The sequence below is a fragment of the Rhinolophus sinicus genome, chromosome 1, assembly GCF_057876585.1.
Source record: "Rhinolophus sinicus isolate RSI-liver-muscle chromosome 1, RSI-T2T, whole genome shotgun sequence".
NCBI classification, from domain to species: Eukaryota; Metazoa; Chordata; class Mammalia; order Chiroptera; family Rhinolophidae; genus Rhinolophus; species Rhinolophus sinicus.
Genome location: NC_142501.1, coordinates 123,911,866 through 125,039,791, shown reverse-complemented (window position 1 = coordinate 125,039,791; position 1,127,926 = coordinate 123,911,866). Strand labels below are relative to the sequence as shown.

Here is a 1,127,926-nt window from a genome sequence, read left to right as displayed (position 1 = left end):
AGGCAAAGGGAATTCCTTTTAGCTTTGTTCTGTAGAGGAACCAGTATCCAAGTTATACATTGATCATTCTAACTGGCATATTTCTTGAACTATCAAAATTAACATTCTAAGCACAATTTTTCATTTTGCCACATTTATATCAGAGGACACATTTGAAAATAATTCAGACACATTTGATTTTAAATATAAAATTATAAAGCATGTATTATTGACATATTTTCTTTAATATGTATTTTAGTAACCATGAGTGTAATTTCTGAGGACTTTATGTTTATTCAAATTAAAAAAGAAATTTATCTATTAGGTTGGTGCAAAAGTAATTGCGGTTTTTGCAATTATTTTTAACCTTTTAAACCGCAATTACTTTTGCACCAACCTAATACTTCACAAGATTTTAGGAAGGACTTGCACTAATGAATGTTAACAAAGAAAAATCCATTAAATACATAAGAAGTTTAATTATTCCTGTAATTTTTTCCTATCAGGTAACATTTTGACAGTGATATTCAGGAATGTCATCTTGGGAAAAATAGTATTTCCTTTTCTCTCGCAAAACTCTAGTCTATTTAATCCCACAGAGTTTATTCAACCTTGATTAAAAAATGTAAAAGTTTATTACCTGATTAATAACCAATTAATTTAATGTTCCAAAGCTGATGAGTAGAGAGAAGAAAAGGGGAGAGTTATGTTTCATTGGAAAAATTTGGATTCAGTTACAACAATTAGTAATATTTTTACTAGAGTAATACGGTAATATAATTAGTAATACTTTGGGATCTTCCATAATTAGAACCCCTCATTATAAAGTGGACCTTTCTTCCTGGACTGGAATGTATCACGTATTGAACCATGTACACCCCAATGTGAACTGCAAATACAGTTGACTCGGGAACAACACGGGTTTGAACTGTACCAGTCCACTCATACACAGATTTTTTTCAATAAATATATTGGGAAATGTTTTGGAGATTTGTAACAATTTGAAAGACTCAGATGAACCTTATGATTTTCTTAATAACATTTTCTTTTCTCTAGCTTACTTTATTGTAAGAACACAGTATGTAGTACATATAACATACAAAATATGTGTTTATCAACTGACTATCTTATCGTAAAGCTTCTGGTCAACAGTAGGCTATTAGTAGTTAAGTTTTGAAGGGAGTCAGTTACATATGGATTTTTGACTGTGCCTCTAATCCCCATGATGTTCAAGGGTCAACTGTACTCAAATCCTGATGTACCTCACTCAAGTTCTGGATGTCTTTGGATAGAACATGTTTGCCATGTTTTAGGTCTTCTGAGACAGAGATAGTATGTTCTAGGGACTTAAAACCTTAACCCACATCCTTTGCCCAGATGTCTGGTTAATTTGAGCAAAAATAGCATTTGGGAGTTTTACTTACTATACTATAATAAAGTTCCTTTGGGATCCCCAGATGACATCCGAGGACTGGGGGCAGGCTCGTTTCATGAAGGGAAAAGGAGAATTGTAGAAGGGAGATTTGCACATTGATGCTGGCAGGTGTGCAGAAAATGGAAAGGGTATAAGGAGGGGGCGGCATTGTTTCCAGGCCCCAGTCATACCCCATGATTGGTTCTTAACCCTGTGGAGAGGAGTAGCCAAAGATGCCAGCTGAAAGAGTTGTTTTCATGGTAGTCATTGTGCCATAGCCTTCGTGCCACACAGTGGGGCAGACAGGCCATTCTCCCCATTTCATGAAAGATCATGGCACAGCTTTGGCACAGGGAGGAAGAAGTAGGAAACCGGCTCTGTTTTAGGATGCCAAGGATTCTGCAGTTTGGGAAGCACTCTGTGCTGGCAAGGGTGTCCACATCCAGGGTGCTTCACAAGATGCCACCCTCCAGAGGTCTCATGAGCAGCTCCTGAGAGGCATGGTGAGAGAAAGCTCTGAATACCCCAGAAACATGGCGACTGCATGCGCTGTACAGCTGTTGCTGGTGGTGCTCTGCGCTGGGACCCCTGACTGAGAGGAGAAAGTCAGGGCTGAAACCCAGCCCACACTCCACTTGCAAAGCCGAAGATTCTGGCTAAGGCCTACATCAACCCTCCAGCAGGCGTGTGTTTCTAAAAAGGGTATTATTTCCTAGTCCACTCAAAAAAGATGGATTTTTTGCATATCTCAGCCTGGAAGGGGTGACTGTTTCAGCCCAAGTGGGCTTTGCTCAGAAATAAGGGGGATTAATGAGGGCAGGGTTAGGTGCTGAAGTCCTGCGTGTTCCAAGTGGAAGAAATAAGTCTGAACTTAGGTTACTGTGACCTCATTTGTTTCCAGAGCCTCGTGGGTGTTGATTAGTGAGTGAATAAGCTGTGAGTAAGGATGGTCAGTATAGATGACTCAGTCAAGAAACCAGCTATGAAGAGAAGAGACGCATAACCATAGCTAGAGGACTTTTAAAAGAAGGGAGAGACTTGCGCATTTTTATTTGCTGTAGAGAACAAAAAGCAAAAAACCCACAGACAGCATATCTGTTGTTGAATGCTGTGTAACAAATCATCTCAAAAGTGAGTAGCTGTGGGGACAGAGCCCCAAAGAGCAGTTTCCAGGCTCTCGGCCTCATATGGAGGGGTGCTGGCTCGGGTGGTAGATGGCGGTCAGCTGTGGCTGGTTGGCCGTCAGCTGTAACCATTGAGCCATTGGCCACTAATATAACTGCTGCGGCTACGGAGCAGAGTGGAGGAGAGTCGTCAGTCGGTTGGCAGAAAAGCGGACAGCAGGTCGCATGTCCGGTGAACCCAGCCTCCAGTGAGACCATAGTGGTATGACTTCCCTACCTGTGGCTCCGTGGGTGTTCCTTTTGGGCCTGGCCACATCCTGCATTCTTATGTGGGGAACAGGAGCAGAGACCCCACATGACTCCCCGCATGACAAATGGCGCTGCGAGCAGGGTGTGGTGTCGGCTGAAACTCTCCGGAATATACTGGAGCAGTTTACACATATAAAAGCTCAGTTTCGTAAGCAGGGTACGGTGCTGGCCAAAACCTACCGAAGCATGGTGGAACAGTTTGTGCGTGTGAGAGCCCAGCTTCGGGAGGCCCATGAGGAGCGACACCGGGAACAGGAGGCACGGTCTGCCTGGGAGACTCAAGCCTCCAGCTGGCACACCACCCTCTTGGTCATAGAAGGCGTTGTCCTCCTTTTGTTGATCTGCTGCGGCCTTAGGATCCGAAGGTTGTGGACCTCTTACACCGAGGCCTCCACCCACTCAGACACCTGGCACAGTGAGCAAGATTCCGACCAGGTAGGAATGGCGTCTGACTCTGGGCAGGAGGACGTGTGGCCCCCACACAGTGTGTGGTGTCCAATGGCCACTGTTCTCAGGAGTTGGACCCCCAAGGGGAGTGGGAGGACATGGACGGCTCTCCAGCCAGTGTGGAGAGGGCCCTGCAGGCTCTGGCTGAGCGGTTGCCGGAGGAGGAGAAGGCTACAGCCGGCCACGTGGGCTGGATGTTCCTCACAGCCTTGAGTCTCAACACGGAAAATGCGCTTCATGAAATGGCCCAGGTGCTGGATCAGGTGTCCCGGTTGGAAGCGCTGGAAGCCCGGGTCCACCTGTTAGAACAGGGGCCCCAAGGTGGAGACTCTGAGGCAGAGACGGGGGAAGCGAGTGGAGACAATGTAGCTTCCAACCCCCAAGCCCAGCCAATCTTGAAGCAAAGGGTAAAACGTGAGCAACGTTTGGGCCCCGGGGTTGTCGCTGCCGGCAACCCAGCTGTGACTGAGTTCACAACGTTCACCCCTTACACTCCCACTGAGTTGCAGGAGCTGGGGAGGCGGTACAGACAGCGCCCTGGAAAGCCAGTCTCGGCTTGGCTACTACATTTATGGGATGAGGGAGCAGACAACATTCTCTGCTCCCCAGGCGAGATGGAAAAGCTAGCCTTCGTGACAGTGCATCCGTCCCTGCGACAAAGTTACAGAACTGCCATAGGTTGGCCCACGACCAGGGCAACCATTCTCTAATGCAGTGGCTCACTGCTGCAGTACGCACAATATGGGGACAGGCTGGCGAGCTGCCAGACACTGTGAGTCAATGGCAGTCATATGCGGAACTTACTCAAATCATCCGTGAAATGGGTATGAGACATGCTATTTTTAACCTTAACATGCAGGGCCCAGATGACGAGCTTTTTACTGCCAGCATGAGAGATCTGGTTTTGGATACTGCACCTACGAGTGCTTTTGGAACCTCGGTTGCTATTCCTATACTTTATGTAGGGCAACGGATCCATGAAGTTATAACTGCCATGGCTTCACTAGCAGAAAATGGGGGCTAGCAAGAAGATGGTGGCTGAGCCTGCAAGCAGAGCAGTGAGGGTTGCGAACAGTGTGGCTCCTGCTTCCTGTGTCTCCAACCCAGCCGCCAGCAAGAATATAGTGGTGTGACTTCCCTACCTATGACTCCGTGGGTGTTCCTTTTTGGCCTCACCATATCCTGTGTTCTTATGTGGGGAGCGGGAGCAGAGACTCCACAGGCCGCCCCACACGACACCTGTGTTCTTGTGCAGGGAGCGGGAGCAGAGACCCCGCATGACTCCCCGCACGACAGTAGCATAAACCAACAATGATTACTTATTACCTCTCATGGCTTACAAGAGTGAGGACTATGGAGAGGGCATAGTAGGCATGGCTTGCTTCTGCTCTGTGGTGTCTGTTGCTTCAGCTGGAAGACTCAAAGGATGTGAAGCTAAACTATCCAATAGGGCAACCATTAACCACATATAGTTTTCAAATTTAAATTAACTGGTTAAATAAAATTATAAATTCACTTCCTCTTTCATACTAGCTACATTACAATTGCTCAATAGACTCATGTGGTGGTAAGTTACCATGTTAGTACAAACAGAATATTTCCATGATCATGGAAAGTTCTACGGGTAACTCTGATCTGAAGGCTTGTCCACTGGTTGATGTTGGCAGTTAGCTGGACATTTAGTTGAGGCTATCAGCTGGAATTCTTATGCGTGGCGTCTCTATGTGGTTTGGGCTTCCTCACAACATGAAGACTGGGTTCCAATAGCAAGTGCAGAGAGGAAAAAACGGGAAGAACCAGGTGGAAGCCATATTGCCTTTCACTTGACAGGCTCACTTCCACCACAACCTGTTTGTCAAGGCAGTTACAAAGATTTGTCCGAATTCAAGGGGAGAGAACATAAACTGCCACCACACAGTAGAAGAATAGCAGCATCATATTGTAAGATCATGTGGAATGGGATATATATTGCTGTGGCCATCTTCAGTTTTCTGAAGTCTGCCACAGAAAGGTTGTGTGCCCTGCACATTTTCTATTAATAAGATAAGGCAAGGAGTTGATTATTCACTGGTCATAATGCATCATTAAAAACATGCCTGCTTACATAGCTTCTTAAGAACTACAGAATATTACCTGGCTACACGGGTAAATATGAAATGATAAATAGAACGATACCAGACAGTAGCATTCCTTCATTATAAAGGTAGAAATACATGTTTGCCCACTGATAGTGTCAAAAGAGCAGTTTTATTTTTATTAAGATGCTTAAGTTTGAAATAGTGAAATAGTTTTGGCTTGCCAAGTGTTCTATATATGTAAATTCATTTTTAGAAGCAGTTCCACTTTTATATGAAGAAATTGTATAATAATTTGGCGAAGAAACTAAACCAGGGTGAGAGCTCTTTAAAACACAATAAATATTACTAGATGAACTGAACTATATACATATAATATTTTCCTGAAAGCAGTGATCAAATCAATAGACATTTTAAAAACAACACATTACTGAATACCAACCACCAACAAGGCTTTATAATGAAAATTGCTCTGTCTGATTTATCTGATCCCCGAATATTGAGTGACAGAGTTGGTTAACTGGAAAAAAAATTGATATGATTTGTCTTATCTGTGTTTTAACAAGGTGTTTGAAGAATATTCATCAGTAGCCGGAGAAAATGACTTACACTACATAGTTTAATGATTGCACAAATCCTTATAGTTGTATTCAAAAGAGGCCTATTGTGTACATAACAAAGCAAATATTTAGAAAAAGGCACTTAAATGTTCATAGCAGCTTTATTGGTCATAGCCAAAACTGGAAACATTACAAGTGTCCATCAATACATGAATAGATAAAGAAATTGTAGTATATCTATACAACAGAATACCACTCAGCAATAAAAAAGAATGAACTACTGATACACATTAAAAAAATAGATGAATCTCAAAATAATTATGTTGAGTGAAAGAAGTCAGACAAAAAAGGAACATGTTGTGTGATTCCATTTACCTAAAATTCTGGGAAATGCAAACCAATGTATAGTAACAGAAAATAGATCAGTGGTTGCTAGGGGACAGGATGGGAGAACAAAGCCAGGGAGAGGTGGGAGGAAATAATTAGAGGGGCAGGAGGAAACTTTATCAATGTTGAGTTATCTTGATTTTGGTGATGGTTTCAAAGGTATACATACATTAAAACTGATCAAATTGTATACTTTAAATATGGGCAGTTTACTGCATATCAATTATACCTCAATAAAACTGTTAGAGAACATAAAAATAGGTAAGCAATCCCAAGTAATCTAATCAGAAACATGTATAACAAGCACCTTGTATTGTTAACCCTTCAACAGTATAGGCTCCAACTATTTTAAATACTATACCTGACATGTGACATCTGACATATGGGCTAAGTGAGGGCTCCCATGGCTTTCCATTTGTTAAATGCTAGTAAGACTTAGTTTCTTATTTTTAGACTTAAATTAGGAAACATTAATAGAAGGTTTAGTATTTTCTTCCCATGCTCATGTGTCATAGGTATCCACCTCAAGATATGAACATCCAACTCTGGAGACATTTGCATAAATGATAGAGCAGGAAATGTCATTTCATCTTTGTCATCAGTGCCAACACAATATTGCTACATAATAGGCATTTGATAAATATTTGTTAATTGCATGACATGGTGTTAATAAACCTATTTTTTCCTGTTGGCTTAAGCATTAATACTCTTTCCAGAGTACCCCCACTAGTTCTGGGAATAACAAGTTTTAGGAAGCAATGCAGAAGATAAAGACAGAGCAGAAAATTACAAAGAAGATATCAAGTCTTCAAAAATAGAATAAAGGAGCTTAGAGAGAAATCTAGGGGTAAGGTGCAGATTTGGGGCTGTTAGAGTTTAATTTAAATGTGTAGGAAGTGAAAGGCTGAACCCCCACTTTTGAAAACCATACCAAGTGTTCCTACCCAGCATTGGAATGAAAGAGAAGGAATGGCCTAACATGGCACCTGGATTTATTCTGCTATACAGAGGACGTTTTCTCAATTCTTTGTTTGATCAGACACTATGATATCATACTAAACTTTGACCAAAAAAAAAATTCTCTGAAATGTATTTTTGAGGTACAGAGGGAAGTGGAGGGTCATAGAAGTGATGGCCCAGATCTCTCAACGTCTTTTCAACTATATGAAGCTATTAAAATTTTCTTATTGGGCAGATGTAAAAGGCGTTTTTCTCTGGTATTTAAAATATACACGCTGATGAATCTCTCCGTTGGTGCACACTCGATAAAGTTATCCTCAGGATTATCAAAGGCCAAATGTTTCCCAAGATATTTTTAGATGGATTGGCTCTAATGTAAGGGTTTTTTCTTGTTATTTTTTGGGAGTTTTTTTTGTTGTTGTTTTTTTAGGTATAATTGTCATATAACATTTATTAGTCTCAAGTGAACACAAATTCAATATTTGTAGACACTGCAAGAGGATTATCACAATAGTTACCATATGTCACCATACAAAGTTACAAATTTTTCTTACGATGAGAACTTTAAAGATTTACTCTCAGCATCTTTCAACATGCAATACAATATTATTGACTATAGTCACCATGCTGTACATTACATCCCCATCACTTATTTATTTTGTAACTGGGTGTTTGTACCTCTTGAAACTCTTTACTCATTTCTCCCCCCTGCGCTCTGGGAACAACCTATCTGTTCTAGATATTTGTTATATTTTGTTTGTTCATTTGTTTTATTTTTTTTTAGATTCCACATATAAGTGACATCATTGGTATTTGTCTCTCTCTGTCTAACTCATTTCACTTAGCATAATACCCTATAGGTCCATCCACGTTATTACCAATGACAATATTTCACTCTTTTTATGGCTGAATAATATTCCATTGTGAATATATATATATATATATATATATATATATATATATATATATATGCACACACACACATATATATACATCTTTATCCAGTCATCTATCGATGGATACATACTGGGGGTGCCAAAAAACTGTATACACATTTTAAGCAATGTTAACACTTTGGTCAACGTTGCTCAAGCTGTGTTTTGCCATAATCAGAAGTGTCTGGACGCTGATGGTAACCACTTTGAGCACCTCTTGTAATTGCAGAAGTCAAAGGTGACTTGTATTCATCTTTTGTTATCCGTATATATTAATACAGTGTTTTCTTAAATTGTGTATACATTTTTTTGGCACCCTCTGTAGATTGCTTCCTTATCTTGCCTATTGTAAGTAATGCTGCAATGAACATAGTGGTACATATATCTTTTCAAAGTAGTGTTTTTATTTTCTTCAGATAAACCCAGAAGTGGAATTGCTAGGTCATACGGTAGTTGTAGTTTTAGTTTTTTGAGGGACCTCCATGTTGTTTTTCCTAATGTAGTTTTAAAATCACACACTGTGTATTTAACCACTGTTCACTTAAATGGCATCTATTTTCAATATCATTCAAATAGCATCGTTTTCTATATCATTATGGCTTAAATAGTATTTTAAATACACAAATTGAAATTTCCCTTCAGTACAGAATCTACATTTTCTCATTATTTAACATTGTTTATTACACATACCAAAACATGCTGCAATTAAGAGAGCTGCTAAATTTTCTTAACTGTGGTTGCACCCTATGACTCATCAGCTTTTTATTTTTTTCTTTTTTAAATTCAGTTCAACAACATCTGGTAGCTTATATAAGGAAAGAGGATGTTCTTTACAATCAGTGATTTTTCTGGCCAACATGTTTCTGCAATTGGCAGACATCATTTTTCTCTGAGTTGTTCTCTTCAGGTAGTCTAACACTGGCATCTTAATTTTTTTTCCTAAAGATTAACCTGTGCAGGAATTTGGTCTAATTCTGAAAAATAAATTTTTATAATGATTAGTTCCTGAGTCTCTTCTATTACTTTGTTCTGAGTTAGTCCAACCTTGAAGAAAGAAAACTAGAAATATTTGTGAATTAATCAGAAGAAAGCAAAAATATCAGTCATATACACTTCACATGCAGAACAATATTTCTTTTAGGGAATTTTATGTTATGAAGTCTTTTTCGTCTCTTTGATAGCCATTAAAAAGAAGATAAGGATCAGATGTTGCAAAATGTATCACTAGATAAACTATTATTTTCTACCCAGATGTTTTTCCCATCCTTTCTGACTCACAGTCTTTCAGAGATAAACTATGCATGACATTCACACGACTAAAGGTTCTTGAAACATGTCCCTGGATTTTTAAATATTCCTGTAGTCTAGTCCTTTATTAATCGTTGAAATGGGAAGGGGGAAATAGACTTCTTGTCTGCAATAAGAATTACATTGACTTAAATAAGATACACTTAAAATTTTCTACTATTGTTTCTTCAGGCACAAAAAGACTAACATTAGCTTCAGTTATTTAGTCTCCATCTGTTTGCATTTCCATTTTGCTGGGAAAAACATACTCCAGTACTTTAAAAATGCACTGTAATCAAACTGGGCCGACAACAAGATAATTGACTCCAGATACTTAAGAGTATCAAAATGAATTTTAGAAAAAAAAAGATGTTGACATCCAATATAGATTAATATTGATTATAGATAATATGCTGTTCAACAAAACTTATTTTATACTTTTCATTCCATGGGACCATTCTAGCTTCCTAATAAATGGATGGTTCACTTGAATCTGTTGTGGTTTGCCGGGTTTTAATAAATATAATATTTTTACTTCCCTTTTCAATTTTTATTCCTAAATATTTCGTTAAAGACTAAATATGGTCCTTAAGCCCATGAAGAAAACAACTTCGTTTAAAATTTTTTGTTTTGAAGAGAAACTACTTCATACACTTGAAGATGCTTACAGCAAAATTGTTTGAGGTCTTGACATAGTTGGTGATGTTTCAAAGGTTCACCAGTATCTCCCCTCTTCCATTTCCTCCCCTCATTGAGACCTTAATTCCATTCATTCTTCTCTGGGCAACATATTACCTACCCCAGGTTAAGAAATTGCTATTTCCTTGCTCACCTGTATTTATAGCAGAACTATCCACAGTAGCGAAGGGGTGGAAGCAGCCCAGTTGTCCATTAATGAGTGAATGGATAAGCAAAGTGGTAGACACATATAATAAAATATTATTCAGCCTTTAAAAAGAAGGAAATTCTGTCACGTGTTACAACATGGATGAGTCTTGAGAACATTGTACTAAGGGAAATAAATCAGTGACAAAAAGACAAATACTGTGTAATTCCATTTATATCAGGTACCTAGAGAAGTAAATTCATAGAAACAGAAAGTAACATGGTAGTTGCAAGGAGCTGAAAGAGGGGAGTATGGATAGTTATTTAATAGGTACAGAGTATCTGTTTTGCAACTGGAAAAAGTTCTGGAGCTGGATGATGGTGACAGTTATACAACAGTATGAATGTACTTAATGTCACTGAACTGTACACTTAAAAGTGGTTTAGATGATAAATCTTATGTCATGCATTTTTACCACAATTATAAATAAATAAATACTATTTCCTCAGAAAGGTTTTTAATTCCCGAAGTTCATTTTACTTTAAAAAATCCCATTGTGGTAAGAGAGGAATGGAAAACTTCTGTTGTCTCCAAGTGTCCTAAAAATAACAGATGTCATTATTTCTTCTTTATTTGCTTCAGTGTTACCTAATGTACCCTGTTAAAATGTGATTGGATTGAATTTCCCAGATTTCAGGCAGGAGGATTTTTAAGTGAAATTTGAAAGGAATTGTGTTTTACTAACAATTGTCACCCAAGAAATTTAATTTAAAAAAAAGAAAAAAGGTGTGCACTATATTTCCTAAAAGGTTTTGAAACTTGCAATTCGCTCCTACCCTCACACACCTAGAAAAGTGTTAATAATCATAAAAGGGGATGTGTGATTCATTTTTTGATAAAGAGAAAAGGACCTGCAAAGAAGGGAATGGAATATGGTACAAATACCAGAGTATCTTCTAATATTCTAGTTCCTCTTCTCTCCTCTCCTGCTTAGCCAGTGCACTGTGGGCCATTTCTGCAGTGTGGGTGTTTAAGGCAGAGTCAAAGTGACTAAAATCTTGATTTCAGATACTCCCACGTGTAAGATTTAATAACCTGTCATTTACCTCATTTCCTACCCTGCTGCGGGTACATACAGACTTTAGACAGCTGAATAAATCTGTGTGTGCACTGGAGTCTGTTAGAAGATAAGAGGCAGAAAGGCAGGAAGTGACCTTCATCAAAGCTTGTCTACCCTCACTCCATCAGCTACTCTTATGCAGGGTCTTTCTGAAGTCGAAATTTCATCTTTGTGGAGAGTGAGATGGTTTCTCTACTTCCCAAATATACTACGTATTTCACCTATGGAGTAGTTTCTAGGTTTTTTTGTGTTGTTGTGTGCTTTTCTTTTGGAGGGTGGGCGGTTTATGTAGGCCTCCCAGCGGAGTTCCAAACAGTATGGGCCTCCTCTTTGTGTCAATGCAGGTTCATTCATTCATTTAACAAATATTTATTATTTAATATATAGTAAGCAATGGCCCTTAACAAATGTCTATTTAACAGGGCCCTTTCATATTCTAGATATTGGTCCTTTATAAATCAATAGAGTATTTTAAGAATGACTCTCTATATTTAGATCAAACAACAACCTTGACCAACTCAATGCTAGATATATAATGAGGCATGTTTTTAAAAAATTACATAGATTCTTGCCCCATTTCTGGGATTAAAGAAACCAGCTCTCTTTCAAGTGTGGTATTCTCCAAAGTACGTTTGGAGAGGCTGCTCCAGGAATCTGCCCTAGCCTTGGACACTGACACCTGTGACGTGGCTCTAGCCCAGGGCTCGCATGCACAGGCCCCAAGACTGGGCCTGCTGGGTTCTGGGGCCTCAGGGGCTGAGGTCAGTCCTGACTGATCGGCTGGTTTCTGGCCACCTCGCCTGAGCCCACAGAGACTCTGTCTGTTCACCTGCCTTCTAGACCTGTGCTCCCCCCACAGCACAGGCCCACGGCCTGTCAGCATTCCCAACCTGCTCCGGGTTTTGTGCCCTGCCTCCACAATCCACTGCTGCTCAAGCCCAAACTTGACAGTTGTGACTAATAGGGGGCAGGTCACCCTTTTAGCTCCAAGACAATCTCCCATCTAACTCATTCCAGCCTGTCTTACTCAAACAAAGGCATTTTCTGTCCAGCCCCGGCAACCCCAGAGCTGCCTTGGACCGTGGGTTTGCTTCCTGAAGTCTAAAGGCTAATAAAGAAGTTTTCTTCATATTCCTTAGAAACAAATGGTAGCAAATTTATTAGAAATCACTCTACAGTTTGAATCACCTCATACTATGTTAGCAACACATCATTTAACCTCTCTAGAACTCATACTTAAAATGGGAAAACTGAGCTAACCCTATTCCTCCAAGTCTTAGAGTATACTAGAATAAGAGGTGAAAGGCAGAGGCTTTGGAGATAGGCAGGCCTGTGTTCATGTCCTGGTTTCCTATTTACTAACTGTGACGTGTGGACAAGTGCCTTACCCTCTTTGAGTTTGAGCTTCAGTTAAATGGAAACAAATCCTAACTCTTAGTATTGTAAGGATTCAATGAGATAATATATGTAAACTTCTTAGCACTTAGTATTAATCAACACGGTTATATGCCATATACAAATATATGGTCACATGTAAATACTTAATGCTGACATGTTTCTTGTAATTCAATTCTGAGCATTCTCTTCAGCTCCATCTTAGTCCTTGCATCTCACAGTGTATTTTAAATAATTACTGAATATTTCTATGGCCAAGTAATATTTGCCTGAATATTACTTTTGTTACAAGGTTCCCAAATCTTAGTTCTTAAACTTACCCTAATCAAAACTATGGTTAAAGTGGTGGCAGGTTAGCTAAGTTGGTTACAGCATGGTACTAGTAGCACCAAGGTTGCCGGTTCGATCCCTGCATGGGCCACTGCGAGCTGTGCCCTCCTTAAAAAAAAAAAAGAAAGAAAGAACAAAAGTATGATTAAAATAATTGTGGTGCTCTTCTAACTTGAACAGATGCCTTTTTTTTTTTTAAGTACAAATTATTTTGGCAACCATCTTTGAACTGACTATAGTTAAAACTGTTAAAAGAAGTTCCAGTTTGTAATCAGGAAGCCAGAATGATTTGGTAAATCATTTGCACGCTGGGGAGAAACCATGGGAGAGGTGCTGGGTCCCTGCTAGCTTCGTGTCACAAGTTCATAAACACTCTTTTGACAGCAGGCTTCCAGAAAGTGTCCCAACAGAGAGCGGAACAAAGAGGAGGTGACTCTAAACTGTATTTTAAACATTTAAATCCTAAAAGGTTCCACTCTTCCAATTAGAGACAAAGACGTGAAATACTGAAACTACAACTCAGAACACAAGTCATTCTGACACTTACAACACAGTAGGAGTGGTAGGCCCCAGTGGGTCCTCTCTAGACCTTGCTTTACTCATTCAGAAACCCAGAAGAGACAAACAGTCCTCCTCATAGTGCAGCTATGATGACTAATTAATTAATAAGAGAAAGGGGATCCTATTGGCAACAGCAAACATCAAGATACTATAATTCACTTGGGAACAAGAGATTGCCTGAGGTGCCTGCTTTCATCAGGAACTTCCTTTGTCTCTGAGGCAAGGTGGCTAAACTGCTAGTATTTGGAAAGGCCTTTTGGGAAGTGAAATATCCTTGAGTTTATAGAAGGTCCAGGGCAGAGTTGTTCAATATGAGAAAGATGGGGCAAAGTCACATGGTGAGCAGAAGTTCTAGAAGGAAGTGCTGATAGGTACTCATTCCTGCGATGACCAAGAGAACAACGGTCCTCGGAACATATCCACGCCCTCATCCCAGAGTATGTGAATGTGTTGCCATATATGGTAAAAGGGGCTGCAGCTGGGATTAAATGAAGGATCTTGAGATGGGAAGATTAGCCTGGATTGTCCGGATGGGCTCACTGTAATCACAGGCTCAGAGAAAAGAGATGTGATGGTGGAAATCGTGGGTCAGAGTCAGAGAAATTTGAAGGTGCTCCACTGCTGGCCTGAAGATGGGGGAAGAGGGCATCAGCCAAGAAATGCAAGTCTCTAGAAAATGGAAAAGGTAAGGAAATGGATTCTCCCCTAGAGCCTCTAAAAGGAACGCAGCCCTGCCAACACCTTGATTTTAGCCTAACAAAAGCTGTTCTGGACTTCTGGCTTCCAGAACTGTAAAGGAGTAAGTGTGTGTTGTGTGAAGGCACTAAATGTGTGGTAATTTGTTACAGCAGCAATAGAAAACTAATACACCTACTATACACCAGTGCTAGGTGCCAATGATTCATAGATGAAAAGACACGCTTTTCCTTGGAATATTTGTTCAACAAATGCTTATTGGTTGCTCAAAGTCACGTGATAGCTTATGTTTATTAAGCACCCACTATGGGTAAGGAAGCATGTTAAATGCTTTGCAAGCATTTCTCTGATCCTCACACCCATCCTATTAGATGCATTGCTAATATTTATTGAACACAATATGCTGGACACTGTCTTAAACACTTAACATGTATTATCATATTTAATTCTTACAACTCTTTGATAGAGATAATAACTATTCTTCCCTCATTTTACACAAGAGGAAAATGAGGCTTAGAAAGGTTGAAGGCAGTTTCTGCTAGAAAGTGACAAAAATTTAAACCTGTCTGCCTCCAGACCCCGCTCTGTATTTTCCCCATTTCCCAGATGAGTACATTGAGGCTCAAAAAAAAATATTTGCCAAAGCCAGACAGGTCCTGATAAATGACAGGACCAAAACTGATTTGTCATCCACTGATTAGCACAGACTTTTCTATGACTCCCCAGTTGTCCACAGCCTCCTGATTCTAGCCTAAGGCCTGTTCAGAAAACCTTGCGTAAACGTTGCAGTGACTAGATCTGCCCTAGCCTGATGCCTAGTTGACCAGTTCTTAGTACAGAGATTTAGGATTACGGTATCTCAGGATGGATGGCCCAAGTCCTCCTTGTTGTCTTCAGCTCCTTTTAAGCTGGGGCTAATTGCGTTGCCCTAACAAACTTTTCTTCCCTTGGAGGAGAAGCCATTACTCTGCTAAGCTCCTTTTCCCCTTCTCCCTGCACTCCTGCCATAACCCCCTTAGGACCCAGGGCTCTCCATACAGAATCCCCCATGCAGGTCTAGAAAGCAATGGTTTTCAGCGGAGAGAATGCAGATTCACACAACCCTCAAACTGTGAATCTGCGATCTGCCACAGGGAGTGAGCTGAAAGGAAGAAAGAGGCAGATGGGAAGGCTCAGCTGCTCCACTGACTTCAACACCATCCTTGCTGCTGGCTCCACGGCAGGCCGCCGAGCAAGTCCCTCAACCTAAACTCCTTGGTTTCCCACAGCAGAGCCAAACTGACGATGGGAAAAAAAAGGGTTAACAAAAAAAACCAAAGGATGACAATAAAGAAAAAAGGACTAAAGGCATATATCAGTTTCTAAATATATCAATTTCTAAACTTCAGGTGTATGACAGTAAGAAACATATTTTGGGAGAAGAAAAACATTAAGGAGCTCCAGACTTAATGCAAATGGTTCAGACACTAAGTACCCAAGAAATGTCTATTTAATTGAATTGGTTTATTTGAAATAAACTGATCTGATGGCCTGGCCCATTTTAATCTAGACATACCCTGTGGGGACAGAGTCCCAGAGAGCAGTTTCCAGGCTCATGTGGAAAGGTGCTGGCCTGGGTAGTAGACGGCCATCTGCTGTGGCTGGGTGGCCATCAGCTGTAACCGGTTAGCCATTAGCCACTAACATAACTGCCATGGCTGAGCTAGCAAGCGCGGATTGCAGCTAGCAATTGGGGTTGGTTGGTTGGCAGAGAAGAGGACGACGGATTGTGCATCGTGTGGCTCCTGCTTCCTGTGTCTCCAACCCAACCGCCAGCGAGACTATAGTGATATGAACCCCCTTCCTATGGCTCCGTGGGTGTTCCCTTTTGGCCTCACCATATCCTGCGTTCTCGTGCAGGGAGCAGGAGCTGAGTCCTGCATGACACACCCTTTGCCCCCACCACCAGCTCTCTCTCAACAGGAAGGAATCCTGTCTATTCTGTCCTTCAACGAAAACAAGATATTTTCCTTCTTAAAATTCAAACCCTTTCCTTGTTCATCCCACCCTTTGCCTGCTACCTATTCCTTCCTGTCAGTTCTAGTTTAGTACTTGAGGGGAATGCCTAGTCCCTGACTGGTCAAAAGGAGAATGAGTAGCTGAGAAAGACGACCTTGGGCTTTCCTCACAGAGGTTCCTCCCTCAGCTTCGGGAGCCCTTCACTGACTTTTCCATGAGAGTTCCAGCAGACGCCCATCCCCTGATGTGGTCTTACAAAGTGGTCGCCAGGAACGTCCACAATAAGAACAGTGCAATAATCAGAAAGTAACCTTGCCTCTCTTCAGGGAGAGCCTGCCTAGAAATGGAGTAGAAAGACAGCCATAATGCCAGTAGAGCAGGAAGAGTAAAACATGGCTGCCTGTTTCTCTGACAGCGCAGAATAAACCCAGTGGCTGTATTTCCTCATTTAAACATCCATGAAACATCTTGAGTATTTACTGCTTCTGAGAATTGGTAGGTCTCCTTACTTTGAATGACACACAGACTGTTAATTTTCTCCCTAGAACTGTTAGAACATAACACACCCAGTGCTGGGCTGAGTCGGTCTCTTTCGCTGTAACCCTGAAGCTCAGCATCGTGCCTAGAACTTAGTAAGAAGCCTCAACATCATTCTTGACTGATTTATGTAGCTCGGTAACAGCATTATGATGACTGAATGGTTGTTAACATGGTGTGCTGGGAAACAATGCATGTAATTTCATTGTTTTGCAACTGGTTTTGTTCCTTAGCTATCAAACCAGGTCAGATTCTTCAGATTCTCAAATGTCAGACAGCCAGATGCCTCAAGGTATGAGAGGAATGTTTTTAAGATTGGTTTCTCTTCATGACATCATTTCTCATTACTCTCCTGCCAGCCAAACAAACCTGTTTGCTGCCTGTATTCATGGCTCTCACTCTTTGCTCCTTTGTCCTTCAGCACAAGTGGTATTTATTTCTACATTGAATGCTTTTTACTTTCTCTCTACCAATTCACACCCCTCTGACCTACCTACCTTCTCATGCAAGCGTAGAACAGGATGCCCATTTTGGGTTACCATCTCCCTAACTGGATTGTCCCTTGAAGTCATGTCTCCTCTGTTCTTCTATGGGTGCTCGATTTATGAGGGAAGTAGGATGATTAGTCCATTGGAGCTTGCATTTATGTATCACCTGTATCCCCAGGGAAATTGTAAGCCTCAGGAGGAAAGAATCATATCTTCTATTTCTTTCCTGTCACACCCCTGCCAAGACATTCATTAGCACAGCCTTCAGTTTTCAGTAAGTTCTTAAGAGATGGTTCTAACTGGGTGTGTTCTTTTATGCAGGTAGAGAGAGCAGACTTCGGTTTTACTCCAGGCTCTGTCTTGAACCACCTGAGTGGTACGAGCTGGGGCACTTTACCTCCCTGCCACTCAGCCTCTCAATGATAAAATGAGAACATGGCCGAATGATCTTTAAAGGCTCTTTCAGTTCCAAAGTTTCATTTCCAAAGTTCTATGTATATACTGGGGGTGACAAAAAAATGCATACACATGACCTGTATTCATCATTTGTTATGAGTATATACTGAGTATTACAATTTTAATACAGGTTTTTCCTTTCTCAAAATGTGTACACATTTTTTTTGGCACCCTCTGTATTTCTGTCTTGGTGATGTTTCTTCCAGCCTGCCCTGTCATTTCCCACTCCCACCATTTTGCCACCATTTGACCCATCTGAGACTCTCCCAACATCTTGAACAGTCTTGAAGCACATTCGATGTTCAGTGACAGCCCAATGAGCCTGAACAGTCAAAGACACTCTGTGCACAGGGTCTGGCTTTCTGAGCAGATCCACGGACAGTCTCCTTGTATCTGATTAATTGTCAGCCATGGAAATAAGCAACCTTGTTGGGGTTGCAGCTCCAAATACTTTCTCTTCTCAGACTCATGCAAAATCCCATGCAACAACCATCAGAGACTTCTTTCCAGTTCTTCTCTTGCATCTCCTCAAACATACTCCCTGCCCTTGAAGCCCTCTCAATGTCTCCTCAAAATATGCCTGTCTTGTGCAAGAGCGATTGGTGCCATTGCATCACAGACATGGGCGAGGCAATTACCTGAGCAGGTAGAGTGCTGCCCAACAAAGTGGGTTCGTGGGAAGCCCTTGGTATGTATTTGGAAAAACTTAGAAGTTACGAGCTTGGGCAAGTTGCTTAAACTCTCTATACCTCAGTTTCCTGATCTGCAAAATGGGACTAATAATGGTACCCACTTAATAGGGCTCTCATGAGGATTCAAGCAATTAGCACTAGGCCTACTAAACAGTTAAGTGCTCAGTAGATGTTAGCTATCGTTATCATTATTATCATTATCATTATTATTAGGGAGCTATCTTAAACCAACTCCCAATATGGCTTTCACCTAAATGAGTATGGAAGCTCAGGCCGGGCAGAGAGGTAAGCTCACATGACAGGCAACTGGCTTGCTGGGAAGCAGAGAAGTAGGGATGCCTCACACCAGTATTTTTAGCAGTGATAGTGAATCATGAGCATTTAATGTCAGAAAGACTTAAAATTAAAATTGCTTTTAACACTTCCAGTATTTTTACCCCACTGTTTTATCTGGGCATAAAAGAAAAACTAGTTTTAATTATATCTTGCTCTGCAGGGAAAACAAAAAACAAAAAAAAAACCTCAAACACTTGCCATCTCTCTTCTTTTTATGTGTTTCTTTCATTCTTAACGAACAGCAGGCTTCAAAAATGATGGCTTCAAGTGGAGTGTCTCTTGGTCATGTGGAACCTGCCTACTGGGTCTTGTTAAGCCCAATGTTATTACAGGAAATGAATGCATTGTATTGAAGCTGTTTGTCACCCCATTGTTTCGCAGGCCCAGGCCTGTGTGGGACTGTTTGTACTCCAGCACACACAGCAGCCATTATATCCCCTGCAACATCCTTCATGCAGCTGTGAACACTTGTGCCCAAGCCAGTTTCTCTGCAGCGGAATTTACTCCGAAAGGGATTGTGAACAACATACCAAGTCAGGGCCCTACTTCGCTATGGGAATGTGCAGGGCTCTCCAACATTCCTCCTCCCACTTGGCCAAGAAAAACAAGCAAATAGAGGCCCACTTTGATGTGTGTACCTCTGGGCTATTCAGAACTGGGATTGTGGGGTAACAATTCCAAATCTCTACATGGAATCTCCATTCACAACTTTCTGACCCAGAACAGGAAACAGTGAAGCCCCTTGCAGGAGATGGCTTTCCCCTAAGGCAACAGAGTCTGGTAACTACAAAGTGCTGTGTCCCCACAGTCAACAAAGGCCAGGGGTGTCCAACCTGATCATTTAACACCATGACGGGTGTAATATAAAGGACAGAAGGAGGCTTGGCTTTGTGTGGTGAATACACAATGTAATATACAGATGATGTATTACAGAACTGAATACTTGAAACCGATATAATTTTATTAACCAGTGTCACACCAATAAATTTAATAAAATTAGAAAAAAATACCATGACAGACTGACTTGTGATGTGACTCCGTGAAACTGTGATTCGTTCAGGTTTCAGGTTTCCTTTGGCCCATCTACCAGAGGACACATATTTAAATCATCAGAACAAGAAATATTAGCTCCCAGGCTACAAATGGGTGTCACGGAAGACTGAGACAGTGAGCTCACGGACAGACATTCATTTCAGGGCTCAGCACTTGCAGTGACCACCTCTGTGTTGTTAGATGTGACAGCATTTTGCCCTCACCTTGAGGTTTGAGTTGGCAAGGGCAGCCCTAGAAACACTGATCATTTCCCCTTAGGCACCGTGCCTACAATTTTGGTTGATAATTGATGATGTTTGAAGACGTGGTTGTGTAAAGTGAACCAACCATCTGGGCTTTTCCTAGGACTGCACTGCAGATCAATAGAATATTTAGCGCAAGGAGCTGCCATAAGTTAAATATGTTCCATAAAATATGCATGGGTAGGGATATGTATGTATACATAGAAAGATAAAACTGTGCATAGTCTTATCAGTAGTAATCTCCAACAAACACAATTTATCAATGTTGGCCAACGAATTTCAGAGTGGATATCATTAAGAACATGACTTAAATAAATAAAAATACCTAGATGTAAGTTATATTCTTTAATGGCTAAATTTCCAGTTTTCTGTGTTAAATGTGACTCTGGTGTTTATTGCCAGGGCAAAGGAGGAAGCGAACTTAACCTGCTCTCGACTTTTCCATCAGAGACTGGAGCCTTCTAGGGTTTACGCTCAGCTCCTGTGCAGCCGCTGTGGTATGAAAAGCCCTTAGACTGTTCTTCCTGCTGCTGCCATAAATTGTCCTTCTGCTGACTCTCACTGCGCTAGCAACAGAATGCCATCTTTGACTTCTGATCCCAAGGACTCCAATACCCTGCAATTCCTTTGCTAAAGGAAATCCTTGTGCCTCTGCCCACAACAAACACAGCAGGCAGAAGGTTCTCTCCATTTCCAGCCCCTGAATGCTGTCTTGTAACCGACAGAGAAGCATATAAAGACGTTCATGGAACAGGCATCCTGTGAGCCAGCTTTTCCTGGGACAGCCATTGTTTTTCCAGTCAGGAACGGGTTCTCCTGATAATGAAGACACTAATTTATTCTCCACTTTTCCCTCCCCACTGATAGTTGAGGCTTGGAGTGGCCATAAAAATAACTTCACAAAGAAGACTAAGGATTACTCACTAGTTACGTTCCCTTCCCACTCATCCTCCTTGCCAAGCAATCTCCACTCTCACCACTTTTTGAGGGATTGGGGGAGGACATTAAAAAGCAGAAGGAGGAGAAGGAGGCAGTAGAGAATGAGAACAGATTAGGTTTTAAAGTAGATGGGTCGACGTGGTTCCCTGCCAGGTGTCTTCCTTCATCTAGTGATCAGTAATCTGAGGTCTACTTGCTTTAAGCAAGCATCTAGATAGCAGCACAGCACACAACACGTTCAGCATGGAGGGTGAGCTAAAGTAACATACCTCTCAACATAGTTATTGTTCTTCAGGGTTTCCAGGAAAAACAAGTTTAAACAAACATAATATAAAACATTTCAATGAAATGTTTTTTCATTGTAATTTTTTATGTCATTGAAATATTTTATTTCAATAATCTGTGAAATAAAATTCATAGAAATCAGTCAGCATATTTGCAAAACACTCTATAAATTGTAGATCCTCAAACATTTTTGCTCACAGCCCACCAAAGCCCCCAAAAAGAATTTTGAAAAGCTATGCACTTTCTCACCTGTTTTAAAGATAACACCCAAAAATTTTCAACATACTTCATATAATTGTCAAGGATGTAATTTCCAGCAGATTGTAAATGTTAATATTTTAAACTAAAAGAGGACATCACTTTTAAATGTGTTCGATGGAACCTAAATATTTGGACAATTTGTTACTCATTTTCAACTATGTAAAAATATATGAAAACTCTTATTTGATATTTGGAAATGATATATCCTTTACGTTTCTTGTTGAACTTATATCTATTCTACTTCTCCACATAATTTTATGCTAATGATGTTTATTTTTCATCCTTGAAAGTCTTTTATTAATCATACTAGCATGCTTCTCTGTAACAAAATAGGTGTACCTATTCCTGGACTATGGAAGGAGGTCTGGAGTTACATTTATGATGTGAGGGACTGAAGCACCCCCAGGAAGCACTCACCAGCTCGGTGCAGCATATGCTCAGAGTGGGAGGAGCACACAGCCCGGTGTCTAGGATAGATGTTTCATCCCCAGTGTCAACACTGAGATGTATTCATTTTATAGACGAAGAAACCAAAGGTCATAAAGCTGTGAGAAATTAAATGGGGGATAACGTGCAACTTGGACCTGAGAGACTCTGGATTCTGGGTTCTTTCTAGCACACCACAATCCTCCTTAGGGAGCAAAGTCACAGTGAGGGCCTCTGTAGGTGTGCTTGGGCTTGCTGACCTTTGGCTGCTATATGCAGGGCCCTCTCCCCACCAACCCCTTACCTTCTCTCAGCATTGGGCAAGAGTTCAAGGCTACGGATAAGCCAGAGCAAGGTATCCCACTTTTTACAGAAGCTTCCCATCCAAATCCAAAACTAATCATGGCCTTCCAAGCATACTGCATCCATTTATAAAAAAAAGCAAAAAACAAAAAAACAAAAACAAAAAAGAATCAGATAAGAAAGGGGATTTCCTGAAGAGAAGGAGAAAGGAAATGGCTGTCACTGGCACCTGAGGGGTCCCCTGGACCCACTCTATTCACATGTTAAATATTTTCTTTATTAGGCAAACTCAAATTTTTGCCTTAGAAATATTGACAACCACTAAAGTAAAAAAAGGAACATGGTGGGACTTCAAAAAGGAGTCTCGTTTATATCATTTTATATTATAAAAGCTCGCTAAGAAATTAGCTCCACATCTTGTATTTGATCAACTCCAGACCATTACGTTTTGTTTTTCTGCTAATGAGTTTCTTTAAAACCAAAGTAACAATCCCAACATCCTGTCAGTTGAAATAACAACAGCAAAAGTCATAGCAGACACTTATACAATACTTAAAATGCATGAGGCATTTTGTTATTTTTAGTCTCACAATTACCTTATGAGCTGATTACCATTGTATCCCAATTTTACAGGTGAGGAAACTGGGGCACGAGAGGTAAGTATCTTGTTCACGGTCACAGGGCTCATAAGTGATGGAGCCAGGATTTAAACCTAGGCAATTTAGCTCCAGTCTGGGCTCTCAGAAACTCTAGAAAAGATGTACTACTCTGAATTAGAAAGCCATCCATTATAGAAAGAATATCAAATGCATCATCAGGAATACAGCACAGCTATGGGGTGACATCACAGTGTCAGCATCTTACTTTCTTCTTGCCTTTGCTGAAGTAGCTTTAAAAAAATGGAATTCAGAGTCCGGCATCCTTAAGATGAAGTAAGTAACATCTGGGTCTCTAGGACTAGTTACTCTAACAATATCCGTATTTAGGTCAGATTTGCAGACTAGCTCTCCCAGTGACTCCTAGTCCCCATTCATTGTCCAGTCCAAGTATGTAAATCATTAGATCCTTATTACTGTTAGCAACCCAGGAGGGGTTGGTGAAGTCAACAACAGATAAGACTCTAGGCAAGAGAAAAAGGGTAGAGTTGATTGATGTCATTTATGTCATTTGCTTCCAGGAGGCAAGGAGTTAAGTTTACCAAAGAAAAGAAAAGAAACAGTATGTCTCTATTCTTTGTTCTGTTCTGAAACATTCCCCCAATCTAACACCTTTGACAGCAAATTGTGGTCATTTATGGCTTCAAATGCTCAGTCTAACAGCTCTGCAGACTTCTGATTAAGGATGCTGGGTTTAACACAAGTCTAATACATCTAATAAAATGTCAGGAATAAAAAAAGTAAAAAGTCCAAAATGAATGATATGTTAACATCTCTTCAGATTAAAAAAGAAAAAATGGATGGATGGATGGATAAGATATTATGCAGAATGGAGAACCCAGCCATCTAAATGCCTGTAAGAGGAAAACAAAGGGAGGAGAGTCAGTTTGCCCCCCACAGCCCTAGAAAGCCTCAGGTCTTGAAATCATCAAGTAATATGGAAGGTTGTGTGAGGCACGGAACTGAAAATGTGGATGAAAGACTGCATGCTGAGTGCAGCTTCTCTCCTTTTCTCCATATAGCCAAACAAACTGCCTTCCTACACACACACACACACACACACACACACACACACACACAAAACAAGAAATTATTTTCAATCTGAATCTTTAGCTTTAAAAGGGCATATTGAACCTACTGTGTTTTGCTGAAAATAAGACCTAGCTGGACAATCAGCTCGAATGCGTCTTTTGGAGCAAAAATTAATATAAGACTAGGTCTTATTTTACTATAATATAAGACCAGGTCTTATAACATAACATAACATAACATAACATAACATAACATAACATAACATAACATAACATAACACCGGGTCTTATATTAATTTTTGCTCGAAAAGACACATTAGAGCTCATTGTCCGACTAGGTCTTATTTTTGGGGAAACACGGTACCACAAAGGACCCAAACCACAAATATCACTGGGAAATTTTAGAACACTAAAAATAAAGAGGAGATCCTAAAAATTTCAAGAGGAAAAATTAAAATAACAAAAGAAAAAAAAAAAACAGTTCACGTAAGAAGTATCAGAAATCAAAATGGTATTGAACTTCTTCAAAACAATAATAGAAGTTGTAGGTCAATGGATTGTTGCCTTAAAATAAAAACCTGAGGGATTTTTTTCTGACATAGAGTTCTATATGCAGCCAAAATATTAATGAAGTATAAATATAGAATGAAAGATCTTTTTAGATATTTAAATTCTAAAATGTTTTACCTTTTGTATGCTTTTTATCAGGAAATTACTAAATGATTTTCTTAAGGAAAATAAGGAAGGAAACCAAGCAACAGAAATTATAGGGTCCAGAGGATCTGACATAGAATGACAGCTGTACAGGAGGCCTAGGTTGGAACATGAAGAGGAAAGACCCTAGGGAGAAGGTCTCCTGGATGAAAAACCAAAACAAATGTACCCGATTGTGCAGAAAATAGAATTGAGGGACATATTACAGAGCTATTGGCATACTTAGAATTAATGATTGTACAAATTAAGAAAAAATTAAAAAGTCAATTAACTCCAGGAATATTTTTAAAATTTGAATAAGAAAGAGAACACTTTACTTAGCTCAGCCAAAAAAATTTACATAGTCATAATAATGTAAAAGAGTTTTTTACATTATGTTGATTAACTCAAAAATTACGATATAAGTTAGGAAGAATGGGAATTGCTATTACATTTCTGAAACTATGTTCATGAGTTACTTTAATATAAATTAAAATTAATTAACCTTAAAAGGCAGTGTGGACATGCCATTCCAGGCGTCTAGGATGGCAGATGCCATGTTTATGTGTTTACTAAGACTTACAGAGACTGCTATCCATGGTGAAGAAAGCAAAGATGTTTGAGAAACAAGTTTCTTGGGGTTAGCCAGTGAAAGAATAACACCTAATTGTAAGACAAAATACATAAAAATGAGACACAAAACTGAAAGAGCTCAAAGAGAAAAGATAACCAGCAGTTTATACTTGGCTTAACTACTAAAATAATCACATAGCAGTTTACAAGGGAATTCAAGAGATAGTTAAGGTAATTTGGAAACTTTATTCTCATTTCATATAAGTATACCTATGTATATAAAGTAGCATATTTTACACATGAATATATGTGCATATATATTTATAATCAATTATATATGTATACATTATAGTAATTTTACATGTATTTCAAAATGTTAGCAGTGATTGGTATTATGGTGTTTGATACCGATATTGTGAATGATCTTGGATTTCATCTCTGTGCTATTATTCTTATTATTTGGAAAAACACAATTTTAAAATGAGTTATTTTTATAATGACTATGTTTTCTGTTTATTTTTTCTTTTGAATTTATAAAATGATAACATTAAGAATTGAAAGGGACAGGAAATTGAATTAAGATGGTTAGCTGAGCATAGCTCCCTAAAAACAACAGAAAGAGATTACATGTTCAAAATAATAAACCCACAATATCACTGGAAACCAAGAAGAGATATTCTTGGTGGACCAAAAATAAGAAGGAATTCCTAAATAAGAGAAGGCAGGCAAGATTGGGATAGTAGGGGAAGATGTTTTTCTAATAGCAAAAGGCTGTTGTAGAAGGAAGAAATCATTCTGGAATGTGCCAAGCCTCCAACAACAAGCTTGGAGGTAACATTTGGGAGAAGGAAAAGGGAACTCCAGATGCAAACTTAGGGGTGACTGGTCACAGAAGTGCAGAAGGAGCAGTCAGATGGGACTAGCTCTGACCACTCCTTGCCAAGTAGTAATGCCTGCCTGCAGACTGGAGCAATGAATATGAGCTTTGGAAGAATGCTTTGGAAACATCCAGAAATAATGGGGAAATCCCTTTACTGAATGACTAACTACTGGCACATCCTGCCTGACAGTAGGTAGGTCCACTCCCATCTGAGAATGCTAGGAAGCAGAGAAAGCATTCCCAGACAGGCTACCAGGAGACTCCAGCTATAGCAACGGACTCACAGCTAAAAATGGTCAATTGTTTGAGAAAAACTAATATCCCGAAGAGTGGTATCAAACTCAGTAAGTGAAAGCTCTTTTTTCTGAGGACACGGTAATATCCTCAGAGAAATAAGAGAGGATATTGCATCTCTAAAACTGAACAGGACATTTTTTTAATGAAACTATTAGAGGCTTAGAAGTTAAAACTGTGATGGTCAATACAAGGGACTACAGGCTCTAGTCTGTATTTCCCTTTCTACTGTATTTCTTATCGTCTTTGCATTGACAGGGAACTCCGTATCTCACTAAGCAGTCTATTCTGTTGTTGGAGAGCTCAAATTTAAAAGTTTAACAGTTTTCTTATATTGAGTCTTGTCTCCTGCTCTTAAATCCATGGTCTGGGATCTTCCTCTAGGGCAAAACTAAGATGGTTTCCTCTTCTACAAGAAACCTTTCACATATTTGCAAACAGTATGTCTCTCATTAGTCTTCTTGTCTTCAAGCTAAATAGTCAATTCATTCAACTGTTTCTCAGAGTCTTTATTCTTTTGCTTACCTTTTCCCTGAGTTCTTTCTATATTATCCCAATACCTAGGATAGAAACTACTTAAGGCAGGCTTGAAATTGCTCATGCTATTTCAAATGTGGTCTAATTTTCCCACAATGTTATTATTACTTCCTCTGGTTATCCAACTCCTGTTATAAAATCTAAGCTGACATGAGTGTGGTGCTTTCCTTAAAGAACTCCAGGAAATGAGTAAATAGATCTGTTTCTTTAACGTTTAATATTAGTTTCATCTATCTAGTAAACATTTATTAACCACAGCTGTGCTCCAGAGACTATACAAGGTGCTATTCAGCCTTCAAAGATGAATGCAGTCCAGTTGCTGCCCTCAGGACGTTTACAGGTTAGTAAAAACTTAAGATACATATATTTAAAAACCTCCGATGTAGAGAGTGGTACGGTATGGTAGAACAGTACGATGGAGAGTTATGGGATATGGGATCTAAAGGAGATACATAATCTACAAGCAGAAATCCTTCCTGATAAACGATGTCTCAGGAGGCTGAGGATAGAGTTCCTACTGCCCAGGTTTCTTGGCTTGGGCCCTGTTTGCCTGCAGTCTCCTCTCGATTCCTCCTCAGTTCCAGTGCTCAGTGTATGTCCCTTTTTGTTTTTATTCATCCCTTCTGGGTTTACAAATGGCCTGAGAGGCCTGACTTTAAGAATCAGCCCATCCAGCAATCCCAATTCTGGGTAAATGTCCAAAAATATAGAATGCAGGAACTTGAATAGGTATTTGTACACCCATGTTCACAGCAGCATTATTTACAATTGGCCAAAAGGTAAAGTAACCCAAGTGTCTATTGATAAATGCATGAATAAACAAAATGTGGTCTATACTTACAATGGAATATTTTTCGGACTTTAAAAGAAAGGAAATTCTGACATATGCTGCAACATGAGTGAAACTTGAAGACATTATGCTAAGTAAAATAAGCCAGTTACAAAAGGACAAATATTGTATAATCCCACTTACATGAGGTACTTAGAGTAGACAAATTCATTGAAACAGAAAGTAGAATAGAATGGTAGTTGCCACGTGATAGAGGAAGAGGAGAATGGGGAGTTAGTGTTTAATGGGTACAGAGTTTCAGTTTTGCAAGATAAAGAGAGTTCTAGAGATGGATGGTAGTGACCGATTGGTGCTACTGACCTATATACTTAACAATGGTTAAAATGGTAACTTTTGTGTTATGTATATTTTACCACAAGAAGAAAAAGAATCAGTCTATCCTTGGTCTATTGCAGAATTCAATTCTTCACCTCTTTCCCTGGCTCTGACTCACAACTTTGCCCTTCCTTCTAAGTACTGTGATACTCCTGACACAGGGCTGCTTCATGGCTGCTGTGGCAGTGCCAAAATGTTAGCCAATGGAAAACTATGTTCCTAGAGCAGCGGATTGTCTTCAGGGACCAACAAACTCATTGTAGAATCTTCCGGGACAAGACTCACATGCCACTCAAAGGCTCATCTGCCTATCACCTGCATGGAGCAGACCCATTAATTAACCAGGAGCTTGTTTGGCTCTAGTCTGGACTGAGCCTGAAATGAAAGTTCCCTATTCCCACCCCTGCCAATCTGGCATTCTTCACAGGAACTCTTTTTGAAGGAGGCTGTTTGCCCGCCTTTCTCCCTCCATTCCCAGGAGGGGATCTCACTGTCATGGCCCACAGACACAGCACCTGCTATTGAGTTTTCAAGTCGGTGAACAAGCCAACAGACTTAAAGAAATTGAAGGGACTGTTTCATGAAGAGCACTCTATTAATTTATTTTGACAAGGGTTGTTTAATTTGAATTATTTATGACCGTTTATCATCCATTAGAGACTGCCCACAACTCATTCAATAGGAGGCAATCGGCAGAGTAACCTGAGATCTTGGCCTGCATCTCAACTATCAAACCCTTCTTACAAGAAACGGCCAGTCTTTTCAAGGAAGAAGAGTCATTCGTCCATTCGATAAATACTTATACTTATCGATACTGATATGACAATTATATGGCATAATAGGGTTATGATAATAAATGAGTCTGTGATTAATTAAATGAAAATCTGCTGGTTAAAGGTCCATAAACATTCTGTTTTTTATATGAAGACTATTTTACCACCATCTTAGCACTATCAAACCTAAAAAAAAAAAAAATCAAAATTCATTACAATCTCACCCACACCCAACCCCTCTATTCACAATCAACCCAAGTCCCCCATAACTTGGTGAGGTTTTTAAAGAAAACCCTACAAAGCCAGTTACAAAAATAGTACTTAAAACAAATACGATATATACCATCATAATTCCTACAAAGCAATTGTATCTTCTGGGTACTCAGGGAGGCTACTGGGGGCATGTTATGGGCTGAATTGTGCCTCCCTCCCAATTCACATATGGAAGTCCCAGCCTCTAGTACCTCAGAATATATTTAAAAATAGAGCCTTTAAAGAGATAATTAAGGTCAAATGATGTCATTAGTGTGGGTCCTGATTCAATATGCCTGGTGTCCTTAAAAGAAGAGATTGGGACCCAGACACACAGAGAGGAAAGACCATGTGAAGACACAGGGAGAAGATGGACATCTACAAGCCAAGGAGAGAGACTGCAGGGAAAACCAGCCCTGCTGACACTTTGATTTTGGACTTCTAGCCTCCAGAATTATGAGTAAGTAAATTTCTATTGCTTAAGCTACGCTGTCTGTGCTACATTGTTATGGCAGCCTTAGCAATAACACGCTCCATCATGGCCCAGCCCATTTCTCTGACTACTGAATAATCTCATTCTCTTCAGTGACATCATATCCAAGATATTAGGACTGAACTGTTTAAAGTCATGAAGGAGCTGAAGCAACACACAGCTAATAAATCTTCCTAGCAACACAGTGTGCATTAGGAACAAAAAAATATGCTAGGCGGGGGTGGGGATGTACCATGCCACAGCTCAGCAAGCTGTTGGTCTATTTAAAAAAGCATATTTGTTATTACTCACATTTCCTCCCCGAGAAGGACTCTTCCAGTTTAGGAAGGCTTCCCGGAGCTGGCATTGCTGCATTAATAGCTCAACATCCAGGCATCTGTTTAGCACAGTCACAAGCAGTTCACTCAAATTGTGCAGTCCCTAAATAAGGACCTTGCTTTGATTATAATTTACACGAACATGAAAACTCCCAAAGTCTAATACCCAAAGAAAGATGCCATTTCCAGCAGGCAGAGAATGTAGGTGGTTAGCTCCTTAGCTTTGCGCTCGCAAATGTCTGCCTTGTGTTTCCACACCCCCTCACCACCACCTCCAGCACACCCCACCGGAGCCATATGGCCACCGCCTACTCAGTCTGGCCATGCCAAAATTCACTTTTGCTTCTTCAAGGAGCATTACAGCCTCCAGGCTGAGAGAACTTTTTGGCTCAAGCATGTTTCTGGAGCGATGGACCCTACCTGTTGCCCAAATTTTCTTGCCAGGATTTTGAACGGTTTTCCCAGTTTTTCCCCAACTTTCCTGAGCCCTGTGCCCAGGGTGCTTCTTAATCTGTTACCCTCCATTCCAGGTTTGTCCTTGGCTGCTCTCCTGACCCTTGGATATTCCCATTCAATTTTCACCTGCTCACCGGGACGAGAGTTTTCCTAATATACTGGTCTACCACAGACACTCCCTTTCCAGACCTAGGAAGAGCTCCCCAGGCCAGACAAACTCTTGGCACTTGTCACATTTTAACTACCCCCACTTTGGCCAACATCTAAATACTTCTCCCTTCTTCTCATTTTGTAGAAGGAACCTTTGTTCCAAATTTAATGGCTAAATGACTTCAATGTTTATTGAAAGCAGGGGAAAAGCGTCCTCCCTAATGCTTTCTTCCAACCATATTACTGATAGCAAACCTGTCTGACGAACCTAAGAATCCAGCCTGCTTTCACAGCAGAACACATGTTAGATGCAACAGAAAATATCGTTCACAAAATGTAAACTAAGAGGAATCCCGCTGCTCCCAACCATTGCGAGGGCTCTCATTGCAATCACCCCTTTCTGTTTTAGGGGGTTATCAACTGAACCAGCTTACCCACCTTTCTTTGAAATCACCACTCATTCAAACCCCTCACAGCTTAGACCTAGAATTCTGGGTGCATTTCTTTGTTCTCCTATTTCTCCCTAATTTCCTGTCACACTGTTTCTGCTTGTTCAAAACCAAAGGATTGTGTGTGCAGAGCTGTTTATGCCCAAAGCTGTGCATTGTATGTTGGGAATAGGGTGGATTCTGCAATGCATATCATTGCCCTAAGGAACATTAATTGCCACCCTGATAAATGAAGAAAGAAAAAGATGCCTACGGGACAATGCCAGACCCTTGTTAAAATAGAGCCCTTAAAAGCACATCTCCAGAAACAATCCTTTTCTCTCCCCAAGTTTTTACTTTGGTTTCATCCTCTTCTCTTAGGTCATTCTAGGATAGTTCTTTTCCAGATCTGAACAAAGCGTCTCAAGCTAAAAAACAACAGAGCCCAGAATCCAGGTCTCTGCTGTTGTCAAGTTCAGGATTAGCTGGAAAAGCCCTGCCTTTCTGGTCCTGTTCCCCTATCATAAAACGCCATTTTCCCAAGACATGCTTGAAATCCATTGTCTTTCACCAATCAGAGAGCCCAGTGGGGTGATATTTAATTCATGTCTGTCAATCACGACACAAAGAAAAGGCCTTCAGCCGGCCACCGAGAGAAATCTTCTGCCAACAGAACAAAGAATCCGCGGGGGTCTGTAGTCCCAGCCGCTCCCTGGGCTCGGGGGAGGGCTCGTCACCGCTGCCGGCCCTTGCGTGGTTTCAGGATAATTGTGGCTTTGGAAACAGTAAGGCCGATTAAAGAGATTAAATCGGCAGTGCATCCCTGCGACATAGGAGAGAATAAGATTGGGACTTTCGTGTGTCAGCTCTGCAACTGCAGCTCAGCCTGTTCATGGCATTAGATCCCCGTGTCAAACCCAAATATTTGAATTTTACAGTAACTGCTGTGGCTTAACCGTCTCGACTGCTGGTTGTATTAGCCTCGTAATTTTTAAACTGACGTAGTAGCAAAACAAAGTGATTGAGATATGAATCTAGTGTATAAAAATGAAAAAAAAGAAGGAAAAAAAGCTTCACTTCCATGCCTTGCATTTATGTTTGGAAGTTGGAGGGGTATGAATAATAAATAAATGAAATGAAACACTTCCGTGGCAATTGTCGGTAACACAAACACAGGATTCGAGGGCAGCAGCTGGACAACAAAGGAACAGTGCCTCACGTTCAAGATTAGCTCACCAAGGATTTTTTTTTTTTTTCTCCAAAAACAGCCACTGGGAAGTACAGCGTGTTTTCCCTGCTGCCTGCCTCTCCCGTGCTAGTAATAGAACCAAAATGGTTTTGGATGTTGACACTGAGTGTGGGGACTTAAGCTGATGCCACTCCGTAATGCAAAACCTCACTTAGAGGTTTTCTTCTTTTCTTTTACTACAAAAAAATACCTTTACATATTTTTTCTTTACATCTTTCTCTTTCAAAATATTTCACATTGGTTCATTCCATTTTTATGAAGGTAAGAAATGTTTTAGTCTCCCCTTTCTAGCCCTCTTTTACAAATAAGAAAGCAATGAGGGGGTGGGGTGGAAATGAAAGAGGGGTGCGAGTGGGGGCAATAAAAACAGAAACAAATGGGCCCCAGGACAGGAAGCCCTGGTTCTGAATCTCAGCCCTTTCCATCTCTAGCGCTCTAACTTTGGCAAGATCTCTAATCTCTGACCTTGGGTTTCCTCCCGTGTTAAGTGGAAATATCTTTCTCACAGAATTCTCACTACAGTTAAATCAGCCAGCACAGGTGAGAGTTCCTGGCACACAGTAGGCTCTTTGAAATTGTAGTTTCTTCCTAAAGCAAGAGCAGTTGGCAGAGGAGCTGGGACTCTGCCTGGAACCAGGATGGCCTGGACCGCTGGGCTAGCTCAGTTTACTCTGGCAGCTAACTGGCATCGTTGGTGTTGTTCAATAGGCTGGATGCTCACCGGTTCCCTCCCCACCCAGGAGCAGCATCACCCCTTCCAGAAGTTTCCCTCTCTCCTTCCCTCCTATTTGCTGCCTCTACCAGAAACTTGGAATGAGAGAAATTTCAGGAAGAGGTTGTTAGCCCTGTGAGACCCAGGGGCTTCTGTGCTTTACAACATGTTCCAGTTGTCTTAGGCTGGAATTCATATTTAAAAAGTAGAAAATCTCCAGGAAATCTGCTTTTAAAGTGTGCCCACCTTAGAAAGAGGGGAAGCAATAAGATAATGCTGTTTTAAAAATGCAAGTCTGTATAACCAGCCTTTCCTCTGGGCTTGGTCTTTGAACTGGAAGACCCACTTAGCTTTCCCCAAACCTCTGTTTCCTCAGTTGTAAAATCAGGTGCTCGGATAAGAGCATTTCTTTTTATGTGCTCATTCTTTATGTAGTCTCCAGTTTTTAATTACTGTAAAATAGGGATAATAATACCTCATATATAAGTTATTGTGAATCTTAAATGGGATAATACAAGATACTTATTTTATATCAGAATTTGTGGATTGAGACCTACTACATGTAATAATTTATGAGGGCATACATATATGTATATACATATATATAATTTTTTTTAAATCATGTGTTCTCCAAGCCCCTGGGTTACTAGAAATTTAACTCAGATCTTCTTGAAGCTTTCTCACTCACATCCCCAGATAGAGTTCTAGGGCCTTACACAGCACCTGAGTGTAGTAAGGGTGAGGGATGCTTGTCTATCTTTGAGATGCTTATTGCCACATGGGCCTTTCAGTCTCTCTCCCACCATGCTTGAAATAAGAGAATCTTTGATTAGGCTGGGAAGTATAGTGCCTATGGTCTCTTCCCCTCTCTAAAGTCTTGGCCCTCCCCAGGTCACTGCAGAAGTAGTTCTTATTCTCCACGGCTCTGGGACCCTTACCTTCTCATCACTGCAGTAGATTTTCTACTGCTATGCATGGCAGTTCTTCATTTTCTGGTTTCCACCTATTTCCAACACGTCTCCTGCCATCTCTTCACATGTATCCTGCGTAACAGCCATGCCAAGGAACTATGTGCAGCTCACCTCGTCTGCCATGTTTTCCTGTGATTTACTGCTGTGCGTGTGCTGTCCCTCCCCCCTGGAATTTCATCCCATGCCCTCCTCCCAACCTAATTTAGCTGTTATTCATTCTGAAGCTTACACTCACCTGTCATCTCATTCAAGACGTTTTCTTTTATGCTGCATCCAGACTCTCCTCTCTGTGCTACCTGCCTAGCACAGACATACCATGGCACCGATTCCATTTTATTGAAATGGTCTAGGCACAGGTCACTCACTTTTCACTACTCATCTATGAGCAATGAGTTTCCTCTCTGTGTCTCCATCCCCTTCCAGAAACACAGCAAGCGCCCATTGTAAATTTAAGTCCATTTTCTTCTTAATAGCAGCTCTATCCCTTAACCTTCCTCTTCACTCTGTCCTCTCCTAAGAACCCTTGCCCTCTTGAATCCATGGCAGTGCTGTCCACGTTTCAGCCATTTGGAGATTAATGTGACCACAGATTTGAATGAATTACACGTTCCCTCTCCCACCCTCCTAATTACAGAACGAGGAAGGGATCTCAGTGGTCCGCTGGTCCAACCTCCCACTTATTATAGGCAGGACTCTCCTTATGGATGGTCACTCAGTCTCTGCTGAAATAACTCCACAGGCTTGAATGTTAAGTGGATGCAATGGAGGCATCATGGAAGACCCTAGCTTGTGAAGTGAACATTACCAAGAAGACATACTGGCATGCAGGAACTGATTCACTCTGTTGATGAGGCTAGGGCAGTCTGGAGTAGACAGATGCTGGGAGAAAAAGGATATTTTGTTTTCGGTGGAACTTACTTTTCTTTCAGATTACAGTCCAGGTAAAAATGATGCTTGACTACCCTAATCTTGTGGGCTGTGTCCTGTAGGCTGGTTTTGGCTGGAGTTCTACAGGTGAAATGACTGCCGCCTTCTGCTCAGTCTGCGAGGAGCCTTTGTTATCTCCACAGCGAGTTTTGGACTCTTACAGTTTTTTAAGAAGAAAAAAAGAGGCAAGGACAGTGGCTCTTTGTGTCTCTCAAAGGCACCACTGTTTCCTTGGGCTGGCACAGCCCAGGGACAACGTGCTGCCCTTCATGTGAGATTGTTTTACTGCCCAGACACACGGACTGCCCGGTGCCAGCCTTCACGCAGGGGAGAAATGCTGGGTGCCCCCTACGATGTGAGGACAACTTACAAAGCAGCAAAGGGAGATGACCGTCTGATGATGACTCTCAATAATTCATCCTCTCCTCTTCTTAGATCCCTGGGAAGCAAGTTTTGGGGGAGCACTTCCTGTTACTTGACTGATTCATGACTCCTATTGCCAACCATTAACAGTGATCTTGAGCTTAGAACTGGAGTTTCTAAGGATCTCGCTCACATTTCCTTAATTTAGATTCATTTTCAAATGTCAAAAATCAATGAACAGCTTAATTTTTATAAATACTTATCTGTTGATGCAACCTGAACTACCAGAGTGATTCTGCACCATTCATTTATTGATCCGTCTAACACACATTTGTTGAGGACCCGCTCAGTGTCACCCACTGCACCCCATGATGAGGTAGTGGGAGGAAAACACTCGTGTCTTTAGGGACATTATAAATAAGTGATGGTTCACTGGGATGAGTAACAAAGGGGCACTGTGAGCCACGAGAGCCCAGAGGAAGGGTCATGGAACACAGCCAGTGGGAGTCATGGAGTCTTCATGATGAAGGTAGTGACTGAGTTGTCATGATGGGAGGACACGTTATGTAGGTAGCATTATGTAGGTACTAGTAAAAAAGCGTGGCACATCAGGAAACTGAAATTAATTTAGAATGGCTGTACACTGGGGGAGTGGCAAGACATATTAATGAAAATACAGAGAGATTTTGAAAATAAGCCTTGGGTGCACTTTGGATTTCATATTTTATTCTAAAAGTAACTGGGGACTTTGGAAAGATTTTTGCTGGATGGTGATATGGTCAGGTGTGGTGTACAGATCAGAATTCTGGACAATGAAACAATACCACGTAGGAGGCAGCACATTGCCAGTGGGCCACACCAGCCCAAAGAAGCAGTGCATCATGAAAGACATAAACGCAGGTTTTAGAAAACGAACTTGACCTTCATCCCCACTAGACTGTATGTTTCCTTGGGGGCAGGCAGAATTGGTTTTACTCTTGTACCTCTAGAACCTGGCTTAATAAATAGTGGTAGGTGCTCAATAGAAGATTGTTGAGTGAATGAGTGAATGAATGAAGGAACCAATAAATGGTTCTGCCCTCTGGGAGAAGAGAGAACAAGTATAATCTTTCTTTCATGGGATTTCATATCAGACTTTCTGATACTTGAAGACCAGTCTTTCTGTAGTCTTATGTTTTCAGGTTCCACCTTCTTAGATCCTTCGACTACCCCCTCATGTGATGTGATTCTCCCCCACTGTCCTATTGAATTTGTCATTGCCCATCTGATTAAAATGTGATCTTGGAAACTAAATGCAAAGCTCTAGGTAAGCTCTGGCCTCAGAGAAGGCTCTCAGGGACTCTTCGTCTGATTGTTTTTCAACTCAGTTTCACATGGTTATTTTGGCAATCACTTAACACTGATGACTCGTGTTGTGCTTATAGAAATATTTTCCACATGTTCAACTTTTAAGGCTTATCTCCTTCCACAAGAATAAAATAAATAAATAATTTCCCCTACTTGGTATATATGGTTTGCGCTGTTTAGAGTCAAGTGTAGGGTTATGTATTTAGCTCTTTTAAATCTCAACTTGTTTTCTTGGACCCATTTTTGCAGCCTATTAAGGCTATATTAGCTACATCTTCCAGTCTGATATCATCTGCAAACATGATCAGTGTTCAATCAATGTCCTAATTCAAACCACCAGGACAAATGCTCAACAGACTAGATCCTTGTGATATACCCAGTACTAGAAACTTCCCTCAGGTTAGTATTTTTCAAGCTGTGGTGATCCTTTAGTGGGTCATGAAACAATTTAGAGGGTTGAAGTCAGAACTTTAAAAAAGTAGCATAGAATAGAACATATCAGAGTTTATTGCATGCAGTAAAGGCAAATTATGTTTTGTGAAACTTTTGTCTCAGTCTTACACACATACACACACGTATTATATTGAAGTCTATGTAGCACCATCACAGACAGATACAAATATCATCACATGAATCATAATTAATGGAGAATACTAAAATACTAAATAGGTTAACATAGAAATGACTGAAAGCCTCTTGTTACACTTCTGATTCTTGACTTTTTAAAAATACATACAAAAGGCTGAAGTCTACTAACAAAAACCATGCTTCCTAATAAAATTGATTAGAAAATGTGACTTGCGAAGTAAGCAGATAGAGAATAGATTGGCAGACCAGTAAAGTGGTGACTGAAATTTATATTCAGACAATTACTCATGACTGCTTGTATACTTTTGTTCAACCTAAGTGATACATTTTTAAAAATTCTAATGTTAATGTATTGATTAGCAGTAGATGTGAAAGTTATTCTTTTGAAGCCAACAAACACCTTCCAGTTGTTGGTATTAATCATTCTCAGGGACTCTCTTTACACATAATGGTCCTTGGTCTATAAGTAGTTTTCTTATATGTCAAATATGTCAAAAATGATGTGACAGTCATTAAAGCTGTTCACAAATATGTATTCTAATTCTTCTTCTTCCAGGCAAGCATATGGTAGAATCTGACTTTACCCTATTGAAGTTAGTCATGGTCGTGTGGCTTGCTTTGGTCAATGAAATGAAACTGGAAGTGATGTGTGTCACTTCTACAGGGAGGTATTTAATTGCCAGTGCTAGATACTATGTACTGCCTTCCCCTTCCCATGTCAATTAGGGAAATGCTAGTGACAAAGATGGGCAAAGCCTCCTTACAGACCCATGCCCAGCATATATCATGTGAAAATAAATGTTGAACACCTGAGATTTGGGATTTATTTGTAACTAAAACATAAACTAAATATGTGGCTTATACTATACTTATTTTCTTGTACTTTAAGCCATATTTATATTTTGTTTTAATTTGTGTGTTTGTTTCTATAGTGATAAATCTTGATTATTCTTCTAACATCTCCATACTATTTATTGAGCTGTAATAATCCTCTCTTCTGATTTCCCAGTGGGTTTTTTTTTCCTGTGAAAGAGTCACATTGAAAGAATCTTTCTTGAATGAATATCAATAATGGGGCAGTTGGAAGTCATACTTTTTTCATTATGTTTGGCAAAGAAAAAATATACTTCTTTTTAGAGGATCTCCACCCTACAGCTGCAACTCATTACTGTCTACCTAAATGCATTAAACTAGCCAGAAAGCAAATGTTTCCCATTACAAATGACATTTATCAGCTAGTCTCAGGAATATGTCTCCTTCAAAATTGATCTAGTTTGGAAGTAACAGTTATGACTCACTACTGGATCTCTCAGTGCTTTCAAAGTGAAAAAATGAAATGGACAATATGATTAACATTGACCTATTGCATCTTTTGTACGTATACATCAACCATAACATTCATTTTTCCAATAAGACAGTTTTTTGGCTACCAGTATTAGGATGTCTTCCTGAATACGTCTGGTAGTCTTTCATTTGCATTAATACTTTACATTTTGAAATTTTTCATATAAACATATTCAGTATTTATTTTTATAATCTTTTATTTTATTTTGCACTGTTGCCTATAAATTGAATTATATTGTTTAAAAAATGTTTGAGTTAATATAAATCAGACTTTAAACCCGATTGAAATATAGAAGTCCCTAACTTCCACATGGGCTTGTTCTAAACATTTATAGCCTGCTTTTGGAGTTTGGTTGACATTTCCCACCAATAATTTTTAAATCCATGATTAGTTTCCACCCTAGCCACTCAAAGCCAATATAACCCCTAAAGTAGTAGATAGATAGATAGATAGATAGATAGATAGATAGATAGATAGATGATAGATAGATAGATAGATAGATAGATATAGATATATAATATAGTATGTGTGTGTGTGTGTGTGTGTGTATGTGTGTATCATCTTAGAAGTCTAATTACCATATAACAATGTTTGGGAAAACCAATTCTTTGGCATAAAAAATGGCACACATTTATTTGGAGAAAATGATTGTTCCCCTAAAGTTTCTTATGAGAAGGGAAGAAACACGTTTTTCTCTTCCTTACAGTCATGGAGGAAATGGTCTGCAGATACATATATATCCCCCCCTCCCCCCAACAAAAGAGTATGGACGTATAGGAATCTTTTCTCCCTCCTCAGGTAGTTGAAGTGAGCCTCTTAGAATATCTGGTATGGCTTGAGATGGATGGTAAGACAAAAAGGTCTTTGTCAATCATGTATTTCTTTCAAAATACTCACTCGTAATTTCATACAGTAGCTTTAAAGATATAGATCCATGTAGAAGCAATATAATGAAAAATTAACTCACAGGAGGTCTTACCTTCTCAATCTGATTTTCCTACCAGGTAGTATTGATCACAGTCTAATAGGAGTATTAATCTATTAAAATTTTTAGTGAGTTGATGCAGCTACAAAATTCGTACTCTAATGAGTCCATCCCTACAGTGCCATGGAGAGAAGAATTGGAATGAATTTGAAACTCCTAAATTTGGAGATGTAGAACAAATAATATCTTGTTTATTTAGGATAAATTGTAGGTGGGCTGTGTCCTGCCACCTTGACCCAAAGGTGAGCTAACTCAGTATTGAATCAGCAAAGATTTTGTTTTCAGGCATTGTTTGTTGTATTTTGAAAGCAATAAAATGGTAGCCCATGAACAAGAGAGGGAAGTAAAGAGGGAAGTCTATGACCCAATAAGGAATTTATGTGATTCTGCTTTTGACCATAATAATACAGTACTATAAGCTCAAGAAAAAGATTGTTTTCCCTGAATTTCAACCAGATGATGTTGGTTTTCTTTTCTATAATAACTTCCTGGTCAATTTGATGATTGAGACTTAGTTTAACCCTCTACAAGCATATCTTATTCGATATTTGCTTTCTCAGTCTTTTTCAACTTCATTATGTCCATATCTCAGTGGTCCATCACTGGTCTACTCAGCCAAATACAGGCATTTCCAGATACTAAAGGTTGGCAGCATTTGGTCATCTGTATCACTCTTTAGTAGAGTAGTAGCAACAGGCATAACTGCCAAGCATTGAAAATTTACTGTGGGCAAGAATCTATGCTGAGTCCTTTACATGTATTAATTCACTTAATCCACAAAACATCATTAGAGATTTTATGTAATTTGCCCAAGTCCTCCCAACTATAAAATGACTAATGTGGAAAGAAGTAGTGGATATTGATCATTTTTATCATCTGCTCATAAATTAACTGCCATAGTCGCTTTGAATGAAAACATAAATCTAATATATCCACTGTAACTGGAAATCAGATGTCTTATGTGTATTGGAAACAGACTTTAGGTAACATTTGGATCCATTCATGGATGTTATGTGCACTAAGTACATTCATAAAATCATACAATGTTCAAAGTTTTAGGGATTTTTAAAGACCATCTAGTGATGTTGTTGTCCAATATAGTAGTCATGAGCCTTATGTGACTGTTTAAATTTAAATTTAATTAATAAGATTAAAAACTTACTCCTCCAACCACAACTCAATAAAAACATGTGGCTACCATATTGCACCGTGCATTCAGAACGTTTCCATAACCACAGAAATTTCTATTGGACACTGTGGCTCTAGTAACTACATTCTAGTTCAACCCCTTCATAGCAATTAGAATACATTTGGTTGCAAACAGGAGACAACCTGGCCAAGACAGACTTAACCAAAGAATAAAAGCCCGGTGAATTTACTGGCTCACATTATTAGACAGTCTGGGCCTTGACCCAGAGGTTTTCTAGGCCATATAGGCTCCTACTCCTGTTATCTACTTATCTCTATGTCTCCCCTCCCCTTACTTACTCCCTCCACCCAATGCCTCGATTTGTCTTCAGGCCTGCTCTATTCCTGGTGACAACAGCTCTACTAGTGTTACACCTTCCCACCCCATCCAGAGGAGGAATTATCTTTTGAAGTAGTTAAAAGAGTAAGAAAACAAACTTCTCAGAAGCCTCATCGTATATCAAGTTATGTTTCACTGACTCAAATTTGATGGTGTTCATCTCTGAGTAATCCTTATGGCCAGAGAGATGGGATGTTCTGAATTGTTTAAACCAATCAAGCCTGAGCCTCGGTCATGTCACTGCTTATGGTAATTTCATGACTAGTATACTATGGATTCACAAAGAGATTCCATCCCCAGAAAAAGACAAAAACAAAAACAAACAAACAAAAAAAGCAAAACAACTCACGGTACTTTAAGCAAAAGAAAAGAAGAATAGATTTTGGTGAGTCACCTCCATAATTTCCACTATACCCTTCATTTTCACTATTTCTCCAAAATGATATGTAGGGATGTGTTTAAATGTTATACTGTAGATCACAAAACTCAGGCAATAGTAGAGCCTGAATTAGGTTTCTATATTCCTAAGCAGCACACTTTTCATTATGCTGTTAGGTAGAAGTTAGAAAATGTCGGAGAAGGGGTGGGAGGGGGTTCATAGTGCCTACAGGGAAAGCTCATAAATAGCTTTGATTAACTGCTTCCAGCCACATACCTGTTTTTACAACAGATGACAAGAGGTGGTCTGGAGCAAGATAAGGATCTAAGTCAACAGACTGCCACCCATCTTAGGAGGTCCCCCTCTTCCGTGGAAGAGCATGTACCACTTTTCCCGCCAAATCAATATGTAACTCCCTCACCCTGCTCAGCAAACTGTTAGTCCTCGGGACAAGGGCTCTTTCTCGCTCTCTGGCCCTCCAGCTTTCTTGTTCTCACTCTCTCCCCCGTTCTTTCCCCCTTTCTCTCTCTCTCACTCCTCCCCTCCCCTTTCCCCCTTCTTCCGTTCTCTCCCTTTCCCCCACTGCAGCTAGACCCATTCTCTTCCCTGAGAATGTATCACTAATAAACCCTGCTTACATATTAATCAGCTTGCTGACCTTTGATTCTTCACTACATGGGCAAGAAGAACCGAGACTCCTGTAACAACACTATGATGGTGCCCCACCATTATACATATATCTTTAGATAAGTATCAGAGAAGGTATAAAATTATTGGATGTACCACAGTAATGGGAATTCAACTCCAAGAGGATTGCCTAGACTCAGTGAATGGGTAACGTCTCAGTTATGCTATTGTATAAACTTGTATCATTCACTTAACCTGTACTAGCTAAGTTTTTATACCACATTTCTCTTGCATTCGCTATAATGCAAGTCAGTACAGTAGCCATCACACACACTCCAGGTCTCTGAGTATAAATTAATGTTTTCTAAAGGCCTTTGACACTTTAGACTAGAGAGTGTTATTTAGGAGCAGTATATTGTTATCCAGTTGCACTAAAAGTGGAAGGAAATGTGCCAATACTCATCAATTACATTTCTTTCTAGTCTTTGCTCTTGGTTTTTAATAAATATGAAATCTGGTCTTTATTATTTTAAATTTCTAGAGGTTATATAAATGTAGAGAAGAGGAATACCCCAACCTCCTCTTTCCCCAAATATAAATATACAAAAGAAGAATCCACACAAGTCTGTTTACAATTTAGAACAAAAAAAATAAATTGAAAAAGTCATGGTGATGAGTCCAGAATGCCCAAGCCAGTTTTAGCGCAGCTGGCCTTTGAGTTGCTAAGAGTGTTTATTTTTTCCATTCTCTTGTGAAACCATAGTTGCTACAAAATCCCAGAAACAGAACTGCACTGAATCTACAGAACTCCTTTATTCCACCAAATCCCAGTCACCAAATTGTGATTAAATGGGTGTGAAGAGTAAAACAGCCCAAGATTCCTAAAATGTCACATATTTGCAATTTGACCAAAATGGAACCAAGCCCATAGGCTTGTCTCATTACTTTTTGGCAAGGAAAAAGTGATATTTATGGGAATGCTCTTAAAATTGTCCTCATTTTCTTCTGAAAAATGGTATTAATTTATAAAGTAAATTTTAATCCTAGTGAAAGGGGTCAACACACCTACCAAACAGACTCTCAAAGAAGAATCACCCTACCCAAAACTTTGGTGTTAGCATTATGCTCTGAAGCAGTAGTTAGACAACTAAGCATACATTTCAGAACATGCTCTCACCTTTATTAGATGCATAATAGAGAACTCTGATTCCCTCAACGTGGCTATCTTTCAGGGCAATAATTACAACTCCTCTCTAAACTAAATGAACCAGCCCCTTTGGTGTAATAGAAAGCATTTTAATGACCATTGATTATGATGGGGTCAGTTCTTCCTATGCATAAATGTCCATCTTAGAAATCAGCAGACCCAATATTCTACTCACAGATTCCAACAATAGATTCTACAGGTAAGACAGTTATTTTCTTGCTTGTTTGTCAATTTTTTTTAGAAGACTTTGGAGATGACAACAGCACATATTATTGTCTCATCTTAGCTCTTTAAGACAGGAACCAAACATATCAGTTTAACTATCGTCAATGTCTTTCTTCTCTCTTAGGTAAAAAAAAAAAAGTAAATTAGTAACTAAGAGTGTGTTGAGCCTTTTCTGTACCCTTCCCGCTTGTGCCTTTCAGAATGAATATTTGACGATGTTGGGACAATAGAATAGGCATGCTGTTTTGGGCCTTATGGTACTATAATGTGCTCATAAAATGTTACTGATATTTAAATACTCTTGTACAACTTTCAGATAATAAAGATAAATCACTAATTAGATAACATCCTAGAATACATCTATGAGTCTTTAATTAAGTTTAAGCCTAAAGAAATATGGAGCATGTTTAATTTACTTACAAACTGAAGAGGAAAACTTATACCTTAGTTGGTGTCCAATGCCCTAATAGAAAGAAAAATCTCCCAATAATATTTATATATCTATGTTATTTCAACAAACAACACCCTATGATGGTAAAGAAAGATTCTGAATCTGTACTCCTTCTAGGTTATTGACAACAGCTACTAATACAGAGGAAGTGGGATTTAAAAGATATGTAGAATGTGAACAAAAGCTACAGCATGAACAAAGCACAGAAGAAGGCATATAACGAAGAATTCTGAATTCAATTTGAATGAAAGGTTGATTATGAGTGGGGAATTTGAGAAAACTAAAGTCTCTATATATATGATATATAAACATAGAACTTTTGTAGGAGAGTCTTCCCAGATCCTCCAGACCACTATTCCATTAACTACTTTTTTTTAAATCTGTTCATGTAATGTCTGTTTTCCTAGACTAAAATGCTAGACTAAAAATTCAATAAGGGCAGAAGTCATGCCTGTTTTACTCACTGTTGTATTTCCAGCACTCAACAACAAATATTCATTGAATGAATTAATAAATGGAATCAGAATGAGAAGTCTGAATTTAATTTCATGTGCAATTGGGGGAGGTCATTAGAAGTGTTTGCTTTAGGAGAATACTATATCCAGAGTTGTGCTTTAGGAAAATTTTTCTGGCAGCATGTAGTGAATGAATTAGAAGCAAACAAGCAGGTGTGAGGAGAGCAGTGAGGAGGCACTATATTAGATTAGGCGGGGGATGAAGTGAGCCTGAGCCATGGCAATAGCTTAGGAATTGGAAAGAAGCAAGTACAAAAGATTCTGTAGAGGGAAAGGCAACAAAATACGGAAATCAGGAATGAGAAGGAATAGAGACATCAACTATATGACTGGTGTTTTAATAGTGGGGGATTAGGAGAATAATTATGCCATTCTTAGAAATAGGAGACTAATAGGAAGAGCTGTTTTAGGGAGGTAGTTGTCAATCTTGAGTGTCAATTATATGTGGGCTTTCAAGGTGGATCTATTGATCAAGCAATTGGAAACATTTTCTGCATCTCAGAAAAGAGCTGTGGATTTGGGACACAGAGTGAGAATTATCCACGTAAAGGGGATACTTCGTCCTAGGGAATGATGAGATTGGGAGGAGAGAGACAGAGACAGAGAGAAGGAGAAGAAGCCCAAAGAGACAATTGTGCAGCATTAACTTTAGGAGGCAGGAGGAAGTCAATGAAGGATATGGATAAGGAAAGTTTTCAAGACTAGGGAGTAGAACTGATAGAATGTTCTGTTATGAAACGAAACGGTTTGGGGTTCGTTAACTGAATATATAGAAAGGTTGAGTAGCACAAAGAGAAAAAAGGCTATTGGCTTTGATCATTAGATACTTAACAAACTTCAAGATAATTCGAGTTACTGGATTTGATTCTTAGAATAATCCATTAAGGCAACAGGGTATTAGGTTGGTGCAAAAGTAATTGCAGTTTTTGCAATTATTTTTAACCTTTTAAACCGCAATTACTTTTGCACCAACCTAACATGAAGAAACCAAGTCTCAGGGAGTTCAAGTTGCTTTCTCAAAGCCACACAGACATGAAACATCAGAACTAGGTTTTTACACCACCGTCATCTCTGACATTGTTCCCTAACACCACGTTGCATTTTATTCTTTATAACATTCCTCAGAAAAATATATTTGTTCTTAGACATATACTCTATTTTTATTCATCACATTATTATCTATTTCCCTTGGAAACCTGTCAAAATACTTGTGTTGGATCATGCCTGTATAAAGATTGATATTAGCCGTTGCTGAAATTATTTTAAAAGACCCAAGTTGAACTTTTGGAGCTAAAAATAATGTATGAGATGAATAAACTCTGGATGGGATTAACAGCACATTAAACATTGCAGAAGGAAAGATTAGTGAATTTGAAGATACAGCAAAAGAAATCATAATGAAATATAAAGAGAAAAAGAATTTTGTTTTGAAATGAAAAGAGCATCAGTGAACTATGGGACAACTTCAAGTGACCTAATATATGTGTAATTAGAGTTGCCAAAGGAGATAAGAGGGCAGAAAAATATTTGAAGAAATAATGTCCCCAAACTTTCAACATATGAAAATTATAAACTCACAGATCCACCAAACTCAATAAACCCTAAGCACAAGAAACAAGTTTATGCACCAAATAACACAGCAAAAACAGGCAAAAACTGATAGACCTGCAAGGAGAAATAGACAAATACACACATGTAATCAGAAAACACTAGGAGAGGTACTCTTCATGTACTTAGATACAAAAATTCTAAACAAAATTTCATCAAATGAAATCCAACAACAAGAAAAAAATAAACCTTGACTGCTACCTCCAGCCAAATACAAAAATTTAATTTGAGCTGGATTGTGAAGTTAAACACAAAGCAAGAACTAAAAGCTTCGGGAAGAAAATATAGGGGAATAATTGGACTTTATAAAAATTAAAAACTACATTTATTAGAAGACAGCATTTAGAAAATATAAAGGAGAGTCACAGACTGCAGAAATTTTATCTCTAAATATAATTGTATATATTTAATTTCTATATATAATTTATTCTGTATATATAATTATATTCTATACAATATTTAACAAATATATATACATGTGGATATTGTATATATAACAAATATATACATATATAGTACATATAATAAATATATATGTAAAACAAATTACTTATGTCTAGAATAATATATATATATATAAAGAACAACTACAAATCAATATTAAAGATAAACAACTTCCTTTTTTAAATGGGCAAAAGTCTAGAACAGACACTTCACAACAGAAGAACTCCAGGAGCAGCAAATAAATATATGTAAAGATGCCCCACATTATTTGCCATCAAGGAAATGCAAACTACTGACAATAAGATACCATTTCACACACATAAGAATGATTAAAATGTAAAAGACCAAAAATATCAAATATTGACAAGGGTATGAAGCTACGAAAACTCTCATAGGACTATAAATAGACACAACCACTAGGAAAGATGTAAGTTTTAAGTAAAGTTCAACATATACCTACTCTGATCCAGCAATTCTTCTCCTAGGAATTTATCCAAGAGAATTAAACATGGCCACGAAAGACTTGTACAAGAATATATTTGGCTTTATTAATAATAGCCAGAATTCCAGTTTCCAGTTCCACCTGCAAGAAGCTTGGAAGTCGCCAATCCATCCTAATAAGTAAAAGCTGAACAGACTGAAAAACCAACAGCTCTTCTGGAATCCATAAGAGAGGGAAGGACACAGGGTAAACTGCTGCTCCAAAGGTTGAAGAGACCGGACAAGCAAATATAGGGAGTGGCAGCTCACTAGAGCAGACTGGGAGCGAAAACTGCTGTGGGAACCAGTGCCGGAATAGCAAAACCTGAATTGTAATTGACCAATTCTAGAGGCTCAGTGTGGACAACTCTAAGAGTTAAAAACTCCAGGAGGACCCGATCATAGGGGAAGGCCCCCACAATATTTTGAGATTTACCTCCAGGATTCCAACCTGGTTCCCACAGTAAATACTAGGGGGAAAAAATCTCCCTGTGCTTCCAACAGTGGAAGGGGAAAAGGAACCATTTTGAAATGTGCCACAGCACTCTGTCTTCTTAACAAGGCCTGCCCTCAGGTGAAACCAGTTAATACCCACTGGAATTTCATCAGAGCCTAACTGACCTCGGTAAGGGAAACACCAGCTCCAACTCCAACCCATTCTAGCCATCCTGTCCCATCTACTGGGGCATAAAAGCACTGATGAAGTTCGCAGTCCAAAGTCCATAGGCTCACTAAAGACCGGGATCTCATCATAGAACTTCCCCTCATAGCAAAGTCTGTAGAATACCTTAAAATCACATTTCCAAAGGCCTATTTACAGCAGTTCCTTTTACTCAGTGCATCATGTCCAATTATCAAGAAAAAAATTACAATGCATACCAAAAAGCAAAAAGCATAACAAAAAACAATTTAAAGAGACAGAGCAAGCATGAGAAGCAGAACGTTGGCAGGAATGTTAGCATTATCAGACCAGGAATTTAAAACAATTATGATTAATATGCTAAGGGATCTAATGGATAAAGTCGACATGCAAGAACAGATGGGCAATGTAAACAAAAAGACGGAAATCCTAAGGAAGAACAAAACAGAAATGCTAGAGATCAAAAACACTGTAAAAGAAATGAAGAATGCCTTTGATGGGCTTGTTTGTAGACTGGACATAGCTTAAGAGAGAACCTCTAAGGTTGAGGATGTATCAACAGAATCCTCCAAAACTGAAAAACAGAGTTAAGAAAAAAGAAAACAAAACAGAGTATCCAAGAACTGTGGGGCAACTACAAAAGGTGTAACAGGTGTGTAGTGGGCATACCAGAAGGAGAAGGGAGAAAGGAACAGAAGAAATATTTGAAAAAATAATGACTGAGAATTTCCCCAAATCAATGTTAGATGTCAAACCACAGATCCAGGGACTGAGTGTATACCAAGTAGTATAAATGCCAAAAATCTTACACCTACACATATCATTTTCAAAGTACAGAAAATCAAAGATAAAGAAAAAAATCCTGCGGGTGGCCGGATGGCTCAGTTGGTTAGAGTGCGAGCTCTCAACAAGGTTTCTGGTTCAATCCCCACATGGGATGGTGGGCTGTGTCCCCCGCATCTAAGATTGAAAATGGCGACTGCTCTTGGAGCTGAGCTGCGCCCTCCACGACTAGACAATGACTTGGAGCTGATTGGCCCTGGAGAAACACACTGTTTCCCAATATTCCCCAATTAAAAAAAAAAAAAGAATCCTAATCTCTCTTAAAAAAAATCCTGAAAGGAGCCAGAGGGAAAAATGCTCCTTACCTGTGGAAGAAAGACTAGAATTACATTGAACATCACTTCAGAAACCAATCAAGCAGGAAGAGAGTGGAGTAAAATAAAATGTTGAGGGAAAACAAAAAAACAAAAAATACTAATTCTGGACCCTGTGAAATTATCTTGCAAAAGTGAAGAAGAAATAAAGATTTTTAGACAAACAAAAATTGAAGACATTTTTTGCCAGCAGACCTTCTTTGCAAGAAACATTAGAAATTCTTTAGAGAGAAGGAAAATACTATAGGTCAGAAACTTGAATCAACATTAAAAAAGAAAAGCATCAAAGAAGGAATAAGTGACGGTAAAATAAAACCTTTCATTTTTCTTATTCTTAATTGATCTAATAGATAAGAGTTTCTTGAAAATAATACCAGCAACAACATATTCAATTATGAATGCTACATATATATATTATACATATATGTATGTGTATGTACACTTACATATAAATGAAATAAATGACAGCAATGATATAAAGGACGGGAGGAGGAATTAGGATTATTTTGCTGTTATAAGGTATTCACACTAACTGTGAAGTAGTGTAGTGTCATTTGAAAGTGAACTTAGATTAGTTGTAAATGTATATTTTTAATAACCAAAAACTCTAAACAATCCAAATATCCATCAGCAGTTGAATAGATAATCAAATTGTGGTATGTAATACAACTCAGCAATAAAAACACACAACAGTATTGATCAATATCAAAAAACAATACATTGATTGAAAAATGTCACAAAAGTGTGAAAAATGGAATCTTTCCATACATAAAGTTAAAAAACAGGCAAAACTAATCTATGATGATAGGAGTCAAGAGAGTGGTTGCCCATGGATGTTAGAATTAACTGGAAGGAGGTATGAGAAAACTTTCTGGGGTGAAGGAAATGTTTGTTGTCTTGATTAAGGTAGTATATACATTTATCAAAATTTATCAAAATGTATGCATCAGATTTCTGCATTATATTCTAAATACATCTTGCTTTAAAAATCAGACAGCTATTAATCTTGTCAGGTGATGATTGCGAGTTTATAAAGCTTGTTTCTGTTTCTGAGTATTTATTTAATTTTTAAAAATTAGTCTTCAAATTTCTATTCTGTAAAACATTAAATACATGTCATCGTAATACAGACTTAAAATGCATGTGTTTTTAAAAATTGTATATAGAGAGAGCCTTTACCTCATCAAAGAGTTAAAAGTTTTAAGAAACCATGTATAAAGACTGAGAAACTGGGAAACAAATGTTACTGAAACATTGAGATGAGAGGGAGTGAACTTCAAGACTGAAGTGAAACTCCACAACCACAAATATAGAGAATCCTGAAGAAAGGGAAGAACGATTAAAAATTACAAGAATAATTGAACACGCTAGGACTAATCCAATAGAAATAATGGATGTGAATAACCAACAAGCAAAGATCCATCTGGAAGAACATAACTCAGGAAATATGCACTACAACTGTGAGCCCTGCAATGACCTTGGGTCCTGTTCGCATACCACGCATACCTCTCATTCCATGGGACACAAATATGCCTTTCATATTCGAAAGAGGACTATTTCCTATATGCTCAGCTTTTCCAGTGATCATCAAGCACAGGGACAAGCATTTGGACAGAAGCTACTGATATTTTCTAAAACCCTATTTCTTCCCAGAAAACTTTATATTACTCTCTGAACGTTTTGTTCATTGGACTCATTAAGTGCTGTGTTTGAGAACAAGATTCTAACATGAGTTTGTAATAAAATATACAATTTGAGAAATAAGACCTGTTAATATAATTAAAAATTATTAGGATCTGCTAGAATGGGGAATGTCATGCTGGCGACAGCCTCTTTATTACGGTTGGTTTTATATGAGGTTTGTTTGCTCACTCTATTTTCTCTGTTCAGCTATAAGGAATGTGAGGGCAGGGATTGTGTTTTCCTTATCTAGGCATCTCCTTCAGAGCCTTGAACATAACTGGAGATTGGCCATAATTTACTCTCTTAAAATTAATTGAATTGCCTTTCACTTTTTCATTTGCATTTCCAGGAGTTCCAGTGTCTCTCTGGCACGAGTTCCCCTCATCTGGCTCCTTCATTACTCTTTTTCAGTATGTTTTGAAGGTGAATTTTTAAAAATTGATTCACACATCTCATATTGATTTCTTCCTTCTTTCCCGAGAAGTTCAACAGCTAAATAGATAAACGGTTTCCATTTGTGATCTGAGCCCTGTTTTCTTGATGATTTCCTCCAATAGAAAAAGCAATAAATAAAACAGGCAAATATGAGCTGTGTCAACACAGCAAAGCACCTGCTGAACAACGGCTGACATTTGAAGCTGACAACAGCTTATGCAACTTTTTAATGATTTGTCCTGGATCCACGATTTTCCTGACAGTAACTCTCTCCCTGCCAGAGAGATGGTGACTCTTGATTCTGGTAGAGAAATGGAGTATAATGCTGTACTGTTGCTTCTGGGAATCACAAGCTAAAATATGTGGTTGGAGTCTTCATCACAAAAAGGTGTTGAATGTAGATTAGCACACAAGGCAGACAATTTAATAATGTTAACAGCCAAGACATCTAAAATTTACACAGGATGTATTGTTTGCAAAGCAGTTGAACATGCATTATAACCCCTGTTTCCCTCCAACACACACATACATAAAACAAACCAAGGGGGTGGCTGTATTTTTCTTCATTGTACAGATGAAGAAATGGGCTCTGAGCAATGGAGGTACCCACTCAATTACAAAATCATGTTCCTCATTGATATTTCTGACTCATGCATAATCATCTACTTCAATTTAGATGTCTTTCCGTAAATGCTTTGAATACGTAAATTATACACACACATATATATAACCTATTTTCCTCACATGAGATAATTCTATATCTACTACTACCTTGCACATCAGTGCACATATATTAATCTAATTCACTTTAACAACCACATAATAGTCTATTTTAGAGATGAACCCATAATTTGTTTAACCAATGCCATAGTTATGGCCATTTAGCCAAATGTTTGTTCCCTATGGGGATAGTTTTGTGTATTTAGTCAAACTCATTTTAGAATCATGTGTTCTATTTATTGTAAAATAAATATAAGAAAATGTATGAAGATACTTTTTTACATGACTTATAGATATATTTTAAGGATTAGGCAATGATTGGGAAGTGCTGTGAAATTATTATTTTGTTGCCAATAATTTGTCCCTTCTCTGTCACTCACCAAATAACTTTTTCCATGTTTACACTTTAAAGATCTATTTTACACTTTTTAAAAAAATACACAACTTTAAAATACTAAAAATACTGTATTATTATGAACTTTAGAAGAAGAGTAAATGCCTGTAAAACCTTGTTTATATCTTGAATTTTGAATGGAATAATCAGATTTCAAAATGCTCTCGCTCTCTGTATAGCCCTTTCTTAACTCCTGAAATGATGAAAGGAATTTAGTACTAGGTTAAAAAAGTGTGTCTTACACATGCTGAGAAATTCAGAGAATCTGGACCAGATTTATCCATGACTCTGTGAGTTGCAGAAGCACTGGCAGCTTCAGACAGAAAGAGCTTATCAAGTATTTATCAAGCATGAAGAGACACTCCCCTCTACATAGACTGATGACAGCTGGGAATTGCAAGGAAAAATAAAAATTTCCCAAGTGGTACTGACACACCTAGAAAAATTTACTTAAAAAAGGAAAAATAGGTTGGCACTAACAAAGTTTTCTTTGATATTAAATACCAGAAAATAGTGAAGCAAATATTAAAAATTTCTGAAACTATGTAATCAAATTTATAAAATGCATGTGAATTCTGTATAATAGCTAAAAATAATTGAACATGCTGTTTGAAATGTATTGCCTTAGCTCATTAAATCCTCAAAACAAAGTAGGTGTTACCCCATTCTACAGATTGGAAAACTAAGGAAAGAGAAGTTGCCCAAGTTTGCAAAGCCAGGATATGATTAAGCGAGGATTTGGGCCTTGGCCATGTGAGTGCAGAACTTGACCTCTTCACTCCTACTCTGTTTTGACCCATCATAAGAGATAATGTGGTACTTTCTTTCCTGCTGCCGCCAGATGCACTAAAACCCTGGACGTTATATATAAAACAAACATAAAAGTATGGGAAAAAGATGTTCTATATCAATAGCCATTAGGGAAATGCAAATTTAAACCACAATAAGCTATTACTACACACTTATCACAACGGCTACAATAAAAAATAATGATAACACCAAATGCTGGCAAGGACTCAGAGAAACTTGAGCACTCATACATTGCTGGAGGTAATGTAAAGTGGTAGAGTCACTCTGGAAAACACTTTGGCAGTTTCTTAAGAAACATGGAACTATCATATATCCCAGCAATCACACTTGTGTGTATTTATTACAGAGAAATAAAAACTTACATTCATGCAAAAACCTGTACGCAAATGTTTTATAACAGCTTTATTTACAACAGCCCCAAACTGGAAACAACTCAGATGTCTTTCACTGGGCACCTGATAAAAGAAACTGTGATCTATCCAGAGCATGAAGCACTACTTAGCAATAAAAAGGAACAAACCATTGATACACGCAACAACCTGGATGAATCTCCAGAGAATTATGCTGGGTGAAAGGACGTGATTCCAAAATGTTACAGGCTGTGTGACTCCATTATGCACTTGTTCAGTAGTTCATAATAAATATCACAATTTCTCGAGGTATTGTCGTTATTGTTGTTGCACTTGTTTACTCGCATATGGAGTGCTTCTCCCTCTGAGAAGAAGTAAGTTCCATCAGGACAGGGAGTGACTCTTTCTATGTTCAAATGACAAAAGTATAGAAATGGAGGGCAGATTAATGGTTACCAAGAGTTAAGGAGGGGTTGGGAGTGGGACAATTGGGGATCGCTAAACAAGGGCAACCTGAGGGATTCTTGAGGTGATGGATGTGTTCTTGAACTTGGCTGAACCAATGTCATATCCTGGTTGTACAAGCTGTTACCATTGGGACAAACTGGGTAGAGGGAACGTGAGGTCTCTCTGCATCATTTCTTGCAGCTGCATGCATGTGAATCTACAATTTTCCCCAAGTGGAAAGTTTAATGAAGAAATAGATAATGTTCCTAAATCTAGAAAACCATACTTAGGTTCCAGGGCAACAAAAAAACATGCTCAGAGGTACCATTCTAGTATACTTTCTGGTTAAGGGGATGGTGTGGGTGGGGGAAGTGGGACGATGGCAGGGCTTAATGAAGTACTTCAAATGGAGAGCTTAAGAAAACAGAACACATGAAAGCAAATGAAAAACTGAATACAAGACTTAACATAATGAAATAAATAAAAACAGCATTAAGACTAAACAGTTGATATTATGTGATTACCTCAAAATACCTCACCGTGTACTAAGTGATGGTAAAAACATATTGTGATAGAGACCATTCCCCCCCCTCACCTCATCTACCTGGATTAATGCTTCATGCCTGGTCCTGTACCAGTCAAGTCCTTCACACATTTTTAAGTTGTTTCAAAGCAGTTTTAATGTCCACTAATTGGATTTATACATTCTTCTCCATGAGAATAAGAAGTTGAGCTTTATGTTTTTATTAAAACCTTTGAAGTATTCGAGTTTATTTTATTTCTTAATATAATAGACAAAATTAAATTAAATCTTAACTTCAGAAATATTTTCTATGGAAATAAGGGAGAAGGAAAAACATCCCTTTGGAAAGGATGACTACCCTTCAGTACCACTCAGAAAATCAAAGCTATTCTGTTAAGTTTTAATTGCTGCCTCACCCCACTTCTTTCACTTTATTCGAAAATCAGAATAACTTCCTGTTGCATTGCCAGATGGTTAAAGTGATTTCATGGGGATGTCGCCCACACGTGCTCTAATGAAGTCTAAACAGAACAGCTCACAATTCTGCACTGAGAACTCCTAAAGGACCTTGTAATCTAGAATACAGGCAAGCAGAGATACAAAGCCTTTCACACTTTTTGAAGTGTCAGGTTTCTGAGGGCTTCTGTGATATCACCGGCCCCCTTTCCTCTCCTTGCATCTACAGCAATGGGTCCCAGTTTTGACTACAGGATGGGATCACCTGAGGAGCTTTCAAAAATACTGATGCCTGGGCCTCACCCTCCAGAGAGCTGAATTGATCAGTCTCCAGTATGCCTTGAGCCCCAAGAGTTCTTAAATCTCCCAGAAGTATCAAATGTGCAGCCCAGGTTGAGAAGCACAAAGCTTTAAACATTTGATCAAATCCAGGTGCTACTTAATTTGCCATTTTGAATCAACTCAAGTCCTAGCTTGATGAACGTGCATTTTTAAAAATGTAATTGGAATTCTAAGTCAAACTTTGCATCAAGGTTTTAAGTTCTCTCTTCAGTAATTAGCTCAATTTTAAATTAGTGAATTAGTTATCTTGACCTTGATAATCATTCCACGATGTATATCAGTTCATCACATTGCACACTTTAAATACATATAATCATATTTGTCAATTATTCCTCAATAAAGGTGAAAAAAGAAAATAAAAAAGTAAAATGCTCCCAAATTTTACTAGTAAAAAAGAAAAAATAAGTAAATTAGATTTTGCAGCTTGGGCGTTCAGGAGCCAACTGGAGGTCTCTGACATGTAGTAAGGTGTAATTTGGCTGAAGCACAAATTGGAATGAGGTATGCTACAAGGCTAGAGAGCAAAGGATCTACATCTCAACTCAGTTTTGCCCTACTCTACTTGTCATGGATCTGTGCATCATATAACACCTTTGTCTTCTGGTTAAAAATGGCCTCCAAATGAGAAAGCATATATTGGTGAAAGTGAAAAGAGCAGTTAACGTTTGGTATGAAAAGATACATCAGAAAGTTTCAATGTAAAACATGTCCATGTCTCTGTAACTCATGTATCTATACCCGCCCCCCCCCCCCTTCAACTCACACACACCCATATTCTCCACCCTTTTTAAGAGTCAGTCATGTTTCTATAGCTTATTTGGAGAAAAAGAAAAGCAAGTTTATCTCATGTTTGTCCTCGAATCATGCAACCATGTGGCTGTCTCCACTATCCTCTGTTCCCTCCCAACGCTTTCAGCTTTTGTGTCAATTTGTGGCTGGTTGCTGCTGAAAATCTTGGTACTACCAGCCTTCCTTAATAAAACGCCCTACTGTCACGCTGGACAGAAGGGTGATTTAGGGAAGGCCAAATATCGTTTACTGCCCCATCATTTGGTTCTTCACACTACCTTAACCTGATTACATGAGAAGCTTCACTGAAGGTGTGCAAATAACTGGAAAGAATTACAATGTAGGCAAAGGAACTTGAAACAGGAGGCAAAACATGGCTGTGTTTTCAGTCTAAGGCAAAAGGAAAAGAAAATGAAACACATCTCACAGAGCCCTTCTCTTGGCACATTCCAGCTCCTTGCCTATCTCCCCTGTTTGGACATCTTCCATACGACTTCTTTCTGCAGAAAGGCTTTTCTACAATTCTTTACCGTACTAAGAAAAACTTCCCTCCCTCTGAAATCACTCCCTCCCCCAACCAGGGAAATCCATAGCGCCAAAAACTCTCCTAGTACATTTCCCAAAACAAATGGCAGCATGCATCCCTTTAACTTACTCAAATACAACTATATACATATACTCCTCCTTAAGAAACGAATGAGCAATGACAATTTGATAGTGCAAGCGATGCTGCCTATGTTCTTTTTAAAAAGCTTTGTACCGAAAGTGAAAATGAGATGGGGGATATGAGTCGGCATGCCTTTGTTGGTAGCGTTTCCCCAAGCTTCTCATTTCACTGGGCTAAGGGTAATTCTGCTATTAGATATATGCATTTTTCATGCAACATGGTCCCTAAACATATGCCAACCACTTCATTAGGCATTCAGTTGAAAAAATAATAATGTCCTCTATTGCTGGAGGAAACACTGGTGGGGCTTATTAGATGACAGCATATCCGTCCTCACTTCCTAAAGGATTTTCAAGGGTAATGTTTATATGCAGTTTTCTCTTTGGAACTGCTGACTTTAGACCAGGAGTCAATAAAAGTTTTATGCAAAAAGCCAAATAGTAAATATTTTAGGCTTTGTGGTCTCTGTCACAATTATTCAAGTCTGCCGCTATGAAAGCAGCCATAAATAATGCGTAAATAAAGGGGTATGTCTGTGTTCCAATAAAACTTTATTTACAAAAGCAGGCAGTGGGCCCAATGGTTGTAACTTGCCACCTCCTCCTTTAGACAATACCTCACAGAAGAGGCCAGTTAGAGACCTCCGCGGAGTCATCCAGATGAGCTCTGACAGGTAGAACTGTCCAGGGTTGGTTTGCCACTCCAAGGCTCTTTGTATCAAAAAGAGGCAAAAGTCCTCTTCTCCCTGAGGCTATGTGAGTAACTGCAGAAACGTACTCAAACACACTCCTACAGAGATTCACCCACTTGCGTCCCCTCACGCACATTCACACATTCTTCTCCCAAGGACAACCAATTCTCAGAGACAGACAATGGGCGACACCACACTAAGGGAAAGAAACAGTTTCCTAGAAGCAACAAAATCTGCACAGTCGTCCTTGCTCAAAGTAAAGGGCATCACACGGAAGAGCAATTTCAATACTTCTCTTCTCACTTTCTTCCTCTGGGCCATGCCAAGAGGCCTACCTGTGCACAGGAAGTGACGTCCCTCAACCCCTTGGCTAAAAGGACAACTACCTGGGTTTTGAAATTACATTGTCTTTACTATATACAAGGCTGTGCTCCCCTCTGATTGTCTCTGGAGAAGAGGAACTGTAGAAAAATGTATTCTCCCCTCCCTCGTTTCTATCCAGGGTGAGCCCCTAGAGGTCGTAGCAGTATGTGCATGTGGTCCCTGCCGTTGTACCTGAGAATGTTGGCATTGGTTAAGCTATTAGTAGATCTCTCTTGGTCGTGCTGTATGGATATTACATGGGAATAGGGAGGATCCTTATCTCTGAGACAAGCACCTAAACTCTTCACAAAAGGCTTTCTTCATCGGGACATATAAGGTCTTCCATAGCACTTCATACAGAACACCCTTATCCTGTTTAGATGGTCCTTCTTCACGTTCCAATGTTTCACTTTGATGGAAATACGCTAAAAAAAAAAAAAAAAAAAAAAAAAAAAAAAAATCTGTTTTTTCTCAGCCACTCACACCCTCATCACCATTCTGTCTTTCCCATTGACTTCTTTATCATCACCTCACCCCCCATCTCACACAGCCTCCCAACTGAAAATGGTCACTGGGCCTGCCACTCCTGCCTGATGGCAGAACCAGGCCACTCCATAATGGCCACAGACCTGGCAGCTCTGTGCCCACAACTATCCCTATCTTCCTTTTCTCCGCACAAAGGAAAAGCCACAAAATCTCCCAGGAAATACCATTGTTCTTCCTGTGTTCAGTTCTGGTGAATCTGAATTTGTTCAATATATGGGTATTTTATTTTCTGACTACATTTGAATTTTCTTAGAGCCTAATATAGTATATAGAACCTCTCACTTAACCAATTGTGGGTTTGATTTAAGCAAGATTAGTTTTGTTAAAATTACAAACTTATTTAGTAAAAACTTTCAAGCATTTTTCTGTAAATGATAACACGTTTTCTATGTTCACTAATGACAAAGGGAAAATGCATGTGTTTCAATTAAAATCGAAGAGATTGAGATCAAATTTCCTCCTTTTTCATGTTTTAAATCAAATGTTATCTTAATCTAAAATTAATACATATTCTTTGCAAAATTCTGTAGCATTACAAAAATATAAAAAGCACAAAATGGTAACCGTGTTGTCCTTTAATCCTACTCACCTGATTAAAAAAAAAAAATCAATACTCATAGTGAATATTCTTCCCAACACTGTGACCTGTCTTGTTTGTTTTTACTTGATAATATATCATGAATTTTATTGTAGGTGGTATTAGGTTCATCTATATTTGGCGCTCCTTTCTAAGGTGTTGTTCTCTGAGGGAAAATAATAAATTCCCTTTTTGTTGATCTCAGGCATGGCCATTGGCTAATTTTGGCGAACAAAATGTGAACAGATATGATATGTGTCGTTTCCAAGCAAAAGTTTTAAAAGCCAACTAGTGTGTTTGTCATGTCTCTCTTTGTCCTCTTCCATGAGACCAGAAAATTTGGACAGAAGCTGTTCCATCAGACTGAGTTCTAGAGTTAAGATGACATAGAGAAAATGGTGTAGAGTTGATTCATAATGGATATGTAAAGTGAGCAAGACAAAGTCTTTGAAGTTTGGGGAGCATTTTTTTCCATAGCATAAACCTTGCCTAACTTGACTGACAGAGGTACATTTATATATAAATGCATATGACTCTATATGTTTTATAAGTAGCTGCATGGTATTACATTGCATGGATCAACCATAATTTATTTGATTTTCTGATAGTTGTTCTAGCAGTTGTTGAGAGAGTGTGTGTTGAGGTCTCCAACAAAATTGTGGTTTGTCTATTTCTCCTTTCATTTCTATCCATTTTTGCTTCACATATTTTGCAGTACTGTTGTTTGATGCATATGTATTTAGGATTGCTAGGTCTTATTGGGTGCATTGACCCTTTTTTCATGATCTAATGTATTTCTCTGTCTGCGGTAAATTTTTTTGCTCCAAAGACTATTTTATCTGATATTAATATAGAAACTCTTGCTTTTTAAAAATTAATGTTTGCATCATATATGCTTTCTGTAGTGTTTTTACTGGAGCATTTATTGTTTAGAAGCTTTCTTTGTTGCTAGGCTGCCCGTTTTCTGGTCCTCTGATTAGAGAGAGAAAGCTTCTGATGAGATGGGAACTTTTTTGTCTGCATCTGGGAAGCCAACAGAAGATTTTAAGCAATGAAGTGACATGATCTGACTTAGATCCTGAAAGGGTGATCCCAGCCCTGGTTGTTGAGAGTAGACACTAATGAAGGGAAGGGCAGAAGCTGGAAGACTGGTTAGATTGTCATCATAATCCAGGTGACAGATGACTTGGCTTAGATTTGAATGAAGCTGTGGAAGGGATCAGATTCTGGGTATAATTTTTCCCCCCGTTTTATCGAGAGGCTATAATTTGATGTTAGAGTAGACAGGGTTTACTGATGTATTGCATGTGGAGTGTGAGAAAAAGAGGAGTCAAGTCTACCTTGAAGTTTTTGTTCTCGAGCTATACAGATGAACAGAACTGCCACTTAATGTGGGAAGAGCAGATTAGGGCATCTTAAATTTAAGACCCCCATTGGATATCGAGGTGGCGATAGTAGTCATTTCAGATTTTGCAGACAATCTATGGCGTGGGACCTGAGCAAATAGATCTGCCATTTACTGGTTTTATGAATTTATATTTCCCACCCGCAGTGTGTAAGAGCTTCTGTTTTCATCACTTCAACACTTGATGTTATCACACTGATGTTTGTTAGTCTGATGGGTTTGAAATGTCTCGTCGGATTAATTTGCATTATCCCGGTATCAGTGATACTGAGCATCTTTTATTATGGCAGGTGGCCACATGTGTTTCCTCTTCTGTGAATTGACTATTTATCCTTTCTATTTTATTTATTGGTTGATAGGGGCTCTTTATAAACTCTCAGTATAACTCATTGGCGGGCTATAGCCATTGTATATCTTCTGCTAGTCTGTGGCTTTTCTTTTCACTTTATTATTCACTCAGCCATCTTGCCTTAAACAACATAATGTTATTTCCATAACTCCCTATAAGGAATGAAGAAATTATAGCAATTAACATTTTATAGCTTTCCTTCCTTTTCCATCTCTTAATTTTTTGGTATCTCTTTTTGGTTCTAATATAGTATTATTACTCTTCATCATAGTACTTTTCTTTTAAGATTTATAACATGTTTTTGTATTATCACAATAATAATCACAGTTGTTTCAGTTTCATTCTCAATCCTTTTATATTTATCTTGAATGATTTAGTCAATTACGCTGTTATATGCAATTATTTTGGGGAAAGGTGATATATTTTCTGAATCTTTATATATTTGAGAGTGTGTTTCTGCTGCTTTCCATGTGGATCCGTACATAATTGTGATCTTTAAGTCACATTTTTTTTCTTCATATCTCTTTTTATATCAGTTAAAGCTGTGAAGAGTTCTGAGGCCAGTAATATTATTCCTTTGGATCAGAGTCCAGCAAACTTTTTCTTTAAAGGGTCAGCTAGAAAATATTTTAGGCTTTGCAGGCCACACAGTCTCTGCTACAATTACTCAATTCTGCTATTACACTGCTAAAGCAGCCATAGACCCGTAAACAAATGAGGGTGACAGGATTCCCATAAAACTTTATTTACAAAAACAGGCAACAGGCTGGATTCAGTCTGTGTGTCATAGTTTGCCAACCCCTGTTTCAGGTGATTCACTGTGATTTGCTTATAGGATTCCTATTTTTAAGCCAAAGTTGAATAACTTCCCCCAAGTAATTATTCTTTTTTAAAATAATTTCCTGAACCATAGTTAGTCCTTTTGATCCTGGAAATTGCAAAAAACTTTTCACATATCAGTTTGGACTGAGGCTGAGCTCCTGTAACAAGATCTTTAAAATACCATGGTCCTTATATATAGATGTGGCGACATAGAAAGTTATGGCTTTTTCAGGCAACAATCTAGAAATAGGCTATTCAGGCCTGCTGCACTGTATCTGACATCTTGCACAGATGACTTCCACCTCTGAGTCAAACGCAGATGCTCTACTTCTCACTATCTCCAGAAGGATTCCCAGACAAAATATAGGACACCCAGTTCAACTGGAATTTCAGATAAACAAGGAATACTTTTTTAGTGTAAGTGTGTCTCATGCAATGACTGAGATATACTGAAAACGTTTTTATCTGAAATCCAAATTGAACTGGGCACGCTATATTTTTATTTGCCAAATCTAGCAATCCTTATCGCCAACCACCACTGGGAAGGGGAAATTGAACTAGGAAGGCACAGGTCCGATCCTTTTAAGGGAAGACCTCCAGAATGACAGACGCTTATTCCCGCCCACATTTCATTACCTAGAATTTAGTCACATGGCCACACCTAGTTAGAAGGCTGGGAAATAAAACCTAGCTTGTAGATCATGTGCCCAATTAAAATGTTGTTCTTTTGGAGAAGGAGAGAACAGATGTTGGTGGGCATTTAGTAGTTTGCCACATTATATCTTTGAATATATTTTTAGTTTCATTAGTTCTTAACTCTTTGTTATAGACATCAATTTCTCTAAACTGGATTTCTGTTATTTGTCCTTCATTTTCATCTGTCTAATCACTTTAGCTTTTTTGTCCTTTTCATTTGTGTTTCATGTGCTTTTAAAAAGCCTGTCGTCTATCCCACTCGGTATTTTCTATTTTCTGCCAGATATTTCTTCTTTCTTTCCAATTCATTCATTAATTCCAATGGTATGATTTCTTTTTCCCTCTCAATATCTTTCCTTCATTCTTCCAACTCCTTTTTATATTTCACTCATTCTCTTGTCATTTCACTTTTGTCTCTTCTTCCTCTGTGAGCAGTCTTCTATAATACATCCTTTCTTTCTCTTTAGAATATGCTCCCTTATTTCGTGCCCTTTTCCCCTACAATTGAAAATGTTTACATCAGTTTCTAAAATTTTCTTCCCATTCATCTTTGATCAGGGTTTGCTACCTAGATTTCCTATTTATATCAAAACAGAATGGATCAGTTATGTTTGAGTGCAGTGGGTTTCCTGTTTAACTCAGTCAATGAAGAGCCACAGCAGGACACTGGAAGAAGGCAAGAAAATGGGTTCATAAATCATGGTATGAGATTGGGTCCTTTCATTGCTTCAACTTTTTTCATTTTTATGTTGCAATTTTTAAAAATTAAAATTTAATTTGAAAGATCTTTTAGCAAAAAGTTATGCAAGCCTGCATCTATCCTATTTACACGCAGATGTGAATTGCCACGTATTATTCTGTGATCCTTTCCTATCTGAAGAAAGAACCCGTGGTTAGTTGACTTTTGGATTAGTAGAGAATGCAGGCAATTATAGGAATATAGGAATGGAATCCACAGTGCTAGAAAGTATTGAAAGATACCCAGTTTTCCTGAATCAAGGAATGAAGAGGTCTTTAGATATCTCTCCTACTTCTTTCCCTTGAAGATGAAAGGGAAAACTAGGATATTTTTTTCATTCTGAGGAAAAAGATTTGGTTGCTCAGGATTAGGCCTGTAATATGAAAAATTAATTGCTAGCCCAATTTCCTAATTAGAATGGTTGGAATTTCGGATTCTATTCCACGATGATAAAAACATATTTCAGTTCTTAAGTTGCAATATGGGTTTCTTCCCAGATACCACAGTATTTTCACAGGATGTTCCAGTTCATATGTAATTGGGTGGGTGGAAACATTTAAAAAAACTGGTCTCATATTTTTTAAGGAAAATTGGAATGCTTATAAATGAAAGTCATGATTCGTAGGGTAAAATAAAACTTGTACATTTTCATTCTTGTTTTTACTTAAAATATAGAAATAAACTTTTAATAATGCTGATGAACATGACTGCCATACCACTCAATTTTAATCATGAAAACGCTGGTACTGAAAAATAATTTGAATCCAGAAGAAAATGTTTAATACATAATTATGTATAAACTATGGGCTGAAATTTTACAAGGACTGCCAAAATGCAAGTGATGTTAATTTTTGGCATGGTGTTGTGGCCACAAAACCTTTCAGCCACCAGAGGTGAACTTAGGTAAAGAGGTAAAATGTGGCACTTCTGGAAGTTGAGACCCACACCAAGTGTTCCTCTTATAATGGATATTGTCCATTTGGGGCATGTATACACAGACATGCATGCATATCTTCTTGCAATCCAGAGAATTGTTGGTCAGCCAGGATTTCTTGAGGTATAAATATTTATCAATAATAGTGACACAAACATCATTCATGTCTTGAATATTTTTATAGTGATTCCTATGTGTCAAAGCTGTGGTAGGTATTATGGGAGCCTGAAAAGAAGTAAAAGCCCTAACAATTTGCCCTAGAGAAGTTTATAATCTAAAGAGAAAAAAAAAATATTCCAGTAAAGAATAAGATTGTTTATGATCAAGTAACTAATGAATAGCAACAAACAAACACACCAAAAAGAAGCACTCAAGGAGAGTACTAGTCTAGAGGAAGAAAAGAGAGCAATAAGCTGAGGACGGATAAATTATTCAAGAATATCTATGTGTGTGGCACTTTTCAGGAAACTGTACATGTTGAATTAAACAGTGTCATTATCTTCTAGATTAGAAATTAATAATTAAAGATAGATAATAATCCTGTGGACAGAAATAATAAGTCAGAAATCTAGCAAATGCAGAGCATTAATTTAGCTAGCCATTTACAAATTAATGTAAGAGGTAACGAAGGAAGAATCTTTGAAATCGTCTAATGTAGAAAATCACTCCCTTTTCTTGATTATAAAAATTCCACACCTTGCTAAAGAGATGGGTTTTTTCTTAGCTGTACAATTCCACATGAAAGCCCTTTTCAAAGAAATATTAGTAGATAGTGGTTTGATTTTTGTTTTGTTTTTTGGTGTTACATGAGTAAGAAATGAAGCCTACAGTATTGTCCTGAAACCAAAAAAATGCTTACTCCTCTAAGGGCCATTGGTCTTAACTGCCTCAGACACATAGTTTTGCAAATGCTCCATCCCAAATTACACGTTTCATTTGTGGAATTCACTGGCAAACACTTGTGCCTCTCGGAATTGCCAACTTCTATATTCAGAGTAGAAATCATCCATAGATTATCACTGAATGACATTAGACAGGGGCTAGGACACATTGGTTCTATTTCTGGCTTTGACATTTTTCCTTGATAATGGCTCACCAAAACAATATTATCGTGTCACTAACAAAGTCAAAGCTCACATTTTGAGCATATAGTTCTCAACTTTAAGTGTCTTGCCTACATTGCGAGAATTATAGTGTACAAAGATTTTCTTGTAGTTGTTATTTAATATAGCTATAGTAATTTTTGAGGCTATTTCAAGAGAAACTCTAAATTGTGAGATTATAGGAAATCTACACATTTACGTATTAACTCTGCTCGAAAGAGGAAAATATCAGCCTTTCAATGTAAACAAAGCTAGATTTACTGTTAGCTCTTGCTTATCTACGATATTTGGGATAAAGAAAACTATCAAGATATCAATTGTGAAACCCACAGTTAATGTCAAATCTCTTTTCAGTTATAATGATCCCCAAACCTGTTTCACCAAATCTCACTGGACTGGTTAACAAGTAGCCACATGATTTAAGTTTGGCTCTTTTTCCTTTCTCTTGCCCTCCCTCTGGTGGAGGTGTTAATGAGTGAAATGCCCAGGATGGGCAGCTGAAGAGAACTCCAAGGGTTGGCATTCTCCACCAAGTATACCATTAGCCTTTGGACTGGAGAACGGCTGATGGCTGCCACTTCCCAGATGCCTCCTCTTTGGCCAACTCTTAAGCATGAATAAAATGTTATAAAGAGTAGGGTTCCTGTTAGGGAACAGGACAAATTCCTGCTTTATAATAATACTTTAATTTGAATGATCTGTTTACCTTTTTTAAAGCTCCTTTACATCTATTATCTCATTTGATGCTCTCAGCAGCCCAGCAAGGTAGTCATATTCTGAGGTCCCAGTAGAGAACTAGAACCTAGGTTTCCCAAATCTTAGTATTGTGCTTTTGTCTTTCTCTATCCAAGTAGCCTAATACACATTAGATACATAGGATAGCAACTTATTGTAAAGGTTCTTAAAAACATTCCCAAATTTTGAAATATCATAATCATACCTATCCTAACTCACATAAGATATATATGATAGTAACTTATCATAATGGTTCTTACAAACATTCCCAAATACCGGGATATCATACTCATACCGATCCCAGGGGTAGGATTAAATTAGTACCCACAAAGCACAATAAATAGCACATAGTAAGCTAAGTAAGCGTTAGCTGTCGTTGTTATTAAAAACCATGTTAGAGGTAGTATAGTGTTGTGCAGCTGACCCTCTGGGCTTGAATCCTGGCTCTGCCACACACCTATCTCATGATGAGCAAGCTCCTCGAAGAATACAGAGCACAGAGGCAGTGCTATAGAGATGGTAGTCACTATTATTACTTGATAGCTCTAGTATATATGCACATAGTAGTAATTTCCCCTAAGTCACATGGTAAATGATGAAGCTAGACTGTAGTCTTGATCCTTCCATCTACCTCTTATAGAAATGTATTTGTAGGTTATGTTAATTTCCCACAATTCTTAAAATGTGTTTTACCTCCTTTTCACGTCTCCTTTCCTGGAGACATGCATTTTATATTTACTCTCCCTTAGCAAACTGAAAACCCTTCTCAAAATCAACATTTATAAAAATTTCTGTTTACAAAAATCTTAACCCTAAATGTCCTCAGCTGTTAGGTACTCAGTTTATGTCATGCATGTACATTTGCATTTGTAAGGAGCTGTTTTATGCTTAAATTTTCCCCCCCCTATTCTAAAGGCCACCAGAGGTCTGCTACTTGAATTCTGCATTTCTGTTCTTTTTTTGTTGTTGTTAATTAACAGCATCAGAATTGTACACTATTATAGCCCAGTGGGCTGTTCAGTAATTTACCAACTGACTGGCAGGCATTCCCTCTAGTTTATTCTATTTTTTTTCCTTTGTTATTGGCTGACTAGTTTTGTCAGGGGCTATCAAGAATATGCAAGTTTCATGGTCATATAAAAATGATCTAATTAACATCTTTCCTCTAGTTGAGGCTGAGGATTTAGTTGTATATTCTAAATATTTGGCACCTTTCACTCTTAGGAAGATCTGAATATTCAGGGGGAGTTTTTTGTTTGTTTGTTTGTTTGTTTTTCTCATTAAAATATAGGACCCGAGGCGGCGGGCAGGGGTGGGGAGGTTGGGGGTGGAGTGGAGAGGTGTCTCTAAATTATCTGGGGTAGTCTGGTAAGAAAGAAGGACAAGGTAAGCAGACCCCATAGCTTCTCGGTTTTGTTCCTCTTTTTTCCCTCAGGATGGTGGTGGCAGCTGATCAGACACAATAGCTGGCAGTCCCCCGCCTGAATAATGATAAAAATGAACCTCAACAGCACCAGCAGGAGTACTGGGAAAGGGAGGAGTGTGTATGGGAGGGGCGAGGATGAGGGTGACAAGGTGACAAACGCCGCCGCCTCCGCGGGCTACTCCACTTCATCCCGGCGAGGACAGGAGCTGGTGAGCCACCTCCGGGGTTCAGGGGAGGGGTGGGAAGGGGCGACAGAGGGGCGGTGGCATTTCCTACAGGGGGCGGGGCAAAGGGTGGAGGGAAGCCTGAATCAGCAGCCCCTGATTGGCTCGTGTTGTCTCGTCGCGTCTCCCGATTGGGTCATTTGCAGCGGGAGATGTTTAGGAGGCGCGGTGGGGCGGGTCGAGCCGCCCGGGGTCTGCGGCCTGGCCAAGGAATTGGGTGCGGAGGGGCCGCGGTGGTGCTCCGACACCCGAGCAGCTGACCTGTAGTGTGGGACAGCGAAGCTACCTTTCCTCCATTCCGCCGGCAACACTGAAGTCGTTCGGCTGCTCTGAAGATTTAAAAAGGGGGAAAAAATTGAATGAATTTTTTCGACCCCCTTCCCCCGACTCGAGAAGCTATTTTGCTGCGGGGCATGAAAGGACACTCCCTTATCTTGAAGTCGCACTTCGCCTCGCAGCCTCTTTTCCCTCCCGCAGCAAAAAAGGGGCAAAAATTCACCAAGACGTGTTCCCCGCAGTCTGGGACTCTTGATCCCTCAATTCCGCACATCTAGCTATATAATTGTCCCTCTCTCCGTCCCTGACGCCGAGCACCGAGTGTCTTCCCAGTGGAAAGCCCGGTTCCTGGCCGCTCCCGCTCACCGTTCGGGAGATCGGAGAAGGCGGGGAAGGTTTTGTGTGTGCTCGGTTTTGGGGGAGGTGGAGGGGGGTGAGGGCTCGTAGGTCCTGAGACACTTTGGGAGGAGGGTGGCGACCCCCCGCACCCCGCTAATCCCTCTTCTTCAGCGCCTGTTCCCGGGACCGTATTATTCAAGACAGAAAATATTCAGCCCCAGAGCCTCCCCTGGGGAGGGGAGGGGAAGGAGGTGGAGTGGGAGGAGGTGGATCCAGGGAGGAAGAAGCGAGAAATCCGCCCCCGGGAAACAACTCGGCGCGGCTGCGGAACGAGGCACTTCTGTCACTTGGCGATCGTGGGCGCCGGAGCGCGGCCCCGGCCCGGCCCGGCGAGGCGAGGGGAGAGTCCGGCGGCCGCCGCCCCGCCCCACGCCCTCCCGCGGCGGCCGAGAGCCCGGGGCCGGCCGGGGCAGGTCGCGGCGGTGCCTGGGAGCGGCTGGCCGGGGGCGGCGGCCTCGGAGCACGGCGGCGGGCAGCGCCGGATCGTCGTCCGGCTCGGACCGGCTCGCTCTGGGCGTGCGGGGCGCGCTGTCCTGGGGCTGGGCAGCCCCGTACGGATCCACTCGCTCCGCTTCCTCCGGTGCGTGTCTGCTAGCTTTTCCGCCTTAGCCGAGAGGGCGCAGCGCCCGCGGGCGGGTGGAGAGCCGGGCTGGTCGCGGGCTCCCTCCCTTCCCGCCACCTCGCCCAGCCAGCGCTGGCGTGGGGCCGGAGGGAGCCCGCGGCGAGCGCCGGGTGGGGGCGAAGGGGCCGCGCCCGCGTGTGCAGACGACGGAGGGCCGGCGGGAGGAGGGAAGGGCACAAAGGCCGGTGGCGGGCGCGGGGGTCCGGCCCGCGGCCGTGGAGGAGGGGCGCCTCCCGGCCGCTCATGAATATTAACCGAGCTTGCGGCCTAGCGCGTCCCGGCCGGGCCCGGCGCCCGGCCCGCGTCCCGGCTCCTGCTCGCCGCTGCGCCCAGCGGGCGGGAAGGGTGAGCCCCTCGCTTTTTGTCTTTCCCCCCGGACTCCCCACACCTTTTTCAAAGTACAGATTTAGGCCGCCTGGGAGATCGAGATCACTGACCCGCCTCTGGAAGGGGCGGAGGAAATCGTGGTAGGTGGGTGGTGGTTTTCTTTTTCCTATTTTTTTCCCTAGGTGGCCACAGGGAAAAGAAAAGGTAGTGTCGAGTGGTAGGGAGCACTTGGGGAGCAGCAACTAAATAAAAGTTGCTTAGGCTACGGCTTCATTTAGGTAGCTCCAGGATCATGCCCCGGAGAGGGAGCTGCACCCAAATCCCGCCCGGCCCCGCGCCGTCCCCACCCAGCTCCGCCGCGGGCCAAGGAAAACAGCCGCCTCCTCGGGGACACCGGCCGGGCGCAGGGCAAGCAGCGGGCTCCCGGAGCCACCCAGCCCGCGCTGGCTGCGTCCGAGGCTGCCTTTTTGTTTTTATTTGGGGATTGGGTGGGAAAGGAGCGAGGAAGGTTTTTGAAAAGTATTATCCCATATTGGTCTTGTGGAAAGAAAACTTCCCTTAAGTGTACGTGTCTGGGTGATGCGACGTAAACACTCCTATTCTGACCAGAAAATACATTAATTAAATGCACTTGAAAAGGGAATGGTTTTTCTTGAAGGCTGTAAAACAGCCAGGCGTGTTTGACGCAACCGCCGTGCAGTCTGATGTTTCTTCTCTTTTCTCCCAATTTATAGATTCTTTTCGTTTTCTTTTCTCTTCTCTTTTCCTTCTCTCATCTCTTTCTTTTGTGTGGGAGGCTCATTTCATCTTTCATTCGTGTGGTGTATTAGCATGGACCAAATCATCTTTCCAGGTGTCGGAAACTCGCACTTGGGCTAGACATGTGGCAAGGCTAAGGTCAGCGTCTGGAGAAAGTTCACGCCCTTTAACTTTTCCCTGTTCCAGGAGGGATCTCCTTGGGAGCTGACGCTCGAGCCTTCACTACCTACTCGGATTCCTCTTGGACTGGCGAGGAGGAAGGGGACTGCTTTCTGCAGTGGGCTGCCAAGAAGATCTGTCTTTGTTTTTGAAGTCTCGAGAAATGGACGAAGACGGTGCAGTCAGTTGAAGTCCGAAGACATCATCAGGACATTTTGCAGGAGCTTCAGAAAAACATTCCTTCCCTGGCACAATATTTGTTTCACCAGCCCTGCCCCTCCTTTGAGCCTGGTGTGGAATTCTTCCCTTTTTGCTGTGTGGCGGCATTTCACCCCCAATGTGGACTCTAAAGGGTTGGTCCCTTCTTTGTAATTTGAAATGAAATGATGGCTACACGTCGGACTGGTCTGCCTGAGGGAGATGGTGACACGCTCACGGCTTGCGGGTCCCCCGCCTGTGAGGTAAGCACAGAGGCAACTTCCCTGGCCCCTTGTGGCCTGTGTGTGTGTGTGTGTGGGGGGGGGGAAAGGTCCTCTCAGTGGGGGTTCGCTTGCCGCTTGGCCTAAGAAGAGGCTTTTGGGGACTTTGAGCTGGTTGGTGGGAGCACCTCAGCCCGACCACTAGCAAGATGAAGCCTCGCCCATATTTGCTTCCAGTAACTGCCACTGATTCTTTTGCAAGAATGTTTTCCTCACTTTGAAATGTCCCCATCTTGGTCACCTCACATCAGGGAATTCTTCCATTTCAGGTGGCTGGGAATATCAAACGTCTGTTTTCCTTCAGTTTCCATCCTCTAGTATTTTTGGTGTTAGGCTGGTGAAGGGGTGGCTTTGTGCATTTTGTACGTGCATATCCAAAGTTTGTTCTGCGAGATGGTGGCAGCTGGTACGCTTGTTGCACCTGGACCTTCGTCTTTCTGACACTGGGTGTCCTAGCAGTTGTTGGTGTGGATTCTGCTTTGGGGAGAAAAACAAGTCTTTTCCTGTGGTGAGGTTAGGCACAGCCTTGGAAAACTACTTTATAGAGTTGTAATTCCAACTCCCTGAAAAATCTCCTGCCTTTACTGGCCTTTTATTTAGGCCCTTTCGCTGCTCAGAAATCCGGTGAACTGCTCTGGGCTGTCAGGTGGCTTGCATTGCATTCAGACCAGCGTCTTTGGAAAGGCGCAGAAGTTTTCATGCCAGGCTTCCTGAAATATTTTGAGCAGGCAGGACAGAAATCATAGAAAATCCATTGATTTGTGACACCCATATGCCCTGTTGCATTTCATATCTTTTTTCTCCTTATATTTAGGGTTTACTTCTATAACGACTATATTGTGTTTAGCTTGCTATTGGTGGTTTCTGTAATTTGCTTGCTAAATGTACTGAGTGTTGTTGTCCTTATAAACTGTGCTTTTGAGATGCCTATAGTTTTATTGAAAAATTGAAGGTTACTTTAGAGAGCAATAACATCCCCCAAATGAGCCTTCAGTCTCGTTCATCTTGTGCCTTGTGTTAAATTTGAACTTCATGGTTATTGAAACAGGTCTAGTTCTCAGTGTGTGAGTTTTGGCATTTTAATAAAAATGAATCAGAAGTTAAATTTTTGTTTGTAAAGCATGCAGAGAAAATTAACATCATGCAGCTTATTTCATATTGGGTTAGAAAGTTTATGCAGAAAATAGGGAGGTAGGTACGGTACAATTTATTAGACAGAACTATAGTTTTGCATTTAGAATCAGTGTTTTACTTCTTGACACCTGTAAACACCTGCTTGCAGGTAAAAAACGTGATTAAGTATAACATCATAGTCCTCTGATCTTGGTAAACCATAATCACTCCTTTTGGAAGGCCTACCTACAACTTGGTGATTGCTTAATGTGTATTGTAGTTACATAATAATATGTAATGTGGTCCTAAAGCCTTATTTGTTATTGTCTTGTGAATACTTTAATTAGCATTCCATTTGCATTATATTTGCAAGGACTAATGTTATTTGGGAGAAAAAAATTTCTTTTTTTATTTGGTCATTTAAGGGATGTCCTGAAACCAAGAATTTGTAATAGACACATCTTGTCCTTGGCTTATGAGGCAGTGTTTCCAGTTGCAAACTTGGCTTTTATTAACAATGACAGTTAGTATTTTTTAAAGGGCTGTGAAATTTGTTTTCATTTGGACCTCATTGCTGGCATAGCCACATTATTTCTAGCTTGGAAACCAAGAAAACACTGTATTGTATGTATTTTGCTCTTTTAAAGACTACATACATATTTGAGTTTGTATTAAATATGATATTGTTTGTTTTTTTGTGAAGAGTAGGTAGTTTTTTTGGATTCTGTTTCTTGGAAATAGAACTAAAGAGGCTATATGCTGTCAGACAGCAAACACTTCAAAGTCTCAGGGTGAGGCTGAGCGCGACCTGTATGATTACTGTCTGTTTAGTTATTGATGCTTCTGATGTCCATTAAATCTTGTGGCTATTTATTAATAATAAGAAGAGAGTTGCCACAGGAATACTTTAGGTATGGTATCGACTTTGGGTTGATAGACATTTAAGTCTTTGAACACTGCACTCAATTTTTGTGCTTAATTTATTAGAAGTATTACATTCTAAAGTAGTACTGTCATTCTTTAAAAAAATTTAAAACCCAATAACTGTGTTTCTAAATGTGTGTTTGAATAACCAATTTGTGTTTTTACCCAACCAAGAGATAAGCATATATGTCTTAATGTTAATGCTGTTAATCAACCAAAAAACTTAACTTTGTAGGACAGAAGAAATCCATGTAGTGAGTTAATAAGAGTCTGTTTCATGCCTTATCTAATTAGCTAACTCCACCTTCCGTGAATAAGGTCTGTTGCTTTGTTGAAAAATAATCAGAAATTTCTTGTTCATCCTAAGAATTAGAATCTAATTGTTTTGATATATGAATAAATATAAGTACCCCCCCCCCAAGAATATTGGAAAGTTAAAAAACAGTAAGAATCCTCTTCAAATAAAGAGTTGTGACAATTCAGTAGAATAGATCCTGGCATTATACTGTAAGGATGGCACATTGTGTTCACACAAAATTAGATACTTTGCACATTGAAAGATGTATTTTTCAACATTGGTTACACTTATTCTGCGCCAGATAACTGTTTTGGTTTTTTTTTTTTTTTTTTTTTTTTTTTTTTTTTTTTTTTTTTTTTTTTTTTGGTGTGTGTGTGCAGTCTGCTCTGAGAAATACTCTGAGACCTAGCCTTGAGTAACTTTGCCCACAAAATCACTGTATAGAATCCTCTGACATTCTCTCCCTTCTTTCTTACCATGTAGTATTCATCCTTTGAGGTTTAACTTGCTTTTGCTTTTTTTTTTTTTTTTTTAGCCAAAGGTGAAAAAATTTTCCTCAGCTTTGTAGACCACATGATTTTTCCCATTTCTAACATTAAGTTCACTTTATCTGTAGCCCATAGTGTCGTCCAAGTGTTTAGCATTTTCACCGTCTACTAGTAAAACAAACTTATGTACTAATGGTAATAAACTTATTTTATCTTTTGCTTTTTCACCTAGGCTAAGATTATTCTATATGAGTAGAATGTGTTATAGCTAATGGAAAATATTAATTGGTTGAGTTTGGAACAGTGTAAATAATAAAATAAGGCTTGCTTCTGTGTATGAATTCACATGAAGATGCATACTTTTGCTCTTCTTTCTTGAATACACACTATACATTTTGCTTTTATCCCAGAATCCCTTGTTCCGTCTCAGGCTCTCTCTTGCCTTTTATATCTTTCCCTCTTCTCTTTTTTTCCCCCTTAGAGTTCTTCTTCCTCTGCTGCCCCTTTCATGTTGGTTTTAACTAAAGCCAGGACCTCCCATCCCTCTATTCTCTTTTCTCACTCCCTGGGTTTTATTTTACACTTCCCCATGGCTTTAATCTATATGCCTGTGGTTCCAAATTTATAACTCTATCTCAGATTTTATGGTTGATCTCTAGACCTATATAGCCAATTGTCTCTTTACCAGTTTTTTTGGATAGCCCACAGGCATTTCAAATTCTACAGATTCTCTCCCTACCACCCACCTTCCTGCCTTCCTGTCTTCCTTTTTTCAGTGAGGAGCACCACTATCTCCTTATTTGTCCTGGTCAAAAACTAGGTTATCGTCCCTGACTCATCTCTCCCCTCCTTCCTCCTGTCCAAAGTCCTACTGAGTCTATGTTCCAAATCCCACTGCCACTACCTGAGTTCAGGTCAGCTACCTCTCAGTGACGAACCCCTGGCCAGGCTTCCTGACTAGTTTTCCGTTGCCTGGCCTTGTCCCCTTCCTGCACTCTTTCCATGGCGGTCAGACTGCTCCTCTCCTCCAGTAGAAAGCTGATCACTGCATTTCTCCCGCGTAAAAAAACTTTCTGGTTCTCCATTGCCTGTGAAATAAAGAAGTCTTAAAGAACAGTGATAGTCTGACCGGCCCAACTCCTGCTCATCTGTTTCCTCTTGCTGTGCGTCCTATCCTGAACTGCTTTCAGTTCCCCTGGGGCATCACAGTGTTTTCACTTCAGGTCCTTATAAATGGTCCTTACAAATGCGGTCTTCCTCCACCCTCCCTTCAGTCTCCCCTCCTCCACCTCTACCCTTCCATGGCTAATTTTTACTCATCATTCTGGTCTTTTCTTCAACATTACTTCCCCAGGAAAGCTTTTCCTGACCCTCCAAGCCTGGATTGGTTCTCTAGTGCATTATTCCAAAACACCACGTACCTTATTGGGAATAGTACTTAGAAGTTTATTTGTCTGTATTTCCCTGGATTGCAGGGAAAGAACAGGGACCATGTTTGTTTCTTCAGTGTATGGCACATAGTAGGTGCTCAATAAATATTTGTTGAATGAATGAATGGATATGCAGGAAAGGCCTTAATTTTTATTAAATGTTCACTTAGTTTCCTATACACTATACTCTTTTGATTACCCTCCTACCTCATTGTCCCCTCCTCTCAGCCTCTGAAGTTTTCTCAACTTCCTGACCTGCTAAATCTTCATATACCTCAGGGCTCAGTTTGACCCTCTTTTTCGCTTGCTGTACTCAGTTCATGGTCTTAAATATCAAGTACAAACTGATAACTCATATGTGTACATACATACACATATATGTGTGTATATATCTCCACCGTGACCTATCCCTTGAATTCTGATTCTAATATCCAACTGCGCTGACCACTCGGACTCCACTTGGATGTTAAGAAGGCAAATCCAAAACCAAATTCCTGATTGTCTACACCCACTCCCCCAGCTCACCTTCCCAGTTGGCTCCTTCCGCAGTTGTCCTCATCTTAAGCAATAAGGCTAGGCGTCTTCCAGGCCAGGCGTCTTCCAGGCCAGGCATCTCGGAGTGATCTTTGATCTCTCTCTCTTTTTTTTCTTAGGCATAACATGCAAATCTGGTTGATGCAAATCTCTTTCAGCTTCAGTCCCTGCCAGCCTAGATTCTGTTCTCCACCCCATAATCAGAGTGGACCTTTCATAAAACAGATCCTGTCACTCCTTTGCTCAAATTCCTCTAATGCCTTCTCATTTCCCTCTGGATGAAAGCCCGCGTTCTGACAGGGCCCTGGGAAGCCCTGTGCAGTCTCCCCTGCCCCCTCCCTGATCTCACCTCCTGTTACTCTCACCCTCCTCTTTCTGAGCTGGCCACTCTGGACTCTTGCTCTTGTGCATACACACCCTGGCATTGCCCAGAGCCTTCCCACTTGCTTGCTGTACTCTCTCCTTGGACACCCCCTGCCCCACCCCCCCCAGGTGTCTTCACAGCCCCATTCCTTGTCTGCTTCAGGTTTTGCTTGGAGTTCACCTGCTGAGTGAAGCCTTTGCTGACCATTCTGTTCATTGAACACCTTTCCCCTGCTCCTAAGACAAGACCTGCCATCTTTCCTTGTTTTTTTTTCCTCTCTGTCACATAATCTCCATCTGACATTTTGTTCTCATTTTGCTTGTTTATTTGGACAGATAATATATCTAGAATATAAGTGTTAAGTGCAGTTTTGTTCACATTGTATTTCTTGTGCCTAGAAGAGTACTTAGCAAGCTGTAGGCCCTCAGATATTTTTTTTCCCCAATGAATGAATGAATGAATGAAGACTAAGAAACATTCTAAAATGTTATTGAGCTTGCATCTAAGTATGGAATATATGAATACTTAATTTAGATTATATAAAAATATATAGAGTATGCAGAATACTTATGTTCTTCCTTAATCCTCTGTTTCCATTAGGACTGCTGCTAACATTTTTGGTGCCTTTTTTCTTTGTATCTTTTTTACCTTTGGGAAGCTGGTAACCAAGTAACAGTTACCAAGGCAGTGTAGTACAAGTGTATGAAATAATTTGTACTAAGAGGTGAGATAATGGTAATTAACAGACTAGTGGGTGGGGAATCGGACTGGTGGAGAAACTGTGGAAAGTATCTGCATTGATAATGTTTCTTTTTTTTTTTTATTAAAACGAATTGCTAGTACATGAATGTCCTATGTTACATTTTTTTATTTTGTAAATATAAACATTGCATTCTAAGCTGAAAAATGATTACAATATTGACTATGACAAACTATTAATGGTTGTTAATTCTGGATGATGAGAATTTTAATGATTATATTATTTTTGTATTTTTCTGTTTTTTATTTAATTCCAAAACTACAATAAAAAGACACCATTTACAGATTTTTAAAAATAGGTAGTTTTTTTTACCATTTTAGTGAAAATCTGGTTTCTAGAAACACTACACTGCTTAAAACAATGCTTAAACACTTTTGAAAAGGATGCACACTACTAATAACAATACTTAAACATTTTCTTAAAAGCATATGTTTTCTTCAGTGGAGGCCTGGGATTTATTCTGGGTTAGTTGGAGTACAATATAATATAACACTGCCATTTAATTTTTCTTTCACTATCATTTCATTGTAAATGCACCTGAATCTTTCAGAATACCATTGCATATCAGAAGCTTTGTGCTGAAAGTTAGTATTAAAGGTAAAGCCTGTTGGAATTAAGAAGAACAGCAGTGCCAGCAGCGGGTATGGTTAAGTGGCATTTCAGCAGAAGTCTGGATTTGAACGTATGGAGTGGGACCTATGATTAGATAAGGGCCTTGAACAAAATGAGTACACAGGTCTAAAGAAAAATTCTCTCTACATTGTCAGTATTCCTTAGCATTCATTTCTTCCAACTTAAACATGTAATAAAATCCTTGTTCCTTGGTTACATAATCTCTGACCCTTTCTTCATTTCTTTAGTTATGACCAGGTCAAATAATCTGGTACAGAAGTGCGATTCAGTTTCTTTTGTTCTTCGCTTTGTGAAGGGACCTGTCGTCTTATTATGTTTAACAATATGCTGCCTTAAGTATGGGTGCTGCTAATGTTGATAAAGACGCACAGATGCTGTTATTGAAAGCAGCTATTTTCTGTTACAGAAAGACCATATGGTAGGCACTTGTTTTCCTTTCTAGTCGTTGTGATTAGATCAGTAAAACGAACGGTTATAGAACTTAAAGATTGTCCCCGTATTTATCTAATTTTAATTGACCACAAGAAATTAAACGTGGTAAAATATTATGAGCTGTGTATATATTCTGAGCTTTGTATAAATAGAAGTAGGAAGACATCTTCGCTCAAAAGCCCAATTTTGGATCGCTTCCAACAAAATAGTTTTTTAGTTTAAGTTGTCATATTCTTTTTAAAAATCTGGTATTATGCAAATAGTTTATTTCACAATAAAATCTGGAAGATGGCCTTTTGTACCTCTAAGATAATCTGAAAGACAAATGGATATACTGTTACTATAGGTTGAAGAAACTGAATGTGATGGAAATTGTGTTTTTTTGTAAGTCCTCTTTTTTTCTAGTTATCTATTAATATGCAAGAAATTCCACTGTGTAGATTTGTGAATAAGAGAATAGCTTTAGAACCCAAATTTAATATTTTTGAGTATTCATCTATCATTAGGAAAGTTTTTAGACAGATCAGAACAAACTATTTATTACTATTAAAAAAAACGGCAAGTTGAAGAGTTTACTTTTCCTTAGTCAGACTAGCTGCTGTTGAGTTTTCTTTTTGATATTGGGCATGTTTTTGATTTAGAATTGATTACTTATTGCCTTTTCCCCTTGTTGACTATCTCTGTTCTGAAGAGACATCTGGCAGAGTTATGAGTAATGACACATACGCGGGGCTGCTCGTGCTCCCACACCTTCTTTTTCCTGATAATCTAATGAAGACAGTCTGTTGACTTCTGCTCTTTTGTTCACTGCACTCATTTTGACAGGACTTATATTCTTAAAAACATTTTAACTTTCTCCTGATAGTGTGGAGAGTATCCTTAAATGTCAGCGGATAGAATGATTACATTTCTTCTGGGTTTGTCTTAGCTACTATCATCTTGGGGGATAATAGGCATCATTTTTTTTTAACCTTGAGGTACCTGGACATCTTTAATCCCTGGTATTTTCCTAATAAATAAATATTCTGTGTTTAAAAGAACTTAGTAGCTTGATCAATGAGACCTGCTTTCTCCTTTGGCTTCTGGAAACATATTTCCTACCCAGTATATGTGGCACCAAGTTTAAATCAGATCTTTATTATAATGCTTCTAGGAAACTGTTTTCATTTACCTTTTTTTTTTTTTTTCATTTTCTATGTTATGAACACCCTTCTGTACCCATAAGCGGGATGGAAATCTATCTATCTATATCTATCTATCTATCTATCTATCATCTATCATCTATCTATCTATCATCTGTCTTTACAAAATTGATAATATATATCAATGACACATAGCTATATTTTTTTTATATATTACCAGTTTTGTATGAAATGAAGGAAAGAAGAAACTCATAAAACACTGTACAAAGATATTTTCAAGGATTGTAGTGTGGAAAAGGTTAATTTTGTGTGGCTATGAAGGGTAGAATGAGGATCAGTGGATGGATAGATGGGCCAGTGTGTTCTTTGCAGAGGTAAGATGACCGTCAGTGAGGGGATCACAGAGTGGATCCCTGCTTTGGTAGGAATGTAAGTTAGGTAAAGCTGGGTGATCTTTAGAATCACTTGGACAACTTTTAAAACTACAGACTCTTGTCCCCATAATTCAACTAATCAGAACATAATCCCTGGGAGTGAGACCCCAAAACCTTAACTTTAAAAAAGGTCTCCTGGTGATCTTCCAAGTTTGGGAACAGGACTAAATGACACTCACAGCTTCTACCAAAGTCTGAATTCTTATAGTACCCCAATTTTGGAATTATTCTGACCAAATTGAAATCAGTGTAAAGAAAACAGGCAAAGATATGCAGAGAAAATGTAAATGACCATGAGCCAGTGAAAATTTCAAAAGTAAAATTATTTTCCTCTATTTGTAATTAAACATATATCTTATCATCAGTTTTCCAAAATCATGTTCTTTTCAAATAAAATAAATTTTATGTCAAAAGAGCACTTTAAAATTCAACAGGGTGTTGTATTTTTGTAGGTATGTTATACTTCAATCAAAAGTTAGTTTTAAAGTGAGAGAACTCTGACTTTGGTTATATTGAAGCTATTGCTTTTTAGCTGTATTATAAAAGTAATTTATTTAATGTCATTTTCTTTACACAAGTAACTTCGAATAATTTACTTTGTGTATCTTGTAATTAGTTGTTCATATTAACGATCAAGAATAGGAAAAGTTACAATGGAAGGAAAAATATATGTTACTCTTTACCTAAGTATACATTGTGGAGGGTTTTAGAAATCATTCTAACAAATAATAAACTAATCATTAACGAAAGAATTCTCTGCACAGCCTTACGCTGTTAACATCAGCAGCTATTCTGTCTGTCAATTGAATCAGTCTTGTCTTTCAGTCTCATTGATTATGAGATGCATTGGTTAATACAATGTAAATACCATAACTAATTACAGAGTCCAGTTGCCAATTCTGCAATAGAAACAGGATTCCTTGACGTCAGTGAGAGTGATGTTGGAGAAGGAGCAAAGCCACTAACAAAGAGGATCTGACAGAGTGAGACCAGTGAACAAATGAAGAAAGTATAATCAAGGTTGATAGGCATCTCGAAAGAGAATGGTTTGAATCCGGAGGATTAAGAGTAGCTTTTGAGAAAACTGATGTCCTTGAATGTGATTCCATATATGGGGATGTATTTCTCTTCTTCTAAGAAGTGATGTTTGGTTTGGACTCTGTTATATAGTGCCACGAAGAGTTAATAGAAAATGCTAGCTTTTCTAGTTGACTTTGAAGTAAAGCCGTTTGTTTAAACAGAGGTCCAGGGGTAGCTTCATGAAAGGTACCTACTCTTGAAATGGTTTTTAGCTGCCCAAATATTTCAGACTTCTGAATATTTTAGATACCTCCATTTCTTTATAAATCCCTTTATTGAGGTGTGATTGACATGTAATGAGCTGTACGTATTTAATGTACACAACTCTGAGTTTGGGCATAAGTGTGTACCCATGATACACACCTCACCATTGAGGCCATAAACACATCCATCACCTTCCGAAGTTTCCTCCCACCCCCTTTGTTGTTGTATCGTTATTATTTTTTGTGGTAAGAACACTTAACATAAGATCTACCCCCTTAGCAAATTTTAAGTATACAATATGGTTAGCTATAGGCACTATTGTGTAGTAGATCTCCAGAACTTACTGATTTTAGATAACTGAAGCTTTGTGCCCTTTGACCATCACCTCTCCAATTCCTTCACTCCTTAGCTCCTGGCAATATACTCTCTGCTTCTATGAGTTTGACTATTTTAGATTACACATACATGTGAGAACATACAGTATTTTGTCTTTCTGTATTTGGCTTATTTCACTGAGTATAATGTCCTCCTGGTCCATCCATGTTGTTGCACATGGCAGGATTTCCTTCTTTTTTACGGCTGAATAATATTCTCATCAACGTCCTGATTTCCATTCCTATGTATAAGTACCTAGAAGTAGGATTGCTGGATCATATGATAGTTTTAGTTTTAATTTTTGAGGAACCTCCATGTAATGGCTGTACCAATTTACATTCCCACCACTAATGTCCCCAAGCTTCTCTTTTTTCCACATCTTCACTAGCACTTGTTATCTTATGATTTTTTTACCATAGCCATTCTAAGAGGTTGAGGTGGTAGCTCATTGTAGTTTTGGTTTGCATTTCCTTGATGTTTAGCGAGGTTGAGCACTTTTTTCTCATGCCATTGGCCATCTGTATGTCTTCTTTGTATAAATCAGGTTATTAATATATAATTTTTAGCTGCCTTAATTTCTGATGCTCACAAGTCTTTGCTGCCTAACAGCACCAATAATGCCTTAGCCAAATGTGCAGCTGATGAAAAATCATACTAGTAGGAACAGTTACAGTTACACTTGAGACGCAGTGGGAGAGACTAGGTCACATTGGTCTTTCTTGGGGTGCTGTGAGCCAACGAGAGTCCTTAGCTGAGGATATTGAGAGAACCTCACAGTTCGTGGCCACTAGAACTGCATGTGCTCCAGACAAGGGGTAATGCAGATTCTGTCAGTTTAGGAGAAGAACTTGGAAAGATAATTTTTCCCTGTTTAATCCTTGGCTACTGCTGCTACTCTTGGCTGTCTTTTTATTTGACCACCATCATCTGTGTATCTAACTTTTACTTTCAAACATGTTACTGGAACATTGTGTTTGGATCAAGTGGAATATTTAGGAAAAAGGTAGGCAGATATTTAAAGCACTTATGTATTCAGGAAACATAAGGATATCCCCAAAACATGTGGAATAGGAAGTAAATACTACCGTGTTTCCCCAAAAGTAAGACCTAGCCAAACCATCAGCTCTAATGCGTCTTTTGGAGCAAAAATTAATATAAGACCCGGTTTTATTTTAATATTATATAAGACCAGGTCTTACATAATATAGTATAATATAATATATAACATAATACCAGGTCTTATATTAATTTTTGCTCCAAAAGATGCATTACAGCTGATGGTCTGGCTAGGTCTTATTTTCAGGGAACCACGGTACTTGATTTCTTCAAACTAGGGTGAAATGTTTGGCATATTTTCGACAGGAAAAAAAAAGTATGTCTTTTTTCGTTGGCTTTGATTGACAGACCAGATAGGGATCTTACATTAGTCTCCAAAAAGGATTTTGAAATCCTTTAGAATTCAGTTTGTGTGATTAACTAAGAGGGAAAAGATAAAATGCCAATATCAAGAATGAAAAAGGAGGACATCATTCAGAGCCCATTAAAGAGGACATTGTGTGCAACTTGATGCCCGTGAATCTGACAACTTGGGTGCAATGGGAAAATGCAGTGTAAGGATTCTCATACCAGTTAGATGTGTGAGTGTGTAGGGTTCCCACACCGAGCAATTCTCCTGCACCAGCTGGCTGTCCTGCAGTGCAAGGCCGTGCGGACGCTACATGCGGGGAGTGTCATAGCATCGCAGCTCTAGATCCCACGGGTTCAGGGCTCCGTCCCCTGTTCTGTAAGACTTACCCAGCCCCACTTCAGCTGCAGCCCACAGGTCCTGACAGTCACCTGTGCTTCTGAGCTGCCGGCTGCAGATCCAGCACCCCCTCCTTGGGTTTGATCACTTTGCTAAAATGGCTCACAGAACTCAAGAGAAACATACTACTTACCAGATCACTGATTTATTATAAAAGGATATAGCTCAGGAACCAGGTGGGAGAGATGCCTGAGGCAAGGTATGCAGAAGAGCACGGAGCTCCCATGCCCTCTCCAGGGGCACCACTCTTCCTGCATCTCTGTGTGTTCATCAACCCAGGAGCTCTCTGAACCTCACCCTTTTGGGTTTTTATGGAGGCCTCATTATGTAGGCACGAATGATGAAATCATGGGCCACTGATTCAACCTCCAGCCTCTCTCCGCTATGTGGAGGTCATGGGGTTGGTACTAAAAATTCCAGTCCTCTAATCACAGGGTTCGTTTGTCTGGCCACCAGCCCCATTCTTTGGTGTGGACCAAAAGTCACCTTATTAACATAACAAAAGACACCTTTGTTGTTCTCATCACTTAAGAAATTCCCGAGGTTTCAGGAGCTCTGTGCCAGAAATGGGGACAAAGACCAAATATGTGTTTATTGTCAATCACAATATCACACCTTCAGAGATACAAATTACCAAAACTGCCACAAGGAGAAAATTTTAAAAAGTCTGACTAGTGCCATATGTGTTAAAGAAATTGAATTTGGAATTAAAAACTTGTCCACAAAGAAAACTCTAGATTCAGATGACAGCATTGATACATTCTGTCACATGTTTAAGGAAGAAATCATACCAATTCTAAATAAACTAAAAAAATAGCGGTGGAGGGAACACCTCCCATCTCCTTTTTATGAGGCCAGCATAATAAGCCTGGTAACAATCAAACGAAAACCTTATATTAGGTTGGTGCTAAAGTTATTGCGGTTTTTGCAATTATTTTTAACCTTTTAAACCGCAATTACTTTGGCACCAACCTAATAAGAAAAGGAATTCAGACCAATAACCCTATGATTGTAGATGTAAAAATCCTTAACAAAATGTTAGCAAATCAAATCTAGCAATATATGAAAAGGATAATATATCATGATTAAGGTGGAATTATCCCAGGAATGAGAGGTTAGCTTATCATTTTAACATATTAACAATTTAACATATTAACAGAGTAAAGGAGAAAATTCATACGATCATCTCAGTAGATACAGAAAAAGTGTTTGACAAAATTTAACATTCATCATAAAATCTCTTAGAAAACTGGGAATATAAGGAAACTTACCAATTTGATAAAGAGTATCTATGAAAATATCTACAGCTGTCATACTTGGAAATATTGAACACTTGCTTCAGAAACAGGGCAAGAATGTCTGCTCTCAACACATCTATTCAGCATCAAACTGGAGGCCCTACTTAGTGAAATAAGTCAAGAAAAAGAAATGGAAGGGAGGGAAAAGGGAAGGAAGAAAAAACTTTTTTTTTTTTTTTTTTTTTTTTTGCAGACAGCATGATTGTGCACATAGAGAATTGTAAGGAATCTACCAAGAAAAGAAGTTACTAGAACTAATAAGTAGATTTTGCAAGGTTGCAGGATACAAGGATACAAAGTTACTGTACACATAGAAGTGTATTTCTATTTACTAACAACAAACAATTGGAAAATGAAATAAAAATTAATAGCATTATTGCTTTAATATTTTAAAGACAACCGAAATCAATTGGGAGAGATACAATGTTAAGGGATTGGAAGACTCAGTATTATTAAGATGTGACTTAGCCGCAAATTGCTATATAAATCCGATTCAATCCCAATGAAAATTCCAACAGCGTTTTTAATTTTTTTTGTTAGAAATAGATAAGCTGATTCTAAAATTTATATGGAAATGCAAAGGGCATAGAGTCGCCAAAACAATTTGGAAAAAGAATGAAGTTTGGAGTTTGGAGAACTCATACTGTTATTTTATAATGTTTACTCAAAAGCTACAAAAATCACGACGGTATAGAATTGATATAATGACAGATATATAGAATAATAGAAGAGAATGGAGACTTGAGAGATACGAGTATATATCTCACAGAAAAGATAGCCATCGATAGATCACTGAAGTAAATACAAAAGCTAAGACATTTAAAACTTCTAGTCAACAACAAAATGTGCATGGCTTTGGGGTGGACCAAGATTTCTGAGACAGGACACAAAAAGCTCTAGCCAGAAAAGAATGCAACAACAACAACACAGTAATTTGGACTTATCAAAATTAAAAATGTCTGCTCTTTGTAAAACACAGTTAAGAAAGTGAAAAGTCACCCTATAGATGGGAAGAAAAATATTTGCAAAACATGTGTCTGACTAAGGACTTGCTTCCAGAATATATAAAGAACCGTACACTTAATAATAAGGAGAGGAACAACCCTTGAGTGGAATCTTAAAGGACATGTAGAAGTCTCTGAATCAGGTGGCAGCGTGTGTCAGGCACAGGGAGTAGTGTGGCCAAGGCCTAGTGTGAGGGAATGATTGAGACCGAAAACTGCCAAAGTAAAGGAAGAAAAGTCATATTAAAAGTAAATGCTTGTTAATCTACAAATCACTTTCCATGTAAGATTTTCTCTGCCTTTACAAAGGGTGATATGGTGATTAAAGAGCAGTATAATTTGTACTTTTTTTGCCTGAAAATATATAAATCAGAAAAAAAGTGATTTAGTTGTCTGTTGATTTCTAGCATGCAATATGTATCTGTTTGTCTCTAGTTTTGAGTGTCACAGCCTTTTCATATTCTTTATTCCTGTTATTCTTCAGCTATTTATGTTATTGATATTTACTAGCCTTAAGTTATTTAATCTTAATATACTACTTGTAAGTGGTAGGCTATAATGTCTGTTTCCTGGAAATGTACAGTGAGATAAAGTAGATTTTAGATCAATTTTTAGGGTTTTAAGAGAGAACATTGAACCATTACTAATCCTCATTTTATCCTCACAGCAACCCCCTGAGGTATGTCCTTTTATTATATCCATTTTAAAGATGTGGAAACTGAGGTACAGAGAGCTAATTAACCAAGGTTACACAGCCAGAAGTGGAAGATAGTATTTTAATAGAGAGAGTGTTAACGTGACCATAATAGCTTTAATAGAAGGAAGAAAAAAAACTCCAGGGAGAAAATCTTTACTTTGATCTAGATTTACTGGTTTCACATAGATGGAAATAGTTTGTGTTCGATTACCTATGTGGTAAACAGTTCAATGGCAAATTAATTGATAGCTTAAAAATTGTATCAACTCTGTATTGTGTCTTTTGGCAAACTAGGAAACTTGATGTCTTTAAAGTGTCAATTTGTGGTGTGTAAATGACTGTGAAATCTGTTGCTTCAGTGTATTCCATTCATGAGCAAAAGCCATAGGCTGAATTTGCTGTCTTGAGAGTTGGTCTTTAAGGCTAAGGTTTGGAAGATAACTTTCTATAGGTGTCTTAAGTTTCTGCTTACTATTTCTCTAGAATGGTAGATCGATCATGTTTTTAAATGTTTTTCTGAAGAAAGCCTGCCGTTCATGTAAAGCTGAATAACTGTAACAGGGTTTCAAGTACACATACTTCTTCCATATAATGACTCACTCTCCAGCAGGAAGCATTTATTCAAAGCAAATGGCAGATCCATTTCCCCCTGAAAATGCTTGAAGTCTGAAATGTTTTCATGTTTGATCATGTCCATTTCGGCTGAAATGCCTTTCCCCTGTCTTGTCATTTACGTAAATCCCATACTTCTTTCAATGTCTGACTCAAATTTTACCTGCTTGTAAAGCTTTCTCTGACCTTAGTGACCCTAGATAGAAAAGAAGTTCCCGGTCCCAGGGGAGACGTCTCGCTTCCTGTGCGCTCCTTCCCCCATTCTTTCTTTCTTTTGGACTCCTGCTGTCTTAGTTACCCTTGTTTCCTGTGTTGTTTGTGTAGATCTATAATCCATTAGCCAAAATCCTTGGGTTTTTTAGATTTCAAACGTTTTCAGATTTTAGAAATGTAAGATGATGCAGGTTCTGCGACAGCACCCAGCTATCAGAGTAATTTCTGCTGTAAAATGCATGAGTATTTATACTTTGGGGAATAAACAGAGGCTTAAAAAGAGCTTCATGTCAGCTCTGGGCAGGTCAGGTTTTACCATCAACAAGTTACCAAAAAATGTTTGGACTTTCAGACCTGTTTGAAATTCAGAAATGTCAATATGGGATTATAGATATGTATTACCCAATGTTTTGGAAATATGAACTGTGCATATTGGGGGATAAATCTAGTAATCATGTGACACTTTATGATTATTACTTTTTTTTTTTTGCTTAATTCTTTACCTTTATTTATGGAAATGAATCAGTTCAAATAGTGACCTGTATACTATGCGTGTGAGTATGTATCTGTCTAGTAGTATTAGCTGATATATGTAAACATCTGTTGTATGTTGCAATTCTTATTGTAGCTCCAGTTGTCCCAGTTTTGACTAATGGTAGCCTTTTAAGTTTTCACCCTGGTTCTTTTTTTTTTTTAAGATTTTATTGGGGGAGGGGAACAGGACTTTATTGGGGAACAGTGTGTACTTCCAGGACTTTTTCTTTTTTTTTCCAAGTCAAGTTTGTTGCCCTTTCAATCTTAGTTGTGGAGGGTGCCATTCAGCTTCAAGTTGTCCTTTCAGTCTTAGTTGCAGGGGGCACAGCCCACCATCCCTTGCGGGAATCGAGGAATTAAACTGGCAACCTTGTGGTTGAGAGCCCACTGGCCCATGTGGGAATCGAACCGGCAACCTTCGGAGTTAGGAGCACGGAGCTCTAACCGCCTTAGCCACCGGGCCGGCCCACCGTGGTTCTGTAGACGTGAGCCTAATGGTCTTTGGTAGCTTCCTTACTGTCTAGTATGATTTTCTTACTCATCTGTTATGTACCTGCCCGAGAACTGGACTCAGCCATTTCTCCAAGAAGCCGTGTTTTCTTTCAGTGGTGAATGATACTTCAGGATCACATCTGGATGTTCATTGCTACTGGGTTGTAATTGCTTATAGTCCTTTTCATACTAACTTTTTATTTTGAAATGACTTTAGACGCACAGAAAAGTTGTAAAATAGTACAGATACCTTATACCCTTCATCCAAATTTCCCTAATGTAAACATCTTAACCATAGTATAATAAGCTAAAGTAGGAAATAATTATTGTTACAATATTATTATTAAATTACACACTGTTTAGCAATGATTTATAAAAACTTGATTGTAGTTTTGCCTTTAGTTTCAAGTTTTATTTGTTTTTTGTTTTTTGTATGAACTTTTGTTTAGTGGGTCTTAACTATAATAGTAAGGAAGGTCTGTCAGAATCATGTAGGAAGTTTTGAAAACCAGATGCCTGAAACCCTTCCCTCTCCTCTCCCAGAATTATTCAGAATCTGGAGGTGGGGATAGACTAGATAGTGTCAGCGTAGGTATTTAGGGATTTTGCTAGAATTCCATCTGCCCTAACAGCTTAGTGGGTTCATTTGAGGAAGGAAGCAGTTTGTGTTTGCTCACAACTGGTGATAATAACCTCTTGGTCCCCAAGATAAAAGTTACTCTATCTTAAATGATTCAAGTTTGATGCTTTTCGTGCCAAAGATTCCTATCTTACTTATTAATAGAATTGACCTTCCATGTTTATGAACTCATTCAACAAACATTTGCGGAGCACCTTCGAAGTGCCAGACACTTAGGATACCACAGACGTGGCCTGGTCCCTGCGTTTATGGATATATATGGATAATGAGAAGTGGATTGGATTGTAATAGAGTGCGAGGGACGTTAGAAGAGCAGAAAACAGTCAGCAGGCAGAGCTCACCTAGTGTAGGGATCAAGGAAAGTCCTCCTGGGAAGACTAGCTAAATCAGGTAGGATTTAACCAGGTAAAAAGAAGAATATTTTGGCAGTTTCTGAATATGCCTAATGGCTATAGCTAGAGAGAACTTCTAATATCTCACTGGGGAAAAAGGTGTAAGACCACAAGACCAAGGAAAGGAAAAATATAGAAGTGAGCAACAGCCTTTATTGAGTCTTTTCAGTGCATTCATGTTTTCACAGAAATAACTTGCATTTTTACTCATAGTTCATCAGTTTCCATATTGCCTAAGTTACATAAGAACAACACAAATAAACCTGACATAATGAGCTTTGTGCAAAAATAAACTGACAGTGTTAAGCCTGAGGCTCATTTGGTGGGAGCAGACGTATGTGGCTAAGGAATATCTTTCCAGACACAAGAGCTGAGCTTGCCATGGGATCAGCCAGCATTCACACAACAGGGATTGAGAATTTTGGTTTGTCTGGCAAGTCATTTAGGCAGTAGTCAATTAAGCTGACATCTACTACAATTGTTGTTTTGGGAATAGATGAGCTCATTGAGGGAGGTGAGGCGAGGAGAGGGTCAAGGTCCGGGAACCTTAGGGAACACCACCAGTTAAGGGACAGATAGAGGAAGACAAACCAGCTAAAGATTTCAAGAAGGACTAGTTAGAACAAGCTTTCCAGGAGGCTCAGTTTTCAGATTTTGAGGCCTTTGAATCTGACCTTCATATTTAGACTCTGAGCAAACTTGCAACTTTAGTTATCTTTGTTTAACCTGGATGTTTGCAGACTTATTTTGCCATTGAAGACTTTTTTCACTTAACTAATTCATATTCTGTATCCTGTAGAGCAGGGGTGTCAAAACTTTTTTCAACGTTTTTTACCAAGGGCCATATGCGGTAAAATACACAAACAGCTGGGCTACTCACTCGAGGTGAAGTGCGCATTGCCTCACCTGGTTTATTTAAGTAAATTAAATATATTTTTGGAATTTGTCGTGGGCCAATTGACAATGGATTGCTGACCGCAGTTGGCCCTCAGGCCGCAGTTTTGACACCCCTGCTGTAGAGTAAGTAGGAACATACTTCGGGAAACTGCTGCAGGCTGAAAGGAACAAGGAAGGGATTTAGGCGAGGTGGTCATACAGTTAGCTTGTGGTTTCAGACTTCTCCGGTAGATTCCAGAAAGGAGTGAGACAGGATGCTGGGGAGACCACATGCAGGCCCTTGTGATGGTCCAGGAAAAAGCTGATGGGAAGACCCCGTCAGGTTAGGCAGTGACAGTGGGGATAGAAAAGAGACAGCTTCAGTATACATTTCAGTTGAAGTGACAGGATTTGGTAACCGGATGTGAGAAGTAAGGCAGAGGGAGTCTCGGAAGCTCTGGTTTCTGTTTGGGTGACCAAGGGGGTGATTGATGTCCTTTTGCGGGTTTACAGAGCTGGTGCGTATTGTGAGAGGGAAGGTAAAGACATGAGTTTTGGACGTGTAGTATAAGATGCATAGGTTTGTGTGTTTGGCAAGAGTCTAGACATGCACCTTTGGAGCTTGGGGGAAAGGGTGAGCCTGAAGACAGGTTTGGAAGTAATTCCTAATTAAAATCATGGGTCTAGAAAATGACATCATCTAGGGATAGCATAAGAAACGAGAGGTAGAATTCTAATTTATGCAGGAAGGGAAGCCCATCTGAAGAATATTAATAATAATCATTTATTAGGTGTCTGCGAGACGCTGCTTTAAGCCTGTTACGTATGTTATTTTATTTTGTACTAAAAACCCCATGAGAGCAAGTGTTATTATCCCCGTTTTACAAATGATCGAGTGGAAGCTCAGAAGTCAAGCCCTCAGCTCCCTGTCAGACATCTGGTAGCTCGCGGTTGAGGAGGTGAAGTCTGTCTTACCAAGGTCTGGGCTTTCTCACTTTGCTACACTGCCTCTTGCAAAGGAGAGATGGTTCGAGAAGTAGGAAGGAAGCCAGGAGCGTGGTGATATGGTCCCCAGGAGGAGAGACGTTGAAGGAGTCATCAGCAGTGTGAGATGCACGAGACTGAGAAAGGACTGAGAGGTCAGTGGCCTTGGATTGAGTGCAGCGTAAGGGTCACAGATGCTGGCACAGCCTCGTGCTGGGAGCTGTTTGTTGTGGGAACGGTTGGCACGACTGCTTTCTTATACCACCTTCCCAAGTTGTGTTTTCACTGAATGCGTACACGCTAGCTTATGATACCCAGAGAGAAGGAAAAAGCAATCGTCTTTAAAAATCAAATAAGAATAAATATGGAATAAAGCTCTTGTGAAAAGTCTTTCTGTCCATGATCTAGTAATATAAACGTGCCCGTGTTTAGGAAGATGATGTAGTCCTGCCTGTTAGCTACTGCTGCTTAGACAGAAAAGGGAGGGAGGATCCTATTTGCGGATCCATCACTGCAGAGCTCTTGTAACAGCGCCCCGGTGCTGACAAAAGCTGAGTCAGAGAAGACGCACAGGCTGCGCTATAGGAGTCATGGCCCAGTTCAGGATGTTAGACTGTATGATCAACCACAACTGGAGTTTACTGTGCAATCTGTATTGTGCATGGAGTGGTCAGGTTTGTGTGATAAATATGTATATGTTTTTGCTTTTTAATTCAAAGCTGCTATAATGTATAGAGAAAAAAAAAATCAGTGATAATGCTGGGTGTGAAATAATTGTCTTCCTGTAAGAGTAAAAAAGTAATCTTTTAGACTATTACTTTTTATTAAAATACTTGTTTAATACTTGCTCTGATGATCTGAATTTCTCTGAAGGAATTAAGTTAACTGTTAAGCTGCACTGATGAGACTTTATTTGTAAAGCTTTACGTGGTGGGGGATGGGGGAAACTAATAAAAATTCAAGCAACAAAATTGTAAGATAAAGGAAATGTTATATATTTTTGGAGACTTTTACTGTGTTTATGTGAAGGTAGGCAAGATTTTGGAATGAGTTGCTTTTTAAAAGCCCTTTTTGCATGTTTAATGAAATGTGGTTCCTTGATTTCTTCACTATAGGATTAAGTGGAAGTTCTCTTTTGAATTTACTCGATTACTAGACAGTCTTTTGAGAAAACAGTTATTTTGCGAGAGAAAATTTGCTGGATGTATTTTTTTATGATACTTATTTGCTTTTAAGTTTCATTCCTTAAGCAAAAACTATTTTTTCCTTCAACCTCGATCAACATGGCTGTTATCAGGTATAGACTGCTTTTGTAAGTCTTAAGTAATATTGTACATATTCAGCATAATGGCTTCTGTTACAGAATAGATAGAAACCTGCATGAGAGCTTTTTATTTCAGTTATCAGTGAATCTTTAAAAACTATGAATTATTTACCTTGTAGGGTTATTAACCACTTTGTGGGTATTCATCTTCCTTATTTAAAAAAGTTCTGTAGTACTGTTTGAAATTTAGAAGAAAAGCTAAATTTAAAATATTGAAAGCAATAAATGATAAATGTATTAACCCCTCCCCGCCATACGCACACACACACACCGCCGTTTATTTCTCAGTTCTCCCATAACCATGGCAAGAACAGATGTTTATGAAACATGAACTTAGTTCCAAATGGGACTTTTGGGTCTCTAGTACTTTTCTTTATGTCCTATTTTCTCTATTTTGGAATGGTGAAAAGATATTTTCATAGTTTATGTTGGGCACAGTAGACTAATGTATCAGAGAAATTAGAGATGGAGAAGGTCATTTAATCTATATTTCTTCCAGCATAAGATTGATCCCTCAATGCACTTTCTAGTTCTCTCCCTAATGGATTTACATTACCGTAAAAATATGGATTTCAAATGGCTACTTAGAGAATAAAAGAAGAGAGATACTGCAATTATCTTACATGTAAAATTCATAATATCAGGAGTCTACTAAAGCTGAAACTCAAAAAAAATGTTAGTGTTTAGTAACTAGTTTGCAGCTATTACTAAATTTGTTAGTTAGTCTCATCATCAGAAAACTTTCAAGTTGAGGTAAGTCCTGGACCTTGCGAAGACTTCTTCATTCTGGTGAATCCCAAAAGAATAATTGGGTTGCAGCAGAATCTGGGGAAGGGTTGATCCGGTCAGTCAGCAGTAGAAAGTTCCTTTGGAGAAGGTTGGTCTGGGGTTTGGCAGGATTGCCGTTACTGCTTTCCCTGTGGTTTAGATCCAATCATAAGTCATTTCATTGCTAACATGTCTCAGAAGAAGAGCTTGCAGAACTTAGCATTAAGTAAAAATGGCATGTGACCCCATCTCCTGTGGTTTTTATGCCATCGCTTAAAGTATTTGGTGGAGGTCACAAACTCAGTGCTTTCGGGGCTAGGCAGGTTCCATAAAAGTGTGACGAGAGTTGAAGAGAGTCAGGTATTAGACAACAGAGGCTGGTGGAGACTGGCTCACTGGAGATGCAGCCTCAGGAGATTGTTGCCACGTTGGACTGACCGTTGTCAAATCATTTCGTTTTCTGGAGAAACTAAAATTTCGCATTTTTATGTGAATTTATCCTAATTTTTAAATGCCGATGACTAATTCAAGTTTTTCAGAGTACTGAGATCGAAGCAGAACACATCTGTGGCCAGATGGGGCTCTAGGCTTCCAGTGTGTGACTTCTGACTTACAGAAAGACTTGGGGTAGCACTGCTTTTGTTTGAGTGTTATTGTTGATGCTGAGCAGCACCCACAGTTGCTGCTGGACACCCCTGGGAAGTTTGTGATACAGGCAGGGAAGAAGCGTGGGAGAGAAGTAAGAGCAGGAAATGAAAAGGCAGGATGAGGAGTGAGGGAAGCAGAGTGAAGAGAGAGACAAGGAAATGATATGCTAGAGCTGGGATCGTGCCACAGTTGGCACTTTTTCGGCATACTGCTAGAGAATTCTGATCAAGGTTTTATTATCAATAAATATTTCTGTCCTAGTGTAGGGAGGCAGGAGGGTGTTGCGGTTAAGAGTGCACACGGCCAGCTCTGTCCCTGGCTCTGTGGTGACCCCAACTTTTCTCACTCACCTCGGCGCACTCATGTCTAGTATACCTACGTCATGGGTTGTTGTGAAGGTTAAATGAGACAACCTGGCTACAGCATTTAACCCAGTGCTTGGCGTAAGTGCTTCATACATGCTTACTGTTAATCTATTCTAGGTTATGCTATAGAGGTGATGTTATATGAGATTTATGTTGGAAATAAAAAGACGGGAATGAAGGGGTTCCATTAACTTAAGTTTTTCAATTGTAGATAAAATGCATGGTTACTTGTAAAAATTGGAAAATATAAATTAAAATTGATTGACCTAGTTCAGTCATTCAAATACAACTCCTGTTAATATTTTGATGTTTCTACTCCGAGGTATTTTCCTGTGCACACTATTTTTTTCCTGTGTGTGTATTATATAAGCTATAATCATATTATGCACATTTTGCCATGTTGTGACATTATGTTTAATGGCTGCTTAATATTCTAGATATAGGATATAGGTATAACGTGTTATCATTATAGTATATTTCATATTTTATATACATTATCAATATGTGTAATCATTTATCTGTTGAACAGTTAAATTGCTTCTAGTTTTTTTGCTGTTAGAAATCAAATATGGTGAAGATCTTTGTGGTTAAAATTGTTTTCCTGATTAGGATTATTTTCATAGGATTCAATCTCAGAAGTGAAATTATTGGGGCAGAGTGATATTTTTAAAGCATAACTTTTACAAAATACATTTTTATGTTAATTAAGAGCATCTTAGAGAGTATTCTTGGACTTTGTGAGAGATGAGTAAAGTTTAAAAGTTATTGATTGTAATAACTATATATTGTAATGCCACAATACCATTAGGAAGAGAAGACTGTTCCCCCCCTCTTTTTTTCCCACCTTGGTGTATGATAAATTTCAAATGTTCTAATCAGTATTTAGAACCAGGGGCTGAATGTTTGGTGATAGTGGTCAGATACAAGAAGTTGGGCCTTAAGTTTTCATATATGTGATATATCCCATAATGCAGTTCTTGGTTTTCCTCAAATGCAGTGACAATTGATATTGCACAGCCACATACATAGAAAGCTCAGAAGGAATACTGGGAGTGCCAGCATGGGAGGTCCTAGTGTTATCTTTTGTATATATTTGTATACAGGCTACAGTTTCTTTCCTAGGTAGCTCTGCAGCCAGTCTGACCCTGTTAAACATTGAAGCATATTACTCAGTGCTCTGCAAAGATTGTCCCTGCCCTGAGCGGAAAAGCCAAGGGCACTTATGTGATTTGTTTCCCTTCCTTCATCATCTCCATGACCTTGTTTCCACATACAGTTTCCCTACTCTTTCTTCTCTAATGGCGCTGGACCCCTTGCTTTTTCAGTCCCAGGGCCTTTGCACTTACCGTTCCCTCTTACTGAAATGCTTCACATGTCCCCTTCTCAATGAATTGTTCTGTTCAAATTTGTATAAAATGTTACGAAGGGAAAAAGAATCATACCATTAAAGAAGGTACATTTTTTTTTCCCTTGAAAGAAGATGTAAAAATGACTGGAAACTTTATAATTTAACAGAAATAGTTATTCTGTGTAAGTCTGTTTTGGGGAGGAAGAGCCAGAGGAATCCTAGATTGCATACCTGGAACTGTAAACCATGAGATAACCATACTCAGGTGACAATTCTCCCTCTCTTCACTGGGGAAGCCAAATGGAAGAAAGAAAGAGGCTGCAAAGAGCTGTTTTTATTGCTTCCCCCTTGTAGCTGCTCTCTTTCCTTTATTGGTAAGAAGCAGTTGGGAGCCTAGGGCTCACTTTGTTCCTTGGATCTGTTAGAACCTGCCCCTGCTTCTAACAGTGGTAGAAGGAGGCTTTGAGTTGATAAGTTGGGAAATTGGGAATATGCCTTTTGACACTTAAGGTATCTTAAATTCCTACTATGCTAAGTATGGTCTACAGACGAGCAGAATCTACAGGCCCAGAAGCTTGTAAAAAATGCACTTTTATGTCCCACCCCAGACTTAGGAAATCAGAATTTTCATTTTAACAAGTTCCTTAGCTGATTCTCATGCGCATTAAAGCTCTGCCTTAAATGATGGAAAGAGCATTAAAGGTGTTTTTTATTTTTAGAGATGTTATGGAACTCTTTTTCTTTAAATATTTACATTGTATCTTCCTTTAAAAATTAAGGCAAATGGCACAGTACTATGGTGTTATCATTTAGGTTATTTAAATAATGACATTTATAAAAAATTATAAATAGTTACATGCTCCTTTCTTTTTCTTTTTTAAATCACTGGATAAAGAGACCCATTAATCCAGAATACCTGCGCATAAAAAGGTTGTCACGCTGAGGGTTTTGCCTTGCTAGGCATAACAGTGTAAATTGACTTGTTTCTTGGCTTGACCCCCAGGACATCGTCTCTGTAGCTTTGAGGGGTCCTCTCATCTCTCCTCAGTAACTCGCTGCTCACTTCCATACTTGGCCTTGTACTGGAGATGCTAGAAGTGGCGTGGGAGAAACTTGCTGGTAGACCGGGTGCATACGGTATAGCAGAAACAATTATTGTGTGCAAGGATACAGCTAACATTGCCAAATGCACAGATGTCTCATTTTCCACAGGTAGAGTCAGCAGGTGAAACGGGAGGCTGGGAATGAAAGGGCAGAGGCTTCTTAATCATTGTTAGGGGAAATCCAAGTAGCCACGTCCGCATCTCACCAGTAATATTTGAGATCCGTTGACCGATGAGGTCTGACAATAAAGTTCGCGAACTCATCCTAGAAAAAGTGCTACACACCTCATTGCTGAATCACTATGGTCACCTTCAAAGTACTCCCCTTGGGAAGCTATGCACTGACTCCAGTGCCTAGTCCACCCTTCAAGCAATTTTGGAACTCTTTCTGGAATGGCCACCAGAGCTATCGTCGTATTACCCTTGATGTCCTGAAAATGTCTTCCTTTTAATATTTCCTTTATCTTCGGGTAAAGAGAGAAGTCATTGGGGGCCAGGTCAGGCGAGTAGGGATGGTATTCCAATATAGTTATTTGTTTCCTGGCTAAAAACTCCCTCACAGACATTGCCGTGTGAGCTGGTGCATTGTCATGATGCAAGAGCCATGAATTGGCGAAAAGTTCAGGTTGTCTAACTTTTTCACGCCGCCTTTTCAGCACTTGCAAATGGTGAACTTGGTTAACTGTCCAGTTAGTACAAATTCATAATGGATAATCCCTCTGATATCAAAAAAAGTTAGCAACATCGTTGTAACAAGTTCGCAAACTTAATTATCAGACCTCCTATAGCTTCAGAATTGTAGCTGTCAGAATTTCAGCTTTAGGAAGAGGAAGAAAAAAACACGCCTATGCTCTGAGATAGCCACATGACAACAAACCATTAAAATGTTACAAAATGTCACAAGGAGCTTTAGCTCAATATTTTGTGAGAGATAAAGATAGGTAACATTAAGTGAGTACCTACTATGTGTTAGAACACTTCACATACTTAACCTCCTTTAATTTTTTTTACAAGATGATATTATTTTCACATTCCTGTTTTAGGGACAAACAGGTGAAACAAGGGGTTATGATCAGGACCATATAGCTAACAAACTGCAGCGTGGGTTGCAAACCCAGGGAGTCAGTGTATGGAGTCTGTGTCTTTACCGCCCACAGTGTACTGAAGGATATAGTACAGGATTCAATTCATCAGCTTTTAAAACTAGTAATTCCAAAGCTGTATTAAGAATGTAGAGTAAATGATTAAAAAAATATGTGTATATTTCCAATTAATGGCCAACTTCAGGTGTAGTAGAAAGAAGTAGGCGGAAAAGGAGTAGGGAAAGGGGAAAAAAAGGGATAGGAATGTCTGGAATGACAGATACACGGTATTGAAGGAGAGATAAAAGGTTGACAGCAGGCTAAGAAAACAGAAAGAGGGAGAAGTAGGTTTTGCAATGACTATCGGTGAGTTTTAGGTGTGTTTTGAAATGTAGATTAGTTGATGAGTCGCTTTCTTAGCTCTTCCTTTGTTCTGATACCGAAACCTTTAGCAACGCTGAGACACATACGTGTATGACTATATTGTGAGTTGGTAACCATGTTGTATAAGCAGTGTAATTCTAAACATTAAGCCTATGTGAGAAGGCTTGAATGTTGAAATGGGTTTTTTAATTGAGACATAATTGACATACAAAATTATGTTAGTTTCAGGTGTACAACATGATTAGATATTTGTATAAGTTACAAAATGATCACCACAATAAGTGTAGTTAACATTTGTCACCATCTTTACAGAATTTTTTCCTTGTCAAGAGAACTTTCAAGATTTACTATCTTCACTTTGAAATGTCCAGTACAGTATTATTAACTGTAGTCACCATGCTGTACATTACATTCCTAGGACTTACTTATTTTATAACTGCAAGTTTGTACCTTTTGACTCCTTTCAACTATTTTGCTTCTCTCCCCTTTCCCCCCACCCCTGGCAACCACCAGTCTGTTCTCTGTATCTTTGAGCTTGGGTTTTTTGTTGTTGTTTTAGATTCCATATATAAGTGAGATCATACACTATTTGTCTTTCTCTGTCTTACTTACTTCATTTAACATAATGCCCTCAAGGTCCATCCGTCTATGTTGTTGCCAAGGGCAAGAGTCCATTCTTTTTAATGGGTGAATAATATTCTGTCGGTGAGAAATCCAGGCGTGGCTTCACCGGATCCTCTGGCTCAGAGTATCACTCACACAACCCGACACTCTGGTCACCCAGGGCTGCAGTCATCTCAGGGTTTGCCTGGGGGAGGACCTGCTTCCGGTGGGATTCTGCTCCTTACAGGCTGTTGGGCTGAAGGCCTCAGGTCTTTGCTGGAGGCCACCCTACGTTATTCTCACCTGGGCCTCTCCAGAGGACAGCTCACAGCTGTTTGTTTCATAAGAAGTAGCAAGGGAGAAAAGCCAGAGAAAGACTGTGGACAAGACAGACGTCACAGTCTTTTGTAATCTAGTCTTGGAAGTGACATCCCATCACATTTGCCAAATTCCATTCATGAGAAGCGAATCACCAGGCCCAGCCCACACAAGGAGATTGCACATGGGCATGAGTACCGGAAGGCGGGGATCACTGTTCTCTTTCTTCTTTTGTTTTCCTACAGTGGTGATTGATTATAATCCATTTCAGAATTGGGAGATGTGTTGGGGATTCCCCCAAACGACCCCCTGGCCCAGTGATTTGCTGAGAGGACGTACTGGATTCAGCATATAGTAGTATTCGCAAGTACTCACAACCGTGGTTCATTCCAGCAAAATGATACGAAGAGTCAGCAAAGGAAAAAGGCACATGGGATAAAGCTCAGAGCGAAACCCATGCCTGGCTATTGTGCTAGGTATTGCCTCTGCAATGTGTCCTCTCCCCATGGACACAGAACATACACTTAATTCCTCCAGCAACAAATTGTGACAACATGTGTAATGCTGTCTACTAGCGAAGCTCATTCGAGACAAGGTTTTTACCGGGGGCTGGTCACATAAGCACCTTCTTTCCAGCATGTACCAAAATTCCAGAGTCCCAGAAGGAAAGCAGGTGTTCAGCATAAACCACATTGTTTGCATACAGTTTAGGCACCGTGAACCACTTTGATCCATTAGGGAATGGTGAGAACCCTTCAGAAATCCAAGGTCCCAGATGCCAACCAAGGACCCACCTTGTAAGCAGGCCTTTCTAAAGATAGTAGTCTTTGGCCTATTATGTTAACTCTTTCTACATAGGAGGGAGTAGGAATTTCTGTTAAGCTTGTCATAAATAATGGAGATCAGTCAAAATATGTTAAATTGATGATTCTGGGACTACCCAGAGTGGTGAGCGGAAATGGTGCTTTTTAGGGCCTGGAGATTAAAGGAGCTTAATTCAGGCAGTAATCCTGATGTTTAGATCCTGACTAGGGAATTACAATGCATATTTGTAGAAAGCTTAGAAAAAATGAAGTTTCAGTGGTGCGTTGATGTACATCGTTTGATTTCACCAGTACTTACTCGGCACCTGGTTTTTGCCTAGCTACTGTGCTATGTATTGGCTATAAAATGGTGAGCATGTATATTATGCTCCTGGAGGTTATCAGGTGGGAGAGACAGATATTACAGAAACACAAATACATAATTGCAACTATAAAATTTCCTTTACAGGAAAAGAAAATACTAATTTTCTAAGCATTCAATACAACTTTTTATGTACCTGCTTTGTGCTATTTGGCATGACCAAACCAAAGTCCCTGCTCTTATGGTCCCCACATTTTAATGGGTAGGGGGCTCAGACAATACATAAATAAGCAAACATATAATGTCATTTCAGATTGTGATAAGTGCTGTGAGGAAAAATGAAGGGTGGAGTGAGGGGAGACTACTTTAGATTAGGTGGTCAGGAAAAGCCCCTTAGAAATCACTTCTGAGTAGATGATGTTTAAGAAGATTACCGAATGAATTAAGGAAGCAAGCTATACAAATATCGGCACGCCGGGTGGAGGGAATTGCAGAGGTGTAAAGCCCCTAACATGGGTAAGAGCTGGGTTGGAGGCAGCCAGGAGGTTTGTGTGTCAGGAACCTGTGATCAGGGGGAGAGGAGAAAGGGAAGTAGGTCAGTGTCCTACCCAGGACCAGGTCCGGGAGGGTCTGTAAGAGAAAGGTTTTAGATTTTCTTCCCAGTGTGATGGGAAGCCTATTGCAGGGTTTTTAGCATGATAATGCCATAATCAGATTCATGTTTAAATAAACGTGACAAATGTAAACATTTAAAGTAGAAATATAGCAATATATAACATACATAAATCATAAATATGTAGCTTGGTGAATTTTACAAAGTGCACACACCTATGGATCATTGTTCTGATCAAGATACAGAATAGTAACAGCTCCTTAGTAGCCTCTGTTATGCCCCCTGACGTCATGTTTCTCTCCTTTAAAGATAATCACCATGCATTGGTTTGCCTGTTTTGAATTGTATCATAAATATTATCACATTGTACGAACTCTTTTGTGTGTGACCTTTTTCACTTAGTGTCATCTTTGAAATTCATCCACATTTTAAGGATTCATTTGTGGGAGTTCATTGTATGGACTATACCACTGTTTATCCATTCTACTCTTGATGGATATTTGACTTGTTTCTAACTTTTGGCCATTACAAATAATGCTGCTGGGAACATTTTGCACATGGCTTTATACATATGGATTTCTGTTGAGTATATACCTAGGAGTGGAGTTACTGGACACAGGGTGTGCACATTTTACGGCCAGATTTTAGCAGATACTACCAAGCAGTTACTCAAAGTGGTTGTACCGGTTTACACCCCATCAGCAGGATTTGAGAATTCTTGTTACTCTGCATCCTTGCCAATAATTGATTTCCAGTTAAAAAATGTTTTTAGCCATTTTGGTGTGTCATAGTGTCACATTATGGTTTTAATTTGCATTTGCTTGATGCCTGTGAAGTTGAGCATCTTTTCTTACACTTGTTGGCCATTTGCGTTTCCTCTTTAGTAAAGCATCTGTTCAGATCTTTTGCCCATCATTCACTAGCTGTAAGAACTTGGATGAATTACCTAATTTCTTGGAGTACAGTGTTAAAAATTTGTAAAATAGGAATAATGTCATCTAATTTTTGGTTTCCTTGAGTAGTCTCTTTGAATAACCAAAGCAAGTTAGTATGAATCCCAGGTCTTCATTTTTCAGAAGTCCTTAAGAACTACTTGTGAAATATTTTCTGCATTGACGGTATCTACTTGAATATAATGATTTTTAAAGATGGAAGATCCAGAGAGTGAGTGGAATGACCATTTTAGCTTAGTTAAAATGGACATAGGAAAATCGATTTTCAAAAAAAAGGGCCTAGTTTATAAGAAGATAGACTTGTTTCTTCCAGTGGAAATTATAATTACTTAATCAGAATTTGAATTACTTCTACAACAGCAAAATCAGTGTCATCAACAAAACCTGTATTTAAAGAAATTTCCTGTCATTCAGTGTAAACATAAGCACCTGCACTACAACCAAAGCACCGGAGGCTGAAGGAGTGTGAAAGCCCTCCTTCAACTACTGGGGGCACCAAAAAAATGTACACAAGTGGACACACTGGTCAATGTTGCTCAAGCAAGTAGTTGGCTGTAATCAGAAGTGTCTAGATGCTGTTGGTAACCACTTTGAGCACTTCTTGTCATTGCAGAAGTGAAACGTGACTTGTATTCATCTTTTATCGGTATATATTGAGTATTACAATTTTAATTGTTTTTTCCTTTCTTAAAATGTGTATAAATTGTTTTGGCACCCTCTGTATATAATTTCCTTTGGCTGTTCAGGCTGATCGGAATGATTAACATTTCTTATTTTTAACTTATAAATTTTTAGTAAAATTTATGGCATGTTGGATTTACATTTTTTATGAGTATTGTTCATACTTTATAATACTTTTAGATTCTCCTTGTATAATATGCAGCTGGTGTATTTATGCTTATGAAAATCGTAACAGTGTGCACTTGTAATGGTTTTAGAGGTTTCTAATTGTTACATATTTTTGATATATTTTTAATCATTTCTAATTTTTAGCCAGTTAAAGTATTTTTTCTATGTAAAATACCTATTAAAATGATCTGTTTTATAGTGTAGTTTCCAGAAATACTTTATGTTGAAAGGCAATTATACTTATAGGGCATAAATTATGGAGTAATGGAAATAATTTATTGTTTTCCAAAAGGTTTTATCCCAGAGTTCCTTTAAATAGTAAGCTCCACAGTGCTTCTAAAATGCATATAAAATACTTTTTGATATTTAATCATAATTTTTCATGAACAAATTATAAAATAAGGACCTGCTGCATTGGGAATTTTTACTTAGCTGGGGTTTTGAAATAAATGAAACATAATTGCGTTCAACCTAGAGACAGTGATTCATTTGCAAGGGCATAAGCAGAGGGTACATTACCACATTAGAAGTTGGACAGCAGCCGAGTTGCTTCGTGTCCAAGCCCTGTCCCCCCTCCAGGGACTGCAGATGTCTCTATCTCACTTGATGTCATTTGTCTTTGCTGGAGCTGGACTGGCTCTCGTGTCTCCACTTCAAGTCAGGCTGCGTCCTGGTGCTCAGACTAATCTGAATGTGACCCTCCTTCCTGGGGTGGGAGGGTGGGCTGGGGGGTGCTTGTTGTCTGTTCTTTGAGATCTGGGGGCTGCTTTCCCAGTTGGTCAGTTCTGAGTTCCTTGTATTTTCAGTTTTCTTTCCAGTTCCCAGAAATTTGCTTTGGTTTCTGCTACTGTGTTTCAAGATATTTCTGTCAACCCTCATTTATAATTTTGTTTGAGAATTGTGTTCTGAATTCCAGTGACAACATGTTCTTAATTCAATCTTAAACTGGAGACTATCTGTATATTCTTTTCTATGTTACTTATATTATACGTCTTTAAGAATTGGATGTTTAACCTGACTACTAATAAAGAAACAAAAACTGAAAACATTAAGAACCATTTTTTCATCTTAGCATATTTGCAAAGATTGAAAAATAGCTTCCCATTGCTGGCTAGAATATGGATATAGCAATCTTATGTGCTGTCAGTGGGTTTGTGACTTGGTCCCCCATTTTATAGGTGGTACTTTGACATTTTGTATATAAAACTTAAAAAAAAATAACTATTTGACCAGCAGCTCCATTTTGGGAAATTTCTCCTAATGAAGTACTCATGATTTTTCACAGAGATTGACCTACAAGGTGGTTGTAGTAGTTGTAGTAGTAGTAATAATAATACCAGTGGCATAAAAAGCTTAATGAGCAGTGTGTGTACCTAAATCTAAATGACAAAAGGAAGAGTGAATAAGTGAAATGTGATTTATTCGTGGGACAAAATGTGATGCAGTCTTTAGTGTGTCACTATATATTATATTAACATGGAAAGACATTCATAACATAGTAAATAAAAATAAGTGGGTTAGAAGAGCACTTTTCGCAAGTGTGTATTTGTATATGTTTACATATGAAAAAGTCTAGAAGGATATATACAAATACATATGTATTGACATCAGTTTTCTTTAGAGGGGGAATAGTAGGTACATTATTATAAGTTACTTTCTTTTTGCTTAGCTTTATTTTCTAACTTATGTTTAATGAACATATATATCTAAGAAATATAAATTATAAAAGGAAAAAGAATGGTTTATTACTCATTAGCTCTTGTTCCCAAATTGCTAAGACAACCTGTTAGTGGAAAAGTTCCAGGATCAGGAGACTGAAAGCATAGGTTCCAATCCATGCTGTGTAACTAATTCGCTATGAGACCATCGGCAAGGCTCTCTGGGCCTCAGTTTCTGTGTTTGTTAAATAAATTGGTTGAACTATATCTCTGATTGTTAAGCTCCTTAACAAGCTCCTTAGAGTTTCAGAGGAGCTAGCAGAATGGAACAGCTTCCTATACAAATTCCCCTGCCTCTCTCCCCAAACAGAGCAGCTCTGTATAGTTGATATTATGTATATTGAATTTTTGTTTTAAGCTATTTTCCAGCCAAAGGTAAGGAAAAAAGGAAGAATCTCCTCTAAGATTCAGTAATTCTAAGTATGTTTCATGCGTCTCCCTTTAAGTTCCTCATCTTCCCCGTTCACGGGTGCAGTTTCTTGGAGGACAGAGCTTCCCTATGTAGCAGGACGCTCTGGCTCGCCTGGAAATGCCACACTATGGTAGTCTGCATCCATTGAGTGCTAGTGAGTAAGTGAGTAATTCATGTCTGGGATGGGGTACCTTCACCCTCGCTGATACATAGAGACATATTTTTGCACGTATGAAAAACAATTTCAGCCTCTGTTATGAATTGTTTTTCCATTTGCTCCTGACCTCTCGTGTGGTCTACCCTAATGAATAGTTTGGGTGACCAATAATTGTGTACCTTTTGGCAAGTTATTTAACCTCTCAGAGACTCAGTATTTTATTTTATAAAATGGTGATTGGCCAAGTTGAATGATACTATCTCCAAGTTTCCTTCTAGTTATAAAAGTCCCTGAAATGATATAGTCTCAATAGTTTAGGCTAATGAAATTGAGTCAACTATTAACAATTGTCAATGTAGTGTCATTGATAATCCAAAATTTACTTAGATCTGGAAAATTTATTTATATATATGTTTAATGAGGTGAGTCTCTGATATTCTAGATCATTACAGTGCTCAAAAAAAAAAAAAATGGAATGACCACATGATATGGGTCTGATGTTCTCTACTTATATCTTCTCTAGCCTGCATACATGCTCAGTATTGCTTGTGTCTGCATAAGCAAATTTTCATTTTTAACTAGAACAAATGGAAACGTAAGCTTGACTCTTAAGTTGGAGATCCCTGTCTGCCCAAAGGGTAGTGAGATAATTGTTTTTAGCCTAAAAATATAATCTGTTCTCTTGATTCAGAGTAAACAAGATTTTATTCATATCAGAAAATAAGTAGCTTCTGAAAATAACTCTATCATATTATCTTGTAATAGAGCTTCTTTACCAGAAAATACGTAAAAAGAAGACAGCAGCGGCAGAAAGACCCATATCAACAGTCAACTTAGATGAAAGATATTATAAATGAATGTCCAAATAAATAATAAACTAAAAATTAATAGTCATATTTTTACATTTAATTTGAAATATTTTGGACTAAAGTCATCTAGATTTCTCACCTTCAAGTCTGAGAGTGTTAGAATTTCTTTGGTCATCATCTTTCGTATCTTAAATATTAAAATACCACTGAAAACCGGAATTTATTCTCAGAAAAATACATCTAGATACATCTAGGTATTCAGTATCAAAGTGGTTCCAATTGTTATCAACTTGGAGGAGCCAAAAACAAACAAACAAACAAACAAACAAACAAAACAACCCAAAAATCTTTACAAAGAGACTCCAGAAAGAGAAGCTGCAAATCAATAGTTTCCAGGAATACTCAGTATATAAAAAAACTTTTTTTCAAGAGTCTTTTAGCTCAGCTGAAATTTAAACAAACAAACAAAAAAACCCTTAATTGAAAACATCAGATTTCCAGTTGTGTTGAAATATTTTGCAGAGAAATGCCCCATTAAAAAACCCTAACATATGAGAAATAATTTGCTATGTGATTAATTATCTGTGGCATTAGGACTATGGAGAAAGTAGTTTAAAGATAAGCAATATCTGAATGTTTTAAAGCCGTATTATTACTCCGTTTCTGCTTCTGGCATAGAGCAGAAAGAGTAGGCTAGCTCTGGCATTTACTAGCTGTGTTTTTGACAAATCCCTCAAGGACTGTGAGCCCATTTCTCATTGAGACTAGTAGTTAGTGTACCTAAGAATCTAGTAAAAAGTTTTATGGATACTCACGATTTGGTTTTTCCTCTCATACAAAACTGTATTTTATATACTGTTCTTCTGATATGAAGTGTTATCATAATACATTTTTGAAATAAGCCTTTATATATTGGTGACCTCTGTGTTTTTAATTTAATTTTTACGTAGTGCTTACTGTGTGCGCTGTACTGTTTTAAAAACTTGATAAACTTGCATAACTTGATAAACTATGATAGTTTAATCTTCCTAGGAAATATACGAAGTAGGTGCTATTATTCTCCTCCTCACAGTGAAGACGAGGAAGTGAGGCAGAGCTATGTTGAGGGACTTGCCTCCATGGGGTTCACAGCTGGTATCAAAGACTGAGCCCCAGGTAGTCTGGCTCCAGAGCCCGTGCTCTTCCCACTCTGCATGCCGCAGTCTCCCTGAGTCATAAAAGAAAAAACATCCAGCCAGCTGATAGTTAAAACTATGATAGTTCAACAATTCAACTATATAAAAGAAGAAAACGGAAAAAAAAAAAATCCCAAGGGCTCACGCATTATAATTCTGTGTTGTATTTTCTCAGGAAATGACATATTAAAAGGTGTTGTATCACCATGAGAAGGTCTGGCCCTAAAATAAGAAACTTTACTTTAAGCAATGGCACTACTAATAGTATATAACAAATATTATGTAACAAAATATTTTCAAAGAATCCATAGGAGTAGGACTAATAATCTTACCTTGGTTCCCTGAAAATAAGACCTAGCCGGACAATCAGCTCTAATGTGTCTTTTGGAGCAAAAATTAATATAAGACCCGGTCTTATATTATAGTAAAGTAAGACGTATTAGAGCTGATTGTCTGGCTAGGTCTTATTTTCGGGGAAATATGGGAGATATATGATGGAATCAAACTTTGAATCTTTCAGGATGAACACAATATAATCCTTATGCTTCATTATGAATGATTTCTGGAATATACTAGAAGCCATCCCCATCCTGCTTAAAGTACAAATACAATAATTACAAAAGATAGCTTAGGGGTTATATATTATGTATACAGGCTTTTTTTTTTTCTTTCTTACTCTTAAGTTTACTTAAGTGACAGCCTGTGTCTTTCACCTCTGGCTAACCTTTAGACTTCGTACTTTTTACCTATGTGAGTTTTTTTTGAAACATCTTCATTGAACTATAATTTACATACCATAAAACTCACTCATTGTGAGTGTGCATTGGAATGGTTTGTAGTAAATTTATACAGTTGTGGAGCTTTCATCACAATCTACTTTGAGAACTTTCCTTTATCCCCAAAGGTTCCCTCATGCCAGTGCGCATTCCCTTCTGTGAGGTTTTTATTGCCTTTATTTGTTATGTGGTTAATGTTTTCCTCTTGTAGATTCTCTTAGTCATCTTTTAGGTTGCTTCGTCTAGTTGTTTTATCTAGTTTTGATGGAGTTATTTTTTATCCTTTATTTTGGTTTCTTTTAACCTTGAGTCATTTTTTCAATCAAGTGACCTTGTTATGAAGTCTTGTAGGGGAATCAAATGACAGTTCTTGGTCCACAGGAATTTAACCGCTATTGTCCCAGTCACTTCTTGGCTTCTTGCACTCTGATGCTGTTGGTACATGAATTGGTACTCATGGTGGGGAGATGAGACGTGTGTAAAGAGATGGGTATTAGGGGTCTTCTCAAGTAGAGAAGTCTGGGACAGCTGCATTTCTCCCTGTGTGCCTTTGTTATCAATCCAGCAGATCTAAAGCTCTATGGGTAACTAGAAGAAGGAGTGAAAAAGGCACAGAAGTATATTCTTTTCATCTTCGCTTTCTATGTAGAAAGAAGAAATACCCTCCCTTCTTTCCTGTAGGGAAAAGAGAGGATTCAGTGTGATGCTCTTAGGAGGATGGAACAATTGAGACAACTGAGCTGAGATATGTTGCATTCAAAAGTCTTAGTTTGCAGGAAGCAAAACAGAAATTGCTTGCTCTTCATCCCCTCTTCTCCATTTTTGTAAAGAACTCACTAGAACAGGACATAGCCGGCTCACTTCAGAAACTTGAAGCGTGAAACCATGATTCAAAGGAGTTTTCTATATGATTCAAAGGTAAAGAAAAGGAAACAATATATTTGGGAGTGCTGAGGCTAAAACATAATAATAGTACATTAGAAATAAATTTAGTACAGGTAAAATTTTTAAAGTGCTAAAATTAGAGTCCCGCAGAAAAATAAAATTTAAAAATATAAATAGATCAAAGAACAATTGGGGGAAAGAATCTGCGCAGACTGCAGAGTAAAGGAGATGATGAAAAATGGAACTAGTCTAGTTTCAGATTCAGGAAACCATGATATTAGTTCCTGCCCTGATACTAGCTAGCAGTAATCTTGGATAAATTACTTAACTAATCTGGGTCTCACTTTCCTCATGTGTAACATGAAAGGGTTCACTTATCTTAATGAAACCTTAAAGATTCTTTGTGCTTTAAAATTATATAGTGAGATGTCCAGTAAGCACATGAGAAGATGTTCATCGTTAGCCATTTAGGGAAATGCAAATTATAATCAAAATGAGGTATCACTATACACCTGTCACAATGGCTAAAATAAAAAATAATGACAGTGCCAAATACTGTCAAGGATACGGAGAAACTGCCTGGATCAGCTGTACGTTGCTGGTAGGAATGTAAAATTGTAAAAATCTTCTGGAAAAAGCTTGGCAGTTACTTACAAAACTAAATATGCAATTACTATACGAGTACAACCCAGCAATTGCGCTCTTGGACATTTATCCCAGAGAAATGGAAATTACTTTCACATAAAAATCTGTATGTGAATGTTTATAACACATTTATTCATAAGACTCCCAAACTGGAAACAACTCAGATGTCCTTTAAAGAAACTGTGGTGTGTTTATACCATGGAATACTACTCAGCAATGAAAAAAGAAATGGTACATGCAGCAACTTGGGTGGGTTGTATCTATGTCAATATCCTAGTTATGATATTGTGTTATAGTTTTCCAGGATGTTATTGTGGAGGCAAACTGCATAAAGATTACATGATGTCCTCTGTATTATTTTTTACAATTGCATGTAAATCTATATCTCTAAGAAGAGAAACTAAACTGTGTGTATTTCATTTACTTTTTATCCCCACTGTGTGGAACTGTGTTGAGTACATGGTAGGTGCTCCATAAATAGTTATTTACTGAATGAATGGGGGTGGGGGGTGAGAGAGAGAGAGAGAGAGAGAGAGAGAGAGAGAGAGCGAGCACACCTGAAGAACTTGCACACATGTATGTGTAAAATGATCCTCTCATTTGGATCTCAAAACGAGGGTCTAGTCACTACGTAGAGCTGTTTGGGTAATTAAGCCTAGATTAATAACCTTTATCCTAGAAATTCTATCACGATCACTTTTGCAATTACTTGACACTTAGCTTGAGTCACCCATGTTGATATTTAGTGTTAACATCTCCACCCCCCCCCCCCCCCAAATCTCCAAATCCTAGAATGGGAGATAAACTGAAATGCATTTATGATAAATTAGTTCCAAATGTAGAGTCTCTATAGATGGTTTCAGGGTCTTGATTACTGTAGTTTTGTAATAAGTCTTAAAGTCTTGTAGTGTAAGTATTCCAATTTTGTTCTTTTTCAAAGTTATTTCGCTATTTAGCTCCTTTTCATTTTAAAGTGAAGTATAAAAAGAGCTTGCCAATTTCTACACAAAAATATAGGATTTTGGTGGGGATTTCATTGAATCTATAGATCAATTTGGGGAAAGTTGAGATTGTAGTAGTACTGAGACTTCTGAACCATGAACATGGTATGTCTCTCCATTTATTTATTACTAGATATTCTTTAAATCTCTCAGCAGTATTTTGGACTTGCCATTTACAGGTCTTGCAAATCTTTTGCCAGATTTATCACTAAATGGTATATATTTTAAACAGTATATATATTTAAAATGGTATATACCATTTTAAATGGTGTATATTTACAACATTTTTAAATGTTTTATCACTAAATGGTATATATTTTAAACAGTATATATATTTAAAATGGTATATACCATTTTAAATGGTGTATATTTACAACATTTTTTTCAATTTCCAGTTACTTATTGATAGTATGTAGAAATGCTGTTGATTTTTGTGTACATATATTACTTTCATTCACATTCCATTGATTAGAACTCATCCACCGCCTCCCCTAGTGCAAGTTTGGCTGGGGAATGAATGATACTATCTAGCTGTCTTCCAAGAAAGAAAAGAAAATGAAATTGATGAATAGCTAACTAGTAATAAATATTGACTATATAATAAAAATATCTAGGGTTTAGAAGTCTCTTGAATTTACTTCCTTTATCTTGCACTGTATTTTTATCAAGAAAAAATTGCTTTCGAGAGCATTTTTAAATTTTAACACCTTCATTTGAAGCAAATCGTTGTGGAGGAATAGATAGATTCACTAGTGGAATATAATTAAAAATATAACGAGGCCAAGCCTTGTTTTTTGCCATTTGATGAAGGTTACATTTCAAAATTACTAGGATGAACTTGGGGTTGTCATTTAATACAAAAATCTTAGCAGTAATGCAGACATGTTAAGTTTGAGATACTTCTTAGATTGGGGAGATGTCTGGGCTAGAGGTGAAAATTGGTGACATATCTGTATATAGATGGTATTTAATGTATGAGTGAAGAAATCACCAAAAGACAGAGTAAAGGCTGAGCGTTAGATACTCCCAAGTTCAGAAGTTTAAGAGACAAAGATGTAGCAAAGGAGACTGAGAAGAAGGAGCCTGTGAGTTAGAAGGAAAATCAGTGTGGGGAGTCAAGTGGAGAAAACTTTTCAAGGAGGAAGTGACTGATCCCTGTGCCAACTTATAAATCACGTAAGATGAAAACTGAGACTTGACTGTTCAGTTTAGCCATTTGGAGACCCTTGGTGATCTTCACAAAAGCAGTTTCAGGGAGTTATGGAGGCAGAAGCCCAATTTAAGGGGATTCAAGAAAAAAATAGGAGGGACAGAATTGGAGATAGCAACTGTAGACAACTTTCAGGAAATTTCGTACTGAAGACAAGCTGACAACAAGGTGGTAGCTGGAGAGGGATGTGTGGTCAAGAGAGGGGTTTTTGTTGTTTTCAGATTAAAGAACTTACGAAATGTGTATATGCTGTTAGGAATTATATCGTTAAGAGAAAATAGATGTCGCAGAACAGGGAGTGGAGAATTGCTGGAATTGTATCTTTGAATAGTGAGAGGGAATGGAATCTCGCACAGAAGTGGTGGGGCCTTAGAAGGGTGGGCAGTGCAGGCATTGTAAAGAGAGGGAAGGCCAGAGAACATGGGCACAGCTGCAGGGAGGGGGGTAAATGTGTTCTCAGATATTGCTTGTGTTTCTTCGATGTAGTAGAAAGCAGGGTCATCAGGTACAAGTGAGGCTGGAGGAGAAGGGATGAATTAGTCACATAGGATGAATGGACTGGAGAGAATTATCATCGACAGACACCACTAAACGCTGTCTTGAGGTTAGTTGTCTAAATTCACTTACAGGAAGTGAACTTAGAGTGAAAGCAGTCAGCCTAGTTTTTGTTTTTCTCCACCTGTGTTGGGCTCCTTAGGTGCAGGCCCTGAGTAGGCCATGTTGGTTTATCCAGGGTTAGGTTTTGTCAGGTGACTTGGAAGAAGTGAGAGAAAGGTAAAGGAGTGAATTGAAGCGGGCTTAATATGGAAGTAAGGACATGGGGTGGTGAGGGACAGGGAAAAGTGGTAGGGTCAGCTCAGATCGAAGAATCGTAAGGGTTGGGGTAATGAAAGGGGTGGAGAATGGAATCCCTGATTTGAGGTTGTAAATGGTTTTCAGTCATGACCAGATAGAAGCCAAGAGTGCAGGAAAAGAGATCAAAGAAGTGTAAGGCCAGGATAGTGGAAGGATTATCAATGTGGATACTGAATTTGTGTTTAGAACTTGAAGGCGTTATCTGTTATTTTCTAATATCCTTTGTTGCTGTTGCACTATCTGATAACAATTTTAGTGTTCTTACTTGATAAGAGTTTCACATCTCTTCTTTCATTGTTTCTGTTTCTTAGTCTTTAGTGCTCTATAAGATTTTCTTGGTGTTATCTTTCATTCCTTCTATTGCATTTAAAATTTTAGCCATTATATTTCTAACTTCCAAGAGTTTTTTCTTCTTCTGATTAACTTTTCATAGCATTTCTTTCTAGAAAAAAATGAGTTTTTGATGATCTGCATGATTTGTTCTAATTCATATAGTTCATGTATCAGAATATGGTTCTTTTTCTCCATTAAAATCATATCTGCACTCAGGTATTATATTTTTTACGTATAATTTTTTCTAAGTGAGGAAATATTAATATATGGTGTTAGTAGTTAACGTTTAAATATCTTTTTATTTTAGGTATCAAAAAGTAAAGATGGAAAAGAACAAAGTGAAACTGTATCACCATCCGAAGATGAAACATTCTCCTGGCCAGGTCCCAAAACAGTTATGTTGAAAAGAACATCTCAAGGCTTTGGTTTTACATTAAGGCATTTTATTGTTTATCCCCCAGAGTCTGCAATTCAATTTTCATATAAGGTAAGAGAAGTAATTAAAGTAACTCAAAAAACCCCACAAGGCTATTCTATCTTCTTGTTTTTCCCTTAACCCTCCTCTCCTGCCTTCTTCCTATCTTAGAAGTGTTATATTTTCATTGTTATTATATTCTTTTAGATGTTTTTCTACCTTCTAGAACAAAAATTTTAATCTTTTCTGAAAGGTCATACTCAAATCTATTTTGCTGGGACTTTTAGTTCCAAATTTCATCCTAATAGGTAGTTGTTTTTCTACTATCTAGAAAGAAAGTGTTTTGGGGGCAGAGAATGCAGAGGAATTAGTTTGCTAAACTATTCTGATGGTTATAAAAAGTTATTGGGATTAAAATGATACTTACCTTTCAGGTATGTCATATGATGGCAAGTCAATCTAAAAACAGCTTCTCACCAGAATGAATTACATTAATTATGCTTCATTATATAGTAACGTGGTCTGATAAAGGGAAGCGTGGAATAATTATAATGGCAGCTCTGTGTTCTTCACTGTTCTTTACGAGCATTAGCTCACTTCATTATTAGCCTGTATAACAGACGTGGGAGCTGATCTGAGTCACATAATAAGTCATGGAACTAAGACTTTCACTTGCCAGCATGAATGTCCAGGGCTTCACTATTTGTACAACAGTGCAATGGAAATCATGATATTTAGAAGAGTTGTGAGACCTGGGCCAAGCCACTTGACTTCCCTTGGCTTCTAGATTTCCATTTTAATTAGAGGGAATCGAACTAGAAGATTAGAAAACCCTTTCTAATTCTAAATTTCTATGACTCTAAGGTGGTCTTTTAAAACAGTGTGAAATTGCTGCTAGAGACCACACACTTTTTTTTGTTATATCTTTCCAGTAAAATGTTTTAAAGGATGAGCTTTTTCAAGTGCTCAGTAGTTTTTAAGAATTATGAGTAATTGTTACCTTTGGAATTAAAATTTACCAGTGTGGGTTTCCTGAAATGTCCATAAAACTGCTGAACCGGATTCCCTAAGAATCTACTTTATCTTAAAATATCTAAAATAGTATTACTTGTGTATGAGGTACATGTGAAAACATTTGATAATTTAAGAGTCCCTTTAATTACATATTAAGACTGAATTTATATTTGTCTTTTTGTTTTGTTTTGAACAAGGGCTTTGGGGCGTGATGAACATATAGATAGTACAATTTTCATAAGGTAATTTTACCACACACACATTAAAAATGCAATATTTTTATTATTGGAAAATATTTCTAGAAATGTTAGTACCACCATATAATTTTGTTAACAGCGTAGTCATTAAGAGTCAAAATAACCTAGGTTTGAGTTCCACCTCTGCCCCTTGTTAGCTCTGTGACCTTGGATAAGTCACCTAACAGACTCCTTTCTCACAGGTTGTTGTGTTGATTAAATGACGTAATACATGTAAAACACTTATTATGGGAATTAGCATACAGTAATTGCTCAGTAAACTTTAGCTGTTAATGCTGTTATTTAACACAGATGTTCTTGCACATAGGTCTCAGTCTTGTGAGTTTTACATGGCAAATGTATATTGAAATCTTTTCCTTTTTAATTATGAAATTCTGTCCATTCACTTTGAAGGATTTAAAAAAATAATAATATTGTATAGCTTTTAGAAAATGTGAAAGTAATACAACAAGGTATTTATTATATCACTTAGCTGGCAACCTTACCAATATCAGAACTGAGCTTATAACCAGAAAAAAAACACCCACAAAAACTATATATATGAGACAGCCAAAATAAAGGTCAAAAGTTAATATAATAAATTATCAGCTCTTCTTCATTAAATGTCTTTTTTTCTTTCTATAGTACATTGTAGCTTTTGTATGATAGGGGCTCAACAAATAATTTGAATAAATATATTTTTAGACAAGTTTTTCAAAGTCGCTTTTCTAATTTCCCAGCCAAACGTGGATAGCATGGGAGCAGGACAGCCTGATAACAGTGAAAAGCAACCAAATAGATAAACCTCAACATGGAATACAGACGTTAAATAGGTAGCAATTTGGAGCTAGTCAATTTATATAAAGACAGTTCTGGGTCCTGTAGAAACCCCTAAAGGCACATTTTGTTAGAGTACAGTACGTGATGACTGGCCTGGCCCTCTCTCCCAAGTTCTAGGTTCAGCTCTCCAGATGCCTACTTTGATAGCCTCCAGTTGGGCGTCTCTCTCAGACATCTCACACTCAGTGTTGAAAACTGAACTCCCGATGTCCTCCCTTGAAATTGGCTTCGCTCACAGACTTCCCATCTCTGTTTATGAAGGTTTCAGCCCCTGGCAAGAGACACTGTTAATGAGATTGTAGTTGGCACGTTCTGGGGAGGGCAATTTGAATTGGACTGAGTCTTGCTGTGATTTCACTATGGTTTATAAATATGTATTCATATATGGATATACATTCTTTTTATTTTGTAGGATGAAGAAAATGGCAACAAAGGAGGTATGCTCTAAAAGTTTTAATTTTTCTCTGAATTATTTTTCTATTGATGTCTTTCTGTTCTTTAATATTAAATGAGGTGGTATAGCTTTTAGAACCCAAATACAAGGCCTGACAATTAAGTTCGTGAACTCATCCTAGAAAAAGTGCTACATACCTCATTGTTGAATATCACTGTGGTCACCTTCGAAGTACTCCCCTTGGGAAGCTATGCACCGATGCCAGCACCTAGTCCACCCTTCAAAGCAATTTTGGAACTCTTTTTATGGAATGGCCATCAGAGCTGTTGTCATATTACCCTTGATGTCTTGAATGTCATCAAAATGTCTTCCTCCTAATATTTCCTTTGTCTTTGGGTAAAGAAAGAAGTCATTGGGGCCAGATCAGGTGAGTAGGGAGGGTGTTCCAATACAGTTATTTGTTTACTGGCTCAAAACTCCCTCACAGACAGTACCATGTGAGCTGGTGCATTGTAGTGATGCAAGAGCCATGAATTGTTGGCGAAAAGGTCAGGTCGTTTTCGTTTAACTTTTTCATGCAGCATTTCAGCACTTGCAAATAGTAAACTTGGTTAACTGTTTGTCCAGTTAGTACAAGTTCATAATGAATAATCCCTCTGATATCAAAACAGGTTAGCAACAGACTGCAACAAGTTCGTGAACTTAATTGTCTGACCTTGTATATAACAGTTCTTAGATGTGAGAGTCATTGAAATTAAATATTTTTACTGTAGATTTCAAAATTTTATGAATTCATTGTATCATAATTTGAAGATGTGATGATTTTATTGTTAATTATATATTAGTGTTTATGGGGGGGATATATGATTTTGAGGAAAGTAATTCTGAGATTTTTATTCAATTAGTAGTCTTTTAAATTTAGTGGTTCTTTTAGGTAAGAAATGCTGTATGTTTTATCTACTCAATTTATTGACTCAAATATTGAAAAGTAGAGAGTTTTGGTTCTTGTAGTTAGTCTTACTGTTGGATTTAAACATTACATTTAATTTGCTTAAAAGGACAGTCATGCTGGAGATAGGGTTAGTTGTTAATAACTCCCATTTTCTTTTGTTTTAATTTTATATGAATTTTAATGAGTTAAAATTTACACACAATAAAATGCACCCATTTTAAAAACTTTTGTTTTTAGATAATTTTAGACTTTTAAAAAAGTTACCAAAACAGTACAGAGAGTTTTTGCATATCCTTCATTCAACTTCCCCTAATGTTGAAAGCTTACATAACCATGGTATAATTAACACTAAGAAATTAGCTTTGGTATGATACTATTACCTAAACTACAGACTTTATTTGGATTTTACCAGTTTTTCTACTAGCGTTCTTTTCCTGTTCCAGGATTTCTCATTGTGTTCAGTTTTCATGTCCCCTTAGTCTCCCCTAGTCTGTGACAATGCTTCTTCTTTCCTGTTTCGTGCCCTTGATACTTTTGAAGAGTACTGGTCAGTTATTGTATAGAATGTCCTTCAATTTGGGTCTGCCTGATGTTTTCTCATCATTAGTTTGAAGTTATACATTTTTAGCAAGAATACATTTGCACCTATTTTAAGTGTATATTATTTTGATAATGCATAAATCGTGAAACCACCATTCCAATCAAGATATGACATCAAAAAGAACCTCTGTCATTCCATAAAGTTCCCTGATGCCTTTTTCCTGTCAGCACTTCCCTGGCCCAAGGGGATCACAAACGATAGATTAGCTAGGCCTCTTCTAGAATTTCTTAGGAATGGAATATGTCCTCTTGTGTGCCTTTCCCTTGGTGTAATGTTTTGAGATTCACCATTTTGTATGTATAGGAACTAACACTAACAGTACTGTCTTTTATGCTTAGTAGTTCTCCCTTGTATGAGATACCACCGATTGTTTATCCGTTCACCTGCTTATGAACCTCTGTAATACCCATATCTCATTTGAGGTCTTGGAATGACGTCTTAAGGGTTAAAATGAGAGGACAGGTTCCCTTTCAGCACTATCAAAAGTAATCTGACAATATAGGACCAGGTAGAACCCTTCATAGTTGTCACTGTGGTGCAAGATGGGGCACTCCTGCGTCACCATCTGTCATGCACCAGAGTTAAGGATGAATTCCAAATGTTACTTGGCATGGATTATAAATAGGCATTACTGGGGAAAAGGAAAGCTTCAAAACTAGCTTCAGCAAGAGAAAAGAGGATGTGGCTCCTGTCTCTCCCTGTCTTCCTACAGAGTGATGTGTTGATGAATTTCACGCCCGTTGTGTTGTGGTCTCCACGGGTAGAGATAGACTTCTAATAAATGTAGAAGGACATAGAAAACTTTACACAGATGATTACATATCTGAGATAGCTCACTGAGTGAATGGATTTAGTTATATGCTTTGACTGGAGAGAATAGACTCAAAACATTTGTAAGGGAAAGCTAGAAGATCCAGGTTTAACCCAGGGGGATTTGGAGAGGCGTGATAAAATGAGACTGAAGCCTGTGATCTACCGGGGAATATTACAGTTTAAAACCTGTTTTATTTATTATTTTGTACCTAATCTCATTAAAAAAAAAGATTGTCTCCACATGCAGAATTACATGTATCACAGTAAGATGAAAAATAAGGTTCAAAAGTTCATGGTAAAAAAAATGAATTAAACTGACATTCGGGAGATTTAGTACACATAAATGGGTGCTGTAGATTCTACACTGTTATCAAAGATAGGCTGTAAATTTGCTTTTGAGCTTTTCCAGTGGCCAAAAAAAATAATGAAAATATGATTAGTTAAGGATTCACACTATTCATAAAAAAACAACATCCTGTTTACACTAAAGTCGGAAACAAATTTCTCCAATTGCCCTCATAATGGAAAACAAAGAGTAAAGAGTAATACAATAGATAATATCCTTAATACCATTCTTTGTATGGCTGTTATTTAACAAATCTCTTAATATAAACTGATCTCAAAACCCCATGGTTCAATTCAGTATAAAGAGCTTCTCAACTGGGGACAGTTTTGCTCCCCAGGAGACACTTGGCAACATCTGTAGACATATTTGGTTGTCACAGTTGGGGGCAGGGTACTGTGCTACTGGCATTAGCAGGTAGAGGCCAGAGATGCTGCTGGACATCCTACAGTGCACAGGACAGCACCCCACAACCAAGAGTTATTCAACCCAAAATGTGAATGGTGCCGCTGTTGAGAAACCCTTGGTTACAGTGATAGACCCTAATACAGTGTGGTCCACCTGAACAGCGCCTGAGAGTCTGGCTTGATACAGTGACAGTATTCAGACTGTTTAGAAGAATGGATATTCAAAATCACGTATCCAGTGATCTCTTACGATTATTTTCTCTTACAACTGAATTTCTATCTGAATGGAGTTACTGCTATAGTTTCAGGTTAAATTAATCTGGCTGTTCTACCGGCATTCATGTTGTTAATGAAGGAATAATCATAAGTAAGGGAAAGGTTACATTTTAAGAAAATATAGAGTCAATATAATAACCACTAGAAGGAAAAATAGCTAAAAGAAAAAATCAACAAAGTATGTAAATAATTGAAATGTAATAAAAAGTTAACATTAGGAACCTAGTAGACTGAGGGAGACAATAATTATAAGCTAGGTTAACAGAAATTTTAAAGAATAATAAAAGAATTAAAATAGATACATCAAAATTAAGCCTTTAAAATAAGAAAAATACAAATTCAAGCTGTGCAGCAAGGTTCATCAAAGTAAGACATTTATAAAGCCCAGAACTACCATACGTTTTCTTCTTGAGAAGAATATGAAAGGCATGAAAGTACCTAAAACATTGTTTTATAATATACTTGGGAGGAGAATTGCTTGGTTTTTTATTTTATTAGAGAGTGGTAGAAATTATCATATGATTGAGGACTTAATCTATACCAGCATCATAATATATGCTATTATTCTTTGTTATCCTCACTGAGATGCTGTGCGATGTGAGGAAATATCCCCCTTTTGTAGAAGAGGTGAAAAAGATGTAAAATATTGCCCAAAATCACACAGCTAAGTGACAGAGGTGTGTGTCTTGAAATCAGGTGTCTAACTCTCAAGTCCATCTTTTTTTAACTCTGCCATCTTAACTTTTGTTGACTTATTTTTAAGTCTCCCTCATTTCTTTAATTTGTTCTAAAAATAGTTATGTCTTTTTTTATACTTTATTTTGACAATATTATTTTATATTAATTTTAGGTGTACAGCATATGGTTAGACATTTATATAATTTAAGAAGTGATCCCCCTGGCTAGTCTAGTACTCTCCCGGCACTATACATAGTTATTACCATATTACTGACTATATTCCCTGTGCTTTACTTTACATTCCCATGATTATTTTGAAACTACTAATTTGTACTTCTTAATTCCTTCACCTTTTTCACCCTGCTCCCCAACCCCTCCCATCTATCACCCCAATAAATCTAGTACCCATCCAACACCATACATACAGTATTATTGACTATATTCCTTATGTTATATACCCTACATCCCCATGACTACTTTGTAACAACCAATTTGTATTTCTTAATTCCTTCCCCTTTCTCACTCACGCCCAGCCCCACTCTCATCTGGCAACTATCAAAATGTTCTCTGTATCTATGAGTATACTTCTGTTTTGTTTATTTTGCTTTTTAGATTCCACAGATAAGTGAAATCACATTGTATCTGTGTTTCTCTGTCTGACATAGTCCACTCAGCACAGTACCTTCCAGGTCCATCCATGCCGCCACAGACGGCAAGAACTCATTCCCTTCCATGGATGAGCAATATTCCACTGTGTATATGAACCACCTCCTGTATCCATTTGTTCATTGACAGACACCCAGGCTGCCTCCACATCTTAGCCATTGTAAACAGTGCTGCAATGAACATATGGATGCACACGTTCCCTTGAAGTAGCATTTTGGGTTTCTTCAGATAAATACCCAGAAGTGGGGTTATTGGATCCTTCTTGTTTGTTATAGCCTTTTTTTTAAAGTCTGTTTTGTCAGGTATAAGTATTGCTACCTCCGTTTTTTGTTTGTTTGTTCCTTTCCATTTTCATGAAATATCTTTTTCCAATTCCTTTAGTTTCAGTCTCTGTGTGCCTTTCTATCTGAAGTGAGTCCCTTGTAGGCAGCATATGTAAGGGTTTTGTTTTCTTATCCATTCAGCCACCCTATCTTTTGATTGGAGCATTCTAATTATATCTTTTTAAAAATAGTTTGACTTATGTAAGGTCAAGAATTAGTAGATAAATATAGGACATATTTAGAATGTTATGGAATTAACTCTAACATTTCTCTGCCTTAAGAAAGTTAAAAACAAGGAAACTTGATCCATATTTGTGAATACCTAAGGACAGAGAAGTCACATGAAAGTCAGGGCTATCCCAAGTTTAGAGACCCTGAACATCTTACAGGCGCAACCATCACTTGTGCCTCAATTCTGAATACCCGGCTAGCAGCGGACTGGGAAAGGCCAAGGAGTTTCAGGACTTACTAGCACTCTGCCTGCCTTTGCTTCCAGGACCAGGTTTTCCTCTTGTCGCCCAGCTGGTAGTGGGGGTCACAGGCTAGTCCACAGAGGACTGGTTAGCTTAAGTACAGTGCTCGTAATACCATTCCAAGTAAACTGATCAGCCACCAGAGCATATTCTGTGTGAAGAAACATCTGACTGCTGAACAATTCTTTATAGGTCAGTTTTTAGAATGCAACCTATTTAGAGGCAGACTACATATATTATTTTAATTCAGCTAAGTGTTATGATTTTTATTTATAGTCTTGCTTCCTTGTAAAATTTATTTTCAAATGTATTGAGATTGCAAAATCCTTTTATGTGAATTTTGTCTTAATGAAATAGAATTCCAGCCTCCAGTGTAATGATCCGAGTCAAAGCCTAGAGCCGCTGGGGAGAAAATAATTGCCAGAATTTTATTCAAACTCCTAAGAGATCCTGTTATAATGCCAACAATTCTGTGAAACAGTTGAAAGGTTTTGTTTTGGTATTCTTTCCTTTTGGCAATAGAGTGGAATCTCTTTGCCATTTAATTTTCTGATTATTCTTCTTACCCAACTTTTCCATCTATTCTGTTTCTTGTATCCTATATGTGTATACTCTTTTACATTTTAAAATTTATTTTTCTTGTGCTCGCTTCGGCAGCACATATACTAAAATTTATTTTTCTTTATTGTTGGTTAGTGTTCTGTACTGTGATGTAAGTAACACTTACAAGAAGTCCATTCAGGTAGAAAAATAGTTTTTGGTGGTAATAGTTGCTTATGGATAATTGGTATATGGTTGACATCCTGTTGTCCCTTAAATATCTGGAGAAAATAATTCATAAATAATCAAAATAAGAATAAAGTTTTTAATTACCATTTTTTCTTCTTCCATGAGTAAACTTCTCTCTCAGTTTAGTTGTAGGGACATTTCCAGGGTTCTAAAATGTTATGTCATTTTATTAGGTGCTTAAATAACTGTTGAATTTATACTTTGGCTTTAAAATTTATATTCAAGCATGTTAATAGTAGACAAAAAAGTAACTGAGAATTGTATAAATTTTCTCAGTAGTAAAAATTTGTATTTTGCGATTGCAAAATTTGACAGTGCTGATTTAACAGTGCTGTAGCCTACTTTAGAGTTTTCTTTCTTTTTTTCTTTTTTTTGTAAAAAAGGATAGTTTATTAAAAGTAAAGAGTAAAGAGTCGTAGCTCTTGGAACGAGAGGGGGTCCCGAACTGGTTGCCCCAGAGTTTTCTAATAACCAAGAATTTTTTAGTGGCAAGAAATAGAAACCTCAGGCCACCTCAGGAAAGACGTGTTATTTCTAAAAACCAACAGGGCATCTCCAAATTCAAAGTCAAGAGCTATAAAGATACCTACAGAGCCACAGACATTAGAATTGAGACCTAGAAAGCTACTAAATGCAAAGAGTAACAACAGCAAAAAATCTTGGCTTTTGATCTTCCAGAGACTCAGACTCTGGTATTCATAGGATGATTTAAGTGACTTTCACAGTTAACTTTGATTATACATGATTTTTCTCAAGAGATGACCTGTACAAGGTATAACCCTTATGGTCTTTTTTTTCCCTTTCTCTCATTATAATGCTTTCAAATTCCTGAGAGAGAAATCTAATTGGCCCATTTCATCATTTTATAGCAGGTGTACAGTAACCACTATGTTTAGAGCTCAAATATTCTTCATTATAAAGAAAAGTTAAATTCTGTAAAGCTGAGAAAATTGGATGTACTTTATGCAGTTAATTTTCATTAATAGATTGAAAACCTATTTCCTCAAGTTAGTATAACACTAAAATAAGGACCCAAAAATTTGTTGTAGGAAGATATTCTTATTATTGGCAGGTCTAAAGTATATGATGTGGTAATAAGGTGTCAGAAGCATGTTTCATTATTTCTAAAGTGTAGCGTTACTAACTGAGTTCCATGGATCTCTTCTGATGTCTTTGAATTAACTGAACCCCTTAGGATCCGTTTTTAACTGTATTGACAGTTTAAGCTATTTGAGTTTCCCTGGTAGTTAGGTAAATATTCTAATTAGTTACATATTCTTATTAGCTTTTAGTACTGTTCAGTAGGATAACCACAGGTGTCTGAAATTGTTTGAAGATATTTTAAGAAGTAGGGATGATGATAACGACAATGACGATGGTAATGACGGTCGTGGGGGTGGCAGTGGCAGCTAGCTTATGGTGTGCCAGGCAGTGTTTGTTCTAAGCTGTTTCATGGAATAACTCATGAACAACAACTTTCCTCACAGCAACAACTTTCCGGGGGTGGCCATTATTATCACTTCCATTTTTTAGATGAGGAAACTGAGGCATGAAGCATTTACATAACTAGCAAGTGGCAGTGTTGGACAACAAACTCAGGCAAGTCGGTTCCAGAGTTTCCTCTCAGTTTCTACCATGGCTTCTCAGAAAGTTCTTTACTCTCACATAATTCATTCTTGAAAATGAGTGAAAAATAGGGTTCTGTTCCCTTGAAAGGAAGGAGTATTAAAAGATTCCCCAGTTCAACTTTCAGATACAATTTTGGCTAACATAGTATTAGCATTTCATACTTGTTCTTTCATTTTCTTCTTTATCTTTGTAATTGAACACGTCCTATTGGCTTAAGTCTGTTGAGCTTAAGGATGAAGCATCATTGTTTTAATATTTGCAGTTGATTTCCATCTTTGATTCAGTTATATATATATATATATTTATATTTATATATTTATATGTAATATATCAAGTTATATATATATTATATATATATATATATATATATATATTTTTTTTTTAATAATTGGAGAATATTGGGAAACAGTGTGTTTCTCCAGGGCCCATCAGCTCCAAGTTGTTATCCTTCAGTCTAGTTGTGGAGGGCGCAGCTCAGCTCCAAGCCCAGTCGCCGTTTTCAATCTTTAGTTGCAGGGGGCACAGCCCACCATCCCATGCGGGAATTGAACAGGCAACCTTGTTGTTGAGAGCTCGCGCTCTAACCAACTGAGCCATCCGGTTGCCCCTCCGGAAGCTCAGCTGCAGCTCATTGTCTTCAATCTAGCAGCTCACTGGCCCATGTGAGAATCAAACCGGCAACCCTGCTGTTCAGAGCTCATGCTCTAAACAACTGAGCCATCCCACAGCCCTTATTCAGTTATACTTTTGATGCCTATGCACCTTATGACTGATATAACTTGTTTTGGTATTATCTTTCACTTATTTTTATGAAATGATAAGGGCACTCCTAGGTATTTACCAAAGATAAACGAAACATTTACTGGAAAAATATTTGTATAGGCATGTTCCTAGCTGCTTTATTCATATAAGTAAACACTAGATTTGACCTAAGTATTCATCAGCATATGAATAGATAAGTAAATTGTGGTGTAGCCCTGCAATGTAATACACATAGCATCATGGGTCCATCTCAGAAACATTTCTTTTAGTGGTGAAATCTTCACATAAAATTCACCGTTTTAAAGTGAAGAGTTCAGTGGTATTTAGTACAGAATTAAAGGACATGTGTGAAATGTTGTGCAGCTGCCATCTGTCTGGTTCCAAAACATTTTCTTCACCCCCAAAGGAAACCAGTATCATTAAGCAGTCATTTGCTGTCCTCCCCTCCCCTTAGTCCTTGGAGACCACCAATCTGTTTTTGGTCTCTCTGGACTTGCCTGTTCTGAATGTTTCATATAAACGGACTCATACAATAGTAACCTTTTTTGTATGGTTTCTTCCAATTAGTGTAATGTTTTTGAGGTTTGTTTCTGGGTGCCATGTATCAGTACTTTTATTTCTTTTTATGGCTGAAAAATATTCCATTGCATGTATATACCACAGTGCTTATCCGTTCATCCATTGATGGACATTTGGGCTTTTCCACTTTTTGGCTATTGTAATTAGTGCTGCTATGAACATGTGTATACAAGTCCCTGTTTTCAAGTCTTTGGGGTATATATCTAAGAGTGGAATTGCTGTGTTATATGCTAATTATATGTTTAGCATTTTAAGGAGTTGCCAAACTGTTTTCTATAGCAACTGCACAATTTTACATTCCCACCAGCAATGTTTGATGGTTCCAGTTTCTCCACATTCTCACCAATGCCTGTTATTTTTCATTTCTGTATTATAGCCAACCTAGGGAATATGAAGTGGTATCTCATCATGATTTTGCTTTCCATTTCCTTACTAACTAATGATGTTGAGTATCTTTTCATGTGCTGTTGGTCATTTGTGTATTTTCTTTGCAGACACGTCTATTTAAGTCCCTTGCCCATTTTTTTAATTGGATTGTTTGTCTTTTTGTTTTTAGTTGTAAGTGTTCTTTAAATATTCTGGATACTAGGCCACTGTCAGATACATGATTTGCATATATTTTCTGTAATCCCATAGCTGGATTTGGAAATTTTTGTCTATTTAAATTTAATATTAATTATATATTTATTGTTTGTGCTCCTAATTTATTTCGAAATTTCTGTTTATTTTGAATTTCCTATAGTTCTTTTTTCTCTTTTTGAGATTAAATAAGATATTGCCATTCCTTTAATGATTTTTCTAGAAATTATAATATACAAGTTTATTAAAGTCTAATGTTAATTAATATTTTATTCACCTCTGAAACAATGTAAGGATCTCAGAACATGTTAACTCTACTTGTCTTCTCCCTCCTGTCTACAGGTTACCTTTACGTTGTGTTGCAGTTCTTTCCATTTTGTTTTTTTCCTGAAAGGTCTTTGATTTGCCTTCATTTTTGAAAGATATTGTTGCTACTACAGGAATTCTAGGTTGATATTTTCTTCCAGCAGATTGAAGATAACATTTCACTCTCTTTTGGTTTCTTGTTAGTAAGAAGTCATATTTTGATTTATTGGTTCTTTGAAGGCAAGCTTGGAAAATATCTGTTAAGATTTTCTTTATATCTTTGGTGTTTGGCCATTTCATATGATGAGTATAGGTGAGCATTTATTTTTATTTTTCTTGTTTGGAATTCATTGAGCTTCTTGTGTCTGTAGATGAATGTCTGTCACCAGTTCTAGAAAATTTTCATCCAGCGTCTCCTCATATACCGTGTTTCCCCGGAAATAAGACCTAGCCGGACCGTCAGCTCTAAGGCGTCTTTTGGAGCAAAAATTATTTTAATATAAGACCGGGTCTTATATAATATAATATAATATAATATAAGCCCCGGTCTTATGTTAATTTTTGCTCCAAAAGACACCTCAGAGCTGATGGTATGGCTAGGTCTTATTTTTGGGGAAACACGGTGTTATGTGACCTTCTGTATCTCAGTGCTCTCTTTAATTCTTCTGGAGTCTCATTTAACATAGTTTAGATTTTTTTTTTTTTAACTATCCCTCATGGCTCCTAAATTCTCTGTATTTTTAGCTGCATTCTGGATAATTTCTTCAATATATTCCAATAGTTTTCTTCTTTACTGTTCTTTAAAATTTTGATTATTAGAAGTTCTTTAGGGTTCTACATGCTCGATCACTTCCTATAACTCCCACTTTACAATTTTGGGCTTATTTTTCAAATTTCTTCAAACATGGTAATCAGACTTGTTTTATAATCTGTCTGGTAATTTCATTATCAGGAGTCTTTGTGGGTTTGTTTCTCTTTTCTGTGCTTTCTGTGTGAGCTCAGAGTAGGTTTTTTGCTGTGTATGTTTGACAATTTTGTGTTTGTTGCCCTTCAAAAATTATTACTGGAAATTCTTTGAGATCTAAGATGAAAAAGCTGTTCTTCAGATGGATTGGTATTTGCTTTTATCCAGAGGCCAGGCTGTCACTTGATTTGGACTACATATCTTATGTAAAGTGTGGCTTCTAGCCATGTCTCAGAGATTGAGTCCCCACCCCACACACACACTTTGCATAGTACCAATATAGTGTCTGGATTGCTGGGAGCAGTATTTCTAGTTACCTTATTCTTAAGTGTGGGAAGAGTCTCCTAACAGATTCCTGACTGGACAGGACTGGGCTTTTTTCTTCTACCTGCTCGGTGAGAAGCCCTTAAAATGGAAGCTCATGTTCACTAGCCTGGACATATGTTATATTATTGATCTTAACAGTATTTTGGGGTGTAATTTTCTAGTAGCTAGGTGTATATGTGTATGCACTATGTTTCAAATATAAATTAAGCATTCCTTTATACTGGCTCAATTTCCCAGTACGTTGATAGTTTATTGGATGATTTGCTGCTCATGTATTTGTCTTATTAAAATACCTTTAAATAATCTGTCAACCCAGTAAACTTTAATTAAAAATAAATAAATAAAATAAAATACCTTTAAATAATCTATCAATGTAATTATAGTAAAATCACCAAGTTAAAAAAAAATCGCCAAGTTATTTGTAGTTTGCTATTATGGGCAGTGTTTCCTAATGTAAGAATGTATAAGCTTATATACATACACACATACATTTATATACACATACTCACACATATATGCACACAGAGATGATAAGTGATTCTGTACGTTGCTAGTAGCACATTAACTTCAATATACTTATGTTGTTCTTTTCCATTAGACAGGTGTGAAAACATGGGAAAGATGAGCTCCAGGGTCTTCTGATTAAGTAGGACATGGTTAAAACACTGAGGAGCCTCAGATATAAAGGACAGTGATGGCAAGAATATTATGTAAATTTTGAAATTATGATATGTATTTTTGGAAAAGATTGAAAGAACTTGAAACTTCTGCTTGAAAAAGAGATGCTTGGGGGGAAAGTGATAGTTGTTTTCACATGTTTGAAAGGATACTTTATATAAGATGGAGTAGATTGTTTGATGTTTCACAATGAATGAAAGATGCAGATAAACCCTTTCCCTAATTCTCTACTGGAAAATCCCTACTCATATTTTAGAGACAGTTAATCTGAGTGATTGTTCGTGCTACGTAAACAAGTAGAGACTTTTTGCTTCCTAAAATACCCATTTCTGGGAGTTGGTGGCAGCAACACGAATCTGATATGGGAAACAGAAATAAGGGAGTGATTATACCTCTTATCCAAAACTGGTCATTAGAATGTGCAAAGTGAAATTTTCCTACATACCCACTGTTTATTATGTTTATGAAAAATATGTATTTATGTGGTACTTTAAGAACAGAGCTCATTAAGGATGGAAACTGTCTTTTATTATTGAATTTCCAGTGCCTAGTAAGTACTTGGTACACAGTAGGAGCTCAAATATTTGTTGAGTAAATGTACTGAATAAAGGGAGGTACCGCCTCCTTAACTTGGCACTATTCCAAAATGACTGTTCCCAAAGCTGCAAAAGTTAGCGTGTTAGTATCTGAACCTCTGCGTCGAGGGCAATCTATTCCCTACTGCCTTCCTCCTTTTCTTTCATTTTTCTCCCATCAGCACCTTCTAACACAAGGTGTCAGTGACACTTTTTAAATAAATTTAGAAGTCTTATTTCATAGAGCTGCTAAGTGTGTGATCTGGAACAGCAACAACAAAAACGGTGATTCTGGACTTCAGTAGGAATTTGAGCATCCGTTTTGTAAAATAAACTGGTAAGGTGGTCAAGTTAGATGAGAGGGGAAACAAAAACATTTCCTTCACGTAAAAAGTCCCAGGAAACCATATTTACAATAATCTAACGTGAAAGGAATTTGGTTGGATTAAAGTTGGCATTGAAAAAATGAAGTTTCTATAGTTAGATTTAAGACTTTAAAAGACACATTGCATGAAATTACTTTGTTAGGAAAATAGGTGTGATTTTAAAAAACCTCTTTAAGCGTTCTAAAACCTTTAAGAAATATGAAATCAAAGATTTCAGAGAGCTAAGTGGAGATACTAAACAGATAGGGCTGTAAAGGTGAAAAAGTCAAGGAAAGTATGTGGTTGGAATATTAATGTTCGACCGTCTTCTGGAAATAACTGCTCTATAAGAAATGTTGTTCCAGAGGTGACCCTGTAATTAGGTGACCCTGTAATTAGGTGATTTTTTTTTTTTTTTTATGTTGTAATACTATTTTGATAAAATGGTCAGGATATAGCAGTTGGGATACAGGGAAGTAAGAGAGACTAGTTACCTTTTCTTAGCTGCTCCATAACTTAAGACCTTGACACAGAAACCTCCTAGCTGGATGACCCCCCCCCCCCCCCCCCCATTGCTGTCTAACTTGTCTACATTCAAAATGTGTGATTCATAGTTCCGGGTAGTGAAAAGTTAATTGCAATAGTTATGGTCCCTTGTTTTGAAGTTTAACTTTTTGTTTTTGGTGTAAAACCAGAATAGAAATGTTTGCATACAAATGCAAAATACACTAAGTCTAGAAGTATATTCCCTGTTGTTTATTCATTCACTTAGCAAATATTTGTTGAGTCACTACCATGAGCCATTCACTAAACTGATTGCTGGGAAGGGAGGAATATGGCCTGTAACCTCATTTCCTTTAGGTAGTTGTTCAGATGTCACCTGTTAGAGAGGACTTCCCTGACCATTTCATCAAAATAGTGTTACAGCCCTGCCTTTCATTCTGCCTCCCTTCTCACTCTGCTTATTATTCTCCGTAGCACTTATCACCATCTTTTATACCCCTTCTTTCTGTTGAACACTTTCCTGCCTCAGTTGGAATGTAGAGCAGGAACTTTATTTTGTTTATTACTTTTAAAATTAAAACCCAGAACAGTTCCTGGCATGTGTGCTTTAATAAATATCTATGATACAGGCTCTGGCTTCAACAATCTCCCACTGTGGTGGAAGATGAAAGTGCAAAATAATTACAGATGTGCAAAGATAGCGGTGTGTCCAGGTATCGCAGGGTCATAGCACAGAGGGAATCGTCTTAACCACCAGGGAAGGGGCCTGCTATTGACATTGGATAGGACTTTATCAGGAAGAAGGAAAAGCAGCATTCCAGAACAGATTTCAGCAATGTTTCAAAGTTATATTTGCCTAGATTTGGAGGTGGGACTTGGGGATGGATCATATGTCACCAGTTAAGGATGGCTTGTGGAGGATTATGCTTAGCTTTTCTGGCATGAATGAGTGGGTAGCTGTACGTGCCATTAATTGAGGGGTACTGGAGAGGAAACATATCCACCCCCTTCCTCTGGGGAAATGAGTTTAGTTTGGGATAAGTTGCATTTCCGATGCCTGTAGAATATTTAGTACTTAGTGGAAAAATTTAAATGTGGAGCTCCTAGGGAGAGGTGGGGATTGAAAATAGGTCTGGAAGTCATCATTATTTATGTATGTTATAATGAAGTTCTAGGCATACATGAAACCATATACAGAAAGCATGAAAATGTATAGGATAAATATAGGACTCTAGGGAACATGACATCTAAAAGATGGTTCGAGGAAGGAGAATCAGAAAGGAAATCTGAGAATAAGTTTTGGAAAGTAGGAGGACACCCAGGAGGAGTTGGGGACTTGCTAATTTCGAGGTGATAATTTTAAGGGGAAGTGGATAACTTGTCATTTGCCATAGGGAATTCATTAGGATGGGGGCGGAAAAGATACTGTTGGACCGGACCTGACAAGTAGCAAATTGGTAAAGTTACTGAGAAAAAAGTTTCGTTAGAGTGGACAGAAGGGATGAGGAAATCAAATATTAGTGGGATGAAACATAAAGCAGTGAACCTCAGTGAGGCTAGAGTGGGGTGAGTGGGCCGTTTTGTTGGTGTCTGAGAAACCCTGAATTAAAATGGAAGAAATGAGGATAAGTGAGTACAGGCTATTCGTGGGAGAAGTATGAAAATGAAGGGACAGAGAAAGAGAGATGATAGCCATGTAGAAGGATAGGGAGAAGTTTTGCTCTTTAAGTTGTGGGAACATGTATGTCTTTGGAATCTGGAGAGAAGAATAGAGATTGACTGAGGCTTTACACATGACAAGAGATCAGTTAGGAGAGCAAGGTCCCGAAGACAGATGGTAACTAAATTCTCACCTGAGATAGGACTACAGAAAGTAAGGACGGGCCAAGTTTTTTTTAAAACCTGAGGCTACAGCAATTGAGATAGAGTGAAGTATGAATACCGAAGAGACAAGTTTATCCAAATAGTGTGAGGAAGTTTGAATGGCATAGCAAGTTCAAAGAGGTTGTTAGATGTTTGAAACAGCAACCTTGAGGGAATGGGAATTGAAATACAAGCAAGAGACTTCAGTGAGGAGTGTCTGGGAAACTATATCAATGGGTTATGCAGTTTTATTCAGCAGAAATAGCAGCCCAACAACAAGAGCAGGCGGCATATGGTTAGAATTCTCCACAGTTGCAGATTGGCGATCTGAATGCTTTGAAAGGTCAAGGGGGAAAGGAAGTTGAGGTTGTTGGTGAATTTTGTTGAAATATTGATCCATGGGTAACCTTAGTAAGAAAGAAAGTGATTTTTCTGGAAGGAGATGGATAGTCTTGGAGAATAGAGAAGGCCAAAGGGAATGGAAGGTCTTGGTAGAGTCTAGGAGCAAGGTGAGTGGGTTAAGGGATGGAGGGGTGGTGAAGTCAGAGATGGTGCTTAGAGCACTGTAACAGATTTTTATGGGTTTGCAGAGAAATGAAAATCTAGCACAACAGGAATAACAGGGCTATGATTCTAGGCATGATACATAGTTTGTGAAATTTCTGGAACTTTAGAGAGAGAAAAACTGCAAGTACGCCTGAAGGAGGACCCCGGGACTGTTTTGTTCATTTTAGGATAATCGGCACCTGGCACGTGGTCAGAACTTAGTAAATATTTGCTAAATGAATAACACCCTTCCAGAGTCTTTCTTGCAGAGGTAGTTGATCTTGCCAGACAATTTGATTCACGTCTGACACCTAGTGGTATTGCCCCCAAATTACGATTAAGTCCCAGCATTTCCTTTTTGCTGTTTAAGGGATATTGTACAGATCAGTTGCAGAACAATGGCTTTGTTCCGGAAACAAATCTCCAAGTTGATTTGGGGCAATTTTACTGTTGGGATTTTCCAGGGCTGTAATTTGAACCAGTCAGCAGTAAGTATTTATTGAGAATTCACTGTATGCCAGGCACTGTTCTACTGGAGATTTTCATGCAGGTTATGTTCTCTCGCATATATGAACTCATTGAATAGGCTTAGCATTCCACTGGGAACTTAATTTAGTGTTCTAATGTGATTTTGCACGTGAAACCTTTCTAAATGTATTTCATAGCTATTGGTGCTATCATCTCTATGTCATGACATACTGTTTTTTCTTAATAACATTAAGCATTAAGTCAGCATTTAGAAAGATTGGGTTTGTTGTCAGTTTATGTTATCTACCTTGTGCTGAATACTACATACTCTGGAGAACCATGGAAGGATTTTGTTATCTTTCCTTTCAGAAAAAGTAATTACTTTTTAATAATGCATACTGAAGTATTTAAAGTACTTATAAATAAATAGACATGCTATCTGGGATTTGCTTTTAAAAAAATTTTTTTTAGGGGGGGCGGCCGGTTAGCTCAGTTGGTTAGAGCACGGGGCTCTTAACAACAAGGTTGCCGATCGATCCCCACATAGTTCACTGTGAGCTGCGCCCTCCACAACTAGGTTGAAACAACTACTTGACCTTGGAGCAGATGGGTCCTGGGAAAACACACTTAAATTAAAGAAAAAGAAAATAACTTTAAAAAATTTTTTTGTAGGCAAAAAAGAATAGTGTAAATTAAACAAGGTGACAAATTTTTCATGATTATTTAAATTGCATTCATGAGGGTTTATTTTGCTATTTTTTTCTGCTTTTGTGCATGCAGGACGTTTTCCACAATAAAAAGTAAAAAAAGAAAAAAATAGATGGGTATGGGGTAAAAGAAAGTTTTTCATGATTAAGTTAGAACATGGTCTGCTTTTTTTATTTACCAGATTTTCCTATTTTATTTTGTTCCATTTGATACTACTTGAAAATCAGACATAATGTGATTGAGACCTGACAGCTGACATTCTAATGACAGTGTCCAGAGATTATTGGAATTTGGGGTCTGAAGCGTGTGATAATTATTGTACCTGAAGACTGGAGACTTGGGAGATATAATTTTAAAGTACTGGCCATCACTCTACAAGTGAAAGCATCTTAAATAGAAATTTGGGGGAAACCTAGATTTAATAAGCTGGCACATATATGTGTATTTTTAACTTAGTGCTTCTGCCCTTGCCAAAGGAAAAAAAGTACCTAATAATCTGTCATATTTGTCTTCTTAAATTGAACTCTGCTTAATTATTTACTATGTGGGATGCATGTATCATACATGGATTTTTGATGTTAGGCAATGTGTCTCCATTAGGCTCCTAAGAAAATTTTGTGTGTCATCAGCAAACTCAACCCGCAAACTAAAAATTAGAAGCCTGTTTTCATCAATAAAAACTAGTTATGAAATATTTCAGGCAAACATAAAATATAGGGGAAAATGTACCTTTCAAATATTTGCCATCTCTCTTTGTCCTCTAAACATTTCAGCATCTTCCCCCCCACACCCCCCATGACGTAAATGATTGTAAGTATAATTAAGGTCCTTTTATACCATTTTTTCCCTATTCTATTCCCCCAGAGGTAAACATAAGCCTGAATTTGGTGTGTATTACTCCTTCTGCTTATTTTGTACCTTAGTGGATCCATAATTGCTAACTTTTGCTCAATAAATTCATTTTCCCGTGGCAATCTATTAATCATTGAAGAGAAGTAAAGATAATTTTTCGTCATTCAGACTTAACTTTGATATCTGTTTCAGTCTGCATTATGGTTTCAATTATTTTTGGTCTGAAAATAGATACTAATTTCAATAAGCGATTTAAATGATTTTTAAAAAACAATTAATGCCTGGAGCTTTAATATTCTATTGTGTGATGTGCTTCTTCAGCTTTCTTCCTCTGTGGAGAATTTACTTTTTCCAAAGCTTTTATAACTTTTACATTGAAGCTTACTTTAATTTCATTGGACTTCTCTTGTGTGGAAAAAAAAAAAAAAAAAAAAAAAAAATATATATATATATATATATATATATATATATATTTACAAAAAATACTTTAAAAAATAACTCATTATAAGAGTAGAACTAATGAAAAAAGAGAAAATAAATAAATAAAAATGAGAGTAGAATTATTTGGTTCCATTAAAAAATAGTTTAATAACATGTTTGAGAACTCTTGAGAGAGAAGGGGAAAAAAGCTTAATCTCAGTGATAGTCATTATTTTCTATTGCTTTGCTTTGGTAAAAATATGGGATAGAGTTTCTTTGTATAAAGTATATATTTTTTCAGTCTGTTAAGAAATACATTTCTTTTGTCCCCAGAACCATAGGATTTCCTGACCTAGGCTTATTTATGTTTCTGTGGATCTTCAGCACAGGGCTCTTTTTGTAATTGGCATAGCTCAAATTCTGTTACTTCTTCAAGTAACCTATTTGCTTTCATCTGTATGCTTTATGTACTTAATATTTTAAATTTTGAAATAATTTAAATGTTGCAAGTGATTTTGACTTTAGCATTCTCCAAAGAGGGTCATCAGAAATTTAAATCATCCTTCTAATTGATAAAACCCTCAGGCTTAGAGATATAACCCTCTGGTTTTAGATCCCTGTTTCTTTGAAGATAGGTGTGTGGTTCCTGTCAGTTACTGGAAATTTTTTAGTACAGTCTCTCTTACTTTTCTACCTTCTTTTCTTTAGAGTTCTTTTTTTCTTTGGTCCAGATTCCTCGACTTCCCCATTAGATGACAGTTAAGTTTATATAGTCTTTCAAACAATATTTATCAGCCATTTGCAGTGTGACAAGCACTCTGACCTTGGTCTTCCCTGATATGTATGTAAAACTTCGGAAGGTTTATCATCAGACTGGCATAGTAATAAGTAGCATTTATTAAATTCCTATTTTTATTATGTATTATGTAAGCATTTTAATGGATTATCTCTTTTAATCGTCCCAATAACCTTGCTAGGTAGGAATAAATAAATCATTTGTCTAAAATCACTTGGAGATAGGGTTGCTAGATAAAATACAGGAGGCCTGATTATATTTGAATTTCTCATAGACAACTAATAATTTTTAGTATAAATATGTACCAAAACATGGCAAAATCTGGAAATCCTACTTGGAAAATAAATGGTAGAGCTGGAATTTTAAATCATGTAATGTGGTCAGAGGACCCAATCTCTTAACTACTTGAATTACACTGGATATGGAGAATAAAAATCATGTCCATTTGGATGTTCATCCACTATTTGGATGGCAGTTACTACCTATGTATTATTATTTTGTTTTACTCGTCATTTTTTCTCCCAACTGATTATGTTTACCATAATGTTAAAGCATGTACATGCTTTCTGACTTCATGTCAGAATGTAATGTAATATTCAGCTTCAAATAAATTCATACATACTCTTTATCTTTCTTCTTTAAGTCTTTACTAATTGTATATTAAGTAGAGTAAAATGGAACCTTTTCTGTACTTGTTCAAGTTAGCCATTCTTGTCCATGTAAGATCATTGTATTTTTATTTCCCTTTCTCAAGTGTAGAAAGATTTAATTACATGTGTGTGCTAAAAAGAAACATTTTCCTTTTCTTTTGGTAAGGTCAGTGAATGAAGGTGTTTAACAGTTCTTTGAAATATGTCCTATGTATTCTCAAAAATATTATTAAAATTATAAAATGCAGATGTATAATTGAAAGAGGCTTTTGCTAAGAAATGCCAGGGAAGCCATCTGGCTCTGCCAAATGATCATACAGGTCAGCATTTTCCCTGGTAAATTGCCAGGATTCAGGATAGGGCTTTAAGTTTTGCATATCTAGAAACTGACTTGCAAAAACTGAAGACACAAGAGACTGAATAACACACATTTTCAATTTGATACCACTGATTTCTAGTTCCAGCAGAATTGCAGGTAGCAGATATTTAAAAGAAGACACTTAAAATGAATGAGCCAAGTGTGTAACTCAAGACTTAGAGTCAAGGAATATGGAAATTGAAGAGAAATACATTTCTTAGTGAACCTGCCTGTGGTTAAGGGATATCTATGGGAAATTTTCCCATTTTTAAAAATTTCTGTTTTTAGATATTGGATAATATCGAGGTAGTAATAGCAAAGTCAGAATTTTGGATAGTCCAGAAAGGAAAGCCCAGAAACAACAAGAATGAAAAGTACAACTCCTGGCAGATGTTACAGGGCTTGCTATAGGACAGGCCTCTATTTTAGCCTATTCCATATTTCCTTTAGTCTGCTCATGCTTTCAGGCGTGGCGTATTGAGAGATTTGTCATTCGGGAAGTGTCATGTTTTTGCAAAGGCAGTCATTGCAAAATTAGTATTTCCCTTATAGAAATTAAAACCCAGTTATTTTGGATGCATCTATTCTGTATAAGTGAAATTTACTATCAGAATTTTCAAAAGTCACTACATTGCTACTCAACCAACTTTTTATTGTTTTGTAGAATTCATTAATGGCCATTTATATTTTGTATTTTAAATATAAGTGTGGTATAATTACCTTTGGGACACAGTAGATTAGAAGACATTAATAAGAAAAATGTTTCTCTTCTTTTATCATATAAATCTTTCCATGAAAGCCATGACTTGATACAACAAAACTTATTAAACCTTCAAGTCTCTAAACTGAGGGAAAATAAATGGTTTTCCGAATGCCAACTGTTTGTAAATGTTGAGTTGGCCATAGAAAGACCTAGACTGATTACTAACTTGATTGGAATTAAGTAGTTGTATGCTTTCAAAGTAAGTGTACTGTCTGCTTGTATTTAGTAAGGCGTGACAAATGAATAAGTAGTTAGTTCCTTCTGAAGCAGCATGGATTTAGACCTGGGTTCAAATCCCTACTCTGCCTCCCACAAATTAGTCTGTGTTTCTTCCTCAGTACAGTGGTAATATTAGGATCATAATGCCCATCTTGAAGGCTTGTTGTGAGAATTAAATTAGGTAATAAATTGTTCATTCATTGAATAATTACTTACTGAGTGTCTGCTCTGTGCCAGACATTGTTCTAGGTGCTATGGATTTCAGGGAACATGACAAAAATCCCTGCTCTTCGTTTTAGTGGGAGAGACGTGCACAAAACATGTAAGCAAATGAATATGCAATTTTAGGTAGTGAGTAATAACTTCTATGAAGAAAAATAAAGCCTGGCATATGTAGAAAAGTTCCCCCACCTTTATTATAATTTTCAAAGTACAGGAAACATCTGTATGCTGTGTCTTATTCAACAATTAACATGTTGTTATGGGGTTTTTTTTATCCATGTGTGTGTATGAGTGTGAGGGCATCTTTTTTTCTTTTCCAAACCATTTGAAAATGAAGTTGCAAATATTATTATAATTAGTCCCTAAGTACTTTAGTAAATGTCTCTTAAGAATTAGGACATTCTTCTATGTAGTAGGGATTTAACAAATTTTTTTCTTTTTTCTCCTAAATCTCATGGGGAAAGCAGTGTGGCTATCTGTCATAGCTGTCATAGCTAATCAAAAGTGACAAAAGGAGTCATAAGATTTACATCTCATTTAAATGTAGAGAGAAGGCTGTATCAAGTTGCTGTGGGAAAATATCTAATATATATTTAATATAGAGTTATAGTATTTAAAATTGAATCAGAGGTATTTTACAAGTTTTTTTATGACCTTTCCAAATTTTAATTCTTGAAAACAAAAATATGACACATCCTCATTTAAACATTTGCGAGGAGGAGGGGAACTACACATTTACTGAGAATTACTCAAGTTTCATGCTATGCTGAGTACTTTCACGTTATCTCATTTAGTCTTTGTAGAAACCCTTCAGTGATGTGAAAATATAGAATAATTATTGTTATTATAGGAGAAAAGTAGTAACTTCTTTATAGTTTACTTAATTGCAACTGGACTAACAAGTGTAAAGCAAGAATTTGAATCCCTGTCTCTGGCTTCTAAAACACAAGCCATTTCCCCTATATCCTGGTGCTTTTTTAGTGGTTGAGTTAGCCATTCACTCATCAGGAAGACTTCTTTTAGAGTAAACAGCCAAACATGTAGGGGAGCTGCTGACAGATATTCCTTTACTAGGAAACTTCTTTTTCGCCACCTTAGTGATACACCATGAAAAAGATGCAGTTTTATATGGCGATAATTATGAATTCTTTATATTTGACACGCGATCATTTTCTGCCCAGCATTGCTATTTACCAAATATTATTATATTACTCCATAAATGTATAGCCCTTCTTTTCTCAGTTACAATCTTCTTTAAGGTTCTGAGCTGCAGTTCTCAAACTGCAATGTGCATATCACAGTCACACCTCAGAGTTTCAGTAGAGCTGGGGTGGGGTCCACAGATTTGCATTTCTAACATGTTCCCTGGTGATACTAATGCTGGTCCGGGAATCACACTTTGGGAACCACTCTCTACCTTTTTGTTACCCCCACAGTAGCTTAATCATTTCATCTGCGAATCTTTCTATTTTACCGAAACAGTTAGTTGCTCTCAAATGTTAGCGTCTATAGGGAAACTTGTTGACAAAGCAGATTTCTGATCGGACTCCGATATACTGGTGTTTATTTAAGCACCTTAGATATTACAGCACATGATCTATGGACAACAATATGTGAAATATTTGATTTACAGAGGTCATCATGTGCTCTTTGTCGCCAGGACTGTGTGTTGTATTTGTGTATGAGTGTTTTTTATACTATGGTGCCATTCTTTGTATGTCTCTCCTGCCAAAATCCCTGAAGGGGAAGGACTGTGTCTTAGTCAACGTTATAACTCAAAGCTTAGCAAAGCAGGTTAAAAAGCACTAGAGTGAGGACCATCTGTGTAATCTAGCTATTTGACCGTGGAGGATTTAATTCATCTCTCTGAGCCCCAGTTTCCTCTTTTTATGCAATGGTGGTCGTGATACTTACTTGCTATGGAAATTGCTCTCAGCAATGTATAGTACTTAGTGTAGTAATTTACATACCGAATGTACCCAGTAAATGGAAACTGTTCTGATGGTTGTGGTTGTTATATTATAGAAGAAGCAAAATAAATGTTTGAATTAATGAAAACCCCTAAATTGTGATTTTAGCATCCAAATTCAAGACATGAATTTAACCTTGCATTAAAAATCTTTGCTTAACTGGTCTCAATTAAATATCATTTTACATCTTGGTATTTTAATAAAATATAGAGAAGTGAAATCATGCCTTGGTTTTTTTTCTCCCACAGGAAAACAAAGAAACCGCTTGGAACCAATGGATACCATATTTGTCAAGCAGGTTAAAGAAGGAGGACCTGCTTTCGAAGCTGGATTATGCACAGGTGCAGATATTCTTCTCTAAATAATACCTTTTAATTCCTTCCTTACTTCATTCTTCTTATTTTTTTCCTCATCTATCCTTGTGTATGTTTATTCTTTTTTCTTCACATCTATTATTACTGTTTTTGAGACTTAATTGGTTACATGTTTCTTTTTTTCTTTTTAAAAGATTTTATTGGGGAAGGGGAACAGGACTTTATTGGGGAACAGTGTGTACTTTCAGGCCTTTTTTCCAAGTCAAGTTGTTGTCTTTTCAATCTTAGTTGTGGAGGGTGCTGTTCGGCTTCAAGTTGTTGTTCTTTCAGTCTTAGTTGTGGAGGGCACAGCTCAGCTCCAGGTCTAGTTGCCGTTGCTAGTTGCAGGGGGCACAGCCCACCATCCCTTGCGGGACTCGAGGAATTGAACTGGCAATCTTGTGGTTGAGAGCCCACTGGCCCATGTGGGAATTGAACCGGTGGCCTTCGGAGTTAGGAGCATGGAGCTCCAACCGCCTGAGCCACTGGGCCGGACCGGTTACATGTTTCTTGATATCCAAATGGATGGGTTTGAACAGAAATCATTTAATATTTACTATAAATTGTGGGCACTTTTGGTTACCACTCAGATAATGGATGGATTCTTGGAGGCTCTTTTAAAGAATATTTTGCATACATTTTATTTTGACAAAAGATAACAAAATAACAAAATGCTGAAGATATTTATTGACATAATTGAAGTAATCTTCTTGGATCTCCAATTTCTGAGAGTGCCTGATCTTCCAGAAGTGAATTAATTTGCATCACAAAGAGTAGCTTAAGTCCCAATGCAGTGCAAGCTCAGCCTCATCAGCAGATGTCAGTGGATATAGTCTGATCAGTGTTCTAAACTATTTTGTGATTTTTAATAAAAATAAGTAGCAATTTTGTTTAGATTAGTGCACACTCTAAAATACTTACTCTTTCCTCTTGTTTTTAAACATGGAATAATTAAAAATGGGAATTAGTGAAAAATTATCTTTTATTTCCTTTTGAATAAAATGTCTTTTTTAGCTACAAATATGTTTTCTTTTCAGCTACAGATGTTATCAAATATCAGTAGTTAGTGTCATTGCTAAGTTTTATTAGGATGTACTATTAATTTATTATGTACCTTAATTATCTTTTTCATCATACTTAAAGTAACCCCAATTTCTATATCATTATTAATGTGTATAATGTGTATGTCAATGTACATATAGAATTGCATTTCCTGTAATGTATCGCCTATCACCTTCTAATCTCCCTCCTAGATTCATTTTTATAAAAGAAACTGAAAAATAACGAGCAAGGGTACATTAAAAATAAGTACCTTACTCAAGACATTATTTCAAAAGTATTCATTCAGAAGTGACTTTCTATAGGAATTCTTCATGTGATTTTCGTGGTTTTTTTTTACTCCTCTTTGAAGGTGACCGAATTATAAAAGTCAATGGAGAAAGTGTTATTGGAAAGACCTATTCTCAAGTAATTGCTTTAATTCAGAACAGGTAAGATTCTTGAAATATGATTAATTTTGGCCAAAGATGGGTTTTGTAAGTCATTGGGGCAAGTAGATGTAATACAAAATTGTATTCCTGTAGGGAATTGATGTGATGTGGGATGTGGAACTTTGTCTTAAAGTGGATAACACATTTGAAAGTTGCCAAGAAGACACTCCTGAGTTGGTGGCTTTGCTTGGTTGGTGGCTTTGCTTTGGCACATTTATCAGATTTGTGATTAAAATCCTTTAGCATCTCAGAGGCACACATTTTAGATTTTTTTGTAAGTTTCCCACTTTTATTTGAAGGGACAATCAAATGTTAATTTGCTTATGATAAATATATAAACAAATGCATACATAATTGATTTTAAAACCTCTTACTAAGTTATCTTTTAAAAGCTTATTGAATAATATTCTTGGGTCAAATTTATTCATTTGTTTTAACCAAGCCAGCAAGAAATTCTCTTTTAATCCATTTGTCTGCCTACGTTGTACAGAATGATGGAATTTTGAGTTGTAACAGTAAATAAGTATTTATAGAGTGACTGTCTATGGGACCTCAAAGATAATTTAGTCCTACTCTCTTCCTCTCTACCACACTCCTAGAAAATTTATAAAAATTACAAATAAATTAAAAGACAAAGAGGTTACCATGTTGAATTTCTGTCAAGAGTAGGCATGAATCTGCGGTCCGATTTCCAGATCATCACTATTGTAGAAGGTTCTTTCCAAATTCAAATATAGTACCTTTTAGATTATCTATATCTATATTAGCCGTAGCCATATATCTGTAATTGAAGTTTTTTATTTCCTGAAGATTTTTATCAAGCTCCTCTATGTCTAAAGCAGCTTATGCTATAATCTGTTATTTACACTAATGCCCTCATACATTGTAATTTTTACTTAGATGATGTGATCATGATTACTGATCTCAGAGGATTCTTACTGTTTTAATATTTAATGACATTCTTAGAGAAAGCAAATCTTAAATCTGTCCTCTCTGTTGGATTCTAGGTGTTCCTTACAGTGATACTAAGCCAGGACTTAGGGACTGGTGAAATATTTTAAGCCTCTGCAGAGGCAATGAGGGGATCCTCCTGGATTTTCTTTTTCTTAAAATAATTTAGATCATCGTAAATCTACCAATATGTTTTTCTACCCTGTAATGTAAGGATGTTTTTAGTATATTTGTTAACATCTCTTTAAAAATATTATTTTGCAAGTAACCATAGCTTTTTTTTCTTCTGGTTTTCCTAAAATCTATATTAATATTTTTGTTACTGGTGCAGTTTGTCTTTCAGAATAATGAACACTTTGACAATCTTAATTTTTCAACCAGTAAAGCAGTTTAAAGAATAGAGAAATACTGTTTTTTTCATGATGTTATTTTCTTTTAAAAAATTGTGTTTCCTTTCGTCTGCAAATGGATAATGCAGCATAAAGCCATTGAGATTCTGCAGTGTATTAATGTATAAAAATGTATCCTTGCAGAATTTTTCTAATCATCAGTATGTATTTTCTACCAACTCTAAATATTGAAATACACGTACTTACATATTTTACTAGTTAAACTTATGTAAACCTGTGGTTCTTATTGGTTTTTTATTCTTTCTGCATTTATAGGCCCCAAAATAAGGGTTCAAATCAATCAAAAAGAGACACCAGTAAATTAGTAGTTTTTTTTTTCTTTTTGTTGTTGTTGTTTGATTGATTCTTAATCTCTTGATTGTATTGGGGGGAAAGTCTATCTGATATTGTTAGGTTAGATATTGAAACACTTGATGGGACAGCCCCACTATCCTTGCCTTATCGAAATGTAATTCCGGATCACAGGAATCAGTAAAACTTACCCCTTTGAATATTTTTAACCTAGAGAAACTTCTCTGTCATTTCAAACAGGAAATTTACAGTACCAAAATAAAATGAGACTTTGAACTGTTTCTGTAAAGGCTCTAAAATTAAATCATAGAGAAGAAAGCAAATAAGAGTAGTTGAAATGTTGTATAGTTTTTTAAAATAAGAAGGAGTCATGTTAATAGTTGCGATGGTGAACTCTGATTTCCTTCACCTATGAGGCCAAGAGGGCATATTTCAAAATTAGGAAGTTTAATATTGCTCAAAATGTTAAATTTAGGAGTTCTTTGGTTATTTTTATGTTAATGTACTTTTAACTTGATAAATAGTGAGAGTATGTGGTAAAAATTTGTAATTTGTTCAAGTAAAATAATAACTAATTTTATACTGAGTTATGTTCCAGAACTATTTAATATAAGTAATATACTTTGTTTCTAAATTAACTTATGTTTCTAAATTATAAAGAAGACTTGACTGATTATGAATAACTCAAACATATGGCAGGGTGCCCTCTTTCCTACTTAGTTAGCATATGTGTGTACACACACACGCACGCCGGGGGTGCCAAAAAAATGCATACAAGTGAACACTTTGGTCAACTTTGCTCAAGGAGTAGTTCACTGTAATCAGAAGTGTCTGGACCCTTTGAGCACCTCTTGTAATTGCAGAAGTCAAACATGACTTGTATTCATCTTTTGTTATTGGTATGTATATATTGAGTACTACAATTTTAATACAGTTCCTTTCTTGAAATATATATATATATTTTATATACATATATACATATACATGTATATATATACACACATTGCGCCATATGCCTTGTTTTCATTTTAATGCTTTGGATTTGAAAAGTAAAGACTTAAAAAAATAAAAATTAAACTCTTAAGCAACTTAAATACTTCTGCATTAACTGTTTTTCCTTTATGTCTTTCTTATACACTTCCACCTCCCCTAAAATAGTGTATCTATGTTTGATTTCAGTGATACAACATTGGAACTTAGTGTTATGCCAAAAGATGAAGACATTCTCCAAGTGGTAAGTTTTATTTATTCAAATATGAGTTGTTTATTAATCATGAGTGTTAATAAAAATCCTTTAAAGATGGAGGTGGATTGAATTTTTAGAAGTCCCCCCCCCCAAAAAAAAAACAAAAAAACCCAGCCCTCTGGTTCACTTAGCAGAGTCTAGAATTCCCCACGTTTAAAAAAACACACACACAAAAACACCAGACCATTGTCAATTTTTTGCAATTAAGTTACATGAGAATGTTTTATTGATTCCATAGTGAACTTTTATTGTCATTTGGAATGAAATCCCTAGAGTTTGCCCCAGTGTTACTTTCTAGGTAGTCATTTGACCAAAAGCCAAACTTCAGGGTGCAAACACGTATCCCCAGGAATTAGAATCTAAATATGAGAAATTTTATGAAAATCATTTCTTAATTTTTCAATAGGTATAACTGTTTGTAAATTAACTTACCAAGCAATTTTGTTAACAGTATCAGTTCATTCTGTTAGTAATATTCACAATGAATGGAGTCAACAACATAAGGGAAAAATATATTAGGGTCTTAGAGAAGAAATGAAACTATATTGTTGAAAACTTTAGCATTTAGTCTAAAATATTTTTCTCATTTTTAGAAAGAAAATAAATTGAATGGAATACTTACCTCCTTTATTAAGCTTAAAGATTGCTAAAAGTAAAAAGATGATAAAATACATAAATTTCATTTAAGAAACTAATAATTTTCCTCAATTAACTATGCAGTTTAGTAGAATAAAACAGCATGAGCTTAACTGTTTAAGTTACACACTAAAAGCTAAAAGTTACATCTAGGAAATGGCAGTGGCCACTGAAGTTTTTTATTTTATTTTTTAAAATTTTATTCCTTTTAGTGGATAGTTGGTTTTTTCTTATTCAAGAAAAATAGGGAACTTATGGAATCTTTGTGGTGGGAATGGAAATGCTAATGTTTTTCATTTGTAAGGCATTAATTTGAACTTAGTTCAACAATGTTCCAAATAATCTTCTGCTACATTGAAAAAAAAAGTCACTAAAGCTGATCTTAATGATCCAACTTATTCACTGACATGTAAAATATGATTAACTGAAATCCATGGAACTCAGCCTTGTGTTTTCAAGGAGTGTTGATTTTATTTGGGAGTTCTGTTGGGGTTGGGGCTGCTCAGCAAGGAAGACACAATTATGCATGTAATTGTCCTGGGCACATAGAGCCAGTGGTAGAGTTCCCACCCTGGTAATGCAGTAGAGTGAGAGAGTAGCACACATATGAGGTCAGACAATTAAGTTTGCGAACTTATCATAGAACACATACCTCATTGCTGAATATCACTATGGTCACCTTCGAAGTACTCCCCTTGGAAAGCTATGCACCAATGCCAGTGCCTAATCTACCCTTGAAAGCAATTTTGGAACTCTTTTTCTGGAATGACCTTCAAAGCTGTGGTTGTATTGCCCTTCATGTCCTGAATGTCATCAAAATGTCTTCCTTTCAATATTTCCTTTCTCTTCGGGTAAAGAAAGAAGTCACTGGGGGCCAGATCAGGTGAGTAGGGAGGGTGTTCTAATACAGTTATTTGTTTACTGGCTAAAAACTCCCTCACAGACAGTGCCGTGTGAGCTGGTGCATTGCCGTGCTGAAAGAGCCATGGTTAGTAAAAAATTCAGGTCCTCCAACTTTTTGTTTTTAAACTTATTTTTTATTAGTTTCAGGTGTACAAAGCAACATAATAGTTAGACATTTAAACCCCTCATAAAGTGATAACCCACCCTCCAAACTACTACCCCTCTGACAACTTACATAGCTGTTACAATACCATTGACTATCTTCCCTATGTTGTACTCCACATCCTGTGACTATATATACCTATATATTTAGTTATAGTTGACATTCAGTATTATTCTACTTTAGCTTCAGGTGTCTAGTGCATTGGACGCTGTCTATGAAGCGATCCTCCTGATAAGTCCAGTGCCCATCTGGCACTTTACATGATCTTTACAACATTGTTGATTATATTTCCCATACTGTATTAGCTACCACTTTGTACTTCTTAATACCTTCACCTTTTCACCCTGACCCCAACCCCATTCCCATCTATCACCCTGATAGATCTAGTAACTACCTGGCACCATACCTAGTTATTACAATATTATTGACTATGTGCCTTATGCTATACCCTACATACCCATGACAACAGTGTAACAACCAATTTGTCCTTCTTAATCACTTCCCCTTTCACCCATCCTTAACCTCCCTCCCATATTAAAGAAGTCCCTCTAAGATTCCTTATAATACTGGTATGGCGGTGATGAGCTCCTTCATCTTTTTCTTGTCTGGGAAGCTCCTTATCTGTCCTTCAGTTCTAAATGATAGCTTTGCTGGGTAGAGTAATCTTGGTTGTATGTCATTGCTTTTCATCACTAGGAATATTTCCTGCCAGTCCCTTCTTACCTGCAAAGTTTCTGTTGAGAAATCAGCTGCCAGTCTTATGGGGGCTCCCTTGTAGGTAACTAACTGCTTTTCTCTTTCTGCTTTTAAGATTTCTCTGTCTTTAACCTTTGGCATGTTAATTATGATGTGTCTTTGTGTGGGCCTCTCTGGCTTTATCTTGTTTGGGATTTGCTGCACTTCCTGGGCGTGTATGTCTATCTCCTTCACCAGGTTAGGGAAGTTTTCTGTCATTATTTCTTCAAAAAGGTTTTCAATTCCTTGCTTTCTCTCTTCTTCTGGTACCCCTATAATGCGAATGTTGGTACACTTGATACTGTCCTGGAGACCCCTTAATCTCCTCAATTTTTTGGATTCTTTTTTCTTTTTGTTGTTCTGGTTGGGTGTTTTCTGCTACCTTATTTTCTACATTGCTGGTTGGACTCTCTGCTTCATCTAGTCTACTGTTGATTCCCTGTAATACTTCATTTCCGTTATTGTGCCCTTTATTTCTGAATGTTTCTTTTTCATGGTTTCCCTCTCCAATTATATGCTTCGAGCTCTCTGTTGAAGTTCTCCCTGAGATCACTGAGCATTCTTATAACCAGTGTTTGGAACTCTTCGTCTAATAGATTGCTTATATCTTTTTCACTTAGTAATTTTTCTAGAGCTTTGTTCTGTTCTTTCATTTGGGACGTGTTTCTTTGTCTCCCTATTTTGCCTGCCTCCCGGTGTTTGTTTCTATGTATTAGGTAGGGCTAGTATGTCTCCCAGTTTTAGTAGAGTGGCCTTATGTAGTAGGTGTGCTGTGGGGCTCAGTGGCACAGTCTTTCTGGTCACCTGAACCACGCTCTCCAGGTGTGTCCTTTGTGTGGGTTGTGTGTGCCTTCCTCTTGTAGTTGAGACCTGGTTGATAATTGCACATCAATGGGAGGGACTGACCCTTGGTCTCACTGGTTGTGAGGACTGGCCTTGACTGCAGTGGAAGAGTTGTGGTTCAGGGGCTGACCCTGTGGAGCAGGATCTGCTTCAGCAGGACTCTGGTGCCTGACCAATCTGCTCCTTGGGTGTGTTGTACTTGGAAGCAGCTAGGTGTGCTCTAGCTCGTTTCGAAGGTGGCTATAGTTGGAGGGGATCTGCTGTAGGTCTAGTTCAGACACAGCCTGTGCCCCACCTGGAGCCACTCGGCAGGAGCCACAAAGAAATCTGCAGATGGCTGCCACCATGCTATGCTTGGATGCACCTTGAGAAGCCAAGCCCCGAACCAAGGCCAGCTGCCACTAGTGCTGGCTTAGGGCTGCTCAGCCAGAGGTACAGAACATGCTCAAGCCAGATACGCTTGTTTGGGTTCCGCAAACTTTTGAGAGACCCTAGGAAAGTCTGCAGCTTGAGCCAAGGCAGGCTGTCTGCACAATAAAGTCACTGGAAGCGGCCTGGGTGTGCCTGAAAATTGGGCAGGACTGGGTCTCAAATTGCCAGGGCATGGTGAATGAATGGCAGAGACTCACCTGTGTTCACGCTTTGGGAAGTGGGAGGGCTCAACAATGAAACAATGGCCTCCACCAGTTCCCCTGTTCAGTAGAAAGCCGCCTCTCCAGCCCTGGTCCCAAGCCAGACAACCCAACTCCCCATCATTTGTCCCTGCCACCTCTCCAGCTGCTGCCCCAGCACTGGAGCTCAGAGTGAGTGATTCCACTGGTGGGTAAGTCCACGTGCAGTCCCTTTAAGAGGAGCACCTGTGAGTCCAGCCGCACTGTCTCACTCTGTCATAGTCTCCGCTGGTTTTCACAACCAGAAATTATAGGGACTTCTCTCCCCAGCACTGGAACCCTGGGCTGGGGTTGGGCTGGGATCTCTAGGGGATGAGGGCGGACCCCACAGCCGAAATAGGCCTCCTGATCTTTAATGGTCACATGCTATTGTGGGTCCAGCCCATTCCGCATCTCTGCCCTTCCTACCAGTCTGGAGGTGGCTTCTTCTGCATGTCCTTAGTTGAAAGCCTTCAGTTCAGCTTGATTTTAGGCGATTCTCAATAATGGTTGTTTTGTAGATTAATTGTAATTTGGTGTGGTTGTGAGAGAAGGTAAACACAGCGTTTACCTACTGCACCATCTTGGTTGTCCTTTTTCAGATCGTCTTTTTCACGCAGCCTTTTCAGCATTTCCAAATATAAACTTGGCTAACTGTCCAGTTGGTGCAAATTCATAATGAATAATCCCTCTGATATCAAAAAAGTTTAGCAACATCGTTGCAACAAGTTCGTGAACTTAATTATCAGACCTCGTAGCCATCAAAGGCTATGGAAGTCACCAGATGAGAAATAGAGGTTTCCTGTAGTCTCCACTTGTACAAAGGACTAGGAGACGATGCACAGGTGGTAGGGAAAGCCTGACCTTGAACCCTCCTTGCAATCTGATGACTCAAAGACATACTGCACTTCCAAAACAGAACTTCTCTCTCATCTTCAGTAGACGCTTTGCTTGTCAAAGTGAAGGCACTGGTTGGATGCTGTTTTGAACAGTACTCATTTCACAGAATGGCTGGCATTGTACTAAATGCCTAGGGAAGGAAGTGAGCACAGAATTCCCATTGTAACCTGCTGTGTAGTTGATGAAGGGCAGCAGCAGTGGAAGAAATAATTTTCTAATGATGTGATCAGTGGAAACTAGGTTAATTAGTCTGTCTTGTTATATTGTATTTCAGACAAATACATTTAAAATAAAGGTAAAATACAAAGTGTTGCAAACATGGGAAAATTGGTTCTGTAAAGGGACTCATGCACACAGATCTTCCAGGGTCATCATCAGTAAAAGGTTCTAGTATATTGTAACTGAAAATTCATTTTAAACATGTTATTTGAATTATTTTAATTATAGGAAATTAAAAGCTCATACCCATAATGATAAAATAAAACGTCCTTTTAAACTGGGCCTTCATTCACATTTCGATGTACTATGATTCATTAGGAAATGAAAGGAATATGTATAATTAATGCACACTTTGCATTGTTCTCTAAAGGATGTTAGGATGTGTTAACTTCTTTTCTGTATAATTGTTTTTAGCTGGAATATCTACAAGTGTCATTTGTTGTTGTTTTTTAAAGCTGTTATAAAACACAAAGAGACCCTGGCATTTAAAGAACTGTATGTAGAAATACTTCTCTCTAATAGAGTCTAGGACTAAAATGTTCTGTAAGGGGCCTTCAGAAATACTGTGTTGGTCTTAAATCTGTTACCCAAAATATATCCTTCTGAAGATGTATATGTCCCTGTGAGGCTGAATGTTCACTGTAAAGAAAAAATAAACGTGAACATTTTTATAGCCGCTGTAACAGTTACTTCCCCAAGGGAAAACCTATCAGAGCTGCATAAGTTTGTCTGGGCTCCAGCAGGATTGGGCGTCCATGGAATTTTGTTCCTGAAGTGATGTATGGACCAAATTATTCTGGAGGTGCCTCTGCTCATCTTTGAGGAGTGGCATAGAAAATCTAATTTGGTTTAAAACTTGACTCATATAAAGACGGGTATATAATAATAAATTTCGTAATTTATAAATAACAGTCATAGAATGTTGAAAACCATGAAGTAAAATTAATAATAATTCATTAGTGCTGGTCAAAGTACTTCTGTACTTGGCAGCCTCATGTTTTAAATCGACATATATTTTCTAACTACCAATATGAGTGGTATTACATTCATTTTAGTCACTTTGACAGTATTTTATGATGATATTTTAGACTGTGATATCTTAGGTTCATATTTGTAAGGTATTACAAAATAAAAAGCATTTCCTGTTTCATTTTCAAAACAACAAAATGGTTTTGTTTTGTTACTCTCAGAAGTCTGTATATAAATGAAGTAGCCACCGCCCATCAAATCACCTAAACAAGCGATGCTTGAAACTGCATCCTTGAATGGATTGATGATAGAACTCAGTCTGGGCGTTGTTTTCAGTGGATGCCTCATGGACTCAAAATTAAATTTTAAGTTGTCAGTTCTGATAGCTGTGGAGATTTTTGGATGTGTCAATTGTTTGCCCACGGCATTCTGAGCCTACTTCGTGCTGGTCTGGGTTAAACATAGCAAGGCAAACACCTTTTCTAGTTGAACAGGGAAGAAAGCGATGGCACTAGGATTTGAGCCCAGGCAGGCCAACGTCTAAAACCTGTCCTCTAAACTAAACCAGTCATCTATTGCCATGGGTAGCTCCACTGAGGAGTTACCGGTAGCATGGCTTAGCACAGCCGCTCTGCTGATTAGTTCAGAGCTGTTATTCTAACACATCTCTGAGTCCAGCGCTCTAGTAATACGTCACTCCATGGCGATGAGATATAAATTGAAAAATGTAGTTTAACAAAAGTTTTTCTTTTAGGTGTATTAGAAATACTTTCAAAATAATCACTTAATGTGTTTCATAATCAGTAGAATATTCTACTGAAAATTATATATCCATTTGTTAAATGTGGATCAGGGTGGTCCCACCTAGAATGTAAGGAAAACAGGAGCAGGAATTCTGAGGATATTTTTTCATATTTGGCCAGTTTGTTCTTTTTAAAAATCTGTTTTTAAATAATGATAAGAATAGTACATGTTTGTTAGAAAAGTTTTGAATAATTTGGAAAGTTATAAAATATCCACACCATCCCTTTTTTCCATGCCCCACTGTGGCATGGTTGGCATATATTTTACTGTATAGACAGACATGTAGTTATATCTTATATCATAGGTAATAGCATTTTCGCTTATATCATAGGTAATAGCATTCAATTAACAAGTCAGCCTGCTAAGATGACATGGTAGGCAGGAATTTTAACCTTACCAGCTTATGTATTCTGCGGGGTTTTTTTTTTGTTTTTTTGTTGTTGTTTGTTTTTACCATTTACTAGACAGTATAAGTATCATAGGCATGTAATAGTGATTTTGACACAACTCAGCTAAAACTGAAATGAAAGATTATTTTAGGATTATTTAGTTACTGTTAGCCATGGTACATACATTCAAGATCCAGATTGTTAATATTAAATAATAAATATTAAATAATAAATTTTTATTTATTAAAACACTGGTATGTCAGACCACGATGCCTTAGTAAGACTGGGTACTTTATGACCAAGCACTCCAGGGCAAGCATGCCACAGTCACTGAGCAATGAGCAAATTACAGAGTTTTCAGTTCTGTTCCCAGAATATAAAAACTCATGAAGGGGTTCCATGTTCACATTCAAAGTGTTGAATATTGTGATTCATTCTAGATCAGGGATGTCCAAACTTTATTCAACGTTTTTCACCAAGGGCCATATGCGGTAAAATACACAAACAGTCGGGCCACTCACTCGAGGTGAAGTACGTATTGCCTCATCTGGTTTATTTAAGTAAACTAAATATATTTTTGGAATTTGCTGCGGGCCAATAAAAAATGGATCATGGGCTACAGTTGGCCCGCGGGCCGCAGTTTGGACACCCCTGTTCTAGATGATCCACCCAGTGTTTGCCCAAGCCCTGATGGATACTCTCCTCCTTGAAGGATTCTAAAGCATTCCTTAGTAGGTTGGTTGTTTTCTAATGGAACACGTACAGGCATCATGGGAAGAGACAATTCCTTAAAATGCATACTGTCTATTGTAATTTACTTCCCTACATTTTTTCTGAAGCCAATTTGTGTCTGTGCCATACCTCTCAGAATACCCATAGAGGTTTCAGAATTATTCCCAGGTATGTCCATGATCTACCTGGAACACACAATAAGCTACAGTGGCCTTAGGGCACTGTTGATTTCCCCCACAGCTAGTAATTGAATGGTATTGGTTCCCAAACTTGATGAGAATGGGGAACTTTTAGAAAGATAGATAGATAGATAGATAGATAGATAGATAGATAGATAGATAGACAGACAGATAGATAGATGGATGAACACGCTTTTTTAGTGTTCATGAAAAGAGAGAATATGTGAGGAAATTCAGTAATGCTCTTGAATGAACTCACATTTTATTCATTGCAACTATATCTGCGTACATTAGACAATAGTTCTGTATATGTAAGAAATCTGTTCAGTCCCCTGTTAATGTATGGTGCACGTGGATGTACTTAAGGACCCCTTGCCATAACTTGACCTAGAAGTGAGGACCCATGAGCATAGACTATTTAGTGTTTAGCGTTGCTATATAGGAATCTTAGAGATGTCTGAAGTATGTGAAGTAGTTTTTCAACTATTTAATAGTTGAATAGTTCTATTATTGAAAGATAATGTTCTTCCCCAAATTTGAATAAAGGAGGTATCTTTAAATTATTAGTTCTAGAACAGCTTTTCCTAACAGAAATTCTAATCATGTTAAAACCCCTGGAAAAAATGGGTCCCATAGCCAAATAAATTTGTAATTTCCCTTTTTAGTTTTACAATGTACATTAGTGTAGTAAAGGTCTTGAGAAGTCAAAAACTTCCCAACGAACCTTTCCCTGCATCATTGACCACAGAGCACACTCCCCTCCACCCCATTTCAGGTGATACCTAAAAAAATTGCACAAACACGGTGTGGAAAATACTGTGTCAGAGAGTTTGCTCATCCAGACACGGTTTTCATGTCATGGAAAAGGATTGGTGTGAATATAATCAGCAGTAAAAAGATAGGTTTTCATGTCAATTCACATACCCAAAATATATATTTTGATTGACTGTATTCATGCATTTAAAATATTGGGGCTTGCATGTTTTCTTTTGTCTACTTGGCTTTAATTTTTCACTGCAATCTATGTTTGATAATATTCATTATAAAAAGAATTACTCTGGAAGAAATATTTTTGTCCAGTAGTTATTTTCATATATTAATAAAACAGGACAAAAGGTAACAATGTTGAAATATCTTAATTTTTTTAGTGAAACCTATTTAAAGTCATTCTTTTTCCCCCAAATCATAGTGTAAAGGCAGCTGCAGTCAGCTGACAGGTTGTGGTTATGCTCTGATTTACAGAGGAAGGAGGAGGTTGTACTATTTTAAATGCATAATAGAGCGTTCGTTTCGTCATCTGGAAGCAGAGAGGGAAGAAGCTCAGGGGAAATGAGAGACATCAATGTTGCTCTTGTGGAAGGGAAGCTTTGTAGCACGATCTCAGACAGCAGTGCATATCGAAGAAAATATCTGTTAGGAATGCATGTCACCAGATGTATTTTGCTTTCAAGAGTGGTAGACAAATCAAATAAGAACTAGATAAAAGCCTGAGAAAAAGATCCTCCGAAGGATACTGAAGTTATTCTTTATGCTTCACTGCCCTTTACCTCTCTTGGTACCTTCCAGAGAAATCAGTATAGATGTATTTTTAGCCTGCTGTTTCCAGCATCAATATGACAACATGATTCTGTCTTTATATCAGTAAGCAGCTTCTACTATGTTTTCCTATTTTCTGCTAGCTACAATTTACAAAGGATGTCACAGCTCTGGTAAGAGATGCACAGAAGCCATTTCCTTGCTTTTTAAGTCATGTTTGTTAAAGATTTGTAATAAGCCAGTCGATTAAAACTGTGAGTTTGCTTAGAGAAATCTCTCCATAGTGTTAATCTTACTAATTTGCAGAATGTGTTTGTGATATATGGTTTTCTTTATTTTTTAATTTTATGTTTTTTTGTATCCTGTACATAACTGATGTTAAAACATATTTTCTGCATCTGTATGTTTTTTAAGCATCTCACCCTCTCTCTTTCCCTAACACTTTGCTGTGATGTTATGTTTGTGGCTGTGCTTGAGCTTGCAAGCTGTCTAATGCAAAGACAGGATATGATGATAGTCTTGAATTAAGCTTGTTTGGATTAGGGGAGGATATGTAATATGATACCACACCTGTCTCAGATGCTAAACATAGCCCTGAGTTGTATCCATTAGCTCTGTTTTGTAGACTCTGTGTTTAATTTCAGTTTTTCTTAAGTTTTTAAAAATACTGCTAGATAATTGCACAAATAGTTGATAAAAAATAATTTGAGCTGCATGCCTGTTAGTAACAGAGAAATGTCTCCTTATTATGAGTAAAAGAGACCAAATAAATTTGTACAATATAATTTTGCATTAGCTTAAAAATATAAATGATATACAGAAAGATAAATTACCTTTTTCAGATTTTTATGCCTTTAATATATGTGCTTACTTTCTTAAACATGCCTATTCCTCTCTGAATTTAAATATCTAAATACTTAGCTTGGCTGTCGAAAGACCTAATTTATCAAGATAGATTATTTTGGGGGATTCAGTAATCATTAATTGACAAGATATCTAACTTTTGATAGCAGTAGTGCTTAAAAACATGTTTCGTTAAGATTTTAAATATTTTCACCTTCATTTTGGCAAAAGATCAGAATCTTCTTTTGCTGAGATTTATCAGCAGCCATTTAACCTGTCGACTGCTGAAAAATTGTAAAACTTGAATGAAGAAAATTTTAGAAGCAACCTGGCTACATCTAATTTGTTGGGGGGAAATTTTGGTGTGTTTCAGATCCTTTGTGAAAAAGGGCAATTGTGATTTCTGTTTTTTGCACTTTCAGTTTATTTGATTTCTGAGAGACTAGCCCCTTTTCTAAATGTGTTGATCACCCTTATGCTGTTTGCATGCATGCGTTAGTGAATGTCAGTCAGGAGTAAGGCAGGGCACAGTAAAATAACACAGTGGATTGGGCATTGTTGTTCTTTTCATGAATTTGTAATGACACTATTCTCTCATTTCCACGTAGGCATACTCTCAGGATGCCTACCTGAAAGGCAATGAAGCCTACAGTGGCAATGCCCGCAACATCCCTGAACCTCCACCAATTTGCTATCCCTGGCTGCCGTCTACCCCTTCAGCCATGGCACAGCCCCTTGAAGTGTCTCCTCCAGACTCATCATCGAGCAAACAGCAAACCAGTGCACCAGTGCTGACCCAACCTGGCAGGGCCTACAGAATGGAAATACAAGTGCCTCCATCACCAACAGATGTTGCAAAGTCAAACACAGCAGTGTGTGTTTGCAATGAGAGTGTGAAGACTGTCATTGTGCCTTCTGAGAAGGTTGTAGATTTGTTAACTAATAGAAACAACCATACCATTCCTTCACACAGAACGGAAGAAGTGAGGTATGGTGTAAATGAGCAGCCCTCTTTAAAAACAGTGTCAAGAACCACGTCACCATCGTCATCTGTTCCCACTGCCCATCTACTTCATCAGCCTACAGGCTCCAGATCGTTGGACCCTTCCAGGATTATACTCAAACCTGGCAATTACAGTGGACATGCGGAAGGAATCTCAAGCAGCAGATCTCAAGCTGTGGATTCTCCTCCCGTGTCTATTAATCATTATTCTCCAAATTCCCATCAGCACATAGACTGGAAAAACTATAAAACTTACAAGGAGTATATTGATAACAGACGATTGCACATGGGTTGTCGGACGATTCAGGAAAGATTAGATAGTTTAAGAGCAGCATCACAGAGCACAACAGATTATAACCAGGTGGTACCAAACCGCACGACTTTGCAGGTACGACGCCGCAGCACCTCGCATGACCGCGTGCCCCAGTCTGTTCAGATCCGACAGCGCAGCGTGTCCCAAGAGAGGCTGGAGGACTCTGTGCTAATGAAGTATTGTCCACGCAGTGCATCGCAAGGAGCACTCACAGCCCCGCCCGTTAGTTTTAGCAATCATAGAACTCGCTCATGGGATTATATCGAGGGACAGGGTGAAACCTTAGAAAACGTCACTTCTGAAAGTCAAATACCGGATTCAAATGGAGAACGAAAACAGACCTACAAGTGGAGTGGATTTACTGAACAGGACGATAGACGAGGTATTTATGAAAGACCTAGGCAGCAAGAAATCCATAAATCTTTTCGAGGTTCAAATTTTACTGTGGCTCCGAGTGTTGTTAATTCTGACACTAGGCGAATGAGTGGCAGAGGACTGGGATCTGTGTCTCACTTTAAAAAAATTCCACCAGACCTAAAAACACTGCCGCCAAACAGAAATTTTCAAACTACTTGTGGAATGTCACCGCCTCAAGGTATTCCACAAGACAGGTCACCTCTTGTGAAAGTCAGAAGTAATTCTCTGAAAGCGCCTTCTACGCATCTCACAAAACCACCATTTAGCCAGAACTCATTTGTTTCTATCAAAGACCAAAGACCAGTAAATCACTTGCATCAAAACAGTCTGTTGAATCAGCAGACATGGTTAAGAACTGAAAGTACCCCCGATCACCAAGTGGAGACTGGGAAAACCCCCTCTTTGCCGGGAGCTTCTGCTAAGCCTGTGCCTCCGATGAGTGAGAACTCTGGCATTTCAGACGTAGAATTACCTGTCACTCAAAGGAATCAAGAATTAAATTTACAAGAGGCTGAAATTCAGTCATCAGATGCTTTAGATAATAAAGAAACTGTCATCCTAAGAGAAAAACCTCCGTCTGGTCGCCAGACACCACAGCCTTTAAGGCACCAGTCTTACATCTTGGCAGTAAATGACCACGAGACGGGGTCAGACACGACTTGCTGGCTGCCTAACGACGCGCGCCGAGAGGTCCATATAAAAAGGATTGAGGAAAGGAAGGCCTCCAGTACCAGTCCACCCGGGGACTCCCTGGCATCCATCCCATTCATAGGTGAGCTCGTGTACAGTCATTGGCTAATATGTCAAATATCTAATACATCTTTTCTGCCAAGTATTATTTCTAGTTCAACAGGCACAGAAATTTTACTCTGTGGTTTTAAACCATTTGTTCTGAATTTCCTAAGTTGTGCTAAAACCAGAGCCATAAGCTTTTAACCTCCTTTTCCTTTTTTTCCATTTAAGACTTTATGTATTCAGTATCTACTTTTTATTTTTATTTCAATGAAACAAATTCCCACCATCTGGGGCCAAAAGATTCAGCAAACCAAATTGTACCTAGTTGATGATTTAACTGAATCAAAAGCCAGGCGGAACATTTTTGATAATTAGCAATCAACCTTTCATTTAAACAGTGCTTTTTACTTTCTAAAGCTTATTTCTTTGTAAATTTAACTTGGGCTGAAAGAAAGGACCTCTTCATTGTCAAATTACTTTGTCTTAGAATAACTCCTGGCATGGATTTGGAAAAATTACCTACGTTCCAAGGGTGTTTGCCGATCTAGAACATCTATCAGGTGTACCGAATCTTCAGTCTGTTCCCACACACCCCAGGTATATTCTCCACAAAGCAGCCAGTGTGATATTTTAAAATGTCCATCAGATCCTGTCACTCCTCTGCCCAGAAGCCTCTGTTTACTTTCTGGTTTACCCAGAATAGAATCCCAAGTCCTATGGTGGCCTGCAAGGCCCTCTGTGGTCTGCCTTCCAACACCACTCCACCTCCGTGACCCCCATCTCCTGCCTTCCCCGCTCCAGCCACACCAGCCTTGCAGTCCTGGGACGTGGCAAGCATGTGCAGCCCGGTGCCCTGGCACTGCCAGTTCCTGGCCCTGGAACACATGCCGCAGATATTCACAAGACTCTCTCACAGCATGGTTCTCTGCCTATCTAAAATAGTTACTCCCCACACTTACACAGAACCTGACATTGTCTATCCCCTTAAGCTACTTTATCTTCATATCGCTTGTTTCCACTTGACATGTTTTGTGGTTTTTGTTTGTTACACGTTTCTCTGCAGAACTGAAACATAAGCTACAAGATGGCCAGGATTTTAGATCTTTTGTTCACTTCTGTGTTCTTAATATAGAAGGCACTCCAGAAATATGTGTTGAAACAATAGGTTAATGATAATTTTGAGATATGATTAAATGTATAGCAAATGAATGGAAAAAGAAGTTCTCATCATAATTACTATGCAGCTCTAAAATGTAATCTGCTAACAGGATTATCACATATGTCCTTAGTGTTATCTTCTTTTAATAAATGAGAAATGTAAGGTTACCGTGTTTCCCCGAAAATAAGACCTAGCCGGACAATCAGCTCTAATGCGTCTTTTGGAGCAAAAATTAATATAAGACCTGGTCTTATTTTACTATAATGTAAGATCGGGTCTAATATAATAAAATAAAATAAATATAATACCTGGTCTTATATTAATTTTTGCTCCAAAAGACGCATTAGAGCTGATTGTCCGGCTAGGTCTTATTTTCGGGGAAACACGGTAAATAACTTCACTAAAGTCACACAGTTAATAAGCAGTAGAGGCACGAACTCTGGGTTTCCCTGATTCAGCTACATCACAGAGCAAAACTCCAGAGGGCACCATTTATATAGCATGCATTGTGAAGAGTACCCTCTGGTGGTGTGTGATGTAGGGACCTTGCTTTGAGGCCAAGGCCCATATGCTTACTCTGTTGACCCACATGTTCATGAAAAGTTCTCCATTATTTTACAATATAATGTGCTTCTCTTTGAGTAATATTTGGTAGGAGTTTTTCTTTTCTAAAGAAACTTTTTAAAGCTGTTGAGTTATTGGACTGTCAGGTGATACCATCAGAATCAGCTTTAAAAAAAGTTCTACATAATTTACATTTTTTATAAATATTATATATTCAAGTTGTACACATTGTGGGGAATCTCAGCCTAAATTATACTTATATTCATATCTATTCCCTTAAAGCCAAGCTCAGAAAATAATAGAACTTTACTGTAGGTAGAACTTTATACATCGTCAAAATATTTCATAGAAAGTAACTGAGGACTAATGATTACTTTGTGATTTTTTTTAAAACATGAAAAGCCCAATAGCCTATGGCTATATTTCATAGGCCTGTGACATCTTACCAGAATAATGGCATCATATTTTCTTCCTACTTAATAAGAATAATAGGGGTGGCCAGTTAGCTCAGCTGGTTAGAACATGGTGCTAATAACACCAAGGTTGCTGGTTCGATTCCCATATGGGACACCGTGAGCTGCAACCTCCTTAAAAAAATAACATCATTAAAAAAAATTTTTTTTTAAAGAATAATATACTCATTATATTGGAGCAATAAAAAATGTGCTAGTTATATCTATTAATATTTCTTCCTACTTACTAATAAATACAGGAATAAGTAAAAAAAGTCAATTATGTTATTAAAGAGTGCTTTGTCTTAAATATAAAATAAAAATCTGTATAGTTCTATATACACACAGAGTTAGAAAAATGATTAAAATAAATCATTTTCTTCATTAAAAATTAAAATGCTCACTGATTAGTTCTGATCAGATTCTACGTTAAGTACTGATTAGTTTCCTTCATAGTCCCTAGTGAATATCTTCTGTTTTATGAGCCATGATTTTTAAAAGTCACCCAGCATAGAAATGTTTATATAGTCCATTGATTTCCCATGTGCCTCCTAGAATCTTAATATATAGCATATGATTACTGTGATATGGCAGTTTTACAGCACCAGTGGAATAGGGTGGAATAAAAAAACTGAAATAGGAACATAGGATTTATTTCGCTGTGTTTCTATATGTGAATGTTGTCCATGGATATAAGCATTCTTAAAAATTTCTAGGCTCTGAGGTTGAACAACAGCAGTGCCTCCTAGGTTTTCACAGCATTTTCATGGCTTTTATAAAATTGAACGCTGTTTAAAATAAAGGCAGGGAAAAAAATTAGTTTTAGTATTAATTTTTAGAGCATAATATGAAAAGTATGCTTTTGCATAATATATACTATTTGCCTTTTTAGTGTGAAAAGCTTTTTTAGCTCTTTGATTAACTAAAAATCCTTTGCTGTAACCTTGGAGTCTAAAAAATATTTATTAGTCTGCTCTAGTGACTGTTGTTAAGTATATAAATAACCAATCAATAAAAGAATTTTCAGCATTTCATTAAATATATGATGAGGTGTGATTAAAAAAATATGGTTAATGTTTAATTTAAAAAAAAATTATCACAGTAAGAGACATATTGCCATTAACCCCCCTCAAAATACTTGCCCTTGCTTATCACACACTTATCCCATCGTTCTTGCCACTTGTGGAGGCAGTTCTGGAAGTCCTCTTTTGTGAGTGTATTTAATTGTGCTGTCATTGCTGCTTCGATGTCCTGAATCGATTCAAAACGTTTACCTTTCATGGTCATTTTGACTTTGAGAAAGCCAGAAGTCGCACGCACTGGTGAATAACGTGGATGAGGATACACCATAATGTTCTTATTTTGACAGAAATTGCCATACTCAAAACGATGTGTGACACGGAGCCTTTCCATTGTGATCACAAAATACAGTGAATGCTGCTGCCGAGTGCCATCCAATGGAAAGGCAGGGATCTTCAACATCAGAAGCGGCGTGTCAAACCTTAGTAACAGTGTGAGACAAGTTTCAACTTGTTCAGTGCAGTCAGTCGGGTGTGAGCTATGGTTGAGAGAAGGTGTGTTTTAAAGTGTACCATAAATCATCCTCCATCATGACAATGCTCCGTGTCACACATCGCTTCTGATATATGACAGTTTCTGTCAAATAAAAGCATTATTTGGTGTGTCCTCATTCACCTTATTCACCAGATCTGGCACCATGCAACTTCTGGCTCTTCCCCAAAATCGAAATGATTCAGGACATCGAGGCAGCCACAACAGCACAACTAACGACACAAAAGAGGACTTCCAGAACTGCTTCAGAAAGTGGCAAGAACAATGGGATAAGAGTGTTCGAAACAAGGGGAGTATTTTGAGGGGGATTAATGGCAATGTATCTTTTACTGTAATAATTTTCTTATGTAAACATTCACCATATTTTGTGATCATACCTCATAGTGAGTCAAAAGAGATTGAATGCATACCTTCAGGAAGTCCAGAGTCGTAAAAATAATTGTTTTTGAAGTTTTGTTTAATGCTTAATCCATGTACCATTTGCATTTCATTCTATGATATTTGATTTTATGTAAATAAATATAAAAATGTTTTACATTACTTTGCAAAGCATAAAATTGATTCTCTGGAAAGATTTTCTCACAGCCTCTTGTGGACATTCTTCAACACATGTGATAACCACATATCCTTAGAAGGATGGTTGCTCTGCTTTGAGAAACATTGTTACACAGGAGCATCATCTCGGTTTTTCAAAATGCCTTTCTGCATTTTTCACCTATATGGATTTATGCGATAGATCTCATCTGACCACTCCAGTGAATGTTTTCACTACAGAAATCTCTTTAAACAATTACAATACTACGTAAGTGAGAGAATCCCTAAAAAACACAATATCTTTCCATGCATATCAATATTCACGAATCCGTATCAGAATTGTGGACTAACAGTTTCCATAGACCAACTTACTTTATACATACGTATCATTTGAAAAAAAACTTTGTTGATTGTGGTAATTTAAGTAGTAATACTACAATCTGTAGTAAAATTCAATTTTTATCCTTAATTATTTTAAAAACATCAGCCACCTCCTTACTTTTGGAAAAAGAGGATTGCATTCTTATTGACATCTGATATTAAATTGTCATGGACTTAGTAAAACTGACTCATACAGAAATTTTCAAAATGTTTTCTATTGTTAAATTGTACAGAGCTGCTTTTAAAGAATATTGTAAAAACATTAAGATAGTCAGAATTTACTGATTTTAGCCATAAAATGGAAATGTTACAGTTTTGTACCATTATTAGTTTTCTTGATTAAAATGCTGATCATTAAGATGATAGAGCATTCTTAGAATTTGGTCAGAATTAAAATATTTGACCTTTTAAAGCAAGGAAGCAAAACCCTGTTTCATCATTATATCATATTCTTTAAAGGGTTTCATTATGACTTTCTAAGGCTCGGGCCATTTAATATTAAGGTTTATGGTTCTGGTGTCCTATTAAATTACATTCTCTTGGCCTAAAATATTAGAATTTAAACCACTGATTTTTTACAAGAGTAAGAATTTTGAACAGAGCTATTGTTCACCAATTTAGAAAACAAATATAATTTATACTTATAGAGTGAGAACTCTGATATCAGACTACGTAACAAAAATACCACAGACTGGGTGACTTAAACAATAGAAACTTATTTCTCACAGTTCTGGGCATTCGGAAGTCTAAGATCAAGGCCCCAGCGGTCTCAGTATCTGGGGAGGACCTGCTTCCTGGTTCATAGACTTTGTGTCTTCACCTGGTGGAGGGAGCAAGGGAGCTTTCTGGGCTCTCTTTAAGGGTGCTAATCCCATTCGTGGGGGTGGAGCCTAATTATGTCCCAAAGATCTCACCTTTTCCATCACAAACACCATCACATTAGGGATTAGGTTTTAACATATGAGATTGCAGGGGGGACACAAACATTCCATCCACAGCAGTGGCCTTGATAATGTGTAACTTCTTCTGGCAGCTATAAACTGTACTTTCTTATTTTTCTACAAAAATTGAAGATACACTTGAGTGTGGGGGTGAGGGAAAGGTGAGGTTTTAAGAATTGATACTTTGAATGTTGAGCCTCAACCAGTCACCTTGCTTAGCTGCCTAAAATGATGATGTGCAATACATTTAAAATTTGGAAAATAATTATTTTAGGATGATCTATGATTGTTCTGCTTTTGTAGGTTTAGATTCTGAATACCGATAAACTTTGCTATGTTGATTATCAGTGAAGGTATTGGTGGAAGAAGCGAAAGAAGCAACTCATCTCGTTTCTTATACCATATTCTTAGACTTACTTGGAATTACTAGTGTAATAACTGTGTAAGTAGATTTTTAACAGGCTGAATATGTCATGTATTAGTACTATAGTGGTTAAGTGTTAAAATCTTTTTCTGGTTCTTTTAATAATGATGACTATTTGTTCTGCTGTTGTTATTATTAATAATAATTAGGTCATTCAACATTTCAATATTTTTATTTTATCTAATAGATGAACCAACCAGCCCTAGCATTGATCATGATATTTCGCATATCCCAGCTTCTGCTGTCATCTCAGCCTCTACCTCTCAAGTACCCTCCATAGCAACCGTCCCTCCCAGCCTCACAACTTCAGCTCCTTTAATTCGGCGTCAGCTCTCCCACGACCAGGGTACGTTTCAGTGAGTGGTTGTGTAAATCATCTCTCATTCTCCATTTTCCATTTAGAATACTGTGATCTTTCACCATTAAAAGAATCTGGAAACTACTCGCAAATGTTTAAATGTGGGATTTTAATTCCAGAATCGGTTGGACCCCCCAGCCTGGATGGCCAGCCCAACTCAAAGACAGAAAGATCAAAATCGTACGATGAGGGCCTGGATGATTACAGAGAAGATGCAAAATTGTATGTCTCAAGTGTATTATTTTAAATATTTATTGGTGGGTGTTCGGTATGACTTTGAATATAATGAGTTTAATGACATCTTTTATATTTTATAACTTTGTGACATTAGAAATGCAAATAAAATCAAAATTGTTACTTGATAATATATTAATTGAATTTTTAAAGTAATGCTTAAAAATGAGTAATGCACAAACATAATACAAATATATGTGTGTGTGTATATATATGTGTATGTGTGTATATATATATATATATATATATATATATATATATATATGTATATATGTATATATACACACACACATACATATACCGGCGGTGACAACAAAATGTATACACATTTTAAGAGATGATATATATGCTCAAGCAGTAGTTCCCTGTAATAACATCTGAACACTGATGGTAATCACTTTGAGCATCTCTTGTAATTGCAGAAGTCAGTCGTGACTTGTTATTGGTATATATTGAGTATTACAATAATAAAATTTTTTCCTTTCTTAAAATGTGTATACATTTTTTTGGCACCATCTGTATCTATATATCTATATCTATATTTATGTATATATGAATGAAATAATCACTTCCATTCTAGGACTCCAGCCACCCAGTTCTATTATACTTTTAGACAACTATGTTACTGTTTTCTGTTGTTTATTTCCAGAGTTATTCTAAGTGTATAACCACATACACAGTTTACATATGCTTATGTGTATGTGTTCTAATTATTTTTATAAACTAATGATAGATGCTGTACACTCTGATCTGGGGGATCATTACATGCATATATTCTTGTCTCATTCTTTTTCATGGTTATTTAATTTTCCATTGAATAGTTGCACCATAATATATTTAACTAGTGTTCTATACTGTATTAATAGACATTTAGATTGGTCAAATCTTATGCTACCACAAACAATATTTCAGTGACAATAGTTGTACATAGTTCATTTGGCATGTAAGTGAGTGAATATGGTTGGAGAAAGGATTGTTACATCAAGGAGTATGTGTATGTTTTATTTTAATATCCATTGTCAGTTGCTCTCCACAAAGATTATACCAAATCATATCCCCCAATAGTATTCAGAAGTCTCTACTGCTCCCTCACCGACACGGCATGTGATTCACCTTTTGATTACTTTGTAAATCTAATGGCATCTTATTGTAGTTTTATTTGAAAATTTTCTTACTAATTGAACATCACTTCATATATATTTAAGAGATATTTATATTTCTTTTTCTGTGAACTGCTTTTTCATATTCTTGCCCATTTTCCTACTTGTTTTTCTTATTGACTTCTGGGGGTTCTTTATATAAAGGAAACTAGCTCTTTTCTGAAATAAATGTTGCAAGTCTTTTGCCAGTCCCATATTTTTCATTTGGTTTTCTTAATTTTTTTTAACCATGCAAAAATTGTAAACATTATTTTGTGCAGTCAAATGTAGGAATTTTTTAAATGGTCTTTGGATTTTGAGTTTGAAAAAGTCTTTCCTCCAGAATTATAACAAAATTCTCCCATGTTTACTTCTCAAGTTTGTATGTTATTCCTTTTCTTTTTTCTTTTTCTTTTTCTTTTGTATATTTACAGTTTTGCTTCATCTAGAATTTATTTTATTCTAAAGAACCAACTTTATGTTTTCTGGTGTCTCTCAGTTGTCACAAAGGCATCTGTTGAATATTATACTTTTCAACTGATATTTTATCTTTATTATATACTAAATTATTATATGTATTTAGTTTTGTTTTTAGATTCTGTTCCATTTATTTATCTGTTTATTCATGTATACCAGATTCTGTTAATTATGGTGGTTTTATAATGTTTTTATTATTATATGTTTGGGATAGTCTACCTCATTACTTTGTTCCAAATTCTGGCTATTTTTGTTTATTTTACTATTTGAACTTTAAAATCAATTTTCTAGTTCTTAAATTCCTATGGATATTTTCATTGACATAATGTTTAATTTAGAGAATGTGGACATCTTTATGATATTGAACCATACGTCAAAGAATAGTGTCTTTTTTATTAGGGTATTCTTGTATAGATTCTCTGAGGCTTCCATATGATGGTTACCTGTTTTCCAATACAATTAGTTCGTCCTAGACTAGCTGTTCGAGGGAAATTTGTGTGAGGTGTGGCCTGGGCAGAGGCCCAGGCTAGTAGGAATTTTTCTAATGAGGCAGGCAGGGATGAATTTGTGAGCTCTTTTAACATTTACTTCTCCCTCAAAGATACAAGTAGTTGCCATATTTCAGAGTGTACTTCACCCTATACAGTGCTTACTGCAAAGATGGCAGGACTGTATGTTTTCTCCTTCGTTCTCACCTCCCCTATACATGGTGATAAATGAGGCTCCTGTCACTAGCAAAAGCACCTTATTTGCCATTGTTCCAAACCAGGAAAGGTCGGTTTGATCTCTCAGAGAACAGTGCACTGCAGTTTTGGTAGAGATACCACCAGTGGTGTCCTCTCTTCCGGTATCCATTTTTTACTTCACTGCATTTAACCACCTTTCTTCATATATTGTAGTTCAGAGTTATAGATGTCTCCTGATATTGTTGGAGATTTAGTTCATATGTTTGTTTCTGGTTTCGTTGTTGTTTGCGGTCGTTTCTGAAAGGAAAGGACAGTGTCATCTTCAGTCACGTATTAAAATCTCAGGTTCCTTAAATGAATTGGGTATTAAAAAAACAACAACAAAAAACAACTTTGTTCTCTAAAGTTAAATGATTTTAAATAACTAATGTGAACCTGACTTGTGAAGCCCTAAGCCTTTTTAGTGCCAACTGTTGTTCTTATTGTAACTACTCAGAAAGTGGTTGGAGGGGCAGAGTGGTCGGCCATGAGTAGCCTCGACTCTTCTGCTGCGTTTACCATTCCAAGTGTCTGCAAGCTGAATGAGTGTAGACATGCTGTTCTGTCTGCATCTGAGTGTTGATGGCACCTACTTATCAATCATTATTAACACTGTGGAAATCCTTCATTGCAACTATGGTTACCTAATAATAGAAAGCCTAATGTTTAGCCTGAGTTGAATAGCTTTTCCTAGATCTTAAAAAAAAAAAAAAAAAATGGATAAGAAAAATCTCACACATTATGCAGAAACCGTTTTAATGTACCAGATCAGCTAAGAAAGCTTCTATCATTGGATCAAAAGTTAAAGAAAATACTTATAAAATTAGCTGTTTTTCTCACTTGCATTGAACAGTTAGCATTTAACATGTAATGATGAAATGTCAGCTCATTAATGAAAGGTTAGTTGTAATATTCAGTCTTTTGAGGTATTTTATGCACCACTGAAAATATTTCTGTACTTCTTTTTCAACAGGTCCTTTCAACACATATCTAGCCTGAAGGGAATCAAGGTTGGTATTCAATATTTTTAAAATATCAGCAAATGATAAATGTTTCTATTTACTTTGGTTTCCTTTAGCTCTTCATAGAGAATTATTTCTTTTATCCATTAGAGACATTTTATAAATGTCATAATCTTTTATTCTGTAAGTTTCAAGTACATTTTCGAAAATGTTATATATAAAGTGTTCTTTCCTAATTTCTAAATATATTTATCAAGTATATAGTACTGTACACATATTATGCTGGTTTTTCTCACTTTGTCAGTTTATGGCCAAAAATGGAACTGCTCGGTCAGTAATCTTTCTATATTTTATTGTATGTTTGGTTTTCTATCCTCAAAATTATTATTTATAATAATTGCCCTCCCTCCTACAGCCTATCCTATCCTTTCCCATCTACCCTTCTCTCATACCTCATTGGAAAAATAAAAAAAACTGTTAGCCAGGAATTTCCTTATTTTACCTTCTCCAAAAATATTAGGTACCTTCATTTATACCCACACTTTTTGCCTTCTTTACTCTTGTCTTAAATATCTTTGTACTTGGAACATTATCTTACTGAAAACCAACACCCACATTTCTTCTTTGGGTTCAGTTATTTCTCACTTTCTCAAGACCCCTCGCTTCTGCAAAATCACTCTTTCTAGTGGCTCACTCATTCACCATCATACATAAGAACATTCTACTGTATAAGCATGTTCTAAAAACCTTCTCTGAATCCATATTTCCCCTATTTTTACTCTTAATTTCCACTTTTCACAGGAAAACTCCCTGAACAAAAAAGGTCCACAGTTTCCACTTGCTCACATCACCTCTTTCTTAACCCACACATATCAGAGTGACCCTGCTCCTGCCAAGGTTACCAGTGATATCCAGGTTCCCAAACTAATGGTTACTTAGATTTTTAACTTATTTGACCTTCCAGTAGTATCCAACACAATTTCCTACTCCTTTCCTGAAACCTTTTCTTCTACTGGTTTCTCTGTCTAACATTTAAAATGATGGAATGTCTAGAGCTGGTCTGACCTCTGTTTTCTCTCTAGCTTGATTTCTTTGATGCTTACACAGAGGCCTCCTGAAGTTTATATTGCTAGCCTTGACCTCTTCTCCAAACCTCAGTTCAGTAGACTACTGCCTATATGGATTTTTAGTAAACAATACAAGGTTTACATGCCAAAAAGACCTCAATCACCTCCACACTTGTTTATCCCTCAGTTTTTTCCCTGTCTCACTAAGTCCATTTCTATTCACCCAGTTGTTCAAGCCATAAATCTAGGAATTAGCCTTGTTTCTTCTTTATCACCCTCCCCCATATTAAATCCTGTCACCTCTACCTCCTGAATCTTTACATTCCTCCCTGAATTCACTTATACTACCTAAGTCCAAGCTGTTATCCATCTTCACCTGGATCCCTTCAGTAACACCTCTTTCCATGGTTGTCCCTTTAAAATCCATTTTCCATGTAGCAAGCAGAGTGACCTTTGACCTGGGGAATTAGATAATGTCACTCCCTGAGTCATCATTGAATGTCTTCCTTTATACTTCCTACATGACCTAAACAATCTGTAATTAGCTGTTTCTCTTACTCAAATTGAATAGTTAACATTTAAAATGCAGATGATGAATATACATTCATTAGCTATATGTGCTCCCGGAACTTTTCTTCCCCTGGCCTTTCATGGTTAGCTCTTTTTAAAAATTATCCTCCAGTTTTAAACTTAAATGTTACTTCCTGAGAGATATCTTGCCTCAACACCACCAATTTATAGCTACCGCTCAGTCATTCATTATTGCATCTCACTGTTTTCATTCTTGAAATGACACTGATCACAATCTTATCATTTCCTTGTTTTTTATTTTTTATATTCTTTGTCTTTTTGCATTAAAATGCGATCTCTTGAGAGCAGGAAAATTATACTATTTTTATTGTTTTTTTAATGATTACAAATTCCTTCAGATGACTTTTAAAAAAAATGGTGTTGGTCAGTTCACATATTTTTTAACAAGACCAGAAATTTTTCTAATGTAATTTATAAAATTAGGATTTTTTTTAAAAAGCCCCTCATTGGAATATTAAATAAAAAACTGTTTTCAGCAAAACAATTTCAACGTGCAAATATTTATAAAGGAAAAGCTGACATTTTACTTTGTTTTCTTGGCCTTTTCTGTAGATCACAGACAGCCAAAAGTCATCAGAAGACTCTGGATCCAGAAAAGATTCTTCCTCAGAGGTTTTCAGTGATGCTGCCAAGGAGGGGTGGCTCCATTTCCGACCACTTGTCACTGATAAGGGCAAGGTAGTATGTTTTCTGCGCTACTGTGAGCGAATGAAATGCAGGCCCTGAAAAATAAAGCATAAAGTCTATATACATAAAATGGCAAAAGATCCAGAATAAAGAGTGGAAATCCTCACTGATAAATACCTTTTTATACGTGAATGAAAAGTTATTTTTAAAAAAATTCTAATCACTGATTAAATTTTATACTTTTTTCATTGTGTGCATCAACTACATATGGAATATATTGGCTTATATTTTGATAATGTAAATGAGAAATGGAAGTATTTAAGAAGAAACTGCTTTTATTATTAAGTAGTTTATTAGCCATAGATTAACACAGAGTAATCTTTTAAGGAGTGGCACTTCTCCATATTAATAATTAAATTTTTATTTAACTTTTTCCAGTTTATTTTTTCAAGTTGCTTTTATAATTTCTTTGTTTCACTTTATAAATATTGATTTATATAAATGAATGTCACAATATCAATATATGCTTCATTAAAGGAGTCCAATACAATGAAAACTTTGCCATAAAATTTCCTACAACAGTTTAGGTGGCTTACTTAGAAGAAAAATTTAATACAGTCAAAGAGTTTAAATTTTTTAAGGAGCTCATCTTGGATGTGGCGATTGTTGCTTGACTATGTAAAGTCAATCAGTTTTGTTAACTTAATTCATTACTTGTACAGATTGTTTTGGGATTTCCTTATGCCGTGTTTGTCATTTGCATGATCTATGATTTGTTTTGAGCCTGACTTTCACTCAAAAGATTTTTCTGGCTGACTTTTTTCTGTTCTTCTATTCCTTTACCAATTGTTAAAATACATTTTGCTATACTTGTTTTATCTTAATTACTTTGTTTATTTTATTTTCCCAACCAAATTAAAGATTTCACTATCCTTGATTTTGGTATGAATACATTGCCTAACCTCGTTTCCGCTCCTAACAAGTATACAGTGATGTAAATCAGACACCTGCTACATTTCGTACACATTTATGCATGTTAGCAGTGTTGCTTAATTAATGTGTTTACTCTGTCACTAAGACTTAGCCAAATATTAAGTATTCCTGAACTGTTTCTTGTTTTCTAGCGAGTTGGTGGAAGCATTCGGCCATGGAAGCAGATGTATGTTGTACTTCGGGGCCATTCTCTTTACTTGTACAAAGATAAAAGAGAACAGCTGACTCCATCTGAAGAAGAACAACCCATCAGTGTTAATGCTTGCTTAATAGACATCTCGTACAGTGAGACAAAGAGGAAAAATGTGTTCCGACTTACCACATCAGACTGTGAATGCCTCTTTCAGGCAGAAGACAGAGACGATATGTTAGCATGGATCAAGACCATCCAGGAGAGTAGCACCCTCAATGAGGAGGTGTGTGTTCAGAATGATGTTGATAATCGGACAGGTTCACAGCAGTTTTCTTATTTCTTTTCTTTCAGAAGACTGAAAGGATTTAACACATTTTGAAAAAATTATAATATGCTATTTTCACTTAAAAATAGTTGATTGAAAGGAAAGCTCAACTGTACCCATTTTATATTATTTTTATTTATTGGAAAAATCACCATTACTGGACTAGAAAAATAGATTCTTGATGTACTCTGCATACCTTTTCGGAAGCAATGAATCACAAGTCAGGAGAACTAGGTTCCTAGTCCAGGTCATTGCCTTTATGACTAAATAATTCCAGGTCTGACTCCTTATCACAAAAAGAGGACTGTTGTGTGGCTTAAGTTATAGTGAAATGCTGATCAAAACAAATTACTATGTAAATGCAAAGAGATACTGATACGATCATTTTTGTTAATGGATTTATGCAGGTAAGAATTTAATACAACCTATTGTAATACAGTAAGTGGTTTCTAAGAAAACTTGCATTATGAGAAATCATAAGCCTGTTTTTAATAGGGAGTAATGTTTAGGGACTTAGAGATTTTCTGATTCACAACCATCAAGACATTTTTACAGGAGGAATTTCAGAAGTAAAGGTGATTTTTTAAAGTATATGTAACTATAAATTTTAGAGCACGAATTCAGCAATAATTAAGTCTAGCTTTTACTCAAGAGTACCTTTTCTCATGTTATTAACAGATTTTTTTACACATTGTTTTCACTTTTTGTGCCCATTGTTAGGACAAAAAAAGCGCAACTTTCTTTTTTCTTAGTTTTCCTGCAGTATGCAGGAACACCTATGTTAGCTGTAAGGTTGTGCTAATTATCTTCTCCAATTTAGTTTACTGTATCCAATTCAAATTATGAAAACTTATGTCATAGGAAAAATGTCTGTTTTTTTCCTTTGGTAGTTTACACCCTACCCTGTTTGTGGTTAAAAATTAACACCAGATCTTACCAATGCCACCTTTGTTCTACAACTACCATTATAAAGAGAGCATCAGACCTGAATTTTCACAAAGAAACAGGGAGAATCAGAACTTGAATGTAGATTGCAGCTTTAAGTAACAGTTCTGGGGAGGTCCTATTTAAGAAGCACCTGCTATGTGCTAGGCATTCTGTTCAGCTGTAGTGTCCTTGTTAAAATTCCTTCAGATGATTTCATCCATGAAACACAGGACTGTTTTAAGGACTGAATGAGATAGTACATATAAAGAATGCAGCATACTGCCTGGTAGATAATAAACATTTACTTAATGTCAGCCATTTTCATCTCATGTAAAGACACAGGTATTTTTTGCCTTGTTTTATAGATAAGAAAGTAATAATTCACTGAGCCTGTAACGTATGGAAGACATGCTTTTAAGCATTTTACATGAATTAATCTTGGCAACCATATGAATGTGTCCTATTATTATCATCATCCCCATTTCACAAACGAGGAAACTATGTGACTAAGAGAGGTTAAGTAATTTCCCTAAGGCCACATAGCTGATAAGCGTCAGGACTAGAATTTAAACCAGGCAATCTTATTCTAGATCTTAACCATATGATTTCTCTGCTGGTGAGTGGGAAGAGTTTATTTGAGTTCAAGATTGTGACTGCAAAGCCTGTATTTTTTGTAAATTGTAATGCTCATTATAATCATAATGAGACAAGTGGAAAAAAAATGTTGAAGACACATGTTAACGTACAATTGGAATCAACAGAAAAAAATCATCAGTCCATGGTGAACACTGAGTTTACCATATCGCATATTATAAAAGTTAACCTGTTGAGGTTAAGAAAAACCAACAATTTCGAGCTTTTTCTCTTCTAATAACCTGTCAATTCTGAAACTAATTGACCCTTAACTCACTATTTCTACAAGTTAATTATTAACAAATTCTGGCAGTATTTTTTTCACCTTTTATCCAACTGTATTATTTGGAAATGATCATTCTTTCTGGTATTAGTGAGAGAAAAAACTGGCTCTCTACTTCCCAGTCATTGATTAAAAATGACAGATCAATAAGTTTGAACACTTGCTGCTCCCTGGTACTATTCTAGATGTAGGGGTACAGAAAATAAATAGAAAACTCTCAGCAGTGAGGGAGGCACTTAGAACATTTGTCACGTAGTGATGGTGGGTGGTCATGTTGAACAGAGGTTTAAAACAACTCCACTGAGAGTATAGTGTCTGTATTGAGTAAGCAAAACAGGACAATAGAGAGCCTCAAAACAAGGAGGGATACCTCTTTTTGCTTAGAATTGACTTTCTGATTTAACCTTCTATTTATTCTCTAGGACACTGGAGTTACTAACAGGGATCTAATTAGTCGAAGAATAAAAGAGTACAACAGTCTGATGAGGTGAGAATCCCATCATGTCTATAAGTTAATTTGGATGTAAAATACAAATTGTTAAGAAACACTCATTTTTTTCAGCAGCAAAGCAGAACAGTTGCCAAAAACACCTCGCCAGAGTCTCAGCATCCGGCAGACTTTGCTTGGTGCTAAATCCGAGCCAAAGACGCAAAGTCCACACTCTCCGAAGGAAGAGTCAGAAAGGAGACTTCTCAGTAAAGGTACTGATGTGGTGTTCTCAGATAAATTGAACAAATAAGATGACTTAAAATTGGGATTTGAAAGGTATTTTCACATTTTTCTGTACCATTTTTGCTGACTTCAGCCCAGTGTGAGCTAGCTCAAAGACCACTGTGGGCCTGGTCTAGGCCAATGGGGCCTTCTCTTTTAAGGTGGGGTCCGAGACACAAAGTGAAGGAAAGTACAGCTCATACACCTACACTAAAGACACTATAAATTGGATTAATGCAGAGGATACAGGTACTGTCATTTGGAGATAAATTGTTTCCTTTTTTTCACAAGTCTCTCTGTGAAGTTGTCGCATTGATTCTATTTTCTTGACTGTTTTAAAGAAAATCATGGTACAGATTTTAAAAGGGTAAAGAAGCATAATTGATACTCACTAAATTATATGGAAGGTTAAAAGGAGCGTTATATTGGGAAGAGAAAGTAATATAATATTTTTGATAAATAATAGGATATATTATTTATAGTATAGCACTGATTTATAAAAATGTTTGATAAAGGATTTTTAAAGTCATGATTTAAACTCTCTTGTTTCCATTTTCTTTCTTATATCATTTCATTTTGAATAACAATCAAAAGATGATACCAGTCCCCCAAAAGACAAAGGCACATGGAGAAAAGGCATTCCAAGTATTATGAGGAAGACATTTGAGAAAAAACCTACTGCTACAGGGACATTCGGGGTCAGACTGGATGATTGCCCGCCAGCTCATACGAATCGGGTAGGAGATACCAGCCGGCCGGATTTCCTAGATGTTAATTCAGTTGTAGTTATAATAGGACCTGCTTACGCAGCTTTTCAGGTAGCAGAGAATATCTGTCGATTTATTGAGCGTTTTCCTCTTGACCTTAGTTTCCCTAAGCATTTCTGACCTGTAAGGATGTGTTGAGTAATTTCATCTATAATACTTTTTTTCTAATCTGCTGACTCTGAAATAGAATAAATATTCAGCCATTACGTATATATCTGAAATGGTCAGTAAGAATTTATGGTCAAATCATGTGTGTTTTTTGCTTTTAGCATTTTAAATGAGAATGAGAACGAGGACCTGATTAAGAAAATATAATAAATGTGCTTGTGTGTGTGTGTGTGTGTGTGTGTGTGTGTGTGTACAACACCCATGTTAGGATTCCTATCATGAGTTGATTGATGTTATTTTTGCCCCCTTCTTTTTTTTTGACTTTATTCCCCTTTATTTAACTGAACTGTTCCCCCATTCTCCTTACTTGCTCTTGTTTCCTCTTCAGACTGACTGTTATCTCCCTGTGGACCCTTCCCTTTCTGTCTCAACCTATTTTTCTCTTCCCACTGTCTCATATATCTCTTGCTGGTTTTATCAGTTCTCAGTTCTGCACTGTCTATATTCTTTATTTTCTCTATATCAAATAACAGCAATTTATATATTTCCTTTTGGAGAAAAGGGCCTTTTAGCTACGGTGTACATCTACTAAGTATAAACATCAGTGCTGTATTAAATAAAATGTTTATTTCTTGTTTTGCAGTATATTCCATTAATAGTTGACATATGTTGCAAATTAGTTGAAGAAAGAGGTCTTGAGTATACAGGTATTTATAGAGTTCCTGGAAATAATGCTGCCATCTCAAGTATGCAAGAGGAGCTCAACAAGGGAATGGCTGACATTGACATACAAGACGATGTAAGTTGTTTCTTTCTATTTGGATAACTGATCTGTGTGTGTTTTTTCTTGGCTGTATTGACTACGAAACTACTGTATTTCTATTTTGCACACCTAGAAATGGCGAGATTTGAATGTGATAAGCAGTTTACTAAAATCCTTCTTCAGAAAACTGCCTGAACCTCTCTTCACAAATGGTGAGTTAACTCCCACAAAAGATACCAGATGGAACAGTTTAAAATTACATTGTTGGAAAAACCATAGAATATGAAATTGAACCAGGAGAAAATATTTTTGTCAAAGGAAACAGGAGATTTTGTTTAGTTCTTATTTATATGTAAGGCATAATTAAGTGCTATTTTTTGTCATTTGGATTTTTTTCCTCCTGGTAAATATTACTGAAATATAGAGTTTATAAAAAATTGTTTAGGCTCAGTAAAATATATATTATCCAGTTAATTCACTTTTGCAGTCAAGTTAAAAATATATTATTATTGTTCTCAGTCAGAAGTCTTCAGACCTAATAAGGTACAATAAGTAGAAAAATAGTTTTTCAGTCAAGCCAAATATTTGACTCATATAACACCGTACTATATGTTGGGGGTGGGGAGGAGAAAAATGGACAGTGTATAAATGTAGTTTGGTGCCCTCAGAGAACTCACATTTTAGGGAATTTTATTTGGTGATAAGGCTTGGAGAATCATTAAAAACTATAGGAATTTTAGAGACTTACATGTCAAAGGCTATTTGTGGTCTTACCTACATTTTATTTTTTTATTGTGGTTTGAAATTGAACCTTAAAAGAAAACTAGATTCCAACTCATCTAAGCAATTTAAGCTGAATTTGTTTTATTGTTCTTACTGTTGTCAGATAAATATGCCGACTTTATTGAAGCCAATCGTAAAGAAGATCCTTTAGATCGTCTGAAAACGTTAAAAAGACTAGTAGGTATTATTTTATATTGTTGGAAATACACCTAAGATTCAGCATCTAAATCCATCATGAAAATAATATGTTTCAGATTCATGATTTGCCTGAACATCATTATGAAACACTGAAGTTTCTTTCGGCTCATCTGAAGACAGTGGCAGAAAATTCCGAAAAAAATAAGGTATGTGAAGTGAATACCAAAGAGATGTACTTCCAGTGGATTTAGTTGAAAGGATATGTTTCATTGCTTCATGCCAAGTAGTCAAAAATAGGGTCAAAATTCAACAAAAGCTCTAGCAGACATCATGTTGGCTGATCAGTCCCTCTAAAGATCAGTTTTACAAAGCAAAGGATCCCAAAATATCAATTGTCACCGTTTTAAAAAGACATTTCCTTTTATATGTATCCAGCAGGAAAAATGAAAAGGCCAGAAATTTAACTTCTTTTATTTTTCAACTGTATATCAACATTTTGAATACACATTTGCACAGTACAACGTGAAAGTGTACCAAACAGTATACAGTGAAAAGTAACAATTTCTTGTTTTCTATTGAGCAGATAGACCTTTTTTTGTTTGTTTGTTTGTTTTAACACCATCACATTACTTTTATCAAACACACCAAAAATTTGTATTCCTTAATATTTTCTAATGCTCAGATCATGTTCAGTTTTTCCTGAATAATGTGTGGACCTTGTCTTAATAGTTTGTTTAAAGCAGTATCCAAAGAAGGTCCACACGTTGTAATCTTAACTTTTCATGATTTTCGTCAGTCATCAGTGATTGTCGCCGAAATCCATTATGTCATTAGAGGTTGCAAGAAATGATTTACTGACTCTCAGACATTACTTCTTAAAAATACTTAGAGTCATTTTGGTTTCTGGAGAAGAAAACAAACAATACCTCAAGCTCAGGAATACCGCTGTCATTTCTTTTTCCAAGGGTGATATTTGCTGGAGGTAGAGAAAAATGCATTCATTCAGGTCAGTTTAGTGGCTGTGCGTGTTCTGGAAAACTGTTGCTCACAGTTGTAGTAAGGCTGGATTATGAGAACAGTGTCAACCCGCTACCTGGCAATTGAGAAGATTACAAAGATTATAAACTGTGTTATAATTTCCTTTAGGTGCTCAGTTTCCTCAATAGTGATGAGAGAGAAAGAGAGAAAAACGTATATCAGTTGAATGTACTGTTTTCAGTTCATGCAGTAGGAGCCAAAAAGTTCTTAATATAATTAAAGCTGAAATATTTTCTAATTATTTCATCATTTCCCAAAATATTCACAAGTTTTGCTGGATGTTAGTAGGAGTTACTGGGAAAATAGTGTTTGATGATCTAATTAGTTTAGAAAGCACTGAATTTAACAAGATTTAACAGATTTCTTGACTGCAGAATTTTTCAGAATCTTTAATATATTACTTAACACTATGAGTCTTGACTAGGTAGGAGCTGAGGCATTTCATTCCCTGACTTATTTGACTACACTTCGTGGAACATCCTTTAAAGAATACAGAATTTGTTTTAAGTAATTAATTAATAAATAAATTGTGGACTCTTATGTTACTGGTTTTATAGAGGCGCCAGTTAAACTGTATACTCACATAATAAATATTACTACATATAAAATAATCATGTTATCATTAGTTTAAAAACTAAAATGAAATCAGAGACAAGAATCTCTTTAAAATTTTACATAAGACCTTTGAGATGCTGGACTTCTATTTTTTCAACTACTTTTAACAGAACAGAGAATGAGATGACTACACCTTCTAGAGGCAAAATGAGAAACATGTCTTTTGTTCCCAGTTTAAGTAAACCCTTCCTGCAGTCATGTTTTTTTCCACTGAGTGAACTTTCTATGAAAATACTGACTTCATTCAGATTTCTCCTTATTTCTCTGCGATCAGCGTAGCCTAATGTATGTGTTATGGTAGCCAACATATAGGTTGCGTAACAATTGCTTCAGAATTGGAGATCTCTGGGTTTTCCACTTTGTGCAATATCCGAAAGGTGTGTGTGCGCGTGCACGCCTCTCACAGAATAGCACAGTAGTGTGGGTCCCTGAATAGTATTTTTCTTTTTTTTAATGTTGGGGAATGTTGAGGAACAGCATGTTTTTCCAGGGCCCATCATCTCCAAGTCATTGTCCTTCAATCTAGTTGTGGAGGGCGCAGCTCAACTCCAAGTCCAGTCACTGTTTTCAATCTTAGTTGCAGGGGGCACACAGCCCACCATCCCATGTGGGAATTGAACCGGCAACCCTGTTGTTCAGAGCTCGCTGTCTAACCAACTGAGCCATCTGGCTACCGCTCCGGCAGCTCAGCTGCTTCAATCTAATTAAAACTTGTTGTCTTCAATCTAGTTGTGGAGGACGCAGCTCACTGGCCCATGTGGGAATAGAACTGGCAACCCTGTTGTTAAGAGCTCACGCTCTAACTAACTGAGCCATGCGGCTGCCCCTAGTATGGCCTTTTGAGTCCTGTGGTCATTTTTAACCTCCTGGTATATTTTCATGGTTGGTTAAAGTTATTTAACATTTTAATCAAATCTTAAGTTCAAAATATTACACTAGACACTATAAGATATATAAAAGGAAAACAAAAGATCCACACCTTTGATAATTGTATTATTGAACAAGGAATACAGATAACATGGGAATGAATATAAGCATATAACACTGAGGCATTCAGCTTGGCACAGGATAAGCGAAGAGCTTCAGATGTTTCAGTTGAAGTAATAATTTGGTCAAAAGGTATATTTCCAGACATTAGGTTTTTCCATATTAGGGATTTTCATATACTACTGGGGCAAATTTGGAAATTTTTATGTATCAATCAAAGACTTCTTGGAAAAAATGAATGCCAATTTAGCATTGTACGTTGTCATTAAAGCAGGAAAAAGAAATTATGTGTAGATTAGTTTATGGAAATCCTAACCGGGAAGCATTATTTTGTTCTCACACATCAGTCAAACATTATTCTTTGAACAAGGTTCATCAAAAGAACCTTTCAGAAATAAAATGTTAAACATGCAATGAACATTTAAGCCTACCTTCTTAAGAAAAATTCTGATATTTTCCCATATCATCCTTTGTTTCAGATGGAACCAAGAAACCTAGCAATAGTGTTTGGCCCAACTCTTGTAAGAACATCTGAAGATAATATGACTCACATGGTCACGCACATGCCAGATCAGTACAAGATCGTAGAGACACTTATCCAGCATGTAAGTCCAGGCTTTGCCTTGTCAAGAAAACTTTTTCTTGAGCGACTGATATTTGGTAGGACAGAATACGGTTATCATTTTTTTTCTAAGAAAATGCTCTGTTCCAAAATATTGATATGTTTAAGAGGTTATTTAATTTCTCCTTTCACCTTTTTTATTTTAAATTTTAGCATGACTGGTTTTTCACAGAAGAAGGTGCTGAAGAACCTCTTGTAAGTATTGTCCGTCAGCAATTGTACTCTGTTATTTTCATTTGGGACGTGAGATCCTGATGCTACAACAATATCACCTTCCTGCTTTGTATGCTCTTATCTGCTTTGCACCCTGGGAGCAGGTCTATAGCGCCTCGGTTTCTGATCTAATGAAAATACAAGTTTGATGGTCGTTTTGTAGTTAATTACATGTAAACAAGGTAAAAAATTAAGCCCATGTGTTCCACTCAGTAATGTGTCTTTTATTAAGTGTTGTTTGAATTTTAAAGAAGATATCTTTGAAGAGATGATGAAGAGATCTTTGTTTGTTAACCATAGACAACAGTGCAGGAGGAACACACAGTGGACTCCCAGCCAGTGCCAAACATAGATCATTTACTCACCAACATTGGAAGGACAGGCGCGTCGCCGGGAGATGTATCAGGTAACTCTTGCCTGGGCAGTACCAATCTATAGGCTAAGAGCTAACTTGGTAATAACAGGAAAAAGCAAATCAATCATAAGTAAAAGTTCACTATGATTTTGTTCCTTTTCTTCTTTTTTTCCTTTCTACTAATAAAAAACGTAATCTTCCTTTTCTGATTGATCTTACTATCTTCCAGTGACTATAATGCCCTGGACAGTGCATGGAGTTGTAATGCTTGTCAGAATGGAAATATGAGGGAAATGAGCATGCGAACCACTGTTTTGTTCTTTTTCTTTTTCTTTTTTTTTTAAATTCACAGTTTCCATGTAATAGTCATCACAAGGTAAAACAGATATATGCTACTGAATATGTGGTTGCTGTGATGGCAGAAAGTATGTTCTAGACTGTATACGTAGTTCTTCTTGAGCTAGATGTTCTGTTTAAAAGCGGCAAGTTAAAACTATGTTGAACTGCTAATGGGCACCGTTTTCATAAATGCAGTATATTATTTGTCACTATAGATGTCACAGTAAAAGTCAATCTCTGACGTTTTCTTCTGTTTCCTCTTGCCACCCTAATGTTCGGTTAAGTTTTAGTTCTTATAGGCTCTTTGAATGAAAATTTTCTCCTGCCAAACTTTTGCACTGATCTAGCATGTTGTTTTACACAATGTTCTCCCTTTGTCTCTAGTTCTTGTTCTAGTCCTAAAGGGTTTTTTCAGCACTAACTGACACAGGCAAATCTATACTGATGTTGAACAGGCGAAGTGGGAGGAGTCTATCACACGGTAATGTCGCTAGTGGATTCTGTGGTGTCCCTGATGGACAGCTGGAACTGTAGGAAGAAGGAGGATTGTTGCCCACACTGTAGCTGCCTGGTCTGCAGGAGCCCCCGATTCTTGTAAATGCAAACGTTGTTGATCTGTGGTGTAAATTTTCTCGTACGATTATTGTAAACAGATCAATACTACTTTCTTAAAAGTTTTTCTGCTGTTTCTTGTTATTTCTGAAGCAGACCGTGAGGAGAAATAGCATGGTACGGTCTACCAGTTCTTAAAGTCATAAAGCATTTAGCCATGTGTTAAAAAGGGGCGTGGCACGGGGCTCAGCTCATTCATTTTGAAAATCAATTTCCCTCAAGTTGAAAGAGAAAATTTCAAAATTGGGATTATCTGGAATAGTGCTAGCCCCTTCCTACCCTCTTTGTAATTGTATAATCTGAGTTTTTGCCAGACAGTAAAATGATGGTCTCCATTTCTCCATTTCCATAATAGCATTTGTTAATAGAGAATTACAAAACTGGCGGCAGTTTAACCAAACTAGTCAAAAGGATCCCTGACTGCACAGATATGAAACTGGGGTCTAAAACACAAAGATCATCATTATTTAATGTAAAACCAAGGTGACCTGAAAACAGGGTTATCCTAACGCATCCATATACATACAGTATATGCTTATGAAATTTAAGTTTGACAGTCTGACAAAAATCAACATCAATACACTGGGTGTCTCAATTTGTAGCTAGGGCAGCCAATAGTCTTAAAAGTCCTACATTGTGTATCAGTTTCAGATACAGGATGTGGTACATAGCACAATTCTTAAAAGGGTCTTCAAGCTTCTTTATTGCTAGATTTAATATTTAGAAAATTGAATAAACACTAGTATTTCTGTTTTGTTTAGTACAGGGCTCCTTTGCCATTCCTATCATTGAGCTGATTCTGCCTACAATTCACAGCATCCTTTCATGGCGGTGGCTTTCTGTGGTGCAGCTTGCATCTTTGTGAGCTCTGACTATCCACTGTGTTCTATTGTTTTGTTTGAGTTTTGCTTTCCCATTTTGTTCTGTGCCTGTCTTTTCCATAAGTTTTGCAATGTTTGTTGAAAGAGGTAAAGATTGACTAATTACTGATCATGTTTTATTTAACTTTTCACAGATTCAGCTACTAGTGACTCAACGAAATCTAAGGTAAATTGTTTCATACAATTCTGAAATATTTTAGGGAGGATATTGCTTTTGGGCTAATTATTATCATTAGTATGCACATGAATTCTTTTACATCAATATACAATGATCTTTCATTGACCTTAACTTATTTGCATGTTCTGATTTTGTTCCCTTGAGATAACCGAAGACATTACCAACCTGATTTACCTAAGGCAAGTCCCTGAAGTCCAACTGGGCTGAACTAAAGGAAGACCAAAGTCTTCTAAAGGGAAAAATTAATTCTTAAAATAGAATATGATAGAAGAATACTGGATTGTGAATTGGAATGTTGGGTTTCTCTCAGCATGATTTAGCATAATGCAAAGTAGGCTTCCTTTCCTCATTCTTTAATGTGAAAAATTTCTAATATATAAAAAAATAGAGAGAAGAGTATAATGAGCCCCCAGGTCTCCACTATCCATTCTCTACAATTAACACATGGCCAAGCTTGTTTCATCTGCTCTCCACCCACTTTCCTTCTGGGACTATTTTGAGGCAAATCCCAAACATCACATCATTATTTCTAGAACTATTTCAGTAGTAACAGACTTGTTATTATTATATATATTTTTATAGAAAATACATATTATTTCAGCAAAATACTAGTTTTGTTTTTATAATCAATTTTTAGCATAATTTGTGTTCTACTGACAACACCATCAAATTACACAATTTGTTGAATAGTTTTTAGGAAGTTCTTACAGTTCTTAGAAAGTTTTTTATTAATTCAATTTGTCCCAACTTTGTTCTGTTGAGACAGTAGCAACTAGAATCGTTAATACATTTCTTAAAACGTGTTCTATTTGGAAATGAGACATGAATTTTACATGTCGTGTTTAAATGTCATAATGGAACGATATATGATTAAGTTATAATTCTTGAAGAAATGTTACAAAATATTTTAATCATATTATGTCCTCATACCATATCATTCACTATCAGTTATACTGTGATTTTTACCTTTTTTTTATTTGCCCTTTTTGTTTTGGATAATTTTAAACCTACAAAAATATTACTGGAATAATAGCACCCAAACCTTTTACCCTAGATTCCTCAGTTGGTAAATCTTGATACAGATTTTTTTTCTGAGTCATTTGACAGTTACATTTAGACATGGTAACACTTTATCTCTAAATGCTTTAGTACATGTCTCCTAAGAACAAGGGCATTCTGTAGAATCACAGAATCACAGTATAATTAGCATATGTAGCGAATGCGAGTATAATACATTATTATTTCTAATGTACAATTTTTATACAAATTTCCCCAATTTTCCCAATAATGTTCTTTGTTTGTTTTTATTTTCTATACAGGATGCAGTCAAGGATCACTCCTTGCATTTAGTTTTCATGTCTCGTTAGATTTCTGTAGAACAGTTTTCCATCTTTTTTTTTTTTCCAGAAGATAAGATTTTAGATTTCGATTTCTGACCTGTTTGAAGTTCCCTCCTTCCCTCTTATTAGATGCATATTTCTTAACCTGTTGTTGGTTATGGCCATCTCTTCATCTTAATTATGGTGGTGTTTATCCCATGCCTGTAATATAATGGATATCCAAATGGTATAACTCTTTGTAACAATTTCTCAATTGTAAAATAATTAGTCAGTCATTTGCCCCAACACTTATATGATCACAGAATCATAGAATTTTAAAAAGAACCCTAAGGTGTCTTAATGATAATATAATTTCATCACATTTAATGAAATTGAGATATTTAAAAGTGAATCACTTGCTCAGTGTCGAACACAGCAACCTAGAGAAAAGAACACTAGAGGAAGCGTCAGGTCTCTCAAATTCAGAGCCCTGTCACAATCATTTACCCATACAGAATGTGTTTAAATGTGACTAACCATTACATCCATAATTATGAAAATCTTTATTACTTATAAAAAACAAAATTCTATTAATCTATGCTTTCATTTTGGTGAATTCTTTTTAATAGGACAGCCTAAATTTTTGCTTTATTTTTCAAGACTTCAGCATAGTAGTTTGCGCTTATCTAAGATTTTTATGACAATGGAAAAGTACACTCTCTGCTTCTATTACTCAGCATACTTCCTGCCTGCCTACTTTTCTTAAATGGTGTGTGGTAAACTCACAAGTGTTTACTGATCCCTGCCACTGGCATTTACTTAGCATATAGGCATTAGGAACAAATTCATTGACTAGTTGTCGTGAAGCTGAAGCTGAACAATAATGAATGTCAACTACAATTTTATATATATATATATATATATATATATATATACACACATATATATATATAGTTATAAGAAGTGGAGTACAGCATTAGGAATAGAGACAGTGGAAATGTAATGGCTGTGTGCCATGTCAGAGGGATAGTGGATGGCGAGGGGTTGTCACTGTGTGAGGGATATAAATGATAAATGTCTAACTATTACATGGTTTTGTGCACCTGAAACTAATAAAAAAAAAAATGTTTTTTTAAAAAAAAGCCTATTGTGCATAGCCAACAAAGCCGGTAGCCTGCACCACAGCTTTCCCAATAGCAATGCACAGTGATCCTATGGTAAGGACGAAAGATCTGTAATTGACCTTATGTTATTCGAGTTTTCTGATTGTGTTGTTCCCTTGAGATAACAGAAGACATTACCAACCTGATTTACCTAAGGCAAGTCCCTGAAGTCCAGCCTGGCTGAAGTAATGGCAGACCTTAATGAGCTGATTGGGCATAGTAGCTGTATCATATGGTGTCTATAATTAGAAAATTGAAGTCAGTCCTAAGATTTTAGTACCAACTATGTATTTAGTATCCAACTAAATAAATCCAACTATGTATTTAGTATCCAACTATCCAAATAAATAGTATTTAGTATCCAACTATGTCGGAATATTAACCTGTGTTCCATATGAAAGAACCTGAAGAATGTCTGAGCATTACAGAAACAGGGAAAGTCAGCAAATACGGGGAAGTTAACAAGAATAGGAGAGCTAGATGGCAAGAAGCACAAAATATTTCTTTCAAGGATAGATGTATATGAGCTGTGACTTGGCTGATACATAACACCTGTATGCCTTGGCAATACATACCACCAGGCAAGAAATGGGACTAAACGAAAAGTAAAATTTATCTTAAATTATCTTTATGTATAGATAGATCAAAATTTATCTTAAAAGGAGATATAAAAAAAGAATTACATTCTGTTGGTGCTTCTAGAGCTTTAGTAAAGGTAATTCAGTAAGAAATATTTGGGGGTGTGAGGGATATAAATGATAAACATCTAAGTTTTGCTTTGTCTTGTGCTCCTGAAACTAATAAAATTAAAAAAAAAAAAAAGAAAGAAACATTTGGGGGAAAACCTTTTCAGAAAACAAACTCAATAATGTTCTTACATTCAAAGTCTCATTTCTGATTGCTTCTCAGGGTTCTTGGGGATCTGGAAAAGATCAGTATAGCAGGGAACTGCTTGTATCCTCCATCTTTGCAGCCGCTAGTCGCAAGAGGAAGAAGCCAAAAGAAAAAGCACAACCTAGCAGCTCAGAAGACGAATTGGACACTGTGTTTTTTAAGAAAGAAAATGCAGAACAATGTCACAGTGATACTAAAGAAGAATCCAAAACAGAGAGTGAGACATTGAGCCGAAAACAAAGGGTCATCATTTCCAAAGAGAACAATGCTAAGAAAGACAGCAGTACAGCAAAAGATGAAAAGACATTGCTACGAAAGGAGAAAATGCCATCTGAAGAGCCTTCACCCCCACACAGTTCAAAACATAACAAGTCACCAACTCTGAGCGGCCGCTTCTCCATCCTGAGAGAGAGCCCCCGGTCCCTGGTGACACAGAAATTCTCCCATTTGGAGGAGACAGGGTCGGACTCCGGCACTTTGCTCAGCACTTCTTCACAGGCTTCTCTGGCAAGGTTTTCCACTAAGAAAAGCACTAGCCCGGAAACGAAACATGGTGAGTTTTTGGCCACTGTCAGCACCATCACCTCAGATTATTCAACCACATCGTCTGCTACATACGTGACCAGCCTCGACTCCAGCCGACTCAGCCCTGAGGTGCAGTCCGTTGCAGAAAGTAAGGGAGACGAAGCTGATGATGAGAGAAGTGAACTGATCAGTGAGGGACGGCCTGTGGAAACAGACAGTGAGAGTGATTTTCCTGTTTTTCCCACTGCTTTGACTTCAGAGAGGCTTTTCCGTGGAAAACTGCAAGAAGTTACTAAGACGAGCCGGAGAAATTCAGAAGGGAGTGAAGTAAGTTGCACTGAGGGAAGTTTAACTCCCAGTTTAGATAGCCGAAGACAGCTCTTCAGTTCACATAAACTGATTGAATGTGATACACTATCCAGGAAAAAATCTGCCAGATTCAAGTCAGACAGTGGAAGTCTAGGAGATGCCAAGAATGAGAAAGAAACACCTTCAATAACTAAAGTGTTTGATGTTATGAAAAAAGGAAAATCAACAGGGAGTTTACTAACACCAACCAGAAGTGAAGCAGAAAAACAGGAACCCACTTGGAAAATGAAAATAGCAGATAGGTTGAAACTGAGACCCAGGGCTCCGGCAGATGACATGTTTGGAGTAGGAAATCAAAAAACGAATGCTGAGACTGCTAAAAGGAAAAACATCAAACGTCGGCATACACTCGGAGGGCATAGAGATGCTACTGAAATCAGTGTTTTGAATTTTTGGAAAGCACACGAGCAGAGTGGGGAGAGAGAATCCGAACTTTCAGCTGTGAACCGGTTAAAGCCAAAATGCTCAGCCCAGGACCTGTCAATCTCAGACTGGCTTGCAAGGGAACGCATCCGCACCAGTACATCTGACCTTCGAGGAGAAACGGGAGATACCCAACCGAAGAGTACTAGCACATTAGAAATTTCCACGATTGACACACCTGGGTCTTTTCTGTCGGATGCCGGCAGTTCTCCCAGTACCTTGGCTTCAGCTAACAGGCCTCTTCTTTCCATACCACCACAGTCACCTGACCAAATAAATGGAGAAAGCTTCCAGAACATGAGCCAAAATGCGAGTTCTGCAACCTCATAAACTGTCTGAGTCCCCAGGCAGTAAAGCACAGCTTCATCCCTGTCTTTAAACTGGAGGTATGTCCACTATAGCAAATAAAAGGCTACTGTTACACGTTCCAGTAACTCTGTAAATATTTTCTTGTACCAGAATTGTTATTGTGCAGCCTTCATTTGGGCTGGTTTCATCATTTTGCACTGTGAAATAGCTTTACAGTGCATTACTACAGCCAGAAGAACATATATATACATACATATATATATATATATATATGTATATATATGTGTGTGTGTGTGTATATATGTATATACATATATATATACATATATATATATTTAAAAATATATTGGATAGTTGTATACAAATGAGTAAGGTATTTGTTGCAACTTACTACATAGAGTATACCCAAGATTACTGAAGAAAATAGCTGGCATTAGTGTGCAGCAAATGTGTTCTTTTGGTTTCATCACTAACAAAAGTGCCTCATCATAAAAATCCATTTGGTTTTTAGGGTGCCATATTGTTAAAATTAGATAACTTGCATTGAATAAATGAATGTGTTTTATTGGTAACAAATTTCATTACATTTACCAGTTTTAACACAGGTGGATATGGAACTTCCATTCTTTAGTCATTCCAGGTGGATCTCTGAGTTTTATATTCAAACTTTTAATACAGTTTTTGAGTTTTGTGTGACTTGAATTTTTAATCTTTCTGTAAAATACGTAACTTAAATAAATGAACCTATTACATGTGTATCTTTTCTTCAGATACCAGATTTGATATAAATGTTGTAACATAGGTGTATAGCTAGTGACCTGGATGGAACTGGCTTCTTTATCAAGAAGAATATAATTCTGCATGAGGACTTAATGAAACCAAACCCATGTCATGCCTGTGTGCATACCCAATTAAACACTGGAAATAAAAATTGTTTTGGTGAAATTTGCATGGCTTCAAACTTATTCTAATATATTTTTAAATGTCATCCATTTATAAGTGCCTTAATTGGTCCTGACTTTCAAAACTTACCAATTCTATATATTCTATCTCCTCTCTTTTGCTTTGGCTGGCAGGGATCTCTTGTACATGTTTGCATTGGCCTACCCACACTCCTGTGCACAGATAATATTTAATTTTTCTAGCTAAAGTGATACAGTAGTCTCCCCTTTTCCGAGGAGGAAACGTTCCAAGACCTGCAGTGGAGAACAAACCCTAATCAACTTCCTCAACTCTGTCGGAAAATTGGCAGCAGCGTCTTCATCGGCAGACGCAGCATCTCCAGTAATTTTTATATCTCAATCCAAACCTATTCCTGCATCTGTAACCATCTCTTACATGCAGTAAACGGCTTGGTGTGTCTGTTTCAGGGGGTCCCTTGCTGACGTCTTCGTATAGGCTCAGTGCCTTCTGGCTGAACACGTTGCCATCAGTTGGAACACCTTTTCTGTGCACGTCTTCCACCCACAAATGTAATGCCTTTTCCATCTCAACTAAGCACGTAATCACAGTGTGGCCGTAACTTTTGCAGTTTGAGGTGCAACAGCAAAACTAGCATGAATTTATTTTTCCTTCTTCACAATTTCACGGATGGAAGATTCGTTCTTAACAGATCTTAGCAATATCAGCATATGAGTTTTTTCGTTCCTTATTAGGTCGAGAATGTTTACTGTTTCCTTAAAGGAAGCACTTTACGGCTTCTCTGTGGCATACCTGAATCGCCAGCATCACTGCTCTTGTGCTTTGGGGCCAGTATTAAGTAAAATAAGGGCGACTTGACCACCAGCACTGTGATACTGATGTAGTCGATCTGATAACCGAAAGGGCTACTGAGTGACCAACGGGCGGGAGCGGCTATGGGGCGGGGACACTGGACAAAAGCATGATTCACACCCTGGGAGGAACAGAGAATGGCACAAGATTTCATCCCGATACTCAAAATGGTGAGCAATGTAAAACTTATGCATTGTTTATTTTTGGAATTTTCTATTTAATATTTTCAGACCTCAGTTGGCTACAATAACTGAAACCAAGAGTTAGGGGCAAGGCTAACGTGCAGTGTATGTTTATACCTTTTCTTGGAGATGGCTGAATGAAAAGAACATGAATTTGGAAGTCAAACCAACTCGATACATTCTAGATATGTAAACTTAGACAAATTATTTAACTTCTCTGAATTTATTCCCTCATAAACACTGACAATAGTAACTATTTGTAGGGGTTATTAGATTTAAATAAGGTACTGTTCCAAACATAGTGCCTACTTACAAAATATGTCAAAAGCTATTGTTTAAAACAATGGGTACTTAAAATCTCAGAATGTTAAAGACTCGGAGGGCCTTAAAAATCATCAAATCCACTGGTTGTCAACCCTGTCAGATCCCATATTCTCTTTCTATAAAAAATACTTTGTAATTTCTTCCTATTTTGAAATGAAATTCATAGATAATATATCTGTATAATATATCTACATATGTAACTTACTGTATATTCAATATATAATATAGAATATAATTCTCTTATAATAGAAAAGAAATAAAAGGAAAATTATGATAGAATAAATATTTCAATATGTGAAGTAGATGTTTGCACCAATATATAGTCACTAACAATGCAATTACCTCATGTACCATAAATTGTTTTGCTGTTGGTGATGTGATTTTTTTAAATGATGTATGATTCATGGTAAAGTTCTGTACAAAATAAAGTACATTCTTTTCTTAGTTTACATGGTAGATGTGTTCCTGGAAAACTCAGTGTATTACTGAAAGTATCAAAAATACTTATATATAAAAATGAAGTTAGACTCAAGGCTCAAGATTTTATTCATTTCTGCTCTTATATTTATTATTTTCTATTTCCTTTGATCATTTCTATTTGCTTAGATCATTGATTTTCAGCCTTTCTTGTTTTCTAATTTCCACTGTGATTTTTTTCTTTAACCTATGAGTTATTTAGGTGTACGTTGCTTAATTTCCAAACATTTGGACGCTTTCTCGTTATCTTGTTAAAAAATTGATTTCTAGCATAATTCCACGTGATCATTAAACATACCTTGATAGATTTCAGTTGTTTAAAATTAATTGAGATGTTCATCATAAACCAGCATAAGAGAACCTGTATTTTGTCATTATTAGGTGCTTTATTATATTGATTAGGTCAGGTTTCCTAATCATGTTTTTCAGATCTATGTTCTTACTGGTTTCTTACTTGGCTCTTACTGGTTCCTGAGCGGGCATCAAGTCTTGTGTTATGATTGTAGATTTATAGATCTGTTATTTCTGTCAATTTTTCTTATATATTTTGAAGTTAGTTTGTTAGGTGGACATAAACTTAGAATTGTTTTACCTTCTTGGTGGATTGGCACTTTTATCATTATGGAATGCTTTTCGTTATCACTAGCTAAGTTTGTTTATATGATATTAGTGTGGCTGTGTTAGTTACTTTTGGTAAGTGTTAGCATAATAAATCCTTTTCACCCTTCTACTTTCAAGCTTTTGTGTTTCTATTTTTCAGGTTTTATCTCTTGTAGCAGCATATAGTTTTTAAAAATGTAGTCTGGTAATTGTTGTCTTCTAATTGGAATATGTAATCCAGTTACCTTTAATGTATTACTGATATATTTGGATTCACCTCTGCCATCTCTTAATGTTTGTTTTTTCATTTGTCCCACAAGATTGATGTACCTTTTCCTCTTGTTTCTTACCTCTTGGATTAATCAATTATTTTCATTATATCACTTCCCCTTCCTATGAGCATGCTATTAATTTATTTTATTCTTTTAGTGATGTCCTTCACTTAATAGACTCTAATTTAAATTTGAACACTTACTACTTTCCACATGTTTATTGTTGTTTATATATACACCTTGTAAGGCATTGTTTTTGTTCTATACAGTTGAATATTCATCTGCATTTACCAACAGTTACTACCATATTTTCCGAAAATAAGACCTAGCCAGACCATCAGCTCTAATGCATCTTTTGGAGCAAAGATTAAACTTTTAAAAAAATAAAATGTTATATTAAAATATGACTGGGACTTATATAATATAAGACCAGGTATAATATAATATAATATAATATAATATAATATAATATAATATAATATAATACAATACAATACCAGGTCTTACGTTAATTTTTGCTCCAAAAGATTCAATAGAGCTGATGGTTTGGCTAGGTCTTATTTTCAAGGAAACACGGTATTTCTACTGCTCTTCATTCTTTTATCTGGGGTCTTTTTCCTGCTTCCTGAAGAACTCTAATTATGTCTTTTAGTGTGGGTTGGCTAATGAATTCACTTGGTTTATGTTTGCTTGGAAATGTTTTGCGTTCTTTTTTTTTTTTTTTAATTATTATTGGGGGATATTGGGGAACAGTGTGTTTTTCCAGGATGTCAAGTCATTGTTTTTCAATCTAGTTGTGGGGAGCACAGCTCAGCTCCAAGTCAAGTAGTTGTTTTCAGTCTAGTTGTGGAGGGCACAGCTCACTGGCCCATGTGGGACTCGAACCAGCAACCTTGGTGTTATGAGCACCGCGCTCTAACCACTGAACAACCAGCCTCCCACCGGCAGCTCAGCTCCAAGCTCAAGCTGTTGTCTCTCACTGGCCCATGTGGGACTTGAACCGGCGACCTTGGTGTTATGAGCACCGCATTCTGACCACTGAGTCAACCGGTTGCCCATCGGTGGCTCAGCTCCAAGCTCAAGCTGTTGTTTTCAATCTAGTTTTGCAGGGTGCAGTTCACTGGCTCGTGTGGCAATCGAACCAGCAACCTTGTTGTTAAGAGCTCACGTTCTAACCAACTGAGCCATCTGGCCACCCCTGCATTCTTTTTTTGAAGAATATGTTTACTTCCTATAGAAAGCTAGGATTTTCCTTCATTAAAAATATGACTTTTCTTCTGGTTTCTATGTTACTATTGAAAAGTTAGCTGCAAGTATTACTGCTACTGTGAAGACGTCTGTCTGGGTCACTCTGTATTTGCAGGCAAAGTCAAAGATGGTTGAGTCAGAACTGCAGTCTTTGTAAGGCGAGGTCTGTCTCTGGTTCTGCCCCTCTCCTAAGGTGTGACTTGCCAGAGATCTGAACTGACAGTCTACAGTATTTTTTAAGGCCTCCTTGGCGTGTCCTGAACTTCATTGCCTGTCTCCTCAGTCCTTGGGGACTACCAGAAGCACCAATCTGTATTTCAACTAGCTTTCAGCTTAGCCTCCTGCCCTGAGTGATGTAAGAATTTGGCAGATACCTCAAAGGGAAAACCACACACTCTATAGTGTTTTCTTACTAGAGTTTTCAGGGATTAGTTTCCTCAAGTCTCAGCCAACTTGGTTGGCATCCTGCACCCCTGCACTTGTTTATTTATTTACTTCCCACTCCCCAGCCCAGAACTGATAAAAGCCTGCTTCTTAGTAGACCCCCTCTCCTGATGCATGACTTTAATTTTGGCTCCTTGTCTTAGCTGCCTTAACAGCTCTCCAGTTTGTTTCTTGATTGGTTGATTGTATGTATTTTATCCAGCTTTTCTAATTATTCTCTGTAGGAGTGATCGTTTGCTATGAGCTATTCCATTTATGTTGGAAATGTCCCCTAAATTCAGATCATTATAAATAGGCTTTTTCACCTATAAGAATGTCAGACAGATTTAAAAATGTCTAAGACGGGGAATTTTGACACTTGGCACTGGAGATTCCAGGAAAATGTTTATTCTAACAAAAGAGGAATATGTACTGATATATGTAAATATTAAAACAACTCGTTTTCTAATAAATTGTAGGAGCAATGGGTTTTCTAAAAGCACCCAGATAGCCACAAAGCACTGCTTAAGTAATCTGTTGTCACGGGCATAATTCAGCAATTTACAGTCATTCAAACTGCCTTGAGTCTGTTTTTCTGGTCTCACTTTAGTAAAAATGTAATAGCCTATCCCACAGCAGTGTGTCTCAGTTTTGTTCCTACTTGTCAATTAAAATATTTTAAGGTTTATTTGGTCACATTTTAAAAGTAGTTTATACTGCTTCTTTACTGAAAGAAGGAACCAGCATTTGTGTTGGGTTGTGACACTTGTGAAGTGCTTGCTGAGATGCAGGTTCTTTGCCTGAGAAAGGTGGCAGATGAAAATATTACATGAGATGTTTAAAGTCGCTACTTCTTGATTTTTTCATAAGGTCATATTATTTAAGCCTCACTTCATATCTGCTTGGAATGCTGCGCTAGGTGTTCAAAGGCCCAGGCTATAGCCATGATCTGGCCACTAACCCGTTGTGGGACTTGGCACAGGCGACTTTACTTCTCTGGGCCTCAGTTTCCCCATCTGTAAAAACAAGTGCGTTAGAACAGATGATCCTAAAGTAGTTTCAGCTCACCCTTCCAGTTCTTCTGTTAGAACCCTCTAACTGGCAACATTTCTTTCTTTTAAAAAAAGTAGTAAAAATTGAAAACAGAAGAATAATATGACACTGTTTACATCACCCAAGGTTAGCAAACATTAGCATTTTGTTATATTTACATCAGATCTTATTTAACAAAATAAATATTTCTGGTTAAGTTTCTACTTCACTTTGTTACCCTTTTTACTCCCATTCCTTTCCCTCTCTCCCCATAGACATCACGAGTATATCCTTCCAGTCCACATTTTACTTTCATTATATGTATAGCCATAATTATTACAGTGTTATATTTTTTATTGACATATATCCTGGTATAGTATCTATCGAACTTGCTGTTTTCACTTCATATGTTTCTCTTTGAGATCTGTATTGCTACATGTAGCAATATTTTCTCACTTTTATTTCTCATGTTTATTTTATTTTATCATTTTTCTCTTTTTCCCATTTTCTTGGGGATGGTCATGGTTATTGGAGTGGTTTCTTTGCATATACTTCCTTACACACACATTTTCTACCTGACTAGGTTTTGTCAAATTAATTCCCGAAGTTGTACCCATTTGGACTCCATCAGCAGTGCATGAATTTTTTCATTTCTTCGTATCCTCTTGAACACTAGATATTTTGGGGGGTTAAAATTTTTTTTTTTTTACAACAAAACTGATGAGTATGAGATGGCACCTCACTGTTTTGCATTTCTTACATTATTAGTCAAGAATTTTGTTTTCTGTTGACTTTCTCTCAGAGATCCCTACTAATCTTTTGCCTGTTGTGTGGATTTCAAATACCTTCCTCCAGTGGGTGGTCTTTAAACTTTGTTTAAGGTATTTCATCGTATAGGTATTAAGGGTGTGTTGTTGTTTTTTTAAATTTAATCAGCTACCAGCTTTTATATGTGCATTTTGAGTCCCACTTAAATACTTCCATATCCACAGGTATACGCTGTATTTGTTTTCTAATAGCTTTAACATGTGGTTTTCACTTTTAGGTGTTTATGAATCTGGGATTTGTTTTGTGAGTGATGTGTGTGGTAGGATGACAGCTTCCCCCTCCTCCCTGGTAGTTACTGCTGAGGTTTTGGCTACAAAACTGCAGATCCAGGAATTCTTGAGTAAGACAACAAGCAAAATGTCCCTACTTGCCACTTTATTGCAAGGTGAAGAAACGATAGGCCCAGCAGGGATGCCTTGGCAGTCTGTGTCCTGCCAGAAAGAACAATGGGAGCTGCTTGCACTACAGGGTGTCTAGCTGTCGCTCAGAACGGAAGCAGGGAGTGGGGCTGCACCCAGGGGGAGAACCACTGCATGGGCCTCCCAGCATCCCTGCTATGAAAGCTAGAATGAGAGCTAAAACAGTAACTTAGAAAAGTAAAAGGACATACGGAAACGGGAAAGCTTAGTTCTGTCCAGCCGAGGAGAGGATGTAGACTTTCTAAGACGAGCTCAAACCTTCCAATCGGAAAATACTGGGAGATGGAGATAGAGATACATTAATTGTCACATTGTGAGGTTTCTAAAGATGCTTTCTTAAAGACAGAAAACAAGATGCCCTGAAACCTTTTTAAGAACAGAATAGAGATGATGGTTATGAAAATCCAGCAGAATTAAACCAAAAACCAGGGTGCATATGTGCTATGCTATGTGCTGCATTTCACATAGATTAGTTAGCATAAGATTTGGGGGCGTGTGGATGAATTTTCCCAGTAGGTAAAATTACAATGCCTCAGTTATTTTATTTTTTATTGGGGAATATTGGGGAATACTGTGTTTCTCCAGGGCCCATCAGCTCCAAGTCGTTGTCCTTCAATCTAGTTGTGGAGAGTGCAGCTCAGCTCCAAGCCCAGTTGCCGTTTTCAATCTTTAGTTGCAGCGGGCGCAGCCCACCATCCCATGCGGGAGTTGAACCAGCAACCTTGTTGAGAGCTCGCGCTGTAACCAACTGAACCATCTGGACGCCCACGATGCCTCAGTTCTTGAGTGCACTATGTAAATACAGAGATTTGGGTAATCTTATAATGATGTTCATAGTTTCATGATGAATTTTTAAATTTATATATTGAAATCAATGGTTAGTGAAACCAACCTACTTTTTCTACAGAACTACCCAACAAATATTTGAAAGTATTTATCATGTATCCCAAATCTTATCTTTTCCACTTTAAGCATTCGAATTGCTTAACATGAAAGAGTGGACAAAAGTTACAAGGGAGGTGGGTTTTATCTCCATATAAGGAAGAGAATTCTAACCAATTTTAGCTGTTCAGAAATGAACTGAGTTGACATTCACAGGTTCTAGGGTTTAGGGATTAGGACTGGATCTTCAGAGGCCATTCAACCTACCACAGCTGTGGGCGACCAGAGGTATTTAAAATACTATATTCTAATGACATGCTTGTTTCTAGTATACATTAACCTTAAATGCACCACGCATAAGGAGGCAGGGACCAAGAACTTGACTAGGTCTTACGTTCTCCATGCTTAAGAAGCTTAATTTCTGACAGCTATTACTGCTACGGCAACAGGTATTATAATAACAATGGGCAGCATGAGAATAGGGTTTCAACTGAGTAGTACTTTTCTTCAGCACTCTGGCCCCTTAAAGGTCATCTTAGCAGCCTTTCTCCACCAGGATTCCCCATCTGAATTGCACAACACAGAACAGTGATTTGAGTAGCTATACTCAATTCTTCCAAGGTTCGATGTGCGCGTCCATTATAGATTCATAGGAAGGAAGTTAATTCATTACACACAATAGATGTCTTAGCATCATTACACTTGTTCATTTAAGGAAAAACATTGCAAAGCACACTCGTCACCAAGACATTAGGGATGAAGGGGTGATAGAGTAGTAGCAGGGGTTCTGAGGGCCGACAGACTGAAATCACCAAATCATAGCTCTGCTACTTACAAGTAATAACTAGCATGTATCAAGGATTAAACGGATTAATGTTACTGCTTAGAAGTACATGATATCTAGTAAGTGCCATACACGAGGTCAGATAATTAAGTTCACAAACTCATCTTAGAAAAAGTGCTACATACCTCATTGCTGAATATCACAATGGTCACCATCGAAGTACTCCCCTTGGGAAGCTATGTACCGATGCCAGCGCCTAGTCCACACTTCAAAGCAATTTTGGAACTCTTTTTCTGGAATGGCCATCAGAGCTGTCGTATTGCGCTTGATGTCCTGAATGTTATCAAAATGTCTTCCTTTCAATATTTCCTTTATCTTCGGGTAAAGAAAGAAGTTACTGGGGGCCAGATCAGCTGAATAGGGAGGGTGTTCCAATGCAGTTATTTGTTTACTGACTAAGAACTCCCTCACAGACAGTGCTGTGTGAGCTGGTGCATTGTCGTGATGCAAGAGCCATGAATTGTTGGTGAAAAGTTTAGGTTGTTTTCGTCTTTTTCACTCAGACTTTTTAGCACCTCCAAATAGTACACTTGGTTAACTATCCAGTTAGTACAAATTCGTAATGAATAATCCCTCTGATAATCAAAAAAGGTTAGCAGCATTGTTGCAACAAGTTTGTGAACTTAATTGTCACACCTCGTATGTTAATTATCTACAAGACTGTAAACCCTACAAGAGCCGAGGTTTTGTTTGGTTTACCACCGATGTATTCCAAATAACAAACAGTGGCAAGAACATGTTGAATAAAGGATCTCACTGAAAGCCTAGATTGAGGAAACATTATATGGTCATACATGGGGTCGTTGTATAATTTTTGGTCCAAAACTGTACATTTTTAAAAGTAAAGGATCGCGATCCATGTGGCCTTAAGTTTTGTGCATGCTGTGAGGTGAAGACCTATATTTTTCAATCCCGTGGCCCCAATCCCACGTATTGACTGGTGCCCTGTGTCCCTACTGATATGCAAGGCCCGCTCGCCCATATCTCACACTCCCATTTGTGTGGGGGTCTGTGGAGCTCACTATTGTAGTCCGTTGGCCCACGTAGTCTGTTGGCCCCGACTGATTGATGCTTTATAAAGCTTGATAGAAAAATTTCCCTTCCTGATTCTTATCCAGGCTGTTCTAGGTCCTATAGGATGCCACATGAATTTTGTAATTCAACACAATATCTTTAGTTTTTTTTCTTTCAATTGGGGGATTATTGTATTTTTTAAAATTTCTCAGGTTGAATGCTTAGGCTACAGAGCTTAACTCATTTTCAGTCTTCATTGAAGGGTGTACATTTCTCCCTAAATGGTACAGCTATATCAAACAAGTTTTATTGCTAAGTATTTTTAAATTTCCATTATAATTTCTTTTTGACACATGGGTTGTTTAGAAGTATGTTTTAAATTTCCCAAAGATACAGGTTTTTTTCTAGGTTTTTGTAAATTTTCCTAAACTTAATTGCATTGTGGTAGAGTATGTATGTGTTTCTGTGATCCTAGTTCTTTGATGAATGTCTATGTGTGTTTGGAAAAGATAAGTAAGTACTCTGCAGCTGCAAGGTACACACCACTCTCTGTCCACTGAGATTTTCAAATCTACACCCTCCTGATTCGGGGGAGTCGATCAGTTACTAAGGATGGTTTTCAGTGGGATGATGGATTTGTCACTTTCTTGTTCTATCGTTTTTGTTTTGCTTTTGGAGAATTTTTGAATCTGTCTTACAAGTTTAGAATTTCTGTAGCTCCTACTTCTCCCTTATAAGGACACTTATGATTACACAATGCTTAAACTTTTATCATATTCTGTGATTCTTTCCATCTTTTATTTAAAGCCTACTTTGTATTTTTGTCTTATGTTAATATAGCTACATGAGTTTTGTTTTGGTTTGTATTTGCTTGCTATGTTTTTCTGTTTTTTTTATCTTTAACCTTCTACATCTCTCTATATTAAGGTTGTTCTTATAAACAGTATATAGCTGCATTTCCTTTCCTTTTTCTTGTTTTTACATTAGTCTGACAACTGTGTCATTTAACTTTCACGATTAGTCTTTTTACATTGACAATGCTTATTGATTGCTGTTCTGTCATCTTTTGAGTTGCCTTTTTCTTGTTTTATTTTTCCTTTTCATCCTTACCTTAATTTGGAGTGATGGATATTTTTCTCTTTTGATTTTTCCTCTAATTTATATCCTTTTAGTATGTACCCCAGAAACTTTGATATGCATATGAAATAAATTTAATCAATAGCTTCAGTACCTTCCTCTGAAGACATAAAAGATGTAAGCATACTTTAATTCGAGTTGTCCTCTCCCAACTTATCTACCATAATTTTCCAGAATTCTTATTTTACTCCATAAAGTGGACATTTTTATTGTTGTTTTATACAATGTCAATGTTAGACTTGCTCACTCACTGACTATTTTCATATCACTATTCCTTCTTGCACTCCGGGCTGACCTTCTTCTGGAATCATGCTACCTGAATTCCTTTAGTGAGTCAGTTGGAGAAAAACATTCCTAGCATTTATTTATCTTTAAATGTAATTATTTTCCCTTCACTCTGGAAAGATTGTTTTACTGGATCCACAGTTAGAGGTTGACAGCAACGTTTTCCCTCAACATCTTGGAGAGGACTGATCCATCCTCTCTGGGCTTCCGGTGCTGCTGTGAGCCGGGAGTCTGCCTAGGTCTGTGAAGGTCACCTGTTATCTTCACTCTGGGACGAACTGAGGGTAGTCTTTCTGTCTTTGGTGTTTTGAAGCTTTGCTACAATGTGTCTAGGCATGGATTTCTTTTTATTATCCTGCTTAGAATTTCTTTGGTTTTCTAAAACTGAGACTTGGTATTTTTTATCAGTTCTGTAACATTTTTCAGTCACTTCTCAATGTTCACTCTCTGCTTTTGCTCTATTATCTCCATCAGGGGCTCCTATTAAATTTGTGTTGAATAAACTCACTCTACCCTCCATGTTCCTCATCTTCTGTTCATATTTTATGTCTCCCTTTCCCTCTGTGCTGCATCTGGGTCAGTTGTTTGGGGGCTACTTTCTAGCCCATAATTTTACTTTCAGCTGTGGCTAGTCTGTGGGCTCATCTGTGCAGTGAGTGTTTTGAGCTCTCTTTTGTTTACGTCACTTTTTGTGCCTTCTTTTATTTCTATAAGGTATTAAACATTTATTTGGGTATGAATTCTAGAACCAAACTGCCTGATGCCAAATTTAGGCTCTGCCATTTACAAACTGTGTCTCAGTTTCCTCATATGTAGAATGAAGGAGATAATAATCCGTATCTCATAGGTATTGTTACGTTTGTTTGCTGTCATTATATTTTGGATCCTATAATTACCATAGCTTCAATTTTATCAGGTCTAATTCTTTCATCGGTATTCTACTGACTCTTGCTTATAATGTTTTTTCATATGTTACAGTTTTTCTTCACACAAATCAGAATAATAGATTTGTAATTTCATCTGTATTATCTTTGTGCCAAAAACGTAAACAGTTGTCATGGTGTACATAGTTCAATATACCAAAATGATCTTTTTCTTTTTCTTTTTGAGACTGCACAGAGGTTGCTTTTCGAAGAGTTAGGGGAGGAGGAATCAGGCATTATGTTGCCCACTTGGTCTCTGGCTTTGAAAGTCAATATTTGATTCTTGGTAGCTCATAAAGTCACACAGGAGCCTCGGGAGAGTTTTCTTAGAGGAGCCCTTATCTTAAGAATTATAGAATAAAAATCTCTCAATAATTAAAACCAGTTAGGGCCCCTGTGAAGCCAGGTGACTTTATAATATTTTACTCTTCTGTGGTTAATCTCAGACACCAAGAAATCAAAACCTGTTAACCTGGGCAACAAGCATTTACATTTTTCAGACTATGTTGTTCACACACACACACAAATCAGTCTCCCTCGTTTCATTTTTTAAGCAGACAGAGAGCTTAAAATGTTTAACTTGTTCATTATCTCTATTCATTTTGGCCAAAGTGACTGACTTGAAGAAACCTATTGAAATTTCCCTTAGCCTGTGTTGATTTTTTTTAACATTCCAATTTTTTACTTCTAAAAGATTTTTTTTTAATTTTTAAAAGTTTTTATTGGGGAATATTGGGGGACAATGTGTTTTTCTAGGACCCATCAGCTCCAAGTCAAATTGCTGATGGTTTGGCTAGGTCTTATTTTCGGGGAAACACAGTATTTCTACTGCTCTTCATTCTTTTATCTGGGGTCTTTTTCCTGCTTCCTGAAGAACTCTAATTATGTCTTTTAGTGTGGGTTGGCTAATGAATTCACTTGGTTTATGTTTGCTTGGAAATGTTTTTGTTTTGCGTTCTTTTTTTTTAATTATTATTGGGGGATATTGGGGAACAGTGTGTTTTTCCAGGATGTCAAGTCATTGTTTTTCAATCTAGTTGTGGGGAGCACAGCTCAGCTCCAAGTCAAGTCGTTGTTTTCAGTCTAGTTGTGGAGGGCGCAGCTCACTGGCCATGTGGGAATCAAACCAGATACCTTGGTGTTATGAGCACTGTGCTTTAACCAACTGAGCCAACCAGCTGCCCAAACTAAACTCTTGAATCGTAAAGTTGTAGCCAAAGCATTCAAACTTCCTTGGGCTCCTTATCCTGCTGACAAGGGGCTGCAGAAGCAGGACCACGCCAGCCACCCTTGGTCAGCTCTGCCCTCTGTGTCCCTCCCTACGTAACCTTGCCTTGTAATATTTCAGGAGCACGTCCTCCAGCGGAGGCTCTTTGTTGCGTTTTGCAGCCTGTCCCTTACCTAATTATGTTCCTCTCAGGGGCTCTTAGACAACTTGCCTGTGGCCATAAGATGAGTGTTCAAGGTGAGCAGAAAGAGATGTCACATAAAAACCCAGATTTTTTTTTTTTTAAACGGAGGTCTGGCATCACTCGTCCCACAAGCCCCACATTCCTGCAGAGCAGTGATAGGATCACGGCCACCCTTCATGGTACGGCGTGTGCTCCTGTCTCACCCGGGCCCCACGGCCTGCGTCCCGCACCTGCCTGGGCCCACTGCACGTGGCTACTGCAGTCTCTGCTTTAAGCCTCAAGGGACCACGCTAAGTCCTACAGTGAATTAGATGTTCTTGAATGAAGAAGGTACAAACCTTTGGCCCCTCTCCCCAGCCCCAATCCCAGTATCTTATCAGGGATAAGGAAAAATAGAAAAGGACAGTTGAAGAGGAAGTGCTTTTGAGAAGTACATTTCCTCAGTGCCAAACTGCCTGTCCCCACCACTCCCTGTATGGTGATAACAGCTCACGTGAAGTGGGCAGAGACGATGTGCCGGGCAGGCCCTGTTCTTAGTGTTTGCCATGAATCCACACACTGAATTCTCCCAGTTGCCCAGTGAGATGGATTGTGGCACAGAGTCCTGCTTATTTCCCAGTATCTCCTCATACAGAGTGCACATCTCCCAGCGAGGGGGGCCATGTGACTAAGTTCTTGCCCACTGTCTAGAAGTGGTTTATGCGATTTCCAGCAAGTGTCCTCAAAGGGAGGGGCATGGATTTCTGTGTGCTTTCCTCTTTTTCCTGATGGAGCCTGGAGCTCCAGAAGCCCTCCTGAGCCATGAGGTGACCCGGGAATGGGAGCCTTGCACAGTGGAGCCTGTGTACGTGACACGGTAGATTGCCACACCAGCTGTGGGCCCTCCCGTCGGGGCCTGGACAGGGGAGAGGGGTAGACTTCTCTCTGGTTTAAGCCATTATTATTTTGGGTTTTCTGCCACATGCAGCTGAACCTAGTTCTAGATGAGACAGAAGTATTATATCCCTTTCTTGCAGATGAGGAAACTGAGGCAGAGAGACTCAGTCATCCATCCACGCTTATGGAGCCAAGAATGACCGATGGTTTCCCACCAGGTCAGACCATCAGACTGACTCCAGTGGTGCCAGTTTTTGTTTTAGTAACAGAATTTTAGGACTTATAAAATTTATAGAGATTTCTACCCTTTTATAAAAAGAGCACAAAACTAAAAGAAAATATCAGGTCAATGTTATGTATTGTAATAAAATCTAGTCATATGAGGATTTTTGATTGTGATATATCAGAGGTTTTTCTCTATATATGAGGATTTTCTAAAGTGAGAATTTACTGGGTGAAGTGTATCAAGAAGAAAATATAGAGGAACCACAGAACACAACTTTTGATTGTTTAGACACTTTTAATTTCTCTTACATATGTAATTTCAACATGATTTTAATTACCAACTCTGGGCCATAAGCAGTCTCAGTTTTTCATAGGAAAGTAAATTTGGCGTAAGGGCTCTGAGAAATAAAACTCCCTTCAGAAAAATTATTGATTTATTTTATTTCCTGTTAACAAAAATCATTTCCTAGGGAGATAAAATACATATTTGCAATTTTCAAACTGAACAATACTGCCAAGCTCAATTCCTATTTGAAATCCAAACGATAGCTTGGTGCACACAATTTCTTTTCTTAAAATCAAAACGGAATATACCAGCTCTGCAAAGATTGGAAGTGAGCCCATTGCTCTTGTTCAGTCGCCACATTCTAGGACAGTCTCTCTGTTTCCTCGAAGCTTTCTCATTGATGACACTCTGGCTCTGCAGATGTCGCCTTGCTTCTTTCTTGACTCAATCTCTCTTGAGTCTGGTGCGTCTCAGCTTCTGGTAGCCATCACTGACGTTGCTGCTGCTCTTCCTGAATTCAGAACAACACTCACCCTCATCACATCACCCTGTGTGTCTGTCCCCGTCAGCCAATGCCCCCCACCCCTTATCCCTGGAATAATGACTATCTCCCCTCAGGCGCCACTTTCCTGACCTGGTTCCCACTGGAAGGATATTAGGAAAGCTTTGGGGAGAAATAAGCTGATTGGGTCACTGACTCAAAGCAATGCCTGGTCTTTCCTAATTTGTGGCAGGAAAATAGCATGACAGAAAGCCACTTCCACTCCCTGATGCTTCAGTGGCTGTGTCCGAGTGAGGGAGGGCAGCCTGAGCCCGAGGTTGGCCTGGGGCTGACTTCCTGTGAATGCAGCTTGTCACCTGGGCTGCATGCCGTCCCCTCTTGATCTATGGAAACTGAGCTCTTCTTGCCACAACAACCTGGTTGTCACCACCGCATGGGGGGCCAGAATGGGGTGGCATTCTCTTTGGAAGCAAATAAGGCCAGACGGTTCTGGGCCTGACTGACAGGGGGCAGTTAGAGCCCAGAGGTGGTAGATGGTGTGGCCAAACTCACAATAGCGGTTCCTTGAGAAAGCTGGGAGCGTCAAGACGTTCTCCGGGAGGTCCCTCCTCCCTCTGGCTTTGGTGTGACTGAACTAGAGACAATAATTGAGCTAATTTTTAAAAATTTGGTCTCCAGTTAAAAGCCAAGTTTTGTTTTTTTAATATCAGTTTTTCACAGTGCCACCATCTTGCCAGAAGCATCTGGTATTGCTATGGCAACAGAATGAGGCCAATGTGCTTGGCTGCATATGTGCCAGCTCATGTCTATGGGACTCAGAGATTTTCTTCTTCTGAAAGTCATCCGTGGGCAAGCAGGGTATTTTAATTTTGCAGAAGGCAGAGTGGGAATGAAGGGGCAGGAGAAGTGAGACTCTGGGCCAGGTGGAAACACAGTCCCACACATGCAGTTAGGCACCAGATGGAGTGAGTTGCCAGCCTCTGCGATCTGTCCTTCAGCTTCTGCAAAGCTGAAGCTCCTGCTCATGAGCCCTCTCAACTCTGAGCCTCTACCTCCCTTTCCCCATTCCCTACCCCCTTCTAAAATGGTATTCAATACGCAAATCGTGTTACTTTTCTGCTTAAAATCCATAAATACTTTCCTTTTGCCTACAAAGAAAATTACTATCTTTGCTGCTTAGTGTGCAAAGCCCTTCTCATTTTGAGCCCTTCTCAAACGTCACTTGTCCTCTTCCCCTGTGGGTGGGTGAGGGCCATGCCATCCTGTGCTGGGCTCCCACCTGCCCCAGCACCCCTACCAATACCACCTTTCTGCTGTCCCTCCTTTCTGCTGGATTTTGAGTTCTTTGAGGAAAGGGATTGAGTTTGCTGGGACCTCATACAATTGCCTCATAATGAGGCACAGAGTAGATGTGGTGGGACTTCAGGCAACTCACACTTTCAAATCCTCAAGGTGACTGTCGTGCGGGAGACCCTGCTCACTGCGCCATGTGTCGTACGGGGCGGCCTGCAGGGTCTCTGCTCCCGCTCCCTACATAAGAACGCAGGATATGGTGAGGCCAAAAAGGAACACCCACGGAGCCATAGATAGGGGAGTCATACCACTACATTCTCGCTGGCGGCTGGGTTGGAGACACAGGAAGCAGGAGCCACACTGTCCACAACCCACCGTGCTAACTGCAATCCGTGCTTGCCAGCCCAGCCACCATCTTGCTAGCCCCCATTTTCTGCTAGCGAAGCCATGGCAATTATATTAGTACCCAGTGACTCACTGGTTACAGCTGACAGCCAGCTAGCCACAGCTGATGGCCATCCAATCACAGTTGATGGCCATTTACTACCTGAGCCAGCACCTTTCCACGTGAGGCCGAGAGCCTGGAAACTGCACTCCTGGCTCTGTCCCCACAGTGTTTTAAGGTGGCTGTGGCCTCCTCGAGGGCCGAGGGCCAGAATAACTAGGGGCTGGTTAAAGTGGTCCAAACCCTTTAGACAAAACCCCTGAGCCCAGGGTTCAGGAGCCCATCTCCCCTTGCAGCCCACAGGCTGCTCTCTGTGCTCCCACACAGTTCTCTCCAGGTTAGCTCCCAAGCTGGGGGCTGCTAGGTACCTTGCAGCCATACACGTGGCATCATCTGCACTTGATGCTTTATCCACCTCTGTGGGGACAGAGCCAGGAGGGCAGTTTCCAGGCTCTCGACCTCACGTGGAAAGGTGCTGGCACGGGTAGTAAATGGCCATCAACTATGATTGGATGGCCATCAGCTGTGGCTAGTTGGCCGTCAGCTGTAACCAGTGAGCCATTGGCCACTAATATAACTGCCGTGGCTACGCTAGCAGAAAATGGGGGGCTAGCAAGGAAAATGGGGGCTAGCAAGAAGATGGTGGCTGGGCTGGCAAGCACGGACTGCAGTTAGCACGGCGGGTTGCGGACAGTGTGGCTCCTGCTTCCTGTGTCTCCAACCCAGTCGCCAGCAAGAATGTAGTGGTGTGACTCCCCTATCTATGGCTCCGTGGGTGTTCCCTTTTAGCCTCACCAGGTCCTGTGTTCCTATGTGGGGAGCGGGAGCTGAGACCCCGCATGGCTCCCTGCATGACAACCTCTTTGCCTCATTACTTCCTGCTTGCACATCAAGGTTCAAATGACAGGCAGGTTCAAATGAGCCATCAAGCCCCAGATGACAGCCTCTCTGTGAGGTTTTCCTAATTGCCCCTGTGCCCAGAGTACAGTTTTTTTTATTTTGGGTTTCTGACCACATTTTGGGGGTACTTTATTTTTCGAGGGCTGAAAGATCTCAAGATTGCAAGTCATCGTGGGAAGGGATGACACCCTCACTTTTCAGGGAACAGGGCCTCTGGAAATCATGCCCAGGAGCTTACACGTGTGATTTTTCATCGTGGACCCATCTGGCAGGACTCCCTATGGGAGGGCCCTTAGAGCATGTCGGGATGCAGCATATTCTACTCACAAGCAAGAACCCTTTGACCACCTCCAGAAAAAAAAAGGCGGTGGTGCCTCAGAACTGGCCCCGGGACTGGAAAGCCGCCTGGAATGGAGGCAGCACCTGGGACTCAGGCCCACGCGTAGCCCCCCCCTTTTCCGGGGACTCCAGGGCTTCTCTAACCAGACTTATCCGCTTCTCCCAGCATGTCTGCTTCGTTCCTCCCTCCCCTCCCTCTGGCTCCCCTCCTAGCTGCGGCTCCAGGCCCACTGGGAGGCCACTCACCCATTGGTCAGTGCCCTGTTGCTAAAGGAATGTTCTCAGGTTAACCCCCAGCCCCCAACCGTAGACTCAGAAGAGCAAGTCACGTAATGCCCTGGGTTGGTGAGGGAGCCACAGAGCTTCCGGTTGACTCCCTCTTTGTCCCCACGTAGCTGCTGAGAGCCAGGGAGAAGGTGCAGTGCCACATGGTGAACCTTTGAGGTAGAGCTGTGCTTGTTACCTCAGCTGTTCCTACCTGGCTGAGACCTCGTGAGCTTTTCCAGCACATAAATGGCCCGCCCCCTCCCCGGCCGGTGAGTTTTTCCAAGCTCCACAGCTGATGCTTACGGGTGGTCACGCTTGAGACCACAGGTCCTCATCACTGTTCCCATTCTGAGTGGCTTTGAGAGGACAGGACTTTTACCCTGCGATAGATACCTGAGGGAATTTACGTGGCCTCCTCTCTCCCTTCAAATCCTTATTTGTAACAGGGAAACTTATGTTAAACATGAAAGGGCAAAAGTTTGTGGTGGCATAAAGAGGGAGCAGAGGAGCGAGAGCACGAGGAGGTTCCCAGTGTGTGGGGTACGGGAGCACCTTTGGCTTCCTTCGCCCTGGAGGCCACTCTGTGTCACAGGGAATGGCTTTTGCATAGGAAATGTGATACAACCTCAGGGCCTCTGGGCACTGCTGACACCTGGGCTGGGTCATTCCTTGTTGTAGGGGCTGCCCTGTGCAATGCAGGGTGTTTAACAGCACCCTACCCACTGCGTCAGTAGCACCCCCACTCCTCCCAGTGAGAGCCAAAAATGTCTCCAGATATTACTAAATATATGTTGGGGGCAGAAGCACTTCTGGTTGCGAACCACTGAGATCAAGCTAATAGTCGCCAGGAGATGGATCAGCTCTGGCGGGAAGTCCATGGAGAAGAACAGAGAACCGTTCAGATTCTGAATTGTGCCATGACTCACGCAGTGCCGACGGCCGAGTCTGGACATGGAAGTACTGACAGCAGCACTTCAAAAAGATGCCAGAGCAGAATCTCTCCACCTTTTTTGGAACACACGGCCCTTTGTTGCAGATGAAAATTCCATATACCTCTCCCACATTCTAATATGACGTTGGGGGACATTTCAGGGTTACCCACAAGCTGAGAATTATTGATGCACACAGGTAATGTCTTTGCGTTCACTCACAGGCAAAAAGTTTCTGCAGAGTATGAGAAGGCCACGAGGGAGGTGTTGGAAGGAGCCACATGGCAGAGCCCTGCAGGCCCTATTAAAGGGTTTGGATTTTAATTCAATGCACCTGGAATGATCTGTTGACTAACAGGTGAAAATGTAACCAGGATACATATAAATTCCTCGTTGAGTGAAGTGCACAGGTGTAGAGCAGGGGTCGTGTGGCTTGGCACTTGAACCGTTGCTTTGGTGAGCTTGGCTGAGTCAGGGCCCCTTGTGGCTTCCTGTCTACCTACATGTTTACAGCTTCTAGCTCCTTCATCTCTGCTGTGGATGGCAATACGCTCTCCAGAAATGCCAAGTAGACATGGAACAATGGGAAATTCATGGTGACCAGAGAGAGGGCTGCCTCAAAGGGACTTGAATTCATACCCATAGGGATTTAGTTCCCAAGGGATTCCACCTCAGTTCTTATCAGCTCGGGCTGCCATAATAAATACCACACACTGGGGGCTTGAACAACAGATATTTATTTCTCACAGTTCTGGGGGCTTCTAGGGATGGAGTCCCAGACAGCAGTTTCCAGGCTCTCGACCTCACATGGAAAGGTGCTGGCTCCGGTAGTAGATGGCCATTAGCTGTGATCAGAGGGCCGGATGGCCATCAGCTGTACCCAGTTAGCCATTAGCCACTAATATAACTGCCGTGGCTACGTTAGCAAGCACAAATTGCGGCTAGCAAATGCGGTGAGCAAGCAGATTGTGGATTGCAGATTGTGTTGATCTTACTTCCTGTGTCTTGCTGGCAGCCTGCGAGACTGGGGTGCAGGGAGATCCCTTGTTGGGGTACTGGCAGATGTTTGCTTTTGTGTCTCGACCAGCTGCCATCGAGAATATAGTGGTATGACTCCCCTATCTATGGCTCCGTTGTTGTTCCTTTTTGGCCTCACCATATCCTGTGTTCTTATGTGGGGAGCGGGAGCTGAGACCCTGCATTACAGGGCTATAAGTCTGAGATCAGGTTCTGCTAAGCGCTCTCTTCCAAGTTTGCAAGCACCACATTCTCAGGTGTCTGTCTCCTCTTAGCATGATGGCCTCAATGTCACAGCCTCAGCTTATCTTCATTACCTCCCAAAGGCCCCACTTCCAAATACCATCGCATTGGGGGAAGGGTGTTAACATGGGAAGTGGACACCAGCATTCAGTCCATACAGTTCTGCCCTGATACTTGGAATTCCATCACTGGATGCTCAACCCGCTGATTAAACGTTGCTCTCTTCTTATGGCTCTAAAGTGCTTGGAGGTAAACATTAATTTTCTAGTGCCTTAGTTTATCATCACTTCCCCCCCAAATAGGAATGATGGGGGATAATTCTGAAAAGGAAGCCCTGACCTGAGGACAAATGCCACTTGCCTCACACATTCATCCAGGGCCACGGCTGCATGCAGCTGGTGGCTTGTACATTTTTACAGCTGTAGCAAAACGGAGATAAGGAAGTTGAAAGATTTAGCAAGGCGCTGGGTCTGCAATAGTCCCCTAGGGGAAGTTTCAGAGATGACCACCAGGTGGCAGCAAGTGAATAGTTGTTCCTAAAATGCTGCAGTCCTAATTAAGGGAGTCAATTTTTTTAGCTCTGGATGACATGAATATTAGGAACAGTATGAGCCCCACATCCCCCCTCCAACAGCCTGTGTCTGCACAGAAGAGCACTGTCCATGGTTTTTAGCAGATCCTGCTATGGGTCCCTCTGGGTGTATGTACAGACATTAATTCCTGTATTTATTTTTATTGGCCACCTCATCCCACCATATACTTCAGACTCCCCTAAGTGCTATGGAGATGGTGCTCAAAGCAAAGGTCCTGGTCCAGGCTTTTTGGAGAGAATATTCCAGGCAGGAGGAGCAACTTGTGGCTTCGGCTTGTCCGATGGGCAGAAGGAGCCACGGGCAGGTGGTCTGAGCTAAGACTACGGGCAGGTAGCAGCCAGAGCCCACAGGACAGGATGCCTGCTTTGCCTCAGGAGCTCCTCCTTTGAGGAATTTTAGACAAGGCAGGAGGGCAGGAGGTCATGACCTCTCTGGGGTCACTCAGTGAAAGGACATTCTTTGTCCAGGTTATGTAAGGTGTGTGACTCTGTTCATTTGGGGAAATGAAGAATGTTGATTGTAATCACCATACAATGATCTATTTATTCCTGAAAGTTCCCTTCCCTGATTCCATTTCCAGGTGAGTGAACTCTTTCTTGCGAGTAAAATACTCCCTCTTGGCTTGGTTTACAGGCGCTGATGTCAGGACAAAAAGGACTTTTCAAGGTACAGGCGGTGGAGAAGGCCCTGTGCTTCAGAAAGAGGAGGGACCATGCCTGCAAGACACTTTCCTGGCTGAGAGGAGACCAGGGATGTGGAAGAAAGAGGCGTTGAGGCCGCAGACTCACACACTGGTGCCCATAGTGCAGAGAACACAAACTCAGAAAGGGGGAAAGACACCCAAAAAGGACACAGGCAGGTCAGAGACGAACCTTTGCCTTGCTTGTAAATCTAAAGAAACTTAGTGTGGGGACAGAGCCAGGAGAGCGGTTTCCACGCTCTTGGCCTCATGTGGAACGGTGCTGACTCGGTTATTAGATGGCCATCAGCTATAACTAGTTGGCCATTAGCAATTACCGGTTACCCATTAGCCACTGATATAACTGCTGTGGCTACACCGGCAGGTAGGTTGGTTGGCAGAGAAGCGGATGGCAGATTGTGTGTCTCCTGTTTCCTTTATCTCCAACCCAGCTGCCAGTGAGAATATAGTGCCCCTCTATCTGTGGCTCTGTGGGTGTTCCTTTTTGGCCCCACCACATCCTGCGTTCTTGTGCGGGGAGCAGGACCAGAGACACTTAGATCTCTAATATGTCTATAATTTTTGGTCTGATCTGTATACTACTGCCTTCGCCAGAAAGAATGGCAGGACTGCCCTCACCAACGTTTTGGATTATCTGTGTTCCTACCCCCTGCAGAGGTGTGTTGACTGGTCAAGGTGCAAGATTGGTCCCTACTGCCCTTTGTCAATAGAAAGGGGACTCAATCTCATTTGTTTAATATGGAATCTTAGTAGGTAAAGCCTTTAAAGAAAGCCAAAGGTGGGGACTGAAAAATATGCAGTGTGTTAGCAATGGAGGCATTCGTGGAGGGGGGAGCCATTGCAGGATGTGGTGGGAGTAGAAGCCGGTAGTGCCCTTGCCTCCAGGTTACCAGGGTGAGCCTTTGCCTCTGAGGTGGCTCTGGAATTGGATGGCCAAGAGCTCTGGCAGGGCCTGGGATTCTCTCCTCAAAAGTGCTCTTGTGATCACTTCTTTATTTTTTGGATCTTATCTCCTCAGGAGTGTAGATCAGACTGTGCACGGTGGCCTGGAGAAGGTCACCTAGTTACTTTTGCAAAATTACCTTTTGAATATTCGGTAGAAGCAGTCTTCATTTCTCTGCTCCCTCCAAAAAACTCCTGGTTGCTGTCAAATGCCTTTGTGTTTACAGAACCACAGAGAGGAGAGGAAACTAGTTTCAATTATAGGACAGAAAGTCAGGAAGTGGCCTGGGTTTGCCATGAATCTGGCTGCGGGATGGGGAGAGTGGGCAAACCTGCTCTTAGTACCCAGTGAATGTAGATACTTTTCCTCATGGGTCTTGCCCCTGGCACTGGCTCAGAGATGGGCACTGGCTACCCCTCTCACCACCAGACGGGTCTGGGTTGGGGTGATTTGGGTACAACTTCTCCCATGCCTGAAAACAGCAACCTCACTAAAGGACCACCCTTCTATAGCCGTGGTTTTAGGGCTCTGGCTTTGTTCCAAGTCTGTGTAAAAGTTTTACTTTGGAAAGAATTCCAGTCCCAAGCAGCATTAAAAGAAAAGCAGCCGCTTCAATGCTGTTAACACTATGAAAAGTTCTGTATTACACCTGCAAGGGCCACCACCATCACCTCCATGAAACGACCGCCCTTGTCTGACTCCCCTGCCCACCTGTGTTTGTGCCACCCCCTTCCCACTAGACCGGAAGCCTCTTAAGGATCATCACCACAGCAGTGAGAATGACGGCAACAATCCTAACCCACCTTTATGGAGTGCTCGATATATGTCTTAGGCTCTGTCTTAGGGATGTTCTATACATCTCATTTAACCCTCCATCAGTCATATGAGGAAGGTTCTATTATTGGTCTTCACTAACTGATGAGAAAACCAAGACATGCTCAAGGCTGCATAACCAGCAGGTAGCACCAATTACGGACTGTTGAATAAATCTGAGAAGCTCCCTGGCTTACTTCTGAGAATATTCTGAGATGCAATGATAAGTTTAATGGTGACCTTAAAAGATAATGTAGTGAGAATCTGTTAAGAGTCCTTAATGAAGTCTGAAAATCCAGCAGCCCATACTATCTAACATCACCCACCTTAGATGTTAAGGGACGTGAGGTGGCTTTTTGTTAAGTGTTGTCATAGGCAGGTGTGCACACCTGGTTCAGTTCCTCCAATTAGGATGGTCTCCCCTCCTATTTCCTAAGGAGGCAAACTGTACTTTGCTGGGTCTTGGGCAGGGGCTATATTGAGTTTTCCCTTACCTGGTGAACATGTTCTTTCCTTGATTACACTGGCTGAAATTGACCATCACCTGTATGTCCTGCCAGAGCGCTGGGAAGTCTGAAGTTAAAGTGAAAACGTGAGCCACAATCTGTTGGTTAGCTGCTTACCCAGAAGTCTCAGCCTGTCCATACACAGGAGCCAACAAACTGGTATGAATTAGCTCATTATATGTATGGAGTTATTGAGTCGATGGTGAGACATGACTGAAACGCTGGAGCCTTTTATACCTAAAGATGTAAGATAACGGCTTTTCTGAGCACTACGTGAAACGTGATTACTATAATGAGTGGAGATATGATAAAATATTTCTGGTGAAAGCATGCCAGCTCAATTAGCCTGAAGAGTGCAAACACTAATAACCAGGTGCTAAAGTAATAAGAATATTTGTATTTTAAAACAAACCACCAAGTTAAATATTGTGGAGGCAAAAAATAAGGATTAATGGATTCCTGAGATTGTTCTTGAAGTAAATTCATAACCTTGGTATTATTTTTCACAAACTTTTATTCCTATTGTTTTAAAGGAAACCGGAGTATAATGTTAGCTAGACCAATAGTATTTTGTTTTTAAATTGAGAACTCGAAAAAAAAAAAAATTCCTAGTGATAAAGACATTTTATTTCTGCTTTACTTCTACTGGAAATTTAAACAGGAAAGAGAAAGTAGGTAGAGCCCTCTCTGGCAAATGAGGGTGGAAACCCTGTACCCAGGTTTGCTTTCTGTTAGCCAAACCTTGATAAGCCACAGAGAGTCAGCAGTTTACAATGGAAGGCACAATGCTTGCATTGAATTAATCAAGAACTCATTGAGTCACCCCAGAGTTTTCAGAGAAATAGAGCTTTCAGAAAACCAGTTTGTGGCTGGTTACATGTTATTTATAATGCCCTCAAAGCCCACACCAGTTATGTTTTGTCCTTTGACTAGGAAGTAGCTATAGTGACAAGGTACAAAAAATAATAAGCATGCAGCCCTTTATTTAGTTTTGCAAAGTCTCTGCTTATAGTTCTGTATATTACATGACTGTGTTATACAAATACATTTATTTACAAAAACACTCTAGCTGTGCAAACTTGTTGCTTTTTAAAAAGATATGGATAGTCCCATTTCTGCCCATCCCAATATATGTTTTTAAAGCATGCATAAAAATTAACTTTGGTGTGGGAAAACTACTCTGTGTGCTGTCACATACAGTATTTTTATGTCTATTTATATATTTACAAAAGTTTATCAGTTTACAGAACCGTACAGAAGTGTACATTTTAAAATCCACAATGTAATAATGTGGGTTACCAGGTCTCAGAAAACAAAGACAGGGGTTAGATACTGCAAAGAAAACTACTAGAGAATCCCAATATGTTAAAAAAAAAAAAAAAAAAAGAAAGAAAGAAAGAAAAGAAAAAAAGAAAAAAAGAAAAAGAACACTAGCTTGCTTGGCCTGGCAAATTATTATACATAATTTTCATGGCAGTGCAATTGGTTTGATAACTTGCCTTCTACATATGCCTGTGTTGGCTTGAAGTTCATTGGCTTGTTGTCTAGCACACTACTTTCAAATGTACAATGCTATAGTATCAAAATGTTCTGGCAAAAAAGATCTCGAAAGAAACCATGAAATTTTGACAAAAATAGAAATCTGTAATAAAGCTAAATAACACTAAAATAAAAGGAAATATTATAGTATCTGTTTTACAATTTGTATAGTCACACTTGTGTATTTCTCTGTTCACTTCTAGTCTCCGTAATGAAAAATATTTTTATACAAAACATACTAAAATTCTGGAATCATACATGTTTTACATGCTGAATACATTTTTTTTTTTCCTCTCACACACACCCTTCTCTCTCCTCATACTCTCTCTTTCGGTAACACATGCTTACTTCATTTAACAGGGATTGGATATAGACAGTTAACACTATGTAATTACAACAGCAACAAAGTAAAAAACAAACAAACAAGCTTTACTGAAATCTATTAATCCAGTATTTAGCACATACTTAGCATTAAGCCTCAAACAATACAGCAATATGTTACATTCTCTCGTGAAAACAGTTGTCGAAGACTGTTACCATTTTTTTTTTTTTTTTGAATTTTTAAATGTAACTCCAACTTGAACCTAATAAGATTTGGTTTTTAAGAGGTTTCCTTGGCTGTGGAAGGGGCGGCTTTGCTTGAACTTCCATTCTGCGCCTTGTAGCTGGTGAGGCTAGGAGTGTGGATGGTCCTGATGCTCTTGGCACCTTGACTCAGTGAAGTGGGGGAGGCAGGGGAGGGTGGGGAGGAGGAGCAGGAAGGAGGGGCTGCTCGGCCGTTTGGAGTCTGCAGTGAGAAGGAAAGATGGTGACCTTTCCCTGGATGAGTGGGGCTCTGAAACTTTAAGGAGCCATTAGAGACAGAGGGAATCAGGGAGGCAGAGGGAGCAGATCGTCCTGTTTGGGGGCTGAGAGGGTTAGAAGGAACCGATGGTTTAGAAGCAGTTGGGTTGGGGAAGTTAGAGCTGTCACCACTAGAAGAGGGCACAGAACCGCTTTTCCCAGAGCTGGGAGAAAGGGCTGGAATCTTAGAAGCAGGTAAGGAGGGGAAAGTAGGCTTACAGTCCCCACCAGCTTTCTTAGCACTTCCATTAGCCTGCAAATAAAGATGGCGGGAGAGTTTGTCAGGAAGCTGGTAACACGATCATTCCATAGGGTCTGGCAACACAGCCCTTCTGAGAAACATTAAATAAAAGACACCAAACCAAACCAAACCAAACGAGTTCAAGGCCTGAGCTAAGTCTTGTTGTGCTGTACTGGACCTGGCAGAAACCCCCAAAGTACAGAGCAGAGGATGTGCAGAACAGGAAAAAAGGAAGACCACTTCTGGGTGCTGGGTCAGCCATGCGTCTGGGTGGGTTATTATTATTGGGGTGGGGGTTGGGCATCGTGTTGGGGAGTTAATGTGCCTCTAATGCAATGCAATCAACATATACGTTAGTAGGGGTGACTTTCAGGACAGTTCGACAACAGGTCTGTCTGGCTTGGTTTCCCAAGGTGCTCTGCTGAACCACTACATTCACCAAAGAAAAGCCAACTGCTCTGGCAGTTTGTGTTAACAGTTAAACTTTGGAGTCACAAAGAAAAAGATGTTTTATTGCAAGCATGCAAAAGCGTGGTGGAAAGTTCAACAAAGGTTTTTAGACTTTCTTCATGCCCCCAGATCCAGGACGTCTACGTAAACCATAGCTTACAAAGAAAACACAATATTTGGTATTAACTAAGTCAGTGACTTGCTTCTTAACCACAAGAGCGTCCATCCAAAATTGGGTTTAAGGTAAAACTACCTGACGATATTGGCGGGGGTCCTGCAGTTTGGTCTGCTTGCCGGGTTTGTCCAGGCTTCCGGGTCTGTTCTTGGAGCTCATGGGGACTGGCATCCTGCTTGTCTGTGGGGTCCCACTGGAGCCCTGTGGGAAGGAACAGAGGGAGGGGAAGAGAAGGAGCAGCCGGTGAGTGGGTTATCACTGAGGCTGCCCCATCTAGTACAGAGAAGCTCAACGTGAGAAGCCACAGACCTACATGCAGGACAGATCTAGAAGAGGGACATCAGAAGACACCGCTGGGGTTAATTCCAAGAATCAAACAGGAAAAACTGCTCCACTACTGATCAAACGGATTTTAATGTGACGATCAGAGCAATCATTTCAATGGCAAATAGATGACCCAGCATCCTTGCGGTTACCCAACACCAATCAGCAACAGAGGTAAAAACAGAATCAATTAGCTGTTAGACACCTAGTTGTTGTTTTGAAGGGGAGGGAGAAAGTGTGAGAGAAAGGTACCATGACGAACAGACAAAAAAAAAACAAGCCACCTGAAAGGAAGCAAGTAAATCACAAGACACCTTTTGCTAATGGTGATTATGGCAGATTTAAGAAAGCAGCTGGGTCTTTTCTTTTCCATCAGACCAAGATACCTTACGTGCAGCTGAAGGTATTGACGAGGGGGATTCTAGGACAGTGGGAGCTTCTTCCAAAACTAGCAAGGATCGGGGAGAGGCCTCCCGGGGTATGTGGGATGAGCTTGCAACACAATCTCTGTTGGAAGAACATGAGGTATCAACTAGGGCTTTTGGACTCATTTCACTGATCGTATTTTCAAGCTGTTTTATGGTCTGCTCCAGACTGTCCAATGTTCTGTAGGTATTTTTTCTAATTTCATCAGTTCTTGAACTGGGAGATGTGTTCTCTGGACTGGACTGCTCTTGTCTCTTGAGCATATTTTGGGGGGTGTCTTCAGGTTGAGAAGACCTAGTAATTTCGAATCGCGTGGCTTCTTTGTGCTGCTTCAAAGTGCCATCCTCTTCCTCCTCTTCGTAGACCACCACCTGCAAAGTCTTCTTCCCTGTTTTGGTTCCTGTACGAATGGCTTGAGTGAGGGCAGCGAGTTGCTTTTTAGGGAATCTGAACTTAAACTTTTTCTTGGGGTTTTCATATTGGTCATCTGTCACATCACACTTGCTTTCTGGACTCGGCGAATGTGGTTGGCTGCACTTGGTCAGCTCGGTTTTATTCATTTCCTGTCCTCCTGGTACTTTGTTCTCTGTGGAGAAAAAGTGTGGCTGTAACTGACGTTCAGCCTGCAGTCCTGATCTGGGGCTGCCTGAGGCAACCTTAAGAAACTTTTGGGAAGTGTTATTCTTGACGACAGCATCTCCATTTTCCTCCTCTTCCTCCTCCTCTATCTTTTCCTCGGTCATCATTCTCTCCAATTCCTCGTCGCATTCCTCAAAAATGGTTGAAAGTCTCTTATATGCAGATCGGATGTCCATGGGTTCGTCAAAAATAATAATGACTGGTTTCTTGTCGAGGCACACGACTGGCTCTTCATTTTCAGTTCCCTCTTGCTGGGAAGTCATCTCTTTTCTGGCATCAATATTCACCGTCTGTACATCTTCTCCCTTTTTGCTCACTATATCGCGGACCTCGCCACTGGAGAGCACCTGGACGGCGGTTCTGGTAATCATGAAGGCAATGTTGTCTGTGGGTGCATTTTCTTCCGTGGGAGAACTTGGGGTTGATTCTCTGTCCTCATGAGCATGCCGAGGCCCCTTGGGTCTTAGCACAACTTGGCCCACGTCTGTCACTGGAAACTCTTGATCCTGAATTTTCACATCACAAATACTCAATTCAGTTGATCTAGTGGGAGAGGGAAGGTGACACTTATCTGTATTTTCTCGTCCTTGTTGACTCGTCTCTTTTGTCTTTCCATAATTCATTTTCTGATTCTCAGTGTCAGATACAGGGTACTGCAATCCTGAGCTTTTAGGCCCTTTACTTATTTCATCTTCCGATGAACTAATGCCAGAGAAACTGGAACTGGCCTTAGACACATTTTTCTGGGAATAGTTTCTATTGTCTCTAAGTAAACTCTTATTGGATACGGAATTTTCCTTCATTAAGATGTCAGTTTTATATTCTGATGCTCTTGATGCATCAGAAATACTATTCTCCATTCCTCTTTCCCACTTAGGGTGGTCACTAGGTGTTAGAGCCCCTGCGGTAACCTGAGAGGGAGAGTGGAGAAGGGAAATCACACATGTTAATCAGAAACAGATCTACAAAGGAAGGTAATTAATCTGCATGCTATCAGTTGGGACACAGATCTGGTGAACTCACCTTTTGGGATTCCATTTGGGGGCCATTTTCATATTCAACATCAGATTTCCGTACGTCTTCATGGAAAAATTCCAAGTTCTGGTAGAATAGTGTAGGACATGTTACTCCACAAAACCACATCCCCCCAAAGTGGACTATACCTAAATTGTTCCTTTAATTACACTTCCACAACATGCAGGCCAAGCACATTTGTTACACACCAGTCCAAAGCCTACAGCTGTTTACCTGGGGCTGCTTTGTTCGCCAACTTCCAAAAATGCCCTGTGTTTGCACAAGATGAAAGTCTTAATTAACAAAATATTCAAGAATTTCAAATTTTGGGGGGTGGGGTAGCCGTTAATAAAGGGACCGATTCTATACGACCATGTCCTCTTTGCAACACCCTACAGTGGGCTTAGCAGAACCTAAAACCAGAAGAATGGTGTGGCATTGTAGAAAGCACAATATTTCAGCAGGCAGAAGATTCTGACTCTAACCCAGACCTGCCACCTAACTGTGCGACTTTAGGCAGGTCATTTCACTTCTCCGGGCCTCGTTTGTTTGCTTATAAACTGAAGAATGAGACCAAGAGATTTTTCATGTCCCTTCCAGTTATTTCAATCCTATCTGTTTTTGTTTTTTTTATGGAAAGTATCCTATGAGGACATCTGCATTGGTTGGGTATGGTACTTTGAGATGACAAAACAAAACAAAACAAAACAAAAAACCCAACATTCTTTTTCCCTGGTCAAATGAACGATTGAAATATACTTGCAGTTTGTACTTGAACTTGCTAAAGAAACTGTCAAAGTAGCCTTCAATCTAATACCGTGTTTCCCTGAAAATAAGACCTAACCAGAAAATAAACCCCAGCATGATTTTTCAGGAGGACATCCCCTGAACATAAGCCCTAATGCGTCTTTTGGAGCAAAAATTAATATAAGACCCGGTCTTATTTTCAGGGTACACAGTAATAACCATGACGATCAAATCCAAACTCAGTGTGATGATGCTGCAAAATATCATCTAAACATTTATGAAACAGATATTTGAGGCTAGAATGGTGACTGTGATATCATGATTCAGATTTTATTCTGTATGGCCTCTGATGCAAAGCAAAGATACATTTCTAAGGCTCTCACAGAGATTCAGAATGTAAGAGCCCAGCGGTGGGGACCAGGAATGGAGAAGGCTCCACCAGGAGGTACGACCTTTCCCACATGGCTGTATTATTCGCCGGGGGCCCTGCCACAACACTGGACACTAGACATGCCTTGTCATTTCCAAGGCTCTGCTGTCATTTCTTCTTGCTGCAGAAGCCCAAGAGGAAGAGGTGATTCTAGCAGGATGGGACACAATCCCAAGAAGGCGGTTTGGTTAAAGTGATGACAACATAATAAAACACAATAACCTAAGCCCCGCTACAGTCCATCCAGAGCAATCCTACCGCCCCAGTTAAAAACGGAAAGAATGTTGATGTACATTCAAGAAATAACACACAAATAACACAGTCATTATTAATCACATGGAAAGATCACATGAGATACGAGGTGCATTAGCCACCAAGCACCACCTGTTTAACTTCCCCTCACCCCCGGGAGGCCCCCAAACAAGTGTAATGATTCAGCTGCTGTAGACGAACAACATAAGAGCTTTTGTGGGATTTTAAATATAGATTATTAAACAACTAACACACCAAGTAAAAGGTTTTAAGAAGAAAAGTAAATGCCATTTGAGCCTGAGGTTTCAACTCCCAGTATGGAGCCAGCATGCTAGGACTTGAGTGAGAATTTACCCCTGAATCAGAGAAGGAACTGGATTTTACACATGTACAGGCAAAAGAAGACGCCTGTACAGCCGTCGTTCTGCTGGCCCCATTTGCCGGGGGTGGGGGTGGGGTAGACCTGGCATCTCTTCTGACTGGTCAGGGCCATGCCATACCCATTGTTAAATATTTTAAATGCCACTGTGTGAGATATTTATTTTAAAACAGGCCTAGTAGCAGGAATACCCCGATGGAAAATTGCTAAGATAAAGATGTCAGGTTTAGGTATCACATGACCTGCCATTTTTATCACTGGGCTAGAAAAAGGAATGAATGTATCAAAGCAAGTGCATGAACTTAATTAAGGGTAACTTGGTTACAACTGTCATGTAATCTCACAATGATTTCTTAGACAGTCAAGACTTCGTGAAAGGTAATTAAACCTCATTAATATCTGTGTATAGGCCCCAAGGTCTGGATTGTTAAGACAACTGGTGACGTAAGCTTAATATGCATATGGACAATAGACCAAAATTAGAGACACTGCCATAGGAAAATTGCATAAAAGTCAAGTACTAGGCTAATGCTTCATGATGATATGGGAAACATTTTAAGAAAACATTTGATTTATAGAAAAGGAAGAGCCAAGAAGAGATTAATAATGACAAAAATGTGGGGAAAAGTCTAATACCCATATTGTATGCGATACTCATATACAAGTCTGATAGTGATATTATGAAGGAGACCAATCTACTGAGTATACTGTATTTTGCCGTGTAGAATGTGCACTTTTTTTGCCCAAATTTGTAAGGGAAAACTAAGGATGTGCATTATACATGGGTAGTACTACTTCTGTATCTATATAAATGTTTTTAATTCTTTTATTTATGAAAAGTATAACTCTAGAAATCAATAATGATATCTGTACGCAAAATAGTATCCTGGAATACAATAATCGGTTTTGTTGAACTTACGACGACCTTGCAAGGAAAGCTTTCAGCCAACGATTCAACGAAATGAAACGAAGAGCGACGTATGTCCACAGAGTAAGTGACTGACTTGATAAGACAGGTGATGCTGACTCGATCACCACAGGGTGAGCAGCGTGACATTGCTCTTCGTAATCTTTAGGCGGGAGCTAGCAACCTAGCTGATACTTTTACAAAAATTATTGGAAAATTAAAACAAAAGACTTTCCCCCTGAAATTTGGGGCCAAAAATGTGGGTGTACATTATACAGGGGAGCTCATTATACACGGCAAAATATGGTAATTATCCAGAAAAGCACCTGTGATTACATACAGGGCTGGGTATTCAGTACAGACCTGCTGTTTATTACCTATCCGATGGACCCTTGATTGAGATGAGATGGGTAGCATATGGATTTCTAATCACACGGCAAGAAATCACATGCAACTTTTGAGTCAATGAGCAAAATTCTACAAAGAGACAATGATTCTCTCCAGAGTGATCCTTGAGAAGTTCCCAGTTCCCAATGTTTTGGACAGAAATAGTCACATTGGCCCAAGTATGTCATTTAACTCAGATATGCCATGAGCAGGTTTTAATCAGGCCACATAAGGAAATCCCAGAGATTGAAAAAGCAATATATTTCCAATGTGATGTCATGGCTTCGTCAAATTAGTAGGAGGTTTTCTTCATGAGAAAAATTTATCAACAATAATCTCGTCATCTCGCCTGGTGCACCGAGAGATCCGGTGTCGCCTGGTTAGCGGTTTCATATGTCAGTCATGTGGCAGACGCATTTCACATAAGGGCTCTGGTGGCTGTGAGCCAGGGAGGAACAGGTCAGCCTCCTTGGCAGGGCCTCCAGGCTGGGAGCTGTAAGCCTCAGAAGAGCATCTCTTGAACGGTGGTGTTAGAACAACCTCAGTGTTGTGATTCTACAGCTCCCCTGCGGAGCTGGACTGATGGACGCGTGTGGAGTAGCAATGGGACTATATTGTGGCAACTACGTTTGACTTTATGTAAGGGAGCTAGAGCCTTTGAATTCTGAAATGTAAGTTCCTGCTGAAAAACGTTAGGACTTGAATTGGTCATGATAAGCTTTTTATCCTGAAATTTAGACAGAGGCTTCATTCAGAGAAGATGGCTCTACATCCAAAAATCATATCAGCATGTTGAAGTTGGAACGTTCAGGCTCATATCCTTTCTCTGAAGTACTTAATAATGACAGGGAACTTTGTTTCAGAGACTGGACACCTGTTCTGAGGCCATTCAAATGCCACAAAGAATATCAGCACTAAAACTATACCAAAGTTACTCTCTTGGAAGGTACATTTTGAGAATGTATAATACTGAAGAAAATCTGTTTGGCGTCCTGAACACCCGTGTGAATACATATGTGTATGTCCCCATGAGGGACCACCTGTGCATGGTGGCAGGTATGCAGCTCTGCCCTGCGTTTTCTTCCTGGAATCTAAGGCTTTCACCTATTTTTTATGTTTTTGGTAAAGCAGGCATGTTAAAAGTTAGAAAAAGTGCTACATACTTGGTTGCATAGTTTTTTTTTTCTTAAAGAGTCATTCTAGAACATGTTGAAAGTTGTATATTCTTTAGTTTGTGAAGATAATGCCTAAATTCTGCACATACTATTTTCCTCGGTGCACAGGAATACAGCGTCTGCTCTGAAAACCTCGACTGGGTATCGCTGATGTACATGTAAAGCTGTCGCCATTAGTTAAAAAAAAAAAAAAAGAAAAGAAAAGTAAAAAAAGGGCAAGAGAAAAAAAGAGAGGGTGCAGAAGGAAAAGCGCAGGAGCGGTGTTAGTGTCAGAGCAAGGAAAGAAGGGCTGTCCGACCGCGTGGCAAATGTGTAACTGCCACGTTACCTTCTTCTCCTTGGGTGGGACTGTGGCCCCCGGCCTAGTATCTTTAACGTGACTGTCAGCCCGGGACGGCTCAGCGTGACTGTTTGAATTTACATCCATAAAGGAACACTTCTGGAATGCCTAAGGAATTAAAATACTGAGGTTAACAGGAATTCAAGGGTAGCGAGGAGGAGGGAGGGGACAGTCAGGGATCACTCCAGAGGCGGAGACCCCAGCCAGGTCCCGTATGCAGGTCACACCAGGGCCAGGGAGGAGCGCCTTGAAAACCTGCTCCCCGTTTGGCTTCACTCAGGCTGGCAAAGCTGGTGAGGGGGCAGTGCCCGGGGCTGAGGCATTCTGATTTTGAGGCCACACCAGGTAAAAGGACACAGCCCTTGAAAACAACGCCCTTTCTTCCTTTCTGGGGTGAACCTGATTTGTGCTTGGTAGGGCTTCTTGTTTTGACCTTTCAAAAATGTTGAATATATAAATGAATTAAAACAAAACAAGAAGGTCGTCCTTTTTTTCATTATTTTTTTTATCATTATTTTCCAATTTTTAAATTGATATAATAGAAGAAAGGGCACAAGATATTACAAACCTTTAAACGTTAAAATAAAAGGAATCCTGACCAATTCATTGTCTGAAATAGTAACAGGTACTCCCATGCTCTGAGGTGTTCTGAGGCTCACTCAGTAAAGGGAGGCTCCTTAAATTGTGAGTGGCCTCGGAGCTGCCTGAGCCCGACTTGCCTCTGAAAACTAACAAGCGTAGGCATAGGAGCCCACACCGACTCTGAGTCGGAAGACCCGTCCTCAGAGGAAACACGGGCTGTATCCATAGGGCAGAAAGGAGTGACAGTATGATGGTGAGAACAGCACAGATAGTAACCCAACCACCCAAGTTTCTTGAAATTGGGTTTTCAACATACTACCTAGTTTAAAAAAAAAAATACCCAGGGCTCACCCAGAAAATATCTGTCAGAATCTCTGGGCTGTAGGACTTTTTAAAAACAACTCCCTGTGTAATTCTAATGTGCAGCCAGGATTTAAAAACCACTTATTTAAGTGAACCATCTCAAATCATTCTCTCCTATTTTCTTGATGTCAAATATTGTCATTTGGAAATAACTCTGCGGGTGGAAAGAATAACCCATGCCCTTTGCAAGTGAACATTTCAGCACTGGTCCTAAAATGGGAACGGAGCCGATGCTGGGACCTGCCCCGGCCTGCTTTTTCCATGTCTGCTGGCTCCCTGCTCCTGCCACACGGGGTCCTCCTCACTGTCCCTCAGCCCCCCCAGGCCTAGCTGGCCCTGGAGATGCCAAGGCCCCACTCACTAAGACCACCGGCCATCTCTATGGGCTGTCAGACCCTATGCTTTGGAGCCTGTGCTTTCTTCTGATGCCCGGTGACACGGAACAGGAACGGTGTTCCACAGTCACACTCAGGGGCGGCAGCGGCTCCTTGTCTTGCCTCTGGGGTTTCTGACTCTAGAGCCTGAGGGGGCAAAGGGACCAGTCTGGCCACTGGCCACTGGCTGACTTTCTGATGCAGCAGTTTAGCTCTTTACTGCAGCAGGAGGGCAAATGGGGTTTGGTTAAGTTAGGGTTAGGGCACTTCATTCACCACTATTATCTAACCACCAATAAGACAACAAAAAGCCAGATAGGACTGCTCTTGTAAAGCTTTCAAAGACAGCATCAAAGATATTTAGACTTCAATGGAGGGAAATATTCTCAAGTGATGGCTCTAAGTGGCTGGAACAAATAAATTACTTCTCTCGGAGGGCTAGTGCAGGATTATTCACTCTAAGTCTCTATTACTTTGCTTATTAGTAATTATTCACCTTGCACAGATCTAAAATTATGTAGCGCTCATGACAATCCACTCAGGCTGGCAAAGGTGGTGAGGGGGCAGAGCCCATGATCAATTCACACCATAATGTGGGGACAGATGCTCCAACGAGTGACCTCAGAATGTGCCTATACATTTTAGGACAAGCACCAACCCCCAAGTAATAAGTAGCTTTGACATGCAGTGTTACTAGCCAGAAGGTCCTCATTGGATAACTGAGTGATGGATGACTCCACGCTCTCAACTGTTTTATGAGTTACTAACTTTATAAATCTATGATTCTTACGAATGCAATTCTCCAACCATTCTAAAAACCTATAGGGGCCAGCCGGGTGGCTCAGGCGGTTAGAGCTCCATGCTCCTAACTCCGAAGGCTGCCGGTTCGATTCCCACATGGGCCAGTGGGCTCTCAACCACAAGGTTGCCAGTTCAATTCCTCAAGTCCCGCAAGGGATGGTGGGCAGCGCCCCCTGCAACTAAGATTGAACACGGCACCTTGAGCTGAGATGCCGCTGAGCTCCCAGATGGCTCAGTTGGTTGGAGCGCGTCCTCTCAATCACAAGGTTGCTGGTTCGACTCCCACAGGGGATGGTGGGCTGCACCCCCTGCAACTAGCAACGGCAACTGGACCTGTAGCTGAGCTGCACCCTCCACAACTAAGACTGAAAGGACAACAACTTGACTTGGAGAAAAAGTCCTAGCAGTACACACTGTTCCCCCAATAAAATCCTGTTCCCCTTCCCCAATAAAATCTTTAAAAAAAAACACACAAAAAACATATAAATAACCTGATTGATGGAGGGGATGTGCCAGGCCAGGCTGTGAGTTTAAGTGAGGCTCAAAAGGCTCATGCACGTGACCATGACCCAGCAGCCCTGTGTTCCCGATAATATCCAAGCAGCTCCACTCTGGCAAGTATTACCACAGAAAGCAGAGTAGGATAGCAGCAGTAGGAATGACATGGTTTGAAAGTTCTCCCTATTCCAAATGAAGAATGCAGATCCTTGGGCCTGCACAAAACCATGGGCACACTGATGAAGAGGCAACATGCTTTTGAGCCCTAAGAAGGTTATGGTCTGACCATCTGAAGGAAAAAAAAAAAAATTCCTCTAATAAGCATGGGTCCAAATGAAGTACTCTATGAACAGACTGTGGTCTAGGAATCACGTATATGTCTTCGATCAGCCAAGTTCTTACAATGTACACCTGGGGCAGATTCACACACATGATTTAAATTGTGGGATCAGTTTTGGGTATAGCCCCTGCACCCCATCCTTAAATCTATGGGTGGACTGTGGCAATTAGTTAAAAAATAAAAATCTAAAAATAATCATTTCTCAAATAAGCCAAGGAAAATGGGAAACACAATTATTTAGCTTTTCCAAATATTGGCCAAGATGATATTGATATTGAATGGGAACAAGGTAGGGAGTACAGGAGGCCACACGACTCAAGGTCAGCCATTCTAAGTATTAAAACCAAATAACGGGACCCCCAACCCCCCATCCCTAAGGGGGCCTTAGTCAGTCTTTATCGAGACAAGATGATGGCTGGTATTTCTAATCTTCTTTTAATTCTTTTTGACATGAAGCAGACACTATTAAGATTGAAAGAAAGAAAAGTAAATCCTACCAGCCAGAGCTAGAAAAGCTTGCAACTGATTTTTGTATAAACTTCCTGAGTTGTTTTGTGAAATGGTTGTTCCTTACACACACCCCCTTAAGGCGCTCTGAGAGCCTAGTTCAGTGCCATCTTGGAAAAGTGGAGGCCATGCTGCTTGCAGGGCCCAGGTCCTTGGGGTTCTTTGCCAGCTCTCTAGCTAATGATCTGTGAGAGACGCAGCCGGAGAGTCCCTAAGGGGAAGGGCAGGGAAACACGGTCAGTCACCTCATCCACCCACCTGGAGTTCTGCCATTATTTTATCTCCTTCTTCTTCTTCTTCCTCGTCCTTTGCAGAGCAGGTAGTGACAGGTGGTGGGGATGGGGTCCAAGCTGAAGCAGGCTCCTCTGATGGACATTTTGTGGCTCTACCGTGTGGACTTGGTCCAGCATCTTCACTGCTTGCCTATGGAAGAGTCAAGTCACAGATGTTGGTTTAACACCCCCAGGTACCGACAAAAAGAGGGAGAGAACAGATGTTCCCTCACTGCCTAGTACACTGGCTTTCTAGCTCTTCAAATCGAGGCTATTTTGTCCACTTGCATTCAGTTTGGGTTTTTGTTTATGCAAGCTATGATTTTAGTGAATGGATGGAAGAATTATAATAAAATTGTAACTCCTCAACATTCCGTGCCTTTAAGAAAAGCTTTCCCATATTACCTCTTTGAAACTTGAATTTTTACCTTGGACATAAAAAGACAAAACTTGCCAATTAAATGGAAGCTAAAGCCCATTTGAACATCTTTCTGTATAGACTCCCATAACGGATGGCTAATCCCAGTAACCTTTGTAAGATGGTCTTTCTTTTGCTTCCCCCTCCTATCCCACTCCCACCCCCATTTTCAATCTCATGATGCCCTGCTGGGGCAGTAGCTTGTGAACTGCATTTCATATAGTTGCAGCTAGAAGTCAAGTAAGGCTAAAACTCATGGTGCTGAGTCTAGTCCAGTAACACTGGCTGACGTTTTCCCAGCTGTGGTGCTTCCTAATGCTCTAGTTTATTTGATTCTTGCCTCACTCCTTTTTATGTTCTAAACGAGAATAAAGATGACCCTGTCTAAGGCTATCATCTGAACCCAGAGATCAGTTTACTGGGGCTTAACCCATCAGACCTTAGTGGTGGTGTTTTCCTTCCTGCTGGTGTAGACCACATCGCCGGACCTGGTTGTGGTGAGCCCCGATCCTGGCAGGTAGCTCCTTCGAGGGGGCGGGGGAGGAGGAGGTGGGGACTTACCCCCCAGCTTGTCCAGGTCCTGTTCTGAATTTGGAGAGTCTTCTGGAAAACAATGCACCATTGCATAATAATCTCTTCAAGATGACGTCCGGAAAGTCCAGTGTATTTCTATAAACTCAAGCAATTTGACTTAAAAATTTCTCTATTCTCTCCATAGTATAATAATTAACGGTATAGATCCTGAAGTCCAATAGGCTTGAAATCCCAGAAAGACCCTGCATGAGTTGATTAACCACTCTCTGCCTTGGTTTTTTCATCTGTTAAATGGGTATTATACCAATATTTTCTCCACTGCTGTTCTTGAGGAATAAATGGCTTAATATATATATATATAAAGCACTTAGAACATGATTACTGGCTCATTGTAAATGTTATGTAAGTATTAGCTGTTATTAAACAAAAAAGCTGAGCATTACTTGGAGAGATAAACGAGCAGAACATAAAGGCAAAGCCAGAGCCCTCTGCCTGGCCTCCAAAGCCTTCATCCCCCAGTCTGAAAAACAGCTTTAGCAGAAGGGATGTTAGAGTAGAATCTGGCCAAGGAAGGGCCGGAGGGACAGTGGGAGGCACATGGAAACAGAGCACAAAGTCAGGGAGAAAGTGGATTTTTTGGTGATGGTTATATGGTTTGAAAAAGGAAAAGTGACAGAAAACGCAGAAATGAGAGAATTTTAAATTAGCATTGACACTACAGGTTAAGAGATGTAGATAGATATCTGCCCAGCTTTCTCTAGAAGAATGCTCAGAAAAAGGCATTCCTTAATCAAAACTCAAACAAACAGGCTTATTCCTGCCCTTATCAACCTTCTTCTCTTCCGCCCTTTGCAAATACTCTACCCACCAGCTCACTAAAGTGGTAGAACCAGAAATTCAGGGTCAGTGCCTCCAGCTGGGCTTTGTCCCAACTCTCTCTAGGGACATGGCCTGACCTCCCAGGAGTATGTTTGTCTTTTCTGAGCAGCGGAGACAGAGTTGTTTAGAGGAGATGCTTGAGGAATTCCATTTAAAGGTGTGATAAAGACTTGGGTAAATCATCAGGGTGCCATGCCAGTGATGATTTGTAGTCACCGGTTTCTGTCTCATGCCTGAGGGCACTGGGTTACAGGGCTCTAGCAGAATTGGGCCATGGGGCTGGTTCCCAAGCCAGCAGTCTGGCCTCAGGGTGGTCACCTCCACTTTGGGTCCCTCTAGGGACTGGCACAGGCTGACGGGGCTTGGTCCCTCCTCTCATGTCTGATGACAGACTCCCACTTTGACCAACTTTAGTCAGGCTCCTCTGAACTGTAGGCCTTGACCTTCATCTGCTGAGCCCAATTTTAGCAAAGAATCCAGTTGAGCAAGAACCCTCCATTCTTGATATCTGATAAATTCTACACTGCCCACCCTTGATAGCTAAGTTTGGCTTGCCGTTGGCAAGAATTTCCCTACCTCATTGCATTCAGAACTGAGTTCAGTTTCTCTCCCCCACTGCAATAGTCTTGCATAGGCTTCCTTGGTGTTTTTAAATATGTCTTTGTGAATATTTTTGTTTTAACATTGACTGAGGCCACAACTCCCAAAATTTTCGAGAAGCTGTTGATTTTTTGGGGGAGCTATCCATCCTTCCCCATTATCTAAGCAGTCAGACAATTCATATAAAAGGAAATATAAATGATTTTTTAAACCCCCAAGCTTAGGCTTTTACCTCATTAATAAACAAAAATAAAAACAATAACATCCATGACAAATAAATAAAAATAATAGAAACTAATGTTTACAGATAATGGATGATAGATACCCTTACACATTTCTAGTGTCCTATACATTACTGAACACTTTCTGACAAGAAACCAAGCCATGTATTTAAAAAGAAAAAAAGAACAACAACAACAATAAGAACATTTTAACTGAGTGAAAACACTTTGGGGAGTAATTTAAAAACTAATTTATGCAAATTTTTTAAATCTGAAAGACTAAAAATCCCAAATGAGGTTAACAAAATGTATTGCTACTTTTTTTCTGTTGGACAGTCATGAGAAGGAACAATAACAAGTTTATTCATATTTCTAAATTTATAATTCTAAAACATCAAAGGACTACAGGACAAAATTAATCATGGGGAGAGCTGAATTAGGCCCGATAGCAACGTAATGAGGTAGATCATTTCATCAACGGGAACTTCAGAGGCAAGAGGTCTTTGTGAGAGCACAGCTGCCCCCCAGGACGTTTCTCACCCCAGGTCTTGGTGCCTGACCTCCAAGGGGCCCCAGACAGGCCCTCTCACAGCTGTGGGGGGGGGGGGGGGAAGGAGGGGAAAAACATCTTTCAGCACAGTCTGAGGGGGAGAGTTTCAGGGAGTGGAATTTTAGAGCAACTTTGTGGAATGAAACGTGTTACAGTGGTTATACCAGTTATAAATTGTATCCACTTTCATGTTCCTTGACATGCAAGTCAAGATGGCCAATTCTTTTCAAATTAACTGTAGTTGCTGGACAAGGCCTCATTGAATGTGACTCTCAGAGACACTGGGCCGCTAGTAAAATGATGTCACTGTACATAATTTTAATATCAGCATAAGGCACAAGGACTGTAATTGGTTCGAGATTGAGTAGGCTGAGTTTGTTCAGTTATTTTATGTTATTTATTGACATGTGGATGCTTAACTTCCATAGTTTCGTTGGTTAAATATGCACTTCAATAATTTTGATTTAGGAATACAATTTCACCTTGTGATCTAATATCCCCTCTGGGAGCTCCTAAGAGCTGGCATTTTCTTTCTGTAGCGTATGAAAAGCTCTCGCTTTCAATGCAGGCTTCATAGTCTCCCAGCTGGTGCTGGGAAGTGTCATAAATTTATAGGAAACGCAGAAGCTGTGAATCTCAATTTTTCCTTATTGGGCATCGTTCAGATATCGTAACACAGAACAGTTCCCCTACTACGGTGATAGTTAAAAAGTAGTAATGAGGCTCTAGGGATACCTGAGGGATTTGTTCTTCCAATTTTTCAATTGTATAAGGTTTTTAATTAGTGAGAGATGGGTTTCTCTGGCCAGCATGTGCTTAAGTGGGTGGCCCCACACGGACCCGACGGCAGCCAGGTACACAGCGCTCTCAGTACCTTACCTGAAAGTTCTAGCTTGTCCACGGGAGCATCACCCTTCGGCTGTGGGCCCGAGGCGGGCGGCATCTCCAGGTTTGGTATTGACTTCATGATATTGGCCTGAGCTTCTTCTAGGAGCTTCTCAAACTCTTTGCCATTATAGTGGTCCAGATTTTGTCTTTTCTCTTCCCATTTTCTTTCTGCTTTCTGAAGGAAAACAACAAGTAAAGGAAGTTTAAGACGCAGAGGAAAAAGCTAATTCATCGTTTAGAGATTTCCTGTTCGGTGGGAAGAGGTGAAACACAGTTAAAGTGTTGGTACAGTCACGTTCCGGGTTCTGCGCTGAGGGACACTTTGCACATCAGACAAACCCGACCCTGGTGCTGTCCCTACATCTTCTATAGCTATGTGGGCTGCATGGAAATCTGCGTGATGGTCATTCACAGAGGAAAAAACGCTCAGAAACCCAAGTCCATTCACTAAACGATGACTGAGCACTTACGACATGCTGCTACATGGTAAATAAAAAGGGACACAGGGACACGTTCTCTAAGGTAAGTACCCAGAACCAAGTTTTTGTTTTCTAAATTGAGTTTTCATTATAGAGATGGTCACACCAACAGAAATGAACACCAGCACTCACTAGGAGGAAAAAGTCCTATGTCTTAGTTCCTCTATTGAAGACTTGCTGTATGGCCACTGGGCCACATTTTCTTACTTAGAAAATGGAGGGGAGTTATTTAGATAACCGCTAAGTTCCATCAAGTTTTACAACAAGGAGAAATACATAAAATGTATTTTTAAATATTTGTACTTTTTTTTTTAAAAAACAACAACATTTGCCTGTGATTCTGAGACAGCACATGGGCCATTCCAGGAAGGCAGAGGGGACATGAACACCAGCATTAGTGGAACCCCGTAATGTAAGAATTGGAAATGATCCAGGAGGTCACTGAATCCACACTTTTACACGTGAGAACACGGGCCCACTGAGGTGAAGGATTTGCCCCAGATTCACTCTATATAAATAATAGCCACCGGAGTCACCATCCTTACCCTCCTTTAGTTTTTCTTCCTAGCATTTATCATCACCTGGCATTACCAGGGGTGCCCAAAAAAATGTATACACATTTTTAAGAGATGTTATCTATGCTCAAGCAGTAGTTCGTCGTAATCAGAAGTGTCTGGAAGCTGATGGTAACCACTTTGAGCACCTCTTGTAACTGCAGAAGTCAAACGTGACTTGTATTCATCTTTTGTTATCGGTAATATATTGAGTATTACAATTTTAATACAGTTTTTTTCCTTTCTTAAAATGTGTATACATTTTTTTGGCACCCTCTGTACTTGTTCTCTGTCTTTCCCTATAAGCAGGTAAGTTTCTAGAGGGCACAGACCTGTTCACTGCCTACCCCAGAGCCTATGAGGGCCTGGTACGTATGGGACTCCGTGATGCTTGTTGGCAGAAAGTCTCAGGCCTCCTTACTGTGGATTAGGGCAGTGTCAGAAATGACTCATAACTTAAAATATACACATAACAATGATAACCCAAAATGCCCAGTAGGTTCTCAGTAGATATTTGTTAAATAAAAGAGTTGTCCCACTGACATCTTTTAAACATGGGGATGTTTAAAGTGGCAGACCCACTCATCCTTGGTGGAAAAGTGTTTTCACTTCTCTGCCCCACCCCATAGGGATGACGTGATGGATCAGTCTGCCATCACAGTTCCACCCCGTCCTATGACAGCATTTTTAATCAGCTGACTGGGAGCAGAGGCCCAGCCCGACTGTGGAGCAGAGAGCAGCTACCCAGTGGTCAGAGGCCCGGTTGCCATGATGGCAGCCTTAGCAGTTTTAAGAGGTCATCTCCTCTTGAAACCTGGGTTATCTACTGCTGACTTGCAAGAGAGGCAGGAAAGGTTAGGAACAGATTGCTGGGGATACAATCATGAGTGGAGGAAACATTGCAGGTAAGAAGAAGGAGAAAGCAAGGGAAGCAAAATGTGCTGCTTGAACGCTGATACCAGCTCTTAATAAAAAGAATATTTAAAAACATAGCATGTCTTCTCTCTATGCTGTGTGACCTTAAGACCTAGCTTTCTCCTTTCATCTGGACTGCCTCTGCTTTTCATTCTGAGACTACTGTAATAACTTTCCATCCAGCACCCTTAATTCTAGACCCACCACCTCAGCCAATTCTGTATATTGTGTCCAGATTAATATTCTGAAGATGCCTTTTTTTTTTTTAATCACTGGTCCAAGCTGCAGCATTCCTCTGATATCTACACAATGAACTTCACACATCTTGGGCTGGTTTTCAAGCTCTCCCAAATCAGGCCCTGGCCTGTTTTGCCAGCCTGATCTCCTCTTTCTTGTTCCAGTTAAACAGACTTCCTCATGGTTCCAGCCTTTGCTCTAGCATTTCTTTATTCTAGAATGCCCTCACCAACCTCCTCTGCTTACCCAGATTCTCTTAGTTTTCAAGGTCAGTGGCAAACCCTCCCCAGGCCTGCATTCACCAGCGGTATGCTTGAGCCAGCTCCCACTGTCTCAGGACAGCTGAATTCTCACATCTCCCCAACTGCATCTTCAGTGACGTCATGCTGTAACTCAACATCAGTGATGCTGGGAGTCTTTACCCTACAGACACTGGCAAATATTACAAATCAGGGCTTTTCCCACCAGAGAGCCAGTTGCTAAACAGTTACCAGCATCCCACCTCCTCAGCTTCCTCTAGGTCAGGTGCTTCCTCCTTCTCTGAAATCTGATGACCTTTCTCTTAATCTGGCCATTGAAACCCATTCATAGTTTTTTTTTTTAAAGTCTACCTTTCATATACGTACATTTTTTTGATAAAAACATAACTGACACATCTATGAATTGTCTCTACAAGCAGACTGTAAACTCTTTGAGGGAAAGGACCATGTGTTACAGTCCTTGATGGGGTTAGGAGAAGTGGAAGGGAGGACTCTACCTCAATCGACGCCGCCCTGTTCTTGGTGCTCACACTGTGGATTTCCTCTATGAAGAAGCTCTGCGTGGCGGAACCATTCAGGGGCGTCTGTGGGGACTGCAGAGCTGAGGTCACCTCCTGGGGGATAGCTGGAGGGCTGGCCGGGTGTGGACCAGTGCCCCCCGGCAGGCGCTGGGCCGGGTTCAGGAGGGTGGAGGAGAGCTGGGAGGGCTGGATGACGACGGGAGAGCTCTGGGCGTGGTGAACTGTCAGGGGCACCACTTCCGACTTCACGTCTCGCGCGACTCCTGTGCACTGGACGGGCTGGCCTGAGGTGTGGGATGCCTCCTCCTTCAGGACTTCTGCGGCTGTGGCCTTTTCCATAGCGACATACTGTGCGGCCTGGGCTGCATCAGCCCCTTTCAAGAGCCCATCGGTGACGTGTCTAGGAGAGAGCATGCATAGTAGCATTAAGTATTCAAACAGGTAACTTTCATTTTATTATCATGGTACACTGGAATGCTGTGTCACCCTAAAGCCAGGCAAGATTCTGCAGCAAAATGAAAACATTCTAAATCTCAGAGTAGCAGCTCAGGATTGAGCATTTCCAGAAGCTTCCTAAAGCTCTTGAATCACCTCCTAGTTATCTCTGGCAGCTGCTTTCTCAGTCCTGTCCTCAGGAGATGCTCGGTTTTTCTCTCCACTAGCACTGTTGTGCCCTCCCTGATGCAATTCGGTCGTATTTGGGTGCTGGTGGTGGTGGTGTGAAATGATCACATACATAGTTCTAACAGTACCTCCTCCCTGTCCCAGCCTGGAGAGCTCACACATGCCCAGTTCTAACCCCATAAGCTTCCTAAACCCTCCATACTCTTCCTTTCATTGCCAAACATTTTGAGGGGTAGTCTATATTCTAATTCCTTCCGCCTGCTCTTCCTGTAGCTCAGCCCAGTGCGGCCTGGCTTCTCCACTGGGACTTGACTGAGCTTTCTGCAAGGTCAACAATGACTCCAAATCGAACAGCTGGGTTAGTCCTCATCCTCCTCTGCATTCTGGGGTCATTTGATGATATTTTTCTATCTCTATTCATGGTGCAGTGGAAAAGACATGGCCTTTGGGGTCAGACAGACCTGTGTCTAAATATCAGTTCTACCGTGTTCTACTGATACAATGTCAGGAACGTCACCTTTTTCAGTCTCAGATACTTTTCTATAGAATGTTATAATGATGATGATGATGACAACGGTGGTAATGCCTTGCGGTACCTTCCTCAGGGGTGGTTGTGAGGATCAATGTAAAGTTATATGTAAGACAATGTGAAACATGGTACCTGACCTATAATTTTCAATTAGTCCCTCCTTCCCTTCTTAACTAAAATGCTTTTTGATTTGGAAAAAAACATTGTATTCTATATCTCTCCTCTGCTACTCAGTTCTCCGTTTCTTTCGCTGTTTACTTTACCTACCCCATCTCTTCAATCCCCAAAGATCTGTTCCCTCCTTTCTCTCTCATTCTACTATAGCCATCGCTTCCATTTTCAGTAATCACCTTCAGGAAGGCGACTTCCAATTCTAAAACTCTCTTCCCTTCCTCCCTCCCTGCCTGTATCCCTCTCTCCCTCCCTACTTCCCTTCCTCCCAGTTATGCAGGAACACCCCTCTGTCTCTTGAACTTCAGTCCACATTTCTAAGTGCCTGGTTGGCAGCTGTGTTTAGTTATCCTAGCACGTCTAATTCAACACGTACAAAAATATTTCAGCATCTTCCCAGGCCGCTAAATTGCTCTGAACTGTGAATGTCACCTGCTTTATCTTCTCTGCCACGGTGTCAGGACAAATGCATGTCCTTGGTGGTGGTGGGGCATGCATATTCCTACTGTCTTCATTGTGTCCCACAGTGCCGAGTACAGCACGTTACACACAAAAGATACCAATAAAAAATGAGTAGTATAAAGGCTGGTGATACGCAGCCTGATGGTAACTAAAGTAGCTTTTATTTTTCAAGTTACTTAACTGGCTTTCTCTCTCATTCTTGCCGCTGAGCATGTATGGGACAAAAAGTCCTATAACATTCAAAACACACAATCCTATCTTTTTTTTGGAACTTGCATTCCCTGGAGATAAGACAAATACTGAGCTTTATCACGCTGTGCCGACTCTCAAATTTTCTTTTAATTGTTTTTCAGGGAAGAGAAGGGATAATGGGACAGTGCTATCTGCCAGCTTGCTATCTATTTCCACTTAACAAGGGTGGTTTGTTTTAGGCTTTGCGGATGGGTTACCACATTAGGTAAGAGCTTAATGAAGAATTCTTTTAACAGATTTTTATCCTCCTGCAAGAAAAAGTTCACTCTAGCAATTTAAAATGAGTGAACCTAAGAGGAAATGTAACCCAGATACAATTTCTTCGAGTACTGAGTGATCTCTGTAGGAGGAGGCTATTGTTTGAATCAAAATTCCTTTGGCATCCTGGAATGTATGCAGGTGATGAAACGGCTGCTCTGTAGTGTTTTCATCTCAAAAGAGCCTCTTTCCTGAGGTCACTGTTACTAGAAAAATCTCACTTGCTCTTATGGTTAATAATTCATCTAAAAGTCAGCTGCACATTTAGTATATTTTTCTCATAAATCTGATCAAATGATTATAGTTAGTGATTAAAATTGTTCCAAGAAACTGTCTTATATGTTACTTCAGTTTGTGACCTGCTCTCAAATCTGGTCTAAGATCTGAAGGGCAATGTCTCTGCAATTTCCTAGTTCTATTAAACTGGAAACTCAGGGACTTCCACTGTTGGGAAATAGTTTATTTTTGGTAATTGTGTCCATTTCCCACGTGAGAGAAGAAGTTTTATAAGGGCAGAGGTCCTATTTGTCTTTATTATTATATTTTTAACACCCAACACCAGGGCTGGAACAAGCAGAATGTCCAAATATTACTGACTGCCGGGCTGTGAGATCAGAACCAACTGTGATCTCTGGAGTTAAACTATCAGTACATATCCCACCCCCTCCTCTGACCTGCAGTGAACCTCCCCCAACCTCAGATTCTCTCTATACAATGGGAAAAACAATGCCTGCCCTATAGGGTTTTGATTAGGACCCAATGAGCTTATACTTATAGAAGCTTAGTTCAGTGCCTGATACATAGAAAGTGCTCAAGGTATAAGCTATTGTTATGATTGTGTTGAGAAGAGATCGAATTGTCACCCAAAGACAGAGTATATGCTATGACATGTCATTTATAAAGGTACTTCTGGCAACACAACCCTGCATGCATATATTTCAGCGCTTTTTACATGAGTATGGAGTTCAAGAATTTTCTTTTCAGTGAAAGTCATGGATGAGTCAGTGATTTCTTTTAGTCTTTCCTCCACTATGACCCCTTTTTTATGGTCAGGTAAGGGTAGCTTGGGGTGTGCCACCCACGGGTGTCCATTTATCTTTTCTAGGTGGGACCAACAATATCTCAGATACTCTTCCAGTAGGTAATTCAAGAAAGGCTTTATTTATTTCCACTCATTTTCCCCTAACTGAAGTCATCTATGCCCTCACATAAAGGATGCTAATAATATATTTTGATCCATTCTTTAAACTTTGAGACGTTATTGAAAAGAACCACCTTCAAATGATTTTCAGAAAACGTTCACTGTGTTTACTAGTAAATTTTAAGCCCTAGCATGTGCCAAACGCAGCAAGTCTGTGCTGAAGAATCAGAACCACAAGCCACATCACCATAGAAGTCAAGGTGGGGGGCTGCCGCGGCCTCCTCAGGACACGGGAAATGAGATGTGATATGCCACAGCGATGGAGAAGGTCCCGGCAGCACGGAGGAAGCCTGCGAGTCCAGAACGTAGACTCCCGACCGTGGCAGCACACCGCCCCCTACTCTGCGTCCCACGGGAAGCCCCGTCACCTCCGCAACATGGTCAGGATATCCGTCATGCCCCGCACTCTCTGCAGGAGGCTGTCCAGCCGGTGCGGCTCCTCCTTCAGAAACCGCACGGCTTCTACTTCTATGCGCAGGATGGCTCGCATCTTGTTTTGTAAGGTTGGAAATTCTCCTGCAGGCCAAGAGCAGTTGGGTGAGTCGTAGGAAAAGAAGCCAGAAGGGCAAGCCCGCATCCCGCACCCGACACAGAATAGGGTTGAGCGCATGGGGTTCACCGGCCACAGCGCGTTCACACATCTTCAGGGGCGGAAATGTGTCAGACAGAGATGGGTTCAAAGTGACCTTGGGTAAAGGCAGAGCACCTCTCGGACACATTTCCTGTCTTTATATTTGGAATAAGGTCAACTGTCCCTTCGGGTTGTCTTTAATGAATTTGGCACAGGTGCCTGGTGCATTTTAAGAGCCCAGTGAGGGGAAACTGTTGTTAGTTTCATTTAGTCCTAAATCTTACAGTACCACTACAACATAAGCTCCAAGAAGTCAAGGACACTTGCCTGTTTTGTTCAGTGATGGATCCCAACTGCTCAGAACAGTGCCCGACACATGTAGGTGTTCGATGAATACATGCTTGTGTGATTAAGTGAATGAATGCATGAAGCCCTCACTGTTTGGCAGATGTTTAATCCCCCTGGGAAACACGCTTCAGACTTTTCCCTTCAGGGAGCTCACCTTTCAGGGAAGCTACGGCTTCTCCCACTTGTCGCAGGAGGAAAGCCCCATCTTCCACATCCTTTAGAGTCACCACGCGGCCAGCAGAGGCAGACTCCTTCTTCAAGTCTTCCACAAAGTCTTCCAGCTCACTGGGGGAGCGAGAAGACCATGGATGGGAGTGAACACAGGTCCTCAGAAAGCACAGGTGCAGCTGCAAAGGGCTCGCCTGGACCTCCCACTGGGTCCTGTGTCCCAGCCCCTCCCACTTCCACTTGGATGGTGGGAGCACCTCTTAGAGGAGTCACTTGGTTTGGCTTAAAATATTCTGCTGAGTGGTCAGGCAGGTGCAAGGACCTTTCCCCAGGGCATGTCCGTGAGGACGCCCAGGTTGGCCAGAGGGAAGACGGTGGCTGGCTGACAAAGGACCCACTCTTCATTTTTAGTGGTGCTGATGCCAACTAGGGGAGGGGTGTGTGTACTTTGTGATATGACAGATGAGAGAGGGAGAGATGGAGGGAGGGAAGGTGGAGTTGGGATGGGAGAGAGAGAGAGACAGAGACAGAGACAGAGAGAGACAGACAGAGAGACAGAGAGAGACAGAGAGAGAATGCTGTAGTGGAGCAAAACGAGCAACCCAGATCTGGCTTCTCAACCTTAGCACTTGATGTTTTGGACCAGCTAATTCTTTTAGTGGGGGCTTGTCCTGTGCATTGTAGGATGTTTAGCAGCACCCCTGGTTTCTATGCATTAGATGACAGTAGCACTTTCCCCTCACATTGTGACAAAAAAAAAAAAAAAATGTCTTCAGGCATTATTAAATGTCCCTGGGGGATGGGTGGGGAGCAAACTCGCCCCTGACTAAATCTCTGGTTTATACTGATTGTCCCATCCATAAGGATTGACTTTCCTTTTCAAGTTACAGAGAGAAGAAAGGATCACAGATCTGATTTACACACACACACACACACACACACACACACTTAGGTACTGCCAGTTCCAATAGAACTAAATAAAGGTTTTCCACTTCAAACACAAACAAACAAACAACATCCTGTCTGCTGGGCATATTGATAACCCCATCCTAAACACGTTGTATCATTTCAGTTTGTCTATAAATCCAATAGAAAAACCCTTTTTAAATGGGGCGGAAGAAAACATTGACAGATGAAGAACCAGTAGGTGGCAGTAAGTGAACAGTTATTCCACTGCTGGAGCTGGGAGTCTGTGGAGCAGGCAGCAGGAGGCGAATAGGAAGGCAGAGTATCTGCAAAAAGATGCTGCCCCGAGGCTCTTTCCACTGGGCAAGCGGATGAAGTTATGGATGGCATGGCAGCTGCAGGAGGGATTCAGGCAGGATGTCACATATGTTCAACAAGGACCACAGGACAAACAACAAATTCATCCAACTCCAAGCAGTGGGATGAAAGTTTTGCTGACGTCTTTCCTTCTGTTATGGAAAATGGACCAAAACTGCCTATGACCCCTTCAGATGAAACGATGCAACTTCGGACCAAAATGGAAAGCCCCATCTGCTCATTGTCCACATTCACAAACTATGGAAAGGCACTTGGTGTTATGTGAACCCACTGGACTCTTCCTACAGCTCCTGCAGCCCTAAGGTGGAGAGAGTGTATGCCATCTCTCATAAGAATTCTACACATGGTACCTTTGTGTGGAAAAATTCTTTCCCATTTCATAACCAAACAGAATTTTTTTTCAAATGTGTAGACTGGACACACTGTCCAGTCCTTCTAAGCTTTGCTGGAAGAACTAAGACCCAAATATTATCATTGTTCCATTAGCAACCCTCAAGCTGGCCAGGCTGTAATTAATACTTGAAAGAGCTGTCACCTGACACAAAGTCAGTCAGCCTAAAATTCTGTTTTAATCTCTTCTGTACAATATGACTCCTGGATTTCGTAATCCTGTGCATAGTTGACCCTTAAATGTCACAGGTATCCCTTTGTTGAGCATGGAACATACACAAATGTGTACTGATATTATTGTACACAACAATGTTACTTCTCTTCATACATTTCTATTACAGGTAAAGCATTTAGATAAATCATTCAAAATGTAAAAGAGACAATGGAGCTAAAATGAATACCAAAAATAACATTTTAATATTATAGTAATCGATGTGACTTTTGAGATGTAAATTCTGCTCAAAAGAATGTCAAATGTTCAAAGATGTTATGGTTTATAGGTCAATCCATTCTCTTCGTTGAAGTCACTTTTCATTCTACCTTGGTTAAAAAGAAGCATTAATTTCTTGAAATATATTTCACTTGACTGTTAGTAGAAGCCCAAATATTATTTCCATGTAGAAGCCCACCAAGAGAAATTATCTTGATCCAATTTCTAACTATAGTTCTGGACCCAAATTTTATTTCTCTGCCATCTGAATGGCTCACCAGCAACTTATCCTAATGTAATCCCCAAGGGAACTTATTTTCCTCTGTGTGTGTGTGTGTGTGTGTGTGTGTGTGTGTGTGTGTGTGTAAGGAAAGAGACAGGAGGAGTGAAGGGGCAGGGAAAGGAGAATGGGAGGGCGAAGGAGACAGAAAGGAGAGATGGGAAGGAGAGAGAATCGTTTTTCTAATGTTCCAGAGTTGAAACTTCCAGCTATCTTTTGTAATCTGCTCTTTCTCACCACTTGATCCATCCAATTGGTCCATTTTGCATTTGATTTCTTTTCCCATTCCTATTTCTACTGCTGTATTCAGGCCTTACTGACTTTTTGTCTGGACTGTTATAGTTGAGCCCAATAAGGTTTCCTAGGCACCAATCTCTTTCCTCCTCAACCAGTAGACCTGGTGGCCAGAAGCACCTAATTGAAATATAGCTCTGACTTTTTTACCTCCTTGACCAGAAACCTTCAGTGACCTCCTCATTGGGCCAGCAGTACCACTCAAATGTGAAGATGATTCAGAATCTCTCCTGAAGGTTTGTAAAAAGCACAGTCCTAAAGTCCATCCAGAGAAATTCTGAATCTGGGGTTGGACCCAGGAACTTTCACTAAAAGCCAGAAATCCAGATTTCTGTTACATGGTCTTCTGTTACATGGTCTTTCTGTTACATCTCGGTAAACACAGACATAAAACAGCCACGCAGAGCTCAAATATGGTCTAAGATATAGGCAGGCACATGCAAAGGGGAATGGTGCAAACCAAATATATATGACATGATTGATATCTTGCACCTAACTCTCCCCCCAAACTGGACTACCCCACTTCTCCAAGGTTATCCTGTGCCTTCCTAGTACCAAGACTTGTTGGGTTGCAGGGTTCTTCTGCCTGGAATGCCCCCCCTGTGTAGCCTCCACAGATGAAATCCCACCTGTCGTCAAGGCCATCTCAGTTAAGTTTAGCAAACCTGTTTTGAGGCCCTACAATGTGCATGGTACTGTCCTTAACCTGGGGACATATGAAATATAACTTATTTCAGGTTAAGTTTCTCTGATCTCTGAAGCCCAAAGCAATCTCTGTGTCATGTAGGTTCACTAGGCACCCGTAAATCACCTGTTTTTGCTATACACATACTCATATATTCTGCTTTGCCAGACTGAAGCTCCTCAGGTGCCCTGTGAACATCTTATTCGTGTTAAAATATTTTTGTGACAGCCCAATTGTCTAAAACTGGGTCTCAAGGGTCTTCTCAAAAACTTCTTTAAAAATATATAGACTTTTAATAATATTTTATAAATTTTTCAATTAAATTATGAAAAAGTAAATTTCCTTCTTTAAGAATTGTGTTTATTGGTTAGCTAATAACCAATAGATAAGTCTTGCTTCTTGACTAGAAAAGTTGTCTTTAATTTCTACACCACTCTGAGATGAGCAGCCCAGTATAGGAATGAGCTCAGAAGGGGAATATTCAGTAGACAAATAACAGCTTTATTGACTCATTGTGGGTGATTAACTGTCTATAAATGCAAGAACTAAATAAAACATTTAAAGATGTCGAACAGTGGTCAAATTTAATTTTTTTAGGAAACTAATAACTCTTTTTTTTTTTCTCTAGACTGCTACTGGGAGGGACATTCTAACTTTAGTCAGACACATTGGATTGGCACCTGAGGTAATATAAGCTACAGCTCAAATTTTGAATAGGAGATAGAGTGTAGGTGCTTTCCATCGTGGAGACTTCTGGTGATTCTGGTCATGAAAAGAATTTGACAGCTGCCCCCTTACAATCCCAGTGTGGAAGGTTTGAGCTTTCCAAGAAACAAGAGAAATACTAACATTCGAAGATCCCACAAAAATTACTATTCATTATACTAAAAGGTGAAATAGTTCCATGATAAATCTCCGTTGCGTAACAAAACATACATTAACATAAAAGATGTGCCTGCCCTAGTGACTGGGGAGTAATAAAATTCTGCTCATTTCAATAGAGGGACTTGATAAATGCTTTCAATAAGAACCTCATAGAAGATTGGTAATGCTCAAGGAAGCATCTTTCATTCTGGATCAGACGTACTTTACATTTAAATTCTTCTTTTGCAATTTTAACTACAGTTGAATAACAGGAAGATAATTTTAGTGCTGTGTTATTTTGGCTATTAGTTTTAATTTATTGAGATTAAATGCAGACTTCCCATTTATCATTGGGTTTTGCCATTTGCTCCTTGTAATTTTATGTGTTACCGAGCCTTACAAAAAGGCATAACGCTCCAACTTTTAAAGGGACCACCTCAGTCACCTGAGGATTGCTCAATTTCTTGAGCCTGGACGGAGGGGTACACAGTGTCCATGGATACCCCAAAGAAGCAGAACTTAACTTGCACACAGAACGTGCTCAGTAAGGAGAGAGGGAGCGAACACCATCTAGGGAGGCCTCCTCTCTGGCAAGGACAGGTTTCCTTTTCTGGTCAAATAGCAAAACATGCAACAAGAGACGGGCACTCACCATAACTTCTTGACGATCTTCTCCTCTTCGCGCAGGTATTTTTGTCTCTCTTGCTCCACCAGGGTGCGCTGTCGTTGTACAGGATCCTCCAGTCTCTTCATCGTATCCATCACTTTGCCGTTGATTTCCAGCTCAGCCTTCTTCATCATTGCCCTCAGAAGCTCCTGGTTCTGCAGCTGTTGAACAAAAGAAATCAGCCTCAACGGGCTCTGCCTGACTGACATTATGGTGACTGAGTGCCTGGCAGTCTTCACAAGTGGGTTTGGATAAACAGCCTGCAGCTGAAACTTCATTACAGTGAAAATGGGAACGGAGCAAAGACTGTATATAATATTGCTTCTTCAGCCAACATCTGAGTTTTAGCAGCCAACTGACAGGCAGACTTTCATGTCTGTGTCTGCAAAAGACATGATTCTTTCTTTACTCTGGTCAATGCAGCATGGACAATGGGTATAGACTCTCACTGACATGTTTTCATAGGGAGCAGCCAAGAGCATCAGCTTTGGAGCCAAGTGGATTTTGGATCAAACCCTCAACCTTCTCCCTGGCTACTGCAACACATGCTACCCAGACTGTCTTGGTCTCCATTTCCTTATCTCTGAAGCTGGGGATTCCCTTCCTTGGCAAGGCTATTCTGAGGATTAAATGAGATACTTGTTGGTACAGAATAGGTACTCAACAAGTGTTGATTAGACTATGGACTATTTCAGCATATCAGTTAAAAGAGAAGCTGTGTCCCTCTTGTTTATATGGGCCCACTCACCAAATACCATGTAATCACAGATCAATAAAACACCGAACTTGGTGTTGATGGTGGTAATGATAATGATTCAGGTAAACCCAAGGCTCTTGGCAGTTTACTCATTTCCCTGGATTATCCATAGGCTGCTTGCATACATAAGACCACAATTTCCGTACACTTTCCAGAGCACTCTTGTTTCCCATCCCAGAGAGCATAGGATGTGTGAGTTTGCATCCAGGTTTCACAAGAATCTAGTCAAACACTTGAGTCCTGCTTCCAAGAAGGTGTTAAGTGTTTCCCAGGGGCAGAACAATTTTCTGACAGCACATACATCAAGTGAATTCATTCAATCAGCCTCAGAAACAGTAATTATATTATGCCTCTTACATTATACCTAAAGTCCCCCTGAAATTTCAACTAGCTGTTATTGTTCCCTTTTGTTTTCTGCTTTTGCAAACTGTCCTATAACCACTGTATACCACCTCGTAAGAGCAGTGATGTCTTTGTCAATGGTCCATTATCTGTGCAGGCTGATAATGACCTGTGGCCATGTTACCACCGGCTTGAAACCTCATCATGGCTTCCATTTTCTCCGAATAAAGGTAAGACATTTCAACAGGAGCTACAAGCAGAGTCACCTTCACGTTCCCATATCAGCACAGCGCCATGATCAGCTGGCCATCCAGGAAGAGCCTGCCTGGGTTCCATTTCTAGTTGCACCACTTAGCAGCAGTGTGAGGTAGCCAAGCTATTAATCACCTGTCTGTGTCTATATCCATTACAAAGTAGTAGTAATAGTTCATGTCTCAGAGGCTGGTAATGGAGAGTCAATGAGGCAATAAAGTGCTTACACTAGTGCCTGGCACAACCCTAGCTCTCAGTACATACCGGCTACTGTTATCAGGGAGCATAACCCTAGGGCAGGGCCGGTAGTTCTGTCTGGGAGGAAACCAAATAAAAATGTGCTATTCTTGGGTTACCTCCTCTATGTGACTCATGATCATGCTCTCATACTGCTTTTGCTAATGTCTGTGTATTGTGGTCTTAAAAACAGACAGTCAGTATATTGCTGAAAGTCACCATGTTTGGAGACAATGCCCAGAGGGTGCCTTCCTTTCATGCTCTCTGCAGCACAGCTCTGCCCACTCTGCGTGGGACGGGATGGGCCTTTCCCACATCGCCAGTGCCCTCCCACTGCATGCAGCTGGCACTCTCTCTGCTCCAGCCACGTGAACGTCCTTTCTGTTCTGACTGGCCAAACTCCTTTTTGCCACAGGGACTTTGCACGTGCTATTCCCTCTACCTGGTTAATTTCTGCTCTCCATACAGTCTCCAGGACACACTAGCAGGCATTTAATAAATATTGGTTGAATGCATGAATTGAGTTAAGCAGCAATGTTGGTAATAACAGACAATGGAGAATCTAAAACTCTTTTCTAAATGATAGACATATGGGGTAACTCGTGGGCTCAGATATGCCTTGGGTTCAGCTCTAATGTCCTGCCTCGCTCTGACTGCAGTGGTTGTTAAATACGCATAGCAACACTACTTGCTAGCAAAATGGTATACTCAAATTCAATGCCATATGTCAAGTCCCACAGAGCTATTTCCTTTGGGGGCAGAGTGATAAATGGTAACAGGTATATAAGGGACAAATAAGTAGAAGATTAATGTGTCTAAAAGTGACTGATGCCTGGGTCTGCCCGAGAGATTTTTATTTAATTGGTCTGGGGTCCAGCCTCGGCACTGAGAATTTTTTAAACTACTCAGATGATTCTGATGTGCACCGTGATCTAAGAAAAGGGCCCTTGAATGGATAGATGCTGTCACCATGCCATGAGCTGTGTGGCACAGCCCTCTCTGCATCTTGTCCTCTTGCAAACACCTCACAGACAAGCTCCAATCAAGTTACAGCCCAGTCAGCAGTGGACAGTAGCAATGGCTATCAAGCTGGAAATTATTGCTGGACTATTTAAAATTCTTAAAATTGAAATTTGAAAGATGGGAAAAGTGAAGCCCTGCGAGGTTAGGTGACTTGTTCACAGCCACTGGCCAACTGCCGGGCAGGATCAGGGTGAGACCCAGGTCTTTTAAATTCAACCCAGTAATTTTCCCACCACCATCTGCTAGCTAGGATGCCAGAGAGCGTGTCAGGGAACATATCTGCTTTATTTCCAGGCACAAGCACAGTTTCTGGCACACAGTAGGTCCCCAACACATAATTGCTATGTGAATGACTCTCAAAATGTTTCTGAGAAGCCTACAGACATGTCAGAAGAACACAACTGTACGTAATATTCAAATTATTCAACTGGTAACATGGTCAGATCCCATTCAAATTATACTACTCAAAGAGGATGGTAGGGGAGAGACACGCCCAGAGTTCCAGGCTGTGTGACCCTCCTTCCCAGAAAGAGGGGCTTACCGGAGGCAGCTAGAGGGACTCCATGGGATTTTCCGTAGCACATTGGTTGGCACGGGACTACAATGAGCTAATCATGAAGGAATAAACATGGACACAGATTCTGTTTCCACTTTCCTCTAGTCCTGTTCTGGCCCCCACCCCCATGCACCTCCTGGCGTTCCTGCCATTGTCTCCAGGACTTCACCCCAGCAGTGTGCCAAAAGGTGCTGAATGCAGGATGCAGGATCAACACCAGCTCTCTAAGTGCTTCACATAAATTAGTCATCAGCACTTCAAATCATTATGTTTATTTTTGCTTAGCAGTGATACCTACATTTTCAATTAACTTGAAAAACTCTATAAAGGTATAGTTTACAAACAGTAAAATACAGATGCTCCTTGACTTACAGATGGGGTTTTATTCCCATACACCCAGCATAAGTTGAAAATACCATAAGCTAAAAATGCATTTAATACACCTAAGTTACTGAACAGCATAGCTTAGCCCAGCCTACCATAAATGTGCTCTGAATACTTACAGTAATTAGCCTGTGGTTGGGCAAAATCATCTAACACAGTTTTCTACTGTAGAGTACCAGTTGTTTACACTCGTGATGGTGTGGCTGGCAGGGAGCTGCCCAGCCTCACAAGAGAGTGTTCTACCGAATACGGCTAGCCCAGAAAAGATCAAAACTCAAAATTAGAAGTACGGTTTCTACTGAATGTGAACTGCTTTCACACCATGGCAAAACTGAAAAATTGTAACTTGAACCACCTGTATACTGATTTTAAGGGTAGAGGTCAATGAGTTTTGACAAATGTATACACCAAAGTAATCACCATTAAAAAGATAGACAACACTGTTAATCACCCTAGAAAATTCCTCCATGACTCCAATCAACTCCCCAACCCCCAGACCAAGGAAACCACCAATCTGCTTTCTGTCCCTATAGATTAAGTTCTTCCTGTTCTAGAATGTCATATAAAAGGAATTATACAATATATAATCTTTTGTGTCTAGCTTATTTCCTTAAGTATATTGTTTTTGAGATCCAGCCATGTTGCTGAGTGTTTTCGTAGTTCATTCATTTTAATGCTGAGCGGTATTCCATTGTATGGATACATCCATTGTATGATTTAGCACATTGTATGTACTAAAATTTTTACATTTTTACTTATTGATTTGATTCTAGTGATTTTGCTAAAATTTGCTGATTTTTGACAGCATTTTGAAAATATTATTTTTGATTTTACATGTATAGAATCATGTAATTTGTGAGTAAAGCTAATTACAGTTTTTACTTTCCAAAATGCATGCCTTTTCCTTTTTTTTCCTAGCCTTATTGCACATGCTAGGATCTTCAGTACAGTGTTCAACAGAAGTGAAAGCAGACTTCCTTGGCCTTGTTCTTGATTATAGGGAATGTGCTTAGTGTTTTACCATTAATTATAGATTCTATAGGTTTTTCAGACATTCCTCATCAGGTTAAGGAAATTTCCTTCTCCTCAAGTGCTGAGTATTTTTATCATCGGTGTTGAATTTTGTCATGTTTTTCTTCACTTATTGAAATGATATGATTTTTCACCTTTATTCTGTTAATAGGGTCAAAAACATTGACTTATTTTGTTTTTCATAATAAAAATCTTTTTTTCATAATAAAACAATCTTGCATTCCTGGGATAAAACCAAAGATAACGTATTATCTTTTTTATATATTGCTGGATTCAATTGCTACCATTTTGTTAAGGATTTTGTTACACATATTTTCTTGAGAGATATTGGTCTATGTTTTTCTTTTTCCTTGTAACATCTGACTGATTTTGCTCCTAGCTTCATGAAATGAGTTGGGAAGTGTCTTCTATTTTCTGAAAGAGCTTTTCCTTTCAATACTTTAAAGACGTCATCCATTCTCTTCTGACTTAACTTTTGTCTTTGCTGAGAAGTCAGTGTTGGTTCTTATTGTTTCCCTGTACATAGTGTGTCTTTTTTCCCCTCTCTGGCTGAATTTAAGATTTTTCTATTTACTCCTGGTTTTGAGCAAGTTGATTACAATGTGCTTCGGTGAGGTTTCATTAGTGCTTATCATTCTTGGGGTTTATTGAGCTTTTTTGGTCTGTGGATTTACAGCTTTCCTTAGATTTGCAAATATTTCAGCCATAATTTCTTCTAATGTTTTTCTCTTTCCCCTTGACTACTTAACATTGTTTCACAAACCACTAAGTTTTGGTTCATTTTCTTCAGTCTTTTTTCTCTATATACTTCAGTTTGGACAGTTTCTATTTCTATTTTCACATTGACTGATATTTTGTTTTGGCAGTGATGGATCTATTAAATCTATTCAGAAATTGTATTTTTCAGTTCTTAAAAGTTCCACTTAAACATTTTTCATATCTTCCATTTCTTGTCTCGTGTCCATGTCTTCCTCTAAATCCTTGGGAATAATTATAATAGCCATTTTAAAGTCCTGCTGATCTCATTATCCCTGTCATTTCTGGTTGATTTCCACGATGGATTTTTATTTTTTTAAGGTTATGGGTCACATTTCTCAGCATTGTCACATGTCTAGTAATTTGTGATTGAATGCTGGACATACAGTTCTGGATTTTGTTGTTTTCCTTTATAGATGTTGGGCTTTCTCTGGCAGTTGGTTCAGTTAGTTGTGGATCATTTTTGTTTTTTAGAGGTTTGATTGCATTCTTTGTTATGGTAAACCTAGGGTATTTTTTATTCAGGGGCTATTTTAGTCCTAAGACTGAAGCATGGCTCTTCTCTGATCACTACTAATGTCTCACGTGGCCAATAAGGGCTCTTTACTCTAGCTTGTCGAAACATGAACATCTCCCAGCCCTGTGTGAGCTCTGGGAATTTTTTTATCTTACAGCCTCCCTTTTATTTTTTATTTTTTGGCCTGGCTTAGTGGTCTTTCATGCTACACACTTGGCTTATTCAGTAACAGACCCATGGATTTATATAGTTCTTTCTTCACAGAGCTTTCTTTTATTTGGTACTCCAGTCCACGAATTCTAGTTGCTTCAGCTCTCTAAACTTTTGATCTTATCTCCTCAACTAAGATGGTTGTTGCTGTGCTCTGGTTATGCCTTTCAGCGTCATAATCTGAAAAGGGTTCCCAGGCAGAAAGCTGAGTCAACTGTAGGTACAGATCCTTTGTTTCCATTCTCCTAAGGATCACAATCCTGTGCTGTCTGTCCAATATTTAGAAATAGTTGTTTCATACATTTATTTATTTTTCAGTTTTCTAGTTGTGAACAGTTTGAAGGCAAGTATAGTTGCAGTAACCCCCTCATTGCTGGAAATATAAGTTTATTGTAGATGTCATACCTTGATATTTTTATAAAAATAATTCAACAGAAATAATGTTTTTGGCTATTAAAAATTTAATTGTACCAAATAAGTTATCCATATTAATTTCATATAGAAACTAGGAAACTGTTTAAACCTAATTCCATCCACCTCAAAATAGACATATGCCTCACATCCTCAATTTTGATTTCGTAGGTAAAGTCTAAGACTATCAGTCTTTCCAACAGTATAGTTGAACTAATCAATAGTATAGCTGAGCTGTTTTTCCTGCCTCGCAGTGACACTGAACAGTGGTTATACCACAAATTAGGAAGTTTCGTGATGATAGCCAGATCCCAGAACGACTCCTGACCACCTAGGTAAGTTCCCCAGGCTGTAGGGAACAAAGGAAAGGGCACGAGGTCACAACTACATGTTATCTGGAAAAAGTCTCCCCATCTTAGCTGGCCTCTGTGTGAAGGTTTGATTAGGGACTAGCATATTGTATGGCAGCCTAATTGTCAACTCCCATACTAGTTCCATTTATTATGCATGCCTGGTGGGAGAAAATAGGTCTGCTCAGCAAGGGTCAACCTCGTGTGCTTTTCTCAGAGATACACAGTCCCACACCATTACTGTGGATGTCAGAAGATAAATGAGACTGGCATGTTTCTGTGAGGCACTATCTTATAAAAAGACACCTTAAGATAACTATACGGAATTATATCATTTCAAATACAAGGGCTCTGTGTACTGCTATGCTTCTTTTTTATGTTGATGTTTTACCTTCCTCCTCTCATAGGAAGACATAGTAAATTCTCAGTAGTCTTAAAAATGGAACACTGAGTTCAAAATAACCCCATTTTTTATTTATCAGGAAGCAGAATAAGGAGATAGGGACTGAGAAAAAAAAACTGTGGAAATTAGAGAAGGGAGGATGCATCCTTCTCTCTTTAACCAAGTTTCACCTGGCCCCCCAGAACTTGTACTGTCTCTTCCAGAAGCTTGTCTCTCCCCTCAGCTTACAGTGAGTGGCAGAACTGATGTCACTTCTGTGAATATAGGATTACCTTAAAATCCAAGCACTGTGGAATTTTGGGAAAAAAGATGTAGCTCACCATTTTTTTTCTAAATCATACCAGAAAAGGTAATAAATAAAGATAATCATCTTTTGAAGGGAACCTTTGTTAGGTACAAGACCTTCACCTGTTCTCCTTACCATTGCTGCCAGCTAATGGCAGACCCAACTGTTACCTGGGAACGGGAACATAACAATATCAAGTTCCATATATCTTTTGTATCAATTTGTAACTAAGTAGAGAACACATATGATTATCACTGGGAATGAAGGGCATTGTTTAAAGCCAGGGCTTTAAAGTCAATGGGTGTGTCTTTCACACTTACAGGGTGGTGGATACTCCATTTGTTTTTGCTTCATCCAGTGACTGAGAACTCAGCATTTCCAAGAGGTATCTCAATGAACTGAGCATTCATAATACCTGAGAGTGGTTATTACTCTGGAATACTCTACAATCACCAGTGCCTGGAACATACTAGAATCTCACCCGGGAACATTCTAGAATCACCAGTGCCTGGCCTCTGGTCCACACCAATGAAGTCAGACTCTGGCAGTGGTATTCGGGTATCGATATTTTTGTTAAAGGCCTCAGGTGATTCTACTGGGTAGCCAGGATTAAGGACCATACTGTTAGATTGATAATGTGAAACGGGAAAGCAGGGCATGACATGAACAGAGTTTTAACGGTTTTCTTGACCTTCTGCTTAGGTTCCATTTGCCTCCATTGACATTCTTTTTGTCCTGTTGAAATCTACGCACCCACTGTGTCTGTATCAAATTTTTTTTCCTGAGAATAATCCATCATTTCTGAAAATAAAACGCTCAAATAGGATATGCTCTCCAGTCTAGGATTTTCCACTGATTTAATTATCTAATTACTGGAGCTGGCTGCCAAGCACAAAGGATTTCATTCAGTTTCACTATTTTATATAACACAGTTCAAAGAACATTTGAATTTCTAATTCAATTTTTGTTCTTTTGAGACTATGCTACAGAGTTTCATATATCTCTAATGATAGGGCCATAATTGGACTTATAATCACTTTGGGGTTGCACTTCACTTTTGGAGTATATACAATACATATGCTGGAGGAGAACTGGTGCTGAGAGGGCTTAATTATTTTAAACTGTTTTTGTCTTAAATAGACTCCCCTGACTGAAAAGACAGAGGCTTGATGGGGAGGAAAGCTGACAGAGACACAGAATACAAAGACTGAAGTAGAAGCAACAGCAGACAGGTTAGCAAACAAAGTACTTATCTTTCCCCATGTGTCTGCTCTTTAGAACTGCACACACTTCTGAGCTCAAGAGCACATCTGCTCTCTGTTCTTTACGCCCCACAGCCAGAAACGCTGAGCAGTTCTGGGCAATAAAGAAACCCGTGTGGTTAAGAGAGCACTCCTAGACCTTGACTGGAGAGCTTCTTTGTTTGAGAAGCTATGTTTCTGCGATGGAGACAGCACAGTTCAAGGGTTGGAAGGAGTGGCAAGCTGTGGGAGACCCCTCCCAGCCAGTCAGAGGACCAAACAATGCCAGGCACCAACAGGGCGATGCCACAGCCATGCCTATCACAACCTTGGCGTCAGGTTTGCCACAGTTCCACCCCTGCCCCCAAAGCAACAAATGCTCACTTTTGACTATAGTAAGTACTACCATAAAATGATACATTCAGGGATTTTTTTTCTTGTGAGAAGCGACACTTTCCCCATGGCCAGCAGCAGTGTGAGAAGGGGCTTGCCCTCCAGAAACCCTGAAGAACCTGGGAGAAGACAGACCCTCTCTGGCCTGCACATGTGTCATTTGCCTTGCAGATTTACTAAATAATTGGTTGTTAATTATTTTCCGACATTTTTAGAATACAGATATTTCATATAAAACCTGTATTTCCCGATTCTCTTGAAATGTTGAAACATCGAGGAACGCTGACTCTGATTCCATTAGGTTAAGAGCTGGCTGGACCGGAGTGGTGACTGTCATGTGGAGGGGCCACCTTGCCACTGTCCCTCCTCCACTTCACTTGTTAAGTTACCGCCCAGACACTGTGGGTGTTGGACTTTGTCCCCCTGGCACAGACCCTCAGCCCAATCCATACACTTCATTTCATTGCAAAATGTCTTTAAAATTGCAAAGCAAGGAGAAGGGAATGCAGAGGACGGGGAATTTCATTCACAGAGGACATGATTCAGAAGAGGATTTAAATGAATTTGCATGGGAGGCCCACGGTGTCTGGGACGTTGCCTGAGAAACAGAGTAGCCTTGGAGACCTGAGCACTGAGCCGTGTGGTCTGGTCCATCAGCCCTCACAGGCCGTGACAGGGCTTCTGGGCAGGTCTCAGGCCAGCTGCTTTTCTGTTTATTCTCTGGTAGGGAGAGGGCGAGGGGAAATCATCTTCTTAGCTTAATTAGGTGGTGAAAAATGTAGGGCTCATGTGTCTGCGAGCTGGAGAGAGAGAGAGAAGCTGTGGTTTGAAGCCCTCTCCTTGTCGGACCCCACGGGCTACTGAGCTTGCCACACCTGGGCGGCTGTTCCAGGCTCCTGGGCTGGTTTGCCTTTTACCGATGTTTAAACTATGAGCTTCTCAAAGTCAGGGAGGCTGCGTGGGTTTAGTCTAAGCCAGCTCTATATCCTCCACGATCAACCTCCCATCTAAGGCAGGAGTGTGAAGTTGACACACGAAACAGACATATGATATTATGAAGAGAGGCATCGCCCCAGCAACCTCAGTACATCAGATATATGGGATTTGCTCAACAGGGTTTGTGAAATGAAGCGTCATTTTCCCTCTTCTTTGAGTCCCATATAGTTCATATATTCCTTAACAATGGAAAAGGGTACGGAAAACATTATGGAACACACCGTCCAGATAAAATTCAGCTGCTTTTTTCTCAACAAATCACCCACGGTGGCTTCTTTTCCTTGTGAATTAATCTAGTTTAAACTCGTATTTCTAAATACATCATAGTTCCTTGCAAAAAAAGCTTAGCTGACTGTCGTACCATTGTGCCTGCCCACTGGGGAAAAGCAAGGAGCTGAAACACTAGGCAGGAAGTCTTAACTGGCTGTTAGAATGTTCCATGGGGCTCCTCTGCTTTTAGCCGTCCTCCGGAAAATAGATGTTTAGTGCTGTTTTTCATGTGTAAAAGTGTGCATAGCTTTAAAAAAGTGGTTATACATGGACCACAGTCGCAGTGGAAAGCTCTAGACCAAGACTATATGTGTGAGAGCGAAAACCATGCCTTTCTGATTCTACTATTCAGGTGTTCAGTTCACGGAAAAGATGGTGGAAAGAACCCTGGCAGGTGCTGTGGGACTAGGGATGTGGGACGAGGAGAAAGCTGACTTTGGGCAAGTAAGACAGAAAACATCGCCCCCAAGGAACACAGTCTGTACCTGGAGCTGTCGCATCTGCTGGAGCTGGAGCCGGAGTTCAGCCACACTGCGCCTCATATCCAGCAGGCTCATGTGGATGGCCGAGGGGCCGGCAGTCAGGGGCTGGCTCGTCGGCCCTGAGGACTCCAGGGTGCTCAGAGTCTTCCCGCCGGACACGTGGGGCGCTCCTATGAGAAAAGAGCAGCAAACAACCTAAGAATGCCAGAAAGGAGAGTCTAAGCTAAGTCCCATCCCAATACAGATGACGGGTAACTCTAAAAATGCCTACTTCCTTCATTGTGAATTAAAAAAGAAAAAAACTATGTCGTCATCTAAATGGCAAAAATAAGGAATTGAGTTTAAATAAATTATGGAAACTTCATGCAGTATTATAACGTGTGGTCTGTAAAAATCTTCTAGAAGTTTAGTGCCAAAGGAAGGCAGATCAGTGCAGTATGTAACACAGCTAGCTTTCTGTCTGTCTGTCTGTCTGTCTGCCTCTCTCTATCTATATTTAAATGTACAGGTTTGCACAGAGAATAGATGTATATACCAAAACAAAGTATTAACAGTATCTCCAGCTGGTGGTATTCCATGAGTTTTACACTTTTTACACTGCTTTTTGTATTTTTAAATCTGCATAGTGAATATCTATAATTTTATAGCAGAAAAATAATTTTAAAATTCTGGGACCTAACACAGAATGCTTCCATGACTATTTCCTGCAGGCAGATGTATCCCAAGAAATGCACTTAATTCTGGGCAGAGATTTGGCCGATCACCAAGGGGAAACCAGTAAGAACTGAATACGTTCCTGAATCCTTTCAGGTTTCCAGACCAAAAGAAGCAGGACCTCTGCCCACATCTTTAGTAAGAAAATCAGATGAGATGTGAAAATTCGTTAGGCGAGGAATCAAAAAGGCAGCAGAAAGAAACTCTTCCTAAATAGTTTTCTAGCTGCCATAAAGTTTGGCGTCTCGAGTTCAACTTATATAAGCCTAAAATATTTTCTAAGTCCATCTGGGAAGGGCCTGATTTGAACAAGTTTGCTTTAAGAATGACTCAGAAAGGATCCCAAGGAGCTCTTACAGGATGAGCATGGTATAGGTATCAAAAGAAAGTACTATTTCCTTTTTGGGACAATGTGATTGTATGGAACACGCCCCCAGAGAAGAAGCCTCTCCTCTCTCTCTCTCTCTCTCTCTCTCTCTCTCTCTCTCTCTCTCTCTCTCTCTCTCTCTCTATATATATATATATATATATATATATATATATATATATATATATATATATATATCCCCACAACCCCCACCCCCTGAAGGGGCTCTCTTTCCTGTACAGGACAAAATGGAAGGTTGCAATATGTCGGGCTGGACTTACATGACAGAACCCTGTCATTACTTTGCATACTGTGGAGTCCTTACAGCACAGTGGCCTGTCTTTCCATCTTGACTCAGCAACCATGGGAACCTTTCCTTTCCCAGCACCCGCAGCCTGGCAAGCCACACAGGCTGCTACCATGGGCTATAGGTGGTGTGCCAGGGAGCGCTGGAGAGCCTCACAACAGTCCTCTTAATGCTTGGCCTCAGCAACACCAACGGATGGCACACCAAGTCCTCACCTGGATAGAACCGGTCTCCCAGGCCTCTCATGGTCCGGTGGGGGAAGTCCAGGGAGCAGACCAGAAAGCATTTTAAGGATTTCTAAAGGAACGCTAGCGAAGCGGACAGTGAGCTTTTTATTACAGTAGTACCTCGATTTTTGAACATCTCTGTTGACGAACATTTTGGTTTATGAATGCCACAAACCGGAAGTAAATGCTTCGGTTTTCGAACACGACTCAGAAGTCGGTATGTCACACAGCTTCCTCTGAGTGCAAGATCCTGTGGCCTAGCTGTTGGCTGTTTTCGAATGTTTAAGAGCTCATGGATTATGGTCGAAAACCAAGGTACCCCTGTATTTCTTATGAGCCTAAATGGTCACTCCCATCATCACTACGGCTCTGAGCGACTTTTGGGAGCTCAACACCCTCAAATCAAAATCACCCTCAAAAAAGCAAGATTTGCCATCTCTGCAATTGTTCCAAAGAATATTCACCAACTGGGAAGGTCTTCAGTAAAAGGACATCCAGTAACATTTCCGAAAACAACATCATGTGAGAATTAACATAGCATCTTCAAGATCAGGTATTCTGAGGGAATCACAATAAATGGGAAGTTTTTCTTTTAGAATTCGTCAAGTTACTTTATCATGACTCATACAGACAGGCATGTGGTACATGTATGCACACACACATGCACACACACACATAGCCACCATACAATATCATTTGTACAAAAACAACTAATAGGCATTTCTCCAACAAAAATGACACTGTGCTAGAGACCTGCCTACCTCCCGTTTGTAATAAGAACCGTTCTGCTAATTCCTCAGCCACATGAAGGCACACATTCCTCCTTAATCGATTAGCTCCCTCTCCTTACACACTCTGAGGGCACCAGGGCACCTCACCAAACTTCTGCATGGAGGACATGCTTCAGTCTACATGCCATCTGTTAGCGTTGAACGCCAATGACTGGTTTTACAAAACATCTTTCACAACCAAATTTCTTTATGGAATCTATACTCATTTATAAAAATTTCTTCATCTGTAACTTCTTTTATTATAACTAAAATTTGTTTCTAACTCCATCATTCACTGAAATAGCTCTTTATATTGTGGCCAACGGTCAGTTGTTGACCCAACTGATGCTGAGCTGACGTGACATCTCCTTGGTGTGACACTGGGCTTTGTCAGTCACTTCTGTCCTTTTTAGTTAATTTGAAACTTTCCTGTCCCTCGTCTTCTTACCTCTCTGCTGCTCCAACTTGGTTAATCTCTTTTCTAATTTCTTCCTTGGCCAAAGTTTTAAATCCTGGCCTGTTCTGTCCTGGGCCTGCTTCCCCTCTCACTGGACATGTTTTCTAAGTAAGTCACTTCCACCACCACCACCTGCCAATGTCTCCCCTATCTTTGTCTCCAGCACACAATTCTCTTCAGATCCACATACAAATACCTTCACCTCACTACAGGACTTTTCTACAACTAGGTCAGATCACTATGTCTACTCATATTCCCCAGACCTCTTTCTGTCTCTATAGGCTTGTTTTTATTTTTATTTCTTTTCAAAGGGAAATGAATCCCTTCAAAAATCAAAATTTATTATAAAGCTATAGTAATTTTAAAATTATAACACTGGTTCAGGGACAGACACAACCAATCCATGTTCAGAATGGAATCTAGAAATAACCCAAGTATCTACAAGTATTTAGTTTTTCATAGGGTGATGTCGGAAAACAAATAGTAAAAAATCTTAGTTGAGCTAAATAGCTAAATCCTATGAAGAAAAACATAACAAAGATGGATTCCTACCTCATTCCTTTCATCAAAGGAAATTGCATATAGTCAACTATTAATCCAATGCTAAAATAATTAACAGTATCATAGCAAATTGAGTATACTAAAAGAATATCTAAGTAGATCAAACATCATTCTATAAATGGTGGCATTTTTGTCTGTTTTGTTCACTAAGGTATGATGCCTGACACACCTTAGTTGTACAATAAATATTTGTTTGATGAACACATGAATCATAGATCAAAATATTAATAAAGATAAAAATTACATAAGAAAATATGAATAATTTTTTTTTACTCGTTGAATTAGGAATGTCTTCCTCATTATTGCAGGAAGTTCAGAAACCACAGGGGGAAAAATAGATTAATAAGCCTGGTGAAGTGAAAATTAATCTTCTCCACTCCACAAAAATTCTCATATATGAAAGACATACAGGAAAGGCAAGACGAACCTTTTTACTATTTAAAAAGTTATTTACTAATCAATCCTAAAACACCAATAACCCAACAGAAAATTAGCAGAAAGTAGTAAATAAAGAATACACAGATAAATGAGTACAGATTATAGGCTTGTTTTTAGTCAGTGGCACTATTATCCATGCAATTATTTAAACCAGAAACCTGGAAATCATTTTCAGTATCCACTTCCTAGTTGTGTGACCTTGGCTAAGTAATTTAACCTCTCTCCCAGTCAGTTTCCTCATTTGTAAAATGGATATAAGGGTTATTGTGTGAGATAATGGAATAAGCATGTGTACACAGCTTAGGCTGGTGTCTGGCACAGAGGAGGCCCCCCACCCCCCACCCCGCTGCAGTCAGCTGTGATAATTATTTCTCTATGCAGAGTGGGCAGGAGGAGCCTCTGTCAGCCTCCCCTTCTCACCTGGAGTGTCAGGAGGTGCCGAAGGCTGGGGGGTGGCAGCAGCAGGCTGAGATCTACAGGCAGAAACCTCAAAATCTACGAATGGAGCTGGATCTGGTGGGTGGGGACCCTGAATGGTAAACGAGTTCCCCTTCAGATTAGATTCACAGGACATAGGATCTGCTCTCCACACCCACATGGGGCGTGTTGCATTCTGTTCTCAACATGCCCGACAGAGTAAGGGGTGTCACCGTGTACTTTGTGCTCAGAACCTTGCTCCTTTTTATGCCCTTCACCCTTTCCAGGCAATGGCCTCCCTTTCTCCTACCAAGTCACTCAGGTCATTTGCTACAGTTGAGTATACCTTAATATGAATCTTATTAAATGCATATTTGATGTGAATTGAATGTGTCCTATTGTGATGTAAAAAAAACATGAGGTTGGCCAAACTGGCTGTGACTCTTACTAGCTGTGTAGTTAATATCTTCCTTACAGGGTTATGTGTGTTAAATGATATAATACACAGTAAAAAACACGTAGTATGCCTTCAAAATGGGAGGTTCCTTCTGCTCTCTTATATCCACAGTAAACCAAATATTCCTAAAGTAATAGGAAGTCTGGGTTTCCCTGTTTCATTTACCGTTGGCCAAATGAACTCTTTGACTTCTGAATTAGTCCATGTACTTGTCTACAGAACAGGCATAATACCTCTTGTCTTATAGCTTACTTCCTAGGATTCTGGAAGAATTAATATATATTGTGCACTGTACAGGGCTGCTATGGCAACGAAAGCCCTATAGACCACATCTAGCCCTGACACATTAAATAAAATGAGAAAGACCAAACTCAGCAGAGACACGGGGGAGCAAACACACATACATACATGCCTGTTGCTGGTGGCATTGCAAATTGGTTCAGCCTTTCAGAAGAGAAAACTGGCAGCGTGTAACCAGAGATACTCAACTGTTTGTCCCTTTGGACATACTGATTCCACTTGGGGAAACACATCGCAAGGAAATTACACCTGCTCCTTCCCCCATGCTCCAAAAGAGGCATTTACAAAAGTTTTCAAAACACATAAATGAAAAAACCTATATATATATATTTAAAGGGACTGGGGCACCTAAATACAAAAGAATGAAAAAAAAAAAAGGACAAGTGAGTGGACCATGTGGATGTGTGTCACATGTGTGGAAGTGCGTCTAGTCTTCGTATCTGGAATATAGGAGTAACGATTATTATCCTGTCCCACGAGGACATGTCAGGAGTTAATGAGTTCATGCATGAAAGCACCTACAACAGTACCTGGCACATAGGAAACACTCACTAAATGTTTCCCATGATGATGATGATGATGTCACCAGAAATGGAAAGGAATAAAAGAATAGAAAACAGCATGTACATATTATTTAGAACAATGATGTCCAATGATAATTATTTCTAGACTTAATAACAGGAATGGAAAGTTTTGGTGCTCAGTAGGTTCCCTCTGTTCCCGGCAACTTTATTGAGATATAACAGACATACCACTGTGTGACTCTAAGGTGTACAACAGGTTCATTTGACACCCTACATATTGCAATATGATTACCACGGTGGTGTTAACTAACACATCCATCATAGCACATAATAACCATTTCCTTTTTTGAGGTGAGAATATTTAAGACCTACTCTCTTAGCAACTTTCAAGTATACAGTTCAGTATTATAACCTATAGTCACCATTGCTGTACATTAGATTCCCCCAACTTACTCATCTTCTAACTGGAAGTTTGTATTTTTTGACCAACATTCCCCCATTCCCCCACCCCCCAGCCCCTGGTAACCTCCATTCCACTCTCTCTTTCTACAAGTTCAATAGGTTTTTTTTTTAAGTTTATAATAGATCAGAAAATAAATGAATGAATAAGTATCTCCAAAACAAACCGGCACTTGCTCTGAAAACAAGTTTAGCAATTTCTGTGAAATAATTCTCTGACTGCCGCCAAGGTCACTGATTGATTTCTAAGTAAACTAACAAACCCCATGAGGACTGGGAGCACTGGAAGACCAGCCCTCCTGGCTTTACAGCTGAATTCCCTGTACGTAGCTAGTGGGACACCAGGACTAACAAGGGTCTCCACTGAAGTCCCAAATTCTGTCCATTCAACCATGCAGCGTAACACTCTGTGGCTTCCCCAAATTAGAGGTTTCATCCAACTTGGAACATGCTTCCTGTGTAATTCAGTAGCTGAACATGTCCCTGGTAATGTTTTTTTATTTCTTACCCAGGGGGAAGACAGACCTTCTATTTTTGAGAGAGGCTTGCCTTGAGCCTGCAGCATAAGACGTACATTAAATATACTTGGACACTAGTCAACGCCCCTGGGAATATAATTGGGGGAATGTTGGCATTTAAAAAGCAGGCCCTGCATTGTATAGAGCTAGGTGAGTACTGATGAATAACTATGATGTACACCCGGAATTAATATAATATTGTATGTTAGCTATATTTTAATAAAAAGTCTTAAAAAAAAAAAAAGCAGGCCCTGGTCCAAGGATACCTTCTTCCCCCACCTTGACCACTGGTGGCTCCCTGTCAGCTCTCATCCCTTGTCACTCACTCCCATACTGCAGGCGGGCTGCAGTCCTTCCCCAGTGTAGAACCTTCCACCGGGCTTCACTTTGCACTGAGAACATTATGTAAATTCCTTACCATGGCATTTGCACATTCTTTTCCCTCATCCGGGGCAGCTCTTCCTCTCCCCCTTCACTAACCTAAGTCCTCTTTATCTTTCAGGACTTTCAGTTTGTGTCTCTTCCCCAGGGAAATGCCCTTGGTCTAGGTTAGACCTGTCAGTTAAACATTCATCCTGCACTTTTTCTTAACACTCGACACACTTGTTCCATATCCATTTCCTTACAGGATTAGGAATTCTCGGCAGGCAGCTGTGTCTGAATCACGCCCACTCTCCTTGTCAAGTACAGGTGCATATATATTTGTTGTATGTTATCCACATCAATGGATAAATGAATGAATAGGAAATAAATGATTAAAGGCTAAAGGGAGCAGGGAAGTTGTGACAGTGCAGGGCATTATCCGGGAAGCCCCACACCAAATAGGTGACCTAGGGGAAGATTAAATATTTTTGAAACAACCAGAGCTCATCAACGGTAGCCTCAGGCCACCTGGAGCTCCAAACAACACTTACCTGCACTGTCTGTGTGGTTCTTATTGGCTGTAGTTTTCATCACTTTCTCACTGAATAAAAGAAAAAGAGAGTCAGCCATATAGTTCCCTAAATGCCTTTCCCCCCCTTCCATTCATTATTCTAAGCAATTAGCAGCAGGTAGTGATGGTATCAAGCAATGAGGATATTTTAGCATCAGCACCACTATTGGCCGGGACGGAAAAGGCTTCCCAGATGTGATCTGACACTGCTGGTGGAATGCAGCTGGTGGGCACTCATGACTTTCAGATGACTGTGGAAGTGGACACGTGTGGATGGTGGCTGCAAGCACTGCACAGTGGTCCATGAAGCTACATGCACTGGGAAGCCCATTACCTTCTTGGGCCAAAGGGTTACCTTCGACCAAGAATTACCAGAAGGAAAAAAAACCGAACAAACAAACTATGATTCAGAGAGATGTGATTATTTTCAGCCTTGAAATGATTACAAGAAAACGGATTTGAATGAATGAAATATCTTAATGATTAAAGAGAAACAGATTGAATTATTTTCAATTGGTTTGCTTTCTTCTTTTTACCTAGATGCATCTTTGCTATAACTTGTAATGGGCCCTTTAAAAAGCGCAGACTGAACAAGGCCAGTTAAACTGGCAATCTGTTTCTCCATGGCTTGCATCCTCTCTCTGTAAAACAAGAGAATTGTTTGTTAAAGCTTTATTGACTTTCAGGTTTGTTCAGGTGAGTGCTCACCTGACGGCTAGAGAAGGTATCACCTAGTAGGCCATCCAAGTGCACCTCCCAGGCTCTGGCAACGTGAAGGACCTGCAAATCCCCACTGAACTGAAGAGTCAATGATCACAGTTTAGTATTAACGCAGCTCAGCAGAGGCCTTCCTGGAAAACTGAAAAGCGTTTCCCTTGGAAATAATTCTGTTTGCACGTAGTATTTTTGAGAATTTCTGCCCTGCTTTTCAATTTTACCTCTGGCACCAGTGCCGTCCATGGCCAGCTGTGGCCTGGAGGCATAGAGTTCTACCGTGTTTCCCCAAAAATAAGACCTAGCTGGACAATCAGCTCTAATGCGTCTTTTGGAGCAAAATTTAATATAAGACGTGGTATTTATATCATATCATATCATATCATATCATATCATATCATATCATATCATATCATATCATATCATTACCCAGTCTTCTATTATAGTAAAATAAGACCGGGTCTTATATTAATTTTTGCTCCAAAAGATGCATTAGGGCTGATGGTCCGGCTAGGTCTTATTTTCGGGGAAACACGGTAAACTGTAATCCTCAGCTGGGGGAGGGGGGCTGCTGGCTGGTTTTGGTGTAAACGATGATGTTTGTTCTGTGTGGAGTAAAACTTGTTTATCATTTGAGAGCAATGCAAATGAATGTCTCTTAAGACCATGGAAAAATATGATTGAAATCAATGTCTGACTTGGGGGTGAATGGTGCTCAATCTAACCTCATAGGCATTTTAATCTGGGGCTTTTATTGGGTCAAACAGGAAACAAACTGGTCACGTCAAGAAATGAATGAGGGGCAGCCCAGTTGGTTCAGTGGTTTGAGCGCAGTGCTCGTAACACCAAGGTCGCCAGTTCGATTCCCACATGGGCCAGTGAGCTGCGACCTCCACAACTAGATTGAAAACAACAACTTGACCTGGAGTTGAGCTGTACCCCCCACAACTAGATTGAAAACAATAACTTGACTTGGAGCTGACGGGTCCTGGAAAAACACACTGTTCCCCAATATTTCCCAATTTTAAAAAAAACAACAAGAAATGAATGAAAAATCCTTCCAATTATTTACTGTGCACAGATACCCTACCTCTCTTTTCAGGGCTTTCTAATTCTTCATCACAATTCACCTGGCTTTTGAAGTAGGCTCACATCTCTATGCCTCAGGCAATGGCAGTTTCACAGAACTATAACCATTATTTTCAACACATTATACAAACAACATCACAACAAAGTGGCCTCCCTCTACTGACTCGGTGCAGAGGGTATCACGTATGTCATGGCCTGTGAATTCAGTAATGCTTATTTGGTAGCTTAAAACAATAAAGGGAGTGAGGGGAGGGCAGTTTGAATAGTGTGGGCACCTTGTCTGCCATAGCACCCCATGAGCAGGTGTCTTAGCGTGAGCTTGAGACAGAGAAGTGACCCCGATGTTCAGTGCAGGTCTCAGTCCCACCGACCTCTCAGAGTGTGAGCAATGGTGATTCCTGTGCTTCAAACAGCATATTCATACATTGTGGCTTTTACATATGTGCCGACTACTTTATCTGGTACCCAATGGGAAAAAATCATGGCAGCCTGTTCTTTCTCTGGAAAAAAGTAACTGGTTAAGTTGGACTTATTGAGAGATGAGATTTCTGTATCTTGAACTTCATGGAAATCAAGAGGACTTTCAAGGATAATTTTGTCCATACACAACTTTTGGGCCCTGTGTTTTGCCTTTGGAATATAACCCTTGGTTCCATATGAAACATTGGGCTTCTGATTTCAGAATTCCATGCATTTTCATAAGTTTAAAATGGATGGTTCTGTCACAATACTGAGTTTATTAGATGTAAGTCACATGTCTGGATAGTTAATGGTTGTAAACCCACTAAGGACAAAAAAAACAGTTTAAGTATTAATAGTATGATCTCTTTGCTCTAATAGTGTGGGAAGGAGAAACCTTAAGAAGTGGGAGTGGAAATACATCTCCATCTCCATGAAGTGACTTTGCAAATATTTCCAGGCATGGCCGTGAATGCTAAACCTCTGAGCTGCAAAGCATTTTCATTTACACCTGTGCTCCTGGCCGCCTCTCTGCCATAAAAGAATGCATGTGCCAAAAGAGAAACTGGTGAGAAATTCCACTCAAGAAAGCGAGTTAGCAAATACCCAGTGAAAATCCCAAGTTTATCAGACCCAAGTTGCAATGGCATCTCAGAAACGATGGATTGATGGCTGGTCATTCACACAAATGGGCGCTTGGGAAATGCATGACTTCCACAGGGACCTGCTCAGTGCTGCATGGAAGTTGTCCAGTGCCCCGTTCTTCCCTCAGTACTGCCGAAGTCAAACTCATGACCTAGAGCCAAGGTGTACTCAGAGCTACCTCGAGATATACCAGTTTACTGCTCTTATTCACGCTTAGGCAAATGCAAAGGACTTCTTAAAAAAAAAAAAGCAGCGTGACTCTTTCAGGGTCAAGACAGCTTTGGTTAGGGAGAAGCTTAGGGTTCACTAAGCGTGAAGCTAGAGTGCAGGATAGGAAGGCATGGTGACAACCTAACCACACACAGATGACAGTACTATGATAAATGTAAGAAACAGGTAAGTCTACAACTGGAGAGAGTAAGTGAGAATCTGATAGGAGGGAAAGGGCAGAAGGAATCCAACACTGGCTTAGGCACAATCCTGATTAGGGCTAAATCAGTGTTCCTTCTGATCCCTCGCTGGTCCACAGCTTTCAACAGCTGGTCTAACAAAAGAGAGCAATGAAAAACCAAAACAAAGCACCTGGATCATTCCAAATTCAGGACATTGATCTGCAACTGAATCATCACTGTGGTTACAGTTGTACAATGTCACAGCACAGGTTGGGTCGTCTGCACACGGGCGTCCATAGGGTGGCATACCCACCCCTGGCATTTCCCTTGGCTGGGCAGGTACTTGGCTTCTTGCCGCGCTCCCCCCAGACAATGTTTTTAGGATACAGAGAAAGACAGCCCCCCAAATAGCACCCCACTCTCCTCACTCCTCAGGGATGATACTGACAGTGCACCATGGCCTGCGGTGAGAGTCTGGATGCTCTGGAGGAAAGGCCCCATATTCAGTCCAGGCATCCACACCCTGGGTTCTCCTTTTTGTATCTGTGAAGGTAGTGAATGCTCCCCCGGGTGGCCTCCTCTAGGCTACGTCACCGGTGGGGCCACCAGGAAGGAGACGTGATCTCTCAGAGACTTGCGAGTTCAGGACACTTGAGCCTGACGTTCGAGGGGGGCAGTTCTCTCCCACTGCCCAGGAAACAGTGGGGCCTGTGCGTGACTGAGCATCAAGCCACTGACCACACATGCCGTGTTCCACCATCGTGGCCAAACCACCTGATGAATATACAACTAACTCTTTGACACATTATGAGAAAATGATTTGCCTCCTATTTAATCGTCCAAGTATTTCCGGTTTCAGGATTCATTTGAGGGAGATTATCTGATTTCTAAATTCATAAATAAGGATTGTCTTTCCATTTCATGGTTGGTAATCTGGAAACAATTTTATGGTTTAACTAAATTACAGCAACTGGAAACTTACACATGATGAAATATTATGAAGTCCATTTTAATGAAAAAGAGAAAGAGAAACATAGTGAAAGAGGAGAAATTGTATACGACCCTGTCATTTTATCACAGGGGCAATTTTGTATGATAATCATTAGACTATTAAAGACACTTTAGCTGATTCTTGCCAATACCACTTGGTTCAAGGTATTACAGGACTGGTATAATTACTGTTGAAAAGATGGTTTTAAAAGTGATTTCATAAACCATTTTCTATCATTCCATGAACCGTATTTATGTGATTAGTATATATGGTTAACTAGTCACTTAGTGCCATAAGTCAGCCTGGCTAAATGAATCTTCTCAGAGCCCACGCATATTATTAATAAAAATTCAAGTTCAATCCCGGGAGGATGCTGATCCCAGTATATGAATCCCTGCTGCTACAACCAGCTTTCCTGCAAGCTCATCTGTGAAGACTGCTCATGGTCTGCTCTCTCTGTCTTCAGAGTTCAGAGAAGGAAAAAAAAAAAGGGCATTTAGGGGAAATATTTTCAGCCAGTAATTCCATTTATACAAATTTTTTGATTCAAGTTTTCACCTTCAACAGTTTTTGCCTCTGGGACTTGTCTTTGTACTGACCGAGGCCTCATTAAACCTGAATTAAATCCTTATCATTGTCTATCTGCATAAATTAATGGCTATTAAAAAACAAGTCAAGGCCATAACAAGTATAAGACTGGTAATTCCCCTATAATGGAGCCCTCAGGCTATGTTTTTAAATATCCAAAGCACATGCTGGGGAGCTGACTGAAACCAGCCATCAGAGCTGATAGGATTGGTTAGGCCCCAGTCAGAGGCATTCACCGTCCCCACCACTTACCCAGTGGTGCGGGATAGTCAGTAATAACCGTAGTAACCAGGGCTGGCATTCTGCGCGTCCTTACTAGGTGGTCCCTCAGCTCAATTCCAGTTCTAATAGTTTGTGATTTTTTTCGGTTCCTGCTCATTCTCCGTCATCTTTCTCCCCCCACCAGAAAAGTGATAAATGGGTCACCAACAAATATTTTTGAGCATTTAATCTGTTAGGCAAGGCTCTAGCGGCTGTGGACACAGCAGTGAATAAAGTATCTTCATTAAGCAGTATCTTCCTTTCACAAAGTCACTCTCCCACTCCCACCCTCCACCCTGCCCCAGGGGGAAAAAATCTATGTGAACTAAAACTCTTTAGTCTTGGAAGTGCCAAAGGCATTTTCCAGAACTGAATAGTGAACAGTCTTACAGTTAGGCTATGCCCTTGTTTGCTTATGCCCTGACTCTCGGGTATGAAGGAAAAAAAACAAAGTAATTAAAGACACTGTTTTCAGATGAGTTCAAGAGAACACTGGAATTCAAATTATCTCAATTTGTGGTAAAGCTTCAAATAGGACTCTGAGCACCAAACTTTCTATTTCTGCCCAACTTTAACCTATTGGTGAAAGAACGGTGTAACTAAAAACATTCTTCCAAAAACTCCCAACAAATGTAACTTCTCATCGAAATACCCAGATTTATTGAGGAAATAATGACGGAGTTGGTGGTGACTGAAATGGGGCTACAGTACTTTGTATGCATTAATATTGCCCCTCTACCACTGCACACCCCTTAGGGGTAACGACCATGTCTTTCACTTTTCCTTACATTTGCAGCCCTTAGATGAGGACTTGGTACACAAAGGATCATTACGAAATATGGTTCATAACCCTGACCCCGAAGGCTGCTGTCCCTCCTCTTCCCCTCTGCTCACGGAGAAGTTTGTGTATGTTCTCTGTTCCCTATCGCCGCTCCACTCCATTGTCTATCCAACCTCTCAACATCTCCCTGCTTCTGAATTCTGAATTACTCATCTGTCAGTTTCCTAGTGCCATTAGAGACCAGGCCTCAGATTATCCACACCCCCATATTCCCAATTACTATGTACAGATGTGAAAGGACAGTGAAGAGGGCTGAAGGAAAAAGATTAATTCGTTTGAAATATGGTGTTGGAGGAGAGCTCTGCGGATGCCGTGGACCACCAGGAAGATGAACAAGTGGGTCCTAGAGCAAATTAAGCCTGAAACATCACTGAAGGAAAAATGAGAAAACCGAAGCTGTTCTACTTCAGGCACATCATGAGGAGGCAGGGTTCTTTGGACAGGACAATAATGCTGGGAACAATAGAACACAGCAGGGCAAGAGGAAGACCAGACGTGAGATGGACTGGCTCCATAACGGAAGCCACAGGCATGGAGTCTACGGGAGCTGAGCAGGGCTGCTGAGGACAGGACACTGGGCATCACTCATTCATAGGGTCACCAGGAGACAGCGCTGACTCAATAGCACGTAACACACACGAGTTTCCTGCCAACATCTAGAAAGTTCCCTCACATCCCTGGATAACTTCAGCCTGGGGCCTCCTGTCTGTCACACCCCAGTCCATCATCATTTACAGCTTCAATATCCATGCTGATACCCTTTTAAAAGTGTGGCATTATAGATCCTCAAACTCTTCTGCAAAGACATACACTGACCTTAAATTCTTACTTGGCATAATTTTATTACATAGATCCGAAACTTCAAAATCTTCTTTAAGGTAGCAATCTTCGGTTGTCTTTCATTCTCTTATTAACACAAACCAGCTCCTTACCTGCCTCTTGCATCCTTACCTCTTTCATTCATCTCATCATCAAGACTCTCTGCGAATTCCTTTTAATTTTCCTGTTCCTCTCCCAGCCCCAGGTGGACCACACACATTCTCTCCCATCCTGACTGGATTTTTTCGGGTCTGGCCTCTCTCTCAGCCTTGCTGAGCCTATGCCGGGCTGACTTCGCTTTCTGACTGATGGAGGAGGGAAATAAATGAGAAGAAATGGCCCCTTTGTGTCCCTCCCTCTATTTCTTCCCCCGTCACTTCCTCTTGGTGGCACTTCAAGGAGACAGAGTGTGGAATCCTCTCGTCAGGCAACCAGGTTTCCCCCAAGTCAGGAAAGAGACGATGACCAAAGCAAAGGTATTCATGTGGAATGCTCTGTATTTCACTTATGATCCATGAAGATACACACACTGAATGACAACTGCAAAGCAATAGGCAAAAATGGAGCCCCATTTACGGGGATCTGGGGAAAAAAGCCATTTCTAAACTTTCTTCATAAATTCACCAAGGCATTGAGAGAACGAATGTTTATAATGTGATATGAAGGGAAATACTATGGAATGATGGTACTCCCTGTAATAAACAGTTCTTCACATATTGTAACTGATGCTGTTTACCCTAAATGTCTTAGTGATGTTCGATTACCCGTAATTTCAATTCACCAGTCCCTGCTGAGTGTGAACACTGTGACAGCCCCGGGGGTGACTGCTGCCAGAGTCTTTCTTCTCGGCCCCAGGCTTCAGGTGACACAGCTCAGTGGGCATAGGTGGCTGGATTCTGTGGTGTGGGTGTGCTTAGTGGTCAAATGCTCATGGATGATGGAGACAGAGCAGGGGAAGAGCTACTCCTCCTGAGAGAAGACATGAGAATGAAGCTGAAGAAAATGATAGGATTTAGTCAAAAGGAGAAGAGGAAGGAGAAGAGAGTAGAACAGAGTGTTCTAAGTAAGGAGAGCTTAAAGCAAAAGCAGAAGCATTAGTCTAATACAATTTAATGGAAACAAAACACTGGACCAGAAATTAACCCTGATTTATGCTCTGATTCCAGAGGTGGGTGGGGAGCCCAGGCAGGAGGCCATTGCAGCAGATTAGGTGAGAGTGGTGGTGGCTTGCACCAGAGTCACGGAGTGAGGTCAGGAGCAATGTCTGGAGTTAGGAAATCTCTGGATATAAAACTAACATCATTCTCTGGTGGCAAACGGGGACTGTGAGAGCCAGCAATCACGATGACATCAAGGTATTTGACCTAAGTAATGGATGAATGAAGTTGTCATCCCTGAGATGAAAAGATACTGTGTTTCCCTGGAAATAAGACCTAGCCAGACAATCAGCTCTAATGCATCTTTTGGAGCAAAAATTAATGTAAGACCTGGTCTTATTTTACTATACTATAATATTTTACTATACTACAAGACTGGGTCTTAATATAATATATAATGTAATATAATATAATACCGGGTCTTATATTAATTTTTGCTCCAAAAGATGCATTAGAGCTGACTGTCCGGGTAGGTCTTATTTTTGGGGAAGCACAGTAGGTGTTCATTTTTGGACATGTTGAGTTCGAGCTGACCAACAGACATCCAAGGAAAGATACTGATGGGGAAACTGACCTTAAAATGGTTCCCTGCCACGTGGAACTGAGCTAAAATGGTGGCCCCAGCGGAGAGAGAGGTCCCCAGCCTAAGCTTCAGGCCACTTCCGCATAACCCCCTGCAAGCCACATCTTGAGCCAATCACCAGATGACACCTACCCCTTCCCGGACTCAAGGAAGTCCCCAACCCATAAAAACCTGCTCAAAGCCTTGCTAGGAGCTCAGTCTTTTGGGAAGGATCCCACTGAACCTGCCAGCGTAATAAAACTGTTCTCCCTGATCTCTGCGTGCTGCTTGAGTTTCTTGGTCCTTGCCGTTTTTCTGCAACAATACAAATCTCCACTCATAAATCACTCCATGTCTCTGAGTCTCAGTTTCCTCAATCATCAAACTAGGGTAACAGCTGCCTTCCCTGTCCCATAGGGCTATCATCCTACAGAAATGTGGGGAATGAGGGCAAGCAAGAACATATATGTGCAGGCACTGTATAATCTGCAAAATGTTATGAATGTGGGAGGCTTCCTTTTATCCCTTCAACTTCATTTATTCAGCAAATATTTTTCTGGCATTGACCGTGTGCCAGGCACAGTTGTAGGTGACAGCTGTCACTGTGAATAAAACAAAGGGCTTACCCTCATGGAACTTACATTTTAGGAGGTGAGAGTAATGGTACAACAAATTAAATAAGTAGAGACATATACATATGTAAATATAAAAATATATACTTACATATAAATATACATATGTTATTTACTTAATTATCTCCCTGTGTGTCTGTATGTGTATAGGTGTTGCAACTTCAAATATGATGGTCAACCGGGAGAAAGCCTCACTGAGCTGACGGCATTTAAGTGAAGCCCTGACATTGGCGAGGAGCCAGTCAGGTAGTCGTCTGCTGGAGGAGTGCACAAGGCAGAGGAAGAACAAATGCAAAGTCTCGGAGGTTGGAAAGTCCCAAGTTCAAACACAGGAAGCCAGTATAAGTGGAGTGGAGCTCGTGACAGGGAGTGTCAAAGGCTAAACGAACTCTCCACACACAGAGGAAATGGCCTCTGAGGCGCCCACCCCTTGTTAAATAGAAGCACCTCTTCTCAGGCCCCACACCCAGAGAATACCACGTCTGAAATCCTGCCAGACTTAGAATTCTACAATCACACAATTTTCTAGTTGGAGGGAACTTCTTTAGGCCCTGTAGTTTTCTTCCCACTCTGGTTCAGTGATCTTTACTGAAGGAAAAGGGGAAAAAAAAAATAGGCTTGTTAGAGCCAGCAGGCTGGGCAAAGCTCACCCACACCCAGGTCTGTCCTCCCAACGTGCAGTCACCGACTTCTGTCATCTGACAGCGTTCTGCCCAGCACAGCAAATGTGCCTGAGAAAGCGTCAGGTAGCCTTTGCTCTATGTCACAACCTACTTTCTGGCAGGGACCAGAATACTGTTCCAAGTCAGGCATGAGGACACGGTGTCTCAGATCCAAATGGCCAGCACACTGTTGCTCCTTTCTGCAAGGGACGATGGCTTCATGGTTTTAAGTCAATAAGGCTCTTATTTACAGAGAACTTCCAGTTCACAAAAGGATTTTATACCCATTCTCATTTAAACTGCACAGAACCCTTAAGGGGTCGTGTTTGCAGTCCCCTCTCAGCAAAGGATGCTGAGGCTTAGGGAGGCAGGGTTCCCCTAAGGAAACAGCCAGTTCACCTGCAGAGACCCCCCATATCCAAGGCTCTCTGAGCTGCCCACGTAGTGACTCACCATCTGGGGTGAGGCGCTCCACTTCCGGGGTGATGAGAGCCTTTCCTCTGCAGGGCAAGCTTACATGTTACTTTCTGAAATCACCTACTTTGCATTCTCTTTCTCTTTCCTGAGGCTAATTTTTAATACTTATGTGCTGGAAGTGACAGCTCATTTTTTGTACAGGTACAAACCAGTATGAATAGCTGTTTGTTCAGGTTCTGGCGACCTGAACATGGGGCTGTAATTTACCTTCCAATGAGAGATGGTGTCAGAAGCTATGGAGAGACAGTCTCTTAAAGTGGTCCTAGGGGAGTTGTGGAGTTGTGCCCCCACTCCCACCTGCTTTTGATCTGCAACATCTCAGCGTGGACTCAAAAGAAATGAGATAATGACTCTTAAGGAAAACACTTCCTATACTTGGCTTTGCTTGTGTGTTTTTTTATTTTGTCTGTTTAGATACCTGTGCTTCCTGTAAGAGTTAGGATACGCTGCCTTTATTACAAAGACAAAGATATATCAAGACAGCATGATAGTAAAAACATCATTGAACTAAAGTGGCTCCAGTCATTGAACCTTTGGGAAGTCTCCTAACTGTCTGTTTCTCCTTCTGTAAAGTTACAGATTAGGAGAGTGGTCTCTAAGATCCCTTTAGCTCTGAAGACGGACAGGGAGGGAGAGGAGATATTTCCTGGCAATACTAGCTGGCCCTACAAGAGTGTTGTGGGCAATACAGACTTTTAAAGACCTGCAATTCTTTAAAGTTCCAATTCATGCTTAGATCTGACTATATTTTCGAATCACTTCATTCATGAAAAATAAAGTGCAAAATTCAAACCAGTGTAATTTCTGTGATCTCCACCAGACAGAAGGACAACTAATCAACAAGAGAGACTGAAATGCTGCCTGGACATCATGAGAGCTCGGGATCATCCAGCTGCTGCGCCGTGAGGCTGGGTCCCAGCCACTCTGAGTCTGCATTAAGTCAATGTCTTTCAAGGAGGCTGAACCTGCACCGAAGCATTTATTCCTCTTCTCTTTGAAGGCCGAGGTTCCAGTTGGCAAGGAAAGGGGATTATCTGAATCTCACAGTAGTTGGGTTCCTTTGCTTTAGCTTCTGGTTTCAGACCTAAGGCATCTGATCGACAGTACCTCATGAATATTCAAGGGAGATACAAGGGCACATGTAAATTTCATCTAATTAGTGACAGATGATGGCTTTTCCTTCTGAGAATTGGTTTAAAGTAACAGTCATTCCACTGGTACTTTTGATAGAATGTTCCTTGTGTCAGAGAAGGGCTATCTTCATAATTTGTCAGTTGGTCATAGATCATTTCTATCAGCTGTTGCCTGAACTCAGAACTTAAGGAAGACTAACAAATATTACTTAACCATGAAGTTTGTATTCCTGTGACTGAAGTAATAATTCGACATATCGGCACTTACTTGATTTCTGAGATTGGCAAAACATCATATCCAGATGTTATATTTACAGGCACCATATGGTAGAAATATAGCAAATTTTGGATAAAGATCAGTGATCTTTATGTGATACTGATACTTTTCGCTGCATTATATATCCCTTAAGTTCTATTGCATCTCGACATGCTCACGAAGGCTCCTAGACCAGCTTAAGTTCGGGAAATCACTCCCTTGTCTGAATTCATAGCAATTATTGTCTGTATCCCTTGTTTGGAATTAATTATGTACAAGCAGTCCCCAAATTATGGCAGGCTTGTAATTAAAAGTTTACTTGTACTTTCATTGCTTAGAAATTGGAATAAATGGTGGCTGGTTTTCCAGCTGGCCCACAGAAGCCTCTTTAACCTACAATGTATTATTAGTTCTATCATTGTTCCTCATTGTTTTCAAGGAAAATGTGTCCCGACTTTCAAGCTGGACTTTAAGATGTCAGAAACAGATCTCTTTCTGAAAGAACCTCCAGACTCAGGGAGAGCCACTTTCCCCCTCAGTGACTTGGCATGGCCTCCCTCCTCCCTTCTCCCTGCTTCACAAGGAGATGCCACTGTCAAGGGGAGAAGAGCATCCCTGAGCATCATCCACGAATGAAATCCTATTCTTGCAGCTGTTCCTGCAAAACAGCTATTTAGTAGGCACTCGTAGCTCAGAAGCTTCCTGTACTTAACTGTGGCCGAACTTATATATTTATATCACACTTCTAACGTTTTATGACTGTCTTCACAGTTTATGTGCCTTGTGTGCGAAGACCACATCGAGGTGTGTGTCCTGCAAAGCATCCAGCTCACAGCTATGCACGTAAGAGGCGCTCAATAAACATTTATTGATCTATAATTAGAGCTACATGGAAAAGCAATTGAGACAAGAGCTGAATCAGTCAGGCACTATTAGGCATCAAAACAGATAACCTAACAATTTCAACGACCACCTGGTTAGGTGTCTTTATCCTCAGTCACATAGCTCAAGTGTACGTTTAAAAGGATGCCCTGATCCTGGATTGTCTTTCTGCTCCTGGACCCAAGATGTGCAACCCTGACTACTCTCCTGAAATGGATTTAAAAGCAGTTTTGATATTCTAAACATTCTAATTTGGGTCTTGAAGCCCAGACAATTCAATTCTCTGTTCACACTTAATTTTATACTCTCCTATGACCCTCTCCCCTGCTTTATGTTCTTCTTGGTATTATATTAAAAAATTTGTCTCCCTGCTTCTTTAGGCACAATCCTTTGTCCTAGCCAGCTCTGTATTAATCTCTCTGTTTAGTAGCATTTAGTAGAGTGCTTTGCTCCAAATAGGAATTCTTGAGCACTTACTATTACGGCAGGTACAGCACAAGGCACTTAACTGTAATGTGTTCTTCCATCTAAGGCTGGTGTTATTATTACCCCTGTATCACACATGACCAAATGGAAGCAGGGCAAGATTCAATAATTTCTCAAAGGTCTCAACTGCTAGCCAAGTGTTGGAAGTGGGATTTGAACCCAGGCAACCTGGCTTTGGAGTCCACTTTCATAAACACTGCACATTACTGCCCCTCAATAAATGGCTGTTAATGGTTTAATTGAACTGCAGGTAAAAATAGCAAGTTATAACAATAACAAAGTTGCTTTACCGGAAGGTAAAGGACAGAATTTAAAAAAATTTCAAGATCCACGTTTTACGAATGTCACAATTTACACTCCTTAAGTACGGGGCATTCTTTCATTTCTCCACTGCACCAAGTAGAAAAAGTCCAAATTTCCTTTAGAGCAGTGCTCGCAACCAGGGGCATGTGACAATATCTGGAGACATTTTTGACTGTCATGACAGGGGTGGGCTGGGGGGAGGGTAGTTTGCTCCTGGCATCCAGTGGGTAGAAACTGGAGAAGCTGCGAATCATCCTACAATGCACAGGAGAGGACCCACCAACAAATTAATGAGCCCCAAATATCAAGAGTGAAGACGTTAAGAAACCTTGCTGTAGAAAGATGCAAAGTCTAACTACTTAGGATATCTCCGATGTGGCTCACTTTTGACTATACATGCAGGGGAAGGGGAAAAAAAATCAATCATTCTATTTCAGTCATTCAGGATCCCCTCTCTAGCAGGATGAAGCATAGCTTAGAAAATCTTCAGAAGTCTGTCTAAATGTTTAAATGACATAAACCTGAATTTAGACTTTCACTCAATCAACTGCTAAACCAAGAATGCATCCCACTGCTCAAAGCTACCAACACAGTAACATTTAATCCTCATAAAATGAGAAAGCGATGTAAAATGATTAAGAACAGACACAAGCTACCAGGTAGCATGCAGGCTTCCTCCTATACACAGAATTTTTCTTTCCCCTTCTTTTTAATGGCTCAAGACAATGGATTTTGTTTCTCTAAAGCTGCGGTGTCTTAGAAATCACACCAGGATCTCATGTGGTTTCCCTTTCTCCAGATATACATGCCCAGACAGGGCAAGAATTTGCTCCCCAGTGGATTCTTAACTAGTTTGTTGAATTTAGCTACTGAAGGTACAGAACAGTAAAATATGATCTTAATTCAAGTGTACCATGTTTTGAAAAAGATTCCGTTAGGAGGAATCTGTTATATATTTGGAAGGAGAGCTATCATCACTTTGCAACGAGCATCCTTGAATTTTGAGTGTTATGTCAATAACAGATATTTCACATTATATGATCCAAACTATAAATAGAAAATAGCAAAACATAAATGCCCTAGAATTTTACAGTTCTTAAGGGCTGTTTTATGTGCCATGAATAGACATAATGATGCTATTTAATGAAGTAATTTTATAGCCCAGGGAAGACAGAGCCTCACGTACTAAGTCATCTGTCACATATTGTCCCCCTCGGCACTCCCTCACAGCCACAGGGACCCACTCTCTTCTTGGAGACCCAGCTGAAGGGAACTCATCTGGGTAAAGCCATCTCATCATTCAAGGCCATTTTCTTTCCTTTCTAGAAGGTCAGACATGAGAATTGCTATCCTGAAGGTCAAAGCAGTTGTAATCTGCCCCCGTACCCCAAAGTCCATGGCCATTTTGGGAGGAGAGCCCTACCATTATATATGTGCTTCTACATACAGTACTTTCCCCCAGATCTTTTGTACATAATTTGTCATCACTAGATGCTTTGTGGAAGCACTTTTATAAGAAAAAAAAATGTCGTATTCATTAAATCAAGGCATATGACTAAATATAAGAATCAAGATGAAATTAACTTATTTTCAAGTCAATGGAGCTGTTATAAAATCACGTTCTCTCAAAAAAACAAACAAACCAAAAAAAAAGCTACCATCAGAAATTTCCTGAGTACAGATAGGAAAGGATTTTTCTCTGATTTCAAACATCCTGCAGTTATGTGGGCTCTTTCACAGAAGTGCTCTTCTGAACAGCATCTGAACCCAGCCATTCCCAGAAGAAAGCATCGCTACAGATTTCTCAGTCTCCCTCCTGTGTTTTTGTAGCTTCATATCTGAGATGTAAAATTTCACTTGAGAATTTTATGTAAAAAGCACTCTCAGATTTATTTGCTTTTTAATATCATGAAACTGCAACAGAGATTGGTTTGGCACTTTATAGGACCCTGTACTCGTGAAGTTAGACTTTTAGGGGTTGAATGACTCTTTAAAAATACTTACACAGATTAAATGTATCTAAAACAACATCATGGTATATGTGAAACAATGGACTATAGTTTTGTGTTTCAGTAATTGTTTTTGTGTTCTTGTTTTTAAATTTTTTCTTTGACATAGTACTCACATTTATTTTTTGAAAATAGCATTTAACAAGAATGTTTTCTTCATGCTTTCCCTATTTCTGCATAATTACACTAATGTATTAGCGAGGGCAGTTATATTTAAATGCTTGTATATATTTAGCAGCATAATTATGCAAATTCTATCATGTTTATGATTGTAAATATCCTTTAGGAACAGTTATTTAGCATTTAGTGTCGAAACAATTTTTGAAAAATCCTGGTTGAAATGCTCAGAATTCACACCTGAATTCATGCCTTTGCTGGGTGAAGTTGGGGATCATAGTTCTCACTCTCCAGGCAGAATATTGTACAGTGGTAAAAAGCATGAATTCTTTAATGGACTTGGACATTCTATGCCACTTACTGGCTTTGTGACCTTGGGTAAGTTACTTAACCTCTCTGAGGTCAGTTTCTACACCTGTAAAATTGGGATGATTATAGAACATACTTCAATGGGTCTTCATGACGATTACATCCTAGGATGTATGGAAACTACTTAACACAGTGTTTGGCCTATAAAAGGCTCTCAATAAATCATAGCTACCATCAGTTTTCTTCTTATAATAGTACTTACAGCAAAAATTTCCAGACTCAAGTTCTTTTTACTAGAGAATCATTCTATACTCATTTTTTGTCATGTGCCTGGGTTGAGTTAATGGGGATGTTTAGGTGTTTCACAAATAGGGACTCTAAATGTTGAACTGTGTGTGTGTGGGGTGGGGTGGGGTGGGAGGGGTTACAGGAGAAGGGATTCTAGCCTGCTCATGTATATACAAGCATTCCATTTCCACCCTTTGGAAAGATAAGCTGATTAACAGGTGAGGAATCACCTGGCTGAGATGTGAGACAAAATTCTTCCTCTGCTCTTTCACATTTTAGGGAATGAAAACATGCAAAAGTGTAAAATTATATTCATAACTACAATCATAAGTCAGAAAATGGTAGTGATAATGACAGCGTATTTTAGGTGAGCACTGATCTTTTTAGTCAATTTTTCTAATACTTAGTATTCTGGAAATAAGATAATTTGGATGTTCTAAAAAGGGTCTGTAACATGTAAAACAGAAATCCACAGACCCTTTCTGAGCGTTGGTGACATAGAAATCTAAAGAGGCAGCTGAGGCCCAGAAGGAACACCAAGACTACTTACGGCTAAAGTTCTTCAAGCTTTTGATCTAATACAGAGAAGTTTCCACATATCAGCAGAGGGTTCCTTCCTTTTTTTCCCTTCCATAATCAAATGCTGTAAAAGCCTGGGTTCAGTGATGTTCATTAAGTTATACACGTGTGGTGACTGCATGTACGACACTGAACTAGATGCTGGGGAAGAAGTCGGACACCATCATTGGCCAGAAAGTGCCTACAGCCCAGCAAGGTGGAAACAGCTTAAGAGGATCCACAGAAGAATCAAGTTCTCAGTCCCCTTCTACCCGCAAGGTGGGGTCAGCACGGGGTGGGTGGGAGTGGTGGGAAGGATGGACTCTGGCTCTCAACATTATATATCCTGGAGTTGGATAGTTTTTATTGTTTCCTGTACTAACTTCTTAGGACTCCAGGTCCCATCCTCTCAGTGACTCACATTTCCTGACCATCCCTTCACGGGCCCACCACCAAGGACGCGTTACCGTGTTTTCAAAGCACAGGGCACAAGCTTCTGAGCCTTAAGGCATATCTTGGAAGATGTCCCTGTTGTTGTGACATTGCTCTTTTCCAATAAGCCTCAGTGTTTATTCCACATTCCTCAGCTGAACGTCTGTGGTCACACGAAGTGTCCCTTTTCTTAGTCCTACATAATCAAGGCAGTCACCGTTGATGGGTTTGCTTGTTTGTTTTTTTAATTTGTGTGAGAGGATTAGAATTTGTTGGTGCATTGATGCTCTCCAAACTTCCGTGTTCATTCTCTTTCCAACCTCCTAGAATCTTTCTGCTGTGACTGAATAGATAAGGAGAGACAGCCCTTTCACGGTAAAATTCTGCTAGTAAGGACAGGACTTTCTGATTTGTGTTTGAGAAAGTAAGATAGACAATTCACATTCCATTCACAATTTTGGCCTCCTTTTTATAAGGTTATGTAATAGTGATATTACTACTTTTAGTGAAGAGCAGGGACCACTGGTTCTTGTAAAGTACGAGTAAATATCTGGATCTTACTTTTCGCACCCTTTTTGAATGAATAGGACAACCGGTAAAAGGCTTAACCACTTTGGGACTCAATTTCTTTGACAGATTTTTATGATTAAAATTATTATGTTGACTTCCTTTAACCAATTCTCAGGCCCTCGATCAAAATTAGCTTTTCTATTACTATGTGAACTTTGGGGGGTTTTTAAGATGTAGTAGAAAGCTTCTGGACTGATAAATTATACAAATATGTATTCTAAAAAAGAAATTAAAATGCGCGAGTGTGTCATTCACTAGAACGTTTTTGTTGATCTCAGTACTACTCCGGAATGAGTATTAAATCTAAACCATCCTATTTTATGCAAATTCTTGCTTTATCACCTTTGATGACAGCCAGTAACATATTCTTTTCATTTCTCCAAACCAGATAAGAAAAAATTTCACCGCACAAGGAAAAACACAAACTGTCATTTCACACAGTTAAAACTTGAACCCCTCACTCCTTTTCAGTGGCAGGTCAATTACGACGAGCTCTTGATTTATTTGTCTGAATGGTTTCTGCTAATCACAATCTTCTTCCGAATTATTCAGATGTACACGAATGATGACACAGTTTGACCGACATTCGGGAGGTCTGCACTGACCACTCGTGGTGTGTCTACCCTCCTTTAGCTTGGCCATGGGTCTGCCACACTTGACACCCACTGATTTAGAAACTATGAACAAGGATGGCCTTTGATCCTACTCTGTGCCCTCTGCAGCATCGCAGGGCACGCGGGCTGAGGCTGGTGCTCAGCCAACATCTGTTCTCTTGGTTTGACCTCTGAAAAGCAGCCCCCAACCACACACCACCCTTGGCCACCCTCACCACCTTACCTGGTCTCTCTGTCTTTGGGTATCGTAGCGGTGCTGTAAGCAAACATTTGCTTCTCCACTAAAGGAGGGCCAAGGTCCACAATGCCGGATAATCCTGGAGTGGTCCGTGGCTTTTCAATATACACCAAGGTGCCCGGCTCCTTTTTGAAGGCCTGGCGGCTAGGCGAGGCCCGGTCTGGCTGCAAGGTGTGAGGGGGCCCATGGGCGTTATGGTGTGGGTGCATGTCCACCATTCTCATGTCACTGACTCGGTGAGGAGAGGCGGGGGGCGTTTTGGAGCCCAGAGTAGGCAAGTGGCTATCTGGATATTTCCTTGACTTCTGTCTATACAGTGACTGCTCCATGTGCATTTCTGCTTGCAAAGAAGGGCTGCAGTAAGCACTCGCTGACCGAATCGCTGTGCGGTGATATGCGATGATGTGATCAGGGACATCCAGTGGGTGCCCCCCGTGAGAAGAAGCTATGCTCATCCGTCCCTCATGATACAGGTAAGGATCAGCATAGAAACCCTCATTGCGGTACATGGCAATGTTCTTGCCACTCATGTCTTCATCTGGCTTTACGTCTCTTCTTTCCAAAATGGCGCTTGGGCTGGGTGAGATGGATCTGGACACTGGCAGGCTAGAGAGTCTGTCCCTGGGGATGGTGGCGTTGCCCGGAACAACCATGGGGCGGGTGCCCCCATAAGGAATTCTGGATGGGGATGGAGGCATGGAATGGGGCACAGGAGTGGACGGTGGAGAATTTGGAATGACATGGGGTGGATGAACTGTAGATCCAGGTCGGGAGGCCCCTGGGCCATCTCCTCTTGCATAAATAATTTCTCTCTGCATCTGAAAATGAAACAAGGAATTAGAAAATCTACTCTGATATTCATGTTTTCAGAGGTCTCAGTGTGACAGTGGGAGGGGGCCTGTCTGAATAACGGCCTCTTCAAGAGCCCACACCCTACTCCCTGTGATATGTGCAAGAGAAAGGCAGGAGGTCAGAGTCAGGGAAGGAGACATGATGACAGAAGTAGGGCCAGAGAGAGACACTGGAAGATGCTATGCCACTGCCTTTGAAGATGGAGGAGAGGGCCATGAACCAAGGAACACAGCAGTGCCCAGGAGCTGGAAAAGGCGAGGGAATGGGTTCTTTCCTACAGGAAGTATGGGGCTGCCAACACCTTGATACTGGCCTGTGAAACCCATCCTGGACTTTGGCTCTCCACAACTGTAAAATGTTGCATTTGTGGTGTTTTAAGCCACTAAACTTGTGATCATTTGTTACAGCAGCCACAGGAAACAAACGTACTTGATATAGAACACAACATTGTGGGGTTTGAGGGGAAACAGTAGTTTAAATTTTGAGGTCACACTTAGAGACACTTAATAAATGAGTGTCTAAGACATTAAAAGTGCTAAAATTAAGTTTTCTAAAACTTGTCCAGGACACATTTTCTAGTATTAACCCTAAAAAACAGTAAGCATCTTTCCCATCTTCCCAAGCTGGTACAATCTAGGGACATGGCCAGTGAGAAAGAAGATACATGTGGAAAGTTTCACTTTCCAACAGAAAGTTCACCATCTCCATACCTGAACTGTTCACCATCTCCATACTTGAACTGTGAGAAAACCAGCTCTGAGAGGTTGGGAGGAAATAATGATCCAGGAGATTAGAGTGCGACTGGAGGCAAAACTCACAGTGTAGAGGGCAAAGGAGAGAAGAGGGGAAAGAACCCAGGCATGGTGGGGAGAAACAATCCTAACACGACATGCCCTGGGGCTGCCACGTGATGACAAGGAACCTGCTGGAGTCAGCCGTCCTAAGTGTGGCACCTTTCGTCCAGGCAGCAGTGACTTCTGGGCTGTGTCATTACCATCAGTTCAGGAGAGTGGGGACTCCCGCAGGGTCTTTCATTAGCCCTCCTTTAGAAGAAACAATGACTGAAGAATCAATGACTGACGAATCACAGACACTGCTTGCCAGAGACAGGAGGTGGGTGGTGGGTGAAGGTGGTCAAAAGATGTGACTTGCAGTTATAATAATAATAAATAAAATTAAGTCATCGGGGTGTAATGTACAGCATGGTGACTACAGTTAATGATGCTGTGCTGTATATTTGAAAGTTGTTAAGAGAGTAGCTTTTTAAAGTTCTCATCACAAGAAAGAAAGATTGTAACGATGTATGGTGATGGATGTTAACTAGACAGTGTGGTGTTCATTTCATGGTATAGAGAATCATTAATTACATCCATCTGAAACTAAAATCATGATATACGTCAATTGTATCTCAACAAAAAAGGAACCATGTTAATGGGGAAAGGGGAAACTACTTTTCATATAAACTGCTCTATTTAGCAAGGGGCAGAATAAAAAACACAAATTATTTTAGCATATGGGCATATGATCCTTTTTGTTTTGGTCAAAGCCCAGGAGGGTGATGCTCACTGAGATTCTCCAAATGGGGAATTAGGAGGGAAGGGACAGACAGGTTTGGCACCTCTCAAATCCTATTTGTGCTGTTACAGGAGCCCACACTCCCATCCAGACTTCTGGGGAGATGTGACAGGCAAGGAGGACTAAATGGTTAGGGGGTAGGTGGGGGATGAGGAGAGAGGAGGTGGGTTCAAATGGACAAGAACCAACCGGAGCAGCTGAGAGACCCGTAGTATGGGTGATGGAGGAAGAGAAGAAAAAGTAGAGGCAACAGAAGAAGGTTGAAAATGAAACAGAGCCCAATGCATGAATACATACCAATTCCTTAGCTTATAAATTCATTCATTTAGTAAACAACATTTACGAAGTAGTTGCTAAGAACCAGGCGTTATTTTAGGACACTGCTCTAATAAGCCGCCAATTCCCACCCTGGAGAGGGTCCATTCTTGCATACAGCTCCTGGATGAGAATTCAGGGAAAGAACCAGCAAAGCCCAGCTTCCTTACCGTGTCTCTGAAAAGCCCTAAAAGTGCAGAATCCCTGACTCAGGAGTTTTACATATTATGGTGGATTGACCAATAAAAAATGCAAGCAAGGTGCAAATTTGTAGCAACCACAAGGAGCCCTTTGAGAGTACCTTATGTGAGCACCACTGAATTGGCTTCTCAGCCCCCTTAGGGGGCCGGCTGCTTCCCGGCTGCTTCTGGGAACCCCAAAGCATGCAGGATCCTCACTCATAATTACAACTTTATCTCCACTACCCTCCCACCCCTCCCACCACAACAAGTCCTCTGTTCTTCCCCTCTAAACCAAACTTGTGATATCCTCAAGCTGTTGCTTCAACCCGTGGACTCTCTCCCCATTTCCCAGCCCTTGTGGACCTAAACTGAGGCTGAGGCTCAAAGCTGGGCCCCAGGTGCATCTGCTCCCCTTGGCCCAGCCCAGCCCTGTCTCTCTCTGCTCACTCTTTTGACACCCTCATGACTCAGGTGTTCAGGCCCTTAGACCAAGGCGTGATATTATCACTGTGTGATAATGTACCCAATTCTCATTCCAGAATGGATGGAGCAGCCACGTGACAGAAGTTTTATAGCAGATCAACACAGATCTCCTATAAATACCTCTCCCACCCTGTTTTCCACAAGGCAGGGCTCAATGAAAAGAATGGCTCATGCTGCAGGGTGTATCTGGCCAAATTCCCCACGTAATCAGACCGCACAATGCAATAATCAACCCAAATGGATGTAAAGATGAATTTATCATATTGATCCAAACATGACACTGTATAAAGTGAAGCACGGTGTTCAAGGTGATTCGGGCACAATAAATGGTAGGTACTATTGTCATTATTAATTCCAAAAATTAAAGATGAGGCCTCAAATGTCTAGAGCACACTTAGGATGAATAAAAATTCTAACTGGGTTAGTCACTATCCCCTGTTCTTTTCCTTCTTTATCTGGCTTCAGAATACATCTTGATTTGGGGGATCCTGACCCCATTTAACACACAGCACACACTACCCTGCCTTTTCTGGCAAGAGAGTAAAGAAATCTCAAGATTCTGAGGAGTACAGAACTTTCTAGAAGGATAAAATTAATGAAAGGAAAATGTAAAACTAATTTTAATTCATGAAAAGTTGAGTAAATTTCTTTTAAAACAACAGGGTGCCTGCATAGGTATTTTTATTTTTTATTTACTTTTTCCTGCATAGGTGTGTTAAAAACATGTTTGGTGATATGAAAAGAAATGGTTAGGTACATTATTTAACTAATTTTTAAAATGAAACACGCAAAAAAATATTTGTTGGAAAATAGTCTCATTTGACTTTCTTGATGTCGTGTACATGAATTCAGAAAGAAATATAACAATTAATTAATCATAATTCTGATATGCTGTGTATTCATATGGGGAATGTGGGTGATTAGTCAAAACAGTTAACATCCAGTAGCCAGAATCACATGGGTACCAACCAACCAACCAACCAGAATGGGACCTCAGCCAAGATAGATAGATCCCAGACAGAAATAATCAGCATCCTGAACTTGAAGGTAATGCTGTGTATCACCCCTGCATTGTCTACTTCAAAATAATCTTGCCATCCTCCAACAGGGTCACTGAAAGAATCACTGTCCACCCGAGTTCTCCACAGTGGAAGTGAATACAAGCATTCAGCTATGACAGAACAGGTAACCTAAGGTTGAATGTCTCCATCAGTACAGGTGACCTAGAGGTTGGAAGCCTTTGGCAGAGTTCTTATGTTGGTCTGCCAAGCTATGACTGACTTTCCAAGACTGAGTTCTAAAAAGAACACTCATTTGGCTCTACATAGAGCCCAAGAAGAGAATGACACGAAGTGCCCGTCATGTAGTGAGAAAATGTTTTAAACCTGCAACTAGAATGAATCCTTAAAATTAGATAACTTGGGTTCATACAGAAAAGGATATGGATCTATTAATACCAAAGACAACTCACTCTTAGGACGAGGTGGAGGGTACGGATGCAGAGATGAGAAGAGAGAATCTTTTTTAAGTCTTCAGTGTGATCTCCCACGGAGACCATTTGCTATTCTAATAAAAAGCCGACTTTATATACTCCAGGAGATACTCATTGTCTGACTAACTGAACCAGGATGATGATTAAGGTTCCATAATTCATAGTTAAAAAAAAAAAATCCCAGCCTTTTATGTTAGTGTTTTTTCTGTGGAGATATCTTTCTAGAATCAGGCACCTACACAATTTTGTTTTTTAACTCTTTTTTGGCTAATGAATGAAGAAATGACATGAAGTACATACTGGATTTTTCTGTACTAGTACTCAAAAATCAGACTATTTAGAACAAAATTATATTAAACTTTAAAGGTAAAATAAATAAGCAACACACACACACACACACACACACACACACACACACACACACAGTTGCTATTCACCTTAATGTACCTGAGTCCCTTATTTTCCCACGAATCTCTCTGGTGCCACCAAACTTTTCTATCATCTCATGTCCCTTAGTAAGTTAAATGTATCTGGATACGTTATATCCTTGACACTTGCCCCAGAAAATTTCAACAGTAATGTCTTTCTGTGCGCTTCAAAGAATTTCATTCTACATCAAGGAAGAGATGACCGAAACACAAAAGTAAAGGTTCTTTTGACACCTTCCCAGAGCACACTCAGGTATATGTTTGCCTGCACCTCGGCCCAGACAAAGCAAATGTCCTTTTCTCCGCCTCCGTACACTGGCAGTGTAGGAACAAAAGTGCTCTCTACCGTTCCTCTGCTCTGCTGGGCATGGTCTCTCCCTCTTTGCACTGCTGCCCAAACCACCTCTGTCTCTGGGCTGAGTCGTTCCAGTTCCTGTAAACAGCACAGTTCTTCCAGAGCCCGGCACCATAGCCCCAGCTGCGGCAGCTGCCACTGCCCACAGCTCACAGCTCAAAGAGCCTGAGCTCTTTGGCACGAACTTCCTCAAGACCAGAAAAAAATCTGGGGCTGTTTTAAATGAATTGTCTAACGTGTGAGTTAGAAATCCTAACATATATCTATATTTTATTTTCCCCAAACACCGTAAGTTAAATCAAATATTAGTCATGGAAAACTTTCCTGAATGGAGGATGAGTTTCTTGAACATAGGGGCAAAAATCTTTAAATTGCTTCTGGAAATATATCCAGCATAAAATTGTATATTTCAAATCATTTTGGGAAACTGTCTCATATAATCATAGCTCGTTGTGGAGTATTTAAAATATATGTATCTTTGCAGAAAGGGAATATTATGTACAGTTTATTGTATTTCAAACCCCACCCTTCCAAGTCTAGAATTTGTAAACATCCCACTCAATCAAACCACACAATGACGTAACAGGACAAAAATGAAAAGAATTCTTATGAGACTCTTTTACCCTCAAAGAATTAAAGCCACTTACTTTTTCTTAAGGAAATCACCTGTATAACTAACGCCGTGAGAAAGAACATTGGCTCAGTTCCCAATTACGCGATTCCTTTGTTTGCTGGCTTCATCTAAATCCTCAGTTTCACATTTGGATATTTTAGACAGTTTTCTCTTCAGAGAAGAAGTCACAAAGGACACAGATCGTGAAACGTTCCCCAGCTTGAGTGTTCACAGCCAGCAAAGACCATTCTGTTCTACCGGGTCTTCTGAGCGAAGCTGCCACAGGCAGGCATGGATAAAACGTCGTCCTCCCTATGATAAGCCACTTTCTCCTCCCCATGGAAATTAGTCACTGAATAACCTCAGCCCATATCCAACCACAGGCTACTGCACGGTGACTCAGTCCTTTAACAATTGCTTACACGGAAAACACAAACCAACGAACGAACTCTGAGAGCACTAGGCAAATGGATTAACAATGAAGGAAATATTACAAAATAGATTTACTAAGGCAAACAGGATCATTAAAACCAGCCACCAGCAGAGAAACCATCAGAAAACCCAACACGCTCATTACCCCCAGGACCAACTCTCAGATCCGTGTTGTGTGAAGGGAGGGTACTGCTAGGAAAACCTACATAGACCAGCACCCCACACCCACTCTGCTGCCAGACTTCTGAAGTCTGTGGATGGGTAACTGAAGGAAACATGAGCCTCTTCTCCTGGTTTATGACACCGGAGGGAAAACATGAGTTGGGAGGTTGTGTGTCTATTTACTAACCAGCCTGGTTTTACCATGCTCCCCTTGGAGTAGCAGCCATTAATCAGACCTACGCAGTGCCAGGTAAGCAACTGCAATCATTCTGGAAAACATACCTGAAAGTAGAGGGAATGGCAGAGAGGACCCGCCAATGCTTAAGCAGAGAGGGGATTCGAGAAAGGAAACCAGAGTCTTTCTGCCCCACTCTCAATGAGACAAGAGGAGAGGTCCAGGGCGCTTCTTCAGAGACCCCTGTGGGCAACCCCTGTCAAGGCCGCTATTCTCTTCCAGGTGAACAGTGTAAGTTCCCAACAAGAAGTGGCTTGTGCAGTGCTCAGTGGAAAACAGGTATTAACACATCGCTAACAAAAGGTGAGCGAGAAAGAAAGCATTTCCTTAGCTTGCAGGTAGGCTCTGTTTAGTCACTGCCATGCTTTCTGAACCCCTCGGGGACTGAGTGGAACGGAAAGCTATGCTAGTGGGAATCCACTGAAAAGTCACTCAACATGCAGGGCTGGAAGCTTCACTGGCCTCAGGCCACACCCCATGACCACACTCTGTGCAGCCTGCGCATTTTTCAAACATTTCAAGGCTTTTAGAGGTTGCTCTTGCTGACCAAAAGAATTCCATGACGTCTCTCAAGTTCAATTTCAGTCAGCATTGCAGGCTTCCTCAAAAAACTGTTTACTGCCACCAGGACGCTTTGTGGTTATTAAAGGAGGGAGAAAACGGAGCACATGACATCGCCACCCTCCTAAGATGTCTCATTAGAAACAATATTTGGATGAAGTGGTTGTAACAGATGCCACCTAAGAGGTCGGAAAAGAGAAGAAGGAATGTGAAAACCCTTGTTTTGATTTTTAATCTAATCAGCAGGAGTTTGTTATTTTTTACCAGAGTATGGGAAGGACACTCTATCAGCCCTGGACGCATCTGGTAGACATTTGGCAGGTTTTGTTTCTTCAATCAAACGTGTGCTTTCCAGGAAGGGGGAGGCTGGGGCTGGTCTCCCTTGTCCGGTTAAGCCACGATTCCACCTATACCACATCCCCGAAGACCCTGCTTTACGGTGTAAGACATCCTGACCATCAGGGCTCTTGTACTCATTTACCCACTGTTTATACATGCAGGACTGCCTATAAGAGGGAGCGAATGTGAAGTGCCTGGATCATGGTCCCCTCCCCAGAAAACAAAAGCGCTCAGCACTCACGGCTGTTGGGCTAAGTGAATCACGCCACGCTCAACACATTAGTCCAGGTCAGCTAAATTTTAGAGACAGGTGGCTTCTGTTAACCCTGTTTGTCACCATGTCAGTTGGTGAGTGCAAGGTGAGAGAAGGTCTAGTTTACCTCTCCCATCTCTTCCTTCCTGTCAGGTGGGTGCAGAGCAATTTCCTTTCACTTTCAAAATGCTCCAGGGCACCGTCGGGAGAGTGCACGTGTGGCTCCGTCATTACCAGAGCAGTTTGAAAGCTGGCCCAATCCTGAGGTGAATCAGGATGAGTTAAACGCTCTCTAGCAAGAAGCACGCAGCTCACCTGAGAGAGAGGAGGCGTTCGGTATCCTACGTGCTGCCTGAGGACCCAGATAAGCAGGTTTCCTAAAGCAATATCCTGGTGCTACACAGGACCAGGCTCCCCCTGAGTGGTGTGTGCGCTCCAGAGAAGGGCTGTTTCAGGCGAACTCACGACAACCCAACCCCTAATACATCACGCTCAGGTTTCCTTACTTCCACGGATCCTTCTCAGCCTGGCCGTGCTTGGGATGCTGTAGCCTCGGTGAACCTGCTCTCCCAGCACTGTACAGTACACTGCTCTTCATTCTCCCTCTTCCTTTCACTGGCTGGCACTTTAGCAAAGTGGAAGCAATTTATTTCTTTTGCATTACCACTGAGAAAGGACATGCTAGTAAATATTCAGCATTGCCTCAACAGGAAATGATTTCTTAGGCTCTCGTAAGGCTAAGAATCTTGAGAAATTTATTCCTATTTCCCCTTTCTTACTCATTTTTTTACTGGCTTAAAGAAATTATATGTGCTAAAAGAAAATCTGAAATGGGCTTATAAACATGAAGGTGTTATTGTGAAGGGAAGTGATTGTGATGAATTTTCAAGTTCATCTTGTTTACATTGTTAAAATTGGAAAGATAACCATTTGTGAGGTCTTAGTAAATCTATTAATATTTCATTTGATCATAAATGGAATGTCTCCAAGACATGAGACAGGCAGGCTGTTGCCAAAATTATTTAATTCTCAGGAAAGAGATGGTCCAGTCAGTGGTTAGCTTATGCCTATATTTAAGGTAATTAAATAGTTTGACACAGGGAACTCCGCTGAGCCCACCAGTACCAGACCCGGCTGACTTAGTACTGTGCCCAGTGGTGATTAAAGATCTCAATCTGGAACAGAGTCAAGAAGTTAAATAAATCATTTAACTTTCAAGCTGCAATCAGCGTGGAGCTGCAGGACAGATAAAAGAAAAATGTTCTTCTCTCACCGATACTCAATCTTCTGTTGGGATATTCCTGTATTATCCAGGCCAAGGACAACCTCCTTTTGTCCCTAAAATAGTTACAGTTTGTAAAACGATATCTTTTTTCTACCACTTGCGACAGATGGTGTGAATAACTCCTTCTCATTACTTATCTCCATCTCTGACATCTACCCATTTCTGAGACGGACACTGTTCTCTTATATAAGATTCCCTTTAGTGTTTCTAGATTTGTCATTACTTTTCAGTTCCTTAAACTTTTTCTTTCTTTTTTTAATTTTATTTTATTACATTTATTGGGGTGACAATTGTTAGTAAAATTACATAGATTTCAGGTGTACAATTCTGTATTACAAAACTTTTTCTTTTTATGACAGTTCTCCAAACTCCTATTGAATCTTGTCAACATACATTGTGCAATATGTAATATATTGCTTTACTGCTTTACAACACTTCTTATTCTACAAAGGCATTTAGATGGACACACACACACACACTCACTCACACACACACACATGCACAAAATCATCCAGCAGTTTGCAGTTTACTCAGTTTTCAGGTGTGATTTCATTTCATGGGCCTCAGAAACACACAAGTCAGGGGTTACTATCCCCATCTGAATAGGTAGAAAATGGAAGTGTTAGGAGTTGAGAACCTTTGCCAACTTCTCATGGCTGCTAAGTAGTGAAGTAGCAAGCGTGCCCATCTTTAGCCTGGCCACTGTGTCACTGCTTCCTTCGCTGTTTAAGTGTGAAGTTCCATGTCCTCCAGGACACCGGGACCTGCTCTAAAAGGAATCATGCTCCCAAGGCCTTGTCTTCCAAGGTTACACCTGCTCTAAAAGGAATCATGCTCCCAAGGCCTTGTCTTCCAAGGTTACTGGCCATTTGTTTGTTTGAGTTTTGACCTTCTGTGTGCAACATGGCAAACTCTGAAAAATACCTTGTTTGCTTCGCTCACAGGTTGAGATTTTCACAGCAAAAGAAAGAATAACGGACATACCAGTGGGCTTAGGACCTAATTACTCTCTAGACTTACTAGTAGGTTGTTATCTTCTTGCGTCAAAATCAGTTATTTTAGTTATATAATTAATTATACATTCTATTTAACTAATGCATGTATTATATATTATGCTTATATATTTATATATATTTTATGGATCACTAATTACCACTGTATAGATATCATTACATCACTATGTGTGTATATACATATACAGTGTTATACCCACACATATATGTATATACACACATAGATGTTTTCATTAGTCACAGACACCAGATGACTTACGGGATAAAATATCTGGGCCTTATCTGATTACCACTCCTTACCACTATGGCCCCAATCCGGCCACTGGGTGACATTCCTGCGACCTCTCAGATGCTAAAACACTGGCAGAGGCATTACATCTCTGTCATTGTGCCCTGTGTCCCTCTTACCTTTCAATGGGGAAACCGATCAAGTTGACTATGTTTTAAGTGAAAAACGTTGGTACAACATTATAGAGCTTTAGGATAATCACAACAATGTAGGAATTTAAAAATATATATTAGTTTGACGACGTAACATACCCTCACGTAGCTAAACTTAAAACAACGAACTGATGATCTATATAGAATCTTATGCTCCACAACCACAGCTTGAAGGATAGACATTTTTCAGAGACAGTTTGAGAAAATGGTGGTAAACAAACTGATGCATGGTAGGTGCCAAGTCGGAAAACAAATGATCTTTTATTCTTGGTCTTTCACTGTCCTCTCACAATGTATCTACTCAAATCTCAAGACTTCCGTTGGTTCCTCTCATCAACCCCTTTCTCACGCTTTAAGTAGCCTCAGCTTCTTAACATCAAGTGTTCTTGGTAGGTTTAACCCTTTCAGGCTGGCTTCCTGTCCTCCCTGCACGTCTCCTCCTTTCCTCACAACTTTTCTGGAACCAACTCTGTGGACCTGGGTTATAATAGTGGCCCTTCTTCTAGAATCATCCCATTGCTTGCATTCTGCTCTGTGTTTATATCGATCAGAGTAGGATATGTGCTGGTTCCATTACCAAGTAATACAACAAACACACAGCACAAGGTGAGCTATGTCAGCAGAGCCAATTTTAAAGGGAATTTTATGGATGGCTTCTGATGAAAGCATTTTTTTTAGTTGTGCCATTATTTTGATCCTTGGCTGAACAATCTTAGCTAACGTGTCAAAAACAGAAAGGGTTTTGTGAGGGAAGAGCCCCAGAGGATAATATTGTAGGACAATAATTCAATAAATCCACCAAGATCAATTTTCCCTCAAAATAAACATGAAAAAAACAACGATGGAGATCCAGATGAAAGCAGCCCTTGGGTCAACTCTTCCTGGGTTCAGAAGAGCCACTTTCTCTCCTCTTCACAGCAACTTTCAAAGCCAAAAGAAGTTCCATGGGTATTCCAGGTATACCGAATCAGTGAATTGGGAAAATGCTCTCATACAAGACTGGGAATAGATGCCATTTGTTATATAATTATATAGGCTCATTAACTTGCTCGGTTATTACTAGTTATGAAAGGATCTAAAAGGTTCCAGGTTTATAAATGGAAAGAATATAACTTTGAAAACTCATCTGTTTTCCTTGGGTTTGGTTGGAATCTGTGCAGAGAGCACAAAAGTACCTGCTAAATTTGGGCCAGACCAGCGGCCCTGAATGCCCTCATTGAGGGTCTCTTCACAGTCAGTGCAACATGGTGAAGTGAACACAAAACAGGGAATCATGGAACCTGTACTCTGGTCCAGGTGTTCACATTCAGTTTTTAACTATAAACAAGAAGTCTGATCTAGATGTTCTCTAAGGCCTGTTCCAACTATAAAATTCTGTGGGTCCACAAAATATTTACGGAGTAGCCACTATGTGTGCAAAGCCCAGGACGAACGCAGATGAGGGGAAAAGGATGTGTAGGACACAATTCCTGCCTTTGAAGAACTCACATCCTAATAGGAACCAATGAATGTTCAAAATAAGACAAAGCAAGAATAACTTTGGCCAGTATCAAATGAGTGCAACAGACTAACACTCTTGGAATCTACAGAAGAATAAGATTCTTCTGGCTGGGATAGTGGAGGAACACTTCTCTGAATAGGTGAGATTTAAGTGAGTCCATAAATTATGAGCAGAATTTCAATAGATAAGAAAGAGTTTCCTTTCTTAGGTATTCCATACAGGAAGTGAGGCACGGCCAGAGACAAGAGGTGGGGAAGTGCCAAGTGCCCTGGGAAAATGGGTTGACCTCTGAGCCAACCAGCAAGTTACTCTAGGGTGTTTGTTCTTCTACTTCAGCATACATCAGAATCACCTAGAGGTCTTGCTTAAACACAGATTCATGAGCCCCACTTCCAGAGTGTCTGACTTAGCAGGTCTGGGGAGGGCCTGAGGATCTGTATTTATAACAAGTCCCCAGGTGAGGCTGATCTGCTGGTCTGGGGACCACTCATTAAGAACCATTTCTCTAGGGACTAGAGGGAAGTTGTCAGCTCGCATTAAAATCTCCATTCTACTATGGCTATCATCAACACATCGAGAAACAGTATGTGTGGGCGAGGACGTGGAAGAAAGGGAACCCTAAAGGACTGTTGGTGGGATTGCACATTGGTGCAGCCACTATGGAAAACAGCATGGAGTTCCCTAAAAAAATTAAAATAGAAATACCTATGACCAAGCAATTCCACTCCTGGGTATTTATCCAAATAAATCCAAAACACTAATTCAAAAAGATATATGCACCCCTATGTTTGTTGCAGCATTATTTACAATAGCCAAGATAAGGGAGCAACCTCAATGTCATCAATAGCTGACTGGATAAAGATGAGGTGGTACATTTATACAATGGAATGTTACTCAGCCAAAAAAGCGTGAAACCTAACCATTTGTGACAATATGGATGTCACAACATAGAGAGTATTATGCTAAGGAAATAAGTCAGACAGAGAAAGAGGAAAACCATATGATTTCACATATTTGTGGAATCTAGAAATCAAAACAAAAATAGACTCAAAGAAACAGAGAACAAACTGATGGTTGTCAGATGGGAGTGGGGGTGAGGTGCTGGGTGAAAAAGGTGAAGGGATGAAGAAGTGTAAGTTGGCAGTTACCAAACACTCACGGGGATGCAAAGTACAGCATATGGAATATAATCAATAATATTGTAATAACTAAGTATGGTGTCAGGTAGGTACCAGACTTATCAGGGGGATCACTTCACAAGTTATATAAATGTCTAATCACTATGCTATATACCTGAAACTAATATAATATTGGATGCGAACTATAATTGAAAACCATTTTTTAAAAATCTCCATTCTACTGTGGGCTTGGTTAATTCCTACTTCAGAAAACTGACATTATTAAAGTTTGGGTGGCACTCATAATTACCTAGAATTTCTTTATCCGTAAACATTTTCAACTAAATCCGCCAGGATAAGATGGAAATGGGGAGAGAACACGAATATTTTTAGAAACTTCCTGTTTACCAAACGCTTTTTAGAATTCCCTCAATTAATTTCCAGCTCATTTTCATCCATGAAACATGATAATCCCCATTTTATAGATGAAGAAATTGGGGCGCAGGGACTTCAAGTGACTTACCCAACGTCAAAGAACAGGGCCAGGATCTACGGTGTGCCACAATCATCTTGCACTCTAGTGTTAAGAGGTCAGTGTAGAGGCCCGGCCTTCTTTGAACACTTTTCAAAGGAAGGCAGTGGTTCAAGGATCACTAAGATCAGTATTATTTCCGTCTAAAGCCAGGTCCAGAAATACCTGAACAAAGTCATCTGTATTGAATGTTCCAAGAGGTACAAGAGAAAAGCAGACCAGACCATATTACTGTTATCTACAAATGTGGGGAGAAACCACCTTCCAAACGATAACTCCAGGATATCCATGAGCCCCACAAGAGCACTCCATTTCAAAGGAATACCTTTGTGTTTTCAGTTCAAATATCAAGTCAGTCAGCCAGCCATTCAGCCAGTGGACATGGCTCAGAAATCTGAGATGGTCAGCATAACCACAGCTTCTCCTTATTTGGATAAATAACAGCCTCAAAGACAACCAGTTTGGGAGTCATGCATGCCCCAGGGCTGGGTTTGGCAGGCTTCTCTGCCCTTGCCCTGCGATGCCACGCCATGCCCTGCACAGACAGCTGAGGTTGTGCAGCCAGTCATCAGCCAGTCACTGCTTCCCCACAGGTTCCAACACTGTCAGAAGCCTCCTCCTCAGAGACAAGACCTGCTTCCCAGCATCCCAACGACAAACGGCCAGGCCTTCGAGCATTCCTGAAACTGAGCTCCTGAGAAACAAAACATAGCTACTGGCCCAGTGACTCCATGAAAAGAAGTCAACACCCCATATGACAAAATGCGCCCATCAGCAAGGGGCAGACACAGTCTAGTTATGCCCCACAAACATCGCCCCTGACACACATGTGAAGAAAATGCTCTGCAAACTGCGGAGAGCCTTTGGAAATTCATGATCAGCAGCAAGTGCTTTCAACTCACTTCAAAGAGAAACAAGCTCCAGGCTGACCCCAAAGTAGCTCATTTTCCCCCACTGCCCAACCCAGCCTCCAGTCTTTTTTCTTCTTCTTTATATTATCTTTTCTCTTATTTTTCTTCACCTCTTTGAAAAGCAACTCTGAGGCAAAATTTCTCCCAGAGAGGACAGGAAGATATGGGTCAATAAAGAGACAAAAGGCGTTTCTTAAAATTAGGGCATCAAGACAATGGCTTGATTCTAACGAATATCAACTCTGGAGTTTTCCTTTAATGCGCTGAAGCCTACAAATTAGTTTCCAATTTGTCAAAAAGGTTTAATCATTCTCTTCCATCAGTACTCCTCCCCACAATGATGTCCAAGGACGGCAGTAGGGTGTGCTGGAACCAGCACTGGAGCATGAATAGAAAGACGTGGGTTCTCCTCCTGACGATCTCCTGGCTATGACTGTGGTCCTGCCACTGAGCTTTTCTGAAGCTCTGGTTCTGCTGCTACGTAGGTTCAGAAACACCTTCTGTACATACCCTCCTAGTGCTGTGGGCATCACACGAGCTCAATTATTCTCATATGAACTTACATGGAGAAAAGTGTGACCAACATGTGTTACTATTAAAATTGCCAACTAACATTGGTGGGCTCTCTCAATGACTTATGAGAGCAAAACGAATAGAATGGACAATACCTACTTTAATATATTCTCATGAAGGTGGAGAGAATGACACATTCTCTTTTTGAGCTCAAAGAGCTCAAGAAAGAATGGAGATGCTGAATGCAGTCAACGTAAGAACACTACAGTGTGTGTTCTTCTTGGACACTACATAGTCCAAAGCATCATCCTTGAGAAATAAGTCCAATTATATGCCTTAGGCTCACATTCAATAAGGTGTTTTTCCTCATTCTCATTCCCAAATGAATTGGCAATTGTGAACCCATATCAAGCTAGATAAGACTTTCCATCCACTTTATACTGGTATGACAAGTAGGTTCAAATATCAATTATTTATAAAAATTATGAGATGAGCGATTACCCACATCTCCTTCCCTTTCCATCTTATCACCTCTCTTCAGGAATAAAAAGAGAACCCCTGTCATCACGTGCTTGTGGCAAGAATACAGGTTTTGGTTGGTGAGGAGCAGGCAAAACCAATTATTTTAGCTAAAGACAAGTTTCTGAATGCTCTCAGAATTTTAACAATATTGTCCATTCTAGTCCTGTCCCGCATTTGTATTAAAAACAATGATGTGTGTGCTTTAGGTTAGTTCTTGATAGAAAAAGATGTATCTTGTTGTATTGCTCAAAAACATTTTTTAGCTTTTTTTTTGGGGGGGGGAATATAGCAGTGTGGTGATTTAATGAAAATGCAGAAATATTTTGTTATTGAACATATATGTCAAGACAGCCTTGCACATATATTCACTGTATCTACTTTAAAACATAAAAAATATACTTTGGTAGTTTTTATATTAAGATGTACTGTGTATATGAGTACAATTCTGTAGATAAAAATTCTCTGCCAAAATTAAAGAGATCAAAATACCACCTGACTCATTTTTATGCTCTAGTCACAAAGTGATACTGAATAGAAACATATTAGCATTTCACTAAATTTCTTCAGATCATTGTTATGAATAATAAAAATACAGACACATTTTAAAACAACATATTTCAGTCTTAAAATGGTCAGATTAACATAATTATAGCCTTAGGTTGCCAACAGTGGCACATTTCTCATTTTCATGAGAATGTGGAGGTTCTCCCAGATCGCAAGCTAATAGGCTCCTTGGTCTAAATATATATAGTAAAATCTGCAGTAAATTTCTGAAGCATTAAGATTTGAACCCTGGAGATATCTAGTGAGTAATTTGCTCTGGAGTGGAGCAGATTTTTTTTCTGTTTGCAGTTACACAGCTGCTAAGAAATATATATTTTTAGATTTGCTTTTAAAAGCAAGCAAACATGGTATCCATTTTGTGAGTGTGTATCTAGAATGTTCTCTCGGTCCCTGCAGCAATGGGTCAACCATCTACAGAATGTTCTATTCCGTTGCCTTCCTCCTTGGAAGTGAGTGCAAGGAACGACACTAGATACTCATCCATCCTAGGAGAAGCTATCAGAACATGACTGTGACACCTGACACTTTAGAGGAGTGTTTCAGGAAAAACATGCATTGGAGTTTAAGCCCTGTAGATCAGGCCGCTGTTATTTCTGAATTACCTCATCACTGACATTGTTATGATTTCTTATTGTTGTTTGGGTTTCTCTTTGGCAGCTCTTCCTACTGTATCAAGGGCAAATGAAAAGGAACAGGTTCAAAGAGTTAAATCAGAACAAGGGAAAGCATGACCTTTGATTTCACAGGAAAAAAGAAAAATAAAAAGAAATCAAGTACATGTGTCGATCAGCCAACTTACTGAAACATATTTTCTGTATTTCAGGAATATGGAGTGAGTTAGTGCTACATGGACAATGAGAAGGGGTCCTCTAGCTTAAATGATGCACTGGATATTCACAACTTTTACCTGAAAAGGCCTTAAATAAATAAATCAACACAGAAATTATTGAGTCAACAGCTCTTCTTTTGTGCCAAATAACAAGGTCTTAAGAACTCTTAAGCAAGAATTCTATTTGATTCTGACATCAAAATGTTTCATTATTTCAACTGTATGATCTTTAATGATGTTTTACCCTGTCCCCTCCCCAAACACCCAATTTGGTCTTTGTCTTAAAGCCTTAGTTTCTACACTTTATTCAATAACAAGATATTGTCACCATTTTGGCCATATCCTCACACCAAATGCACTATCTAATGCACTCATTTAATGTTTTTCTTTAAGTCAATTTTAAATGGAATTTTTTCTCACTTGTGACAAAGCAATAATATTCATTAACTCTGAAGTTCTTTGCCTTACTTAGCTTTCCAATACTCATTAAAACAACATTTTATAATTATTAACATTGAAAAACCTGTTTCTCTATGTGTCACCTAAAATCACCGGCTCCAAGTGAAAAACACCTTTGAAAGTAGTTCAAGTAATGGTACATTAAAGTTTCAAACAGAATTACTGTAGGAGCCATTTGCTTTAGCAAAGAGGCTGACTTCTGAAAATAGCACTATAACACTATATAAAACCCACTTAAGGCAATATTGTTTTATTCAAAGTATCTCATAATTTGAACCAGCTGATGTTTTTCAGTTGACTTGATGGCCCACTCTCCTTCAATAAAATATTGGATAATCTAAATCTGGTTAGTTCAAAATCCATTTAGTTTTGGTCTATGCCCATGCATTTCTAATTAATGAGCTCTGGCCACACAAAGGTATTGTGCTACTATCTGGACAGTAAGTGAAACCAGGCTATGCTCAAATACAACTATGGATGGCTAAAGAAGTCAAATATACAGTGTTTGCCTAAATTAATCAAGGAAACAAATCTTGTGATTTCCAGTCAAGATGGTGGAGTAGGTAAACGCTGTGCTCACCTCCTCTCACAACCACATCAAAATTACAACTAAACTACAGAACCACCATCATGGAGAATCACCTTCAGTCTAGCTGAACAGGAGCTCTCCAACTAAAGACACACAGAAGAAACAACCTCAGGACTGATAGGAGGGGCAGACACATAGAATGGACTGGTCCCACACCGTATGTGACGTTATAAATTGGGAGGAATATCTTGGCTGCAGAGGAGCAAGGGGTCCCTGCCCCATACCAGGCTCCTCAGTCCAGGGCTGGAGAAGCAGCTCTCTCCCAGACAGAGGAGCTGGTGGAAGCACTATTCCATTGTGGAGCCCTCTCCCCCCGTGGCGTGCAGACACAGGCAGCCGCCATATCTGAGTCTCCATCTACCTGCCTAACACCATTCGTTTGCCCTGCCTCAGGTGATTCCTGGAGACCCCATCCCACCCAACTTTCAGACCCATCTAACTTGCATCCAGTGGCTTTTCCATACAAATGGCCTGCCTTGACTCATGCTGCAGGATTTCCTAAAAATCTCTCAAAACTTCACAAAACCCAAATAAGCAGTATCTGGCTTCGGCATGTCCTGGAACTCTGGCTGAGCAGCCTAACCCCGGCACTAGTGACAGCCGGCCGTGGTTCGTGGCTTGCCCCTTCAGGCACCTCCAAAGTCAGAGTGGATGGTGGCCATCTGTGGATTGCTTTGTGGCTCATGCCAGGCGGCACCCAGCAGGGCACAGGCTGCAGTTGAACTTGGCTTGCGGTGGGTCCTGCCTTCACAGGAGGCCCTAGGGCTGACACACCTGGTGGCCATCTTCAGACCAAGTCAGAGCATCACCCGACCATCTCCAAGGACAACACACCCAAATGGCAGACTGGGCAGGCACCAGAGTCCCACTAAAGTGAATCCAGCTCCGTAGGATCAGCCCTTGCATCACAGGCTCCACTGTAGTCACAGCCAGTCCTCACAACCAATAAACCTGAAGGTCAGTTTCTCCCATTGACTTGCAAACAGCAACCAAGGCTCAACTACAACAGGAGGGCACACATAACCCACACGTGACACACCTGGAGCACCAGGCTCTGGAGACCTGGAAGACTGTGTCACTGGGCCCCATAGGACATCTACTACATAAGCCACTCTAATAGGACTGGGAGACATAGTAGCCCTACATAATACACAGAAACAAACACAGTAAGACAGCCAAAATAGGGAGGAAAAAAAAAAAAGAAAACATGTCCCAAATGAAAGAACAGAACAAAGCTCCAGAAAAACAACTAAATAAAAGGGAGACAAGTAATCTACCAGACACAGAGTTCAAAACACTGATTATAAGGATGCGCAGTGATCTCAGGGAGAACTTCAACAAAGAGATAGGAAACATAAAAATGGAGATAAAAAACATGAAAAAGAACCAGTCAGAAATAAAGAATACAATAACGGAAATGAAGACTACATTACAGGAAATCAACAGTGGATTAGATGAAGCAGAGGATACAACCAGCGATGTAGAAGATAAGGTAGCTGAAAACACCCAATCAGAACAGCAAAAAGAAAAAAGAATCCAAAAATATGAGGAGTTTAAGGGGTCTCTGGGACAACACCAAGTGTACCAACATTTGCATCATAGGGGTACCAGAAGGAGAAGAGAGAGAGCAAGGAATTTGAAACCTTTTCGAAGAAGTAATGACTGAAAACTTTAACTTGGCAAAGGAAATAGACATACAAGCCCAGGAAGAACAGAGAGTCCTAATCAAGATGAACCCAAAGAGGCCCACATCAAGACACATCATAATTAAAATGTTACAGGTTAAAAACAAAGAAAGAATCTCAAAAGCAGCAAGAGAAAAGCAGTTAGTGACCTACAAGACAGCTTCCAAAAAACTATCAGCTGATTTCTCAACAGAAACTTTGCAGGCCAGACGGGATTGGCATGAAATAATTAAAGTGATGAAAAGATAGAACTTATAACCAAGATCACTCTACCCAGCAAAGCTATTTAGAATCGAAGGTCAGATAAAGAGGTTCCCAGACAAGAAAAAGCTAAAGGAGTTCATCACCACCAAACCAGTATTACAAGAAATGTTAGAAGGACGTCTTTAAGAAGAAGAAAAAGAAAATGATCAAATATATGAATAATAAAATGGCAAGAACTACATATCTATCAACAATTACTTTAAATGTAAATGGTATAAATGTTCTAATCAAAAGACATAGGGTGTCTGAATGGATAAGAAAACAAGACCCTTACATATGCTTCCTACAAGAGACTCACTTCAGATCAAAAGACACATACAGACTAAAAGTAAAGGGATGGAAAAAGATATTTTATGAAACTGGCAAAAAAGAAAAGAAAAGAAAAGAAAAGCTGGGGCAGCAATACTTATACCAGACCAAACAGACTTTAAAACAAGAGACACTGAAGTACCCAGTAATCCCACTTCTGAATATTTATCTGAAGAAACTCAAAACGTTACTTTAAGGGATGTGTGCCTCCATATGTTCATTGCAGCATTATTTACATGGCCAAGATATGAAGGCAACCTGGGTGTCCCTGAGTGGATAATGGAGAGGATATATATATATATATATATATATATATATATATATATATATATATATAAAACGAAATATTACTCAGCCATAAAAAAATGAAATTTTGCCACCTGCAACAACATGGATGGACATAGAATGTATTGTGCTGAGTGAAGTAAGTCAGACAGAGAAAGACAAATGTCGTATGATTTCACATATAAGTGGAATCTAAAGAACAAAATAAATGAACAGAAATAAACTCATAGATACAGGGACCATTTTGATGGTTGCCAGACGGGAGGAGCGGGGGTGGGGTGGGAGGTGAAAAAGGGGGAAGGGATTAAGAAGTACAAAGTGGTTGTTACATAGTAGTCATGGGGATGTAGGGTATAGCACAGGAATACAGTCAGTAATATTGTAATAACTATGTAGGGTGTAGATGGGTACTACATTTAGTGGGGGATAGATGGGAAGGGTTTGGGAGGCAGGGTGACAAAGGTGAAAGGATTAAGAAATACAAATTGGTAGTTACAAAATAGTCATGGGGATGTAAAGTAAAGCATGAGGAATACAGTCAGTAATATGGTAATAACTATGCATAGGGCCAGGTGAATATTAGACTAGTCAAGGGGATCACTTAAACTATAAAATGTCTAACCACTATGCTGTATACCTGAAATTAATGCAAAATAATATTGAATGCCAACTGTAGTTGAAAAATTAAAAAAGGGGAAAAATGGTGAAGTGGCATAAGGTCCAAATTTCCAGGTATAAAACAAATAAGTTATGGGGATGTAATGTACAGCATAGGAAATAGAGTCAATAACATTGTGACAGCGTGGCGTGGTTCCAGATTGTTGCTGGATTTGTCATGGTGATCACTTCTTTATATATATAAATATTGATATACAACTGAAACTAATACAATATTGTATGTTAGCTACATTTTAATAAAAATCTTTAAACAATTTGTTAAAAACTCATGAATAAATCTAATGAAAGACATGAAAAAAATAGAAAATAAACCTTGTGAGCCCCAGAGGGTGAGAACAGAAGCAGGGGAGCACTGGAGATGGACCAAAGGTTGGTATGAGGGGCCAGTTGGCCTGGGATCCAGCCCTATTTTTTTAACTTCCTTATTTTGTGGTCTTAACCACAACTGACAAGTGGAAGGGTTATAAGAGATGGTGCGTAATACTTTTCTACATGTAAAACCCTGTCATTCCAAATAAGCCAGGCCTGTTTCTTCAGGGTGCCACTGACGCAGGTCAGATGTATTTCCTCAGTCACAAGTCTACAGTAGTCAGCTCTAGTTCCTCAGAAGACAGAGTATCACTCCTGCAAATCACACGCAAGCAAAGGGATCACTGACCCCACGGGATAAAAGCAGGGCAGAAAGGCAATGGTTTACCAGCAGGTGATACATATCTTAGAAACATTTTTTTCCTCTTTATGAATGAATGTGTGCATTCCCCCCAAATTTATATAAAAGTCATACCTGCTTACCTGACAAATTTTAGAAAAGGCATGAAGAAAAGAATGGTCACCTGGCGCTTTGTACAGGGTAGGATCTTGGACCCCAGGGAGCCTGTGCTGATGTAATAAGAAACAAGCTCTGAGATTCCGGGCTGCCCTGATGGGGACCCACAGAGGACACAAAAGCAAAACCCCAGGAAGAAAACAACAGGTAGGTGCAGGGGATCAATCTGAAAATACCAGGACATATGCTCCCAGTCAAAGGCAATTTCTGTTAACATCTATATTTATAAGAGCTATGCAAAGGGATATGGCTGGGATATCAAAGGACAGAGGGTGTGGCATAAACCTCTCCTGACAGCTTCAGCAAGACACAGAGCTCTGGGGAGCACACGCCAGTACCCGCTGAAGGAGGAGGAAGGTCCTGCTCCAGGCGACTTTCAATTGTGTTGGTTGTTTATCCAGCCCCGGATTTTATGCAGAAATAGGGTTGGAAGCAAGTTGCCTTGATTCTGAAGCAGCTGCATGCTCTGTGGATGCTGCTGGCATTACTTCACGTCACAAGTCACCAGGAGGTTTCTGCGGCCAAGTGGATGGCTCAGTCTTCAGCAGGGGAGCAACAGACCCAGCCACTTCTCCTGGATCCAGAACCCTCCACCCTCATTTTTTAAACATTCTTCCTGTCTGCCTCCTTTTAGAAGCCTAAAAGAGCAGCAGGCAGGCACATGTAGGCAATCCCCATTCAAAGACACTTTCTCACTTCCGAATCAAACTCACGTATAAGCTCCCTGCCCTATCCTATGAAAATGGTTTTTATTAGTGACACAGCACATGAAGCAAAGAAGAAAGCAGTGAGGAGGAAAAAGTCATTTATCCACAGTGCTTTTTGCTATCCCCACCCTATCTGAGGTTCACTGTTTTCATTTCATCCCAAGTAAATTATAACCAGGTCCCTGAAGAACAAGCAATCTGTTACTAGGTTTTGTAAGCTACAGAGCTAAAAAACTAAAAAACAAAAAACAAAAAAAATTAAAAAAAGAAATCCAAAATTGTTCAAAATAATGTATCTTGAAGACAAATAAGTTACTTATTTGTTATTATTACTCTCCAGATAAATGATCTGTACCTGACTCCAGACTTGGAGCACTTAGCTCCTGGTAAGTCTGTGCAGTGTAGGATTTTCAAACAAGGACTGTAGAGCCAGCCTGGGTTTGGATCCCAGCTTTACTACTTACTAGTATGTGATCTTGTTACTTAATCTCTCTTGGTCCAGTTTTACAAAAACTTAAGTCAGTTATGACAGTACCTATGCCATAGGGTTACTATGATGACCAAATGAAATGATATACATTATTTAGACCACATTGGATAACAACTTCTCATGCATATTTGCTCATCTATAAATCAGGATAAAGCTATCCACAGAGTTATGGATAAGCAGAGCCATGCACATATGTATTATACCTTTAAAAGGAAACAGATTGATTTAATAGAACATTGCTCTTATTAAATTCTTTTAAAAGAAATAAATGTAAATTTATAAAAAAAAAGAAATAAATGACTGAACTAGTGCAAGAATAAGACAGAATAGTTATCTCAAGTAAACATAATTTCTGCCAAAGACTCTTTTCAGGCAATCATTAAACTAGATGGAATTATATCTGCTGTGTCAAACTGTAGAAGTTTTAAATGTTATTCATAAAGCTTAAATGGATATTTCTTTTTAAAAACTGTCAAAATCAAGATCAAAGAGCTACTTTTATTTTAAAATTTAAAGTGTTTTTCACAAGGAAAAACCAACAAATAATTTTCCCTAGAATGTTGAAGGGCACACACTAACTTCCCCACCCCCATTTGTACCACACCTTCAAATTTTCTACATTTGTCTCAGAAACTAAATGCAAGTCAAAATCTTCATGAAAACACTGAAAATTGTCATGAAACACATACATCAATGAGATCTGTACTAGCAAACGATATTGACACTTTAAATCCTTTTCTAAATTATAAGGTTAAACAGAAACTAGATCACCAGATTTATAGATTGGAGGCAGCCCAATGTAATTTAAATGGATTTTTAGGAACAGGCTAACGCCAATAACAAAGAAGTATCCTTCTAAGCAGTATGCCTGAAGTTAAAATAAAAACCTAGAATTTTAATTCCTCATTGAATCGAACTTGCATGCAGAAGACCTGACTCAATTCAATGTCAGCGTGCCACAGCATGACAAAAAAATTCTGAAAATTATATTCAGTTACAAGGCACAGTTCTTACCTTACATCTTCCGTAAATCTTTCTCTTCTAGAAGAAACTTTCTAGACTTGCAGAGACCTTGAAACCATCCATCTCTCGCATGCTTCCAGTTCTGCCTGTCTTTATGGTGACTGAATTGCAAGGCTTCGGTTTTTTTTGGTTTTTTTTACAGAAGGAAGCTTTTAGTCAAAATATGTGGTTTAAAGGAGCAGTATCCACCCTTGTTAAAACTATTTCACGGACATTCAGAGGTTTTGTTTCTACTCTATGAAAGTTAAATCTGAGTAGGAAGGCATTTTTCCTGTCCCGGAAATCGGCATAACTAAAACCAATGCTGAGCTAACGAGAAATGTTTCTTCCATGTGTTCCGTCTGGCAGAAACTGCAAGCCATATCAAGGAAACACGTGATGTTTATAAATACAATATGGCTCATGTTGTCATAACCTCTCAATGACAAAAAGGAAAATAAAAGTGCAAGGAAACCAAGCAGCCACACAGCAGGAAAGATGAGATTTGTATCACTTGGAAGCTGCATATCAGATGTGCATATATTACCCTTTTTTGCTTCTTAAAAATAAAGTATAACTGGAAGCAGCAAAGGAGGAAGAAAATATCTACCTTGTTCTGGATCGCCACTGTATCAAAATGTGTTTGCCTAGCTAATCATTTCAATAAGAGTACCTCCTTACCAATTCCAATAGAAACATCTTTTGCCTGTCAGAAAGACATGGCATAAAAGGGACATAATGACATACATTGCGCATAAGTGAGTTCCATAGTGTTAAGTCAAGCAAATAACAGAGAATGAAGGCAAGGATTTCACATAGCCTGGAACTAATGTGAAAATTATAGATGTCTGGATCAGTATCGATTATGGACTTTCTGACCTACTAGATTGTAAGATCTGTGAGAGCAGTTACCATACTCGGTCACTATTACAGTTTACCCTTCAACGATGCGAGGGTTAGGGACTCTGCCCAATCCCCACCCCCCAAGCAGTCAAAAATCCCTGTTTAGCTTTTGACTATTCCAAAACTTAACTACTATTAAACTATTGCCAGCCTGGAGGCCTTCTAATAACATAAATTGTCAATTAACACATTCTTTTTTGTATGTTATGTGTATTATATACTGTATTCTTACAACAAAGTGAGCTAAAGAAAATGTCATTAAGAGTCATAAGGAAGAAAAAATGCATTCACAGTACGGCGCTCATTTATTGAAAAAAAAACCTACATATAAGTGGACCCACACAGTTCAAACCCGTGTTGTTCAAGGGTCAACTATGTATCTTCAGAATCTTGCGTACGAGTGTGACCCAGGGAAGTGATTCAAGGCACAACAGCTGGGTGAGTGAATCAATGAAACTTCACAATAAAGGAGTCGGGTTAACTGCTCTAAAATCATCACTCCTACTACGTAAGTTTGGAGGTATTTGAAATACTGATTACTAATTCAATCTAAAAGCAAGATTTGTCCTACTGAGTTATAAATAAAGTAACATGTGTCTTATTTAATTGGTTATCTGGAGATTAGCTTACTTTTTACCATAGGGGAATTTAACTCCTGAAAGTAAGATGCAGATATGTGTGCATTTCTGACAATCACTTATTTTAATCTGACAAATCCGTTATTCTTATATTAATCTTTAGGGCTAGTCACTGCTATAAAATATTGATAGAGAATTTTGTTAGGACAGATAGACATTCTTATTTTGGTCAGGAACTACTTCTGGGATAAACTACGGAACGTGTTGTATACCTCAGATGTTTCCATTTACAAATCATTGTACTGATCTTACCGTTTATTTCTCCGAAAATAAGACCTAACTGGAAAATAAGCCCTAGCATGATTTTTCAGGATGGCATCCCCTGGACATAAGTCCTAAAGTGTCTTTTGGAGCAAAAATTAACATAAGACCCGGTCTTATTTTGGGGGAAAGACGGTAGTAAGAGAAGGTATTATCTGAAAATTTGTGACAGGGAGAGTGCTGAAGTGGGCTCCCTTTTCATCCAGACATTTAGTGAGCATTTTCTCAGAGCAGGACACTGTCCGAGGGAAACAGAGGGACTTTGCCGCTAAGCAGCTTAGAATTTTAAAAGGAACTTACGATGTGTACAGCAATAACTACAAGGCAGGCAGGAAAAGGTGAGTGGACTAAGAGAGGAGGGTGAAGAGGTGAAGTTGTGGGGAAGTCAGAGGAGAAACAGTGGTGAATGAGGCTTGGAGAAGAGAGAAGGAAGAGGAGGCTAGATAAAGATAGTGGCTTTTGAGTTCGGTCTTCAAAACAGGATGGCACACGGACACTGATGCTTCAGTAGTGGGAAAGGGCAGTAGTGACCACTGGAGTGAGTAGGAAGGCCAGTTCTGGAATGGCCTGTCTGGCTCTGAATCCAGCTCCACTTCTGACATGCTGTGTGGCTTTGCGCAAGTTCCCTAACCAACCTGATCCTCAGCTCCCATATCAGAAACAGGGGGATAATAAGAACTCCTCTCACACTGGGTTGTTTTGAAAATCAAATGAGCAAAATTCTCATTTTGCAAAATGCTCAGCATGGTACCTGGCACAGAGTAAGTATATCATGAATGTTAGTTAGTAATGCCACTGTCATTATGTGAGGGCAGGGAATACCGCAGTGGTTGGGTCAAGGATGACCTTGAATGAATGAAAGGAAAATTAGCTAGGAGTGTTTTCGGAAACTTCCATTTCTGTGGGATTCTCTTCTCTCCCATTCTTATAGGATTATTTCACTGCCACCCCTGCCCCCAGTACTCCCAGTTCCCTACCCTTCTCAACCAGAACACTGCCCTGTGGGAAAAAGAGCTCTATGGCATGGCCACTTCACATATACAGAGGGTGCCAAAAAAAGTGCATACACATTTTAAGAAAGGAAAACGCTGCATTAAAATTGTAATATTCGGGCTGGCCCGGTGGCTCAGGTGATTGGAGCTCCATGCTCCTAACTCCAAAGGCTATCGGTTTGATTCCCACATGGGCCAGTGGGCTCTCAACCACAAGGTTGCCGGTTCAACTCCTCGGGTCCTGCAAGGGATGGTGTGTTGCGCCCCCTGCAACTAGCAACGGCAACTGGACCTACATATGAGCTGCGCCCTCCACAACTAAGACTGAAAGGACAACAACTTGACTTGGAAAAAAGTCCTAGAAGTACACATTGTTCCCCAATAAAGTCCTGTTTAAATAAATAAATAAAATTGTAATACTCAATACATACCGATAAGACAAGATGAATACAAGTCATGTATATACATTTTTTGGCACCCCCGATATATACTAAATAGGCACATCCTTCTTTTTTCCTTCCTTCCTTCCTTCCTTCCTTCTTTCCTTCCTTCCTTCCTTCCTTCCTTCCTTCCTCCCTTCCTATTTAGTGACATATCTTTTTAACCTAGTCAGAAGAGAATAGAATGGATGAAGTCAAATATAAAAGATGCCATGAAATAGACACATAATAGAATTCAGTGAAATAAATATTTAAAAATGATATTTCATGTGTTGTAAAATCTTATTAAAAGCATCATTTCAAAACTTGCAAAACTTAAATGGAAATATCAAGAAGGGGAGGCTGTAGGCTTAATCCAAAGGGTCAGAAAAAACTGGGTTCAAATCCGATGTCTAACATTTACTGGCCTCAGTTGTGTCACATGTAAAATAGAGTCAGCATACTTACTGTGCAGAGTTGTTGACTAATTTAAATAATACATAAAGAATTTAACACATTGTGTACTATGTTGGCACAAAAAAGTCTATTATCCTACACCCAGAAAAACAATGGTATAGAATGAATATCTTGATTCCACAAAAAAATTAATAGAGTTCACATAAATTATTCCAGTTTTGCCCTCCCAAAAAGACAAAGTGAAATGTGTGACAAAAAGAAGATGAAAGCAGAAAATTAAAAAAAGAGGCCAGGAACAAAGCCAACACACAAAATACATGTCGTCAAACGCCTGTACACTTGCTGTGCGTGGGCCACAAATTTAATTCTAAGCCTTAGAGTAGCAACACAAAGAGGGAAAATGATCACTTACAAGATTCAGAGAGTCCACACGATAAAAATAAACCAGGAAAAGAACAACTATTTCTGGTGATGAGAACAGAGAGATACTTTTATAGTGGGTTCTCATTAATGACAGAAAATTAATACAGCATTTGTAACACAATCATTAACAGTACTCAAAGTATTGTGTTGAGTAAGTGTTTACTTTCACCATGGGTAAGACACCACAACTGGCTTTCGGATGGATACAAAGACAAATACGGAAATGTTTGTGTCTTTGGAGAACTTACGGTCTTGTGGATGAGATGAACATCCATCTAAATGATTATAACACCAAGAGAATGTGCAAAATGCCCCCTAAAAGGGAAAGATTAATTCTGACAGAGCATTAGAGAAAGCTTCATGGAGTAGGTGGTCTTTTATATGGCCTCTAAAAGCAAGTGTTGTTTTTTTTTACATTTTATTATGGAAATTTTCAATAATTTAAAAAAAGCTGAGAAAATAATAAAACAAACTGCCATCATCGAGCTTTGACATTCTGCAACATTTTACCAATTTTGTTTCATCTATTTTTACCTTTTTGGTTTGCTTTGCTGGAGTATTTTAAGGCAAATCACATTCATCGTGCCATTTAGCCTGTAAATACTTTAGTATGTCTCATTTTTATAAACACAACCACCAATCCATCATTATACCCAACAGAATTACCAGTTATCCTTAATATCATCTGATTCCTAACACATGTTTAAATTTCCCAAATAGTTTCAAAGATGTCTCTTATAATTGGTTTGTTCTAACCGAGATTCAAACATGGTGCACATGTGGCATTTTGTTGCGATAGCATAGAAGAGACAGAGAAACATAATAGTGCCCTCTCCTACCCTTTTTTCATGCCACCAATTTGTAGATAGAACTGGGCAATTGTCCTGTAGTATGTTAGATGGGTGACATTTTGAAAAGCAGATATGTGGGGCAGGAGAGTGCATTTCAGATACTTGGAGTAAGAACTGCAAGGCGGCTCTGCTTGGGTGTTGGGGTGGAGATGATTCTCAACTTTGGCCTGGGCTGGTCTTTGCACAATGGGAAGTTGGGCTTAGGGAGATGACTTGGGAAGTAGAGTTGGGAGACTGCTTAAAAGCTGCTGCATAACTAACCAAGAGAAAGATAATGAACGTTGTACCTGTAGCATTGGAGCAGTATTATCAGGAGCTTGAGACGTGGAGCCCAGTTGCATCAGTTCAAACCTCAGTTCTGCCTCGCTCTAGTGCGTGGCCTTGGGCAAATTTCTTAACATACCTAAGCAACTGTTTCCTGAGCTCTGAACACGAATGCTTATTCCGATACCTGCCTCAAGGTCTTGTCTTGAGGATTAAATGAAATTACTCAGAAAAGTGGTTAGTAAATGCTCAAAAAAGTTAGCTATTACAATAGTGGTGCAGGCCATGGCAGCAGGGTCATCTGTACCAGGCCTTGCACAGTAGAATGGCTCTGGTGATTGGTGGGATGTGCTGGGAAACAGGAGTTAAGCTACTGAATCACTGAAAACTCAACTTTTTAAATCTCTGCTCCCCACCCCTCAAAACACACACACACACACACACACACACACACACACACACACACACATGCATGCACACATACACACTCACCATCACAATCATTCACTCGATCCCTCACAAAGATAGAAAAACATGGAGGAAAAGTGCTTGGAAGGAAAACAAAAAATTAAGACTTTTTTTCTTCAACAGGAGACACTAGAAACACTGGAAGACTATCCATGGGGAGATAACCACTTGGAAGTTGAACACTTGTGTCTTGAACTCTTAGGAAATGGCAGAGCTAGAGATACAGTTTCTAGGATCATCTATTTTGATATAATGGTTCAATCAGAAGTAGGATAGAAAATCACAAGTGACCAGGTGCAGATAACAAAAAAAGCAAATGATAAAACACACATGTACAGACTGGGGAGGCCTGCCTGAACACACTGACGACCATTTAGGGGGCATAAGGAAGAGTTAGTGAATAAAAGAGGCTGAGGTATGTCTGAATGTCGGCAAGGAATTTGGAAATGGCAGAGAATGGAAATCAAGGTTTCGAATCAGACCGCTCATCGGTGTCAAATGCAGAGCTCTAATAGGAGAGGTCTGGGACGGCAGTGACTGATTTAGGTATTAGGAAGTCATTTAAGATGCAGGGACAATTCTGGGGAGTGTGTTCTAAATCGAAATCTGGAAGCTGTCTATATACAAGTGAAAATTAAAGACATACAAGAGGAGAGAACTGAATAATGGGAATAAAGCATGTGAGAGGATAGAAAAACCTGAGAACTGAAAAAGTCACTGGGTTTGGGGACTAGGAAGTCACCGGTGATACCCTTTGAGAGCTGTGGAATAGAATGGCTCATCTTTGAGTTGTACATTTGTGAATTACAAACTCGTGAGTACGTATATAATTTTTGCAAAAGGCATGGTGAGCTCAGTCCCTTGGGAACTGAATTATCAAAACTATCTAATGTAACAAAACAAAAGTTAGGCGACGGAAAAAAATCAGAAGATGGGTATGCTCAGCTCCAGCAGAGAACCACAAGTCTCATTAGATAGACTAGCCTCAAGAATGCTCAGCTAGATGCTAAATGAAAAAAATTAGACACATGCTTTCCCCACCAAGCATATATTCCGTGCGTGCCCACAACCTCAGTGTTAATACTTTTTAGTCTAACATGTTCCCTGAGTGATATACTACCATCGTAACACCGCTCAGGAGAACTGACTGTTTTAGCTTAGAGTCTTCCACTTTCCTTCCTTTCACAGGCAAGATATTAAATGCATTGTTTAAGGAAAGTTACAGAGGCCCCTGCAAAGTTCTGGCCTTGCTGTTGTTGTGTCTCTGCTTGGTGCAACCAATGTTTTTCATGATATGCATGTGTTTGGGTAATGTATGGGCAGCTGGAGGTCTGTCCCAGGTTGCCTCTGGAGGCTGGTGACATCCGGCACAGGGCTGCATAACTGATGCATCTGAACAGTTATCGTCAAATTCCTTCACGGCCACGTGCACATTGCAAACATACGGGAGGATGCAAGCTCCCCTAAATGCCCCGTGCAGCTTGGTTTAGTCTACTACAATTCATCCTTGCCCTGTTCTTTATTTCTGTTCTTCACTGTGAGCAGTGGGGTTATGCAGCTGTGCTCCAGACAGGGCTCAACAAAGCTTTCTTGCCTTTAACGGCAAGGCAGCTACATCCAGGAAGGAGAGAGAATTTCAACCTTTAGAGCCAAAAGGTGAGGCTGAAGGAATTCCATGTCTCTTAACTTCTGGAACCTGTAATGGGGCCAAGTTACAAACTACAGGCACGATCACACCTACTTGGTTTTCAAACTGTGTTCTATTTCATATTCCTAAGTCGTCTTCACGGACACCTAAAAGCTTTTCTGCGGGTTGGATGGTGAACATTTGTTGTCTCCTCATCTGGAGACAATAGTTAATTTTCTCACACACAAAAATGCAGTCTTAAAGTAGGGCGTGGGCAACATAGACAGTGATTGCGAGGGTCTTGCCTAAAGTAAAAACAGAACAACTTTACTGAAACCCACAGCAAAAGTTCTGAATTCTAATAGGCTTTGTCCATATGGTTAATATTTGATTCTCTCCATGCTCACTGCTGGTCTCTTATGTAGGTATCACATCTGCTTAAGAGTTAAAACAGGTGTCCTCCCCAGCCGTAAACAAGATTTTCAGAGGCGATTCTGGGACCCCTGTGTGGACTCCATGTAAGAGAAACAGAATGCTGAGCACCATGGAACTCCAGTTCAAAGGCTAGACATATCAAACATAAAGATTTCCAAGGGAGCAAAGACTCTTAAGAGCGTCAATGAGAAAGAGAGTAACAAAGTAGAAAAGGCAAAGGGTTCTGTAACGTTCAGTCCATGCTTTATGATTAGCACGACTCGATCTGTCTTCACATGGGGCTGGTTTACATTTGGAGTGTAACTGGCTAAAAATAAACCTCAAAATCCTAGACTGTCTGAAGTAGCAACATAGCCTTCACTTCAAATCACACATCATTTCGGACATAAAAAAGCAGCAGTTGAATCTGTAAGAGGCCTTTTCCTCCAGAAGTGTAGGCTCTGATCCCACAATGTCATCACTCATATTCCAGGCCAGAATTACACAGAAATCCTTCCAGCCCTTTCTATTCGGACGCCTGGCCTTTTGGTCCTATACTCTGATACCCTGTGAGGTAAATGATATCCACTTCTGAGATCCTGGAACCCATGACCACGTGGGAAAGGGAGATGAAGGTAGTTAATCAGCTGACCTTAAAATAGGGAGACTATTCTGGAGTATGGGTTAGGCCCAATGTATTTATAAGTGTCCTTAACAGTGGAAGAGGGAGGGTTAGAGATGTGATGATGGAATCAGGGCCAGAGAGATGCTATTTTGCTGGATTGGAAGATGGAGGAAGAGGGCTGCAAGCTGAGGAATGTGGGTGGCCTCTAGAAGCTGGAAAAGAGAGAAAACATTCTCTCCAGAGCTTCCAGAAAGGAAAGTACATGTCAACGTCCTGCAGATGATGCCTTGATTTTAGTCCACCTATATTGGACTTCTGACCTCTAGAATGGTAAAATAGTAAATCTGTGTCATTTTAAACCACTGAGTGTGTAATAATTTGTTACAGCAGCAATGGAAAACGAATACACACTGTCAGGAAGTGGAGATGGCTTCACCTCAGGAATTCCAACTCCAAGACAGAGAGTGCCTGGGTTTCTTTGGCAATAAAACCTATTCGCTTACTTTTTCTAGTTGAACTCCAGCATCCAGCCGAGTGCTAATCCTCAGAAAGGATAATATAAACTAGTATAGCACCTTCTAAATTTGTGTGTGTGTGTGGAGGGGGGAGGTACAGCTGGCGAAGCTAATCTTACTTTGTTTTCTCCCATTTTTTCCTGCAGAGGAATGTAGCACTATTGTTAGAAGCGCTATCCCTTTCTAGTGGACCTGCATTAATGTGATTTTAAAAATGTTCCTTCTCAGTTTAATCTGCTCTTTTTTCTTCAGAACATCCCCGTGTGCTTTGAATGTTTGGATAATCTTCTGAAATGATCTAAATCTAGAGAATTTTAGCCCCCAAATCATGTAGGTTTTTGTCCTACACCTTCAATATAATTCAGGTAAGATTTGATAATATTTAATACAGTGCAACAATAACCAGGCCTAAATTAGAAGGTGAATAATTTAATTAGAGAATTAGGGCTTGGAATAGCTGGTGTAAGAACTTTAATAAATTTTACATGCAATTATACTTGATTTTTGCTTTTGTTTTTTCATTGTTACTTGTATGCTAGCTTTGTTGTAATTGGAGGAAAAAATATCAAGACATCCTCTGAAGAAGTTAATAGTATTATGGACCAAGGACTTTTTTATGCACAGGTTTTTCAGGATTCCCTTGGAGTAAGGACAAAACTAAACTTCAAACTTAGAAATGAATGAAGATGTGTGAGGCCCTATTTCAATCCCTTTGCCCCAAATAACCAGGAAATCGGATTTCTCTACCAAGAAAAAAATAATGAGCCATCAGATGAGATGAGCGGTGGGAACCCCGAAACCTGGTGGTGGGATGTGATTAGATGAGGAGCAGCAGGAAGGATGGTTTGACCCACTGAAATAAGATAAAAAATAGAACAGGAACACTTACCCTCATGTCTCCATTCACAGTTTTCGGCGTGTGATTGAACGCATGTGCAGGATCCTTGTTGTACACTTTGAGGAGGGATCTGTCCTGAATGTTCCTAGAATCAAAAACATCAATAATTATGGCAGAGGAAAGGAGCCTTACTTGGGCCATTTTGTTTGTCTAACCAGAAAAGTCGGGAAAAGACAGCAGGAGACAATCCAGCTATTGTCCACAATCAACCAGACAAAAAGTTCTTTTACATAGAATAGGCAAAAAATAAATAGGGAAAAGAAGAAAAATGACTTCAGTTTTTCTTCCTTTTTTTTTGTTTTGTTTTTCAGTAAAGTATTATTCTTTCTGTGTAGTTCTCCACCCATAGATATCGGATGGCATGAACTTTCTTTCATGATTCTGAGCAAGGAAAGATAACACTTTAAGAAACAATAAAGCTCTAACATCTACAATATGTTCAAAGAGATTTGGTTAATATTTAAATATTTAATTGCTTACTTTACCCGAACACCTGGTTTTCTGCTTATCTCATAATGCACACAAACGAAGAATGCTTTTCCCCCCTTCAAACTGTTTTGGCAAGGGAGAAAACATTTATTTGCAGTCCAGAAAAAAAAAAATACCACAAAGATCAAAACTAGTATCTTTACAGTATCTTTTTTCCCTCCCATAGTGAGTTTTTTTAAAAATACTTCTCTACATACAAGTTGAATTACTGGACGCGCAGGGTATTTAGAAGGAGTAGCAGCAGGTAAACGCTTCCACTTATCTGTCTCTCCTTCTGAACCCAGCATTTAGAGACGGGGAGTCAGTCGTACCAGAGCAAAGAATACATCTTGCTCAATGCCTACCTTAAAATTATTTAAGAGCGTATGAATGTCTACGACGTCCTTCTCCCTGCATATTCAGCTTTCATCAGCAGAAGGCCACCCAAGGCACTTACAGCCCAGCCCCTATGCTTCTGTGATTCCTTCCAATGCCGGTATGGTGTGGTGTGGTGTGGTGAGCTCAGGGAAATGTGTGCAGGAAGACGCATTCCTTTCCTCCAGGTGCAGCCACACGTTTTGTGGGCTGATCGCAATCACTGGGATTATTGGGCTATGTTTTTGTTTTTAAACGAAGTGGAGGATTCTTGGACTAGTCTTGCTTCCCTCTTTTAAATACCCGTCAGTAATTACTTTGAAGCAATGACTAGTCCAAGCTTGCACGATTGCTCCAGATTTCAAGCAGCTCATTAGAAGTCGACTTAGGGGGGAGTGTGCAGTCCTTGTTATTAGAAAGGTCTAGGCTGCTATAAAGGGGGGAGTTCACAGAAGGTAAGAATGTGGGGATTCACTAAAAGAACTCACCCTGTGGCTTGGGGGAAAAGTCACAGTAACGATGTGAAGAAACTGAAAACCATACTTGAACCATGAAAAAAATTTAGTGTGTGATTCTAAAGGTATTTAAAATACATGAGGTGGGTTCATGATTAATTTAGAAACATGTTCGTCCAAGATGAACCAACAGTAAAGGCTCAGATTGCATTTACTATGGCAACATTTACCACAGCATTTCAACCTGAACTCTCTGTAGCATTTCTCTAAGGAAAATATGGGGAACCCAACACAATGATGAAATAGCCAAACATTTAACAAATACACTATCTCTTCAAAAAATACTGAAAGGTGTGAAATGAAATTTGTCTCTGGGTTTAGATGAAAGCCACTGTCTTCAGTTAAAATCCACATGATACTCTTTTTGGGGGAGAAGGGAAGTCCTATTTAATGGTGATGGTGGGAATTTACTCAACCATTCAAATAAAATATAATTTAGGCATTTTATGCATAAAAGAAAGAATAATTCTTTGGAAAGGATGTACATGTGATTATCTAACATATACATTATACTCACCACCAAATAAAAATATTCTCCACTTAAATTTTTTAGACCCATTTTTATATGTAAATCAAAACACTGAAAAAAGTAAAATTCTAGACGAATTTGCAAATCAATGACTTCCCACTTAAACATTTTAAATGAGATTTTTTTTTAAAAATCAGGCTATCAGTACATAGTACTGCAGAGTAAGGGTCAATGAGATCATCAGTTTCACAAATATTAAATGAAAAGTGATCAATGTTAAAAGTGATTGTTTCTCTGAAGCACTGCTTTCATCTATATCACCCAAACTGCATTAAAGAGGCTCATCTTAGTGGGATGTTTGGGGACCTTTTCGTCTTTGTCCTCCCTCCCATCTCTTTATTTGTAACTACCTAAGGACACTACCAAAGAATGCATAACGGAAGTAATAGTAATCCTTTGAGGCTTGGGCTAGGCTCTAGAATATTGTGACTCATTATAATATACAAATTCTTGCACAGGCTGTGAGACAGTGGAGTGCAATTATTCATAATAACCTCATCAGCCTTGAGCTCCATAATCAAAAGTGGCTTTGCCTACTTTCATGCTTATTTATTGTTACCGTATCCCTCAATTCCTCTAACTGCAAAAGGCAGAAATTCAAGAAGACTTGTAAAATGCCATGTCCATGTAAAAACACCACATAGGATTATGTTACTGCAAACATACTCTTTAAATACAATGCGATTACTTCTTGTTTAAGTTTATGCTTTGTAACCTCACATTTCTTTTTTTTTTTTTGGTGACAGTCTGATTAATAATTTATTCCAAAAAACAAACACGAATTTTCTGATACCCATGAATATTTAAACATGGTTTTAAAAAGCAGGAAGGTCATGCAACAGATGTAGCACCCACCTTAGGGCATGTGTCAAACTTTGAAAGCCCTAAATTACTCACACACCTTGGCACATGCAGAAATATGTCATTTGTGATCATTATTAGATATTTATCAGTTTACGTTATGCACTAGCAGCATAATTTTTAAAAAGTGGTTTCCACTAATTCCATAATGAAGAAACAGGCCAGCCTGCTATCTGCACAGGGCAAGGAGCCAGAAATCCAAGTTGTGGCCCAGATGAGTTCAGGAGGGAACATTCTGAGGGAATAAAAAATTGTTGACCAAGAATGTGGAGTCAGGTTTGGGGTTTGGCTGGTTAATGAACTGGCTGTGTGATCCTGAATAAGTCTGTTAACTTTTATGCATCTGAGTATCCGGTTCCATAAAATGGAAAGGCTGGATTAGTCACTAAACAATTTTTTTAAGTTCTGAAATGTTTAGAGGCTACACTAGCAACTGCTTCTTGGTATTGATTTAAGTCCTATTTCTCAGGCTGTTTGGTTGGAACAGATCAGATGGGGTCTCTTCTGCTCTATACACAATACCACTATGGTCGATAACGACTCTTTTATTTCCATGCCATCTGCATAGCAGGAGTCCATTTAGCCTTGCTTTACAGTATATCCTACTGGGGGCCCTGGAGAAAGCCCACTTGGAAAGTGAGATCCTTTGGTAAAGGCCAACTATTTAAGAATCAAATGGAAAGAGAGAATACTTCTCAGCCCCTTTTCTTGTGGACAATAACAGCCCACGGCTCTTATTCTACCTTGTTCATGTAAAGAATGACCTAAAAGGCTCTGGCTATGAGGGAAAGAATACTTCAGGAGGAGTTAGGCAAGTTCCAGTCATACGTAGTGCCCTCAACTCTTATGATATATAGATTGTGTCTCTCCACCTGGGCCTTAGTTTCCACAACTCTTAGATGAACAGTGGACTAAATCATTTCCTATGTTCTTTTCAGATGTAACATGCAAAGATCAATGTGGGAGAACTTTGTCTTCACCTTCGTAAACCACACCTTGTAAGTGAATAGTAGAAAACCAGACAATGAATTCACACCTGGATGAGATAAGCCGGTAGGTCAGGATAATAGCAATGCTTTCCTCACTGGAACCTGGAGAGGTTAGGATCCAGTACAAAGTGTAACAATGCCAAATGCACCATGGTGGACACAGACACATGGCGTTAGCTACTCACCTCACATCATTTAATTCATAATAGATATTTCTGCTTTCATCTTTGATGTAAATGGCGACACTGGGCGACTCCAGCATTTTCATGGTGAGCTGCTGTGGGAAGGCACTTACGAAGAGAGCACGGATAGTGTCCGCGCTTGTGATTTCATTCGGCATCCTGAGCTGCTTGGTTTCATCTCCGTACTGGAGATAGAGAACTCCTGCACACAAAATGAACACAGTAATCAAGCACAGACCAAGATTCATAGGACATGTAGCAGAAGCAAAGCCACGTCTGTCCTGCCACGTGCAAGGATGTTCAGGACAAGCTTGGAAAGCACGTGACGAGAGATGTATGTTTGGAATTTCCAAGGAATGTACTCTCTGCTTATTTTACAAGTACCCGCTTTCATCCTTTGGAGTCCAGACAGGTGTTAAAGAGGCTAATTTTCAACTTTTTTAAAAAAACCAAAAAGACAAGAAGCTAACCTCTGGTAGCCTAAAGCAAAAGCCAATACTTTATTCCCTTGAAAGGTATATTTAGGAATTTGACTCCATAGGGTGATTTTTCCCCCATGTCTTTCATTAACTAAAAACACATTCATTATAACCATGTATAAGATATGTAATTTAAGTTTTTATAATCTACTCAGAAACATTTTATTACTTTCCAGTGTACAAAGCAATGTAATAGTTAGACATTTAAACCCCTCATAAAGTGATAACCCACCCCCAAGCTACTACCCCTCTGACAACTTACACAGCTGTTACAATACCATTGACTATCTTCCCTATGTTGTACTCCACATCCCATGACTATATATACCTATATATTTATAGTTGACACTCAATATTATTCTACTTCAGCTCTTCAGGGGTATAGCACATTGGTCAGGCATCTACACAGTCTATGACGTGATCCAACGTGATCCCATCTGGCACTTTACATGATCTTTATAATATTATTGACTATATTCCCCATATTGTATTAACTACCAATTTGTATCTCTTAATACCTTCACCTTTTTCCCCCGACCCCAACCCCTTTCCCATCTATCTCCCTGATAGATCTAGTACTTATCTGGTACCATACCTAGTTATTACAGTATTGTTGACTATATTCCTTATGCTATAACCTACACCCCCATGACTACTGTGTAACAGCCAATTTGTACTTCTTAATCCTTCCCCCTTTCACTGGTCCTTAAACTCCTACCCCCCATCTTAAAGAAGTCCCTCTAAGAATCCTTGTAATACTGGCTTGGTGGTGATGAGCTCCTTCAGCTTTTTCTTGTCTGGAAAGCTCCTTATCTGTTCTTCAATTCTAAATGACAGCCTTGCTTTGTAGACCAATCTTGGTTGCATGTCGTTGCTTTTCATCATTTGGAATATTTCCTGCCAATCCCTTCTGGCCTGCAAAGTTTCTGTTAAGAAATTAGCTGACAGTCTTATGGGGGCTCCCTTGTAGGTCACTAACTGCTTTTCTCTTGCTGCTTTTAAGATTCTCTCTTTGTCTTTAACCTTTGGCATTTTAATTGTGATGTGTCTTGGTGTTGGCCTCTCTGGCTTTATCTTGTTTGGGACTTGCTGTGCTTCCTGGGCTTATGTGTCCATTTCCTTCACCAGGTTAGGGAAATTTTCTGTCATTATTTCTTCAAAAAGGTTTTAAATTCCTTGCTCTTTTTTCTCCTTCTGGTACCCCTATAATGTAAATGTCAGTATGCTTGATGTTGTCCTGGAGGCCCCATAAATTCTCCTCGATTTTTTTGGGTTCTTATTTCTTTTTGCTGTTTTGGTTGGGTGTTTTCTGCTACCTTATCTTCTACATTGCTGGTTGGATCCTTTGCTTCTAATCCACTGTTGATTCCCTGTAATATATTCTTCATTTTCATTATTGAACCCTTTATTTCTGACAGGCTCTTTTTTATGGTTTCCATCTCCATTTTTATGAGATCACTGAGCATTCTTATAACTATTGTTTGGAACTCTGTGTCTGATAGATTGCTTATCTCTGTTTCGCTTAATTCTTTTTCTGGAGTTTTGTTCTGTTCTTTCATTTGGGACATGTTTCTTTGTGTCTGCATTTTGGCTGCCTTCCTGTGTTTGTTTCTATGTATTAGGTAAGGCTATGTCTTAGTAGAGTGGCCTTATATAGTACGTGTGCTGTGGGGCTCAGTGGCACAGTCTTTCTGGTCACCTGAACCACGCACTCCAGGTGTGTCCCTTGTATGGGTTGTGTGTGCCCTCCCCTTGTAGTTGAGCCTTGGTTGATAACTGCACATCAATGGTAGGGACTGACTCTTGGGCTCACTGGTTGTGAGGACTGGCCTTGACTACAGTGGAAGAGTTGTTGTGCAGGGGCTGATCCTATAGAGCAGGATCTGCTTCAGCAGGGCTCTGCTGCCTGCCCAATCTGCCCCTTGGGTTTGTCGTACTTGGAGACTGCTAGGTGATTCTCCAGCTCGTTTTGAAGCAGGTTTCTGGGGCGCCAGCCCCAGGACCACCTTGGAGGGAGCCGGCTTAGGTCTACTTCAGCCACAGCACATGCCACACCCAGAGCCACCTAGCAGGAGCCAGAAAGAAATCCGCAGGTGTCTGCCACCCGTGCTGTGCATGGAAGCGCCTTGAGAGGCCAAGCTGTGAACCAAGGCTGGCTGCCACTAGTGCCAGATTAGGGCTGCTCAGCCAGAGGAACAGGATACACTCAAGCCAGATGCTGCCTGTCTGGGTTCCATGAACCTTTGAGAGTCTAGGAAGGTCTGCAGCTTGAGCCAAGGTAGGCGGTCTGCATGAAAAAGCCCTGGAAGCAGCCTGGGTGTGCCTAAAAGTTGAGCGGGGCTAGGTCTCAAATCACCAGCGTGGGGCGAACTAACTGTGGAGACTCAGAAATGGCTACCACCCATGTTCACATGCAGGGAAAAGGGAGGGCTCAACAAAGAAACAATGGCCTCTGCCAGGTCCTCTGTCCAGGAGAAAGCCTCCTCTCCAGCCCTCGTCCCAAGTCAGACAATCCAATTCCCCACCATTTGTCCCTGCCACTTTTCCAGATGCTGCCTCAGCGCTGGAGCTCAGAGTGCGTGATTGCACTGGTGGGTAAGTCCACGCACAGTCGCTTTAAGGGGAGCACCTGTGAGTGCAGCCGCACTGTCTCACTCAGTCATAGTCTCCGCTGTTGTTCACAACCAAAAATTATAGGGATTTCCTCTCCCCGTCACTGGAAACCTGGGCTGGGGTGGGGATGGTATCTCTTGCTGGTTTGGGGGATGGGGAGGGACCCCCACAGCTGAAACAGCCCTCCCGATCTTTAATGGTCACACACAAGTGTGGGATCAGCCCGTTCCGGGTCTCTGACCCTCCTATAAGTCTGGAGGTGGCTTTTTCTGCAAGTCCTTAGTTGAAAGGCTTCAGTTCAGCATGATTTTAGGCGATTCTCAATAATGGTTGTTTTGTAGATTAGTTGGAATTTTGATGTGGTTGTGAGAGTAGGTAAACACAGCATTTACCTACTGTGCCATCTTGGTTGTCACCCACTCAGAAACATTTTAAGTGGTGATGCTACATCACTGCTGTGGTCTAATACATATTTATTGAATATTTATATCATATGAACCTACCTATAAGAAAAGAGCCTGGCACCCCAATGTCTCAGAAAGAATTACAAGTCAGCTACACAAATAAAAACACAAGTACAGAATCATAGAATTTCAGAGTTCCAGCAGGTACCTGGCTCCCAGTGAGCCATGCCTCCCAGTATTCATGTTCCTGTGGACTGTCGTTTCTTCCCAGATTGAGTCTGGGCTTTGTCATGTGACTTGCTTGGGTCAATGGGACACTAGCAGGTGTGACGCAAAATGGAAGCTTGGTAAGTGCTTGCACACTAGAGCGTGTCCTGTTGATGAGTGTGGTCTTGGATTCTCCTTCACAGAACCAAGTTTCTGAGGAGTCCAACCAAACAAAATGGGGAGGCCACGTGGAGAATAATGGAAGCTCTGACTGATGCCCCCTACTAAGCACCCATTCCACAACCAGGACTATTTGCTAGTCATGAGTGCAACCCATCTTGGTAGTGCTATCCCCAGCCCCAAATGAACTGCCCCAGCTGATGTCACATGGAACAGAGTTGCCCCCTCCAAGCCCTTCCCAAACTGCAGAATCATAAGCAAATAAATAATTGTCGTTTTAAGTCACTATGTTTAGGGTCATTTGTTATTCAGAAATAAATAACTGAAACAGGGTATTGGAGATTCTGACATTTAATTTGAATCCTGTTTCTTGTGAAAATCTACTGAGGAGGGATTACCACCACTACAGTAATCTTTGGCAGGAGAGACTTAAAAGAAGAGAATACAATACGACTTCCGGTTAAATATGGCAGTGTGTGTAGTAAATTTATCTCTAACTTCTGAAATTCCAATAAAATGACAACGAGGAATAAAAAAAGCATAAAAAAAGCATAAATTAAAGAATTAGAGGAATGAGAGAGGAAACAATAGCAGACAAGAGAAAGCTGACACCTACGTCTTCCAGGAGACAACTCCACATAAAACACACAGAGCCAGGGAAGCGCAGGAAATGAGGCACCAGGCCCTTTGAAGGCAGGAATGCAGAGTGAGTGAAAAACATGAGGCCTGACTGAACTTTCTTTCTTTCTTTTTTTTTAGGGGCACAGCAACCTGCCCACATCTCCCTTTCTATTCCACTCAGCCAAGCGACTCCCCGTATCCACAGAAGAAGACTGAAGAGGTTGAACCAACACACTAGATTCTGCTTACCCAGCCCTGGTGGCAAGGGGCTGATATCTCAGTCAGGAAACTGGAGGAAGCCCTCTAGGAAAGCTGACTGGCCTATGAGAAGAAACCAACCGATTTTTGAGGGTAACTGATTGTTCAGGTTCTGTCTGGTCACCCCGTTGTTAAGCCGCCTGGCCCATCTATAAAAGCTTCCCGATAGTACATCCGTGCCTCGCTTACACATTAGCAGACTACCCAGGGTTAACAGACATTTCATAAAAGCCTTTAACGTGAAAGAAATGACCAAAATAAACTGTCCAACAGAACCTCAGAAGACATGAGACAACCCAAGAAAAGGGGAATCTTTGGAGAGCAAGAGTGAGCTTTGGGAACCATGAAAGCAGAAATTAAAAATTCAGTAAAGAATACAAAGTTGATGAAATCTTAGAAAGTGGAGTAAAAAGACTAAGGTATGGGAAGAGGGTGAAAACCAGTAAGAAAAACAGAATTACTTCAGAGCATCCGGATACCTAACAATGGAGATTTGGGTATAAAAGAGATTAGGAAAAACAGAGAAATTTTACAAAAAGTATTATAAAAAAGTTTTCTTCCCCAAAACTGAAGGATATGATTGGAGATTGAAAATGTTCATGCAATGCCCAACACACTCAGGCATGTCACTGAAACATTCCAGATGGCAAGGGAAACAGAGGTTCCTATGAGCTCCAAGAGGTTGGGGAGAAAAGTCACAAAGGAAGGGTCAGGAGTCAGAAAGGCATTAGCTTTCTCGACAGCAACCCAGAAACCAAAGACAATGGAGAAACAGCCTCCAAAATCTGGGAGAAACTCCTTTCAATCTAGGTTTATATCCATCCAAACCATCAATCAGGTGTTTGTTAAAGTTAGTTTCTGAGCAAGGCCTTTCCTGACTGCCTTATCCATTATTTTAGTTCGCATTCTCCCTCATATTTCATACTCCCATCCTTGCTTCATTTCTGTTCCTCAGCATTTTTCACTATATACTACAATTCATATTTTAATTATTGTTATTGTTTATCGTCAGTCTCTCCCTCTAAAATGTAAGCTTCATGAAGTCAGGTTTTTTTTAAAAACGTTTTTGTTGTTGTTCATCTTAGCACCTGTGATATGACCTGTTACATACTAGTAGGTTCTCAATAAATATTAGTTGAATGAATGATTTTATTCGTCATCCAAAAGGAACATTCTTTTGGGGTTTAGCTGAACTATAAGAGCTTTTGCTACATGGTGTAAACAGCCTATAATCTTGTTCCTGCTTTATATACACATTAGAACTACATTCTGGAGGGCTGTTTCCTTGATTGGAGTAGTCCTTTTGCATTGAGCATAAGCAGCTCACGTTCCCCTCACCGTCCACCAGATCCTCAGCTTCCTCATAGAGCTAGTTTTCCAGAATACCCACGCCATTACACGTTGTTCAGTGTACAGAAAAAAGCTTTCAAGCCTGATTCCAGATCATGCAATGTTTTTGCCCCAAACAGGAGATGTGGCGACTGTCTCATGTGATTCCTAATGCCATATTAAAAGGCCAAAACCACTCTTGAGGTCTGAGTCCCAGCCATGCCTAGGCGAGGCCGCCGCCGATGGACCACTTATGGGCTCACTACAGTCAAATATCAGATCCTCACTTCCCCAAAGAGCCTGGTTTTCATTCCCACATCTGCATTCTGTACGTGCGTGTGCTTGAAATAGAATTTGTAGGCTCTGAGTGGAAAAAAAAAAAAAATCAGGCCTAAACTAAGGTTACCTCAGGGTCTGGCTGGTGCAGCTGCCAGCTGGGTACACAAGTCCAGTTACAGATCATGAAAATCCGGAAAAGATGGGAAACATGCCTTTACAAACAGCGAATAGTCTCTTTACACTTGATTCAGTTTGCTTTCTCAATTCAGGAAAGGTATTTTGAAATGCTTAAACTCAGAAGGAATTCTCTTAATATACGATGGCGTTTTATTGGCACAGTGATGGAATATTCTGGCATACTTCCCTACCTCTGAGATCGTGCTGGCTGCTCCAGATTCACAGAGGAAGTCTGTAGGGCTTTGGATCATAAACTCCCTTTTTATTAAGAAGGGAAGAGGACAGGGAAATGCATTTGTATGATGTCTGCTATGTTTCAGAAACAGCATGCACGTACAGCAGGTCCTCACAATGGCATTTCCTTATAACACTGATGAGATACCCTGGGAACTTAACTCTTGTTTATATCAATTAGCCTAGGTAAAATTGGTTTCATTATATGTCATTTCACTTAAAGTTGCAGAACCTATGAACGACGTTAAGTGAGGATTTACTGTATTTCACTGAATCAGCACAGCATCTCTTGCCAGGTCAGTATTATGGCCCCATTTCACAGATAGGGAAAAGGGAGCTCAGAAGGTCCACCATAACTTACCTACAGTTACAGCTGATAAATGGCTTAACTAAGTTGTAGATCCCTTCCATCCATCCACAGAACCCACTGTAAACAATAATATAAACTTTAAAATGGAGCCAGAGCTACCAGGCCAGAGGAACTGCCTCACATGTTTTATACCTCCAACCTTGGAATGTTAAAAACAAGGCGAAATAACCTTTGGACTGGACCTAGGGCAACATTGTGTCCCAAAGAACTGTTTGCAAAGATAACGAGAAAGCAGTTATTATGACTATGGGACTGAGGACTACTGGACTGAAAATTAAAAACATTGTTTAGGATTAACATCACTATGTTGTTATCTGCACCAATGCAAATGCCTTCCTTCTATTGATGTCATCGTTTCCCTTCCCTTTCTCATAAATACCCGTTGCTTTTGTCTCCTAATTGGAACACTATTTGGGCTTCTGCCTGAATTAATGATTCCAGAATAGCTAGTCCTTTTTATCTCAAATAAATGCTTGTTTGCTTTTCACTTGAGAAGCCTTTTATTTTTAGGTTAGCACCATGGGTCTCTCCCTTGAAGCATACGGCTCTGAATTTCTGTATTTAGCCATATTCATCTCCTCCAACCTTACTCTCAGGATGATCTTAGCTGTCTTCACACTTTAGCCTGACAATCTGCTTGAAGATGTTGAGTCATGATGGGGGCAACTCGGAAAAAAGATCCTGTCTTCAAGTCAACTGAAACAAACGCTGACACATGGTTGGAAACCATACACATGTTGGGAGGCGTGGGGAATGCACAGAGCTCTGAAAACAAAAGTGTTAAAATGAACCTCACAACACTTGGACCCCTCTGAGACCCTCAACACTCAAGGATTCTTCCATCTCAATGGCTCTGCAGAGGCAATGTGCATTTTTCACCAAGAATTCTTGGTCACAATTTTGCAAAAGTTAAAGTGCACTTGGCAGGTCACACTTGTGTTACACAGCCTCATAATTTTTGAATCTCAGAATCAGTTCCAAAATGTGGGACATCTTCTAAAATATTCTTTATCTTAATATGGCATGCAAGGATTTTCACAGTGTGACCTTGCTTGGACTGAATATTTTTTGTTTCTCCAAAATGTTAAAACCTGAATCTCCAATGTGATGGTATTTGGAGATGGGTCCCTAGGAGGTAATTAGGTCATCACAGTGGAGCTCCTGTGATGGAATTAGTGCACTTATGAGAAGAGACACAGAGGGCTCTCTCTGTCTCTGTCTCTCTCTTCCTGGCATGTGGGATACAACCAGAAGGCAGTCATCTGCAAACCCAGGAAGTGGGCTCACCCCAGACACCAGATCTCCCATCACCTTGATGTTAAATTTCCCAGCCTCTGGAACTGTGAGAAATATGCTGTTTAAGACACCCAGTCTATGGTTATTGTCACAGCAGTGAGAACGGACTAATACAGACCTCAAGCTGCTGTATCTGCCTTTATTATCCCACATCATGCCTCATTCCTAGAGCACCGTAGTTGTAGCGGACCTCTTGCTGCTCTGTGAACCTACCACGCACAGCCATGCTCCACACGTGTTACTGGCTCAGTGACCTTCCCACCATTTCTTTGCTTGGCACCCACATTACCTCCTCTGAGAGATCTTCCCCAACCACTCCTCCATCACTTTTCTATTAAGATTTGAGGAATTAATTTTTCTCACATATGTGCTTACATTGTGTTTTACTGAAACTGCAAGCATGGCTTTTAACTCTGCATTATGATCAGTTGTATTCATCAGATGGTAATACAAAGCAGAGTGTTAGGTACATATCTTTCTGTTGAAATGAATTCAATTCTCCCTGTAATGTAGCCAAGTTAATATGATATATGCTTGCGTTCTACAATTTCCCCTAAATGACATTTTCTATAGGCAGACGATGGTGACAAGTTCAAATGACCTAAATTCCTCAGTTTCTCCAAATCCAATGTAATATTATGCAAATCAATATTTGCATTACAACTATGGCAAAAGGTGAATGCCTTGAAAATATAAAGAGCTCTTTTAGTACTTTCTGATGAAAACAGTATTCAAATTAATAAGAAAAACATAAATATTAAAATAATAAGATAGCTTTTTACACCTATGAAACTGGCAAATGTTTTTACAATAAAATATACGGTGCTGACAAGGGTTGGGAAAATGACTTCTCTCACATACCATTGTTGGGAAAGTAAATTGATAACACGTCTCCAAAGGACTATTTGTCAATATGTGTCAAAAATTCCCAAAATATACATATGGTTTGAGCCAGTAATTCTACTTCTATACATTTTGCACAAAGATGTACTTACTAGGATGTTCAATAAAGCATCATATATAAGGATAATATGGGGGGGGGGTGGCGACAAAGGGGGAATTCAACATTAGGGGATTCGTTTAATCCCCTAATGAGTAAACCTATTCATTGGAACACTACACTGTTTTTAAAAGGAATTCTAAAAGACTATGGCAAGGAGAAAAAAAAATCTATATTTTGTTAAATGACAACGTATGTTATAAAACAGAAAGGGACTAGATTTTTTTTAAAAACTAATCATCTTGATGGCAGTGATGGATCTAGGATTTGTGGGGCCTGAAGCTTATACAGTTTTAAGGGACCTCTTTAAAAATCAGAACACAAAGTTAGAAAATTAAAATTCATTATGAAAGTTACTTTGTTTATAGGAGTCTGAACCTTGGTTGTAACAAGTGAAATGATAATACCATTGAAGTGAGCATCCCAAGGCATTTCCGTTAAAAAAAAAAAAAAAAAGAAAAGAAAAAAAAAATGTCTTCAAGAATCTGTTGATGATGTCTGGAATTCAAGCTGTGTTGAAGGCGTGAATGTCAAAAATGCTGATTTCTGATGCTGTGATCCTATTCATTCCAATGTGTCCTGCTGCCCTTTTATATGGATAGGATAATTAGAAACTTGTCTATGAAGAAGCTATACTGCAAAGTCCCTTTAGAACTTGCAGCAACATCAAGTCAATAATTTAGTCTTAAAGGTTCTCTACAATTAAGGCAGGAATATAAGACAATACTGTGAGAAACACTATAACTATTTATGGGTATACTACACCTGTAATTGATTGCTTGTTACACTTAAGGTGAACTTAACCATTGCAATATGAACTCATTTTATAAGGCTGAATACTAGAAAATTAGAAAAAGGAGGCAAACCCTTTAAATAAAGTATGTGTAAAGCAAATCTAGCAATGTATGAAACAATACATCATTGACAAGAGTTTCTCAGGAATGCAAGAATGATTTAACACTTGAAAATCTAGTCCCAATACATTCTATTAATAATAGAAACTATTAGATCGGTGGAAAAGTAATTGTGGTTTTTGCAATTATTTCTAACCTTTTAAACCGCAATTACTTTTGCACTAACCTAATATACAATAATCTTGAGAGTATCAGAAAAATGTCATGAAAAACCCAAAACACATTCATAATTTTAAAAAACCCAACAACTTAACTAAAGAGAACTTTCTCAACTTAATGAAAGGAATCCATCAAAACTCTCCAATAAGCATAATGCTTAATGATAAAACATTAGAAGCATTCTCCTTCAACTCGGAATGTTTGCTGTCATTGCATCTGAAGTCCTGGTTACCACAGTTAATACAAGAAGAAAAAAAGGCGTATGTATTAGGATAATCAAAACAGTGATTATTCTCTGATGACATAACAGAGAACCCAAGGAAACCTACAGTCCCACTATTAGAACTAAAAAGGATTCAATATGACTGAAGAACATAAAATCAATATATAGAATCAACAGTAACCCCAAATAGTAGAAAAATTAGAGAATATCGTTTAATAAAAATGTACCACTTATAACAACAATATGGCAACTTTGAAGAACAACAGAAAGAGGGAGTACTTGCGATCCCAAATACCAGCACTATTAAAACTGTGTGGGTTTGGCAAAGGGATAGAACAAATAGGACCATGGAACAAAATAGAGCCTAGAAAAAAACACGGGTTTTATGAAAGCTTGATATATGACAGAAGTGGTGGGACAAATCCTTAGAGAAATGACTGCTCAATAAAAAGTGTCAGGAAAATTCATTTTCCATATGGAAAAAGTAAACTATTTATATACTCATATATTCTTTCCTTACACCATAAGTAAAATAAATTCCTGATGGGCTAAAGATCTATATGGGAGTTGCTAAACTATGAAACTTGAAAAAAAAGCAAAACAAAACATGGTGTTGTCTCCTAGCATATTCGGACAGGTATATGTTTTTAAAAGAAACAAAAATCATAAAGCATGGAGAAAAATATTGCTTAATTACACTACATTAAAATGAATATTTTGTACTGCAAAAGACATCGTAAACAAAGTAAAGGAAAACCACAGTTTGTGAGGAGATATTTACAACTTGCATGCTCTACCAAGGATTAGTATTCAGAACAAAGAACACTTATAAATCAAAAAGAAAACAGAAAAATGGGCAATAATGAATAAATAAAAATAGACATAAATAGGCAACTCATAGAGGAAGAAACCCCAGCAGTCAATAAACATTAAAATGCCCAACCTCACTAGGAATTATTTAAATTAATACGGCAGCAATGACATACTATTTTATACCCATCAAACAGGTAAAAAGTCAATAAATCTAATAACCTCAGGTATTGGTGAGACCATGGGAAAATGGAAGCTGTTATTCATTGCTGGTAGGAGTATAAAATTTGCACAATCACTTTGGGACACCTGGTAAAGCTGAAGATGTCCATCTCATAACCTGGTTACTTCTTTTAAATTATCCATCATAGATAAAAATCTCATGAGTGGGCAGTTGTTCCAGGATGCTCACTGCAGCACCATTTCTCATTGATTTGCTCTCAGTGGTTTGTTCATATAATGGAATAGTAAACAGCAGTTACAATGAATGAAGTAGAAAAACATCGATCAACATGGATAAAACTCAAACACTGAAGTTCAGTGAACACAGAAAGTTACAAAAGAATGCGTGCAGTATGATCCTATTTATGTAAAGTTTTACAACACTCAAGATAGTAATACATTGTTTATGAACACAACAAATATAGTAGAAACACCAACATTGCATGGCAATCATACCCTCCAAGTTCAGCATATGGCTAGCTCTGGGAAAGAAGCAGGGGAAGGAAAAGAGATGAGGTTTTACAACATTTGATTTCTTTAAAAATCTAAGCTGCCGGAAGCAATTATAGAAACATAATTTTCTTTTTCAAATTTGACACGTACTATGTGCCAGGCACTGATCTAAACCCTTTCCAAATATTAACTCATTTAATCTTCTTTATGAGGTGATTGCTATACTTATCCCCATTTTACAGATGAGGAACATTGAGGCAAAGAGAAGTAATTTGAGTGACTCACTGGCTAATGATCTTAACCATTGTGCTACGCTGCTTCTCAGGTGTTAAACAGATACGAATATCTGTTTAATTTCAGTACTTTTAATTATATTGTTATGCCTTTTGTACTTTTTCCATTCAAAAAAATTAAAGAACAAATCATTTTTAAAGAAAAAATGCTAAAATAATGCTGTCTAAGTAACGTCCCTTCCACACAGCACCCAGATCTAACCCAGGAGCTTAAACCTGGATGTAGTTATGGAAATTTGGAAGTTTTCCTTGGCTTTTGATAAAAGAATGGGTGTAGAAATTCTATAATAGAAAGCAAAGCGCAAAGACAACAAAAGAATAATAAGATTTTCTTAAATAGAAGAACAAAAGTATAAAAGTACAATTATCATGTTTTCAGAAAAAAAAATTAATTGACCTTTTAGGAGCATGAAAAATGCGACTTCTACAGTTTCCAATGTGTGTTTTCAAAGTATCAGAAAGCTTCTGGCTATAAATCAAAAAAGTCTCTAACCACCAGCACTAGGAGATTATATATCCTGCATTTTCTTCAACCACACCAATTAGTAGATTTAGGCACAGAAATTATAGACATCAGTGAGAAACCATCTGAGTTAATCTGAAATTTATTTTCTTCTCTGCTAAATTATTAGTATTTACATAATAATAACCAGTAATTATTATGGATGAACGATTATATCTTTAAAAGTTTTCAGTATGAAATGCTAGTTTTTATGTAACTGACATGGAGACTTTAAAATACACACCAATACATAGTGTTATGAACTTTATTGTTCAGAATTTCTTTGATTTTCTATTACTATATGAAAATTACTCTGCTTGAAAAGATACAATCTCTTTGGTCCTCAAGTTTGTGGAGCAAGACACAGGCAGGTGTCCATAGGATGAACCTCTTTTCTCCTCTGGTAAACAAACCTCAGTATCACCAAGACTTTCCAGAGGAAACTTTCAGGGTACATGGGAACCGTGGTGCTTCTCTAAATCTTTACACCGTAAGTCATGCTAATGACAAAAAAATAAAAGCCATCCTTGATGATAAACATTGTAAACAAGTGTCAGTAGACCCACATCTGTGTGATTCCATGTCATAGGACAGATGCCCTGCTTTTCCAAGCTCATGTTTAAAAAGTAGTAGACATGGGATACTTGAACCCCAAAGAGCCTTGTCCACTGGTACACTTCTTCCCACGTCTTGCCCTCTATCGCCACCATTCCTGGGGTCACAATTGGCCTCCTTCCTCTATACCTTGCCTTCTGCAGGGGCTCCCGTCCCCAGCAATTCTAGGCCCCATCTGCGACTCTCATGGAACGCATCCACTCTAGCCACTCAGGAAAATATTTTGGTGGGAAATGACCATCAGTCTGCAAACAACTGGCACCCACGTAAGTCACGGGGCCCGAGAGGGGAATGCCTCAGTTGAAGGGTTGTACTCTGGCCATAGGCAGCCACTGAGGGATATTTCAGAAACACTCCAATTTTACTCTTTGTTTTTCTGTTCCCCAAAAGAGAAGGTCATAGAGGGAAATGTGGCAAACTGGGAGGGTGAGGCACGCGCTCACCAGCTGTTCCTCTTCTGGGCTGCTTTTTCTCAACTTCTTCTTAGGCTGTCTGAGGGGGAGGCTCAGAACTTTTTCCAGAGAGTGGTGAGAAAGAGGGTGTAGGCAGTTAGAGGAATTCATATCTTACTGGCCTTCATTTCAAAGCTCTGAAGAAATAGACTTGCTGTATCTCCTATGTGACCCAAAAACATAAAGTACCCTAATCCATCCAATGCCAGCTCTCACAAGAATGGTCAGCTTCTCTTAATGTTTGTCGTTTGATTTGATGAAAGTGCATGTGTATAATCCTGACGGAATAAGGGTCAAATTGTGTGATGGAGGATGAGTGTGCTGAACGGGTCCCCTTCCAGGCACCATACTTTAGAGCCCCAGCCCCCAACACCAGTGCCTGCACCCCAAGTATTGAGGGGTGATCAAGTCGCGCTGTGTGTGGGGCATGTGGCGGACGCTTGCCCCTGGGGGTTGGGCAATCACTTGTGTGTCCAACGTGAAGGGAGCTGAGGTAGAAGAAGGAGGGGGAATGGCTGCTATGGGTTGGGGGTGGGGTGGGCCATTCTTCACCTCATGACCCAGCACAGAATTCTGTGAGAAGTTTTAAGAATTCTAGAGTCAAAACTGGCTTTCTAGGTCGTTTTCTAAAGGTGTATTTGTCAAAGGATGAGGATTGAACATACTTTATCTAATCGTTTCTCAGCTTGATTTATAGCTTTAAAAACATTTAGACAGACAGTGGATGAGCCTCTGTGCTCTTGTCCCAGGTAGGCTTGTGTGTGACACAGAAAGATGAGGGCTGTTTCCCGAACATCAGCGTCAAAGCTAGGAATAGAACCCTTTTCACCTCTGTATTCAAGCTGGTGTCATGTCCACTCCATCAACAAACGATTTCATGCCTAGATTTTGAGTCGTCCTAATGGAAGCAGATACCTGAGTGTCTGCTACTTCTCCAGAGATTTGGTTACTTTATTTTTGGTTTTATGTTAGTGGGAAAGGCTGAGTCATGCTGTGCTGCTTTTAGTGTCTCTACATTTCCTATACTGGTGAACTGCCTTTGGTACTACTTAAACTTTAAAATTCTCCTATTACGATTATGTGCTAATTATTCCATTATTTGTTCACTACCTGATTCTTTGGAGCTTTCCATAGACTTTCCTGGGGCCGTTATAAAAGTTCCCTCTGCCATGGCAGGTCGCAGCTGCCAAGTGGACACTCCCAGGCAAATCCGGCCGGACTCCAGCCTGAAGTGGGCAGTGACAGAGCACGAAGCACAGTGAGTCCCTTGGAGACTTGTCCCTGGCTTCCCGCCCACTCCCACTCCCTGTGTCTTCCCTGCTGCTCCAGTATCGCTCTTCCTGTGTCCTCGGGCCCATGCCAGAGGGTGTGGAGCTTCTGGAAGCCTCCTCCGTGTCTCCTGTGTTTGCCCCTCTACACACCCTGCCCCTGTGGAGAAAACAGGAATGTTCTTCTTTCAGCCCTGGCCAGAAGAATAAAGGGGTCCCCAAGACAGTTATTGTCTAGGAGAATCAGAGAGATGGCATTGAGAAGTGCCCCAATTCTCTAAGGATCACAGATGTGTAAGGGTGAGTGAGCAGGACAGAAAAGAGAAGAGTGGGTGAGACCAATCTGTTGGTCCCCTGTTCTGGTCTAGGTCATTTGGTGGCACTCGTCTTGTGGAAAAGGGGGCTTTTACAACGTTCTTGTAAGGCTTATTTAATTTTTGTAAGGCATCTCCTCGCATGCCATTTTTTGCTTTAAGAGCAAGTGGGAAAGAACAGAGTGGCTGCCGGAGGAATTCCAGGAGCAGGCGACTAACACGCGATCGGGCCACAGTCTGTCCCCCAAACTGCCCAGCCCCCAACGCACAGGGACTCTAAGGAAGGGCTGGCTCTGGGGTGCTAGTTCCCGCGACTTGCATGTCCAGGGCTGGGCTCAACAAGCTGAACTTTCCAATCTGCCCTCAAAAGGCCCAGAAAGACTTTCTATTGGACCCTTACCTTCTGTTCCCCTCTGGTACTTCCTGAAGCAGCATTTAAGAAACATCATACCTAGTTTCTGCCTCCTCCCCGTTCCCCTTTCAAATTTCAGGGCTGGCTTTCAAGAATACTTCTATTCTCAGCCACACGGTCACAATAAAGAAGAGATGTCTGAGGGTGGCTAGAGCAGCTTTGGGAGTGATGGGTGGAGAGGGATCCCAAAGACAATTGGCCCTGCTCAGACCCAGGACCCCAGGTCTCCTCTCTCACTACCTGTAGAAGACAACTCCTGCATCCAGATTCACCACAAATAACCTTTCTACCTTTCTCACGATTTTCATAGGTAAGACACTTCCTCGAAATTCCTCAAGATCAAAATGACAATTGTTAGCATTCCTACTAAAAGCACTGGGACAGAAGGCATAACCACTGTAGTATCTCTACCTGCTTTATTAGCTAAGGCACAAATCAAGTCAAGTTGTTGTCTTGGGTGCCCTCAGCATACGTTCAACAAGTTTGGCAGCTACCCTGGACTGGAAGAAACCTGGAGAAAAAAGACCCCACCGAAATTACTGTCACTTACAGGCATCTGTGCCTTCTCTAGGCTTTCCCTTCTATATGAGCAATCCAACTCCTACACATTGTGCTTTATAACGAGCGTGATACAAGGGAGAATAGACTATGTCCCTTTTCCACAGGACAAGTAATTCAACCTACACAGTGTGCTTATACAAATTCAAACAACTAAAAGCAAAGCCAATTGAACTGTTATTTTGATCCTTAAATGAAAGCTTTAGAAAGAGAAATGTTGATGAAACTCTGGGCTGTTTTAGATTTACAGAGCAGCAGCACTGCTTTCCTTTATACAGAACTGGTACCATTATAGACGGTTTTCATTCATTCTAGAAATACTTGAGTACCTGCCTGTTCCACACAGTCTTCAAAAAGCTGGGGATACAATGGTAAGCTCAGAGATCTTAGCTTCTGCTGATGTACAATAGACAATAAACTCATAGACACAGAGTGTGAGAGTGTGCCAAATACTGGGGAGCAAAATAAAGCATGGTGTGGGGGGAAACAGCATGGGGTGGGCGTGGGTGGATTGCAATTTTATTCAGTGTTGGATGTCCTGCTGATAAGACATTGAAAGAAGTGTGGGAGCAAGGCGTGAAGATATCTGAGGGAGGAACAATCCAGGCGCAGGGAGTGGAGAGTTTTCTTGAGGCAGGAGCATTCCTGGTGTGTTCCAGGAACAGTAAGGGCTAGTGTGTTTGGAGGAAAATTAGTGAGATGGTGACTGGGGTGAGATGAGATTAGAAAGTCAGCAAGTGGTCAGACTGTGTAGGTTCTTATACTTGCGATGAGCTGGGAAGCCAACAGAGGGAGATGAGCAGAGGTGTGACTAGATGAGATTTATTTACCCAGAGTGCTTTGTTAAGAAGTGATCCTAGGGGACAAGGTCTAAAATCAGCAGGCCACAGGAACCTAAGGATAATCCAGGAGAGAGATTATGGTGGTTGGTTCTGGGCAGAGTGCTAGAAATGGTTAGATTTCTGGATATATTTTGAAAGTAGAGTGATAGGATTTCCTGACAGATTGGATATGAAACGAGATCAAGAGTCAAGAAGCATGGCATGGTTTTGGCATGAGCAACTGGGGTTGCAATTGGCTGAGATGGGGAAGACATTGGGAAGAGCAGATTTTGTTGGGGAGAATTAGAAGTTCATTTTTGGGACCTATTAAAGATATCAAGTAGGTAATCTGAGATGTCAATCTAAACTTCAGAGAGGAGATCCCAGCCAGAGGGGTCATCATGATTATTATGGACTGAATGTGTGCCCACGCCTGATTAATATGCTGAAACCCTAATTCCCAATGTGATGGTATTTGGAGGTGGTGCGTCTGGAAAGTGGTTAGGTTTAGATGAGGTTATGAGGGTGGGATCCTCAGGATGGGATTAGTGCCTTTATAAGAAGAGATACCAGAGAGCCTGCTCTCTTTCTCTCTTCATGAGCACACACCAAGGAAGGCCATGTGAGGCCACAGTGAGAAGGCAGCCGTCTGCAAGCCAGGAAGAGAGGCCTCACCAGAACCTGACTGTGCCGGCATCCTGATCTTGGACTTCCAGCCTCCAGAATTATGAGGAATTAAATTTCCATTGTTTAAGCTACCAAGTCTATGGTATTTTGTTATGGTAGCCCACGCTAATGAATACAATCATTTAGGTGATCTTTTGCGCCATGGGACTAGATTAGATCACCTGGGGTGCTGGTATAGTTAAGCACAGATGAGGCCTGGGGGCTGAAGCCAATGTTTAGGGGTGAGAAAATGAGAAGGAACCAACAAATGAGAAGGTGACCAAGAAGCCAAGAGAAGTACATGTCTTTAGGACAGGAAGTGGTCTAGTGAGTCGAGGGCTGGCAGGTCAAGTACAATGAGGGCTGATTAACATGTGGAGGTCACTGGTGATCTGGACCAGAGTTGTTTCTATGGAATGGTGGGACTGAAGGTCTGAATGGACAGGTTAAAGAAACCACAGGGGCCGGCCCGGTGGCTCAGGCGGTTAGAGCTCCATGCTCCTAACTCCGAAGGCTGCCGGTTCGATTTCCACATGGGCCAGTGGGCTCTCAACCACAAGGTTGCCAGTTCAACTCCTCGACTCCCACAAGGGATGGTGGGCAGTGCCCCCTGCAACTAGCAACGGCAACTGGACCTGGAGCTGAGCTGCACCCTCCACAAGTAAGACTGAAAGGACAACAATTGACCTGGAAAAAAGTCCTGGAAGTACGCACTGTTCCCCAATAAAGTCCTGCTCCCCTTCCTCAATAAAAATCTTTAAATAAATAAAAAAAAGAAACCACAGGAGAGGAGCTGGAGACAGTGCTTGCAGACAACTCTTTCAAGTCATTTTGTCATAATGCAAGAGTAACTTGAGGGGATTTGGTCAAACCTGGGAGCTTAAGCTAAAGCACTGGGTAATCCAGTCTCAAAATAGTTCCAAATGATTGCTGAAGACTGACAAGCAAGTCAGATGAGATGCCACTCAAATGCCGTCAGTAATACAGAAATACTTTTGGAAGAATCAGATTTCTTTTCTTTTAAACCAAAGATTTTTGTGGTATTATTACAACCTTAATGGAAAATTGAAACAAACATAAAAATCGCACAGGATCTTTCTTTTAGAATTCTGCAGACACAAACAACTTTTGGTCACAGTCATATCTGGCAATCCAGCAAGAGCTCGCTCCTATGCAGATATTACTAACCCACCCTCAGCAATGACTTCTCTTGTTTTATAAGGCATATTCTGTGCACAAGTAGGAGGTGACATCTGTGATCTTTGTGGTATGCTTGGCTAGAAGCTAAAGCACCAATTTTCATTAGCAACTTCCTACTGATACTATCTAGTCTCCAAATTCCAAGGAAAAACTAAAAATTTTTAATCTTCACAGCTAAGCTCAAGGAAACATACTAGTGTCTGTTTAGATGTTGAGGTGTGATGCAAATGAAAAAAAAAAAAATCACAGTGGAATTTTAATTTTCCATTGTTTACTTTCTCTCTGCCTCAGGTCACTTAGGAGTGGAAGTAAAATGGAAAATGGTGTCCCAAGTTAACAAAATTATATTTGTGTATGTATATATGATATATATTTTATATGTGCATGTACGTATAGACACACACACATACATATGCACACATACAATTTCTCATAATACATAAACCAAGAAGTAATTTTTACTATCATAAAAGAATTCATCAAACACATCCTTTTGTAGTTAGTATCGAAATGCACTTAAAATTACAATTAAAAATTATATGACCAAGAATCTTGGGAATGTAATTGCAATAAAGGGGATAAACCAATAAGTTTAAAGTTAAAAGGTAAAGACTCACAACAAAAAAAACAAGTCCACAACAACAACAACAACAAATAATCTTAAGGATCTCAAAAACAGGATGCTTTCCTTGCATTACAAAATACTTGTGCATTTGTTCTATTCTGTCTACTTGAGAGTTAGGCCGACCTTTCTTTGTGTTTCTCTGTGTCAGTGAGCCCTAAGTTGGTACTCAGCCGTACACAGCAGGAAAAAAATTTAAAATGTGTCCGACTGAATGGAAAAATACCAGTCAACTTGAGAGCAATTGCTTTGACAGGAACAGAATTATTGATTAAAGTATGGCCCATCTGACCACAATAGGTAGAATTTCAGCCTTAACTTAATCTGACGTGTACATCTTGCTGATATTTTGCTGACTTCAGTTCTATTTATATTGCTTTCAGTAAGTGGTGCCTCTCTTACAAGGTAAGTTAAAAAGAAAAGAAAACAAAACAGCACAAGAGTGAGTTCTATATGTGCCAGAAGACAATAAGAATGTCTCATTCACAAGAGAGAAAAAGAAAACATGCCCAAAGAACTTGAGAATTGGATATTTTCGGTACCTTGGAAAAAGGGTAGGAAAGAAGAGAAACGTGGTTTTTAGTCTAAAGAACAAAATTCAGGGTTATCCAGTTTCTGATTCCTGTGCCAAAGCTGCTGTTCTAGAGACCTTGGCCAAATCATTCATTTCTCTCAATTTGCTCATCTGAAAGTTCTATAAACCCGCAATTTCTCAAATACTATCCAATTCCTTTAGGCTGTTTGGTCTTCACTTAATTTAGGGATGGGACCTTACATAAGTGCTAGAGAACACTTCTCAACTGTAAAATCAAAGTCCACTTTTTAACACAGAAGAATACGTGGGCATAAATGTTATTGTAAATTGGGGGGTTGTTACTGTTAAATCCCCAAGCCTCATTCATCATCTTGGTCGGTGATGTCAGAATCGGCAAGAACATGCCAGGAGCCCATCGACGTGGGCACTAGTCAAACTTTGCCAGAAAAATGTTATGTGACTTCAGGAAAGGTACCTTTTTTTTCCCTTCAAAACAGCTTTATTGGGATAAAAATAACATACAATAAATTGTACACATTTAAAATGTACACATTTGATAAGTTTTGATATATGCATCTACCCATGAAACTATCACCAAAATGAAGATAAGCTCTGCTTTCCATCACTATAGAAATCTTTTTGGGACCTGACCCATTCTTCATAGGTGTAAGTGCAAGAAAAGACATTTGCCCCCCTGTGAGTCCTACTTTGTGGAATTCAATAAAAGTGCGTGTAAAAGTGCTTTGACAATCAAATACAATCAAAATACAATCAAATACAGGTCATTAATTTCTTCCACACATATTTACTGAGCATCTACTATGTAGCCACCGTACTGGGAACGTGTAAAACAGCGAGGAATGAAATAAAATACCTGCTCTCATGGCCCTTTCATGCTAGTCGGGGAGAGACATGGATGTCAATAAACAAAAGAGCATATACTATGTCAGGTGATACAGTGATTTCCTTACAGGTCCACTGTAAGGAAATAAAGCAGGCTAGGGTAAACCTAACAGGAAAGGAAAATGTATTTCAGAAAGAGTGGCCACAGAAGCCCGCTCAGGTAAGATGACATTTGAATAAAGATGGAATGAAACAGAAGCCATCCTTCTCACAGATGTCCAGGAGAAGAAGGTTTCAGGAAAAGGGAACAGAAAGTATAAAGATGTGGGGCAGCAATAAGCTAAGCTGTTAAAGGAACTATCAAGGTGCCAGTCGCTGGAGTAGAGGAGCGAGATGAGGCCAGACTGCAGATGGGCTTGTACCTCTGCCTTGTACTTTAATTGAGATGATGGGCCATGCAGTGCATGGAACAGAAGACTGGTGTGATGTGACTTAGGGGCTGGAATGACAATTCAGGCTGCTCTATGGAGACTGTTGGTGGCAAAACGGGAAGCAAGGGAACCAGTTAGGAGGCCACTGCAATCGTCCTAGCCAGAGGGGGTGGTGAACCACAAGTGGAGGAGATGAGAAGCGGTCAGGTTCTAGATACATTTTGGTGGTGGGCTGATAACTCAAGATTTATTTTCCCACAGCGGTTTTACAAAATGCTTACTAATAATGCTCCAACTTATGAAGTGCTTACTACGGTTCAGGTATTCACTGAGCAATTAACATAAATCAACTAACTGAATTCTCACAACACTGTGAAGTAGATCCTACTTTTATACCCACTTACAGATGGGGAAATTGAGGCAAAGGGTAGTTCAGAAACTTGACTAGTGTTACATAGTGATAGATGATGGAGCTGAGATGTAATCCCGACCAGGCAGTCAGGTTTCAGAGCCTATGGCTTTAACCATACGCTCTATGACTTCTCAAGGTTATTGTGCAAAATAAATAACAACTTTTTTGATCCAAGTGAACCTGAACCAGTCAAAAAATTGAGAAACAAATGTTATAGTGATCATTACATTGAAAACAAAGGGTTTCAAACAAAAATTTCAGAAACAACTTTTTTTTATCTTTTGTCAGGAACAAGATAACCGAATTTCAGTGGAGCCACTTTTCGCCTGGCCACTATTCGTAATTAATGGTGAGTACTGTTAAGGATAGTAGTGAAGATGACTCTTTAGAAAAGCATTGACTCAAAAATGGGGCTGGGCATGAAGAATTCAGACCATTATGGCCCAATTGCCTAACTATTGGCGAATTTTTTCTTTTTGGTACTTTCCTTTGGGTTTTTCCTTGTTAAAAGAGTAGCTATCTTCTCATTGTTAAGGGTACAAAATGAATCAATGGTCCCGTATTTTATTGTCACTAAGACTTTCTGGAAGACAGCCTGCTTTTCATCACCATTTCTCTAATGCCAGTCTTCCTCTCAGATGTCCTGGGTAATGAGTCAGGATTTTATGGATGAGGAAATTGAGGCCTGGGAATAAGAGGTCTCCAAGTTATTCCACGACAGAGCTGAGATGGTAACAGAGGGATCAGAATGTTCCTGATGTTTTTACAGAAGGCTGTGAGCTCAGCCAGTGAGTGACAGGTGCTTTTGTTGTATCATCAGATGAAACTATTGTGAAAGCTGGGTAAACACATTCGGAACTGTGCACACAAAGGAGTGGGCAATTGTACACTTTTGTAGAGTTTGCGGCTACACTTTTCTTAATGCTCTGTTTGGGTGTACTTCCATACTTCCTGCCAGTGCAGAAATCTGTGCACATTAAGGAAATTTGGATTATTCAACACACCTGATGATAACTCTAACTTTAGGAGGCAACACATTTCAAATCCTTTTCTAGAACATTTGCTATAGTCATCCTAAGTACAACAGATGAGGCATAAAATCTTTTATGAGCCAGTAAATAGAAACTTCGGCGGCATAATGTTTCAAGCAAGATAAAAGTACTCATTTTCAATCTTATAAAAATGCAGAGTTTTAGTCATTTGTCCCAGGTTAAAAGGAGAGAAAGCTGGATGGATCAGAGATGTTATCTTCAGGTGTCTTTTATTCCAACCTGTCAATAGAAATGAGCAACTAAGCCCTAACACCTCTTTCCTAGGGACCCATTAAATGTGTGTGTGTGTGTGTGTGTGTGTGTGTAAGTTCTGCGTGCTCTGTGAATATGTGTGTGAGAGAATGTATCTTAACATACTTGGGCTTCAAGATCATTTTAAAAGCAGGAGAAATAGAAACAAGCTTTACAAACAAGAAGTCAACCAGTAGTTCAATTTTGTAGTTCAGTCTTGTGATTTTTGATCTTCAAAAATATCACCTCCCTTTTCTCATCCACACAGGATAAGATCAAAAATTTTATTTCTATGCTCATTGCTTTACTGGGTAAACACAAAATTTGAATGTTGATTGATGCTCTTCATTCTTCCAGGTAACACAACTAGTTGAATGATGGGCTCCTGCGACACACAGCTTCACAATATCAGTTCAGAGCTAATTAAGGAAAAGGGAAGCTATGAAAGCCTGTTTTGCAGTATGTTTTGCCCTTTGGGCAATGAAATCAAATGCAAAGGGTAGATATGAAAACTTTCTGTTTTGCTCATAGTTTGGAGATGATTCGGATTTCATTCCATAAAAGGTAAAAATATTTCATCTTCAAAACGCCACAGGCATTCCACTGAGAAAATTAACTCGTCTCAACATTCATTATGCTTAGGAGGACACAGTGCTGTTACAAGAACATAAGCTTAAGTATCAGAGTCCTCAGTTCAAATCCTGTCTTCGCCACTTACTGCTGTGACCCTTCGTGTGTTATTCACCCCCATTTGGCCCCTGTTTTCTCATCAATGCAAAGGCGATAAAACCACCTTCTTTCAGCATTGTGATAGGAATTAGTGATGTCAGCAGATTTCCAGACACATAGCAGATGCTCAGTATATGACTTTCATATAAATTAAAATGACAGTGGTTGGTTTAGAAGCAATTCTACCTGTTATCAAAAAGATATTTCAAACACATGGGCAATGGGAGAATTTTAGAATGCCTTTACTCTGGTCACCCTCGCTGGTCTTATTTTTTTTTCCATTTGATATTTTAATTTTATCTTGCTTTTAACTCCCTTAAATGATTCATTATGACTGATGCTTATTTAGATTTTCCGAAAAACATGCTTACCAATTAATTTTCTCACATTACTTCACATACTCCACTTCTCTCTCCTAGGTTATTACACATACTTCTTAGTAAAATATATTTTTTAACTTTTTATTTTGAATTATAGATTCACAGAGAGTTGCAAAGAAATGTACAGGAAGGTCCCATGCACCATTCACCCACTTCTACCAATGTTGACATTTTGTATAATTATACACAATAACACAAGCAGGTCACTGAAATTGCTACAACCCACAGATTTATACATGCATTCGTGTGCGCACGCGCGCAATTCTATGAAATTTAATGCTGTGTAACTACTACCCAATCACGATACGTAATTGTACCATCATAACAAGGCTCCCTCAGGCCACCCCTTTGTAGTCAAACCCACCCCCCATGTAACCCCTGGCAACTACTAATCTGTTCTCTATTTCTTCAACTTTATTTTATTAGTGTTTTATATAAATGGAATAGTATTTTTAGATATTGGTGCTTTTGTTTTCACTCTGCACAATTCCCTTTAGGTACATCTAAGTTGTTGTGTGTATCAGTCGTTTGTCCCTTTTCATTGCAGTGGCATTCCATGGCATGGATGGACTACATTTTGTTTAACAATTCCCCCACTGAAGGACATTTGGGGAGTTTCCAGCTTTTGGCTATTACAAACAAAGCAGCTGTGAACATTCATGTACAAGTTTCTTGGTGAATATAAGTTTTCAATTTCCTGAGACAAATGCCAAAGAGTGCAACTGTTGAGTCATATGGTAAGACCATTGTATTTAGTTTTAAAATAAACTGTAAAACTATTTTCCAAAGTGGCCGCACTGTTTTACATTCTCATCAGCAATGTATGAGTGACCCAGTTTCTCCGCATCTTTGCCAGCATTTGGGATTATCAATATTTTTATCTGACCCACTCTGACATGTGGGTAGCGATATCTCATTGTGGTTAAATCTGCGTTTTCTAAAAGGCTAATGATGAATACATTTTTATGTGCTTATTTGTTATCTGTACATCCACTTCAGTGAAATGTTCTTCTTGTATTTTGTCCGTTTTCTCATTCAATTGTTTGATTTTTTACTACTGAGTTTTGCGAACTCTTTATCTAGTCTAGATAACTCGACTATTGTTGGTTTTGTGACTACAAATACTTTTCTCCCAGACTGTAGCTTGTTTTTTTCATCCTCTCCATAGGTATTTTTTCTTGGATGAGGTCCATTTTATCAACTTTTCCTTTTATGGATATGCTTTTGAACTGTTCACAAAGCTCAAGGTCTTGAATAATATATCCTATTGTTTTTCTGAAAGTTTTAGTTTTTTATCATTCATTTAAGTCCATGATCTATTTTGAGTGAATTTTTTTTTCTAAGGTGTGAGACTTAGGGTCAAGTTCTGTTTTTTGTCGATGGCTGTCCAACAAGCGACAGACACTCCAGCATCACTTGTTGAAAAAGCTGGAACCAAGAGGAAGGAAAGATGTCACAAAGTTGACAAATTCATGTCACTCATTCATTCAACAAACACCCATCATGTGCTAAGTACCGTGAATGTCTGGAGCTGTAGACAAGAATGAAACAGGGCCCAGGCCCTGGTTTAAGAAGTGGATGATTATTGTTGTGTGTGTTAACAACAGTGTGTGTGAAGGGCTGTAACAGAGATGCTATGGCAGCCCCCATGGGTGCCTAACACTACCTGGGGTGTCAGGAAAAGGTGTGGGAAGATTGGTAGGAATTCCCCAGACTAAGAACAAGAAGTGTAGGGAGGGATGGTGTATGCAAATCTACAGAGCTGTGTGTAAAGGTGGCAAAAAAAAGAAATAAAGAAAAATAAAAAAATTACCTCTTTCATTGAATTGCTTTGGCAATTTTGTACAACTCCATTGGGCATAATTGTGTGGGTGTCTTTTCAGAATCTCTATTCTGTTTCATCGATCTCTGTGTCTCTCCCTCTGCCCAGGCCGCACGGTCTTGATTACTACAGCTCTACAGGTCTTGAAATCAGGTAGATTCATTCCTCCCACTTTATTCTTCAGTGTGAAAATTATTTTGGCTACTCTATCTCCTTTGCTTTTTAATATAAATTTTAGAATAAGCTTCCTAATGTTTATATATATATATAAAAAACCTTGCTGTGGTTTCAAAAGGAATTGTTTTAAACCTATAGATCAATTTGGGGTGAAGTGACATCTTTACTTTGCTGAGTCTTCCAATCTATGTATGTATCTTCAATTATTAGGTCCTTGATCTCTTTCATCAGCATATTGTAATTTTCAACACACAGATCCTAACATGATCTGCTAGATTTATACCTAAGCATTTCATGTTCTTTGTAGCAATATGGTATTGTTTTGTTTTTTTATTATGGCTTCCAGTTTCTCACTGTTAGTATATAGAAATGCAATTGATTTTGTGTGTTGGTCTTGTATCCTGCGATCTTGCTGAACTAACTAACTTATTACTTCTATGAAGAGTTTTTTGTTGTTGTTACTTTCCTTGGGATTTTTCTATGCAGATAATGTCATCTGGAAACAGAGAAAATGTCCTTTCTTCCTTTTCAAATGGCATGATTTTTATTTTCTTTTTCCTGTCCATTGCACCGGCTAGAACTTCCAGAATCATGTGAATAAGAGTGGTAAGATTGGACATTCTTGCCTTGTTCCCAATCTTAGAGAGAACCATTAAGGGTAATGTTGGCTGTAAGTTTTCTGTGAATGCTCTTTATGAAGTGAGAAAGTTCCCCTCTATTCCTAGTTTGCTGGGAAGTCTTTTGTTTATTTGTTTTGTTTTTGAAGGGGGGTTTACATCGTTGAATGGGTACTCAATGTTTTTCAAATGCTTTTTACGTGTCAATTGATATGATCATATGGTTTTTCTTCTTGAGCAGGTTGATATGGTAGATCGCATTGATTGGATTTCAAATATTGAACCAGCCTTGCATACTTGGAATAAATCACTTGGTTATGACGTAGTCTTCATTTCATACATTGTTGAATTTGATTTGCTATATTTTGTTGAGGACTTTTGTGTGAAATACATATGCTACTAGTTCTTCCAGCCAGAGTCTGTGAATGCTAAATATTCTTAATCTTATTTATCTGAAAACGTCTTTTTTTTTTTTGCCCTTAGTCTTAAGTAAAAATTGTGTGGGTTAGAGAAATATTAGTTGAAAGTGAGTTTTCTCCCCCAGAATTTTGAACATTTTATTCTATTGTTTTCTTACTTCTTAGCTTATCATCAGTATGCTGTTGTTAAGTTTTCTTTTCTTTCTGGACAAGTTGTCTTTTTCCTTTGGAAGCTTTTAGATTTTCTTTTGATATTTGATGCTTTGAAGTTTCCCCAAGGTGGGCCTCTGTGCGGATATTATTTTTAAATTTTCTTGGGATTTTGTGCTGTGTTTCAATCTTAAGGCTCAGGTCTGTCTTCAATTCTAGAAAAAGTTTCATTCATTCTATCTTTCACTATTGTCCTTCCCCAATTATTTCTAGTGTTGTCTTCTGGAATTCCAATGGACATAGGTGGTCTTGGTCATTTTTATCATGTCTCTGAATTGCCCTTTCATGTTTTACTTACTTTTTAAATCTCTCCTCAGATTGTGAGATTTCCTAAGATTTACATTCTAGTTCATTATTTCTTTCTTCAGTTGAATAACCTGCTCCAGGGGGAGTTGGTGGTCCAGATCATTTCTATGTAAATGTATCGGCCTGGTATGGTTGTCTCTAGAATATTCTAGTCCTTCTCTAGGCCTGCACTTCCTTGTCACCTTTGAAGTTGAGCATGGCCTTGTGACTTCTTTTCACTGAAATATTACTGCTGGCAGAAACTTTAGGAGCCAGAGCAGAACCTGTCGTTCTCCCTTTATCCAAATTTCTTTGCTGCTTTCCTCAGCTGTGAGTAAGGTATTCCCCTGCCTGTATCCAATTTTATTCAATGACCAGCTATGTGAACCTCTAGGCAATTTTGCTGTCCATTTTCCTGTTGCCATGTAAGTAACAGGGTCCTAGCCCAAAGGCCTGGGACCAATACCCACTTCTGAAATATTCATGTTCACTGTCACTTCTATTTTGATACCCTTCTTTACTCTGGAACCTGGAAATTTCCTTTCCTTTCTCTCTAACGTGGCCATGTATTAATATTTTGTGATTACGTTTCATCTGCATTTCTATGTGTTTGTAGTAAGGAAGCAACTGTTGGCATTCTAGCTCCTTTACTCTACCATAGTGCTAGAAATCTCCCTAAGATCATTCTTCCCTAGAAGCATAACTTCTATATTTTCTGAAACATTAACCACATTCACCTTAACACCAGATCTATCCCTGCTGGGCTGCCTGGGTCACACTCATAGAGCTGATGAACAGAGGACTTGAAAGATATTGATCCAGAAAAACAATGGAATGTGGAGGGAGGTTAAAATTTAGAGATAATGTGTAACAGTCAGATTGAGAGGGAATGTCATGGATGAGGCTAGTTACCTTACACGGGAATTCCCAGAAACCATCTAGCCTAAAATGTAATTTAAAGGCATGTGACTAATGAAAGTGAAGAATATCAGAAATCAGCCAGACTAAAATGTGATCACTATAAAATAGCTTATAAACTTAGCGAATAAAATATATTGTAAAAGGGCAAGGACGAGGGCCAGCCCGGTGGCTCAGGTGGTTGGAGCTCCATGCTCCTAATGCCGAAGGCTGCTGGTTCGATTCCCACATAGGCCAGTGGGCTCTCAACCACAAGGTTGCCGGTTCTTGACTCCCACAAGGGATGGTGGGCTCTGCTCCCTGCAACTAAGATTGAACACGGCACCTTGAGCTGAGCTGCCGCTGAGCTCCCAGATGGCTCAGTTGGTTGGAACGTGTCCTCTCAACCACAAGGTTGTCTGTTCAACTCCCACAAGGAATGGTGGGCTGCGCCCCCTGTAACTAGCAACGGCAACTGGACCTGGAGCTGAGCTGAGCAGCGCCCTCCACAACTAAGACTGAAAGGACAACAACTTGACTTGGAAAAAAGGCCTGGAAGTACACACTGTTCCCCAATAAAGTCCTGTTCCCCTTCCCCAATAAAATATTTAAAAAGGGGGGGCAAGAACGGGGGCACTTATTTGGAATTAGTGGAAAGTTGAGGTGATCTGCAGTAACTCTGCAGGCAAATAGAGTAAGTTAGAAGCTATTAAGTCTCAAACAGGAAATGTTTTGATTTTAACTGTTCAGGTGTAAATATTTCTAAAGGACATCCATAATGTTTTATCTTAGAAAGCACAGTGTAATTGACATTTTAATTTATAACTCAGGTGATCAGTGTGAATATCAGTTAATTGATAGAGTATGTACTATATACTAGACACCATATTAAAAACATTACCTATATGATCTCAATTGTTCTTTACAATTATTCTATGAGCGAGGTAACTAAGAAAGGGGCTTAGAGACAGAATAACTTGCCCGAAGTCACACAGCAGGTCAGTAATGGAGTCCAGAAGAGGTGGTCTTAATCACTCCACTGGCTGCTTCTACACTCAATGTACCATTTTTTTTTTTTTTTTTGATGGGGAGAGGGCACTGTAACTACACGTATGATTGGCACAGGACAAGGATGAATAACTACTGTAGAGAGAAGTACACCACTGGGGTTCCAGACCAGCTGGAGGAGTTCAAGAGATCAGTTTATAGTAGCTATTATTCTGGTCTGCCGTCGTAAAAGATCTGCCCCTTTTCAAACTGTCAAACTTCTATTCATCCCTCAAAATCCAATTCAAATGCTACATCTCATTAAAAACCTTCCAATTATCCAAATTGGAATTGCTTTCTTTCTCTGTTCAGTACAGAGCAGTCATTAAGCACATGGGACTGCCAGGGTTCCAGTCTTGGCTTTGCTGCTTCAGCATGTGAGATGCTGCATATCTGGCCTAGACAGAGTGCCTAATAAATAATATTTACTGTGACATTTGCATTCATGCTTTCAAATATACACATATGCCTCCTCCATTAGAACACAAACTCCTGGGAAGGCAGGGGCCCCTCTTACTCTAATTTCAAAACACTTACAGATTGCAAACCACTTCCGCTGCTAATACCTTTGTCTCCCTAGACCATCACAAGACTGCTAACTGGCCTCCTGATTTCTGCCCATGCCCCTTTAGTCTCCCTTTAGTCTACGCCAAACGCAGCGACCAGAATATAATCTTCATAATTGAAGTGATGACACTGCGCCTCACTCTGCCATGCTGCCACTGCCGCTGCGATGTTGTCAGTCAAAGCCCTGCGTTATTCAGTCCCGTGGCACCTCCGGCCTCATTCCTGCTCCTGTTCTGGGCAGCTCCCGTCACAGTGGTCCCCTTGCTGTTCCCTGAAGGCTCCAGGCATGCTCTTGCTCCAAGCCTTTGCACTGGCTGTTCCCTCTGCCTGGGACTCTCCTCTTCCAGCTATCTGTGTGGCGTATGTCTTCACATGCCCCAGGTATGCCTCAAATGTCACAGTGTGCTCTTCACCCTTTTGAAAATGGCAACTCGCCTACCTTCATTTCTGTACCGTTCCCCTTACTTAATTTTTCTCCATTGCACATATATCACCTATTCTATATTTTATGTGTGTATCATCTGCCATGCCAACAGAATAGAAGCTCCAGAAGATCAGACAGTTGTGACTCTTGTTTTGATGGCACCCAAGAGTGCTTTCGTAGGAACTCAGTATTTGTTAAAAGAATGATTTTCTTTCTTCACCTGCTACAGCACCGCGTACATTGTAGGTATTTAATATGCATTTGTTAAATTGAACTCTTTTACCCTTAAAAACGTTCCTACATTACTTGGCTCTTCTTATGAAGGCACATGGAAGCATAGTAAAGTGCATAACTCTAGAATCATGCAAAACCAATTACTGAATCAAAGCACAAAGCATCTTGTCCCAAGGGAACTTTCCTCCCCAGGAAATTCTTCAGCTGCATGGCCTCTGTGTTTTCAACACCAGGAGCAATATCAACATCTGGGTGCTAACTGACCATGGCTGGGGCCTGAGTTCCCTGAGGCAGACAAGAGCAGGATACTGGTGGGGGAAATCCCTGAACTGGGGAAATTGAGATGTGTGTGTGCATAGAGGTGTGAAGTCATGAAAAGGTCAGCCACCTTTTCATTGTTGAGTCTGCCTACATTTCTAAGTGTATCAAGCTGGGGATTGAGGTGGCAGATTAAAGTGGTTCAGAGATCAAACAGGGATCAAAAGTAAGAACAGCACAGAGTAGGAGAGACAGACATAGGTGAGCAGGACGGCTCTACAGCTCACTGAGGGAAATGTGCATATTCCCACATGTGTAGCGAGGGCCCTCCTAGACACGTGTGCTGGGATTAAATACTCTCATGCAAGGACATGATGAAGGGCAGGCATTTAAGGCCTCCCATTTTCCTGTCAAAGTATGACTATCTTCCCTCCCCTACTGGGGGCTGATGAAAACGCCCTCATGTGGTACTACATTGTAATGACATTTCAAATTTTCCCTAAAGCATAATCCTACCCTAAAATCTGTGAACCCCAGACCAGCAGCATCAGCATCACCTGGGAACTTGTGCGAGATGCAAATTCTCAGGTCCCACCCCAGATCTACTGAACCAGAAACTCAAGAGGTAGAGCTGGAAATCTGCACGTTGACAGGTTCTCTGCTAAAGTTTGAGAACAACCACCCTAAGTGACAAGTGTCATGAGAAAGAATGCAGCAGGGTAACTTAATAGAGACTGGCAGGGTGGGTGCTATCTCACTCAGCAGAGGGCTCTCTGATGAGTGCCACTTGAGCAGTTGAGGTCAGCATTAAGGACGGGGCTATGCAGACATGGGGGTGGGGGGGCAGGCAGGAATAGGGGTTTGAATCCAAGCAGAGAGAACAGCGTGGGCCCAGTTCCTGAGGGGGAGACTGTTGGAACAGCCAGAGGCCAGCAGGGCTGGGTGTATGCACAGCTTCTCTGTAGTCTTTGATTTATATATATTTTAAAGTCCTTACATGGTTACCATGTGCCTTTAGTTATACTGAAAATTCCTTAAACACCAGAAACAGATTTCATATATTTTTTAAATAACTCACCAAGGCACTATTAACAGTGCCAGAAACTGAATAGATTCTTAAATACATACATAGATGAATGGAGGGGGGGAAAGAAAGAGAAGTGGGTAAAACTTGTGGGGGGAAAAAATGAAGGATTTATTTTTATCACATTTAGTGTTATATTACTGGGAGACATTTAGCCGGAGATGTCTGAAAGCCAATTAACACTTTGGAAAAATTCTGAAAGTGAAATCTTGGTGGGATACAATATCATTTTTAATGACATTACCAAACTTTTGAGAACTCAAACCTAGCATGAAGAAAATAGGACCTTTTCTTGACGGGATACAGTTAAATCAGTTAGATGCCAAACAACTTTCATCTGCTAAATTTGAGGATGGGGCTTGGGAGATGTCAAACAGAGAGGCAGTAATGGAAGTTGAATCTGAACCAGGGGGTTTTAAATTTCCCCTTGCAATGCGCAGAAACCAAGTCGATACACTTGTGAAGGTTGAAGAGGCTAGAATATAACCAAGTTAAAATAAAAAGAAAACTTGACGAACTTAATTTGCTGTCTTAAAGAAACACTTTTAAGTCTGTGACAAATTCCATAAGCCCGACTGTCCCCTCAAATGAGAAAGGAAGGAGAAAGAAGAGTATCCTGAACTTTAGTTTGATAGGGCTGCCGTAACAAAGTGCCACAGACTGAGTGGCTTCTTAAACAACCGAAATTTATTTCCTCACAGTTCTGAAGTCTAGAAGTCTGAGATCAAGGTATCAGCAGGGTTGGTACTTTCTGAGGCCTTTCTTTGTGGCTCGTAGATGGCCATCTGCTCCTTGTGTCCTCACATGATCTTCCCTCTGTATCTGTGTCCTAAACTCTTCACATAAGGACACCAGGCATATTGGATTCGGGCCCACCTGAATGACCTCATTTAACCTTAAGTACCTCTTTAAAAGCCTTATCTCTAAACACAGTCACTTTCTGAGGTACTGGGTGTGGAGACTTCAACTTGTGAGTCTGGGCGACACAATTCAGCCAATATTGACGGCTAAAAGAGTGGCTCAGACTGACAAGAACTGAGGCACCAACATCCTGGTGGTGCCTCAGGGCCCGCCTGCTGTCATGCTCAAAAGCTTCTGGATGCAGTGAATCCTTGGTGGTCCAGACAGGACCTCGTTTCCTGACCCCAAGGTGGCTTAGGTGCGATCCCAAATCACAGAGCTAACCTGAGAAATCTGGACGGGAAGTGACCTGAACCCTTCACTAACTCCTTTACCTCAGAAGACATACGTCTACGATCTAGCAATGCAGAATGTGTGGTGTGCCTTCCTGTGTTCTTACACTCCTCCTGAAATAGAAGAAGCTGCCAAAAATTTCCGTTTCCAGATGTCAGCAAGCATCCCTCTGGAAGCCACTTCTAGGATGAGTACCAAGGATGGAGTTCTATTTGAGTGTATGACAAAAAGCTGGCTTGCATCTTAATATTTTGACTATTTCATAGACTATCCTTTAAAGCTGGTGCAAAAAAATGTGTGGGAACTCTTACATAATTAGATGGACATAAAGAATTATATTTTAAAGTCAGTTTTTAAAGAATTAATAAATTAACTTGGCAAAAAACTTTTAAGTGTGCAATAAATCTTGCATTTACCAAAAAAATAGCAAGACACAGTCAAGAGATTTTAGGTAGAGTTTTCCTAGCAAAGTGAAATAAGAGAATGATAAACTAAATCTTTTCCCATAAGTAGTTTAGGCACATTTTGATCATGTCTCTTATTCTAACCAAACCATAGCAAAGCACATTAAAGTATGTCATCTGAATCTAGATATTTCCAATCTTATTCCTGCAGAGAGTACAGAATAACAGCTGGTGTTATTAGAACATATTAAAAATTAGAATTTTGTCACCATGGGAGAGATTCCTTCTCTAACTCTTTTTTGCCATTAAGCGTCCTACAGTGACCTGCCCCTCAAAATTTCCTATCCATCTGAAGTTACCCACCCTGCTGAGACACATAATAGCCAAGGACAAACCATCTGAGGTTCAGGTCAATTATCAAGACTATATCAACTCTTTCTACGTATCAGATTAGATCCATCAGAAATTTACAGAGTTCAAAAAACAAGGGCTTCATGCTATGCCCTTGGATTTTGAGGTTTTACTTAAAGATGTAGCTATGTGAAAAACCTTTTCATAAAACAACTGTTAAATACAACTGTTACTACATAATACAATGTCAACATTAAGATATAGGAGTTCTTGGGTTATAATGCTTTAAAACTTTTTTTTCCCCTAATGAGCTGGTATAAACCCCTTCTTAAATAATGAAATCCACTTGACTCATTACATTTCTCCTTTTATCTTCTTCTTTTTTTTTTTTTCTCTTGGCTGCAATTACAGCAATTATCCTTATCTTAATTTTTCTGGCACACATATTGTGCCCAACTGCTACTTCTATTAATTCTTATTTTAACGGCTCTTATATACTTTTATTGTTTTTGAATAAGCCAAATCAAATCTATTTTGGATGTAGAGAGGTATAAATAACAGATAAAACTTGCCTTACTTCCTTTCATGCTGTCTTATGAAACTTGATAAAAAAGTTATTTACTGAATAAGAGTATTGTTTATATCAGTAAAAAAGCATAGACATCATCTAGGTGTCTGGGTTAGGATGGGGTATCATGGCTGTGGCAGAGAGAGAAAGGAATATTTCACAATGGCTTATTGGCGGATTGATTTTCTGAAATGGCTTTGGAAATTAAACCCCACAATCCCATAACCAGTTATTTAACCTCATAGCTCCAGCTGCAGTACTGAAATGTTTTATGTTAACTTTATGGAAAGGTGACCTGAAATCCAGGTTTAGCAATATCCAGCTGTAAAGGAAGAAAGATAAACAGCAGAACCCAAGCCTTCTTCCGAGACTACGCATTGTTACCCAACTACCCAACGACGATGCTACAAAATAATGGTGACTCGGGGAGGGCTCCGACTTTTGAAATCAGACAAGTCTTCTATTTACCTCTGTTGATGCTTTTCCTACCAAAGTAATCCCAGAGATATTGGTAAAGGCCATTGACCGCCTTAGGTGCCTTATTAATTAAACGATTTCTTCAAAGTCCGAGGAATCCATTCTAGAGGTTCATCCCAGGAATTTTAATATTTAATAGTAAGAGATTTCAAAAGACATCAGACTAACTTGATTTGTGTTTTTTTTTTTACTTTGCTTGTTTTAAGTAAGCACAAACACATCAGGAGCCTACACAATCTTTTATAAGAACATTCTTTCTTCCTAGTGAACTGAGAGCCATGTGGATAAACTTGAATACGCCTTCTCTCAGAAAACATCACATACGTATGAAAATCCAAGCTTATAAAGGAAAATCGGGGGTGATTACTTGTATCACAACAACTGTTTCACTATACCAGAGGATTTCTTGAAATATCCCTTTCAGTTGTTAATTCCCAACCCCGAATCCATTTTTCTTTTCTTAAAGATTGACTCAGTTTACAAAAACTACCTTTCATTCATTACAGTAAGTGCTAGAAAGGTAAGAGGTAATCTTTTTGACTCACCTAATACAGCCAAATTAAAGTCCTCAAGAACTCCTGTTGTACAGAAAATTTTTGGTAACTTTCTTCCTCTCTCTTTTTCTCCTCTCCTTCTTTCCTTCTTCCTTTTCTCCTCCTCCTCCTCCTCTTCTTCCTCTCTCTCTCTTTTCTTCTCCCATTCCCCTGGTCTATTTAATGTTTTTACTGTGCATGTGTGTGTTAGCACTTTAGCATAGCTCATTTTTCATATGAAATATTATATGAAATTGCAATATTTATAACAGAGAAAACTCCACAGAACTCCAGAGTTCTGAGGAACACAGTCTGAAAACCACATCTCCAGTTCATGGCCAAGTCTCTAGAAGTCATCCATCTGTACCTAACGGTACTTGTCCTGTTTTCTGAAACATGCAGACCAGGCAATGCTATAATTTCTACAAATACAGTAAATCATATCCCTTGTATCAGTCAGGGCTCAGTAGCAGAGAACTGAGCTAGTTTACGCAAATACAGATTTACTCAATGGCTTGCAGATTCATCGGGCTGATTTCACTGTAGAACTGGGACATCACAGAACTCTTTTGACAAAGAGGAAGCTTCCTGCCACCTTGGACAGCTGTGACTCCAAAGCCATACTGTCTTGAGCAGGAAGCTGCCGGTAGGTACTATTGGAAGGTCAGGCCACATCTGCACCCTCAGTACTAGAAAAATGGATGCCTGGCATCCCAATTCTCAATGTCATTAAGCTAGTGACAATGCCCTTGGATCTTGGCAAATAATGCTGAAGAAAACCCAAAAGTCTCCACAAATGTCTTGGTTCCTATTTCTGGAATGCAGTGCATTTGCTATTCCAGAATGAGTCTGCTTTCCAGCCTTGGCAGTAAAGGAAGACAAAGCAGGAGGAGGCTGGAGTGGACTATGCCATCCAGTCACCATATCCACCTCCCTCCATCCCCTTAGTTTGCATGCTAGAGAAAATACTCTGACCTTTCTTTGATAGCAGGCTGAAAAGGTCAGGAATGCGCCCCAGGCCTACTGACCTGCTAGGAAACCCTCTTCTGTAAATTTTTGCTTTTAATATTACATTTCAATCACTATTAGTGCTTAGAAAAAACAAATTTCATAAATGTTTCAATTACTCTATAAAAGCAACACTGCTTTTCACTTGTCTGAAAGTTATTTCTTTTTTTAACTGTCCAAGGGATAAACATCACACTCAAGTGGTCTATTAAGAGTCTTACAGTCTTTGCTCATAACCCTTCTTGGCTTTCCACGTGGTAGATAGAGGTTTCCTCAATCCTTTGCTCCAACCTCCTACCCACCTTTGTGCACAGGAGGGAAGATTCTAGCAACCACGAACCTTTTGTTCCTCAAAAAACCCCTATCCCCGTACCCCCGGGAATGGACACTATCACTGTTACCACCTTGGAATAAAAGAACAGCCACACAGATGCTCTACAATTCACATGCGTGGGGAAAGTTCTCCCCCAATTACTCTAACATTTTCCCAAACCATTTAAAATCATTCTTGCTTGTTGACTCTGCGATTTTAAGAGACATTTGTTATAGAAATGGCAATACTTCTGGTCCCTGGGCTGGTTATTAAGGGAGGTCTCTTTTTCTAAGTCTCACACCTTATACAAAAATTAACTCCAAATAGATCATGGACGTAAGTGTAAAATACAAAACCATAAAACTTTTAGAAAAACAGTAAGAGCTATTATTCAGAACCTTGAGTTTTATGAAGAGTTCTTACATGACACCAAATGCACAATCCATAAAAGGGAAAATTGATAATAGTGGACCTTATCCAAAAGACCCCATTAAAATGATGAAAAGACAAGCTAACCATTCAGAATATGGTCAACACAGGCATCTGGCTACAGAGAGAAGGAAGTGCCGCTGCCTTTCTTGTTTTTACATGAGTTTTATTTTCAAATTCCTTACTGCACACAGAAGGGTGGGAACGTTTTGTGGCTACTCTTTCCCCACGGCTGACTGTGGAGCAGCCAGACAGCAGCCCCGCTGATGGTCTGGTCACATTCCAGACAAGCATTTGTAAGACAGCGATAATTAAAAGGCAACGACCCCAGCATTGAGACCCAGACCTAATATCAGCAGGGCAGTTTCTCATGGAAATTATTTCTAAAACCAAATTCTACCCCAAAGGGGTTTGTACTTTATTTTGTAGATTTCCTTTCTCCTAATTGTCTCCATTTTCACTAAAGAGAGAGGGAAGGAGACAGGGTATAAATTCTACCAAGAAGAATTTCATTTGGGCTGCGGATGGGTGGAGTGGTCGGGGCACCCAGCATTCGGCAGAAGTAAAGATTTAGAGGTGTAGATCATTGGAACCTGGTCATGTTATAAATCAGAGCCACTGAGCACATTTGTTTCTTGACTTTTGTGCTTGGTAAACCTCAGGAATGACTAGTTTGCCCTCAGTATCAGGACTCGTGTGCTCTGCTGCCGTTTCCTCCGGCCTGCAGTGCCAGAACACCTCTCTCTCTAAATGAGAAGCTTACATCCTGCATGGAGGACAGCATCTGAGGGAGAGTATTATATAGACACCAGTAAATCCTAAGTTCTCTGTTCTAAACCACACCTTGCGGCTCTCCCTTCTCTCTGCTCCATGTCTCCTTACAGACTCTGTGAAAGCACCCAGCCTCCCTGTGCTCCTCCCATCCCCTAGATATGCTAAACTAATAGAACGCAGGAATCAGTCAAGTGGGAAAATAATTAAGCAGGCAGGTTTATCTCTAGGCACAGACTGCCTAAAGTGAGGGGACTTTTCATCCCCTCCAGGGAGTGGGAGTGGATTGAGGATCCACCCTCAGGGTGCCCAGGCCTCCCCCCTGCATTGCCTGAGCTGGGGAAGGTCTCAAGTGACACACTGCACATGTGCAGAGGCAAAGCCTGGGAACTGGGCTTTCCCTACTCAGCCTCTTTCCGGGCTGTGTGGGGACAGGCCACAGAAGTGGTATGTGACCTTCTTGGGGTGACACGCGGGGCAAACACTAGGGTGAGGCGAGTGAGACACTTTCTCCAGGTGCAAAATTTAAGGGGCCCCAAAATAGTCAGTAATCAAGATCAATAATAATTTAATGCAATATTTTTAAAAATCACAATTAATGCAAAAATCTATGATGAACAAACTACGAAAATTTTAAATAAAGACAGGATCAACAGGGCTTTGGAAGAGATCTTAAAATTCTGTGGATTAAGTTAAAATAACAATATACAGATACTAAAAGATACCCTGCTCTTCCTAGGAGCCCATGTCTGAGTATTTGATAAAGCCAGGCACACAGGGGTTTTCCTGAACACAAAGCTGAATGAGGCCCCTGGCAGGGACACCGTGTTTAGACTCTCCCTGACTCATACTTTCCTGTTTATTTCCCATTCTGGCTCAACTGAATTACTCCACAAGGCCAGGTGCAGCAGGGAGGACATTCTGAAACAGGCCACGAAGTGGAGGTCAAGGGCAGCACCAATCCCGCTACCCCAGTGCCAGCGCATGTTCTGGAACCACGGCTCCCCTCCAGTGGACACACTTCTCATCCCTCTCTTTTCACTGTGTTCCTTTGTTTCTAGCGAGGAGTTGTGAAAAATCACAGGCCAAAAGCCCCTCATGGAGTTGGAAGAATATGGATGCACTTTTTAATCTGCTGTGACTCTGTGTGTGCCAGAACTTTCCAGCAAGGTGTACTTAGAGGAAAACTGAGTGTTTTGCAAAAGGGCAGCCACCCTAAGAGCAAACACCAGCCACACGCAGCAATTCCTAGGGCAAGGTGCCGCGAGCTCCTGCGGCCTCTCCTCCCGGAGGCTTGCTTCCTGAGCGCTGCCAGTGTCCACCTGCACTGCCAACTGCACTTGGCTGCCCTGGGAAGTTCCCGCCTGCAAGACAAAGGGCCCACTGTCCCACAGGCTCAACATTCCCCAGGTATGGGGACAGGCACAGAGGCATTTATTCTTATCTTCCATTTATTTTGCAAAGCACAGGCTGTCTTTACAGAGACCTGAACCTCACTCATTTCCTGCAAAGCACAAAGGAGAAATTCCATTTGTTAACTGGCTCCTCTGGCTTCTGCCTCAAGGTGAGCAGGTGAGTTTAAGTGAGCACAGAGCTAGCTCCATAATCCAGATGGAAAGCTCCAGCCTGGTGCTAGTGGGGCAGTCTGTGTCATCCTGACACTGTCCTGGCTGAGTCTGCTCCTTGGAGTGTATCACATCCCGGCGTGCCCCCGCCTTCATTTGTAAATGAGGCAATAGGGACTGGAGGCCTAGACTTCCTGCTTCTACAATTTAATTAATTATGTGACCTCAAAAAAAAAAAAAAAAAAGAAGATTTTCTGTGGCTTTCTTCTCTCATTTGTGAAACAAGGACCCTGGGTCATTAAGCTAAGATGAAGTATACAAAATTTAATGTTAAAAATTAATATTGATAATGCAAATAATAATAGAGTTTGGGTTCTTTTGTTTTATTTTTTTTAGGACAGTGTCTGTTCTCATTGTCATTTGCAACTGAAGACGTAAAATCAGATGCCACCTCACATCTTTCTTCTCTTTTCTTTTTCTCCAAACAAGGCATTTGCTAGGTTTTGTGGGGCAGCATTCAGCTGTCTTCTGCAGGGACCAGACCCTGAAGCCTTTGTTGCACTGACCCTGTTCCTGTCCCCTCATTCTCCTGACCCCATCTGTCTGCAAACACAGGTACCAAGTGTTTGTAATGGCAGGTTAAGCATAGGAAACACGAGCACAACTGGCAAAGAGTTCCAAGTTTTCATAATCTGTACATTTTGTTAAAGGGCCAGGGAAAAAAAAAGCAGAGCAGGACAGAAAGTGAATATCCAATAAGAGAAAGCACATGATAAGTGGTAAGGCAGAAAGAGGGAATCGTCCTGTTTTTCTTAAAAGCTTGTTGAGAAGAAAAGCTGTGCCAACCGTGTGCCAAGCCCCTCCATCCTTTCGTGTGGTGGTGGCATGAACAGCCTTGAGTTTACAGCTTTTACTAACAGTCATGGAAGTTTGGGCCCCACTGTGCCTCTTCTTCCTGGAGCCATTCAGACCCCCCACCCCCACCCCGGACTGCCCAACAGTGGCGTGGGGCTGCTGCAAACCCATATCACAAGGCTCATAATGCAACTGTCCAGACTCCTGAGACGGGGAAGGGGTTCCTGAGAAACGACACCCATTCTGCAGTCTGTCCTCTGCTATTCCCTACACCAGGAGCTTAGTTAGGCGAGTACTGCTAGCCTCTTGGCTTGAGTGGCTAACCCCAGCCAGGTCTGAAAGGGCCCAGCCGAGAAGACGTCTTCGATTTGCTGCTTCCCCAGCAGGCAAGTCTTCATGCTTGATGTTCAATCAACAAAGTGTCTCAGTACTTGTGTTTTTACACATCAAGATCAACTTAACATTCGGATGCAGGGGTATGTGTTCAGAAATACAAGAATACACACATGCTATACTAAAGGAGCATCAGAAACTGCTTTTTGAGGCTCACCCAGAGATCTTTCTTTTGTCTGGTTGGTCGACCTCACCACCGGAAGGCTTGCTCGAGTCCGGCTGCCTCTGGAAAAAGGACTTGGAACTTCTCCCTCAGACATGGCTTCCAAAGAATCACCAGAGGTCTCTGATAGATGCTCGACTGGGTCGCCCAAATTGGGAGGTTGAGGACTGTGAGACAATTTGGGGCTTCTTGTCTGCAAAAGGATTTGAAAATGGGAAAACAGACTATTATTAATTATGCTGAAAACATTTTCAATTTATCAAGGTCTGCCAAGCTACAAACAATATAGCAAGGGGAAGTTTATCAGAAGGACAGGATAGAAAGAACTAAAGACCCTTCAGAACTAAAGACGCTTTAGAACTCTTTAGTTCTTTAGAACTTAAGAACAAAGTGGATCAAAGTGTCAGTTGTGAAAGCTACTGAAAAAAAAACGTATTGCCCCTGAGTATTCCATTAAGACTTTCATCACTGGACGTCTACTGTATAAATGCCATTTTGAACAAGGAGTTGAGGACAAGCCACATTATAGGAAAGAATGATGGCAAATCAATTCCTTTTGCCAGACAAATTCTAACAGTTACCACAACAGATGGGATTGTACACATTTATATACAGCCACGTGCCCTGTAAGGATGTGTTGGTCAGTGACGGACTGCATATATGACAGTGGTCCCACCAGATTATAATAGCATAGGTGTGTAGTAGGCCACGCCCTCTAGGTTTCTGTCAGTGCACTCTGTGATGTTCGCACAATGACAAAAACCACCTAACGACACAGTCCGCGTATCCGCATCATTAAGAGGTGCGTGACTGTTTACCTAAATGTATGATGCACTTACACCAGAGTACACTGAACACAACCAGTCCTTTAAAGTCTCATGTCAAGACTATTTCCAAAATCAGTCAACCAGAACGGTGAGGGAGATATTTACATTACAGCTGAATTTTTCTTTAGAGGCACAAATCCCATAACTAAGATCGTCTCGCTTTGGTTATTACCTCTCCAATCAGCAGAAAGTATCTATAATAACTCACACATACAAAATATGTAATTGAATTTCTCTCTCAGTTGTCTATATTGTAATGGCAGGAAGCTGATTCCTTGACCATATACTACCAGTTGAGCACTTTTGGAGATGCAGAAAAACAGACATGTTGCCTGATATCAAAGAGTTTCAAAACTAATCAGTAAAATTACTGAAGGACAACAAATAACACAAGATATTGTTTAGTTAGATGTAAACTATGAACTGTGTGGTATATCCATTCATCCTTTCAACAGACACCTTTCTGAGCACCCACCATGTTCCAGGCACTGTGCTAGGAACTGGGGACAGAATTATGCACAAAACAGACATGATCTCAACTTCATGGTGCTTACAGTCTAGTCAGGGGACGACACTAAAGACAAATTAAAAGTGCAATAAGAGAGTGTAACCCAGATGGTGGTGGTGGTGGTGGGAGGTAAATATGGATGTAGGGTGGGAAAAGCATGTAAACTGTAATCTCAAGAAACAGGGAGGTTGGGAGGAAGGGGCAAACCACAGGGGATGGATGGAAAGCAGGAAAGCCATTCCAGATAAAGGGAACAGTATATGACAAATCCCTGAGGCAGCAGGAAGTGGCAAGCACTGGAGGCTTGGTGGGGCTGGGGTCCAGCAGAGACCAGAACACACACAGCCTTGGTTGGAGTCAAGGTGAGAATTCTCAACTTGACTCTAAGGTACCTGAACAGCATTGAGGTACTTTAGGCAGGTTTAAAAAGATCACTCTGGCTATTATGCAGAAGCTGTAGATTATACATGTGGAAGTTCAGAGAAAGGGAGTCAGTGAAACTGGGGAGATTAGGCCGAATGAATGCATTATCTCAGCTTTCCCCTCTTGCACCACTCACTTGACTTGAATTACATGATTCCAGGAACCTTCCAGAAGGCAAACACATCTGAAATAATCAGGTGAGTTTTCACTTAAATGGCAGAGGTGCAAACGGGCTGATGGTAGGATATAGGAAATTACACACACACACACACACACACACACACACACACACACACACACACACACACACACACTGGCAGTGTCCCTGGTAGCATTCCTTCATTCCCTTTAAGTCTTCCTAAGGAAGCCAACGCGTTCTGAAGTTAAGCACCAAAGCACTTCACTCTCAAGGCAGGACCAGCTTCGTGGGTATACAGCCTGGGCAGTCACACAGGGCCCCATCCTTGAAAGGGTTTCGTGCCTGGTTTCATGCTCTGCTGTTGTCTTGAAATTCGTAACAAGGGACACTGAAAATTGTATAGCTGGAACCGCCTCAAGGCTTCGGCTCCAGAACTCTTTCAGCAATGGCCAGATATGCCTGGTACTCTAGGGGAACACTTTCAGGTATGATGATCAGCTTCTTTCCCATCCTTCCTGCTAGAAGTCCAAGGACATCCCTCTCAGCAGTAACGCTAATGCATCATCCAGACACTGGCACCTTGCTACACCTCTCACGACCTTTTCATAGGCGGAAACAGGAGTAAGGTCAGAATCTAGTCCCCTGAGCTGGGATGTGGCTTCGGGGACATGGTCAACCTGGGTGTGCCATAGGAAGCTCTCAGCTCAGATTACATGCTGATATCATGGCCAGAAAGGACAGCTAAATTGTGTCTTTACGTTAATTTTTTCTGTGCAAGCCCCTAAAGTGGTTTATTCCCAGATTTATTTCTCGTGAAGCCTTCTTCTGTTACAGAGCTTGGCATCTGGCTCTGGCACTGTTGAAGAGTATTATTTGACTGGAAAAATCAACTCCACATTACTGCCCAGCTCACCAAAATTTACATAAATTCATATAGTCCTCAATGAAGTTATGTTGAGCAATGAACCTAGTTACTATGCTCAGAATATCAAGCTAAGATGTCCTCATCCCCATCCCTGACCTTTTTAAAAAAAGACATTGTTTAGCAAAACAACCAAGAAATAATATTACTTGAAGTAACATGGCTTCATTTACAACCTCTGCTGTTTAGGTATCTTTGCCTACAGCAGACAAAATACATTCGATGAGTGGTCATTTTCCATTGCAAAAGGCAATAATCCTTGAAGAATAGCAAAAGTAAATTTCTACTTCTTGTTCAGGGTCATCATGGTGGTACTAATGTATAAAAATAAAGATGTAAGGGCTCAATCTTTTTTTTAAACTTCCTGTACACAGCTACTCAGTTCCAAATATAAATTGCTTCTCTTGTTTTTATGTCATTCACTTCCTCCCTGCAAACCATCACTGCATATTAGCAATCTCCTCACATGGTACCCTACCCTCAGATGCCAGCTCACTGCTGAGACATCAGTTAGTGCAGAGAAAAGACAGTGGAAATTTCTGACACTAGTGTCAGATATTCTGTGATTTGATATGTGAAAAGTTAAAAAGCATTTGATTTGCAACAGGGACTCAGAACTCAGCACAGTGTTGGGCTGCAGAGGTTAGAAGAGCTGTATATTGTTCTTGAGCTCATAATGCATGTAAGGTATATTTGGGGGCCAAGGATAATATACAATTAACACTTGGACAAGAAGAGCTAAGAGGTCTGTCACTGTGAGTGAAGAAAGGGTTTGTGGGGATAACTGCTGACATTATAGGGTGAGCTGGGAGACAAGAAGAACTCAGGTAAGGAAGTGCTAAGGAATGCCCCGAACTAAGTCACACCCCCATGTTCTCAGGTCTTCATGCATTCAAGGGGCATACAGACAAGGTGGGACGACTGGCCTCTTAACACGTTGCGTACGGATCACGAGAATCTTCGTTTTTTTCTGAGCCATGCGTTAAGGATGGATAACGAGAATTCTCGTTTTTACTGTTGACTCTTTTTACTTTGCACATTGTATTGAATTATTTGTGTTTCGTTAATAACAAAGGAAGCTGCTTTCTGCAGTATCACACCAGGAGAGATTACTAACATCATAGGTGAGTAAATCCTAAAAAATTCCATAGAAAAATAATAAATGACATAGAAGCATTTACGCTTTAAAGAGAAGAGTGCATTTTAAAGTAGTTTCTTTTAAAAACCTGCCGGAACAGAGGGGTATGAGGGATTTAAACCCCGCCGTACGCAACGTGTTAAGAACAAAAAAAATGGAATTAATTAGAAGGAGTTAATTGCAAGGGCTTCACACTGCACTGGAATCAGAAACTGGGATACCCAAGGGCCCAGGTAGCTCCGGTTTTTTTTTTTTTATCCTTCAGGCTTTCCCATTGAGTTCCTGGGGGTCTCCATTGTCCTATGCAGATCTGCTTCATCCTTTCTCTGTGCATTCTTAATCTGTTTCACGTTCCCTGTCCATTTCAGCTGCAGCTTCATATGACTTCACATTTCGAGTTCTCAATAGACACTGAATACCTCCTCTGTCCCAGGTTTGCATTTCCTGAAGAGAGAATAGGATTGGTCCAGCTAAGATCACGTGACTACTGCTTGGTCCAGTCAGCTGAGACGGCTGAGAATGGTGACCATAGAGTGAAAGGGGGTTACTACTAATAATGACTCTAGAGCAACAGGTGCAAAGCAGGACTGTCCTGGGGAAGCTGCAATGTATGTTCATCCTGGATATGGAACATTGGGTTTCAGGGGCTTATTCATGTGGGCAGGGAGGAATTCCTTAGAGAAAGGGGACATTGTTGGGGGGCAGGAACCCTTTCAAAGATGGCTAAATGTCAATTCAACAGATAAAAGTGGAACTTTTTCATGTGTGCAATTACTGGAGAGGGTTGCAAGAGGCATAATCTTGCTACAAAGCTGCCTGTAGAAACAGATAAGCTGGTAGGTATCTGCTACTTAGTTCAGAGAGCAGAGAAAGAGGTCAGACTCTGTGTCTGAGCGTGCACAGTGGAGAAACTCTTAACACGTTGCGTACGGCATGGTTTAAATCCACATACCCCTCTGTTCCGGCAGGTTTTTAAAAGAAACTACTTTAAAATGCACTCTTCTCTTTAAAGCGTAAATGCTTCTATGTCATTTATTATTTTTCTATGGAATTTTTTAGGATTTACTCACCTATGATGTTAGTAATCTCTCCTGGTGTGATACTGCAGAAAGCAGCTTCCTTTGTTATTAACGAAACACAAATAATTCAATACAATGTGCAAAGTAAAAAGATCAAGAGTAAAAACGAGAATTCTCATTACCCGTCCTTAACGCATGGCTCAGAAAAAAACGAAGATTCTCGTGATCCATAGGCAACGTGTTAAACTAGTCTGAGATGACTGTGCTTGCAAGGAAACCATCACTGACAAAGACCAATTTTAACAACTCCTCTGACCAGGCTGCTACGACGTTCACACATTTATAATATTAGTAATAACCATGGAGAAAGCTGAATTCTCCATAGCAATAATTCCCATTATTTTATATTTCATAGATTAAACTTTCTCTAAAAAAAAGTTATGGAGGAGGGTACAATATAGGGTTACCAAGATTTTTTTTTCAGAGTTAGGGGCATCCAAAAATGCCCTGTCTATTAAAAATATCACTCTGTATATGGTATCATTATTACCATGAGAAAAGGAAAAACATTTTAACACCAAAAAAGAGAAGATAGAATGCTCACCTAATTTCAGATTTGGCCTAATAAAAAAAAGTCCTTCTGTTAGGAGTTATTTATTGTTCCCATTCTGGCCCAAGTGGAGCCTTTTCTCAGTCAGGCATCGTCTACAGTGTGGCATTTAGAGCTTCTACCCTAAGCTGCTGAGGGAAGAGCTGTCCCTAAAACTGGGGAAGATACGTGAAGCACGGACTGGTGGAAATGCTTTCTGAGCCACCTGAGTAGGACTTAAGGGTCTGGAAGGCTGGATTTCCTTCTGTGCCTCATGGGAACCCATGAGACCAACCAATCTCCCTCTGTTTCCATCACAAACTTCTAGAGTTTTCCCCCAAACAATCAAGCGACCCCAAACGTACAAATCCAAATAGGAAGTCCTTTAGGGTCATGCAGGAAGGGGTGGTCTGCGTAACCAGGCCACCTGAACCTCACTTGTCATTGCCAGTTTTTTCTTATACAAAGAGGGCTTTCTACCACCAAGAGACGCTAGGGTCACAGGTTTCACACAGGTCCCTCACTGCTTCATCTGCGGCATGTGCAGACTCTCTCTCCATGAATATTCTCTGCTTAATGAAGAGGTGAGGGAAGAGAGGAAGGAACTAACTGAGAGGCTGCTGCACTGAGCTAGCTGACTGACATGTGGTGCTCTCATTTAACCCTCATTGCAACGTCACTGCAAAATACTGGTGACCATTGAGAAAACAATGAAATTCTAGCACGTGTAGGAACTGGGACCAAGTCTGTAGGATTCTGGAGCTGACACTCAGTGGTAAGGTCATTTAACTGGGAGTCTGAAGAGGTTGGCTCTAGATCAGCTTCTATAAAAACTGAGCGATATACAACCTAAGTCACAGTTCTCATCTGTAAAGACCAGAGGTTGAATTCGTTGGTAGTTAGTCCTTTCAGGACTACAATTTCAAAACTTGAAGATATAACAGCACACACAGAAGAAAAAGAATCATGTCACCCAGGAAACTTTAGTTTGCTGAGATTTCCTTCCAATTATTCACCCTATAGTTCTTGCTCTATAGAAATATGCAGCTAGCTAGCACCAGGATCGAGGTTTCTGCATTTATTTTTCAAGTCATGCAACACAGTTGCCCAGCATTAATTTTTAAGACTGCTGTACTTGTGTTTTTATCATCATGAAAAAATATTTGTTGAAATGTTCACTAAGAGCATTATGCTGTACTAGGGGCTCATTCTTTGCAATGTTGTATTTGGAGACCAAAGCCAAAGAGAAAAAAGTTAGAGCTAGAGGCATTGATAATGTTTTTTCACTTCCATTTTCCAGACCCTTTAAACTCGAAAGTGAAATACCGAGATCCAGAGAATGAAAGCTGCAAATGTAGATTTACGTAATATGTTAACTATAGGGAACAGTGGGGTGTCTGGTTAGCCCACTTCGCTTCAGATTACGTTATACTTTGTGAAGAAAACTCAAATTGCCTTACTGAAGTTTTACTTCATCCTAATTAATGCCCAATTTGCCACAGAGTATTCGGAAATATAATTAAGCATCCCACATGGAAATGTATTCGGAATGACTCATTATCCTAACACTCATTAACTGACATGGTTAATTTAATCATGACATTCAGACACTTTCACCCCATTTCTTGCACTTGTGAAGCTTGCAATTCCAACCTAGTCTAAATTCTGAATTCAATTAAGAGAACTTTTTAGTTGTTAGGTACTCTTATGAAAGATTCCAGGAGCAAAATGTTAGAAGTTAACGAACAATGGATCATGCCAGGCTTTAGTTTTCTCGACTCTAGCCTCAAATTGTAACGATGAATGGTCTAAGCTTCTAAATTTGCTGACAGAGTCCTTTCCTGAACCACCATGCTGTCACTTTCCTCCCTTCTTTGTCCTCCTTGTTTCTGAAGTCTGAGGCCTCAGCTGGTTTAGGGTCTGGGGATGGGAAGAAACACAAAGGCTCACATAAGGCATACCTGGCTTCCATCCCATCTCCCGTCCTCACATAAGCCCATCCCAGGTCACTGAACCAGCTGAGAGCCTCTCCTTTTCTGCCCGCCACCTGCATTCTCAGGTGAGTCCTGGGACCCACAGCCAAGTGTGATCTGAAGCAACAGGCCTTGGTCTTCATGTGGCTCCTTGGCCACTTCCCACCATGTCTGTGACTGATGGCCAGAAAAACACAACCCTCAGTGCCAGTCTTAGGCTAATGGCCAATCTGGGAAATAGCCTGAGGACATCCACAGCTCTAGAAAGCAACAGGTGGATGTGAGAGCGCAACACAAATGTAAGAGAGAACTTCACTTAGTTGTAGGACAGCTATGAAACTTCGGGGTAGACCCGCACTAAAAGCTTGGAGAAGAAATCAGCTTTTGATTTTAATAGAAAATTTGGTGCAAGCACTAAAGGGTCCTGCTGCTGTTATAAACACACACATTGAGTGTTTAGTGTATACCGAGGCACTCCATGTGAGCAATCTGTGGACATATGCCAGGTTGCCTAGTAACCAGGAACTTCTGGGCTTGACAATGAGAGGACATATTTGCACAGACACCCCCCCCCCCCACCACCACCACCTTAAGGCCAACTTCCACTTGTGTGTATCTGAGATTCTCATACGTCTCTCCTACCTTAAGTTTAGCTCTGAACATTCATATTCCCCTTCTCCAGCTTGGACAAAGGACAAGCATTTTCTCTAAGATTTATTTTGATGAATTATCCTTGATAAACTCAGCTTAAACCCTGTTTCTTCAAGGGTAATATTTCAACTTTTTCTTCCCTCCTTCCACTCAAAGAATACCCAGACCTTTTTCATGATTTTCACCTGTGAAAACAGAAAGATGTTTGGTCTGGAATAAAATCAGACGATTCAGCAGTTGAGCAAACTACAACTGTGTCTTTTGTTTCCACATTTTCCTTCATCGTGTGTATTACTTCATTATCAGACCAGAAATATGAAAAGGCAGTGATGCCAAGTAGTCACTGCCCATGACCTCCCCGTCTAGAGCCGCTACAGGCATCCATGTGGCGAGGCAGGCACTGGCCTGAGCCAAGCAGGACCCCTCCGCCAACCCACTGTCACCATGCAAAGGCCCCTCCTACACATGCCAAGGAACAAATCACAAGGACATCCGTGTGTGGAAAAGGATGCTTGCTCATTTTTTAAAGTAGCACCACACGACAGAACTACTCTTGTTCGAGTTATTTGTGTGTCAGATTAATCTTTTGAGATATTCTTCATTTATCTTGTCCTTACAGTTGTCAGCAACAAACAAACAAAATTACGGAACATCTACTCCTCTCCCCAAGTTCCCAGGAAAACTGCCAAGTCTCTGTGTTCTAAGGTCTTCCCAGGAAGAAGGGCTGTTAACATTGTCTTTAAGCAGCAGCATCTACCCTGAAGACACTTTCCTCAGATTGGGCTTAGGAGATAAAGGCATTTGGAAAATGAATCTGGAGTTGCCCTTCAGAGGAGGGAAGTTGCTAACTGAGCAGGGAGAGAGTGAATGACTTTCTGGGGCTAGGAAGAGGATGCTAGTTTTGGTGGGGTTGATGGCGGTGGCAGGGTTGGTGGTTGGTGGTGATGGAGCTCTTCAAATTCTGGACACCTGGATTCCATTTACAAGGAGTGACCCCAGCTGGGGCGAAGGATGTGGGGCATGCTTAGAGTGGCTGACACTGGATGTCCAAGCTTAGGAGGCATCGTGGGGAGCCCCACAAGCCCACCTTCAAACAGCCTACACGGGAGGCCACTCACAGTGAGTCCCAGGAGACTCAGAGGCCTTACCCAGTTTTATTGGACTAGACACGCTCCCAAGGATTTCTTTATGACCCCAAGTATGAAAATAATTTTTTAAATATTCCTGAAGACAAGCCAGGTTAACTAGATTTGCAAATATTAAGAAAAGTGATACTTTCTGCATAAGAGTATGAGGGGAAAAAATCTGTACTGATTACATCTTTAATAGAATAAGTAAATCTAGAAACAACTCAGAAGGCTGGTTAACAAATTACAATGTAGTCATATTATGGAATACTATGCAGTCATAATCAAGATGTTTTTAAGGATTTTTTTTTTCTTTTAATAACTCAAGAAACAGAAGCAATGCCAAATATTAGCATTGGTTTTCTTTATATGGTAGTTTTATGACTAGCATAGTTTTTTCTTTATTTCTCCAAAATAAGACGATATTGCTTTGGCACATCAGAGAATTACTAAGTAGCACAATGTCTTTAAAGAGCGGATCAGGGGAAAGGAAGATAGGATCCTTGTCTGTGGTGACCTGAAGATACTCAGCCGCTTCCTGTCATCTCATGTGTATTCCATATGATTAGATGCCAGGTGAAAGGACTTGTCCTTATGGATGAGGATGTGAATTCTTGGGGACAGCACAGGAACAGAGACACATTTTCATTTCCATGCCATGCAACATTTTGCAAGAATCCAGAATTGCATGGATCTCGAATTTCAAAAAAGATACAGTTAAGAAAGAAGAGACAAAAGCCATCAAATAAATTTCAGACATGCAGATAAACTGAACTCTTAAAGAGATAGACTCTCACATCTGTAATTCTGACACCATTACAGTAACTTAATTTTAAGGCTCTTAAAATTTTGACTCCAGGTAAATTTGGAATTTTAACCATTTTCTATAATCTCTCAAATACTTTCCAATTTCTGAACTCCTTCACAGTGTGTAGATAATAACAATTCTTCTTAACTTTTCTTTAAGAGGTTTGGCTATACCTGGAGGAGCAGCTAAAGCCTGTCTGCCCGGCAGACAGGGCATGGGCCCCTCACCACGTCAGCATGCAGGGGGCCTCTTCCACTTCTAGGATTAGACGTCAACTGTTAGCTGCCCACCTGGTGCCGTACCTGTAACATGACATAGACTTGCTTCTGAAATAACACTATGAATTGGCTGCTCTCTGACTTTCCTCCAAAGCCAGAATGAGATAAAGGCTATTTAAAGATAGGAAGGCCTAGCTCACCACCGTCTCTATTTAGCTCCCTTCCAGTCAAGTTAGAAAGTTACACCATCAGCAAGTTCCAAATCCGGATCTGGTTAACTCTGCCCCCAACCGGTTTCAGACACAGATTCCTGCAATTGTTACTTAGTGTTGTGTTTTCCTCTTAAAGGAATTGATACAAAATAAAAGGCCAGATGAAGAATACTGCTGCTTTTTTGTTGACCCTGGCTATTATGTCAGTAAATCATTGTCCCTTTCATGAAGGCATGGGCAAACCATGTTTCTTTTAGAATTTAAAACAGGAAAATAATCTTGCCCATGGAGGAGTAATAAGTATTACTTTGTCCCATAATGAGAAGTGTATAAAATACATATAAAATACCATTCACATTGGAAAGGCCAAAGCAAATTTAATGTTCAAGCCAATCATAGTTAGTTGTATTCATAAATTTATCTCCTTCTCCTGTGAGCTTTCACCTCTTGATTTTCTGTTTATCCACCTTCATTCAGGTAGATGTCTCTTTATTGCCATCTGCCTTGGCTCAATCAATCAGCCTGTTTATTTTTGAAACAAGAAGGTGTGCATTACAAACAAAGGAGCAGTTTCACAGGCTTTGGCTCCCACCCCTGCTCATTGCCTGAGCAAAGCAGCAGTCACCCATGCCATTCAGAGAGCAGGAATGCACTTAAAAGGCTTCAGGATAAAAGGTGTCCATGTGAGGACGGCTGTTATTATAGTGATGAAAGCAAAGGGACCTGCTTGCAGGCTTTGAAATTTCAAGTCAAATACAACCAACATAACACATCGTGCAAAATATGCACCTCAGAAGGCTCCTGACAAAAAGCATTAGGAAGCTCATCCCTGCAGCCCAGGCTTAAGTTCCATTTGGAAAGGATGTGGGGCCGCAGGCCCAGGGGTGGTGCCTCTAGAGCTTAACTGTCTTGTTGTGAAACCAAAGCAGTTTTCCCTGATAGCAAAGACCTCCTCCCTCATCCTGTCATGAGAAGTCTGAAGATGTCCTCACCACCCCTACAGGGAAGGCCACAGGGAGCTGATCGGAAGGGATACTTGGTGCCAGAGGCCACCAAGTATTTGGGTGCTTGTGGCGAGACCCTCTCCAGATATCTTGGGAGTAGAGTTTGCTGCTACTTTTCAACTCACCTTTCCAAACACGCACTCACCACCAACCACCACCCTCCCAATTTCACTGGAATGATTTTCCAATGAAAAATCACCTTGTGAAAGTTCTGACTGGCTTTTCAGGCTAAAGATACTTTTTTCCTTTAGTCTTCCTATTGGCAAGAATACCACGGTTTGGAGAGACGGAAAGAAGACAAAATTTAGAATAAGAACTTTACTCTTTTGGTCATACTATTCTTACAAAATGCAGACTCCAATCCTGCCACGCGCTGGCAGTGCAGCCCCATAGAAAAGCTTGGTTTTGAACTTTAGTTCTCACTTTTATAAAAGAATAAGAAGAGCTACTTGAAATAGTTGTGATGAGAGGTAAGTGAAAAAAACACACAGGAATTTGTCAACTCTAAATGATGAGAAGCATGTAGCTCCTCTTATGTGATACCACTCTCTGCAGGGTGGTTCTAGATGGCTCTGCTCCCTACTCTACTCTGGGGGGGCGGGGGGGGCAAGAGAGGAGGGAGATGTCCCATGGCTTGTGAGGGTCTATGTGTGAGGAGAGGATACCAACCAATTCCCACCCCCCCACCCCCTTTTTAACCTTGCCTTTTTCTTGCTCTTGTGAAGTCGGTTACTTCCAACTTCAAAATAGAGAATTTGACATCCGCAGAAGCTGAGAGCTCCTATTTTACCGGAGAGGAGGAAGAGACCCTTCAATTTCCAAACTTAATTTTCATCCCCCTCCTTCTCCAAGTCTAAATCATGTTCAAGTATTAGGAACAACTTCATCATTTCATTCTATTTATATTATGGAAACACAAGAGCGATTTGATAAATGTTTACGTGAAATTAAGTTAAAAGTGTTCTCTCAATATATATAAAATAAAAATTCTCAGTGTTAACAAAATAATAATACATAGTGCTAATCGTAGCTTGTGTATAACTGCCTAAAAAAAAAAAACCTTGTAAAAATTCTCCAGGGCCGGCCCAGTGGCTCAGGTGGTTAGAGCTCCATGCTCCTAACTCCGAAGGCTGCCGGTTCGATTCCCACATGGGCCAGTGGGCTCTTAACCACAAGGCTTCCAGTTCAATTTCTCGAGTCCTGCAAGGGATGGTGGGCTCTGCCCCCTGCAACTAAGATTGAACATGGCACCTTGAGCTGAGCTGCCTCCCAGATGGCTCAGTTGTTGGTTGGAGTGCGGGCTTTCAACCACAAGGTTGCCAGTTCGATTCCTTGAGTCCCGCAAAGGGGTGGGAAGCGCCCCCTGCAACTAAGATTGAACACGGCACCTTGAGCTGAGCTGCCACGAGGTCCCGAATGGCTGCTGGTTGGAGTGCGTCCTATCAACCACAAGGTTGCCGGTTCGACTCCTGCAAGGGATGGTGGGCTGCGCCCCGGCAACCAGCAACGGCAACTGGACCTGGAGCTGAGCTGCGCCCTCCACAACTAAGACTGAAGGGACAACAACTTGAAGCTGAACAGCAACCTCCACAACTAAGATTGAAACAACAACAACTTGACATGGAAAAAAGTCCTGGAAGTACACACTGTTCCCCAATAAAGTCCTGTAAAAAAAGAAAAAATTCTCCAATACCCCATTATTTGCTGTCAAATTTGTTGTCAAATTTATTTACTGTCAAAAAGTAAGAAGAGTCAGCACTGAGAATTTATTTGCTTGAAGCATAAGAAGATAAATATAGGGAGGGGCACCCCAAACTCTGTGTTTGTTATGATGGAAAATCGCACATCCTAATGTCAGATCTGTGTTCAGACAGTAGAAAAAAGAGTTAATGGCAGCATACAGTTATAGGGAAGAGCTCCCCATGGTATCGTTCTTCTATCTGCATTTCTGTTTAGTGCACAACGTGCGTGCAGGGCCACGATAAAGATGTCTCTATTTTGCATGAATATAGAAATGTGAAAATGATTAAGAAGTCATGGAAAATGAGAGGTAACAGGCCCTTCGGAATAGAGATGGTGAAGGTAGGGTATGACGATGATTCTTTGTAGTATGTCTTGCCCCCCTTTTACTTCTATGTCTATCTATTTGGGCAGGCGTTTTCTAATGTGAGCTCGTTACCCTAAAAAAAGATCAAAGAGACTGATTAATAAGAAAGGGAAGGCAAAAAGCTCAGTGTGGTCACTGAAGACTGACTTTGTGGGAAGGAAGTCACTTTTCTTGACAAGCGAGCCTGCTGACACCTTCGTAAGCACGGTGTGTGTCAGGACTCGTGGTACCGAACCAAAGGTTCTGCCCCGTGCATGCTCAGGACACAATCAGAAACAGTCCATGTATGGGAGACACAAAGGATGTGGGTGGCTGTGTGCCAAAGGGTCAGTTGGCACAGGTATCAAATGCCAAGCCAGGCATCCAAGTATTGGAAACTCTGCCCACTTCCTTCTAGTTTTAATATTCTAAGCTGTTCTATTAGGAAATACAGAACATTGAGGATTGTGAGGAAACAAATACAGAGGGTGCCAAAAAAAATGTATACACATTTTCAGAAAGGAAAAAACTACTGAAGTTGTAATACTCAATATATACCGATAACAAAAGATGAATACAAGTCATGTTTGACTTCTGCAATTACAAGAGGTGGTCAAAGTGGTTACCATCAGCATCCAGACACCTCTGATTATAGCAAACGACTGCTTGAGCAACGTTGACCAAAGTGTCCACTTGTATACATTTTTTGGCACCCCTGGTGTGTTGAAAAAATATGTTGACTCTGGGACTAGAGTGCCTCGAGTCAAATTCAAAACCTGTTACTTACTAGCTTTGTGGCCTTGGGCAAGTTACTTCACTTCTCTGCACCTCAGTTTCCTCATTTGTAAAATGGGGACCATACCACTTATAAAATGGGGACCATGGGGTTGCTGTGAGAAGTTAATGCTTATAAAGCACTTAGAACACTGCCTGGCACATAGTAAATTCTATATAAATGTGTCTATTACTATCATTTTATTATTAGGTTGGTGCAAAAGTAATTGCGGTTTTTGTAATTATTTGTATCCTTTTAAACCGCAACTACTTTTGCACCAACCTAATAAGCTATATGTCAGTAACATGATCTGGACCCGGTATCCAACGTATTGGAGCTGAGCAAAGGAAGCGTCAGACAGCTGCGATTGTGAGAATGCTGCTGGTTTCTGTTTTACTTCCACAACAATTCTGCCTCAAGTAAGCTGGCGAGGATGGAGTCTCCTGTTAGAGAACCCTACTTTTCAGATGGCTGTGCCAGGAACTCTGACTTGTTGCTTTACTGCTGATTCCACAATTCAACTTGAGGAAAGCAAATAAAATATTTTGAAGTAAGCATGCAATTAGTGTTCATTTTAATACTAGTTTTCATAATTTTTTTTTTTTTAAATGCATGTGTTTCAGAATGCTGCAAGCATTTAGCTTTGAGAGGTTTAAATCAGGGCTTAGTGCAGACCAGGAAAAGTACAGGTGCTCTGTTTAGTGGCTGATTAGAATGCCACACATAGCTGAGTAAAAAAGCAGGAGGTGAGGTGCGATTCGATGCAGAAAAAAGAAAAGGTAGAGTACTAACTCGCTGAGATGATTCAATTTTCATCAAGTACCTTTGAATGTCAAGTTCTGCCTGAAGAGAGATCAGCATGCACTGCAAAGCCTGTATGTCAGGAGAAAAAGAGAAAGAAAGAAAAAATAGAAAAGAGAAACGGTGAAAACATGAAGAGAAAAAGAACGAGACTAAACGGACCATCTATTTGTTCGTAATGAAAATACAGCAATCACCCCCTCTCTCCCCAAAGAAAGAAAGAATGGTGGCAGTCCCATCCTTAGGCTTTAGAGAGAAATGCTGAAAGCTCACCCTGGCAATGGTTAAAACTCATTGGCAACGAGTTTTCCCTAAAATATCCTGCCACAGGCCCATCTAAATTCACCTTGTTATTTGAGAACTGTCACATTGATTGGCCTATTGTCCTGAGGTTGTCCCAAGCCTGCAGGGGAGTTACCAGAGCCAGAATAAAATATCTTACTTAGGCAATGCAGTCTGATGGTGAGCCCTGGCCTGCCAGCTTGATTGGCACTGGCCACTGGGACATTGGCCACTGGGCTGCTGTACAAAGACAGGCCTACAGGTACCGTGATTGCCACACAGGATGACAAGACTTTTTCATGACTAGACCCAATGTGAATACTTACAGGAACAGAAGATCAGAATTAGAATTCAGGGAACGTATCCTGACATCTAACCCTGGTTGACGCTGGAATGTGCCATCAGTTTACCATGTTTACTGTGTCAGCATTTAAATATTTAAATTCTCATTGATCCACTGACTAATTTTTAGACAACTTTATAAAAAAAAATGAAAAAATGTTTTTGTGTTCTATAGAAGGAAATTTCCCATAATTCTCATGGAAGAATGACTTACTGTTGCATCGAAAAGTCAGCCAACGAGAATTGAAAACAGGGTCTCAAAGAGATATTCGTACATCCACATTCATAGCAGCATTATTCACAACAGCCAGAAAGTGGAAAACAACTCAACTGTCCATCAACAGATGAGTGGATAAGCAAAATGCGGTCTATACTAGAGTACTGTTCAGCCTTTAAAAAATAATCCTTAAAAAGGAATCCTGTGACAAGTTACAACATGGATAAACCTCGAGAACATTATAAGAATTAAAATAGGCAGTCACAAAAAGATGAATACTGCGTGAGCCCACTTACGTGAGGTACCTAGAGTAGTCAGTTTATGGTGGTAGAAAGTAGAACTGTGGTTGCCAGGGCCTGGGAGTAGAGAGGACTGGAGAGGTGTTGCTTAATGCAGTTAAATTTAGCGAAATGAAAAGAGTTCTGGAGATTGGATATACTTATCACCACTAAACTGTACATGTAAAAATGGTTAAGATGATAAAATTTATGTCACCTAGTTTTTTTTACCACAATTAAAAAGAAAAAAAGGAGGAAAAAGTCAGTCAGTGAGGTGACACGGCGTGGCAGCTCACTTCATGTTACTGCACATGCATACAGATATATCCAAAAGGGTGATTAACATATAGAACACCTCTAAACACTCTCATAATTGAATTATACAATATCATTCATACAACCATTTTATATATGTGTGTGTATATGTAGATATATAATGTGTGTGTTTCTGAATGATTTTACATTATTTAGAATTTGGTCTCAAATATATAAGATACAAATATCCACAAGAAAAAGAACATTTGAATAAAAATGGCTACATCCAAAAGCCAAAAATCCAAAAGGCAGGTCTCCAGACAAAAATTGTTCTAAAATATTCTACCCAGAAGGCAGTTAGGTGTTAGAAAGAAAAGAAAAAGAACTTGAAGGGACTTTTAGGAGAAAAGGGGAGTGACACCATTAGAAGAACTATTAGCTAGACTGACATCATAAAAGCCCTTTTCAAGGTGAATATATTCTAGCTAGAAAGGTGAGGGTTGCTATAAGGCCCGCTGATTCTCCTGCCCCAAAGTTTACAGGCTTCATCAACTATGAAAGAAATATTCCAGAGTAGACCACAAATAATAAAGCCCTGTAGGCACAGGATAAATAAAAGTGCAAGATAAAAACAGGATGATGGATTTGAAGATCTGCTGTGGACAGACAAAGGGGGAAAAAAAGAGTACAGAAAAATCAGAGTTTCCATCCTAAGGAGATGGGGAATGAAATGGGCTGAGAGTAGAGAATGCCCCTGCAAAGAGATGGCAGAATGGAGGGAAAGAAGGGGACCAGACCCCTGACCACAAGGCTGCCTGGAGGAGCAGAACCACAACCTCTCCCTCTGCGGCGACTCTCAGTACAGGAACCTGTAACTAGAATACCATACCTGGACAAAGGGGACAAGGGAGGTCATTAAAGCAGTTGTTTTCGGCAAGAATCACCTGAGATGCATGAAAGTAGGGGCAAGAGAAACACATGAGTGATGGTCAAAGCGTTCAAACTTTGGAGCAAACCCCAACTCGGCTGGTTGCATCTTTCCTTGCCTTTGCTGACTGAGGTCAAGGAAATAGAAGCAGGAAGTTTCCCAGCATTGGAACAGGAAGGACCCAGGCAGAGGAGAGGCAGAAAGTGCTTCTCAGAAGATGCAATGGACCCCACAGAGAAAGCTCCAGAACCTGAGGCCATTAGAGCGTTAGCCTTCATAATGACAGATCCATTTTCTCAGGATTACAAAATTAAGCTCACAGAAAACCTTTCCACTTCTCAGCAGGCACTGTCTGCGTGGAAAATATTTTGAGCCCTGTAGGTGTTGAGCTCTAGAGTAAGAAAGCAGAGAAAAAAAACCCAAACCTGGATTTTATTAGGCTCCTCACATACTCCTGTTAAATCAAGTGTGTAGAACTTAGAAGCCTGATTTATGGATTTGACTATAAAATAGAAAATTGTTCCTAAAAAATAAGTGGGTGGGAAAGGGGCTGAGTGTCTTCGAATCACTCTAGAGAATTATAATGATAATCAAGTACTTTATCAACATAACAAGGTTACATTAAGATTAAAGGAAAAATGCAAGACTCACCGCCTCAAGGAAACAGCTGGAGTGTCAAAAATCATAATTCCATAAAAATTAAACAGAAGGACACTTTGATTATTTCAAAGACGCTTAATAAATCCAATGGCTATCACAAGCAGAAAAAGGCAAAGAGAAACTGCAGATGCTGTTGTTGTAGTGAAAGGTACTTAAGATCTTTTGAAAAGCTAAGTATGAAAGGAAAAGAGAGGGGCTCACAAGTTCCTTTAAGAAGAATAGAGACAATGTTGATGAGCCCGAGCAGAGCTGATCAGACACAGCAAATGTGGGGTAAATGCCTAATGCAGAGATGTGACAGAGAGAACCAAAAATGATCAACAGACATACACTGAATGATGAGTGATACTTATTTTTTTTCATTTGCTATGCCTATTTCTGAGTTTTCTATAAGATAATTATAAAATAATAGAAAAGAGGGTATCAGTAAAGGTGGCAAAAGCGAAATGTAGGTCTCTGGTGATCAACAATGAGAGACAAACTGTAAGGAATGTTGGAGACTGCTAAAATTTAAAAACTCAAAAAGTTCTGGGTTTTTTCCAGAAACTGAAGATTTCCTGACATCACTTTACCTCTAGCCACCCTTTGACTATTTGGGAGCAATTTAACCAGCTTGAAGGTTAGCTGTGGTTAATGAAAATAAATTCGTGAAAAAATTACATGATCTGGTGAAATGGTGTGTCTATACTAGGAGTCCCCTAGAATTTGTAATTACTCGTATACAGTAATCATCGAGTTGTCCACCATATCTTCTTTTAATATAAAAACTAATTGACAGAGCCTTAACTTAGATTTTTATTCATGTTTATAAATGTATGGAAGCTTATCTCTTTTTCCATCTCTCTTACTGTCCACATCCTTGTTCTATATCTCACCAATGGAGAGTTATCAATATTAGTTTCCACTTAGTTCAAGATTCAAGGAATGCAAAGTGCATTTTTTAATCAAATTTCTGAAAGCCTACCTTGTCCCAGGTTTTGAAGTAACATAACAGCTATTTAATTTCTTTAAGCCTAACTTTCCTTATCTGTAAAGTGAGGACAACAATAGTATTTACTTGACAAGGTTGTTGTGGGGATTAAATGAGGCTGAGGCACATGAAAACAGCGCACAGTTCCTGGCACAGATTAAGAATGCAAATGTTAGGAACTTGAATCTTTAAAAAATATACTGCATTCTCAAAAACATGCTTTGCTTTAACAAAAAACTAAACAATAAATATAAAATGCCTTAAAATGTTGCAAACGCTTTTGATTCAGAATTCTACTTCTAGCAATTAATTTTAAGAAAAATAATCTATGGGGCAAAAGGTGAAGGGATTAGAAAGTACAAATTGTTAATCACAATATAGTCATAGAGATATGAAATACAGTATGGGGAATATAATCAATAATGTTGTAAAAGATGATGTAGGGTGCCAGATGGGCACTGGACTTTTCAGGGGGATCACGTCATAGACTGTGTAGATGCCTGACCAATGCACTGTACACCTGAAGCTGAAGTAGAATAATATTGAATGTCAACTATAGTTAAATATATATATATAGCCAAAAAAAGTATACACATTTTAAGAAAGGAAAAAACTGTATTAAAATTGTAATACAATGGACGACGCTAGCATTCATTTGATTAACGCCATCTTTTGTGCGAATGTCACACTACACATTGCTACAGTAATTCAATTCAATTTTGAAAAATAATATGTAGGTAACATCTCTTAAAACGTGTACATTTTTGGCACCCCCAGTATGTATATGTGTGTGTGTATATATACATAGATACGTACATACATATATATATATGTAGTCACAGGATGTAAAGTACAGCATGGGGAATATAGTCAATGGAATTGTAACAGTTATATATGATGTCAGAGGAGTAGTAGATTGGGGTGGGGCTTATCACCTGGTGAGGGGTATAAATGTCTATTACATTGCTTTGTACACCTGAAACTAATTTTAAAAAAATAATAATCTACAATAATCCACAAGGATGCACACAATAGAACCAACCAAAGTAAACAACCACTAACAATAATGAAGGAGCCAACTCTGCAACAAAACAGAATGAAACTCACACATATAATTAAGTGGAAAAAAATCATGTTATGAAAAAAACATGTATTAGGTTTTTTTCAGTCTATATGTCTATTAGAAAATCGAAGGATATACACCAAAATGTTAATCCATGTGGGTTGTGAGATCATAAGTGATTCTTTTACTCCTTATGTGTTTTTTCTAACATTTCTAGAATGTACATGTTCTACTTTGGTTATAAAAAAGTAAGAAATTATTTTTAAAAGTCACTGGGGTTTGGCATCTAATTATTTGTGCTTGTTTTTCCTGAATATGCTATAAATAGCTACAGATAAATTTAAAATAAAAGGAGAAAACAGGATTGTATCCATCTGAGAGCCTTACAAATGGGAAGAACAATAAGATCATATCTATATTCATAGCCTCTTCATACTTGTAATTTTGCCATCATTTTTTCTAGCATTGATTATGCATCAGTTCCACCACCAGGGGGCACCTTGAATTTACCAAATGCAACAATACAGTCTAGCAGGATGGAAAAAAACACCTGAAATCCGAAATTTAAGAAACAAGACACTCCACATTAATTGTTCTGAATCAATCTTCTTCCTCTTCAATATTCCTCACAGGGTGCTTTGCACAAACTTACTTGGGTGTACGTAACTTGGCTGTTTGTGAAAACTGCACTGTTTGTGTAGTTAACACAAGTGATAGAAGGAAGAGAGTTGATTTCTGTATGTCTACCAGATTTAGTAAAGTTACCATTAAAGGAACAAAAATTAGTACTCCTTGTGATGCAAAACTAAAGAACACAACAAAAACAAATATTGGGAAAAGGAGTCTTAGAAGTAATTCTACCCTAGACACACAGTTCTATCTGTAACTGGGGGACCAAAGGAATTTCAGGTTATTAGAGGTTAAAAAAAAAAAAAAAAATTCTCAATTGAGAAACCCAATTGTATTATAACTCCTTTCCTTAAAATTTTTCAAAATATTAAAAATAGAATAAAATTAGGTAGCCTTTTGAGACTTTGTAAGCCATTCTAAGATTTATAATTGATACAGCAATAATTTTAAAATATAGGATAAAGCCTGGGAAACTCTCTAGGGATAAACAAAAAAGGCTGCAACATCTAACAAAAGGAGTTCAGGGCAGAAATCTGAATAACTCCTAATTTCCTACAAATCCTAAGTAATCCTGTAGTGAACTTAGGATGGTGACTGGGGGTATAACTTTTGGAAAGAGACAGAACTCGGCTTGAGCCCCAATTTCAACACATCTGTGAGAGCTTGAGCACATTGCCTTGGAAAAAATCCTGCCTTGGTCGTATTTCATGTGCAGTTTCCTTATCAATAATATTACAAAAATAGTAATCATATTGTTTCTATTACAATTTGTTGTATAAAATGGGATAACTTACAAAATATGCTAAACCCAGTATCTAGCATAAAACAATGCGGTGTGTTGCTTAATAAGAGGCCAGCAAACGTTAGGACTGCCACACCTCCTGTGCCAGTTTGTGGCCAAGGGGAGTATCTGAAACTCTCCGTGCTTGCGTTCTCCTGAATCAAATGGAGGTAAGGAGACATATTTAAAAAAACAAAAAGCAAATATACTTTGTCTACTTATGCATACAACAGAGTGCTGGCTTTCACAGCAATGGGGTTGCTGGGTTACACAGTTATTTCTAACACGTTACTATTGTCTGCAAAAGACAGACTGCAAAACCTGCAATACGGAGAGGGTGGACATTCAGCCAGTTCTCCCCATAGCCACACCGCTGTCTATGGCCACTGGGCCATAACAGTGGACAGTCTCACCACAGCAGCTGTTAAACATTGTAAAATTAACCCTGGTTGTTCATCTTCAGTTCTGTTTTTCAATATCTACCCTTCTTATCTTATAGTAAGTATGAGATTGAAATGATGCAAGATCTATGAGAGATTTGAAAAAGTTAGTTCCATGCAAATAACAAGGCAGCATTAAGATAAACAAATGCACTGTCTAACTAGTTAGTTAGATAGCCATTTATATAAGACGACTGATGTCTCACTAACAGATCTCAAAGGTCTTTCATGAACCTCCACATTCTCACTTAACAAAGCAGGAAACTAATGAGCTGACTTGAAAATGTCTCTGCTCGGTGTTTATGGTGCCTGGGAAGAGTTACCTCAGGTCATCTCCACAAGGGTGGCAGATATTCTCAGAACTGCCCCAGTCAGGCGTAGCCTATAGACATCAGGATGACCAGTTCCTTGAGGACTCTGCTTATTATTCCTCCATAGCACTTAACACCACCCGACACACTAGATATTTTGCTTATTTGCTTGTTTCTTGTCTCCGCCACCCCAAATGTGAGCACCAGGAATGCAGGGATGTCTTCAGTGCTCAGATTTCACTTCTAGAATGAATGAAAGGCTGAAGGTGGGGTTGGTTTGGGGGGAGCCTTGGCTTTGGCAGCCTGCTTGATTTGAGGAATTATCTCTTGATCATCAGCTACATGTTGGGTCTAAGTTCAGACGTGTGCCCCGGGCGGCCCGTAGCTCACATCCATCAGCCTCCTCCCCAGCCAACCTGCCGACTCCCCTCCGGCCACCACTCTGCTCCACGCAGAGCCTTAAAATCTATCACCCTGGCTCCCCTGGGTTTTAGTGCTTCTTGGCTGCTCTCACGCCTTCTTGAAAGGAGAACAATCTCCATCTGATACGGAATTTCTTTTTGGCAGGGTTTCTCTCAATTTTCACCAAAATCTTCCCCTGGAACACGAAACAAAATACTCGAAACCCCTCAAGAAAAAATGAGCTTCCAAAATCCAGGTTTCTATTTCTTCCTCATCATTACAAAGGCTTTGTAATATATTCCGACCTTGCTCCAATAGCTGCCTGTGGGTAAGCTGCGGCAGGGGAATTATGCTTCTGCTGGGACGGGAGGTGCCAATTAACGCTTTCCTCTCCATGATCTGACCAGCCATGGCTTTAAGAAATAGCCTTCTTGCACGTGAGACCTGACTAAAGGTAAAAATTTTAGGAGAGAGGGGATAATTGCATTTTAGTAGGAAGGAAAAGTAGGTAAAGAAATGGGGTCATTTACTGAAACCAGTCAGCCCTAGCTTTGGGTTGTGCCAGACACATACTGCCTCCTAACTGAGGTCACACCATAGAGCTCCCATCACCAAGTCCTTACTGAGAAAGGTTTAGCATATAGGGTCAGAGCTCCACGGGCTCCCTCTCCAAAGCTCCAAGTGCAGGTGGGAAGAATCTGAAGTCAGAGAGACCTGGGTACAAGACCCTGGTTCAGCGTTCATGAGATCTTTTACTGTGAATAAAGCACTTAACCTGACATTAGGCTTTGTATTGGGCCCATTAAACCTCTTTCCACACTCACTTCCTACATCTGCAAAATGGCAACCATCATACTGCCCCTTTCACAAGATCACCAAGAAGCACAAATGAGGCAAATCAGACAAAAGCACTGTAAACAGTAGTGTTATTAGCACGGAGAAGGAGCTTGGGGCATGCACCACACAAAACGGTTCCTACGTAAAATGCGTTGTTGCTAAAGGATGAAATCTGGCCATGTCCACCCCAGCCCACTCAGCTGCAGGGATTGAAGACCTTCAACACACGGCCTCAGTTCATGAGCAAATGAAAACCATGATGGCAGATGTTAGCCTCCCCATTGCCCAGCTGGGAGCCTGGGCCGGGAGACTTGCTGTCCTAAGACCCTGAGGCTACTTGCCCATGGAGCTGCAACCTCCCCTGGTCCTTCAAGCTAATTTCTGGTTCTCTGCTGCCTGGGTGTGCTGAGCCCCTGAAATGGGCTCCGCTACCCCACCTGGCCTAACCATCCCACATCACCTGAGAACTCAAGTTTGGGTGCTGGTCTCATTTCCCAGCTTCTGGCCTATTGATCTATACTTTTGGGGCTAAAAATTATTGTGAGAGCTGACAAACTTTATTGGGAGAAAAATGCCGTCTTGTATAAATACTATCTTTGACATTCCCATTTTATTGCTAATAGCAATCAAATAAGAGAGTGATGTCATTTCTTAAATTCAAAGATGGGTCGATGTTATTTATACAGACAAGGAACTTGGGACATCATCAATGGCTGGTTTGTGTGATCAAACATCATTATAATAAGCATAACTGGGGTGCTAATTACAAATTAGTATCTTTTAACATTGTGATTAAGGAAAATAATCTCTGGAGGAGTAAAAAGTAAAAAAAAAAAAGAGAGAGAGAGCTGTATCTCTCTAGCATGTTTTCGAAGTTACTGGAGTAGAGTTCATACATTCCCCTAACTGGGTGAATACTATTAGTTGTCAGTTTTAATATCCAGTGAAATATTTTTTACATGAAATAAGTAAAGATTTCAATCTTCTGGAATCAGAAGTTTGGATTCTAGTAGTTCTTGAAGAAGCTTAAGATGCATCCCTCTAATTACAACAAATTAAAACCAAATGTATGCATATGAGGTCCGACAATTAAGTTCATGAACTTGTTGCAACGATGTTGCTAACCTTTTTTAATATCAGAGGGATTATTCATTATGAATTTGTACCAAGTGGACAAACGTTAACCAAGTTTACTATTGGGAAGTGCTGAAAAGGCTGCATGAAAAAAGATGAAAATGACCTGAACTTTTTCACCAACAATGCATGGCTCTTGCATCACGACAATGCACCAGCTCACACAGCACTGTCTGTGAGGGAGTTTTTAGCCAGTAAACAAATAACTGTATTGGAACTCCCTCCCTACTCACCTGATCTGGCCCCCAAAGACTTCTTTCTTTACCCGAAGATAAAGGAAATATTGAAAGGAAGACATTTTGATGACATTCAGGACATCAAGGGTAATATGACAACAGCTCTGATGGCCATTCCAGAAAGAGTTCCAGAATTGCTTTGGAGGGTGAACTAGGCCCTGGCATCGGTGCATAGCTTCCCAAGGGGAGTACTTCAAAGGTGACCACAGTGATATTCAGCAATGAGGTATGTAGCACTTTTTCTAGGATGAGTTCGGGAAAGTAATTGCCAGACCTCATATAGCAATTCAATTCTGAACAGACTTTGTTAATTGCTTGGAAATAGCAGGAGCAAAAATTTGAAATCAGTCTCTGAGAACACAAATAGCCTCTGGCCCTTCACTGAGAAGCTGAGAGAGAAAGATCAAGAGAGAGAAAATAGCCCCTTAGCAAATTAAAAGTCCTATCGCTCCATTTATCATCATCGATATGGAACTTTGGGAGCTGGGGTGCAAACACAGTTCACAAATGATCATTAGGGTGCTGGTGCCATTAAAAGGCTTTCAAAAACACATTTAAGAAGAATTAGCAACTGCCCTTCCCAGAGAAGTGCATAAAAATATTGAGAACTTCCTTGCCACATCAAAACTTCACAGAAATAAGTTCAAAACATCTGACGGAACAAATCTAATGAGGAATATGCTTGAGAGAGAAAGAAAAACAAATTGTTACTGACAAACAAAATACAGTGCTATTGTAAAGGGGTTTTTTTGTTGTTGTTTTTTTTCCATAAATAGACTTCAAATGGGTGTCAGAGTGACACTTATTTCTCGGGCATTTCCATCTGGTTGACCTGCCTCCTGTCCCTTAGAACATAGGGCAGAGGCCATACTGGAATGTTAACACCATGGGGTAAAATGGCTTTCTCCCTCCTCTGAAGGAGGTCTGGGTCAGCAGCTTTGGAGTGGAGTGAAGGACAGGAGACTGCAGTCAGGGAGCAAAGAGGAAACCACAACACTGAGACGCGACCTCCTTTTGGTCTGAACACATCCTGCACGGAATCTCTCTCTCCACTTCCACCTGGAAGAGCAAGGGGGCTGCTGTGGGTCTGGGGCTGATGTGTAGGCATATGGGGTCTTTGTGATACCCAGGGAAGCCTCAACACCATTCACCCTCCAGCATTCCCTACAAGAATCCCACAAGAAATTGGCCAGGCGCCACCCCACCCCCCTGACCCCCAAATCCCTGCAAAGCCACATTCCCTCCTTTGGTGTGTACCCTCAGGCATGATGGTTTAGGATGAAGTTGAAAAGGTCACTCCGAATTTTCAAATTATTTGCTCCATGGTATTTCAACTGTTAGCTAGAGATGTCTGATATGGAATCTCCCCCTTTTTGATCCCCTGGCCTGTCTCATAATTTACCAAGTACCATGACGACCTTCTACTTCCTGCACAAAGCTAATAAATCCACTTGCATATCATCAACTAAAACACAGCAAAAGTTCCTTTGCCTCTGGGAACAGTAACTCACTCTTTCCAGGCCAGATTGCCAAGCAAGAATAACCTTGACTCTCCATCTACTCCTAGTTTGACACCGACCTCCTTAATGTAGTGCTGATTTTGAGGTGTAACTGAAGAGCTTTACAATCCAGAGTGGAGGACAGCTGAAACAGATAGAGCACTTGATTGGTTGGCGTTAAAAAATATACGTATTTTTTCAGTGGCATGGCGGTGCTCTGGCAACCATACTCTACAATGGGCAGATCAGCGCAGATCAGCGCCTGTTTGTGAGAAGGATAAAGCACTGCTTTTGTTTTTTAAGTTTACACATAAAGTATACACACATACCTTGTAATTAATTGCACATAAGTGCAAAACTCTTATGTGGCCCATGATTGTTCCATGTGTAACCCTGGAATGAAGGTAGCCTTTCTAAGGGCTCAATTTCTCTTTAAAGGATTATCTCAGTGAGTCACCCCTCCTCCCCATTCATAACACATTTCTTAGGTCAGTGGGAAGGACTAATGGTGAAGGCATAAAGCAATGGCGAGCTCTGCTGTGAATTCGTCTACTGATCTCTTTCCCCCTCTAGGGGAGCAGACCGTGGGGTAGAGGGGGAGGCAGGCTTACACTGGGTGTACAGAGTGGCCATGCCGATGGCCGGCACTCGCCACCCAGGGATGAGGAAAAACAGACCAGCTGGGCAAGCGATCTGTCCCGAGTGTGTCCAAGAGGCCTACTACTGGCCCTGAGGTGTCTTATTCCCCTAGGCTGGAGAACACAGTCCTTCCCCATCGTGTTACCAGCCACCAGCACGTGTAGACTCTTGTCTTATCCATGAACCACAGGGTAGGATGAGGCCATGAGCGAGCAGGGTAGTAGCTTGTGGATGGGTTGGGGGGGGGTGGAGGGTGACTGCCTGGGATCTAAGAAACCGTCTTACTCCAGGAACACCTCACCAACCTGCCAGCGGAACCCTGCAAATCCATAGCTCCTTGGTGAGCCAAGCAGGGTCTCTGGATGCCATTTTTAAAAGTGCAGGCACCACTGGGAGAGGTACAACAGCAGATAGTTATCAGACAGTTCGACTTAGTATCAGTAAGTTTAGCAGAGCTTTTCTTAAGAGGAGATTTGATGAGATGCAGGAAAAGGGGTACAGAAATGAAATAGCTGTAGTAAAGGCAGCTATTCCTTACTTCATTGTTTTTCACAAGTTCTGCCTAGACACGAGCTGGGGGAAAAATCCTATATTCTCACAGGCTCTCCAGCTCCCCTTCTACATTTTTCAATGAACAACAGATTCAGACTGTGGTTGAGACTTTGTTAGTGTCTCTCTCTCCTGCCCACCACGAGGAGGCACAACTACACCCAGCAACACTGTTGAATGACCAAATGAAGACGTGAATGAATGCTGATCTTGGATTGTGCCCGGAAGGGCATGGTCATAGAGACTGGCAGCAGCTCCAGAAAAGAATGAAGCCCAGGGCAGGGAAGAAAATAAAGCCTCCTCTTAGAGGGGAAGGAAGGAAGCCAAATAGAAAAATCTGAAGAGTTAGATTCAAAAAATCTATTTACAAGCCACTTATTCACTCTTCCAGCAAGTAACAGTTGAAATACATAGCCCATTATGTATGATCAACCATAATAATCACGTATGTACTGTCAGCTAGCTCCAATGAAGGCAGGTGGACAGGATTTGGGCACAATCTGTTTTATGAAGTTTTTATGGTTCTGTCACTTACTCTCATGCTAACTAGAATAAAACTGACACTAACACAGTAGAGAGGAAATACATATCCTATTTCAAGGTCAACTACTAATGGGTAAAAAGACTTTACTGTGTTCCTCCAGAGATGTCAAATATTAAATAGTGGAAGCAGAGTTTCTTTGATTCTTCTCTGAAGGAGTTTTTCTTAATCACTGTTGTATTATGGCATGGGTAGTCTGAACTGATAATGAAAACACCCTAAAAAATATGTAGTCAATACAAAAACCTTTTAAAAATACAAACAGGCAAGACAGGTTTATCTACAATCACCTGAGAACTAAAACACAATAAAAAAAACTGTTACATACACTAGAAATCACACTAAATAACTTTTCCTTGGTTAGTTCACAGTCAAAATCAGACTGCTTCCCTTCCCCTGAATTTCAAAGACTATCCCACGGCTGCTACTGGAATTACATGCTATGGACGAATATTATCCTTCAGGATTGATGTCATCATTGTTTAGGAGTCAGGTCACAGTTTTAAAACCAGGAAGCATCTGCAGCATATAAAATTACTTTCAACTTCTGAAGCTTCTGGGCCTAAAGCCAAAAGGTAATGAGTTACCTCAAAAATACTCTCTTTCTTTAAAAAAATTATTTGGGGGGTAGTGGGTTAAACAAAAGCACATTATATCACCTTACCCAGAGTTGAAGAGTAACCACTACTATCATGCCTTCTTTTAATCTCATTTTCTGTTACCTGTCTTTTCCTACAGGACCAGAATTCTTTTCATGCCCCAATCTACCTCTTTGCAGCATCATTTACCCAAAGGTCTGCTCTTCAGCTCTGGGCTAAAGGCATTCCGAGTACACACGCTTTTCATTATTGCTTAAATTTCTTTTCTGCTGACCATGATTGCACATCAACTTGCCAACAATTTCTACTCAGGAGAGAGATTCAATTCTTTTTAAGAAAAAAATCATTGGGTACTTTATTTCTCCATGAAGCTCTCAGAATACAAAGAAGTTCAATGCATCCAGCAGGTGACTCATTTTCCTTAATGGCTTTCAGATAGATATTGGCATGCATATCCCAGCATTTATAATTCCACCATCCAAAGTAGAGAAGATACGATGAGGTTATACATTATCTGAGGTTATATGTAAGATTATATGAGAGGGCGCCATATGAGAATGACTGGTAGAATAAACTGGCCAGGAGCAGGCAGCATAGGCTTGGAATCACTGTCCTAGATATACTGTCTACTAAATAACTTAGCTTGACTGAGCCTCGGTCTTCTTGTCTGTTAAATGGGAATACAATCATGTAACTGATCCAGAGTTTCAGTGAGGAGTAAGTGAAATAACTTCCATGCCTGGCACATGGTCCATACTCAACAGACACTTTCCCTGTGCTCATTCTCCAATCGCTCTTCAAAAAACCCATTAGAATCCACACAGATGTTAGAGGATTGTCAGGTGTGTGGGGGGGTGGAGGGTGGGGGGTGTTGTTTTCTGTAGCATACACTGGCTGTGAACTACAGAAAACAGTGCACAGCCAGTGTGTATTGTTTTTCCTTCATGTGACCAAGGTTACATGCTCTTCACAAAATCACTGAGTTAATATGCATCCACTGACAGTCAATCAACCTCCTCTAAAAAACGTCAGATACCAGTTCATTTTGCATGCTTAGGTCTACACTGTGAGACCAGTAACTGGATCAGAGCAGTATCTACTCTTTACTGGGGTCTCATATTTCTCCCCAAAATCATTGCTTTTCACTGAACTAATTGCTCAGGGAGGGAATGGGTATGAGAATTTAGCCTGCTTATTCTTGAGCTACTCTGAACTTAGATTTTTCTGGTTTCCATGACCTACAAGATCCTACGAGACGTGCAAGAGAGTAGCTTTCCTGATATGTATGTAACATTTCTTCATTTCCTCCAAGACCTCAGGAATTTCTAATTAAAAAAAAAAAAATTTAATAACTTTCATTTATCTTTAGGTAACTTTTACCAAAAACACAAAATAATGTTTAAATGATTTATTATACCATAAATACAGAGTAAAAAGGAAAGAAATATCTGCTGTAAGCATACACTCAGGCCCAAAAATGTGTCCATTTGCTATACTATGCTAGATACACTATTCTAAAGCCACTTATCCACTACACACTTCTATTTATGTATATCAGGTTACAGAGCAGGTATGTTCACCAAAAGATGCACATAAGTCAAATTTTAATAGAAACATATTTTTTTTATTTCTTAATTGGTTAAATATTAGAATTACACGAATGCTTTTATTTTCATTTATAATTTATCGTCAATTAATTTTTTACCATTTAATGTACAGCTGTAAAATAAGTTGTTTCTATTACGTGAATATTGAAACCAACTAGAGTAACTTCTATTTTAGAAGTAAATTTATTGGTAATCCTTTTAGGGTAAGGATAATCATACCCTAAGCTCATTGGGTCAGTAATTACCTTTTTGTTATAATGCAGTTTTCTTAAGGTGAGACATTCTATGCAAATTGCATATGCATAGAGATATTATCTTGTTTATTCACGTCAAAGCTGAAAGCATTAATTCACAAAACTAACATGGAATTTGTTGAATTTTTTTAATGCAAGTGTGTGTGCTTTGTTTTTGTTTTTTAATCAGTATTCTCTCTTTTATCCTACTCCATAGCTTTTTCATTCTCCCTCCACCCATGCCAATAGAGTAATTCCCAGCTATGAAAACAAAATGTTTTAAAAACAAAATTTGTAATATAAAGCCTTATGTCTTGTTTCATGGCATAACCCCAGTCATTAATCTACTACTCACCCAGTGCCAAGAGTGGTCAAATCTGGCATGCATGTAAAAAATAAATGGACCCAGTTTCCATTTCTTTCTTCCTCTGAGAAATGTCAGGAAAGTGTTGAGTAAGGGAAGTACTCCAGGGTAAGAGGAAGTAAAATAATCTAAATGTCTCCCCTTAGGCCCACTTTTCAGACCTCGGAGTGTTTATCTAGTGGAGTCTTTGAGAGTCTGGTGAGAAAGATCACGTACAATGTCTTTGAGGAAATAAACCCACATCTCAAGCTCAGGGGTTTGAACATGTTCATACCTTTCCGGATGCTAGGTAGAGGGAAATCAATTCAAGAAAGCAAATATCTCTCATCAAGTGGCTGCTACCTTTGTCCTTTAGCTTCTGTCATGGATCCTGTTGCTGCTGATCTTGAACTAGGGGAGATTTGAGGTTTCAAGACTAGTGATCAATGGCTGTAACTTATTTTTAAGCAACCATTTGGACTGCTAACGCGTGCCTTAACACTCACTGAGCCAACTCACAGTTTCTGACAACATGAAAAACTAACCAGGAAGTACATTCAGATTCTAAAACTATTTTGTTAAGATCTATTCACATGGTTAATGTAGCATGTGTATATTTTATTGATTAAAAGTGCACAAAACCCAAATGTCCATTGACAGATAAATGGACACAAAAAATGTGGTATGTATATATATATATACACACACACACACACACACACACACACACACACACACTGAAATATTATTTAACCTTCAAAAGAAAAGAAATTCTGACACATACTACAACATGGAGGAACCTAAGGACATTATGCTGAGTGAAATAATAAGCCAGTCACAAAAAGGCAGATATCATATGATTCCACTTATGTGACACACTTGAATAGTCAATTAATAGAGACAGAAAGTAGAATGATGGTTGCCAGTACTGGGGGAAGGGGAATTGGGGAGCTGTTGTTTAATGGGGATAGAATTTCAGTTTGAAAGATGAAAAAGTTCTGGAAATTAGTTGTATAGCAGTGTAAATATACTTAGCCCTATTGAATTGTACACGTAAAAATGGTTAAGATGATAAAATGTTCTGTTATGCGCATTTTACTACAGTTAAAAAAATAAAATAAAATACTGTTGACAGTCAAAATAGATAAATGCAATAAGAGAGGGGAGAAAAGTGAACAAGAAAGAACTCCTAGTCTGGGTTCTCTACAAAGTATCTAAATATATAAGGAAGGCTTAAATGGCAAATTATTCTCCGTATATCATTTGTGATGTGGGGGCAAGTCCTTGCTTGTGTATTTAGTCAAAGCTAAGTCTTATTTTAATTGCTTTCTCCAGAGGGGAATGGGTCTGGATTCAATCAAGTTTCAATGAAGATTTCAGCCATATTTCATTTCGCCTAATGGTCCCTTTGGTATTTTCCCAATCTTTTGATTCCTTGAGAATTTAACCATGCTCTTACCTCAAACGCTGGACTAGATACGGATGCCCTTTGGATAGGCTCCCTGAGGTAGACTGCAGTTAGTTTACGCTACCCTTCTTATTTGGGGAGAGTGCTATGTGTAGACAGATACTGCAGTATTCATACCATGTGGACAGCTCCACACTGAATGCTCAGGGGAACTCGAACCAAGCACTACACCTGTCCCTGAAGTGCCCTGTGCCAGAGCTTTTCACAGCCCCTTCTTATATATTCAAAGAAGACACAGTTCATGAAATCACTATGCTTGCTGTCTCAAGTTAGTTGGACTGCAAAAAGCTTTTTCATTTTTGAAGACAATAGATTATACATATATTTTTGCACACATCCATATTGCTTCTCTGACTGGGGTCTGGGACTAATGAGCACCTATGTTTCTTCAATTAAAAAGAAGCAATCAAACTGCCCATTCAGCTTAAGATGGATCTACCGCCTGGAAAGTTGATATTCAATTCTCTGAGACAGTCTGCAAAGTTGATACTGTTATTAACTATAGGGACTCATTGAAAGCACAGTCTGTTTTAACTCAAAATACGATCCAAGACAATCCTACCATTAAATATATGGAAGACAGATAGAAAGAAATCTCTTTTTTTTTTCTCCACATAAATAGTAAGGTCTCTCTTTTGAACTGTAACATGTACAAATAAGGAGATTTTGAAGCAGAGACTGTTCTCTGACCATGTTTAAGCACAGATCTGTGTAAAATGAAAAGTTACGTTCCTATTATAAAAAAATAATAGCTATGTCTTTTAGAAAACACTTAATTAGAATGGGGGGGGGAGATCCTTTCACTATTCACATTATTAACTAAAGGAAGACTTTAGGTTTTCACATTCCCCACAATAAGATCAAAACTGACTCTTGGAATCTACCCCAAAACCTCAATTTCCTGCTCTGCAAGAAGATTTACCTCAGAGAATGAATAGGTCCCAACTGCTGCCAAAGCAAAGGCCTTTATATGAAATCAATCAAATCAGGGCAACCCATAACTCTATTTGATGTGCCACATAGTAAAAGATGCAACACAAGAAATACTAATACTTTTCTGGCTCATCTACAAATGGGTGTGTGAATACACACAGTACAGGCATACCTCATTTCACTGCACTTTACTTTATTGCACTGTGGTGTGTTTTTTTTAACAAATGGAAGGTTTATGGCAATCCTGCATGGAGCAAGTCTACTGGCGCCATTTTTCCAACAGCATTTGCTCACTTTCTGTGTCACATTTAAGTAATTCTTGCAATATTTCAAACGTTTTCATTATTACTATACTGTGTGTGTTTTGATTGCTCCATCAACCAGGTTCCCTCTCTCTCCCTCTTCTAGTCCTCCCTATTCCCTGAGATACAACAATATTAAAATTAGGCCAATTAATAAGTCTACAATAGCCTCTAACTGTCCAAGTGAAAGCAAGAGTCACATGTCTCTCATTTTTAATCAAAAGTTAGAAATGATTAAGCTTGGTAAGGGAGCATATTGAACGGAGAGAAGCCAAAAAAACTAGGCCTTTTGAGCCAAACAGTTAGCCAGGTTGTGATGCAAAGGAAAAGTTTTTGAAGGAAAGTAAAAGTGCTACTCCAGTGAACACACAAATGATAAGAAAATGAAACAGCCTTATTGCTGATATGGAGAAAGTTTTAGTGGTCTGGATAGAAGATCAAACCACCCACAACATTCCCTTCAAGCCAAAGTCTAATACAGAGCAAGGCCCTAACTCTTCAATTCTATAAAGGTTGAGAGAGGTGAGGAAGCTGCAGAAGAAAAGTTTGAAGCTGGAAGAGGCTGATTTATGAGGTTTAAGGAAAGAAGCCATTTCCATAGTATAAAAGTGCAAGGTGTAGCAGCAAGTGCTGAGGTAGAAACGGCAGTAGTTATCCAGAAGACCTAGCTAAGATAATTAATGAGAGTGGCAACACTAAACAACAGATTCTCAATGTACATGAAATAGCCTTACACTGGAACAAGATGCCATCTAAGACTTTCAATAGCTAGAGAGGAAAAGTCAATGTCTGGCTTTAAAGCTTCAAAGGACAGGCTGACTCTCTTGTTAGGGACTAATGCAGCTGGTAACTTTAAGTTGAAGCCAATGATCATTTAGCATTCTGAAAATCCCAGGGCCCTTAAGAATTATGCTAAATCTACTCTGCCTGTGCTCTATAAATAGAACAATAAAGCTTGAATGAGAGCACATCTATTTACAAAATGGTTTACTGACTATTTTGAGTCCACTGTTGAGACCTACTGCTCAGAAAAAGATTCCTTTCAAAAGGTTACTGTTCACTGACACTGCACTTGGTCACCCAAGAGCTCTAATGGAGATACATAACGAGATTAATGTTGTTTTCATGCCTGCTAACACAACATCCATTTTGCAGCCTACGGATCAAGAAGTAATTTGGACTTTCAAATCTTATTATTTAAGAAATACATTTTGTAAGGCTATAGCTGACATAAATGGTGATTCCTTTGATGAATCTGGGCAAAGTAAATTAAAAAACCTCTGGAAAAGATTCACCATTTTAGATGCCATTAAGAACAATCATGATTCATGGGAAGGGGTCAAAACATCAACATCGCCAGGACTTTGGAAGAAGCTAATTCCAACCCTGTGGATGACTTTGAGGGGTTTCAAGATGTCAGTGGAGAAGTAAATGCAGATGTAGTAGAAATAGCAAGAGAACTAGAATTAGAAGTGAAGACTGAATTGCTGCAACTTCATAATAAAACTTTAATGGATGAGGAGTTGCTTCTTATGGTTGAGCAAAGAAAGTAATTTTTTTGAGATGGATTTTACTGTGAAGATTGTTGAAATAACAACATAGTATTTAGAATATTATACGATAAACTTAGTTGATAAAGTAGATGCAGGTTTTAAGAAGACTGATTCCAATTTTGAAAGATTTTCTGTGGGTAAAATGCTATCAAACAGCATCTCATGATACAGAAAAATTGTTCCTGAAAGGAAGATCAATTGATGTAGCAAACTTGAATGCTGTCCTAGTTTAAGAAATTGACGCAGACACCCCAATCTTCAGCAACCACTACCCTATTCAGTCAGCAGCCATCAATATTGAGGCAAGACCCTCCACCAATGAAAAGATTAAGACTCACTGAAGGCTCAGATGATAGCAATTTTAGTAATAAAGCATTTTTAAATTAAGGTATGTGCATTTTTTAGACATAATGCTATTGCACATTTAACAGACTACAGTATAGTATAAACGTTACTTTTATATGCACTAGAAACAAAAAATTCATAGAACTGGCCTTACTGTGATATTTGCTTCATTGTGGTGGTCTGGAACTGAACCTGCAGTATCTCCAAGGTATGCCTGTAATGTCTTATTTATGGAACATTGTCACAGAAGTGACATTTCCAGATAAATTTTTAAAATCTATGTTTTTAGATGCCATTTTAAAAATCATCTTATTTATTTTTAATTTGGCATACATTCAATCTTCTAAATTGTAGTTTAATGGCAAAAGTTAATTATTTTTAGATGATTTAATGTCACTGTGAACAATTAGTTCTGATGTTAAGAGAGAAAAATTGAAAACAGAGCCCCTTTCATTAAGTAGCCTCAAAATAGTGTGTGTATGAACTGAACAGAACAATGGCTAATGTCCCCTTTGCTTGACTCATATCTAAAAATACAGTAATTCAAAGATATTAGAATTAGAGAAGGAAAAAACAGTTCAATGGAACCAAACATAGAGCTCAGAAACAAACTCAAATATAAGCAGAAATTTGGATCTCACAGACAGTTGGGAAAAGATGAATTATTCAGTCAGTGGTAGTGGCACCACTGACTAGCCACTTGGAAAATGAAACAAAGCTGGATCCCCATCAAACTCCTTACCTCAAAATAAACTTCAGATGGATCAAATATTACAACCTAAGAAAATTAAACTCTAAATGTACTACACTAAAACACAAACAACTTTTTAATATATAATATTCGAATGGAAAAAACTTTCCTAAAAACACGACTCTATAGGCAGAAATATGAAAGGAGAGATTCTAAATTTGATTACATGAAAACTTTAAATTTCTAGTGAAAAAATATCTCCACAAACAAAATCCAAAGACACAGTGGAAAAGGTTTTGTGACAAATACGATAGAAAGTTAATTCCTTAATATATGACACAGTCATGCAAATTAATACAATAAAAGAGTAAGCATCCAATATAAAATGGGCAAAAACACAAACTGTAACCTTATACATGCAAAAAAAAATCGACTAATTAATAGAAAATATACCTTGTCATCATTTATTTTAAAAATATATGATAACAATGAGTGTCTTTTTTCATTTACTTAGATTTGATTTTTAAAAATTTGATATCCAGGGTAGCAACAATAGAGAAAATAGCATTCTTATATGTTGCAGGGATATCTAAATTGGTACAACCTTCCTGGTAAAATTTGTAAACATTTTGAATGATCAATTCCACTTTTAGAAAGTTACCGTATAGAATAACCAGAGGGAAAAAAACCCGTATATATATATATATATATATATACACACACAATGTTCAATGCAGCTTTGCCTTCCTACGAAAGAACAATGACTGAAACACAAGTTTTGCAGGTTGACAAAGATGGAAACGAGAAATTATTATTCAATTAGCATAGGACACTCATTTAATATGGATAAACCATACAGCAGTAAACAATTCAGTCATTAAACAGTGAGTTGTATCTGTATGACCCGATGTGGGGCATCGTGAAGATGTTCCATAAAGGAAGAAGTATAGAACAAGTGTACATTATGCTGACTTATATAAATATACACAGAAGCTATGTATATATCTTCCGGGATGTGCATATACCATTTTGGAAAGGATCTAACAAGAAACTATTAACAATGGTTATTTTTAGAAAGAAGGACTGAGAACTGGGGGGTAGAGGCTTTTAATTTTGTGGGTCTATGAATGGTTAATGTATGATTTGAAGTAATATATTACTTTTAATTTAAAAATTTTAATAAAAAATTAGTCCTCTTTCTGCTGTCAACTGTCATATTTTCTGTTGTCATAGTGTTCTATGAAATTGGTCAAGTACATAGGGTAGGAGGTTATCTCTCTAATTAAAATGCTTAGGTTTAATGACAATCATTTGTTTCTTAACTTTTTTTTTTCCATATCTAATTTATGGCTACTTTTCAGATGTGTGTGGTTGATGCTCTCTGTCATCATGGCCTCGCATGCATTTGTATACAGAGCTCACTGGCTACTCTGATATCTACAGTGAATGGTGAGTCTCAAAAACAAACTGACTGTGAAAAGGCCACGATGCTATGCCTCAAAGCATAATTTCATGCTGGTAAGAATGAACTGCTAGACTTCCTTAAATTTTAATTATTTGTCCAAAATCTGTATGTTGGCATTCCTTTCAAACATCAATTATTCTGAAGGACAATCTTTTAGAAACCAATAAGGATATTTCTACTCTATACAACTACCTTTTTTTCAAAATTGCAGAATGTTAATGCTAAAAGAAACCTTCGAGGCCATCCAGTTCACCGGCCACATTTCAGAGACTGGAACTAGACAAAGTTCACTGCCTTATCTAATATCATCACTTAGCAACTGACAGAGCCAAAAATCCTAGATCTCCTGAATACCAGTTTCATGATTTTTTTCTCTAAAAATCATGTTGGGGAAATCCACACTACAACCTCAGCTCATAAAGAAAATATTAAAGGGCCCATAGGCTATGACATAGAGTATATGAAGGGAAATACACTTTGTTTTCCTGATTCAATTTCACAGTTTTCCCAGGTTTGTTGGGTTCTAGTAGGGGATGCGCTATGCTTATTTAGAAGTAGAAGTAATGAAATCAACATTAAGACTACACTGAAAAGGAAAGCAAAAGGAAAACTCAACTCCAGATAGGAATTAACAAACATCTTTGTTGGGTCTCTGTTTTAGGAATGAAGGAAAAGGAATCATCTTGGCATAACAATCTTCCAACTGACTTCCTAATTGCCATTCCAACCAGGGGTATAGTAAAGATTTTGTGGATATGCAGAAATCATGAAAACGGGAATCCTATTACATGTAACAGCAGCATGCTTCTATAAAGAAATTTTAAAAAGCAGAGTTCATTTGCAAGCTGGGGCACTGGGCCCCACTTTAGTCTAGGAGAGTGCATTTCTTGATTTTCCACAGTGATGGTTGATTATTTTAATAGGAGTAGTAGGACAACAAGCAACTCTAATCCATGTGGACTTGGCAGCCTGTTGAGCGTAACACAAAATCTACATGGAAGTAGAACAAAGCAATTAGAGAAAAGGATTGTGTATTTCTTAGGACTACATGACATAGAACTATCTCCACATAACATGTGTCACACACATTTACAGACACACGCGTGTTCCCTCTCCCTCTCCCTCTCTCTCAATAGTTCCACCACTAGAAAGCCGGATTGGATTCTAAGGTATTTCTGCTTACTTAAAAATAATTTCAAAGTGAATTATATGATTCCTTGTGAGGTAGATATCTCAAAGGAAAGGAACATTCCACTAAATGTGACATAGTCAGCGACAGAAGGTAGCTGTCCAGATAGTTCTTTTGGTGGCAGATTCAGGCCAAAGAATGCTCCCAAGAGTAAATGCACAATGAGTGAGTCTGCTTGGGAAGGCTCGCCTGGCCTCAGCCCTGGGATGGGTTCTACAGGGATGGGACGGGAGAGAAGGGGGCTGGGAGGAATGTGCAGCAGTGCTCATTAGAAGAAGAAAGTAATTATGGCAGTGTTGGATCCATGCTCCACCAGGACAGAGGCCAAACCAGGCCAAACCTCCTTCCTATCTGACCCAAATGGCCTGAACATCAATTCCCATGGGATTCTCCCTTCCTTCTACATAGAACTGCATAGCTTGCAGTAGTTACACTTTCCTGACATGATGACACAATGAGTCCTTGCAATGAGCTATATTTATTAACACACTCTAAATAATGAACCTATTTTTGTGGCAAGTGAGGGAGATCGGAAGAGAAGATGGAGTCAAAGGGAAGGAGAGGATCTGTCATGTGAGACAGAATTTAACATTGGTTTGGTGGGCCCTTGGCTTTGGTGGGATACTAAAGTTCTATATGTTAAAAGATGACTCCCCGGGGCAGCTGGGTGGCTCAGTTGGTTAGAGCACGAGCTCTGAACAACAGGGTTGCTGGTTCGATTCCCACATGGACCAGTGAGCTGTGCCCTCCACAACTAGATTGAAGACAACAAGCTGCCGCTGAGCTTCCGGAGGGGTGGCCGAATGGCTCAGTTGGTTAGAACGCGAGCTCTCAACAACAAGGTTGCCGGTTCAATTCCCACATGGGATGGTGGGCTGCGCCCCCTGCAACTAAAGATTGAAAACAGTGACTGGATTTGGAGCTGAGCTACGCCTTCCACAACTAGACTGAAGGACAACGACTTGGAGCTGATGGGCCCTGGAGAAACATACCGTTCCCCAATATTCCCCAATAAAAAATAAAAAAGAAAGATGACTTCCCATAACCATGACCCCTAAATGCAATTACAATGTGGAAAACACTAAAAGTCACAGACAGATCCTGGTGCAACACTGGTCCAGAACCTTCTTAGGGTGCCATCCTGAGTGAGCTATTCCTGCAGGCCTTAATTGCCTCTCCCGTAAAATAGTGATAATAATACCATTGGAGAGTTGCACAGAGTAAATGTGAAAACATATGTAAAGCACCTGCCCTTGTTCCTGGCCCACAGTAGTTCTAGTTCCTGGCCCATAGCAGTTATTAAACAAATAGTATCAAAATTCCTGATTATCATTTCACCTTTGAAGTTACCAGCTTCTGAATCTATTAATTCAACAGGTCCATGGAAGGTTGAAGCCAAGCCCCAAACATGCTATTTTGATACTAAGAAAGCAAATCCTTTACAAAAGATGGGATGGGATTTCCCTCCATTGTGAAAGCTAATTTTCTTTAGATTGAAATTAGATTAATAACTAATGAATTATAAATGAGGATTTATTTGAATGGCCAAAAATCGTGTGACAATGCCCAAAAGGAGGGAAAAATATATTCAATGACTGAATTGCAATGATTAAAATCCACAGTAAATATATTCTCTCTGCTAATAAAGAGATACACGACAAGAAATAATATATAAGAAAAAGAGGTTAAGGGAAGATAGAGAAGAAGGAATGGGGGAGATGATTATTGAGAAGTGACTACACCAGATACCTATCGGGTTCTTACATATGTAGTATTTTACTCAAGCCACATATTAACATTGAATAAGATGGCAACTTCAGTTTATAGGTAAGGAAAGCCTGCTTACAAAGGCTGATTCAGGTATAAGCCTAGATCTAAATCTGAGTCACTTTGACTCAAAGTTTTCGTTCTCTATGTAAATGGAATTTATTCCAGAAACATTAGGTTATATTTTTCTATATGTTTTTCTATAAGATAATTTCAACACGATTTTGTTAAGATGAACTTTCTCTTTCTTAAGAGTCATCTGTGCTACAGGAACCAATTCTGTCTAAATTTACAGCCACAAGAAAAGAACAAAGGAAATAAACTTAAAACACCTGAAATTGACATGTTTTAAAAGAAACATGCATTACTTCTAGAATCAGAAAAAATATATATAAATTTATATTATGTGCAAAGCAAACTCATTTCAAACAAGGTTTGTGTTAGATACAAAGGAGCATCTTGAGCATCAAGGTCAAAATTGTAATATCTGCTCAATATCTCAAAAACTTGACAGCTGCCTCTCTTTGAAGGATTAAATTCAGCCCAGCTTGAAAGCATGAATAATTTCATGAGGTTCTTTCCAGCATGTCCACAGTCGATAAGACTTGAAGAGTATATGTCAGTCCTCTAGAAGGAAGGGGTTTGTTGATGTAATTTGTTTCAGGGCCACTTAGGTGTGACCCTCCAGGTCTGGGGACTTGGGCTGAGAAGGCTGTGAAGGTCCAGAACTCCCGTAATGGGCTGTTAACCATCCTGAAGGCCTTGTACTTCAGACACTAGAATAACCTGGGCAGGTATCCTGAAGGAAGCCTTGACACAAAAACCTAGAAAATGACCCACACTCCTGAATTCTGGTGGCAAAAGACTCAATGGGGAATTGAGTGAGGCGGGGAGGACATTGAGACTCTTCTGCAGGACTAGATATTTGCTGGGGTCCTTCTAGACTACAAACACACTTAAGTTAAATTAGAAAACATTTTGAGAGATTACAATGTTCCATCTGTTGCTGAAACTGGCAAAAAGTCCAAGAAAAAGGCAAATGCAAAATCACTGTCTGCAAATTGCTATGTGACACACTCCCAGGAAGTGAGGTATGCATGGGCAGTCTAATCCAAGATGCTAAGCCATAGGTCCTGGAAGAAATAATGCGTACATACCATCAATTTTCCAGACCCCTTTCCAAGCATCAAAATTGTATTCCATCATTACTAGGAAGTGTTTGGTTTCTACTAAGAAATATCTCATGAATTGTAGTAGTGTCTTTCAAAAATATATTATTTGTAAATATATTTTTACACTACCAAATCAAATGAATTAGTATGAAACATTATTAGAACACCAATAACAATAACTATTCACTATGAAATCTCATGGAGTTTGGCCCAGATCATGACTAATGACTTCCAGGATTTTCAACAGTGTATTAATCACTATTGACAATATTGTCAATTACTGTTTGGTTCACTCAGTAATCTTGAAGTAAAAGCTAGAAAAGAATCAAAGTGATGGTGTCAGATGGGTACTAGACTTATTGGGGGGATCACATCATAAATTAGATACATGTCTAACCACTGCACTATACACCTGAAACTAATATAAAATAATGTTGAATGTTAACTATAATTATACATACATACAAAGTTATATATATATATATGTGTGTGTGTGTATATGTGTGTATATGTGTGTATATATATATATATTCACAGGATATAAAGTATAGCATAGAGAATACAGTCAATGGTATTGGATGTAGTATTGGAGAATACAGTCAATGGTGTCAGATGTAGACTTGTTGGGGTTGTCACTTTGTGAGGAGTCCTATCACTATGTTGTCTTGTATACCTGAAACTAATAATAAAAATATAGAAATAAATTAAGACTTGAAAATAAGAATCAAGATGAGGCAATGCTTACACTGAGGATACTTAACACTGCAACACGTGACATGGGGCTTTTATGGCAGACTTCTGTCTATGTAAGTGAACACAGTAATTTTAAAATAATTTTTATGGTGGTAAAAATATACAACACAGAATTTACCATTTTAACCATTTTTAAGTATATAGTGCTGGTATTAAGTACATTCACATGTTGTGTAACATCGCTACCATCCTTTCAATCTTTCCCAAATGAAATGCTGTATCCATTAAACAGTAACTCCCCATTCCCACCTCCCCCTCGTCCCTGGCAAGCACCATTCTACTTTCTCTCCCTATGAATTTGACCACTCTAGAAACCTCATATAGGTGGAATCATGCAATATTTGCCCTTTTGTGATGGGCTTATTTCACTCAGCCTAATGTCTTCAAGATTCATCCATGTGGTGGCATGTGTCAGAATTTCCTTCCTTTTTAAGAGGGAATAATATTCCATTGTATGTATATACACAACATTTTGTTCATGCCAGAGATGAACGGTGGATGCACAGAAAACGGTTTGAGTCCCTGCTTTTATTTGTTTGGGGGCATATACCCAGAAGCAAATTTGCTGGAGCATGTGGTAATTCTGTGTTTAATTTTTTGAGCTTATTGCCATACCATTTGCCACAGCACATGCACCATTTTACACCCCCATCAGCAATGCAAAAGGGTTCTAAGTTTTCCACATTCTCACCAACACTGTTATGCTTGCACAAGTCCTCCCTCCCTCCCTTTTTCCCTTCCTAATAGTTACCCGCAAGAGTGTGAAGAAGTGTATCTCACTGCAGTTTTAAATGATGTGAATAATAATTTTTTAAAAAGCATTTTCTAAGCAAGCAGAAGGTGATGTCAAGGACAGAAGGGTAGAGCATAAGAGAATATTACATTTTTATATGAAATGTTAAGGTCATGTTAAGGTCATAACAGAGTCTCCATCATTTCTTTAAACACAATCTCCCCAGACCTTTATATTTTAATATAGATAGCACAACAAATGTCTGTGGTCCTCCCACCACGAGCCAGGTCCTGGGTAAATCAGCACAGGCACAGGGTCGAATGGGATGGGATCACGACACTCACGTCGCTGTTGTGAAGTATGAGACACACACAGAAACCCACACGCAAGGTCTTTTGCACTAAGTGCAAACTTAGGAGGTCTGTATACATTCTGAGGGGCAAACAGCGACACTCTGCAATGCTTCTTTGTAGAAAAGGTGTTTGCCAAATATAATTCTTAAATACTGTTAGCCAAAGGCAAAACTTAACAATAGGAAAGAAATGGCGGGGCAGCTGGTTAGCTCAGTTGGTTAGAGCAAGGTGCTCTTAACAACAAGGTTGTTGGTTCGATCCCCACAGGGGCCACTGTGAGCTGCGCCTTCCACAACTAGATTGAAACAACTACTTGACTTGGAGCTGATGGGTCCTGGAAAAACACTGTACACACACAAAATAAATAAAAGTTTAAAAAAAAAAAGGAATTTTATGCTGTCTGAACTCCATGTTCTTCCTGCTCTTTTTCTTGCTAGAGGCCCATCACCATGGAACCAGGTGCCCCCATGAAGGCATTCATTTAACGTGTACAATGTAATGGCTTTTAGTATATTCACAGGGCTGTACCACCATTGTGACAGTTAATTTTAGAACATTTTTATCATCTACAATGAAACCCCATGCCTATTAGCAGTCACTTCCCATCTCCCCTAACTTCCTCCGCTCTAGGCAACCAACAGACTACTTTCTGGCTCTATGGGTTTGCCTATTTTGGACATTTCATATAAACGGAATCATACAGAGGGTACCAAAAAATGTATACACATGACTTGTAGTCATCTTTTCTTATTGGTACATGAGTATACTGAGTATTACAATTTTAATACAGTTTTTTTCCTTTCTTAAAATGTGTATATATATTTTTTGGCACCCTCTGTGTATATGTGGTCCTCTGTGACTAGCTTTTTTTCACTTACCGTGATTCCCCGAAAATAAGACTGGGTCTTATATTAAGGTTTGCTTCAAAAGATGCATTAGGGCTTATGTTCAGTGGATGTCATACTGAAAAATCATGCTAGGGCTTACTTTCCAGTTAGGTCTTATTTTCGGGGAAACACGGTGGCATCTTTTCAAAATATAACCATGTTGTAGCATGTATCAGTACTTCATTCCTTTTTATGGCCAAATATTATTCCATCATATTGATATACTACCTTTTTTTCAATCCGTTCACTAGTTGATGGACATTTGGGTTATTTCTACTTTTTGGTAATTATGAATAATGTTCTATGAACATTCAGGTACAAGTTTTGGGGTGGATTGCATTTGCATTTTAAAAGGTGATTGGAGAGGAGGTTCTTTGCTTCAAATGACACACAGTTCCAGTAGTGGGACTTCAACAAAATACTCAAGATTGGGGAATACACTTTAATAATATTCCAGCCTCCAACAAATCATTCCAAAAATGCCAACCTTCTAAGCCTGCAACCTTCTATGTCATACTTCTTTCAACATTATCATTCTGTCTACAAATATTACAATCGTGTGCCAGATAATGTGTTAGAACTGGAAGCAATGGTGAACAAGATAGACATGGTCCATTTACAGAGCTGAGAGGCACCAAAGAGAATGTCAATTAAGTAGCCAAATATAATAAAAACTTATAAGCACTACCCTAAAGGAATTACATGGTAATTAGAAGAGAATTAAATGCACAGTTGTGGTAGGAAGAGGGAAAATGCCAATTAAAACATTTTTACAAAACATCAAGTCTTTCACAGATAATTTTTGACAAAGAAGCAAAAAACATACAATGGAGAAAAGACAGCCTCTTCAATAAATGGTGCTGGTAGAATTGGAAAGCCACATGCAAAAGAATGAAACTGGACCACTATCTGTCACCATGTACCAAATTAATTCAAAATGGATCGAAGAGCTAAGCATAAGACCTGAAACAATAAAATGCATAGAAGAAAACATAGGTACTAAACTTACGGACCTTGAGTTCAAAGAGCATTTTATCAATTTGACTCCAAAGGCAAGGGAAGTAAAAGCTAAAATAAATGAGTGGGACTATATCAAACTATAAAGCTTCTGCACAGCAAAAGAAACCATCGACAAAATAAAGAGGCAATCAAATGAATGGGAGAAGATTTCTGCAAACAGTGCTTGCGATAAGGGGTTTATATCCAAAATATACAAGGAACTCATACAACTCAACAACCAAAAAACAAACAACCCAATTGAAAAACGGGCAGAGAACCTGAAGAGACATTTCTCAAAAGAGGACAAATGGCCAATACACAGATGAAAAAATGCTCAACATCACCAATCATCAGAGAAATGCAAATAAAAACCACAATGAGATATCACCTCACCCCAGTCAGAATGGCGATCATCAGCAAGACAAATAATAACAAGTGTTGGAGAGGCTGTGGAGAAAAAGGAACCCTCATATACTGTTGGTGGGAATGCAGACTGGTGCAGCCACTATGGAAGGCAGTGTGGAGGTTCCTCAAAAACTTACGAATAGAATTACCATATGACCCAGCAATCCCTTTCCTGGGTATCTACCCAAAAAATCTGAAAACATTTATTCATAAAGACACGTGTGCTCCAATGTTCACTGCAGCTTTATTTGCCGTGGCCAAGACATGGAAACAAGCAAAATGCTCTTCGATAGATGAATGGATAAAGAAGTTGTGGTATATATACACAATGGTATACTATTTGGCAGTAAGAAAAGATGAAATAGTACCATTTGTGACAACATGGATGGATCTTGAGATTATAATGTTGAGCGAAATAAGTCAGACAGAAAAAGTAGAGAACAATATGATTTCACTGATATGTGGTATATAAAACTGAAAATAACAAAAGAACAAGACAAACAAATGAAGGAACAAAAACTCATAGGCACAGACAATAAATAGCTTAGTGGTTACCAGAGGGTAAGGGGGTAGGGGGATGGTAGAAGAGGGTAAAGGGGATCAAATACATGGTGATGGAAGGAGAACTGACTCTGGGTGGTGAACACACAATGTGAGATACAGATGATGTATTACAGAACCGTGCACCTGAAATCTATGTAACTTTACTAACAATTGTCAACCCAATAAACTTTAATTAAAAAAAAAAGATCAAGTCCTTCAAATTTTGACATACAAATTTTGACATACAGTTGAAAGAGATTGAGGTCACATCTCTTTATTGCCTACTTCAAGTCCAAACTCAAACATTTAATAAGTGTATGAAATGAACTCATCCAAAAACATAATTACTCATAATTATAAAGATCTCTCAGCAAGTAGCACACATCCTTCTTCACTACCTGATCTGAATATTTAATAAGGGCCACACTATCTTCTTTTAAATCTATCCCAAGTCCTTTATTCAGGTAAGTCTTTGCCCTCTTAGGTTATCAGAAGAAATATAGATATGCTTTGGAGAGTCAGTCATACACATAAGATTAATAACCTATCATTTTTCCACAATAAATTCAACTTTTCTTTTGCCTGGAAATCTTATTTTTCCCTACCTATTAACCATCCCTGTAACTTTTTTCAATGTCTCCAACTGCTCCTTTTTGTGTAGAGCTAAGACTAGATCCTTGCTTACCTGATTAAGGCTAGGACCTGATTAATACAAAGTACTTTGTTACTTGACCTTGTAGGTTGTCCTGTTGCTTTTGAGCTTTATGAGTATATCCACGAAGCCTTCTCTTAACTCTATTTAGAGGGCAGCTGGACCAACTTAGAGGGCTCAGAAAGAAATCATCTCAATACTGCTTTGGGGGGAAAAAAACACACCATTATCAGATGTGTGCATTCAAATACTGATCATGATCATTTCATAAAAAAATGTGTTCTCTTATGCTCTACCCTTCTGTCCTTGACATCACTTTCTGCTACTTTGTTCTCAACCGCGCCTCCAAATGGCCCTCTCTTCCCCCCAATCCCCACAGACAACCTGGCCATTTTCTGTTTCCTGCACAGGTTACAGCACATTTTGAATAAGCACTGGATCTAGTACTGATCATTTCAGAATATTTCTTGAAATATTTCTTTCTGCTATGTCCTTTCTAATGGACATTATTTTCAATGTGCTCCAATGAGGTAGCCTCTCAAAGAGTAAAAATTACTTACTTGAGGTTATGTAAGTATGATCGGTGGAGGAACATAATCAGCTTTCCTAAAATCAAACTGGATCACTTCTTCCACTTTCCCTCAACCTACTGGGCTGCCACTGTATCACAGAGACTGTGGTAATCTGACAAAACTGGCTCTGCAAACCACCTGCTACCTTTCAGCCTACAAGGTGTTTCCCAGTAGATTCTGCGGTATCTACTACTCCTCTACCGCTTTTTTCTTCCAGGTCATAAAAACTTTCAGATTTGTCATTTCAAGGTCATTTGTCCTTCATGTTACACAGAAATAACATGTTGGTCCTTGTCTAGCTCCATAGTCTCTCTACAATGGGTGTTCTGTGAGGCTATCTTTGTAAACAACTACAGTTGACCCTTGAACAATGGGAGTGTTAGAGGTGCCCACCCCTGTGCAGTAGAAAATCCTTGTACATGGTATAAATTTCAACTCCCCAAAAACTTAACTACTAATAGCCTACTGTTCACTGGAAGCTTAGTGATAACATAAGCAGTCCATTAACATGTATGTTGTATGTTATGTATTATATATTATATTTTACTGTAAAGTAAGCTAGCAAAAAGAAAAGATATTAAGAAAATCATGAGATTTCCAATCAAGATGGCAGAGTAGGTAAATTCTGTGTTTGCCTACTCTCATGGCCACATCAAAATTACAACTACAATACAGAGGAATTATCATTGAGAATCACCTGAAGTCTAGCTGAACACTCCGAAAACTAAGGATATACAGAAAAAGCCACCTCGAGACTGGTAAGGGGGGCAGAGACATGAAATGGGCTGGCCCCACACCTGTGTGTGATCACTGAAAATCAGAAGGGATATCTCAGCTGTCCCATCTGAGGAGCAAGGGGTCCCAGCCTCACACCAGACTCCCCAGCCCCGGGTTCCAGTGGCAGAAAAAGAAGTCCCCACAACTACTGTTTCAAAACCAGCGGGGACTGTGGATGAATGAGACAAAGGGTGGCTGGAGTCCTAAGCATTCCTCTTAAAGGGTTCACACATGAATTTATTCGCTGAGGGACTCACTGGCTCTGAACTCCAGAGCCAGGGCAGCAGCTTGAAAGGCGTCAGGGACATAAGGGGACAAAGTGAATTGTCTGGCCTCAGAGTGAGGGATGGAGGGGAAGCTTTCTCTCAGACAGAAATGCTGGCAGAAGCCATTTTTCCTTTGTTGAGCTGTCCCCCCACCAAGCCTGCAGATGAAGGCAGACGCCATATCTGAGTCTCCACCATTCACCCTGTCTGGGTGAATTCCTGAGAACATGTGCCACCCAAATTGTAGACCAACTCAAGCCACTTCAAGTGGGTTTTCCATACTAATGGCCTGTCTTGGCTCATGCTGAGGACTTTCGTAAAATTTCTCAAAGCCCAGACAAGCAGCATCTGTCCTTGGCATGTCCCATACCTCTTGCTGAGCAGCCCCAAGCCCAGCATTGGCTGCAGTTGGCCTTGGTTTGAGACTTAGCCTCTCCCAGGCATTGCCAAGCCCAGTGCAGGTGGTAGCTATATACGGATTACTTAGTGGCTCATTTCAGGTGGTCGTGGAAAGAGCACAGGCTGAGGTTGAACTTGGCCTGAGGCAAAGCCGTTCCCAGGAGGCCCTGGGACTGGCACTCCCATTGGTCAGCTTCAGGCCAGGCCAGAGCACCACCCGGTGACCACCATGAATGACACACCCAAAGGGCAGACTGGGCAGGAACCAGAGCCCTAATAAAGCAAATCCTGTTCCATAGGGTCAGCCCCTGCACAGCAGCTCTTCCATTGTAGTCATGGTGAGTGCTCACAATCAATGAGCCTGAAGGTCAATGTCTCTCACTGATGTGCAGACAGCAACCAAGGCTCAACTACAACAGGAGGGCACTAACAACCCACACAAGAGCATCAGATCAGGTGACCAGCAAGACTGTGCCACTGGGTTCCACAGGACACCTACTACATAAGGCCACTCTATTAAGAACAGGACATATAGCAGCTCTATCTAATACACAGAGACAAATGCAGTAAGGCAGCCAAAATGGAAAGACAAAGAAACATGTCCCAAATGAAAGAACAAAACAAAGCTCCAGAAAAAGAATTAAACAAAATGAAGACAAGCAATATATTCAGACAGAGTTTGAAACATTGGTTATAAGGATGCTCAATGACCTCAGAGAGAACTTTAACAGAGAGATGGGAAACATAAAAATGGAGATATAAAAAACATAAAAAATAACCAGTCAGAAATAAAGAATACAATAACTGAAATGAAAAATACATTAGAGGAAATCAACAGTAGAATAGATGTAACAGAGGATCAGCAATTTAGTCAATAAGGTAGCAGAAAACACCCAATCAGAACAGGAAAAGAAAAAAGAATCCAAAAAAATGAGGACAGTTTAAGGGGCTTCTGGGACAATATCAAGTATACTAACATTCATATCATACAGATACCAGAAGAAAAGAGAGAGCGAGGAATTGAAAACATACTTGAAAAAAAAAAAAAATGACAGAAAACTTCCCTAACCTGGAAAAGAAAATGGATATTCAAGCCCAGGAAGTGCAGAGAGTCTCAAACAAGATGAACTTAAAAAGGCCAACACCAAGACACATCAAAATTAAAATGCCTAAGGTAAAGACAAAGAAAGACTCTTAAAAGCAGCAAAGATAAAAGCAGTTAGTTACCTACAAGGGAGCTTCCATAAGACTGTCAACTGATTTCTCAACAGAAACTTTGCAGGCCATAAGGGATGGGCACAAAATATTCAAAGTGATGAAAAGCAAGGACCTACAACCAAGATTATTCTACCTAGCAAAGCTATCATTTAGAATTGAAGGACAGATAAAGAGCTTCCCAGAGAAGAATAAGTTAAAGGAGTTCATCACCACCAAACCAGTATTAGAAGAAATGTTAATGGAATTTCTTTAAGAAAAATAAAAAAAAGATCAAAACTATGAATAATAAAATGGCAATAACTACACATCTGTCAATAATTACTTTATGTGTTGTTAAAATCATACCAAACTCCTTAGGTATTGACTGTCAGGAGCAGTGGGTATTTAATTTTGTTTTTGTCTGACTGTATTCTCTCTGCCATACCTGGGAATGTAAATAAAAGCTCCATGGTTTGCTTGGAAAAAGTAAAAAAATAATTACCTTAAATATAAATGGATTAAATGCTCCAATCAAAAAACATAGGGTGGCTGAATGGATAAGAAAACAAAACCCTTACATATGCTGCCTACGAGAGACTCACTTCAGATCAAAAGATATACCCAGACTAAAAGTGATGGAAAAAGATATTTCATGAAAATGGGAATGAACAACTAAAAAGTTGGGATAGCATTACTTATACAAGACAAAACACACTTTAAAACAAAGGCTATAACATGAGACAAAAAAGGACCCAGGAAAACCACTTCTGGGTATTTATCTGAAGAAACCCAAAACACTAATTCAAAAGACATATACATCCATATGTTCATTGTAGCATTATTTACAATAGCCAAGATATGGAGGCAACCTGGGTGTTGGCAACATGGATGAATGGATAAAGAAGAGACAGTACATACGACTCATATATACAATGGAATATTACTCCGCCATAAACAGCAAATGGCAAGGGTATTATGCTGTGTGCAGTAAGAGAAAGATAAATGCCATATAATTTCACTTATATATGGAATCTAGAGAACAAAATAAATGAACAAACAAACAGAAGCAAACTCGTAGGTACAGAGAATATTTTGAGGGTGGCCAGATGGGAGAGGGGTTGACGGGATGAATAAAACAGGGGAAGGGATTAAGAAGTACAAATCAATAGTTACAAAATAGTCACGGGGATGTACAGTGTAGCATAAGGAATATAGTCAATAATATTGTAATAACTATGTATAGTGTCAGATGGGCACCAGATTTATCAGGGTGATCACCTCATAAGTTATATAAATGTCTATTCACTCGCTGTACACCTGAAACTAATACAGTATTGTATGTCAACTGTAATTGAAAAATAAAAAAAAATATTAAGAAAAACAAAAACCATAAGAGAAAACAGATTTACAGTATTTATTGAAATAAATCCTCATATAAGGGACCCATGCAGTTCAAACCCATGTTGTCCAAGGGTAAACTCTATTTCAGTATCCATTGGTGCCTACATATGTTAATATGAGCAGTCTACTAAAACAGCCTTTCACCAGCTCTTCTAATAATGTTGCTTTGTCCCCTACTACTAATCAATACTACCAGACTCTTTTAAACCAAAGTTATGCTTTAAAAAAAAAAGAAAGAAAGAAAGAAAGAAAGAAAGAAAGAAAGAAAGAAAGAAAGGGTGGGTGGGTGGCTCAGGTGGTTGGATCCCTGTGTTCCTAACACCGAGGTCGCCAGTTCAATTCCCACACGGGCCAGGGAGCTGCGTCCTCCACTGAGACTGAGAACAATGACTTGAATCGGAGTTGGGGGCGGGAGCAAGAAAGAAACAGACAACTTGACCTATTGCTGTCATTTAAAACAAACCCTCTCCTCTACCTAACAGATAAACGACATTTTCCCCGTCCTGTTGCATCTGATGTATTTAAAGAATATTTCCCTTGACAAGCTTTGAACGTTGTTTCTCATTTCCTGCTTGAGCGTTCCCTGATTTTACTGGGCTGCTCTTTCTTTGTACTCCTCCTTGGCCCTCTGCCATCCCCTACTTTGTTGTTGCATTCTTGTTCATGTTTCAGCTATTCAAGCAGTTCTTTGTCATCCCATTGGGTTTCCTCCTAGTTCCCTACCTTACTTAGAACGGCCTCTCAGTGTTTCCTTGAAGCAAATTTCATTAAAGCAGAGTCAGTACCAGTACCGCTGGATTCTCATGCCTTTTTCTATTCAATTGCTGTAGTGATAGTTTGCTCTTAAATACATGAAATCTACTTTCACAAACTCAACTTTACTAATATTGCTGATTTTTAGCCATCGAAGATCCTAAGAAGTACTAGTGTCTTTCACTATTAGATACTGATCTCATTCTTACATTTGGAAGAGTTAATTTCAAATAGGGCAGCCATCTCATTGATTCTTCTGCTTTTTTCTCCAAAATGATTCCGCTGTTTCTCTTTGGATTTATTTGGTTTTATAAGGCAGAAGAGGTCAAGGAGATCCCTGACACCCTCCAAGTCTTTAACTTGGTCAGATGTTCAGAAAGCCTGTCCATGGTTTCTCTCAAATCAGAGATCTCATCAAAATTCCTTTAATTCCTGTGCTTCTTCTAAAATTTTACTTCTGAAATGGCAAACTTTCTGTCTGATGATCTCCTTTTATGTCTTCTTACATCACAAAAAGAATGGTGCAAATGGTAACATAGCCTTACTTTTCAAGTCCCTACCTATTCTTAAATAGTCCACTTTTAAATTCTTAGGTACATTACACAATAGACAAGTCAAGCAAGGTCTAAGTCAGGAAAAGAGATTTCTTTGCCCCCACTTTCCCGTATTTCTCATATTTAAGGCACACCCATAAAATAGTACTGGCTTAACGGCATTTGCACAGCCTATTGCCATTATGATTTCTTTGTTAACAGCAGATTCTCCAAACAAGTTCCTTATGGCAATCTACTAATGATCAAAACATAGCAATTACTAATCTTTTCCTTGTAAATAAAAAATAAATACAGTAGTATCTCAGTTAATAGAGATGTTTCAAAGCTCAGTGGCTCAATCGGGGTCCCGATAAGAAAGTTGCAAGGTCACACAGACAGACGACATTAACGTTTAGCCTTAAGAACAGGGTGCACCATGATAGTATGTAGCATAAGAAAAACATCAGGTCCCAGAAGCTTGGAATTGAAGGAAATAACGGCATGTAGATTTATGATTATGCTCTCTAGAACTAGAGTTTGAATCCTGGCTCTGCCATTTGTTAGCTGTGATCCTGGGCAAGTCATAGAAGTCCTCTGTGCCTCTACTTTCTTATCAGTACAGTGGGAATAAAAACAATCTTACGTACCTCAAATGGTATTTGAGAGGCATTAAAACGTGCAAAGCACATAGGACTCAATGAGCAATTCCCTTGAATTTACACAGAAAGGGGACTTAAGATCAATGGATAAAATAGCAAAAACACACATAAAATCACATAGTTAACCACATTTTGGGAGAGATTATAAACATCTTACGTGATATGCCAAGAGTGGTCTGGATATCACATTGATGCTGGCCTGTTGAACTAACATATCTGAAACATCAGTATTTGGCATCTTACCTTGCCTTGTGAAAGCAGCACCCATGAAATGGTTTTATAAAATAATGACAATACCCAGGCTAGTTCTCACCAAAGGAGAAGAAATCCCAACTTTGAAGACTACAACTAACTTGAATCCATTCCAATAAAAATATGATGAGTTTCCCTTTTCATCTTATCTTCCAGAAAACAGATCAAAAACAAATACTTTATACTGTGTTTTTAAAATACCAAGAAGCAAGTATAACCTAATGAAAGGAAAACAGTATACACAAAACATTTCCAAGTGTACAACAATTTACCACTTTTCTCTGCTTAAATTATTAAGCATCATTTACAAACCATCAGCTGTGTTAGCTCTTCCCTAGTAACCATCAAACCACCAGTCTATTTCAATTGTATCTTTTTCCTATGTATAAGAGTTTTGATGCCCAATATTAATTCATATAATTGTGAAAGGGTCCAAAAGCAATTCAGATTTCCATTCTTCACTGGAAAATAAAAATGCCTCAAACTGTTTTAGTGGACTGCCCAGTTGAGAAAATACGAAAGCACAAGAGTAGGAAAATCCATTTTTGTTTGAGATAATACATGACTAACAAATCAAGAAGCATGACATTTAATAACACAGCACCGTTCACATCTATTTGTTTTGGTACCATGCCCTTCACACTTCTAGATCTGTGACATGTTAGACCACATTGGAAAATGAATTCTATAACTACAATACCTGTGTTACGAAGAGCTTTTGTCCATTTTTCTCAAACTAGGCCACCACGAATATTTGTATTTCATGAGCTAGACCAAAGTATTATGCCACCAAAACTTAAAAATAGCAGTCTTTTTAATTCTTATGAGGTGAGGAGGTGAAGAAGCAAGTAGAATTTTTATGATTTAAAGTTTTGTTCTGTAATATGTTTATGTTAAGATCCTGGTGAAATCAGTGATCCTAGGAGACAGGATGAGTAAAATGATAGCCTGTAGGTACCTTTACAACGTAGAACATCTAAGAGCATCAACACAGGTGCTCTAGTGATAAGAGACTTTGATGGAAAAGATAAGTAAAAACTGGATATAAAGGGAAAATCTTTTACCTTCTAAAAGGTATCTAAAGCCCCCATAATGGTACTTTATTCCAGACTGGAACTTGCTGAAATAAAATCACTGTTCCCAGTAACTCCTTAACAGGGCTGGTCACGGCCCCTTTAATTCGTATACCAACCACTTAAGACAGTCTTTCGCTGAGGCTCATAAATGTGAAAAGGTTTTAATGTCTAATACCAGTAACAATTTTATATATTGAAAAAATGAATACGAATATCTTACAGCCATTAAAAATAAAATGACAAGACAGTAAGTAATAGAAACTATATTAAAATATGCCCAAAAAATGGAAGGACATTTCCGTCTATCTGTAGGATAGAATTTTTAAAAGTGCTTTTTGAACTTTCTGAGTTTTCCATAATGGATGTGATTTACTTTAAAATATATATATATATTTCCAGAAGAAAATTAAATATTAACGCTCACCTTTACTTGTGATTTATTTTAATCAGTAAAAAGAAATATTTTAAAAAGGGACAGATTAAAAAACAACTCTATCAAAAAACAGCTAACCTTTTAAAAAAAATTATATTAACTCCAAATTTAATAAAGGCTGATAAACAAACAAATAAAAAAACTTCCATCATCTTTCAAATGCTAACACAGTCTATTAAAAAAAAACTTGCCCTCAAGATTTTCCCTGACATGAGTTTGGCTATTGGACCTATAGACATCCATCCTCCCCACCCTCACACCCCCCTCTGCCATCACACTTACTTAGCACCCACTTTCCAATGATTCTTTGACCTCACATGGATCTTACTATCCTATGATCTCAATCCACCTTCCCCTTTATGTTCTCACTGTCCCCCACACCCAGCTTAGATCTGTGGTCCAACTTTATGATCAATTCCTTGCAAATATCTTCACCTGCCTGGCCCCGCTCTTCGACCATTGTACCACACTGGCAATCAATACTGCTTCAGCCTAACTAACCGTCTGTAACTGAGCTGCTAGAATTGCTGGGGGGAAAATAATAATAAAATAAAATAAACCTACACAATTCCACTTCATGGTATTACCTTAAATTCATTACCACAGATCTCAAATGAGCAGTCAACTCTGCTAAATGATTTGTCTACACTTTCCTTATTTTATTTTTTACTTTTTTACTCTTTGGGGATGATAATCTACGTCATAGTTTCTCCTCTCTCCTCAAACTTCCAACATCCTCTTCCTTCTTACTCTCAGCTGATCACCTCCCTTCATCTGTCATTGACAGACAAGAACTACCTATCCCTTCATCTTCAAATCCACAAAGTTATGGTACCCACTACATATGCCTTTCCTACTGTTAACATGGAAAAGGTGTCTCTGCTCCAACCCTTCCCCTGTGTGCTAATTCGTAGTCCTTCCTTTGGCTTGTTCAGTGTCTTCTCTCCTACACTTGTCCTTTTCTTTTCTCTATATCATTCTCACAAGCATACGAGCTTGCCTTAATATTGCTCATCTTAAAAACAAAAATGATAGTTTTATGTTCACATTTTCCTTTAACTATATAATACAATTATACATATGTATATATATATATACATATATATACACATATACATATACATATATATATATATATACATGGAGGGTGGCAAAAGAATGTATATACATTTTAAGAAAGGAAAACTGTATTAAAATTTAATACTCAATATACACTGAGAACAGAAGATGAATACAAGTCACGTTTAACTTCTGTAATTACAAGAGGTGCGCAAAGTGGTTACTACCAGCGTCCAGACACTTCTGATTACAGTGAACTACTGCTTGAGCAACGTTGACCAAAGTGTCCACTTGTACACATTTTTGGCATCCCTGGTATGTATAGATAGTTAGGTAGATAGATAGGCAGGCAGGCAGGCAGGCAGGCAGGCAGGCAAACAGACAGACAGACAGACAGATAGATAGATAGATAAACCTCTTGAACAGGCCTGGGATCTGGACCTTCCTGCCTCCCTGTGGACACTCCAAAGAGACAATCCTGAAAGACACTCACATACTTAGTGTGCATAAAAAGAAGACTACAGGCTACAGCCCACAACTTACAAAAGAAAGAAACAAAGACCAACACTCCAGACAAGGGATAAGGGGAAGAAGTTCAGATTCATTCTTATGTCATCTCCTCTGAATTCTAATTTAGGGAATAATGTTCAATGCTGGATAAATTCCTTTTGTTAATAAAAGGATCACTAAAATTTAGAGTCAATTTTTCAGTCACATGTAAATTTTGTATAAGTTATACAAATAACACCTATTACCCACTTATATTTCTAGGTTCAGGTTTTCTCAAGCAATGCAGCAATGAGTAATCCAAAAGAGTGTGTTAGGGAGAGAGGTGGCCAATAACCCACACTTGTTACTGAAAGTCACCATTATAAATCAGCGGTGCAACTGACTAGAGTGGGTAAGTGACTTAACCACTGCATACTTTCCCACTTGTAACCTCAAATAATTCTATGAACCATGCTTTTGAGGAACAAGAACCCCAAATTTAGTCCTATAGATTCTAATCCAATGAATTTAAACTCATCCTAGAAAATGGCACAGGATAGAAAGACTACAGAATGTTCACGCAGAATTTAGGAGAGAAACTGGAAATTGGCAGATTTGTTCATTTTCTTCATCACTCTGCCAATGCGTACATACGTGTCCATACACGTCCCTGCATAACCACATGGAAAGCAAAACGTCCACCCCATTATCTACTGCTCTGTTTTTCTATCTCTGCATCAAGAGTGTAATTTTCTCTAATCTTACAGCCAGACCAGACAAATCGGTGAATTATAGGATCAACTGGCTGCTTGTAATTAGTCTTGTCTGAGAGGTTTAAGAGAATCCATCCCTACTGTGGTATAAAAGGCAGTTGATAAGGGGGCAGGAGGCTAAGTTGCCTTTAACTCTCTGAGACCTTGGTTGGAAGCCCTACGTTCTCTCCGGGATCTCATCTATAGTTTGAAGGGCTGAGACCAAGATGACCTTCTCATTCTCTTTCTTAGATGCCCACCCAGGGACCAAACACACTCTTCTTTCTCATCTCATCTTGCTTCCATATATTCCCCCTATGTTTCCCAATTTATCCATAACTCTAGGAACGGCTGCCAGCAGAGAGAGCTGCACTGCCATAGCCTGCCCGGGCTTTCCTCCTTGAAATCAAAGAGCTCAGCGCCAAACCTAAAAGGGAAAAGAAAATCCCAAATACAAAACACTACCTTTGAAGAACTTGCAAATCATTGCCTCACGAATCTGCAATGAGGAAATGTGCAAAGAATGAAAACAAGTTAGAAAACTGAGCTTCAATTTAAATTCACTGCTTTTTGCTAGATGGAAATGAGGATTTGTAGCATTATTTCACATTGAGAAGGTGGCCATAGACCAGAACCTTAATGGTCACCTGCTTCTACCTCCTTTAATTCAAGTTCCACCCAGCAATCTGCCAGGTCAAGCTCATGATCACTCCAAGAAGGCAAAGCTCTTTCAAGCAGTCTCTGAATAAAAGCAAGTATATGCCTGATTATGAAAACATGATAATCTTCGGCACCTATCCAAGAAATGAGCACAACATCAGTTCAAGTTTGCAAGACTTGACAAGACCAGCATACAAACAAGTATCAACACCACCTTTTGTAAAAGTAGGGTCTAAGACATGGAATAAAGATTACTGAAGAAGAATGACTACAAACTAAACAATCAAGGAGCCATGGCTTGGGGAGGAAAATCAAGAATTCTTACTAATACTCTCACACTGCACTCAACCCTTTATCAACTCTATAGCTTCTTCATATTAAGATCTAATCCTGAACTTTGTAACACTTTATTATTCATAGTAAAACTATTTGCAACATCTTATTGTTAAAATTATGATTCCTCCTTTGTTTTTTAGGAACTTTTTTGTTCATAATTTTAACATTAACCAGGGCATCTGAACTCTCAGTTACCAAGAAAGAAATATGACAAACACCTTAAGTCAGCCAAATACACATGCACAGACACACAACCAAAAGAAGACATTGTCATTTGGCAATCTTAATGCCACACAAATTTTTCTTCCAGAGGAAAAGATTCAGTCACTGAATCGTTTTTGCCTCCTTGAACAGCTGGTTTTTACAGTAACATTATAAAGCAGATGGAACGCTAATAACCGAAAGCCAGAGGGCTGATTAGATTGTTTGCAATCTGCACTTCACAAATAAAGAACTACTATAGAAAAGTAAAGGTCACTCAAAATGAATCATATTCAATAAACAGAATGGGTAGAGACACCAGGGCTAGCTATTATTGATTCCCATAAAATTCTTTGGAAAATGAGACATGCAGCGATGCCAGGGATTTCTCATGGCATGGAAGGATTTACTCAGTTGGGCTACGGCTTATCTTATTTGGTCAGCCACTGAAACATGCATAACACTTGCTGTGCATGTGTATAATCTGAATTGATACATAGGTCACTCCATTCATCTCATGTTCAATAAGATGCTTCTGGGACAGAAGTCCAGGCTCATGAGGAAACAAAAGAGCTGAAGTCCATTTCAGTCTCACAAATAAAAGAAGAATCACTTATAAGCTACATCACCAAGTCACTTTCTTAAGCATCTAAAAACGTTTTCCTGTCACGAATTGCAGGAATGAATAGTGTGATCTATTCATTCTGAGCTTCCCTCCTATCTCTGCTTCACTTTAAGCAGGTAAGTGTACACTATCTTTAAGATTCTCTGAAGGAACCGGCGAGGCGAGACGCAGGACAGAATCTGTGCTTATTTTCCATCTTGTCTCCATGACAGGCATCACCCACTCTGCGTGCTTAGAAAGACAGCAGCTCAGGTGTGACTGAAAGACCCTTCTGGCCCATGTGCACAAATTATGCCCGAAATTCCCCTCATTGGAATAATTCCTTGGCCAAGGCAGTGGTCAAGGTCTTCTCCCCTGCTGTAGGGAATCCACCTGCCATTCTCTTTCCAGGTGCTCGGCTCCCCCCTCCTGCCACTTGGCAGTCTGGGCCTCCCACTGCTGGCTGCACCCCTTGGGTCCAAACTCTGCAGAGATAACCACCGGTGACTAGACTAGACTAGAATCACCACAGCTTGGCCGCTGCTACAGACTAACAGGAACTGAGTTTCTTTGATGGAGCCCACTCCTTTGTCATTTTTGTTTTTGTTTTAATTGAAATAAACAGTCTATACCATCTTCATCTTTTTTAAGTGTATAGGTCAGTGGCAGAAAATATATTCACTCTGCTGTGCAGCTGTCACCACCATCCATCTCCACAGCTATTTCCATATTGCAAAACTAAAACGCTGTACCCATTAAATAATTACCCTCGCTCCCCCCAGCCCCTGGTGACTACTGTTCTACTTTCTATCTTTATGAATTTCACTACTAGGACCTCAGATAAGTGGAATCATGCAATATTTGTGCTTGTGTGACTGGCTTATTTCACTTTGCATAATGTCCTCAAAGCTCATCCATGTTGTAGCCTATGACAGGATTTCCTTCCTTTTTAAGGCTGACTAATATTCCATTGTATGGATGGACCACATTTTGCGCATCTACTCTTCCATTGATAGACATATTGAGCCTCTTGGCTATGGAGAATAATGCTCCCATGAACACAGGTGCACAAATGTGTCTCTGAGTTCCTGCTTTCGATTCTTTTGGGTATATACTGAGAAGCAGATTGCTAGATCACATGGTAATTCTTTTGTGCTTTTTGAGGAACTGGCACAACGTTTTCTAATAGCAGCTGCACCATTTCCTCTAGTTTTTAAGATGATCCTAGGTGACACTGATGAAGCTGAAAGGTGAAAAACCAATGCTGAGCCCATTAGAACCATGTCCATCCCATTAAATCAATTAATGGTGACTGCTACTGCGAGTTGTTTTACTTTTACACAGTAAAAATGGTTGTATTTTCTCAGCCATCAGGCAGTTCTGGTTATTCTGATAAATGCATAGGTGCTGCAGTGTTATGAAAACTGCCCCCAAGGCAGCACTTACAGTTTAATATGAGCCTCCTGAAGATAATACTTTAACGAAAAAGGAACAAAAAGTATAAATCAGGATTAGGAGAATTTAAAAATTAACTTTATGCTTTTGAGTCATACTTCAAAAACAGCACAGCCAGCCTAAGATCTAAATTCTTAATTGTACACAATAGACCGAGGAGAAAGTAATCAGCACGGAGCATGCAATCTATATCTGTGATTAGCCATTCTACGTCTGATTTATGGCTTTTGGGTGGATGGGTACCAAATTGTTTTTCCTTTACAGAGCTCCACGCATGAAGTGTAACTCCAAATTTGTGAGCATTTTCTGGGGTACAGAATTAAAAACATAACCCTTTTTGGAGACTTGGAATAGGATGCTTTCCTGTTCTTTATTTCTTCCTCAAAATAAAAATAGATGCCAAATCATGTTCATGTCATATCATAAGCCCACTGGCTCCAGCCACATGATTCTTGGAATCACAGTTTTTATGGAAAAACCAGATATCAGCAATGGCAAAAAATCTACCATTTTATATACTCAGCATTTTATAATATATACCTTTCTGTTTTATCACCTTGCTGTATCATAAATATAGGCTTTAGTTATCTCCCAGAAACATTTTACTTGAATGAATAGTTAACAAAGCAGATATATGTCTCTTCTTGCAGACAAATTAATTTCAATAAATGCCAACAGACTTAAGGTGCTCTGGCAGAGACCCGTGGTTTTAATGCTGGATGTGAGTACTATGGCTTTGAATTAAGGCAGGGCTGCATACCATCAGCTGAGGCCCCTTTTGAGGACCGCTTGCTGGGGTCTCGTCCAAGTGCTGTGCTAAGGCTCACACAGGATGTTCCTCTCTGGACCCACCTGTGCAATCCTCCAGCCCTCCCTATTATGGCTGCAGCCCAGACTGTATTCCCAGACTCCAGACACACATATTCTAAATGCTTGTCAATATACATGTGTATCCCAAAGGGAAGAATTCCCAGTTACCTCACCTCAAATGTTCCACAACTCAGTTTCCTATTTCCTCCACCAAACCTATTGTCAATCTGACTTCTAGCAATGGGTTTTTAAATCTTCACCACCCCTCTTCCCCATTAACTACCCCTACTCACCCTCCTCATGGCACTTCCATGAAGCACAATACAGGGATGTTTTACCTATGTCACATTTTATTTAAAATAAAATTAAATACAGATTAAAGCCTTTTTAACAAATTACGGGTTTATAATTTTTCAGGGGAAAACGTTTATTTTTAATGTTTTCCATGTCTCCACATTTAGAAAAAGCAGTGAAGACAGGGTAGAAAAAGTGCCCAACTTGGTGATAAAAATGTTTTTATAAGGAAAATTCTCCTTGATTTAGAAAAAAAACACAATACGTTAATACATTGCTTCTAATGAAACATTTTGTAGGCATAAATTTCATTCAAGTAAGTCTTGATATGGCAAGGCCATCCCATCATAGTAAACTTGGGTCAGCCTCTGTCCCAGTGATGAGTCCAGCCTCACCCAAACAGCTGAGTCTGTGGGTGGCTTAAAGTATAACATATGACCATATAAAGCAAAACCCAGAGGTGGAAAATGTTAGGGAAAAAGCCAAAAGCATTCATTTTATCTATTTTTTACTCTAAAGTATCTATTTTTTACTTTAGAGTAAAAAATAGCCAACTATCACTGTGCAAAAAACCTTGATTACAAACTCTCTTTTCCACTTATTTTTCATAATTAAGGCTGGAAACCACTAGAAGTTATTTCTATTGTTTCACTTTTTGTTGGCAATATCTGCTTTATTGAATAAAGATGTTGTTCCATCATGCATGATAATATTTATTAAACTGCACTCCTAAGATACCAAGGCAACATGATTTTTCTCTCTCCCAAGAGGGGAGCTTGTTATTCATGGAGGGCAGTTGGTTTGCCATAAAAAGAAGCCGACCCATTCAAAATGGGCCTCTGGCTCCAGCTGAGTGGATGCTATCATCAGCCCACAACACACCTAAAGATGTCCACAGCCCTGGAGAAAATCAATATTCTACTGCAAATAAACATCAGAAGGCTAAAACTAAATGACAGCTAAGAGAAAGTCCATAAAGTATTTGGTTAATACTAAAAGCTAGGACGTATTACAACTTGAATGTATTTATCTAAATGAAAGACAAGTCCACACTATGAGATTTACAATGAAGGCGGCAAAAAATAAATAAACTCCAAATTGGGGCGTTTTGGACAAGCAAGAAATCTGATATAAAAACACATTTGACAAAAGTACAGCACAGTTAAATGTATTTATATTTCTCTATGAAAGTGCTTTCTCAGTTTATTCTCATCAGCCAATGTATACATTTCTGGGCAACGAACAAGAGGAAAACCTATAGGCTGACTTATAAATTACAGTATTTTTGGTATATGAATTTCCCCACCAGGTCAACGTTTATAATAATTTATAATTCCAGAATTTTCTAGACTACACAATCGCACCAGCACCCCCAGACACTCAGAATAAACATAACCTGATTTTCCCAACACTATTACTAAAAATAAAAGGACCACACAGTGAGTATCTCTCACTATCATAGGAACCATTTGAACAAGCAGTTTTCTTTCAATTTATTCCATTCAAAGCCTTAGGAAAATTAGCAATTCTCCCTAGAAGACCACAGAACGCTGGAGCCAGAAGAGATATGCAGGCATCTAGTCACTGGCTTGGAAATACACAGTTTTTAAAATTTTGAGCTTTCTCCTGAGAGATAAAAGTGGTGACACTATGACTGAAGGAGGGAGTGGGAAGCTGGGGGACAGGGAAGGGTGGGGTAGTCTGGCGCCTAAGCTTGCTCTCTGAACCAGTCTGCAAGAATACAGAGCCACCAGAGCAAATGAGACACAGTCTGAAGCCATTTCGGAGCTCCTTTCTGGAAGGAGAGTATCATAAGCCTGTGGACCAACATGGACACAGGGTATTTTGGGAACGAGTCCACTCCGCACTGTAAAATAGGTTCAGGAACATTCAGAATGACAACCGCTTAATATTTTAAAATGTAACCCTGAAGTTTATGGTCAAATCCATTACCCCACACAGGGTGACAACTCATCCTGGTTTGCCCAGGACTTTCCCAATTTGAAAACTGAAAGTGCCACATGCCGGGAACCCCCTCTGTGCTGGCAAACTGGGACAGGACAGGACAGTTGGTCAGCCTACCACCCACACTATATTACAAAATACGGAGCTCCTGCTGGCAGCTGATCTCACTTTGATGCCACTCAAACCCGCAACCAATGAAGAGCCCAGATTGAGGAATACCTATGGGAGTAGACACCGCACGTGCAGCAGGGGAAAGGAACCTGGTGTCTCCTACATCACCAGGATGCACACTGAATGAACATGTACCCCAGCTGGATGTGCTCTGGGCTGGGCTCCACACTTACCCTTTAGAAAGGAATACCTAAAGTGTTTAAAGAAAGAGTTTTCAGCTCACCAGGTAACTAACTATCCATGGTAAAATCTTCACTATATCAGATCTCTTCTGATAAGCTTTTATCCCACCACGATTAGATAACATCAAGATAAACTTTCTTCCAGTTACTGCTTAAATGATCAAAAGTTAAAATCATCATAAATAACCAAACGTGGAAAGTATATGAACTGATACTGGTTCACTGTTCACATTTTAAAAATATTTACGCATAGCTCCCATTCTGACAACAGACAAAATTACAATCATTTCCATCAGTGGGTATTGCGGCTGAAAACATACTAAGGCTGGCAGGTCTAACAGGTCTGGCTGATCCACTGTGCCAACGAGGCCTCCCGGGCACAGGAGTGAGGCTGCCCCTCTGAAAACAGAAAAGTGCTCTTCTCACTATTAGACAAACTCCCCCTCCTTCCTTACGGCGAGTCCTCCAACACTCAGAATCACTCTCCAGAAACCAGGCAGAGAAACATGTTGTTTGCCCTGCGTTTCTATCTCCTATAACTAGAGGAGTTCTACTTTGGAAGCAGAAGATCTGGCAAAGACAGAGAAGAATTCCTATTTGTCCTGATAACCTTGTGAAACAATTGGGCACGTTTTCACCTTTGAAAAACTCACTCTGGGCTTCAAATTTCATCCTCCCTTTTATTCAAGGTAGCAGCACTGATTTTTCTGTAGTTATCTTTAGCATCAGTAGCCGCAGCAACTACTGGTGCTCCTAGTTGCGTTGCACGACCTTCTCCACTTTGTAAGTTTTCTGTAGATTAGTCCCCACCTTTTCCACAGTCCCCTCCTTTCTTTGGGTCAGCGTTCCAGCAATACCTCTGGGTCCTAAGGAAGACCCTCAGTGCTAGAGACTGTCATTACCAAGACTAGATGGAGTGCCACCCAAAAGACAGGCGTGGCTTCTTGGATGAACAATGGGCTGGTGAAGATTGTCAAATACCACATCTGAACCTCCATCAAGGGATGTAACTGGAGCTGTAGGACGTTTCCTCATGACACACACGCACATGGCTGTACTTACAGCACCTGTTAAAACGCTGCCCTGGACAAATTACACAGCCTTGCTGAGCTGCAGGGTTATTCTTCTGCAAAATGGTCCCTCACCACCCCTACTTGAGTCTTCACCATGCTATCAAGATGCTTAAAATTCTAGGCAGAAATGTTACCACAGACTAATGGGGTTTGTCCTCTGCAAAGCCATGCAATTGGTTCTCTTCATTTTGTAATACGTAAACTATGGTGGGAATTGCAGAAGGGTTATCAAGGCTATAAGGATTTACTTTTTAAATGGAAGTATGAAATAATGGGTGTCTTTGAAGCTCTCTTGCTAAGAATTACTGGTTGGCTCCATCGTTCCCAAGGACTTGCGCCAAAACCAGAACCAAGCGGTTCTACAAATCGACACTCAGCTGTGTCACAGCCTGTAACCTTTAGCTGGTCCACAATTTCAAGCTGAGCATTGTCACTGGATGGGAAAACACACATCCAAAGAATCCTCTCTGCAAGGCTTTCAGCAATCTCTAAACAGTAAAAACAAACGCGTTTCTGCAGGTGGTATCCCACAGAAGCAAAACAATCATTATCTAAAACCAGCCCCCTCTGTGGGAGGGCATCTGACATGAAACAGACAAGAGTTTCATATCGACTTCATACTGAACAGCTCCATTTGGCTCTAAACCGAAACAGCGTTAGCAACACAAGCACTGATAATTCTACAGCAACCCTCCCTTTCCTCTTAATTAGATTGTTGATGGGCCTCTGCTCAACCTAATGGGCTCTTCTGAACACAGCCACACTGCTCACTCGGAAATAAGAACATTTAATCACCAGGCTACTCTTCTCAAACCGACCAATGAGAGCATTGCGTTCCCTGCTTTTATGCCAGTGCTTGTCACCAAATAGAACTACGACTTCATTGTTAGGCCTGCTGACAACCCAGGCTCCCATCACTATCTCCCAAAAAACATTGGTAATGCAACCCTCCCAGGTTCCCTAAAAATCAACAGCAGAACTGAAAAAATAGAATATGTCCCCCTCTCCTGTTGATTTTCATCAAGAGGTTAATTGAAGGAGATTATGGGGAAGAGGGAAGGAGGCATTGGTGATAATAAATTTCTCCTATGTTGTTCTCCTATGGTGATAATAAATTTCTCCTATCTGCCACCAGCTTCCACACCTAGTGTATTCTTAAATACCATTTTCAGAAAATCTCTTTAGGGTTCCACTTGAACCTTTCCACAGCAGGAAGCACATTCAGACTTCCAGGCATTTCTGTTTACATCCATCTCTCCTGAAACGACTTGTGGACTGGCCCTCACTAGCTGGATTTTTCTCCTTCTTGTCCTTGCAAGGAAAGGCTGAGAGCAGCAGGTACTTGGGTGGCAGTAAGTGCTCCCTCCTTTGGAGGAAAAGCACTGCCCTTGAGGAGGAGGCCCAGGTTCCACAAATAAACTGTGGTGTTGATATCATCTGCTTCTCCTCATGTCACCTTATGTATCCCGAGAATTTAACACTAGCCCAGGGAGGAAAATAAAATTCCACTGCAAGGAGAGTCCCTGTGCAGGGCAGAGAGCCTCTTATCAATGGGCCATAGGGTCAGTGAATCTTTAAAAAAAAAAAAACCCAGCTGTGTTCCTACCCAATTCCTCCTGTCTCCCCTGCTGAACAAAGTTCAGGAGTCACCTGTCTAGTCCCTCTCTTTTCTAGTCTGCAACAAGCCCCCTTACGCCTCCCAACTGCACTTCTTTTTCACCCTCAGAGAGTGCAAAGGAGACTTTTTTTATTTTCTGGAAGACCTCTTTTTTTTTCCAGATGACAAAAAAAGTCCCCAAATAATTTATAACACCCTGTCTCTAAGTGTCTTTTATGAAATACAAGGAACTCTAACTGAAACTTAAAGGCCACCACAGCAGGACCACCCAGTATGGGATCAGTTAGCAGGTTTGAAGGTAATTGTCTCAGGTAAGGTAGAAATAGCTACACAGAGCTGAGACAATGGGCTAAGAATAGTAACACAGTCAGTACCTCTGATTCACTCAGAGAACCGCTCCATATAGCTACTTGGGTCTTTTTCCACCCCTTATCACTGCTTCTCTAGCAAACATCAGAGAACACACAGTAGATACCTAATCATCGGCTGAGTCTTGCAACCAATATTTACTTCTTGACTCCTGTGTGCCAGGCAAGGTCTGAAACTCAGAGACGAGTTCAGTTAAGACCCGCTCACTGCCCTCACTGCCAGCAGAGTAGCTGGCAAAAGAAAGCTTTTCCTCATCTCTTCAAATATAAGCCGGTCTCACTCATTCTCCCAATTGTCACTGGGCAAAGGCTATGACCTACTACATATCTGATCCTGGGGCTGCATTATGCATGCAGAGCACAAAGCTCTGAATTTGGAGTCACTATAGAAGCCCCAGTCCTGGGTCCCCAGTTGTGATTGCTGGCATGAGGGGAAATAGCAGTTTTTGATTTCAAGGAGACTCTCTACTCAGACTTTAAATATTTAAATGGTTAACAGTAATTGACATTTGAATATTTCACAATATTCAGTTATACATGCCCTATCTCAAGAAAAGGCTGAGTTTTGGAGGAGCTTTTGTAATGAGGTCCCTGAAGTCAGTAGAACCCCACTTGCCTGAAAATGTAGACAGTAGAGGGGAAGATGTGAACTTGTGATTGAAAACTTTGGGATATGTCATGGTTAATTTTATGTGCCCGTATGACTGGGCCACAAGATATCCACATAGTTCATCAAACATTATCCTGGGTGTGTCTGCGAGGCTGTTTTCTAGGTGAGATTGTCATTTGAATTGATGGACTGAGTAAAACAGATTGTCCTCCCTAATATGGGGGGGCCTCATCCAATCAGTGAAGGCCGAATAGAACAAAAAGGCTGACCCTCCCACACAGGAGCAAGAGGGAATGCATCTGCCTGCCTGCCTGCTTGAGCTGGGTCCTGTGTTTCCTGCCTTAGGACAATGAACTGAAACATGGGCTCTTCCTGGGTTTCAAGCCTGCCAGCCTTTGAACTGTAACTTATACCATTGGTTCCCCTGGGCCAGCAGCTTGCTAACTACAAATCTTCTCAGCCTCCAAAATTGTCTGAGCCAATTCCCTACAATACATTTTCTTATATATATACTGTGGGTTCTATTTCTCTGGAGAACCTTGACTAATATAAAATACATAACCTTTATTTCCTGAAAAAGGAAAAGTTTTCACCTAGACTTCACAAGATAACACAAACCTCAAGCCTCTCCACCATGTGACTTTGCAGTCTTCAACTCATCCATGTCCACACTAATCTGCATCAGCTCTTGTCATTCAGTCCTCGTTAGCGTTCGTTAGCTGGGTGGCCTTAGGCATGTTACTCTTAAAGTTTCATTTTCCACAAAAAAAAAAAAAAGTTTCATTTTCCTCATCTGCGGAATGCAGATAACAATGCACACTCACTGAACCATTGAGAGGATTAAATGAGGTCTACACACAAAGAGTTGAGAGTAGTGCCTGGTGTGTGGTAAAAGTAAAATAAATGTCCGTGGCTATTTCTCTTGTTACATACAGCATTTGGACAGCCATTGATTTGGTAGGTTAATAAAAGACATTTTCAGAGAGACTTTTTCTTTTTAATATCCAATTTAGAAGAACCTGAGGAAGCTAAGAAAAAACAACAGGGAAATAATGTTGCCAGAAATTAGGAGGCAACAGCAGCAACAAATGCAAAAGGAACTAAGAGCCCTTTGTCATACTTCCCTTTAGGAAAGCAGTTTTAAAAAAAAAAAGACTGCAGTAAATCCTCAATGTCATTGACAGGTTCTGTGACTTTAAGTGAAACAACATATAATGAAACCAATTTTACCATAGGCTAATTGATAAACAAGAGTTCAGTTCCTGCCTCAATGTTATAACAAAATGAAAACGACATCTTGCAAGGACCTGCTCTAATTCTTCACATTTTACAAGTACAATTAACAATTGCCTGCCACTGGCCATAGAGATTAAAGACAATAGGCTGTACCCTAAGGAGCCCCTATTTGTGGGTGCCAGTGTGGTGCAAAGAAATGCAGTGCAGTCAGCGTGGAAACAAATAACCAGGGAGGATCCAGCCTGTGCTAGGTGCACAGGACACAGGTTACCTGCATTATCTGTTTTAACTCTTGTATCTTAGGAATTGGACATTATCCTTATCTGACAGATGAGGAAAGACCAGAGCTTACTTAACTTGACACGAGATCACACAGTAAATTGGTAAACCATGATTCAAACACAGGTCCGCCAGACTCGTGTAGGATGATTTTGTAGATTTCCACCAGTGTTGGCAGAAGTGTACTCAGTGGGTTCTAGACATAAACAGATGTAAACCAGAGCGTTCCATGGCCAAGTACGTTGGAAATAAAGGTTAGCCAGCTTATCGTCATTGCAGACCTTTTCAGAGACTTCAATATGCAAATGTACATTGTGGATTCCAGAGTGTGATATAGTGTGCAACATTTGTCAGAGCACAGAAGTGTGTGTGTGTGTGTGCGTGTGCGTGTGTGTGTGTGTAATTTGTCATGGTCTACTGTTCCATGGAATGGTTTGGTAACCCCACACGCGTATCACATTGCTTCCCCCATGGCAGTGAAGGCACACGCCTTAACATTTCCCCTTTTTTTGGACACACTGCTATTCATTCATTCATTCATTCATTCATTCATGCATTCATTCATTCAACAAATATATAATGCTATACATTCTGCCGGGAACAAAGGAAATCAAGGAGTCATGAACATCAGCTGATATTTATCAAATACAACCAAGAACTTATTTCAGGATCCTGTTCCTGAGAGAAGTAAAAGGAAATAAATGTAGTAATTGTGTGGATGGTTACAATGAATAAGCACAGGTTTTTCTGGCTGGATTCGACATCTTTACCCCTTTTGGAGAACAAAAGACAATGTTCAGAACCCGTGTTTGGATTAAACTTAAGAAAGCTGATGACTTGCTCTGCTCTCCATTCAGCAGAACTCACCTCATTCTAAAAGGGTAGGGGGAAATGCTTATGATTTTGAACCTGGCCTTCGTCCAGTTGTCCAGACCACCCTATTACTGCTTAACTGCAGTCAATTATATGAGCTCTGCGATTCCTTTGATTCCTTTCCAACCCAAATTCCCCCTTTCTGGGGTGACTTCTGACGGTCTAGCCCAGTGTATTATCTAATGGCGAATGGAATTTGGAATGGTATTTCCATACGAGGGCCATACACATTCCTTTTCCAGGTTCTGTTCTGAAACACATGTGCTATCAGTTAGCACAGGAGGCTGAGAAGGGACATGCCTGAGGAAATGATGGAGAAGAAGAACTGAGAGTTCGAAAGGAAGGCTCCTCACGCCGCTTGGCAATAAAGAACATAGTCCCCAAACAACAATTCTACATGTAGTAACAAATAAGATAAATTGGTTTATCTTACCCAATTATCTCAGGCTATGTTTTTCTTTGACCATTTTAAATGTAATTGGTCAGTTAAGGATGACTGCTGAAAATCAAGAACTTTCTAGGACTCAGGTCGTGATCCTATGACTCCTGTGCTGACTGAACATTCTTTTGTTTGCCTCAGTAACAAACCACTGAGCAGTTATTTTATCAGGAACACGGGAGGCTTTTCCCTACAGTGAGTGACAAAGCCTGCTGGCTCCTGCGTACTGTGTGGAGATGAACACCACTCTGTTACCACAAGAAGGAGAAAGTGTGGGGTTAAGCAGTGTTTACATGAAGGCGGTCCCCACAGCCCTCAGCTCTTTGCCAGGTCTGACAATGGGAAGCTTGACACAGGAAGTAACACCACCAGCAGTCACATCTTTCAACGATTAATGACACCCACCATCCATCCCTCTTGCTCACAGATGTAGGCTTTCTAACGTAAGAGCTCTTGAGAAGGAGCCTGACCTGGAGCTAATGAAAAAGAAGAAATTATATCCCCTGGTCAATAAAGATTTCAAAAAGGAGACTTGTGAAGAAGTTCAAAATCTAAAAGCTGACCTGGTATTTTGCAGGAAATACATCTATAACATAGGACCTCAAAGAACCTCCCATGATGGGGGAGTAGAATAAAGTAAGACTTCTAACAGAATATCACTGACATGAAAGTTGTTGCCTAGTCGTTACACATCTTAGGCCTAAAAACTGGGGAACAACCGAAATGATAGTATGAATATCTATGCTAGCTAGTGCCTGGCAGGTCGCTGTTAAAACTCTTGCCGTATGGATGAACAACAGACATGAGGAATGTAAAACGTAAGCTTTCACGACGGTGCTCACAACATTAGACGAGAGGCGCAACAGACAGATATCAGATGGTTAAATTAGCGAGACCAGAAACATCCCATCCCAAACTGTGGAAGACAAGATGTTCCTTTGCAGAATATCAACAGAGAACAGGAAGTGAAAGGGGACACCTGGCTTCAGGGCTACTGACTAAAGTAGAGTTATTTTTATCAGTTGGAAGACGCTGCTGCTGAAAGCACTATTTCCACACATCTACACGGTATGCATCCAGTCTTCCTGATGCAATCTGTGTGACTTCAGAGAACTCCTCCTAACGGCAGACAGCTACCTGCAAGTCACAAAGACACACCAAGTTGCCGAAGAGGCAGCTTGAAACACCATGCTAAGGACCTGGAGTTTTTATTATTCTATGATATCTTTCAGGAATCCATATTGCTGGTAAGAGGAGGTTTTTTTATTGTGGGATCTACGTTTGGGGCAAAATGATGCTCTACGTTAACTCTTGAAGATTCCGGAAGTCTCAAATATCACTGAGTGTTATACACTATCAAGAACAGAACAGCTATGCCCAAAGTTAAAATTACTTTTGGGGAAGCCAGAATATGCAGTTATCCTCTATGATGACTGGACTTCAAAGTTGGTTGTGTTGGGTCTTTAGGGCAGAAAGGGCACCTTATTAAGATGTTTTCATTGATACCATTTGGCACTGCCTGAAGGGGGAATCAAATAGTTTGTAGGATTTTTTCGTTGTGTTTTTTTAATAAAACAAAAATAATGTAATATTTTCCTGGGACATTTACCAGTTAATTAGCCAGAAAAATCTTAGTAAGAGATTAAGTCGACAAAAATTTGAAGATAACTTGCTCCTCTTTTTTAACTGCAACAACAGCAGTAGGACCACTGGTATCATAAAGAATCAATCCCATGTGTACGAGTACAGTTCCCCCAGGACTCTATCTTTGACCATTTTCTCCCCTTGCTTTATTCCCTTCCTGGGGTGATCTCTTTCTTTCCTATCTAGAAGTTGAAGACTTCTAAACGTGTTCCAAACGTGTTCTTCCAGGCTCAGGTCGCAGATGAGCCCTAGAGCTATATTTCCAGCTGCCTAATGAACGCTCCATAGGTTCCATAAAGAGGACGTGTCCAGACAGAACTATGGCTCCTACTCAACCTCCACCTACCTCGACCTGTGCCTCATCCTGGAATGACATCACTGCTCATCCAAGTAGATGTAATTCTACATGTACGATGTCTCTCTAATTTGGTGTTCTCCTCCCCATCACAAATGTTTCTGCTTTCATTTATTTAATTTTATTTTGTAAACACTCATATAGCACTGAATGTGCCGATTACAGTTCTAAGAACTTTATAAGACCTTCTTCATTTTTTGCCTTATCATCAAAAACCTGCTTATGAGTCTTCCTCAACTCCCATTTTTTCTTCCTGTGGCAGTCATAGTAGTTTTGCCTAAAAATACCTATGTCACCATAGTAGTTCTGGACTCTAAACTCCTGACACTCCCCATTTTCTGTACTATTCAGCAGAGTGAAGGTCACAGTGGCCCATGCGGGGATCGAACCGGCAACCTTGGTGTTATTAGCACCACTCTCTAACCAACTGAGCTAACCGGTTACCCCCGTCACCTTTTCTTTCTGCCTCAGTTCTCTTCACAGCCCCCATGAAACCCCTGTTGCAGCCACATCAAACTAGCCACTGGCCCCACTTGTTCTTCCCTCTACCTGTGATGTTTTTCTCCACCTGGAACCTTCACCACCCTGCAAGGCTCAACCAGGTATAAGGAAGTTTCCTGAGAGAAGCATTTCCAAACCTCTAAGAAGAGCTGCCCCAAAGGCAAATAAAACTCCAAGTGGATCTAAAACAAAACCCCCAAGTGAAAACAGACAGAGCAACTGGTTCAAAAGAATAAAGGACAGTTGCAAGACTCTTCTTAACCATATGGTCAGGCAAAAAAAAAAAAAAAAAGAGGAACTTAATATAAAATCACAAATGATGAAGCAATGACAAACTGGAATACTTTTCCATGCAAAAAGAAAATGTGAAGGAATTACACAGCTGTAGTCATAGAAGCAGCTGTTGAGTCAGCCAACTCGGGTAAGAGTGGCATGGAAATCAGAGAAATGATGATTTATGCTAATTTACCTATATTTGGTCTCAGTACTCTCTATTTTACACTTCTAAACCTCCTGTCAGCAGCATTTCTGGTTCTACCCATTTTCAGCAAGTTTTATACAGCATTTTTTCCAATTGTCTTTTTTCTGCTTTTACAGATTATAATGAAAAAGAATATGGAGATGCAAGTGAAACTGCAGGCAACTTGCAGAAAACCCATGTACACAAATCTGGATTCCATTAAGTTGAACACAAGTGTTAGGTGTCCTATGAGCAAAAACTTCTACAAATTAATCAGAGACTATACAGATGACCAATACATGACCTTGAATTCAATGACTCGCAGTTTTAGAAGGGGGACTCACAGCCAACAGTCTTGGATGCCCAACAGGCACTACAAATGTCACATGTCCAAAACCCAACTTGAGTTTCTCTCACACTTGATCTTCCCTCAGACCTTCCCACCTCAGTCAATGACCACACGAATCTTCCATCTGCTGCGGCCACCAACTTTGTTTATAATCATTCCTGACTCCCGTTTCTCTCATAGGCCTCCATAGTCAGAACAGCAGCAAATCCTGTCAACCTCCTGAATCACGATCTGACTACTCCCACCCCTTGGGAGGGCTCCCCCCCCCCCCCAGTCAGAGGCCCTGTTGTCAATCACTACGCTATTCAGGAGCCTCCTTACCAGTCTTCCTGCTTCCAGGCATGACCTATCCCACTACAGACTACACAGCAGCCCGAGTCATTCTTTTATGTAAAAGTAGGTGGGTCTTTTTCAAAGTCCTCCAGTGACTTCCCTTCTTACTCAAAGCACACACTCGAGTATTTATCCAAGGTCGACTAGCACTACCTGACCTTAGCCAGCTGCATCCCCAGACTGGTCCCTCAGTCCGCTCAAGCCACACTTCCTCTCTGCACCCAGTCCTCAGACGCCCCAGGGGAAGTTACACCTCCAGGCTTTGGAGGCTCCTCAGCAGGCTTCTCCTCTAGATGGATGGATATCCACGTGGTCACCTCCCTTCCTTACTTCTCCCTGCTCTCTGCTCAGATGGTCCTTCCATCTGAAAGGCCTGCCCTATAAATGGCACCCCACATCTCTCCATTTCCCTTATCCTGTCTTATTTTTCTTTATAGCCCTCACACCACATGCTATTTCTTCCCTTTGGTTATCACCTGCCTCTCTTCACTGAAATGTTAGTGCTAAGAGGGTAGACACTTTGCTGTGTTCACAATTGTTTGCCCACACCTAGACAGCGGTACATAATGCACCCTTATTAAGGGTAGGCGGAATAAATGAAAGGATGACAGAAAAGAGAACTGTATATAGAATAATTTGTAATGCCAGATCAAAGGTCATTTATTTCAGTAGGGACTCCTCATGCTGGAAAAAAAAAAAAAAAGAATCATTTGCTTTGCCTGCAATTTTCTTTTAAACAGTGAGCTTCTCTCTCATAGGATTCCATTTTTTAAAAAAATCAATTCAATGGTGACATCTATCTAATTACTCATTCAGAACACACTGTGTAGTGACTGTGACAGGCAGTCAGAGCATTGTGCACACTGTAAAGTGAAAGCTCAACTAGTCACTGCCTGCCTTCAAGAAATCTGTCTATATTTATTATATTGAGGAAGATACAGCATGAATATAAAGACTGAATGTAGAACTCCTGTCGCTTTTTTTCCAAGCAAAAGTCTTCCTGAAGTTCAGAAAACAGCCAATCACTACCAGCTGGGGTGATAGCGAACTGGCTAGGTTTTTAGCAGGTGGTAAGAGCTGGGCTTTGAGGCAAGGTGGGGAGATAGGACCCAGCACTATTGGGGAAATAGAAGTAGAAAAGATGCCTGCAGCACCGAGGGCTAAGCTGTATATGGGACTGTGGTGATATGGTGCAGACTGCAATTAAATTTCAATTTTCCAGATACTGATACCTTGGAGTGAAGTCACTCGATACACTTTATAATCAATTTATGTTAAAAAGGAGATGTGAAAGGTTAATGCCCTTAATATTAAATGCTTCAGGAAATGTTCTAGTCATTTTTAAGGCTTTTTCTTTTGGTGTTCTTAACACTTCATTATTTAGTGCATTATGAAAATGTCATTGATACAAAAATAACGACCTGGGTCCAACTCTAACACACCAGAACCAGAGAGAAATGTCAGAGCAGAGGGCGCTACCCGCCCAGATGCACTGGATTTTACTGACATGCCAAAGCTTAGAGGCAGCCTTAAGAAGGTAATGCCACCCCAAATACACACAACAGCCTCAGAGAGAAGCCTTTATAAAAGAACAGGGGAGGGATATATTTACATCGCACTTAATGAAAGACAATCCTGCCAAAGACAAGAACAGAAGGAACCTCGGTGGACATGTTGTGACAAAAGAATTAAGAGGTGGAGAAGAGGAGAAAGGGAAGGGATAAAAAGGTCAGAACAGATTCAAGAGCCCACCTGGTCACTTTTCTAATGGCTAACATTTAACTTTCAAAAGAAACTGAAATAATTCGCCCAAGGGTAAACTGATTAAGCAGTGATCTCTTTGCTCTACAAAGCAGGGATTCATTTTTTTATCATTTCAAAGGGGTTTTTGAGGCAAAATACGGAACTCAGATTGTCTCACAATGATTCTCCAGGAGTTCCCCCAGACGTCCCTGGGCCGAAGGTGAATGGGCAACAGAGCATTCTATTTGCAAGCCTTAGCATCAGAACTGGAGTCAAGGTTGGTGACGCTCCCCTGCGGCTAAAGTAAAGGCATTCTTAAAAGGATTTGAAATATTTTGAACTCCATCCTTCTTGTATCTGAAATTAAACAAACTCATAAAGAACCAGTAAGAAAAGTTGTTGCTGGGTTCAAAGCTAGCATCGGTCCTGGGGGCACAAGAAGGAAAACAGAAATAGCTTGGTGGGGGAGGGAAGTTGAAACGGGAGGGAGACACCATTCCAGTAAACCTCACAAGGAGCTGACGGGGAATTCAGAGACAAAGCTCACAGACTGCAGGACAGAGCTCAGGCACCCAGGGGGTTCCGGGATGACTGAGGGAGACGAGACAGCACCAGAGGAAATCCTTTTTCTCATCTCCTCATCCTTCATGAAACTGCAGTGACTATTTAAAAAGCACAACTAACATATGCCTAAGACACTTAAGCTGCCAGGGAAAAGTCATAGGTTTGTTTGAGAGCTCTTAGCAAGTTAAGATGTCTGGTGTAATTTGATGGAAGAGTTCCATAGGGGCAAAACAAGACTCCAGGGGATTTGGAGAGAGTGGTTCATGTCAGGAGTTTTACATGAAGTTGGGTGTTAGTGGATTTTAGATGCTTGACCCAATCCAGTTCTGAGGAAATGTGGCCCATTCTTCTGGAAGCCAGTATATAGCTTCTTTATTTTCCATTTTCAAAGAATTACATGATAGTAGGTAGATTATATATGTTATTGACAATTTGTAACGTTTTTGCACATCCGTGACAAGTTTAAGGTCATTATTGCTAATATTCATTATGACCCTGCAAGGATCCCCAAAACCCAGAGCTCAGGAAGGCAACCAAAGCCACACAGTAGTAAGTGCCATGGGAGAGCCTGGCACTCAAGTGTTTTAAATAACCTCTGGGCCAGGCTCTGACTGTATGTCCAGTGCATGCACCCGCCTCTGCAGGAACCCCAAACTGTGCTTCTCTCTCAGCTTCTGTCATGTGGGATGGGACTCTCCTATTCATACACTCGGAGCCTGAGCCTCTACCGTTACCTTCTGTCTTGAACAAGAACTAGTGAGGCTGTCTATGCTAGGTAGACTCTCACACCTATCAGATCCAACTCCTCTTTTTATTTATGTAATTAATAAAACACTTGCTTAGTCACATACATTAAACACACACACACACACACACACACACACACACACACTACAATGTCCTAACCATTATCTCAAGGAGAAATGAAAGAGAAATCTATAATAAATAAGGTGCACTCCAATATATAAAGGCTCAGGTACAACTACATCAGGAGACATAAGAAGCCTTGGCACCCAGGATAAATATGAATTCAACAGCCACACATGCAGACTGATAGGGACAATGACGTGACTTTTCTGAAATAAGCATATAGTCAAGTTCTAAACAAAACAAAGAACAACACCCTCTCAATTAATACGGTGATTACATTCTGGAAAATTCAGCATGTATTTAAAATGCTGTGTGTGTGTGTGTGTGTGTGTGTGTGTGTGTGTGTGTATTCTGGTAATATAAACACTTTTTCACTCAAAAAATGCCTCGCCAAATATTCTCAAGTCATGGCCTCATATGAAACAATTCTTCACAGTGTGAGACAATCCTACGCATTGTAGGGCATCTAGCATCCTTAGTCTGCGCCCATGAAAATATGACACCCCCCACCCCCAATTATTGTGACAAGTAAAGATGGCCCCACAAGCTTCAACAATACACCACAGTAGGTGGGACTTCCGTCTGCTTTAAGCTGTAGGCGATATTCCTCACTTTACCCATTTCTCCCAACTGTCTTATTCCCAGACAGCTACGAATACTTTAATAACAAATTCTTTAGTGCTTTAAAAATCCCAGCATATTATATTGTCATCACCTTCTGGCTATTAGCAAGCATGTGTGATCTGGATCCCTCAGCTTTTGACACAGTGACAGACAACATCCTCCTAGCCTCTAGCTGCCATTTACTTGGTCCTGAAGAACATAGCTGCTAAGATGACAAAATGATACACGCCACACAAGTGCTTATTTTCAGAAGTTAGCAATAGATTTTGCACATAATCTATATTTAGACCCAATTAGCAATCTTTCTCTCTATATTTATTCACCTAAGGCCAATGCTGCCGTGTGAGGAGATAAAAAAAAAAGAAAATGCAGGGAAAACATCCCTAAACAACTACCAAAGGTGACCTCAAAGTTACAAATCAAAGATTTTAAAAGGTCTCCATTATTTAAGACTGAAAATGGTCAAAGAAAAATAACATATGTTGGGTTACGTATTCTATGTTTGATTATGAGATAATCTTCCCATAAGTCAATGAGAACAATCTCAGCTTTTAACGTCATTCATGTATTAGTCATTCAACAGATATCTATGAGGTACCTGCTTCACAGGAGGTTCTGTGCATATAACACAGCAGAGCTTCTCAAATTTTCATGTGCACTGTAATCACCTGGGGGCCTTGTTAAAATGTGGGTTCCAATTCATCAACTTTGGGGTGGGGACTGACTTGAGATTCTGGATTTCTAACAAGCTCCCAGATGATGTTGCTGTTGGTCAGCAGAACATATTTCGAGCAACAAGGCACTTAGAAAATTAAATAATTAAATTAAACACGGACCCTGCCTTCAAAGGATTTACAGCTTAGCTAAGGAGATATACCTTCCAACTAAATAGAAGAGCTCCATGCTGTAAGAGTGAAACAACAAAGAAAGTGCTATTCAAGGTCAAAGAATGGCTCGAGGATGGTTGGGTGTCTGGGAAGCTATGCTAAAGAAGGTGGCATTTAGTCTTGTTCCTTAGTGAAAGTAGGATGGGGCATGCGGTCACAGAAAGGGAGAGTTGGGAGAATATGGCTGGCAAAGGGACCAGTGTCAACAAAGGGACAGAATTAAAAAGTATGGCGTGCTCAGGTACAGAGGGAGCAGTCCCATTTGGAGGTAATGACTGTAAGAGGTGTGAATAAAATGGTGGTCCATGGGGTTGGGAAGTCCTCCTGAAAGAAGCCAAGCCACATCATCGGGACATCTGGAACTGAGCTATGACAGCTAGCCACAGAGCCACAGATGGGACAGACAGAAGGGGAGGAGGAAGAGAAACAGAGGCTGCAGACCAAAGAGGCTACTGAAGTAGTCCAGGGGAGAGAGAAAGAAGGCCTGCAGAAGAGACAGTCAAAAATCTTTGATAAGAAAGAATAGTGCTGAGCCACTTATATGTGGATTTCCTATATTGGCTTTTACTTCGAATAATGACCTACCTTCTCCTGATTTGACAAGCAAAGTTACACACATTTCTTAAAGGGTTGGGAAAAACTGATACATTAATCGACTCTCTCGGAGCACTCACTACTTGGTTATATTGGAAATAATTGAGAAATACTGTAATTTTTTCAGAAACAAAATTTTTCTATTAACTAATAATGTCCCACCTGACACAAAGTACTAGGCCATTTTTCATTCTCAGAAGAGGTGGTCTTAGTATCACTAACGACATCTCCTCTTACTCCAATGCCTGGCTTTGTGTCAGTTTAGGTCACCCCAAAAAGAGATGTGTCTCCAAAGAAAAGCATCTGGCTTGGAAATAGAGTGAGACAGGCTGCCTCTGAAACATCAGTTGATAGAGTTGGAGAATGCAAGGTGTTGCAAAGTGGAAAATACATGATTTTAAATTCCCAATTCCCACAATATCAGGCCACGTCCATCCAATGTGACATGGTGGTAATGTGGACTAACTATGTCCAAACTGTGTTTAACTTTCGGATGTTCAATTTTCTAACCACTGACATTCCCCATCTCAGCAGGAGACTACAGAAGCCTCTGAAGTGTGCAATGGACCAAACAGAGGTCTTAAAGTTGTCCTGTTTCTTTCTAAATCTTAATTAAGTGAAAATTGTTCTAGGGAATAATTTCACTCTGAAGCAGTTTGCTGAATTGTACAGTGCAGCACAACCGTGTTTTGTAACGGAAACACACGCACGACTACATTTCTGCTTAGGAAACATATATTCAGTAGTCTCTTTTCTCCAGGCTGTGAGCACATGTAAATGCCATTAACTTGCTAATGGAACAGCAAATGGCCAGCCCCTCCCCTGGATGGACAGGCAATGTGCCATGTCAGTTGTTCAGATCGCTATCTCATTGATATAAAAAAAAGTGCAGTCTTTAGATGATTGACTATTAAAAGAAGTACATATCTGAGTAGGCAATTACATTAAGAACTGAACTGAGGGAAAGTAGTGCAGGGAGTGAAATGTACGTGAAATAAAAGGAGAAAACTGCCTAAACCAAGCTGCCAATGGTGGGGCCCCAAGGTGGCCGGTCCCACCCTCACCCCCACCCCCACCCCTCAGTGGAAGGAGACTCTAGCAAGGACACCTGTGGGGAATGCTTCATGTCAGGATGCCAGCAATGCTGACAACACAGGCCCTGCATGGGTTTCTGTGTCCCAGGTGTCAGCTCTGATAGGTGAACTGCCAGTAGAGAGAAGCTGTTCACTGAAGACACCGCTGATGATGCAATCTACCTAAGAAGTGACAACAGGGGCCTTCAGACGTTGAAGCACACACAAGACATCCTGGACCTCTAAGAGCCTACGGCACATGCTCGGAGTGGAGATCAACACAGAAGCTTTTGCACCGAGCCCCCCTAATCCTGATGGCTGCCAAGCCCAACATGCCTGGTTGCAAGTTAGGGGGAAAGTCCCTAAGCATTTCTGTTGTGTCCTGGGTGTAGAATGAAAGAAGCAAAATGCCAGGTGCTTTCCTCTGATGAGTGGGAGGGAAGGGGAGGAGAACAGGTGGAGGGGGCCAGTGAGTTCAGGGGCAGCAAAGGCAAGACTGAGCTCATTTAGTTATTGCCATTGAAGACGACTTCAGGAGCATGCAGTTACGTGCGTTCTGAAGCGTACCTTGCAGCAAGTACAAGTCTGATTTCTGGTTCATAGGATGCTGCAACTGAAGTCCTAAATGTCTATATTTCCAGGGATTACTTAAATAAGAGTCTTTTAGACCACTTATTTTTTTCAAACAAAGGAAGTATTCTGTATCCCCTCTCCACCCACCGTGAAGAACTTCCAAAAGTGGCTGCATTAGTCCGTGTCTCACACTCAGGCTGCGATATCCTAAATGTTTAACTTGACTCAGACTTCAATCTCTTGAAACAGTCCCCTTCAACCACAACCTGATAGTTTTTCCTCATCAAAACAACAACAACAAAAAAACAACAGGACAGTGCAATGGGGTTCTCCATTTTTGGAGTCAGCACATTAGCTACAAATCAAATTCCGGTAGATATGAAGAGCAACACAAATAGTCTGGGGCAAATTCTGCCAGGATTTCAGAAGTTCATAAGCTACTTCTAAACTCCAATGGAATGTAGAACACCCACTGCCTCCCCGCTCTTCTCCCTAACCTGTTCACAGTTACACGGAAAAAACCCTTTCGCTTCTGGAGAGTGAGGCAAGTGGACTTTCTTTGTAGCCAAAACCACAAGAGTCTCTGGGAAACTTTGCAAGAACAACCTGAGCTGCCAGGACACAAGAACGGGTATTTGGATGGACTGAGTTTGTGACCTGAAGACTACAATGGGTGATACTGAGCACCAGAAATTTGGTCGAAGTCGGTTCAGTTCAGTTCCTGGGCCCATCTTCTGGAGTTTTCCGTCAGTTAAACAACTTCCACAGCAAACTGTTGTGACAACTTAATTCTTAACTATATCAACTTAATTCTTTGGGATCCCTTTTTTTCATACTGTCATAATAATCCCCAACAATTTTGTATTGTTTTGACTTTTATTTTCTCATTCATGTCTCCTTTAATTCTCCAGCGAGCCTTTCCTGATTAGAAAAGAGCCAGAAAACTCATCCAGGCATCTCCATTAGAGACCTGGACAAAGTGTTTCAAGTATTATTGAATTTTTAAGCCACTAAACACATATCCTGCAATATTGTTTCATCTGATTTCAGGATACAGACTCTGTATGGATGCCACAGAGGTAGGGACCACATGGTTTGAGCTAAAGCCCTGTGTACATTTACGGGAAATTTTAACATGTAGTAGATATACCTAAAGTCTGCAAAGTCTTAGACTTTTGGGATCTCTTGTATTTAAATAATAGCTCTTGATTTGAAAAATCTGCAAGGAAAACATAATCCTTAGTAGGATTTTTTTTCCCTCCCAAAATCAGGGTAGAAAAGCAATGGTTAATACTGTTTGCCAACTCTGTGGTAGTACATAGAAATAAAAGTTGCTGTTTGACCAAAAACGTATTTCTGATAAAAGCTCATGAATGGACAGGAACATAAGTCTCTGTCCCCACAGACTGCCTTAGAAGTATTCCCACAGGCTAAGGAAGGAGAGGAGAAGAAGTGGAATGGTTGCTCAACGTTTTCTAAGATCAGTGTTGGTGGGAATGCCCCAAGGGGGATCAGGCTCTGGGACTGGCCATTGGTATACGGCAAGAATAGGTAATTTGGGTCTCCCTGACCATGAGACAAGCTTAGGGGGCTGCGCTTTCTATCCCAACAACCATTACAGTAAATATGGTGGTATGCGGGGGAGGGGCATTGTAAGACTTGATATAAAACAGAACTCACATAAGTGATGGATAGAAAACAAGCTTTGAAAAGGTCAGTTTGCTATCCCTACTATATTTTAATCCTCTCAAAATAAAAGGTTTTAAGAGAGAAATGTGTTTATATACTATGCTTTGTTAAAAACCTTCTTCCTGTTGTATTATTGTGGTAAGGTGAAACTTGGCAAGGGAGGGGAAAAAAAAAACGCTTTTTTTTTTTGAAACCATAAAACCTCACAAGAGATGAAGGATGGACTATTTACAGGCACAGTTTTCAGGATACTTTCAGAATTCCAATAGATTCCTACTTTGGGGCACTTTTAACCTTTTCCAAACCCCCAGTTCCATTGTGAAAAACTGTTATTAAAAGTCAGATTTTAAGAGTTACTTTTAATATCTTTATGCAAGTAAGAAGCTTTCTTCTACAGAGGAGCACATTCCAGTTATATTAATCTTTACTCCGATTTGGATAATGACTCCATTGTTCATTGATGATTTTGGAGCCCTACTCCCACTCTCTCTCTCCACTCTAATTTTTGCCTCCACCCTCGGTGGCTCTGGTGGATCTGGTGGCTCCGGTGCCCTTAAGGCAAGCCTTTCGCGACTTTGCTTCCAGGTTCTTCTGCCTCCTTACCTTAGAGGGCCCTTGCCTACACACGAATGGCAGTCCTTTGCTCCATGTCTGAAATCTTCAATTCTGATTCTGTCATCCTCACTTCTGACCACAAGCTTTTGGTTCTCACAATCTCCTACTCTAACCACATCTTATCTTCCTTCAGTCCTCTAATTGTTACATATCTATTTCTAAACAGATTGGATGTCATTCGCTATCACTTCCCCACACTTTTGTGGAAATCTTCAAGTCCTTTGACCACGGACACTCTCACACCCACACAGCCAAACCTCAATCTCCAATCAGTCACAGTAGCATTGACCTTCTCCGTTCACTGCTCAAGAAAACACCCCAGCCTTGCTATGTGGCGTCACTACCTACCCACGGTCTCTAACCTCGCCTGGGCCCTCACAGGGCCTTGCTGATAATCCTTCTCAACGTTCCCCTCTCCTTCCCACACAAACACTGCCTCAAACCTTGTCCATTCTCTTCAGGCCCTTCCCTACCTTCCTCTTCTACCATTACCATAGATCTTCATTGGAAAAGTCAAAGGCAGACCACAAGCTTTCTCCATCTCCCTACACTGCCACAGACAATCTCATCTATATTCAGCCTCAAACTCCAGTCTTTCCATCCCTCTTCCTCCTCCTTCCCCTATAGAAGCAAATCCACCCACAAACCTTCTCCATGCCTTTAAGCTCTCTCCTCTCAGGCTTCCTTAGGGACCACACACTTCGTACAGTCCTTTGTGGTTAAGTCTTCCCTTTCACAATAAGGCTTCCAGAAAGGACATTGATACCTCCCACCTCCAACCTCCTGACCTCCCAATCAATTCCTGACCCAGGGTCCTTGTCCTTCAACTGAAAAGGCTCTTCCCAAGGTTGAATGACCTCTTGGTTGCTGAATCCAACAGTGATGGCAATATCCTTAATGCCTTAGTATTATTATTTTATTTATAATATTGGACTTAGTCATGTTTATGGACTTGCTGTGTGACAAGATAAAAGCCATTAGAAAGAAAAGGGTAAAGAGTATAGGAAAAAAAGTACATGGGCATGCCTAGATACAGAGTAGGTGTTTAACACATAGCAGCGATATGAGTATGAAGGGCATCTAGAAGCAGCTTTTTATAAGATACCACTCAAACCCTTCTCATTGGACTTGCCTAAAATGCAAATGTGATCATGTCACTTCCCTAATTATAATCTTTCAGCTGCTTTCCCTTGTCCACAGGATGAAGTCCAGACTTCTTAACCAGACATAGCAGGTTCTTCATTGATCTGCTCCTGCTCTCTCACTTCCCAGCATGCTCACCGGCCACCCACCCACGTGCACACAAGCTGTGCTACAGGTTCATTAAACTATTTGCAGGCTACTTCTTAGACATATCATGATCTCTTTGCTTCCAACTGATTCTATTTGTGTCTGGCAATCTCTGACTCAATCTTCAAGAATCAGCTTCAGGGTCAGCTCCACTAGGCAACCTACTCTAATCTAGATTGCCTCTCCTCTCCTCACTCCCTCCAGGGTTAGATGCCCGTCCCCTCAGGTCCCTAGTGCCAGCACCTACATCCCATAGAGAAATCCTGTGCCATCGCTCCCACTAGACTCGAGGGCAAGCACCTAGCATTGTCCATAACTGCAATTGCATTGCCTAGCATATGGTTACTGTTGAGGGAATGGCAAACAGAAGTAGGACTCAGAGAAAATGCTCTATGAAGCAGCTGCCTTAATGGACTGCAGTGAATAGAAGATAAAGTTAAAAGGAGACCTAGCCCCAAGAGCTTAAACCCATCAAAATCATGTCTCTCAGTTTACAAATCTGTGAAAGAGGAAAATAGTCAATAATAGACTTCGGCATTTTTAAATTAAAATAATACACAGGAAGAAAAGAAATCATAATATATGCAGTCCAACCTTCATCACAATATCTTTCAAGTATAAAGTTATCGTGGCAAATGAGTAATTAGAGGAACACTAGGGAGTGGGCTCCCAAGAAGCATATCTACTACATTATTTCAAAATCCTGTAGTAATTTTCAGATGCAAATAAACTTCAAAAGCTGGCTGAATTTCAACTAGTAGGATTATATTCTGGCAACTCAGTCTCTTCTCCAGGCTTTTAGTACTGACCTAAGATGTTCTTCCAAGCCCACATGTTTCTCTGGTGGCCACCAAGTGTCAGACTGAACTTTAAAAATAAAAGAAAACAACTCTCATGTCATTAAGTGAGATATACATTTGAACCAATTTGGGGAATCAAATTATGGTTTTATTTAATTAATTCTCAACTCATAAAATTTGAAGCAATTCACTGGTCACAAAAAGAAAAGTATGAAATTTGCTAAATATCAGAGGTCAGATATCTAGTTCAGTTACATCATGAGCAAAGCAAATATTTTCTTTTAAAATATGAAACCACTTCTACTAACAGGCTAAAAAAAATCCTATTAACTATTCTTTGATTTCGACAAAATTCATTTCCATATTCACAGCATGAAGTTATAAAGTTCAGACTATAAGCATGAAAGACAATAGTAGTTTTATAATGAGCTTGGGGGAGAGGGATATGAAAGACAAACAAGCTCCCCCTAAAGAAAAATGCCTTTAATAGCACTTACAGTAGTTTGTGATTATTTCCTGTAATTACAAACTTACTCAAGTCTTCTCAAATATGAACGTGGTCACTTTGACTCACAAAAGTTCTCATAGACACAAGCACCATAATTGAAAACAAGTGAGAAAAGCTTCTGAAAGGTAAAGGGCAGGATGCCATACATCCTAATCCACAGTGATGGACTCAGGAATTCTGCATTATTTGACTGAATCAACTATGATTATAATCCCCCAATTTAGGATTTAAAGTGAAATGACTAGGCTGCCCAGGTGGCCCTTCCAATTGGTGCTAGGTAGAAGAAGCAAGGGAGTGTGGGTGTTTTTGTTCATCAATGCTCTTTTCCTGGAGGAGACAGAATGCTTTGGTGAGAAATTACAGAACAGGATCTTAGTACTTAATCAGTGAGGAGTAAAACAAAATTACCCAGAATTAGGATTTTTAAGATTCTTTCAGAGAATGCAAAAGAGCCTCCAGTAGACTTCTAAAGTCGCTAAAGCTGGAATCAGCAAAGGGTGAAGATGATATTACGGGGATAATGTCCTTGAAATTTTCTGCCTCATTTCCCATCAAATTAAATAGACAATTAATACCTCTCATTGACTCTTCCTTCCTGAATCATAAACTTCTAAAAGTAGGGTCCTTGTCTGGCCCATGTGACATATACAAGATATATACCGACATACATATATCATGAATAAATCTTTTCACCTCTATTAATAGAGGAAAGGTAAACCCAATTTGGAGTCAATAAGAAATTCTGTAAAATAAAGAAGTTGATGATAGGGCTCTTAAAATATATAGAATATTTTGGTTGTGAAAAATAAGATTTTACAGAGAATTCTTAAAACTCAACAATAACAAAACAAGCAGCCCATTATTCTTACTAGACTCTATTAGCACGAATCACATGAAACTGCAGTTATTGAACTGCAGTTATTTGATGTATGTAAATGTCAATTTCACATGGTTCCATCTTAAAAGACTTCAACACTCCTTTCTAGAAAAGCAGCGATGATAATCCCAGCACAGAGGAAGAACACCCAGCTCTACAGAGCTTACCCTCGTGAACCTGAGCACTCCATCACATTTAAAAGGATAAAGGCCCATGTGTTCATTCTATTTCAGGAAGTCACTTCTTCAACAAGATTACTCTTCACTGAGCCCTCCACACTATGAATTTTCAAATTAGTCTTTTAAAAAGTCAAACATTAAACTTGGAGAACTAAATACAGAGAACCTCCTTTGAACATCGGAGCTGCAACTATCAGATGACCTTGAACCCTCTCAATACCTCCCACTATTTCTTCTGTCCATTAGTAATATTATTTTCACTTTTTACCATAATAACATGTGGTTTCTTCTCTCTGGCACTGTAAAATACATTCTAGCATGCATTTTCCCCCCGTCTGGCACTGCAAAAAAAGAAGCAAAAGGCTTTAACTGGAGTTAATTAGTGAATTTTTTTTTCTATTTTAGATTTATTACATTTTAGTTGTATAAGTTTTTGCATAAATTCTGGATTCTTAATGATAGCCTCTAATTTAATTATGCTTTTTACTTGTAATAAAATATTTTAATAACTATTTATATTTAATATGCAGAATTCATAAACCTTTGATTTATAATACCTTTCTCATATGCTCTTTTTCAAAACTCCTTCATTCCTTTTCACTGAGACTTCATTTTCTAGATAAACTTTCCACATACTCATACTCATTAATCAGTAATACCTCCCAGTTAAATGGTAATACCTTCACTTTAGTGGAGTGTAGATTTCAAAGGGATGTATTAAAGACTAGTGTGACTGAGTCAGATACCATCATGCTAAAGGACTTTGAAATCAAGCATGCGACTATGCTCTTGGCTCTAGCACAACACATGATGGGCCTGCAAATTTTTTTTTTCATATCTATGAAACACAGATCTAAGGGACCAGAAGGAAAAAGCTCCTAAATTCCTGTTCCTAGCCTATGTTATCCCTATTCATCCCCACTAATTTGAGCTCACCTCCAGCAGATTCAGTTGCCCTCAGCTGTTCACTAGTGATGCCTTCACAGTAAGCAATCTTCAACCTCTTCTTTATTTAAAAACGAAGAGAGAGATGGCACGCAAATGGAGGTAATTTTTATCTAACATGACATTGTAAAACATGCTGGTGGTAACACCCCATTCATCTGCAAGGGATATCTGGCTGTTGGGATTAGTGGACTCAAAAACTATTGTTCTGTGGTTCAATTTAAATTTTCTTGAACAGACCTCATGGCTTGACTTAGCACCGGTGATTTACATTAGCCAACCACCATCTATGTGAAGGCAATACTGGCTCCTGTTATGTCCAAGCCTTATACCTGAGGGAGTTAAACCAGTTCATTCACCTGCAGTGGTAAATCCTTGAAAGTAGGGCTTGTGCAGTATAGTTTTCCTATTAATCATGGGATACTTTGTAAACTACGTGATTAATTAATGCTTTCTGATGGAGATAGTAACAATTATGACATGCTACGGATCAAGCTGGATTTTCTACAGCTGAATGAAATAAATAATGGACTCTAGTTGTCCATCACACAGTTTATCTGACATCTCTGGTATAAGTGAGACAGAAAAATTATAATTATTCCTAAAGGTGTTATTTATTACTTTAAGACAGTCCCTAAGGTTGGGGTTTGCTGAGTAACAGCAAAGAATTGGAGGGCTGAAGTAGGATGAATTTTCAGTTTTAAGAGCTATAAGTGAAGTTAAAAATTTATATTCCTTCCTTATTTTGATGACTTGAGAACATGCTCATGAAATGCTGACAATTGTAAAAGAGTGGCATGTACCAAAAGATCCTACTTTTGTCTAAAATTATCTATGCATAGATCAAACACTGAAAATTATAATAAAAAAATGTGAACAAGGATTAAATTACTTCAGGGAGTGGGAGTACGAAGGAGTCTTTTTCATTTTTCCAACTTTTTAAATCCAGAATAAAGAAAAATATAAAAATTAGTATTGATGGCATGCCACAAAACCTAATGATGTCTACCCTAACAACACTGAATCTTGGGATTTTGGATAATTCCCTCTGAAATGCACATTATTTGGGCAGGATGGGCGAGAATAGAAAGGATGTAGTGGGAGAAGGAACACTCAAATACGGAGACTGTGGGGAGAGTCAAAAGGCAAAGCATCCAGTCCACGTGACAGGCAGGTGCTGGGCATGACTGACGGCTTTCGGGAAAACCCCCAGCATTTCAGTGTTCTGCACAAACACACTAACTTGGGAATGGCTCCCATCTATGATGTATGGGTATAAAATTTCCCAGAAAAAGCCAAGAAGCAACTGCCTGAAACAACTTACGATTCCATGTGAGGGAGACTGAAGCTGCCTAAGGCTCAAGAAAGAGCTTGCAAAGGAAACGAGACTTTTGGTGGTGAGCACACAACAGAGTACATAGATACCGAATTTTAATGCTGTACGCTTGAAACTTACAGAACGTTATTAACCAATGTTACTTACCTCAATACGTTTAATTAAAAAAAAAAGTGTTTGTATGGCCTCCCAGTCACTAGAACCTCAAACATAAATGAGGAACACAGCACCACCTCACAGCCAACCTGCTTATTAATCTCTGATTATACAACTTAACACATTCATTGTAAATCAGCAAGATGTGAAACCCCTTTATGTCAGGGCGCCATTAACGTGTAACTTGCAGCCCAGTAGGGGGTTCGGGCTCAGGGTACCTGCAGGCCCCTCTAGTATGAGTTACCTTGCTAAGAAATTAAAGTGTGTGTTGGACACGGCATTCACTTTATATTCTTAGCTTTCCATAAGATCTAGATCATTAACTCTGTGCCAATTTCCTTTGCAGAAATTACTTTAAATAAAATGTCTCTAATAGAAATTCAATTTAGAGATAATAAGGTAAGAGTACGTTTTTCAAAGACAGAACACAGTTTTCCCAACGTGCATTTTGAATGGTTTTTTTGTGTACTGTTTTCTGGCCCAGGGTCTGCAGCACAGACATTTTAAGATATTGATAAACGGCACACCAGTGAATGCTAAGTCTCCTTTCTTGTGTACACGGAGAATTTATCCTCACTGCTAATCATACATGAAATCTTCACGAGACTGACAGGTGAACATACATGCCCAGCAGGCTGCCAAGCATTAATTTTGATTCTTGCACCCTTTCTGCCAACTCGGAAAGCACCAGATGTTCAAATTAAAATGTCCTCCATGATAGTGAAGGGAACACTAATACAATAAAAAAAACTGTATTTACTTACAAAATAGAACTCTTTTTGTTCTGTTTTGTTTGCAAAGTGAGAGATGCAAGTGAGACATGGCTAGGAGAGCTCAAATCCTACATCCTCCCCGATAAATTTCATAACCTCATAAAGAACTGGGTTTAGTTGTAAAGTCCTTCAGCTCTTAGATATCAGCTTTGCTATCATTGGGTCTTGATCGACGTAAATAATTGCCTTCAGAAATGCCTTAGTCTTAGACTATTTTGTCTCTATAAAGTCCTCCACATCATTTTTCTAAACTTGTCAAAATTCACTTATTAAAGTTTTGTGTTGGCTGTTATTCGCCAACAAAAAATGTGGAAAATCACCTAACTTTTCTGTTTACCCTCACCAGCTGATTAACATAATCAATCAAAATTTGTAAAAGGCCAAGCTCTCCGAGAAAGGATTCAACTTTTCTCGTCTGCCAGCATTGCATACAGCGTCTGTCCTATGCTGTCTTCTCGCTCTGCCCACCCACTCTCTTGGCTTCAAAGATCTACATGCAGATGAGTCACAAATCAATCTCTTTAGCACACACCTCTCTCCTGGGCTTTAACCTGTATTAACTGGTTAATGGACATCTTCCCTTGAATGTCCTGTGTAATCCCACATACAGTAACCAAACCCAAACTACTAATCTACCTCAACCTCTCAAACTGCTTCCTCATCTTGTGAAAGACACCACCACCCATCCTGACGTCCAGGCTAGAAACCGAAAAGTCACCCTCGACTCCTCTTTCTCCTTCTTCCCTCTCCTCCACTCACCAAGTCCTGGTGATCTCAGCTCCTTAGTACACTGTGAATCCGTCTGCTTCTCTCCTTCCTCTTAGCTGCCACCTCTACCCTGAAGTAGTCTGTCCTGTCTCCCGCATGGCCCACCACAACAACCTGCTACCAAGAGTCCCTGCCTGCTGTCTTACAACAGCCTTCTCTTCCCTGGGCTTCCATTCAATCTCCACCCTGCAGCCAGTGAACTAACTAAAAGCAAATCTGGGCTTATGACCCTTCAATGGCTTTCTACGGCGCTTAACATAAAATCTGAACTCGTTGGTATGGCCTCTTGACTCTGCTTCACCCTCTCTCTAGCCCCTTCCAACCATGCCCTGATGTCTGTTACACCTGAGCTCAGGTGCCTTGAACTCTGTTCAGTTGCACAAAAGATCCATGATCTCTTTTCCCTCCAGGCCTCTGCATATGGTCCCGGGTGTCTGGAAACTCAGCCCTCCCTTTACTTGCTGGGCTAACTTATCTTTCACAGCGCAGTGTAGATGTTTCTCCTTATGGAAGGTTCCTAGCCCTTCCTAACAAGTATGGGTTAGGAGCTTGTTCGGTGTGTTCTCATGTCACCAGCTTCTCTGATCACGGAACTTCTCAGCATCTATTTTAACTACCTGTCTGTTTGCTGTCCCCGCTACACTGTAAGCACCAAGCTGTCCTGTCTCTCTCATTCCTTTTACTTTTCTAGTGCCTAATGTAATGCCCAGACCAGAGTGAGCAAGCATTCACTGAATGCGGCTCTCTAATAAAGCTGCCACTTCCCTAATGCCTGCTGCACGGCTGTTCCCTGCCTAGTGCTTTACAGACTCTCTCTTATCCACACAACTCTGCAAGCTCTGCATTATGTTTGGACATTTTACAGATGAAGGTCAATGGGATTAAACAGCTTTCTCTAAGTCACACAACTCATAAGTGAATTGAAAACCACATCTGTTCAGCTTCAAAATTCCTGCTTATCTCACTGCAAACACTGCCTCTCCCTGTGGCCCGTGCACAACGACCAAATTTCTATGCGTCAGGCCTCACAGAGTAATTCTAATCCATCTTCTACCTGACAGTCTTTCAAAACTGAAGACTTCCCAGAAGCTGGTGGTTAGGCTGCTCCTTTGCACCCCCATTGTGCTTGAATGTTCTTCCCCTCGGTTCCCTAGGCCTTTCCAGTGGTCCTGCTTCTCCTTGCTATTGTCACAAAGCCTAAGAGACAGCGTCATCACGTTTTAAAGCACCTCAGCCATGACAGCTTCCTCAAGCTGCAAAGACCACGCATCAACAGGACACAGGCACAAATGACACAGTTGCCATCCAGAAGCATCACGAGGAAAGGCCAGCACCCACTGCTTTGTTATAGGGGAACACCGAACTCAAGGTCTATCCGGTAGCTCTCGTCTGCCTCAGGTGAGGGTGAGTCAGAGACGACATGGGAAAAACCTAGACAGCAGGTAGGCAGTGTCATCCCATTGAAAGGCCACCCAGTCTGTCCCCACTCTGCCTGTGAGGCTTCCCTCTAGATGGGTGACCTGCCATGGACCTGTTGGCCCCACTGCATGTAGAAGCCATTCCAGCGTTCACCTCAGAAGCATCTGAATTCTTGGAAGTAAATTTAACAATCCAGAAAAAGTCATTCTCTGGAGCTAACAAATCCAGGCTGGCAGTGCACATAGCCTATATTTCAAAAGTCACCTCCTTTTAATCAGGTTAGAGTTAAGATTTGGTTTGAACATAGCAAGAATTTCCCATCTACAAAACTAGGGGTGGGATTTTAAGAGGATAAAACATTCAAATATTGGTTTAAGTTTTAGAAAATTCAAACCCAGATTTCCAGCAGCTTTCACAGCGATCTCAGGAATAGTAAGGAGTGCTCTCAAACCAGGCAGAACTAGATAGAGCTGTGAGCTGTTCTGTCATTTACATTTCTGAAAAGACCTTCCTTTTTCAAAGGACATCAAAGCTGAAATGCCATATAATTCCCTTTGTGGAGCTGGGTTCTGTTCAATGACATCAATAAGTTGGATGATGGGCAAATAGCATCTAACTCCATTTGTACTATTATTAGAATAATAACATGTAAAATGATACGAAATGAAACAGTACTGATTCCAATGACCTTGCAGCCCAATTCAATCACCGTCTCACTAAACAAGAGCCAAATCAACAGCACTCAAGTTGTTGAATGTATGAAACAAATGCAACTTCTTTTCCATCATCTTGAGAAGGCCTGGGCAGAAAGGAATGGTTGGGACTAGAGCAGCATTGCTTCTCCTCCAATATTCATGATAACATCGCCATGTTCACTGGAGGGCTGAGTCAGGAAGGACAGAAGAGAATATCAAAGACGCAGAGAAGGCAGAAGTGATGGCCGGGTCTCCTGCTGCAGTCTGTGCCTGCCACGTCATAATGGTGAGTAGACTCTACTTTGGAAAATTCTATCTAGAACCAAATTACACTGTTGCTAAAAGTTAGCAAAGCCAGTAGCATTAATCTCACCTGCATCTTAAGCAAAGGTTTAATGGGGGTGGGGGGAGAGAGAAGACACTAGAAACTTCTGTTATGATACAATCAATCCTCGTTATTCACAGATTCCATATTTGCAAACTCGCCTACTTTCTAAAACGTATTTGTAACCCCAAGTTCATACTCCCGGCACTTTTGCAGTCCTTCGCCAATACGCACATAGCAGCGAACAATTTGAGTTGCCGGATGGGCACGTTCTCAGCTGAAGTCCAACAAGGCAACGCTCTGCCTTCTTGTTTCAGCTCTCATACTGTGGCACTTTTTAATTTTTATTGTTATTATTACTAAATTTTGGTGATTTCACTATTTAAAATGGCTCCCAAGTGTGCTGAAGTGCCATCCAGTGTTTCTAAACAAAAGAAGGCTGTCATATGGTTTACGGAAATATGTGTCTTAGATAAACTTCCTTCGGGCATGAGCTATAGTGCTGTTGGCCAAGGCTTCAATGTCAATCATTCAACAATATGTATTAGGACAAGGTGTATGCAGACACCAACACAGGAAATACGGCTTTGTGTTGACTGGTTGACAAAAATGCTGTGACCAGAGGCTCGCAGGAACTTAACCCTGTATTTCACCTAGGAAATTCAGCATTCACTAGTAAGATTTCTGATCACCGGCTTGCATTGTAAACATAGCTAGCTAGTACTTCGTGGTCCTCTATAAATTGTGACGCTGTATTAGAAATTAGTTGTAATTATTATGGTTAACTCCTAAACAAAATGTGTATTTTCACTTTAAATAACAAAAGATTACATATCTTAACCACCTGCAAAATTGACTTCCTCGAAATGAAGATTTCACAGGTGTAATATTCATATTCATTGGAGATTTAAAACTTCCAGACCTCAAATCAAGTCTTACCTGTTTTGCACACTAAGATTAGAATATGCTCACTCTGCAAAGTTGATCTTTACCTAAAGCAATATGAAACGTTAGGCCACTGGGTCAAGTTGGGAGCAGTGTAGTTAATTCAGTTTTGGTCACATTGCCACTGCTTTCCAAGACCTACATTTTATAGAAAGCTAAATTTAAACTAGGCTGCTAGAATAAAAACAGACAAATCCTCTTAATATTGACTAAGCGAAAGTTAACACAGTGTTACACCTTTGTAATCAAAAACTATTGCTGATTAGGGCACCACTTTGTGAAATCTATTTCCAAGGTTTTTAAAGTAAGCCATAGTTGGATTTTTCTTATCGCCAAGTCTTAGAAAGCCTTCGTTATTCCCGCAAATTATCCAATAATACTGGGCCAATCTGAAAACCAGCATCAGTCACCTCGGGTCTTCCCCTGACTCACAAGTTTCTGTTATTTGCATAAAATCAATTCATACATATGTGTTTTGTTAGAATGACTCTGGTAATTTGTGAAACACAAACCATTATCTTATTATTTATAAGATTTCAAGGGTTTTTTGGTTTAAAGTATGTATTTCTAAGTCATTGGTACTGTATTGGCAAATTCGCTGCATTAAATGTCTGCTCTGTTTGGGTTCAGATCTAACATTTTTATGTTTGGGAGTATTATTCATGCTCTTGAACTGATGTAGGAAAGAGGATGGCCCATGTCCTCTCAAAGGTAATGTGGGGTTTTAATTAAGGATGTGTTGTGGGACAGTTGTACATAAAGAAAAGCAAAGGACCTTTATGTGGGATCGTGACTGGACTGGGAGAACGAGCTGGATATGGGACATTGTGCCATGTCATTTATCTCGAGTACTCCAAAAGGGAGAACTTAAAATAACCATGAAATAAAAGTTTCAAGGGTATATTTTTCCTCATAGAAAACTGTTCATGCCTAGGATGGACTCTCTAAAAATGTCTCTAGAGAAAGGAGAATGAAGGAAAGATTAATACTTAATTTGATAATTATTTTTCAAGTGTTCTTCCCTGTTCACACCTGCGAAAGTTAATAAGAATTGAATCTCTTGATAGTAACCATAGGGAACGTTATCAGTCTCTAAACATAATTCTTCTCTCTCCCCTGAGTTGGGCAACGTGAAGCGATATCTCATAGAAAAATGCCATCTTCTCTCCCTTTATATAGTGTGGCTAAAAGAACTCATAGAAAATGAACTAGGTTTTAATATTTTCTCTTCCCAATGGCTGCTCTCCATAAATAGTCAACAGATCAACTGTCTAAGTTGCAGAAGGTTACACACTTTTGCACAGCGGGAGTCTCCTGACATTCCTTTGGCGGTAAAAGATTTCATTCTCGGAGACCGGACACCAGAGAAAGAATTGGGGTAAAAGCTATTCCCACGTTTGCTCTTTTCATTAAGACTTTTCAAAGAAGACTTTATTCTAACATGCATTTAGAAGAAAAAGAAAATTAAGAATTTTTCCTCCAGGCAAATAATTCATAAGGGGGAAAAAAAAACCTTCAATATGATTTTTTTCATAGGGATCATTGAAAAGCATGTGAAAACACATATCTGCTGAAATTCCTGGATGGCTGTTTATGGTTACCATGAAAGAAGTAAGCAAAAATTTCGAAGACATTTATTAAATAAATCTGTTACTACTGTAATAGCAATCTCAATTTGGCTGGAATGTGGCTAGAATTTGTGGATGTACATTCACTTAGACTGAAATTTGACAGTCAACCGCAGTATTTTGTACTCAACAATGACGGCGTGCTTTGGTAAAGGTATGGCTCCCTAGAGTGTGCCTTCAAGAATTCTTAACTCTTCTCAACAGGTCCTCACTCGAGGAATTTAAAGTTGAAAGAAACCTCAGACATCATTTCATCACCTATGCAACTTCAACATTTTTTCCAATGGATAAGATGACCAACGCCAAAAAAATTAAGTGGGCGAGGTCACACATCGAATTAGTTATAGGAGTCCTGCCTCCTGGGCTGGAGCTCCCATCACTAACCTGGGTCTGTGGTGAGCATTAATGCCATCCCTATGTGAGTAGTGACTTTTCCCTTCTCTAATTTTACTGCCTAAAACACTGCCACCCATTACAGAAATGGGGCCCTGATCAGGAGGAAAGAAGGAGGAAGGAAGCCTTAGGGAACGTCTAAGGTCATGGCTAGACTGAGGGTAGAGAAATGCCATGTTGCGTCTTCAGCCCAGAGCCCCTCCCACCACATGTCCCTGCCCACCCCACCCCCACCCCTGGGCTTGGTCTCTGTGCTTCTTGTGACCAGCCTAAAATGAAGATGAGTTCTTCATGAACCTGACAGTGAGCGCTATTTTATCTTGTATGAGGCCATTTCATATTTTTGAATGAAACAATTTTTATGTGAAGAGGTGGGGTGCGGGTGGGGGTGTCCAAGGGATGTAGCAGTCAGAATGAGCTATGCATAGGGGAAAGTTTGTTAAAAGGCCTGCGTGTGTACCATTTCATTATCTCTATTCTTTATTCCCTTAGGAAAAAGCAAGTATTAACTAATAAAATGGTTATCGTTAGGGCCAAAATTAGTACTACGATCTGGAACTTCAACCAAGATTCAGCACGTTGGTTATATTGTGAGATTTTCCCAATAGCTGTAGACAGTAAACTTCATTCCTAAAGAAGTGATTACAAAGCTCAATTTAACTCGGTTCCTTATCCAAAAATGTGTTAATATTTTTCCCTTCAGAATGATATGTTTTACGTATGTCAATCAAAATAGAAAATAATCCTGAAATTAAATGATGCTATTTTTTTAACATAATTTTGATGCCAAATTGAAAAAGAAAGATTCAGAAGGGCTTTGAAAGTGGAACCAAAGTACCAATTAAAGAAAAAATTACAGGCAAATTAAAAATATGCTTTTTCCAATGACACTGAACCTCAGTAATTTTCTCTACAATGATTTGAAAACCCTGTAATTCCCAAAGAAATCTGGCAATCTCACCCATTTTCCCTTGGTAGAATAGAGAATAATACATAGTGGCTTGTAGTTCAAAGAAATGCTTTAAAATAGAAATTGCGGGGAGGGGAGGGGCGGAGGTTGCACAAGCCAGGATTATTTTTGAGTATCATTGAAAGCAACAAATCTAAGCTACACTTCACAACGCAGTTGCTCAATTCATCACCTTTATTTTTCATGCTTTCTAATTAGCAAAAAGATGAAATTAACAAAGATGCCAATCTTCATGCAATGGAGTGTTTCAATCGAGTTTGTGCGTGTGAATTGATGCTGGAGGGATGGTTTGTAAGTAGTTTACTAAACAGCCACTTGTAACAAGGAGAAGAACATCATCAGAACCTGGTAAGTGGATGAGCGTAAGCCGCCCAGGACAGTGTTATTGCGAGTGTCACAGAGCTGGAAGAGACAGTGTTCAGTGACCAAACTTACTCTTTACGTCAACAACAGTCTTGGGTATTGGTCCAGGATAATGGTTCAAAATGTGTCAGATTTACTGAGAAAGATGATGAAAATGGATTGTTCTCTTTTGGAAATCAAAGAATGTATTGAGGATTCTCCACTGTAACACTTTCATCAGGGAAACACACCAGATCAGTGACTTGGGCAGACCTAGACCCAGAAGTCTGCAATCTGAATTCTGTTTCCATCACGCACTGCTCTCTTCTATGATGGGAGAGACTCTCCCCTACCTTTCCTGATTTAGGATTTAGGCATGGGCTTGTGGCAGGTGATGAGATGGGGAGAAGAGAGGAGAGGCCACAACTACAGAATTGAGATTTACTTAGTATTTTATATAGCATAGAGCCCAAATCTTTGGGTATGAGGAGGTGGTTTGGCACTCTGCTACTCCTAAAAGTGACCCTTGAGAAATACCTGCACTATTTGAACACATCACAGAACTTCTTGAGGTAACCACGCCTATTCTAAGGTCATGGTTGCATAGAACAAGGCCGGAGGGCCTCTTGTCCCAAAATAATAGTTCTCTGAGAGAAAACCAAGCCCATGACTTTTGCTTTTAGTGTGATAAGCCCTGAGTGAGTGTGTGCTCAGATCCAAATATTAGCCTTTCTGTTCCTGCCGAAGAATAATTTTTTACATGTTTTTTGATGACTGTTTAAAGCAATCCCTTCTAAAATGTACGAATCTTGGCAGGAGGTTAGCAAGTCAATTAACTGGCAGGCAGAAAGCGTAGTGCAGTTTTACACATCATTTTAAGAGTAATTTCAAACATAACACGTTGTTGACATATTACACAAGGGGAACTGTTAGTTTACCCACTTCTGTGAAAATCCAATGTAAGAAATCTGATTTTTCTACCCAAATGAGTTAGGGAGCAATGATTTGCTTCAGAATCCTTCCATGTTCACTGACAGTTTCTTTTATTTGTTGGTTTTTGTTTGTTTGTTTAAAATAGCATCTCCCTTAGTAACTTACCATTAGTCTAAGTGCACTGATGATTAACTAACTGCTGGAGAAGGGAGCTTTAGGGCAGGAAAATAGAGTTAAAGGGTGAGCTGCCAATTACAGGGTAATCAGAAAGCACAACATCTTTTTAATTAAATAATGGGAAATGCAATTTGGTTTATGAAAATTCAACCTACACCCAAATTTCAAGACTCCATTTACTGCATAATGTCAGGCAACCAAGCAGCAGCGCAAGCAGGATATCAAGTTGTTTCTAGATCAACATATGCCAAGTATGATGCCTAGATGAAAAGAAAACAGCTTTGCTTCAATTGGTGCCTTTCCTCTCTTTGAAGCATTACTGCTCATATTACGCAGTAACTACAAAAGCAATTTGACTTTTAAAAAAGCCTATTTAGCTATATTAACAGTTTACCATTCTTTAAAGATCAATTCAAATATCTCTTCTTTTTGAAGTCCTTCCAGATTCCCTCAGGTGGAGAGAACTCTTACCTGTTCTGGGTCCCTATAATGGCTTACGCATATTCCCCATAGAAGACTTATTCCATTGGTTCTCTCTCTCTGAGTCTCTGACACTAGAGACTGGAGATCCCTGAGAACACAAATCATCTTTATTAATCTTTATGTTCCCATCAGCTACATGAATTCCTGGCTCTTAGAAGATGCTTAATGAGAATTTATTTAAATATATTTGTGGAGAAGGGGAAAAGCATAAAGTTATAAATAACTTAATCTCATTGTAATCAAAACTGACAAATTTCTACTCCAAACTTTTCACCTCCAATTACAGCTAGTTACATGATCAAAACAACATACTGGCCGGCTTTTTTTTATTCCTATCATCCATTCATAAGGGGAAGTTGATGAATAGCGTAATGGTGAAGAGGGAAAACACAGATGCAGTATTTGGACAATAAATTAAAAAATGATCAGTCTTCACAGACCCACAGATTTAAAGTAGAATATAAGGTGGCCTCCAAGGTTCTGTATAAAACAAAGCCTTTTTCGCCCTTTTCCTATTGAAATTGTACTGCTGTCGCCTTCCTCACCTTTAAAGATATATCCTAGGGTTCTTTGATTTCCTCTCTGGCTTTCCTTATTCAGACTTCTGTGATGCCTCGTCTCACCCCCACACTATGTCAGTCCCCCCATTAAATACTCCTTATCTTTTTTTGCAGTCAAGACCCTTATAATTATTTAATTTTTTATTCCCCCCTAAGAAGAGGGAAACCTTGTCCCTCTTGCTCTCTGTGGTAGGTCCATTGCTTAGCATAATGCCCAGAAGAAAACAGATCCCCAATCTCTTTATTCAGTGAATGGAAGAGAAGGGAAAAGAAAAACTTCCACCGGAAGATAGGAGAGACAAAGACACCAAGCCAGAAAACAGACACTGATGGCTGGAGGGCCAGTGTCTCCTCACCCTCCACGCTTCCAACTCTCTTCAAGAATGAAGAGCGTTTGTTCAGACATTGTCTTGGGATAAAGCGCTTGAGAAAGAGACCCGAGAGGAAGGCTGAGGATGGGATAGTACATTTCGTTGTGGGATGAAGGACGTGCACTGATATGACCATGAAGGTCACAGTGTTGTCAATTACAAAAGACTTCTTCACATTTTCTAAAGGACCACACAAATACATAGTGGCCTTATCGAGATGATTGTTAATTGATGTGAATAAAATGTTGGTGGATCTGAAACCATGTGTAAGACCAATTTAAGCAGTACTATGGTCTAAGATACAAAGTCTTAAAGTCCAGATAAATTACAAAGGCCATGGCCAATGTCTGCATTATCAAGACCAACACAATAGTAAGTTCAAATTAAATGTTTAAAAAACATTGGTGATAATAAATGCCATGTCAGATAACTCCTTCCCCTGTTCTTTACAAATTTCCCATATTGTTTTTATAGTACAAGTTCTTATCCTAACAGTTGTCTAAAACAAATCTCTGAAGGAAAAGAAGGAGACGTGTTATCATCCACAGTTCAGTGATTTCCTGGAATGTTCTGTGCAGCTCCCTTTGTGAATGTGCTTTCCTTCTTCTTCTTTTTTAAACTCTAAAGCTGGTATTACCGGTTCAACACATTACCACAGACTTTACCTTTCATCTCCTTACACAACTGTGTCAACCTGATAAAATCTGAACCTGTCTGCTTGTTTCATCTTGCCCACCCTCTTCCCAAATTACCATTTGCTCCTTGTTCACTAACGGATCCTTTTTAAAGGCATCTTTTTCCCGTCCCTCTCCATGTCTCAAAAATAATAAAAATAGGGAAAGGCTGAGTTTCAAGCACTCTAACACAATTCTGACCTTTATTATATATGTTCTACTGAGCCCACTTGCCTCAAAGCAGAGAAAGAAAAATCACCCTGTACTTGTATGGATTTGAGGTGTATGATTGATAGAGTATATCTAGCACTAAATCTGTAACTCCCTACAAAACCTTAAATACTCCCAAACCTACTATTCAATAGACATTAAAAAAAAAAAATTCCCAATAAAAATGTTAGAGGTTCCCCACAACTTGAAATGTAACATAACTTCACTCAACCGAGTAAGGCCAATCAGAAGCAATGCAGGTGTCAGAAAGAAACCACTCCTCAAATCTAAAAACCCAAATGTTTAGTGGTTAGTCTCCCAAACACACAAGGGAGACAAACAGCTCATTTATCTTTGCTTGCTATAGAGAGGTTCAAATGCCTTTTGAGAGTCAGGTTGAATCAGTGATGGTAGAAGTGACAGAAGGGAAAGCGAGTTTTGGTCTTCAAGAGCCCAGAGTCCCTTCTGTAAGACATTAAAGACACCACTCATCTCTTGTGCTCTGCAGTGGGCTGAAACCAGCCAGGAGATAACGCAGTAACCTGGTGCGTCGAGCATTTCCCATAAGAGCTAAGTACAGTGCAATGACCCAAGCCTTTATGTTCAAGCCCCTTTGGTCCCCTAGACAAATGGCCTAGTATTTTGCACATCTTCATACAGACACCTCCCTCAATAGGCACCAACAAACAGGAGTTGCCTGTTTGAATCGCTATTAGGAAGTACAACTGAAAAATTGATAAATAGATGCTAATCTTCTGTGTGTATTTATAGAGAGAGAGAGAGAGAAGAGAGGAAAAGAGGGAGGAAGTTTGATTGAGCATGCCAGGCTTGGGCGAAACCCTAGCATGCGCGTGTGTGCATACACACACACACTCGCACACTCATGTATCACTTATGTCTAGGACAGAGAAGCAGGAAGACAGGAATGGATGACCTCAGTACAAGGAGGTGTCAAAACATAGACAGAAGAGCCTTTCCATTGGACATATGTTACAGATAGTGGACCTTGGCCCTCATCCACGATACTAAGGTTACTCAACAATACTTTAAAATAAGGGATTTCATTTTTAAGGAAACCTCACAAGCAACTCCCACTTTACCTCACACCTTAAAGTGGGACTCACACAAATATTTAAGACAGATAATCATCCAGCCTCTAAAAAGCCAACAACCCAACTACCCAATCGGTAACATAAGCCAATGTTTTATCATGTTGACTGTCACAACTTGATCTAGCAATATTTTGCCGTAAAGTCTTTTTCTCCTTGTGTGGCTCACTATGGACAAGTGAACTGATATCCGAATCCTCTTCAGAGCAATCCTTCATAATCCTCCTGTCAACAAATACATCACCATCAGCCTCCTTCTCAATAACACCCCCAATTCCTTTCACCTTTCCATTCTTTTATCATTTATTGCCTTTCCCTCCAGTCTTCTGTAATAAGTAAAATGGGGATGGAGCACTGAAATATGGATCCAATACATTGGATCCTTTCGTGACAGCTTTATTTTTCCATACACACACAGAGTTGAGGAGGTTCTTTCTCCTGTGACATTGGATCCTTGTATGTCAAAAACAGGATTCTCCAAGGGCAAACCATTCTGTCTACTGTGTCTTGGCTCAGTTGCTGGAAAGACCTCAGGTTCCTAAATTTAGATTTTTCCCATGCCTTAGCTCAGGCAAATGTCCTTTCCAAGCAATATGCATGGCAACAGGCCCTGCGACTCTTCCCAGCCATCAACTGCCCCACGTTTTTCAGCAGGGTCCTGGCTAAAGTGGCCAAGCTTACACCACCCCCTCCCCAAACTCCACACAGCAACCCCACCCTGCTCTCTTCAACTCCACTCATTTCTCTTCAAAGATAGTCTCTTCTCCCTCCCCCATCCTCTTGACACGGACCACAACAGAAGGTCCTTCTTCCGGCCCTGTTATACACCCCCAGGAAGTCCCTCACTAATAACCCCTCACCCCCAGGAAGTCACTCACCCCCAGGAAGTCACTCACCCCCAGAAAGTCCCTCACTACCTCTCCACCCGCAGCACAGGGGAATGTGTCCCCTCTCACATACCATCCCCCCAATCACCCATCCATCACTGTCACAGCCTGGGGAAAAAGTGCTCAGTAAGTCACAAATACAGAATTAGAATTCAAGGCCCATTAAAAACAGCAGAAAAATCAGAGCTCAAGTAGGTCAGTTAAACCGCAGATTAAATGTACTTCTGTAGGACTATCTGGAAGGCAGTGGCCAAATTCCACGCAACCAGCTTAGAAGATAAACTTTTATAGCAACAGTCATGTAGGGAATGACGAGTGCAATGGCAGAGAGGTATTGATACATGTTTCTGAGAGATGAAGAATCACCACCCAGAGCTGGCATTAAACACTTACTTCATATAGCTCTGTAACTGGTCTCTCTTATGATGAGGCACTTGACCCTCTGCCTCCAATACTATGACTATTATTACTTCCCCTTTCCTCATGATAGTCCTGCAGACCAGGTAGAGAATGGACATCTCTATTCCCAGAATGGGTGAGGCAAGATAAATAATACAACATTCCAGCACAGAACAATTTCTGCCAAGCCTACGGAAAGGGTTGTGGTGTAGGTAAAGCTGTTAGTGGACTATTTTATATCTCAATTTTATCTTTTTAAACACACTTGTGCCTTTCATAGTATAACAACTGCACAATTCAATTGTTGACTGTGGCACAAATGAATATATACTAGGGGCTAACAAATGCTTCCTTTTATTTTTTATGGTGTCTGTCTTAGTCGGTGGTTCCCTAACCCCTTTTAGAGAGCCTTTTTAAGGAACATGTGTGCAAACAAAGGCCTGAAGCATAACCACTCGTTTTTTGCATGCCCTTCCTAAATTCTTCAAATGTCTGACTCTTGTCTTCATTTATCCAGCTGGCACCACACACACGAAATCCAGGTTTATGATTCTACAATGAGTACTTTGATTTAAATGATGTTTCCTTCCTACTTGGGCCCTCGCAATGAGGCCTAAACCTTTGTGTTTTCTTTACACGGTGAGAAAAACAAACCCAAGGAAGGCCTTTTGGCTTCCCACAGGGCACAGATCTACAGCGCCAAATTTTAAAGCCATGGGAAAATTCCAAATTCAGACACCTGAGCTCTTCTGAGCAACTGAGCCAAAACACAGACAGAATGGTTTGGCCTTTCAGAATCCAGTTTCACAGGAGGAAGAATGTCAACCGTGTGTGTGTGTGTGTGTGTGTGTGTGTGTGTGTGTGTACTCCTATGTATGTGCTGGGGGTTGTGCCTGGAAGGAAGTGGAAGTGTGTTTGCTTTTCCTCTCACATCCTCCCCTTTCTCCTTCTGGGAGAGAAGGGACAAGGGAACTGGGACGTAGAGAAAAACCATTCTGCATCAGTCTGTGAGTGATCCTTCCACAGGGCAGTTGGAGGCGGGACCCCAGCAATGGGGTCATCACTGGGCTACCCTGTGAGTCTGCCACATTCAAGGGCTCCCAGAGGGAGGGAGTGGGGAAAACCCAGAGTTCAGTTCTAGACTCTAGGACTTTCCAGAAGGAACCTCCACAGTAGGGCCCATTTTCAGCACCAAGTATTTTGACAAAGTACCTATTAGGGTAATTCCAAGGAATTCCAAGCTTTCAGTGAGGAAAAACCAGGGAGAAATCGCCAACATTTAATTTCTGAAGAACCTGAGCTCTCGTTTTCCTATTGAAGGAAACGCTCACAGCACAGACACACAGACAGATCACTCTATTTTATAAAATTAACCAGTGTCCTCTACAAACACAGTCCCTTGATTACTGACTTTAGCTGTAATCTCTCATCGCAGTTGAACAGGGCAGAAGCAGCTTAACTCCCCCTCCCATCTGTGCCTCTACTAGAATCAGATAATGGTTCATCTTCGAAGAGCTGCCTCTGAGCCCTGGGCTTTGGGGGAAAATTGTTTGCTGGAAAGAGCTACCACTTTCGTGATGACACAGCGTTAATAGGCTCTACAGGTTCCTTAAAGCGTAAGCCCCTGGATGACAGGAATGGCTTCTGAGTGCCATTTGCACCCCATGGTGGCCCCAGAATTAGTCCCCCTAATGCTTAACTTCAACAAACTGTACTCAGGCCCCCAGTCTCAGCCTGGAGCTTTAACAGATTTGCTTTTCACATTCACCTTTCACTGAGTAGAACTGCTAGCCCCAGATTTTCAAAGCCAGTCAGGATTTCAAATATGCTGTCCCATTGTGTGTATATGTACGTGTGTGTATTTCTACATTTGGGGTTTGGAGAACACACTAAGTAGTCAAGTATAATATTCTCCCTTTTCCCAATAATTACTTTTCTTTCTCCATCCAGAATATATCTGGCATACAACACTTATCATTAATAGTAAAGCAGTCCCCCATTATCTGCAGGGGATGTATTCCAAGACTCCCTGTGGATGCCTGCAAAGAGATAGTACCAAACCCTATATATACTATGTTTTTCCCTATACATACATACCTATGATAAAGTTTAACTGATAAGTTAGGCACCGTAAGTGAGTAACAATAATAAAATAGAATGATACAATGTAATAATTTATGTAAATGGCTTTGGGGCCATTACATAAAATAATGGCAACTTGAACACAAGCACTGCAGCAGTTGATCTGATAACCTAGATAGTTACAAAGTGACTAACGGTATGGGAGTGTCTACAGGTGGATACACTGGACAAAGGGTTGATTCACATCTAGGGTTGGACACCCTGGGACAGGAAGAGATTTCATCACGCTACTCAGAACGGTGCACAATTTCAAATTTATGAATTGCTTATTTCTGGAATTTTTCATTTGATAAATTTTTTAACCATGGTTGATCCTAGGTAGCTAAAAGCCCAGAAAGCAAATCCGTGGATAAGGGGGGACGACTATCCTCATCACCAGAGTTTTTAACAGCGTGCTACATGAGCCCTGGGAAACAAGCGGCCTGGATGAAACCCCACTCAGCTTCTCTGTGCTACCTTGTGTAGTCCTCTGAAGAAACAGCAAGAAGAGGAGTCAGGAGACGGGGCCAGAACCAGATCAGGGTGTATCAGAAATCCGGATACTGGGGCACAGGGAAGACATCAGGGTGTGTGCCCAAGCCACTGGGGACTCCTAAGTTATCTGCCCTTCCTCAAGAAGAGTCATAAACTGGGGGAGGGGAGGGGGGCATTCTCAGGAAGCCGAAGTTGTAACCCTGAATAAGTCACCTAAGTTTTCTGGCCTCAGTGACCGCATCTGTCATTTGGGGATGGCTGGATATATACTTCAGCTCCTATGTTCTCTGATTTCTATCTGAGTTAGTTTTGATTCTCAGATGAAGACTAAGAAGATTTAACTAGGTGGGAACTCTGCAAGACAAGGATTTTGGGACTGTGTGAGGGACTCAGAGGCCCAGTTTATCCAGGTTTGAAGAGAGAGGAAGAAAATGAGAAAGGAGACGTCCTGTATCCTACCTGGGCTACACTCAGATGTCTGGGGAATCTGTGTGGACTCGTTCTCATCGGCTCAGAGGAATTCTGAGTGTGGTTCCAAGGCCCCTCCCCATCCCGGGTAGCTCCATCCTCCCTCAAGAATATGCTTAGTGCTTCTTGCCAGCCTCTTCTCTAATAAATGATAGCTGCTTTCTCTTTTCCTCATAGGCCCAAGTTTTAAAAAGCTATTAGAAAACCAGGTAGAAACTGAACAGCCTCTCCAAAATGGAATGCTCTGAAATCCTCTACTCTGGCAGAACTAAAGTCTCCACCTAGAAGTCATTGTCCTGTCCTGCCTTATCATGCCTCCAATATCATGACTGTGGATTTCCTTACCTCACTCCACTCATAACATCTTTGAAAAACATTTTTTTTCTGACCATCTTGGTTAAACATATTTATGTGTACCCAAACCCCTTAGCTCTTCTCAGTCCAAATTTTGCATTCCTTGGTTCCTGAGCCTTTCTCTTCTCTATATAAGTGACTAGTATCTGTTTCCTCCTAACTATGACCTTGCATGTCTTATTCTGTAGTTATTCTCCACTGACCCAATATGTCATACGTCAACCGCAACCCTTCTGCTGCCAGCTCAGTATTACCTTGGCCCAGAGATGTCTGAATGGGGCTCACCAGGACCACCTCCATGACCAAGAGCAGAAGCAGTGAACTACCGTGTTCCAATGCTCAAATACACAACAAAACACACACACACACACACACCCCAAATCCTCTTATTGCCCATTGTTTCCATTAAAATTTAAAACTTAGGCTTTTTTAAAGCATCATTGGTGCAGTTCCTTCTGGAAAATTCACTTTTTTTCCTCCGTTCTATCCTTATATTAAACTTGGCAACTGTGATACATTCCCTAAGGTGTTTTTTCAGAACATCTTAATGCTAGCAGTGAGAAGTCAGACACATGAAATGATAGATCAGCTACAAAACTCATCAAATGAATTCTCATTTTAGGGCTTTTCAGTTTTGAAGCTTTTCTTTTTTTCTTTAGGTGGCCTTTAGCCTCCACGGTTTGAAAACCTCTTCCTCATGGGAAGAAAGTTGACCAACTTCTCCAGCAGTGGGAAGAGCTGAGGTTTCTGCTGTCCAAACTGTGCAGGCAAAGCAACTCTGAAGGAGGGATGAAGTCAGGACAGAACAAGACGGAACATGCCCAACCTCCATGCTTTGAAAAGGTGATCCAGACCAGTTCATGAGCAGCCGTCTTATTTTAAGAGACTCCTAACCTAAGTGTTAAGGCAGAACCAAAGGGAGAGGTGAAAGGAAGGAAAAGCAGCTTTTTTCTTTTTTTGGTCTCTGTAAAAGTTCTTAACTGGAAGCACTCAGAAGTCTAATCTTTGTGGCATTTGCAAATCAGACTCCTTAATTCAGAGTCCAGCAAGGTAAGACGGATTACACCTTACCTAGAGAGTAAAGGCAGTTCTGTACAGTCAAAGAAAAATGCTTCCTGCCTTTGTACAGAAAATGAAGAAATTTTTCAGAGTAAAGAAACGCAATTTAATTATCATTAAACAAGCTTTAACTGCTCTGGGCAGTCATCCTCTGCATGGAGGCATCATTTAACTTAAAAGAAACCACATGACCCAGGGCCCTCTCCTGCTCTCCCTCAGCAATAAATGGTTATGGCTGGGAACAGCTCAGCCCAGGTGAGCTGCCCAGGTCTCAGGAACGCATTCCCCAGCAGATCAGAGCGCTCAGGGAGGGGTGGCAACCCCATGGTCATCCCACTCTGTACCTTGCTCTTGTCTGCTGCACTGCAGAGCCCCTGACAGCAGAAACTCAGGAAGCCGCCTTCCTTTCTTGGCCATTCTACAGGACACACAGATGGCTCCACGTCCAAATCCATATGTGGACACAGCAGTCACCTGCCCAGCCCACAGGCCGCAGGACCGTCCCCTTTCACACTCAGCTTGCCTTCAGCTTTGCCTATTCTTCCCGCAAGCTGGCCTGACGCACAACACAGACCCAGGGTTTGAAGTGTGATTCATGATAGAAAATACCGGTTTTTCATTGCTACACAATGCATCTGGGGTGGGGTTTGGGTAAATCCGGATGTAGACACCAAAAAGGCAGGCAAGAATGCAACTCTTTTCCATATATCTCACTTGAGCTCAGCCCACATACCACTCATTAAAGAAAATAAGTCGAATGGAGTGTGAAGGAGCCATCTACAGTACATCATCCCACATCTAGGCAGTTATTATTCATGCAGTTTCAGGTTTTAAAGAGACGGTTCATATCAAAATTTATTTATCACATCTGCATCATCATGAGGCAAAACCCAAATTGCCAATGGTCTCAGTATCAGTGTTTAGTAAAAATGTTTCATCCTGAAAGGCAGTGCAGTCATGGTGAGTATGTTTCATTTCTGGCCATGTCTGCCTCAAAATCCACTAGGCCGGAACTTCTAGAACAAGTGAATAAAGAAAGGGCCCATGACATCCAAATGGTTGACAGATACCCAAAAGACATGCCCCATTTCCTGACAGCACGATCTGTGACCTATGCCACCTACCCCCACCTGACTGGTCTCCGAAGAACACTTGCTGGTGTGCAAGAGTTACTCAGGGTCAGAAGCCTTACTTTGGCCCTCATAAGCTATGAGGCTGTCCCAAGTCACATCAGTTCTCTGAGGCTCAGTTTTCTCAGCTGTAAAATGAGGGAGTCGAATGCTATCTATGGGCCTTTCTAGCATCTCCATAAATTTCCATGATTTTTACAAACAAGCCCAAACTAAACAATAACCAGTATTAAAGGTACTATTGAGACTTGCATAGTCTACACTGCAGTGTTCAGCCAACCTTAGCAGGGTATAATCTGAAGGCCTGGCCTGAGTTAGGAGTAGGCAGGAGCTTCTGGTAGGTTCCATGTGGGAGCTGGAGGATTTGTCTATTAGCAATATCTTACTTCAAATCAACTACCACAAAATGAAAAAAAAAAAGGTTTGGATTGAAATATAAATTAGCGGTTTCTTTTCCGAGTCAAGAGCAGATGAAAAGGTGAAGTTTCGTTGTATCATAACCTCACTGGAAAAATCCCAATTCAGCGACGATGACACGTGTATCCCATTTCAAATATTGTTGCATCAATTTATACCTTTTATTGTGGTTGAGAGTAAACAGTTTAGTCATCTAAGAGTGGACACTGAATACATGAGACCCAATGAAAGTGTTGAGAATTAAGAAAAAAACAAACAAATAAGGAAAGAAATACAAGCATTCAGCCTTTGGGTTTGTAACAAGAACACAGCAGTGTTTCTGGAAACCAGACATGGGACCCTGGGTGTGCAAGTCATAGATCCTCAGGATTCTATGAACTGCTTGCATTGGGGGTTTTCACAGTGCCCTATACGGAGCCCCAGAGTGCCAAAGGGCCCTGTGGGGACAGTCACAGAGATCGGAGGGGAGACCAGCTTAGTTAAAAGTACCCCCCTTGCCTAAAAGGGGCCTCTGCATAAAATTAGTGTTTGAACAAAAGCTAAAAATATTCTATCACTCTTCTGCTTAAACTTCTTCATGCTGCATTAAGAAAAAAAATCCAAACTCCTTATTGTGGCTTACTAAGCTGCCAGACACTTCTCCTAGGTCACCAGGGTCCGTAAACAAATAAGTCCCTTCCTGCCTTGGGGTCCCTTACTGTTCTTCTTCCATGCTCCCCTGGCTGTGTATAAGAGAGGGGATTGGCTCCTTCTCATGTAATCTTCTTTATTTCCTTCATGGCACTTATCTCAATCTGAAGTCATCTGTGTATCTGTTTTCTCCTCTGCCACTCCCACTAGATACTAAGTTCTATGATGACCTTATCAGCCTTGTCCAGTTCTGTATTCCCAGCACCAAGCACTGGACCTGTCCAAAGTAGAGGCTCAATCAGTGCTGAAGGAATAGATGGATAAATGGCTGGTAGTTTGTTCTTTCTAAATCCGATGATCACATCTTCATGCTAATCAAAATTACCTTATTGTTCAACTTAATTCAAGAAGCATTTTCACCCACTTAATCCTCAAAACTGCACTCTGAGGCCTTTTCGTGGACTGGTGAAAAGCCACTGGCTCTGGACCTGTTTGCCCTGAAGTTAGTGAGTAACCTTGGACTAGTCAGCTCCCTTGGCTTCAGAGTCCTTCTCCATAAAGCTAGGATGCTTTCTGTAGCAGCTGTAAGGTCCCTCCCACCTTGAACTGCCTATGAATATTTAAGATTGTAATTGAGAGACACTGATCCCTTCTCAGAAAATGTTTTGTGAAATGTTTCTAGTATCCAGTTGACCCTTGAACAACACAACGTGGGTTTGAACTGCATGGGTCCACCTATACATGATATTTTTCTATAAACGCATTTACTCTCCCTTATGGTTTTCTTAGTAGCATTTTCTTTTCTCTAGCTTACTTTATGATAAAAATACCGTATATTAGACATATAAAATATAAAATATGTGTTAATCGACTATGAATCGTAAGGCTTCTGGTCAATAGTAGACTGCTAGTAGTTAAGCTTTTTGGGAGTCAAAAGTTCTATATGGATTTTCGACTGTGTAAGGGGTCAGAGCCCCTAATCCCTGTGTTGTTCAAGGGTCAACTGTAGTTGCTTCCATGTTTCCAACATCTGCTACACGCCAGGTACTGAGTTGGTACTTTTCACACTCTGTGTCCCATCTGCAAATCATCTGGCCGCAGAAAGGGAAGGTTCCTTAGATCAAGTGACTTGCCCAAGAGCACACCAAAAGTGTGCTCATATAGAACCAGTTCCTCAAATTGTGCCTGCCCAACAACAAAAGCAGGACACCTCCCACTTCACCACAGCACTTCATAGGAGCAGGTCTACAAAACACAGGTAGGACTAGATTCAATAGGAGCCAGACAAGTGAGAGAGACAGGTGTGAAATGGAGAGTGGGGGGCTGTGGTGAACCTGAGAACCTGTACCCCTCATCTGAATGGGGCAGCTGTTCTAATACAAGTTTTAACAAAGGAATCTGAGCCCAGTGTTTGCTGCTCACCTGACTTCTCCCTCAAATGTAAGAAATTTGATTTTTATGTAAAAACTCCGATTCCACAAAGTTTTGGTGGCTTATCAAAATCTGTAGAAGCCACAGTGCAGGCGTATCTGGAGAACGTGGCCTGGTAGCTCTGATCTATACTTTTCCAGCCTGCACAGGGAAAGTAGCTATGAAAGTTGCCTCATCTGTCCCTTCAATGCCAGTGAGAACTTTTGCAATCACAGGTGAACCTACTGGGGGGAGAGAGAGAGAGAGAGAGAGAGAGAGAGAGAGAGAGAGCGCGCGCTAGCTACTGAGCAACACCATTTTGTGAACTGAGTCTGAACTACAAGGTGCTCCTTCTCTGGGGTGAACTCTAAAGGTCTGTTCATGGAGTGCAGGTTTCTGAAGGCAGGAATTTGGTCAAGGCATGCAGCTTTCCTCCTCCAAGGCCAGAAAGAAGGTTGCTTAGTAAACGCATTCCTGACAAACCAGCTCCAGGTTTGGTTTCAGAGGTACCGCAAACGAGTAGCAAAACCCATTGCTGTTCCAACTGCCTCAGTTTCTTCAAATCCATCCTTTGGGGTAACATTGAAATGGCAAAAACAGTAGGCACTGTAAAAGAGAGTGTGCAGCAAGAAGGAAATCCTTCCCTGAATGATTAAATTGGTTGGAAATCCACTTTCATCAAAATGAACACGTTTTCGTAGCGAACCCCCCAGGGATCCCATGAAAATGCCACAGGCTTGCGTCAGAACTGCTGGGTTCAAATCCCCTTCTGTTGCACAAAGAATCAAGTCTCTAGACTCTTCTGAGCCTTGGTATCCTTGTTTAACCCTTCTGAGGCTTAGTTGCCTGTGGCTCCATTTGTACAGTTTTTTAGATGATTATATGAGAAAATTTGCGTGCAAGTTTCTAGTATATAGTAAGCAATAATACTTGTGGGCATTCTAGTACTCATTTGAATGCACACAGGGAAATTTTTTATTGTATTGTGTTGGAATATTAAGGCATTTGAGATTTTGATGTAGATGTCTTAGAAGCTAGTGGTATTTAATATTTAGAAGACAAAAGATTGTATTTACACCATGATATTGGAAGCTTTTCTAACACTACAGAAAAAGTTCAGTTAGGCTTAAAAGTGACCTGCCACCACCGTGAGACTATAGTAATTATAGTCTCTTTAATGGAATTGCTTAACTTGTGGCTTTCCTTATTTTGCACATACGGCTGCGATTCTACCCTTTTTCCTCTAAGCACAGTTAATGCTCTTTAATGCTTTAAGGTTAACTAACCTATGTCAGGTATATGTTTATTCACAAAATACCACATTCAGAAGTATTTGTTTTATATTTGTTCCTTTTTGCAAATATTTGCAATTAGCTGAACTGCAATATTTTATGCAGTAGAAAAAGAATGTATCTGGGAAAAATGTGAAGTTTCAAAAGTAGCTTTTGAGAAGGAGAAAGAAAAGTCTAATAACAGTGAAGATATGTCTCCTGATTTGTGCAAAAGGAACGAATATATCAAACCTACTATCCTTGTGGTTTTAACGCATTCTGTGCATCTGAATGAAAAAGGAGTTGGAGTTTAAAATAATGTCTGAGGCTTTCTTCAGTGATTCTGGAGTACACAACGTGTTGTTTATTTTCTTTTGAAAGGCATAATATGATTCTATTCCTGACTTTTCTTGCTATAAACGTTTTCAAATCGAAACATTTGGTATATTATAAGTTTTTTTCATTTAGGAAACTGAATCATAGTTACATAGTTATAGGTTTAATATGAAAGTCTAAGAACCCTTTATCCAAAACTGATCCTGGGGAACTTGGCAAGGGGTGAGGTATAGTTATAAACGTGAAGTGAATGTTTTATATACTGGGTGAGAAGGCGGCCTAACCTGGGAAGGTAAATTTACTGCTTTTGTTGAAAACTTCAGGCAGCTCGAACATATGTAATCCAAACACGCCTGATGTCAAAACCCAAAACAGTATTTATTTAGAAGAGTGAGATCCTAGCTAGAATAAACTCATTTAGGGAAGATTCTGTGGCTGGGAATGAGGCTAACATCATCTGATGTGACTGCTCTTACAAAGGAAAAAAGGAGAATCACTTCCTTTTTCAAGGGACAATTACATCAAAGCACAAATTTGTCCCTGGGTGGGGAGACGGAGAAACATCCTCAGCCTATCTGGAAACTGCTGGCCCCCCTTGGAAGAACACGAGTTCCATTCCAGGGCAACTGTTTTTGTTGTAAACTAGTTTTTAAAATTTAAAGTCTTATGTACACATGATAAAAATATACAGAGGTCCAGAAGCTAAAAATAAAAGCTTCCATCCTTACTAGCCCACTAGTCCCTCTCTCTGATGTATCAGCCATCATTCTAGACATTTTTAATGTATAGATAAGTACACAGAAAATGAGTATTTTTCTTCATACAAATAGGATTCAGCCTTTTTAAAATAAAAGGTACCAGGCTATCTATACTGTAAAATGTATTGCTTACCTACTATAACCTGGTTATGTGTCCATACCTGCACATAGAGTATATTTCATATACTGTCGTGACTGCAGTGAACTGTATTATCTGAACGCGCCATAACACACTTTCAAACATTCACAGTGACCGAAAAAATTGCTCTTTTTGAGAGAAAATTGGGCAATACCTTTCAATAACTTTACTAGTAATCCTACCAAGGTAGTAGTAATAAACTAGTAATCTGACATCTAGGAATCTGTCCTCCAGATTTGCTGACACGTGCACAGATACACAGAAGGTCACTGCAATATTATTTATAACAGGGAGAGAAAAAAGAAGCAACCAAAACAGCAATTAAAAAGATCAAGTTAATATATTATGGTGCCACCACTATAATTGCTCCGAAGGTAAAATAGTTTTAAATTAGTTTGTGATATTTTCACCGTCATAAACACAGACATGCAGTCACACACACACATACACACACACACGTACACATGCACACATACATGCACATACACTCCACAAAGAAGAAACTGAAAATTGTTCTTCATCAGACAATTCGCTGGAGTTGCTTTCTTATGCAGTCTTAAAACTGAGTCCAAAAAAGGATTCAAATAAAGTTATAGTTATAGGTGAAGGGAGGAGCCCCTGCAACCTTTCCTTTAACAAAATTCAAACAGATGATTTTTAAAAGAATTGTCCTCTGGAACAGCAGGCTGAACAGTAGTGGCAGCACATTCACCATAGGGATGACTACAGTGAACACGAGAGTTACCATACACGTGGCATTCTGAGGGGTGTTTATAAACATTCTTATTGTCAAAGACTGCAAATGACCAAGGGACCATCCACATCTTGCTTTTCTCGGCCATTCCAAAACACGTGTGAGGCAGCAGACTGCTTCGCTTCTCAGTGGCAAGTAGTAAGGCCAAAGAAAGTCCTGTCTGAACAAGTTACAGTGCCACCACACGGAGCACCTACACCTCTGGGGTGGGGTCTTTGCTCCCTCCCTCTTGTGCGATCTGAGCAGAGCACAGAGCAGGGCAGACAGGCAGGGAGGGCCCACAACTCTGAGGACGGTCCCCCACCATCGGGTTTGCGGGGCCAATGTGACCACCTGCATTTACTAACCTAAGAAAACCGTTGGTGAAAAACATCGTTATAACTTCTGTTGCTGAATCATGAACAAGTGATCAGAAGTGTAAGTGAAGAGTCCAGTGCAATGGCAGATAGGGTGGGAAGTGAGACCACCAAAGGGGATCCTGGGGCTGTAAGAGGCCACAAAAGCTACCTATCACCACCTTTACAGTGGACTGACTGTGCTCATGCCATCACATAAAATCTGCTGTACACACTGCTTTCTGTGAGATCTCTAGAGAAGGGTTTCTTCAAATGCATATTTTACATTTGCACTTGTCATTCATACAAGCGAACAGTTCAGAATTCTTCCTGCTGCCTGTGAGTCTGTTGTCTGATGCAAAATCAGGAGACTCTGCCATTAGGATAAAGCTCATCCCAGTCTCCATCCTTTGTCCCTCCTGGTCCCTGCCTAAGTAAGGTTGTCCTGAATTCCACTCTTTCCACCACAGCCCACAGGCCCCACAGCCCTCCAGCTGCCCAGATGTCCCAAGTGTCACCACGAACTACGGAGAACTTGTCATTTTGATTTTATAGGGGAGAGCAGATTTAGTAGCCTCAGAATCCTGCCAACCTTGATAATATGCCTCCAGAAAAAACAAAAGTCGTTCTCCCCATATTTCCTCTCATCACCAGTTACAAGTTCAATGCCAAAGCTGGTAAGTTTATGAAAAGGTTATCAATATTGGAACGACTTCCGAGGAAATTTCACCTTGAAGTACGAAATGGCCAAAATTCATAGGTAAAGCCCGCTCGTGGTGCTTCATGATTCATAATAAAAACATGTCCCCAACTCAGATCGCCTGAGGAATTTAGCCTCCACTAAATTATGTTCTTACCTGCTTAAAAAAAAAAAAAAAAAAAAAGGTTGAGGAAAGGAAGGCGATGGCAAGCTTTATTGCTGGAGGAGGAAAGTAGTACCCTTCCAACTCTGCCTGCTCATCCCTTCAGAAACCACACACGTAAAGATAAGAGCAACATTGTCTATGATGACACCATTTTCCAGGATGACTTTTTTGGGAGAAATAAATAGATTTTTGCAAACTACTCCCTATCAGCTTCAAAACAGGAGTGTTTCTTATCAAGTGAAATTGATGAATAGCTCCAACCTGTAAACAGCTTCTAGAAAGAGCTTCCCTCCCACTAACTCTATGTACAACTTGCCCAGGAGGAAGTGATAATTCCAGTTCCTGAACCAGGAGACTTCAGTGCCTTTCTTTCTGAAGAAATCATCTCCGTAGACATTCCAAAAAGTTTTGAAGAGAAAAATGTAATATTTAGAGGCCATTAATTCCGTTACTAAGAGGATTTTTAAATTTGGATGCTACATTTTATTTGCAATGTGAGTATGTTCAATGGAAAAACCTGTGCCACTAGTAAGTAACGGAGGCAGCACTTGAATCCACACAATCTAGCCCTTTGAATCACTGTACGCCCAGCGCTTCTGACTCAACAAACCTTCACTGAACCCTGCTAGGCGTGAAGTAGGCTTCTAGATGCAATCACTACTTCCTAATCAACAGATAATCTCTGAACAATCAACAATTAATAGTAATAAAGAGCTTTAATGGACTTTCTAAAACAGGGTCGGTGGATAAAACGATGTATAAGAATATTTATTAGTGATTCCTAACCTATTTGGAATTTTGGCACCCTATGGCTGTTTGAATTCATGACTCTTTTTTTTTTACTTTACATTTGCGGCTTTGCAGTTCATATTTGGAATTGAAATGTTGAATGAATGAATGACATGAATATTTGCTTTCAGATCAGATCTTGCCTTTGAGATAACCAGAGCTTTACCAGTGCCCCAAACCAGTGCTGGGAACTGGAGTCCCCAACACAGCTTGATGCCATTCGTAGCACCATATTTAATTAATTTATAGGGTGTCTGGGACAGAATGAGTTCAGCCCTAACAGCTCAGAGATCGGAATGCCTTTAGAATCCCACTCAGTGAAACTGACTACCCAATACTCCTGTTAAGAACCTTCTTCCAGGAGAGTGGCATTTGAACAATGCTGAACAGTCTGATGTGGGAATCTTGGAAAAATTGAAAAGTCATTAGGAAAACACTGAAACTAATAGAGTGTTTTTCCCTGGCTAGAAACACTGCTGCTAAAAATAACACAATGAAAAACATATTTGTCTCTTTTATACAATGGACGTAGAATATAATTATGGGCTGGTTTGGTCTGGGACGTAGACAAGGCAGGGAGGTGCCAAGGTCTAAAATACAAAAGGAGAAAAGACAGTGTGTCCAACCCCTTGTTTCCTGTGGCGATTCCAGGACCCTTGGTGACTCAGTTTCCTGCTTGGGATACCTGTAACAACAAAACCTGACTCTGCTTGCAGGACCCAGAAACATAAGGGGCACGTAAGAGTTAAAATTGTAAGTCTCATGAAGTAACTTGAACTCCTATCAATAGGTTACTGGCAATAGGTGCCAGTAAAAAGTAAATTAATCCCACTCCTGCAGCCTATCTAGAAAAAAGTGTCAGACATAATTAATGTAAAACCACGAATATCTTAGCTCCTTTGACACACTTAACATTTTGTATTTTAATTAATTTATAGAAATAATTGTTGCTGCTGGGAGTTATTTCAGTAACACATTGATTTTTTTTTTTTCCCAAGATCACTAAAGTAAGAAAAAAAATTAGCAGAAAATGTAGGATAGTGTACTGTGTTGTACATTTCAGTATCTCTCTGAGCCAGGGTTTCTTCACCTGTCAAAGGGGGGATAAAAAGTTTCTGCTAATCTTACTGGGCTGTTGCAATAAGATAGAGTAAAGGATGTGGACACACTTTATAAACAGTCCAGTGCCATGTAAGTAGTAAATAAAAACAATCGTTAACTCATGGAGCATGAACGCTGGGAACTGTGCTACATATATATTGTGATTTAAATCTCACAATGCCGTATCATCCTCCCTATTTTATGGATGAGAACGCTGAGGCTTAAATACATTAATTTACTTTCCAAAGTTCCACAAGTAGTAGTAAGTGGTGAAATCACGACTCAAAACCCAGGCGTCCTGATGTCAGGGAGACAGTTTTTTGTCACTCAATGGTTTTGTGATCACTGTGGTACCACAACAGTCTAATCTGACTATCAGTTTGGGGCTAATCCACATTATCTGACAGCAAATTTCAGGAAGTTTAAATTCTTACAAGTTAGACAGTTTTAAAAATATTTTAATGCCTGCCCATTTGCTCCTAAATAGTTTTGGTTTCAAAAGCCCAAATTCTCATGTACAAGTATCTTTAAATTATTCTTAACTCTATGCGCAATATATGAAAGAAGCAAATATGCCTTTCATTGCTTTTTAAGCTTGGTGGACCTAATAACTACTCACATCACAACCTGAAGTCCCCAAACTAAGCCCTTTGAGTCCACTTTGCAGGTCTACAGCCACCAGTAGTGATTTTTATCACCTCTGTATCTCTGGCAAGGCTGTTTACTTAGTCTCACTAGTAACTGATGAAAACAGAAAACCCATAACACCACCAAAGCAAGGTTTCCTTTCTAAAGCACGCTTTAAAAACTGCCTTTATTAACCATTGTCCCCACCCCAGCAGCCTAAATTCTGCCTTTTCAGACTTCCCTGAAGTCCAGACACTCTGATATCTCAAAGGAGATATTTTTCTAGTCTCAGAAATGCCTCTCTGAGAAAAGTTTCTAGACATACACACCAAAAAAGTGCAACGGTCATAAACCTGGCTGTTTTTGTAATATTCCATGGGTTTCATTTTTGGCATTTTAGAACTCGAAAATACAGAAATATACATAGTCCCCATTCAGGTCTGTTCTAAGAGTTAAAAAAAAAAATCAACATCTGGGAATAATTTTCAAATACATACAGTATCTCAAGTCTCAGATCGTCCTTTTAACCCTTACCTATAGCACTTTTATAGCATTATTCACAGGGCATAATCAGCATAATGCATAATGCGACACTTGTTTTTCAGCTCTATTCAAAACTCTCAGTTCATTCAATAAAAAAGCCCTGAAAAAAACAGCCCTGAAGCAGGAACATTCAGTGTGGGAAAGCTGTGCTTATTGATTCAGTTCTTCCTGCCAAGAGAACAATGCAGAGAAACAGACCTCAACGTTCCAAATAATTTTTGGTAATAACTCGGAAGAAAAAAATGCATTATTTACCTGTACTCAGAGCTCCACAGGTGAGGCGGCAAAGTAGAAAATCTAATTCGTCTTCTGGAAGTTTTTGTCTCTAATGGACTCCAGGGTCATCCTTCCGGGCTGTCAGGTAAACCCCCCCTCCATGTCTCTCTACTGTTTTCTTTTGCTGTTTTTGCCCCAGTGAAACTCTAGTCATTTGCATAAAACCTACTTCAAGCCTATAGGACTTTTTGAGTAGCTACTTGTTAAATTGGCTGTCTTGACATGCTCTTTGAAGCATGACATCATAAATCTCCATGGAAACCCTAACCCCACCTGTCTATGTGCCAACATTACCTGTCAGGAGAAGACTTAATCATCTGAAATTGTTCATTAATGAAACCTTTTTCGGGGCTTTGGATCTCTGCACAGTATAATTTGTGCTGTTGGCAAAAACTTAGCCAAGAACGATGGCTTCATTTTCAAAGCCTGAGCTGTTTTGCAGAAAACAATGATCAAAATTATAGGCATTTGCTAATCTGCCCCTCCCTGTCTAACAATGCACTTAATTGGTCAAAGAAAAACCTACAGTGGCACATGTGCCTCTCTCTGAAGGATAAAGTTACTTTGAAAATGTAGGTTTTTGAAAAACCTTCAATCGATACTGCTAAGGCTTTCCACTCTACTCTCCAGCAACCCCCTTCCTACTTTTTACCAGCAAAACTTGCAAAACAGGTTCCTTACTGGAATGTGTGTGTGTGTGTGTGTGTGTGTGTGTGCTGTGCATTTTCTCTTGGCCTCAGGCTTGTAGTGGTGGTGGGAGGAGGAGGTGTTGAGAATTTTTCTTAACTCTTTCCTAACACACTCACATCTTTTGCATGTTTGTCCTAGCTTGCACGTGTTACCAGAATAACATCGAAATCAGTAACCTTGGCTTTTCTTGGGAACAGTCAATAGGCTCTAAAATGGTCAATCCTTCTTTTCTTCCTTCATTCATTCACTTTTCATTATCGCCAATGTTATGGACTCCCTGAAGTCTGCACAAAGCTTTGGACAAATTTCTGCAGCATTTGTCTCCAACCCCTCTTGGTGACAGTGGGTTCATCACTCTTTCTTCTCACGTCTAAATCTACTGCAGACATACCCCACAATCTAAGTCTAAGATTGCTGACCCTTAGGTACCAGAAAGGTTTGAATGGGACTTCCTCCAGACCCAAGAAAGTTTATAATGATGTCATCAAATGGCTGTCAAAAGCTGTAGCAGGAAGTTCTTTAGTGGGTTGAGCTGGCAGCGGGGAAGCACTTGAAGGCAGAAAATGCTACAACACAGCAGTCTTGGAAGCAGCAGTAGCTAATAGTGCAGCCTGCTTTAACTTGCCACAGATTCTGCTGCAAAGTACAGTGTCAGTCCTCAAAGGACAAAGATTAACCTCCACACTTTGCTGAGCCCGCCCAGGTGTGTGCAGGGAGAGCAATGGGAGGTAAAAGCTCAAACTGGCTCTTTTCACAAAAGGAATTGTAAATGCTTCGGGTTCTCTTGGACTGTTCTGGGAGTTCTGCACTGCTACAGTTTACAGTTAACAGATGGGACATTACTTTCCAAGAGATCCAAGAACAAGCCTGGTTTAACACAGCAGCCCAAGTTGGAACAACCTCGGAGGCAAGACTATTGTCAGAGATTCAATTACTGCCTCTGTGAGATGAAAATACACCTAGATGAAGCCCAAGCATGTGCTTTACCCTGTGGGGCACAAACACAACACAAAAAACAACAAGATATAACCACATCAAGGCTTCATACACTGACATCTGAAGATGGGTTGCAGCGCTATTCAGTTAGTTATCCCTCCAAGATCCACTAGGGAGAGGAACATGCAAAGGTTAATTCCTCATTCAGAGCTAGTATCAATTGTGCCAGATCTTTGGGTTATTTAGGTAATTACAGTATGTCAGCCTTTACTTCCTAGATTGAAGCTTGGAAAAGACCGTGAGAAGAGTCCAAATCTGAAAGTCAGGCACATGGAGATCAGAAACAACTCAGAAAGCAACCTGATGAACCCATTCATAAGCCGGCAGGCGGAGGCAAAGACTTCTAGTAGAATTCGTAACCAGTGATGACCTTATGGTAATGTGAGGATCCTGAAATATTTAAAGTGGGGAAAGTTTTGGACAACAAAAATCTCAGCAAAAAACACAGCACATGTCAGGGCTGGACAGAAATGCCAAGATTTGCTTCAAACTGACCGGCTGAGTAATGATTTTTTCCTAAGATCCCCAAATGAAAATATCAAGCGGGACTAAGCTTTAATAGCATTGTGGTTTGCCTGAGAGTAACTGAGCACCACACTAACCAAATCCCAGCTCAGCAAATACATGTAGCTAGACTATTTTGTTTCTACACTGAGCAACATCAGAGGTATCCATGTTCGACTTGGATAGCAAGTCAGATTCTTTCTCTTGAATTGGTTCCATCAAACCTATTTATAACAGACAAAACTGCTCACAGAAAAAGCCCATGAAAATATAAGAACATAAATAACTGGTGAAAGAGGTTGGAGTTAACCACTTACGGCCTGAAGTTCTGTTTCTTAAAAACCATGAATTAGAAGTCGTCACGTAGAAAATACAGTAGTACCTCGGTTTTCGAATGTCTCTGTTGACGAACATTTCAGCTTACGATCGCCGTAAATTTTATGGATCTATGGTATCATTAGATAGTAAAACTCATGCTAAATTTGCAGTTTTAGGGGTTGATTTTAAAGGTCTGGAACAGATTAATCCATTTTGCATTACTTTCTATGGGGAAACAAACTGTGCCTTGGTTTTCGAACGTTTCAGAACTCGGTCTTCCGGAACAGATTACATTAGAAAACCGAGGTACCACTGTACTTCTTTGAGTAGGAAGAAAACAAAATTATAATTAAAATTGTTCATCATTGAAGATACTAAAATCTTAACTAAACTAAGCCATGCTGGAAGGATATGCTTAGTAGATTAACTGGAAAGTACATATTGGGCTGCAAAGGGTAAACACAGACCTTCCGCAGATCCTCCCAGATATACCAAGTCAACAGATGGGATGGGGTCTGGAATAGTCCAGAGGTATTTTTTCAGCATTGGCCTGTAAGGACTCCACAGAGTAGGATGAACATTTTACAACTCGTAACACCATGGCATACAGACCACTAGGATGAAGAGAAGGCTAATGAAATAGCAGACACTCAAGAAAGGTCTGCAACCTGAAGTTCTGGTCTAAAGAAAAACTGACAAACACTGAAAAGAAAAAAAAACAAGTATACATTTTGCATGTCAACACACTGCAAGTATCACCAAAAGAATGAGGACACTTGGATTTCTGAGTGAAATAATGGAAACCAACTGTAGTAATTAATTTCCTAATGCTATGTCCTTAAACTTTGGCTCTGTTTTTGCTTGTAGTTGTTTCCTTCAGAAATTATCCATTCACATTTAGTCAACTTTGACTATGGTGTTAAGGTAATGATGAATTTTCTGTGTCAACTTAGCTAGGCTATGGTACCCAGTTCTTTGGTCAAACACCAGTGTGGATGTTGGTGTGAAGGTATTTTTTAGATGTGACTAACATTTAAATCAGCTGAGTTTGAATCAAGCAGATGACCCTCCATACTGTGGGTGAGCCTCATTCAATCAGTTGAAGGTCTTAAGAGCAAAGACTTATAGTTGCTGAAGGGATTCTAGCCCAAGACTGTAACATGGAAACCCTGCCCAAGTATCCAGCCTGCAGATCTTGGATTCAAAGCCACACCATCAACTCTACTTGAACTTCCAACCTGCCGGCCTGCTCTGCAAATGTCAGACTTGCCAGTTCCTACAGATGTGTGAACCAATCCCTTCAACTAAATCTGTCTGTCTCTCACTTACTCTTGTTCTTGCTCTCTCTCTCTCTAACCTCTGGGTTCTGTTCTCTGGAGAAACCTGACTAATAGAGCAGGTAATGCCAATATGTATCCGCCCAGTCTTGTTATCTGGCTTAGGTTCCAGTCCTCATCCACCTCTAGCTGTCCAACTTCCACTTGTCATTTTTCACTTGGAGCCTCTACTGTCATTTCAAATACAGCTTGTCCAGACTGAAACTCTAGTAACCGTTTCCTATTTCCTGAGCATGACTGTATTTAATAAAGAATAGACATATTTGCTGTCAAATTAAAAAGATGGAGGAATATAATCAAGTTCTTCAGTTATTACGTTAGATATCAATGGAATGAATTCTCCCATTAAAAAACAAAGACTAATAGATTGAGCTAAAACAGCAAAACCAAGTTATATGTAGTTTCTAATAAACATACTCATTATTAATAAAGAAAAGTTGAAAATAAATGGATAAGACAGACCAGACAAACGCAATCAGAAATCACAATGATAATACTAAGAAAAGTTAACAAACATTAAACAGGACAAAGAGGTCATTTGGTAACGTATAAAGACACAATTTATGAAGAGGGGATGGTCATCATAAATTAGTCTGCAACAAACAAAGCAACTAAAAAAAACACCATAAAGTAAAAATTCTTAGGAATGCAAGAAAAACAAGATAAAAATACAATTACAGTGAGATATATACAAAGTTATACTTTGTTTAGAACTGAACAGCACTACTAGAAGAATAAAATAAGAACTGAGAAGAAATGAAAGATACAAACAACAAACCTAATATATAAACATGTGTGCATGTGCATATGTATGTGTATATATATGTATGCAATAAATATAAAATACATAACTTTTCATGAATATTTATGGAACACTCACAAACACTGATTGTGTATTTGACTATTCAAAGACATTTTTAAACAAATTTATAAGCAAGAATTATACAGATTGCGTTCTCTGATCACATCCAATAAAATTATAAATAAATAATCTCAACTACTTGTAAATAAAATATTCCTGAGCAATCCTTAAATCAAAAAGAAAAACCAAAATTGAAATTTTCAACTTCCTTGAAAGCAACAACAAGGGAAATATTTCATACAAAACTGAATGACACAGCCCAAATTGGTGTCAGGAATTACACGCCCTGAAATGTCTTCATTATTAAAAAATCAGTACTAATAATAAATGAATTTACTACTCATTTTAAGAAATTATAAGACAACACAGATAACTTTAATAACTAGGAAAAGGCAATTAATTAAGATAAAAGCAAAAAATAATCTGGAAAAAAATGCAAACTGCTTCTTTAAAAAACTTGGTAAGACATAAAACCGAGAGAGTGCAAAAAGGACGTCTGCTCTCTAGACACTTACATGGGCACTAAACTTCTTGGTATTTAACTAGAGGTAAAACAGATGTTATATGGCGTAACTGGAGGAAGAATCATGGAAATGGGACACGTACACACTGGACTTGGAAATGCAGTGGTTCTCACATTTTTAATACTCAGCACAGAATGTTCTGGTTCAGTTGAAATGTTTAAAAACAAAACGTAAAGAAGGAACAAAGGAAGGGAGAAGGAGGGACAGAGGGAGGACGATGGACCCAAAAGATAAAATCAGTCAACAGTAATTACAGTGTACCCAGCCCATCCATTTCTCAGTATCCACAGTACACTCATCCACCTGCTCTCCCTTCATTATATCTGTGCTGAGTAGAACCCTTGACTGCCCCAGCTATGATCTCAGGAAGTACTCATGAAGCAAAGTCCTTGTACATTCCATTAATTCAGAAATACTTCCTGGCAAGTATGACATGACGTGAAGCTTCTTACTGCAATGCATTGCACCCAATCCACACTTTGTCAAAATCAATGCCTCAGTTCTAAGCTCTATCTGGTAGTCCCACAACATTACACGCTGTTCACAGTTCACCTTCACACATGCACAGGGTTTGCAGCATACCCCATGAAAACCTCGGATAGGGAAGGGAAGGAAGAAGAAAGGGCAGGCTTCGTAAGACAAAAATGTCGAGATGAGAATGCAAAGTGAGATGGGTGCTAACACGGGGCCTTGAGAGGACACACCTGAGAGTGTATCAAAAGAGAGAGACTACAGTATTTTGTTAAAACATCCACTGAGCTCCAGACCAGCTCTTTTCTCCCAAATTCCATTCCGATCATCAGATCCCATGAGTTAATTCACACAATGGTGTCTTTTTCCAGCCACTCCTCTCATGACTCATGCTACTTCAATGGTAGTTCTCCAGTTGTTCAATAGTTCCACACAACATGGACACGTGACACAAGAGCTTAATGACTTGCTCAAGGTCCCCGCACATGTAGGAACAGAGGAAGAATCAGAACCCAGTGTGCTCCGCTGGGTGTTCTTGCCTTTTCTGCTACACCTGCTGCAGCCCTTCCCACCTTCATCCTTCTCCAACCAGTCACCAAGTCATTCCCGTTTTCACTTTGAAAACCTGATGTGTCCTCCTTCAATTCTGGCTGAGCTCGATTCCCGTAGCCACTACCTTGGACCTTGTCCCTGTGACCTGGACACTGCAACGGCTCCCAGGCCATCACAGGCTTTTCACATAGCCCCTCCTACCTAGCACTGAAGAGCTAACCTTTAAATTTTGCTTTATTCCACTTCTGTACTCGAGGGTACAAAGGTATCCTGAGACTGCCAGTCTAAGCTTTCTGCTTGACATTCAAGATCCAGCATAACTTGGCTTCCCACTTCTCCAAATGCCACACTGCTTCTCTTAAATGGGCCTACCTGTTAATTCACAAGGGACGATTCTATCTCATCGTTGCTGCTGTCCTCCCTTCCTCATCTGAATGCCTCCATTCTATTCATTCAAATCATAATCTGCCAATATCCTTGCCATAGATATTTGTTCAATGTCTACTATGGATGGAACAGGCACGGAGGAAACAGAGATAATTAGGACAAGCCTCCTATGGTTCCAAGAGATCCATTCAAATTTCTATCTCCTGTGTGAAATGAAATCTTCCTTTTCTGCTCTCCCACTGCTCTGAACGCCAGCATATTTTTGAGGTACATACCACCATTTCCTAACGTGCCCTATAGCACAAGAGTCCCTAAAACAATATTCTGTGTTCAAATAGGTCTGGGAAACACTGCATACTTCATTCCTCACCTGCCTACTCCCAAATCTCCAACTAAGATTCACAATGCCTTTTAACATAGTAAAAGATCTGACCAGTCCTGCAATGCAGAAATTCATTTAACGTGGATTAACCAAGAATGTCCCCAAATTAGAAACTTTCTCCCTATTCCCCAAACAGCTATTAACAGCCTGTGGATCTAGGATTCTGCAGAACATACTTTTATAAAATTCTGGTCTAGATCACTGCAATTTAGAACACAAACCATTTCATGCTGCCCTAAAGTGTACTGAATTTGACTTCCTAGCTAGAAGTCAATGAGAAGAGTTTTAGCATGCATTCAACATCTTACAGTGGAGACGTATTATCGTACCTAATCTTCACCATGACAGTACTATCTCATTTCTACAAAGCCTCAGGAAAATGGACTGACTCACCTGCAATCACACAGCTGAGTGTCCCAGCATAGATAAACGCAGTAATATCGGACCCCAAAGTTACTGCTCTTCCCACTAAAGAGCAGGGTGGGTACTTTGTACTCTGCCCAATGCGGAGCTCATAGTGTAGCTCCCTGATAAATAACTATTTGATTGAATTAATCCAAGAAAACACCTGCAGGAAGAAGGGTGAATAATGGCAGAGAAGTGAGCTTGATGAGTGAGTAAAGGAAGGACAATTTAGACCCTTATGATATGAGTTCTGCATCAATGTGCCAGACTGAATCACACAGGTCTTTTTTGGATTCCTCAGCACTGAAATTTCCATCTAATTTGGTGGCGATTTTCTCTAGATTTTGATGATTACCACTTTCCAGGCGTCTCCCACCACTGCCCAGCTACACTTCAGTTCCTGACTCCCCTTTACTTCCCCCCCTACTCCCAAGCACTCCTTAGCAGATAATCTTTTCTTTTATTTAATTTTTAAAAATTTATTTTTCAATTACTGTTGACATACAATGTTGTATTAGTTTCAGGTGTGCAAAAACAACACAGTGATTAGACATTTATATACTTTATAAAGTGATAACTCCAGTAAGTCTATTAGCCATCTGACACTGTACGTAGTTATTATACAGTAGAATATTATTTCGATTTTTTTTTTTTTTTGAGTAATTTATCAATTTGACTTGAGCAATGAGCTGAAAAAGTACAGAAAATTCACTCTACCCCATCAACAGATAGATTACCATGGCATGGGGTGTCTTCCTTACTTTCATTTTTTGCCGAGCTCCTTTTATAACACCATTCTCAAAATGTGTTCTCTCGCTTTTCCACAACACTAATTAAAAGTTAACACAGAGGTTGATGGCACCCAATTAAACATGGATCAAAAGTCTTGTGCTATGAATGATCGCTATTTAGGATTCTCTTTCTCTATCTTGTATGATTAATGTCAACTTAAAGTCAATTTTGCAAGTACAATTGCAACCTCTTGAATTTAGTCTTTTGATCACTGAGTCCCTAGCACAGTATATCCCATATGTAATACTACAAATCTTCTGAAATGCACTTCCAACACCCTTTAAGTCACAATTCAAAATTATCAGTCTTCTGGGAAACAGTTCCAGGTTAGCTCCTTTATCGGGTCCCTTGAGTAGCATCATCTGTTAAGTATTAGATTGCTCCTTCGGCTAACTTTTTTTACTATTGTTTTTCATCATACCCAATTTAGATGACTATTGTTTCTGACCACATTCTGATTTCCCTTAGGCACAACCAAGATTATCTGGAATTTCTGAGGACAAGAAATATTTTATACCAATTCTTTCAATCCTATCATATTCTTTGTTCACAGTTCGCTAGTTCATTAAACACTCACAAATATACTAATACAAAGTCTCAATACAACTGGTTATTCTATTATGACACCATGGTCCTTGCATTTGGAGGTGTTGCTCTGCCAGAGTAATATTTTCTCAATTTTTACCTTTCTAAGATACTTACTACTATTTATGCCACTGCTTCTTTTGCACTAAATTCCATTTCTTCCCTGAATTATTAAAGACCAGTCTAATTAGGAGGCTGACACATCTGCCATTCTAAGATCACCACTAAATTTCATACTTACTGACACTGGGCAAACTGGTACTCCCTTCTGGTCCTTCTCCATTTCCTCAGCATTTCAGAATGTCTTTCAATTCTTTCACTTCTTAGAGAGATAGTGTAATAAGTGGGTTGAGAGCAAGGTCCCCACAGCCAGATAACAGGATTTAAATGTTGGTACTGCTGCTTCCTTGCTGTGTCACCTTGGACAAGACTGAACTGCTCTGTGCTTGGTTTCCCATTTTGTTAAGGAGAGTTAACAATAGTGCCTACCCTACAGGGCTGTTGGGAAGATGCAATATACTAATATGCGTAAAGAGCAACAGCTACAATTTTGGCTGCTGCCAACAATATGTTCTTATAGTTTTCTCCACTTTTTCACCACGATAAATAGTAGCTGAGAAAATAGTGCTAAAGAAATGTGAAATATTTATCTAACATTCTTCATGTTCATGGCAGTCCGTGTAGGGTATTTCCTCCCTCTTCCCATTGTGACTTATTATTATTTACTCTGCATACATTGTATTAGATTTCTTAATTGCCAAGAAGTTGTTTCCTTTTCCCTTAAGGTTTAGGTAAGAAATTGGTCTATAGATGCATATTCAGTCATAACTTCAAATAGCTAAAAGGTTTCTGCTACTAAACATGGCTATTTTCCCATCATTTCCCCCTTTAGATTAGAATAAATTAATAGCTCTAAGGAGAAAATCCTTAGCTGGGTCTATTTCCTTTACTATAATTTATAAACTTTTCATTTATGTATTTATTTATTTACAAAACATGTATAATTTTTCAAAACCTATCCCTTCTCCAACACTAGCCTTTTACCATCACCATGGCCTAAGCCCTCCACTAAAGAATATGGTCTGTGCTCCTAGTGCATCTTCAGTTCCATTAACCTCGCCTGTTAGGCTTGGCGAATACACACGAGTATATTCATGAATATAGATGCATATTTGTGAATTTCGAATACTTTCACATATTTAGGTTGATCAGGGTTAATACAAATGTGATAGATAAAAACTTGATTAAATTGAAATTTTTCACACATGACAGAGGGACTACATCTATTCCCCAAAGTATAAACTAATACCCTAAGATCTACAGCATGAGGCGTAATCCAGGAGTTCTGCAATGATGTAATTAAATTAATAAAAAATGAGTCATAAAGATTCCATTACATAGGACATAAATATATGTTAATATAGAGAGGGTGCCAAAAAAAATGTATACACATGACTTGTATTCATCTTTTGTTATCGGTATATATTGAGTTTTACAATTTTAATACAGAATTTTTCCTTTCTTAAAATGTGTATGCATTTTTTTGGCACCCTCTGTATATGTCAATATATTTATATTACATATAAATGTGATTGATGCTATTGTACAGATAGGTATAAATTGCTACGCTTAACAAAGTTGACGAAACCATTAATTATATTTGGGAGAGTTGATATAAGTAAATGGGGATTTCCTCCTTAAACTAGATTCCACAGCTAAAATCTGGATAAGCCAAACATCCCAGCAGGTGCTAGAACCAAGTGTTACAATGAGGAAAAGTGACATATTCCACTTCTGGGACAATATATTTAAGAGCCTGTGCACAACCCAGTAGCTCTCTCTCTGTCATGTGACTTGTAATCCATGTGTTAAGATGGCATCAATACAAAATGGAAGGAGCCTGAATCACTAAGCCATTGTCAGGACAGCTTCTCCGGAGAGCTGTCCTAACGACAGACTCCGTGTGTGTGTGAGAAATAAAACATTTTTGTATCATACCACAGACACACAAAAATAAATCCCACAGGGTTTACTTGTTCTGCAGCATAATTAAGACTATCCTGATTAATATATCCATTTTAAGGTATGTATCCTATTGGCTCGTTTCTTATTATAACTCACATTTGAATGGGGCCAGCTAGCTACTGAAAACTAGCATGCAGAAGGGAGGCGTCAGCAGAGGCAGCCTCTGGTTTGTGACATCAAATGCCCTTTCCACAAAAATGTTATTTGCTTTGCCCTAAAAGCACTCTTCAGTTTGTGGAAACCAGTGTTTGTGAGGCGCACAGCAAAGCCCTTTAAATCACAGGCTTTCTGTGACTGGGTGTGTTGTGACCTGGTAACACTGCCTCCTGTCTTCTATTAACCCAGCTTTTCATTCAAAAAGCTTCCTCTATTGAAGGTGAGGTCAAGATCACACAAACTGCCGGTAGCATACGTTCCTCCTTTAACTCTACTTTCCTCTCTACACTCTGTGGACACCGGGTCTCTCCCAAAACACTCCCTTGTCTCCCAAAGCCATTCCATAGGTCTTGATCATTTCCTTGTTTCATTCAAGACGGAGTTTTTTTCCCTTTCTCTTTCCATTGTCAATACCCCTAACTGTTTTCAGTGAGTTTTGAGGGAACAGGAGTAAAAATGCCTTTATTCTACCAACTTGAAGTAGCGTTTGCTTCTTGATGGTTTGCCTCTTAAGACCTGGTCTTCTGATTCAAATGCAGTTAATATTTCTCTTGTTGTTTTTTTTAACTATTTTGGTCATTTTCCATGATTCTTGACAAAATCAAATTTTTAGCTTCTAAAAAGGAGATGTTAGTCAAAGGAATGGATAAAGCTGAGCCTGAACCAAAGCCTTCAGGTCCAAATTCCAACTCTTCACCAATGAATAAAGTTCTTTAGAGGTTGATTTTGAGTAAAATAACTAAAACTTGAAATGTTTATAAATAAACGGACTACTAGGTATTTTTATGATTTCCATTTTTATAATCGGCAGATACACTGGATGGCAGTAGACAATGGTGAGTGGTGTCAAACTAACCAGACACTGAGAAAACAGCTCCAGTGCTATTTCCATACAAACAAAAAAGAGAGGCTGGTTGATGACGGTACATCGGGAGGCCTGACAGCAGCACGGCCTGGGCCTGAGGAAAGAAGCTGGACAAGAGGCCTCCTGGCAATAGTGACCCCATTTCAGACAGTCTGCTTGTTGATGGTCTGATTTCCTTATTTCAGCTCTCCACTATGTTCAAGTTAAAGGAAAATACTCCTTCATATCTCTTACTCTTTGTATTGAAATGGAAGAACACACCAATTTAATGTATTTAAATTAAATACATTAATTTAAAATGTATTACTTTTTCTTCCTAATGTGGGTTGACCACATTAGATAAGAGAATACACATAAACTCATTGTAACCACAAAGCAGGTACTATACACCTAGTTAGTCAAGTAGAAATTCTGTGGGTAACTGGGAATAAAGATTGAAAAATTATTTGCAGAAGGGTTTCTGAATCTAGGCGTGGGAAGCTGGTTTCTGCAGGTGAGAGATCAGCTGGCCATCTGTTTACTAGTGAAGACATCAAAGAAGAGCATTTCCAATGAAGACATCAAAGAGCATTTCCAAACTGTATAGTTAGTTACACAGTGACATGACTATGAGAGAATGCTGAACCTTTCTGAATTCAGAGCCATTTAGCAAAAGTAACCTTCTTTCCATGTAAAATATATACTGGAATCTATTTTCTATGGTTATCGCAGGTACTCTGCAATTGAACAAGATTTTTAAAGACATGACAATGAAATGACTCTGTTGCTCGAGCCCCTGTGATCTACATAATCTTTACCAAAATTTTAGAAAAAAATTAAAAGTGGAGGGAGCAAACACCAAGGCCAATAACGAATGGAAAGACCACAGACTGAATATTCTGGCCTTGGTTCAAATTCTGGCTTCTTGACTTGAGGGAAATTACTTAGCCTTTCTTAGCTTCTTAGCCTCAATCTCTTCTGACTGCCTAAACTGCAATTGATCTCTTAATTCTTGCATTCCCTACCCCTCTCTATCTGTATCCTTCCAGTGGTTCCTATCACATTCTAATTGTATTAGAAATATTGGCTCATTCATTCCACAAAAAAATGATCATGCCTAGTTTAGATTGTGTACTCCCTTAAATATTGAGTTAACAAAGGTGATTAAGCAAGGTTCTTGCCCTCTAAAAAGCATATTCCAGATGGCAGAACAAAATATAAAGAAACATACTATAAAGGCATGATTAGAGGCTACAGTACAGGTACTGCAAGATGTTAAGAACAGGGGCCGGCCCGGTGGCTCAGGCTGTTAGAGCTCCGGGCTCCTAACCTCCAAAGGCTGCCGGTTCGATTCCCACATGGGCCAGTGGGCTCTCAAGCACAAGGTTGCCAGTTCAATTCCTAGAGTCCCGCAAGGGATGGTGGGCAGCGCCCCCTGCAACTAAAATTGAACACAACACCTTGAGCTGAGCTGCAGCTGAGCTCCCGGATGGCTCAGTCGGTTGGAGCGCGTCCTCTCAACCACAAGGTTGCCAGTTCGACTCCCGCAAGGGATGGTGGGCTGTGCCCCCTGCAACTAGCAACGGCAACGGCAACTGGACCTGGAACTGAGCTGCGCCCTCCACAACTAAGACTGAAAGAACAACAACTTGACTTGGAGAAAAGTCCTGGAAGTGCACACTGTTCCCCAATAAAGTCCTGTTCCCCTTCCCCAATAAAATCTTTAAAAAAAAAAAAAAAGATGTTAAGAACAACTCAGAAGGGATGACGTTTGAACAATTAGTCTATGTACATGAATGTCTTATTTATTTTACTAGTTGGAAGGCAGGGACCTTGCCTCAATGTTTATATCCCTCACAATACCTTTACCATGGTAGGTGCCAAATAAATATAGAGAGAGAATGAATAAGTTAAAGAAATCCAAATTTTAGGCTTTCCATGAGGGAAAAATATGATTAAGTTTCAGAAATATAATACAATTATGTTCTGCCAATGGGAAAAATAAACTTCAGGTACTCAAACATGTGTTAATAAAATACTAATTTAAATATTAATTCAAAAACAGAGCTTCTGAGACTCTTCATTTGGACGGTACAAACCAGAATATGGCAATGCTAAGAGCTGCCATTGAAATGGTAATACTGAGGATCCATCATTTTCTCTCAATACACCATGATATAGTTATTACTGTCTTTTGACAAATTAGGAAACTAAAATAGAGAAAGATTAAGTCATTCCCTCCAAATTCGTGCAATTAGCACATGATAGAGGCTGGATTCCAACCCAGTTCTGCCTGACGCCAGGTGACATGCAGTCACAGTCTGACTGCCCCCACGCAAGAATGTCGGGAGAGTCAGTATTGATGACAGCTACCCTTACAGATAAGTATTAGGCTGCAATAACGGTCATCTCATTTTTTGTAGAGAGTGGAAGGGAATTAAAGGAACTCTCTTTGCTTTTCAATAATTTAGACCGCAGAAAATTCTTGACTGACTTAATTTCAAAGACTCAAATATAAATGTTCAACCATAAATCTTCCAGTGTTTAAATTTAGGTTTCGAAACATACAGCATGCTCTAATTCTCTTTATGTCTAACACCAGGAATTAGAACGTAGATTCCCTTAGTGCCATGATATTTCGTGTAACGTGCTGGATACAGCATTTTCAACACCTTATTCTTGTTTTCCCTCAGTGGCACTCTTCTCACTAAGGCCACTTGGCTGGGAGACAGCTGGGAAAACAGGCACCAGAAGAGCACGTGGCATTTAGAATCTGGAGAAGTACGTCAGAATTGGGTTATCGGAATTCCTCCTTATAGCCTGGATAATCCATTGTCACAAGGTCAAGGAGAAACAAAGGGTGTTGCAGAGAAGAGGAAAGGAAAGAGGAAATGGCTGGTAGGAGACAAAGAATGGAAAAGACTTGAAGTACTGTTCATAGGAATATCATAAATCATTGCCTAAACTTATCTCTGATATTTACAATGCTGATTAGCGTTCATTTGCAACAAAGCAGTGAAATGAAAAATGTATACACAGATCAATGAATCAGAATCTTTCTCCTTTTGGATGGTCAGCTTGGAATACACAAAAATTGATCCTGAATTACTAGTGAAGGGACAGCTGACTGGCCATGGCTGACCTACACCTATGGCAGAGATGTCTGTACAAGACATAGGAGCTTGAGGCCACTAACGTACATTCACCATTCCTTGTCATCGGACACCACGCACCTTGTACCACCTGCTAGATATATTTAGGCTCCCCATATATTAGTTTTAACCAAAACCATCATCATCATAGTAGTAGTAATAATTAGGATATCACAAATAATAACAGTAATAATAATAACAAATATTGTTGACATGGAAAAATACCATTTTTGACAGGCTAACTTCTGTAGTCCTCAGCAAAATTAATACATTTTAACTTTAAAAATATGTTTTCCCTCCTCACTCAACACATAATCAGTTTTCTAGCCTCCTTCTCCCTGAGCCCTGTCCCCATGGTCATACACACCCACACCCACTCACCATGACCCTTACACCCATGTACCGGCCACACTGCGAGAGTAGTGGGATAAATAAGGATTTTGAGCTCGGAGTTATCTGGATTCAAATTCCAACTTGTCCTGAGCCAATTGTGTAATCGTAACTACTCTGAGTTTGAGTTTCCTTGATCTAAATCGCTTTGTATTAAAATATGGTGCCTTACAAGAGAATGACACAGGGAGAGGCACCGATTTCATTACTTAAAGGGATAGTGACCCTACTACCAGTAGAAAACGGGTATTTTTGTTATATGTCTATTATATCTCAATAAAACTGGGAAATAAATACAATTTTAAAATTAGAAAATAGGGTTATTTTCTATATACAGGCTTATGTTGTTTTACTGAGCATCACTTTATCGTGCTTCACAGATATTATGTTGTTTACAAGTTGAAGGCAAGACCCTCCACCAGCAAAAAGATTATGACTCGCTTTATTGCAGTGGTCTGGAAACCCAGCCTACAGTACCTTTGAGGGATGCCAGTATGCTTGAAATGAAGAGATAGTCTTCCTTCCCTTAATTACCAAAGAGTTAATCCACTTATCTCTACATCAAACAGGACTCCTGTTACTCTTCTCTCTGAGTCTACTGCCTTTTGGCAATGCGAATGAAAAGCAAACACACAATCCATAAAGCACATGTCAAACTTTCAGGCACTTTCATGCACTCCGATAAAGATTTCACAGAACAGAAAGTTGAATTTAAGGGAGAAAATGAGATTGGGGATAATGTATAGATTTAAAGTATTCAGGCTGATGCCAATCTCCTCTTCCATGGATGATCAAACGCTGAGTTAGTTAGACCTCGCCTTCTGTAACTAACAGGCAAGATAGCAGACTTAAAACGCTGTGCTCACCTCTCTACCTGGAGGGTTGAAATCAATAACAGCCTGCCCTCCCTCCCTGACCATGCAAATCGCTAAGTGCTCTGCTTCCTTTGCTATGTTCCCCATCCTGAAAGGTCAATCTGATAACACGCCTGTGAGGTCCACAGAGGAGGCCTCCCACCTCCTGTCTGCTAAAATGTAACTGCGCTCTGCCAAGAAACAAAAACATCCTGAACCACAGTTCTGTGATATCTGTGAGGCTGTCAAGATAACCTGAGAAAACGGGTAGCTGAAGACAGTAGAAAGCTAAGCATGCAAAAGGAAAACATCTATGACTAAAAAGAAAAAAAGTGAGCAGAAACAAAACCCTAATGTCAGCTTCTTAAGGAAAAGGGGTTTATCACAATTTTATCCCTCTGTGCTCTCTTTTACCCTGAAAATATATTTGTGTATTCATTCATTCATTCATTCATTCACTGTGCTAAGCACTCAGTGCTAACAGAATGCACAGTAGTTGGTCCTATGGTTTACTCAGTCAAGTCATACCCCTTCATTGCCTGCACTTTGTGGTTGTATTTGTGGTTGACCTTGGGGACTCTCTTTTGGGGGAACTGCACATTCTCTGGGTCGCTCCTCTCAAGATCCGGAACATTCCAGTGGTGGGCACAGTCCAATCAACTATTTTTTCCCTTTTAAACTGAAGGTCACTTTGCTTTCCCTGATGTTTATCAAAGAATGAGCTTTGTGGAGCGAAATGGCAACATATTCGTACCTGGTCTCTCAGCCTCTCCTGATGGCCCATGATCGCTGTGGCATGATGGGGGTATTTCTGCTTTAGATGTTCCAGGAAAGCTTCTCTCTTCCTGTCCATCTCAGATGTTTGCATTCCCAGGATTTCTTTGGAACTTCGGGGCCCTCCTAGGGTGTGTCTCCTTGGGATGTTGCGGGAAGCCTTGGAAACTAAAATACGACTGTTCCCATTAGCAAGGCGTTCCTTGGTTCTGCGACATTCTGCATCTTCTAATGACGTTACATGCAGATTGCTTTTTCCTTGTTCTGAAAGACCAAAAAAAAAAGCAACAAAAATACAGTTCACAATTAATGATTTCACACTAGAAATTCCATTGACAGAACACCAAGAGAGTTTGTGGCAGCTGTTAATGTATGAATATAACTTAGCAAATTTTTTTGTGTGTGTGGCAAGAAGGAAAAAAAAATCAACAATCAAGAAATATGAAAAATCACACTTTAGAAATAAAGATACTGCAGCAAAAAAACTCTTGTAATTTCTGACTCTTTCCCTAGATTATTCAAAATGAGAACATTTGGTCAGATGAGTTGGTAGGCAAACGGGTTACCCCTTACCATCACTTGTAATTATAGAAAAGCACTGCAGTGATTCTGGTGATTTCTTTATTTTTAATTCCATCATCCTGGTAGCAGGATTTTCATATTTTTTATAATCAGAAGGCGGTTTCTGAAACATTTGCTTCATCTCCAAGACCAAAAATAGCTATTATAATAATTGACATGTGAACCACTTGAAAATTCCATTTCCCCCTATTAGCATAAACCAAGCAAGCATAAGAATATTATTAGAATAATCGAGGGGATAAAAGGCTTAGACACATTTTCCCTGAAGTGGACTTTATCTAAAACACACAGTGAGAAGAGATACACAGTACGTGTTGAAGGCCTTGACTTAGACACCATGCCTCTGACCTGGCCTGGGACAAGCTGATTTCTACTTAGAACAGAGGAACTGAGGCAGGCCATGACAATGCGTAGAGTACAGGACATAAATAGGGGCTCTCCTTTCATTCTCAATGGTTGGCAAATGGGGTGTCAGGTTGGAATAGTCCCGTTAACTGAGAAAAGGGAGTTACTTCTTAAAAAACCAGAATAGGAAGCAAAAGTAGTAAACATTCAAAAAAGCACTTCAGCAGTTCGCCAGGTTCTCGTCCCGGGGAGCAGCTGTATGCAGTATTACAGGTGCAGACAGCAGGCATCCTTGTCTACTGAATTCCCTGGATAAAGCACTGGGCTGGGTCTCAGAGCCCTGCTTTTAATCCTAGACTTAGAGGGCCGGCCCAGTGGCTCAGGCGGTTGGAGTTCCGTGCTCCTAACTCCGAAGGCTGCGGTTCGATTCCCACATGGGCCAGTGGGCTCTCAACCACAAGGTTGCCGGTTCTCAATTCCTTGAGTCCCAGAAGGGACGGTGGGCTCCACCCCCTGCAACTAAGATTGAACATGGCACCTTGAGCTGAGCTGCCACTGAGCTCCCAGATGGCTCAGTTGGTTGGAGTGCGTCCTCTCAGCCACAAGGTTGTCGGTTTGACTCTTGCAAGGGATGGTGGGCTGCGCCCCCTGCAACTAGCAAGGGCAACTGGACCTGGAACTGAGCTGCGCCCTCCACAACTAAGACTGAAAGGACAACAACTTGAAGCTGAACAGCACCCTCCACAACTAAGATTGAAAGGACAAAAACTTGACTTGGAAAAAAAAAGTTCTGGAAGTACACACTGTTCCCCAATAAAGTCCTGTTCCCCTTCCCCTATTAAAAAAAAAAAAACTTAATCCATTGCTAAAAAAAAAAAAAAAAAAAAAAAAAATCCTAGACTTAGAGCAAACAATTTGACCTCAGCCTCACTGTCTTCATTAATAAAAGGAGGAGGTTGAACTAGCATGAGATATGCAGAACCTTCCAGCTCTAAAGACTTTAAATCTAATTATTTTTTAAAAATAAGTTTCCAATAAGAGCTTATTTGCCAATTATTTATCTTTATTTGAGAGTTCTAGGTTTGCATCTCAGATAAACAGAGCACCAAACCTTCATGTGATGTAAAGTGACAAGTATCCAGAACTTAGGCATAAGCTAGCTCCTCTGAAGGCAATGCCACCAACACAGTTTCTCTCCTTTGCCTCGAAGCATCTACGTGTAAAACTCTCGATATGACCCTCACCCGATTTGGGTAAGCATACAAAATATTTTAATCTCAGGCTGGTTTTCTGTTCTAATCTTCCATGCTTAGTTGCATGTTCTGGGAATAATTCTTCTTGTTTACCCTTCACTTCTCATTACATTGCTAATCACAGCATCTCCATCAAACACTGATGAGAAAAGGGAGGAAAAAACAGCCAGATTCGTTATTCTTCTACTTTTCATTAGTTTCAGCAGTAAATTTAGAAGGGGAAGAAGATGGCACTATTGGTTAAAACGATATTGGGAGATAAACTGTGATTTCATTTATTTCAGCTGCTTCTCATTACGTGGACTCACATGATGGCTACCTTTTTTGTGGTAACTTCTTTGATAATACAGGAGCTACTGAATAAAGCTAGGTACAGAAAATGCCATACATCAGATTGGTAAATATAAGTGCAATCTGAAGAGATTTAGCTTTATCCGTTGAGTGTGCATGTGCGTACGAGTTTGTATTAGCCAAAAGTTGTGTATTTTGACCTAACACTGTTAACTTCCAAATGAATTTTTAAGATTACTTTTAACATCATTAAAATAATATCTTTTTTAAATGATCCAGGACAGCTAGGTGAATTAGCAGGACTGAATCTCTGGAAAGATGCTTTCTTTCTATGGGCATAACACACAAACATACACACATGCCCATGTGGATAAATACTCTTGCAACTCAAATACCAACAGGAGCAGAAAGTCCCCTTCTGTCTTGCTTTGTCACATAGACTCCCAAAAACTATTCTGTTTTATCCAAGAATCCTCAGAAGAGGTCGAGACTGCCAGAACAGCAGCCCCTTGGAGACTGAAAAGAGTTTTCCACTTTCTTCTTTGAAATAAATTGGGAAAGGAACAAGAAGGGGAGCGTGCTCGAGTTCAAAGTCAGTCTTCTGTCAGCATTCACTTCTGAGCAGTCCCAACTTACTGGCTCGCTAAACCCCCATTCTTTTCCAACACTTTGCACTGGGAAGATCATATCAACCTTCCATTGCTTTTCTATGTCTTCTCTTTCTTATGCATTCTTCTAAAATGTTTTCTAGTTGCTTAACAAGGTTTAACATGATTTGGAGGAAAGCAGCAAACAGCACCAACGGTTAATGCGCCAATGGCTAAAGGCACAGTCTCTTGGCAGACACCTAATCGTCCTCGAAGCCCAGTCCTTCCCATGCTTCCACCTTTCTGCCCTGTGCTTCACTCCAGCTCTGACAGCCCCATTTGCCTTCCACCCCACAACCAGGCACCAGCTCCACTGTCACTAGCACCCACGACAACCCAACACCACTTTCCACAGAAAGCCTTTATGTCAGTTTGTTGGGAACTGCCAACACCCATGCCTGAGGGAGATGTGACCACTCTACCATTCCAGTCATTTGGGCAGAATGTGGTCTTTCAACTGAGGAGAAAAAGTAAGCAGGGATAGAAACAAACAAGAGAGGGGGCAGGCAAAAAAACGTTTTATCACAATTCCACAGCCATAGAGTCAGAGATCCAAGTCCCGCCAATTTCTTATTATGTACCACGTGAACAGATGATCCAAGCCATCAAAACAGAAATACATTTCTATTTCTTGTCCAGAATGTGCTCTGGTGCGAACATTTAAATATGGGTGTGTTTAGTTGTTTGCTATTCCGGGAATCCATGTCAAACAAATAAGGAGGCTGTAGTAGTGGGAAGACAAGGCTTACAGTTTCTCCTCCTGCCCCTGCACAGCCCAGAGCAACTCCTCCTTGTAGCTCACTTCCAGCAGGGCAAACAGCAAACAGGAACTTCAGGCAGAGAACAACCACTGCAGCAGCCCCACCAACACTCCCTAGAGCAGAAATGGGGACAAGCAAGGCAGGGGTGCCAGAAAGACTCTTCCGAGTTTCAAAGGGCTTCCTGGCTAGGATGGACACATTCTGAAAAGTAAAAGTGGGGAATGGGGCAGATGCCAAGTAGATAGAGGATTAGGGAGGATGGGTCAGCCATATAGCAAGTTGTCCAGCAGGCAAGTGCCCACAGGAACTGCCAAGGCTGGTTTCTTGGCCACCATTCAGGTTGCTTTGGCTGGGTCAGGAGACCTGCCGCAAGGAATGGGGACCTTGTATCATTCAGGCATTCTATCTATCTGAGAGCCATTAATTGGACTGACGGCTTCCCTGAGATTTTATTCCTGTGTCAAGGTTAGGCAGGCACAGCCTCTTAGGGAAGGAGTCCCTCACTTCTTTATAGTGGTTTCTGGTTAGCCATCTCTACAATGCAGCTGTTTAAATGTGCTGGGAGGCTTTGGCCAGAGGAACATTGCAGAGAGCAGCTATTGTGTCTGGCTGTACTACCTACTGTGGCAGCAACAGTGTTTTGTCTGCCCATGTATTCAAACCATAACATAACATCCTCCCACTGCACACACAGGAAGACTGCATATTGCAGTCTCCCTCATCCAGTTGGGGCCTGTACTAATTCCGGTCAATGCCATGTGGGCAGAAGTGATGTGGACCACCTCTAGTCCTGGCCTCTGGGCCTCTGGAATAATCGTCCATGTTCTTTCTCTTCCTTCTTTGGCCAGGTGAATGCAAGTGCTCCAGGGGGCCCTCCTAGGCCTTGGGCAATGGTAGCGTGACTAGACAGAAGCTACCGGAGTCCCAGAGCCAGTCTGGAAGTGAGTCATCCATGAAAACCACCTGGCTAGGAACATCCATATTCCACTATGCTTGAGAAATTTACCTATTTCTATTTACCTATTATGCTAAATCACAAAGATTATTGTTATAGCAATCAGCCTATCTGACTAACATACAGAGGGTGCCAAAAAAAGTATACACATTTTAAGAAAGGAAAACTGTATTAATATTGTAATACTCAATACATACCGATAACATAAGATGAATACAAGTCACGTTTGACTTCTGCAATTGCAAGAGGTGCTCAAAGTGGTTACCATCAGCATCCCGACACTTCTGATTACAGCGAACTACTGCTTGAACAACATTGACCAAAGTGTCCACTTGTATACATTTGTGGCACCCTCGATCACATATTCTGTTGGGGGCCCACAGGAATTGTCAGTTTTCCAGCTCCCTTGTTAACATCATAAAGAGCACCACTATATACAAGTTGAAAGAGAAGTTACAGCTAAAACCAGGCCATTATGTTCCTCTAAAAAAAACCTTTGAAAATTAAGAGAGGAAGCCGGTTTCTAGCATAGATTTAAGGGATTTAAGGCAAAATAGGTACAGCCCCTCCCTCACCCAGAAAAGCATTTCAGCTCAAGTGTTGGTTGGTTAATTCACTCACAAACATATTTATTGAGTGCCTGCTCTGTACACTGAAGGGAGTCAGGAAATGCAGTGAAGTGGTGATCAAGACAGACTTAATTCCCTTCCTTCGTGGATGCGTCCAGGTTATAATTAGGGAGGCAGACACCAAACAAATAATATGCAATAGAAATGTTATGTAATGAAAAGTACTATGGAAGATAAAACAGGATAAGAAACAAAGACTGAGGGGGAAATTTTAGAAGAGACTTCTGAGTAAAGACCTGACTGTCTGGGACTCCCTAAGCCTGCACTCTGTGGGGCTGCCAATACTCTTTCCTTTTCCAGCTTGAGATATAACTGGCATATAACATTATCTTAAAATGTTGGTGAAGTGAGGGGGGGGGGAGGAAGGGTAGTGGAGGCAAGCAGGTGGCTGGCAATACTTCACTTGCATAGGGTTTCAGGACCTAAGGGCCAGAGTAAAAGCAGATACCACAGGGCTGCTGTGACCAGATATGAGCATCCCAAGGACCCTCCCCAGGACCACTCTGAGGGGCCCATGGACTCCAAAGGAAACATGATATGGTTAGATTAAAATTCAGCCAATAATCACTGAGTGCCTGCTCTGCACAGTGCACTTGGCAGGCCACTCTCACCCTGTTATTTATCTAGTAGCCTGCCTATTCAGTCACGGAAACTTCATTGATTAGAGCTATTCTCGAGGCGACCATATGCCCCAACTTGCCAAAGCAGATCTGGGTTACAACTGTTGTCCCAGTGAAATTATTTATAGTGCTCCCTTTCACTCTCAAAAGGGTCTAAGTTTGGACAATAAGTTACATGATCACCCCAGGAGTCCTGGTCTATAGTAGATTGATAAACTCAATGCCCTTGGGGGGGTATAATTAGCCTTTTGTTCCACAAGTATTTATCGAGTGCCTTTGGCATGCCTGGCGATCTGTTAGGTGCTGGGCATGTACAGATGAAGACACAGCCTTTGCCCTGGAATACCACATTGCAATTGGCTGAAACATAAACATAAACATATACAAGGGAGAGTGCAATGATAGGGATGGATATGTGGGGTGATGGGTGACATGCACATCGGAGCCTGACCTCCCCTGTGTGGCCCTTGTGCTGACTAAAGAACTGGAAATGAAGCCACATTCCTTTTACAGCACCTTTTTCACCCAAAACTCCATGGGATCTTAACAATTATTTCTAACTTGGATTCTTATCCCCCTTTCACCACCTCTGCAGATACCCCATCCCATCTCCCTGACCTCTAAATGCTGGCGTGTCCCATGGTGCATTTTCTGGAACTTTCCTTCCGCACACAGACCCAATCCTAGCATATCTCTCAAAGTCCCCAGTCCTCTCTCCTCAATTCCAGTCATGAATGCCCAAACCGTAATCAACATCTCCACTCGGATGCCTGATAAACTACTCAATCCTAACAGATCCAAAAGATTTTCTGCATCTCACCCACTTCCAACCCATAAATTCGCTCTCATCTACTCCCCTCAAATGCTCTCCAGTTTAAATAAATGGAAATTCCATTCATCCAACTGTGCCGACCAACATTTTTGAAATGATCTTTGACTCCTCTGTTTCTCCTATGTCCCACATCCAACCCCAGAAAATTCTTTTGGCTTTAACTTCACTGTACATCTAGACTGTCCTCCTATCACACCTGCTCTACCGCCCACTGGTCCAAGCAGTTTCTTGCCTATTTTACTGCAGAAGCCTCCTCACTGGCCTCCCTGCCCTTCCCCCACTCCCACTTAGTTTATTCTCAGTAGAACACCCAGTGTTATCCTTTGTAAGACAAGTCAGACCTGCCAACAGCTCCCCATGTCCCTTGAAATAAAAGCCCAAGTACTTACTACAGTGTCACAGGCCCTTCATAAGCTCGCCTGAGATCACCTCTTAACCTCTTTTCCTCCCATCTGTGTCCCATGTTCTTGATGTTCTCTGAACATGTCCTTGTGGTTCCCTCCCTCGCCTTTTTCGAAGGTTTGTTCAGATATCACACCAGTGGTTCTCCCAAATAACCCTCTCTGTAGTTTCCTCGCCCCACCCACCCCTGTACACCCTAGTCCCTGCCTTACTTTTCCCTACAGCCTTTATTTCCACCTAGTAATAGGGTTGCTAGATAAAATAGAGGATAGCCAGTTAAACTGGAATTTCAGATAAATAATAAATAATTCTTAACATAGTATGCCCCATATATTGTATGGGATATACTTAGACTATGAAATTATTCGTTGTTTACCTGAAATTCAAATTTAACTGGGCATCCTGTATTTCTATTTGCAAAATCTGGCAACCCTGCCGTCTAACATGCTATATTTTTTTACATATTTGCTATTATCTGTCTCTACAGCCCCCTCCATCCAAACTTAGTCCTTAGAATATAAATTCAATGAAGGCAAGTATTTTTAGTCTACTTTGTTCACTGCTGGATCCCCAGCGGCTAAAACAGTGATTACTACATAACAGATGCTCAGTATTCATTGAATGAATGAATAAATTGAATAAAGTGATGACACTCTCTCAGTCTGACCACCTCCAGTCTGAAGCATCTTTGAACTGCTGTGCTTGTTTGAAAGTTATTTCTCAAATTGGTCTGTTTAATTGTCCCTCTAGATTCTGAGTCGTTTATTTCAGCAAAAACCCAGAGGCTGAATTCCTGCTGCAGGATCCTGTCATATCAAATACGGAGGGGGAGGGGGAGCCTTATCTCCTGATGGACCCCACTGACCAGGCGCCTTCAAGGAGAATGGTCTGCTTTGGAAGTAGAAGCAGACGCCTAGATTGATGAATATAACACTCGGATTCTCCAGGATTTACAAAGCTTAAAGTTTCCTGCATTTCACTGGGGGGTGAGGGTTGGTTCCATCTCTTGTATCTCTTGTAATTGCATTTTCTTCTGTCTGGCTTACTTTTGCATTTTCAGTGTGGATGAATCATTTTTACTTCCCTTTAGCCTTTAAAAACACACACACACCTTTCCCCCTGTGTATAATCCCTACTCCCACGCACAGCACCGCAGCCCCCAAAGCGCGTTTTTTAATTACTAACTGGCCCCTGGATGAACCTGGGGTGGAGTGGGTGGGGGTGGTTATGGACTGTGCGGGTTTTGAACACGCTGCCTGTATGATGCTATAGGATAGGCTCTGGCATCAAGTCAGACACTGGTTTGGTTAGCAGACAAGTCCTTTCTCCACCCAACCCCACTGTGAAATTTCTTTGGAACATCACAAGCTTCTGGAAATTCCCTACGGAAAAGACAAGTCTATTACAAAAAACAATGAAAGGGAAAATGCCCAGATAAAATTTACCAAAATTGTCTAACAACTCGCAACTTTTGAATTAAAACACACAGAAGATTCAGAGTTCCATCTCATCTAAACGTGCATTGCTCCCTGCTGTTTTTATCTGTAACATGAAACATCCCCAAACTCTGATTTAACTCGAAAATACTACAAAACTTGCATCCACCATGCATTTGTCTCATGGAATCCCCCAGCCAATGAATGGAAACGCTGCCTTCCCAGAGAGAGCTTCACAGACACAACCGCTTTCTCCCGGGGCCCGAGCACTGAGTAGTAAAAGCTGCTTTTACGATATATTTGTCATTGCCTAGAGATATAGCACCTAGTGACTTACTGGGCTACAAATGGGACATTGCCACGCCACTTTTTTGGCTGCTTAAGAAAATCGTGCCAGAGATAAAGTCAACCCCAAGAAATCACAACCATCCACTCAGTTTTGAAAACACACCACCCCAAGAATTACGCTTTTTCTTCGCCCTGCGCCCTGTCTCCAGTTATAAAACGCAGCAAGCGGCGAGGGACACGCGTTAACTGCAACTCCATCTTTGAATGAGTCTGTTAACTTACCCCGCATGTGTCTGCTGTCTGCTGAGTAAGGAAGGCACGGCTCACATTTCTGGCTTTCATTTTCTTCCATTGTCCCTGCCTACGGCAAAAGCGCCTCGCTTCTCCTTAAACTTCCCAGCGCAGTTCTGAAAGCTCCCAGAAAACGCCTGGAAGGGGGCCCAGGGGTGGGGAGGAGGGGACGGTGCGAAACCCCACCCCAAACTAGTCTGCACTCTGGTGCAAAGTCTCTCTTGCCCAAGAAAACTGCATTCCAACGCCGGGCCGCCCCCGGGCCTCCGTGCCGGCGTCCGTCCGTCCGCCCTCCCGCCAGACCGGTCCCCAAGGAGTGGGGGCAGTGCTCCCAGCCGCCAGCGCCCCTGCCGCAGGGCCGACCCCGAGCCGCGCTCCCGAGGCCACAACAGGTGATGGCCCTTCCTCCCCGGGACCCACACTGCCGGTTTCCACCGCTGCAAACTGCTGAAACTTCGCAGCTAGGGCGGGGAGGGAAGAGGGGGGGGTGTGGACATTTCACACAATATCACCGTGCAGGAACCTTCTGGTCTCTCTAACCTCAGACACCGAATCTGCCTTCCAAATAGGCTGATACACATATTCATAAACAGCCAAGTGCTGGACATCCCAAATTTCAGTGAAATCACTTTAAAAGATTAAGAGTAGATGCAGTATATTGTGAAATAAACACTTTCTGGCACTATTGGGAGCCTGACTGACATACATGAAGGTTGTTTACTTTTGACACAGTCCATTTCAATCACTTAAACTAGGCTTTAAAAAGGGTATGTACTCATTTGCCTACACTTTGACTCCCATTTCCCCAACACAGGCACAGATCACAAATCTGACAAGTAAACTAGTAAAATCAAACTTCTGAATCTCTCAAGTTAATTTAATTACTTTAAGATATCTGGAAGGCAATTAAAATGTTTTGCTTTGAATGAGCAGAGGTATATCCAACATACTCATTTTCCTTTTAAACTACCTGCAAATATTTATTTTGCTCTTTACCGAGTCCTTGAAAACCTGGCAAATTTCCTGGAAAGTGAAAATAGGCACAGTGTCCACAAAAAAGGATGGGAAAATAATATAAGCAACATTAGCTTTGCTATTTCAGCTATCTACTAATAAAAGTAGCACAATCACTAGCATGAAGATTATGGTATTTTAATCCGTAGTGGGCCCCATCATTTAAGGGTGGGGGAAGGATAATGGTTAGGCTTCTGACCATACCTTCACCCAGTTCACAGGCCATTCAGGCAAGGTTTTAGATTAATTCAGATCAAGAATTCGTGCAAAACAATGGCTGACCTATCCTCCAGATTATGACTTTGAGTCGCCTGTGTGTTTTGGCAGTGTGGGGGGACAAAACATTTAGGACAAAAAGATGCGGAAGCCCCAAAAGGACAAAGGATATAGACCAAAAGTAAAGTGGACATGACAGGGAGTGAGCTAAACTCACACTGAGAAGGGAAGAAGAAACCCCTCAACTCCTGTGGTGAATCTTCCAGAAAGGTAAAGCCATACCTTGCCCCATGAATACATACAGTTGGGTTGACGGGGCAGATAACTCAAGGTCTCCATGATCTTGCAACAGAATTTGCTGGTAATCTTGCTTTAAGGAGGAACTAATCTTACACAGTTTCTGTACTGGTGGCCTGAGGGCAAATGCTAGATGAATCTAGTTTTAACCTTACTGTTTCTTCAGGTACAAAATGTTCAGGAAGGAAGGATCTGTGTTCAGGCCCCCAGGTCCAGATTATCTTGATCTTTGTAAAGCTGTTTTATATGTCTTCAATTTATTAATGTCAGAAAGGATGGAAGGGGGAGACTGAGGAGGGAGGGGGAAGGAGAGGGGGGGAGAGAGAGAGAGAGAGAGAGAGAGAGAGAGAGAGAGAGAGAGAGAGAGAGATTGCAACCCCAGAGTGTCAGTCTAAACCATATGTCCCTGGCCCTTGGGCTCTGACACCAAGCTTGCTTTGGTTGGTGAAGAGCCTGCCCCTAGCAGCTCCTACCTGTCACTTGACATAGCACAGAAGCAGTAAACCCCAGGATAAAGGAGACAACAGTGTACCTACAACAGATAGCACCCTGCCCCATCAGGAGGGGGAAAGGGTGGGTTTTCCTGAGTAGCTCAATCTAGGTAGAAAAAAATCCATTTTTAGATGCAGATTACACTTTCCTGGGGCTGTTTAGAAAGTGACAGCAGCACTTCAGGGAGCCCTGTTGATCTGGGGATGGGCAAAACAGGGGCAGCTCTCCCACTAGGTCTGAACCCTGGTTAGTTTCCAGGCAGCTCAAGGCACCCCCTTCAGCTGACCACGTGTTCAAGCTGCTGGGACCCTCCCTTCCCTCATAGGCAAAGCAGACTGCCTCCTCTGTAGATATTCCTGGAAGCAAAACTCTATGTGGAATGCGCAAAAGAAAAATGCATATCCAGTGAAGCTAATTAACATAAATCCTTAAGGACCATAAAATCTAGACATATATCACAGCAAAACATATTCTCTTGAATAGTTCAACTTTCTGACCAGTCTATGGGGGGAAAGCCTCTATTGGACCAGTTACTAGCCATTTGTTCCTCCTTGAGAACAGGAACTGAAAACAATTTGAGGAGGTTCTTTATTAATGCCATCATCACACTGACTATACATCTCTCCCCAAAGCACACAGATCTTACTAAGAACTTTTTTCTGGTTATCAGTTTCTCTGAGAGCGGTCTCTGGAAAACAGTAACTGAATTCTGCAATCTACATAAGCTCAGTAATTCAGATCTTCATGAAAAAAATACTATTATTGTCATTGCTGTTACTGTGGACATGTTCTTTCTGGAAGAAATACTGCTAGACCTAGAAGTACACCATGCTTTTTGTTTAATGTAATTGCTGCGTTTAAAATTGCCATTATAAACCAGTCTGCCTACTGCCATCCTTTGAAATTTGCTGTGAAAGGCATAAGGGAAGCGGGAAGAATTTGAAATTTGATTTTCCTGCAGTCATATAGAGAGCTACAATAATGATACCGGGGGCTCAATTTTCAACTCAATTTCTGTTACCCAGGGAAGGTGCGAGACTACTTCTTGGTTAATGGCTCCATATGTTGGCAATTCATGACTCAAAAATGAGTTAATACACAAAAAAGTGTCATTTAAAAGGAAACACAAGTGATGGGATAAAAGACAGCTGTAAGTGCAAATAGTGATTTTACAGAGCTAACATATTACAGGGCTGGGTCATTATTGGTTTTGATAACGCAACTTAAAGGGGCATCCACCATGATGGACATTAATCACAAGAATCATAAACTGTCACGTACAACTTCTCGTCAGGCCTATTTAATTGCAGGGCTGTGGAAATCATGTCAACTTCCTTTATGTAAGTTTTTCAAGAGAGAAATCATTGCTAGAACTAAGCACAAGTGGAATTACCCTGATATAGTTTCCTTTTTTTTTTTTTTACTTTCTATCTGAAGAATAGGATGTCTTAAAAAGCTTGACATCATGACTCCAAGGAAATAATTAATGTTTGCTGAAGTCATAAAATGTAATTTTCAAAGGCATTGGTCACCATGAAAGGAAAACAAGCAAAATGAAGTGAAAAACAAACGAAACAAAAAAGTTTCATGTTTGATGTGTTACACCTATTTGATGTGTTACACCTGATGTGTTGTCACCTGTCTAAGGGACACACTGCTCTATGTCACCTGTAACTCAGACATAAAGGACTTTGGACAACTGGGAAAACATTTGCTTAAATGGATGATCTGGTGAATGAAAGGTAGGATTTTCAGTCCTAGCTTTGCCAGCAGTGTGTCAGCTGGCTAGGGTGACCTTATTCTTAAATGGACACCAGAGTGCCGGTGATAGGGAAAGGGGACACTATTAATAATTACAGTAAGACAAGATGCAGAAAGCATTGCTGCTCCTGGCAAACCAGCACAGATGGTCACCTACGTGTGTAGTCCAAGATAAGCCCTAGTCTCATCAGGTTTCCAAATGTGACACGATCATAATAGTGCTGAGTTTCCTGACGTAGAACTCAGAAGAGAAACTGAAGCATTAATTAAAAGTGTGAACCTCACCAGAGCTGTATGACAAGCTGCACCAACAATTTTACATTGGAAAATGCAAATTTCACAGTATGATATTCTGTCTGATTCATCCATCATAACAGAACTTTCTGTGTGACCAGGAAGGGACCATTTATATATACATGTGATCAGGTCACCATTTATATCTCCAGCATTCTCCTCAGAAGGTAACCTACCTTCCTGCTTTTACTTGCTGTCCTTAAAATCCCAGCGGCTCCAAGGAGACCCTGCGAGCCAAGAAGTGAGGTGGCATGAGCTCCCCACCACTCAAGTCTTGGCACCTTCCTCCTCACCCCATACAAATTCCTCCTGCGGTTACAAATATGGACTACACATAGAGCCAATGTATTAATATTTTAAGCGTATTTGCTTTCTTTCCAAGAGAATTCATTGATGTTCATTTTTATCAGGGTTTCTTTTTATCTCTTTTGAGTTGGAAGATGCTGGAGAGCAAAGACCACGTCTGCAAAACACGGAAGCTGCCATGTGTGCCACACATCGTGGAGAAACCAACACTCAGCCCTGCTTCCTGGTCACCGCAGACCAAGTCTGGATTCCAGGTGTCAACTTTTAAGTGAAAATTGCAACTTGTACATGCTCACCCATTTTTATGCCTGAGTGAGCTAAACCATGACGTGTTCCACAGAGTCCTAAAGGCTCAGGATGGAATCCGCGAGAGAGTGTGAAAACTTCCACAGCTACAGGCATCATGCTTGCTGCCTCGCTTTACGCGGTGGAGCCATTCTGAACCCTTTCAATAGAGAGCATTTGGTGCAGCCTCACTGAAAAGGGCTTTCCCTGCCTTCTTCTAGTCTGTCCTGCCCTTGTCCACATGCCCTCCCTCAAAACTGCAGTGAGCTGTGGATGGGGGGGGGGGGGCAAGAACGCTGGGGAACAAATCACAGAGGCAGCAAATTGGGATCATGTGGTCCCCATCTCCTGACTGCCCTCCCCCATTTTGCAGATGAGCAAACTGAAGTCTGGAGAGTTCCTTAGAGACAGGCCCCCATGTCTCTGGTTCCCTAGTCAGCCTCACTCTGTTACACTTGCTGAATACTTAGCATCTTTTATCCTCCTTTCTCACAACTGCCCTAGGGGATCCCTCAATTATTCTAATTCCTTTTGCTACACTGAAATGGAGAATAAAGTCAGGGTAGGTAAAGGAGAGAGTGTACCTATTCTCTCCTCAACCACAGAACTGGGTCTGGTACTATTTGGCAGGCGTTGCTGTACAAGCCATGCAGCATCAGGCGTTAGAGCCCTCTCTGCTCACGGAGACCTGTGTGTGCTGTGTGTGGTGTGTGCTGGCCCGTGTGCTGGTCCTGTGATACCATGGATCCCAGGGGTGCAGGACTTCCCTGAGGAAGTGATAACCGACAGGAGCCTGCATTTGGTCAGATGGGGGAAAGAGCTTGTGAGGTGCAGGCATGGCTTCGAAGGCTGCTGGTAGTGGTGGTGGGGTGCAGCACAGAGGTGGGATTTCCTAGCTATGAGAGTCAAGCCCTCCAGGGTGACCTTGGTCCAGCAGAGAGGTCTATGCCAAGCCTCCTAGGGTCCTGAAGTGGGGCGGGATTTTTCTTATTGCTCCCTCCCTTGAGGTTTTGCTCTCTTCTGCCCCACCCCTAGAACTCAAAAGTTCCTCACCTTCCCTACCCAGGCTCGAAAAACTCATTTGCTACTGGACTGATGGCCTCTATACGCTTCTCTGCCAAATAAACTCCAAAATGGACTTCCTTTCAATGATACATCTAGGTGTTTTTTTTTGTTTTTTTTTTTTCATTTTTCATCAGTTCTTAGCCTTAGTGATTAATAAACACAAACGTTATTTCTGAGAGACACAGACCACAGAGAATGGAAGGGCCAGTGCAAATGCATCGCGGGCCATTTCACCCCCTGGAGGCTCACGGCTGTGCACAGTGAACCGGAGAAGGCGCCAGGCAGGCGGTGTTCACCCTGCACCCGGAGCGCACCGCTTTGGGCGCAGCGACGACGCGGGAGGTCCTTGGGTGCAGGGACTCTGAGGACGCAGGGGCTTCTTGGGCGCGGGGACTCCGAGGACTCGGGGGAATTCCAAGAGCGCGGGGAGCTCCAAGGGCGCGGGGAGTTGTATCAGCACCGTCCAGCCTGGAACCTCGACTCTCCAACTTCCCCATCACGCCCTCGCACCCTATAGTTTGATAGTCAATTCTTGAAAACTAGTCATGTGCTTCAGAACTTAGGTATTTCTACAGTGAGTTCATTTTTCTCTCTCCACTCCAGTCCACAGAATTTCAAGGGAGGGGATTCTGTTCCTTGCAGAGGGGAAAAACAATTTTATTCATGAATGACCTAATTTCTGGAGCCGTGTGTGTGTGTGTGTGTGTGTGTGTGTGTGTGTGTGTGTGTGTGTGTGTGTGTGGAAATGGGGGAGTGCTGAAATTGGGGAGGTAGAAGATCGCTCTACCCGGAATCGACCAACGATTCTATGGCTCAGCTTCTCTGACTTTCAGGCACTGGGAATTTTATGTTTGTCTCCACGTGTGACTAGAGCTTAAAATCTGTCATTTCCCTGATTATGCTATTTTGCTTTAAAAGGGGGATACCCTTTTGCAAACTTAACAGTTTCTTGACTGGACAAGGTTGTGTGCGATAAGATTTCATTAGAGGTTGGGCCCCTAACATATTAGGAATCTAATCTGTGTAACATGACTGAATTCATAAAAATGAAAAGGATGACAAGTAGTTTCTACCAGCTCCGCCACATGTGCACCCACCCGATGTGTGTAAGAACCCCAAGACCTTGGTAAGTGATAAACTGGTGTACAAAGTGATACAACAGGCCAGAGAGGAACTGATATTTCCAGGCTTGTCCTGCTCACAAGCCCCTTCTGAGCAAGGTGCTGGAAAAGCTTCTCCGTGCCTCCCCCAGGCCTGACCTTGTACTGGTCAGTGGCGATCAGCTTGGAAGTGGGAGAACTCAGGTGTTCTGGGCTGGAGAAGGCTAAGAGACCCAGTCAGAACTTCCTTCTTCTTTCTTCCAGAATTTCAGTATGATATGTATGGAAAAGGCATGCAGGTAAGGGGTGACCAGCATCCCTTGGTTTGCCCAGGACTTTGTGTGTTCCCAGGATGCAGATATTTTGGTGCTAAAACTGGGCAAATCCTGGGAAAACTAGGTTCAGTTGGTCACTCCAAATACAGGCAGTATGGTGAACAAAAGCTGAGACCCACAAACAGGAGACATTAGACATTAGCAATCAAAAGTTGAGGGGGGGAGGGGGAGGGGGGAGGGGAGGGGGAGGGGAGAGGGAGGAGGAACATCTGAATGAGGGACAAAGACAGTTGCTGTCATCCTTACATAATTCGTGTTGTATCCTAAATGTCAAAGAACCATGTCCAACTGCTCAGGCCTGGGAAAGCCATTTTCTATTCTTCCTACTTCCTCATATAAATAACAACCCAACCCATGGGTAGGTCTATTCCTTGTCATCTAAACAGGTCATGACCTGTGAAAATCAGAACATTCAAGTGGAGAGTTTACAGAATCACTTCTGTAACTGAAGTAAATAATAAATGTGGTTTGGTTCATCTTCAGAACACACACAATGTTCTTTGTCTTATCTTTTAAAAGATTTAAATTAGTTAAAAATTGCCCTTGGTAGCAAGTTTTTGCAGTAAAATGATTCATTTAAAGAGGGTCCAAAAATTCGAAAGGTAAATTTATGGAGACTGGATTCAGGAAAAGAATAAAATCTAAGAAACAATGGGAATTACTTTGTTTTGGTCAGTATTTCTCAAACTTCAGCAATTTGTTTTCTGTCATCGAAATGGTACATTATATTAGTATATTAGTATTGACTTTATATTGACTCACTGAAGAAGATTAAGCTTTTCATTATTGTTAAAAGTATGGGTTTGATAAATAATTATATATTTTCTTACATACAGTAAAATGCATACAAAACTAGTTTTTAAAAGTAAAATGTTTTGTTCATGTGTGGGGACAGAGCCCCAGAGAGTAGTTTACAGGCTCTCGGCCTCAGGTGGAAAAGTGCTGGCTCGGCTGTGGCTGATTGGCTGTCGGCTGTGGCTGGTTAGCCGATTGGCCGGTGGTATAACTGCTGCGGCTGCGGAGGAGAGCCGAGGACTGCCGAGGACTGCCTAGGAGCCGAGCAGAGCCGAGGAGAGCGGAAGAGGAGAGCCGAGGAGAGCGGAAGAGAGGGGAGGAATAGAGTCGAGAGAGTGGAGGAGAGTCGTCTGTCGGTTGGTTGGCGGAAAGGTGGCCAGCAAGTCGCAGGTCCGGTGAACCCAGCCTCTAGTGAGACTGTGGTGGTATGGCTCCCCTACCTATGGCTCCGTGGGTGTTCCTTTTTGGCTTCATCATATCCTGCGTTCTTGTGTGGGGAGCGGGAGCAGAGACCCCGCAGGCCGCCCCGCCTGACAAATGGCGCAGAGAGCAGGGTCTCCCGCATGACAAATGGGGCAGCGAGGAGGGTCTCCCGCACGACATCATGTAACTCTTAAAATTGCCTCATAAGACACTGCAGCCTGGAGTACAGGTTAAGGCTAAAGATGGCTAATCCATCTGTCCCATCGTTCAGTCACACCTTCATTTATTCAGAAAATTATTGAGCTCTAATTTGCCATTGGTGGATGCTAAGGATGCTGGAATTGGTCAGACAAGCCATAGATTTGTGAACATTTATCACATTGTGCAGTATTTATTTGCTTATATGTGAGTCTCTCTCATGAAATGGTGAGCTCTCAAAGAAATAAGAATAGAAACCCCCTGCTTTTACCATAGCCCTTGGCATGGCAAGACACGGAGTAAATGCTTTTTGTATGTTGGGATCAATGAAGGAATAATGAAACCAGGTAGACTAAGTAGAAACTGCCAATGTCCACTTAGAGAAAGAAGAGTTCTAATAGAGATATAAACAAAGACCAAGGAAGAAGGATAACCACATTGGTCAAGAACAGGAACGCCTTGGGAGAGAAGGTGACATGTGGTCTCTAAGAATAGAGTGTCACCAGGTGACTCACTGGGGAAAGAGCTTGTCAACCCAGGGAACCCCAAGGGCACTAGCCATGCCTGCAGAGTATGAATGTGGTGTGTGTGGTGGGGAGTGCAGGGGTGATGGTGGGGGTAGCAAATTGTGGCAGAAAGTAAAGATTTTTAAAAAATTAATGGTGGGGTGGGATTGGCAGAAAATTGATAAAATACGTAAGGCCAATTTTGAGGATTCTTGTATTTCAAATAAGGAATTTAAATTGTATCCAGTAGGCAACCAATGGGGAATGAATAGGCCAAATCTACGATTTAGAAAAAAGATTTTATTGGCACAATGGAGGCTGAATTGAATGTGGGGGTGTGAGGGGAGAGGAGCAGCAGGGCAATTAGTTAGGAGCTGTGATAAATGCTACGGAGTCACAGACAACTCCCCCGGCTAGCCCTTCCCACGTTCTCCATAGTCACTCACAAGAGCAAGTGACCTGCAACCTGCCCACCCTGGCTTAAATGTTCTCCCAAGTTAAACTCATCCATTATACACTAGTTTGAGTCGGTATGCTATGGAAACCATGTAGACAATCACACCAGCACCTGCGTTTATCCAATAGGAAGAAAAAATAAAGAACAAATGTGACCCGGGGAAGTAAAATCCAAAGACAAGGGAACAGAGGCAGAAAACGAGTAATTCACAAAGTGCTGTAATTCACAAAGTGCTGTTTTACTCAGGTTCTCAGCTTACTGCAGAAGCAGCCTCTGGCTCACTCTTAAGCTTTGTGATCAAGTGGTTATTTTGTCCCCAGGGTTTCTCTTCTGTAAAACGAAGGCTTTAGGCTAGATAAACTCTGAGACTCTTCTCAGTTATAACGTGATATCCCAGTTATCCTATGACAGCTTTTCCGGACAACCCAGTTTCAGATCAGTAAAGCCAGATAATGCATGCTGGGGTCTCCTCCCTCTCTAAACAGCTGCCCCAACTGTCCTAATGGAAGGGTGTAGAGAGCTAGCTATGCTGCACTCTACTCCCCAAGTTCTTCTTTCAGTGTGCACACTGACTACACACACCAGGCAACAGACTCATTTTTTTGAGGTCTCACCTTTGCACAGAGGCTGAGCACAGTACACACTGAACTCTAACACAAGGGGAACCACAGTTGTAGCCACCTTGCGCTGCTAATATTCCTGTAGGCACATCAACATGGAGAGAGCACACACTTAGTGCCAGCCTGAGTCGCTCCACCACTTACTTACCTGCTGTGCAAACTTAGGTCAGGTACTGTAGTTTTTCTACCTATAAACTGGAAATAATAACAGTACCTACCTAGTAGGGTTGTAGTGAGGTTAAAAGGAGAACAATGCATGGCATATTGGAAGTGCCACGTAAGTGTGGTAAGTGAATTAACAGACTGTAATACACACTTCTATCAGTCTGGGTCATAACATGATAAACCATTGTTATCCCATGTTGGACATGATTCCTGAGAGACCCAGACCTGGGACTAAAACTGTTGGGTAGAAAGTGACGTTTCTACACAGGTCAGCAGGATGCCTTAGCATTCTTCAGCTCACTCCTATGCAGTGATATTGGGAGCTATTCCCTTTCTACGTCACAAGGAATGTATTTGGGCACTTTTTTCCAATGTTTACTGTGCTCCAAATGAAAATAAAATGCAGTTACCTCAGTCATCTAAACATAATAGTAATATCAAGAATCGATTTGGATGAGACATGCTCAGTGGTATTAGGCTTGAAAGACTGGTTGGAAAAATTAGAATACATAAAACCTTAGTCATTGTAGGAAGCATCTGCTGGGGGAAGATCTTGCTCCCCCAATTAGAAAGACTGGGGTTCCCTTACCCCATCAATAACCTTTCCAAAAAAAAAAGGAAGAACAAGCCTTTGTAACTAAAGCATTTCTACTCTTTTGTTAAAGTCAAAATCCAATGAACTCTCAAAGAGAATTAGCCAGAGAATTCTACACAGCTGAGGGGTGGGGATGGACAGGACAGGAAGCCTCTGGAATCTGATAAACACATTCACTGATAATAGGACTCTTAAAACACAGCCAGTACAGATTCATAACATGTTTAAAATGAGATTTTGTCACCTCAGGGCTACCTAGTTTACCAAAGGAGAAAACTCACAAACAATGCAGCATCAAAGTACTTTTAGATGTTTGGATATTCATTTAACAGACCCACAAACCAGTTCAGAGCGCCCACAGGACCGTAGCAGGGACACGTTGGGAAGGAGGATGGGGTGATGGTGAATGTGGCTGGACAGGTGGTGGTCCCACGCATTCCATGCACAAAAAGCTTGACCTTTATCCTGTCAGCACTGTGCAGCCAAGTGCAGGATAAAAACAACCATGACACAATCAGATCTGTGTTTTAGATAAATCTGTGTGGAGAATGGATTTGACAGAAGCAGGAAAAGGGACTACACTGAAGTGTCTATTACAATAGTTCAGGAACAAAGATGTCAGAATCTGAACCTAGGGGGGTAGTAAGTTAAAAAAAAAAAAAGAACAAAAAACTACGCAGAGGTGAGAAATTACTAGGAAGTAAAATTGCCATGCTGTAGAGATTGATTGAACGTAGGGTAGCGGAAGTTGGGAAGATGGACCCGTACAGCTGAACAAACTTGCGTGATCCATCAATATCCCACCTAGGTTGTTACACTGATTTAGTTTAGTCAGTACCACCACAAATAGACCCAGCTATTTCCAAAACAACTTCATTGCTCTAACAGAATTCTGTCGGTACATTCTTTCAATGCCATTAACTCAGCATTGCGTATTCTAGGCAGAGGGACAAAATTCAACATTCTGCCCAAACCTTCTTTTTTCATAAAGTTAGGGATAGCTCTAGACACATCACAGAGCATTAGTTTTGTGTCACATGCTGTGTGTCAAGTTATAAATAATTGTCAAAATGTCTAATGACCATTTATCAAAAAAGAAGCTATACGTATAAGTTATAAAAAAAGGATGTGGTAGAAAAATTAGAATTCAACTAAAAATGTGTTACTCAGGGAGACCCTTTTACAATTTTAAAATTCCTATGCCCAGCGGTGTGTTCAATTTGCCTTGGGTGCAATATCTAGAAGTCTGCAAACTTTTTGGTTTAATTCTAAGTCATAGTGAAAGGGGTCAGATGTTATGCCCAGTGCCCGAGCACAGTGCCTGGCCCATAGCAGACACTCTGGAAATATCTGGTGGATAAATGAATGAAATGAAGGCAATCTTGGGGAGATTCAGTCCCTAGAGTCTTCAAGACTCGCCCAGGAGCATCACGAAGAAGAAGCTGCAGGACAGCAGCACAGTGCTCTACGCCTCTTCTTTGGATCCAAGCCCCTCTCAGGCTGGCTTTGGGGCTTAGGATCTGCCTGCCCCTGCCCCTTCCTCCATCTTTCTTAATTACATCACTTACTGCAGAGTTAGAGCAATGGAGGACTCCAGGGGCTGAGACTGTAACCAGTAGGAACTCAAGTCCTTGTTCAGGCATTTGGCCGCTAGAGGGCAAGAGAGTCAAAAGCCTGCTTCTGGCGTCCTCAGCGCTCCCTTTGCAGGGTGGAAACTTCCATGCTTCCTGTGTAGCATCCTCAGCATTTCTTTTTCCTGATAGTCCCCAGTACTTGGTACAGCAAGACTTGTAGTACAGTTTCACCCCCAAGCAGTTTGAAATATCCACTTTGGTAATGCTTTCCATTTTAGCTAGTAATCATTTTTAAACAAAAACAGAAAATCAGGAAAATTTCCCGAGATTGACCAACCAGAACTCCGTAAGGCCTGTGTGTTGAGCTTCCTCCCGTGCCATTGCCCAGAGGCTGTGAGGCGGGCGGGGACATGCTCCTTCGAGTGGCCAGGTGTGCCAGGTAAAGTACAGGCAGTCCAGTAAAATTCGAATTTCACATAAACAAAGAATCATTTTTTCAATATGTCTGCCCTAGCAATCCGGGGGGAAATTTGTTCTTCTTCTTTGCTAAATCCGGCAGCCTTCCCTGCATGAGCCATGAGGACACCTGCTCTTCCAGGATGGCCAGGTGGCCTTCACTCTTCAGTTCTCTGCTTTTCCTCATGCTCCCTCCAGCCCCCTCTCTACCCCCAGGTCTGGAATGCTCGTCCTCTACCACCTTATCACACTCCTTATTCAAGGTCTGGCTTGAACTTATCTCCTGCTTCCTCTTCAGTGCCTGTGGGGCCACATTTACCTGTGTGATGTGGCATTTATCACCTCTGCCAAGCATTCCAGGTAAGTGTGTATGTGCGATGGAATACGTGATTCTCAGTGGGGACCAGAAAAGAGGGGACAGATTTGGAGCACCTGGGAGTATGGGTCATTCTACAGGTTCCTATATATGGGGACAAAGACAAGGTTTAAAACCACTGTACTAGGTTTCCAGCCCCTTGGGGGGGTAGATTGTGTTTATTGTTCATCTTCATGTCCTCTGTGCCTAGCAAAGACTAGCCCCTCGCAGAAACGCAACACCGGTACATATTTAAAAAATAATCTAGTCAGCAAAGCTCTAGTTCTTTGGAAAAATAAATCTCCCATCGTCCCTTTCTGGCACATTTCATTTCTTAGCCCCTGCCCCTCCCTTTCTTCCTTATTTGCCTACTCCATGAAGGAGAATATCCACTTGATGATTTGCTATCATCGGATTTTCCAACTTTCCTGCTTTCCTGAGAGCATTTTCACACATCACCTTATTGGCTCTGCAACCACCCCTCTGTTTTTAGCCTCTTTTCTAGAAGTGGATGTGCTAGAATAAAAGCCTTGTCCCCCATTCCAACAGTGGGGACCCAGAGGGCCTCAGGACAGAGCTGGGGCATGGCTGCCTCCTGCATAAAGGCCCCATACCTTGGACTGGGCAGCTCACAGGCTCAGAGCCATCATCCAAGGACGACTCAAACGTCATTTTAAACAAGGACAAATGCTCCTGGGCCAGCTGCCTGATGTTGTTCAGGAAGGGTCTGGGGTAAAAAGAGATGGCACCCAGATGGTAACTGAGGGGAGCTTAACAAAGGGACTGTTGCATTTCCATGGAGGTGGGCAGGGTTCCCAACAGGCCACAAGGCAGGCTGCAGTATGAAGGGGACACCTTCCTTCCCTAGGTCTGAAGGAGCAGGAGGAGGGAGCATCACCCAGAGTGGAGGGAGAGAGCCCCAGGGGACGGCTGCCGGGCAGAGTGTGGCCGCCCCCAGAGGAACTTAGCCCACCCAGGAAAGGGTTGGGGGGAGTGGGCCCACCTCATTCTCCTTAACCTCTAGTTTGTGTTGTTTGTTAAATTGAATTACATAGCAAATTCACCCATTTTGGGGGTAGAAGCACTCTTCTCTGAAGAGTGGAGAGGGTATGAGCCAGAAAGACCCATGAGTGGGCCTCCACTTCTGCTCTGATCTCTCCAAGACACACCCATTGTTCCTCTCTGCTGGCTGCATGGAGCAGGACATACTTCAAAATTGGGAAAAATGGTGTGAAACCCACAAGGAACAGGGCACTGAGGAGCATGGAGGGATATGTTATTCGGAGAGAAACAACAGGTATCTAAAATCAGTACAGGTTGCAGGAGCTCAGGGCCAAGTGAGCGCTACAGATGCCTGCTTTGGGAGTTGAGCAGAGAGTGAAAATAAAGGCCAGGATTGTCAGGAAGTTTCACAGAAGGGGTGGCAAGTTATTTGTAATCTCCTTGTAGGTGATTTTTTTTTCTTTCTTTTTCTTTTTTTTAGATTTTTATTGGGGAAGGGAAACAGGACTTTATTGGGGAACAGTGTGTACTTCCAGGACTTTTTCCAAGTCTAGTTGTTGTCCTTTTAATCTTAGTTGTGGAGGGTGCAGTTCAGCTTCAAATTGTTGTCCTTTCAGTCTTAGTTGTGGAGGGCGCAGCTCAGCTCCAGGTCCAGTTGCCATTGCTAGTTGCAGGGGGCACTGCCCACCATCCCTTGCGGGAGTCGAGGAACTGAACTGGCAACCTTGTGGTTGAGAGCCCACTGGCCCATGTGGGAATCAAACCAGCAGCCTTCGGAGTTAGGAGCATGGAGCTCCAACCGCCTGAGCCACAGGGCCGGCCCCTCCTTGTAGGTGATTTTTAATAAAAACAAACAGCAAAACACATAGCAGTTCCTCCTTTGTCCCTTTGGAAACATTTGTCAGGGGCCTTCTGTGCCCCAGGTCAACTACATAATGATGTGGGTTAAGCATGGAATGTCCACAGTTTAATTGCATTTGCTCACAAGGAATGATTACTTGGCAGGGAGGCACTTCTGCCTTTGATTTTCCAGAAGGAAGAGTTTTCCCCAAGCCTCTCCCTCACCCCTTGTCCTTTCCAGGGCCTGCCCAATTCTCTCTCTCTGCCGTATTCCTCCCTCCCCTGTCTCATTCTCTCTCTTTCTCTCTGTCCCCCCTCCCCCATATTGGGATGAGAGGCCTACAGGGGTCCACATGTGTCTGGAAATGGTGAGAAAGTTAGCCTCATTCTGGGGTGCCACCCACTGTTGCCCTAACCTTAAGCTATATTTTAGCATTGGCTTTATCGGGAAGCAGGCTGATATTTTAGTCTCTTTCTCTCTTACTCTTTTGTTTACCTCTTAATTTGCTCAGAACTTGGGTAGGGAAAGTAGTATTATGTATGAGGCTTTCTTAAACCACAAACCATCCCCTAGTATATGTTAGTCATTGTTCTAAATTCTTTACATGTGCTTCCATACTGAATTCTCACTCCAACTAGAAGGTATTGCTATCATCATCATCACTATTATTTTGCAAATGAGGAAACAAGACATTGATTAGCTAGACAAAGTTCACAGTTAGGAAGGGGAGGAGCTGGGATTCAAACTCACAATTGGGGTGTAGAGCCCAGAAAGTACCTTGGCTGCCTTTTGCTTGGATTTCTTTTGTGGTATAATCCTCTCATTTTTTTCTAACCAAGTTATTTTAAATTCTCTTTAAATCAACAAATCCAAGTACATGTAGGTGACTATCCTTTTTGTTAAGAAAATGCTGAAGAGGGAGAAAACATCAAGACGAAACAAATACCCTTGTTGAGAGCTGAGATCTGCTCTAACACCTCAAATGTTAGGAACTGAGCACTTTTTCTCATCTGTTGTTGACATAGATAGAGCTATCTGCATTAGTGAATATAGCAGCTCACTTATTTCCTCAAGGAGAGACAATTCAAGCCATTGTTTTTGTTCATGTTAGATAGTAACAATTTAGAGACTTCTCCCCTCTAGCTGAAGGAAGACAAGCATTGTGTGACCTGACCATGGAGAAGATGAAGTCTCTAATGCTGTGTCTGTAACACAGCAGGGCAGATGGCAAACCCTATACTGTCTCCACAGGACTAAGCATTGAGATCATGGAGGGACAACTGAAATTGGACAGTGGCATAAAATGTTTTATCAGACATCTACTGCTTCACAGCAAAGCTTCTCTCCAGATAAGTCCACAAAATTCCTATACAACCAGAGCTGTAAGATTTGCTCGAGACAAGTGAAAAATTCCCTGAGGGAATTTTAAAGCTAGAACTTTTTAGTCATTATCAGTGTAAGCTTCCCAAGGTCTTGCTGTAAGCACTATGCCAACTGTTGTTAATGCTACTTCTGGTCACAAACACAGCATGAATTCACTGGCCCCTATGTTTTTCTCTAGTCCATTAGGGACGGCACTAGCCTTCATTTGGTGTGACCTTACATCTGGGTGGAGGACCCTGGCATGGCCCCATGTCATCTATCTCAAACATGCTTCTCTTAGAAGCCAGGACCATGAACGAGGGGAACACGAGGCACTTAACCTTGTGGGTGTGGCTTTGGAAAATAAGGTCACAATGATTATTTCACTGCCTCGGTCAGTCTTTTTGATTCTCCTCTGGATTTCTTTTGCAGAAATTTCAACAGCATAAGTACCTCTCCTGAATGGAGAACTTTCCTATTCTGCGCGTTAACTGTTTCTTACTCCTGACCAAACCAATCAGGTAGAAATGTGGGCCTTTAAATCACATTAAACAGAACAAAAAATTGTGCTGTGAAAAAATAGACTCTGTGGTGCAAGTTTGCCTGATAACTTTTTAAGGGGACAGCATGACATACCTATATTCTTGTTATCTTTTTATTTCCATGAAACCAACTCTTCAGAGCACTTAGCTGATATAGATTATACATTGTTTTCTCATAGTCTATCCATATGGCAGCTAATTGGAGAGTTCTGGCTGGCGTTTCCTGGAGTAGATGCCAAAGGATGGGAAGATGTTAAGAAAATAACTACTCAGCAGCTTGCCTATCCTTAAACATGACATCCTCAATGGCTCTTTCTAATTCTGGAAATCCTAGATAGCGCTAGGCTCTCCCAGGACAGATGGGGGAATGAGAGAATATGTGGGTAGGAGAAACTTCTGGGCTCTTTATGCTTGTCAACCAGACAATCCTGCAATGGGAAAGCCCTAAAGCTAACTTCTAAAGCTCAGTGGGATTCCAAGGCTGATTATTTTCCTGCCTTGAATAGGTGGTTCAGCACTCATGCACACCAAGCTGTTCAGGGAAGTTCAGTTCAGAAGTAAGAATGAGAAATTGTAGCCCAAGACACGTAGGCAAAATTTTCCTCCAGGAACTATTTTACTCTTTCTGGGTAAGAGTGTACGTGTGTAAAAGGGAGGGGTGGGAATGGGAATAGATTTTTAACTATTATGTTCATTGTGGGAATTACGGAGTTTTACAGCAAGGCAATGAATTATTGCCTAGAGCTGCTTGATCCCTAGTGCCCATGTCACATTTTAAAGTATTTTGAAACAAAATGATTTGGGCTCACCCTGTGATATCTCTACTCCTTCACTACACCATTTAGTAGCAAGAACAGATGTCATTTAATGAGTATATACTTTGTCTCAGGATTTATGTTGAACATTTTCACAGGCAGCATCATTTATTCCTCTTAACAGCCTGATCGAGGTAGACATTATTATCATCCCCACGTTACAGACGAGGAAAATGAGGCCTTGACAGCTCAAGTAACAAACCCATGGATACACAAATGCCAGGGGGATCCCAGGGTTTGCAATCCGGCAGTTTGACTGCAGAGCCCATGCTACCAAAAGGTCTGCTGTACTCCCTTGTTGGGGTTCATGATAAGTGCCTGGACTCCTTGAGGCTGGGAGGAATGACCAGAAAACACCTATTTCTATAACTGATTCCTGATATCACAGTATAAACACACATCACAGTAGATTCTTTAAGGCCCCATCTTCCCTATAGTGCAGAAAACAATTGTATTTTAGTTAGAATGCACCAAGAAAAAGCTAAAACAGGGAGCAGCCTATATTGAATGTAGCGAAGAAATCTTGCAACTTCAATTCCAGTCAGTTCCAGAAACAATTACTGAATACCAAATATGTACCTGCTAATGTGCCAGAGGCCAGAGATTCAAAGATGAAAACGAGGGGCCCTTTTTAACGTGTGATTTATTCACACCCCTGAGGATCCCCAGTGGTATATTAGAAAGTACTTGAAACCTCATTATTATTATGGCTTATCTCTTTGAGTCTTCAATTTTACTTAAAGATTGGAGGTGGGGTGGGGGAATCAAGTAATTTAATAGCTAAGTAATTTTAAACACTTCAAACATTTAAAACAAACACAGATATTATGGAGCTGAATAAAAATACTGCCTTATTTTTAAGATAAAATGCTGGGCTTCAGAGAAATGGCATGCATGAAGCCAGTCACCTCAGAGTTACACACTCGAATTCCGAAGGGTACTTGTTCTCTTTTCTCTGCTGATAGGAGTTACTTCATAACTAGGTGGAAACAGGTAAAGGGCACAGAATGTACTAATTAATGAAGGGAGACAGACACGTACAGATGGTGATATTTTCTAGAAGCTGGACCTTCCAAACTGAGAAAGGAAATAGACCTGAGAGGCAGGGAAGAGGAAGAAACTGTGAGGAACTTAATTATGGTTAGCCTAGTCAGCTACAGAAGTTATGTTAGAAACTATAAAAAAGAATGAGAGAAAGGGGATTAGTGAGCCCATAATATTGTGACAAGGGAGAAAGCTCAGGTTAGGAAAAACTTAGTGGAAGACGAAATCAGGTTTTCAAAAACTGTGTGTGAACAAATCCCAAAGATACTGGCTGGGCTGGCAGATCAGGGTTATGAGGATATTGTCAGAAGCACATAAATAAAGCTATCATAGAAATGAGGCAATGTTACAAGAAGAAAAGAGGAGAGACGGTGCTGGAAGCTTAATTTCAGAGTGTAGAGTTGAGGAAACTAAGTAAAATGAACTGAGGAAAAAAAGAGTGAAAATGATTAGATTAAAAACTTACAGCTGAGGAAAACAAAGGACATCCGACTTCTACATAATAGATATCTCTGGAGAAGACCGACTAAGATAAAAAGGCATAATTACATCCAAAGATAATTTAAGAAGCTTTTCTGAAATAAAATAATTGAATCTACAGATTGAAATACAGACTAAGAAAAAGTGGATATAGATCAAATCATAAGAAGCAAAAAGTCAACTCTGGAAGGCAGTAGGCAATGATACAAAGACTTCAGAGATATTAAGTGCAACTCAACGATTTTATACACAATGCTGTCATTCAAGTATAAAGGCATAGGGTTTTCAATTTTAAGAACTCAGGAAAATACTTTCTGCGAGCCCTTTGGAAGAAATATTGGAAGACCAAGCCCAAGTCATCCAAGAGAGGATTTGAAAAGCTGGAGCAAAAGGGCTGCCTTGAGGACAGAACCCATTTAGTACTAAAACTAAGACAACTGTAGGAATTAGTTTCAGAACTTAAATTTTATGAACAATGTCCATTTAAAAGTAACAATATTCCTGGCACATACTGGGAAGTGGAAGAGAAGAGAGAGTAGAATTTGGGTAAGTACGGTGATTTCCTAATTTTTCAAATGGAGGCTCAAAAGGCATTCCTTAAAGCTGATAAATCGGGTAACAGAAGTATGAATTAGTACTCTGATTTTTAAAATCATGTGTATAGGTTACTTATTAAAATAAATTATGAATAGTAAAATAACAGGTAGTTACAACAAAAGAAGAGGACTTGTGAGGAGCATACTAAAGAGAGTGTCTTGGAGAAGATTCTTACTAAGCTTTTACCAACCAAACTGTGGAAACGAGTTGTGTTCTGGTACATGCATTTCAACAGGAATTCCTTATACTGCAGCCATAACAGGTGGCATATCTTCTTGGAGCATGAATATTACTCAAATATTGGAATGTTACCTGTGATTTTCCAGGGTACACAGTGACCGTGTGGAGACTTTCACAACAGTGACAATTGGGTAAATGGTGATCCCAAGAATTCACTCTTTAGCAAAGAATTTCCCTTTTTAGGTCATAGATAAGTGGAGAATGGAAACTGGAAGAGGACCTTCTTCTTGAAGGTCTCCTCTTTCATTTTAGGTCAAGTTTTTAGTTCAGTGATTTGACAAATATTATTCCAGCATTACATCTCTGTTTTCATGTACAGAAATACCTATTTTATACATGTTACATATACCTATATTATATACTCTATGTAATGAGAGAAATGATATTTTTCCTGATATATTTTTTGCCTCTGCACCAACCAAGAGCAGGATTCACCAGCACATCTGTGATTTCCTTCTTGGTTTAATGACTGTCTGTGGGGCTAGGGCTCCAAAGATAGTAGTGAGGATAAATGGGAAAAAGAGAAATCTTACACTGCTCCTGATTTTGAGTCTAATACTCCCAGTTATGGGGCCAATTTTCCTGTTTCCATTAGTCCCACTCTGTTGACCACCAACCTCCGGACTAGCTGGAAGCCTGCCCTAGACGTTCTGAAGGTCCTATACAAATTGAAGCTTATTTGCATTGGAAAAAAGATCTAGGCTTTCACAAGCATCTCTTCATGAAAAGGATTTGCTAGGTAAACTAAAACAAACAAAAAAACCACAATACCATCTATAGCGAACATCTGTTACAACAGCTGTTCCTAAAAGCAGATTAAGGTACAACTGCCACATAAAAAAGTGAAAAAGAGAAAGAGCTTCCCATTTTACTCTGATGGAATTTAAAAACCCCTCCCATTTATTACCCAGTAATTCCACTGGGATTCAGCACGTTTCAAGTCCCATAGATGAAAAACCACTCTGTTATAAACCAAACAAAATATTCCACCTGCCTTGGAATGTCTCAGAGCTCTAAACACTACACACAGCCCACACAGCCCTCAGTTTCCACTCTCCTTGTCCTCTGTTTAAAACTAAAGTATTTGTCATTAAACAGAAGCACAAGGACAACTAAGAGGCAGCTGTCCTGCTGTACATGGCCCTGTCAGTGTGAGTGTCACTCAGAAAGGGGTGATGCCATTTGAGAAGGCCCAAAGGAGACACGTTTTTATAAAGAAGGTGAAGAATGGAGCAACTGTGTCCTGTAAGAAATGTATTTGAGGGAATCGGAGATACTTAATTTGCAGAGGAGAAGGCCCGAGGAGGCATGGCAGTTGTCTTAACATATTTGAAAGGCTGTCACATGGAATATAGAATAGATTTATTCTGTGTTGCTATGAGGTGCAGAACCAGTGTCAGCGAGTGGGCTCATTTTAATGCACTATAGGAAAGATATTCTGTCGAGCTGGATTTAGTAACAAAATTGGTTGATTCCTAAAATAGAGCGGGAGCTCCCTGCCACTAAGAATAACCGAGTAGAGGCAAGATGAGCATTGCTCAGGGATCATGTGGAGAGGTTTCTCAAACTGGAATGTAGAATCACCCAATAGCCTATTTTTACCTGCTGTCATTCATGCTTAGTTATAACGCCTTTTGCGTACATTTTAAAACAAAGAAAGTAATGATTTGGGGGTAATTATTTTTAAGACTCAAAGTAATTTAGCCCCATGGCATCTTTAATCATTATTCTCTTTTGTGAAGATGAATGAGAAACAGATGATGAACAGAATAGGGGGAGGGAAAATCAGAGGCAGGGGAGTAGAAGGAGAATCCACAGCTTTCCATTTTCTGCTTTCCTGGAAATTAGGCTATATTTGAACAGTATTATCAAATGTAAACCATTGCATTACTCAGGTGCACTTTTCACCAAAGCCCAACTCACCCTTGCAAATAGTCTCCTCAAGTTTCTCACTGGGCGTGAATTTTCCCCAGCAGCACTACAATGTTGGTACAAAATGACATGGTTCTTGCTTTTATTTGTTCTCTTCATGGAAGTTCTCCCACATCTTTCAGTATATCCAAGCTCATCCATAACTTGTTGATGTGCGACATTAAGAAAAATACAGGTTGTGTTTACAGATTAACTTTAAAGAACACACACACCTCCACTAAGGCCACCCTTTCCCAGCCAAAGGAACAAACAAATACATGCAAAAAGCCCTGTTGACCCAATCCACTTCCTAAAGAAAACAAAATTAAAACAAACAACCAAAGCCATTATAATCTCCTTGAGAAAAATCACTTTTGAAGATGAACTGTGAACTCAGCTGATCACCAAATATCAAGTAAGAAAAAAGACAGAAAGAAGACCATTGATGGATACACATATTTATGATCTTCTAAGTGGATCTTTATTGATGTTTCTCTAAATTTCACAATTCTTTCAAAGCCCACGTAAATTCCAGCTCTTCCATGGGAAATAGGAAAAAATACGTGACAGGTTCCATCTGAATGTTTCACAGGGACTTCAAAATCTGTGCACCAGGAACAGAACGTGTAATTTTGTCCTGAGAGCCTGGTCCTCTCTCTCCATGTTACATCACGGAGATGTAACACTATCGAAACAAAGTGACATTATCGAAACAAAAATGAAAGACACCCTTGGAACTTCCGTTCTCTCACCCCAATATGCCATTAATAACATAACCCTACCTAATCTATCTCCTAAGTACCATTTCAATCCATCCTACCACCACCATTCTGGGCAAAGATCATCATTTTCTCTCTCCTGGACAATTGCAAAAGCTTTGCAAGTGGTCTCTCCAGGAACACTCTCCCTCCACTCTAGAGCTGAAATGATTTGAGAGACAAAGCTGATCATGCGACTCCACTTCGATGATTTCCAGATGCCCTTAGGATAAGTTCCTAACTCTTTAGCTTGGTCTGGGGGACCAGCATAATCTGGCCACTTGCTAACTCTCTCGCTGTCCCTCTTGTTAGCCTCGCCCTTCTGCCTGATGGCTCAAGTCAGGGACCTTGCTCCCTGTCCTTCCAAAGAAGAGGCCCTGCTCTTATCCACCTCAAAGAGTTATACCTGCTATTCCTTCTGCCTCTCCTCCCCTCCCTCTCTCCCTTCACCTGTCCAAGTCCTATTCTTCTTTTAGGTCCCAACTCCACACCCTCAGGGAAGGAACCCCTAACACCTGCCCCTGCCAGATTAGGTCCCCCTCTTAGATGTTTCCATAGATCTTTGCATCTCTTCTTTGTAACCCACATCATACTTTTAAGTCCTTGTTCATTGTCATTTCCCAAACTATGTTAGATTTTCAAGATAGGGACCATTTCTGCCTCACTCACTGCTGTATCGCAGGTACCTAGTACCTAATATGTGCTCAAATAGTTGTTGAATGAGTAAATTAATGAATGACATGTGCTGTCTAAATCAATGATTCATAAACTTCACTATACAGAAGAATCACCGGGGAAGACAGTTGAGCAGATCCAGATCATTTTCAGGAATCTACCTTTTCAAGAAGAACTCTGGGGGACTTTGATGCACATTGTGCTTGTCTCACACTTTGGAAAGCAATGCACCAGGGTACAGAGAACAAAGAAGAGAAGCAAAATTGAGGTCAAAGAGAAAAAAATGGAGCAAAATGTGAGAAGTTGAATAACAATCGAAGATTTATGTGACTGTTCAAATCATCACTGAAAATCTAAAGGACCAAATGGGAGATCGTCTAATTAATCTCTCAACAAGGTTACCCCAAATGGTTAGAAGAAACCACCTGGTGAGGCTGGAGGTCTGAGACGTCATTAAAAGAAGAAAATAAATTTGAAGTTTTGCTGAAGGATGACTAATGTTGGAAAGGAGAGAATATAGTATTGTAGATAGGCAATAGAAGCATGAGTTCAAAGGAAGGGAGGTATAGGGCAAGAAGTGAAACACTTTGTTGAAAAGAAGGGTCAGAAATTGAGTGGTTGGGAATATGACTGGAAATACAGGGGAGGGATGGACTGTAGCGGTCCTTGTAATTCATGAAGGGGATCAGAATATGCCAGCTCATGGAGGCAAGTGAGAAACAGCAAATGGAGGAACTCTCTGCTCTCCCCCTTTCTGCCTAACAGCAGGGCATACATTTCCCTTTGTGAGGGTCTTCCCTCCTCTCCTCCCCCATACCAGGAAGAGATGACTCATTGGAAATGGCACAGACATGAGTCTGCATAACAAACTTGACTAAATCCTTACCTTCCATTAGTTTCTCCCCTATATTAACTTCCCACAATTAATACCCCCTAGAAGGCCAAACCTCTTTTCCTCTGTTTTTTCACCTCTGCACAATTTATCACCTTTTGTTAAAATGGTATAGAAGCTTCCAGGCCTAACTTTTTAAGTTTTCAATTCTTTTATGTGAGGACCCTCGTGTGCCTGTGAAATAGAGCTTTTCTTCTGTTAACCTTTGCCAGTTTATTTCCCAGGTCCTAGTCACTGAACATAAGAGGTTAGAGGAAAAGTTTATTTTCTTCCCATACGTTACACAAAGGAATGACAGGAAAAAAACTCCCAAAGTAACACCAGACTTGCAATTTAAATAAAGGGTAAAATTTGGGTTATTTAAATGGAAATACTGTTTTTTTTTTCATGATATACCTCATTTTCCTGAAGCACTAACAGATTTCTCCATCAATTAGCCTTCTTGTGTGTCATAAAACATAAGACCAAAAATTGAGGCTAAAAAAAAAAAAGTGGCATATACGTCATGTCGTGGAAGCACTTAGTTCTAAGGCCATGAGTGCTGAAAAATTTCAAAGGCAACGGAACAACTGAAATATAAGTCTAACTTTGAACTCAGTTAATATAAGGAAGTGTCTTTTTCCCGCCTTACTTGTTTCATGTCAGCTTTGATGAGTGGTAGAAAGGAGTTGAAGGGGATCAAGAGATGCCACTCCAGAATCTGCCTCTTTGGCATAAGGATCTTTTGAGTTGCAAGCAATTAAGAAACAACAGACACAGGAGAACTCTCTGCCTTCCCCCTTTCTACCTAAAAGCAGGGCATACATTTCCCTTTGTGAAGGTGTCTCCCTCTCCTGTACCAGGAAGAGGAGAGCGACTCTTATCACCAGAGACCGAGAGTCAGCGCATAGATGAGTCTGTATAAACACCCCTTACTAAAATAACCCTTATCTTTCATTAGTTTCCTCCACATATTTTCTGTTTATTTTCCCGCAATTTATCATCTCTCAAAGCCGAAACAAAGGAAAGCCTTTGTCAAATGGTATATAAGCTCCTGACTCTAACCCCTTCTTTGAGTTTGACTTATTTTCTGAGAACTCCCATGCACGTAAAATATTAATAAAATTTGTATTCCTTTTCTCCTATTAATCTATTTTTTTTGTCAGTTAAATTCACAGCCTTCTATATACTGAACCTCAGAGGGTAGACAAAAAGCTTTTCCTCCCCAACAGAATATACGTGCTCAAATTAGAATGGCACAATCCAATATGCTGACTGACTCAAAGGGGGGTTGTGAAAAGACACAAAGGAAAACGCCCTAATTTCACCCTGACTAGATCCTGTCATAGTATTCATACCAGCTCTTGAACTTCTGCATTTTGCAGGTGGTGCAGTGATGGAGCTCAAAAGATCGGGCATGATGTCCTAGTTCCAATCCAAATGGATTTACCTCAACTCGACTGCAGATTCTTCACCTGTGAAATGGGTGTATAATGTCTTCACAGGGTTGTAAGAATCCAATGTGAAAGCATTTGTAAACTGTTAAGTCATTTTATAAATAGCAGGCATTATTAAATTCTATCAACAGCTAAAGCCATAAATAGTCCCCAGGAGATTTAATCTTTTCCCCCTTAAATTACTGTGCAAATGACATGCAAGTGAACATTAGTTGCAGTAGATGATATAAGGTATAATGGTAAAATAATTTTGGTGATACATAATACTCTTCTGTGTATACTTCATCTCTTTCACCTCACTTCATTTGCTTTCCTGAGAATAAACATCTTAAACCCCAGCAGTACATCAGTGTTACTCTCTGAAGGCTAAATACTGCAGGAATTTACATGTGATATTCAGGAAAAGTGCCAAACCTGGCGATATCTGTACACACATTAGATAAAAGACTCAGCAAACAGATGCTCCTTTTTGCAATCAGCCAAGAACTTCTAATATTCTGACAACTTGTTAATCAACCAACATATGGCATCACTTTAGTAAACACAACACTCAGATTTTGCTTTTTACAGATCATTTTCTGAGGGATGTAATGGCCTGACTCATCAACACTATTCACTGGAAATCAAGTGAAGCTAGCCTCCGCCATCACCTTAAACTTGTCTAATTACTTGGGGGAAAAATAAATATAGGCATTGATTTGGAATTTGTGCTTTTTTTTTTTTTTTTCTGAGTTGAGATTTTAAAAAATGTCAGCCTTTTAGACATTTGTCAAAGTCGTAGAATACCTTTAGTATACAGATTTACATATATCACAGGTCAAAAACATCTATAGTTCCTGTATTACGTGTAGTTTTCTAGGGCTGTTGTAACGAAGTGCCACAAACTGGGTGGCTTAAAAGAAGATACGTTTATTTTTTTCACAGTTTTGGGGGCTAGAAATCTGAAATCAAGTTGTCAGCAGCCCAGTCTCCCTCCAAAGCCTCTAAGTGTGTTTTCTTTCTTGCCTCTTCCAGCTTCTGGTGGCCCCAGGCCTGTCTTGCTTGTGGCACGTAACTCCAATCTCCGCCATAGCACGTAACTCCAATCTCCCCTGCCCCTTCACACGACCATCTTCCCTCGGTGTTTGTCTGTGTCCCAATTTTACTGTTATTTATAAGGACACCAGTCATAGTGGATGAGGGTCCACTGTATTCCAGTATGACCATGGGTTAACCTGATGACGTCTACAAACACCACCCTATTCCATAACAAGGTCACGTTCACAGGTGTGGGAGGGGATTAGGACTTCAGCATCTTTTTCGGGGTACACAACAACAGTTCCACAATAGCACAAATCTCATCCTGTGAGATGATCCTAGAAGGCATGTGCGTGAGCCCTCTCTCCCAGCACTACCACAGGAGGCCCCCTGATCTGCAGTTTCACTTTGCACAGTTTGTTACTTGTGGTCAACTGTAATCCAAATATATTAAATAAGAGATTCCAGAAGTAAAAAATTCCTAAGTTTCAAATTGTATGCCATTGTGAGTAGCATGAGGAAAGCTCCTGCTGCCCCACTCGGTTCTTCCAGAGACACGAATCATCCCTCTGTGCAGGGTCTCCATGCCGTTCATGCTGCCGCCCTTCAGTCACTTCGCTGCCATCTTCGTAGCTATCAGATGGACTACCCAGTATCACAGTGGTTGTGTTCAAGTTGCCTTATTTTACTTAATAATGGCTCCAAAGCACAAGAGTAGTGATGCTGGCGATTTGGATATGCCAACGAGAAGCCGTAAAGTGTGTCCTTTAAGTGAAAATGAAATATATAGGAAAAACAGCATGTACAGGCTTCAGTAGCATCTGCAGTTACAGGCATCTACTGGGGGTCTTGAAACATATCCCTCTCACATAAGGGAGATTACTGTATGACAGTTGACTGTCCTTGTTGGGTCCCTTTAAACGGGCTCAGCTGGCTGATGTCTGGAGCTCATAAAAATCCTTTTTGTACATCTTGCTCCCATCTCAGGTATCTCTTTGCACCATCTCCTTTCTTTTCTCACCCACCTTCTCCCCGGCTTCTGGACCCCCTTTTGCATTCACTCTTCAGTTCCTCATCCTTGCCTCTACATTCTACCTCAAATATGTTTTTGCTTCTGCCCTCTAGTACCATGAAATCGGGCAGCTGCTCAGCTGCCAACTCCACCCCCAGTGCACCAAGTTGTCCAGTACCTCTGAGGGGTGTAAAATCCAGCTCCTTCCTGTGAGGGGTGAGCCAGCCAGGCCCTAACCAGGTGAGGGTGGGAGGTGGAGGAGGGGGTGAGGCACAGGTGGAGCATCACCCGTTGAAGGGCTTCTCCCACCATCTATGTGCCAGTGGCTAAGCCTAGAGTGACTTGAGGTAAGAGCATGGTCATCGTCATTCATCTAACTCCTTTACTTCTAAACTTTCAGTAATGATGTTCACTCCTGACATTTCAAAAAAGCATATATTTTGTGTGCTTTAATGACAATAAAAGGTTCTCCTCTACAAGATGTGAAAAAACTACACCTCTAATGAAGATGATTAGGAATATGGAAAGACACGAAGACTGCCTGGATTACAGTTCTGATTCACAGTCAGTGCCTACAGGGGAACCTCCAAGAAGAAGACCCCAGAAATCCCTTTATAATCTCTCCCTCAGGCTTTCATCTCTGCACCCCATCCCCTGAAACCCCTCTCACCAAGGTCAGCATGACCAACCCCACCTTGACAAAGCCAACAGTCAACTCAGTCCTGCTCTTACTTGGCTGTTTGTGGCATTTGAGACAATCTGATCACCGCCTTCCTCCTGAAACACTCTCTGTACTTGGTTTCTGGAGCACCTCCCCTCCTGGCCCTCATTCTCCTCACTGGGAGCCCTTTCTCAGTCTCCTTTGTTCCATCCTCTACCTCTCCTGTGAGTCTCAGACTTGCACATCTGTCTCTTTGACATGGATATATAATAGGCTCCTCAAACTTAAAGTGCCTCAAACAAAATTCTTAATTTACTGATCCCAGCCCCACCCCTTCCAAACCCGATCTTCCTCTAGTGAACCCACACTGGTCCATAGCATCCCCCATTCCCAAGGCTCTTGAGGCCCCAAATCACTTTTTAGAAAACATTCATTTCCAGCTTTATTGAGATATTACATTGTGTAAGTTTAAGGTATACAACATGATGATTTGATACACATGCATTGTGAGATGATTACTATAAGGTTAGTTAACACCTCCATCACCCCACAAGATTAGCCCTGTTTTATGGGGGTGGTGGTGAGAACATTTAAGATCTCTCTTAGCGCAATACAGTACTGTTAACAATAGTCACTGCTGTGCTGTACATTAGATCCCCAGAACTTATTTATCTTACTTGGAAGTCTGTACCCTTTGACCACATCTCCCCATTTCTTCCATCCTCTAGCCCCTGGCAACTACCAATCCCCTCTCTGTTTCTATGAGTTTGGAATTTCTGGATTCCACATGTAAGTGAAATCATACAGTATTTGTCTTTCTGTGTCTGATTTAATTCACCTAACATAAGGCCTTCATGGTCCATCTATGTTGGCGCAAATGGCAGGATTTCCTTCTCTTTATGGCTGACTTCATCACTTCCCCCACCCAACATTTCCTATCCAACTGACATAGCAAGATCTTTCGATTTTACCTTAAAAGTATATCCCTGATCTGATTCTTCCTCTCACCTCCACTGCTCCCACCCTGTCAAAGTCACCATCTCCTCCTACGTAAACTGTTAGAAAGCCTGGTAACCCGTCTTCCTGCAGAGAAGTTTACAGTGACTCTTTCTTTAAAGGGTATCATGTCAAATCATCAATGTTCTCTCCCTAATTTATTAATTCCACATATGTATGCGTGTGTGTGTGTATAAGTACACATTTATTTGTCCTTTCTAAAGAGATCCCCTGGGACTGTACCCTAAGCTTTAAAAATTAATCAATTACAAAAAAAAAAAAAAAAATTAATCAATTAAAGTTCTCAGCAGTTTACATATGGAGCCTTAGAGGGCAGACTTGAATTTAACCTTGGGGCAGACAATGGGCTTTTTAAATGAATGATGTGTAAGCAAGGAAAACCCAAAAATGTACTAAAGTAGCGCCTGAATGCAGATATTTCAGACTGAGAGACTCAGTATGATTATGTAACTTGAATATTTTAGCAGAGCTGGGATCCCAGACATACTATGTCGAAACAGTATGTTCTCATGTAAACTGTTTCTCTGCGGGCCAAGAAACGAGAACACCCTCTTGTTAGGAGGATGTGGTTTGCTTACGAAGGCAATGGACTTCTCTCTCTTTTTAACGCCCTGAAAGGATCTTCTTCTGTGATAGAAAATTGGGTTTCAAGGTATAGCTTCAGTCTTGTGTGTGTGTGAGTGGGCATCTGTGTGTAGGTGTCTGATGGAGGTGGTGGGGCGAGGGTGAGCGATGCCCTCCTTTCTCCTAGGGTCTGGTAGTGCTTTGCTGTGGACTCTGAGATGGGGATGCCTGGAGAGACCCTGTCATGGCAAGGGGTGAGGGGCGAGCTGGCCAGGTCACAAGGCAGCAGGCTAGGAGCTAGGCAGACCTGGAAAGGCCTGGGTTTGTGGGCTCTAAGCAAAAGTAGTAACAATAATTCATGCTCCATGTCACACTGCCCTTCTATTTCCATGAAACCCATCTCTGTCCACAGTGAGTTCCTGTCCCTTCTGGGCTCTGCGTCCCTTCACCAGAGACAGCATAGTGGTAGACTTGACAGTGACTTTGTGGAGAATAACTGGACCCAGAGATGAGCCATTTCCATGGTGGCTTACCAAAGCTGAGGCCATGGTGGCCACAAGGAGAACATGCTGGGTGTCACAAGGGACATGCTCCTGAGGGTGCAAGAAAGATCCAGTGGGATGTTCAGAAATGCCTGAGGGGCACATGGAACGTGGTAAACTCCTGGCAAATAGATGCAGCTCAGGCTTCATAGCTGGAAATTTAAAAGGATGTGATTTTCTTATAGTCACATGCTTGCGAAGCAGAAGACTTGAGTTACGTAAGCTAATACTAACACTTATATTAATGATATGGTTGATATTTATTAGGCGTTTCCTATGGACCAGGCCATATTTTAAGCTTTTTAAGTTCTAGGATTATCTAGGAAAAACTCCATTTTTATACTATGTTTCCACTTTGCGTATCCGTAGACCATTTTGATGTGATAAAGTTGAAGCATCCTTTAGACGGACGCTTGATCGGTCTTAGATTCTGTACCTACTATTATGATACCACCTAAGTAGTCTTGGCAACTTTTGAGTATAATGCTTCTGAGTATTATTTTGTTAATTAACTTCATTGAAACTTATCTTTTGGGTTCAGAACAAAGGAAGAGTCCACAGTTCATTTAAGAATGAGCTAGGAAGGAGAGAGTAGGGCTGAAGCATCATGTCAAAGGAAGAAAACAGAAATGAATAAACAGACCTCAAACACCTTCAGACAAAGGTTCATGGAGAGCTTGAGTTTGAACCTGTGGACAGACAGGGAATCATGAACAGCACTAAGCTCTTTGGTCAACCGTCGGGTCTTAAACAAGGCGTGTTAGTTACCATGTGGAAACTAGTATTAGCTAGCATTTATAAAGTACTCACTATGTGCCAAGTATGCTCTAACCACTGGACAAATGTTGACTTATTTATTTCTCACAATGGCTCAGTGAAATAGGCACTATTCCTGTCTCAAGTCTACAAATGAGAAAATAGAGGCACAGAGAGGCTTATTAACTTTCTCAAGGTCACACAGCTAGTATGTACTGGGGCCTGAACCTCAACCCAGAGAGTTTGGCTCCAGGGTTTGTGCTCTAAAGAACCACACAGCCTTTTAAATGTCTGTCTCCTTTCAGAATCACCCCACCACCTCCCTCATACACCTACACACACATGCCCACTCACACACACAAGATTGGAGCAGGCTCTTCATCCTGTCTCTGAATTTAGACATGAAGAAATACCTTCTTGGCATAGAGGTAGTAGGAAATCGGCTCCTCTAGGAATGACAAATCACTTGACAGCTTTTGCTTTAACACTTTTCTTCCTTTTCACCACTTCAGGGAGAGTTACAGCAAACCTTTAGGTCCCATTCAAATGGCTGCTATCTCAATTGAAATCCAGAATTTCAAATGTATTCCATTTGTTTTCTATACTGCCCTATGTGAATTATACACTCAGTACAGTAGCCAATAGTTTTGGATTTAACTCCTGGTTCCATCACATACCAGCTCTGTGACCTGTGTCAAGTTATTTGCCCTCTCTAAGCCTCATTTTCCTATTTGGTAAAATGAGGATAATAATAGCACCAAACCTCAGATGATATTGTGAGGATGAAACTAAAACAATGCATGTAAACCGCTCCCCACAGGTCCTGGCTTGCAAGAAGCTCTCAGTAACTCAAAGCTATTTGATTGGATTGTGACGTTGGTCATCATTATGATTGAAGGGTAAACAATATTTTGGTTGAAATAGTTTAAGTGCTTTTTATTAATATTTCTAAATAAGATCATTTATTTAAAAAACATTTCATGATATCTTCGTAAATCTCTAGACTAGTGAAGTCCCTTCCCGTCATGCTATATTCTATGTTCAGGAAATCTTTTCAATGAAAATATTTCTTGGGCCTGTATATTTTGGTTTTACAAATTCACTATTAATGACGATGAAGGTGATGACAATGCCAGCAACAAACCTTTCTGCTTTGAGCATTCACATGCGAACAGTTCCTAATGTGGCTGAAGGTAGTGCTGATGAAATGAGATGAAGCCTATGAGTGAATGAAGTGCTTTATTCCTTGTTTGTTCTTGGCAGATTGAGTCTGTCAATGTCAGCTTTTCGCTGTCCTTCACGGGTGGGTAAGGCTCAGCTCTGCGGATGCAGTTCAGAGAAAAAAAGAGTGTTCAGAAAACTACATTGGAATTTTTGCTTTTCCATGAATCTTTATTGGGCAGAATACTACCCTGAAAAAATCAGGTCTATCTGGAAACTTCTTCAAGGGGATGCTACAGCCAGAGCATCCACAGGACACGAAGCCTCTTTCCCCACAGGGTAGTTTCAGGGAAGATACCTTGCAGCTATACACTGTACTATTTTTTTTTCTCTCTAATGTTTAATCCATGCAGACTTTTCTTCAAGCTTATAGGGTATCTTTTAGATTTATACAACTCCAGCCAATTCAGAATATAAATGGATGGTGCCAACTTCAATCTTTTGTTACCTAGGCAGTGGAGGTGGTAGAGATATGAACAAAAAGTCTGAAGTGTTTGAGGGTCTTTTGACCATTAGATCCATTCACTGCTGCCTTTGTTCTCTCTGTGTCATGAACTTGGACTTATTGACTGAGCACTCGTCCCCGGACTGTAGTATGAGGAAGGCTGCCAAAGAAGAGTCTCCCCTGGGTATGTCTCCAGACAGTGCATTCCTGCAAGCCCCACTGACTCTTCATTTCACAGCCAGGATAATAATGGGAGTCCCCATTGGAGGCAAATTTCACACAATGGACTTGGGACAGATAGGAGAGTATCTCTGTTTCCTTTAAACACCAAAGAACAGAGATACCTGAAAAAGGCTCATTCATCTAACACAAAGGCCAGTACCCCTGGGACTCCCATCTTTCTCCCCTGTTTTCAGGAGCAACTCTATTTCGTTGTTCTCAAGTCTCAAGTTGCCACCAGGCAAAGACCAGCAAAGGCTGCAAAATATTGAAGATGAAATAAAGTCTTTTCCACACTGCTGTATTTAGGACAGAAACAAACTATTACTGGAAAATGTTATTCTTAATTTAATTTGGGTTTTGTATAAAGCATGGATATGTGTATATAATCAGGCCCAATAGTCTGTCTCTATACTAGGACGAAATCTGTACATTTTCCACGGCTAGCAGAGAAAAGGACTGGCACAATATATTGAAATATTGCTATGAAGTATAACCTGTTTCTGGAAAAAAAATTCCTCAAAGCTTTTTGAGTATTTGTAAATTATCTTCCAAAATAATAATGTAATGATTTTAGCTTGTTACTGTTTTACGACTGTAGGATACTTCACTTCCCATAAATTACTCAAGGCCAAAAGTACCATGTACGTATGGGCTGCCATCAAAACCAATGGCAACTGATACAAGAAGAGAAACTGATTCCATCTAAGAAAAGCCCCCTTTCTCTTGGAAGAGTCCTGGCAACCTAGGATGACTGACTCGAGCACAGTGAACCCAGGACAGGTTAAATACTCAGTAATATCCGACTTATATGCTGATTGATTGAATAAAACCATCTTTTCCAGATCTACGTTTCATTCATTCATCACAATCTTTTGGATTTATTGAATGACTACAAGGCTTTGGGATACAGTAGGGAACAAAATAAATTCCCTAGCCTCATGGTGGTGTAGACAACAGTAAACAAAGACTCATAAGTGCAGTGAAGAAAACCAAAGCAGGCTAAGGGGCAGAGCATACTGGAAGGGTTATTTGGGGGTTGGGGGGTGGTGATTAGGGACTGTGTTTCTGAGGAGGTAATATTGATGCTCTAGGTTCCTAAGTGAGCCATGCAGTTACCTATGGGGAAAATGTCCCAGAAAGAAGGAACAGCAAACACCCCAGGCAAAGCGTATTTGATAAATATACAGAGCACCAAGGAAATCTCTAGAAGAGACAGGAGCAGAAAGAATAAAGGGGAAAGTGGTGCAACATGGTCAGGAAGGGCCAGTGCTGGCCAAACCATTAGGGTCTTGTAAATTTTATGCCAAGTGTGATAAGAAGTGATGGCATAATTTACTGAGAGCCTTTTTGCACCAAAGTTCTGTTTTAACGCCCTTGGTAATTTAAAGATAAATAATTAAAGATAATAGCGGGCACAGCCCAAAAATCCCAAGTGTGGAAGTCTTTTGGAAATGTTGCTATGTTTCACGCTTCTGAAGAGTTAACTGAGCTCATTAGGACAGCCAGTCTCCTGCCTGGTTCATAGGCCCCACGGACCTGGCATCTCATGACTTATGTCCCTGAATGAGCCCCTCTAGCCCCCGGATGGTGTGCTTGGCAAGCGCATCTGGGCACAGGGAATTAAACACACCTTCAGAACGGCTGCTTGATGACCCAGATGACAAATGGCCTCTTTAGACTATGGGGTTTTCCTCTGCTTAAAAGAAGAAAAACCATTTCTTTAGGAACTGAGAGGTTGGGTGCTCTGGAATGCAGGGCGTCCTTTGAGCCTGACATGTGAACACTGATAATGTCAGATGGCGGCCCGGGAGAGCCGAGAGTGGCTTCAGTGAATACAGTAAGCGTAGGTAGCCGCATCGCTGCTGCAGGAAATCCTCTGACACGTGGGCGAGTCGGCTCTTTCTAGTCTTTCTTCCAGCCTCGCTTTATCATACAGAAAAAAAACTCATTCTTTACTAATCAGCTATTCAGTCTGCCATGTTCCTCTTAAAAAAGAAAATGTGGGGATTCCATATAAGGAGAAAATGTTCCCCATCCCTACCCCTCTGCAAAGGTCTCCATAGCTCAGAGGAAATGGCCTGCAGAACTTTAGCTTCTGCTTAAAAGTTTTCTTTGGAAGGAAGCCATGCTCTAGTCAGGCAAACTCAGGATTGAATCGCAGCTTATGGACTGACGCGTGTGCGTCCTTAGACAACTTACATTTTCTTCAAGCTTCAGTTTCCTCGCCTGAAAAAAGAATTCCTTAAATAGGCTTTAAGGATTGGAAATAAACCTGTGTGCATATCTATATATGTACATATTACCTAGCCTCGCCGTAGTTGCAATCTAATTATTGACGGGCATCATTTTTATTACTATTATTTATAATAATTCAAATCTTATAATTTTCAGGTCCCTGTGTCACATACCCCTGGACACCCCAAGGGTTCACTTTCAGCAGCAGTCCGAGAGTGAAGAATCTACCAATCTCTCAGTTAACAAAGTTTGGGTTTTAGGGGAAGAGATGGTGCCTAAACCCGGGAAGATGACGCTTTGTAAACATGTCACCACTCCCGGGTCCAGGACTTTGCAGATTCATCACATTCCTCCTCACCACTGAGTCCTGACAAGAATCCTGCTCAGAATCCTTCTCAACACAGGACCCCCAGCATCTTCTCACAACAGATGGCAACTGTCAAAGGAGATAAAACCTAATTCCCATACTTGGTCTAAATAATGACTAGGAAATACTGGTTTTGTGTGAGGGAGGGGGGTCGGCTCAGTGGGGAAAAGGTTTTGTCCTGGTCATGAAAGGCCAGCGCGTGCTTTGCAGTTGTCAGTGTTGGACAAAGATGGAAAACGTCTTGGCTCTGGGGAGTGACAGAGCCTGGGCTTGGTCCCTTATAAGATCGCCACCCAGAGACAGCCAGAGAGGGTCCAGAGGCCTTTCTCTCTCAGATTAGGTTCCGTATCAATTGTATAGAACTACAGGAAAGAAAAGACGCCTTGAGTTTTGGCTGTTAACAAACAAATGGCTTCACAAATGCCATGACAAGGTTTTTGAATTCTACAAAATTCTGAAAAGAAGACATACTAGGCATTGGTTTGCTTCACGTTTTTGTTACGTCTAAAGGAACACATGCACACACTGTTTTGATATCTCTGGTAGGTATTATTCTGTTATTTTGTGCTCTTTATCAGGAAGATGAAAGGGGTTCTTGGGAGCACAGCCACCATAAAACAAAGATGAGAGAGGTCAGGAAAGGTGGGCTTTTACCAGTTTACTGTCATTAGATTTCCTATCCCTACCCCCTTTAAAACTAAGCATGTTTTCTGCTTTTTTTTTTTTTTAACCATTCAAGAAATGTATTTTCCTTTTAAAACTGATTATGTAAAACCAAAAACTATACATTAAACTTCTAATGTATTCAACTACCTCTCCTTTCCCCCCAAAAAAAGCTTTCTCTTTTAGCTCTCAGGAGCCAAACTGTTTCTTCTGACCTGGGTGATGCTGAACGTGGATTTCAGTCAGTCTTCCCTGGAACTAGCTTTCAGCAGCAACAGGAAATGGCCTCCCAGGACATCCACCCATTCAGAAATAGTCTCACAGGCTTTCCTGGTGATTTAGTTATCAAGGAAGGAGGGAGTGAGGGTGGTGGTTTTTTTTCTCTCAATCTAGCCACTGGGTTTTAGTAAAAATGTATCTTTAAAATTTAAAACATGATTTGCCCAAAGGTCTGAAAAAATCCTTTGAAGCTGCAGGAAACTGATTTTCACAAAATTAGCTTTTTGTCCTCTCCCAGGAGGAGAGAGCATGGAACAAGAAAGGGCAACCGGATCTATAGCACCAAGAGTGTGTCTTGAATCCATGGATTTTATAAACCGTCTTGACAACTTGGGAGTCAGCAGTAGCTCCCCCAAAGAATAAGCAAATGCCTGAGGAACTCGCTTACTGAAAGTTCACCGAATGAATTGCCTTTGGCTGCTGTAACTAGGTGACAGGAGAGTTTGAACTCAGTGTTGAAAACACAGCATTGTTTAATTCATTTATTTTTTCCTGTTCCTGCTTTCAACCATGCTCTGCCAAATACATTTTTTCCTGCCCCTTAATGACATTTCGGCTACAGCCTGTAAATTTCTGGTCACTTTCCTTAATAAAAAATCCAGGCCAGCTAAAAACTCCAATTTTGTATACAATTTAAATTTTACCTCCTACTGTCCCTGGTGCAGGCTGGGCCATGGCTCTAGGGACACTCCATGGGGATAGGGCATGGTCTGGCTCTGGGTAGTGCTTTTCACACCCAAATCTGGCTCCTTATTGGGTATGGGGCAGTGAGGAGGGATCAAGAAAATCCTCTCTGGGTGGTTTTCTTTGCTTCTTGGGCTAACACTGGGAAACTAGCTCTCAGCATCTACTGACAGCATCCAAATGTGGCTCTTGGATGCCTGATTCAATTTTCTGGCAGGCTTTGCGGGGTTTATATAGTTCCTGGAGGTGGGAGATCAGACCCTTCTTCCACCTCTCCCACTCCACAGCTCCCACGACCAGCAGCACCCCCTCCTCCCCTTCATAAATGCATCCTCTTAGAAACTTGGGAGCCCTTGTCTGCTAATAGAGAACTCTCAAAGTGGCACCTGCCCTCGCTTGGTCTGTGTAAGAATCTTATCCATCCTCACCATCCCACCTACCTCAAGTACCATGCTCATTTTAACAGGCTTCATGGCCAGTTCCTTTCTCTGCTTTGCTCCACCATCTTTCTCCTATTCCTTTTCCTTAGGCAAACAAGGCACGGGAGCTGATTGGCTGGCCTGCCACCTAAACAGATGGCCAGCCAGCGAGAGCGGTGCCAATTTCCCTCTCTTACCAGCACCCTTGCCTTCAAGGCAATCTTCCCTTAGCTTCAAGAAGGGGAGAACACTCCTCCTGTCTCCAGGGGGGAGAACCCCTGTTACAAAGAGCATTTCATTCATGTAGTGGTCCCAATTACTTTAGGAAACCCTCCTCTCCTTTTCTCCACTTCCTGGGAGAAGTGGAGAACAAACTTGTTTGTGCTGGTAGCAAGCAGGGCCTAGTCCTCTAAGCCTGGGGAAGGTCTATACCCATCGTTCGGGGTTATCTTTGGTGAGTGGGACACTTGAAACCTCTGTGTTCTCAGATTCAGTCCCTAGTTGCTGATTACAAGGGAATAGGAAAAAGGCCCAGTTAGTATTTTTTATACGACTGTCTGAATATCCCCTAAACACACCTCCATCACACCACAAGCCTTTCCAGACTGACCAATTCATTCATCCATTTAACAAATATTTCTTGAGTGTCCACTCTGCATCAGGAACTGCTGTTGACACTGAGGAACAGGACAGACAGGTTACCTCTCTCGGACAGCTTGCATTCTGTTGGAGACAACACCTTAAACAGGCATGCTAGCAAGATGATTTCAGATAGTGCCAAGTGCTCTAGGATAGTAAAGTGCAGTGTGGAATGCCTGCACTGGGAAGGGTACCACTTCAGACTGGTGGTGCGAAAGGCCTTATCTGAAGGGGAACTCACTGAACTGGACTAAATGATTCTGAGGCAGGACAAACGCAAAGCCGCTGAAGTGCGAGCTGTTTGACATGCCCAAGGAATTTAAGATAAGCAAGTGAGTGTTTTTCCCATTCTCATCTCAGAGTTAAAGCTCCCAAGGTGCTTTTCGCTGTCCTCCGCTTGCTTCAGGCTAGTATATGAGATAAAGAGCTCCACTGTTCATTCCTCTGCTAGTCCACCTGTATGTTAGGCTGTTACAGCTGTCTCTTTAGATTTAGAGATTTTATAGATGAAGGAGCATTTTCTTTCTTTTATTTGGTCATGTGCCAGAAAGTATCCTTATCAGGAGGGTACTGTAGCTCTGACAAAATGCCACCCAGGCAAACATCAGCCGCCAGGCAAGGGAAGAACAGCTAGAAGACTTCGCATATCCAATACCTTCCTAATGGAGTTTATGGATGCATTCACTTAAATATGAAAATGTGTGTGTTACATCTTAAAGCATTACACAAATAAAACCATGTTATTGTGAGGGTTACTCCCTAGAATTAAGTATGGATAATGAAGGGAAAAGAAACGAGGTCCAAGAAAGCTCTCTAGGGTACCATCTCTCCAGTTAGTTTATTACTTTGAAATAAGAGAAGTCTCATTGGAATTGCCCATTTTGTTAAGCAAAATTGCCTCCACAACATTCATACCAGAAGTGGAATATTTCTTAGTGACATGGAATTTTAGAGCTGAAAGGTATCTTTGAGATCATTGATGACAACCCTCTCTCTCTCATTTTACACTCAAGATAACAGATATCCAAAAAGGTTAAGCCTCATTCCAAATCACATAGCATTTATAATTATGGCGTTGCACTTGAATCCAAACCTCTTTACTCCTAGCCCACGAATCAATCTCGCAACTACATTGCAGGACCTTTAATCTAAGACACGTTACCTGACATACGTTATATCAAAGACCAGAGCCAACTGTGTTCTCAGTGCAGTTAGATTGGAGGTATTGTGGAAGATAGCCTCCAAAATAGCCCCAATGAGCCCCATCTCCTGATATTCACAATCTTGTGCAGTCACCTCCTTCATTATACCAGGGCTGGTCTATAAGACCAGCAGAATGTGGCAGATGTGATGCTATGTCACTTCCAAGATTAGGTTATGAAAGACTGTGGCTGCCGTCTTGATCTTTCTCTCAGATTACTTGCTCTGGAGAAAACCAGCTGCCATGGTGTGAGGATGCAGGTAGCCTATGGAAAAGCCCACATGGTTAGGAAGTGAGATACTCAACAAACAGCTGGCAAAAAGCTGAGTCTTTCCAACAAGCACATGAGTAAGATTGGAAGCAGATCTCCAGCCTCATGTGGCTGACTGGCTCTGGCCCACAGCTTGACCGTGACTTCTCAAGTAACCACAAGCCTGAACCATCCAGCTAAACTGTTTCCAGATTCAATACAGAAAAACTGTGAGCTAATATTTATTATTTGCGTTAATATTTTGGGGGTAATTTTTTGCCCAGCTATAGGTAACTGATATAGGCACACTGGTTTAATTCCTCTAAATCACCCTCAGTATCATGTGATGGGCTGTATCACTTAGTGACTCCACACGGGGGAGAGACAGAGAGACATTTGCTCTGCTCAAGGACCTGCCTCAGCTCAGTCTCTGCCAACAGGGCTGAAGAGGGGGGAGGGTGGCCTTGCCAAATGTCAACAACACTTCCTCAAGGACAACCAATGGCAACTTCTGAAACAAAGGCATGGCAGTAGTTTGATGTTCACAGAGAAGAGTGAGTACAAAACACGATGTTAGGCAGACTTCCTTTGTTACTATTTTCATGCTTTTGGAGAACTGGACATTTCTAGAGGCTGCTCTTTCCCTGCCCTGCATTTGGTGGAAAAGTTTTTTGAAGATGTCAAGGAATTCATATTTTCTTAACCAGTTCCAGGCATGTGGACACTTTACAAATATTTGCAATTTAGGGCATGGGATGTACTTATGCTGATATGTCTTGTCTTAAAGGTGGCACCTGAGCCATCCCACCATTGCTTTTCTGTTAGACTATGTCTCTTCATATCTTCAGAGTTCAGTTTGAGCTACTAGATTTATGAGTATGAGCTTTTCTGAAGTGATGCTATCTAGTTAATATCATTTCTTACTTATCTCCTTCTCACTATTAGTCCTCATGCACGGGTACAGCTGCGCTTACGTCTATGTTTCCCTTGTCTCTGTGGGTATCTTACCTGGCTTCCCCCATTCATTCCAGAATTAAAGCACATGCAAGACTTTGAACAGTGGGTGATTAATAAATGTCACCAAACAATGCCAGGGCTGGGAGGCTGGTATGGTAAGGGAGGAGCTGGATAATGGTAATGGTAATAACACCAAATCAGCCTGGATGGGAACTTTCTTTACTGTGACTGCATATCGGGTGCTATCTTCTCAACTTTTCTCTGAGGGGAGAGAGAGGGAGAGAGGGAGAGAGGGAGAGAGAGGGAGAGAGAGGGAGAGGGAGAGAGAGAGAGAGAGAGAGAGAGAGAGAGAGAGAGAGAGAGAGAGAAAGGAAGGAAGGAAGGAAGGAAGGAAGGAAGGAAGGAAGGAAGGAAGGAAGGAAGGAAGGAAGGAAGGAATCTATGATCTACTGTGACATAGTTGGGGTATAGGGACATACAAGCCTTGTGTACATTAGTCATGTCTTTCAGGAGTTAGAGTTCAGCCTTCACATAGTCAGAGGTGAAGGTTGGGTCAGAACTACCAAAAGGTATGACTAACAATGACATCTGAGGGAATGTTGGCAGATTTTCTTCCCCTCTCAGCCCTTCCTTCCCACAATGCCTGAGATCCACTATTACAATAAATGTCTCTGCATTAGAGTTAGTCTTTTGAAATGCAAATACTCTTAGGAATGTTAACCTGCTCTCTGTTCTTTGTATTTTATGCTGGAGGGGTTTACCAGAACATGTTTTCTCAGGGCTCAGAGAGAATAAGAATTTTAAGGAAGAGAAGGAGAGATAAGATCCAGCCAAATTTAGACCATGAGATCCCTCCTGAAGACAGCTATTTTTTTTGGAGAGACTAAAGCTGCTCACTCAGTTCTTATAAGGACTTGATGTCAGAGGTGACATTGTTTGCTTTTTGAAGAGTTTACTGGTAAGAAACTAAAAGTTAAGCACTCCTAGGAATTACAAATAGAGTATTTGAATTTTTAAATAAGAATTTATAGACTCTTGGGGCCTGGTAATTAATATTGTTAAATTCAAGGATTTTAGGGACTACCAGGTTAGTATTTCAAGTTTAGCCATAGTAAAGTCAGGAAGTGCAAAAGTTGAAGTTGTTATGGCAAAAGCAATTCATTCCCATTACACACTCTTGACAGAATTCTTACAAGCCCTAGAAATTAGTGTCTGTAACATACCCAGTTTGCTGAGCTGCTTTTGTAAAAGAGGACAACACAGTTAGTTCCATCTGAGCAATATGGTTACATTTCAGCCTCATTATGGGCATTTGGTTTGAAAGGGCGAGAGGAAAATTCATTCGTAGAAACTTCTTGGAAGAGATAGGGACCAAAATAGAACAGGGAAACCATTGTTTTACTTTTCTCTATGGAAACAGAACATTTGAATTTGACGTAACAAGATTTTTTTTCAATTGGAAATTAAAATTAAGAAAAGAACTCCAGGGCCGGCCCGGTGGCTCAGGCAGTTAGCTGTCTGTGCTCCTAACTCCAAGGGCTGCCGGTTCGATTCCCACATGGGCCAGTGGGCTCTCAACCACAAGGTTGCCAGTTCAATTCCTTGAGTCCTGCAAGGGATGGTGGGCTCTGCCCCCTGCAACTAAGATTGAACACGGCACCTTGAGCTGAGCTGCCTCCCAAATGGCTCAGTTGGTTGGAGCGCATCCTCTCAACCACAAGGTTGCCAGTTCGATTCCTTGACTCCCGCAAGGGATGGTGGGCTGCATCCCCTGCAACTAGCAACAGCAACTGGACCTGGAGCTGAGCTGCGCCCTCCACAACTAAGACTGAAAGGACAACAACTTGACTTGGAAAAAAGTCCTGGAAGTACACACTGTTCCCCAATAAAGTCCTGTTCCCCTTCCCCAATAAAATCTTTAAAAAAAAAAAAAAAAGAGAGAGAAAGAAAACTCCATTGACATAGCATCAAAAAATGAAATAGGGATAAATTTCATAAAAGATGTGTAATACATGTACACTGAAAGTTACAAAATATTGCTTAGAAAAAGAACTACATAAATGGACACACACACACACACACACACACACACATATACCGCGTTTCTCTGAAAATAAGATCTAGCCGGCCAATCAGCAATAATGCGTCTTTTGGAGCAAAAATTAATATAAGACCCGGTCTTATTTTACAATAATATAAGACCAGGTCTTATATAATATAGTATAATATAATATAATATAATATAATATAATATAATATAATATAATATAATATAACATAATACCAGGTCTTATATTAATGTATGTTATATATATATATATATATATATATATATATATATATATATATAGTATATATACTATATAGTATATAATAGTATATAATATATATACTTTATATATAATAATATATATAATATATATACTATATATATGTTATATATATAAAGTGTTTGTGGGTTGGAAGATTTAATATTGTTAAGATGTCAGTTTTCCCCAAATTGATGTCCAAAGGGCTTTTTTTTGTAGAAATTGACAAAATGATTCCAAATGCATATCAAATGGAGAGGACCTAGGATGGTCAAAACAACTTTGAAAAGGAAAAACAAAGCTGGAGGACTAACGCTGTATGATTTCATGGTCTATTATAAAGCTATAGTAATCAAGACAGTGGAATTAGCAGAAAGATCAACAAATACATCAATTGAACAGAATAAAGAATCCAGAAATATACCTATACATATATAGTTGACTGATTTTTTAATAAGGTGCAAAGGCAGTTCTATGGGAAAGAAGAGTCTTTTCAACAAATAGTGCTGGAAAAATTGGATATCCATATGCAGAAAAAGCAGACAAACTTCAATTGATATTTCGAACCAGATTGAAAAAACCAGTACTATATATACTGTAGATCTGTGAAATCTAAAACTATAAAACTGCTAGAAGAAAATCGAGAACTATATTTATGACCTTGGGTCAGGCAAAGATTTCTTAGATCTGACACCATAAACAAGATCCATAAAAGAACAAACTGACAAAATGGACTTCATCGAAATTTAGAATTTATGGTCTTCAAAAGACATTGTTAAGAAAACAAAAAGACAAGTCAGAGACTGGAAAAAAAATCTTTGCAGTGATATATCTGATAAAGGATTTGTGTCTAGAATATACAAAGAGCTCTCAAAACTCAACAATAAGGAAACATACAACCCAATAAAAAAGTGAACCACGGATTTGAACAGATACATCTCCAAAGAAGATATAAGGATGGCAAATTAGCACACAAAAAATATTCAACATAATTTTTCATTAAGAGTATACCACAAAGAGATACAGACTCTTAGAATGACTGAAATTAAGAAGTATGATCCTACCAAGTGTTGGTGAAGAAATGGAGCTACTAAAACTCTTATACACTGCTGTTGAGAATGTAAAATGGTATAAATACTTTGGACAACAGTTTGGTAGTTTCTTAAAAACTTAAACATATACCTACCACATGATCCAGCCATTCCACAACTAGGATTTACTCCAGAGCAATGAAAGTGTTTTAAAGTGCACCTGGGATTTGTTTTGGACAGGTACAGTAAGATACACAGACATAGAAATGACTGTCATGAAGGAGGAAGGTTTCCTCACAGTTCCTAGAAACAGGAGGAATGGAACATCATGCAGGGGCACCACAGAAGGAGCCACAGGGTCAGCCATGAGGCAGAGGGAGCTAGAGGGAAACGTGGGCAAGAGACTTTATTGTGGTTTTTGCAAGAAGGAACAGACAAATCAGGGTAAGCAGGCTAAGCAGGATTAGGGGTGGCTAGTTTGAATGATTTCAGCAGGCTCTAAGGTGTGGGGTCTCTCCTAGTTGTCTGATACTTGGCCCTGGGTTGATTAGGTCAGGTGAATAGTGGCCCAGAGTGTAAGAGCCCATAAAAGAGGCAGGTGGGGGATGCCTGCTCTGGATTGGTTAGTTTGTATGTGAAAGGTGCTCTTGAAGGGAGAGGCAGCCTCTCCAGAATCACCCAGATGTTAGGATGTCATAACACCAGAATCACGGTTAATACAGTAATCATATGCCCACACAAAGACTTTACAGAAACGTCCATATCACCTTTACTTGTAATAGCCCAAACTGAAAACCCAAATATATGTCAACAGCTAAATGGATAAACATATTGCGCCATACCCAAACAATAAATGCTATTCAGGAATAAAAAAGAATGAACTATTGATACATGCAACAACACATATAAATCTCAAAATAATTATGCTGGGTGGAAGGAAACAAAATGGACTATGTATAATTCCATTTATTCTATAAAATGCCAACTAATTTATAGTGACAGAACACAGATCAGCAGCTGGCTGGTGACAAGGTGGGATAGAGGGCAACATTAAAAATGGGCACCAGGAAACATTTGGGGCTGATGGACATGCTATTATATTGATTATGGTGATGATTTCACGGTATAAACATATGTATGGCTTATCAAATAGTACAACTGATTTTTTTTTTTGGAAGATAAAATAAATCTTTAATAAACTCTGGTAGAGAAATACTTCTGAATTTCAAAGTGGGAGAACAAATCATCAAGAAACGAGTGATAGGTTTGACTATATACAGAGCTGAAGATTTCATGTTTTAAAAACAATATAATTTAAATGTGTATAGTTACTATAGGTCATTTATACCTCTATAAAGCTGCTTAAAACACCTGCCTGTCAAAGGAATATTTTCTATCCTACTTTCTGAAATTATTTAATCAGAGTATAGAAAACCTTTTACCCAATTTGAGGTCACAGAGAACCCCAAATAATGCTCAGAGATGCCTGTAGATCCAAGATTTTTGGGGAAGCAACCTGGACTAGGAGTTTATAACCTTGGGTTTAGGTTCCAGTTCTGCCACTAACCTGCTGTGTCATTTTAGGCCCAAACGCTATTTCGCCAGACCTCAGTTTTCTTGTGTTTAATATGAGGATTTAGACGTTCTCTGAGCTCATGTCATCTCTGACAGTCTGTGATTCTGTGCTTCTGAGCAGTGGACCTAGCCCCACTATTTACATAGATTTACTCAGGTTGTCCTACTCAGATTTCCAGATCGCCCCGATCAGATATCCAGTGTCAGCTGTTTGCCAAGGGCAAAAAGGAAGACGAGGAAAGGAGGCAAAAGTGGCAGGTTAATAAAAGTTGCCTGGCAATGTATTAAATGTTTTTTTTTTTAATTGTGGAAAATACACATAACATGAAATACACCATCTTAACCATGTTTAACTGTGCAGTTCAGTGGCATTAAGTAGATTCACATTGTCCTGCAACCGTCCCCACCACCCATCTCCAGAACTCTTTCCATTTTGCAAAACTTAAACTGTTCCCATTAAGCAATAGCTCTCCATTGACCTTCCTCTCAGCCCCTGGAAACCACCATTCTATCGTCTCTATGAATTTGACTACTCTAGGTGTCTTGTATAAGTGACATCATAAAGCACTCATCTTCTTATATTATCTCATTTAATCCTCCCAATAAGCCAGAGAAGTAGGAATTATCCATTTAACATTATTTTTTTAAATGACGAACAAACTAAGGCTTTGAGTAGGCGGCTCTATGTCATACAACTAAGACATCACTGGGCCAGGATTCAAACATACACCAGCTAGTTCCAAAGTCCTAATCCTTCCATGACTGCAATCAGACAATAAAACATTCGATGAAAAGGCAGTGATCTAGCAAATGGAGGACAGACATTCAAGAAGGATACACAGATCAGTGGAATTCATTCAACTCCCCGTCTTGATTAGATTATAATAGGTCAATTACAACCTTAGTGGCTTAGTCTCCCTAGCTCTATAAGTTACGTGTGTTTATTTATACAACTTCATTCCTAAAACCAAGGTAAAATAAAAAATAAAATTGTGTAAAGCTCTAAGCTCCTTCTGAAAGAAGTACAGTACCATGAAACCACAGTGTACGTTTTTATTACTTCTAATGTTGAAAGTTCAATGTCTCTAGAAAACACAGAATAAGATTCCAAACAGACATAACCGCAAGTGGTATTCTTACCCTCAAAAGCATAAACTAACCCTTTCCTGCTGCTGTTCCAGCTGTTGGGGAATCCTAGGGTAGAGGAATTTGCAATCCTTAATGTTATATGAAGAGACGTTTGCTTCTAAGACCAGCTGTAGTCAATCAACCCCAGAATGAACCAGACAGCCCCATAGCCAGACTTTATGGTGAAGAAGATAAAGGGTCCTATGATGAGCCAACTGACTTAAGGGTACCCATTCATGAGTGCGACAATAGGCCCTAAACCCAAGAACAGGAGATTTACACCCAGCAGGTATGGTTTTATCCGCCTTGCAGACATTCGAGGATTTATTTTTGTCAAACATAACTGTGCTTAGGTTTATTCTTAACTCCAGAATGAGTGAATTTCTTTCCTTTTCTATACTAGTCATTTGAGACTTATTTAGTCATTGTTAAAGAATCTTGCAGGCATTCTACAATTTCTAGGAACAGATCATTTTTAATGAGGAAAAAAAAAATCCAACCTTAGAGTCTTCCCTTCTTACTAAAAGATTTGTCATTGCTTTTAAAATAAATCAATACAATATTTTTTTTACCAAGAGAAGTTTTACCTTTTTCTTTTTCTTTTTTTTTTAAGGGAATAGGAAGTATAAGACAGTAAAGTTTATTTAGGTGTTAGCCAATAGATGAAAAAGGCATAATATGCTCTGCCTTATTTAGTCCAAAAGGAGATTTACTGGATGAGAGGCGAATTTGGAAGTCTCAGAGAAGTAACATAATCTCTCCTTGGTAAAGACCATCATAACACCGAAAGCCACTGTCTATTTCTGTGTGCTTCATGCATAAAGAGATAGAAGATGCTATTTCACAAAATAAGAATTTTTTGTAATTCATTAACTTTCAGTTTGAACACATATAGCAAATATTTTACATACTGATTCACATGGAAAGGTTTTAAAAAGCTAAGTACTCACTCAGTAAATGAGAAGGAAAGGAAATGGAGGTGGGATTGGGTACTCATTCTCTTTCTGTGGATATTTACTACAATAATTACATTTTACTTTTATAGCACTTCACTACCTTTTGCAATCTGGGCATTTACAGCAAATGTACACTCATCAAACCATAGTTTAAAAAACATAAAACCACATCAGAAGAAAATCATACACTCATTGCCTGATATACTAAATGCTGAGAGAGAGAGAGAGAGAGAGAGAGAGAGAGAGAGAGAGAGAGAGAGAGAGAGAGAGAGAGAGAGAACTGTCCATATCCAAGAACCAAAGCATTCTTGAGACAGTGGAAACTAAGAAGAAAGAGGAAGGAGGGAGGGAGACAGAAAGGAAGGAAAGCTATTCTAACCTAAAATATTAGGTCCGACCAAGTCACAAAACCTTGACTAGTTTGGTTAACAGCAAGGGACTTCTGTTTAGATATTAAAACATGAAATGTTTGGGGTTAGTATGGAAAGAACACAGGATTTGGAACTAAAGTCTTAGACTGCCACTAACCCATGTGTGCCCTCGAGTAATCCACCATCCATCCTCTCTGGCCCTCAGTTCCCTAAACTATGAAATGTGGAAATTGGATTAAATCCTTCCCTTGGGTCTATGTAGCATTTCTCTGGTAAATGGACACAAAAAGCTATTAGTGCATCTAGCAAAGAACCCTCAATGTTACACTCAGCAAAATTTAGTGGGGGTGGGCGTGGAATTCAAGCAGGGAGGAAGGCAGATATATTATTTCCTGAGATAAGGGAGCATTCTCTCTCCAGACAAACTTTAAGTCCTCATAAAGTCCTCACACCCAGACGACATCACTCCCTACAGCATGCGTGCCTCCGTTAGACGGATATCACAGCATTGGACTTTTGGGACATGTTTCTTCCAGCTTCTATTGTAGAACCTCGAAGATGCCAGGCCAGCACAAGCTAGATATTCAATGAATGAGCTCCAGGGAACTCCCTCTGCAGGTCTATTCTAGCCCTGCCTGGGGCAAGTGCCCTTGAGCAACTTCCTTAGTCTCTTAAAAAGCCTGTCTCCTTATCCTTAACATAAGGTTTTTACTCAATGAGGTAAACTATGTAAAATTCAATCTGAGTAGCCCAGACTTGCGTGACATTGTAAAGCATATGATATGTCTTTAGTAAGTTCTACGCCCACTCTCTTCAACCAAAAAATAAGCAAACAACAGACCTATAAGAAGTGGGGTTTCCGATGCTTGGGTCCAGCAATGGTCTCAAGCGTGCCTCCCTCCTTCTGTCTTATTCTCTCTCCCAGCTCGGCTCTAGGCACACCTGGCCTCTGACCGTTTGCCTTAGTCTCCAGGAACCGGAGGTCTGATTTCAGCTTCTCCAGGCTTCCACGCCTCATTCTCTGGTTCATCCTACTCCTGGCCCCTTTGGATAACATGCTTTTCTATCTCAAGTGTGAGCTGGAAACCAGTGAGAACTTCATGAGAAAATTATGCCCTTTTTTTGGCTGCCAGCTCCATCAGATTATTCAGTTATTGTGAATGAAGCCATCATAAAGTTATAAGAGCCTAGAGATGGAGGGAGGGGAGAGACTCTGGATGACAGCTTCACTGGATGCAGCCATGCCTGATGCCGCCCTATCCCTCGTTGTTTTATTGCATAACCAATTGATTATCTTTACCATGGCCTATGCCACCTGTAGGTCAATTTATGTTGATTTATGCTCCTGGTAAATGAGCGTCCTGATACTTAAATTCCATCCAGACAATTGAAAGATTGCATGAAAGAGTAGTGGAAAAAAGGAAGGGAAAGTAGACCTGAAAATCAGTGGAACCTCCAGAATAGCTTCTAAACAAGCCCTTTGTCCCCATAGATCTTCACTGGTCTGGCCCACACTCCCCAGTGGAACTAGAGTAAGACCAGTCACTGGAGATATGAAAGCAAGACTTGACCATTCTCTGAAATGCATTCTCAAATTTGGCTTTCTTAAATAGGGACACACTGGTGAACAAGTTCTTACTGCCTTCTAAAAATGCTAATACATGTTTTAGAAAAATACAGAACATCTTTCAGTTCTATTTAAAAGGAAAATCTGTCCCTAACCTTTTTCCTTACCTCCAGAGCCTTCAACCTCACGCACACAATCTAATAACTGTTCATAAACAAGCTGCCTCTATTTTCTCACATGGAAAAAAATACTGTTATTGAGGAGGAAAAATTTGTTGTTGATATTATACCCTTTTATAAATTGTCAATTTTATCAAATCATTCAATACTACATGCCTATAAAATCCAGGAAACTTTAACTCTAATTCCAAGCAAGGTGTACACAAAACCCCAAGATTCTCACTTCAGCACAGAATGAGGTTATCGGTTGTCAACAAAAATGAAAACTTGTTGCAGTTTCCATATTATTTTAAGATACACAAAATAAATTAAGGTCTCAGGGTCAGGTATGAACACTTTATAGAAATGGAAACATATATTCAGATAAGAAAATTGTAAGCATCTTTTCTCAGTACAATTAAATAGAAGTAAATGGGAAAACACTAAGTTTAACTTCAGTTTTTTTTCTTTTTAGCTTTAGAAACCTATTTCTATTTATATGTAAAAGATTAGCATTAAAAGTAGCAATTCTCTACATAATACTACGTAAGTATTCTAGAAAACTCAGTTCAAATATGTGGAAGAAAAAAAATTAAATCTATTCATAGTAATGAATGCTGTAGTTAAGAATGCAAAATAGTGTTAGTAATTTAAAACCAAAAAAAAAAAAAAATCTTCTTTAGGGATAAGTATTCCATATATGGTTTTTATTCAAAGCAACTTATTTTTAGGAAACTGGAGAAAAAACCTTTAGCTCTTTTTTCTCAAATTATATTTAAAACAGCATTTTAACCTTATATTTTAAAAACCAGTGTTTAATAGGTTTTATTTTATATTTTCTAAAATACATCATTGAAAACTAAATCTAGGCACAGAGCAGAAAATTCCTTTTTCAAAGGACTAATGATATTGATTTTGCTCAACATACATCTCTGACATTATGACTGTTTTACTGGTATTTAGACACAGCACATCTTTTGGACAACCTATGCTCTAAAACTTGGATATATTAACTGGACCCTTCCAAGAATTCCCAAAGTGTTAGGAGAGCCTCTCTAAAGAACTGACAACACAGATCACTTTCAAAGAGTCTTTTCTTCCCTTATAAAACAAAATGTGTTTCAAGAAATAAAGACAAACCACTCTTCACCCCCTCATCACCACCGAATTACAAAAATAAAAATGTTAAATTTGCAAACTGTCAAAAGGAAACAAGGACTGTAGTTTGATCTCTTCAATGAAAACATGGGTAAAAAAAGAACAAGACATTTATCAAGCAGCAGAGGCGATTATTCAGACCATTCCAGAATTACAGAGAAAGGGTAATTAAAACTGCAGCTCCTGGGGCCTTACTATATCTTTTGAATTGGAAGCAGAATCTCCAGGGAAATTTTTAAAAACAAACTCCCTAACTGATTCTTCAGTACACTAAATTACTAAATTTGCAAGCCACAGTGTGTGATGTTAGAGACAGAGTAACGCTCAACTTCCTATAGAAGCACAAGTATTTTCCAAGCAACTGTCTCTTTCATACTGTTTTGTGATTTCTTTCTCCGTTCTTTTCTGGGAGATGGGATATTTGGGAGGTGGAAAGATGGATCATCCTGGCCAGTCTCCTCCCACCAGGGTTTAGCAGACAAAGGTTGGGCAATTGTATTCTCCTTGTTTGATATTTCAACCAGACAATGATCAGATTGTGCCCAATTAAGGACTTAGTTTCTCTACAGATCGTTGATGGTTCCTGCAATAGTGCCTGGATCTTCTTCTAGATATCAAACTCTAAAACGAGAGCATTTCTCTACATAGCTCTTATAACTTAGAATGTAGCTCACAAATGAGAAGGGGCAGCTTCTGAACTGTCTTCAAACTACCAAATACTTTGAGAGGTACTAAAAAAATACATGCAGAGGGAGCATTTATGTGATCCCCTCATTGTATCTTTCTTAAAATTAAAATGTAATACATAATGGTTGATTCTTATTACAAATAGATGCTTGCCTCTTTTCATCAGGTAAGTGGTAAATTTCCTACAATGGCAAAAAAATAAAAAAATAGAAAAATAAAAATTCATGTGCTGGTTACTCAGGAAACATTTATTTGTTGGCTTTGTATTTCTTGAAGTCTTGTTTATATGATCCTTTTATAACAATTAATAGCTCTTGTAGGAGTCTCACGAGCATGGGGGTGTACAGTGTTTGATTATAATGCAAGCCCCTGACTAATCTTAGATAATCCACACCTGGACATGTCTGTGAGTCACAGGGGAGTACACAAGGAAGAGCGTAATAGAGTTACCCTGGACCAAATTGTTTAAAATTGTTATCCCGATTTTCTAACAATTCAGTATCTATTTGGGTGACTGCTGGAGATGGGTCAGAGATAAAATAAATATGAACTGCAGAGGTGGGCTCCTGGAATAGGAGCCAGTTCACAAGGGGGAAACTTTTTCTGTGTGCAACTGCAAAACAGAGCCTCTAAAATGTTTAATCTGGTAGGATTTCCAGTCAAGATGGTGGGGTAGGTAACTGCTGTGCTGACCTCCTCTCAAGACCACATCAGTTACAACTAAACTACAGAACAACCATCATTGAGAATCACCTGAAGTCTAGCTGAACCAAATCCCTACAACTCCAGACATACAGAAGAAGCTACCTCGGGACTGGTAAGAGGAGCAGAGATTTGGAATGGGCTGGCGCCACACCTGCGTGTGACCATTAAAAATCAGGAGGGATATCTTGGCTGTGGTGCTCCTCTCAGGAGAAGTGAGAGATCCCAGCCCCACACAAGGCTCCCCAGCCCAGGGTTCCAGTGCTGGGGAGAGAAGCGCCATGATTTCTGGTTATGAAAACCAGTGGAGATTGTGGCTGAGTGAGCTGGAGGGTGGCGGCAGTCCTAGACGCTCCTCTTAAAGGGCTTGCACACGGAATTATTCACTGACAGACTCACTCACTCTGATCTCCAGTGCTGGGATCAAAAGGTGCCAGGGACATAAGGGGAGGAACTGAATTGTCTGGCTTCAGGCCCAGGGCTAGAGGAGCAGCTTTCTCCTGGAAGGAGGAGCTGGTGGAAGCCATTCTTTCATTGTTGAGCCCTCCCCGCTCCCTGCATGCAGACACAGGCAGACACCATATCTGAGTCTCTATTAACAAGGCTATCCGCCCTGCCCTAGTGATTCCCTGAGACCTCGCCTCTTCCAACTTTTGAGCACACCCAAGCTACTTCAGTGGCTTTTCTGTACAAACCACATGCCTTAGCTCATGCTGTGGACTTGCATAAAATCTCTCAAAGGTTCACAAAACCCAAACAAGCAGCATCAGGCTGCAGTATGTTTCATACCTCTGGTTGAACAGCCTTTAGCCCGGCACTAGCAACAGCAGATCTTGAGTTGCAGATTGGCCTCTTGATGCACCTCAAAGTCCAGTGTGGGCATCGGCCATCTGTGGATTGCTTTGTTGCTCATACCAGGTGGCACAAGGCAGAGCAAAAGCTGTGGCTAAACTTGGCCTGCAGCGGGTCCCCTCCCAGGAGGCCCTAGGGCTGGGACACCTAGTGGCCAGCTTCCAACCAAGCTGTAGCATTACATAACCACCTCCAAGTACAACAAACCCAAAGGGCTGACTGGGCAGGAACCAGAGCCCCACTAAAGTGAACCCTGCTTTGTAGGGTCAGCCCTTGCACCACAGCTATTCCACTGTAGTCATGGTCAGTCCTCGCAACCAATTAGCCTGAGGGTCAGTCCCCCTCCCATTGATGTACAAACAACCAAGGCTCAACTACAATGGGAGGGCACACACAACCTATACAAGGGACACACCTGGATCATCTGGCTCTGATGACCAGGGAGACTGAACCATTATGTCTCATAGCACACATACTACATAAGGCCACTCTACTAAAACTGGGAGGCAAAGCAGCCCTACCTAATATATAGAAACAAACACAGGGAGGCAGCTAAAATGTGGAGACAAAGAAACATGTCCCAAATAAAATAACAGAATAAAGCTCCAGAACAAACAAACAAACAAACAAACAAACAAACAAACAAACAAACAAACCTAACTAAATAAAATGGAGACAATCCACCAGATGCAGAATTCCAAACACTGGTTAAAAAGAGGCGCAGTGGGCCGGCCCGGTGGCTCAGGTGGTTAGAGCTCCATGCTCCTAACTCCAAAGGCTGCCAGTTCGATTCTCACATGAGCCAGTGAGCTCTTACCACAAGGTTGCCAGTTCAATTCCTCGAGTCCCGCAAGGGATGGTGGGCAGTGTGCCCTGCAACTAAGATTGAACACAGCACCTTGAGCTGAGCTACCACTGAGCTCCTGAATGGCTCCGTTGGCTGGAGCGCATCCTCTCAACCACAAGGTTGCCAGTTCGATTCCTCAACTCCCGCAAGGGATGGTGGGCTGCGCGCCCTGAAACTAGCAACGGCAACTGGACCTGGAGCTGAGCTGCGCCCTGCACAACTAAGACTGAAAGGACAACAACTTGATGCTGAATGGCACCTTCCACAACTAAGATTGAAAGGACAACACTTGGGAAAAAAAAGCCCTGGAAGTACTCACTGTTCCCCAATAAAGTCCTGTTTCCCTCCCCAAATAAAATCTTAAAAAAAAAAAAAAAAAAAAAAAGAGGCTCAGTGATCTCAGAAAGAACTTCAACAAATAGATAGGAAACATAAAAATGGACATAGAAAACATAAAAATGAACCAGTCAGAAATAAAAACACAATAAGTGAAATGAAGAATACATCATAGGGAATCAACAGTAGAGTAGATGAAGCAGATGAATCAAATCAGTGATTTGGAAGACAAGGTAGCAGAAAACACCCAACCAGAATAGCAAAAAGAAAAAAGAATAAAAAATAATGAGGAAAGTTTAAGAGGCCTCTGGAACAACATCAAGTGTAACAACATTTGCATCACAGGGGTACCAGAAGGAGAAGAGAGAGAGCAAGGAATTGAAAACCTATTTGAAGAAATAATGATGGTAAACTTTCCTAACCTGGCAAAGGAAATAGATATACAAGCTGAAGAAGTGCAGAGAATCCCAAACAAGATGAATCCAAAGAGGCCCACACCAAGACACACCATAATTAAAATGCTAAAGGTTAAAGACAAAGAGAGAATCTTAAAAGCAGCAAGAGTAAAGCATTTAGTTACCTACAAGGAAGCTCCCATAAGACTATCAATTGATTTCTCAAAAGAAACTTTGCAGCCCAGAAGGGAGTGGCAGGAAATTTTCAAGGTGATGAAAAGCAAGGACCTACAACCAAGATTACTCTACCTGGCAAAGCTATCATTTACAATTGAAGGACACATAAAGAGCTTCACAGACAAGAAAAAGTTAAAGATGTTCATCAACACCAAACCAATTATACAAGAAATGTTAAAGGGACTTTTTTAAGAAGAAGAAGGGGTGGAGTGGGGTGGAAAGAACATAAACATGAATAATATAATGGGAACTAACTACTTATCTATCAACAATTACTTTAAATGTAAATGGATTAAATTCTCCAATCAAAAGATAGTGTGGCAAAATGGATAAGAAAACAAGACACTTACACATGCTGCCTATAAGAGAGTCATTTCAATTGGAAGGCACACACAGACTGAAAGTAAAAGGATGGAAAAAGATGTTTCATGAAAATGGAAATAAAAAACAACAATAAAAAAGCCAAAGGAGTAATACTTACATCAGACAACATAGAGTTGACTCTGGATGGTGAACACACAATGCATATTTAAATTTTTTTCTTTAAAAAGTAGACTTTAAAGCAAAGGCTATAAAAAGAGACAAAGAAGGAACCAATAATCCCATTTCTGGGTATTTATCCGAAGAAACCCAAAACACTACTTCAAGAGGACGTGTACATCCATATGTTCATTACAGCATTGTTTACAATGGCCAAGATGTGGAGGCAAGCTGGTGTCTGTTGATGGAAGAATGGATAAAGAGGACATGGTACATATATACAACAGAATATTGCTCGGCCATGGAAGGGAATGGGTTCTTGCCATATGCGGTGGCATAGATGGACCTGGAAGGTATTGTGGTGAGTGGAGCATGTCAGACAGAGAAAGATAGTTGCAATGTAATTTCGATTATGTGTAAAATCTAAAGAACAAAATAAACAAAAAAAACCACAAATATAGTCATAGATACAGAGAACACTTTGATGGTTGCCAGATGGAAGGAGGTTTGAGGGTGAGTGAAAAAGGAGAAGGGATTAAGAAGTACAATTTGATTGTTACACAGTAGTCATGGGGATGTAGGGTATAGCATAAGGAATGTAGTCAATAATATTGTAATAACTATGTATAGTGTCAGATGGGTACTAGATTTACCAAGGTTATAGATGGGATGGGAGTTATGGAGTAGGGTGAAAAAGGCGAATGGCTTAAGAAGTACAAATTGGTAGTTACAAAATAGTCATGGGCATGTAAAGAAAAGCATAAAAAAATATAGTCAATAATGCACAGTGACAGGTGGGTACTAGACTAGTCAGGGGGATTACCTCTCAAATTATATAAATGTCTAACCACTATGCTGTACATCTGAAATTAATATAAAACAAAATTGAATGTCAAAATAAGTGTAAATTTTTTTTAAAACTTTAAAAAAATAAATAAGACAAAATGTTCAATCTTAAATTAAATTCCAAAGCATTCTTTGATCTGTAGTTAAAACCCAAGATGATAATTGTTAACTCAAATAAGTTCTCTGTTTACAGAACCTTGTGACCAGCTGTAAGTAACTATTTGTCTAAAACTTACCTAGAAGCAGGATATATAAATTATAAAGGATGTGAGCAGGGAAGGAGAGAGGTGGGGTTAAAGAGAGAAAAGCAGACTCACTCAGTAACTTAGAGGACAGTGAAAGGCAGGCCCAGAGGACCTAAGGAAGAAGTAAGCGCAAAACATCTAAAAATAGCAGGACTGTAGGAAATGGTCCTAAAGATATTTGACCGGCCATTGTACTCCAAATCCTGCCATTTCAAGTCAGATCTATAAAAAGACATCTTTTAATAATGTATCACCTCCTTCCTACCTATTCAGAAAAACTAGTGATTACACATCCTGCTTCGTGCTGCTGGTCCTTACACTAGGATTTCTTAATTTCTTACTTTAAAAGATCAGTCACATGTTACATTGCTTTCCTTTGTGAATTTACGTGAATCACAAAATTGAGTCAATAACAGTTGCCCCTCTCAGCTTTGTAACCAACCATAGAAGTGTGAGATGCAAGACTTGCAAACACATTTTAAAATGTGCATCCCTTTACTCTTAGCAGGGCTCATTTTACATTAATTTTTGCTCAGTATCTTCTCTTTTATTTCTCTTTGCCTTTCGCTTTACAACAGAGATGTTATATAAATATTCATTTGCTTGGTTTTCTAACATTGATCTATTAAAGTCTTCTGAATTACTGTTGTGTCCTAAATGATTGCTACAATGAGATAAAAACTTTGATAGTTTAGTCCCCCGTTGAATACTAAAAGGTATTTTAAGATTTGAATGTATGTGTAAATAAAAAGAATTTATTTAATAAAACATTTTTTGGTCAATTCTAGTTATCTTATTTCTTGCTGGACCCTTTGTTTTCTCACTTTTCTATCCAGATTATGTCAATTTAGCTCTACTCTAATGATACAGATAGCCAACATGTGTATTAATTTTTACAGAGTTGGTATACAGATTTGAACTTAAGTCAGCTGAGATGCTATGGTCCATTGAATGTCTGCCATGCCCAGAACTCCCTTCTGGTGAAACTAATAGTTCTTTATGTCAAGTCAACTGCTTTGCACCACACGATCCTGAGATCCTAGCCAGAGCTGTTTTTATTAGGAATCAGTTCTTGAGCCAAAGGCTTGCTGCTAGCAAAGGATGGGGCCAAATATGTCAACATGGTTGCCCCATCTCAGTGGTGACTGGCTGAACCAATCAAACCCTGGTTCTCAGGGAAGATGAACATAAGACACATAGGGAGGTTAGTAAGTTACAGCAGCAAATACATAGAAGCAGAAACAGGAGGTAGCTGAGTCCCAGAATGGTGGGGCACAGGCTTAGGAGCAATGGGTAACCAGGTCACTACAGCTGTGATGTCCAGAGGGCAGCTACATTCCAGCTGCAGCCCGCCTGCCTGGCTTTCTTGGTCTATGCGGCTATGGAAACACTTCCCTCTTTATTTCTCTTCATTTTCAACTTTCAACTAAGGTAAACTGCACATTTCTCTGCTCTTCCCAACTCTAAAGAATCTACCTGAGACAACCAGTAAATTGCTCCTTGCTATTTCTCCTTTCTGTCCTTCTGCTTTTTAATGATGTAAGAAAACCGTTTCAGCATGGTATAGAGTATTGTCTTTCCCCTGAAGTGGAATTACTGTAGTTTTGGTCTTTGACATGAGTAATAAATTGTTTTAATCTTTCTGTATATAAACCCATTTTTTTTAGTATCAAGAACAGTAGAGTTTTTTTGTTTGTTGTTGTTTTGTTTTTGTATTAAACCCACAAAGAAAACTGTGATGGTTTTCAGTAACAATTCTTGATCACATGACACCATGGGAGTCCCAACTGATTTATCCTTTTCAAACCCCCAGAGTGTTCAGGTTGACAACTACTTTGTTCTCCTGTCTTCATTAGTATTTTCCTTTTTCATCTTTCTTTCTGCAATAACTCTTAGCATCTTCTTTGCAGAGTCTTCACTCTTTCTTCTCCTCTTCTGTGTGTCCCATTTGTTCCTGTTTTCATCTTTCTAGACACAGGGAAACTACCTTATCTATATCAAGACAAAGCCTCGACACTATCTTACCTATATGATGCCCATGCCTAAGAATGTTGAAACATATCATTTAGCAAAAAATAGAGCCATAGACTATTAGACCAGGAAGAGATGTCCTGGTCTGGGCCTCTCAATTTATAAACTTAAATTTAAAAACTGATAGTCAACTCACTTATTGGAAAACTTTTAGGTATGTTTGGAACAACTTCAGTATGTGACTCTATGGTTTCAATTGTAAATTTTATGAAATCTAAATACAGATCTAGTATTTCTGATGAGAATTTAATGTCTGAATTGAGCTTTCTGCAAGTGTAAAATACACACTTGATTTTAAAAAGAGCAGAAAATATCTCATTAACATTTTAAATAACTTTTTCATTAACATTTTTAAATTATTGATTGCATACTGAACTAATGGCTTGGACATACTCAGTTAAATAAAATATATTATTAAAATTAATTTTCACCAGGTTCTTTTTACTTTTTTAATGTGACTACTAAAAAATTTAAAATTACATGTGTGGCTCACATTATATTCCTATTAGACAGCACTGTCTAGATGGGAGAGCCAGTATACATGCACACATGCTACCTGGTCCTAACTGGAAATTTCCTCTCTTTGTCAGGTAAACAGGTGCTAGTCATGAAAAATGGGGAAATATTTATTATGATTAAATTTTAATTTCAACATAGTAAATAAATTGTCTCTCTCTCTCTCATTTCTTTTCCTAACCAAATCACTGTCATCTTCAATAGGCTAGTTTCTGAAGACTCCCCAAATCAAAACTTGGCTTTTAATATCTGGATCAAACTTTTGCCCCTGGGCAATTTCTAGTTCAAACTCGATAAACCATTTTATTGAGGTGTTATTGATATGTAAAAAGTTGTACACATTAATGTTTACAATTCAGTGAGATTGGGGATAAGTCTACTTCCATGAAAGCATCCCTACCATCAAATCCATAAACATGTCCATCACCTCCCCAAGTTTTCTTCCACCCAATTTCCTATAATATTGTTATTATTTTTGTGATCGTGGGAAGAACAACTAACAGAAGATCTACCCTTTTAGCAAATTTTAAGTATAAGAATACAGTATCATTTGCTACAGGCACTATGCTGTATGGTAGATCTCCAGAACTTATTTATCTTGCATAACTGAAATTTTGCATTCTGTGATAGTTAATTTTATGTGTCAACTTGATTGGGCTAAGGGATGCCCAAATAGCAGTTAAGACATTATTTCTGGAATTGGTGGATTGAATAAAGAAGACTGCCCTCACTAGTGTGAGTGGCTATCATCCAATCCATTGAAGGCGTGAATAAAACAAAAATATGAAGGAAGGGTGAATTTGTTCTGTTTGCTTGAGCTGGGACATCCATCATTGCTTGTCCTTGGACATCAGCATTCCTGGTTTCAGACTTGGACTGAATTACACCACTGGCTTTGCTGGTTCTCCAGCTTAGAGATGGCAGATTGTGGGACTTCTTGGCCTCCATAATCACATGCACCAATTCTTATAATAAATCTCCTCTTGTATATATCTCTATATCTGTCTCTATCTTTGTATCTATCCATCTATCTATCTATCTATCTATCTATCTATCTATCTATCTATCTATCATCTATCTATCTATCTATCTATCTATCTATCTATCTATCTATCTATCTATCTATTTTATATCATCTTTCATTTATCTATCTGCTACTGGTTCTGTTTCTCTGGAGAACCTTGACTGACACATACCCTTTAACCATCACTTCTGCATTTCCGCCTCCTCCCAGTCTCTGGTAACCACCATTACTTTCTATTTCTATGAGTTTGACTATTTTAGATGCCACATGTATGAGACCATACGGTATCTGTCTTTCTGTGTCTGGCTACCTTCACTTAATGTAATGTTCTTCAGGTCCATCCATGTAGTCACAAATGGCAGGATTTCCTTCTTTCATATCATTCCCAAGAGTGTAGAGTGTATCAGTGTTACACTTATCTTTTTTTTTTTTTTTAAATAGTCATCCTAATAGGCCTAAGGGTAATATTTCATTGTGGTTTAGATTTGCGTGTCCCTGATGATTAATGATATTGAATGCATTTTAATATACTTATTGGCCATTTGTAGGTCTTCTTTGGAGAACTGTCTATTCAGATCCTTTGCCCATTTTAAAATTGGGTTATTTATTTTTTTGTTATTGCAAACTCAAAATCTTGAACAAAGATTACTTCTTTATCCACAGACTTAAAGATTGGATGCTTATCATTTGGCTTTCCAACAAGGCCAAATGGAGGCCTTCTAAGAAGGCCACATGATAAGACTGGATGCTGGTGATCTTGAAAAAGGTTGTCCTTTTTCCATTGATGTAAACCACAAATAAACAAACAAACAACAAAACACTTCATACACTGTTACTTTCTAAGATGGCCATGATATCCTGGAGTACATAGACAAAGGCAAGATTTCATTTCTGAAGCATGCCGGCTCATGAAGAGTTACTGATGCCGAACTGGCTTCACTGCTATTGGAATCCCAAGTACCAGGGAACTGAACAACTGCACGGACACTGTCCCCACCTTGCCACTCCGTGTCATAAAACCCCCTCTGCCACAGCCCTCACCACTTGTTGAGGCCCCTTAGGAAACTCGCCCCCAGGTTCAGCTTCCATTACTGGGCCAACACTGTTGGAACTGGTGAAGGAAGAAACAGGAGGACAGTATGGAGGGCCTGAATAAGACCTCAAGAGGCCCTAGTGATCTTTATATATGATTCACCATAGAATAATACTCAACTTAGTTAACAAAGTTCATCAAAGTTCAAATTTTCCCATGAGTGCCTCAAATATATATTTATAACAAATACTTGTGTGTGTGTGTGTGTGTGAGAGTGTGTGTATACAATATTTATATCAATTTTTTTTTTAAAGTTTGCCTTGGTCTTTTTGGTCTACTCTAACAAAACATACCAGAGACTGTGTGGCTTATAAACAACAAAAGTTCATTTCTCATAGTTCTGGAAGCTGGAAGTTCAAGATCAGAAAACCAGCATAGTTGGGTTCTGGTGAGGATCCTCGTAAGGGCTGCAGACTGTCGACTTCTCGCTGCAACCTTATTGGTAGAAGGCATGAGCTAGCTCGCTGGGTCTCTTTCATAAAGACATTAATCTCAATCATGAGGGTTCTGCCCTCAAGACCTAATTACCTCCCAAAGGCCCCACCTCCTAATACTATCACATTGGGAGTTAGGATTTCAACATGTACATTTGAGGGGACACAAATATTCAGATCATAGTAAAGATGTTAATGTTCCTGCTTTGTTTACACCCTTAGGAAATGTGTAGTCTGTCCACTGGATAATGCAGTGAGTAGGTGAAGGGTACTTTCTTTAGCTGCTTGGTTGGAGAAATATGTGCCTTCTATTTTGTGTCTGATACTGAAATTTATTTCACGGGGAAATAAGGTTGTGTGTGGTGATGTTTCCTGTGTCCAGCTGTATTATGGATTAAATATGGATTAAATAGACCTTCAAAGAAATCTAAGAATCTAGCCCCAAAAAACCTAATCATTATTTATATTAACATCATTGTTATGGGTTATTTGGTTCTAAGTTTTAATAAGTCAATTAAAATCACATTAAAAATAAATACAACAGGTCTGTAAGCTTGTACTATGTGTATATATTGATTTTGGTTCCTTCCAAGTGATCAAAAGTAGAGGTCAGGTTCAATTTGCTTTTATCATTTACATGTTTTAGGCATCACAAGTTCAATGAGCCCCAGATATGCTTTTTTAAAGAAAAGTGGCTGAAATAATTAGATCACAGCTGTTCAATCCAGTGACTGGACTCAGAAGTCAGTGGAAATACTCAAGATTCATGATCTGACCTTTTCCAATTGAATCATCTGAAGGTTAAGAGCAATGTTAATGAACTCTTTACCCTAACCAACACAGATATGTAAATGCTATAGCAAGATTAACACTAACTCTTTCCCTCCCATTCTTTACCCACTGCTTCTGGAGAACGAGTCATTTTCCTTTTGGCCAGTATATATCTAAAGTTTATCTTTCACTGAAGTACCTGTGGTTTTAAAATTTTGCCAAAATTGCATACCCAAAGGTTTGAGATCCCCTCAAAGAAATCTCCCCTTTCTCATTTCTCAGAGCGGTTGCCATGAAGTCACAAAGGTCCCTAGGGCCTAAACACAGATCACAGAGGTGTGAGCGCCAAGTCGCCAATGCCAGGGTCACAACTCAAAGGAACCAGATGCCTCCCCCAAACCAAGTCTTCAAGCTAGCACACATTTAGCAGAGATTTGGAACACCGTTTCACACTAAATACCTAGGGGCTCGAGTACTAGCCAGGGCAGAACACCCTCTCATTTAAATTGAAGATTTTGCATTTTACTAAGACACATTTTCTCCCTCCAAAAATCTGCCCTCTGTGCAATTCTGCACCAAGTAGGCAAGATTCTTCAACGCAATGGAAATCTCTGAACTCTGAATGGGATATTTTTGACCCAGAAATAATTCCCTCTGCCTCCCAGGGGCTGTCTTTTACCTCCTCCATGCTCTATCCAGTTTCCAGACCTCTGCCCAATTACAATCCCGGAAAGCAAAACCTCTGTGCATTGGATCGTTTTGTCCCCATTACTGAAGGAATCCTTAGGGGACTCTTGAACAATTTCTTAATCAAATAATTATTTCTGAATTTTACATGCTGGCACTCCTCAGTGACTGCGTGACAAAGATTAGTATGGATGACTAGACAAGTTTTGTGATCTCCTGAATACTACAAAACAAAGATTGCAAAGTGGGGGAAGGGACAATTTTTCCTGCAAAAATGTGGCTATTGCTTTCACATATGCTGTAATTTATATTACAAAGACAATTACAATTCTGGAATGACTTTAAAAATTATTTATGCTGTCATAATTTAATAGTAAAATTAGCCTTTTCTCATAAAAATCCTAGTACATACACCTACTTGTGTTATTATTTATTTTATTTTTAAATTAATATACAAAGGGGTGGCTGGATGGCTCAGTGGGTTACAGCGCAAGCTCTGAACAACAGGGCTGCCGGTTTGATTACCACATGTGCCAGTGAGCTGCTCCCTCCACAACTACATTGAAGACAATGAGCTGCCGCTGAGCTTCCAGAGGGGCGGCCGGATGGCTCAGTTGGTTAGAGCATGAGCTCTCAACAACAAGGTTGCCGGTTCAATTCCCACATGAAATGGTGGGCTGCAACCCCTTCAACTAAGGATTGAAAATGACTAGACACAACCAGACTGAAGGACAACGACTTGGAGTTGATGGGCCCTGGAGAAACACACTGTTCCCCAATATTCCCCAATACAATTTATATAAAAAAATTAATATACAATAAAATTGATGTGTGTGTGTGTGTGTGTGTGTGTGTGTGTGTGTGTGTGTGTGACTTGAACAGTTCTATGAATTTAAACCCATGTATAGTTTCATGTAACTGCAACCACAACCACAACCAGGATACCTAAAAGATCCATCACCCATTAAAATTCACTCTTGCTGTCTAGTTGTAGTCACGCCATCCCTGATCCTTAACCACTGATGTTCTGTCACTATACTTTTGTCTTTTTAAGACTGTCATATAAATGGAATCACGTATTAAGTAAACCTTTTGTCTGGCTTCTTTCAATCAGCAGAACTACTTTATGATTTATCCAAGTTTTTGCATGCATCAAAATTTCATTTCATTTTATTGCTGATGACTATTCCTTGTATGTATTTATCACACTTTGTTTAACCACTCACCCTTTGAAGAACATTTGGGCTGTTACCAGTTTTGGGAGAATATGAATAAAGCTTTTATAAGTATTTGTGTAGTTTTTATGTGAACACAAGTTTTCATTTCTCTAGAGTGAACAACTGGAAGTGGGATTGCTGGGCTATACTGAGTGTATGTTGAACCTTATAAGACACTGCCAAGCTGTTTTCCAGAGTGAGTTGCTATAGCATTTTGCATTCTCTCCAGCAGTATATGTCTCACTTGCTCTGCATTCTCATCCACACTTAGTATTGTCAACATTTTAAATTTTATCCTTTCTAAAAGGTGCACAGTGGTATCATGTAAGGGCTTGCATTTTCCTAATGACTAATGATGTTGAACACTTTTTCATGTGCTTATTTGCCATCCATATATGCTTCATGGGGAGGTATTTGCTCAAGTCATTTGCCTATTTTTAATTTTTTTTTTGTATAGTTGAGTGTTAGGTGTTCTTTACTCATTCTGGATACCAGTCTTCTGCCAACTATGTGATTTGCAAATATTTTTCTCCCAGTCTATAGTTTGCCTTTTCATTCCCTTAATAGTGTTTTTAGCAGAGCGTGTTTTAATTCTTTATTAAGTCCAATTTTTAATAGCGGTTATCCTTAGATTTTTTTCTTAATTTCTTTCTATAGTTCTGCATTTTCAAATACACATTAAGAATACATTACTTTTCTATTTTAAATTGTTATTTAAAACAAAGCAAAGTGTTCTTTGCAATTAAAAAATCCCAACAGAATTCATTTGTGCATTTGAAAGAACTGCCGAATATGAACTGACATGTCTACTTAAACCCTTGTTTTTTAAGACCATGAGTAGAAAAGGAGTGTTTTTAATAAGATGTTATGACATCATAATAAGGGAGTAAACAGATAATTAAGTCTTAATGCTTCATAGTCACTAGGATGAATAGAATATTTTTCTGCTGCAACCTTCCAAATGCAACATACTGTCCTTACTGTTTTCAAGTTCAGGCTTGGCACATCCTGGTAGAGTTATAAATGGCTTATAATACTCTACATAATAATATGATTTTCCTCTGTTTTAAAATGGCATGCTTACAAGATGAACTCAGTTCATAACAATTTAAAACAAAGTCTGGGCAAAAAAAGTGTTGGCTCTTGGCCCACCTGTGTGGCGCTAGACATTTTGAGAAATACAGGTTTGCTCAAATGTTGTGTGGCCTTTCAAAGAAGGTGTAGGTGGAGCAGAAGAGAATGCTATTTGCAAAGTGTTCTTCTCTGTTCTGATTCACCATTGGGAGAGTGCGCTCCTGAGCGCTGAGGGATGCTCTGCTGCAAGCCCAGGCGTCTGCAGTCATCAGGTCTCAGCAGGATTTAGTCAGCAACCCGCCTGGCTCCTGGGGCAGACAGAGAATTCCCCACAGCAGTGACAGTGAAATTGAGTCTCTGCCATCTTCAGGTAGCCTCCAATAGAAGCACGATGACAGCAACATTTTTACTTTTGTAAAGAGATTAATGTCAGTGCTCTCTCAAATGTGATTCTGAGTGATGCATTTTACCAGTAAGTCAGAACTTACATATTAAATGAATGCTTTCCCTGTGAAAGGAGTTATCTTATATTAATGGTGCTGTCATCACTCAAGCCACCATTTGTACTCCACTTGGGACCCTGACACCAGAGTTTATAGCACATTTAAAAAATATCTTCTCAATGGTGGCAACATTTTGACCTTTAGGGTAGGCTGAATGATTTCATAAGCATCAAAGAATGAATAATAAAGATAATTCAGCTTTTCTCACGTCTAATTTCAAGGGCCAGTCAGTGTCTCCTTCTTATGGAAGGAGTTAAGTGTTCGGCTAACATTTTCTAGAAAAACCAGGATCAAAATACATTGCCATTGGTGGTGGTGGTTTTCTTTGTAAATAATAACTTGAGATTCTAAAGTTAGGAGGCTGTTGCCTTGTATTATTATAAACTCATTAAAAAGACTATGGAGATAATAAATACAAATCACAAAAGTATTTTCAGCAATGGTAGAATCATCAGTATATATTTATAACCTTCCAAGCGGAGTATTCATTTGACTGTGTTCTGATATATCTGTTTCTTCTTTTCTTTAAAAGCAGCCTGCATATTTTATAGTCACAGTAGGTGTGTACAAGGATTCTGTGACCTATAAAATATAAATATTGGATAAAGGAATTCATATAATGAAGACTTGCTCCTTGAAAGGCCCAAATCTTTTAAATTTTAAAATTTTGAATAGATCTTTAAAACATGTATTCCAGTGTTCTCCCCTGCCTCTTTTATAGTAGAGGCTTCTGGACGTAATTTATCCATTTCTTGTTGACTCAGAATTATCTTTGCAAGCTTAAGTTACTTATGATGCTTGCAGACTCCAAAAACTATAGCACAAATACAGATAGGCTCCAGAGCATATGGAAATGCAAACATTTTTTTGTCCCTACTTTGAATAGATCCATATTACTCTTTTATTTATTTATTTAAAAATTTTTATTGGGGAAGGGGTACAGTGTGTACTTCCAGGACTTTCTTCCAAGTCAAGTTGTTGTCCTTTCAATCTTAGTTATGGAGGGTGCCGTTCAGCTTCAAGTTGTTGTCCTTTCAGTCTTAGTTGTGGAGGGCGCAGCTCAGCTCCAGGTCCAGTTGCCGTTGCTAGTGGCAGGGGGCGCAGCCCACCATCCCTTGCGGGAGTCTAACTGGCAACCTTGTGGTTGAGAGGATGCGCTCCAACCAACTGAGCCATCCGGGAGGCAGCTCAGCTCAAGGTGCTGTGTTCAATCTTAGTTACAGGGAGCGGAGCCCACCATCCCTTGCCGGACTCGAGGAGTTGAACTGGCAACCTTGTGGTTGAGAGCCCACTGGCCCATGTGGGAATCGAACCGGAAACCTTAGGAGTTAGGAGCACGGAGCTTCATCTGCCTGAGCCACCAGGCCGGCCCCATATTACTCTTTTAAAAATAATTCCTTTGCTTCCTTTTATCTCCTCCTTGTAATGGGCTCTCCACCCTTGCTTGTTCCTACTCACATCTTCTACTCCCAAGCTCCCTCTTTATTTGTGTCTTCTATACTCAGGGAAGAGTAACTAGAATGTCAAACATATTAATATCGTGTCCAAATTAAGTATGTAGTCTTTGAATTATAAACTGGAGAGGAGTACTATCTCATGTTTTCAGCATGAAGGTTGTAATAATGTCTACACTGACTGCCCAAAGACCATTTTTCCCCCAAGATTAATACATGACTTTTGTTTCTTCTTTAAAATATCACAAATAAGTCTGAGGAATCACTCGACATCTTGGCGTTTCTGTAGCTGGACAACTTAGATCTGATTCATCAGCCTGATGAACTGTTCCTTTTTCGGAAACATAGATACCATCCCCAAATTTTCTGATATTCTTGTTTTTAGATGTTGTGGCTTGTTGAATCAAAGCAGCTGAATTTGATACAAGTTCAATATCATTTCCTTCAAGAATATAATTAATTCATCTTTCTGAGCTTGAGATACTGAACAAGCAACACCTGACCTCATCCGAACCCTGCAGATGTATTTTCCACCCAAGAAACTTTGGATTTCAACAAGAGAACCATTCTCCTGAATGACCACATTGATGGGGAAGTGAGCACACAGAGACCTAATCTCATAATGGACGCCCAGGGTAACACCCTTGATCATGTTCTGTACATGACGACAGATTGTGCGAATAATAGCCAGTTCCTTTCTATTTCCCTAGCATTTGTCAACCCGGAGCCTCTTCTTTTTCTTTCCATGGAGACTGAGTTCTGCATTGATGTGACTGAAGTCCCTTCACAACAACTGTGTGTCCCTGCAGAGTGATGTCCATGTTTTCTGGAATGTCCATTGTTGATTAGTCTGATTGCTGAGAATGGTCTTCATCCTTGCAGTGGATGTGGCAAAGAGCTAAAGACCATTTTTATTTCCTTTTCTGTTTTGGCTGAATTTTGGATAGATGACACTTCTGATCATAGCCTATAGATAAGTGAAGTGTCACTGTAAGCCCATTTGATGGATGGATAAACCAAGGCTCAGAAAGCTAAACAGCAGAGCTGTGACTAGAACCCCTGTCTCCTGACTGTTACCATTCCTTTCTACCTCCAGGCCTTGGTCCATGCTGTTTTCAGTCTCTGGGATGCCCCACCTACCCACAGCCACCTCCATGGCTGCATGGATATGTGAAGTCTCAGGTCTCTCCCCTCTTCCATCTCTGCCCTCCTTAAAAGCCTGCGATTGCATTAGAATAACATTCATACTCTCTGGCTTGCACACCTCCTTTCCACTCTCCATTTTCCTCCTGCCTCCCAGACTACCTTAAAACACGGAGGACTTGTGACCTGCAAACTCAGCCCCACCCAGTTCCTGAACCTGTCCCACCCAAGGCCAGCAGACTCAGAAATGCTAAAGGTGGGTGTTTCGCACCCTAAGCTCAGTATTGAGGGGATATAAAGACCCACTGGCCTACAGCTTCCCCCACTGCCCCCCACTTCCACTGATAGCTGGGTCCATGAAACAGAGCACCTTTTGTAGCTTCCGGATTTTTTCTCTAGTTCAATCACTGAGATGGGACCATAACCTGAATTGCATCCTGCTTATCAGGCAATCTCCATCTTCTTTCTCCCCTTGAAGGAAAGGGAAGGGAGTTGGCTTTTCCTGGTCCCCAAGTCTGAGCCAGGCACCAGGCCGAGTAATCTGTGTGTAGACTGTATTATCATATATTAATATTAGCAAGTTGTAGATGAGGAAACAAAGGCCATGAGAAGTCAAATTGTTAGAGCTCACAGAACTGGTGTGTTGGACCTGCCTACCTGAAAAGAAGCTTTTCCTATCTATACAGATTTGACGCCCAAACCTATCCCAAGATGAAATGACTGCCTTCCAGTACAACTTACTGAATGTATCATCCCGCTGCCTACAATTCCTTGTTTTCACACTCTACTTATCACATAGCTCCCCTTGGGCACCAACCTGGTCTAACTGGATAAAGACTAGTGCCCCCTACCTGGTTGGACCCTGTGAGGGAGACATTCATCTACCTCCTTTGAAGTTCAGCCCAACTCCAAGGTTCTCCTTTGGCCCTGGTCACCTGCCTCATCCTTGATTCCTGCCTTTTCTGCAGACTCCCTGCTGAGATTCCCAGCACGCCTTATGCCTTTCACTCAAGCTTGAAGCCAGCACTTTCTACCTTATTTTCCATTATTGCCCCATGCTTGGCTTCAGCCAAATGGAACTAATTGCTACTCTATATGCATCTGCTATATTTTTCTGTCTCCTTGCCTTTTTTTTAAGACAATTTTTTAGAACAGTTTTAGGTATACAATAAAATTGGGAGGGTGGTACAGAGACTTCCTGCAAACCCCTGTCGTCACACGTGCATAGGCTCCCCTATTATCAACATCACGCACTAGAGGGGTACATTTTTTTTTTTATCAAAGATGAACCTGCTTTGACATGTTTTTTGCTTTTTTGTGTGGTTTGCTCTGTGAGAAATGTCTTTAACAAGCTCCATCAGCCACCTCTCCTCCTCAGTCCATCTCAAATCTCTGCACATTTAAATTCCCTTATCTTTAAGGTTTGGTGCATATTCCTTCTTCTCCATGCAATCTTTCCTTAGGTACACTTCCACTCCAGCTAGAATTAAGCTCTTTATATCTGACCTCCCAGAGCACTTTATTTGTACTTCTCCTGGGGCACTTCACCAGAATTTAAACATGAATGAAACACTGAACAGATAAGCTATATCAGCTAAAGTAAAAAAAAACACATGATTTTAGGCTATCATTGTGCCTTTAAGGCTGATCAAAGGGATTAGCTCTCCCCCTGCCCCCTCATGAAAGCTCCAGCAAAACTGTAACTTTTCTGATCATTCCTAATTAAGAAGTTAACATTCACTGTTCATTACAAAACACAGTCCCAGTCCAGAAATTGGTGTGCCCAGCCCAATACTAAGCCACACGTGACCCATCATGCAAAGCTAATACTTCTTTCCTATCTCCCAGCCAAAGCTGCCTGTAGGCAAGTTGCTGTCTTCTACAGAAAGAGTGTTTTTGGCTTCCTCTATCTTTCTCATTCCCATCCTCTTTCACTCACTAACCGCTGTTTCTGACCAACCTCCTTTCCCTCAGTTGAAGGGAGATCAGAGGGCTAAGAAAGATCTTTTTGACTAATAGAATCATAAGAGTGTGGTCAATATTTAAAGTCAACTCTTTCTAAGACCACTGTAGTTTGTTCTTCAGAGGTTTTCCCCTTCTGAGGTGCTCTCCTGACTGGCTGACTCAGGCAGTGCAGCTCTAGCGCAGCCTGTTGCTTCTTCCTCAGCCCCGGGCATGTAGTGGTCCATCTCCAGCTGTTCTCTGCTGACATCCTAACACCCCTTCCTCCAGGTGGCCATATTGGACTGAATCTAAGATGCCTCCAGGCATGCTTTTACTAAACAAATTCAAGAAGCAGGCTAATTTCAACTTTGCAGCAACTTTCCTTTGCTTCTGCCATCAGAATAGCTAGTCAGTCATGGCATATTCTCTGCCAGATTTCTTAGAGGGAAAAATCAGTCTCTGTGTCCCCTCTCCCAACCTCAGGGGATAGGTGTCAAGTTCTTAGAATGGTCCTGTTGAAGTCAGTCTTACTAGAATTTAGGTGAGGAGGCAGACAGAACCCAAGTTCTCATTTTTAGGGATATGGGTGGAAAACAGCATGATTTTTTTTAAGTTAAAAAAAAAATTTAAATAGAAATTCTCCTCATGAAATCCTCTCTCAACTTTCACTCTCAGGGATCTTTTATAACTTCTTTGTAGTTGAGAAAGTTTAGATTATAAAATCCTTTGTTGTTTTTCTTTGAAAATATGCACCTTGATCTGGTACCCCACTTTGAAATTTCATATCTATTAGAACTAGAAGCTTCGGTAGAAACTTATTTAACATCCTGTTAGACAAGCTAGAACATAGCTAGTTATACAAACAGCCTAAAGGAGACTGTATACTGCCTGAGGGCAGAGACAATATCTGATTCATCTTATTATCCTTCACAGCATCTAAAATTGAGCACGCTCTCTAACAGATAACACGTGCTATAGCTTCCTGGAATGGGCATGCTTGGGCCTGTATTTTCTTATAGCTACTAGCATTCAGAACCAACCATACGGCTATTTGCACATGCCAATTCAAAACTATTGAAGATGTGACAGAGAGTGGTCTGTTGTTTATCAAATCCTGTTTATTTTTCCTTCTAGCAACCATCTATGTTTCATTTCTCAGTCTTCCTTGCAATTAGTTCGGTGAAGTCATAGGATTGAGTTCCAGCCAATGGGATGAGGGGAAAAATGACATCCACCGCTTTCAGGTCTGGTCCCAGAAGACCTCCTGGGAAGTCCTCTATGACTTGCTCCCATTGGTGGGTTGAATGTAGCGAAGGCAGGAGCCTTAGAAGTAGCAAAGCCACACATTGTATGTTGCCTGGGTCCCTAAATGACTGCGTAGAGCACAGCCCTTGCATTATCCTCACCCTCACACCATTGGACAATGTTGTAAGTTATAAACACACCTTGCTAGTGATAAGCCACTGATATGTGGAGACTGTTTGCTATAAAACGATGCCCACTGACACAGAGGACTAGATTCTAATAACATACCCATACAAGTAACCGAGGGAAATTCTCCCAGGAACAATTTTCTCAACTCTCCAGAGAAAGTGCCAAAAGTGTATTTCCCTGAGTTCCAAGTAACGTGATATATTTCTTCCTGTGACAGTCACATGCCTCCACCTAAAATATAAGTCTCATTGCTCTTTTTAGGTTAAGTGATTTCATTTTTAGTTAAAAGAAATGAATAGCACAATTATTTCCTTCTTTGATCATCTTCTCAGAAAGAACAGCCTTGTAGGCTTAGAATTCATTTTTAATTAAAAAATTGTTACTGGGTATGAAGGTGTGGAGGGGGCATAATTATGAAATGCTAACTTAGGGACTTGGCCTCTTTTCCAAAGGTCTGCAGATCAGGATGTGGTAGGATGAATTTTTGGAGTAGGAAAAAGACAAGTTCATTCAACCATGCAAATTAAATTACAAGACTTGGAATCATTATTTCTGTGAAAATGTGATCTCCATACTGTGTTAGTTCTGACATTCTTTTCAGATTTTCACCACTTGGCCTTTAAATAACATAGGATCAGTAAAATGTCTCTGGCAAAAGATGATGTATTAAACTCCAAAGTTAAATTTGAACATCTTTGCTTCAGTTTTCCAAAATTAAAAATACCTCAAATGAAATACCATGTAATCAAAGAACAAGGAACTATTATTGACAAGTGTGAAATCCAGGTCTATGGAGCTTAAATTAGTTTCCATATCCACCTTGAATCTCAGTGTGTTATCCTATTTTTAATAAAATATAAGGAAAGTGATTGCATATTTTCTACTATTACCTGTTTCCATATTCAATAACACTGAACTATAATAATTGTTTATGTTTTAACTAAATTTATTCATGTAATAATCTAAAGATATATATTCTCATTTCTCTATGAGAAAGAACTGTTAGGCTGTCACATCAGTCTTGAAAAACGAACTTTTTTATCTTTTAGGTATACCGAGACAAGATGGAAGCTTGCACCCATAGATTAAAGGACTTCAGTTTAAAGAGTTGTGACCACCAGTTGCTGCATTGATTTCATAATGGCCTTTGGTATTATTGAGGTAACCACAAAATAACTGGAGGTCTTATAGAAAAATTGCTGGAAAAGTTGATGATGATGATTAATCTTGTTACTGAAAACATATTCGAATGACAGTAAATTTAATGAGAACTTACCACATGCCAGTCACTAGGTGCAAACAAAAGTAATTCCAATGGAATTTGTTCTGATTTTTCAGGAGCAGCTGAATAATTGTCTGTTTGGGGTAGTTCCTGGATGTTTATTTCTTTGTAATTTACAGTTCTTAAAGTACAATGCAGGAACTCAGTGGTACTCAGCCACATCTACGTTTGAGGTATACATGTGCTAGAAGTTCATTTAGGAAGTTGGATACCACCACCATCATTAACTACTGTGATATTGATCATGCAAATTAAAGGTTCATGAATTCATACAAGCTGCTACAGGACATGAAACCTGGTAACTGCCTTAAAGTAGTCTATAATTTGGTATCCAGCAAAATAATGAAACATTAGCCTTCCCAATGCATGCCAATTACACATTCTTTTATATAGGAAATAAGTGCTGCTTAAGTTATAGAATGTCTTTGAAGTCATAACACTTTAAATAACCCAATAATCCCAATCAAGGGAGTTTTTATTGAAAGGTTGAGTTATAACTTACACACTGAAGGCAGAGGGGGTGTGAACAGAAACATTTTTGTGTGACAGATGGAAGCAGAGAATGATCGACAAGTTTCTAAAATAGTCTGTAGATGCTAAGGACACAGACCTATTGGAAAGGACGAAGGAGGCAGAGGGGTCAGAAGTAATATGGGAAAAGGTGTATGGGCAGAGACCCATGAAACCTGTGATCATGAATGTGGACCTGATTAAGACTAATCATGAGCCAGTGGAATGCCACGAAAGAGGAAAGCAAGCAGAGCTTAATGCAGAACTAAGCACTGGATGACCAATCCGGACAGGATGAAAGGAAGTTCAAGCCAAGTGTCCAGGGATGGGAAAAGGGTAGTTATGAAGTAAGCGAGACAGAGAAGTAGGAGCGATAGGATACAGATACTTAGGACAAGGAATAGTAGTACCAATAGTACCAATCATATAGTAGATAGTTGTTTAAAACCAAGGTCAACAATGGGACTGGGGGAAAATATCAGTTTTAGAATAAAAAATTAATGATTATATAAAGACATTTAAAGTATTTTTATTAAATATGTCTTCATAGTCACTCATGCCCCTTAGCAGTATAAAGTCTATATATACCAATAACCAAATGAGACCTCCAAGTGCCTTTTCAAACATCAATGTTGAGGTATTAGAGAAGGAGCGTGATCCCTCCCGTGGGCCCCGGGAACTTACTAATTTTACTTTACAATTGTTAAATTGTGTTTTGATTAGATAATAATCTACGAATAAAGCCAACAGGAGCAAACGTATAACTGCTACTTGATTTCAGTGCCCATGTTTGCATTTATGATCTTGCTGGCAACACGCAGCACAGATATAATAGGAAAAGGATGCATCCGAGTATACACACACTGTAAAAAGATTCTGCATATATTTTTTCAACTTATTTCAAACTCAAAACAAAAGTTTACCCACTATTTACTGATTTTTAGTGACCTCATGTGTCTGACATTTTGAACAAATACAATAAAGAGGTAATGACTATGAGTTCTTCATTCTGCTTCTCTAAGCCACTTGTAAGAGAAGTGTAAGACACATAACTGAAAGTTTACATTACAAAAACAAAGATGTCAGAAATCCTAAGGCAGAAACACACGTATCAGGGTGCTCCCTGTATTTCTGATCGGCTCGATATGGCCCTCCTCCAACACTTCATCTCACTTGACCTCAGGCACAATGAGACTGCTTCCCTATACATAGAGGGCAAGGTTGACTTTACTTGAAGAATGTCCTCAGACTAAACTTTAAGCAAAGTAGGGTTAATTCAGATTGTCATGAAAAGGATTATCTTGCCTTTCAGGGCCAGGTCAGTGAGTGCCTTAGCTATGACAGCTTAGGTAATAACACCAAACATGCAGTGTAATTTGGCTAAGAATTATTAATGCCTTTTACGAAACTATTAGTGACTGTTTCATCTCAAGACTTTGGCCCTAGCTTTTCCTGGTTTAAGCTTGATAAGCTTGGAGCTTGAAGCTCTGTCTTAATGGGTTGTGGAAGACCGTGTTCCATTTCTCCTAGGACTTCATGCTCATTAGTCACAGAGGCCAATTAAAAGCTTTGTTAGAGTACTGTTAGAGTACTGGAGGAATGCACCACAGCACACGGAGAGACCCGGAAGCCCCTTTCACATATATCATGGATGAATGAGTCTCTGTGGCATGGCAAGCCACACGTCAGTAGATCATGAGCATGAGCAGACAGGACCAACAAAAGCAGCACAAAAATTTCGAAGTCAGCACTTTCTGGAGCCAGCCCTTTTCATTCCAACTGATAAGGATTTAGACATTTTGATTAGCCTTGCAGATCTTAGTCATTTTAAATGACAAACACATTACAATTATTTTTAAAGGCAAGTTATATAATCTAGGGGACAGCCCATGCTTGATAATTTTCTAGAAATGATTAATGGACCCTTGTATATCTCTCCTGTGACCATGAGGGGTCAAGTTGAGGTTAACATCCTGGCAAACCACTTAGGATCTAGAAGAACCACTATTTTGGTAGGGATTATTGCCATTGTAAACCACTGACAAGGGCTTAAAATGATAATTCTTAATTAAGAAAATAAAACAACTCAGCATCTGTGCTCTGATCTTGCAGCTAACAACTGACTGCACCTCAATCCAAACACAGAATGAAATTCAGCCAAGAGATGGATTTATTTTTGTAATATTTTGTCTTAGATATTTAATCTAAAATAATGTGGTGAGGCTTCAGAAATAACTTTGGGTATCAAGTGTTGAAAGAATATTTTCTCTATTTTTTTAAATGAATCTTTTGCTTTTATTTCAACTGTGTCCTATTACTGACTTATTATTAACTTGTTGCTTCCAAAGAGAATTTTGAGGGAAAAATACCTCAAAATTATAGCCTGTTCAAGGGAAGTAATAAAAACTTCCAAAAGTGTATATTTTGAAACATATCATGTTTACACAGCAGTCAATAATTAACTGTCTTTAATCAAATAAATATTTTGTTTGGTAGCGTACTCTTTGACGTGTCATAAAAATTATATGTGGACAAATCAGATCAAGAAATATTAACAGAAAAAAAAAGTTGAATACAGTCCACTTCGTATCTATGAACTTGCTAGGGTGCCATGGTGAGTGGTAGAGAGAACTAAAGAGTATCCTGAAGAGACCGTGTAACATTGATACCTAGAATTTGGTCACAAAGCTACACACAGGCTATACGATTTACTGGGAAATATCTCAAATTAGAAAAATCACAGAATTCTAGAGCTAGAAAGAGCTTAGGGTTTTTATTAAAATCTTTTTAGAAAATGTTGTCATCCTGATCTCTCAATAAGGAAAAGCAAAAGACATTTGTTCTATTTCTGAAAATATTTGTTCCTCTACAGCACACTCGAAAATTTTCTCACCGTAGGATACAACCCCACCCTCCCCCGCAACCTGTTGTTCTCAACACACCAGGCTGTGGCTGAATTTATTGGAGAAGTTCAAAGGAATGTAATTCCACAGCAGTTATATAGCAAAACATTCCAGGTTACATTAGTTTAATAACTTCCAAGCTGATTTTTGAACATCCTACATTTCTACAGAAGCCAGCAAAGAAACTTTGCATGGGGAATATGATTTGTGAAATTCTTAGGCTTCTTTCTTAAAAGTCAAAAGGGCCACAGTAGGACTTCTTGTTCTGAAATTTTTCTCAAGAAAACCTGAAAACTCTACCACTACAATTGCTTAGAAATAACAGATAAAAATACATCATTCTTTCACCTGCATGACTGAACTTGTAATAAAAGAGAGAGAGGGAGTAGAGGGGAGGAAAGAGAGGACCAGGTGTAAAATATGGGGATCTGAACAGCAGTGTGGTAATGGCACAAACAGATACTGACCTGCATTAAGGGGGCTGATGGAATTCAGTAACCTAGAAACTTGGATTTAAATTCCTGTGTAGGAGTAGGGGACATGTGAAACTGTCCCAACAAATGGAAACAATAATGAAGCCTATCTGCCTATAGCTATATACAAAGTGAAGAGAAAAAAATAGTATTCATTCAGAATTTATATCCAGGGTTATGTGTGGCCCAGGAACCACTAAAATCAAGAAGTTAGACTAAGAATTCATCCTAGGACACTAAGCCAAAATAAATGCAAAATATCTCTGATGGTCAGGCCATATCTATTCTGGCTGCATATTTTTATGCAGTATTGCCCACTGATAATAAACCCATAACCCTAAATTACAAATCACACAAAGAAACAATTCACCAGAAGAATGATATCACCAGATACAACAAATAGAATATTCTCTGAAATTTAGGAACTTTAGATAAATGAGGAAAATAACAGATTATTTTTAACATAAATTTTAAATGACTAAGACTAAAGGGAATACAAACTGCATGAAAAGAAAACCACACTATTAAAATAATAGACCCTCTAGAAATGAAAGTGATAGCAATTGAATGAAAAACCCAATGGACAGGTGAACAGCTATTATATGTAGTTGCAATTGAACAATCAATGGTCTGAAAGACAGCTTTAAGAACATAACTCAGAATGCAGTACAGTGAAATAAAGGGATAAATATAAATTTAAGAGACAGAGAGCATAAAATGAACAAAAAAATGCAACGTGTCTAATTTATTAAAGTTTCAGAAAGAAAATACAATTAAGAAGCATTAATATTCAAAGATATATAACTGTATATGTCCCAGAGTTTATTAAATATGTGATTGCTATGATGTAAGAAGAAATCAAGATAAATAAAAGACAACTCCACAATCAGATATACCGGAGTGGAACTGCGGACCAACAAAGACAAAAGAGATCTTAAAAGCAACTATAGAAAAAAGTATTCTATTTATCAAGGGTAACAATTGGACAATAGCAGACTTATAAAAAGCTAGGATAAGAAACAGAAATAAATATTTTAGAATAAGATAAACAACTGCCAAAGTACAACAATATGACCAACTAAATTATTGTTTGACTATTGAGGATATTTGCCGATTATTAACAGAGATATCCTAGAAAACCAAAAATTGTGTTACTTGAAAAAAATCAACTAATAAATACATAAAATTCTTGTAAGACTTATTTAAAAAGAGAGAAAGGGAAAGAGCAAATGTCTATATTACTATGGAAAAGGGGGGCATAACTACAAATAAGGCAGAGATTTTTAAAAGGTGAATACAAAGAATGATTTTATGTCAATGCACTTGAAAATCCAGTCAAAATGGTCAATTCACGTTAAATGTAATTCACAATTACTCACGAAGGAAGAGAAAACCAGATTAATAATGAGAATCACTAAAGTAATCACTAAATCACTAGTTACACACACACACACACACAACAGCCCTAGGATTCTTTCAGACAAGTTCTATTAACTTTCAAAGTGAAAGTAATTCTAATCTTTATAACCTTTTCCATAAAATATAATAACTTGCTAATCTTTTTAATTTATAAAAAGATACACTTGATGTAAAGTCTCATTTATGAATGTAAAACTTCTAAGTAAAATACTAGCAAACAAAATTTAGAATGAAGATTTAAAAAATTATCATAAAGTAGAAGTTACCCTAGATAGGATGGTTTAATTTTAGAAAACATACAATTCAGCAATTAGCACATAAAAAGAGAAAAACCATAAATTCACCTCAATAGATGCAAGAAAATATTTGACAGAATTCAAAATAATTCCCTGATAAAACCTTCAATCAAACAAGGAATAGAAGGAAACTTTCTTAATCCGATAAAAGATATCATCCACTGAAAACCCAAGAAAATATAGTACTTAATGGTGAAAAGTCAGGGGCATTTAACATAAAAGCTGGGACAAGACAGTATGCCTGCTGTCAATGCTTCTATTTAACATTGCACAGGAGGTCCTAACCATAATAGCAAGAGGAGAAAAAGAAATAAATATGTAAATATAACTAAATAAAATATTTAATTTATACTCAATTAAATAAATCAAAATAAAATATAAACATTACAAAAGGATGAAAAGAACTGTCATTATTTGCATATATAATGATTATTTATTTAGCAAATCCAAATAATATACAAACTCTTAAAACTAATAAAGAGTTCAACATGGATGGAAACAAGAATTAAAAATCTATTATGGGGCCGGGCCAGTGGCTCAGGTGGTTAGAGCTCCGTGCTCCTAACTCCGAAGGCTGCCAGTTCGATTCCCACATGGGCCAGTGGGATCTCAACCACAAGGTTGCGAGTTCAATTCCTCGACTCCCGCAAGGGATGGTGGGCAGTGCCCCCTGCAACTAAAATTGAACATGGCACCTTGAGCTGAGCTGCCATTGAGCTCCCGGATGGCTCAGTTGGTTGGAGCGTGTCCTCTTAACCACAAGGTTGCCGGTTTGACTCCCGCAAGGGATGGTGGGCTGTGCCCCCTGCAACTAGCAACGGCAACTGGACCTGGAGCTGAGCTGCGCCCTCCACAACTAAGACTGAAAGAACAACAACTTGAAGCTGAACAGAACCCTCCACAACTAAGATTAAAAGGACAACAACTTGACTTGGACAAAAGTCCTGGAAGTGCACACTGTTCCCCAATAAAGTCCTGTTCCCCTTCCCCAATAAAATCTTAAAAAAAAAAAAAAAAAATTATTATGTTTCTATGAACCATCAGCAAATAGTTAGGATATTTCAGAAAAAAATTGACAATAAAAATAAACCACTTCAATAATAATTATAAAGTACCTAGCAATGAACCTAACAAAAGCATGGAAGATTTTTTTCAGGGAAAATTATAAAATATATGGAGAGACATGAAAATAAGCTTATATAATGGAGAGCTAGATTATGTATGTGAAGGGGGAGACTCAATATTTAGATGTAGAAATCATCCCCCAAATAATCTATACATTCAATGCAATTAGAACCAAAATCCTAACATTGGTTTTCATGTAACCCAAAATGATGATGCATATACATTCATATGGTAAATATTCAAGAATAGGCAAGATATGTTTGTGGAAAAAGAGTGAAAAGGGGTTCATTTATTATAAGGTTATAATAATTAAAACTGTGGTATTATTTTGTAATATAGACATGATGTATTATATACATATGTGTAATATACACATGATGTATTATCATGTGTATATGTACACTTGAAACCTATGTAATTTTACCAACCATTATCACCCTAATACATTTAATTAAAAAAAAAACAAAGTGGGGGCCAGCCTGGTGGCTCAGGTGGTTAGAGCTCCATGTCCCTAACTCCAAAGGCTGCCGGTTCGATTCCCACATGGGCCAGTGGGCTCTCAACCACAAGGCTGCCAGTTCAATTCCTCGATTCCCGCAAGGGATGGTGGGCTGTGCCCCCTGCAGCTAGCAACAGCAACTGGACCTGGAGCTGAGCTGTGCCCTCCACAACTAAGATTGAAAGGACAACAGCTTGACTTGGAAAAAAGTCCTGGAACGACACACTGTTCCCCAATAAAGTCCTGTTCCCCGTCCCCAATAAAAAATCTTAAAAGAAAAAAAAGGGGTATTATTAGAAGATCCAAGATGGAGTAGATAAACCCTGTGCTTGCCTCATCCTGTGAACACATCAAAATTACAACTAAATTATAAAACAATCAACCTGGAGAAGCATTTGAAATCTAGCAGAACAGAAGTTTTATAACCAAGGATATAAAGAAGAAGCCACGTTGAGACTGGTAGGAAGGGCAGAGATGTGAAATGGGCTGGCCCCAAACCTCCACTATGGCAGATGAAAATTGGAAGGGCTATCTGGGCCACAGAGGTTCCCCATGGAGAAGCACGGGACCCCAGCCCCACACCAGCCTCCCCAGCCTGGAGTACAGGTGCTGGGAAGAAGAGCCCCCACAACATCTGGCTGTGAATAACAGTGGGGATTTTGACTGTCCAGGTGGGATGGAAAACTGAGGGAAACCCAGACATCCTCTTAAAGGGTGCACACAGACACTCACCCTGGGTTCTGGCAGAGGGACGGTGACTCTGGAGGCACTGGAGACATATGGGAAGAGACTGAGTTGTGTAATTTTAGGGCAAGGACTGGAGGGACAGTCCCTATTTTCCCTGTGTGTGGCCTTTTTTTTAATGTAGCTGGCCAGCCGGCAGGCCCATCTTTCCTGTGTTGAGACCTACCCCACAGGCCAAATCTGAATCTGATTGGCCTGGTGAGCTATACTGTTCCACTCTGCTGACTCACTGAGACCCTGCCTCACCCAACTTGCATACCACAGGAAGCTTTATCAGCAACTGAACCTTATCAGAGCCAGCAGGTAGCAGGAGGCCTCGGAGTGTCCTGGCTTTTTGTGGAGCTACCCTAGACCCAGTACTGGTGGCAGCCATTCTCAGTTCACAGTGTGGGCTCTCCCACATGCCTCCAGATACAGTACAAGCAGTGGTTCACTTTGTAGCTCCTACCAGGTACTCCTTGGCCAGTCACAGGCATTGGGTGACCTGGGCCTGCATGGGAGCCCCTCCCGAGAGGCCCCAGAACAAACATACTTGGAAGTTAGTTTCAGACCACAGCAGAACACCACCCAATTAGCCCTATAAGTAGCACACACAAAGGGTGGTCTCAACAGGCACCAGAGCCCACTGGGCCGAGTCCTACAACATGGGGTAAGCTCCCCACACAGCAGCCCATAAGCTGTGGATGTGGGCAAACCCCACAGCCAGTCAGCCTGAGGGTCAATACCAACTATTGACATGCTAACAGCAATCAAGGCTCAAATATAACAGGAGGCCACACACAGCACACACAAGGGATACTCCTGGAGCACCCAGCTCAGGTGACCAAGGAGACTGTGCCACTGAGCTTCATAGGATACCTACTAAATAAGGCCACCTGGCCAAAGCTGGGAGACACAGCAGCCCTACCCAATACATAAAAACAAGCAGAGAGGCTGCCAAAATGAGGAAACAAAGAAATACATCCCAAATGAAAAAACAGGATAAAACTCCAGAAAAAGAACCAAACAAAATGGAGGCAAGCAACCTACTAGATACAGAGTTCAAACAATGGTTATGAGGACGCTGAAAGAACTTAGCGAGAACTTCAACAAAGAGATAGCAAGCATAAAAAAGGACATAGAAACCATTTAAAAAAACACCACAGTCAGAAGTGAAGAGTACAGTAACAGAATGCACTAGAAGAAATCACTAGCAGACTAGATGAAGCTGAGGATCGAATTAGTGATTTGAAAGGCAAGGTAGCAGAACACAACCAATCAGAAGAGGAAAAAGAAAAAAGAATCAAAAAAATGAGGAGAGTTTAAGTGACCTCTGGGAGAACATCAAGTGTAACAACATTTGCATCATTGGGATACCAGAAAGAGAAGAGAGAAAGCAAGGGATTGAGAACCTATTTGAAAAAATAACGACTAAAAACTTTCCTATCCTGGAGAAGGAAATAGACATACAAGTCCAGGAAGTGCAGAGAGTCCCAAACAGGATGAACCCAAACAGGCACACATCAAGACACATTATAAAATGTTAAAGACAAAGAGAGAATCCTAAAAGCAGCTACAGAAAAGCAGTTAGTTACCTACAAGGGAGCTGCCATAAGACTGTCAGCTGATTTCTCTGGAGTTCTTTTATTTTTTATTAATTTTGCTTTTTTTTAAAGAGGGCACAGCTCACAGTGGCCCATGCAGGGATCGAATTGGCAACCTTGGTGCTACCAGCACCATGCTCTAACCAACTGAGCTAACTGGCCACCCCTCAGCTGATTTCTCAATAGAGACTTTGCAGGCTAGAAGGGATTGGCACAAAATATTCAAAGTGATGAAAAACAAGGACCTACAACCAAGATTACTCTACCCAGCATAGCTACCGGTATCATTTAAAATTGGAGGACAGATAAAGAGCTCACCAGAGAAGAAAAAGTTAAAGGAGTTCATGACCACTAAACTGGTATTGCAAGGAATGCTGGAGGAATTTCTTTAAGATGGAAAAAAAAAAGATAAAAAATATGAATAAAATGGCAATAACTACCTATCTATCAATAATTGCTTTTATGTAAGTGGATTAAACCCACCAATAAAAAACACAGGGTGACTGAATGGATAAGAAAACAAGACCCTTACATATGCTGCCTACAAGAAACTTCAGATTGAAAAACACACAGACTAAAATAAAGGGATGGAAAAGTTATTTCATGAAAATGGAAACAAACAAACAAACAAAAAGCTGGGGCCACAAAACTAATACCCGACAAGATAGATTTCAAAACAAAGTCTGTAACAAGAGACAAAGAAGGACCCAGTGATCCCACTTCCTGGCATTTATCCGAAGAAACTCAAAAGGCTACTTTTAGGGAACATGTGTATCCATATGTTCATGGCAGCATTGTTTACAATGGCCAAGATGTGGAGGCAGCCTAATATCCATCGATGGAAGAATGGATAAAGAGGAGGTGGTACATGTATATAATGGAATATTGCTCGGCCATCAATGGGAATGGGTTCTTGCCATCTGTGGCAGCATGGATGGACCTGGAGGGTATTGTGCTGAGTGGAGTAAATCAGACAGAGAAAGACAGATACAATGTGATTTTGCTTATATCTGGAATCTACGGAACAAAATAAACAAATGAAAGAGAAGTACACTCATAGATACAGAGAACATTTTGATGGTTGCCAGATGAGAGTTGGGGGTGAGTGAGAAAGGGATAGGGATTAAGAAGTACAGATTGCTGAGGTGGGGAAGGATCGCCAGTGAGACCTGAGGCGAGGCCCCCAGCGCCCACCCGGTCCGCTCAGCTCAGCCATGATCAAGGAGGTCCTCGTCTCCAAGTTGTACCAGCCTTACAGTGAAGATACACAACAGCAAATCATCAGGGAGACATTCCATTTGGTAGCTAAGAGAGATGACAATGTTTGTAATTTCCTAGAAGGAGGATTATTAATTGGAAGATCTGACAACAAACTGATTTATAGACATTATGCAACATTATATTTTGTTTTCTGTGCCGATTCTTCAGAAAGTGAACTTGCCATTTTAGATCTAATTCAAGTATTTGTGGAAACATTAGACAAGTGTTTGGACAATGTCTGTGAACTGGATTTAATTTTCAATGCAGACAAGGTTTGCAATATTCTCGCAGAAAGGGTGATGGGGGAATGGTACTGGAGACCAACATGAATGAGATTGTTACACAAATTGAGGCACAAAATAAACTGGAGAAATCTGAGGCTTAGCGGGAGCTCCAGCCTGAGCTGTATCAGCTGTAAAGAATATGAACCTTTTATAAAACTGAAAACAACAAAGGAACAAGACAAGCAAATGAAGAAACAAAAACTCATAGACACAGACAATAGTTTAGTGGTTATGAGAGGGTAAGGGGGGAGGGGGGTGGGAGATGAGGGTAAAAGGGATCAAATATATGGTGATGGAAGAAGAACTGACTCTGGGTGATGAACACACAATGGGATTTATACATGATGTAATACAGAATTGTACACCTGAAATCTATGTAACTTTACTAACAATTGTCACTCCAATAAACTTTAATTAAAAAAAAAGAATACGAATCTTTCTGAGAGCCGAAGAAATATTAACATTGGTAACATCAGTATGAAAGTGCCAAAACCGCCCTCTTTTAAATAAAAAATTTAAAAGGCCACTCCCAGGTAAAAATCCAGGGGAAAAGTCATGTATGTTTACCATTCAGTTGTTTACCAAAAATAGAGGAGGAGAGTCTTAACTTTTGCTCTTGGATTTAAGTCAAGGTACTGTATAAAAGCTGTGTAAAATCAGTATGGTGGTTCAATATTGCTTTTCTTGCTCAGTGATGTTGAAGAAATTGAGTAGTTCTGGAGTGATTTTGTCTTTCTTTTTTTTTTTTCTAAATTGCTTTCTGATGCCCACCTAAGGCATGCCTCTCTATATATTGGCTACTACTGTATGTCGAAAAGTGTTTGAGACATTTCTTTAAATTATGTACAACCCATAATGTTGATGTTTTGTATGGATCACAGATGCAACATTCCTTAATGCTTTCTGTTATTTGTCACAATTGTTTTTTAAAGAACCAAGTATGTATTGCATGAAAACATTACGACCCTTTTCTCTTAGTTTAAATAAACTCAAAGGTAACTGGATTTCTAAAGAAAAAAAAAAGAAGTACAAATTATTAGTTACAAACTAATCATGGGGCTGTAAACTACAGCAGAGGGAATATAGTCAATAATATGGTAATGACTATGTATAGTGCCAGGAGGGTATTAGACTAGTCAGTGGGATCACTTCTTGATTTATATAAATGTCTAACCACTGTGCTGTACACCTGAAATTAATATAATATTGAATGTCAATTCTAACTGAAAAATCAAAAAGGGGGTTGAAATCTCAAGGGGAATAAGAGGTCCAAATTTCTAAGTAATAAACAAGTAAGTCACAGGGATGTAATATACAGCATAGGGAATATAGTCAATAATATTTTGATAGTGTGGTACAGTGTCAGATGGTTGCTGGACTTACCATGTTGATCACTTCTTTAGGTATATAAATGTTGAATAATTATTGTGTACACCAGAAAATCATACAACATTATATGCTAACTATATTTTTAATAAAAAGTTTTTTAAAAGCTGCGGTATTAGTACAAGGATAGATTGAAGAAAAAAAGACATATGGGGGCTCAATAGCATTAAATATCACTGGGAAAAGAGATTTTACTGGGACAATTATTTATATATAAAAAAGAAAATTTGATTAATACATCACACTATACAGAAATCTAAATTCTAGGTGGATTAAAGATCTCATTGGGAAAAAAAAGTATAATTGTAAAACTTTCAAAGAAAAGATAGAAAAGTAATTTTATTAAAATATTTAAGGTTTCCCAATGTACAATCCGTGAAGACAATTATTGACAGATTTAACTATATTAAAAAATTTAAATTTCTGTATGATGAAAGATACCACAAATAAGTGAAAAGATAACTTACTGACTGGGGTAGATATTTTCAAGTCTTATGCCCCCTCTCACAATTACTCCAGAATATAAAGAAAGTGACTACAAGTACACAAGAAAATACAATTAAAGGAAAAAAAGTGGGTAAAATATATCACACATAATTTTCAATTGGAATGCTCAATAACATTATGCAAATATACTTAGCTTCACCAGTAATGAGACAGTCCTTACACCCAAGAGATTAGCACAACAGAATATTTGATTATACCAAGTATCAGAAAAGATGTGGGGGAACAGAAATGCTAAATCGGTGGTTCTTAACCCTAGTTGTACATTAGAATCACCCGGGGAACTTTAAAACACATGCCAGTCTTGGCTTCCATCCTCACAGATTCTGATTTAATTGGTCTGAGGTGAGACTTAGGCATTGATAATTTTTAAAAGCTCCCCAGATGATTCTTTTCTGCAGCAGGAGTTTGAAACTACTGTTTAACACTGTCGGTGGTTGAACAAACCCATTGAGTTTGGAGAGCCAGTAAAGGGAAGATGTAGGTCCCTATGACACAACAATTCAACTTCTAGGTGACTCGGCTTGACGAATTCTTGCACCAGTGTAAAAGGATACATGCAGGGATCATGGCAGTACTGTCGTATATAGCAAAACTGCAGGGATCACCTCAATTTCCTCAATAGAAAAATGGATAAATCAGCCTTGGATTATTTATGCAATGTGATGCTATCCTGCAGTTATAATAAATGGACGCGGTACCTATGTATCAACATGGCTACATCTCCAAAACAATATTGAATTAAAAACAGCTACAAAAGAATATGGACAATGCTTTATATATTTTAAAAATTGAACACAAATCAATAGTATAACGACAAATAGATATAACCATGTATAGATATTTCATGTCTGGATCTTATTACCCACTTCCCCCACACTCACATAGTAAAAATACTAAAATATCCATTGGAATAACATATAACAATCTTAGGATAATTATCTCTTGTGAGGGAAAGAGGGGGAAAAGAAGGAAGCAGTGCTTTGACTGTATTTGTGATGTGTTTCATTTTACTTTATATCTAAACTGAAGATGGTAAATGACATCTTGGTTGTGGATTTGCAGATAAGTATCATATGATTTTTGTATGTTTTGGGATATTTTATATTAAAATATTTAAGTCAAAAGAGCAATGCAATTGGTATAATTATGGGGGCATATATTATTTTTTAATCATTGAAAAAATATTTTTAGACATAGAACTAAAAAGTAAACCAAAAAAATGCATTGGCTATGGAGGCCAGAAGTTACAATTCTCATTCTATTTTTGCAGCTAATTAGTAATGTGCAAAACATCTCACTACATTGGCTTCAGTTTCCTCATACATAGTGTAAAGGAGTTGGATAAGATAATCCAAAACCCATTCTAACTTCAAATGTCTGTGAGTCTAAAGTTGTAAGAAGATAGTGTTTCTGAACTCAATTTTTCTCTCTCCTTGGACACCAACTTCAAAGTATATACTCACTCACACTAGATCAGTCCATTTGTTCCCAAACTATAATCAAGGACTATCCCAGAAAGTGATGTCCTAAGAGGTATTCAACAATCACTGAATCAAAGATATAATAAAGATAGCAAATTCACTGAAAATGTTTCCATGGAGTGGATTAGGAACAATATGAAAATAAAACAAAACAAAAAAATGACTTCCACTCTCATTTTATAAATGTACTGTTTCTTTGCTCATTTACTCATTGATTATTTCATATGCTGTTTGTCCTGTATAAACATCTACAAACCAGCGTATCCCAATTTGTCATATGTTAATAAAATTTTTATAACAGTAGATGTTATAATAAACTTTTCTTAAAATTTATGGTTTATGACTACAAAAAAATATGAACCCTCCCTCTCCACACCCACCATCTTCTGTTAATATGAAAAACTTTGTTCTATCTTTTAAGTGTCTTATTTGCTCCTAATTAGAACCTGGTCCAACACAAACAACTAAAACACATTTGCTCACTAATGTGCTGTTTTCTCCCCAGGATTTTGATGCTTTCAGCCAACAAGGTTTAATTTTAATTATCCCTGTAACCCTGCAGAAAGTGAAATACAGAGAAGCATAATGTGAGGTGAAGTCACACTTTACAAAGAGGCTAATGCAGAACAGAGAGAAATAAAATCCATTTTCAAAACATGTACCAAAAATTCACTGCTGAGATCCCAATTTCTCCTCCCACTCCAACCTAACCTGCTACTTATTCTAGGCTACCTATTTTCTGCCAGAAATGTTATCCATAAATTAAACTAATACAAAAATAATCCTGGACAATCCACAACCTTGGTAGTTATACATTTGAGTGAAAGAAATAACAATGACAACAACAAAACAAGAACACCAGATGCTAACTGATAGAACATTCTTGGATCGTTTTTGTTCTTCAGTCATTGAAATATGTGATTGAGGTTGCCTGTATTACAGGTAAGGTAAGGTAAGGGTTAATGCCGTAAGTGTCATAGAATATTTAATATCACACCTGGCAAAAGATGGTGGTCAGTACCTGTAAGATGTACCAGCACCACCATCATCATCGCCACCACCACCACCACCATCGTCCTCACCTGCTAGTGCCACAGGACATGGTACTTCAGATTTGTCCAGGACATAGGTTTATAAAAGAGCCACTCAAAGAAACCATTCCCTTTACAAAGGAAGGTGGTCCAAGGTTGCAGAGATGACCTGATGTCGTTTGAAATTGAGCAATATAATTCCCACTGGGGGGAAAAAGGCACAGAGGTTCATGCTCATGTAGTAGGTAGACAACAGGCCACTTAAAGAAAGCAACATTTATTGAACATTCTCTTAACTGGTCAGGGAGGAGCATGACAAGCAGGAAGCCCACCTTCCTCATGGCTCTCCTTTGTCGGGGGGCCAACACCAAAATCGCCATAGCTGATGGGTAGCCAGCATCCAGAGGGGAAAAGCACAAACCCTTACGCACAACTGAATCAGAAAGCAAGTAATTCCCCTGAAAGCAACAACCACCCTGGATGGTAAAGACCAGACTCATTTGGGTCCATTTTTCACAGTTCCCAGACCACCCGCTCCCTTTCAGGCCATCCAAGATGACACTGTCACCGCTAACTCTTTCAAAAGTGGGACACAGATGCCCGTGGTTCACAACAGGAGTTTGCCCTTGGACTACAACTAGCTGCTACACAACATGGAGGGGAAAATTTAAAGGACAGCTAGAGACGGTCTGGCAGATAATGATGTTTAACAGTAACAAGGCCAGTTCTGCGAGCACTGCCTTTGGCAACCAATAGTGAACAGGAATCATGTTTCTTAGAGGACAAGGCAGACAGTATCTAAAGACAAGAGGAAGTTGGAGGGAAGAATGCAACAGTCTCCATTCACGGAAGGGGCTTTCACCATTATCCTCCTGTTGAATGCATCATTTCAGACCACCTGGTCTAGAAAGCTGTGGCCCAGATGACAGCTTTAGTGGGGAAGTGGGGGAAGTGGGGTGCAGAGGAAGCACAGATCATCCCTATGTTCATTCTCACCCACATGTCAACCAGACAATACTTTGAAAGCAGCCAGCTCGTCCCCTAAATGATTGCTGGGAAAGGCAGCACGACATCTCCAGTAGCAGACTCATGATTTACAGCTACCACACAAGGAGGAGAGGAGGGTGGGCTGAGGGATGGGTGCTGGAAATTAGGAGTCCAGAGGGGAACAGAACATTATGACCCCTTCTAGTTACCTCCCTGACTCCTTGCACACCACCCAACCACATCCTGCTAGATCAGCTTGACAACTCTGGGTCCTGGAGTCCTGAGCAGGCGCCAACAAACGGACAGCTGGAGCTCAATTTAATAGTGTAATCAAAGAAAGGCAACAGCAGCTGAAATATTTCAATGTTTCAATGCCCTTTTGACACAGAGTAAGTTGTTTTTTGTTTTTTTGCTTTTTGCTTTTTTTTTTTTTTTTTTTTTTACATTTGCAACACAATTTCAGGGCATTTTCAACGGGTTCACAAGAGTCACAGTTTCAGCGAATTTTACTCTCAATTTACAGGTCCTTCAGCAAATTTTACTTGAGATTTACAGGTTTTTCAGCAACTCTACCTCAATATTCCAGAGACATTGACAAAAGTTGATTTGCTTGCTAGAGCAACAACGCTCTTTTCAGAAGACATTTTCAGTTGCTTATTTTCCAATCCAAAAATACAGTTTATATTACTGGAGGAAATGAGGCAGAAGATATTCATGTCAAACATTAATGAAATTACATGATTCTTGGCATAAAAACATCAACATTACTATAAATATGACCTGCTACTTGCTAACCAGTGTTATGAGCAGAGTACTCTGTACCTCATCTTGTAATTAATTTATGAGTTGGTAAATCATTTTACTTATATTTAGAGTCCAATTGATAACTTCATTGAGATTACAATATGCAAAAAAAGCTTATTAGGGGATTAAGAAGGAAGAAAAGAGAATAACAAAGACAAAGTACTCACTTGCAGTGATATTTTTCAAGTAATCCTGAATTTCAAATTTGGTTTAAGAGCGATGTCCCTAATCTGAGCTATACTCCTTTGGTCCTCAGGGTAAACTCCATTCTTCCATAGGACACATCTTTGAGAAATCTTCCTTTTGTATTTACTGGGAAGTAGTGAAAAACAAGACTGTCCTTAAAACAAAAAACGAAAAACAAAACCCACAAAGTCCAGAATGTAAGCCACAAAAGAAAAAGAAAACTTCTCCAAAACCAATATCTAATTCAGAAGTGTCACTGCTCCCCTAACTCCGTCTGCAGGCGTCCTCTCGAATTCCTCGTGACATTTCTCATCATCCAGCCAGTGCTGTTTTACAGCCATGTGAGGATGTTTGAAGAGAGAGAAATGAACTCGTTCTCTGAAGTTCCTTGTAGTAAAGGAAAACATATGGAGGATTTCCTGCTGAGGATTCCCTACCGAGGCACAAATTCGAGGGGGTGTGGAATTTACTTGTTAAGGCTCTCGTTTCCTAGACTCAGCACTATCTGCTCAGCAATCAGCACGCAGGCGCAGCTGCAGCCTGTTCTGCAGAGAACTCTTCTTCTGAAACAACCAGGCACCGGAGACCACTCTAGGAAGGTCAACAGTATGCTAGTGCCCTGTTTGTCATAGCCCTTGTCTCAATCACATTTTACCTCTAGGACCAGATAAATGTCTGTGAGGACATTCTACTGAAATATAGGTTTCTTTTCGCATGTGTTTCCTACGTATGTCTTCTCCTCCTGATTGCTATCTGAGATACTTTCCAGGTGCGCACACTTCGTGAGCACGGTCCCGAAAATTAATTTAAAACGTTACCAGTGTTTTCTTTCCCTTTGCACCTCTTCCCCATTTGAAAGTATACTTCAGAGGGCAGCACATTTCAAAATACGTTATGAAGACACCGGTTGGCTTAGGAATACAAACTGCACATAGGAGGTAAACCGCATTCTACACAAGCCTCTCAAAGCTATAGCGGACTGCCCACTGACCCCACAGATAAATACTCTTTAGTTTGAAAAATAGAAACAGCTAATATCTCAAAATCTACCTTTAAAAGCACTATTTGGGGTTACTTCCTTCCCCATCCTCAACAGTGACGACACTACCGCCCATAAGGGGAGTTTTCCCCCTATTAATATAGCAATCCCATTCACAAAACATTAACCATGTAAGCTACAGCTTAGCTGTGTGGTGGGCTTAATAAAACTATTTTCAAAATTATATGGAAGAATGTTCTACATCAGAGGTCCACAGCTATCACCTATGGGACAAATCAGGCCCACAGCCAGTATTTGTAAATAAAGTTTTATTGGAACACAGTCACACCCATTTGTTCATATGTTGTCCATGGCTGCTTTCATGTTACAATGGCAACATTGAGTGGTTAAGACAAAGGCTGCGTAGTCCCCAAAGCCTAAAATATTTACTGTCTAGCCCTTTACAGAAAAAGCTTGCAGACCTACCTCCTATAAAATAGAGGGTCACTAGATAACTACAAATCCATAGGCTTGTGTAATGCAGGGTGGCCTGCGGGGTCTCTGCTCCCGATCCCCACACAAGAACGCAGGATATGGTGAGGCCAAAAAGGAACACCCACGGAGCCGTAGGTAGGGGGAGTCATACCACTATATTCTCGCTGGTGGCTGGGTTGGAGAAACAGGAAACAGGAGCCATACAATTCTCAACCCTCATTGCTCCACTTGCAGGCTCAGCCACCATCTTCTTGCTAGCCCCCCATTTTTCTCTCTCTGCTAGCGAAGCCACAGCAGTTATATTAGTGGCCAATGGCTCACTGGTTACAGCTGATGGCCAACTAGCCACAGCTGATGGCCATGCAATCACAGTTGGCCATTTACTACCTGAGCCAGCACCTGTCTATGTGAGGCCGAGAGCCTGGAAACTACTTTCTGGGGCTCTGCCCCCACAGCTTGTTTTTCTGAGTTGTGCAGTCAGAAAAATCATCTTAATCCTATTTAAGGAAATGCTGATCACTTGAATGTCCTCCCAGAGTTGACATGGCAGGAGGGCTTCCTGGGGCATTGGGTTGGGGCGGAACCCCAAGCTCCCAGGGCACAAAATGGATCATATAAGGGGTGTGGTGGGATGACACAGTCAGAGGAACAATCCAGACATCATCAAGGAGGGAAGCCAGAGAAGCAGGACTGAGAGTGAGAATTCAGGAGCATAAGCCCACCATCAATGGAGGAAAACATACTGAAGAGTGGTCACAAGTCAGGATATGGAGTAGGAAATGGCTGGAGCAAGCTGTTAGGACTAAGACCTTGAGGGAAAAAAATAAGGAATTGGATACTTTCTTTCTGGTGTCCTGGTGGAAGCACGACTAGATTGTCCCAATTTGTCCAGGACTTTCCTGGTTTGAAAACCAAAGCGCCTGCATCCAGGAACCTCCTCAGTCCCAAGGAACATGAACGTGGGCTGCCCGACCTGCTGATGCTGTGCAGGGAGCTGTGGAAGTCAGGCTGGAAAGCAAAACCTGAAAACAGTAGCCGTCCTTCCCAGGGCTTAGTCCTTAGACCTTAGAGAGCTTAGGCAAGAGGCAGGGAGCCACTTTGGTGCTACTGGGGGCCACTGAGGGACCCTGGAGAAAGACAGGGCCTCTGTTCTCAGTGGGTATGCGATCTTGCTGTAAGAACTCACACTGTGTGAACAGGAAGAGAATAACCTCAAAACAACCCGTAAACAAGCGTGAGATCATCTGTCCTACTGGACAGTTTTTGGCCTGGCTTTTTTATCCCAAAGCCAGTCTGCATTTTTTCTAGAATAGCTGACCGGCATGATTTGATTACTGTCCGTTACTTTGAACTCTCAGCTTTAATTCCCCCAAACTCTACAGCAATCCCAAATATTGCTCAGGTTTTAAGTTTAACTGCTTCTCCCTTAAAAAAAAAAAAATGCTGACCGAACTTCCTAGGCCCCATGAACGCAGGAATTTTTTCACTCATCAATCCATCAGTAAATCAGCCCATCAACAATATTTCTTGAGCAGCTACTATGTGCCAGGCACTGGCCTGAACCTGGGGTGGAAGACTGAATCAGATAGGCAAGGCCTCTGGCCTCATGGAGGGAAAAGGGAAAGCAAAAAAACCCAGATAATTTTAGACTGTGATAAGAGACTGAGGAGAAATAAGCCAAGTGATATGCTGTAGAATAGCTGTGGGGTGGGGTGGGGATTCTATCCTAGATAGGGTGGTCAGAGAGAGCCTTTTACATTCTAGCTGAATGCTAGAAGCTGAGAAGGAGTGGGCTGTACAGTGAGCTATGAAAGCTATAAGTTCAAAGACAGAGGTAGGAAGGAACTTGGCATGTCCCAAAAAGCAAAAAGTACACTGGTGTGACATAGTGGGCAAGTGGGGAGGGTTAGAGACAAGATGGTGTGTGGTGATGGAGGGAGAACTGACCTTGGGTGGCCAACACACAATGTGATATATAGATGATGTAATACAGAATTGCACACTTGAAACCTGTGTAACTTTATTAACCATTGTCACCCCAATAAACTTAAAAAAAAAAAAAAAAGATGGTGTGTGTTCTTGCAGGAATGATGAGAAGGTCTGGAATTTTTCCAAGGGCAAGGCAAAACTGTGGGAGGGAGTTTAGCAGGGGAATGTCTGTGATTTGACTTATGTTTCAAAAGGATTTCTCTAGCCCTACTGCTGAGAATGGATTGGAGGGAGGTAAGAATGAAAATGAGATCAGTTGAGAGGTGAGTGTTGGCTGGGATAAAATGGTGTCATTGATGTTTAACGGAAGGGAATGGTTTCGAGATGTATTTTGGAGGTACAGCATATCTACCCCAGAAACAGTAATCTAAAATCATCTCATTTAGTTGTTCACATGATAATGTTTCATTTCCACCCACTTGAGGGAAACTCCAGAGTGCAGGGATCTTGCTTTTCTTACTGATCACCCTATCCCCAGCCCCCATCCCATGCCTCACACAGAGAAAGAACTGTTATTCTGTCCACTGTACATCAGGCATTGTGAACAAAAAGCCACCACTGAGCAGGGTGAGTCTCGAAACTACACAGTGAGAAGTGAGCACACTGCTCTGTCAAAAAGCTATCTTTGCTTCTGGAGTTTGAACACGGGGTGTATACAGTAGATCAGCTCACTCAGCATCTCTTCCAACTCATTTCAGAGAGCTTCCTTCACGGTAGAGCTTGGACAGCCGAAAAGGACATTTCTCAGATGCCTTGCAGCCAGGATTCTGCCAGTCATACACACTCTCACAGACTTGAATTTGGTCCTGAGTTAAGTGGGGAAATGCGGTAGTACAGGAGGTACACATTCTCCAGGTACAGATTAACAAGATAGCGTGGCATTGCCAGCTTCATGGGCTGTGACAGAGGGCCCAAAGTCTAGAAGGGCCCCACACTTGTTGATGTTCTGTTGTCACTGTCTTGATTCTTAATCATTTCGAGCAGGGGCATTTTTATTTTGTACTAGCCACACAAAGTATGTAGCTGGCCCTGCCCATCATTCTGGGGTCAGCCCCCTCCACTCTGGAGGGAGCAAGGACCATGTGTTCTCAGAGCCAGCAGGTGTGGCAACAGCTTCCAGTTCTTTGGATATTGCCTCAGGTACCACCATCCAGGAGTCAACACCTGGGGCAGTGGCTCCCTGGTCCTCATCTTCCCGGTCATGACAGAGGGAGGTCAACTGTGCTCACAGGTATTGGGTCAGGAGCTATTTTTAAAGGCTCCACCTAGATCCTGACCCTCCAGCTCTCTAAAGATTTTGTGAGCAAAATTCCCTTTCCGTTTAAAATAGAAAGGATGCTGCTATCTTCAACAATACTCATTCTTAATTAAGGACACACTTGAGGAAAAGGCTGGCTTCTTAAAGAGTTCTTTTTACTGTTTTATCATCAGATTTTGTACAGTTGAGGTGGTAGAATTTAGCGGCACTTCTGAGATTCCATGTTCTGGACACACTCTTTATGAGGAGAAGAGGCTGAGCTGCTGTTTAGCAGGATGGACTTGGGCACATTAGTTACATCCTTTAATTGTGAAGATGCAGTCTTTTCCTTACTGATGTACTGTTGATGTCCCATCGCTGGATCTAGAAGCATAGCCTGTCTACATTCTGTCTTGGATGTCCGTGTGACAGGTGGAATGTGAGCAAGCTGTTTGTCCAGGTGTATTGGTTACCGTGGCTGTCATGACAAATTCTTACAAACTGAGTGGTTTAAAACAATAGGAATTTATCTTCTCACAGTTCTGGAGGCCAGTAGTCCCAGACCAAGGTGTAGCAGGGTTGGTTCCTTCTGGAGGCTCTGAGGGAGAATCTGTTCTCTCTGCCTCTCTCCTAGCTTCCGGTGGTTGCTGGCAATCTTTGGCTTTCCTAGGCATTCTTTAATCTCTGCATGGCCTTCTCCTCTGTGCACATCTATGTTCTTTTCTCTTTTTCTAAGGACATGGTCATTGGATTAGGTCCAACCTTAATCCATTATGACCTCATTTTATTTACACCTGCAAAGACCTTATTTCCAAACAAGGTCACATTCTGAGGTTCTGAGTGGATGTGAATTTGCATGGGCACTATTCATCCCACTACACCAGGGTATAGATTTGAGCATATGGGACAGAATAAGGCCATTTGGTCTACACACAAGTCAAACATCGTGACCTCGTGACTGTCCATTCCCAGCTAGCTGAACCAATCAGCTGAAGATACGTGAGGTTAGAAAAACTTAAAAGTAACCAATCATACTATAGTGGAAGAAAGTGAAAGACGACGCGGTTTGTTTTACCTTCAAACACATTCTACTATTTGTGGTACCTCTGTATATGTGATGACACTTTGCTTTCTTCCAATGCATTTGTTGCCCGAAAATCTTGAAGTTGCAGGAAAATGCCCATAATTTACTCAAAACAAACCATCAAAAATACCAACCCCCTCATCTAAACCATTTGTTTTTCATCTAAAATGTTTTCTCCATGATGCACCCCTCTGATAGTGCTCTGCCCAGGGAAATTTCTATAGTACCACTAGCAAAAGCCAAGTGATTGTGTGGAAGGAAAGGTCAGGCAAAGTCATTGTCACTTCACTCATGTACTGTGACGACATTTTACATTTCACAAGTCAAAAAATAATTGAGTCTATTTTAGATACTTTTTAAAGTTCAATGAGATCCAGTTCCCCCCAAAATGAATACTTAAAATGACACTACAAAATATAGCCTTACGATGGAGATACCTTTTTTATGGGCATTGACTTTGGAAGATTAATATAGAATGTTATTTTTTTGCTTGTATTTGGCTTCTGCATGGTAATGAGGCAGCAGTAAACTTTATGTTCCTGAAATGTGTAAGAATTGTATTTTGTACCAAATGGCTAATATCAAAAATAACTACTGGTATAAACAAGCCACGTAACACAATCATTCATAGCATACATTAATGTGTCATTGAAAATATTAACAGTGCCTCTTGTAGCTACAAAAATCTGAATATTTAAGTTATAAGAATGCATAAAGAAAAATATTACTTAAAAATATGTCCTGTCTGAAAAAAATAACATGAAAATAGATTTTGGAGGTTAGTTATCGAACTTACTCATTTTTTAAAATTAGTTTCAGGTGCACAAAACAGAGTAATAGACATTTATCATTTATATCCCTCACATAGAGACACCCCCCTCCCCATCTACTACCCCTCTGACATCGCTCACAGCCATTACATTTCTACTGACTCTATTCCTAATGCTGTACTCCACAGCTTCAGTGTCCATCGAATACCCTACAAAATCTTTACAAGATTATTGATTGCATTCCCCAAATTGACTTTCGTTTCCCCATGACAGTCTTGTGGTTAGCTACTGTACTTTCTAATACCCTCCCCTTCCCCCTTATCCCCACCCCCCATCCCATCTAGCAATCCTCAGTTTTTCCTCTATGTCTCATACGCACTTTGACGAAAGTAAAACTTGCATTGTTTTAACTTGCATTTGTTCCCATACAATTTCAAGTTCAAACTTACAATGCAGAAACATTACTACCACAATAGGCAACTAAAACCTATGCCATTTCACGTTAATTAATGAATTATTTCTTATCACACTTTCTCAATAAAGGTTTATAATCTACTTATTTTAGGTGGTGAAATTAAGACAAAAAACCTTTTGAGATTTATTTTTTAGGCCTACAGAAGGAGTCAGAGCCAAAGGAAGACAAGAAAAAAGCTATTGGTCAGGACTTTGTATAAATATGCCTCGATCTACATATATTTTTCTTCTCTAGTCACATAATGACAGACTTTCATGTCACCATTAAAGAGATGCCAAATACCTTCAATTTGTAATTTTTTTTATTGTCTAACCATAGCAATCATCAATAGAAAACAAACTCCTTTGGAAAATGAATCATCGTGTTTTTATTCCTTTTTTTTTTTTTTGTTCCCCGAGGGCACAGAATAAAATCACAGATTCTCCTACTTAATAGTTCTCTCATATGGATAAAGGAGAGCTCTGAACATCTGTGCTGATACTTTACTTTCCTGTTATTGATACAAATATACAACTAGTTCATCTTCACATAAAGACAGAATCAATTTACCAATATTGACAAGGCAAATTGAACCACAATTTGCTTATACAAACTCAATTAAATTAGACTGTCCCAAAATCCAGTTCCCATCCATAGTAATACCACAGCCATTCTGTACTTGGTGTGTATGTAAAAAATTGTAAACAAACAAACAAACAATACCCTTGAATTATTAGCAACAATAAAATGAAATTTTTATTTCAATGTTTACCAATTACAAATTATTCTGAAACCAAACCCTGAATTGCTGCCTTTGATCACTGTGACAGATACTCAGTTCTTCCTTCATCTTTTATAACTGCCATACATTTTCTCTTTATTCCTGGTTCCGTTTGTGTTTAGTCCTTCATCAATCATTTTACTCATTATCTTTCCTTTAACTTTTAAGCTTTTTTCCTATCCTTTTCAACATTCTTCGTATCCCCCTGAATGTCCATCTGGATTTTTGTTGATTTTAGATCCCCCTGAACTTACTTTCTCTCCATCCCCCAGGTTCTATCTGTTGGCCTTTCTGCTGGTTTTCTCCACCACAATTAATTCACATAGAGAATTAATGATGGAAGGTGGGAGTCGTACAGAAACCGCAAAGCTGTGGATCAACGTAAATACTGCTCAGCAGTATATCCAGCAAACAAGTATATTTTGGTTTTTACTTAAAAAAAAGACTACAATTGAATTGAAAAGTTAATAAACTTAACTAGCTACATAAATCAAAGTAGTTATCACAATGACAAATGAAAAGGCAACTGGGAAGATAAACAAAAGCGTTGGTAAGTTTCTTTCCATTTGTGACATTAAATAATGTAAACATCCATAGTAGCATTTTACTTGTTTGCATTGTTGTTACTCATGGTGTTGATTTCTCAGATCACTAATGAAAAGAGTGATGAATAAAGTGAAATTCAAGCTAGAGCTAGTTTTGAGAGCACTTTGCTTTCTCTCAAGTGTCCCCCATCATTCATCATTAGATGTTGCTTAGATTTCCATCTACTTTGTAATCTAGGGGACATATTTAGATCTTGGCAAGTTTGAATTGACTTATTGGGTAAAATTCAGTGATGTGGCAGAACTTGCTTCTTGAAAGTTCAGCTATGTTACATCTATTGCATTCTCCTTGTATATTAATTTTATCATTCCATAAAAAGGCAATTGAGTTAGTAAAACATGATTTCTAGTCCTCATTCTTCTAAACTTTAGTTGGTTTAAAGGTTTCTTTTCTCTTAATATTTGTTCAATTATTTCACAATGGATTCAAGCTAGACGTTCTGGGCAGTTAATTCTAAGACGTATTTTGCTAACCTCTTTTAAAACTGAGAGTACCATATTTTTTCTTTCCCTCCAGCTCAGGTTTACTATGCAGCCTATGATGTCTTTTTAAGCTTCAGAACCCTCTAGCCATTGAATGCTAGTTAATAACATGACTACCAGGCATCCTTATCTGTTTTTGCCACCTAACTATTTTTCGCTGTGAAGTAATCCAGCATTTGGATTGTCCCTGCCTCAGTAGAGGTTAGTATTTTTCTGAAGATGTGTGATTTCCTTCTGTTATAAATAATCCCTATGGTTACACAGTTGCTCACACCTAGTAGCTAAAATAAAATAGCCTGCCTTAGGATGAGAGGTCAAATCTGACACCTGCAGGCTTCTAGAACCTTCCTGGCTGCTTATTCCTACAGCTTCTCTTTTCTCCCTCTTCCCGTCCTTGATGTCATACCTGCTGGACGTTCTGACTCTTTTCCTAAATGAGCCCCCAGACCGGCTGTCGCCTGGGCAACACATTCCACCACCTACCATGTCACAGAGTAGTGTGATCAATGCACTTATGATGGGTGAGTTAGTCATTTTCAACACTTTCTTTGATGTCTTCATAAAATTCCCAGGAGAAAACTCTTCCAAAATATTTAAACAGATAGGAATGTGTCTTAGGGGAACCCCTCTGATTATTCGAGGCAAGATTTTGCAGTAGACAAAGCAAGATATATATAGTAGCCTTGATAAAGCATTGCTTTACCAATTTAAAAAAAAATCAAGTTGGGCTGGCCTGGTGGCTCAGGCAGTTGGAGCTCCTTGCTCCTAACTCCGAAGGCTGCAGGTTCGATTCCCACATGGGCCAGTGGGCTCTCAACCACAAGGTTGCCAGTTCAACTCCTGGAGTCCTGTAAGGGATGGTGGGCTCTGCCCGCTGCAACTAGCAACGGCAACTGGACCTGGAGCTGAGCTGCGCCCTCCACAACTAAGACTGAAAGGACAACAACTTGACTTGGAAAAAAGGCCTGGAAGTACACACTGTTCCCCAATAAAAGTCCGGTTTCCCTTCCCCAATAAAAAAAAAAAAAAATCTTTAAAAAAAAAACATCAAGTTTACCATTTTCCATCTGGCTACAGTAAATTTTTGAATAGACTGTATTTCACAGCAAAATTGGGTGGAAAGTGCAGAGAGTTCCCATATATGCCCTTCATCCCGCAAATGCATGGCCTCCCCACTGTCAACACTGGCATCAGAGTGGGACATTTGTTACACTTGAGCAATGTACATTGACACGTCATTATCACCCAAATCCACAGCTTACATTAGTGTTTACTCTTTGTGTTATACATTCTATGCATTTGGACAAAGGTATGATTACTCATATAGTATCATACAGAATAGGGTCACTGCCCTAAAAATCCTCCCCGCTCCTCCTTTTCGTCCCTTCCTCCCCCAACCCCTGGCAACCACTGATCTTTTTAATGTCTCCATAGTTTTGCCTTTTCCAGAAGGTCATATAGTTGGAATAGTATAGTATGTAGCCTTTTTATATGGGTTTATTTCACTTAGTAATATATAAGGTTCTTCCATGTCTTTTCACCACATTTTTTTGGGGGGCGGTGGTTCCAGTGTAGTTCCTTTTTATTATAGATATATGGATATATTTTAAATTATTTTCCATTTTTCAATTACAGTTGACATTTGATATTACATGAGTTTCAGGTGTACAGATTAGTGGGTACACATTTATATAACTCATGAAGTGATCCCCCCGATAAGTCATACATGCCTGACACCAACCTTTGTTATTACAATATTATTGACTATATTCCCTATGCTGTACTTTACATCCCTGTGACTATTTTGTCAACACCAATTTGTGCTTCTTAATCTTTTTACCTTGTTCACCCAGCTTTGCCACCTCCCCTCCCATCTGCCAACCATCAGTTTGTTCACTGTGTCTATGTGTCTGTTTCTGTTTTGTTTGCTTGTTTATTTTGTTTTTTTAGACTCCACATATAACTAATCATATGGTATTTGTCTTTCTCAGTCTGACCTATTTCATTTGGCATAATACCCTCTAGGTCTCTCCATGTTGTCACAAATGGCAAGATTTCATTCATTTTATGGCTGAGTAATATTCCATTGTGTGTGTGTGTGTGTGTGTGTGTGTGTGTGTGTATCATATATATATATATATATATATATATATATATATATATATATATATATATATATATATAATGTATTCTTTATCCAATCATCTATTGATGGATACTTAGGTCACTTCCATATCTTGGTTATTGCAAGTAATGCTGTAATGAACATAGGTGTACATATATCTTTTTGAATTAGTGGTTTGGATTTCTTTGGATAAATACCTAGAAGTGGACTTGCTGGGTCATAAGGTAGTTCTACTTTTAATTTTTTGAGGAACCTCTTTACTGTTTTCCATAGTGGCTGCACCAATTTGCAATCCCACCAACAGTGCATGAGGGTTCTCTTTTTTCCACATCCTCGCCAACACTTGTTATTAGCTGATTTATTGATGATGACCATTCTGATAGGTGTGAGGTGATATCTCATTGTGGTTTTAATTTGCATGTCTCTGATGATTAGTGATGTTGAGCATCTTTTCATATATCTATTGGCCATCTGTATGTCATCTTTCGAGAAATGTCTGTTCAGGTCCTCTGCCAATTTTTAAAATTAGATTGTTTGGGTATCTTTTGGTGTTGAGTTGTATAAGTTCTTTGTAAATTTTGGGTGTTAGCCCCTTATCAAATGTACCATTGGTGAATATCTTCTCCCATTCAGTAGGTTGTCTTTTTGTTTTGTTGATGGTTCCCTTTGTTGTGCAAAAACTTCTTAGCTTGACGTAGTCCCATTTTTAAAATTTGATTGTATTGCTAAACCACTGTTTACCCATTTACTTAGTGAAGGACACCTGGGTTGTTTCCATGTTTTGGTTATTATGAATCAAGCTGTTATAAACATCCATGTTCAGGGTTTGTGTGGACAAACTTTTCAACTCATTTGAGAAAACACCAAGGAGTACAATTGTTGGATTGTATGGTGTGAGTATGTTTAGTTTTGTAAGAAGATGCCATACTGTCTTCTAAAGTGGATGCACCACTTTGCATTCCCACCAGCTATGAATGAAAGTTCCTGTTGTTCTACATCTTAGCCAGCATTTAATGGTATCTCATTGTTTTGGTATCTCATTGTACAGTGGTATCTCATTGTTTTAATTTGCGATTCCCTAATAACATGTGATGTCGAGCATATTTTCATATGCCTATTTACCATTTGGATATCTTTTTTGGTGAGATGTTTGTTCAAAACCTTTTCCCATTTTTTTTCAATTTTTTAAATTAATTTCAGGTGCACAAGACAAAGTAAAACTTAAACGTTTATCTTTTATATCCCTCACACTGTATGAACCCCCCTCCACCATCACCTTTTCCCATTTTTAACTGGGTTGTTTGTTTACTTGTTGAATTTTAAGAGTTCTTTGTCTATTTTGAGTAACAGTCTTTTATGAGATCTGTCTTTTGCAAATCTTTTCTGTGGCTGTCTTTTCATTCTCCTGATAGTGTCTTTCAAAGAGCAGCAGTTTTGAATTTCAATAAAATCAAGCTTAAAAATTATTTATTTCATGGATCATGACATTGGTGTTGTATCAAAAATGCCATCAGCAAACACAAGGACAGATTTCCTCCTATATTATCTTCTAGGAGTTTTACATTTTTGCATTTTATATTTAGGCCTATGATCTATTTTAAGTAAACTTTTGTGAAGGGTGTAAGGTCTGATTCATTTTTTGCATACAGATGTCCAGTTTTTCCAATACCACATTTTCTTCATTGTATTGCCTATGCTCTTTTTTTTTTTTCAAAGATCAGTTGACTGTATTTATATGGGTTTATTTCTGGGCTCTCTCCTCTGTTCCATTTGTCTGTTCTTTTGCCAATATCACACTGATTTGATTACTGTAGTTTTATAGGAAATCTGAAGTAAAGCGGGGTCAGTCCTCCAACTTTGTTCTTTTCTTTCAGTAATGTGTTGCCTATTCTGGATCTTTCTTCTCTCCATGTAAATTTCAGAATCAGTTTGTTGATATCCATAAAATAACTTGCTGGTATTTTGATTGGGATTTCATTAAATCTATAGATCAAGTTGGGAAGAACTAACATCTTGACAATATTGAGTCTTCTTCTCAATAAACATGGGTATTGCTACATTTATTTATCTTCTTTGATGTCTTTCATCAGAGTTTGTAATTTTCTTCATATAGATCGTGTACATATTTTGTTAGATTTATACCTAAGTATTTCATTTTGGGGAGTACTAGTGTAAATGGTATTGTGTTTTTAATGCCATTTGTTCATTGCTGGTTAACAGGAAAGCAACTGACTTTTGTATAATAATGTTTTTTTTGTGTGTGTGTAATAATGTTATATTCTGCATCTTTGCTATAACTGTTACAAGATTTTTATTTTTATTTTCTACATTGACAATCATGTCATCTGCAAACAAAGACAGTTTTACTTCTTCCCAATCTGTATGCCTTTGGATAATTTTTTATGGAGATATAACTCATATACCATAAAGTTGACCCTTTTAAACTATAAAATGCGGTAGTTCTGGCATACAATTTAGGTTATAATCAGCTCACAAACATCATAACAATAATACGTAACCAAAACATGAATAAATGAAAATTGCAAACTTAAAAAATCACATTCAAATCCTGAATGTAAGCATCCTCCAGTGCTGACGTGTCTCCATGAGAACAGATGCCCTGGTCAGTTTCCTTAGGCATGCATATAAAGGGAATCCAAACACCTATAACTAATGGTAACAAAACCTTTTAACCGTGTTAGAGAATTTCATGAATAATTTATAAACATATTGGAAAACCCCACTAATAACCGTTAGAGAAAAAAACATGGGACCTGTGCCAATGTTGTGTGCCCTCTGCTAGCTGTCCAGTCAGCTGGGTTGCTGCAGCAATATCTGCTATTAACACAGGGGTGCTATTTTCTTCAAGCTGTGATTGTATTTGACCTTGAGTGTTATTGTGATTTGATTGGACAAATTGCAGTTTGTTGTTTTAGTTCTTTTGAGGAAAAGTAACATATGGAACAATTTTTTTTTTTTTTTTTTGAGAAAAACCATAAAAGAAAGGTTAAAGAATGCTTGTTAGCAGGGCTAAAATTTTCAAAAAACTGGCCAGGAAGTTCCTGATACTAAACATTCACCACAGATCCCTTAGACGCATTCTCTAGCAATGTGTTTTCTTAGAGCAACTAAGAATGGGGTCACAGAGCCAAAATGTTCTTTTCCTGGCCCATTTTATAAGGAAAATGTCAGAAAAACAATTTTCCCCAAAGTGACACTAAAAGGAAGAAAATGGAGAAGCAAAATATCTGGGATAATTTAGATCTAAATAATATAATTGCACTATACTGGAACTATATCCTCTATTATAAGAATTGATATCCTTTTAAAATAGTTTGGAAAGAAAAGAGTTAATGATATTTCTTGCCTTTAACGCATCTCTCGAAACGGGGTCAGGACACAATTTATAAGACGGTTTTGCTAAACAGCAGTATTCACTTTATGCACTAAGTGCTAGCCTTATGTAAGACACGGACTGAAAATGTATCCTATTCACTGTAAAAGTTGAGGATCAGTAGATAGGCTTGACAAAGAGTACGTTACCCTTTGGCAACATTCAGTTATGTTTATTTTGTTGTCATTCTTTTTTTGATCATTTTCAGATCCAAAGTATTGAATGTATTTAGGGAAGTGAATCCTCTCCACATTATGGCAGCGCTATGCTGCCTCCCCACTGAGCACTGCAAGTTACACAGTTCTCTCTGGGGAGCTTTAGAACATACACCCAAAAGGCTGCCATCTGGAGAGAAACCTTTTATTCTTAGTCCGGGAAACAGATGTGCACCCTGCTGTTCTTAGAAGTTACTGGTCAAGTAGAGCAACAACTTCAGGCTTGTTACCAACATAACTACCATGATAGCAGCCTCCTAAGCCTGTCTCCTGCTGGAGTGATGAAAAAAATAACACCTTAAAAGATTTGAAGACTGCTGAGATAAGACACAAAGATCTTGCAGGTTGATTGCTAGAATAAGGACAGGAGAGGAGAGAAGGAAGGAAAATAAAGAAGAGAGTTGTCCTAACAATGCATGTCTAAGAAATATTAGCAGCTACAATCTCCCGCTTATCAGGTAGGATGTTATTGGCAGGCAAATAAGGCACAAGTAAATCAAATTTCAGATCTATGACCTTTACAGTGTATAACAAAAGGGCCTTCCCTTTTTCCTTCTGCAAGCTGGGGAACGGGTTTCCCTAAATAAAGGTAGGATTCAGGAGTAAGATTAGAAAGCGAGCCTTAAACTTTTTCTTGCTGTTCTTTTTGAACCATGGTTGGACTAAAGTGGGTGCAGTGTGGTCTTCAACCTGTGCCAAGATGGACATGGAGAAATTCTCTACACATGTTCTCTCTCTGTCTGTCTCTCTCTCTCTCAGATGAGAGTTACAAGATGCTCCCTATTAGACAGTCAAATATAGTCTGGAGTCAGAACGAACACTGACACTATTGAGCCCAACTTAAACCCACTCCCCATTTCCCTCCAGAACTCAGAGAAAGTTCCCTGGTTCCAGAAAGTGGCTGGCATGGATCTTGCTCCACTAGACTGCTTTGGCCCTATAACGTGGGCCTCTCTCTAAATAAAGCTGAGCAGACGCTTCCCCACCTCCAGACCTGAAGCAATCTATCCCGAGCCTCAGCTGGCTTTTCTCACCGAATAGTCCTGGTTTCTTCCCTGTTTGGGTTTTGCAAACTTCAGTTCCATATTTCAGGCAATCTTCATCCCTTATCTTTGTAGTCTAAAACCATGCTCTATTCTTCCTCTCAGTTTAAATTAGGCAAACAGTGCCATCCCCTGCACAATGGTGATATCTCAGCCCCTAGGAGGACAGGTTCCTGGAATCTCTCCCCCAGTCGCACACCCCCTGAAGCCCACTCAGCTTCTCTGTTTCTACAGAATTCCATGTGTCTTATTGACAGCTCCTCTCCCCTTGCCTCAGAAAAGCAGAATCTACCAAGGCTCATAACCCACACGCTCACACAGCACTGCATTATCTTCTGGGGCTAACTGCCATTCTTTCTAGGTCACTTTTGCCAAAGACGGATGGCAGCTCAAGGGAATGCAAGCAGAGGGAAGATATGAAGCCCTGGAATTTGGAAATGTGCAGCTTAGAGTCGCAGGCAATTCCCTTCAAAGAATGCAGTTACCTCCCCAATGGTGTCATGGCCATGACTGTGTATGAAATGTGGTCTGGCCTCACACAATTACCCCTGAAGAAAAGGAGACCACCTGCAGAGAAAATTATCTGCATAAACAATGATTTCACTTCAGCTTTGCTGGCAGATGGTCCTGATTTGGAAAAGGTATGCAGACAGTCTTTGAAATATGATTTCTGTTTTTCAGGAGACTTGGAATTCTTCTGCATGAGTCTTAACGGTCCCCATGACAATTTATTGACCTGACATCATTGGCTTCCTCTGAAACCCAGTTCTCATTTCTAAATTTCTTATTCTTTCAAAAACCACCAGACCCTAATTTCTGAATCTACATGTTCCCTTCTCACTTCCAAATACAATTAATTACCAAACCTTATAAAATTTTCTCCCCATTCTTATTGTCACCATTCTAATCCTGACCCTTATTACTCTATGCCTGGTCTGTTACATTATAATCTTAGTGTTTTAGGTTTCTCCAGTCTCTACTGCACATGACTACCAGATTAATACCATTTAACACATTTTCCCCTTGTCTTTGTATGCACTGGTGCTTTCAATGGCTCGCCATCGCCTATATGTGATGTATTGTGCTGTGCATTAATAATCTTCTTCACTTAATTTTTACTTGCTTCCCACAGATATTTGTTGCGTACCCGAAGTGTGTTCTACCTCATTCCTGGCTTTAGGGAGACAGCAATGAATACATCAGATCCATTTTCTGCTTACCTTCCTAAGAAGGCTGTTGATACGAAAGACCAATGCTCAGAAAGAGAAACCAGGAAAGCATGTAATGAGGGAAGCAAAGCTAGTTTCTGGGGTAATGGGTGGTTTCCCCTGAAGTGACATTTAAGCTGAGGCCTAAAGGGTGAATAATGATTAAGCAGTGAGATGCACGTGGAAAGACAGCATATGCAAAGGGCCTGATGTGGGAAAGAGCCCGATGCATGGATGCAAAGAAAGAAGGCTGGGGTGGCTGGATGTAGAGAGATGTGGGGAAGCAGTTGGGGGGGAGGTCAAGGCTGAAGGTCACCAGGGGCCAGATCATGCGGAGCCTGGCAGGACGGCTAAAGAATTTGGGATTTATTATAAAAACAGTGGGAAACCATAGGCAGGTTTGCAATGATTTATTGTGTTTTAAAAAGATGAATATGTCATCTTTAGGGGAGATACATAGGGGAGAAGGTTTGAGGATGCAGTTGGGAGCCCACAGAGGAGGGTAGTATAGATAACAGATGGTGGTGGCTTGGACCTGTGCGGTGCCATGGAAGTTAGTGGAAAAGGAGAAAATAATACAAGAGAGATTCAAGAGAGAACAAGATGTAGTATCAGCAATGAGGGACAGGGAAGAATTCATTTCTCTTGGGAGTCAGATTACTGGGTTATATGGCAAGGCTATATTTAACATTATAACCATTAATATCTTAATAATTCTGTGGTTTTAATGAGGTGGTAAGGTCAAAACGGGATTGGAGAGGGTTAAGAAGTAAGAGAGACGTGAGAAGGTGGATCTAATAAGTGAAAGCAACGGTTTGGAGAATTTGGGCTGACATGGAGATAGTGAATAGGGCTGTGGTTGGAGGTGGCCCTGAGGTTAAGGGAGGGAGGGTTTGGCAAAGATTAAAAAGACCTGAGTGTGCTTAATGATGCTGGGAAGGAGAAAGCAGACAGGGAGAGGCTGAAGATAAGGGAAAGAGGTGGGTGTAGGAGAGGAAGGGGATAGGAAGATGTCTGAGAGAGTGGGACGGCCTGGCTTTTGATTAGAAGGAGGTACCTCCTCTGTTTTACAGGAAGGCAGGAAATCAGTGAGCCTTTCAAAGCCCTCGTCTGACCTTAACATGACCTCATCGGGGATGGTAGAAGACAAGTTCAGACCTTTCACACTACCCACCTGCATAAACCCTGGACCCCAACCTGACTGTCTCATGCTCACACCATGCTCATGCTGTTCTCTAACTGCCAAATGATGTTTTTGGAGGAGGCAGTCAATCACCTTTGCTTGTCCAGCAGTGATGGAACAGGTGCTATGGAAAAGCAGCAAAGCTACAAGTTCAGCATATCGTTAATAGTTATCCCCAGTGGTATGCTTGCCACAATTTCTGCAAAAACAGAATAAAACAAAAATACTCTTACAATATTCAAAATTTGATCTCAATGTCACAGAAAAACACCAGATTACCAAGTTGCCACAGATCATAGTACCTGGGTATGTACAGGACTTGGGGGCAGGTGACATGGTCATGAAAATTACCTAACTTTGTACAGTTTGGCGTATTAGTTAGTTTCCTTGATAATATAAACATGTTTCCTTGTTAGAGACCCTGACATTGACCTCTGATAATTAGAAGCAGTGGTGACTTTTCCTCTGACTCATTAATGAGTAAAACAGGCTATATTTTTTCCTCACCTATTTCTACGCTTAAAAAGAAAACAGTGGGAACAATAATGACACAATAAGAAAAACAGCATTTACACTGGCCAACATGGTGACGATGCGAGTCGTTGGGCATGTTGTTGAGGAAGTTATGGTTTTAAGACCTTCCTGTTGCCAGCCAATCAGTTCGGAGTCCATAATGTCTCATTCTGCTAGGCAGCAGGGCAATTTGTGAGCCAGGAATGACAATAACACTGTCAGTTGTTGGATATCAGATTTAATACCTTAAAACTCATAGGAACCAATAAATGTTTGGTGGAATAGTTCTGTACAGAAGAACTTGCTATGGTAATCTCATCTTAATGTATCCAAAAAGGAGAGGGGTTTAAAGTAAGGAAACAACATTTCTTATTTTTGGAAAAGTCTCGGAGACAATCATAAGTCTAATATAATCAAGGAAGGGTTCTGCAGATGGTATCTCAGGCTGTGAATAATCTACACAGGTGTCTGGTGTCTTAAAGACTTTTGGTTACTGTTTTGATTTTCTCGGCCACAATGTCATATACTGCAGGGCTGCCATCTATAAATACATTTGATTGTACCTTTGAGACATCCCTCTAGAACACTTAGCACCATGAAAGCAGGGCTCGAAATGTTAGGATGTAGCTCTGGGATTATAAAGTTGTTGCTGGATTTTGACTCACTGATAGACTTCTGCGGAGCAACCACTCTGTGCTGGGGGATGGGGACCCAGTGTGGATTAGAGACAGACTCTCCCCTCAAAACGCTCACAGTCCCGTCTCTGTCACAGATGCTCTTTAGGAGAGACCTGAAAGCAGAGATTAGAATCCAGTCTGATTTGTGTCATGGGGAGAACAGGACAGGGAACGTTAGCTCTGTTTGGAAGGTCTAGAGAGGTCATGGTTAAGAAAGCGTCTATACCTCCCAGATCTGACAGTGAATGAGAAGGATCTCCCCGATGGAGGGAGCATAGGAGAGCAAGGTAAAGGCAGGGTGGTCAAGAGGCATTAAAACACAGAGCCTTGGAGAACATGGGTTTGGGAATGACTTCTTGAGTCTGGCTGGAGGAGAGCCACGTGTCTATAGGCATCTCCGACTTCCCAAAGCCATAAGCCTCTTCTCCAGGGAAAATCATTCTCATCTCAATTCTTGGAGTTTATCCTATGCAACAGTTACAGGGCCACTGAGAGATGTGGAATGAGAATGGACCGGTGAACCCAGAGAAAGGATGCTTCGGCAGCCTTGCCAGTTGTGGACAGTCGGTCGACAAACTTGGCTTGGGAAACCATCAGATGCTCTGGTCCATTTACATCCGATCACAGGAAACCATGGAGCCTGACACAACTCTGATCAGATATAAAGAGAAAATTACTCACAACATACTCTTTCTAACTCCCATGCAAGCCAGTATGCACATACACCCTGTAACTCCTAAGAGTATAAATGTGAAAAGAGTGCTGAGATCTGTCATTGTGAGCAAGAAGACTGCCATGATGGAATAAACCCTACGTCACATAGCAGTAATATGCTTTCCTCCATGGCTGTTATGGACTGAATGTTTGTGCCACTCCCCCAATTCATATGTGGAAATCCTAACCCCCAATGTGATGGTATTAGGAATTGGGCCTTTGGGAGGTCCTGAGAATGGAGCCTGTATGAATGGGATTAGCGTCCTTACAAAAGAGACCCCAGAGAGCTCTGAATGAAAAGGCGGCATCCACTACTCAGAAGAGGGTCCTCACCAGAACCCAACCGTGCTGGCACCCTGATCTCAGACTTCCAGCCTCCAGAACTGAGAGAAATGAATTTCTGTTGTTTATAAGCTACCCAGTCTGCGGTACTTTCCTATAGCAGCCAGAATGAGTTAAGATAGTAGCTGAGATTGTACAAATGGCCTTTGCAGGTGACATTAAATAGATGATCAGAATTAGGGATTCTGCCTCTGTACGTGGAATAAAGTGAGGCCAACTAAAGGGTATGAGGTTGAATCTATGTCCTCATGCCATTCATTCATTTACAAACTCATTCATTGAAACATTTATCATGTTTGCCAAGCCCTGTGTGAGTAGGGAGAACCGGAGATAAAAGATAACCACGAAAATAAAACTTCATATATTTGGACTCCTTTAGTTAAGAATCGGAGAACCATTTGTAAAGTATATAAAATTTAATACTGAAGTAAATACTTAGTAAACCGATGAAGAATATAAGTGTGGTTGTAGAAGAATGTTCAAATTACGTACGATAGTAGCTTTCAAGAACCCTCACTTTAGAAGTACCTTTAGAAGTACACAAAGACCATACATTAAAAATGAGGCATTCTTACAGATTTATCTAAGCAGTGCCTTAAAGAACTGCCATTAGGCCAGGGTTTAACCTGATCTCAGTTACTAGAAATCTGTCAAAGTAATAAAACTATGTTTTAAAAAATTCTTCCATGATTTATACTCCCAAATAAATTACACGGACTTTTCCTGCTACCCTAAGTCATAGTTGGTATTACCCTTTTCCTGCAGAGTGGATTTCACTTATGGATTAATAGATTGCTGTGTTTGGATAACAACTAACAGGTATGAATCTCCAAATAAGATGAAGGCCTGTACCCAGAGACTTAGAGAGCAGTGGGGTGATAAGGAGGACATAAGGCCATGTCACAGGACTGTTACAACACCCCTGCATCAGCCGGAAGCCTCAGTGTCACTTAGGCGAAAGCATTTCACAGTCTCTGTGGAGCACATGAAGGAAACAGGCATGAATTGGTTGAACAGCTGGGTCAAGGTCACCCCGTGAGTCCCTCATGGGAAACTGGGAGCAAGGACCAGGCTGTGTTTGTTCTTAAGTCTGTGACTATCTCCCTCCCACTCCTGATAGTAAGCAACTTCTATTTTTAATGCTAATTTCAATGCTTTTGAGCTTGAGAAGGCATTTCTCAGTCATCCTCTCTCTTCTTCCCTTCATTAATGTTTGGCATATCTATTACATAAAAAAAACACACTTCCCATTAAACCACAAAGTTTTGACATTTATGGAACATTAGCCAGAAAATATGAAACTAAAGCTCTATTCCAAGTTCACTTGGATTGTGTCCTTGATAAAATTCAGGATTATTACAAGAACAACAACAACAAAACCAATCTGGACATATTCCGTATTTAAAATCTTGTACACATGGAAACTTCCAAAGGGGATATGAGAAATAATTAAGTTAGCAATCATTAACTTGTCTTTGTTGACATTCAAGTATTCTGGCGAATGTCAATCTGATAATGAATAAGTTTCTGTACTCTCCAAAAATGAGGGAGGCTATGCTAGTTTGAAATACTGTCAGAAGCAAAGGAAATCCTTAATTTGCTCAACCCCCGAAGGCAGAGCTGGTCCTAGAAAAATAGCCTCCTTTGTTGAGGCCCCTATTTAGAGTCACTTCCATCCTGTTTTTAGTAGTCTCTTCCTTTTAAAGCCTTACTTTATTACCAACCAACAACAGACACCGTATCACATAGAATCTCACCTGCCCAGTGCCAGATGTGTGTGTGTGTGTGTGTGTGTGTGTGTGTGTGTGTGTGTGTGTGTGGCGTGAGGGTGACCAGGAGACTTGCCTTAAAGTGACATAACAAACACAATGTTAAACTGAGATTGCATGACTGTATATTTATTCGTGGCATGGAGTGGGGAGGCTGACAGAGATTACTGGGCAAAGATGCTGAAGACTTTTGAGGCTACTCCTTGGCACCGCTGGGAGCCAGTATTTTCTCTAATTCAATCCAGACTTTCACAGATGTGAGTTACAGCAAATGAAGAAGCAGGACACATAATCATACCCACAATGGGGAAAGTTGTTAGTAGCAAAGGACTGGAAGTCGTACCTTTTCCAAAAGAATTTCTAGCTAGCACTGAGGAACAGAAGCTCAGCCAACACAAACTATCTTATTATATGGGTTTCATGTCCCTTAAATGACTAATTTATTCGTTGCCTCTGGTCAGATTGCCCTTATTCATTGAAAGGAATGACTAGATGATTGGCAAGGTAGTCTAGTATTACAGGGACTCATTTTTTATTTTCCCTCTCAAATGTTACCAGCTCATGACATTCCAAAGTCTAGGAACCACTGAGCTATATATATATCTCATCACCTACATTTTGCTTAAAAGTAAACTCTGTCATTTCTATACTTGCAATACGCAGTATGTCAGAAGACGAAGTAGTAGACAAATCTATCCATTTTGGTAAGGGGCTAGTCGGAAATGAATCAGATGCAGCAGACGAAGGTGGCCAGGCTCTACTGGTTCATCTCTCTTAATCACCTTTTGGTTCCTGACTTAAACCGACCTCTCTGTAGCATCCGACACCTTTGAGCATCTCCTCCCTCTTGAAATGTTCCCTTAGTTGGTCTGCAAGCACTACAGTAGCTTGGTTTTCCTCCTGTTCTCTGAGTGGCATTTCTTGGTTTCCTATGTGTGGTCCATTTCCACACTTGCCTGTCTAGAAGAATCATGTTCTTTATTACTCTGTTCTAGGTCTTCTTCCCTTTTTCATTAAACCCTCTCCCTACAGACCTCATTCATTTTCCTGGCTCTCATTACTAACCATAAAATTATGTCATCTAAATTTATTTCTCTCATCCACATTAATTGGGTAAATACAGGTAAAGCATTTAGTGTCATGCCCACAGTAAGGGCTCAGTGTCTCACCCAACAACTATTTATTAGGTGCTTATATGTACCGGCTCCCATTCTAGCTGCTAGGGATACAGAAATAAGCAAAACAGACACAAATCCATGCCCACATGGAGCTTACATTCTAATAGATGGCATATCGTCAGGAAAATGAGTAAGTAAAATATGTAGTAGGTTAGATAATGACACATATTATGGAAAAAAATATGACACAGAGAAAGTGAACAAGGAATGCTTGGGTAGGAGACATTTGCCACTTCAAGTCAGGTGGCCAGGAGAGTCTTATGGCAAGGATGACACTTTGAGAAAGATCTGTAGGAGATGAGGAGAGAACAGTGCAGGTGTCTGGAGAAGGAACGCTCCAGAGAGGAGAGACAGCAAGTGGAAAGACCTCACTAACTGCTAACTACAACATTATATTAGCTCTCAGGCTGGTTTGTCTCCTGATGTCCAGCATCCAGATGTCCACTCTTTTAGATGTTCCACAGACACCTAAAATGCAACAGGTCTTCAGATACACTGATCATCAACCTGTCTGACATGCCTTCCCTTGTAATCCCCACCTGAGTGAACGGTACCGTCACCCACCCCCCACAGGAGGCAGAAACCCAGGGAGGGGGACAGTCTCAACTCCACCCCCTGTATCTAACTAGTTGCAACTTCTTAATTTGATAATTTTAGATTTATATTTGGCTTTAAATTTATTACGTCACCTTACCTATTAAGGAAGCATAATTTAATTAACATTCAATGGACAAAATATTGAGAGATGTGTGTCCAAGCACTTCAAAATGTAAACTGCTATTTCTCTGTTGCAAAGAAGTGCTAGATAAGAAGACGGAGATTAATTTTCTCCCAGGATCTACAAAGACTCATCTTATATCACAGACTTATATCACAGAGCTAATTAGCAATTATTGACCACTTCCTCTTATTTTATTTAATTGTATTTTTTGTAAAACCAAGTCCTAGAGAGAGGAAGCAATTTGCCAGAGTTACACAGAGTGAGAAGTGAGGTCTGGATTAGAAGTCAGGCAGGGTGACGCTCAGGCACTCGCATAGGCCAGGTCCTCTGGGCCACATGCCCACTGTGACCAGGAGGCCACGACTGGAGTGAGGCATGCAGACTGACCACGGCGTCAAAAGCAGCCATTGCGAGTGGCACTGGGACAAAGGCTGGACTCCTGCCATTTCTTTGATCCTAGTTCTGTAGGAAACCTTGATTTGGGTATCTCACACATGTTTTATTTTTATATAAAGTGAATGTTTGTGAAAAGGAAGCAAAGGTGCCAAACAAATAACAGACACTTTTTTGGGCTGAAAATACTGAAGCCCAAAAGATTCAGGACAAAGGCTGGTGCCCTGGCCAAGCACAATAAATCCCTCTGGGTGACATTAGCCACAGCCTGTCAGTCATTCCTCACTAGGGGCTGAACTACATACAAGTGGGGACAAAGCACCACGGCCTTCAACCATAGGAAGCTTCTTTTCCTCTTCCTTTACTAATCCTGGCAACCTGAATGCTGTGTTTAGTCCCATCTTAACTGGTTGGGAGATCTGCCAAGAGGACGCCCCTAGCAAACTTGACCCCGTGAAGTCAGAGACGCACTTCTGGGCCCACTGTGCAAGGCGGCAACTCCTACTTCTATGGCACAACACCAGGATGTACCAGGCAGTTTCCATCGAGGTCTGCAAACCTGCCTTAGTTTTTCAGCCATGCTCCGTCCTCCTAGACTATGCAGATTATTTTAGGGGCTCGGGTTAAAAGCAAGGCAAAAGCTGACAGCATCCAATGTTACAGGATGGGAGAGGGACCAGGTGGGAGGAGGCTCCACCAGGAGGTGAATGCCTGTGTGAGTCAGACTGTCTCAGACCCCTCGGCAGGTGCTGTCCCAGGACCAATCCGGATGCTGTGCCTAGCTCTCTTCCCAGCCTTTATCCATTTCCCCCACAGAAAACAAATGAAAACTATGTGCCTGATAACCCAATGCAGCAACCGTCAGGTGTCCTAAAGAGACATTCCTGCAGGCTTGAAATTAGTGTAGTCATTTAAGCAGTCTCGGCTCACCTCCAGTTTTGGTTTCCCAGCTAATTTTTTTCAGACTTCATAAACAGCAAATAAACATCAGTAGAAATGATATGGGGCACCAAACATCCCATCACAGGCTTATTTGCATGTGCCCTTGTCTCTTTGTAAATTGGAACCGTGGTGTAAAGATTACAGCATTATCAAACACGTAGGAGAAATGATTTTCAGCACATTTTCAACACAATCATTCCACTAGACTCTTAAATAAATTACTTTAACTGTAATGTAAACCCCTATGAAAGATGTACAAAGCTTAAAAATAGGTTTTCATGAAACTCCAACACATACGATTTGTTCCCCTAGCCATTGTCATATTGATCCAAAAATACAATAATCTCTGAAATTCAGACACTCCTTGTTTAAAAATAATTTTGACAAGTGTAAAGATTAAGTGAATCATTGTGTTTTCAATGGTAAAAGGCACTTATTAAACTATTAATACTAGAATGCTTAAATTGCCTGCCTGAAAGAATAAGCTGTTCCTTAAAGGCCATTTACATAGCCCCAAGTGCATATATTAAGTTGATGTGCTATCTAGAAATAATTTTTATTTATGCATTAGGTCAAATGCATTCGGTGAACCTAATTTAAATCACTGTGTAAAGTTGGAAGAAATTAAAATGTTACTTCTTTTAGAATCTTACATTTGAGATGGGCTTTTCCTCTTAATTATGGTTAATTAGTGAGGTATTATTGTAACAATAAATCTCAGGGGAAGCTTCTAGTTTCATGGGTGGTTGGTGCCGGTTCTAATCAGGATTGCTGACCTAATGCTTGAGGAAGGACTGTCTGCTTCCGGAAGGACCCATTAATGACTCAAGAAAACAGATGGGCCACTGAGCAATACTAGTCATGTCAAGGACAGAGTGTCTCTTCTTCTTCCTCCATCCTCTTAAATAAAACCAAGGACAAACATTGACCCGGGAGCACTGTATAAACAACCAGACAGCTTACAGTATCATCAGAGGTTAGAAGAGCCTGCTCAGCTGGTAGCCATTCACAATGGAATAAACCTCTCATCTTCCACTCTGCTAAAATTTCACCAGAACAGACACACATACAAGAAGACTTAAACAAAAATAAGAAAGAAAAAGAAGGCCTTGGAAATCAGGGTATTTAATTAGGGTTCCTTTAGTAATAGTAACAGAAAACCATTGACACTAGTTTAAACAAAAAAGAAGATTTTAAGGATATGGGGCTATTCCATTCAAGGCACAGAAAGGCCACATGAAAGTCTGGATTCAGCAGTGTCATCTGTCTCTGTCACTCTCATCTATCCCTCTCTGCGTGTCTGTTTATTTTTTCCCCTCTCTATAAGTTCTCTTTCTCTGATTCTCTAGGCACTGGGTCCAATTTAGATGTGGCAGGATATTCTGCTGTAAGTACCAACAGAAACTTCCTACCATCTCTCAGATTCAATTCTGAATTTTCAGAAGAGATTATCAGTTATATCAGTGTTTCATTTCAGTTGTGTCATATATAGCCAGGCATTGGGGATGCAAATATTGCTACAGGGGGCCATGTGTGTGAGTGACAGGATGTAGATGTGGGCTGTTCCATTATCCCAAAAGTTATCTACGACCAGCGACAGGGGTGGTCTCCCCTTCGCAAAAGATCAATTTGGATACCAAAAAAATGTTCTATCATGGAATGGGTAATTTCTTATCCAAGACCAACTATAGATCTCTTACAGGAAGCACGTTTCAGGATATCAAAGAAATAAGAATAATCAGATACCTATCTGTATTTAAATAGGCGTATCTTATTTCCTTTAAGTGACAATATAATGCCAGGAAGGGGTGCATGATATTATTCCATTTATTTTCTAAGGAAAATGGAGATTGTTATACTGTTCATACCGAGAGATAATAAGTGGCCATTTGATAACGTGTACCAGGAGAGCTTACTGGTGCCCAGACCCAACTCTGCTGCTCAGAGCTGACTCGTGGTCCTACAAAGCTTCATGTGGCCTTCCATGGGGGTGTGGGTTACTGCTGCTTGGCCGCTGTACCTAAACTGTACCTCCACTCTAAACCTGACAGTTATGTATCACAGAATAGCTTCTCTTCTGTGCATTTCAGTGTTTTTTAACTCATGTGTCTCTCATAGTTCCCTTCTCCCACAATCCCTGCACATTATGGACACTTGACAAATTCTTTCCTAAGTCAATCCATCAGTGGAGGGGTGAAGGGGGGTTAATATAACTCTCCAGGGTGTTCCATGTGCAAGAGGAACCCAAAGTGCCATGGTGTGGATCACTGTCTCAAGGAATAAGAATGCTGTGGAAGGCAACTTAGTAACCAGTGAGCTACTGTGGCCCTTGCATTTTACAAGAGAAAATTTAGGTTCAGGGAGGTGAACGGTCGCTCCGCTAGTCAGAGGAAACACCAAGATTACAGCCCAGTACTTGTCTGCACATCAGCATTGCTGGTGAGTGTGCACTGTGAAATTTCTCACTTGAGAGAAAAACTGTGGTCTAAAGCATATGGTTTGGTCTTTGCTGAGGAGAAATCCTAGAAAGTTCTTGTGTAAGGTAAAGCTGTACCGTAAGAACAACTTCTCGACTGCTCATCCTTTCTCCAGGTGCCCGGACTTCTCAGGGTCTCCTGCGCACTCGTCCATCTCGCTTCCACCCTGTAAGAGTGGCCAGTCCCCAAAGCCCAAGGCCCAATTCATATCCTTAGGCCTAATGCTTGCCTAAAAAATGTTTCTTCTCTTAACTCTCATAGTCCTTTACATCTGAATCTCCTTTAAATGGTGTTTTTACGATGAGTTTTTAAATAGTAGTGTTAGCTTATTAGGTCTAGAGTATAATAGCATCCTTGAAAAAATTTCTGAACTCACAAAAATTCAAGTCTCCTTGTCTTTTTCCCTAGTATTAGCACAGTACAGAGAACAGGGTTTTACTTTATGTTATTGGTTAGGACAGAAGAGAGCATGGATGTTGCAGACAGAGGACCCTGAGTTCAGGTTGCAACGCTCCAATTTTAAGACCCCTAAATAAGGCATTTAACTTTTCTTTTTAAAAAAAATTAATTTATTTTCCAATTACAGTTGACATACTATATTAATTTCAGGTGTACAGCATAGTAATTAGACATTTACATAACTTATGAAGTGACCCCCTGACTAGTCTAGTACTCACCTGACACCATGCATAGTTATTACAGTATTATTGACTATGTTCCCTGTGTAGTATTTTACATCCCCATGACTATTTTTATAATTGACAATTTGTACTTCTTAATCTCTTTCATTTTTTTCACTCATCCCCCTAACCCTCCTCCAAAGCACTTAATTTTTCTAAGTTTCAATTTCCTCATTGTAACATGGGGCTGCTGTGGAGATTGAAAGAGCTAGTTTCTACACATGGAAATGAATGTGATTCCTAGAATCACCAGGAAGCAGGAGCAGAGAATCGGTGTACCCCAAAAAAGTAAAAGAAATGGTCACCCGCCACTGTCCTAAGGTTTTTGGACGCTAAGTTGCAGAAACACAAGGATGAGCTGGTGGGTTCTGGGGAGAGGCCCAGAAAACAAGCCCCCAGAGTAGGTACCTTTCCTGCATGGCCATAATGCAAAGGCGTCTGTTGAGGTCCACAGTTAGCCACACTGCCAGATAATGGGGCAGCCCCGATGTCTCCACTCTGTCTAACATCAGTAAGTTCTCCAAGAAGTAGATGCTGGGTGTTCAGTATTAAACATGACATAATTGCTCAACATCAGTCTTCACATTGGCTCAGCAGGAAAATAACCCTGGCCTGGGGTGACTCACAGTCTGGCCAGGCTACTTTGGCAGTGACTGAAAGACATTGTGACCTGGCTACCAGTCGCTGCCTCAGGTCTTGATGAAGCCAATACATGGATGAGGTCTGTGTCACTATCAGTTACGTCCTTTCAAGTTAAGCCCTACTCAAGTTGTTTCCCATGGAAAATGTCTCCAGTTGACTGGATTAACAGAAGAATTCCCAGGCTTCTTGTAGAGGCTAGACCATCTTCAGTAATGACCTCCCAGAATAAAAAAAAAAACAAAAAACAAAAAAACAAAAAAACAAAAAAAACAAAAAAAACTTAAGGTGAGTTAGTAAGCACAGAATTAAGAACGGATGAAATGCTTTTAGAATGGAGGACAGAACCAACATTTTCAAGTCACTTGGGAAGCCATGAAGAGACAATAATACGAACATGAGATAATCAGATGGAGGACCTACATTGTTCAATAAGTGTACGTAACGTATCTCTGACTGAAATGAATCACCACTGTGACAATTCAGTAGAGAAGGATGAAACTAGAAACGATAAACTCAAAATAAGTTTTAAAAATGTTGATAACATTTTTTTTTATTAGGAGGAGCAGAAGGACTTTCTCAGCTTCCTCAGTTCCATAGGAGGCACAGAGAGCCCTGAGACCGGAGAGAGGAAAGTACAGGGTGTTACAATGACAGGCACTGGAGGAGATAAAATGAGAATTCCACATTATATGAACAGAAAGAAAAATAAAAGACATCACGCCTCAAAGGAATACTGTATGACCTGCCTCTCTTTGCTCTTTTTTTTATTTATTTGGTTTCCTCAACATTATTTGTGTGACAAACACTGAGATTAGTACTGACACTTTCTTGTGGAGAAACATGTGAAAACAGAGAAAATTGGAGAGGAATGGGACAACACTAGGTAAATACAGACAGAAAATGAAAATGTCTGCAATACCAAAAGCATTTTTAAATTTATTTTGCAAAAACAACCTCAAATCCTTCTTTAAAGGGACAGTCCACTTATTTTCTGTTATACTGAAATTTTACTTACTATACTATAGTATGTATACTATAGTATGTCATTCTATCACAGAACACAGTTTATTCCAGGATCTGACAGTGGAAAGAAGCAGGAAAATTTGTGTAATTCTGCTGCCCACTGAACGCAGAAACTTCTCCACCTCATCCCCCATTTGGCCTAGTGACTAAAAACTCACTGCTTCATGAGGCAGCCTGTCTGCTTATTGTGGCACTCTAGTTATTAATTTGATCTCTTTTACATTAAGGTTAAAGCTCCCTCCATTAACTTCCCCTAGTTGGCCTCAGCTCTGCTTCGGAAGTACCGAGAGCCCCACCCTCTCTTGACACACTCGTATTGGAGTAGCATTCATCCCTCCCTTCTCCCAGTCCTGGAACCATTCCTCAGATCATAAGTTTGCTCCAGTTTATTATCACTGCCTCATCTGAAGTGTACCTAGAACAAGACCATCTCGAATCCCCAGGCTCCATTCCTCAGCTCTTGACATGCGTTCTGAGCAATTTTATCCATATCCAAAGCTCTAATAAGCCGACAATTTCCAAATTTGTTTATGAAGCCCAGAATCCTTGCATTTCAGCTCCAGATAACCACCTCGCTCCTGGACATCTACTTGGGTATTCCTCAGATACTTCAAGCTCAATATGTCCCTGATTATTTCTAGCACCTTCCTCCCCATAGCTGCTAGGCACCTCCTAGTCCATGGCTCTCTGAATGGCTCACCACAAACTTGGTTGACTCAGGCAGAAATTTAAATCCCTCACTCTCTCTCATCTCCCTCACCCCACTGTTGTACAAAGAGGGTAAGGGGGATCGAATATATGGTGATAGAAGGAGAACTGACTCTGGGTGATGAACACACAATGGGATTTATAGATGATGTAATACAGAATTGTACACCTGAAATCTATGTAATTTTGCTAACAATTGTCACCCCAATAAATTTAAAAAAAAAAGATATCACCTATGCTTCCTTCGTATATCTCTTCTTCAGCCTCACAGCTTGTCCCTTAATTCCAGCTTCAGTTGAATGCTTCTGAAGTAAGAGTGCTTATTTGCTTGCCTAAGGCTGCTGAGGCATTTGAACTGAGTCTTCATTCTGCCAGGATTCTGTCTTTCTTTGTTAGGTTCACTTCCTCTCTGCCTGTGTTCTTAAGCTCCATCCCCAATCCTTCAAACTGCTTCCAAAGTGAACTTGATACTGGAAATTTGTTCACGTCATTCACCCCTTCTCAACATTCTTCCAAGTCTTGCTGGAATATCAGTGTTCTAAGCATAGCTTAGGCTTCTGTAGTGGTGGCTGCTCAATAATGACCCTTGCCATTTGACCTTTGAATGACCTAATGACCCTTGACGCTCTTTGATCACATTTGTCAGGCAGCACACACTGCCCCTCAATGGATCTTACAAAAGTAATATGTTATTGAGAGCCTGAGTTTGAGCTTCTAAAAAGTAGCATGAAAATGATCATGTTATTATTATTTATGTTTACCTTATACATTTAGGAAAGAACAATATTTATTTCTTCATTCCTGATTAATTGACCAATCTTCCATTTAGGATGTCTGCACTAAATCGGTGCTTCTCAAGATATCCCTCCTCTGGAACTGGGTTTTTATTATCAAAACACAATAAACATTTTCCCTTTTTGTTTTTCAAAAACATTCATAAAAAATACTTCCGAGGAAGTACTTCTTAATGAAGGATTCCATACGCTGATGAAAAGATGGTGAAATAATAAACAAAATAATATTCTACTATTTTTGTCATTTTCCAAATACATTTTTCTCATCTACCTTCTCTTCTCCCTCCGTGCCATACTTCCCCATTGCTTCCTCAACACTCACCGTATTTTATCTCCTACTTTCTGATGACGACAGACAATAATGCCCTTTCAGGGTCACTGCTGCAGTCACAGTTCATGTTTATTGTTATCTAGTAGCTGATGGTATTTAGTTAAGTGTTCAATACAGTGTAAATATATTTTTCAACTTGTGTAAGTCCACACCAAACTGTACTTGATCTTTCACTTGTCAGTTGGCATTACAAGATCGAGGAACCAGGAATGTGACTTCACAAAACATGTGCTTCAAAACCAGAAAGTAGTAAGCATGGTGTCTATTCAATTAAATATTAAGTTATAAGAAAGATTAAAAAATACTAATCCTCTCCTCTGTTTTGCTGATTTCATTGCACAATCAAAGCTCAGATTTGGAGAAATACTGAGATTATCTGAGTACAAGTTGGAAGAGAAAAGCCAGCTTTATGATGGCCAATGTTAAGTGCATTATGTTCAGCTGAATAAAGTTTTAGTATATGTGCTGCCGAAGCGAGCACAGCTGAATAAAGTTTTAAATGTGTAAGTGAACCAGTGAGCACAAAGGTACTTCTTGAACCATTTTTCCCCCAATGAAGGTTTTATAAACAAAAGCTGCAATATTTTGTCTACTTCTGATTCATTCATAGAGAAGAGGGTTCCATAATTATGGGCACAGTTTTTAGAATTCCTAACTGTTTAGATGGATAACCAGAAAAAGAAGCAAGCTTTATATTATCTTCAATAATTGGGGACTGTCTATTAAGGGAAATACTAATTCCCTGATAATGACCAATTACCTTTAATTGGTCTTGTTAGGTATGCTAACAGCTACAGTGATTTATTTAGCAGATACAGTAACTACTTTCTTGAATACTCAGGAAATTATAATTATAGAAACATCCTTAAAAATATTAATGAGACTACAATGTCCAAGCAACCTGAATACTAGTTGAATTCCATAGAGACATGCTCTCAGTGACAGAAACACATGCTCTGAATATAAAATAATGATCTCCTAAAATTCTATTTTCTAATATCCATTTGCATATTGTTCTCTAAATAGTTTTCTCCTTTTGTAACCTTCCTCTCCACTGATAATATGCAAAAGACAGTAAGTTAAAAACACTTTCAGCAAAAAATTGAACAAATTAGCAGTGATGTTCCCTTCCATGGCCAAAGAGAAAACAGGTTTACACATTAAGCTTTATGTTCAGAATTTTAACTACTGAGTTTCTGGTTGCTTCAAGAAGCAAGATGTGACTATAAAACACGTACCTCTCAAGTGTATTTGGCCCAGTTATAAAACTAATAATTGATTTATATATTAGTGTATTATCCATAGACATGTCTACACAGTATGCAATTTATTAAAATCTAGTAACTGCTATTTGATTATAACCCTCCATATAGGTATAAAATTAAACAATTACTTATTATTATTATATGTCTAGATGTGGGGTTTTGGTTTGTTTGTTTGTTTGTTTATTTATTTATTTAATGTATCCCTCTTGGGGATGGTTGGGCTTCCTGACTTCAGATATTGTCTTTTTATCAAGTCTAAAACATTCTTAGCTGTATCTTTTCAAATAATGCCTCTCTCTTAGTCACCATATAGTCTCCTGGACATCCAATTGGACTTATGTTGGAACTTCCCACACTCTTTTTTTATATCTTCTAACTACTTTTTTCATATATTCCATCACTTTGTCTCAGCACTGTATTAGGAATTTTAAGTCTATTTTCCAGTTTACCAATTCCCTCTTCATTCTACCAAGTCTACCATTTAACAAATCCATTTAGTTTTTACATTTAGTTATTATATGTTTAGAAGATCTATTTAATCATCTATTATTCAATATTGTTAGATTTTTTTTCTTTAAATATATATAATACATTTATTTCACATTTTATATCTATAATTCCAATATTGGCAATTGATGTAGATCTCATTCTATAGGATTATTTTCCCTTCCTGTCTCATTCATGGTCAGTTGTTTCCTTGTATATTTAGTGAACTTTTATTGTGAGCTCATGTTTTTGGACTTTTATCTGTGGGAATTTTTAAGAGACCTGGATATAAACTGTATTCTTTCCAAGACAATTTTTGTCTTCTACCACCAGGCAGCTGGGGACACTGTCAAGATTAAGCCTTTAAATAGTTTTTTTGAGGGCTTTTTTTCCCCTTCCTCCACACTAATATGACCGTAAGGCCCTAAGACCACATGAGCGAAAAATATGAAGTTAGTTATTCTTAGGATATTCCTTTCTTTTATTCTTCTCTACACAGACATGAGGTTGAGTCAAGAGCTTTCTCCATGGTGTCCTTCTGCAGCTATCTTTCCTTGTACATCCATTGATGGTGTCACCCTGGCTGTATGTAGAGTTAGAGGTCTCTAATAAAACTACTATCCTTCTTGGTACTCAGGATTTACTTTTCTCCACTGATTGTGTCTATTAAAATTCCCTAGGCTACAAGGGATTAACAGATCATTAAGCAAGTGATCGCTCCAGCTTTCACTTATTCTTTTGTATTGAAGCTCCCTTCCTTCCTTCCTTCTTCCTTCCTTCCTTCCTTCCTTCCTTCCTTCCTTCCTTCCTTCCTTCCTTCCTTCCTTCGTTCTTGCCTTCCTTCTTCCTTCTTTTCTCTCTCTCTCTCTCTCTCTCTCTCTCTCTCTCTCTCTCTCTCTCTCTCTCCCTCTCTCTGTCTCGGAATTCCCTTATTTTCCCATCAGATCATCCAGACATTAAAAAAGATATATATCGTATTTTTTTAAAATCCACTTTTTAAAACTTTGGTCTCCTGGGAGAGCAGTCTCTGAACATCTGTTGGGTACTGAGATGTACATAATAATATATGTACATTATTGTTTGGAAATAATGGGAATAATAATGTATTTCTATTGTTATTTGTTGATGATTCTTCTAGTTATAGCTATTTGAAATCCTTGTGTCATAACTTTAATAAGTAGGACATAAATAGAAGAGATTTGAGATTTTTCTAGTATATGATCTTTAAATATTCAAGATGTATCTTCACAAATCTCTAAAAATATAAATAAAAGCTTCATCATAAAGAAAATTCACATTATGTTGTGCTAGAAATTGAAGTAGCAAATCAGTCTTCAACTTCTGAGAAAAAAGTTCGTAATCAAAAACTGAAAATCTCCACTCTCAGGGATACATGAAGGATAGCCAACAAAACTAACAAACCATCGATAAGAATTATGTGATGCAGATAATATATTAGAAATATGAATGTAAGGATGTTGAAAGTCTCTTAATGGCTCCCACTGCTGAATCTTTCTCCTTAGATTGGAGTATGGATACTGCCAGTGATATGTGACAGGCTTTTGTGGAAATCTGAAGCTATAAATTAAACATGGTAAGAAACATTTTAGTTCTGACGGTAATTCAGTTAAACACGATGTTATAGTAAGCCAACAATATATTATGGGGTAGATTATAAGACTTGCATCATTTCAAATATAAAATATTTCAAAGAAAATTCATACTTGGAGTATTTGTTTGCAATTACAGAAGTGGCATGAATGTATTTGTTTCTGTTGGGAGGGAATGTTTAGAATACTTTGATCTGGAGTTTGAAGAGAAACTTTTCAAGTTGGTATCCATGAACCTTAAGATTTTGGTCCTACCTCTGCTCCTGCTTTGACCCTGGAATGTTGGAGTTCCGTAGCATCGTCAGACACGGGCCACATTCTCTTTTGTGTACCTCCCATCCTTCCATCTCCCTAGGTGATTTCAGCCAATCCCATGGCTTTAAATAGCATTTGTCTATTGATGATCCACTTATTTGTATGGGTACACCCTGCCCTGATCTGGTTTCTAGATCCAGGTTTCTAACTCCTTATCTCGTGTTGCCTCTTGGATACTTAGTAACTGGACCACATTCATATCACAAACAGAACTGTTTAGTTCCCAGAACCTGCTCCCACCTAGCTTCCCATTATTGTCTATCACTTTGTCTCGTTTAACTTTTGTCATAGAGCCCACATTATAAAGTAAGTAGAGCCCACATTATAAAGTAAGCCCTGTGGAACCACAGCCTTCATTTATCATGGCCTTCAACTTGGTTAGAGTCTAGAGCAACACTTGACACACAGTAGGGACCCAATAATTGTTCATTGAAGGAATGAAAAAATGAACATCCTTTTCTCTTTTGCAATCATTCCAAATAGCCCTCTCTCTCCCTCCATCTATTTCTCACCAGTTCTCTTTAACTCACTCAACACTGGTCTACTTTGCCATTTCCTAAATACAACATAGTCTTTTATCATGCTTTCTTTGCCCCCTCCCTGTAAACACCTATTATCTGGGGAAAGAGCCTTCTCTGCTTCTTCACTCACACAATTTGGTACATAAATCATTCAGAAAATTCTATTTAGATATGCAGATAATCTGGATATCCCAATCATTACATGATCTCCCTCATGGACTAAAACCTTATTTTACTTTTTTTTTTTTTTTTCAACTTTCCAGTATTTAGCACAATGCCAGACACATAGTCAATGTGCTCTTTGGGGGAGGTCGGGGTGGGCCGATGAGTAAAGGCATTGTAGGAATCATATTGTCAGAAAACAACCTAATCACCAGCATCAAGTATTAAAACATTGACTCAAATAAAGTCAATTTAGTGTATATCTAATATATGCTCAAATGAAATTTCTTCAGTTTATTAATTTCAAAATCTTCAATATACCAACCTAATAATATTATACATATTCATGATGCATATGATAAATTGTCAAATATAAGCATAATAGCTGTAGTCTGAATAAATAATTGTGTTTAAATAATGAATTTCCTTTAATTTCTAACTTATGTATTATATTTGTAAAGATGAATGACCAAGAAATACAAAATATATCAAAAAAGTCTGTATCCTTGACAGATATATATCACTGATGTTTCTTGTATATAAAAAAGGATTCTTGAACTATTTGTGGTTTTCTTTAGCTTATTTTGGTTATGTAATTGTACATTTTGGAAACATGGAAAATAAAATTAACCTGAACCCATCTGAGTTATTCCCTGTTGCAAAAATGAGAGACTACCACATACTAGGTGTCATAAGTGGAGTTCTTTTACTTAATTTAAGACCCTCGAGATTAACTCAGGAGACCATAATAGTAAACTTGGTATAGCAGCACTACTAAGAGGAAGGCTTTTCTTCTGTCTAGATTTTTCAAATTCCCAGACACTTATCCTACTCATATCTGGCCATGACCTAAGAAGGTTGGTATTATGTGATTACGGAAGAGATAAGTAGCCTTATAGGCAGACAGACAAGTAGTGGCTCATGATAGTTTCTCCTAAATGGCCAAGATTAATGAAATTACTCATTAGAGCCCATACAGTATATAATGATATACTGAGATGATTTATTTGCTTAGGAGAATTTTTATAAACACATCCCCAAATAACAAGGTAACCACACACTCTTTCATATACACTAATTCTGATTATTTTTCAACTGACCAAATACTGATTACTTAAATAAATTCTATAGAGTAGACATATTTTGAAGATATGGTGGCTCATTAGACTATAAAACTTAAAGTTGGAAGTAATATATTGCAATAAGGTAAAAAAATCTAAGTTCAGGGAATGAAAGTGAAAAAGTAGTCCAGGTGGTTAACTATTCTACTGAGGTCGGCAAAATTTCTCATTTGTGATTGTATACAATCTCTTAAGTTCTCTTTAGAGGAAAAGATTCACTGGGACACAGATCTAAATTTTAGAAGGTACCGAATAATACAGACTTTGGGAAAATATTCATAAAAATAGAGTTTGTTACTTTAGCTTTGAACTCTAGTCAAAGGAGAAACAGAAAATTATTATTACTATTTTTTTCAGAAAATTATTTTATAATTTTCTAATTTTATTGAGCTAAGAAATATATTCCTTTATTAGGTACATTAGAGATAAGCAACCAAAAGCAAACCTGTGTATTATAAACATAATAAGAACTATTGTTCACAAATTTTCAGATTAAATGAGCCCTGATTATAATTTAATTACAGTGGTAAAATTTAATAAAGATTTGGTACAACTAGTGAGAACACAACTCACTGCCCAACCATCTTGAACTTGGAGTAAGCAAGTAAACAACAGAGAACTAGGAGTGTAGATATCATAGTACAAGAGACGTTATAGATCAGAGGTCAAAAGGAGTTCATGTTAAGGAAATGAACATATGAAGGGAAACCTAAAGATCTAGCAGTTTCTGCCTTTTCTGCATAATATATATATAGAAGGAAAAGAGAATCGAGATAGAAGACACTAGCTAATGCCAGTGCACCTTTTGTCTTGATCAAAAGAAGTAACTCCAAACATTTTCCGTATGAATCAAAAGAGACAAATACATTAGATGACCTTTAAGTTTTTATCCCACTCTAAAATTCTGAGACTTAATTGTCTTTATCCTCCATGGCCTATAGTTCTCCAATGCAGATGCATTTAATTTTTTATCAGACCTGTGAGTTGTTGACCTCTTTGGGCTAAGTAGGCTATGTCAATGTAACTGAAAACACACAGGTTAGTTGAAAGAAAACCCTAGGTTAATTTTAAGAGGTGGTCTCATACTCCTTTTCTGACATACTGAATTTTAACAGAATCAAGTAAGCAAATGAAATACGGAAATATACGTTACTTATATTTCTTACTTCTCATCTATTACTGGGTAGAAAATGACAAATAAAGACAAGGTTAATAAAGGAAAGCAAGGAAAACTCTAGAAGTAAATGTTAATTTTTAATATACACAAAGTCACAGCATATACTACATCTAGTTGAAGAAAAATTGCCATTAACTGCTGTTATGATACATTAGGTATGTTTAGTTTTTATTTGTAAAACAACCACCCAGATTAAGCTATGTGAGTTTTAGTAATAGGATGGGGAGAGACTTACTGGTTTATACAGATGTGTAACGCATGAGTCTGGACTAACCGGTATCAATAATGAGGAAAACTATGAATTTAGTAATTGTGAGCACAAATTGCCATTGCTCTGTTGAAGAAATACTGTGCCCTTGGCCTTAGCTGAACTCAAAATGAGTGGTATTACTCACAAAGGCAGTCAGATAAAGGAACATACATGATCAATACAAACCCACTGCTGCTTCTGGAATATACTAGACAAAGTGCAGGCCCTGCCACAGGGTGATGACCATTTACTGGTGTGATCAGCTTGTTACAGCAAAAAGCAGTACACTGAGTACAGCTTTTAGAGACACTGCCTGCCTACCCATAGCCACTATTACCTTCCATGCTACTTAACTGTGCAAGAGTTTAATGTGCAAGGCCTGATGTCACTGCAGTCACCAGAATGGATTTGAACCCTACTAGAGAGAAAAGACACTTTTTGCACTCGAGTTATAAATATTTTTGACTTATAGAGGTGGACAGTATTGGGCTGCAGGTATCCATAGACAACCTCAGTCAATATGTCCCATGGCAAGTAAGATGCATGTGAGGTTACCTGTTTGAACATAAAGAGTGGTGTAGGACACGTAATCCGGGGTTTATTATGGAGTTTTCCTGATGTAGGTACATGCATGATGTTTGTAAAAGAATACCTTTTTTACCTTCCATAGCAGTTGAAGGTAAATAGAGATTCCATTGTGCTTGCCTTAGAGTATCCACGCGGCACATATGCTCTTGGAAGCACTGGACACGCATTAACTAAGTCATTAATCCTCATCACTACTTCTTCCCATAAACCACACATTATTATTCTTTAATGGTTGATAAAACTCAGTCAGGAAGGATAATTGCCTTGCTCAAGGCCATAGAAGGAGCCTACGTTAGAAAAGAATTAGACTTGAGTGATTTTTGGCCTACAGGCTTGTACTTGGACCACTAGGTCATGTGTGACGGAGAGTTTTTCTTGAATTGTATGCGGAGCCTCTCTCTCTCTCTCTCTCTCTCTCTCTCTCTCTCTCTCTCTCTCTCCCCCTGCATACCCACTCAAGTCTACAAGCAATGAGTGTACATATTGGGAATTACAGGGTCCTATATTTAACATATCCTTTCATTTCTAAATTTTAGAAAAACATTTACAGTACTGTGATAAATGTTTAATCCTGAAATTTGTTCTCTTCGTTTTTTAGTTCTTTGTTTTTGTCTAAGAAACACCAAACCTGGGCAATAAATACAAAGGCCGAAACCAGAAGAACATATTCTAAACTACAGAATGTCAGACAGTTTTTTCCAGGGACCCAATCACAAGACTACCCAATCACAAGCCTTTAATAAATTTTATTAACTTTTTTGATGAACAAGTTGCTCATCAAACCTCAGATTAATTTTACATAAGAGGTGGTCTCATACTCCTTTTCCGACATACTGAATTTTAACAGAATTAAGTAGGCAAATGAAATACGGAAATACACGTTACTTATATTTCTTACTTCTCATCTATTACTAGGTAGAAGATGACAAATATAGATAAGGTTAACAAAGGAAAGTAAAGAGAACTCAAGAAGTAAATGTTTTCTCTATAGGATACTTTAGCATAGTGATGAAGTATGCGAGTTCAGAAGTAAAAACTGCCAGAATCAGAATTCTGGTGTTACCTTTTTCTGTCTGCATGATCTTAGGAAAATAACTGATATTCTCTGTCTCAATTTCCTAATTTGTAAAATACGGATGGTAATAGTACTATGTCATAAGTTGTTGTAAGGATTATATGCTATAATATATTGCCTCAGAAGAGAGAGCTCAACAGAGCTTAGATATCATCATCATCATCATCATTACAAATATATAGGACATGGAAAGTATATTTTCAAACTAAGCTAGTGGTCAGTGCTCATATCCACTTCTAAAAATGCTTTCCTTTATTTAGAGCAGTTAAGAAACCAAATAAATAAATAAATAAATAAATAAATAAATAAATAAATAAATAAAATCAGGACAAAACAATTTTGGGGAAATATACCTAAACTGAATTCAGAAGAATATAAAAAAGTCAGGAAGAAATGGCACCTTCTCAGATGTTGACTCATATCCTTATCCTGAATAAAATTGTTCGCACATATCAACACATACTTCAACATCCATTTTTCATCTATTGGGTTTTCATCAGGAAGAAAGTTCTTCAGGGGTGAAAGTTAGATATTAATGCTGCTGTCCTAAAGTTTGTTGGCTTCCAGACTCTTTTGTTCTAGGGGCCAATTAGACTGTTGGCTAACACACAATGTGATATATAGATGATGTATTATAGAAATGTAGACTTGAAACCTACATAATTTTACTAACCATTGTCACCTCAATAAATTGTTTTTTAAATATAAATATATCCTAGACACATTAAGAAAAAAAAAAAAGACAGACAGAAAGAAAAACATACCAACATTACAGTGATGTGGTTACTCACATTACTAAACATAAATGAACAGTACCATCAAACTGGGGCAGACAAAGATAACTATACTACCTAGGCAAATAAAGAGGCAGATTATATACAGAAAATAACACTATGCATTTTAGTCTCAAAATAATCAGAGGAATAAAGGCTTCTCGGAAAATAAAAATATGATGATGATAAAAATTACAGTGGAAGAGGTGAAAGATAAGGTCAAGAAAATCTGGATAACAAAATGACAAAGCTAAAAATAAAAGGGAAGATACGTGTCAGAAAATTTATGCAGTAGATTCAACAGCTGACTCATAGGAGGTCCATAAAGAGAAAATTAGAGCAAATACAGAGGAAGAAATTATTAAAGAATTAATAAAAAGAGAATTCACGGAAGTGAAGGTCACCATTCTTCAAATTAAAAGGGCCCATCAAATATCCAGTGAAAAGGAATGGGAAAAAAACCCCACTTTTAAACACTTCAGTGAAATATCAGAACATCAAGGATAAAGAGAATATCCTCAAAGCTCTGAGAGAGAGAAGATAGCACCTACAAAGGAATGTGTGAACATGTGAACAATGTGGGGCTTCTCATCAACACTTCTGGATCCCAAAGGTAATGGAACAAGGCCTGCAATATTAAGAGGGAAAAAATATTTTCAGTCTGAAAATCTATGCCTGCCCCACCTATCACTGAAATGTGAAAAAAGGGTAAAACTTTTGACATGCAAAAACTCAGAATATTTACCTCCTATTTAGTTTTTCTTAGGCCATTTCTTCGAAATGTGCTTCAGCAAAATAAAGAAGTAAACTAAAACACCTGTCCAGGTGCTCTAATAATCAGACAGGAAAAGGTGGGACAGAAGGACTGAGGGATACAAATATCTGAAAGAAAAGGGGGTTCTATGAATACAGTCATATCCATAGTGTCCTTGGGAGAATTAGTCATAGAAATACTGAGGAGAAGGGAAGACTGAAGACTAAAAACTATAAGAGAAAATGATTATAGCACACTTTCTGGCTTAGCAATGAAAATATTTATGAGGCCTTATTTGTTACACACTTTACTGATGTTCAACTTTGAGAATTAGCCTGTAGACAAACCATATAAGAATTCATTACGATAACAAAAAATAACTGTTATCAACCTTTTAATTATGAAAAGAAATTTAAGAGGCAGAGATAGGGGGCAAGGAAAATAGGTGAAGGGAAAGGTCACTGCACTAACTTAAAAAAATAAATAAGACTATTCCCTATGTTGTACTCCTCATCCTGTAAATATATATATATATATGTATATATATATATATATATATATATATATATATATATATAATATATGCATACACATATATATATGTATATACATATATTAAATTGTAGTTGACATTCATTAGTATTCAGTTTCATTAAAAAATAAAATAAACAAGAGACAAACTTTGTTTAAAAAGCTAAAAGTGTACCAGAATACACTTAACACTACTAAACAAATTATACAAGGGGAAAAAGAAGGAAGTCAGACATGTGAGAATCTACATAAAGAGACTGAACTAAACCTTGTGTACCAAATGAAATAACCATTCTGAAGGAGTAACACTAAGATCTTACATGGGGGCAAGGACACAATGCCAGCTCAACACAAACTTAAGATGGCGTGATTATTATTTAGAGTTCTTCATTTTAGAACAACCATTTTAAGTAAATAAAGACAGTCTTAATATCCCGTTCTCCAAATTTAAGAGTCCCTATTGGTACTGTTTGACATGATGTATGGCTATGAGAAAGAGAATTCTTTTATACATTCTGATGACTGTTGTCTTTCAAAATAATCCAGTCCTGCTCCCAGCTTCAAAATTGTCACAGTGGAACTTTTCCTTTCGAACAGCCTGAATCCTCTCAGGTAGATACAAAGGAAACACCACTTTATTATTTTATCACCTGCCGGGTTAATTTTTTTACAAAATTGTCATTATCTATATTGACCTCGCATATTGAAAATCACTCTAGATTTCAAATTAGTTTTAATTAACTCCCAAACCAAATCTGCTATCAAAGCAAAACTATTTTTACTCATTAAGTTTATTCAAAGATGTCCCCATAGGTTGCTAAAAGAAGGTAAATAATTTGAATAATCTATGGAATATGCATTTAGCCTTAGATTGTCTGTTTAAAAGTTCCATCCACAGCATACCTCACACTGATATACATATATATATATATATATATATATATATATATATATATATATCTTGAAAAGTATGTAAACATTTACATGAGATATGTATAACTCATGTAAATGTTTAGATACTGTTCAAGTTGAGGTGATAGACCTTTTTTAGAATTTTTTTTAGACTTTTAAACATATTATAACATCAGAGAACTTACTTTCCTTTTAAGCAGCCAAAATTCAGTCCCTTAAGCAACTTCTATCAATGTTTCCAAAGTCCTTCAGTGTTCATTGTATGTGTCTTTCATAAAGTATTTTGATTAACAAAAGAGTTTTTGTACAAATATTTCATTAGTCATAGTAAATAGAACAATAATAAGCCAAGTTAAGGAAAAATAAAATTTCCAGAGATTTGCATCTTTGAAATAGTACCTAGCACAAAATGTATTATTGGCTATTCATCTGTAATCGTTTTTAATGGAGAAGAGGTCAGGATTAAAATTGTACGATGAACTTACTTATTTTTCTATAAAACAAAAACTTCCAGTTATAAGAATATTAAAACAATTTTTTATTTTAGTATGAAATCACAAGGCCAAATATTACACTTTAGGTAGAGTGCTCAACATGTATAAAAATAATACTTACACATGTTGCTTAGTGATTTAAAATGTAGTTCTTGGTATAACAGAGCAAATTATTATTACATTTTAAGCTATAATGTCATTACTCTCTGTTATTATATACACAAAAATAACATAGCTTTATTTGGTTACTACATTTCTCAATTCCAGGTCAAACAGTTAACAATATTCATGCTAAGTAAAACATTCTGATATTCACCTGAGAAGACTCATTTAAATGCTCCCGGTAATAAAGTTAGTAGAGATTTTTGTCATGTTTGGGAAGGAACCACATAGGCAGATTATAATTTCAGGTACAAATTCATTTTTAAAAGAAACTGCAAAAAATTAAGCATGCAAAAATTCTTTTGCTAGTTAATGTTAGAACATTTTCCTCCCTGTTTTGTTTCTTTTCCCACAGAGAAGCAAAAGAAAAGAAACTTCATGTGAATATGACTGGATTCTGAAAGTCTGTGAAACACAACCAAGGATAAAATCTGTTATTCTCAAAGAGAAGTGGAAAGAATCAGATTTCCTCATCATTCCTTAATGAAAGAAAGTTCTTCTGTTGCCTCCTAATTATTGGTTATTTTAGGAACACACTCTAGGATTTCAGGAAATGCTATATTCACATACACGGATACGTTTTTGAAACCACAAGTCTCATTCATTTGAGTTACCCGGCAGTATTATTAGGAAAGAAGTTTCTAAGCATACGCTGACAAAAGCAGCCGGTTTAAAACATTACCTGTGTGTGGCGAAGGCTTCCGCTGAGCAGGCGGGGCGGCCGTTTGCACCTGCTGCTTTCCTTCACTTCCAGTTTTCAAAATCTTCTCCCCTAAACTGATTTTTTTCTGTTTGCTGTTCAAATCATCCCTCTTAGATGACGGCAGCTTAGAAGCTGCATTAGCTAAGAAAGGTCTAGCCAAGCGAGAAGGTTTGGACATTTTAAATACCAGGAAAAAAAAAAAGAAAGACAGAAAAAAAAAGAACCAACCCCAAAATGTACCTGCTGGGGCAGCAGATTCTAAAAAATCCTTTGAACTTCACTTTTCAACTGCCACAGTGTAAAACGCAGCTGTATGGAAACTGCTGGGTTGCCACTTGGGTTTCTTTTAAACAAAAGGCATCATGCAGCCACAGAGCCCATTTACTAGACCTGTGGAATGTAAATGTGTATTTCGAAGATGCCAGTAACAGTTTTGCAATGGTAAGTGCTCCAACTCCGAGTGAACGGCAGATGTTGGAATAGGCAATGTGAAATAGACACACACTCTCTCACACACACACACACATGCACGCACACACACGGAACTTTCTAGCATGCACAGACTAGATGACACCGGAAAGCCTAGAAGTGGAAAAAAGTGTAAATATTACCCCACCCATTCAGGTATGACATATGATAATAAGACAGATGTGGGGTTTGTTTTACTATGAAGTGCATACCAATTCAGTTTCCAGGCATTAGTTTAAGCAAATATTTCCTTGCCTTAGCACATTCCTGTATTATATTTCAAGATTTGACCATGTAACGAATGCCCACCAACATAATTACTTCTCTGGTTGTTTATAGAACACACATTGCACTGTGGAAAAGAAGGAAAACAAGAATGTACTTTCCATACCTGTTTTGGCTGCCATGGGATACCTACTAACTGGTGAGGAGTTGTGTTGTGTGTCCATGTGATGTGGTGTGGGAATGTGTGTGGTGGGTGAGGTGGGTCTGGGGAAGAGATATAAATTATTTTACTGTTTAAAAAGCTTCGACTTTATTTTAACAAACACACAAATATTTGTCATTACGATGCTTTCTGAAAGACCCAACAGTAGTGGTGTAAAAATAAGTGTGTTCAAGAGGTCATGTTTTTCTAGGCTGAAAACATTCCTTCCACCCATTGAATACCTAGTCCATACCAGGAGCTCACAATCTTTTCCCCACTAAGGGCAACCATTTTCTTCTTAGTTTCCCATGTCAGTGATTTTTATGACTCGGGGTTAAGCTGTTTCCAACCTCAATTATTGTGTGTTCCCTTAGGGAGAGTCTACACAAACTCTATGAACTATAAAAAGGTGTGGGCATATGAGATCACACAACTCCACTCCAGGTATAAATACTATGCTATTCCCCATTTATAGCTGATCAGTGCACAGCTACTTAGCTCTTCATCAGAGGCAGAATTATGTGCTGGAAAGAGTATAAATTTTGGAACCAATTGAATCTGAAATTACCTCTAAATCCTAAATGCAGGCCCAGCCCTGGGAAAGTTTTTTCATCAATAAAATTGGGATAGTGATTCAACTGAAGTGACAAATGTCTGGCACATTGTAGCACTCAGTAAATGTGAATTTCCTTACCCTGTACTTCCAAATTTTCACAGTTTTAATGATTCCCAACAGGTCTAGTATGCTTATAAAATATCAGAGTTACAAAATCAAATCCTGACCCAGACCGGAGAACTCACAATAACATCACGTTCCTGACTTCAGACCTCTTGATTTGGGAGAAAGCATCGTGAAAGCAAATCTTTAATATGCGTATGATGAGATATGTATCCTGCAAATGTAATGAACCACTGCATATACTGTTCTATCATAAAATGCTCCACATTAAATACTGTAAAGCCTAACTACCAAATTTAAGCAACCCCTTTACTCTTAATACTTCTGTCCAAATAGAATAGTCTATTTTTTAATTTATCCAAATTATCTTTTACTGCTGCCTGAGATCCACTGGTTTCTTAGGCCTCTTTGGGTTTTTGCATTTTATTCATCAGCAGTAGCAGTTGGCTTTCTCTTCATTAATTTCTCAAATTAATTTCTTAATTAAAGAAATTAACTTCAGCCACATCGTAGATGGCCAAGTGGAGAACATCAGAGTTATGTTGGGATGGAGAAGCTGGCGGTCATAAAAGTTCACTCACCAGTCCAATGACCACTTCAAAGGCGAGGCTCACATTTTAAATTCATGCCCCAGAACGACAACCAACAATGACATACGCTGGACCCTGGGATCTGAGAATCCCATGGCTGCTGAGGGCCTGTGGTACATGGCAGTAGACTGTAGTCTGGAAAGCCAACTAGAAGGATCAGGGCCAGGAAAGAAGTGTGATTGCATCCTAACACCATTGGAAACAAGTAGCTTTCCTGTGCGATGTGGGTAGAAGCATTTCAGAGGAAGAGAACTATGGCTCGTCCTGGTGCACTTTCATTCTCTGGGGAAGTCCAGTATAATAAGACCCATTTTGGAAAGGAGGGAAAAAGAAAGTGACTATATAACAGGCTGCTTGTAGAGGTGGGGATTGGGGATTGTATCAGTCAGGATTCTCCAGAGAAACAGAACCAACAGGACACACACACACTCACACACACAAAAGACAGAGCGTTTAAGGAGTTGGCTCATGTGACTGCAGGGTTGCAGGGTTTGGCAAGTTGTAATACTATAGAACAGGTTGGCAAGCTAGAAATTCAGGGAGGAGTTGGTGCTGCAGTCTTAGGTCCAAAATCAGCAGGCTAGAAAGTCAGGCAGAATTTTTATGTTGCAATCTGGAGGCAGAACTGATATTTCTTCTGGAAATCTCAGTCTTTCTCTCTTAAGGCCTTCAACTGATTGGATGAGGCCCATCCATCTTAGGGAGGACAATCTGCTTCATTCTACTGATTTGAATGTTAGTCACATCTGAAGGAGCTTCATGGTAATATCTAGACTAGTGTTTGACTGAATAGCTGGGCACTGTAACCTAGCGTAGTTGGCACATAAAATTAACCATCACAGGGATTCAACTCTATCCTTTCTAGGTTTGCAATCCATGGAGGTCTCTGCACTAAGCTATCTGCCACACCAGGAAGAGGAGACATGATCTGGAATGTTCCCCCCAAATAATGTGTATTGGCCATGTAGACAACACAGAATTTGGTTCTAATGTGTGACTAAAATGTGCTGTTCCAAGATCTCATTCAGTGAATCCCAGTATAGGCAAGGACCTACAGGAGAGGTAAAAAACATACCTTCCTCTTTTTTCTACAGTTACCCCTTCATGGGAGCCAAAGGAGCCTCTAAAGGTCCCCTCTATTACAGAGGACAGAGCTGGTGCTGAGCAGCACCTTGGTTGTGTGCACTGGTGCCTCCAGGCTTCATGTATTGACTTTCTGCCCTGTTTCCCGTCTTCATTGCCCTGGCATATAGTGGGCAGCACTTCTCCCTCCCACCTCACATGTCCTTACACAGCCCTTCCTCCAATATCATTCCTTACAGAGGGAGCCGTCCTCAGTTGGGATTCATTGACTCTTGCTTTCCTGTGACCCTATCTCCACCCAGAAGAAGCTTCTCTATGATGTGGATGCCTGGACTACTGGTGGGGGGCTGCATGGGAAGCTGTCTCTAGGCCATGGTAGTTTCCAAACCAGAGAGACTCTAGAACCACCTGGAGAATCTCTAAGAATGAACCTTCCTGAGGCTCTACCTCAGGCCCAGTGGATTCAAATGTTGAGGAAGCGTTCCTAGAAATTTTTTAACGTGATTCTGAAAACCAGAAAACCTGTCTGAGAACACCAAACTGATTTCATTTGTCACCTAATCACAATTTCAGAGAACATACTTGGTTGGAGCTATAATACCTGGGGTAGGTATATAGTGGGGTAAGTATATTATCTGTCACTCAAGAAATAGGCTTCATATGTCTGCACTAAAACTCATGCACCCATTTAAATAACACTGATTCATCCACAAAGTATCCACAAAGTCAGTACTTTGAGGCACATTGAACAGCACAATATGGTTCAATATTTTTCCTCTCTACTCACTGGAAGTTTCCTGGGATGTCATTTAGTGGATATCAAATCCCCAGGCCATGATAAAGTCTGGTCACAGTGTTAGTATATTTTTACTTTAAACCAAGACAAAATTGAAAGTTGACACAGAAGTAGTTGTTTGGACATGCAACCGCAAATCAGCTCAAGAAAACCCTTATAAAAATGAAAGCTGAAAATAAAAAGAGGTTTTATAAGTTTTTTATTCTTGCCTCATTCCTAAAAAAGAGATCTAAGTTGGCTTACTAAATACATATACTACTAGAAATTAACTTAGTGTAAAGTAAAAATAGTAAATGAATAATAGAGACTAAAGGAAAAGTCAGAACATGGAAATGTAGTTACATACCAAAGGCAGACAGCAAATTTGGCCCTGAGCTTCCTAGCACCACAGTGAAAAGAAAAAGAAGAAGAGTTTGTAGAGTGTTATTTTATCATTAGTTTGATTCCAAAAATTAAGAAGCTATGTTGTATCACAAAGATCTTACTGGAATTTTGAGTAACCTTGGGGCAAAGATCAGCCCCTGCAGAACAAATCCTAGCTTACTCTGGAAAGTAATACACTTAGAAGCTTATCCCAAGAAAACTGCTTTAATCCACAGTCGACAATTTCTCTCGTGTGACCAGCAGGCATTTACCCATGTGCTCCTGAGCCTAACTTCCAGGCTAAGGTCACTCCCTGGCTGTGTTTTTACTCAGGTTTGCTTTGAATTCTTGGGCCTTACTCCAGCTTGCATCTCTTTCTTGGCTAGTATTTCCCCATGATGACCTAATCACAGCACGATTCTACACTCTGGACCATGACGTTGGCCTTGTAACAAGCCTCCTACATGTGATGGAGGTGACCTCTGTCCCCAGGGTACTCTCAGTTTTCTCCAAGTCTGAGTCTCACTGTCAGTACCTTTGACATTGGCCTGATTGTTCTTTGGCCTGTTTAGAAAGAGTGGGGCCAAAAGTGTTTTTCTTGCCCTAAAATTCCATGAACTTACCCTGTCTATTCCAAACCCAGCCACCACCACTTTTTCAGTATTGTAACATCTTGCGGAAACGTGTTTAGTGTTATCACTATGGAATTATTCATCGTACTTTTGTCCCTCCCTGACCCCCCTCCCCACATATCGCACTTATTTATTTATATATTTAAAATTTTAAAAAAATTAAATTTACTGGGGAACGTTGGTTAAAAACACTATATAAGTTTCAGGCGTACAATTTTCTAATACATCATCAGTATATTCCATTGTGTCTCTAGCACCGGGTCTGGATACCTCTAGCTTGCTAGTAATTCACATTCTGCTGACATAGTTCCTCACCAAAGAGACAACACTGTGGTGTTTAGATGAAGGGGCGTAGGTAAATCAGCAGCCTCTCCCCAGGAATCCTCCGCCTGGCTTCTGACCCCGAGCTAGAGCTCCTTAGTTCTGCTTTCGTAACAATTTAAGCAGCCTTGGCCCAGGGATATTCTTTGGCCACCCAGTGAAGGAGGGGGCTGCTGGGGCACTGCTCCCAAAAGCTGTCTCATGGCCTGCAGCAACCCCGCATTTGGCTGGCCTTCACCTGGGCTCTCTCATAGTCTATGAACCGTGTTACGCGTTCATCTGCAGCTTCCACTTTCCTGTCAGGATTTGACACTCGTGGGTACCAACCTATGACTGGTCCTTCGATCCAGAGCTAGGGCAGGTTCTTAGAACAGCACCTCCTGTGCCGTCCTGGTTCAGCAAAGCCTAACTCCGAGCTTCCTCACACCTCTCTGAGTCTATTTTGTTTTCTAAATCCTGAAGGCATAAGCTAACCCTGAATCTCTAGGTTTATTACTTTTCTTAGAGCTAACCCAAACCCCTCCTATGGGCTTCACACAAACTTTCCCTTGTTGTTTTGACATAAAAAGTGAGATCATCTATAAGAGGGTGCCCTCCCTCATTTCTTCATGGTCTGTAAGAGGAACCCTGCCTGGTGAGAATTCTGTGTATTGTCTGATTGGTTTTCCCCTCGTGATCTGGAGATATGAATTGGCTGTGGCCACATTCCCAGGCAGCCGCACTCCCCTCAGAGCTGGTATGATTAGTGTACTCCTAGCACACCAACACGTTTGTGCTGCAGGTGGGACCTGGTTATCCCAAAATGCATGATGTCTTCTGGGTGAGTGAGAAAATGTAGATGACAATTCATGAGAATGGAAAGGCTACACGTACCACAAGGCAATAAACACTTCAGGATGCTGCAGGGCCCTAGCGCTCCTTGAGACAGTAATGATCATTAATAGCAATTGTTAACCCTTATTGTGCACTTTTTACATACCCAACCCCAACCCCATTCTAAGTCATTTATCCCTCACAGTAACCCTAAGAGGTGGATACTAGTATTCCCACTTTATTTATTTTTGACATTTAGAGACCAATTTATTAGGTAGGTGCAAAAGCAATTGTGGTTTATGCAATTCTTTTTTCTTGTTTCTTTTTTAAAATTAGTTTGAGGTGTACAAAACAATGCAATAGTTAGACATTTATACCCCTCACAAAGTGATAACCTCCTCCCCCAATCTACTACCTGTCTGACACCATATATAGCTGTTACAGTTCCACTGACTCTATTCCTTATGCTGTACTCCACATCCTGTTACTACATTTATATATATGTATATATATACATGTGTGTGTGTATATATATATACACATATATATGTATGTATATATAGAGAGAGATATAGATATATATGATTATAATTGACATTCATTATTATTCATCTTCTGCTTCAGGTATACACTGCAGTGGTCAGGCACCTATACCTATATCTCCACTTTATAGATGACAAAATGGTCGCCCTCAGAGGCAAGAAACTCACCCAAGATTTTGCAGATTGTAAGTATGGAAGCTGGGATTTGAGCTCAGTCACTGTGGCCCTAGCGTCTGCCTTCTACTGTAGAAATCAAAAAAATCTGACTGCAATGCACACTGCACATTGAGTGTGACCATGAAGTGATTGTTGAATCACAGCAGTGACCTGGGAAAAGTGCCTCTGCCCTCTTAGATGTCACGTGCGAGACCCCAAAAGTCCCTGAACCCCTGTAGTGCAAGAGTCCCTGCACAGGATGTGTGGCTGAGGTCAGTGTCACGGGAGTCCAGCAGCTCCCATATGGACACACAACACCCTGTAGCAGGGAACAGATAGGGGGGTGGCAGTTTGGAGGGTGAGAGCGAGCAGCTTCTGATGTGGAGCCTAAATGCCCATGGAGAAGGTCAGCGAGAGAGCGAGGGTGCGGACTCCAGATGCCTGAGCATCAGCACATCCCAGGTGTCTTGACCTTTCTCATCCCTGCCTCCCGACCTTGCTTTCTGAACAAGTGTCGAGCAAAACAACTAGGTAAGATATTCCAGCTCACTGGTATCCCAGCTCACTCTGTCCATACTCCTAGAACGGAATATCCCAATTTGTTATGTAGCCACAGAGAAGTCACTTCACCTCTCAGGACCAAATCACCTCGAAAAAGGTGTCATAGTACCTGCTCTGTTTATATCACAGGGTTGTTGCAACAATCAAGTGAGACAATGAACATGAAAGCACTTTGACAATTATAAAATAATACATGCATTAAAGGTAATAATTTTTAGGGTTATAAATGACCAATTTTCCTATTTGTCCTGCCTAAAGGCTGCTTTGGCACCCTAGCAGAATCTTCGATAGCAGAGGTCAGCAAATTTTTCTGTCAAGGGCCAGACAGTAAATATTTTCAGCTTTGCAAGCTGTATGATCCCTGTTGCAACTATTCAACTTTGCCATTGGAGTGTGAAAGCGGCCACAGACAAAACATAAATGATGGGACAAGGCTGTGTTCCAATAAAACTTTATTTACAAAAACAGGTGGCTGGACAGAATTAGCCGTAGATTATTGATTCCTGTTCTATAGAAGCCAATTAACCATTATGTGTGAAGGACAATATCATCCTGATTCCTGCCTCCTTGACTAAAACCTGCTATATGCCTCATTCTGTGTCTTGATGTATATACTCTGTGTTCTGGCTCCAAATCTAGATGTGAACAAGTTCTCAAATTAATTCACCATTTGTATTGGGACCTTATATCATGACTGGGGACTTGAGGTAAGTCTCATGACGGTCTCCAGGAACAGCCAATATTGGTTCTAACTTAATTACAAAACACAGAGGGGAGAGGAGTAATGCCCACCTCTAGCTACCTGGATTATATCATGCTTTGCCATTTTGTACCAATAGTTAATTTACATAGGTTGCCACATACAAAGAGGCATGAGCGATAGGACAACTGAATCTGTGGTCTGAACTTACCTTGTTAAAATGTTCCTTCTTCAAAGATTCTAGACAAAGCCTAGTCTGTTCAGATTCCTCAATTTCCTAGTTAAACTTTACAGAGAGATTTCCTGTTACAACAACTCTAATTTCTAAGAATCCTTTAAAATGGATTTTTTATGAGTTCAATAAAATCTGCTTTACAACATGATGTCACCCATCTGCGCTTCTATAGTGTAAAAGAATCTTAAAATTATTTAGGACATGCTTCGGTATGTTATAAAATTGTCAGTGCCAAGAAGAACTTTCTTGGGTTTTATTACAAAACACTTCTATACATAGAAGACAGAACAACTTATCTGAACCAAGAGTAGATTTGGAAGCAATTTTAAAAAGTTGTACAAAAATGTGTTAGACAGCCAGGTTGTGACGGAGGCTGGAATTTTTTAGTCACAGACAGTTTTCCATGTGTCATTTAAAGAATTATATGGGTTCTACATGTGAGTTAAAATTCTAAATCTAAGAGTGGAATTCTGAAGTAAAGATAAGTTATTCTTATTAGGCTGAGCTTCAGAGATATTGAAAGTATGATTTAAAGTATAGCAACCTGAAAACATTGGGTAACCTAAAAGTTATTCTTATGATTTATTAGTAATAATAGTGTATTCAGATTTATCAATGAGGTTTTAAATATTTGTAATGCTAATGGGTAGTACATTTTACTTACTCTAAAATGCAAATGAGGCAAAGGTGATAGAGTATCCCCTCCTCTCCTTTTAAAGATTCCTACATAGAACTACTACACAGTTCTGAGGAGGAAAATACATGAAACCAATAAAGACTTTAAAGGAGTCGAGCAACACCACAATGATTATTTGGAAAGTGGATGAGCTTATTAATTCTTTTGCTGTAACTTAGAAAAGGTGATAGTCCTCCATTTGTATAATTTCAAGTTATCTCGCTCAAGTTCTCAGTTATTATACAATGTCCAACATATTGAAATTTCCAGGCTAGTAAAAGCCAAATCTTAAAAAAAGGAAAAGTAAGAATAGGTTATTTCATGATTTCCAGGAACTTGTGGAAATACGAATGACATTTAGTCAACAGATACGTGCTGCTTTTCTGAGATACATATAGAATGCCTTTCTGGTTTCCCATAGGCTTTAAAATACTCTGATTTAGGGAATATGAGAAATCATGATTGAACGAGCAAAACTGAATAAAACTAACAAACAATGTGCTAAACTGTCTGGGGAAATTCTCCATGTTCAATTAACTTTTGATGAAGAATGGGTGAGCAGAAAGTGCATGCACTAAACATTTTAAAAGACATGTGATCCATCAAAAAGACAATACCAATGTTGCTTTTAAATATGCTTAAAGATTATATTTGCTTTTTCTATTTATTCAAACCACAGTAAATTTTATATAAAAGTAATAAAGAAACCAGACACCGAAAATAAAAGTAGTGAAATTAAGAAACAGCTCTTTTCTTTGAATATTAAGATCGCACAAATTTAAAAATTATTCAAGGCCAATAAGCACATGAAAAGATGCTCAATATTACTAATCATTAGGAAAATTAAAATCAAAACCACAATGAGATACCACTTCATAGTCACTAGGATGGATATTAAAAAAAAAAAAAATCAGAAAATAACAAGTGTTGGTGAGGATGTGGAGAAATTGGAACCCTTGTGCACTCTGATGGAAATATAAAATGGTGCAGTTACTGTGGAAAATGGTATTGGTGGTTCCTCAAAGAATTAATCATAGAATTACCATATGATCCAGCAATTCTATTTGTGCATATATACCCCAAATGAACAAAAGCAGGGACATGAAAAGGTATTTGTACACAAATGTTCATAGTAGCACACACAGAAGCCAAGTGGAAACAACCCAGATGTCCATTGACAGATAAAAGGATAAACTAAATGTGCTGTACACATACAATGGAATATTATTCAGGCTTAAAAGGAAGGAAATTCTGACATATGCTACAACATGAATGAAACTTGAAGACATTATGCTAAGTGCAACAAGCTAGTCATAAAAGCACAATTATTGCATGATTCCACTTACATAAGGTATCAAAAGTAGTCAAATACATAGAGAAAGAAAGTAGAATAGTAGTTACCAGGGGCTGTGGGAGGGAGGAATTGAGAGTTGTTGTTTAATGGGTATAGATTTTCAGTAGAGGAAGATGAAAAAGTTCTGGAGATGGATGGTGGTAATGGTTGCACAATAATATGAATCCACTTAATGCCACAGAACTGTACAACTAAAATGGTCAAAGTGTAAGTTTTCTGCTTTGTATAGTCTATCTCAATAAAAATTATTCAAATTCATATTTGTTCATATTTGGTACTCTAGTTACTGCTTGTGAAAGAAGGGCTAGACAACCTTCTCCCTCTCTCCTACTTTCTGTAGCCAGGGCAATGCCTAGATGAAAATGCTGTTTTCACAAGGTAAATTTAAGGAGATGGCCAGAATCTCTCTGCTACTGGACGGGAGATGTGGCTTTCTTTTTGAGCCCTAACATGGCTGCCCAGCAGAACCAACATATCTGCTTGCATTGTCACACAGCCACATTGCAAACAGATGATGCAAAGCCTTTGTAAGGAAACTTAATTCCATTCTCTCTCTACCAGAGGCAAATGCAAACCATTGCTCTAATTGTAGTGAGCAAGGATAGATAGAGATGGATTTGCTTCAAAGAGACTCTGAAACCACCTTTTCAGAACTTGTGCTGTCTCTGCTATTGCAAGGCCTTTGATGTACCTGGAGAGCATCCCTTTTTCTTGAAAGACGTAGCACACCCTCCTCAAAGGGAGATATCCCCCATGGTTTTGGAATCCTTGCTAGCAAATCCTTTGGCTCTGACTTTCCAGAATTTGCCCTGAATTATGTTATAGAAACTGCTGTACTAGTGTTCCATTTTTTTCTAAATGGAAAAACTAAAGATCCACTGAGCACACTGTATTTGTTTTTATTAAGCAAAAGAAGCTCTCGCCAGTCCCTGAATACTCTTTAGAGTGAATGAAAGAAAGAATTTATTCCATGCTGCATGAGAATAGTCTGTAAGCCTCATATCTCTGCAGACTCATGTTCGTAAACAAGGCAAAGTTGATATTTATGTAGAGAAACAGCAGCATATATCAAAAAGAGAGGTTTGGTGTTTCCCCTCTATTAGACACTTACAAAACCAGATGAGGCTCTAAAGGTTTCTTTTTGAATTGTCTTGCATCTCCAATCCAAGGTAGGGTTATTCAGAGGATTCTTTCCTCACTAAAAAAATTTCCATAGACAAAAATGTACCCACTTATGCACAGTTAAGAAAACTGTGAAATACAAGTTTATTTTCCATTACATTTTAACATAATTTCACAGCCCTCAGCTCCCTTCATGTACTGCTTTTTCCTGACATCTCTTTTTATGTCCTCAGGAGACCCCTAATTCTAGCCCACCGAAAAGCCTGCTTTCTGGAAAGGCTTTGCATGGGATATTTATAACTTAGAATTTTTTTTTTAGGTGGAGGCAATAAGTTTATTTCACAGTATTAAATTTAAAAATATCAAATGTAACACTTATTTATAGAAGTGGAAAACTACTGATATACCACAAATGATATTTAAAGTTTTAGGTACTTCTCAGATAATTAAAAAAAATTTTTTTGAAATGCAGCAAATATGAAAAGACATATACTAAAATGTAAAGATAAAAAATAAACACAAAAGAGACACATGTACCCATTACTAACCTTCAGATATCAAACACTACCTTTGAAGAGGCTGAAGTCCTCTAGATGCTTCTAATTGGTCACATGCCCCTTGGACCCTGATACGACAGCTTCCCTGGATTTGGTTTTAATGGTTCTCCTGTTTTCCTTCATAGTTTTACAAATGTGTATGTATCTCTAAACAATATGTTGTTTAGTTTTGCTTTTTTCTTTACTTCATATAAATGATCTCAAATAGTATTTGTTCTTCTGTGATTTATTTGTAGGCTTGGCATTATGTTTCTTGAAGTTGGTGAACATTCAGTTTGTTTTTCTGAAGTTGGTGAACATTCAGTTTGTTTTTAGTGTGACAAAAGGATCCATTTTCAATTTTTCCACATAGATTATCAATAATTTATACCACATTATAATCCATCCTTTCCTATGGATTTGAAACATCAGGTTTGTCATTTATTCAGTTCGACCTTTGTGTGAATCTTTTCTGGGTTCTTGAATATGTTTGTTGATCTATTTGTCTATACCTGTGCTGTGTTGTCTTAAGAATTAGAGCTAAATAATAATAAAAATAACTAATGCGTGACATTTATGAAATGCCAGATATTGTTTCAAGCACTTTTTACATGGTAACTCATTTGTTCTTCATCGTTACCCTGCAAAGTGGGCACTGTTACTAGTATATGGATGAAGAAACTGAGGCTCAGAGAAATAAATTGTAGACATCTAGACAGGATTAGAAACCCAATCTTTACCAAAGGTAAGGAGTTGGGGGGTGGGAGATGAGGGTAAGGGGGATCAAATATATGGTGATGGAAGGAGAACTGACTCTGAGTGGTGAACACACAATGGGATTTACAGATGATGTAATACAGAATTGCACACCTGAAATCTATGTAATTTTACTAACAATTGTCACCCCAATAAATTAAAAAAAGAAAGAAAAACCCAATCTATCCACAAAGATTTTGCAAATCTGATTTATATTATAAATCATGATATCTGGTCGGGCAATGGGTCCTCTTAAGGAGTCCCTTGGGTATTCTGAGTCCTTTGCACTTACATGCAAATTTTATAAACATCTTGCTAAATTCCATGCAAAACAAAAACTATTACATTTTTCATTGGTTCTTAAAAAAGGAAAAGCCCAGGACCAGATGGCTTCACTGGTGAAGAGTAACATACATTTAAAGAAGATTTAATACCAATCTTTCTCAAGCACTTCCAAAAAATAGAAGAGGAGGGAATACTCCCAAACTCATTTTATGAGGCCAGCATTACTGATACCAAAGCTAGGTAAAGACACTACAAGAAAAGAAAACTACAGCAAACTGAATTCAATAGTACATTAAAAGTATCAGATACCATGATTAAGTGGGATTTATTTTAGGGATGCAAGAGTAGTTCAACACCTGCAAATCAATCATTCTGATACGTAACATTAACTAATTGAAGGATAAAAATCATATGATCATCTCAATAGACGAAGAAAAATGTATTCTACAAAACTAAACATCCTTTCATGATAAAAATTCTCAACAAACTGGGTATAGTGAGAAAGTACCTCAACAAAATAAAGGCCATATATGACAAGCCCACAACTAGCATCATACTCTGTGGTGCAAAGCTGAAAGCTTTTCCTCAAAGATCAGAAACAAGGCAAGGGTGGCCACTTTTATTTGACATAGTACTGTAAGTCCTAGCCAGAGCAATTAGGCAAGAAAAAGAAATAAAAGGCATCTAAATTGGAAACAAGAAAAGTAAAATTGTCTCTATTTAAGATGACATGATATTATGTATAGAAAACTAAGGATTCTACCCCCCAAAAAAACTGTCAAAATTAATAAATGAATTTAGTGAAGTTGCAAGATCCAAAATCAATATGCAGAAATCTGTTGCATTTCTATACACTAACAACACACTATCAGAAAAAGAAATTAAGAAAACAATCTAATTTATAGTAGTATCCAAAAGAATAAAGTGTTAGAAATACATTTAACTGAGGAGGTAAAAGATCCATGCACTGAAAACTATAAGATATTGATGAAAGAAACTGAAGAAGACATAAATAAATAGAAAGATATTTTGTGCTCATGGATTGGAAGACTTAATATTGTTAAGATGCCCACATGACCCCAAATAATCTACAGATTCAAAGCAATCCCTGTCAAAATTTCAATGGCAATTTTTCACAGAAATAGAACAAACATCCTAAAGTTTGCATGAAACTATAGAAAAACCACAGATAGCCAAAGAAATCTTGAAAAAGAAGAAGAAAGCTGGAGGCATCACATGGCTTACTTTTAAACTATATTGCAAAGCTATAGTAATCAAAACAATATGGTATTGGCAAAAAAAAAAAAAAAGACACATAAATCAATGAAAGAGAATCGAGAGCCCAGACATAAACCCATGCATGTATGCTCAATTAATTTATGATGAAGGAGCCAAGAATATAGAGCAAAAAAAGGATAGTTTCTTCAATAAACGGTGCTGAGACAACTGGACTGCCACATGCAAGAGAATGAAACTGAACCCCTTTCTTACACCACACATAAGAATCAACTCAAAATGGATTAATGACTTGAAAGTAGACCTGCAACTGTAAAATTCCTAGAAGAAAACAGTGTAAGCTCCTTGACCTGGGTCTTAGATTTGACACCAAAAGCAGTCAACAACAACAACAACAACAAAATCTCGTCATACAACATCAAAATGAAAGCCTCTAAACAACAAAGGAAATGCTATGGTGGTAATCATTTTTCAATGTATAAGTGTATCAAGTGCACATGTTGTATACCTTAAACTTACACAATGTTGTATGTCAATTATATTTCAATAAAGCTGGAAAAAAACTTTTCATAAATAAACTAACACTAGTGAGTCTTCCTATCCATTAACATGACATGTTTTCCATTTTTAGGCATTAAATAATTTATTTTTATCATGTTTTATAATATTCTACAAATTCCACACCTTTTGGTAACTATATTCCTAGGTATCATATCTTGTTTCTGCTTCTGTAAAAGGTGTCACTTTAAAGTTACATTTTCTGTTCCTTGCTATTTTGAGAAAACACAATTGACTTTAAACAGTTATGGACTTGCTTCTGGCAATAACGGAATAAAAGGGACCAGATTTACCCTTCTTCTTCAAACAACTAGGAAAACAGAAATATACATATATATATATATATATATATATATATATATATATATATATATATATATATGAGCATAGAAACACATAGCACAGAAAAGTGATTGCAGAGAGAATAAAAACAAATAAGGTGAGCCTGAATGTCCCAGGTTACTGTCTGGGAGAGTGTCCAAACTGCAGTAAAGGGAATGGACTCCCAAATAGATGCCAGCTATCTCTCTGAGTTGAAGAGACAGAGATCAGAGCTCAGGAGGCCAAGGCATACTTTTTAGGGCAAAATATCATACTTTTTAGGACAAAATATAGGAGGGCGATGCTATACAGAGATATGGAAATACATGAAGTATTTTCTCTGATCACAACATAATTAAATTAGAAATTCATAGCAGATTCTTAATCTAATCATCTATTGATGGGCACTTCAGTTGTTTATACAATGGAGTATAACTTGGCCATAAAGAATGAAATCTTATCATTTGCAACGATATGGATGGACCTAGGGAACATGCTAAGTGAAATAAGTCAGACAGAGAAAGACAAATACCATGTGATCTCACTTATATGTGGAATGTAAAGAATAGAATAAAGAATAAACTAATCAGAAACCTTCTCAGAGATATAGAGAAAATACTGAGGGTTGCTAGATGGGAGGGGTGTGGGAATGAGAGAGAAGGGGAGGGGATTAGAAAGCACAATCAGTAACCACAAAATTGCCACAGGGATACAAAACACAGTTTGGGGAATACAATCAAAATGTTGTAAAGATTTTGTAGGGTATCCGACAGACACTTGTCTTATTAGGGAGACCACTTCAGGGATGGTGTAGATGCCTGATCACTACGCTGCACACCTGAAGCTGAAGATGAATAATAACGAATGTCAACTACAATTATATATATTAATTGTGAATTAGGCAGTTCCACTGACTCTATTTCTTATGCTGTACTCCACATCCTGTGAGTATGTGAGTACAACATAAGGAATAGAGTCAGTGGAACTGTAACAGCTATCTACAATGTCAGAGGGGTAGTAGATAGGAGGAGGGGGTTTATCACTTTGTGAGGGGTATAAATGTCTAAGTATTACACTGTTTTGTACACCTGAAACTAATAATAAAAAAATTAATAACAGAAAGATATTTTTAAAAATCTCCAAATATTTGGAAATTAAACAACAAATGTCTAAATAACCCATGACTTATGGAAAATGTAATAATAAAAAATATAAAATATTTTGAACTGAAGATGAAAACATGACATATAAAAATATGAGTGGTGCTGCTAAAACATGCTTAAAAGGAAAGTTAAAGCATTATATAATATTATATAGGCTTACATTACAGCTACTTTTTTTTGCCAGAAAATAAGAAAGGTATCAAACAACAATCTAAGCTTCCACCTTGAAAAAGTTAAATCTAAAATAAGCATAAGGAGAAAAGCAATAAAAATGAAAATCAATGAAATAGATAACAGCAAAGCAATGGATAAAAGTTAATGCAATCAAAAGCTAATTCTATGAAAAGATCAGTAAAATTCATAAGACTCTATCCAGCCTAATCAAGAAAAAAGAATTACACAGATTACCAATATCAGGAATGAAAGGGAGAGCATCACTACAGAAAGGAACTGTTATGAATAACTTTATACCAATAAATCAACAACCTAGGTGATATGTACCAATTGCTTTAGAGACATAAACTACCAAAACTCACTTAAGAAGATATAGGTAATGTTCGTATAGCTATAAAAGAAATTGAATTGGTGCTTAAAAACCTTGCTGTGATGAAAACTCCAGCCTGAGATGGCTTCATTGTTGAATTCTAAAACCTATTTAAGGAAAATATAACACAAATTCTACCCACAATCTTTCAGAAAATAGAAGCAGGGGAATATTTCCTAACTCATTCTATGAGGCCAGATTACCATGATACCAAAGCCAGATGACATTATTAGAAAAGAAAACTATAGCCCAAAATTTATCATGAATATATACCATGTTTCCCCGAAAATAAGACCTTGCCAGACAATCAGCTCTAATGCATCTTTTGGAGCAAAAATTAATATAAGATCTGGTCTTATTTTACTATAATATAAGACCCAGTGTTTAATATAATGTAATGTAATATAATATAATATAATATAGTATAATATAATATAGTATAATATAATATAATATAATATAATACAATACAATACTGGGTCTTATATTAATTTTTGCTCCAAAAGATGCATTAGAGCTGATTGGCTACGTCTTATTTTGGGGGAAACATGGTATGTCAAAAGTTTCAGCAATTTGAATTTAACAATATATAAAAATAATAATATATTATGGCTAAGAAGGATATATACCAGAGATGCAAAGTTACTCTAACATTTGAAAGTCAATCAATGTAATTTACCATTTTAACAGTCTAAATAAAGAAAAAAATATGATCATTTCAGTGTAACCAGAAAAAGTATTTGACCAAAGTCAACGCTCATTCATGATAAAAACTTTTAGCAAACTAAGCATAAAGGAGAACTTCTTTAATCTGATAAAAGGCATTGGTAAAAAACTTACAGCTAATTGCCTTATTAATTCTAATAATATATGGATTCATTTGAATTTTCTAGGCAGATAATCAGGAAATAATGACATGTTTGTTTCTTCCTCTCTAATCCTTATGCCTTTTATTCCTTTCTTTCTTTCTTTTTTTTTTTTTTGTCTTATTGTGATGGCTAAGCTCTCTAGCACAATGTTGAAAAGAAATGGTGATAGTGAGCATTTGGATCTTGTTCTTGAATATAAAGGCAATCCTTTTAATGTTTCAATATGGTTCTAACGTTTGTTGTAGGTTTCTTGTAGATTCTTTTTTCAGTTTAAATACATTCCCATTAATTCCTAGTTGTTAAAAGTTTTAACCATGAATGATTGCTGAATTTTATAATACACTTTTATTTTTATTTTTGTATCTTTTGAAATAATCATAGCTTTCCCCCCTTTGTTAATATAGTAATTTACGTGAACAGATCATTTACATGGATTGGAATTACTGATATATTTTTATTTATTTCTATTCTCATCTTTTGTTATTTTCATTTAGTTTGATTTTTCTTTGTTTTTTTCTTCCCCTTTCTTCAGAACAACAACAAGGTACCAGAAAATACTATGTGAATCATTCCCTCACTTATATGCTAGTGGGGCCCAATATTTAATTCTCCCTTGACTTTAAAAAAAACTTAGATGTTAAAATCAATTGTCATTAATATTATCCATTTGCTAACAGTTTTATAGTTGTTTGTTTAGATAGATTCCTATGTTTATTTAAGACAAATAGTCTTTTAATCATGTTTTATAATAACTTATAAACTATGCATCTTTTGTTAGATATATTCTAGATAGCCTATATTGATTGATCTATCAAAAATATTATTTTCACATTTTATATTTTATTTGTTGCTGTTATATGAAAATATAAGCAACTTTAAAAATTACTCAAGTATACTATGTATAGTAAAAAGCAAATTTTAATACTCAAATCTCAAATTGTCATTCTGTTATATGTAAAATAATCCCTTTGTTGAGGTCCTATTGGTAGAATATGCACTCAGTTGTTTTTATTATTTAGAAAACATGTCTTCCTTTTACTCTCATTCTTGAAAGACAATTTGTTGGGTATAAAATTCTAGCATGACAATTATTTTTCCTCAAATCTTTAAAGATATTATTCCACTGTATATGGTTCCCATTGTTACTGACATATCAGACGTAGTCAAATTGTTGTTCTTTTGGGTAATCTGTCTTTGAAATTTGCCATATTTCTTTTCGAAATTTGCCACTGTAATTGTGGAATTGTCTATTTTTCCTATTAATCTTCCAATTTTGCTTCATGCATTTTGAGGTTTTGGTGTTACATTATAAACACTTATAATTATTATATCTTCCTGATCAATTCTTCTATCATTATGAAATAACCCTTTTTTGCTCTAGTACTATTTTTTTGTCTTAAAGTCTTCTTTGTCTTATAATACTATAGTCAATTTAGCTTGTTTATGGTTGCATGGTACATTTTTTTCCATTCATTTGTTTTCAATCTATGTCTTACAATCTAAATTGACTCTTGTATACAGCATATAGTTAGATCCTTACTGTTTTCACTATGTGATGTAAGTGTTTAGTCCATTCATATATAATGTATTTATTAATAGGGTTAGGTTTATGCCTGACATTATTTGTTTTCTAAATGTTTCATACCTTGTTTTTATTTCCAATATTCATTCTTTACTGCCTTTTGCATTTAAGAAATACTAGTGTACTACTATTAATTACTTTATTATTTTTAAACATAATTTCTGGGTTATTCTCTCAGGGGCAGCTCTAAAGATAAAAATATTTATCTTAATTTATCATGATCTACTTCATGTTAATACTGATTAAATTCTAGTAATATAGAGAAATTCTGCTCCAACATGGCTTTATTCCCTCCCATTTGTGCTATTATTATCATATATATTGCATGCATAGGTGGTATGAACCTACTATAACAATGTTAATTTATTGGTTTATATAATTTTATTGTTTTAATAAAAATTAAGAGAAAAAATATTTTAGCCATCTTTATATTTATCTACATATTTACCATTTTAATCTCTTCTTTTCTTCCTTTGAATTTAAATTACTGTCTGGTGCCATTTCGTTTCATGTTTTTTTCATTTCTTGTAAGGTGGATCTGTGAGCAGTGAATTTTCTGTCTTTGATCATCTGGGAATGTCTTTATTTTCCCAAAGTTGTGAAGGACAGTTTTGCCAAATATAGAATTTTTGGGTGATTAAGTTTTTAAGTGCCTAGAATCTAATTCTCCTATATTTGATAAGTTACTTCTCTCTTGCTGTTTTCAAGGTTTTCTCTTGATCTTTGGTTTTTTCAATTGAGTAACTATGATTTGTCTAGTTGTGGATTACCCTTTGTCCTACTTGACCTTCATCGAACTTTTGGAGTTTTCAAAAAATTGGGGAAGTATTGAGCCACTATTTTTTCTACCTGTTTCGCTCTCTCCTTTCTTCCTGGGACTTGAATTATAGGTATGTATGTCAGTAGGTTTGATGTTGTCAAACAGATCTCTGAGTCTTCGTTAGTTTTTCTTAAATATTTTTTTCTCTCTGATATTCAGATTGGATAATTTCTACTGATCTATTTTCAAATTCACTGATTATTTTTTCTACCACATCAAACCTGCTGTTTAGACCATCCAGAATATTTTTGACTATTTTACTTTTCAAACCTAGAATTTTCATTGATACTTTTAAAAACATTTTAACAGACTTTTTTTTTTAGATCAGTTTTAGGTTTACAGTAAAAGTGCACAGAAAGTTCAGAGCCTTCCCTCATAAGTCCATCCTCTTGCACAATTTTCTCTATTATTATTATTATTATTATTCTACACAATTTTCTCTACTATTAACATCTTGCATTAATCTGGTACATTTAAAACTAATGAATCAATATTGATATATTATGATTAATTAAAGTCCATAGTTTACATTAAGGTTCACAATTTGTGTTATACAGCTTGCCAAATGCATAACGTCTTCGGTTCATTTTTATAGTATCATAAAAAATAATTTCCCTAAAAATCCCCTGTGCTCTACTTATTCATCCATATTCTCCTCCCCTTTTTTCTTCTCTCACCTGACAACTACTGATTTTTTAGCGTCTATAGTTTTGCCTTTTACAGAATATCATAAAGTATGTAGTCTTTTCAAATTGTCTTATTTCCTTAGCAATATGCATTTAAGTTTCCTCCGAGTCTTTCCATGGCTTGACAGCTGATTTCTTTTTATCACTGAATAGTATTCTGTTGTATGGATGTATCACAATTTGTTGCTCCATTTACCTATTGAAAGACATCTTGGTTCCTTCCCATTTTTTTCTTTTTAAGTTTTTTTTTTTTTTTAATTAGTTTCAGGTGCACAAGACAAAGTAATACTTAGACGTTTATCTTTTATATCCCTCACATTGTGTGAAACCCCCTCCCCCATCCACTAACCCTCTGACATTGCACAGAGCCATTACATTTCCACTGTCTCTATTCCTAATGCTGTACTCCGCTTCTTATAAATACATACACACACACACACACACACACACACACACACACACACACACACACACATATATACATAAATACATATACATACAAACTTGTAGTTGACATTCATTATTGTTCAGCTTCAGCTTCAGGTGTACAATGCAGTGATCAGGCATCTACATCATCCCTGAGGTGGTCTCCCTAATGAGGCAAGTGTCCATCGGATACCCTACAAAATCTTTACAACATTATTGATTACATTCCCCAAATTAATTTTCAAAACCCCGTGGTCATCTTGTGGTTACTGACTGTTTTCTAATCCCCTCTCCTTCCCTCTTATCCCCAACCCGCCTCCCATCTAGCAACTCTCAGTTTTTCCTCTATGTCTCCAAAACTGTTTCTGATTAGTTCATTCACTTATTCTTTTCTTTAGATTCCACATATAAGTGAGATCATATGGTATTTGTCTTTCTCCGTCTGACTTATTTCACTTAACATAATGTTCTCTAGGTCCATCCATGTTGTTGCAAATGGTAAGATTTCTTTCTTATTTATGGCTGCATAATACTCCATTGTATAAATGTACCACAGTTTCTTAATCCAGTCATCTACCAATGTGCATTTTGGTTGTTTCCATGTCTTGGCTATTGTGTATAGTGCTGCAATAAACATAGGAGTGCATAAAGTTTTTTGAATTAGAGTTTTGGATTTCTCTGGATAGACACCTAGGAGTGGAATTGCTGGATCATAAGGTAATTCCATTTTCAGACTTTTGAGATACCGCCATACTGTTTTCCATACTGGCTGCACCAATCTGCAATCCCACCAACAGTGCAAACGCATTCCCTTTTCTCCACATCCATGCCAGCACTTGTTGTTTGTTGATTTATTGATGATAGCCATTTTGACTGGGGTGAGGTGGTATCTCATTGTGGTTTTTATTTGCATTTCTCTGATGATTAGTGAGGTTGAGCATTTTTTCATATTTCTATTTGCCATTTGTATGTCCTTTTTAGGAAAATGTCTCTTCATGTCCTCTGCCCATTTTTCAATTGGGTTGTTTATTTTTTGGAATTGAGTTGAGTTTTTTTTATAAATTTGTGATATTAACCCCTTATCAGATATATCATTGGCAAATGTCTTTTCCCATTCAGTAGGGTCCCTTTTTGTTTTATGGATGTTTTCCTTTGCTGTGAAAAAACTTTTTAGTTTGATGTAATCCCACATGTTTATTTTTTCACTTACTTCCCTTGCACGAGGGGATATATCAGTACAAATCTTACTCCAGGTAATGTCTGTGAAGTTTCTTCCTATATTTTCTTCTAGGAATTTTATGGTTTCAGATCTTACATTTAAGTCTTTAAGCCATTTTGAATTTATTTTTGTATATGGTGTAAGGAGGTGGTGCAGCTTCATTTTTTTGCATGTGTCTGTCCAGGTCTCCCAGCACCATTTATTGAATACACTGTTTTTACCCCACCGTACAGTCTTGCTTCCATTGTCATAGGTTATATGACCATATAGGCATGGATTTGTTTCTGGACTCTCTATTCTGTTCCATTGATCTATGTGTCTGTTTTTATGCCAGTACCATGCTGTTTTAATTACTGTAACCTTGTAGTATAATTTGATGTCAGGTATTGTTATACCTCCCACTTTGTTCTTATTTCTCAAGAGTGCTGAGGAGATCCAGGGTTTTTATGGTCCCATGTAAATTTTAGGATTATATGTTCTATTTCTGTAAAAAACATCGTTGGTAGTTTGATAGGAATTGCATTGAATATGTATATTGCCTTAGGCAGTATGGACATTTTAACTATATTAATTCTTCCTATCCATGAACATGGTATGTGTTTCCATCTATTTGTATCTTCTTTCATTTGTTTCTTCAGTGTCATAATTTTCTGAGTGCAGATCTTTTACTTCTTTGGTTAAATTTATTCCCAGGTATTTTATAGTCTTTGAAGCAATTGTAAATGGGATTTTTTTTTTTTTAAATTTCTCCTTCTGATGTTCTATTTTTGGTATGTAAAAATGCAACTGATTTCTGAATATTAATTTTGTATCCTGCTACTTTACTAAATTCATCTATCAGCTCTAATAGTTTCTTGGTAGAGTCTTTAGGGTTCTCTATATATAATACCATGTCATCTGTATATAATGACAATTTTACTTCCTCCTTACCGATTTGGATGCCTTTTATTTCTTTTTCTTGTTTGATTGCTGTGGCTAGAACTTCCAGCACTATGTTGAATAGAAGTGGAGAAAGTGGGCAACCTTGCCTTGTTCCTGATCTTAGGGGGAATGATTTTAGCTTTTCCCCATTGAGTATGATGTTAGCTGTGGGTTTCTCATATATGGCCTTTATTATGTTGAGATATGATCCTTCTATTCCCACTTTCTTAAGGGTTTTTATCATAAATCGCTGCTGGATTTTATCAAATGCTTTTTCTGCATCTATTGATATGATCATGTGATTTTTATTTTTCATTTTTTTAATGTGGTGTATCGCATTAATTGATTTGCGGATGTTAAACCACCCTTGCATACCAGGGATGAATCCCACTTGATCATGGTGTATGATCTTTTTAATGTGTTGCTGAATTCTGTTCACTAATATTTTGTTGAGGATTTTTGCATCTATGTTCATTAGAGATATCGGCCTGTAGTTTTCTTTTTTTGTGGTGTCTTTGTCTGATTTTGGGATCAGGGTGATAGTGGCTTCGTATAAAGTGTTTGGGAGCCTTCCCTCCTTCTGGATTTTTTGGAAGACCTTCAGGAGAATAAATGATAATTCTGTTTTGAACGTTTTGTAAAATTCACCTGTAAAGCCATCTGGTCCAGGGCTTTTGTTTGTTGGGAGATTGTTGATTACTGATTCGACTTCCCTGGTGGTAATCAGTCTATTCAGGTTTTCTGTTTCTTCTTGAGTTAGCCTTGGAAGGTTGTACGCCTCTAGAAAATTGTCCATTTCTTCCAGATTGTCAAATTTGTTGGCATATAGTTACTGATAGTGTTTCTTAAAATTTTTTGTATTTCTCTGGTGTCCGTTGTCACTTCTTCTCTTTAATTTCTGATTTTATTAATTTGGGTCCTCTCTCTCTTTTTTTTTAATGAGTCTGGCTAAAGGTTTGTCAATTTTGTTTATCTTCTCTAAGAATCAACTCTTGGATTCATTGATCTTTTGTATTGCTTTTCTGGTTTCTATTTCATTTATTTCGCTCTGATTTTTATTATCTCCTTCCTTGTACTCCCTTTGGTCTTATTTTGCTGTGTTTTTTTTTCAGATCCTTTAAGTGTGAAGATAAACTGTTGATTAGTGATTTTTCTTGTTTCTTTAGGTAGGCCTGCAATGCTATGAATTTCCCTCTTAGGACTGCTTTCACGGCATCCCATAGATTTTGGGTCGTCGTGTTTTCATTTTCGTTTGTCTCAATATATCTTTTGATTTCTTCCTTGATCTCCTGGTTGACCCATTCATTATTTAGTAACATGTTATTCAGCCTCCATGAATTGGTGTGTCTTCCAGTTTTTTTCCTGTAGTTCATTTCTAATTTCATAGCACTGTGGTCAGAGAAGACAATTGGTATGATTTCAATTTTCTTAAATTTATCAAGACTTGTTTTGTGGCCTAACATATGGTCTATCTTGGAAAATGTTCCATGAGCACTTTAGAAGAACGTGTATTCTGTAGCATTGGGGTGAAATGCTCTGAAAATATCGATTAAATTCAAGTGGTCCAATGTGTCATTTAAGGCCGTTGTTTCCATATTGATTTTCTGTTTGGAAGACCTGTCCCTTGTTGTCAGAGGTGTGTTGAAGTCCCCTACTATGATAGTGTTACTGTGGATCTCTGTCTTTATGTCAGTCAATATCTGTTTTATACACTTAGGTGCTCCTATGTTGGATGCATAGATGTTTACTAGGGTTATGTCCTCTTGTTGGATTGATCCCTTTATTATTATATAGTGCTCATCTTTGTCTTTTAATATGTTCTTCATTTTAAAGTCTATTTTATCAGATATAAGTATTGCAACTCCAGATTTTTTCTCATTTCCATTTGCATGAAATATCTTACTCCAACCCTTCACTTTCAGCCTGTGTGTGTCTTTTGATCTGAGGTGAGTCTCTTGTATACAGCATATACAGGGTCTTGCTTTATCAACTCAGCCATCCTATGTCTCTTGATTGGAGCATTTAATCCGTTTACATTTAAAGTGATTATTGATAGGTACATAGTTATTGCCATTTTTAAATTTTTAGTTAGATTGTTTTCATCTTTCTTCTATTTACAGAAGTCCTTTTAGTATTTCTTGCAATGCTGGCTTGGTGGTAATAAATTCCTTTAGCTTATTCTTTTCTGGGAAGCTCTTTATTTCTCCATCAACTTTAAATGATAGCCTTGCTGGATAAAGCAATCTAGGTTGTAGGCCTTTGTTTTTCATCACTTTGAGTATCTCATGCCACTCCCTCCTGGCTTTCAATGTTTCTGTAGAAAAGTCATTTGATAGTCTTATGGGAGTTCCCGTGTATGTAACCCTCTGTTTTTCTCTTGCTGCTTTTAGGATTCTCTCCTTGTCTTTAGCCTTTGCCATTTTGACTATAATAATAATGTGTCTTGGTGTGGACCTGTTTGGGTTTATCCTGGTTGGAACTCTCTGCACTTCCTGGGCTTGTATGTTGGTTTCCTTCATCAGGTTAGGGAAGTTTTCGGACATTATTACTTCAAATATGTTCTCAATCCCTTGCTTCCTCTCTTCACCTTCTGGTATTCCTATGATGCGCATGTTGTTGCGCTTGATGTTATCCCAGAGCTCTCTTAAACCATCTTTATTGTTTTTTATTCTTTTTTTGGGTAATCTCTGCTAACTTTTCTTCTCAGTCGTCGATTCGATCCTCTGCTTCCTCTAACCTGCTGCTAATTCCTTCAAGTGAGTTCTTTACTTCTAACTGGTTTTTCATTATGATTTCTCTGTCCTTCTTTATGTCGTCTCTAAGCTCCTTAAACATTCTTATCATCAGTGTTCTGAACTCTGTTTCTGATAGGTTGGTTACCTCTGTTTCATTTGGTTCCCTTTCTGGAGGTTTCTTCTGTTCTTTTAGTTGGGACATGTTTCTTTGTTTCGTCATTCTGGCTGACTCTGTGTTTGCTTCGATGTGTTAGGTAGGTCCCCTAGAGTTCTTCGTTCTTGCTGGGTTATCTTATGTAGTATGTGTCCTTTATATTTGACTTGCACTACTTCGTTCTTCTCCTCTGCGTGTGCTCCAAACGTGACTCTTGCGTTGTGTCCTGTTAAAGAAGATCTTTAATTGCTTTTCGCTTGTGAGTAGGTGGGGTTAACTCCTAGGCTGACCAGTTGTGAGACTTGGCTCTGCCCACCGCAGGAAGTTCTGTTACGTGATGGTTGACCACTTAAATGTGGTTTGGCCTCTATGGGCTCTTGTGCCGGTAAAGAATTCCCTCTGGGTATATCACTTGTAGGTCAAACTGGTAGTACTCTGGTTTGGTCTGGAGTTGGCCTCTGGGTGTGTTGAATCTTGTGCCTCTTAAGCTGGGCCCTTGTAGGGCAATTTCAGAAGAAAGCAAATCACCAAGCACAACAACAACAACAAAGAAAAAAATCAAATACATTCACATGAAAAACAACCGACAACCCACACTCAACACAGGCAAATATATCAAAGATATAAAGACAAAACAAAACAAAACAAAAAACAAAAAAGAAACAAACAAAAAAAGCAGCACCAGTCTTGGCTTAATCCCACCAAGTAGTCTCCAGATTGTCCTCTGCTGTACCAAAGAGTCCTTTGTGTATTGTGCAGGCAGATCCGGTCACCTGGTGCCCAGAGTGACATTGGGACTGCAGATTTAGATGCGTGGGGCTGAGGGGTCTGGGTGATAGTTTCTACAAAGTCAGGGCAGTTTCTGCCCTTGCCTGCACCTATGCGTACTGAGAGTAGCACCACCAGCCCTGTACCCAGTTCTCCTGAGTCTTAGGGCACTTCTTCTGTGTGTGTGTGTGTGTGTGTGTGTGTGTGTGTGTGTGTGTGTGGCGGGCAGGAGATTTCTGAGCTGCTGAAAGCCCAGAGCTGCATCTGCCGCCTATTGCTGATCCCTGGGAATGCCTCCGCAGTTGTAATTACCCTGCCTTAGGCAGGCCAGAAAGGGTAGGGGCTTTGGATGGAGGGGTCTTCTCTCTCCCAGCCCAGCCATGTCACACTCCTCCTGCAGGCCAGAAAAGGTGGTTGCTGGGGGTGGAGGAGTCTCTTCTCTCCTAGCCCAGCAAAAATCACACTCTTTCCAGCCTCTTCCCTGGGTCAGAGCTGCACACCAGTCTTCCCTGAGCCTGAGCACTAACGCTCCTCTGTAATCTGACACTACTCCTCAGTTTAGGGGCCAGTTTAAATCTCTGGAAGGGTGGAGGTAGGATTGGAAGAGCAGGGGGAGGAGCCCAGGTATGGAGTTTGTGTCCTTTGTCCGACCTACGGCCTAACTTGGCTGCCCCCTCGGTGGGAGAGATCAGCTGTGGGACACAGGGAAAGAGCCCACCTCTTGGCTTTTGTGTTCTCTGTTCCGTCCTGGGGTCCCCTATGTGTCTGCAGCTGCAGATGCCGGCCGTGTTTCCACCGCCGCAGATGTGAGCCGCGTCCCCACAGCCGCAGATGTGGGCTGCGTTTCCACTCTGCTCCCTTCCCTCTTCCCCTGCTCGCCCAATTTGCCCACCTTCAAGTAATCCTTGCATGAGTCTCTTAGTTGTTCTGCATGATGAGCAGAGTCCTTTGATTGGTTATAGATGTCCCATTTGTGATAAGATCCGGAGGAGAACTCAAAAAGTGTGCCCTCTGCCGTCATTCCTATGACGTCACTCTCCTTCCAATTTTTGAGACTCATGGAAAAAAGGAGCTACAAATATTCATGTGTAGGTCTTTATGTACACATAAGTTTTCATTTTTTTTGGATAAATATCTAGGAGTTTGATTGCTGGATTGTATGGTAAGCTCATGTTAAACTTTGTAAGGAATTGCCAAACTATCTTCAAAAGTGGATGTACCATTTTGTGTTCCTTCCAGCAACAAATGAGAGTTTCTATTACTCCACATCCTTGCCAACCTTTGTTGTTGTCTGTGTTTGGGGTTTTAGCCATTCTAATAGATGTGTAATGGTATGTTATTATTGTCTTAGTTTGCAAATACCTAATGACAAATGATGTTGGAAATATTTCATATGCTTATTTGCCATCTATGTGTCATCTTCTGTGAGGTGTGTCTGCTCAGATCATTTGGCCATTTTTAAATTGGGTTGTTCATTTTCTTATTGTTGAGTTTTAGGACTTCTCTGTATAGTTTGAATGCACATCTTTAGATTTATAGATCAAATTGGGAACAATTGGCATCTTAGTAATATTGAATCTTTCTACCCATAAATGTGAGTTCTCTCTTCATTTATTTAGATCTTTGATATCTTTCATCAGAATTCACAGTTTTTCCCTCAAAAATCCTGTACATATTTTGTCAGATTTGTAACTAAAGTATTTCATTTTTTTGTACATATTTTGTCAGATTTGTTAAATTTGTAACTAAAGTATTTCTTTTCTTTTCTTTTCTTTTTTTTTGGTGCTAATGTAAATGGTGTTGTGTTCTTAATTACAAATCCAGTTGTTCATTGCTGGTATACAGGAAAGCTATTTTTTTATGTTAATTAATTTATAAGTAAATATAAATTTAATGAATCAATATAAATCAATATTAAATTAAATGAATTAAAATGATATAAAATTGCTGTGTAATGCATTATAATTATATTACTTGATATTATGATTTACTTAATTGGTTATTAATCAATAATACATTAATTAATAATTTTAGGCTATGTAATTAATACCATGTTTCCCTGAAAATAAGACCTAACTGGACAATCAGCTCTAATGTGTCTTTGGGAGCAAAAATTAATATAAGACCAGGTATTATATTATATTATAGACCTGCTCTTATATTATAGTAAAATAAGACCAAGTCTTATATTAATTTTTGCTCCAACAGATGCATTAGAGCTGATTGTCTGGCTAGGTCTTTTTGGGGAAACATGGTATAATATAATAGTATCTTGTATATAATTAATTTATATAATTATATTAATTAGTAGTAACATAATTTAATATCAATATATTGTATCCTGCAACCTTGCTATAATTGCTTATTAGTTCCAACAACTTTTTTGTCATTTGTTTGGGATTTTCTCACTGTCAAATTTCTTGTTTGTCCACTGCTCACCCAGATGGGACCACAAGCTCAAGGTGAATAGCAGCATACATTCCCCATTCACTTCTTATCAAGTTTGCTACTTAACTGACAAAACTCTTGAGTCTGGATTATCCCTCTCTGACAGTTAAACTGCTGATTTTTACATCCAATGCCCGTCTCATAAAACTATAGCATTAATCAAGTTGCTGCTGGTGGTGGGGTGTTTGTGTTAACTCCAGATATGAAGGTCACAGATTCCTACCATTCTTACCCAAAATTCTAGAAGTTTTTTCATGAATAAATTCTTCATAATTGTTGTTTGTGTTTGGTCAACTTCTAGGGCCTTTGCATGGTTAAGTTTTGACAATTTTGTCAAGTTTCTATATCTCCTTGGGGTAAAGGATTTACCGATTTTTTTGCTGGTTTACTTTTAAAATATTCTCTTTGTCATTCTTGTCCTGCACTGTCACCATAATTTGTATACATGTGGATTATTTTTACTTTATCCTGCTTTGGATTTTTTGGTCTCCTTGAATCTGAGAATTGTTATGTTTTATTATTTCTGGAAATTTCCAGTCGTTATTGTACCTTTCCTCTTTCTTTTGAGATTTAATTGTTTTACTTTTTGTTTTTGGGGGCCATCTCGATTGAGATATAATTTACTATCTTCTCAGATTTTGTTCTGTCCTGATTTCCTATTATTTCCTAGGCTGGGAGTTTACAAACTGTGGCCCATGGGCCAAATCTAGTTTGCTAACTTTTTGTAAATAAAGTCTTATTGAAAATATTCAGGTTCATTTGTTTACATTATTATCTGTGGCTGCTTTTGCACTATAACGGCAGAACTGAGTAGAGACCCCATGTCCCATTAAACCTAAAATATTTACTATCGGATCTTTTACAGAAAAAGTTTGTCCACTTCTGTCCTGACACTTTAATATGACATATATTCTACCTTCCCCGCTATATTTTCCTCATCTTTAAACTCATTTTTCATACTTACCTCCTCTTTGTCTAAGTTGCATTCTTAATTATTACTATTATTCTATTTTCGAGTTCACATATTCTTTCTTCAATAAGTTTAATCTGCTGTTTAAAGCTGTTTCAAATTTCAATTATTATAGTTCTCATTTCCAGGAGTTTAATTTTTTCCAATGTCACACTTTAATGTCATGTAACTTTCTGATACTGGCTATACGATTTTAGTTTCTTGAGCATATTAAATATATAAGACATTTTATAGTCCTGGTATAAAATTTTCAGAATTCTGAAATTCTTCACTTTGTTGTTTCTCTTGGCTGTTGCTAATTGTGTCTTGTTTCCTTGTGTTCAGTAATTTTTGTTTATCAGCACATGTTCCCTGGAAAGTTTTTTTCTAATATGAGGCTTAGGTTTAAAATACATTCTTTTAGAGAAGATTTGCATACCTCCTGTTAAGCCCCTGGGACACTATCAACTTGATGTCACTTTTAAATTCATATGATTTTTCCCCTCCTCCCCCACATTTTTTTAAGCTACAATGGTAACTTGGTAGGGTTGAACTTAGTCATTTGAAGGCAGATATTTTCTTTTTCCTGCTTCTCTCAGAATAAAGGCTGAGACAAGAAATTATGTCAATTAATGCTCTAAGAGATGTGCATGTTTTTAAGCTAATCCCCCTCCTTGCTTTTTTACCTACATCTCCAATCTATCCTCTCACTCTGCTCAGCTCCTAGGCTTTGTTTCTTATCCCATGTGTGACTATTATAACCCAGATTCTGGATCACAAGGAATAGGCAAACACCCAGGGTAAATTCCTATACGGCTATGAAATTGCACTTTCATACAATGTTTAGCCTTTTAAAGAATTCCTTTACTTTCATAATAGCTCAGGTATGTTTTTTAAAAATCAGATGTTTTATTCATCCAGCATTTTGGATATCCTGTACTACAAGGCATTTTACTTAAAGTATAGTGTATCGTATCACTTAAATGGAAAAATATAGTGTTAATTTAAACCAATTCCAAATTTATTTACATTTTAAGGTTGATCTCTAATTATAAAGAAATTATATTTTAATGTCAGCATCAGTGTAGAACTATGAGGAAAAATATTGGGGAAGTATTGTTACATGGAAGTAGAAGACACTCTATTCCATCCATCAAAATTTCATTTGTAGATGTTTATTGCGAACTACTGTAGCCAGGCCTATATGCTAGCTGCAGTAGAGGATTCAAGAATATGAAGTCATAGTTCTTTGTTGCATTAGTAATTACATTTAACATTTCCCAAGGACTCACTATGTATTTTTAAATGCTTACTACTCTCAATGCTTTATATATTTTGTTATATGCAAATCTCATAACAAATATAAAAAGTATGTACTTTAGTTGCTATGCTTATTTTTAAATGAGGAAGCTGAGGTACAAAGAGGAAAGCTAATTAGGTAAGGAGCTAGTACATAATGAAATGAGGATTCAAACACTTGCAGTCTGACTGCAAAGCCTATATCCTTAACTACTATAAAATACTATATGATGTGATATCACTAATGCTGTACTACATTATACCATATTATTATATGTAAGAGGCCAAGAGTCTAATAGAAAGATAATAGATACAATGAAGAGAATAAAGACAATAAGAATTTTTGTTAAATGTCACTGTATCAGCATAGACAAGAGGATCGCTATAGGTTATGGTGAGATAATCAGGGAAGCTTCATGGAGGAGCTGGAACTTAGTTGTGCTTAAGACCAATCTCAACTGTGCGTGCTAAGGTACATGAATTTTGGTGTCAAATGGTGCCTTCTTTTCTCTTATTAAAAATTGTTAACCCCATCTAACAGCATGCTAAAAAACAAACAGCCTACTGGAAAGTCTAAACCTTTGTTATCTCTGCAGAATAAAGAGCATATCCTGTTTCTTTTCCTCCATGAAAATAGGAAGATGACACTTTCAAGAACAACTTGAAGGTATGTTGGTTGCGGCCTTAGGACTAGATTGCGGTCCGAAGAATGTGACTGAAAGTTGTGTTGCTATTTCTGGACCTGGCCATAAATCTCCCAACAATCATGCAGACTCCCTCCCTTGCATTGAGATTGGGTAAGCTCCAAGATGAAAGAAACTATTTAAAGCAGAACCCTCAGAAGGGCTACCTGACTCTGATGTAACTATGGCATGAGCTATAAATAAACCTTTATTGTTTTAAGCTACTGAGAGTTTGAGGTTGCTTGCTTTAGCAGTGAGTTTTAATTATCCTAATGAAACAGATATGAATGCAGACCAGCAAAATCATAGCACAGTCCTTTATAGGGAATGTCTTGCAAGCTTCAGGAAAGTGTGCTTGCAGCCCTCAAAATTTCCTTGTGCCTCACTGTTTTCTATCTTTTACTTTGTTCGCATTAGGGGTTTTCAAGAGTGACAAGGTTGTTTGCATGACAGTCAAAAGAAAATGACCCTTGGTTTAGGACAACTTTGCTAATTATATACTATTTTAGGGTCAACATTCACTATAACAACAATATTATTATAATAGCTAATATTTATTTAGCAATTTGTAATTTTTCTTCTATGTATTTTATGTGTCTTTGTTTAATTTTCAAAAAATATATAACATGGGTATGATTATTATGCATTAGCAGCAGTTCAATGTGGTTTTAACACTGCTTAAAAAATTCTTAGTGCTCAAAATGATTTTCAAACTTCTAGAAAAAAAATAGTGCATTTTTTTTTTAAATAGTGCATTTTTCATATGTGAAGATGTAACTTGGACACATTTCATCAGCACTGATTTTTCCTAAAGTTTTGAGAATCTTTCCTGAAATACTAAAAAATACTTTTCCATCAGACTTGAGATTTCCAAATGAAGCTCATGAGTTAGATGTTGTATTGATCTAATATGCCATTAAGTGGCAAGATGATACAATTTCTCTTTTTCACATGGAATTATGGGAAATTCTCTCTACTGTGGGTCCCTGTACATAATTTCTCATTTCTTCACATAATAAACTAAAGATAAAGAAGCTCTCATTTCAGTCTTTTGTTTCCAACAAGCAAATGCATGTAAACAAGCAATTATTTTTGAAGTAGTGTACTTTCTCTTACACTGTTTAAAGCAATGGTTTTTTAAATTTCAAATTGTAAACCCTATTTTCTGCCTATAAAGCAAATCACCTTTTGCATGAATATGAGAACACATAGTTTCTCCAAGTTAGCTAGTAAAAATCTCTCTCTTGCCGTAGGATATTAAATAGGCTATTAAATTCCATTAACTTAAGTGCATGCAAGTGCCCCTGGGTTAAGAGAAACATTTCTACGGATGCTATTTATCCAAAATCAAAATTGTCTTTTTTGAATAGCCATGTAACAAGGAGTCATGACCTAACATGAGGCAGGAAAAGGAAACAAACAAAGCTCCGTTTATATAAAAATGATGTTATTAAGCTCTGTAGAATGTGTTGGTGTCTCACCTACTTCTTCTCAAGCAAATATAACGGACGACATTTTATGCACATTAATTGCCCTGTTCTATACGTCAGTGGGAGGCGTATGCTGAGTACTCAGACTGTGACACATCCCATTGTTAATAGTGTTATCTTGGACATGACTCTCAGTTTCACTACAAACAGAGACATTTTTTCCTCTACTTTCAGATCTCTTCAGCTTCTTTATCTACCTCCCCTTCCCTCCCCTTATGGCCACTGCTGCCACGGCCTATGACCACATTTCCCCTCTCTCCCTACATCTCAATACCAGCTTCTCTTTCTTCACCTCATGTGTAAAATTCACTGGATTTTCATCTAGTCTGCATAACTCCCAAGTTATCTGAAACCTGGTCCCAAACATAGCAGGACATTCCTGAGTTAGATTTGAGATGACAAGTGAAAACTATCTACACACAACAGAGCCGCCCAAGTAAGCAGATGACACAGAGCTTTCCATCAAATACAGCCAATTCTCATTATTTACGGTATTTATGGTCTATGATATCCATAAGGACACAAAATTAGCAGATGCTGAACCCCTGCTCCTAGCAGAAATACAGGATACAGTTCATGGGAGCCTCTACTCACATTTTCATCAGCCGATTAAAACACATAACATTGTTTTATGTGTAGTCCGGTTTAAGGACATCTTATTTAATATGTATATTGCTGATTCACGAACATGGAACTCACAGCCAACATCTCGATAACTCATACCTGAATGAAGCGTATCCAACAAATAGTTTCTCTGTAAGGCACATCTCAGTCTTCTTAGGAATACGAGAGACAACTTCTGCACTTTGCTCAGGCGTCATTTTAAATAGTGCAATAATCAACACACAGCACAAAAGTGTGAAAAACATGGCACTACACAGACCATGAAAAGGACACTTGTTTGCAGCATGAGCTGAAACAAGGAGGCAGAGCATCATCACCCTGTTGACCTTGGCTGGGAACGTGTGTGCAGTTTGGGCAACACAAACTCTTTGCCACTCTATCCTTATCTGGGAATGACCAGGAAAGCACCCTAAGTATTGATTTTGGGATTCCAAAAAATTTTAGTGAGCTGGAGAGTTTGCAAATACAGAATCTGTGAATAGTGAGAACTGATTTCAATCATAAAAGTGTTGTGGGTCCGGCCCGGTGGCTCAGGCAGTTGGAGCTTCGTGCTTCTAACTCTGAAGGCTGCCCATTCGATTCCCACATGGGCCAGTGGGCTCCCAACCACAAGGTTGCTGGTTCAACTCCTCGAGTCCTGCAACAGATGTTGGGCTGCGCTCCCTGCAACTAAGATTGAACACGGCACCTTGAGCTGAGCTGCCGCTGAGCTCCTGGATGGCTCAGTTGGTTGGAGTGCGTCCTCTCAACCACAAGGTTGCCGGTATGACTCCCGCAAGGGATGATGGGCTGTGCGCCCTGCAACTAACAACGGCAACTGGGCCTGGAGCTGAGCTGCGCCCTCCACAACTAAGATTAAAAGGACAACAACTTGACTTGGAAAAAAGTCCTGGAAGTACACACTATTCCCCAATAAAGTCCTGTTCCCCTTCCCCAATAAAATCTTAAAAAAAATAAAAATAAAATGTTGGAGGTTAGGATGGTATCAGTGACCAAAAATATATATATATAGTTCCAGTTTTAAAGGGTATATTTTCTACTAACTGAGGCAGGTGGAAATCAGTGCCAGCTTAATCCAGTTAAAGATTAAAGTTTTGTTGAAACTGTGTTTAAAAGCCTTAAATTCTCTTATCTCTACAGCAGGGGTGTCAAAACTGCGGCCCGCGGGCCAACTGCGGTCCGCAATCCATTGTTAATCAGCCCGCAGCAAATTCCAAAAATATATTTAGTTTACTTAAATAAACCAGGTGAGGCAATACGTACTTCACCTCAAGTGAGTGGCCCAGCTGTTTCTGTATTTTACCGCATATGGCCCTTGGTGAAAAACGTTGAAAAAAGTTTGGACAACCCTACTCTACCGGGTGCTTCTAAGTTACAGTTCATCATAATGGACATTGCATTTCTGAAAGTTCTGACTTAAAAAAAAAATAAAAAAAATCCCAGGCCTACAGGGTTCCAGCCTCTAAACAGAGTGTTCAGTCTTGTCTTTTTGGAAATTCCTCATTCAAAGGCACAACGGAGTATTTTCCCCAGGAATCCTGGAGGAAGAGACTCCTATCTTTCCCATCAAACACTTCGATTTTCTGTGACTGAAGAATTCTTTTCTTGCCATTCTCTCATTATCCTGCCTAATATTTTTATGCAAAATGGCACTCACTGAGCTTTAGCTTCTTGGCTGAGTTCTTAGCAGGATCAAAGAAGCAACGGGGTCGAGGATGGGCTTAGAGGAGTCTGCTTTAGAGAACTTCTAGAAGTATGAGCTGGGTTTTAAATGGTGAGGTTTGACGTGGAGCCCTGATCCTGTGTTTGCCCCGTTTGGTTTAATCTTTGGGATTTACATTGTGACCTGTTTCAATGGGACTTTAAAACTGTGTTTCAAGTCCTTTGTGATGATGAGTCCTGAAATATTCTGAGAGCAACACGATCCTGTTCTCAAGGACTCACAGCGGAACCGAAACTGGCACCACTGTCTGCAGAAACACCTTAGGTCTGCTTTAGATTGCAAAATGGAAATCAACTTTCAAAGTGTTTGTCAAGTTGCCTTTGGGTTTTGTGAAATGTAGAAAGGGTTCTTTCTTTTTGCTTAACTTTTTTTAGTTATATGAAATGTCACTGTCAATTCTTTCTAAACATAGAATCATGCCATTGGAACTTGGGAAAGAAAATCCACGTGAAACATCTACCCAAATGTTATTGGAGGAAGGCTGGCTCGGAAAAGCCTTTGTTCTGGGGCCAGAGCTGCCACGGTTCTTCCATCACATCAATGTTTACAGTGAAAAACACACTGACCAACAATCCACAAAAACAACCAAATACCAATTACTGAAGAAGAAAACTGCTTCAGTGAGAGGTAAAGAAGGGCAAAGCATCATGACATAAGTTTAAAATTTCTTAATTAGAGCAGTAAATTGAGAGTTGCATTGTCCCTGTAACTGAGTGCTTTTGCTGCAAGAGAAACCCACAACTTATCTGAATCTGGTTTCTAGAATGTTAACACAGAGGAAATCAGCAGTCTGCCTTTTAGGATGCTGGTGGGGACAGAGGGGTGGGGGGTGCGGGGTGTGTGTGTCATGTGTTTGCCTTGTTGAAGATAATTGCCCAGAAGAAAGTACCTTTCCAGTATTTGGAGGTCCCATATGTAATGCTACACATAGAGGCTTTATTCTTCACCTCTGCCTGGCTCACTAGCTGTGTGACCTTGGCCAAGAGACTTAGCCTGCAAAGGCCATGTCTCTTCAACTGTAGACTGGATTTATTACCAAAGTTTATTGTCACACTGAATTGTTATTTTAGCAAGAGAATGGATTGACAGCCTTTGAGTGCCTTGCATTCAAGAAGTGATGGTTCATTATTTCTGCATCATAATCCCATCTTTTGGTCATTCTGCACTTCCCATGCCTCCCTTCCATGGTCAGTTGGAGCCCACATCCCAGGGAGGGAGTGTTTGGGATGACAGATGCTTGATAGGCAGAAGAACCTGTCCAGGGCCAGAAAAACAGTCAGGCACGAGAGGAGAAAAGAAGTTAGCAAAATGCAAAGTGTCTTTATTACAACTCAACTGGTTTTAAAGTTTTCATTTTTTTCTAGAAAATGTGTTTTCTTCCTCTCAGGGAACTAAGAACATATGTGCTGCCTGGCAGATGTTTTCTGCAACTTTCTTAAAGTTGGGATTGGAGAAAGCTGATTCACAATTTCTTACACTGCACGTGTGAAATCTTTCAAGAAAACTTGGAGCGGGGAGAGCCACAGGACTTTGGATGACGCTCTCAATTGCTTTGCAATTAAATCGGTAAAAAAGAATTGATCGATTATTTGCTTCTATTTCTGACCCTTCTATACTATTTTTTAATCAGCATAAAGAGATGGGTTGAACAAAAAAGAATAAGACTGAAAAGTACAGAAAGAGGGTAACATTTGTAGAGCGGTATAGGGTCCCTAACACCCATTTAGAACACACCAGATCAAGGAACTTGCCTCTGCAGTATGTCGTATGAGGTGTCAGGGGTCATGTCTGACTGCCTACGGACAAGACACCCACAAGGCACCCACACAGACAGACTCATTCAGTGTTCTGAGTTTTCTTTCAAAGAAAGTATTTTACACATCATATACAAATTAAAAGGAAGTCTAACAAGCATCATTTGTTGCCCCTGAAAAGGGCCATAGACCCCACAAAGTATTTCCTTTAAGCACTTTCTAGGGACCATTTCTGGCAGAAGGCCTTCATCTGCTCAGTGGCCATTCTAGAAGCCAAAGCTGGACTGTGTGGGTAGGGAGCTGACCTACCGCCACTTGACCAATTGCAATCACAGACTGAGATCTCTGTCCGAGGGCAAAGCTCCCCATCCCAGAAAGCAAAAGAGCGCCAACTCCCGCCACAGAGGACAGAGGAGGAGTTAGAAGCCAGAAACACGAACTATAGGGTAAGGGTAGTGGCTTCTGCTTGATTCCAGAGCTCAGTTCAAATTTTGGGCTGACTACTTCATGACTGCACCACCTTGAGCAAAGCACTTAACCTTTGTGGAATCCGGGTTCCCTGTGTAAATGTGCCTGGTGGGGAGGATTAAAGGATACCACATACACTGCACGGAACATGGCACACAGTAGACTTTGAATAAATAGTGGTTATTATTTTGTATCATTATGATTAGCCACAATCCTAGGATTGTTAACTTCACCCACGCTGTAATTGGAAACACATTTATTCCATACATTCTAGGGCACTTTCAAAGCCTTTTCTTCAAATACATTATCTAGCTTGGGCTTAAAAAGAAATCTCTGTATATGTTCTGCTCTGCTTATCAAAGGCTCTCCATAATGCTTACTCAAGGGTAAATCAATTACACAGGATACTGTTCTGCCTTCTCTTATTCTTCTTGAACCACATTCCATGTGGTAATGGGTCAATTTCTTTACTTCCTCTTCCCTCCTACCACAGTCCATACCCTAAAAAGATGCCAGTTAAGTTTTAATCTTCCTCTGAAAGTGAATTTTCATCTCTACTTTAAAAGTTATTTGAAGTAGTGCGACTTTCTTTGAGTGCCCTCCAACCCCAATCCATGCAACAAAATAGTAATGAGAGGATATTATTAGTGCTTTTGCCAGAGTCCTCCCACTGAGCACGACGACTTTGTAATGAACTATGCATCCATAAACGGTTGACTCTTTGATCTCTGGCTGCTTGTACAGCTCTAAAGAGAAAGACATTCCAGTCCAAGCCACACAAAGAGAGAGGAACACACGTTATTTATGGGAGCCCACTGACTCTAAGTTTAGCCTGGCCCTTTCAAGACTCAAATACACACATCATTTTGACTGCCAAATCTCTCCCTCCCGTTATGGTGTCTAATGGGGCGGTAGTGTAGGAATGTCTGATCTCTGGCTTCTCCTTGGGGTGAGAAAGGTAGCTGGTTTGGCAGAGATACAGACACAACAGTATTTATAGAGACAGTGGAAAATCGACTCCATATGGCTACAAAGGGAAATCAGAGTAAATCACCGGGAGCTAAGAGGACTCCTGAACTCTTTTTCTGAGGCCAGTTCAGCTTCTGGCTGAGAGTAAACAGGACCTACTAACCAGCTCTGGAGCTGCACAAAATCCATCACCCACATGCTTTCTTTTATCTGGCGGTGTTCCACCAACACTGTCACTTCACTGAAAGAGGGGAGATACTCTCCTTGATTCCTTGAATTCAGAAGCCAATTTGCAAGTCTGACCCCTGTATTACTCTGACCTTCATTTGTCATAGCTGGTGCAAACATGGAAGCCATGAATTCCCTGTTCTGAAGTTGAGGAAGCAAAGTTCAATGAGTTTTTGTTAGTGATTTTTGGATCGTAATGTTCTTAGGTGATCTGCAGTGTGGCTGAGTGTTGATTTACACTGCTCACTAAGGCACAATCCAAGTTGAATTAAGACTGTACTAGGACAGGATCTAGCTATTCTCTTTCCTATCTTCCTCTGGATCAAATATCAAAATTTTACACTGTGCTGTCAGAATGGTGAAGGCTGTCTGAGGACCTCTGTAATGGGAGAAAATTCAAAATGGAAATTGCTTTTATTAGTGTAAAATATCAAACTGGTAGATTTATGGTCATTATTTGGGCCAAATGAATACAAATAAAGCTGGGGGACTATTTGGTCATCCCACCATGCCAGACACTCACGTCCACCTACGTAGGATGGTTTGTGCAAAGCAAAAGGACCTCGATGAAATTGGAAACGTTATTTTTCCAATTTCTACTTTTGTGGGATCCTGAGTTTGATCAAAGTCATATTATTGGTGAGGTCTAAAAGGAACTCCTGTTTTTTATTCACGCTATTCATTCTATTCATTCCATAGACACAAATTCATCAGATACCTTCATCACAGGTCCATAGTTGTTTGCCAAATTTCATGTTTTTTGTACATTCCCTTATTCTTCAGTCATTTTGGTGGTTTCAAGCCAGAGGCTGAACACAAAGACAGGTATATAAGTGAATATAAAACACTGCCTGAAAACTGACACATATGTCTATGGCACTGACTGCAAGCCCAAAGAAAGAATGGCGAAAAAATATAAAACAGCTGCATATCAGAACAAATGGGCATTGGGAAAACTCAGGCATTTTGTGCCAGTGGGCCCAGGGAAGGGCTTAACGGAAGCCAGAAGCTACGTTGTATAGCTAGGCCTTTAGCTCATAATCCATTCACTGTCAAGATAATGGATGCTTATTTTATTATTTAATAAAAAGAGAGACATTATTTAAAAAGAAAATGAGAAGGAGGAGTACTCACAGATAAGTAGTACAGACTTTTGGGGCAATACAGAGGGCTCTGTATTGGGGCTCCACGTCTGTCTCCAGAACACAGAGAGCACACAGTGCAGTCAGTACAAATTCAGGACCTGTCTCTCCATCTGAAAGATGCAAATAATAAAATGATTGTTTCCAACAAGTGACCACTAACTGAGTAATTGAAAATTCATGCTGATTAAAAGAACACAGGAACAACAAAGCGTACTATGTATACGAGGTCTGCCAATTAAGTTTGCGAACTTGCGCTTACACTGGCAGCGCTGTACAAACAGCTCGATAAGATTTCGTAACCTTGGTATATCCGTGTCTCACAGCTGGGTTCATGTCAACATGTGGCAGTGTCTTGCTGAGTGGTGCTCATTATTGTTGTTGCGTGTTTTTATGTGCTGTCGTGACAATGTGTGAGCTTGAATTAGAGCAACAAACAAACATTAAATTTCTTGTTAATCTTGGCAAGAGTGGAAGTGAAATCAGGGACCTGTTAGTCCAAGTTTATAGGGATAAAGCCATGAAGAAAACAGCAGTATACAAATGGATTAAATGTTTTTCTGAGGGGAGAGAGCGCGTCACTGGTGAAGAGAGGTCAGGGTGGCCAGTAACAAGCAGAACAGACGAAAACATTGCAAAAATTTGTCGAATAGTGCATCAAAACGATCTGCTGACTGTGAGAAGCATAGCAGACCAAGTAAACATCAATAGAGAAACAGAAAAGTCTTAATTGAAAATCTTGGCATGAGAAAGGTCTGTGCAAAAATGGTGCCAAAGGAGCTCACCTATGAACAAAATCAAAGAACAGTTTAGGTTTGGAGAGGCCAGATGATGTTTTGGGCCGTGTTATCACTGTTGATGAAACATAGGTGTACCAATATGACCCTGAAACAAAGTGTCAAAGAGCACAATGAAAGTCAGCCAATTCACAACCAAAAAAGTTCTGTCAGTCCAAATCAAGGGTCAAAGCAATGTTGTAAACCTTTTTTGATATCAGAATTTGAATTCCATTATGAATTTGTACCAACTGGACAAACAGTTAACCAAATTTACTATTTGGAAGTGCTGAAAAGGCTGAGTGAAAAAGTTAGACAAAAATGACCTGAGCTTTTTGCCAACAACTCATGACTCTTGCATCACGACAAGGCACCAGTTCACACAGCACTGTCTGTGAGGGAGTTTTTAGTCAGTAAACAAATAACTATTGAAACACCCTCCCTACTCACCTGGTCTGGCCCTCAGTGACTTCTTTCTTTACCTGAAGATAAAGGAAATATTGAAAGGAAGACATGTTGATGACATTCAGGACATCAAGGGTAATATGACAACAGCTCTGACGGCCATTCCAGAAAAAGAGTTCCAAAATTGCTTTGAAGGGTGGACTAGGCATTGGCTCAGTGCATAGCTTCCCAAGGGGAGTGTTTCAAAGGTGAATGTAATGATATTTAGCAATAAGGTATGTAGCGCTTTTTCTAGGATGACTTCGTGAACTTAATTGTAGGATCTCGATGATGATAATAATTATATATATAGTTTGTAGCACTTAATGACTTGTAATCACGCATACCCCTTTGTACAATGTACCCAAAGTTAGAGGTTTTAACTTCTAGTTTTCCACAAAATATGAGCTGGACACCACAATAGAAGGTAAACACATGAAACTAGATCATCCATGAGAATAAGAGCAAGCTTATAGGTGGGGACAGCAGGAAACCACAAGAGGACAATTGAGAATCAGAGAGGCTGAGTGAAAGGCTGAACCATCTCCGATTCGCCTCTCTGCCCCTTTGTTGGGGAGTGACCAGGCAGTTGCAATTGCTGTACCACTTAAATAAATTCCATTAGTCATATCAAATGGGAAGTAACCACGAGATTAAGGAAAAGTGGGGAGGCTGGGCCACTGAAGAACGTGAGTTGTCCAACATAAAGATTTTGAAATTATGGATGAGTCTGAGAGGCACCTCTTCTGTGGAGGAAGATTCAAGAAAATTGAACTTGACATTGCACCCTTCCCCTATATTCAGCAGATTTCTATGTTGCTGGAAGCTGTGGTGAGTTTAGGTGATGTCAGTGAACTGAGTGCATGCAGAATAGTACAGCCCTTTAGAACATTTCCTCAAGTGGAAGTTTATTTATATTAACCTTCTTAAGATCCAGAGAAACACATTGCTAACTGGACAAAAAAATCATGGATGAAACTATGAAAAAAAGTCATTGAACACAATTAAAATGTGTCACGAACACATGATTGAGTGTTGACACTAAAATAGCCATGATATTAAAATTTGAACTGTGCCACAAGTAAAATGTATCACATATTACTGAGTTTTGACCCTGAAATAGCTGTTGTTATTAAATTTTTAAAATATTGGCTATGTCCATACAATTTAGATTACTTCTTATGCTGAGTTCAATTAGTTATGAATGCTATTATAATGGAGACTAGTCCCCCAGCTATGCGAATCTATATTCCAGCCACCAATGCCAATTCTGCTACTGCATCATGAGACTTCATGCACATTCTTACTTACTCTGTGTTCTTCCTTTGTTTAAAATTTGTGACAGCATTTCCTCCACTCACCCTACTCAGTTTCACAGGCTATTGGATGACACAAACATTATGAAATGCTGAAAACTGAAAATCACTATATCAACTACCTGGTACTTTAACAAGGCATTCTACTAAGGCCATTAGCATCCCTTTTAATCCTAACGACAACTCTCTGCCAAAGGTAGAATTAATTCCTTTAATTCTACCTGGAAAGAGAGTCTCCAGGCTAAAAATTATATCCCTAGTGAGTAGAGGACTCAGGATTTGAACACGGGTCAGTCTGATTTCAAAGTGGGGGATCCTTCCATATACATAAACCACTGACCCGGCCAAGAAGTGATTATTTTACTAAATAAAATATTCTCAGCACAGCTGTTTGATTGCTTTGCTAATAAGAAAGGCAATAACTGGCTTATACTGAGTGCCAAGCTTTGCTCCGCACCTATTAGTTTACACAATCATCATGACAACACTATGAGCCAAGCGTTATTACCCTCATTTTACAGATGACTGTGCTGAAGCTCACGGAAGTCAAAGTTGTCCCAAATCACCTCGTACGCAGCAGAACAGGATCCCAAACTCATGTCAGCCTCACTCCACAGCCCACTCTCAACAGCTACCCTGCTTCTGTCTTTGTAATAGTGTGCAATTCTGTGTCAATAAGTTTACTGCTTGGGACAAAACTCCCAAGTTGTTCCCACCATCTCCCCCTTTTCCTTGAGTCTCCTCATCTAACCGCCCACTCTGGCCTCCCATGACACCACACCAGCTTTCAGATGACCCCTTCTTCCGAGGTTAAGAGCCCTGCCTTCCCAGGGTTGGCCCAACTGCATCCCTGTTCCAAACACCCATATGAGTCTTCTCTGCTCCTCTTCCCAAAAATCTCAGCTCCGGTGGTTGCCATTTCACTCCTTCTTTCTCCTACCTACTCATACTATGCAGGTAAGAGAAAAGAAGGGCAAAATCTGGTGAATTCAGACTAATTGGGGCAGGTAATTAAAGAGTGTATTATACCATATTTTCAGATACATATAGTTTTATTACTTTTATACAAACAGGGTAACTTTACACTGTTAAAGTGGCCAACAGGAAATACTGAATGGATTTTGTTATAATGAATGAATAAGAACATTTACAACTATTTGCTTGTTAAAAAAATAAATGACTACCTTAAACGTACTTGGTGATACCTGAAAACCCTGTCTTTGAATAAAATAAAAAGGCCCCTGAAATATTTTTTTTTTTTTTTTTTTTTTAAAGATTTTTTTTTTTTTTTTTATTGGGGAAGGGGAACAGAACTTTATTGGGGAACACTGTACTTCCAGGCCTTTTTTTTTTTTTTTTTTCCCAACTCAAGTTGTTGTCCTTTCAATCTCAGTTGTGGAGGGTGCTGTTCAGCTTCAAGTTGTTGTTCTTTCCGTCTTAATTGTGGAGGGCACAGCTCAGCTCCAGGTCCAGTTGCCGTTGCTAGTTGCAGGGGGCACAGCCCACCATCCCTTGCGGGAGTTGAGGAATTGAACTGGCAACCTTGTGGTTGAGAGCCCGCGCTCCAACCAACTGAGCCATCCGGGAGGCAGCTCAGCTCAAGGTGCCGTGTTCAACCTTAGTTGCAGGGGGCAGAGCCCACCATCCCTTGCGGGACTTGAGGAGTTGAACTGGCAACCTTGTGGTTGAGAGCCCACTGGCCCATGTGGGAATCGAACCGGCAGCCTTCGGAGTTAGGAGCATGGAGCTCTAACCACCTGAGCCACCGGGCCGGCCCCTGAAATATTTTTAATATTGTTACCGAGTTTTAAAGATTCTGAGAGAGTTTACTTAGTAAATATTAGCTTCAAACCAGCTGAACCCCAATTATTTCAAAATGTAAAGACTGAGATAAGAGGGAAATGAAAATTACTGAGCCTGAATGAATTAAATTAGATTGTTTGGCTCCTGCAAAGTACTATTAATAGCAGAATTATGGAAAACATCCTATGATTAGAGTGACATGTTAATCATCAGACGGCTATGCTGTGCTGGCACAATTTTTATAAGAAAAGCAATTGTGAAACTTGCCCCTTTCTGCACAGAATTTCTCCCTCTGGTCCACTGGCTACCAGTCAAATTTTCTCACTGGAGAAATACAAACTAGCCGCATCACTAGATAGAATACGAGAACGTAAAATGAGATTTCTCTTAAATGTGAAATAGTTGATGATATTCAGAGTTAAAGAAAATACTATCTGGAGAGTCTAAATGTCAGGAGTTTTGGTTAATTTAGTTCCTATTAAATAAAGCATTTAAACCCTTTGCTAGTTGTTGTAGGTTTAATGGGAACTGAAGGTGGTATCTGGAGCTGAAGATAGGACCTCATTCCTGCCCTCCATGCCTGATGCCAACCCCATACAGGTATGCTTTTACGGAGTTGGATTGAAATATATTAACCATGCTTAGAACAGTGTTATGAACACTAGAGTGATCTTAATAAACTAGCAGAGGGCACATATAATTTTTTTTTAAACAATTTTATTGGGGAAGGGGAACAAGACTTTATTGGGGAACAGTGTGTACTTCCAGGACTTTTTTCCAAGTCAAGTTGTTGTCCTTTCAATCTTAGTTGTGGAGGGTGCCATTTAGCTTCAAGTTGTTGTCCTTTCAGTCTTGGTTGTGGAGGGCGCAGCTCAGCTCCAGGTCCAGTTGCCGTTTTCTAGTTGCAGGGGGCACAGTCCACCATCCCTTGCGGGAATCAAACGAGCAACCTTGTGGTTGAGAGGACGCACTCCAACCAACTGAGCCATCCAGGAGCCCAGCGGCAGCTCAGCTCAAGGTGCCGTGTTCAATCTTAGTTGCAGGGGGTGCTTCCCACCATCCCTTGCGGGACTTGAGGAATCAAACTGGCAACCTTGTGGTTGAGAGTCCACTGGCCCATGTGGGAATCGAACCGGCAGCCTTCGGAGTTAGGAGCATGGAGCTCTAACTGCCTGAGCCACTGGGCTGGCCCCACATATAATTTTTATTAGCCAGAGTTTTCTAATAAATTTTGCCTCTATAATGAATATAGGGGGGTGGCGTGGCAGGGGGAGCTGTCCAAAATTCCAGGCCCCTTTCCCTTGCTGGGAAATTCTCTCCCAGCAAGGGAGAGTACAGGCTTGTTGTAAGAACCTGTCCCCTTGCCCTCCAACCTCAAGGAGCTGAAAGAATCAAAGCTTTCTCTGAACTTTTCCTCTCTTTCCAACTATCAGTTTTCAGCAGTCCGGGCTGCCAGGGTCCAGACAGGTGAACTAAGGTCCTCCCTGAACCCCAAGAGAAAGACTCAAAGACAGTGGGATGGTTAGACACAGTGGGGCAGCAAGGGATGGCTGCAGCCTTTATTGGCCTGTGGGCGGGCGCTAGACATTCAGGCGGGGACACACAGAGATTTGGGTAGGTGCCCACCGGAGGCACAGGCCGGGCAACCCAGGTAAACTCGACTAACTCTGGCGTGCAGTCTCCCCATTCGCCCTAGAATCGGTCGTGGGATGTCCGTGGCCCACGTTTCTAGGGGACGCCCTAGACCAAGTTGTGGGAGATGAACAGTGAAGGGACGCCTGTTTGTTCTTCCTTTCAAATGGGTAATCAGCCCTCATGCACCCTCAACCCCTGAATTACATCTTGAAACACTGGGACAAATTTGACTCTTAGACTCTGAAAAAATGGCACCTGGTCTCTTGTTCTGAAGTTTGGTCTCAATACAAGTTAGAAGATAGGGAAACCTGGCTTCCTGAGGGAAGTAACAACTATAATACTATCTTACACTTAGTTTTATTTTGTAAAAGGGATGGCTAGACGTGCCAGATTTCTAGAAACCCTCACTGGGGACACAAAAAAGGGAACTAAGTTGATAGTAAAGAAAAAAAAAAAGGAGCTCTACCCATCTCCTAGTCCACCTATACACAGGAATACCTGAGGCTGAGGTAACTGAAGGAAAAAAGTGGCACGTTTAAAAACCAAGCAGCTAATTCTCAAGCCAGACCCCCGCCCCTTACTCCTCTGCTCTGGTTCTAAGTCCTGCAGGGACAACCCTCAGTGGGATTCATTGTAAGGGAAATTGCCTTTAGATTGGATCCCAGAGTACTAACATTCTAAATAAGCCTACTTTTAAAGTCATGTTATCTCTGTTACAGAATTGTCAAGAAAATAGCTTAGCTTATTTACTTTGGGATCTCATGGAGTTAGGAACTAATAAAATATTAACAGATAAAACTTTTCAATAAATATAGTTTGGATGTTTGGACAAGATTTCTCACCATCTATTGGTAACTTAAAATTTCAGTTTTACTAAATTGTGTTAAATGATAAAATTATTAAATATCTAGGTATTTCAAAATAACAAAATGCTGAGGTGTTAATTATTAGGTAGGTCTAAGTTCATCTATTTCTGGCTTCTTGTCACAGGAATGTTGAGATAAATTAAGATCTGTTAATAAATATGTCTTACATTTTATTATGAAAGCCTATGCTTTTGAAGATTACCAAATATATCCCTGGATTTGCCAGTGGAAGTGCTAATTGTTTGCTTTTGGATGTCAGTAAAAATTAAGGTCATGGATTCTAACATGGAAAAAAATGGTGTGTGTGTTTCAAGGAAGGCATGAGGTATGGAAATACATTTTTGAAGGTACTGAAAGAAAACAGTTTGTCCTAAAGATGGTTATTTCTGAATCAGTGAAAAGAGACAAACTAAGAAGGACTGGGAAAGTCGTAGAAGGTTTGTGAGAAGTTTTGAGAGTTTTATATATAGTGACGCTAAATATAATTTAGTAAATTTAAATCTCAAAGGTAAGCTAGTACAAAATAAGAGTTAAGTTTTCTCTCTCTACTAAGATAAAGTTTGTTAGACTATAGGTCTGCTACTCATATTATGAAAAAGTTTTCGGCCTAAAAAAAGCGAAGATTACATATGTCACCAAACTAACTTTCTATGTTTTATATTTTCTCAATCAGGTCCTTGGTTACTCAAAAATTAAATCTAAAAACTAAGTTTTGCTAATAGTTAAGTACACTTCTATATTTTAGAACTGCTAGAGCTCATGTGCCCTCTGTGGTATCAGCTATAGGCCAATATAAGGAAGCTTAGCCTAATATTTTCCCCTAACTGGCAGGGAATTCTAATGGCTCTGGCCCACTGTTACATCTCTGATTAAGAGACTCAGATCCTAGAGAAGTCCGAGAATTTGTTTAAATGTCTTTAAGCAAGACAGAAAAATGAGGAATAAGGAAACAGTGAGACAAGAGGATGAGACCAGAGACAGGCCAAACTTTTGGCCACAGTTATAGACAACCCAGGGCTGAAGCCACCTCAAAGCACCTCAAAAGCCCCAGAGAGAAGACACCAGATAAAGGAGTTTGCTTTAGATGTGCAAACCCAGACCACTGGAGTAAGGAGTGTCCTAATCCTCCAAAACAGCCTAAAGGGCACTAGAGGAGGGAGTACCCCTTGTTCTGAAGGGAGCAGGGACCAACTCCCTCCCCCAAAATGGCTGTAATCACTGTTGGGCCTGAAGTTCCCAGCGGCTCCCAAGCTATTCTCATCACAGGGGGTAAAACTGCGGGTGACCCTGATGTGGGAGATAAGCCTATTAATTTCCTAATTGATATAGAAGCCATTTATTCTGTCTCAACTGCTCACTCTGGACCTATTTCCTCTGAAAACTGCTTAGTTGTAAAGAAAAAGACAGCCCCCAGATTTGGGCTCATTTTACTCAGCCTGTTCCTTATCATTGGTCTATACCTTAAAGAAAATGTAAAATAAACAAATTAAACTTAAAAAGGACTCTAGAAAAGTTTTATCAAAAGACCTCGAAGCCCTGGCTCTAGGTAACTTAAAATTTCAGTTTTGTTATTTCTTATGTTAACTTAAGAAGTTCAACAGTCACTTCAAAAATACAAGGAATCCTCTCCAATTGACATGTGACTGTCTGGGAGTCACATACAAGCCGATTATTGCATATGGGGCGAACTAATGTTCTCCCATTCATTCTTAATCATGCCAGGAAGCCCTACTCCTCTATTAGGAAGAGACATTATGATGGCAATGGGAACTATTGTTCTCCTAGCCCCTGGAATATTCCTAGCTGCCTCCCAATAGTAGAAACCATCAACCCTGATGTTTGGGCATCACAAGGGACAATTGGCTGCACCTTAATGGCCGCTCTAGTCCACATTCATCTGAAGGAGCCCACTCTATTTCCTTGCGAGAAACAATACCCTCTAAAACCTGAGGCACGGAAAGGACTAATCCCTATCATTAACTGTCTCAAAGGACAAGGACGCCTTAGAGAATGCAACAGTCCTCGCAACACCCACATCTTAGCTGTTCCCAAACCAAATGGAAAACAGAGGTTAGTTCAAGACCTCCAGGCCATCAATGAGGCAGTTATTCCTCTACACCCTATAGTTCCAAATCCTTACACGCTCTTAGCCCAAACACCTAAAATAGCCAAATGGCTCACAGTGTTAGAGTTAAAGGATGCCTTTTTCTGTATACCCATGCACCCTGACTCTCAATATCTCTTTGCCTTTGAGGACCCCGATAGCCAGATTCCACAGCTCACCTGGACCGTCCTCCCTCAGGTGTTTAGAGATAGCCCGCACCTCTTTGGACAGGCCCTCTCTAAGGACCTGTCAGATTTTTTCTATAGCAGCTGTACTCTTTTGCAATATGTTGATGATCTTTTATTGTGTGCTCCATCTGAAGAACTCATCAGCCAAGGCACTACAGCCCTTTTAAATTTTCTAGCCTCTAAGGGTTACAAGGTTTCCAAGGCCAAGGCCAAATTTGTCAGACTTCTTTCAAATACCTTGGGCTAATTATCTCTGAAGGGACTAGGACCCTAGGGGAGGACAGAATTCGTCCCATCTCCACGTATCCCCTACCTACGACCCTAAAACAATTAAGGGGCTTCCTAAGAATTACTGACTACTGCCATCTATAGATCCTGGGATACAGAGAAATGGCCCGTCCCCTCTACCAATTAATTAAAGATACTCAAACTACAAATACTCATCTGTTACTTTGGAGCTCAGAGGCAGAACAAGCTTTTAGTCTTTTAAAACAAGCACTGTTAAGTGCCTGAGCCTTAAGCCTTCCTACAGGACAATCCTTTCATTTATATGTATAACAGAAAGGGAATGGCTTTGGGAGTCTTAATGCAAGCCGGGGGACCCTCACAACAACCACTAGGCTATTTAAGTAAGGAACTAGACCTGGGTAGCACGGGGCTGGCCAGCTTGCCTCCTGGCATAGCTGCAGCTGCCCTCCTGATTCCTAAAGCCACCAAGCTCACGATGGGACAAGACTTAACCGAGGGGACAAGACTTAACCGTCTTTGCCCCCATCACATTCAAGGGGTTTTAAATGCTTAGAATAGTCACTGACTTACTGATAGCCACATCCTGCAGTATCATGCCCTCTTATTAGAAAGTCCTGTAACCCAAATACCGACCTGCTCCACCCTTAATCCTGCCACATTCCTCCCAGAGATGGAGGAAGAATTAACTGCCAATGAGTTTCAATGCAAACCTATACTGCTGGAGCAGATTTACAAGAAACACCCCTAGACAACCCAGATTGGACACTCTTCACTGATGAGAGCTCTTTTATAGAAAATAACATACAAAAGGCTAAATATGCTGTAGTTCCTCTACATAATATCCTAGAAAATACAAGCCTACCCTCTGGGGCCAGCACACAACTGGCTGAGCTAATAGCTCTCACCCAAATACTAGAACTGAGTAAATGAAAACAAGCCATAACTCCGGCTAATCAATGTGTTAATTTCACTAGCTGCTCCAACGGTAACTAGCAGCTTTCAGGTGGTAACAGTTGAAACTGTAGCTCTACCACCTCTGTGAGTTCTAATGCACATGTCAAATTGCCTGCTAGATGGTTTCTCATTTGTGGGAAGATAACCTCCCAGTTTACAGCACCGGGGGACCCTGCTCTCTTGGGAGATTAACTGTCTTCTTACCCCAAAAACCTCATCAGGTTAAACATCACAATAAACTTACTCTAGACTCCAGCTATAACAGTGATATACATTTATTCAGCCCTGCTGAGTATGTATCCTTATCTCTTTTTGTAGGACCTGCTATAACCATTGCTTTAAATGTAAACATTAGTCAAATACCTTGCCCAATAACAAAGGCCCTCGACACTACCTCGCAGGCTATCCACGCCATGAGACAAGTGTTAGGACAGGTCAGAGAAACAGTTCTCAAAAACAGAGCTGCCATAGATTACTTACTTCTCAAACACAATCAAGGACATAAAAAGTTTAAAGGGTTATGCTGTTTCAATCTCTCTGATAATTCACAGTTAATTAAAGATAAAGTTCAACAAATTCATAATATAGTTTCCAATATTAAACTAAAAACAAGATTCTTCGGCCTAGATTTTTCCTTCCTTCCTGGCTTCCTAGCTTAGCAGAACTTAAGGAAACTTTTCTCATTTTTCTTTTATCCATTATTATAGGTATTACCTCATCCTGTTGCCTACAATGCATCTCAGTTTACAGACTACCCACTGGTTGGCTATGACGGCCTACAAGACAACGACATCCTCACCTGGATTTGTTCATCTACTGGGGACCCTTAGACAGACCTCTGGACAAGTCCTAGCTGCTGGTCTTTTTCTATGCACCTCCTCCGCCTGAAGTTGCCAGAGTAGTCATTGCCTCTATTCCCTGATGGCAATTAGGGTTCCGTCTTCAGAGGGGGGAATTGAGACAAGTTAATTAGCATGCTACTAGATAGACAGGGAGGTCCCTGGTGGAATAAACATCAAAAAAAGCAGCCATATTGTGGGGCCAAACCCCAAAAAGTAGTTTCCAGGCTCTCGGCCTCACATAGACAGGTGCTGGCTCAGGTAGTAAATGGCCAACTGTGATTGCATGGCCATCAGCTGTGGCTAGTTGGCCGTCAGCTGTAACCAGTGAGCCATTGGCCACAATATAACTGCTGTGGCTACGAGGGGAGGGGAAGAGGAGAGAGAGAAAAATGGGGGCTAGCAAGAAGATGGCGGCTGGGCTGGCAAGCGTGGATGGCGGTTTGCGGACAGTGTGGTCCAGCCTCCAGTGAGAGTATAGTGCCGCCAGAGAGAATATAGTGGTATGACTCCCCTGCCTATGGCTCCGTGGGTGTTCCTTTTTGGCCTCACCATATCCTGCGTTCTTGTATGGGGAGTGGGAGCAGAGACCCCGCCGGATGCCCTGCATGACAAATGGCGCAGCGAGCAGGGTCTCCCGCACGACACATATCCTGAAACTCCAGGTTCTGGAATGTCTCCTTCACTCCAGGACAGAGATATGAGAAGGGCCTTGAGGTTAATAAATTATCTCAAATTTCTTTTGGCCGAACAAAGGAGCAGGTCTAGTAGATAGGGATAGGTTATTTCGTTAATCCCTCAGCATGGGCAAACAGAACAAACCTAATAGATGAATTCCATTAGAAGGCTCCAGCTCCCTTTCCCCAAACAGGCAAAGGAAGGTATAAAAGTAAGAACTTTTGCCTCAGTCACTGGGCACCCCCATTCAGGACCCCTTCCCGCTGGGGAGCTCTGACCCTTTGCTTTCAGTAAACTATACCCTTTGTAAAACTCTTTGCCTCTCCTGGGTCCGTGTTTCCATTCTTCGGTCTCATAAGACACGATCCCGGCACAGAGAAAATATTCTATATCACTAAGGCATGGTCTTCTCTGGCTGTTGGCCCCAATGCCTTGTCTAAAAATTGAGGAATGCTACATGGGCAAAGCACGGCTCTCCTTCCACTGCCTCTCATGTAATAAAATTGGCGCTGGGAGGAAGATAGCCATAAGAAAGTGAAAAGGGGTCCTGAAAATACCTCTCTGGGGAAAAAATGCATGGCTACTGATGCCTTAAGTTATGGACTGAGATCAGATCATCTCTTAGTGTTTTTTTCTATTATTGAGGTTTGATTTTATTGAATTAATGTTTTAGAAATAAAGGCATTTCAGGATAGGGCCAGACTGCAAAGTACATGAAAGTCAGGAAGTAGATCACAAAAAAGAGAAAAGCACCAGAGAAGTCTTTTTTCTTTTAAAATACAAATGAACTTCCTCACATTTGAAGGCAAAGGAGAAAGAGGCAAATGGAGGGGTAAAATTGAAAATAGTTGAAAGGAAGTTCCTGGGGCAGGGGTGGGTCCATGGAGGGTGGGGGTGGGTGGTGTTGGTATGGGGAGGGGCCAGAGCACTGGAACAGAGATTGGTGTTAAAAGAAAATGAGAGCCCCACTCCCTCCCCTCCTTCCTCCTGGCTTCAGGGAACCATGATCAAGAATGTTACAGATACCAGGACTGGAAAGAACCCAAGTGGCACTCAGAGAGTTAGGAAGGTCAGCTTTATTACACCGGTGGGCTCAGCGGGACCTTACCCCAAATACTGAGCCCCTAGCAAGGTTTTGAGCAGGTTTTTATGGGTTGGGGACTTCCTTGAGTGGGGGCAGGGGTAGGTGTCATCTGGTGATTGGCTCGGGGTGTGGCTTGGAGTGGGTTGTGCGGCAGTGGGCTGGGGCTTAGGCTGGGGACCTCTCTCTCCACTCGGGCCACCATTTTAGCTCAGTTCCACGTGGCAGGGAACCATTTTAGGTCAGTTTCTCCATCCAAACCAGACAATGTCCACAAAGACAGGTCACTCCAGGTACAGGCATGGCTTTCCCCTCCTTGTCCCTCTGTCCTCCACCAGTCCCTGTGTCTCCCATGCAATCAAATTGGCACTGGGAGGAAGAGAGAGGCAAGAAAGAGAAACAGGGACCCAGAAACAGTGTCTCTGGAAGAAAACACGTGGTCACTGATGCCTCAAGCCTTTAATTCCCTCTATGAACAGAACGCCACAGAAACTGTCAAGGCAGGGCCTGCTCCTCTGAAGCCTGCATATCTGGGATTAGATGTCAAGTATGTGTTTGACTTCCAAGGAATAAAATGAATTGTCATGGTAGAGAAGGTTTCATATAGGAAATATTATCCTGAAGCTTTCCAGCTTGACCCTCTCCCTTATAAAACTACCTACCACAAATTATTTTTGTAATAAAAATGAGCTCCCAGAACAAACTAATTACATGGGAGAGCAACTTACACTTCACTGCAGTTTTCACAATATATTTTTTTCATCAAACATGAGTTAGCCAAAGTAATTAGGAAAAATGATTAGCAAAGCTCTTTATTGAATATGAACCCAAGTCATTAAAAAAAGAAAGCATTCTTTTTGAAAATGTCTTTAAACCTACATTTTCTTTCAAGCAGTCTTCCCTTCCACGATAGCTTTTGGGGACATGGGGTAGTTTGAGAGACTATAACTCTTCCCCCAAAATAATATCAAGTTGCATTTTCCTGTCATGATAGAACTTCCTGTAAGTTGGTAGCAAGTCTTAAAATGTGGCTGCTTCTTCCTACAAGAGCACTGTAAGAATGAACTGCTGAAACCCCAGCACCAGTCTTCTGTAGGTGAGACTGGGAATTGCCTGTAAATTTGAAAAAGCTTAGACCACTAGGGAATGCTGTTTTCAACTCCCAAGTTACTTTGGGCTTCTAAAAAATAACAGTAGGTTTTAAAGGCCTTTGCAGCTATTCTTTCTATTTTTACATTTTAAAATATTTTGGAAGCTAAGGAGTAAACAAGAATAAAAGCCATCTGACTGAAACCACATTTTCCCAGGTGAGCTAGTTAGATTTAGTTGGAAATTGTATACTATACATGTGTGTAAACTAGCATCTCTCTTCATCCTTTTGTATTCTGGGCACTCAGGCTTATAAAAAAATTTGACTGCTAACCCCCATCCCCGCCCCCCGCCAAAAACAACAAAGATGAAAGTTAAAATTCTTTTTTTGACTGTGTTGAATTTTAATTTTATGTGTAAATTGAGATATAATTGATTAGAATGACTTCCTATTATTTCATGATTATTTTATTATTTAGAGCTTCATGTAAAATGTAGCTTCTAAACACATTAGTGTGGCTATTAGCAGTTTCAAATGAACCGGCTGATTTTTACTCCCACCATTCCTTCAACAAGCATTTATTGTGTGGCTACTTTGTGTCAGGCCCTGTGGCAGTCGTTGGGTACACAGTAAAAAAGAGTATCACCTGTCTCCTGCTTTTATTATGCTCACTGTCCTGTGTGGAGAAACCCATCCCAAGAGGGTCCAGCGCTCTCCTTCTCTTGTAAATTGTCTCCTCCCTACATAATAAAGCCACTTTTTCCTTCCGTTCCCCACAACCTACACCTTACCCATCACTGAGGCAAGAAGCCCAACTACATAACTTGACCTTATTACCAGCCCTTGCTTCCAGACGAACACAAAGGTAATGCACTCTCAAATGTCTTTACATGATTGTGCGTCTGCCTCACATAAAGGAAAAGAAGACTGGGGGACATTCTGGGAGCTTCTGGACATATGCAGAGGTTAGACGTGGAACAAAGAGGAAGGCAGAGGGCTCCTCCTTGAAACAGGACACATGCCCCTTTGCTAGGGGTTGGCATCAGCCTCGCAATACCAATCTGAATTTACAAAGTATATTTCCGTCATTCGTGACATTAATTACAACCTCCCAGGGAGATGGACCATTTTGTTACTACCATTTTGCTCCAGAGAAGTAACAGGTTAAATGATTTTCCCAAAGTCAATAATAGACTTGGGACCAGGATTCAAAGTTTATAAATTCCTATCCAGTGCTGAGCACACTCCACCTTACACTTAACCATACCAAAAAATCCGGGTTCAATTTTGCTGCTTAACTAATTAGAAGTAAAACACATTAGGCCAGAAGGTGGAACCTCATTCATAATACAGTCATTATTTTATTGCTGTTTTAATCTAAAAATTCAATGTTCTTCCAAACTTCTCACAGCTTTTATGAGAAAGTCCCTGGATTATCATTTCAAACTGTGTCTCTTTCCATGTATCATATATTTGCAAAATTGCCCAGAGAAAACATTTCTTAGGAACTAACAAAAACTAGGAATAGGGTAAAATGCTATATTAATAATGAAGAAGCCATTTACCCTAATTTTCTTAAATGTAGAGAGATGCACACACACAAATACACACATGCCATACTTGGCTGTAATGGAATTGATACAGTAGAAAATTCACTTGAGGGGTATTACCCTATAATATGAAATTATGAACATGTCAGTTTCCCTAAGCTGCAGTGGTTCCAGAAATGAATCTATTGTGTTTCTTTTTTCCATTTTACAAATGGACCCATTTTCCCCTAAAAGTTAACAGAGTGCCAGGGAACTGGCTGGTCTATTATTTTCTCCGATCCCCTGGGAGACCATAAGCTCACTGAGGACAGCAGCCATGTCATCCTGAGGGCAATGCTTGACACACATAGCCAGAGCTGAACAAAAAAGTTAATCTGAGTTAGATTCTGTCTCTGCTATACCATGCTGCTGCCCTTGTACACTTTTAAATTTTAATAACATGGATTGGAGGCAAAGCTTTGCAAGACACAGGAAAGCAAGTTTTCTGTTTTGTAGCTTAGGGCAGGGCCATTACATAATTTTAAAGAATGCACTCTTACTTCAGATGGTGAAACCAGTCAAAAATGGCCATTTCAGACGAGAAAATGAACAGCGAAACACTCCCAGTAAAATTGAATTTGGTATTGGTTATAAGGGGGAAAACTCTAAACATACACTTAATGACACTGTCGGATTTACTAAACATTCTTACAGCTTTAAAGTTTAAATGCTACCTCAGGGCTTTCATGAAGCTCCTGTACAAGGACAGAAAAGTTTATGAACTTTGGATCTGACTTTAGTGAAGACTGAAAGATGAGTTTATGGACACAGCTCATACTGCCCCCTGGTGGTGTCATGCTCAACTACGCGTATGGTCAGAAACGTTATCAATCTTAGTAAATCCTGGATTTGATCTTTGGCTTCCATAGCAACACCTTCAAGCAAAGGCTCCTGAATTTAGACTTATATACTTAGTCTCAAGCACCCGCTCAGCTTTCACATATTGTTTCTGTCCTGGGAGGAAGGCAAACAGTTACGAGGTGGTTGTTGGGATTCCACTGGAGAGCCCAGCAACCCTGACAGCCCACGTGTGAGACGGTGTTGAGTAGTGGGATTGTTCTAAATCCTAAATCAGCACAGAGGAAGTTTCCTATCATCAGCCGTCCTTGATTCCCCATCCCTCAAATTCCCACATATTTACACCCCCAATCCAGATGTGATATGGCAGCTGAAAGAACATAGAAGTCATGTTCTGCTTCAGCAGTCATGAACTTGTGGCTTAGGAACCAGGAAAGGCTATTTTCCTAGGCCTGGCTGGGTTAGGAATACAGCACAGTCGTTATTGGGTTAGTACAGAGGGAACTGCTTATATCACTGACATTTCTCTCTTTCCCTCTAGCGATCCCCAAATCTACTTGGTGTTTGGTCCTGACCACTGGATGGGAGAAACAAGAGGGCTTTGAACCATTTCTTTGTTTCCCTGAATGCCTAGTAGTCTGGGCTGAGACCCAGGTCCTCAGAAGACCTGCCCTCATCCAGCATCTCTTTAGAAAAGGCTGCATCAGACAGCCAAATTCTTGAGCTCCAGGACATTTGAAATGGCTGCTCAGCAGAGCTTTGCAAAGAGTTCCTGAAGATGTTGTGTGTTTCTAAGCAGGACTAGGGGCCCTAGGTGGCCCTAGGACAAGAAAGGAGAGAAAGCCATAAAGGGATTCTTAGGCTTGCTGTTTAGTCAGCTTACACAGGTGATGAAAACAAAGCTATCAGAGTGCCTGCATCCATGGGGAGAAGGGACTGCAAGTGGCTCTCAAATGACATAAACACAGAAGCATAAAGTTAAACTGATGTTGCTGATCGCATTGCCCTGCAGTGTTGGTTCAGTGGAATCTGGCTGGTTAAGTGGGTTTGCCCTCCCTTCATTAACCCCACCCCTGCCCCCTGCAATCCATATGCATCCCTTCTGGAGGCATAAGCTCTGCAGAATAGGACACCCTCTGTGACCCTGTCACAATCCCCACACAGGCTCTCTGGTCCATTTGTAGGAGTCAATAGGGATGCCCAACTTGACAGTGAATGATAGGGAATGATGGGACCCCATGACAACTCATACGTTGACATCAAAGGCTCCTTTGAGACCATTGGATGGGACATGCTCCTTCTTATCCCATCATGAGAGCCTCCAAGAAATGGTGATGGAACTTGTTCCCTTGACCTTTGTTATCTGCCAAATAAACAGATCTCCTGTAGGCTGTCCCTTATTTCCAGTGGGTCCTCAACCTCAGATCAGGCCATGAGCATATTTAAAACGATTTCCTTTAGTTGCTCTCTCTTCATCAGCCTCCCTCACTTTCCTGTTTCTCTCAGGTCTCATTTGAACCTTTAAGAAGTCGCCAAGCGGCAGTCATCTTCTTCTGGTTCAGTCACACAAAATATTGATATATTTACTGGAAACTCAAGCCTCATTTCTATTTTTCTGTTGCTCTGTCAGCTCAATTCTATTTTCAGTTTCTTTAGTTTTTTGAACATACTTCTGAATACATATTTGCTAAGACAATTTTCTCAATAAAATAGCAATAAAAACTTATGAATCCACATGGGGACCACAACCCAAAGCACTCTAGTTTGTTTCAATGTACTGGTTTGAAGAGTATTCTTTTATATTGTTGCAGAGTCAAAAAAGTAATTCTATCAGAGGAGTAGCTCATAAAAAGTTGGCTTTTTTAGAATCAGGCAAGTTGGCTTCATGTGATTATTTTAATGGCTCACAGGCAATTTGCCTTCTCTACTTTCCACCACAAATAGGTTATTTACTCACAGACTTGCAATGAGTAGCATTCTTGTACTTAATGAGAGAAATATAAAGTACTTCAGCCTGGTGTTCAAGTCCCTGTAAAACGTACCTTTCTAACAATTCTTCACCATGAATCCTTGCTCCCCCAACAGATCATTTTTCTTTCTGATCCTGATATATATGGTGTTTATTACCAACTTAAAATGGGTGTGCATGCTGTTCCTTCCTTAGAATGCAGTTCCTCGTCTCCTTCCTACATCTAGGACCTGTCCACAGTTCCTGGTCCAGCTCAAATCCAGGGCAGTGTGCAGAAGTCTCCCCTTTGCTGAAGCACAGACTTCTCACACACACAGACACACGACCTGCCACTTCACTTCTCCACCCACCTATGTATTTCTCAATGAGATTGTAAGTTCCTAAAGGACCTTACACTTTTATATTCCCCATTAAGCACTGAGCCCAGGGCTACGCATATCTTGGGTGCTTAGTTAGTAAACAATGGACAACATGAAAAATAACGGAAGTCAATATAAACAGGATTGCAGGAAGATAGTTTCCCAGCAGAGCTTGACCTGTATTTTTCTGTAGACATGCAGATGGGGTCGCAAAGCACAACTTTCAGTAGCAATTAGGAGAACAACTGAGTAGTTTGATGACCCAGTCAACATAGATAGCACAACTTGACAATTCTGGCCCTAAACCCAATTTAAGCAAGAGAAGGGTTTCCATTTCTCACTTTGCTTTTCATGTGCAAAGTCACATGTAACTTGATTGTCCAGGGGTAGGTTCTCAGTTTTATGGTCATTTTAGCTCACTTGCTTGCAATTTCGTCATTTATAAAATGAAGAATTTGGAATATTAGATTTTTCTCTAAGATTCCACCTCCAGCATCCTACTCTATCCACTTCCTTTCTCTATCGCCCCTTCTTTCCTCTCTGGCTTTCACCCCATACATCAATTTATTGCCCATTAACAACCATCCCTACCAGGTAAACAAAGCAGTCATTTTATCTGTTAATCAGGACCTCTTGTAAAAATGGTATAGCAGCAATGAAAAAAAATTAAAATACAGTTCCTTAATTTTCATTTGAGCATTGCTCTGTCATTCTGCCTACAATAATTTAGTTTTTGCAAAGCTATTGGTACTTTAAAGAAATGTGCCTCCTTTGGGAAAAAAAAAAAAAACCTCAGAAAAAAAATAAAGCGCATGGTTTTCTTAAATATATTTTAGATAACTTCTTTCCCAGCACCCACAGATATGACTCATCATTAGAGGAGAAGAGAGGTACCCATAGAAACTGAATTAGGAAAAGAATATGAATTCTTTCGATTGAATATAAATTAAAAGTCCACTTCATTTTAAAAAAGGCTATTAATAATTTAACATTGAAGGATATTATATTGATAATTACTATTGAAAGAGATGAAAATTATATTGAAAGAGATAAAAATTATATTGAAAGAGATAAAAATAATCTCATAAGGTTTTAATGAAATGATGTAGAAAAGAGAAACATTTAAGCAGAATTCCCAAATAAAAAGATGAAAATCTGATCCATTGACTTGTATGATGCCTTGTATAGCACCTGCTTGCTTGGCATCTATGTGCCATGATTCACTTTGAGATGAGGAGACAATGTTTGGTCAAATAGTTCTCTCCTCTTTGTATTGCTTACAGCCAACGCATAAAGATACTTTTGCAACATGCCCAACTCCTAGTATTTCTAAACTTCATTATATGAGAAGGGTGACATAGAATCAACTTGCTTTCACAGTTTGTGTCCACTGGAATCCACAGTGGACGTGTGAGAGAACTATTTTTAGGTATCTACTATGTGCCAGTACTGACCAAGGCATTCAATATTTATTTACTGGCTTAGCCCCTGCTATAGTCCTAGCAGTTAGGTATGATCACCCCCTTCTTGCTGATTAGGAAACTGAGGCTCAACAAGGCTGAGTAACTGGCAGCTACTTGTGTGTACAACAGAATTAGATTCCTCTGAACTTTAGCGCTACCTTCTCAGGTCTGTAGGACAAAGCAGATGTGAGTTACTTGTCAAAGGTAGATCTGAGGCCAGGTTTCTTCTTATTACATCACACAGCCTTCCTGAATAGCAATCCCTAATTAAAAGTGTAAAAAATACACTTTCAAGTTTACTCATCCTCACTTTCTTTAAACACAACTTCCTCTAAAAGTCTCAAGCAGGGGAAATTCTCTCTTGAGGGGTGAGATTGGGAAAAGAGGGAGTTGAAATAATCTCTAGGGAAGAATATGGAGTTATTCAAAAGTACTGACAACATTATAGAAATTTTATATTCAGACAGAGGTTTAAAGGCCTATTGTTTTCATAACACAAACCCCAGAAAGTTGAGTTCTGCAGATTCTCCGGAGCTGGTGGGTCTGGGGCTCCACTAACTGGACTAGAGCTCAGGTAGTAGCTGCATGCTGGGTGCAACCTTGGACAAGTCGCTAGCCCTACCAGTTATTGAAATCTGGAAAAGGAACTGATTTGGGTATTTGACTTCTAAGGCTGTTTCTAATAACAAACTTGGGTACCTCCATGCAACATCATTTTTGTCTAGTAGAACCAAGAAGATGGCTTAAGGTTTAAGGAAACCTAGTTCTAACACACACACACACAAACACACACACACACACACACACACACACACACACACACACACACCCTGCATCAATTTTATTTGATAAATATATTTGCAACATTATGTCTTTCTTATAACTTTGGTAAAATATTTAAATTAAATAATTACTGATGGTGGCAACGGGACATCTATAACCCATCAAAGGACTCCCTGTTCATCACGCAGAACAGCTAAGAGACTCGTGCAAGGATTCCTTGAAGGTGGGCACATTGGGCAAGCAGGGGAAGAGGGAAGGGAGCAGAGTGGAGACATAGCCCGCATCCGAGGCTGTGGAAACGCGACCGGCATATGCGGCTGTGGACGCGGCCAGCATCCGCAGCTGCAGAGATGCAGGGGATCCCAGGATGGAACAGAGAACACAAATGCCAGGAGGTGAACTCTTTCCCTGCATCCCACAGCTGATCTCTCCCGCCAAGGGGGCAGCATATCCAGCATTTGAGGCAGTAACCTCAGCTGAGACCTCCAGCTGGGCCCTACTTCGGACAAAGGACACAAACTCCATACCTGGGCCCCTCCCCCCACTCTTCCAGTCCTACCACTGCCCTTCCAGAGACTTAAACTGGCCCCTGAACTGAGGAGTAGTGGCAGATTACAGACGAGCCTTAGTGCTCAGGCTCTGGGAAGACTGGCGTGCAGCTCTGACCCAGGGAAGAGGCTGGGAAGAGTGTGATTTTTGCTGGGCTAGGAGAGAAGAGACTCCTCCACCCCCAGCCCCCACCTTTTCTAGCCTGCGGGAGCAGTGTGACACAGCGGGGCTGGGAGAGAGAAGACACCTCTATCCCCAGCCCCCACCTGGCTTAAAGATTTAAATGTAAGACCCAAAACCATAAAATTCCTAGAAGAAAATATAGGAAGAAACTTCACAGACATTACCTGGAGTAAGATTTTTACTGATATATCCCCTCGTGCAAGGGAAGTAAGAGAAAAAATAAACATGTGGGATTACATCAAACTAAGAAGTTTTTTCACAGCAAAGGAAACCATCAATAAAACAAAAAGGGACCCTACTGAATGGGAAAAGATATTTGCCAATGATATATCTGATAAGGGGTTAATATCACAAATTTATAAAAAACTCACTCAACTCAACTCCAGAAAAAACAAACAACCCATTTAAAAAAATGGGCAGAGGACGTGAAGAGACATTTTTCTAAAAAGGACATACAGATGGCAAACAGACATATGAAAAAATGCTCAACCTCACTAACCATCAGAGAAATGCAAATAAAAACCACAATGAGATACCACCTCACCCCAGTCAAAATGGCTATCATCAATAAACCAACAAACAACAAGTGCTGGTGCGGATGTGTAGAAAAGGGAACGCTTGTGCACTGTTGGTGGGATTGCAGATTGGTGCAGCCACTATGGAAAACAGTATGGAGGTATCTCAAAAATCTGAAAATGGAACTACCTTATGATCCAGCAATTCCACTCCTAGGTATTTATCCGGAGAAATCCAAAACTCTAATTCAAAAAACTTTATGCACTCCTATGTTTATTGCAGCACTATACACAATAGCCAAGACATGGAAACAACTGAAATGCCCATCGGTAGATGCCTGGATTAAGAAACTATGGTACATTTATACAATGGAGTATTACGCAGCCATAAAGAAGAAAGAAATCTTACCATTTGCAACAACATGGATGGACCTAGAGAACATTATATTAAGTGAAATAAGTCAGACAGAGAAAGACAAACATATGATCTCACTTACATGTGGAATCTAAAGAAAAGAATAAGTGAATGAACTAATCAGAAATAGTTTTGGAGACATAGAGGAAAAACTGAGGGTTGCTAGATGGGGGTGGGGTGGGGATAAAGGGGAAGGAGAGGGGATTAGAAAACAGTCAGTAACCACAAGATGGCCATGGGGTTTTGAAAATTAATTTGGGGAATGTAATCAATAATGTTGTAAAGATTTTGTAGGGTATCTGATGGACACTTGTCTCATTAGGGAGACCATCTCAGGGAAGATGTAGATGCCTGATCACTGCACTGTACACCTGAAGCTGATGCTGAACAATAATGAATGTCAACTACAAGCTTATTATATGTGTGTATGTGTGTGTGTGTGTGTGTGTGTGTACGTATGTATATACTTACAAGAAGTGGAGTACAGTATTAGGAATAGAGACAGTGGAAATGTAATGGCTCTGTGCGATGTCAGGGGGATAGTGGATGGAGGAGGGGGGTTCACACAGTGTGAAGGATATAAATGATAAACGTCTAAGTATTACTTTGTCTTGTGCACCTGAAACTAAAAAATAAAAAATAAAATAAAATTAATTACTGATGGTGAGCATTGCTTATATCTGCAACACTGAGGTCCAATATGTTTGATGCAATCTAAGTTTTCTTCTCTAATCACTAGAAGTTGTGTTGCCTATAACTTAGATTGTGCTGATATTTCCAGAAGAGTTAATGAAGTAGGACATTCTTCAGGAATTAAAATGAAAATTAATGGAAATTTTGCTTTGCATTAATTACATTAGCAAATCAATGTTTTGTATCAAGCAATAATCACGTCAGCAAATCAATGTTTTATATCAAGCAGTTATGTAACAAGGTTCTAAATTATGTTCCCAAGAATTTCTGTGAAAAACATTTCCATATGGTGCGAGTCTGTAAAATTTTATAACACGTTCACAAATCACTGTGACAGGGAACACTAGTATTAATTTCTTAAAGTCAATGCCATTTTTCCAATATAATTTTGTGGTTTTATTTCCTTGTGCCTGAAACTTAAAAAAGAAAACTGCATGTCTTCTTTAAAAAAACAAAAACTGGTATATAATTATCACCATAAATGAACAGATTATAGAGTTCTCATATATACATTTTCTTAACCTAAAGGAAAACCTCTATTCTTAATCTCTATTACAACACTCATTTTATTTCTCTTGTGGAACTTATCATTACCTGTATGAATTTTGTAATTTATTTGTTCATTCGGTCTTTGTTTGACTCTCCAAGTACAAAGTAAGCTGGTCCAGGAAAACAAAACCTCTCCAGTATTCTAAGCAAAAGGGATATAAATAAGGAAATTTGATCATTACAAAATGTTGAAAGGGTGAGAGAAAAACAAAGTTTGCCACTAGCTTTAAGAGTCAGAAAACTTCTGGAACCACAGAACACCATTGGTGATAATCATAGCTGCAGAAATCACTGAAACCAGTGATTATAGCAATATCTATAGCTACTGAAAAATCTCACATCTGCTGAAACCCAGACATCTGCTTGTGGAGTAACAATTAGGCTTCTGTCTATGTTACAAATTTTGTGAGAATGCCTCTCATTGGCAGAATCTAATCTGAAACCCTCCTAGCAAGGGATTCTAGGAACTGAGTTCTCAGGTTTCCAGGCCCTGTAACAGTGAGCAGTGCATAGAAGGGGTGAATGTTGCTGGGCGGCCTACAGGTAACTCGGTACAACCTCCACCTATCGATATTTACCACCATGGAAATTGAAATTATGACCCTTTAACAGTGTTAATTTATTAATTCATTTAAAAATAACAATAATAAAATCATTGTATATTAACAAATATATTTCTTATGAAAAATGACTTTTTTTTCCAAAATAAAAAATAAAAAAAACATGAGAAGAGTGGCATTGTTTTAAATTTTTGGGAAATATTTTTAATGTCTAGCATTATATTAAGAACACGATTAAAAAATGCAAATAACTTTTCAGTATTATTATAGAAATAACAATAGTTTAGCCCTTGAAAACCACCTTAAAATTTCTCAGGATCACCCAGAGTCCCTAGACTGTGTTAAACACTGTATAATTGTATCCTCAGCCACTAGCATTGTTATTTGACACATGATAGATGCATAAAAGATATGTATTGAATGAATTAATGAGTAAAGGGACCTTGTATTGTTGTGCTGTGTTTTTTTTTTTTTAATTTGCAGTTCATGTAGACAATAATTTGTACATGTTTTTAAAGGAAGATTTTCCCTTTCATTCATTGTCCGTCCTCATAATTTTGTTGCTGGAAGACAGGGAACATATGAGGCCACATTTTGGAAGTGATATAATTTGATTCAGATTAAACTATGGCAAAACTGTGAATTGGATGAAGTGTCCGGTATCCCCTCATCCTTTGTCATAGAATCAGAAAATATTTATTGGAAGTGACCTGCAAGATGATTGTCACTCCCAATGTTTGAGATACAGTTTGGTTTCCCAATTGATGTATGTACCCCTGAGGGGCACTTGGTAGAATGTCGAGAGTATTCAAAGCCATGGAATAATACTGGAATATCAATTTTACTTGAAGTTTTCCAGATATCAATATTTAAATGATTGTATTAAAACAAAGATACATTATAAAACCCATTATAAATTGGATTAATTGTCTCAATTATTCCCTTCCTTCTGCCATCTGACTTGCAGAGCAGTAGCGTAGGCATTGGTTTAGGATAAGAGAATGGGGACAGAAGTGGCAGTAACCTCCTTCTAACCTGGGGGTCTACGAGGCATTGTGCATTTCTGATCATCCCTCATGGGGTCCTCCATGAAAACATGCTTCAGATAGTCACTGGTCCAAAGAGAAGGAGGAAACAAGTGGAGCAGACTTGAATCCAGCCGAAAGCCTGGAACCATGCCAAGCAAACCTGAAGAATCACAAGCAAGAAAAATACGTACTTGCTATTTTGATTTTGGTTCTTATGTGGCAAACAGTGACTAATACAGAAATTGATACCTATAAGCAGAGTACTAGTAAAAGAAATCTATGCGTATGGACTGACAGACAATAAAGAAATCATTATAGAAGAATAGAAAATTGTGAACAATGTTATTGTGTAAAAACATACCTCGGGGATATTGTGGGTTCTGCTCCAGGCCACCACAATAAAGCAAGTATTGCAATAAAGCAAGTCACACACATTTTTTTTTGTTTTCTAGTGTATATAAAAGTTATGTTTATACTATACTGTAGTCTATTAAGTGTGCAATGGCATTATGTCTAAAAAACAATGTACATACCTTAATTAAAAAGAACTTTATTACTAAAAAATGCTAACCATCCTCTGAGCCTTCAGCAAGTCTTAATCTCTTTGCTGGTCGAGGGTCTTGCCTCGATGTTGATGGCTGCTGACATCAGGGTGGCAGTTACTGAGAGTTGGGGTGTCCATTGCAATTTTTAAAATAAGACAACAAGTCTGACACATCAATTGACTCTTCCTTCCATGAACAATTTCTCTGTAGCATGCAATGCTGTTTGATAGCATTTTACCCACAGTAGAACTTTCACAATTGGAGTCAATCCTCTAAAACCTTACCAATGCTTTATCAACTAAGTTTTATAATATTCTAAATCTTTTGTTGTCATATTAACAATCTTCACAGCATCTTCACTAGGAGTAGTTTCATTCTCAAGAAACCACTTGCTCATCCATAAGAAGCAACTTTTCATCCATTAAAGTTTTACCATGAGATTGCAGAAATTCAGTCACATCTTCAGGTTCCACTTCCAATTGTAATTCTTTTGCTATTTCCACTGCATCTGCAGTTACTTCCTCCACTGACATCTTGAAACCCCTCAAAGTCATCCATGAGGGTTGGAAACAGCTTCTTCCAAAGTCCTGTTAATGTTGATATTTTTAACTTCTTCCCATGAATCATGAATGTTCTTAACGGTATGTAGAATGGTGAGTCCTTCCCAGAAGGTTTTCAATATGATTTGCTCAGATTCATCAGAGGAATTAGGATCTATGGCTGCTATAGCCTAACTAAACGTATTTCTTAAAACATAAGACTTGAAAGTCAAAATTACTTCTTGATCCATGGGATGCAGAATGGATGTTGGGAAATGAAACTTTTTTAAAATATCAAACTAAAGACGGAGTCATTACCGTACTGTCCCAGGAAAACACTCGATCCAGGGCACTGTCATTAAAATACAACCTCAAGGCAAACACTAACTCAAGACCTTGGTAGTCATACCTTTTAAAAGACATTTGAAAGGATGAAAATGGCTCCTATCGAAGGTTTTAACTGGAAAAGTGCTTCTACATAGATTAGGGTATTGACCTTCAGAAGCCTATTAAGCTCAAAAGATTTATAAGGAAGTCTTTGGAGAGTTCAATGTCCAAAAAGAATGGTGGGTGTGGCTTAGGCAATGGAATTGAGTAAAATCAAATACATCCAAAACTTGCATAGATTTTCGGATAATTATATTGGCAGAACTACTGCCAGGCTTAATTAGAAGCCTATGACTGGTTATAAAAGCAACCACCACTCCATAAGCAGGAATCAGGCAGAGAAAGTAGCTCAGCCACCAGGAAAGACATATGCACCATAACCCTCTTCAGATATGGCCATGAAATATGATAAAAAAGGAAGGACCCCCCTCTTGGCAGGTAGAGCCAAGAACAGTGGAGAACAATGTATTGAAGGCTGCTCTGTGGACATAGCACTGGGTCCAATCAAGGAACACTTCCTTGTCTTTAACCTGGCAACATTTTCACGATGGGATTTCAGATTACAGTGGATTAGTGGGTGTTATTTGCCTCCCATTCTTGATCTGCCAAATGTTTTTGACACTTACTCTCTCTCTGTATCACCATTATGTGTTAGGTAGGTAGTGGTGTGTCCATGAGCATGAGGAGTGGACAGATAGCTTGTCTTTTTGAGTTTATAATTCTCCATAACAAGAGGAGTTGAATCTGGAGCTGATGTCAGTCATGAGATTCAGGACTTTGAGCCTGATGTGGGGACTCAATGAAACTTTGGGGAGTCTCAGTACGGAGGTGAATATATTTTATATGTGTGGATGAATAACTGTTGTCAGGAGGGGAAGGTTGTGGTTGACTAGAATACTTGTCTCAGTTCTTGGTTTCCTCTGCCATGTGACTTTGCAGTACAGTAGAGCAAACAGCATGTGTGTTTTGCCCCACTGACTTTGGCTTCAGCTGTGTAAAGATGTTTCAGCCATCAGCGAGAGGTTGGAGGTGATGGCTGCCTTAACAAGGCATGGCCTCTTTCCACTTGCTCTTCGTGCACTCCTGTGATCTGCTGTGAGTAAAACATGCCCTGGGGCGCTGCTGGTCCAAAGTAAACGACAAGTCCTGTGGAGCTGACCTGAACCCACGACACAGCCTGGCCTATCTCAGCCAAGTCCACACCAGTCACAGCCAACCCAGATCCACGAGTAAGAAAAATACTATCTTAAGCCCTGAGATCACTGAGGTTGCTTGTTACAAAGAAAAAGCAGAGTAACAGAGTCAAATACAAACTTCCCACTATTTTTAAAGATAAAACATAAGTCTTCAAGGAAATGTCAGACTGTATTGGCCTTTTGAGACTATGTATTTTGACCTCAAGGCCCACTGGTCACATTCACTGCCGTTTGGTTTTTTTCAGGGAAACTTGAAAATACTGGCTCGCGAAGAGCCTCAGCCTGGACTCAGGAAACTTGGGTCCTGTGCTGGGTCCACAATTTATTACCAACTGTGATTTTGGTAATGGTCACACTGTTTTTCTGGTACCCAGTTTCCTTCTTCATAAGTTGTCACTTGTTCTCCTACTTCATAGGAATTATAGAATTATTGGGAGTAAAGGAAAGGAGATAATGAATAGGAAAACATTTGGAAAATAGTATTATTATGCTACGTAACTAGGGGGACTATTGTTAATTATAGGATCTCTGCCAGATTTCATCTGGCCTCTGTGCAAATTATTCTAGGGGCATGACCCACTACCATTACAGGCAGCCTGATCCATTCCCAGTCTTGAGAGATTCCCACTCCCTGTCCACCTTTCACCTCTGTAGTCCTGGCTAATGCTTCACGTACCATCATTTTTGAATTTTATTTTTTCAGTTTGGTCCCATTAAAGTTTACCCATTCTGGTCTCTTAAAGCACTCTTGAACTTGTTACCCCACGACAGCAGTAGCTGAAAATGTCACTGGTATATTTGTGTTTTAACTGAATTTTCACGAGCAAACTCAAGAAATGACTAGTAATGAGAAGTTAGGGCCCTGTACAGTTCTCTGCTGGGTTAGGAGGCCTGCAAGCACCTTAGGGAACAGATTTCTCGCAGGTAGTGCTTGTCCTGATGTGTGTGAAGAAAGACATAAATTTCCAGGAAGAAAACATAGAGATTCAGGCAGAATAACAAGGCCCTTTGCTTTGACTATAAGTCCTTGAAGAAACTAACAAGAAGGTTTTTTTACCTTATTAAATTATCCATTATGAAAATGACCCTCACCTGCTTATAGATGTGACAAAGTCTGGCAGAATCAAAATTAACCTCTGAATTAAAGGTCACCAATGGCCCTTCTATGTGTAAGGACATGGGGACTTTGCAATTGAGCAAGGAGCATGCGATAAAGTTTTGGCTGACTAAACCTAGTAGATGCTTTTAAAGAGGAAAGCTATGGTTATAATTCTGAGATGAAGTTGTTAAAACTTTAAAGAAACTATTTCAGGAAAAAATCCTCTAAAATTAAGACAACCTAAAATACTATAATTTGAAATAAATATCTGAATTAAACAAAATTCCCTTATAATTTCGAAAAGTACCAAGACATTTCTTTTTTATGGCCAAATAATATTCCTTTGTATATATGTACTACCTTTTCTTTATGCAGTCATCTATTGACAGGCACTTAGGTTGCTTCCATGTCTTGGCAATTGTAAATAACGCTGCAGGGAACATAGGGATGAATATATCTTTTTGAGTTAGTGTTTTGGATTTCTTTGGATAAGTATCCAGAAGTGGAATTGCGGGGTCACGTGGCAGTTCTATTTTTAATTTTTTGAGGAACCTTCAAAGCTTTTTCCAGGGTTGCTGCACCAATTTGCAATACCAAGGGGGTTCCCTTTTCTCCACATCCTTACCAACACTTGTTGTTTGTTGATTTATTGATGATGGCCATGACAGGTGTGAGGTGATGTCTCATTGTGATTTTAATTTACATTTTTCTGATGATTAGTGATGTTGAACATCTTTTCATATGAGTATGTCTATTGGCCATCTGTATGTCCTCTTTGGAGAAATGTCTATTCAGGTTCTCTGCCCATTTTTTAATTGCATTGTTGGTTTTTGGTTTTTATTTTTTTGGTGTTAAATTATATGAGTTTTTTATTAATTTTTGATATTAACCCCTTATCAGATGTATCGTTGGTAAATGTCTTCTCCTATTCAGTAGATTTTCTTTTCATTTTGTTGGTGGTTCCCCTTGCTGTGAAAAAACCTTTTAGTTTGATGTAGTGTAGTCTCATTTGTTCATTTTTTCTTTTGTTTCCCTTGCCTGAGGAGATATGTCAGAAAAAAATATTACTAAGTGCAATGTCAGAGGATTTACTGCCTATGTTTTCTTCCATGAGTTTTATGGTTTGGGATCTTACATTTAAGTTTTTAATCTATTTTGAATTTATTCTTGTATATGGTGTAAAAGGATGGTGTAGTTCCATTTTTTTGTTTTGCTTCTATTTGTCCAGTTTTCCTGACATTACTTATTTAATAAACTGTCTTTATCCCAATGTATATTCTTGCCTCCTTTGTTATAGGTTAATTGAACGTATAGGCATGGGTTTATTTCTGGGTTCTCTATTCTGTTCCTTTGATCTATGGGTCTGTTTTTATGCCAGTACCATGCTGTTTTGATTTCTGTAGCATTAACCATATAGACATGGAAAACTGGAGGAAACAGCAATGAATGAGAAATTTTAAATATTAGGAAATGGAAAGGGAAGGAGGAGTGATAGCAGAGTGAGCAGAATTGTAACTCAAGTGCCCATCAAAGGACATACCAATAAACAGTCAGCTGATTTAACCCTGCAGAACCCATGAAGCTGTTAGAAACACCAGGTACCAGGAAGGTGGCGGTCAGGGTTGCAAAAGGGAGACAAGGCCAAAGCAGGGGGATGGTTGAAAGAGTAATGGGCTTCCTGATACCTTACAAAGTGGCTATCATCTTCCTTCTCTATCCCCCCCCCCCCCCGTATCCCCCCAACACACTCTGTCACAGGAAATCTGAGTACTCTCTTTGGATGAATTCAGGATTCAAAGCACCAGGCAGAGAGAGAAGGACTCAAAATGGAATAAAGTGAAAAGCAACATGTTGAATGGTTGAATTCTCAGTCACCTTTCCTAGACCTGCTTCCAGAATGCTGGCTGCCAGTTAAACTGGATGATTCCACTGTGAGGAATCAGAGGGTCTTCAGAGAGACAGTCTCCAGATAATGCCATCTGTCATTAGTTTGATCAGTTCCCTGATCACCTGACAAGGACACTCACCAGTCAACACAGCCAGCTCTCTTGACATGAACTCTCAGGCAAGCCTTTTCCAGTGCCCCTGTCTCAAATAAGACACACAGCAAGGTCATCAGACACTGAGCAAAGCCTGCTGCCTAAAAAGACAGACCAAGACAAACACCAGGCTCACACTGGAAAATGAGAAACTGCAAAAGATAGAGGGAAAACTTGAAATATATTTGACCCTATTATGAGGCAAAAAGAGAAAATATTGTATGCATAAAATAAACCCAGGATGCTATATAAGAGAAACAATCAGCAAATGTGAAATAATTCTCAGAAAATAAAATTAAAGTAGCCAACATTTTCTTAAAAATTGATAATCAAGCTGGAAGATAAAGTTAAAGAAATCTACCAGAAATCAGAGCAAAGAGATGAGGAATAAGAAACAAAAAGTTTTTCAAAAAAGAGAAAATCAGTTGAAATCAGCAAAAGAATATATCCCAAGTTGAGAGCTTTGCAGCAGATCACCCAGACACATGACAGACGTGCCCAGGAGGGATAGGGGTTGAGAATAATCTTCTGAGCTAGCTTCCTGATAAAGTATCAGTTGGGAGACAACAAGAGAGGAGTGGGGAGAGAGGCAGGGCCAAGAAACACAAGCCCACCTAACCTGCTGGGAGATGGGTAACAATGCTCCCAAGTCCCTCCTGGGAAACCAAACCAGAAAATGTGTTCTGTGTACTTTTTGGCATCTTTATTTTATTTTACAATAAAATGATAAGAAAGTATCTTAAAATCAGAAAAATAAAGGCCACATATGAAATTTTATTACAATGTTTTTCCTGAAGAAAGGCAAGAAGAGGAAAAGAACTTAAGGGGGTATAAAATGTGGGATTGTTTGTGCCCTGGGAATCCAACACTTCTCCACTTCAAAAATAGAAATTCTACTAGACTGAGAATGAACATAGAAGGATTTGAGCATCAGATCTGTCACCCACTGGGATGGGCTATGTAAATGTGGGCATGTCATGTCACCACTCTGGGACTCAGTGACAATCCCTACAAAATTACTTCTAAGGCTCCACTAAAATCTCAAGTCCATAAATCTAAGGAATGTTCGGAAGGGTAATATTTTTTTCTTGTCTTCTATTTTTCGTAGTTCGAAGAGGTTTTATATAAGAACAATTTAATCAAGATTTAGAGTCATTCATTTGTAACATGCCTTGGAGGAAAAGGTACAGTTGGGTCTCCATCCCACTACTCTTTGCCTGACATTCCAGGTATTTGGAAACACAGGGCTCTGCCACCAACCATGTGCCTTGCTCACTTTGCTAGCTGAGTAACAAGCGAGGAGAACAAATTCAAGCAAAGTACATTAAGATTGCTCTCTCTACCATATGTCAATAGGGCTACCAGAAAGAGAATGGCAGCTAGAACAGGACCTCATAAGATGATTTTAAAACCTTGGTTAGAGAACTTAAGATAATTCATTAAATTACAGGAAAAATAAAATAACCTATTTAGTTATCTCATCTTTGAATTTGCATTTTCTACGTATGTATTAAAATGCATATTGTACATTAGTGTATATTTGTACAGTAGCACATATACATCATATATATATATACATATATAATATATATTTCTAGTAATATTTGGAGTCTATTAATTTACAGCTAGTCCATTAATTCTCCATAATGTTGTGCTTCAAAAGCAAACTTAGATATTGACAGGAAAAGGGCCGGCATATCCAAAGGCCCTACATGAATTCAACATGAAATACTCACTGCACTTAAGGAATTTCATTCTAATTTAGGCTAATTTAGAATAACTTCAAACGAATGTCAGAAAAGACACCCACACATTTCCTGTGTTTTCTGTTCAGAGAAATAATTATGTCTCAATTAGAAGAGGGGGATCCATGAATGTGGGAACATTTAGGAGGTTCTCTTTCCTTGGGGGAGTTCAGGCTAAAGGTTAAGGGAGGGTGGTTTGCAGCCTCAGATCTCCTGGAATAAAGACATGCCTTGAAAGTTTGCAGAACCTTGAGTCTGTCTCTGAACACTCAGCTTGGGTCTCAGACTTAGGCTGCTTCCATTCTTCATCAGGAATCATCATGATGATGATCATTGCTGTTTTATGAGCAGAATGTGTCATCCCACTCCCTTATCGGTTGCAGAGCAAGCCGTCATGTTTAAGGAAAATGTTTGAAAAATGAGCAACGGAAGAGAAACTCAGTGGGAGTAGTGTGATAATGGAATTCTATTCTACGATTACTAGGAGCCCACAAGTTTTTCTGAAGGATAAGAAACAGGGGATGTTATTCTTAAGGAGTAGCTTGTGTGCATCTAATGACCACAGACAAGGTCCCAAATGGTAATAACTGTTCCTGACGCTCTCTTTCCAAATTACAGGGCTGCAGAGTGAACAATTTGGGCTGCTCCTCTTGGTCGATTTGGCCTCTTCCAAATTGCCTGGCGTCTGCACTAATTTAAAAGGAAACATCATTGTGAGCAGCTATTAATACAGAAAATAACATTAACTTGAAATTGTGGCCCCAGGGAACTGGGCAATGAAATCTTTTACAGGTGTTCATTAATTTTTCATTTTACATAGCACTACTGAGGGCTTTAAAACATAAAAATGGAGTAGATTTTTGCTTCCAACTATTTTACTTTTTGGGAAGCTGGGTAACGTTAGTAAGTATCCATCAGTGCTAACCTTTCCCTTTATCTTACTTATTCTACCCTTTCTTCCTTCTAACACTAGGCTAATAGAGTGTGACAGAAAGAGCATTGGATGAAACCAGTGAAGACTTCACCTCTCATCCAGCTCTGCCAGTTATTAGCTGTATAACCTTGGGCAAGTCACCTAACCTCTCTGAAGCTTAGTTTCTTCATCTATAACATGAAAGTAATGATACCTCCCTCTCTAAGCAGGGAAATGAAAGTGCTTTATAAAATTCAGTTATATAAATTTATAGCATTCTAAACCTTAGGGCTGGAAGACAGCACTTAATCCATTAAAGAAAAGAAGTTTGACAAACTTTGAAACCATTTCAAAATGTGATTTTCTTCTTACAACTAAACCAAAAGGTTTTTCAAAATTTGGGTGACTAATCATCCTTATAGAACCAAGAAGGACCTAATTCTAGAGGCAATACTTTTTCAAGGGTACCCATCGTTCCATTTAGATATAAAACACGTATGAAAAAGATCTCTGTCAGCAGAAAATCTCACAGACTGAAAGTCATAATTATCTTTATCTTTCAGCTATTATTTGGCTGAGAAGTGGTGTCTCGTGGGATTCGCTCTCTGACTGCAAATGACTTTGCTCCTGAACTCCTTTTGTACAAATTAATCCCACACACAGTGTTTTGATTTAAGCAAAATAAAGCATATTTCATCTTGAAACATCAAGATATTTCATCCCTTGAGCTAGTCAGTGGGGCGCTACACAAAATCTCTGTCCCCAACTTTTTCAGCAATAGCCATTGATACTTCAGGATCCAGCGTATCTTTGGGAACCAAAGACTTTGAACTCCTGCCTTCCAAATTTCCTCCACAGGTATCTTCAGTCTTCTAATCTGCACTGATAATGTTTTTGCCTCTAATCCCTACAGCACCTAGAAGAGTGCTGAGTGTACAGGCAGTACTCATGAAACATGCACTGATTGAGTCTTGAGGAATATTGTCTTGTATACAAAAGATTACGCGAGTCTAAGTCAAGTGGGGGAATTGTGCCATAGATGCTTGTGTCATCTACCTAGAAATAGAAGTTGTGCCTTTGGGCACAAATTATCATATTTTAATATGCCTAAATTGTCATTAATAATTGAACAGTTGCAGTTCATTTGAGAATAGACCATTTGTAATCTTGTAGAAGACTACGTCCAGGTAAGCTGCTACTCAGTAAACTCCCACTGCTTAGTGACAAGGAAGAGAGGCAATCTGGGATGATGAAGAAAGATCTTCCTTCCTAGTCCCAGTGTTGCCACAAGCTTCTTGGGTGATTGTAGATTAATCGCCTTATCTCCCTGAGATTCAATTCAATCCTTCATCTAAAAATGAATGGATGCGATTGGTTGATCCGCTTCATTCTGATACTGAGCAGGGAGTCTCTGAATTCATTCTGGATCTGTGGATGACACGTCAAAAGACAGGCACAGAGTGCAGGTGGGAGCAGCCCCTATATCACAGGTGAGTTTCTAGAAAGTGCGTGGTTAACCTTGATAAGTTGTTTGAAAAATGGGTGCAATGGGTCAAAAAGGGAATTGGGCACCAAACTCTAACAATCACATGGAACCATCTCTGCTTCCAGATAACTCATATGACAGGGATCCATTGTGACACTGGATCAAAAGAGAAGGGAAGCAAGAGGAACAGAAATCCCTTATTCTAGGACCCCAAATACAATATGGAGTTACGCTGTTCAGTGGTCGTGTGGCGCCTTTGCTTAAGTGACGCTCTGAGTACAATCTTTGGGGCCTCAAAGTTAGCTAGGAATAGTTGACTTTCATGCTTCCTCCTACCAATGCCATCTTCCACAGAAGTCACTTCCAGCCTGGTACATGTTTTGAATTCCTCTTTGGGAGTTCTTTTTGACTCATACAGGAAGTAAAGGATGCACTGGCTTGTGTATTTTCATCAGAACTAAGGAAGTGCTTCATTTTTACCTTTTATTTCAGAGGAAGTTTTGGTATTTCTAATTTCATTCCAGGGTAAAAAGCAAAAGCTGGAAGAAGTTGCTGTGGGGATAGCAGGTTGAAATCTTAATTTCAGATACTTGCTTTTTATAAAATGTGTCCTGCCTGCCTGCCAGCCAAGCATTTTCCTGAGACGAGATCTCACTTCCAGTTGGAAATGAATGTGGAGAGCCAGACAAGAGGAGTGAGGGTGTGGTAAAAATCAACTGGCAAAGGAAGTTTTAGGGGCCAAATTCTTCTGATAAAAATAGTCTCTGCCTCTGGGGCCAGTGGCTTTCATGGAGATTCTTTACTGAAAATGCACATTTTCCATGTAAGGGTAAGGGGCACTGGCGAGCCATGGCAAGCCCAGCTCCTTTACTTCGGTGTATAACAGCTGTGAATCACTGACCCAAGAAAGGCATGCTTTCTGCAATGTGCTTGGAATAATGAAACTACAACTCTGAAGTTAACTGCCAAGGAAAAAGAAATAACACAGCTACATCCAGAACTCATGAAAAGAGTCAGAAATTTTCTACATTTAGGTTATGGCCAAAGAGGAAAAGCCTGTCCATAGAATGGAAGGATAATCATTAAAGTTATGAATATTCTTTCAAATTATAAAGTGGGAGGAGAAGGGATATATACAGAGTCCTTGCTTCATGGTAGGCTTCATACTAGGGGTTTCGTGTGGCAGGAACAGTAGTGGTAGTAATAACAATAAACAAAATATGGTGCATGTACTTTTATCGTGTAAATTGAGCCAAGTTCAATTTTATGTGCTTTATACATGTTATCTTACTTACTCTTCACAAGCCCTCTGTAACGACAACCCCATTTGTAGAAGAAAAAAACTCAGGTGCAGAGAGTCTAGCTGTTTACTCAACATTGCACTGTTGATAAGAGAAGGAACTAAGATGACCCTGGTATAAATAAGTACAAAGCCTGGGACAATAATCTCTACATCAGACTGTCTATTTAACGGTTAATAGCATCCTCATTTTAAAGGCAGGGAAACTGAAATTTGGGGTCTTTTAATTTCTCCAAGATTAGCATTTTAGGAATTGCTAGACATAGATTTCAAATCTGGTCCTTCATAACCTATATTTTTACTCCTCTAACCAAAATAAAACCTTCATTGTGCAAGATGCTTAATAATGAGATGCCACACAGCTACGGGCTAAGCCTTGAAATCCGTGTTTTCCAAGCTGGGGTATACACAGAGTCAATGCAAATGCTTCTTTCTTTGGGTCAATACATTAACCCAAATTGCTTTCTATATCAGTCCATCCTTTTTACACTCAACTTTTTAAGAACTGTTTATGTATTTGGAGGCTATTTGATTAACCTCTGATTTTAGGGTTTTTCCACGGAGTTGAACACTCAAGACCAGTGGGAATGTTGCCACATTTCCTTCCAGAGGTGAAATGAGAGGTTGTTTCCAAGGCATACTTTCTTTCTTGATCAGAAGTTGGTCCCATAGGTAAACAAATTGTTGACCGAGATTGTGTGAAATCTAAGACTTGGAACATGGTCCAGTTTTTCGTCACTGCCTCTAACAACCTGTGATAAGGAAGGACTTTTGCACAAGGACGCTGTGCACTGGTCTGAAGTATATTCAGCAAGTTATGAGTTTGCTAATTAGTCTTCCTTGAGCTGGGCAAAATAGTTATCTTTTATTTGGACATACACATGTATTTGTTCCCCTAATACATGATGCCACTTTATAGAATTTTACCATGAATCCTCTGTGAGGCTGGAGACCATTTCAGGGATAGGCAGTGAGCTGCCATTGAACTTTAGATTCAGGTAGATACGCCTTTGAATCCTAGCTCTATTTATAAATAGCATGACTTTGGGGATACTACTTAATTTTTCTAGTCTTAGTTTCCTAATCTGTGAAGTAAGTTGCTTTAAGGATTAAATCAGATAATACCGGGGGTGCCAAAAAAATGTATACACGTTTTAAGAGATGTTATATGTATTACTTTTCTACCAAACAATGTTCACTGTAACCAGAAGTGTCTGGAGGATGCTGATGGCAACCATTTTGAGCACCTCTTGAATTGCAGAAGTCAAATGTGACTTGTATTCATCTTTTGTTATCAGTATATATTATTACAATTTTAATACAATTTTTTCCTTTCTTAAAATGTGTATATATATTTTTGGCACCCTCTGTATACAAAAAGTGCTCAATAAATGATAGCTATGATTGTAATGATCAAGATAAAATTCTTCAATAATTCACCTGTCTCTATAGAGCTATTTCTTTCTCCTATACTTAATTCTTTTGTGTTCCTAAACAAGGAGGTAAAAAACTTTTAAATTATCAGCAGCATCTGACAAAATGATAGAGAAAAATCAAAGACATATGCTTTTCAAATTGAGCCTTTTCAATTCCAGCAGCCTTAACACTGACAAATGTGTGTAAAAACTGAAGTATAACTAAGTTATGTGGCAATTTTCTCATGAAATGTAATATAACTTCTATGTAAATTCTCTCATAAGGAAGGACATTTTTGTTTGACAAAAAAAGTCATAAAAATTCATCAACCATCAATCAAGATTTGATTCTAGAATATTCAGAAAGTGATGCTGGCAAGACAATTCAATTAAGGAAATAATAGGTTTTCAACAAATAGTGTTGGAATAACTGGATATCCACATGCAAAAGAATGAATTTGGACCTCGTTTTTACAACATAAATAAAAATTAACTTAAAATGGATTATAAACTGAAATATAAGAGCTAAAACTATAAAACTCTAAGAAGAAAACACAGGAATAAATCTTTGTGACTATGGATTAAAGCTTCTTTAATAAAACACCAAAAGCATAAATCACAATAAAAAGATAAATTGGAGTTCAACAAAATTAAAAACTTTTGTGCTGCAAGTGTTTCCATTAAGAAAGTGAAAAGACAACCCACAGAATTTTGAGTAAATATTCAAAAAATCATATATTTCATAAGGGACCTGTATCCAGAATATATTAAGAATTCTTACAACTCAATAATAAAAAGATAGATGATCCAATTGAAAAATGAACCAGTCTGACTTATCCAAAGATATAAAAATAGTCAATAAGCACATGAAAAGATGCTCAACATGCATTATAGAAACGCAAATCAAACCACAATGGGATATGACTACAATACAATAAGATGGCTATAATAAAGAATAGATAATAACAAGTATTGGTGAGGATGTGGAGAAATTAAAGCACTCTTGAATTGTGATGAGAATATAAAATGGTGCAGACACTTTGGAAAATAATTTGGAGTTCCTCAAAATTCTCTTTCTATATATATATACACAGAGCTTCTTTGTGACACAGAAATTCCACTCTTGGGTATGTTCCCAAAAGAAATGAAAGATATATCCACAGAAAAATTCACAAATAGATATAATAATATCATTATTCATAGCAGCAAATAAGTGGAAACAATCCAGATTGCATCAATTGATAAATAGATAAATAAAATGTGGCATATCCATATAATGGAATATTATTTGGCAATAAAAAGGAATGAAATATTGATACATCCAACAAGATGGATGAATCTTGAAAGCATTACACTAAGTGAAAGAAGCCAGTCATAAAGAACCACAAATTGTGTAATTCCTTTTATATGAAATGTCCAGCATAAGCAAATCTATAAAAACAGAAAGTAGATTAGTAGTTGTCTAGGGCTCGGAGGTTGGTTGGTAATGAAGACTGACTGTCAATAGAACAGCATTTCTTTTGAGGGGCACAAAAATTGATTGTGGTGACAAATGCAGTACTCTGTGAATATACTAAAAACCAATTAATTGTACACTTTAAATGACTGAATTGTATGATATATGAATTGTATCTCAATAAAGCTGTTAAAAACAACAAAAAAAGAAGATAGCGCTGGATGCTTTCCAGAAGTCAAATTATATAAAGCCAGTCTACATAAGCCAAGAAATGAAAGGAAATGAGCCATACCTTTTGGAGAGCTTTCCTTCTCAAGCACATACCTATCAACTTCATTCATTGTTAAACAGCTCCTTGGTATTCTTGTCTATAGATGTACCATCATATATTTGGCTATTTTCCTCATGATGGATACAGAATGCTTCCAGCCTTGCATTTTATGTTGCCATATAATATGCATGTATATTTATATTTATATTATATGTAGGGTGTCAAAAAATATATACACATTTTAAGAAAGGAAAAAAACTACTAAAATTGTAATAATATATACCGATAGTAAAAGATGAATACAAGTCATGTTTGACTTCTGCTATTACAAAGGATACCAAAAAAATGTACACAAGTGGACACTTTGGTCAATGTTGCTCAAGCAGTAGTTTGCTGTAACCAGAAGTGTCTGGACGCTGATGGCAACCACTTTGAGCACCTCTTGTAATTGCAGAAGTCAAACGTGACTTGTATTCATCTTTTGTTATCGGTATATATGGAGCATTACAATTTTAATCGTTTTTTCCTTTCTTAAAACGTGTATACATTTTTTTGGCACTCTCTGTATATTTCTATTTCTATATATTTATACATACATACATACTTTGGTATACTTTTGGGAGAGTCTTTTTGTGACTATGTCCTTAAGATTATTTCTTTGAAGGGGTGTTATGGCTCCAAATTGTCTCCAAAAGTTGCACCAATATACATTCCTACCAGCAGTAGAGGAGGATGTCTACGTATTTCCCCTCATCTTTGCCAATACTATCTAGAATTCTTATAAGTGAAATCTAATATAGTTCTGTTTTAAATGAAACTTCTTTAGTTATGAAGAAGTCTAAGCATCGTTCCATTTATTTATTGACCATCTGTACTTTTTCTCTTTGAATTCCTTATTATTTATGGAAAATTAAAGAAATTCATAGTTTATTTGATATTTGTGTGGCAAATATGTCTCATTTGTTGTCTATTTTTTACTATAATTTGTCATGATTTTCTAAAACTTTATGCTGTCAATTTTATTAATCTTTTCATTTATGGCTTTGCATTTGTATCATCTTAAAAAGGGGCTTCCCACTTAAAGATTAGAAATAAACAAACCTAAGCTTTCTTTTGATTCTTTGTGGTTGTACTTTCAACATTTAAAAGTTCGATATATATGGAGTTTGCTTTGATATAACAAATGGGATAAAGATTCAGCTTTATTTATTATATTTTTTTAAATGACAAAGACCTATTTCAAGTTTACTCAGTTATTTGAAATTCCACTTTTATCATGAACATTTCATAAACTCCATACATTTAGGTCTGTTTTTAGACTATTCTGTGCCAGTAGTCTTCTATTTTATTTTCAGCACTTTAATTTAATTTAATTATAGTAGTTTCAGAATATGTCAATATTTGATAGTCCTTCCCATTGTTCATCTTCCATGAATAACCTGGCTAAGATCACTTGTTTGTTTCTCCAGATTCATTTTGTTAAGATCCCAGAAAAATGCCTTGTCAGTATTGATATTAAGAAAAATCGATATTTTGAAATAATAACTTGACCTAAGGACAAATTGTGTCTTTTACGTATTCAAATGTTCTTAAATGTCCAAGCCAGAATTTTAAGTCTTCCTTCAAGTAGATCAGCATATTTCTTTTACAGTTTGCTCTTCTGTGTTTTTATTGTTATTTTGAATGAGATCTTTTCCATTTCTCCATTACATTTATCCTCTGATGATTGATTTGTACATGAGAGAACAGTCATGGATATTTGTGTTTTATAGGTTAAATTTATAACCAGCCCTCTTTCTGAATTACTTATTGATGTTAATGTTCTTCATTTGATTCTCTTGCATAATCGAATTTTACATTCATATACTATATATCTGTAAATAATTAAAAATTATTTTCCTTCCTAATATATATTATTTATATATAATATAAAATGTCTATGCATTATATATATATGTGTATATATATATACACATATATATATGTGTATATACATACATATATATGTATATATATATATATATATATGGTTTTTTTTACATATGTAAGTTTTCTGTCTAGTTACCTTGTTGTCCCTGAGTCAGCATTGGCAAAATAATTTGCAGGTCCCAGTGGAAAATGAAAATGTGGGGCCTTGTTCAAAAATGAAGACTCTCCAGATGGAAACAGCAGAGCATTAACCTAGGCATGGGCCCATCTGACTACAGGGCTCTGTGAGACTGTTCAGGCACATGCCCAGGAAGCCAGTTATGCCACTAGTGGCCTCTCCAACAGCTCCACTGACAACCAATGTTGTCAGCAGTGTTGACTAAAACATGTCATGGTGCCATGGCTCAGAAAGGACCATGGCATGTCAAAGAGAAGCCATTACATCAGTGTCAATTGCAGGAACACTATTACTGTTCCTTACTGAAATTGAATGGGCATCTTTTAAAGATATTAGAGTAACACATTGGCAATGTCTGCAGAGGCCCTTTGAGCACAAAGCAGAGTGTTTCCTTACCATGTATCGTTAGCTTCAAGTGCTGGAAACCACACCCTACTCGTATGTAACTTGTATGTAACTGGTTGGTCAGGAAGGTTGCATTCCCACTTACAGTGTGCTGAAGATGTTTACTTGTTGGTTATTTAAAAAAAACATTTTCTGCTATCATCTGTGCTGTCCTCCAATTCCTGCGTCCCCAAAGACCTCATAAGCACCCTTGAGAAGGCAATATTTTCAGTTTCTGGTGTGATCGTGCCTGTATGTAGCAGAATTCCAGCCATTTACACTTCTGTGGGTTCCTGGCCTCTTCCACCTATAGCTATAGACTCTAACCCTGGAACTAGCTGGAAACAGGGAAAGGCACCCAAAATACAAAGTTCTACTCACAACAACTAAACTCACCTCGACTCTGCTGCTACTGACCGACCTACGAGCAGGCGTTGTAGTGCATGTGCCAATGAGACTATGCACAAGTGACTATGAGACATAGATCAGGGCAGCCCTCAGGATCTAAGGTCACACTCTCCCAGAGGACACCTGCGAGGGCCTTTTCCTGGATGGCGCACTGTCATATTGGCATAAGGTCTTTACAGAGGTACTAAAGTTAAAATTAGGTCATTTGTGGGGCACTAATTCCATACAACTAGTGGCCTTTCAAGAAGGGGAAATCTGGACAGAGATAAATACAAATAGAGGGAAGACAATGTGAAGAGACACAGGGAGAAGAGGGCCATCTGTAAGCTAAAGAGAGAGGCCTGAAACAGATCCTTCAGTGAGAGTCCTCAGAAGCATCCAACCCTGATGACACCATGATTTTGCACTTCCAGCCTCCAGAACTGTGAGACAATAAATTTCTGTTGTTTAAACCATCCAGTCAGACATTTTGTTAGAACAGCTGTAGCAAACTCACACCATCTTAGATCAGCTGCTGTCAAAAAAGTACAGTTTTCCTTGGCTTAATTAGATCTATTTAACTTGTCATCACATTAAAAAAAAATAGAAGTATAAGGGTTATTTTTAAGATTGTTGATGTGTGTAAAAACACATGAGAAAGTGAGTTTTTATCAGCTAATCTGCAGTGCACATAGAGAGAATGAAGGACAACTATGAATGCAACACTTGCCAAATAATTTTTTAAATTATACAAGCTGTCATGAAATTTGTTGCTGTATAATCTTCATATTTAGAAATGTTTGAAAGTCTCCATTTCAACCTGCTCTCAACCCCTGACACTATTGGCTAATAGCTTCACAAAAATGTTTCTCAGTGCCATTTCAAATATTATTTTTAGATAACATGTTCTTCAAAAGGCCACATGAAATATAATGAATGTACACATGTTTATATCTGAATATAACTTCAAGGAAGTAACATAAAAAGTAAAAGATGAGATGATTGTTAGGTTACAGATGGAAGAAAGGCAAAAAGATAAATAAACTAAAATATATTAATATCGCATTTTATAGAAATTGTACTTTTATGGGGCTCTACAGATGTCCTTAGTGGCCCATGAAAATTCCTAGCTTTAAAGTGTTTTATGGAATTCCACAGAATGGCTTCCAATGCAAATTCTAATATTCCCTAGAGGCTTTGTGAAAACTTTACAATTTAAAATCCATAAAAATATAATTTGACCATTCTTAATGCATTATAATTTCATATTTTAGTGGTTTTGATTTCCTAAGATTTCTGTTTTAAATATCATGTGCTTTAAATGATCTGCTCTCAGATATAGTTGCTCAAACTACAGCTGTCCAATCCTATTTTGCTATTATAAAATAAATAATGTAAGAGTGATTACAGGAAATATAAGATAAACTATTAAGCAGTTATCTCATATTCATCTGGGTTTTTTTTAATGGATTATTTTGAATTTATGTAGGAATAAATAAAGACCTAATGAACTCATCAGGGTGTGTCAAACGAGGTTGGGTTAGATTCCCAGAACTATAATGGTTATTTGTTTTGCTTTGCTTAAATTTCTTACGTGAAATACTAGTTCCATTAATTCATTTCCCCTTGGCTATGTAGGATATTATCTAACTATGAATCAAGGTAGAATTAGAAGAAGCAGAAATATTGTACTCAGCTGTTTCCTTTTCTATAGAAATATTATTTTATTTCTGAAATGAAAAGAGTGTTCTCCTTCTTTATTAAAAGAAGAACATAATCTTTTAGTTAACCAAACCAAAGATCCATAGAAGTAAAAAAAACGGGGCGGGGGGGGGCGGCGGGGAGGCCTTTTTGTTTTCTTCAAATTGCAAGCACGGCATTCTGGAGAAGATTTTTTTGGATTATTATAAGACAAGTGAATGCATACCAGGAAGAGATATGTGAATAGCTGTAGTGACCTATGGTCCCCAAATATGTGACAATATTCAGTACTTCAGATGCTGTATTTCAAAGTATATATAGTAGACATCTATTGTTTCATCTCACCATGTTTTCCCATAACAGAATCTCTTTATGTAGAGATCCACCCCAGCAGACAATGTCAGCCAAAGTCTCTGCTTCTAGAGAGCAGCTGGCATAGAACACCGCTTCCAGGCCCCAAGAGCAGATGTGCAACCCAAGTAGGTCACTGCGAGTCCTTCTCTAGGAATTTTTGAATAGCATCTTAAATGTGGTGAAAACCATTGCAAGAAAAAGTTCTGAAAGTACCTGAGAGAGTAAAACCAATACCCAAAGTAAAACCGAGATGACAGATGACAAGAAGGGAGCCTCCAGCAGCCAGGTGGCCTTTCCATGGCATGACAGCCAATAAATCCTCCATATTACACTAAACTAGTTGAGTTAAATTAATCTCTCTTGCAACTAAAACAATCACCCAAAGACCCTTTCTCTGTCTCTCTTTTCCCAGAAAAGTTAGAAAGAGTTGTTTCATATGAATGAATCATTCACAGGGGAAAAGTTATAGTTGTTCTCAACAAATCCATATGTTAAACTTGTATTTGATTTCAACGTGGAAAGAAACCTTGATTTTTGCACTATCTCTTGAATCGGTTCCCTACTTTCATCCCCCTCATTGTCAGCCTAGTCCAGGCTTTCATTTGTTTTTTTCCCTCACCTAGATTCATCTCATGCACCCATAAATCATCTTTGCTGAAATCATCAGGGGTTATGCTGCTGTCCCTCACAAGGGCAACGAAGCCTGGCTTTCATTCACAGGCATGCCCCCCCCCTTTTTGGTGTGGCATTCAAGGCCACCTTCAATCCACCTTCTTTTTCAGCCACTTGCCTCTTTGTCTACCGTAGTCCCCCATGTTTGCTCTACTACATTTCTCACCATTCCTCAACAGTGCCATGTGCTTGTCTGCCTTTGGTCAAAGGCATAGCTTGGAATGGGAAGGACTTTCCCTCCATTTTGCATAATTTCATTCCACTTCTCCTTAAAAGTCCATTTTAAATCTATGGAGCTCTCCTCAGTCTCACTATAAGGAATGAGTGGCCTTCTTATCTGTACACCACAATAGTTCCTTCCTTCTGCTTTATATTAGGTTTGTTGCAAATATTCTTTTCCACTCCAAGAATAGTAAGTTATTTCATGTATTCATTCAACACATATTTAGCGACCCTCTGTGTGGGGCACTGGGCTAGACACGAGGAATACAGCCATCACCCTTTTCTTACGGAGCACTTGGGTTTGTTTTTGGGGGACTTGCAGCTTAATTTTACAACTAAGTGTGTAAATAAACTGCAGTGATGGAGACATGAGAAAAGTACAGAGCACGCAAAAGGCGTGCAGGAGTTAGCTAGGTGAAGACAGGGTGGAAAGCTGCACCAGCAGAAGCAGATGTGTAAAGGCTACAGGGCAGGGAGGGGCAGGAAGCGCTCATTTGAGGAATTGGCTGAGAGTGAGACTGGGGATGGGTGGCTAGAAAGGGAATATGGTCATGCTGGCTGGGGACCCCAGGGCAGCAAAGCAGGGCCCTGTAAGGTTTGATGTAAACTTGATCATTATGCTGAGAGCAGCTGGGTACCACTGGAGAGTTATCCCTGGGGAGAGGCATGAGGAGATTTACATGTTAAAGGACAGACTGCTGTTTGCAAGGAGGGAAAAGGCCTGGGGAGGCTGGGGAGAAGCTGGTGTGGTGTAGCAACGGGAAGGCATGGAAATGGGGGTGGGGGGAGACAGTGCTCGCAGTAGAATCCACAGGATTTGGTAACTGATTAGATGAAGGTTAAAAGGTGTGTCAGGGTGACTGCTGTAGACATCTTTTGTTAATGCAGTGAGGTAATTAGCCTATTGCGTCAAATACAGTTATGTCTTCAATGATACATATTGGATTGAACTACTGTAATGTTCCCTTAAGTTACCAAGGACACCAGTTCATATGATATACAATAATGCTAAAACTAGTGTGTGTGTGTGTGTGTGTGTGCACGCATGCGTTTGCGCGCACGCACTATGTATATTTCAGGTCTCAAATTTGGTGTAAGAATCTGTCAAAAGATATAAAACATAAAGGTATCATGAAAGACCACTTTCTCAACTTAACCCTTACTTGTACCTTTTGTAATCGGTGTTAGAGAGAAAGAAGATTAAAACAGGGCCATTAGAGAGTGTTCATAAGTTGTAGTTCCCTTATGGATTCACCTAACAAAATGACTCTGAGAGTTATTTGTCTTCACTGAGTCTGTGCTTTTACCTAGAGGTTTGAAAAACATTTTTATAGTAACTTAGTATGACTGCGCTCCGTAGGAACGGTAGTTAATCATCTTTCTGCCCAGCTTGCAAGTACTTGGCTCTTTCAGTGTTTCCTCCAAATTCATTAGATGTCATATCTAATCTATTTTAGGCTTTTCGAATTTTCTCTTATTGTTCCTATCCATGTAACTGCTCAACTGAAAATAGAATGTCTCTTCATCTCTTAAGATTTCTGTGATAAGATGAACTGAAAGGAAATGAAAAGGAAAAACCACTCTTAACAACTGGGGAAACAACAGAAACAATGAATAATCAGTTTAAGAGGATTATAGTTAAGTTCTCCATAAACAAATACCAAACATATGATAAGATCTCTAAGCAATTGTACCATCCAGCTAACTTGCCATTGGATGGATTGGATAGTCTCAAATACCATGCTTTGACTCCTTAATCGCCTCACATTTTATCACCCACAGCAGATAATTTACTCACTACAGACTAATAGACACTGGACCATCCCATTCCAAATTTGATGTCCTTAAGATCAGAGAAATTGCAAATGCCTATTCTATGGAAGGGTAGAATCTCAGACAATATAAAGGGTGGGAGAGGAGACTTTTGATGGATAAACGGAGTGAAGAGTCATTCACAGTTGGGCCAATGGTCAGTGATCCCCAGGCTAGATTGCCCCTTCCCAGAGAGAAGACACCCCCTTGGAAATATCATGTCAGTATTGTAGAGTGGAAAGGTGACGATGACCATTATACGTATTCACTGAGGCCCCACTATGGGCAGGCACTGCACTTTATGTGTTCTCTCATGAGTGGAGGACAGCTAGGATTCAGGAGACAGAGTGCTTGGGTTTTAACTCACACTCTGCTGCTCACTAGTTGTGTGACTTTGGGCAAATTGTCTAATCACTGAGTGTTTCAGTTTTGTCTTCTGTAAAATCGGGATAATGTTCACCACCTCAGATACTTGTGTGCATTAAGTGTGTTAATACACATAAAGCACATCAAAAGAACTCAGCACAGTGAGCCCTTTGTAAAAATCCCTGCCAATAAGCCCTCTGTGTTAGTTGTTATTGTCATTATCTTCCTTATATAGAAGGATAAACTAAATTAAGTAACTTATGCAAGATATAGTGTTAGTAAGTGGCAAAGCCAGGATTCAAACTCAACACTTTCTCAGTGTGAAGTCTATATTCTTTCTATTATTTTCCTCCCCATCCTCAAGGCATGACTCAAATCCAAACCCTGTCACATACTAGCTTTCAGACCTTGGGCTTGTTACTGAGATTCAGTTTTCTCATCTGTAAACTGAGGATAATACTGATCTCACAAATTTGCTGTGATGATTAAATGAAATAATATATCAAGTGCTCAGCACAGAATATGTTCATTTTTTTCTTCCTTTCAATTGAATCTCTTGAACCAGTGGCCAAGACTCATAGCAATTTTCCTGCCTGCTTGGTACACCTGCTTTAATCTTTCTGGCGACTGGCTTACTAGAGGAAGAAAGCTCCAGATGGTTTTAAATGCAAACAAAACAGCCTCCTGAAAAACATCACACCACAGTCTTGTTCAATGAATGCAGAAAATGACAAACCCTTCAAAGAGCTGACATCACACAAATGCATTTTCATCTAGCCTTTGTTTAAAATGGACCTAAATCAAGAAAATACTGGTTTCATAGGAAGAGGAGTTTCATCTAGAAATTATAAGACTCATAATATTTTAATAGTTGTTTAAAGAAAACTCAAAACCTCCTGGAAATAAACTGGAGTCTTGTGCTGAAGGCTCTGCACCAAGTAACTCAGAGGTCAGCTATGGAGTGCCTTCATTAACTCCTAACACAATTGATTATTAGATCATTCAGTTCATCAATAACAACAATAATAATACCTAATATTTATTATGTACTTATTCTGTGCCAGGTATTATACTGAGTGTTTTATGTACATTACCTTGTTTCATCTGCACAATACCCACATGAGATAAAAACTACTATTACTTCAATTTTATACATAAGGAAACCTAAAACTTGCCCAAACTCACTTGGCTAAGAAGGGAGTGGAGCTGGGTATGGTATAGACCAGGGGTGTCCAAACTTTTTTTAATGTTTTTTACCAAGGGTCATATACGGTAAAAATACACAAACAGCCAGGCCACCCACTCGAGGTGAAGTACGTATTGCCTCACCTGGTTTATTTAAGTAAACTAAATATATTTTTGGAATTTGCTGCAGGCCAATAAAAAATGGATCACGGGCCACAGTTGGCCCGCAGGCCGCAGTTTGGACACCCCTGGTATAGACCCTTAATGTTTCCCCTAACTGATTCTACCCTCCTTTCCAGCAACATAGGAAGACTCTCCAGACATCTGCAGTTAGGCAAAGCCATAAGACATTTCTAGCCAATAAAGCATGGATGCAAATGATGGTGACACATGGATGCCAAGGCATTCAAATGCTGATGTGTCAATTTCATGCTAATTTTTCCCATTGCTTTGGCAAATTGGAAGTCACATGTTTAGATAGCAATGTCTCAAGTTGAAAGGAGCCTGAATTCCTGAGACACTGGATGAAGAAGAGCTGTTATTGACCTGCATCAGCTTTTATACAAAAGATAAATAAACTTGCAGTATGTTAAACCACTGATATTTCAAGATGAATTTGTTCCTTTACAATCCTAACTAATGAAGGAAGATTGGACAGACTCCAGAGCCCAAACTCTTAATCATTATGTGATACTTTCTGGGCCATCGACCTTATAATTGCTAAGAGCTAGTCCTAAAGTTAGTCTTTTAATACTACTTAAGATATCATTGGATAGAATTATAGAATGTCTCATCTGTCTTCTCTCAGAAAGTAGACAAGAAGTGACCTTAATAGACTCCCTCACGTGAAATCCCTGAGATCTGTGTTACTGCCCTTCTTCACTTTTGTGACTGGAAGCAGACCAAGTGGTATGGAGGGGCAACTGATATTCAGCAATATGTTTCTACACCACTGAGCCAAGTCCTCTGCTTGAAATGATAGCTGCTCATAGCAAGAGAGCTGAAATGAAAACACCCAATTGTGCCTCTACCCCTGGATGATTGATGATGATAATAATAATAATAGTAGTAGTAATAACAATAATAACAATAACTTACATTTATAGAATGTCTATGGCTTACAAGTTTTGCCCACACATATTATCTCATTTATGCCTCATGACAACACTGTGAAACAGACAAGTCCAGTATTACCATTCCCATTTCACAGATTAAGAAACTGAGGCTCAAGAAGACTAAGTAAGGCATTATAAATGGCAGAGCTAAAGGTGAGACTCAGATTTTCCAAATCCTAGTACTTTGTTCCTACATGGGAGAAAATGGCCAAGAGGAATGTTAAAGAGTCTTCTTAATACTGCCATGATAGAAGAACTCTTAAGTCATCAGGTGACTTCAGGTATTGAGAATTGCCTTGTTTGTAGCATTCAGTCAGAGGCAATTTCTCTCAGCAAGGGACATCATTTGAGCTCCTCCTCGTGGTTTCAAGAACAGATCGCAACAGCGCTGCCTCTAAGAGACTTGAAGTTCACTATGTTCCTACCTTTGTGAGATAACTGCTGAGCACACAAAGATGGAGGAGAGAGAGAAAGGTCTAGAGTACATGGGTGGTGATGATTATAGCAGAAATATGAAGTAGCAGGACAGAATAGCAGAAATATGAAGTAGCAGGCTTATATGTTCAGCTCTCAATCGTAAGTTTATTAACAGCAAAGGCAGTTTCTTTTATCATGGACACCCAAGTACTAGTGAAGTGATTGGCACAGCAGCAAAATGAATGTTTACATAATAATTCATTCATTCATTCATTCATTCATTCATTCATTCATTCATTCATTCATTTCCAACTGAAAAAATGTGTGGTTCTATGGGCAAGGGCAAATGAAGTCGCCAGAAAAAGGAAAAGCTGGCTAACAGGTAATATAGGATGAATGCGGCATACACAGGTGGCATTATCTGGAGACAAGCCTGATCAGTGAGTCTGCTTATTACAGAATTTGGTCCAACAATTGTTGAGCAATCATTGTCTTGGCACAGAGGATAACCTCTGCGTGCAAGCTATTTCCCAGGAGAAAATCAGCCTTTCTGGATGGTGCATGAATTCTTCGAACGCTTTAAGCTACATTGATTAAATGTACATATTAATCCACAAAAGGATTTGCTAGTGTTCTAAGAAAGTGAACACAACTTCTACATGTGTTGCTTGCCCCCCCCGCCCCCCCCCCCCCCCCCCCAGTCTGAGCCACATGGGAAAAAACAGAAAAGTTAGCTTTAGGGTTCTCTGAGGAATATGTTAACTAGAAATAAGATTAATGTTTTCCACTTGGAAAGCTATAGCCACATAAACAGGAGGGCATATGATACACAAGGAGACCCCGGTCTGTGAGGTCACATGCCTACGGCACAGCAGGAACGCTGGAGCACTGGAATGTAGACAGACCTGAGTTGCGCTATTGATTCATTGTGAACTTGGGCCAATTATTTTACTTTTCTGACCTTCAATTTTCTCAAAATGAAAAGAAGGACATTGACAGCAACCTTAGAATTCCCTGAAACTGTCATGCTTCCTCTTACCTGTCAGCCTTTGTCTATTGTTTCTTTGGCCTGGAACATCCTTCCCCCAAACTTTTCTGGTGAGTTTTATACTGCCTTAGGCCTCAGCTTAAATGCTCTCGCCTCTCCTAGGAAGGCCATTCTGCCTCCCCAGGATGGGGTCACATTCACAGGATCACGTAGGTGCTTTTTGAATTCCTGCCTTCACAGTAGTACCTTTCACATCAATGGTAATATCTTGCTTATATGTTCAGCTCTCAATCGTAAGTTTATTAACAACAAAGGCAGTTTCTTTTATCATGGACACCCAAGTATTAGTGAAGTGATTGGCACAGCAGCAAAATGAATGTTTACATAATAATTAATTAATTAATTAATTAATTCAGTATTTATGCCTGCTATATGTTAGGCCTTGTTTGAGACTCTGGAAACAGTAAAACAAACAAACAAACAAACCAAACAACAAAAAATAATCTGAGCCCTCTTGGAGCTTATGTTCTAAGTAGGAAGAAAAAGACAATAATCCAATAAATACAACATACAGTCAGATGGTCTCATCCAATCCCCTTCCCCAACCCAAAGCCATCTCTGGCTCCATCTTTTTCCATATCTTTGGACCCAACCTCAGCCTTATCCCAGTCTCTAACCCTACCCTATTTTCCAACTTGAAATTCATTTCTATCACTGTCCCAAATGAGTGAATTAATGAATAAATAAATAATAGGATTACTTGTGTATAATTTGAGATAATGCCAGTAAAGACCCTAGCACAGGCCTGGTCCAATTATATACTCAATAAATGATTCTTTTCCCCTATTCTCCTGCCTGTGATTGTCTCATCATATACTTCTTTAAGACCTCAGTGGGTCAGAAATGATGAGATCTAAAGGGAATACTATGAAAACATATAACAAAAAATATTGAAGTACTCCAACATTCAGCATTTGAATTGTATCTTAGCTGCAATCTTCTCATAAAGCATTCACAAAATTCGCACAGCACTTTAATGTAACGATTACCAAAAAAGTCCTGGTAACCTTATGGGGAAAAAAAACAACCCAAACTCTGTAGACAGAGGCTGGATCATTGCCACGGTTACAACATATAACCACTATTTGCCTGGTGGGCCAACGCAGTTGGTACAGGGTCATTCAAGGTTGTAGAGTTAGAGGGAGAAGGGTCTTGGTTTAAATTTCTGTTTTGACACTTATTGGCCCTGGAAGAATGCAATTTCCTTAATGTCTCTCTTTAGATATATTAATCTATATATGACCAAGGTAATTAAATCATCAAACTACCATGGTTTTTATAGGAATCCAATGAGTTAAAAAATGCAAAAGCCTTCGGTGACTGACATATAGGAGGTTTTCAGTGTTAGCTAGCCTTATTCTGATTTGACTGATGGTCTTCCAATGTATTCTCTGAAATGTATTCACAATTCAACTGAAAATGGTTTAAAAAACTAGATAATTTTAAGTATAACAAAGTTACAATTTTCTCTTTTGATATTTCTCCATTACTTTTTGTGTACAAAATTGAACAATTTTCAACTTTTTAAAATAAAAAAAATTCATTCAGAGTACTTGCATGATTAATAGAGTTACTTTAAGAAAAACTAGACAGTCTTTTCTTCAATAGTATAAAGATTAAATCTAAAATAGGTAAAAAAAAAAAAAAGAAATGTTGATCTCGCCTTTTTTGGTAAGTGAAATCTATAGCTGCAATTTCTTTTGGTACCTGGATTTAATCCATTTGTAATGTTATTCTATACAAATATAAGTAATCATTGTCAGAGAAACAAATTTTCACCATTCATATGTCATCCAATCTTGTGTATTTCTACAAATTAAATAACATAAATAACTCTGAGAAGTAACAAAACCACTGGAATAAATACACATGAATCAACTAAAAAATAATCAGACTTACAAAATCTCATTAGACTCTTCTAGAAAACGATTGTCCTCTCCCACTGCTTATTTGCTTTTCTACATGAGGGTATCATCTTGTTTTGCTAGAACTCCCCATGTATTTTATGTCAGGGTCTCACAGGGTTTGTGAACTTGACAAATATCTTCATTTTCAAAAGAATTATTTAAGAAGACTTCATGGGAGGATCACACAAATCAGCCCAACTATCCCTAATAGATGAAAGCCCAGGAAAGAGCCTCCTGATACCTCTCGTTCTCTCTCCCACGTTACTACTGTCACTTTCCTTTTTTTTTTTTTTCTTTTCAGAATACCTCGCTCTTTCTACCTTGTGTTATTTATGTCTCTTTCCTATCTATGCTACCAAACTGTGAACTTGTTGAAGTCTCAGTCAGTAGGTTACATTATACAGATTGGTATTCAAAAAAAGTTCCAAAAGTGAATAAATTTTACAGATAGATATGTAATAAAGCCCTATTAGAATTAGTAACTAGGCCAGAATTAAACCTGGACCCTCAGACTGCTACTTAAGTTCTATTTCATTCATTAATTAAATAATTCATTCATTCTCTCATTCTTTTGTCAATTTACTTATCCAATGTATTGAACACCCACCATGTGCCAAACACTATTCCAGTCACTTGGACTACAAATATATACAACTAAAACAAAAGAAAAATAAAATCCTTGCCCTTATATGGAGCTTACCTCATAGTAGAAAGAGATGAAAATAAAAATAAACAATAAGTGAAGCCTGTCTGCTTTGTAGAGACTGAGTTTTTTTTTTTCAAAACCATAGCATAACTAGGATACAGCATCTATCATCTCTAAGTCTTCCAGAAAACTTCAGTAAATCCATTATCAATCCAAGGTATTTAACAAAGTAGTATTTACCTGCAATGTTGGAAGAGTAGGTATGGCATTGAACATAACCTTCAACCCAGCCTAAATTTGAAACCCCGGTAAACAAATGCCCAAAGTGATCTTCTTTATATTGTGTTATTTAATAAACAATTAGTCAGGCATTGTTCTAAGTGCTTTGTATGTATGTTACCACAACAACCCTGTGAGATAAGTACTATTAGCATCCTCAGTTTGTAGATGAAGAGATTGAAGCACAGAGAAGTTCAGTATCTTTTCTGTGGTCATACAGCTGGTAAGAGGTGGGATTTGAATCAAGGCAGTTTTCTCTAGACTCTATGCCCTCATCTGCTCAAAGACTAACTTTCCATGTTTCTACTGGGTTTCCATTGGTACCAGGGCTGGGAGGTGATGGAAATGCAGTAAATTTCAATTATTCAAAATTGGATTTGGTGCATTTCCTCTTACCTAGATGTTTCTTCTTAATGTACCTTGTTATTAATTAACATCATCTATGGTGTTGTATATACACTTATTTTGCTTATTGTCTGTATCCCTGTACTAGAGTATAATCTCCACAAGGCCAGGATTTTTGTCTATTTAATTTCCTGTTGTATCTCCTTACCAAGAACACTGCCTGCTATAAAGTAAGCCACTCAATAAAACATTCAAATGAATGGAAGGATTTAATGGTAATTAAAATTTTTTAACTTTATTGCTGTCACCACCTATTAATATCACTTGTTGAAACAAGAGAGGAGGAAAGGAAGGATTATGAAATACAAACATGCTACTCTTACTGCTTTGAGTAATTAGGCAAAAAGTTTTGTTATGAGATAAAGTTTATAGGCTTGGGATGTTCATCTACGTGCTGCACATAATGTGATTATTCTAGTTACAAGTCATAGAAATTGAGAATTACTTAATGAGATCAACACTCATTGCTTCAAAATCACAATCCTGATTTTGGCCAGCTAAACAAAGGCTCTTTTGAAATATTTTTATTTAATAAAATTTTCCCCTGTCATAAATGTTTCATTATATGTATATACATATTTGATCCTTATGTTTTAATTCTACTAGGAATAAATAAAATGGTCTTTCTAAAATTCATCCTACACTCACACCTTCAAACTAGAATATTATTCAAACCTTTTACCAGTTGCGAAGAAGGGATTTTATGGACTCTTGAAGAGTCTATATGTAGACTGTTATGTGATGATGATATTTTCCTGCAGGGATTAGAACAATAAAAAAGGAAAAGAAATACGAAAACAACACTTAGCAATGATCATTTCTACACAGAGCTATTCTATGTTACTGTTTTTTAATTTCTCTGGAAGGTGAAGACATCAATTGTATGTGCTTAAAAAATTGTTGTTTGCTATGGGCAGGTGAATTTAAACTCGACAATGGCTGGGTAAAATAGAAATTTAAAATAAATACATACATAATTAAAGAAACACTTACACAATATGAGCCTTTGAAATAAATCAGACTTAATGAAATTTCAGTCGGGTTGTTTTTCTACATGATATTTTCTTCTACGTACCAAATCGCTTCCTGACTTATTTCCCTTTTAATAGAACAGATATTGGAGGCAAACAGCCTGCAGGTATTTTCTTTAGACAGAGCCTGTGGAGGACAACGGGAAGGTGACCAGAAGAAGGGTTTGTCATGTTTCATAAAATAGGTATAGCCAAAATTCTGTGTGGTTTATAACTACTGTCAACAATGGAGGTTTACTAACTACTAGATCAGGTGCTATAGTCAAATAGTCTCAAGGTATATAAACCAGGCTCTCCAGTTACCCAAGAGATGAAAATAGATACAAGGATTTTCAGAGCATTTCTGCAGCTGTGACTACCTTTCATATGTCAGAATAGACATTTGACTTCTTTCTTGCTAACAGTCTTCTCATTTCATATGTGTGGAATCCAACAGCGATGGACCCTTAAAATAATAACTTTTACTACTATTAGAAACTAAACATATGAAAGAATCATTTCTAAGTTCCAGGAAATGCAACTTATTTTAAATTAAGAAGTATTTACTTTAAAAACCTCTCCTGCAGAATAAAAGAATTTCAGGGCCTCTTAGGGTTCCCTAGAGATGAAGTGTTTTTTTTTTTTTTGAGATAAAATTTACATTGCACAGATCCTAAATGTAAAATTTGTTGTGTTTTGATAAATGCATACACTCCTGTAACAACCTCCTCAGTTGAAATATAGAATATTTCTATTACCCCCAAAAGTTCCTGTATGTCCCTTTGCAGTCAAGTCTCACCTCCCTCCATAAGCAGCCATTATTCTAATTTCCACAACACAAATTAGTTTTGTCTCTTTTTAAACCTCATATTAATGGATTGGTGAACTAATGGGTCTTTTGTGTACAGCTTCTTCAGCTTCATGTTTTTGAAATTCATCCAAGTGGTTGCAGGTATTATTATTTCATTTTTTGCTGAGTTATATTTAATTATAGAAACATATCACAATTTGTCTATCTATTCTCCTATTGATGAAAATTACATATTTCTGGTCAACATGGCAGAGTAGGTAAACACTGTATTTGCATCCTCTTATGACCATATCATAATTACAACTAAACTACAGAACAGTCATCACAAAGAATCATCTGAAGGCTAGCTGAACAGAAGTCCTACAATTAAGGACATACAGAAAAAGCCATCTTGAGACTGGTAGGAGCAGAGAGGCAGAATGGGATGGACCCACACTCATGTGTGACCATTAAAAATCAGGAGGGATATCTTGGTTGAAGAGGTGGGAGGGGTTCCAGCACTACATCAGGCTCCCCAGCCTAGGGTTCCAGTGCCAGGAAAAGAAATCCCCACATTTTCTGACTGTGAAAACCAGCAGTTTGTGGCTCAGTGAGACAGAGAGCTGCTGGAGTCCCAGGTGCTCCTCTTAAAGAGCCCGCAGACAGACTTACTCACTGATGGACTCACTCTGAGCTCCAGCACTGGAGTGTCAACTCAAAAGGCACCAGGGACATATGGGGAGGAACTGGGTTGTATGGCTTCAGAGTAAGGGATAGAGAGGCAGCATTCTCCCCAACAGAAGTGCTAGCAGAATCCAATTGTTCCTTTGTTGAGCCTTCCCCCTTCCTCAGCATGCAGACTTAGGCAGGTGTCATATCTGAGTCTCCATCAACCTGGCTAACACTGTTCATCCCACCTTGGTGATTCCCTGAGACCCCGCACCACCCACCCATCTTGCAAGCACAGCCAAACCACTTCCAGTGGCTTTTCCATACACACGGCTTGTCTTGGCCCATGCTAGAGACTTTTCTAAAATCTCTTAAAGGTTCACAAACCCCAAACAAGCAGCATCTGGCTTCAGCATATCCTGTACCTCTTTATGAGTAGCTCCAAGCCTAGCATTGGTGGAAGACAGCCTTGGTTTGTGACTTGTCTTCTCCCAGCCACAGCATGGGCAGCTACCATCTGGAGATTGCTTTGTGGCTCATGCCAGGTGGCCCCAGGCAGCAAACAGGCTGTGGCTGAACTTATCTTGCGTCAGGTCCCCTCTGAAAAAGCCCCAGGGCTGGCAAGCCCAGTGGCCAGCTTTGGACCAATCCAGAGTACCACACAGCTGCCTCTACAGATGACACACCAAAAGGAAAAACTGGGCAGGCAATAGAGCCTTGATAAAGTGAATCCTGCTCTGGAGGGTCAGCCCCTGCACAACAGCTGCTCCACTATAGTCCTCACAACCAATCAGCCCAAAGGTCAATCCCTCCCACTGATGTGCAAACAGCAACCAAGTCTTAACTACAACAAGAGGGCACACACAAGAGACACACCTGCAGCACCCAGCTGCACCACTAGGCCTCAAAGGACACCTTAAAGGCCACTCTACTGAGCCCAGAAAACATAGCAACTCTACTTAGCACATAGAAAAAAACACAGGGAGCAGCCAAAATGGGGAGACAAAGAACATGTCCCAAATAGTAGATCAGAACAAAGCTTCAGAAAAAGAACTAATCAAAATGGAAATAAACAATCTACATGATGCAGAGTTCAAAACACGGATTATAAGGATGTTCAATGAAATCAGGGAGAACTTCAACAAAAAGACAGGAAACATAAAAATGGAGATAGACAACATAAAAAGGAACCAGTCAAAAATGAAGAATATAGTAACTGAAATAAAGAATATATTAGACCAGGCCCAAACATTTTTTGTAGTTTAGGAGGAAAAGATGAGTTAATTCTCCCACCCCCTCTATGTGGTACTTCCTCTCAAAAAAATTAAAAAAAATAAAAAATAAATTAAAAAAATAATACATTAGAGATAATCAACAGTAGATTAGATGAAGTAGAGGATTGAATCAGTGATTTAGAAGATAGGGGAGCAGAAAACATCCAATCAAAACAGCAAAAAAAAAAAAAAAAAAAAAAAAGAATCCAAAAAATTGAGGACAGTTTAAGGGATTTCTGGGACAACACCAAATATACGAACATTCACATTATAAGGATACCAGAAGGAGAAGAGAGAGAGCAAGGGATTGAAAACCTGTTTGAAAAAAATAATGATGGAAAATTTCCCTAAGCTGGTGAAGGAAATACATATACAAGCCCAGAAAATGCATAGTCCCAAACAAGAGGCCAAAGAGGCCAACACCAGACACATTATAATTAAAATGCCAAAGGTTAAAGACAAAGAGAGAATCTTAAAAGTAACAAGAGAAAAGCAGTTAGTTACCTACAAGGGAGTTCCCATAAGATTGTTAGCTGATTTCTCAACAGAAACATTGCAGGGCAGAACTGATTGGCGTGAAATCTTCAAAGTGATGAAAAGCAAGGACCTACAACCAAGATTACTGTACTCAGCAAAGCTGTCATTTAGAATTGAAGGACAGATAAAGAGCTTCCCAGACAAGAAAAAGTTAAAGGAGTTCATCAACATCAAATCAGTATTACAAGAAATGTTAAAGGAACTGCTCTAAGAAGAAGAAGCAGGAGGGAAGAACATAAATATGAATAATGAAATGGCAATAAGTACGTATCTCTCAGCAATTATTTTAAATGTAAATAGAATAAATGTTCCAATCAAAAGACATAGGGTGGGTAAATGGATAAGAAAACAAAACTCTTACTTATGATTCCTACAAGAGACTCACTTCAGTTTGAAAGACTCATACAGACTGACAGTAAAGGAATGAAAAAAGATATTTCATGAAAATGGAAATGAAAGAAAAGCTGAAGTAGCAATATATATACCAGGCAAAATAGACTTTAAAACAAATGCTATAACAAGAGACAAAGAAAAATCCAGTAATCCCACTTTTGGGTATTTATCCAAAGAAACCCAAAACACTACTTCAAAGGGACATGTGCATTCATATGTTCATTACAGCATTATTTACAATAGCCAAGACATGGAGTCAACCTGGGTGTCCATCAATGGATAACTGGATAAAGAATAGGTGGTATATACATACAATGGAATATTACTCAGCCATAAAAAGAACTAAAGTTTGCCATCTGCAACTACATGGGTGGGCCTAGAAGGTATTATGCTGAGGGAGTAAGTCAGACAGAGAAAGACAAATGCCATATGATTCCCCTTATCTGTGGAATCCAAAGAACAAAATTAATGAACAAACAAAACAGAAAGAAACTCATAAATACACAGAACATTTTGAGGGTTGCTAGATGGGAGGGAGACTGGGGGATGTGTGAAAAATGGGAGGGGACTAAGAAGTACAAATTGGTAGTTACAAAATAGTCACGGCGATGTATAGTATAAGGAATATAGTCAGTAATATTGTAATCACTGTGTATGGTGTCAGATGGATACTAAATTTATTGAGGTGATCACCTCATAAGTTAAATAAATGTCTAATCAACATGTTGTACACCTGAAACTAATATAATACTGTATGTCAATTGTAATAGGAAAATAAAAAAATATTACAAAAAATAAAAATAAAAATTACATTATTTGGGATATATGAATAAAGATGTTATGAAGATTCTTGTTGACATGCTTTCTGTGAACATATATTTTATTTGTCTTCATTAAGTACTTAAAGTGAACTTATTGGGTCATAGTATAGAAACTGCCCAACCTTTTTCCAATGTATCAGCAGTGCATGACAATTTAAATCTTACCAACAGTTGATGTCATCCACCTTTTTAAGTTTATTCATTCTAGTTGGTATGAAATGATGTCTTACTGTGAAATTATTTAGCATTCCCTGATGACCAAGGACGTTGACCATTTTTATGTGTTTATTGATCATTTGTATATGTTCTTTGATAAAGTATGTGTTCAAATGTTTCCCAACTTTCGTTTTTCAATATTTTTATTAAATTTATTTTGGTGACATTTGTTAATAAATTTATATAGGTTTCAGGTGTACATTCTATTTTGCCTTTCTTATTGATGTAAAATAGGTAAACAACATTATATAAGTTTCAGGTGGGCAACATTGTAGTGATTTTTGTATTTTTATTATTATGTTGTAGATTTTTACACATTGTGAATTTTATCTTGTTGAGTATTATATATACTTACATACATATGCACATGCATATATATGTATGAGCTTTGTCTGGGACAAAGTTATTTGGAAGCAGTATGGTTCTTTCCAGGCTTACATTTAAGATTAGTTAGTAGGATCAGAACAGACTTTAATCTAGGGCTGATTATTTTGTCCCCCACTACTGAGGCAATAACTGTCTGAACACTTTAAACCTCATGTGTTATGAGATATTCCCACTCCACCTGCTGGGGACACCAACAATTCCAAGTCTTATGTGAGCTCTAAAAACATATTTGTCTGGTCTTTCTGAGAGGTTTATTCTCCAAGGTTAGGAAGTTTCTTCACATATATTCATATGTGCTGAATACACTTAGCAGAAGACTTGGGAGAGACATTTTCCAGATCTCCAGTTCTCTCTCTCTCCCTCTGTCTCTGTCTCTCTTTCTCTCTCCAGCTCTTCCCTCTCCAATACCTCACCCTGTGAACACTACCCACCTTAGCTGCCCTGAACTCCCAAATCTATCTTCTCAACTCAAGCAATTCTCTGGGCTGTGCCTGGGTTTCCTTTCCCTGTACTGGAGTTTGAAAACTTGCTCTAGGAAATAAACTGGGGCAATGACAGGGCTCATCTCATTTGTTTCCTCTCTCTCAGGAATCACTGTCCTACATTACCTGCTACTCAATGTCTGAAAACAATTGTTTCTTATACTTCCCCCAGTCTATTAGTTGTTTCAGGAACAAGGAAAAGCAAACCTGACAACTGTTTCTCCAATTTGGCCTGAAGCAGAAGTTCACATTTATTTATGATGATACTAAATTAAGCAAGATGCTGTAGGGAAGCAAAGAAGGCATTAATTGTCTGCTAGTCTATGGATCTTCCTATCAGAAATTTTTTGTAACCTGGCTTTTTTTTTTTTTTTGGAAAGCACTATATGAAACCTCAATTAGTGGAGCTAGGAGAGATGCAGACTCTAGTGAACAGAACCGAATACTACTGCTTAGTGTGTGTGGTGAAGTGAGTGGATTCTTGACGGAGGACAAGTAGATGCCAGGCCAGCCAAAGGAAGTTGAGAGTATAGGTTCTAAGAATGAGTCCCAAGGAAACCAGGAGAAGGTTTATTAGTCCATGTGCCACTCAGTAGCCACGTAGGGATAGCATTTGTTTGGATGAATGTAGTATTATCTAACCCAGGAGTCTTAGAACAGCATTTTTTTAGTCCTAGTAGGTACTCTCCCTCCCTCACTTCCAATCATTTCCATCCCTATGATTGCATCACATGTAACCTAGCTTTGGGGCTATGATTACTTATCAAAAAGAGTCAGATGAAGGAGAATTCAACTGTAGCTGTATTGTAATGGTACTCTACTACATGACTGCTTCATGTGTGTTTGTTTCCTAGGGCTGCCATAACAAATCATTACTAACCAGGTTGCTTCAAACAACAGAATTTGATTCTCTGGAGTCCAAAAATCTGAAATCCAGGTGTCAGCAGGGCTGTGCTCCCTTTGAAGGCTCTAGGGAAGAATCCTTCCTTGGCTCTTCCTAGGTTCTCATGGCTTCTGACAATCTTTGTTGTTCCTTGGCTTGTAGCTACATCACTCCAATCTTTGTCTCCATTGTTACATAGCCTTCTTCTTCCTGGGGTGTATCCTCTGTGTTCAAATATCCCTCTGCTTTCTTTTATGGAGACACCAGTCATTGAACTTAGAGTCCATATTGATCCAATACGACCTTATCTTAACTTGATCACATTTGCAAAGACCCTATATCCAAAGAAGGTCACATTCACAGGTAACAAGGTTAGGATGTGAACATATCTTTTTGGAAGACATAATTCAACCCACCACAAGTAATGTGCCAGATATCTTCCTTTGACCCTCAATCTATATTCTGCCCTTCTCTACCATTCTCTCAGACCCTAGAAGTTGACCTATATGGACTACATCAATGGATTCCCATAACCTCTGGCTTCCAGTTGGGTTCAGTGAATGGGAAGCCCCAGGAGGAATTGGAGGGACTGAGAAGAGTAAGGCCCGAGAATTTGTTTACCTGGTTGTCTTCTATGAGGTGACTCTAACCTTGTGTGCCTTAACAGAAGGTCACTAGGTCACCTGCTATACTTGACTCTGTCTTAATCCTGGTTCCAATAAACTCTTTCTCTTGTTCTTTGGAACAAGTGGTGGGGATAAGTTGGGTTCCTTTAGATCCCGCAGTCTATCTTATAGTCTCCTTTGTAGTCATTCCCTTTATTAACAAGCCACCAAGAATTATCCTAATTTGTGTATGCCATTTGTTTCCTGTTGAGACACTGACATTTATCCACCATCAGTTGGGCTTCAGTTCTCCTAAATAAGTGATTTAAATATAAATAAATATATATATATATATATATATATATATATATATATATATATATATATATATATATATAATTTTGATGAAAACATTGAGAGATAATGTTATACACTATTTATTAAATGAATAACTGCAAATAACAATACATAATTAATGATACAGGAATTTTATTATAAGTATTAGTTATAGTTGGCATTATACAATTTTCTAGCTGTCTTTTATTCATTTTATCTATTCCTCAGATTCAGGCTCTGAAACCTCATTTCCTTTGACTTTATTATTTGTATTTCTAAGTATCTCCCTTTACCTAACTCCTAGTTTATTTGTACTTTGGTCTGAAGGATCAAATAATCTAGTTTATAGAATTTCAGGTTAAATTGAATGTTAAATAGAGAATTCCACGTTAAATTAGAGCAAATAAATGCTGACTGAGACTAGAGAAAATAAAGTGCATTGTTTTAAAGCAATGTTTGCTGGCAACTATTCTGAACGGCCAGATGTTTTTCCCTTAGTGATGTAGGGTTGATATTTGGATAAATGTGCCCAGTTATATTGACTTGAAGTCAGTTTTATAATTAGCAATAAACCCCTGATCTTCAAATGCCCCTATCCAATTTTTTTTTTTTAACTTTTCAGCTTTCGTACAGGCCAAAAATTCAACACTTAGACGGAACCATCACTGTCTCTGCACAATCACTCATTTCCTTATATAACATGGGCCTTATTTATCTTAATGAAAAACTCCACCAACGTGATGGCAGAAAATATAAACAACCTACTGATTTTTAGAGTCATCAATTCTACACTCTGGCCAATATTCATGGTAGACTTGATTTTGGAGGCTGGAGAAATTAATGTACAATTGTTTTGAATATGTTTTATCTAGAAAACCTAAAAAATATGCTCTAAGACCACTTTATATTTTGGTTAGCAGCAAATTTTGGAAATTTAGAAGTAGAAGGTGCCTTGGTGGCCATGAAAAGACAGTGTAATGATTTCACAACTGAAGAAATGAAGGCTCAGAACAGCGATAGCCTTGCTTCAGGTGCAAGGGTTGGTCACCTAGCAAAAAGGATGGCCCATGTGTCTGGAGCCCTAGTCCAAAGCAGAACGTCCATCTCAGAAACTATTTCAGCCTAGTGTAAAGAGAGTGTTACCCTTTGAGACTTTTCAAATGATATCTTTTAGTCTGAGATTCTATGAACTTCTATCATCAGCTCTCCCTTCAGAATGTCATTAAACAGCTTGCAGGGAAGATATAAACACGGAATATGTGCCAACACACCCTCGTTCCATGGTGTTCAGCAAAGAATATGCTGATTTTATTACACAGGAAGTGAAACAGGCAAAATAATAGCGATCATAAGCAGTTTTGAAATTCTAATACAATGCCTTTACAGCACTTTACATTATAAACTGCCTGTAGTTTTAGCTAATCGACTAGTTGTTCCTAACAGGTTCTTACGATATTAAATTCGTCTGTCAAAGTAACTACCAAGAAACAAGGGGAATACTTAAAATTGGCCCTAATTTTGCCTTAATATTAATAATTCTAAGCAACTTCATTTATTTATTTTTGCTTCACCATGATCACAAGTATTAATTTAGGTCAAGACACTTTAAAGAGACTCTTTTTGATGTGCAACAGGTTCTTTTATAAATTGTGAACGAGACAGTAATGGTTGATATCATCTTTTGCTACTTTGAAGAAAGATAACACCTAATGACTTCAGAACCCGTGTTTTTTTTTAGTGAAAATAAATATATCAATGGTATGAGGTAAAAATGATGTTAAAATATTACTATCTAAAACTCATAAAGAAAATTCTCCATGAGGGCAGGATTCAATGGTGTCTGAGGGAGTTCTTGGAGTTCTCTGTATGTAAATTTTCAGTTATTCCACACTCTCCAGGTATAAATTTCATCAAAGTCACATGTTAGATCCCTGAGTTGATGATGCATTATATTACTCAAGTGTCTTGGAAGAGCTAATGTTTCCAAGTTTCTCTAAAGTTACACTTTAAAGACTAGGAGAATCTGGCTGAATTTATATACTTGCCTAGCACCTAGGAGACCATCAACAACTAGTGATTGAATGAGTGAATATTCTACAGGGTAAGTGAGAGCTACACTGCCATCAATTCAGTTTTTTTTTTTTTTTTTTTTTTTTTAAGATTTTATTGGGGAAGGGGAACAGGACTTTATTGGGGAACAGTGTGTACTTCCAGGACTTTTTCCAAGTCAGGTTGTTGTCCTTTCAGTCTTAGTTGTGGAGGGCGCAGCTCATCTCCAGGTCCAGTTGCCGTTGCTAGTTGCAGGGGGTGCTGCCCACAATCCCTTGTGGGAGTCCAACCGGCAACCTTATGGCTGAGACAACATGCTCCAACCAAGTGAGCCATCCGGGAGCTCAGCGGCAGCTCAGCTCAAGGTGCTGTGTTCAATTTTAGTTGCAGGGAGCACTGCCCACCATCCCTTGTGCGACTCAAGGAATTAAATCGGCAACCTTGTGGTTGAGAGCCCACTGGCCCATGTGGGAATCGAACCGGCAGCCTTCGGAGTTAGGAGCACAGAGCTCTAACCACCTGAGCCACCGGGCTGACCCCATCAATTCAGTTTTGAATTATACATACTACATGCTTGACTTTTCTCACAGGCTGGGAAGAATATTGTCTGCTTGCCTCACCAGATGAGCTCTCACCCTCCTGCCCTTTATCTGTGTCCAGGACACTGACTTTAGGTCTCCAGTAAGGGCTCCCTTGCACCTTGGCTTCCCATTTTCTTCAGCCAATAGGAGAAAGATGCGGCAGGAGAGGGAGGTGGGAGAATGGAAAAGCCAAGGTGTTTATTCTCCTGCTCCCCTCTACTGAGCTGCTGCAGTGGTTTTCTTCTATCAATGGCCACAGCTCTTGGCATATGGTCTTCCCATTCAGCTCTCTCTGGAGTCCAATAAGTGGACTCCCCTTGCCTTTTCAGGCAAACAGGTGATGACAGCCCCTGAAGATGCTACCCCGGAAGACTGCATGATTCTTCTCTGTGTTCCTTGAAAGCCTGCCCAGGTGTTTGCAAACAGCACCTTTAGAAAATTCTTGATTATTCAGCTTAAGTGAATCATCTGTTTCCTGCCTGGACTTCATCTGGTACACAGCAGTTTTAAGAAATTGAGTACCTGCCATATATTCAAATAAAATATTGGAAAATACATCTAATACCACCAACGAAAAAGGAAAACAGCGCTGATTTGTTGTGGGTGAGCTAATACTTTCAGCCAATCTGATAACGTTTCCAACTTGGCTTTATAGATGGGATAATTCATCTACCAATAATTATCATGCAGAGATTTTTGTCAGGCACTGGGCAGGGCAGAGCAAGAAAACTCTAAAACACCATTCCTGTCCCAAGGAGTTTACAGTTTATTTGATGGTCTAAATAAGTGTTAGATGGAGTTAAATTGAGTGGCCTTGGCTCAGTAAATCTTCTTTCTCTTGGTATCTCTAGGTAGAGATAAAAGATAAGGGTGTGGATGAGTGGGGGACAAATGTAGCATTATCTAGATTCAAATCCTAGCTTTGCCATTGACTGGTTATGTGACCAAGGTTAAGTTACTGCTCTCTGGGACTCAGTTTGCTCATCTATAAAATGGAAATACTAATACCATCCAGAGGTGTTGTAGGAAATACTCAAGGCATCCAAGTAAAGAACCTAACAAGGTGTTTGACTCTTAGGACGCACTCTACAAATGCTAGCTGTTGTTATAAGTGTCATCTGAGAGAGGCAGACAAGGTGGGTTGGCTCACAGCCCAGACATAGGGACCATATAAAAGTACAGAAAAGCATTTAATATAGCATTCTGCTGCTACAGTCTATACAACGATGACACGCCCACCAGACTTCAGGTGTGTTACGTATCTTGTAATTTTGAAAAAGACCATAAGGTATTTGAACTAAAAGTTCCATATAATGGCTGGATGCATCAGGAGACAAAAAGGAGGGACTCATCTGAGGAAGGCCAAGGTCCGTACCCAGGGGCTGTCTGTGGTTGTGACACACACAAGGCCAAGTGACTGTTGAAGGCATAGACTCCAGGCATGAACTTCAGGAACACCATCCTTACACTGAATTAACTTTCATGACTCAGACGGAGCTAGAGTGTAATGAAGGAAAAGGCAGAATGTCCTTAAACGTCTAACTCCTCAAGGAGTCACAGATACATTGGAACAATCTATTTCACTGACAATGGCTTCTGCTGAAATTGTGAATAGTTCAATTTTCATATTGCCCTTTCCCAGCAAGATGCAGAAATTGCAACTTCTGAAAGACACTGCCAACTACTTTCGTAGTATGTACATGCACAACTTCATTATAAGATACAAACCAATTTTGGAAACATTCAAATGTGAGAAAATTGCCTGCTGCAGAATTGAGAGCAAAAAGCGTGTGTTATAGAACAAATGTGGACACTGCCTTTGTTGAAGCACTACCTCTATTCACTAAGAATTCCAAATATTTGCCAGTTTGAAAATTTAGATAATAACTATGGAAGATGACATAGTTAACTATGGAAGATGCAGACGTTAAGAAAACCTGATATTTTTCTATATTTATTTTGAAAGATCCAAGTGTTGATTTAAAATCCTTTCTTTCAAGGAGAACTGACTCTGGGTGATGAACACACAATGGGATTTATAGATGATGTAATACAGAATTGTACACCTGAAATCTATGTAATTTTACTAACAATTGTCACCTCAATAAATTTAATAACAAAAATAAAAAAAATAAAATAAAATCCTTTCTTTCAGTGTGTCCATATTTTTTCTTTCTAATTGGTGACTTCATGATGGTTAGCCACAAAAAACAAAAACAAAAACAAAAAACAGCCAACCAACCAAACAAACAAAAAATCCTGTGTTTATAATTAACAGCAAATGAAAGGTTTTTGAGTATTAAAATTTATTTATTTACTTATTCTTGGGGGCATAGCAATATTTTAACCTGATTTGGTCTCTGTACAGCTACCTCGTCTTGTACTTTTCTCCTCTGACTTGCCAGCCACACTGATATTTTTGACGCTGTATGGTTCCAAGCTTATTTGTGCCTTCGAGCCTCTGTACATGTTGTTCTTTGCTTCAGTCTTTGCACAGATGACTTCTTGTAATTCAGACCTCAGCTCACAAGTCATATCCTCGGAGAGAGAGGCCTGCTGAGACCTCTCAATTTAAGGTGGCCACTCAGAAGAGATGGCTTCACTGTCCTTTAATTTTCCTCGTGGAGATGAAGAAAACAGACTCGGAGCCACAGCACCTGTGTTCAAGTTCTTTACTATGTGTGTGAGCCCCGGAGTTACAAAACCTCAATTTCCTCATACAGAAAATGCAGATAATGATAGTGCCTACCTCGTGAGGTTGTTGGAAGCATGACACACAGCAAGCAGTATATAAGCATATATACATATAATTCATGGTTCCTTGACTATTTTCAAGTCCGAAGGCTCTAAGTTCCATGAGCACGAAGACCTTGTTATGTCCCATTCCGTACTCTACCCCCAGGGCCTAGAATAACATCTGGCATATAGTAGGCACTCAATAACTACTTATTAAATGATGACTGCACATACTTACATAAATAAATAATGAACAAACTGACCATTAAATACATGGTAATTTGTGAGGAGAAAGGTCTACCATGACACTAAAACCTAAAATTTCAACACTGCAATTTCTGGGAAGCTGCTTTCTCAGGTAGCTGGTTTTATTTATTTATTTATTTTAAACTTTTTTTTTGTTATTAGTTTCAGGTGCACAAAACAATGTAATAGTTAGATATTTATCATTTATGTCCCTCACACTGTGTTAACCCCCCTCCCCCTACCCACTAACCCTCTGACATTGCACACAGCCATTACATTTCCACTGTCTCTATTCCTAATTCAGGTAGCTGGTTTTAAAGGCAATGTTTGCAACTAGAGAGTGCTATTGGCTTAAAAAATGCAGAGCTGGAAACCATGTAGACCTGAATCACAGCCCTCCCCCGCCTAACCTACCCTCAGGGGACCCTGTGCCACTTGGCTTGTGGGAAATACAAAAGCACAGTGTCTCAGAGCCACTGGATTTCTTGATGACTATGCAAAAGGCAGCCCAGCATACAGAAGTAGATAGCTTATCTGTTTGCTTGATTTTCTTTCTTTTTTTTTTTTTTTTATTAAATTTATTGAGGTGACAGTTGTTAGTAAAATTACATAGATTTCAGGTGTACAATTCTGTATTACATCATCTATAAATCCCGTTGTGTGTTCATCACCCAGAGTCAGTTCTCCTTCCATCACCATATATTCGATCCCCCTTACCCTCATCTCCCACCCCCCACCCCCCACCCCCCTTACCCTCTGGCAACCACCAAACCATTGTCTGTGTCTATGAGTTTCTGTTTCTCATTTGTTTGTCTTGTTCTTTTGTTGTTTTGGTTTATATACCACATATCAGTGAAATCACATGGTTCTCTGCTTTTTCTGTCTGACTTATTTCGCTCAGCATTACACTCTCAAGATCCATCCATGTTGTCACAAATGTTCCTATATCATCTTTTCTTACTGCCGAATAGTATTCCATTGTGTATATATACCACAACTTCTTCATCCATTCATCTATCGAAGGACATTTTGGTTGTTTCCATGTCTTGGCCACTGTAAACAAAGCTGCAATGAACATTGGAGCACAAAGCAATCTTAAGAAAAAAGAACTATAATGGAGGTATCACACTTCCTGACTTTGGCTTGTACTACAGGGCCACAATAATCAAAACAGCATGGTATTGGCAGAAAAACAGACATATAGACCAATGGAATAGAATTGAGAACCCAGAAATAAAACCACATAAATATGGACAGATAATTTTTGACAAAGAAGCTAAAAACATACAATGGAGCAAAGACAGCCTCTTCAATAAATGGTGCTGGGAGAATTGGATAGCCACGTGCAAAAGAATGAAACTGGACTGCTATTTGTCACCATGTACCAAAATTAATTCAAAATGGATCAAAGACTTAAGCATAAGACATGACACAATAAACTGCATAGAAGAAAACATAGGTACTAAACTTATGGACCTTGGGTTCAAAGAGCATTTTATGAATTTGACTCCAAAGGCAATGGAAGTAAAAGCTAAAATAAACGAATGGGACTATATGAAACTTAAAAGCTTCTGCACAGCAAAAGAAACCATTGACAAAATAAAGAGGCCACCAACTGAATGGGAGAAGATTTTTGATTTTCTTTCATGTTATGCTTTTAAACAAAGAGGAAGATACTGTGTAAGGAACTGGTGTTGGCTGGCTTGCTGTGGACTAGTTGCTACATCTGACCTAAAGTGGAGCAGCCCCAGTCCTCAGTGACTGACTATGTAGGTTTATGCTTAACTATATATTTACCATTTAATTAGTGATTATCATGATACTCGTTTTTATATGCGAGTTCCCAGTTTTGTGTTTAATGGGACATCTGGTTTATGACACAGTAGTGTCAGAACTAAGCCTGAAAATGAACCTCACAATCTCTGGGGGGCAGAACAGCACATCTGTTTATACCTGCGTCTGTGCTACAGAACCTACGACACCAGAAACAGGTGACATTCAGGGGATGCTAAGCAAGAAAACTTTTGGAAGCATTTATTCTGGGAAAGGACAGAGGGTTTATAAATTCCATCACAGAAATATTTGCCCCAAAGCCTAATCCATAACCATTTTATCTTCCTTAAGATTTTACTTTCATGAACTCACACACTCACTGTGGATCACATATAAGCATCTCACTGTGTGATACCAGCCTTCTTTTATAGGAAAATAAAGTTTGATATTTTAAAAATTATTTATTTATTTGTTCAGTTATAGTTGACATTAAAATTTGATTTTGATGCCTCAAAATTTTATCTCTAATTTATTGGAAGTTTTATATAACACTAATTCTCATATTATTTCCATGTTACACTTTAAATAATTATCAGTATAGCAAGAAAAGAATGTTAACTTACAGATCACATTTGGCTACACACACACACGCGCGCACACACATGCACACACGCACACACACACCCTTCTTGTGACTTGCTAGGGCAAACCAAGTGAGAGAACGTGGTTCTATTGCTACAGCAGAAATACTTATAGTAAAAAATGTCAGGCATTGAAAACAAACAGGATAGATTCCTTTTTCCAATAACTTCCTCTAAGCAGAGAAGGAGAGAGATAGAGATGGAAGGAAGGCAAGGAGGGAGGAGAGAGGGAGGGAGGAAGGGAGGCAGCTCACAATTCTCCAGGCACTTTGACGTAGGGTCTTCCCTATACGCCTCATCATACTCATCATATTCATACAATATGAGGATGAACCCCAGTTTAAAGATGAGACACTCGGGTATTAGCCTTCTCTCAAGTTCTGATGCTTCCTTCTATGTACAGGGAACTCAAACGGTCACAGTCCTTGTTCAAGGACCACCCATCCTCCAACATTACAACCCCCCTTTACCACCAGCCCCTGGGAGGAGGTGATTCAATCTAATTGAGGAGCAGGGAAGAGATCCCAGGCCTGTCTAGATCTGCCCTTCTTCCTTCTCTTTCCTGAGGAACCATGTGCTTGAGCACAGTTTTCACTCTGCTTCTCCAGGAGGCTCTGCCCCCGTGGGAGGTCTGCCTGGGCCTCGCACCGCAGCGATGGGCTTATGGGTAAGTATGAACGTTCTGAGATGCAATATGAGAAAGTCTACTGGCCTACGGATACAAGTCAGATTTTCCCATGCCATCTTTATCTGGAACATAGGTGTGGTTCTGCGATCCATCTGCTTTACTACTTTGTTTCAAATCTCAACTGATCAAAACTCAGGCAGAAAAAAAGAGTGTTATTTTATCCTGCCTCCTTGAATCCCAAACCCCAAGCTGGAGGATGTTCAATAACTTGTCTAAGGTCAAACAGCTAGACAGAGACAGGGATCAGAAATTAGTACAGCCTGTCTCCACTCGCCCAGGGTTCCTTCACTTTTTCACTGCAAGACTGTAAGGACAGCACCTCATCAGAGGTGACAAATTCTGAAAGATTGTTGAGGATTTGTGAAAAGCCAATGCTTATGCCTATGCCTATGAAACACGAAACATAGCATCACACCTAATTTAATCAAGCTGCAATTCATCTAAGAAATTCTTTTAAAAACTTGGAAAATAATTAAGCAAACTGGAAAAAGTCAGAGATAGGAGATACTTACTGATCCTGGTAAAATTCAGGGTGGAGTTTGGGTGGGAGAGGAGGGGCGAACTTAGCATGTCTCTTCCCTTAATATGTTTATAATTTATTGTATGTTTCCCCACTGCAGAGACGCTCCAGCAATTTTGTTCACGGCGCCTCACTAGTTCCTAGCCCAGGGCCTGGCTCTGGCTTAATAAATATTTGTGGAGTGGGCACATGCTGTTGTAAGTGGTCTCCTTCTTTTCCTTCTGCTTTTGCTGCCAATGAGGCTCCTCCACCTCCTCCCTCCTCCTCTGCCTCTTCCTTCTACATTTCTAAGTAATTTTAACAGTTTGGGAACCCCCTAAAACTGGGACACTTTACTTCAAAAACAGTTTCAAATCAGGATAGAGGGAAAAACATGTCAAGTTTCCAGATCTTTCAAAATAATGTGATTTTGCCTGCCAGATTAAAAAAAATTCTTTTTCTCTAAGTAAACCTATTTTTTTAATGTTTAAATTTAAAGAATATTTCTTGATTCTTCGCTATCGATTTTTTCCATAACAGTGAACTTCATACTTTAATTTAGTAGCGCTTGCAAATTGCAATAATGTTTTCCCAGTCCCTCTTTCAGACCCAATAATAGCCATAATGAAGACTGAGTCTCGTGCCTGTTACTGAAGACTTGATTCATCCACAGCATTTTTCTTTTCATTACAGATTATTTGCAAGCTTTTAAATTTCATGAAGTAGGAGAAAAAGGGAGGCATTTGGAGTCAGGAAGCAAAGGTGTGGTCTCAGCTCGCTGTGGCTTTGTGTGTGACTTTGGATTATTCCCTGAAGCTCTCCATGACCAGATTTTTTCTTCTATGATAAGGGAGGATGGATTATTTCACTTTATATAATACCCTCTAGGTCCTTCCATGTTATTGCAAATGATAAGATTTCATTCTTTCTTATGGCCAAGTAATGTTCCATTGTATATATGTACCAGTTCATCTGTATCCAGTCATCTATTGATGGACATGGAGGTTGCTTCCATATCTTGGATATTGTAAATAACACTGCAATGAACATACGGGTACATATATCTTTTTGAATTAGTGTTTTGAATTTCTTCAGATAAATACCCAGAAGTGGAATTGTTGGGTCATAAGGTAATGCTATTTCTAATTTTTGAGGAATCTACATAGTGGCTACACCAATTTGCAATCCCACCAACAGTGCAAGAGGTTTCCCTTCACCAGCTCTTGTTTGTTGATTTATTGATGATAGCCATTCTGACAGGTGTGAGGTGATATCTCATTGTGATTTTAATTTGCATTGCTCTGATGATTAGTAATGTTGAACATCCTTTCATATATCTATTGGCCATCTATATGTCCTTTTTGGAGCAATGTCTATTCAGGTCTGATGCCCACTTTTTAATTGGATTGTGTGTGTGTGTGTGTGTGTGTGTGTGTGTGTGTGTGTGTGTGTAAGTTGTGAGTTCTTTATAAATTTTGGATACTAAGCTCTTATCAGATGTATCACTGGTGAATATCTTCTCCCAATCAATAGGTTGTCTTTTTATTTTGTTGATGGTTTCCTTTGCTGTAAAAGCCTTTTTAGTTTGACATAGTTCCATTTGTTTATTATTTCTTTTGTTTCCCTTGCCTCAAGAAATACATAAAAATATATGTTACGGCCTATCGGGTGGCTCAGGGGGTTAGAGCTCCATGCTCCTAACGCTGAAGACTGCCGGTTTGATTCCCATATGGGCCAGTGGGCTCTCAACCCCAAGGTTATCAGTTCGATTCCTCGACTCCTGCAAAGGACGGTGGGTGGGCTCTGCCCCCTTAAACTAAGACTGAACATGGCACCTTAAGCTGAACTGCTACTGAGCTCCTGGCTGGCTCAGTTGGTTGGAGCACCTCCTCTCAACCACAAAGTTGCCAGTTCAACTCCCGCAAGGGGTGGTAGGCTGCGCCCCCTGCAACTAACAACGGCAACTGTACCTGGAGCTGAATTGCACCCTCCATAACTACGACTGAAAGGACAACAACTTGACTTGGAAAAAAACCTGGAAGTACACACTGTTCCTCAATAAAGTCCTGTTCCCCTTCCCCAATAAAAAAAATTCTAAAAAAAAAAAAATGTTACTAAGAGCAATGTCAGAGAATTTGCTGCATATGTTTTCTTCTAGTTTTATGATATCGGGTCTTACATTTAAGTTTAATCCATTTTGTGTTTATTCTTGCATATATTGTAAGAAGTTGGTCTAGTTTCCTTTTTCTGCATATAATTCCAGTTTTCCCAACATGATTAATTGAATAGACTCTTTACCCCACTGTATATTTCTGCCTCCTTTGTTATAGGTTAAATGACCATATAGGCATGTGTTTATTTCTGGGCTCTTTATTCTGTTCCATTGATCTATGTGTCTGTTTTTATGCCAGTACCATGCCGTTTTGATTACATAGCCTTGTAGTACAGTTTGATGTCAGGTAGCATGATATCTCCAACTTTGTTCTTCTTTCTAAAGATTACTTGGCTATTTGTGATTCCATTAAATTTTAGGGTTATTTGTTTTAGTTCTATGAAAAATGGCATTGGTATTTTGATAGAGATTGCACTGAATCTCTAAATTGCTTTGGACAGTATAGATAGTTTAACAGTGTTAATTGTTCCTGCCCATGGGTATGGTATATGCTTCCATTTATTTCTATCTGCTTCGATTTCTTTCTCCAATGTCTTATGATTTTCTGAGTCAGGTCTTTTATTTCCTTGGTTAAATTTATCCCTAGGTATTTCTTTTTTGCTGATGCAAACATAAATGGGATTATGTTTTTTTTATATTTCTCTTTCTGATAGTTTGTTATTGGTATACAAAAATGCAAGCGATTTCTGAGTGTTAATTTTATATCCTACTACTTTACTAAATTCATTTATCAGTTCTAATAGTTTTTGGTGGAATGTTTAGGGTTCTCTGTGTACAGTATCATTCCATCTGCAAATAATGACAGTTTTACTTCTTCTTTTCCAATTTGGATGTGTTTTATTTCTTTTTCTTATCTGATTGCTGTGGCTAGGATTTCCAGTACTATGTTGAAAAGAAGTAGTAAAAGCGGGCATCCTTGTCTTCTTCCTGATCTTAAGGAAACACTTTTAGCTTTTCACCAAGGAGTATGATGTTAGCTGTGGCTTTGTATTATATGATTATGTTGTGGTATGTTCCCTCTATTCCCTTTTGCTGTGAGTTTTTATTATAAATCGATGTTGGATTTTGTTACATGCTTTTTCTGCATCTATTAATATGATCATGTGATATTTATCCTTCCTTTTTTTAAAGTGGTACATAACATTAATTTGCATATAATGAAACAACATTGCAACCCAGGAATAAGTCCCACTTGGTCATGCTGTATGATCTTTTTAAAGTATTGCTGAATTCAGTTTGCTGATATTTTGTTGAGGATGTTTGCATCTATGTTCATCAGGGATACTGGCCTATAATTTTCTCTTTTTTCCAACATTACCTTGATTCAAAAACCAGACAAAGACATTACAGAAAAAAGAGAAAATTATGTGTCTTTGTCTGGTCTTGTAAAATGAGTCAGAAGGCTTCCTTCCTCTTGGATTTTTTGGAATACTTTGAGAATAGTTGTTCATTCTTCTTTGACTGTTTGGTAAAATTTACTTGTGAAACCACCTGGACTTTTTTTGTTGGGAGTTTTTTTTTATTACTGATTAGATTTCATTAGTAGTTATTAGTCTGTTCAGATTTTCTGTTTCTTCTTGATTCAGTCTTGAAAAATTGCATGTTTCTAGGAATCTGTCCATTTCTTCCAGATTGTCCAATTAATTAGCATATAATTGTTTGTAATCCTTTGTATTTCTGTAGTGTCAGTTGTCTCCTCTCCCCTTTCATTTCTGATTTATTTGGGTCATTTCTTGATGAATGTGGTTAAAGGTTTATCAATTTTGTTTATCTTTGTTTATCAAAGAACCAGCTCTTGTTTTCATTGATTTTTTTTGTTTTGTTTTTTTTGGATGCTAATTTGTTTATTTATGCTCTGCACTTTATTATTTCCTCCCTTCTACTCACTTTGGGCTTTGTTGTTCTTTTTCTAGTTCCTTTAAGTATAAGGTTAGATTGTTTCTTTGAGATTTTTCTTGTTTCTTTAGGTAGTCCTGTATTGCTATCAGTTTCCCTCTTAAAACTGCTTTGGCTGTGTCCCATCAATTGTGGATCATGGTGTTTTCATTTTCATTTTTTCTCAAGGTATCTTTTGATTCTTGCCTTGAACTCATTGTTAACCCATTCATTCTTTAGTAGCATGTTATTTAGCCTCCATTTGTTTGTGTGTTTGTCAGGTTTCTTGTAATAAATTTTTAGTTTCATACATTCTGGTCAGAGAAAATGTTTGATACAATTCCAAACTTCTTGAATTTATTGAGACTTGTTTTGTAGCCTACCATGTGGTCTATTCTGGAAAATGTTCCATGTGTGCTTAAAAAGAATGTATATTCTGCTATGTAGGGGTGAAGTGCTCTAAAAATATCAATTAAATCCACTGGACTAATGTGTCATTTAAGGTTGTTTTTTCCTTGTTTATTTTCTGTCTGGATGATTTACCCATCGATGTCAATGAGGTGTTAATTAAAGCCCTCTACAATTACTGTATTACTGTCAATCTCTCCCTTTGTGTCTGCCAATATTTGCTTTATAAATTTAGGTGCTCCTACATTGGATGTGCAAATGTTTACAAGGGTTATAGCCTATTGTTGGATTGATCCCTTTATTATTATGTAGTGTCCTTCTTTGTCTCTTGTTAAACTTTGTTTTAAAGTCTATTTTGTCTGATAAAAGTATTCCTACCCAAGGTTTTTTGTTTTGTTTTGTTTTCATTTGCATGGAATATCTTTTTCTATCCCTTTACTTTCAGTCTGTGTGTCTTTTGATCTTAAATGGGTCTCTTATAGACAGCATATGTAAGGGTCTTATTTTCTTATCTATTCAGCTACCCTATATCTTTTGATTGGAGCATTTAATCCATTTATATTTAAGTAATTGTTGATAGATATTTAGTTATTGCCATTTTATTACTTATATTTTTTTAATCTTTCTTCCTTCCTCATCTTCCTTAAAAAAGTCACTTTAATATTACTTGTAACATTGGTTTGGTGGTGATGAACTCCTTTAATTTTTTCTTATTCTGGAAGTTCTTTATCTGTCTGATTCTAAATGACAGCTTTGCTGGGTAGAGCAATCTTGGTCGTAGGTCCTTGTTTTCTATCACTTTCAATATTTCATGCCAATTCCTTCTGGCTTTCAAAGTTTCTGTTGAGAAATCAACTGACAGTCTTATGGGAACTCCCTTGTAGGTAACTTTTTTTTCTCTAAGTGTTTTTAAGATTCTCTTTGTCTTTAACCTTTGGCAATTAAATTTACAATGTGTCTTGGTATGGGTCCATTTGGGTTCATCTTGTTTGGGACTCTCTGAGCTTCCTGGACTTGTATGTCTATTTCCTTCCCCAGGTTAGAGAGTTTTCTGTCATTATTTCTTCAAATTCTTTCAATTCCTTGCTCTCTCTCTCCTCCTTCCAGTATGATGTGAATGTTGGTATGCTTGATATCGTTCCAGAGGTCCCTCAAACTACCTTCATTTTTTTTTTTTTTTTTTTTTTGGATTCTTTTTCCTTTGTGCTGTTTTGATTGGGTTTTTCTGCTATCTTCTCTTCCAAATCACTGATTTAATCCTCTGATTCATCTAATCTACTGTTGATTCATCCAGTGCATTCTTCATTTCAGTTATTGTATTCTTCATTTCTGACTGGTTCTTTTTTATGGTTTCTATGCCCTTTTTTAATGCTTACTATCTCTTTTGTTGAAGTTCTCTCTGAGTATATGTTCTTCCACTAAGTTTGTTGAGCACCCTTATAACCAGTGTTTCGAACTTTGTACCCAGTACATCGCTTGCCTCCATTTCATTTAGTTTTTCTCTGGGGTTTTCTCTTGTTCCTCCATTTGGGACATGTTTCCTTATTTTGGCTGCCTTTCAATGTTTGTTTCTATGTATTAGATAGGGCTGCTATGTCTCTCTGTCTTAGTAGAGTGTCCTTATGTAGCAGGTGTCCTGTGGTGCCCAGTGGCAAAGTCTCCATGGTCACCTGACCTGGGTGCTCCAGGAGTGTCCCTTGTGTGTGTCCTCCTGTTGTTGTTGATCCTTGATTACTATTCGTACATTAATGGATGGGGTTGACCCTCAGGGTGACTGGCTGTGAGGACTGGCCATGACCTCTGGGGGCAGCTGACTGCACAGAGTGGGTTCATCCCAGCAGGGCTCTGGTCCCTACCAAGACCACACTTTGGGTGCCATTTGGGTACCAGCCGCTGCCTATGGAGGTGCAGGACCACGTGGTAGTTACTACAAAGTGATCCACAGTTTGTAGCTGCTTGTGGTGGGTCTGGAGGTGCATTGTGGAGGCCATTCTGTGACTGTAGGCCAGCTGCTACCAGCACCAGGTCTCACGCTACTCAGCAAGAGGCACAGGGCACACTGAGGCTAGCCACCACCTGCCTGGGGCCTGCAGATGTTGGAGAGTTTTAAAGAAAATTTGCAGTGCAGGCTGAGGCCAGCTGCCTATGGGGCATAGTTGCTGAAAGAGCCAAGAATGTGTGCAAGGTGGGTGAAGCAGTGTCTCAGGAAGTCACCAGGATGGGGCCAGCAGTATTCACTAGGTTAATGCATATTCAGATTTTGCAACTGCCTACACCTGCAGGCTGTGTGGGGGCAGGATTCAACATAGGGACAATGGCAGCCATAGCCCTGAAGTCATACGATTCACTTTCTCCCTATATGTCTCTGGTACCTTTTAAGCTGCTGTCTGTTTGCTGGCACTTAAGGTGAGTGTTTTGTGAGTGGGTAAATCTGTGCACAGATCCTTTAAGAAGGACACTGGCTTTCCAGCAGACCTCAGTCTCACTGGGACAGAATAACCATTGATTTTCACCAGAATTTATGGGGACTCCTCTTCCTGGCACTGGAGCCACGGGCTAAAGATCATGGAGTGGGATCACTCGCTCCTCCAGGGGAAACTCTGCAGCCAAATTCTCAACAACTACATGTGTGTGGGGGACCAGCCCTTTCTCGTCTCTTCCCTTCCTATTGGTCTTGATGTGGCCTCTTCTTTATATCCTTAGTTATAGGAATTCCTTTCAGCTAGTCTATAGGTGGTTCTGTTGATTGATTGCTTTATAATATAGTTATAATTTTGATGTGGTTGTGGGAGGAGGCAAGCCCAGCATTTACCTACTCCACCATCTTGACTGAAACTCAATCTGTCTCCAAGATTTTCAACTTTCCTCTAATGACATTTTTAAGTACATAAAGGTACGTTTATTAGTTTTTTACTGCGGCTATAACAGATCACCACAAACTTAGTGGCTTAAAACAACACAAATTTATTCTCATACAGTTGTAGAGGTCAGAAGTCTGAAATCAGTTTCGCTGTGCTACAGTCAAGGTGTCAGCAAGGCTTGTTTCTTCTGGACGTTCTGGAGAGAAGTGTTTCTTTCCTTTTTATTTTTTATTTTTATTTTTTAGCTTTTAGTGGCCACCTGTGTTCCTTAGCTTGTAACCTCTTCCTCTATCTTCAAAGTACATAATTTCATCTCTGTTTCCATCCACACACCATCTGTGTAGTCATATCTCCCTCTACCTCCTCTCACAGGACTCTTGAGACTACATTTTAAAAGAAACTGTTATAGCACTAATCATGCAGACTGTAACCATCTTTATAGTTTCCTTTCAAACTTGTTGTGGGCAAAATTGTGGTTAAGAAAGTGTTCTTTTGTATCTTTTTTTTTTTTTATGGGAAAGTGTTCACTATTCCCGTGTTATACAAGGAACCTGACTCCTCAAAGTTTGTCATATGGGTTATAGACTGAATGCCTGTTCCCCCTAAAATTCATAGGTTGAAATACTCCCTGCAAAATGATGGTATTAGGAAGTGGGACTTTGAGGGTATTAGGTCATGAGAGCAGAGCCTTTATAAGTAGGATTAGTGTCCTTATAAAAGAGGCCAGAGGAAATTCCCCTGCCCCTGTCATGTGAAGATACAACAGGAAGTAAGTACTCTGAAACCAGAAAGAGGGCTCTCAGAAATGTAAGCAAAAAACTTCTTCTTATCATAAACCACCTACTTTATGATATTTTTATTATAGCCTGAATGGATTAAGATACCTCTTTTTTTTTTTATAGCTAGTGTCCTTAGCTCTGGCTAAGTTTTCCTTTACTTTGTCCCATGCTGGTATATTTCTTAGCAACATTGTTTGTCATTAAAATAACCCCCTCACGGTCTTTAATACCCACTGAACTCTGAAGTTCTCATTTCTTGAGTCAAGGACAAATATAGTCACAACCTGGTAAAAAAACAATGTTTTGCTAATAAGTTAGGAGTCATTCTATGAACCAAGTACACTGGGACCTATTCTGAAAAGGCAATGGGCACTTCTCTGCAAGAGTCTCCCTTCCCTGCAAGGGAGAATCTGCTCATCTCTGAGCATCTCCCAGGAGAAAAATCACTGGACTGCACAAAGAATATGCTGAGCACCCATCTCAAAATATCACATGTTTTAAACAGGGGCTATTTGAGCCTTCTGGTAAATGGAATCTGATTTCCCTGGCAAAGCATAAGAGATATCCTTTCACTGTACATGGAATGTCTTTTTTCTTTTTTTTTTTATTAAAATTTACTGGGGTGACAATGGTTAATAAAATTACATAGGTTTCAAGTGTACAGTTCTGTAATACATCATCTATATATCAGATTGTGTGTTCACCACCCAGAATCAGTTCTTCCATCACCATATATTTGACCCTGTTTACCCTCTTCTACCTCCCTCTTCCCCCTTACTCTCTGGTAACCACTAAACTATTGTCTGTGTCTATGAGTTTTTGTGCAGTGTTGAGGTTCCTCCAAAAATTAAGAATAGAATTACCATATGACCCAGCAATCCCTCTCCTTGGTGTATATCCAAAAAATCTGAAAACATTTATCTGTAAAGATATATGTGCTCTGATGCTCACTGCAGCTTTATTTACGGTGGCCAAGACCTGGAAACAACCAAAGTGTCCTTCGACAGATGATTGAATAAAGAAGATGTAGTACATATACACAATGGAATACTACTCTGTCATAAGAAATGATGAAATAGTGCCATTTGCAACAACATGGATGGATCTTGAGAGTATTATGCTAAGCGAAATAAGTCAGACAGAAAAAGTAAAAAACCATATGACTTCACTTATATGTGGGATATAAAACTGAAAGCAACAGAGGAACAAGACAAACAAATAAAGGAACATCTCTATAAGAGCAGATAGGCAATACTATGTCAACCAGGCGAGAAGGAAGTGACAACAATGTGCTTGAATCTCAAACTAAATCTTTCAACCAGATGGAGCCAAATAAAACTGAAATGCTCTCCCTGATGAAATCTGCTCACTGGATCAGAAAATAGGTCCACCAGGAACCTGCAGTTTTCAGTTTTTGGCTCCAGCTGCAGTAAAGGAGTGTTCTGTCTCTCTGCCTGAATCCCTTAGAGAAATCATTCATTTCCTGTTGGGTTAGGAAGCCTGACACATGCATTTCACCAGAAACAAATGTGCCATGTGTTGAAATGGTCCTATATAAAAATGAAAGTAATACTTCATCTCTAAAATGGAAAAAAGTTTAATATAAACTGAAACTGGGTTCACATAACAAGAGAACTTAAAGCTATCACTGGACTGAGCCATCTTGGGGTAGAGAAGTCCCCATCACCAATTGTGTTAAAAAAGAAGCCAGAATGTGGCAGAGAAAATTTCAGTGACAATTGGAGTGTGGAAGTGAAGATTTGTCTTCATGTCCTCAGAGGTCCTTGCAAACTTGATGTTTAGTCATTCTAAGCTACATTCTATGAGGTAGTTATCTGGCTTCTTGGGTTCATTTGCTCCTAGAGCATAGGACAGTTCCTGAGCACTTAGTAAGTTTGAATAAACATCTGCTGAATGAATGAGTGAGCCTGCATAACTATAGCTTATTAGGGATTTAGTGGTGGTGATTGCAGCCAAAGTAAGTGAATAAATTTTTCAAAGATTGTAATTCTAGCTTCAAACGTACATAGCTGACACTTGGCATTTGGCACCCTCCTGGTTAGGAACTCCAAGATTACTATTCAATTAAATAAACCTTCACTCAGATAGTTCCAAACCAATGACAACAAACACTGAGAAATGGAGTGGGGTTGGGTGGGGAGACCATTTCTATTCTTTTAAACATCACAGATTGACAATGAGTCAATTGCATCAGTTACTGTTGCCACCTGGCCCTGTGGCCTCACTCCTCGGACACCTTCCTTCAACTACCACGTGCTTGTTGAAGACCCATGTGGGTGACTTCTATTCAGGCTCAGGGACACCCAGCTCTGTCTCTGTAGTAGTCCCAATGGTACAAAGACAACTGTCTCAACATCTGCTCTCAGCAAACGTGCTCTCTAAAGGCTTTGGTTTTGGTGGGCCGTGGTGCTGTTATTGCCACAAACTGTACATTCTTCTTTAAATTCTTAAAGAGCACAAAATCACCACTATAGATAGGTTGCAAAATCATTCATGTTGCATCCCATCCTGGGAGGACTCTGGACTTTGCTGTTTTTGTCCTGAGCAGGATTTGGTGGCAAGTCTGTGATGGAGCAAGGGCTCCTAGGAGCCTTTCTGCTGAAGCAACCATGGGAATGGTGACATTCCTGAGGGGTCTCAGCCATGACCCAGCCCTGGAGCAGATCTCAAGCAAATGTTATCATGGCTAAAAACAGCTTCCGAAAAGGACTGGCCAAGGGTCAGTTATGTTACATTATCATGACAAGATCAACTGGCCACTGCCTGTTTTTCCATTTACTTTTCACATGGATGAGATGACCCAATTTCTCATTAGCCTGATGGGTTTTCTTTCTCTAAGAATTGTGGGATAAAAAAGGCATTGCCTCTCAATTGAAAAAAATGAATCCCATCTAAAAACATGTATGCCAAACCTAGACTAGCTCAGTATATACACACATACACCCACATAGGTATACATAAGACATAGCAAGAACTTAAAAACAAGAGTAGTCAAGTGAGCAGACCTCACCAGAGGCAAGATGGAGACACAGGCCCTTGTAGCTTTAGGCAATGGAAGCTGTTCCCTCACCCTCTCTTGCTGGTCATACCTGGGATGAGCTGTGGGAGCGGGAAGCAGAAGCCATTTGTCATGACAGCTGTTTGGACAGTTGTGGAGACCCTGTTACCTCCTTGGAACTCCCTTGCTTGTTCTTTTGTGTTGACTTTTCACATTGTCTGTGACAGACAAGCTCTGGGAATTAACATCTCCCAGCTAAAACTCAGTCATTTTCCACCCAAACAGCCAGAGGCCCTAGCTCCAGATTTCCAATCTGTTAATCCTGCTGCCTCTCTCTCCATGGCTTTCAAACACACTTGTTCCCTGCCCTGCCAAGCTGTCCACAAACTCCGCTTCCTTCTTCTTCTGCCCTGTTTTGACCAGATCGTAGGTTTGCTGCCAAGTCCCTGTCTTACAATGGTTCATACTTACGATGATGGTGTGAAAGTGATAGGCATTCGTGCTTGGAATTTTGATCTTTTCCCGGGCTGGTAATACGCTCTCATGAGGCTGGGCAGCAATAGCCTGCCTCAGCTCTCAGTCAGCCGCACCATCACGAGGGTAAACAACTGGTATTCTACCATGTACTGTATTGCCAGCATTTTTTGGATATTGTGTCTTGTTTTTGCATCCCATCATATTTACAAAATGCCCGCCTGTGTCTTCTGCTACTGGTGAGAAAAGGAAGGCGATTGCTCTTGAGATGAAACAAGATAATTGCCCAATTGTAGGCTAATGTAAGTGTTCTGAGCATGTTTAAGGCAGGTTAGGCTAAGCTACGATGTTGAATAAGTTAGGTGTATCAAATGCATTTTTGACTTACAATATTTTCACATTACGATGGGTTTATTGGGATGTAACCCCCCATAAGTTGAGGAGCATCTGTGCTCACAGGACAAGCACTTTGAGGATTTCACAGTGAGAAATAAGGATCTGAGTGTCCCCCTGCCCTAACTACTGATTAGACCGAAATCATAGTGGTTCCTTTTTTGTGAGTAACAGTGATTTTGGAAACTGCAAATCAGTAACACTTCCATTCTGCATATTGAATCAATTTAGGGTCTCTGTGCAATGCTGTCTTTATCTGAGTTTTCTGCTCCTATTTACCATTTGATTTGGGCACGATAACCACAACTCTGTCATTAACATACTAAAATGAACTGGAACTATGACCTAAAATGTTAAGACATCAAAATTTGGGGCCCAACTGGTACACATATATTCTATCCTATAAGAAGAAAGAGAGAAGAAAGAAATACTAAGCCAAACATTTCAAATTTCAGTGTACCAGGGTGTCAGGATATGGTTCTAAGCTACTTGGGTAAGAAACCCTTTAGTCACCACTTCTGGTAATAAAAAGAAGCAGTTTTATATTAAACATTTGAAAAGTATGGTGTGTTTATTTTAGTGCAGCTCCAAAATAAATAAACCAGTAAGTGATTACAGTACGAGATAATGTTCCCTGTAGTTGAAGCTTATATATATCGGGGTTAGTGCTCAGTGAGGAAGTGACTAACGTTGTGGGGGTGGGTCGCTGGAGAGTTCATAGAAGGGATCCTCTGAGCATGGTTGGATCAGAACTGCTCAGAGCCAGAGAGGGAGGCAAAAGATGAACAAGCATTACTTAAAATTCCCTCAAACCCACAGCTTAAATGAAGGGGAATAGACTCATTCTGTGTCAGTTGCTGTGAATCTAGACAACTGAAGTTCAGCTCACCCTCACTGGACATCAGTCCATCTATAAAGGTACTGTTACATGAACTTTTTCCTTAGGAGGAAGCAAGTGGACAATCTGACCACAGTAACCAGGACCGTGGTATACAAAACCAGAGGCTGACTATTCCTAAGTGACAGCATAGAATGTTGATAACCAGCTTACAATAAAGTGCCTGAAACCCATCCACGGCACTGGTGTTTTTCTACACGGCCCCAGGCCTTCCTTCTATCCCAGTATATACTGTGGCTTTTAAAAGAATCTCCACTCCCTAAATCTTCCACTTCCTTCCTCCCTCCAATTAGCTAATGATAGCACTTTCTCTCTGATAGAGAAAGCAGACATCCTCTAGGATATGACCTTGAACTTCTCACTCTCCAATCTACAAATATACTTGCTCTCTGGTCAGTCATCCCTCCTAGGTCTGGTCACTGGCCCTGCTTTCTCACCAATCTTCTCCTTTCTCTCTTCTTGGTCTCCCATTCCATCTCTAGAGGCTTCTTTCCAACAGCTCATTTTAAAATAAACCGTTTTTGTTTTTTTTTAATAATTAATAGATTTCCAGAAAAGTTAGAAAAATCGTGTAAGGAGCTCCCACAGACCTTTCCCCAGCTTCCTCTGACGTTAACATTTTACATTACCATGGTTCATTTGCCAAAATTAAGGAACCGACATTAGCGTGTTACTATTGACTCAATCCCAGACTTTATTTGAATTTCACCTCATCTCCTCTTTTTCTGTTCCTAATAGCATTTTAACATAGCCAAGTCTCTACAATATTAAAAACAAACAAGAAAAATCCTCTGTCACAAATCCATGACTTCCTTCAATAACCACCTTCTTTCTGCCTTCTCCCTGATAGGTAAACTGTTGTTTAATACGTCAGCGCAGGGCAAGAGCTCGCTTTGCCCAGGTGGCAGATGACTCATCTATTTCTAAATCCAAGGAGCACTCCTTTTTTCTTAGCGACATTACTTCTCTGCAGCACTGACCATTTCCCCTAGTTTCTATGCAATTTTGCTTTCCTATATTTCATCCTCTTGTCCTGCCATTTGTTTTTCTTCCTCTCCTCCTTCCTTCCCTCTCTTCTCTTTTCCACTGCTTCCCACCCCTTCTCTTTTCTCCTGTGAGGCTCTTTCTCCTGCTTTCCCTTCAGTGTTGGTCATCTCAGTTCTGATCTGTAATTTTTTTTTCCTTCTCACTCAAGGCATTTTCACTGAGAGCTCTTACAGAATCCTTCGATTAATACATATATCAAATGACTAAAACCCTACATCTACTCCTCAATCTCCCTTGAGCATCACACATCAGAGCAGATTACAAACGCCCCCAGGCCTGCTCCCCAGGAAACTCAAGCCCAGCTCTGCTGCCTCATCTCTGTTCTCCATTCCTGGGTCCTAGCCCCACTGCCTCCTTTCCTGGGCAATTTACCATGCCCTATCCTGTCACTGGGTTGAGAATTTGGATTGTAACTAAGTGGCTATCACACATAACAAAGCAGGCAGCTCACCAGGCAATTATTTCCTCCTTTTTTGAATGGATTTGATTGAAAAGGAGACTTGTCCTGGACCTAAGCACAGAGGGTCGCACAGGTATTCTCACCGTGCCCGAGCCTGGGCTGGGGTGACCAAAGGGTGAGGGAGAATAAGCCGCTGTAGCATCTGGTTACGCCCACAGAGCCATGGAGGCTGAGTAAGGGCTGACATCAGGGCTTTTTCACCAAGATGGAGGAAAAGATGGAACTGTATGCACTGGTGACTGGCTTCAGAGGTATCCCTGTCACACCCTCATGAAAGCCCCCTTTGTAAGTCGCATTCTGCCTTTAAAAAGGAGTTTTCTTCCATCTGGAAGGGTCTTCCTTACACGGAAGCCTGGCCAAGGCTCACCCATCTTCCCAGGTGCTCACCCAGGTTGGGTCCTCTCTCCGCAGTGAGCACTCCTGGCCTAGCGCTGTCTCCTAGCCCTCCCCCAGGGCCGGGAGTGCGTCTGTGTTAACTGCTGCATCCCCAGCACCTAAGAAGGGTCTGATGTGAGGAGGTTCTAATGAATGTTGGTTAAGTGCAAGCCCGAATGGGTGTATACGGATTGGCCAGCTGTGCCTTGCACAGGTGAGGACAGCACATCCTGCTTTCCTAGACCCAAAAGATCCTTCTCCATTTGGCTATCAGCCTCCCTAGTGTGGAAAGGCAGAATTAGAGAAGGGATAGGGGAAGTAATAGTTTTATTAGTCTATTTGAAGAATTTGGCTAACGTTTTCTCTCTCAGAGTACATGCCAACAAAGAGTGCCAACACTATTTTGGAAGTAGGAATTTTCCCTGGCAGCCTGCCTCATGCTCCATCAACTCCAGATTTTCCAGTGGCCTCTGGGTACCCCCCGCCCCCTCATTGCTCTCCATTTCAGCCCCTGGTCCTCTAATTAAATACATCTTCCCATTCTCCTCACCCCCTTCACTTTCATCCAAAAAGCACCTCCAGACCCCATACAAGTTCATAAGGCAAGTTTTGGGGGCAGGGATAATACTGAAGCCAGGAAAGTCTCCTTTTCTGTTTTTAGGAACAGAAAAGCACTAAGTAAAACAAAACAAAACAAAACAAAACAAAACAAAACAAAACAAAACAAAACAGTACGATGTTAATCTTCCTTGCCAAAATAAACTCATGCACTTGATAAGATGTCTGTTCTCTGGGCATGATTCAGTATGACAACTCCTTTATCTGTCCTGCAATGCAAGAGTCTAATGCAGAGCCTTTCGGGGAGTTCTCGGTAAAAAGAAGGTCTCCATTAACACTCTGGCTGCTTGTCACAAGTCATTGTAATTCATAGGCTGGCTTAGGAAAGGACAGTTACCAGGGACGACCTTTGTTCCTAAGGATAAATGAATGAAAATCACATTGCTTTGGTTTTCTTCTGCTGGCCATACTGTGTTGGATGCTCTACAGACAACTCAGGAGAGAAAATGACAATCTAAGGAAAATACCAGTGACAGACTGGCCAACACAAGTTGAGATTGTGTCACTATATTTACAAAAGACAATGAAGTGGAACTTAGATGGCTGTCATTCCCAGTCTCCTCTGGCTGCCAGCGCCTAACTGCCGGCTTTGTATTTCTTCCCCTCCTGCCCGGCTTCTCAAATTCTTTTTAGGTGGAACAAGTATTACATTCCTCCAATCACATTGAAAGGCAAGTGACTTTATTTTACCGGGCAGTGTCTTAAAGCCTTAGGGCCTCGCAGTGTTTCTTCCTGGTGCTGCCAGACCTTCCCTAATAGACTACCTTAAATGCTCATTTAAATCTGGGTGCAGGAAGGTGGATACAGTCCCCAAAAGCTCAGAACCCGAGGCCTAATCCACTGGGAACCATCACCTCCATGTCACTGTAGGTCAGCGCTACTTCCCTCAAAGGTATTCGCACTGAAAGCTCTGCTCAGAACCAAGAAGTGAGGGGGCTGGATTCTTTGTCAGTGGGATCAGCAGCGTCAGTGAGCAGCTCAGTGGGAGGAAGTGTGTCAAGGATCCACATCTGGTAGCAGGACCAGGCTGTGTACCAGCATGATGATGCAAGAGGCAGAGTGGACGGTTTTATTTGTACCCATCCTGCCTTTTGTTCATCAGGACCCAAAGCAGTGGAAGCTGAGCTATCTCCACTCAGCTCATAACTGCATAGAGCCCCGTGGTCAGTGACAAGGCCGGTCGCATCCCCTGTGCTCACCAACTTGAAAGCACCGCTCTACCCAGAAGTCAGAACTGAAGGCACTGCACAGCCTCACCTGTCCGCATGGGCTAATCACCAGTGTCATCATGCCTAGACTTCCACCCTAACCATGGAAGATGAGACCGACTCCATCAATGGCCTTCCTAGCATACTGGGTACTGTCAGCCTGATTCTGCCATGCCCACAGCAAAGAAAATTTCCTTCTCAAACCTGTTATTTATATATTGTTAATTTTGGAGTGAGATAGGAGAAGAGAACGGTCAGTCAGAGAAACAAAATCTCTACACACACACACACCACAAATACATTTTTAAAAATCTTTGCTTCTTATATTATATATTCTTATATGTGATGGCAAAATGAAAGTGGTGTATCACCTGCATCTCAGTGGTAGAGCTGTAATGGTACCAATGATTTAAAAAGCTCCAGTTCTAAATATCTACGGGCACGTGTGGATAACTGAGGTTGTTTGGGGTGTCTTCTTACCATTTCAAGGTAATTAAGGGCCCACAGGGAGGTAGATGATAAGGTCAGCCCCAGAACCTTGCAGACATTTACAGAGTTGTGAAAATACCTCTGAACGTGGAGCCAGATGAATTGAATCCTGGCCTTTCACTTATCAGAGATGGGACCTTGGGCTGGCTACTTCTAGTTTCAATATTCTCACCTTTAGAATCAGGATATGATTACCTACATGACAGGATGCTTGTGTTGATGAAATAATACATGGAAATACTTGAGAGTACCTTGCACATTGGAGATGCTTTTTAAGGGTTGGCTGAATCTAAACTGTATTCGGGGCCAGGAGTGGTCATAAATGTACCTGACATTCCAGGTTACGTATGACAAGTAATTTTTCACCTACCGATCACTACTTGGCTATAAATCCCCACTTTTCCTTATTGTATTTGGAGTTGAGCGTAATCTTTTTCCCTTACTGCAAAACTCCACTGTAGAAGTCCCCCTTGACTAAAGTCTTCTTTACCATCTTAACAAGCGTCAAGAATAATTTTTTCTTTAACACATGCATTACTGACTCTGATCCTGAGTAGATCGGATCAGTGGATCCTTGGAGGAGTCTTGAAGTCTGTCATCTGCAACTCCATGTTGATGGATCCATCAGGTTTGAGCATCTTGCTAATAAGGACTGGCCCAGGGGTTTGATTTCTCCCTTGGCCAGTCCGCTTTATGCTGTTTAGGCCAAGATGTCCCCACCATGGACCAGCCTGCAGGCCTATGGTTATTCACAGCAGCGTTCAGTGGGTTACAACTAATGCCCTACCGAAACACAGAGCTTCAGACTGTCCTTATGTGCCTCGTCACTGGTCACACCTCAGGCTTCTTTACCCAGGATTTAATTTCCTTCCCATGAGTATTGCATTTCTTTTCACGGAACCTAGAGCCTTGTTCTTAAGTGGAGATTATTTTCCTTTCCCCAGTAAAGGGTGTAATGTCTGCTGCAGCCAGGGGTGCAGCTGGACCCATTGCCCAGGGTCTAGCCAAGGCTGTGTAGCAGCTTCCCTGGGAACTAGCCTATTTTCTTCCCATCTAGAATTCCCACTTGTCTCTGCTTCTTCAGAAAGCCGTTTCAGCTAAGGTTCTGAAATAGTGTGTCCACTTTTTCTTCAGCTTTCTTTTCCTACATAACTCCCACTTTCTAACCATTTTTTTTAATCCCTTCTCCCATTCCCCAAGTTATTACTTTGCTCAATTTCCTTTTTCTTAAAAAAATTGGATAGGCCCTTTTAATTTTTTCTTTAAAAAAATTTTGTTTTTTTATTTTTCAATTATAGTTGACATACAATATATTAGTTTCAGTAGTACAACACAGTGATTAGACATTTATACAACTTACGAAGTGATCACCCTAGTAAGTCTAGTACCCATCTGATACCATGTATAGTTATTACAATATTATTGACTATGCTTCCTATGCTGTACTTTAAGTCCCTGTGACTGTCTTTGTAACTGGCAATTTATACACCTTAATCCTTTCCTTTTTTCCACCCATCCTTTGAACCCTCTCTCATCTGGCAACCACCAAAATGTTCTCTGTATCTATGAGTTTGTTTCTGCTTTGTTTATTTTTTAGATTCCACATATAAGTGAAATCATATGATATTTGTCTTTCTCTGATTTATTTCACTTTATATAATACCCCCTATGTTGTCATAAATGGCAAGATTTCATTCTTTTTTATGGCTGAATAATAGTCCATTGTATATACGTGTATGCACCACTTCTTTATCAATTTGTCTTTCAATGGACATTGGTTGCTTCTATACTTTGGCTATTGTAAATAATGCTGCAATGAACATAGGGGTGCATATGTCTTTTATAATTAGTGTTTTAGATTTCTTCAGATAAATACCCAGGAGTGGAACTGCTGTCATAAGGTAGTTCTATATTTAATTTTTTGAGGAACCTCCATACTAGTTTGTATAGTGGTTGTACCAATTTACAATTCCACCAATAGCTCGTGAGGGTTTCCTTTTCTCCACATCCTCACCAACAATTGTTTGTTGGTTTATTGATGATGGCCATTCTGACAGGTGTGAGGTGATATCTCTGTGTGGTTTTAATTTGCATTTTGCTGATGATTAGTGACATTGAACATCTTTTCATGTGTCTATTAGCCATCTGTACGTTCTCTTTGGAAAAATGTCTATTCAGATCCTCTGCCCATATTTTAATTGAATTGTTTGTTTTTTAAATGTTAAGTTGTATGAGTTCCTAATATATTTTGGATATTAACCCCTTATTGAATGTATCATTAGCAAATATCTTTACCCATTCAGTCTTTTTGTTGTGTTAATGGTTTCCTTCACTGCACAAAAAATATTTAGTTTTATGTAGTCCCATTTTTTTATTTGTAGTTTTGCTTCCCTTGCCCAAGGACACATATCCAAAAAAAAAAATTATTAAGAATGATGTCAAAGACTTTACTGACTATGTTTTCTTCTAGGAGTTTTACGGTTTTGGGATTCTTTAAAATTTTTAAGCATATTCTTCACTTGCAGTTATTTGCATTGAGTACGTATTGGTTGCCCCAAACTCCATCACCTTCATCTTCAAGTTCCTCAGTCTTATTTATGAATCCAGGAGGTACTGTCCATCTTCATGTGCTGGGCTCTCCCGGACACATGATAGGTAGCCAGAGGTTCATGGAACAAATTCTTCAGTGAGCTGCATTTGGGGAAAGAGTTGGGCTGGTGATAGTAACCTACAAGCTGCCCTATTTGAGTCTCACAGCCTTGGGAGGAAGATGCAGGTATGTGACTGAAGATGGAGCATGGACAGATCACTCAGGAGCTTTGGCTTTATCGTTAGGGACAGGGAGATATTGAAAAGGTTCACACTGAAAAGACTAGACATTTATCAGTAGATGTCCAGCTGGCCCATGAGTTCAGTCAGGGCTGGATTGGAGAACTAGTCATAATAGAAACCATGGTTCAAAGGAGGTTACCCAGAGAGAATGTCGAGAAAAGGGAGATAACTTAGGGCCATATCTGGCACAGCAACATCTAAGGAATGAGCTGAGGAGAGAGTCAGTGAAGGAACATAGAGAAAGCAATCAGAAAGATGGGAGGAAAACAAGAAGAGAGCAATGTCACCACCATTGGGGGAATAAAGGTACCAGCACTAAAGGAGAAAGTATTAGCCTTGAAATTGGAGGAAGGATAGCTGAGAAGACGAAAACCAAATTGTAGAAATTTGAAATAAGACAATATACTAATAGGTTCTGAAATCTGAACTCCGTAGCAATAGACAATCTCAAGGCAATGTGGGTCCTGCCCACCTTCTCATACTGTTCACGTCACCATCACTTTGCTCCAAACACAGGCTCTCGGAACTAAACTTGCCCTACTACCCCATCTGTTTTTGCTTTAGTTCTTCTCTCCTGGAATTCTCTTTCCCCAGGCCGTCTCAAGGTCACTGGCTCATATTTCCTCAGAGACTTTCCCTGACTACCCAATCCAGCTTCATTGCCAAGCCCCATCCCATTGAACACAGAGCACTCATCACTTCCTGAAATAATCTTTATATAATTATTGCTACATTTCTCCTTTCCTCTCAAATGTTAACTCCGTGAGAAGAGATGTATGCCTTGTTCATGGCTGTTCCTCCAGAGCCCGCATAGTTAGCTCTCAGTAGTTACTTGTTGATGAAAGAAAAGAAGGAAGCAGAAAGGAGGCAAGGAGAAAAGAAAGGAAGGAGAAAGGAACATAGATGCAGCAAAGCAGCTGCTCAATAAAGGTCATTAGGCCATTTGTTTTAACATGCATAGGAGAATGGTGTTTAGTTTTCATGTCAATTATTAATATATAGAAATCCATAAAGGGCTTTCTTTAAGCTGCCTCAGACAGCTTTGCATCCATTGGTATTCTCAAAACCTCAGTGTGTAAATATTTGAGTCATCGAGGAAGGCAGCTTTTTCCCTATAAACAATCTCTCTGTAATAGAATTTAACCCATTATGTTACATGTTTTCAAAAAAAGCGTTCATAAAATGTAAGAGAACTCAGTCACAGTGGCAATGGTCTGCAGGATCATTAATTACAAAGAAATTGAGCCAAGATGGGGGAATTTTATATTAGCCCTTCAGCAAGACTTCTATTCTCTGTTGATAGCCATACACCTGTTGGGCTCCCTCAATAAGAAGCACAGTTATTCGTCTTCTCCTTCAGACTACTTGCATACACTCCAGGCTCATTATCTCATAGCAATCATAAAACTAAATGCATGTGGGAGATTTAGTCTTAGAGATGATCACTTTTCTTAAGCAGTCCACCCAGAACTATTTTCCCAGACAGAATTTTATAAGACATTGCTAATTGGGGAGCTTATGAAGTATTTTTGGTACTAGGACTATGTTGCACAAATCAAGATAAATATTCACCCTTATAACAGTTCTACCCCAAATGAAAAACTAAAATCACAAATAACAACTAAAAACCTTAAGCGTCCACAAAAATAATTTCTTTCTCCAGTTCTCTTTTGCATTTTTCTATTTCCTACCTGGTTAGTCTAAGAAAGTAGTGAGTAGTAAAGAGATTAGGAACATAAGATCATGAGAAAAACCTTGATTATGCATTTGGCACACATGCGCGCATGTGTGCGTGTGTGTGTGTGTGTGTACACCCACACATGTGCACTTTGTTCACTCTTCTCTGCTGTAGCAATCTGTCTTGGAATTTTTGGGGAATGGTTCACATTTTTTGTTTAATGTTGTAAAATTGTTGGGGAGAATAGTGATGTTACTGTCTGATTAATGAGATCATCATTAGCTCTTCCCCCTTTCATCTTTCTAGCTGATGAGTGTCAACTACACTCCCTCTCCCTGCCTCTTACATGCTCTCAGAAACCCATGACAAAGCATTTGTGGGGCACCTTTCAGAGGCTGTGTGGTACAATCGAAGGGGCCTCCCTGAGGATCATGGAGTCCAGGGATCTTCCTCCCCAATCCCCTTATCTCTGTGACCTTCAGCAAGTGACTGAACCTTTTTGAGAACCTGTTGTAATCATCTGTGAAGTGGAAAGACACTTCAGGCCCCCAAAGGAAGGTCAAGGATGGTCAACTGATGACTGAACTCCTTCATTTCTAGATTCTTGGTGGGGAATGCCACAGGACAGGCTATGCCACAGGACAGACAGAAGGCCAGTACCTAAGTGGGAGTTCTGCAGAGACAAATTCCAACTATTCACTGTGCTCAGACCTTCCAGGCCCACTCTGTAGATAGTGCATTTGTTCCAGGGCCCTGGGCAGATTTCCCCCACTCCACCTAGGAACTTTCTCAGCAGCAGCATAATAAGCAGCCCGTTCCCGACATCAGTTTCAGATACCAGATCACATACTGATACTGATACTGATACTGATACTGATACTGATACTGATACTGATACTGATACTGATACTGATACTGATAATGATACTGATACATGTTTGGCAATATGATGGTTACTTTGCAAAAAAAACAAGTTGACTTGAAGCTTCTTACCAAACAGATCACTGTTTTATAAGACAGATTGACATAAGTCCTATAATATTCATAGAAGTATATATTATATATTTAAACTTCAATATGAACTTGGTGAAAGAAAGTTCTTTCTTAGGTAAACAGTATTTTCTTTAAAAACCTACACGAATATCCAATGATCACCTGTAGCAATATCGAAAGTTTTGTGATATAGGGAATAATTTTTCATTGTTTGGGACTGTGCCATATATCACATCTCTGGTCCTTGGCCAGTAAATGCCAGGAAAGCCCTCACAAACATCCAAAAGATTCCCTGGAAGAGTATTGTCCCTGTAGAGAAGCACCATATTTGTGGATTGTGAAATCAATTTGGTTGATGCAAATCAGGAAGGAAGGAAAGAAGGAAGGAAGGAAGGAAGGAAGGGAGGGAGGGAGGGAGGGAGGGAGGGAGGGAGGGAGGGAGGGAGAGAGGAAGGAAGAGGGATTAGACTAAATGTAAAAATGTCAAACTACATTGTACCTAGTATGTGTAAGTATTATTTTATGAAATGTTTGTTTTATTGTGTGTGGTTATTTTTACGTGTGTGTCTGTGTGTGTTTTACATTCACACACATCTCTCAGTCAAAAATGTTAGGCTCTGGTCCTCTGAGCTTTCTCATGGCCTGGCTAGTAGACCATGTAACTCCTTTCATTCAAAGGTTGTGAGGAGCTTCAGAAGGACAGAAGTCATTCAACAGGGGATTTAAGGACAGTGCTCATTTTAATCATTTAAATTGCTTAAATGGAGGAAAAAGCTGCCAGAGTTATGGTCAATTATGGAGTTACAGTTACGGAGATGAGGTTCGGATATAGAACACTTTCTCTTTTTCTCCCTTGACTTGTATTTCTTCTTTGTTGGTCCAAAAATAGATTTGAAGATTCAAATCAGACATACAAAAAATGCTCCAACTTCATTAGCAATCAAAGAAATGGAAAACAAAACCACAATGAGATATCATTTCACACTCACCAGGTTGGCAGATATTAAAAATTTTTACAAAATCAAGCACTGGCAATGATATGTAGCAACAAGAATTCTCTTATACAAAAATGTAAATTGGTATAAATATTTTTGGAAATCAATTTGGCGTTATCTAGTAAAGTCAGAATGCATTTACTCTACCACTCAGAATTTCTAGGTGTATACTCTATAAAAATTCTTGCACAGGTACATACCACATGAACAAGCTGCCATGAGCAAGACTCTCCTGGGGAGTGGGTTATAAAGTAAACCAAGCAACCAACCCTGGAAACACCTTGAAGTCCAGATAAAAGAGAACAGATAAATAAGTTATGGAGGTTGGTGACGTCATAAAAATGGCGGCATGAGGTAAGCCTCTGGAAATCGTCACTAGAATTTACAACAAATTAAACAACTATAACTCCACAAAGGACTCACTACACAGCAGACAGGAAAGATGAAGAGGCCCACTACTGAAATCACCTAAAGGTGGGAAAATTGTGACAGCAGGGAAGGAGGGAAAGTAGAAGTGTGGAGATGGGGCCACGAGGGCGCAGGACAGAGATCTAGCTCAGTGCTCCGAGCGTGTTCATCCCAGAACTACCGCAGCTGCGGGACAGGGAAGAACTCAGACTGCTAGAGCTCCGCTTATGGGCCACACAGCTGAGGGGACAGCATATAACACGGCTGAACCCAATGCTCATCGCAGAGACCTCGGAGCAAAGACTGAGGGAAGAAGGCTGAAAATGGAGGTTTAAGCCCTCACTGCAGAGCAGAGAATGGAAGCCTTAGGCACTGAGACTCTCTGCTACCTCCCTACCCTCCCAGAGCTCACCCCGCCCCCACATGCCTAGTGCTAGAAGCAGAACAGTAGCAATGTCAGATCAAAAGAACAGAATATTTGCAGTTCTAAGAACTGTGGTCCACAGACTTGGACTTGCAGCCCAACTAGTTCTGGCAAAGGGAAGGGAGCTGTGGAAGCAGGACTGGCTGTGGTAGTGGTCACCGCCATTGCTCTGGCCACCTCTCACAACCCACCCTGCCCCTGCTCCCTCCTATCTGGGTGGATCCCTGCTGAAGCACACAGGCTTGAATCAAGGGCAGGAAGAGCTTTGAAACCTCAAAGCTCTCCACATCCCATGGAGGTGGTGCCCTATGACCAAGGCCAACTGTTCACAGAAGAGAAGCCACACTTCCAGGGAATCCCCGCATTGTGTGAGAAGCCAGAATAGTGCAGAGAAAACATAATACTACAGTGTGAGAGACAATAAAAGGCTGCATTCAAAGAGAAAATAAAACATTCTACCAACACCTACTGGAAAACAAAAGGAAGACTTCTTTCTATCAACCTGTTTCAGAACCCACTCCTGTAGATGTCTAAGAAGAGAAATAATAAATCATTAATGGCCATGAATAACCAAGGCAACAAGAAAGCTCAGAAAGAAAATGAAAACTCTTCAGAAAATGAACATAAAGATATGAAAGTATGTGACTTACATAACAGAGAATTCAAGATTGCAGTTCTGAAAAAATTCAACGAGATGCAAGAAACAACAGACAGGCAGTTTAATGACTCAGAAACACAATCAAAGAACAAAATGAACATTTCACCAAAAAGATTGAAATTATAAAAAAGAATTTCTGGAGATTAAGAACTCAATAAAAGAAATGAAGAATGAAATAGCCAGTTTAGGTAGTAGTGCTGACCAGATGGAGGAAAAAATCGGTGACATCGAAGATAGAAATCTGGAAATGACACGGATGGAAGAAGGAAGAGACTTGAGACTTAAAAGAAATGAAAGAACTCTACAAGAACTTTCTGATTCCACCAGAAAGAGCAATATAAGAATAATGGGCATACCAGAAGGGGAAGAAAGGGAGTAGGGAACAGACAGTATATTCAAACATATAGACAATTAGAACTTCCCAAACTTGTGGAAGGAATTAGATTCTCGAATCCAAGAAACAAATAGAACATCCTAATTACCTCAACCACAACAGGCCTTCTCCAAGGCACATAGTATTGAAGCTGTCAAAAATCAATGACAAAGAAAGAATCCTCAAGGCAGCTAGGGAAAAGAAGACGGTAACCTACAATGGAAAGCCCATTAGGTTATCATCAGATTTTTCAGCAGAAACTCTACAAGCCAGGAGGGAGTGGAACCAAATATTCAAACTATTGAAAGAGAGAAATTATGAGCCAAGAATAATATATCCAGCAAAGATATCCTTTAGATATGAAGGAGGAATAAAGACCGTTCCAGACATATAGAAGCTGAGGGGATTTTCTAACATACAACTTTCACTACAAGAAATACTAAAGGAGGCTATTCGACCACCATCAACAGGGACAATTTGTGGCAACTAAAACATAAAAAGGGGGAGAGTAAAGGACTGAACCAGAATATGGGAATGGGGAAAGTAAGCGTGCTGAACAAAATGGAATACTTTAATTATCAAACTTTCTTTTACATAAACATAATGGTAACCTCTCAAAAAAAAATCCAGAACAGAAATTATACTGTAATAAAGAAGAAACAGACGGAAAAATCACAGAATACCACCACACAGAAATAATAGATAACAACAAAAAGGCAAAGAAACAATGGAGACACAGCCTTACCAGAAAACTAAAGATACAATAATAGGAAATCCTCCATATCAATAATCACCCTAATGTAAATGGACTGAACTCACCAATAAAAAGGGACAATACACCAGATTGGATCAAAAAACTAAACCCAACCATATGCTGTCTCCAAGAGACACATCTCAGCTACAAGGACAAACATAGCCTCAAAGTTAAAGGGTGGAAATTGGTATTCCAAGCAAATGGTATCCAGAGAAAATCAGATGTAGTCATACTGATATGAGATGAAACAGACTTCAGGGTAAAAAAGGTAACAAGAGACAAAGATGGACATTTCATAATAGTAAAGGGGACTATAAAATAAGAAGACAGAACAGTAATCAATATTTATGCCCCCAATCAGGGAGCACTGAAATATACCAAGCAACTACTAACAGAACTAAAGGGAGAAATTGACCAAAACACAATTATACTAGGGGACCTAAATACATCATTGGCAGCTATGGATAGATCATCCAAACAGAAAATAAATAATGAAATAGCAGCCCTAACTGACACATTAGACAAAATGGACATAGTTGACATTTATAGAGCACTTATCCTAAAACATCAGACTACACATTTTTTCTAGTGTACATGGAACATTCTCAAGAATAGACCATATATTGGGACATAAAACTAGCCTCAGCCAATTTAAGAAGATTGAAATCATACCAAGCATATTCTCTGATCACAAGGCTTTGAAATTGGATATCAACTGCAAAAAGAAAGCAGGAAAAAACCACAAATATGTGGAGATTAAACAGCATACTTTTAAAGAACGACTGGGTCAAAGAAGAAATTAGAGGAGAGATCAAAAGATACATAGAAACAAATGACAATGAAAATACATCCTACCAAAATTTTGGGGATGCAGCAAAAGCAGTTTTAAGAGGGAAATTTATCTCATTACAGGCCTATCTCAAGAAACAAGAAACATCCCAAATAAAAAACCTCATGTTACACCTTAAAGAACTAGAAAAAGAAGAACAAATGAAACCCAAGGCCAGCAGAAGAAAGGAAATAATAAAAATCAGAGCAGAACTAAATAAAATAGAGAACAAAAAGACAATAGAAAAAATTAGTGTGACAAAGAGCTGGTTCTTTGAAAAGATTAATAAAATTGACAAACCTTTGTCTAGACTCACTAAGATAAAAAGAGAAAAGATACTAATAAACAAAACCAGAAATGAAAGAGGAGAAGTTATCACGGATGTCACAGAAATACAAAGGATCATCCAAGAAAACTATGAAGGACTATATGCCACCAAATTCAATACCTAGAAGAAATGGACAAGTTCTTAGAAACATATAGTCTTCCTATGCTGAGTCATGAAGAATTGGAAAATCTAAATAGACTGATCACCAGTAAGGAAATTGAACCAGTCATCCAAAAACTTCTTAAAAGCAAAAGTCCAGAACCAGATGGCTTCACTAGTGAATTCCACCAAACCTTCAAAGAGGGTCTAATAAATGTCCTGCTAAACTCTTCCAAAAAATTGAAGAAGAGACAGTACTCCCTGACTCATTTTACGAGGTCAACATTACCCTGATACCAAAACCTGGTAAGGATAACACACAAAAGGAAAACTACAGACCAATATCTCTGATGAATACAGATGCAAAAATCCTAAACAAAATTCTAGCAAATCGAATGCAACAATACGTTAAAAAGATTATTCCTCACGACCAAGTGGCATTTACCCCAGGGACACAAGGATGGTTCAACATATGCAAATCCATCAATGTGATACATCACGTAAACAAAATAAAGGACAAAAATCATATGATTATATCAATTGATGCAGAGAAAGTATTTGACAAGATACAACATCCATTTATGATTAATAAAATAGGTATAGAAGAAAAATACCTTAACATAATAAAGGCCATATATGACAAACCCTCAGCTAATCTCATAATTAATGGTGAAAACCTGAAGTCTTTTGCTCTACATTCAGGAAAACGACAGGGCTGTCCCCTATCACCTCTGCTTTTCAACATAGTGTTGGAAGTCCTCACCAGGGCAATCAGGCAAGAGAAAGAAGTGAAAGGCATCCAAATTGGGAATGAAGAAGTTAAATTGTAACTCTTTGCAGATGACATGATGCTATGTATAGAAAACTCTAAAGACACCACCAAAAAGCTATTAAAAACAATAAATGAATACAGTAAAGTTGCTGGCTACAACATCAACATACAAAAGTCCATTACATTCCCATATTCTAACAATGAAATCTAAGAAAAAGAAATAAACAAAAAGACAAAAACAAATTCTTTTACACTTGCAATAAAAAGAATAAAATACCTAGGAATAAACAACCAAGGATGTGAACGACCTATATGCTGAAAACTATAAGATATTTTAAGAAGAAATTGAAGAAGACACAAAGAAATGGAAAGACATTCCATGCTCATGGATTGAAAGAATCAACGTAGTTAAAATGACCGTATTACCCAGAGCAATATAGAGATTTAAAGGAATCCCCATCAAAATCCCAATGGCATTTCTAAAAAAATAGAACAAAAAAATCATCATATTTGTATGGAACCACAAAAGACCCCAAATAGCCAAAGCAATCCTAAGGAAAAAGAACTATGCTGGGTATCACACTCCCTGACTTTAGCTTGTATTACAGGGCAACAATAATCAAAACAGCATGGTATTGGCAGAAAAACAGACACATAGACCAATGGAATAGAATTGAGAACCCAGAAATAAAACTACATAAATATGGACAGATAATTTTTGACAAAGAAGCAAAAAAATATACAATGGAGAAAAGACAGCCTCTTCAATAAATGGTGCTGGCAGAACTGGAAAGTCACATGCAAAAGAATGAAACTGGACTGCTATCTGTCACCATGTACCAAAATTAATTCAAAATAGATCAAAGACCTAAGCCTAAGACCTGAAACAATAAATTGAGTAGAAGAAAACATAGGTACTAAACTTATGGGCCTTGGGTTCAAAGAGCATTTTGTGAATTTGACTCCAAAGGCAAGGGAAGTAAAAGCTAAAATAAATGAATGGGACTATATCAAACTTAAAAGCTTCTGCATAGCAAAAGAAACCATTGACAAAATAAAGAGGCAACTAACTGAATGGGAGAAGATTTTTGCATACAGCACTTCCGATAAGGGGCTAATATCCTAAATATACAAGGAACTCATACAACTCAACAACAAAATAACAAACAACCCAATTGAAAAATGGGCAGAGGACCTGAAGAGACATTTCTTCAAAGAGGACCTACAAATGGCAACTAGATATATGAAAAAATGCTCAACATCACTAATTATCAGAGAAATGCAAATAAAAACCACAATGAGATATCATCTCACCTCGATTAGAATGGCTATCATCAAAAAAAACAAATTAATAACAAGTGTTGGAGAGGCTGTGGAGATAAAAGAACCCTCATACACTGTTGGTGGGAATGCAGATTGGTACAGCTGCTGTGGAAGGCAGTGTGGAGATTGCTCAAAAAATTATGAATAGAATTACCATATGACCCAGCAACCCCTCTCCTGGGTATCTACCCCAAAAATCTGAAAACATTTATCCATAAAGACAAGTGTGCTCCAATGTTCATTGCAGCTTTATTTACAGCGGCCAAGACATGGAAAGAACCAAAATGTCCTCAATAAATGAATGGATAAAGAAGTTGTGGTACATATACACAACGGAATACTATTCGGCAGTAAGAAAAGATGAAATAGGATCATTTGTGACAACATGGATAGATCTTGAGATTATAATGCTAAGCGAAATAAACCAGACAGAAAAAGTAGAGAACCATATAATTTCACTGATATGTGGTATATAAACCAAAAACAATAAAAGAACAAGATAAGCAAATGAGAAACAAAAACTCATAGACACAGACAATAGTTTAGTGGTTACGAGAGGGTAAGGGGGGAAGGGGGTGGTAGATGAGGGTAAAGGGGATCAAATATATGGTGATGGAAGGAGAACTGACTCCAGGTGGTGAACACACAATGTGATTTATAGAGGATATAATACAGAATTTTATAACTGAAATCTATGTAACTTTACTAACAATTGTCATCCCTAATAAACTTTAATAAAAAAAGAATAGTTATATAAAGGAATAGTTATATAAAGGAATAGATATAGCAGTGAAAATTAATCAACAATAGCTATATATATCAACATGATTTAACCCATTAGGTTAATGTTGAGTGAATCAAACAAAGTTGCATTAGGACTTAAAAAGGAAGGAAATTTGAATACATGCTACCACATGGATGAATCTTGAGGATATTATGTTAAATGAAATAAGTCAGCCTCCAAAAAAGACAAATAATGTATAATTCCACTTATGTGAGGTATCTAACATATTCAAATTCATAGAGACAGAAAGTAGAATGGCGGTTGCTACCTGTTTCCCTGAAAATAAGACCTAGCCAGACAATCAGCTCTAATACGTCTTTTGGAGCAAAAATTAATATAAGACCCAGTATTATATTATATTATATTATATTATATTATATTATATTATATTATATTATATTATATTATATTATATTATATTATATTATATTATATAGGCCCGGTCTTGTAGTAAAAGAATACCGGGTCTTATATTAATTTTTGCTCCAAAAGATGCATTAGAGCTGATTGTCCAGCTAGGTCTTATTTTCAGGGAAACACGGTAGGAGCTGGGGGAGAAGGAAATAAATTGTTTAATGGGTACAGAATTTCAGCTTTGCAAGATGAAAAAGTTTTGGAGATTGGTTGCACAACAATGTAAATACACTTAATAATCCCAATCTGAACACCTGAAAAAAATTAAGATGGTAAATTTTACGTTAAGTGTATTTTACCACAGTTAAACATTTTTTTTCCCAAATTTTAAAAACGAATGTTGCAGAAGAACACACAGGGTATAATTCGATTTTTATGAATTTCAAACACCTGCAAACCTACCATATAATTCTAAGAGATACAAACATTCACGGTAAAGCTATAAAAGAAAAGTGATGCATGAAATGGGAAAGGGCACATAGGTAACTTCAATGACGATAATTGTGCTCTAACCCTTACATTGGGTGTCAGACACAGTTTGATGGTTGTTCATGTATAATCCACACACCTTATGAATGTATGAATTTTTTTTCAAGACAAAAACTGTGGTCTGAACGTCAGAACTGAGATCCACATGATGAATGATATGGAACCAAGTTCCAGGTTAGAGAGTCATTCTGTTGCAAGGAAGCACCCAATCTCCTGGTTAGAGTCAGAATTTATGTGCAACCTGTTCAATAATACATGAGTAGCTACTGATTTCTTATACTCCCTTAGCAACAGCTAAGCACTGGCACCAGAGGAAACAGCCATATCACAGACGCTCTGGCAGTTTCTTTCTACACTCTATTAGCCCAACCCAAAATAGAATTCTACTTGCAAAAGAAGGGAAATTGAGGATTTGAGTATCCAGGAGAGAACTTTCTAAAAACAATTTAAAAATTGTTTACAATTAAACAAAATGTAATCTCATGTCACACTATCTTAAGAAATTAATTTTTATAATATGCTGTAAAATGTTTAAGAGGTGTTTTTTTTTTAATATATATTTAAGAAAACAGTAACCTTTTTGGTTCTACATGGAATAGTGATTTGTCCTCATGTCAAATAAAATTAAAAATCATTGTTGTTTGATTACTCAGAATTCAGCAAAGGTTGGAGACAGTGGAAGGGCTCCAACCTGCCAGTTTCCTCTCAGTTTCACAGAGCTCCCAGGGGCCTAAATAGAAATATCTTCAAGATAGAATGGACTGTAATCCACCCATGCACCCTGGCTCTACAGTGGGTCAAATCCATGAGTTTTTGCAGCTCCCACCCTCAGCCCTGGCTGCCATCAGAGAAATTCTACCAGCTGAATCCCTAAGTCCATTGTACCTCTCATGTCAGTGAGCACTAACAGCCTGGGGATAGTTCAGACTGGAGCCAAGAGCAGAAAGAAAGGGCAGTAGACAAACAGAAAATTCAAACCAAGAGGTACCATTGACACCATTTTAGTCACATCAGACAACTTGGGCCACTGTTGCAAGTAAAGGAGCAAAAAGACTTTATTTTGACTTATAAATAAAATGAGAATGAAGAAAGTGGATGAGAAACCCCAGATCACATGCCTGATTTGGTGAGCTGACAAGGTCGTTTCAATCTACGGGACCTGTTAATAGAGAGCAGCATTGCTTACATCAAAACTTTATTTCTACCAGTGAGGTGTTTAAAATATATTCTGATAAATAAGTTTAGCTATATGAATGTCTCATAAGGTTCATATTCTTACCTCCCCAAAACCCACCACTTATTTCCAAAAACAATGTTATTGAGGAAATGTAGGAATATCTCTTTATCGCATTAGCCTGACCACAACTGTTTCCATCAAAATGGAGAGAGACCAGCCAATAACTTAAGCAGCAAAATTTTTAAGTGTCTACGTAGTTTCTAACGTCTGAAACTTATGAATCACCACCCACCCTCAATCAAAGCTTCAATGTACAAAGTCTATTTTCACTTGATTCAACTTAAAAAAAAAAAAGTCCAGGTCTCAGAAAACATCAAGAATTTTAAACTATAACTAGTAATGGAAAACATCTCAAGTGTGAAGATGTACTTACAGAGAAGGCACATATCATCCAGGTCCAGTTACTCAAGACTTCCCTAAGAAATTAATCCAATCTTTGGAGTACTACCCCCAAAGAACCTACTACAGCAGTAAAACAGGAGTTTGTTTTAAAAATTAATCTCACAAGTCTTTATCATCACACATCCAAATGGTCAAAGATAAGTCAAAGATATCAAGAGGCCAAAATAAAACTGGGTATGATCTACCAAAGAGTGAAATGCACTGTAGAGGTCACCAGCAAGACTTCGATCCACAGCCTAAAGCTAAGACGTACTCAAGTGATGACTTCCTTGGTGTGAGGTAAAGGTGAGGGAAGGAAGAGTATAAAAATATACAGCGAGAACTCTTTATGGTATGTGAAGTGTGAGTGCCAATTAAAGTGTGACAACTTCATTCAGAAATAATTTTTTACTTTTTGAAATAATACCTGAAGATGCATCTAATATAAATTGGATGGTGTACATGATGATTATAGAATTAACAAAAACAAAAAATAAATTGGAAAATGGACAAAAATAATCCTGGAGATAGAGTAAGGAAATACTTGCCATTTGCCTTTGATTATTTTTCTACTTTCCAAAGAGACTTCAATGGCATGTTATGTTTTCTATACCATAAACAGCCAGGAGCAACAGGGACTCAATTTATATTACCAGCAGGTTATTGTCTGCTAATGATGGAATTACTTATTTTAAGTTGTGGGTGTATTTTCCCCAATTCTATCAAAATTCTTAACCGAGGGATCTTTTTTTAAATATGTAACATAGAAAAAATTACTAACTCAAATTTGTGAACCTTAAATAAAATTAAAAAGTATGCCATCATTATTACAGGCCACTTAACACAATAAATGAGGTCCACTGTGCAAATTGTCCAGGAGATTTCTCCTCCCTGAGGGAAATGAAAACTGATGCTTAATGCATGTCATCAATAACTCTTAATTCAAAGGCTGATTTCTGTTACTGAGAGGCCAAGGTTCATCAGCAGACTGCAGGTCCTCAGGTCAACAAATACTGAGCATATTATGAAAGATAACTCTACTTGGCTAGACCCCAAGGACCAAAAAGAAAGAAAAGAAAAAAAGAAAAACTCAGCAAGGCTCTGAAGAATGCCATTGGAGACTAGAAACAGCCCTCCAGCTTACTGTAATGATAATTGTATTTCTATTAGTTAGAAGAAACCAGACTAAAGGAAAATATCATAAAAGGTACAATTTGCTTAAATGTTACCTATGTTCTCAGAAAAGAAGCTTCTTTATTATTAGTAGATAATAAGCAATATGTACAAGGAACAGCCATTATGTAAAATTGAACAGACATTAAAGCATTTAATAATTATCATTTTTATATTTTGATTAATTGTTTGTTGAAATAAATGGCATTTAGTTTCCAAACATCAAATTATATATATATATATATATATATATATATATATATATATATATATATATATATATAAAATTATATATATATATATATAATCTTTCTGTTCCTGTGGTTTTTTATTTTTAAAATCAAACAAATAAGAATTTAGAAGGAAACTAAATTTTAATTAGTTTTAATTAAGTATAAATAGTTCTCAGAATAGAAAAATAACTGAAAGAGTAATGAATAAGAGAATTAACACCTGGAGGTTAAGGGAAAAACAGATAAAAGGAATCTATAGAAAGAATTTAGGGACCTCAACTTCTAACCTCAACTGGACCAGGTATTCTTCTATAAACAACTAGTCAAAATACAAGAAGCAATAACTTCTAGGAAATGGACAACAGGAAGTTTAAGGATGCAATATCTTAGAGAAAAGAAACCCATGAGATGAGCCCCATTATTTCCTTGGAACTCTACTTGAGGACAATTTCCTGGCTTGCACAAGGGGTGGAGCCCAAGCAAAGCACAGCAGTTCTACTGATCCAAGGAGGCAAAGACCAGAGTTTGAGGATGTTGCACGTGTTGAAACCTGAATGTCTGGGTTCTGGAGGGCAAACACCTGGTAGAGTGTGAGGGAAATGGACTCCAAAGTCTAAATGTGTGTTCCCTACAAGCCATGGCTCAGGGTAGGGCTGTGGTTTGACAGAGCAATACTCCAGGCTTACCAGAGGGCTGCTGCTACCAGGCTGAGGACCAACAGAAATATTGAGATCAAGCAGTGCTGGGAGATTTGGGAGTTCTGACTCAATAGATGAGAGACCTTGGTAACATCCCAGTGTACAAATACTGACACTACTAGAATATCAGAAATGTCATTTCTCAGGAGAAAGGACCATAACTTAAAAGGAGGTTTCCACTTTGTTTTACAAACCCTAAAACCACAACTCACCGAAATCCACGGGTGAGAGAGAACATGGAGATTTTTCAGTTTGAAGAACTTAGAAAACACCTTGGGCTTTCGACTGATACAATCAAACAAAGTGTAAAACAATCTCAATATAAGTTTGACATGATCATTCAGAAATTAAACTATGCAAAAGACAAAACATCAATATATTTTAGAGAAGGAAAACAGAATCCAGTTTCTACAACATATCATCTACAATTTCTAATACCAGTTAGACTTTATTTTATATGTGAAGAAACAGAAAAATGTCTCATTGTTAAGAGAAAAAATAATCAATACAAGTAGACCATGGGGCCACCTATGTTGGAATTAGACAAAAACTTTATAACCACTTTTGTAAATACGTTCAAGAACATAAGAAAAAGATGGTCATAATAAGTCAATTCAAGAAGAATATCAGAAAAGAAATAAAAATTATATGTAAAATTAAGTCCTAGAATTGAAGAGTACAAATGATCAAAATGAAAATTCTGCTAAATGAAAAAGTCACAGCAGATTGGAGATGGAAGAAGAAATGGGTTAGTGAACGTGAAGAGAAATCAGTAGAAATGATCCAATTGGAAGAACAGAGCCTAAAATGATTGACGTAAAAAAATGAGCAATATTTCATTTGGGGACAATTTCAAACAGCCTAATATATATGTCATTGGAATCCCAAAAGGAAAAGTTAGTGATAAATGATTGAATAAATATTGAAGAAATAATAGCCAAAAATTTCCTGAATTTGATTTAAAAATACTGACAAACAGATCCAAAAGCTCAGCATGCCCACAAGCAGTATAAATATAAAGAAAATTATGTTCATCATTACTAAAAATCAAAGAGAAAGAGAAAATCTTGTAAATAGCCAGTGAAAAAGACATATAGGGAAACTGATACAAACTATGGAAGACTTCTCAACAGAAAATATAAAGGCCAGAAAACAATGGAAAAATATCTGTAAAGTGCTCAAAGAAAAGTGAAACTATCTACCCAGAATTCTATGTCCATTAAAAATATGCTTTAAAAATAGGGTGAAATATATATTTTAAGACAAATGAAAGCTATGAGAATGTATTGCCAGAAGACCCAAGGATTTATTTCAAGCTAAGGGAAAATGATACTAGATGAAACTGAGAACTGGTAGAAAATGATGAAAACTCATTTTTCTTCCGAAGAAATGAATACACACACACACACACACACACACACACACACACACACACACACACATGAAAAATAAGGGGGTAAACGTAAAAGGTTATTTTTTCTTGTAATTTCTTTTTTTTTAAATTAAAGTTTATTGGGGTGACAATTGTTAGTAAAGTTACATAGATTTCAGGTATACAATTCTGTATAACATCATCTATAAATCACTCTGTGTGTTCACCACCCAGATTCAGTTCTCCTTCCATCACCATATATTTGATCCTCTTTACCATCATCTACAACCCCCTCCCTCTTACCTTATGATAACCATTAAAACATTGTCTGTGTCAATGAGTTTTTGTTTCTCATTTGTTTGTCTTGTTCTTTTGTTGTTTTCAGTTTATATACCACATATCAGTGAAATCGTATGGTTCTCTACTTTTTCTGTCTGACTTATTTTGCTTAGCATTATAATCTCAAGATCCATCCATGTTGTTACAAATCTTGTAATTTCTTTAAAAGACAACTGCTTGTTTAAAGTAAAAATAATATCATTGTAAGATGGGATTAATAATGTATATAGAAATGAGATAAATGAAAACAATAGCCTAAAGTACTGAGAGGGACAGTTACATGAATTATACTGATGTAAGATAATTTATGAAGGGAAAAGCATGAAGTTAGAGTAGGAAGAAGGAAGGGGGAAGAGAATGTGAATTTGTACAACAATGAAGCTAAAGAAACATAGATAAATTAAAGATGACACAAAGTTAAATACTGTGTGTCCTAGAGTAACCACTAAAAATAATAAAACAGAAATAGTTACCAAAAAAACCCCAACAAGAAATAAAATGGAAAATGAAAAGATTTTCATTGAACCCAAAAGAAGACAGTAAAGGAATAACAGAAAATGCAGAAAGGGTGAATGAGAAAAAAAATAACAAGATGTATCTTAAACATAATATGAATTGGTACTGTAAATGTAAATAGATTGAACAATGCAATTAAAAGGCTGAAGTTATCAGACTGCATATAAAAGTAAGATTCAATTAGATAATGTACTTTATAAACTAGAAAGACACATTTAAAAATAATATGTAAAAAGTGTTGAATGTAAAGAGATTGGAAAAGATTTCCATGTGAACAGTAAGGATAAAAAAGTTTATGAGGCTATATGAGCATATTAATACCAAAATGGTCTTCAAGGAAAAGTATTAGTTGAGTAAAAGAGAGACGTTTTATAATGGTAAAAAAGATAATTCTTCAAGAAGACCTAGCAATACTAGATGCATATGCACTAATAACAGAACTTCAAAAGACAGGAAGCTAAAACTGTCAGAATTAAAGGAAGAAATAGACATCAGTTGGAGTTTTTGTTTGTTTGTTTTGAAATCATTGCTCTGTCAGTAAATAGATCAGCAAGGCAAAAAATTAGTGAGGCTACAGAAGATCTGAAAAACACTATCCACTAACTTCACCTAATTGACATCTTACAGATCATTTTATTCAACAACTCCATGTTTATCTGTTTCAAGGGCATATGAACTACTCATTAAAATAGACTGTGTGCTGAACCACAAAATAAGTTCAGCGAATTACAAAAGCTTGAAAACTGACAAAATATCTCTTCTGATTATAAAAGAGTTAAATTAGAAGTCAGTAACACTAAGACATGTAAAAAATACCAAATGTTTGAAAATTAAGCAATACACTTTTAAATAATCCATGGATTATAGGAGTCAAAGATAAAGCAGAAAAAATTTCAAAATAAGTGATAATGAAACATAACACATCAAAATATGCAAAAGCTGAGTAGAGTAGTGCTTAGAGGAAAATTTATGACTTTAAATGACTAAATTCAAAAAAGAGGAAGATTTAAAATCTTTATCTAAGTGTCCACTTTAAGAATTTAGAAAAGGAAGATCAAATTAATCTCAAAGTGAATAGAAAGAAGAAATAATAATGAGCAGAGATCTATGTGAAGAAAACAAATAGAGAATATTAACAAATATTTCATTCTTTGAAAAGATTATTAAAAACTATAAACTCCTAGTAAGACTATGAAACAAAGAAAAAACATAAATTACTGATATCAGGATGAAAGTGGGACTATCACTATAGAGCCTACAGATTATAACAGGAAAACAAAGAAATATTGTTAAGAATTTATTCCAATATAATTAATAATGCAGATAAAATGGATAAACTCCTTGAAAGACATAATTTACCAAAAATTACCTCATGAGGAAATGGAAAATCTGAATGGGTTTATAATAGAAAAGCTTCCCACAAAGAAAATTTTATGCCCAGGTGATTTCACTGGTAGATTCCATGAAATATTTAAGAAAAATTAGTCTCAATCTGACACAAACTCTTTCAGAAATTAGAGGAGAAAAAGCTTCCAAACTCAGTAAGTTGGGAGCCTGGTCAAACAAGTAATAGACAGTTCAGTAAGCTGCTCCCTGCACATGGCTTGGACATCCTATATGAGACAAACAGGAAATGTTTGGAAAGCTGCACAAATACAATTTCCAACTTGATTGCATTCTGTTTTGCAAGTGTAAAATTCCACCAAAGATACTGCAAAGATAGTAAATTGTTTATTTATAGAGAATAATCTTACCTAGGAAAAAAATCCTTAAAAAACACAAAAATTTATAAGAATTAATGTGACTTATACAGCATCATAAAGAGGACTACTTTATAAAATACATATCATATGTATACATATATATACATATATAAAATATGGTATATATATGTGTATATATATACACACATATATATACACACACACATATATATATATATATATATATATATATATATATATATATATATATATATACACACACACACACACACACACACACACACACACACACACACACACACACTGGCCAGTAACGGGATAATGATTACTTCAGGTTTTCCAAGAGCCAGTAAAATCCAAATCTTTGGTAACATTTCTTAGTTGTTTTTAAATTTTTAAATTTCAGGCTTTTATAGTCCAATCACAACTGGATCTTCACAGAAGTCCAACAAGGTAGATTTTTATTAAAAAAAAAAGAAAATGTGATATAAAAGATATAACTAAAAAGGATTACTTTTATAGCCTGATTATAGCCAGTATAAGCAAATTTCAGGACTGGCTTGTAGTCATAGATATAACTTTGTTTTTCTTGTGTGACTGTAGATGTTGACCCCTCAGGACAGAAATGTGAAAAGACATTCTTTAAACATAGATTCTAGCTCCTAACAATTGCCTATAGCTGTATTTGCTTCTTTCCTTTTATTTATTTATTTTTTTACAATTCTGTTATTAGGATATCAGTAATGGAAAATTTTCAAAGAAATGTGATTTAGAGATTAGAAACATACACTACCTCCAGCTGTAACACAATCCATTTTCTGCATCCATATCTCCTTAAACATACTTATATAATGCTGTCCATTTTTTAGAAATACTTTATGGGATGTGATCTTCAAAAAAAATGGCACGAACAAACAATAGTTTAATGGTTACCAGAGGGTAAGGGGGGAGAGGGTTAGTAGATGAGGGTAAAAGGGATCAAATATATGGTGACGGAAGGAGAACTGACTCTGGGAGGTGTAGACACAACATGATTTATAGATCATGTATTACAGAATTGTACACTTGAAACCTATGTAACTTTTCTAACAATTGTCACCTCAATAAACTTTAATTTTTAAAAAATGGTGTGAAATATCATTATCATTTTTACAATTGGGGAAACTGAGGCTCACAGGGATTAATTGATATATCCAAGGTAAGAAAGCTAGAAAATTGCAATGCAAACTCTAAAATCTAGGATTTCTGACTCTTAATCTGTTTATCTATCAAACATAGCCAGAAATATTTTAATGGTAAAGATTAAATTAGAAAGAGACTCACATCCCTTACATTATTGATAGATTTACAAGATAAGACATGGCCGTATGTGTTCTCTCCTCATATAGCAATTGAGGGATTTTAGTCCAAAATTCAAAAAGACAAACATTCTAGCTATACATTCCTTCAAAATTAAAATAAAAAAAAGTAAATGTCCCTAGCTCCTAGTACCTTAATAACTAACAATCTGTCACCAAATCACATTTTTAGGAAAAAAAAAATACTTTTAAACTATAATAAAGATCATAACTACGCAGTCTCAAAGAGGTTGTATGAGTAAAAAAACACATATCTTTTCAGATAATGAAAATGTATAAAACGAACCTGAACCTGAACTTTCTGTCTCTTCCAGTTGGGATGCTCAGCTGTCCTTGATTTAAGTCCGTTGTTCCACTTTCAGTGGTTGATAGCTGCAACCACAGAAAACACACACAATTTTTTCTCACTGCTGCACCCTAGCGAGCATGTTAAAAGTGAAATAAATTTGCCCAAACCCTGTAGATTCCTCAGTCTGACCTCCTATACTGAAACAGCATGTTGGCCTCTGACTGATATGCCTACTTCAGCAATGGCCTTTCCCGAGAGTGCTTAAAGGCTTCTGCTGAAAGGCTTTTGCCTTTCAGAAAGGGCTTTGATGAAAAAGCCACTGACTGGTAAGGTCAGGCATATATGTACACTGATGCCAATCCTTTTGAATGAATATGAGACACCAGATTTTCAAAGAAATGTGTTTTCTGATCCAAGCATGAAGATACCCATGTTGACATCCATAAAATCAGCAAGAGTGATACTCGGTGCTCATGGCTGCTAGAAATCAGGAAAGCTCACTACAGAGCCAGCTTTTCTTTTCCTTTTCTGACTTTTTGTAAAGGCTAGGCAGATGAGAAACAGAAGTCAACATCAGGATAACGGCTTATCTATTAACAGCTGCAGACTCTACAGCCACTCTCGGCCCTGAAGGCATTAGCAACACTATCATATCCAGGGCAGAATAAAAAATACAAGTCATATTTTAAATAGCAGGCAACACTTCACATTTGTAAAGTGATCATGGGAAGTAACTATTTTGTCTGAACATCTTTGGTTACACAAACAACACACTAAACATAGGTACAACAATTGTTAATATTTCAATGATTTGAAAGACAGCTCAACTTAGAGCTTAAATGAGTTATATAAGCACACACAGCTTCAAACAGGGATATAGCAGAGAGATACTTGGGGATAAAAGCAGGGGTTAGAAGTCTATTTCCTTCCTTCTCCCAATGCTCCATCATCAACTGTACTCAGCTGCTAGTTCACCACCATCCCTAGTTCAAGTGTGTGCATCTTTGTTCTCTTCAGTGCAATAAATGTTTATCAAGTACCTCCTAAGTGTCAAACATGGGGCTACATGCTGAAGATACAAAGATAAACAAGACACTTTTCCTGAACTAATAGAGGTCAAGTCTATAAACAAGCTGGTAAGAAAAGCATTTGTCATTCTGATTGGCTCCCTATGCTGCTTCCATCTGAGACTCCCCCTTGGTGAGGTCACCCATCGTCAAATCTGCTCTCTATCATTGTCCCCATCTAGAGAGTTCAGCTTAGGTGCTTTAAAACAGTACACTATGGACTGGTATTAGATATTTCTGGTCAAGATGGCGAAGTAGGTAAACACTGTGTTTACCTTCTCTCATGACCACATCAAAAGTACAACAAAATTACAAAACAACCATCATTGAGACTCACCTTAAATCTTGCTGAACCAAAGTCTTACAACTAAGGACATGCAGAAGAAGCCATTTCAAGACTGGTAGGAGGGACAAAGACACAGAATGGGCTAGTCCCACACCTATATGTGACCATTAAAAATTGAGAGGGGATCATAAAACTGGTGGTGTGAGGTGAGCCTCTTGAAATCTCCCCTGGAATTTACAACAAATTGAACAACTATTACTCCACAAAGGACTCCCTGCACAGCAGATAGGCAAGACTAAGAGGTGCACTGCAGAAATCATTTAAAGGTGGGCAAATAGCAAGAGTGGGGGAGGATGGAAGGGAGAAGTGTGGAGATGGGGCCACGCGGGCTCAGGACGCAGACCTAGCTCGGTGCTCCGAGCTCGCTGCATCCCGGAACTACCGCAGCTGCAGGAGAGGGAAGAACTCAAACTGCTAGTGCTCCACTTATGGCCCACAGGGCTGAGGGGGCAGCATATAACACGGCTGAACACTGCAGAGACCTCGGAGCAAAGATTGAGGGAATAAGGCTGAAAATGGTGATTTAAGCCTTCACTGCTGAGCAGAGAATAGAAGCCTTAGGCACTGAGCCTAGCAGCCCCCTCGCTACCCTCCCCAGAGCTCGCCCCACCCCCACCTGCCCAGTGCTAGTAGCAGAACAGTAGCAGCGTCAGATCAAAAGAACATAATATTTGCAGTTCTGAGAACTGTGGTCCACAGACGGACTCGCAGCCCAACTAGTTCTGGCAAAGGGGAGGGAGCTGTGGAAGCAGCACTGGCAGTGGTGGTGGCCGCTGCCATTGCTCTGGCCACCTCTCACAACCCACCCCACCCCTGCCCCCGCCCCCATCTGGGTGGATCCCTGCAGGAGTAAACAGAGCTACTGAAACACATGGGTTCTGAATCTGGTGCAGGAAGAGCTTTGGAACTTCAGAAGCTCTCCACATTCCCCCACAGAGGCGGTGCCCTATGACCCAGGTGAACTGTTCACAGAGGAGAAACCCACCTTACAGGGAATCCCCTCATTGTGTGACAAGCCAGAATAGCGCAGAGAAAATATAACACTACAGTATGAAAGACAATAAAAGGCTGCATTCGGAGAGAAAATAAAACATTTTACAAACACCTAGTGGAAAACAAAAGAAAGACTTATTTCTATCACCCTGTTGCAGAACCCACTCCTGTAGATGTCTAGGAAGACAAATAATAAATCATTAGTAGCCATGAATAACCAAGGGAACAAGACAACTCGGAAAGAAAATGAAAAGTCTCCAGAAAATGAACTTATGAACTTAAACTCATGGAAATATGTGACTTAAATGACAGAATTCAAGACTGCAGTTCTTAAAAAAACTTAATGAGATGCAGGAAAACACAGACAGGCAGTTTAATGAACTCAGAAACACAATAAAAAAACAAAATGAACATTTTACCAGAGATTGAAATTCTAAAAAAGAACCAAATAGAATTTCTGGAGATTAAGAACTCAATAAAAGAAATGAGGAATGATATAGCCAGCTCAGGTTGACCAGATGGAGGAAGGAATTGGTGACATTGAAGATAGAAACCTGGAAATGACATGGATGGCAGAACAAAGAGACTTGAGACTGAAAAGAAATGAAAGAACTCTACAAGAACTTTCTGACTCCATCAGGAAGACCAATATAAAATAATGGGCATACCAGGAGGAGAAGAAAGAGAGAAGGGAACAGGAGTATATTCAAACAAATAATCAACGATAACTACCCAAACTTGTGGAAAGAACTGGATCCTCAAATCCAAGAAGCAAATAGAACACCTAATTACCTCAACCCCAACAGGCCTTCTCCAAGGCACATTGTACTGAAGCTGTCAAAAATCAATGACAAAGAAAGAATCCTCAAGGCAGCCAGGGAAAAGAAGACGGTAACCTACAAAGGAAAGCCCATTAGATTATCATCAGATTTTTCAGCAGAAACTCTACAAGCCAGGAGGGAGTGGAATCAAATATTCAAACTATTGAAAGAGAGAAATTATGAGCCAAGAATAATATATCCAGCAAAGAAATCATTTAGATATGAAGGAGGAAAAAAGACCTTTCCAGACAAGAAGCTGAGGGAATTTTCTAACACATGACTGGCACCACAAGAAATACTGAAAGAGGCTATTCGACCAGCATAAATAGGGATAATATGTGACAACCAACCATAAAAGGGGGGAGAGTAAAGGCCTGAACTGGAATATGAGAATGGAGAAAGTAAGCATGCTGAAGAAAATGGAACACTCTAAACATGAAATTTTCTTTTACATAAACTTAATGGTAACCACTCAAAAAAAAAAAAAATCCAGAACTGAAATATATAACATAATAAAAGAAGAAACAGGGGGAAAATCATAGAATACCACCACACTGAAGTAATAGACAACAACAAAACTGCAAAGAAACAATAGAGACAGTCTTACCAGAAAGCTAAAGATAGAATGATAGAAAATCCTCACATATCAATAATCACCCGAAATGTAAATGGATTGAACTCACCAATGAAAACACACAGAGTAGCAGACTGGATCAAAAAACTAAACCCAACCATATGCTGCCTCCAACAGACACATCTCAGCTACAAGGACAAACATAGACTCAAATTGAAAAGGTGGAAATTGACAGTCCAAGCAAATGGTATCCAGAGAAAATCAGGTGTAGTCATAATAATATCAGATGAAACAGACTTCAGGGTAAAAAAGGTAACAAAAGACAAAGATGGACATTTCATAATGATAAAGTGGAATATACAACAAGAAGATGTAACAATCATCAATATTTATGCCCCCAATCAGGGAGCACTGAAATACACCAAGCAACTACTAACAGAACTAAAGGGAGAAATTGACCAAAACACAATTATAGTAGGGGACCTAAATACATCATTGACAGCTATGGACAAATCATCCAAACAGAAAATACGTAACGAAATAGCAGCCCCAAATGACACATTAGATGAAATGGACATAATTGACAAATATAGAGCACTTCACCCTAAAACATCAGACTATACATTTTTTTCTAGTGTACATGGAACATTCTCAAAGATAGACCATAAATTGGGACATAAAACTCGTCTCAGCTAATAGAAGAAGATTGATAGCATATTCTCTGATCACAAGGCTTTGAAATTGGATATCAACTGCAAAGAGAAAGCAGGAAAAACCCCCACAAATATGTGGAGATTAAACAACATACTTTTAAAGAACGACTGGGTCAAAGAAGAAATTAGAGGAGAGATCAAAAGATACATAGAAACAAATGAGAATGAAAATACATCCTACCAAAATTTGGGGGATGCAGCGAAAGCAGTGTTAAGAGGTAAATTTATATCATTACAGGCCTATCTCAAGAAACAAGAAAAATCCCAAATAAATAACCTCACGTTACACCTTTAAGAACTAGAAAAAGAAGAACAGATGAATCCAAGGTCAGCAGAAGAAAGGAAATAATAAAAATCAGAGCAGAACTAAATGAAATAGAGAACAAAAAGACAATAGAAAAAATTAATGTGATAAAGAGCTGGTTCTTTGAAAAGATTAATAAAATTGACAAACCCTTGGCTAGACTCACTAAGATAATAAACAAAATCAGAAATGAAAGAGGAGAAGTTATCACGGATGTCACAGAAATACAAAGGATCATCCAAGAATACTATGAAGGACTATATGCCACCAAATTCAATACCTAGAAGAAACGGACAAGTTCTTAGAAACATATAGCCTTTTAGGCTGAGTCATGAAGAATTGGAAAATCTAAATAGACTGATCACCAGTAAGGAAATTGAACCAGTCATCTGAAAACTTCTTAAATGCAAAAGTTCGGAACCAGATGGCTTCACTAGTGAATTCTACCAAACCTTCAAAGAGGATCTAATACCAATCCTGCTCAAACTCTTCGAAAAAACCGAAGAAGAGACAGTACTCCCTAACTCATTTTATGAGGCCAACATTACCCTGATACCAAAACCTGGTAAGGATAACACACAAAATGAAAACTACAGACCAATATCTCTGAGGAATACAGATGCAAAAATCCTAAACAAAATTCTAGCAAATCGAATGCAACAATACATTAAAAAGATTATTCCTCATGATCAAGTGGCGTTTATCCCAGGGACACAAGGATTATTCAAGATACGCAAATCCATCAATGTGATATACCATATAAATAAAATAAAGGACAAAAATCATGTGATTATATCAATTGATGCAGAAAAAGCATTTGACAAGATACAATGCCCATTTATGATTAAAACACTTAATAAAATATGTATAGAAGGAAAATACCTTAACATAATTAAGGCCATATATGACAAAATCTTAGCTAATATCATAATTAATGGTGAAAACCTGAAGTCCTTTGCTTTACATTCAGGAACAGGATATGACTGTCCCCTATCACCTCTGCTTTTCAACGTAGTGTTGGAGCTCTCGCCAGAGCAATCAGGCAAGAGAAAGAAATAAAAGGCATCTAAATTGGGGATGAAGAAGTTAAATTGTCATTCTTTGCAGATGACATGATGCTATATATAGAAAACCATAAAGACTCCACCAAAAAGCTATTAGAAACAATCAACGAATACAGTACAAAATCAATGTACAAAAGTCCATTGCATTCCTATATGCTAACAATGAAATCTCAGAAAAAGAAATAAAAAGACATTCCTTTTGCAATTGCAATAAAAAGAATAAAATGCCTAGGAAAAAACTTAATCAAGGATGTGTACGACCTATATGCTAAAAACTATAAGACATTTTAAAAAGAAATTGAAGAAGACACAAAGAAATGGAAAGACATTCCATGCTCATGGATTGAAAGAATCAACATAGTTAAAATGGCTGCATTACCCAAAGCAATATACAGATTTATTGCAATCCCCATCAAAATCCCAATGGTATTTTTTAAAGAAATAGAACAAAAAAATCATCATATTTGTATGGAACCACAAAACACCCCGAATAGCCAAAAAAATCCTAAGAAAAAAGAACAATGCTGGAGGTTCCACACTCCCTGACCTTAGCTTGTACTACAGGGCAACAGTAATCAAAACAGCATGGTATTGGCAGAAAAACAGACACACAGACCAATGGAATAGAATTGAGAATCCAGAAAGAAACCCACATAAATATGGACAGGTAATTTTTGACATAGAAGCAAAAAACATACAATGGAGAAAAGACACCCTTTTCAATAAATGGTGCTGGCAGAATTGCAAAACCACATGCAAAAGAATGAAACTGGACTGCTATCTGTTACCATGTACCAAAATTAATTCAAAATGGATCAAAGACCTAAGCATAAGACCTGAAACAATAAACAGCATAGAAGAAAACATAGGTACTAAACTTATAGACCTTGGGTTCAAAGAGCATTTTGTGAATTTGACTCCAAAGGCAAGGGAAGTAAAAGCTAAAATAAATGAATGGGACTATATCAAACTTAAAAGCTTCTGCACAGCAAAAGAAACCATTGACAAAATAAAGAGGCAACTAACTGAATGGGAGAAGATTTTGGTAAGCAGCACCTCTGATAAGGGACTAATATCCAAAATATACAAGAAACTCATACAACTCAACAACAAAAAAACAAACTACCCAATTGAAAAATGGGCAGAGTAACTGAAGAGACTTTTCTCCAAAGAGGACAAATGGCAAATAGACATATGAAAAAACACTCAACATCACTAATCATCAGAAAAATGCAAATAAAAACCACAATGAGATATCACCTCACCCCGGTTTGAATGGCTATCATCAACAAAACAAATTAATAACAAGTGTTGGAGAGGCTGTGGAGAAAAAGGAACCCTCATACACCATTGGTGGGAATATAGATTGGTGTAGTCGCTATGGAAGGCAGTGTGGAGGTTCCTTAAGAAATTAAGAACAGAATTATTATGTGATCCAGAAATCCCTCCCCTGGGTATCTACCCAAAAAATCTGAAAACGTTTATTCATAAAGACATGTGTTCTCCAATGTTGCAGCTTTATTTATGGTGGCAAGAAATGGAAACAAAAATGTCCTTCGATAGATGAATGGATAAAGAAGTTGTGGTATATATACAGAATGGAATACTATTTGGCAGTAAGAAAAGGTGAAATAGGAACATTTGTGACAACATGAATGGATCTTGAGAGTATAATGCTAAGCGAAATAAATCAGACAGAAAAAGCAGAGAACCATAGGATTTCACTGATATGTGGTATATAAACCAAAAACAACAAAAGAACAGGACAAACAAATGAAAAACAAAAACTCATAGACACAGACAACAGTTTAGTGGTTATCAGAGGGTAAGAGGGGAGGGAGGTGGTAGATGAGGGTAAAGAGGATCAAATATATGGTGATGGAAGGAGAACTGACTCTGGGTGGTGAACACACAATGTGATATATAGATGATGTAATACAGAATTGTACACTTGAAATCTATGTAACTTTACTAACAATTGTCACCCCAATAAACTTAATTTTAAAAAAAAGTGAGAGGGACATCTCAGCTGCCCAGGACCCCTGGAGAAGTGAGGGGTCCCATCCCCACCCCAGCCCAGGGTTCCAGTGCCAGGGAGAGAAGTCCCCATAATTTCTGGCTGTGAAAACCAATGGAGATTGTGATTGAGTGAGACGGAGGGTGGCGGCACTCTCAGGTACTCCTCTTAAAGGGACCATGCATAGACTTACTCACCAATGGAATCACTGTCTCTAAGGTCCAGCACTGGGGCAGCAATTGAAAAGGCAACTGGGACATATGGCGTGGGGTGGAGGAACTGAGTTGTCTAGCTTCAGGACAGGGGCAGAACGGGCAGCTTTCTCCTGGACAGATGAGCTGGCAGAGGCCGCTGTTTCTTTGTTGAGCCCTCTCTCTTCCCAACGTGCATACACATGTGGGCACCATATCTGAGTCTCCATCAAGCTGGCAATGCCATTCGTTCACCATGCCCTGGTGATTGGAGACCCTGTCCCACACAACTTTCAGGCACACCCAAGCCGCTTCCAGTGGCTTTTTTTTTGTATAAACCACCTACCTTGGCTCATGCTGCAGACTTTCCTGGGGTCTTTCAAAATTTGCGGAACCCATACAAGCAGCATCTGGCTTGCTCATGTCCTGTACTTTCGCAGAGCAGCCATAGACCAGTACTAGCAGAAGCCAGCTTTGGTTCATGGCTTGGCCTCTCAAGACACATCTAAGCATGGCATGAAAGGTGGCCATCTGCAGATTTCTTTGTGGCTTCTGCTGGGTGGCCCCAGTGGGGCACTGGCTCTAGCTGAACTTGACCTACAGCAGGTCCCCTCCCAGGTGGTCCTGGGGCTGGTGCCCCAGTGGCCAGCTTCAAAATGAGCTGGAGCATCGCCCAGCTGCCTCCAAGAACGACACACCCAAAAGGCAGACTGGGCAGGCACCAGAGCCCTGCTGAGGCAGACCCTGTTCTGTAGGCTCACCCCCTGCACCACAAATCCCCCACTATAATCAAAGCCAGTCCTCACAACCAATGAGCCTAAGGGTCAATACCTCCCACTGACATGCAAATAGCAACCAAGGTTCAACTACAAGAGGAGGATACACAGAACCCACACAAAGGACACACTTGAAGTAGCTCAAGGGACTAGGAAGACTGAGCCCCATCACACACCTACTACACAAGGCCACTCTAAGACCAGCAGACATAGCAGCCCTACTTAATACATAGAAACAAACACAAGGAGGCAGCCAAAATGGGGAGACAAAGAAACAGGTCCCAAATAAAAGAACAGAACAAAGTTCCAGAAAAAGAACTATACAAAATGGAAACAAGTAATCTACCAGATGCAGAGTTCCAAACACTGGTTATAAGGATACTCAATGATCTCAGGGAGAACTTTAACAAAGAGAGAGGATACATAAAAATGGAGATAGACAACATAAAAAAGAACCAGTCAGAAATAAAGAATACAATAATGGAAGTGAAGAACACATTATAGGGAATCAACAGATTAGATGAAGCAGAGGATCAAATCAGAGATTTAAAAGATGTGTAGCAGAGAACACCCATCAGAACAGCAAAAGGAAAAAAGAATCCAAAAAAGTGAGGAAAATTTAAGGGGCCTCTGGGACAACCTCAAGTGCACCAACATTCTCATTATAGGGGTACCAGAAGGAGAAGAGAGAGACCAAGGAATTGAAAACCTATTTGAAGAAATAATGACACAAAACTTCCCTAACCTGGAAAAGGAAATAGATGTACAAGCCCAAGAAGCACAGAGATTCCCAGACAAGATGACCCCAAAGAGGCCAACAATCATAATTAAAATGCCAAAGTTTAAAGAAAGAGAGAGAGAATCTTAAAATCAGCAAGACAAAAGCAGTTAGTTGCCTATAAAGGACCTCCCATAAAACTGTCAGCTGATTTCTCAACAGAGACTTTGCAGGCCAGATGGAATTAGCACAAAATATTCAACGTGATATAAAGCAAGACCTACAACCAAGATTATTCTAACCAGCAAGGCTGTCATTTAGAATCGAAAGACATATAAAGAGCTTCCCAGACAAGAAAAAGCTAAAGGAGTCCATAAACACCAAAGTAGTATTACAAGGAATCTTAGAGGGATTTCTTTAAGACACACACACACACACACACACACACACACACACACAAATGAAAAATATGAATAATAAGATGGCAATAACTGCATACCTATCAATAATTACTTTCAATGTAAATTAACTAAATGCTCCAATCAAGAGATAGGGGAGCTGAATGGATAAGAAAACAATACCCTTACATATGCTCCTTATAAGACACTCATTTCAGATCAAAAGACACACACAGACTAAAAGTAAAGGGATGGAAAAAGATGTTTCATGAAAATGGAAACCAACAAACAAACAAACAAAAGCTGGGGTAGCAAAACTTGTACCAGACAAAATAGACTTTAAAACAAACACTATAACAAGAGATAAAGAAAGACCCAGTAATCCCACTTCCTGGTATTTATCCAAAGAAACCCAAAACTCTACTTCAAGGGGACGTGTGCATCCATATGTTCATTGTAGCATTATTTACAGTAGCCAAGGTATGAAGGCAACCTGGGTGTCCCTGAATGGATGAATGGATAAAGAAGAGGTGGTACTTATACACAATGAAATATTATTCAGCTGTAAAAAAGAACAAAATCTTGCCATCTGTGACAACAGGGATGGACATAGAGGGTATTGTGCTGAGGGTAGTAAGTCAGACAGTGAAAAACAAATGTCATATGAATTCACTTATAAGAGGAATCTAAAGAACAAAATAAACAAACGAAACAAACAAAATCATAGATATACAGAACATTTTGATGGTTGCCAGATGGAAAGGGGTTGAGGGGAGGTGAAAAGGGGAAGGGATCTAGAAGTACAAATTGTTTGTTACACAGTAGTCATGGGGATGTAGGGTATAGCATAAGGAATATAGTCAATAATATTGTAATAATTATGTATGGTGTCAGATGCGTACTAGATCAATCGGGGTGATAGATGAGAGTGGGGTAGGGTGAAAAAGTGAAGGGATTAAGAAATACAAATTGGTAGTTACAAAATAGTCATGGGGATATAAAGTATATGGAATATAATCAATGATATGGTAATAACTATGTATAGTGCCAGGTGGGTGCAAGTCAGAGGGATCACTTTTTAAATTAATAATTGTCTAACCACTATGCTGTACACCTGAAACTAATATAAAATAATGTTGAACATCAACTCTAATTGAAAAATTTTTTTAAAGGGGGGAAAAGATAAAGAAGAATAAGAGGTTCAAATTTCCAGATGTAAAACAAGTCATGGGAATATAATATACAGCATAGGGAATACAGTGAATAATATTATGACAGCGTGGCATGGGGTCAGATGGTTGCTGGACTTATCATGGTGATCACTTCTTTAGGTATATAAATGTTGAATAACTATGATGTACACCTGAAACTAATATAATATTGTATGCTAGCTATATTTTAACAAAAATCTGAAAAAATAAGTAAGTAAATAGGTAAATAAATAAATAGAACAGTACAGGGTGAAGTCTAAAACTCAAGGAACAGCCAGTTTCTTTGGCTGGAGGAAGGAGAAATGCTTCCCTCCAAAAAGAGGAGCAATTGAAGCAACCAGGAGAGAAGAGTATGGTGTGACAAGACAGGGAGGAGAAAAAGAAAGGAGGTAGGTTGACCCACCCCAAGCAATTCTGTCTTAAGTTAAACTTCCAGGCAATGAGTTGAGGACGGAGCACTCTGGTGGATGAGAAACTGCAGAGACCTGTGATCATTAGCATCCTGGGGAAATCAGCAGGAGCCAGACCCTCTGCTTTTCCCAAGAACATCCCAAGGATGCTAACACGCATCCTGAGCCTGCAGCAAAGGGCAAATCTGCTCGAATAATTGCTTTAATTCTATTAACACCATGTATCAGTGCCTGAGCCAGAATAACTAGAGAGGCACCTGAGAAAGCAAGAGATTATGTATTATAGTGGCTGAACTTTGTTTTTCCCTGGATAACAGCCTGGCTACTGGTGAGAAAGAGACCTCCCTACTTTGAAAAATAATTTTGCTCCTGTGATTATTGAACTGACAGTGTATCATCAGGCTACGTTGGTTTAAAAGATGAAGATGACGTGAACTAAGGTGATGGTTTGCCCACTTGCTGCTCTGAGAAGGGACAAGTGGACAGTCACCAGATTGACAACCTACTTCCCTTTTCTGTTGTCCCCATGTTTCCAGTGGTCAGACATCTCTGGGTATCCACAGAGCACACTTTCATGCTTCAGAATAAGCAAGGATGAGTAAGAAAAGTGTACTGACATTTTCTGAGCAACTGACACTCAGATGCAAACTTTTTCTTTAATTTTTTTAAAGCAAGAGGTATAATTTGTTTGCATCACACTTTTTATTCTGAACAATTTAAATTTTGAAAGCTAAAATCTGAAGCATCATCTAGTCTCATGCCCTTCCTTTAGGTTTTTTGCCTAAGGTCAAGAGTGACTTAGGACATTGGCTGGATCTAGAACTCAATTCTTTTGGTTTCAGGCCAATATCCTACCTATCACAATTTCGCTCAGTTCAAGAATATGCTATTTCAGTAAAGCATAATATTATTTGCTTTGGTTCTCAAAATGATCATAATAACTCAAGGAATATATCTGTCCCTGCCCTTGATCCTTTGATTTGCTAAAACATAAATTGAGCATGTGCTCAAGCAGCTATTACTTACTATAATGCAAAATATTCTAGGTGAAATTGTCACATGCACTTTTAGTGAAGCCCATTCTAAAAGTGTAAAGTCTTCCTCCACAGCTAACAGTTGCTCTGTTTCATCCTCTCTGCCCAAACTTTATGAATTATTTTATAATTAACTTATTAATTGTGGCATTAGCCATATTTTTAAATTCTTTAACCCATTTTCATGAGGAATCACACAAATATTTTCCAATCTCTATGATGCCTCAAAAAACAACAAAAAAGGAGAATATATAAACATGCTTAGACCCAAAGTGAAGTAGGAGACATTGCAATACTTAATACATACTTAATGTGAGAAATATTGCTGGGAGTAACTCCCCAAGAGGCCATTTGCCTACTTGAGTGGTGAACATAGACTTAAATTCAAGTTGTGTTGTTGTTTTTTTAATGATTGTGACAATTTGTTTCCAATTGTAAATCAATCAATCAATAGGTAAACGTAAATCAATAAAATGGGTACAAATTATTCTCAGATGCTATTCCAAGGAAAACAAAATAAAATTTAATTCAAATGTGAGGGAGTATTGAATTATGTTTCCCAACCACCATTCAAGGTGAATGTGAACAGCTTGCACCCTCCCTCTTCCGCCATCTTCCATCAGCCATTGTGCTTGAGCCCCCTTTCAATGTTTTCCTCTCCCTTATTCATGGGCTCTGCTTTAGAAAATGTGTAAATAGTCCCTCCTTGGCAGTGATATCTGGTTTTCATGAAACCACTGATTATGTAACACTGGTCATCTAAACCACCATACTTTGATAGTCAGTGGATGAATAAACCTCCTGAATCATTGCACAGTGGAAATGTCTGCTGTACAATGGCTCAGACTCAGGACACTGCCATTTTCATCTGTATAGTGAGAATGTGAATATGATACTGTATTTGGCCCAGATTATTTTATAGGAATGAAGGGAAACCAGAAAAGGAAGGCTCTCATACTACTAATAAGGAATATAGGTTGTTTAATGAAACAGCAAATCTCTAGCCTCAACTAAACAGTTATTAGAACTCAGAAGACATCTATTTAATTATGAAGAAAGAACAAAATTAAAGAGCACATCTTAAATATTAAAACTGTGTCATTAAAGATTATAGGTAAACTGTAATTAGGGATTTAATTTTTTTAAAATCTCCATAGAAATAGAAATCTCTTGTAACATATAAGTCTAATTTTCAATTTTCCCACATTTGATTTTTCACATCTCAGGAACACATTATATGTAAAAATTGAGGACTGGTTATGGTTTTCTTCTGCCGTAATTACAATAGAGAAACTTTAGACATCCAAGCCATATAGCATTATATGCTATATGCAGATGATATATTACTTTTGTCAAAGACCTGTAACTGAGCATAGTAGTTCAAGGTAGAAGTTCAACAAGAGGTAATTGAGGACTTAGAGTTAATTAACCCAACTAGAGTTAATTGGATTTATAGTTGAACCCAGAGCCACATTTGTAGGTTCACTTAGGTTCCAGACCGATTCTATCTGAAGGCAAGAGAATAGTTGGTTGGCCTAGACTGGAGAACCTTGAGAAAAATAGTAAGTACTTTTAACTTGATCTTGAACACGTGCCACTGGTGTGGACCAAGAGACTGAGTGTGAGAGAGGACTGAGGCCACAAAATCCCCAAACTGAGGAATAGAGGCAAACATTGACTCACCTCATCCTAACCAGAAATTCGGTAAGCCTCAAAACTGTGGAGTGTTTTGTATGTGCTTTGATTGTTTTTAAGTTTATTCAAAATTTTAGTCTAACTTTGATGGTGGTGAAAGTTATAACACTTTTGAGACCAGGAAGAGGTACTCCATTTTGCAGAATTTGAGACCATATTTTATCCTAAAGAAGGAGGTAAATAACATAAATTCATGTCATCTCTCTCACACCTGTTACATGATTATATCTCGGTGGGTGGGAGCAGGCTCTAGCATCAGACATCAGAATGTAAGCCAGGACAGTTGAGATACAGAACTGGAGGAAAGTGACCTGGCCACGAGGCTGTGTCAGCAGAGGGCGGCTGTACATGGGCCCACCATACCCGGTCCTCATACTAGAGGAAATCAGCACTCCTCATCCAATCAGGGAAGGGGACATGGAGCAAGGCATCCAAGCTGCCCCCTCTGGTAATGGAATACAGGTCATTAGACTCGGTTGTGGGGTGGCTAAATCCCCATTCATACATAGAAATTACGAAGTGTAATGGTCAAAATATTACCCATGTCAGGCATTATATGTAGCTCTGGCACCAGCCTTATATAACACAATTTTATCAGTTAAATTTTGAAAAGTGCTTCTTAACCACAATAAATCCCTTTTCAGCAATTTAGCAAAATTAAAGTGATTTAGAAAATAGGCAAAGAGATGCATTATGTTGTCATCACTTTCCCAAACGACTGGGGTTACAAAGAAGCATAAATATTTTAAAAGTGCTCAGGATAGTTTAAATCTGTCTTTGGCAATTTATTACTTTACAAGAGACAGATTACGGAGAGGTATTCTAGCAATCACTAATTGTTTTTAAATTATGCACTAATATATTCATTTCATAATTGTAAGTGAAAGAACGCATACTAATGTTCAAAGCCGCAGTCCTTTTTGCATAAGTTAACTAATTTTAATGGCTGAAAACTTAATTAAGTAGGTTCAAAGTGAAATCAGCTTCGGTGATGAATGTGCTCACCTTTCATCAAAATAGACAGTAGTTTCATACCATAGTGAACTATGAGAACCATGTCTTCAGCAATTTTTTGACCCTACCCAGACCTCCAATCCATTAATCCTACCACTTTTTCACCATGCCTCACCCCTTCACGTCCTCATTTTCCCCCAACCAGCATACATTGTAGGGCTCATCATTAAAATCACACCACTGTGTATAGCTTCAACGCTGTAACCCACTCTGCCTCCATTTCATTTGTCTGGCAAGACTCCACCTGGTTGAATCCAGTGCTCCCAGGGCCCCGCACCAGGCAAGCCACTAAATGTGGCTGGAAAACACAACACAGCCATGCTGCTGGCCTCACGCCAAACCGGGGATCCTGGGACTGCTCATCAAGTCTACATTTCTCTTGTCCACTCACTTGCTCATTTTTCTTATGTGTGTTTCATACTTAGCTCTCTCCTTGAGCCTCTAGCCCCTCCTTCCCAGCCCTCCACCCTCTTCCGAAGACCTCGGTTCCTATTTCGCTGAGAAAATGGAAGCAGTCAGAGGACAATGTCCTGCGGCACCTGCTACCAGAAGCATTCATCGATCTGCAAATGGCCCGTGGATTCACACCTTCCCTCCTGTTACTACAGAGCAACTGGCCAGGCTCCCATCCAGAGTAAGCCGTCCATTGCACACACAACCCCTCTTTCCTATCCACTGGGATTGATCCTTCCTTCACCTACAGCATCATTTCCCCCCCACTGGATCATTTCCAAGAGCACACAAACGTGCTATTATTTTTCCATCTTAAAACAATAAAACTCTCTTACTCGCATCTCCTCCTCCAGCTAACTCCCCACGTCTCTGTTCCCTTTGATAGAGAAACTTGTCAAAAGAGTTGTTTTATGAGGACTTACTCCAATCTCTCTCTTCCTCATGTCTCTTGAATCCATTCCAGTCAAGCAATCTCCTCACTAAGCCATTGATAATAGCTCTTCTGAAAGCCACCAATGAGCTCACAATGCTAAATCCTTCTGTGTTTCATACTTAGCTCTCTCCTCAAGCCTCCTTCCCATCCCCTCTCTTTTCTGAAGACCTTGCTTCCTGCTTCCCTGAGAAAACATTAATTTCACCTGTTCACAGCATTTGATCCATTGATCACTCCCTCCTCCTTAATGTACTGTTCACTTAGCTTGCAGAGCCCCTCACTCTCTTTAGTTCCCTCCTGTCTCACAGCAGCTCCTTCTCTTTACTGATTCTTCTGCATCTCCTTGGCCTCGACACGTTAGCATTCCCTGGACCCTATCTTAGCCTTCTTGTCCCTGACCACACACACTCTCTAAGTCAGATGTCCTTAACCCATTCTGCATATACAGACCATCTAGGGAGGTTTTTTAAATACCAATGCCTGGGACCTGCCACAGACCAATTAAAGAAGAATTTCTAAGGGTGGAGGTGGGTACCAGCTGAGAATCACTGCCATGTATGAGCTCATCCAGCCTCATAGTCTTGAATGTCTAAGAACTGATACCATCAAATATGTTTTCATCACAGATCTTGCCCCCGAACTCTACACTTGAATATTCATCTTCCCACTTGACTTCTGTACTTGGATGTCTAATAGCATTTCAGACTACACAGATATAAAACAGAATGCCTAACCCTACCCTCTCCAAACTTGCTTTCGTGGTCCTCTCCATGCCAGTAAAGGACAACTCCACCTTTCAGTTGCTCAAGCTCAAAATTTTGGAGTCATCCCGGATCATTTTTCTCTTCCCACACCACAGTCTGCAATCTGGAAGAAGATCCTTTCATTTCCATCTCCAAAATAGTTGGAGAACTTGTCACTTTTTACCGTCTCACTTATGACTACCCTGCTCAAAAAACCCCCTCACTTTCCCCCAGACATGCTCATGTCTTACTCCCTACTTCTTTTGATTAATTGTCCAAATATCATGTACTCGGGGAGGCCTTCCCTGACCACACTATTTAAAATAGCACCCTCTCCTCACATTGCATGCCCTACCCCTGTTGCCTGCTTTAGTTTATCCCATTGCATTGATCACAATCTGATACACACATCTTTTACTTAGTTTATTATTAATTCTGTCTCTCCCTTAGAATATAGGCTCAAGAGAACCCAGCATCTGAAACACAACCTAGAACATGAACATAAATATTTGTTGGATGAATGATTGACTCTTTTACATCCTAGCAAACAAACTCTGCTGGAAATACAATTATATAACTGAATCAAGAGAAAAACAGTGTGAGCATTTTAAGCAAGAAGGAAGAGCTCACCCAAACTGGGGTTGGAACACCACCTTTGGAGGCTATCTGCTGGCTTGGTGATACCGATAAAACATTTTGGCACATAAGTGTGCCTCCTCCAGAAAGTGCTCTATGTAAAGAGTATGTCATTTCAATATAAATCACGTCTGTATTTTCTCTTGCCATCATCTGACTCAATGTCTCACGCTACTCAGAGCCAAGCTGTCTCAACAGTCAGTCTTCTTGTGTGAGAGCCTTCCTGCCAGGAAAAAAGCAGGGGGCGCCTGTGCCTCTTCACTGTGGCGATATTCATCTGTTACCAATAACTTCTCTTCACTCACTGTAGAAGCAGCTGAACTGCCTGCCCCTGGCAATCAGGCTCCCATGGTGCCTCTGCGGGAACTTGACAGGAAACAGTAGGAAACCAATGACTTTATGTGGCTACAAATCAAGATTTTGCTGCATCCGTGAACCCCTCCAGCAGGAACGTCAACATCATAATATGAATCGTTTTATACCTGCATTTATTTGGTATATGACAAAACAGACACCAGTCAAGTAAGAAGAGAGATTTTAAAAGCCTGTTTTATAATCAACTGTCAATTTATATCTAATGGTAAAGACTTTGAGAGTGAGCATTTATTCAGAAGCTATCGAAGAGAATTAACTTCCTAATTTTTAAAGATAAGTATGCATATCCGACAGGGCAAAAGATATCTGGCTCACTGAAACCTATCCATACACTCCTAGGGAGACTGGAATTACTTTAGTCAAAAGTATATTAACTTCTTAAGATACCAAAGCATGCACACTAGTAATACTAACATGTCGATTATACAGTTGTCTCACACAATAGTCATTAATTCCAGCTATGGAAAGAGTATTGCTCATGGATAGAAACCATTAGTCTGAGGGTTCAAGGGAACTGTCCTGGAAATGTTACAAATAATAAGTAGAATTTCACATATCAGGACATATAAAAAACAATTTTTCTCTTATAGACATAAAGGTCTATATGAAATTAAAGGGAAGAATCATATAGAACGCAGTAATGCAACTGGAGCTATTGCCTGCTATGGAGAAGGCGGCCACGGGGCCCTGTCTTACATGTGACCAGGCTCAGAATCTTCACCTAAGGATACAGTGAAAGGCTTACTTTTCTAATTGAGGAAAATGCACGGGCTTTGTAACAGACTTTTGTCACTTACTGGTATTTCATTTCAGGCTGTTTACTTGCTTATTCTGGGTTTGTTTCATTCTGAAAATGCTGGAAATCTGGCCAGAAATATTGAATGTCAATGATAAACTCTGGGAAGAACAACGGAAACTATATCTCCATGTCTATTTCTATTCTAAAAATTAACTGCATATAAGCACATAAAGAGCTTCCGCTCGGTACTGCTATTAGAAATGAAACTCTCACTTGATTCGGCTGGCTTTTCTGAAATGCTGTATTTTCACAAACCTTTCTGTTGAAAACCCTGGAAGCAAGTTCAGTGAGCACATACAAGTGCTTTGGCTACTGAACAAGGCAAAGCCGCTTTGAAATTAGAAAAGGAAGGAAAAAACCCAAATCATTAACTTGCTAATTGTTTCCCTTAATGTGAACGCTAGCCACTGGAGATATTTTAGCAGAGGTAAATGAAGCTCTTTGCAGTCTCAGCCAGGCTAGTGCAATGCAGTCTTTGGGGGGATTGTCCCCCAAGGCCGACAGCACAGTCAGGCCCTCGAGAAGCTGAGAGCAAATGTTTTCTCCTGCAAGTTGAGAATGAGGCTTAGCAGTCATGTTTAAACTTCTTCCTACTTCTCAGTGTTTGGGAATCTACTTGACCTTTCCAGGATTACGCTGGGAGTGCCCTCCTCCTGTCATCTGCTCCACAAAGCCCTCCTCTTTTGCAAGGTGCCAAGTATCACTTTCCTATGCTCTGACGCTGCCCAGGCCTCACGGTCTCACGCTGCTGCTCCTACAATTTCTGACCACAAATACTTGCAGTATCTCTTCTGAATGAAATTTGGGGAGCTGAGTGTTTTTTTCTTCCCAAGTGGAAAGATGCAATTATATAAAAAGATACTGAAATAAAGAGGCCATTTGACCTTCTCAGAACAGCGGGATGAAACTGGAGAGGAAGGCATCTCTGATGGAACAAATGAGTCTGCAAGTGCTTGTGGACAGAGGTAGGACTCACTGTTGGTGACCCTGGGGGCCTACCACAGTGCCTGATATGTTGGGGACATTCAATGCATGTTATTTTGAATGGGAAATTTAAAATGACATGTTAGTGGTGCTGCTGCTTTTGGAAAATGGTTATTGATGGCTACTGACTTTTCATAGGAGCTACTGAACCCTCCCAACCACCTGAGATTAGGGTTAGAGCCATGAAAAGACCTCACCATTGAAGGAGTGATAAATGACATGCCATTCAAATCCCCCATCCTTAGGAAAGCATAAAGAACTTGTAATTGATCACTTTGGAAAGATGGGAATGAAAAGGGGAGATGTTTGGATTAATCCCAGCCAATGATTGAGGACAGGTGACAGAGTCTGAGTTCAAAACAGCTGACCTGTGCTGATGGCTTTTCAGTGGTCAGACAGTAAGAGTAAAGTTCCAGTTCTATTGAAGAATTTGACTGAAAATTAAAGAGGACAGAACTTCCATCTTGGGCAGGGTCGCCTATTGGGGTTGGAAGGAGGTTGCAGCTCTTGGAGCTGCCTTAGGTAAGCCATGGTGGGATCTAGAGCTGGTCTGGCTTACGTAATTCTAGTTGACTCAGGACCGAAGGGGCTTGAGACTGAAAATTAAATGTCATCAGCACGTGGGTGGGGCTAGGGAAGATGTAGAGAAGCAGTCTCTTCTATTTGGAACGCATGTTCCAAGCAGTCGTGAAAATGGCTCATCAACAGGTATTTAAAACCTGGTGTTTGGTAAAATTATAATGATAATAATCAAGTGACTAGAAAAGGATGCCCCACAGAAATGAAAGCTCCAAACTGTTAGGACAAATGACATTTTCAGAAAAAAATTCTGGGAGTATTTCTCAGTCATTTCCATTAGATTCCGTTATTATACAGAAAACAATGTCAGACAGAGGTAAGAGCGTGGCTTTATAGTCCAAGAGACCAAGGTTCAAATCCCAACTCCTTCACTGCCTATCGATGATTCCAGGTGACTTATGTCACATTATTTAATTTCACTGATCTTTGGCTTCTTCAAATGTAACACTGGGATAGTAAGTGCTACTTCAGAGAACAGTTACGTGAAAGAAGCTGCAGAAGCTCGGTTAAGCTCGGTATTGATGACATGGTGTAGAAAAGTGGTCAAGGGCCTTGATTTTAGAGCTGGACTGCCTGAGTGGGAATCTCAGCCAGTTGCTACCTGTTGGGGGAATTTCTTAATGTCTCTGTGCCTCAACATTCTCACCTCCAAAATATGGGTATTAATAATACCAACCTCATTGAGTTATATGAATTGATGAACTAATAATGCATGTAAAACTTAGCTATCTGCCTGCCACAGGATAAGTTATGAACAAGCCATGGCCAGAGTTAGGCTGAGTCCTCACTACCCTGGCTGTTACTGCCACTCCTGGATGCTGCCATATGCATTTACTGGTGTTTCTTTAAATGTGTGTATTTGGTGGGAGCAGGTGGACGGGTGGAATGGTGGTGGGGTAGGGAGGAGATTCATTATGGCTCTGCTTATATCGTGTACCTTTGTTAAGGTGCCTTGGGGCAAAGAAAATCTAGAATATGAAAATATGGAATTTGAAATTCAAAGTACTCAAACCCCAGGAAGTCAGTCTCTATGATCAAGCAGCCAGTAGCAAAAACAGAATCAGAAGAGCAGCAGAAACATTCTGGGGATGCTCTGCCTTCAGATACATTCCCACCTCTGGATATAGTCTGCATCTGTTCCCTCAGCCACCGTACTCTAGACATGTGAAAGTCCTCACTTATACTGTGTAGAAGGTAGTTAACTGGAAGGAATGTGGGGAACAACCCAGCCCAGCGGTTCACACATGGTGGGCCACAGTTAAGACATACTGCCTTCTTCAGGCTGTGTCCAGATGTTGGCAAAATATTGACAAGAAATATTTGTAAGGAAGGAAGGCAAATATCCAGAAATTTGGGGGGAGTGTTATCCATGAAAACATTTCATAGGTGTGTGAATAATAAAATTGCTCATTTGAAAGCGCTTGGTGGCAAGGGCACGTGTCTTACCAGTGTGGCAGCCACAACTCACACTCTTCTCTCAAGAAACCATTTCAAAAGGTGAGTTGGTGAGAATGACATCACAAGGCTAAACTTATCGACGCCACAACCACAAATTGTTTGCAAACGTCAGGGCTTTATTTCTAGTAGCAATAAATTATTTACCTCAGAATCAATTGAGACACACTAGTGTGTAAAATAACGTGGTTTAGAACTCCCACCTAGTCTGATATTTCCCCTTTGTAGTCGATAAAAGTAATGTACAGAAACCATAAATAAATTGCTCGAGGTCACACAGCTAGTGAGTAGCAAAGCTGCCACGCACTTGAAACCAAGTCTGCTGATTTGAGTCCAATGCTCTTTCTATACAACACATCACATTTCCCTCAGCAGAAGCCTAACGTGTTCCTGAAGTGAATAACAGTCTGGTAGTCTGGCTGTGACTCACTTTTCCTCTAAGATATGTACCATTTTCCCACTAGGAAGAATTGTCTATTCCCCATTTAGTCACTGGACCACCTTTTAAAATATACTTGTATGCCACTTATTCTAAAACAAACATTCATGTTCACATATTAAGCTGCAAATGTATACCTTGGACTGAAAATATATTTACAAAATATTTGGGCTGAGCACTACTTAAACAAAATTTGTGTTTTTACAGAATTATTTATTATAGCAGAGAATCTTTAATTCCAATGACAAGATGGCCTGCAGCAATGTTTAATATTCATTCACTTTTATTCAGGCAGAAAATTGACATTAGAACAGGTCTGTTTTTATAAAAGACATTCTGGCTTTTCCAAAGGGAAGACATTTTTTCAAATATTATTAAAAAATATGCACAGAAAGTGTAGCCCTAACTTGTGATATCAAGTGATAACTTTCTATAAGCTACTACATCCAATAAAGCACTTTCTGCAAACATTCTGATTGTGCAGCAGGCCTGAGCGCTAGATGACTTTGCTAATAAAGAGGATAGACAGCTCAGGCCCTGCCCTGTGTCCTAGATGTAGGTCACAAGAGAAATGAAGGATATTTCTCCTGAGTGAATTGACAGCCATTTATTTGTTCAATGTCTAGGCTGCAGATGTTGGAAAATGTCAACCTTCAGAAGGAACAAGGAACTAAGCACTGCAGCTTGACACAGGCAGACTGCCAGGAGAATCATGGTTTGGTGACAGATGGACTTTTTTTTTTTTTTTTTTTTTAATCCCTATACAAAGAGATACCGACAAGAACAGAGATTTAGGCAAATGTGTTTTCTCGTTCTTCCCAGAGCCCCAGGCACATGTGAGCAGTGGATTAAGTGTCACTGTGCCGTTGGGTCAAGGCAATCTTTGCCCAGGTTTTGCTCAGCCTATTTGCTGGTCTATCTTTGAGTCCTTCATGCCAAGACTGGCTTAACTGAGCAGCTGTCCATATGGGCTGTTTTCTCAGTGACAAAGAAAACCATGTGGTCCAAAGGTATTTGGGGGTTGAAAAAGGGTAAAAAGCAACACAGAAACAAACAGGCACGAACCATAGGGAAATGAGGAAACCCATGGAAGTACATAGTGTGATTGTACAAAGGACAAGAGCTCCATAGTACCAGGCTCACGCTTACCTCTGCTGCAGCCTGAGGGCTTATGGTCCACAGAATGCAAAGGTCTGAAAACAATGTGGCCAGGCTAGGAGGCTCAGGTGAACAGGGAAGTGAGGGAGAGAGGCATTAGAGAAACTCTCATAGCATCCTCCCTCCTAAGCCTGGGTAGGGTATCAGTGGAGTGGATCTTTCCCCTCGCTAACGGGAGACAAGCCTGAGGCAAGGGTTCAGCAGCATCTTAGGAAATCGGCAACATTAAACCAACCCCCTTGACTACATGGGCTCCCGTTGGTGGGGGGGCGGGGGATTTCTTGCCCTTTGGAATAATAAGGGGTGGGTATACCAGCAGGAATTATTAAGTACTTATCCAGCAAAGATAAAAACTTGCTAAAATATAAAATTTTATTTTACTAAAATTTTACCTGCTTTTATTTTAGCGCTTGTTAATCAATAGACTCATCTAGACCCAATGGGGGAGTTTTCCTTGAAACTTGATTATCTTAAAACAACTATTATGATATTGGTTTAGCAAATAAGCAACTTTTATTGGGATGGAAAGATTTATATCATGAAGACAGCAATGTTTCTCCCTGAAATAACATATAATGCAATTATAAGTAGAATCCCAGAAGGTCGTAGCTTTGGTTTGGTACAGTAAAGGCTATTTTACTTGTTTTATTTTTGAAACTGGGTGAAGTAATTTGATGTTTGCATGAAAGAATAAGTCTCAAAAAGTAATACAGAATTACAAGAAAGAGGAAGAGAGCATATTATGTGTGAGGCTGAGGAGGTAGTTGATTTGCCTTATGAACTACAAGGCAAATAAATATAAAATTTATTTTAAAGTTTACTTGATCAAACCAACACAGGAGCAACAGATTTATTTGTAGAGAATTCAGTAAAAGATCTAAGTATCTATGGGAAATTGATATGGGACAAAAAATGGTATTTTAATTTAGAAGAGAAAGGATTGCTTATTTAGTCCTTTCTCCTCTAAAGTTTAATGAAGTTTAATAAATTGTGCAGTCATTATTGACTAACTATTTTGAGGAAAACAAATTTAGACCTCATCCCATGCCAAATACAAAATTAAATTCTAGATGAATTAAAAATGTAAAAGTTTAAAAATTAAAAAACAAAATGAAACTTAGAGTCCTTAAGCAAAATAGGAATCTCCAGAGCTATAAAGCAAAAGGCAGTTTTGATTATAAAAATGAATATAAGAAAAAGATTTGGAATGATAAATGATTTCACAATATCAAAAGATAAATGACAGACTGTAAAAATTATTTGCAAATCACATGATAGGTTGACAGTTAAATTCTATAAATACATAAATCGATCAGAAAAAGGCACAGAAATCAATACAAAAATGAGCAACAAATGAATATGATTCAATTCTCAAAATACAATTCATAAAGGACAGTCCAAATCATTAATAAATAAATGAAAAGATGCTCAACTTTACCAATAGTCTGGAAAATGCAAGTTAAAGATATAATAAGATGCAATGTTTCATCCAATAGATTGGCATTAATTACAAAGAACACTGAACCCCAGGACAAAAGGACAAAAGAAAAATTTCTCTCACATGCTGCTGGAGGAAACGTGGATACTACAGTTTAAGAAACTAATCCAACAATATCTAGTAAAAGAATTGCAATGTGGAGAGAGGTCTAAGATGGCAGATTAGGTAAACACTAAGCCTACTGCATACCAAGATCACACCAAAATTACAAATAAATTATAGAAGAATCAATCTCAAGAATCATCTGAAGACTAACTGAACAGATCCCCTGTAACTAAAGATGTAAAGAGGCCACATAGAGACTGGTAGGAGGAGGGGAGATTGGTGGGGGTTAGATGCGAAGTGGGCTGACCTCAAGCCCACAGGATGGTGGTTGAACCCCAGGAGGGACACCTCGGTGACAGAGGTCCCCCCTGAAGAAGGAGGGGTCCCAGCCCTATACCAGGCTCCCCAGCCCAGGGGTCCTGTGCCCGGAAGAGGAGTTCCCATGGCACGTGGCAGTGAAAATCAGTGAGGACTCTGTCTACCCATCCGAGTGGGGCAGAGGGCAGCCAGAAACACAGATGAACTATTATAGACTCTGCACACAGACTCACTTGCTTGTAAACACTCATCTGGTCCCTGGTAGAGAGGTAGCAACTCAGGAGGCCCAGGGATATGCAAGGAGGGAATGAGTTGTATGGCTTCAGGGCAGGAGCTGGAGAGACAGGTGTCATTGTTGCCCCTGTGTGGAGCCTGACACACGTGTGGCCCACAGGAAAATGCCATCTTTTCAGTGTTAAACCCGTCACCAAAGGGCCAAATCTGGGACTTCATTGGTATGGTGGAATCCATGCAAGTGCACTTCCTTGGTGACACTCTAGTTTCCCATCCCCTGCACAGCCAATGCTACATCACCTGGGACACTCATGACTGCTGGGCAGCTGGCTAAGCCCCATAGGCTGCAGAAGGCTTTCTGATGTGGCTGTGGGCCCTCAGCATCCTGGGAAATGTTTGCTGGTGGGAGGTAACCCAAGACCTGTGCCACAGCATCTCTTGGGTAGCTCTGGGAACCTGTGGGCCTGAGATGGGTGGTGGCTGGCTGTGGTGTTCATGGGGCATTTCTGCAGGGTGGTTGGGGGCCCAGCACTGGTGCAAGAGCTGACGGCGTTGACTTTGTAGAAACCACCGACCATGCCCCTTAGCTCTCTGGAACACAATCCCCCCACCTAAAGTTACACTGCCAGAAGCACTCTGTGCACCTAGGTGGCCAGCCTTGCCCCACAAGCTGCAGAGGCCTTTTATAGCAGTAGACAGCTGTGATGGCCCAGGGAGATTTTGGTGGTGGACAGTGACCCAAAGCCTGCACTGCAGCCACTTTGGGGCAGCTCTCAGGAATTTGTGAGCTTGAGGCAAACAGTGGCTGGCTGCACTGTTCTTAGGGCACTACACGAAGTGGTCACAGGCCAGGCACTTGCATAAGAACTGAATCTTCATTAACTTTGTAAAAACCACTGGCCATGTCTCGTGACTCTCTTGGACTCCACCCCACATAGATAGTACTGCATTGCTGAGGGCACTCTCAACACCGAATCAACCAGCCTGGCCCACACACCTAAGGAGGCTCTTTCAACACCTGGGCCTTACAAGCAGCCAACAGGTGGCAATATGGCTAGGGGGCCCTGCGCCATTTGCTAAGTTGCCTCAAGCCCACTACTGGTAGCAGTTGGCCTCAGTTCACAGTGAGGCCACCCCCACCTGCCTCTAGGTCCAGCACAGGCAACAGCCAACCACATATAGCTTTGTGGCTCCTACCAGGTAGTTGTGCCCCAGTTACGGGCAAGGCTGAAATTGGCCTGCATGGGATACCTCCAAAGAGATACCAGAAACAACACACCCAGAGGCCAGTCTTGGATTACACCAGAGCATTACCTGGTTACCCCATGAGTGGCACACCCAAAGAGTCTCAATAGGCACAAGAGCCCTTGGGGTTGAATCCCTCTCTGAGGGGTTAGCCCCCACACAGCAAGCAGCTCATATACTGTGGGCATAGTCAATCCTCATAGTCAGTAAGCCTGGGAGTCAACCCCACCCACTGACATGTCAAAAGCAATCAAGGCTCAATTATAACAGGAGAACACACACAACACACTCAAGGGACTCTCTTGGAACATACTCACAGGAGATCAGGGAGACTACACCATTGTACCACATAGGACATATACTATGTAAGGCTACCCAGCAAAGACTGAGAGACATAGGAGATCTACCTAATATATAGAAGCAAACACAGAGTGGCAGCCAGAATGAGGAAACAAAGAAACATGTCCCCAATAAAAGAACAGGAGAAACCTCCAGAAGTAGAACTAAATAAAATGGAGGTAACCAACATACCAGAGACAGTTTAAAACACTGATTGTAAGACTGCTTCAAGAACTTAGTGAAAGTTTCAACAAAGAGATAACAAGCATAAAGAAGGACATAGAAACCATAAAAAAGAACCACTCAGAAATTAAGAATAAAATAATTGAAATGAAGAATACACTAGAAGGAATCAACAGCAGATTAGATGATCGATTCAATGATTTAGAAGACAAGGTAACAGAAAACACCCAATTGAAACAACAAAAAGAAAAATGAATAAAAAACAATAAAGATAGTTTAAGGGACCTGTGGGACAACATCAAGTATAACAACAATTGCATCATAGGAGTACCAGAAGGAGAAGAGAAATGGATCAAGACCCTATATGAAGAAATGATAACTGAAAACTTCCCTAAATTGGTGAAGGAAATAGTCATACAAGTCCAGGGAGCACAAAGAGTCCCAAACAAGATGAACATAAACAGGACCTCACCAAGACACGTCATATTTAAAATGGCAAAGGTTAAAGACGAAGAGAGAATCCTAAAAGCAGCAAGAGAAAGAAAACCAGTTACTTACAAGGGAGCTCCCATAAGACTATCAGCTGATTTCTCAACAGAGACTTTGCAGGCCAGAAAAGAGTGGCAGGAAACATTCAGTGATGAAAAACCAGGACCTATAACCAAGTCTACTCTACCCAGCAAAGCTATCATTTAAAATTGAAGGAGAGAGAAAGAGCTTCCAAGATAATAAAAAGCTAGAAGAATTCATTACCACCAAGCCAGTATTACAAGAAATGTTAAAAGGATTTCTTTAAGCAGAAGAAAGGAGAAAACAAACAAACAAATGAAGATAAAAAATATGAATAATAAAATGGCAACAACTATGTACTTATCAATAATCACTTTAAATGTAAACGGATTAAACACTCCAATCAAAAGACATAGGGTAGCTGAGTGGATAAGAAAACAAGACCCTTGTATATGTTGTCTACAAGAGACCCACCTCAGATTGAAAGACACACACAGACTGAAAGTAAAGGGATGGAAAAAGATATTTCACACAAATGGAAATTAGAAAAAAAGCTGGAGTAGCAATACTTATATCGGAAAAAAATAGACTTTAAAAGAAAGACTATAGTAAGAGACAAAGAGGACATTACATAATAATAAAGGAGTCAATCTAATACCCTAGTAAACACCTATGGACCCAACAGAATAGCACCTAATTATATAAAGCAAACATTGACTGACATAAAGTTGAGACCAACAGTAACACAATCATAGTAGGGGACTTTAACACCCCACAAACACCAATGAACAGATCTTCCAGACAGAAAATCAACAGGGGAACAGCAGCTTTAAATGATACACTAGATGGTGGATTTAATTGATATTTTTAGAGCATTTCACCCCAAAACAGCAGAATATACATTTTTTTCAAGTGCAAATGGGACATTATCCAAGATAAACCACATGTTAGGCCACAACACAAGTCTCACTCAATTTAAGAAGACTGAAATCATATCAAGTGTCTTCTCTGACCACAGTGCTATGAAAATAGGAATCAATTTACAAGAAAAAAACTGAAAACCACAAAAACACATGGAGACTAAATAACATACTACTAAATAATGAATGGGTCAACAATGAGATCAATGAAGTAATCAAAAGATACCTTGAGACAAATGAAAATGAAAACACAAAGACCCAAAAATCTATGGGACACAGCAAAATCAGTCCTAAGAGGTAAATTCATAGCAATACAGGACCAGCTAAAGAAACAAGAAAAATCTCAAATAAACAGTCTATTTTTACACCTAAGGGAACTGGAAAAGGAACAACAAACATAGCCCAAAGTTAGTACAAGGAAGGAAATAATGAAGATCAAGGCAGAAATAAATGAAACAGAGACTCCCTCCCCACAAAACACAAAAGATCAACGAAACCAAGAGCTGTTTTTTGAAAAGATAAACAAAATTGACAAAACTTTAACCAGACTCATCAAGAAAAAAGAGAGCAGATCCAAATAAATAAAATCAGAAATGAAAGAGGAGAAATGACTACAGACACCACAGAAATACAAAAAAAATTGTGAAAATACTACAAGCAACTATAAACCAACAAACTAGACAATCTAGGAGTAATGGATAAATTCCTAGAAGCATTCAGTCTTCCAAGTCTGAATCAAAAAGAAATAGAAAATCTGATAAGACCGCTCACTACCAATGAAACTGAATCAGTAATCAATAAGCTACCAAAAAAACCAAATTCCTGGACAAGATGGCTTCACAGGTGAATTTTGCAAAACATTCAAAAAGAATTAACACCTATTCTCCTCAACTATTCCAAAAAATCCAGGAGGAGGGAAGACTCCCAAGCTCATTCTATGAGGCCACCATTACCCTGATTCCAAAACCAGACAAAGGCATTACAAAAAAAGAAAACTATAGGCTGATACCCCTAATGAACACAGATGCAAAAATTCTCAACAAAATATTAGCAAACAGATTTCAGCAATACATTAAAAAGATTATACGATCGAGTAGGATTCATTCCTGGTATGCAAGATTGGTTCAATACCCACAAATCAATTATTAATGTGATACATCACATAAACAAAATGAAAAATAAAAATCAGATGGTCATATCAATGGATGTGGAAAAAGCATTTGACAAAATCCAACATCCATTTATGATAAAAACTCTTAGCAAAGTAAGAATAGAGGGATCATATCTCAACATAATAAAGTCCATATATGATAAACCCACAGCTAACATCATACTCAAAGAGGAAAAGCTAAAACCATTCCCCTTAAGCTCAGGAAAAAGGCAAGTTTGCCCACTTTCTCCACTTCTATTCAACATAGTGCTGGAAGTTCTAGCCACAGCAATCAGACAAGAAAAAGAAATAAAAGGCATCCAAATCGGTAAGGAGGAAGTAAAATTGTCATTATATGCAGATGACATGATACTATATATAGATAACCCTAAAGACTCCACCAAGACACTATTAGAGCTGATGGATAAATTTAGTAAAGTAGCAGGATACAAAATTAATATTCAGAAATCGGTTGCATGTTTATATACCAATAACAATCAGAAAAAGAAAGTAAGAAAACAATCCCATTTACAATTGCATTATAAAAAATAAAATACTTAGGAATAAATTTATCCAGGGAATTAAAAGAACTGTACTCAGAAAATTATAATACACTGAAGAGAGAAATTAAAGATATAAATAAATGGAAACATGTACCATACTCATTGATAGGAATAATTGATATATTTGAAATGTCCATATACCCAAAGCAATATATAGATTCAATACAATCCTCATCAAAATACCAACGACATTTTTCACAAAACTGGAACAAATAATCCTAAAAGTTATGCAGAATCATAGAAGACCCCAAAAAGCTGTGGCAATCCTGAGAAACAATGGAAAGCTGGAGGTATCACTCTACATGATATCAAATATAATACAAGGCTATAGTAATCAAAACAGTGTGGTATTGGCATAGAAACAGATACATAGATCAATGGAACAGAATACAGAGCCCAGAAATAAATCCAGGCCTACCCTGTTTCCCCGAAAATAAGACCTAGCTGGACAATTAGCTCTAATGAGTCTTTTGGAGCAAAAATTAATGTAAGACTTTTATATTATATTATATTATATTATATTATATTATATTATATTATATTATATCATATCATATCATATCATATCATATCATATCATATCATATCATATTATATTACATTACATTACATTATATAGACTAGGTCTTATAGGAAAATAAGACTGGGTCTTATATTAATTTTTGCTTCAAAAGACACATTAGAGCTGATTGTCCAGCTAGGTCTTATTTTTGGGGAAACACACTATATGGTCATTTAATCCATGACAAAGACAGCAAAAATTTACATTGGGGCAAATATAGTCTATTTAATAAATGGTGCTAGGAAAACTGGACAGATACATGCAAACAAATGAAATTGGACCAACTTCTTACACTACATGCAAGAATAAACTCAGAATGGATTAAAAACATAAATGTAAGACCCCAAACCATAAAATTCCTAGAAGAAAATATAGGAAGTAAACTCTCAGACATTACCTTTAGTAATATTTTTACTGATATAGCTCCTCAGGCCAGGGGAACAAAAGAAAAACCAAACAAGGAGACTATATCAAACTAAAAATTTTTTCACAGCAAAGGAAACCAACAAAACAAAAAGACATCCTACTGAATGGGAAAAAATATTTGCAAAGGATACATCTCATAAAGGACTAATGTCCAAAATTTATAAAGATACTCATACAACTCAACACAAAAGAAAAAAAGCAAACAATCCAATTAAAAAATGGGCTGAGGACATGAAGAGACATTTCTCCAAAGAGGACATACAGATGGCCAATAGACATATGAAAAGATGCTCAATGTCACTAATCATCAGAGAAATGCAAATTACAGCCACAATGAGATGGCTGTCACTCCTGTCAGAATGGCTATTATCAATAAATCAACAAACAAGTACTGGTGAAAATGTGGAGAAAAGGGAACTCTCATGTACTGTTGGTAGGATTGCAATTTGGTGCAGCCACTATGCAAAACAGTATGGAGGTTTAAAAATAGAACTACCTAATGACCCAGCAATTCCACTCCTGGATATTTATCCAAAGAAATCCAAAATACTAATTCAAAACAATCTATGCACCCCTGTATTTACTGCAGCACTATTCACAATAGCCAAGATATGGAAATAACCAAAATGCCCATCAACAGATGACTGGATAAAGAAATTGTGGTACATTTATACAACAGAGTATTACTCTTCCATAAAAAAGAATGAATCTTACTATTTGCAACAACATGGGTGGACCTTATGCTAAATGAAATAAGTCAAACTGAGAAAGACAAATACCATATGATCTCACTTATATGTGGAATCTAAAGAACAGAATAAATGAGTATACAAAACAGAAATAGACTCATAGACACAGAGAACAAACTGATATTTGCCAGATGTGAGGGGGGTTGGAGGATGGGTGAAAAAGGTGAAGGGATTAGGAAGTACAAACTGGTAGTCATAAAACTGTCACAGAGATGTCAAATACAGTATGGGGAATATAATCAATAATGTTGTAAAGACTATGTAGGGTGTCAGATGGGTACTGGACTTACTGGGGGGATCACATTAGAGAGAGAGAGAGAGAGAGAGAGAGAGAGAGAGAGAATGTATACACATTTTCAGAAAGGAATAAACAGCATGAAAATTGTAGTATTCAATATACTCATATACTGATAACCAAAGACTAATACAAGTCATGTGTATATTTTTTTGGCACCCCTAGTATATACATACTCATGGGATATAAAATGCAGCATAGGGAATATAGTCAATGGTATTACATACAAATGTATGATGTCAGATGGGCAGTAGACTTGGTGGGGTTACCACGTTGTGAGAGGTGTAAATGTTTAATCATTACGTTGTTCTGTACACCTGAAACTAATGAAAACAATAAAATAAAAATAAAGTGGAAAACATCCTTCCCCCCAAAATTGCAATGTGTAGCATCATTTGTAATGACTTCCTTCTCAAAGAAGTCTCTGAAAATAACCTGATATCCATCAATTGACAAATGGCTAAATAAATTATGGTACGTCCTATTGTTAAAAATATGCAAAATATGAAATGTTATGTAGCTATTAAGAAAAATGAGCTATATCTGTAGCTATTTTCATGGAAGTATGTTAATGATACCTTGCTTGTAAGAGAAAGTTAGTTATAAAGAAATGTACAGTGATGATCAATTTTATTTATTAGTTTGGCTAGTCTATGGTGCCCCGTTCCTTGGTCAAACACCAGTCTGGATGTTGCTGTGAAGGTATTTTTTAGATGTCATTAACATTTGAATAAGTAGACTTTGAGTAAAGCAGATTGCTCTCCATAATGTGGGTGAGCCTCATTCAATCAGTTAAAGGCCATAAGAGAAAAAGACTGAGGTCCCCAAAGGAAGAAAGAATTCTGCCTCCAGAAGGCCTTCAAAATCATGGCTACAGCATCAACTCTTCCCTGGCTTCCAGCCTGCCAGCCTGCCCTGTAAATTTCAAACTTGCCATCCTCCACAATTGTGTGAGCAATTCCTTAAAATAAATCTCTCTCTCTCTCTCTCTCTCTCTCTCTCTCTCTCTCTCTCTCTCTCTCTCTCTCTCTCTCTGTATACATCCATTGAGTCTGTTTCTCTGGATAACTCTAAGTTACAAACACATATGGTATTTCCATAGCTACAGACAAACAAAAACTCCACGCATATGTATCTATAATGGTATAGGTTAGTATGAATATGGAGAAAATTGAGCAAGAATTTACACCAAGCTGAAAATACTCAATGTGTGTGCGTGTGTGTGTGCTGAAGAAGTGAAGAAAGGGGTAAAAAGTCTAGCGCAAAATGAAAATAGCATGATATAAAAGAAAGTACGATAAAACTGCAGGTATAATTGAACATGCATGAAAATAAAGATACAAATCAACTAAATTTTAAAAGGGTCAGTTGGGACCAGATAGTGAAGGGCCTTTCATACCAGGCTAAAGGGCACTGACTTACCCTGTACACAATGGAGAGTCATCAAATGTTTGAAGCACACATAGAACAATGATTCGAGGTAAATTTGCAAAGATAAGCTCATTCCTGGGGGCCACTGGAGCACAGTATTTAGGAGTTTGGGCTCTCACATCAGGCAGGTCTGGGTTCAAGTCCCAGCTCTAGCACCTACTTGAGTGTGAACTTTGTAGATGATTTATTTCCTCTAGGTTCCAGTTTCTTATCTATAAAATGGGAATGATAACAATACCTACTTCATAAAGTTTTTTTGAATAGCCAAAGAGATCATATGTGGAAATGCAGAGTAACAATTAAAAACCAAATGTCATTTTTGTGGTTATGAGATAGAGGCAATGAGATTACTGGGGGGGACTTTTGAAGGAGTCCATGGAAAATTTGCAAAGAGTAGTTCAGTGGTTGGTAGAGTAGTTTGGTGCAGCCAGAGTAAGATAAGTTTGTGTGTGTGTGTGTGTATGTGTGTGTGTGTGTGTGTGTGTGTGTGTGTGTGCATACATGGATGCCTAACACACTTAGAGGGAAGAAGCAGCAGCAGTAGGAATGAGTATATCTTGAAGGTAAAATCTGTAAGATTATTTCAATATCACAGATGACTAACGTTTCTGGATTACAGAGTCATGCTACCAAGTAGGTTGTTAGGAGCAGGTTTGTGAGAAGGGCTAAGATAAGGAGTTTGGTTTGAGCTATAACAATAGCTAATATTTACTGAGTGTTTATCTCTTATGACCCTCACAACACCCTATGCAGTTGTTACAATTACTTTCCCCATTTCACAGATGAGGAAACTGAAGAACACAGACATTAATCAGCTCTCTCAGGGTCATAGAGCTAACAATTGCTGGAACTTGGTTATATAGAGATGAAGAAAATTTCAAAATGGAGGCCATGGTTACAGGCAGTAGGGGTTGCCAAGGGTCTGGAAGGATAAATATTAAACACCGACATTCATTTGGCCATTGGGAAGTAACCTCATCCTTGTTAGGGTCTGAGATCAATGACTTAAGAGCAGAGCTTACATAAGAGGAAATGGTAAACACTGACCATTTTGTCAAGGACTGTAATAGCCAAGGGCAGGAGACAGGTCTATCATGGCCCCTTGTCAGACGCCTTCCCTGATCAACTTATCCACAACAGCATTCCTTCCACTCTGTCATTCGCTATTGATCTTCTTGCTTTATTTTTTTTTCCTCATAGCATTCACTACCATTATCATATATTTTCTTGTTGCGTGTTTGCCTTCCAACACCAAATATGAGCGCTGTGAGAAGAGGGACTTTGTTTTTGTTCCTTATAATGTTTCCAGCAACTGGAACAGTTGTTGATACATAATAATTATTTGTTAAAGGAATTAAGAAATAGAGCTGGGAGGCTGTGTACTTCTTCCCAAGAAGCCCATAATTTAATTGTGTGTATAACACACACACACACGCACAAAATATTCAAGTGAGCACAAATTAATGTAGTGCAAAATCAGCACCCAAACCTCATAAAATTGACAGTGGGTTGAGGTCAACCAGGAAACATTTTGTACAAGTGAAGAGGTTCAAGTGAGATTTTTTTGGAAGAGGACAGGAACTTTAAGAACAGAAATGTAACTGAAGAATGAGAAACATGTTATCTGAAGATACAGGGTGAGGGAAGGTTGAAATAGAAAGTCATGTGGAGATAACCAGTTCTGGAAGACTCAAAATATATTACTAATGAGATCTCTCCTCTCCTCTCCTCTCCTCTCCTCTCCTCTCCTCTCCTCTCCTCTCCTCTCCTCTCCTCTCCTCTCCTCTCCTCCCCTCCCCTCCCCTCCCCTCCCCTCCCCTCCCCTCCCCTCCCCTCCCCTCCCCTCCCCTCCCCTCCCCTCCCCTCCCCTCCCCTCTTGTCTTCTCTCTCTCTCCCTCTCTCTCCCTCTCTCTCACATACACAAAACACTGAAGAAATTCCTCTGGTAAAACTGGGTTGTGGTCATTAATTTTATTTATGTATGACTTGTGCACTGCCTTCCTCCAACAAGCTTTAAGAAATTTTATGAATAAAACAGAGAATTCAGAACTGATGTAATTTAAAAAACGCTGATGAAGTTTTATATCACTTGTATTTAGGAGGCATGGAAAACCCACCTAAGTCACTCCCGTGTCATTTAATGCTTTAGTTTCTAGCTAAGCCAGTGGTTTTTAATTCTATTTCACTTTATAGTCACTGGGGGAGCTTTAAGAAATGTCTCTGGCTAGGCCCTGCCCCAAGCAATTAATTCAGAAACTTGAGCATAGGATATGGGCGCTGATATGGTCACAAAGCTCCTCAGGTGCTTATAAAATACATCCAGGTGAGAACCACAGAGTTAATGCATGTACCCCAAATGTCATCCCTGAGCACATACAAAGGTGCCCTGGAGGAGCTGTCCACGTGCACAGGTAGGATAAATGAGACAAGGGATTTTGTTCCCCTAATAACCTGTCAACATACCTTTATAACCTGAACTTGTTGTCTACGAACTTCTATTACTAATCCAATCTGTTTGGATACGACATGAATAATCACAAAATTTCTCTACATTTTAAACAGTAATATGGAAGGAAATAGAACTCCTCAGAGGCATCTGGTGGCAAAGACAGAGATAAAGCTATAGTTGGTCAAGGACAAAATGTGCTTTGTCAACATAATTTCTGGACATCTGTGAATCACCCCAGATGCCCATGTGTGTCAATATGGATCTCTCTCTCTCTCTCTCTCTCTCTCTCTCTTCCCCACACTCCCAATTTATAATCTATACATTCAAAGTTCACTGAACTGGATTTTATTTTTATTAATATTTTTATTTTTCACCTGTCACATAGTCAAAAAAAAATCCAGCTTATTATGCGATAAAAGAAATTAGGCAAAGAGAAATTAGGTGTAAAATGCCACCCAACTATTTGGGAAGCACTGAGCATAGTGGGCTGCTCTGAATTCACCTACATACATCTGAATGCCGGGACTCAAACCTGCATTCTAAAGGGGTTAGATCTATTCCCAACTAATGCACAGGTTTGATCCTTATAATATTGAGCAATTTAGAGCCAAACTCTTGAGACGGGTTCCAGGCTTCCCAGTTCTACTGTTTTCTATTGCTGTCATGACCACTTACTGCAACTTAGTACCTTTAAACAGCACAGTTTCTTTCTCATGGTTCTGTAGGTCAGAAATCCTGGTGGCTCAATTGGTTTCTCTGCTCTGAGTCCCCCAAGGTCAAAATTAAGGTGTTGGCCAGTGGGGGGGGGGGGGGGGGGGAAGAATCCATTTTCAGGGTCATTCCTTTCATTTCTATGTGATTGTAGAACTGGAGTCCTCATTTCCTTGCTGACTGTCAATTGGGCACCTTTTTCAGATCCTTCGGGCCACCTGCACCCCCATCACAGAGCCAGAGTCTCACAGCCAGTGTCAGCAGGTTGAGTCCCTCTCATATTTTGAATATATGACTCTAGCTTCATACATAAAGTCCTCTACTTTTAAAGATTCATGTAATTAGATTGGAACCACCCAGCTAATCCAGAGTAATCTCCCTATTTTAAGGTCTACAATCTTAATTACATCTATTGTATTTTGCTGTGTCTAATGCACTCCAGTGTTAAATGTGCACCCATGTTTGGGGCCCAAACTTTCAGGGGAGAAACCTTTCATTTTAATTTTTTAATTCAAATTGTTATTTGTTTACATTTAGGCACTTGTTTTTTGTATTATAAAGGAATTTTAGCATTTATTTTTTAACATATTATGGTACAAGAAATTTTGTGTAACAATTAATTACAAAACACAAGAACAGATAAAAGGTATAAGAAATTTTATGTATCGGTAACAAGTTTACGATATTTATTCATCATAAAAGGTCAAGAACTCTTCCTTGTTGCAAGTTCGTGGTAAATTCAACAAAACCAATTATCATATTCCAGGGTATTATTCTGCATACAGATATCATTATTAATTTCTGGAGTTACACTTTTAACTCATAAGTATAAATAAAAGAATTAAAAACATTTATATAGATACAGAATTAGTACTACCCATGTATGATGCACACCCTTATTTTTCCATCTCAGATTTGGGCAAAAAAGTGCTCATTATATATGGCAAAATACGCTACAAAGTTTGCTTTGTCATGCAATGTGACACGGTCATAGTTTCCAGGGATTTAAGCATGGACTGTTTCAAGCCCATTCTGCTTATCTCACTGCTCATAGCCCTTAAAATGACTATGCAAAGCCTGTATTTTATTATTTAATCCAAGTTAACCTGAAATTTCACAAAATCTGCCTATTTTCATGCAGGTTTCATGCATGTGTTATTCGCTGATATACATTCCACTGTTAGTCTGTTCAGGCTGTTATAACAAAAATACCATAGACTGGGTGGCCTAAACAGCAAACATTTATTTCTCACAGCTCTGGAGACGGGAAGCCCAAGATCAAGACACTAGCAGATTTGAAATCTGGTGAAGGACCACTTCCTAGTTCAAAGACAAATGTCTGCTCTCTGTGTACTTACTGGTACATGGCAGAAAGGGTGAGGGAGCTCTGTGGGATCTCTTTTACAAGGGCATGAATCCCACTGAGGAAGGCTCCGGTCTCATGACCTAATCACCTCCCAAATCCCCCACCTCCAAATACCATCAGTGAGGATTAGGTTTCAACATGTAAATTTTGGGGGACACAAGCATTTGGTCTATAGCCCCTATCAAGAACTCTGAAGAGTCAGTTTCTTTGTATAACTCAGGAATATAACAGCCCCTCCAAAAAAATACAAAAGAACATTTTTTTAAGTTGCTGTTTCTTGACCTTTATTTTGCCCATAGCAAGTTGAAAACAAGCCATAAAGACAGTTACAATCTGCATTATTAATGCAATAACAATTCCTTTCTTTATTTTATTACTATTGTAGTAATGCATTTGAATAGTTTAAAAAGACTGGAACTTGTTTATAAATAAAAGAACCTGTTTATAAAAATAACTTGCTTATGAATCTAGGGCCAAAGTTGGAGTAGTGCTACTTGTTTTGGAAGAAGTCCCTAACCTTATTAGGCACGGAGGGCAGCTGATAGATGTGGCACTGGGAGTCAGGGTTCCTGGGTCTTTTTCGTAGGTATCTCAAATTTAGTTACAAATTTAGCTCTTGGCCTCCTTTAAACCAATGCTAATAATGTCTCTAATTCTAGTCAGGGAATTTCTAAATATAAGGACGCCCTATGAGCAAGGCAGACAACAGTTCTTAAATTTATTTAAAGAATAATTTCTAATGCATAGAGATGCGTTTAAATGTTAAGAAGATAATTTGAAGATGTATGAATGCACTACCTTGTGGAATCTTAACTTTTGAAGGTATTTTAGAAGTTATCCACTTCAACCTTCTTGTAAGGCAAGGATCTGTTTTACATCTTGGTACTGAAAGTAGGCTAATTACCTCAGAATCAGGCTGTTTCATTACCAGCAGCTCTGACTTGTGCAAAGTTCTTACATATGTATCATTAAAGGAAAATAGTGTTATCATAATACTGACCATATTACGAGCTCCAATTTGAATGGAGCATTTGAAACCATCAAAATGAGATGCTTAGCCCCTGGGAGAACTGCTTCACTGAACTGTGTTTTGGGGTTATGCTTTGGTTTGCCTGGAAGGATATTCTAAGGATCAACAACCTGAAAGTCACTGTTCAAACTATTTGGGAATATTGTTGAATATTTCCTCTATACAGTGTTCTTTTTACGAGGACCCACAGGAAAACTTCTTTGATTCTTATAACCAGAAAAAGCGAAATCTGTTCTCAGGACCTGGTTTGGTTTTATCTAAGTGGACATGTGACTTTAACCTGACCATGGTTCTTGTGCTTCTTTGTCTATCAGGACGCTCAGATCCAAATTTGTAGACCACTTATTGCAAATATGCAGAATCTTATGGCATACATGAAAAAAATATGTACCTGGCTCTGGTACCAAATAATACACACACACACACACACACACACACACACACACACACACATATACATACATACATACGTATATATGCACACACTGTGTTTCCCCCAAATTAAGACCAGGTCTTATATTAAAGTTTGCTCCAAAAAATGCATTAGGGCTGTTCAGGGAATATCATCTTGAAAAATCATGCTAGGGCTTATTTTCCAGTTAGGTCTTATTTTTTGGGGAAACATGGTATATGTAATAACAATTTTTAAGTCCAAAACTCTCTTTATTTTAAAAATGATTGGTTCTAGATAGAGACATTCCACTGCTATGTGTAATATTAATGTTGTTAAATGATGTATATTTTACAGGTGGCAGGGGAATCCGGTCTGCTTTGATGAGGGTTATATAATGGAAATCACACTAAAAGAAGGACCAAAGTGAAACAGAATAGCTTCCAGTTAGGTTGGAAGCAAGCAGCAATGATCTTAAATTATCACCTAGGAAACCAGAGGTATAATTCTTAAAGATTTCACAATTAAGGTCAGTTAGAGTTTACTGTCAAGATAAAAAATATGTGTTTACCTCAGCTGCATCAAAGAAGAGCAAGTCAGGGAGATGAGAGCAGGAAGCAAGGGTGGCCGGGCCCTGGGCTGTGAGGCCCAGTTCGGCAGCTGCTCTGCACGTTAAGAGGAGGCCACAGAAGTCAGCACACGAGAGAGCAGAGCTGCTGGTGTACATCAGTTCTCCTGCTTACCCTCACCCCTCTTATATTAATACAAGTGACATTCAGTACAGTGGCTGCAAATGCCATTAGGCAAATGAGCATACGACAGTAGGCACCTGTGCCTTTGAAAGTCTAGATGATATTCTAATTAAGAAGGGAAAATCCTATACGTCTCTGACCCTGAGTAATTGTTTTTGTATTGGCTGCCAAAAAAAAAAAAAAAAAAAAAATCAAAGTAAAGTCATTTTAGACACTTCAGTCTAAACACAGTGATGTTTTTATGAGGCTAATAAACCCATCTCTAAAATGTTGTAAATTTGTATATGTAGAAATTCTGCTGAAAGCATATAACCTTTTCTGAAGAACACACTGTGCTTGTTTTTTGAATTGAAAGCTTTGCAATATGCCACGGCCAAAAGTAATAAGTTTAGATTTAAATGTGAAATATCAAAGAATAACTGCTTTTATGTGGAAGAACCCCACATATCACCACAGCCACAGTCTGACTATAGTAAGCAGTCGTTATCCTTGGGGTATCGGAGCAAAGAACGCCTCAGGGCATGTGGCTCAGGGAAGGTTGTGCTAGTATTTTTCCAAATATGGCTCTGAATATATTTTTATTGCACCTGAGGTTAGAGAACCAATCAACCAACCAACAATGACAATTCCATTGAAAATTACAGCTGTCATTACACAGAGAGTTTAGTGCCTAGTGTTGGAAGCTGTAGGTTGCAGCAGCTCTCAATCAAGGTCAATACCAAAGGGCAATGAGATCCCAGAAGTCCTGAACACTAGGGCTGAAATGGATATTTTATGTGTCACCTGCTGTTGAGTTGGCACCAATTCCTGGTGACCGTATGATGCCCAGTGTCCCGTCCTCAGCAGCCCTGCTCAGCTCCCGTAGACTCCATGCCTGTGGCTTCCGTTATGGAGCCAGTCCATCTCATGTCTGGTCTTCCTCTTGCCCTGCTGCCTTCTATTGTTCCCAGCATTACTGTCCTGTCCAAAGAACCCTGCCTCCTCATGATGTGCCTGAAGTAGAACAGCTTCGGTTTTGTCATTTTTCCTGCAGTGATGTTTCAGGCTTAATTTGCTCTAGGACCCACTTGTTCATCTTCCTGGTGGTCCACGGCATCCGCAGAGCTCTCCTCCAACACTGTATTTCAAACAAATCAATATTTTCCCTATCAGCCTTCTTCACTGTCCAACTTTCACATTTGTACCTAGTAATTGGGAATATGGGGGTGTGGATGATTGTACCCTTGGAGTATAATGACACATCTTTGCTTTTGGTGATCTTTCCTCATTCTCCCATTGCTGTCCTTTGGAGTCTCAGCCTTCTCTCAATTTCTTGGCTGCAGTCTCCATCTGAATTGATGACTGAACCAGGGTAAGTAAAATCTTTAACAATTTTGATGTCTTCAGGCTGCTATCATAACAAAGGAACTATGAATCTATAAATGCAATAAGCCTCATATATAGTGCATGTGCGTGCACACACACACACACAGACACACACATCCACACACACTTAATACATTTTAAATTATAATATACCGAATTCTTTTGTGTTCCCTTCCCCTTTCCAAGATGGTAGTCAGGCTCTTTGTACAACACTGACTCAGAATAAGTTTGAATTTCTTCATGGATTTTATTTTCTGAAATCCTAAGCTCCTTAGGGAGAGAAGTGGAAGCTTTAATCAATGGAAGGAACATTTCCCAAACTGACAAAGATATGAAAGTCTTTTGAGATTGTACAGTTGACTGGAAGAGCAATAGAATCAATGGGGTAGGGAATTTTCTAGTATGTCTGGGGAGGCATACCAACTGACAACCAGGACTTTTAGACTTGGCAAAGATTACCAGGCCCAGAGAACCAGCAAATGAAGCAAGTGTAAAAGGACCAAGTGGTTTTGGACAGTGAGTGTTTCAGTGGTAATCCGTGTAGGCTGAGGATTAGAGGATTGAAGGGGGAGCTCCAACAATGACTGATACTAGATAAATTACTATACTGACAAAATCATTTTTGTGATAACCAGAGACAGATTTAGGTTGTGTGTTTTTTTTTAAAAAAGTGCCAATTCATATATAACAGAATGTATGGAGTCATACTCGGATCTGCTATCAACACGTATATACAACTACTCTGAAAATATACATAGATGTTGTTGTGGTAAATAAAATGAAATTTAATTAAAATAAGTTCTAAGTTTGTCGTTCTTTAAGTATCATCAATTTTCCAATTGTCACTAAAATTATAATGGCCACCATGTTGGTTTCCTCATGATGACATTAAAATGATGTATAGAAAAACAGGTTCTCATGTTGAATTGAAAATCACTATTCTTTTCCATCCCTCTCATTTTTCAAGAGAGGATACTGAGACTAGGCAAGATTAAGTTACTTCCCCACTCTGACAACCTGACAAACAAATGTCTGAGCTGTCATAGCACCCAGCTTCTCCCACTATGTCACAGGAGAAGCCAGGGAAAGAAGGGGATCTGGCCCTGGCTTCTCCTCCTTGAGTAATCAGGATAATCCTCCGATCATCTTTTTTGATGCATCCAAGAGAAAATTACCAAGCAGCGCACACTGGTTTGTCCTCCCTTTTCCTTATCTGATTTTCTTGGCTTGCCTTTTCTCTGCTGTCTCCTGCTTATGGTCTCTTGACCTACCATCTTCTTTTAATCATACTGAAATGTCTAAAAGTGTTTTGATATATACTTAATAAAATTTTATTTTCCCTGTCTATAATTTTCACATTGGAACGTTTTTTTACCACATGTATAGCTTTCTCTGTACAACAATCAGTTGCTCTTTCTCTTCCAATGTATTACTATCGATTCTTTATAAAGTTCTTTCTTTATTCAGATATAATTGACATATAACATTGTATTAGTTTCAGGTATACAACACAGTGATTTGATATTTTTATATATTGCAAAATGATCACCACCATAAGTCCAGTTAATATCCATCACCTCACAGTTACGATCGTTTTTCTTGTTTTAGTATATGTGCTGCCGAAGCGAGCACAGATTGTTTTTCTTGTGATGAGAACAGTTAACTTTGAAATATACAGTACAGTATTACTAACTATAGTAACATGTTATACATTAAATCCCCATGACTTTTTTGGTAACATTCCACATATAAATGAGATCAAATGGTATTTGTCTTTCTCTGATGAATTTCATGGAGCATAATAGCCCTCAAGGAAGGTCCATCCATGTTGTTGCAAATGGCAAGATTTTCTTCTTTTTATAGCTGAATAATTTTCAATGTGTGTGTGTGTATATGTACATATATATGCATACATATGTATACATATGTGTATACACACACACACATATACACATACACAGGGTGCCAAAAAATGTATACACATTTTGAGAAAGGAAAAAACTGTATTAAAATGGTAATAGTCAATATATATTGATAACAAAAGATGAATACAAATCACATTTGACTTCTGCAATTACTAGAGGTGCTCAAAGTGGTTACCATCAGGGTCCAGACACTTCTGATATGGTGAACTACTGCTTAAGCATAGATTAATATCTCTTAAAATGTGTATACATTTTTTTGGCACCTCCTATATACACACACATATATGTGTATCCATTCATCCATCGGTGTGGAAAGGTTCCCCACTCCTTCTCTAAAGGGGAAGGCATGGCACTCCACTCATACTGGATAATAGTAGAGGCAGGGTGGTTTCCTAATTAGCTGTACCTCAGGAAACACACGGACCACTTATTATGAAATGCAGATCCCTGAGACCCAGGCCTAGAACTTTGATTCAACACCTTTTCCCTGCACCATCACTCCCCAGGTGATTTTGGTGCAGACACAGGTTTGGGGACCTCTACCGTAAGGCACACAGGCCTGAATAATTCTACAAACTAGTTTTAATTGTAAGTAAAGATCATCATTATTAATGAGAGAGCTTCTCTTCTAGCAAATGCTTTCTTTAATTGACTACTTGATTTCCACTCATTTCTATCTCTGGCCTCTATTTAGTCCTGTCCTTTTCCCTCTAATAAGGAAAATGAACTTAACAACTTTATTGGACCATAGGTTCAGTAGAGATGATGGAGAAAACTCTAGTAGCCCGAGGAATAAAATTAACCCCTGAAGTCCATCATAAAATAACAAATCATTGGGACTTTTCCCAATTTATTAATTGAAAGCATTGAAAACTCTTATGTGAATTTCATTCAACAAACATTGTTTGAAAGGCTGCTACATTTGATGTACTCTGCCAGGTATAGGGCCTACGAAGGTGTGTTAATCCTGATCCTTTCCTTCATGAAAATCACAGTTTAGTAGCGAAGAGGAAAATCAGCCTATCCTTATTTACACATCTGCATCTGGTTTTTCCCCTACAGTGGTATTGTCAGCTGGCATTCTATGAAATTCATATTAAAATGGTGCTGAGAGGAAATAAAAGAATTGAGGCCATGATCACTCGTTTCTTTGCCGTTCTGAGGGACTTAATGAAATGCAAGTGAGGAGCTGGTAGCACATCAGACAAAATTACCTTAGCCTCTAATAGCTAGCCCAGCTCTTCACTAGGGTTAATTTTGTTTAGAGGACATTTACCATGGAGCAAACTCTTCTATTTCCTCCCAAGGCTGCTGAATGATCCTGTATACTAGAACAATGAGGCACCTGTGGGTTGTTCTTTTAATTAAAAACTCTTTAATGGGATGGACTTTCAGGTACTTACTTGTGGTAAATGCTAGAATTTGGTCCACCTCATTTTCCAAAGTCCAATTTGTAAATTGTGTTTAAAAATAGCCTCCTAGTTTGAGCACACAATAAAAAATTCACAGCAGTCTCTGAAGGACAAATTTATAGGCTGTTCAGATTAGAAAACAAGCAAGATTACAATGTGTGTGTTGTAAGTATGAATTTTTATAAGCTCCTGGAAACTGGCAAGATGACTCCTGGGAAAACTGAAGTCAACTGAGAGACTGTCACATTAGAAGACCTTCGGCCATCACAGTTGAGAGTGGATTTGAACAGAAAGTCTCCTGATCAATCTAGGGAATGAGAGAGGAGTTAGCTAGAGAGCTGGAAGGATAAGAAAATCCAGTGAGAGCACCTGTTAAGCAGTTAGTGAGGTGCGAAGCTCAGCTGTATTTAAAATGCTAACCTGACATGACCTTTCAGAAGGAAGGATTGATGGAGCAACACTCTACTCACCAAGTGCTACTCTAGGTGATTTTAGAGTAACTGCCTCATTTCCCCTTATTTTAATGCATATCCAGGATCCTTGCACTAAGGGGCAGGTGAACAAAGAACTTTCAACAAGAACTAGCTGCTATTGAAGCTCGTTATACATCAGAACTTGGGTGGATTGTGACTGCATGTGTAAATGAGAGCTGGTTCCCAGAAAATGCAATACTCAGTGCCAGCTTCTAGCTCATTTCCAGCAGTAGCTCTTATTTCTTAATTGAAGATTAATATATTTTAAGGCTTCCATTGGTAAAATGCTATAAATTATATAAAAACTCATCTCCTTTGGAAAGCCACATACAAAATAGTAAAACTAGACTGCTGTCACCATATACCAAAATTAACTCAAAATGGATCAAAGACCTAAACATAATACCTGAAAAAATAAACTGCATAGAAAAAAAGTATAGATACAAAGGTTTTGGACCTTGGGTTCAAAGAGCATTTTATGAATTTGACTCCAAAGGCAAGGGAAGTAAAAGCTAAAATAAATGAATGGGACTATATGAAACTTAAAAGCTTCTGCACAGCAAAAGAAACCATCGACAAAATAAAGAGGCAACCAACTGAATGGGAGAAGATATTTGCAAGCAGCACCTCCGATAAGCGGCTAATATCCAAAATATACAAGGAACTTATGAAACTCAACAACAAAAAAACAAACAACCCAATTGAAAAATGGGCAGAGGACCTGAAGAGACATTTCTCCAAAGAGGACATACAAATGGCCAATAGACATATGAAAAAATGCTCAACATCACTAATCATCAGAGAAATGCAAATCAAAACCACAATGAGATATCACCTCACCCCAGTCAGAATGGCTATCATCAACAAGACAAATAGTAACAAATGTTGGAGAGGCTGTGGAGAAAAAGGAACCCTCATACACTGTTGGTGGGAATGCAGACTGGTGCAGCCGTTATGGAAGGCAGTGTGGAGGTTCCTCAAAAAATTACGAATAGAATTGCCATGTGACCCAGCAACCACTCTCCTGGTATCTACCCAAAAAATCTGAAAACATTTATCCATAAAGACAAGTGTGCTCCAATGTTCATTGCAGCTTTATTTACGGTGGCCAAGACATGGAAACAATCAAAATGTCCTTCAATAGATGAATGGATAAAGAAGTTGTGGTATATATACACAACGGAATACTATTCGGTGGTAAGAAAAGATGAAATAGTACCATTTGTGACAACATGGATGGATCTTGAGATTATAATGCTAAGCGAAATAAGTCAGACAGAAAAAGCAGAGAACCATATGACTTCACTGATATGTGGTATATAAAACTGAAAACAACAAAAGAATAAGACAAACAAATGAAGGAACAAAAACTCATAGACACAGACAATAGTTTAGGGGTTACCAGAAGGTAAGGGGGGGCTCTAGAAGAGGATAAATGGGGTCTAATATATGGTGATGGAAAGAGAACTGACTCTGGGTGGTGAACACACAATGTGAGATATAGATGATATATTACAGAATTATACACCTGAAATCTATGTAAATTTACTAACAATTGTCACCCCAATAAACTTTAATTTAAAAACAAAAAAAAATGTATACTTGAAACACATGTAATTTTAGTAACCATTGTAACCCCAATACATTTAATTAAAAAATAAAAGCTGTTGGATTCTGGAAAAAAACACAAAAAACAAAAAACTGAATTCCTTTATTGATTTGTTCTACCAACACTTATGACAAGCTATTTGGGGAACTGTATAAACAATACACTAAGCTTTATGTTGTCTTTTTATTTATTCATTCATCCAACATATACTTTGGAGCACCTTCTATGAACTGTACCAGGTTCTGGGAATATATAAAAATAGATACAATCTCTCCACTGTTCAAGCTAACAATGTAAAGGGAGAAAGATATTAAGTTAATAACTAAAAGGATGACTTAAATTATTCTGTGGCCACAGACAATCTCAACATCGATCTCATTGCTTGCAACAACAAAGGTATATTTCTTACTCACAAAAAGTCTACTGTGGAACCATACAATTCCCCAGGGCTGACAATTGTCTTCCAAGTGGGAAGAATACATATATATATATATATATATATATATATATATATAAAGCAAGTGAACATGGAAATGTATTATAATAGATGAGGAACAGAGTAGTATTAAGGATGACCGCCTGACTTATCAAGCTGCATGGATAATGGTGTCACTTACTGAAATATGAAATGCCAGGAGAGAACTATGATTTGGGGTCAGATGGTGTGTGTTTTGTCTGTTGCAGGAAATTCCTTAGCTCAGTTTAGTCATACTGGTTTTGAGTTTCCTTTGAGAGCTTCAAATAGAGAGGCTGGATGAGCATACCTAGCTGGAGATATAAATTTGTCAATTCTGAGGAAATGGGAGGAAGCTGAAGGTGGAAGCATTAATAAGGATATCTGTGGAGATGGTACAGAAATGAGAAGATGGCCTAGAACTGAAACTGGAGGTTCTCCAACACTTAGTAGCTTATCTTGTAATCTATATCGATAAGAAAGGGACCAAAGTGACAGACACAACCAGGAGAGTGTGCTATCTTGGAATTCAGAAAATATTCTTTCAAAAAGTAGGCAACATAATAAAATGCTGCTAAAATAGCAAGTAATATAAGAATGAAGCCTGTGTTTTGGACGTGATAGCACAAGTCATTAGAAACGGAGTGAGGGGTGGTATTCTAATGGTATAACGGACACAGAAGCTGTATCTTGAGCTGAAGGAGAGTGAGAGACCACTAGGATCAAAATAGACTTTTTACCCCACTTTCTTCCAAAACCCCACTAAAACAAAAATAAAATAATTTTTTAAAGGCAGCAACTTACAAAGAGAAAGGAAGAAAAGATAGAAATCATTGGAGACTCTAGAAAGTTGGATCCTAAACTGGTAGGAAAAGCAAAACAGCAACACAAGTTACATCTCAGATCGCATCAGAAGTCTGAAGAAATTGTGATTCTGGGTCTTTCTGGAAGTGGTTGGAAGTGAGGATGAAGGGAGTTGCCAAATGTGGAAGGACTGGTGGAAAATATTTAAAAAGCAGTTAAATCTTCATTTACCCTTTTTCATGCCTTGTCTCTCCCCCACGCTGAAACACACAATGGGAGGTTATTCTCTGCAGAGACTAAAACAAGAAAGATCTCTAGACTGGTGGACTCTGGGCACAATTGAAGATTGTTGAATAAAAGAGAGTTAAATCAAAGTTTGTTTACAGAAAGTTGAGGCCCTCAAGCCCTCTTCCTTGATGTATATTGTAGCCAAGCTTATATGGATGGTTAGGAAGAGATTAGTTGAGTATTCTCTGGGAAACCTGACCAGCCCAAAAGGAACGACCCAAAGAAACTGACAGACGTTTTCTCTAAGGAAACAGGTCAACCAATATCATGTGACACTGAAGAAGATAGTCAACAAGAACTCAGTTTCCCAGAAACTCATAGACACAGACAATAGTTTAGTGGTTACCAGAGGGTAAGGGGGGTGGGGGGTGGGGCGTGGGAGATGAAGGTAAGGGGGATCAAATATATGGTGATGGAAGGAGAACTGACTCTGGGTGGTGAACACACAATGGGATTTATAGATGCTGTAATACAGAATTGTACACCTGAAATCTATGTAATTTTACTAACAATTGTCACCCCAATAAATTTAATTAAAAAAAAATTACTAAAGTAAAAAAAAAAAAAGAACTCAGTTTCCATCTTCTCTCTGATCTCTTGTTTGGTATCCCCACTGACCAAATCCACTTTGAAGTCAAAGGGTGAGAACTCTGGCGGATAGATCAGCCTCTCAAGATAATAAGAGAATGAGGAAAGTTGGAGTAGTTCTGGAGGGACCAATGGAACACATCTTCCTCAAAGGGCAAGACCTGAAGGAGGGCTAAGTAGTGGGGTGTGCTTCTGGAAACAGGCAGGGAACACGTGGGAGGACAGAGTCATGCAGAAAGGCAGGGAAGAATATGGACTGATTTTAAGTAACTGCTGTTGGCACTGTTTTAGGGTGAAGATCATCTGTTAGATCTGGAAGTTGAATAAAGCCTTAGAAATTAGAAAGACCTCTCGGTTTCTAGAATCTGTTTTTGGGGTTGGATTATTTTGAGTTGTTCTATAAAATTACTTTTACTTAAGATATCACTGTTTTGCTTAACCAAGATGTAGGCATTTTAATAAAAAAAGATAAAGAGTATCTAGATGCTTACAGAATAATTCTATCACATGTGATGAAAGATTTACACAGTAATAAAAACAAATCAAAATGATTAAAATCCCAAACCGTCTCTCTCACCAGTAAACCTGAGAGCTTTGCCCTGATAACACTTGACAGCTTATTCCTTTCACACTTGGCGGTAAGTGGTTTCATGTAAAATGTTCTTGTCCTGCAGCCGCCTCAAAACTTCTGCCCATTAACTTTTGCTTTTGGAAATACTCTAAAATGAAGATAGTGAGGAATAAAGTGTGGCTGTGACTCAAGGGACTTTTCTTTGCCATTTAAGAGGCCACACTCAGGCCTGGAAGGCTCTGGTCCACAGGCTCCCAAGCTGAGTTGCATGCTCAGCATTGGCCAAGACTGCTGAGCTATTTCACCGTCTGTGTGAGGACACATCAAACCTCCACTAACGAAGTGAATGTCTTACTTGGTTCTTTGACAGAAACAAACATTTCTTGAAATTTTCCTAGTGCCTACCACACAGTGCCTTTTGCATCAGTGTTTAAGCTTCTGATAGTTGTGACAAATCCATGCTTATCTGCAGTAGGTCTGAAGAAGCTAATTATTACATATTTTTAAAAATCCATTTTGGAAGCTCTTCTACTTAGACAGCCCAAGTTCCTTCTGGAGCCCAGACTTCACTTATATAATCACATGAAGGTACTCGCATTGCATTCAGAATCACGTAATTTGTTTGTTGGGAGGCGTGATGCTTAAGAACACAGACTTTAAAGAAATTCAGTTCTGGATTTACATCTCAGCTCGATATACTGATGAAAGGAGAGGTGGTGCACAAATTACTTCTTATCTTCTTAAGCGTGATTATGATTAAATTGAAGAATATACATGTAGTAGGATGATTATTTTGCCTACCCAGCTCCCCCTCCAATTCTGGAAATTGCCATATCGCTACTCTCTCTTTGGGGAACTGCCTTTTTCTCTGACATATCCTTATGATGACTGTGATTGATCCAAAGATGAACAGCTGATCGAAGCTCAGCCAATCCTAGTTGCCACTGGGAATTCAGATAGCAGCTTGGTTATCCTCTTGAACTAAGACGATATTAACTTAGGAGCTGTGGGCAGAAGCCATTCCCCCGCCCCCACTATGTAGACTAAGAAACAAAAAACTGGTCTGCAACAAGATGGAATAAAGTAGATATGCAAAGATGAAGAAACGGAGTGCCACTGGTACGGGAGGCCCTGATTCCAGCTGTACCTAAGGGTTAGCTAGAGTTCTGCTTCTGCACTCCGTGATACTCTGCAACATTCTCAAAATAAATTACTTATTGGGCTTTCATTCATTCAAGCTGGTTTCCTGTTTCTTGCTACGAAGAATCATAATACTAACTGGGACATAATAAATAGAAGCTATTATTTTTGCATCAGGAATTAGTTGTTCTTTTAAAAATTTCTGTAAGAGAATTTAAAAAAATAATTAATTGGAATAGAGTTAGCTCTGTCTTTACTATGAAAAATATACAAAAAAAAAAAAGAAGAAGAAAGGAAGAAAAGAGAGAGAAAGAGAGATAAAAGCTAAGATCATTCCTGTATGTAATGTATTTGGTATGAATAAATTGGGTACTTTGTAGCGCTCATGAACTATTTTGGCAAGAGCACTAACGTGCATCAGGGACTGTGACCCACCCCACTTAACTGCCACACTACAGTGCAGGTGGCACAGGTTTTGCTTTGCCTTGAATGTGGCAAGTTCCTGTCTCAGAGCCTTTGCAATTGTTGTTTCTTCCTTCTGGCATGGCCTTCTCTCTAGTCTTCATATCACAGGCTCTTCTCAACATTCAGGTTGCTGTACAACCTTATTAAAAAAAATCGCTTTTACAACAGGAATTGTCAAACAGTCCTGGATTTATCACAAAAAAACACACCAAAAAACTGAAAAAAATAGAAGTCACATAGTGCTTACCATAAGCCAAATTCTACACCCATGTAGTTATTTAATCTTTATATCAACTTTATGTAGTGTATACCATTGTTATTCCTGCTTTGTACATACGGAAATAACAGACAGGTTAAGTAAAATTTTCCCAAAACCTGTCACTAGTAATTAGTGAACCTGAAAGTTGAATTCAGGTACCGTGTTTCCCTGAAAGTAAGACCTACCCCGAAAATAAGCCCCAGTTAAGATCATCAGCCAGACGGACACATTTAGTACGTTATGATGTTGTTCCAGAAGATGAATAAACATAGATTGTTGTACATGAAAAAATAAGACATCCCCTGAAAATATGCCCTAATGTGTCTTTTGGAGCAAAAATTAATATAAGAACTGGTCTTATTTTTGGGGAAATACAGTAGTCTGGCTCCAGGACTCATGCTCTTGACCACTATTCTGTTTCCTCTTAAATGAAACATCACACACACACACAAAAGCAAGTACCAGTGGAGTAATGTGAAGAAAGTAGATTATCAGTTCTATTGAATCCTTCTAGGAAATTTAAATATTTTATATTATCTTAATGATTATGTCCATTTCCATGAATTTCCTTATAGATTGATGATGATCTGTAAATCTTAAGAATCAAGGCTAATGTAATACTTACATCAAATCTACCTTCATTTGGGTACTTTGCAGCATGCAAATGAAAGTTAAAATTACATTATTACTTACAATAAATGTACCTTCATCAACTAAAAATGTACTAAATAAGTGAAAAACTTTCATCCATAGAAGTTCGACCATGTTTAAGTTTTTCTTACATGACATATTTGAAGGTAATGTAAAAGGATCACTAATTCTTCATTCTGTTTTTCCCCTCTATTAACTCTATCACTCTTAAAACAATAATCTATAACTTCTAAGAAAAACACAGACTTCCATATCAAGATGAAGAATAGTTAGTAGTTTCACATTCACCCTTTTCTATCTTCTCATTGAAATATAACACGGAAAGAGTATTGGCGATAAGGAATACTGTCAATAACATACCAGATACACTAACAGAGCATTGATAGCTTCCAAGGGGAGGATATTAGGTGGTTGCCACCACTGCCCATGGAGCAGGCCTGCGTCAGGTTTGCAAACATTCTCTGATCAAAATGAGGAAAGCCACCAACTGAGGAAACTATATTGTGCAGCTATTGATTAGATTTCTTCTGTGACCCCTCTCCTTGGTTTGAGGATGGCTATCTTCTTACTTCTGTATGTCTGTGTCCTAGTTTCCATTTCTTATAAGGACACATTTCTTATAAATCCAGTCATACTGAATTAGGACCCACCTGAATGACCTCATTTAAACTTAATTACCTCTTTAAAGGCCCCATCTCTAAATACAGTCACATTCTGAGGTACTGGGGACTAGGACTTCAACATATGAGTTTGGGGAGGGGGACACAATTCAGTCCATAACAAGAAATGACCAGGAAGTTGATCAGTGACAAAAAGTAGGAGGAACAGAGAGGGGTATATCAAATGAGATGAACATAAATGAAAGAGAATGACTTTTAGTGGCAGCGTGGTGTGATGAGACACCAATTCCACCAACCCAGTTGTTCATGGAGTGAGGAAAAACAAAAAAATCTTCATTTAAGAAAGTGATCACAAAAGTCACATCCTCAATGGCAAGGCAGGTAAGGCCAGCAGAGAAAAAGGAACATTTAGTAAAGAAGTTAAAGATTTAGCAAAAAGACATTTCAGTCAAACTGGTATAGTAGATTCGTCCTTTCTCACACTCTTGCTTGTCTAAATACAAGCCAATGTGATCAAATAGAAAAAAGAGCAAAAACAACATAGCTAGGCTTTTAAAGAAACAAATATCACCCTGGACCAGGAGCAGAGCAAAAAGCTCAACAGCTAAAGCACAGCCTTGCTGAACGCTAATGAAGATACTAGCAGGTGGTGGGCTATTCATCATCTCTGGGAATAAAATGTTCTAAGGATTGGGGATGGTCTCCCTTCTCTCCTTAGAGAAGCTAAAAAAAAAAAAATCACTTTGATTTTATGAAGTTTACCGAAGAACTCCATTTTACGAAACCCAGCTGTCAGTCCTCAACCCTCATATTCTTTTACCCATTTGATCTGTTTTTTCTCTCTCTCTCTCTCTCTCTCTCTCTCTCTCTCGCTCTCGCTCTCGCTCTCTCTCGTTCTCTCTCTCTCGCCCTCTCTCATCCTCTTTGCAATTCTTACTCTCTCCTCTTGAAACACTTTCTTCACTGGGCTCCTTAAACACCACTCCTTCCTAACTTCTCTACTTCACTGGCCCCTCCTCCTTGTCTTCTTTATTGGCTCCTCTTCATCTCCCCCACTTCTAAACACAGGCATAACCCAGACCTTGACCTTCAGCCCTATTTATTCTCTTCCTCCATGACTCCGTTCATCTCACAGCCTAATTACCACATGCTCGAACTCCCAGATTAGATGTCTGTCCCAAATTCCAGAGCAGGGTCCAACTTCCCACTTCCCACCTCCATTTGGCTATCTTGTAGGCATTTTAAATGAATATTCACAAAACTGGACTGTTGCTCTCTGCCCCTTCCTGCCACATCTCCCCTTACCCAAATCTGCTCTTCCTGTAATCTTTGTCGTCTTAGTAAACAACTCAGTCCTTCCAACACTTGTTTCCTCTGCCTAGAATTCTCTCTTCCTAGTTCAGGTCCTTGCTCAAATATCACTCTTCCAATGAGGCCTTCCATGATCATTTTATATAAAATTACCAGGATGATGACGACGCAGCAGACATAGAAAATAATCAGTCCAAACTAGAATGGGAAAGCAAAGGGCCCAAAGAGAATGTCTTCAATTGTAACAAACTGGACTATTGATGAGCTGGATGACTCTAGTAATCAGGTGAAGGCAGGCAACTGTTTTTATGTCAACAAGAAAAGTTTCAGTTGAGAATGTAAGTGACATCAACATTGATAATGTAAAAGACACACTCCAGCTGACTGAGGCAGATGTTTCAGGAGGGTAGTAAGAAGATGAAAGTTGGGGATTGCCCTCATGGAATGCTGCCCATGAGAATTCACTTAGTACCAGGCTCTTGCTAAACACTTTAAATGGGTTCTCTCATTTAATCCTTATAAGAGCCTTATAAAATACGTATTATAATTATCCCCATCTTATATATATATGGAGGAGTCCAGATATAGTGCCTAAGGTTGATGTTTAAGAAAAAGAGAGTTAAGTATGCTATTTAGAGTTATAAAATCAATTAGCAAATGGATCATTAAGAATAAAACCTTTTTAGAAGTGAAAGAAATAGAACAAGTATGCTAAATTCCTCATCTTTCACAAGAGGGAATCAACATATACTGTTTAAGGTTGATAAATCAAGAGGGGGAAGTATCAGCACATTGCCTGCGATGATGATGGCCGTGACCACAGATCTAAAAACAGAAAAGGAAGGAGATCGAGGGTGCAGTTGTGGGGGGGGGGGGGGGAGGTATTTACTTTCTATACTGTCATTTCTGTACTATTCAAATTTTATAATCAATACATGCATTGCATTTATAATAAAACTTTTTCAAGTAGACAAGCAGGGACATGAAAGAGCAGCTGTGGAGACAGTGGAACCATAGTGGTGGCATGCAGAGCTTGAGAGGGTCCCTGGCTACTTGGGGGGAAGCTGCTCATTATCCACAAATCAGTAGAGAAGACAAGTTCTAGAAGTAGATGGTCAACTCAGCTCCGGGCTCTACAGAGTGGTGTCTCCTGCCCACCCCATCCCTTTCCCTCACCATAAGCCCTGTGCCACTCTCAATACCTATGGACAATGGGGGGACTGCTAGTGTTGGCATGAAATCTGCAGTTTTCATGTCTGTGTGGAACTGTCTCTGGTCACTAAACATACACACATGTATATAGAATTATTTACATATAGATGCAAATGTGTGTATATACACCTCATATTACACATGCTTGTGAGGGGAGACCTCATATTGCCCATCAGAGAAGACTGGTACTTGGGGCCTAGGGGGGGGGCAGTTCAGGCGACAGTCAAGCCCACAAACTTCTACAGTTGAATTCTCCTTAGACAGACCTGGACAAGGTCATCTTCTACCCAGGCTGCCTCATTTTGATTACATGCTACCTGAACCTTCCAGAGCTACCATCTTAGACTTGGTTGTCAGTGAAATGTTTATAGCTCAGCACAGGGCTCCATAAATGGAACATTTTACCCCCAAACAAATTTGACTGCAGAGAACTCTTCTTTGTAACGGAGCAAAGAGAACTCTTTTTCTGTGAAGACCCATAAAGTGATAATTTACCTTAAGATTAGAGAAGGGAGGTTTTACAGAAGATTGCAACTAGTGAATCATTCTGTCATTAATTCAATTACTGCATCTGATTAGTTTTCCAATAACACTTGGAGTAGAGAAAACGTTGTTGGCAAAATAGTAAAAATCTGGTAGCTCAGAGATTTAAACATTAGCAGCCACTCAGAAATAAACAGCAGCAACTTAGACAACGGAGAAGAATCCTTTGATCTAACTACTTCCGCTAGTAAACCTACCATTTTTCTTCCCACTGATTTACTTAGTTTCACAGTATGAGTTCAATTAATTTCTTTTTACTAAGAGATCTGTGAATTCATATTATCATTATAAATATTTTGAAATGCCTAACAACCATATAATACTTTAACTCTTTGGAACCTGAAATTACCATATTAAAACAAGATAACAAATACAATAGTGGGTACATAGAAGGCACTCAGAATATTATTTAACTAATATGATACAATTACATCATATAAAATAATTACAAAGATCAGCAATCATGCAGAAAGGGAGAACATGTTTAGACTAGCCAATGAATAAACATAAAAACAGTTGAATTAAATGTCAAGCCATGCAGAAAACTGTAAAGGTGTGAATAATTAAACTGTTGAATAAAGGGAGTAAATACATAATAATTGAATATTACTGAAATACTAGATCACTGTGAAGGAATTTTGTGTCTGCAGTTTTCTGCTTTGCATATTTCAACTACAAGTTCTCACCAAAGCAGTCTCTATATTTCTCCTGTGGACATGATGTCTGCAAACAGATAGCTTACCCTCCTCTTCAGGTATTTAGGACAAATGGCCAGGTGTACACTATGATTCAAGCCCCAAGCAATTATCTAATTATGGCGGGGTAGGGGGGAGTAGACTTGTCTCATAGCACTTGTTTTCATAACTCAATTGAATTCATCCTAATCTTCTAAATTTTGTTTTACAGAACCAGGATTGTCTTATAGCCACTATATCTAAAAACACGTCTTGAAGCAAAGTGATCTAATATTCCACCGTAGCTGCAAGTTCTGCCAAATTGAATAGCTTTACATTTTCTTACCTCTTCATCTGGCATTCTTAAGCAAAAGTACTCGGGATAAAGGATACTGTGTATAGCAATGAGCATTGTGGAAGGATAAAAGAAAGAAGGCAGGATTTTTCTTCCTATTTATCCTGGGGCATTTTATTTATTTTCAATCTGTTTTACCTGCACTACTACTCATCAAAGCCTCTACAGACACTGTGAGATATGTACATAAAATAAGAAGGCAGAGAAAATCACCAATTTAATGAAAGGCCACATTTCAAAAGTAGCCTTGCATGATTGTTTCACACTCAGCTTCCAACAGCTACATGCACTTGGGTTCAAATTGTAACACTTGTACTTACAAGCCACACCGTCTGTAAACAGGTGGAATAATACCGCACATCTCAGAGAACTGATGAGAGAAGTAGCTAAGCAATGATGATTTTAAGTAAATATCAAGCTCAGAGCATTTGAGGCCTGGTACCTGATAAGGAACCAATAAACAGGTATTGCTACTCACACAATTTTACTTTCTGGAACATGCTTTACTCTCTCCCCTAGACAAAAAGTTTTAAATAAATCATAGTTAGAATTCCAGGTTAGGCTACCAGAGCCTATTTTACTCATATAGTAAAATGTTTATAGCCTGGCACTAATAGTGTCATAAAACCAAACCACCAGTTTCACAGGATCACCAGCTGCGATCTCCAGGGTCATTGTACCAGTCATTACCCATGGCCACCTCCCCACCCCCCCACAGACCATACTCTGCCTCCTTCTAGAGCCTCCAGAAGTCTGGAGATGGGGTGGGGGGGCGTCCCTAGCCAACTGCCAGGGCTGCATCAGGGAGAGGTGACCCTGACTACACGAGCCAAAACTCTGTACCTCTCCTGCAGAAACACTGCTACACCAGGTGTGGCTTCATGACACCATGAATCAAGAAGGCCTCGGAGTACTTGGGAGAATTCCAGAGCCTGGCAATGATAGGGTATCGCTCTGCCGAACCAAACAAGAGCTCAAAGCCAGACCCAGACCCAGGGACACCCTGTTCCTTGAGTAACTTACCATCCTCTCTGTGCACAGTGCTTAGAACATTTAGGAAATCAATAAAGGTTAATTAACTTAAAATTACAAAAGGCCCCTCATGGTTGGCCTCCAGTTGCTCAACTTGCCCTATTCCTTCTTGACTCTGTGACTTGACTGGGAATCTTCTTTCTGCCTGAAATGCTCTCCCCTCCATTCCCCCTGTGTGAACAAATAGTCATCCTTGAAGACCCAGCTCAGAGGCCATCTTCTCTCAGCATCCTCCTGGCTCCCCCAGAAGCCCGCCTCTCTGTGGTGGCACCCAGCTCCCTCCTGTCATGGCTTTGCAAGAGCCATTACTCAGCGCTTTCAGGCGTTCATGTGCGCAGGAATCATCTGGACAGCCTGTGAACAGAGCGTATCCTTGGGCTTCACCCCAGGGACTCAGTAATAGGCTGGGAGGGATCCAAGAGCCTGCTGTGTTTACAAGCTCCCTGCTGGATCTGATGGAGGGGACAGCACAGTGTGGAAAGCAGAGCATCCAGGTAGACACACAATTATACTTGCTGTTCTGTCCCCATCACTTAGTAGTATGCCCCAAACAGAGTAGGAACTCAACCACAGTAGGAACATTAAAAAAGGGCATAGTCATCTATCAAGAAACAAATGGTTATTGAGCATATACTAATGATACAAGGTCCTGCCAACACGGAAGTGGGTAGTCATCTACATCGAATATGGAGCATGAGGACAGGTGCATGAAATCAATGGAAACACTGGCATCTAAGACTTTGAGATCACCCCACTGCAGAGCCAGTTAGAATTAGAATTTGTTAGGGCCATGGTTCTCAGCTGTGTCTGCATATTGGCATGCCCTAGAGACTTTAAAATATGATGCCTTAACCTCCGTCTCTAAAGCTTCTGAATTTGTCTATGATTGAGTGTGTACACCAAGATTTTTAAAGCACCCCCAGGCGATTCTTCTGTGTAGCCATTGTTGAACTTCAATGCTGCAGGTTCACAAGCATACTACTTGTACCTCTCCTAAAATACTTAGTTTTGCCTCACTTTCCCAAATCTGTTTATTGATCTCCCCATCTCACCTCTAACCAAATTCTTACGCTTCTTGAGGTCAGATACCAAATCATATTCACCTTTTATTTCCCTAGAATGCCCATAACAGAAGTCTCTACTTAGGAGTTGTGATACTGTGATTTATAATAAGAAATAAATATTTGGTCTTCATCCCTTTCCTGGCACAGAGCTCCTACAACCTTTGGAAATTCCTAAATGATGAGAGTGATAGACATGTCCTTTGTTATATTAATGATATAATAGTAACTTTTGGAAAGCCCCCAGATAACCTAAGGTTAGGGAGTGATTGCCGGGGGGCCAGCCATGTGATTAGAAGTTTGGAACTTTAATTACTACTTGCCTGACCATGGGGGAAGAGAAAGTGGCTGGAGATTGAATCAGTCGCCAATGGCCAATGATTTAATCAATTGTAATGTAATGAAGTCTCCATAAAACCCTGTAACCCAGGGTTAGGAGATCTCCCATCCCATGTTGGTGTTCACATGGAGGTGCCGAGAGAATGACACAAGGAGAGGCCATGGTGGCTCTAGGCCCTTTCCCCGTACTTTGCCATATGCATCTCATCCATCTGGCTGTTCCTGAGCTATATCCCTTCACAATAAATCAGTAATCTAGTAAATAATCTGTTTCTCTGAGCTCTGTGAGCCACTCTAATAAATTAATAAAACCCAAAGAGGGGGATGTTGGAATCAGGTCAAAAGCATAGGTGATAACCTGGAATTGGGATTGGCATCTGAAGTATTGCAAGTGTGACAGTAAATGAGAAACACAGAAGGAAGACTGAGTTTTTCTAAGCAGCAGGGAAGCAGTAAAAGTCTGTGGAATGAATGAATGAGACTACCATGTAGCAGACGTGAATCTCAACCACAAGTGAGTTGAGCCAAGAAACACTTCAAGAAACTCTGAACCACAGCATGAAACAAGACACTGGATAGGGGTGTTTAAAAGAATAGAAACCAGGAACAAGTTGGTCCTTTGAGCATTTGAAGAGTCAAAGAAGAGCTTTAAAATGACAACAGATCCGATGCAAAAGAACAGCAGCTACAAACCAAAGGGAGCTCTTTATGTGCCTGGCATGGAAGAAACCCCTGGGCCACTTACACGGGAGCACAGCATGTTTGGTGGTCAGCACCACGGACAAGGGCATCTCGGAGGCATTATAAACTAGGCCCCAAAGGAATCATAGGGGGATTGGGAGCCAAATCATCAATCAAGGCTATTTCCCTTTTTTATTGAAGTGTAATTGACATACAATATTGTATTAGTTTCATGTGTACAAGTAGTGATTCAAAATTTGTATACATTGTAAAATGATAACCACAAAAGGTCTAGTTACCAGGTCATCACACAAAATTAATACAATATTATAGACTATACTCCCCATGTTGTACATTGCATCCCCATGATTTATTTATTTTATAACTGGAAGCTTGTACCTTTTGATACCCTTCACCCAATTTAGCCCCCCGAGACCTCTCCCCTCTGGCAACCACCAATCTATTCCCTGTATCTACGAGTTGGGGTTTGTTTTGTTTGATTCCACATATAAGTGAAATCATACAACATTTGTCTTTCTCTGTCTGACTTATGTCACTTAGCACAATGCCCTCAAGGGCCATGTATGTTGTCACAAATGAAAAGATTTCATTCTTACTTATGACTAATATTCCACTGTGTGTATGCGCGTGTGTGTGTATCATATTTTCTTTATTCATCTTCGATGGACTAGGTTTGTTCCATATCTTGGCTATTGTAAATAATGCTGCAATGAACATAGGGGTAACATATATCTTTTTGAATTAGTGTTTTTCTCTTCTTTGGATAGATATCTAGAAGTGGGAATTGCTGGGTTGTAGGGTAGTTCTATTTTTAATAATTCAAGGAACCTCCATATGGTTTTCCATGGTGGTTGCACCAATTTACATTCCCACCAACAGTACACTAGGGTTTCCATTTCCCCACAGCCTTGCCAACATTTATTTCTTGTCTTTTTTTATAAAAGCCATTCTGACCTGTGTGAGATGATATCTCCATGTGGTTTTGACCTACATTTTCTTGATAATTAATGATGATGAGCATCTTTACATGTGCCTGTTGGCCATCTGTATGTCTTCTTTGGGAAAAAAATGTCTATTCAGATCCTCTGTCCAATTTTTAATCAGATAGCCCTTTTTGTTGTTGTTGTTGTTATTGAGTTGTATGAGTTCTTTATATATTTTGGATATTAACACTTTATTGAATATATATTTGGAAATATCTTCTGCAATTCAATAGGTTGCCTTTTCATTTTGTTAATGGTTTCCTTTGTTGTATAGAAACTTTTCAGTTTTATGTAGTGCCATTTGTTTATTTTTGCTTTTGTTGCCCATGCCTTTGGAGTCAGATCCAAAAAAACATTGCTAAGATTGATGTCAAGGGTTTGCAACACAAAGGATACTATTGAGAAGAATGACTAACATTAAACTCTTTATGGTAAAACACTTCAACTAGGAGCATTTGCTATTCAAATGACAAATCTAATGTAAATAAGAAAATTCTATTTTTTTCTGGCCCTGTTATGAAATTTTAAATTTCTAATATTTTTATAAATGCATTTTTTATTACTGTGTTAGCAAATGATCATATAAAATACTTAAACTTCTTTTAGTAGATGCTGAGGGTGTAACTGAAAAAAATTCAAAGATAATAAGACAATATTAAAGAACATTACCTCTAAATGGACTAAGTCTTTTATCACAAAATTAGGGCTTGGGTTTAGGTTGAATGATGAGGACAAGGTTAACATACTAGCATACTGACCACCCCAAGAGGTAAGCAGATGGCAACTAATAATTTTTTAACTCTGCCTATGTACCAAAAACTGTGCTAAGTATTCCATATTAATCACATTTAATTTGAATCACCTCCTCCCTAGACTGATATTGAGGTCCCCATTATGCCCATGAAGATACTGAGTATAGAGAGATGAACAACTTGTCTGAGGTCACACAGCTGCTAAGAAATAAAGCCAGCATTTGGTCCGGCTGCCTGACTCCAAAGTTTGCTTTTGTTTACCCCCCACCCTGCCATATTCCCAGACCTGGGCAATGCACATCATTTTAATCTCCGCCAAACTGGATAGTTCCTTTATCCTGTATTTCCTCATGACGTTACAACCCAGAATAATACACAGATTATTCAGAACTAAATGAAAATCAATTTTATTTAAACCAATATTGAAACTACCTATTAACCAACTGGTCCTGCTGAATGTATTAATTATAAGGCAAGAGCTGTATATGTGGTTTAATAACCAAAAGTAACCTGAAATGTAGCTTTATTAAAGCCAGTTAGTTTTTCTACTGGTCATCCGTTCTTTTATTTATCACCATTATTTATACATGTGTACCCCAGTAGAGATGAATTAGCATACAAACACGAATATGACTTCTGAGGATGTAAAACTATTTAAAGTGGACCCAAATGATAAGGAAAAGCTGAAATTTTAATGTGGAAAAACTAAAATACGAGAAAGCATATCTTGATTTAATATCTAAGAGATGATGAGTTTTCATTTTTCTCCCTCCAAAAAGCATAAAATTATATTTTACATTATGTATTATATAATGATATATTGAGAGGAGAAAGGAAATTTGTTTAAGAAAAAAGACACAGCTCTTTTCTAATACCACTAATAGAGTTTACAGACTGTGAATGTCATAGACAAACAAAAATAAGAGATTAATTCAGGAATTAGAAACTTGATTCAGGGACCCGAGTCAATCATTAATGAATCTCATGAATTTTGTAGAATTCTGAGACCAAAGCATGTTGAGTAGATGTTCTGATAACACGTTAAAACCTACAAAAAAATGGGGAACAGTTAATGTACCTTCCAGATGGAACCCTATTAAGGAAGGATTATGATAGGATATGTGGTCCAAATCAAGATACTTATGAGAGTGAAAGGGAAGCTGCTAGTAAATATGCCAAGATAACTAGTGTAATCTTAAACTGTCTTAGGAAAACTCATGAATATGGCCACCCTAATAGATGACAAATGCCCTCAACACCCCCGAAGACCTTCGATTGAACTTCACTTTAAAGTCTCCTGAACTTTATTTACATGTCTTCATACATCTGTTTTCTCCTTACATATATCTTTACATATTTTGATTTTTTTCAGTTTCATTGAGGTATAACTAACAAAGAAAATTGCATATTTTTAAGGTATACAACATGGTGGTTTGACATATGTATACATCATGAAATTATTATCACAATCAAGTTAATTAACATATCCATCACCTCACATGGTGACTTTTTCTTTTTTGGTGGTGGTGGTGCAGTACAAACAGTTAAGATCTACTCTCTTAGCCATTTACATGAGCCTTTAAAAGTGGAGAACTTTCTCCAGCTAGAGATAGAAGAGACACAGCGAAAGATCAAGTCAAAGGGATTCTACGCATGAAAAGGATTCAAAGCTTATGCTGGCTCTTGAGATAGAGACTCACGCGATGGAGGGGGCCGTGTTCAAAGACTGGAGAGAGCTTCTAGGAGCTAAGGGTGGGCCCTGACTGACAGCCAGCCAGAAAACAGGATCCCAGTCCTGCAACCACAGGAACTGGATTCTACTAACAACCAGAGTGTGCTTGAAAGCAGAAAGCAACACAACTCTGCCACCATATTGGTTTTGGCCTTGTGAGACTCTATGTAGAGGACCCAGCTGAGGCCTGCTGTACCAGGACTTCTGATCTACAGAACTATGAGATAATAAATGGGTGTTTTAAGCCACTATATGTGGGGCAATTTGTTATAGCAGCCATAAAAATCTAATGCAGTTAAATTATATATAAACATATATATTTATATTAAATATATGTAATATATACTCATATTAAGTTATATATGTATATGTATACATATACACACACACACACACTATATATATATATATATATATATATATATATATATATATATATATATATATATATATATAATTTTTAACCCTGCTTAACTTTGGGAGGAGAGGTTCACGGGTTAGTGGACCCCATTATTTTTTAAAATGCCTCCCTCATCTTTATTTTAGGCTGTTTGGGCATATGGTGCATGTGTTAATTGATTTTTCAATTATTGTCATGTTTTCAGATCAAAGGATAAACTTAGTACGTAACCTAGAGGGACTCATTCTCAAAGCACACATTACTGTCAACACTTAGTTCGTTCTTATTCTCACAATTCTCTCTGGGAAAAACCTCCTCATTTGGCTTTTTCTAATTACCTCTCTATACTTGTAAGAGATTTAAGCAAAATACTTTGCTTCTTCAAGCAATCAAGGGACAAGCTCCCCTCCACCACACCACCAGAATGGAAGAATAATGAACCCAATTTATACATGGAACAAGAGGTTGGTATGTCTATGATGCAGAAACAGCCAGTCAATTCTGCCTAGTGACTCATCAGTCACATTGACCTTAAGAAAATTCTTATACCTTATAACAACAAACAACATTAACATCAATAATACAAATAAATTTAAAATTTTGCTAGTTTCCCACTAGCCAAAAATTCCTGTTTTACTTTCCACTTGCCACTAATTCCTATAATATGTATGTGGCAAGATAATCTATTAAAATATGAATTTATATTTTTGTTCTTGCTACTGCAATAGGGCCTAGGAAAAATACGGCAAACTTTGCCCCCCTTATTCTAGACAGAACTTTTGAGTTATGAGTTCAGATCTCCTAGACATTTTAGGTTTAGGAACTGAAAACAGAAATTGCAAAAAACCTGAAAAATAACCCTCTTCAGCCTTTAAAGTCTTCTATTAGACATAGAGATTGATGTGGATTTGAGTTTTGATGGCGAAAATGACATGGAAAGTAAGAGACTGGAGCAGTAAGTGTGAAGAGCAGTGGTGCCTGGCCCCACTCTTATTTACTGTCCAGGATATCTGATGGGATGGTCTGGATGCTGGAACCTGAACACAGGGATTTATGGCCTTGGTTGATATGGATAATGTTGTCTGCCCTGGAAGAGACCACAAGTGCTTGAACAGCATGCTTCTCAGCAGTGACCACAGTGGACTAAAGAGTTGGAGGCGCTTGCTCATTTTTTCTGAACTGCAGAATATCATTGGACTCTTAGACCTCTCCCGGGGGCACAGGCCTCCAAAAATGACTGATATTGGGTATCTGGCTACCCTAGCCAAGAGAGGCTAAACGGAGATTTAATTAGATACAGAAACATAAAGCAATGTGGTGTTTTTGTACACAACTGTGAAGAGCAAATTCGTGCCAGATATATGTGTATGTGTGGATGGGAGAGAGTAAATGAAAGGAATCTGAGAAATAAGCTATGGAAAGCAAGGCAAATAGAAAGGGCCCTGCTTCCTTCTTCTTCTCAAGGTTTTCTCTGTTGTTTGTGTTTGTTGATGTGCAGGGGTATTTACCAGGCACAAACAAGCAAGATTGCAGAGAAGCTTGAAAGAAGACCCAGGAGGGAGAGCTGCTTCCACGCCTCTGATAAAAAACACAAACCAGTATGAACACTGATTTGTAGTGTGCACGCATTCCTTTTTCTTTGGCTAATCCAGTTTGCTGTAGACAGTTCATGGTCTGTTATCTGAACATGTGGCTATGCGCTTTATTCCTGTGACAATGTCCAAATCAGTGCTTAGGAACTGTCATAACTCTGTTAGACAGGTTTGTGCTGCAAAAGGAAGAGACTGGAGTTGCCATTAAACATGGTACGTTTTTCCACTTCTAATATCTATGATAATTTCAATGATGATACACTCATGTAAATATACTGCTTACGATAAATAAGCTGCCTACTTTTTCTCTTTCCATTAAATCTCTCTCTCTCTCTTCCTCTCTCCCTCTCTCACACTCTCACACACGCACACATGCACGCACACACGCATGCACGCACAAGAAAATTAAGCTCAGTAAGATACTTTATTAGTGGAAAGTCACAGTTGACTTAACTTTCAAGTCAAGCAATTCTAAGTTCCTTCTGCAACTTTATCTCATCCACACCACATAAGCACACAGTGAAGCATGAAACCAAATATGCAAACAGAATATCTTTTGTACAAAGGGAACATATTCTTGCAGTGATGATTTTGCCATTCCTTGCTCGGTATCTTTAAAATGACTTCCACCAGAGTCATATTCTTATCTGTTCCTCTTCTACATGAGTTCCTTACATAATCAAAACAAACACTGGGCTTAAATGAAGAATTTCATGCTAATAAGAGAGCCAGGGCAGAAAACAAAAGGCAGGAACGTTCTCAGGTCCCACCCCCACAGCTCCACCCTGCACTGCACTGCAGCCAACCTGGCCACCATCTGCCACACTGCTTGATCATTGCCATGTTGGTTCCTTTGCAAATACCCTTTAAAACAACTTCCCCACTTCTCTGACAACCCACATTTGTCACCTCCCTAGAACTGAGTCAGAATTCACCCCCTCCAGAATGTTTTTTCTGATTTAGTTGTTCCATCAACTCTTTTTGACACATGGGCATTCAGTTACTAACACAATATTTTGCCCTCCTTGATATGTAGTTTTATAAGCGAGATGAAGCACACATCTAATGTTAATTACAGAGAGGCTGAATGACTGTTATCATAGCAAGCAGATTGGTCTTAGATGGGTGATAAAAGAGTGTAACTGTATTTCGAACCATCAAATAAAATTTTTGGAATTTAGTAAGAGCTCTATAAACCACACAGCTAGTAGACCTTTATCAGTTTAATATGTGGAGTTCTGTGAGAGAAGGAACATGGGATGGAACAGACAGCACTGAACCAGGAGTCGGGACACAGAGGTCATTCAGAATCTATGACTTGATGTTCGCCTAGTTTTGCCACACAATTGCAATGTAAATTCCTTGAAAATAAGCTTTGTGGTCCTCCTCTCCCGACATACATACATCCCATATCATGCAAAGTTGGGTGGCCATCTACATAGACCAGGGTTCCCTAAGTGTTTGTTAGCATGCATTTGCATGTGTGATTAGGTCCAGAATCACTTTTATCACTTTTAGTGGTTTTAAAAGTAAATAGGAAGTTTTATAAATTGAAATCCTGCAGAGCTTGGGAGTATTATGGAGACTACTTAGTCCAGAATTTTTATTTTACAGAGTGAGACAGTGAGGTCAGGATAGCTTACTCAAGAGCATTGGGCCAATAAGCTACTCAGGTGGCACAGAATCCAGGCCCCCACGTTCCCAAGGTTCCCCTTACAGCATGGAAGGGGAGATCTGGTTCAAACACTCAATATTAAGACATAAAACTTTCCAACCACCAAGGCGGATAGCCATTTACAGTGACATCATATTTTTTGTGTGTCTATTGGTAAAACTTTTTGCTTGATGGTTCTTCTCTGTGGGGTAAATATTTTAAGATGTGTATTGTTTAGTATTATATTTGGCTGAATAGCCCCAGGAATCGCCAAGTCATAGTGACTTAAATGAGAATGACATTTATTTTTCTGTCACTTAAAGAACTCTAGCACCAGGGGATCCAAGCTGGTATGGGCCCTTGTGTCTTCTGCTCCATACCTTTCCCTATTACATTTGGGTTCAAGGTTACTCCTCGTGCTCCATCAATCTCCTCGGAATTCAGCCAGCAAGGAAAAGGGGCAGAGAAGGGCAAACCCTTCTTTTTTGGAAGACCTCTTGGAGGTCCCCAGCAGTTCTGCTTCTGTCACCTTAACTAGAACCTAGTCATGTGATGGCTCCCTGTAACTACAAGGTACCATGGATGATGTAGTCTTTTGTCACAGTGGCCATGTACCCTGCTAAAATTTGGGTTCTGTTTCTAAGCCAGAAGAAGAGAATGAATATGAGAAGCTACCAGTCTCTTTTTCCACGGAATTTCTGCTCAGCAATCCCTTTCTTAATAAATTCAAAGAATGTTTTACTGTTATGCAAATAATCCAGGTATGAAAATGGAATACTATGATTTATATGGATAAAGTAATATGAACCCGCATAATGACAATTGTGTCAAACACATTTGGTATATAAGGAATATTTTATTAGGATGCAATTATTATAAGCTCACACCTTTGCCTTATTGATAATAATACTAGCAAAATAATCGCAAGGCTATTAGAAAATTCCTCATAAGGCAAGAAATAGTCACCAGGTCATGATATTTGTTAAGAGAGCCTACAAAAATGAGTGATTTCTTCAAGAGTCTGGCCAGCCCCTTCCACTCACCCTGTCTGCCTTTTTCCTGCTCTCTTAAACCCTGCCCAAGGCCAAATCATTGCCAAGGCAACCGAGGGCCTTCACTCTCCCCAGCTGATTCAGGTTGCCTGTGTCATCATCAGACAAGCACCAAGAAGCAAGATTCTGTGGAACAGACAGGGTCAGTGTTTCGCCTTTGTCACAGAATACCCTGGGTCTTGATCTCTGTACCTAGACCACAGAGATTAAGATTGCTGATTCTTCCTTCCTATTCCTCCTGCTAGAGAGTCTACAAAGAAAGAGTCAGGAAAATATGAATTACTCAAATTTTAGGTTTTAAACAAATGTAAAATATTTTTCACTTTGGACCTAATTCCTCTTGTTAAGCCCTTCCCAGATAGCCGTTCGGAATGAGAGCCTGGTCCCTACACTTCATACAGAAAAGCTACATTGCTATTAGCCCAAATCTCTTCTGCAATACTATCGCACAATGAGACTAGTACGATTTCAACGTTGTAACCAAAGGTGATCAAGTGCCCCTGCTTTTAACCACCTATTTTCTTCTCTCCATTGCTCCCATTGCCAATGTCCTACCTGTCAATATTGAAGAAACCTTAGACATCCTTCAGTGTTCTTCACAATCATCAATTATGTGAGTGACTGTGATTTGGATTCCTGAAGTCTCCTTTTATCCTCGAATTTACTTTATATCCCTCAAATTACCTAACCTTTCTGGATCTCTATTAAGTCATTCGAAAAAAAATTTTAAAAAGTGAATGATTTAGAAAAGACAGTCCCTAAAGCATGTCCCAGCTCCAACACATCCCATGATTCTACGCTAGGACAACCAAATAGCAAGGTCATATAATGCAAGTGAAGCTCTAAACTTCTCTCGTGATGTTTCAGTAAGAACTCCAGCTATTCAAAAATAATTTGACAATTCTTCTGGATGAAATCATCTGAAGAAAAAATCGTTTGTATACATCATTCTGTCTTATCATTCTTTCACAGCTGTCGAGGAGTGGCAATTCACTATGCCATTTTGAGAGAGTTGGTGAAATGAAAACTGATATAGCCTCCCAGGTAAGTACCAGTTAAAATTATTTAAAATGAATGTTATGCAATAGTCTTAGAATACTGCTTTTGAAAGAACTAGTACTTTGTCTTTTTGCAAGGAGAACAGAATCATCTTGCTTCCCAACTATGCAGGATTATCTGATGTCACGTACGTCTGCAATGCATATTCTGGAATGCTCATTGGTATTTCAAGCTCAAGCAGCAGGAGTAGTATATGCTACGTAGCCTGAGAAGATCAGAGTCATCTTTTTTTTTTCTTCCCATTTTCCTCTCTTTGGCTTTGCTTTCCTTTTTCCAGAATCTATGTGTGACTGACTCCATTGCCTGAAGAATAGTCGCAATGGACGATTTCCAGTGCTCACTGCTTAACTAGTCCTCTCCAGTTCCTGATAAACAGTACTGAAGCTTGCCCATTTATCCTTCAAGTTATAATGGTAAAATGTAGTATTTTCCAGAACTCTCTAAAGTGGTTTAGATTTCTTACTTCCCCACTCTTTAGCCCTGCCAAATAGAGTTAGACAAAGGAGAATTGCACTTTAAATACAGTGTCATCCAAAAGTGAGTGTGGGAAACTTCCCCTCTTAAGGATCAAAGTAACATTTGCAAAATAAAAAATAAAAATGCAAACTAGTGATAGTTTTTGTGTACTCAAAATGTCACTCAATACCTTGCATACAAGACTTTTATAGTTCTAGGTAATACAAATGCTGGCTAGCCAGAAATACATTTCTTAAACTTTTGCCTAAGGAACTTAGCTTACCTTTATGTATGAGACCCCACAGGAAAACAACAACAACAAAAAAAGGAGTTCCTAAATGACTTCATTAACCTTTACTAATTTCAACATAAATTAATTCCCAGGAAAGATCAGACCCTCCTTGTAAGCAATTCCCCAAAGGAAGAGGCTGTTTAGCTAACTTGCAGTAAGTGTGGGAATTCAAACATTGCACTGCTTATGCAGCAAGATCATTTTCAAAACACTAAAATGATCAATTCCAATGAAGCCTTCATAATTGAAATTTCTCATTTCAGATTTTAAAATTTACCTTAGGACAATAACATTTAAAATGCACTCAAACTCATTATAAATGAACTACATGGATATGTTTGTATTTTCATACATTGTGAAGATAAATAATAGTGTTTTATAAACATTTTAAATTATTAATTTTTATCATCCAATATTTTTATATAGAGTAATGGGATTTTAGTTTTTTAAAAAATATGATCTTGATAAAGTCACTTTACTCTTTTTTTGTGTATAAAAGTGAGAGAGATTTGAACCACAAAACCTCTAACAATCCGTGTGGCTGTAAAATCTTATGAAATAATAACAGTAAAAAAACTTTGCCTCGATTTTAACTCCTTCATACTTTGGCTGTGCTTATATCCCCTATATTATAATAAGAATGTTTTAAATTTGTCAAACTTTACTTTTCTCAAGGCTCTTTCAAATCCACTATCTCATCTACTCACTGGAAAGATGTAGCTGGGGAGAAAGGCTCTTCACATTCTCACTCACATGATTTTTTACCTATAACTGCTAAGCCTGAGGAATCTATCAGAGCCATAAAATCCTAACCTGGAAAGGTCACTTAATTTATACCTTTTTTGCAGCCCTCAATAAAGCCTCAGATGAGGACAACACTGAGTTTTTCACACATTATCCTGCTCCTCGTGATTAAATCAGACTAAGTGATTTTTTTGTGTGCGTGTGGTTATCTGATAAATACAATCCTGGCAAGAATAGAAATATGACAGGCTACAAATAATTGTTTATTTCACAGTAAAACCTCACCAAGGAAGCCTAACCGGATAACAGCTTAGGAACGTTTCAAATACAAGATGGCTCAATTTTGAAAGGAAGGGTTAAGAGTGGCCTATAATGTGGAAAATTGGGAGATTTCGTCCATACACACTCGTTTCAGTTTTTCCATAACTTATTCATTTACTCATGATAATTGTGTTGAGTACCTGTTATCAGCTATCCCCAGTATTTGCTCTCCTTGTGGGGATACAAAAATGAAAAGGAATGGAAAAGAGCTAATATTGATTGAGAACCTAGTATGTGCTTAGCTACCCTGAGTGCTTTGTGTATAATTAAGGTCAACCTATGGTCACCCAGCCGGAAAATGTTAGCACCTGGGTTGTAATATTGATCTGCCTTCCTGGAGTCCATGCCGTTAACCATCTCCCGTTAGAAGAGTCCGCTAGAGGCCCTGCCCTGCAGGAGATCACCTGAGTCTAGTGAACAGGACGATCCACTCCTTCTTCCTATTACTCAATATTTGACTTTAAATTGTTCATTTCTGTTAACTATTCCTGTCTACCGCTCCCCTGAAAATAAAACACCACCAGCTCAGAAGTCATCTCTATGAGAGATTTCTTTTAAATCTCTTCTTAAAAAGGGCTTGCTAATGAACTGGTAATTGTTTCATGCCATTGTAAATGAAGTGCAAAGTCAACAAAAAGTCACAGAAATACTGTGAAAGCGTTGGCTTTCCCAGGGGAACAGCATCATACTGGAACTGGCAGCATCATTCTCAGCTTTAAATAAATGAAGGGAGGGGAGCCTCAAAGAAGTGTCTTACAGTTACTACTTGATTTTTAAAAATAATACTCATACTGATAAAGATATGATGAAACAGGCACTGACTAGGAGAGTGAATTGGCACAACTTTCTGGAAAGCAATTTACATTCAGTCTAGAGAGATACTGGTGTCCTCTGACCCAGTAATGCTCTTAACTAGATGCCCTCTTAACTAGAATCTATTCTAGGGAAATAATTAGGTATTTGAGCCAAGATAGGTTTATGTACATGTTCACTAACCCTTAATGGTAATACCACAATATGGAAAGCAGTTTGTAAATGTGCAAGAATATGGAAATGATTAAATACATTATGGTACATAAACTACACAGTGGGGTTCATAGACATTTTATGTGATCTTTTCCAAATAATTTGAATGAGATGGGGAAACATTCACTATAAAATTTTAAGTGAGAAAAATAAGCTCAAACCATTACATACATGAAGAACTTTTCTAAATAATTACAGGAAAAGGAAGGGGAAAGGACAGGACAAGGTATGTATGCATTTTTAAAAGGATTATAATGAAACGAAACAAAAAGGTATAAAAGTAAAAAGTAATGAAAGTTGTTTTTTAAAAACCAAAGGTGAGTGACCTTGGATTAGGCAATAGTTTCTTAGACATAACACCAAAAGCACCAGCAACAAATGAAAAACCAAACTTAGTAACACCGTCAAAATTTTGTGCTTCCAGGTGTGCCATCAAGAAAGTGAAAAGACATTCAACAGAATGGGAGCACAGTTTTGCAAATCATGTCTTATAAGGAAATTATATCTAGAATATATAAAGAACTGTTACAACTGATTAATAAAAAGACAACCCAAATTTTAAAATGCCAAAAGGCACTGATAGTTTTCCCAATAAGATATACAAATGGCCAATAATGAAAAGATACACGATTAGCCAACAAGGGAATGCAAACCCAAACCATAGTGAGATACCACTTCATACCCACCAGGATGCTATGTCAAATAGTCAAATAGCAAGTGTCTGGGAGGATGTAAAGAAATCAGAACCTTCATATTCTGCTGGTGGGAAAGTAGAGTGGTGACGCTACTCTGGAAAACAATCTGGCTGTTCTCCAAATGGTTGAACATTTAGCTACCATATGGCCCAGCAATTCCATTCCTGGATATCTACCCAAGAGAAATGGAAACATATGTCCACACAAAAAACTTGTACATGAATGTTCATAACAGCATTATTCATAATAGCCAAAAGAGAAAACAACTCAAGGACCCATCAACTGATGAATGGATAAATAAAATGTGATCTATCTATCTAATGAACTACTATTTGGCAATGAAAAGAAATGAAGTACTGACACATGTTACAAAATGGTTGAACCTTGAAAACATTATGCTAAGTGAAAGAAGTCATACAGAACCACATATTGCATGGTTCCATCTATATGAAATACCCAGCATAGGAAAATTTAAGAGCTAGGAAATAGATTAGTGGTTTACTAAGGATAGAGTGGGAAGTGTATCAGGGCAAGAGGACTATTGGAGGGGTGACAGCTAATGTGCACAGGGTTTCTTCTGGGGGTAATGAAATAGTTCTAAGATAGACTGCTGCATAAAACTGATGGTTGCATAATTCTGTGAATATACTAAAAACCACTGAATTGTGCATTTTAAATGAGTGACCTGTATGGTATGTGAACTATATCTCAATAAAGCGGATTTTTTAAAAAAGGGGAGCAAAAATAATGATTTCCACTATTTCACCCATCAACCTTGTACCAAACTCCTACAGAAGGAGCCTGCGATAAGCACAATGACATATGCACAAATAAGGTAAATGGTTTGTTTTCAAGTTCACATGAGTTAAGTCTAATATATGCTAGAAGTAATACTGTTTTGTGCATATATACCTAATTATACAAATTATACATACATTCTCTCACAACATTACAAAGAACAGGAATGGAGATTATCGTCTCCCACTCCATTCCCGGTTTCTAAGCAATCATATATATAGCTTCCTCACTTAATATAGATTTCTACCCAATCAGATCTGTATTTCTAATAGTCTTCTGGAAATATCCACCCGTGTGCCTAGCTAACATCTCAAACGTCAGTTTGAAGCAATATTTTAAGCCTCCATTCCTACTCTCTTCTTGTTACACCAAATGTACACGTCTTCCTCTTTCTACCTCTCAGGTACTGCATGACACAACGTCCTCTCAGAAAGCAGGTCTAAACATCTCAGAATTACCTGTGAGTCTGCTCGCTGCCTTGTCTCCTAACTGAGGCCATCACCAAGGTCATATAATCCTACCTCTTAAAGGTCTCTACAGTTAATGTCCCACTCTCCCACTACCGTAGCCCTGATGCATGACTTTGCCATCTTTCACCTAGAATAGTACAACCATTTCCTAAGTCACGCCTCTAACTCCAGCCTTTCCCCTTCAATTCTCATCCCCATGTTGAAGTAAGGATTAACTCCCTTCCCTTTTCAACTGTATTTTTAAAAGTTTAAGACACACTTAAATACAGAAAATCATATAACAAGAAAGAAAGAATGAACATATCTTAACACAATGTAAATTGTTGTCAATATAATTCTTTTTCAGAGAGGAAATGGAGCAATTCAGACAAAATTGAATTCACCTTTCTTCCCTTTCCAGTTTCACTTCCTTCCCTCCTGCCCCAAGACAATTTTATGAATTTGGGCATATAATTCCAGAACATATGCTTTTAACACACACATATGTGTGTATATACTCATATGTACACATACATATACACACACAGATATACTGCGTATCCATAAATAATATATAGTATTGCTTTGTGTGTTTTATATTTATTTGTTTTCTAACTTTATCATTGAGATATAACAAATACAATAAATGGCACATATCTTAAAGGAATGTCTCGATGAATATTTATCAACTGAACACACCTGTGTCATCACACCACACTACTCCACCCCCACCAAGATCAAGATACAGAACATTGCCAGTGTCTGAGAAACCACCTTTGAGCCTCCCCTCTCTCTGTCTTACCCACCATTACTACTATTTTGACCTCTATCACCATACATTAGTTTTGCCTGCCTTTGAATGCTATCTAAATGGCAGTCAATCAATCAATCAATCAATCAATCAATCAATCAAAAAGTAAGTAAAATAAATGTGTGTGTGCTCTCTTTTATATATGACTTATTCACTCAACATTATGTCTATGAGTTTCATCCATGTTGTTGCATTTACCAGCTGGTAATTATTTTTCATTGCTATATAGTATTCCATTGTATGTACAGGTATATACTACATGATGGACATTTGGGTACATACTACATGATAAACATTGGAACTATAGTGAACAATCCTGCCATAACTATTCTATTTCAAGTCTTCTCACACAATATGCATACATTTTTGTTGAGCATATACCCAGAATGGAACTGGTGTGTCATTAAGTCTGTACGTGTTCAGCTTTAGTAGATACCTCCAGTTTCCACCTTTACAACTCCCACCAGTAATAAATGAAAAGTTGTGAATGTTCCTTATTATCACCAATATTCAGTTTTGCCCCTCCTTTTAAAAAAATGCATTATGGTAAGTATATCTCATAGTTTTAATATTTCTCTGATGAACAATGTTGAACAATTTTTTATATACTTATTGGCCATATTGATCTTCTTTAGTGAAGTATCCTGCTCTAGTCTTTTGCTGAGGACTTATTGGGATGTTTTTCCTTTTCACATTAATTTTTAGGAGTTCTTTATACACTCTAGATATTAGACATTTAAGAAGTATATGAAAAAAACAATGAAAAAGAAATATATGTATTATAAACATCTTCTCCCATGCTATTAGTTACCTTTTCATTCTCTTAACATGCTATTCTGTACCATTAGTCTCATGTCTTCTTGCACCAGTACCGAAGTTTTATTTACTATAATTTATAAAAGTCTTGATATCTAGTTAATAGTCCTCTAACTTTGTTCTTTGAGATTATCTTGGATATCCTTTCCCATTCGCATTTTTACATAACTTTTGAAATCAGCTTGTCAATTTCCATAAAAATCCTTTCTGGGACTATTTGTTATTTCCTTGAATCTATAGGTTCGTTTGGGTAGATCTCACTTCTGTACAATATTTAGTCTTCAAATTCATGAACTTGGAATATCCTTTCATTTATTTAGTTTTTCTTTAACTTTTCTAAGTAATTTCTAATTGATTTTTGAATGGATGTCAAGCATATCTCTATTAGAGTTATTTCTTGGTATTTGATTTTTGATACTATTGTAAATTGTATTTTTTAAACATTCATAATTTTTATTGTAATAAAGCATCTAGAATACAATATTTATCATTTTAACTATTTTAAGTGTAAGATTCAGAGGTGTTAATTACATTCACAATCTTGTACAACCATCACCATCCTAGGGAGCTTTTGATTCTTCAGATTAGACATGTATAGTGTAAATAATGATAGTATTAAATGGATCTGTATTTTCCAGTAGAAACTGGAAACTGAAAGCATGAGGAAAAATAAATTTGAAATCTGGACTCATCATTAGTGACTAAATGTGGCTAGAAATACCTTGCACAGGTACATGCATAAAAAGAGAAAGAAGAGGCCAGTGTCTGTAATAGGAAATGTTGGAATCTGTATTGAGAAAATTTGTAATAGGTAATTTCTGAAGACAATAAAAATTTAGAATAACTTTGGTCACAAAGAATAGAAATGAGTTTTGCCTAGGTTGAAAGGGCTGAGTGGCTCATAGTAAGAGAATAGTACCTGTCATGAATGGCTAAGAAATAGGGTCTTATAATACTAGGACCAGGGAGAAGAAACTGGAACATTCCTAAAAGTTTAGGGCAGATGTTTGAGTTTGGTGGGGAATAGAATTCAGTGGAATTTTAAAGCTAAGTGGAAGGCATAAACAGATTCAGAAGGGCCTGATAAAGCAGAAGTATGCGTATAATTTGTAGGGCCTCAAAGAAAGAAGAACCTGCTTTTAGCGATATTTCTTTTTTTTAAAATGTGTTAGTCTCTTAAATCACATAGAAAACAAAAAGTGGAATTACAAACCATTACTACAATAATACTATATTTTATAATTGCCCATGTGTTTGCCTTTACTGAGATCTTTATTTCTTCATATGGCTTTGAGTCATTGTATAATATCTTTTCATTCCAACTAGCAATACTCCCTTTAGCATTTCTTGCAGGGTAGGTTTAACATTCCCTCAGTATTTGTCTGGGAATGTCTTCACTTTTCCTTCACATCTGAAGGACAGTTTTGCCAGATATAGAGTCTTAGTTGACAGTTTTCTTTTAGCACTTTGAATATACCAGCCCACTGCCTCTGGCCTCCAAAGTTTCTGATGAGAAATCTGGTTATTTTTTGAGGATCTTTCTATTAATATATGATAAGTCACTTCTCTCTGGCTGCCTTCAAGATTCTCTGTTGGCTCTTTGAATTCATCTTATTTGGAGTTCACTGAGCTTCTTGAATGCTTATATTCATATCTTTCATCAAATTTGGGGTGTTTTCAGCCATTATATCTTCAAAATATTCTCTCTACACCCCTCTCTCTCTTCTCCTCCTGGGACTCCCACAATGCATATGTTGGCCCATTTGGAGGTGTCCTATGAGTCCTTTCAACTCTATTCACTTTTCTTCAATCTTTTATCTTTCTATTCCCCAGACTTGATCATTGCCTTTGTCTTAAATTCAAGTTGCTAATTCATTCTTCTGCCTGCTCATATCTGCCTTTGAATTCCTCTAGTGACATTTCCATTTTGGTAACTGTACTTTTCAGCTCCAGAATTTCTTTTTGGTTTCCTTTTAGGTTTTCTATCTGTTGATATTTCTATTTTGTTCATACATCATTTTCTTGGCTTTCTCCACATCTTCCTTTAGTTCTTTGAGCATCTTTAAGAGAGTTCTTTTAAAGTGTTCATCTACTAGATTCATCATCAGGGTTTTTGCAGGAACGGTTTCCATTGATTTGTATTTTTTCCTTTGAATGGGCCATACTTCCCTTTCTTTGTACGCCTCTTTGTTGAAAACTGGACATTTGACTCTAATAATGTGGTAATTCTAGAAATCAGTTTATTAGTCAAATGTAAACTCTCCCTCTTCACCAGGATTTGTTGGGTTTTGTTATTGTTTATTATTTTTGTTTGGTTTGTTTGTTTGTTCGGTAGGCTGCCTCTGTGCTGAGGATTAGCCTGAGGTAAAATTTAAGAACTTGTCAGGTCTTTTCTGAGCCTGTGCCTTTCCCAGGGCAAGTATAGTGACTTTCTAATTTTCCCTGTATATGCAGTTGCTTTTAAAAGTCCTAGTCTTCAATGTCTGGCTCCCAAAAAGAAGAAAAAGAGAAAAATAAAGGGAAGGGGAATAAAATGGCCCTGCTCCTTGAAACCCCCTGAAAGTCACTTTAGCCAGAGAAGGAGGGGCTTGCAATAATGGAAAGAGGTGTAACAATGGTTGCCTGCTTTTTCATCTGCACTTTTGAGATAAGCAGCAGACACCAGCAATCAGAGCACAGTTCCCTGATATTTGGAGGACAGTGTCCTCTTCCACCCACCCTGCTTCCCAGATGATGCAGAGAAGCTGCTCCTAGAACATGTGCACAGCTGCCTATTATGGAGTGGGGGGTTAAGGTGTGTGTGTGGGGGGACGGGTAGCTGCTAGTGTGCTAAGAGTTGAAATTGACCAAAATTCACCACAATTTACCATCCAAGCCTTCCTTTGGAAGTTGCAAGCCTTCAACAGACTCCAGAGTTCCAAAAGCGTTACAGCAGACAGGTGCTGCCAGTGCAATTGTTATCTACTTGAGGAGACAGACTCCTGGTGCTTCCACTCTGCCATTTTCCCAGCAGCAATTGTCTGTATTATTTTTCATAATGTATTTTTAGTTGTTGCCATTATATAATTGCTGCCATACTATATAAATACAGTTAGTTTTTGTACATTGAACTTCAATTTAGTGACCTTTTGAATTCCTACTAATTTAGAGCTTATCAGTGAGAGGTTTTGTCTTTTACAAGGTATATTTAAAACATTTACAGTTATTACGATTGCATACATATTTATGCTTATTGTGCCATCTTATTTTGTTTTGAATTTATGTTACTTTGTCTTTGTGTTCTTTCCCCCTCCTTACCTCACTTTTGTTGAATTAAGCAAGTTTTCTTTATTCCTATTTTTCCTGCTGTAATCTTTTGTGTGCCGATCTTATGCATTCTACCTCTTCTCTTACAATACTTATCCTTCAAGTTTTCACATGTAACCTTAATTTTAGAAAGTCTAGATTTAAGCACTATCTCTAATCTCCTTTAACACAAGGAGTTGATTTTCTGCCCTGCCCAACCCATATCTTATGTTATGACTGTTTAATGACTACCTATTTTGTTAAATCCCCATAATTAGATATTTTGAATATTGTTTTACTTGGATGCCTATTTACAAAAGTCCTTATTCACCATTCTTTTCTGAATTTAATTTCCTTCTTTCTGAGGGTCATCTTTGAACTGTGAAGTCAGAGTAGTACATGCTCTTATTCTTTGTAAGTCAAAAATATTTTTATTTTATCCTCAGTATTAAATAATAATTTCTGAGTATACCATTCTAGACTGACAATTATTTTTCCTCTGCACTTTAAAGATATTATTTTGTTGTCTTATGACATGTTTTTGCAGACGTAAAGTGCACTGTTATTCTAATTGCCCTTCTTTGTTAGTTACTTACTTTTCTCTCTAGAAACTTACAAAATTTTCTTTATGCTGCTGATATTCTGCATTTTCACAATTATGTATCTTGTGTGGGTTTATATTTTTATTTTCTTATCTACTTATATTCAGGACACAGTGTGCTCCTTCACTTTAATTGTGGAATATTCTCACCACCATCTTTTTGAATATTGCTTGTCTCATTCTTTATTTTCTCTCTACTTAGAACCTATATTAGACATGTGTTTTTTCTCAGTGTGGTCTACATTTCTTTTAACTTCTGTTATATATTTCCCATCTCTATCTTTCTGCACTGAATTCTCCATTATTTCCTCAGATTAACATTCCAACTCACCACTTCTTTATATTCATTTGGTCTATTATTCAACCTACTTACTTTTTTATTTAAATAGCTACAGTATGAATTTTAGAAAGTATATTGGTTATTTTCAAATACATCTACTTTTATATAGTTCTGTACTTGCCCTGTGGTTTTTCTGATTTCCTTTAGTTCTTTGAACATTCTACATATAGTTATGTTGATGTTTCTGGTTATTGCATCATTCCTAGTTCTTGGAACCTACATTCTCCCATTTGTTGGGTCTTCTAATTCTCTCTGCAGTACTTTGTTACTCATTTGTACTTTTTCAGTGTGAGCTCATTTTCAGGGGTGGGGGTGTTTTCCATTAGAGTTCTGTTGGAAAGAATACCAGATGCCTCTGCTTGAGGTCTACTAATTTCTCATGTTCCAGAACAGTTTTCATGTTAATTTCTCAATATTGAGTTCCCTACCACATGGACAGTGTTAATTCAGCCTTTACATCTGCAGGGACAATAGCCTGGAGTTCTAATTTCTCTTTGGTGATATTTTTCCCTGTGGCCCCTGATGAATAGCAAACTCCATCAATAATTCTCTAAGTCAGTGCACAGTTTTCTTAGTCCTTTTTAAATGAGCTAGGCAGCCCTTTGTGACTCCTGGTTTGGTGCATGTAGAGCTCAGATCTAAGATTGTGGCCTGAACTCCCTCTCCATGGGACTTAAAACTTTCATTGCCAGCAGTTAAGCCCTACATCTTTATTGCTTTCTCTCGTGCTCCATTTAAGCTTCAGTTCCTGTTCACTGATCTTGGCTACGAGTTCCTCTTCATTTCTGACAGCTGAGGATTTCCATTTCTTGATTTTGAACTTGGCCTAGGTATTTACATTTTTATATTTTGTTGATATTTCTGTGTGTGGAAGTGAAAGGCTAGAAAGCTGTTTCACATCAAATCAGTCAGTCATATTCATCCCATCTTTCTAAACACAAGTATGATCACACTGCCTTTAGTGGGTACCCATTTGCTTAAAGAACAAAGTCACCCTCTTTATCTGGTTACTTTAAAAACTCCACATCCAGGTGGGATTCTGGCTCCCAAACTTCACCTGCAATCGTATCTCTAATCCCACACCCCATAAAACAACAATAATAGCCCAGAATTCATCCCTCAACACTCCACATAGCATCATGTCTTTAATTTAAGAAACTTCAGTTAGAGGTGGCTTCTAGGTCCAATTTCTATTTCTAATAATGATATTTTGTGACCTTCATCTAGGCTGAGAAACCTTCAAAATCTGTGAATCTTCCATTTTGGAAAATGCAAAATGGGGCTTGAAAGCACAGCTGACTATGTCATCCAGGTCACCAATGCACTGAACAAAACAAAACCCACGTAGGAGTGTGAAAGTGTTCATACAAAAAGCCAGAAAGGCTCTGTGCAGATAGGAGCAGCTGACCAGGTGAAGTGAATTATTGAGTTTCATACCCATGCAGCAGTCCCATGTAGACAGTACCTTAGGATTCATTAAGTTCTCAGGACTTAGCTCTCTACTCTCAGGGGACATTCACACTGCCTTCTTCAGAAAGGGTAGGTTGCAGAGGAGATAGCAGTTATATTTTCTGTGCTTCATTAGAGCAAGGAAATATAGCTTACAGTGCCCAAACAAATCCTAGTTGCTAATGGGCCAAGATATTGTGAATGCAGTCAGAATTGCTGGGACATTAGAGAAATGAAGGAAAAAAAACCCCAAAAAACCCTTAGGAACCAAAGAAACTGCATTTGTAAGCTTCATTTATATAATATATAGCAAGTGAATCAATAACTTGAAAGTGTACAGTGAAGGCCAAAAAGGAGTTGATTGCAATCTTCAAAGAGTCATCAAAAAGAAAAAGTAGCAGCGCAAATTAAACTCATTCAAAAGAGTAAAGACGGTTGGTTCAAACCTAAGAAGATTCAACTAGGCTAGCAAAAAATCATTATTCCTAGAAGAGATGACAGAGGAAAGTAATAGAATATGAAATGTGAATACCAAAACAAATTTTTAAACCCACCCAGATGTTTGTTTTGAGAACTTTTTTTTCATAGCATGACTCATAAGAATGCAGAATGGTATGCTTAGGAAGGCTGATGAGTATAAAAATAGAAGGTCATCGTCAAGGTAAATAGAGTTCTAGTAATGAGGGTAGGATCAGAAGAAATGAAAAATTACTATCTGAGTCTCCAGTTTTATGCTATTTTCCAACAGTATAGCCAATTTAGTGTTAAAAAATCATTCACATTTTATCATTCATTTCTTACTTGTTTTTTAATTTGCACTTGTTTATACATCACTTTTAATCTGCACTTAGATAAGCATCCTTTTTACCTGTTTGAATACTGTCACATAACTCATGAATGACAATTTTTTTTCAACACACTTTTCCCATCCCACACCTCCTCCTCTTTTTTCTCACACACTCGCACACACCCACACGCCTCAGTCAACTCTCAGGCATCTCTAGGTTGAGTGTCTTGAGGAGCCCCAAGATGAGAATTCCATCTGACCAGACAACTAGAGATCTTAACTAAAAGTATTTGCATTGTAATGTCATCTTCCAGAGCCCTGGTCTTGAGTTCAAATTGAGAATTTGAACATGAGGATTGGGTTAGTTGACCAGAGGCCTAATAGGAATGATGAAATCTGGTCTGCTGTCTCAGACTACACACTTTCATTCAGCCAGCTCTCATCAATATATACCACTGGTGCATGAAAGACTGGCAGAGGCGCTTATCTCCAGCAATGCACTAGAGAAGTAACTCAGAGCACAATGCAGACTGATGGAAGCACCAAGGACAAGACTCGTGTTCGTACTGCCCATGTACAAATTCTCTGTTTTAAAAAAATGAAAAAAAAATGGGGTGCCCAAGGAAAAGTCCAACATTTATTCATATGGGAAAAAAATCGGGTTGTATGTCATGGTATCAAATGCAAGACATCTGAGTGAGTGACTCCTCTGCCCTGCACTGACACAAAGAGATGAAATTCAGAATGTCCAAAGGTACTGCCCTCCCAGCTCCCTATTGTGCTCAACTCTATAGAAAGCAAGCCAATTGACAAAGGGCTCAGAAAGAAAGATATACCCACGGCCCCGCAGGATTTTGCAGCGCATCTGTAGCATACTCATAGAATCATAAACTTCCTGGAAGTATCAAGTATCCCAGCAACTGATTTAAGCCACATTTGAACAGTGTCACTTCACCTGTCCTCCTGATAAAGGTGAAGCACCAGCAGTGAAGGAAAAAAGATGCTCCAATGGAAAACGTGCTCCAACAATAAAAAGCCGTATCTATGACCCTGGCTATATTCTTATGCACATGTCTATATTTTTGTTTATATTTATGTCTATATGTCTAATGGAGTTACAAATAATGACTTTACATATGTAAAATACTTTATGTCTACATTTTTTTATATTTATATCAATATTTCATGAAGATATCATTTTAATTTTATATAAATGCACATATATTTGCATCACTGTCTTCGTCCTTATATGTGTGTGTATGGGTATTTGTACAAACCTATGGAGTAAAACCATAGCATACTCATGGTAGTTTCTTCAAGAAGCAATTGAAGATGTATTTCTTCCATAAAGCAGTGGGATACAAGAAAAATAGACCTATACATTTAAAAAAAAGTCTTAATAGACATCTTATGTAAGATAAGGAAGCAATCTTTCATTGATTTAAAACTGAAGAAAGGAACATTATAAACAAAGACAGATGTCATAGGTTGAGTTCCTCAAGAAGCAGATTATGAGATCAAAACGTGTCTGTGTGATGTTTACTGAAGAGTGCCCTTGGGAGCAGCACCGTTATAGAGCATGAGGGTAGCAGAACAGAGCAGAGGAAGAACTGAACTGCTATTCAGTTTCAAAAGAGGCTTCAGTTGACCCAGGGGAAGCTCTGGAGCTGGGGTGGCCTTTCAGAGATGTCCCAGATCGAAGTGTGCGGTTTGGGCCCTTGCACCCGTGTCTGGAGCAGTCATAGGATGTCGGCTTCCCCTAGGGAAGGGGCATAACCGTGGTAAGGGAGGGCAATGCCTAGGGATGAACTCAGCTGTTAGCCATCAGCAGTCATGCTCCCAGCAGCTGGGGCAATGCCGGCCTCAGGCCTGAAGTGGGGGGTGGGGGGCCTGGGCAGTGCATCTCAGAATCACTAAGACATTCCTAGTCTGACTCATTTTTTTTTTTTTTTTTATGATGGCTACTACTTGTTACTCCACATTAAAAGTTCACTGTTCTACCAGGTATCCCTTCTAAACACTGACTTTCCTTCTGATAATCTGGCTTCTTGGGTCAGTGAGTCAACTGTAGTCCAGCTTCTCCACATAGAAAAGTACCCTCCATGACCTTGCAGAGAAACCTGACTGGTAAAATGCTTGCCCACTTTGTGGAAAGGATTTCAGTTCCTGAATCTGTAAAACGGGGATGGTAATAATAGTACTTACTTCATTGGTGTTCAGAATAAATTAAATTGTCCATGGAGAGGTCTTGGAAAAGTACCTGTCACACCTCTAGCTATAACCAGCATTATTCTTTTTAGAAAATTCTGTGAATTCAATATGGCTTCATGGTTACTAATGCTTACTTAGAATATGCTTCATAAAATGCTTTACGGGTCAGAGTCAGAAACCTGTTCAGTCTCCTAATATTTTAGGTTCTTGTGATGTGTCTCACCCACCTCTTTTCAGGTGGTAGCCCAGTGATTTCACACTGCCTTCGGTTGACTTCAATTTCACTGACAATAAAAAAAAGTTAAGTTTCTCTCCTTTGTTCTGATTTTCAGGAGATACAGCTTTAATAGACAATTGAGAATAGCAGAAAAGATAGTGTTAGGTCAAGTCTTCTAAAATCAAAACCATCATCATTGGCAACTGTCCTCCAACCTTTAATGACTCATGCGTATTAATTCTATGCAACAGGTCAAGTCAATCTGATTCCCGGGGGCACAACTTGCAGAGTTCATCTAGGGAGGTTGCCAGGAAACCACACCCTTTAAAAGGAAGATGCACTGCAGCTGCTTTACTGAAATTTTCATATGGCCACCTCGTACCACTGGAAAATAATTCCTGGCTAAAATGAATATTTAGGCAAAAAGCTGTGGGTAGTCAATCACTCACTCAGCCACGTGTTGTGGAAGACACTGAACAGTTTTCTGGCCACTTCTCTGCTCATGCAGCAAGAATGACCACCCACTTAGCAACAAGCCTCAGCTTTCAGGACTCTTGCCTTACCCACATCCTACCTGAATGTAATTAGTCAGACAGAAAAATTCCAGAACCATATAACTTCACTCATATGTGGGATATAAAACTGAAAGCAACAAAGGAACAAGACAAATAAAGAAACAAAACCTCATAGACACAGACAACAGTATGGTGGTTACCAGAGGGTAAGGGGGGAGAAGGGTAGTAGAAGAGGGTAAAGGGGGTCAAATATATGGTGATAGAAGAACTGACTCTAGTTGGTGAACACACAATGTGATATATAGATGATGTATTGCAGAATTGTACACTTGAACCTATGTAATTTTACTAACCAGTGTCACCCCAATAAATTTAGTAATAATAAAAAAAAGCTCATGGACCTGTCCTTTATCTGCCCTCTCGTGTGTCTATACCCCAGGAACTGCCATCAACCAGGGCCATCAACCAGGGCCCTGCTCTTTATTCTCACAAAGTCCTGATGAGAGAAATATTGCCCCAAATATCCTGAATGGCATTTGACCATTCAGCCTTCACAATCAGGGGCTCTTAATCTATTCCGAAGAATTCAGGCAACACACGAACACTGTAAAAATGAATGTGGATTTCTGTGTTGATGTCCATGTGTGTATTTTTTCTGGAGAGACAGCTTGATGATTTTAATCAGGTTATCAAAGGGCTTGACCTGAGTAGTTCTGTACAGTGGTTAAGGGCAAGTTGAGCTCAAACTGCCTGAGTTATACCTAGTTTCACTACTGTGTGACCTTAGGCAAGATACTTATCTTTCAGGGCCTTATATTCCTAATCTGTAACAGGGGAGTGATAATAGTATTTATGCCCAGGGTTGTTGTGCAGAGTAAACAAGATAATCCCAGGTATCTGAGTAAAGCACCTCAAACAATACCTAGCCACAGTAGGTGCCCAGTTTATATTTGTCATTATTCTTATTAGAGTCCATAACTCCCCAAAGATTCAGAAATGCTGCTCTGGATATTCTCAGTTAAACACTTACTCATAGGTGGAGTCAGACCATCAAAAAGTTTTGATTTGGACCATGTTCTTCTGGACCTGCCTTTCTGTGAGTTAGGCCTTGGTATTATGCTCCTGGCCTTCACCGAGGAATGGTACAGAGTCCACCCACATGGCGCCCACTACTTATCTACTGGCCCTGCCTGTCATCTCATAGTGTTCTCTTTATGAGGCCCCATGGGAGAAATCTCTCGCAGATAAAGACACAGGGAAGCTGCCCAGGTGAAGAACTCATGAGTTTTATTATCTTAGAGAGCCCAGGCACACAGTGACAAAAGCCACGACGTCTGAGGCCCTGGGCACCGTTGGAGGCCACCTCCAGCAAGGACAACGGACCATGTGGCATGTGTTTCACTACGTTAAACTCATCCTTAGTTTTCTAATTTTGTAACCCATGTTTTCTCCTTGGCCCTTTATTCCCTGAGATGTTATTTAATCCTGTTGTAATTTATGTGGTTTTATGAACCACATCAAATCCATTGAGGAATAAAATCATTATATACCTAAACACAGCAACAAATCCATATAGAATGGATGAGTGTCTTGTTTCTTATTATGCTATTTGCTCTGTTTTATGGATGTTCTCCATCCTGTTTAAATGAATTTTGATCTTCTATTGTGAAAATATAAGAGGCTGGGTGGGGGGATTGGTGGGCTGTAAGCAGATGAAAAAGCAATCAAGAGATTTCGAAGATACCCGGTGGTGATAGTTTTCAAAGCAAACAAAATTGCTCCCAGAAAAATATTATACAGGCAAAGAAAAAGAAATCACTTTAAAATTAATCTTGTTTATATCTTAGAAAGGCATTTCTTGTAGGGTGAATATATTCTTAATTCTTAGTCTAATAGAATTCTACCCTGTTTGCTGCCTTCTTGAATATAAACCCCTTTCGAGATTTTAAATCTGACATTGCAAAGAGAGTGATCCTCAGGCTTTTTCATTTAAGCAGAAATGGAAGCTGGTAGGTTTCCTTGAACAGACCATTTCAATTTCAGACATAAGCAGAGTGGCCTTAAGTACGAAAGTGAGTCTTAATAAGTCCTATAAAAATTCTGGAGGAACTTTCTTGGATCCCCTCAGAAAAGCAGAAATTAATTAGTGGGTCCTAATCCTCTACAAGAATGTGCTAAGGGCAGCTCTTTGCTGTCTCTCTTAACAATCCTGTGGTAGTAGAAGCATTTTGCCTTCTTCACACTTTCTGTAGAATGACAGCCTGCTCTGTGATGTCCAAAAATCAGAGGGATACTGGAAGAAACATGCTGAAAAACTATAAAATGCATAGCAACTACAATAGTAACAGCTCACATCTGTGTTGTACTTCACAGTTTATGAAGTGCTTTCATAAACATTGTCTTACATAATTTTAATAAACACTCTAATGACAAAGTTTAAACTCCTTTGCTGTTTTACAAGGCTGCTGTGAGCTGAATTGTTTCCCCCCAAATTCATATGCTGAAGGGCTAACCCTCAGTCCCTCAGAATGGGACCTTAGTCAGAGATAAGGTCTTTACTGAGGCAATTAGTTAAAATGAGGTCATTAGGGTGGGCACTAATCCAATATGACTGGCATCCTTACAATAAGGGGAAATTTGGAGACAGGAGCATGCGCGCTCACACACACACACACAGAACACCAAGTGAAGATGAAGGCAGAGGTCAGGGTGATGCTTCTACAAACCAAGGACCACTAAAGACTGCCAGCCAACTGCAGCAATTGGCAAGAGGCAGGGAACAGTTTCTCCTTCAGAGTCTTCAGAAGGAACCAGTCCTGCGAACATTTTGATCTTGGACTTCTAGCCTTCAGATCTGTGAGGCAATAAATTCCTGTTGCTTGAGCTGCTCTGCTTTGGTACTTTGTTAGAGCAGCCCTAGCAAATAAATACAAAGGCTCTTTGTGATCTGCCCCTCTTTTCTTTCTGGCATCATCTCACATCCCTCCTTCCAATGGACTGTATGCTTCAGCCTAACTGGACATCCTAGTCAGAACTCTATCTATAAAGAATCTGCCAGCTATTGTTATGATGTTAATCCACAGAAGTAGAATTCCTTGCCCGGCAGCGATCACTACATGTTTCAGAATATTTGGGAAAACATAAACTACTCTTTTTTTCTAGTTTCATGATATAGACCACAAACTCTAGGGAGCTTACACCTTAAGTTCTCTGCTTGGTTCATAGCAGAAAATTGTTAAATTCAAGTGATAGCCTATCTCTTTAGCTCCAACAATTTGGCATACATCTCTTTTTAAAACACGCTGAAGTGGCATGGAGTAGTCGCAGGGTCAGTTACTCCAGCTCAGGGACGGAGGTGCTGTAGGACAGGAGCATGGCATGTAGCCTACAAATGGTCCTTTGTGAGATGTTCTGTGACACTCCTTCCATCTAGAAGTAGGGTCTCTGTCCCCCTCTTCTGTCTGGATGGGTGTTGTGACCATCTGACCATCAGAAGACAGAATGCTAGTTGTCAGGCCTTAAGACACTGGCAACTTCCTCTTCCTGCCGAGCATTTTCTTCCCATACCCTAATGGATTGTACAGGACATCACACTCCACAGACCAGTGTTCTAAAGGAAGAGACAAAACTAGAAGTAAAGAAATTATTTCCATGGGCACCCAGCTTAACTTGTGGCTAAAGAATTGGATTTATAACCTCTCCGAATGATGCAGGTCTTCTAATATATCACCCTCGAGTTTAAATCTCCTTCCATGGATGAAGAGAACAGGTGGGAGCAGAAAGTACAAACGCTATTCATCTGCTAAGATGAACAACTTCTACCTTAACTTGGAATAACAGAACCATGAGTTTTGGAGTCAGGCATATGTAACTTTGGAATCAGACATATTTACTACCTGTGTAGCTTTTAACCAGTTCTTAGTCTCTTGGAAATTCAGTTTCCTTCTTTCTGAACTAGAAATACCTTCAGGTGATTGTGAGTAATAAACAGATAATGAACACAAAGTGCCCAGTGGCACCAGGCATATGAGTGTTCAGTAAAGGCCCCCTATTATCAACCATGGGGACAGGGGTCTTCCCTCTCAATCCCTCAGGCCTGATCATACCCTTACAGGCATGACAATTAAGTTCGAGAACTTTTTGCAATGATGTTGTTAAACTTTTTTGATATCAGAGGAATTATTCATTAGGAATTTGTACCAACTGGACAAACAGTTAACCAAGTTTACTATTTGGAAGTGCTGAAAACGCTGCATGAAAAAGTTAGACGAAAACAACCTGAACTTTTCTCCAACAATTCATGGCTCTTGCATCATGACAATGCAGCAGCTCACAGGGCACTGTCTGTGAGGGAGTTTTGAGCCAGTAAACAAAGAACTGTATTGGAGCACCCTCCCTACTCACCTGGTCTTGTCCCCAATGACTTCTTTATTTACCCGAAGATAAAGGAAATATTGAAAGAAAGACATTTTGATGACATTCAGGATATCAAGGGTAATATCAGGACGGCTCTGATGGTCATTCCAGAGAAAGAGTTCCAAAATTGCTTTGAAGGGCGGACTAGGCACTGGCATCAGTGCATAGCTTCCCAAGGGGAGTACTACAAAAGTGACCATAGTGATATTCAGCAATGAGGTATGTAGCTCTTTTTCTAGGATGAGTTTGCGAACTTAATTGTCAGACTTCAAATGTCTACTCAGGCCCCACATAGGGAAGGGTGACATGGCTGGAATATTCTAGACATACACAATAACATGGCCAATATTTGTAATAAAATATACATTTTACAAGATGTATTAGTCATTGTACCTAAAGTACTCTGCTCCTCCAAAGAAATGCATCTGTGTAAGGCCCTCGTGGGTATAGCCGTTTTGCAATCCTGAGGGCATATGGCTAAAGGCCAGTACTCTTGAGCCACTCTGCCCTCCAGGATATCAGGGTGACACGTGAGAGACAGACATGGCAGGCAGCCTCTGAAGAAGGCAAAGTGGGTGTTATTATCTTCATTGTCAAATAGGGCAACTAAGGGTTAGAGAGCTAAGACAACTTGGACAAGGTCATACAGGGAATTAGAGGCAGGCCTAACATAGCCCAGGTATCCTGGTTTCCCAGGCTAGTACTCTTCCCTAACCCACAACTGTTTCTTGGGAACCTAAGCTAAACATCTTTGTACAGCATGTAACAAGATAGAAATAATATTACATTCCAAATTTCTTTTGGAAAATGTCTAGATAAGAAATAGGGGTAGAAGTTAAGACCTCTAAGAGCATTAGTGATGGGTCAGGGGAGGAATCTGCTGCTTCAGTAAGTGGGAGTGGGAGGAAGAGATCAGGAGAGTGAGGTACAGCCAGGGAGACACAAGAGGGAGGTCACGTGCTGAGTGACTCCTCCCTGTACTTCACAAATCATCAGTAAAGGCTACTAAAAATCAGGAAATGTTATCAGTAGGGCTTTTCTTATAAAACTGATCGGGAAGGGGCTGTGTTTGGTGACCAGGTTGGGCCACATAAAGCAGAAACTTCCTCACAGGCCCCAGAGCACTGAGGCCGAGAGTCCCCTGAAGGAGAAAAACCCGGAGCTTCCCAATCCTCCCACAGAGGACTTTGGGATGTCACAGCCTGGGAAACTGAGTCTGGCCAAGTGTAAGCAGCTCTTCAAAGAGCAGGAGGTCCCCCTGACCTTGTAACCCCATGTTACACGTGGTAAAATCAAGTGATATTCAAGTGACAGTCAGATAAAAGAATATATCTATACACTTGTCATCAAAAGAGACTTGCATGTATACATTCAAATCAGGATACACTTTCCAGGGCATTTTCAGATTTTCTAGGGATCCCTGGTTCCCAGGTTTAGGTAGTTATTTATGCATTCATTTTGTTTAATCACTTTTATATGTCAGGTCTATTCCATATTAGAAAAATCTTATATTCCATATTTATTTCAGGAAATCTAAAATTTTCTTCTGAAATTTGACAGAATGAAAACCAAAGCATGTATTATATATATGAAATGACTCATAGTTGTTAACAAAAATCAAATACTCCCTAAAATAGATAACTGCAATTTTGTCAACTAAATGAAAACACGAACAACAGCATTTTCTGCTTTTGTAAGCAAAAGCCTGAGGAAATATGTGTTCTTTAGTGAAAACTTGAGCTTTGCTGGGTCCCGTAAAAACAGGAGGTAGAAAGCAGAACCAGCTGAAGCAGCTTCCTTATTCCTCAACTTACCCACAAATCAAGTTATTGTATGAAAGATTTTTACCCCAAAACATTTATTTCATGTGCGTTAGGATATTCTCCCAAATATTTAAGTACATTCTGATCAGTGATAATGGCCGACCGTGAGAAGCACCTCAGAAGAGCTGGGCAATTGACAAGGATTCCACTTAAAAGAACAATGTCCCAAACAGGTGGAAAGAAAGGATGTATTTCTCTCTGCACTTTGGCCTATAAATGAACGGCTTAAAAGCCAGTTAGGAAGCAAAGTTTAAGAAGCTCTAAATATTCTGTGATCTTACATTGCTAAAGGATGTTTTTTAACATAAAGACTATTTGAAAGCCCAATAATTTCCTCTTAATAAGCATTTGCTTACTTTTAAAAGCGATGATTTCATAATAACAGCCTAAATGCCTGTGATGAATGACTCTTAAAATTAATTTCCCCTTATTTGAACTATGAGGATGGAAAGGTCAAAATGAAATCATCTCCTTACCTATTAAGTGCTTTTACTGACAGAAGCTTAAATTACCTCTGTTGGCTTTGAGCCTACAGCTCATATAGGCGTATGCGTCACATTTGTTCATGGCCAGTCTAGGTCGCAGGTCAGAGGGAGAGAGCAGCATCTCCGATGCCAAGGAGAGCAAACCCAGGCCCAAACAGCAGGTGCTTCCATACTTTCTATGCGAAACTGTGCATAGAGGGGAACTATCAGCACATTTCAGGCAGCAGATTGCTGGCCGAGGAACGCATGTTTTCTTTGCCAAGAATATGCTTGTAGAAGTGCGCTGACTAGTGCTAAACCATCACTGAATGACTGAATGTTCTCCTGGAAGCTGGGTAAACTGTCCAGGAAGAAAACAGAACCACAATTGGAAGAAGAGGTGTGGAAATGAAAGGAAGGCATAAACAGGGATGTGGCTACTGGCTCACACAGACATCTATCCCTTAGCCAGGGAGTCATTTGCACCAGGGAATAACTAAGGGAGCAAAGCACCAAACAGATATTGGGTATATGCTACCTGGGAGCAGCATAGGAACTTCAGGTGATACCAGTGCCTGAGAAGAACACCTTAGGAGGTGCTTTTCCATGAGTGGCAGTGGGTTCCCTGGGCCAGCCATGCTCACTTATGGTCCTACTTGTGGCCACCATGGGACACTGCATACAGTTAAAGGTCTCACCCTGATGGCAAAATATGCTGGGTGATGGGAATAAAATGAACACAATTATTAGTAAACAGAACTATGCACGAAACTTCACTCATTTCTTCTATGACATGACCTGGAGCTTAAATGAACTTGTATACTTATTGTCATCCCTTCTACCACATGAGAAGTGACGGCTTCTGGACAATCACTAAACCCACTGGCCTAAAAATATGTAAGGTACCAGAAAACATAGCTAAAAAACACCCGTTGACTCCATTTCACCCTAACACTGGCTCAGAGAAAACAAAAGCAAACTCTTCTTAGGGAAATGTAATTCTGTAGAACAGAGCAGTTATAAGTCGAAGGAAGGTTAGGATTTTTACCCACACCCATTCTCACTTTAAGATAGAAAGAGTAAAAAGAGGATAATATTGTAATAGTAATGACATTCAAATAACATCCATTTGAAAAAAGCTGATATGTGAACGCTTACTACAAGAGAACTAAATTAATAATATTTGTTCAAGGTACAGAACAATGTATTTCTCACTTTGCAAATGAATTCTCTGAGATTCTCCTTAAATAGCCAGCTTCTGTAGGCATCTAAAGCATTGCTTGGCTCTGAAAGTGTGATTTACTTGCAAGCATTCTAGAATAGCTATGGAAGAAAGTGGAAAAGTTTGCCCTTTTCCTAACTCTGATGGACAGGGTAAATGTTTGTTTTGCCCTCCAGTGTCCTGTTTGCCAAGATAAAACATATCATAAAATGATCACCCAAAAAACAGAGTTTGTATTTAATTAATTTCTAGGGCATCCATAGCTTTCATAGATGAAAGTCATGAAACCTTCCATAGATACCAATATTTTTCTACACAGAATGTGGTACAAATGGAGCTCTAGTTGCAAAACAAAGGAACATCTTACAACAGCCTTCCTGAATATAAAATTGGAAATATAACTTATCCTGTATTGGACCTAGTGGATGGTGTCTGGGTAACAGGATGGAAAAATCGGTTGTTATATGGTAGAAGCATAATGCAATATCACTGTGTTTCTAACTCCCCATTCAATGCTCACATTTGATAATATCATTGGGATCTAGCTGCATCCAGCAGTTGCCTCATAAAATTCAAGTACTAAGATATATCTTTTACATTTTAGGAGGTATAATTTTACTCACTGGGAGGTAATTGCCAGAAATTACTATGGCATATGGAATATCACATGAACATAAATTTGCAGTAAAATTATTTTTTAAGTAACATTTTTTTTCATTTTCCCTTATTCAAAAATGGTACCAAAACTACAAAACAATAGTCATAAAATAATTGGAGAAATATAAGAAACTGACTAGATATTTGATATATTAAGAAATTTAAAATTTTGTTAGGTGCGATAATGGTATTGTGATTATCTTGCCATCAGAGAGTCCTTATCTTCTATTGATACATTCCTAATACTTAAGATTCAAATGATATGATGGCTGACATTTGTTTGAAAATAACCCATTGTGATGGGGTAGGGGGGAAATGAGTGCAGATTTAGATGAAACAAGACCGGTTCCACCCCAGTGTAGTGATGTCAGCAAGATGGTGGTATAAAATTTTCTAGCTCTTGTCCCCTCTCAGAAACATCAATTTGAACAACTATCCACACATGAAAACACCTTCACAGGAGTTAAGTATTCCAGATGAGGGATTGTAGCACCTCGATGGGGTACGGAAATAAGAAAAGATGCACTAAAGCAGGGAGGAAAGACATTTTTACATTTTTCTCACCACTCATGCCCCAATGAGCCCAGCATGGAGAAAGACACTGTCCCCATGGAGAAAACAGACTGAAGTGAGCACATGATTTCAACATGGATCCCAGCACCAGGCCCAAGGTTCTAGGCAGGCTCCCACAACCCAAGCACCTGGCCCTCCCTAGCACCTGGCCAGCCCCTGTGGACCCTGCCACCAGGCCAGCCCATATAGACCCAGGCTCCAATCAGGCTTCCAATGGGTTCAGGCTCCCATCTCAGCATCAGGCCAGCTCCAACACACCTACCCTCTAGGCTGGCTCCTGAACACCCAGGATTCAGAAAGCCTCCCTGCCCCCAGCATGCAGGTCAACTTCTGCAAACCCAGGCTTTTTGGCCACCCCAGCATTGGTCCACCCTCCACCCCCATGGACCCAGGATCCAGGTCCTCCCACACAAACCCTGGTCCCAGGCCCATCCCCATAGATTCAAGCATCAAATCCACTCCAGTGAACCCAGACTCCAGGCCTGCCTCATAGACCCAGATACCAGGTCTGCCCACCTGCTAACCCAGGAGCCATACCTGCCCACTTGAGGACGCTAGCAGCAAGCCTGCCCAAAAACACCACCAGAGAGCACACCCAGAATTTCTGGATGAGCTAACTGTTTAAGAGCTTTCCATATAGAAACCAGTCTTCAACAACTGGAAGAGTTGCCTACTTCCTCAAATGAGCAGAAACCAAGGCCACAAGGATAATGAATAATCAAGGAAACATGACACCACCAAAGGAAACTAATCAAGCTTCTGACTGATTCTAAGAAATGGAGATCTATGAACTGTCTGACAAAGAATTCAGAATAATCCTCTTAAAGAATTTGAGTGAACTACAAAGAAACATGAGTAGACAAATAAAATAAATTGGAAAAACAATGAATGAACAAAATGAGTTCAACAAAAAAATATATAAACCATTAACAAAACTGAACAGAAATTCTAGAGCTTAAGAATACAATGACTGAACTGAAGAATTACATAAAAGAGCTTTAACAACCGACTTGGCCAAGCAGAAAGAATTAGTGACCTAGACGACAGGTCATTTGAAATCATTCAGTAAGAGGAGCAAAAAGAAAAAAGAAAATGAAAAAGAGTAAAGAAAGCCTACATAAATTACAGGATGTTATTGAGAAACAACCTACACATAATTGGAGTACCAGAGGAGAAGATAGGTAAACGGAGGCAGAAAACTTGTTTAAAGAAATGATGACTGAAAACTTCCCAAATCTGGAGAGAGATTTGGACATCCAAGTTCATAACGCTAATTAGTCACCTCAGAATTTCAACCAAAAACAATCTTCTCAAACACATTATAATATAACCATCTAAAATAAAAGACAAAGAGAATTTTAAAAGGAGAAAGAGAAAGAGAATTCCTCATGTATATGGGAACCACCATAAAGCAATCATCCCCTGCTCAGCAGACATATAGGCTAGGAGAGAGTGGGAGGACATATTCAAACTGCCAAAATGAAAAAAGTACCAGTCAAGAATACTTTACCTGGCAAAGATGTCCCTCAGAACTGTAGGAGAGATAATTTTTCAGATAAACAAAGGCTGAAAGAGTTCATCATCACTAGACCTGCCTTACAAAAGAATGTTAAAGGGAGCTCCTCAAGCTGAAATGAAAGGACACTAATTAGTAATATAAACATATAAAACATGCTGCCAAAAGCAAGTATATAATCAAATTCAGAATACTCTAATACTATAAGATGGTGGTGTGTTAACTACTTAACTCAAATATAAAGGTTAAAGGACAAAAGTATTAAAAATAACTATAGCTACAATGACTTATTGGTATACAATATAAAAAGAGGTAAATTGTGATACCATAAACATAAAATGTGGAAGATGGAGTAAAAGGGTCATTTTGAATATGATCAGTTAAGTTGTTATCAGCATAAAATAGACCTTTTTTCTATAAGATGTTTTATGTAACCCTCATGGTAACCACAAGCAAAATCCTACAGTAGATTCACAAAAGACGATGAGAAGGGAATCAAAACATACCACTAAAGATATTCATCAATTCACGGAGTAATATAGCAAAGGAGAAAGAAAAGAACAAGGGAACTATAAAACAGCCAGAAAATAATTAGTAAGTTATCATTAGTAAATCCTTATCTATCAATAATTACTTTAATGTAAATGGATTAAATTATCCAAACAAAAGATACAGAGTGGCTAAATGGATAAGAAAAGAAGACCCAACTATATACTGCCTACAAGAGAATCACTTCACCTTTAAGGACACACATAGGCTCAAAGTGAAGGGATGAAAAAGATATATTACAAAGCTATAGTAATCAAAACCATATGGTATTGGCATAAAAAACAGACACAAAGGCCAATGGAACAGAATTGAAAGCCCAGAAATAAACCCACACATATATAGTCAACTAATATTTGACAAGGGAGCTCAAAATACTCAATGGGGAAAGGGTAGTCTCTTCAATACATGGTGTTGGGAAAATTAGATATTCACATGCAAAAGAATGAAACCAGAATCCTATCTTACACCACTCACAAAAACTAACTCAAAATGGATTAAAGACTTAAATGTAAGATCTGAAACCAAAGGAAACAAAAACACTAACTAAAAAAAAAAAAAAAAAAAAAAAATGTATGCACCCCCATGTTCATTGCAGCATTATTTACAATAGGCAAGATATGGAAGCAACCTAAGTGTCCATGGACAAATGAATGAATAAAGAAATGTGGAGATCTCTCTCTCTCTCTCTCTCTCTCTCTCTCTCTCTCTCTCTTATATAGATAGATAGATAGATAGATAGATAGATAGATAGATAGATAGATAGATACATAGATAGATAGATACATAGATAGATAGATAGATAGATAGATAGATAGATAGATAGATAGATAGATGGGGGTGCATACATTTTCTATCAGATAGATAGATAGATAGATGATAGATAGATAGATAGATAGATAGATAGATAGATATAATGTGAAAAAAATATACATAATATGTAATGGAATATTATTCAGCCATAAAAAAGAAGGAAATTATACTTTTTACAACAACATGGATGGAATTAGGGCATTATGTTAAGTGAAGTAAGTCACACAGAGAAAGACAAATACTGTATGATCTCACTTATATGTGGAATCTAAAAATGGCAAACTCAGAGGAGAGAGTAGAGTGGTTGTTGCTAGAATCTGAGGGGTGGTGAAAATGGGGAGATATTGGTCCAAGGGTACAAACTTGCAGTTTTGATATGACTAAGTTCTGAGAACATAATATACAGCATGGTGACTATAGTTAACAATACTGCATTATATACTTGAAATTTGCTAAGAAAGTAAATCTTAAATGTTGTCACCACACACACACACAAATATATTAAAATATTAATATATAATTAATAAAAATATTAATTATGATGGAGGTGTTAACTAACCTTATTATGGTAATCATTTCACAATATATACATGTATCAAATCATCACATTGTACATCTTAAACTTTCAATGTTATGAGTCAATTATATCTCAAGAAAGCTGGAAAAAGACTAAAAGATAAATAATAACTGGCCATGTATGATTAATAGTTGAAGCTGGAGGGTGTGTACAGAGGCTTATTATACTATTATCTCTATTCTTGTATATGTTTGAAATTTTTCATGATACAAAGTTTTGAAAAGCAGCAAAGATGCCACTTTATGACCAGAAGTCATACTAGTATTAGCTTAAGAATAGGTCAATTTAACAGGAATCTTGAAAGAAAGCTGTGCATCAAGAGATTTATAGATCTCACAAATAGTCCCTTTTTGCTCATGTTACTTGGCAGTACAATGAGAAAAGATCACTTATTTTTCAAACATGAGCTGTTTTCACCAAAAGAAAATTTCTGCACGGCATTCAATACAAATATCACCAACAGGGTCACTTGACAACTTAGTGTTAAAGGAATATGTACTTCAGCACCTAGAACTAAGTTGCCCATTTCTCAGTAATGAAACTCATGATCAGTGCAGTTACAAATGTTTAAAACAGCAAATGCAATCTATAAAGTTTTAAAAATTCTACCTTAACAGTCACCTTATATTTTAATAGCATTTACTGAGTTATGATGGGATAGGTGCCTGCTAAGCACTTTATCTGCTTTATCTCATTGAATCCTCATTGAGACCCTGATGTAGACTATTTTTTGTTTTAAGCAGAAGAGGAAAACAAAGTTTTGTGAAATTAAAGTTCTATTTAATTTCTTTGACTGACAGTTAATTAAAAAGCAAATTCTAACTTTGCCTTCAATTTTGTGTTACAGTGATTTAAACAATATCTTATTGGTAATTGAAAGTTCATGTAATTCTCTCAAATGGAAAAAGAAAACTCCAATGTTTAAAAATATGTACTCTTGGCCTAGAAAAGTACCAAGGTTTATTTAAAATATATGTTTACGTATAACAATATGCAAGTGCTCCTATGACAACTTGGCAAAGATGCCAGGGAATTTTTTTTAATGTGGACACTATTGTCACCCCAATTATACAGTTGATAAAACTGAGTCTTAGAAAATTTAAGTAAACTTACTGTGTCTTTCAGATGTAGAGAGGACCGCAAAAATGTCTGATTCCAGAGCCTACATTTAAAGGAGGTTCTGAACTATTATGTCTATAGAAAAAGGAGAAGCTTAGAAATGGCAGTTTTCTTTGTGGGTGATCAGTGTACTGTATAATCCCAGACAACTCACACAGAGGTCTGTTTCAGAACTCAAGATAAAAATGTTGAATCACCAAAGATTAAAAACAAAGGTCACCAACGTTGGTAAGAATCACAAACCTCTAATCTTGGTGACTTAACTAGGTCCAATGTAATCAAAATACAAAAAACAAACAAACATAAAAACCCTCAAAATAGTCATTCCTCTTTTCTCTTATAAACTAATTTGGCAATCAGAGGAAGGGAAATAAAGGTTTTTGTGGATTTTTTTTCATTTGGTCTCCGTAAGGGTTTTATTAAGAATCAGGGAGATGAAAACAGAGCTTTGCATTTTATTGGTAATTGAGTTCATTTACCCCTCACACTGTGAAGAAATTTATGAAAAATAGGCCCACGTGACCTGCAGCTGATCTCTTTCTATAGCCATCTGAAGCCTCAAGTAAAACGACTTTGAGAATTGTAATAAGAAGTCACTCAGCTTTATCTAAAATATGCCTCTGATTGTTCAGTTATGAAAGAGCATAATTTGGGTATTTTTTGTTTTGTTCCTGGTGATTTCTCCCTGTCCATGTCCTGACCACGCCAGACAGAGCTGGCTCACAAGTGTTGCATGTGGTAATTAGCCATGTAAATGAGCTCTGTGAGAAAACTGCTGTCCCCAAAATGTGCACACATAATCACACTCAAAACTTTGTATCAAAATCCCATCAGAAAGTGAATCATTTGTCACCTGACCTTTCACTAACAGAAAGCTCTACCTGAGGGAGGATGGAAGTAGAAGCAACGGTTATTCTCACAGCAGACACTTTACAAAAGAACTATCGGATCCCTACAAAGCCTTTGTAGGAAATTTTAGAACTAAACTTCAGGTATTTGAAAAATGACACTGGATGGGGATTTAAAAACCTGATCTGTAGCTAGATCTCACTCTGGCCTCTGAGGTTGGGAGACCTCGGCCAAAACGTTTCCTCCAACTGGAACTCGGTGGCCTCCTGGGTGAACCAAGGCCTGTGAACACCATGGGGCATTCCAGCACTGTCGGTCCATGTTTCTCCCCCCTGGCTATCTACAAATGGCAAGAAAGGGATTTAATTTTCCTCAAATAACCAATTATGCTTGAAAGAGGACTTACCAATGACAAAACACAAAACACAAGATCACAGACCTTTCATAAATTTCTATCCTGAAGGCTATACTGCAAAATAATGACAGTGGATTAACATGTTTAAAATTATTTGTTTCATCAATGAGTTTTGAAAAGCAGTATCAGTGAAGGGAGGCTACTTCTGTTTCAGAAATACAACATATATATGGCACACTGAATTTGGAACTTGGACAGCGTGATAATTTGGGGTTTGACTTGGTTTGGTTTTCTCCCAACTCCTTGCAGTATCGCTTTCTCTCACCTCTGAGCCGCTGAACATGCTGTTCCTTCTGTCCCAGAACACCGCCTCCGATCCTTTCCTTTTATTTACTCTGCTCACTGGTGAGTCTTCTAGAATCTTCCCTTGACCCTCAAGACTGAGTTAAGTGCCCTCCTGCGAGCTCCTGAAGACACGTGTGTTCCCCACTAGCTTTACCTGCGTGGTCCAGAATTGTGAGGCCCTGCTTGCTTCTCCTGACCTTCCTATGACACTGTTGGGGAACTTTCTGTACTATATCCCCAGTACCAAGCCTGGTACCAGACATAGCAGCAGGTAACCAGTAATTAGTAAAAGCTGAATAACATAAATCTCTTAGGATCTCATATAGTCTCATTCTATTGTCAAACAAAAGGATTTTTAAACTCATATTTAAATTACCCCAGAGAATCAATATGTAGTGAACATTTAGAAATATGAAATAATTTATAAAGATCAGGAAATAGCTTTCTTTCATATTTAAAAATAGATTGGATTTCCCTCTTTACTACCTTCTATAGTATTGCTTATAATATAAAAATGATTCAGAGGTCTACTTTACATTTTAAAATGTTACTAGAAAGAAAAAGATCACGCTATTAAACTTTAACACATTTTAAATGTCTATAAAACAGGAAACATTTTTTTCCTCTCTCACTGTCATACTCAGCCTCCTCTTCGAAGACCTGTGAATAGCACACGAAGATAATCGCCATGACCACTAAAGGTTAAGCTTTGATGACTGGAAAATATTCTTCCTCTACAGGAATTTATACTTCTGAGCAGCATAAGCAGAAAGTGCAATTCAAAGTGATCAGGTGTGGCAACATTTCAGTTGCGCCTGCTGATCTTAGCACCCACTCAGCCTTTGTTTACTCTAGTTGAGGGATTTTCAATCCTCCATTAGGAAGCAAGACTGTCAAAACTCTGCCACCTCTCCCACTTGAGAGCTCGCTTTCTAGTCCCCATGTCCATTGCATGTAACGAGGATGGAGTTCACAACAGTTATTTATCAGTATTCTGCCTAATACTCATTTGGTTACTTCTTGAATATATATTTTTAAGTTTATAGAGAGGTAGAAATGGTATTTGATGGTTACCATAACAGTAGAAAATACAAAGCCAGAGAATAATGCATGTCTAAATAGAAGACTTTATAGTGATAGAGGCATGACCACCCCTTACTGTGAGCCATCGAAACTGAGTTGTTAATCACAGTTCCCATTCACTCCTGTCCACTCTTCACCCTACCTGGAATGTTCCTGTCCCCATCTTTCCATCACCTCAAACTCTTGCTCCTTATCCACTTTATCCAAATCCTCTCTGACCTCAAGATCAAGGTCAAGCATTGTTTCTCCCTTCCCAGAGCCTTTCAGCTAGATGGAATTTATTCCTCCTCTGAAGTCCTAGAAGAACTTTATCTGTATTTCTGTTCACCCACTTACTTATTCATTCAATTAATATTTACTGAAGGCCTATTGCCCCAAACAGTTCTCACTACTGCTTTGTAGTTTTATGAAGATACATGTTTTAATCTCCTTTACTAAAGAGAAAACTCCTTGAGGGCAAGTTTCGTGTCTGATTAATTTTGTATCCCACAAGACATTTTTTTCTTGTGGAGACTGTTAGTTGCCTACCCAGCATCGGTTTTCTCCTATTTCTTCTTTTACAACAAAATTCCAGTGTTGTTTAGGTATTCCCTCACGCATGTGGACCTCAAGAAATGCCTCATATTGTTGTGTGTTCTCTTCCTTCCTTTCCCCTCCTTTTCCTTCTTTTCCTGCGTCCCATTTACCTTCTGTCTTTTTTTCCTTCCTTTCTCCCTCCCCACTCTCCTTCCTAGTTCATTCCTTTCTTCCTTCAAGTTATTCCATAAACTTGATATTTAAGTTATATCAACAAATATTTACTGAGCTAGGTATTTTTCTGGGTGCTAAGGACAGAAAATGGAGTTAGGAGAAATGGTCTTATTCTTGGTGGATCTTTGGTTGAGATTTTTAATGATTCCTCAAAGGTCCAAAACCTAACAAAGCTCAACTTCCTCATGAGGAAACAGGCCAAGCGGCAGAGAGGTGCTAAAAGCCAGGTGTGTGTGTGTGTGTGTGTGTGTGTGTGTGTGTGTGTGTACATTAAGTGAGTATGTATATATATACATACATATATATATATACACACACACACACACATATATATATTAATTTAAATTCAGAGCTGAAAAAGAAAGATTAGCATTTCAAGATAGTTACTGCTCTCAAACACCCCACAGTCTAGTGGGGGAGGCAAATGTTTTTAAATACAAAATTCTTCAGCAATGTATAGGTCTGGCGCACAGCGTGGGCCGCCACCTGATTCTGTGGGCGAGGGAACAGGCTCTGGAACAGCTTCTCAGAGCAGGTCTCTGGAGGTAAGTCCTAAAGGTAGTCAGATACATAGGGGAATGAGGAATATTCCAGGCAAAGAGTCTAGGGCTGTATTTCACCTTTGGGAACCCTGGGTGTAGCTGGAGAACGGGGTTGCGTGGGGTGTAGTTATGCTGGAGTGTGCCAGAAGGGCGGCTTAGAGAAATGTGCAGGTCACAAAGGACCTTTCATAGCACCCTAAGTAGTTGTTACTTTATCCTAGAGATGATAAGAAGCCTTAATGGATTTTAAGGAGGGGGGTAATTAAATTTTCATTTTAGGAAGATCACTCTGATAGCAGAAGAACAGATTGAAAGGAGGCCAACCAGAGACAGCAAGATTGGTTAGAAAGTGTCTATTAGGTTTTAAAACATCAGGTAAGAAATAATAGAGGCAGTGGGGGTATACAAAAAGGAACAGGTGTGTGAGTTAAGAGACTCGGTTTTTAAAACTTGGTCATATAAGTAAGGATCACAACTTCTTATTTTTCCTATTATATATATTTTGCTGTTGTTTTACTATTTCTTTGAAATAATTACTATTCACATAAATGTGCATTAAGTGATTATCTGGAAGTGAAAAGCTATGAAAATCCTAGAAAGCATATACATAAAAGGCTGTGTTACAATATTAATGTTCAATACACAGTAGAGCTTTTAAAGGAGACAGTGAACATAAAACAACAGTGTTGACAATTATTCAATACCAAGGGCTCATCTTCGAACTTGCGGTCAATTTAACTTCAAGTTAAGTATCTACTGGTCACCTGGCCTAGACTGAAAACATTCACACCGAGTGAGCATGATGTGATAATAGCCTGAATAAGCAACACCGGAGGCTGCTTATAATGACTAGCTTAAAGTGGTTCCTATGCTGGAGAAGTGGTGGAGTTGGCATCCTGACTAATTCTAGATGAAAACAAGAGAGGGACAAGGAAGAAAAGGTAGAACTTGTATTTTTGCAAAAGGGGAAGAAATAATAATATTTATTTATTTATTTATTTATTTATTTATTTATTTACTTTTGTCATAAGCATTTAAACACCAGGCAAATGTGATTTGCTGGCCTCACTCTGCAGCCTCTGGAAGTCCTGGGCAGTGTTTACTAATTCTAGCAATCTTTGATTCAGCTCTTATAGTACATTAGATTTGGCCAAAGGGAAAGAAGACTAATAAGAAGTCATCATCTTTCTGACCCAAAAACACAGCAGACATATACCAGGAAAGTTATGGTATGAAATATTGAATAAAAGTATTTCTTCTATAAACAGACATGAATATTAATTGCAGTACTGTTTGTGATGGTAAAAAGCTAGGGTCCAAGTTTATATCAACTGCAGGATGGGTAAGTAAACTGTTGGATAATCATACAATGAAATACCATTCAAACCGTGAATGAATTTGAGGTTTATGTATCATGAGAAACTAAATATACAAACGGACAATGGCCAGACCGTATAGTAAAACAGAACTTTGATCCACAACCTGCAGCCACCCCTTATCTTCAATAAATGGCCAGAAAGCCAGCCTGCTCTAACTCAGATTTGCAGGAAGTCAGACCTCGATCTTCTCGTGATAATCCAAAAGGCTACACAATAACTTTTGTAACAAATGACCCCAAATGGCCAGGACTTGATTAAAAACTTCCCTCATTTTTGTCCCACTTCCATCTTGGGAACACCCAGAAAAAGCCAAATATGCACTCTTATTACAGAGGACATCTCCCCTTTCTAGTGCCTTCTAGTGAGACCATCTACAGCTCCCCCGTGACAAAACTGCCAGTCAGGGCACACCTGAAGCCTTCCCTCTTTCTCCAGTAGAAAGCTATGTTACTTGAAAACACAAATATTATATCTGAAGCTAATCTAGCAAAACAACAAGTTTTGACAAAACTGAATTGGAGGTTCATGGCTGTTACATTTTTTTCTATAATTTTCTATGTGCTTAAATCTTCAATGATACTAAAAAGAAATAGTAACACTTCTAATTATGAAATTAAATTGTTTCTTATGCAGCAAATGATGCTTCCACCTGACACAAATACATTCTTAGTTAAGATTGGTAGTCAGTGACATTTTAAAGCAATAGACAGAAAGCAAGTATTTTCTGTAATTCAACTTCCTTTCCATCCCACAAGAATGGCAAGACATTGACAGTTCTCTCTTATTTTCTTTTTCTTGGCTTTATTATTTCCTTTTAGTGAATATGTAAGTGTGCACACATGAGCCTTCCTATGACTTCTTGTGACCTCATCACCCTGTTCCTCAATCACATAGGTCCCTCATGCAGCCTTTTTGTTTTTAAAAAATGGCCTGGAAAATATTCCTTTTTCCAAATACAAGAATAGCATGTTCATTGGTGAAATTTTAGGAAATACAGGATATGTATAAAGAAAGAAAAAGTACCCATACTTATACCATTCAGTATACATATAAATAAATCCAATGTATTTTTTCTAATAATATTGTCTATACATTTAAAAATAAGAGCAGGTCTTTAAATTTTATTAAGATTAATATTTTATTGAGATACTAGTCTCAAGTAATATTGATATCAAATATGCCCCCTTGTGGTATACACACTTGTCACCTGGAAGAAGAGGCTGACATAGGAGAATATTATGAATCAATGTATGAAATAAATGTGTAAATAAAACAATAATGAGTTAGGCACAGAAATATCATCTACATTTTCATGGATGAAAATTTTTAAACACGCGAACACACACACACATACCCAAGAGTTACCCAAAGTTCATACATTGAGCACTGACTAAATTCCTTAAGGAATCAAGGAACTGTGGTTTTTGTTCTACTTAAACATGACCCCCATCATAACTTTCTTTAGGGGAAAAATCTGGAGGCAGCAGGCTCATCCTCAGGCTTAGTATCAAGGACTGCTATATCAAAAAGACATGACTTGGATTCAAGCTCAGAGGAAACCAGGTTATCTTCAATGGTCTCTCTTAAGAATCTAGGCACTGATCCACTGCCATTCTTCTACTTAATATTTGATTCTTTTGTGAACATGACCTGCCATATATTTTAAAAGAAATCATTAGAGTTCTTTATCTCACTCAGTGGAAGTCATTTTCATTTAATGTTACTTTCATAACATTGTCTGATATGTCTGAGGGATACTTATGTTTTGTAGTTATAGAAGTTAACAAGGCTACAACATAAAATGGTTACATTAAGACCATATAAACTACAGAGAGGAGATCCAAGATGGCAGAATAGATAAACGCTGTGCTTGTCTCATCCCATGAACACATAAAAATTACAACTGAATTAAAGAACAATCAACCTGAGGAACCATCTCAAGTCTAGCTTCATAATTAAGTTTCATAATTAAGGATATAAAGAAGAAGCCACGTCGCGACTGGTAGGAAGGGCAGAGACGTGAAATGGGCTGGTCCTACACCCACAGGTGGTGGTTGAAAATTGGGAGCGATATCTCGGCCACAGAGGTTCCCCCGTGAAGGAGAGAAGGACTCCAGCCCCCCACAGCAGGCTCCCCCGCCCAGAGTACTGGTGTTGGGAAGAGGAACCCCCACAACTTCTGGCTGTGAAAAACTGGGGATTCCGACCCTCCAGGTGGGACAGAAGGCTGCAGGAAGCCCAGACATTCTTTTAAAGGGCCCATGTAGGCACTCACCGTGGGCTCCGGCAGAGGGACGGTGACCCTGGGGGCGATGGAGACACATGAGGAGAGACTGAGTTGTGTAACTTCAGGACAAGGACTGGAGGGAGAGTCTTCATTTTCCCTGGAGCCCTCTTCTAATGCAGCCAGCCAGCGGGTGCCATCTTTTGTGTGTTGAGCCCACCCCCACAGGCCAAATCTGAGTCTGATTGGCCTAGTGAGCTCCGCTGCTCCACTCTGCTGACTCACTGAGATCCTGCTTCACCAACTTGCAGGAGGCTTTATCAGCAGCTGAACCTTATGAGAGCCAGCAGGTGGCAGCAGGCCTCGGAGTGTCCTGGCTTTTTGCAGAGCTACCCAAGACTTGGTAGTGGCTTGTGGCAGCCTTCCTCAGTTTGCAGCGTGGTCTCTCCCACGCACCTACAGGGACAGCATAGGCAGCAACCAACCAGGGATCGCTTTGTATCCCCTACCAGGTACTCCCCAGTAGGTCACAGACAGTGGGCTGCACCAGGGTCCCTCCCAAGAGGCCCCAGAACCAACAAAATTGGTACACCACATCAGAGTACCACCTAATTAGCACCACAAGTGGCACACACAAAAGGCGGTCTCCACAAGCACCAGAGCACACTGGGGCAAATCCTGCTCCATGGGTAAGCTCCCTACACAGTAGCCCATAAGCTGTGGACATGGCTAAATGCCACAGTCAGTCAGCCTGAGAGTCAATACCACCCACTGGCATGCCAACAGCAATCAAGGCTCAATTATAACAGGAGGGCACACACAATCCATACAAGGGACACTCCTGGAACACCCAGCTGAGGTGACCAATGACACTGTGCCATTGGGCCCCACAAGACACCTACTACATAAGGCCATCCAGCAAGACTGGGAGACACAGCAGCCCTACCTAATACACAGAAACAAACACAGAGAGGCAGCCAAAATGAGCACATAAATATGTCCCAAATGAAAGAACAGGAGAAAACTCCAGAAAAAGATCTAAGCAAAACGAAGGCAAGCGACCTACTAGATACAGAGTTCAAAACAATTGTTATAAGGATGCTCAAGGACTTGGTGACAAGTCAACAAAGAGACAGAAAGCATAAGAAAGGCATAGAAACCACACAAAAAAAGAACCAGTCAGAAGTGAAGAATACAATAATTGAAATAAAGAAGGCACTAGAAGGAATCACCAGCAGACTAGATAAAGCAGAGTATCAAATCAGTGATTTGGAAAACAAGTAGCAGAAAACACTCAATTGGAACAACAAATGAAAAAAAGAATTTTGAAAAATGAGGCTAGTTTAAGAGACCTCTGGGACCAACATCAAGCAAAACAACATTCGCATCACATGGGTACCAGAAGGAGAAGAAAGAAAGTGAGGGATTGAGAATCTATTTGAGGAAATAATGACTGAAATCTTTCCTGACCTGATGAAGGAAATAGATATACAAGCCCAGGAAGCACAGAAAATCCCAAAAAAGATGAACCCAAACAGGCCCACACCAAGACACATTATAATTAGAATGGCAAAGGTTAAAGACAAAGAGAATCCTAAAAGGCGCAAGAGAAAAGCATGGGAATTCCCATAAAACTGTCAGCTAATTTCTCAACAGAAACTTTGCAGGCTAGAAGGGATTGGCACAAAATATTCAAAAGCAAGGATCTACAACCAAGACTTCCCAGCAAGGCTATCATTTAGAATTGAAGGACAGATAAAGAGCTTGCCAGACAAGAAAAGCTAAAGGAGTTCATCATCACCCAACCAGTGTTACAGGAATCTTAGAGGGACTTCTTTAAGATGGAAAAGAAAAAGGAGCAAAACTATGAATAATAAAATGACAATAACTACCTATCTATCAACAATTGCTTTCAATGTAACTAGATTTAATACTCCAATCAAAACCACAGGGTGGCTAAACGGCTAAGAAAAGAAAACCCTTATATATGCTGCCTACAAGAAACTCATTCACAGACCGAAAGTAAAAGGAATGGAAAAAGTTATTTCATGAAAATGGAAACAAACAAAAAAATTAAAAAGCTGGAGCAGCAATACTTATGCCAGACAAAATAGACTTTAAAACAAAGGCTATAATGAAACAAACAAGGACCCAGTAATCCCATGTCCTGGTATTTATTCCAAGAAACCCAAAATGCTACTCTGAGGGGAGGGGATGTGTACATCCATATGTTCACTGTAGCATTGTTTACAATGGATCTAAAGAACAAAACAAACAAACAAAACTGAAACAACCTCACAGATACAGAGAATATTTTGATGGTTGTCAGATGGGAGGTGGGTTAGGGTGGTGGGTGAAAAAGGGGAAGGGGTTAAGGAGTACAAATTGGTTGTTACACAATCATCATAAGGATGTATGTTACAGCATAAGGATCATAGTCAACAATGTTGTAATAACTATGTATGGTATCAGATGGATACAAGACTTATCAAGTTGATAGATGAGAGGGGTTTGGGGGTGTGTGAAAAAGGTGAGGGGATTAAGAAGTACAAATTGGTAGTTACAAAATAATCATGGGATATAAAGTAAAGCACGGGGAATATAGTCAATAATATGGTAATAACTATGTATAGTGCCAGGTGGGTACGAGACTAGTCAGGGGGATCACTTCTTAAATTATATAAATGTCTAACCACTATGCTGTACACCTGAAATTAATATAAAATAATATTGAATGTCAACCGTGACTGAAAAATTAAAAAGGGGGGAAAAGGTGAAGGGCAATAAGTGGTCCATATTTCCAGGTATAAAACAAACAAGTCATGGGGATACAATGTACAACATAGCCAATATAGTCAATAGTATTGTGATAGCATAGTATGGTGTCAGGTGGTTGCTGGACTAATCATGGTGATCACTTCTTTAGGTATATACATGTTGAACAACTATGGTGTATACCTTAAGCTAATATAATATTGTATACAACAATTAAGTTCATGAACTCATCCTAGAAAAAGTGCTACACATCTCATTGCTGAATATCACTACAGTCACCTTCAAAATACTCCCCTTGGGAAGCTATGCACCGACACCAGCAATTTTGGAACTCTTTTTCTGGAATGGCCATCAGAGCTGTCGTCATATTACCCTTGATGTCCTGAATGTCATCAAAATGTCTTCCTTTCAATATTTCCTTTATCTTCGGGTAAAGAAAGAAGTCACTGGGAGCCAGATCAGGTGAGTAGGGAAGATGTTCCAATACAGTTATTTGTTTACTGGCTAAAAACTCCCTCACAGACAGTGCTGTGTAAGTTGGTGCATTGTCGTGATGCAAGAGCCATGAACTGTTGGCGAAAAGTTCAGGCTGTCTAACTTTCTCACGCAGCCTTTTCAGCACTTCCAAATGGTAAACTTGGTTAACTGTTCATCCAGTTAGTACAAATTCATAATGAATAATGCCGCTGATATAAAAAAAGATTAGTAACTTCACTGCAACAAGTTCGTGAACTTAATTATCACACCTTTGTATTTTTAATAAAAATCTTTTAAAAAATTAAGAACTTTAAATGAGAATTTAACTGATGTAAACTTGAAATACATCAATTCTGAATTATCCTGTTCATAATAAGCACCAAATAAGTCTTTTGATATTTTTGGTACATTTTGATATGTAAAACAGAAATTATTGATCCAAACTCACAGAATGTACAAAACCAAGAATGAACTCTAATTTAAACTATGGACTTTGGGTGATAATGATGTGTCCATGTAAGTTCATCAATTATAACAAATGTACCACTCTGGTTGGTAATGGGGGAGGTTGTGCATGTGAGGGGCAGGGAGTATATGGGAAATCTCTATACCTTCCTCTTAAACTTTTTGTGAACCTAAAACTGCTCTTCAAAAAAAAACAGACTTAAAAATAAATTAATTTTTAAAATAATAAAGTTTAAAAAAAAAAAAAACAGAAAAAAAAGAGAGAAAAAAAATACAAAGAGAAGCCACTGACCAGTAAAAACCAGTCTATGATGGAAATACCTTGCAGTACAAATCAGTTATCTCAAAGAAAATGCAGATTTATCCCATTTTAATGCAATTCCTCTAGACAGTTTATTTAATCACCCAGAAAGCCATATGATATGAAATACTAGTGTGACCTAAAATGTTGAGTCTATCATAAAGTAAGTTTAAAACCTTAAATTAACTGAAGCATTTAGTCTGTTAGTGAAAGTGATCATTAACATTGGTCATTCATTTCGTATGAAATGTTGATCAACTGTTACACACTCTAACACGTGTGTGGCTTAGGGGGTGAGGAAGGACAAAGACCCAGGTGCAGCTCTGACACCTCTTCCCACTGCCTACTGCACACCTGCCCCAACTCAGGATACTTGAAACTGAACTTATCTTTCCCCTAAAACCCTCTCTGATTTCCAGTCTCCATCAATGGCATCGTATCCTTCCAGTTTCCCAGACAACAACAACATAAGTCCTCAATTCCTCCTCTACATGCTGTTTTTCTCACTCTCTATCTCCCATTCTGTCATTCCACCCATTAACCTGTGAATCAGCAAGGCTTATTGGTTCTACCTCCAAAATGTCCCTCAAATCCAGATCCTCAGCGCCATCCCACCTTCACGTTCATTGCCTCTTTCACAGCCTCAATTCCTCATCATCTGTGAGCTAATCAACTGCAACAGTGTCTAACCAACACATTGCCTAAAGGTCCTCCCCAATTCACACCTCACTCTGCCCTCAGAATTGTCTTGGATAAAAATTCATCATGGGAATCTTCTTAAAAATGTCTGTTAGCACCATGTTGCTACTTGGCACCATATATCAAGATCTTCATCATTTGACTGCAGTCTATCTCATCAGCTTCATGTTCTGCATGAAACGTGTCCTTTACATTGTAGGACCCGGGCAAGAGCAGAAATGGAGGTCCATATACTGTATGAATGAAGATAAAAACTTACAAATCAAGTATATAAAGTGTTAAATAGGCTTAAACCTACTATCTTAACAAATATAACTGCTTACAGGACTTGTAGACCTGGGGTGAATTTAGAATTCTTGGACTTCTTCAAGTTTCACATGGGAACTGGTGGCATAGGGAGACTCTGGGCCCCCAGCCTGCACCCTATGCCCTTTTCTTTCATTCCTGGTTTCCCTCCATGAACAGTCTTGTGAGCAGGCTGTGGACACCCCTAGCTGATGTCAGAGCTCAATCACACACCCCGGCAAACAGCCACCCCTTAGCCCCCCTCAGGCCTGGAGATGCTTACATCCACCATGCATTCCCACCCTCAAGAGACCTATCAGGGGAGGAGGTCTGCACAGGCCATGGAAGTCAGCGTGGGGGCCATCCATGCAGGCCATTCTGGGGGCCCTCACTGTTGGAGCACAGGGGCCTGGGCTCCGGGTTGGCAGGTTATCGTGGCCTCATGAACCTCTGGCCAGAGTAACACCCTCTAAAAAGCAGGACCAGCCCAGGGGTGCCTGTTGCCCAAGTCTAAGGCAGTACAGTTGACCCTTGAACATCAGTTTGAACTGCACAGGTTCACTTATATGTGGATTTTTTTTCCAATAAATACTTTAAATGTATGTGCTCTTCCTTATGATTTTCTTAATATTTTTTCTCTAGCTTACTTTATTCTAAGAATACAGTATATAATACACATAAATAACATACAAAATAATGTATTAACTGTTTATGTTGTCGGTAAGGCTTCCAGTCAAGAGAAGGCTATTAGTAGTTAAGATTTTGGGGAGTCAAAAGTTATACATGGATTTTTTACTGCATGGGGGATTGGTGCACCTAACCCCCATGTTGTTCGAGAGTCAACCATTACTATTCTCCAGCACCCCTCCACACCAGCAACACGGCATGCCTCTTGATTTCTGGAGTATATCAGGTCCTTTCACCTCTTGCTGTTGGGACAAGCTGTATGTAGTCTTTACGTAGTCTTTTTCTCAGGGAAGTCAGACACATCCTTCTGGTCGTTTTATATTTCTAACACTTCCCTTGTGAACTCTGAGATCTTGACTGTTCCTTCCTCTTCTTCGAATCTCCCCAGTCTATAGCAATGCTAGGTATATAGTACCCTTGATAACAGTGTGATGAATGAATGAGGAAATTAATTAATTAATCAATCAATTCTATCCTTGTATCCAGCCCATCCCTGTTTTTCTCCTCCTCAGCTTCCATTCTCATGATTGGATTTCTAAATCCATCAGGGTTTCCAGAAGGAAAACACAAAATAAAACCTAACTCCATTAATGAGGGTGAAACAGGCTCTTTACACAAGGACATGGAGGCAAGGGAAATTAGAAACAGTAAATGAGGGATCTAGATCCTGAAGAATTAAATTGTCACAACATATAATTCTTAATTATCCCATAGGGTTAATTCTAGAATAGGGCAGAGTGAAAAAATTGCTTTCATTCTCTTTTTAATTTTTTTCTACAATACCCCTAATAGTTTATAGAGTGTTCATTCTAAATTAACAGCATGGCATGACATGGAACAATGCAGTGGTGCCTGCCACCCAGACTATTATGTTTCTGCATTTAGAAAATGGAAGTGATAACAGAACCTTGCTACTTACCTCAGAAGTTTAGTTTAAGGATTAAGAGGGTCTATACCATCCAAGTGCTTTGAACATTGCCCGGCACTCATAAATGTTAGCTAATCTTCTTTTCCTAAAGTTCTTCCTTCCTTTCTTTCATCTTTAGAGAGTGGATCTTAAAACTTCTCATCACAAGAAAAAAAATTTGTAACTATGTGAGGTGATGTATGCTAACTATAGCAATCATTTCAAAATATACAGAGGGTGCCAAAAATATATATACATTTTAAGAAAGGAAAACTGTATTAAAATTGTAATACTCAATATATACTGATAACAAAAGATGGATGCAAGGCACGTTTGACTTCTGCAATTACAAGAGCTGCTCAAAGTGGTTACCACCAGCGTCCAGCCACTTCTGATTACAGCGAACTTCTGCTTGAGCAACGTTGACCAAAGTGTTCACTTGTATACATTTTTTTGGCACCACCGGTGTATATCTATTAAATCATCATGCTGTACACCTAGAACTCATACAATGTTGTATGTCAGTTGTAGCTCAATAAGAAAAAGAGAAAAGTCATCGTCATTAAGATGATAGTATACCAGTCACTAAAATCATCACCAGAGATCCTGATGCATGTAAAGGATTTTATGATTCATGTTATACATACCAAGGATGGTGGATATTTTCATTATTAACCTCCAGTGTCAATGTCATAAATACTTTAAAATTTTGCCTTGCCAGTCAGCTGGGAAAGTCTATGATTTAGATTATTTTTAAATTTGGAATCTTTAATTTTTTTTTCAAATTTTACACATCAAATGAGATTCTGCTAATATTTACTAACATTTAACTCACACTTTTTAAAATTCACACAGTTTAAAATTCATAAAATTTGACAGGATTGTGTATTTTTAGATGATTTTTAATTTTTGACATTTTGGCTACACTGCCAAGCTTTACATTGTAGAAGTAAAAAAGACCAATTGCGAAGGCATGGAGAGGATGTAAAGGAAGACAGGAAACAGTGATGACAGAGATAGTCTAGCAACAGACCACAGCTGTGTCCTCTTCCCCTGGGGCACACAGCTGGACTCCAGTCTCAGTTTTCTCACATGTGACCAAATTCTGGCCAAGGAAATGTGAGTCAGAAGTGATGTGTGCCACTTCTAAGCCTGGCCCTTAAGCACATGCAGTATTTCATGCCCTTTCCCCTTTCATGGTAATGTGGAAGGCTTGTGTCAAAAATGGCAAAGCCGCAAGATGAAAGAAAGCTGGGTCTCTTAATCATTGCTTGGAAGGGTGCCACCCACTAATCAGGAACACACATTATACGACTGAGAAATAAACTTCTGTTGTGTTCAGTCCTTGAGATTTCAAGTTTATCTGCTGCACAGTGGCCAGTGTTACCATACGTAATATAAACATCAAAAAATATCAAGAAGCACCACTACATTTGATGCATAGATTAATGGATGGGAGTAATATGCTTTAGGGAATTTAGCAGCAAAAACATTTACTTTCCATTTCTTACTCATGCTAATACTAAAAGTTTTCCTGCATATTCTAAATCAAAACCTCTGGCACAAGGAAGTGATTCAAAAGCATGCTATATGAAGAAGAGAAACAATTAAATTCTAATATTCTCTGCAGAAACTCTACAAATTAGGTAATTTATATTAAGAAAGAGCTTTATTCAACCTGAATTATAGAGGAGGCAAAGCTGTGTTTTTGAAAACCATCCCTGGTGTAGCTCTAACAATGGCATAAAAAAATATCATAACCATACTTGATGATATCATTACAATTATATTTCAGCTCTTACAATGTATGTTTCTTCAGAACTTCCAAGCACTTGAGGACTTCTATCAAGTTGATGAAAGGAGAGAAGGGTTGATTACAGAAAGAATGCTGAGTTGCTGATGTGCTAATTTATGTTGTCACATTAAGGAGTGTCTCAGATTTGATAAGAAGTACCTTGATTCTGCTCCGCTAATATTGACAGCCATAAAAAGGTGACTTGTATTCTATAACTAATATAATCCTTAATTCCATCCATCAGTCTTCCCACTCCATTGAGTTCCATAACATTGGAAAAAGAGATGGGCTCTTGGGAGCCACCTGAGATATACAATGGACAATCCATGCACAGAAGTTACATTTATGTCCCATTTACTTTGGGGAAATTGGCAAGACCTGTGCATCATGGAGATGCTAGAGAACCCAGATTGACTCAGTGGTGAACAAAAGGAAAACTACTATCATCCCCTTCAAAAAAAAATTTGGAAACTCATTTTTTTCAGATTGATGCTACAATATAATAACTTCCTTCACAGGATCTTCTCCATCCTCGGGGGCAATGTAGCAATGTTTTGATATTGCTTTTCAAGTGATACATCACCAACTCCTGTCTTTTTCCCTTCCATCACCACACCTGAACTTTCCCTATGAATGAGTAGATGGTGAAAATTGAACTTAGGCCAAAAGGATCTTTTAAATAATCACAATGTGTAACTCAACTCAACTCAACTCAATTCAACTGAAGCCTAAAAAAACAGGGATAACACGAATCAAGACTCATCCAATGTATAACCACTTCAGAAATGGTATTTGCAAATTCTCAGCCTCTGGCATAGAAGATATGAAAACCATTAAGCAGGGGTGGGTTTGGAGCGCAGTAAGAAAGATGGCAACATATCCACCATACACCATTAACAACAGTAGGAACCACACGTCAAACTTCCCATGCATGGCTTCGAATGGTTCTCCCCAGCCTCCAAAAAGGATGTAACTGCCTCAGAATCAAAATTATTTTCACTGACTTGCCATTGTACATGGGGAAGGAAGAGAAGCATTGATTGATGACCAGTTCATTAGGATTGATTACCCATTTTAGTGCCTAAAAATATAAATGTCTATAATTAATTCTGAGTTCAAAGGGAGCTGAGTTCCCATGGCACGCACTGATTACATATGTCACAGCTAAATGTGCTCTGAATGGAGCTTCTTAGACTCTAAGGTCATTAAAGCAAAACCTATCTAAGTTGGGATGAAAGAATGATGAAGTATCAATTAATCTCACTCCTTTCATAAAACACATCGGTTGTCTCACCTCCTTCTCCATCACCGTAAGTCCTCACTAGATTTGAAATTCTATGGGTCTGGGAAGTGTGCACTGTTCAGCCAAGGACCCCCAGCCCCCAGCAGTGCAAACAGCACATTGCAGACATCAGTGTTTGTTTACCTCTGTGGCCTGGTTCTAGAAAGTTGTTCACTCTAGATCTGTGCCGCTCAAGAAGAACCTGTAACACCTCAGCTCCAACCACCCTCACGAAGCAAGTTCAGCCTAGGACTGCACACAGGCAAGTAAATGATCCTTGAATGAACCAATTTTTTGGCTGCAGTAAGTGGTAACAAGACATGTCCAGATATTTCTTCAATCCCTCATTTCTTACGATACTGACCACAGCAAAGCTCAACTGCTGTGTTAAAAAATCAAGACTAATTTTTCCTACACCCTTAAAATGGTAGCGTCTACTTTCCTCATAAAGACTTCACAAATATACCTTTGTTCCTGAACAGTAAAATTAAAGTACCTTTCAGTAGATGGGAGTACTCCAAGAAACTTCATTGATGGATTCAATAAATGTTTACTGGGCATTTAATATGTGCCTGACATCAGGCTAAGTGCCAAGAACACAAGCATGAGCAAAACCAGACATGCTTCCTGCTCTTGTGTGGCTTTCAGTTTAATAATAGGAGAGACAAGCAGTAAACAAACTAGCATGGGGAAAAATGTGTAATTAGCAACAGTGCTAAGTGCTCTGAGATTCAAGAAAAGATGTACGGTGTGATGAAAGAATAAAACAGAGCTACTTAATTTAGATTGAGGTTTCTGGGGAAAGTTCTTGCAGGAAGTGATGTGTAAGATGACCAGGAGTCAGCAAGACAAGAGTGAGAAGTACGACGAAGCATGGATGACGTCTCTGAGGCGGGAAAGAGGCTGGTGCACCTGAGGCTCCAGCTCACCTGGAGCTTTGGCTCCTGCCCACCTTTTGCAGCATCTCTGAACTTCACTCCTTTTATCTCCACAGACCCCTGCATTTTCAGCCTCTTGAAAAAGGAGCCAGTTTTCTTTTAGAATACATGATTTTCAGGTTGTCACCTGACTCAAATCTCCTACAGAGAATACTGAAATCATTGCTAATTAAAGAAATATAACAACTGTCTACCTCCTTATTAACCACATTTTCTTCTGCAATTCATCTTCTGTGCACACAGAACCTACCTTCTCCCCAACTATCCATCAACAACTACAGCAATCCCCCCCTTATCCACGGAGGATAGCCTCCAAGACATCCATTGGATGACTGTTTTTTTCCTATACATACCTACAATAAAGTTTAACTTAAATATTAGGCACAGTAAGAGATTAACAACAATAACTAGTAATAAGATAGAATAATTATAACAATATACTGCAATAAAAGTTATGTGAATGTTCTCTCTCTCTCTCTCTCTCTCTCTCTCTCCTTCTCTCTCTGCAAAGTAGCATGAATTTCTTTTTCCTTTTTCACAATTTTATGGATACAATATTCATTCCTACCTTACAGAGCTCTAAACAATCTCAGCATACAATGATTTTTCTTTCCTTATTAAATCGTGAACTTTCACCTGTTCACGTAAAGGAAGCACTTTACAGCTACTCTTTGGCATATCCAAATTGCCAGCCTCACTATTCTTGCATTTGGGGGCCATTATTAACTAAAATAAGGGTGACTTGAACACAAGCACTGGGATATCACCCACCTGATAACCAAGATGGTGACTAAATGACCAACAGCTGGGGAATGTCTACAACATGGAGACAATGGACAAAGGGATGATTCACATCCCAGGCAAGACACCTTGAGATTTCATCACACTACTCAGAACAGCTTGCAATTTAAAACTTGTGAATTGTTTATTTCTGGAAATTTCCTTCCTGAGCTGTAGAGCAATTGGGATAAAAAAGTGTAGAAGAAAAGATAGCTTAGATCCTTGAAGCTTCCTAAGAGAAATTAAAATCCTACAGAAATCCTAGGAACCCAAGTCTACAGATAGAGAAAAAAAAAGTATACACAGCAGTTCCTAACAGATCTTTTGCTGTGATCCAGGAAATTAAGACTCCTGGTTCAGTGTCAGTGCGGTCACTGACTGGCCATGTGATCGTGTTGAAGTCTCTTAATCTCTGTCATCTTCAGTGATCATAAAAGTCCCCAGTCATCCTAAAATTCAGTACTTCTATGACCCTTTTGGAAGAGCACAGAGAATCTGCAGTATAGAAATGAATGTAGATTATCTTTTTCCCCCAGTGGCCTCAAGTGAGGAGTGAAATACTTATAGCTACATGAATGCAAAGCAGAAGCAAATGAGGAATGAAAAGAGAGGAGAAACAGAAACTAATACGAGTCTAGAGGGGGAAGATTTAATAGGTTACTGTGCGAGTCACTATATCAGCAGGAAAAAAATAGAAACGTCAACAGTCAAAACCAGAAGTTTGGCCATGCTCTATGTCACTGAGAGCCTAATGGACGATGGATTGTGAGTTAATGATTAAAAGAAAGATTCCAGCTCGCCTCAGGTCACCATCGATGCCTCATATCATTCACGATTATGGACCAGTTTTCAATATTGCACTGATATTTCATTTTATTTTCTAATTGCTCACATAGTTAATTACTTTTGGTTATTATGTGATTCTGAGGCCTGCTTTAAAGAAGTATAAGGTCTAAAAAAAAATAGAAACCTCCCTATGAACAGGAATTGCTGTGGGTTAATATTTTGGAAAATAATATTGGGGATGCTAAAACCACACATAAGCGGGTGCTACTGTATATCAGTTACTTGTGGCCCCTACTTGAAAACTTCAGTGGGCAATCTTGAAATCTGTGCGGCCTGACCCATCCAAGACACTGTGCCCTACTGATTGCCCCCTCCTTTATGATACTTTCCTCTCTTGGAATCAGTGATGATGCTGTTTCCTGTTTTTACTTACCTCTCTAAACACCACGACTTTGAACTGCCCCTTAAATAGTGGTCCTCCCAAATTCCATCCTCAGTACACTTTCCTTCTCATTCACGAAACATTCTTCCCAGGTGACCTCCCCACCTCATTCTAATACTTTTAAATACAACTAGCATCCTGATGACTTCCCCACCAGCTCTTTCTCTCCAGAGCAGAATCCCTGTTATGTTTCCTCTTTGTTATTTCAAAGTCCCTAGAGTCTCTGTGTCCAGTATTGGGGGTGCCTGTGTGGAAACAAACATGCTTCTGTCACAGTCCCTATGCTTCTCCCTCTGACCATAGAAGAGATACTATCCCTGCCCCCACTGTTATAGAATTACCATGTGATCCAGCAATTCCACTTCTGGATAGATTGAAAAAAAGAAATAAAAAGAAAATTAAAATCAGGTATTCTAAAGATATTTGTACACCCATGTTCATAGCAGCTAAAATGGGGAGACAATTCAAGTGTCCATCAATGGATGAATGAATAAACAAAATGTGGTATACGCATACAATGGAATACTATTCAGCCTTAAAAAAGAAGGAAACCCTGCCATAAACTACAACATGGATGAAACTTGCGGACATTATGCTAAGTAAAATAGGCCAGTCCAAAAAAGACAATACTATGTGATTCTACTTATATGAGGAACTTAAAGTAGTCAAAAATCACAGAGACAGAAAGTAGAATGGTGGCTGCCAGGTACAGGGGGAAGGAGGGCATGGGGAGTTACTGTTTAATGGGTACAGAGTTTCAGTTGTGCTAGATGAAAAGCATTCTGGAGATGGATGGTGGCGATGGTTGAACAATATAAATAAATGTACTCAATGGCCCTTAACTGTATACATGCAAAAATGATTAAAATAGCAAATTTCATGTTTTGTGTATTTTACCACAATAAAAAAATGACAAAAATAATTTAAAAAAAAATTAAACACTAATAATCTGAAATTTGATAGCAGTCCTTTAAGAAACAAATACTAGAAGCACTATATATTTAACCATCAAACTTATCTTTAGCATCCCCAATATTATTTTCCAAAATATTAACCCACAGCAATTCCTGTTTATAGGTTTCTATTTTTTTTTAGACCTTATACTTCTTTAAAGTAGGCCTCAGAATCACATAATAACCAAAAGTAATTAACTATGTGAGCAATTAGAAAATAAAATGAAATATCAGTGCAATATTGAAAACTGGTCCATAATCGTGAATGACATGAGGCATCGATGGTGACCTGAGGCGAGCTGGAATCTTTCTTTTAATCATTAACTCACAATCCATCGTCCATTAGGCTCTCAGTGACATAGAGCATGGCCAAACTTCTGGTTTTGACTGTTGACGTTTCTATTTTTTTCCTGCTGATATAGTGACTCGCACAGTAACCTATTAAATCTTCCCCCTCTAGACTCGTATTAGTTTCTGTTTCTCCTCTCTTTTCATTCCTCATTTGCTTCCGCTTTGCATTCATGTAGCTATAAGTATTTCACTCCTCACTTGAAGCCACTGGGGGAAAAAGATAATCTACATTCATTTCTATACTGTAGATTCTCTGTGCTCTTCCAAAAGGGTCATAGAAGTACTGAATTTTAGGATGACTGGGGACTTTTATGATCACTGAAGATGACAGAGATTAAGAGACTTCAACACGATCACATGGCCAGTCGGTGACCGCACTGACACTGAACCAGGAGTCTTAATTTCCTGGATCACAGCAAAAGATCTGTTAGGAACTTCTGTGTATACTTTTTTTTCTCTATCCGTAGACTTGGGTTCCTAGGATTTCTGTAGGATTTTAATTTCTCTTAGGAAGCTCCAAGGATCTAAGCTATCTTTTCTTCTACACTTTTTTATCCCATTTTCTCTACAGCTCAGGAAGGAATCTGGGCCACATTCGGAGGCAGCTGGGCCCAGAAGAGTCTGCGTGGGGGTGGGACAGCTGCGATTTCCACACCACCAGTGTCAGTCCTGATGGCTACACAGTCTGTGATCTGCCGGCTTGTTTGTACAATGAGGATGAAATTCAGTTTGTATTTAATTATTGTTTTGATAATTTGGTGGTTTCAAATCATTTGCCAATGGTATTTTAAAATTCCTTTTCCTTTGATTTTATCCTTCCTCTTAATGCAGCAATTAAATACCACTGATTAGGGCTCACAAGTGGAAAAAATTAGCAATGCTCATAAAAAAAAATATTGTAAGAAATGGTACAATGAACCTAACAGCTCAGAGGAAGCCCGGAGATTAAGGAAGCATTGGAAAGGAAAAACAAATTTTTAAAAAGGAGCATTTAGAGATTAACAAGCTGAGTGTCAGGATTCAAGGGTTCCAAAGAGAAGCTAGAGGGTCGAATCAGAAGGGAAGGGATATTTTATCTTTGAGACATTAAGGATGAAAGGAATAGAGAAAGGGATGGGGGAAGTGACATGGAGGCAACAGCCTTGACATCTGCCACCCCTGGGCCTTCATCGCAACCTATTAAAGGCTGTCAGGATCAGACTATCCAACAAGATTCACCGAGAATCATAATAAGAAAGGAGGAAGAGTCTGTCAAACTATGTGGGGAAATGCTGGGAGGGCTCCTGGGCAGAACACGTGAAACTTGGAGTTGTAATGAAGCTTCAGTCTAAAGAGATTCGTTGTGTGAGTCGCACAGTACCAGAAAGGCTCCCGTGAGCAGTCAGCATGCTTCCTTCTAGAACAGAGAAGATTAGTCAGGGACAGGATCCTTCTCTCTTTGAAGTTCTCCTGAGTGACTTCCCCTTCCCTTTCCCTCTCTTTTTTGACAGGATTGTCTCCAGTATACACATACTTTGCTTACTCTGTGTTACTTATTCACTTTTTTAAAGCAAACATTGAGTGCCTCTTAAGTGCCAGGCACTGTACTCCAGGCTGAGGATTCTGAGACAAAGGACTCGTCCGCTTCTCCCTAAATGCTCACAGCTCAGCAGAGAAGACACCCAGGAAGGCTAGTCATTAAACAGTGTACAGGGGACATCAGGGAGCTGTCATCTCTGATGGGGGCAGGGAGGAGGGCACAGTGAGCAAGTAGTTAGGGGAGAATTCACAGACAGGGGCACTTTTGAGCTGGGTCTTGCAGGTAAGTAGGAATTTGTCAGGAAAGCAAGAAGTTAGAATAATTACGTTACAAAGGCAGAGTTGAAAGTGAGAGACTGAACATGTTAAAACATATGATTTCCTTTATGTTCCAAAAAATAGATGTCTTAAAACTCATTCGATGGATTGGTATGTCGAAAGCTCTTAACTATTTTTCATTGATTGACTGTGGATATTAGTTTGGAGTTTGGACACGTGGTATTCTCAATCATTACAAAAGATGAATTTGCTTATTATGGACTACACTCTCATTCTTTCTCCAGCATTCTTCCAGAAACTAGAAGTCTCAGTAAGTCTTGCTTTAATCAGTGAGATTCCTGTTCCCAAATGTTTTGAGAGTATGTTATAGAGAGTTGAGTCAACCCAGCCACATGCAGGCTGCAAAGCTCCAAATCCAATTCCTAGCTTGCATCCTAAATTTTCTAAAATTATTATAACCACGTCAGCCAAGAAACAGGTGGGTCTATTTGACTTTGATTATATTCACAAGCAAAATGCACAGATGAAGCAGGCATTTTGTAACAGATAAAGTATGTTACAGTCCAAAGCTCTCAAATTATTTCTATTAACAATTATGAGTTTAGTAGTCATGCCTCTTGGGGTACAAATGGTCTCCTAACCCTTGTACTGAGGATGTTACCTTTTCTTTCTGTAAGACTTGTAAACTAGGACCATGGAGACTCTAATGATAATGAGTGCCACTGGTGTTAGCCAGTTTTTCCTGTATTGTTGTTCACACTTATTTCATTGGCACCACTGTTTTTCAAATCTGGAATCTTTTTCAAATAGGCACAAAATACTTTCTATGTTCTTGGCCATGGAAGGGAATGGGTTCTTGCCATCTGCAGTGGCATGGATGGATATGGAGGGTATTGTGCTGAGTGGAGTATGTCAGACAGAGAAAGACAGATGCAATGTGATTTCACTTATATGTGGAATCTAAAGAACAAAATAAACAAACAAACAAAACATAAATGCACTCATAGATACAGAGAACATTTTGATGGTTGTCAGATGGGAGGGGGGGTATAGGGGTGGGTGAAAACCAGGAAGGTATTAAGAAGTATAGATTGGTTGTTACAAAGTAGTCATGGGGGGATGTAGGGTATAGCATAAAGAATATAGTCAATAATATTGTAATAACTATGTATGATATCAGATGGGTACTAGATTTGTTGGGGTGATAGATGGGAGGGAGTTGGGGGAAGGTGAAAAAGGTGAAGGGATTAAGAAACACAAAATAGTCACGGGGATGTAAAGTAAAGCATAGGGAATATAGTCAATGATATGGCAATAACTATGTATAGTGCTAGGTGGGTACTAGACTAGTCAGGAGAATCACTTCTTAAATTATAAGAATGTCTAATCATACGTTATACACTGGAAATTGATATAAAATAATATAGAATATTAATTATAATTGAAAAATTAAAAAGGGAAGGGAAAGGCGAAGGGCAATAAAAGGTTAAGATTTCCAGGTATAAAACAAATAAGTCATGGGGATATAATGTACAGCATGGGGTCTATAGTCAATAATATTGTGATAGCCTAGTGTGGTGTCAGATGGTTGCTAGACTTACTTTGATGACCACTATTTCAGGTATATAAATGTTGAACAACTATGGTGTATACCCCTTAATCTAATATAATGTATGTTAGCTATATTTTTTAATAAAAATCTTTTTAAAAAATATCATATATATATGTGTGTGTGTATATATATATATATATATATATATATATATATATATATATATATGAAGAAGTACATAAAACTCAAAAGAATGGATACCATTGAGGAAAAAGAGATTCAACAGGGGAGAAATTTGTTGCTTGATATATGAACATTTGCCTTTATTTTTTATCTATCTATCACAGTTTGTGTAGACAAAATATTTTAAAATAAAAAAATGTTTAATTAAAACAAATACTTTCTATGTAAAGATTGGATGTCCCATAAAAAAACAAGAAGCTTTGAACTGGAGAATCGATGCACACACAATCTATCACTAATTTCAAAGGTCTACAATTGAAAAAAAAAAAAGAAAAAAAACCTCAGCAAATTTACCAATTGCTATTTCTGTGAATCTGGGTTTTAAGTACTCAAACTCTGTTTGCCTCAACTTGCTTCTATGTACACTGGAGACAGTAACACTTTGTAGGGCTCTTGTACAGTTTAAAGTGAGAACACATGTAACATACATAGCTTAGCACAGAGCTAATCCATAGAAGGCACTCGATAAATGCCTATTTATTTTGTTGGCTCATAATAGACATTTTTTAAAGTCAACAATCTAAAGACACAGAATAAAATCTTATGCTAGGGTTTAATAAAAATGTCACTCCTTTATGCTTACATTCATTAGTAACATAACTAACGCTTTAGATGCAAGAGGAAAAAAAATCATTCAAAAATAAACATAATCAAACAAAATACCTAAGGGAAATACTGAAAGTGCGATATTACATAAATAGTGGAAAATCATATTTATAATATGCATCTTAATTTTGAGTTAATGAAAATAAAAGTGAACATCGTATATGCTTATTTTAATTGGCACCTACATCAAGGTGGTTAAAAATAGTCAAATTTTCAGAAATAATTATTTGGCATTCAATTAACATTTGGATCAAAGTATAACTTTTTACCCATGCAATTCAAAGCAATAAGATCAACCTACCTTTGAAGCAAACAAATATTTTGTTCAATGACTTCCACTCTTAAAAAAAGGCTTGCTTAAACCCACAGCTAAAGAGTAAATAAAACATAAGTGCCTTAGGAACCAAAAGAAAGAGAGACAAAGTTAATACTATTTCAATTCATTAAATCTCATGACACTCATGACACATAACACTTCCAACTGCTAATTAATGACATTCTGAGATTCCAGGAATTGATGAAAATGTTCACAGTGAAATTCAATCTGTTTCTTTATGAAAACTATTTTGGGCTTAACACAGGATAATTGAACAACGATAGAAACTGGTTTCCAGCTGGCTCTACCAAGAGCTCACAAATACTCACAAACCTCCTCTGTCTTTCCTCTAACCTGAGTGTGACTTTCGAGGGATGTGAAATACGGAATCTGCCATCAAAAGCAAAACAAATAATAATAATAAACCAGACCCACATTTTGCTAAAAATAATTTTCTAGAGAATTTATTTTAAAAGTAGACATAATAAAAGATGTCTACTGATGTGCCCTCATCTCAACATTTTTCAAAAACTGAACCTGAACACTCTCTCTTCCAGGTTCCATTGTCCATAATTAGTTACAAATATTTTTAAGACACATAATCTGACAAGAAGCCCCTGAAGATGCCTCAGAATATAGCCAAAAAGCCAGGAGGTTAATATTTTCCTTCACATTTTTTCTCAACCAGATTTAGTAAGCCAAAGAAATGATTTTTATTTGCACGACCTTTAGCCACACTAACACATTAAATTTGTCAGTCACAGTAAAATGAGATGACACTGAAATTTTTTCATACTGAAAGTAAGTCCAAGGGCACTAGGGAAGAGGTGGAGAAATGGTATCCTATAATCCAAAAGATGTTTTAGCTCCTGTAAGAACTTCATGACTCATAATGTGGGGAAGTGAAAACTAGAAGACACATTTTCAACACACATTTCAAAACGCTTCAGCACATGTAACTCTCATCAGTTTAAATTATTAAAATCTGTGCATGAATAAACATCCCAAACAACATTTCCTTTCCTGTGCATAGGACGCCTCACACAGTGTTGCAGACAGCGCTCTAGGAGTCAGTCAGCCTATTATGAGTAAGAAAGACAAGGTGCATGCTTGCTGAGGAACCACGAAACGTCAAATGTTTCTATGCTAGGAAAGTATTTGAACATCTTAGTGACAATATCAAAGAGGACCAACAACTTCACTTTGCCAAGATGCTGCTACTAGAACTCTGCTGCATTTCTGCCACCATCAGTCAGTCACAGCCTCTCGTTCAAGTTCTTAAATGAGTCTTTCATTAACTCAACAAGTATGCTGTGAGCCAGACACTGTCCTGGGCAGTGGGGAGTGAACAGTGAATACGATTTGAGTGTCTGTGGTGTGTCTGGAGGAAACGACAAATGAAGTAAACAGGCAAATATGATATTCAGTGACAATGCAGTGAAAGAAGGAATCGTGGGGTGTGAGTACACATAGGAGAGGTATCAGGGTCACCGAGGAAGAGGTCATGTAAGCCAAACCACGAGGAGGTGGTTGGAAAAGAGGTGACAGAAAGGCTGCTGGTAAGCAATTGAAACAGACAAGAAAGAAAGAATGGCACATTCTTACATTCTCAGGACCACCAAAAGCTCAGCAGGGCTATAAGCTAGGGTTGTCTAGAGAGAGGAGAGGCAAGAGATGACACAGAAGTAGTCAGCTTGGATTAGATTTGGAAGGGTTGTGGATGCCATGCCCAAAAGTTTAAACTTTTATTAAGGGCAGTGCAGAGAAATTGAAGGGTTTTAAGCAGAAATTACATTATTAGGTTTTTGTTTTTAAAAATGACAGTTTGGATCTTAAATTCGGTGAAGTAGATACCTGAAAAGCAGCTTAAGAAAGGATTCAATACCTCAGGCAATCGATGATGACCAGAAGAAGGTGGTGGCAGTGGAGTTAGAGAGAATCAAACAAGGCATACGAAGGTTACCAAAAAAAGAAAAAAAAGAAAAAAAAGGGACAAAGCAAATTTGGAGACACAATTGAGAAATGATATGTTCAGTTTATAACAGGTTGAATTTGAGGTCAATATTAACCCCTTACGTACAATTAATCAGTGCAGAACAGTGAGGTATCTACCTGGACCTCACAAGCTGGTCCGAGGTGGACCTAAATTTGGGAGACATCTCCAATGCAAATAATTATTCAAGGGGTGACAGAGTAGCACAGGAAGCAAGCACAGAGTTAAGAGAAAAAAGAGCCTAAGATGAAACACTAAGGAACACCAACATTTCAGAAAGGGGTAGAGATAGATGAGCATAGAGAGATGGAGAAGAGGTGGGAAGAAACTAAAAAAGTAAGTATAGAGAAAGCCAAGGACGAACATTTCAAGAAGGTAGTCATGGTCAAAATCGGCAAATCCTGCCAAGTCATCAATTGAAATAAAGAGAATAAGTGCAGTGGATTTAATAAAAAGGAGATGGATGATAGATGAGTTGGGGACCTTGGTTGTACAAATGCTCGATTGGACTGAATTAGGATGCATCTAGCAGGAGAGAAACTGGAGATACAAAGAACATTTTCAGGAACTCTGAATGTCAGCTTCTGGAAATTTACATCAATGAAAACAAAATGATGTCAGATGTGGTATAAGTCCAAATGGTGACCAGCTCTGGGATGAAGCCAGAAGGTTGGACAATTGCTGAGACATGAAAGTTGGTTTCACTGCTGTTGATGAGGTCAAGGAACCAAGAAGCTGGCGTGCTGTGCAGATCATCCTGTGGACACTGAAACTACTCCAGGCTTGGAGGAGCAGAGAGACAGGAGCCAGAGAGCAAAGCCTTTATGAGATGGGGACAAAAGTGAGGACAGCTGCTGACAGTGATGAGGTAGCGGGTTTTATAACCAGGCAGTATGAGCCTCAAAGGGGGAGGCATTGATAAGCAGAAGAATCTTTATCTTTAAAATGCACAGGAGAAAAACAAAAGGGTCTCAACCCCAGCTCCTGATTCTGAGGACATAGGCTGTGGCAAAGGAGCAAATTTTACATTCATTCATTCATTCATTCATTCATTCATTCAAGAAGTATTTCTTGAGTACCTGCTAGTGCTGGGGTCATGCTAGATCCTGGGAAGTTTCTTGGTAAACAAATCACATCTGGTTCCTGCTCTCACAGAACCTCCGGTCAGGAGGCTGCTGGTATAGCGGAAGCCTTGAGTTGGAGGAAGATGTCAGTCAAGACCCAGGGGTAAAGAGAGCTTCCACTGAAAACGAGGGCAAAAGAAGGGACTTTTGTTCACTAGGGAACCATTTCTCCATAAGGCGCAGTGCACAGATTTTGGAGGAACGGAATGGCAGAAGCCAAGTCAAGGGGAAAATGCACAGAGCAGGCTGGGCTGCACAGAAGAAGTAACTTACCTTGGAGGAACTTTCATTTTGAGAAGCAGCTAAGAATCTCAGGGGTGTGCAGCCTGGAGGAACTGACTTACTCGCCCTGGGGTTGCTTGTGGAATTAGTCCCAGATGGGCAGCTCCCGATTAATTGGGCTTCTTGGGGAATCTAAGTATAGAGCAGAGCAGTAGCTTCTGGGACCTGGTTCCATTTTACAAAACCAGCCTAAGCCTGGTTAGGCTGTGGGCCTGGGGAAGCTGAGAGCAGGACAACAGGAGGCATGAGGACTTACTCCCCAGTGTCAGTTACAGAAACAGCCCCATGGCGCTCAGAAGGAAGCTGGACCTTGAAAGGGCCTGCCAGTTCTAGATCGTGCCTCTGAAAGAATCTGCTGACGTTGGTCCTCTGTATCTTTCTCATCTTTGTATCTCCTCTGAATGCTCATCTTCATCCCTTCCCACACCACATGTGAATCTTCCTCCGGGATCTAGTCTTGATAATAAGAAATGTGCTTCCTTAATTATCTCAACTACCGTGAACTTGATCGTCACCCCATCCTGACATGTTCTGGCCTAACCCAAGATGCTCATCTGTAGTCATAGTTGGCAATGTATTTTCTTGTCCTCCTCTTTGTTGCCTGAACATACACTAAAGACCACAGTCTGTCTTTTTCTCCTGAAACCCACCACTGGCTCAGCTTCACAAAGCTCCTGAGAGCCACTCCAGTCACCCAGGGTCAGAAGACCAGGATACAAAAGCTGCATCACCATCTTCATCCAAATTGTACAAGAAATAAAATGCCAATACTTCCTCCAACATCTTCATTACCTTCATTTATCTTTTATTCCTCAAGACAAACCTCTGGCTACTGTCATCTCCTCAGTTGCCTTCTTGTTTCTATTTAATTTCCTCTCCAGAGACACAAAAATGTCTTTTTTCTTGCCAAATATTTTGATCATCTCACGTTCCTATGAGCTGAGTGCTATGCACACTCTAAAGTGCTTTTCAAATGAGATATTCTTATGAGTCAAGATGGTCCTCTGGGCCCTGTATCTCAGCTTCCTTTCTGGTGTTCAAGGCCATCTGCCAACTTTTCTGATTCTTTCTTCACCTCCTAGTCTTTCACTTTCCCTCACTCCAATCAAACAAATCTTTTTCGGGGCACGTTGTTTAACACTTCCATCCCCACCTCCTTACTTCCTTCTGCACCTCAGCTGATGGAGAATGATCCTATCACCCATCACCGTGGCCACTCTACCTTCTCATATACGCCCTTACTTAAATTCCAGCTCATACGAATAATTTTGCTACAGAAGGGAGAACAGGTAAACACATGCCTCAGCCCCAAACACCGGGGGACATTGGTTAACAGAGGTCCAGGGAACATAGTGAATGAATGTTCGGTGCAGTCCTTAGAATACTGTCAGCATTTACAAAGGGTGCAAAGTCGGAAAAACCTGAACCATGAGACAAATATAAGCAGGGAGTGGTCTCCTCTTCACCTGCTTGCAGACCAAATCAGAAGCAGATGTTTTTATTCATTGCCTTTTGCATTCGCACCCACTGCCTGATGAACTTCCTCTCGCCAGGGCGTCTCCCTGTGCTTAACCATCAATTTACTGGGCTGCAACCCATCACTCATTTTACCATGGGCTCTGTGAGGGCTTTCACACTTGTCAGTCTTGTTTGCCAAGGCTATAAATTATCTGTACAAGGTCCCGAAATATATATTCAGCTAAAGCAGCTAAAATTCCTCCGACCGTTCTCCGGGTTTTGTCACTGGGGTGAGGGCTGCTCAGCAGCCATGCTGAATGAAGCACAATGCACTGAAGTCTATCCCCTATGTCTCCATGGTAATCAACAAGACGAAAAGTTGCTATCAGTTTCCAAAGATGCCTAATTTATGCCTGGGAAGGTGCAGAGGCTCGAGCCAGACATACTGAGCAACTCAGTGCAATCATATTATGTTAGCACAAAGCATTCTTCTGCCAGGATGGAAATAACTGGAGTGTCAGATAATGTGCTTCCAAATAAATGAACTCAAACCTTTATTCTAGTATTCTTCCATTTATATCATACTTTGGGAGCACCTACCACGTGCCAGGTAATGCTGTTGGTACTGGGGATACAGCAACACAGAAAAAAATAATCAAAAATCCCTGATATTTTGTTGGCAAAAAAACAACAACAGTAAAATGGACATGGAGTTCTAATAAAGAATCTTTCTTCTACCTCAGTCTTTGGAGGTCGTGATGGTTAATTTTATGTGCCAACTTGGCTGGGCCACAGTGTCCAGATAATTAGTCAAACATTATTATGGATGTTTCTGTGAGGGTGTTTTTTTTAAATGATATTAACATTTAAATCACTGGACTTGGAGTAAAGCATATTACCCTCCATAATGGGAGGGAGGGATATCATCCAATCAGTTGAAGGCCTTAATAGAACAAAGACTGACTTCCCCCCAAAAAGAAGGAATTCTCCCAGCAGATGATGCCTTTGGACTTGAACTGCAATATGGGCTCTTCCTGGGTTTCCAGCTTGCAGATTTTGTACTTGCCAGCTTCCATAATCTCATTAGCCAATTCTTTACACACACACACACACACACACACACACACACACACACACACTCCATTGATTCTGTGGAGAACCCTAACTAATTGACAAATACAGGGGTATTTTGATTTTGAGAAAGTATCTGGTACTACCATACCTATAACTCATACTCATTTCTATGGTGGCATCAATCACATACTTACCAGGGATGATAGTGGAGGGTTTGGTTATACTGTATCTCCCCTGATGACCTTTGGGATACACCCTGCATATGGCCCTACAAAGATTAACAGTCATCAACGTAAGCCTGCCCTTGGAAGGCCCCGCCTTTAGCACCTACTGCTGGCATCTTAATTTTGCTCATTCTAGTGTGTTCTCTGAGAAATCACCCAGGTGAGCTGGCTCTAGAGGTCATCTATGAACCTTCCCAGGATCAAAAATCAATCTTTAGAACTGAGCAACACCAGTCTGGATTGTACTGAGGTCATGCAAACATCAAAAGCAGCAGGACAGTGTCACAGTAGGAAATGGCAGTCAGTCCTGCCCCAGGAACAGCAGGCCACCTAGTAGCTCATGTACTTGCTAACTGGAAATCTTGGACACCACAAGGCCTGTTTCTGTCTTTAAAGTCTTTAATTCCAAGGTACCCATCTTCCCATTGAAATTGGCCTAGATCCAGGCACAATGGGCATTTCCACATGATATTGGCTTTGCTCATGCTTTCCCTCTGAATGGAAAGTTGTCTTCCATTTTTCTACCAGAAAACCACCCATCCTTCTAGTCTTGCCTCAGATGTTACATTTTTCTTAAGTCTTTCCTGACACCTGCTAGGGAAAATTAATTGCACCTTTAACTGTGTTCCCAGAGACATTTATATTTCTTCTGAAGACTAAAAAGGACACAGAAAAATATGGTCATAGTAATTAAATATTCAAACATCAACCCAGTGAGAAATGTTCTAGAAAACTAATCTAAATAGGAGAAGGTGCAAATTTTACTGGTTATATTCTATTCTGTTTTCAGTAACAGTCTTTATACATGCAATTTGTAAACAGATTCACAGCACTTGATAGCTCAGAGTGATAGACTGCTTTTCAGCCTCAAATATATAAAAACTTACTGTACAGTGTGCATGAGGTGGGTGCTGGTCATTTCTCTCAACATAGCAGGGTGTGAGCTCCATAATTATAATTGTTTGTATTACAATCATCCTCGTTACCCCTATAGCTTAGATCGTTCATCCCTAAGAGCAAATGGAATTGTGTCATCTTGAAAACAGTTCAAGCAACTATCAATTTATTCCAGTGGAATGTCTTAATAAAATGTCCCCTCTTGCTGGGAATTTTCAAAACTAACATATGTCAAATCCATTTAAATGCCAGAGAAGTTTTTCCCCCTCAGGGTGATTTTAACACATGTCATGTGCTCAACTTACAGGTGATTTGCTAAAGGAATAATAAAACTGAGCTAATCATGAAAATAGATGTTGGATGGGATTACCAACAGACTGGTAAGAACCACCATAAACACTCACTTATTTTTGCAAAGTTATTTGTCGCCTGGAGCCCCCAGGAAGCAGGTTCAGTTTTGTACTTAGCTTAGCTTTCAGGTTTCCTGTTCAGGTCACTTTCAAACATGCCCTGAAGGTGATCAAATAATCTTAATCTTACTGAAATTCCATGCAATCTGTGTTTTTAGCCACCGTAGCTTTAGTGGAACCATTTTGGCTTTTTTTTTTTCTCCCAGGAACCCTACTCATCACTTTTAACACTTCTGCAAAGGCAGGACTGAGTTTGGACAGATTCTGCACATTCTGCTCTCCTTAAGTGGTTGGCACATCATAGAAACTGCCATTCTACACTTAGTCAAGAATTGGTCCCTGCCTGGAGCCTCTCCCATCTCTCCCAAAACCTGGCATTGATGTTATATGATGATAATGGCAAGCTCAGCGGTCATTTCTCACTTCCCACTGTACCTGACTGCTCAACAATATTTTGTATAGTCGATTCCCCTCCTCCTGAAAAAGCTTATGTGCTTCGTCCCCAAGATGCCACACTGTCCTAATGTTCTGCTTTGTGGCAGCCCCACTCCAGTCTAGCCCTTTTAGAAGCCTCTTCTTCTAGACCTTCCCAGAGATTAAGCCTCCAACTTGTCTTCTTTGCTCTCCACACTTACACCCCAGGACCTCACATCCAGTCTGATGGCTTTAAATCTACTTACATGTCATTGACTTCCTCATGTGTTTCTCCACCCATGGCCACCCTCCCCCACCCCCCACCCCAGCTTCAGACAAATCCACACAGCAGGCATCTCCTCTTGAATGTCTTGTGGCATCTAAACCCAACAGCCCTCAAAAAGAACCCTTTTAAGCACTCTCCTAAAATCCATCCCTCATATTTCCCCTATATAAGTAAATGACACAAACAATGACTTATTTACTCAGGCAAAAACCTTGTGTGCAATACTTGGCTTCTGTCTTGTACTCACCACCTGCTCCCACAATTACTCTATCAGCAAATCCCGTCAGCGTTATCTCCCACTTTCTGACTATTCTGTGTGATCACCATTTTGGTCCAAGTTACTTGTGCCTCTCCCCTGGACCATGGCATCCGCCCCTAACTGGTCTGCAGTCAGTTCTTCACAGAATATCAGTGATGGTTTAAAGTATAAATCAAATCACGTCACTTCCTTGTCCTAAGCCACTTAAAAGCTTTTCATTACACTCCGAACTATTTTTGGGGGGTGTGTGTAGATTAGAGGGAATTTTCTTTTTCTTGGCCCCCAGTAAATTATGACTTCTATGAATGTGGGTATTTTTTTGTCTATTTTGTTCAGTGCTATATATCCAGTGCTTAGAACTGTGCCTGCCACACAGTAGGTACAAAGTAAATGTATGTTGAATTAATCAATCAATTATCTATCCATAAATTTCTGCTGTCCAAGAAAAGAAAGCCAAAGTATAATGGCTTAAAGGAAAATCCTTCTTGCCTCCTCATCATCCTCTTTCTCACACAGACTTCAAGAAACAAGAAAACATTTTTAAGAATACCTACTTTTTGAACCAAATATGATAAAAGAATGTATTAAAGAAGAACTGGTTGAGATATGATATGAGCATAGCAAAATTAAATATGTCATACAATCACCAGTCATACAGAAAATCAATTCATAATTGTAGAGAATAAACTTGAGAAGTACTCCCAGACTAAAGGCAAAATGAATAAAGTTGTAAAAAATGTGCACGAAGGGAATGACATATTTGAAGGACAAATCTTGGACCAATAAAAGAACAAATGCATGAATGAGAAGCAATAATAAGAGGTATGAAAGGATAAAACATTCCAGACCTGAAAAAGCAGACTTGATATTAGAAATTGATAGCTTAACATCTTCCAGAGAAACTTAATGAGCAGAAATAAATATTATAGCATAACCTTATAAAAATTTTAAACCTAAAGAATTTTTTAAATGAGTTCTAAAATCAACCAAACTGGGGGGAAAATCAACTACAGTTTCTTTTCCAATATCTCCTTTATAATAATAAATGCCAGACAAGAAGGAAGTTTATAGCACATGCAGGGGGAAAGATTATGATTCAAGAATTTTATAAATATCCATGTGCTATTCACATGTTAAAGCAACGTATGTTAAATAACCACACCTGAAATGAAGAATGTTATAAAAAATAGCAAGGAGATGAAAAAGTCTTATAAATTTACCACCCAATAAGTTTTCTACAAAATTGACTGAAAAAATATTCCAGATCACCAAGAGTTTAGTAAACCTATGAGCTCAAAAATGGAGGCATTTAACAGAAAATATCTGTCAGTAGGCATTGAAACTGATTAACTGCTTGGAGAAAAATAACATATTCTAACAAATGCAATTTTAAGTATTACAATTATAGTAACTAAAACAATGTGAAACATACATTTATTGAAAAAGAGGACATTCTGCTTCAAAAGATTTGTGTTAAATTCCAGATTAAATTGATGGAAGAGTGATAAATCTTTGTAGGCATCGCGGGGAGGGGTGAAGGAAGGGAAAGTGGAAATGCAAAAAGACTAAATTCCTCTTAGAATATTAAAGTAAGCACTAGAATTTAAAAGAGACTATCTCTCTTCAATATATAAAATCTGAGAATAAATCTAACAAATGATGTATAAGACATGCATGGAAAATTTATAAAACTCTTTTGAAAGACATTAAAGACTCAAATAAAGGGAAAGAAATGCCATGTTCCCGGATCAGACACTCAATTTGGTAAAGATGTCAATTCTTCCCAAATTGATCTTTGGATTAAATGCAATTCAATCAAAATCCCAGGAATGTTTTTTATGGAACTTGACATGTTGATTCTAAAATGTATATGGAAGAGCAAAAAGCAAGAATTAACCAAGAAACCCTTGGAAAAAAAACAAAAGTTGAGGGATTTGCACTACCAGATCTTAAGGATTATTATAAAACTGCAGTGATTAATTACCATAGTATGGGATTGGCTTAGGGATAGACAAACGAAACAGAATAGAGATGATACCCTGAGCTTCTCATATATGAGAATGTGATATAGGGCAGAGATGTTATTGAAGATCACAAGAGAAAGGACAGATGTTTCATAGATGGTGCTCAGACAACAGACTGCCCAAAGGGAATTCCACATCACACCACACTCACCATACTATACACCACACCACACACAATCAGACACACCAAGCCAAAGGATTAAAGACTTGAACATAAAAGTCAAAACCTGAAAAACTTAAAAATATATGAGAATATCCTTATGGTTCCAGGTAGGGAAAACTTCTTAACTAACATGCAAAAAGAGGTAATGAAAAAATGATTAACACATTTAATTTCCTTAAAATTCAGAATTACTGTTCATAAAAGATGCCATGAAGAAACTCTCATATACTGCTTACTGGAGTGTAAAATGGAAAAGCCACTATGAAAAACTGCTTAGCACTTCTTTAAAATTTAAATGTACACCTACCATACACCTAAGCCACTCCACTCCTAGGTATTTACTCAAGATACCAGGAAATATATATTCATACAAAGGTTTGTATGAACAGCTTTGTTAATAGCCTAAAATTGGAAACAACACAGCTGTCACCAACAGGTGAATGAATGAACAAATTGTAGTATATCCATATAACTATTACTCAGCAATAAAAATGAATTAACTATTGATATATGCAACAAAAATGAATATCAAAACAATTATGCTGAGTGAATGAAACCAGACAAAACTAGAAGCATACTGTGTGATTCCATTTATATAAAAGCTCTGAAAAATTGTAAGCTAATCTATAGTGACAGAAAGCAGATCAGTGGGTGCTTAGGGATGAGGACTACGGGGAACAGAAGAGAGAAATTAGAAGAGGCACAAGGGAACTTTTGGGAGTGCTGAATCAGTTCACTATCCTGATTGTATTGATGGCTACATATGTGTACAGATGTCAAATTTTATTTAGTTGTGCATTTTAAATATGTGCGGTTTATTATATGTCAATTATAATTCAATAAAGTTTTGTTTTCAAAAAAGATACATAAAGAAAGTGAAAAGACAAGCTAAAAACTGGAAGAAAATATCTACAGCACATATAACCATCAAAGGAGTAGTATTCATGATATATTTTTAAAAATTCCTTGAACCCAGTAAGAATAAAGCAAATAATCCAATAGAAAAATGGGCAAAAGACATAAGCAGACATTCCACAGAACACGGGCCACAAGTGGCAAATAAATACGTACGAAGAGGCTCAATCTCATTCGTAATCAGGAAAACATAATTTTGAAATCATAATGATGTACCATTTTACTTCCATAGATTTATAAACATTAAAAAGTCTAACAATACTAAATGTAGGCAAGGACGCGGATCCACGGGAACATGTCACTGGAGTAGGTAGGCTACTTCGAAACACAGCGTGGCCTTATAATAGAAAATGTTGAAGTTCTTCATACTCTGTAACCCAGTAATGCTGTTCTCAGGAACACACTTTAGAGAAATTCTTGCATGTGTACATTACTAGACTCTAACAGCCACACACATGAAGCATTATTCATAATAGGAAAAAGCTGGGGAAAACCCAAATGCTCATTGACAAGGAACTAGGTTAAAAAATTGTGGTGTATTCTCTTAGTAGAAATTTATCAGGGAAAAGATGGACAAACTATATCTAAATGCAACAACATGGTTGAGTCATAGAAATATATTGCAGGAGAAATAGCAAGTTGCATAGACCACATAAAGTAGGATACAATTCTTTTTAATTAAAAAAAAGCAAAAATCAAACAAAATATTGCTTAGGGATACAAATGTATGTGATAAGACTTTAAAAACATCTTCAAAGAGAATGATAAGTCTCAGAGTAAGACTAGGGGGGAGATTAGTGGGGCAAGATTATAAAGTTGGGTGCTGATGTTCTGGTTGACTTCCAGCTAAGGTGGTCTTATAATAATATAGATTTATTTTTATAACTTACATATCTCCTTCAATATTTTGTATGTATCAAATGCTACATGATAAAAAACATTTAAATAAAATTTTTCTACTTTTTAGCATGATAAGGAGCATAACAATATATAAGAAAAACCTTAGAATTCAATAAATTGTCAAGTAACAAAGAATAATTTATAAAACACAAAATGGAACTAGAGATAAACATGGGAAAAGATTCAATCTTAACAACCCAAAATTTGCCAACTGAAGCCATAAATTACTGCCAATGTCACCCCAATAAACTTAATTTTTTTTAAAAATTCAGTGCCAGCTGTCATGCGGGGCGGCCTGTGGGGCCTCTAGTCCCGCTCCCCACATAAGAACGCAGGATGTGGCTAGGCCAAAAAGGAACACCCACGGAGCCATAGATAGGGGAGTCATACCACAATAGTCTCACTGGAGGCTGGATCCACACGACCTGCAACCTGCCGTCCACTTCTCTGCCTGCCAACCAACCCACTGACCAACCAACGCAGCCACGGCAGTTATATCAGTGGCTAATTGGCTAACTGGTCACAGCTGACAGCCGACTAGCCACAGCTGATGGCCATCTACTACCGGAGCCAGCACCTTTCCACATGAGGCCGAGAGCCTAGAAACTGCTCTCTGGGACTCTGTCCCCACACCAGCTATTGTTAAATGTGGACACCTGAAATCCTGGAGGGACCATATACTAGGGAACTATTGAAAAATCATTAAAACAGTTTAATAGTCTAAAAATATTCTTACATTTTAATCTAGATGTCATACTTTTGATGATTCTTATTTTTGTAACTTATTCACAATAGGGAAAAGTAAAGTAAATGTTTGACAATATACAAAATATTAATAAATTATCATATATCTTGTGATGCAGGGTGACAGGTTGGGTCTTTTCTGGGGTCTCTAGTCCCGCTCCCTGCATAAGAACGCAGGACATGGTGAGGACAAAAAGGAACACCCACGGAGCCACAGATAGGGGAGTTATACCACTATGTTCTCGCTGGCGGCAGGGTTGGAGACACAGGAAGCAGGAGCCACACTATCTGCAACCTGCCATCCATTTCTCTCTGCCAACCAACCTCACTTGCTAGCTGCAATCCGCCATGCTAACTACAATCTGCTCTTGCAAGCTCAGCCACCATCTTCTTGCTAGCCCCCATTTGCTGCTAGCGTAGCCACGGCAGTTATATTAGTGGCCAATGGCTCACTGGTTACAGCTGATGGCCAACTAGCCACAGCTGATGGCCATTTAATACCTGAGCCAGCACCTTTCCACTTGAGGCTGAGAGCCTGGAAACTGCACTCCTGGCTCTGTCCCCATGTATCTCCTCAAAGGAATGGTTTACAGTCATCGAAGCTGATAGTTTTGAAGATTATGTAACAACAAAAAAGCATTGTTAATAAACATTAGATGAAAAAGAACACAAAGATGTATGTACATCATAATGACAGCTATATTTCTAAAAAGAAATAAGCCTATAAAAAGAAATAAAATTAAATACCCCAAAATAGTAATAGTAGTCTTGTTGGGGGGGTAAGACTACAAATAATTCTTTACTTTTCTCTATATTCCAAGGTTTTCATATGTGAATTATATTTCTTCTATAATTTAAGAAAGTAAATAAAAACATGAAAAACTAACGTTCAAATATTAGGCTTACCTTTTACAAACAAATTAGCATTACCCTCTCCGAAGTCCAAGAAACATTTTGCAGGTCAGTACTAAACAAAAAAAGCAAGCATCAAGAAAAAAAGGTGAAGTTAAAACCCCATAAGAATTTTAAAGAGAGATTGCTAAATTTAGTTGTAACAGTGGATAGAAGTAAGAGAGAAATATTTCCTTGAATTCATATAAAAGGAGAACAAGTTGTAGACAACCACTTTCTCCTCACACAGAATGGTGCATTTTTTGAGTGAGCAAACCAAGACCACAAAATTCTAAAGCACAGGTTTCAAATGAGAAAGTATATCAGTTTGAAGTTGACTTTTGAGATACAGACATTTTTGAACAACAGGACACAGAGGTGGGGAGTTGATGTGTGTATCTATCGGAGGACAGCTGCTTATAATTTTGGTTTAGAGTTGGAACACTATTCTTGGAAAAACCAAGTGTGTTCAATTTATAACAGATGTAACCGAGTGTTTATTATAGTAAAATGCTAGTTTTTGTAAGTCAAAAGTTCAATGAATAAACAAGCCCGATATGTAAGCAGAATGACATTTATTGTTCCGAACCAAAGAATTCACTCTAATCAGCAGTGAACATTAATTATTCCATTAACTAGTGTTCTCAGTTTTACTCTACTTGGAAAAAACAGGGCAACTAGCTCATTTGCTGTGTTATTCTTTGTTATTTGCTTAATTATGTCTTATTCTCATAGATCCCATATATGATTGCAATCATAAAGTTAAAATTAGGGAAATACCTAAACATCACATGCATCAACATTTCTACCACATAACAGTCTTTAATCTAAAGGGGAAAAGTATAATTCAAGACCTAATTGATAGTCTGTCTGTAGTCATTACATAACATCAAGTCATGCCAACCTTCCTACCAGACAGTCCACCACATGTCTTTTAACGGGTGTCTCTAAATGCACAGTCCCCCACTTAAACCCTCTCACAGACCAAATCTCCCGAAAGACTGAAGTAGCCGCACTATTTTATGAAAACCTTCAGTTTTTAGTCCTGCTCCATGGACTGGCCTAAGCCAAGGTAACAAGAGTCCAAATTTGGTTTAGAAGTGAAGAAAACTGCCAGAAACAGAAAGGCAATACAGATGAAGAGAAGACATCAGAGGAAAGGGAACCCATGAGATCAGCAGGCAGTAGGGCAAGCACTGTGGGAGGAAGACTGGTGTCAAGTCCAGAAAGACTGGGTCTGGGAGGGTTCCCACTGTGTAAAACTGAGGCTGACCCAATGGTGATGCTTTCCAGCAACTAGCAGGGCAGACTTGGATGGCTTCACAATCACAGAGGACGAAGTTCATGGTCAGACAGATATGCAAGTTCTGGGTGTGGGACAGTTTGAAGGCAAAGTCATCAGATAAACATGGCATGTTTTCCTGGTGCATCAAATAACTCAATGCCAAGTCATCAAAGCATAACTCATATTTAAATAATTACACACATATTATGAAGGGGAATACAAAGTTTAAATGATTTTTTTTAAGTTGCAACCAAAAGGCTCAAATAAATTTTGAGGGATTTTTTTTTTTTTAACCATTTAGGACTAACCACCCAAATTATGGGAATGTGTCTCATTCCCTTCCACCTTTAGGAATACTTAAGGATAAAATTTGAGGGAACCTGCTACAGTATCCAGCCTGGCAATCAAAATTTTCCACAGTCAGCTTCTTATTCATCTTTCAATCTTGTCTTCCACTGATGATAAATCTAATACCACTATGAAAAATAGCTTGGACAACATCTTAAGAATGCTAAAAGTTCTAATTCTACTAATTTCATAACAGCTTTGAAAAATATAGAACTATTATTATACACTCTTTTGTGTATCTTCTGATAGTCAAAAATACAAGTTACATGTAAATGAGTCTCCACTATTGGGAAACTTGAGAATGAAGAAATAAATGTGCAAAAGTTAAACTGAAGAGCAAAAAAGTAACGCTGTAAGTTGCACGCATTAAAGCACGTGCATTTTTTTTTTTCTTTAGGAGAGATCAAGATTCTATCACTACCACTGTAGTCTATTTTTCAATTTTAGCCCTAATATAAAGCCATAATATGGTGATATTTTTTCATTTTACCAGAGCACAGCAGCTAAGAAGCAGATAATTAAACAATCAGAGGAAGACTGGCCAGGGAGATGTGTGACGAAGCCTTCAGACGGGCTGTCTGGTGACATTCAAAGATGCCTCTGGCCATTTTTGCCAATACTGAGAGAATGAGGCCAACTCACTGGGTAGGACAGAATTAAGGGAGGAACAAAGGAACAGCTACACCCAAGATTCAAGACCCATCAGGAACTGTTTCATATAAACCTATGAATTATATTATGTCCCGTTGAAGACAATTTCAGTTGGGATTTCTATTACATGCAGCCCAAAACTTTATTATGCAGACCAAGCCCAAGTCCTGGCTGCAGCACAGGGTGACTTGAAGTAAGGTACTTAATCTCTTTGAGCCTCAGTTTCCTCGTGGGTAAAAATTTCCTCATTGATAATTGTGAGGATTTAATGAGAAGACAGAGCTAAAGCATATTGTATCACGTGTGGCTTGGTACACCCAAGGATGGCATACCCTAAAAACAAGGACTAGAAATAAGTTATTTTTTAAGATGCTAGATACATTTGGAAAATATTTTTATCCAGAATTACTTGAATTTAAAATAACTTAGAAAAAATAAGAGCAAGGTTGTTTTTTTCCTTTAACATCATGAGTATTTATTCTGATCTAAGAGCTAATGATAAACAATGGAAAAGTGCTAAAATCATTCATTTTATAAGGAATTAATTGTGGTAAATACATATAACATAACGTTTACCATCTTAACCATTTTTAAGTGTACAGTTCAGTGTTGTTAAGTATATTCACATTGTTGTGCTACCATCACCACCATCCATCCACAAAATTATTTTCATCTTGAAAAACTGAAAATCTATACCCATTAAACACTATCTCCTCATTTCTCCCTCCCCCTGCCCCTAGCAACTACCATTCTACTTTGTGTCTCTGTAAATTTAATTACTTTAGGTACCTCATATAAGTGGATTCATACAGTATTTGTCTTTTTGTAACTGGCATCTTTCACTTAGCATGGTGTCCTCAAGGTTCATGCATATTGTAGCATGTATCAGAATTTCTTTCAAGGCTGAATAATATTCCATTGTGTGTGTGTGTGCATGTGTGTGCGCACGCATGTGTGTGTATATGTATATATACACATTTCATATATATACATACATATCCCACATTTTCTTCATTCATTCATCCATAATTTGACACATCGGTTGCAATAGGAAAATATTTTAAAAGCAAAAAAGATAGGTAATCTGGACAGAAATAAAAATAGTAAAAGAAGATAAAATACAGGAAACCTTGTGTACTTGATGAAATAAAAAAATGAATTTCAAAATGTTTATTAGAAACACGCACTGCATGTGTGTTAGGCATTAGGGTTGACTTCTTTCACACTCTGAGCAGGTGGCTTTATAGTAATTTTCCATTGTTTCAGAAGGCAAATAGTCTGATTCCTAAATGAGGGAAATTTTTCTTGAAAATTTTAACAACTTATTCATATTGAAGGTGAATATATTCAGAGAACACTTTTAACTACCTTTGTTAGTTTGGATTGGTATAGGTAACCAAGAATGTGGATTATCTGTTTACTTATACTTTAAGACCATTGAAAATGAATAGCATACACCAGCAGTGAAAGCAGTAGCAGAAGTTCATCATATGTATTTTTTAAAAAAGAGGAATAAAAGATGTTATTTATAATAGTGACCCTAACTCCCAACAGATGATAATGCTTTACCTATTATTTTACCCACATGCTATGCAACGCATGGGGTCTGCCAGAGCCAGTTGGGTGAGAGGCGACAGCTCTAAGACATTAAATTTAAATAATACTGGGAACAGGAAACCCTAACCCACTTTCCAATTTGCCTAGTGGCTGTACTTTGGGGACAGAGGTGTTCAGGATGGGATAAAGGAATGGATTTGATGGCAATTTGAAATTCCCAGAGTCACTCTGGAAGTTCCATCTGACTTTTCAAGGGCACTCTCACAGGGAAATTGGCTAATTTCCCAGATGTTTTATGAAATTCTCACATATTTCATTCTAAAAATGATTTTAATGGGTCTACAAAAATAGGACTTGAAAACAAAAGCCTGTACAGAATTGGGTGGGTAGAAGCTATTATTAATGCCCTGAATCCAAAAATATTCTCAGGGTCTTCAATAAGTTAAAAAGGTGTCAATGGAATTCATACCTTTTCATTTTAATTTTCTAAGCATAACCTAGACTCACAGAATTTTCATCCCTTAGAGAACATAAGCCATTTCCATTCAGGTGACCTGTGAATGTTACTGGAATAATTCAAGGCTTAAAGCAGTTAATACACTTACAATGAATTTTTATTTATGAAATGTAGGAGGGGCTTTCGCCCAGAACAGAGCACTCTTACTGTAGCTCCAAATTGTAGCTGTGAGATTACAATACTCTTTTTTGTTTGCCCAAATAGAAAATTAAAAGAAAAAAGAATTGTTTAGAGCAGGTAAAAAGCAAAACGGAGAGGAGGTAACTTGGATTCCTGTTACTTCTACTTTCATCTTTGGGGAAGTCATTTCTGTGATGCTACTTCAGCCCAGATCCTCTGCTTGTGTCAGCTCATTCTGCTGCCCACTCCCCCTCATTCTTGCCATCAATTTATTCAGCTCAGCCTCAGAAATCCAGCTCAAAACTCATTTCCACAAAGAGATTTCTTTAAATAAGCCTCAATATTCTGATCAGATTTTTCACTCAACAGTTCTCCAGGATTTAAATAGTTCCATATTATTTACTGCATATTATTTAAAAATCTTTGTAAGTAAACACTTTAAATTTTTTTTTTTAATTTTATTTTATCAAGTGACATAGTTTAACAGGCTAAATGCTACTGCAGAGTTTAAAACAAAAATACTACACTTTCTTACTCAGTTATATACCTCCATTATTTCCACATAGTATGTATGTATATATGGCTATTTCTTACATAATTTGTAGTGAACTTCACATAACATAAAGTTAACCATTTTAAAGTGAACAATTCCATGGTACTTAGTACATTCACAATGTTGTGTGACCTTCACCACCTCTATCTAGTAGCAAACCATTTTATTCCCAAGTAAAACCTCCTACCCCTTAAGCAATTTCTCCCCATTACCTCTTTCCCCCATTTCCTAGCAACCACCAATCTGCATTCAGTCCCTATCTATTCAGGATCTATCTATTCTGAATATTTCACTTAAATGAAATCATACAATATGTAACCTTTTGTGTCCGACATCTTTCATTTAGCATAATGATTTGGAGGTTCATCGCTACTTCACTGCTTATTATGGCTAAATAATATTCCATTGTTTGCATATACAACAATTTGTTTATCCATTCACCCACTGATGGACATTTGGACTGTTTACACCTTTTGGCTACTGTGAATAATGCTGCTATGAACATGAGTGTATATGTACTTTGTTTGAATACCTGTTTTCAATTCTTTTGGGTATATATCTAGGAGTGGAATTGCAGGGTCATATGGTAACTCTATGTTTAACTTTTTGAGGAACCATCAAACACAAACACTTATTTTGTGTGCATATTTTATCTAACTAAACACATTACTTATAGGGATTGTTTAGTCCCTATCTAACAAGGAAATCCTTGTCTTTAATTAAGTTTGCATTTTGCTCTCTCTCTCTCTCTCTCTCTCTCTCTCTCTCTCTCTCTTTCTATCTCTATCTCTATATTTCGCTGTCTCCAAGCTATATGGCTTCTGATATGCTTTTCTAGGTGCTCCAAAATTATTTATTAGTTACTTCATCTATATAAACCTTGAGATTGCTATAAAAAATATTATAAAGAATAAATTCCCTTTTAACAAAGAGAAATCCTATCATTTATCTTCTTTAGCTAAAGAGATCTCAGTTAAAAAAAAAGATTTCCCTTACTTTCCATCTCCGTAAATTTATTCAATAGCAGGCCAGTCTTAATGTTTCTCCACCCACATACTCTTCTCCCCAGATTTATCAGTAACTAAAAAATAATGCAATTTTAAAATTGTTTTCAGCTTGTGATAAATAACAAAGCAAGCGGAAAGTATTATTTAAACATGGGGAAAAAAAACTTGGGACAAATCCTGAATCATAAAATATTTCCTTATGACACAAAACTTGCTTATAAACAAGTGGCTATTCAGAATAGTACTTCTGCTATTCTATAAACCACATTTAAAAATTTCCAAAAAGAAAAATGAGAAATAAAACTTCTTACAAGTGCTAAGATATTTAATATATGAAGGGCCATTTTAGAGGGTCATTTATTTTAGCTACTGGCACCACACTTTTTATTGAGGGTATAAAGGTGCGAAGGGAAAGAGAAAATTCACAATTATTGTGCACCTACTTAATCATACACTGAGTAGGATACAATGGAAACAAAGAGGATCTAGGCTTCTTCCGCAGCAGGAAAGCTTGATCATAATGGCTTTGACACTAAAACACAGCTCGAGAAAGTTAGGAAACCCATCTGAAAAATTTTTTTAATATACATTTATTTTAAGGGGATTTATGTGCAATCCTCTGTGATCATTGTTTTGAGAGTCTGTATCTCATGATCAGGATTAGCTGCACTCTTTCTGAACAACTGGTTTGTTTTTAGGTTGTAGACATGGTGAATCATGTCACTGATGCTTTCATCTTTGCACTGGCTGCTGGTGAGCACAGAGTCCAATATTCTGATCCACGACTCCAAGGGTAGAGGATTTCACAGCATACATTTTATATACTAATCTCACCTTAGCTTCATTTCTTTCTTATTCCTATTTCTACTCTTGTTGTAGACATCTTTATTGCTCTGAATTAAAGTCTATTAGGAACAATGTAAGAAGATAAAGAAATCAATCTCTCTAACCATGCCAGTCCCAGCTTTTGATTTTAGGACTCTAACCATAGCTGGTACATTTCCAATGATCTATAATTACTTAAGGTTGGGGTGATCTTAGAGTGACCTCTATTATCGTGCTTGAGAACATGGGCACAACATACTATGCCTCATTTTCCTCAGGTAGCAGTGGGCAAAGTTCTTACCTCATCACGTGGTTGTATGCACAGTAAAGAGTTCGGCACGCTGCCTGGACTATAGTAAGTGCTCAGTAAAAATCAGCTCTTATTAGCTATTGTATGTTAACAAGCCCTGTGAGCTTAATTTCAAGCAAAAAATAATATCTAAAAGCAGAATTCAACCTACTTCATTTAACAATGCTCCGTCACAGGTGTACACAAGTATTTCTTAATTCCAAGAAGCATTTTAAGTTCATAGAAATCAGGAGGTGCAGATAAGGTGAAGAAGTAAAGATAGCAAGTGCAGGAAATGCTTTCAAAAAGACAGGCTGGGAAGAGAAGGAGCGAGCTACAAAGGGGGATTAGTACTGAGGGAAAACTTAATTTTTGTGTGTGGTTTTTGTTAATATGGTCAATGTATGCTTGTGCATGTGTGCGTTTTTATGATGGGTGAAATATGAATATACACTGTGACAGACATGTGTCTGACAGGGATATTGATAAATAAGCATAAACAAGCTTTATATACAAGAAGTTGAAAACGTCAGAAAAATAATAATTTAGGTCCCAATGAACTATGGATGGTGTCAAAGATAAAAGGTTCTGTAGTAAATTGGGATCCAATTTGTAAAGCAATCATTCACAATCTACTTCTTTAAAGATGCCTTCAATAAATAAAGCCACATAAATATTTATTTGTTGTTATGTGCGTAGAAATATCTTTTAATTTACACAATAGATGCAGACCTAAAAAGCTGCTCTAGTAAACTGGATTCCCCACTGACTTACACCATCAAATCGGGTTGTAAATGTCATACTTGGGAAGGTCCAACAAATTTCATTTTATTCAGGAAAAGACAAAGCAGGTTCACTCTATAAATACAGGAAGGCTTAATTGTTTATATTGAATTTATGTTTTAATTTATAATTTATAATCCAAAATTTTTACCTATTGCATTTGTTTAGTACAAGGGATTCTGAGCACAAAAGGATGATGAGTTTACATATTTAGAACTATTACAAAATGTATGCATAACAATCCAATACAAAGGGAATTTGATGATCCGAAACTAAGCCCTGTATTGTAAATCAGAGTTTTCCTTTAGATGGATTTAAATAAAGTTACTGTTCATTTATTTCATAAGGAAAAACTTTCCAAATGCCCTGAGTATAGTTTTCCTTCATTTTGTGTGCAGAGTCTATTATGTTCATATATTTAAATGACATATGCTCATCTAATGGAAGTATAAGCATAAATTTCTTATATACAGCATTAGTCAAAATTCTTCCATAAAAGCTTATTTAAGGAATACAAAGAACAACGATGCCTTTCAAAACTGAAACACACTGTTTGTATTTTTTAACACTGTTAAGGCAAAAACACAACCATTAACTTGCAAATTGGAACAAAGTGTTTCTCTTTCAAACAAAATCATTTCTTTTTTTAAAATCATGACTTTTCAAATGTCATTTTGGTGAACTGAGTAATGACATTTATTCTTTAAATGTTGTAAAACGTCATGCAAGCTTTTCTTCCATGGTCAAGCTTAATTATTAAAATGTGGGTATGTGATTACTTCCTTTAGCATAGTTCTACCCTATTTTAAAGAAGATATGTATAGATGACAGAAAATGAATATATATATTTTTGACACTGAACTTTCCAAAGTTGCATGTTAGTTAGTTATCTGCTTAATGCTCATTTTAAATCTCTGTGGTATATATTTGAAATTTCACATTGTGAATCATAAATGTTAAAATCTTATAGCTACATCGAGGAGACTCTAAAATTGATACAACTTTTATTATTAGATCATATAATACTCAATAGTAAGAGGAAGTAAGATAAAATGAGGAATCACAGGCTCATCATAAAAAAATTATTTAGGACCTAATATGTACAAATTCTGGTCACAACACTTTTATCAAATTTATTTACTCTCGCACTCATTTCATTGACTCAACAAATACTGGCCTAACAAGCAAAGAGATAAAATGAGAAGACCTTGACTCTCTCCTCCACCATCAAAAGGAAGAGACAGACAAAAATATAACAGTTGCAATACAATAAAATAACTGTTAATAATAGAAGTGGGTACATAGTGCCATGGGAGTAGAAGGGGAGAAACTAACCTGGGGTTAGAAGGACCACCCTAAGCCTTAACGGACAGGTCTTAGCAATTGATTGGATACGGAAGTCAAAGAAGAAAGCTAAGAGAAGCTCAGCTATCTGACTGGGACAACGAGGTGGTGTTGATCTCTGAGTGAGGAAGCAGAGAACGGGGAGCATATCTGGGGCTGTGGAAGGGGTGTTGATTTTAGATTTGTACATACTAAGTGTGAGGTGCCTATGAAACAGCTGGGTGGGGTACCTAATAATCAGTGTATATGCAAGTCTGAATTCAGAAAAGAGTTCTGAGCTGAACAGATTTGAGAGCAGGTTTGAAGCCAAGGATATAAATAAAATTGCCTAGAGGTACCACAAATATGAGATCATGAAGCATTAATTTTGCCGGGCAATAAACTAAATTGACTGTTTTTCAGAATGCCTTCAACTCCAGAATCACATCACATATTCTAGTGGGAATTAAAGCCAAACTTTATTCGAGATACTGAAGAGTTTTAATGGGTGTCTTGTGTGAGACTAACAATAATAATAATAATGATATCACCATGCAACACAGGCTCCTAGACAGAAAGAAATTAGGCAGAACCTTAAAAATTAGTCTTTAAGAGCAGAACTTTCATATTAACTGAAAACATAACTTTTGGAATGGTCACCACTATTGTAATCATCATTCCTATGAGGCTGGTAAACACACAAAAAAACTCTCTAAATGTTTGCTAACTGGGTGGGAACATGAGCAAAATAAGTGAAGGTGATTACAAGATACAAACTTCAAGTTGTAAAGTAAGTAAATCACAGGGATGTAACGCACAGCATAAGGAATATAGTGAAGAATATTATAATAACTTTGTATGGTGACAGATGGTTACTAGACTTATTGTGATGATCATTTCACAATGTACAAAAATATCGGATCACTATGTTGTACACCTCAAACAAATATAAGAATAAAATAAAAGTATAGAAAAATATTTACTGATATATAATGTGATTAATATATTGTTAGGTAAAATAACCAGGCTACAATGGTATATACGATATAATCTGAATGTTGAAAAACAAGTGAATATGTGTATAGATATACATGTATGCCTGAAAAAAAAACAGTCATCTTGGGGGGGAAGTTTGCTGATTGATTCATTTTTATTTATTTTTTTACTATCATTTGCTTGATTCTAATTCATTTTTTAATTACAGTCAACATTCCATATTATTTTATATTAGTTTCAGGTGTACAGCATAGAGTTTAGGCATTTATATACCTTACAAAGTGATCCCTGGTAAGTCTAATATCCACCTGGCACTATACATAGTTATTACAAGACTATTGTCTCTATTCCCTATGCTTTACTTTACATCCCCATGACTATTTTATAACTACCAATTTGTACTTCTTAATCCCTTGTCCTTTTTCACTCAGACCCCAATCCCCTCACATTTGGCAACTATCAGTTTGTTCTCTGTATCTATGAATCTGTTTCTGTTTTCTTTGTTCTTTACATTCCACATATAAGTGAAATCATATGGCATTTGTCATTCTCTGTCTGACTAATTTCACTTAGCATAATACCCTCTAAATCCATCTATGTCATCACAAATAGTAAGATGTCATTCTTTTTAATAGCTGAGTAATAGTCCATTGTATATATGTATTACCTCTTCTTTATCCAATTGTCTATTGATGGGCATTTCGGTTGTTTCCATATCTCGGCTATTGTGACTAGCACTTCAGTAAACATAAGGGTGCATTTTTCTTTACAAATCAGTGTCTGGATTCTTTGGATAAATACCCGGAAGTGGAATTGCTGGGTCATAAGGAAGTTCTATTTTTAATTTTTTGAGGAACCACCATACTGTTTTGTATAGTGGCTGCACGAATTTGCAATCCCACCACAGTGCATGAGTGTTTCCTTTTCTTCACATCCTCACCAACACTTGTTGTTTGTTGATTTATTAATGATAGCCATTCTGATAGGTGTGAAGTGGTATCTCATTGTTGTTTTAATTTGCATTTCGCTAATGATTAGTGACATTGAGTATCTTTTCATATGTCGATTGGCCATTTGTATGTCCTCTTTGGAGAAATGTCTGTTCGGGTTCTCTGCCCATTTTTTAATGGCATTGTTTGGTTTTGAGTTCTTTATAAATTTTGGATATTAACCCCCAATCAGATGCACCATTGGCAAATATATTCTCCCATTCACTAGTTTTTGTTTTCGTTTTGTTGATGGTTTCCTTTGCTATGCAAAAACTTAATAGTTCGATGTAGTCCCATTTGTTTATTTTTTCTTTTGTTTACTTTGCCTGAGGAAATATATCAGAAAAAAAAATTACTAAGAGCAACGTCAGAAAGTTTACTGCATATATTTTCTTCTAGGAGTTTTATAGTTTGGGGAATTACATATAACTGTTTAATCCACTTTAAGTTTATTCTTGTATATGGTATATGAAGGTTGTCTTGTTTCATTTTTTGCATGTATCTGTCCAGTTTTTCCAACACCATTTATTAAATAGACTGTCTTTATCCCACTGTATATTCTTGCCTCTTTTGTTGTAGATTAAATGACCATATAGGTGTAGGTTTATTTCTGGGCTCTCTATTCTATTCCATTGATCTTGTGTCTGTTTTTATGCCAGTGCCATGCTGTTTTGATTACTATAGACTTGTAGTATAGGTTGGTGTCAGGTAGCATGATACCCCCAACTTTGTTGTTCTTTCTAAAGATTGTTGTGGTTATTTGGGATCTTTTGTGGTTCCACATAAATTTTAGGATTATTTGTTCTAGTTCCATGAAAAATATGCTTGGTATTTTGATAGGGATTGCATTGAATCTATAGACTGCTTTGGGGAGGGTGGACATTTTAACAAAGTTAAGTCTTCCTTTCCATGATCACGGTATATGTTTCCATTTATTTGTATCTTCTTTAATTTTTTTCTTCAATGTCATAATTTTCCAAGTACAGGTCTTTTACCTCCTTGGTTAAATTTATTCCTAGGTATTTTATTTTTTTGATGCAAACATAAATGGGATTTTCTTAATTTTTCTTTCTGATAGTTAATTTTTGTGTATAAAAATGCAACCAATTTGGGTGTCCACTTAACTCAGTTGGTTAGAACTCAGTGCTATTAACAACACGGTTGCCATTTCGATCCCCACATGGGCCACTGTGAGCTGTGCCCTCGACAACTAGATTGAAACAACTACTTGACTTGGAGCTGATGGGTCCTGGAAAAACACAAATAAGTAAAAGTTTTTTTAAAAAAATGCAACCAATTTTTGAATTTTGTATCCTGCTAGTTTAATGAATTCATTTATCAGTTCTAATAGCTTTTTGGTGGAATCTTTAGGGTTCTCTATATATAATATCATGTCACGTGCAAATAATGACAATTTCAGTTTCACTTTTTCCTTTCCAATTTGGATGGCTTTTATTTCTTTTTCTTGTCTGATTGCTGTGGTTAGGCCTTCCAATACTATGCTGAATAAAAGTGGTGAAATTGGGTATTCATGCCTTGTTCCTGATATTAAGGAAAACACTTTTAGCTTTTTACCATTGAGTATGAAATTAGCTGTAGGTTTGCCACATATGGCCTTTATTATGTTGAGGTATGTTCCCGTATCCCCACTTTGCTAAGAGTTTTTATCAGAAATGGGAGTTGGATTTTGCCAAATGCTTTTCTGCATCTATTGATGATACTATGATTTTTATCATTCATTTTGTTTATGTGATGTATCACATTGCAGATATTGAACCAAACTTACGTCCCACTTGATCTTGGTGTATGATCTTTTTATTATATTGCTGAATTCACTTTGCTAATATTTTATTGAGGATTTTGCATCTATGTTCACCAGGGTTATTGGCCTATACTTTTCTGTTCTTTTAATGTTTTTTGTCTGGTTTTTGAATCAGGGTAATGTTGACCTCATAAAATGAGCTTAGGAGCTTTCCCTCCTCTTGAATTTTTTGGAATAGTTTTAAAAGGATATGTGTTAATTCTTCTTTAAATGTTTGGTAAAATTCACCTGTGAAGCCATCCAGTCCAGGACTTTTATTTGTTGGGAGTTTTTGATTACTGATTCGATTTCATTAGTAGTTATCAGTCTGTTCAGCTTTTCTGTTTCTTCTTGATTCAGTCTTGAAAGATTGTATATTTTCAGGAATTTTATCCATTTCTTCCAGCTTGTCCAATTTATTAGCACATAATTGTTCATAGTATTTTCTTATCACCCTTTGTATTTCTGTGGAGAAGTTGTCACTTATCCTCTTTCATTTCTGATTTTATTTATTTGGGTCCTCTCCCATTTTTTCTTGATGAGCCTGGTTAAAGGTTTATCAATTTTGTTTCTTTTCAAACAACCAGCTCTTTGTTTCATTGCTCGTTTGGATTGTTTCTTCAGACTCTATTTAATTTATTTCCGCTCTGATCTTTATTATTTGCTTCCATCTACTCACTTTGGGCTTTATTTGTTCTTTTTCTAGTTCCTTTAGATGTAAGGTTAGATTATTTATTTTAGATTTTTCTTGTTCCTTGAGGTAAACCTGTATTGCTATGAATTTTTCTCTTAGGACTACTTTCACTGTGTCCCATAGATTTTGGGTTGAATGATGGATTTTTAGAGAACAACAGTACAGTCCTCACTTATCATCATCAATAGGTTTTGTGACTTTAAGTGAAGCAACATATAATGAAACCAACTTTACTATAGGTTAATTGATATGAACAAGGGCTAAGTTCCTACAGCAATCTCATAACCTTATAACAAAATGATGTTATTCAAGCACCTGCTTCTGGTCCATGATTGTCTGCTTGGGTAAGAATCAGACTAACCTGTCGGAAACACAAAAACAAAATCTTGGATGATAAAATAAAACTGAAATGATTTGTGACTGTGACCAGAAATTAGTACCTCCTGATATTGGCTTTATGGTATTAGGAACAAAGAAATAACTCAGTATGATAACCAAGGACAATGAGCCAAGTGAAAACAGGTTTACAGACCAGAATCTGTGCTGGATGAGCCCTCAGGAGCCACCCTGGCTACCTGAGCAGGTAAACGCAGTCCAAAGTAAGAGAGCTTCAGACAGTTCTATTCAGTGATACTCTAGCACCTTGCTCCCTGCACTTCTACCTTCTGCTTTCTCCGTTACTCCATGACACACTCTCCCTTGTTCTTTTCCAAATGCTTAGTTCATGGTTGGAAACCTTGGCTTGACTTGGCTTCCTGCCCCACTCAATTGTTAACGTTGGCTATTGTTAACATTGGCTATTCCCTACCTTCACTCTCTGAGATTACATTGAGAATCATGCCTGCATGCTGCACTCCACTCCGAACACCCCACCCCCTTTGCTGCTTTTGGCATACCAGAAGCAATTCTATACCCTTTAGAGGCAATTAAAGATTGAATTAATAGGTAATATGCAAATCTTCTGAAAATCCTTAATTGAGAGCAATAAGAAATAAAGCATGTTGAGATTATTCTTTCATTATTTAATTAAATGGTATTTATAACTATTAATAATTAGATAACAGTTGCATGTCCAACTTCATCAAATTTTACAAAGCAGAAGTAATGGCATGATAACATTTGATCTTTCACAGTAAACACAAAAGTTCAAAGGCCCTATGAAAGTAAAATTCAACTGGTTCTGACATTGGAAATGAATATTAATTAGGTAAATTATTTGTTAGAAGCTTCAAAGAAAAATGTCCTTGAAACAATGTATGTTCAAAATAGATACCTGCTAAGCTATAGTTATGTTATAATACAATCATTTTAAATTTATTCATCAATATTCAATTTCACATCCATTTGATCTTTCTTCAGTACTGAGTTTACCACATGGCTCTGCAGTAACATAAAGAGTTTGCCAGCACTTTCATTGACTGGGTCTATAATGGTGGCTATTGTCCCAACAAGTCAAGAAAACCAAGGGACTGCAGGCTGTAGAGAAGAACATTTATGTTTCTCTTTCATGTTCCTCCCTCAAACTACAGTGAAGCAAACTTTTGCCATCATTTTCTCTTCACCCTTTGTGCCAGATATTGCTGATACCTTCTACAGTTCAGCCCTTGAGTTTCAGAGGGGGCAGCATCTAGAAATTATATTTCTCCCTTGCCTGCAGGGTTCCACTATTGAGAGGGCCTTTTGTGAGATCTGGAAGGTTGAAGTTATTTTTTGATGGCAGCTGTAGGCAGGCTCACGGGTGTCAGCAGACAGCAGAAGTGAGGTTTGACCTGTAGATCTGGAATACTTCTGAATCTCATCTAGTGATTCTCACACTTCCAGATTTCCTGAGAGTGGTTATCCTGAGCTTGGCTCTCCTTTTTTCCAACAGCTGTGTAAGTCTTTAATTCCTGAAGTTAAACTGCACCCCCACTTAGATATCTTAATTGGCTTCTGTCTTCTCTGACTCTTTTTCCCAGGAGAGGAGCATGGTTGGTTTAACCCATTGAAGCTTGCCATTCACTGAACAATGTTTTACCAGCAGGCAGGTTACTTCATCTTTCACTTTCTGGGATCAGACATACAGCGTTTCCCTTTGTGTCTTGTTCCCCGTGGTAAACACATTTGGGTAGGTCCCCAAAACTTCTGTATTAGTTTTCTGTTGCTGCTATAACAAATTACCACAACTAAGTGGCTTATCTTCAAGTTCCATAGGCCTAAAATCTCATTAGGCTAAAATCAAGATGTCCAAAGGGCAGTGTTCCTTCTGTAGGCTCTTAGGTGAGACTCTGTTTCCTTGCCTCTTCCATCTTCTGTAGACTATCAACATCCCTTAACTTGCGACCTTCCAGCACTTTGACCTCTGCTTCTATCATCTCATCACTTTCTGTGACTCTCCTGCCTCTCTCTTATAAAGACCCTTATGATTGTATTGGACCCAACTGGATAATCCAAGATAACCTCCCTATCTCAAGTTCCTTAACATAATCACACCCACAAAGTCCCTTTGGTTGTGTAAGGTGAAATATTCACAGCTTTGGCGAATTAGGATACGGACCTCTTTGGGAGTGGCCAGTATTCTACTTACCACAGGGAACAGGAACAAAGGAGAACCCTCTGCATCTGATCCCAGAAAGTGGAAGATGAAGTAACCCTGACCAGCAAGAGGCAACACTTTCCTTCTGGAAGCAGCCTGACGGCCTCATCCATACTGAAGCAAGTGGCTCTGGAGTCTGTCTGAAGATTTGGTCCCTGCCTCCCTCTGCAAAGCACACCTGAGCTTGTGGGGCCCAATTCTAGATAAAGAGTCAGAGTAAAAAGTTCATTTTGGATGAAGCCTAAAGCACATATTCTAACGTAAACTTCACAAAAACTCTGTGGTGAAGGTTATACAACAAGCAAAACCACTATTTATATTTTCCATCTGGCTAGCAATCTTGCTTTGTTGGTTTGCTTTACTGAACCTACAGAAGGAGAAGGGTAGATGGTGACCCAGTCCCCAGTCTCATTATACACATTCTATAGATATTTGATGAACTACCTGAAAATTCTTTGGTAACAGACTTCATTTCCAATGTACCTATTCTCCAATTCAAGGCACACCTGCATAAATCTATATTTGAGTAAAAGTTCAACACAACTTGAATCGTCTGCAAAATATAATGAATTTTCCAAAGATACGTTTACCACTTGACACTAAAATACAGTAAAATCATAGCATCCAATATTTTTCAATTTTATATCAGCACAGAATGAAAAGCCCTGTGAATGCTGATCAAGGAAGCTACTCTATTCATTCACAGTGAATTAACAAGCGTTCACTGTACTGTTCACATTGCCAGATTCTGCAGCCAATACAATCTTCATTAGCTATAAATAAAGTTGTCTTCATGACATTCATAACTGAATATTTAAATCAATATCAGATGCAGAAATATCCTTGCTGACAACAGAGCAACTGTGTTTAAAGAGCACAATACCTGTCAGTGCAGGAGCTTCATCATCTGTTTCACTGAGAATAACATTATTACATTAGAGTACATCACAGAATTAATGGAAATTCTTAAATAATACGATGGCAAAGCCAGAAATTACACTGGCCTGAATTATTATGCAGCTCAGGGATTCACTGGCCTAGAAAAAGTGCAGGCTGCATACAGTTACAGAAGGTCCCATCCCATTCCTGACACTTTACTTTCTTATGCCCTCAGCCATTCATTCATTCATTCATTCATTCATTCATGTTCATTCATTCTTTCACTCATCCTGTATCTATTATTTATCCAACACTGGGGATATGAAAATAAACATGCAGTTTCTGCCTTCAACTTGCTCACTCTCTGCCAGAGAAGAAAAACATTCAAACAATTAACTCTTCACCTGCTATGAAAAGTGCTGTAACAGAGGTCACTGGAATCAAGAGGAGTCAGTTATTCTGACCAGAGAGCTCCCAGCAAGAGGCAACACAGCATAGCGTGGCTAGGCATGGGGCTGTGAAGCCTCTTAGTTACTTAATATCTCTATAACTCTTATCCCTCTGTGTTAAACTAGGTAACAATAGCACTTTAGGCAGAATATGTCTACTAGGTAGACATAGTAATAAGGGCTAGATAGGCATAATAAGTGCTATATAAATGTTTGTTAAATAAATAACTTGAAAGTTTCACAGAAGAGGTAATATTTCAGACAGGCTTTGAAGAATAGGTACATATTTGTCCATTAGGAAAGAAGGAAAGGCATTCCAGGTGGATGGATGTTTCTTTTTCTCTGAGAACTTTCCCCCACTACTGTTGGGGCAACATCTGGTCAAAATACCTGGAGGGCAAGTCCTCCAAAACTTTGCACTTCTCAGGAGCTTCAGAAAAAGTCGATACATCTGCTTCCAGAATAACCCAACTCCCTGGGGGTCAGGGGGTCCATATTGCCCTCTTTCTCCAATCTAAGCACATCCAACTTCCTCTTGGAGGTCCCACCATTGCCTTAAACTGCAAGTCCCATCAATTCTAACTCCAAACCAAATCTCTAGTGTCTCCACTTCCCCTCACTCATCTCACCTTCCACAAAGTCATACCTGGACTCTTCATCTCTTCTCTGGCCTCACTGAATCTGTTCTCTACAAAGTAGTAGCAAGTCACCTTAATAATACATACATCTTTTCACATTATTCCCCTCCTTAAAACTGTTCATACTGCACTTAGAATATGGACAATTAAGTTCACGAACTTGTTGCAATGCTGTTGCTAACCTTTTTTTTATATCAGAGGGATTATTCATTATGAATTTGTACCAACTGGACAGTTAACCGAGTTTACTATTTAGAAGTGCTAAAAAGGCTGCATGAAGAAGTTAGATGAAAACAACCTGAACTTTTCGCCAACAATTCCGGGCTCTTGCATCACAACAATGCACCAGCTCACAGGGCACGGTCTGTGAGGGAGTTTTTAGCCAGTAAACAAATAACTGTATTGGAACACCCTTCTTACTCACTTGATCTGTCCCCCAATGACTTCTTTCTTTACCCAAAGATAAAGGAAATATTGAAAGGAAGACATTTTAATGACATTCAGGACATCAAGAGTAATATGATGACAGCTCTGATGGCCATTCCAGAAAAAGTTCCAAAATTGCTTTGAAGGGTGGACTAGGTGCTGGCGTCGGTGCATAGCTTCCCAAGGGGAGCACTTTGAAGGTGACCATAGTGATATTCAGCAGTGAGGTATGTAGTACTTTTTCTAGGATGAGTTCGCAAACTTAATTGTCAGTCTTCATAAATCCACACTCCTTACCAATCTTTATGATAAAGCCCCTACCTAACTCTTCCACCTTATCATCTTCTCGTCACGCACTGTGCTCCAACCAGAACCGCCATCTTTGATGTCTGCAAACAAGCTCTCTCCTGCCTCAAGGCCTTTGTATATCAGGACCCCTCTACCCTAAACCTCTTTTCCTTCATTCTTTATGTGACCAACAGCTTCTTATCCTTTTAGAGCTCAGCTTAAGGAATGGTGCTGACCAGTGGAAAGGGCAGTGACAGGGAGGTGGGCAGGTGGGGCATTTGTTCTGGTTCTGCCGCCTCAGACTACATGAGTGGGAAGTCACCCAGTGTTTCTAGACTGTGTGTCCACTTAGAAAAATTGGGGACTGGACCAGATGTGTGTTTATTCTCCTTCCATCTCTCATCCTTCTTTTTCTACAGTTAAATAAACTTAACTTTGTTGCCTTCTTTCTGCCTCCCTTCTCTCTATGACCAGCCTAAAACCACTTTTCATCCCTCACTCTATTTCATTTCTCTGTTGCCTCTACTTTGAGTCTCATAAAATTAAAAAAACTAAAATGGAAAGAGCAGAAATATTGAGTGATACATACTTCTTTAAGGAAAACTTGAAAGAAAAATATGACTGGTAAATCCAGACAAGAACATTTTAAAAGTGAAAACATACTGCTGTTAGAACAGTGACACAGTCCTTTAGCCTGGACTTCTAGACCACGAGTTCCTATCTGTCTCCTTCTCATTACCCCCCTTCCTCTTGCTCTGTGCACCCCACCCACACTAGCCTTCTATGACTTTCTCCCAGAGTAGAGACTTCATGCATGTTTTTCCCACCAGCACATTAGACCGATCCCCTGAATACATCTGCTCAGGAACCTCCCCTTCATCCTCCTAAACACAATTGTAATTTATGCCTAATTTGTGATTATTTTATTGTATCTGCCTACCCCTTTAACCTACATGTTCTAATAGGACAGAAGTCATGTGTATTTAAGCTTACCCATAATAAATGTACTTCCTATCACATAGTGATGATCAATTAATATTCTGAATGAATATGTGTATAAAAAGAACAGAATCTAACTCCTCCTACACATAAGACATCCCCAATAACATCCTCAGCCTTGTGTCCATGTGGCAATCAAGAAAACTGTGTCCTCTGTAGACTCTATTTGGAGGTTTCCTCCCCTCGTCTTGCTGCCGCCTGGGATCCATTGGCAACCCTTGACTCTCTACCCTTGACTCCCTCCTCCTCTTCCCATCTGACACTTGTGCTAGTCCCTAAAGTGGCTAGAACAATCATGTTAAGAATGAAGAATAGAAGATGAGAGGCTACTATTAACTTGATACCTAAACCAGATGACAATATCACAAGAAAAGGAAATTATAGACGAATATCCTTTCTGAATATGGACAAAATCCTCAACAAATACCAGCAAAGTATATCCAGCAAAGTATAAAAAGGATTATACATCATGACCAAGTGGAATTTATGCCAGGAATTCAAGGTTGGTTTAACAACTAATGTAATACATCACTTTAATAGATTAAACAACAAAAGCCACATGGTCATCTCAGTAGATTCAGAAATAGCATTATACAAAATCCAATACTATTTCATCATAAAAACACTTAACAAACTAGGAAGAGAAGGGGAACTTCCTCAACCTGATAAAAAGCATCTATGAAAAAACCACAGGTACCTTTATACTTAATGGTAAAAGACTGGATGCTTTCCCTCTAAGATCAGGGACAAGACAAGGATGTCCGCTCTCACCACTTCTGTTTAACATTGTGCTGCAGGTTCTAGCCAGGGTAATTAGCGGGGAAAGGAGGAGGAGGAGGAGGCAGAGGAGGAGGAGGAGGAGGAGGAGGAGGAGGAGGAGGGGAAGGAGAAGGAAAAGAAAAGAAAGAAGGAAGGAAGGAAGGAAGGAAGGAAGGAAGGAAGGAAGGGAGACAGGAAGGGAGGGAAAAAAGGGCATCCAAATTGGAAAATAAGAAACCACTGAAGAATAATTTTAACAAATAGGTGCAGTACTTGTACTCTTAAAATTATACAACATTGTTGAAAAGTTAAAGAAGACCTAAATAAATGAAAAGCCAGCCCATGTTCATATATCAGAAGAAGTAATATTGTTAAGATGGCATTATTACCCAAACTGATCTACGATCTCTGCCAAAATTCCAGCTGGATTTTTTAGCAGAATTTGACAAACAGATCTCATATGGAAATTCAAGGGGCCCAGCTAGCTAAAACAATCTTGAGAAATAAGAACTAAGCTGGAGAACTCACACTTTCCAATTTAAAACTTACTAAAAAGTATCCAAGACCATGTGGGACTGGCATAAGAATAAATATATAGATAGATCAGTGGAATAAAATTGAAAGTCCAGAAATAAACTCCCACATTTATGGTCAATTGAATTAATCAAGGGTGAAAGACAATTCAATTATTTCAACAAATGGTACTGGGACAACTGAAGATCCACATACAAAAAAATAAAGAAACAAAGTTGGGTACCTTTCTCATACCATATACAAACATTAACTCACAATGGATTAGACCTAAATTGAGCAAGAGCTAAAATTACAAAACACTTAGAAGAAAACATAAAAATAAATCTTAATGAATTTGAATTTGTTGCACAAGTGACAAAAGAAATAAAACAGATAAATTGTACTTCATCAAAATAGCAAAACATTTTATTTTCATCAAAATATCAAAACTTCTGTGCGGCAAACTAAACCACGAAAAAGTGAAAAGACAACCCACATAAAGAGAGAAAACATTTGCAAATCATGTATCTGACAAGGGACTTATATCTGGACAACTTACAAACCAATAATAAAAAGACAAATAACTCAATTTAAAAATGGACAATAGATTTGAATAGACACTTCTCCAAAGAATATACATAAATGTCCAATAAGCACATCAAAGATGTTCAATATCAATAGTCATTGAGGAAATGCAAATCAAAACCAGAGTGAGATATCACTTCACACACACGAGGATGACTATAATCAAGAAAAGAAACTAGTATTGGTGAGGATGTGGAGAAAATGGAACCTTCACGCACTGCTGGTATAAATGGAAAATGATGCAGTCCCTTTGGAAACCAGTTTGGCATGTCCTCAAAATTTTAAACATAAGAGTTATCTCTCAAGAATTCTACTCCGAGGTATCTATCCAAGAGAAATGAAAACATATAGTCATACAAAGACTTACATAGGAATCATCAGAACAGCATTATTCATAATAGCCAAAAATCGGAAATGATCCAGATGCCCATCCACTGATGAATGGATAAATAAAATGTGGTATATCTATACAATGGACTATTATTTAGCAATAAAAAGAAATAAAGCACTGATACATGCTACAACATGGATGAACTTGGAAAACATTATGCTAAGTGAAAGAAGCCAGTCATAAAACGCCACATTGTATGATTTCATTTATATAACATGTCTAGAATCGGCAAATCCATAGAAACAGAAAATAGGTTAGTGGTTTCTAGGGGCTGGTAGGAGAGGCAGGGAGGGAGAGAATGGCATTGACTGTTAATACTTTGGGAGTTTCTTTTAGGGGAGATGGAAATATTCTAAAATTAGATTGTTGTGATCATTGTACAATCCTATGAATACACTAAAGAAATTGAACTGTATACTTTAAATGGCTGAATTTTATGCTGTGTGAATTATATCTCAATAAAGCTGTTTTTAAAAAAAGTGATGCCTTGAGACTATATTTTCTTTATTTACTACTGAGATCACCATCCTCAGTGTCCTCACCTCTTCCCGCCCCCAACTCCCAGAGGCCTCATTCTTCCAACAGAAGCCTAAGCCTGGGTCCTACAGTGAAATGTTCAGGATAACCTCACTCAGTCTGGACTTTTTCCTCTGAAATATACATATAATATAATGTATATTATATACATTTATAAACATATGTTATATTACATAAACATAATATGCATTATATTTTATGTATATAAATATATAAATTATACGTTTCAAATTTCTGAAATTTAAATTGCCAAAGATCTACCTTCATCCTCTATTCCAGGAGTCAGCAAACTATGACCTACAGGCCCAATCTAATCCTCAGCCTGTTCTTTTTGTGCTGACCTTTAGTTAAGAATAGTTTTTGTATTTTCAAAGGTTTGTTTTAAGAAAAAAATATGTGACCCAAACCAACTGTAGATTGCAAAGTCTAAAATATGTATTTACTATCTGTACCTTTATAGCACAAATTTATTGACATATATACCTTTATGAAATTTTTACATTTTGGTTTTTTTCTATGATTTGCCAAGTGAAAAGGTAAGGAGAGGGTTGGTAGAAGACTGCAACACAAGAAGAAAACTTACATCCTTTCTTTTACATCACTGTTCACAATAAGAAGAGTAGACTGTGGGAGCCAGCTTGTCCAGATTCATGAGAGCAGATTGTCAAATTTTCAAGAGATTTGAGAGCCAGTTGACATCATACTAAATTTGCTATAGTAGAAATATTTACAACACAGAAATCAGCAAACACTACAAATCAGGGCTTTTTCCTCCTTCAGAAAGCCAGCACACTTCTAAATAAAAACCTGAACGTCTTCTCACCTCTCTACTTTTCAGAAATCAGAAGGTAGGGAAGAAGCTTTGGACCTGCTTTTGGTCCACAGGGAATATATAAATCAAACACCATGGTACAGAGCTAGAAATGGAGAGGGAAGTATAAAAGGCAGTGTTTGTGGTCCTCCAAAGAAAAACCTCAGAACCTCACAGTAACTATCTCTGGTCCCCGCCCCCCATCCCCGCCCTGTCCCTAACTCTGCTGGGACACCCATTCTATGCATGAGTGACAATCAGAGAGGGTCTGCACTCCCAGGTCTCTGGAGACTGCTGTGAGGGGAAGGGCTCAGCCCACTGCCAGGACTATAGCTGCTGAAAGCAAGTTCCTGGCCTTAATCGAGGCAATGGATTGCTAAGAGTAGATCTTAAATGTTCTCACCACGAAAAAGAAATAACTATGTGATGTGATGGAGGTATTAGCTCGTGCTGTGGTGGTCATCATTTTTTCACGTGTATCGAATCAACGTGTTGTACACCTTAAACTTACACCATGTTATCAGTCATTATATCTCATTAAAGCTGGAGGTGGGGGAGGCAACGGAGGGGAAGATTTTCTGACCACCACTAGAGGGAGGGCAGGTCACACTTTGCATAAAGGCACGTAAAAGACCAGAATGCCGGGGTTTAACCAGAGAACGAGACCAAAAGGAAGGAGAGGAGATGAAGACTGCAGGACAGAGGGAAGGAAGATGAAGTAAGAGGAAAAGATAACTGTTTTATGTCTTCTACAAAGGGTACTAGATGTCAGCGTCCAATCCTAGGGATCTGGTGAGTAAAGGACACAGGGGTGGCTGAGAAAACTGGCATCAGAGCTTCCCAGCCAGGTCCCAATAAGCTAAGGCACCCTTTGTCCTGTGCAGATGGGGGTCCCAGCAGCAGCCTCAGGGTAGGAGGCTAGGACAGCAAACTCATTCCCTCCAAAATCACCAGTGACACGGATATATCAACACTGAGAACTGCCTTGCATGAATCTTAATTCTCAACAATGTCTACATACTTAATATTGGTTATGCACTTTATTTATTAATTTATTTAATTATATATATATAATTATACACACACACACACACACACACACACACACACACCCCGGGGGTGCCAAAAAATGTACACAAGTGGACACTTTGGTCAACGTTACTCAAGCAGTAGTTCGCCATAATCAGAAGTGTCTGGACACTGATGGTAACCACTTTGAGCACCTCTTGTAATTGCAGAAGTCAAATGTCACTTGTATTCATCTTTTATTATCGGTACATATATATTGAGTATTACAGTTTTAATTGTTTTTTCCTTTCTTCAAACGTGTATACTTTTTTGGCACCCTCTGTATACAATACATAACATATTCACATAGATATATATCATATTGTTCTGTTGAATAAACCAGTAAGAAGTAAGGAGTCAAGGGAGAGATTACTTACAAAAATGCCAACCTAGATCTTCATGGTATTTCATGATGGAAATTAGGATTTTATTAATTATAAATTAATACTCATTTTTCCCATATGATAAAGCAAACCATAGTATCATTTTTCAGTGCTCAGCAATGAATTAAATAGGCCTTTCCCAAGGCAGTTGGGAACCTAAATTCCACATGTAACACTGTTTGTATGAGAAAATAATTTCCTAACAGCCTACTTATGAAAAAACATTCAAAACAAAATGTGTATATAAACTAGGCAAAAAAATTATGTGTACATCAGTTGTTTGAAAAGCTAAAAGCCACCCTTTTTTATTTTCATTGTTATGATAGTTTGGGTTTCTCTCCTGGAGTCCATACCCTGCCAAACACACACCACACACACACACACACACACACACACACACTCTCACACACACACACACACACAATCTCCTAAAGAGTTGCTGTGGCTGCATCTCTTACAGTTATAAGAAAAAGGATTTCTCATGGCTATACTTCAAGGTTGTTGGCCCCATTTTGCTGCTGTACTTACTTTTCCTGGCTCCAGAAAAGCTACTCTAAACTAATATAAATTGGACAAGGTCACAGACCGTGCTAAGAACAGAACTGGTAACCTACAAGTACTAAACCCAAGGGTCTCTTTCTATTTCTAGAGCAAAAAATGGGCACAACATAACATTTTTCTCTATTAAGGCAAAACCATTATGAACACTCATGACTGAAAATACTTTATCTGTTGAGTTGACTGCTCTGAGGTAGTAGGAATTACAAGCTACGGAATTTACTATGGTAATTTCCTCAAAATGGAATAGTGTGCCCAACTTTAACACACAGGTACAATATCTGCTCATGATATCCTGGTAGAACTGTAAAAAAAAAAAAAAGCATCAACTCAACCAACAATGTATTTAAACAGGTACAGCCTATTATTAAGCAGTTAAGGAGTGTTACTTAACACATGGGCTATTCCCACCCGAGGGGTGGATTCACAGGGGTCGTTTTATTTATCATCTTTTTACAGAATGTCTCATTTGTTAGTTGACATGGACTCATAACTCCACCTAAGCTAAAATTTGCCTGGTCAGGAAGCAACCACTGAGAACAGTCATGTTAAAATAAGCAAGAAGCAAACCCAGCAACAAGAGACAAGAAAAACAGTGAAAAGTCAACTTTTTTTAGGTCAGTTAGGGGGGACAACGAGCTGGCCTATTAAACCTCTCAGCTCCCTCTCATGTCCCTGTTCTTAGTCCTGACTTGACTAGGTGACTCCATTAAGAAATAATGTTCCATTTGATGGCTGCCAGATGGGAGTGGGGTTGGCGGTGGGTGAAAAAGGGAAAGGAATTAAGAAGTAAAAATTGGTAGTTACAAATTAGTCATGGGGATGTAAAGTACAGCATAGGGAATATAGTCAATAATATCGTAATCACTATGTATGGTGTCAGAGGGGTACTGGATTTATCGGGCTGATCAATTCACAAGGTATATAAATGTCTAATCACTATGTTGTACACCTGAAACTAATATAATACTGTAAGTTGACTATAATTGTAAAATAAGAAATTATTTTTAAAAAGAAATAATGATTCTTTTCCCACTTTGGTCCCAATCTCCACTTTTTGTCCCTGGAATGCCACTCTTCCCAGCCTCCCACTGCCATTTAAGATGCATAAAATGATCACTTAGAGGAAGAAGACCCCATCCTGTCAAAGGAGGACATGCATGGATAGTACGATAGAATGTGATACTCTCACCCTGAAGGTGGAACTTACAGCAGCAACCTTCCAGAAGCCCCAGGTCAGAAGGTCTTTCATGGAAAGGATTAGGCCATATCTTGGAGAGATACTGCATTTTATTTCCTAATTATTTCTAGCAGCAGATGTAAACAATCATTGGGATTCCTTCAAGGTTATTTCCAAAGTAAGAGCTAAGGATCCTCGAAGAATTCTGCCTCTGACTACAATCCTGGTCAATGGAGGGACAAAAAGGCCAGGAGACTAGAGATAACACCATAATAATAATGTCTGATACTAATTAAGCATGTACTGTGTGCCAGGTGCACAGAGAAACACAAAACATACGTGAGGAGAACATATGGCATTTATAGTCACAAGAACTAAAGGGGAAATTAGTGCAGGAAAGGGGGACAAAAAGTTAAAAGGGTATACTCTTAAATAGGGTAGTCAAGAGCGGCCTCATTGAGTAGGGGAATTTAAGAAAAGATTTGAAGGGAGTGAAGGAGTGAGTCAAGAAAGTGTCTGGGGAAGGGCATTCCAAACAAAGGGTAGACCAAGTTCAACATCGCTTAGGAGAGAGCATATGTGGTGTGTTGTAGGATCAGAAAGGACTTCAGAGTGGTGGAAGCACAGGGAATGGGGTAGGAGAAGTCAGAAGGGTTAAAAGAGGCTAGGTAGTGTGGAGCCTTATGAATTTAATGAAGTCAATTCTAAGGACTTTTTCTTTTATTTTGGGATGGAAAGATGTAAGATGTCAGCAGAGTACTTTGACCTGACTTACATGCTACTAGCACTGCTCTGGCTGTGTGTTGAACCTAGTATTTACCTAGTATCTAGAGAGAAATTAGGAGTCTAGTGCAATAATCCAGGTGAGAAATGGTAGAGGCTTGGTTTGGGCTGGTAGCAAGGGAGGTGGTAAGAATTGGTCCTATTTAACAAAGCTGTAGGATTTATGAATGCATTAAATGCTGGCTGTGAGAGAAAGGAGTCAAGGATGACTTCAAGGTTTTTGGGCCAAACAACCAGAAAAATGGATCTGCCACTTGCTGAGAGTAGTAAATGAGGGAAGTAGTTTGGGGAATGTGGCACCGTCAGAGGACATATCAGTGTCTCATCTATCCAAAAAGTGATGTTGGCAAAGGGAGCAGCATTTTAGATTTAGAATCTTTAGAAGAGTATGGCTCTCATATCAAGAAATCCAATTCTACTTTAGTGATGCCTCCTTCACTCAAACATTATTATACCCTCATTCATTCATTCATTCATGTATTCCTTTATTCAACAAAAGTTTATTGGGTGTCCATTGTGTGCCAAACAGTGTGCTAGCTCTTGGGACATGTAATGAGCAAGAAATACTTGATTCTTTCTGTTATAAAACTTACAATCTAGAGGAAAACCAGTAACCAAATAATTATGCTAATATATCTATACCTATATATAGGTAATAACTTTGAAACAAAACAAAAATTTGCCAATCAATAAACAGAGGTGTTGGTGAACTTAAGTAACTTGCTCATGATTGCATATCTGGGGAGAGACAGGGTTGGAACAGAAACTCAAGTTGTCTCCCTCCAGAGGCCACATGCTTATGTTAATGAAGTGAAGGAACACCAGCCAATGCCATTCAGTGGAGACAGACACGAGCAGCCAATCAGAAACATAACTCAATACACGAAGTCCTGTACAACGGCTGTAATATAACTTTCACAGAACCTTTTCAGGGCTGGAGTTCTGTCATCTATAAGATGATCTACACAGACAGACCAGGTGATCCCGAAATTCCTTCTGGCTCTGAAACTATGATTCTATGATGCAAATTGGTATCAAAATGTAGGAAAGCAGATGTGGGGGCATCCAATTCAAACTTCACTTATTTCACAGTTCTGCCTAGGCCCAGACCAGTGTGTGAGGCTAGGAGTCATGGAACCCTGACCAAGGCCTTTGGTGCTCTATCCTGTGAAGGACCTGGAAAGGCAGCAGGAGCAGTAAGAGTAGGGGGTCGGCAGGTGGGACCCCTCTCAGAGATGGGTCCAGGGGGAGGGTGTGAGCTGGAGAGAATGAGAGACAAGAGGAAATCCAAGGATAGCTGATCCCTTAAATTGCCCATGTTTAGATTCCCTGAGGGCATGATTTCCTGTCAAGCCTGGAATGGACAATATATATATATATTATTCTTTTGTGCATTGGCAATTTAGATCCCTCACCTTTGTAGGCCAGTTTTCTCATCTGCAAAAATTGAGGCAAGATAATTTCTAAAATCAGTAATCTATGACCCCATACTTCTACAACCTCAGCATTTCTGTACCTTAACTATATTTCCAAAATAAAGTTCTGCCCTCTAGAATATACTCCTTGTCAAATCTGCAAGATTCATTCAAATAGTCATTTGTCTAACAGCGCACTTCTTGTAATAATCCATATCAGATATCCATGACAGAAAACACATTTTGGTCTTTGGTTAAAGAATCTCAAAGTTGAGCTTCATTTTTTTAGTACTTATTTACATGTACTTCTAAAATATAATTTTAATCACTATACATTTTCCACAATTATAATACTCTTACTAGAACTCTGATAATGTCCTAAAACATCTATAAACTACCTAATAATGAAAAATATGTTTTTTCTATTTGTTAATTACAAATTGCTTGTCAGTGTTTGTATACTAAATTCATAAAATCAATTACAGAATTGAAATATTCTGATTTTAAATGCCTAGTTAAATCACTTATGTAAAATAATCTCATTTTGTAAGTAGAGAAAATGAGGTTTACAAAAATTCTAGAATGGCTCCAAATCACATAGCACTGAGAAGGTTCCAATCACTAAATCCAGGATTATTGCCTATAAACTTTGACTCATATCACCCCATTATTATTACCATTGGTAAATACTAATTTCTAAAAAAGTAAGTAGATCTGTTCTACATATAAGAAAAATACATGAAGCTTTACTTTTCTGGTAAAAGTAATAAAATTAAATGAATGGGAAAAAATCTTTATCACTCACCTTCGAATTTATTACCTTCTACCTAAGTAACTTGGGTTCAATTAATTAAACCAAGGACAGTCTTAAATATATGTGTTTAATCTTCACTGGTAAAATCTATGTATAAATATTTTAACCAAGTTTAAATTAAAGCTGGTTAATGTACAGGGATAGAAATGTGCACCCTAAGTAGCAAAATATTATGAGATATTTGAAGGAATTATTTCAGTAATTCTAAAGTGCCTCTTCACCAACCTGTTCCACTATCCTAGAAACATCAAATCACCATTTTTATCAACATATGCATATAAGAATGGCATTAGGACCTCCATATAGTAAATTAACAGAGACCCCCTTCTAAAAATCTAAATATTTTTATTATATCAGCTAAATATCCACAGAGATGCATGTATTTCATAGAGAACTGAATTGGATGCTGCTAATTTTCACTGCATGAAAATGGAAAACAAAACTAGTTTGTTAAAAAATACATACTTTCAAATGTTTATGAACCCTACCTTCTTTTCTCTCTTGCCCTCTCCAGCTCCCTTAATTTCTTCCCCTTGCAATTCATTCTCTTTCTCTTTTACATGTTCCCCAAATATAGCATTATACCTTTCTTTGAGACACTTTTTAATATGAATAATTCGTCCATTCATCTAACAGACCTTTATGGATGACCTACTATGTGCCTGGCACAGTGTTGGCCTCCGAGTATCAAAGATGAAAGATAGTGTCCCTGCCTTCAGGGAGGACGAAATCTAGCAGTTAATGCACCTCACAGTTAATAAGCTGGAAGCCAGTCATTGTGATAAAAACCAGGTAGCACCTGTCCTTTCATGTAAGGTATATATTTTTTCTACCTTCTTTCCAGACCACTTCTCTTACAGACTGTAAGCTCCTTGGCCATACATCAATCATTTCTATTGCCCCAGCATCTATCTAACACAATGCCTGGCACATAGTGGGCCTCATAAAGTGTGTTTTGTTTTTTTTCATGAATGGATGAATATAAATCTGAGTAAATGAAATTGGGTAATCAGTATGCATCATGAATGAGGAAAAAACAAAACAAAACAATGGATTTAATTAACTGTCTCTCCCCTCAAAGTGCACCCTTGGTACCAGAAGCTGAGTGGGATTCCGGTTTCTTAGGCACAAACAGTGCTACTCTGGAAGTAGACGCCTTCGTTGCCTTCCCGAATAACCTCATCATATTTAATACAAATTCCCTGAGCACCCTCCCCAGGTAATACGAGAGTGGATGAGCTGGCCCGCGCCTCCCTCGCCTGCCCGCTGCGGGGCTCTGCCAGGAGGAGCGCAGCGTCCATGAACTTTTTTCCCCATTAGAAGTTTGGTCAGTTAAAGAATAAAACCTCCTCGGGAGTCGGGTTAAAGAAGAGGGAGCCAAGAGGATCTGCACGTGCCCCCGAGAACAAGTGAGTAGAATGCCGAGGGTCTTTCTCCCTTGAGCAGGCGGCTGACAGCCCGGACGATTCTGAGACCCGCGGCGGTTCGGAGAGGAAAGGCAGCGAAGAGGGACGGCAGCGGAGAGGCCCGCCGCTGCCAGCGGTCAGCCTGCTCCCCAAGCGTTATCGCCCTCAGACGGGCCCCCAATTATAAGAATTAGCCACCGAGGCTCCACAGGCGCCCAACAGCAACTGTAGCCACCCGAGGCGTCCCACCGCCTCCTCCCTGGACCGCTGTCTGCTCCGTCGAGGCGGGAGCGCCTCAGAAGACCCCAACCGCCCACTCCGAGCCCGAGTCCGGACTCCCCAGCGTCCCAACCCCAACGTTGTGGCCTGTGTCCCCTGCCTTGCAGCGTCCAGAAGCGCGACGCCCACAGCACAGCCCTGAGTAAGAAACCACGCAGTATTCACCGGCTTCCAGCCTCTGAGAAGCCCCTGGCTCGCCACTCCAGGGGGGCACACCAAGGTCACCAGAAGAGGTGTGACTACCTCCACCTTCACTCTCCCCAAATCTCTCCCTTTCTGAGATCCCCAGGGTCGCGTCCTCACCGCATTTAGGGGGTCTCCTCCTTTGGCACCCCCTCACCCCTCTGGGATACCGCCTTGCCTTCGCCGTCCCGGAACTTGCCCCCACTCATAACATCACTGTCTCTCCCGAATGAAGTTCCCTAGTAAGTCCCCCTCGGTAGCCTCAGAACCAGGGGAAGACATGTGCCTCCCACTCGCTCAGGGAGAGACCGACGCAAACTTCTGCTGCACTTACTTCGGGCCGAGGCTGCCGCCCCCTCGCCTCTCCTCGCTCTCCCACAGGCAGCTGCTCCGCGCCGACCTGGAGCCACCAAGCTCGCATTCCCCACACCCGCGCAGCTGCGAAATGCGCAGGACTGGGGGTCTCTCCGGGCGAGGGCGCTCAGGGCCGAAGTCCCGGGGCCGAGGTCCGGCCGTTGCGTTGGGCTGCGAGCTGCGCAGTGGCCGCCTCCAGCAGCCCCGGGATGCTGCGCAGGGTGCCGGGCTCTGGGCACCTCCGCTGGGTTGTTTCTGTCCGAGTTGCAGTTTCAGTGCATGCCAGGACTGCAGCACCCTCTCCGTCCTCCCCTGGCAACGACTTTCAATTCACCTGGAGGCTTGCGATGCTCCCCCGCTGGCGGGCAGCGTGACAGCGGGTGCAGAGGAGAGGGAGGAGCGCCGAAGCGGCGGGTGCCCCAGTGCGCCTCCAGCTTCCTAGGCTAGGAGCGCGCAACCCTTTCCAGCCTCTCTCCTCGGGACTGCAGTCCTGACGTCACCCCACCACCACCCCGCCCCGCGGAGGAGCGGCGCGGAGGGTGGGGTGCAGGGAGTGAGGACGCGGGAGTGCGAGCGTGTGTGTGTGTGTGTGTGTGTGTGTGTGTGTGTGTGTGTGTGTGCATGCGCGCGTGTGCTTCGCAAGGCTGGGGGACCAGTCGGAACCGCAGCTGGATCCTGCGACGAGCCAGAAATTGAGCTCCCAGTATACAGACGCGGAGGGGCTGCTGTGAACAGTCGAACAGTCGGGGGCGCTCGCTTCCAGGTTGGGGCGGGGATGGTACCGACGCCCAGTTTCATTGCGACTAAATTGAAATGGCTTAACGCGATAGGGACAGTGGGAGAGCAGGAGCTGGCACTCTCTTTCCCCAAAGTTGGATGGTGCACTCGACGCCTTTAAAATCTGCGATAGAGATTTAGGAGGAAGAGAGAAGTCGACTGTGCGGAAGGGGAGATTTTCACGCTCCGGTAGGAAGACGGGATGGGGATGGGGATGGGGATGGGGAGCAGCTCTCAGGGTCCTCTCAGCTTTTCGCAGCAAGGTCCTGGGAGGGAGCCCGCTTTGATGCGCCAAAGGTGCCCTTTTCTCCTCAGAGCATACATCATCAGCCCAATGCCGCCGTGTACTGAGAAGTTGCTGTAAAGGGATCAAAGGGGCCGGCCCTCCTACCTAATTCCCCACCCTGCGTGAACCTGGGGAACTTTCGGCCAGAAGCTGGGCGAACCCAGCCGGAAGCAAAGAAAGGAGTCAAGGACTCCAGATGTGCCATACCCTGCCCTTGGGTTCTGGGTCTGAGGCTGCGGAAGTTAGCACTTCTAGCAGAGTCCCTTGAGATCATCAGGGTGAAGCCACGGTTTGAGTCTTTGTCACCCTCCAGCACCTTACTCTCTAAAAGGACTTGCTAAGTAGTGGCCCAACTTTCCTCGTTCTCTGAAGTTGTCCTAGGGGCCAAAAATGGAAGAGACTCTCAGCGGAGGCACCAAATGAAAGGTGTTTAAGAAGTTCTAGGACGGCTCAAGGCTGTCCCTGGAGCGTTTGTCCCGTAGCAGTGACCCTTTTATCCTGTTTGGGGTGGGGTGCACGGCTCGGTGGTTCTGCGGAGTTCTGCACCGGGAGGCTGTGTCCAGTCGGGAGCCACCCGCCGCCTCCCGGCAGGAGTAAAATGTGCAATTCGCTCCCGCCTGGGCTAGATCTGCTGTCAGCATCTAAGCCTCAGGGCTCGAATGCAGTGACTTCCAGAGCAGCCAGCAATTTTGCCCGGGTCGAGTGGCAGTGGTTATTAACTGCAACGTCTTCCTTCCTGAATCCAGAACACTGATCGCTGAGATGCTTCTTATTCATTAAAATATGTGTTTACCATCGAAAGGGTGAAGGTGGGAAGCAGGAAATAAACAAAATGGAAGAAAAATATCCTTTGTCCACACTTTTTCACTTCAACGCCTTAAAGTTACTAAAAGAACGATCCAATCTGGTTGAAGCAGCAGAAAGTTGCATGGCAATCTTTTTGGTTTTTTTTTTTTAAGATTTTTATTAAAATATAGCTAACATACAATATTACATTAGTTTCAGGTCTTCACCATAGTTATTCAACAGTACCCACCTAGCATTACAGAGTTATTACCACATTATTGATTATATTCCCTATGCTAAACAAGTGCAATCCTGAATTGCAAACAGAAGCTTAATAAAATAGAGGCAAGTCTGGGATTTGGTTCTACTGCCTTTGATTTAATAATCTTAGCTATTCACACATTTAAAAAATAGAATTCTAGCTAATTAGGCAATGTTATGGATATCCTAAACTATGTGTTGGATTTAACAAATAGAATAATTAAGATACAAAAATGTTCCTATTTACGAGTAAAACATAGCACAAGGGAATTTCAGAGAAAGACAGGTCCTCTTGCAATCATCCTATTTTTTAATATATAAATTTGAAAACACCCTGTCATCATCAAGGAATTATATAGCTATTAGGTTGGTGCAAAAGTAATTGCGGTTTAAAAGGTTAAAAATAATTGCAAAAACTGCAATTACTTGTGCAACAACCTAATAGATCCTAGTTACACATGTTTGAGAAAGAGCAATTCCTCAGTGGCAATCACTGTTCTTGAAAAGGTTAATTCTGTTAATAGTGTGGGAATAAGCAAGTCATAGGAAAGGAATGGTTTGAAAACAAGATTGTGAAGTGACAGCTATGCTAGTATATTTGAACCTTCTAAGTTGGGTCACAATTTTGCTTCCAAGTGTTCAATGTCAAATGCTAGTTAGTGATGCTGTGTTAGGAGACATAACAGCCTGACTGACATAGCCACATAAGTAATCGCTTTTTGATGTGGCAGGCCTAAGCTCCTTCTTTGATTTCCTATTGTAGTGTGTTCACACCTCCAGGATAACTTCACATTCTAGTTAGATTGGTTGTTTGCGTGTCTGTCTCCTTTCTAAATTTATAATCTCCTCCGCATCAGGAATTTCACCTTGCTTTCCCCAGGATCTAGCACAGTGCCTGGTAAATGGCAGCCACTTAATAAATATATGTTGACTGGATTGTTTTTTAAAGCATATAAAATACATTTTAAAATCTGTTTTAAACTGACTCATCTGCCATCTATGTGAAACCAACTATAGATAGATAGATAGATAGATAGATAGATAGATAGATAGATAGATGATAGATAGATAGATAAATATAGCTATAGATGTATTTCTGTATATATATTTATATATAAAATGGAAAGGAGAGGAAATGAGGGGGAAAAAATCAGTTATCCAAAGGATAACTATTGATGACTGAGTGGGAGTTCAAATTGTCCATCACTTGCTGCTCTTCTGCTATGAGACTCCTTTCATGTTTGTCGATCGATGTTTCCATGTTTTGAAAGTTTGGTGTTGGAACTCAGAAGCACGGTCCAAAGTGCATCACAAATATTTTCCCAGTGTTCAGATGCAGCATATTATTTAAGTTGGGTGTATGCATTTCTGATAAGAAACACTTAGCTTAACCTGCCCTGGACTTTGCCCTCATCAGTGTGAAAACAGCTCACCGGGTCCAGGCACTGCCAAAAGGGCCAATGCTTGTGCGACCATATTCTCAAACACAGGACCCCTATGGCCAAGTAGTTCAACTACTGTGTTTCCCCGAAAATAAGACCTACCTAGAAAATAAGCCCCAGTTAAGATCATTAGCGAGACGGACGCATTTAGCATGTTATGACGATGTTCTTGAAGAAGATGACATGACTGGACTTGAATAAATGTAGATTGTTGTACATGAAAAAATAAGACATCCCCTGAAAATACGCCCGAAGGCATCTTTTGGAGCAAAAATTAATATAAGACCCGGTTTTATTTTTGGGGAAACACGGTATAAAGCACATCCCAGGGGCCAGGTGGAAAATCAGCTATACTCACCAATCCATAACTACCATAGAGTCAGAACAACATGTCTACAAAGAAGTAATAGCTCTTTTGGGTGTTGTGGTGAGGGTGTTTTGGGGGGGGCACTATTTTAATATAGCAGTGGCTTTTCATCATAAATTCCATAGCCATTAAAGCCTCTCAACCAAACCCTCTAGCAGATATGTGTTGGCAAAACTATGGAGACTCATAATCTGTTCTTCCAGAAGCTATCCCCTGAGCAAGACAAGCTCCATCATACAACTTCTCATTCTCTGCAATGAAAAATGAAAAAAAAAAAAGGCAAGAATAAGGATGAAAATTATTTCTCATAGGACTTACCTAAAAAATCAGTTAACATACATATCTTGTATATATTTATAGTAAATGAATATAAATGTATCTATATATGTATATATACCACTTACAGATTATGGTAAAAATGATTTTAATAAATCTGTCCAATTATGTAGATATGTTTTTAGAGAGATATTTTAAAAGCCTAAAATAGCTCATGATAAAGAAAACATCAAAAATTGCAAACATTTGTTTTCAGAACATCGTAAATTTAGTACAAAACACTGGAATTTTCCTGAAACTTCTCTCAAGACTTAAATTTGCTCTTAATATTTTATGCTTCATGATATATTAATAGCTTTGTATTTGAACTGCCTGTGTGGTGCCCTCTAATACTGGTAGATTAACCTCAAAGACAAAATCTAAGTGGCCAATTTCTTTTAAGCAGTTAAAGATCTAAACCGATAAGTTCGAATTTCAAAAATGTCATAACCAAAATGAGTAGTTGGCATAACATATTTATAGATAGTACTCCTAAAATCCTATTACAGATTAGCAATAATTTTGTGATGAAAATTGGATTTGGCCGGTATCTTTAAAAACGTTAAAACATTTCACTTATATATGTGTTCATATGTTGTAAGTATACTTCATTATATAATTTCAAATAGGACTTAGACCATTCCCTGGATCTGGTTTTTCATGAATTACTGAGTACTCATCCTAAATGCACTATACTGACACCAAGGAACATTTTCGTCACATTATAAAACCTAATGAGCAATAGTAAAGAGACAGGTTGTTGTTTTCAGTTCAAATTTTGGAGAGGGCTTCCTCAAAGGGTAGGTTTTAGGTGTTTTTAGAAGGGATGAACCTATATGTAGATTTGCTTATATGTGAAAACTATACTGCTAGTTACAGTTTTCATTTTTCCCATCACTGGTATCAAGTCAAGAAAGTCCTAGTAAAGAGAATGGATTTAGAAGGTCAAGTACCTATCGGACTTGGCCCCTGCCCTCAAAGAGCCTACAGTCTGGTACCCTTTTTCTCCTTTCCTTGTGAACTCCCTATGAGTTATGCTTTAGGATCTAGGGTTCTGCACACCTAGGCCTGGGCAAGGAGGATAGGACCAAATTTATGGGAACAAATTAGAATTTCTTTAAAGGCTTCAGGAAGTATTTGAAGTAGTTTTAGTTATAGTACTTTGATTCTCCCTGAATTGTATGGTACAGCTTCATTCTAAGTCTAAAAGAATACTTGCTTTTATCCTTCAGCCCTTCACAAACACTTATTTCTTTAACCCCATTTTCTACCTGGTCTCCTCCCACTTTTGCCAAGAGTAGCTTTTTCTTTTTCCTTTTTTTTTTCATTTACATTGTCTGATTCAGGCAATTAGAATTTAGGTACTTCTGGGCAGAGCCTTTGTCTGCCTAGGTGTTTATAAAGCATTATGTACACTTACTGCACTCCATAAATAATAATAACAGTAATCACCCTCTATACAAAATTAGAATGTTAGCATATTCAACCAGTCTAGTATGCTGATTTGTTTTAGTGCATCATAATTATCTCATGAAACCAATAATATAATGGGCACTACATTATATAATCTTCCCAAAATATGTTATTATATATTCTGGCAGAGATGCACCTGTGGTTTCCCTCCACCTGCCTCTAAGATGCAGAAATGGCAAGGTGATACTTAAATTGTATTCATATTGCAAACTATTCAAAGTCATCTGTTTTTCAGCCTTTTCCACTCAAAAAGCCAGTCAGCATTAAATATGGTGAAGATCTATGTGTCTTATGTAACTTGAACAAGAAGATGGCAATATACAATTCAACCCACATAAAGGATGGCATGAGAATTATAAATTGTTACTCACTTATCACAGAAAATGCAGGGTGTAGGGGCATTTATACACAAATAAGCTTTAACCATCGGTAACTACCAATGGCCACAGTTGTAAGCTGGTTGAGCTGTCATTGTCTGATTAAACAGTGATCAGAAAATTAGTCTTGACTTGGTTTTAAAAACAGCCAATTGTCTCTCACTTTCAAACGTAGTGGAAAGAGCAAAGAAATTGCTGAAAACGCAGTCAATAAATACCTCTTGGTTTATAATAAGCAGGGCTGCTGATCCCTTCCTGCAACAAACTTGCCAAGTTGAGGTAATTAAGTACTGCAGCTTAAGTCATTAAGCAGACAGGTTACATGCCCAAAATACCCGTGACATTTAGAAATATATAGTGTTGAAAGAGCAGTACTACAAAAAATTGAAAACCTCAGACCATTTTACTACCTAAGAAGGGGGAGCTCCCTGCCTTCCTTGCTTTTCTTTTCTTTTTCTTTGCCCAGGGGTTTTCTTCTGATGCAGTAATGTTATTTTAATGTGCCAGAATGGAAACCTTGGCCAGAGGCTACTGCAGTCAAAAATTCCAGTGTCTCAGGCTGTATTTTTAGTCTTCTGAATTAATTGGATATAGCACCATAGAGTAAAAATCCTTTGACACTGCTACATAAATACCTGAGGCATAGTTCCCAGAAAAAACCGCTGGCTGGGCACAGAGCTGAGACACGGGCCACGAAGGCGCCAAATCTGCGCTTTGACAATCTTGGCTCTCCACGTTCTCTCCAGCAGAGCAAAGCCCATTGATTTGTACAGTACATGGAGCTGACTTTGGAGGATGTTATCATTTGAAACATTACCAATCCCCCAAAATAATCATTAGGTATGTGTGTCTTCCCTTGGATCAACTTTAAAAAACAAACAAAACTGCCTTAACCTAATCATCAGATTTACGTGTACAAAACCATGGCAAATGAGAAATGCAAGCCAACGTTCCCTCCAGGACATTCCCATTAAAACGATGAAAGGAGAACTGTATAATGGCTGTACCTGTTCTCTAGCAACTACTTCTGATGTTTTAAGCTGTACATCTGCTTTGTTAAAACACCATCAGATGATATATGCTATGTATTCAATGCTGGACAAAAACAAACAAACAAACAAACAAACAAACAAACAAAAAATATATATATATTAATTATAAAGCAGTTCAAATATTTATGATGGTGAGGAATGGGTGGGGTTAAGGTGAGAGGGAATACTTTCCAGCTTGAGTTTAAACTTGCATCCCAGAGGTCTACTTTCAAAAGGAGTGTATCAGTCAGGATTCAGGATAAGAAAGAGAAATTACTCTGGATATTTTAAGAAAGCAGTGATTCAATGTCTGGAAATAGGTGCTCACTAAATCATTGGAAGATCCACAGGAAAAAGTTCTGACTGGAGACCAGAGACTCCAGAAATGACATGGACCAGAGAGTCCAGAAGTGACATGCAAAAACTACAGATCTGGACTCCCAGGCCAGCCATGACCTCTGAGGCTGCCACTGGAGCTATGAGTTCAAAAATATGTTACATTGCTGCCGCTGTTTCTGGACATTCAGAAAGCAGGAGACTGCTAATGCAGGGAAATTTTAATTTCTGTGAGCTTCTCTGCCAGGAGAAACAGCCAATGCTGAGATGAACATGGCCCCTGTCTCACTTCTGCCATCTTAATATTACGTGAGTGTATCTAATTAGGGAGCTCTACTCTGAGTCCCCAACCTTCAGTAAAGGAACTGTGGGAAATGAGGTCCTAGCTTTCCAGCCTCTCCAACTCTGGAGGAGAGATGGTGATTGAGTGAACAATGGACAGAATCAACCACCAGTGGCCAAGTAAGAACTTATACAAACACTCACCCCATTCTCAGAGAGAGGGGGTGTCTAAAGAAGCTGGGCTGTAGTGGGGAATGGGACACTTCTGAGAACAGTAAAAGTCCATCACTCAAATGATCCTCTCCCTGCAGATGCCTTGTGTCAGTATCTTAGACAGAAAATGCTAGTAAAACCGAGTGACCCATTTCACAAAAACCTCTCCAAGTTCTGTTTATGGATGCATGGTGAGGAGGAGGGAGAGGGGGAAAGGACTAGGAATGGAAAAGTACTGACTCCAAGTTGAGAAAATCGCCTTGGTCAAGGCCACCATATTTGGGCCTCCAAATGGAGGTGCCTGGGCTAGGAATGCAGACATGCAGGTAAGCATGACTGGCCCCGGGGCCCTGAGTCCTTGACTGTAACTTCTTCCAGAAAACTGCCAAGCAGTGGCTGTGCACCAAGTCTAGTATGGGGAGGACAGCTCCTCCACCTCCGCCCCATGGGGCCTGGAGGCTTGGTGCCCTGTAGATCTCTCAAAGATTTTGGCCTAGATCTGGACTCCTCAGCAGGACACAAGGAATGCTCTTTGGGTAGAGGATTAAAGTCCTATATTAGAGCATGTGTGTGTGTGTTGGGGGGGCATTATATAAATACTGTACTATATGTGCGTGTGTGCGCAAGTGTGCCTATTAAGTCCCCACTCTTGTGGTGGCTTGAAGGAGCAGATTACGTATTTTTAGACTACATCCACATAAAGCTATATAAAAATATATATTTTTTCTAAAAATCCAAGACACCTGTGAAGAAATGTACTATTCTTTCAAAACGTACTGGCTTATTTGCTCCCCAAGACAGCCAGTAATGCCTTAAATTGTAACAGTGATGTTAACAGTGACTCTTGTGTCTGAATTTTTTTTTTCTGAAACTTCTGGAATCTTTTAAAAAACAAAAACTCCAACAACAGGAAACCAAATGAGTGAAAAGCTCCAAGACCCAAACAGTAACCCATCTTGAAGGACTTCTAAGGAGGTGGCCCATGTCTGCTCATGTGGTCCCCCTTCATTTTCTCTGTGACTCCCTGAAAAGCAATGCATTTTGGGCAAAGGAAGATAGGTCATTCCTCTTTAGACTTTTGATGAGGATTTTGTACATCCCCAAGGCTACTTTTTGTTTTTTCATTTTCCTTTCTAGTTGCCACCTGCACACTCATTTTTGGAACTCTTTTTCAAGTGAATCTGGGAAATAGAGATGTACATACATCCTGGATTAAAAGACAGGTTTTTCTTGTCTTGAGGACTAACAAAAGGATTCATATACTTCTAATTTAGAGGATTTCTTTTAAAATACAGCTAAAGCCCAATTATCTCATGTTGATTATTTTTAGTATTTGGCCTATATTTGGTGACATATGTCATGTTTCTGGATGCCCAACACTTCAAACACCCTCCTAATTTGGGGGAAATGTTCCACTTTGTATCTTCCACCTTTTCGGTATTAAGAATGTGGATATCTCATTTGCTTAACATCCTTTGCAGCTAGAGCACAGGCAGGTAAGTGGCACCAATAGTTTGACAAATACTCCCCCCAACCCCCACCTGCAAGGGACATCAGTTCAAAGGTGAGAAACATGAGAAATAACCTCTGTGGAACATCCACTCTACTGGAGAGAATGACTTTCAGCTTTTAGCAGAAGCTGTGATAGCAAGGCGCCATCTTTACAAGTGGAGGCAATGCTGGGAGCAAGAACAGTTGAAGCCAAGTGGACTTATAGGCAGTCTTGCAAAGTCAAGTGTCTAGTAGAGTGACAACAATGGCCATATTTCTCCTCTAGCCAATTCCATGGTATGGTTTAGAACTGTCAGTGGAATGTTAGTCCTGAGCTTGTCATTCTATATTGGGATTATATTGAAGCTATACATCTATTTGGGAAGAACTGATATCAATTTTATGTCTTCCAACCCATGAACACAATATATTTCTCCTTTTGTTTAAACCTCTTAAAATTTCTCTCAGCATGGTTTGTGATTTTCAATGTACAGGTCTTGCATGTTGCTTGTCAGATGTATCCCAAATATTTCATAATTTTGGTACCATTGTGAGGATATTATTTTTCAATTTCAATTTCTGATGGCTCATTGATAATATATAGAAACATTGGCTTTTGTATATTGATGTTGTATCAATATAGTTTCTCATATGTGCCCTTCATCAGGTTGAGAAAAAAATTTTAAACAAGAATGGAATTTTGTCACTTTTTCTGTGGATATTGAGATACTCACATGGCATTTCTTTTTTCAGGTAGTTAATATGATCAGTTATATTGACAGATTTTCAAATGTTAAACCAACCCTCCATTCCTGGGATAAGCGTCACTTTGTCATAATTATTATCTTTTTAAAATATACATTATTGGACTTGATCTCCCAGTTTGATTAAGAATTTTTTACCTATATCCACTAGGGTATTGCTTTTAAGTTTTATTTTCTTGTAATATATTTGATTTTGGTACATGACTAATGTTATTCACATAAAATGAATAGTATGCCCTATGCTTCAGTTTTCTAGAAGAGCTCATATAGAGTTCATACTGTTTCTTCCTTAAATGTTTAGTAAAACAATGAAAATGGAATTTTCTTTTTAGGGATGATTTCAACTATACATTAAATTAGTTTGATAGATATAGGGCTATTCAGGTTATCTATTTCTTCTTGAGTGAACTTTAGAGGTTTGTGTCTTCCAAGGGATTTATTTTCTCAAAGTTGTCAAATTTATTGGCATAAAGTTGTTCATAATATTCTTTTTTTATTAAAGTTTATTAGGGTGACAATTGTTAGTAAAGTTACATAGATTTCAGGTATACAATTCTATATTACATCATCTATAAATCACATTGTGTGTTTACCACCCAGAGTCAGTTCTCTTTCCATCACCATATATTTGATCCCCTTTACCCTCATCTATCTCCCTCATCTACCCCCCCTTACCCTCTGATAACCACTAAACTATTGTCTGTGTCTGTGAGTTTTTGTTTCTCATTTGTTTGTCTTGTTCTTTTGTTGTTTTTGGTTTATATACCACATATCAGTGAAATCATATGGTTCTCTGCTTTTTCAGTTTGACTTATTTCGCTTAGCATTATAATTTCAAGATCCATCCATGTTGTCACAAATGTTCCTATATCATCTTTTGTTACTGCTGAATAGTATTCCATTGTGTATATATACCACAACTTCTTTATCCATTCATCTATCGAAGGACATTTTGGTTGTTTCCATGTCTTGGCCATAATATTGTTTGTTGTCCATTTATATCTGTAAAATCTGTCGTTATATCACCTTATTTATTCCTAATATTGGTAATCTGTGTCTTCTCTTTTTTGTTTCAGATAAATATGCCTAGAGAAATGTCAATTTTACCTATCTTTTCAAAGAACCAGCTTTTGGTTTCACTGATGTTTTTCTTTTGTACTTCTGTTTCCACTCTAATCTTTAATTATGTCCTATATTCTGTATACTTTAGGTTTAATTTGCTCTCCTTTTTCTAGTTTCTTAAAATGAAAACTGAGGTCAATGATTTAAGATCTTATTATCTAATAATATAGTCATTTAGTGCTTTAAATCTCCCTCTAATTATTGCTTTAATGACATCCCACATATTTTCATATTTTCTGTTTCACTTTTATTCAATACAAAATACTTTATGATTTCTTTTTGATCTCTTAATTGACCCATGGTTATTTAGAAGTACTTTACTTAGTTTCTGAATATTCAGAATTTTTCCAGAGACTTCTGACTTAATTTCTTTGTGGTCAGAGAAATTGTTGAGACATTTTTATGGCCCCAAACACAGTGTATTTTGGCAAATGTTCCATGTGCATTTGAAAGCATTGTATATTCTAGTGTTGAATAAAGTTTTCTATAAATATCAATTAGGTCAAATTGATATCTAGTGTTATTCAAATCTTCTACATCTTACTGATGTTCTGAGTACTTATTTTATCAATTAAATTTAATTCCCTGATTACATTTGTGGATTTATCTATTTCTCCGTGCAGTTCTATCAGTTTTTGACTTCATGTATTTTGAAGTTCTTTCATTAGAAACCTAAAAATGTAGGATCGTTATGTCCTCTTGATGAATTGATGTCTTTATCATTATGAAATAATCTCATTTATTCAACATAATATTCTTTGTTCTGAACTCTACTTTGTCTGATATTAATATAACCACTATAGCTTTCTTTAGATTAGTATTAGCATGGTATATCCCTTTCCATCTTTTTTTATTTTTAACCTATTTGTGTCTGTATATTTAAAGGGGGTTTCCTATATGCAGCCAATACTTGGGTCTTGCTTTTTTAGTCAATCTGAAAGTCTCTGCCTTTTAATTCAGGTATCTTAATCCTTTAATTTTATGTGATTAATTATATGGTTAGGTTTAAATCAACCATCTACTATTTGTCCCATGTGTTTGTTCCCCTTTTCTTCATTTCCTGCATTCTTTTGAGTTAATAAAATATTTTTATAGTTTTATTTTATCTCCTTTGTTGACTTATTAGATACAACTCTGGTTATTTTTGCAGTTGCTTTAGGTTTTCTAGTATTCATCTTTAACTCACTGTTGTATACATATTTCTATAGTATTCATCTTTAACTTACTGTTGTATACATATTTAACTTATCTTTAACTTAAAGTGATGTCATATACTACATCACATATTGTAAAAGAACCTTACAATGGTATGCTTCTATTTCAGCCCGTCTTTTGAGGTATTATTGTCATACATTTTATTTCTACATATGTTTTTAATGCCATATTTATAAATAATATATTATTATTGTTGTTGTAAATAGTAAATTATCCTTTACAGAGATTTAAGTAAACAGGAAAAGGCCTTTTATACTTACATGGATAATGATTATTTTCAGTGCTCTTCATTCCTTTGTATACACCCATATTTTCATTCTATCTGAAGGACAGAATGGCATTTCTTGTTTTGTGTTTAACATTTCTTGTATTGTATCTCTGTTGATGATGAATTCTTTCAGCTTTTGTATATCTGAAAAAGTCTTTATTTCATGTTTATATTTAAAAGTTATTTTTACTGAGTATAGAATTCTCAGTTGACAGTTTTTCTTCCAGTATACTTTTCAGATGTTGCTCCATTACCTTTTTACTTATATTGTTTTTGTTGAAAAAAATTTGCTATAGTCCTTACAAAGATAAGGACTCTCTTCTTAACATGTCCTTTTTCCTCTGGCTTCTTTTGAGATTTTTCTCCTTATCATGGCTTGAAAAATTTGATTATTATTTGCCTTGGTGTAGTTTTCTTCTTTTTTTCCCCCCTTCAAGTTCATTGATCATCATGGATATGTAGGTTTCTGGTTTGTATCAAAATTGAAATTTTTTCTGCCTTTATTTCTTCAAATAGTTTTCTGCTTCAACCTCTCCTTTCTTCTGTAGACTTCAAGTTCACATGGTAGGCCATTGAAGTGATCCTGTATCTCAGTGATTCTTCTTCATGTTGGGCTTTTCATGTTGGGCTTTTTCTTTTTCTTTTTCTTTTTTTTTTACTTTTTTCTGTCTGTTTTTCATTTTGTATAGTTTCTATTGCTATGTCATCAAGTTAAATAATAATTTCTTCTGCAATGTCTGATCTGCCAATAATCTTATCAGGTAATTTTTTTTCCATTTCTGAGATTTTAGTTATTATCTCTAGAAATATGATTTGGGCGTTTTTATTTATATCATGTCTCTATTTCTTCAACCTTTCCTCCAGTTTGGCATATAGTTAAAACTGTCTTAATGTTTTTGTCTGCTTCTATTCTGGGTCCATTTTGACATGTTCAATTTTTATCCTCGTTATGAATCATATTTTTCTGCTTCTTTGCATGCCTGATAATTTTGATTGGATGCCAATTGTTAAGAATTTTACCTTGTTGAGTTCTGGGCATTTTTGTATTTCTATACATTCTCTTAATCTTTGTTCTTGGATGCAGTTAAGTTATTGTCAAACTGAATTGTTTGGATCTGGCTTTTATGATTTGTTGGGAAAGTTCAGAGTAGTGCTCAGTTTAAGAGTAATTATTCCCTACTTCTTAGGCAAGATCTTCCTGAATGTTCTACCCTTGCCTACAGAACTATGAGTTTCACCATTTTGGCTGATGGCAATAGGCCCCAGGTGAACACCAAGTATTTTTGCTCTAATCTTTTTAGATTAGATTCTTTGCCCTGCCTCAAGAAGTTTGCTCACATGCATGTGTTTATCAGTAATCTTCAGAATACTGAGAAGGTACTTCCTGAGATCTCTGGTGTTCCCTCTCTGTGCAGCATTCTCCTCTCTGGTATTCTGCTCTGCAAACTTTAGCAGACTTTGCATCCCCAGATTCCCAACTCCATCATGCACAATGCTCACCTCATTTCTCAGGGAAAACTGTTCTTCATTGGCTGATATCCAATATCTGGAAAAACCACTGTTTAGTATATTATTTTCAGTTTTTTTCAGTTGTTTCTTTAAGGAAATGAAGTCTTAAGTCGAAGTCTATTGGATTAGTGCACGCTGATCTATGACTCCTTTGCAAAGTCCCCTTGACTATATCTAGGAGTCTCTAAGAGGCCTCTCACTTGTTTCCTCCACAATAATCTGTGCTACTCCACCAAGGACCTATCTCACCTCTGACAACACCAATCAAAATCCCAGAGGAATTTTTATAGCTAATCTAAAATTTATATTAAAAGGCAAAGGAGAGAGAACCAAAACAATTTTGAAAATTCATAAAAGTTGGAAGCCACATACTACCTGACCTGAAATTTCACTATAAAACAATAAGACAGTGAGGTATTGGTTCCAGTACAGGTGAATGGAACAGGGTATAAAGTCCAAAAATAGACTCACAAGTATAGTCAACTTATTTTTGACAAAGGTGCAAGGAAATCTGATGGTAAAAGATCATCTTTTTAACAAATGTTGCTGGAAAAATCAGACATACATATGTAAAAAAAAAAAGCCTGGATTTATATTTCACATCTTTACAAAATTTAATTCAAAGTGGATTATAGGTGTAAATATACAATATAAACCAATAAAACTTTTATAAGAAAACATAGAAGAAACTCTTTATGACCTTGGTTAGGCAAAGAAATCTTAGTTATAACACTGAAAGCACAATCCATACAAGAAAGAACTGATAAATTGTACCCCATTAAAATTAAGAACTTTTGCTCTGTGAAAGCCACTATTTAAGGAATGCAAAGATAAGCCACAGACAGGGAAAAGATATTTTCAAGTTAAACTTCTGATAATGGACATATACATACAGAATATATAAAGAATTCTTCAAATTCAGCAATAACAAAACAAGCAGCCTTATAGGGAATAAAAAATGGGCAAAATAGTTTAAAAGGTACTCTATCAAATAAGATATGTAGATGTCAAATAATCATGTGAAACGATGATCTGCGTTATTAGTCATTAGGGAAATGCAAACTAAATCCATCACATGACACCACTATTCACCTATAATAATGACTTAAAAAACAAATAGATTCTAATAATGCTAATCCTTGTGCAGTTGTAGAGCAACTGGAATTCTCATGCACTGCTGATGAGAATGCGAAATGATACAGCCACTTTGAAAAACAGTTTGTCAGTGTCTTACAAAGTTAAATATACATTTATCATACGACCTAGCATTCTCACTCCTAGGGGCTGGGATTGAAGTGAAAATCTATTTATATACAAAGGCCTGTATGCAAATGTTTGCAGCTTTATTCATAATCACCAAAAACTGGAACCAATTCAAATGTCTTTCAACAGAGGAATGGAGAAACAATTGGTGATACTTCCATGTAATGGAATACTCATCGGCAAGAAAAAGAATGAACTGCTGATGTAAGTAATAGTATGGATGAATCTCAAATGCATTGTGCCAGATAAAAGTAACTAGACACAAAAACATAAAGAATGAATGATTCCATTTATATGATATTTTGGCTAAGTAAAAAGTTAAGAATAATAAAAAGATCGCTAGTGGTTAGGGATTGGAGGAAAGATTGACTACAAAGGGCAAGCATGAAGGTATTTTGGAGGATGATGGAACTGTTCTATATCTCTATTGTGGTGGTGGTTTGTGACTCTTTGCATTTGTCAAAACTCATGAAACTGTAAACCAAATAGAGTGACTACTACTGTATGTAAATTAAAAAATAAAATTTAAAAGCCTATGTACTGACTATTGAAACACCCAGCACTTTTTGATGACTCAGCTCCAAAAATGCAGGCAACTAGACATATTCCTCAAGGCTGAAGACTAGAGAGTTCTCTTCTCTTGAGATATAAAAAGACTGAGTGGAGGGTGAGGGGAAGATTTGCATATACTGACATTTGATAATACTCACTGAAACACCTGGGCCTCCACTATAAAACTTTCATGAAGCCCTAGTAGATATGTCTTGCCTATACACACATACATTCCAACTAGCTTCTTAATATAAAGAGATGTCCAAGAAGCCTCAGCCTTCAGAGGAAATGAGATAATGCAGAAAGTTGAAACAAAATTTAAACCTGCATTTAATATCCTCAAAGAGCTAAGAGAAGATATTGACTCCATAAAAAAATAATAAAAGGTACAATCAGAGAACAGTGAAGAATACTTGGAAATTAAAAATGGGATAGACAAATAAAAAATATCAGGGCTGGAAGATAAATTGAGGAATACGTCTCAGAAAGTAGAACTTAAAATGAAAAGATATAAAACAGGAAAGGAATATTCTGGAAAGTTGCACTATTAATTCAAAATACTACATACAAATAATGGGTAATACAGAAAAGGAGAAAAATGAAAATGAAAACAGAGGAGAGGAGATTTGGTCAATAAAATATACAAAATAATTTCCTAGAATTGAAATTATGCACTCAGAAAAATGAATAAGAAAGAACCCAAGTAAAGCCGTCATTATGAATTTTAAAAAACACCAGAAAGTAAAAAAAAAAAAAAAAAAAAAAAAAATCCAAAAGCTCCCAGAGGAAAAGATTTCTTGCATTCAAAGGATAAAGAATCAGAAAACTATTAGACTTCTAATCAGAGACATTGGAAGCTAGAAGACAGTGGAGCAATGCCTTCAGAATTGGGGGGGGGGGGGGGGAAGAAAAGAAATTAAGATCCATAGTCAGCCTATCAAAAGTACAAAGGTGATATAAACAGTTTTAGACATCTGAGGTCTCAGAAATATTGCTTGCCAATTCCCATGCACTTTCTCAGGAAGCTACAGGATGATATTATGCAGCAAAATAAGAAAGTAAGCAAGAAAAACAAAGGGAGCAAATCAAAGGAACAGGGGATCTAACACAGGAATGAGATAAAGGGGAGTCCCAGGATGCTCTCTGCAATAAGCCCGATCACACCACTCAGATTGGAAAAGAAGCATAGAAGGATTCAAGAAATGTGTCTCTAGGAGGGAAACAAACTAGAATTGATAGATTATCTGCTATATTTCAACATGTGTAAAAGTATTTAAAATAGTATCACAGGTGTTATTGTTCTTGTGAAGAGTTTGAAAAGAATTTGTGAAGAGAACATTTTAAAAACTAGCAAATAAAATTGAAACTAGTATCAACTCCAAGGAAAACAAACAGTTTCATAAAAAAGAAAATACAATCATAGACCAAGATTTTGCTCAGTAGTGAATAAAACTTTTATAGCCATAAAAATATAACATTGATTATTGATATTATTAAAAGGTGTTATTTAAGTATATTGGGAGGATGAAGGAAGGAGGGAGTTGAGGGGTGGCGTGGTCTCATAGGAGTTCATCCTTCATTCCCCCAAATGCTTATCGTTCATTCCAGGAAGTCAACAGACAATGACTAAAACTGAAACATCAGGGTAAGAGTAGCATTTTGGATTATATAGGTAATTATCAGAAGAAATAGCAAAAGGAAATGAAGGGAGTGCTCCTGAAAAACCCAGTTCAGGTATTGGGAAAAGAGAGTACTGTCTTTTATTAGATGTGTTAATGTTTTAAAACCCCGTGCATGTTTTACTTTGACAAAAATAGAATTTAAACATTTTTTAACTGCAATTGACTATTGTGAGAGTATCAGTCAGAGTGGAATGCTACCCCATAATATTTTTGGAGAAAAGGGAAGCTGTTTTCTGTATTTCATATCTGCCTAAGTATAAAGCTAGCCCTATTAGTTTCTTGAGAAGGAAAAAGCACACAGCATGATTCTTAAGTTTCAGAACTCTTTCTTATAACGTTGTTTTCTTAAAAGGCAGCAAAGGGATAAGAACTCCTATATTTAAATTTTACTTTTGTTTTCTGCCAGCACAGTCACCCCACTCAGCACTTTAATGCCAGTAATATTTTGCTGCCTTGGACAGCTGACTACCAGCCTATATAATATGATTAGCCCTGACATTATGAAATTGATATAACTAAATGTCACTACAGACAGGAAAATGTGGAATCGGATTTTAGTAAAGACAGCCCTTGGCTCTCCAATAAAGAACTCAACCCTCTGAAAAGGTCCCAGAATGGCATCTTGAGGCTGAAGTCCTATACCAAGCTCCGTGATGCTTTGATAGTGAAGAGTTTTGTACAAGTAATTGGTTGAGTGGTCATTTTATGGGGAAAAAAAATGCTCAAGGTACTGCAGGGCTGGCCCAAAATACCTCACACCTTCAGGACAGTGACTGACAAAATAAAAGCTTGCCTCTGATCATCTCCATGGCCTTACTCTCAGAAGTCCCTAGTCTGCCTCTGGCCTTGCCTTCCTTGGCCCACTTTCGGCTCTAATGTGGTTTCTCTCCTCCCATTCCCCTCCACTGCTTTATTTTTTTCTCTCCTCCAATCCCCATAGCCCCAACTCAAGTTCTTCTCACCAAAAAGTGGCTTCTGTAACCAGGACGGATCCCAGCCATAGCTAGTAAGTGACCCCAGGGACGCCACCATTAAGGAGAGGCTGGGGCTTGATCTCTTGACTGAGAAGTCTTCACCTTAGAAAATCTCCAATAAATATTGAGATGTTCTTCTTTGTTTTGTTTTTCTGTTTTGAGATCATAAGAGAAACTGAATTTTGAGACTGTCCTCTTACAAAAGCAAATTGTCCCAGAGGAGGCAAAAAAGACCTTGAATAGCTTACAAGTGTCTTTAGAAAGCATGAATGAGGATGTGGCAACTTAAACTTTGAGTCAGCATACTACCAATAAGCCCTTAAAAGCATGTTTATGGCCTAGCTGGGTAATGCTCTTAAAAAGTTCCAATGTACAACATCACATTGCACCCAAAGGAATAAGAACAGCTGTGGGTAAACATGAAAAGAATTCTGTTCTTTGCAGAAGAAGAAATTTTCTTTGAGTTACAATGCTGAAAATAGAGCAAACTTATTCTCATCGGCTTCCTCACTTTAAGTGAGATAGCGTGTTTCTGAGCAGTTGAGTTAAATAAAGAACCTATATGAAGTGTGGATACGCAGAAAAACAGGAGAAAAACAAGACCAGAGTGCCTTAATGTAGATAGAGAAGAAAAGTCTAAATTATTCAGTAAGAGTTGTATCTGTTATTTCTTGGATTTGGACAACTCCACTGGAACCTCACTGGGATATTCAGAGCCCTAGATTAGAATTTGTCAAGCTATATCCAAAAAGTCAAAGTTACTGAAATATCCACCGGACAAATTATTCTCACATAAGTATAGTGGTCATGTATCTGAGACTTATCTGGGACAATTCCAATGTAAATTTATTTTATTCTTTCTATAAAGATGGTACATTCAATGTTTAACCAAATGTGGTTTCATATTATTCTCTTTAGAGATTAGAAAAGATCTATTGCTAGACCACGTGTTTTTATTTTAAGTTTATAAAATAAGGTCACCACGAACCCTCAAAAATAGTAGTGGTGTTCTATTATACAACATTCAGAAATTGGAGTTAATTTCGTTTAGATTCACAAAATCGTCAGAATGTGAAAGCTTTTGTAAGGTAATGTGATTTACCCTTCTCTTGCAGGTAGGCAGTCACACCTGAATCATTCCAGACTAATTAGAATTTATCTTATTTCTGAAGAAGGTCAGAAAAGCAGATCAACAAACCTCTTCCATTACACTTTTCTTCTTCGAATGTACAGCCATGTTCTGGCTGATAGAAAGAATAAAGTTCTAGACCTAGGTGTCCTGTGTGAAGGCTGATTACCCCATGTCTAACTGCTGATAAGGTCTAAATTCTGTTTTTTCCTAAACCATTCCCAAAGTCAGCAAAAATGACTATATATCATACTAGCAAATTTGTCACAACATAAAAGACCTTGCATGTGTCACTACACTATAATTTTTCTCACCTGGTCTTCCTCTCATTGGTCCCTTTGCTGCTAGTTAACCTATGGACCCTCTGGAACTCTCAGTGCCCAGTAAATAAGCTCCATGACATCATTAACTTAGTCACTGAACACTTACTCCATCTCCTTCCTTAACTGAAACCTGTCTCTAATCTGAAGGACACTGCTTCCCCACCAGCCCCAGCCACTGTGGGAGACTGGTCATCTCCCAACAGTGTTGTTGCAAGGTCAAGAGATAGAGGTGGCATTATTTCTCTACTTTCACGTAAAAATGCCCTCCATTTAGCTCATGCCACCTTAATATACCACCTTCTTCTCCTTCCTCTTTATGTTTCTTTCTGAAGTCCTGATAACTTCTCTCATTCATTAATGACATGTGGCTCATGTCCTCACCTTCTATCCCAAGTCTTACCATATTACCCATTGTTAATGTAGATGACCCATTCAATACCTCAACTCCAGTGATTTTCACCTCTAATCCTTTGCAATCATATATTACCATGGCCATGCCATGCATCTTGTACTCATTTATAAAAATGTCAAGCAGGCCCAAGATGGCAGAGTAGATAAACACTGCCCCTGCTTCCTTAGATGAACACACAAAAATTACAACTAAATTATATAACACTCAACCTGGAGAACCATCTGAAGTCTGGCTGAACAGAATTTTTATAACTAAGGATATAAATAAGCCATATCAAGACTGGTAGGAGGGGAGGAGACAAGAAACAGGCTGGTCCCAAGCCTCTGTGTAGCAGATGAAAATTGGGAGGGACACCTCAGCTGTGGAGGTTCCCCCAGAGAAGCAAAGGACCCCAGCCCCACTCCACACTCCCTAGCCCAGAGAACTGTTGCCAAAAAGAGCAGCCCCCACAACATCTGGCTGTGAAAAACAGTAGGAATTCCAAGCATATGGGTGGGACAGAAGGCTGTGGGAAATGCAGAGGTCCTCTTAAAGGGCCCGCACACAGATTCACTTGCTCACAGGCACTCACCTTGGGCTCCAGCAGAGGGACGGTGATTTGGGGGGCATCAGAGGCATACGGAGAGCAGACTGAAGTGTGTAGCTTCAAGGTCAGGTATGGAGGACAGTCCCACTTTCCCTGTGATGAGGTCCTCCTCCTGTGCAGCCAGCAGGCAGCTGCCATCTTTAAATGTGTTGAGCCCTCCCCCTACGCTTACAGCCAAGTATGAATCTGATTGGTCTGGTGAGCTCCAGGGCTCTGCCCTGATGACTCATTGGGACCCCACTCCACCCAGTGCCAGAGGAACTTTTTCCATGAGCAGCCAGCCTCACCCACATTGTACTCTTTCTTGGAAAACTATTGGAGTCCACTGGTCCCAGGTGTGCAGTGACTGGCCTCAGTGTGCTCTGAGACTTTTACTGAGTAGCTCCAAGCTCAGTACTGGCACCAAACCAAAGTCTATATTAACCTGGTGACTACAACACTTCCCACTATAGTGACTCCCTGAGAATCTGCCTCATCCAATTTGCATACCCCACAAGGCTTTATCAGCAGCTGAATTTTAAGGGAGCTGGCAGGTGACAGGAGGTATCCAGGTGTCCTGGATTTTGGTGGAGCAACCCCAGGCCCTGTACTAGGGTCACACATCCTGATTCACAGTGTGGCCTCTCTCACATGCCTCCAGGTTTAGCACAGGCAGTGAAAAACTGTGCATTGCTTTGTAACTCCCACCAGGTAGTCTTGGCCAGTCACAAGCAGTGGGTGACTTGGACCTGCACTGGAGCCTCTCCCAAGAGGCCCCAGAAGCAACATAATTGGAGGTTGGCTTCAAACCACAGCAGAGCACTGCCCAATTAGCCTCATAAGCAGCACACAAAGAGCGGTCTCAACAGGCACCAGAGCCTGCTGGGGAGAATCCCACTCAGTGGAGTAAGCCCCCCACATAGCAGCCCATAAGCTGTGGATGTGGCCAAATCCCACAGCCAATCAGCCTGAGGGTCAATCTCACCCACTGACATGTCAATAGAAATCAAGGCTCAACTATAACAGGAGAGTACACAAAATCCACACAAGGGACACTCCTGGAGCACCTAGAACAGGTGACCAAGAAGACTGTGACAAGGCCCCACAGGGCATCTGCTACATAAGGCCACCTAGCCAAGAGACATAGCAGATCTACTTCATACATAGGAACAAACACAGGGAGGCAGCCAAAATGAGGAAACAAAAAAGTACATCTCAAATTAAAGAACAGGATAAAACTCCAAAAAAAGACCTAAACAAAATAGAAGCAATCAACCTACTTGAGACAGAATTCAAAACAATGTTTAAAAAGATGCTCAAGTAAATTCATAAGAATTTCAGTAAAGTGATTTCAAACATAAGAAAGGACATAAAGGCCATAAAACAAAAACAAGTCACAAGTGAAGAACACAATAACTGAAATGAAGAATTAACTAAATGGAATCACCAGCAGACTAGATGAAGCAGAGGATCAAATCAGTGATTTGAAAGGCAAAGTAGCAGAATACACCCAATTGGAACAGCAAAACAAAAGGAGAGGAAGTAAAGAAAATGAGAATAGTTTAAGAGACCTCTGGGACAACATCAAGCATGACAATATTTGCATCATAGGGTACCAGAAAGAGAAGAGAGAGAGCAAGGAATTGGAAACCTATTTGAAGAAATAATGACAGAAAACTTTCCTAACCAGAGAGGAAAATAAACATACAAACCCAGGAACTGCAGGGAGTCCCAAAGAAGATGAACCCAAAGAGGCCCACAACAAGACACATCACAATCAAATGCCAAAGGTTAAAGACAAAAAGAGAATCTTAAAAGCAGCAAGAGAAAAGCTAGTTACCTACTAGCTTTTGTCCTTCTCATGCTTGAAATCACTTTACTAAAGAAAAATTAGTTACCTACAAGGGAGCTCCCATAAAACTGTCAGCTGTTTTCTGAACAGAAATTTGGCAGAACAAAAGGGATTGGAAGGAAATAGTCCAAGGGATGAAAAGCAAGCACCGACAACCAAAATTGTTCTACCCAGCAAAGCTATCATTTAGTATCAAAGGACAGATAAAGAGCTTCCCAAACAAGAAAAAGCTAAAGGAGTTCACCAACACCAAACCAGTATTACAAGAAATCTTAGAGAGACTTCTTTAAGATGAAAAAAAGGATACAAAATATGAATAATAAAATGGCAATAATTACATATCTATCAACAATTACTTTCAATGTAAATGGATTAAATGCTCAAATCAAAAGATAGAGTGGCAGAATGGATAAGAAAACTAGACCCTTACATGTGCTGCCTGCAAGGGACTCACTTCAGATCAAAAGACACACACAGACTGAAAGGGATGGGAAAAAGATATTTCATGAAAATGGAAACAAACAAACAAAAAAGCTGGGGCAGAAATACTTCTACTAGACAAAACAGACTTTAAAACAAAGGCTATAACAAGAGACAAAGAAGGACCCAGTAATCCTACTTCAGGGTATTTATCCAAAGAAACCAAAAATACTACTTCGAGGGGATGTGTGTATCTATATGTTAATTGCAGCATGGTTTACAGTGGCCAGATGTTGAAGCAGCCTGGGTGTCCATTAATGGATGAGTGTATAACATGTAGGTGGTACACATACATAAAGGAATACTGCTCAGCCAGGAAGGGAATGGGTTCTTGCCATCTGTGGAAGCATGGATGGACTTGGAGGATATTGAACTGAGTGGAGTGTCAGACATAGAAAGACAGATGCAATATGTTTTCACTTATATGTAGAATCTAAAGAACAAAATAAACAAACATACAAAACAGAAACAAACTCATAGATACAGAGAACATTTTGATGGTTGCCAGATGTGACTGGGGTTGGGGGCTAAGTAAAAAAGGGTAAGGGATTAAGAAGCACAAATTAGTTATTACAAAGTAGTCATGGGGATGTAGGGTATCGCATAAGGAATATAGTCAATAACATTGTAATAACTATGTATGGTGTTAAATGGGTACTAAATTTATTGGGGTGATACATAGGAGTGGGGTTAGGTGGTAGGTTGAAAAAGGTGAATGCATTACGTAGTACAGATGGTAGTTACAAAATAGCCATTTGGATGTAAAGTAAAGAATATGAAATATAGTCAATAATATGTTAATAGCTATGTATAGTGCCAGGTGGGTACTAGACTAGTCAGGGGGGTCACTTCTTAAATTATATAAATGTCTAATCACTATGCTGTACACCTGAAATTAATATAAAATAATATTGAATATCAACTCTAAATGAAAAATTAAAAAGGGGGGAAAGGTGAAAGGGAATAAAAGGTTCAAATTTCCAGGTATAAAGCAAATAAGTTACGGGGATGTAATGTACAGCATAGGAAGTATAGTCAATAACATTGTTATAGCATGTAACAGTGTCAGATGGTTGCTGGATTTATCATGGTGATCACTTCTTTAGGTATATAAATGTTGAACAGCAATGGTGTACTCCTGAAACTCATATAATATTGTATGTTAGCTATATTTTTAATAAAAGTATTTAAATAAATAAATACATAAATAAATAAATACATAAGCCTCTGATATCTTCAACTCCAATTTTCCATTGTCTGACCTAACTTACTCTTCTAAGTCTTTCATGACCTCAAGTTATTGGTTATCTGAAGTACTGCCTCGCCAGCACCCAGGTCTTTTGCAACAACTGCTTGGGGCTATAATCCTGGATTCCTGCTATAGTACACCTTCTCCAATCCCATACTTGGATGAATAAGCCCTTCTAGAACTGCAGCTTCAAGCCATTTCAAAGTCACATTATTCAACCTCAGCTGTGCCCCAAGTCTGACCACCAGGAAATCCTATAACTTATCATTGGTCAGTTCCCAAACATCATTTCAGACCAACTCTCCTCTCCTCTTCATATCTCCCAAATACTACATTCATCTTTCATTCACTCAATTTCAGTATACAGACTAATATCTTGCTACTTGGAAAAAAATTGAATCTATCTGATAAGACTTTCCTTAATTTTTTCTTCCCTTCTCCTTCCCTTTATAAACTGTAGCTTCTCTCATACTCAATCTTGCCTCCATTCCTCTGCCTACAAGCAGTGAGATATATATAGCTCATGATCAACTTCTGTAGCTGTGCCCTTGACCTTATCCTTTCATGCCAACTGAAGGGCCCTGAGCCGTCAGCCATCTTCAGTTTCTCTTTGCTGCCTACAGGCTTACTCCAATTTTATCTCTTTTCTCTCTCCTCCACTCTCCTGTGTGCTAGAACTGCACTGACCAACGTGGTATCCACTAGCGACATGTGATTATTTAAGTTTAAATTAATTAAGATTAAATAAAATTAAAATTCAATTCTTCAGTTGCACCGGCCGTTTTTCAAGTGCCCAATAGCCACATGTGGCAAAGGGCTATTATATTGGACAGCACAGACATAAACCATTTCCATCACTGAGGAGAGTTCTCTTGGACAGAACTGCTCACCTTTAACTAAAAATGTGGCACTTCTCCAAAAGGACCAAGATTTCTTATGTGTCTGGACCTTTGCACAAAGAGATGTAACATCCATTTCTATGTCATCCTACACATATTATTACATGGACACCCCCTTCCAGGAAAAACGTTTGGTGTTGTAAACAAGCACTGAAGTTCCTAACACCAATCTTTATGTGGTAGTTAGTGTACCTTTACAGCAGCCGTATTTTTTGGGTTTTTTTTCTCCTTGAATAAGTAAAGAGTAAAAGAGTAGAAAGATGTACTACTAATGGGGAGACGGAACATTATACATTCAAGGAGTCATGCCAGTCCTTCCAAATCTCCACATAATTAAAAACTAAACTGTCACTGTAGATAGAGCAATCATCTTACTTTCAAGCTTATTACAGCTTCTTGCTAAAAAATCGTTTTAAATTTTTTAAAAAGAGAATCTACAATAAACTATCTAATTATCTTTGCTGAACCTTTGTTTTTAGTGCATCCAAATATTTAAATTGTCATGCAGCAGAGAGAACACTTAGACATTCGACCTCAACACTATTTTAGGAAATGCTCAAGAGAAGTTACAGTGAGAAAGAGTAAAAAAGTGATTTTTTTAAACTCTACATATCCCCCTAAATTAGATCTTTGCTGTATGACTTGATTATTTCATTTAAAGTGAATTCTTAAAAGAGCAGGAATAGCCACATTTAAATATCAATATAAAACACATTTCAAAACCAAATATCAAGTTTGTGATAATTATTTTTCATTTGGAATATGCTTCATAAATAATGAGAGCTGGGAGACTGGCTCTGCCATTAGAAGGCAGTGAGACTGAGCAATTAGCTTCAGCTTTTGAACCTCCTCCTATAGGAAGTCACAGATTCAGAGCAGATTCTCTGTAAATTTCCTTTCCATTCTCAAAGCAATGCTATTGCTGGGTTGTGGGTGGGGAAAGGGAATTCTTTAATACAATCAATATTTTCTCAATTTTCTGTAAAGAGCACTGTAAATCCAGCTTTCAGCTTCTCTCCCCTACAACACTGCCATCATTTAATTATTTGTGCGTAGGAATTCTGAAGTCCCCACCACCTAAAATTAGAGAAATAAATATGAGTGTGATGCATCTACAAGAGTAATTTATGGAGATGGGAAGTGGGGTGTGTAGGAGGAGTATATTGCAAGAGAAGAGGCTTGTGTGGCCTCATTAAGACCAGTGGGTCTCACCTTCCATCTTCAAATAAGAAGCATTTGTCCTTAGAAGTACATACCCTTCTCTTCACTCGCCTTGGTTTATCATTTGTATATAAGAATACGTCTAGCATGAAATACTCTTTATATTTTTTTAATTTATTGGGGTGACAATTGTTAGTAAAATTACATAGATTTCAGGTGTACAATTCTGTATTACATCATCTATAAATCCCATTGTGTGTTCACCACCCAGACTCAGTTGTCCTTCCATCACCATATATTTGATCCTCTTACCCTCATCTCCCACCCCCCACCCCTGTTACCCTCTGGTAACCACTGAACTATTGTCTGTGTCTATGAGTTTCTGTTTCTCATTTGTTTGTCTTCTTCTTTTGTTGTTTCTGGTTTATATGCCACATATCAGTGAAATCATATGGTTCTCTGCTTTTTCTGTCTGACTTATTTCACTTAGCATTATACTCTCAACATCCATCCATGTTGTCACAAATGTTCCTATATCATCTTTTCTTTCCGCCGAATAGTATTCCATTGTGTATATATACCACAACTTCTTTATCCATTCATCTATCGAAGGACATTTTGTTGTTTCCATGTCTTGGCCACCGTAAACAAAGCTGCAATGAACTTTGGAGCACACGTGTCTTTATGTATAAATGTTTTCAGATTTTTTTGGTAGCTACCAGGAGAGGGATTGCTGGGTCATATGGTAATTCTATTGGTAATTTTTTGAGGAACCTCCACACTGCCTTCCATAATGGCTGCACCAGTCTGCATTCCCACCAACAGTGTATGAGGGTTCCTTTTTCTCCACAGCCTCTCCAACACTTGTTACTATTTGTCTTGTTGATGATCGCCATTCTGACTGGGGTGAGGTGATATCTCATTGTGGTTTTGATTTGCATTTCTCTGATGATTAGCGATGTTGAGCATTTTTTCATATGTCTATTTGCCATTTGTATGTCCTCTTTGGAGAAATGTCTCTTCAGGTCCTCTGCCCATTTTTTCAATTGGGTTGTTTGTTTTTTTGTTGTTGAGTTTCATGAGTTCCTTGCATATTTTGGATATTAGCCCCTTATCAGAGGCACTGTTTGCAAAAATCTTCTCCCATTCAGTTGGTTGCCTCTTTATTTTGTCGATGGTGTCTTTCGCTGCGCAGAAAATTCCCTCAGCTTCTGTATGTCTGGGAAGGTCTTTAGTCCTCCTTCACATGTAAAGGATATCTTTGCTGGATATATTATTCTTGGCTCATGATTTCTCTCTTTCAATAGTTTGAATATTTGGTTCCACTCCCTCCTGGCTTGTAGAGTTTCTGCTGAAAAATCGGATGATAATCTAATGGGCTTTCCTTTGTAAGTTACCATCTTCTTTTCCCCGGCTGCCTTGAGGATTCTTTCTTTGTCGTTGATTTTAGACAACTTCAATACAATGTGCCTTGGAGAAGGCCTGTTGGCATTGAGGTAACTAGGTGTTCTATTTGCTGCTTGGATTCGAGGGTCCAGTTCTGTCCACAAGTTTGGGAAGTTCTCATCGACAATTTGTTTGAATATATTCTCTGTTCCCTTCTCTCTTTCTTCTCCTTCTGGTATGCCCATTATTCTTATATTGCTCTTTCTGATGGAGTCAGAAAGTTCTTGTAGAGTTCTTTCATTTCCTTTTAGTCTCAAGTCTCTTTCTTCTTCGATCTGTGTAATTTCCAGGTTTCTATCTTCGATGTCACTGATTCTTTCCTCCATCTGGTCAACTCTACTACCTAAACTGGTTATTTCATTCTTAATTTCTTCTATTGAGTTCTTAATCTCCAGAAATTCTATTTGGTTCTTTCTCCAGTACTTGTTGGTAGAATGTTTTATTTTTTCTGCAACTGCAGCTTATTTTTCTTCTCCCACACGGTTGTGCTATGTTTTCTCTGCACTATTCCAGCTTCTCACACAATGGGGGGATTCCCTGGGAGACGGGCTTCTCCTCTGTTAATAGTTCGTCTAGGTCACAGGGCACAGTGTCCGTGTGGGTATGCGGAGAGCTTTTGATGTTCCAAAGCTCTTCCAGCTCCAGATTCAGAGCCTGTATGTTTCAGCAGTTCTGTTTACTCCTGCAGGGATCTGTCCAGATAGGTGGGGCCAGGGGTGGGCCCCTGTGAGAGGTGGCCCAGAGCAATGGCGGCGACCACCACCACAGCCAGTCCTGCTTCCACAGCCCCCTCCCCTTTGCCGGAACTAGTTGGGCTGCGAATCTGTGTCTGCGTCCACAGTTCTCAGAACAGCAAATATTCTGTTCTTTTGATCTGACACTGCTACTGGTCTGTTTCTAGCACCGGGAAGGTGGGGGTGGGGCGAGCTCTGGGAGGGTAAGGAGGGGGCGGCTAGTCTCAGTGCCTAAGGCTTCCGTTCTCTGCTCGGCAGTGAGGGCTTAAACCACCATTTTCAGCCTTCTTCCCTCATCTTTTCTCCGAGGTGTCTGCTGTGAGCGTTGGGTTTAGCCATGTTATATGCTGCCCCCTCAGCCCTGTGGGCCATAAGCGGAGCCCTAGCAGTCCAAGTTCTTCCCTCTCCTGCAGCTGTGGTAGTTCCGGGATGCAGTGAGCTCAGAGCACTGAGCTAGGTCTGCGTCGTGCGCCCACATGTCTCCTTCTCCACACTTCTCCCTTCCCTCCTGCCCCGCTCACATGATTCGCCCACCTTTAGGTGAATTCAGTAGTGGGCCTCTTCGTCTTGCCTGTCTGCTGTGCAAGGAGTCCTTTGTGGAGCTATTATTGTTCGATTAGTTGTAAATTCCAGGGGAGCTTTACAGAGGCTCACCTCACGCCGCCATTTGGACGACGTCTCCTCATGAAATACTCTTATTACAAATTTACAAACATTATTTGTAAGTGTAATTTCGAGAACATTTTGTTGCTGCAATGTTTTTGGGGAGGGTAGAGGCCCCATATGCAGGAACTCATAAACACTTCCAAGTTTCATCTTGGATGTTTGAGGACAGAAGGTTAGGTATGAAACGTTGCTTTGGTTTACTATTTTTCAGTATTATGGTGATAAATGAATGGAGAAAAGGGCACACTCCAAGGTGAAAGAAAGACTATATTTTTCTTCTGCAAACATGAAACTTTTAATTATTTTAAATGTGAGACTTAGTCAATTTGGAACCAGTCCACCTCAAAGTAAAATAAAAAGAAATTAAAATTAATGATGGAATGGTTCAGTGACTAAAAATTTTAAAGTTATTACATTAGAGTATGAAAACCTCTCTAATCTAAGCAGTAGCAACTTCTGGGGTTAGTGTGTGTGTGTGTGTGTGTGTGTGTGTGTGTGTGTGTGTGTGTTGCTAAACATCATTGTTTATTTTTTCTTTTATTATGTTTTTCAAAGATTTTTTTGGAAGACAAAAATAAAGTTTATTTTTAATGTACCTTGTATGCATTCTTTAAAAAAAGCATTTTATGTCACACATTTATTTATGGAGCAATTATACAAACTGCACTCACCAACACCACACACTCCAATTCCCTCCTTTTCAAATAAAAATAAACAAGGAAGACTGTTTTGCTTTGAAATGGTTCTAAATTAACACCCAAAAGCATGCCGAGCTGTCCAAATTAAATGGTGAATCCATAAGTTTAGGTGACCTCTGTATTTCCTAGTTTTTGTGAAGGGTCCAATATCCAAGGAAGAAATGGTGAAGTTTCTAATTTTTAAAACTGTTACCATATGTGCATAGATTTTTTTTTTAAAAAAAAGCAAAAATTATGAACTACTAAATAGCCATTCATACTGCATGGAGTAAATAAATTATGATACAGACACTACACCATGGAATACTACCCCACCATTCAAAGGAATAAGATGAATAAGATAATCTGTTCAGGTTAAATTAACCATATACTAATATTCCTTTTAGTAAAAATGCTAATAAATTATTATGGTATAGTGTATATACAGGATATTTCTGTATGTGTGTGTACGTGTGTGTATAAAATATAAAACAGATGCATGATACTGATAACTGATGATTATCACTCAAACAAGGGAGTGAGAATAAAGGAGAAGTTCATTTCCTATATAATTTTAATACCATGTATTATTTTTATAATAAGAATGATTGTAAGTTTTTAAAGAAATTATAAGTTTTCATTGGAGATTTTGAGACAATTATGGCAACCTGAGCCTGTGCGTCTGATTCCTTCCCTCTCCCACTTTCCCACTGAGGGTGGCAGCTTTATAGAAGGATAGATTCCATGGCTCTGACCAACCAGGGCATGATGCCAGCATCTTCCTGAGGACGGGGGTGCTCTCAGGGAGATGTTGGCATGGGAAAGCAGAGAAGGACATAGCGAGACATGAATAATAACCCACTGTCAATCCACCACTGTCATCTGTTGCACTGGAGTCTGACAGTCTAGTCAGTAAAGGGTCCCTGCCCTGCCCTTCCCACAGCTTCGTTAACATGCCATAGGACAAGACCAGAAAAAGTAAGGCTGAGTTCTGAACTTCAGTTTCAGGTTGGAGCTTATAGCAGAAAATTTTCAAATCAAAGTTTAATTTTTTTTAATTAATCAAACTAAATATAGTGAGGGCTTACTATGTATTCACATAGTAATACATATGATATATATACTACATTATGACAGATACATAATATTATACATATGACATATGTGTAACACAGAGCAGGAATAATTGTAGCGGTTATTATGGAGAAGGTTTCTAAGTTTGGAGTGCCAAGGATAGTAGATGAACAAAAGTGAAGTTTCTTGCCTACACCCATTTTTTTTGTCCCAAAGACAACAATGACAAATGTAAAAGCAGATCATTTACACCTTTCTTCACCCTACTGCCTGGATCTGAAAGGAGGACCTGGGCCAACCAGAGAGTTCAGAGAAGGAAAAGAGGAGCTCAGGGAAGTACTGTTTACTAACTATTGCTGAGGTATTTAAATGTTTGTACATCTGGTATTGCTGTACCTCTGGGTACCCATTGACCATCAGATCTGTGAGTGGGTATTCTGCAAATGGAGCTCATGAAATTTGCTCAGGTCCTGCTTGGGCCTAATCTCATATATGACTCTGAACATAATCTAATTCTGGATATGGATTTGCCTTCTCTGTCCAAGTGCTTCTGCTACAATCATCATCCATGGGCTAACTGAATGTCTTTTTCATTGTCATAGTATTTCACACAGTATTCCTTCTGACCAAGGAACTCATTTTAGGTATATATTTATTTTTAAATTAGACAATGGACTCATTTTTACAAGATTACTGGCTCTTACTCTGTATCTCAACACCTTATACAATGGTGGGATGGTCCATTGAAAACTCATTTATACATCAGCTGAAAGATAACTTCCTGTGATTTGGGGGCAATCTTATAACATAGTGCTAATTCTCCTGCTGATAAAATATCAGGGTCTGGGGGCCAAAGGGGTGAAATGTAAGTGGTTCCTCTCATTATTATACCTAATTACTCACTTGAAAAAATTTTGTTTCTCATTACCATGATTTTGAACTCTGCTGACTTAAATGTCTTATTTCCCAATGGAGGGCTACTTCTACCTATGGAAAAACAATGATTTCCCTGAACTAAAAGATGAAGTAGCGATCTGACCACTTTGGGGTTCTCATGCTACTGAACTAATAGACAAAAGAGGACTTACTGCCATGGCTTGAACAATTGACCTTGATTATCAAGGAGAAATCGAGTCACTGGTACATATCAAGGGCAGAAAGAAGTATTTATAGCCAGAGAATCCCTTGGGATGTCTCTAGTACTTCTGTATCCAATAGCAAGGATTAATGAAAGACCACAGCTACCCAATACAGGGAAAACCACGCAGAGCTCTGGCACTTATGGAGGGAAGTCTTGGGTTACCCCACTAGGTACAGAGCTCTGACCACTGAATTGCTAACTGAGGGCAAGTTAATCCATTAAACTGATAGTGGACAAAGGAAGTTATTAGTACTATGTTCTTCTGACCTGTTGCAGGACTGAGGACTGTCATAGCTGCAATATTTTTCTTTCTTGTTATGTATATACAAAGGGTGCCAAAAAATCTATACACATTTTAAGAAAGAGAAAAACTATTAAAATTATAATACTCAATATATACTGATAACAAAAGATGAATACAAGTCACATTTGACTTCTGCAATTACAAGAGGTGCTCAAAGTGATTACCGTCAGAGTCCAGACACTTCTGATTATGGTGAACTACTGCTGGAGCAACGTTGACCAAAGTGTCCACTTGTGTACATTTTTTTTTGGCACCCCCAGTATTTACATGTATTAACCTGTTTTATTTTCTCCTTTTCACTTCTATTTCTATGAGGCAGTGGTTAACTGTAATTTAGTTTTGAGGTTATTGGATACCAAGACAGGTTTGTGAATGAACTAGAAAAGGAGTGAACATCTTCAGGGATGGATAGAGCACCTAATGGGATTTGGATCTTCTCTCTGCGAAGTGGGTACATTTTATGTGTAAGAGGGATAGTTGCATAATGTTAGGTGGGAGTAAGTTGTTGCTATTGTGGCTGTTTGGAGGACTCCATATGCATGAAAACTTGTTTATGGATATTGAGTAGGCAAAAGTCTAGACTATGGTAGATTGGTTTGACTCTTTCAACTCCTGGTTCATCCCCTTTTCAGATTGAAAAGCTAAACCTACATTCCTCAGACTCTTTTGCTGCTGAGACTCTGGGTGTAAATTCTCATGACTTTTTTGAAGGCAAAAGAGTTACGCCATCTCTCTACAACGATGTGGACAGACATGTAAGCTCTAAATGGTGAAGGCATTTGCAGGGGCCAAACTTCATCATCCACCATCAGTCACCAGCTCCATGCATGTGGATGGCGGTGATGGCCACAGCTCTGGTAGCAATGGCAGCCTCAGTGACCTGATCCTGGGATTCCATCAACAACAATTAAAATTGAGGTCAAAATTCTAGTGAAACACCTGACTTCCACACTTCCAGCACTTACAATTATTTTATCGACATCTTATTTCTACATTAACTCTTTTTATGATTGGAAAACCTAGAGTATTTAATCTATTTTCTGAATTAAAGCCTAATTGACTTAAAAACCTAGAGATACACTTGTACATGTTGAAAAATAGGCACCTAAAGGAATGCTCACTTCACTTCAGTATTGTTTGCAATAGCTCCAAAACAATGATTTACATGTCTAATAATAGGGAATGGGTGAATAAATTATGGTATATTTATACTGTGGCATGCAGCAGTTAAAAATAATAAAGTATGCTAAGCGAAATAAGTCAGACAGAAAAAGTAGAGAACCAGATGATTTCACTGATATGTAGTATATAAACCAAAAACAACAAAAGAACAAGACAAACAAATTAGAAACAAAAACTGATAGACACAGACAATAGTTTAGTGGTTACCAGAGGGTAAGGGGGTGGGGGGTGGTAGATGAGGGTAAAGGGGATCAAATATATGGTGTTGGAAGGAGAACTGACTCTGGGTGGTGAACACACAATGCGATTTATAGATGATGTAATACAGAATTGTATACCTGAAAACTATGTAACTTTACTAACAATTGTCACCCCAATAAACTTAAATTAAAAAATAAAATAAAATAATAATAATAAAGTAAATTGATACATGATAACATGAAAAAAGCTCTAAGACATGTAGGTCAGTTTAGAATAAAGAAAGTTATATAATAATTTGTATCATATGAAACCATTCTAAATATTTCATATAACAATACCATCGTTTGGGTATATATGTCATGCATCACTGTATACTTGAAAGGGTATATACCAAATCCATTACAGCAGTAACTTCTTTGGAAGGCACTGGCATTGTCAGTGGTGACAATGACTTTATTTTCATGCATTTTTATAATTAGTATATATCGCTATATTACTTGATCATTAAAAGAATAAAAATTTTAAATAACAATTAATTACGGCTCTGATGAGTAAAGCAAATATAAGCATTTTAATATAAAAATATATAATATTTTAAAATAGCCTAGGACTACTTAAACGAAGTCTAAGAGAGAATTGAAAAAGGAATGTTGTAAAACATGCTAACTTTTCATCTTTGGAAGGGAGAGGAAGACAGAGTAAGGAGAGTACATAGACATTATTTTGTTCTTCAGAATGGCAGAGAAATTTAAGTTCAACTATATTTTTAAAGTAAAGATAACCATTGACAGAAAAATATTGACCATGTAACTTTGAAATCACTAGAGAAAAGAAATGATTTTATAGGAATATGTAGACTACCAAAATTGACTCAAGAACATAGCAAATTTCCAGGAAAGAAACTGAAAAGTTTAAAAAATAATAGTAATAAAGAAAAGACCCCCATGGTTTAAGAACAAGGTCTCTATATTTATTAAAGTTTTGATTAAATCCTATGTTATCTGTGTAATTATAGAAGATAGGAAAGTTGTAACATTGAATATTATTTCCTGTACTTATGTGCATCAGTGAAATGTCTGTTCATATCATTTGCCAATTTTCTAATTTGCTTGTTTTTTCTTAATATTGGGTTTTTAAAATATTTTATATATTTTAGATGTAAGGTCTTTGTCAGTTATATGGCTTGCAAATATTTTCTCCAAGAAAACTGGAATGTTCCCCAGTTAATTTTATGAGTTTTACATTGCTCTAAAGTTAAAAATGAACAAGACAACATAATAGACATGAACAAATAAAGACCAATATTGTTGATAAATATAGTTGTAAAAATCCTATATAGATGTTATTATATTAAATCCAACATTACATTAATTTCAAAGTTGAATTATTTCTAAAAATTTATGAATGGATCAACTTTATAAAATCTGCTTATGTAATTCATTATTGAAATAGGTTAAGTGAGAAAAATAATATGAATATTGACACAAAGATATTTGACAAAATTCAATACACAATCCTTAGGAGAAAAAATTCTTAGGAAACTAAGGAGTAAAGGATGTTTTCATACTGTGATAGAGTATCTATTAAAAACAAATAGTAAAGAAGATATGGTTAAGATGGCAGAGTAGGTAAACACTCTGCTTACCTTCTCTTATGACCACTTCAAAATTACAACTAAACTACTGAACAACCATGACTGCCTGAGGTCTAGCTGAACAGAAGCCCTACAACTAAAGACATACAGAAGAAGCCACTTCAAGACTGGCAGGAGTGGCAGAGACATGGAATGGGCAGGTCCCACACCTGCATGTGACCATTAACAAACAGGAGGGATATCTCAGCTGCAGAGGTCCCCCCAGGAGAAGCAAGGGGACCCTGCCTTACTTCAGGCTCCCCAGCCCAGGGTTTCAGTGCCAAGGAGAGAAGTCCTCATAACTTCTGGTTGTGGAAAACCAGCAGAGATTGTGGCTGAGTGAAACAAAAGTGGCTGGTGTCCCAGGTGCTCCTCTTAAAGGGACCACACATGGACTTACTTGCTGACAGACTGACTTGCTCTGAGCTCCAGTACTGAGGCGGCAGCTTGAAAAGGGACAAGGATATACAGGGAGGAACTGAGTTATCTGGCTTCAGAGTGCGGGCTGGAGGGGCAGCTCTCTCCCAGATGGAGGAGCTGGTGGAAGCCATTGTTTCTTTGTTGAGCCCGCCCCATTCCCAGCATGCAGACATGACAGCCACCATATCTGAGTCTCCATCAACCTGGATAACACCATTTGTTTGCCCTGTTCTGGTGATTCCCTGAGACACCGACCCACCCAATTTTCAGGCCCACTCAAGCTCTTTTCAGTGGCTTTTCCATGTAAACAGCCTGCCTTGGCTCAAGCTGTGGACTTTCCTTAAATCTCTCAAAGGTTCACAAAACCCAAACAAGCAGCATCTGGCTTTGGCATGTCCTGTACCACTGGCGGAGCAGCTGTAAGCCTGGCACTAGCAACAGCCAGCCTCGATTCATGGCTTGGCCTCTCAATGCACCTCCAATCCAAATGCATGTGGCAGTCAACTGTGGATTGCTTTGTGGTTCATGCCAGGTGGCCCCAGGCAGGACACAGGCTGCAGCTGAACTTAGCCTGCAATGGGGCCCCTCCCAGGAGGCCCCGAGGCTGGCATGCCTGGTGGCCAGCTTCGGACCCTGCCAGAGCATCACCCAGCTACCTGCAGGGATGACATGCCCAAAGGGCACTCTAGCCAGGCACCAGAGCACTGCTAAAGTGAATCCTGCTCCATAGGGTCAGCCCCTGCACAACAGCTTCTCCACTATAGTCATGGCCAGTCCTCACAACCAATGAGACCAAGGATCAATTGCTCATTGATGTGAAAACAGCAATCAAGGCTCAAAGAAAATAGGAGGGCACACACAACTCACACAAGAGACACACCTGGAGTACCTGGCTCAAGCAACTGAGAAAACTGTGTCATTGAGCCGCACAACACACCTACTACATAAAGCCACTCTACTAAGACTGGAAGGCATAGCAGCCCTACCTAATACATAGAAACAAACACAGGGAGGCAGCCAAAATGGGGAGACAAAGAAAAATGTCAAAAATAAAAGAACAGAACAAGTCTCCAGAAAAAGAAGTAAACATAACAGAGACAAGCAATCTACCTGATGCAGAGTTCAAAACACTAGTTATAAGAATGATCAATGAGAGCTTCAACAAAGAGTTAGGAAATATAAAAATGGAGATAGAAAACATTTAAAAGAACCACTTAGATATAAAGAATACAAAAACTGAATTAAATAATTCATCAGAGGGAATCAACAATAGGTTAGATGAAGCAGTGGAGTGAATCAACAATTTAAAAGGTAAGGTAGCAGAAAACACCCAAACAGAACAGCAGGGGAAAAAAGAATTTTAAAAAATGAGGATAGTTTAGGGGCCTCTGGAACATCAAGCATAGCAAAATTCGCATCATAGGGGTACCAGAAGGAGAAAAGAGAGAGCAAGGAATTGAAACCTATTTGAAGAAATAATGATGGAAAAATTCCCTAACCTGGTGAAAGAAATAAATATACCACCCCAGGAACTGCAGAGAATCCCAAATAAGAGGAACCCAAAGAGGCCCACACCAAGACACATCATAATTAAAATTCCAATGGTTAAAGACAGAGAGAGAATCTTAAAAGCAGCAAGAGAAAAGCAGTTACCTACAAGGGAGCTCCCATAAGACTGTCAGCTGATTTCTCAACATAAACCTGGCAGGCCAGAAGGGATTGGCAGGAAATATTCCAAGTGATGGAAAGAAAAGACCTACAACCAAGATTATTCTACCCAGAAAAGTTATAATTTAGAATCAAAGGACAGATAAAGCCCTTCCCATACAAGAGAAAGCTAAAGGAGTTCATTACCAAACCAGTATTATAAGGAATCTTAGAGAGACTTCCTTAATTTAAGAAGAAGAGGAAGAAGAAGGAGAAGGAGGAGGAGGAGGAGGAGGAGGAGGAGGAGGAGGAGGAGGAGGAGGAGGAGGAGAAGGAGAAGGAGAAGGAGAAGGAGAAGGAGAAGGAGAAGGAGAAGGAGAAGGAGAAGGAGAAGGAGAAGGAGAAGGAGAAGGAGAAGGAGAAGGGGAAGGAGAAGAGGAAGGAGAAAATGACAATAACTACATATCAACAATTACTTTCAATGTAAATGGATTAAATGCTCCAATCCAAAACATAGGGTAACTGAATGGATAAGAAAACAAAACCCTTACATATGCTGCCTACAAGGGACTCACTTCAGATTGAAAAACACACCCAACTGAATGTAAAGTGATGGAAAAAGATATTTTATCAAAATGGAAACAAACAAATAAAAAGGCTGGGGTAGCATATTTATACTAGACAAAATAGACTTTAAAACAAATGCTATAACAAGAGACAAAGAAGGACCCAGTAATCCCATTTTGGGATATTTATTTTAAAAAAAACCACCCAAAACGCTACTTCAAGGGGATGTGTGCATCCATATGTTCATTGCAACACTATTTACAATAGCCAAGATATGGAGGCAGCCTGGGTGTCCATTGATGGATGAATGGATAAAGAGGAGGCAGTAGTACATATATACAATAGAATATTGCTCGGCCATGGAAGGGAATGGGTTCTTGCCACCTGCAATGGCATGGATGGACCTGGATTATCATCCAGGTCCTGAGTGGAGTATGTCAGATAGTAAAAGACAGATGTAACATGACTTCACTTATATGTGGAATCTAAAGAACAAACAAACAAACAAACAAACAAAACAGAAACAAACTCATAGATACAGAGAATTTTTTTATGGTTGCCAGATGGAAGGGAGTTTGGGGGCAGAGTGAAAAAGGTGAAGGGATTAAGAAGTACAAATTGGTTGTTAAAAAGTAGTCATTGGGCATGTAAAGTATAGGGAATATAGCCAATAATATGATAACTATGTATAGTGCTGCATCGGTACTAGACTAGTCAGGGGGTCACTTCTTAAATTATATAAATGTCTAACCACTATGCTCTACACCTGAAATTAATATAAAATAATACTGAAAAAAAGTAGTAAATAGTATAGCTCATATTAAACATTACTGGCACTCCCACTGAAGCCAAGATTAAGACAATTATATCAGCTTTTAAGACTATATGCGACATCATTCTGGAATTACTAACAATAAGGTAAGAAATAAGGTACAAATTCATAAATAAAGAAACAATACTGAAGTTATTTGCAGATATATGATTTAGTACTAAGAAAATACAAGGGAAACAACTCAAAATATAATAGAACTAATAAAGATCAGAGAAAAACTGAGTGCCAAAGATCCAAAATATACATAAGTCTCAATAGATTTCTTATGTGTGCCACGAAAAAAAGAAAGAAAGAAAATGGAAAAAAGACCTCTTTCAAAATAGCAAAAAATATTATAAAATGCCTAAGAATGAAATATTCAAGGCCTATACAGAAGAAACAACAGTTTTTGGACAATATATTAAAATGAAACCCTTGAATTAATGGAGATGCGTTAGATGTTTCTGAACAGGAAGATGCAATCTTGAAAATATTGAATTCTCTTTCAATTTAGTCTATACATTTATTTTCAGCACATAATTGCTTCCTTTTTGAATATGATTTTTGAAGCAATAACTGGTTATGGAAAAGTATAGGAAGTACAATATAAAGATGTGTTTTGTTTTGTTTTTCTGAATTTGTTGAAAATACATTTGCTTTCTTGTTTCCCCATCATCCAAAACTTTAGTGTGTTTTTCCTAAAAACAAGATGTTCCACATAATGGCAGTACAACGATTAAAATCAGGAAATTATTATTGATATATCACTGCCATCCAATTATTAAACCCCATAATTAAGTTTCATCAATTGTTTCAATAATCTTTTACAGAAAAAATATCCAGTTCAGAATCATGCATAGCATTTAGTTATATCTCTTCCCTAGTCTTCCCTTGACTTTCATAGCCCAGTTGTTTTTGTAGAATGTCTCTGAATTTGAGCTTATCTGATGTTTCCTCATGATTGAATTCAAGTTATGCATCTTGGCAGGAATATCATAGACATGAACCACGTGCTTCTGATTGCCCCACTAGGCTGCCCACTCCATCTTTGTGGATGCCCACCAGGCCCTACTCAGTCTTTGACCAACAATACCAAGCAACAGCTCCCCATGTTTCCCTCTTCACCCTACTCTGGCCCTGACACCCACCCCAGACTTCACCACTACATGAACATCCATCCTCCTTATACTGCTCTGACTCCGACCCTCCTTGGCAGGACTCTATAAATATAATGCAATCCCAACCATAATTCCAAACAAAATCTATTTAGAACTTTAAACAATGATGTTAAAATTCTACCTGAGAACAAGTTAAGATGAGCCAAGATATATTTTAAAAATAAGATTGAAAAGACTTGTCATATATTGCAACATATTGTAAAACCACAGAACTTAAAACAGATTCTGATTCAGGAAAACACAAATTCATGAAAAAGAATAGAGATTAAAGAAACAGGCTGAAGAATATTGTGGTATTTATAGTCAGCATAGAAATAACAAGTTAATTGAACAATAGTAATTTGGCAAAAAGCATTAATTAGTATTCTATATGAGATTTACACAAAGTTTAAGTGTAAAAAATAAAATCATAAAGTAATATTAATTCATAGCAGTATAATTCTGGGCTGGAAAATACCTTGCTGGACATAGCAAAGGAAAAAGAAGAAGATCAAAAACTTAAATTATTTATAAATTAAATTATCCTATATAGTAACAAAACAAAGTCCAGTCCACTACTGCCTTTTCCTTCATGGGGAAATGAGTGTTTAGATAGATTATTTTATTTTGAAGATCTCTTCAAGATGTTAAATGATAAATCTCCATATTTATGTATATGATTGTACTTAAATTATATCCACCTCTGCAATGCATCTTTCATATAAGGTAAGCTCCTTGAAGACAAGATTTATATTTCACTTTTGTGTGCTTTCTACATAGTTATGCAAGCTGTGGTCATTGTTGTGAGTTGAATTGTGTCCCCCCCCAAAATATGCTGAAGTCCTAACCCTGGGTACCTGTAAATGTGACCTAATTTGGATGTTGGGTCTTTGCAGATGTAATCAAGTTAAGATGAGGTTATGTTGAATTAGGGTGGGCCCTAAGTCCAATGACTAGAGTCTTTACAAAGACAGAGATTTGAAGACACACATGCACTCTCCGGGAAAAAAGGCCATGTGAAGGTGGAGGTAAAAATTGAGTGATGAAGCTCCAAAGTAAGGATTGCCAAGAGCCACCAGAAGCTACAAAGAGGCAAGGAAGGAAACTTCCCCAGAGCCTTCAGAGGCAACAAGCCTCTGCTGACACTTTGGTTTCAGACTTCCGGCCTCCAGAACTGTGGGATGATAAATCTCTGTTGTTTTAGGTCACACAGTTTGCGGTACTTTGTTAAGGCAGCTCGAGGAAATGGATACTGTCTCAAATAACGTGATTTCATTTCTATTGGTAATCATCCAGAGCGCTATAGAGCACTGACATTCACCCATCAGTGTTGTGAGGGAAGGGACTCAACATTTTCCTAGTCACTCGTGTGTCCTCTGCACTGCTGAAAGAAGAAAAGTGCTGGCTCCCTTCCTTTTAATTAGAAATAAAATTCATCAGCCTTGCAGCACAACTGTTTTCCAACGTTTTGCTTCATCTCTTAGAAAACATCTTCCTCAGCACCTACAAGCTTTGTTCAATCTCATACTCAGTAAAAGTCCATCCCAGCCTCATCCCAGCGACACCTGTGTCCCCCAGGCTCAATCACGTCCCTGATATGTGACCCTGAAGAACTTTTCTCACTGTACCACGTGGTAAATTCTACCTGTGTGATATATTGTAACTGCCAAGGTTTGCTGTATTTGCACAAACTTGTGGAAACTGTAACCTACTTTAAAGAAAACTGCAGTGTTTTTAGATGGCATCACTAAAAACAAGAATTAGTATTTTATTGTGTTCGTGCTATTACATATTCATATTCTTCTTGCAAGTCTGACATTCTGTCATTAGATCTACCTTTTCTCTAATTATTTCTATGAGCTATTATTTTAGCTGCATGGTTACAGTATTCCTTCTTATTCCCTATTTCACTTGCCAGTAATGCTTCTAAGAATATATTATATTTTTACTACAGTTTTCTACAAAAGAAAGACTATTACTTTGTTGCACAATGGATTAACTCCCAGGCGAATGGATTACCTGGTATGTCATCCTTACTGAACTAAAATTCTTATTATTGAATTTTATGAATTATATATTGCTGTAAGCATTTAGAGCCAGAAATCTATTATGATTAGTTAACCCCAGAAAAGAAGACAAGAACAGTGTCACGCGCATGCTGCAAAATGGCAGCCTGTGATCAGACTGGAGCATTCCAGTGTGCTTTGTTAAGCATGCAGAGTAATTTTAAAACAGAATATCAAATCATTTCAACATTTAAAAAATTGATAGAGCTTACTGAAACAAATTCTTTGTTCTTTCTTTTGGGGAAAAATCAGAAAAGAATGTCTAGGTGTTCTGGGCAGTTTCTTCAGTAAACGGTGTTGGGAAAACTGGACAGCCACAGGCAAAAGAAATGACATTGGCCTCCTCCTTACACCATACACAAAAACCAACTCAAAATGGATTAAAGACTTGAACAGAAGACCTAAAACTATAAACTCCTAAAAAACAAATTACATAGGGGGTAAGCTTGTTGACATTGATCTTAGCAATAATTTTTTTGGCTCTGACACCAAAATCAAAGGCAACAAAAGTGAAAATAAATAAGTGGGATTACATCAAACTAAAAAGCTTCTGCAACCTATTTTCTCCCTGGACTGGGAGAAAATATTTGCAAACCACATATCCAATAAGAGATTAATATCTAAAATATAGTACCAGGAACTCATGCAATTCAATAGTAAAAAAGCAAATAACCCAATTTAAAAAATGGGCAAAGCACCTGCATAGACATTTTTCCAAAGACATACAAAATGTCAACAGGTACATGAAGATGTGCTCAATAGGGAAATGCAAATCAAAACCACGAGATATTACTCTCATAATGAACTATTACTCACTTTTTCGAGAAAAATATCCTGTCATTTGCAACAACATGGATGAAACTGGAGGGCATTATACTAAATGAAATAAACCAGATAAAGAAAGACAAATACTTCACGGTATCACTTACATGTGGAATTGAAAAAAAAAAATCAATCTCATAAAAACAGAGAGTAGGAAAGTGGTTGCCAGGGGCGGGGGAGTGGGAGAAATAGGGACAGGTTGGTAAAAAGGGTACCAAAAAAGAAAGAAAACCTAATCTGAATATTTTTGTATATATCTTTTTGTGCATGTTTCTACTCACTTCTGTTGGACATATACTTGAGAGTGGAATTACTGAGTCTTTAAGTAGGTACATATTTAGTTTTAGTATATAATTTTAACTTGTCTTCCAAAGTCTTTGTACCAATTAACACTCCCACCAGCAATGTATGAGTGTTCCAGTTAATTCATGTTGTTGCCAAACTGGGTATTGTCAATCTTTTTAATTTTAGCCATTCTAGTGGGTGTGTAGTGGTATCTTGTACTTTAATTTTCATTTTCTCCATGACTAATGATATTGTGCATCTTCTCAGATGTTTATTGCCATTTAAATGTGCTCTTTAATGAAGTACCTGTGAAAGTCTTTTACCCATTTCTTTTTAAAATGATATTTTATTGAGATATAATGTACATACCATAAATTTCACCCTATTAATTCACTGGTTTTTAGTCTATTGCAGAGTTTTACAACCAAAGCTATCGTCTAATTTCAAAAAAATTTCCTTACCCCCAAAAGAGACTTTATTCCCATTAAACAGTCATTTTGAATCTCCCCCACTCCCATCCCCAGTCCCTGGCAACCAGTAATCTGCTTTCGTCTATATGCATTTGCTATTTTAGACATTTCATATAAATAAAATCACACAATATGTGACACTTTCTGACTAGTTATTTTTCACTTAATGTTTTCAAAATTTAACTATGTTGTGGCATGTATCAATATTTTTTCCTTTTTTCTTATTGTTGAATGATATTCCACTATATGGCTATATACCACATTTATCTATTCATTGGCTGACGAATATGTGGATTGTTTCCTCTTTTTGGCTGTTGTTAATAATACTGCTATGGACATTGGTGTAAAACTTTTAAAATAAACATATGTTTTCAATTCTCTTGGGTATATACCTAGGAGAAAATTTAGGTCATATGGTAACTCTGTATTTACCATTTTGAGGAACTGTCACACTGTTTTCCAAAGCAACTGCACTATTTTAAAATACCAAAAGCATGAATGAAGTTTCTATGTTCTCCATATACTCATCAGCATTTGTTATTGCCTGTTCTTTTTTAAAATTGTTGCCATCCATGTGGGCGTTAATTGATATCTCGTTGTGATTTTCATTTTCATTTCCCTAATGACTAATGGCTAGAGAATCTTTTCATATGCTTATTGGCCATTTGTATACCTTCTTGGAAGAAATTTCTATTGAAATCTTTGTCCACTTTAACTTGGGCTATTTTTCTTTTCATTGTTGACTTATAAAATTTTTCTGTATATCCTCAATACATTTCCCTTGACAGATAAATAATTTGTAAAACATTTTCTCCCATTCCATAAGTTGTTTTTTCAACTTATTTGATAGTGTCCTTTGACAGTCAAAAGTTTTTTATTTTTATGTAGTCCCATTTATTTAGTCTCTCTTCTGTTATTTGTGCGTTGGGTAGCATAGCTAAGAAAACATGTGTAATCCAAGATCTGAAAATTTACTCCCATGTTTTCTTGTAAGAGTTTTTTATTATTATTATTAGTTTCATGTGTACAAAACACTGTAGTAGTTAGATATTTATCATGTATATCCATCACAAAGTGATAACCCCCCTCCCCCAGTCTACTACCCCTCTAACATCGCATACATCCGTTACATTTCAACTGTCTCTACTCCATATGCTGTACTCCACTCCTTGTGAATATATATACATATATATACACACATATACATATATGTATTATATATATATATATATATACATATATATATAATTATAGTTGATATTCATTATTATTCAGCTTCAGCTTCAGGTGTACAGTGCAGTGATCAGGCATCTACATCATCCCTGAGGTGGTCTCCCTAATAAGACAAGTGTCCATCAGATACCCTACAAAATCTTTACAACATTATTGATTATATTCCCCAAATTGACTTTCATACCCCCATGGCAATCTTGTGGTTACTGACTGTGCTTTCTAATCCCCTGAACTGCTCCCTTATCCCCAAACCCCCTCCCATCTAGCAACCCTCAGTTTTTCCTCTATATCTCTGAGACTGATTCTAATTAGTTCATTCATTTATTCTATTCTTTAGATTCCACATATAAGTAGATCATATGGTATTTTTCTTTCTCTGTCTGACTTATTTCACTTAGCATAATGTTCTCTAGGTCCATCCATATCGTTGCAAATGGTAAGATTTCATTCTTCTTTATGGATGCATAATACTCTGTTGTATAAATATACGCTTCTTAATCCAGTTGTCTACCAATGGGCGTTCAGTTGTTTCCATGTCTTGGCTATTGTGCATAGTGCTGAAATAAACATAGAGGTGCATAGATTTTTTTGAATTAGCATTTTGGATTTCTCTGGATAGATGCCTAAGAGTAGAATTTCTGGGTCATAAGGTAGTTCCATTTTCAATTTTTTGAGATAGTTTTTTCTCCATAGCATTTTTCATAGTGGCTGCACCAATATGCAATCCCACCAACAGTGCACCAGGGTTCCCTTTTCTCCACATCCTCGCCAGCACTTGTTGTTTGTTGATTTATTGATGATAGCCATTTTGACTGGGGTGAGGTGGTATCTCATTGTGGTTTTTATTTGCATTTCTCTAATGATTAGTGAAGTTGAGTATTTTTTTCATATGTCTGTTTGCCATCTGTACGTCCTTTTTAGAAAAATGTCTCTTTATGACCTCTGTCCATTTTTAATTGGATTGTTTGGTTTTTTTTGGTGTTGAGTTGAATGAGTTTTTTATAAATTTTGGATATTAACCCCTTATCAGATATATTATTGACAAATATCTTCTCCCACTCAGTAGGCTCCCTTTTTGTTTTATTGATGGTTTCCTTAGCTGTGAAAAAACTTTTTAGTTTGATGTAATCCCATGTGTTTATTTTTTCTCTTACTTCCCTTGCCAGAGGGGACATATGAGTAAAATATTACTCCGGGTAATGTCTGTAAATTTTCTTCCTATATTTTCTTCTAAGAGTTTTATGGTTTCATATCTTACATTTAAGTCTTTAATCCATTTTGAATTTATTATTGTATATGGTGTAAGGAGGTGATCCAGCTTCATAAGAGACCTGGATAGTCTCGGCAATCTTGAGAAATAAAAACAAAGTGAGAGGTATCATGATACCTGACATCAAATTATACTAAAAGGCTATAGTAATCAAAACAGCATGGACTGGCATAAAAACAGACACATAGATCAATGGAACAGAATGGAGAGCCCAGAAATAAATCCATGCCTATATGGTAATTTAATCTACGACAACGGAAGCAAGAATTTATGTTGGGGTAAAGACAGTCTATTCAATAAATGGTGCTGGGAAACCTGGACAGACACATGCAAAAAAAATGAAGCTGGACCACCTCTTGTAAGAATTTTAAAGTTGTACTTCTTGCATGTATGTCTATGATCCACTGTGCGTTAACTTTGTATATGGTGTAGTAAAGGGTCCAATTGTATTCTTTTATATGTGGACACACAACTGTTCCAATTCCATTTATTGAAGAAAACTATTCTTTCCCCTCATTGAATTTTCTTAGTATCCTTATCAAAAATAGATTGGCCATAAATAAAAGGTTTTAGTTCTGTACTCTCGATTCTATTCCGTTAATCTATATGTCCATCCTTATGCTAGTACCACATTTTCTTGATTACAGTAGTATTGTAGTCAGTTTTAAAATTGGGCAGTGTGAATACTTCAACTTTTTCAAAATTGTTTTGACTATTCTAGATTCTTGGCATTTCCATATGACTTATAGGATCAGCTTGTTAATTCCTAGAGAAATTCAGTTTAGATTTTGATAGGGATTGTGTTGAATCTATAGATCAATTTGGGGTATTGCCATCTTAATACTAAGACTTCCAACCTATAAACATAGGTTGTCTTTCTATTTATTTAAGTTCTCTTTCATTTCCTTCAACAAGATTTTGAATTTTGATTGTACAAATATCACAAATATGTACAAATATTTCAAATATTTGACAAATTTCTCTTAAATTTATTCTTATTTTATTCTTTTGTAAATGGAATTGTTTTCCTAATTTTATTTTCAGGCTCTTTATTGCAAGTGAATAGAAATACAATTGACTTTTGCATATTGATTTTTTTCTTGTATCTTGTACAACCTTACTGAACCTGTTTACTAGTACTAACAGTTTTGTGTGTGTGCACTCCTTGAGATTTTTTATATACAAGATTATGTTTTCTATATAGAAACATAATTTCATTTCTTCCATTCTAATCTGGGTGCCTTTTATTTACTTATTTTGCCTAATTGCAGTGGCTAGAACCTCTAATACAATGTTGAAGTGAGGAGAGTGGATATCTTTGTCTTGTTCCTGATCTCAAGAGGAAAAAAATCAGTTTTTCATCATTGAGTATGATAGCTGTGAGTTTTTTATAAATGGCCTTTATCAGCTTTAGAAAGTTTTCTTCTATTCCTAGTCTGTTTTTCTCATGAAAAGACATTGAACTTTGTCAGATTTTTTTCTATCTCTATCGAGAAGGTCATGTGATTCTTGGTCTTTTATTGTATTAATTTGGTGTATTACATTGGTTTACTTTTGTATGTTAAATAAATCTCACATTCCTGGGATCAATCCCACTTGGTCATAGTGTATAAATCCCTTTTCTGTATTGTTTGTACGGTACATTTTTATTTATAATTTTACATGTTTGCTTATATTTTATTGAGGATTTTTATTCATAAGGTATATTGGTCTGTAGTTTACTTTTCTTGTGATGTCTTTGTCTGGTTCTGATATCAGGGTAATACTGGCCTCATTGAATAAGGTGAAAAATGTACTCTGTTCTTCTATTTCTTCAAAAAGTTTGTAAAGTAATGGTGTTAACTCCTCTTTAAACTTTTTGTAGAATTTAATAGTTGCAATGATTAATTTTATATGACAACTTTACTGGGACATAGTGTACCCAGATATTTGGTCAAACATTATTATGGATCTTTCTGTGAGGGTATTTTTGGATGACATTAACAGTTAAATCACTAGACTGAGTAAAGCAGATCATGTGCCCTAATGCAGGTGGGCCTCATTTAATCAGTTGAAGGCATGAATTGGACAAAAAGGATGCTCCTCCCACCCTACCCAAATAAAAGAGGATTATTTCCTGTTTAACTAAATTCTAACTGAAACATTGGCTCTTCCTGGGCCTCAATCCTGCTGGTCTTTAGATGAAAACTACACATTGGCTCTTCTGGTTCTCAGGCCTTTGAACTCAGGCTGGAACTCAGTCAGCTCTCCTGGGTCTCCAGCTTTCTGACTCATCATGCAATTCTTGGGACATGCCCATTTTCATAATTATGTGAAACAGTATTTTATAATAAACCTCTTTACACACACACACACACACACACACACACACACACACACACACACACCCTATTGGTTCTGTTTCTCTGGAGAATCATAACTAATATACCAGTAAAGCCATCGTTCCAGGCTTATCTTTTTTTTTTTTTTAATTTATTGGGGTGACAATTGTTAGTAAAATTACATAGATTTCAGGTGTACAATTCTGTATTACATCATCTATAAATCCCATTGTGTGTTCACCATCCAGAGTTAGTTCTCCTTCCATCACCATAGTTTTGATCCCCCTTCCCCTCTGGTAACCACTAAACTATTGTCAGTGTCTATGAGTTTTTGTTTCTCATTTGTTTGTCTTGTTCTTTTGTTGTTTTGGGTTTATATGCCACATATCAGTGAAATCATATGGTTCTCTGCTTTTTCTGTCTGACTTATTTCGCTTAGCATTATACTCTCAAGATCCATCCATGTTGTCACAAATGTTCCTATATCATCTTTTCTTTCCGCCGAATAGTATTTCATTGTGTATATATACCACAACTTCTTTATCCATTCATCTATCGAAGGACATTTTGTTGTTTCCATGTCTTGGCCACCGTAAACAAAGCTGCAATGAACTTTGGAGCACACGTGTCTTTATGTATAAATGTTTTCAGATTTTTTTGGTAGATACCAGGAGAGGGATTGCTGGGTCATATGGTAATTCTATTGGTAATTTTTTGAGGAACCTCCACACCGCCTTCCATAACGGCTGCACCAGTCTGCATTCCCACCAACAGTGTATGAGGGTTCCTTTTTCTCCACAGCCTCTCCAACACTTGTTACTATTTGCCTTGTTGATGATCGCCATTCTGACTGGGGTGAGGTGATATCTCATTGTGGTTTTGATTTGCATTTCTCTGATGATTAGTGATGTTGAGCATTTTTTCATGTCTATTTGCCATTTGCATGTCCTCTTTGGAGAAATGTCTCTTCAGGTCCTCTGCCCATTTTTTCAATTGGGTTGTTTGTTTTTTTGTTGTTGAGTTGCATGAGTTCCTTGTATATTTTGGATATTAGCCCCTTATCAGAGGCATTGTTTGCAAAAACTTCTCCCATTCAGTCGGTTGCCTCTTTATTTTGTCGATGGTTTCTCTCGCTGTGCAGAAGCTTTTAAGTTTCATATAGTCCCATTCGTTTATTTTAGCTTTTACTTCCATTGCCTTTGGAGTCAAATTCATAAAATGCTCTTTGAACCCAGGGTCCACAAGTTTAGTACCTATGTTTTCTTCTATGCAGTTTATTGTGTCAGGCCTTATGTTTATGTCTTTGATCCATTTTGAATTAATTTTGGTACACGGTGACAGATAGCAGTCCAGTATCACTCTTTTGCACGTGGCTATCCAATACTCCCAGCACCATTTATTGAAGAGGCTGTCCTTTTTCCATTGTACGTTTTTTGCTTCTTTGTCAAAAATTATCTGTCCATATTTATGTGGTGTTATTTCTGGGTTCTGAATGCTATTCCATTGGTCTATGTGTCTGTTTTTCTGCCAATACCATGCTGTTTTGATTATTGTAGCCCTGTAGTACAAGCTAAAGTCAGGGAGTGTGATACCTCCAGTATTGTTCTTTTTTCTTAAGATTGCTTTGGCTATTCAGGGCCTTTTGTGCTTCCAAACAAATCTGATGCATTGTTGTTCTATTTCTTTAAAAAATGCCATTGGGATTCTGATGGGGATTGCATTCAATCTGTATATTGCTTTGGGTAATATGGCCATTTTAACTAGGTTGATTCTTCCAATCCATGAGCATGGAATGTTTTTCCATTTCTTTATGCCTTCTTCAATTTCTTTCAAAAATGTCATAGTTTTCAGCATATGGGTACTTCACCAAAGTCATCCTTGGTTAAGTTTATTCCTAGGTATTTGATTCTTTTTGCTGCAATTGCAAAAGGAATTGTTTTTTGTATTTCTTTTTCTGAGATTTGATTGTTAGTATATAGGAATGCAATGGACTTTTGTATGTTGATTTTGTAGCCGGCAACTTCACTGTATTCATTGATTGTTTCTAATAGCTTTTTGGTGGAGTCTTTAGGGTTTTCTATATATAGCATCATGCCATCTGCAAAGAATGACAATTTAACTTCTTCATTCCCAATTTGGATGCCTTTTATTTCTTTCTCTTGCCTGATTGCTCTGGCGAGGTCTTCCAACACTATGTTGAAAAGCAGAGGTGATAGGGGACAGCCCTGTCGTGTTCCTGAACGTAGAGCAAAGGGCTTCAGTTTATCACCATTAATTATGAGATTAGCAGAGGGATTGTCATATATGGCCTTCATTATGTTAAAGTATTTTCCTTCTATACCTATTTTACTAAGTGTTTTAATCATAAATGGATGTTGTATCTTGTCAAATGCTTTTTCTGCATCAGTTGATATAATCGTATGATTTTTGTCCTTTATTTTGTTTATGTGATGTATCACATTGATGGATTTGCAGATGTTGAACCATCCTTGTGCCCCGGGGATGAACCCCACTTTGTTGTGATGAATAATCTTTTTAATGCATTGCTGTATTCGATTTGCTAGAATTTTGTTTAGGATTTTTGCATCTGTATTCATCAGAGATATTGGTCTGTAGTTTTCTTTTTTTATGTTGTTCTTACCAGGTTTTGGTATCAAGGTAATGTTGGCCTCATAAAATGAGTTTACGGAGTACTGTCTCGTCTTCAATTTTTTGGAAGAGTTTGAGCAGGATTGGTATTAGATCCTCTTTGAAGGTTTGGTAGAATTCACTAGTGAAGCCATCTGGTCCCAGACTTTTGCTTTTGAGAAGGTTTTGGATGACTGATTCAATTTTGTTACTGGTGATCGGTCTGTTTAGATTTTCCAGTTCTGCATAGTTCAGCCTTGGAAGGCTACATGTTTCTAAGAACTTGTCCATTTCTTCTAGGTTGTTGAGTTTGGTGGCATATAGTCCTTCATAGTATTCTTGGATGATCCTTTGTATTTCTGTGGTGTCCGTGAAAACTTCCCCTTTTTCATTTCTGATTTTGTTAATTAGTGTCTTCTCTCTTTTTATCTTAGTGAGTCTAGCCAAGGGTTTGTCAATTTTGTTAATCTTTTCAAAGAACCAGCTCTTTGTCACATTAATTTTTTCTATTGTCTTTTTGTTCTCTATTTCATTTAGTTCTGCTCTGATTTTTGTTATTTCCTTTCTTCTGCTGACCTTGGGTTTCATTTGTTCTTCTTTTTCTAGTTCTTTAAAGTGTAACATGAGGTTATTTATTTGGGATTTTTCCTGTTTCTTGAGATAGGCCTGTAATTATATAAATTACCCTCTTAAAACTGCTTTCGCTGCATCCCAAGAATTTTGATAGGATATATTTTCATTGTCATTTGTTTCTATGTATCTTTTGATCTCTCCTCTAATTTCTTCTTTGACCCGGTCATTCTTTAAAGGTGTATTGTTTAATCTCCATGTATTTGTGTTTTTTCCTGCTTTCTTTTTGCAGTTGATATCCAATTTCAAAGCCTTGTGATCAGAGAATATGCTTGGTATGATTTCAATCTTCTTAAATTTGCTGAGGCTGATTTTATGCCCCAATATATGGTCTATCCTTGAGAATGTTCCATGTACACTAGAAAAGAATGTATAGTCTGATGTTTTAGGATGAAGTACTCTATATATGTCAATTATGTCCATTTCATCTAATGTGTCATTTAGGGCTGCTATTTCGTTATCTATTTTCTGTTTGGATGATCTATCCATAGCTGTCAATGATGTATTTAAGTCCCCTAGTATAATTGTGTTTTGGTCAATTTCTCCCTTTAGTTCTGTTAGTAGTTGCTTGGTATATTTCGGTGCTCCCTGATTGGGGGCATAAATATTGATGACTGTTATGTCTTCTTGTTGTATAGTCCCCTTTACCATTATGAAATGTCCATCTTTGTCTCTTGTTACCTTTTCACCATGAAGTCTGTTTCATCTGATATCAGTATGGCTACACCTGATTTTCTCTGGGTACCATTTGCTTGGTGTGTCAATTTCCACCTTTTCACTTTGAGTCTATGCTTGTCCATGTATCTGAGATGTATCTCTTGGAGACAGCATATGGTTGGGTTTAGTTTTTTGATCCACTCTGCTACTCTGTGCCTTTTTATTGGTGAGTTCAGTCCATTGACATTTAGGGTGATTATTGATATGTGAGGATTTCCTGTCACTCTATCTTTAGTTTTCTGGTAAGGCTGTGTCTCCATTGTTTCTTTGCCTTTTCGTTGTTGTCTGTTATTTCTGTGCGGTTATATTCTATGATGTTTCCCTCTGTTTCTTCTTTTATTACAGTATATATTTCAGTTCTGGATTTTTTTTGAGTGGTTACCCTTAAGTTTATGTAAAAGAAAGTTTCATATTTAGAGTATTCCATTTTCTTCAGCACGCTTACTTTCTCCATTCCCGTATATCCGGTTCAGTCCTTTACTCTCCGCCTTTTTGAGTTTTGGTTGCCACAAATTGTCCCTGTTGATAGTGGTCAAATAGCCTCCTTTAGTATTTCTTGTAGTGCAGGTCATGTATTAGAAAATTCCCTCAGCTTCTGTATGTCTGGAAAGGTCTTTATTCCTCCTTCATATCTAAAGGATATCTTTGCTGCATGTATTATTCTTGGCTCATAATTTCTCTCTTTCAATAGCTTGAATATTTGGTTCCACTCCCTCCTGGCTTGTAGAGTTTCTGTTGAAAAATCTGATGATAATCTAATGGGCTTTCCTTTGTAGGTTACCGTCTTCTTTTCCCTGGCTGCCTTGAGGAGTCTTTCTTTGTCATTGATTTCAGACAGCTTCAATACAATGTGCCTTGGAGAAGGCCTGTTGGGGTTGAGGTAACTAGGTGTTCTATTTGTTTCTTGGATTCGAGGGTCCAGTTCTGTCCACAACTTTGGGAAGTTCTCATCGATAATTTGTTTGAATATATTCTCTGTTCCCTTCTTTCTTTCTTCCCTTCTGGTATGCCCATTATTCTTATATTGCTCTTTCTGATGGAGTCAGAAAGTTCTTGTAGAGTTCTTTCATTTCTTTTAAGTCTCAAGTCTTTCTTCTTCTATCTGTGTCATTTCCAGGTTTCTATCTTCGATGTCACTGATTCTTTCCTCCATCTGGTCAACTCTACTACCTAAGCTGGTTATTTCATTCTTAATTTCTTCTATTGAGTTCTTAATCTCCAGAAATTCTATTTGGTTCTTTTTTAAAATTTCAATCTCTTTCATAAAATGCTCATGCTCTTCTTTGATTGTGTTTCTGAGTTCATTAAACTGCCTTTCTGTGTTTTCTTGCATCTCGTTGAGCTTTTTCAGAACTGCAATCTTGAATTCTCTGTCTTTTAAGTCACATATTTCCATATCTTTAAGTTCTTTTTCTGGAGACTTTTCACTTTCTTTCTGAGCTGTCTTGTTGCCTTGGTTATTCATGGCAAGTACTGATTCATTATTTCTCTTCCTAGACATCTGCAGGAGTCGCTTCTACAACAGGATGATAGGAAGAGGTCTTTCTTTTGTTTTCCGGTTCTTGTTGGTAGAATGTTTTATTTTCTCTTCGACTGCAGCTTTTTTTTCTCTCTCACACGGTAGTGCTATGTTTTCTCTGCACTATTCCAGCTCCTCACATAATGGGGGGATTCCCTGGGAGACGGGCTTCTCCTCTGTTAATAGTTTGCCTGGGTCACAGGGTGCAGTGTCCCGGTGGGTATGCTGAGAGCTTTTGATGTTCCAAAGCTCTTCCTGCACCAGATTCAGAGCCCGTATGTTTCAGTAGTTCTGTTTACTCCTGCAGGGATCCACCCAGATAGGTTGGGCCAGGGGCGGGGTGAGTTGTGAGAGGTGGCCCAGAGCAATGGCAGCGACCACCGCTACAGCCGGTCCTGCTTCCTCCGCTCCCTCCCCTTTGCTGGAACTAGTTGGGCTGCGAATCTGTGTCTGCGGTCCACAGTTCTTAGAACAGCAAATATTCTGTTCTTTTGATCTGACACTGCTACTGTTCCACTTCTGGCACCGGGCAGGTGGGGGCGGGGCGAGCTCTGGGAGGGTAGGGAGGGGGCGGCTAGTCTCAGTGCCTAAGACTTCCATTCTCTGCTTGGCAGTGAGGGCTTAAACCACTGTTTTGAGCCTTCTTCCCTCAGTCTTTTCTCCGAGGTCTCTGCTATGAGCGTTGGGTTCAGCCATGTTATATGCTTCCCCCTCAGCCCTGTGGGCCATAAGCAGAGCCCTAGCAGTCTGAGTTCTTCCCTCTCCCGCAGCTGCGGTAGTTCTGGGATGCAGCGAGCTCGGAGCACTGAGCTAGGTCTGCGTCCTGCACCCATGAGGCTCCATCTCCGCACTTCTCCCTTCCCTCGTTCCCCGCTCGCGCAATTCGCCCACCTTTAGGTGAATTCAGTGGTGGGCCTCTTCATCTTACCTGTCTGCTGTGCAGGGAGTCCTTTGCGGAGTTATAGTTGTTCGATTAGTTGTAAATCCCAGGGCAGATTTACAGAGTCTCATCTCACGCCGCCATTTTGATCCAGATGCCAGGCTTATCTTTTGAGGAAGTTTTTTATTATTGATGCATTCTACTAATTATATGCTTATTTATATTTTCTGTTTCTTTGTAAGTCAGTTTTAGTAATGTAGCTTTCTAAGAATTTGTCTATTTAACCTAGGTTATTCACTTTTTGGCATACAATTTTTCATAGCATTCCCTTACAAACTTTTTAGATTCTGTAAAGTTTATAGTGATATGCTGTCCTTCATTCTTGGGTTTTAGTAATTTGAGTTAGCTTTTTTTCCCATTGGTCAGACTAAGTAAATATTTGTCTGCTTTTGGGTTGTTGTGTTTTTTCTATTGTTTTTCTACTCTCTATTTATTTCATCTATAGTAGTTGTTATTTCCTTATTTCTGCTTTCTGGGATTTAGCTTGCTCTTTTTTTCCCATAGTGTCTTAAGGTGCAAGGTTATGTTATTGATTTGAGATGGTTTTTCTTTTTAAATACACATGTTTACAACTGTAAATTTCCCTCTAAGCCCACAAACTTTGACATGTTGTGTTTTTATTTAACTAAAAGTATGTATGTTTTAATTTTTCTTTTGATTTCTTCTTTGGTTATGTGGGAATGTATTGTTTAACTTCCACATATTTGTGAATTTCTCAAACTTGTTTCTGATTTTGATTCCTTTTGTTACTGATTTCTGATTTTATTTCATCATAGTTATAGAACATATTTTGTATGGTTTATTCCTTTTAAATTTACTGAGGTTTGTTTTATGGTCTATCATTTTTTTTATCCTAAAGAATGTTCCAGGTGCACTTGAGGAGCATGTGTATTTTGTTGTTTTAGAGTGTAGTATTCTATAGATGTGTATTAAATCTTTTTGAGTTGTAGTGTTGTTCAAATATTTTACATCTTTGTTGATATTTTGCCCAGCTGTTTTCCAAATTATTGAAAGTGAAGTCTCCAGCTATTGTTGAATTGTCTATTTCTCCCTTCAATCCTATCAATTTTTGCTCCATGTATTTTGGTGTTCTGTTGTTTTAATTCTTACACTTTCCTAATGGATTCACTCCTTTATCATTATACAATGTCCTTCTTTGTCTCTAGCAATGACTCTTTAAGCGTATTTGTCTTATATTAGTAGAATCACTCTAGCTCTCTTTTTGTTATTGTTTGCATAGTATATCTTTTTTTCATCCTTTTATTTTTAATCTTTTCTAAAATTAAAAGAATGTTCTTGTAGACAACATATGCTTGGATCATATTTTTTAAATCCATGCTTCCAATCTCTGCCTTTTGATTGGAATGTTTCATTTAGATTCAGTGTAATCATGGTAAAGTAGGATTTATGTCTGTCATTTGGCTTTTTTATTCTCTATGTCTTATGTCTTTTTTCTTTTGTATCTACAACAAAGAATACAGGCTTTACAGAATTCAACCATGAAAGTCGACATGCAAACAAACTGCAAGAGCAACAACTACAGCTACCAACAATGATGACAAAACTATAGGGGTAAAGGGTGATCTAATTTCCACAGTTGCCACTCAAGTTTCTGCTGAAAAGAGATTTCCTTAAGTGCTTTGGAAAGAGATGTCCTTAAATGTTTTGAACCAGTAAGTCTCTTAACCTACAGTCGAGAGTGTATGTTACAGCACACCTTCAATTCTCTAGCAGTCTACAACTCTGCTTTAATCTTCACTTTCTATTTGCACAAAGTAGAGGTAAGAGATTAGGGCATTCTCAGGACTTTCCTGAGCATGAGGACAGCACTGCACGTGGGTGTGGCCTTCTAGATTGCCAGAAATAAGTAAAAGTTTTCCCAGTGTCCTGTGGACATCTCATTCCCATGCATTTTCTTCAGCCTCTTGTGTATCCCAACTTGTATCCCCACCTGAGGCAGTTATGATATTATATGATTTACAGTGATTGTTTCTGAAAACACCCTGGGGATAGGCTGTTACATAAAGTATGCTCTGAGTCCCATCAAATAGCAGAAATCCCTGAGAATGGGGCTTTTATAGGGAGCTCCAGACAGGTCGAATAGAAACAATTCTCTAAGGATAGAGTTTTTCGGAAGCTCCAAACTTGTTCCCCTCCTCCAGTGGCTGCTGGGAGTCTGGCGTTCACAGTTACCATGGTTACAGGCTTTTAGTTTTAAAGGAGCTGGAGAGAACGGAATAGGGCAAGATACAATGCCACAAAACTCACTGTTCTTACCAAAATGAAACTGTTTTTCTTTAATAGATGTTTGTTTTACAATAGATTGTTGTAAAACCTTGGTTATTTTCTAGTGTTCAGAAAAAAGTTTAGTTTTGATAATTTTTGTCAGTGTTCTGACTGCTTTTATGGAGGAGTGGCTGTTTTGACATACTTACTCTATCCTTCCAGATGTGCTTCTGCCATTTATTTTCAGCTTGGTATTCTACCTTATTGATTTTTAGGAGTTTTCCATTTAACTTTTTAATTTAATTGGATACAAGTCTTTGGTCAAATATATGCATTGAGAAGATCTTCTGTCAGTTTGTGTCTTGCCTTTTTACTCTGTGGGTCTAATCCATTCACTCCACAACTGAATGATTTCATCATGTAGAGGAGGATTAAATACTTTGGTTCACCTGCCAGGTAGTCAAGAGTAACTATTGGCTCAAGTAGTAAAAGGTGAGAAGTGGGATGGCCATTGGGCTATATGGTATAACTAAAATATCATATTGATAAAATATGTTTTTCTATTTTTTATATTTTTATTAATATATAAAAATATTTTCATTATTAAACTGAAATGGAATAGAAATAAATGGAGAAAATATAATATTTTCTTTTCTCTCTCTTCTACTCATGACATACTCTTGGTTGTCAATACTTAGTAAATCCTTCCTAACTTTTTCCTATGAATTTATACACAGATACATATACACATGCACATATATACACATGAGTTTAGTCAGTGAAAGACTTATAAATGAGACTACATTAGCTATATGTTTTGTAACTTGATGGTTTTCTACTATTACTTTTAAAAGCTATATGGTAGTCAATAGGAGCAGAAATACTGATTTGCTGAAGATTTAGATTATTTCCAATTTTTTATGCTAAGAAACAATGCTTGGACATATTTGTACAGCTGTTTCTAGATTTAAGTGCAAATATTTCTGAAAACTTGAATCCCAGAAATAGAATGCATGGGTCAAATGAAAGAAAATTTCTATCATTTATTTAGTATGGTAAATTGCCTTCCAGAAAGCAAGATATACTTTCACCTAAAGTTTAAAAACAAAATATGTATTTTCCTGCATCCTCACCAAAGAATTAAAATAAGCATTTTCTCTAATTTTGAAAGTTGGATAGTTAAAATATATTTTAAGGTTTTAATGTGTATTTCTTTGATTACCTGTGACATTGAGAATCATTTTGTTTGTTCTTTTTTATATCCATTTCTATGAACTGTTTATTCATATCTTCCAACTATTTTGAGTTTTTTTTTATTATTGATTTACATATCATCCTTACATATTCTGTATAATAATCTTTGCCTATTAAATATATTGCAAATATTTTCTGTTTTATTGCTCATATTTTAATTCTGCTTATGCTGTTTTTCTTATATTAATTTTTTAAAAGAAGTTTGTTTGATTTAACTTTGTGTTTCTAGAATTTTTATATTGTTTAGGAATGCCTAGTTTAACTCAATACTATAAAAACATTTTTCTATATTTTTTCTAATAATTTTGTAATTTTGCTTTATAATTTTGTTTTCTCATTTTAAAGAGAGTGACAAATTACTTCCAAGAGGGAATTTTTTCCTTCTTAAATATATCTCTTATAAATGTATTTTTGCTACTCTTGTGCTTTTTTCTGTTTCATGTGATTTGTTAAATAAATGTCATATTTCTAAAAAATAAATATGATGAAATTTTGATTCATGTTGCATTTAATTAATCAATAAATTTGAGGTAGATTTGATGTTTTATGATGTTAGATATTCACATCTTTATGATATATATATATATATATATATATATATATATATATATATATATATATATAGTGCCAAAAAATATATACACATTTTAAGAAAGGAAAACTGTATTAAAATTGTAATACTCAATATATACTGATAACAAAAGAGGAATACGTTTGAAGTCATGTTTGACTTCTGCAGTTTCAAGAGGTGCTCAAAGTGGTTACCATCAGCGTCCAGACACTTCTGACTATGGTGAACTACTGCTTGAGCAACATTGACCAAAGTGTCCACTTGTGTACATTTTTTTGGTGCCCCCAGTATATGTATATATGTTTTGACGTGTCCTATAATTTTTTTTTCAGTTTTCTTCATAAAGTTGTAACATTACTTATTAGGTATTTTAAAGATGAGTTGCTGATTGTAAATGGCATTGTTTTATTCATTACATTTTCTAACTGATAATTGTAAATGCCATCAATTTTGTAAGTTCTAATAGTTTTCCAGATCATTTACTCTATTTTTTTCTTGAGTTATTCCAATAATTAGAACCCCCATAAAATGTTGAATCATGTCAGTGGCAGTGGTTTTCCTCATCTTTTTGCCAGTTATAGTGGAAATGGCTTTTAATGTTTCACCATCAGGTTTATTTTGGGATTTAAGGAAGTTGTCCTCTATTCTTTTTATAAACCGTGTTTTTAAAATAATCATTATCATGATTAAGGATTGAATTTGGTCTCTCTTTTCATTTGTTAATATAATGAATTAGATTAATAGGTATCCTGATGCTGAACCACCTTTCTATTCATGAGATGAAAACTACATTGTCATCCAGCAAGAAATGAAACAGGTCCCCTCCCCTGTGATTTTCACAGCAATCTCCACTGTAAAAATGTCTTTTAAATTACATTAAAATTATTAGGTTGGTACAAAAGTAATTGCAGTTTAAAAGTTTTAAAATAATTGCAAAAACCACAATTACTTTTGCACCAACCAAAACAACTACATGGCCATCATATATTTCTTAAATACCACTGGATTTTATTTCTTAATATTTTATTTAAGTACTTGCATTTCTGCATTTAAATTGGATGATAATTTCCCTTTATTTGGGTGCCATGCCTGTCCAATTTTGACATCAGGATTATGTTTGCTATATAGAGTAAATAAGAAACATTCTCCTTTTTAAAAATATTCTTCTACCATTTAAAATAGTAATTATCTGTTACTTGAAGGTATTGCAGAACTCATCCATAAACAGAATTCATCCATAAACTGGGCCTTCTGCATTTTGGGAGCTGTTGGTATTTGTCTACTTTTCACTATCTACTATAATTAATGATCTAAAAAATATTCTCTTTTTGAGCCAATATCTTTTTAGGTTATCATTTACTTCACTTGGATTTTCTAACTTTGAGTGCTGCCATGTAGAAAGGTAGACAAAAAAAACAAAAACTAAATATTTCAAACAAATGTACTGATGAGCTTTTCCTTGTTTGGATGAAAGATGACATCGTTTCTCTCTCTTTACAATGGAAAAAAAATAATTCTAGTTCAGATGAATACTTGGAAGAGCCATAACTCAAACCACATTTCTCTATTAACAACTTTTAAAACAAAACAGTTTCAAATATGTCTTGCTCAATACTTAGTTGTGTTCAAATTGTCATAAGACAAACCTGTATATACTGATCACATAGTTTTTAAAATCTTAGATGAAATAGTAAATCCTTCTATAATAGAGAAAGAATAAAAAGGTGCAAGTATTGAAATTCCTGACAAATGATGGACGCTGCTTTAGAAATATGGACATCTCAGTGGAGTCATGAACTCTAAGAACACAGGGTTGGAGGTTCTGCAGTTAATATAGCATGCCCTCAATCTTCCACAGGATAGCCAGAAAAATATGTGTTGATTTTGTGATTGTCTGCACAGCGGTCCCGTACTGTCCATCCACTCTCTCCCAACTGCAGGGGTGAGGTGCAACTAAACCAATTAAACTAATCCCATCTATTCTGCTGCTAAGATTTGTTCTGGTAATGAAGCAAATTATTGCATGGCATTTTTATGTAACAATTATGGGGTTGCACTATTGGAATTCTCCTCTGGTTTTGAATTATAGTCTTCTGCCCATACTGCTAGGGTTTCAAATAATTTTTGAACAGCCACATTAGTAGAGTTCAGCGTTGGGCTTTACTAGTCATCTGTTCTGCTTCTTTGGGAAAGGACATGACAATTTCCTAGTCTTTTGGGCTCAGTCACAGGCTTCAGAGGCAACAGATCCAGTTAGATAAGAATAGGAACATTTGGTTTCAGGCACTATCTAGGTAAGATAAGGACTTTAATCTGGGTTTTTAGAGATGGGATTGTAGGGTTCTAAAACATGCTTAAATTGTATCCCAGATAAAGTGCATTTCCTAGGACACGGTTTGTAGATTCTCTAAGGAATCAATGAAATAAAAAGTGTTAGTGTATTAGTCAGGGTTCTCCAGAAATCCAGATGCTGAGTGGAGTATAAGACAGAGAAAGACTGATGTGATGCGATTTCACTTATATGTGTAATCTAAAGAACAAAATAAAAAAACAAAACAGAAACAAACTTTTAGATACAGAGAACATATTGATAATTGCCAGATGCGCAGGGGTTTGGGGGTGAGTGAAAAAAGGTTAAGAAGTACAAATTGGTCATTACACAGTAATCATGGGGATGTAGGGTATAGTATAAGGAACAATATTGTAGAATAAGTCAATAATATTGTAGTAACTATGTATGGTGTCACATGGGTACTAGATTGGTTGGGGTGATAGATAGGAGGGGGTTGGGGGTAGAGTGACAAAAGTGAAGGGATTAAGAAGTACAAATTGGTAGTTACAAAATAGTCATGAGGTTGTAAAGTAAAGCACAGGGAATATAGTCAATAATGTGGTAATAACCATGTATAGTGCCAAGGGAATACTAGACTAGTTAGGGGGATCACTTATTAATTATATAAATGTCTAATCACTATGCTGTATACCTGAAATTAATATAAAATGATATTGACTGTCGAGTGAAATTGAAACTTTTAAAGGGAGGAAAGGGTGAAGGGGAATAAGAGGTCCAAATTTCCAGGTATAAAACAAATAAGTCATGGGGATATAATGTACAGCATAGAAAATATTGTCAATAATATTATTGCTGGACTTATCATGGTGATCACTTCTTTAGGTATAGAAATGTTGAACTACTATGGTGTACCCCTGAAACTCATATAATATTGTGTGTTAGCTACAGTTTTAATAAAAATCTTTAAAAATAAAAGAGAATAACTTTGGAGAATAATTACTTGTAGTAGAAGTAAAATCCAATATTTACTCACAGACACCAAAATCTTACCTGCTCAGAATCTAAGGGAAAACGTTAGAGGTGTGCTTGATCATATTCCTGAGTGGGGTTTAGAAAGCACTGGAATGTTTCCTGCTGAATAAACAGCCTAATCATGTTGGGGCTTAACTGACATAAATAACCAGGACTCGTACCTATTCCCCTAGAAGACTTTCACACATTCTAAAAGTTTAAATATTTTCTTGATATTCATCCCAAATTTTCTGCCACTACTTCATTTCATTCCATTACTTCTAGTTGTAATCCCTTAGGCCATACTATCTCAACAAATTACTCATCAAAGTAACAAATTATTTCAGAGAGAATTCTTTCAGAACAAAAGCATTTATTTCTAAGATTGTTATTCTTTTTGCAGTCTGTGAAATATTATCATTGTAATTAGGAATAGTCACTATTTAATTCTGATTAGTGATCTACAAAATAAACTGTGGAAATCGTGAAATATCCAAATCAGGAAATAGTCTGAATATGTCATATAAATTAGCAATATAATCCTATAGTAAAATATTTAAAACAGGTTTATTGCCTAGTTATTTTTAGCATTTATCTTAATTATTTAAAAACCTTAATAAATAAATGATGATTCCTGCAAATTCCCCTTTGGTTTAGAAGGTAAATAGGCATTAACTTCTTTTGTAAATGATAACAAAAGCTTAAAATTAACTGCCCCCATACTCTTTGCAATTTTCTCCTGGTTCCCCAATATATATCTGAGTCTCTGATCCTTCTTGCATAATACACCAACTAGATTCTGTGTGTTTTGAAAATAAGAAATATCAAGCAAGTCAAGCCCATGGTGAGAAGTTCATCAAGCACTTGAACTTCCTAGAATAATTTGTCTGCCTCTTAATTCCAGATAAGCACCAGTTTCCTGAGACGGATGTGTGATCTGAATGAATGACTGGGTGTTTTCAGTGACCATCTTGAAAGCCTGAGGACTCTCCATCCCAGACTGACTCTTCACTCTGCCCTGGCTGTAGATGGCTGAACCAAGGCCAAACACCAACTTCACAAAGCTTTCTAGGCTGGTCAGCAGTTCTCCTAGGGCCTGGCAGGAAAGCTCCGTCGAGAAGAGGGCACCACAGAGAACAGTGATTGACAGGCCTCTTATGGAGTTTGTATGTGACACACACAGAGGAACTCGGCACCACAGGAGGCAAAGCAACAGGGAGAGGCACACACAGAGAACATAGTCAGAAGAAACCATAACCTAGAACGGTTAGCTATTAGCTGCAGAAGCAGCAAAAGGGGAAGGTTATGGCTGAGACACCCTAACCATGGAGCACCCACGCCAGGACATCCAAGGTGGGGTTTGCGATATGATCCATTGTGGCATTAGAAGAGATATGATCCATTGTGGCATTAGAAGAAATTAGTAGAATGTCTATTTACATTTCTTTCTTATTGCTTCTTCATTGTTATTATTTGTGTACTTTAAAAAAAATACATATATTGAGGGGCGCATGCTCAAATGTATTCACTATTGGAGAGCAGTGCAGAAAGCGGTTGACGCCTGCTTCTACGGGGACAGCCGCTGGAGTAATGATTCGTCCTGAAAATGTTGCTGTTCACAGTGACACCTGGAGCTGGGGCTGCTGACTATGCCTTCTTCTCGCCCTGTACTTCCTTACATTAAAACCCCAATAATGAGATACCCCAAGTCTGTCTCCAGAAATGGCCCAACCAGTTTTGGACGAGGCTGTTATGAAGGACAACAGCCATATAAGTCAAGAGGCTGAGAAAGGGGAGATCAGAGCTGTAAGCCTCAGAAGGAAACTGGAATGGTGGTCAAAGGGAAAATGTGCCAGCTGTCCCCACACAGTGTCAGGGAAAGGAGGAATTTGGAATTGAGACTAGCATCCCATTGACCTGCATTAAAAATTGTCTTTTCTATGATTCACTCTTTTTTGGATGTACACCTCTGAGGTGGTATTGTAAATTGAAATTCTAGGTAGCCTAACAGTGGGGCTTCCAAGGGATCATTTAACATTAAACATTAAAAAAAACAAAACATAAAGAAATGTCAAAGAGAAGTCTCTAAAAGTAATCAAACTTTCACAGATTTTCATTAAATTTCCTACGTACTCTATAGGTCTATAGCTAGAAAATGTTTCCAGAAGAAAAACAAACAAACAAAACCATAAAAGGCTGAAATAAAGACATGACAAGAAATCCACTAAGAAACAAAAACAGAAGAAATTTCCAAACCAAAATATTGAAAAGATTTTAATGATTTTATTTAATATCACTAAGGAAAAAATGAAACAATTGCAAATATAAAGCACCAAATGGTATTTTGTATCTATTATATTCTAACTCCCATAAATATCGCTGCTGATGGTAGAATTCACAAGCATAGTAGAAGAGATCAATAGATGATTAGCTATCCTTTCCACATTCTATACATATAAAGCCTTGGCTATGTTTCCTCATAGATGATTTTTCTTGGAAAAGGAGAAAATATTTTCAGAATAAATTTCAACAGTATTCTTTGGCCTATTGATAGCATCTTTCTTTGTCAATTCCATTTGTTCTACCTAAAAATGTCTTGAGATGTTAAAGTACCTAAATTATTACCATACAATTCATAATAGATTTGCTCCAAAAGATGCATCCAACCTCCAAAAATTTGGTCAGTTGCTGCCAAATATCTCTTAGCTCTGGTTATGTGTCCATTTCAATTCAGCAAGACTGGACAAATACAAGGGGAAATTAATCATGGTTTCTGGGCTGAGGGAGTTTGTACTCTAGCAGGGGTGACAAAACATGCACATAAATAATTATAATACAAGGTCAAATATGCTATATTCTGCAAAAAAGGCATAAATAAAACGTGGGGACATGCTCACTTCCAGTGGGGGTATCAAGAGATTTACAGAGAAAGGTGCATTTGATCCATACATTAAAGGAGAGGTATGAGTTAGAAGTCAAAGGGGGTGAAGATGGGGTAGGATGCAGAGAAGAGGGGAATAGGAGGGGAGGTGGGGTGATGGGAGCTGGGGAGGTGGGTGGAAGGATAAGGAGAAGGGGAACCCAAAAGAATCACAGTGTCTAAGACAAAGAATGGAAAAACTTGGAGTTCAGTTAGGGAAAAGTGAATAATGGGATATAGTTAACGCTAAGGTAATGAGAGACGAGAAAAAAGAATAGGTAATAAAGAATAGGTTGGTCAGTTCAAAGGTTATGTTTAAAACAGCTTCTCTTACTTTTGTCTATTTTTTTCCAGCCTCCTTTGACCTCCCTCCACTTTAGACCACCCATAAAGTACTGATTTTGTTTGTTTATATCCTGGTTGTCTTCTGGACCAGGAGCTCCCTGAGGGCAGGGCTGGTGCTGTTTTCCTCTCTGTAGCCACAAAGCCCAACAGGGAGCTCCACACGTAGGTATCTGTAGGTGAATGAATGTTTTGCTGTAGGAACCATCATCGCTGTATAGTAGTTTTCTAATTATGTTCAATATTTTGCAGTTAGTAACCATATCTAACCTGCAATAAGGGAATGAAACAGGATAGTGGCTCAGCATGCCATCTGGACAGTCAAACTGACCTGGGTTGGAGTCCACCTGGTCTGTTTCTTCAGTCTGAGCAAAACTTTACCCAATTACTCACTTAATGAACATGCATTATCTCACTTGTAAAATGATCACTGCACAAAGTTGTTCTGAGGATTAAATAAGCTAATGTGTGCTGGGCTGTTAGCACATTGCCTGGAACATAGTAAGCACTTCATTTATATAAGTTATTTTATTATGAACATTAAATACAGCTTGTCAGTGACACCTGGAAGGCTACTTACAATGTCAGTGTGACATTGACTTTATGTTCAAAGCACAGAGGCTGGATAATAGTTCTCTGCTTTATTTTGAAATCTGAAATAATACCCACATGATTCTCTTCCTGGTAGATGTATTTAATTTTTTAATTTTGATGTATGATACACATACAGAAGAATGCAAAAACACTTGTATTATGAAGTATGTGTAGCTCCAATTTTATTACAAAATGCAAACTGTTTTTCAAAGTAATTGTACTAATTTCTTCTCCCACCAACAGTGTATGAAAGCTCTCATTACTCCACATCCCAGCCAACACCAGTTATTTTCAAATTTTTAATTTTACCACTCTGGTGTGTATACTGGGATGTCAATGATTTTTGTTCTACTTCCAGGTTATTAATAAACTGAAGCATGCTGACATATTCTTATTAGCTGTCTGTATTTCTTTTTTTGAAGTGCTCATTCAACTCTTTCACTCATTTTTCAATTGTGTTGTCTCTTTTTCTAATTGACTGGTGAATACAAATTCTTTGTTGATTATATGTTGTAAATATCATCTCATTCTGTGATTTGTAATTTCACAGTCTTTATGGTAGCTTTTCATGAGTTTATTCAAGTTTAATATCATTACAATTTTTCCTGTTTCTGTCATATTTTAAAATCCTGCCCAATATCATGGAGCTATTTATAATTATATAAACACTTAAAAATTTTTCTTTTCACATTTAAGTTCATAACCCACTTGGAGTTGATTTCTGTGTATGGTGTTGAGGAAGGGGTCCAGTTTCATTCTTTTCCCATTTAGATGAACTAGTAATCCCAGCATCACTTAATGCGAAGACCATCATTTCTCCATCTGTTCTGGAACAATTGCTTTGTTCCGTTTGGGATATGCATATTCTTTTCCATGAGTCTATCTATTTGCAGTCATGATTGATACAGTTTCACAATAAGTCTTGCTATTTGGCAGAACAAACCCTTTCTCCTTATTACTCTTCTTCAAGAGTGTCTTGAGTATTTGGGGGATTTTTATATGTCTTTACAAATTTTAATATCTACTGTTCAATGGAAAAATGAGTTTTTTTGAGATTTTTATTGGGATCACATTAAATATGTGATTTTGATTTGAGGAAAAATTTAAGTCTTAGTATATTGACTCTTTCAATCCACATACATGGCATATCACCCCATTTACTTAGATCTTCCTTAATTTCTCTCAATAAAGTTTCATAATTTTCCTTATAAAGTACTTGTACATATTTTTGCTAGGTTTTTCACCAATATGAAATTTTCTTTTTACTGTGAGTCATCAAATCAGTAATAAAGTCTTTGTTTATTGGGCCCCTGCTGTTTTTCAGATGTCGTATTAGCCATTTTAAGCATATTACACGTTTTAATCCTCACAACAACCTCGATAGGTACTCCTACTTACACCCATTTTACCTATGAGCACACTGATGCTCAAAAGGGTTAAACACTTCACTTGCAGTCTCACAGTTAATAAATAGCCAAACCAGAATTTGGACTCAGTCCTATCTGATGCCCAAATCATGTTATATTACCCCAGTGGGAGACAGGCCCTGAGGGAATTGAGTGCATGTCAGATACATTTTGGTGGGTATGAGGCAGGAAAGATTGGTGCTACGGGGAACTGGCCAGGTAAGGTATAAGGAGAGGAGGGATCTCAAATACTCAGGAAACCAAAGTAAAATGTTGAGGTGAGCAATGATGGAGGATCACCTAAAGTAAGGAGATGCTGAAGACAAACATCTCTCAAGTCACCATTTTTCTTCTGGCAAAGAGCAGTGAGTCAAACAGCCTGGGAGCAATTAGGTAACAGGTTTGCTTCAGTGGCATCACCCCTGGCCTCACAGAGGCCACATTAGTAGTTTATGTTACTCACTTGCTATTTTTAAATGAAATTTTATTAGCCAGTTTTCCAGTTTCTCAATTGGTACCTTCCATTTGGGTTTTAATCTTGCCATATTTCCCCTAGTGCTTATGGCTCAAGCCAGTTTTGAGGCTAATTTTGGTAGAAGTTATCTACATTGAGTACACAGGGCATATGAGAACATGCCTCTGATATAAAATATTTTATGAACAAAAATTCTTTTATACAGTTCCTAACCATTAATCTGCATTCTTTATGCAGTTAAGAGTGCAACTAGCCAAGAATGCTAAGAAGCAGGGTGATAGTACAGATGGTCCAAAATCCTTAACGTCTGACACTAGACTTCAAAACGATGCTGTTTAATAGTGTTGATTGGCCTGCCTCTTGAATTCCTCAGAAAATGCGTGATGCACTATAGTTGATTCTGAATACAGATATCTGTGCAAGGTGAGCAGCCATTAAATGCAGCTTTGGAATAATTGGCCTTCCTCCATTGTTCAATTTATAATAGCTGCAATAGCTCAGACTGCTAAAATAGATCCAATTAGGTGGTAAAATACTAAAGTAACAGCAAGCAATTCCTCAGCTACCATACCTTGCCTAGAAAGTAAGCAAGGATTTTTTTTCTTTTAGTTTATGACTATACATGAATTAAAGGTCGAATAAAATACAGACTTCCAGAAATAAAAATATGGAAGAAAACACTCACTTAGCATAGATCCAGACAATACTGGAAACTACAAAAGTTAAAGTTCAGTGGAATACTGCAGGAATAGAAGGCTTGATTTGTTTTATTAATTCAAGAATTTTGACACAGTGTTTACTACAGCATAAAATTGAGAAAAAAAAAATATATATATGTTTAGTATAAAACATAACATTTAAAATAAAAAGAAATTTGTAAATAAATGCATTTATTTGCATTTATTTGATGTGTATTTGATGTATATTTGATGCGTATTTCATTTCATGCTGAATTCATGTTATCTGAGATCAAAGCTAATAAACAATGTAGTAAATTTGAGCATTGACTTATTTTATAAATTACTTAATAGTTTCAAAGTAATCTTTTCCCCCCATATTGGTCAATTTCAGTAACTTCTTTTATGAGCCATATCTAATTTCACTTGTCAATTGTTATATTCCTATTTTGGGAAATTTCTTAGATTCTTTTGATTGTCTTTTCCATATCTCCTCAACTATAAACTAGCCCCATCTTATGATACTTTTAAAAAATAAATTACGTATTAGGAAATTGGGCAGCCATTTTTTAATAGAAACTATGTTATCATGGTTCTTATGTCCTTAGGCCAATTAAAAACAAAAACAAAAACAAGAACAAAACCATAGATAGATAGATAGATAGATAGATAGATAGATAGATAGATAGATAGATAGATGTAGATATATTCTTTTTTCTCACAAATTGTTTCTGGAGTTTAGCTCCAACTATACTTCATTTCTTACAATTATATCATGGTAAATAACCTCTGTTTTAGCTGAGATGGCAGAAATGTGTTTTATTCCCATGCTGCTATGGAACTTGCACCTCCTCCTCCTCTGCAACTTCTATTTTCTGAAGCCTACCAGTGGTGAGACTTTCTCCAGCACAGAAAACTTACAGTGGCTTCTGTACGCGAGTGTAGGGGCTCCAGCAGGCATGGCTAATGGTGGAACTGGTGGGAAATGAGGAAAATGAGGCTGTGTTTTGAGTGGAAGTTTGGGGGAAGAGGTACAAAGTTTCAGGGTCAAGCTTCTGGGTCAACGTTGTCTTTCAATATTATGACTTAACTTGGGTTTTACCTTCCTCTGTGAGTGTTTTGTTTTTGATATTGTTTACAAGTATTAGTCCACCAGTATCTCTGTTCCTTGCCACTACCTGTTGCCTCTATTCAAGATGGCATCCCTTCCAGACCAAATACGAGCAAGACCAATCTACCTGTTTCTCCCCTTTAGCCCTCAAGCAAGTACACCTGTAGCCCCTTGAGGGGTTCTACAGGTTTTCACCACAGGTGATGATTAGGAAACCGCTGGGTGGTAAAGTGATTCCCTTCTTTCTATTTGTTCTCTATTTTCCCCCCAGAACAGGTAAAGAAAGATCAGGTCTGCACACATATGTTAACGATGAGTCTTGCACACAAAGGGCTATAGTAAGAGTTCTCACATCTCACAGGGTCTGAAACAAAAGCTTCCTGGGGCTGTTTTTCACTGAAGGAGGTAATAACTGCCCCCTCACAGGAATGTATGGAGGATGAACTAAGCTAATGGAGGTGAAAGTGCTCAGCATAGAGCTTGGCACAGAGTAGGTTTTCAATAAACGCTCGTTTCTTTTCCCCTTATAGGCCTTTCAAAGTTTGGTTAGCGGTCTCCCTAGTAAGTCCAGTGCCCCTCTGGCACCCTACATAATCTTTACGACATGTTTTATTATATTCCTCAAACTGTGTTTCATATCCCTGTGACAAGATTGTGACTACTACATAGGGAATATAGTCAATGGAATTGTAACAGCTATTATGATGTGAGATGGATAGCAGATTGGGGAGGATGGTTATCACTTTGTGAGGGGTGTAAATGTCTAACTAATACATTGTTTTTGTATACCTGAAACTAATAAAAAAATAAATTTTAAAAAAAGTTTGGATAGAAGGAAGCAGCTACTTTCACAACCACTTGGCATGTTTAATTAGAAAATTAACATACCGCTATGTGTTCTGCAAATCATGTGAACAGAGGTTATCACATTGTGGGTCCATTAAATTAATTACACTTGATGTCTTTAACAAGTAAGCACAGATGGCAATTTGTAATCAATGGTAATCTCAGAGCAAACTATTTTAGCATCAAAATTGACTTATTATGAATTAATCTTCTCCATTTGGGGTTTTCTTCTCTGTAGAAATATTTGCTCATGAGTTATTTGAACACAAATAAACCCCACAACTAAAGGGCCACTAAAGTTAATTTTTGCCACAAAAGGTATTGTTTTAGGGATGTAGTTCATCATATGGGAAAATTATAATATAAATAATGTCAAGACATATTTTTCATTCCACTACTCTTTGTTTTGTGTTAGAGCAGAAACAAAATGAAAATAACAGTTTCTGAGCAAATTCTCATGGGAGTTAGAAATTCTGGTTTGTATCACTTCTGAAAACAGAAGATTTTGTTCACTGGAACAAAATGGAAAACCACTTTGTAGGGATATCATAAAAAAGAAGTGGGAATGGGGTGAGAGGAAACAAGTGAAAATGGAACAAACAAAGCTGTTCATGCCAGGTTGTCTTGGGTTTGAATTCCACTCACCATCTCCATGCTGGGGGCAATTTAAACTCTGAAGATCTTAATTTCTTCCTCTGTAATAGGGGAATATCTGTATCATAAGCTATCATGAGGATTAGATAAAGCAACCTATGTGCCTTAGCACATAGTAATTGTTTAACAATGTTAGTTTTTTCATCTCACTTTCAAAACCCCTCCATTTTCTGATAAAGAGACATATATAGCATTCCTAGAGTATTTTAATTCATTTTTTTAATTTAAAAAATGTATATAATGTGTGCTATATGCCAGGGACTGTCCTAAACACTTTACAAATATCAACTCATTTAATTCTCATAACAACCTGTGAAAAGTGTTATTATTATCTGTCCTGTACAGATAAAGAAACTGAGGCATGGAGCATTAACAACTTGCCCAAAGGACACAGCAGATAAATGGTGGGGCTGGGTCCAAACTCTGGCTATCTGATTTGCACTTAAATCCTACACATGCTGCCTCTCACAGAAACAAAAGTAAAAGTTCAACAGTATTTTTTATTGTCAGAATTTCATTATCAAGGGTGAAATATAATATAGAAGATATCAAAGGAATGTTTATACACCAAAATACTACTTAAAATAAAATAATATTAAATATGCTTAGAAATATTGGCCTTAAGGGATTTCTGGGGCAAAGGGAGAAGGTGAAGTCTGGAGCCGAGAAGAGAGAGCAGCACGGTGATGGAGGCGTGGGGCAGCAGGGCAACAGAGAAAGAACGCCAAGGCCAGGCTTGGGACATCATTTACCATTCTCATCACAACCAAAACTGTGCTTTCCCACCCTCCAGGCAAGCAGAAGTTGCCCTTATGGCAGAGCTTGTCCCCAACTTGTAGAAAACAACACCTGAGTCACAGGGTGCCCAGCCATCACTGCTGAGTCGTGAACATTTTTTAAAAAATAAAATGTTCTGTCTTGACAGAGCTCTGGTTCTCTGGGCTCATTAAATGATTTATTGCTCTGTTGGGGAAAAAACACCAGAGAGTTTTGAAGGGATGAAGGACTTTCCTCAGGGTAATGGGTGTTCTGCTGGTAGATTTCCCACATTGTCAGGTCCCTTCCAGAACTGTCTGTACTGAAGAGCCACCTCACCCTTCAGGGTAGACCATTCCAATGACAGGCAACACCGGGTACAGGGGAACAGTCCCCTGTCTCCAACTGTAACAACACTGATGGACCATCCCAGCCTCAAAACTTTCCATGGGTTTGGACTTTGTTGAGACCGCATTTCAGCCCAGCTTCTAATATGCCTAGTCCTGCTGCCGTGCTGTCCCCTCCCTTCCACAGGTGTTGATGGCCAGTGCACTAATAAGCATTTTGCAAACTATTCTCCATCTCAGAATCTGTTCCCAGGAAACCCAACTTGCAACAAGTTCCTGTGGTGTACTATTCATTCTCTCTCTCTCTCTCTCTCTCTCTCTCTCTCTCTCTCTCTCTCTCTCTCTCTCTCTCTCTCTCCCCCTCTCAATTCGAAGTTCCAGTAATCTTAACTGCAGCAGATTTCTAGTCTCTCCCTTAGGCTGGGTGTTCTTGAGATGACTGACTTGGCCATATAGAAACGACAGCAGAAGCAGCCCCAGGCTTGGTCACAGTTGGCAGTTCTCACAGATAGAGGTATTTAACGGGCTACTCATAAGACTTCACTTGAAGAAACAGATATGATACTGTAGTGATGACTACATCTGGGCTGGAGATTTCCCTAAATATTAAAAAGTTAATAACATATATTCACTGGAAAGAAAGCTGGTATTATTTTATTATTCCTCAATAACATTAAGAAGTAGGAAAGGGCTCATAAAGAAATACTTTCTTTAGTTAATTGATGTGTGTGCGCGCGTGTGTGTGTATTATTTGTTTTGTTTTAGGTGGAAAGGGGCTGCATAGACTTTATAAGCATATCTTTGAAACAAGGCTGACCAAACTCCAGCTTGCACATTTTTGAGGGTTCAGTGATGAAATAGAGTGCTGCTATTTTAAGAAGTGATTAAGAGCAGCTTTTTTTAAACTCAAAATTTAATCGAGATATTTTTTCTTTTGTCAGTTGTTCTCTGACAAGTGAATTCATTTCCAAGTACATTACGCTGAATAAGATTCCAAGAGACCCACGAATATCCTTCAGACTCCGTCTCAACAAGAGGGAAACGTATCGTTCAGACCAGAAAGCCCTCTTGAGAGGTAGCACGCCACAGCCTCCTGGTGCAACTGAAGCCTGGGCGAGGTCCTGTGAAAAAGCTGGCAAGACACCATGGTCCAAGAATTCAAGCATGTGAAACCCTGATCCATTTCCCTCCTCTAACGACAGCTGAGAGACAAGCAATCTCTTAAAATTCCAGTTATTCATCTATTGACAGTAGAACCGTCCTAAACTGCCCCGTCACCTTCTCCACTTGGAAGCTGGTTGTATAAGCAAAAGCGCTAATGAAAACTGATGCTTTCTTGGAGCAGGCTTGGCCAGCGTTAAAGGACTATGGTCTAACTGGAATAGTCCCTATGAATGATTTAACAATAGGGTGTAGAAAAGCTTAATGAACATGAAATGCAACATTCATATTCAAAACAAACACAATGCAATGGCCTGTGACATATGTAAATTCCTTTCCTGTTCAGTAGGTCTGAAGAAATCAGCACATAAAACCCTGACGACCTGAAGATTGATTACAGGATATTCAAAAGTACTATTTTCCCATTAAAAAAAAAATTACACATGTGATATTCTTTGGAAAAAACTCTGATAAAAATAAATAAGGGGATGATTATCCCCCTCTCTTGCTTTTGGTTGGGGGAGGAGAGTGGACACAAAATCCCCTCTCCAATTGCAGTGCCAACAAGAGGGAGGAGGCAGGGAGTTAGTCCAAATTATGTGCCAGACTGTTGAGAGGTGGCCTAGGGCTGCCCATATGCATACTGATACAAATTTGCCCCTGCTGAGAATCCCAAATATTTCTTTTGCAAGCATGAAACTGCAAAGGTATTGCCATTCTCAAAATCTCTCTGGTAGGGACTCCATATTTGAATATCTTAAGCTTGTCTCTTTCTTTCCATTTTCACTGTCCTGCATTTCCCAAAGGATGGTCTGTGGGAAGTTAAAAAGTACCCAGTAAAATTTTCCATAATCAATACATGTGTGAAACAATGGGCTTAAGGAAAACACAGATTTCCTACAACAGGCGTTGTGACTCTGTGAGAACTGAAGTATGCACTGCCTCCCAAACTTACTGGACCTTCTAACTTCTTTTTTTAAGGAACAACTTGTGGGATTAGTGTCCCAAGGAACATATCTGGGGAAATTTTATAATCATTTTGGAAAGTCTTATTTAAGAATCTTATAGTTGTTTCCTAAATTGCTCACTTTGTACCCATATTTAAAAATTCTTGGTTCATACATTTTATATATGTATGCCTTTATTTGACAAAATGTTGGTAAATACTAAAAAAGTCCAATTAATATAGTGTGCCTTCTGACTCCTAATTAACCCAGCATTGAGAAAAAGTACAACTTTTGGGTGCCCTTTAAGAGTTTCTGGAAACTTCAATACAAGGTTTCAAGTAGATAATAGGCAATATTAGCATAGTTTTAAGCTTTGAGTCAAAGACACCCATTTACACCACAAATTAGTTCATTCTTACTAACATTCCATCACTATTATGGGAAGAAATGCTCAGCCACATGTTCTGTGAGCCAAAGCATACACACTCTATCTGATGAAGCATCTTCTGATCTGCAGTTTCTGATAATGCCTATCAACCGCCAGCAGCAGCCAGCTTTGGTTCCCTGCTGAAGGGAGACTTAAGCAGCTTTAACTTGAAAGGATCAAAACAATTACAAAATCGAATGAAGTACTACTAACATGAAAAGAAGATATGCACAAAGAAGTGAAATATCAAGAATGTGCATTAATCAACCCACAAAGCCAGCAAGACTCTCCCTAAACACACATAATAAAAAACAAACAGAAATATAATTTCAAACGCAAAAACAGCTAGTGTACAGAAATTACTTAGCTAATCTCTGTGCCATAGTTTTTTACTCCTTAAAATAAGAGTGATAGCACTGACATTGAACAGGCTTGTTATAAAAATTCAGGATAATGTATGTAAAGTATCTAGCATAGTGCTTGGCACATAGTACACACTCAATAAATAGTACTTTTTATTATTATTGGGACATTAAAAAGTGATTGACAGAAATGCCAGCAAAATTCTAGCAGTTTGCTAAAACTGTCAAAAATCTCAAGACTTCTTTCAAGATGTTATCAAACACCAGGAACTAGTCAATGAAAACACAGACATCGTTCAAAGTAGCCGAATGGAGGAAGTAAATTACAGATGAAAGCTTAACCCAAGAATTGGTGGGATTATTTTTTCCAAGGAGGACTTCAAGTTTTTGCTGTCAATTGTGTTGTCCTCAGAAAGGCTGACGGTTGTTCAAGTTTCCCAACAGACTGATGATATGGTGTAGAGATATCCACCAAACAGCCAAACAAAGCAAACTTGTGAAGATGTGTCCTTGAATTGCACGCTATCTAACACAGACTGCCTACAAAGGAATCAGCATGAAAATCTCAGCCCAAAGCAGCAGGTAAAGCACCTTGGTTTCAGACTCCCCAAGAGTGATGACCTAGAAATAAATTCTGAGGTGCGCTTAGTGGTTACTCTTCTGTTTTCTATATGTCCCTGCCGTTAATTGAGCAGCTTCACAAATAAGGCATTAGACTCTGCCCCACACAGAGCATATTCAGCTAAAGAGAAAACCCTGCTTAGTTCCCACTGCCATGGAGCTTCTTAAGGCAGAAGCGATATTGACTTGGAAAAAAAAGATTATTTGCTCTACACTAAATTTCAGTTTTTACCTTCAGGGTTTCCCTTTCTATACAAAAGCTTAAGGGCTTGGCTGAATTCAGTGGGGATTGTTTTTCTGCAGTCGAACATTTATGGTAACCCTTGGCTGTTCATGTAGTTCACGATTTACTCGTTGGACAACATATTCCCGTGACTGTGAAATATTCTGTCCCCTTGGGACAGCATTTGTTTCCAAAGCAGAAGACTTGACCTTCATTTCAGCAGGAAACTGAAAGAATGTCATTTTCTTTTGGTCTGTTAAACTGTGTGACATCTTGTTCAGCATAGGCCTCTGGCTGCAGCCCACTCCACACCCCTCAAAAATCACTCACTTGAAGATATTGCCTTACACCTTTTTCTTTTCTTTCTAAAAATAAGTAGTGGATAATGATGTTGGAATGTAGTCAAATCCTTCTAGAAATAATATATTGATTTTTGACAACTGAAGGGGGCTCAGTCCTAACCCCAAAATCACTTATGATGAAAGACACCTCCCTTCAAAGCTAGCATAAGACCATGCTTTTCTGGAAAACAGCCACTCTGGTTCAGTCAGGACTGAGCCTGAGAATAGAAGAGTATAACTGAAGCTGACACATTCTCATTACAGTGGCTGAAACAAAAGCACATATGGATCTTTCTGAATCATTGAACACACACTTCTTGATAAATTATATTCTCATTTTCAGAGGCTCAATCTCAGAATGTCTTAGTAGGCAATAGCTGTCCTTAGCTCTCAGTTGTTACTTTTCACCACCCACAAAAGGATTCAGTGGGCAGGTGGGAAGGAATCAGGAAAAGGTAACTGTTAGCTATTAACAAGTTTGTCTTTGACAAGGCTTAGTTACTAGCTAAGTGAACCACAACATCATACCTCATGACAGCAGTGACTTTTCCGGAACTATTGTTCTCCATGAAAGAACAGGAATCCAACCAATGTTGACAGAGTTGGAAAGAGTGGCGTTAATCTCTTTCTTGTAATTATGCTTCTCGGTCTGTTCTCTGTGAGCTGTCGGTGATTACACCATTCTCTCAGGGTTTGACTCGGGCAAAGAAAGTGTCCTGACAGAAAATGGTGAGAGGGAGCAGGTCAGACTTTAGAAAGTTCACAAATGAATGCTTCTGTGCTGTGAGACAGAAACTTGGGTTCACTTCCAGAGCTCCAGGTCCGTATCTCAGAAAGAGCCTGTGTCAGTGAGGATCACTTCCTTAGCAATGGAAAGTCACCCTGAATGATTGAAGCAGAAAACGAACATGCTTCAAGCACATTGAGTAGCTCCCAAAATTGACCACCAAGGTCGGGGAACCAGGACCAGAAACGTGTGTGGATTCCTCGGCTGCTGCTAGTCTCTGCCTCCCCAGCTCTGGACCCTAAGCATGGCCACTCGCACCACTGCCTTTGGGAACTGGAGCTGCCCTGCTTCTGCGTGTCACTCACTCCTAATTCAACGTTCCAACGAGAGCATATGATTGGTCAAGCTGAATCATGGTCTCGCTTTGCTGGGGGAGCAACTACCAGACTTTTTCAACTTCTTTGGTGGGAAGCAAATGAGTTCAAGTGTTCATCAACAGAGTCGATAGATGACAGATAGATGATAGATGATAGACAGACAGACAGACAGAGACAGATAGAAGGAAGGGAGGGAAGGAAGAAGTGAGAGACAGCAGAATCTGGACAAATACTAATTTGAGAACCTCTCAACAATTCTGGTAAAATGCAGCATGAACCAGTTTTCATAGGAAAGGGACGACTGCCCTCTCTATATCACCTTCAACTTATTCAAATTCTGTCTTGCCTAAATGAAGTAAATACAGTTTGAAAAAAACCCACTGGTAATTCTGATATTGGAGCTAACCCTTTTTGTAATTTTATTTCTTCCAACTCTGCAGGGAATAACTGCCCTAAAACATTACCCAAATTACTCAGCCACACTGAAGTTTTACATTGCCTTTTTTCTAAACTGAAGGTTATCTTAAAATAAAAATGTCTGAACTGTTTATAAAGAAGAAAGAGAAAAAAATGTAAAAGCTACTTGTGATATTTGAAGAGCAATAATAAAAGTAACTTCAAATCCCTAATTTTTCTTCCACATGAAAAAATATGCCTCTAAGAATTTTAATTTCTCAGAACAGCTTTTAATTTTGTTTTTCTTCTCATTGGCAGGCTTTAATGGGAGCCCTACAGGAAAAGACAACAAAAACAAACCGAAAAATATTTTTTAGAATCATGACACAGAAAATTTTACTGCTTTTTGTTTTTGTTTAATAGTAGAATGGATACTATTCTGGTTATAGAATCTGCAGAAAGGGAAATGATTTTAGGAAAAACAAAAAACAGAAAATATCTCCTTGATCTTTTTTTATGTATGTGTCATTGCCAATCCCCCTGAGAAATGGAATGAATCCCTGTTGGTCTTGCTTCAAGATAGGTGATAAGCTAAGTGACCCCTGAAATTCCTTTTAATGAGCCTCAGACAAGAGTTGTTAACTAATGCAACACATGGCCAGGCTCCCCCGCGGAAGCAAACAGAAAATTGGGCAAATTCCAGAGGATTCATCCTCAATACCTCTCCTTCCAGGGCTGCAAAAAGAAAGCTCATTTAAATTATTTGCTTTTCTTTACTTGGAGAGATCTGTTCAGAAGGAATTGCTTTATAACCCCAGAATAAATATCAAATTTTTGCTCTGTCAGTAGTGTTTTGGTTTTTTGGAGGTAGAACATATTGCTGTATCACAGGTATTATTAAACACTAGTTTTAAAAGGGTAGGAGTTACATAGTTAGGATTGTCTTTCCAATAGTCAAGGAAGGAATCTTGATATTAAGTGTATATTTTGCGATGGTTATGTTGCTGGTGGTTCATGCTAAGAATAAGCAATCTGGTAAGTCTTGTGTGTGTTGCTCTAATGCAGGAGTAATAGTTGGTTCTTTCAAACATTATCCCTATTTGGAAACTATTTTTGAAGTGCAGTTATCACCTAACCTACCTTATTACAGCACCCAAAGAGTGACTGCACCTATGGGTCAAGCCTGCCTGGTCCAGATACTGCCCTTAATAATAACTGAAGAGTCTTCAAATTTAAAAACGTATAAAAACAATTTTTGGTTGAAAATAATTAAACCTAATCATTTTACCACAAATATAAGTAGCAAATTACAAATAATTTAAGTAAAAGTTCAGCCTGGGTGTGAGACTATCACCCATCTTAGTGAAGACCTTGGCCGAGAGTGGTGTAGCCAGAGTCGTGTTCTCACTGCCCCATCTCATTTTCTATCCCTGCTTCCCCATCTTCAACTCACATTCTTTAATCACGTACTCCTCACTGGGGAGTGCGGATTTGATGGCTTTCTGGTAAAGCCATTAATATGTCATTGCAAAGATTTCTGTCTCATTATCTGCAATTGTCCAAAGTTTAGCGCTCAGAGTATAATCTTTTGTCTTGAGCGTTCTTGCTCTAACTATTGCACAAATCTTTGCAATATAGAAGCTGTAAAAGTTGTGGTTTTTCTCAGGATTTTATAGCAGGAGAACAATGTAGTTTCACATTTAAGAGACCTCTGTTTCACACAAATTTTGACAACTACAATCTGTGTGATCTTACACAAATTACATAATTTCTCAGAGCTTTGGGAATGTGAAATCTGTTGTTGTGATTGGCACCCAATAAACAATCACAAAATGGTAGTCATTACTACTATTCCTTCAGAATGACCCCTCATAGAGAGATAGGAACAGGTTAATGGAAATGCACAGGTTTAGTTGAAAAATACTGTTCAGTTGAATTGCTGCCTAAAGAATATTTTCTATTACCCCAAACTCTTTTTGTTAATGATTTTGTATCCACTCTAAATATCTTCTGTATCCACTGTAAACATTTTCCCATGCAAAGGAATCATTTGTTCCCAAGACTGGGGCACAATGGGTTATGTAAGAATATGCGTCATTCACTATTTACCACATGAACAATGGGAATTTGAAAATTCAAGTATAATTAATTAGAAATTATTCATTCAATAGCATCATTACCAGGAAGGTTCTAGGTGGTTCCAGGTTGCCAGGTCACTGACAAATAACTGCAATTCCTCCAAGTAGCGTACCTGAACCCACAGGACCCACCGGATCTATCAAATGGATGATGCCACATTGCAATTTTGCAGCAGAGAGCAAATTTAAATGAATCCTGGACCTAACTAAAGGATCTATTTTCAAAACACTGATGAATCTGCGTTTGGTATAGTAGGGAGTGAAGGAAAGTACAAGTCAATAAAAAAAGAAGATTGTGCAAGCACACTGGGGGAAATGGAGAGTAAAGAAAACTGTTTAAACAGTGCCATTTTTGAAGCATAAACGTAGTGTCAAGACTAGGGATAAAGAGTGACATAAAAACGAGGGAAGCATTTGAAGTGAGCATTGGTCAAGAAGTCTTGAGTACTTTATTTATGGACAATAAATCTGTTGTCAGTAAAATATAATTAACAGGTGTTTGTTTGGAGGAAGGTTGATGGCAAACTTTATAATGGAGACCTGAACACACTGCCCAGTCTTACCGTTGCTCAAATAACTGGTAGGACCCATTAACTACATATCTTGTGACTTGAGGCAATAGGAAGCACCACCTGTGAAGTAACCTTCTCTGAAAAATTCAACTTGAATCTAATCATTTTTCTAGACTTAAATTTCAGTTACTGGAAATATGGAGGAGAGAAGAACAAATTAGTTGACATGATGAGAAAGCAAATTGGCCATGTTCAGCATGTGAGACATTCTAAGAAAAAATGGCTGTTTCTCTAACAAACTAATGGTATGAATAAAAGGAAAGGGTGGGGAGGTATGTGATTATAAGATTAAAAAGACCTAACTAATTAAATGTAGAGTGTGGACCTTGTGTGGAACCTGGTAAAATAAACCAATTGTAAAAACCCATTTTTGAGATAATCAGGGAAATTCAAATATTGTCTGAGTTTAAATGAAATTTTAAAAAATATTGTTAGTTTTATTATCCATGAGAATGGCATCATATTTATGTTTTTTAAAAAAAGAAACAGTGGGAGACGATCTTGTTAGAAATGCATACTGAAGGGTTAGGAATGAAATGACACAATGGGATTTGCTTTAAAATACTGCAGCAAAAGAAACGTGGAGGGAATGAACTGTTGATAACTGCTAAAATTGGGTACATGTAGGCTTATTGTACTATACTCTCTACCTTTGACTATTTGAAAATTTCCATAATAAAAACTGTAAAAAGTATTTACTTTCTTAGTTCTCTGGATATTATAAATGTGCTTAATGCTTTTAAAATTCTGTTTATTTACAACATGTTAAGAACCATATTAAAGTTGCATCTTAGTCAGCTCAAGCTGCTATAACAAAGATAGTATAAACTGGGTGATTTATAAACAACAAACATTTATTTTTGTTTCTCACAGTTCTGGGTAGTGGGAAGTCCAAAATCACAGTGCTGACAGATTCAGTGTCTGGGGAGAGCCCACTTTCTGGTTCATAGACGGAGCCTTTTTGCTCTAACTTCACATAGTGGAAGGGGACAATCTAGCTCCCTGGGGGTCTCTTTTACAAGGACACTTAACCCTGCCCTCATGACCTAAGCACCCCCCAAATACCCCACCCCCTAATACCAACACCTTGGGGGTTAGGTTTCAACATGAATTTGGGGGGGACACAAATATTCAGACCATACCAAACTAAAAACTGAAAATTTCCCTTAATTTTCCCCATATACCAATTCCCCATATACCAATTGTGGGACCTAATAGTCTAACTTTGGAGGCAGAAAAGTTGTCAAGATCTGGTAGTTCCTTGGGCAAAACTGATATATGCATAGATTTTCAGCATCTCATGAAAAGAATACATACAATCAGCCTCCTTTAAATGTCAAAGTGACCCTTTATAATCTCCTCATGATAAATACACTTTGTGTCCTGGAGACTTTTCTAAAAGATGAAGTGGCCCTGGCAAAAATTGACTGGTTTTGTTACCAAAACACTATGATAAATTGGAGGCACTGATTTAATCAGATACCCAATGAAGAATACATGGGTCTTTGAAAAGGAGGTATTTCTAACACTATGCATCTCAGTATTATCTCCAGATACCAGTGAAAGATCAGGCTCAGCTATAGCATTCAATTTAATATGCTAAATGTTTAAAAAATTAGGAAGTGTAAAGAGAAAATGTAATCTCTGCCAAAAGATAGGAATATCAATGTCCACTGGGCAAGGCATATGAAGAGAAAAAGGATTGGACGTGTTTCTAAATGACGACTTTACCATGAGAACATGGGATTGGTCAAGCCCAGGTATGAGGACACATGTCTCCAGCAGAAACATTACTTTATGGTGCCAACAGAACAAGGATGACCCAGCTTGACATATACAAACGGAGGCTACCTCAGACAAATGTAAAATGGTGCTGACATTTCCAAACAGAGTCAGTGGACACAATAATAAGATATAAGCCTTAAATTCCATCAGTGGCTGCATTTGACACATATAGTGTTGTTGGTGTTGAGAATGACCTATGTAAATGTTCCCAAGGTCATTTTTAATATCCTTGGGGCTCCTATTGCCTAACTCTCAGTCCAATGGAAGAAACCGTACAAAAAGGCTCCAGTTTAGGGACAGCTAATGACCTCATTTCCAAATTGTTATAAACCAATATTAAAACCTTCTGTTAACTGGAAGCCCATAGTTGGCAGACTTAAATTTCAAGACATCCAGAGAAAAGAGATACCACCATCCAGAGCCCAAGCCACACCAAGAAATTCAAGTTATCATAGAGTGACTTTGTATCACTTAGAATTTTTATACCTAGTAGGAACATACAATTTTTAGAAAGAATGAAGGAATTTTCACATTTTCATAAAAAGTTTTCTTTTTTCTTGCTAGCACATCCCAGCCTGTTTCTAATTCTCATGACATATACCAATCACCCTAGGTTTTGCCGTCACTCAGCCAAATGACCCCATTAAAAGCATTGGGCCTTTGTACACACAATGTGATGTATAGATGATGTATTACAGAATTGTATACCTGAAACCTATGTAACTTTACTAACCACTGTCATCCCAATAAACTTTAACTTAAGAAAAAGGCATTGGGCCATAATCATCACCTCTTTCATTATCAAGCATCTCCTGAGTACCTATCATGTGCAAGCACTATCTTAGGTTTAGGGAGGTCAAATAAGGATATAGTCTATGCTCTGTAACTGAGGAATTGGCAGTGCCTGATCCTATAAATCTGCACAGCATCGCATTTCTCAAATCATAACAGTATAGGCCTTGCATTTAAATAGTTACCTACAATGATACATTTCAAAGCCATGTCTTCATCAAACTGATGCGGGCATTTACTGGTGACATCTGTCACTTGGAATTTGTCCCTTAATAAAATTGATTGTGGACAAGTAACAAAGGGGTATTCCTTCAGGACATGTGGCATATGAAAATGACCCCTTTGCAAAGAACTGGATGTTAAAGTGTTTTCATTAAAATGGGACTCTACCTGAGCAATATACAAGTTTTGCTAGAGTAAAAGAATGTTTCCTGCTTTTAAACAAAGTTGGCTATATACAGTTCACAGAGCACAAATGTGTCATGGGAGAATGAACAAATTATGTCTGTGAAGAGGAGTTGAATATTTATTCTGACACAGCTTCCCCAGGACAATCAGCAACCACATTTGAAGTAAATTCCTTAGTCTGTTCCAATAAGAATAATTATGTTGGAGTTGTGCTCCCTGCTCTAAAGAGGGCAAATCCATTTACTGCTGCAGAAGAGTCTCTGGGATGGGTCTAACCTATTTGCTTTGTGGGTTTTAATGCTGCTGAGTAAGCCAATGATATTTCAAGTTGGTGTTGGTTTGGACACAGTCAAGAGAGCTCTGTAGAGTTTTTTTTCTTCAACAACTCAATTATTACTGCAAAAACATGGTCAGTATCAGAGATGTGGAGTAGTAACTTGTCTTGACAGTAGTGAACTAATGAACATCCATCATTAGGTTGCTCAAACATCTCTCACAATGACTATATGACTTTAGAAGGAATTATTGTACAGTCTTCAGCATTTCCGTAGCATTTATCTGGAGCAATCTGTAGGGTTTATCTGTAGTTTAAATGCAAAAAGAAAAGAAAAATCCCTTCTTTCATGCAAGGTTGCTTCTAGAACAAAATTAGCAATGGCTGCATGGTTCTCTCATGTTGTGTAGACTAAATCTGTCTAATTTAATTCCTTTACAGTGATGGCTTAAAATACTGCAGAACACACACACACACACACACACACACACACACACACACACACACAATACTGCAGAAGAAATATTCAGAACACTGTGAATGTGGTACAACTGTACAGTCTTCCATTTACCAGTCTCCTTTAGAAAATACCCACCAAGATTATTCTTGGCTCAATGACGTGTTTGCTTTCCCCCATAAATCTAATACTGTTTTTCCAGATTCATCCATTTTCATTTTTGATGAATTCTAACTGGCTCCCACCGAGGGTTGACAGCCACCAAACGGATCATATGCCAGTTTAATTGACTCCAGGTATATTTAACAAATTGTTCACTATTTCACTGTGGACTGAAGGGGAGCTGTAACTCTTCTTTTTTTTCCCATCATAACTGTTGCAGTCATGACAGCCTTGCACATGATTTATTTTATGACATAATTTTCTGTGCAGAAAAAATAATAATGCTTCCCCATCTCCATCTCCTCTACCACTGCAAATATGATGAGATCAAAGATAGCCTCCTGCTTATACATGAAAAGTAGTGATTGCTGGCCTGTCAATTGGCAGAGCAAATTGTGACTCAATTCCACATAACACTGGACACCTACGAAGATGTACTGCAATGAAATCATTGTGTGATAATTCATTCCATCATTTCAAAATGAGCATTTAATCAGCTTTAAAAAAATGTAATAGACCTATTCATCAGATGTTTAATGAATGAGTTTTAAATAACATGGGTTCATAGAATATATCTTTGAAACATTTGAATCTAGGCTTTGTTTCTTTAAAAACAAATCCATTAAAGAGAAAAATTGCACTTTATCATATTGTTTATAGACTACAAAGATTTAGCTTCCTGGTAATAATTTATAAAGTAATGAAATGAAAATATGCAAATTTTTCAAGGAGCATTCAACGTAAGAGGCTTTTCTTATTTAGAAAGTTTAGTCTTTTTGATCCTTTCAATTCAATGAGCTAACACTGAGTTTAGAAGACATCCCACATGACGGAGTGAATTGTGAATTATAGCTCTGAATTTAGGCAAAGGCACAAACCAGAGAGACAGATGGGGGAGCAGCAGGCAAAGATCAGGACAGCCCCCTCTAAAATGAGAATATGCTATAATCAGAGACAGGAAGCTAATTCTACTGCTGACCTATGGGGAACAAAGAGCATTGTGACCATTGCATTGCAAATGAGCCCAAAGGCCAAATGGCAGAAGGTGCAGAGAGTTGTTATAAATTTTATAACCTAATCTGCTTTCCTTAAATGAGGGTTTAGAATTATAGGGCTACATTTTCATAAATTGGCACAAAGGGGCACTCCTCAAGCCTCCACTAACCACTCATTCATTTCTTCATTTTTTTTTTCTTTTGCCAGCTGTTTTTCTTTCATCTACTTTCTAAGCACATGTCACAATTCCAGTGTGTTCTGTGTTTGCTCTGCTGGGGAGCCTGGTTGGACTGGGCATTTGATGTGTTTGCTGGAACTCATCTATTTTGGAACCAGCTGCTCTAACATTCAGTATCACCAGGGCCAACAGAATACTCCCTGGAGTTTCAGCAGGGGCCTTACTCACCCAGCAGTGTTACAGCTATAAAAATAACTGTTTACTGAGCAGCTAATATGTGCATAGCATTTTAGGCTCTTGTGGTGGATTAGAGAACAAATAGAGAAGGGTCTTGAGGAGTCCCAACTTTAGACCAAAACCATACTGTGATTTTTCAGGCCTGACCACACAGCCAGTCACAAGGTTCTGCATGGCAGGCTTCATTGGGGGGAAGCTGCCCTCCCACAGCAGACTTGGTGCACAGCCAGTGCATTGCATCCTCTGGAGGAAGTTGCACTCAAGGACTCAGCCTCCCCTGGCTGGCCATGCTCTTACTTACACACATTGGTCATCCCAGCCTAGGTGCCTCCAACTGAAGGCTTTCTTACTGTTAGGCGAGGGAGGCTCAGCTGAGACACTGTTCAGACACCTCTGCCAAGACCTCCTAATGGTCTTACTGTCCTAAGGTCTGGCTCCCTGCCACTTGTAAAAGCCAAAAATCGAAAGACAAGGTTGGTAGAAAGAAAAGCAGGTTTATTCAGAATGCCGGCATTCCGGGAGAATGGCAGACTCCTGTCCAAAGGCCTCCTCCTGTTCCTAGAAAGGTCAAAAGGTTCTTTAGGTACACAAGAAGAAGTAGAACAGTGGAAAGGGGGAGATAGTCATGGGACTCATCCAGGAGAACATCGCCTGGGGTCCAGTTTGTTCCGTGATGGTTCTCTCCAATCCAATTGTTATGGGTGATTCATAGTCATCTGACAGAAAATCGCAGTCCAGAATTGCAGCCTGGTTGCTGGTGTCCGAATGGCTGAGGGCTGACTCAGTTTCTTGCAAGATAGTGTTCTGCGGATTAACTAGATTAACGAGGTATGCACGTAGCCTTGGGAAAGCAGAGCAATTAAATCGGGCGGTGAGGGAGAGAAACAGAGAAAACAGCTGAATAGCAAACTATGAGGTGAATCAAGCTATAAGCTAAGTTATTGATTTCTTAAGTTTCACCCTTACAGGGGGATGAGCTTGAAGACATCTTTCTCCACCCTCAGTACTCATTTCACATTATCCATATTATAACTCACCCTGACTCATGCGTTGTGATCAGACTTTTTAAGTGAGAGAGAAGTACCTGGCATCACAGACAGGGAGCTGGAGTTGAGTAAAAGCCACAGTTGAGCTTAGCAATGACTCAGCCCACAGGGTGCTCTACTTAAATAAACATCATCTGTCACAGGTAGTAACTCAGAACAAGATCACAGGGAACCAACCATGTTGGGGAAATTAATCTGTATATACAATTGGCTTGACATGAAATCCTCTTTTCAGAAATGACTTTGTAGCAGAGACTATCTCTCCTTCTATTTGTTTGTACTGTGTTTCTGCAAAGTCAGTGTTGGAGATGTGTGCATGAAGCCTGGAAGCAGAGGGAAATATTTAAAATTTGTTTTTCCATAATCCGATGATCCTCACGCGTTTCATTACTTTTGAGCCAACCACCGTTATTGTCACTGAACCTCATTTAAAATTGCTCTACAGTGAAATCTTTCTATCGGGGATGGTTTTATTTATTAAATGGAATGAATAAAATCTAATAAGTTTATGTAATTGCTTAACGTTCAACAATTCTTACCAGAAGCAACACAGTGTATGCATGGAATCTGTCTTGACTTTGCGTGAATGATGTCATGCACAAAAGTTTGGAGGCAACATATAAGAACTATAGGCTTCACATGCAAGTCTTTGAAATATTATGGTTCTTTGCCCTGCAGAAACAAGTCTTTCAAAGTTTTCTGGACCAGTTTTAAAACGTTTTCCACTCCAGCTTACAGGTCCTATTAAGTATAATTTTATTGAAATTTTCCGACAGATAACTCTGTTTTATGAGGCGCCTCCGATCCACCTGCCTCCCAGCCCATTCTGCTATTGCTAGGGGCCAAACACTTGTTCCAGATGTGCCAGACCTCCCTATCAGCAGCTGCCCAAAGTTTCTGGCTTCTCCCTGAACTTCTAGACTTGGATGAAGCACCACCACACTGCAGAGGCCAGATGATGCCACCAGAAGTGTGAGGAATTAACTTTAAAACACCAGGTCCTGTGTTTTCAAGAATTAGTCCCAGAAAGAGGCTTGAAAGAGAAGTAGGTAGCAATTTGGCTTGTAAAATGTATGCCCCCGGGTGGGTTACAGGGAGAGTCTTGTGAGATTTGAAAGGCAGAAGATAGGGGGGTACCATTTTGTAGCTGACACATGTTGCTGATCTGGGCCTGCAATTGTCCTACTTTTTCAATTCACCCTCAATTTTTCTGACCCTGAGCCCGGTATATGTGTTTTACTCCATGACAAAGAACCCCAGCTTCTGCTGGACCACCCTCTTCACAGAGGTCGGAGGCAACAAGAATGGCTGTGGGCATCCGTCCGTCCTCACAGGCTTCCAGCTTGCTCATGGTCATCTCTTCCAGCTCCAGCCCCAGCATCAGACGGCTTTATGGAGACTGTTGTACCAAGCCCCACAGTTGCGTAATCCAAGTCCCGTGACAAATCCATACATATAGTCCCCTATTGATTCTGCCTCTTGGGTTAACCATAACTGATACACCTGGGGTAACCCTTAATAATGGAAAACAGGAGATGGGAAAGGAGCAGGCATATGAATCCCTCCACTTTCCTCTTTCCCACAGACTAATCCATGGCATGGTGCTTCACGACGGCCCATCCAGGGAAGTGCAAGGGGACTTCCTATGTGCCAAATGGACACACCTGACAGTGATCTCCTGGGTCTCTTCCTGCTCATTACAAACTGGTTGCAAGCATAGATAGAGTCCAGTCTCCTTAACGAGTCTCATAAGATCCTTCACGATCTGGTTGCTGTAGAGCATCATTTTGCATCGATTCCCATCTTTTCTTCCTTCTCTTCCTTTTTCCTCATCCTTGCTATCCCAGGTTTGAACATACCATACCAAGCATGAACCTTTCTTTAATCCTTGCCTTAGAATATTTTCCAGGGAATCCTGTGCTAAGAAAATTAGATCAGGAAAATTATTCTAAAAAGCAGACCCGCAGGACAGGATTTTGGGGTTGAATTGCCCGTTCATCTGAACCACCTCCTTCTATGTCTCAGGCTGCTCTTTTGCCAGCTACAATCCAATGCTGGTCGCTTTTGACATGCTCTGTGCTTTCCATAAGTCAACTTATCTCTTCTCGTAGTTTCAAAGACTCTGCTCATGATGATGATTCCAAAACATTATCTCCAGTTCTGACATTTCTTTTGGGCTACAGAGTAATGTATCCAACTGCCTTCGAAACTCATAAGCACGTCACTCATCATGTCTCGGCCTGAATTCATCTTCTCCCCTACCCGACCTTCCCCTACTATCCCCTGTGTCAGAAAAACCTGGAGTCACTCGTGTTTCATCACCTCTACCTTTCACGTTCATCTAGGCATCAAGTCCTATCTATTCTTTCCCATAAGTGTATCTCAAAACACTATTTCCTCCATTCTCACTGTCACTACACTGATTAACCCTGTCTACCCACCATTCATTCTTGCCTGAAATAATGCCATGACCCACTCACTGGCTTCACTTTTTCTAAACTTTCTTCCCACAAATCCCTTCTCCATGCTACCGCCTGAGTGATCTTTCTGAACTGAGAAACTCATCATCATTCTCTTGCTTAAAACTCTCCAGAGTGTCCCCCATTGCTTTTAGGATAGAGTCCAATCCCCACAACAGGTCTAATAAGATCCTTCATAAGATCCCTGCTGAGTTCATCAGCCATTATCACCTTCACCTTATATTATAGCCCTAATGAAATTCTTTCATGTCTTGAAGGTAGCTTGTACTCTCTCACCTCTGGGCCTTCACACAGGACGTTCCCTCTACCAAGAATACTTTTCTCATCTCTGCCCTTCCCCGTTCCATCCTCCAGGTCTCAAATTTGGCATCACTTTCTCCCAGAAGCCCTCTTGAGTCCCCTAGACTTGCAGTGATGTGATCCACAGCTCCTTGTACTTTTCATTCTGTAACACTTATCACACATTACTGTAATTGCTTGTTTAATTGTTACTCCCCCCACTAGACTTCATTACTTGCCTCCTTTACTGCTGTCTGCCTAATGAAGGCTTTAGGGCCTGGCACATAGGAGACACTCCATAAATATTTAATTGATGAATGACCATCATTTTAAAGAGACAGAATGGCTCCCTGGCAGGGCTAATTTCACCATGATATGATTAAATGTATTGACATGTCTAAATAAAGAATGTTTCAATCATTAAGAAAGCTTGTCAGTTAGGAAACATAGAACAAGGTGAGTCACTGAAGTAAATGCTAGAATGCCTATCCAAGCATATCCAGGGATGAAGGAGTATTAGCTAATGGACTTCAAATATTGTGGTCCCATTAGTAAGAACATCCCTTTTATGAAATAGATATATCCAGCTCTTTCAGCCGGATGCCATTAACTCTGCATTTTCTAATCCCATACTCATGTAGCAGTTTTATAATTATTATTTGGCTTCTCCTGGAGGTCTGTCCACAGGAAGAATGACATGCAATTCTAAGAATTTCGGGTCTCTGTGACAGTGATTTCTCGTTGCGAATTAATGCATTGCCTTCAAGTTATGGTGTGCACTGATCATGAACTGACCTGGATGGGGTGCCACCCACTCTTTGTTCTGTGGATATTTCAGCCACTCATACTTATTTCTCAGGTTCAGTGGCCAACAGTTGCAAGAGCAAGTTCCTGGAAGCCCGAAGCAAAGGGCAGAAGGAGTTAGGACAAGGCCACAGGTCATGCCAATTCTTTGCATGTCAATTCTTTGCAGCCCTCAGTGGGTTTCTGGGTAGCTCAAGATTCCTTTGGTATGTGGAGAGAGTTACCTTAAAATTTGCACACCAACTTGAGTAATTTCTAAGTTACAGTGACTAGAAAAACACAAAAATTAAAGGTTTTTTAAAGAAACTTTTAAAAAAGAAAGTGATTGTATGAAGGTCACTAGAAATATAAGCTCTTGGATATGATACTCCAGAGAAAAGTTTTAGGTCCATTTAAAATCACGGAAATAGGAGTTGTATTGAAAGAAATTATATGGTCTTCCGTTGTTGGTAGAATAAAAAAAGAGAAAGTCCCAAGAACCCTTATTCCCATAATCACTATGTATAAAAGATGGTTTGAAAGTTTATTAGATTTCCATATACTTGAGAGAAAGCCTGATGGTTTAAGTTTTGATTTTTGTAAAATGAATAAAATTAGCAGCACTGATGTGGTGAAAAGACTAATGCAAATAACCCAAGCAAAATTTGTACAATTGATGTGGGAACCTTGTAGAAATATAAGTGTTATACCGCTCATACTTTGCAGCAGCATGTAAAAATGTCAGCAATTAGTGCTCTGTGTCCTATAGGAAGGTACAACTCCTCATTTAGATATTTGTCCTTTAAAACCAAAAAGGACATGAGATAATTGGAAACAGTCTTGGAACCGTCCTACTTAGGAATTTTTTTGACAGTGGATGGTGGTCTATGGCCTTGTTTCTGTTCTTATACCAGAGAAAGGTGTTCAGTTAAAAAATGCAAAGTACAGGTATGTTTAGTATTAAATTATACCTTTCATTTCTCTGGTGACTTGAGCAAAACATGAGTTTCCTTTAATTAAAATATGCACAGGGAATGCTAATGAAAATTGTGCTAAGATTATAACACCCTATGAAAACAAATCTAATCACACATTGAAGACAACAGAGGGAGAAAGAGAAAAGAAAGAAGAAAGTGTTTTAAAAACCTAATCAAAAGAAAAGTTAAAATGACTTGCATGAATCTCTCGACATTTGGCAGCCTAAAAATTAGGAATTTAGTGTTTCAAGAGGAAAGACAATGAAAGGAAGATGTTTTACTTGTTAATAAAAACAGAGGTAACAATTGTGTTAATAGGAATCTGAGAAAGCAAGTAAAATACATCAGCATTTAATCAATATGTGAGTAGTGAGGTGGAAGTTCACTAAGTAAATGAAGGTGAACACAAGCTTGCAACTTGTATTGTTCATTTTCCACCTTTACAAATTTTTTTACCTCCTGATTCTCAATCTTCATTAATTCTTTAGACATGAGGCCGCTGCTCTTTTCGTTATTATGCTAGGAACCATTCCATGACCATTCACTGCCAAATACATCTGCCAAGTCCATTGGCCTGAGTATAGAATGAGTGGTACGCACAAAAGACTTGTGGGATTTTAGCAACATAAGGGACTATAGCATCCAACTTTCATTTTGAAGGTAAAAAAAACGGGAGACCAGAGAGAGCCCTCTGTGTGCCCATTGGTACATAGCTGCTTAGTGGCTGAGCTGGGGTGGAAACTCAGGGGTCTTAACTCCCAGGCCCAGTGTTTCCTCAAGCACACATGCCTCCGCCATCCTTCATGGAGTATCATGGAAATGACACTGGACCAGGGTTGTGATTCCTGGACTTGAGATCAGCCTTTGCTGCTCATCAGATGTGTGAGGTGAGGCCAATTCAGACAACCTTGGAGGACCAGTTTCCCAACCTTTAAAACAAGGGATTGAACCTGATGTCTGTAGGTTTACTCCACTTCTACATGAAACTGTGGTAACCCTCTATCTGAGAACAATCGTCTATTTCTTCTTTTGTTTATCTCTCTTTTAATGAAAATAAAATTGAACTTATGTAATAAAAGAGGCTTTGGTTTATAGAGTCAATGACTCATTCTCCTTGGGTGGCCCCTGCCACTCCCAGAAGATTAAATTTTCAGACCATGCATCTGAATCTGGTTATCCCTAGGAAACCACCCTCTACTTCAGGAAGTCACTCCCTGGGAGGTCCACCTGGAATGCTTAGTTCTGGGTTGAGGTAGTGACACTGGCCTAACCAGGAGCCCTGAGTTCACTCTGGAACAGACTTGAAGTACCAGAGAAACCCTTGAATGCCACTGTTTTCCAGAAGTGATTTGTGGCCACGCAAAGGCTATCTATCTAAGGCTTTCTTCACCTAAACTGAAATCTCTACAGCTGCTCATGCTAGAGCCAATGAACAGACTTTCAAAGGGAGATACATGTTCTTAGTCTTCCTGAAGAGGTTCTCTAAACAGGCTAAAAATATCCCATTGAAGGGAAACGGACGAGGCAACATATGGCTCAAAAGAGTAACTGCCAGATAAAAAATATTATCAAATGGTTTCTGTTATGAGCTGAATTGTGTCTCCCACCCCATTCACAGGTTGATGTCTTTACCCCAGTACCAAAGAATATGACTGTATTTGGTGATAGGATCTTTAAAGAGATAAGTTAAGTGACATCACTAGAGTCACTTAACTCCAATATGGCCTTACTCCAATATGACTGGTGTCCTTATAAGATGAGAACACTTAGACACCATTACAGAGGGAAGACCATATGAAGAAATAAGGAAAAGACAGCTGTCTGCAAGCCAAGGAGAGAGACTTCAAAATGACACCAACTCTGCCCACAGATTGATCTCTAACTTTTGGCTTCCAGGAATGTAAGAAAATAATTTCTGTCATCTAGGCCACCCAAGCTGTGCTACTCTGTTATGCAAACCCTAACAAACAAATACAGTTTCCCCTTCTGTTTTATTAATAGTCTTCTTTATTATAAAAGTAACATTTTCCAGTAGAAGTTTCATGAGGCACCCTGCTGTATTCACTACCATATCCATGGCACCCACCATACTGCCTAATACACAGCAGATTCCAAAAAGTATTTATTGACTGACTACAGACAAATTCAAAATTACAAACAAGTATTAATAAAAATACAAATAACAGGTAATCCCACTGACCACTGATAACCATTATTTTCACACATTATTTTCATCATTTTTCACAGCCATTAAATATTCCTCAACAATATGCTTTAAATTGTTTTCATTTTTGTCATTACTGTATAAAAAACACTGTGAAAGATATCCTTGTAAACATATCATTGTGCCCTGTTTCCTCAGAACCAAGTTCTAGAAGTGGAATGATTAAGTTAAATGTATACACATCATTAAGGTTTTGACATACATGTCAGATTCTTATTCTTAAAGGTTTTACCAGTTTATACTCCCCCATCAGTGTAATAGAATTGAAGCTTCCAATAATAATTATTATAATTCTAATATCATAGAGCATTTACTGTATGCCAGCCAGATGATATATTAAATACTTCATAAGCATTATTTCACTTAATGCCTTCAAAAGGAATGGTTGCTAAATACTACCTGAACTGTACAGATGAGGAAAACAGTCTTAGAGAAGAAATTATTAATTTAATGAAAATATATAAATAAGTTCCCTTTGCTAGTAAGAGGAAAGGTTAGGAAGTAAACCAGTCTGACTCTAGAAACTCCTCAGTTTCACCCATGCTGGGTAATTGTTTCTTATATCTTTGAAAATTTGATAAGCAAAAATAGACAGTTTTAATTTGCATTTCTAGGCTTACTAATAAGTTTGGACTCACTTTTCTATGTTTACTGGTCATTTTGTTTTATTGCTTTTCCAGAGTGAATTGTCTGTCTCCGTTCTTTGTCTCCTCTGCTATTGACGAGCAGCACCACAGTAATTAAATATGGAAGCTGCCGTCTACTCATGATCCTCACGCAGATGCCCAGAAATCTAATCTAAGATTTGAAACAGATACTTCTAATTATTTGATGCAGCCAAATTTTCAGGATAGTCTCATTATCTCCTAAGCAATATGCATGTGGAGATAACCTACCCAGATGCTAACTTTATGAAGCTCCTTTCCTTTGCTAACATTGTAAACTATTTTGATTGAGTCGTGTCCTAATTTTTTTTTATTAAATCTAATTTCATTGCTCTAAACAAATCTTTATACCTTGCCCTCAAATAGTGGAAATAAATAAAGAGAAAGAATAAAAGGGAGAAAGGCACTACCAATACTTCCTCAGGCTCACCGTCACCTTTGCGTGATCACTAAAGTTAAAAGTCACAGGAGCCCAGCCCTGAGAACAGAGCACTGAGCAGGTCCTCACAGGATGCCTGGTGGTGGTGACACAGGGCAGGGGGATAGAGGAGAACTTGTTTGTGTGCTGTGTACCAGTCGTTAGATGTGCAGAAACATTATCCTGGGAAATAGGCTCGATGTGTGGGATGGATAATTACATGTTGAGGAGCTTAATTTAGGATACAAGAAGCTGCTAACTCCTGGCAGACACACAAAGCTCCACTGAGGCTCTGTGCTGTTGGGTTCAAGTGCTGCACGGTATGGGGCTGAGTCAATGGTCAATTGATGAAGGGTAGATCACATTAGCAAAGAGACTCGATTAAACAGCAGTTTGAGTCTAGAGAGTAATTAAGAGCAGCTTCCGTATTCAATATCTTAAGTTCCAAATTTGGAATTTGAATACTATAGGGCATACCCTTTAGCTTCCTCCAACAACTGCTTTGTTTGCTTGTTTTTGTTAAATTAAAGAGAAAGGGAAAACTTCTTTCCCTGAGACCCAGTTGTTTGTCCCCTGTTCAGAGGACTTGTGCATTAAGATGTGTTGATCCTGTCATAATTGAGAGCAGTCTCCAGATTTTTGCCCTTCAGCCTTCTTCAGCTTGTCAGCAGTCAGTCAGCACTGTGTGTGGGAAAACCAAGCCAAAGGGAGTTAAAGTGTTCAGACAGCAGTATCAGTGCCAATTCTGATAAGGTCCCCAGCACTGGCTCCTTCACCTGTTTATAAGCTGCCATTGACACCAGCCAGGGTGGCTGATGCAGCACGTGCATGGGAGTCACTCTGTGCCATAGTACCTCCCAAGTTGCTGGAGGAACTGTGTCCCACTGGGAGCTTGAGTTCAGATCATTCTGTAACTTTTATCAAATCATACCAAAATTGGAGTTGAAGCTGCATTACTCACATTCCTAAGAAAGTATCATTAATCTGCAGCTATGAGCAAAAGAACATGTGGTTGGTTTCTTTGAAAAGCTTTACAGCAAAAAGTAGCCAATTAAGATGACCTTAAAGTAGTTGAAGAAAACAGCTTATAGACCTTATTTGTGTCTCCAAAACAAAACTTACAAAAGAACACGGCAGACAGAATGCACACTGTCAAAAGTGCAGCAATTGCTTTCATCCCATGGGCCTTACTGGCAGGCCAGGGGAGGAATTATCACAACCACACCCCAATGGGGTCTGGGTGCCCTTGTGTGTCTGCTCTTCTCAGCAAGCGCTCAGGAAGCCACACAGCTGTCAGGTACTCAGAGAAGGATCAGCTAAAGCCCTTCTCAGCCCCCGCTCAGCTGTTGACCTGGATAAACTGAGATAACCACCTCATTTTCCCTAAGGGGATAAAAGGAGACCTGTTTAGACACTAGCTGAATGCGACAGTCCACAAATAGTGTTTTATTGGGGTCTGTGAACATAGGTGGACAGGGACGCCTATACTCCTTCTTTCCCAGACACCAAATATGGTATAATGGGGATTATAAAAAGAGATTAATCTAATAAATGGATTGAAAAGGTCAACTCTTTCAAACGTCTCTCTAAAGAAAAGGTTACTATGTCCCAGATTAGTTTCAATTTTATCCAGAAAATAATTTGTCAGCACTATTTTTAAAAATACAATTTGTGTTATTAGTCATCTTTCATAAGCAAAATCTACTTCAAATTGTAAAACAAAACAGGACTTTTCTTTTTCTCCCTCAGAAGACACAACTACTATAAGTTTGGATAAATTGTTCTATAATAGCTTGGAAATTATAAATATACCTGAATTTAACCAGGATAATCTTTACCCCAAATTATATCAAGTATGAATACTGTGACTAAATTCTAATTTAAAAAAAAAAGATAATTATATGCAAAACAAATAGAGCCAATCAAAATCATTATCACAACTTACTAATCAATCACTCAAATCCTATTTACAATCCAGAAGCCCTAGCGTATGTAGAACAGGAGGATGGGGGTGGGCATTAATTAAAAGGATACCTCTGAGAATCCCAGAGATTGAGAAAGGGATGACAATTTTCATGTATAATATTTGCAAAAGTGAAATTAGAGATAAAGGTATTGGTTACTAACATGCTAGTTTCTGAAATATCATGAACAAGGCCAGCCATTTCCTGATGGTTCTTTAAGATGCTTCTAGCAATGTTTATCTATTTATAACTTCTGATTGTTACTACATGACCCCAGTGGCTGAGACAGGGAAATATGATCTAAAATAGTTTTACACTATTTCCTTTCCTCAGAGGAGATGGGTTTTAGTCTTCAAAATCAGATCCTCAGCTAGTCTCTCCTATTGATCCTCCCCCAGTCAACTTAAGATGCCCCCTTCCACCCAAAGGGAGAAACTTCAGCTCAGAATGCACTGACTTACATTTTCAGCACTTTAACCTAATACGTTTTTGGGTTGTTATTTATTTTAAATATTAAATGTTCTGAAAAGAGGATTTACAATATAAACAAACATTCAAAAGGAGTAAATAATAAGAATCAAGGCACAAAGGAGGTAAATCACACTAAAAAGCAGGAATAGCTGAAAAATACTGGAATAATATGGGAGAAAGTAGTAGCTACACAATGGAAAATGCATTGTGGGTGAAGGAAAAGCATGTAGGCAGTTGCTACTCCCAGGCAGGTGAAGAGATTTTTGAAGACTCAATCAACAGGGAGATGATAGAAATTGAAAATGAAAAGTTCATTATGTAATTGTACTTGTATCTAATTCCTAGATATAAGGAAGATTTATTTTTTAACATATGAATACACCCCATGGGGGAGATGTCAGAGGAGGCTTAGTGGACTCTCAGAAAGGTCACTATGGCCCAGTGGTAGTAAGTCCAGGCCCACTGCAGTGTCAGTGGAGTCCACAGGGGGAGCTAGAACTCACATCTCTACCCAGGTATAAAAAGGAAGCCTCCTTGCTCTGGTGTCAACAGAAGCCAAACAGGGAATCTGGGCTGCTACTTCTAACTGACAGTAATAAGTTTCCTCTTCCTGCCAGAGAACTGTCAGAAACAGCCAGCTAAAGCAGAAGATTTAAATAAGATCCAGCATCTCCTAACACAATATGAAAATGTTCAAATTTCAATTAAAAAAAAAAATCACTCATTGTACCAAGAACCAGGAAGATATCAAACTGAATGCAAAAAGACAATGGATAATAACACCAACTAACAGAGATGTTGGCATTATCTGTCAATAATTTCAAAGCAGCCATGATAAAAATGCTTCAAAGAGCAATTATGAACAGACTTGAAACAAATGAAAAAAAAAACAAAGTATCAGCAAGAAAAATAGAAACTCCCAGAAAAGAATTAGAAGATAACAAAGAAGAACCAAATGAAAATTTTGAACTGCAAACTATAATAACTGAAATAAGACAGTGAATGGACTCAATAGCAGAATGAAGAGGACAGAGAAAAGAATTAGTGAACTGAAAGACAGTACAATAGAACTTACTCAATCTTAACAACAGAGAAAGAAAATAGAGACTCAGGGACCTGTAGGACTATAAGAAAATGTCTACTATTCATATCATTGAATCCCAGGAAAAAAAGAGAAATTTGAGCAAAAAAAAAAAAAAGAAGTCCTCAAAGAAATAATAGGTGGAAACTTCCCAAATCTGAGAGGAGACATAAACCTACAAATTCAAAAAGATGAGTTAATCCCGAACAGGATAAACTAAAAGAAATCCATGCCAAAACACATCATAATTAAACATCTGAAAACTAAGGCAAAGAGAAATCTTGAAAACAGCCAAAGAAAAATAACATTTTACTATATGGGAAAAGCTATTTAAACAATAGAAGATTTCTTATAAGACACCAGGGAAGCCTGAAGTGCTGGAAGAAAAAAGAAAAAAGAATTGTCAACCCAGAATCCTATACCCAGCAAAAATATCCCTCAAAAAAATGAAGAGGAAATCAAGACATTCTCAGGTTAAAGAAAACAAAATAATTTACCAGCTGACCTACCCAAATAGGATAGAGAGAGGAAATTCTCTACACAGAAAAGAAATGATAAAAGAAGGAAACTTGGAACATCACTAAAGAAAGAAAAAAAGTAAGCAAAAATATAGGTAAATATAATAGGCTTTTTTCTTATCTACTTGAGTTTTCCAAATTATGATTTTAGAAAAAACCATAACACTGATGTGGTTCTAAACGTATTTAAGAAGAAATATTTTAGACAATTATAGTCTATCCTCTTTATTTTTAGGCTCTGTATTTGTAAATTCTATTTGTTAACTCCTAAATTAGCACTTATGGCACTTTCATAGTCATTCACAGGCAAGTACAGAGTGGCAAAAAATTGAGTCATAGACACACATGTTCCAAGGTGAGGTCAAACAAGGTGACATTCTACCTTATTATTTCAGCTCTCATACTGTAAACAAGTGCTCTTTTCAGTCTATTAGGGATTTTTTTTTTTTTTTTTGCATTTTTGTGCATGAATTCACTGTTTAAAATTGCCTCCAAGTATAATGCTGAACTTTTGTCTCATGTTCCTAAGTGCAAAAAGGCTGTGATGTGTCTTATGGAGAAAATATATGTTTTAGATAAGCTTCATTTAGGCGTGAGTTATAGTGCTGTCAACCATGAGTTCAAAGTTAATAAATCAACATTATATATTAAATAAGATGTCTTTAAACACAAACATACATAAAACAAGGTTATATATCGATCAGTCAATAAAAACATGACCTGAGGCTCACAGGATTCTAACTGTATTTCTTTTAAGAGCTATGATTTGGTATTTGCTAATGCAGTGTTCACAGAGACTTTATACAACATAACCACTCTGAATACTAAAAGTCAATTGTATATTATAAAAAATGGAGGATAAAGGAATGTAAAGAGAGGTAAGATTTCTATACATTAATTAGACAGGTAAAATTATGAAACATAATTATTAAATGAGCAACAACTAAACAAGCTGTATAAAAAGATACCTCCAAAAATACTACATAGAAAAATCAAAATGGAATTTTCAAAAATATTCAAGTAACCCACAGGGGGAAAAAGTGAGAAATGCAAAACAAAGAGAAAAAACAGAAAACAAAAAATAACATAGCAGTCTTAATCCTTAACATAGCAATAATTACATTAAATGTAAATGGTCTTCAGAAACCAATTAAAAGACAGAGTTCAGCAAAGTGAATTAACAAACATGACCCAACTATTTATTGTTTATAAGAAACTCAGTTTAACTATAACAATATAGGCAGATTGAACATAAAAGGATGAAAAACTTATATCATGTACAATTTACCTTTGAATAATATGGGCACTGCCCCCACACAAAGTTGAAAATCTACATATAACTTTTGACTTCCCAAAAACTTAACTACAGTCCCTCAGTATCCACAGGGTATTGGCTCCAGGAAATCAAAGCTAATCTAAATAAATGAAGAGATATACCATGCTCATGGATTGGAAGACTCAATAGAGTAACTATGTCAATTCTCCCCAAATTGATATACAGATTTAATATGATACTTATCAAAATTCCAGGAAATTTTTTTTTTGCAAACATACACAAGATTTTGCCAAAATTTATGTGGAAAGGCAAAGGAACTAGAATAGCTAAAATAATTTTGAAAAAGAAGAAAGTAAGAGAAATCAATCTACCTGATTTCAGGACATACTCACTGAATTCAGATACAGGAATAAAAACTATGATTTTGGTGAAGGAATAGACACATGGATCATTGGAACAGAATAGAGAACCTAGAAACAAACCCACACAAAACTAATTTTTGACAAAGGTGCAAAAGCAATTCAATGAAGAAAAGATAACCTTTTCAACAAATGGTACTGGAGAAATTGGATAGCCACAGGTAAAAAAATAAACTTCAATCTGTCCATATGTCATACAAAAATTAACTAAAAATGTATCACAAAATTTTTTAAATTAAAGTTTATTGGGGTGACCATGGTTAGTAAAGTTACATAAGTTTCAGGTGTACAATTCTGTAACACATCATCTATATATCACATTGTGTGTTCACCACCCAGAGTCAGTTCTCTTTCCATCACCATATATTTGATCCCATTTACCTTCATCTACCACTCCCCTCTCCCCTTACCCTCTGGTAACCACTAAACTATTGTCTGTGTCTATGAGTTTTTGTTTCTTTATTTGTTTCTTTTGCTCCTTTGTTGTTTTCAGTTTTACATCCCACATATCAGGGAAATCATATGGTTCATGACTTTTTCTGTCTGACTTATTTCACTTAGCATAATAATCTCAAGATCCATCCACAAACTTACTGTAGAAGATCCAGTCAAGATGGCAGAGTAGGTAAACACCGTGCTTAACTCTTGACACAACCACATCAAAATTACAACTAAATTGCAGAACAACCATCATCAAGAATTGTCCAAAGTCAACCTGAACTAACACCCTACAACTAAGGACATACAGAAGAAGTCACATTGAGAATAGTAAGAAGGTAAATATGCAGAACGTGCTAGTCCCACACCTGCATGTGACTGTTAAAAATCGGGAGGGATATATCAGTTATGGAGGTCCCCCATACTCAAGACGTGAGCAGCCTCAATCCCACACCAGGCTCCCCAGCCCAAGGTTTCAGTGCTAAGGAGAGAAGTCCCCATAACTTCTGTCTGTGTAAACCAGGGGATTGTGGCTGGGGACCCAGGTGCTCCCCTTAAAGGGCCCACACACAGCACAAAGATTTGCTGACAGACTCACTGACTCTGAGCTCCGGCACTGGGGCAGCAGGTCCAAAGGTGCTGGGACATACAGGGAGGAACTGGGTTGGCTGGCTTCAGAGCAAGGGCAGCTTTCTCCCAGACAGAGGAACTGGTAGAAGCAATTACTTCTTTGTTGAGCAATTACTTCCCCTCCCGACATACAGGCACAGGCAGCCACTATATCTGAGTTTCTATCAACCTGGCTAACACTGTTTGTTCACCCTGATTCCCTGATACCCTGTTCCACCCAACTTTTGGGCCCATCTAAGCTGCTTCCAGTGGCTTTTCTATGTAATCAGTCTGCCTTGGCTCAGGCTGTGGACTTTTAAAAAATCTCTCAAAGGTTCACAAAATCCAAACAAGCAGACTCTGTCTTCAGCGAGTACCATACCTCTAGCTGAGCATCCCTAAGTCTGTCACTAATGACATCCTATCCCGGTTCATGACTTGGATTCACAAGAAACCTCCAATCCCAGCGCAGGGGGCAGTCATCTGTGGATTGCTTTGTGTCTCATGCCAGGTGGCCCGAGGCAGGGCACAGGCTACAGTTGAAATTGGCCTGTAGTGGGGCCCCTCCCAGGAGGTCCTGAGGATGGCATGCCTGGTGGCCAGCTTTGGACCTAGCTAGAGCATCACCTAGCTACCACCAGGGACAACACACCCAAAGGACACACAGTAGAGGCACCAAAGTGCTGCTAAAGAAAATCCTGCTCCCTACGGTCAGCCCCTGCACAATAGCTTCTCCAGTGTAGTCACAAGCAGTCCTCACAAATAATCAGACCAAGGGTCAGTCCCTCCCATTGTTGTCCCAACATCAACCAAGACTCAACTACAACAAGAGGGCACAGACAACCTATACAAGGGACACACTTGGAGTATCCATCTCAGGTGACCAAAAAGACTGCACCACTGAGCCTCACAGCACACCTATTACATAAGGCCACTCTACTGAGATTGGAAGACGTAGAAGCCTTACCTAATACATAGAAACAAACACAAGAAGGCAGCCAAAATGGGGAGACAACGAAACATGTCCAAAGTAAAAAAACAGAACAAAACCCCAGAAAAAAAACTAAACAAAATGGAGACAAGCAATTTACATGACTCAGTTTCAAACACTGGTTATAAGGATGCTCAAAGATCTCAGGGAGAACTTCAACAAAAAGATAGGAAAGATGAAAATGGAGATAGAAAACATTAAAAGGAACCAGTCAGAAATAAAGACTACAATAACTGACAGGAGATCCAAGATGACAATGAACACATTAAAATTACAACTAAATTATAGAACAATCAATCTGGATAACCATCAGAAGTCTAGCTAAAGAGAAGTCTTATAACTAAAAATATAAAGAAGCCACCTTGAGACTGGTAGGAGAGGTGGAGACCTGGAATGGGCCTCAAACCTGCATGTGGCAGTTGAGAATCAGGAGGGATATCTCAGCTGTGGAGTTTCCTCCCAGAAGAACAAGGAACCCCAGCCCCCCACACCAGGCTCCACAGCCTGGAATACTGGTGCTGGGAAGAGAAGCCCCCACATCTGGTTCTGAAAAACAGTTGGGATTCCGACCATTCAGGTGGGATAGAAAGTGGCGAGAAACCTGGGTACCCACTTAAACAGCTTGCACACAGACTCACTCGATTGCAGGCACTCACCTTGGGCTCCAGCAGAGGGACAATGACTCAGGGGATCTCAGAGACATATGGGGCGCAGACTGAGGTATATGGCTTCAGGGGAAGGACTGGAGGACAGTTGGCATTTTCCTGGTGAGGGGTCCTCCTTCCATGCAGCTGGCAGGCAGGCACCATTTTTCCTATGTTGAGCCCACTCCCACAGGCCAAATCTGAATCTGATTGGCCTGGTAAGCTCCACCGTTCCACCCTGCTGACTCAGCTGGGACCCTACCCCACCCAACTTGCACACCGGAGGCACTTTCTTTTCTACCTTCCTGTATTGCATTCTTTCTTGGAAAACTATCAGAGTCCATGGGCCACAGGCAGGCAGCAACTAGCCTTGGTATGTTCTGAGACTTTTGCTGAATCACTCCAGGCTCAGCACTGGCACCAAACCAGAATCTACATTAACCTGGTGACCACAACTCTTTCCACTCTAGTGACTCCCTGAGATCCTGCCTCACCCAACTCGTGTATCACATGAGGCTTTATCAATGGCTGAAACTTAAGGGAGCCAGCAGATAGCAGCAAGCTTCCAGGTGTCCTAGCTTTTTGTGGAGTTACTCGAGGCCTAATACTGGTGGCAGTCATCCTTGGTGTCCTTAGTTAGTAGTGTGGCCTCTCCCAGGTACCTACAGGTTTAGCACAGACAGCAAACAACCGTGAATTACTTTGTAGCTCCTACCAGGCAGTTCCTGGCTAGACACAAGCAGTGGCTGACCTGGAACTCTACTAGAGCCCCTCCCAAGAGGCCCCAGAACCAAAATACTTAGCAGAGCAGTGCCCGATTAGCCCCAAAAGTGGCACACACGAAAGGTGGTATCAACAGGCACTAGCGCCTCCTGGGGCAAATTGCACTCAGTAGGGTAAGCCTCCCTCACAGCAGCTCATAAGCCGTGGACATGGCAAACCCCACAGCCTGTCAGCCTGAGGGTCAATACCATCCCTTGATGTGCCAACAGCAATCAAGGCTCAACTATATCAGGAGAGCACACACAACCCACACAAGGAACACTCTTGGAGCACCCAGAGCAGATGATCGGGAGAACCCACCACTAGGCCCCCCAGGACACCTACTACATAAAGCCACAGCTTGGCTGGCTCCCTGCTTGGCTCAGCTCCCTGCTTGGCTGGGAGACATAGCAGATCTACCTCACACATAGACATAAACACAGAGAGGCAGCCAAAATGAGGAAATAAAGAAATGTGTCCCAAATGAAAGAACAGGAGAAACATCCAAAAAAAAAGAACTAAGTGAAATGGAGGCAAGAAACCTACCAGAGACAGAGTTCAAAACAATGGATATAAGGATGCTCAAGGAACCTAGTGAGAACTTTAACAAAGAAATTGCAAGCATAAAATGGACATAGAAAACATAAAAAAGAACCAGTCAGAAGTGAAGAATACAATAACTGAAAGGATGAATGCACACACACACAAAAAATCACTGGCAGACAAGATGAAGTAGAGGATCAAATGAGCAATTTGGAAGACAGCATAGCAGATACACCCAACAGGAAAAGAAAAAAGAAAACAGAATTTTTAAGAGACTTCTTAGTTTAAGAGACCTCTGGGACAGCATCAAGCATAACACCATTCTCATCATATGGTACTAGAAGGAGAAGAGAGAGTGCAAGGAATTGAAAACCTATTTGAAGAAATAATGATGAAAAATTTCCCTAACCTGGCAAAGGAAATAAATATACAAGCCCAGGAAGTGCAGAGAGTCTCAGAGAAGATGAACCCAAAGAGGCCAACACCAAGACACATCATAATTAAAATGTCAATGGTTAAAGACAAGGAGAGAATCTTAAAAGTAGCAAGAGAAAAGCAGTTACCTACAAGGGTGTGCTCATAAAACTGTCAGCTGATTTCTGAACAGAAATTTGGCATGCCAGAAGGGATTGGCAGGAAATATTCAAAGTGATGAAAAGAAAGGACCTACAACCAAGATACTCTCCCCAGCAAAGCTATCATTTAGAATAAGCTAAAGGCGTTCACCAATACCGAAGAAGAAATACAAGGAATCTTAGAAGGACTTCTTTAAGATGAAGAAAAACAAAGATAAAAAATATGAATAATAAAGTGGGAATAACTATATACCTATCAACAATTACTTTTAAATGTAAATGGATAAAATGCTCCAATCAAAAGATAGAGTGTCTAAATGGAAAAGAAAACAAGACCCTTCCATATGCTGCCTACAAGAGACTCACTTCAGATCAAAAGACACACACAGACTAAAAGTAAAGGGAAGGATTTTAATATTTTATGAAAATAGAAATGAAAAAAAATCTGAGGTAGCAATACTTATACTCAACCAAATAGACTTTAAAACAAAGGCTATAATAAGAGATAAAGAAGGAATTTATAATCCCACTTCAGGGTATTTATCTGAAGAAACCCAAAATGCTACTTCAAGGAAACACTTGTATCCATATGTTAATTGTGGCATGATTTACAATGGCCAAGATGTGGAAGCATCCTGGGTCAATGGATGAGTGGATAAAGAGTAGGTGGTACATATACACAATGGAATATTGCTCGGCCAGTGGGCTCTTACCATCTGCAGCAGCATGGAAGGACCAGGAGGGTATTGAGCTGAGTGGAATAAGTCAGAGAAAGGCAGATGCAATGTGATTTCACTTATATGTGGAATCTAAAGAACAAAACAAACAAACATACAAAACAGAAACAAACTCATACATACAAAGAATATTTTAACGGTTGCCAGATGGGAGAGCATTGGGGGCTGGGTGAAAATGAGGAAGGGATTAAGAAATAGAAATTGTTTGTTACACAGTAGTCATGGGAATGCAGGGTATAGCATAAGGAATATAGTCAATAATATTGTAATAACTGTGTACAATGTTAGATGGGTACTAGGTTTATCAGGGTGATAGATGGGAGGGGTTTGGGATGGCAGGTTGGAAAAGGTGAAGGCATTAAAGTGTACAGATTGGTAGTTACAAAATAGTCATGGGGATGTAAAGTAATGTGTAGGAATACGATCGATAATACGGTAATAACTATGTATAGTGCCAGGTGGATACTAGACTAGTTAGGGAAATCACTTCTTAAATTATATAAATGTCTAATCACTATGCTGTACACCTGAAATTAATATAAAATAATATTGAATGTCAACTGTAATTGAGATAATTTAAAAAGGGGGGAAAGATGAAGGAGAAAGGTTCAAATTTCCAGGTATAAAGCAACCAAGTCCTGGGGATGTAACGTACAGCATGGGGAATATAGTCAATGATATTGTGATAGTGTGGTACAGTGTCAGATGGTTCCTGGACTTATCATGGTGATCACTTCTTTAGATATATAAATGTTGAGTAACTATTGTGTACACCTGAAACTCATATAATATTGTATGTGAGCTATGTTTTAATAAAAATCTTCTTAAAAACTTAAATGTAAAACTATAAAACTTTTAGAAAAATAGAAAAAATTATTCAGGATCTAAGAGTTCTTAGACTTGACATTGAAAGCACAATTCAAAGAAGTATAAATTGATAAATTGGACTTCATAAAAATTAAAAACGTTTGCTCTTGTGAAAGATTCTATTAAAAGGATCAAAAGACAAGCTACAGACTCTGAAAGAAAATATTTACAAACTATGTATTTCCCAAAGGGCTAATATTTAGACTACACAAAGAAGTCTCAGAACTCAACAACAACAAAAATGAAAAATCCAATTAGAACATAGGCAAAAGAAATGAAGAGATATTTCACCAAAGAAAATATGGAAGTGGAAAGTAAGCATACAAAAATATGTTTAACATCATTAGCTATTAGAGAAATGCAAATTAAAACAATAATGTGATACCCCTACCATATCAGAATGGCCAAAATAAAAATAAAAAATGACAACACCAAATGCTGCTAATAAAGCTGAAAATTGAATCACTCACATTAGTAGGTATGTAAAATGGTATAGCCATTTTGGAAAACAGTTCAGTAGTTTCCTAAAGAAAAAAAACTAAACGTGTAACTACCATACAACCCAGCAATTATATTCCTGGGTATTTATCCCAGAGAAATAAAAACTTATGTTCACACCAAAACCTATAGAGTATATAAATATTTATAGATTTATTTGTAATAGTAAAAAACTGGAAATGGGTTCATGGTTAAATAAACTGCAGTACACTCATACCACAGCAATAAAAATGAATGAACTCGTAATACATGCAACAACCGAGATGAATCTCCAGAGAATTATATTGAGTGAAAACAAAAAGGCAATCCCAAAATGCTATAGACTGTGTGATTCCATTTATATAACATTCTTGCAATGACAAAATTATGGAAATGGAGGACAGATTAGTTGTTGCCAGGGATTAGGAAGAGGGTGAGCAGAAGGGAAATGAATGTATTATTTCTTACATTATTCACACTGCTTGTGAATCTACAATAACCTCAAAATAATAATTATTTTAAAAATTTGAATATATTGTTCTACCATAGGAAAAAACACAATTCATTCCAATGAAAGAAAAATTGAAATAAGTTTTTCTGTAACATAAAATCATTCCAATAATCCAGACCAATTTTTAAAAATTGTTCAGGACAACACAATTTTATTCATCAAAATGCTTTCAGTAGTTCCCTGCGGTATCTATCTTGTGTAACACTCTATTTCCAGTCTTGGCTTATAGTTGGTGTGTTCAGTATTTGTTTGCCTTTATTAGTGAATTAATTAATTCTTGTATTGTAATTTGAACTTAAAGATAGAGCACTTCAAAAGTATGGTTATCCCTGATTGTTTCCTGCTGATGTGATATTAGAGTGAAATGATGGATTTCTTCCTGGTCGCTCTGAGCATCAGCAGCTGGGCGCCAGGAGTTCAGCGAGAAGGAAGAAGCAGAGACAGTCATATATCTCACATGCGAGGTGAGCCTGGTCAGATGTATCAGAGGTGATGAACATGAAGATCAAAAGGAAGGAATAGACAGACCCAAACCGAAGCTGGGCAGAAAATAGAGAGGACTACGCAGAAGGGTCATTTCCATGAAGCAACAAATGGAAATAGAATTATAAAGGTCAGCCCTAGGTGAAACGAAGCTGGTTTGTTTCAATGCTTCTTCATTCCACGTCACATTTCCACTGACTCATTAATTCATTCAACAGGCATTTATTAAATACTTACTAGATTTAAGGAGGACACTCTGAGGAAGAGCTAGAAGTATGAAAGAGAAGCTCCCTTTCTTTAAAGATTTTATAGCCTTGTGGGAATGACAGAAATATCAAAACAGTAATGGCAGAACAAGGCATGATTGACCCAAATACCAGCTGAAACATAAGCAGTGTTTCTGATAGCTCAGAGTAATAACTACTCCTCACCAGTAGCTGCTTAGCGCCTGGTGATTACCCACTTATTCCCAAGGGCCTGGGTTTCCCACTCTGACTGCTTCCCCAACATACCTCAGGACTCTACTCTCTGCAAGGATTAATCAGATACATTAATGCCAATAAGGTATTAATGCCTGACTTGCCTTATCTGTAATTCTTCCAGATAACTTAATTCAAGGAAATAGTCAGATGAAAGCTTCAATCATCTCATAGTTATATCACAAGAGGAAGAAAAAAGAGCAGGGTGTTTGAGAATTGGAGGGGCTCTTCACAGCCCTAAAACTATACCACAGAGGGGGCTGTCTCCAAAGGGGTCACTCAGATTATGAGAATGACCTCACCACTGCACGGAAAGTTCTGGGTAAAGTCCAATTCACTAGAACAGACTTTGAATTTAATGCTGTTATTGTGCAAATAATATTAAATCAACTCTAGCTAAAAACCAGAACATTTTCATTTGTCATTAGCTTGAGCCGATTATATAATGTGACTCATTAATCTTTTTCACTGAACTAATCTTAGGTTGCAAAATAATTCCATCTCCTGGATATCAGTCCAATCTGCAGGCTGTAACTAGATTTCTAAAGACTTCCTTGATTGTAATGAACTTTTTCTTTGCTGATGTCACCTGCTACATAAGCAGCAGGATTAATAGAAAGTAATGACTTGGATTTAGGGCCTATATGAAAGTAACACATAGGTCAAGAGCATTTTGTTGAACACATAATGTATGCCAGCTATGTTCACATCTATCATTTCATTTAATTCATATAACTACCTGCTGTGATGGGCATTAGTTCTCCACTTTAGAGTTCCAGAAAGAGGGATTCAGAGAGCTTAAATGACTTTCCCAAAAAAAGTGGTGAAACCAGGATTTAAAGTCAGGTCTATCTAACATCAGAGCTTATGTATTTACTTTACTTTACATCCCATTCTACATGCAATGTAGAGTCAGGAAAACTAAATAACTATTTGTCATTTTCACTACAGATGGAACAGGAAAAAATGACTTAAGTTTCAAAATTGGAAAACTTCTCCTAAATAATAATGCTTGTGAGACACAGGAATATGTAACCATGGGACATATGTATTAGAATGGATTGGACAACTGACTGGAAGTTCTTTCTGAAAGCAGAGGTTGAGATAGAGCAGCATGCTTCCCAAGTTCTCGTCTGATATTCTACCTGCTATTGCAAGACTTGAAAATCATCAAGGCGACCCCTCTAAAATTATCTTCTATATGTTCCCAGTGGCTCGAATCAATCCAAAACAGAGAAATCATAATGAGTGCCATCCACAGCAGGTCCTGAAGATTTGGTCAGATTGAAGTCACCAAACCTCCGCATCTCTTTGAAGTGAAGAAAAATACAAACACAGGGGAAGTAGTTACTAATACTAACTACTGGGTGAAAAGAGGAATGACCATTCAGGCATTCTCTCTGACAACTTCCTGCCACGCCCAATCAACAATAAAAAAAAAAAAATGAGCCAAGAAATAATCTGGATTTTTGTCCATGGCCAGCTTTCTCCATGCTCCACCCATTCCCGCCTTCACACTTATGCTATTACTTTGAGTATCAATTTATAAATATAACATATTCATTGTACATTTAGTCACATGCCATAACAAAGTCCTTAGTTTTAAATAATGTATCATTTTCGCCATTAAGAGAAGACAATAAGTTTTATTGCAATAGCCATATACTCAAAACCACAATTTGTCTCTTTCCTTACAAGTATGAGCAGATGGCCACAGGCCTACTAGGATGATTCAAGCTTAATACATGATTCTGAATCATTTCCTTAGATGAGTAGAAGGGGTTCTAGCTTGAACCTAAACTGTAGTTATCTTAGGATTCAGACTTTCTGGAAGGTCTCAGTAGTAGGCCACCAGAGATCTAGGTATGCATGGAACCAAGACTGAAGAGACTGGCAATCAAGTACACGAGCTTAGTTCAAGGTCAAGACCGCACACATAACTGGACATCTGGAGAAAAAGGAGATGTTGAACACAGTGCAGCTACTCAGCCTATCCAGCTACCCAATCCCATGCAGTCAGGTGTTAGTTGAGAGCTCAGCTCTCTTCGGACCAGGTAAGAATGTTTCATGAAGTTCAGAGACGAGGAAAGAGTCTCCCCACATTGGTAGAGAATACAGTGAGGTTTCTGTGCATTTGCTACAGCGTCTTTGACATAGATGTAGAAAGTCAGTGTGGCTCCACTGAAAGGTAACATGACCTTGTGCTGCATACAAAGTGGGACATGGCCATGAGTCACTTCCCTACGGTCTTAGTGGCCATCAGAGAGCAGTGCACCAAGTCCCCAGGGGGGAGGCTCAGCAGACGAGGGGGAGATGTCAAGTTCTGCACGGAACTCAAGAGGACATTGTTTAGAAATCCACCAAGATGCCCCTGAGAGTTTCCTGAGATATTCAAGAAGGACTGCAAACCGAGAAACTGGGGCTCTTACAAGAGTTTGTGTGTACAGAGAAGAGAAATATCACTGGCTACTGTTATCTTTAACCACTGGCTACTTCATTTTTTACTACTTAGGTTGCCTAGGAAACCCAGGTCACTGCTGTGCTGCAACCTGGGATAATGGAAGGATACAGGTGTAACCAGGCCTAGGAGAAAGGGGAAGGCTAGAGGGAGCATGACCACCTATGAGTTCAAGAAGTATTTATTCCAGTAGCCTCTTAGCATGACATAAGTCAAATTCAACAGTTAATTGTGTTCTATTTCCCCTTTATTCAAAAATAAATTTATAACTATAAGTTGGAAGTTCTGTTGTTTTCAAATCCAAAAGTTTCAAATATTTTTGGTCCAAATACCATATTGTCCTCCAAAAGACCATCCACCTTCCGTTGCCATTCTAAAAACGTTACCAAAATTTCCAGTACAATATTTGGTGTGTACATCTTCATCTGCATTTCTCATAAACATCTCAGGCAGAATGTATCTGAGCAGATCTCATTATCATTTTATCAAACTCTACTCATCCGTCTGCAGCAAGTGACCTTCCTGTACATCAATAACTAATTGAAAACCTAATTGCAGAGGGAATGCCTATCCTCCCGCTAATGAATAAAAAAATATAGCTATAAATTCAATAAAAATATAGGAAAACCCAGTATTACAAAGGTGAAATTTATTCAAAATTAATCTAAAATCTCACTCAAGTTCCAATCAAAACTTAAACAATATTTTGATAAAACTCGACCAGCCAATTCTAAAATTCAAAGGGAAGGGAAAATGTAGAAGAACAACCAAGAATATATTAGGAAAAAGAAAATGAGAGAAGACTTGCCCAACTAGATAGCAAAATTATGTTACAAAGCTAGAGTTCTTAAAGCTGTGTGATAGAGTCATAAGAATAAACAAATAGAGTCCAGAAATATATATGGATGAAACAGATATCTTAGATTGGTGTGAGAAAGAGACTGAATCTCAAGTAAACAGCATTGGTAACATTGGTAACTGTGATTTTTTAAAAGATGAATAATTTATACCAATACATGAGTATTTACCCAATTTATACAAATCAATAAATTCCAGATGGATTAAATGTCTAATTATAACATAAATCTACAACATGGATGAAACTGGAAAACTAAGTGAAAGAAGAAAATCACAAAAGACCACATATAATATGACTCCATTTATGTGCATCCAGAATAGGCAAAACTACAGAAACAAAATGTAGATTAGTGGTTGCTTGGGGGGGGGGGGCAAAAGGGGGTGTTGAGACAAAATGGGGTTTTTGAAAATGTTCTAAAACTAATTTCGGTGATGGTTGCACAATTCTGTGAATATACTAATAACTGTTGAATGGTATACTTTAAATAAGAAAACTGTATGACGTGATTTATTATATGTGAATAAAGCTATTAAAGTATATATAAAGCCAAAAAAACTTCAAGGGAACTATAGGAGAATGTGTTTTTTACCTTGTCCTAGAAAATGCATTTACACACACACACGCAAAAAATTTAAATAAATTGTACTACATAAAACTTGGAAAAAACTTATAAACAAAGTTAAAAATCAAACAATAAACTGAAAAACTACTTGCAACATACATAAAAAAATTGATATATGGACACACTCACCTTCACATACATACATATCATATAAAATAAACTACAATCAATAAGGAACAGGCACCCAAAAGAAGATTAATAATATCTAGAAATAGGACATTAAAGTTTGAAAATCATTCAATCTCATTAATTAAAATGCAATTTAAATCCAGTCAATTTGACACAGTAGGTAAACCCTGTGCTTACCTTCTCTCACTACCACATCAAAATTACATAACAACCATCATTGAGAATCATCTAAAATCTTGCTGAACCAAAGCCGTACAACTACGAACATGCAGAAGAAGCCACCTTGAGACTGGTAGGAGGGGTACCCACGTATGACAATTAAAAATTGGGAGGGATATTATGGATGCAGAGCCCCCCCCCCCGACGAGCAAGGGGCCCCAGCCCCTCCCCAGCCCAGGGTTCCAGTGCCAGGGAGAGAAGTCGCCATAATTTCTGGCTGTGAAAACCAGCAGAGATTGTGACTGAGACAGAAAGCGGTTGGAGTCCCAGGTGCTCCTAAAGGGACCACTCACAGACTTACCTACAGAATCACTGGCTCTGAGCTCTAGCACTGGGACAGCAGCTGGAGAGGCGGCAAAGACATACTGGAGTGGGAGGGGTGCGACTGAGTTTTCTGGCTTCATTCAGTATGAAGGCTGGAGAAGCAGCTATCCTGCTGGATGGAGGAGCTGGTGGAAGCCATTTTATCTTTGTTGAGCCCTCCCCTTTCCTGACGTGCAGACACAGGTGGCCTCCATATCTGAATCTCCATCATGTTGGTGAACACCTTTGCTCGCCATGGCCTGGTGATTCTGAGACCCGCCCCTCCCAACTCTCAGGCATACCCAAACTGCTTCCAGTGGCTTTTTCCCTACAAACTGCCTGCCTTGGATCATGCTGCAGACTTTCCTAGGGTCTCTCAAAGGTTCTTGGAATCCTAACAAGCAGCATCTGGCTTGAGTGTGTCCTCTACCTCTGGATGAGCAGCCCTAAGTCGGCACTAGCAGCAGCCACACCTGGTTTGTGGCTTGGCCTCTAGAGGCACTTCCAAGATGGAACGGGTAGCGGCCATCTGTGGATTTCTTTATGGCTCCTGCCAGCCTCGGGTAGGGCACAGGTCCCCTCCCAGGTGGCCCTGGGGCTAGCGCCCCCAGTGGCCAGGTTTGAAACAAGCTGGAGCATCACCCAGCTGCCTCCAAGAACAGCCAAGGGGCACACCCAAGGGGCAGATTGCACAGGCACGAGTCCTGCTGAGGCAGCTCCTGCTTTGTAGGGTCAGCCCCTGCACCACAACTCATCCACTATAGTCAGAGCCAGTCCTCAAAACCAGTGAGCCTGAGGACCAATCCCTTCCACTGATGTGCAAATAGCAACCAAGGTTTAACTACAAGAGAAGGGCACACACCAACCCACACAAGGGACACACCTGGAGTGCACAGCTCAAGTGACCATGAAGACTGCACCACTGAGCCCCACAGTACACCTACTACCTAAGGCCCCTCTACTAAGACCAGGAGACATAGCCCTGCCTAATACATAGAAACAAACACAGGGAGGCAGCCAAAGTGGGGAGACAAAGAAACATGTCCAAAGTAAAAGAACAGAAGAAAGCTCCAGAAAAAGAACTAAACAAAATGGAGACAAGTAATCTACCAGATGCAGAGTTCCAAACACTGGTTTTAAGGATGCTCAGTGATCTCAGGGAGAACTTCAACAAAGAGATAGGAAACATAAAAAAAGAATCAGTCAGAAACAAAGAATACAATACTGAAATGAAGAATACATTACAAGAAATCAATAGCAGAGGATTGAATCAGTGATTTTGAAGATAAGGTAACAGAATACACCCAATCTGAACAGAAAAAAGAAAAAAGAATCCAAAAAGTTAAGGAGAGTTTAAGGGGCCTCTGGGACAACCTCAAGTGTACCAACATTTGCTTTATAGAGGTACCAGAAGGAAAAGATAGAGCACAAGGAATTAAAAACCTACTTGAAAAAATAATGACAGAAAACTTCCCTAACCTAGTGAAGGAAATACATATACAAGAAGTGCAGAGAGTCCCAAACAAGATGAACCCAAAGAGGCCCACACCAAGACACATCATAATTAAAATGCCAAAAGTTAAAGACAAAGAGAGACCCTTAAAAGCAGCAAGAGAAAAGCAGTTAGTTACCTACAAGGGAACTCCCCTAAGACTACCAGCTGATTTCGCAGGCCAGAAGGGATTGGCAAGAAATATTCAAAGTGATGAAAAGTCAGGACCTACAACCAAGATTACTCTAGCCATCAAAGCTACCATTTGGAATCAAAGGACAGATAAAGAGGTTCCCAGACAAGAAAAAGCTAAAGGATTTCATCACCACTACACCAGTATTACAAGGAATCTTAGAAGGACTTCTTTAAGATGAGGGAAAAAAATCAAAATTATGAATAATAAAATGGCAATAACTACATACCTATCAACAATTACTTTCAAAATAAATCGATTAAAAGAGCAAATCAAAAGATAGGGAAGCTGAATGGATAAGAAAACAAGATCCTTATATATGCTGCCTTTGTAGGCATATGATGTCTTGAGAGACTCACTTCAGATAGAAAGACACAGACTGAAATGAAAGTAAAGGGATGGAAAAAGATATTTTATGAAAATTGAAACAAAGAAACAAACAAAAGCTGGGGTAGCAATACTTATACCAGACAAACTATAGTAAGAGACAAAGAAGGACCTAATAATCCCACTTCTGGGTATTTATCTGAACAAACCCAAAATGCTACTTCGAGGGGATGTGCTCAACCGTATGTTCATTGCAGCCTTATTTACATAAGTCAAGATTTGAAGGCAACCTGGGTGTTCCTGATTGGATGAATGGATAAAAAAGAGAGAGTACATATATTCAATGGAATATCACTCAGCTGTAAAAAAGAATGAAATCTTGTCATCTGCAATAACATGGATGGACCTAGAGGGTATTGTGCTCAGTGCAGTATAAGTAAGTCAGTGAAAGACAGATGTCATAAGTAGAACCTAAAGAAAACAATAAACAAAAATAACAGGAACAAATTCATAGATACAAAGAATATTTTCATGGTTGCCAGATGGGAGGGGGTTGGGTGTGGGTGAAAAGGGGGAAGAGATTAAGAAGTACAAATTGGTTGTTACACAGTAATCATGGGGATATAGGGTATAGCATAAGGAATATAGTGAATAATATTGTAATAACTATGTATGGCGTCAGATGGGTACTAGACCTATTGGGGTGACAGATAAAAGGGGATTGGGGAGCAGGGTGAAAACGGATAAGGGATTAAGAAATACAAATTGGTAGTTACAAAATAGTCACAGGATGTACAGTATAGAAATATAATCAATAATATGGTGATGACTATGTATAGTGCCAAGTGGGTGCTAGTCAAGGTGATCAATTCCTAAATTATATAAATGTCTAACCACTATGCTGTACACCTGAAAATAATATAATACTGAATTTCAAAAACCAAAATTAAAAATATATGTAAAGTGCAATTTAAAACAGCATGGTTTTACCCATCAAATTGGCAAAATTTATTTTAGACTGATGCTATCCTATTGGCAAGGATGTGGGAAAAAGTATTTTTACATGTTGTTGTAGGAATAGAAATTCGTAAAACTTGTTGAAAGGTAATTGTGTAGTATCTATTCAAGCCTTATTTGTGCATACCGTTTGACCCAGCAATTCCACTCTAGTGATCAATTCTAGAGATCTATTCATACATGTGCATGACAAGCATGTATAAGAATTTTAACTGGAACATTGCCTGCAAAAGTTAAAACTGGGAAATATTTTAAATACCATAATTTGGAACTTGGTTAAATCATGTTCCTCCAGCCTAATCTTTTATTTAACACTCAGGACCACCCTGCAAATTAGTCTTATTATTGTCAATTGGAGATGAGGAAAGGGAGGCTTGGGGAGGGAAGGCAGCCTGAGGCCTATATACAGCAGCTTCAAAGCATGGGATAGACTTACATTGACTGATATAGGAACTAATAACAGTGGGTGATTGTTTTTGAGGTGATTGCTGTTGATATTTTGCTATATCTGCGGAGATTTTTACCAAAAAAATGTATAACTTACATAAATAAAAATATATGTGATATTTTAGTGAGAAACATTTTGAGAAAAATATCAAAACCTCATTTTGCATTGGTCTCAAACAGAGATGACCAACTGTATTTTAAAGTGAACCAATTTAGTTAAAATAAGAGCGTTTAAGGACCTGTGATAGTTCCTGAAATTTACCTTGAGAAAAATGCACATGTACCAAAAAAAAACAAAGTACCTGTAAGGATATTCGTTCCAGATTTCTTTCTAGTTAAAAAAATGGATGCAAATTAAAGGTCCACATGTAAGGAGATGGTATATAAATTATGATACTCATATTAAATAAAGATTCACTATAGCCTTTTAAAAGGATGATGTCGAATTTTATTTTTAACTTGGAAAATTTCTTACAACATATGGTTAAGTGAATAAATCAGATAATAGAATAGGATGTACAATTTTATCCCATTTATGAAAAAATGGTTTCCATATCTTCATAAATTTACATATATAGAGAAGTATCTTAAGAGATATTTAATAAAATGTTAATATGACAATTAAAATATAAAAATCATTTATTTAAATTTTTATTAAAAACTTATGCATTGAGACTACAGTAAATAATGAATAATCATTTCATTTGCTCTTCATTATCCTGTAAATCAAGGACTATTATTATCGCCATTTCTTTAGGTTAGAAATTGAGAATAGGGCCGGCCCGGTGGCTCAGGCAGTTAGAGCTCCGTGCTCCTAACTCCGAAGGCTGCCGGTTCGATTCCCACATGGGCCAGTGGGCTCTCAACCACAAGGTTGCCAGTTTAACTCCTCAAGTCTCACAAGGGATGATGGGCTCCGCCCCCTGCAACTAAGATTGAACACGGCATCTTGAGCTGAGCTGCCTCCCGGATGGCTCAGTTGGTTAGAGCGCGGGTTCTCAACCACAAGGTTGCCAGTTCAATTCCTCGACTCCCGCAAGGGATGGTGGGCAGCGCCCCCTGCAACTATGAACACGGCACCTTGAGCTGAGCTGCCGCTGAGCTCCCAGATGGCTCAGTTGGTTGGAGCGCATCCTCTCAACCACAAGGTTGCCGGTTCGACTCCCGCAAGGGATGGTGGGCTGTGCCCCCTGCAACTAGCAAAGGCAACTGGACCTGGAGCTGAGCTGCGCCCTCCACAACTAAGACTGAAAGGACAATAACATGAAGCTGAACGGCACCTTCCACAACTAAGATTGAAGGGACAACAACTTGACTTGGGGGGGAAAAAAAGGCCTGGAAGTACACACTGTTCCCCAATAAAGTCCTGTTCCCCTTTCAAAAAAAAAAAGAAATTGAGAATAAAAAATTTATACACAACTTTGCCACTTAAAATCCGTCTTTCTCACTTTGAAGCCAATGCTTTTAACCACTTAGAAGTACCAACTCTACTTCTGTACTTCTCACATTTTCTTATAGGTATTTTATAAACACTTTATGGACTGATGGTTATTGTGTTATTTTAAGCCTAACAGATGCTGAATACGAGGAAGTTATTGAGAATTATACACGAGGGATAGTCATGAAGACCTTCATCTTCCTGAAGTGTAAGGCCTCTATAAAAAGGAACCCACTGAAGATCAGTCATTTGTCCTTCTCTCCCTCTTGACAGACCCTGCTTCCACCAAGACCTGGGGAGAGTCTAATACTCTGCTTGCAAATGCAGCCCAAGGTGGCCAGTTAGTTCAGTTGATTAGAGCGTGGTGCTAATAACACCAAGGTTGCCGGTTTGATCCCAGCGTGGGCCACTGTGAGCTGTGCCCTCTTTAAAAAAAATAAAAGAAAGGAACAAGAAAATGCAGCCCACATGGCACTGCACAGACACACACACGGTGGTATTTTTTATGGCCATTTTGTGACCTTTCTACCATTTAAATTTTAAATATAAAATCCATGAACTTCTTGACAAAAAAAGATGGATTAGATACTATCTCTCAAATACCTTATGATTATTATTTGTTTAATGGGTGGGAGAGGTCTTTAGCAGACATTAAGAAGAATGTATTTGGGAGTCTACTTAAAAATTCAAATTGTAATTGAACGTAATCCTTATAAATATATTGTCCCTCCACCCTGGTACTGTTGGATAATGTATGGCAAGTTGGCAGTGGTTTCTGTGGGTAGGATGGGTCCTATGGATGCACTCTATCTGGATTTTAATAAAACATCTATGTAAAAGATCGAATAATTATACACTAAATACAAATGGCTTCTCACAAATTCAAAACTGATTGAAACCCTATCCTCCACTCTCTCCCAAAAAGAATGGTGATAAATATCTGAAGTTAGAAACAAATGTAAAGAGAGAGAGAATAATAGACAATACAGATACACAGAGAGATGGAATAATACAATGAATGCTGCTGGAAAGACTAATAGGTTCATTTAGACTAAACCACTGAGTACATAAATACTATCTAGGAAAGAGAATTAAACAAGCATGCATTTGTAATTAATACAGGGAGGGTATTTCTTTCCTTTGTACCTATCTCATCCCAGGGTAGGAAAAGGCTATTATTCATAGAAGAGGTGAGCTGTTGCTTTAGTGGTGACTTTGAGGGTCACTGAGAAATGGCAGCAGCAGACAAAGAAAGGGAGCCTGAGCCTATCTGTCCCCATGCAATGCTCACCTCATTGTTAGTAAACAACCATTCTGAGTTACAATGGTGGTTACCCCATCAATGCATGTAATGTGCACCTGTTTAAAAGAGTAACTCAGGGAGCGGCCGGTTTGCTCAGTGGTTAGACCACAGTGCTCATAACACCAAGGTCGCCGGTTAGAGTCCCACATGGATCAGTGACCTGCGTCCTCCACAACTGGATTGAAGACAACAACTTGACTTGGAGCTGAGCTGCGTCCCCCACAACTAGATTGAAATAATAATAATAATAATGATAATAATAATAAATAAAAGAGTCACTCATGCCAAAGTGGGAAAAGCCACAAGGAAATATAGAATAGGATCAAAAACAATTATTTGATATTATAATAAATACAAATATTTAATATGTTTAATGTATTTTAAAATAAATGTAATAAAAACAACAACTATTTTATAACAGAAGGAAGGAGAAAGGGAATTAATTTTATTCAGTACCAGCTGCGTACCAGATATTTGATGATCATAATTTCATTGACTATTCACATCAACACAGCAAAGTATCATCAACCCCATCTTACAGACAAGGAATTTGCAGTCCACATAACCTCGGCGAGTCACACAACATCAACAAGGCAGGGGCAAAGCTAGAACTCCAACCCCAGCCAATCTGGGTCTAGAGTTCATGGTCTTTTTATGCCAAGGCATCATCTCCCCAGAATGGCTCCAACTGTCCCACTAAATATACGTGTTTAATATGTATCAGTGTACACGTAGGATGTACTACTGTAAAACTACTCACTGGAGTCCATCTGACAGAATCCTTGGCTATAAAGAGGGAAGAGAATGAACAAGGCAATTGGATCCCATTTGTCCCTTACGACAACACTAAAAATCAAATGCAATTATTTCTCATTACCTGGCTTTCTTCTCTGCAATGAAATTTGTATGATCATCAAAACAATCTCATAAGAAAATACCTTGAAGCGAGTAATTATTGTTATTGAAACGATATATGCCCTAGAGTCCACATCTTAGGACACTGGGTCACACCTGCATCCTCCTACAGAGTAAGCATGCTTCAGGGCCCTCAAAAACCTCCTTGAAAAGCCCCACGTGCTGAAATTGTCCTAAAGTTCTGATCAGGAGCCTGCAGCCTAATTATTTATTTTAACATGCAAATTAGTGTTAGTATCCCCCTTTTAGAGATAAGGGAGCCTGGGGAAGCAGGGCAGCCCAAGGTCTAATATCAGAAACCTTCTTGCTTAACAGCTAGGGAGAAAAGGCATCTTTCTGAGCTTGGTTACATGACATCCTACGACAGCAACTCGTATGCTGATGGATGTGCTGCTAGTAGGGTCTAACAGTTGGAGGATAATCATTGATTGGATTTGCCTTGCAGGTAGAGGTCTGTGTCTGTTGGCTTGGAGGAAAGGCAGATGGTAGGGAAAATGGATGATAATGGTGTGGGTAGAGTCTGTCATTTTCCAAACGGTTGCTGCCAAGAAGAGAAAAGCAGCTGATGAAAATCATGTGTTTCAAAGTAAGGAAACTGGGAAATACTTCTTTTGTTTTAAGAACATCATTGTCTGTCTTATTTGCAATGGGAAAAAATATCTCTTTTTCAGAAAGAATATAATTCCAGGACGCACACTGCAATACACCACATTTGGTAGTTAAATAGCTTACGAGGTCAGTAAAAGACAAAAGAAACAAGATTCACAAATGTCTTATTCAAAAACAAAAGTTATTCAAAGGCACAGCATTGTATATAATAAGATACTGCAGGGGGTGCTATCATGTAGATCCTGAAATTTAGCAAAAAAAAACACAAACAAATTTATTAAGAAAAAGAAAAAAACTTCAAAATATAACACTGAAACCTCCCTTACATATGAGAAAACCCTCTAACATAGAAGATGAAGATTAGAGCAAACAGGAAAAAAGTAACCTGGAGGAAAGTGAAACAGTGCAAGGAGAGGATTGCTTTAAAAACAGAAATTGTAACCAGTATCCTCAGAGGCACAAGAAAAGATATTGAGTTCTGAAACAAGAACAGAATCCTCCAAAGAGGAGCATTCAGAGAACAAAATGTGTCCTTGAAAATTAAAAATATGATAACCGAAATGAGAAATCTAATTCAAGAGTTAGAAAACAGGCGGAAAAGAGAAACAGAAGAAAAACTTGAGAAAAAAACTTGAAAAGAAGTCCAGGAAATCCAACATCAGAATTATCAGATTACCAGAAAGAACAGAGAAAACGGAAAGTATAAGCAAAATTTCCTTGAACTAAAAGACATCAGTTTCAAGAAAGGCCCATGAAGTACCCAGCACAATAGAAGAAATGGACTCACCATAAGGCACATCAATGCAGAATATTGTGGACCAAGAAAAGCGCCTGGAAGTTAGAGAGGAAAAAAATGACCACGTTCACAGCATTCAGGATTCAGAATGACTTTATATTATACTTCCTAGCACCAACATTGGAATCCAGAAGATAATGGAACAATGCCTTCAAAACTCTGAAGGAAAATTACTTCCAACTTAGAATTCAAGACTCAGCCATAAATTATAGATGAGGTAAAATTAAACCACTTTAATGAAAAGTGTAAGGAAGGTCTCAAAAAATTTGCTTTTCCTGAGCACTTTCTCAGAAGGCTGTCACCAGAATGAAGGAGTAAGTGGAGAAGGAATATGTAAGATACAGGAAAGAGGAGATTTGAAACAAGAGAGAGAAAAAGGAGAATTTTCAAGATGATAAAAAAGAGAGATTCCTAATAATAACTGGGCACCAAGCATAGCGAACGAATGAAATAGTGTGATTCAAGAGATTGGCATGGCAATGGCTGCCATCCTAATTTTCTCTGTATCTATGACATCTACTAGTTGAAACTACTTGAGGATGTTCTCTAATAAAAAAGAAGAGAAACAAAAAGAGCAAGATATGAGTTCAGAAAGGCCTGGAATGGGAACAAGAGTAATCCAGCCAACCTAGAGGGGGAAAAGATAGATCTCTAGGAACAGTGTCTCAAAAAATATATACAAGTACAGAGGAATTGACAGACTAGCTGTCATAACTGACTTTGTGGAAAGTCTTACTAAAAGGCCATTAGAAAAAAAATAGAAATAATTAAAAATAGATACAAAGAAAACTCAGCAAATTAAAAAAAAGCATTATTAACTTTATGAAAAATATAAAGGAAGGAAGGAAAAATAACCATAGTATGCAACGATGCTCAGTTCTAAAGAATATTAGAATAATGGTAATACTAATTTAACCAAAATGGTAATACAACTATATTGGGAAGATAAGAAAGAGAAAGCAAAATGACAGCAAAATAAAGAGTTAGCTATGTATCTTCCATGATAAGAATTTTAGATGGTCAGGGATCAACCATGTCTATCTCTCAGAGGCCCCTGTATGACTGTTTCTGCCCATTTGACGTATTTTCATAATTGAAGTAAAGGAAACAAAGCAGTTGAAGATCCAGAGAGACTTCGAGGTGGAGATATTGGGCAGATTTATGTTGATGTCCTCATTCTTTCCTGTACAAAGGAAGGCATAGTCATTGGCTGAAGGTGAGAGGGGTAATCCATACCTCATCGGGTTGTTGTGAATATTAAATGTGATAGTAGATGTGAAGCGTTTAGCGCAGTGTGTGGCTCAAAAAAATGGAGGTTTAAAAAGATCCCTTTGGAGAAGTCAAAGTCCCGGTTAGGCATGGCAGTAGTCAAGGCAACAGACAAGGGTTGGGCAAGGTTCAATAACTGGGGTAATAGTGTGGGGTGGGGTAGGTGGTGTGCAGCTGGGCAGCCCTCGGCAATGGATGAGTGAACAGAGAGAAGCTGGGATCCAAGCAAGGAGAGACCAGCAAACTACCAAAGCTCAAGGAATAAACTGAGGTTCCATCACATTGTATAACCTTACGCAGTAGGTTTTAAGGGAGGCATGGATGCTGGCAAACCATTTGCTAGCCAGGGGGCCACCTTAGACCCAAATGTGATACCTTTCCTGAGTTGGACTTCAAGCGCCATCTGTTATGATCTATGATGGAGGCCTGAGAGCCTGACTTTCTACTGAATCTAGGCAGTTTTATTTAGAGAGTTTCTGTAATAGCCCGTAGTAGGTAGGAAGAGGGAGTAGACAAATTGAGACGCGGCAGGGAACTGGCAAAAGGAGAAGTGAATGGGGGAATTGAAGGTAGTAGAAGGCGTATTGTTGGAGTGTTTGACAATGCGATGAAGCAAAAGGAGGGAGAGTGTTTTGTGGGATAGCAGATAACTACAAAAAGGAAGGGAGGAGATGAAATAAAATGCTATATATCTGGTCTCCCTGTATCACATAGAGTACCTAGAACCCAAATATGTAATTGCTAGCAATTTAATTGTAAATCACACAATAAATCTCTAAAATATGAAAAAAAAATTTAGATCATGTCTAAAATTGAGGAATCAACAGGTAGTAATATATGCATAGTTTTTACAACTTTGGACACGTAGAAAGTCTAAAGGGAGCTCTAAAAGAGTTGAAAGTTGTTGCCTGTGGGAAGGGTGACCAGAGAAAGTGAGAAGGGGCAAGTCAGAAAACTAAATTTTGTAATAGTGAAATTCTGTAATAGCTCCCTTACCACCATTTAACTTTTTAAACTACACGCATGTAAAATTTTTATTTAAATTTTAATTTAAAAAATAAAAAAAATAAAAATGCAGGACTTCCAGGGCTGGCCGGTTAGCTCAGTTGGTTAGAGCGTGGCGCTGATAAGACCAAGGTGGCCGGTTCGATCCCCCAATGGGCCACTGTGAACTGTGCCCTCCTTAAAAAAAAAAAAAAAAAAAAATGCTGGACTTCCAGTATAAACAGGTAGGCTCTCAGGTGATTAATCTGAATATTAAAAAGAGGCATGATATGCTTTGAACCCCTGGCTATGGAGAGGTATCATACAGATTACACCTGAAATAGCCCAGCTGCTTTCATATTATTTTCACTCATTTCTGTAGTCCTTTCATCTTTTTTAATCGTTGGAATAGTCAGTGATCTAATCTTCTCCAGGATCCAGAATTTCATCCACAGGCATAACATACAAGCATCTGTTACTTGCTGCCATTATTTCTCTGAAACACAATGGTGCAGATGACGATTGCCCTCCCCCAGCAATTTAGATACTGTCACTATATGTGTATGTAACCTTCACAGTCTTGAGTAATCAAAGTCCCTCGGAACTGTCTATTACTTTACAGTTTTCAAAGTGCTTCTCGTGTTTTTATTTGATCCTGCAACCGTCTTGAAAGGCAGATCGGACAGATGTCCAGAGAGTTTACATGACTTCCCTAAGGTCACTCAGCTGGTGACAGCAGAGCCACAGGAGAACCTTCCACTTGTGACTTTCTACCCACCATGCTGTGCAACAATCTTGTTTTCAAATTTCATGAAGTCTCCATTTGTTTAATAGCTCCCATTTCTGGCAGCCGAATGACCAGATGGTGGAGAAAAGAAAGAGGGTGTATGTGAATTTACTTTTCTAAAGCCCAGCCACTGTGCCCAGAGCCAGCCTTACAACAAGGTGCCCTCCGGCCAGATCAACCCCAGAACCTGTCATGCAAACAGCACAAATTTGGGGTCTCAGGACTTTTCCACATTCAAGGGTCTCTTTTAACACTGGAAATGCCCCTGAGAAATAGAGAACCTTAACATTTCTCACTAGGCAAGATTAGTTGGCAGCCAGTTAAAAATAATCCTGAGATATTGGAAGATGTTTAAGGAAGAGAGAGGCACCAATATATCCTAATTCAGAATTGTTCCGAGGATTAATTTTGGCCATTCTAGCCAGAATTATTTTAAAAGTTTGCTTTAGCAAGAATGCCATAAGGTGCCAACCCTCATTTTGTCTATCAGCAAATATGGAGAGTGATTGGGAAAAAGACAACAACCAAAACAAAACTCCCCATGAAGTCCAGGTCACTAAGAAAATTTAGAATAAACCAGCATTAGAATCGTAACAGTTATTTGTGTGTCAATTTCAAAGCAGTTAGATGTTTCATCTTGTTGATCAGAACAAGATTTTCTCTTTATTTTTAGTAAAAATTGCAAGCTGGGCACGTGCAGCCTTTGCTAAACAATATGAACTAGGATTTCTTGCAACCTCTCAATGTGTGGGAGCATGAGAAGGCTTGCAGAAGGGCAGAATCAAAAACAAGCTGTGATTATCACTGGGCGATTACCAAACAACATGTCCAACTCAACTCTGGCTTCTAAACTGGTTATTAGTACTCTACTTTTTTTATTTTTAATGAGTATTACACATACATTTAAATTTATGGCCAATTAGAATCCATTTGTGCTAGCTCTATGTATAATGAGTAGCAAACTCTAATGCAGATTTAAATATAGAGTGAAAGATAATTGTAAGATATCTTAATCAGGTTTCTGCTACTCTTCACATATTTTAAAGGCATAACACAGAGGTTACATAACTGCCTTTACGGAAAACCCTGCATTCAGAGTTGTTTTCCAAGTCTGTTTGCAGCTGAGTGTTTACTAAATCAAGCACTAAAAACTAGATTTACACTGGTTGTTCGAAGCTGAAAGCCAGCTGCAGCTGCCATTAGAGCAATTCAATTTCTTTTTTATAAAGCACAAGTAAGGCTCAATTTACTAAAGTTTTATTTCCTTTTTATGCATCCCATATGCTAGGGGAAAAAATTAAGTTCATGAGATTAAAAACGAGTTTTATGCTAAATGTTTACAAAGTTTCAGCTGGTTGCATTTGCAAGCCCACAAACTCATCAAGTGCAGCTTCTGGGTTTTTTCTTCTCCATTCCAACAAAAGAAGGTCTTTGTGTTTGTAAAAAGAAACTGCCCAGGCCCCCTTCTCAACACCCATCTAGCTCTAACTTCCTCTTTCACATCATACAATTTTATAGCAGTTGATATAGACAGACATAAGTTCTTTCACGATGTTCAAATCAGCAGAAGGAATGTTCTTGTATGGACTCAACTGCTTTTTAAAATTGTTCTTTTTTCCTCCATTCACTGTGTCTTGATTTAGATAGACCAGTGATGTTTTCCGTTTCTGTGATCTCAAAAAAAAAGCAATACAGCTCTCCTTGGTAGAAAGAAACATCTAGATAGCTAACTGTTGCTGAATTTGGAGAAGAGAGCATTTCATCATCTAATTACAAAACACAGTAGACTAGGAAAGGATGAAAGTTGCATTTCTTTGCTCCAAAATTAATAGGCCCAAAAGATTATGTTTTGCACTTGCACCTATGTAACTCAGAAAACCCCAAGCTATCTGTTAATAGATTTCACTATGCAAATTCTTCCTACCTCTGAAATACTTTGGTCTTTCTTAGGATAGGTTCTTTTTAATTCCTCCAGTTCACTTAAAACTATTGGAGAAACTGCCATCTTGAGAAACATTCATGGAAAAAGACAGGGGAGAAAAATACAAAAAGATGAGAAAGACTTCTAGACATAAGGTCAGAGAACCGTTTAAAAGACCAATGGAATAAGACCATTTATGTTCTCTAATTCTTCTTGAGTCTACTTAACTGTTAAAAGATTGTGATTTAAGCCTTCCTAGTAGCAGTACAGGACATTCTAGAGTCTTAAAGTATGAGATTGGGAAAAGGAAAGAGAAAAAATAATATGTAAACATCACGATGAATGACTGACAGATGGCAAGCATCCTATGAGAACAAGTTGTTATGCTAGTTAGGGGAACTCAGGTATGTCCAACCAAGGGTTAAACAGGGGGTTCTCAGCTGGGCAGAGCTCAAAGACAACTCCAGCACTGAGATTCTAGAGCAAAGAAGAAACTTAAGATCATCTCCCAGGTGTGGCTCTACACGAGAAAAGAGCTGACATGGACCAACTTAAGCCAGAAACACCAGCTAAGGGTCAGTAGGCTGGAATTATTTTGTGGTATGAACCAAACAATCTCACCCCAATAGGCAGCTCTTGGCAAACAGGATGGCTTACAGCACAAAGAGAGAGAAGAACACCAACCATATGGAAATGAATAATCACCAGAAGGAAAGTTGGAAGATGCCTACAGAGCACAGATCAATCTCAAAGATATGTGATGGGATCAAAATATATGGTGAATGTTTAAATGTATAAAATGTATTACAGTAAAAGACACATTGCCATTAACCCCCCTCAAAATAGTCCCCCTCACTTCAAACACACTTATCTCATTGTTCTTGCCACTTTCTGAAGCAGTTCTAGTAGTCAACTTACGTGAGTGCCTGTACTTCATCCTCCATCATGACAACGCTCCATGTCACACATCGCTTCTGGTAAATGGCAATTTCTGTCAGATAAAAACATTACGGTGTATCCTCATCCACCTTATTCATCAGATCTGGCACCATGCGACCTCTGGCTCTTCCCTAAAGTCAAAAAGACCATGAAAGGAAAATATTTTTAATCAATTCAGAACATTGGGCAGCCACAACAGCACAACAAAAGACACCAATGGGAGGCTGTCACCAACCCAAGTCTTAAAGGGGCAAAAGGGGTTAAACAGTGCAGTGGGACGCCAGAGAAACCTGGATTCCGAGAGGAATGCAGCCATTGCTGAACTCTGTGAGGCATGGGATGGGGCCTGGAGGTGAGTGAGGAGAATAAATACCCCGACCTCTCTCTCCTCGTGGCTTCCAGTTTCCCACTTGTGCTTCCTTACCTCATGCCTGGGTCATTGTCACTGCTTCCTCAATGATCTAACTTCATTCTCTTCAACTTTATCACCAGACCAGTCTCTCTAAGATGCCACATTCATGATGCCATTTTTCTTCTCATTTCCTTCAAAGGCTTGCCATCGCTTTTCAGTCCATTGTTGGCAATCCTACAAATCCTGAGTCCAATCCTCCTTTCAAATGTTATCTCCTGCAATTCTCCTAGCACTTTGCTCCAGTTGGCCTCCTCACTGCTGTCTTTCTACAAACATGCCACTTTCATACCTACACCAAGTACATGGCTCACATCCTTCCCTTTCCTTAACTGTACCTCTGTGTCTTTTTTTTTGAATGGACCATTTGTGCCTTTGCAGACCCTAACTGATATAGACACCAAAAATATACCGAAAGAAAAGTAAAGAAGTTATGAATTGTACTGAAAGAAAAAAGAATGTACAGTTTTGAGAATGGGGAATTGGAAAACATGGCCTAGAAATATAGAGCATTGGTTAGAAGTAAAGACTCTAGAACAACACCGCCTGGCGGGAAGCTTGGCTCCTCCACTTTGTAGCTCTGTGACATCAGTTGGGGCTTCACATCGCTAGGCCTGAGTTCCTTCTTCTATAAAATAAGGATAACGAGCGTTTTAAGGATTAAATGAGTTAATACATACCGTGTTTCCCCGAAAATAAGACCTAACCGGACCATCAGCTCTAATGCAAAAATTAATATAAGACTCGGTCTTATGTTAGATAAGACCCAGTCTTATATTATAGTAAAATAAGACTGGGTCTTATATTAATTTTTGCTCCAAAAGACGCATTGGAGCTGATGTTCCGGTTAAGTCTTATTTTCGGGGGAAAAGGGTAGGAAGTGGTTAGAAGGGTGCCAGGCTTAGTGTACATGTATAACTGTTTTCTATCATCCTCATCATCATCATCACCATCATCAGAATCCATATGGAAAATATTAGTATGAACTAAGGCTTGTTCACTTTGAACTTAATGGTGACAGTAGAATTTTTAAATGGAAATTTCCAGGAAGCACTTAGAAATAAATACTGACATCTGGGTAAGAGGAAATAACTGAAGTAGAGACAGACAATAAAGAAGCCTATATGAAAGGGAGAGGTGAAACTTTGAAAAAGGATGACTTTTACAAAAGGAAGAATGCATCAAAAAAGAATAGCAGGGCTCTAAGAAATAAGCACTGGAAAAACTCACAGTGAATGGGGAGGAGGAAGATTAGAGATGGAAAAAAAGAAAAAGAAAGAAGAAGCAGAAGAGCTGGATTTCCTGGTAATGCAGAAGATAGAGCCAGAAGCAAGAAAAATGACAAACAACCTTGAACTTCTCAGAGATGACCTGGACCTTAAAGAGAGGGACCTCGAGGCAGTGGAGTGGAAGTGGGAGTGGAAAGGAGAAATCAGTCTTTTTTAAAAACTAAAAGAAATAGGTACAGCTAAGAGTAGACGCTGTTTGGTTTTCTTCCCAAGATCCAGCACACATGGGCACATTTAAATGGAAAGAAGAAGAAATTGAAAGAGAGATAAAATAAAATATTCTAGGGAAAGAAAAAATATGTAAGGTTGCAAGATGTCTCTGTGAAAAGATAAGAAGCTGGATTAGAAATCAAGTTAGTGTTTCTCTGGAAACAAAAAATCAAAATTCCAAGTATTTGCAGGATTTTCCTACCCTAATAGTATTCTTTTCATTTATAACAATGCTAACTACTGAGATATTAATTATTATGGTCCAGCTGTGAATCTTAGCTAATTTAAAAACAAAACAAAACAAAAAATGGCAACCTTTACGCTTTCACTTTAAAATAACATTGTGGTTAAAAATATGGTCTCTGGAATAAGACTTCTATGTGCTCTTGGGAAAATTACTTTATTTTTCTATACCTAAAATTTCCACATCTCTAAAATGGAGATAATAATAGTGCAGACATCATTGGGCCACCGTGAGGAATAAATGAGATAACACAATAATTGCTTAGAACAATGCCTGGCATATAGTAAAGATTCAATAATCCTTAGTTATCATTATTCACACATATCAAACTTATTCAATAATTATATCTTAATTCTTTCCCCTCAGGGCAGTACTTTGATTTCTTTCAACTCAAAGAGAATGTTATTACAGAAAAATCCATTCATAACCATGCCCCAGGAGCATTTAAATTCAGATATGATATAACATAATTGAAAATTGGCAAATGTCTTCATCTGTGCCAATCCCACTTTTCAAATGGAGCAGGGCAGGCAAAGTTCTCATTTTCTAGAGGGCAGACATGTGGGATGAAGGGGCAAAGACTGTAGGCAACCCTGTCTCAGGAAATAGGAATATGAAGGGAGCACGCCCACGCCCCCAGAAATCTCTCCACCCAATTTCCTTGCAGTTAGCTGAAGAAATTGGCACCAAGTAACACTGAGACTTCTGGAATCCCTGAAGCTGCCCTGAAAGTCCAGCCAGGCCCAAGACCCAGAATCATCCCTCCTGATATTTAACCAGAGGACACAAGAACCACCAAATTGCATCTGGGACCAGGAGGGATTTAAATGATGTGGTAAGGCCTGGACCTCCTGGTCCGTCAGCTACACAGAATCACCTCATTATTTTATTGATCTTGCAATAATGTCGACTCAATTGGAACTTTTGGACCCTTTTTTATCAGGTAACAGGAGAGTTTTCTGGTACTTTCTGGGACAGTTTTCTTCAGAAAATTGTTCTACATTGATTAATAGCCTCCTAAACCTGTTAGTTTTTCTATCGCCCCTGGCTGAATCCTAATTTCCTTGAGGACATGGTTCATTTTAATCAAGTTGCAGTGTGTTGTTTTGTTTATTTAATCTCCCACAATGTCCAGCACAATGTAGTAAGAAAACGGTTTCCATGGTAACACAAGCAGGGGGCTCATGAGCAATTTAGCTTCACCCTACCACTCCATAATCTCTGTATCTCCATCAACTCCTCTCCACTCCCCTTTTAAAACAAATTGTGCAGCTATTGCCCTTTTTTATAGAAATTCTGGAGCAACTTCTCAGTTGGTGCTAAAAAAAATGTCACTGACATTTTCTGATTTGACCAGCATAATAGATCTCTTGATTTATGTCCCTCAAGACTAATGAAGCTGACCTGCAAAGAAAGGCAAATGCTATTTTGTTAGCTAATTGCTAAATGTTCTCAAAAGACAAATAGTCTAAAAAAGATAAAACTATAGGAAACAGACTGAAAACAGCTTCAGCCAACTCCTTTGAATTGGGAGCATAAAATCCAAATTGTATCTGCTCTTCTGTTTGAGTTCTCAGAGGCTCCCACACAGCTCCTCTCTGGCTTCTAGAAAGGCCCTTTCCAGTCTTTTGGGGGCAATCAAAGGCTTTCAAAGTTGTTCATTCAGAACCAGCCAATGTTTGTTACAGCAGCTTAAAAGTTAACAACGGAGCAGAGTCTCTGTTCAGGTATTACTCCATCAGAATGAAATGACTGCCTTCCTCCTACCCTAGCTGATGTCAGTTTAGGTTACCATATTTTGTTTCTCTCACCCACCAATCTGTTCTGCTAGAAGTGGGCGGATAACAGCAGGAGGCTCCTCCTTTGCAGTGTCCTTTATCAATACTAATATAGCACTGCCATCTTCATTTTTCTTATTTATTGGTTCAGAATCGATGCTGCCCAGAGTGTAAACTCCAAACAGGGTAATTAGTAAGTAGTTCATGGCATTGTTTATCTTTGAACTTATTGATTGAAAAAAAGACTCCATTTGTTCACCCATTCACTATCCAGGTGCTGGTTTTAGCTTCAAAGAGTTTACAACATATTTGGAAAACATAAAATTAAGCAGATGAGGGCAGAGTAGTGTGGTGCGTGCTATGGTCCACGTAGTCACAGAGTGAGAAGGTTAACAAAGGCTTTCCGAAGGAGGGAGTGGCTGAGCTGAATGGTGCGGCCGGGCAGGCAGATGTGGCGGGACAGTATTCTCAGAAGAAGCAGCCTGTGCACTGAGGCAAAAGCGGACACAGCATATTCGGGAGCAACTTGCAGAGCTGGAAAGCAGAGTGCTTGGAAGGGACAGGATGAAGATCATGTCAGAAAAATCATGTTGGAAATGCCATGCAGAAGAACTCACAGTTCTTTGGCAAGGGGGTCAGGAAAGGTTTTTTTTAAGCAAAATTATGAGATCTTTGATTTAGAAAGTGAAGTCCGGAAAGGAGAAGGATATCCAAGGGTGAATAACTCCAGGCTGAGAAAAAAGCTAAAAGGCTATTATAATCATCCACAGAACAAATTATAAAGATCTTGACTAAGGATGTACCGGGAGGGATGGAGAGGAGGAGATGCATTTGAAAAATAATAAATAATAAATACAGAAAAATTATAGTGACTGATATGATGGGGGAGGTAAAAAAAATGGAGTCATTGATGATTCATAAGTTTCTGTCTTCAGACACCAGGTAGATGGTGATGCCACTCTCTTACCCAGGGAATATGAAGAATTCAGTAAATGTTAGCTGTTAGATGCAATGACTTTGAGGTTTCCAGAGGACTTCTGAGAAGAACATCCAATACACAATTTGATGGACAGGTCTTGAGTTCAAGAAAGAATTCAATACTCGAGATGTAAATTTGGGAGCCACTAGCACATCGGTGAGAGCTAAAACTATGAGAGTAAATAAGTTCATTCAAAGAGTCTGTGAAGAATGAGAGGAGGGTGGGGAACCAAGACCAGATGGAACACAAGCAGGCCCTAGCTTTAGCTGGTATCTACCAGCCTACATTAACAATGCACCCAGGACAAAGGAAAGTCCTCGTCCCCATATCTCTGGATGGGTTTACTTGTTCTTCCACAGCCTTACGTGGGTTTTTGAAGTTCTTTTGGAATTTGTGTTGTTTCATAAACACTACATTTTTCAAATTTGAATTGGTCTACTGAGCTAAGAGTGGGGTGGGGCTGAAGATGGGTAGGTCACCTGATACCAAACGCAGCTGCACAGGACCGATGGTTTTAGGAAAGGGTATGCTGGTGCTGGGCAGTTTTACTCAAATGGGTCAGTGGTCATAACAGGAGCCAATACTGATACAGCTAACATCAGCCCTAACCAAAAACTATTAGACATCTTGGTACTTTCCAATTGTAAAGATTGGTCATCACAATGTATTAGTAGAAATTTCAATGAGGAGAAAGGGAATTAAGGAAACATATATAGTCTGTAATGAGCATTTTAGAGTAGTAATTCCATGAAAATTTCATGTCCTTCTGCAATTCTTCAAACACGCACATGGACACACCTTCTCTCAGTGTCTTATAAATGTTACATGAGATCACCTACCCTGTCTTGGTCAATACCAGTTCTTGGTGAGCTCTCCTGATCATCATCTACCTGATTCTCAGAGCTCTGGGACCCGATCTTCTCCCTCACCTCTCAGCATGTTCTGTTCACCAATACATTTGAACAAGTCACTTGGCTGTGTGCGGGCAGCTTCTGCTCTGTACTAATCAGGGTTCCTCGGTTGAAAGTGACAGAAACCCAAGCCAAACAAGTTGAAGCAAAAGAAGAGGTGTATTGGTTACAAGGAGCTTGGTTCAGACACTCTCCCTGTCCCGCACCTCTGCCCTTGTCTGCATCTTGGCTTCTATCTCTCATTGGCTTCCATGTCTCATCTCGTGTACTGATTTCTTCCACACAGAAGGAAGTGGCACCACAATTCACAGCTCCCAGGTTTCACCCCAGAGAAGAAAGAGGGGTCAGGCTCTTCTCACTGGTCCCAAGTTCAAAGTGCCTGAGGAAATTCCCTGATGGACCTAGCCTAGGAAACATGTCTACCCCATGATGACACATTCTGTCCAGAAAGATAGTATTACAAGAAAAAATAAAAGGCAAAATAATAGATATTCAATATAGGCTCAGAGCAGAATCCTCCCTCAGTTACTTTATTCCCTCACAGATCTCCCTGATGCCTTATGTATCAGGGAAGCATCTTCTCCCTTAGCACCTATTTCATTTTGATTCTGTCCAATCACTTCTTAAAGGTCTCATCTGTGCTCAGGCTTACATTCTTCATTCTTCTAAATGTCTCTCTGGACAGCTTTGCTTCCAGGAACCAATTGTGAAAACAACCTGTTTTCTGTTCACTTAACGAAAGCACAGATGAGATGGGAAGAAGTCAGAGTTCAGACAAACAGGATCATTCAAAAGAGAGAATATTTTTACTGCTAATTTTATGTTATGGTTTTTTGCAAGTGTACCAACTAGGAAGCTTGGTGCATTCAAGGAGGACAAATCTATCATTTTTTTGTGCTAATTCTGATTTAAAAAAAACTCTTTAGAGACATATGGCAATTTAAGAAAGCAGGATACAAAGAACCTGATATTCTTGGAACAACAAATAAAAAGCTCCTTCAAAGTTAACAAGGCAAAGATGAATGTGGATTCTAATGCATGATGTTAACAGTAAGCATTTAGTGATTTGGCTCTGCTGGAAGTTATAGAACACAGCCAATACAGAAACTTAGTTTGAGTTACAGTTCCCAGTTAAAGAAATCTAAAATTAGCCACCATGTATTATATTTTGGGTATAAAGTGTTTCTAATGGACTACTGAGCAGACTGGTGATGAACTTTTGTTCTCTGAACATAAGAAAATATGAGACTGATGATTGTCTGGAAGACAGACTTGGAAAACATGGCTACCTACACCCAAGACCATTTATCAAAGGTTACATTTGAATACGTAAGTTCTAACATGCATTAGTCATTTTAGTCCATTAAATGTTTGATAGCTATTTCTTTGTTATACATATTGCAACCTTCCCCTTCATCAATGATTGTAATTTCTTATAATTTTTATTTTCTTGGTCAAATGGCCTCTACTAGAAGAAACAAAACAAGCAAAGAGTTATGCTTTTATAATGTATTTTATAACATTCAATCTTCCACCAATAAATAAATATTAATTCAAAAATCTGCATATATACAATGGTTATGATTCACTTCTCTCAGGTAATTCCCACTAAGTTGGAAACAAAGCTTTTACATTATTTTTCAGTACTACAAGAAATCATATTTCACAGATATTACCACTAGGTGGCTCAAGTAGCCAAAACACTAGTTCAATATATGAGAAAAAAAAAACACCTTTAAATATTTAAAGATTTATATCTCTTTCTGCAGCTAATGCTTTACACTTTAATTTTTGACAAACTTTTATATTATATATTATTCATAGATTAGCACTATAATGCTACACATGGTAGACAATTACTTTGACATAGTCATCATCACGTATGCCACTTTTATGAAACAAAGAAGATTAATGTACAAAATGAATGACTTATGTTATATTTTGTCATAAAATTATAATATTAAAATCTTACCAACTGACTGAGAACACAGTATTCAATGGGGTCTAAAGGTTTGGAGTCTTGGGTTGTATTTCATTTTAATTTATCCAAGCATTTCTAGGGATTACCTGCTTTATTTTCTGGGAGTTGTGGTTATTTTTATCTCTTAGAAGCAAGTGACTTCTATATAGAGCTGAATCTTTCTATAATGCAGGGACCTTGAAAATCAAACCATTCTTCCTTACAGTAAATTACTGAAATGCAGCCCTCTCCAGATGCTGAGTCCATTACATTAGAAGGCGTGGGACCCTCTGCTCTTTCTGATACAAATAAAACAAAAGCGGGAAATGATCATTTTCTTCCCAACTTTAATAGGCATCTTATAATTCTATTTGAGTACCGGGAAGTGAAAAAGGGTTCTCTCCAAGCTACAAAAGGAAAGTCTTAAGCCATTAGATTCTGTCACAAAATGGAAAACCCAAGGGGAACCTTGGACTAAGAGGGCATTGTGATTTCCTAGCAAGAATCAATATGCCCCCACCCCATCGAGTATCTGTGGTGAAGAGACTTGGTTCTCTAGGGCTTCCTTAGTACCAACAGATGCTCTGCCCTTCTAGTTTAAAGTTTAGGACCAATGAAATCTTAAACTCTCTTTCAAGATGCTGGTTTTATGTTTGGATTTTGTCTTTATCCTTGAATTATTTGTCTATAATCACCAGCAATCAAACCTTCTACTTTCAAAGTTATTTAATTGGCTCTCCTTTGGGAGAGAAGCAAGATCCTATATTGAAGGAGCTTAAGGGATGGTTTTTCCAATAATTATAACAGACAAGTAGCATTTTTTTCCTAATTTTTATCCTCTGTGGATGCATTTTGTAAACATTTTCTTTGGCCATGTATTATTTGTCCTTTGGACGTACGTGGAGGAATATGTTTGGCTTAAAAGAAAAGTATTGATTCTCGCTAAGGGAATTTAAGTTCAGCTGCAGTAACAGCCGGTCCTGATATTTTTATATACAAATTCAAGCACCTGACATTTAAGTTTTGTTTAAATATAGAGTTGTAAATATAACATGAACTAGTTATCACATAGCTCTCAGATACTGAGATCTAACTAATTCTCTTCAAGCATAACAGCTATACCTGGTTGAAGTTTTAACCAGTTAGATTTTTAGAAAGAGATAGAATCTTATTCTATTTCATGCCCAAATTATGGGCATAAATAGTTTGTACTGAGTGATTTAAAAAAAAAAAAAAACCCTCAAAGTGGCTTTAATGATAAAAAGAGATTTAATGGCTTACATGACTGAATGCAGAGGGAGGGTTGGTTTCAGGGTTGGATTGACTCAATTGCTTACCAATGTCATCCAGGGCCAGGTTTACTTCTGTATCTGTCTGCCCTTGGCAATGTTGCTTCTCTTCCAGCCAATGTCTTATTTTGGCTGCCCACAACTGCCTGGGCTATGCTTCTATTCATATCTAAGGATAGGGAAAGAAGGTGGTCACCCAAACTTTTTCCAGAAGAGAGAGGACACTTATCTCCCACAAAGTCCTCAGCAAACGTGGTCTGCAGGCTTACTGCCTCTCCTGATGCAATAGCTCTGGCCGGGGAGTGGGAACCCATCATTAATGTAGACCCAAGCCACATGCCCCATCTCAGTGATCAAAAATGAAATCAGTTCCTCCCAGCAAATGGGCTGCAGGCAGGAGGTGTGGATGGATACCTATGTAAAACTCAGGGCTCCTGAGATAGTATCAGTGGTGGGGGAGGGAAGAGAAAAAGGGATGTCCTCACTCATACACCTGACTATATATGGGGAACTCTAGAACCAAACTGCCTGAGTTTGAATCCAGGCTCTACCATGTGTTAGCTATTTGACCATGGGCAAGTCACTTTACCTCTCTTGTTGAGTAACAAGTGGGTCAACGATTTGCTTAATTGATTATAAAATCCACGGCATCGGGCCGGCCCAGTGGCTCAGGCAGTTAGAGCTCCATGCGCCTAACTCTGAAGGCTGCCGGTTCGATTCCCACATGGGCCAGTGGGCTCTCAACCACAAGGTTGCCAGTTCAATCCCTCGAGTCCCGCAAGGGATGGTGGGCTGCGCCCCCTGCAACTAACAACTGCAACTGGACCTGGAGCTAAGCTGCGGACAATTAAGATTGAAAGGACAACAACTTGACTTGGATAAAAAGTCCTGGAAGTACACACTGTTCCCCCAATAAAGTCCTGTTCCCCCCCCCAATAAAATCTTAAAAAAAAAAAAAAAAATCCATGGCATCAAACCAAGCACTTATATGCTTCCTTCGTGCGAGGCATGTGGATTTGGAAAGAATACAAGATTGAGCAAAATGATGTTCTACTCTCTAAGAGCCAGCAATTCAAAAGAAATAAGAGCTCAGGGATGGTAATAAAAGATAGATGGGATAAGTTACATTAAAAAAAGGTGTGTTTCCTAAAATAACATTTTTTCAAATTAAGCATTCTTTAACAGCAGGCATATTTGTTTTTCAAATTCTATATGAAGTTGATATAATTTTTCTGGCTAGTCATTCATTAGTGACAAATGTCAACAATAAGTAATAATTAGACAATAAAACTACCAAAAACAACAAGAAGAGTAACAAACCAAATGTCAACTATAAAGTGTGTAAAATATAATGTTCTCAAGTCTCTAATATATTAAGAGTAGAGGTGAGGACCATTCAAAAAGCACTGAAATTTTTCCATGGAAGTCTTACATATGTGACAACTGGATCTCCCGTGACGTTTTTTTAAATTATCAGGTCACAAAACGAACCTCACTGTGAAAAACTAGGAAGTTGCCATTTTCTGACCCCTACTCTGGTTCAGCTCTTTCTTGGAGTAAAAATAGACAGATTTCCTTTGTTCTAAATAGAGATTATTCTCTTGAAACAAAGGGTTCAGCTAAATTTTGCTTTTCAGAAATCTGTAATGGGTTAACAATCTGTCCGCAAAGTAACTCAATACCTCTCACCTCTAGAGGGAGCTGTGGCGTCTTCGCTAAGCCACCCAAGTTGCCCTCTCCCTCCCTTTATCTCAGCCATCACTGCTGGTCCACACAGTTTACTGGGCCTGCTTTCTTTCCAACTCCGAGTCTTCAGAATTTTGAACATCCTGCCTTTTACTTAATGTTTTCCCTATTGGTAAGAAATACATCACAGTAAGATAATTCTATAAAGCAGAAATAGTCCAACCAAACTAATACTAGATAGAAGGTACATACTGTCTTTGCACCAAAGAACACAAAAATGTCCAATACCATTTGTATTTATAGCTACTAGTAACTTCCTTATATCTGTTTGGAAATGCATAAATAAAAGCGTCAGGGTAGGAGAGAGAGGCAGTGCTCATGAGCACCTACAGTCTTTAAGGTGGAATTTGTCGGAATGGAGCTAAGTAGCATTTCTGCCAAGCCTGGGAGACAGAGCCCTGTCTTGTCCTGTTCCAAGGTGTCTCAGATTAACACTTCACTAAATATATGCTGAGTTGATTTCAATTTTTCCAGAAGGTTCCTAAATCAACCCAGATTAGATGTGAATAAGAAATCAATGATATGAAAGATAAACACCACAGGACTGAGGTGGAGACTGGGGAAGATTACAACTAAAACATTATCTGAAGACGCGAAGGGAGTGGCTGGGCAGGGCTCATTCAGAGCTGAAAGAACAGCTAGTACTGCGGAAAGAAAAAGTGCACACCATTTCAGGAACGACTGGTGGAAAAAAACCACTCAGGTCCTCTTGAGTCAACCCCTTTATTTTACAGCTGAGAAGAGAGATACATAATAACTTAGAGGCTCATTAATAGCAAAGGTGAGAAATGAATAATTTCATCCCTCAAGTGAGTCCCAACTGCTCCACACCAGTGGTGGCCACATCTCCATCCCAGGCATCCAGAAGAGATTGTCAAAAGAGAGGGTTTCCTGAAAAACCAAGTACCACCTTGGAGTTTATATCAAAGCTTCACTGATTATTTCTAGGGCTGGGGCAATGGCTTACTCTCCAGTTAGAAATACAATAAAATAAAAAAAGTTTTTTCATCAGTTAGAAAAAAGGAAACAGTGAGGCTCCTTCCATTCCCATTTTGCCTTGACAGCCAAAGTCCAATGTGGGAGATCATACCCCAGAACACCCGCAAAGGATGACTAAGAAGGGGCCCAATTCCTCAAAATTCTTCTTGTAGATATTTTGAGAATTTTGGGCTCCAGAGTTTCCAAAAGACATAGGTTACTAGAAATATTATGCTTTGCTGGTGTGATGCAAATTCAAATTAGAAGAAGTCTGTACAAGGAGGGAAGATGCTGCCAGGCACGGGTGTAAGGTACAACAGAATCCTAGAGTTCATTCAGCAGAAGCCAGCAATCCTATCAAACTACCTGTCATGTGATTTTTCTCACATGCAGTTCAAATTTATATTTTAAACACATTCAAATACCTAAGTCGTACAGTAACTACAACCTACAAGATGGTCATTGTTTAATAGATGCTGAAGCAAATAAATGAGTAGTTACTGCTTCCATTCATGTAGTCAGTCATTTGGTCTTGCATTGATCAGATGTTTATCAAGTGATTAGTACATCAGGCACTGCACTTGAAGATGGGTACAAAGATGAATAAGAAGCCTTCCCTCGTGGAGCTCCAATTCCAGGGAAGGTGATAGAGAAGAAATCAAATTACTATGTTGCAATGAGAAATGTGCTCTAGGAGAAGAGTCAAGAGAGAATGGAGGAGTCAGGGAATCCTCTCTGATATGTGAAAATGTTCATTCAATTAGAGTTCTGGTGCCAAAGATTCCCTGTTGGCTCATTTCATAAACTAATAGTCATGCAATTCTCTCCCTTTAATGGGAAAACCTGCAACAACATTAATTCCAAATTTCTCTGGTTGGTACTTAACAAACATTTGTTGAATTTTTCCTCTCCCTCCCTGATTTTAACCCAGAAAGGCCGTTAACTTATCTTGTTAGCTATAAGAAAATATTCTTGTACGTTAGCAAAATTATACATTATAATCTGAGGTCAACAGATTTCCTTCTGACATCAGGAAACTTGAAATACTAATAGTTCAACTGTTTCCAGTTAACAGAGGAGTTTTTAAACATGGTTTGATGGTAGACATAAGATAGATAGATATTTTTAATCATAGAATTTAGACCAAAAGGGAGCTTCCCTACATTTTTAGAAAAATAAACTGAGACCTATACTGATTGAATGAAATAGCCAACCTCATAAAAATTAGTGTTACAAAATACTTGCAACCTCTAATTATTGTAGCTGTCGAAAGAATTCAGTCACTGCCTCTCATTCACTGAAAATTTTCTCTCAGCACTACGCTTGTCATAATTCTTGGAATTCTGATGCTGCATGTAAGAAATACATTCAACTCATTAGCCTGCCAATCTTTGACTCTTCATCAGCAAGGATCTTTTCCTGCCTCGACATCTCACCTCAGCCACACACCTCTCCATGGTCACCGCTAGTCCCCTATCTTTACCAACAGGTGCATCCCATCCAAAATCCCAGCCTCAAGCTTCCCACTCTCCTTCCACCAGCTCACTCCCTCTTATACCCCAACTCCACCAGTGTTTGACCCTACTGGCAGCTCGTTCTCACTGTTCATTTCCCCTGCTCAGCCTCACTTCTTTTCACACTCAGCTCAAATGTCATGGTCTATACTATAAGCAATCCGTCGCAGGCACCCTCAATTCCATTTTCATCTCTCTTTTAGTCGTAACTGCCTGAGAAACTCCTTGACCAAGTCTGACTCTGACACACACACTCACTTACCCTCCTTCCTTCCCTTCCTCCCTCCCTCTCTCCCTCTCCCCTCTCCCCTCTCCACACCTGCACCTGTGCTCCTGAATATGGCTATAGGAAAACACAATCGTGCTGACTGGTCATTCTGTACAATCATGACCACAAACAACAGGCTGACCCTCGTGTTGTTCTGCCAATTCTTGTGCCCTTTTATCAAGTCCACTGTCCTAAACAACTATTTCACACCATCTCTCTTCTCAGATCTCTTAAGAGTAGCTGATTGCTTATTTCAGTGAGAGAAAATGAGATCCCTGTCAACAAATCTACTAACTTTTTGCACTGGGAACAATAAACCTTGTCCTCCCTTTCCTAACAATGAACTTGGAGGTCCTTGTACATTAGCTGTCACCTCCTCTTGCCTACTCAACAATTTCAGTTCTACAAACGCCCCCCTCTCCTTTGCATTAACAACATTTCTCTCTCCATGGAATCATTTCTATCAGCAATGATGCATGCTTCCATCTGTGGTCTTCACTTTCTTTCAGGTACTCTCTCATTTCTCTGCTCTCATCAGAGTCACCTGTCACCACCACATTGTCAAATCCAATGATCAATTTTTATTCTTCCTCTCACTTATCAGCAGGGTTTGACACATGTGACCATTGCTTCCTTCTTGAACTATTTCTTCTCTTGGCTTCTGGACAACACACTCTCGCTCTCCCCCTTCATCCCTTGGCTACTCAGTCTCAGCCTCTGTGATGGATCCTCTTCTTCTTGCAAACTTATAAATATTGTAATGTCCCAGGGCTTGGTTCTTGGGCCTCTTATCTACCTACCACTCCTGCAATGATCTCACCCTGTTGACTTTAATTGTTATCTATATGCTAATGAATAATTAACTTATACATCTAGTCCTACCCTGAACCCCAGACATATATATCTAACCCACATCTCACTTGGAAGTTAACTGAGGCTTTCCAAAATAGCACTTTACCCTCCCCCCAAATAAGTTAAAATTTCTCCCCCTTTTCTTCCTCATCTCAGTAAATACCAACTGGACTCATCCAGTTGTTTGGGTCAAATCTTAAGAATCGTTCTTTATTTACTTCTTTTCCCTCACTGCAACTCACATCCAATCTATAATCTAGAGTCAAATCTTGTTGACTCTATTTTGAAAACATTTCCAGAATTCTATCAATTCCCCACACACTGGACTATATAGGGGTCGTCTCTTAACTGCTCTTCTGTTTCCATTCTCACTTTTCTACAATTCACTTTGCACAGAACAAGACTGAGCCATTTAAAATATAAGTTGAGTTATGTCACTCTGCTGGTTAAATAAACCCTCTCATTGTTTCCCACGTCTTCCAAAGTAAAATGGAAAGCCTTTATAAGAACCCCTAAGCCCAACATGCCCGGGTCCACAGCCACCTCTCTGACTTCATCCTGAATGTCTGTGTCTCCCCAAATTGCTACGCTAAAATCCTAATGCCTGATGTGATAGTATGAGGAGGTGGGGGCCCTTGTGAATGGGATTAGTGCTGTTATCACAGGGACCTCAGAGAGCTCCGCCGCCCCTTCTGTCACGTGAGGACACAGTCAGAAGGTGCCAGCTCTGAACCAGGGTGAAGGCTCTCACCAGATCATGACCATGCTTGTGCCTTGATCTTGGACTTCCAGCCTCCAGAACTGTGAGAAATACATTTCTGTTGTTTATAAGCCACCCAGTCTGTGGTATTTTGTTTTAGCTGCCCGAATGGACTCCGACAGTCCATAAATTTAACAAGCATGGTTTTCTCAGGCCCTATCCAGCTACCATGGGTGAAGGTTGAACTTACTACCAGGTGAGGAGGACCAAGGGGAGCAATGCAGTTAACAATGTGTGTATGATGGACCGTGGGTTCTCAGCCAGGCAGAGAGGAACACAGCAAAGGTGGTGCTTGAGGTCCCAAAAGGATCAAGAATTATTGGAATTAGAATCTCAGAGAAAATAAGTTGGACAGATACAAGATGATGGCTAGAGAATGAGGTGCTTAAAATTGTAACTTTGGACAGAAAGTAACTACTGGTAACAACAAGGTCAAAACTATGAACGAGGGGAATGTGACGAGAAACGGTGGGACCCAAGGCCACTCCAGGAGGAGAAGTAACAAACTGGGAGGCCAATGTGTTAAAAGCATCCTTTATGGGGACATTTATATCACAAGAATGATGACAGGACTTGTGTTAGAATTACAGGGTGCCAGGAGCTAAAGTCTTCAAGGAATGAGTGGTAACGACCCACTGATCCGCAGCAAGGGGAGGGAGTGGACGGCAATGACTCAATAGGAGATTAGGAGCCAGGAGTAAGAGGGAGGAGGGAAGGAGTAAGGTCTAGAAGTGTGGGGCAAAGGAAGATACCTATCCTGTGTCCCAGGGGATGGGGCTGTGTGCAAGAAAATAGCATCCTTTGAAGGTCTGCTGGGGAAGCAGTGGCCTCAGGGAAGAGCTTGGTTTCACTTAGAGCAAGAAGATGAAGGGGAGGATGAGAGAAGAATTTGCAAATATAGAGAATTGTGCTGGTGACAGGCTGTGAATTTCAAAGAGCACAGTAGGAGCCTAGGAGGTTAGGGAGGCAAGGGTCTAGGATTTCAGGATTTGGGGAGGGGTAGGTGATTGGGACAGAAAAGGACATGTCAGAGCTGAATGGAGAGGAGAATCCAGGGGGTAAGGAAGACCTGAGAGCCCAGAATCCTGCATATCTAGGGGTGCTTAAAGTAGACAGCGTGTGGTAGATGCTGCCGTGCTCTGCCCTGCTCCCCACCCCACTCCCTGGGACTGAAGCTCTCAAGCCCCAGCTGCTGCGATGTTGGTGCTGACAGCTGTTAACTCAGCGCCCCTCCAGGAACTGCCTGCAAAGGAAGAGAGCTCCCGTGCCCAACGCCACACCCCTTCCTGGGCTCACCCCGCCCCCTCCCAGTGACTGGTCAACGCAGAGGCCTGAATGCCTGGTCCCTTGGCCTGCCTTGCTCACAGCCACTGCGAAAGACCATGAAAGCTTCAGAGCCTTCCCAAGCATTGCATTGCAGGGTCCATAGGCCTCTGCCATTACTACACTGTGGGCCTGTCTGCTCTCCCCACAGCTAGTGATGCTGAGAGAATGCAGCAGGTGAAACACCTGTGCTCAAATCTCCTCAGGGAACTCCATCTGTGACACAAGGGAAATGGTGAGAGGACTCTTGACATGCTCAAAGCAAATAGTGAGGGGAAGGCTGTGAGTGTGGGGAAGGGTTAGGGTGGGGGCGGTTCTTGCCAGGAATCCACAAGCTCTGAGGTTCCCGTTCACCCCTAGAACACAGAATTCTGAGGCTGTACTTATTGTATGACTCGTACTGTTTGACATGTTTCAAGGGGAGAGAAGACAAAAATGATTAGCCTTTCTGCCCTAAGACCTTGTAGAAGTTCTCATTTTTATAGTGAATCCTTAACAACACCTGAATAGGCCACTGTAATAGATGGGATTATTGTCAAATTTTCTAGGTATCATCCTAACCAGGCCTCTCCCTCCGGAAAGTACCTACAGGAGGAATATGCATCCTTCCCCAGATTTGTCCTTATGACTTGCTCAGCCAATGAAACATGAGTGAAAGTGACATGTGCCACTTCCAAGAGAAGTTTTAAGAGCTATCCTGATTTCACCTTCTCTCTTTTCCCTTTTTCCTAAACCAGCACTATTCTGTATGGGGGCTGTAAAGCAAAAGCACTCATAAACTATAGGTAAACAAATGAGCATGGCTATGTTCCAATAAAACTTTATTTACAAAAACAAGCAGCAGAGCCAATTTGGCCCTCAGGCCACAGGTGGATAGATACTCCTGAGGAAGTTAATTAAGAACTTTAGCCACTGGTTAAAAAATGGATAAAGAAGGTGTGGTATATGTACACAATGGAATACTATTCGGCAGTAAGAAAAGATGATATAGGAACATTTGTGACAACATGGATAGATCTTGAGAGTATAATGCTAAACGAAATAAGTCAGACAGAAAAAGCAGAGAACCATATGATTTTACTGATATGTGGTATATAAACCAAAAATAACAAAAGAACAAGACAAACAAATGAGAAACAAAAACTCATTGACACAGACAATATTTTAATGGTTACCATAAGGTAAGGGGGCAGGGGGTTGTAGATGAGGGTAAAGGGCATCAAATATATGGTGATGGAAGGAGAACTGAATCTAGGTGGTGAACACACAGAGTGATTTATAGATGATGTTATACAGAATTGTATACCTGAAATCTATGTAATTTTACTAACAATTGTCACCCCAATAAATTTTTAAAAATAAATAAATAAAGCTAAAATAGGATGGAAAAAAAAATTCTACCGGCAATTGTTTAAGATCACATTTTTGCAAATTTTACCCACCCAGTATTGTTTTTATAAATTTTGTATTACAGATGACAGAGAACATACTTGGTTGTATTAATTCCCAGAGCCTATTTACTTAGTAAGGCTTAAATGGATGAAAAGGCAAAGGATGGCAGATTTAATATTTCTTGACAGGTAGGAAAAAAAACAACTGGAAATGATATCTCTGCTTGTACAAAGAAAGCCTTCAAACGCAATTGGGAAGACATGGAGAAAGAGAATCAGAGAAGAGAGATAAGCAGCTGAACTAGGAATAAGAAGAGGAGAAATGGAAATATGAAGAGAAATCATACAAATGTGACAGAAGATGGAGTGAAGCTAGAACTCCTGTCTGGTTTTTTTCAGCACCAGGACCAGAAAGGATGCTTGTTCCTCTACTGCCACCTTCAGTTCTTTCAGGATCCTGGTTTGTTTTTGTAATTTCTACTAATGGGATAAAACCGTTGAAGATGCACCTCCTACAAGAGCTTTTCCATTTTTTATTTTAGCTACATCTTGCTGAAATCCACAGGGGTTCAAAAATGGCAGGACTTGAGTAAATGATTTTTGAATGGGGGTGGGGAGAAGAGGACAAGTTCAATAATTGAGGATAAATAGGGGCTAAGGTAATGTTGGAATGGGGGAAATGCTGAGCACAGGTGGGGGTCCAGGGACAGATGTAGTTAGGAGACAGAGCCTAATTCTATAAATTAGAGAACTGAGTTTGCACGCAGCTGAGCAATGCCAGAGTAGCAAGGTAAATCGATAGACAATTATGACAAGGATCTAGAGGTAAGAAATGCAAGCAAAATTATGTCATGACAAACAGTTCTGGGAAGATTTGGGATAGTAAATCAGGGCCTGACCATCAGCCCTGAACTTTACCAAGCCTGGTCAGGGGATCAGTGGTAAGACAACAGGGATACTACTTTCTCACAAATTAGCCAAATCCACTCTACTGTTGCATTATGGTTACCTGTTTAAGAGTCTGTCTACATTGTGAGCAATTTGAGGCAGAAATAAGTCTTTTTCATCTTTGTAAACCCACCATTTATTATAGTAGCTGTCCAAGAGTTAGCACTCAATGAATTCCTGTTGAATTGAATTGTTCCTTTTCAATTATAAAACACAGTATTTTCAAAATTTCTTGTAGAAAATTGTCAATTCACTGGAATGGAGATGGAGAACTCATGTCCCTGGAACCTCTCAGAGTCTGCCATCTATTTTCCATGTCTCCATTCTAAAGCTACCTTTCTTCACTTCAATCCATTGTTTGCATTCCTCTACTCACCAGCATGGAATCCAAAGCAAATGGTGACAACTTTGCTCTAATCACTGGGTTAGTTTCATACTGACCCCAGACTTGGATTCAGGTTGCAGCCATTCTAAGTCTCTCCCAGTTGATGCACTGCCTGAGAAGAGAAAGACAGAATAGGAAATGTTCATTGTCACCCTATCATGGCATCTTCTCCTGATAAGTCAGGCCTGGTCCAGCAGTACTGGATACAGCAAGCACTCTCTAGGGGGCCATTATCATATACAATATCTAAGCTATTTAGAAGGTGAAACGCTTTTGCTTCTGAAAATAACACCGCTCATGATAGTAGAGGCTAAGTTACCAAAGTAATAAAAATAAGACAAAAACCAAGATAATTGAACGGAATCATTTATTTCAAGAAATAGCTATGCCTGTTGTGTTATTAACCAAAAAGTACCCAAGTTTTGCTTTTCTCTTATGGTTGATGGCACTTCACTTGGCAAACATAAATGCAATTCCATTTTTTCAAATTGAGATATAACTGACATATCACATTGTGTAAGTTTAAAGTATAAGATGTGTTGATTTGATACACTTATATATTGCAATGTGATTACCACCATAGCATTAGCTAACACCACAGTTCCCTTTTTACTCAAGTCAGAGGTCACCTCTTCCAGGAGTCCCTTCCTGACCCCCTCCCTCATGCTCCCACAGTTGGGTCTGTGCCCCTCCTCAGTCCACATTCTTCTCATCATATAGTACTGAACTGACTTATTGACCCTTCTGCCTCCTGCACTGCCCTGTGAATTCCTTTAGGGCAGGAACTATTTCTTAATCACCTGTCACTTCAACCCAAGCACCTAGTAAACTCTCATTAAATGAATGAATCATTCATTCGTTGATGACTTATGGAGTCAAAGAAATCACAAATTCAATTCTCGGGAACAAAGCATCTTCTCAGTCCTGTTAGTTAACTCAGCCATGGGAGAAGCAAATAGTCCCACAGACTTTCCCATCACCTTTGGCTGTTGGGATCCCATGGATATCTCAGGCGTTGGTGACAAAGATGTCAGAGATGCCATGACAATGCAGTAATGGATATTTGTCCGTTTGATGTCATACTCAAGGTGTGTCATTTGCGGTTTCTGAGCAACCTCACAATAGTTTGGGGCCATGGAAAGAGGTGATGTGAAGAATGCTTGTGCTCCAGTTGACTTCAAGGTCATAGTAACCTTAAAACAGACTTCCTATGATCTCTTTTGGCTCAAGGAATAGTTAATGTTACTTGGTCCTTATACCTAGAGGTCCCTTAGCCATTCAAGGTAAGGACATAGAAACTTTCTGGTATAACCGTAAGACTTGAATTATTTTGTAAGTTCTGATTATTTTTTCTCAAAAGAACACTTTGCTTCAAACTTCATTGTGGTGACCTTTCAGGTGAGGTGTATCTGAATGAAGGGCATTATCCACCATACTCTTTCTCTCTCTACTAAATCAACAGATGCAAACAGCTGTCCTTATGCATTCCCTTCCAAGTAAACCAATTAACTAGAAAAGTTAATTTTCTAGAAGATTGATACAAATAACAGGATACTGTTTCTAAGGGAGCAAAATGGACATACATATATGTATATATGTATAATTGTAAATATAGCTATTGTGTCTTCTCTTGAGTCATAAGTACTTGTAAAAAGAGAAAGATTGAGACTATGGGCCCTTTGAACTCCATTAAGCTGCATGTCCAGTTAATAAAGAACAATGGGGCTAACTGTTTTTAATAGGCAGCTGTTAATGACAACATTGTCAAAATTCCAGCACCATTTAATCACTTTTTGTTTTGTTTTAAGGACACATTTTTCACATGGAAGATCAGCACAGCACTGATTATCATTTTTCCAATTCAAATATGGGTTAGATTATCTTCTGACAGAGAGAAATAAATCAGTAGTCAATACATTGAAACCCGAAGTACATCCTCTGCTGTCCCACAGATAGTAGACACCAACTGTTGGAAGAATAAAAACGTTTTCAGTCACGAGTAAATTATTTTCCTGAAAATAAAGTTTAATACAGGCAAAAGCGCAATGCCAATTTTTGAAGTAAACACATTTATATTACACTCTGTGACTGTTTGGATCTATTACTATTTAAATCATTTTATTTCTAACCCAAGACTCTTATCTTAATAGCCTAAGCTTTGAGAGTTGAGCAAACAGACTTCCCTTTCAGGCAGTTTGGGGGTTGAACAACCCTGAAGATGTTCCTGCTATAAAACTAAAGGTAATAAAGCAAGAGAAATCTACGGTGACCAAAAATAACTGGGAATTTTAAACTAAATAGATAAGAATAAGCTGATAATACTTGACAGCTTTTCAGGTTTTTGCATGTTTTTGGAACCAAAAGGTTAGGTTCTTAATCACCACTTGAGTAACAGATAAGGCCTGGAGCCTTTGTGAGGAAAGGCAGCTAGAACTAAGGCTCCAGAATTAAGAGAGGTTCCAGAAGTTTCTCCCCTCTGCAAAAGGTGTACTGGGGAAAAAAATGCCAAAAAGAAATAGAAGACAGTTTATCTCCCTAGGCCTGGGGTGGAACAAATAGTTCTTTCTTCAAAAAATGTATCACCGTGAGTCTATTCCATTGTCTGGAGATGTCAGAATAAAAAACCTAACCAAATACAAAACCTCCTGCCAAGCTGAAGATATCCTTGGCAGTAGGAGATTAAAATTGCTCTAGAGGTTCTACGAGATTCCCACCAATAGGTTCCACTTAAGATAACTTCACAATCAAAATTTACAAATAAACAAGGCAATCATACTGAAAATCAACCTACTCAACACATAGCAGAAGAACTTCAGATAATAAAATTATCAGAGACAAGAATCAAGTATGCTAAAAAAAAAAAAAAAAGACAAAAGAAAAATTGTCATATTGGTATTTACAGCTATAAATAATTCATTTAACTATTTATTACCCCACTACTGTAAGAATATGTCACAATCTGTTTATACATTCTTTGTTGATGAGCATTTTCATTGTTTTCAATCACTTATTCACTAATTCATTTATATTTATTTTCTATTAGAAATACTGATTCCTTGACTATTCTTGTACATACACATATAAGAGTTTCTCTAAGTTAAATACCACGGAGAGATGTTGAGTTATCAGGAATACAACATCATAAACTTACACCATTTCTTGAGTATGCCATCCTTTCCCCACTAATTTTTAATGTCATTTCTGTCATTTGGTAAATGTATACATTTACATTTTGTTTCTGGGTTCTCCACTTTTTTGTTTGTTTGTTTTGTTTCAGCTGCCTTTTTCTGTGCCAATAACAATGCATCTTAATTATTACAGCTTTATAACAAGTTTGGAAAACTTGGATGTATTTAACAGGGTATGTCTCCTATTCTGGTTCTTCTTTCTAGAGTCTTGGCTATTCTTGGCCTTCATTCTTCCACATAAATTTTAGAATCAGCCTGTCATGTACCATGAAAAATTCCATTTGTTTTTTGTTGTTGTTCTTGAAATAGTATTAAATATTTACTTACTAACCATAAAAGGATATATTTCTCCTTTTAGCTCTTTTTTATTTCAATAAATTTTATAATTTTCTTCATAAAATCTTTTTAAAAAGAAAAATTGAACACAGGAAAAAAATCATGTGAACACTATAAAAAGGGTAATACCATGTTTCCCTGAAAATAAGACTAGGTCTTATATTAATTTTTGCTCCAAAAGACACATTAGGGCTTATGTTCGGGTGATGTCATCCTGAAAAATCATGCTAAGGCTTATTTTCCAGTTAGGTCTTATTTTCGGGGAAACATGGTATAGATTTGAAAAATAACAAAATGCATATTATATTAACAAAAATGTAGTCATTTAAATTAAAATTTAATGGAAATGTTAAATGGCACATAGATACCGCTGAAGAAAAAATTAGCAAGAGAGAAGTTAAATCTGAGGAAATTGCACAGAAGGCAAAACAGAATAAAGTATGTGAAAAATATAAAAAACAAGTCAAGAAACATGAAGATATAATTAGAAGGTTCAACACAGTTCTAATATGAGTTCCAGAAAAAGGAAATAAAAATAATGCAGTAAAGATTTTCCAGTAAGGTAGGTAAATACTGTGCTTCCTCCTCTCATGATTACATCAAAATTACAACTGAACTACAGAACAAGCATCATTGAGAATCACCTGAACAGAAGTCCTATAATTAATGACATACAGAAGAAGCCACTTTGAGACTGGTAAGAGGGGCAGAGATGTTTAACATGCTGGTCCCACACCCAAATGTAGCAAATAGAAATCAGGAGAGATAACTTGGCTGCAGAGGTCCCTCTGGAGGAATGAGGGGCCAGGCCCACACCAGGCTCCACAGCCCAGGTTTCCCGTGTTGGGAAAAGAAGTCTCCACAACTTCTGGCTGTGAAAACCAGAGAAAATTGTAGAGGAATGAGACAGAGGGCTGCTGGAGCCCCTTGAATTCCTCTTAAAGGGCCCAAACACAAACTTATGCACTGACAGACTCACTCACGTTGTGCTCAAAAGGTGCCAGGAACATACGGAGAAAACTGAATTGGCTGGCTTCAGAATGAGGGATAGAGGGGAAATTTCCTCCCAGACAGAAGTGCTGGCAGAATCCATTATTGCTTGGTTGAGCTCTCCCCACTCCTGGGTGCTGATGCAGTCAGCTGCCATCAACCTGGCTAACACCACTCACCCCACTCTGGTAATTTCCTGAGACCCTGACAAATCAACTTGCAGGCCCACCCAAGCCCCATCCAGTGGCTTTCCCATGCAAATGGCCTCTCTTGTCTCATGCTGTGAACTTTCCTAAAATCCTTCAAACATTTACAAAGCCCAAACAACACCACCTGGCCTCAGTGAGCTCTGTGTCTCTTGGGGAGCAGCCCCAAGACCAACACTAGCAGCAGTTAGCCTCAATTCAAGGCTTGGCCTATTGAGGCACTTCTAAGCCCAGCATAGCTGGCTGCCATCTGCAGATTGCTTGGTGGCTCATGCCAGGTGGCTCTGGGCAGGGCACAGGGTGCAAGTGAACTTGGCCCTTGGTGGGGACCCTCCCAGGAGGCCCTGGGGCCAGCACACCTGGTGGCCAGCTTCAGACCAAACCATAGCACCACCCAGCTACCTCCGCTATGACATATCCAAAGGGCAGGCAACAGAGTCCCACTAAAGTGAATCCTGTTGCATAGGGTCATCCCTGCACAACAGCACCTCCACTATAGTCACAGCCAGTCCTCACAATCAATCAGCCTGAGGGTCAACCCTCCCATTGACATGCAAACAGCAACCAAGGCTCAACTACAATAGGAGGGCACACACAACCCACACAAGGGACACACGTGGAGCACCTGGTGCTGGTGACCAGGGAGACTGCACCATTGGGCTCCACAGCACACCTATTACACAAGGCCACTCTACTAAGACCAGCAAGCACAGCAGCCCTGCTAATACATAGAAACACAGGGAAGCAGCCAAAATGGGGAGACAAAGAAACATGTCCCAAATGAAAGAACAGAGCAAAACTCTAGAAAAAAGAACTAAACAAAATACAGACAAGCAATCTACCAGATACAGAGTTCCAAACATTGGTTATAAGGATGCTCAATGAACTTAGGGCAAGAGTAGATGAACTCAGTGAGAACTTTAACAAAGAGAAAGGAAACATAAAAATGGAGATAGAAAACATAAAAAAGAACCAGTTAGAAATAAAGACTTCAATAATTGAAATAAAGAATACATTAGAGGGAATCAACAGTAGATTAGATGAAGCAAAGAACTGAATCAGCAATTTAGAAGATCAGGTAGCAGAGAACACGCAATCAGAACAGCAGAAAGAAAAAATAATTTCTAAAAAAAATGAGGATAGTGGGCCAGCATGGTGGCTCGGGCGTTTGGAGCTCTGTGCTCCTAACTCTGAAGGCTACTGGTTCAATTCCCACATGGGCCAGTGGGCTCTCAACCACAGGTTGCCAGTTTGACTCCTCGACTCCCGCAAGGGATGGTGGGCTCTGTCCCTTGCAACTAAGATCTGCAACTAAGATTGAACATGGCATCTTGAGCTGAGCTGCCGCTGAGCGCCCTGATGGCTCAGTTGGTTGGAGCGCATCCTCTCAACCACAAGGTTACCAGTTCAAGTCCCACAGGGATGGTGGGTTGTGCCCCCTGCAACTAACAACAGCAACTGGACCTGGATCTGAACTATGACGTCCACAACTACTATTGAAAGGACAACTTGGCTTGGAAAATATCCTGGAAGTCCCCAATAAAGTCCTGTTCCCCTTCCCCAATAAAATCTTTTTTAAAAAAAATTGAGGATAGTTTAAGGGGCTCTAGGACAACATTAAGCATACCAACATTCACATCATTGAGGTACCAGAAGGAGAAGAGAGCAAGGAATTGAAAACCCGTTTGAGGAAATAATGACAAAAATTTCCCAACTTGGCAAAGAAAATAGACATACGAGCCCAGAAAGCACAGGGAGTCCCAAATAAGATAAACCCAAAGAGGCCCACCCCAAGACCCATCATAATTAAAATGCCAAAGGTTAAAGACAGAGAGAGACTCTTAAAAGCAGCGTGACACAAGCAGTTAGTTATCTACAAATGAGCTCCCATAAGACTGTCAGCTGATTTCTCAACAGAAACTCTGCAGGCCAGAAGGGATTGGCAGGAAATATTCCAAGTGATAAAAAGCGAAGACCTACAACCAAGATACTCTACAGAGCAAAGCTATCATTTAGAATCAAAGCACAGATAAAGAGCTTCCCAAACAAGTAAAAGCTAAAGGTATTCAATACCAAACCAGTATTACAAGAAATGTAAGTAGAAGAAAACAAAGAACAAAAATATGAATAATAAAATAGGAATAACCACATATCTATCAATAATTACTTTAAATGTAAATGGATTCAAATTCTCTAATCAAACAATAGGGTGGCTAAATGGATAAGAAAACAAGACCCTACAAGAGATTCATTTGAGATCAAAAGATACACAGAGACTGAAAGTAAAGGGATGGGAAAAAGATATTTCATAAAAATGGAAACAAACAAACAAAAAAGCTGGGGTAGCAATACTTAAATAGACTTTAAAACAAAGGTTATAAAAAAAAGGAGATAAATCAAGAACCAGTAATCCCACTTATGGGTATTTATCCAAAGAAATTCAAAACATTACTTCAAAGGGACATGTGCATGCATATGTTCATTGCAGTTTTATTTACAATAACTATAGAGGTAAGCTATAGATATAGAGGCAATCTGGGTGTCAGTGGATGAATAAAGAAGAGGTGGTACATATATACAATGGAATATTACTCAGCCATTAAAAAATAATAAAATCTTGCCATCTGCAACAACATAGATGGACCTAGAGAGTATTATGCTGAGTGGAGTAAGTTAGACAGAGAAAGACAAATGCAATGTGATTTCACTTATATGTGTGATCTGAAGAACAAAATAAATGAACAAACAAAACAGAAATGGACTCATAGATACACGGAACATTTTCATGGTTGCCAACTTGGAGGGGGGTTGGGGGTGGGTGAAAAGAAAGAAGGGATTAAAAAGTATAAATTGGTAATTACAATATAATCATGGGGATGTAAAGTACAACATAAGGAATATAGTCAGTAATATTGTAATCACTATGTATGAGGTTAGATGGGTACTAGATTTATTGGGGTGATCACTTTGTAAGTTATATTAATGTCCAATCACTATGTTGCACACCTGAAACTAATGTAATATTGTACATCAACTATAATTGAAAAATAAAACAATAATTTAAAAAATATATAAAAAATAATGCAGGAAATAAAATATTCAGAGATTCTTAAGTGTTCCAAGAATTGGTAATAACCTGATCCATTAGTTTCAAGAGGCAAAATAAACTCAAAGCATTAATAAAAATTCACCCATTCCCAGCATAGGAAATTCCATTCAGGAAGTTATACTAGAATAATTGGTATGCAAAAGTAAAATAAAATTAGATCTCTATTGCACACAATTTATAAAATTAAATTGCAGATAAATTAAAAGCTAAGTGGGGGGGGGGATCTTTTAAACACTTAGAGGAAAAAATTGGAAGATAGCTTTATGATCCCATGATATGAAAAACTTTATTAAACAAAAAACATTTAAAATAATTTACAAATGATGTATTAAAACAAATGATGTAATTAAAAGACAACATTTAAAAATCAAAAACCACAGACTGGGAGAAAAAAATATTATTAGTGGCCAAATATTATAAAGAACTATAAATCACTATGAAGATAAACAACCTTAAAAAAAATGAGCAAAAAGATATAACAAACCTAATTCTCAGAGCAGGAAACTTGAATGGCCAATAAACATAAAAAATTGCTCGACTTCATTAGCAGTCAGGGAAGTGCTCATTAAAACAGTAAGATATATAATATTTCATACTCATCAGATTGGCAAAAATGAAAAATTCTGTTAAGTGCTAATGAGAATATGGAGCAACAGGAATATTCTTAGGGAAATATGTAAATTGGCACAACCACTTTCCAGGACAACTCGGCTGTAACTAGTCTTGGTAAAGATGTGCTAACCCTGTGACACAGCAATTCCTCTCATACAGATACATCCCTAAAGAGATTCTTGAATAAAAGATACGGAGAAATGTTAAAGAATGTTTAATACAATACTATTTTGAAACAGAAAAGTTTGAAACAACAGGTCAATAAAATAGCTAAAAAAATTGGGGGTCTATTCACCTCATAAAATAGGTGGAAGTGAACAAAATAGAGCTATATCTATCAACATGTCAAAAATGTATTGTTAAATAAACAAAAAAGTTTTTGAAGAAGGATACATATAATATGATACAGTCTATATATAAATTAAAGATAGACCAATAATACCAGCATTTTTAAGGCTGTATCTGTATATAGTAAAAGCACAAAAACTTGGGAAGGAGGAGGAAAGATGGGAGGAAGGTACGGTTCCAAAGGGACTTCAATTGTGTTTGTGATCTTACACCAGGTAACCAGTATGCTGAGTGTTCATGATACTGTCCTCTATACTTTTCATAGGTCTATGATATTTCATAATTAAAAAAATAACTAATAAGAGATGCAAACACCCACACTATTTAAAATGAAACCTTGAGACAATTTCTCAATTGTGCTGAGGAATGAATGAATGGGCTGATTCCTATTTGTGGACCTTGTGAAGTTCTGGGGGAAAGAGTAAGGCATGTCTATAAGAGCTTGGCTTATTAGTAAACAAATCCTCACTAACTTTAAATCATTTTACATGCATATGAAATATTTTAGATTTTATCATCCCCATTATAGCTCCCTGACAGCAATCAAGCCTAATAAACCAGGGTGAAACTATTAATTGCATTAAGAACATTTTCTTGTCTTGTGCATTTTATTTTTATTTTTATTTTTTTAAAGTTTTTACTGCTGTTGATATTTTTTATAACTTTTTTTATTAGTTTCAGGTGCACAAAACAATGTAATAGTTACACATTTATCATTTATATCCCTCACGATGACAACCCCCCTCCCCCCATCCACTATCCTTCTGACATCGCACACAGCCATTACATTTCCACTGTCTCTATTCCTAATGCTGTACTCCACTTCTATATATATATATAAAATTGTAGTTGACATTCATTATTGTTCAGCTTCAGCTTCAGGTGTCCAGTGCAGTGATCAGGCATCTACATCATCCCTGAGGTGGTCTCCCTAATGAGACAAGTGTCCATCGGATACCCTACAAAATCTTTACAACATTATTGATCACAGTCCCCAAATTGTTTTGCACATTTTAATGTGACTTAAACCTTCTAGGTCCCCAAATCAGAATGATAAAATGGAAATAGACATTTTAAATGAATTTTCTCAAGAGTATCTAGGAGCTTCTCTCACACACAAAAAAGGATCTTTTCACTTAAAATATGTATGAAACACACTATGCAGTTTATTTATATATATTGTGATCTTACCTCCTGTCTTCATCTCAAAAAGCAGCTGAATCTCTATTATGAATATAATGAAGTCAGGTACGTGGGGTAAGACAAAGTGTATTAAACAATCCCTATCCACAAGAGGTTTACAAAACAATTTACAAGATCTTTGATTCAAACATTACTAGTTCACATTCTCTATATGTATAATATCTAGATACTTAAATGACTGACTGCTAGAAATATACAGGGAGCAAATCCCATCCATGTCAAACATAATATCCATGAGTTCCTTATACTCGCGCTACAGTTTCCCAGGCACTGATGGAGTTGGCATTAACCTTTCTTGCTGGTCATTTTGTGATCCCTAAAATACATTAGAAATCCAATTTTGCAATTTCACAGTAACATCATTGTCCCATATTTGTAATTTTCTTCGCATGCCCTCTCTCCACTGTTGCTAGCTGCCTAGAGAAGTGTTATCATGATCAAGCCTGGAAAATGACCCTGTTCAAAGTATTATTGAACAGTTATTATATCAGCAATTGCCAATGATGAAAGACTCCTAGACACACTTTGTAGAACAGTCTTACCCTGGTCAGTCTGATCCTTCCTAGGCTAGAATCAAAACCTTCCAATTCCATGAAGTTTTGTGAGCACAGGAATTTTTCTAATGAACTGGTTTCAACTTTGAGAACTCTAGGAAATGAATTAACAACAAAGTTTGCTTCAAGTAAAGTGAAGGTGGGGGGAGGTCCAACTAAAGGGAATGGAGCCCCAGGGAAAATCATCTGTGACAGCGGCTTCCGGATCACTAGAGTTAGTCTCTTGGAGATTGTTATTGTGTAGAAGGGCTTCTGTCTAATTGCTTTTGTGATCAGTATGTAAGAAATATATTAGCAGTCCTAGAATTAGTCAACTTCTTCGTGACTGAGGTCACATCAGTCAAATATAACATCACAGCTTGAAGGGATTTAGAGATTCGCCCAGCACCCTCATTCTCCATAAAGAGGGAATGGAGTCCTAGGGAGGCCAAGTGACTTGTCCAGTTATAGCAAAATCATAAAGCCATCAGCAAGGCTGCCGACAGCAATGGGTATTTCCCAGCTCCTTATTCCCCCAGCACACTGGCCCAAACATGGTGTGATGTGTCTATTGGAAGAGTCTGTGGCAGGCATAGTTCTAAGGGCAGTTCATGCAGTAATATTTAATCCTCATAACTACTCTATAAGGCAGGTACTACTATTATCCCCATTTTACAGACAAACAAACTGAAACACAAAGGTTATAGTTTATATTTATAGTAGCACATTCAGGTGGTCAGGGGGTATAATACACATGTGAGTGTATAACCCAATGCAATGTTCTAATATTTGTGATTTCTTTCAGGTGACTTAAAAGGAGAATAATGCCACCATTGGCCTATATATATAGATATAGATAGGGATAGGGATAGATAGATAGATGATAGATAGATAGATAGATAGATAGATAGATAGATAGATAGATAGATACAGATAGACAGATATAGATGGATATAGTATATAAATATCTGCTGATGGTTCTCTAATCTTGTGTGGTTAACTGTTAAATTTCACCTAACACATAGGGCTGACATTTGGGAATGTCTGAGTGTCTACTCTCTGGTCCTCATGTTGCTGAAGAGCGTGGCTTCACACAGACTTCATACTTACCCTCAGGGAGAATTCCTAGCAGTTTTAGAAACTTAGCTAGATATGCTTCAGACAAAAGAAACACCTATAAATCATTTCCAAAACCTATTTCAATTCATAGAAATCATGTGATGTCAGCAATATAACTTTCTCTTAGATACCAATTAGTATCTCTGTTTTGTATTAGTTATTTTATATTCTGCCTTATTCTAAAAAGAATTTAAGTAACACTACCTTCATGTTTAATATGCTGTTCATTCTCTTGGCTCTACCTGTGAAATATTTGGGAGTTCAGTAATAAATCAACCAAGAATTTTTTTAGTTATGCTGTATCAAAAAAAATCTGTAGTCATTTATAAGTTATCTCCACTGTAACTTCAAAATCAAAATATAAAATGAGTTCATAGCAGAAATCAAATAACATTTTATACTATCTTGTATATGAATGCACTGATCTATATGAATCAATAACTTGCTAATTCATTTATTTTGGGGTAGCTCTGTAAATACTTCAGACTTAAACATAATAGAGTTGATTTCCTTAGTGCTGTTAAGACTTTAGCTCATCAGCGCTAAAGCTCAAACTAAGACTGAAAGCCATTCAAGTAAAGCTTTTAACAGCACCTTCACCACCCCACGTATCTCACACACACAAGCAAAAGTAGCGCAATCCAGCTTGATAAATGACAGAAAAACCGGTTCTTATGCAAGAGGCAATGCACACCTCACCCAGTTATATAATTAAGCACATTTGGCAGGAGAACCCTGCCAAGACTGGAATACCCTGATTGTCTGTGAGTGTTCCAACAGAAGTAGGGATGGGAAAAAGAACACCAAGAGGCACCAATTCAATGTATTCGAAAACCTGGAGCAACCTTTTAACAGACGTCCCTCAGTAGACAATCCACCAATTTGCAGGGGTGCTGTCTCAGTCAGCTTGGGCTGCTATAAACAAAATACTAAAAACTGGGTGGTTTAAACAACTGACATTTATTTTTTCACAGTTCTGGAGGCTGGAAGTCTGAGAACAAAGTACCAGTGTGGTTTGGTTCTGGTGAGGGTCTCCTTCCTGGCTTGCAGACAGCCACCTTCTTGCTGTGTGCTCACATGCCCTTTTCTGGGTGTGCGTACGTGGAAAGAGAGATCACTCTTCCTTTTCTTACAAAGGCACCAATCCCATCATGAGCATCCTGCCTACGAAACCTAATTAAAATCTCATTACTTCCTCAAGGCCCCACCTCCAAATACCATTGCATTAGGGGTTAGGGCTTCAACATATAAATTGGGTGGGACACAAACATTCAGTCTTTAACAGGTGCCTATGTTAAGGAAGATCTTAAGTTTCTATGAGAATTAAGGTCTTTTTCCTTTTAAAACCAACCTTTTCAAAAAGTGAATCTTCACTTATTGACTCTCCTACCTTGTCCTCTGCAGATGGAGGAATTATATCCCCAACCAAAATACTAAAAGTTTTCTTTTCAGACAGCAAATCTAATTGGACTTTTCTCAGACTTTATCCTGCCTGACCCCTGTGCAGCATATGACACTATGCCTACCTCCCTTCATAAACTCTCATCCACAGATATAATAGAGAGTTCAGAAACAAACCAACTGGGTTCACATTTGGGTCCTAGATGATTACAAGTTACCTAACCTTTCTGAATCTGAGTTTCCTTCCTCATCTGTAAAAATAAGAATACTGTTGCCTACCCGCAGGAGACTTGTAGGGATTAATGAAATGAGGCAATGAAGGCATCTATCACTAGGTCATCAATAAGTTATTAGTTTTCCTTCTCTCTACAGCCCTATTCTTGCTCCATAATTTCTATTTGCCTTTAGAACAACTTCAGCTGGAACTCTTCAACTTGTACAAACTTAAACTAACAAACTATTCTACGCCTGCCTACTCTCCAATAGCTGCTTTAGGGCGAATGGCCTCAGCCCTCTCCCCATCCCCTGGGCCAGAATTCCAAAGGTCATGGAATTAAATGGAGATATAAGATCAAAGGATGTAGAATTGGAACATCCATGAGGGACCCCTGTCTGGGTCTACTGGCCACAGAAACACCCTGGTATCCAGGCAAGCCCTATGAAGAGCATCCCTCTGAATATTTAAATCAGTGGTTCTCCAAGTAGGAGACAGGGCAGAAGCATCAGCATCACCTAAAAATTTGTTTGAAAAGTGAATTCTTGGCCTCTCCCCAGACCTACTGAATCAGAAACTCAGGGTGAGACCCAGTATTTTCCAGGCAATTAGGATGCAAGGTAAAGTTGGAGATCTAGTGCTATAAACAAGCTGCTATATTGGGCCTTAGGAGAAGACAAATATTTAAATATCAGTGTACATGAATATTTGAACATTAGTATATATTTAATCCAATCAGTATAAAACACAAATTATCTTGGTGGACTTTATTCCATTACACAAAGTTCAGAAATAATTTTGGTACTATAAAAACTAAAAATATTCCTATTTCATATCCATGAACGCAAAATATTTAGAAAAAGACTGAAAAGGTACTTAGCTTAACTCTGCGAGAAAAGTATTCTTAAGAAACAAAAGGTAACTTACAGAACAAATTCCCATTTGAATCTGTTAAACAACAATAAAGTAAAACTAACTATAGGAATGAAAAGACTGAATTAGTTTTATATTAAGTTGAAATACCTCCTCCCCATGATGTAAGTGGCAAGTGATATACACGGTCAGTGATATTTCAGAGGCCAGCATATGAAGAGGAAAAACTTAGCTACTTAAATATACCATGTTAATTGCTGTCTTCGAAGATATTAGGTTAAAAGCATTAGTTCACAAAAATGCCTTTTGAGACTCAGGAAATCTCAGATCTACTTTCCACCAGTAGAACACGGAAGCATTTACAAGACAGATTTAAAATGGAGAGCTGCAGGTTCTGTCAGAAATTAATAGATCATACAAGTGCCAAAACATTATCACTGAAGGCAACATGAAAATATGTTGTGGGGAGCTACTCACCACAGAAACTACCTCATTCTACAAAACCTGTGAGCGACAGTCAACAATGAAGAGCCTCAGAACAATGAACTCGAACTGATAAATATGGCCACCTATTATTTACCAAGGCTTGTTTTCTCAAAGGATTATTATCTAGCTAAAAATCAAACACCTAGACAAGATTTTACCTTTTAAAGGTCATTCAGTTAAGCTATTGCCACACGTAGGATTATAAAACTCACAATGCAAGTAAATTATTCTATAGCGCTGAAAAGGTGCCACTGTCTGCTACAATTTACTGACTTTCTGTTACTACTGAATTTAAATTACTGACCAGATACCAGATATATCTTAACTACATTTACTGACTGGTCATCTTGGCTCTGTCTAGCTGTATTTACTAGTTACTTAATGTTGTCTCAAGTCTCAAATGGACCCTTATCCTTATTTCCCCACCGTTCCTCAGGAAGCAGGCTGTAACTTCCATGGAGTCTCACTGTAATTTGGGGAATACTGGGAGGGAAGCCCTACGTTCAGAATAACTCAGGAATTCTACTGCTCATGCCCACAGCAGACGCTTGGTCCCTAATAAGGCCGATTTGCTCCCAACCTCATCCATGTAGCCATAGCTGTTACTTCACCGGAAATGCCCTGGGATCCTGTTCTTCAGAGTTTAGCCTACAGGAACTTCTGGTGTTAAAAAGAGAAAAACCTCTTACCTCACCTCAGCTTGCCTTTCAAGTTTCATGCCCCAGGACTGACCATTCCTAGGATGACTGACGGCAGGGACATCTATTTCCTTCAGGAGAAACCATAACGTCAACAAAGGTATATGATTTATCATATGTTCCTTTAAAATAAAATCAGCCAACAATCCATCACCAACTGATGGTCTCACTTTAATATATCAGCACAGTGGATGCACCATCAGTTGCCCAGTGCAAGTCAGACTGCAAATCTTAGTTCGGTTTATTTTCAATGTCACCTCATCAAGGATTTAAAAACTACTAGGGTTCAACCTTATATAGCATTCTGTTATTTTTATGTTTAAAATAGTCTGAAAGAATGTATATGAAATTTTTAGCAGTTGTGTCATCGGGCTGGTGGATTACAAGCATTTTTTATTTCTTATTTTTATATGTCTGTATTTTCTGATATTTTTACAATGACTAGTCACTTGGGGGTAATAAAATTTTTAAATAAAGCAACATCAAAAAGAAAAAAAATATTCTCTTGGCTTCACATTAGGATAGTCTGGAGAGATGCTGGAAACAGAGAAAGTT

The 1,127,926-nt window shown here is 39.1% G+C and overlaps 2 protein-coding genes, 1 long non-coding RNA gene and 2 pseudogenes across 31 annotated transcripts; 2 read left to right on the top strand and 3 right to left on the bottom strand.

Moving 5' to 3' along the window:
- The first annotated feature begins 69,886 nt into the window (after window positions 1-69,886).
- On the top strand, window positions 69,887-185,102 carry ARHGAP21 (Rho GTPase activating protein 21). The gene is given in 26 exon segments (XM_088789235.1): window positions 69,887-70,096; window positions 111,638-111,817; window positions 114,248-114,272; window positions 137,902-137,994; window positions 139,418-139,496; window positions 142,328-142,382; window positions 152,196-152,225; window positions 153,504-155,400; window positions 161,578-161,736; window positions 161,868-161,970; window positions 165,297-165,333; window positions 167,496-167,621; window positions 168,695-168,979; window positions 171,287-171,351; window positions 171,427-171,566; window positions 172,171-172,313; window positions 173,095-173,250; window positions 173,348-173,426; window positions 174,101-174,174; window positions 174,252-174,341; window positions 177,255-177,380; window positions 177,551-177,592; window positions 177,911-178,016; window positions 179,932-179,963; window positions 183,367-184,988; window positions 184,990-185,102. Coding segments are annotated over 26 exon segments (5,880 nt in total). The 5' UTR covers window positions 69,887-70,018; the 3' UTR covers window positions 185,048-185,102.
- Window positions 185,103-211,876: 26,774 nt separating this feature from the next.
- Window positions 211,877-965,041, bottom strand: KIAA1217 (KIAA1217 ortholog). Of its 29 annotated transcripts, none has more exons than XM_074324916.2 (23): window positions 964,577-965,041; window positions 680,333-680,453; window positions 494,247-494,530; window positions 357,358-357,556; window positions 315,738-315,936; window positions 311,807-311,900; window positions 277,286-278,118; window positions 259,353-259,457; window positions 258,797-258,846; window positions 251,370-251,536; window positions 240,454-240,629; window positions 235,561-235,691; window positions 234,856-235,003; window positions 230,967-231,390; window positions 228,016-228,199; window positions 224,792-224,955; window positions 223,921-224,085; window positions 220,186-220,305; window positions 215,815-215,850; window positions 215,590-215,667; window positions 213,888-215,477; window positions 213,256-213,378; window positions 211,877-212,564 (listed from the first exon to the last, which is right to left on the bottom strand). In XM_074324916.2, the coding sequence occupies exons 3-23, from the start codon at window positions 494,358-494,360 to the stop codon at window positions 212,070-212,072; spliced, it is 5,595 nt and encodes a 1,864-aa protein (XP_074181017.2). In that variant the 5' UTR covers window positions 494,361-494,530; window positions 680,333-680,453; window positions 964,577-965,041; the 3' UTR covers window positions 211,877-212,069. The 29 variants fall into 29 exon arrangements, with proteins under 29 accessions (XP_074181017.2, XP_088645341.1, XP_088645321.1 ...); XM_088789215.1 differs by lacking the exon at window positions 680,333-680,453 and adding an exon at window positions 372,575-372,655 and having other exon boundaries at window positions 964,577-964,852; XM_088789195.1 differs by lacking the exons at window positions 680,333-680,453; window positions 964,577-965,041 and adding exons at window positions 372,575-372,655; window positions 639,446-639,659.
- On the bottom strand, window positions 571,580-572,211 carry LOC141570010 (large ribosomal subunit protein uL6 pseudogene; annotated as a pseudogene).
- On the top strand, window positions 587,907-588,746 carry LOC109459583 (AP-3 complex subunit sigma-1 pseudogene; annotated as a pseudogene).
- A 126,798-nt stretch (window positions 965,042-1,091,839) lies between the features above and the next one.
- LOC148759252 (uncharacterized) lies at window positions 1,091,840-1,127,433 on the bottom strand. Its single transcript, XR_016022144.1, has 3 exons — window positions 1,127,363-1,127,433; window positions 1,112,047-1,112,167; window positions 1,091,840-1,092,952 (listed from the first exon to the last, which is right to left on the bottom strand). It is a non-coding gene; the product is annotated as an uncharacterized LOC148759252 (long non-coding RNA).
- Between the last annotated feature and the right edge of the window lie 493 nt (window positions 1,127,434-1,127,926).

What these genes read in the sequence shown, in the direction of transcription:
- KIAA1217 (XM_088789195.1), bottom strand. Translation starts at nt 639,644, where the DNA reads ATGTCCAAACCTTCTCGCTTGGCTAGACCTTTCTTAGCTAATGCAGCT. An exon ending in TATGAATTAAATGATGTGAG is followed by an intron (nt 311,901 to 315,737) that starts GTGAGTAGCTAA and finishes TTTTGATTCTAG; the next exon opens with GAACATTCAGGACAGATCCC. An exon ending in TATAGCAAAGATGCATCTAG is followed by an intron (nt 258,847 to 259,352) that starts GTAAAAAGAAGA and finishes TCTTTTATTCAG; the next exon opens with TGAGAAAGTGATGAAAACTA.